This window comes from Solenopsis invicta, chromosome 5 (genome assembly GCF_016802725.1).
Source record: "Solenopsis invicta isolate M01_SB chromosome 5, UNIL_Sinv_3.0, whole genome shotgun sequence".
In the NCBI taxonomy this organism is placed as follows: Eukaryota; Metazoa; Arthropoda; class Insecta; order Hymenoptera; family Formicidae; genus Solenopsis; species Solenopsis invicta.
Genome location: NC_052668.1, coordinates 7856847 through 9010279, shown reverse-complemented (window position 1 = coordinate 9010279; position 1153433 = coordinate 7856847). Strand labels below are relative to the sequence as shown.

Sequence of the window (1153433 nt, the reverse complement as noted above, 5' to 3'; positions counted from 1 at the left end):
TGGGAGGAGCTGCGCGGAGTCCTGCGAAGGGATGTCGGTGACGACCTCTCCCTGTCGGCCATCATTAGCCAGATGATTGGCAGGGAGAGCGCTTGGATAGCGGTCTCCTCCTTCTGCGAGCAAGTAATGCGGCAGAAGGAGGAGGCCGAAACCATTAGAGAAAGGAGGCCGGGGGGACGCATGCCCCCCGGCGACTACAACGACGACAGGGGCGGCGGGGACGGGGACCATGATCCACCTTGACTCCCCCCCGGCCGCCCCGAAGAAGAAGAAAGCCCGGCCCCCGCCCTTCGGGCCGCAGAGGCCCGTCAGCCAAAAGGCGGCGGGGGTGCGGGCGATCAGCTGCCGTCGCCCCCTCCCTTCTCGCAATTAGGGAGGAGGAAGAGAGCGACGGCGCAAACACGGCAAGGGGGCGACCCTCCTCCCCTGCGGCTGCCGGCCCCGCTTTCGGGACGCGCAGTCGGGCGCGGAGGGGGGCCCCTCCATATAATGTAGAACCCGGCGAGGCAGACCCGACCTGACGGTCCGGGGGGACGACTCTGCGATGTAACGCGGAGCCGTACCCCCCCTCTGCCTCGCCGGTGAGGAGGGGGGCGAGGGAAGTTTCTCCCCCCCCACCCCAGAGTAGTCAGGAGGACCGCGCCGCCGTTAGTGCGGCGCGAAGAGGCCCGGGGTTACGGCGGGGGCCGGATACCCCGGGCTTTACCCCCAAACAACCAGGGTAGAGGCGGGGGGGGCTAGTGTCCCCCTCCCCCGACCTAGGGCTGATCAGGCCCAAGAGCTCTGCCGGGTGCGCCCACGTCAGGGCGTACCCGGCGCGACGAATCGGCCTATGGCCGACCGGGTCCGGGGGGCTCCGGAAGTATGCTGCACGCGTTCCCGGAGCCCCCCAGTCATGGACCAGGGCAGGACACCCGGAGAGGTTTTAGTGGGTATGTCCCCGCCGACGCAACGTGTCGGCGGGGAAGAGCCCCACATAACCACCAAGCCTCCCCCGGGGCCTGGGGTATGCGGTAACGCATTTCCTCTCCGTTATAAAAAAAAAAAAAAAAGGCTACTGGAGTAAGGCGGAAAAATACCATAAGCAGGTGCAAAATAAATGTTGGGACAAAATTGCTGAGTCTAAGTACATCAAGTCGGATTTTTTTGGTAACATCAAGGACGCGTATTTGCAGCAGCGAGGACTCTTAAACGACAAACTGCAAGAGTTGCAGAGTCTTGGTCAGAACGTAACTACATTGAGAGTTCCACATGCCACGTCTACTTCGCGAACAACCCTGCTACGTATACAACTGCCACAGTTCTCCAGTAAGTACAAAGACTGGCCCGCTTTCAAGGACCTCTTTAGCTTTATAGTGAAGCGTGAGTCCGCACTCTCCAACGTCAAAAGGTTTTATTACCTCAAAACAGCCTTGAAGGGAGAAGCGGATCAGTTGATTTGAAATTTAGCAACACTGGCAATAACTTTGCGCAAGCCTGGTTGATGTTAATCGACCATTACGAGAATCAGCGGGTGTTAGTGCGGGCATACTACTCCGCCTTCACCGCCTTACAGAAGATGAAGAGCGAGTCAGCCACCAAACTACGACGGATCGTGCACGCAATGTACAGCACCGCTGGTGTCTTGAGTAGCATTGGGCGACCCATCACCGAAGGCAACGATCTCTTTATTCACTTGGTGGTGGAATTTTTTGACGCACGATCTCGGCGCGAATGAGAGACATCGATCAGTGGCACTACCACTCCACCAACCTCGCCACATTCAAGGACTTTTCGGAGCAACGGCTACGCATGCTTGACGCGATTACATTCGTCAAGGCCGATTATGACTCAAAACCAAACGGCTTATAAGCTCGAGCGGCATAGACGCTCCACGTGAAGCAGGGATCTAAAACGAGAAAATGCGTCGCCTGCAAAAGGTCTCACTTCGTTTTGTACTGTACTCCTTGACTTCAAGGAGAAATCCCCTAAGCAGCGCTGGGAACTCCTCGAGGCGAACCATAAGTGCATAAATTGTCTCGGACAGCATACTCTTGAACAGTGCAAATTGATCAAGACATGCATCACATGCCAAGGCAAGCATCACTCATTGGTGCACAATGTCTTCGCTACGGGCAGCAGTGAGAACACTGCGACGGCTCTCACGGCCACGCTCCACGTGATGCCGCGACAGGCTAGGTTGCTGGCAACGGCACGAATTTTCGTCCGCAACCGCCAATCGTGCAGGAAACTTTATTCGGGTGAATACTGACCGCCGGCAGTGGGACCAATAACCGTAACGAGATGACATCCCTGCTATGCATAGTTAACGACAAGCTCAACTCGCTCGTGCGACGTTTCTGAGAGCAGGAACACAAACGCTAAGCTCCCGCAGCCTTCATGCCTGAAGAATTGCAATGCGAGGAGTTTTACGCAAGAACGTACTCTCGCACAACGACGGGTCGCTACATAGTGCGCCTGCCGCTGCGGACTTCCTACGTGGATCTGCGGACAACTTAACTGGCGGCCACACGATTGCTTGCGGTAATGGAGCGGCGTTGCGCTCGAGATACAGAGTTCGGCAGCCTGTACCGAGCTTTTATGGAAGAATATGAGAATCTTCATCACATGGAGCCGGTGTCAATGAAGAAAACAAGCTCCCGGACATATTATCTATCTCATTACGGCGTAGTGAAAAATGCGAGCAAGACTACCAAAATGCGCGTTATCTTCAACGCGCTCAATCAGATGAATTTCAACTCGTTGCTTCTCGTGGGTGCTAATCTTCTGCTGCCCATCGCCGACGTCTTGCTACGGTGGCGACTACATCGGTACGTATTAATTGCCGATGTCGAAAAAATATGTCAACAGATTATGATACATCAAGACGATCGCAACTTCTGTGGCGAACTAGTGCAATGGACGAAGTGCGCGAATATCGACTTACGACAGTGACATACGGACTCGCATGCTCCCCGTTTCTCGCTATCTGTATTCTGAGACAGTTGGCAGCCCATGAAATCAAACGGTTTCCGCTCGGGGCGCAAGTTCTACAGCGCGACGTCTACGTGGACAATGTCGTTACCAGTGCGCATTATTTGCTGGACGCACAAAAAATGCAGACTGAACTAAGCGAGTTGTGCGCGGCGAGCGGGTTTCCATTGTGAAAATGATCGTCCAATGCAGCCGAACTGTTGGCGAACATCCCGCCGGGACATTGGTTCAAGAGCGGGTTGCATACCTGGGAAGCACACTCGACGCACGTGACGCTCGGCTTGCAGTGGAACCTAGTGAGTGATGAATTTAGTTTCTGAATTGAGAATCATGAAATTAATACATTTATAGTGTTTTTTATTAGGAAAACTAGTGCGCACTGAGTGTACACTCGCCGCTGGCAATCGGTTTGTGCGATGACGGTGCCAACGGAAACGCCCAATTACCTACAGCAAGTGCACATTCAGTGCGCACTAGTTTTCTCAATGAAAAACGCTATTACAAAACGCACCGTTTTTTCAGAAACCGCGCGACTGTTTGACCCACTCGGCTGGCTCGCACCGGTCATTATACGCGCCAAAATCCTGATTCAATTGACGTGACTACAACACATCGAATGGGACGAATTGATCAAGGCGACTGACGAAACGTTGTGACAAATACTATTTTCTGAGTTACCCGAACTAAACTGCGTGCAGTTTGACTTGAAACCGGTGCCGACTCAACCAAGATCGAGCTCCACGGTTTCGCCGACGAGTCGGAGCGGGGGTTTGCGGCGGTGATCTACGCCGTGCACGTCTCTTTGGCGAACGCGGAAACGACGAGTCGGCTCGTCATGGGGAGAACGAAAGTAGCCCCAGTGAAGCAGTTATCGCTTCCAAGATTAAAGTTGCGCGGTTGCACTAGTAGCAAAAATTAGCGACATACACCGCGTGTATTTTGGTCATCGACGTGGCTGCTATCCACCTGTGGTCCGATTCGATGGTGACCTCACAGTGGATACAAGAACACGCATTGCGATGGCATACGTATGTCGCTAATCGGGTGAAAGAGATTCAGCGATTGCTCCCGGATGCTCGACGGCGCTACGTGCCAAGCGGCGACAATTCAGCCGACTGTGCCTCGCGAGGTCTCTAGCCCGACAAACTGCCCAATCAACCTTTCTGGCAGGAACCGCCTTGGATACGTGCCAACCGTGACGCATGGCCAAAGAATCATTTTCAGTTGCGAGACAAGAATCTCTGGAGCGCCGAGCCGCCGTGCACGTTGTCTCCGTCTGCGGAACCAGAACTGTTGCTCCAATTCTCGACCTTTTATAAATTACTGCGCGTGTCGGTAGTACCGACGCTGGCGACGACAGACGCCGGGGAGTACCGAGGGCCTGTTCTTACTGCTAACAAATTGGCGGAAGCAAAGCGGGACTGGATTTTTGTTGTGCAGGCATGCCACCATGTCTCCGACTTGACAATTCTTCGGAGAGGCGCGCCGCTACCGTAACGTAGTACCCTCACTAAGCTGCGCTTTTCGTGGATGTCGATCGGCTCTTGCGCGTCGGCTCTTGCGCGCTGACTACAGCATGCCTTACTCGATTATGACGAGCGACATCTAATCATCTTGCTGCCTGACTTACGGTTTACGCAGCTCATAGTGAACGAGAGTTACATGCGGACTCTACATGGAGGCGTACAGCTGACGTTGGCAATGATCCGTACATAATATTGGATTCCTCGGGGACAAGCGATCGTTAAACAGCGCATTGGCCGCTGTGTCACCTGCGCTCCATGGCGGGCGTTGACGTTGCAGCCCCCGATAAGCCCACTACCGGAGGCGCGCGTAACTCCCGGGCGACCATTTGTGAGGACCGGCGTTGACTATGCGGGACCGGTCCAACTTCGCACTACCAAGGGGCAAGGGCACACGTGCGTATAAGGATCAATGCACACAGGACGCGTCAACGCGTTACGCGTGGCGGATAGCCAATCATTCTTTTGCTTTCTTATTTCTTTCCATAAAAGCGAAAAAATTATTGGCTACCTCGCCACGCGTAACGCGTTGACGCGTGTTGTGTGCATTGAGCATAAGGGTTTTATTGCGGTATTTGTGTGTTTGACGATGCGCGCCGTTCATCTCGAGGCTCAGATTATTCCACCGAAGCTTTTTTGGCAGCGTTTTGTTGCTTCGCGGTGCGCCAAGGACTGTGTCACAAAATGTACAGCAATTGCGGAACAAATTTTGTGGGGCGGACGCGAAGCTGCGAGACCTCTTTCGGACGACATCGGAGGATGGGTGACGTATCGTGCAAGGCGTTGGCACTGACGGAATACGCTGGCATTTTAACCCCTCGGCCGCACCGCATTTTGGAAGGCTCTGGGAGGCGACGGTAAAATCCACAAAACATCACATGCGACGAGTCATCGTGGATACACTGTTGACGTTTAAGGAGATGGCAGCACTGCTCGCTCAAATCGAGGTGTGTCTTAATCTGTAACCATTGCAAGCTCTTTCCGATGATCCGGACGATCTCAGGACGTCAAGAAACTTTTTGATCGGTGTTCCACTGCTCGCCTTACTCGAGCCCACATTGACTACCGAGCCCATCAACCAATTAACGCAGTGGCAACTCGTGCAACAAATGCACGACCACTTTTAGAACCGTTGGTCGCGCGAGTACATTCAGGGCCTTACCGTGCTTGTGCAATGGTGGAAGCCCGAAACCACGCCGAGGGTCAGAGCGCTGTACATCAAATCTGAGCTCACACCGGCAACAAAGTGGCTCCTCGCTCAAATTACGAAAGTGTACCCCGAAACAGACGGTGTTGTGAAAGTCGCGACCGTGCGTACATTAAAATCTGAATTCACGCGGCCACTCACGAAACTCGTGATGTTACCAATACCGTTCGACAGCGAGGAATCAATAGATTAGTTACGGGTTTTAAAGAACACCTTGTTAATAAACTTATTGTAATAATATTGATTGTACGATATGCCATCTGTTTTTTCTTTTTACTTTTTTTCAATATTTTGATGCGAGACTCACGTACAGTCACAGTACTTTTGCGGTTACCCGCTGCTGCATATTTTATTGTAAGCCGTACAACTACGCTAGCCCAGAACGATATCCTCACCATTTAAGTCATTGAGGTACTTCGTTCGTCGCTATGCGTTCAAGGCGGCCGGAATGTTAAAAAAATATGAGAAGTATGATTTCTAAATTAAATTTACTGCCAAGTAAGTATACTTTTGGTTCAACTATTTGGGGCGTTGTTCACGATCGTGATTGTATTTGTCGGTTCTTATGGTTGACAAGAATCATCGTTCGGATGCGTTATCATCAATGATAAATACCGAGGCAGGGTCGCGGCGCAAAATTCTTGACAAGTCAGTCGCTCTGTGAGTGCTCTTACGATATACTGCAACGCTGATTAATTGCGATTATTTCCCTTTTCCTTTTTTTGTTGTTTGGTAAGCAATAAATGCTAAGTGTTAGTGAAACATTTTTGTTTAGTTGATTACCCAATCTCGTTCTCTTTCATATCTATTCGAAAAAAAACAGTAGTTTGCTACAATTTTATTAGTTCTTTTATTTATAATTTATTGCATCTCCTCAGGATTACATCTCCAATACAATTATTCCTTACCAACTAACTTACTTAACTTACAGACTAGGGCGCCGCAATCTAAATCAAAATCTATCTTATCCTATCCTATCTACTGCACACACACACACACGCCGCAATCTTACCTAACCTAACCTATCGGGACCTCAGCTTCCGGTGATTCCTATAAGCCTTCTTCAATCATCCCCTCTTCCTTTTCTCATTCATTCTCTTATTCACCTACTTATTTTCCCTTTTCCTTCAACGCCATTCTCTCCCCTTATCATTTTCAATTTCCTTAACCATTCTTTCCCCTCCCTATCCTCTCCCAGCACAATTCCCTTTATCTCCTGCCATTCTCTCCCCTTCCCCCAACTTACTCCTCCCACGTTTCGTTCATACATTCACACATTCTGCACCTCTTACGCTTTTTTTTCCCAGTATCTGTTATCCCTCATTCCGTTACCCAGCCTAAATCTCGCCACTTTTTGCCACCTACTCTCTCCCCACTCTTTTTTTAAATACTCCGGAATCCCCTCCCCCATAATTCATTTATATTTCGTATTACCCTTTGCCTTCATTATTCCCTTCCATCTTTCCACCCTTTGCATCTTTTTTTCTTAATCAAACCCATACAGCACAGAGAGATTGCAGGAACATTGCAGAATGATTTGATTGAAACATTGTAATATTGCATTTCGATTGCGAAACATTGCTGCAACATTGCTGGAATATTACAACAACATTAAGATGTCCGCTTTTTGAAATATTGCATTGAAACATCCCATTTTTCCAAAATGTTCTCATAAATATTATTACATCACATAATTCCAATAAACAAAACAATATTTGTGTAACATTTTAAAAAGCATTGTTTGCAAAAAAAATCTCGGGAATATTTTTTTGGAAATTTCCAAGTGGTCACCCATCCAAGTCGCGACTCCGGTGAACGTTGCTTGACCTCCGTCATCGCTGCGAACTGATTCCTCATGATGACCTGTGAACACTTTATGCTGATATGTGTATATAACTGGTAGATCAGGTCAATATATGTTATCGAAAAAATGAAATATGTATAATTAAAGCACAATATTTATATAAACAAATATAAAATTATAGTTTTTTTTACTAATTTTGCAAATGTAGAATAGCATCTGGAATAACTTTTCTGTTATTTGTTTAAAGGGAGTATTCTCATGTCAAGGTCAAAATTTTAAGCATATTTTAAGAATTTCTTTTAAAGAAAATAAAACGCAATCTTTTTAATCTTTTTATATGTTATTACTTGCATCTTATAGTTTATAAAAAATTTTTTTGGTCATAATTTATTAATATTTTGTGTATGCTTTCCGTAGTCAAAGATGGTGCCTTGAAAAAAAGCATTGTCTGCGGTGCAAGTGATTTCAGCTCACACTGTCATCTGAAACACAAAAGTAAAAAAGATTCTTAATCTATATGCTTGTCGCTATCGCAGGTACCAGAATTGGTCATTTTTATAAAAAAACAAAATAGCGGCCATTTGAAATTTTGAAGCAAAAGAATCATAATTTTTTTGTATTTATTGGTGGTCAAAAAAATAAGAAATTTTCATTAAAAAAAAGCGATTCTGGTACCTGTGAGAGCCAATCGTATGTAGATTATGCTCAAAAAATTTTAGGCCAATCGGTTGGATAGTTTTTTATTGATCACCTGCACCGACCAAAAAAAAGTGATTTCGAGAGAAACGCGTTTAAAGTTTTCTTAGTTGATTTTTCGAAGAAAAAATATACTTACACTAATCGGCTATGCCTGCTACATACAATAGGTCTTCAGCTTCCTCAAAGGTATCGTTTTCTTCTGTCCTAGCCGCCCTCAAAGCTGCTCTGGCCTCTTTTGAAGCCGCAGTGCTACAGCGCTCCGCCTTTGTTATGTGCACTTCGTCGTGCGTCTCCATGAAATTTATAGCTTACGGACCGATTGTCACACCCATAAGTTCCATTATTTTAATTGAAGGTTTAAAACTTTCATTAAAGATGCATGCTGCCGTAAGTATGGCAATTTCTAATTTTTTTTTTCCAGTAAAAACGTGTTTGGGAACCAAATTCCACACGCAAGCGTTGAAAGATTTGTTAGTATTTTGAGTGTTTGCTCCCAAGCATCTTTCTAAAAGATCCTCGAACACACACACAAAGAAAAATAGTCGTTGTATACTAACACAGGTTAAGGAAGAGTCTTAGATAGGATACACATACAATAGGCACAGATATAAAAATCCCAAACGGTCAAAGTGGGAAATTTCAAACACAGCGTCGCTATAGTAACTGCCGCGCGCTAGTAACTGCCACGCGCTCGGCGACGCGCTTACTTTTACGGTCTACAACTCTGGAAATAATTCGAATTTTTTAATGAAACTTTAACATCATATTCTCCTAATGATATACTTTCAAAATTTGTAAAAAAAAAATCGATTTTTTTTACCCGACACATGAGAATATCCCCTTAAATAAGATGCAATTAAAAAATATATATCAATATAATACAATAATTAAATTAAATATGAAAAAATTTTTATTAAAAAAACAATTAAAAAATATTGTTTGTTCATTGGGGTGTAGATCGAGGTTTCTTCATATATGGATCTATTTCATCTATTGATATAAATATTTATGTTTCTTAACAATACTATGATGCACACAGCACCACGGAACCGCAAGCCTTTTTCTAAACGTTTTAGAGTCAACATTTGAAGGATGTTTGCAGACGTCTATGCAAAGTCGATTTGCAGTCAACTTTGAAAGCCTGACTTGAATGAGTCGACTTACAGTTGATATATGAACGCTTGTACTGTTAGGGAATGTAGAGATTCAGCGGAAAATTTAGTAACGTTGCCCGACCTTAGTTTGCTAAATGCGGATAAATAATTATGGATGGGTTAAATTAATATATTATTATACGCGAATATTCTGCTTTGGCTCTTTATTTCCACTACTTTATTAAAAAATTACGATATTGCAATGTTTCCAGAATATTACTGGCATATGCCATGTGATGTTGCAAGCATATTGTTAATTTATGTTTCTGCAATGTCTCCGTAATATTGCATTGCAATCTGCAACATTGCAACGTTGCTGCAATGTTGCTGGAGTTTTCTGTGCTGTATGGGAATCCTTCATATTCTTCTCTTCTATATCCCTCTCGTCTCATCCCACTCCTCTCAACTTAAAAAAAACCTCTTCTTTTCTCCTTCCATTCCGAGATACTATTCTTTCCTCTGCTTCTCGCCTTCAATTCATCCCAACACTTCTTCGCTTTCTTCTTTCTCTTTCCTTCAATCTTTTTTCAAATCCTATTGCTCTTATTCCTGCCCTTTTCTTTAATTTTCCCCTTTGTAGCTCTTTTCTCACGATGTACCCCGGCGTTCCCCAATTTACCTTCAACACCCATTTCATAAATCTTTCATGCAACCTTTCCAATGCTTCCATCTCTTTTCATTTCCAAATTTCTACCCCGTAACCTATTACCGATTATATCAGAACGTCAAACAACCAGCACAGTTTACCCCAATCTCCCTTAAATCTTCTTTTCTCAATCCCCCATACTTTTCCCATTACTGCTGCTCCTCTCCTTAACCTTTCCTTCACCTGTGCCCCGTGCTTCCCATTGCTTTACACTATGTAAGCCAAATAAGAAAACTCTATTATTTCCTCTTATCTTTCCCTTCCATCTTTAATTCACTTTCCTTTTCCTTCGCTCCCCCCCTTCCCCGAACCTCATTATCCTCGTCTTGCCCACATTGGGTTTCGACTCCTTTCCATCTAGATACCTCTTCAACCTAACCAGTATGCTTCTCATTTCATCCTCCTTCTCCGCCAACAGCACTATGTCGTCTGCATACGACAGGGAGTATATTTTTTATCCCCCAGTTCAACTCCCCCCTATCCACTTTTTTTCATCTCTTGTTCAAGGTCCGCCGTTAACAAGTTAAATAAAATCGGACTTAAGGGACACCCCTGCCTTATCCTCCTTCCCGTCCAAAAATACTCTCCTAGATTTTCTCCTACTTTTCCCCTATTCCTTGTTTGGACGGTATCCGATAGCGCACGATGCGATAGCCCACCAACCAATCATCTTAACTTATCTAACCCAAACAACGGAAAAACTCTAGGCATCGGCCGTTGTAAGTGGTGATGGGCTATCGGTCCCGTGCGCTATCGGGATCCGCCCTCCTTGTTTCCCTGAGTACATCCTCGCATCTTATCACCAGTCCTTCCCTAATCCCTCATTGCCCTTGCTATTATCCCTCTATCTACAGAATCAAACACTGTCCTTAGATCCACAAAAAACGCGACCATTATTCCTCTTGGCTTGTTGACCTGCTTATTTATCAGATAGTTTAAAACGTAAATGTTATTTACCCAGATAGCACATTGCCGTCCTTGTTGTCGTTTTGACATCAAAATGACACCAAAATTGTCACTTGGCAACAATTTAACATCAAATTGGTGTCAAGTGACAATTTTGGCGTCATTTTGATGTTAAAACGACAACAAAGACGGCAATGTGCTATCTGGGTATAATCCCTAAACCTTTTCGGAACCCCGTTTGATTCTGTGGAATCAATCCTTTTTCCTCTACATCTTCCTTCAACCTGTTCGCTAACACCGTCGCATACGAGGTGTGATCAAAAAGTAAGGTGACTTTTTGAATTTCGCGCGCTCTGTACACTCTAATTTCAAAATTTTTTTTTTGTGTTGGTACACTCGTCACGATCATATGTTCACAGTTTTGACTATATAGCATGTGTTGTTTTTATGTGAGAGGCATAAAGGTTAGACTTATGTTTGGGTGCTCGGCGATTTTTTACTGTTGAAAATAATGGAGCAGAGAGTTTGTATTAATTTTGTGTAAAAAATGGTATTAAGTGTTCAAAAACTCTTGAAATGTTGACAGTGGCGTACGGTGAGTCAACTTTGAGCCAAAAAAATGTTTATAAATGGTATAAGTTATTCCAAGAGGGCCGAGAAAATGTTAACGATGAACCTCGCTCTGGACGCCCCAGCACGTCAAAAACCGACGAAAATGTTCAGGAAGTGAAAGAAATTGTGTTGAAAAATCGTCGAATCACGATTAGAGAAATAGCTGATGATCTTAACATATCGTTTGGCTCATGCCAATCAATTTTAACGGATGTTTTGGGTATGACACGTGTGTCAGCGAAATTCGTTCCAAAACTGCTTAATTTTGATCAGAAGCAGCGTCGCATGAACGTCGCCCAAGACATGTTGAACGACGTCAATGATGATCCTGATCTGCTCAAAAGGGTTATAACTGGTAACGAAACATGGGTATATGGTTATGATGTCGAAACCAAAGCCCAATCATCCCAGTGGAAGAGCCCAGGAGAGCCAAGACCGAAAAAGGCACCCCAAGTTCGTTCGAATGTGAAGGTTTTGCTCACAGTTTTCTTTGATTACCACGGCGTTGTGCATCAAGAATTCCTACCACAAGGTCGTACGATAAACAAGGAGTATTACCTTGAGGTTATGCGGCGTTTGCGTGAATCAATAAGAAAAAAACGTCCGGAAGTGTGGAAAGAAAATTCATGGATTCTGCACCATGATAATGCATCTGCGCACACGTTGTTACTAGTGAGTACTTTTTCGGCCAAAAACAATACTATCATCATGCCTCAGCCACCGTATTCACCAGACTTGGCCCCCTGCGACTTTTTCCTCTTCCCAAAATTGAAAAGGCCTATGAAAGGACGAAGATTTGCGACGATTGAAGAGATTAAGGCTGCATCGCTGGAGGAGCTCAAGGCAATACCCAAAAGTACATTTCAGAAATGTTTTGACGACTGGAAAAAGCGCTGGCACAAATGCATTGTATCAGAGGGGGATTATTTTGAAGGGGATAACATAATTTTGGATGAATAAATGAATATTTTTTTATAAAAATGAAAAGTCACCTTACTTTTTGATCACACCTCGTACATTTTATAAAGCGAGGACGTCAGCGACACTCCTCCGTACTCCTCCATCTTTATCCTCTCCCTTTTTTTCACAATCGCTACAATAACCCCATTACTCCACACATCCTTAATCTATCCTTCCCCCTTCCAGATCCTGTCACGTATCTTCCAAATCTATCGCTCTACCTTTTCCTCCCCCCAATAATTCCACACTTCTGCTAGAATTTCGTCCATCTCTGCCGCTTTTTTGTCCTTCATTCCTAACAGCACTCTTTATCTCCTCTCGTGTTAGTCCCTCTTCCTGATCTCTTCCCCTTCCCCTTTCCGTCCCTTTCCTTACCACTTACTCCCCGCAATAGGTTCTTAAAATATTCATTCTATTCCTCCATTTTAATCCCCCCATTTACTCTTCTTCTCCCCCTAGTTTTACCTACCATATCCCACACCTGTTTTTCTATTTTTATTTTTTTTAAACTCTTTTTCCCACTTCTCATTCTCCTCCTTCTTTTTTTTTTTTTTGATCAGCTTCCTATACTCTAACCTTTCTTCTCTCTAACCTGCCCCCTCTTCTCCTCTCTATCTCCTTAGTGTCCTTCTCATCTCTCTTTTCTTTATCCTACACTCTTCGTCTCACCAATCTTACTGTCTCCTCTTCTCTTTATTACCCCTCTTCATAATCTCCAATACTTTTCATTTCCTCCCACACTCTCTCCACCTCCCCTTCGCCCACTGGCAACTCTCATAGCGCGTCTCTAAAATTTTCTATTTCCTTCTCCAACCATACCCTTTTTTTTGTAACGGAGGGGAAAGGCGTTACCGCATACCCCAGACCTCGTGGGAGGCCTGGCGGTTATGTGGGGCTCTCCCCTGCCAGCAACGTGCCGGCGAGGGCTTATCCACTAAAACCCCTCCGGGTGTCCTGCCCTGGTCCATAACTGGGAGGTTCCGGGAACGCGTGCAGCATACTTCCAAAGCCCCCCGGACCCGGTCGGCCTGTTGACGGCCGACTCGTCTCGCCAGGGGCGCCTTAGCGGTAGGCACTCCTCTGCCAGGAGCACTGCCCTGCCGGCTTAAGGGCCTAGTGCTAGGTCGGAGGAAAGGGACACCGTCCTTCCCCCGCCTCTTTGCCTATTGGTGTTGGGGGTACAGGCCCGGGGGTCCGGCCACGCCGGATGGTGCCGGGCCTAGCTGCGCCATGTCGGCGCGAGCTCCCGTTGCTCTCGTGGGAGGAGGGGGCACTTGCCCCACTCCCCTCGCCCTGGCGGAGCTGGGAAGGCCAACCCCTTCCTGACGAGAGGGGGGTGGACTCTCCCCCCGATGTCATGGAGGATTATCCCCGCCGGGAGCCTGACTTGGTTGGGCTTCGGGTCCCGTAGGCAGGGCCTTCAGCAGGGGAGACAGGAAGACCCTCACCCCCGACAGCGGGGGTATCTCCGTCGCTCTCCCCCTCCTCTTCAATGGTTTGGAGGGAAGAGGGTGCAGCAGCGCCGGCGGTCCTTCTGCGCTTCCTTCGGGGACCCCCGCCGTGGTGGGGGGGGGGCGGTCGATCACGTGGGGGGCGGGGATCCCCGCCTCTACCATCATTTCCACGGGGGTTGAGTCGACGTCGTCGTCGTCGCCTGCCACCCGCCCCGGGTCTTCCTCCTTACTGTCTCTCTCTCGCCGTCTCGGCCGCCTCTTTCTGCAACATCACTTGTTCACAGAAAGAGGCGACCGCCTTCCAACAACTCTCCCTAAGGACCATCTTAGCAACGACGGCCCCCAGGAAGAGATCTTCTCTGATTTCGTCCTTCAGGACTCTGCGCAGCTTGTCCCACGCTGGGCAATGCTCTAGCGTGTGCTGCGCTGAGTCCTTTTCCGCATCACAGTAGTGGCAATGCGTTGTCGACTCTTTCCCTATTCGACACAGGTACTCACCGAAACAACCGTGTCCGGTGAGCACTTGCGTCATTCGATAAGATAGACCACCCCATGGGCGGTTCACCCACTCCTCCAGGTGGGGGAGGACGGCCTCCAGAACCCGGGTGCCCACTGTCGGCGGGTTTTCGACGAGGTGGTCTCACCATACCTCGATCGCCGGCCAACGGGCTCTCTCTCTCCACGACGCCATGGTCCTCGGGGGGATAACGTTGCCCCGTAGGCGGAAGGCTTTGACCCGAGCGTACATGGCAGCTCGGGCCATTGCCAGGAATTGTACTGGTGGCACTCCCGCCAGAATCATTATGGCGTCGTTTGGAGAGGTGCGCGCGCAACGCGTAGGACCAGCAGCCTTTGCACTGAATGCAAATGCTTCTTAATCTTGCTGCTGGCTCACATCGCCCCGCACCAGATCGGGGCGCCGTATAGCGCTCCGGACATGACTGCGTGCATTTATGCGCATCTCGCACCTATACCCGGGCCTCGGAGGTTGGGCATCAGACCTCTGAGGGCATTGGCCCTCTTGCCCAACCGTGGGGCAATGTCGTCGAAATACTCGACGAAGCCCCATCGGCCGTCCAGGGTCAACCCCAGGTACTTCAGGGTTGTCCCTACCTGGATTTGGGTTTTACCCACGGTCGATCACGTCCAGCATGCAGAGGGGCCTGTAAGCGGAGGAGTTCTCCGCTGGCTTGTCCACTTTCTTTAGCAGGACAAGCCGGGCCCTCTTTCACCTTCTGGGAAAGACGCCTTCTCTAAAACATTGGGTGAGGACCCTTTTGAGGTCCTCACCCACCTCTGGTGCGGCCCGGACCCAGGACTGAGGCCTGTGGAGGAGGACCCCAGAAGCCATCGTAGAAAAAGATGGCTTCCGTTTTGTGTGGGGCCACCCTCAGCCCCAAGTCCTCGATTGCGCCAACAACGCATGCCACCGCCCAGTTCGCCTTTGTAACCGCTTCTTCCCAGGAGGTCCCCCAGCCACCACTAACGTCGGCGTAGCAAACCGTGTGGCAGCCGGGGAGAAGGCCCGTGCGGAGGACAACGTCAAACGCGGCGTTCCATAACAGGGGTCCGAGAACCGACCCCTGCGGAACGCCGCACGTCATGTCCCTCTGCTGCTAGAGTTCTTCCTTGTCGGTGTACTCCAGCGTTCTGTCCCGGAAATAATCCCTCACCGTCTCGACGTGGTAGGGCGGCACGCCGTAGTAATTGGACAAAGCCGCCACTACCTTGCCCCACGGGACGGTGTTAAAAGCGTTGGCGATATCTAGCGACACCGCCAACGCCACTTTTCCCTCCCCCGTTATAGACCCCGCGAGGGCGCGAACGTGCTGTATGGCATCGACCGTAGAGCGCTCCTCGCGGAATCCAAACTGGCCGGGGGATAGGTTGGGACCTATCCGGGACATATGCCGGATGATGCGGTTGGCAATCACGCGCTCGTGGATCTTGCCCGCATCATCCAGCATGCAGAGGGGCCTGTAAGCGGCGGGGTTCTCCGCTGGCTTGCCCACTTTCTTTAGCAGGACAAGCCGGACCCTCTTTCATCTTCTGGGAAAGACGCCTTCTCTAAAACATTGGGTGAGGACCCTTTTGAGGTCCTCACCCACCACCGGTGCGGCCCGGACCCAGACTTTGCCATAGACTCCGTCTGGGTCGGGCGCGCGGGCTTTGCTCTTATTTCTGATCGGGCGAAGGCCTCCTCGAGCTCGTAGTCTCTGACCCCCCGTTCTTCTGACCAACCCGGAGGGGGACCGGACCTGGCCGGTATGTCCCTCCCACGGGTGGGGAACAGCTGATTGACCACCCACGTTAGGAACTGGGGGTCCAACGTCTCCGTGAGGGGAAGGGCCCATGGGCGAAGTTTGTTGACGGCCATTTTGTATGGCCTTCCCCATGGGTCCCTCGTGAGGCCTGAGATAAACTCCTCCCAGGCCTCAGCCTTTGCCCGGCGAATGGCGACCCTCAGCGCTTTTCTGGCGTCTCTGAGGGCCGCCCTCGTCTCCTCTACTTCTGCCTCCATGCCCCGACCTCGGGCGCGTGTAAAGGCCCTCCTGGCGGTCACTGTAACTCGCCTAAGTTGGGCGAGCTCCTCGGACCACCAGTAGGTAGCGCGTTTTGTCCTTGGCCGACTGCGGGGCATGGAGGCATCGCACGCACGCAACATGGCGTCACACAGCCATTCTGCTTCCGCTTCAGCCCCGGTGTCCGGCCCCCGGTCAGCCCACGTTGATACTGCGAGGCTGACCTCGAGGGCTCCCTGGACCCTCGAGCTTTCTCAGGACCCATCTCTTCTCTGCGGTTTGTCGGCGTATTCTCGCCCATACCTCCGCGGGTGTAGAGGCCACCTTCATCTCGATCAATCTATGATCGGTTAGCTCCCCGAGGGGAGCAGCCTCCACTCTCCAGGCACTGACCCTGTCAAAGGCGCCCGGAGAGGCCCACGTGAGATCCACTATGGATTCTTCGCGGCCATCCACGAAGGGGGTTCAATAACGCGAGGTCGAGTCCCGCCATTCTAGGGTGAGGCGGCCTCTGGAGTTCGTGGTTGGGGACACGCAACTGCGTGAGCGTTAAAGTCCCCTCCCACGATGATTGGTCCGGGAGAGCGCTTGAATATGGCCTCTCCCGCCCGCTCCAGGGCCGCCTCGTACTCCCCCCGACTGAGACTCGGGGGGAAGTAGCACCCCAGAACGTCGATGGGTCCCCACTCGACCAGGACGAAGCCTTCGCCGGACTCCACCGGGAGCATCGGCGGGGCGTCGCGTGCGTGCTGGCTGACTATCGCCATCCTGCCCAAGGTATCCCCGGCCCAATTTGGGTTGTCAACGGGGATCCTATATGGGTCAGCGGCGATAGCCAGCCCTCCACCTCTTTCCGCCAGGCACTGCAACAGGATGTCCTGTGCAGCCCTGGCGTGATTGAGATTTGTTTGGAGGAACCTCTTAAACATTACTAGTTGATGGCCGAGGCTCCTCCACCTCCATCACTTCTGTGGGTGTTAGAGACACCGCTGCCTCCCGGAGCCCTCTCTCGCCTGAGGAGGGGTCCCTAGGGGCGACCGAGATCTTGGTCATGGTCACTTCCATGAGCTCGCCCTTTCCACCTGGGGGGGAGGGGTCCTTAGAATGGGGCTGTGATTTGACCGTCCTCTTCTTCCCCTTTTTGGAGGAGGAAGGAGCCGTCACCAAGGGAAGGGGGGAGGGACCGGAGGGGGGCTGAGAACCCGTTCCCCCTTTCGTCCCCCCCGTTGCTCCCGTTTTTTGTTGTGGGCCTTTGTGCGCGGGTTGCGCCTCTTTGGCCCGTGACGCTCCTCCCTTCCTAGAGGTGGAGAAGCAAGCTTTGCTCTCCATTCTATGGTCCGCCGGTTTGCCCCTGTCGAGGCACACCGGGCAGCACGTTTTATTAGCGCAAGCATTAGGGCAGCAGCGTCGCCCTGCAACTGGACCACCTCACCTTGAAGCGTGGGACGGCCAGCACTGCTTTTCCAGCCCTCACGGGGCAGCGCAGCCAACAGGTGCCAAGCCCGTTAGTGCCCCGGCGGATCCCACCCATCTTGACGTCCTGCGGGGAGTAGCCCCAATGCTTCCCACAGCGCCCGCCACGTCCTCCGTCGTTACAGAGTCGTCCAGACAAGCCACTCTGATTTTCACTGACTAGGAGGGGCGGGAGATTTTGACGTCGTCTCGGTGGGCCGTGACCTCGGCCTCATTAGCCAGGGCGTCTGCTTTCGTAGCGTTGCCACTGCCCCTAATCTCCAGGATCAGTGCTCCAGTCACGGCCCTTCGAGGCCTTAGGTCAGCTATCCCGAGGGACTCGAGATTGATCTTCCCCCTGGCGAGACGCATCACCTCGGCGTAACTATCCCGGTCGGAGCTCTCACCGAGACCGCCGCTGTGTTCGGCGGCCTAATTTTGATCGACCCGGCCAACCGGGAGGGTTCCGCCTTTTTCTTTGGTGCAGCAAGAGGGACTGCAACGCTGTTCCTCTTCTTTCCCGCTCCTTTGGTAGCCTCTTTAGGGGCACCGGCGTTAGAGGCAGGGGCTCTGATCGGGGGATTTGCGCTATCTTGCGTGGTCGTTCCCTTCTTCGCCTTCTTCTTCTGCGACCTGGAGATCACGAGAGTCCATGGTGCCTCCAGGGCCGCTCGTGTAGGCTGCGTTTCGGTTTTTTCCCCAACACAGGGCACGGCCCTGGCTGCTCCCCTGGTGTCCATGGGCATCGCTTCGGGGGCAGTACTGCTCAGTGTGACCCCCTGGCTTTCCGAAGGGAGTCCCAGCTCGCAGAGGACCACCGGGAGAACTCGGGCTAAGATCTCCTGTACCTTAGCCTCCAGCGTGGTCTCGGGGGGCTGCCTGCCCTTCACGCCCAGGTTTTCACGGTTCTCTCGAACCGGCTTTGCCTCGCCTTCTTGTCCGGCGCATTCGACAGAGGGTTCAGCTGAGGCTGAACCCCGCCAATGGCCGGACGGTAGATAGGCTCCTTTAATATTTCGTCGGATATGACGACTGGTTTGTCTTCTTTTTCCCACCCTTGGAGCTACCCAGGGGAGGAAAGGCTTCCATTGGAGGTCCCATCTCGACGTCAGGTATTTGGGAGAACTCGGCGGGAGCCGCCGACAACTCCTCATTCTCCGAGCAACTCATTTGCGCTCCCGTGGTAAGGACCAAGCTTTCTCCAGGCGGGGATGACTGCGCCGTCCTGTCGAGCTTGGCCTTGGCTTTAAGGCGGGCGTTCCTCGCCTGCAGTGGTGCGAGATCGTGTCTCATCTCCTCTTTCTCCTTCTCCCACGCTCGTTGTGCTTCTCGCAGGCGCGACTCCGCGTTTTCTTGGAGGGCTCTTTCGTCTTTGATCTTTCTCCTGGACAGGAAAGAGTTCGTGCACGCCATTAGTCTGGCGTATGCATCCCAAAGATCCCTTCTGATTGGGCCTTGGATATGCCTGGATCTTTCCACCAATTTCGCAATCGACGCCAGCCCCTGGCGGCGACTGCGTTGATCGGTTTTCTGTTGTACGATTCGCAGAGATCCTTCGCTACCTTATTGGCCAACTCCAACTATACCCATCTTCTTCCCCCATTACTTCTCCCTCCCTCTTTGAATTGATCCCCTCATTCCTTCCGATCTACCAGTGGGTGATAGTCCGAATCCACGCAGTCATCTACCACCATTCTATTAATTACCTCTTTGGTTTTTAAACTTCCCACTACATAATTAATGACTGTTTCCCCCTTTCCCCCAGTAAAAGTTCACTCTTTCTGCCTGTCCTCTTTTATATTCCCATTAAAAATCGCATCACCCTCCCTTCCTTGTTCATCTTCTCATCCCTTGACTTTTTTCTTCCCTCCCCCTTCTCCCAATTCTGTTCCTCTACTCCCCCACCATCTTCCCCGGTTCTGACATTAAAGTCTCCTCCTATTAAAGTCTTTACTACGTCTTCTTTTTCCATTCACTTTTTCATACACTCCAATTTCCTTTCCATGTCCCCATTAATATATACCCCCACTATTCTCCACTTCTCTTTGTTTATTTCTACTTCCATTTCCCTTCTTCATCACTTCCATTATCCCTTCTTTTTTTCTTGCTTCCACTTTTCTTACTTCTATCCCCCTCCTTATCCCTAGTATCATACCCCCTTTTGTTACTTCCTTTTTTACTCATTTTTTTTGCTACCTGCACTTCCCATTTATATCTCATTGAAAAAAATCCCTTGCTCTCATCCACCCCCTTGCATCTAACCACGTCTCGCTCATTATAATTATATCCCACTTTTTAACTTTCTTCAGAAAGTCTTCCCTCTTGTTGAATATCCCCGTTATGTTCTAAAACGCCACCTTATAACTTCCTTTCCCCCTCCCTTCTGCCGTCCGCCGATCTTCTCTTTTCTCATCCTTTTCTCCTATCAGCTCGATTCCCCTCTTCGTCCCCTTCTCCTCCCTTCTTTCCCCCGTCCATTTGAACCTTCTACTATAGTTTTCCTCTCCCCTCCTCTCTTCAATTCTTTCTTCTCTTCATCCCAAGCCCACCATTCTTCTTTAATCCACGTCCCCTTCTGCCCGATCCTCATCCTGTTCCCTTTTCATCCTTTCTCTGATACCACTCTCTTCGCATTCCAATTAATCCTATTTTCCTATCACGTTAAATCCTTTTCTATCCATACTCCTTCCCTTTCAGCCTCCACTTATTTACCATAACCTCCCTCTTAAATTCCTCGGCCATCCTCACTATCACCATCTCCCTCTCTCTCTTCTACCTCCCTCTACTTTCCTTATCTCCTCCATTTTGCCTTTCACTCGTATTCTTAATTCTTTTATTACCTTCTCCACTCTTTCTTTCATATTCCCTTCCCCTCCTTTCATCACCTTTATTATCAAGTTCCGCCTTCTGTCTTCCCTGTCTTTCATTTCCCATCTTCTCTCTAATTGCATAACTTTCTTTCCATTCCTCTACCTCCCTGACCCCCCTAAGTCCTCCTCCCTTCCTCTCCGTCACTCCCTTGCTTCCTTTTCTCACCCTCTTTTTTTCCTACCTTTAATCCTTCTCTTTCCTTCTCGATCTTCTCTATTTTCCTCCTAAAATCTTCTTTTTCTTTATTCCATCTTTCCTCTCTGACCTTCAATTTCTCCTTCATCTTCTTTACCTCCATCCTCATCGTCTCTTTCTGTCCCACCGCCTCTTTCCTTATCTCCTCTCTGTCCTTCTGGGTACGTATTATGCATTTGTTCGGAATCGATTCTGATCGGAATTATTCCGTTTTTCTCTAAATTTCTATTGTGTTTTTTAGGGAAAACGGAATAATTCCGATCGGAATCCATTCCAAAGAATCCCATAATACGTGCCCTAGACTCTCTCTTATCTCTCTCCTCACTTCCTGTAACATCTCTTTCATCTCCTCTCTCACCCCCTTTCTCTCCAGTGACCCAGTTATTTTGTGGCTACGCTTGAAAATCTCTTCCACCCCCTCGCTCTTCCAACGACTCTTTTTCTAACATTTCCCTTTTCCTCTTCTCGCTTTCCATCATGCTCTCCTCTACGCTATCACTTCTCTCCCTGCCGAGAGTCATTGGGTGTATCCAGATGCGCAACCGCTCACTGAAAGCGCAAGTAGCAATTAAAGATTATTGCCTGGATCCAAAGGTAAGAACCAATCGTCTTTAATTGCTACTTACGCTGGATGCACCCATTGTACATCCATGGAATCTGATTCTGTCCATGGGGAAATTTTCTAAACTGAAAAGTCATCACTTTCTACATACTCATAGTTTATGATTAATGTAACGACTAGAGCTTATTAGTCGTTACGTTAATCATGAACTGTAAGTATGTAGAAAGATAGCGACTTCTCAGTTGGAAAAATTTCCCCATGGACAGAATCAAATTCCATGGGTGTACAGTCGTGAGCTAAAAGGTTGCAACACATTTTCTTCGATGGTTTTTGGAATGTAGACTTGGTCATCAATCGGCGAACGTAATTGGTTGGATCCAAAGGTAAGAAACAATTACGTTCGCCGTTTGATGAGCAAGTTTACATTCCAAAAACCATCGAAGAAAATGTGTTGCAACCTTTTAGTTCACGACTGTACATCCATGGAATTTTATTTTGTCCATGGGGAAATTTTCTAAATTGAGAAGTCACCACTTTCTACATACTCCCAGTTTATGATTAATGTAACGACTAGAGTTTATTGGTTGTTACGTTAATCATGAACTGTAAGTATGTAGAAAGATAGCGACTTCTCAGTTTGAAAAATTTCCCCATGGACAGAATCAAATTCCATGGGTGTACAGTCGTGAGCTAAAAGGTTGCAACACATTTTCTTCGATGGTTTTTGGAATGTAGACTTGGTCATCAATCGGCGAACGTAATTGGTTGGATCCAAAGGTAAGAAACAATTACGTTCGCCGTTTGATGAGCAAGTTTACATTCCAAAAACCATCGAAGAAAATGTGTTGCAACCTTTTAGCTCACGACTGTACATCCATGGAATTTTATTTTGTCCATGGGGAAATTTTCTAAATTGAGAAGTCACCACTTTCTACATACTCCCAGTTTATGATTAATGTAACGACTAGAGTTTATTGGTTGTTACGTTAATCATGAACTGTAAGTATGTAGAAAGATAGCGATTTCTTAGTTTGAAAAATTTTCCCATGGACAGAATCAAATTACATGGGTGTACACCCAAGGACTTTGATTCTGTCCATGGGGAAATTTTCTAAACTGAGAAGTCGCTATCTTTCTACAAACTTACAGTTCAAAGTTAACGTAACGACCAATAAGTTCTAGTCGTTTCATGAATCATGAACTGCAAATATGTAGAAAGTGGTGACTTCTCAGTTTGGAAAATTTCCCCATGGACAGAATCAAAATCCTTGGGTGTACACCCACGGAATTTGATTCTGTCCATGGGGAAATTTTCCAAACTAATGCTCAATGCACACAGCACGCGTCAACGCGTTACGCGTGGCGAGATAGCCAATTATTTTTTCGCTTTTATGGAAAGAAATAAAAAAGCAAAAGAATGATTGGCTATCCGCCACGCGTAATGCGTTGACGCGTCCTGTGTGCATTGAGCCTTAGAAGTCGCTATCTTTCTACATACTTACAGTTCATGATTAACGTAACGACCAATAAGCTCTAGTCGTTTCATTAATCATGAACTGCGAGTATGTAGAAAGTGGTTACTTCTCAGTTTAAAAAATTTCTCTATGGACAGAATCAAATTTCATAGGTGTACACCCATGAATATTATTATAATATAATTTCATACAAAATTAAATAAGTGTAAGATTATAAAAAAATATCAATATTAGCAATATCCAAAAATTTATTTTACAAATAAACTTTGCAGTTAATTTTCAATCTTTGGAAGTTCTTGTGCTCTTTAATTCCTATTTTAAAATCAAAATTATTGTTAGTAAATAATATTTTAATCAATAATACTTGATTACAACTATTTTATAAATAATTAAAATACAAGAAATTAAACGAACCTCTCTGTTGACCTTTGCAAGCCAACGATAATCATAAATTTTACTTACATTACGGAACACAGCGTAGTTAGTTACAGTATTACCAACTTTATGATTAAAAAAACTATTTTCAATAGAACTTTTGGAATACACCCATAGTAGAAAAGCTGCGCAACGACACGTAACGATATCCCTAGCTGTCGTTAAAGGCTATAACACACACCTTCCATAACCATAAGACGTACCGTAAGAATTAGCCAATCACAGTCGAGAATTAAGAAATAGGAATCTGAATTCTCGACTGTAGTTGGCTAATTTTTACGGTACGTCTTATGGCTCTGGCAGACCAGCGCGATTTGCGACACGCGACGCGCGATTATCCAATAGGCGTTTACAATTTTTTGAAAAGACGTACGCCTATTGGATAATCGCGCGTCGCGTGTCGCAAATCGCGCTGGTCTGCCAGAGCCATTATGGTTACGGTTCGGCGGGTCCCGATAGCGCACAAACCACTCACAATGGTAGATGCCTAGAGATTTTCTGTAGGTTGGGTTAGATAAGTCAAGATGATTGGTTGGTGGGCTATCGGGATGTGCGCTATCGGAACCCTCCCGTTACAGTTATGGAAGGTGTGTTATAGCCTTTATAGCCTTAAGACTTACAGAATATGCCTACAGGTTTTCTAACCTGTATCTAGAGGCGCGGTGCGACTATGGCCTAATTTACACCGAGCGCTTGATACACGTACTAACTCGTAACTTTCTGTTAATTTATCTTACTGTCGACAATGCGTGTATACATAATACATATATTTAATTATCTTGATTCATATTATACCAACTTAATATACTATTTTTTAAATTTATTGCCGAAATTAAGATAATTTAATAGAAAATTACTAGTTAGTACGCGTATTAAGTGCTCGGTGTAAACAAGGTCTATGTAGGAGAAGCGAAATCTCAGTTTTTGTGTATAAAAACATCGAACAAGATGTCCATTGTAGGTCGAAGGTAAGTTATAATTAATCAATTAGATAAATTGTCAATCATATGTGTTATAACACTTGGTGCTGCATATCAAATTTTCTAAGTATTAACGGACGGGATCCGATAGCCCACGGTGCGATAGCCCACCAACCAATCATCTTGACTTATCTAACCCAACCAACGGAAAAACTCTAGGCATTGGCCGCTGTGAGTGATGGTGGGCTATCGGAAACTGCCCAGTGTTAACACATATATGATTGACATTGACAAAGTGCACATGAATATGATAACGACAGAGCTGATTTTAGATTAACGAAACAAAGTTATTAATAATTAGACGGAATGCGCGTTATTAAATCTGTTTTTGTCTTTACCTTTCTACAATGCGTATTTTTTTACTTTTCTCAACGAAAATATGCTTTGCTCTGTCAGATCTGTTTCCAAGTCATTAATGCAGTGTATAATTTTTGTTCAATTATTTGATACTTGTTATTTAAAATACACATTGCATTAATAACTTGGACGTAGATCCGACAAAACAAAGCACATTTTTCTTGAAAAAAGTGAAAAATATGCATTATAGGAAAGTAGGAAGGCAAAAATAGATTTAATAACGCGCATTCGGTCTATTAACTTTGTTTGGTTACCATATTCATGTGCACTATGTCAATCATATGTTATAACACTTGAAAAATTTGATGCGCAGCATTCGTAAGAGATACATACAAGAGCGTTGTTTGAAAAGAATGATGAATGTTTCTTGCTCGCCAGTGGATCGAATACATACGTAATACCTCATTTTCAACATTAACAAAATACACATAGATTCATTGATACAACTAATATACGATTATTAAACTGTATGAAATTCCATGAACATTTTAGTATTATTTATTAAATTACTTTGAATTAAAAATTAAATATATTTATTCTTTTACAATTTTCTTTCTTTCTCGTTATTATCCATTATCCAACTCTGTATTTTACTAATAATGTTATTTTATATTATATTGCTTTTTTAACGTTTTAATTTTGTTTTAGATATATTAAAAATTAGGGGGAAAACAAGATTACGTGGCAGCTTTTGACTGGGTGACAAAGAAGCTAGCCTGTGAAATAAATGTGGAGTCTAGAAGAGGAGAACAAAGTGGAGAACAAAAATCTCGCATTGTAATACATCTTTTGCAATGGCGATCAATTTTGATAATGTACGTTATTTCAATCATGTGAAAGAGAAACGTAACATTGCGTTGACCCCTCGTCATGAGTTCATCGATGATACCTAAATTCAGCCACGTGGAAGAAGAACGAGTGTAGTGTCGCCTTAAAAGGGACCAAAAATAAGTTAGATGTGTCCACAAAAGACCGGATCTGATCAGAGTCAAACATCTGAGAGCACAAATCGGCATCAAAATTATCGTAGATAATGGACCATATAATGCAGAAACATCAGTGAAGACGTTCAAAAAATCCGCCAGATACCCACAGTGTGGAGACCTGTACACCACGCCGAAAAGAATTTTCGACCTTCTGTCCGGAATCACCTCCGTGAAAATGTACTCCGGTTTGTGACTATAGATGTTGTTCGAATGTTGTAACAGTCAAACCCGCAAGTGCTCGCGCACGAAGAGAGCTACTCCCCCTGCTTCCCAAACCGATCACGTCTAAGCGGATAGTAGCCCTGCAAAGATATCATTTGATCCAAAATAGCTGGTTTGAGCCAAGTTTCTGTAAGGCAGATTGTATGATACTTAGAATCAGCAAAATAGACTCGAAATTCGTCTATATGCGCAAGCAACGATTGGCAGTTAACATGACATAATTGAATGTACTCCGAGAGAGAGAAAGAGAGAGAGAGAGAGAGAGAGAGAGAGAAAAGAGAGAACGTGTACAAATGTATTGAAAAACTTGTGCAAACAAGAATGCGGCGTAAGGAACAGCAGGAATAAGCTTGAAAATTATATAGAATTATTTTAATAAAAGATATGAATTGATCAAAATTTAAATTGACTTTGAATTTGACTTTGACTTAAAATTAAACATTTGAATTTAACTTTAAGTTTGAGATCTAGAACGTCAGAAAATATACCAGAATACGAGTAGAAGTTAATAAAATGATAAGGAAATGAGGTTAGGAAATATGCCACAGAAAAGGCGTCACACAAGTGTGAGCTTTATTGCGCGCAACTCTGTTAACTTTAAAGAGAGAAAAAAAGCGACGGAGAAAACACTGCACAAGCAAGCTTGCAGTGCGCAACTCGAGGAACCTTTTTTAGGGTGAGGCGAAAAATTTTGGAGGGGGAGGAAAAAACAAAAAAACGTAGATAGGAGAGAAGGTAAGGAGTAGAAAAGATCCCGTAGAGGTCTGGAGTCATTTCGAGGCCTCCCGAGGCTGCGGAACGACTCTAGATACAAGAATTGGCGTTCCTGCGGTTTCCCGAGCTCGCTAGGGATCTGCGGTCTCTCGTAGACCGTAGATTCAGGGATCTCAGCGACCCTGGCGCCCGAGCTGACACACCGTAATCCATCACGTGCTGAAATTACGTGCGGGATGGACCAGGGACCTTGGCTTCATCGCCCGGGTCGCGAGGAGTCAACCTCTATAAAAAATCAAGGAGGCGGCGTCTGAGATGCCACGTTCGCACCTCAGACGCCATGGTGGTGTGATTTGTTCAATGTACGGTGTTCGTCGCGGCGGGGGGTCGGGTCGCCTTCTCCTTGCCGAATTCTGAGGCGATCTTCTGGTCTGTGACTAAATCCCGCGTGTTGACCCGCTGGTTGTCGATGACTCCGGCTAGTCCGGGTACATCGACACCGGGCCTTCGGGCTTAGGAGCAACCCGTATACCGGCACGGCTGGCATTTCTTCCCGGGGATGTTCCTCGTTAGCGCGGGGACATAGTCGTGGGGGATGCTGGTTCTCGCCGAGGTCACTGATCGGGGGATCGCTCTGGGTGCCGGTTGAGATCAGGGGTCCCGGTTGCCCGCTGCAGTCCATTGTCTGGCGCGCGTCGATCGTGGGTTATCCCAGGTGTGCGCTTAACCGCGTGCACCTGGGTTTCGTTTTTGTGTTCTTCCTTGGTCGGCGCGTGTGATGTTGTGCCGTCCATTAGGTCGCCTCGGGTCGATGGTCCCCGAACACCGGCCCGTAGTACCCCTCGAGGCGAGGGTGGGGTTCCCCTCGCGAAACAATACCCCATTTATGATTAGCATGGACAAAGACATGGAAAACTTACCGCGCAGGGGGGTCGGATACCCCAGGGCCGGCGAGGGGGGGACTAGTATCCCGGGTATCTCGTCGTTAACACTCGACGGGCTGTCGTGCGAGGTGCCCACAGGCTCCGCCGACAAACGGGATACTGTGGAGGTAAATGTTCGTGAGTGTCTTGGTGCGTCGCGGGAGTCGCGCAGGGGGACGCTCTTGCAGATGCGGGAGCGCCTCGGGCCCGAAGCCCGCGACACCATTGATCGGTTTCTCGCCCTCGATCAACTCGAAGGAGAGCTGTCCGGGGACGGAGATTCCGACTGGGAGGGAGGGAAGTGTACGGGAGGGGGGGTCCTCTTCCTCCTCAGAAAGTATAGGGAAGGGCTACGCCTCCCTTAGTAAATTAACATCGGGCGAAAGGGCCCGCTAGGCCGGAGTTCTGGCCAAGTCTGCGGGAGAGGATTCGGTCCTGCTGGCCGACGGTCGTCGCAAGACGGGTGGCGGTCGGCAGGACAACAGCACAATCGGGTCGGTATGGACCCGATATTGTGAGACGGTGGTGTTCGCGCCGCCACCACTTATGAAGGAGGGATCAACGCCGATCCGCGTCCGTGGGGGAGGCTCGAGCGGGGAGGAACTCGCTGACCCGCCTTGTCGGAGCCGGCAGGGGCTCTCTCAGTTCCGGGCTGAGCCTATGGACGTCGAGCGGCGTGAGGAGGAAGAGGAATCGATGGCCGAGAACCCCTTGGAGTCGGTCATCGATTTGGACGAGTCGGAGGGCCGTGTCCGGATCCCGGATGTTCCGTGGGACGGATCCAATCTCCCGACTCACATAAGAAGCAGGCGCGCCCGTGGCCGACCCCGCTTGGACGGGAGTGGACCCTTCAGGTTCCCCTCCCCACTGTCTGACGGGGCGGACACGGAAGACCGGCTCCACGGGGTCCCCCTGGAGCAGTTTAAGGCCCGCCGGCTCCGAGCCAACGTCATCCGGAGCTCGGAGTCGGAGGGAGAGGGGACGGGGGTGAGCGATGCAAGGCCTCGGCAGCGCATCAGGATCCCCCCGACCCTGTTCACGTCAGACCAACGCCGGTACGTGGGCCGGCAGTTGGGAGTGATCTCCAGGAGCACAACCACGGACCTGGCCGGTTTGGCCGATGGTTGGCTCCGGGAGGTCGAGGGTGCGAGAAACAAAGCCTCCACAGTTTGCCCACTGTCGGGCAACCTGTCGGGGCGAATAAAGTTAAACACCCATCTCGCCTGGGAGGCGCTCATGACGCTGGCGTACCGCGCTATGGGCCGTCTCGGGCGAGATGATGGGCAAGAGGAAGCGACGACCGCGGCCCGGGAGGAGGAAGTTCGTTCCCTCCGGGCCGAGTTCGCCGAATTGAGGGGGCAGCTGGGGGTCGCGAAGAGGGCCCTCATGCTGCAAAGTGGTCCCTCCTCGTCCACGGCTGCTGCACAGCCGACAAGGAGAAGGTCTCTTTCCCCTCCGCCGCCTCCGTCGGCCGCTTCTGCCCCCGGCTCTTCTCCTTTCAACGAACGGATGCTGGGGACGTTGGAGCGGCTGACGGCAACGATGGAGGGCCTGGAGAGGCGCCTGGCGCGGGTGGAGACGAGGGCTGTTCCGGCCGCCGTTCCCACCGACGCTAGGGCCAAGAAGAAGAAAGGGAAGGGGGAAAAGGGGAGTGCGGGAGCTCCGCAAGAGGAGCCTCCTGCGCCCCCCTCCGTGCCGGAGGCAGCGCCCGGCCCCGATACGCCTACGAGCGATCGGAGCTGGGTCGAGGTCGCCGGCACCCAAAAGAGGAGGAGGGTGGAGAAGAAGGGGGGAACCGTAGGGCGTTCCCTCCCTTCCAAGGTCTCCCTCCGAGTGGATGAGGGGTGTTCCCTCCATCGCATGACGAAAACGGGACTCGGCCTTTGGGGGCAGTGGCGTCTAGCGCCGCCCCCCCCCCGGCGGCCAAGCCCAAAAAGAAACAAAAGGAGAAGAAGAAGCAAGGTGGAGGTTCGCCGCGAAGCAACGTCCTTGCGGAGAGGAAGATCGGGAGGCGCGTCCCCAAGTCATCGGCGATTCTGGTGACGGTGACTGGGGACGACGCCTCCTACGCAGGAGTAATGCGGCGGGCACGCGAATCAATTGTCCTCGGGGACATCCTGCCGCAGGGGGGTAACGAGCTACGGGTCTGCCGAGCCCAGACCGGGGGTCTCCTCCTGGAAATCCCCGGTGAGGATAGCAGGCCAGCCACTGAAAGGCTGGCCTCTGAGATGAGGCGCGTCGCGGGGGGCCCGGACGTGCGGATCTCTTGCCCTCTACGGAGGGTGGAAATCCGCATCTCCGGGTTCGACGATTCAGTAACCTCGGAGGAGGTGGCCACGGCGGTCGCCGACTCCGAGTCATGCTTCGTGGCGGACCTCAAGGTGGGTCGGGTGACGCGCAGTCGGCGGGGACTAGGCTCTGTAATAGTGCAGTGCCCGGTCGCCGCTGCTGCGAAGATCGCCCAGTCGGGGAGCTTGGCCCTGGGTTGGGTGGCGGCTCGCGTGGAGGTGCTTAAGGCGCCTCCGCAGCGATGTTTCTGGTGCCTAGCCCAGGGACATACACAGCACCTGGCGATGTCGACAGGGCCCGGTGCTGCTTCAATTGCGGGGGGGAGGGGCACACCCAGGCGGAATGCGCGAATAGGCCGTTCTGCCCGGAGTGTGCCTCCAAAGGAAAGGCGCACAATCACCGCCCCGGCGGTGAAAAGTGCGCATGGGTTCCCCCGGCTGCGCGACCGGGGAGGAAGGCTCCTCCTCCTCCGTAGCGGGAAAAGGGTGGAGACCCAGAAGAAGATTGGCCGCTGACCCCTCCGCCTCTCACCCCGCCCGGCGTTCAGGCCAAGTATGGTGGTGTGTCGGAGGGGCCAATGGCCGATGTAGACATAGAGGAGATCCCTCCCGTAACGGAGGTCTCTGTTGGTGAGGCCTTCATCACGGGGGTGATAGAGATATCGTCGGAGTCGTCCGGAGAGAAGCTCCGGAAGGGGCTCCGGACGAGTCCGCCGACCAAAAAAAGGTTGACAGTCCGAGTGCCTCGCACCTCCCACAGGCGAAGGTGGTGTTCGAGCCCCTCCCTCTCCCGCAACGGGAGAAGCGAGTGGGACGCGACTCGAGCACCCCTCTCAAGAAGGCGTTGAGACCCCGGGCGGAGAAAGCGTTGACGCCTTCTCCCCCGGGATCGCCTATCCTCGGAGGAGATAGGGCCGCGGAGTGACCCCGCGATCCTGGGCCTCGTTTCCGGCTGCCCTTGCGCTCGGGGATGCCCAGGAGACAAGGACCCTGGCTGTTGGGCCGCCCGATGAGTAGGGGTCTCCACTCATCCGGTGAGCCGGCCACTCGAGGATAGGAGGTAGGCCCGGTCGGTCCCTCGGATCTTGGGACCACTGGATCTTGGGTAGGGGGTTGGCGCGGAACGGGTAAGTTCGGCGCTCGCCTCCTGCCCTAAAGGAGCGCTGGGGAGCGTGCGGTGTTTTTTACGGCGCCACCCCGGGGTGAACAAGGCGGCAGCTGACGTATCTCGGTTGCCGCCTTAACACGTCCTCTCCCAACCCGATGAACTGGCGCGTCGGGGCCTCACGTTCCGACCCTAAGGGAAGGCTACTGATAGAATGGCGTATGCCGGCCGGGGCCTTCCTGGGCGAGATGGCTCGGTGAGGTTTTTAGTTGGTAGGCGGGGAGGACGAGCCTGGTCGCTGAAATTACGTGGCCGGGTTAGCACCGTCCTAACTCGAGTCCAACACTACTAGGTCTAGCCAACTTGGTGTGTCATAAGCATTTCCCTCATCGTATTATAAAAAAAAAAGTTAAAAAGAGGATGATGGTGAGGGATAATTTTGGAAAAGAGAGGGGAAGTAAGTGTCGGGAGGAGGCGCAACGCAAGCAAAAGCGTACAACCCCTAGACCTGAAAATAAAAAAGTGAGAAAGGAGAGAGCTTAGATTAGAGCGAGGCCGTACTCAAGCGTGCGCTTGGTGCGGGTCAATTCCTATGTCCTACGAAGGAGGGAAAATAAAGGAAAGAGACATCCCCGTTGTATTCCCTGGCTACTGCGTTCGTAAAATTGATCCTCCCGTCACACAGTGCGACCCTCTCTAGATCTCAAAAAAATTGGACAAAAATAGAAAAAAATTTTAGATTTAAACGAAAAAAAAATATATGAGGATTTTCGAGGTCGCTGATAACGAATTTGATATAAAAATTTCAAAATTTAAAATGGCGGATCTAATATGGCCAAACACTATTCAAAATTGTTCGGAATTTTATATAAATTGTTGTATAAAGACATTCACGATTGTGCTAATTACGATTATAGGGTTACAATTGCAAAATTAAGAATAGTATGCATGATTGATTTTTATTTCAAAAATTTTCGCAGACTAACACTTATGTAATGTATTATTATAATAAAATACATAATGTATAATATTATTATAATGAAATACGTAATGTATCGTTATAATAAAATATATTTAAGAAAACAATTATCAAGATTAAAAAAAATTAAAACGATGAAAAATATAAAAAAAAAATATAAACAGATTTGTAAGGACTTCCGTTTTTAGTAGGGAAAGTGATAGTGTGTTTGTACGGTGTGATTGGTGAGAGTGTGTTTTGTGAGAAGAAGGGTGGAATTGGAGTAGAAGGGGGTGAGGGGATAGGGAAGTAACAGGTAGAGTTTGGAGAATAAGGAATAGGGCAGGGGTAAGGGAATAGTAAGACAGGAGTGATAGTAAGGTTGGGACGGGATTTGGAGGTTAGACGGGAGAGCAGGTATAGAGAGTAGAGAGGAAGCAGAAAAGAGGTGAGGGCACCGACGCCGGGCGGCAGAAGTAAGAAGCATTAAAGGAAAGAGTAAGCGCGGGAAATTTTGAATAAGGAAAGTTGGCAGGTAAGGAAAAAAGCGAGATAAAGGAAGGAAAAGAGGGAGGGAAGGAGAGGGAAAGAGAAGGAGAAGGAAGGGAATAGAGAGGAAAAGAGAAGGGTGGGAAGGCCGAGCAAGGCAAAAAGCCTGAAGAGGGATAGATCAAACAGTGCGCCGCTGCTAGAATTGCTTAAGAGAGGAAAGAAAAGGAAGGGTGGGCAAAGGGAGGAGATGGAAGTAGAGGAAGGAGAAATCTTCAAGAAAAACAATAAAGTAAAGAAATCGCCAGTAAGATAAGAAGAAAGGAGACTAAAAGAAATTTTGAGGGAGGTGAGGAAAGGCTTTAAAGAAATAAAAAGCAAATTAAGAGAATTGAGGGAAGGTAGGGAAGAGATGAGGGAATGGATGGAGGAAATAAGGAAAAAAGTAAATAATTTGGAGAGAAGAGTAGAGGATATAGAGAAAGGTAAGGGGAAGGATGGAGAAGGAGAAAGAAGGAAGGGAGAAGGATAAAGGAGAAGGGATAGAGCAGATACAGATAAAGGAAAAAGGTGAGAAGGAAATAAAAGAAGAAATGAAAAGACTAGAATTAGAAAAGGAAAAGAAGGAAAAGGAGAAGAGGAAGAGAAATGTAATTATTAGGAGTACAAATTGAAAACCGCCGTTTTTTGTCAAAATTTGAGGATTGATTGTTGAAAAATGGTTACATACTTATTCTTGAAAGTATTGTCCATCGCTGGCCACTACTTTCTCCCACCTTTTGGGCAGCATACGAATCCCGCGTCGAAAAAACTGCTCGTCTTTTGCGGCGATCCACGAATCGACCCAGTTTTTGGCCTCTTCGTAATAATGGAAGTGCTGCTCAGCCAGGCCATGCGCCATTGATCGGAACAAGTGGTAAGTGGCCTCAGCCGCAGATTTTTTCGAATTGAAGGCAAAAAGCAAAACTTCCCGCAAATGACGCTTATTGGGCACAAATTTCGACATTTTCGATCACAAAAAAATATATAACGCCGATAAAAATTCACAACTGCAATGATAAGGAATTGTTGCCAGATGCCCAACCTTACATTTAAAATTTTTGATCTAACGTTTGGCGCCAGCATTTACCGCTGGCGCCATCTACTGGAAAACGGCGGTTTTCAATTTGTACTCCTAATATAAAGAGGGTAAAAGTAAGAGAAAAAAAAGAGTTAAATAGAGAGATAGAAAAGATAGTGGAGGCAACGGGGGCGGTAGCAAGAGTGGAAGGGGTGAGGAGGATATGGAATAAAGATAAGGAAGAAGGGGACATGGTATGAGTGAGATTCGCGAATGTAAGGGAGAAAATTGATGTGATGAAGGGAAAGCCGAAGCTGAGGGATAGGAAGGAGTGGATCGTGGACGACTTGACGGAAAAAGAGAGAAGGGTAAAGTAGTGGATAAAGAGAGAAGCAGAAAGGAATAGAAGGAAAAGAAAGAAAGAATAGGATATATGAAAATGTGAATTAAGGATAAATTGTGGATATGGGATGAGATCAAGGATAAGTTAAGGGAATGATGGGGAAGAAAAGTAAGAGAAGAGAAGAAGGGAGGAAAGAAGGAGAAAGAGAAAAAGGTTTTTTAGTAGGGGGGAGGGAAGGGAGAGGAGAAGAAGGGTGAGAATAAGGGAAATAGAAAATATGATAGAAAAAGGAATAAAAAAAGGAAGGATGATAAAGAATACAAAATAGGTTTTTGGAATGTGGCTGGTATAGAAAATTAAAAGGAGAATTTTAAGGAAAAATTGAAGGAATGGGAAGTGATGTTTTTGAGTAAGACATGGTTACAGAAGAAAGGATGAGAAAGGGTGCAAAGATGGTTGCCAAAGGGATACGTATGGGATGTGCAAAAAGCGGGAAGGAAGAGCAAAAAAGGGAGGGCAATAGAGGAGATGATCATGAGGATAAGGGATAAGATAGAAAGAAAAAAGGAGAATAGGGAAAGAAGAGAGGCGGGTCTATAGGTGAGTAAAATAAATCTAAGAGAAGAATGGTGAAAACTAGTGAGTATATATGTGAATGGAGATTTAGAGGAAAAAACGAGGCAATTAAGAAAGTGGATGGAGAAGCGAGAGGAGGAAGTAAGAGTATTAATAGAGTGAGATTTTAATGCGAGAACGGGTAGAAAAAGAGGAGGAAAAGGAAGGGGTAGGGGAAAGAGAAAGAAACTCAAAGGATGGAAAGATGAATGGAGAAAAAAAGAAATTATGTAGTTTATTGAAGGAATTAGGATGGTCAATACTAAATGGATGCATAAAGAGAGATGGGGAGGGTAAATGGACGTATACTGGAGGAAGGGAGGGACTGTATTGACTACGTAATCGGGAATGAGGAAACAAGAGAGAAAGTGGTAAAGATGAAAGTGGAGGACTGGGTGGATTCTGACTATCAGCCATTATCAGTGTACGTGAAAGAGGGAGAAAAGGATTGGGAAAAAGGAAGAGAAGGAAAGAAGAGGAGTGTGAACGGAAGAGGGAAAAAAGAAATTTGAGGAATATGTGGGGAAGAGGGATAGTGAGTCGAAAGAGATTGAGGAGGGTTGGAAAAAATTGAAGAAGAGAGTGAAAGGGGCATTGAAAAAAGTAGAGAGGGAAGAGAAAAAGGTGCGGAAAAGACGATAGGACATAAAGTGTAAGAGTATAAAAAGAAAAGTAAGGGATGAGCTTAAAAAGTAGAAAAAGAAAGGAGGGAAGGAGGAGAAATATAAGGAGATGAGGAAGAGATACAGAGAGTATTGTAAGAAAAAGAAAAGAAGGGAAAGAGAAAGATGGAAAAGGGAATTGGAAGGTCTAAGAACAGAAGGGGATGTATGGATGCTAGTAAACAAGGGGAGGAGAAAGAGAAAAAGAGTCAGGGAAAGAATCAAAATGAGGGAATGGGAGGGACACTTTAGAAAAGTGTTAGGGAGAGTAGAGTGAAGGGTGAGAGGGGAGGTAAGGGGAAAAGAAAGAGAAGAGAAAGATGATATCAGTAGGAAAGAAATAGGAAGAGCGGTAAAGAAACTGAAGGAGGAAAAAACAGCGGGAGGGGATAGTATCGTAAATGAAGTATGGAAATATGGGGGAAAAGAAATAAGGGAATGGTTGTGAGAAATATGTAACTGAGTGTGGAGAGGTGAGAGGTGGACGGAGGAGTGGAGGGAGGGTGTGGTGGTGCCGGTAGTGAAAAAAGGAGAAGGTTGAGGAATATAGCGGGATCACGTTAATGCAAACGGCATACAAGGTGTACGCTAGGGTACTTGCGGAGAGATTGAGAAAGGAGGTGGTGAGGAAGGGGATACTCCCACCGAGTCAAACGGGATTTAGAAGAGGGGTAGGCAAGATTGATCAAATCTACGTACTAAATTATTTGATAAACAAGAGAGTGACGGTGATAAAGGGAAAGATGGTGGTGCTGTTTGTAGATATGAAAACTGCGTTTGACTCGGTGGATAGGGAAATCTTCATACAGATGATGAGGGAGAGGGGAGTTAAAGAAGGTTTAGTCGTGAGGTGCAAGGAGGTGCTGGAGAAGACCATAAGTAGAGTAAGGGTGGGGGATAAAGTGGGGAAAAGCTTCTAGACGAGGAGAGGGGTAAGATAGGGATGCCCTGTGAGCCTATGCTTATTCACATTGTTGCTGGCGGATATAGATGAAGAATTAGAGAGGGAGGGGAAGGGGAATGAACATAAAGGGAAGGAAAATATATTTGTTGGTGTATGCAGATGATGTGGCAATAGTGGCAGAGGAGATAAGGATGAAAGGGATAATAAAGGCGCTGGAAATTTATATAGAACGGAATGGATTAGAAGTCAATGTGGAGAAGACAAAGGTAATTGGGTGTAGAAAGGGGGCGGGAAACAGAAAAAGATGGTGTAGAAATGAAAAGGAAGAGAGATAAAAGAGATGAGAAAATACAAATATCTAGGGTATGTTATGATGGCAAATGGGGATCAGAAAGAGCATATAGAGAAAAAAGTTAACAAAAGAGCGGTGGTGATGAAAGAAGTGTGGAGGATAGGAAAAAGAAAGTTTGAAAAGAATTGGTCGAAAAGGATATGGTTGTTTGATAGATTGGTTTGGACGGCAATTGGATATAGAGTGCAGATCTTGAGCTAGAAAGGGGGAGGGTAAAGAGGATGCAAGACAGGTTCTTGAAGTGGGTTTTGGTGGTTGGGAGGTACACGCCGGGGTACGTGGTGAGGGAGGAAATGCAGAAATAAAAGTTGAGTGGGAGGGCAGGGTTGAGGGCATAGAGTTATAAAAAGAAACTGGGAGAGAGAGAGGGAGGGGAGTTGGCGAGGTTGTGTTGGGAGGAAATAAGGGATAGAGCAAAGGAAGGAAAGATAATGGGAAGAAGAAAGGAGAGATTTCTATGAGAAGAAGAGTTGGAACTTAAAAAAGATAGAAAAGATGAGAGAGGGGGGAGAGTTGAGGGGGGAAAAAGTAGTGGCAAGAGAGAGTAGGTGGCAGGAAAGATGAGAGAAAATTAGGGGTTCTAGATTTAACATATGGTATGGCAGGGTAAAGGGTAAGGGGGTGCCAAAGTACCTAAAGAGGGAATGGAAGGAGAAAAGATGGCAGAGACTGGCGAAGTATAGGCTGGGAGACGGGATGAGGGGGAGTAGATATTGGGAAGGGGATGAGGAAATGAAGTGTAGGATATGTAGAGGGGGAAAAGAAACTTGGGAACACGTATGGGAGGAGTGCACAAATTGGGGGGTAAAAAAGGGATGGCAGGAGATGGTAGATGAGATCTTGGGGGGGGAGAAATTTGGATAAGGAGATTAGAGGAGATGAGGGAGGGAAGAAGGTGGTTGAGAATGAATGAAAGTGTGGAAGGAAGAGGAAAATGCGGTGGAAACGGAGGTCCAGAAAATGAATGTGGATGTACGGATGAATGAATGATCTTTCTCTCTCTTTCGTGCGTTGTAAAGAATGCGAGGAATGAAATGTTTAAATTTTGTAAGCGTAGGTCCTCAGTGTACTCCGCAAGGAATAAAGTACCTATTTTATATATATATATATATATATATATATATATATATATATATATATAAACAGATTTTTAATATTAAAAATTTAATATTTAATATTTAAATAATTAAATATTTAATATTTACAATAATATTTTCAATATTTTATATTTATTTAATATTTTTTCATTTATTATTTTTGAGAAGCGTTATTTGAATAATTAATTACAAAAATTGATAAAAATTCATTGATACATTAAAATAAGATACCCGGTATATATTAGGTGTTAAACTTAATTCTTGTCGTTCGCTACTAGAGGATACTGGCTCCAACGCTGGCGAGTTTCAACGATGAAGTCATATGTCTTTTGTAGTTTAGACATCGCTGAAAGTGATTCAATAGATTAGATTTCTCGACGCCAAAAACATTTTCCCATCAAGTGAAAATGAATCGCGATAAGCTGTTTTTCCGACATGTGTTTCTTCATTACTTCGACCTAAAAAAAAAACCACAGCTGAAGTGCATCGCTTATTATCCGAAGTGTATGGAAATAAAACTCCATCAGAAAGAACATGTAGAGTTTAGTTTGAACGCTTTCGAAACGGTTATTTTGATGTGAGAGACAAAAAATGTCCAGGACAGTAAAAAAAACTTGAAGATGTCAAGCTGCAAGAATTGCTCGATGAGAATCCAGTCCAAACGCTTTTAGAGTTGTCGGAACAGTTAAATGTTACTCCAATGGCTGTCTCAAAACGTTTGCATGCCATAGGAAAGATTCATAAGGAAGGGAAATGGCTACCACATGAGTTGTCAGAAAATGCCATTTTGAATCGTTTGACTATTGCGACTTCTTTGCTTGCCAGGCAAAGAAAAAAGTTTTTTGTGGCGCATCATGACTGGCGATGAAAAATAGATTTATTTTGATAATCTCAAACGGAAAAAATCATAGGTGGACCCCGGCCAACTATCCGCTTCAACGCCAAAGAGAAATATTCACGGGCATAAGACCTTGCTGTGTATTTGGTGGGACCAGAAAAGTGTGCTGTATTACAAACTCTTGGGTCCAAATGAAACCGTTACAGCTGATTGCTACCAACAGCAATTATACCGATTGAGTGACGTATTGATGCAAAAAAGATAACGCTCGACCGCATGTTGTAAAAAGCGTGAAGCAGGTATTTTGTGAGCTTGAATGGGAAATTCTACTGCACCTAGCGTACTTTCCAGACTTAGCATCGTCGAATTACCATCTCTTCCGATCGATGCAACACGCACTTACAGACACACACTTCTCCAGTTACAACAAAGTCCAAAAATGGGTGGATGAATGGTTCGCCTTGAAAGACACCGCGTTCTACCATTGTGGGATTGTCCTGTTGCTGGAAAGATGGAAAAAAGTAGTAGAAAATGGAAGGAAATTACTTTGATTAAGGTATTCATTCATCTTCCCTTCGAAACAAATCGATTTTATAGACGAAAAAAATGACAGGAATTAAGTTTAACACCTAATATATTCAAATTATCTTAGCGCTATACAGTCGATGTTTAGTATATATTTTACTATTTATCATTTAAAGGCAGATAGTCTCCAACATTTTTGCGTGCCTGTGCGTCGAACTTAACCTAACAGCTGGCTCGACATTGTATTCAAAATGGCATTACAACGACAGGGGCAGAGATAAGCAGAATTTTTTTTTTTTAATTTTATTATAAAACATCTTAGGCTATATGCTCGATGTTTCACTTTCGCAGCACTTCGTGGCGTGATAACTTTTTCGATGATTTACGGTGAAAGTTTTTATAAGAGAAGCAATTGTACAGACAGGACTTTGACACGATTTTTACTCATGCCGAGTATACATAAAAAAACAATATCCGTAAATATTCTACATACCTTTCTTAATACCCTCCATCAAAATTTAAAAAAGATACTTCGATAAAAAGTTATATGCACTTGAAGAACGCCAAAGATTTCGGACGCGCTTAGCGTGACTTACATGTTGTGACAGCGGTCACTTTGAATTAATGTAGCACCGCTGGTCTTAAAAATCCCTTACTTTCCCTTTGGAATAACATGCAGTAGATCCCTCTACAAGATTCTATGATACTAAACTCATAATTATGGCTTTCATTTTTGGCATTTTTGGCCACTTTTTTCGAAATCTAGACTACTGTGCGTCGTTGCTATCCCTCTGGCAACTTTACCGTTGGTTGTCGCCTGATAAGCGCGCACTCCGGCTGTCCAGAGACATCTGTTCGCAAAATGCTCCGCTCACGCTCCTTTTATACTCTCCCTTGTGGGTGAGGGTTGACGCAAGGGTGTTTCTGAGTTTGAAAATCTTATCGCAACGTCCCTTCGCGGCCAGCCCTCGCGCTCGCGCGGGGCAAGGTAAAAGGGACTGTTGAGCGCCGGCGGTGAAGAAAATTCTTTTAAATTTCTAAATTCTATAATGCATTCTGATCACATGGATCTGAGATAATTAATTATTTAAGTAATTGATACGCGATTCAAAAATTAGAAATTTAGTATTAATATTATTAAAGAAAGTTTTATTGATTCATAAATAAATAAATTAAAGCGGTTGTTCAAAAATGTTTTTATTGAAAAATATTGTCGGATGGCGTAAAAAAAAGAAAAAAAAATTTTTAGAACGCCAGACGTAACAATTATTAAAATATCACATAAACATCACATAAATATTGTATATCACAGTAATATTACTGTAAAATTTCATAGTAATATTACTGTGATGCGTTTTCGTGGACATTTTGATATTACTGTAATATCACAGTAATATCACAGTAATATTTCAATGATATTTGTGGTATATTTCGTTGTAATATTGCAATGAAAAAGTGATATTGCTGTGATATCACAACAATATTACATGTTGTGTGGGTTACATAACTTATTCTATTATGTTGTATTTAACACAAAATAGTAATTAAGTGTTGAAAACTTAAAAAATTGATAAACGGTTAAAAGTAAATGGAAAAAAAATAAAGTTTTAGTACAAAAAGTGCAGCAAAGGAAACAGCTAGAGATTACATCAAGCGCAGAGCTATCGTTGATTTAATGCATTTGCGCGATTTCCCATGGTGTAAAAATATAAGATGTATCGTTGCGCATAATGACTACCGTAGATGGAAATAGCCAATCAAAATTAGTCACAAATGCAACCGCAAAATTTAAAATAAAACCTTGCTTCAATTATTTATATTATATATTTCTTATACTATATAATATAAATAATTTAAAAGTATTTTATATACACAAAAAAAAATCATAAAATTTTTACCCAACATGTTATTAAAATATAGATTACACAATTGTGTACCAGTGAAGAAACTTCTAAAATAAATTAATTATTTATTACTTAGCAACGGCTTAGTAGCCATATTGCTTTTTAACATTTGTGATTAATTCTATGGACTACTACGCATCCACGGAAACGATACACCTAGTATTTTTACATCATGCAATTTCCTTATCTACATTTTTGCACCATCCATCGTATCTCACGGTTTACCTCTTTATAAATATTATCGATAGACAAAATAAGTTCATGGATAAAAAAACTTCGATTACATCCCAACAAGTAGACATTTTTTAATTTTTTAAAATATTTTTTTAATATAATTTTTTCATGTTTAATTTAATTGTATTATACAGGGTGTTTCAAAAATATCTAACACTGAATACGCTACGAGATTACATAAAAATAAGACAAGAATCTTAATACGAAAATGTCGAGGCTATAATACTTTTCAAATAAGAAGTATTCACAGTAGGTGAATCAGGTAGTCTAAAGATCGCGCGCTCAGTAACGGTACAATGACAGTGGGTGCTCTTGCACTTTTGTAAATTTGTTACATTCAAGTAATTACGATATTAAAATGCTTTATTGATTGAATCATCTAAATATAAATTAGTATATGCATTATACATGTCATGATCATATAAAAATGATATTACAGGATATTAAAAATAATTATAATAAATTGTCAAAATCCACAAGATGTCAATGATTCACAAGACAGCCAACTTTAGAGAAGAGGTACATGTATGTCATACAATACTTAATAAAAAATGTGTTGATAAGAACGCGAAATTTTTTGACACATAATTACATTTCTATTTATATGAAATAATGTTTCATATCATTACATCATACTGCGATATTTATATTCCCTAATAGGTACATTGTGTAAATATTATTTTGTATAATGGTATTAGTAGTAGTAGGTACTTTATTCCTTGCGGAGTACATTGCGGACTTCCGCTCCGCTTACATAGTTTCAACCTTTTTATTCATTGCTTCTTTTACAACACACGAGAGAGAGAGAGAAAAATCACTCATCCATCCACACCTCCACACTCATTCTTTGGACTTCCGTTTCTGCCGCTTTCTTCCACCCTTTCCTCTCTTCCTTCTACACTCTCATTCATACCCAGCCACCCTTCTCCCTCCCGCATCTCCTCCAATTTTCTCATCCAAACTTCTCCCTCCCCCCTCTCACCTAAAACCTCTCCTACCATCTCCTGCCATCCCTTCTCCGTCCCCCAATCCGTGCATTCCTCCCATATATGCTCCCACGTTTCCTCTCCCCATCCACATATCCTACACTTTCTTTTCTCTTTCTCTTCCCAGTATCTACCTCCTCTCATACCATCTCCTAACCTAAACCTCGCAATCCTTTTCCATCTTTCCTCTTTCCAATCCCTCTTCAAGTACTCCGGCACTCACTTTCCCTTCACTCTGCTGTACCATCTGTTGAACTTCGAGCTCCTAATTTTTTCCCACCTTTCCTCTTCCTGCCGCCTCCTCTCTCTTGCCACCACCTCTTCCCCCCTTAACCCTCCCTCTTCTCTCAACTTTTCTATCTCCTTGATGTTCCAGCTCTTTTCTTCATAGAAACTTCTTCTTTCTTCCTCCCATTTTCCCATCACCTTTCCCTCCTTCGCTCTACCTCTTATCTCCTCCCAACACAACCTTGCCAACTCCCCCCCTCCTCCTTCTCCCAGTTTCTTTTCATAACTCCATGCCCTCATTCCTGCCCTTCCCCTTAATTTTTCCCTCTGCATCTCCTCCCTTACCATGTACCCCGGTGTGTACCTTCCCACCCCTATTACCCATTTCAAGTACCTGTCCTGTATCCTCTCTACCTTTTCCCTTTCTTTCCACCCCCAAATTTCTGCCCCATAGCTAACCACCGTCCATACCAACCTATCAAATAACCACATCCTTCTAGCCCAGTTCTTTCCAAATTTCCTTTTCCCTATTCCCCATACTTCTCTCATCACCACCGCTCCTTTTTTGACTCTCTCCTCTATATGTTCTTTCTGTCCCCCATTTGCCATCATCATGTAGCCCAAATATTTATACCTTTTCACTTCCTCTATTTCATTTCCTTTCCATTTCCATATTATCTTTTTCTGTCTCCCACCCCCTCTTCTACACCTCAACACTTTTGTCTTCTCCACATTTACTTCTAATCTTTTCTGTTCTACATATTCTTCTAATGTTTTTATTAACCCTTTCATCCCTGCTTCATCCTCTGCCACCACCGCCACATCATCCGCATACGCCAGGGAATAAATTTTTCTTCCTTTCACCTTTACTCCCCCCCATCCCCCCTTCTCCAATTCCTCATCCAAATCCGCTAGTAGTAGTGTGAACATGCATGGGCTCAACGGACATCCCTGTCTCACTCCTCTATTTGTCCAAAAGTTTCCCCCTCTCTTTCCCCCACCCTTACTCTACTTATTGTTTCCTCCAAAACTTCCTCACACCTCACCACCAGACTCTCTCTCACTCCTTTTCTCCTCATTGTCTGTACCAGTATCTCCCTATCCACCGAGTCAAACGCTGCTTTCATATCCACGAACATAACTACTATTTTGCCTTTTGCTTCCGCTATTTTCTTATTTATTAAATAATTTAATACGTATATGTGATCTATCGTTCCTACCCCTCTCCTAAACCCCGTTTGACTCGGTGGTAATATCCCTTTATTTTCTACTTCTTCCCTCAATCTCTCCGCCAAAACCGCCGCGTACACTTTATACGCCGTTTGCGTAAGCGTAACCCCCCTATAGTCTTCTACCTTTTCCCCCTCCCCCTTTTTCACTATCGGTACCACTATCCCTTCTCTCCAATCTTCCGGCCATCCCTCTCCCTTCCACACTCTATTACATATCTCCCACAGCCATTCCCTTATTTCTTTTCCCCCATATTTCCATACTTCATTCGTAATCCCATCCCCTCCTGCCGCTTTTCCGTCCCTCAATCTCCTTATCGCCCTACCAATTTCCTCTCTACTAATCTCTTCTTCCTCCTCTACCCCTCTCCCCATTACCTCCCCTCTTATCCTCCACTCTACTCCCCCCAGCACCCCTCTAAAGTGTTTTTCCCACTCCCCCATTTCAATCCCTTCCCTGACTCTCTTTCTCTTCCTCCTTCCTTTATTCACTACCTTCCACACGTCCTTTTCGGATCTTATTCCTTCTATATCCCTCTCCCATCTTTCCCTCTCCTTTTTCTTCTTCTCCTCACAATGTTCCCTGTACCTCTTTCTCATTTCTTTATATTTTTTCCCTTCTCCCCCTCTCTTCCTCCACCATTTTAACTCCTCCATAACCTCTCTTTTTCTATCCCTACATTCCTCATCCCACCATCCTCTCCGTTCCTTCTTCTCTTCCTTCTCTACTCTCTCTAATGCCACTTCTACTTTTCTCTTCATTTTCCTCCAAACCTCCCCCTCACCATCACTATCCCTCTTCCCAAGGTATTCCTCAAATTTCTTTTTTCCCTTCTCTGTCCAAACCCCCCTTCTTCCTCTCCCTTTCCTTTTCCCGGTCCTCTCTTCCCTCCGGCCTCCTCCCTCCACCCATACCGTTATCGGCTGATGATCGGAGTCTACCCAATCCTCCACCTTCATCTTTTCCACCTTCCTTCTTGTCTCCTCATTCCCGATCACATAATCTATTACGGTCCCTCCCTTCCCTCCTGTATACGTCCATTCCCCCTCCTCATCCCCCTTTACGCTTCCATTCAATATTGACCATCCCAATTCTCCTATATAACCACATAGCTTTTTTCCCTCTCTATTCATCTTTTCATCCTTCGAGCTCCTCTTTCCCTGTTCTGCCCCTCCCTCTTCATCCTCACCTATTCTTCCCCCCTCTCTTCCCGTCCTAGCATTGAAATCCCCTCCTATTAACACCCTTACCCCTTCCTCTCTGTCCTCCATCCACTCTCTCAGCTTTCCCATTTTTCCCTCCAAATCTCTATTTACATATACTCCTATTAGTCTCCACCACTCTCCCCCTAAATTTACTTTTACTGCTTGTAATCCCTCCTCTTTTCTTTCCTTATCATCCTTTTCTCTCCCTATCCCTTCCCTTATCCCCACAATCATTCCTCCCATTGCCCTCCCTTTCTTACTCTTCCTTGCCGCCTCTTGCACTTCCCACACGTATCCTTTTGGCAGCCATTTTCGAACTCTTTCCCATCCCTTCTTCTGTAACCAAGTCTCACTCAGGAACATTACATCCCATTCTTTTAGTCTCTCCCTGAAATCCTTCTTTTTATTTTCCATGCCTGCCACATTCCAAAAGCCTATTTTATACTTTTTGCCATCCTCTTTTTTCTTATTCCTCCTCTTTTTCCTATGCTTCTCATTTTCTATATTTCCTTCTATTTCTCCCTCTCCCTCTCCCTCCGTCCACCTCCCTACTAAAAATCCTCTTTCTCTTTTTCCACTCCTCTACCCTTCTCCATCCCCCCTTCCATTCTCTTACTTCTTTTCCGTGCCATTCCCTCAACTCATCCTTAATCTCATCCCATACCCATAATTTCTCCTCAATCCATATTTTCATATAACCTACTCTTACTTTCCTACCTTCCCTCCTTATTCTTTCCGCTTCCTTCCTTATCCACCACTCTATCCTTCTCTCCTTTTCTGTCAGATCATCCACTATCCACTCCCTTCTTTCCCTCAGCTTTGCTTTTCCTTTCATCACTACAATTTTCTCCCCTACACTTGCTAATCTTACCCATACCATTTCCCTTCCTTCCTTATCTTTTTTCCCTATACTCCTTATCCCTTCCACTCTCGCTGTCGCCCCCGTTGCCCCCACTATCTCTTCTATCTCTTTTCTTAACCCCTCTATTCCTTTCTCCTTTGCTTTCACTCCTTTTATTATTATATTCCTCTTCCTTTCTTCCCTTCTCCTTTTTCCCCCTCTAACTCTATTCTCTTCATCCTTTCTTCTAATTCCTTCATCTCTCCCTTTCTCCCTCTCTCCATCTGCTTTACCCCTTCCTCTTCCTTCCTTTCCTCATCCCCTTCCTCTTTCTCCTCCCTCCCCCTACCTTTCTCTATCTCTTCCACTCTTTTCTCTAAACTGTCTAATCTTTTCCTCATTTCTTCCATCCATTCCCTCATCTCTGCTTTCCTCTCCTTTACCTCTCTTAATTCCGCTTTAATTTCCTTAAAACCCTCCCTTACTTCCCTTAATATCTCACTCAACCCCCCTTCTTCTTGCCTTTCCAGCTGTTTTTCCGGCTGCTTTTCTAGCTGTTTTTCCGGCGATCTCACTACCTTTATACTTTTCTTAAAGATATCTGCCTGTAATGCATCTATCTCCTTCCTTTTCTCTCCTCTTTTAAACGCCTCTATCAGCGATAGACTATATGCTCTATCCCTCATCCCCTCTGCTTTGCTCGGTCTTCCCACCCTCCTCTTCTCTTCCCCTGTCCCCTCCTCTACTTCCCTTTCTCTCTCCTTCTTTCCCTCCTTTCCTTCCTCCATCTCGTCTTTCCTCTAACCTGCCTACTTCCTATTCACGAGTTTATTTACTTGCAGTCGGGTTGTAAAAAAAAAAAAAACAAATTTTTTTTTTTAAATTAAGCAATCTATTTTTTGTAGAAAATATTTATAATTATTATACCGCTGTAGCAAATGCAAAAATATAAAATCATATATTAAGATATTAAATCGGTTACTCAAACGTTACTCTAATTCAAAATTTCCCGCTACTGCACTTACTCTCTCCTGCTCTGCTTCTCACTTCTACCGCCCGATGTAGCTACCCTCCCTCTTTTCTGCTTTCTCTCTACATTCTAAACCTGCTCTCCCGTCTAACCTCCAAATCCCGTCCCAACCCTACTATCCCTCCTGTCTCCCTATTCTCTTCCCCCGGCCCTTTACCCTTATTCACCCTCTGCCACCAGCCCCTTCCCTTTCCCTTCACCTCCTCGCACTCCACCACGTCTCACCCTATCCCTTAATACCTGTTTATCACTCGCACTCTCCACACACACACGTCAGTCACTCTCGCTACCGGAAACGGAAGTCCCTGTATAATGGTATTACAAATTGACAAAAATTTTAAATTGCGTTAAAGTGATTCGTTATAACGCAGAAGTTTTGTCCAAATAAAGCTTTTAAATAACGTCAAAAAATCAAATAAAGGAGTATACAAATTTTCAAGAATTTCATCACCATTTGATGATCGTTCCATTTCTACATTTTCTTGTGTATTTTTTTTCGTAAAAAAAAAAATATGCATTATCACTCGATTTGATCCAATTTTGAATTAATTTCTAAATTATTGAAGCATAATTGACGATTTAATGACGATGCAAATAATGATTCATTCACTTTATTTCAATATAGCAATTTTTTATTAAGTGTGGCGTTATTCTAACTATAACTTTTAGTTTCTACAAAGAAAAATACACAAAAAATGTAGAAATAGAACGATCACCGAATGGGACAAAATCCTTGAAAATTTGTATACTCCTTTATTTGATTTTTGATGACTGTTATTTAAAAATTTTATTTTGACAAAACTGCTGCGTTACAACGTATCTTAGCGCAATTATTTAAAATTTTCGTCAATTCGTGATACCATTATACAAAATATCATTATATCATACTACAATATTCATATTCCTCAATAGGCACAATCTGAATATAAATATCGTAGTATAATATAAAACATTATTTCACATAAATGGAAATGTAATTATGTGTCAAAGAATTTCGCATTCTTATCAACACATTTTTCATTAAGTATTGCATGACATACATGCATCTCTTCTCTGAAGTTGGCTGTCTTGTGAATCATTGACATCTCGTGAATTTTGACAATTTATTATAATTATTTTTAATATCCTGTAATATCATTTTTATATTATCATGACATATATAATGCATATACTAAATTATATTTAGATGATTCAATTAATAAAGCAATTTCAATATCATCGTAATTATTTCAATGTAATAATATGTTTACAAAAGTGCAAGAGCACCCACTGTCATTGTACCGTCATTGAGCGTGCAATCTTTAGACTACATGATTCGCCTACTCTAAATACTTTTCGTTTAAAAAGTATTATAGCCTCGACATTTTCGTATTAGAATGCTTGTCTTATTTTTATGTAAAGTATCTCGTAGCGTACAGCACAATATAAAGAGAACTGTGGTGTAATTATATTGTGATATTCAGTGTTAGGTATTTTTGAAACACCTTGTATGTATTAATATTTTTCTAATTCCATTCTTATTTAAACAAATAACAAAAAAGTTATTTCAGATGCTATTCGGCATTTGTGAAAATCACTAAAAAAACTATACTTTCGTGTGTGTGTGTGTGTGTGTGTGTGTGTATGTGTGTGTGTGTTTGTATACACTGCCCAGCAAAAAAATGGTACACTAAAAATTTATGAAAAATTTATCAAACTTCAAACGCTTGTAAAACCGGAAATATTTATGTTACAAGGATAATTTAAAAACGAAATTAAACATTGAAGCCTGTACTTTGAAAAACTTTTAGTGGCAATTAAGTGGCATGATTAATTTGCTAATGGCCAATGACGTAACGAAAACTTGCAAAAGCAAAAAGTAAAACGTGAAGTTTGTAGAGTTGTGTGGAGTGAAGCAGTTGACGTAACTCAATAAGGTAAAAAGTGCGTAAAAGTTCAAAATTTTCCTTTTAAAATGCGCTTTTGCAAAACCCGATATAATAATTTTTCGAGAAGTTATGCTAATCTGTAGAAAAACTGATTTTTACAAAATAATAATGAATTATGAATTGCAATGCTGCCGTTATCAATGAAAATCACTACAATTCTGTCCAAGACATGGTTTGTTTGTTGGTTTGAAAATATATCCGTGTGTGTGTGTGTGTGTGTGTGTGTATGTGTTTGTGTATTTGGATACTACAAGGATAAGGACCCCGTGGTTCAACAACTCCACAGTATATTTCAAGACTTTAAACCTCGTAGTGTGTGTGTGTGTGTGTATGTGTGCGCGCGCGCGCACACACACACACACACATACACACGGATGTTGTCAAACCAACATGTCTTGGACAGAATTGTAGTGATTTGCATTGTTAACGGCTGCATTGTAATTCATTATTCATTATTATCTCGTAAAAATTAATTTTTCTACAGATCTGCATAACTTCCCGAAAAATTATCGTATTGAGTTCCGCAAAAGAGCATTTTAAAGGGAAAAGTTCGAACTTTCCCGCGTTTTTTATCTCATTGAGTTACGTCAACTGTTTCACTCCACACAACTCTACAAACTTCACGTTTTACTTTTCGATTTTGCAAGTTTTCGTTATGTCATCGGCCATTAGCAAATTAATCAGGTCACTTAATCGCCATTAAAAGTACAGGCTTTAATTTTGTTTTTGAATCATCCCTGTATCATAAATATTTCCGGTTTTACAAGTGTTTGAAGGTTGATAAATTTTTCCTAAATTTTTAGTGTACCGCTTTTTTTGTTGGGCAGTATATATATATATATTTATTTATATTTATATAAATAATACGCTTTAATTATACACGTATATATATATATATTTATTTATATTTATATAAATAATACGCTTTAATTATACACGTTTCAATTTTTCGATAACATATATGTATATTCACCTAATCTATTAGTTATATACAGGGTGTCCGGGAACTAGGGAACCTATTGCTTTGAGAATATAGAGGAGATGAAAAGGAACAAAAAAGTCTTATACCATTTTGCGATATTCGCTATATTTATTGATTTATAAAATAAAACGTCTAACAAGGGGACAACGCATTGTTCGGGTCACCGATTTGAACAAGAATTTTTTATAGTATAGTACTCTATCAGAAGATTATCTGAGTAAAAGGACAGGATGCGCTTTTTAGCCGTTTTTGTACAAAATTATTTTGAAAAATATGGCGTTCCTTATATATCAGTTCTGTTACATCACTCGGCAAGAAGATAGCGTAGCTCAGCGTTTAAGCGCGCGGCTACTGCGCTGCCGATCCGAGTTCGATTCCTGGCATTCCTTTTTTTTTAATGCAATCTAAAAATGAAATTTATTTATATAAAGTTAATTTAAGCAACAATTCTGTTTTATATACTTTTAAATTGAGCAAAATCTTTGTTTCATGTGCTTCTATGACAAGTATCATTCAAATAATTGTAAACAATTTGTACAAGACGTTGATAGTGATAACGACGATAAATAAAAATGTTAGCACATTATTACGCATTTGTTTGTACTTTTATATTAAATTATAATTATGTTTAAATGACCTATGTTTAAGTGACCTAAAATTTCATGAGATAAAACAACGAAATTGTAAATGTAAATTTGAAAGTATACAAAACAAAATTGTTGCTTAAATTAACTTTATATAAATAAATTTCATTGTTAGATTGCATTAAAAAAAAAAGAATGCCAGGAATCGAACTCGGATCGGTAGCGCAGTAGCCGCGCGCTTAAACGCTGAGCTACGCTATCTTCTTGCCGAGTGATGTAACAGAACTGATATATAAAGAACGCCATATTTTTCAAAATAATTTTGTACAAAAACGGCTAAAAAGCGCATCCTGTCCTTTTACTCAGATAATCTTCTGATAGAGTACTATACTATAAAAAATTCTTGTTCAAATCGGTGACCCGAACAATGCGTTGTCCCCTTGTAAGCCAATGTGCGGTGACGCTGCGCCATTGCGCCTAGCTCGTAGGCAACGGCGTGCGGCGGTAAAGGTGACGTGTTATTGTCTGAATTGGCACGGCGCGACGGTCTGAATTCGTCTTACCGCGTGTACAGTCGTGAGCTAAAAGGTTGCAACACATTTTCTTCGATGGTTTTTGGAATGTAGACTTGCTCATTGATCGGCGAACGTAATTGGTTGGATCCACAGGTAAGAACCAATTATGTTCACCGTTTGATGAGCAAGTCTACATTTCAAAAACAATCGAAGAAAATGTGTTGCAACCTTTTAGCTCACGACTGTACATACACTGCAAAAATCAAATGTGTTATTTTAGCTGAAGCTTCTCCTTACACATTTGATAAATAACACATTTGATTTTTGCAGTGTATATACACGCGGTGCGGCGGATTCAGACCGTCGCGCCGTGCAAATTCAAACAACGACGCGTCACCTGTCCCGCCCAGCGCCGTTGTCCACGAGCTAAGCGCGATGGCGCGGCGTCACCGCACATTAGTTTAGACGTTTTATTTTATAAATCAATAATTATAGCAAATATCGCAAAATAGTATAAGACTTTTTTGTCCCTTTTCATCTCCTTTATATTCTCGAAACGGTAGGTTCCCTAGTTTCCGGTCACCCACATTATACCCTAGTAGCAATTTTCTGCAAAACTGCTGTAAATCTTGCAGCAGATTCTTGAAAGATTCTGCCAACAGAACGTTATGATCTGCTTCCTCATTCTGTTCAATTCTTTTGAAAGATTCTGCAGTCAGATTCTTGCAAGAAACTTGCACATATCTCTGTTGGCAGATTCTTGCAAGAAACTTGAATGTATCTGCTGTAAATCTAGCAACAGTCTTTCAAGATATTTGCTACATACCCTAGTAGCAATTTTCTGCAAAACTGCTGTAAATCTTGCAGTAAATTTTTAAAGATTCTGCCAGTCAAATTCTTGCAAGAAATTTGTATATATATCTGCTACATGATTTGTAAAATTCTTTCACCAGAATATTTTAGTATAGTCTTAAAATGGATTAAAAACGGATTAAATTTGAATTAAACATCTCATTTATGTACAAGATTAAATAACAGTACAAATTGTTATTTACATGTGTAACGCTGGTAGTGTCTCGGTGTCGGTTACGGGATTTAGGTTCAGGATCGGTTGCTCGGATGTGCTCGCCGGATGTCCGGGTTCGTGTCAAATGATAACGCCGTGGTTTGGTAGTGGAAACGAAATAGTTTACATATATTTTGAGACGTTGGTTTAATACAACATAATCATACAGTCCCGATATCGTTATCGGATAATACTGAGCTCCACGAATAGTATTACGGCACTGGAGTGCTTAATGGTGCGGTCGTCGGTCCGCGTGAAACTAAGAGAACGGTCACAGTGTATTCGCGGCGTGCTTAATATCTAAGTACAAAGAAGGAACGGTTTCAAGTCACTAAGGGAAACGGACGGACACATGCTATGCGCTTGGCGCTCGGAGGTAACAATTGGAGTTGCTCGGTGAAACAATCTTTGGTTTCGCGGATAACATATATATAACTCGCGGCGGAACGTGATATACAAGAACGGACTCGCGGTTATGGAAACGGAAGGATTCGGATGAGTCGTGCGATATACGGACGGATTCGGCTTATGCTCTAAGCGTACGGTATCCGTATTTAGAGTGGCCGCGCGGCGGCGAACTCTAATGCCGTGCTCGGGTCGTGATTGGCCCGTGCGGCTGACCGGTTACGGTCTCGGATTCGACGGCTCGCGGCGCAACGGACAGTTTCGCACTGCGCGAGGGTTGTCGACGGTGTCGGCCGGTTCGGCCTCATCTCGCGGGGTTAGCACCCCGGGAGGTACTGTAAGCGGACACAGGAGCGGTGTCGGCGCGGACGATCCCCGAGAATTCCCGGGGACACTTGGAACGGTCTGGTCGGAGTGGCCGGACGACGAGAATGCCCGTCGTCCGGCTGAACGGAATGGATAAGCCGTGCGGTAAGAATTCCCGCCGCACGGTGTAACGGATGCGGATTGGACCTGGCCGGACGCACGAGAATGCCCGTCGTCCGGCTGAACGGTCTCGATTGGCCGCGCGACGAGAATGCCCGTCGCGCGGCGGAGCGGATCGGAGTGGCCGAGCATACCCGGCCTCGGGGACGACGGGTATACCCGTCGCGGGGCGGCTGGAACGAGTATGCCCGTTTCCGAGGAGGTGCTCGAGAATCCCCGAGCTAGGAGGCGCCGAGTATGCCCGGCGCTGGAGATGATCCGAGGAGATCAGGTGTTCGGAAGGATCTCTTTTCGGCTGCCCACTGCCGGCTTATATACCGTTCCACGCGGCTGGACGCACCAATCAGCTCGCGCGGTCGAGCCGGCCGGAGTGGGAACGCTTGCCGAACGCGACGCGTGGCGCGCCGTTCGCGCGCGGTGGTCTTACGTAAGCCGAGCGTACGCGCGTGGATCTTACGTAAGATGCACGTGCTCGGCTGCGGTGCGTCCGACGGTTGGTCGGTCTGGAGTGGCGGCACAGTGGAGGGGCGTAATGTTACACATGTAAAAATATAAAATTTTATGTGGAACAGCGTTCCACATACACGTCATGTTTAAAAAAAATAAGAGCAAGTATTCGTCTCGAGGTTACAACACAGAGCTCATAAAAATCTCACTGGAGTATAAGCTGAGAAGTCGACCGCGGTGGCGCCTAGATATAACGCCTGTGGCCGCATTCGACTCACGAGATCTTCCGCGGCGTGGCCACCTAGCGGTGGCAGCAGATCTTTCTGCTGCTGATTAAGCAGAATCTGTACAATATCTGCATAAGATCTGCGCGTCATTTCTGTTGTAAGAAACTTGCAGATCATATTCGTGCAATATCTGTACAAGATCTGCGCGCTATTTCTGTTGTAAGAAACTTACAGAAATCTGCAGATCATATTTGTGCAATATTTGCACAAGATCTGCGCGCTACTTCTGTTAAAAGAATCTTATGTCATTCTGCTGAAGAACTTTGCTAGAGTGCTTACAGATTGCAGTTGCGGGAAGAATCTGCTTCAAGATAGTTCAATATCTGTACCAAGTTTCTGCAAGCAGTTCATATACAAGTACAGTGCACGAATATTGAAGCAGTCTGCTAGCAATCTGCCAGCATGGCTCTTTTGGGAATAATCTTCTGCACATCTGACTCAATTCTACTGCAATTAACTGCACGCAGATTCTGTCTTGCAGAAAATGCTACTAGGGTATTAGCCTAAAGTGTTCACAGATCATCACGAAGGATCAATTTACAGCAGTCGCAGAAATCAAACATCGTCCATTGCGGTCACGACTTTCATGGGTGGACGCTTGGGAATTTCCGAGAGAAAAGGGAATTTCTTTTTGCAAGAGATATTGTTTAAAATATTGTTTTGCTCAATAAAATTATGTGGTGAATAATATAATATTTATGCGGATATTTCAAAGAAATTCATAGAACGTCATTTTGGCATCATTTTAATATTCTCATGATGTCAAAAAGCTGCTAATGGTGGGCCATTTTGACGTCTTAGTGATACGTAAAACATGTTCACGTATTGATGTCATCTTCATGTTTCCATGACTAATTTGTTCTAATACTTGGGCAGCATCCAAATCCGAATTCAGGATTAGTCACGTGGAGCTATTTTTGAAGATACTTGATAATAAACAAATTTTCGCAATTAAAGAATCTTACAATTTGATATTCACAACAAAATTTTAAGGAGTATTATACCTATTTTCTGTATGAAAAAATTACAGATTCTCTATTCAATTGTATTGCATTTGAAAGTAATACAAAACATTTGACAGCAATTTCCTATCATTTTCAAAAAATCAAAAATTATTTTAATAAGAAATAGAAATGTGAAAATTTAATTTTATATATATAAAATAATGACAAAATTTTGAACTCTTTTTTATACAAGCGCTTTAAATATTCAAGATGATTTATGTAAAATTTTATTGCGATGCAGACATTAGTTGTTTTTAAAAAAAAAATGTTTATTTAGAAAACAACGAAGCTCAGAATCGCAATTTGCACAAATTTTTTAGAATATATAAAGTACTTTTAAAACAAATTGTGATTTTCGTCATATTTTAAAATAATTTAATTTTCAATAAAAATAAAGTAAATAAACTATGAAAATGTGTTATTAAATAAAAATATTATTCGCACAATTTTCATATGCATATAATTTATTTAAAAAATAAATATTAGCACATTTTCAGTTTTAATATACTTTACAGGTATTGTATGCGTGATATAGTCTTAAATTTACATTTAATTTTAAAAGTGCGTTTCGTTATTCATGTAAAATCACAGATATCTATATTAAACCTAGATCGCTAACCTGTGCCATTAGCACATGACAGTATTGAGGCAGGAAGAACTTCTGGTTTCAACCATGTTACCTACAACAAAATTACCGCTTGTAGGTATGAATGTAGAAGCAGAAACTTTAGAAAATATACCAAGACACCGCTTATGCTTGGTCTGTCCATATAGCCCTCAGCTTTAAAATGCGCACTGCAAATAAGTTGATTTTTGGTTGGTTGAAAACCTTCTTTTCCAATTGCGTCAATCCACATTTACAATATTTCCAGACCAATTTAAAGAAAATCTAAAACGTGTATGTAATGCTTATTTGAAATATAATCTTAGAATGTCATAAAACTCGAATGTTACAAACATATATACATTCATTCTTTTTTCTTTTTCAACCGGCTCAACTGACAATACATACGCACTAATACATGCGTCGGAGCCATTTTGTTGTTGGGTAAGATAGCCGAATCCGGAAAACCTGTCGGACACAACTATTCAGCCGAACCAGCGATCTAGGTTTAGTATAGATATCTGTGCGTAAAATACTGAAAATCTATAGTATATGTAACATGAACTATAGATTTTTAGTGTTTGCAATTAATTGCAGAATACAGTCTAAGACATTCTATAAATTACAAGGTCAACTTCTTCTACTATTTTGAATAAGGTATGTGATCAATAACAACCTGATCACGACAAAAATTTGATGTTGGTTAATTTATATCTTTCGGGTTTTCTCGAGTAGAGAGGGCGGGAACCCGTCATGTCCACAATACAAGTATATAAATAATATGTTATTTATGCTGTGCGATTATACACGAGACGTACAAAGCGGACGCTTCAAGTCTGGTCTCTGCGATAGTCCGGCGCTGCGGTTTACGTACTCGCTGATTGACGACCCGATGTTTTTTTTTGTTACAGAGAGCAAAAGTATATGTGGACAATATTGACTGTAATGTTATTATAAAAAACTTAAACTAAAGAAAGCAAAAAAAAATTTAATTTGATTAAATATAACTATTTTTACTATTTTTTTAACTTTGTATTATGAGTTTTTGTGTTTACTTTATTAACACATAAATAAATTTATAAAAATATTTTCTGGTGGTTCGTATTTTTTCAATAAATCCGAAAATTTTTAGCGTTTAAAGCCCAAAGTTTCTTAAGGAGGAATTCCGATTTTTTTTGCAAAAACATAGGAAAATTTAGGAATTCTTTTTCCGAAACTATTCAATTAATTTAAAATTTGCACTATGTTTTTATCCATCTTTTAAAAACATACAGTTTTTTTGTTAATTTTTAATTATAAATACAGAAGCTATATATAATTAAATATAACGCTGTGCAAAATTCTTCATGTACTAATGTGCACGGTATTGATCTTCCAGGTAGTCTAAAACAAAAAAATAAAACGGCGTTTTACTTTATACACTTGTAGTTTCAGTTTGATGAATCAAAATTAAAAAATAAAAATTATTGCAAAAATTATTAAATTTTCAAATCAAAACTAGTTTTTACTACAAAATTCGTCCATTTTCATTATGCAAAAAAAAACTATGTAATTTATCAATATTCTGATTCATTAAACAATAAATAATGTTTGCTGAACATGCAGGCCAAATTTGAAGGTAATCGGTTCAATGGTTACAAAAATATCTTACACATTATCTGCAAAAATGTTGTTTTGAGAAAATAGCGTTTAAAGTTTTAGGTTTAGTTTATATAAGTATATAAAGTACTTACATAACTTTCTGTTACTCAGCTATTCCAGGGCCATATAGTAGTTCTTCCTCTTCTTTGTAGAATTGGTTTTGAGCCATTTGTTTGATTCAATGCTTTGTCCAAGCTCCTTTTGGAGCTTCGAGGTTTCATCGCGCTGATCTTTCAACCCGGTACTGATCTCGCTCTTCGGAATATATTTTGGCTTTTTCTCCTATAACTCTTCCTATCGTTGTCGTAGTTTTAAGAATAGCACAAAAATCTTCATTAAAAATTCCGGTTGCTAAATAAACCGCGATTTCAATTATTTCTGATTCACAATAAAGGTGTTTAGTTGCAAATCGCAGGTGGAGTAAAAGCTCTCGTTATTATTTTGAGTTTCACCGTCCAAACATTTTTTTAACAATTCTCTTGATAATAAATCTTCAAAAATTGGCTTTATGGCTTGCTGAACATCTTCATGTAGTGGCGGTTTATGATCGAATTCATCAAAACCTGCGTTCGGGTCAGTAAAGACCAACTCATAACTCTAAAAGTTTTATGAATTTTGAAATAAAATTTTCTGGAAATATTCTTAAGATGTTAAACTAAAATATTCCGTAAAAAAAATCGATTTTTTTTACTCGAAAAACCGAAATTTCCCCTTAATCGGACCCTGTATTTATACTATAAGTAAAGTTCAAACAATCCTGGGCGGAAACAATTCTACACTTTAAGAAATGTTACAAAAATTTATACGAGTGCATTTCTGGGATTTCTACAAATTTCTCGGTAAACTTACTAACTCGGTTAAATTATAATGAACTATAACATTCTAAATAGCTTACTCTGGCAAAAAAATCTTTTATAAAAAAAATAAAGTTCTACTAAAAGTATAATTTTATATAATTTATTAGTCTTTTGTCGTAGAAATATTTATTCTTTCTTAAAGATATTTATTTTTTCTTAGAATTATGTATTTATTTACTAAGTAACAAAAGTGTTACAATATTAGCATTGTTTTGTAGACTTTGTAACATTTCTTTTTGTGTAGAAATTTTTTCGCCAGGGATACACTAAATTTTTAATTTTTTTATGATAACTTTTTAACGAATAACAAACAACGGTTAAAACTGTCTAAAGGTTTATGACTGCTCTCAGGATTATGACTTTGACAATATATGTCAAAGTCATCAGGGCTAGGTTTATTATTGTCAACATTTGCTAATTTATTATTAATGCAAGCGCAAATGCAAATTTATATAATTGTTTTCTTAATTGTTTTTGTATATATGTCCTACAGATTGTTCGAGATTTAAAAATTTTAATTTTTTTAGAACATTTTAAAATTACATAAAATTTTAATATGAAACACATTTAAATAACAAAGGCCAGAAAGTAGATCGTTAAACCGTGTATAACTTTGGAAAATGTTTAAACATTTTCCAAGTGAATTTACAAACATTTACAAGATTTTTCAAACTGCGCATTTTAACATTAAATTTTTGATGTGAAAGTAAAATTATAAAATTAAATTGTACTTTGGTTTGAAAAATTTCTTTAATTGTAAACATTGTAACTATTTAGCATTTCTAAAAATAAATCAATATAATTAATCATAATAAACTAAGCTTAAATACAAGATTTTTATATGAAATTACTCATCAGCTTGAATATGAGTATGAAAATATGCACGAGTATAGAAATATTCATACATAAAATCTTAATAATTTCATAATGTGTTTAATATATTGCTGCAATATTACTAAAATTATATTGTATATATATTTTAAAAAGTTTTTTACAAGATCTTGTGCCGTATGGGAAGACATTATACATTACGCGGCCGTATCAAAAAACATGTTGATTAGTGCAGATATTTGATCGGGCGTGTATTTGATATACTTCGCCGGATTCTTCGAAAATGATGTGTCGCGATATTTATTGTGGAACACGGTGTATGGCGGTACAAGTGCCTCGTGCAACTCTTTCTTCAGCTCCTCACGCAGGCATCTGTCTGGCACTGAATAGGAGCGTTGACATTTGGCCACTTCTTCAAATTCTCGCGCAAAATTCAGAAACTTCTCCTTCAATGTCTTGGCGGCGAGATCTATACGTGACATGTTTAAAAATTAAGGAGATATACTTTCACTTTTGAGAGAGAGGGAGGGAGAGAGGGGGGAGGGGAGAAGGGGAGAGAAAGAGAGGGGGGGAAGAGAGAGACCATTAAGGAGAAGATTTTTGCAAAAGTTTTTATTAATGTATAAACTGCAAAATTTTAAATGCAGTTTCTTGAAACAAGATTTTTCAAAATTGTTACTCGTTTGGTTTTAATATAACTGACTTAAAATTTTTAGGACATAATATTTTTGATTTTTTTTGTCCAAATCAAATAAAAATTACAATCAAATAAAAATTCCAATTATTTTATTTTTGCGACAAAAAGAAAATTCTGAAAAGAAAAGTGAAAAAATTGCAATTTTTCCAAAACTTTACAAAAATAAATTTTTTATTTTCATTGCAAGTCAAATAAGAACTACATTTGTGCAGAATAGATTTTTTTTCACTTTTTTATTTTAAATATTTCTCCATTTTAAATCATGATAAGAGTAAGTCAATATTTTTTTATACGCTCATAGAATATTTCAAATAATTACTAAAAACATCTGAGTGAAAAAAGGCTTAGACAAGCACATTAAAAGAAAGTTCAATATATAAAATTAACTAATTCATTAAAGTTCAATATATAAAATTTAATAATTTTAATAACATTAAGTTGGAACGGTTTCGACTCAGCAAGTCTGCCTCAACCAATAACAAATATAAATCATGGTAATCAAAATAGGATAATGCAATTAACAACATTCAAATGGAATTAAAATTGAGTAAGAAAAGATATGAGTATAATATAAATTAAAATTCATGTTGTTAAAAGGTAAAAAAAAAGATGTATGAGAGAAAAGTACATAAATAATGTATAGTTATGAATAGCTAGATTATTAGAAAGGTATATGAGTTGTCCAGTAATAAAGAATTCTTACTGTGCATGTAAACTTATAAAAATCCCCTTCCTTTCCATTTTTATCTTAAGAAAAAAAAAACGTTAAATTATGGTTAGGTCAAGAATTTAACCAATCCCATCTTTTAAGTTCAAATTTTTAATCAAAATGTCAAAAATTATAAACTGTAAATTTTACAAATTTAAATTATAACTACGAAAACTAAACAAATTCATATTGTTACGTTCACGTAACAATCGGTTTTTCCGAACACTCGCGGCACCACGTTCACGCTCGCGCACAAAATAACAAGACAAACTTTATATATATAATTTTATTTCTCTTCAAGCTTACATTGCCAAGAAGGGGACTTGGTTTACAATCGTTCCTGAGCCACTCATTCATCCACACCCTATACTAATCTTATGTTCTATGCCCTCCTTATCTATACTCTACCACGCGCTTATGCGCATTTCTTTCCTTTCCTTGCGCTCACGGTGCTAATTATACCTCCCTATACTTATTCTTTTACCTATCCAGGGTACAGCACGGGGCAACAGTCCGCCCAGGCAAACAAACACCATACCATATACAGCAAGTCTGTCCACCCAGACGACCCCCAGCACCACACCGCCCTCATTCCTATATCTATACCTATGCTTATGCCTAATTATGTTTCCATCTTAACTCCTAATTTACATTCTTCTTTTGCGTATCCTCACATTCTTCCTTTTTCGTACCTCCATTTCTTGGTTCCTCCTTTCCTTCTTCTCGGTTCTTCTTTCACCTTTCTTTTCTCTCCTCTCTCTTTTCTTTCCTGCTTCTTATACCAAATATCTTTAATAATCCTTATAGCCTTCTTTTCACCCAGCCTTCCAGAGATTATTTACAAGGGGAGGATCAGGTGAGTCACCCTGGGATTTTGATCCCAATTTTTTTAGTTATCCTGGAGACGAAAAAAAAGTTTACGTCTCCCGGCGTTTGATCGAATAGGCTTTAGTTTCGGAATAATAAATTTGTGAAAATTGGCTATACCGTGGCGCACCATATGAGTCTTCTCGGTAAGTGTTTTCCCAACCAGTGTAGTCGGCTCCATGCGTTAGGTGCTTGCTTCACAGTCGTAAGATCCGGGTTCGCTCCCGGATGTGTGCAATTTTTTTTATTTTTTATTTTTAATAAGTGTATTTATTTATCTTGATGATATTGATATAGTATGCAAATTTCTAAAATAAAAAATTTAATTTAATATCACTTTCTAAACATTAATTTAAATTTAATTTGAAGGATATTTGAATTCAAGTAATAATATTTGAAATAATAAATAGGTAGTAATAATAATAATATATAAGTTATTTAAAATGGATAACATAAAGGCAACGTATCTAAATTTTCAAATTGTTTAAATTTAACACTGGTATTCTTCTACGATTAATTATTTTAAAAACTAGAATTTTAAAATACTGTTAATATTATTTCCAATTAAATTTTAAATTAAACAATTTGAAAATTTAAATACGTTGCTTTTATATGTTATCCATTTCAAATAACTTATATATTATTATTATTATTACCTATTTATTATTTCAAATATTATTACTTGAATTTAAATTAAATTTAAATTAATGTTTAGAAAGTGATATTAAATTAAATTTTCTATTTTAAAAATTTGCATACAAGATCAATATCATCAAGATAAATACACTTATTAAAGAAAAAAAAAAATATTGCACACATCCGGGAGCGAACCCGGATCTTACGACTGTGAAGCAAGCACCTAACGCACGGAGCCGACTGCACTGGTTGGGAAAACACTTACCGGGAAGGCTCATATGGCGCGCCGCGGTATGACTAATTTTCACAAATTTATTATTTCGAAACTAAGGCCTATTCGATTAAACGCCGGGAGACGTAAACTTTTTTTTCATCTCCAGAGTAACTAAAAAAATTGGGATCAAAATCCCAGGGTGACTCACCTGATCCTCCCCTTGTTAGTATCTCCACGCAGAAATGCAGAAATTACGCATCTTATGGAATTGTTCCAATACAACGTGACAAGAATTACCCACAGTGTGAACTTGTTGCTGCAAAGGAGATCCACAGCGCTCTTCCGTCCCTTCTGCATCCACCTCTGCTGTCTTATTCCATACAATCTTTCTTCAACCTCTGTAAGCACAGTCTCCAAAGGCAAAAGATACGTTTCCGTTTCTCCTTCTCCTTTAATAATCCAACAACCTCCTTTTTTCTAATTCTTACTAAAATTCTGGTTCTTCTTTCCTTTTTGCTTACCCCTCTGTCGCCTCTTTATCCTATACATTTATTCTAATTCCTTTTTCTTTTTCTTCCTGTACCACTTCTTCTATCCTTTATGCTTCATAACCTCAATCTCCTGTACCTCTTTCTCCATCCTTTATGATTCATCTACAACGGCCGGTGATCAGAGTTCCCTCAGTTCTAATTTACTTTTGCTACTTCTTTCCTATAATATCACTCTTTTCACCGTCTCCTTACAATCCTTCTAATCTCCTTTCCTTTCATTCCTTCTTTCTCTCATGTCACTCATTCTCCATAAACCATTCTGCCTAATTCCTTGCATTATCGCATTTTCTTTCCTGTAGCTGTATCTGCCTTTATTTCTAACCTTTTATCCCTCTAATTTATTCTCCTTACACTCTTCCTCTTTGCCCTTTTTATTTTCCTTACCTTCCACGTTTAATTCCTACCTTACCGGCTCTTCCAGATTCTCCCGCCTCATTGTCCACCCTAACCTATTCCTGTTCCTTCCGCCTATGTCTTATAATATCTCCTCAATTCCTTTTCCCCTACATCCGCTTCCAATTACCCGTCTTCTCTACCTTCTTATCTCTCTGGGTCGTACCTCTTTACTTTCTAATACTTCCTAATATACTACAAACACTCATACTCAGCCTCACTCTATCTCCATCCACATCCACACACCATCGCGCCACCTAACCAAGTCCGACAAACTTTATAAAAATGTTCGCTTTTAATCTCAGAAAGTCTTACAATCAAAAGCAAAACAAAACAACAACACCAACACTGTCACTCATTGACAGAAGATATTTACAACTTTATTTACGCCTATACCGGGCGTAACACTGTAAATAAAATTTACAATAAATCAAGTAGACTTACGTTAAATATGTTGATATAAGTACAAAATTAAAAACTCTTATAATAAACCAAACGTTTATTTTCGTTATCAGTGTCAATATTGTTAGCAAACTGATAGAACAACAAGTAACCTCAACAATTATATGAATATCGTTTCGTAGAGATTTTATTGTCCAAATATAGATATCGTGATCAGTGCAAAGATATGATGCGAGTTAATTATTAGCAATCAAGTAACCGAGTGTCATTGATCTTATTTAAACTATTGATTTTGATATGCAACATTTTTGCAATCAATCCGTTGTAATATTGTGGTTCATCCAATATAATATTGTTACGTTCACGTTACAGTCGTGAACCACGTACTCTCGCGGAACCACGTTTTCACTCGCGCACAAAATAACGAGATAAACTTTGTAAAAATGTATGCTTTTAATCCTCGTAAGTCTTACAAATCAAATCAAGACAAAACAACAACAACACGAACTCTGTCACTCATTGACAGAAGATGTTTTCAACTTAATTTACGCCTATACCGGGCGTAACAATATTATGGTCAAAGGACATTACAATATTATTAAATTTTCCCAATTAAATTCATGATTAAGAGCAATTCTATGTTCTGTGACTACTGATATTGAAACATTTTGTTTTTATGTTATTCATATGTTTCTTTAATTTAGTTTTTTTCAAGATAAGAAAAGAAAGGGGATTTTTATAAGTTCATATGCATAGTAAGAATTCTTATTACTGGACAACTCATATACCTTTATAATGATCTTGGCTTTTGTTATGTTTGGAATTACCGCCATATGCATTTCGCACACTACACCCGTGTACCTCTCTCGACCAATAAGAAGCCGCCTTTCTTTTCATGAGCACTGACCCATCTATATTATCCGGTAACCTTCCGGGCCTTCCCAGAGAGTCAGTCTATGTATTCAGTATTTTTCTTTTAGTCTGTCTGTATCCCGTAACAATAAACTCGGCATTGCATTATAAATATCCCTCTCGCTTAATTGTGAATCACCCACACCCACAAAGTAAGAGATACAACAGTGGTGTCAGCAGTGGGATGAGATCAATCAGCAAAACAGCAAGCGTGCGAAATGTCGTTAACATCCGAAGCGTTGATGGCATTGTCGACTGCCTTCACGGAAGCGATTCGAGAAGCAACACGAATGGCCGCGGAATCGACAACGGGGACCACAACCTCCACGCACTCAAAGCCACCATCGTTTAAAATAAGTGAATATCGATCCTCTGATGGGGCCACCGTCGAAGATTATTTTAAACGGTTCGAGTGGGCACTCAAATTAAGTAAAATCGCCGAAGAACATTGGGCTAACTTCGCTCGCGTTCACATGGGAACAGAGCTCAACCAGGCACTCAAATTCTTGGTAAGCCCACGATCACCTGAAGATCTCACATTTGAGCAAATACGGGATACCCTTAAGAACCATATAGATCGCGCTAAAAATAAATTTGCGGAAAGCATCCGATTTCGGAAAATCTGCCAACAAAAAGACGAAACGGTAGCAAGTTTCGCTCTTCGTTTACGGCAAGGTGCAGTTCACTGCGAGTACGGAGAATTTCTCGACAGAATGCTAATAGAACAATTATTGCATGGGCTCGAATCTAGTGACACGTGCGACGAAATTATAGCAAAGAAACCGGCAACTTTTGACGCGGCATTTGATATCGCACACACTCTTGAAGCAACTCGACTTACCGCTAATGAGGTTAAAACTACGATGACACCAGCTCCCGAAGCTACGCATAAACTAGGTTATACACAACCGAAAAAAAAGCACGGCAACAAACAAGGACGCCAGAGATCATCATCACGCAATCGACAGCAGCAATACCAACACAAGCAGAAAGACTTCTCAAAAAAGAAGCAGGACCAGCGATGCCAAGGATGTGGTAGAGACCATCCACGGAGTCAATGTCAATTCCGAGATGCCGAATGTCATAATTGCGGTATTAAGGGACACATCGCTACAGTGTGTCGATCCAAGAAGAAAGAAAAATCCGATCAAGTTTCTGACGCACTCGTACCAGCAGATCACGTCGATTCTATTCAATACTTCAACAAGGTCAATGACATCAACACTTCCAACCTAGCACGGAAACGAATGATCAATGTCTCGATCGATGGCCATAATTTAGAGATGGAGCTGGATACTGGAGCACCCTGCGGTATCGTAAGTAAAAAAATGTTACATACCATTAAGCCTACATGTTTGTTGCAGAAAACTGATAGACAGTTCGCCAGTTATACGTCTCACAAAATCAATTGTATTGGACGACTGCCAGTCAATGTCACAATTGGCCGAACTACTAAGAGGCTTAATTTATACGTGGTGGATGGTAATTTCGATACGCTCATGGGTCGAGAATTGATCTCACACTTCACCCACGAAATAGATTTCGCAAAACTATTCTCATCGCCAGACGGGATTCACGCGGTGTCAACGGTACCGCCCTGTCTTACCGCAGAGCAAAAAGGTCAGCTAGATCAACTCCTGAATCGATTTCAAGATGTATTCGACGACGTAGCAGGGAAGCTATCGGGCCCGCCTGTCAAGATACATTTGAAACCAGAAGCGACACCAGTCTTCGCCAAAGCACGTGAAATACCTTACGCACTCCGCGATGCTTACGCGAGGGAAATCGATGCAAAAATCAAGTCAGGACTCTACAAAAAAGTCGATTATTCAGAATGGGCGTCGACTACGCACGTTGTAACGAAGAAAAATGGCAAAATCCGCATCACGGGTAATTACAAGCCAACACTTAATCCGCGTATCATTATAGATGAACATCCGATCCCGAGGGCTGAGTCAATATTCAATCAAATGAGAGGCGCAACAACCTTTTGTCATCTCGATATTACAGATGCGTATTCACATCTTCCTGTGGATGAGGAATTCAGTCACGCGCTTACGCTTAACACACCAACACATGGCTTGATTCGACCGACACGCGCAGTGTACGGCGCCGCAAATATTCCAGCTATCTGGCAACGACGGATGGAGTCTGTCCTCCAAGATCTTCCTAAAGTACGCAATTTTTTCGATGATATACTACTTTTCGCCGATAACTTTGCCGATCTAATGATAACCTTGGAAAAAACGCTGGAAAGAATGCGCTCTCATGGTTTACGACTCAATCGCACGAAATGCGTCTTCGCATCACCCTCTGTGGAATTTCTAGGACATAAGATCGACGCTCAGGGCATCCACAAATCGGATAAACACATTGAGGCAATCCGAGATGCGCCGAAACCGTCAACGCATGAAGAACTCCAATTATTTCTGGGGAAAGCCACATACTACAATGCATACATCCCGGATCTTTTGACGAGAGACCGTCCGCTGCGAGATATACTTCGTCAGGAGACTTTCAAATGGACGCCTGCTGCAGAAAAGGCATTTAAGGAAATCAAAACAGCATTGATATCACCTCAAGTCCTTATGCCATACGACCCGTCGCTACCTCTACTTTTGGCAACCGATGCCAGCAAAACAGGCTTGGGCGCGGTACTCTCACATCGTCTCAGCAATGGTCGGGAGCGACCAATAGCTTATGCCAGTCGTACGATGACTACTACAGAACAGAAATACCCACAGATCGACAAAGAAGCGCTTGCCATCGTCTGGGCTGTACAGAAGTTCTTCCATTATCTCTACGCTCGTCATTGGACCTTGATCACTGATCACAAGCCACTAACTCAAATCCTTCATCCAGAAAAATCGCTACCGGTGCTATGTATTAGCAGAATGGCTAATTATGCAGACTATTTAGCTCATTTCGACTTTGATGTGATTTTCAAATCCACGAAAGAGAATACTAACGCTGATTATTGTTCCAGAGCATCACTATCATCAACGATTAACGCCATACAGGATTCTTCGCCACGAGGGAAGGAAGAGTTCGATGGAGATGAATTCGATCACTTCATCATTAAGCAAATTAAGCAATTACCAATCGACGCGGAACAAATCGCTCGAGAAACAAGAAAGGACCCTGCACTCGAAAAAATTATCAAATTACTAGAAACAGGACAAAACCTCGAACGTGCAGGTTACAAAGCTCCGGAGTCAGCCTATAAACTGGCCTCTAATTGTTTGGTGTTCGAACATCGTGTCGTGATACCACCCGTGCTACGGAAAGCAATGCTGGATGATCTACATGCGGCACATTTAGGTATCGTTAAAATGAAGGGAATAGCACGATCATTTATTTATTGGCCTGGCACCGATCCGGAAATTGAACGTACTGCGAAATCATGCGTTGAATGTGCTAAACATGCACATGCTCCCCCAAAGTTTCGTCAGCATCACTGGGACTACCCCAAAGGACCGTGGGAACGTATCCACATCGATTACGCCGGTCCCGTCGCTGGAATGATGCTCTTGATTGTCTCCGACGCATTTAGCAAATGGCTTGAAGTCAAGGCGACCAACTCGATGACGACGGCTGCAACAATTGCCATTCTTGATAACTTATTCACAGCTCACGGTGTTCCTACCACTGTAGTTTCAGACAATGGAACGCAGTTTACGTCATCTGAATTCAAATCGTTCTTACAAACCAGTGGCGTTAAATACCACAAGTTAACAGCGCCTTATCATCCCTCCACCAATGGACAAGCCGAACGAAGTGTGCAGACAGTCAAAGCTGCCCTTCGTGCCATGGGGACTACTCGTAGTACACTTCAAGAGGATCTAAACAGATTCCTTCGTCATTATCGCATCGCACCACACTCAACTACGGAACAATCACCATCACAGCTATTCCTCGGTCGAATATTACGAACACGCTTGGATTTGGTTCGACCTGATGACGTCTTCACAAAAGTTACTCAAAAGTGGAACTCACAGTTTGTTCCAACGTTTCGCTCACTGAAGCCAACTCAAGTCGTATATTTCCTTTCGGGAAATCCTAGGATGGATAAATGGATCCAAGGAATTATCACGACTCGTCTGGGAGACCTTCATTACGAGATTGATTACAACGGTCGAAGATTCAAACGCCATATAGATCAAATTCGAGGACATGAAGAAGGTAAGATGACAGAGCAATCCAATGTTACTCCAGCACCCGATGTGAGTAACAATTCGGAAAGCCGTCAACCCCGGCGAGTACGATTCTATCCGGATACTTCGGAAGCACACACACCGGTGGCACCTACGAACGCAAAAATACAGCCGTCTCCAGTGCCACAACCAAGGACTTCGACTCGTACAACAACGATTTCAGAACAGATCCCATCAACAGCATCCGATAGAGGCGTTATAAGAAACGGGCACGCCTCACCTCCAGTTATTCCTCGGAGATCGACAAGGGATCGTCGTCCTCCGAACAGATTCTCTCCAAGTCGCTAATCAGGAGAATTTCCGTTGAGGGGAGGAAATGTTATGTTTGGAATTACCGCCATATGCATTTCGCACACTACACCCGTGTACCTCTCTCGACCAATAAGAAGCCGCCTTTCTTTTCATGAGCACTGACCCATCTATATTATCCGGTAACCTTCCGGGCCTTCCCAGAGAGTCAGTCTATGTATTCAGTATTTTTCTTTTAGTCTGTCTGTATCCCGTAACAATAAACTCGGCATTGCATTATAAATATCCCTCTCGCTTAATTGTGAATCACCCACACCCACAAAGTAAGAGATACAACAGCTTTCATAACTATATTATATATATATATATATATATATATATACCGGGTGTCCCAGACCACCCGTCCCACCCGATTTTTTCGTAAACGCGACATTTTAAAGAAAAATGTTTCAGACAAAAGTTGTAGGGTTTTAAAAGATCTATTTACTGATTTTATCAGTTTGACCTTGGATGGCGTCGCCAAGGTCAGATCAAAATAACATTAACTTTTTTAAATAGGACACCTCATTTTTGGTTCCAGAATCTAATAGCTGGTGTCAAGACCTTTCCAAAACACTATAAGAAAGTTTATTTTTGTTCAGTACTTTCCGAGTTGTGAGGCTTGAAAGTTACGGTGTACTGTTACCTTCAAGCGTCATAACTCGGAAAGTCCTTAACCAAAATAAACTTATTTATAGTGTTTTGGAAAACTCTCGAAATCGACTACAAGAAAATGCAATGAAAAATATACCTGTTTCAGACCACCCGTCCCACCCTTTTAAAACGTAGGGATGTGCTTGTACAAAAAAATGGCTCAGACAAAATTTGCATGATTTCGAGGGATCAACCTGATGATGATCTTGAATTCGACCTTGAGATCGATCTTGGGCATAAAGGTATAAGTCAAAGTAACATTTTTAAAATGTAAAAACGAAATAATCGGTGCCGCCTGTAGGTATTAGCGTTACCTAAGGTGTACCACGTGTAGGTAACAAGATCGTACTTACACCTTATCGTGGTGCTTTTTTAAGGTGGTTCCCCTCGCCGTCACCTTTGTCGGGGTGCTTTCATAAGGTGGTTCCCCTTGCCGTCACCTTTGTCGGGGTGCTTTCATAAGGTGGTTCCCCTTGCCGTCACCTTTGTCGGGGTGCTTTTTTAAGGTGGTTCCCCTCGCCGTCACCTTTGTCGGGGTGCTTTCATAAGGTGGTTCCCCTTGCCGTCACCTTTGTCGGGGTGCTTTCATAAGGTGGTTCCCCTTGCCGTCACCTTTGTCGGGGTGCTTTTTTAAGGTGGTTCCCCTCGCCGTCACCTTTGTCGGGGTGCTTTCATAAGGTGGTTCCCCTTGCCGTCACCTTTGTCGGGGTGCTTTCATAAGGTGGTTCCCCTTGCCGTCACCTTTGTCGGGGTGCTTTTTTAAGGTGGTTCCCCTCGCCGTCACCTTTGTCGGGGTGCTTTCATAAGGTGGTTCCCCTTGCCGTCACCTTTGTCGGGGTGCTTTCATAAGGTGGTTCCCCTTGCCGTTCACCTTTGTCGGAGTGCTTTTTTAAGGTGGTTCCCCTCGCCGTCACCTTTGTCGGGGTGCTTTCATAAGGTGGTTCCCCTTGCCGTCACCTTTGTGCATACGCATGTTGTTCAGTCTCGATGTTCAAAATGTCCACCACGTGCATTTATACAGGCTGTTACCCTACTTTGAAAATCATCCGTCGCCCGACGAATTTCGTCAGTATCTAGAGACTGAATGACTTGTCGAATTCTGTTTTTCATATCTTCTGCAGTCGTAGGTCGTTCGCGGTATACAAGGTCTTTTATTCGTCCCCACAAATAATAATCTAAAATTGTAAGGTCCGGTGATCGTGGTGGCCAATTATGTGGACCATGTTTACCTATCCATCGGCCGCGAAATATGCGGTTCAGTTGATGACGAGCAATGACAGACGTGTGGGCGGGACATCCATCCTGTTGAAACCACATATTTAGACGTAATTGGAGTGGAATATCTTCAAGTAAACGTGGAAGTTCGTTTTCGAGTAAATCGGCGTATAAAAAACGGTTTAAATTCTCTTGAAAGAAAAATGGTCCCACGATATGCGTATCAACAATTCCGCATCAAACATTGACTTTCCAGATACGTTGATGATCCATTTCTCGATACCAATGTGGATTCTCTTGTGCCCAATAACGAAAATTATGTGTGTTTATTTCGCCGTCACTTTTAAAGGTGCACTAATCAGAAAATAAAATACTTCTATGGAAATTAGGTAATTGTTGAGTAATCCAATTACAGAATATCAGTTTTTGTCTATGATCGTTCAATGTCATGGCCTGGTGAAGTGACATTCGATATGGATGGAATGAATTTTCACGAAAAATTCGACTGATCGTGCTTCGACTTATTCCACTATCTCTTGCTCGTCGCTTTAAAGAATCATTCGGGGTTACAAAGGCAGATGCAATTACATCAGGTGCTCTTACTGAACGAACTGATCGATGAATTTGCCTTCCCTTATTATGATCCGGCTGAACAATACCTTTTACAATTATTCGACGTTGTAAGCGACTGAAAACTTTGCGTGAATGTGGTGTATGATCGGGATATTCATTTCGCCACATTATTTCAGCTGCTCGAAAACTTCCAGCTCTACCCAAAACTGACATCATTAACGCAGCTTCTTCGTTCGGGTAAGGCATAACTACAAATTACGCTTACGACCGGGTTGCTTATTAGAAAACGTGAATTGGTGACGAGTTGCGTAATATTATGAATTCTAAGCAATGACTTTTAGGAGTGGTATGTAAGGGTGCTTTTTCGTGAAAATTACTTTATTGCTACAATAATCAACATTAAATGAAGATTAATATTAATAAATCAAGAATAAACGGCATCATAGAGCTGTACCGAATGTTAGAGATCTCGGTAATTAGGTATCTTCAAAACTCTACGCGTAGGACTATAGGTACACGCACCGGCAGAAATGGTGTCTCTCGACGCTAGCGCTCGGCTGCCGCACACACGCGGAGCCGCGCTCGTACGTGTGTCTAGGCTGCGCGGCGACGATCGGGGTGCGGGCGGAAAGTGGTGGGGGGCTTTACGATAGTGCATCCTCCTCGCTCGACGCTGGGTCGAGAGAGAAAGCATTATTCAACGTGATACCATGGGCGAAGTCGGTGTCCTCTGCTTATATTTTTCATTGCATTTTCTTGTAGTCGATTTCGAGAGCTTTCCAAAACACTATAAATAAGTTTATTTTGGTTAAGGACTTTCCGAGTTATGACGCTTGAAGGTTACAGTACACCGTAACTTTCAAGCCTCACAACTCGGAAAGTACTCAACAAAAATAAACTTTCTTATAGTGTTTTGGAAAGGTCTTCACACCAGCTATTAGATTCTGGAACCAAAAATGAGGTGTCCTATTTAAAAAAGTTAATGTTATTTTGATCTGACCTTGGCGACGCCATCCAAGGTCAAACTGATAAAATCAGTAAATAGATCTTTTAAAACCCTACAACTTTTGTCTGAAACATTTTTCTTTAAAATGTCGCGTTTACGAAAAAATCGGGTGGGACGGGTGGTCTGGGACACCCGGTATATATATATATGGGGCATTCTCAAAAAGGCTACCCCTGCTGCCCATTTCAATTTTTGAGGTTGTAACGCTGGTACTTTCTCGGTGTCGGTTACGGGATTTTAGGTTCAGGATCGGATGCTCGGATGTGCTCGCCAGATGTCCGGGTTCGTGTCGAAATGATAATGCCGTATTTTGGTAGTAAAAATGAAAGAGGTCAAATATATTTAGCTATACTTTAGTACAAAATGGAATTATACAGTTCCGATATCGTTATCGAATAATACTGAGCTCCTTGTACAACATTACGGCCCTCAATTGCGCGGTCGTCGGCCCGCGGGAAATCAAGAGAACGATCACGTGGTATTCGAATAGTGTCGCGGCACTTAACTGCGCGGTCGTCGGCCCGCGTGAATTTAAGAGAACAGTCGCAACGTATTTGCGCGGTACTTAATATCTAAACGGAAAGGACTTTAACAATTCGGAAACGGACGGACAGTGACTAGGCGCTTTGCGCGCGGAAGTAGCAAGCGGGGTTGCTCGGTTTAACAACATAGATCTATATACATAGTTCGCGGCGGAACGTGCGATGTCGGAACGGACTCGCGGTTCTCGCAATGTAACGACTCGGATGAGTCGTGTGATCTACGGACGGCTTCGGTTTACGCTCTATGCGTACGGTATCCGTTTGTTAGAGTGGCCGCGCGGCGGTCCACTCTAATGCCGTGCTCGGGGCCCGATTGGCCCGTGCGGTTGACCGGTTACGGTCTCGGTACTCGACGCCCTCGCGCTGTGCGCGGGCTGTCGACGGGGTCGGCCGGTTCGGCCTCATCTCGCGGGGTTAGCCCGGGAGGTACGGTGGCGGACACTGGAACGGTGTCGACGCGGACGGTCCCCGAGAATTCCCGGGGACACTCGGAACGGTCTGGTCGGAGTGGCCGGACGACGAGAATGCCCGTCGTCCGGCTGTACGGAAACGGAATTGCCGTGCGGGGAGAATACCCGCCGTACGGCGCAACGGATTCGGATCGGATTTAGCCGGACGTACGGGAATGCCCGTCGTCCGGCCGGACGGTCCGGATTGGCCGCGTGACAAGAATGCCCGTCACACGGCTGATCGGATTGGATGGCCTGCGCGACGAGAATGCCCGTCGCGCGGCTGAGCGGATCGGATTGGCCGAGCATACCCGGCCTCGGGGACGACGGTTTTACCAGTCGCGGGAAGGTTGGAACGAGAATGCCCGTTCCCGAGGAGATGCTCGAGAATCCCCGAGCTAGGAGGCGCCGAGTATGCCCAGCGCTGGAAAGGATCCGATGAGATCGGATGTTCGGACGGATCTCTGGTACGTTGCCCACTGCCGGCTTATATATCGTTCCGCGCGGCTGGACGCACCAATCAGCGAGCGCGGACGAGCCGGCTAGAGTCGGAGCGCTTTCGGAACGCGGCGCGTAGCGCGTCGGTCGTGCGCGGTAGCACGCGGTGGTCTTACGTAAGCCGATCGTACGTGCGTGGGTCTTACGTAAGATACACGTGCTCGGCTGCGGTGCGTTCGACGGTTGGTCGGTCTGGAGTGGCGGCACAGTGGAGGGGCGTAATGTTACAAGGTAAAATGTTCGAAAAGGGCTTAAAATTTTCGTTGAAATGTCTATTTTTCGATGCCGTTTGGCCTTTTGGAAAATTCAAAATGGCGGACCTAATATCACGGCTAGAATGAAAAAAACCTTTGAAAAAATACATAATAACGTGAATAAATGTGCAAGATATGACATAGCAGAGGTCTAATCCTTATGTGTAAGTGTGTGAGTGTGTGTGTGTGTGTGGGGGGGGGAGGTGGGGGGAGGGGGGATACGCGCGCTCATACGCGTGCGTGTATAAATGAATCACGTAAAAATCCTTGCTCAACATGGTCTGGCTATCAAGACATTTGCATACAAAATTTCGAATCATTTCATCCTTGTCCTGAAAAAGTACGTCACAAAAAACCTACGGTACAGAAAATATTGTTCTTTAAAAAACATTTTCTCCACAGAATAATAGTAAGATTACTTAAAATTACTTTGAAACTTATATTATCCCTCATAACATTTTTTACAATTGCAAATGTTGGCAACAGATTAGTTAGTAGAAAAACCGTAAACAGAAAACATACTTTGTTATAGTCAATTATGGTAGCACACTTTTGTTAATATGCAATAATCTTGGTAAAATATATGACAGAGTGGTTAACAGTAAGCAAATGTCGAACATATTGATGACAGACTGTTAACAAACGCCAAGCAGTTTTTTTATTGCAAATAGTGTTAGCAAACATCACGTAAAAATGCAGCAGCATCTGTTGATCAAAATACATAAGATTGACAGTCAATAGCGAACAAGTCAATCGAATATATTGACGACATATCCACTGCATGAACCCAAAAGATCTATCTTTAAAGTCGTACACCTGCGAGTAGTACGCGGTATCGCCGCTAGATGGATGTGGCAGTGCTTATATCTCGTACATAAAAAACTACACATATAGAATAAAAGGCACAGCAATATTTTTTCATTTTTCAAATTTTCTCGTCTTGTTTTAGATTAGAGAACCTCATCAGAATACATTTATTAGTCACAGAATTTATCGAGTTAATTAATTATAGTTTGCAATTCAATCAATAAGTTTTTTTATGTTAAATAGAATATTCAACTCACGTTTTTGTCTCTTCTTTATCGACTTTTACTTTTTCTACAATTATTCCAATTATCTCTTACCTGTACCACATCCAAAATAAAAAATGTCGGCTAAATCTCGTACAGATAGATGTATGAATCCATTCAAGAAACTTGGTGAAAAAGGACATTGTGGTAAAGATTTACGAGTGATACCAAAATTCATTCGGGACAAATTTCCTGAGATACCGACTAATTCTAAAATTTGTTGTGCATGTAGGAAAAAAAGTAGGATTGAATATGTTGATATGTCTTTAGATGAATCTAATGATTGTGTCACAAATATGGAATGTGATGGAAACTCATTAACAATGGATATTGATAACTTAGAGATTTCTTATAATGAAGATAACATTCGATCACCTAGAGAAATTGAACTGAAAGAAATGCTTGATGGTCTTAAACAAAAATTTTCCACCTTGAAACACAATGATCCTTTAAGGGTGCGAATTCTCACTATAGCTCCGTCGTCTTGGAGTGTGAGAAAAATAGTAAAAGAATTTGGTGCATCACGATATTTAGCAAAAAAATCTAAGGAATTGAAATTCAACCATGGCGTATTAACTGATACTACTAAAAGAGTTGGGAGAGTTTTACCGCAAACTACTGTTGAAAAAGTAATTGAATTTTATAATAGTGATATAAACAGCAGGATAATGCCTGGAATGAAGAATGCCATTTCCTTAATAAATAATAAACGGATAATAGTGCAAAAACGTTTTTTACTATTAAATTTAAAAGAACTGCATGCCTTATTTAAAGAATCCAACCCAAAATATGATGTTAGCTTTAGTACATTTGCTAAACTTAGACCTAGAAATTGCATACTCCCTGGGGCTTCTGGAACACATTCCGTTTGTGTTTGTACAATCCATGAAAATGTCAAGTTAATGATTGATGCAATTGATGTACGGAAACTAACAGAAAATATAGACAAGCCACTTTCCAATTATAAAGATTGTTTGAATGAAATTATATGTAAGGAATCGAATCCTGATTGCTATCTTGATAAATGTGATCAATGCCCAGGTACTACCGAGCTTTCTACAAAGCTTTCTAAACTATTGGACGATTCATGCATTTCCCATGTTCAATGTTCTTTATGGACCGGAACTGATCGATCAACTCTATTAACGCAACAGTTAAAAGTTGATGAGTTCATAAACGAGTTATGCAACAAATTACAAATTATGAAATTTCATTCATTTATCGCCAAACAACAAATGCTTTACATTTCAGAAAAAAAAGAGAATCTTTGTGAAGATGAAGTAATTGTCATGTTTGATTTTTCTGAAAACTATTCATATGTTTGTCAAAATGCCTCACAAGCATTTCACTTCAACAATGATCAGTGTACTGTGTTTCCTGTTATTTACTATTATAAAGAAAATTCTGAATTGAAGCACAAGAGTAATGTATTTTTATTAGAGAGTTTGAAACACGATATCGCTGCCGTTTACACTGTACAAACATTATTAATTCCAGAGATTTTAAAAAATGTCAAAAATCTTAAAAGAGTATTATACATGACGGATGGGGCGAAACAGCATTTTAAAAATAAATTTCAGATTGCTAACTTACTGCATCATAAACATGATTTCAATATTCAAGCAGAATGGCATTACAGTGCGACTGCTGACGGTAAAAGTGCTTATGATGGCATTGGTGCTACTTTCAAAAGAGAGGCATATAAAGCAAGTCTTGTTGCTAAACCACAGGATGCAATACTAACATCTCAAGTTCTTTTTAATTGGGCTAAAAAACATTTCAACATAAAGATTTTTTATTTACAAAAAACTGACCATGAGAAGGTAAAAAGAAAACTTAAGAAGAGATTTGAAACTGCACCGCCTGTACCGCAAATTCTTAAAAATCATGGGTTTATAGTTGTGGACGAAAATAAAGTACTAATCAAAAGGTATTCCAATGATACAAATGGAATATTATGGCAGTTATGAGAACAAAAGTAAGAAATATAGGATAAAAATAAAAAAATATTTCATGAAACATCTATCTACATATACAGATACACATACACATACACGCACACACGTACACACGTGAGAGGCAAGGGAACTCACGTAAATCAAGCACCCCAAATGTGAGAGGTAAGGGGACTCACGTAAATCAAGCACCTCGAATGTGAGAGGCAAGGGGACTTACTTAAATCAAGTACCTCGAATGTGAGAGGCAAGAGGACTCACGTAAATCAAGCACCCCGAATGTGAAAGGCAAAGGGACTCACGTAAATCAAGCACTCCGAATGTGAGAGGCAAGGGGACTCACATAAATCAAGCATCCCGAATGTGAGAGGCTAAGGGATTCGCGTAAATCAAGCATTTCAAACATAAGAGTTAAAGTGACTAATATAGATCAACTATCTCAAAAAGAGGAATATAAGTATAGTATAAGTTTCAAAGTAATTTTAAGTAATCTTACTATTATTCTGTGGAGAAAATGTTTTTTAAAGAACAATATTTTCTGTACCGTAGGTTTTTTGTGACGTACTTTTTCAGGACAAGGATGAAATGATTCGAAATTTTGTATGCAAATGTCTTGATAGCCAGACCATGTTGAGCAAGAATTTTTACGTGATTCATTTATACATGCACGCGTATGAGCGCGCGTATCCCCCCTCCCCCCACCTCCCCACACACACACTCACACACTTACACATAAGGATTAGACCTCTGCTACGTCATATCTTGCACATTTATTCACGTTATTATGTATTTTTTCAAAGGCTTTTTTCATTCTAGCCGTGATATTAGGTCCGCCATTTTGAATTTTCCAAAAGGCCAAACGGCATCGAAAAATAGACATTTCAACGAAAATTTTAAGCCCTTTTCGAACATTTTATCTCAAAAATTGAAATGGGCAACAGGGGTGGCCTTTTTGACGGAGAATGCCCCATATATATATATATATATATAAGAATGCCCCATATATATATATATATATATATATGTACACTTTCCTCTCATATTTATATCTTTTTTCTTACTTTTAACGACATAAATTTTAATTTTTATTATACTAATATCTTTTTTTACTTAATTTTGATTCCATTTGAATGTTGTTGATTGCATTGTTATATTTTGATTACCATGATTTATATTTGTTATTGGTTGAGGAAGACTCGCTAAGTCAAAATTGTTCCAATTTAATGTTATTGAAATTATTTAATTTTATATATTAAACTTTACTTTAATATGTTCTAGGCCTTTTTTCATTTATATTTATTGCTGTGCAATTAAACGAGCTTTTTTTAGTATTCATTAAAAATCTTTTCTAATATTTATAAAATTTATAAAAAACATTCAACATAAAAAAACAAATTTATCAAGTTTATAGTGTTTTTCAAAAAAAATTCCTAAAAAATATAAAAATTATTCACAAAAGCGAGAATATTCCCTTAATGCCAGGGACCCTGACCAAATCGAAACTGAAACCGATAACTGAATCATAACCGTTATTTTAGTCAGACTAACAATGAAATATTGTGCAGACTAATCGACCGTAACCGTAACCACACCAAAAATATTTTTCAGGTTTATTTCGGTCAGATTTTTTAAAATGCTATTAAAGATCATACTGAAGATCAGATAAAAAAGGCGAAAAAGCGCTATGTAGACTTCTCTGTCTACAAAATAAAAATAAGAAAAAGATACACGACATCTATATTTCATCTCGATTTTTAATATTTTTAACGCTCCACAGATATGCAGTTGATTTTAAAGATTAACTTTTCCTTCAATTTGTGAACATAAAATAAATTCAAAAGAATAAGATCTTTGTAATGTTAAAACTAAATTTTTGAAGCTAAAATTATATTTCAATTTTTCCGGCTTTTTTAAAGCACCAAAAAAGTTTGACAATTTTAATTAAACTTTTAAGACCGTAGATATTTACTTCTAGGTTCTCAATAAATAGTGATATTATCTACGTAGAGTTACTTATTTATTTCTTTGCTTTTATTATAAAAATTTAATTATAATTATGTTAATTTATATTTGATTAAAATATGTTAATTTATAAAGATAACTACCATTAATACCAGTGAAAAAATCACTATTAACGCTGCAAGTTGCTGAGAATGTTGAAGTAAAACAAAAAAAAGAGATTTTGAAAGACCCGGAACCTTTAATAATTTTTAAACATTTTTATATTAAACAAGTGTTGTTTACAATAGGAATTTTTTATAATATAATATTTATACTTGTATTATTTTTATATATTATCATTTTTATACGTTATTAAATTTTACAATAGGTAATTGTACATCTCTAACCGTAACCGAAAAAGACCAAAATAGAAACGGTGACCGTAACCATTATCAGTAACAAGACCAAAATTTTACTTCGGGTAGGGTCTCTGCTTAATGTAATTAACAAATGATATATTATTGAATACTTCCACATAATTGTTTCAAACAAATCGACCAAAATACAATATTACAGATGCAACTTAAACACCAGTAGACAAAAGTCACCAATACCAGCACAGCCATCATTAAGCACACCACTTTATATTTCGAAAATTAAACATTGCACTGTATTGGTACTGATAAAAACATGATTCGTTTAAATTAAAAAAATAAAAATCATAGTTTATATATTCATGGTTTCTTTCTGTTTGCTAAAAACAAATTTTTGAAAAATGAGAATAAAATTTGCACTATTTTCTTATATAAATAGCAGAGTTTAAACAATAATGAGCATATTATTGATAATATATTCATATTAATTATTTTATGTTTATAACTCCCAAAAACTGCTTCGTTTATTTTTTCTTTTTTCATATTTTCCTCATTGTGATTTGAAACATGAAATAAATGTGCAGCGCAAACTTGTACATTTTTCTATAAAAACAAACAATAACAATGAAATCTTCAACTACTATGATGACAGATGTTTCATAAATTTTTTCATATTTTCATTAATATCTTAAAGTAGGAAAAATTGCATCAAATACAACACATCCTCTAACAAGGTACCAAAAAGCATTAAGTGGTATGGTTCAATTCTAGCCTTTTAATTTTATAAACTTTTATGTTTAATACATAAAAATATATTTTATTACTTAATTTATCAATTTATTTTCTAGTTGATTCCTATCCAGGGCGCATTCGTAAACGTTACCCAGGGTAAAAATGATTCTGAACTCGTTCAAAAAGTCGACAGGTAAAAGTAATGAAATAACTACCTTTATCCATAAACGTTCAGAAAACATGTGAAAAATTACTCAGGGCAATCCTAACGTACCCTGCTCACAACTGAGGTAAACTTTACCTGTCATGTGCAGAAACACACCTTTCACATAAGATAAGACAGAAGCATACATTTTTACATATCACATAACCCATAATCCACGGCACATAGCATAATGCGTAACAACGCACAAGCTTTTCCATAAAAGTATTTTTGAAATTGTCGATTGCATCGCAATTGACTTAGTAATAACAAAGAAAACAATGCTTGTACAGTTGATGGTATCAGGAGATGATGCAAAACATTATTGAAATGATGCAAAACATTTTGACATTCCACAAACTAGTTTGAATGGTCCAACATAATTATATTGATGACCTAAATTATTTTCAGATTTGCATCTAGCTAAATTTGTAGACACATTAATAAAACCGCAATTTTTTATATATAAAACATTCTATATATCAATTAAATGTAGGAATTGTCCAAATGCGGATACAGTGCGTGTAAATTTTGTAAATTTTTGTTCTCAGAGATAACGAAAAGAAAAATCCTTATGCAAACAAAATTTTCGCTCGTCAAGTTAGCGAAAGCAACATGTTGCAAAAAAAATTAAAAAATTTTTTGCATAAGATAAATATTTTTAAAATGTCTAAAGGTAAATATACTTCGAACGTTGAATAATGTATGTTTTTGAAACATTCACACTAAGTCTATGAACGTTTGGACCAAATTGAAACCAAATGTCATAAATGTTGATGTTATTAATAGAGCTGGTTTAATCTCATTTATGTCGCACGCACGCGCACGCACGCACGCACGCACGCACGCACGCACGCACGCACGCACGCACGCACGCACGCACGCACGCACGCACACGCACGCACGCACGCACGCACGCACGCGCACGCACGCACGCACGCACGCACGCACGCACGCACGCACGCACGCACGCACGCACGCACGCACGCACGCACGCACGCACGCACGCACGCACGCACGCACGCACGCACGCACGCACGCACGCACGCACGCACGCACGCACGCGCACGCACGCACGCACGCACGCACGCACGCACGCACGCACGCACGCACGCACGCACGCACGCACGCACGCACGCACGCACGCACGCACGCACGCACGCACGCACGCACGCACGCACGCACGCACGCACGCACGCACGCACGCACGCACGCACGCACGCACGCACGCACGCACACGCACGCACGCACGCACGCACGCACGCACGCACGCACGCACGCACGCACGCACGCACGCACGCACGCACGCACGCACGCACGCACGCACGCACGCACGCACGCACGCACGCACGCACGCACGCACGCACGCACGCACGCACGCACGCACGCACGCACGCACGCACGCACGCACGCACGCACGCACGCACGCACGCACGCACGCACAGTACAATTAGTTTAAAAAGGTATATACTTAAAAGAGATACAAAAATCAAAATAAACAAATATTTTTGAGTACTAGTGTAATCGCACAATTTATATTTTAAATAAACGGATTAAAATAATGGTAAGTGCCTTTGACAAATTTGGATTACGTAAACACAAATTTTATCCAGAATCGTTCGTAAACTTCAAGTCATTCCCCGATATCAATGTGATCCTACACGGTCACGTGACCATTCCCCATAAGGTTTACCTGTACCCCACAGAGTAACGTTTACGAATGCAGCCCTAGGACAAGAATCTCTATAGTTTTTATTTCTACAAGCTTATTATTAATAAAAGTCCCCACTTTTTACCATAGAAGCGTGCATTTGTAATTTCTAATATAATAATATGTTAGACATACGTATCCATCGGTAAATCATATTTCTATGGTAAAAAGTGGGGACATTCATTAATAATCACCCTGTATATCTTCTGTGGCTAACTTCTATAGAACTATGCCTGAATTTTACTATTACTGCCAGTTTTGGGGCCTAATTTTTCAGAATGCTCTTTATGTTGGGTAAACATTAATTGTTACAAAACAGTATATACAGGGTGTCCTAAAAAGGTCAAGACACTTAAATATCTCGGGAGATATAAGTTTTACAGAAAAGTGTTTCAGACAAAAGTTATATAGTTTAAAAATATCTATTCACTGATCTTATCAGTTTGACCTTGGGTTGCGTAGCCAAGGTCAGGTCAAGGTTACATTGATTTTCTTAAATAAAACCTTATTTTTGATTCCAGAATCTAATAGCTGGCATCAAAAATTTTTCAAAACCCTACAAAAAAGTTTATATTCGTTGAGTACTTTTCGACTTGAAAGCTACAGTGTATTGTAACTTTTAAGCGTCATAATTCAGAAAATACTTAACGAAAATAAACTTATTTATAGTGTTTCAAAAAGTTCTCAAAATCGACTATAAGAAAATGCAATAAAAAATATAGAATGTTGGGGAAGTACCGATACTCTTTAATTAGGAAACTATCGATACTCTAACATTATATCTTTTATTGCATTTTTTTGTAGTCGATTTCGAGAACTTTTCAAAACACTATAAATAAGTTTATTTTCCTTAAGTACTTTCCGAATTATGACGTTTAAAAGTTACAGTACACTGTAGCTTTCAAGCTTCACAACTCGAAAAGTACTCAACAAAAATAAACTTTCTTGTAGTGTTTTGAAAAGCTCTTGACACCAGCTATTAAATTCTGAAATAAAAAATGGGGTATTCCATTTAAGAAAATCAATGTAACTTTGACCTGACCTTAGCTACTCAACCCAAGGTGAAACTGATAGGATCAGTAAATAAATATTTTTAACCCATATAACTTTTGTCTAAAACATTTTTCTGTAAAACTTACATCGAGATATTTAGGTGTTCCTTTCTGGGACACCCTGTATGTTATATGAACTGCAATTTAATAAAAAACACTTCCTAATGTGTTCATATTTTTAGTTTTTATTTAAGGAATAATACCCTAAAACAAAGTAGTATGCCAGTATTAGTGACTTTTTTCTTTGTTATTTTTTTTCTAGGTATTTGCAATCTTCATTTACAGTTTCGTTGAAACTTTTATGTTAAAATAACAAACCTGGTTCGTCTGCAAGGTAAGATCGGGCCTTGGCAAATGTCGTAGTAACGTAATTAGTTTTGTCTTTGAGAAGTAAATCATGATATGTTTGTGCCGCACTTGGTTCGGCCAGCAGGAGCAGCTCCATAAGAGAACTTCGACAGAGAGCATTGACCACGTAATTATGGTTATTCAGTCGAAATAAAGCTCGTAAAGCAAGATCGGAGTAAGATGCATCGCTTTTACTCACTAACGCCAAATTCAATTGAGCAAGAACCTTTTCTGCAAGAGAACAAAACAATTATCGTCAAAATAATAATAATAGTTCTTACTTTAAGTGCTTTAACCTTTAAACACACCGATCCCGTAAACACATTTTCCGATCTAGGAGACTTTTTCAACTTTGAGAAGCTATAACTTTGGATCTAATAAATATTTTTAAACAATTTTTTTTTTCAAATAAAAATTTAGAATTTTAGAAATGTGACTGCACTATCAGCATTGCTGAAAAATGATTTATTGTGAAGTTATAAAAGAAAAACCATTAAGAAAAATAAAAATTGTTCAAAAATTCACTTTTCCTTTAAAAATCACATCTTTACGACAAAAAACTTATAAGGACTTTGAACGGTGTTTTAAAACTGAAAAGTCATACTTTAACAAAAAATTATGGCGTCATTTTTTTAAAAGTACAAGGTGTGATCAAAAAGTAAGGTGACTTTTTGAATTTCGCGCGCTCTGTACACTCTAATTTCAAAATTTTTTTTTTTGTGTTGGTACACTCGTCACGATCATATGTTCACAGTTTTGACTATATAGCATGTGTTGTTTTTATGTGAGAGGCATAAAGGTTAGACTCGTGTTTGCGTGCTCGGCGATTTTTTGCTGTTGAAAATAATGGAGCAGAGAGTTTGTATTAATTTTTGTGTAAAAAATGGTATTAAGTGTTTAAAAACTCTTGAAATGTTGACAGTAGCGTACGGTGAGTCAACTTTGAGCAAAAAAATGTTTATAAATGGTATAAGTTATTCCAAGAGGGTCGAGAAAATGTTAACTATGAACCTCGCTCTGGAAGCCCCAGCACGTTAAAAACCGAGGAAAATATTCAGGAAGTGAAAGAAATTGTGTTGAAAAATCGTCGAATCACGATTAGAGAAATAGCTGATGATCTTAACATATCGTTTGGCTCATGCCAATCAATTTTAATGGATGTTTTGGGTATGACACGTGTGTCAGCGAAATTCGTTCCAAAACTGTTTAATTTTGATCAGAAGCAGCATCGCATGAACATCGCCCAAGACATGTTGAACGACGTCAATGATGATCCTAATCTGCTCAAAAGGGTTATAACTGGTGACGAAACATGGGTATATGGTTATGACGTCGAAGCCAAAGCCCAATCATCCCAGTGGAAGAGCCCAGGAGAGCCAAGACCGAAAAAGGCACGCCAAGTTTGTTCGAATGTGAAGGTGTTGCTCACAGTTTTCTTTGATTACCATGGCGTTGTGCATCAAGAATTCCTACCACGAGGTCGTACGGTAAACAAGGAGTATTACCTTGAGGTTATGCGGCGTTTGCGTGAATCAATAAGAAAAAAACGTCCGGAAGTGTGGAGAGAAAATTCATGGATTCTGCACCATGATAATGCACCTGCGCACACGTCGTTACTAGTGAGTACTTTTTTGGCCAAAAACAATACTATCATCATGCCTCAGCCACCGTATTCAGACTTGGCCCCCTGCGACTTTTTCCTCTTCCCAAAATTGAAAAGGCCTATAAAAGGACGAAGATTTGCGACGATTGAGAAGATTAAGGCTGCATCGCTGGAGGAGCTCAAAGCAATACTCAAAAGTGCATTTCAGAAATGTTTTGACGACTGGAAAAAGCGCTGGCACAAATGCATTGTATCAGAGTTGGATTATTTTGAAGGGGATAACATAATTTTGGATGAATGAATATTTTTTTATAAAAATGAAGTCACCTTACTTTTTGATCACACCTCATATAATTGTGTAACAAAAAAAATATAAAGTATTTTTGGATGTTTAAAATCTACTTTTTTGTTTTAAATTATATCTTTGTAACAAAAAACTTTTAAAGATTTTACAATACCGCGTTTTAAAGCTAAAGAGTCATACTTAAAAATATTTAATTAATATAATTTATGTCAATGTCATTCCTATTAAAAGATATATTTGTGTAACCACGCGAATATAAGATATTTTTGATTAACTCAAAATGTTGAAAATTGATGTGTTTCATGATATATTTTGGATTCTGAGCAGAAGTCTTGTTTTCCACAGCATTATTCATAATAGTATTCTAATTTTAGACGGAGTATATGCAAGTAACATACGCAAATGGACCTGTTCGAATGTGTCCGGTTTTTTTTTAATATAAGATTACCCACAAAAAAGTTTTACTCACACACAATGGTAGTCTTACAGATCCCAACAAAATTTTGCTATCGTGCAGTTCAAATTTTAGTTGATCAATAAAGTTGAGTAACCATATTAACAGAAAGAGAAGATTTCAAACTTGTTTTTAATCCCTGATCCGAATCTCCTATCTCATTCTGTCTTCACAGAGCAAGCGTTTGAAATTTTATATGGGATCTCTCTAACTCATATGTGTTTAAGGGTTAAAAAAATTTTCCAGCTAATATACAAAAAAGTGAAGAGAAATTGTAAAGTTTCATTCATATATAAACACGAAATTAATTATCCAGCGACAAAATGTGTAAGCTTACTTTTTGAGTCAAATTCACCAGTTTTCTTTTTTTTTTTTTTTAGAGAAAACGCGATTGGAAGGGAAACTCTTCCCAGATGCATTTTCATTAAAAGTATATCTATAATATGTTTTTTTTTTATAATTTGTAGCTTAAAATAAACTGATATTTTAAGTGTCCGGACAACTTATTTTGTATATAAAATTATCTTGTTTATTTAATATTATTTCGCCATAATTTTATCATCTTTTACATACATTTTCAGGTTTAATAACACATAAAAATAGATATAAAATTAAATCAGGGCTTTATTGCAATTTTATTTAAATATATCTTTCAATTTTTTGTAAATAACAGACAGTGAATTTTTTCAGTTTAAACATAATTTTTTGATGAAAATGTGTATCACTGATAAGAATTTTCATTTCTAACAGGATTTTTTCTAAAAAATATATTGTAGTATAAAATAAACTCCCAATGCCTTATATATCTGGTCAATTATAACGCTTTTAAGTGCAATGGATTTGAACCCAATTCGAGTTGAATTAATGATACTAAAATCCACATGAAATCATCCAATTCGAACTTAAAATAGAATATGTGACATTATTAACCTGCTTCGAGTTAGGTTCAAACCCATTGCACTTAAAAGCGCTATTAATATAATTTTATAACTGTATACTTCTTAAGAAAGGAGCTTTCGCCATTGCCATCTTCAAAGTAATGTTAAGTAATGAACTAAATTTTACAAAATTGTTATTTAAAAATATTTTCTTTATAATGTTGATAAACATTAATATGAAAAATATTAAAAAAATATTGTTTACATTGTTTATAATAATAATTTAGCATAATAAAAAGTAAAGTTGCTGTATTTCTACTAGCATGACATCATATTTAATAAGAATTACATAATTTATGAATATTTCATATTCTTACATGAAAATGATACAAAAAAATTTTTCTAAAATATTTTTTAAACTCTATTCTTTTTTATAAATATAATTTTTCAAATTCTTATAATTTCTATGTAATTAAATTATTAAAAACTTTTCTTCTCTTAACTCAATTGTAAAAAATTATTTTAAAAAAATTATACAGCAAAAAAATTCAAAAACACCTAATATTCATCATAAATTTATTTCTAAAAGTGCATTAAATTCTTACATTTGTTAGCCTCAAGAATTTAAATATAATAAAAAAGATAATTTTGTCATTTAAAACAATTTCTTTGTAATACTGATAAATATAATATTGATATGAAAAAAGAAGTGTTTATAATAAGGAGTTAAATACAGTAACAAGATAGTCACACATATTTTCACAAGTATGACATTTAAAGAAGACTGAATATACTGTTTATTCAATAGTGATATTATCTTAGAGCAGTGTTCGGAATTAGTTACACATTTCTAGATGATTTTTGAAGCGATGCCTACCGCCCTCCCCTCCCCTTATTGCGCACGGTTTTACAATCGAATTTCTAATTGATGCTATACTAAACACGTGAAAAATATATTGGAACCGTACCTTTCAAATTTGTCATTAAAAAAATGTTCTTTCTTACGTAATTTTTATAAGTATCTAAATCTCATAGAATAAAACGTTTCTTTAAAAGAGTGAAAATGAAACCCGTGCAATTTTTCGAGTGATTTTTTACTCTATGAGATTTAAAGAGTAGTTAAGCTAAATTCTTTATTATGTTCTGTTTTAATATAATTAAAACAATTATATATGATTGATAGAATTTAGCAATTTCAGTTATAAGAAATTAAAATTGAATTTTATTATTTATAGTACATCAAATTAAATATTACTGACTGTCCGGGGAAAAAAAGGAGTTGAAGTCCCCATTTTTACAAGTATTTCAAAGCGTATTTCTTATTATCTTGTTTCATCTAAATTTTCTTTATTTACAAATGGCAAGTAAAAAACTTTTACGCAATATTTCTCGTTTATGACGTTACAATTTCATACGGCCACGGCTATTACTCGGGAGTTTTTAACTTATTCTCAAAATTCGATCAAATTTATAAATTATGTGACAAGATTAGAGAACCTTTTTAAAAGAATATTAAGACTAAACTTCGATTATAACATAGATTTTTTTTTACCGAGAGTCGATCGGTGCGTCGTCGCGTGCGAGATGTAGAAGAGGAATAGCAATAATACCTCGTACCTAGAGACCCTATAATAAGAGTCGCGCCATCAGGCGATCTTGGCAAAATCCAGTGAGCGAGAAGTATATATACTCTTATCTCTTTCTTTCTTTAATCTAGGTTAAAAAAAGAAAGAGGTAAGAGTATATATACTTCTCGCTCACTGGATTTTGCCAAGATTGCCTGATGGCGCGACTCTTATTATAGGGTCTCTACTTGTGTCTACATCATACTAAAGATCAAGATTGAATTAGAATTTGACCAAACTTCACTAAATTTGAGATTAGTTTTTTTTCTTCTGATTTGTTAAATTCCAATTTAATCTCACAATCTCTAGTCTGATGTGGGCATTAGACTAGGCGAGCAGATTAGCGATCTTTGTCAAGTACACTCAGGCCGGTATTCATAGTCGATTATTTAAGATAGAATTTATAGAAATGGAAGGGAAATAGTGTATCTCAGCAATAAGTGGAGAGTGTAAGCAACATCTGAGAGACAGAAGATATTCTTCTGTCTTGTTCAGTGACTTTTCTTCTTTCCTTTGTGCTAAGGGAGACATAGTGTTTTTAATTTTCTCTAACTTTATAAAATATGAAATAACTGCAAACTGTATATTACTACATAAAACACAATATCGGATCATTTCATGTAAAAAATTAATAAAATAATGCTTATATAAAGAAAACACAATTTTCCTGTGAAAATTCATGCAAACAATATGGTCATGTGTTGGCATCTGAAGATTTTGATTGGCGAAGCGTCAGTCACTATACATAGGTCAGAAAGATACTTCTGTCCTTTAGAACTTGCTTACAGTTCGAGATCTGTATTGCCGTCCCTTGATTTAAAATTGTCTTAAATACCATTTTAAGATGTCATCAACCAATCACAGAGCCGTATTAACTTAAGACATTACTTAAGATGGTCCTAAAATAAGAATCGATTATTAATATCAGCCTACAGTATTTATTACTTCTGTCCTTGTTCCTCGATTTCACCGTCACCGAACGCAAGATCTATCACCAAATGTTCGACACAATTTCTGTTCTGCTATAGTTTATCATTGCTAAGCTAAACGTATACGCGTAACACTGAATCAGTGAATATTTTTTTTGTTAGGCATTTAGTCATAATTTCATCAGCAGTAAGTATTGTTCGTTAGTGTTTTTTAAACAACGTGTGAATCTCCTTTCATATGAACAAGCTATAACATAATTTCTATATCAAGAAAGGTGGTAACGTCTCGTGCAAAGTTAAAGTTAATCTCAACTAGGTGAATTTTTAACTGGTTTGTTCGATTTTCTCATAAAATATATCATTACGATTATCCTTTTTCTCCGGTGGAAAAAATTTATTAAATACGTACAAAATTCTACCAAAAAATGAAATTTGTAGAAATATTTATACTATATTGTATCATTTAAAAAGTATTCGCGGTTTTTTGTTTAATTTTTGGAATTTTTCTTTATTAAAAATCAATTTCCCAACCAAGCTCCCTCAATTTTTGGAGCGTTATCAAAAATGTGTGTGGTCTGGCGTTGTCATGATGGAAGACAACACCTTTTCTGTTAATCAATTCTGGTTGTTTTTCCTTAATTTCTGCTTGTAATCTATCCAGTTGTGAACAGTAGAGCTCTGAATTAATCGTTAGGCTATGTGATAACACCTCAGAATGAACGACTCCCTTCCAATCCTACCATACACAGAGCATCACCTTATTTGTCATCAAATCAGGCTTTAAAGTCGTTTGTGATGATTCGCCGCGTTTATCCCATGATCTTTTACGAACAATATTCTTGTATTTTACCCATTTTTCATCGCTCGTAATGATTTGCTTCAGAAATGGATCGTTTTCGTTGCGTTTTAGTAGTTTCGCTGATGGAAATTCGGTCAATCAAATTTCTTTGCGTTAATTCATGTGGCACCCAAACATCGAGTTTCTTTGTGTAGCCAGCCTTTTTCAAACGATTCCAAACTGTCACCTGGTTGATTCTTAGTGCATTGGCTATGTCTTGACAGCTTGCATGCTAGTCTTGCTCGACCAGTTGCAAAATTTTATCGACTTTTTCAGTGACTGGCCGACCAGAGCGAGGTCGATCTTTGACATCAAAATTTTCAGAACAAAATCGAACAAACGACTCCTGCGTCTTGCGCTCACTTACAGCATCAGCGCCGTAAACTTCACAAATTTTTCTGCATGCTTGTGCTGCGTTTTTGCCTTTTTTGTAGTAAAAAAGTATCACATAACGTATTTCTTCAGAAATTTCACTCATTTTCAAACTAATATAACTTTTGACACAATTGATGAATTACTAAACTTTGTTTACAAAAGATGTAACCTAAAATGTCATCTTTCAGATGCGCGTTTGTTTGATACAATCGGATTAGTATTGCCCGATATGACCATCAACACCATCTAGTGACAAAAACCCGCGGATACTTTTTAAATGAACCAATATTTCTAAAAATACTTACGTAAGTACTACAAATTACAATGTCCTAAAATCAAGAAATTGATGAAAATAATACTTCATAAAAATTTGATTAGCAACAAGATTTTAAGTAGTTGAAACTATTTCATAAAATAATCTTACTCATAAAATATTACAGTTGTTTACAAATAACTATGGAAATCTACCAAAATTATAAAACTATGCAATTTTGAATCCAGATCTATTCGTCGTTTTTTATAAAATATTACAATTATCTATGTATAGCAACAAAAACAGATTTGTTTTTACAACTTTAAAGTCTATTATGGCTGATCAAAATCTATGCTTTTTCAAAGATTCGTGTACAAATTTGTAATATTAAACAATTTATCAAATTTTTGTAATTTGTAAAATTTTATTTTTTTACTATTTTCTAAAAAATTGAAGATTTTCATAAAATTCTACATCTAATTTTTCGATTTTAGAACATTGTAATTTGTGATACATTTGCATAAATAAAACAAAAAAAATAAATATTTTTATCAAAAAAAATTTTTCACAAATTTTTATTTTGGATAAAATTTTGTTCTTGTTAATCTTTTACAAATATACATCTAGAAACATTAAATATTTATTACAAAAACTGACTTTTTCGTAAGTTATGCTACATACTATTCCGCATCTAAAGCCAATTCAAAGATTGATATTAATTTAGTAATGTCAGTAATTCGTATCACTTTAGTATACCCCTAAGTTGAAATTATAGAGAATCAACAATATGGATGCAAAACTTACTGATGTATATACCAAGAACCATTTTATGTACATTTTCCGGATCTTTTGAGTATAACGCGGACTGATCTGTGAAAAGATTGCGTCGAAGAACAGCACCGGCCATATCCGCGTATTCAGCCAATTGTTCTAGAAAGACCAAAACATTGCTAGTTCCTTCCGCCACGGTACCGTCCTTTGGCAAACCTGCACCGGACTCATTTCTCACACTTTCTGCAAACTCTTCCAAAGCTTTAGCACCCTGCAAAAATTAAATAGTTTAGTCCTCGTTACGTTGGTTATATATTCTTTTGTATTTTCTAATTATGACAAGTAGTTAATCTCATAAAAATATACTATCATTAAAAAATTTAAACACACTTGAGATTTTTTCTCATTTCATAAAAAGTTATGCATCAAAATATCTTTAATAACCTTGAATAATAAATAAATGTTAAAGTTTAATTTTAAAAAAACTTTATACATACATATACGTGAAATCAATAAATAAATTTTGAGATTTAAAAATTATTATGCAGAGAAAATGATTTTAAGGAATGAAATAATCTTTTATATATAGGATGGTTTTTTTGCTTCTTTTTTTATCTCGAAAACTATTCAAGATATTAAAAAGTTTCATATAAAAATTTTATAATAAAAATATGTTTATTAACATTAAAAAAAATTAATTATTAAAAAAATTATTTCTGCAACTCATTAAAAAAAAAAAGAAAAAAAAATTTAATGTGTAATGTCTGTCATATTAAATTCATATTGTATTCATTTTGATTTTTCAAATTTTGATTTCAAATTTGAAGATTTCTTTTTAAACTTCATTTTTATATTAATAGTATTTTTTAAAATAAATGATACTATTTGTATATCGGAATGTAATCTTTTTAGAAATGGTATCGAAATACTGTATGTGGAACAATGTCATAAATGTATAAAATATAGATGGAAACTTGTATGATTTAATCAATAAGTATTTTTTATAAGCATCTTATTTTTGTATGCAAAAAATCGTTTATATTAACTGGAAGACTAAATCACGGTACTTGTGCTTCCATTCTTTTAAACATTAAGATGAAACATGTTTGCTGATAATACTCCACGCAATCAATATATTACCCACAGAATGCTATTTATGTATTTGTGAGAGATCATAATTTCAATCCTTTATAAAGTTTGTTGAACTAATAATTTAACACATTTCAAATATAAATGTTACTCGTAATTTAAGATTTTGCTATTACAGGAGATTCTCTAAACTTATAAAAGTTGAGGAGAGTCACGGAGACTTTTAATGCAGAAGATTTAGTATTGCCATGTTTAAAATAATACAGTCGAATCTCAATTACTTGAACCTTTATAATTCAAAAACTTTTATAAGACAAAAACATTGTTTATTTCCTTTCGCTCCGCTGCGGAAAGTCTCTATAAGTCGAAATACAATTCATCTAACTTGAATCGAACTTATTAGATATTTAAATATTTAACATTTCTAAGGCCAGATTTGATCGGCCGATCACCTGTATCACAATTAAGTTGCAATTTCCTCCTATCTGAAAAAGTCCATGTTAAGATTCCTGACTCCTCAGCTGAGAACTCCGCATTGACAGTAGCGACATTCCGTCGCGGACAAAATTAGAACTAATACACGCGAAACGTGACAGATTGACGATGAAATGTTATCGTGCATGTCATTTTGTTATTATGTGTTTCATTGTGAAAATATGACTTGTCTCATATTTACCAAATTCGTAAAAATAGACCGCGAGTAAAGTTTCTTTGAATTTTATACATAAAAGTACATTTTTCACTCCTTTCAATAGCTATCGTGTGTTTTCCTGTCTGAATAGACGTCATTTTACATGATGTTTACGACTATTTACTGACTGCTAGGCGAAAAAAGGATAGTCGTGACCGATATTTAGAAGTGTTTTAAAGCCATCTGATTAGTCTGTTTTATCCAAATTAGCATTATTTAGAAATGGCACGTCGGACAAAATTATGTGCCCATGTGTTTTCCTGTTTCAATAGCTTCACTTTACATGCTTTTTACAACTATTTACTGACTGTTAGGCGGAAAAAGGATAGTCGTGACCAATATTTAGAAGTGTTTTAAAGTCATCTGCTTAGTCTGTTTTATCCAAATTGGCTTTATTTACAAATGGCATGTCGGACAAAATTACGTGTCATTTCACGCAATTTCTCGCTTCTGACATCATGACTTCAATATGGCCGCGGCGAGTACTCAGAAGCCTTAAATCGATAGTCGCATCTCTCAAAGTTTATTGTTGACGCTTTTCCGTAATGCTGATTGGTTCTCCCGCTGTGCTTACCTCGTGTGTTATTGTCATTGCGGAGATTTTGACAATTATGTATATCAAGGATTAATTTGTGTATCGGGTAAAATTTATAATTTGTAAATTGCGAAAGCTATGTAGCGCGCGCTTGGCGCGCACCTGTTTTGTTAGTCGACATAAAAAGTCCAATTTGGACACGAGTCCTTTTGAATTTTGGAACAAATTTTACAATAAACCGCAAAAGTGATCACAAAACAATTGATATTTTTAAATTCTGTAATTATCCTAAATCAATTACCTTTCAAAATTTTAGTACCTTTTAAATAATGATTTACAAGAATTTTCCTTTTTTAAAAAATTTTCGTACGATAGCTGAAAATACATATTCGTCTATTCCATAATGAATATTTTAAGAGAGAATTGTCAAATTGCTGTCACATGTTCGGTATCTTATAAGGACTTTACATTATAAATGGCATACAAAATCTACTAAATCGCATTCATTTAAATTAAAAAAATTCTAAAGTAGTAGAGAGAGATATTTTGACCGTTGCTGTATCAATACAAATTGAACAAGAATGCTTTTTACGGTCGCAGCTAGGTCTTCCTATTGTTTGTGTGATTTTATATATTTTCTTCAAGTTCAATGAACTGCGCGCCGAATTAATTTTCAGTCATAACACAATTCTAAATTAAAAAGGTTTTATTTGAAACACGGTTAGATTTAGCCCATTCTTCCCTATGCAATAAATAGTTTAGTGTCAAAAATTTAATTTTTTTCTTTAAAAACTATTATAATTGGGAAATTATTAACTCGAACAAAGCCCCCATAAGTCGAATTTTCATAATTAAACCTTCTTTTATTCGAAAACTTGAATAAGTCGAAATTTCTATAACTAGATTTTCCCTTGAGATTCAAATTAGCGAGGTTCGACTGTAATAATAAACAAAATTTAAGTAACAAAAATAATTTATTTAGACATAATGTTTTTTATAATATTAATGTAAAAAATTAAAATAAGATTTGTTATAAAATAATAGGAATTTAAATGTGATAAGTAATGTTGCTTCATTTTCGCTAGTTAACAACATAATATTTAAAAAAAAATTGTATAATTCTGCTACACAAAAACGATATAATAAAATTTCATTTTTTTAATTCAAAAATATTTTTTAAACTCCATTTTTTCCTATAAATATAGTTTTTCAAAATTCTTATATTTTGTTTGCAAGTCTTTGAATTATTTTGAAGTCTTCTTATAAGTCTCAATGCTATTTTAAAAAATTATTTAAAGAAAAATAATCAAAACATTTAGAAAAGTATATATTTATCACACAAATTTATTCTTAAAATTTGATTAAATTCTTATATGAAAGAATAAGAGAACCTTTTTGAAATAAAAATTCCAGAGATGGGAAGTTTACCATTATTTTACTGTTACTTTTATTTTTTTATAACAATTTGATAATGATATTACAATTTTCATAACAGTAATGGCAACGCTAGAGTTTAGGAACAGTTATTTTTAACAAGCAATTCGTTGTCATCATGCATTACACTTAAAAAAAAATAACTCATTAGTTGATTCGTTATACAATGAGTAGTTATAAGTTAATATTTTCCAATGTGTAACGCATAACGATAACAATTTAATTGTCAAAAGTGACTTCCAACCTTAGCCTTACCATTATTATTATGGAAAATTGTAACATTACTAAAAGTTAGTCAGTATCTAAAAATGTAATCCAAACGCAAGAATAAAAATGAAACGTACGGTCGTGTGTAATGTGTCGAGCACAGATGCAAACTTGGAACGGAGAGCGTAATCGCAACCTTCGACTGTTCTTTCAAGATCGGGCTTTAGTTCACCGAGATGCTTCAGAATCGGAAAAACCACGAGAACGGCAGAAAAGTCGCGTCTCGTAATACAGCGCTTAGCGCGCGTGGCTATGCTGTCGCCATCGTGCGCCACCAGATCCATCGCATCACGCACGGTAGCTTCGAGTACCTGCGCTTGCAGGGAAGTGGGCAGGATCTTGGCGACCAGCGCGCGCTCAGCTTGTATGAGCTTATGCAGACCAGCCGCTAACAAAAGGTAATTGTCCATTTCCTGTTCATCGGGCGCCGCATCTTCCATCGAATACGGGGCGAGTTGTAGCGTTGGTTTCCTGGATACTGAATTTAGTGCCAGGTTCAGCCTCGTCGTTTGTGACGCTTTTAAAAGCATTTTATTAGCTTTGTCCAATGCGTGCTGCAGTCGCCGCGATGCTTTGCGTCCCGCATTCTCTTGACCATCCAGAGAGTGACGGTTAGCAAATTTTGCTCGCTGCGAATAATATTTATGCTTTATTTTCCACAGAATTTTCTCTCAGAATTTATCCCCAAAATTGTAGGATAAAGATAAACCGGTTCAACTAATAATGTCTCAAATATTAAGAAAATGTTCATGTAAAAAAATGTTCCACGTATAAAATATTTAATTGCCCTGAAAAAGGCAAATTAATTATTTATTTCATTTTTCTTTTCTCATAATTCGCAAAGTACTAGGGTCAGTCAAATAAAAACCGAACACCCGCTATGTTCGGTTTTCATTTAACTGACCCTAGTATTATAAATAAAAAATGAATAAAATACAAGAAAATTGTATGATATCTTTCACATAATTTTCAACAAGAATTAATGAGAAATGAATAATAAAGGATCAATATAACTTATTTAAAAATATTGCATTTGCAATATTTTTAAATAAATTACATGTATTGATAAAAAATTATTTATATTTTTAATTGCCACGTTCTGACTTCTAAACCGTTAATTAATGGTTGCGTTCAGCAAAAAGAGCAAATTTGTAACCGTTGTAAGATGTTTTATTACATTGAGTCTTATCCTTAGTTCTTGTCTAAATATAAAAACCAATGGTGTTAAATTAAAGAATTTTACAACAGTTGCAAAGCTACCTTTTCCACTGAACAAAGTCAATCACGCATTCGGCAGTGTTACCACAAATAATAATCAATAAAACTGTTCGCTTGTAAAGCAAAAAAGATATAATGTAATCTAAGGTCTTTGTTGTAAACACGTGTTTCTTTTTTCGAGTAATTTTCACGCGTGATTAATGGTGATTAACAGTAATTAACGATAGTGATTCATATAAAGTGATTTATTAAGTATTTTTCGATCAAAAGAATGATTGCAGTGAATGTGACAAGTGATACAAGTGATTTAAGAAGAAAAGAGAAAAATCTCGACTTTATTTGATATAGATCTCTATTTTCGTGAAGGTAAAGACTGATCGCTATGCAATGATAAGTGAGTATACACTTCAAACTTATTTGGATACGTTCTCTCCCTCCCTCCCCCCTCTCTCTCTCTACGTGTTTATCTTTCAATCACATATTTTAAATGTGCTAGTTTTGATTTAAAAATGTTTTTTAACATATACAGCATACAAATATTTTTTAACATTATTAAAAGCAATGCGTCAAATAATTAAATATCATTTTTAAATTTAGCATAATTTCAGCATCAATAAGTTGGTAAATAAATAAGAAATAAATGAGAATAGGAGGAGAGAGGTTATGAGAAAGTAAGGAGGAAGAGAAAGAGAGAAAGAGCAGTGTTCGAGTTGTCAGCTGATCACTGCAATCGTCTCACGTAATTGCTCGTATCGGACAGTGAATTGCGCCGGCCCTGCCTCTCTGCTATACGCATTCGGTGATTAGATAATTATTTCTTTTTATAATTTAAAAACTAAGCTTTGGACATATTTTTGCCAAAGGAAAAGTTGTTTCAGAATAACCTTAGAAATAATATTTTCAAAGGCTTAAGGGGTAACGCCACTCTAGAGCCTCCAAAAGGCTTATTTTTAATCATTTTTTTACAGGAAAACAAAAACAGTAACGCAAAATTCTTTTTAAGTACCTTATTCTACATATTTTTAAGTATAAAAAAAATTTTGTTATATAGTTTTATTACAAAATGGCGGTGACAAAGCTTGACAACGATGACCACTCATTTCGGAAGGTGCCTCACCAAAATCTTCAATTTTTGCTCTAGAACAAAAAACCAATTTTTTTTTAGTTCTTTATGTCATTAGCTAGCGAACTACGTAATTATGGAAATTAAAAAATAATTTTTTTTTGTAAAAATGACACAAGTTTAAAGAAAGTTCACTTTTTTGATTAAAAATTTTCCAAAAAATTGTTTATAAAAAAAGTTTACAACAAAACGTAAAATCCGCACGTAGTTCGCTGACAATGGATTTTAAAAGCTACAGCTAAAATTTAAAGTAAATCGATCAAGATTTATAGGAATTATAGGTTCGGCAAGCTTAAAAAAAGTGATTTCGAGAAAAACGCGTTTAAAATTTTATGTAACAATCAGAGATAGAAATTTTTTGTTTACCTTTAATCTGCGATGCCTGCACCATACAATTGGCCTTCCTTATTGATGTTTTCCTCCTCTTCATCCCTCTTGGGTGATTTTAGAAATAATCAAGCCTCTTTTGCAGCATTTGTTAGCAAGTGCTCCGAATACTTGATGCGCCCCGCGTCAGTCTCAAAGCAGTAATTGTAGCAGTTTGATCCAACTGTCATGCTTAACTCTTCCATAATTTTCATAACGTTTGAGTAGCTATCATTGTATATGCAAACAGCAATATTATTTGCAGTATCAAGAATAACTTTACCGTTGAAAACTGTTTTTGGAGCTATTGACTAAATTAAAGTTGAAACTTTCATTACTGTTTTGTGTGTAGCCACTAAACAATGTTCAAGAAGATCGTCACTGCTTAATTCTTCATAAATTGGCTTAATAGCATCCAAAATCAAGAAGAGCTGGTTTATGCTTGCATTCAGTTAATGTATTAGTGGCTTCCGCTTGGTGCCACTTACATCACGAATCTTTACCGGGCAGGCATTTATCGTACTGTGGCTTTTTTGTGAATAACTTATGATAAAGGGTTGCCCAGATCTTGTTTCATATTTACAATTGAATCATAATTATGACGGATAGCTAATCCGAAAGAAAAAGACAATTCATCTATAAGTTTCCCAGTCAATTTGCCTTTTTCTCCAAGTTCTTTCGTGGATTTCTTCAAATGGCAAAGGCAGGTACCCATTCATTTTTCGACATGATCAATGCATTTCTTTTTCTTTTATACGTTCACTAGGAAGCTAAGAAAACCTTACTTAAGCTTCACTGTAAATAACTAATTCTTTTATTATTCTCAGAAGGATCTCTTTGCAAACTTCAAATCTTACCAAAAAATACTTTAAAATTCAAAAAATGACACTTAGAGATCTTTCTTCGCTTTTAGACCCTTTGTACCTTATTTCTAAGACCTTAAAGCATCATTTAAGCAAAAAACAAGAAAACCGATTTTTTGAAAATTCTAGAGTGGCGTTACCCCTTAAGGTTTTTATGAATGAATCACCCTGTATATATAGAGTGAGGAAAAAGTAAAACCTTGGAAAAGTGGAAATCCTAAAAAATCTCGAAAAATATAAATTTTACAAAAATGTTTCAGATAAAACTTGTAAGGTTTACAGTTTTATTTACTCGATTCATTAGTTTGACCCCGGACGGCGTTGTAAAAGTCAAAACAAGGATCTAATTAAATCTCTTAAATGTAACCTCATAATTAAGGTGCGGATGTTCGTGCATGATTCCGTGTCGCGCGCAAAGAACTGCTGCATGTGAATGAATCGAGTGCTCGCTGCATTTCTCGAGAAGATCCAAAGCTTGTCAATTTAATAGAATCAGAATCTGCTAATACATTGAATCCGGTTCTGTGAACACATCATAAACATTTTTGTCAATTTCAATTAATATTGCCAATTTTTCGTGTAAAAATTTCGGCATTTTGTAGAAATCTGTTTTTACGTAATCTCGAATACAACAAATTTTTTCGTGTTTTGTTTATGTTTATGTTCACGTGAAGTAGGCCGCATTAAGTAGGCCTCAGCGATTCTTCACGCGCGACACGGAATCATGCACAAACATCCGCGCCCTACTCATAATTTTTATTGCATAATTTTATAGCCCTTGTTGAGACATTTTCACAACACTATAATAAAGCTTCTTTCAATTAAGAATTTCCTGAAATATTTTAAAATAATAATAATGTAATAATAGCTTTTAATACCAAATATCAAATAACTCGTAAAGTAAAGGAGAAGGATCTTGTCTTAGATGGTCAGATCCTTAAAATATTTCAGAAAATTCTTAATCGAAAGAAGCTTTATTATAGTTTTAGAAGCTTTATTATGTTCTGAAAACGTCTCAATAAGGGCTATAAAATTAAGCAATAAAAATTACAAGGTCACATTTAAAAATTTCAATTAGATCTTGTTCTGACCTTGGCAATGCTTGCGTCGTCCGAAATCAAACTGATGAGTAAAGAGTAAATGAAACTTTTTAAACCCTACAAGTTTTATCTAAAATACTTTTTTGTAAAACTTATATTTTTCGAGATTCTTCAGGGTTTCCATACTTTTTTCTCGCCCTGTGTATATACATATATAAAATGTTGCACTTACAAGGAGATGCTACGAATTGTAAAACACAAAATCAGATAAGCCATAATTTTTTCGAAAGTGGTGGCCGAGGGTATAAAATGTGTCAGAGCGTTTAAGTGCATGGACCTTTGTTTCAGAGAAATTTGCATGTAAAGTTTGGCATTCACTGCGCGGTACGTTAAGTACTACGTGCTAGATTAAGTCCCAATCTACAAGAGGTGTAGTAAGCCTTAAGCCGCAAGAGTTGACCAACCATGGTCGATTATTCTCCCTAATATTCAACTATGATGGGTCAATTTCTTACGGCTTAAGGTTTAGTACACCTATTGTAGACCGGAATTAAAACGTGAAGCGCGGTGGTTGAAAAGACTAAGGCGCGGGCCTTCTGTCTTGTCCTCGGCGCACAGATTTATCTAGTAAAACTTTATTAAAAAAATAAAAGTTAAAAGTTCCTAATAACCATTTAATATGCGTTAAAAATATGTTCGATTGTTCAAAAAACGCATATAATAAATAAAAAGAATTGTTAATACTGACCGTATGGACAATCGGAAGTTCAACATTACGATAAAGCCGTTTTTCTTAAATATCCTGTACTGCTACGTTCTTGAATATAATTGTCACTGTCAAACAGATAAATATTTTTTTAAATAAGGTTTTTAAGGCTTTTTTTAAAGCCTTCTAACATTTGGTTTCTTTTTTTTACTTTTTATGATCATTTTTAAGAACACCTTTGAAATCCGAATAATTTTTGTGAAATATTATTTTCAAATAAAATTTTAGTTAATTATATAGCATAATACAGAGCTCAGGTTTAAATCATAATAACAACTAATAATCCAGTTATTCAGTTTTGCAAAAAACAGCTACTCATAAGTGCTCCATTCAACAATTTTTTGAAATAATTAACGTGCCTAATGGCACAAATATACCACAAACATTTAAAAATTTGTATCTTCTACAAAAATAAAGATAGCAACGTCTTCCTATGCTCATTTTATAAATAAAAGATAGGACTTTTCATAAAAACTACCCTTAAAAGTTTCCCCCTCCCTTAGATCTGCATATCTCGTAAAAAATCAGTAAATGAGATAAAAGTAAAAAATACATATATCTTATACAAAAATTAAGACAGCGAGTTTTTTCTGGACTTATTTTGGCAGACATTTTTATAAAAACTATTTATTTTTAAAAAATCGCTATTAAATTTCAGAATAGCAAGCCAAACTATTAAATTATTCACGTGTAAGTTGGTATATAATATATAGGTTTTTAAAATTGTTAATGACAAACATGCAATAAAAATTTCAAAATTAATTAAATTTTCCAAAAATGCTAAACTTTTTCAATTTTATATTTATGGTTCATTTTATTATACTATTTTTCTCCTTCCAATCCAAAAACAAAATAAAGAAATCACTTTATATGAAACAACTATTATTACAAAAATGAAATTATTGAATAAAAAATAAATAAATAAAATTGTTTACTTAAAAATGAACATATTGACTTCATAAACAGCGACAAAAAATCCTAAAAATTAACATATAAATCCGCGTAAATTTCAAAACTTTTTAGTATACCATGTTGGATCCGCCATTTTGAAAATCAACATTGTGACTTCAGGTTTGTAATCAGCAAACTAAAAAGACCATGAAAACAAAATAGATATTACTGTAGAATCAACAAATTTTGGTTTTTGAACCGTTATTTCTAATCCGCCATTTTGAATTTAATAAAATTTATCTGGATTTTTTTCAGTACAACTAAAACCAATATTTTTTATAAACTTTAAAAAAAATTATTTTGATTCAAAATAAGCACTTTTGTCTCATTTAGAAAAGGTTGTTCTTTTAAATCGGCCATATTAAAGTTTCCTTTTTAGATACAATTATTTCAGTAACAGATTTGGAAACAGCGATCCCAAAAACTATTATACATATAGTTTTAGAGAAATGACTTAGCACGTTTGATCGTTAATAATTAAATTTTGTTGGAATTTTAAAATCTTACACTGTGCGGCGGCCGCGCGAAGAGAGGTGTTCAAAACCTCGCAGTGGCAATTTTTTTTTCAATAATAGCTACAATTATTAATTGTATTAGGAGTATAAATAAGTTTCCGCCGTTTTTTTATCAAAAATTGGGCATTTATTGTGAAAGAACGGTACCTAATGTTTTATTCGAAGTATTGTCCATCGCTAGCCACTACTTTTTTCCCATCTTTCTGGCAGCATACGGATTCCGCGTCGGAAGAATGCTTCATCTTTTGAAGCTATCCACAAATCGACTCAATTTTTTGTATCTTCATATCATGTGAAGTGTTGCTCAGACAAGCCATGCGCCATCGATCGAAACAGGTAGTAATCAGAAGGAGCAATGTCTGGTGAATACGACGGGTGGGGTAAAACTTCCCAATTGAGTGTTTCTAGGTAGGTTTTGACCGGCGCCGCAACATGTGGACGAGCATTATCATGCAGAAGAATAACTTTGTCGTGTCTGGAGTAGTAGTGGGCACGTTTTTCCTTAAGTACGCGGCTCAATCTCATCAATTGAGTTCGGTAGAGAGCCCCAGTAATGGTTTCATTTGGTTTGAGCAACTCATAATACACGACACCAAGCTGATCCCACCAAATACACAACATGAGCTTTTTTCCACGAATGTTCGGCTTGGCTGTCGATGTTGAAGCATGGCCAGGTGGTCCCCATAATTTCTTCTTCTTTGGGTTATCGTAGTGGATCCATTTTTCATCACCAGACTATACGATGCAAAAAACCCTTTCGTTTATGCCTGGCAAGCAGCATTTCACATGTAAAAAATCGACGTTCAACGTTTCTCGGCTTCAGTTCATATGGAACCCAGTTTTCTTGTTTTTGAATCATTCCCAATGATTTTAAGCGATGTGAAATTGCTGGTTGAGTCACTCCTAATGTAAGTGCAAGTGCTTCTTGCGTTTGGCACGAATCTTCATCTAATAATGTTTCTAATTCCGCGTCTTCGTACATTTTCGGCCTTACGATACGTTCTTTGTCTTCGACGTCAAATTCACCGTTCTTAAACTTGTGAAACCACTCACGGCAACTTCTCTCACTTAAGGCAGCCTCACCATATGCTTCTACAAGCAATCGATGCGCCTCGGCTGCAGATTTCTTCAAATTAAAGAAGTAAATCAAAAGCTCCCGCAAATGACGTTTATTCGGCTCAAAACTCGACATTTTCGCACGAAAAAAGATATATGATGCTGATACAAAATCGCTAATATTTTAAGGTTATGTTGTTGCCAGATGTCCAACCTTACGATATAACGTTTTACAACCGAGAATTTCAACCATAACATACTAGTGGCGCTTTTTTTTGTGAAACGGCGGAAACTTATTTATACCCCTAATAATTAATTTTTATTATTTTTAGCAAGATATTAATCGTTATATATTATTCGTTACATAAAACAAAATGCAATAATCGTGAAGTTTGTATATTTATTCAAGTTTATTTATTTTTATTCATTATACAATTCTGACATTGCTGTACAATGTTGTGGGTAAAAATTTACGTAAAAGCATTGGAATATTTGTATTTTACACACACACACACACACACACACACACACACACACACACACACACACAAAATTTTACAATGTATAAAATCATTATGTAATAAAAAGAATAAATGGAGACTGCTTTCCTGATCGATACTCGTAAGCATACTCACAAAGAGAACGATGTGTAGTTCTAACAGATTTTTCAAGTTACAATCTTTGCGCATGTGCTGACATGAAAACACATACCTGATTCAGAATCTTTTCTAATGCAGATACAAAAGATTCATTTTATTTGGGTCTCATGCCTCAAAATAATATACAGGGGAGACCGGGGCAAATCGTTAGACCTTTTCTTCTTTTGTGTCGCCTGAGCCCTAAAAAAAAAAAAAAAAAAAAAAGAGCCGGTTTGAAAGATTGAACCTTCCCCTTCACAATGCCGATATAAATAGAACATGCAAATGTACTTGCTTTAAAGTACATATAAAAATGTCGACCAATGTCAAGAATTAAGAATAGCCCCAAGCCCGGGGTAATTCGTAACTAGTCCGGGAATATTCCAAAATTTGTATTTTAAGTTGAAAGTCTGTAAAAAAGCTGTTGTTAAGACTTTCTTTTATTTAAAAAAGAATGTAGATATACAAAAAACAAATGCAAACATACACGCTCGCATGTTCTTTTATGCCATCGGTATGACAGATTTCCTAACCTCACAAGTGTCAATCTTTAACGCTTTATAACTTTTTACCTGCTTAAGAGCGACGATTTTATATTCATATTCATGTTCTATGTACTAAAAGATACAATATTATCAAGTTTGAACTAAATTAGTGCTGTCAGCTACTTGCAAATTTCGGCCGGATTTTTTGACGCACGTTTATTGCTCACCTCCCACCGCTCGCGCCTTAGCAACGGCGCCGCCGGACGGCGTAACTAAGGAGCGCGACACATCGTCTCAGGACCGTGCGTAATACAAAAGTTATATGATCATGAGCCATAAAATAGTCTAATTATTTAATGTCTAATAATTCTACAAAAGTTATTGAAATTTTTTTTTTATATTTTAATAATTACATTTAAGTAATATTTTATTATTACAGAATTAAATAATTATTATTATACTATTATTACGTATATTATAACGTATGTGTACTGTAAAATTAAAAATTTGTGCAATTTACTTATTATTTAAGATTCAAAGTTTTTAAAGTACCTTTTCAATTATATTGGTTTATTTAAAATCATTATATGTATATAAAACTAATTATAATATATAATTATACCAAACTAAATAACAGGTGTCCGAATCACTCTATTATTGAAGCATTTTTTGTAAAGTAGTTTCTCTAGTAAAGCTTATTTCATTAAGAAAGAATAAGAAAATAATTTGCGTAAAAAAAGTGTAAATATTTACAGATATTAAAGCAAAAAAAAGAAAAGAAAGAATATTTGCAGAAATAATAAATTAATTTATTCTATTTTCTAAACTGTTCATATGAATTTATGAGAGATAAAATATTTGATATTAAAAAAGAAAACGTTTGCACCAGTGCTCATGATCTTATAACTTTTGTATTACGCACTGTCCTGAGACGATGTGTCGCGATCCTTAGTTACGCCGTCCGGCGGCGCCGTTGCTAAGGCGTGAGCGGTGGGAGAGGAGCAATAGGCGTGCGTCGAAAAATTCGGCCGAAAGTTGCAAGTAGCTGACAGCACTGAACTAAATCAATGAAGAACTTTACCTCAATGTTTAACTCTGCGTAGCGCAGACGTTCGTAACACAGCCGAAGGGTTAGGGTTACCTAACTTAGGTTAGGCGCTGCAATCAGTATTAACGAATCGCCCCGGTGCTCGGTATTACGAATAGCCCCAACATCAATTGTGCGCATTATTGCGTATGATCGACAAAAATAGACATCACACAGCAAAAAGTAAACACAAAATGTTTCAAATACGTTCAACTGGACACGATACATTCAAAGTTTTCAAAAAAACCTTATTATCTTATTTAAATTTCGAAGAAACGCCGACTATCAAAAATTACTTCGACTGTCACAAAACACATTTTTCACTACTATGACTTCAATATGACGCCGTTACCAACAAATCTTTGTTAACAACATCGTTACATTAGGATGTGTTTACAGTATTTAAAGTAAATTTTTAATATGCACCCATAAAAAGATATTTCCAATTATCGAATTACCCCGTCTAACGATTTGCCCCGGTCTCCCCTATACACAAATATTTCCAATGCTTTTATGTAAATTTTCACCCACAACATTGTACAGTAATGTCAGAATTGTATAATAAATAAAAATAAATAAACTTGAATAAATATGCAAACTTTCTGATTATTACATTTTGTTTCATATAACCAATAATATATAACGGTTAATATCTTGCTAAAAATAATAAAAATTAATTACAATTAATAAATGTAGCTATTATTAAAAAAAAAATTGGCACTGCGAGGTTTCAAACACCTCTCTTCACGCGGCCGCCGAGGCCACAATAGAAAGCGCGCGCCTTAGTCTCCTCAGTCACCGCGCTTTACGCTTTAATTTACCGCGCTAGAGTACTTAACGTATCGCGCAGCAAATGCCAAACTTTACATGCAAATTTTTCTGAAACAAAGGCTCATGCACTCAAACGCTCTAACATTTTATATCCTCGACCCTCCCTTTCGAAAAAAACTATGGCTCATCTGATTTCGTATTTCACAATTCGTAGCACCTCCTTGTTAGATAATTTAAAATGATCTAGATAAAGTAAGGTAAATTATATGTAAATGTATCTTAAATCAGATAAAGATAATGTAATTTTAATTTATATAGATAAAAGATAAATTTATATATAGTTTTATCTAAATACATTTTTAAACTATATCGCTATTGAACAAAATAATTCATGCTACAAAAATTATGAAAATATATTCATATTTTTATTTCTAACTCTTTATTTCTTAAAAACAATAATTCTTTAATTAGTTTAATCTCATAAAAAATATTCATTTTTGGAATCAAATAAAAATCAAAATTAAAAAGTAGAAAGAATATCCGACTCATTACATAATAACTAACAAAATTTCTTGTAAGTTTACAAATTTATAGTTTTAGGCAATTTTCATATTACACTATTACTGCGCAATCTGGGTTGCGTTCCAACATACTGCCAATACTAAAAATCTGTAATTCTCATTACCTATACTATAGATTTTCAGTACTGGAAATGAATTTCGGAACGCAACCCTGTTATTATTACTTTAAAAAATTCTCTTGTTAGGATAAATGATAACTTGAAATTTAAGAACAATACTTCATTTTTGTAACTGTTTACATTATCTTATTGTTAGATAATTTGAAAGACAACATTTCTTTTACCTAAAATAAAGATGAAGATATACGTTATAATAATCTAGATAAAAATAAAATAAATATTTCTTTATCTAGATAATTTTATATAGATAATAACATTGTATGTGTATAAGTATTTACAGGCATTGGACTTCCACCATGAGTGCTACCACCGCTGGCACTCCTCTGATGTTCTTTGAGCAGTAGCAGAGATCTCAAGACAATGGCGGAACGTACAGAGGCGTAGATTTTTGTGTGTCTACGATGGCCTCTCTCTTCCAGCCATCCGGCAATCTTTAGTAAATCGCTCATAACGCTTTCGGGCAATTGGCACAGGGACTGCGGCGCGTCTTCGCTACTGGTATCTTCATCGGAGCCGATCAAATCCAAAAGCACGATAGGCAAGATGGGTCTACTTTGACGATTGAGAATATCATGGAACTCAGCGTAAAGCGATTCTAGGCCGATTGAAAAAAGACCTGTGACGTTTTGCAACTCGACGGAGCTGGGATTGTTCTTCTGAAAGTATCGCTGAGCGTTATACAATCGATTCATAGCCTCGAGAAAGCCATCCAGACCACTAGGCCCACTCGGCTCGGCGCGCACTACGGCTTCAACTTCTTGACATACACCGTAGTATCCAATAGCATGATCTAGCACGCTTAAGGTCTTCTCTATGTCTGTAATATATAAATAATAAATGAAAATTAAGATATGTAAATAATATGTAAATAGACAGTGTTAGGCAACAATTGAAATATATTTAATAAAAATATTTATTTAAAGAATACCATAAATAAAAAATCCATAAATAAAATCCATAAACAAAAAACAAATAAAAAATATTATTTGAAATAAGTATTTTGTGTAGAAAATATAAGAAAAATAAATATTATTTTTTTATAAATACATTCTTCAAAATATTTTTTAAAATACAAATATACTTAAAAATATATAAGAATTTTTTCACCAGAGCACAATTTTTTTGTATTTTTTTTTGTAATTATCTTTTAGTAATTATAACTAGTTATTTAAAAAAAACTATAAATTATAACTGTGTCTCTAATTACTTTCAAGGTTGATAAAAATCATATTTCTTTTTCAAAAGAACAAAACGTGATTTTTTTGTTTAAAAACCAGGGACTCCAAACTGAGAGAAAAATAATTGATACGTTAATAACTTAGCGCCGCGTTGGTAGATGGCATTACTAGAGTCAAAAATGGTGTACTTTTTGGTTGAGTTTGGATCACATATGATCACATTTGGTCGTAGTCGGTTTCAACAGTTTCCAGTCGTTTCGTTACTGATCGTTACGCAGTTTTGCGCAGTTCATTAGCATAATCATTGAATTAATATGCACTAATAATATGTTATTGTTTAATAAACACGGCCCAAAAGAAGAAATGTGTAGTATCAGAATGTACTTTTTGTAATCAAGAAAAAATGTATCACTTCCTACCAAATCTAAGTCGTTGCATTGAGTGGTCATCTGTATGCGGGAATAGTAATTTACTGAATATACCTTTTAACAAATTAAAAGAAAAGGTGGTATGTAGTGCTTATTTCGAAGACAAATATAAATTGTCTAAACAACTATCTCGAACAATCATACCAACATTATATCTGCCAGGTATTTACATATTTATATATGTATTAATAGATTATATGTGTATATAACATATTTTAATATTTTGAATATTTTCAGCTTCTATTGATGCATCCAATTATGGATTAATAAAAGAGGTAGATTCAAGCAGTAATAGACAGATTGTATCAATAATAGAAAAGTCGATAGGTATATTTATATAATTTAGAATAGTATACGTATTAAATCTTATGTGTTTACAAATAGAGATTTTATAAAGATATTAATTTATATGTTCTAGAACTTGCGAGAAACATACAAGATGTTGAGCCTACAGCAATGGCTACGCAAGAAAATAGAGACAACAGTATGTCACAATCTATCGACCAGGCTACGCAAGAAAATAGAGACAATAGTATGTCACAATCTATCGACTAGGCTACGCAAGAAAATGGAGACAATAATATGTCGCAATCTATCGACCAGGCTATGCGAGAAAATGAAGAAAATACATCACAATCTATCGACTCAGATGCATTACAACTTCCGTGCCTTGTACAGTCAAATGTTATACAACAAAACTCTAAACAAAAAAATAATTTAAAATCTAATATGCTAGTATTGAGGAGAAAAAGAAGTAATATTAGAAATTATAAAAGAAAATTTATAAAATACAAACGCTATATTTTTATATTTCCTATTTCTGAATTATCTTCCTATTTCTATTCCTGTTGCAGATCTTATTCTTTTTAATGTTAATCGAAGTTCAGAATTAAATTCAAAAGAAGCGCAATTATACAGCAGATTAATTTCTTTGACAAGAACAGTGCAACAAGCTAAGCAAAAAGAGACTCTACGTGAACGATTAAAAGAAGCTGAGCACTTAATAAATAGTGACTACAGTAAAACTATCAATGAAATGCCGGATACAATGAAACGATTTACGAAATCAAATATTATTAATTTTAAACAAAGTAAGTACAGACGAAGATATTCGTTGAAAAATAAAGCCTTTGCTTTAGCATTATCTAGAAGAAGTCCTAAAGTGTAGTTTTTATGTAATATATTTTGTTTGCCTAGTTTAGAAACATTAAAAAAACTTGTATCAAAAATTTCCGTTAAACACGGCATATGTGACTGTATTTTTGTTAGGAGTGCGCACTTAATCGTCGCGTAATTGAAGGATTTTGGACTGTGAGAATCGGAGCAATGAAATACACAAACCGTTAAAGTTCACAAATTGCTTTAATGCCACTTAGACACTACAGGCACAGTTTTAAAGGAAGTACTCTGAGATACTTGGTACACCGACAGACACGGTCGTGTGAGTTTAAAATGAGATTATAGATTTAATTAACCGGTAGTCATGGCCGTACGACTAGGAGTCTAGCGAATCTCTATATCTCAGAGGTAAAAACGCCTGCTTCCGCTCGAGCGCTCCCGGACGCCCAGAAGGGGCTTGCGCAGGACACCGTCGTAAGGTGGTGCCCTCGCGTGATAAAGGATCGATATCGATCGCTCGCATGTAGCGGGTGACTCGCGTTCGCGTATTACGCTGTTCCCAAACATGCCGCTCGCCTCGTACTGATAGTACGAAACGATGATGTACCCGGGAGACCAAGCATCACGCCTTATAGAACTTAGTGTAGTAATATTAGTTGATAAAGCTAAACAATAATACAAATTAATAACGACGCAATGAACTGTGAATATAAAGATTAGTTACAACGCATGAGATAAACAAATTGAGATGTTATCGCCGCCCGCCATGGGAGCTCTACTGCGGCAACCCCGCATTAATTTCGATAGGAAGCTTGCATAGCCGGTTTACGGCACGCCTTCTTGTGTTCGAAAGCGTCCTTACATCCACTACCCTAACGAGACCTTGAGGGTCAGGATAGATTTTTACTACTCTCCCAAGCTCCCATTTCGTCGGCGGTAGCAACGGGTTTTGAACTAATACTAAATCATCGACTTTCAAACTAGTTGATTTCTGACGCCACTTATAGCGCTGCTGTAACATGTGGAGATAATCTCGCGACCATATCCGCCAAAACTGCTCGTGCATCCGCTGTACACGCTGCCAACGATTGAGTCGCGTTTCCCTCAAATCCAATACGGACTCCTCAGGCGTCGCAATCAGCGAGGTACCTATTAAGAAATGGGCCGGAGTCAAAGGTGAGAGATCGGAGGGATCATCGGACAAGGGAGCTATAGGTCTAGAATTTAGACATGACTCCACTTGAGTTAGTAATGTAGTGAACTCCTCATTTGAAAGCGTGTGAGCACCAATTACACGTCGTAAATGGTGCTTAACGGACTTTACGCCCGCTTCCCACATTCCTCCAAAATGTGGGGCGGAGGGCGGTATAAATTTCCAAGTGATGCCGTCGGAGGCTAAATACGCGACGAGATCAGGATCACGCGACAGAGTTCTGAACGCATTGCGCAATTCCTTTTCGGCACCCTGAAAATTGGTCCCATTATCACTGAATAATGAGACCGGAAGACCCCTACGAGAGGTGAATCTTCTAAATGCGGCCAAAAACCCATCGCTGGTATAATCATTGGCCAGTTCCAAGTGTATGGCCCTAGTGGCCAAACAAACGAACACAACCACATAAACCTTGTGTGTCCGCTGGCCACGTCCTACTATCGGAAGGACATGAAAAGGACCGGCATAGTCTACGCCGGTATGTTGAAACGGACGAGAAGGGTTTATTCGAACGTCCGGCAGATCACCCATTTGCTGCAATATCGGAATAGCTCTGTGGCGGACACAAACAACACACCTGTGAATGTGATGTTTTACAAGGTTTCTAGCATTTAGAATCCAGTACTGTTGGCGTAAAACTCCTAACGTCAACTGTGTCCGTGAAGCGTTCGATCGTGTGCCTGCGCAACAATCAGCTCCGATATGCGATGCTTCGGTAGTATGATGGGATGTCTCTCATCGTAAGAGAGGGACGCCCGGCAGAGACGTCCCCCGACACGAAGGTTATCCTTCGTGTCCAAAAACGGGTTTAGATTTTTCAAGGGACTAGATTTAGACGGGCCCTCACCACGCTTTATTGCCTGGATCTCATTCGAAAAGTTAATCTTTTGTACGTACGCAATCCAAAAACTACGAGCCTGTCTGATAGCGTCACTCAATACATATAACGTACCTAATTGATCACTATCCGCCCTTCTAAGGCGTTGTCGAACCTTATGAACGAACAATAGGCAATAGGCCGTGATCCGCAACAACTTAGGCCAACTGGAAACTTGCTCGGAAAGATCCCACCCTGCCGCGCCCCGCTGAGCTAAATAAACCGGAACGCTACGTCGTTCCATGTTTCCGTCCGATCGAAGGGAGGAGGGCTGTTCCGACCACACAGTCGAGGGTGACTGCAGCCATTGAGGCCCACTCCACCACAACGAGTGCGACTTCAACTCCTGAACGCTGATGCCGCGCGATGCACAGTCTGCGGGATTTTCTTTAGACCCGACAAATAGCCACTGAGCTTGCGGCAAGCTTGTCTGGATTTCTGATACCTTATTGGATATGAAAGTCTTCCAGGTATTGGGGTGCTGCTTAATCCAAGCAAGTGTGATCATGGAATCTGACCAGCAGTATACTGGTACTGAACTTAACCTTAAAGTACTAACAATATTTTTAAGAAAACGAGCTAGTAAGGTAGCTGCACACAGCTCTAACCTGGGAACGCTAATTGTTTTAATAGGAGCGACCTTAGATTTACAGGCTAAGAGTGTTACTCCAAAGCTGCTTCGAGTGTGAATAATGCGAATGTATACAACGGCCGCATAGGCCCGTGTTGAAGCATCCGCAAATCCATGCAACTCGATACCCAGATCGGAGTTGCTTTGATTCGTCCACCTTGGGATTGAAATCTCTTTGAGATCTGTCAGACTGTGAGAATACTCAGTCCATCGTTCCTCTAGATCACTCGAGAGCGGGCTATCCCAATCAACCTTACGCAGCCATAGTTCCTGCATGAAAATTTTAGCGGTGATTACCACAGGGGCAATCCAACCCAGTGGATCAAAGAATCGCGAAATGGCGGATAGCACGCTACGTTTCGAGATCACTGGAAACTCCGGAATTTGTATCCTGAAATGGAATCGATCAAGTATAGGACTCCACGAAATTCCTAAAATCTTGAAGGAGGAGTCCTCGTCAAATTCGACACTATTGTCCTCCAGTCGATCCGACACTGGTATCTCCGACAACAATTCGTCATAGTTTGACGTCCATTTACGAAGGTGAAAACCTCCTTTCAATAACAAGGCATTCAACTGCTGACGTGTGGATTGTATGGCGGACACACTGTCTGCCCCAAACAACACGTCATCTACATAGATGGAATTATTGAGTATAGACACAGCCAGCGGGAATGCAGATCCCTCGTCCTCGCATAATTGTCGCAGGACGCGCATGGATAAATAAGGCGCCGAGGCGGTACCGTACGTGACGGTGATTAAACGGTAATGATGGATCGGCTGGCCTGAACTAGGACGCCACAATATCCTCTGAAAGTCAGTATCTAACGGATGAATCATAATTTGTCTAAACATCTTTGCGATGTCAGCGACGAAAACGAAGCGTTGAGTTCGCCAGCGCATAATGATAGAACAAAGATCTGACTGCAACTTAGGTCCAGTAAGCAACAGATCATTTAATGAATGCCCGTTGTCCATGGGACTCGAGGCGTTGAATACAACCCGTACAGGGGAAGTACTGCTACTCGCCTTCACCACTGGATGGTGAGGCAGATATAACGAATTATTATTAATGACCTCGTTCGGGTTTACACGGGTCATGTGACCCATTTGCTCATACTCAGAAAGAAAGCCACGATAGCTGGCAGACAATGCACTATCGCGAGCTAGACGTCGCTCTAACCTATCAAAGGCACCAGAAGCGACGTGAAAGGAGCGACCGACCTTATTCAAGTAATCGGTCCGAAAAGGTAAGCGAACCTGATAGCGTCCGCTTGGCAAACGAGAATGTGTAGATGCGAAGTGCCTTTCGCACTCGACTTCCTCTTCAGTGAGAGGATTAGAAACCGAGACTTCCTCTATCTCCCAAAACTGCCTCATCAGCGCATCCGTTCCAGGAGAAATAGAGCAGCGTAGTGAGGACACCGACTGAGGGTTTCCTTCAGAAGTGTCGTTGCACGGGCCGAAGACAACCCAGCCAAAGATAGTAGGTTTCGCCATGAGATCAAAGCTCGGTCCTCGGCGGGATCCATCCATTGTTACGGCCTTATAATAGTCAAGTCCTATCAGTAAATCGATAGGGTCATCACTGAATGGATCAGAATCCGCAAATTTTAAATTCTGCAAATGAGGATGCGCAAGTAAATCAACAGGACTTCTTGGAGCATAAGAAGTAAGTACAGGGAGGACAAACGCGATCACTGTAACTGTAGTACTCGACTGTATACCCGCACTTAAATGGAGCTTAACTGCATGAGTAACGACCCCAGCCTGTAGATCACCCATGCCAGTGACAGTGTAATATACTTTAATACGCTTTGCTTTTAAGGCTTGAACAGCCCTTTCAGTGATAAATGTAGCCTCAGCGCCCGTATCAATCATGCCTCGAAGGTTTATACAACGAGCTCCATCAGTACGTACAAAGATTCGTGCAGTTGCGAGTAGTACAGTACCCTTGACCAGGAGGGAACGTGAAGGAGTTGTTACCCTTGCTGAAAGACTTGATTTAGAGGGGGCGTCATTTACTGTGTTTACACTGGATGTGCTCGCTATAGCAGGAGCACCCATTGTCGTTTGTCCCCCGCTGATATCGTCATCATGCAGAAGAGTATGATGCTTGCGTTGGCAACGTGCACAGCGGCCCCGCGATTTACAGTCGCGCGGATAATGGCCTTTGGTCAAACAATTATAGCAGCAACGGTGCTGCCGCGCAACATTCTTTCTCTGCTCCGTGGATAAGGATTTAAACTGAGCGCATTGAAACAAAAGGTGCGAGCCCGTACAGTATAAACATTTAACATTAGAGATGGCAGCCGTCAACGACTTGGTGGCTGCTGAGCGATTTGTTTTACTATTATTTGAACTGCGAGTATCTCCCGCTGCATTCAGAGCCAGCATTCTGCCAACAAGAAATGTGCTCAGTTCGTTAAAGGAAGTTGGCTCTCGTTTATTGCCCAAGCTGATTTCCCACTCAGTGCGGGTATTCACATCAAGTTTCCTGGACAGGATGGCAACCACGAAATCATCGACGCAATTTCTCTCGAGACTACGTAACGCAAGGACCGCATCATTAATACTATCATGCACGCGTTTCAATTCGGAGACGGAATCAGCCTTCATCGGAGTAGCTTCTAGGATAGTATTCAGATAAGAAGAAACAATCGCGCGGGTATTTTCGTACCGTTCTTTCACGGCTCCCCATGCTAGCTCATAATTTGCGTCGGTAACGGAAATATTTTTAATAACAATGCGAGCCTCGCCAGTCAGACTCGACTTTAAATAATGCAGACGCTGCACGTTTGTGAGGCCTTCATTTTTTATCACAATCGACTCAAAAATATCCCGAAAATTGACCCACTCCGTATACTGACCGGAAAACTTAGGAAGCTCTATTCGCGGCAACGGGATTGAGCTTGGCGGACCCGAGCTTAAATCTAAAGTACTACTTGCGGTTACATGAGCGGTAGGTCTCGTCAACCTCTCTAATACTTCGCTCAGATAGTCAGACGCTTCGTAGTAGTCCTCTGTCGCCTTCCGAAATTGCTCCTCACTGAAATACGGCCATTCATCTCGCTCCGTTGGCTTGACTGCCGCCTTGAGGTCCGCATGTAGCTTTTGGCACTGAGTCCACTGCTTCTCCAAAATGGACATCCGGTTCCGCGTGACGGGTGTAGTAAAATTGCCTTGCCCCAACTTCTTGAAGTTGTCGACCGTCCTCGCAATCTGATAGAGAACGTCTTCTTGTTCTGCTAATAGCCGCTCCATAATGCTTGCGCAAATACGAGCAAGACAATATGTCTGACACGGGGACCCGTGTCGATCCACTCGGCCCTGGTACTCCTGGAGTAAACGCCGTAGCACGCCTGCCGAACTCGCTGATCACGTGCGCGCCACGCGGTGTTCCGACGCGCGGCACTGCTCACGCTCCGAAATTTGAAAGTCACGTGATAAGCAGAGCGCTTGATCGAGCTTGCATAAAGCGTTGATTGCCAATATGCACAAAGTCAGGTGCAACGCACCGACCCAAAGTCTGCATGCGGTGCACTGTCTACACGCGTAGACGATAGAAATCGTTAATCACGTGTGTAGCACGCAGCGCGGTTCACGCGCCGTTCTAGGGAGTCACGTGATTCACAGAGCATTAGATCACGCCTGTGTACTGTTTTGTCGTTTGTACGCACGGGATATGATACACTGCACCTCTAGCACGCGTAAATTATCAAAGGTCAATGCACAAGAGTCATATGCACAGAGCACGCGTGAGCGGAACGGCTGCCGATCACGTTGCCGAATCTCGGCGATCACGTGATCACCAACTTTTCTATGCCGCAGTGAAACGGGCCGATAATTCACAAGTGTGATCGGATTGCGGTCCACAGTCTATCCGATTCTCAACAAATCCGGCTCGAAGGACCAAATCTTTTGTTAGGAGTGCGCACTTAATCGTCGCGTAATTGAAGGATTTTGGACTGTGAGAATCGGAGCAATGAAATACACAAACCGTTAAAGTTCACAAATTGCTTTAATGCCACTTAGACACTACAGGCACAGTTTTAAAGGAAGTACTCTGAGATACTTGGTACACCGACAGACACGGTCGTGTGAGTTTAAAATGAGATTATAGATTTAATTAACCGGCAGTCATGGCCGTACGACTAGGAGTCTAGCGAATCTCTATATCTCAGAGGTAAAAACGCCTGCTTCCGCTCGAGCGCTCCCGGACGCCCAGAAGGGGCTTGCGCAGGACACCGTCGTAAGGTGGTGCCCTCGCGTGATAAAGGATCGATATCGATCGCTCGCATGTAGCGGGTGACTCGCGTTCGCGTATTACGCTGTTCCCAAACAATTTTTGAAAACTTGGCATTTACTATAGAAAGATTTACCGATTATAGAGACAAATATTGCGTTCTATTATTCGACAAAATAAAATTAAGTGCAGGATTATATTATAATGCCTCAGCAGATATAGGGATTGATCGATTCAGGATTTAATAGAGATATTGGCATAGCTGATCATGTATAAATATGGATGATAAAAAGCGGCAAGTCCCGATAGCGCACATCCCGATAGCACACAAACCACTCACAATGGCAGATGCCTAGAGATTTTCCGTAAGTTGGGTTAAATAAGTCAAGATGATTGGTTGGTGGGCTATCGGGATGTGCGCTATCGGAACCCTCTCATAAAAAGCGTCCATGACATATCAACATGGAAACAACCTCTTTTATATACATTTTGTCGGGGAATCTCTTTATGGGAAAATATTGCTCATACATATAAAGAAATCGTAAAGCGTTGTCATAATGCTGGGTTAACAATAATCGCTTCAATATGTGATCAAAGTGCCACAAACGTAAAAGCAATTAAAAATATGATTTTTGATTTTAAGAGACTGACTACATCAATGGGTGTTGAATTGAAAGATATTATAATCATAGAAGGAAAAAAAGTAATTCCATTGTTTGATCCACCGCATTTAATAAAATGCATACGCAATAATTTACTTATAAAAGACTGTACCTATTGTTTAGATAATATAAAACGGACTGCTAAATGGTCACATATTATTGATACATATAGAATTTGTTGGCGAAACTTGATCACGCTCTACGATCAGACTTCACACGAGGAGTCGTCCTAACGATCCAACGCGCATGCTACGCTGCGCAGGCACTTTCGCTCTCTGTGCGTCTCGTGTGTCGCTCCCGCTTCTTTTACTATTCACGCGTTGTATCGAGCTTCCGGATTAAACAAGTGATTAATCCCTTCTACAGAGTGATTCTTTCATTCCCTCCGCCACGTTCCCTGTCGTAACTCTAATAGGTTATGGGCCCAGGAGCACCGCGATAATCGTAACAGTAAAATTAACGGATTCCGCGAAGCATAACCTCTTCGACCATGAATATCGGTGGCGTGACACGAATCGAGAGCCTCGGAAAGGATAATTATGATACATGGAAGCTTCACATGGAAGCTCTCCTCATCAAGAACGACGCGTGGTCATACGCGAACGGCGAATCCGCCAAGCCCGAAGCCGTGGCCGGCGATCCCGCATCGGAAGCCGCACGGAAAGCGTGGGAGAGAGGCGACGCGAAGGCGAAGTCCGACATCATCCTCGCAATCGGCAGTTCTGAGCTGAAGCAGATCAAAGGCTGCACCACCGCACGCGATGTTTGGCTAAAATTGGAGACTACATACCAATCGAGAGGACCCGCCAGGAAAGCAACGCTGCTTAAGCAATTAATGCTTCATCGCATGGAGGAAGGTGGCGACGTCCGCGAGCATATAAACAAATTTTTCGACGCAGTAGACAAGCTGCAGGACATGCAGGTAGATATACATCCCGACGTCCTCGCGACAATGCTCTTATACAGTCTACCGTCGAGTTTCGACAATTTTCGATGCGCAATCGAAGCTCGCGATGAATTGCCCGCACCGGATACTCTACGCATTAAAATCGTAGAAGAGAACGAAGCACGAAAGAGCGAGACACACAGTTCTGGCGCCAAGGCGATGTACGTAAACAAAAATAGGAATCGAGCACGCAGAAACAAAGCGTTCAAACCTAAAGACAGTACACAAGGTGACGACCAAAAGACAGACAAGCCTCGCTGCAGTAAATGCGATAAAATAGGTCACAGAGCCGCGGAGTGTCGTTCGAAGACTCTCAAGAGTCAATCAGCCAAAAATGCAGAGGAAGAAGTGTCGTTACGTGTCGACGTTGCGTTACAGACCGACGCGATCAAATCGCGCCAAGCCTGGTGTCTAGACAGCGGCGCGACCGCTCATCTGTGCAACGATTTAAACACTTTCCACGAAGTTAATCTCTCTCGACCCGGGAAATTAAATCTGGCAAACAGCACTTCAACCGAAACGACAGCCGAGGGCAAAGTGAAGTTCACAGCCGACGTACACGGCGACAACAAAATCATTTCTCTGAGGAAGACGTTGCACGTTCCGGATTTACGCACTAACCTGATGTCGGTAAGCAAAATAACAGACAACGGTTTTAAAGTGATTTTTACAAAGGAAAACGCAACAATAATTGACAGAGACGAAAATATTAAGTTGATCGCAGAAAGAGTTGGCGACTTGTATTTCGTGCGTGAATCTGGTCAGAATAATTCGAAACCTAGCTGCGCGTTATCGTCGTCAGAAAAACTTTCAGCCGTCGAACTGTGGCATCGCAGACTTGGCCATCTGAACGTGACAGACCTCATCAAGGCACAGCAACAAGGAACCATCAACGGCGTGAAGTTCAACACCATCACTAAGGACATTACTTGCAAAACCTGCCTCGAAGGAAAGATGACCCGCACACCATTCCCTAAGAAATCCAGTAGAGTCTCGAAGCTCCTCGACATCATTCACTCGGACGTTTGCGGTCCCATGCGGACCGAATCAATAGGGAAAGCAAAATACTTCATCGAGTTCATCGACGACCGTTCAAGATGGAGCGAAGTTCGTTTCTTGCGACACAAAAATGAAGCCCTTCAGGCAACCAAAGAATTCATCGTACTCGCAGAAAGACAAACAGGTAAAAAGGTTAAATCTTTTCAGTCCGATAACGGTTTGGAATTTACAGGCAAAGATTTCGACAAGTTCCTAAAGGACAACGGCATCACCAGACGACTTACCGTTCCGTACAATCCCGAACAGAACGGGATCGCGGAACGACGAAACCGTACTCTTCTGGATATGGCCAGATGCTTGCTCGCACAGTCGGGCTTGCCACCTAAATTTTGGGCCGAAGCGGTCAACACCGCCAACTACATCCGGAATCGATGCCCGTCTAAAAGTCTCGATGGCTTAACGCCATATCAACTGTGGACCGGAGACGTTCCCAACGTCGAGCACTTCAGGGAATTCGGATGTCGAGTCCTCTGTTTAAACACAGAACCAAGCCGAGGGAAGTTGGATCGACGCTGCAAAGAAGGCATCTTCCTAGGTTATTCTACCGAGTCTAAAGGATTCAGAGTATGGCTAACCGACGAAAACAAGGTTATCATATCACGTGATGTCAAATTCATCGAGGATGATAAATCACCCCCCCAGGATCTCGATCGATCGTCAAACGACAATCCCGAAGAGAGACCAGCGAATGCGACAAACACGGAATCTGAATCCATCAACGTTGAATTATATCCCCACATCGAGGAATTACCCGATGAAGACAACTACGACGATGAAATCGTGCCCGAATTACCGCAGTCTTCATCGAGGGGGAGAGGAAGACCAAAAGTCTTGAGAACAGGACAAAGAGGAAGACCTCGCAAAGTTTATCAGTCTGCCAATACCCACGTCGGTTACGCTGAAGAAGAAATAATCGCCTTAGCATCTGAGGTACCAATGAAACAGGCTCTGGCGAGCCCGGAAGCTGAGGAATGGCACGACGCCATGGTATCCGAAATCAAATCTATAATACAAAACGGAACGTGGCAACTCATTGACCGTCCAAAGAACTCCACTACTGTAGGAAGTCGCATTGTTCTAAGGAACAAATTCAATTCGGATGGTTCTCTTTGCAGACGCAAGGCCCGCCTAGTCGCTCAGGGATTTAGCCAGCAGCCTGGATTACATTTCGGCGAAGTATTTGCACCCGTAGCCCGTCAAGGAACGATACGGTTGATCACTGCACTATCAGTTCACCTAGGCATGAAAATGCATCACTTCGACATAACGACCGCCTACCTAAATGGCGACTTAGACGAACAGATTCTCATGGAACCTCCTAAGCAACTAGCCAAAATTCTAAGGACTATTTCGGAGGAGGAAGACGATCGAAATCTAGCGAATAAAGCAAATCAAATGCTCCTAGACCTGCAAAAAGGAGACAAAGTATGCCTCTTGAAGAAGTCACTATATGGTCTCCGTCAGGCCGGAAGAAACTGGCACACCAAGTTGGACAGCACACTCAAGAAGTTCGGCGCCACTCCCTCTGACGCAGACCCTTGCCTCTACACACGTGGAAAAGGGGAAGACTTCATCGCCATCGTGATTTACGTCGACGACATTTTAGTCGCTTCTCGTAACTCCAAGATCATTACGAAATTTCGCGATATGATCACCGAACACTTCGATGCGAAGGATCTCGGCGAAGTGGGCTACTGTCTCAACATAGAATTCAACGTTAGCAAAAAGGAGGCTACCATGCATCAACGAGGTTACATCGATGACATTTTAAAACGATTCGGGATGACCGATTGCAATCCCATCAGCACACCGATTGACTCCAGCGTGAAACTCACCAAGAATTCGAATCCTGACGAAGAAGAAACAAATCTTCCTTACCGAGAGCTTGTTGGCGCTCTTACTTACCTGGCCGTAACGACACGTCCCGACATAAGCTACGCTGTTAGCTACCTAGGGCAATTTAATAATTGCTACGGCCAAGAACACTGGACTGCTGCGAAACGGGTCCTTCGATATCTCAAAGGATCCAGAGAACTTGGATTAGTCTATCGAAGGGACTCCAAGCCCATCGAAGGTTTCGTGGACGCTGATTGGGGCAGCTGCCCTGAAGATCGACGATCATACACCGGCTACTTGTTCAAACTGTCCGGCAGTCCCATATCCTGGGATTCCAGAAAACAACCCACGGTCGCCCTTTCGTCTACCGAGGCGGAGTACATGGGACTGACCGAATGCGCCAAAGAGGCCATTTACTTACGCAAATTCTTGCAACAACTCGGATTCTCCGAACTCGGAAACATTACCGTATTCAACGACAATTTGGGGGCGTTGAAGCTGGCTCAGAATCCCGTCTACCACTCCAGGAGCAAGCACATTGACATGCGTCATCACTTCATCCGTGATACTCTCAACCAAGGTCTGTTGAAGGTGGCTCACGCCTCTACCGTCGACATGCCTGCCGACATGTTAACCAAAGGTCTTCCCAGACCAAAGCACGTGAGATGTTTGGAGATTTCTGGACTCGAGCGAGTTCCCACGAAGACTCACTGATCATCGATCGAGGGGAGGTGTTGGCGAAACTTGATCACGCTCTACGATCAGACTTCACACGAGGAGTCGTCCTAACGATCCAACGCGCATGCTACGCTGCGCAGGCACTTTCGCTCTCTGTGCGTCTCGTGTGTCGCTCCCGCTTCTTTTACTATTCACGCGTTGTATCGAGCTTCCGGATTAAACAAGTGATTAATCCCTTCTACAGAGTGATTCTTTCATTCCCTCCGCCACGTTCCCTGTCGTAACTCTAATAGAATTGATAAAAGTAGAAGGATATATCGATTATTAACAAAAATTACTGATTGTCACGTAATACCTCATAAAATTAAGAAAATGAAAGTGCGTTATTGTACTCAGATATTTTCTAAAAACTTCTCATCCGTAATGTTGTTATTTAGTGATGAACAAATGCAAAGTAAATGTAAAACATGGAAAATACCACAAGATGGTATTGATACTGCATACTTTTAAAATTTATGAATGATCTTTTTGATAGTATGAATGGTGGGTTACCATAAAAAATAAAATTACTTTAGACGCTAAAACAATGATTTCGACTGTCACAGATAATTGTAAAGAAGAAAAAATTTGGAAAACTTTAATTCCAATTTTAAAAAGTATGTGCTTTCTTACAAGAAAACAAAGTGATCAGTCACAACCTCAAGTTCTCAATAATTTAGAGCATACTATACGTGGATTTATATTATTAAGAACAATTTTAAAAGATGCAGGATTTGATCGTTTTGCAGAACGACATTTTAACCAAAATCCATTAGAAAATTTTTTCTCTCAGATAAGACAACACGGAATCAGAAATATAAATCCTAGCTGTAGTAATTTTAATAGTTATTATAAAAGTTTACTTGTTCATTCTTCCACACAAAGTATTTCACGGCAAAGTAATTGTAGACAGGCTGATTTAAAAAATTTGATACATATATTAAAACCGTATCCGTCCAAATTTATAGACAACAATAATAACAATATTTTATTAGATATTATAATGTTAAAAATCTAATAGATAAGACATGTATATTGAACGATACACAAGACATAGAAGATGAAATTATTTACAAAATCTTACCGTAAGTTCAAAACTGTGATATATGCTGTGGTAATATAAGAAATTCATCTAATGACATTTTGCGTTACATTATCAACATCATTGTAATAGTAGATTATTTTCTTAACAAGTTGTGCAATATTTCAAATATAGTACAAAATATAACAGATACTATTATTACATGTAAGATAACATGCTTAATCAATTGCCAACAAAAACATATTAAAATATATGTGACTGAAATATAAATTAAATCATATATTAATAATACTATTACTTTAATAAATAATATTTTAAATGGACGTTATCAAGATCTACCATTACAAACAAACGTATTAGCTTCTTTAGCGTATTCATATTTTCAAAAAAAATACAAATTATAGAAAATAATATGTATTTCTTGACAATATACATCATAATAATAAACATTGATATTTTTTGATTGTGATAAAATGAATCTTGATATATCTATTTAAAATACATAAGAATTATGATTCATGCAATGTCTTTCTCTTTTTTATATCTGTTCACATATGTATTTTGATTTATCAATATTAGTTTAGACTATATAGACTATATCTATAATCTATATAGTACAAATAGTTTGCGCCGCGTTGGTAAAGGGCACTGCGTTCTAATGTTTCAATACATCACATGAAGAGATTGGGGTCCCTGTTAAAAACTAAAAATAAATCAAGACTCTTAAAAACTTCAAATGAGATATAAATGGAATAATAGGAGTCAGTGCGGTAATTATAGCGCAGTTATTAAATTAATTTAAATTGTTTTCCTTAAAAACTCATCAAAATTTTAAAATATGACACATTTCATATTTGACACAGGGAATTAAGAGTTCCTTGGTTTTGCGTATTAATATCTTTTATTTAGTACTTTATTTATATTTTTGCAGTTCAAACGTTTCGGCTGTTCTTTCAGCCATCTTCAACGATACAATATAAAATAATAATTTTCTCAAATTGCACAATGAGATTATCCTCAATTCTTATTGCAAATAGATCTACAAAAATTGAGTACAAATAATTCTGCAATATTTTTTAGTGGATTTTGATACTAATAAAATTGAAGATCTACTCATCTTCTGCGATTTGAAAAGAATAAACCAACTTTATTCATGTAATATATTCTCTATTTTTGTGGAAAGAAATGCATTGCGAGGAGTAGCTTAAGAGGATAGGTGACACCATAAAATTTTACTGAAGAACTCACACGACGTTTACTCTTGTAATTAAAACATTAAAAAAAAAACAAAAAACAAATATTCGATACTTAACTGTTATTCATGTACAAAATTTGAAATAGTTAGACGGTGCAAGGATATGAGTTTGTGTAGAACAAAAGAAGCTTGTTTTTAACGCGTGGATAGATGAAAGAGACGCTTCTTCGCTAAAGCAATGAGCTTTTATACTTTTTGGTATGAATAAAGATGTTGCACATTTGAGCAACAGATGCGCTTGGTAGTAGCAACTACAATAGTATTGTACTATCAAAACTAATCATGACTAATGACTGGAGTTGGCTAACAAATATGCAACAACAGCAACATCTGGAGATAATTGCTCTTGTTGCATGGTTATTTTTTCTACGCCCAGTTTAACAAATCTCTGCGCAACAATGCTGACGGTCCGAGAGCTAAAACGCTCTAGAATTATAATTTTCCGTTGAGCAGAGAATTTATGCAATTCTCTGCCTATGTGTTTCGGATCGCCGGTGCAAAGTCCCACTGTAACAGTTGCTTCAAACATTATTCATGCTTTTCTCGTTCTGATTCAACTTATACCGTCGACCGTCAATTTACAAATGAGATTTACAAACAACTTTTCGAAGGTAAGACAACATATATTAAAATTAAAAATAAGATAATTATTCTCTTTAGGAGAAGCAGCTCCAATAACCTTGAGCATGACATGTCAAGGACATGGCCCTGAGTGACCTTCAACAAGTTTTAGGTGTCGCTCGCCCTTCATTGAAAAGTTATCAACAAAGTAAGTTTCATAAATGAAACAAAATTACCACAAGTTTAGTCTTATACACATATTTTATTTGAATAATATTACTAATTGAATATATACTTTTTATAATTTGGTGAAGTTTCGTCCTACTCTCTCCTTCTGCCTCAGGGGTAAAACAAGGTCTATAATTGTTTCACATGGGTTTGCGAACAGTACATCTGTAAACCTCATTTCGCCCCCGAGGCAGAAGGAAAGGGTGGGGAAAAGACATTACTTTTCGTAAAAAATCGCATTTTGCGATGTATCCGAGAGCGCATACGGTGCCTGTCTTTATGTAAGATCGATAAACAATCATTCAAATGAGATATCAGTTCATTTATTGTGCTCAAAGGCAAGAGTTGCTCCCCTGAAAAGACAGTTTCCTAGATTGGAATTATGTAGCGCAGTATTAGCTAAATTAATTAACAATATGAAACAAGCAATGCATGTACCTATTGAGGAAATATGTACTTTGCTAGATTCAATTCTGTATTGGTTGCGTGGAGATTCGACTCGTAGAGTCCTTTCGTAGATAATCGCGTGTCCGAAATCAGACATTCTGTATGCTATTCATTGGAAGATATTAGAAGCTCTGAGAATCCTGCAAATTTAATATTCAGAGGAGCTACACCTACACAACTTACAGATAATTCACTATGGTGGCACGGTCCCAAGTGGTTGTGCGCTTCACACCATTCAGTTGGGCGGATCCCGATAGCGCACGGGACCGATAGCCCATCACCATTCACAGCAGCCGATGTTTAGAGTTTTTCCGTTAGTTGGGTTAGATAAATCAAGATGATTGGTTGGTGGGCTATCGCACCGTGCGCTATCAAATTCCATCCCATTCAGTTACTGAAAAGAAATCAATGTGTCATCTTACAGACAATAATTTTGCTTTCGCAAAGATGGAGTCCAAGAAAGGTACTCAACATTGCAACTTAAATTTGTACTCCGTTTCAATGCCATTTACAAGCTTGTTGAGGATTGTTCGACATTAACAAGGATTGTACAATTCTTAGCCTATTGAATTAGATTGATTTCAAATTATCGAATAAGGTCAGAAAATAGAACTTTGAGCAAGCTAGCTATGCAAGAATTGACAGAAGCTCGTTGTGCAGTGATCAAATATTCGTAGAACCTTCACTTCAAGGAAGATATGAAACATTTGCGAGAACAATTGACTCAAACTAGTTAGTTATAACAACTTCACGCCGTCTTGGATAAAAATGACATCCTGAGAATGGGCGGTCGTCTCCGAGAAGCACCCTGGAGTTTTGCAAAAAAGCATCCTATTGTCTGCTAAGTGTAAGGTAACACGCTTAATAGTCGAAAAGAAACATCGTGCTCTATTGTACGCAGGACCGCAATTGTTACTCGCATTGATACGTAGACAATATTGGCCTTTAAACGTAAGAAACTTGGTTCGTCAGGTTTGCCGCACATATGGTGTGTCAAAAATAATCCAAGAGAATTAACACAAACAATGGAATCATTGCCAGTTAATGGAATCCAATCTTCCAAAGCATTTTCTAGCATCGGCGTTGATTTCGCAGGTCTAATTGTCACGCTCGTCAACAAGGGACATGATAGGAAAACATGTAAATCTTACACAGATTTGTTTGTTTGTTTTGCGACTAGAACTATTCATTTGGAAGCCGTCAGTGAATTATCCACGGCTGCATTTTTAGCTGCTTTGCAAAGATTTGTGGGACGCAGAAGATTGCCACGCAAGATTTGTAGTGATAACGCCACAAACTTCGTAAGAGCAAAGCAAGAATTAGAAGAATTTTAAGCATTTGTTCGCATATCCATCAAAGGAATTATAGGAGACGCATTGCAAGAAATGTACATCAAATGAAACTTTATCCCATCTTATTCCACAACTTGGAGGCATATGAGAAGCGGAAGTAAAATCCTGTAAATTTCACCTAAAGCGAGTAATGGGTATTACCTATTGGAAGTATAAATTCAGTCCGTTTTTTTGTGGTCAAAAATGCATTTATTTCAAATCAAATTAAATGAACAGATTAATCAAAGTATTGTCCATCACTGGCTACTACTTTGTCCCACCTCTCAGGCAATTTTCGAATTCCATCTCGAAAAAATGTTTCGTCTTTTGAAGCGATCCAAGTTAGGAGCCAATTTTCGATTTCTGCAAAAGAAGTGAACCGGTGTCCTGCCAAATCGTGCTGCATCCGTCGGAATAACCAGTAATCAGATGAAGCGATGTCCGACAAATACGGCGGGTGCAATAAAATATCCCCGCCTAAGCGGTAGAGAAGAGAGGGAACTCGCCAACCGCTATAAACGTATCATAGTGACAGTTGATTCCGGTGGTTTTAGAGAGATTAGACATCTGTTAAGCGTTTCCAAATAAGTTTTGATGACTTTTGCGACATGAGGCCGAACGTTATCATGTAGCAAAATAACTTTGTCATGTCGTTCCTCGTATTCCAGCCGTTTTTCTCCTAATGGTTCAAACAAATCAATTGTAGCCTATACCGATCGCCCGTAATAAATTCGCCAGGTTGTAGCAACTCGTAGTATACAACACCCCTTTGTTTGCACCTCAGAACGAAGCTTGTTTTCAACGCTGAAATCACCATTCTTGAAACCATTCCCTACATGATTTATCAGTTGGAGCATTGTCACTATAAACTTTTACCTGCATTCGATGCCCTTCAGCTGCGCTTTTCTTCCAATTAAAACAGAAAACTAAAACCTCCCGCAAATACTGCTTAGTTACTACAAAAGTTGACATATTCAATACAGTAAAAAAACAGGGGTTTTATATGAAACTCGAAGCGATATGTACTGAATATTATTGACAGATGTCTAACCTCTCTAAAACCACCGGAATCAGCTGTCACTATGATACGTTTATAGCGGTTGGCGAGTTTCCTCTCTTCTCTACTGCTTAGGCGGGGAGTAGAGGGGCCGTAAACGTTCGTCGCTAAACTGCGTGCGCCGCCGACGGCCACTTCTCTTCGTTTCTCTTCGCTTACGCGTGCTTGTGTGTTACCTCGTGTCTTGTATTTCGATTCTCTACAATAAAGTTTTTATTACTGTGTAAAATCTAAACGCTGCATATTCCTTTAAGTACGATTTGATCTGGTGTAGTAAAAAGCAGTAGGACTTCCGGCCAGATTAGCTATACAAAACTTTTCGTTATCCTACACATTCATAATAGCCAGAGCCATCTTTTGAAAAAGGACTAAACTAATTTATACTCCCAATACTTTATTCACGTTCAAAAAATTGACAACGGCGTTAATTCAAATAGAAGCCTGCTTAAACTCCAGGACCTTATCACGTTTGTCGTCAAATCCTTCCAATTTACAACCTTTGACTTCAGGTCATTTTCTGGTAGGTAGACCATTAACGACTCGCTCAAAAATTGGCTTGTCGGATGTTAAACTTAATCGCCTTAATCGATGGAAATCAATACAGCAAGCCGTTCAAGAATTTTGGAAACGGTGGGCGGCGCAATACATAGTCAATCTCCAAAGTCGTACCAAGTAAAAGAAACCAAAAAAAATCTCAAGATCAACGATCTTGTACTGCTGCAAGAAGACAATCTTCCTCCATTAAAATGGGGAAAGATTGTCCTCTTGCAGTAATACAACAGACCGGTCGCGTAGTTGAAACGCACGCTGATCAGGATGAGCTAATGCGAGTTACCACTATTCGCATGGCCAACGGCATCGCCAAACAAGCCATAATTAAATTCTGTAAATTGCTTGTTAACAGCACACTCATTTAAAAAGATTAGCTGTCTAATTTTGGTGGGCGGTGTGTTTACGCTCTTAATCATTAAACTATAAATTTTATCACAATTTATTTTGAGTTTCAAAAATAGCACGCTCAACGACAAGGCTTAGGGTAGCAACTCAGGTCGCTGCTGTAGTGATAGGTAGCATCGTGTGCGCCAGTTAGTCCCCGCTAACAAAGAATGATACAGGGTTCATACCGGCTTGGAAAGTCAAAAAAGGTGGGAAGAGTAAGTTTAATAATAAAAAAAGTAAACAAAGTAATAAGAAAAGTGAAAAAAATTAAGAGAAAAGCAAAAAAAGATATGAGTAATTAAAATTCATACTTAATAAAATCTACGTATTAATCAAAACATTTTTATTTAGTAAAGAAAATTCTGTAATAATTTATGTAAGTTTATAAAAACAGAAACAGAATTTTGTTATATTTTTAACGATGCGCCTTCGCATCACCCCTTGGGGTCACAAACAGCCCCCTGGCCGAACACCCGCCGGACAGACAAACAAGCGCTATGCGCCGACAAACGTTACACAGCCGTTCGAACGGCTTAGCGAACGCACTATTATCGCACGAATTCCACGCGCATGCGCTCTAGACCGACAGAGAGGCATACGTACGAGTGAGAACGTCACACCAAACCGATCTCGAAGTAGCGGGGATGCTATATTCCGAGTGTCGAACTCCACCCGAGCATCTTCGATTTTCCGAGATAGAGGTATATAAAGGGGATCTTGCAGAAGCGAGGACTCTTTCCTGATCAAGCCTCCGAGTCAGAACAGGGAAATCCGTATGGTAGATTAAGCTCTGTTACCGTCGAGAGATCTCGACGATTCCGCTGCTTTTCGTCTTGCATACCAGAGAGACCAGTTACCGCGGTGGAGCTAGCTCCGTCCCGGCCGAGAGATCTCGGCGCTGGTTATCTCTCATTCCGACACCGGAGTCCACGACAACAACTGTCACCCAGAGAGTAGGGAGATCTCAAGGCAGCCGTCGTTTTTGCATCAGTAAGTTCCCTACTAAGAGAATTTCGCGTGGCACCTGTCGCAAGTCGCGAGACGAGATTTTAAGAAACGCACCGGTGTGCCGTCTACGGCGTCCCAACCCACGCGTACCGCGAGGCCTAGCAACCGTAAACACTTCAAACGAATACGTGCCGTATATGAACGCGTGCGATTGCGACAGCAATACCATACCGTTCCCACTCATCAACCACAATCCTCAAAAGAATAAAACTTTGTAAATAGCTACCGCCCTATTGTAAATACCGCGTCAGGTAAGGCCCAGTTGCGCACAGACCCGATCGGACACCACCAATTATGTAATCTAATCTAACCAAACTAACAAAAATACTCTAGGCATCGGCCACTATGATTGGCGGTGTCCAATCGGGTCTGTGCGCAACTGGGACACTACCGGACAAACACAGATTGTTACATATTTATCACGTCTGATTTTTAAAAATTATTTATACAGGGTGTCTCAATATAAGTGGCCACCATCCTTTATTTCGTAAACTAGCAGAGATAGACCCAATAAATATAATATTAAATGAAATGGTTTAAACTAAACTTTATTGTGAGCACAGTGGTTACTTAAAGAAATTATCTATGTTAAAGAACGAAGAGACATGCACAACTTTTGCATGGTAAAGTGAATATTTTTATATGATAAAAGTTGTAGCGTTTTTTTTAATGAATACAGTAATGTATGATTTATCAAAATTATTTTACAAATTATAAAAGTTAAGTCAGTTTATAGTTTTGCGGGCAACTAATACCATTTCAGTTTCGCCCCTGCGGTGTGGCTAACTTCCGACTCTCATTTTGGCGATTGACTTGTAACATGCTGATATTTGATTATAATATTTGGTGTAATAATTTTATAAACCTGTAGATTTTCGTATTCTTATTATTTACATTTTACGTACATCAAATATTATAATCAGATGTCAACACGTAACACGTCAACCGCCAAAGCGGAAGTCGGAAGTTAGCCACACCGCAGGGGCGAAACTGAAATGGTATTAGTCGCCCGCGAAACTTTAAACCGACATAACTTCTATAATTTGTAAAATTATTTTGATAAATCATACATAATTATATTCATTAAAAAAAAACGCTACAATTTTTATCATATAAAAATATTCACTTTACCATGCAAAAGTTGTGCATGTCTTTTCGTTCTTTAACATAGATAATTTCTGTAAGTAACCACTGTGCTCACAATAAAGTTTAGTTCAAACCATTTAATTTGATGTTATATTTATAGGGTCTATCTGTTAGTTTACGAGATAAAGGGGAGTGGCCACTTATACTGGGACACCCTGTATAACAAACAAAATCTGTATGTTTTCATATTAATAATAATACTGATGAATTAGTATTTATAAAAGCAAAAACATAGTTTTATTACAAAACATTTCTCATAATTAATATCTGATCTTTAAAATTTACTTATCATTTAAATAACAAATAAAATCTATTTTAATGCTAGTAATAATACTGAATGTCGTAATCAGTGTAATTAAAAATAAACTTAACAATACAAAATATAAAAATAAACAATTTATAATAATGAAACCATTTATTAATATTTTATATAATAAAATTAATAATAATTACGAATAAATATTTGATAAAAAATAAGACTTTCTTTTTGAATCTTAAATAAATTATGTTTTTTATTTTTATTTTGCTTTAATTTCTTCTTTTGTTAAGTTTTTTGCAACCTCTAACAAACTTTGAACTATTTTTACATCGTTCATATCTCCCTTTACGAGAGCTAATTTTAATCTATTATTCGCTTCAACAAACATTTCATCGGCAATTTTTCGTTAACTCTCTTCTTGTTTTTCAGCTTCTTTAAATTCCTCTTCTAGTACCTTTAACCTTTTTTTTTATTTTTCCATCTCCTCTTCTAATTCTCTCTTCCTTTTTGTAGTAGCTTCTTCAATGAGTTGTCCATTTCATTCAGCTCTTTCTCTTTTTGTTCTTATTCGAGAAAAATCATATATTTTTGTTTTAACGATTCTGCTGCAATTATTAACCTCATAATAAAAAGAACCAGTTAATGTTTGTTTTTGTATCTTTTCATCGCATCCTTAACATTAAGCCTCGTATTGAGCATTCTTGAAGACATCGATGCTTTTTTTCTGTGAGAATACGACCAGATTCCGAAAAACCTCTCTCAATGTCTGCACTGCCAAGCAAAAGAGAAAGAACAGCTTTGACAATCTTGGTTACAATTGGATATTTCTTATCTACAAAACTATTTCTCAGTTCCATTAATGTTCTTCAAAAATGGTCATTTTGATGAATCTTGTTATCATATAGATTTTCTAGAGAAAGAAGATTCCATTCATCGGTTAAATTTGGAATTGATATCTCCAAAGGTAATTTTTATTTCACTTATGTCCAGAATTGATTCTTGGTTGTTCAAATTAGTTGGGCTTAAACATCTAAAAGATTTAATGATTCCAATAGACAAGCAAGACTTCTCATAGATGTATTTTGCTGCAGTTAAGTAATGATTTTGGGTTTGCTTTAAGAAATGTAATTAATCAGCTTTTGAAATTAATTTTAAAGCACTAGCTAGCTCAGCACTGCATATTACTTTGTTTGGAATATTACAGTTTTTTCTTTTTTTTAAATTCCTGATTTGTAAGATCATGTTTTAACACACTCAGCTTATATATTCTGCCAAGAACCGTTGTAAAAAGCGACTATAGCTTATCATATAAACACAAGTGTAATGTTCAAAACAGTCAATTTAACGAGCAAAATTGATTTAATTCAGGATTTACAATTACATTAATATAGTCGCTAATAATTGGAACGTTTCGGCTTTACTTAGCCTTCATCAGCCTATTAATACAGTTAAAAGTTCATCTCTTTACAAAAGAATTTTCTTTCCTCTTAGATTTAAATTTCTACAAATAACAATTTTCCTTAAACTGTCTTTTTTTTAAAAATTATCGTGTGTATGTGTCGCATACCGTCTGTGATTTTTCTTGATGGCGAACGGGCAATCTCGTGCATTGAATGTTGTGTGTGTGTGCGTGCGCGCGTGCGTGCGTGTGTGCGTGCGTGCGTACGCGTGTGCGTGTGTGTAGGTGTTGAGTCCTCCAAGCAGTCACAACTTTTTTTCCTCCCTCCTTACATGACGAAGAACTCACGATCACTCACGGCTTCAGATGTAGGTTTTATTTTTCAAGCGTAGTATTTGCCACATTTGTTCTCTGTGTGTTGACGATGGAGTTATTGTTTTGTATGAATTGTAAGATTTTTTGTCATAGATCAATTAAAAGGCTTACTTGGAAGAGTGTTTGAACAGAAATTATATGGACGTTTGCCATCGTCGACGGTCTTGTTGTCGAGACAGACAGAGCGCAAGTGAGGCAGAACCGTTAGAGCAGAAGTCAGTAACGTATGTTCGTGTTATCTTTAAGCGAGTCAAGTAAACAGAAATAGGAATCATGAAGAAGGTCTGTATCATTCTGTGAGTTTAGTCCGTTTGTTTGTTGTTTTATATGTATCATTTCCGAAATTAATCTCTTTTGGTAATTTTCTTTAGTGTTCAGAATTTTTATGCCCTTCCAATTGAAGGAATGATTAAAAAATATTCTATGGTTTGTTATGACTGAATGTTTTGAAGGATCAAGTTTTATATTGTTAATATGCTCTTTTGCTCTAGTCCTCAACTGTCTCTTCGTCTGTCCTACATATGTAGCATCGCAATTATTACAAAAGATCTTATAAACGACATTGCTACTGCAGTCTCTCTCCGTTTTGTTTTTATGTACTTTGATGAAATTGTTAATTTTATTTATGCATCTATAGCCAAATGTAAATGTATTTTTGTCTAATAAAGATGTTGTTTTTTCAGAGATATTTCGAATGTAAGGGACAACAATGAATTTTTTTGTGTTCTCATCTTTTTTTGTCTGGTCTTGATCATTTGTGATGATGGGTGCCACTTTTGTATTGAATAGATTTTTTTTATTCTTATTTTAATATATTTGAAAATAAATTCTAGAGGATATCCATTTTTTAGGAGTAGTCCAATAATTAATTCCAAATTTTTTTGTTGGAAAGTAGGATGAGATAGCAATAGCGCTCTATCCACCATGTTATAGATTGTTCCAATTTTGTGGCATATTGGGTGGTAAGACAAAAATGATAAATAACGACCAGAGAAAGTTTTTTTATGGAACCAATCAATGATGATTGTATTGTCGGTTATTTTTAATGAAAGGTCCAGGAAACTTAGGCTACGGTGCTGTTCCAATTCAATGGTGAATTGTAATCTATTATGAAAACTGTTAAATGTCTCGAGGATTAAATTGAGTGAGTTCAGAGGTGCTGCCATAACAATGTCGTCGACATAACGATAATAGAACGGTATTTCTAAATTTATTGACTTTAACGCTTTTTCTTCTAAATCGTGCAACACGATATTCGCTATAATGGGTGATAAGGGCGATCCCATTGGTTTACCAAAAGTCTGTTTGTAAAAAACATTATTAAAAGTGAAAAACGTGGAAGACAGTATAAATTTTAGAGCAAATATAAATTCATCAAACGGAATCTTTGTATTGTTCTCTATTGACGGCCATCTCTTGCGAATACCGTCCATTGCCAAATCCAGAGGAATATTTGTAAACAGGGATTTTGCATCTAAAGATAATAAACAATATTCTTCCCCGATTTTCATTCCCGATAGAGACTTCGCGATATCGAAACGATTATAGACTTGTCTAGAGTCAAAGGGTAAGCTATTGTTGATGATCTTGTGTAAAAATTTTGCAATCGGATAAAGAGCAGTGTTTACCGAGGAGACAATAATTCTAAAGGGAAAATTCTCTTTATGTACCTTAGGAAGGCCATAAGCTTTTGGAATTGTAGAGTCACTTGAATGGAGAGAGAAGTAGGATTGTTTTGTAATAAAATCATTATCATACCACCTTTTTATTGTAGTGTTTAGATCTTTTTCTACTTTTTTTATGGGATTATTTTTGATTATCAAATACGTCTCTTTGTCATGGAGGAGTTGTTCCATATTTTTTATGTAATCTGATCTGTCCATTGCTACAGTGATATTCCCTTTGTCTGCGCGTGTAAATATAACATTCGGATTTGATTTGCAAAATTCTGAAGTGGCTCTCTTCATGTATAGCAGTTCCTTTTCTACCCTATCTAAACTAGAGTTGTTATGTAAACAATTATGTAGCAATTTATATTTGCTCTAAAATTTATATTGTCTTCCACGTTTTTCACTTTTAATAATGTTTTTTACAAACAGACTTTTGGTAAACCAATGGGATCGCCCTTATCACCCATTATAGCGAATATCGTGTTGCACGATTTAGAAGAAAAAGCGTTAAAGTCAATAAATTTAGAAATACCGTTCTATTATCGTTATGTCGACGACATTGTTATGGCAGCACCTCTGAACTCACTCAATTTAATCCGCGAGACATTTAACAGTTTTCATAATAGATTACAATTCACCATTGAATTGGAACAGGACCGTAGCCTAAGTTTCCTGGACCTTTCATTAAAAATAACCGACAATACAATCATCATTGATTGGTTCCATAAAAAAACTTTCTCTGGTCGTTATTTATCATTTTTTTCTTACCACCCAATATGCCACAAAATTGGAACAATCTATAACATGGTGGATAGAGCGCTATTGCTATCTCATCCTACTTTCCAACAAAAAAATTTGGAATTAATTATTGGACTACTCCTAAAAAATGGATATCCTCTAGAATTTATTTTCAAATATATTAAAATAAGAATAAAAAAATCTATTCAATACAAAAGTGGCACCCATCATCACAAATGATCAAGACCAGACAAAAAAAGATGAGAACACAAAAAAATTCATTGTTGTCCCTTACATTCGAAATATCTCTGAAAAAACAACATCTTTATTAGACAAAAATACATTTACATTTGGCTATAGATGCATAAATAAAATTAACAATTTCATCAAAGTACATAAAAACAAAACGGAGAGAGACTGCAGTAGCAATGTCGTTTATAAGATCTTTTGTAATAATTGCGATGCTACATATGTAGGGCAGACGAAGAGACAGTTGACGACTAGAGCAAAAGAGCATATTAACAATATAAAACTTGATCCTTCAAAACACTCAGTCATAACAAACCATAGAATATTTTTTAACCATTCCTTCAATTGGAAAGACATAAAAATTCTGAACACTAAAGAAAATTACCAAAAGAGATTAATTTCGGAAATGATACATATAAAACAACAAACAAACGGACTAAACTCACAGAATGATACAGACCTTCTTCATGATTCCTATTTCTGTTTACTTGACTCGCTTAAAGATAACACGAACATACGTTACTGACTTCTGCTCTAACGGTTCTGCCTCACTTGCGCTCTGTCTGTCTCGACAACAAGACCGTCGACGATGGCAAACGTCCATATAATTTCTGTTCAAACACTCTTCCAAGTAAGCCTTTTAATTGATCTATGACAAAAAATCTTACAATTCATACAAAACAATAACTCCATCGTCAACACACAGAGAACAAACGTGGCAAATACTACGCTTGAAAAATAAAACCTACATCTGAAGCCGTGAGTGATCGTGAGTTCTTCGTCATGTAAGGAGGGAGGAAAAAAAGTTGTGACTGCTTGGAGGACTCAACATCTACACACACACACACACACACACACACGCACACGCACACGCGCAGGCACGCACGCACGCACGCACACACGCACGCACGCATGCACGCGCGCACACACGCACGCGCGCACACACGCACGCGCGCACACACCCACACGCGCACGCACGCACACGCGCGCACGCACACACACACAACATTCAATGCACGAGATTACCCGTTCTTACATCAAGAAAAATCACAGACGGTATGCGACACATACACACGATAATTTTTTAAAAAAAGACAGTTTAGGGAAAATTGTTATTTGTAGAAATTTAAATCTAAGAGGAAAGAAAATTCTTTTGTAAAGAGATGAACTTTTAACTGTATTAATAGGCTGATGAAGGCTAAGTAAAGCCGAAACGTTCCAATTATTAGCGACTATATTAATGTAATTGTAAATCCTGAATTAAATCAATTTTGCTCGTTAAATTGACCGTTTTCAACATTGCACTTGTGTTTATTCACATTACGAGCGTTGCTTTATGCTTATTATTTAATTATCATATAAAACATGCATTATATAGTTTAATGCGTTGACACAAAGTTGAGAATTTTTTAGAAATTTCTGCCGAATCAACTACAAAACATAATTCTGACTTTATTGTACAACGTTTTAGAATAGTAATAATTTCCTTCGCTATCACAAGTCGTAATGTTTTCTTTAACAACATGCTTCAAAAAATAATAACACAAAGGATTCCATTGCTCAAAAAGGCGAACTACAGCAGGATGCAGTGTTAACCATCGCGATGATACGTGTCTAATAAAGGAATGAGATTTAACTTTGTGATGCTCTTGAATTTTTTCATATTCTTTACGTTTTGCATAGCCATTAAAAAAGTAATAAACTTTTAAAGCAAGTAAACTTACATTTTGTGTTAAGTTCCTAAAACTTCTAAAGCTTTAAAAAATGGATTATGAATAACATGTAAATTACAAGTTCCAATATTTAACAAAGATTTATTTCTTATTAACTTGACTTTTGTGTTAATTATTCAAAACACATTTTTATTTACATTTGGACCATCACTTCCTGGCATCAATAATTTTCGTTGTGATAAATTAGCATTATCTAAAACTTTTTCAATATATTGTGCAATATCTTTAAACAATCTGCAAGAAGTTTTTTGTTAAAATATGGCCCTAAACCATTTGTAATCATGTATTACTATTTTGTAGGATTTATACTAACAAGAGAAGGACCAGGTGACTCACCCTGGGATACCGACCTCAATTTTTTTACTTATTCTGGAGACAAAAAAAAGTTTATATCTTCCGGCATTTGATTGAATAGACTTTAGTTTCGGAGAAATAAATTTGTGAAAATTGGCCATATCCGAAGCGCACCGTAGGGCGCCATATACGCACCGCAGGGAGCCTTCCCGGTAGTGTTCTTCCAAACAGTGCAGTTGGCATCATGAGCTAGGTGCTTGCTTCATAACCATGAGATCCGGGTTCGCTCCCGGAGGTAAGCAATAATTTTTTTTTTAATAAGTGTTGTTATTTGTTTATTTATTTTGATGATATTGATATAGTATGTAAATTTTTGAAATACAAAATTTAATATCATTAATTTAAATTTAATTTGAAGAAAATTTTAATTCAAGTAATAATATTTGAAATAATAAATAAGTAATAATAATAATGTATGAATTATTTGTAATGGAAAAATAAATGTATATGTGATACTCCTTAATTTTTCATTGTGCAAACTGTAGAAAACTCATATGCTTTAAATGTTTTTATGATGTTTTTCATCCAAGTAATTCTTCCGCATCAAAATAATTTAATTTTATAATAAATCTGCAATACTTGAGTAATTGAATTTTGTAATAAAAATATTCACATTCACAATTCAGATGTTTATTCTTCTACAATTAATTATTTTAAAAACTGAAAATTTAAATACATAGCCTTTATATGTAATCCATTACAAATAACTTATATATTATTATTATTACTTATTTACTATTTCAAATATTATTACTTGAATTGAAATTCCCTTCAAATCGAATTTAAATTAATAATATTAAATAAAAGTTTCTATTTCAAAAATTCACATATTATTAGGTGTTGGAATTAATTCGTAGCGTTTTTTTAGAGAGAAACAACGATTTATTCTAAGTTTAAATATAAAAATACATTACTAAAAATATTTTCCATCGCTTGCCACAACTTTTTCCCATCTTTCGGGTAAGAGACGGATACCCCGTCGAAAAAACGCTTCGTCCTTAGAGGCGATCCATGAATCAATCCAAGTTTTGCATTCTTCATAAGAAGTAAATTTCTCCGCGGATAAACCATGGGCCATCGACCGGAACAAGTGATAATCCGAAGGAGCAATATCTGGAGAATACGGCGGGTTGGTTAGGACTTCCCATTTCAGTGTTTGCAGGTACGTTTGCACTGGCTTTGCGACGTGCGGTCTAGCATTGTCGTGCAGCAAAATAATTTTGTCGTGCCTTTCGATCCATTCCGGCCGTTTCTTCTTCAATGCCCGACTCAAGCGCATCAATTGCAGTCGGTAACGATCCCCAGTGATGGTTTCATTCGGATTCAGCAGTTCGTAGTAAACCACACCCCGTTGATCCCACCAAATGCAAAGAAGAAGCTTAGATCCATGAATATTACGTTTTGGTACTGATGATGATGGTTGTCCAGGCTTAACCCATGATTTTTTGCGCTTGGGGTTATCGTAATATATCCACTTTTCATCACCCGTAACAATCCGATGTAAAAAACTTTTTCTTTTGTACCGTTGAAGCAGTAACTCGCAAGTCAAAAAACGCCTTTCAACGTCCCTCGGCTTTAATTCGTATGGGATCCAATGTCCTTCCTTTTGGATCATCCTTAACGCTTTAAGTCGTTTTCCCACTGTTGAAAAGTCAACCCTCAACGATGTGGACAACTCTTCGAGCGTTTGAGTTGAGTTCTCCTCAAGTAATGTCTCCAATTCTTTGTCTTCAAACTTTTTTGGCTGTCCAGGTCGTTCCTTGTCTTCTAAGTCGAAATCACCGCTCTTGAATCGCGCAAACCACTTCCGACACGTTTGTTTAGCTAAAGCTTGCTCACCGTAAACTTCTTCTAAAATCCTATGGCTTTCCGCAGCAGTTTTATTCATATGAAAATAATGTAATAAAACTCCCCGCAAAAACACTTTATTTGGTATAAATTTAGACATATTTAAATAATTATAACTTGATGTTATTAACAAGTGAAAGTAAGATGTCGTGAAAATAACACCTAACCTAACAACTGATTTAAGATAAATTTGCTTCTGACGGTAAAAACAGAAAACTGTAGTATCCCCGCCATCTCTCGTAAAACGCTACGAATTAATTCCAACACTTAATATATCAATGTCATCAAAATAAATAAACATAAATAAAAACTTATTAAAAAAATTATTGTTCACCTCTGGAAGTGAACCCGGATTTCATGATTATGAAGCAAGCACCTAGCTCACAAAATCATCTGCACTGCTTGGAAGAACAGTTACTGGGAAGACTCATATGGCGCCCTGCACTTCGGATATGGCCAATTTTTACAAATTTATTTCTTTGAAACTAAGGCCTATTCGATCAAACGCCGGGAGACGTAAACTTTTTTTCGTCTCCAGAATAAGTAAAAAAATTGGGATCAAAATCCCAGAGTGAGTCACCTGGTCCTCCCCTTGTAAATTTAGCTGGAGCACCGCCTGGAAACATTTCGTTGAAAATATCCGTAATTCCTTATGATGATGCATACAAATAATTCTTGATGACGGAATGTAAGCACCATAGAATTTCTGCTTTTGTACTCAAATTTCGTATAAAATATAATTAAATTTGATGTTGAGAACCACTAATAAAAATCTGATGACAGGAATCTTCTGACATTGAACTTGTTGTGAGTCTAAGTTGAAGTGCAATTAATTTGGTGGCAACATTCTTTAAATGAATAGCAGTTGTATAGTGTTGCATTGGAGATTGAAACCCTTTCTTCTCACAACTTAATGTCTTACAGCAAATGGTACAAAATTTTTTGGCCCAAGCGGATATAATGTGTCCATTTGAGTCCTTCCGTTGCAACCAGCCATTGTTTATCGTACATTTAATCGTAGACATTTTGTTTTACTTCATCTAAACATTAAACACAAACCTTTTATTATTTAAAAAGTTATTTCATAAAGCAAATATATGATTTGGCAATTTCAAATTTTCGCGAATGCTCCAAGCGCAGTTAGTTATGCACACCAAAAATTAAAAGAATTAAATGAATCTTCAGGGTTGCTTGAAATCATCAGTCGTTTATTATTAAACTCGCATTAAGAATGCATAATTAAAATTGAGTAACGTAGAAACAAGACGTGCATTTAACTTTACTTTTTTAAACACGCAAAGATAATAGAGTTCGACACAAACATAAATTGTATTAACATAATTCCATTTTATAGATAATTTTTCTATGGACAAGTGAAGAAAAACGAAATACACACATGAATATCAATATAAATATCGTTATCATCTTGTAAGATTGTCGTCATGATTGTTTTATGCAGAGAGATGCAGCCAAGATCGGAAAGTTGGCGACACGTTCCTGATTGGCTCCTAACAAAAACGGGGGAAATAAAATGCGCGCGCAGTACTGCAAACCGAATGGTCGCGTCGATCGTAAGTTGTAGTCAGTCGAATTGCTTTCGGCAGTGGCTAGGTTAGGTGTTGCGTTTTGCTTTCTTAAATTCAGTGCTCTTGGCGAATAACTTACTCGATTTTAAAAAAATACGACGAAGAGCAGAAGGAAGAAATGGCAAAAGCGTGTTAAAACGGTGAGTTTTTGGAGATTCTGCGTCAAAGATAATAAGGAAATTGATTATTATCAGTTATTCAGAAATCATTGATGTAATGAAGACTGTTACGTATATATTTCGTTTTTAAGCCACTGTTAAGAGAATTGCAATTAATAACGATGGCTGCGTCCGATCAAAAATATTATTTTCAAGTATTCTTGAAAATATAAACATGACAGTATGGGGGATTTTCATTGAAACAGTAAGTGTGATAAATACATATGTTGCAATCTTATGTAATTATAATTATAATGAATTAAAAATTTTTCAGTCATAAGTGGTCTAGTTTCTACCGAGGCATTAATCCGCATCCAACTTGGTGTAGAACCAAATCGAAGTCGATGGAAACATATCGGAATGAGCTCAGTTCACTCTCACTTCGATCCACAAGTTCTAGTGGAGTGGCAGCGAATTGAACCCGGTGGAAACGATTGCAATTATAGTTAAAACTGACAATGAGTAGTGCCAACCTGTACAACGTATCTCATTCCATATTTGCGGGTGCTGTCAAAAGTCCAAAGAGGTAAAGTATCATGTGAAATTCATCAGTCAATGAGATATAAAAAATTCTATTAAAAAACTTATAGAAATTTGATAAAAATCTATAGGTTCAGATAAATACAAATGTAAAAGTTAAGTTGGTCATACTCAAATATTAATCATCTTCACTGCTACTCCACTTCCAGTGGAAAGGAAACACTAAATTTGACCTGCACCAAAGTAGAACCAAATTGAAAGTCTCGGTGGAAACTAGACTAATGTTATAACTAAATAAATTGTCCTTTTTTCAATTTTATAAGCATTCTAATAATTATATGTGTTTCACAGAAAGTTCCGAGGTACAACGAGACTGAATTGACAACATGAAGAGGGATTCATGAGACTGTTTGTTTACTAAAATGCAACATCAAGACTGAAAATGAACAAGACTGCGATATGCTGTGATAAGCTGCTGTGATAATAAGTTTATGTAACAAGTATGTAGTAAGTTTGACCTAATCTCTCGCGTGTGAATAGTTACATATTCATACATTTCACAATGGCTTTCCAAAAAAAAGTTTCTTGCCGATTTCCGGGATGCACTAATGCGTACTATTGGTGCAGAGGTGAAAAAGTAGAAAATAAGCATTTTTACAGATTTCCGAGAAACTCAGCTGTTTTGATAAAATGGAAAAGTATTTGTGACATTGACGTTGCACAAGACTGTTATAATAAGTTCGTATGCGAAGATCATTTTCAGCAAACAGATTTCGTCAATTTCACTAAACATGCTTTAAATCCTTTCGCAGTTCCATCGCGCTTAGAAACCGAATCAAATTCATCTTTTGTTTGTAATGAATCACATGCAATAGTCACATCAATTGACGCGACAGACAATAACAATAATGAGAATTCCAGTATAGTTAATAATGTTATGGACAATGAGAAAATAGATAATATTTTAATAGCACAAACAACACCAAAGAAAAGAAAATGTGGTTTTTTTTGTCAAAAGCAGGAGTATCCTCAATGGAAATGACGCCGCGTAAGAAAAAAATGTATCAAGTTCATTGACAAGTTCATTGACCAAACAAATGTGTAAACTTAAAAAACAATTGCAAGACAAAAAGGATACTTTGAAAGAATTGAAACAGTGTTATAATCGTGAAACTTTTAAATTTATAGAGAACCAACTTAATGAGGTAACTAAAAATTTCATAGATTCTCAGTTACAAAATGTAAATCGAGCATCTTCTGCAAGAAAATGAACAGAACAAGATAAAGTTTTTGCCTTATCACTTTACAAGCGCAGTCCACGGCTATACAGGTATCTCTCTGCCTACTTTCAATTACCATCTACTCGCACATTGCAAAGTATTCTTTTAAAGATTCCGTTTGATACTGGAATCAATAAACTATTGTTGCAGCAACTGAAAATTAAAAGCGATGAGATGAACCCGTTAGATCGATATTGTTGTTTAGTGTTTGAAATGTTTAGTGGTTGAAATGTCTTTAGACAACGGCTTTTATTATAAAGCTCATAAGCAAAAAATTATTGGCTACGAAGATCTAGGAGAGTTGGGTCGAACAAACAAACAAGCGACACATGTTCTTGTTCTCATGATAAGAGGATTACAAAAATCCTGGAAACAAGTTATAGGTTATTATTTTACTGCACATACAATTTCCTGTCAAAATCTTAAGACTATAATAAAAAACGCAATTTCTGAACTACAAAAAATTAGAATAATAGTGAAAGCTACAGTTTGCGATCAGGGTTCCACTTAAAGAAAAGCTATTACAGAATTGTGTGCTGAAAATCAAATCGACCCAACTACGTACACTTTTACTGTCAATAATGAAACAATAGTGACAATTTACGATGTCCCTCATTTACTGAAATGTACGCAAAATGCTTTGCTAAAATGTAAAATTATTTTCGAAAATAATAAAATTGCAAAATTTGAACATATAAAAATAGCTTTTGAAATAGACCAAACGAGACCATTTAAACAATTACACAAACTGACAGTAAACAATTTTAATTTTAAAGATAGTTTTATAAAAATGAGAATGAAAATTGCTGCACGGCAATTGAGTACGACTGTTGCTGCAGCTATTAATTCAATGACAGCTTGTGGAATTATGCCTTCTGCAGCATTGAATACAGCAATATTCGCTCAATTAATTGACGATCTCTTTGACTCGTTAAATGGTCACACACAACACAACGATGACAATAAAACGTGTAAAACTGTACTAAAAGACGACTCTCCTCATATGACGTTCTGGAGCAAATTAATACCTGAAATAAATGCGTGAAAACTGATTGATTTGAACAACAAAAAAGATGTCACAAATAGTTATCCGTTTGTGAAAAGCTGGGTAATAACACTTTGAGATATCATATATTTATGGAAACAATTGCAGAAGTTGGATTTTCATTATTTGATTTTGAGAAATTTGAATCAAGATCCACTTGAAAATTTATTTTGCAACATTCGACAACATGGTGTTCAGAATTCTAATCCCACATGTCACCAGTTCACAGTCGCATTAAAAACAGTTGTATTAAATAAGTTGGCTGCACCAGTGTCAAAAATTGTGTAACGAACCGCCTTCCGACTCCCCCTCGGACCGCCGAACCGTCCGGCCGAACATCCGCCGGACGGCAAGTAACGGCGCATAGCGCCTAATAAATACTCGAATAACGGAGCAAATACACGATCGCTCCCGCGCTCGCATCTCCGCGCGCGCGCGCTCTCGTTCCCGCGCCGTCCGCAGCCACGCTTTGGGCGCGTGGCCCGAAACGGAAGACCCGAGATCGAGTGGCGGGGATGCTGCCGCCGGACCGCTCCGCCGTGACACGTCGCGCATCCCCGCGCTTCGATCCTCGGATATATAAGGCGACGTTCGCCGGAGGCGAGAACCTTGTCCGCTCCTGGCCGGCCTACCGACCAGAAGCTCCCCAGGTTGCGACCGAGATCGAGCGCCTCGGTCTCTGCTGAGACACTTGGCTCGCAGCCGACTCTGCTCCCAATTCCGCCTCCGCTTTCCGACCCGCTGCCTGGGCTCAAGTTAAACTTGGGCCCTGTCAAGATACTTGACGACAGAGCGATCCTCTCCGCCGCCCAAGCTCGACGCTGCCTCACGTAAGGGGGTATGGTGCTCCGTGCTTCCACCAAGCGCACTTAGCGTGAGGTAGTGTCCTCCGGCGATCTCGACAGCGGTATTAACCGCCTCGCAACGGTCCGCGCGAAACACCGACATCGACCGTACGGATCCGTGCGTGTGTACGCGCCCCGTCTTACCGCACCACGCACCGCATCGCGCACCGGTTTCACGGTCATCATAACAAGGCCGCTCGGCTTCCGGGAAAATAGCGTTCCACGAAACGCGTCTCGGGTAGCAGGTGCGTCATGTAAATAAGTTTGTAGATAGATTTCCGTGCTTCTGTCCGCGAAATATCGTCCGTCCGCGCGTTAGACTAAGTTCCGCGATTTGTCACCGACCGATCGTGTCATTGCACGTTTGTTATAACTGCACCGCCGACCGTATTATAAGAAACCTGTATATTTTCACAAGGCGTATGCTAGCCTCGCCGCATTCACAATAAATGCTGTTTTATCACACCAACCAAAACGCCTTCTAATCTCTTCAGGCGACCTTTCGCGCCCGTTCCCGCACCGTCGACCGTCCGTGCGCGAAGTACGGTCGTTACAATTGTAAAGATGATAATTGTAATAATTTAGAACATTTTGAAAATTTGTTGAAAATAGCTGCTACCAAAGACGTACAACTCAAAGAAATAGAAATATTAGAAAATGTCGAGTCACTTTCTGTTGAATGGGTTAATTTTAAAGAATTGGACATTGGGGAAAGTCTACCCGTCATACGTGTCGAGTTATATCCTTAAAAAAATTAAACTTCCAAATGAAAATTGTGAACGTTGCAAGAGTGACTTATTCGCGTCAGAACATAAAGAACATCATTTTTTTATAATGTACAAGGAACATGGATTAATTGATTCATTAACATATGCGAGTGATCAGGTCATTACATTAGTACAAAACCTTCACACCAGATTATATAATTTTTTAGATGCAAATGGGTATAAATTGCAATTAGAATCTACCTTTAAGACTAATTTTTACGAGAATTATAGTAGCACGTTTTGCGAAGTACACAAATGTGATCAATTAATTGTTGATAAAAGTATGATGTTTCTAATATTTAAATATATCAAAGATCGTAAGAAACCAATAAAGTAAACCAGCGGACATAACAAAAAAATAAAACAGTTCAAATCTGCATAATTCAAGTCAAATTTTGTGTTGGATTTTCAATTCTTACTGTTTCTTCTTTCAAATCCATATATTCTGATTTTTTATATGTAAACTGAACTACAAGAACGAGCTATAATTTTTAGCAGTTCATCGATATTAAGTTTATTGAAGTTTCTTTTTATTATAATTTTGAACCAGAATATTTTTGGCAGGTGCATTTAGAAAAGATATTAAGACTAATATGGACCAATACCTACTGTCAATAAAAAAGTTTTTATTTTTTTATTTTTTTAACTAAATTTTTTTTAATTTTTTGGTATTGGTATTACACTTGTTAGCTTGTTGCACGTAAACTTATATAATTCGTAAGTCTGATTTGATCGCCTAGTCATATTATTTTTAACATATAGTTTACTGTTTTATAATAACTTCGACATTTTAAAACCAAAAACATTAGATAAAATTGTGCACAAAGTTTATAAAGAAGTATATCGATTATTGGTTTAGTTTGTAAGACGTTTTGTTCTTATCTTTTTGTTTGTAAAGTTTTGTAAAACGTTTTGTTCTTAATGTCTAGCTCAGTGTTTTATAATAAGTTCAAAAATTTCAAACCAAAAACGGTGCAAACAGTTTGTAAAGAAGTATATCAATTATCTGTTTAGTTTGTAAGACGTTTTGTTTTTTTCTTTTCATTTGTACAGTTTTGTTCCTAATATCTAGTTTTATAATAATTTCAAATATTTAAAACCAAAAATGTTAGATGTAATTGTGCAAAAAGTTTATACAAAAGTATATGAATTATCGGTTTGGTTTGTATTGCTCTTTTCTTTTTATTTATACAATTTTGTACTGTAATGATTATTGAGTAATTGAGTATTATTTAGTATTAAAAGAAATAGTATTAACAAAAAATTTAAAAATACATTTATTATTCTTCGATAAAAATATCGTTCTTTTTTTATCATCATTCATGTATATTATAAGTATTTATGCTATTTATTTCAATTTTAGTTTTTATTTATACGTTTATTTTTTTCACTGTAGTAAGACAACGAAACTTAAAATTTTTTTTTTCTAGCTTGCGTTTTCCTCAAATTTAAAATAAACTTTTCTTTCATTGAGTCACAAAATATAATGTAGTGAGATTCGTATTCTCTTTCTTACAAATTAATATATCTATATATACTACTATGTAATTCCTTTCCTAACCACTTGGAGCACGACGATCGACTTTGTCTCCCTTCATTTAACACTGACCTCGCGCTTCTCTTTATATATGCGGCGGGTCCCGATAGCGCACATCCTGATAGCACACAAACCATTCACAATGGCAGATGCCTAAAGATTTTCCGTAGGTTGGGTTAGATAAGTCAAGATGATTGGTTGGTGGGCTATCAGGATGTGCGCTATCGAAACCCTCCCTTATACAGGGTGTAACAAAACAAAAGGACCTAGAGTATACCATGAGTTAGAGGATACAAATCCAAGTCGAAAAGTCCTAAGTCATTTTTTGATCTGAGCCTTCTGTTCCATGCTATATGATGTTAAAGATAGCAAATAAGCGCCCGTCTATAGAAAGAAAGCAGTGACGGACAATACGAGGTGTGATCAAAAAGTAAGGTGACTTTTTGAATTTCGCGCGCTCTGTACACTCTAATTTCAAAATTTTTTTTTTTGTGTTGGTATACTCGTCATGATCGTATGTTCACAGTTTTGACTATATAGCATGTGTTGTTTTTATGTGAGAGGCATAAAGATTAGACTCGTGTTTGCGTGCTCGGCGATTTTTTGCTGTTGAAAATAATGGAGCAGAGAGTTTGTATTAATTTTTGTGTAAAAAATGGTATTAAGTGTTCAAAAACTCTTGAAATGTTGACAGTAGCGTACGTTGAGTCAACTTTGAGCCAAAAAAATGTTTATAAATGGTATAAGTTATTCCAAGAGGGCCGAGAAAATGTTACCGATGAACCTCGCTCTGGACGCCCCAGCACGTCAAAAACCGACGAAAATGTTCAGGAAGTGAAAGAAATTGTGTTGAAAAATCGTCGAATCACGATTAGAGAAATAGCTGATGATCTTAACATATCGTTTGGCTCATGCCAATCAATTTTAATGGATGTTTTGGGTATGACACGTGTGTCAGCGAAATTCGTTCCAAAATTGCTTAATTTTGATCAGAAGCAGCGTCGCATGAACATCGCCCAAGACATGTTGAACGACGTCAATGATGATCCTGATCTGCTCAAGAGTTATAACTGGTGACGAAACATGGGTATATGGTTATGACGTCGAAATCAAAGCCCAATCATCCCAGTGGAAGAGCCCAGGAGAGCCAAGACCGAAAAAGGCACGCCAAGTTCGTTCGAATGTGAAGATTTTGCTCACAGTTTTCTTTGATTACCATGGCGTTGTGCATCAAGAATTCCTACCACAAAGTCGTACGGTAAACAAAGAGTATTACCTTGAGGTTATGCGGCGTTTGCGTGAATCAATAAGAAAAAGTTCGGAAGTGTGGAAAGAAAATTCATGGATTCTGCACCATGATAATGCATCTGCGCACACGTTGTTACTAGTGAGTACTTTTTCGGCCAAAAACAATACTATCATCATGCCTCAGCCACCGTATTCACCAGACTTGGCCCCCTGCGACTTTTTCCTCTTCCCAAAATTGAAAAGGCCTATGAAAGGACGAAGATTTGCGACGATTGAAGAGATTAAGGCTGCATCGCTGGAGGAGCTCAAGGCAATACCCAAAAGTGCATTTCAGAAATGTTTTGACGACTGGAAAAAGCGCTGGTACAAATGCATTGTATAAGAGGGGGATTATTTTGAAGGGGATAACATAATTTTGGATGAATAAATGAATATCTTTTTATAAAAATGAAAAGTCACCTTACTTTTTGATCACACCTCGTAGACGGGCAAAGCGGAGCTGACAAGCTACGCGGCAGAAAAACAACGATAAGCAGCGAATCGGCTGTAATCAAAAACACACTCTCTCTCCTCTCTCTACCTTGTTAAAAAAAACCTCAAAGATCCTAAGGTGCATAACTAAAATAAACGTTTTGGTGTTATTGTAATTTATCAATTCAACGTGAATTTATTATTTATTTCCTTATAATTATAATAAATGTTCGAAGTGTGCTCCTCCTACTTTGATACACGTTCTTGCTCTTTTCTGTACATTTTGCGTAGCTCTTCGAACTTGAACATTACTAATTCCTTCAATAGTTCAGAATACTAATTCCGTCATCTCGTCAGCTGTCTCAATGTTACTGTGCATAAATATTTTTTCCTTTATTGCTCCAAAGAAAAAAAATCACACGTATTGTAATCCGGAAATCGAGCAGGCCACGGAGTTATCGAATCTCTTCCGAACCATCGGGGGAAAGTTTCATCGAGATAACAGCAAACTATACCTTTAAATAAGATTTATTGAAGTTGATATTAAAAGTAGTTTAATGGATAATTACACTTAAATATAAAGTTTGTCTCAAACAAACGATATGTTTTTAATACTAATTCTAATTAATCCAATTAACGAGAAATCATTGTATAAAAGCAAGTTATTCTATGTATGTACACTGTGAAAAAAATTTTCGTGGTTTAAGTAAATATGTTATTAAGACCATTCAAGCAAATTATTTACTTTACATAAATAAATATTACTTGTTTGTAAAAAATATTTTTTTAGAGTATTATTTTTCCCGGGGGTTGAGCTACCTACCGGGCGCGTCTTCGGGTGGCGGATAGGAGAACGGCCGGAGGGGCCTGAGTCCCCCAGGGATAAAATCCTGCGTGGGATTAGGGTACCTCCGGTTAGTGGCGATTATAACTGGTCTCCCAGGTAAAACTCTGCGTGGGGTCAGAAAAGCCGCTACCGCGGACCAGCTCCCTAAGCCAAGCTGTAAGCTATCCTGGCGATGGCTGCGTAGCACTCTGGGGCACCAGGCGACACCCCAGAGTAATAAACTTACCCACGCATGCGGGGCTCTGTGTGGGCGGACCTTTTGTTCCCTAGCTACTCGTGGGACTTGTATGGATTTCAACCAACTTTGAGACGTAGTGACGGAGATGGAGGGCTCGCAGTGCGGGACCTCCAGTGTGGAGGCGGCGGAGGAGGTTGTGGACGGGTCTTATCTGGGGTCTGGAGGCGCCACCGTCGTCGGCTCCGGCACACAGGCGGAGGCGGTGGGTGGAGATGGGGCTCGTCCGGACTCCGGAGGCGCCACCGCCACCGTCTAAGAGAAAAGCTCCGCGCCAGCGGCGAGCTCTCTTGGCAAGAGGAACCGCTCTGGTGCGGAGAAAAGGAGGGCCAAACGGGAACAAGAAAGGTCTCAGTGCCGGACCTCCTCGGGCACTGTGACCCCCCCGGTAGCAACGCCGAGGGAGAGAGAGGGGCACGCCGGCGGCAAACGCCGGAAAGGCTCCACGGACACTCCCCCTTCGGCGGAAGGACACGCTAAGAAACATAGGGCTCAACATACAGGGACTTATGCCGAGGCGGCGGACCCTTTAACAAGGGTTATCATCCCCGAGGGTTATTCCGAGGAGGAAATCATTGCTGAGCGGCTGGCTTTTTTGAAGCTGGCAATTAGTGGGGGCAATTAGTGGGATCCGGGAAGGACCCATTCCATGCTTCCGTCGTACCTTCCTTAGGGGAGGGGCCGCGGAAGTCTTAGACAGGGATGAGGCGTCCCTAATCTGGCTCGCTGAGCAGATGGGGAACATCTCTTCCTGGAAAAACGCCAAGCTCAAGGTGGTGGGCCCGGAGGTGATTCAAAGGCAGCACAGGGCCGTGGTCTGGGTCCCGGGGGCTGCCGATAAACCGGCCGCGGTCCTGGAGCGGGTGGAGAGGCAGAATCCTGAGCTCAGCACCGGGAGCTGGAAGATTATGGCTGAGAACGTAGGTGCTACCAGGGATGGTAGAAACCTGGTTCTCAGGATTCCAGAGTCCAACATCCTTAAGCTGAAGGCGTTGGACTTTAAGCCCTACCTCGGGCTCGACCAAGTCACCTTCAAGGTGAGCGGGGCCCAAGGTGGAGATAGGGAAGGTGAGAAGGGGCCCCCTGGACGAATCATAAAGGTTGATCGTTCCGGGGTGACCTTTACTCAGATTAACTTGCACCACAGCGAAGGGGCCTCGGTAATTCTGTCAAAGAAACAAGTTGTGGTGCACACAGCCATTTCACTAATACAAGAGCCTTGGCTCGTCCGGGGCCGTATCAGTGGCGTGGCAGCATTCGGGAGGTTATTTAAGTCTCCAACAGCCAAAAAGCCCAGAGCCTGCGTAGCGGTAAAGGGCATTGACGCTCGACTAATCCCATATTTATGTTCCAGAGATGTGATAGCAGTCGAGCTTGATGTCGCCGATTCCTTGGGAAGTAGGAGAAGGGTGGTGGTGTGCTCCGCGTATTTCCCTTACGACGAGGAGGCCCCGCCGCCGCCGATGGAACCGATGACCAGACTGATAGAGTACTGCCAGAGTGAGCGGCTTCCCCTGATAATGCTAACTCGCACCACATGGTCTGGGGTAGCACGGATACCAACGATAGAGGTAGGAGGCTGTTGGAATTTCTAGCGTCGACGGACCTGAAGATTCTCAACAGAGGTAACGAGCCCACCTTTTGCACGGTGAGGAGAGAGGTTCTCGATCTTATTGTCTGTTCTAGGTGTATATCGAGGGACGTGGTCGGATGGAAGGTCTCGCGCAAACCTTCACTGTTCAGACCATAGGCAAATCACCTTCAAGCTGGCTTGGGCTAGAGGAGAGGTGGCGACGTTCAGGGACCCCAGGAGGACCGATTGAAACTCCTATCGGGTAGACTTAAAATGCTATTTCGAGGGCTTCCCAAGGAGGCACGAAACCGAGGAGGAACTGGAGCTCTGCGTGGATCATCTACAGAGGGCTTTGGTAGAGAGCTATGAAAAGAACTGCCCCAAGAGGGCGGTTAAGAACTCCAGGGGCAACTCCTGGTGGAGTCCCAAGCTGCAGGAGCTCAAAAGTGCAGCTCGGAGGGCCTGGAATAGGGCCAGGAACACGGGCTGCCAGTCGGACTGGAAACTTCACAGAAGGGCCCAGAAAGACTACAGAGACTCTGTGGTAAGGGCTAAGAAAAGAAGCTAAAAAAAGTTCTGCGAGTCGGTAGAGGGCGTGCCCGAGACCGCAAGACTATGCAGGATTATAGCCAGAAACCCAGACGCCGTCTTAAACTCCATTAGTCTCCCTGATGGGACAATGGTGACCGGGGAGCGGTGTCTGGCGCACTTGCTGGAGGCCAGCTTTCCGGGATTTCGCAGGGAGCACGGTGAACTGTTCGCCCATGATGCGGCGGGCTCGCGCAGGGCTCGTAAAGCGGACTGGGAATTAGCGGCCAGCATTGTCAAGCCCGGAAAAGTGAAATGAGCGATAAACACCTTCAAACCCTTTGTCGGCGGAACCAGATCAAGTCTTTCCGGCTCTTCTAAAGGAGAGGCTAGAGCTGGTCGTGGGACCTCTGACAAGGACTTTGAGGATATGTTTGGCTCTGGGCCATACGCCTAGCGCATGGAAACTAGCGAAAGTGGTATTCATCCCAAAAGCGGGAAGAGCGAGCTACTCTTCTGCTAAAAACTTCAAACCGATAAATCTGACTTCGTTCCTTCTGAAGACTCTGGAGAAATTGGTCAACGCGTATGTAAGGGACGTTGTTCTTCCGCGGCGCCCCTTGCACCACGCGCAGCATGCATACCGCTTGGGCTACTCCACGGAGACGGCTCTTCATGCGACCGTGTCATTCATTAAAGAGCAGTTGGGGAGAGGCGACTATGCGGTGGGCACCTTCCTAAATATAGAGGGTGCTTTCAACAACACCCCGCATAAGGTGGTGTGTGAAGAAGCGTTGCATAGGGGTGTGCCGGAGAAACTCGTGGAGTGGATCCGGGGCATGCTAGGGCGACGAGTCGTAGCTTCGCTGGGTACAACGAAAGTCAGTGGATGGGTGGAGAGGGGGTGTCTCCAGGATGGGATGCTCTCTCCACTATTATGGTGCCTAGTGGTGGATGGCTGCTCGAGAGGCTGAGTGAAAGGGGCTTCTTTGTGCAGGGCTACGCTGATGACGTGGCTCTGCTGGCGCAAGGACCATTTCTTGAGCCTCTCTTGGAGCTCATGCAGAATGCACTGGAAACGATAGAGCGGTGGTGCAAAGGGACCGGTTTGTCAGTAAATCCGCTGAAAACAGGGCTCGTTGTTCTCACTCGCAAATATAAAGTACTATAATAGGGCCCATCTTTGAAGGTACAAGACTAGCCCCAGCTGAATCAGTAAAATATCTGGGAGTGATCCTAGATAAGAAGCTGTCCTGGAGGGAACATCTTGAAAGTCGCTGTAAGAGTCTGTGTTCTTACTTCTGGAAGTGCAGGAGAATCGTGGGCCAGACGTGGGGGTTGAAACACAGGACGGTTGGATCTATACTGTAATACTTCGACCCAGGCTTACTTACGCAGCAGTTGTGTGGTGGCCTAGGACGCGGAAGAAAGCGGCGGTGGTAGCGCTCGAGCACGTCAAAGCTCTGATTTTAAGAGGGGCTCTGAGTGCAATGCAAACCACGCCGGTAGCAGCCATGGGCATTATGCTTGGGATTGAACCACTTCACCAGGTGGTGATGGGGGCGGCGGCGATCGCTGCACACCGACTAACCTGTGAGTTGAAGCAGAATGAGGGAACTGCGCACACTAGATTCCCTAGTGGCGTGTTGACCGATTCCATCTTTGGAATGAGGCAAAATAAAATGCCAGCAATTCGGGCCCTGGACAGGCGCTTTAAAGTGCAGGTTACAGAGCCCGTGGACTGGGAAGAACCCAGCACACTGGTTCAGGCCTGGGACGGGGACGTCGGGTTTACAGATGGCTCCAAGACGGGTACAAGCTCCGGCGCGGGCATCGTTTGCCGGCAAAGGGGAATGGCAGAGAGCCTGCCCCTGGACGGGTACGCCACGGTCTTCCAGACGGAGATCGTGGCGATCCTAAAATGTGCTCAACTGGTCCTGGACGGAAAAGAGACAGGTGGCCGCGTAAAAATATGATCGGACAGCCAAACTGCTATCAAAGCACTTGAGGCTCCAATCTGCACTTCGCGGCTGGTCTGGGACTGTAGGAATGCACTGGAGAAACTGGCAAGGGATAAAGAAGTTATCGTGACCTGGGTCCCCGGTCACTCGGGGATCGAGGGCAATGAGGAGGCCGATCGGTTCGCCAGGGCCGCATTAAGAATGGAGGTGTTTGGGCCGGGACCGGGGGTCCCTTTCTGTCTAGGCAGGAGGAAGATCCGGGCTTGGTTACGGAGCGAGCACCTCAAGTTTTAGAAAAAGAAGCTAGAGCCCAAATGTCGACAGGCTGGGGCTCTACTGGGGGAAACACCTAGTGAGGGCCTGGTCAGGGACATAAGGTCCTTGAGCAGAAGAGACGCCAGGCTAGTAGTGCAAATACTCATTGGCCATGGGGCTCTCAATTACCACATGCACAGGCTGGGCCGATCTGATACGGCCGAGTGTAGGGCTTGTGGGGAGGATGAGGAGACAATTCTCCACATTCTTTGTGATTGTCCGGCCTATGCGGGGCTAAGACTAAAACTGCTAGGCTCGGCATTTTCCGAGCCAGGGCAGATCAGCAGGCTACCTATGGGGGACCTGAGTCTTTTCTGGAGAGAATTGGGGCTCCCGTAAGTGGCGAACGACTGGAGAGAGACACAATGGACAATGCGTGCCGTAGGCGGATCTTCGACTTGAGAACTGCCCCACCCCCCCAGTTCCATTATTATTATTATTATTAAAGATTATTTATTTTTTTGAAGTAATATTTATTTGTGTGAAGTAAACGATTTGCTTAAATGGTCCTAATAACATATTTACATGAATCGCAAAAATTTTTGTTCTCATTGTAATAATGACTATTGTTAGTAAGATTTTTATCCATAATATAAAAATTAATCTTTGAGGGTGCACGATAGTGTTGTAATTGAGAAAGCAATCTTTAACAAATTTTGATAAATTTTAAATTTTATAAGTAATAAATATTTTTGTAATAAAAGGATATCTTACGTGCAGAATGGGCAGGTGCCATCGTGCATGAATATTGGAGCTTTTCTATTTAGTGCTACATTGTCGAAATTATTTTCTGGGACTAGCAAATTCGGCAGATCGTTTCTTAAAAAGTCGATATATCTTTGCAAATTTAATTGTTCTAGTAATATAAAAGGCCCAATCTAAGAATTTGTTTAATAAGATTATATCAATATTATTATTAATGTAACATCAATAAATTAATGTAACATCAATAACATTAGTTACAAGAGATAACATTATTATCGTATTGATTGTGAGAAAAAAGATCCAGTAGAATGAATTAAATGTTTCGTTGGAATCATATTTCGTTCATTTCACTAACAATAAGTATCTTCATTACGAAATAGTTGCTTGTACTAAAACATTTATTACAAACAGCGATATTTAATTCAAAACAATCAAATCTTTCTTCTTCTATTTCGATTAAATAGAAATTTTTAAAGTATTAAAGAAGGCAAGCTAATTTTGTAAGGAAAAAAATTTCAAATTTGGAGAAACGTTAAGAGACATAATAAAAAATGTAATATCAGGAAAAAAACATTCAAAAAAAAGAAAAATAGATTAAATTCAATTTGATTAATAAATTGTCTTAAAATACTTACGATTTGATCTCCCAACAATCCACATCGAACATTTACTGAATAAATTTAATAATGAGATGACGGAATTAGTATTCCGCACTATTGGGGGAATTAGTAATGTTCAAGTTCGAAGAGCTACGCAAAATGTACAGAAAAGAGCAAGAACGTGTATCGAAGTAGAAGGAACACATTTCGAACATTTATTATAATTATAAGAAAATAAATAATTAATTCACGTTAAATTGATAAATTACAATAACATCGAAACGTTTATTTTGGTTATGCACCTTAGGATCTTTAAGGTTTTTTTAAACAAAATGAAGAGAGAGGGGGAAGAGAGAGAGAGAGAGAGAGAGAGAGAGAGTGTGTGTGTGTGTGTGTGTGTGTGTGTGTTTCTGATTACAGCCGTTTCGCTGCTCATTCTTGTTCTCCCGCCGCGTAGTTTGTCAGCTCCGCTCCGCCGGTCTATTGTCCGTCAGTGCTTTCTTTCTATAGACGGGCGCTCATTCGCTAACTTTAACATCATATAGCATAGAACAGGCTCAGATCAAAAAATGACTCAGGACTTTTCGACTTGGATTTGTGTACTCTAACTCATGGTATACTCCAGGTCCCTTTGTTTTATTACACCCTGTATATGTTCTGTGGTTCTATGCTTTGTTGTTCTAGACCAGTGGTCGTAACAGAATGTACATTTCAGGCCGATTTTTGAGGCGCCTCCTATCTCTTCCACTACCGCTCAAAACTTGATGGCCGGCGCTAGACGCGAGTTTCGGTCGGTAGAAGGAAGGATAAGAGACGTCGCCTCAGGGTATCGATTGTCTAACCTCGGTGAGATGGTTCACTTCTCACATTTTCATGTCACGTAAAAATATTCATCCAATTGTGTAACTATGAAGTGAAAATACAACATCACTAGTTTACTAATATGGGAAATATAATTTTGTCCGAGACTGTACTAGTTTTTCACGTGGTACTGTAACTCAGTAAGAGTTAGAAATAATAAAATATAGTATTGAGGCTTGAACAGAAATCCATTCTCTAAATAATCTACAATTTATTCATTATTTAACGGGGTACAGTTATGACATAAATTCTTCCATTAATATTATACAACTTTACCTATACAACAAACGAAATTGAGTTTCTAGTAATGCAAACAGATTAAATTGATCCCTCAACCTTCTTCTTGTAACTCTTAATATCTGTTAATATTCTTAATGTTTTTCCTCTTTATTTTTTTCGTCAAATAACACAGCCATTACAATTTCTGCCATTATTTTCAATCAATGCGTATAATATTTTATGTAGCAAGTTTGGCATATTTGTTTCTCTCATGTGTGCATGTAGCAGCTACCTTTCTCTTTTCAATCTCACTATTCGGCAAGACATTGGGAGTTTTCCAACAAGTTACACAGAGGCCACATTGTAACACTGTGTCCAATACGGAGTGTTCCAACAGTGACACAGTGTTACACTGCTGGACACGACAAAAAGCTAAGTTTCAGCGTGTAATGCACATCAATACTACCAACATTAAAAAAATTGATTGATAACCATATCTGATCAGGGTTGGGTAATATGCGCGGCCGGAAGATATTATGTACAATTTTGCGCATAATATGCATAAAATGAAGAAAACTTGCAAAATACGCAGAAAACATGCAGAAAACGCAGAAAATCTATGAAACGCCCATTTTAATCTAAAAAAAAACACTCGCTGAATTAGTGTTTTATCAATCGGGAATAGTGTTTTATCACTGAGGTTGCAATACTTTTTTTTTCGAATGAATTTTAGAATGCGCAACAAAATTCAAGATGCGCATTGCATATCCCTATTGTGCGCTCATGCGCATAATTTAAGTGATTTATGATGCTGTCAAATTTGCATATACAATATGTAACAAATTTAAACAAACGTCATGTGCTGCGTGCAAAATCTATAATAAATAAATAAGAAATGGATGAAATATAAACATAATGAATGAAATATGACGTTTGTTTAAATTTGTTATATATTATATATGCAAATTTGACAGCATCATAGTCATTTATGCACATGAGCGCATTGACAGGGATTTGCATCCTAAATTTTGTCGCGCGTTTTGAACTACCCAAGCAGAACAACGAGTCAAAATGACTTCAAAGTAATTCATAATTATGTCAAAATGACATCAAAGTGAATCGTAATTAATCGAAAAGTGACTTTTAATGATCATTTTGCAGTCACTTTAACATCATTTTGATGTTGTAATGACTCTCTTCTTGGGTACGTACTACGTTGACACATCACTCTTATTAATTGGGTTTTATGTTTTAAAAGTTTTATGTTTTCTGCAGTAAAAAACCTCTCCTAATTTTCTGCGCAAATTACTTAAGTTTTCTGCGTAAATTACTTGAGTTTTCTGCGCATAAAACTCCACGCATAAAACGTGAGGTATTATGCATACCCAACCCTGTGTCTGATAGATCCATGAAACTAACCAAATATAAAAATTTATTGTATTACGGCGATAAAATTAGCGCATTGCGTATTATCGCGGCAAGCCAGTAGAAGGATACTTGTATTAAATTAATGAAATCTAGTGCAAAAACTGTCAACTTTGAAAGATTAGTCTATCCTGGCAAATAAATCTATTATAGATGCGGTAAATACTTATAAAAATAAGAATGAAAGACTATAATGCACTCTTGTGTTACACTATAAAACTAAACTGCGTTCCAACAAGTACTTTACACAATATAACACAGTGTAACACAGTATGTTCTAGCTGGAAAACGGCCATTTCTTGTCAAATAAACTCACGTGAGATGGCTCACGTTTTCACCATGTTAAAAATTACAAAATCACATAAACTATTCACTTTTCACATTTTCAGCATATTTTAGTTAGACAATCGATACCTAGAAATCGGCCCGAAATGTTGCAATCATGGGGGGTCGATTTTGTATCATGTATTAGGTGTTGAAATTAATTCGTAGCGTTTTTTTAGAGAGAAACAACGATTTATTCTAAGTTTAAATACAAAAATACATTACTAAAAATATTTTTCATCGCTTGCCACAACTTTTTCCCATCTTTCGGGTAAGAGACGGATACCCCGTCGAAAAAATGCTTCGTCCTTAGAGGCGATCCATGAATCAATCCAAGTTTTGCATTCTTCATAAGAAGTAAATTTCTCCGCGGACAACCCATGGGCCATCGACCGGAACAAGTGATAATCCGAAGGAGCAATATCTGGAGAATACGGCGGGTGGGTTAGGACTTCCCATTTCAGTGTTTGCAGGTACGTTTGCACTGGCTTTGCGACGTGCGGTCTAGCATTGTCGTGCAGCAAAATAATTTTGTCGTGCCTTTCGCTCCATTCCGGCCGTTTCTCCTTCAATGCCCGACTCAAGCGCATCAATTGCAGTCGGTAACGATCCCCAGTGATGGTTTCATTCGGATTCAGAAGTTCGTAGTAAACCACATCCCGTTGATCCCACCAAATGCAAAGAAGAAGCTTAGATCCATGAATATTACGTTTTGGTACTGATGATGATGGTTGTCCAGGTTTAACCCATGATTTTTTGCGCTTGGGGTTATCGTAATATATCCACTTTTCATCACCCGTAACAATCCGATGTAAAAAACTTTTTCTTTTGTACCGTTGAAGCAGTAACTCGCAAGTCAAAAAACGCCTTTCAACGTCCCTCGGCTTTAATTCGTATGGGATCCAATGTCCTTCCTTTTGGATCATCCTTAACGCTTTAAGTCGTTTTCCCACTGTTGAAAAGTCAACCCCCCAACGATGTGGACAACTCTTCGAGCGTTTGAGTTGAGTTCTCCTCAAGTAATGTCTCCAATTCTTTGTCTTCAAACTTTTTTGGCTGTCCAGGTCGTTCCTTGTCTTCTAAGTCGAAATCACCGCTCTTGAATCGCGCAAACCACTTCCGACACGTTTGTTCAGCTAAAGCTTACTCACCGTAAACTTCTTCTAAAATCCTATGGCTTTCCGCAGCAGTTTTATTCATATGAAAGTAATGTAATAAAACTCCCCGCAAAAACACTTTATTTGGTATAAATTTAGACATATTTAAATAATTATAACTTGATGTTATTAACAACAAGTGAAAGTAAGATGTCGTAAAAATAACACCTAACCTAACAACTGATTTAAGATAAATTTGCTTCTGACGATAAAAACAGAAAACTGTAGTATCCCCGCCATTTCTCGTAAAACGCTACGAATTAATTCCAACACCTAATAACTAGAGTGAAAATTACAAAAGTGAGCAAATTCACTAGGTGTTGACCAATAAAATTATAAATACTCTAGTAAATTTGTTCACTTTCGTAATTTTCACTCTAGTTACATGATACACAATCGACTCCTTGGGCATCGATTGTCTAACTTCGGTGAGATGGTTCACTTCTCACATTTTTATCTCACGTGAAAATATTCACTCAATTGTGTAACTATGAAATGAAAATACGACATCACTAGTTTACTAATATGGGGAATATAATTTTGACCAAGACTGTACTATTTTTTCATGTAGTACTGTGACTCAGTGAGAGTTAGAAATAATAAAATATAGTACTGAGGCTTGAACAGAAATCCATTCTCTAGATAATCTGCAGTTTATTCATTATTTAACGGGGTACAGTTATGACATTACCTCTTCCATTAATGTTATAAGACTTCACCTATATAACAAACAAAATTGAGTTTCTAGTAATGCGGATTAGATTAATCTCTCAACCTTCTTCTTGTAACTCTTAATATCTGTTCTCCCTCTTCATTTTTTCGTCAAATAACACAGCAATTACGATTTCTAGCATTATTTTTAATCGATTCGTATAATATTTTATGTAGCGAGTTTGGCATATTTGTCTCTCTCATGTATGCATATAGTAGCTACTTTTCTCTTTTCAATCTCACTATTCGGCAAGACATTTCTTGTCAAATAAACTCACGTAAGATGGCTCACATTTTCACTATGGTGAAAATTACAAAATCATGTAAACTGTTCACTTTTCACATTTTCATCATATTTTAGTTAGACAATCGATACCCTGTTCTAAACTTTAGAATTTAAAGTTTAAGGCCGCAGCACAGCCTTATTAAGGGCCTTGCATATAAAATGCATAACATAACATAAGCACAACATAAGATCGATGGACCAATGAGCATCCAGCATAAAGTCGCCATATTGATTTACATAACATTTTCATTGGTCTATCTTATGTTGTGCTTATGTTATGTTATGCATTTCATGTGCGAGGCCCTTGAAATTGATTGATCCATTAGCACATGCATAGAAAAATGGACCAATCAATTTCTTTATGCATTGGGTTATGCAGCTATACAAAAATCTGTGCTGCGGCCTTTAGAGAACACTATCAGCGCCACCTTAAGTTCATAAATAGCAATAAAAAAAGAACAAAATATCTTAATCGCAATGCTCCTTTGCATTTACACCATCCGCATAAATTAGCACAAAGCAGAAGTATTAAAAACGATTTTTGAAAAATTAATATTTATATAAGTAAAATTATTATTAAAAGTAACTTTTGTTTAATAAAAACTTATTTCTTAAATGTTAAAAACGTGAAAAAAATGAATTTTGATAGAGAAAGTGAGTAAAAAGTGAATTTTGAAAAAAAAGGAAATAAAAGTGAGAAAAGTAAGTATGAGTCCTGCAATGATATGTACTCTTTCTTCTTTGTCATACGAGCGTCTTGACCAGGTCGAGCGTCTAGAGATTGTTATAAGATTTTGCGAAATTTTAGTTCATTTTGATTATCCAACAAAAATATTACAAGAAATATTTTAAAAAGGTTTTAATATTTAAAAAAAATTTTTAACACAAAACTGATAACATTTTTTAAAATATGTTAGAAATATATTTTTATACCTCCCACAAAATATTAACTAAAATAATTTAGCTGCGAACAAAAGAAGGCTTTCTTACTATCATTGTGTTGTTACATTATTGGTCCAAAACATATTTGTAATTTAAAATAATTTAGATTTCCGAGCAGTATACGACACTGCTGCTAGGACACGGGAGTTTTGTATCTTGTAAGTAAATAAAAAAATCTCAGAAGACAATAAAAAGCGTAGCGTTATGTGATTTTTCATGGCTTCAACAAGAATATTTTTTAAAAACAAGTCCCTAAAATTGGACTACAAATTGAAAAAAAAAGGACAATTTTAACAGTTTTATTAATATCTATTTTTGAAAATATTGTATTTTTGTGACACAATCTAGTAGACTTAGAAATATTTTAAAAATATTTTGTGAAATATTTTTATTATCTTTTTAACATACCCTTTGAAGTAATATTATCAAAAGATTTTACAAATATTATTGAATATATTTCAGCATTCCAAAATATTTTTGGAAATATTTTTTGGACAGAATTCAACGGAAATAGAAATATTTTAAAAATATTTAAATCTTTATTTAAAATATTTAAAAAATATTTTGTGCTGTATGGAGTGCTCACAAATTTTCCTTAATGCCACTAATTGGTTGTCGCAAATAAAGTTTTAAATAGGCTACACGGCGAGAAAAATTTTTATGGTGAACCAATTCTATTGCAAATGCAAAAAAAGTTGCAAAACTTCTAACTTCAGCATTTAAAATACTGTGCAAAATTAGTAATTATCTTGTTAGAGGACTTAAATAAAAGATTTAATGAATACTTTGATTTGTCTTCTCGAGTAAACAATGCTATTTTAGCAGCTATTAGTCATCCGTTCTTTAAGTAATGTTAAAGAATCGCTTGTTAATGAAGCTGAATCTTTACCAATTATAAGCCGTATGTAAAAAATTAGAGATACAATAAATAAATCCAAAACCACTTGTAGCGAAAGTTTTTTGTCTTTAAAGGGCGATCGTCTTCAGATAAAAGAGTTGCAGCGGGAATAATTTAATCTTTCTCACTGCAGTTTCAAATTGTTTATTTGAATATAGTTCATCAGATACAATGCAATCACAACGCGTTCGCACGATATTATTCGCGTGTGTCGAATAATACTGTCTCTTTTTAATGCGTGAAAGGCGATAACGCGTGGGATGAATCACCCTAAGTCGCCCAGATTTCGTTTAGGAACCTTCGCTCTAAGTCCGTACTCGAAAGGAACGTAAGGTACTGTCGCGTATCGTATTGCAGAAAAACTCGCGGATTCAAAAAGTTACGCTCGTGGAGACTGCTATTCTTGACTGAAGTTCACATCGAAGAGAGAGCTCGGAATGTTAACGCTTTTCTTACATGTATATTTCTTGAAAATTCGCAGATTCGTCTCAATTGGTAAATTCAATCCGAACTCCTATTCAGCTTCCTATTGACAAATCTAGCTTTTTGGATCGTGATTGCGACGAATAAATGTCAAGCGGTAGAGACAAACGGTTGTGGCAGGCTCAAAATCAGAGGCACTGTTATCACTCTGGGCATCGTCGCTTCCGGCTCAAGATTTCGCGGTTCAAATGGTTGATCAAACACGGGACTTAATCATTAGTGAGGAACGACAACTCGAAGCATGGAAACAGTATGGAAAAGAGCTCTTCCAAAACGCGCAGCGAAGCAACCATGGCATCCAGAAAGCGGTCCTACAATTACCAAAGATGAGGTAGAGAAAGCAATTCAGATGACGAAGAAAAGGAAGACAACAGGGCCGAATTAGGTCTATATCTTAAGCAGAAGTCTTCAAACTATTAGGCAACAAAGGAAACTCGGGAATCTGCCAACTGTTTAATAAGGTATACAATGGCAATCGCATACCAACAGATTGGTTAAATCAACTTTCATACTCCTTCCCAAAAAGCCAAATGCGAAGGAGTGTGGAAACTATCGTACCATTAGTCTTATGAGCCACGTCCTGAAACTCTTCCTCCAAATTATTCATGCCAGGATATATGGGAAGATCAAGAGAGAGAGCTCAGTGATTCGTAATTCGGACGACACTCAAAACAAGAAAGGTCCTGTTCAGCATTCAGGTCTTAGTATAAAGATGTTGTGACGTCAATTGCGATGTCTATTTTTGCTACATTAATTTCGAGTCTAGCATAAGAAAATGATCAAGGTATTGAGAACCACGGGCATAAATGAAAAAAATTCATCGTTAATTTACACTGGCAGAAGGTTAACATCAAGGTCGGAGGTCGTACAACGGAAGAATTTAAGATACAAAAGGGTGTAAGACAAGGATGTATATTCCTATCTTCTCTAATATTCGATTGCTACTCTGAGCACATCTTCAAAGAAGCTCTGCATGACGCAGAAAAAGTTAACGAAATAGTGTTCAATAACATCCGATACACAGACGTCACTGTCTTGATAATAGCTGGTTGTGAGAAAAGATTAAAGCGGCTTCTGAACCAAGTCATAAACGCTTGCCAAGCATACGCTTAATGTCAAAAAAATTAGCGTAAATACACGGTCATAACAGAATCCATCAGCGGTTAGAGGCATTACGGTGGTACGAGAACAGCTACAGAAAGTAGAGAAAATAACATATCTCGGATTAACAATAGAAGACTAGGATTATACATTGGAATACCAATGTCGCATCAAAAAAAAGAAGGCCGCGTTCAGGCTGTAAAAGGTACTAAGAATCGTGGTCTCAAGTTGGATTTGAGAGTACGAATACTCCGCTGTTACGTCTTCTCAGTATTGTTGTAATGTCCAGAAACGTGGACATTTAAGATCGCATTGAAGAAAATTGAGGCCTTTGAGAGATAATGCTATCGCCGCACACTGAACATTAACTGAATGAATCATGTTCGCAATACTGAGATTATGACAAGAATAAAGAGAAAGAGATTATTAACACAATCAAAGCTAAGTAATTGGAATATTTCGGATATGTGATACAATATCCAGAAAAGTAGTCTTCTCCATCTCATCATGAAGAATAAGATTTGTGGTAGACATGGGGTAAGCAGAAGAATCCCTGGCTGAAGAATTTGAGGCAGTCGGCCTCGCCTCCACCATTCTTTTCAGAGTTGCAGTGAACAAAGTATCGATACACTTCCTGATCACATTACAATATTGTTTATATTCGTATATATGCATTGGCTAAAATTAACGCTCACAAGCAGTTATTGCAATAAATATTGTCTCAGTAATCAAACTAGCTAAGACATCCGCAGGAAAACTGAAAGATCCAGATTTAAATCTTGCTTTCGATCGGTATAATCGTTCTCATTATTGAAATGTTTTCTTTTTTTAAGAAATGCGCAAAATTGAGTTCAGAACGGCCAAAAGTGTGAGGCCGTGTATAAACGCCAAAGTTCTCATGAGCAGATAACAGCGCGCAACGTGTAAATCATAATTGCGTTTTTTTCGAAAAAGCATTTTTCATTGGTTTGGCCATGATAACTCAAGAATGGTTACAGATATCGATTTTATTCTTTAAAAATAAAAACTACTATTCTTTAAAAATAAAACTTACAATTTTTCCATGAACTGAACCTACTTTTGTACACCAAATATTATTTTTTAGGTTCATTTTAACAGTAAATAAATTCTTCAAAATTTTTTTATTTTTAGTCTATAAATTCAGTCTAAACTCTTACAACAAATTGGCATAAAAAAAAATTTTAACTCGTTTACTCGGAATCATGGTAAAACAATAACAATGTTCAAATCGTGCTGTTACTTTCAAATACCTACAGAGGTTGGACAAAATAATATGAACACCTATTCTGACTCCGAAATATAGGCAAAAAATAGTCAATTTTGTCTTTTTCAAGTTTGATGTATATAGAGGAGACCGAGGCAATTCGGAAGACTTTTTTTTACGTCTTCTGAGTCCTATATTCATTAAAAAAAAGGGGGGGGGGGTTGGACGGTTTGAAAGGTTGAGCTTTCCCCTTTACAATGTCGTTATAGATAGAACATGGAAATGTACTTGCTTTGAAGTACATATAAAAATGTCAAACGCCAAATATTTCAAATAGCCCCGAGCCCGGGGTAATTCAAAGCTAGTCTAAGAATATACTAAAATTTGTTTTAAGATTTAAAAAAATGTAAAAAACAACTATTGTTAAAACTTGATTTTATTAAAGAAAAATATATAGTATTATAAAGAAATGTTACAATAAAAGAATACAAACAATAAAAAATTTTATCGCTTTAGCGTTTCGGAACAAGTTAGGGACTATTCGTATTTCGTGTAATTACATCTGTTGAGTATTAAATTGTGTATTTTGGTACATAAAATGCAAATATGAAAGAAAAAAAATCGTCCAAACGACGATTCAATGTTTGATGTTTTGAATCGCCCCAACGTCAACTGTGCGCATTATTGCGTATGATAGACAAAAATAGACATCACACAGCAAAAAGTAAACACGAAATGTTTCAAATACATTCAACTGGATACGATACATTCAAAGTTTTCAAAAAGAATCTTATTTATCTTACTTAAATTTCGAAGAAATGCTGATTATCAGAAATTACTTCAACTGTCAGAAAACACATTTTTCACTACTATGACTTCAATATGACGCCGTTGCCAACAAAACTTTGTTAACAGCATCGTTACATTAGAACGCGTTTATAGTATTTAAAGTAAATTTTTAATATGTACCCATAAAAAGATATTTCCATTTTTTTCCAATTGCCCTGATCTCCCTTATATAATACAAGAACATAGAAGAATTTTTTCGCACAGAGGATAACTTTAAAATTTGAAAAATAATGCCAAATACATACTGTGTTGTTGAGCCTGGAGATTTCCAGTCTCGTTGTAAACAGGAAGTATCGTACGGCGCAGCGTAGCTAAACGGTCCTCCAACGAAGAGAGTATCCCTATTACTCCGCTCGTCAATCGTCGGCTGCGTTCTTCCGCCTCTTTCAGAGCCTCCAAAGCGGTGATCTCCGACTCTAGTTCGCATTGTATCTCAAATCGTCTCTCGGATGTGTCACCGCGAGTCGCATGCATATTTTCCAGAATTTAGTAGTAACTAGTAAAAAAGTTAATAACTTTAAATTAAATTTAACTTAATTTTAAATAAATAAATTTTTAACTTCAATCAACAGTTATTTTTTTAGATATATAAACTTATTAACCCTTAAGCACACCAATCCGGAAAATTACCTTAACATTTTCCGGTGTAGGAAAATAACCTAACCAGAGTAAATTTTCAACTTTGAGTAGCTATAACTTTGGTTCTAATCCAATATTGCAATATTTTTTAACAATTTTTTTTCAAAAAAAGTTCAAAATCTCAGAAATGTAACTGCATAATCCGCATTGCCAAAAAATGATTTATTGTAAAATTATAAAGGAAAAATCATTAAGCAAAAACAAAAAATTGTTAAAAAAATCCTTTTTTTCCTTAAAAAATCATATCTTTGTAACAAAAAAACTTTTAAGGAGTTTACAATACATACTTGTTTTAAAACTAAAGAGTCATACTTTCAAAAAAAATTATGTCATTGTCATTTCTATTAAAAAGTATAATTATGTATCAATGCAAATATTTTTGAACTCAAGGTACCTAAAATTGAAAATTTATGTGTTTTATGATATATAATATTTCCTATTATATACGAGCAACATATATGTGCAAACGGACCTGCTCAAACGTGTTTTATTTGATTTTTTTTATATACTCACAAAAAAGTTACACACAATGGTGGTTCCACAGACCCTAACAAAATTTTGCTGCTACCGTTCGAATTCTAGTTAACCAATAAAGTTTATCAACTGTATCAATCGAAAGAGATTTATTTAAACTTTTTTTATCCCTTAGTCCAAACCTCTTATCTCATTTCATCTTCACACAGCAAGCATTCAAAACATCATAAAAGATCTCTCAAACCCCTTAGTGTGTTTAAGGATTAATTTATTTTCCTAAATTAAAAATTTATTTGTGTAAAAAAAATAATTTCTCTATTAAAAAAACATTTCTTTGTTGCTTCATAAAAACTTAATTTACAAATAAAATATTAAATTTATTTTATAACCTAAATTGTAATTATTTCGTTTTAAATTAATCTAATTTTAAAATATTAGTAATATAGAAATCTGGTTTTTTGAGTTTTTTAAATTTAAAACTTGTTTTATATGTTAATGTAATTTTAATATTTATAATTACAATATATGATATAATATTTAGTACTTTTAATATTTAATATTAAATCTATTTTAATATTTATATAAGAATTTTAAAACAAATATTTTTGCTACACACACAATTAACAATATTCTAAAAAAATATATGTACATTTTCATTTGAACTGTAAGAGATCCCTACATCTGTCTGTTTTTTAATGATTTATTTTATTTTTCATCTTTTCAACATTAAAACAAAATCGAATGAAACAATATTATACATTATTTTAAATTGCTAAATAAAATAGATTCAACCATTAAATAGTAGAAACTAATAAAAATTTATTATTTGTTAATTGTAATTTTAATTACAAATAAGAAGTTTATGTATTAATTTTTATTATATAATATTAAGATGTTTTTTTTACTCTTAGTTCAAATAACTTTCATTTTTTTTTTTTTTTTCAAATAACACAAGAAGAGATTGAAGATTTTTTTGTGAAAGCTGAAAATATAGCAAAACTTCTCTAGAAGTTTTATATATTTAAAAATGCAGTTTAAAGAAAAATCATAATAATGGAAAACCATGGTTTTAATTTTAAAAAACCACATGATTTAAACCGTGATTTAAACCATGCCAATCCTGAATATTACAGTTTAATTTAAGTTATAATTTTCAAAATTGACTTTCAATTTAATTTTAACATAACTTTCAACTAAGTTTTTTGTTTATGGAACTTTTAACATAACTTAAATAATTTTATAAAAATAAATTTAATTTAGTTTTAAAAAAATATTAACTTATTCAGTACTGTCCTTTTTGTTTTTCAGTTATACAATTGAAAACAAAACTAAAATTAACTGAGTGAATTTGGTAGAGAACAGTAAAAGTGATTGTAATATTTTGTCGACAGCCAGTATTATTCTTAAAACTTATACATTAATCTCGTTTAAAAATAAAACAAATATCTTGAATGATAAAATATATATTGTATCAAATAGCATAATAAAATATTGATTGAGGGGAAAGGAGATTTCATAACTTAACCTGTTTATATATTTATATTAAATACATATCTTTTATGTCAATTTATGTATGATGGTTTTAATGTACACTAAATCCAACTTAATGTATCCAACTAAATTCGCTATAATAAAACCCTAAAATTTGAGTTATCCTCAATGTAGTGCATATCCAAAGAAAAAGATGAGATACACCTTTCATTCTCGAATTCATTTCTCTTTCAATTGCATTATTATGCAAAAGATAATTTTATAGCTATCTGTTTGATATTTTCATGTTAGATTTAAATTTCTTACAATTAGTAATCAAATAAGTAAAAATGCTGGACCAAGGTCGTTTTACCTTTAGATTTAAAATATAAAACCTAATTATATAATTAATTGAAATATAAAATAGTAATTATCCAAGACACCCTCATTACTTCCAATTTTGATGAAATTAGGCTCATTCGCACGTTTTTGTACGAAACGAAAAAAGCTAGCTGAAAAAATTGTCGCACTGTCCTGTGAACTAAGATATCAAGCATTAAAGTTGATTATTGAGGTTAGAAAATCTGTCATACCAATGCAATTTAACGAATTGTTCATGAGCTGTGACCATATGCGTATGCAAAAAGTATACGAATTTGAAATGTGTATGAATAAATATTCTCTAATTACACAAATTCTGTGCTTTAAAAACACAAATTATTTTCTCATATAATTTTTATGTTCTTAAAGCAGAGAATTAGTGCAATTAGAGAAAATATAGATAACAAAATATTAACACTTAGTTATGCAAGGTGGGATATATAAATCAAATCTCTGCTTTACTAAATAGACGAGTCTACAATATACTAAAAACAAAGAAAAGATTAATAAGACCCCTACACAAATAAAGAAAAGATTAATAAGACCCCTAGACTTATTTATTTAATAAGACAAAGATTTGTTTCACGAGACACTCCACCTTGTGAAATCTTTCCAGTATCTATATTTTTAGTATATTGTAGACTCATCTATTTAATAAGACAAAGATTTGATTCATGACATTCCATTTTGCGGGTCTTGTTAATCTTTTGGTATCTATATTTTTAGTATATTGTAGACTTATCTATTTAATAAAGTGAAGATTTGATTTATGAGACATTCCACCTTGCCTCTATGCAATGTAACTTTGTGAAATAACATTTCATAAAATTATTATTAAAATCTTTCGCCTTACTAAACTGATAAGTATAAAACATGTTAAATTTTAAAGTACACAGATGTATGCTTTACAACAAAATTAATTTTTACTAAGTTTTCTTTTTTTAGTGTATGATACTCATAAATTAGTAAGATGAAACATTTTAATATTATCATATTTTAAATAAAGTGTATTTTATATAAAATTTATAAGTTTATCATATACTAAAAGAGAAAACTTAGTAAAAATTGATTTTAGAATAAAATTTTGTGACTTTATACAGACATATAATAAATTACAGATGTTATTTAGTTAATATATTTATTTGAGCAAAAATCTTAATATAAAAACACGTTTTGACTACACAGTCTTCATCAGCATCTTATAATTGAAAATTAATTTTGTTGTAAAACAGACATCTATTGCCTGCTTAAAAATTTAACATGTTTTATACTTATCAGTTTAGTAAAAGATTTTAGTAATAATATTATAAAATGTTATTTTATGTTACATTGCATAGGGGCAAGATAGAGTGTCTCATGAACCAAATCTTCACCTTATTAAATAGATGAGTCTACAATATACTAAAAATATAGATACCAAAAAGATTAAAAAGACCCTTATGCAAAGTGGAGTGTCTCATAAATCAAATCTTCACCTTATTAAATAGACAAATTACAGATACTAAAAATATAGATACTGGTAAGATTTCACAACACCTCTACACAAGGTGGAGTGTTTCATAAAACAAACCTTTGTCTTATGAAATAAATAAGTCTATCTTGCACGAGGGTCTTGTTAATCTTTTTTACATTACCAGTATATTGTACTCATCTATTTAGTAAAGCAAATATGTGATTCATATGTGTACCTTGCATAACTAAGAGTCTTATTAATATTTTCATTATCTATATTTTCTCTAATTGCACTAATTTTCTACTTTAAAAACACTAAGTAATTCTTTGCTTTAAGAACACAAAAATTATATAATAATTTGTGTTTTCAAAATAAAGAATTTGTGTTTTCAAAATAAAGAATTTGTGTAGTAAGAAAATATTTATTCATACACATTTCAAATTCGTGGACTTTTTGCATACGCATATGGTCACAGCACATAATCAGGTCGTTACATTAGGGTTGTTTTCTATTCCTGCACTACACTGCACTGGAACGTTCTTTCTTGTTTTCGCTAACTTTCAAACATATACCTATTTCATTTTAAGTTTACATTAATTCAAAGAGTTCAGGAACAGAAAACAAACGGCTTACGTTGATATACCAGATTTCCTAACCATAATAGTTGTCAATTTTAGTGCTTGACATCTCGGTTTGCCGGACAAATCGACACATTTTTCTGTCAGATTCTTTTATTTTGTGCAAAAACGCGTCAAATAAACCCAATTTCATCAAAATTGGAGATGGTGTTCTGGATAAATACCACCGTACTTTATATATAATTAAAATAGAAAATAATTTTAAATTTCTCACACTTTTTCTAGCACGAAACCTGCACAACGCATGTTTATGACAATATATTTAGACGACAGATTTTCTAACCTGTATAAATCGTCAAATTCAACGATTTGTTATCTCGGTTAGCAGCAGTGTTGCCAGGTTTAAAAAAATTTAGCGGTGTATTCTCCAAAATAGCGGTAAATGGGGCAATTTAGCGGTAATTGTTAGAGTCCCTAGAAGTAAAGGTGCAGTTACATGCAAGCGTCGTGCGTTGAGCGTCGACTTGCGCAGTGGTTATTGCGAAGCTTGGCGCAGCTTCTTGACGCAAAAGCCATAGGCGCCTTTACATGGGAGCGTCGAGCATCGAGCGTCAAGGACAATTTCATTGAGGCAATGTTCCGACATTTATTACTAATACTGAAAATCTATAGTTAATGTTGCATATATAGAATATTGAAATATATATTTTATAAATTTTCAGTTATTATATGTTAAAAAATGTTTATACATCAAACATAATCTCCCTTATTTACAACATAACCTTACTTATTTGCCCTTCTAGCATCAAGAAGCTGGAGGGTGTTTACGATAGTAATCGGATCTCGGATTGGATTGAACAATGGTACTCAACGTAAGTATAGAAAATTTCCCTAGGCTAATCGGATTGACGATCGCTGGGTGTTTACGATAACTGGGCACGTATTAGGCCGATATTACACGTGTCGTACGACAAATGTTTTAAACGTGTTGATTGGCTGCAAAATAGAAAATTTCTTGAGTCTCTAGAAATTTTCTATCGTGCAGCCAATCAACACGATTAAAAAATTTATCGTACGACACGTATAATACCGGCCTTATGCATTTGTTCGGAATCAATTCCGATCGGAATTATTCCGTTTTCCCTAGAAAACACAATAGAAATTTAGTGGGTGCTTTCCAACAAGAGACACAGGCGACACTGTGTAACATAGGTTGTGTTCCGATATTAACTGCCAGTACTGAAAATGTATAGTATATGTGACGTGAACTATAAATTTTCAGTACTGCCAGTAAAAACGGAACACAGCCACAGTGTCTACATTGGTGCTTTCCAACTATGACACAGAGAGACACAGAACGACACTGCAAAACACAGCTTAATCTTAAGTTTGGCCGTGTCAGCCATCAATAGTGCCAACACATCGGGCAAATAAATTATTTTTTCAAGTGTGGTACTGGTAAATTTTAGTCATGTTCAGTTATGTTTTGTCGCCTTAACATACAAAATTAAAATTATAGTTTGAACTTTTCGTTTCTTTACATACTACATTTTTAAATTAGAACAATGGACTTATATTTTTACTAAAAATGTTTCGTGTTCGAAAATAACGTACCAGACCAAGAATTCTTAGATGGTAATCAATATTCATTATTTTTATTTAAAGAATTGTAAGCCTAAGAAACAATGCATTCGTTGATTATTCATTATTCATGCGTATTTCATCGGATTAATTTGCATGTTTATTCTTTTGTCGGCATTGTAAAGAAGTTATTCCGTTGGATAATGTAAAATTCCTTCTTTAACGGGTCTGGATTTTCTACGGATAGATTTCTGATTCAATTTGAATCTGTGTTTTTTACTAACAAGGAAACAGAGGGAAGTGTCCTCAGATTAAAACGAGTTTTTAATATGTTGTAGTACAGATAAAAATAAGGGACACGTATTTTTTTATACGTGCCCATACGCACTTTAAGGGGGTGAAACACCCCTTTGAAGAAAATCGGTTTTTTTCTTTCGAAGTGTATGCCGTCGAAACTATAAGAGATAGAAAAAAATGTTTTAAATGAAAGTTGAATGGCTCGAAGAGTAATTTATGACAGCGGAAAAAAAATTTTTTTTTAATTTTTTTTAATACTTTCCCCCACCACTTACCTATTTTTTTTTTAATTTTTATTTTTTTTATAAGCAAAATAAAGCTTATTTTATTACGAATTCAACGGTATATGATAAAGTTACGATACAACATTCCCATTTTCCAAAAATAATTAAAAATCTCTCGATGCGCACGGTACGCGCACCCGTCCGCGCGTTCGTGCGCTACAAAAGTGACTCCCTTCGATTTCGACGTGCCTTTAATATGTTATACAGATTAAAATAAGGGACACGTATTTTTTACACGTGTCCTAATACACTTTTAAGGGTGAAACACCCCTTTGAAGAAAATCGGGTTTTTTCTTTCGAAGCGTGTATCGTCGAAACTATAAGAGATAATAAAAAAAAGACTCCCGACTGCTGCCAAAAGTTGGTTTAATAACAAGAATTAAAAAGTTTAAGATTAAAAATTAATTAATAACAAAAAAAATTAAAAATTTAAAAAACAATTAAAAAAATTATATAGTTAATTAAAATTAAATAAAAATTAAAAAATTAAAAAGTTAATTATTAGGTGTTGAAATTAATTCGTAGCGTTTTACAAGGGATGGCGGGGATACTACAGTTTTCTGTTTTTACCGTCAGAAGCAAATTTATCTTAAATCAGTTGTTAGGTTAGGTGTTATTTTTACGACATCTTACTTTCACTTGTTGTTAATAACATCAAGTTATAATTATTTAAATATGTCTAAATTTATACCAAATAAAGTGTTTTTGCGGGGAGTTTTATTACATTACTTTCATATGAATAAAACTGCTGCGGAAAGCCATAGGATTTTAGAAGAAGTTTACGGTGAGCAAGCTTTAGCTAAACAAACGTGTCGGAAGTGGTTTGCGCGATTCAAGAGCGGTGATTTCGACTTAGAAGACAAGGAACGACCTGGACAGCCAAAAAAATTTGAAGACAAAGAATTGGAGACATTACTTAAGGAGAACTCAACTCAAACGCTCGAAGAGTTGTCCACATCGTTGGGGGTTGACTTTTCAACAGTGGGAAAACGACTTAAAGCGTTAAGGATGATCCAAAAGGAAGGACATTGGATCCCATACGAATTAAAGCCGATGGACGTTGAAAGGCGTTTTTTGACTTGCGAGTTACTGCTTCAACGGTACAAAAGAAAAAGTTTTTTACATCGGATTGTTACGGGTGATGAAAAGTGGATATATTACGATAACCCCAAGCGCAAAAAATCATGGGTTAAGCCTGGACAACCATCATCATCAGTACCAAAACGTAATATTCATGGATCTAAGCTTCTTCTTTGCATTTGGTGGGATCAACGGGGTGTGGTTTACTACGAACTGCTGAATCCGAATGAAACCATCACTGGGGATCGTTACCGACTGCAATTGATGCGCTTGAGTCGGGCATTGAAGGAGAAACGGCCGGAATGGAGCGAAAGGCACGACAAAATTATTTTGCTGCACGACAATGCTAGACCGCACGTCGCAAAGCCAGTGCAAACGTACCTGCAAACACTGAAATGGGAAGTCCTAACCCACCCGCCGTATTCTCCAGATATTGCTCCTTCGGATTATCACTTGTTCCGGTCGATGGCCCATGGTTTGTCCGCGGAGAAATTTACTTCTTATGAAGAATGCAAAACTTGGATTGATTCATGGATCGCCTCTAAGGACGAAGCGTTTTTTCGACGGGGTATCCGTCTCTTACCCGAAAGATGGGAAAAAGTTGTGGTAAGTGATGGAAAATATTTTTAGTAATGTATTTTTATATTTAAACTTAGAATAAATCGTTGTTTCTCTCTAAAAAAACGCTACGAATTAATTCCAACACCTAATACAAAAATTACAAAAATAAGAAAAAACCAACAAATTAATAAAAATTAACTAAATTAACAAATTTAGTAAAAAATTGGAAATAAAAAACAAATTATCATAAAAACAGAAAATCAACAAAACTAAAAAATAATAATAAAAAGATTGCTTTAAAAAGTTTGAAATAAAAATCAATTGAACAATTAAAATAACAACAAAAAATAAAACTACGGATACTAAAAAATAGTTTTAAAATTTGAAATAAAAATTAATTAAAACAAATACTAATACTTGACTTTTTAAATGCTAATTATATATTTAGCACATTATTGTACCAATTAAAAATTAAAATTGAAATTTACACTTTGTTTAATAAAATACTTTTTTTTTCAATAATAAATTGTATTTAACCAGCAGTCCGGAGACGCCACGCTAAATAATAAATATAACATTACATTATATCCTGAATAGTTATAACATTCAGCGTGGCATCTCCCGACTGCTGGTTAAGTACAATTTATTATTGAAAAAAAAAGTATTTTATTAAACAAAGTGTAAATTTCAATTTTAATTTTTAATTGGTACAATAATGTGCTAAATATATAATTAGCATTTAAAAAGTCAAGTATTAGTATTTGCTTTAATTAATTTTTATTTCAAATTTTAAAACTATTTTTTAGTATCCGTAGTTTTATTTTTTGTTGTTATTTTAATTGTTCAATTGATTTTTATTTCAAACTTTTTAAAGCAATCTTTTTATTATTATTTTTTAGTTTTGTTGATTTTCTGTTTTTATGTTAATTTGTTTTTTATTTCCAATTTTTTACTAAATTTGTTAATTTAGTTAATTTTTATTAATTTGTTGGTTTTTTCTTATTTTTGTAATTTTTGTAATTAACTTTTTATTTTTTAATTTTTACTTAATTTTAATTAACTTTATAATTTTTTAAATTGTTTTTTAAATTTAAAATTTTTTTTGTTATTAATTAATTTTTAATCTTAAACTTTTTAATTCTTGTTATTAAACCAACTTTTGGCAGCAGGCGGGAGTCTTTTTTTTATTATCTCTTATAGTTTCGACGATACACGCTTCGAAAGAAAAAACCCGATTTTCTTCAAAGGGGTGTTTCACCCTTAAAAGTGTATTAGGACACGTGTAAAAAATACGTGTCCCTTATTTTAATCTGTACAACATATTAAAGGCACTTCAAAACCGAAGGGAGTCACTTTTGTAGCGCACGAACGCGCGGACCGGTGCGCGTACCGTGCGTATCGAGAGATTTTTAATTATTTTTGGAAAATGGGAATGTTGTATCGTAACTTTATCATATACCGTTGAATTCGTAATAAAATAAGCTTTATTTTGCTTATAAAAACATAAAAATTTTGAAAAAAAATAGGTAAGTGGTGGGGGAAAGTATTAAAAAAAATTTTTAAAAAAATTTTTTTTTCCGCTGTCATAAATTACTCTTCGAGCCATTCAACTTTCATTTAAAACATTTTTTTTCTATCTCTTATAGTTTCAACGGCATACACTTCAAAAGAAAAAAACCAATTTTCTTTGAAGGGGTGTTTCACCCCTTTAAAGTGCGTATGGGCACGTATAAAAAAATACGTGTCCCTTATTTTTATCTGTACTACAACATATTAAAAACTCGTTTTAATCTGAGGCGGACACTTCCCTGTGTTTCCTTGTAAGTCAGTCTTTTACGCACTCTAGTGACCGTGTTTGGTAACTTATCTGTTCCAATTAGACTACACAATTGTGTTACACTGTGTCTCTCTGTGTGACACTGTGTCACACTGTGGCACTCTTGTTGGAAAGCACCCAGTGAGAAACGGAATAATTCCGATCGGAATCAATTCCGAACAAATGCGTAATACGTGCCCTGTAGCGGAATTCTGTAACTCCTTAGCGACAATTCGGTATCGTTACAGCGTCGTTGCGCAGATATTATACATGGTAGAAAAGCTGCGCGACGACACGTAACGATATCCCTAGCTGTCGTTAAGAGTTACAGAATACGGCCCCTGGGGGTCTATCATGTAACATTTCCCCTAGGGCGGAAACGTGAAAAGTGAAAAGTTTCACGTGAACTGCACGATCATGTACGATTCCACGGAATCATGTAACTCCCCACATAGCACGTAATATTTTTGTGATATTACAGAAATATTGCAATATCACAGAAATATTACATATTACTATGAAATATCACAGAAATATTACTGTGATATTACACAGTAATAATGACATTGAAATATTCCACTAATATCACAGAAATATCACAAAAATATTACTGTGATATTACACAGTGATAATAACATTAAAATATTCCAGTGATATCATTGCAATATATTGTTGCAATATTTAATTTCAAAGAACAAGGTAATGTCAAATGACTTTTTTATTTTGTCTTGTTAATGCAACGTCACTATCTCTTTGATTAATTTCGATATTTTCAATATCCATAATATTTTTGTTAATTTTGGTATCCTATAGAAGAAATCAACTTACAAATAAAATAATTATGTCTTTGCCTTTTCGTGGAATAAAAGTTAAGGAAGTGAAAGTTAAGGAAGAAAAATTAATTAACTTTATTATTAGTTTAGATATTTACTTAGTTTATCCCTTAAACTGTATATATAAACTATAATGTATGCTCTTCTATGTAATCTATCAATTTAATTATTGTTTTACAACTCGATCAATAATAATTTTATTAAAAAATTACAGAAAAACCTTTGTATTTGTCTTATTGCCATTTATAATTTTTACAGGAGCACAAAAATCGATTTAAATTTTTAAAAATTTTCATGAGAAATTTTTTTAAAGAAAATGTTTACAAAAAGTTTAGTCAATACACATTTATTATTCACTTGGCGATAAATATTTTAACGTTTTTAGAAAGTTTTTGAAAAAATATACATTTTTACGTCGTTTAATATTTACTGCTTGGTACATTATTTTGTAAAATAGTTTATTCATTAATATTGATTAGACTATTATACACCACAGTAAAGGTTTTTCAAGTTAATTAAAATATTAAATTTCCAACAAATTTTTCTTTAGATTTCGCTTTTTTTTAACTCTATTAAAAAATATGAATATATATTCCATCATTAATTAGGTATTTTACAATGTTCATTAATTATATGTTTTTATATAACATTATGGCTCGGTCACCGATCGTCACAACATACGATGAAACAAGCAAGCGCGTGCACAGCCGCTATGCGGTCCCGCCGTGTGTATAAGACTCCACGCAAACAAGTGAGTGCTGACACCATCGCTAGGTGGTCGCGCCGCTGGAAACCTTCTCGTGAGTCAAGTGCAGCCACAGGTGTTATATCTAGACGCCACCGCGGCCGACTCGCTAGCTCACACTTCAGTGAGATTTTAAGGAAAATTGTTGCTTGTTGTAATTTGGAGACGAATACTTGTTCTGATTCTTCTTTCAATGTGATGTGCATGTGGAACATTGTTCCACATAAAATTTTATATTTTTACATGTAAATAATATTTTGTATTGTTATTTAATCTTAAACATAAATTAAAATTATAATTCAAATTAAATCATTTTTTAACAAAAATAAAAAAGGACACAAGAAATATTTTTTGTAAATTAAACATTTATTACGTTTACATTATTATATTCTGTTTTAATAAATATAATTATTTTTTTTTATGTCTAATATACACTACTCAAAAGAAAATAGGGAACACTTTCCAGACACCAAAAATTAGGCTATTTTCAAATGACTGTAACTCGGTGAAAAATCATCGTAGATAAAAAATAAAAAAAGCATTTTGAAGCTTGAAGATCCAACTTTAACGCTCTATCAGCAGATTTTCAAAATTCTTTTAACTTCCTTGTCTTATGCAGTAAAAAAGCACACCCTGTTTTGTTCCTTAAAATTTCGTATTTTTGACACTTTGCAGCTCGACCAACAAATTTTTTTCGAACAATTCAAGTAAAGCTTCATAAACTACAATATTTTGCCTACAAAATGCTTTTTTTAAAATTTCTCTACGATTTTTTTTGACCGAGTTACGCTACTTTGAAGTTAAACCTGCATTTTTTACAAATGATATCCGTACTCCGTGAAAAATCATCGTAGACAAAAAATCAAAAAACCATTTTAAAGCTCGAAGTTCCAGCTTTAACATGCTGTTAATGGTTTTCAAAAATTTTCTCAATTTCTTAGTACTATGCCCCAAAAAGATACACTGTTTTTTCCTTAAAATAACGTATTTTTAACAGCCTGTAGCTCAATAAAAAATTTTTCTCGACAAATCCAATGCAAGTGCCATAAAGTATGACATTTTCTCTACAAAATGCTTTTTTTAAAGTTTTCTCTACGATTTTTTTTGACCGAGTTACAAGACTTTGAAGATATACATTTTTTACAGTACATTTTTCCGAAAAATGACGTCTACCGCCGACATTAGCATTACCCAATGTGCACCACGTGGAGGTTGTCGGTCGGATTTTTGCACATCGTGTGTGTGTGTGTGAGTGAGTGTGTGTGTGTGTGTGTGTGTGTGTGTGTGTGTGTGTGTGTGTGTGTGTGTGTGTGTGTGTGTGTGATGTATGTATCACAGCAGAGATAAGGACCCCGCAGTTCGTCACTTCTGCAGTATTTAATGACTCCAAACCCTCTCTGCTGTGTGTGTATGCGCTCGCGCGCATGAGAGTTCAATAGTGTGTATTTCCTCCTCTCTGATCAATTACTGCTTGCAAGCGTTCTCGCATATTTATACATCTTGCAATACGATCTTGCGGAATGTTGTGCCAAATTTCCGTTAAAATTTCTCCCAATTCTTCTAAATTTCGCGGCTGTTCCTCGCGACGCCTTAATCGTCGTTCCATTTCATCCCAAATGTGCTCGATTGGATTTAAGTCCGGGCTATTGGCGGGATGATTTAACAGTCTAATTGCGTGTCGTTGAAAAAAACGTCGCGTTATATTCGCCGTATGAGGTCGAGCGTTGTCCTGCATAAAAATAAAGTTCCGACAGGTTCGATTTAATAGCAAAACGTGTGGTCGTAGAATATCGTTGATATAACGAACACCCGTCATTGCCGGAGGTGGCAGGATCACTAGATCACTTCGTCTTGTAAGTGATATACACCCCCACACCATCACGGAACCGCCGTTGTAGGATCGTATTGGCATAACGCAACGTCGATCATAGCGTTCATTTCGTCGATGCCAAGTACGTATACGAGCATCATGCGAGAACGCTTGCAAGCAGTAATTGATCAGAGAGGAGGAAATACACACTATTGAACTCTCATGCGCGCGAGCGCATACACACACAGCAGAGAGGGTTTGGAGTCATTAAATACTGCAGAAGTGACGAACTGCGGGGTCCTTATCTCTGCTGTGATACATACACACACACACGCACGCACGCACGCACGCACGCACGCACGCACGCACACACGCACACACACACACACACACACACACGATGTGCAAAAATCCGACCGACAACCTCCACGTGGTGCACATTGGGTAATGCTAATGTCGGCGGTAGACGTCATTTTTCGGAAAAATGTACTGTAAAAAATGTATATCTTCAAAGTCTTGTAACTCGGTCAAAAAAAATCGTAGAGAAAACTTTAAAAAAAGCATTTTGTAGAGAAAATGTCATACTTTATGGCACTTGCATTGGATTTGTCGAGAAAAATTTTTTTATTGAGCTACAGGCTGTTAAAAATACGTTATTTTAAGGAAAAAACAGTGTATCTTTTTTGGGGCATAGTACTAAGAAATTGAGAAAATTTTTGAAAACCATTAACAGCATGTTAAAGCTGGAACTTCGAGCTTTAAAATTGTTTTTTGATTTTTTGTCTACGATGATTTTTCACGGAGTACGGATATCATTTGTAAAAAATGCAGGTTTAGCTTCAAAGTAGCGTAACTCGGTCAAAAAAAATCGTAGAGAAATTTTAAAAAAAGCATTTTGTAGGCAAAATGTTGTAGTTTATGAAGCTTTACTTGAATTGTTCGAAAAAAATTTGTTGGTCGAGCTGCAAAGTGTCAAAAATACGAAATTTTAAGGAACAAAACAGGGTGTGCTTTTTTACTGCATAAGACAAGGAAGTTAAAAGAATTTTGAAAATCTGCTGATAGAGCGTTAAAGTTGGATCTTCAAGCTTCAAAATGCTTTTTTTATTTTTTATCTACGATGATTTTTCACCGAGTTACAGTCATTTGAAAATAGCCTAATTTTTGGTGTCTGGAAAGTGTTCCCTATTTTCTTTTGAGTAGTGTATATTACATGTAACAATATGAAAATAATATTAAGAATAACAATAAAAATAAAAAAAATTAATATAATTAATTAAAATAATTAAAATAATAATTATTTCCTTGCAATATCATTTAAATATCACATAAACGTAACAGAAATATTGTGAAATATCACAGTAATATTACTGTGAAATATCACAGTAATATTACTGTGATGCGTTTTCGCGGACATTTTGATATTACTGTGATATCACAGTAATATTTCGTGATATTTCATTTGTAATATTGCAATGAAAAAGTGATATTGCTGTGATATTACTGCAATATTACGTGCTATGTGGGTCACTCATGAGCGGAAATATGAACTTTTTCACGTGAACTTTTTCGCCATCAGCCGTGATGGCGAAAAGGTGAAAATTTAGGGAATTAATAAATTGTATGTATTTTGAAATAAGAATGAAAGTGTGGTAACAGTGTGATAACAGTTTGAAGAGGTATTATTAACGAGGTTAACCTTTTTGGTATTGCATTGCGTTGATAGGATAAAGTAATACATACATAAATAAAAATAATGCTTTTGTGATGTAATTAGGTTTGATATATATATTTGACAAATTGATATTTTGATAATTATATAGAATGAGGTTTCATCAAATGCAAATTTAGATAAAAATATACTTTAAACGTGTTTTGATACACAATGATATAAGAAAGGTGCGTCTTGTGAAATAGAATATTAATCAATCATGTAAGTGTTTATAATTTATAAATTTGGAAAATACATGTGTGAGCGGAGAATTCAGTTTTGATCAAGGTCCGCATTCTAAATTATTCAATATTTTTTATTTAAACAAAGTTAAATTTAATGACTAATAAAATTAATTTACTTTAAAATTTGCACACATAAAAAACTAATTAAAATTAATTTTGAAAAACAATGTTTGAATTAAATTACAATGTAATTTTGAGTATTAGATTACTACATAATAAAATAGTTGTTACAATATATGGATTATTAAAAATAAATGTAATATATATTATATTTGTAAATTAAGTTTATGCAATATAACTAAGAAATATTGCTATTTATTTATGAATTTTTTTACAATTTTTTTTATATAATAAAATTTTTACAGTAAAAGTTATACTGTAAAAGCAGGTAGAAACCTTTTTCACGATCGCTTGATAGTTGCAATGACAGAGCCTCTAATGGTGAATTTCGGAACGCAAACTAAACTTCCGCGCATTATTCATACATACCGTTTGTTTTTTGTTCCTGAACTCCCTAAATTAGTGTGCATTTAAAATGAAATAGGTATATGTTTGAAAGTTAGCAAAAGCAAGAAGGAACGTTCCAGTGCAGTGTAGGAACAGTGCAGGAACAGAAAACAAGCCTATAATCGCTGTGCGTGAAAAGATTCACTTGAACTCTCTATGAGTGAAAAATGAAAAATGAAAAGTGAAAAGTGAAACGTGAAAAGTGAAAAGTGAAACGTGAAAAGTTCCACGTGAAATTACATGATTGACCCCCTGATCGGATCTCAGATTGAATTGAACAATGGTACTCAACCTAGGTACAGAAAATTTCCCTAGACTAATCGGATTGAAACAATGGCTTTGTTTACACCGAATACTTGATACGCGTAATATTTAGTAACTTTCTATTCAATTATCTTGATTTCGGTAATAAATTTAATGAATAGTATATTAAGCTGATACAATATGAATCAAGATAATTAATTAAATATAGATATCACGTATACATTTACACGTATTGTCGAAATTAAAGCAATTTAATAGAAAGTTACTTGTTAGTATACGTGTCAAGTGTTCGGTGTAAACTAGGTCAATCGCTGTCTCAAATGTAATCTGATTGATGACAAAAGCGTGGAGATACAGAAGCACGCTTGACAAGTAAATCTCTTTATTTTTTAATATAGTAACACGAAAGATCCAAGATAAAGTTAAAAGGAATGATTTAAATTTAGATTTATTGCAATATTTTTTGTCTAAACACCGGATTTTGTTTAAATTTCTGTTTGTAAAAATTAATTAATCTATTTTAAAGTTTGTGGTTATATCGGAAACGAATCAAAATTAATTAAACAATTATTAATTGTTAGATATAAATTAAAACGCATCATATAATATTTCAAACATATCATATGGAATTCCTGTTTACTCTTACAAAAGACGCACGGAAATTGTAATCTTATATTACAATGACTACAAAAAAATACTACAATAACCACACACAAATATTACAATAACGTGTGGTAATAACAATAAACTTGTGTGGTTTTTTCGTACTACGAATGGATTACAGGAAAATATTACAGTAATCACAAAGATTACCCTCCCATATGACTTTTATTGTAATCAAAGGTGTACTTATCAGTCATTCATAACAAAAATAAAAATTTTATGTAAATTTTAACATAAACTTTGCCTTCAACGGTCGTAGCTAGATCTTCGTGCTTATATTGTTTATGTGATTTTATTACAAAAAAATTTTTATTTTTCTATGGATGACAGATATGTACATACATTTTATTACAATAAAAGTCATGTATGCATATAATTATTTAAATTTTATTTATGTATCTATTATGTTCTTATATTATTACTCTCTAATAAACAACTAACAAAGAATAGCAGATTTTACAAATTTTAAGTTAGCACAAATTGATGTTGTTCAATAATGTCCTTTTCATGTAAATACATTTTCCAGTAATTTTTATTTATTCTTGGAGTTGAAGTTTATCTACGATCTGGAAAAGAATAAAAAGAACATTTTCAGAGACATTATTAATTTTTAACATATAAATTAATATTAATTAATGTGTAATATAATTAAATGATTTCAAAGTTATTTCTACTAAATTTATAATAAACAGGAATTCTATATGATATGCTTGAAATATTATATGCTTTAATTTGTACCTAACAATTAATGATTGTTTTATTAATTTTGATTTGTTTCCAATCTAACCACAAACTTTAGAACAGATTAATTAATTTTTACAAACAGAAATTTAAACGAAAGTTTTAGACAAAAAATATTACAATAAATCTAAATTTAAATTATTCTTTTTAACTTTATCTTTGATTTTTTGTGATTATTTAAAAAGTAAAGAGACTTACTTTTCAAGCATGCTTCTGCGTCTCTACGCTTTTGTCATCAATCGGATCACACTTGAGACAGAGATCGTCAATCCGATTAGCCTAGGGAAATTTTCTATACTTACGTTGAGTACCATTGTTCAATCCAATCCGAGATCCGATTAGTTATCGTAAACACCCAGCAGTTGTCAATCTGATTCGTCTAGGAAAATTTTCTATACCTAGGTTGAGTACCATTGTTCAATTCAATCCAAGATCCGATTAATTATCGTAAATACCCGGAATCTGCAAGTCCAGATTCCAGCCTCAAGAAGCTGCGCAATAACCTTTTGTGCAACTTGATGCTGGACGCTCGACGCACGACGCTTGCATGTAACTGCACCTTAGGGGCCGTATTCATAGTCCAAGCTCAAGGCAGCGCTTAAGATCGTCTTGGCCAAGACCATCTTATTCAATCAAGATCGTTTTAAGAGGATGCTATACTGACGGAAATTACCGACCATTACAGTGTTCATTAATTTTTGAATTGGCTTTACAGATCACAAAATCCTTTTGCAAAATAAAAGTACGCACCAAAACAAAGTCTGCTCTGGTAAATTTTATGAGAAAATCGATCAAAAAGTTAAATATTTATTTATTTTCGTTTCGTGGATCTGTCAACCAAGGTTAATTTTTGTTATTTACTGACGTTCTGTAGCTCGTATGTATAAAATGAGACCAGGGCGAACTTCAGAAAACTCTAACACACAACACTGATTGTGTATCGTTTCAGTCAACAACCTAACAAAAAAGTTTAATAGGTGAACAGCTGTACGTGTCCAAATTTCGCTTAGTGCACGTAAACGATGGCAAGAAGAGCAGTGGCTGTAGTTGATAGGTCTTTTCGCAGATGGCGAAATAATCGAAAAACAAAGACAGATCTATGCGTTGCACAAAGAGCGATAGCCTGGTCTCCCTCGAAAAATAATCTGCAATGCCGACGTCGAGGAAGTTCTTCGGTCACTATAGCATCCTCTTAAGTCATAAGAATTCATAGTCGCCAAATAAGGTGACCTTCGCGAAGAAGATTTTGCTCAAGTAATTCTTATTTGAGTTGACATCGACTTGGCGAAGTTGATCTTAAGATTGTACTTATTTGCCGTTTGGCCGTATTTTCGTAATATTCCCTAGGACTCCTCCAATAGAAACGTTGCATTTATGTAATTTTTGTATACTGTAATACTATCTTATATATTATTAAGCTATGATTTTAATTTCATTTGAACTGAAGAGCTAACGGAATCGGCAGGTAATTGTTAAGCATTATTAATTAATATTAAATATTGCAAATATACCAGGGATGGCCTAGAGTATTTCGCTCGAGCACAAAGAAATCCTTATGATAAGCATATTTACATTCGTCTTTCACCGTGATGTCTCTCAGTTTTTGCGAGTGATCCACATTTTACACTGCCTGATAAAATTGGCAATAAAATAGTCTCCAGCACAATTCGTTTCTAGTTAGCCGATATTATTTCTGCATGAGTAGGCGCTCAAGATAAACCAAGGTGATGATGACAATTCAGCGACTAGCTGACTAACTGAGCCGTATAAATATATATATATATATATATATATACGAGGTGTGTTCAAAAAGTATCGCGAATTTTGAATTTTCGCGGGTTACGTATATTCGAATTTCGATCTTTTTGTGGCGTTATGTTGGTACTCATGTCTCTCACTTATGCCGACAAGCTCGGCCATTTTGAATGTTCACTTAATTGTTGACAGCTGCTTTGCTTGCACGTGTTTTGGATCGTCTTCGATTTTTACCTATTCAAAAAAATGGATCAAAGAACCTGTATCAAATTTTGTGTGAAAAACGAAATTAAGTGCGCGGATGCATTCCGAATGTTGACTGTGGCATACGGAGAAGCTACCTTGGACCGAAGCAACGTTTATCGGTGGTACAAAATGTTCTCAGAAGGCCGAGAAGATGTGAACGACGAAGAGCGTGCCGGACGCCCGAGCACTTCAACAACAGACGAAAAAATTAATGAAGTGGAGAAAATGGTATTGGCCAATCGTCGAATCACCGTTAGAGAAGTTGCTGAGGACCTAAACATATCGATTGGCTCGTGCCATTCGATTTTTATCAATGATTTGGGCATGAGACGGGTCGCCGCGAAATTCGTACCAAAATTGCTCAATTGCGACCAAAAACAGCATCGCATGAACATTGCTAATGAGATGTTGGACTCTGTCCGCGACGACCCAAATTTGCTCCAGAGGGTCATAACTGGTGACGAATCGTGGGTTTATGGTTATGACGTGGAAACCAAAGCTCAATCATCTCAATGGAAGCTGCCGCACGAACCAAGACCGAAAAAAGCGCGCCAAGTTCGGTCGAATGTGAAAGTTTTGCTGACAGTTTTCTTCGATTGCAGGGGCGTGGTGCATCATGAGTTCTTGCCACAGGGTAGAACGGTCAATAAGGAATATTACCTGCAAGTTATGCGCAATTTGCGCGAAGCAATCCGCCAGAAACGCCCGGATTTGTGGAAGAACAAAAATTGGCTTTTGCACCACGATAACGCCCCTGCTCACACATCGTTGCTTGTGCGCGACTTTTTGGCCAAAAACAACACACTAATGATGCCGCAGCCACCGTATTCCCCAGATCTGGCCCCCTGTGACTTTTTCTTGTTCCCTAAACTGAAGAGGCCCATGAAAGGACGACGTTACGCTACGCTTGACGAGATAAAGACGGCATCGAAGGAGGAGCTGAACAAGATAAAAAAAAATGATTTTTTGAAGTGCTTCGAAGATTGGAAAAACCGTTTGCACAAGTGTATAATATCTCATGGGGATTACTTTGAAGGGGACAAAATAGATATTCATGAATAAATAAATAATTTTTGAAAAAACACAAAATTCGCGATACTTTTTGAACACACCTCGTATATATATATATATATATATATATATATATATATATATATCTGCTTATGTTCACACCGTCCTTCTGAAAAATAAATTTATTGTTGTAATGCAATGTACCACATGCAGAACAGTTTTTTCTGATTTGTGTTATTATTGATATTAATAGTTTAAAATTTAATACTACACTTAATGTTTATAATAGCCGTAACCGTAAGAAATTGGTTAATCTTCGATTATTTTCTTATAAATTAACTATGATGGTCAATATCTTACATCAACTATTGGTCATTTTCTTACGGTTACGGCTATTATAAACTTACTTTAAGTAATTATAAACCAGCCTTAAGAATGCAGAACTTTTTTATTATCACTACAGATTTTACTTCAGAACAATTAAAAGTATGACCTTGGCCTAGTTTACACCGAGTACTTGATACACGTACTAACTAGTAATTTTCTATTAAATTATTTTAATTTCGGCAATAAATTTAAAGAATAATATACTAAGCTGGTACAATATAAATCGAGATAATTAAATATATGTATCATGTATACATGCATCGTCGAAAGTAAGATAATTTAATAGAAAGTTACGAGTTAGTACGCGTATCAAGTGCTCGGTGTAAAGTAGGCCCTTGTTTACACCGAGCACTTGATACGCGTACTAACTAGTAATTTTCTATTAAATTGTTTTGATTTCGGCAATAAATTTAAAAAATAGTATATTAAGTTGGTATAATATGAATCTAGATAATTAAATATATGTATTATGTATACACGTATTGTCGACAGTATGATAAATTAATAGAAAGTTACGAGTTAGTACGCGTATCAAGTGCTCGATGTAAACTAGGCCTATGACCGGAGCACGCGAACCACTTAACCTCCAAAAGCCTTGCTTAATACGTCCTCGGACACGTCTTCGCGAAGATCGTCTTATTTATAAATGTGTGCGTGAAATAAGACAGTCTTAAATGACTATGAATTAATGACTAACAAGGTAGCCTTAAGCACATGCTTAGATGTGTTTATGAATCACATTAAGACATTCTCAAATAAAATCATCTTGAACAAGGTAAGCCTTGAGCATTTGCTTAAATCCTGCTTTGTTTTTCGACTATGAATCTAGAGGGCACCTTAAGATTAAACTTAAGGTGATCTTAAGAATAAGTTCCGACTATGAATACGGGCCTAAGAGTCTGGTCAATCTTGTCCTGTTTTTAATTGATTCGTTAAAAAATGGTGAAACCAATGAGTGATTACTGAGTACGCGGAACAATTTAAAAGACGAAGTGTGAAAAATAAATATAAGAATATATTTTGTTACAACCTAGCAAAGATAGGCAAGTTATTTGCTCACAGAAGCTCACAGAAGCAAAAATTAATCATACATAAGTGTCAAACATATCAATAATGGATGAATCAATTTAATATACTTACATATGACGAGTGGTTTGTATTTTCGGTCAAGAAAATAAATCAGAAACAATATCATGAGCTAATAATTAAAATAGGAAAAAAGATTATTAAAAAAGAACGAAAGAATTATAAGAAGGATTAATCATTAAATATGCAAAATATATAATAAGAATATAATATTTATTGATAAAACAAAGAATTAAATACAAATAAAATATAAAGTATGATTTATTGAACTATATTACATTAACAATATACAATAATACAAAACATACAATAATAGTACATTAATCATTAAACTATTCATGAACATTCAACAGACTCGTATAAATAAACATTCAACATAAACATTCATATTGATAAATAATAAACATAAATGTTACGTCTGGCGAGAAAATTTTTATTTTTCCGCGCCATCCGTATTAATAATAGCCTAATTAGAATCGGAAACATCCTCCGATCAATTAGATAAATCCTACATCGGTATCATAATAAATCGATATCGTTCGATTTCAAATCTCATACGGCTTGGCTACATCGCGGTGGCGCCCCCTCGACGCGCAACACCATCGGCGCGAGGCAAACATCGTGCGCGCCGACCCCTCGCCTCGCGATCCCCTCTAATACCACCAAGCTTCGCGCGTTGGAATTCTATTCATTTTTCCAACTTAATATAAAATATTAGGCACGGCAAATTTATAATTATCGAAACGTGATCCACTCATGGACGCTTCCCACTGCTGCGCCATGCAACTCCGATCAAAACAACTCTAAAATCGCGGACAATAAAAATGCCAAACTATTTTGAATCAATTAATCTCTTACGAACGAAAATAAAACCTTAACTTTTTATACGTAAAACTACTGCATGTGCTTGGCGCTATCGCCTCGCACACTCTCAATTATAATATAATTTCTATTAAATTCTATTAATTTTCTGAGCACTGGATTTCGCGTCGGGGCTTGATATGCGGTGTCCCCGCGAGTTGCGATCCCCGGAGAAGTCTACAAGTGCTCGCGCGATATAAGCGCAAGCCGCGCGATCGCGGAGCGGGGCGTGCTTCTAAGGGCCACACGTTGCGAAAAACTATCGCTCCGAATTTTCTGCGAACCTGAGGAATCGTCCCGCGACACCTCTTGCCCATATCCTTGCCTATACAGGGTGTCAGGTAACGATCGCCCGTGGTTTCGTGGATTGATAGATCAAGTAAAACTGAGCAGAAAAGTCCTTTACCATTTTTTAATATTTGCCATAGTTAACGAAATAAAAATTAATCAAGTCTGCGAATAAGCGCGTATCACCGCGCGCAAGGACCGCCCGCCGGTCACCGAGACGTAGGCAGCTTTGGCTGTAGGCGCGGCGCTGTGCGGTGAGGAAAGAAAAGCAGTAGCTGTTTTTCCCTCCTCACCGCATAGCGCCGCGCCTACAGCCGCGGCTGCCTACGTCTCGGCGACCGGCGGGCGGTCCTTGAGCGCGGTGATACGCGCTTATTCACAGACTTTATTAATTTTTATTTCGTTAACTATGGCAAATATTAAAAAATGGTAAAGGACTTTTCTGCTCAGTTTTACTTGATCTATCAATCCACGAAACCACGGGCGATCGTTACCTGACACCCTGTATAAGGAGCGAAATCGGAGCTCGAGATTCAGATCAGTCTTGTTGGTCGAGCGAGATTCGCTGCCTTCGGCGACCGCCAACGTTTAGACCTCCAGGTACGATCGCAGCGACGGGAGGATTTTACTCCTGACGAAGACGTTGGTCTTCGGGGTGGCCCCGGTCGGATCGCCTCTTTTCCTCTCCCTCCTTCCCACCAGAGATCCTGAGGGTTGAACCACACCTAGCATTAGCTGGCCTCACTCGTTTCTCTGCCTCCCTCCCTTTCATCCGAGCGTTGGAGAAGACTCGTGAAAGCGACTCTCCGACGTCCCCCCCCCCCCCCTCTCCTACGGCGTCGAAGAAGACTCGCTAACGCGACTCTTCGACACCGTCCTTCTTCCTTTCCTATTCCTTCGAGGAAGATTCGCTAGCGCGACTCCTCGACCCATTCACCGTCCCCTCTTTTCCCGAATAACATCCACCTCAAAGGAGGCGTCCACTCCGACCCAGCGGATTTGTCTCTCACATCGTATACTCATATTTTTCAATGCTTTTCAATCATTAATTGTAGATTACTAGCGCTAACTTTACCCTCTCTAACCATTTCTTCGGCAAAACGGTAAGACTTACAAGTACTCTTATTCCACACATTCATATTCCAACGTGGCAATCACTCGTAATTAAATTATCATGTTTCTCCTCAAGAAAATATGGGCAAACGCAGGGCCCACCATGCCTATGCGGGAGGCTGTAAGCGGTTCTTCAGATCTGATGCGCAAGTTTCATACTCTTAGGGAATTCGACCCTTCCGTGTTTCCTCCCACGCGTCTGAGTCCCCTGCCTTCCCCGGAGAAAATGCGGAGAGCTTTAGAAACGGAACAGGACCCAGTGTCAGAACCAGTAACTCCCTCGACGGCACCGAGCGTTCACCCACTTCCAAAGCGGGAATCTCGAGCCTCCATCGTTACTTCGCGGAGATCCCAGACGCGATTATCGTGCGAGTCTGCGCATTTGGTCCCGATCCCCACGCGCCCGATCCCCCTGTCCACGATGACTAGGAGGCCGACGGGGACCAAACCACCCCCTCGTTCCAAGCCGCGCGTCATCGAAGATGTCAGAACAAACTTCAAATTAATTAGGAGCTCCACCGGGTATGTGATCGTCGTCGACCGCCCATCTTCTCTCGCTCGATGAAGGGACCTATGGTTATTATCAGAAAGATTCGTAACGCAATAAAGTTATTATTTTCTACGGAACTCACCCAAAGGATATTTAATTTCATGTACTCGCTAATTCGCAAATATATCTACATATTATATTTCTAACCAAATTGCTGCTTGTATTATTTTCTTTCTCCTCCTCACCCCGAATGCATGCTCTGTCATTCATTTAACCCCACGCCAAGCTCAATCACGCATGTCCGACCTCCTTCAACTTTAGTAAAAAATCATTAAACCTTCCCAAATTCACTGCGTATTCATTACACAATTACATATATATATATATATATATATATATATATATACATATATATATATATATATATCCTCCCAAAATATCTTTTAGTACGTGCATAAACGAATTGTCGTGCGTCGGGGCGTGTCACCGCACGATTCCGAGGCTCGACTGGTGACAGCTGCCTAAATACCAAAGAACCAAAAGATCTACGTCCCGGATCGCAACATCGCGAATCCGCGGACGTAACAACTGGTGACTGCGGTGGGATACCAAAATACCCACTCATTAACCAAAACTAACTAACGAGCAAGATCTACGTCCCGGATCGTAACCTCGCGAATCCGCGGACGTAACAATAAATATATTTACTTTATGAAATGTAATATAATGTGACATATCTTTCAATAAAATGAAATGATATAAATAAAATGTCTATTAAATCAATGAGTACATAGCCACAGTTTTGTTGTTAAAAATGGGTTTATTTAATCGTCCTAGCTGACAATTTTTTCTCAGTTGAAATTTAATAAATCGAGTTGTTATTTTATGTAGTAACTGTAGTAACTAACACTCTGTTTTTAATCGAACTAGAAGATTGGCCATTCTCTTACTTCTAGGGACTCTAGTAATTGTGGAGATTGGCACCACTACTTTTCCCTAGCGCAGGGGGTCGATCATGAAACTTTTTCTTTAGGACGGAAACGTGAAAAGTGATCTTTACCATTGAAGTTAATGGAAAAACTTTTCACGTTTCCGCCTTAAGGGAAAAGTTTCATGATCGATTCCCAGCAGTGACGACACTCTAGGGGCTTTGCGATGCTTCTGATGTCTACGTGAAGCACTTGAAAAGATAGATCGTCCCCGGCACTTGTACAACCAAAGACATTGATTCTGTCCATAGAAAAATTTTCCAAACTGAGAAGACGCTATCTTTCTACATACTTACAGTGGTGTCCAATTGGGTCTGTGGCATCTGGGACCCTCCCTATTTTTCTACATACTTACAGTTCATGATTAACGTAACGACCAATAAAATCTAGTCGTTACATTAATTATAAACTGCGAGTATGTAGAAAGTGGTGACTTCTCAATTTAAAAAATTTCCCCATGGACAGAATCAAATTCCGTGGGTGTACACCCAAGGACTTTGATTCTGTCCATGGGGAAATTTTCCAAACTGAGAAGTCACCATTTTCTACATACTCGCAGTTCATGATTAATGAAACAACTAGAGCTTATTGGCTGTTACGGTAATCATAAACTGTAAGTATGTAGAAAGATAGCGACTTTTCAGTTTGAAAAATTTCCCCATGGACAGAATCAAAGTCCTTGGGTGTACATCCAAGGACTTTGATTCTGTCCATGGGAGAATTTTACAAACTGAGAAGTCACCACTTTCTACATACTCGCAGTTTATGAATAATGAAACGACTAGAGCTTATTGGTCGTTACGTTAATCATGAACTGTAAGTATGTAAAAAAATAGGGAGGGTCCCAGATGCGCACAGAGCCAATTGGACACCACCAATTATAGCGGCCGATGCCTAGAGTATTTCCGTTGGTTGGGTTAGATTAGATTACGTGATTGGTAGTGTTCGATTGGGTCCGAGCGCATCTGGGACCCTCCCGAAAAAAAATAGCGACTTCTGAGTTTGGAAAATTTCCCCATGGACAGAATCAAAGTCCTTGGGTGTACACCCAAGGACTTTAATTCTGTCCATGGGAAAATTTTCCAAATTAAGAAGTCACCACTTTCTACATACTCGCAGTTCATGATTAACGTAACGATCAATAAGCTCTAGTCGTTTCATTAATCATGAACTGTAAGAATGTAGAAAGATAGCAACTTCTCAGTTTGGAAAATTTCCCCATGGACAGAATCAAAGTCCTTGGGTGTACAGTCGTGAGCTAAAAGGTTGCAACACATTTTCTTCGATAGTTTTTGGAATGTAGACTTGTTCATCGAACGGCGAACATAATTGGGTCTTGCCTATGGATCCAACCAATTACGTTTGCCGATCGATAAGCAAGTCTACATTCCAAAAACCATCGAAGAAAATGTGGGGTGACACTCTTTTGGACACAGCACGATTGGACACCAACCAATCATCTTGACTTATCTAACCAAACCAACGGAAAAACTCTAGGCATCGGCCGCTGTGAGTGGTGGTGTCCAATCGTGCGGTGTCCAATCGTGTGCACCCCGAAAATGTGTTGCAACCTTTTAGCTCACGACTGTACATACATACATACAGGGTGATTCAGAATAACCCGTTGTCTTTCAAGGAACGTATTCCTGGTCAAATTCTAAGACGATTTTTCCTTTGCCGAAAATTTGTTGGACGCTTAGATTTTGAAATATCAGCCGATTAAGTTAGCGTATCACGGGTCGAATACAGATGGTACGCAGGTGCGCCGCACTCACCGTTAAGGTGCAAGTTCATGCAGCAAGTAAAAGCTGGCGTTTTACCCCCTTTCAATCAATTTGGCGAATCCAGTGAATAAACGCTCAAAGTTCGACACAGTCCAACTTTTAGCAAAGCGACGCTGAAATTTAAATATTACATTCCAAATTAATTACCTTCCAAAAGTGAATATATAAGAAAAAAGTTATGGCTAAAAGGTTAAATCAATCAACATTACCTGAAAATACAAACAAAGTTAGTATATATTATATACATATAGTAAGCATACTTTTAGGCTAGGCTGCTTTTTGTTTTTTATTTATATATGTTAGACAGCTTTATTTGTTATATTGTGTTAATAATTGTGTTTTTTATATTGTAGGAAATTCTGTTATGCCCTCATATACATGTGTGTGCGAAACTGTTGTTTGTACACCCAAGGACTTTGATTCTGTCCATGGGGAAATTTTCCAAACTAAGAAGTCACCACTTTCTACATATTTGCAGTTCATGATTCATGAAACGACTAGAGCTTATTGGTCGTTACGTTAATCATGAACTGTAAGTCTGTAGAAAGATAGCGACTTCTCAGTTTGGAAAATTTCCCCATGGACAGAATCAAAGTCCTTGGGTGTACCATACAAGAAAGTGAAGAAATATATCGTCACTTGAAAAGTCCCTCCATCTTGTATGGAAAGATCTTAGAACATATACTACTGGAAGGGTCATTGTCTATGCCGCCTTTGATCTTGTCTGAAGCCAACATCTGTGCAAGAGAGAAAGGTAGAGAGTCCCATTTGATCGTAATGCATATGCTTCAGTATTTCTCCCTTCACTTCTTTCTCCATGCTCCATGTTCAGTATGGTGTTATATTTACGTTGTTTATGCCACGTTGTTAATTTTGGGAGGGTCCCAGATGCGCACGGACCCAATCGGACACCACGAATCACGTAATCTAATCTAACCCAACTAACGGAAATACTCTAGGCATCGGCCGCTATAATTGGTGGTGTCCAATTGGGTCTGTGCGCATCTGGGACCCTCCCTTAATTTTAAGTTATGATGTATAAGATATTTTTTGACAGGAGAAAAATAAGAATTAGCGTTATTATGTCTTTTACATTAAATATAATATTAAAACAATGAAATATAAACGTTAAGCAGAAACTTAAGAATTTTTTTCATAAATAAATTCAATGTATGTTAGTAGTAGTTTAAATATTTTTTTGAAACTGAAAAGAAAACATTTGAAAATGATTTAGATTTAAGAATAGCTACAGAGTTTTTGGAGCCCAAGTTTGATATAATTACTATATGTTTTCAATTTGATAAAATTACTGAAATGGATAACTTGTGGATAACTTGATATTTCATATTTATACTTACCCATAATAAGAAAACAATTTATCACGATTACCACAGCACACAATATTTGTTGGGCATTTTATTCTATTTATTATAATATTTTTATTATTAATCTCTAAAGATATCTAAGATTATCACCAAGATTATTTCAAACAATTCAAACAGACACGAGAGACATAAGATCTCTGACGTACCAGCTAACCAAACCAATAGCAGACGGCACAAACGGCACATGCGCGTTACGATCAAATGGGACTCTCTACCTTTCTCTCTCGCACAGAAGTTGGCTTCAGGCTCAGCGGCCAATTCCTCTTCCATAGTATATGTTCTAAGGGAGAGATATAATGAATGTTACATAGATGAAATTCATATTATTTTTATCCTAAAAGCGGTAAACACATTAGTAACAATTTCGGGACCAATGCAAAGAAGAAACTGTGCTCATTACGATTTTCAAAAATTGGAGCTACCCAAAACTTTCTTTTTATATCTATTTTTTTTTTTTTTTAACAAATACATCGCAGCAATTGCAGTAGCTATACGTCGTCTTCTAATTTCAGCTATAACCGCCACTGTGTGTTTATAATATTTTACAAACTCGATATATTGATTATAATATTCCAACTCTATTTTTGCGGTTATGTCAGATTATGTACTTAGCAATTGCCGCTTTTAACGCTGCTTTGCGATGCGGTGGAGTTGGGTGGAGTAAGAGTAAAACGCCAGCTTTTATTCGCTACATGAAAAGGATAGAGGCGATAGCGTTTAGCTTTTTAACGCTGCTTTGCGTTGCGATTGAGTAGGGGTAAAACGCCAGCTTTTACTCGCTGCGTGAAATTGCACCTTTAGGCTAAAGTCCCATAGACTAAGGGTGCCGTCTCATGGGACGTAACTTGCGGAAGCGTAACTTGCGTCGACCAATGATATCGTTTTACTGGAACATTAGCTTCCGCCTAGTTACTTTACGCTTTTTACGTTATTATCGTTGCGTCGAATCCAATTTCCTGCATAAAAAACGCTGTATACATGTAGTAATACATGTATTGGTAACACATGTATTACTTAAATAAGCAGAACAAAATTGAAAGATAGATAATGATATCAGGGTAAATTAAAAAACAGTTTTATATCAAATTTATTATTTATAATAGTTATTTTGTAATAACATTCTGTCATATCCAACCTCCTTGCAATATGTTGATACAAAATTTTAAGGTTATAGTTGTACATTAATAGATATGTCCGTGTTGCTTGAATTTCTTGCATGTAAAATGCTTTCTTTTTCTTAAATGCCTAACATATATTTATTTTGTTTTAAATATATAAATTTTGAAAATTACAAGGAACAGGACTATATGCCCGTTAGGTTAGATTCGCACATAGATGATTCGGGAGGGTCCCAGATGCGCACAGACCCAACAGATGGACACCACCAATTATAGCGGCCGAGGCCTAGAGTATTTCCGTTGGTTGGGTTAGATTAGATTACGTGATTGGTGGTGTCCGATTGGGTCCGTGCACATCTGGGACCCTCCCGATGATTCACACATACTAGTGTGCAGAGTATCAGTTCCACATAAGGCGTATTTTCCAAGACGCGTAAATTACAAAAATCAATCGTAAATTTATTTAGCATTTCTGTTAGAGAGTACAAGAGAAATCCTAATCAGCAATTGGTTGCATTAGATACGCATTTCTTGAAAATCCGCGAAATACGCTTCATGTGAAAGAAGGCTTTTAAAATGGCGTAACGTATTTTAGAAGTTACTAGAATACGCAAATTACGCTACGCAAATTACGCCGTATGTGACGGCACCCTGATATTTTCCACGTAACGCGCAATGCGTAATCAATCAGAAGCGTTCTGCGTCTTTTGTTGAGCCTTTTTATAAAGTTGATTGATTACGCGATACGCGTTACGCGAAAAATAGCAATTCATGGGACTTCAGCCTTACGCGCGGATGTGTCGTGAGTAGTGTCCCTAGAAATAAGAGTCTGGCCAATGTTGTCTCATTTTTCATTGATTCTGAAGCAAAATGGCGGAACCATAAATTCTTATGGATACTGTTGTAACCACGTTTGAAGTATATCATTAGGCTTATTCGTGTTATTCGTACTTTTTGGCATAGGAATGAAAGAAATAGAGAAAAAGGAAATTTTTGATATATAATTATTAAAAACTACAAAATTTATTTTAATATTATAAAAAAACATACATTAAATATAATAATAAAAAAACATACATTAATGATAATAGTAGACAATATTAAGGTTGCCAATTTGCCCTTCCAATCTTTTTTATCCATAATGCTGGCCGTTCTAAATTGGTTGAAAAACATCTCATAGATTTACTTTTTTCACTAGTGTTTGTACAGTTAATTATGCAGCAACTAGTCATTTTCTGCAAAATAAATAAATTTGAAACTATCAAATAAAATTACTAAAGAAAGGTTATAATGTCATTTTTTATTTTACAATTGTCTGTACATACCTATTTTTTTCCTAATATAATTGTTATTGTTTTTTAAATTGTTTTTGTTATTGTTTATAATGGGTATAAATAATTATGTGTGTGTGTGTGTGTGTGTGTGTGTGTGTGTGTGTGTGTGTGCGTGCGTGCGTGTGTATGTAATTACACTCAGTCGACGCAGTCACACAGAACATATATAAAATCACACGCAGTCACACGCAGCGTGCGATATTAGTATGTACCGTCGCCATTTTGCTTCAGAACCAAACATTGGCCAGACTCTTACTTCTAGGGACACTAGTCGTAAGGTGCCTGCTGCGCTCAGCTGATACAACACACAAGTCTTTCTCCCCTCTCACTCTTTCTCTCACTCTCTCTCTCTCTCTCTCTCTCTCTTTCTGTCACATCACAATGCTTTAACTTAAAAATGTAATTAATTTTCTTCTTAATTTTAATGATTTTAATAAGTAAAATGCCAGAAAATTCTTTGTATGTACAGTCAAAGAATCGAATAAAGAATTGCACGAAATCTACAAAAGTATTTACATCTCAAGTTTTTAGAAGCAGTAGCACTTTTTTTGTCACAGAAAGAAAGAGAGAGAAGGGGGAGAGAAAGAGAGAGAGAGAGGGGGGGGGAGAAAGAGAGAGAGAGAGAGCATAAACAAGTTTGGACATGCATTTACTTACGTATTATTTTGTACAGCGATCAATTAGTTGTCTCCACGATAAGACAGACCAAAGTTTCTTTGATCCTTTCGTAAATTATCACTTTAGTATCATAATACACAATTCATTCACTTGATTGATAAAACTTGAGTAACTAATTAATGATCACTTCGAGTAATAATCACTGCAAATAAGTATTAGTCATTCGACGTGCAAAAATATGTAGCTCGATAAAACTCGTGTTTACGTGCGACGAACAGACAACACGTGTTTACTCGACAACAGGAAAGAGCCGACTGATTTTATGGGTTACGTTATGATCGAATATGAATGCGTGATTGGTCGAACAGAAGTTAGAACGCGGCAATTTAAAAGTAAAGTAGTGATTAATATTGAAAATTTGCAGTGAAATTACACGATTGACTCCCTGCTGAGAAGTCTTAATGACGTCTATTTGATGCCAGAAGGCGGCACATTGAACGTCCAAAAGACATTACCTAGACGCCTACAAGACACAATTAGTATGTCATCTGGATGTCAAGACATGTCGGACTGCGACGTCCCTTGGACGTCCGAAGGACCATCCTTGTGTTGCGTGGGATCCAATAGCGGACGGTGCGATAGCCACCAGCCAATCATCTTGACTTATCTAACCCAACCAACGAGAAAACTCTAGGCATCAGCCGCTATGAGTGGTGGTGTGCTATCGGTCCCGTGCGCTATCGGGATCCGCCCAAAATAAATATGCAATTAATATTAAATTAATGTTTGTGAAATTATTGTTTCAAATAAAAAATTAATGTAAAATAAATATTAAAATCATGTTAAATAAACATTATATTAATGTTTTTGAGGGGTTGGGGGGAGTAAAGGTGAAGGGAAGAAAAATCTATTCTTTGGCGTATGCGGATGATGTGGCGGTGGTGGCAAAGGATGAAGCAGGGATAAAAGGGTTAATAAAAATATAAGAATATGTAGAACAGAAAAGATTAGAGGTAAATGTGGAAAAAACAAAAGTGATGAGGTGTAGAAGAGGAAGTGGGAGACAGAAAAAGATAATATGGAAATGGAAAGGAAATGAAATAGAGGAAGTAAAAAGGTATAAATATCTGGGGTACATGATGATGGCAAATGGGGGACAGAAAGAGCATATAGAGGAGAGAGTCTAAAAAGGAACAGTGGTGATGAGAGAGGTATGGGGAATAGGAAAAAGGAAATTTGGAAAGGACTGGGCTAGAAGAATGTGGTTATTTGATAGGTTGGTGTGGACGGTGGTTAGCTGTGGTGCAGAAATTTAGGGGTGGAAAGAAAGGGAAGGAGTAGAGAGGATACAGGACAGGTATTTGAAATAGGTAATAGGGGTGGGAAAGTACACACCGGGGTACATAATAAGGGAGGAGATGCAGAGGGAAAAATTAAGGGGAAGGGCAGGAATGAGGGCATGGAATTATGAAAAGAAACTGGGAGAAGAAGGAGGAGAAGGGGAGTTGGCAAGGTTGTGTTGGGAAGAGATAAGAGGTAGAGCAAAGGAGGGAAAGGTGATGGAAAAATGGGAGGAAGAAAGAAGAGTTTTCTATGAAAAAAAAGCTGAAATATCAAGGAAATAGTAAAGTTGAGAGAAGAGAGAGCGTTAAGGGGGGAAGAGGTGGTAGCAAGAGAGAGGAGGCGGCAGGAAGAGGAAAGGTGGGAAAGAATTAGGAGCTCGAGGTTCAACAGATGGTATAACAGAGTGAAGGGGAAGGGAGTGCCGGAGTACTTGAAGAGGGATTGGAAGGAGGAAAGATGGAAAAAGATTGCAAGGTTTAGGTTTAGGTTAGGAGACGGTATGAGAGAAGATAGATACTGAAAAGAAAAAGAGGAAAAGAAATGTAGAATATGTGGATGGGGAGAGGAAACGTGGGGACATATATGAGAGGAATGCACGGATTGGGAGATTGAAAGAGATGACAGGAGATGGTAGAAGAGGTTTTAAGTGAGAAGGGGGAGGAAGAGGTTTGGATGAAGAGAGTGGAAGAGATGAGGGAGGAGGTTGGCTTGGAATGAATAGAAGTTGTAACGACCGTACTTCGCGCACAGACGGTTGGCGATGCGGAAACGGGCGAAAGATCGCCTGAATGAATTAGACGTCGTTTTGGTTGGTGTAAAATAAAAAGCGTTTATTAAGAATAGAAGAGACGCGGCAAGACTAACATACGTCTCGTGAACATACAAGCAGTAGTACGCAATATCAGCGGTGTGGTTACAGAGAATACGGAGACGCGGTCGGGCGGAGATTAATCGCGGAACTTAAACTAATAACGAGAACGCGCGGACGGACGTGACAATAAACTTCGCGGACAAAAATACGGAAAGCTATTTACAAGATTATATACACAAACACCTGCTACACGAGACACGGTTCACGGAACGTCGTCGCGTTATCTTCCTGGAAACCAGGCGGCCTTGTTATTGTAGCCGTGAAACTGTCGCGAGACGCGCCGCGTGGTGCGGTAAAGCGGGGCGCGTACACGTACACGGATCTGTGTGGTCGGTGTCGGTTTTTCGCGCGGCCCGTCGCGAGGCGGTTAAGACTGCTACAGCGATCGCCGGAGGACACTACTCCACGCCAAGTGCACTTGGTGGAGGCACGGAGCACCGTACCCTTTTACGCGAGGTAGCGTCGGACTCGGAAGGCGGAGAGAATCGCTTTTTGTCAAGTGGCTTGACAGGGCCCAAGTTTCACTTGAGCCCGTTGCGGCAAATCGGGAAGCGGAATCGATGTCGGAAGAAGAGTCGGTTGCGAGCCAAGTGTCTCAGCAAAGACCGAGGCGCTCAATCCCGGTAGCAACCTGGGGAGCTTCTATTTGGCGGACTAGCCAGAAGTGGACAAGGCCCTCGCCTCCGGCAAACGTCGCCAGGGTGATTCAAAATAACCTATTGGTCCCGAAGCTGGCATATTTGTAATCGAATTCTGAGACGATTTTTCCTTTTGCAAAAATTTGTCCAGAGCTTAGTTTTCAAGTTACAATAAGAATTAGTTAGCGTATGACGAGTCGGATACAAGTGGTAGACAGGGGCAGCGCGACTCACTGTTACACGCGGGTGTTTCCGTGAGGTGCCTCCTGCGCTCAAATAACTAACAAAAGTACACGGTCAGCACATTCCTATTTAAACTTTCTCTCTCTCTCTCTCTTTCTTTCTCTCTCTCTCTCTCTGTCACTTTAATTATGCTACATTTAACTTGTCAAATTTCGATCTCTGTCATCCGGCCGTCAAATATCGGGATGACCGTGAAATCTTCAAGTAAGTTTACATTATTATAATAAATGTACGTCCGCGAATTAAAAAATTTAATGCAAGTTAGATTACTTAAATGTGCACTTGCAAGTTAAAAATAGCACTTTTAAAACGCACAAAACGGAAAGAAAGGAGAGAGAGAGAAAGAGCGAGAGAGAGTGAGACGGGGAGAGGGGGCTTTGAACAAGTTTAAGCACGTTTACTTACATGCACACGGCGAACAGCTTATTGTTTCCACGATGCGACAGTTCAATTTAAATTTGTCCTTTATCCAGATCTATCCCTCGAAGTTTCATATTTCATCACATTTACACTATTTATATATAAATACGTGCTTACGTATTGCTCCCTCCACATGAGTTTGCAACTTTCCACACGAAGGGAGGTCCACCCCATTCCCACCCCTACCCATCCCACCCCCCGCAACTTTTTTAATCCAACATAACATTCTAGCAAATACAAGCAAGTGTAGTAAATGTCGCAGTGATACAATTATTAATAAACATTTCAAATTTCGTGCACATTTCTATCACAGCGCATGCTCAGTTCGTTACATTACGCCGAGATGACTGATATTCTAACCTATACAATCGCTAACTTTAACGATTGATATCTCGGTTTGTGTGGCCGAGCGACACTTTTTTCTGCCAGATTCGTTAGTTTTATATGAAAACGCGTCGAATGAGCCTAATTTCATTAAAATCGGTGAGGAAGACCGTCTCCTATTACCTAATAATGTAAACTTACTTGAAGATTTCACGGTTATCCCAATATTTGACGGCCTGATGACAGAGATCAAAATTTGACAAGTTAAATGTAGCATAATTAAAGTGACAGAGAGAGAGAGAGAGAGGAGGGGGGGGGAAGAGAAAGAGAGAGAAAGTTTAAATAGGAATGTGCTGTCCATGTACTTTTGTCAGTCATTTGAGCGTAGGAGGTGCCCCACGGAAACACCCGCGTGTAACAGTGAGTCGCGCCGCCCCTGACTACCACTTGTACCTACCCGTCATACGCTATCTAATTCTTATTGTAACTTGAAAACTAAGCTCCGGACAAATTTTTGCAAAAGGAAAAATCGTCTCAGAATTTGACTACGAATATGCCAGCTTCAGGATCAATAGGTTATTTTGAATCACCCTGTATACCCAAGAATTGTGGCGAGGGAATGTGCGACGTGAGTAGGCTAGTATCACTATGGGGAGACGACTGTGACGTCACTGGCGCCGTACCCCCACTTTTCTTATCACGGCGCACAGCATCACAGTCGTCTCCCCATAGTGATACTACTCGTCAATCCCTCCCTACCATCACCACTACCACCGCAGATAGCTGCCCACAGCAGCGCGATCGGTGTTGTTATCTTACTTTGATCTTATTAATGCTAGAGTTTTAATAAATTTACGATTATACAGAGGGAATACTTACTACTACTACTACTACTCCTCTATCGACCAATTTTGATTTTTTAATTTCTTAAGACTTATAACTGTTTTTAAGCTAATTTATGAGAGGTTGTTTTTTTAAAAATACACAATTATTAAACATTTATTAAACATATATATTTATTATATATTCTTAAAAAAAAATACAGTAATTTATGTAGTTTGTTTAATAATCAAAGTAATTTTTATAAATTAATTTTTTTAGCCAGTTGGAAAGCATGCTCGGTATCCAGGTATTATACACATGAACACAGCGGCGTAACCAGGTTTATTTACTCTAAAACCGATGTATTGTTCGCAGCACTGTAAATAACAATAATTATTATTATTAAGTAGCAAATATACCTAAAAAGTTATATAATGTACCAAGTTATATACTTACTTGATAACTTTTTGGGCGGTGTAAGTTTTGTATATCGTTGTTAGCTCGAGAAAAATAATGTGGAATTCTTGCTCGGCAAATATCGGATATTTTATATTTACTTCGTTACAAATCTGTTTTTCAAGAATACTACGTACAGTTTTAATAAAATGCGTTACGGAATGTAAATCCATTTTAAAATCATTTTTTGACACTTCTATATTTATCCGCTTGATTAAAATATCTTTACAATAATTGACGCATTCAGTGATTGCTTCAAGTTTTTTCAAGCGTTCATTAATGCATACACATATTTCTTTAAGATTATCAAAAGTGTTTTTTTGGATTATTATTGCCCAGGGGTTAAATTTTCTTTTCTTTTTTGCAGCGCCTTGACGATTTTGTATATCAAGCTCTTCCCTGCAGTAGTTTCGCAAACCCTCAATAATTATAGATCGTTGACCATATGAAATTGTGAATAGTAGTAAGAAATCTTCTTTTTTAAATTGCTGATCACGCATTTTCTCAGCCACGTCATCAGTCGTATCAAAATATTCGGATATAGTGTTAAAATCTTTCTGGAAATTATACCAGGCATTTGTTTTAAATGACACGCCAATAAAATCTTTTCCGATTAAACGAGCCGCTGGATATAAATCGCCACTTTGTTCATCCTCTTCAAATTCGATAATTACTTTCTTACCAAAAGAAAGATTTAATTTATATATTGTAGGTAGAAGAAGTTGTTTCTCTACAAATTTGCATGAATTACTTGTTTCACATGATTCGGAATTGGTACAGCTGCTATCCGTTTTTCGTTTTGCCATGTCGTTAGTCATTGTACAATATATCGCAAGGTACTTATTAGCTTAATTAACAAACGTCTAATGAACGCTGTGCTGTCGATCTTATACACTGAAGATCAGTGCAATAGTGGGGCAGAAGGATTACCTATAAATCTTAATATACCATAGTGCCGCAAATCCGGACTCCCCAAAGTTAACACATAAAGGCAAACACATGCACGCGTTAGGTAATATGAAACCGCCTGCTACACGTCTCGCGATAAAAAACGAGTATCCCATACATTATTACGTCATCGTTTGGGCTTGTACATCATGTGTGAAGCAAAGCAGCGTTTTTATTTAATAGATAGACAAATAACAAATAAACGATAATAAAAACGTTAATATTAGAATTTATTTAAAACCGTTAATAATATAATATCTTTTCCTTATATCCTGTATTATATTATTAAATAATAAATTCTATCCTTAATCTAATTTATTTTATTATCTATGTAGCTATTTATCTAGTTAGTTATTAAAAAACGCTGCATCAGATATAATTGACAACATTCACTCTATCCTCGCTCAGGATGCTGAGACTGCGACTGAGGCTGAGCTGTAGGGAAGAGGGCACCGATAGATGTGTCGGTGGAGGTGAATGAATAGCCTGAGAAGGAAGAATCTATTTTATTACTATTATTGTTTCCGTGTTACAAAAAATATATTCAGATATAAAACTTTATACAGCCCGTTCCGGAGATGTCTGCGATGTCTTGTCAAAAAACTAGCGAGTAGAAATCCTGAGAATCAGCTGATGCTGCAGAAATCTTATAACTCGTTAGAGAGCATTTTGTAACATTTAGTATATCGAGAACTTTAAGCGAATAAAGTTCTGCGATAAAATGAATCTCCGCGAAATAATAATTAAAGTACAGAGTGTTTTAATACCGCGCTCTTCGTATTTACGCCGTGTTTGTAATAGAGCCTGGTGTACACATTTACGGAGTGATTCACGACAAACTTTATTTAAAAAATTTAAATTTTTAATAAATCACACTACTTTACGTAATATTATAAAATGTTTTAATCGCGGATTGTTCTCTGGTGATCGTGACATCCTACATATTATTTATAACGAAATTGTGCGACGTGGCTTACATAATACGGTTTACATTAAAAATATTGTATCCAGGTATGATGAACGACGTAGTAAGTATAACAAATTTGCAGAAGTTGGCTGCAATTCGCTCATCTTAACGTATCAAGAGAGAGGAGGGAAGAGAGTAATCGAAATAATAGATATTACATTTTATTAGACATACAAGAGATGCTAGCGAATGACGAGGACGATACATTTCTAATTGAGTGTATCGAGCAATTTGAAAACTGTATTCCAACCACGAGCCCTAACAATAACGAATTAATCGGTGAAAATAGCATCACTGATAACACTGCTAACACTGCAGATATTACGGATAATACTGGTACGATTAATGAGGAAAACAAACACGATATAAATAATGATCGTGACAACTCTAATGAATTTTTAATGGAGGGTGGAGGATGGCTGTGGCAGGAATTTCTAAAACTTCCTCAACCAACGGCGTTAGAAACGATACAGAGTGGTTACGTTAATGAAAAACCATTTGACGGTGTACAAGATGTCGGCTTAATTAATAACGCCGTTTGCGCTGATAATAATAATGGTATGAAGTTTCAATTTTTATTGCTGAGTATATAAAATTAGTTATATCTAACAAGCTTCTAATGAATGATATTGGGTGGGTATGGTCAGAGTTTCCGCGGTTTTCTCAGGGATTATCGTTGGAAATGGAACGGGACGTTGATGCTATAAAGAGTATCTCTATGGTTAGACCCGTGACAATAACAGACAAATCGTTGGAAATGGTGCAGAACGATGATGATATACAAGGAACCTCTTTAGTGGAGTCTACGACAATAACAGACGAGGTCACCGATACTAATAACGGTAAAATATTTATGTTTTATTGTTAAATAAATAAATAAATAAATAAATAAATAAATAAATAAATAAATAAATAAATAAGATCATTTATATGATGCAGGGTCTGTACCTGTGAGTCATACGACGGAGATCGTAAACTCGTTTAAACACCTTGAAGATTAAGTTAGTAATAAACACATTAAAAAAAAAAACTTGTAGAAAAATTAAAATAGTGATCATTAATGTATTACTACAGGTATATCATCAATGCAAGCGGGGTGTTGTCGCTCTACTGCTGTAGAAGTGGGGGAAAAAGAAGAGTCGCACAAGATTAGGAGAGAAGGCGTGATAGATGTGGATCCTATTGAAGAAAGAGACGCGTTACAACACGCTCAAAATGAAGTCGGAGACCCAATAACATTTAATATATCGAACGAGAACCAACGATATTTCCAACGGTTTGATGCGTACGGTCGTGAAATAACGCTCGTTATTTGTCAGGCTCCAGAGGCTACCGATCCATTAATGTTGCTGGATAAAGTACTTGTAGAAATACACGCATATCTTACAAATTCGAGTGATCCTGACGATTACATAGGTGTAACATTTACAGCCGATACTTTTTCACTGGGTCCAGTGTGGTTATCTTTCCGTTATGTACGCGATTTTCAATATATAGACTTATGGGAACTAGTGAGCCGAGCCGCACAAAGCAATACAAATTTTTGTATTAACGATAGCTGTACGATAACATGTTGTGTAATACGTGGAGTAAACGGATGTTCGCGAAGAAAATTAACCCACGATAATGTGGCAAAACGGTCGATATTAACGATAACAAACACAGATAATTTATGCCTCCCACGTTCATTAGTAACAGCTTTGGCATATGCAGAACGCGGTGAAATTCGTTTGGGTGAGTTACATCGTTATTGGATGGCTATACGTTTGGCTAGGGGTAAACTACAAAAAGAAAAGGCGCTCGAGCTTGTAAGAAATGCTAAAATAGATATACCGCCTAATGGTTGCTCTATATCGGAGTTAGAGTATTTTCAAAAATATTTAGCAAACTCGGGTGTAGCTATAGTTGTATACGAGGTTGAAACGCTAGGGCATGGTGGAGAGCCTTTATATGATGAGACAGCTTATGTAATAAATTCATTCACCAGCGTCGTACATACGCTGCGTGTTCTATATTATCGAAGATTACACCATTTTGAGCCGATTCTAAATTTACGCACTGCTGTAGGAAGTACGGGTTTTTGCGTGTTTTGCAATGTAGCGTATACTAGAATAAGCGATCATAAATGTTCGCGCAAATGTAATCGTTGTATGGGCCAACCACCGTGTATAATAACCGCAAATCCCCGTATTAAATGTAATTCTTGTAAACGCTCTTTTTATAACAACGATTGTTTTCAACAGCATTTAAAAAACTCGTACGACGACACAAATAAGAGAAAAAAAATAAAAAAAGTGTTTGCGATACATTAAAAATATGTGACACGTGCTCAAGATTTATTACAATAGATAAAAAACGGGAACATGATTGTAACGCGGTATATTGCAAAACATGTAAAGATTTTTGTTATATTAACCATTTATGCTATATACAGCCTATAAAACAAACTACCGATAAACGACCAAAAATATTGTTTTTATTTTATGATTTTGAAACACAACAAAACACGCGCATTAGATGATAAAAAACGTGTACATGTACCAAATTTATGTGTTGTGCAACAAACATGTACTTATTGTTTAGAAGATAATGATGATGATATGACAAAATTATGTCAATATTGCGGTATACGTGAATATGTATTTGATCAAGACCCTGTAAAGCAACTTGTTGATTTAGCTACAAAGCCACTACGCTCGTTTAGTCGTACAATTTGTATCGCCCATAATGCGAAAGCTTTTGATGCTCAATTTATTTTGAGACATTTTGCTACGAGAGGCGGTGTAAATGAGATGCCGTCAATAATACTAAATGGTACAAATATCGTTATAATGACGATAGGGCACTCGACATTTCTCGATAGTTTAAATTATCTTCATATGCCATTAAGTGCTTTACCAAAAGCTTTTGAACTTAACGGTTGTACTACAAAAGGTATATTCCCACATTTATTTAATACACCTGAAAATCAAAATTATATAGGACCGTTACCAGATTTGAAATATTATTCAAGTTGTTATATGCAAAATAATGAGCGCGAACGGTTTTTATCTTGGTTTACTAAAGCAAAACAATTAAATTATATATTTGATTTTAAAAAAGAAATCGTACATTATTGTAAAAATGATGTGACGATATTACATAAAGCCTGCTTAGCTTTTCGTAAAATGTTTATTAAATGTGGTATGGTTTGCCCTTTTGAGGAAAGTACCACAGTAGCATCAGCCTGTTCACGTGTTTATCGTAAAAATTTTCTTCAAAAAAATGAAATTGGTATTATACCAACGGGCGGTTATCGTTGGGGTCAAAATCAATCGCGTAAAGCTGTTTCTTGGTTGATTTGGACAGAGCGCGAATTGGGTCGTGTTATAGCTCACGCTGGACATGGTCGTGAGACACGATTACCCGAAGGTGTTTTAGTTGACGGTTATTATGAAGAAATCAATAACGGCGTGACGATTAAACATGTTTTGCAATTCCACGGTTGTTATTGGCATGGCTGTACCCGGTGCTACACTGTAAATAAAAACCAAGGAATCGGTAATGATACAATGGATGCCCGTTTAGAACGTACTCAGTTTATTACAGCAAAAATTATGACTGCTGGATATGTTTTAACAGAAATGTGGGAGTGCGATTATGAACGTATTTTAAAATCTAGAGAAGATATGCGTATGTTTTTAAAAAATTATCCAGCTATACCTCAGCCTGCGTTAAATCCCCGCGATGCTTTTTACGGTGGTCGTACAGAGAACATGCTGTCTCTATACGATGTAAAGGATAATGAGAAGATACATTATGTCGATGTATGTTCTCTTTACCCTTATATTTGTAAAACAGGTATATTTTCTGTAGGACATCCGAAAATATATGTCGGTGAAGAGTGTCACGAATTAACGGGTCCTACAGGTGTCGAAATTGATAAAATAGAAGGACTCGTTTATTGTTCAATATTACCACCGCGTACGCTTTATCATCCTGTATTACCGGTGCGTATGCATGGTAAATTAATGTTTGCTTTATGTCGTACATGTTGCGAAAATATGTGTCAAACAGCGTGTACACACGAGAACGTTGCCGATCGCGAATTCACCGGTACGTGGGTAGTACAAGAAATACACAAAGCTGTAAGTGTTGGTTATAAGCTTGTAAATATTTATGAAATTTGGCAATACGAGGTAACGCAATATAATCCCCAATCTAAGGAGGGTGGTCACTTCACAGAATATATTAATACTTTTTTAAAAATTAAGCAAGAAGCTAGCGGTTGGCCTTCTGATTGCAGCGATGAAGAGTAAAAAAAACGATACATAGAGGAATATGAGCGAGTGGAGGGTATTAAATTAGATCCTGAAAAAATATGTATCAATCCTGGTCTCCGAGCTGTTTCAAAACTATGTTTGAATTCTTTTTGGGGAAAATTTGGTCAACGTGAGAATCTATAATACCTAAAGTTGAAATTGTAACAACGCGTAAAAGATTAATACAACTGCTTTCTAGTAACGAAGTTGATGTTACAAGTATATTACCTGTTAATGATGATGTTTTATATGTTGGTTATGTATATACAGATGAAAATTTAACACCATCCGCTCTAACAAATGTTGTGATAGCTGCATACACGACAACTCAAGTGCGTTTAAAATTATATGAATATCTCGAGCGCCTCGGAGATAGGGCTTTATATTGCGATACCGATTTATGTATATACGTAAGGCAATAATTCTCAGAACGCTTATGAACCACCAACAGGTAAATTGTTGGGTGACTTGACGAACGAATTAGCGTGCCACGGTGAGGGTAGTTACATTAAATCTTTTGTTTCGGCTGGCCCGAAATTTTACGCATTTCTTGTACGTAAACCCGATGGTAGTACCGTAGAAATTTGCAAAGCTAAAGGTATAACTCTTAATTTTGCAAACAATAAATTAATCAACTATTATTCCGTCAGATCACTCATTACAGATAAAGGAGGTACGTCGATAACACTTCATTTTGACTCTATCATACGTACGGAGCTTCATAACGTAATAACGAGTACAGAGAGTAAAACATGTAAGCAGACATTTGATAAACGAAGACGGTATGGGCCTTATAGGTCGTTGTCATACGGTCATTGTAATATATAATTATTTGTTATATAATTGTATTTCTGAGCTTTTGAATAAAATATCTATGTATTATCAGAAGTTTATCGATTTTTCTAATATTTACCTGTATTACAATATAAAAGTTTTTAAGTAAAAACATCAGCCACCAAGCGTTATTCGTAAAAATGGATACACGGTGAAAACACCCTTTTTTTTTGTTTACGGAGAGGAAATGCGTTACCGCATACCCCAGGCCCCGGGGGAGGCCTGGTGGTTATGTGGGGCTCTTTCCCGCCGACGATGTGTCGGCGGGGACATACCCACTAAAACCTCTCCGGGTGTCCTGCCCTGGTCCATGACTGGGGGGCTCCGGGAACGCGTGCAGCATACTTCCGGAGCCCCCCGGACCCAGTCGGCCATAGGCCGATTCGTCACGCCGGGTGCACCTTAACGTGGGCGCACCCGGCAGGGCTGGGCCTGATCTGTCCTAGGTCGGGGGAGGGGGACACCAGCCCCCCTCCGCCTCTTCCCCTGATCGTTTGGGGGTAAAGCCCGGGGTATCCGGCCCCCGCCGTAGCCCCGGGTCTCTTCGCGCGCCGCGCTGGCGGCGGCGCGATCTTCCTAACTGCACTGGGGGAGGGAGGGAGAAACTTCCCTCGCCCCCTACCCCGGCAAGGCAGAGGGGGTACGGCTCCGCGTTACATCGCAGAGTCGTCTCCCCCCGGACCGTCAGGTCGGGTCTGCCTCGCCGGGTTCTCCATTGTATCGAGGGGCCCCCCTCCTAGCCCGACTGCGCGTCCCGAAAGCGGGGCCGGCAGCCGCAGGGGAGGAGGGTCGCCCCCTCACAGTGTTTGCGCCGTCGCTCTCCTCCTCCTCCCTAATTGTGGGAAGGGAGGGGGCGACGGCAGCTGATCGCCCGTACCCCCGCCGCCTTTTGGCTGACGGGCCACTGCGGCCCGAAGGGCGGGGGCGGGCCTTCTTCTTCGAAGCGACCGGGGGGGGGAGCCAAGGTGGGTCATGGCCCCCGTCCCCGCCATCCCTGTCGTCGTTGTTGTCGCCGGGGGGCATGCGTCCCCCCGGCCTCCTCTTTCTGATGGTCTCGGCCTCCTTCTTCTGCCGCATAACTTGCTCGCAGAAGGAGGAGACCGCGACCCAAGCGCTCTCCCTGCGGACCATCTGACTAATGATGACCCGCAGGGAGAGGTCGTCACCAACTTCTCTTCTAAGGACTCCGCGCAGCTCATCCGACGCTGGACAGTGTTCCAGCGTGTGCTGCGCGGAGTCCCTGTCGGCCTCACAGTGGTGGCACTGCGGCGTCGGCTCCTTCCTTATCCTGCACAGGTACTCACCGAAGCAGCCATGCCCGGTGAGCACCTGTGTCGTCCGGTAGGACAAGCCGCCCCAGGGGCGGCCCACCCATTCGTCCAAGTGGGGTAGGACGGCCTTCAAGATCCGAGATCCCGCCGCCGGCGGGTCATTGGCGAGACTCTCTCACCAAGACCTCATGGCCCGCCGGCGAGCCCTTTCTCGCAGTAGCGCGGCGACCCTGGGGGTAACCACTCCCCCCTGTAGGCGGACGGCCTTCGACCTGGCATATGACCATGCCAGGGCGTCGGCCGTGAATTCCGCGGGGGGGAGTCCCGCCAGTACTAAGGTCGCCGCGCTAGGGGCGGTGCGATAGGCACGCACGATTCTCCGCGCCAGCCGCCGCTGCACGGCGTGCAGCACATCCCTTATGCGGCGGCTGGCCAACGCCTCGCGAAACCAGACCGGGGCCCCGTACAGGGCCCCGGCCATGGCCGCGTAGACGTATGCGCGCCTCGCACCTACTCCCGGACCTCGGAGGTTGGGCATCAACCCTAGGAGGGCGCCCGTCATTCTGCCCAATCGCTGGGCCAATTTGTCGAAGTGCTCGACAAAGGCCCAGCGACCGTCCAGTTGCAACCCCTGGTATTTGAGGGTTGCCCCCACTCGGACCCGGGTGTTGTCCACGCGGACGAAGGCCCGAGGCGGTACCCGGGAAGAGCCACTATGGAATAAGATGGCTTCCGTCTTCTCCGGGGCCACCCTCAAGCCCAGGCTCTTGATGGAGCCGACGACGCAGTTCACTGCCCAATTGCCCATGGCAATCGCCATCACCCAGGAGGCTCCCCGGGCTATCACGAACGTGTCGTCCGCGTAACCAACGACATGGCCGCCAGGGGAGAGGGCCACACGGAGCACTTTGTCGTATGCGGCGTTCCATAGCAGGGGGCCCAGCACGGACCCTTGCGGAACGCCGCACGACATGTCCCTCCGCTGCTGGAGTCCGGTTTTATCCCGGAACTCCAGCACCCTGTCCCGGAAGTAGTCCCGAACGATGGCGACGAGGTAGGGCGGCAGACGAAAGTGTTCGCTAAGCGCCGCCACTACCTCGCTCCACGGTATACTATTGAAGGCGTTGGCGATATCCAAGGATACCGCCAACGCCACCCCCCCCGGCCCCCGTGATGGACTCCGAGAGGGACCGGACCTGTCGTATAGCATCGACGGTCGATCTCGCCTCTCGGAATCCATATTGTCCGGGGGACAATTCGGGACCATACCGGGACATATGCCGGATGATGCGGTTGGCGATGATTCGCTCGAAAATCTTACCCGCGTCATCCAGCATACAAAGGGGCTTGTATGCGGAGGGACTCTCCGCTGGCTTGCCCTCCTTTTTGAGGAGGACAAGCCGGGCCCTCTTCCACCTCCTGGGAAATGTTCCTTCACGGAGGCACTTCGTGTACGTGACACGAAGTGCCTCCCCTAATATCGAAGACGCCCGGGCCCAGACCATGGCGTATATTCCGTCCGGCCCGGGCGCCTTCGCCTTTCTGCCATTTATACGAGCAAAGGCAGCGACCATCTCGTGTCTGGACACCTCCAGTTCCTCGGTCCATCCCGGGGGAGGGCCGGTCTTCTCCGGTATGTCCCTCCCCCTGGTGGTGAATAGGGTGTTCACCACCGTTCCGAGGAACTGGGGGTCCAGCGTCTCCGAGACTGGAGGCGCCCACGGGCGGAGCCTTTTCCTCACAATTTTGTAAGGTCTCCCCCATGGGTCGCGATCTAGCTCAGAGAGGAGTTCCTCCCAGGCCGCAGCCTTCGCCCGCCCGATGGTGGTCCTCAGGGCCTTCCTGGCTTCCCTGAGGACCGCCTCTGCGTTTGTCAGCTATTCCTCCATGCCCCGCCGCTTGGCGCGTGTGTGTGTCCGCCTGGCGGCCACGGTAGCTCGCCTCAGTTCGGCGAGCTCCGCGGACCACCAATAGGCGGCACGGCGCGCCATCGGTCTGCTGCGGGGCATGGAGGCGTCGCATGCGCGCGACATCATTTCGCATAAGCGCTCCGCCTCCTCCTCGGCTCCGAGGTCAGCCCTTCCCTCCGGCCAAGTGGAGGCAAGGAGACTGACCTCGAGGGCTTCGGGGTCGAGTTTCCTCAAGACCCATCGATTCCTGTCTTGGGTGCGGCGGCGTTGCTCACGCACCTCCGTGGGGGGGGGGAGACCAGCTCCATGGAGATAAGCCTATTATCAGACGTCTCTCCGAGGGAGCCGGTCTCCACTGTCCATCTCTGGACCCTGTTTAGGGCCCCGTGGGAGGCCCATGTCACGTCGACAATGGACTCTCCCCTGGCCCCCACGTAGGTGCTGACCCGGCCCCGGTTCAAAAGGACCAGACCGAGACCCGCCGCAAACTCTAGAGCGAGGCGGCCCCTCACGTCTGTGCGGGGGGAGCCCCAAGCCACAGCGTGGGCATTGAGGTCTCCCCCCACGACGACAGGCCTTGGAGAGCGACTGAGAATGTCGCTCTCCATGCCGTCTAAGGCCGCCTCGTACTCCCCCCTGGTTAGGCTAGGGGGGAGATAGCATCCCAGGACATTGATGGGTCCGTACTCGACCATGACAAAGCCCTCGCCAGCCGATAGAGGAATCATCGGCGAAGCGCCCGGCACTTGATGGCTGACCATCGCCACCTTCCCCGAGGGATCTCCAACCCAGTTGGGGTTGCCCTCGGGTATCCTATAAGGATCGGCGACGATGGCCAGCCCGCCACCCCCCTCCGCCAGGCACTGCGCAAGCATATCTTGCGCAGCCCTGGCGTGGTTCAGGTTGGCCTGGAGGAGCTTAAGGGGCATTTTTGGTTGTCCCCTGAGGCTCCTCCACCTCCATCTCTGTGTCGCGGTTTCCCGCGCTCTTGTTTCTGCAGCTCCTCTCCCTTTGCGGGAGAGGAGCTTCCTCCTCAACTACCATGGGGGCCGGGGCTGGGGGCGGGGTTGGGATTGGAATTGTAGATGGCCCCGCCTCCCTCCGGTCCTCGGTGCTCAGGGGCGCCCGTTGCGGCTTGTTCGCCAGGCACCCCTTCGCACCGATTCTGTGCTCGGCGGGCTTGCCCGCGTCTCGACAGACCGGGCAGCCCGCCTTGGCTGTGCATGCCTTGGCCAGATAGCCAAGGCCTCCGCACCTGTAGCAGCAGCCGGATCTGTCAATCCGATTGCTGCATCTGGCTTGGACGTGGCCTTGGGCCAGGCACTTGTGGCACTGCAACCCCCGAGGGGGAAGCAGCACCACTCGGCAGCTCGACCAACCCACAGTGACGCGGGGGGCGGCCAAAGCTGCCTTACCAGCCTTGGCTGGGATACGAACCCAGCAAGTGCCTAGCTCGTTGGGAGCCATTCGGATCTCCCCCACTTTGATATCGTGGGGGGAGCATCCTCCTATGGCTCCCAAGGCCTCGGCCACCTCACTCGAGGTGACCGAGTTGTCCAGGCCGCTCAGGCGTAGCTCGACCGTCTTGCACGGTCGAGCTACCCTGACGTCGTCGCTGTTCTCTAGGGCAGCCCTGATCCCCTCGGCCAGGGCGTCGGCTTTAGTGCCGTTGTCAACGCCCCTGACCTCGAGTATCAGGGCACCCGTTACCGCTCTGAAAGGGCGTAGGTCCTCAATCCCGAGGGAGGAGAGGTCTACCTTCTCCCTCGCGGTCTTGAGGACCCGCGCGTATGCTCCCGGGTCGGCACAAGTGACCGTTACGGCCGCCATGGTCGGCGGCCTGATCTTGGCCGTCTTGGCCGGACCCTGGGAGCCGGCTCCTCCCGGGGTTTGCCCCCCAGGTCCCCCCTGTCCCCCTCCACGTCCTCCCCTTTTCTTCTTCTTCTTCGAAGAGGAAGAAGGTTGTTGGGGGGGGTTTTTTGGGGGCGGGATTGGGAGGACCCTTATCGGCCTCGCCACCGGCGGGGGGACGACCATCTTCTTCGCCCCCTCGGCGGCTTTGGCGGCCTTTCTTTTGGTCTTTTTGAAGACCACCTCCGTCCATAGTTGAAGTATGGACGGGGTGGCCTCCTTCTGCGTCGGAGCAGGCCTCGCGGCCGCTGCAACCGCGTTGACGCTCTTTTCTGGGGGGCAGCCCCGGACTGCTTGGCATTCTTGCCCGCAGTCGGGGGTGCCCTGGGCCTCTCCGCCACCCTGGGGGCGGGGAGAAGCCCCATCTCGGTGAGGACGGCCGGGAGGACTCTGGAAAGGGCCTCCTTAAGGCCGTCCTCAGTCAGGGCTCTCGCCCTCTTCTTTTCCTTCCTCCCGCTCTCCCCGACCCTGGCCCATCCCGATGTCTCCAGAGGACTGGAGAAAGGGGGAAGGGCAAGGAAGGAGGATATAGAGGCGGTAGCCACTCTAATGTCCGCCGCGTTTGACAGGGGGTTCATCTGCTTACGAACCCCCTTAAGCGGCGGACGGAAGTATGGCTCCTTAAGTACTTCCGTGGAGACCACTACTGGCAACTTTCTGTGCCGAGTGGTCTCTGCGTGGGCAGAGGGCTCCTCGACGGGGGGCTCCTCCCTGTCCGTCTCTACTAACGGTCCCTGTTGACAGGTTCCTCCGGTCAGGGCGCTTAGTACCGTGTCGTCGAGGTCCAGGTCTGTCTGGACCTCGACATCGGTACCGCACTCCCTGGAAGCTTGCATCGAGGAGGCTTTCTCGAGTAGAACAATGCGGACCCGCATTTGCCCCAACTAGGCTTCAAGCCTCCTCTTTTCTACAGCCCATTTGGCCTTAGCCTTGGCCAGGGCCGCTCTCTCCTCCCTATGCGCTTGTTCAGCGGGGCTCTCCTCCTGCCTTGTCAGGATGGTGGTCAGGCCCGCCGTGAGGTCCGCATATGCGTTCCAGAGGTCCTTTCTAATAGGACCCTGGATGTTTGTGGACCTCTCGACGGATTTGGCCAGCATCCCGAGGCTTTTCGTCATTACGGCCGCAACAGCCGCAATCGGCTGTTGCTCCAACTCCTCGGCTTGTTCTAGAGCCATTTCCTGCGCTTTGGCCGCTCTGGCTGAGGAGGGTTGGACGTCGGGGTTAATGATAGCCCTGTGGTCCTTAGCTATCCTCCTCGCCTTGTCGGCTTCAGCCTTCCTAGCGAGAGCCTCCGCTGTAAATTGGCCAGCGTGGGAGGGATCCTTGGCTGGCCTTCCTCGCCCCTTCTTCGTCGGTCCCTCATTCGACTCCGAAGAGGACGATATGTAGTAAGCAGGTGACTTCTTGCTGCGCGCCCTCTTTTTTTTCCGTCCCGCCGACTCTACGTCCGAGTCCACATCCATATGGATGGGCCCCTCGGCAGAGATCGGGGAGGGTGGCAGGGAAGGTCTTTCCTTACTTCCCAGGCCGGATGGCCCGGGAGTACTACTCGGCTCGAGGCGGGTTGCGTCCGACCCACAGCTATCGGGTTTAACACCCTTGCTGCAGGCCGGGCCCGGCCTCGAGCCAGTGGGACGAACATTCCCACCTTTGGGGAGGAAGTCCTCCAATGTGATTTAGAGCCTTCCTGGTCTCCTTATTGGGGGGGTTCCCCGGGGAGCTGGACGGGCTGAAAACCTCCAGCCCGCCAGCCCCCATGGAGGGTCCCCTCACGTGTTTGGCGGCATCTCTCCCTTCTGCGGGAGAGATATCCCCTTTCGCTAGATTGGGAGAGGACAAGGACCTTGTCCCTCCCAATCCGTTGCCCGAGCGGGCGCTCTTAGGCGTGCCGCTTTTCCCTGCCTCGTTTTTAATGTTGTGAGTGTTCATTATTTGATAGATCCCACTCCCCGTGACAGCTGGACCGACCGGCGTATCTCCCACCCCGCCGAAACATGACCGGTACGGGTGCCCCCGGTACTCCGGGGGGGTCGGCTTATGGCGCATGCCCTGGGGATGTGACATCCAGGGCACGGGCCTCCAGCCCCCTACACACCCATGCGGAGGAGCCATCAAGGGCTCGCCCCGCATGGGCTTTCAGGGGTCCCCCGCCTCCGACAGCGGGGGCACCGTCACGGGTGGCGCCACCCGGGGGGCCCCACGGACGGGTCGGGCAACGGAAGCGACGCCCCTTCCGCACCCTAGCCGCCGTGGCGACCAGCACGTCCACCCAGGGGGGTGACAACTCCCCTGGGGGGACAGGTCTTCGGCCCGGCATCCGCTTCGGAAGGGACGCCGTCGCGGGATGCCGGGCCAGCCAACACCGCCCCGGGCCCCGCCTCGGAATACTTCCGAGCGGCTCCGGAGCCAGTCTAGCCCGCAACCTCGGGGAGGGTTTCCCACGAGGAACGCGCTGGACCGTCCTCCATCGCTCCGACCCTGCCCCGGAATAGTCCGGGCGGCCCGGAGACGGCCCAGCCCGCTGGGTCCGGTAAAAACCGGGGTCCCAGCGGCCTGTCACGTCTCGAAAGCAACTGCGGGCGCTCCGTTCCAGGACAAGTCCCTTCACGGTAAACGCCCGCCGTCTCAGCACTCGCCCCCGGCCCTGCCTCGGAAATGTCCGAGCAGTCCAGGGGCCATCCCGACCCAATACACCGGGGAGAGTTTCCCGCGGTGCACGCGCCGGAACACCTCCGCCGTTTCGACCCTGCCCTGGGATACGTCCAGGCAGCCCGGAAATGGCCCAGCCCGACGGGATTGGCAGCGCCATAAAACCCGCCGGCCCATCCTTCCCGGAGGGACTGGCTCTCCCCGTGCCAGGACGCGAGCCGTGAAAACGACACCGTCCCCAGACACAGGGATTACCAGCCCCTCTTCTTCTCGTGCCCGCCGCGCCCGGGGGCGCCTTGGGCAAGGCATTTGCCTTCGGTCTGAAGACAAATGCCCTCCACGTGACCTCTTGGCCCCCATCCCCGAAAACATTCGGGAATGGAGTTCACCCTCTCACCACGATGAGGTGGGTCACATCGAGAGGGCGGTGGAAACACCCTTGGACCTCTATGATCTGCGGTCCCACAGGCTGTGGTAAAACCTTTTTTGTGAAAAGATTTTTTCGGAATATGAATTTTATGAGTAATACCAAGTTTGACCGCGTATTATTTTACTATTCAGAATGGCAATCAGGTTACACCGAATATGATGATGTCGAATTTCGTGAAGGTCTACCGCGAAATGATGATTACGCTGATGATCCACGGCCAAAGCTTATTGTTATTGATGATCTCATGCGCGAAGCATCCGATAACAGTGTTATAGATTTATTCACGAAAGGGAGTCATCATAAAAACCTTAGTATCATTTTTATTACACAAAATTTATTTCACCAAGGATGTGGTATGCGCGATATTTCATTAAATGCTAATTATATAGTTGTGTTTAAAAACCCAAGAGATCGGGCCCAAATACAGCATTTAGCGCGCCAAGTTTACCCTGAAAATACACGGTTCTTATGGGAAGTATATAACGATGCAACTACACCAGCACACGGTTATTTATTACTTGATTTAAAGCAATCCACACCGGAGAGTTGTCGTTTTCGCACCCATATATTTCCTGATGATAAGTACCAACATGTTTATATACCACGTAAAAAACTAAAAGACAGGAGTACCGCACAGGAAATACCAATAATACGTATCTAATACTTTTACAAAATTTATCTGATATATAGATGTGTTTTTTAATGTGCTTAAATACGATCATGAATTCAAATTTTGTCAGTAGTCAAAATGTTTTTCATCTTGGTAGACAATGACGATACCATCGATGAGTTAACAGTTGAACAATTACAATTTATACCAAAAATTATTTTACTACGGGAATTCGGTAATCACATAGATTATCTGTGGGATAAGCTTCCTGAGTATATAAAGAAAGATCCAGAAGTGTGTAGTTATTGGCGTTGTTTAAAACATTATAATCAAGTGACTCAACAACTGCATATTGATGGCCCAACGCCGCTAATTAAAGATTGTTGTAAATGTAACAATAAAAGATCGGCTATTTAGTAAAATTTATAATGGCACCGCCCGCTCATATCTTATTTGGTCAAAAACACACCGCAATACTACGGGCCTTATATCAACTTAGTAACAAACAGCGTGTTGCTATCTTGATAAAGGCCGACCCAAAACTTATTAGGTGTATATGTGAGTGTGCTTTAAACATATTACGCGGTAATGTGGCTCTTAAACACTCATATAAACATCGTTTGAAGCGTCATGCGAGCATATTGCGACGATTAGTTGATAAAAACGCTTCTTGGAAGAATAAGAAACGGCTAATCGTACAGCGAGGTGGTTTCTTACCTTTATTATTAGCACCTATATTAGGCACCGTGTTATCTCGCCTTATAGGTGGAAACTAAAAATAATGGAACACGCCAAAAAAATGGTCTTGATACCCGAAGAAAAAATTGCGCAATTAACACGGACATCGAACGATAGAACAATTCAAACTCCTGGTACGACGATAAGCAGACTAGATGAAGAAATGCTTGAAATTCTCAATTCAAGCAAATTTGCGGACGAAAGAGAAAAATGCAAAGCTTACTTGCAAACGTTACAACGTTACCTGTATTTTGTAGAAGAAGCAAAACGCAATATACCTACTAAATCTATTAATACTTTGATTGACACTGTTTACAAAACAAAGCAATCAAGATATTCGGAGGATGAAGAGGTAAAAACACCGGAACAAAAAGATTGTTTAGACGATTTATTTATTCTGGATAGCGTACCATCAAAATATCGACCAAAAGCTAGACTCTTATTAAACCATATACATTTTAACGTTTCTGAAAGACTAACTTGGGATAAATATGGTGTTATTTCTATTGATGGTGTAAAAATAAAGGAATCTAATATCGTCGACCTTATAAACGACGCTATGCGCTCCAGAAAAATAGCAAAACCGATCGGCAGAAATCGTTTTGTCACACTCATGCACAGTGTAAAGGTCCCACGTGAATTTATAGGAAATCAAAATTTATGGTTAAATGAACCGGTCAATAACAAAACGCTTCAAGTACCTAACAATACAACGACACACACCGCAGGGCCGTCGCGTATGCGGTCTGATTCAAGCGAGCTTCCTACAGATGATACCGATACCTACAGCGAGTGTTATGGTACCGCAGATAGGTGGGAAAGTTTATCACCTAGGAAAAAAAAAAGAAACCCGTGATAGAGCATGAAAAAGCTAGAGAAAATTTATTATGAACCAATGCACGCGGCCTCTTTTTCTGGAGCAGCAAAATTATTGCGTGAAACAAAAAAATCAATACCCAAAAACAAAACAATTGCCTGGCTGGAAAGTCAAGATGCATATACATTGCATAGGCCTTTACGTCGCCAATATCCTAGACGTTTTTACAATCTGTATAATATCGATGATGTATGGGAGGCAGATATCGTAGATCTACGTGCAATTAAAAATTATAATGATAATTACGCTTATTTACTTGTTGTTATTGACGTTTTAAGCAAATTTGCTTGGATTGAAAAACTACGTGATAAAACAAGTACTAGTGTTGCTAGGGGTTTAGCACATATACTGGCCCGTAGTAATGGTAGACGACCTATTGTTGTACAAACAGATCGTGGTAAAGAATTTGTGGGGTCTGCCAAACAGCTTTTTTTAAAAAACGCAAAAATTGGTTTTCGAGTGGCCCGTAATCCAGATGTGAAAGCTGCAGTTGTTGAAAGATTTAACAGGACATTAAAGGAGCGTATATGGCGATATTTCACTTATGCAAGAAATAAGCGATATATCGATGTACTAAATAACATTGTTGATGCGTACAATTGTTCGTATCATAGCGGTATTAAAATGGTCCCGCAAGATGTAACATTGAACAATGCAAGATTTGCTCGATCAAATCTCGCACGTAGATATGACAATAAACGCGCCCGTGCTCCTAAATACAAGATCGGTGATCTGGTGCGAATCAGTAGTAGTAAAGCAGCGTTCGCGAAAGATTATGAAGGCGGCTGTAGCAAAGAAATATTTCTTATAATACGCATTTCCACACATCCACAACCACCTGTATATTTTTTAAGAGACCTTCATGGTGAAGATATCGACGGCATTTTTTATGAAGAAGAATTGAGCAGGATCCGGCAAGATTATGCAAAGACCGATCTTATGGTTGAAAGAATAATTCGTAGTAAAGGACGAGGCAGTGCAAGACGTATCCTTGTTAGCTGGAGCGGTTTTCCAGAAAGTTTTAATAAGTGGATAAACCCTAACAATTTAAAAAATTATAATGAGGGATAATTTTTACGTGGTTTTACCTAGCAACAGCAGTTCTTCATATTTTCAGGATAACACAACAATTCATTTTATTATACGTCTACCACAAGCATTACGTTTACAAGGGGTGTTTCTTTAACTGATATTCAAATACCTATGACGTTTCTCCATTTTTCACAAGATGAAAAGACTTTGGTGAAAATAAAAAATTTTATCAATGAACCGCCTGAAGAAGAAGAGGCGTTAAAAATGGGTTTAGAACATCATATAGTACCACAAGGACTGTATCAGACAATTGACGATCTTATCGAAACAGTAAACAAAACAACGCTGAAGAAACATTTAATTTTTACATTAAATAGGTTTGGTTATGTCACAGCACAACGTTCGTGTACAGATTGTATGGCTATAACACATGGTTTTCGCCTATCGCCAACTCTGGCTCAAATATTCGGTTATGAAACTCAATGTCATATATTGGCTGGTGAAATGTCTTGGCCAGCATCTAGACCGGCTAGTTTAATCAGAGCATTACCTACAACACTGTATATACCGATATATGTGAATCGTACATTACAGGTGATGTGCAAACACCTCTACTTCGCACAGTACCTCTAGAATCGTATGTTTATGGTTCGGTTAAGTATAAAAGTTTTGCAACAGCTAAATATATACCGCTAATACACACTGCTTTGCAAACAATCGAGATTGATATAAGAGATGAGTTTGGACAACCTATACCATTCGAATATGGTACATTGACTGTAACACTACATTTTAAGAGATTAGACTAAAAATGACATATTACGATGCGTGTTTCGATATTCAACACGGTAGCGGTAGACAAAGTGGCATCGAACGCGTCTATGTAGGCGCTCCAAATCAACGTGGTCATGGAATCGGTAGTTTTCTTGGTGGTCTCTTTCGATGTGTTTTACCCCTTTTATCAAAAGGAGCCAGGGCCATCGGTAAAGAAGTTGCTCGCTCTGGTATGAATGTAGTTCGCGATGTAATTCAAAGAGATATGCCGTTTAAAGAAGCTTTTAACAGCCGTATGAAAGATTCAGCTGAGAACCTAAAACGGAAAGCCGAAGAAAAAAGTGATATTCTCATGGAGGGTTCGGGCTATAAAACTCCGAGAAAGTCAAATATACAGCATTTAATTAACATTCGCGACAACGATCATATCGTAAGGCGTCAAAAGAAAAAGAAAAAGATTTACAGTAGCAAAACACCGAAAACTAAGACAAACACGTTGAAGAAGAAGAAGAAGATAAAAAAGAAAAAGAGCTCTATTCGCGATAAACGAACTGTAGTTGACATTTTTCAATAACATATTTGACGTAAAGCAGATGACGACATGGCCTTTTTACACTCTCATTCGTACGAGTGTCTCAAATCAGAATTGGAATTATTCACCGTCCCACCAACGCAAGCAACAATTGAAAACTCGCAATGGTTACATTACAAACCAATATCGTCGTTAACCGATGATTCACCTATAGAATTTGTTATACCAGGCCAGGGGGAAGAATACATCGACTTACCACATACCATGTTATGTATCAGTGTTCAAATAAGACCGACCGTTTCCAAAGAAATTCCAAAAAAATAAGAGACTTCAGGTGCTGTTGATAAGCTAGTAGGACCCGTCAATAATTTTATGCATTCGTTATTCAATCAGGTAGATGTGTTTTCAATCAAAAACTTGTAACACCCCCAAATAATGCGTACGCTTACAGAGCTTATATAGAAACATTGCTTAATTATGGCCCTGCTGCAAAAAACTTTCATTTAACAAGTGTGTTGTGGTATAGCGATACGGGTAGTGAAATGGCGTAACCATCCATCTTAAACGCCGGTTTTCTAAAACGGTGTTCGTTAACAGCTAATGCTAAGAAAATTGACCTTATGGGTCATTTACATTGCGATGTTTTCAATCAAGAAAGGTTTCTGATAAACGGCGTAAAAATGCGTTTGAGAATGGTACAATCAAGAGACGCTTTCTGCCTTATGGATCAAACCAAACGAGGTTTCGAAGTTCATATACTCGATGCTACGCTACTTGTCAGACGTTCAAAGATTTCACCAGGTATATTATTAGCCCACGCTAAAGCTCTTTCAAAAACTACAGCAAGTATCCTCTTACGCGTGTTGAAGTAAAATCTATATCTATACATAGCGGTATATATGGTGAAACGCTCGACAATGTGATACTTGGTCAGATACCAAAACGTTTAATAATCGGTTTTGTCGATAATAGAGCATTCAACGGAAATCGCACGCTTAATCCTTTTAATTTTCATCACTACAAAATTAATTATTTATCTTTATACGTTGACGGCACACAAATACCTAGTAAACCGCTACAACCAGATTTTACAAAAGAAGGCCTGTATATGGATGCCTATCACACACTCTTTTCTGGAACGGGTATACATTTTCTAAACGAGGGTAATTCTATTTCTCGTGAAAATTATCCAAATGGGTACTGTCTTTTCGCATTTGACCTCACACCGGACCTTTCGGCAAACAACAATACGCACTAGAATTTAATGAAACACGGGAACGTTAGAATTGATGTGCGTTTTGAAGAAGCGTTAAAAACTACGGTAAATTGTATCATTTACGCCGAATATGATAATATTTTAGAAATCGATGCTTCTAGACAGGTAATTGTAGACTATGGGGGATAAACGCTGCCGAGAGCTGAAATAAGCGCACTATGGAAACGGGTACTACTGGAACAACGACGCCTCGAACAAAGAACGCATATATTTACCAGGCAGTCTGTATCGGTTTTTGATCGCGTATAGTACTACAGCTTATATTCAAGATAACAATTCTTTTACAAACACACTTACAAATATGGATATCGTTGTCGATATACAAGGTTTTAAAGACGCTGAAGAATCTTTCTTTCCAAAAGAAGTTGCTATTGTCTCTATAAACACAACCCACTGTGCTCATTGGATCATCGCGCAACCATGTTCTTTTATTGAACTACCAGATCGTTCAAAATCTCAAAATAATTGGCTTAGTAAAAATTTCCACGGTATTGAGTGGTATGAAGGAGATACACCATATAAAAACTTACGACGACATTTGAGAACGATTGCACAGTTTACCAACCGCATATTCACTCGGGGGTTTGATAAATCAACATTTCTTCATCGTATTACCAGCAGAAACGTTATAAATTTAGAAGAAGAGAAAGAATGTCCGCCATTTCATCAATTACCACGATTAGAACAGACCTGCCTTACTCATAACATAAAAAGTAAGACAAACAATTGCGAATATACATGTGCTTTAAATAACGCATTACGCCTTGGAAAATGGCTTAAAGAATACGGTCTTTTGGATTCTACATCATTATTATCATTGACATCACCGTCATCACCACCCGCACCATCGTTTTCTACGACTTGGTGTAATCGTAATAATCATCATAATATCAAAGAAGAAGAAGAAGATATCTCTCCAGTCAATTCTTGGTGGTTATGAACACCCACCAATTACGGGCAGCTCTACAAAATATACCGTGCGATACCATAGGCGTTTACGCCTCTGACGAGATACCAGCTGTATGGAGTAAACCCGCGGCTATTATTGCTAATACCGATGATCATACAAAACCCGGGACACACTGGGTCGCTATGTACGTCGGAAGGGACGGCATCGGACATCGACAGCTATGGGCTGCCACCCATCATCCCCCAACATCTCAAATGACTTAGAAGAAACTGCAAAATCATACTCTACAACCCTCAACAATTTCAAAGCAACACTTCTGACGTGTGTGGACAATTTTGTGTTATGTTTGCGCATCTTATGTGTACTGGGTTTGGCATGCATAAATTTCGCGATATTTTTTCGAACGATTTATCACGAAATGATAAAATAGTTCGCGACTATTATAATTCGTATGTAAAACGTCATCAGCATTACATTTCTAAAAAAAATCAAGTTACGGGTGGCGGTATTTCAAATTTGTACGGGTCGCTGCGGCCTCAAAGTTGTTATTCACGAAAATAATATACGAGGTGTGTTCAAAAAGTATCGCGAATTTTGAATTTTCGCGGGTTACGTATATTCGAATTTCGATCTTTTTGTGGCGTTATGTTGGTACTCATGTCTCTCACTTATGCCGACAAGCTCGGCCATTTTGAATGTTCACTTAATTGTTGACAGCTGCTTTGCTTGCACGTGTTTTGGATCGTCTTCGATTTTTACCTATTCAAAAAAATGGATCAAAGAACCTGTATCAAATTTTGTGTGAAAAACGAAATTAAGTGCGCGGATGCATTTCGAATGTTGACTGTGGCATACGGAGAAGCTACCTTGGACCGAAGCAACGTTTATCGGTGGTACAAAATGTTCTCAGAAGGCCGAGAAGATGTGAACGACGAAGAGCGTGCCGGACGCCCGAGCACTTCAACAACAGACGAAAAAATTAATGAAGTGGAGAAAATGGTATTGGCCAATCGTCGAATCACCGTTAGAGAAGTTGCTGAGGACCTAAACATATCGATTGGCTCGTGCCATTCGATTTTTATCAATGATTTGGGCATGAGACGGGTCGCCGCGAAATTCGTACCAAAATTGCTCAATTGCGACCAAAAACAGCATCGCATGAACATTGCTAATGAGATGTTGGACTCTGTCCGCGACGACCCAAATTTGCTCCAGAGGGTCATAACTGGTGACGAATCGTGGGTTTATGGTTATGACGTGGAAACCAAAGCTCAATCATCTCAATGGAAGCTGCCGCACGAACCAAGACCGAAAAAAGCGCGCCAAGTTCGGTCGAATGTGAAAGTTTTGCTGACAGTTTTCTTCGATTGCAGGGGCGTGGTGCATCATGAGTTCTTGCCACAGGGTAGAACGGTCAATAAGGAATATTACCTGCAAGTTATGCGCAATTTGCGCGAAGCAATCCGCCAGAAACGCCCGGATTTGTGGAAGAACAAAAATTGGCTTTTGCACCACGATAACGCCCCTGCTCACACATCGTTGCTTGTGCGCGACTTTTTGGCCAAAAACAACACACTAATGATGCCGCAGCCACCGTATTCCCCAGATCTGGCCCCCTGTGACTTTTTCTTGTTCCCTAAACTGAAGAGGCCCATGAAAGGACGACGTTACGTTACGCTTGACGAGATAAAGACGGCATCGAAGGAGGAGCTGAACAAGATAAAAAAAAATGATTTTTTGAAGTGCTTCGAAGATTGGAGAAACCGTTGGCACAAGTGTATAATATCTCATGGGGATTACTTTGAAGGGGACAAAATAGATATTCATGAATAAATAAATAATTTTTGAAAAAACACAAAATTCGCGATACTTTTTGAACACACCTCGTATCTTACATTCCGCACAAATATGTAACCACCTAACAATTACAAGAATTGATGTATATTTTGAACGATATGTAATCAATAAATGTTCATAATTAATAATGTTACTTTTGTTATTACTGTATTTTTAAGAATGTATAACCAATAAATATATATATATTAAATAGTGTGCTTAATTTAAAACCAACCTCCCATAAATTAGGTTAAGATTGAATCTTCTTTTGCAGTAAATAAAAAAAATTTTTTATTAAAATAACTATAAGACAGAAAATGAAAAAAACTAATTAGTGCAGATAAATAGTGCAACCTCCTTTTTGCAGTAAAAAAAAAAAAATTTTTTTTACATTTTTATTAAAACAGCTATAAGGCGTAAGAAATAAAACCGACAACCAGATGAGTAACGCCACTATGTGTAACTATCTGTAGTGCGGAGAGATCCGATCGCGCTGCTGTAGGCAGCTATCTGCGGTGATGGTAGGGAGAGATCGACGAGTAGTACCACTATGGGGAGACGACTGTGATGCTGTGCGCCGTGATAAGAAAAGTGGGGGTACGGCGCCAGTGACGTCACAGTCGTCTCCACATAGTGGTACTAGCCTACTGACGTGTTATGGCTCTGGCAGACCAGCGCGATTTACGACACGCGACGCACGATTATCCAATAGGCGTTTACAATTTTTTGAAAAGACGTACGCCTATTGGATAATCGCGCGTCGCGTGTCGCAAATCGCGCTGGTCTGCCAGAGCCATTACGGCGGAGCGGTCCGGCGGCAGCATCCCTGCCACTCGATCTCGGGTCTTTTGTTTCGGGCCACGCACGTAGAGCGTGACTGCGGACGGCACGGAAACGAGAGTGCGTGTGCGCGGAGATGCAAGCGCGGGAGCGATCGCTTGCTCGCTCCGTTGTTGTTTCTTTTATTAGGCGCTATGCGCCTATAATTGCCGTCCGGCGGATGTTCGGCTGGACGGCTCGGACGATTAGGCGGTTCAGAGGGGGAGTTGGAAGGCGGTTCGTTACAAAGTATGGAAGGAAAGAAGGAAAATGCGACGGAAGGTGGAAACGGAGGTCCAAGGAATAAGTGTAGAATGATGTATGGATCAAGGTCCGTGGATTGGCGTTGGAGGGGAAGGAAGGTCGTTGCATAGCCGCCATTTTCGAGACAGCGAGTCAGTGTTAGTGTATGTACGTAGATAGTAAGGTACTACAGCTATTAGTTGTGTGAGTGAGCGAGTGTGCAGTAAAAGTATGGCCGCCGCCATTTTCGTTCCACATCGTTGAAGTGGATGCAACGACCTTCCTTCCCCTCCAACGCCAATCCACGGACCTTGGTATGGATGGATGAGTGTGTATTTCGTTCTCTCTTCTTTCTCGTGCGGAATGAAAAGATGCGAGAAGCATAGGTATTTTGTAAGCAGAGCGGAGGTCCGTAGTGTACCCCTCAAAGGGAATAAAGCACTACTACTGCTATTAATGTTTTTGAAATTATTGCTTCAAATAAAAAAATTAATGTAAAATATATATTAAATTAAAGTTAAATAAATGTTAAATTGTTTTTAAAATTATTGTTTCAAATAAAAAATTAATGTAAAATAAATATTAAATTAATTTTGAAAAATGATAAATTAATATTTTTTTAAAATTATTATTGCAAATAAATTATTAATGTAACATAAATATTAAATAAATGTTAAATAAATGTTAAATAAACTTTTTCCCAAATTATTATTTTAAGGCGATGCTGGACCGATTTCTATACGCGCATATTTTTGGACAAGCGTTTCTCTTAATTGGCTTTACAGATCGCAAAATCCTTCTCCACAATTAAAGTAGTAACAAAAACATACACGGGAAACTATAATTTAGTACAAAAAACAAAAATAAATTAAAAAATTATAGTTTAATTATCAGCTTCTGCAGCCGACTCGTGACAACATGTGCCCTATATAAAAGTTTTAGACTTTGTATGTATGAAATATATAATTTACTGCGTATGAATTAAATAAAAGAATAATACGACGCTTGCAGAATGGTTTTAGAGGCTCTAGTATGAAAGAAATGGATGTCTGAAAATTATTTATGTAACTTGCACGTGGAATTGGTGCAGAGAGCTATAGTTTAGTTCGAGGGGAAAACCGCTGAGAGCAGTAGGTGTACAGACTTTAGGAATTACCAGGCATTACTAGGGCATTACTGGGGCATTACTGGGGCATTACTGGGCAATACTGGGCAATACTGGGCATTACTGGGGCATTACTGAGCATTACTGGGGCATTACTGGAGCATTACTGAGACATTTTAATGCGCATTATAGTGGGCATAATTAAATCTCTGAGCATTATTACGTTTATTTTTAAACTGATAATTGTTTTGTGTCAAACATTATATTTAAAATATGTAATAACAGTGCTCAATCGGAATTAGTTACAACTTTCCGGGCAGATTTCCGAAGCGACACCTATTGCTCCCTGCAACCGCGGGAAATATTTCCCGTGGTTACACTCAAAAGATTGCCGAGGCAAGAGGAGCCCCCGGTAGCAAAACGGCAGGACGCAAAAACGGACGAAACAACCAAAGAAAACCTACCGAATCAACCCGAGACGAGCAAGGAGCCGGATCAGGGTATGACAGAATACATAGCTGTCGGCGGGATAACGGCCGACACCAGGGAGCCGCCTGAGGATCGCAGCGACGCAGCAAAGGAGCCGTCAGCTTCGTCACAGGATCAGGGCCCACTCGAATATCCAAGCTTTTCCCCGCAGCGGACATCAGAGGAACGGCAAATGGATTAAGCAACCGAGTCAACTAAAGAAATATTATAAAACATTATTTAGCATGTATAATACATATAATATATTAATATTAGTTGTAGCTTAACCACACACTTTAGTTTATTTCAAGAAATCATAATTAACACATAATAACCATTCATATAAATCTAATATACAAGATATGTGTAAACACAACATATAATCAAACAACAATACATTAATTTAGGTTATAACACTCTTTCATCAACAAACTAATAATTATAAGTTTATTTTATTATACGAAAGGTCTAAAGGCTAAGATTAACCAAAAATATTAGAATAACCACAAATTCCAGTTGTGGTACTATTGGCTACAAGGTTCAATAACACACCAACAGATGGCCATACTATATCACCACAAATTGCGAAGTGTGGTAATACCGCCATTTTGGCGGAGTGATACATGGCGGCGTCCGAAATAGGGGCCTCGACGAGAGAAGCCAAGCGTCGCCATATTGACAGTCAGTCGGTTACAGACCGAGCTCAGAGACACACCTATGCCACCGGGCATACGTGGTATGATGCAACATTGCATCATCTCGCGCGCGACGCGAACAGTTAAGTTATTTACTAAGAACAGTAGTAATAGTGACTAGGGACCAATTGTACTTTTATTTTCTTTTATTATCATGTGTGTGCAATAAACATTATATTATGTAAATCGGCATAAGTGATTTGCGCAACCGACATTGATAAGTCCCATCCACATGTCACTACCTGAAACAAGAAGTGCATGAACATTAAACTCAGTGCACGCAATTGAAATAATAAACTTACCTGTGTACCGGCGAACATTACGCAGCGGCGTAATCAATCCCACGACGACCGTTGACAGGAAGGACGAGCCTGGCCAATCACGTACGAGGATTCCTGAAACAGAGGGAAACTACAATTACATACTACACCTTGGTAATTAGAGGGTCAAATTACCTGGCGACCGTGAAATTCACGCAGGACTCATCTTAAAGGTAGGTGAAATAACCTGAAAAGTGAAAATTCGGAAATTAGCATTTGTTCGTCCGGTCACATCCCCCCACTACCGTACGAGGTTCGGCGGCCGGGCCACCGATCGTGCGCATGACGCTGTTTCTCAGAAGCGTCCCATATCAATAATACGAGTATATGTTTATTTCAGCGATCTTGTTAAATTCTATAACATTGATCATAAACATTGATCGTAACATTGATCGTAATATAACATTTATTGTAAAAAATGGTGTATTATCTGCAGCATGATACCATGATCCATTGAAAGAAGCTTTGTGTAAAGAAAGAAAAGGAGGTTATGTCTTAGAAAAGTACATTCTCTGTTATTTAATTTATATATAGAATTAGAATAACATTTGTATCACATTTCAGAAGATAAATCTACTTAACATTACATAATTAAAAAATGTAAAAAGATTTGATATTTTGAAAGTTCATTAGTGACGGTGATTTCCTTAGACGATGTTAAACCCGCTAAAATAGAACGTCTTAGTAAGTACTTTGAAACATAAAGAAATTTTTGTTTTATTGAAGTCATATGATATGTTAATATCGCAATTCAATGGCATATATTTTTTTTATTTACAGTGCTAAAAATTATATAGACAATGTGACATAACCTCAAATATAAATTAAGTAGCAAAAGTAATCAAAATTTTCAAACGTCAAAGTAATTCACAATATAACGTAATATTTTGCATTCCGGGTGCATTCGAAATTCTTCACTACATTTGAAGATACTCTGCAGGAATTTTATCTAAAATTAGCGAAAAGTTTGCTGCAAACATCTCTTTATTTATAATATTTAATCATCTATTAATGTATAAAAAATACTTTGCAGATGGCAAGCATAAATACAGGATTTGAGCAAAAATTAATTAATTCAGAAGTTGATGTGTTTGCTGAAGCTGAAGCATCTTTAAATATAAAAATTCCTATCACTCTAAAGAATTTATTAATAGTTAATGGTTTTGAAAATGAGATCGTTATATCCAATATAAACGATTCTGATATTAGAGACATTATATTGTTTGCAAGGAATGGATTACATAAAATTATAGACAAAGAAGATCTACCAAAGTATTATAGCATGTATTGGAAAAATCCTTCACTATTTGAAGTAGTACCTCGACATATACATATAATATTTCTTCTTTCTGAATATTATAAAAAAAAAATTATTACATAAAAACTCCATAGAAAAGATGTATAAAGGATTAAAAAAGTCAATCAAAAAAGCCAAGAAAAGCAATCAGATATTACAACAATTAAGTTCAAACCTAAATCACGCAAGCACCTCAACTTCTGAATCATCTTCTGTAATAAACGAAGATATAATTGATGATAACTTGACATCTGAAGAATCATTGGAATCTACAATTTTGGAAGAAAATGCACGTATACGGAAAGCAATTGTTTCTTGGACACAAAGTAAAATAACCGCAGCTGCATGGTTAGCTTTAAGGGAATCATTTGATAACATAAGCATAAAAACAATTTTTTTAAATGTAGGTGAATCGAGTTGTGTTATAAAATGCTTTTGTGATGTAAATTATATCTAAATTTGCTAAAAAAAATTCAACATCAAAACGTTGCATTTATTCCAACTTTCAAAAGCATTTACTTAAAAAAAACATTCAAAACACAAATTCATCTGTAACTAAATCATTTGTTAATCAAAACAATCGTATCACTGATTATGTAGCAAAAGTGCCATCAAAATTTTCAAACGTGAAATTAATTTACAATATTGAGTTTGCAGATACTGAAAATATAAATAAAACTAATCAACTCGTAGATAATGCCAACAAAAAAATGAAAGTTATAGATATAGCAAATGTTAGATAAAGCGGAAGTTCCAGATGTAATGGAAGTTATAGACAAAGCGGAAGTTGCAGATATTGCGAAAGTAATAGATCAAGCAGAAATTATTTTTGATACAGTAAATACAAAAAGTACAGTAGAAGATACAGATAATCGAATTATAGTTTCGGAAAAAATTAATAAAGAGCATGATATTGACTGTTCTGTTTCCGATTCTAGTTATGTTATATCTTAATATTATCTTAATTGATCTTAATATTGGTTCCAATTCCAGTATTCCTACTTGTTCTAATTTCAAGATAGTCAGTCAATGTGATAAATGGAAAAGTTTAAAATACCAAAGATCTGAAAGATTAAAGAGAAAATTAAATCAAGAAAAATTAAATCCTAATCAAACTTTCATAACAGATTATTTTACTATAGCAGAAAAAATTTCAAAAATTATTTGCCGTAATTTTAAAGCAACGGAAAATCTTTTACCTAAAATAAAAAATTCAGAAATAGATTTTGCTACTAAAGATAATGGATTAGTTATAAATAATTTTCTAAAAAAACTTTTAGACATATCAATAAAAAATTCGGAAAATGCAAACAGAAATTTCTATGATGATGCTACAAAAAAATTTAGTATCTATCTGTATTATGTAGGAGGAACGTTATTATATGAGACATTACAAGTAAACTTACCAAACGCATTGCCTTCAATAAGTACTTTAAATAGATATTTATGTAATAAAACGTTGATATATTGAGGAAGGTAAAATAGATTTTAATGGTTTAGTGCAGCATTTAGAGGAAAGAAATGCTTCAAAAATAATCTGGATTGCCGAAGATGCTACACGCATTACGGGAAAAATTGAATATGACTCTCGATCAAATAAAGTGCTTGGATTTGTTTTACCTTTAAAGAATGGTTTACCCGACCAAAATAAATATATTGCTACATCTGCGGAAGTTATACAAAATTTTTTAAAAATTGGTAGTAAAGTTGCATATGCGTATGTGATAATGGCTCAGTCTTTATCTTGCAATGTCCCTGCATTTTGCTTATTCAGCACAGATAATAAATTTAATGCAAAAGATGTTCTGGAACGGTGGAGTATTATAAAAAAAAGCAAAAAAGTTTGGTATTACTATTGCAGGTTTTTCATCTGATGGTGACACTCGTTTGTTGAAAGCAATGCGTCTTAATAACTGCTTACCAATTACGAACAATCAGATATTCCCGTGGAGTAAGAAATAGCCTTGGTTTCAAATAGACATAAGTAAAGTAGAAGAATGTTACGTACAGGATACAACGCATATTATAACTAAAATGCAAACAAGATTTTTAAAAGAAGGAATAATTCTTCAAATGGGAAATTATTTGGCTACTTCAGATCATCTTCACTATTTGGTAAAAACTGTTTCAAAAGATAATCATCTTTTAACTTCTTGGGATTTAAAAGGGGAAGATAAAATGAATTATTCTGTAGGGGAAAAGATGTATTCTTTATCTGTAATCAGTAATTTAAAAAAAATTCGTAATACTGACGGTACAATTGCTTATTTAAACATAATGAAATATATAATACTGTCTTTCTTAGATGACTCTACAATTTTAAGTGATCGAATTTATTATATGTGGTGTTCAGTTTTCTTTCTAAGAATATGGCGAGCATGGATAAAAAGAAATAAGCAATATACTATAAAAGATAATTTTTTGTCTAATAACTGTTATTTGTGTATAGAATTAAATGTTCATAATTTAATAAAATTAATTACACTATTTAAAGATAGCAGGCAATCTCTGACGCCTGAAATGTTTCACCCGACGATGTTTAGTAGTCAAATGTGCGATAAGCTTTTTCGAACCGCTCGGTTTACGACTTCCACTTATTCTACCATTATTAACTTTAGTATTATAAGGATTTAATTTATCGTATTTATAGGCTTAAAGAAATACATGCTATAATAAATGATCTTTCAGGAGTATTTAAATTTCCCAGAGAAGAGAAAAAAATGTCAAAAACACAAAATGTCTTAACGTATGAAGTTATAGAAAACTTAAAAATCAAAGAAATAGTCGAGAAAGCTTTGAAAAATGCTATTGAAAGTACCGAAAAATTAGGTATAAAAATTGAAAGTGATACAGATTGGAAATTTGTTGATATCCCTTTGCAAACTGAAGACAATAATTGTAAATTTGATGATATAGAACGTGAAATCGATAACAATTGCTCAATAAATACTAGAAGTACAAATGTCGAGGATGTTGACAGTTCAATTTTATTTGATGATCTTGACAATTTTAAATCAGAAAAACTAGAATTAAAAGACTTTTCAAAAAAGTATCACGGAAATCAATAACGGAAAGTTCTCCATTCATAGAGATTAAAGCAAATAACAAAATTATGATTGTTAAAAAATCTTCTTATTGTTAGTTTATTGATGAGTGTAAAGGTAAAGTCAGTACGGATAGATTACAAAGATTTATTTTCACAGGTAACAAAATAAATAAAAGAATAAAGAACTGTACAAAAATACAACCTAAAAAGAAACAAAAATATCTTCAAGTTTCTAGTCTTTCTGAATAAAATCAAATGTGTAATGAATCAAAATCAGGTTTTTTTGAAAACGATCCTAAGTTCTGTAACGCAAGCTTATCTGAAGTCCTAAGTGAAGTATTATTAGAAAAGTATTATGCTGTTTTTTACGATGATAACTACTATATTGGTCGAATTGTTGATTATTGTGATAACCAAGTAAAAATAAAATTTTTAAAATCTGAACTTAATTCTTTCGTTTGGCCACGCAATGAAGATGTGGCGTTAGTTAAAAAAATATATTTTCTACGGCCCAATTGAATTAGTCGGAACCGGGCCTTTTGTGTTAAAACATTCTGATTTAGCGGCTATACATAAAAAGTATAAATGAATAAGACGTTATAAGCTTTAGATTTTTTATTTATTAAAGGCTCCTGAACTTTCATCTTGAAATACTTGGATTATAATGTTAGAAGCAATGAAATTTTACTGAAAATTTCTGTGGATTATATCAAAGTAAATTGATATAACACAAAATTTTACTCTTGTGCAATTAATTAAGCATACTTCCAAAATATTCTGAAAATTATTAGTTTTTTTTACAGTCAATAAACAATTGTAAAATGATTTGATCAATCAACAGCAAAAATGCTTTTATGACTGTCTATTTATTTCGATATAATCCGTAGAAATTTCCACATTGGGATTTTTCCATTTTTGATGCCTTCAATCAAAAATTTTATAGCGAGGAGCCTTGAGATAAGAAAATAAGTATATGTATTTTGTATATACATATACTTATGTAGTATCTGCAAACTCTAAATATATAATATATTTGCTTCTATTTGTAATATCTATTGAAGAGGATTTTTTTTAGTTACATATCAAAAGTTTATGACATTTGTTTAATAATTATTGATAAATATTAAATTGAGTTGGTATAAATTTTGTGTTTAATTTTGTCATTAATTATATAAAATAGGTTTATATAAATTTTGTGTCTCTGTTAGAAATCCGTGTTCTAGAGAGAGAGAGAGAGAGAGAGAGAGAGAAAGAGAGAGAGAGCGAGAGAGAGAGAGAGAGAAAGCGAGAAACAGAGTTCTCTGTTATGCAATATTTTATGTATGTTATATTGTAAACATAAGTACATAATAAATATTTTATAAAAAAATGCATTTCTATAATTCTTTTTTAATTACTTAACAAAACATATACTATAAAAATGTAACACAATACACACTAAACAATGCGTAAACAATGTTTTTAAATTAAATTTACTACAATTTTACTACATTTCTATTTTATTATCAACAGAAGGTAATTGTTAAGAATACCCCCTCCTCCTCTGATTTTGACGAAATTAGGTTAGGCATTATTAGGCATTACTAGAAATTACTGGGCATTACTAGGGCATTACTGGGTATTACTGGGCATTACTGGGCATTACCTGGGCATTACTGGGCATTACTAGGAATTACGTAAAATTTTAGCAGTAATGCCCACAAATTGGGCATTACTAGGCAGTAGTGTAGACAATTTTGGTCAGCGGTTTCCCCCTCGGTTTAGTTGCTCGATATTCTGAGAGCGACGCTGTAATTAAATTTACAGTTTTTACGTGTCGGTAAATCATGTTGTCACAAGTCGGTTACAGAAGCCGATAATTAAACAATAATTTTTTAATTTACTTTCGTTTTTTGTGTTAAATTATAGTTTCCGGTTTTGTATTAAATTATAGTAATATAAATATTTGATGAAAATCATTGAATATTTATGTAACCATATATGGAAGAATTTTAATCAAGTTGGAAATATTTTTCATCTTACACTGTCCTTGGGTGATATTTTATTGTAAAGTTATTAACCTGAAGATTGACGTGTAAAAGATAGTAATTGCGACACAATACTAAATATATTACCATTTTTTAAATTTTATGTACAGAATAAACAATTTTGTGTATCGTTTTTAGTGTTGTTTTAAAAAAACAAAGTTTAATAAACTATAAACGTAATTTATTTTCAAATCATCTCTCTCTTTCTCTCTCTCTGTATCATTACACGTGCGTTATAGATAGAAAACAGCTTACTGAGGAAAGCTTATATATCTTTCAAATAATTTACGTTTACATAGATGTATAAACAATGTTTTAAAGTAATAATTATTGACGTTTGTGCAATATTTCAAAATATGTATATATGTTATAAAAATTGTTTTTGATTTTATTAGGAAAAGATTGATAAATTTATTAGTATAAAATTGTTGATCAAAAACAAGATATACAGTTTAATGAGAAGTTAATTAATATCATTTATTATATGTTTATACATAAACATATTTATACAGAACGTGTGTGTATGCGTTTACATTATATAATACCAAAAAATTACCAAAATGTTTACATTATATAATACTAAAAAATTACCAAAATTTAAGAAGTGTAGGCATTTTAGGTTTATTCCTAATCAACTTTTATTCCTACTTCAGAATAAAAAAAAATTAAATTTGCAAATACAACATTAAAAAATGCTCTTTTATATAAGAATCATGAGCAACTAAAAATTAAAATTAAATAACTTTTGAAACAATAAGAAAATTATGTTCTAATTTTACAGACACTCAAACGTAATAACAGACTTTAGAGCAATCTAAGAATTTGTATATTTTTGGTAATTTTTTGAGATTGTTGTGTGCGCGCGCGCGCGCGCGCGCGTGTGTGTGCGTGTGTGTGTTAGAATGTATAACTCGTCGTGTCTATCGCCAATGCCCATGAGGTGCTATAACAAAAAACAGAAAAAATTTATGAAAATATATGAACAATATAATACCATATATATGTATAATAGGCAAAGTAAGTTAATATTTCTTTTGACTAAATTAAAATTGACCTAAAATTAATTTAATTACGTTAAAAGTTATATAAACCAAATCTAATTAGTTTAAAGAAACATTAAAGTAAAAAAAGCCAAAGTTAAATTACAAGTTATTTTTAAAAAGCATTTTGTTTATTAAATTAGAAATTAATAAGTCTTTAAAGTAATATTATTTAAAACAATTATAACCAGTTACTTTAATCAAGCCTAATAATAGGAAATACTTACAACAGTTACACTCTGCATTGGGCGTAACAGCGCATCCCGATGCTGTCATAAATTCTGGCGTTGCCGCATATCCCGGCATGTGTCCCGGTGCGTATCCTGTTGCATATCCCGGTGCGTGTCCTGTTGCATATCCCGGTGCTGCCGCGTACCCAGGTGCTGCCGCGTATCCCGGTGCTGCCGCGTATCCCGGTGCTGCCGCGTACTTTGGTGCTGTCGCGTATTCCGATGCTGCCGCGTATCCCGGTACTGCTGCGTACTCTTGCATCACTGGGTAGATGGGTGCATTGCAAGGTTTTACATATGCCGGCATTCCATGGCCATACTTTAGTTTTTTTTTCTCCTTGTTCCGTTATAAACCAAACTTGGATAAGTATTATTCCTTTCTTTAACTATAAATAAATTAAGTTAAAGTTAATGACTGATCAAATTAATTTATATTAAAAGTTACATAAATGAAAGAACAAAGTGTAAATTACATTTAGATAAAATTAATGAAAGTTAAAGTAAAAGTTAATATTGGAAAATGTTATATTAAATTTGAAATTTGTAAGTTTTTAAAGTTAGACTGCATAAAACATTTATAACATAAAAGAAATTATTTATTTTTTTTAGTAAATCAAGTTTATATGAAATAAGAAAGAAAATACTGTTTTTTATATGGTGTTACATCCAGCCTTAAGGAAAGGAAGGCTATCTCTCGAAAGATGCCTGGGACTTGAGGAAGGCAGGAAAGGATGCAACAAAAACTCTTTTTATTCTCGTGACCGCACTAGTGGGATGTGCGGCACGAACCGAATGCACTTTTGATGATTCCGAAATTATGCGTTAACGTGTAATGACACGCTTTAACGCCTTTTCAGAATCGTGCGATCGTTGGTTCTAATTTGAGTCAGAGAATTTAATCCCTATAACTCGGGATCGGACCGAGTGCAATCTTTTTACCTAAGTCGGAGGTTAGTGTGAGTACGAGATGGGTTGATAAAATAAAGATTTACATTTAAACTTTTGTTTTACACAAGACTTAGCATATATTCTGATACTTGAAATTTACATACATAAAGTTTCTATAAGGTTGTTCAAAGAATTAGTAAATAAATACATAATCGGTTATTGTTATTTAATAGAAAAAGGAAAGCAGTATAACAAGGTGATCATTATCAACTAAAACAAGAGTACGTAATCAGTTAGTTTATTTGAAATATAAAACGATTAGGTAATAATTATTCCAAAGATTAAAATTTAAGTACATTGTTTAATATTAAGTTAACATTGTTTTCGAGGTTTGGAAACATTGAGAATTACAAGATAGAACATGATTAATTATCAAAAATACAAATATTTAAGAATTAATGTTAGTGTAAATTATCTATTGTTATAAGTATAGTGTTTAATTGAGAAAGCTAAACGGTGCATATTGAATAATTGATCTAGAAACTATATATATATATTGAATTAACATACGTATTACAAATGATTAATTTTGAAAACTTAAGCTATACGCATTATTATGTACATAGGAGGAGATGGAATTAATTAATTTTGGTTATAGAAATCGTAATTATGCGTTGAGATTCATATTTTAACTATTGAATCAAATCAAAACCTAAGATTTAAGAATGGAAGTAGAACATTTACATTTACATAGAGATTTAAGAAACATTTAGAGGGAAAGTCGGGAATTGTCTAAAATGAGAATTGCTGTATTAAATGCCGAAATAAAAATAATAATATTGGGAACAAGGAGCTGGACATGAACGGCTGTGATTGCTCAGTAGCGATTGATTCCTGGCGAGTTGAATGGAAAATTGAAGTAAAACCGAAAAAGAGAAAAAAGGAAAAAACTTACTTATTAGTTAGATGAGAAGAGAAAGGGAAGAAACTATGGAATTCTGCGGGTTGAAAAGTGCTTGATGCAGCGCAGGCTGTCCGCTCTGGAGGATGCTTCAACGGTGGGCTGCTCGGAGTTTTAATGTATGTGATTCTTAAGCACAGATTCTAAGTTCAAAACGATTTTGAAAATAACGCGCACAGCTTCGATACTTGCAACGCGTGGATGTGAATGCGAACTTGAATGCTCGAGGCGTTCGAAATTGCGCATTTTATAGGGCTTATGAAAAAGGCGTGGGGTTAGTTTAGTGGGTGAGATAAAGATTTGATTGGGTAAAGCTTTTTGAGCTTTTTCCCTTCCCTTGGAGATTCCTTGTTGTCGAAATTTTGAGCTTATTCGTTGGATAGTTCACCAACGCTCACCACCAATCATCTTCTCGGATGATCTTTCGTTGGCTAATTTTCCATCTTCTCCTGATTTTTCTTAACTTTAAGAGGGGCGAGCAGTTGCATCACCCAATCGCTTAAGGGATTCGTTATCTTACGGTTTCTCTTCATGGAACGTTCGGTCCCGATTGTTTATATCGCCGCGTCCGTTTATTTGGGACTCGCTTTCCATATGAATCATCTTTCCGTTCGTTATGAAACATAGGTTCGAACAAACAAAGCCGGGGTTGTAAATTTTGATTTTATAGTTTTATAGTTTCCGTCAGGCATCGCGACTCAATCTTATCTCTGATTGTTGCCAGATTTTAATAGCATTTAGATTTTTTTTTCTTTCGAGTCCAGGCTTTGTTCGTTCATATGAATTATTATATGAGAATAAGCATCGTTGCTTGTAATTTTGCCGTCGCACGATTTCTCCCTTTTTTGCTTCTATTCATTGCTCCGGATGTGGCCATTATATATATATTCCGAGAACAATGTTTGATTTTTTCTTATAATAGCCGGGTGATAGTGTTATTTATAAAAGAGAAATCGTGGAGTTCCGGGTATAAGTATTATAAATTTTACAGACAATCCCTTAGCTTGTTTCGCATAATTCATATGATGGATGCGAAAAGGGAAATCGTGAAATCCTCCGAATGTGGGAAATATTATTTTTTATTTTTTTTATATTTTCTTTTACATTAATAAATTTTTAATTCAAGGAAAAAATTAACAAATGAAAGTAAATGTGTTCCAAAAAGTAGAGTTAAAAATAAAATCATTTAAAAATAACAAAATTAAGTTATACATTAATAAATTAAAAATATTTTTATTTACTAATTAATATTAGAACCAAGTTATTTAACTTTTTAACTTTTTATTATCCTAATATAAACAGTTGTGATTTTTGTTTAAAAATTTAACTTTATTGCTAATAATGCTAAATTTCTTTTTTGTAATTTTTGCGGAAAATGTTATAGAAAAAAAGAGAAAAATGTGAACATTGCAAAAAATGATTTTTTTAAGTGTTTATTTAATGAAAAACCTTTTAACAATTTTAAAATAATCAGTGAAGGAATCGAAAATGTCCCCCTCGATGGTGACCCACCTTGACGTGGTGAGGGGGCTGCCCTCTTTCTCGAGTCGCCTTTGGGCGAGGAGAGATGGAGGGTCCAAGAGGTCACCGGGAAGGCATCTGCCTTCTTCCAGAAGGCAGTTGCGGTGCCCAAGGCGTCTTGGCGCGGCGGGCACGAGAGAAGGAGGGGCTGGTAATCCTTGTGTCTGGGGATGGTGTCGTTTTCACGGCTCGCGTCCTGGCACGAGGAGAGCTGGCTCCTCAAAGGGTAGGACGGACCGGCGGGACCTCGGTGCTACCGAACCCGCCGGGCTGGGTCGTCTCCGGGCCGCCTGGACGTATTCCAGGGCAGGGTCGGAGCGACGGGGGTATCCCGGCGCGTGCATCGTGGGAAACCCTCCCCGATGCATCGGGTCGGGATGGCCCTCGGGCTGCTCGGACCTATCCGAGGCAGGGCCGAGAGCGCGTGCGGACAGCGGCGAAAAACTTCTGTGAAGGGATTCGTCCCGGAACGGAACTCCTCGCCGCCCCCAATCGGACGAGGCGGGCCGCTGAGACCCCGGTTTACCGGACCCAGCGGGCTGGGCCGTCTCCGGGCCGCCCGGGATTATTCTGGGGCAGGGTCGGAGCGGTGGAGGACGGTCCAGCGCGTTCCTCGTGGGAAACCCTCCCCGAGGTCACGGGCTGGACTGGCCCTGGGGCCGCTCGAAAATATTCCGAGGAGGGGCCCGGGGCGGTGTTGGCTGGCCCGGCATTCCGCGACGGTGTCCCTTCCGAAGCGGGTGCCGGGCCGGAGTTCTGTCCCCCCAGGGGATTGTTTTACCCTGGGCGGACGTGCTGGTTGCCACGGCGGTTAGGGTGTGGAAGGGGCGTCGCTTCCGTTACCCGACCCGTCCGTAGGGCTCCCCGGGTGGCGCCACCCGTGACGGTGCCCCCGCTGTCGGAGGCGGGGGACCCCTGAAAGCCCATGCGGGGCGAGCCCTTGATGGCTCCTCCGTATGGGTGTGTAGGGGCTGGAGGCCTGCGCACCAGATGTTCATTCCTGGTGCCCGCGCCATAAGCCGACCCCCCGGGAGTACCCGGGGCATTCCTCCTCAATACATGTATTGGGGCGGAGTGGGAGATACGCCGGTCGGTGCAGCCGTCACAGGGAGTGGGATCTAAACAACAATGAATAGTATAAACAACCAAGAGGCAGGAAAAAGCGGCACGCCTAAGGGCGCCCGCTCGGGCGACGGACTGGGAGGGACGAGGTCTTCGTCCTCTCCCGATCTTATGAAAGGGGACATCTCTCCCGCAGAAGGGAGGGATGCCTCAAAACACGTGAGGGGACTCTCTACTGGGGCTGGCGGGCTGGAGCTCTTCAGCCCGTCCAGCTCTCAGGGGAACCCCTCAAAAAAGGAGACAAGGAAGCTCCAGATTACTCTGGAAGATTTCCTGCCTAAAAGTGGGAAAGTACGTCCCACTGGCTCGAGACCGGGCCCGGCCTGCAGCAAGGGGGTAAAACCCGATAGCTGCGGGTCGGATGCTACCCGCCTCGAGCCGAACAGTACTCCCGGGCCATCCGGCCTGGAAAATAAGAAGGGGACTTCCCTGCCGCCCTCCCTCGCCGTGATGTCCGCGGATATGGATGTGGACACGGACAGGGAGTCCGTGGGACGGGGGACGAAGAGGGCGCATAACAAGAAGAAGCCCACATATTATATCTCGTCCTCCTCTGAGTCGGATGAAGGACCGACCAAGAGGGGACGAGGCAGGCCGGCAAAAGATCCCTCCCACGAGAGGCAATTTACGGCGGAGGCCCTCGGGGGAAGGTCGAAATTGAGAAGGCGAGGAAGGTAGCCAAGGACCACAGGGCCATTATCGACCCTGATGTTCAACCCTCCCTCCTCTGTTCGAGCTGCCAAAGCCCAGGAAAGGGCTTTTTCAACGAGCTGAAGAACTGGAGCAACAGCCAATGGCGGCTGTTGCTGCAGTCATGACGGAAAGTCTCGGGATGCTGGCCAAGTCGGTCGAGAGGTCCCGTAATATCCAGGGTTCTATCAGGAAGGACCTTTGGAATGCATATACGGACCTCACGGCTGGCTTGACCGCCATCCTAACCAGGCAGGAAGAGAGCCCTAAGGCGCACGCGCACAGGGAAGAAAGTGCGGCCTTGGCTAAGGCCAAGGCCAAATGGGCCGCCGAAAAAAGGAGACTTGAGGCCGAGATGGGGCAAATGCCAGTCCGCATTGCCCTACTTGAAAAGGCCTCCAAGATGCAAGCCCCCAAGGAGTGCGGTACGGATGCTGAGGTCCAAACAGACCTGGTCCTCGACGATACCGTACTGGACGCTCTGACGGGAGGGGCTGTGACCGGACGAACAAATGCTAATTTCCGAATTTTCACTTTACAGGTTTTTTCACCTACCTTTAAGATGAATCCTGCGTGAATTTCACGGTCGCCAGGTAATTTAACCCTGTAATTACCAAGGTAGAATACGTAATTGTCCTTTCTTTCTGTTTCAGGAATCCTCGTGATTGGCCAGGCTCGTTCTTCCTGTCAACGGTCGTCGTGGGATAGATTACGCCGCCGCGTAACGTTCGTCGGTACACAGGTAAGTAAAGTTTTATTAATTGTACACTGCGTTTAATGTCTGTACACTTATTGTTTTAGATGCGCGCGTAGGAACGGGACTTCTCGTGTTGGGTCAGCGAAAGATTCATGGCAAGTTCACACGAGTAATATATTTATTGCACACACTGTTTATATATAAAAATAAATTGTCATTTACATTGTCTGATTTCGCGTGTACAATTTCCCGAATCACATCTAATTAATGTTCTTAACTATAACACGATTACGCGTTATGTTCGCGATGACGCAATATTGCGTTATTCGCACCGATGTGCGATGACATCGATGTGTCTCGCAACGTGGTTCGTGATCAACTAACTCTTAAAATGGCGATGCTTGGCGTCTCTTCTCTGGGCCCCTATTTTATTGCCATGTATCAATGCGCCAAGATGGCGTCGGTGCCACAACAGCGCGCGAACTGGCTGTTCGAATTTGTGGCTAGTTTGTACTTTATGCATATTTAATATTAAATAATAAAAAATAAGTAGGATTATTAAATCTTACGGTTGGTTATATTTTATATTGCACACTAAGTCTAACCTAGATTGTTAAAACTTGTTTATATGCACACGGTGTAAATTATACTACGTTATTTTAGTTTTATGTTTATAATAATGATAATAAAATATAGTAAAAGTATAATTAATCCGGGGATAAGGTATAATAACAAAATAGAAAATGCAATACAGTAAGAAAAATTAACAAAATGAAATCAACCTGACATAACCTATCGTTTGTGATATGTTGTGGTATGTCGCCCTGTATTTATCATGTAGTCCGCTCCCTTATCTATTTCCCGGGTTGTAAATCTACGCTGGAATCTTTATGTTTGCGGAGGCCGCCAAATCTTTGATCTCCGCAGTCGGACTTTCCGGCGCCTCGTTGTGGTCATCCACATTTTGGGTTGGAGATATATCCATTTGTTGTCCCTTGCTCGGCTCGCCGTCGTCCGCGGTGTTATCCGATGGAGTTTCCCTCGTTCCGGGGTCCATATTTAGCTCCTGGGGTACTTCTACGGAGGGCTCGTCCTGCCATGGGAGTCTCCGTAGTGCAACCACGGGATAATTTTCCCGCGGTTGCAATTTTCCCGCCAAATTGTCGTTTCGTTTTGGCGAAACGGCAATTTTTGATAATTGGTGGGGTTTTCTTTGGTTATAGAGTACCTTTGCGTGATGTTTTCTTGTTTGATGATTGTCGGCTTGGTTTTAACAAATTTGCCAGCCTCGTTTCTCTGTTTCGATTTAGCTATTTTTGACTTGACTTGAGATTTTATTATTTTGGTTCTCTTCTTGCAGCTATTTTGTTCTGTGTTATCCGCACTGTCCTCGCTTGATATGGCTGTGGTTTTGTCTTTCTTTTTTATTATTAAATGCTGCGTGTTATTAGAGTTGTCTATGAATGTTTCGTCTGACATTGTTGTGGGTTCGGATATGTCAGATTGCGTATCGTCTTCCTCTATGTTCTGATGTATCAATTGAACAATTCTGGTGGCTGTTTGTTTACTTATTTTGTAATTTATTACGCAATCCTTTGGATCGTCGTGCTTTTCTTTTCTAACATCCCTTATGTTTATTACGACGTTAACTTCGTAATATGGCTGTCCGTTTTTATCGTTGAATTGATCGACTAACCTTTGTTTGTCGTCATCTTCTTCGTAGTAGTCCTCTACGGTTTTATTGTATTCTTTCTCCCAATTTTCCTCTTCGGTTATGACGTCTTGGTCTACCTCTTCATCTTCGTGAGTTGGTGAGGTGTTTCCAACGAACGTCTCAAGAGCTTGAATTCTTTTACGTTTTTCGGTTATTATTTTTTTCCACCACTTCCTTCTTTTAACCTCCTCGTGGATTTCCTTCTCACGGTTGCATAGTTGCTTGTACCACATTTTTCCGTATGGTGGTTCCAAGTCCATGTTTTTAATCTTTTGGATTATTCTTTTGCTAATTGTACACTGTTTGCTCACGCGTGTAGTATCGCTTGGTCGTATCAGCTGATTACGATTGCGTTGGCGGGTAATGATGGGTGAGCGTGTTCTCCAACTTGTGGTATTTGGTCCTAGTGATTTTTTATGGCTGTTATCGCATGAAATAGTATAATCGTGCGACTTAACGTGTTGGTTCGCATTTTTAGCGAATATAATTGATTCTTTTGATGAATCGTTGTTGATCTGCGTAAGAGATTCAGTTTTAATTTGACTTGGTGTACTCGGTCTGTTCTTTCGTGGGCCGATTTGTGTTTTAGCTTTATCAATCAAGTTCTGCAATTGGTCTTGCAGGTTTTAAATGTTGTTGCTTATTGATTGTACTTGTTCCTGTATTGTTGTGGAACTTGGTTCGTTTCTCGTAAGAAATTTGTCTTGTGGTGCGTTTGCATGTACTTGGTTTATGTGTAATGCAATTTTCGCGTGGTTTTGTTCACCTTTCGCTATGTTTGTAACATTTAATGCGTCTACCTCACTTTTCTTTAGTGTGTAGGTCTCATTTAACACTGTTTCGTGTGTTTGCTTGTTTTTATCGATTAACCTTACTTTTTCTTTTTGTTTCAAGTTGGACGGGTCTTCCTCGGTGGGAATTGGTTCCATGGTCCTCTTCGCGGTTTCCATGTGATAATCTTCATCTTTTGTGGTGAGTATGTTGGTTTTTAATATGTTTTCGTTTTCTGACTTTATTGTTGGGTCAGTAACGTTAATTACTTTTAAGATTTGGACTTCTTCTTCGTCCTGGTGTAATAATTTGATGGTATTTGTGGGAATTGTTACCATCCTTTGCTTTTTTATATTTTTCATGGTCATCTCATTGTTTGTGGTATGTTTATCCACTTTTGTGTTTGATTTCAATGTTTCGACCTCTTCTCGTGGTCTCTTATTGTTTTTGTTGATATATATACCATTTATCGCAATTTTCCTACGAATTGGCGTTATAGTGCATTCCGGAAGTTTGAATTGTTCCGTGGGTTCTTCCTTGATGCTAATGGTGCACAGGCGATATTCACTTTCCAGTGTGGCATGTGTGGTTCCGCCCCTGGTGGAGTATCTTGTTGCCTTCATTCTGGCTTGAACACGGTCGTCCTGGTAGGTCTCCTCGTGTTGATTTGGCAAGTTTGTCATTAATTGTGTCAATTGTTGACTCTGTGTCGCTATACTGCGGTTCTGTGGTTGAATCGTCGTGATTCTATTTTCTTGACCATCTTGTGGCTCTTCGACAATGTAGTCGTCTTCTTCTTCTTGCCATTGCGGTATTTCATCTAAGAATAGTCCTCCTCTGGGATCGTATTCTGTGAAATGCTCTTCCTGGGAAGAATTTTCAGATTCGTCAGGGTATTGTCGGTTTTCCTGCGAATATTCTTCGATCGGCTCATGTTCGCTGATGATTTCGGAATCATCCAGTGTTTGGCTTGTGGTTGTATCCACAATTTCATTACCCTCTTCGAGGTATTGTTCCGCCTCTATGGGTATGTAATCTTGTTCGTACTCTGTGGTATCGGATGGTTCGTAGTCTGAATCTTGTTCGTCAGCTCTCTGGTCGGAGTAGTCTTCTTCCTCCTCTGGAATATGTTGTTCGTCATCCTCGTCGGGATCATATTCGTTGTCTTGATCCTCTGGTAGATATTCATCTGGATCGTATCCGTCTTCCTCTAATTGGTCGTTTTGTGGTAATTCTTCATCAAGACTCTCGTATCTCTCGCTGTAATTTTGTGACCCGTCTTCGGCATCTAGGTACTCGCTCGTTTGTGGTGAGTCCTGCTCGGGTTCATCTATTTGTTTGTCTAGGGTCTCCTGTCGTGGCTTCATGTGTGGCTCGCGATCAGGTCTTAACAGACGGGTGTTGTAAGCTCCCCTTACGTTTCCGTTGACGTCTCCAATCAGGTATGCATTTCGTCTCAACACATCGAGAACTTGGAAAGGCCCGTCGAATAGTAAATGGATTTTTGCGACTTTTCTTTTTCTCGCGTCTGAACGTGGCCTTGTTTTGATCCAAACTATGTCTCCTGGTTGATAGACGTTAGCAGTCTGAAATTTGTCTGCTTGTTTCTTCCTTTTTTGCGCGTTTCTCTCTAAGTTGACACGCGCCTCGACAATTTTTTGGTCTTGTGAGATTTCCTCATAAATACGTGGTAGAATTTCTCTTGGTAGCTCCAGATGATCGTCAACGCCAAAATGTAATTCGTTTGGTGTGAATCCAGTGCTGGAGTGTACTGTGGCATTGATAACGCGTTCCGCGCGTTGTACAATATTTGCCCATAAGGTGTGTTCGTGCGATGCATAGGTACGCATTATTCGTCCTAGCTCACGCATGACTCTACTGGGTTGGACTGACGGTTGTATGGCGTAGTCTTTTTTATTGCGCAGTTGTATTCTTCCGCAAATTGTTGCCATCTTCTGGACAAAAATTGTCCATCGTTGTCTGTGAGAATTTCTGCTGGCACTCCGATGTTTGGAAAATAGTCATTCTCCAATTTATCGATGATTGTGGCCAGCTTTTTATCCTTTAGTGGATATATCTTTACTAGTTTGGAGAATTTGTCCATAATCACGAGTACGTGCTCGTATTCTCCTCTCGATTGTGGCCATGGTCCGCATAGGTCCAATGATATGGCTTTGCCTGGTTTGTCCGGCAACTCGTAGTATTCCATTCCTACGATTGGTCGGGTGTAAAACTTGGTTGTGTGGCACACCTTGCACGATGCTACCACATCTCTGGCGTATTTTTCGAATTTTTTTCCGATAAAATACTTTTTCATGAATCCAATTAGTTTATCGGTACCAAAATGAGCTAGTAATTTGTGTGCTCGTTTCATCATCTTCCAGTTCTTTTCTTCCGGTAAGACGATTTTGTCAGAGTTTCCGTCCATGTGTCGAACGATGTTGTCTCTTTCTAGGAACATGTGTGGATCCGTTTGTGGTGCGCTTATCAAATCTGGGTGCGCTTGTTGTGCTTCCCGTATGATTTTTACCCAATCGTCGGTCCTGGTTCCATCTCTCGCGTTTTCGATTAAACCAATGTACTTGTCATCTTTCATGAGTATGCGCATTTCGTCTGCGCTTCTGGACAAAGTATCGGCGAATGAGTTATCTTTCCCTGGAATATGGATCACATCTAGGTCGAACTCCTGTAGAAAGCTGAACCATCTGGCAATCCTTGTGTTATTCTGCACGCATGTGCTCAAGAACTGCAGGGCTCGGTGTGTACTCGCACTTGTCTTCCTAGTAGGAGAGTGTGCCATTTCTTCAGGGCCCAAACTAGAGCTAAACATTCTAGTTCGGTGATTGTATAGTTAATTTCGGCTCCATGCAAGGCACGGCTTGCGTATGCAATGGTGAACTTCTCTCTGCCGTCCTCCTTATATTGGTAGAGTCGGGCTCCCAATCCAGTTCTTGCTGCGTCGACATATATGCCGAATTTGTAGCCTGGACGGGTTAAATAAAGATTTGGCGTTTCCTCGAAAGCTAATTTTATCTCCTCGAATGACTTTTGTTGCTCATCGTTCCATGTGAACTTCTTTCCTTTTCTTAGAAGCTCCTCCAATGGCTTCGTCATTCTGGCTAGGTTCTTGATAAATCTGTGGTCCCAGTTTACAAGACCAAGGAACACTTGAACGTCTTTCTTATTCTTGGGTCTTTGACAGTTTCGAATGGCCAGTTTCGTATCGGCGTTTATTTCCGCTTCGATTTCGTTGAAAGTGTGGCCTAGGAATTTGATCTCCCTCTGTATGAACTCGCACTTGTCCTTGATCAAACGAAAACCTACTTCCTTCAGCTTTCCAAGGACGTAATCGATATGTTTGATATGCTCTTCCAATGTTTTGGAGGCAATTAAAATGTCGTCAAGATAGACGATTAGAAAGTCGTTTGCATTTGGGCCTAAGGCTTTGCTCATAGTCCTGGTGAAAGATGCTCCGGCTGTTTTGATTCCGAATGGCATGCGTCGAAAGACGTACGTTTGGCCATTAAACATGAATCCGGTGTACTTCTGTGATTGCTCCTCTAACGGGATTTGCCAAAAGGCATTGCTGATGTCGAGTGAGGTGTAGTATCCGGTTTATCGCTTCTCGGCTCTCTGAGCTAAGATCAAAGTGTCCGGAGCTTGCTCCGACCCCGCCGCGGGTCGACTGGGCATTGCAGTGCCGTCCAGTTCGGCCCCGTGAGTGTGATTAAGCATACAAAACTTGGTCGCGCTCACTGGTAAAACCGCGGAGTCGCCTAACGTGCCCGGGCTGGCAGCGCAAACTCATTTTCTGTGTTCTGAGTCTCCGACACGCGGTCGCGTTCGGTGTTGTTTTTGACAGGTATAGGTTAGCCGCACGATCGCTGCGAGATCTCTGAGTTCGGCAATGCGGGCAGTCTAATACAGTACAGGCACTGCCATCTCTCGCCGCGCATCAGAGAGACCACTCGACTTAGCACGCGGCGAGCTTCTCTCGCCACGGGGCATATACCTCACTTAGAGGTATGGACTGCCATATTGCCGAGCCTTGAGGCGGACTCGATCGCTGCGAGATTTCTAAGTCCGGCAATACTGGCGGCCTAATACAGTACAGGCACTGCCATCTCTCGCCGCGCACTAGAGAGACCACTCGACTTAGCACGTGGCGAACTTCTCTCGCCACGGGGCATATACCTCACTTAGAGGTATGGACCGCCATATTGCCGAGCCTTAAGGCGGACTCGATCTTAAGCTCAGTTCACATATAACCGAGTGTGAGTGTCGCGTAAGCCGAGGAGCGATTTCGTACAAGTTACTAGTGCCGCGTTCCGAAAACCTAAAGGGGAGTTTGCCGGTGTGTTCTAATTTTGTCCAACTTCTTGTCCAATTCGGACCTTGACTATTCTCGTGCGGCAAACTCCCAACAGTCGCGAGTGCGAGTGTCCAGTGCGAGCGGAGGACCAACCGGGGGGCTGGAGGCGCCCATAGAGGACCTACGCCGGATCTGGCACACCGGTAAGTAAAGGGGGGTCCACACGGGGCGACCGATACTCGCTAAGGTAAGGCGGTATCCGGCGCGCTTCCGCAAGGGTGTGTGCGGGGATCCGCGGGCGCATGTATGTCCACGACTTTGCGCGTGTGCAGGCGCTTCTCCGGTGCCCCCGCTCCCCCTAGGGGTGTCCGCATCGCCGCGGGTGCCGTTTCGCCGCGCATTGCGCGTGTGCGGGCGCTCTTCCGGCGCCGTGGGCGCTGCGTTGCCGCGCGTCGCGCGTGCGCGGGCGCTCTCCGGTGCCGCGGGTGCTGTTTCGCCGCGCATTGCGCGTGTGCGGGCGCTCTTCCGGCGCCGTGGGCGCTGCGTTGCCGCGCGTCGCGCGTGCGCGGGCGCTCTTCCGGTGCCGCGGGCGCTGCTGCCGCGCGTGGTGCCTGCGCGGGCTCTCTTCCGGTTCTGCGGCGCCTCCTCGGCGTGTGGCGCGCTGCGGCCGCCTCCTTGGCGTGGTGTCGTCGCCATTAGGGGGTGTCCACTCTGCAAACTCGGGTGCGTGGACACCCTGCGTGGCTCGGTGAATTGTTTTTCGATATCCTTATTTCTTATTTGTATTCTTTTTTATCTATTTTACTCCAAGGGGTGACCGATTTGAAAACGTTGTGCGCGCGGTCACCCCAGGCAATTTTTAGATATTTCTGGAAAAAAGTGGGGGGACCGAACTAAAAACTCTTGCGCACTGGCCCCCCACGCATAGTAGATTCAATTTTAGCTCTCTTAAGCCAAAGCAGGGGGGGTCCGATTTAGGACCATAAGTCGCGGACCCCTCCTACCGAGCCACGGGACCCTCCACAGTAGTACACACACATTTTTCACAAATTTTTCGGTGTGCCGGACCCGATGGAGGTAACGCTAGAATACCCACTGCCCATCGAATGGGAAAACAAAACGCGCTGCCCCCGATGCTGGGAAGCAAGACTCGCGGGGGCAGCGATACCGTGTACAGGGGGCGCCTTCAGCGACGCGGCGCACCTTGCAAAACATCTCAAGGCAAAACACCCGGTGGATTATATCACTTATAAATGCTCACTATGTAACTTTAAGGGGGGGTCTAGATACCCCCTTAAGGATGTAAAAGCGCACTACACCAAAGTTCACAGCGCGAATAATTCTTCATCCTCCCGGGAGGGTGCGTCGCGACCGGGCACTCGCGGCAACAGTGACGTCGGTGAGCAGAGCGACTCGGGTGCGCGTTCTCGCGCTACCGGCGCAACCGCGCGACCGAGGGGGAGTAACCCACCCGCACAAGACCCGCGGCAACCGAGGTTGTCCTTCCGGTCCACCCCACCGCCAGGGCCATCGGGGGCCACGAGAAGAAGCGCAACACCGCCAACCGCTGCGGCAAGGTCCCCCTCATACGCGACGGTTACTGCGGGCGAATTACCATCCCGCCCACCAGCGCCGGTGGAGGCCCGCCGTCACTCCGCCGCACAAGCCATGCCCCACACAACAACAACAGCAGCAGCAGCATCAACATCAGCAGCAGCAGCCGCCGCAGCTGCAACATCAGCAGGGCCGCCGACGACCGCCACAGGCAAGCCTAGAGTGTTGTCGGTGCAGCTGGTGAGGCTGCCAATCAAGATCAAGGCCGCAAGGCCCGCGACGACGCGGGCCAAACCAACACCTCTCATACGGCCCGCGCCGACTGGAGCGACGCGGGCGAGTGTGAGTGCGGCCAATAGCCAGTCGGTCGCTACCAGATCGGCACGCGCTCCCTCCCACCCCCCGCAGCGAACGTCACCTGTCGCGGGGGCATCAACATCATCCTCCACCACCACCAGATGGAGCGGGGAGGGGGCACAGAGGTCGCCGCTCGACAGGCGGACCCCGCCTGCGCGTAATGCGGGCGGGCAATCCGTCGCCACGAGGACGCGACGGGCGACGAGCGTGCCGACCGAGAAGAGCGACAGCGCGGCAAGACTGGAGTGCGTCCCCCCGCACCCCCGCACAAGGGGTGCGGCCACGAGCATCGGCAAAGCAGGGGGGACGAAGGAGAAGCCGCCCGACAGCACTCCGCCGACCAACGTCCAAGGCGGGGTCGCAACGAGGACGAGGAGTCGGGCGAGCAGCACTCCAGTCGAGAAGAGCGCACTAGAGGCGCGACTGGCTGCCCTGGACAGACCACCGCCTGGGGCGAAAGGCAGCGCGGCGTCGCGGAGCGCGAGTGACACGGCACAGCAAGGAACATCGAGAGAGTCACCCGCGCGGTCCCCCAGTCTGCCGCAGACCACCCGCGGCAGCCCAACGGGGGGCCGATCCAACACCCATCCCGCGACGTCGCTCCCGGCAACACTGACGACCTGCACGGTGACAACTACAACGTGCGGGGGCCCAGTGATGTCCACTGGACTCCCCGCGGGAAAGGGCCGCAGTCCATCGCGGGCATCCCTCCTGCCTACCATCCTGGAGGCGTCACCGTGCGTGGCGGTCGTCCCAACAACACCCGGCGAGCAGAGGACCTCCCCGCAGACGGCGCCATCGTCGCCGGGGGTGGGGGTCCGGCGGCGGCGGGGCGCGGCCATCATCCTCTCATCCGACAGCGAGGGGGACGAGGGTGAACCGTGGAGGACACACCGAGGGAGAAGAGCGGGAAGAAGACACACTCCACCTGGTCTCCCCCCAAACTCGCGGTCCCCTCCGGTCGCGCACGCGAGACCGACGCCCGAAACCGCGAAAACAGCGTCGGCGAACTCCCGCGCTAACGCGAGCCCGCGTGGGAGTTCTAGCGATATCAATAACAATAGTTTTGAAGATACGGTCCACTCCAGCCAATCCGTCCGACCACCGCCGTCGACGGAGGCGGCAAGTCGTTGCGGGACATCGCTGGAGGACCGTGTAGGAGGAGACAGCGGGAATGGTGCTGCGCGGGTAAGTGCCGAACACCCGTGTGCTCCCGTATGTGCCCGCGGTGTGATGGGTCGGCGGGCGCAACCGTTACCCATCGTGCCACCCCGTGAGGAAGGCGGAGCACCTCCGAACCTTGTCGGTCGTCACGGGGGCCGGGAGCGGCACCACGGTCGGCGGCGCGTCGACGCACCGGTCGCTCAGCCGTCTCGGGGCTACCCCGTGCCTGTTGCTGTCGTCAGGCAGCGCAGGCGCGAGTTGGTGGCCGACCGAGACGCGCTGGTCGAACGGGCGGCGAACGTCGCTACGATTGCTGACCTGGAGGCGTACGCGGCTTCGGTCGCTGCGTGGTTCGGGGAGGACGCAACGGAAGGGGCCGGCGGTGCCGCGCCCGGCGTCCAGGGCCGGCCAAATCGGCGGCGGAACGCCGGGGCGCGTCGGGGGGCGAGGGGAGGTGTGCCTCCGGGGGGAGAGGGTGACAGTCGTGCGGGGCAAGCTTCACTTGACCCCGCGACGTCACAGGAGGAGCACGGGGGCTGGGTGCGCGAGGCCAAGCGCTTACAGGCGCTGTACAGGACAAACCGTCGCAAGGCAGTGCGAGAGATCCTCCAGGGGCCTGCTGACCTCTGCCAGGTGCCCAGGCAGCAGGTTCAGGAATATTTCGAGCGCTTGTACCGCGGCGGGGAGGATCTGGCCGGCGGCGGCGTGCAGGCTGAACCCACTGACCCCTCGGACGTAGCGGGGGAGTTCGAATACCTTGCGGATCCCTTCACGGAGAGAGTGGTGGATCGCCGGCTCCGGCGTATGAATAATTCAGCGCCCGGACCCGACGGTATCGCCTACAAGGACCTTCGTGCCAGGGACCCGGGGGCGCGGCTCCTCACCGCAGTATTCAATGCGTGTCTGCGTCTCGAGGCGGTCCCCGCGTCGTGGAAGACCTCCAGCACTCTTCTTATCCATAAGAAGGACGACCCAAACGTGTTGGAGAACTGGCGCCCTCTCGCCTTGGGGGACACTGTCCCTAAGCTCTTCGCCGCGCTTTTGGCTGACCGCCTAACCGACTGGTCGGTCGACCACGGCCGTCTCAGTCCCGCTCAAAAGGGCTTCCTGAGGGACGAGGGATGTTACGAACACAATTTCGTCCTCCAGGAGATCCTGACTGACGCGCGGAGGACTCGGAGGCAGGCGGTCGTCGCGTGGCTGGACCTATCCAATGCGTTTGGATCGGTCCCGCACGCGGTGATCCGCCGTGCTCTAGCTGGAGCGGCGGTGCCACGGAGACTCATAGCGATATGGGAATCCATGTACGATGGCTGCACGACGCGTGTGCGCACCGCCGACGGTTACACGGCGCCCATTCCCATTCGCTCGGGGGTCAAACAGGGTTGTCCGCTAAGCCCAATCGTCTTTAACATCGCGATTAACTCGTTGGTGCATGCCGCCACCGAGGTAAATGTCGGATACGCCCTTCATGGGCAATCGTTTTCCGCGCTGGCTTACGCGGACGACATTGCACTCCTGTCATCGACGCCTGAGGGAATGGGAGAACTGCTTCGTGCAGTGGAGAGGGAGGCAGCGTCGGTGGGGCTGCGGTTCAACCCTGCAAAATGCGCCACCCTGCACATCGGTGCGGGCAATGGCGGCAGGGTCCTGCCGACGTCATTCCGTCTCCAGGGCCAACCGATTCGTCCCCTTGCGGACGGCGAGCCTTATACATACCTCGGCATTCCAACGGGATTCTCCGTTGATCAGACGCCCTACGCCGCCGTCACGGACATCGTCTCGGACCTCTGCGCGGTCGATCAATCCCTCCTTGCCCCTTGGCAAAAGTTTGACTTAATGGCTACCTTCATCCTGCCGCGTCTTGATTTCTTATTACGGGGGGCCAGGGTTCAGAAGAGTCCCCTCGCGGCCGCTGACAGGGTGTTACGCCGTTATGCCAAGTCCTGGCTGAACCTCCCTCAGCGCGCGAGTGCGGAGGGGGTCTACATGCCTCCCCGCTGGGGTGGGTGTGGCCTCCTTCCGCTCTCTGATCTCGCCGACGTGCTGTCCGTCGCTCACGTCTTCCGTATGCTTGCGGCCGGCGACGCGGCGGTCAGGACGCTGGCGTGGCGGTCGCTGAGGGGAGTGGTCCAGCGTAGGATAGGCTACGCCCCTGCTGGCGACGATGTCGCCAGCTTCCTCTCCGGCTCGCTGGAGGGACGGCTGAGGGGTGGAGGGGAGGCTTCCCTCTGGTCCAGGGCGAGAAACGCCGCGCAGCGTCAGTCCGAGAGGTTGTCCCTGCGGTGGCGGTGGGTTCCTGAGACGGAGGAGATGATCCTGGAGTGCCGGGGTCCCAGAGGCGCCACGGTGAAGATTCCGCCTGGTGCGCGCGCCCAGGTAGTGGGTCGGTTGCGCTCAGCTGTAGCGGAATATTACGCGAGTACCTTACTCGCGAAGCGTGACCAGGGTAAGGTCTTCGAGGTGTCGTCGCGGTGCCGAGTGAGCAATCACTTTATCCGTGGCGGCAGCTTTACCCGCTTCGCCGATTGGCGTTTCATCGACAAGGCACGGCTGGACGTGCTCCCTCTTAACGGCGCGCGCCGTTGGGGGGATGGTGACAAGCGCTGTCGTCGTTGCGGTGAGGTATCGGAGACATTACCCCACGTGCTCTGCCACTGCGGCGTCCACTCTGCCGCAATACAGCTGAGGCACAATGCCGTCTTGCACCGCCTCTGGAAGGCTTGTCGTATGCCGGGGGAAAAGCGGGTAAACCAGCGGATCGAGGGGATCGACGGGGAACTTGGCGAGCTACGACCTGATCTCGTGATCAGGCACGAGCCCTCCAAGAGTGTCGTCATCTGCGACGTGACGGTGCCCTTTGAGAATCGTTGGGAGGCTTTCGAGGACGCTAGGGCGAGGAAAATAGCCAAGTACTCGCCACTAGCTGAGGAGCTCCAGCGCAGGGGGTACCGTGTGGTCGTGACGGCCTTCGTCGTCGGTGCCCTCGGGTCGTGGGATCCGAGAAACGAAGCGGTGCTGAGACTGCTGCGGATTGGCACCCCTTACGCGTCACTGATGCGCCGTCTGATGGTCTCGGATACCATCCGCTGGTCCAGGGACATATACGTGGAGCACGTGTCTGGCACTCGCCAGTACCAGGCTCCTCCTCGCCACGCCGGCGGTGGATTTGCGACGCCGCCTCGGGCCATTCGCCGACGCTGGCTCGCCGACGAAGCAGAGCGGCACGACGCGATTACGTGTGTGAATGTCGCGTAACTTATTTCGAGCCTTTGTCTTGGCCCCTCCTTTTTATTCCGTTTGTGGGGCCCTATATGTCCGAGTATGTATGTCGCGAATAAATCTTGTACTTTAGCGTGTGTGAGTGACCGCGTTATACACTCTTAATTTTTAACCATTGTAAAAACTGCCGCGCGCGTCCCCCTGGGAATCTTTAACTTCTGACGACGCCTCTGTGATATCCCAGGGGGCGCCACAAGTGTGATAACGTATCCCCCCAGCGCGCGAGCTGGGGAGATGAACGTGATATTCTGCCTTTGTTGCGACGGGCCGGAACGCGTACCCCGGCCCAAACTAGTCGTAGTGCCCACTGGCAGGGGGGGCGATTGTCCACTGCCCACTCTATATTTTGGTTTCTGCGCGCGGCCTAGCCGCTTTGACTGTATTGACCCCAGGGGGTACTGTCCCCTGGGGAAAAGCTTTTTGATTAATAAAGCGTGCTTAATCTGTTCTTATCAGCATAATATCTGATACAGTCCCCATAGGGGACTCAGAATATTAAACTGATTTTTGGAGCCGGGTGGGTGTCCGGAGCTTGCTCCGACCCCGCCGCGGGTCGACTGGGCATTGCAGTGCCGTCCAGTTCCGTCCAGTGAGTGTGATTAAGCATAAAAAACTTGGTCGCGCTCACTGGTAAAACCGCGGAGTCGCCTAACGTGCCCGGGCTGGCAGCGCAAACTCATTTTCTGTGTTCTGAGTCTCCGACACGCAGTCGCGTTCGGTGTTGTTTTTGACAGGTATAGATTAGCCGCACGATCGCTGCGAGATCTCTGAGTTCGGCAATACGGGCGGTCTAATACTGTACAGGCACTGCCATCTCTCGCCGCGCAACAGAGAGACCACTCGACTTAGCACGCGGCGAGCTTCTCTCGCCACGGGGCATATACCTCACTTAGAGGTATGGACCGCCATATTGCCGAGCCTTAAGGCGGACTCGATCTTAAGCTCAGTTCACATATAACCGAGTGTGAGTGTCGCGTAAGCCGAGGAGCGATTTCGTACAAGTTACTCGTGCCGCGTTCCGAAAACCTAAAGGGGAGTTTGCCGGTGTGTTCCAATTTTGTCCAACTTCTTGTCCAATTCGGACCTTGACTATTCTCGTGCGGCAAACTCCCAACAGTCGCGAGTGCGAGTGTCCAGTGCGAGCGGAGGTCCAACCGGGGGGCTGGAGGCGCCCATAGAGGACCTACGCCGGATCTGGCACACCGGTAAGTAAAGGGGGGTCCACACGGGGCGACCGATACTCGCTAAGGTAAGGCGGTATCCGGCGCGCTTCCGCAAGGGTGTGTGCGGGGATCCGCGGGCGCATGTATGTCCACGACTTTGCGCGTGTGCAGGCGCTTCTCCGGTGCCACCGCTCCCACTAGGGGTGTCCTCATCGCCGCGGGTGCCGTTTCGCCGCGCATTGCGCGTGTGCGGGCGCTCTTCCGGCACCGTGGGCGCTGCGTTGCCGCTCGTCGCGCGTGCGCGGGCGCTCTTCCGGTGCCGCGGGTGCTGTTTCGCCGCGCGTTGCGCGCGTGCGGGCGCTCTTCCGGCACCGTGGGCGCTGCGTTGCCGTGCGTCGCGCGTGCGCGGGCGCTCTTCCGGTGCCGCGGGCGCTGCTGCCGCGCGTGGTGCCTGCGCGGGCGCTCTTCCGGTTCTGCGGCGCCTCCTCGGCGTGTGGCGCGCTGCGGCCGCCTCCTTGGCGTGGTGCCGTCGCCATTAGGGGGTGTCCACTTTGCAAACTCGGGTGCGTGGACACCCTGCGTGGCTCGGTGAATTGTTTTTCGATATCCTTATTTCTTATTTGTATTCTTTTTTCATCTATTTTACTCCAAGGGGTGACCGATTTGAAAACGTTGTGCGCGCGGTCACCCCAGGCAATTTTTGGATATTCCTGGAAAAAAGTGGGGGGACCGAACTAAAAACTCTTGCGCAATGGCCCCCCACGCATAGTAGATTCAATTTTAGCTCAAAGCAGGGGGGGTCCGATTTAGGACCATAAGTCGCGGACCCCTCCTACCGAGCCACGGGACCCTCCACAGTAGTACACACACATTTTTCACAAATTTTTCGGTGTGCCGGACCCGATGGAGGTAACGCTAGAATACCCACTGCCCATCGAATGGGAAAACAAAACGCGCTGCCCCCGATGCTGGGAAGCAAGACTCGCGGGGGCAGCGATACCGTGTACAGGGGGCGCCTTCAGCGACGCGGCGCACCTTGCAAAACATCTCAAGGCAAAACACCCGGGGGATTATATCACTTATAAATGCTCACTATGTAACTTTAAGGGGGGGTCTAGATACCCCCTTAAGGATGTAAAAGCGCACTACACCAAAGTTCACAGCGCGAATAATTCTTCATCCTCCCGGGTGGGTATGTCGCGACCGGGCACTCGCGGCAACAGTGACGTCGGTGAGCAGAGCGACTCGGGTGCGCGTTCTCGCGCTACCGGCGCAACCGCGCGACCGAGGGGGAGTAACCCACCCGCACAAGACCCGCGGCAACCGAGGTTGTCCTTCCGGTCCACCCCACCGCCAGGGCCATCGGGGGCCACGAGAAGAGGCGCAACACCGCCAACCGCTGCGGCAAGGTCCCCCTCATACGCGACGGTTACTGCGGGCGAATTACCATCCCGCCCACCAGCGCCGGTGGAGGCCCGCCGTCACTCCGCCGCACAAGCCATGCCCCACACAACAACAACAGCAGCAGCAGCATCAACATCAGCAGCAGCAGCCGCCGCAGCTGCAACATCAGCAGGGCCGCCGACGACCGCCACAGGCAAGCCTAGAGTGTTGTCGGTGCAGCTGGTGAGGCTGCCAATCAAGATCAAGGCCGCAAGGCCCGCGACGACGCGGGCCAAACCAACACCTCTCATACGGCCCGCGCCGACTGGAGCGACGCGGGCGAGTGTGAGTGCGGCCAATAGCCAGTCGGTCGCTACCAGATCGGCACGCGCTCCCTCCCACCCCCCGCAGCGAACGTCACCTGTCGCGGGGGCATCAACATCATCCTCCACCACCACCAGATGGAGCGGGGAGGGGGCACAGAGGTCGCCGCTCGACAGGCGGACCCCGCCTGCGCGTAATGCGGGCGGGCAATCCGTCGCCACGAGGACGCGACGGGCGACGAGCGTGCCGACCGAGAAGAGCGACAGCGCGGCAAGACTGGAGTGCGTCCCCCCGCACCCCCGCACAAGGGGTGCGGCCACGAGCATCGGCAAAGCAGGGGGGACGAAGGAGAAGCCGCCCGACAGCACTCCGCCGACCAACGTCCAAGGCGGGGTCGCAACGAGGACGAGGAGTCGGGCGAGCAGCACTCCAGTCGAGAAGAGCGCACTAGAGGCGCGACTGGCTGCCCTGGACAGACCACCGCCTGGGGCGAAAGGCAGCGCGGCGTCGCGGAGCGTGGGTGACACGGCACAGCAAGTAACATAGAGAGAGTCACCCGCGCGGTCCCCCAGTCTGCCGCAGACCACCCGCGGCAGCCCAACGGGGGGCCGATCCAACACCCATCCCGCGACGTCGCTCCCGGCAACACTGACGACCTGCACGGTGACAACTACAACGTGCGGGGGCCCAGTGATGTCCACTGGACTCCCCGCGGGAAAGGGCCGCAGTCCATCGCGGGCATCCCTCCTGCCTACCATCCTGGAGGCGTCACCGTGCGTGGCGGTCGTCCCAACAACACCCGGCGAGCAGAGGACCTCCCCGCAGACGGCGCCATCGTCACCGTGGGTGGGGGTCCGGCGGCGGCGGGGCGCGGCCATCATCCTCTCATCCGACAGCGAGGGGGACGAGAGTGAACCGTGGAGGACACACCGAGGGAGAAGAGCGTGGAGAAGACACACTCCACCTGGTCTCCCCCCAAACTCGCGGTCCCCTCCGGTCGCGCACGCGAGACCGACGCCTGAAACCGCGAAAACAGCGTCGGCGAACTCCCGCGCTAACGCGAGCCCGCGTGGGAGTTTTAGCGATATCAATAACAATAGTCCTGAAGATACGGTCCACTCCAGCCAATCCGTCCGACCACCACCATCGACGGAGGCGGCAAGTCGTCGCGGGACATCGCTGGAGGACCGTGTAGGAGGAGACAGCGGGAATGGTGCTGCGCGGGTAAGTGCCGAACACCCGTGTGCTCCCGTATGTGCCCGCGGTGTGATGGGTCGGCGGGCGCAACCGTTACCCATCGTGCCACCCCGTGAGGAAGGCGGAGCACCTCCGAACCTTGTCGGTCGTCACGGGGGCCGGGAGCGGCACCACGGTCGGCGGCGCGTCGACGCACCGGTCGCTCAGCCGTCTCGGGGCTACCCCGTGCCTGTTGCTGTCGTCAGGCAGCGCAGGCGCGAGTTGGTGGCCGACCGAGACGCGCTGGTCGAACGGGCGGCGAACGTCGCTACGATTGCTGACCTGGAGGCGTACGCGGCTTCGGTCGCTGCGTGGTTCGGGGAGGACGCAACGGAAGGGGCCGGCGGTGCCGCGCCCGGCGTCCAAGGCCGGCCGAATCGGCGGCGGAACGCCGGTGCGCGTCGGGGGGCGAGGGGAGGTGTGCCTCCGGGGGGAGAGGGTGACAGTCGTGCGGGGCAAGCTTCACTTGACCCCGCGACGTCACAGGAGGAGCACGGGGGCTGGGTGCGCGAGGTCAAGCGCTTACAGGCGTTGTACAGGACAAACCGTCGCAAGGCAGTGCGAGAGATCCTCCAGGGGCCTGCTGACCTCTGCCAGGTGCCCAGGCAGCAGGTTCAGGAATATTTCGAGCGCTTGTACCGCGGCGGGGAGGATCTGGCCGGCGGCGGCGTGCAGGCTGAACCAACTGACCCCTCCGACGTAGCGGGGGAGTTCGAATACCTTGCGGATCCCTTCACGGAGAGAGTGGTGGATCGCCGGCTCCGGCGTATGAATAATTCAGCGCCCGGACCCGACGGTATCGCCTACAAGGACCTTCGTGCCAGGGACCCGGGGGCGCGGCTCCTCACCGCAGTATTCAATGCGTGTCTGCGTCTCGAGGCGGTCCCCGCGTCGTGGAAGACCTCCAGCACTCTTCTTATCCACAAGAAGGACGACCCAAACGTGTTGGAGAACTGGCGCCCTCTCGCCTTGGGGGACACTGTCCCTAAGCTTTTCGCCGCGCTTTTGGCTGACCGCCTAACCGACTGGTCGGTCGACCACGGCCGTCTCAGTCCCGCTCAAAAGGGCTTCCTGAGGGACGAGGGGTGTTACGAACACAATTTCGTCCTCCAGGAGATCCTGACTGACGCGCGGAGGACTCGGAGGCAGGCGGTCGTCGCGTGGCTGGACCTATCCAATGCGTTTGGATCGGTCCCGCACGCGGTGATCCGCCGTGCTCTAGCTGGAGCGGCGGTGCCACGGAGACTCATAGCGATATGGGAATCCATGTACGATGGCTGCACGACGCGTGTGCGCACCGCCGACGGTTACACGGCGCCCATTCCCATTCGCTCGGGGGTCAAACAGGGTTGTCCGCTAAGCCCAATCGTCTTTAACATCGCGATTAACTCGTTGGTGCATGCCGCCACCGAGGTAAATGTCGGATACGCCCTTCATGGGCAATCGTTTTCCGCGCTGGCTTACGCGGACGACATTGCACTCCTGTCATCGACGCCTGAGGGAATGGGAGAACTGCTTCGTGCAGTGGAGAGGGAGGCAGCGTCGGTGGGGCTGCGGTTCAACCCTGCAAAATGCGCCACCCTGCACATCGGTGCGGGCAATGGCGGCAGTGTCCTGCCGACGTCATTCCGTCTCCAGGGCCAACCGATTCGTCCCCTTGCGGACGGCGAGCCTTATACGCACCTCGGCATTCCAACGGGATTCTCCGTTGATCAGACGCCCTACGCCGCCGTCACGGACATCGTCTCGGACCTCTGCGCGGTCGATCAATCCCTCCTTGCCCCTTGGCAAAAGTTTGACTTAATGGCTACCTTCATCCTGCCGCGTCTTGATTTCTTATTACGGGGGGCCAGGGTTCAGAAGAGTCCCCTCGCGGCCGCTGACAAGGTGCTACGCCGTTATGCCAAGTCCTGGCTGAACCACCCTCAGCGCGCGAGTGCGGAGGGGGTCTACATGCCTCCCCGCTGGGGTGGATGTGGCCTCCTTCCGCTCTCTGATCTCGCCGACGTGCTGTCCGTCGCTCACGTCTTCCGTATGCTTACGGCCGGCGACGCGGCGGTCAGGACGCTGGCGTGGCGGTCGCTGAGAGGAGTGGTCCAGCGTAGGATAGGCTACGCCCCTGCTGGCGACGATGTCGCCAGCTTCCTCTCCGGCTCGCTGGAGGGACGGCTGAGGGGTGGAGGGGAGGCTTCCCTCTGGTCCAGGGCGAGAAACGCCGCGCAGCGTCAGTCCGAGAGGTTGTCCCTGCGGTGGCGGTGGGTTCCTGAGACGGAGGAGATGATCCTGGAGTGCCGGGGTCCCAGAGGCGCCACGGTGAAGATTCCGCCTGGTGCGCGCGCCCAGGTAGTGGTTCGGTTGCGCTCAGCTGTAGCGGAATATTACGCGAGTACCTTACTCGCGAAGCGGGACCAGGGTAAGGTCTTCGAGGTGTCGTCGCGGTGCCGAGTGAGCAATCACTTTATCCGTGGCGGCAGCTTTACCCGCTTCGCCGATTGGCGTTTCATCCACAAGGCACGGCTGGACGTGCTCCCTCATAACGGCGCGCGCCGTTGGGGGGATGGTGACAAGCGCTGTCGTCGTTGCGGGGAGGTATCGGAGACATTACCCCACGTGCTCTGCCACTGCGGCGTCCACTCTGCCGCAATACAGCTGAGGCACAATGCCGTCTTGCACCGCCTCTGGAAGGCTTGTCGTATGCCGGGGGAAAAGCGGGTAAACCAGCGGATCGAGGGGATCGACGGGGAACTTGGCGAGCTACGACCTGATCTCGTGATCAGGCACGAGCCCTCCAAGAGTGTCGTCATCTGCGACGTGACGGTGCCCTTTGAGAATCGTTGGGAGGCTTTCGAGGACGCTAGGGCGAGGAAAATAGCCAAGTACTCGCCACTAGCTGAGGAGCTCCAGCGCAGGGGGTACCGTGTGGTCGTGACGGCCTTCGTCGTCGTTGCCCTCGGGTCGTGGGATCCGAGAAACGAAGCGGTGCTGAGACTGCTGCGGATTGGCACCCCGTACGCGTCACTGATGCGCCGTCTGATGGTCTCGGATACCATCCGCTGGTCCAGGGACATATACGTGGAGCACGTGTCTGGCACTCGCCAGTACCGGGCTCCTCCTCGCCCCGCCGGCGGTGGATTTGCGACGCCGCCTCGGGCCATTCGCCGACGCTGGCTCGCCGACGAAGTAGAGCGGCACGACGCGATTACGTGTGTGAATGTCGCGTAACTTATTTCGAGCCTTTGTCTTGGCCCCTCCTTTTTTTTCCGTTTGTGGGGCCCTATATGTCCGAGAATGTATGTCGCGAATAAATCTTGTACTTTAGCGTGTGTGAGTGACCGCGTTATACACTCTTAATTTTTAACCATTGTAAAAACTGCCGCGCGCGTCCCCCTGGGAATCTTTAACTTCTCTCGACGCCTCTGTGATATCCCAGGGGGCGCCACAACTGTGATAACGTATCCCCCCAGCGCGCGAGCTGGGGAGATGAATGTGATATTCTGCCTTTGTTGCGACGGGCCGGGACGCGTACCCCGGCCCAAACTAGTCGTAGTGCCCACTGGCAGGGGGGGCGATTGTCCCCTGCCCACTCTATATTTTGGTTTCTGCGCGCGGCCTAGCCGCTTTGACTGTATTGACCCCAGGGGGTACTGTCCCCTGGGGAAAAGCTTTTTGATTAATAAAGCGTGCTTAATCCGTTTGGTCCAAATCTGCGGAAAACCTCTTCTATTGTAGGTGGCTGCGCGTAATCTTCGCACATTCTTTTGTTTATTTCTCTTGCGTCGAGACAAAGACGAATGTCCCGCTCTTCTTAATAACAACCACAAGTGGGTTTACATATTGAGTGGCTGCTTTTTTAACTATCCCTTGCTCCTCTAAGTCGTCGATATAGCTTGCGACTTTCTCGAAATGTTTATCGGGAATGGGATATAACCTTTTCTTGTAAGGTGCGTTAGATTTAACCACAATTTTATGCTTGTAGTGGTTGACCAATCCTATGCCGTCTTGGAAGATCTCGGCATTTTTGTGGATTATCTCACGTAAGGCTTCGTCGGCCTCTTCCATCGTTATTGACGCGATGGTTTGTGGTTCATTGTCGGCTTCCGTTTCGAAATTCACCGTGATTCTATCATCGCATAGCACGTTGGTGTGATATTTTACAAGGAAGTCTATTCCAAGTACCACTCTGTATGCCATTTGTTCAACGATGTAGAACTCGTACTGAAACTTCTTGCCGTTAAATTGGAATTCAATTCTTGCTTTATTTGACACTGCTGCGCCTCTTCCTGCAAAAGCTCCTTTTAACAAGAACTTCCTCACTGGCAATACATCAATTATGTCATTTGTGGTGACCAAAGCATCGTATAGCTCCTTCGTTATGGCTGAGATCTGTGCTCCGGTGTCCACTAGCGCTTTTACTGTGAACGCTTTGAATTTTATATTAATTAATGGCACGTTAACCTTTGTGACTTGCTGGTTTTGCGCCTCGGTGAAGGTTTCCTCCACGTCTTTGATCATATCCTCTATCCTAAGGATATTTAACGCATCTTCGACTGTGCTTGTGGTTCTTTTGGCCTTTAGCACTTGTCGTTTGGCTGATTTCTCGTGGGAATTAGCGTTATCCGCACAAATCGTTTGAATTTGTGGGTTGGATTGTTCTGGAAGATTTGTCGTGACACTTTCGTCGTCACTGGGTCGTTCCCCTTTCAAATCCTTTGAAAAGATCACTTTGCGTTGATCTAGTACAGCTTGACTCGGTATTTTCTTTATTACTTCCACTTCTCCATCTTCTAGAGTAACTGGAATTGGATTGGTTCCGGTCGTTTTACGATGCTTCTCCTTTTTAGCTCTCAGAATCTTCTTTTCTATAGTCGACTCTTGTTTTCGGACTGCTGCACTGTTAGTACATTGTTTTTGGTTCCATGTGTTTGATTTTCATTAACGTAATCCGCTTTCGGAACTCTTTTCTTTGCGGTATTTGTTAAAGTATTGGTGGCCCCTAAATGTTTATTTTTTTTATTGTATTCCGTTCTCGAGGCTCTTTTCTTAACGGAATTGTGATTCTCTTCCACCTTTTGTGGTTTGTTGTCCCATTTGTCCATGAAATAAGTACTTTTTTCAATGGATCGTTTGCTGTGGGATCTCGCATAGTCCTTTTGTAGCTGACTCATGCGTTTTTTGTACGTTTTTAAATCTTCTTCGGAATGGGATGGTGTTTGGTGTCCCGCCAATTCGTCCTCTCGGTGTACGGTCGGATTTTGTGGCTGAGCGGTCTCTGAACTCGTCAACTCGCTCGCTTTTGACTCGTCATCGAAGTTTTCTTGACGAACGGTCGGTTTTCTCCCTCTCGAATAATTATGGTCCATCAAATGTGGTATCATTTAGGTTCGTCACCGTGATGGTGAATCATATGAATGCCACCAAATTGTTGCTCGGTTGGCATTATTTTAGTTCTTGGCCTTGAGTTTCGCTTTCCCCTTTGTTTGTTTCGTGGGTATGGCGAATTGAACTCTGGTAATATGGTATTCATGGATCTATCCGGAAATTTTTCGGATTTGTCCACAAATATCTCGGTATCTGCGCTGTCATTTATGTTGACTGCACTGCTTGGTTGACTGGATACTGGCACTGTTTCGCTCGTGTCGTCGCGTATTACAGTTGCCATCCTTCTGCGTTGTTGTGGTGGCTGCTGCTGCTGCTGTCCCATGGTGGAAGTAACATGGTGTGTGCAGTTTGCAAGCATCTCTCTCTAATTCTTTGCCCTCTCGCTTGTTTTCTGACCGTTCAGACCCCAGGTGTACCAATCTTATTTAACTCCACAAAGTTGTTACAACTGAATGTAGTTGTCTTCGTTGCACGCATAACATGTTGTATTCTCTCGGTCTTTTTTTATCGCATACGTGAATATCGTACGAGAGCCTCGAACAGAAGGAAGAGTGTGATTTGCATGTAAGTAATATTTTTTAATATTTTACAATAATTGAAGAAGTTTGTTCATATATTAACATAAATTAAACTGGAAAGGCTTCAAATAAAATTACATAAAATTCAATGAAATGACTCTTTAAAGGTCTCTTTCAATATATAAAAAGAAAAAACAAATACAAAAATTTAATTTTAAAGAATTCTCAGTTAATTATCTCCCAAATTAGTTCGATCCGCCATAAGGCCGCGAACTGCACTATATATAGTGCTTTTCCTAGATTTCCTTCCGCTCCGCTTGAAAAGTCGCGATTTTTTTATTCAATCCGCATAAAATGCCACGAGTAATGTATAAAATTCTTAAAATCGTTCCGCTTGAAAAGCCGCGATCGTTTTACTCGATCCTCACAAAATGACGCGAGTAAATGTAAAATTGATATTTTACAAACTTTGATTAATTTTTGTGGAAGTTTGACTAGTATAGGTTGCTCATCTATCACGAAAGTCGATGCAGTCTTGTTGAGATAATCTCACTCTAAAGGAAGCAGGATCAGTTTTTCTTTAAAAATTTTCGCAAATCGTTGACTAAGTCACCAAAAGTTGGTCTATGTTTATTTTTTGTTGCAAAAATTATGTTTTTGTTGCGGAAATAATTTTTTCATTTTTTTATTTTTTCTCTTTTCATCATTTTTTAAGTATTGCTTCTTATTTATTTTACGATGCACCGACGCACCATCTTCACTAAATTTCACATAAAATCTCTCAAATTACGTACTTCTCTCGAAATCACGCGTACTACAAACGATACAAACTGCAATTCTTTCAGAGAAAAGGACACAACGAACATATAGCAGAGTGCGACAAAGATGCAATCATAACAGTTGTAGTAACCTGATATTATCAAACATTTAATTTTTCGAAGTTGGTACACCTGGGGTCTGAGCGGTATCCGAAGCGAAAAAGGGGCGTGGTTTGCGAATTTTGCACACACCATGTAATACTTCCACCATGTGCTGTCCCACATTTTTGTTTTGATTCTGCTTCTGATAGCGGTTGTCGATCTTGGCGACGTTCCTCCGCTGCGTAGCTTCGTCATCGCAGTCTGTAACCTCGGTGATTACGACTCTTCCATTCTGGTATTCTTGCGATCGCGTTTGCAATGAGTTATTGTTGTTAGTGAATCTCGCTCGCGGTTCGCTCGCTCGATTGGACTCATTGTTCCACGATTTGTCTGACGCGGTAATAGCCAATAGTTTTCGCGATGGAAATGCGGCTTGTTGACCATAAGGTCTGCTAAATTGCTGCTTATTTGCGTTAATATTCCGTTTCGGAATGGTTCCGGTTTTATTTACATTTTTGTTTGCGTTATTGCCACTTTTTTGTGGCTCGCTTTCGCTTTTACGCCCTTTACGCGTCGCTTCTATGGAATCTAGTAGTCTAACTAAATCCTGCAATGTCTGAACGTTTGTGGGTCTAATTTCCCTAGCTACATCTATTGGAAAATGGTCTCCTAAGATACCTATTATATCGTCGTCTAATAACGGTGGGATTAACAATCGCGCCTTCAATGCTGTCTGCATTGCGTATTCGGCCACCGATGTTCCCTTGTTGGATACGTATTTACCCGTAAATAGTTGTTTTTTGTACGCGGTTTGCGCTTCGCGACCCCAATAGTACTCACGAAACTTATCTTTCGCGGTTTGGATGTCGTCTGGTTTGGTCATTTCGTACCAATATTTCGCGCACGATTTCATCGCTCGCTTAAAGTAAAATAATTGATCTTGCCGAGGTACTTGTTCTTCCCTAGCTATGTTTTCGAAATCTCGGACAAATAACTCGGGGTTTTGTTTGTCGTCTTTTCCCCTGAATGTTAAATGTTCGAATGGACTTTTCAACGGGGTGCGCACGATTGGACACCGCATGATTGGACACCACCACTCATGGCGGCCTATGCCTAGAGTTTTTCCACTGGTCAAGCGCTGTGAGTGGTGGTGTCCAATCGTGCTGTGTCCAAAAGGGTGTCACCCCTTTTCAACCATCCGCCTCGTGGTAAACGAATACCACTGCCTCCGCCTGAACCGACTCCGCCTCCGCCGGCTCCTCCTCCAGGACCTAATACGGCTCCGGCTGAACCAAAGACGTCGTCGTCGGTCAAGACGTGGTATTGGTTGTTTTCATTGTCCGTATCGCGGTTGGCTAGACACGTTCCAGGAACGTTTATGAAGATCGGGGTTTGCTTTTGTGTACGAGGTCCCGCTTCGCTCGCGTTTCCCGCCAAAACCTCGTTCTCCGCGGTGTTGTTGCGTTCCCTAGTAACGTTTTGCACTCGCGCTTCTAATCTGTCGATTTTATCTGATAATCTCCTAATCAAATCCACAATATTTGAATCTGACGTGGTGCGATTAGTGTTTGACGCCATTTCGGTGCTCGCGGTTGTGGGTAATGTAGTATCTTCCACAATATTTCTACCTAATACACCTACTGGTCGGTCGTCGTAAGATAACGATCTTCGCGTATTCGAAAAGCTCGCTTGGCTTCCGATTTGTTCGTTAATGTCGACGTTTTGTCGATTGTCGCCTGTATCCTGCAGTGTACGCGCTGTATTTCGTGTTTGGATCGGCGATCTAGGTAAATTCGGCATAGTATCGCGTCTTATTCAACGGTATTACGGCTATCGCGACTGCAATTTTGATTTTAACAAGTGTTTGCGTACTGTGTTTACGACTTTCAAGATTAACAATCGCATTTATGTTTATGAACCGATTAATCCGTATGCGCTTTTAATCAATGCTCGCTTTAGCATAATCTACTATTTACGGTAACGCACGTAGTCGTAACTTGGCGCTGAAACATAACACATAGATTAATATGTTCAAAACTCGCTTCTCGAGTTCCCTATGCATCGAATATTACGTTGTTTATGTGTCATCCACGGTTTTGTGGTGAACTATTTAAATGGGTACTGTGTATCCACAAATAAATTTTTCTTAATATTAGTATTTCTGTTTACATATGTTATATAGTTAATTTTAAACTTATATAGTAAACATATGTTATATTGTTTATATCTTATTAATATTAACCACAAATATGTGTTTTGTTTAATAAGGATACATATAGTTATTGAATATACTATAGGATTGAATATTATCCACAAATATGTAAGGTTTGCTTAATAAATACTTTATTTATTAATATAGGTATTGGATAGGATATAAGGATGTATATTATCTTATAATATATCTTATATAGAGTTTACTTAATAAATACTTTATTTATTAATATAATCATTGAATAAGGTATAGGTATAGTTATATTATGTAATAAGATAATTTTGTATTATAATTGGGATTATTATCCATAAATAAATGGATTTTATCGAATAAATGCTTATATTTGTTAGAATATGTAGCAACTGCGGCTTAAAACTACAATAAATTGCTCTTGTATAGTAATTTACGATAATTATTAATAACTGGCTTAAATCCGTTAAGCAAGTATGGGATTTGCACGTATGCGTAACGCAATTTGCATAAAAATGGATTTAATCTACACGGAAATGTCCTTTATTATGTTTAATCCACAATGTAGTAATTGAGATTGAAATTTGCAATTATTGACTTAATTTGGCCATAAATCACCTTTAGAATATGGCTATTTGCAATTATTTGCTTTAAGGTTATGAACGTTTGTATATTTGGGTTGAACTATGCTTATTTAATGCAATAGTCTGATCAAAATTGGGCATAGGTTCGTTTCAACCATAAGCTACTTAAAGTTTCACTGTGCACTTTAATTTTCACTCATATACCCGTAAAATACTCAAACTGTATTTATTTTGTTTAATTCTCACTTAATTTACCACAATTAATGTGTTTGCGCGTGATCACTATATGTTGTCCACAACTGGGTAACCTAACCTCAATGTGTCACATGTGATTCTCGTATTACTTGACCAAAATTGGGCATAGGTTCGTTTTAACCTTAAGCTACTTAAAATTTCACTGTGTATTTTAATTTTCACTTGTATACCCGTAAAATACTCAAGTTGTATTTATTTTGGTTAATTTTTACTTAATTTACCACAATTAATGTGTTTGCTTATGATCACTATGTGTTGTCCACAACTGGGTAACCTAACCTAACCTCAATGTGTCACATGTGATTCTTGTTTTGCTTGAACAAAATTGGACATAGGTTCGTTTTAACTACAAGCAACTTAAAATTTCACTGTGTATTTAATTTTCACTTGTATTTCCGTAAAATACTCAAATTGTATTTATTTTGCTTAATTTTCACTTAGTTTGCCACAACTAATGTATTTGTTGCGTGATCACTATGTGTTGTCCACAACTGGGTAACATAACCTCAATCTGTCACATGTGATTCTCCTATGCTTGGAATAATTGCTAAAATGGTATTAAACCATAACTCGTACTTGTTTATAACGTTACGTATTACTTTTATTAAATTGAAGCAAATTTTATGCGTTTCGGAATAACCGAATTGAATTTACACTTTATTGTGCAATGAAAATGAGTTTTCCCGCGCGTTGATCCACAACTGGCGATTATGTCATCTAACAAGGATAAAATCGTCGAGTCACTTTATCGCAATTTTTATTTAATCTAAAAGATTTTATGAAATTCTGACACTTTTAAACACGACTGTACCTCGAACATAATCTACGCGTTTAACATATGATAAGTTAGTTTAACATAACGTTATTGTGCCTTTGGTATCATTAATTATTGAATAATAATCAATTTTGATTGTTAAAGTAATTCAATTTTAAATTTAATTAAGTTTTATCCACAATGCATCGGATTGTCCACAATGCATGGGTGAGTCTATTATGCGTGGTCGAGTCTATTATGCTCTCCACAACTGCATGGAATAGTCCATTATCTTGGGTGAGTCTATTTTGTGGATACGGCGTCACTTACATGTGCTGTCCACAATAGCTCGTAAAATAACCAATTTAATTTTAATGAACGATTTCCTATCTTAGCGGAAAATCTCTTTTGTCATTTATTACTTGTTAACGATTTCATTATCGTATTCACGAATGTTCTTGCAACTAATTACACACGCCGCGTATCCTGTCACGGTCGCCATTACGAGAGCTTAAGTGAGTTAATGGATTTTTCATCTGAACTGTCGTTATACTTGGAAGGATTTTACTAAGACGCATGTCATATTTATAAAGCGTGCCTTCAACGTCTCGTATAATTTGGGTTTTATAAGGTTCACGGGTGGGCGAAACTGCCTCTTATTCAAGTGCTTAGTTGCAAGAATCACTGCGTGGTACGTAATACACTGTGACCGGACGAACAAATGCTAATTTCCGAATTTTCACTTTACAGGTTTTTTCACCTACCTTTAAGATGAATCCTGCGTGAATTTCACGGTCGCCAGGTAATTTAACCCTGTAATTACCAAGGTAGAATACGTAATTGTCCTTTCTTTCTGTTTCAGGAATCCTCGTTCGTGATTGGCCAGGCTCGTTCTTCCTGTCAACGGTCGTCGTGGGATAGATTACGCCGCCGCGTAACGTTCGTCGGTACACAGGTAAGTAAAGTTTTATTAATTGTACACTGCGTTTAATGTCTGTACACTTATTGTTTTAGATGCGCGCGTAGGAACGGGACTTCTCGTGTTGGGTCAGCGAAAGATTCATGGCAAGTTCACACGAGTAATATATTTATTGCACACACTGTTTATATATAAAAATAAATTGTCATTTACATTGTCTGATTTCGCGTGTACAATTTCCCGAATCACATCTAATTAATGTTCTTAACTATAACACGATTACGCGTTATGTTCGCGATGACGCAATATTGCGTTATTCGCACCGATGTGCGATGACATCGATGTGTCTCGCAACGTGGTTCGTGATCAACTAACTCTTAAAATGGCGATGCTTGGCGTCTCTTCTCTGGGCCCCTATTTTATTGCCATGTATCAATGCGCCAAGATGGCGTCGGTGCCACAACAGCGCGCGAACTGGCTGTTCGAATTTGTGGCTAGTTTGTACTTTATGCATATTTAATATTAAATAATAAAAAATAAGTAGGATTATTAAATCTTACGGTTGGTTATATTTTATATTGCACACTAAGTCTAACCTAGATTGTTAAAACTTGTTTATATGCACACGGTGTAAATTATACTACGTTATTTTAGTTTTATGTTTATAATAATGATAATAAAATATAGTAAAAGTATAATTAATCCGGGGATAAGGTATAATAACAAAATAGAAAATGCAATACAGTAAGAAAAATTAACAAAATAAAATCAACCTGACATAACCTATCGTTTGTGATATGTTGTGGTATGTCGCCCTGTATTTATCATGTAGTCCGCTCCCTTATCTATTTCCCGGGTTGTAAATCTACGCTGTTATCCGGAATCTTTATGTTTGCGGAGGCCGCCAAATCTTTGATCTCCGCAGTCGGACTTTCCGGCGCCTCGTTGTGGTCATCCACATTTTGGGTTGGAGATATATCCATTTGTTGTCCCTTGCTCGGCTCGCCGTCGTCCGCGGTGTTATCCGATGGAGTTTCCCTCGTTCCGGGGTCCATATTTAGCTCCTGGGGTATTTCTACGGAGGGCTGTGACCGGACGAACAAATGCTAATTTCCGAATTTTCACTTTACAGGTTATTTCACCTACCTTTAAGATGAATCCTGCGTGAATTTCACGGTCGCCAGGTAATTTGACCCTCTAATTACCAAGGTGTAGTATGTAATTGTAGTTTCCCTCTGTTTCAGGAATCCTCGTACGTGATTGGCCAGGATCGTCCTTCCTGTCAACGGTCGTCGTGGGATTGATTACGCCGCTGCGTAATGTTCGTCGGTACACAGGTAAGTTTATTATTTCAATTGCGTGCACTGAGTTTAATGTTCATGCACTTCTTGTTTCAGGTAGTGACATGTGGATGGGACTTATCAATGTCGGTTGCGCAAATCACTTATGCCGATTTACATAATATACTGTTTATTGTACACACATGATAATAAAAGAAAATAAAAGTACAATTGGTCCCTAGTCACTATTACTATCGTTCTCGGTAAATAACTTAACTGTTCGCGTCGCGCGCGAGATGATGCAATGTTGCATCATGCCACGTATGCCCGGTGGCATAGGTGTATCTCTGAGCTCGGTCTGTAACCGACTGACTGTCAATATGGCGACGCTTGGCTTCTCTCGTCGAGGCCCCTATTTCGGACGCCGCCATGTATCACTCCGCCAAGATGGCGGTACTACCACAAGTGAGCGCGGGAAGGCGCATTTGAACTTGTGGTATTTTAACAAGCTATGATTAAATTTTAATATAATTAACAATGCGAATATTGAAATAATAATTAAAATTAACTGCTTTACTAATAATATATATGTCTCGTTTGATTGTGTGTTGTTAGACATCTTAACCTAGTTTATGGTATACTTATTGTGGTTATAATTATAATTGTATATTTCGGAATGATAATAAAATAATACTGGCTACAAAATAATAATAATAAAACTAAAGTAAGATTAAGAAGAGATCCTTTTGAAGTTTTCTTGCCCGTGTCATGTAGCGTTAGATTCCCGTCTTGTTGTCATCCGGGATTTCTATGTCCGTGGGCGCAACCTCTGTCTCCTCTACTTCTTTTGTGGATTTCTCCATCTCCTGGTTGCCGCTGTTGCTCTGGCTGTCGTCTTGCGGCTCTACCTGGTCCGGGATTGTCTTATCGGTTGACTTTCCTTGTTCTGGCACCTCGCATGCACTCTCCGGCGCCATATTCAGGCTAGGTGATGTCTCAACGGGGGGCTCCCCTTCCCATGGGATCCTCTGAAGTGCAACCACGGGATAATTTTCCCGCGGTTGCAATTTTCCCGCCAAATCTGCGTTTGAGCTTGCTTGAAGCTTGCGCAGATTTTTTGTTGTTTGGTGGTTGAAAAATTGTTATTTATTATAGTATATTTGCCTGTCCTTATTTCCTGGCTCAGGATTGTGGGTAAAACCTTTTTCTTTTCAAATCTTCCTTGTTCGTTTCGTTTTCGAGCTTTAGCTATTTTTGATTTAGCCTCTGATTTTATTATTTTTTGTTTTTTCTTACCGGTGGGTGTGTTTTCTGTACTGGCGGTGCTTTCGCTTGTTGTGGAATTTTCGTACTTATTCCTCTTCTTATTTTTCGGAGACTGCGTTGGAGATTCCCAGTCTGATTGTTTTTGTGAACGTACGTTGGTCAAAAATGTTATTGTTTGTTTTGTTGTAGATTGTACAGCTACTTCGGCGCTTGTTGTGGGTGAGTCTTCCACTTGTAACTGTTCCTCCTCGTTTGTGGTGTATTGTTCTCCCAAACCGTATATTTTTGAAGCGGTGTGCTTTTTGAGTTTGTATTCGATGATACATTCTCTTGGTCTGGCGGTTTTATTTTTCCTTATGTCTGTAACATTGATTACCACATTTACTTTATAATTTGGTTGGTCCTTGTCGTCGTTTACCGTGAAGTTGTCGATGAACGTGGTTTTCTCCTCGTCCTCGTTATAATAATTTTCTATCATTTGGTTGTACTGTTTTTCCAACCTCTTTACTTGTATTCGTATCGCGTCACTTACTTCGTCATTGAAGTCGACAGGCGATGTTCGGTTTAAAAATTCGGTTCCCGCACTGATTCTTTGACGCTTAGCGGCGAAGATTTTCTTCCAGGCCTTTCGTCTTTCCGCTTCTTGTATTATCTCTTCTTCTCGTTCAGTTAGCGCGTCATACCATTGTTTCTCGTATGGTAGGTGGGGTTCCATGTTGTGGCTTTGTTTTATTAAATTGGCTGTGTTAATCAGCTCACTTGACGTTTTCACGTTACCTCGTGGCTTGGTCAGCTGATTGTGGTTGCGTTCGCGCGTTTTGTCATATGGGCGCGTTCCACAATTGTTCGTATTTTGTCCTAGTGACTTTTTATGGCTGTTGTCGCATGACATAGTATGATCGTGCGATTTAATGTTTTGATTCGCAATTTTAGCGAATATAATTGATTCTTTTAGTGAATCGTTATTAATCTGCGTAAGAGATTCAGTTTTAAGTTGATTTAATGTTCTCGGTTTGTTCTTTCGTGGGCCGATTTGCGTTTTAGCTTTATCGATTAAGCTCTGCAATTGGTTTTGCAGGTTTTGAATGTTGTTGCTTATTGATTTTACTTGTTCCTGTATTATTGTGGAACTTGGTTTATTTCTCGTGAGAAATTCGTTTTGTGGTGCGTTTGCATGTACTTGGTTTATGTGTAATGCAATTTTCGCGTGATTTTGTTCGCTTTTCGCTATGTTTGTTATATTTAATGTGTCTACCTCACTTTTCTCTATTGTGTAGGTTTCATTTAACACTGTTTCGTGTTTTTGTTTGTTTCCATTGACTAACCTTACTTTTTCTTTTTGTTTCAGGTTCGATGGGTCTTCCTCGGTGGGAATTGGTTCCATGGTCCTTATTGTGGTTTCCATGTGATATTCATCATCTTCTGTGGTAAGTATGTTGGTTTTTGTTATGTTCTCGTTTTCTGACTTTATTGTCGGGTCAGTAACGTTAATTACTTTTAAGATCTGGACTTCTTCTTCGTCCTGGTGTAATAATTCGATGGCATTTGTGGGAATTGTTACCATCTTTCGTTTTTTGAGATTTTTCTTGGTTGTCTCATTATTTGTGGTATGTTTATCCACTTTTGTGTTTGATTTCAATGTTTCGACCTCTTCTCGTGGTCTCTTATTGTTGTCATTGATATAAATACCGTTTATCGCAATTTTTCTGCGAATTGGTGTTACAGTGCATTCCGGAAGGTTAAATTGTTCCGTAGGTTCTTCCTTAATGGTAATGGTGCACAGGTGATATTCACTTTCTAGTGTGGCGTGCGTAGTTCCGCCCCTAGTTGAATATCTTGTTGCCTTTATTCTAGCTTGAACACGGTCGTCCTGGTAGGTCTCCTCGTGTTGATTCGGCAAGTTTGCCATTACTTGTGTCAATTGTTGACTCTGTGTCGCTATACTGCGATTTTGTGGTTGAATCGTTGTGATTCTGTCTTCTTGGTCACTATCTTGTGGCTCCTCGACAATGTAGTCGTCTTCTTGTTCTTGCCATTGTGGTATTTCGTCTAAGAATAGTCCTCCTCTGGGATCGTATTCTGTGAAATGTTCTTCCTGAGAAGAATTCTCGAATTCGTCAGGGTATTGTTGATCTTCCTGCGAATATTCTTCGATTGGCTCGTGTTCGCTGATGATTTCGGAATCATCCAGTGTTTGGCTTGTGGTTGTATCCACAATTTCATTACCCTCTTCGAGGTATGGTTCCGCCTCTATGGGTTCGTAGTCTTGTTCATACTCTGCGGTATCAGATGGTTCGTAGTTTGAACCTTGTTCGTCAGCTTCCGGTTCGGAGTAATATTCTTCCTCCTCTGGAATATATTGTTCATCATCCTCGTCGGAATCATATTCATCGTCTTGATCCTCTGGTAGATATTCATCTGGATCGTATTCGTCTTCTTGTAATTGGTCGTCTCGTGGTAATTCTTCATCAAGACTTTCGTATCTCTCATTGTAATCTTGTGAACCGTCTTCGGCATCTAGGTACTCGCTCGTTTGTGGTGAGTCCTGCTCGGGTTCGTCTATTTGTTCGTCTAGGATCTCCTGTCGTGGCTTCATGTGCGGCTCGCGATCAGGTCTTAGTAGACGAGTATTGTAAGCTCCCCTCACGTTTCCGTTGAGGTCTCCAATCAAGTATGCATTTCGTCTCAACACATCGAGAACTTGGAAAGGTCCGTCGTATAGTAAATGAATTTTTGCGACTTTTCTCTTTCTCGCGTCTGAACGTGGCCTTGTTTTGATCCAAACTATGTCTCCTGGATGATAGACGTTAGCGGTTTGAAATTTGTCCGCTTGTTTCTTTCTTTTATGCGCGTTTCTCTCTAAGTTCACACGCGCCTCGACAATTTTGTCGTCTTGTGAGATTTCTTCATATATTCGTGGTAGAATTTCTCTTGGCAGCTCCAGATGATCGTCGACACCAAAATGTAATTCGTTTGGTGTGAATCCAGTGCTGGAGTGTATTGTTGCATTTATAACGCGTTCCGCGCGTTGTACAATGTTTGCCCATAGGGTGTGTTCGTGCGATGCGTAGGTACGCATTATTCGTCCTAGCTCACGCATGACTCTTTCTACTGGGTTGGACTGAGGGTTGTATGGCGTAGTCTTTTTTATTGCGCAGTTATATTCCTCCGCAAACTGTTGCCATCTTCTGGACAAGAATTGTCCATCGTTGTCCGTAAGAATTTCTTCTGGCACTCCGATGTTTGGAAAGTAGTCATTCTCCAATTTATCGATGATTGTGGCCAGTTTTTTATCCTTTAGTGGATATATTTTCACTAGTTTGGAGAATTTGTCCATAATCACGAGTACATGCTCGTATTCTCCTCTCGATTGTGGCCATGGTCCGCATAGGTCCAATGATATGGCTTTGCCTGGTTTGTCCGGCAACTCGTAGTATTCCATTCCTACGGTTGGTCGGGTGTAAAACTTGGTTGCGTGGCACACCTTGCATGATGCTACCACATCTCTAGCGTATTTCTCGAATTTCTTTCCGATGAAATACTTTTTCATGAATCCGATTAACTTATCGGTACCAAAATGAGCTAATAATTTGTGTGCTCGTTTCATCATCTTCCAGTTCTTTTCTTCCGGTAAGACGATTTTGTCAGAGTTTCCGTCCATGTGTCGAACGATGTTGTCTCTTTCAAGGAACATGTGTGGATCCGTTTGTGGTGCGTTCATCAAATCTGGGTGCGCTTCTTGTGCTTCCCGTATGATTTTTACCCAATCGTCGGTCCTGGTTCCATCTCTTGCGTTTTCAATTAAACCGATGTACTTGTCATCTTTCGTGAGTATGCGCCTTTCGTCTGCGCTTCTGGACAAAGTATCGGCGAATGTGTTATCTTTCCCTGGAATATGGATCACATCTAAGTCGAACTCTTGTAGAAAGCTGAACCATCTAGCAATCCTTGTGTTGTTTTGCACACAAGTGCTCAAGAACTGCAGGGCTCGGTGGTCAGTGTGTACTCGCACTTGTCTTCCTAGTAAGAGAGTATGCCATTTCTTCAGGGCCCAAACTAGAGCTAAACATTCTAGTTCGGTGATTGTGTAATTTATTTCAGCTCCATGCAACGCACGGCTTGCGTATGCAATGGTAAACTTCTCTCTGCCGTCCTCCTTGTATTGGTAGAGTCGGGCTCCCAATCCAGTTCTCGCTGCGTCGACATATATGCCGAATTTGTAGCCTGGACGGGTTAAATATAAATTTGGCGCTTCCTCGAAGGCTAATTTGATCTCCTCGAATGACTTCTGTTGCTCATCGTTCCATGCGAACTTCTTTCCTTTTCTTAGAAGTTCCTCCAATGGCTGCGTCATTCTGGCTAGATTCTTGATAAATCTGCGGTCCCAGTTTACAAGACCGAGAAAGACTTGGATGTCTCTCTTATTCTTGGGTCTTTGACAGTTTCTGATGGCCAGTTTGGTATCGGCGTTTATTTCCGCTTCGATTTCGTTGAAAGTGTGGCCTAAGAATTTGATTTCCCTCTGTATGAACTCGCATTTGTCCTTGTTCAATCGAAAACCTACTTCCTTCAGCTTTCCAAGGACGTAATCGATATGTTTGATATGCTCTTCCAATGTTTTGGAGGCAATCAAAATGTCGTCGAGATAGACGATTAGAAAGTCGTTTGCATTTGGGCCTAAGGCTTTGCTCATAGCTCTGGTGAAAGAAGCTCCGGCTGTTTTTATTCCGAATGGCATGCGTCGAAAAACGTACGTTTGGCCATTAAACATGAATCCGGTATACTTCTGTGATTGCTCCTCTAACGGGATTTGCCAAAAGGCATTACTGATGTCGAGTGAGGTGTAGTATCCGTTTGGTCCAAATCTGCGGAAAACCTCCTCTATTGTAGGTGGCTGCGCGTAATCTTCGCACATCCTCTTATTTATTTCTCTTGCGTCGAGACAAAGTCGAATGTCTCCGCTCTTCTTGACAACAACCACAAGTGGGTTTACATATTGAGTGGCTGCTTTTTTAACTATCCCTTGCTCCTCTAAGTCGTCGATATAGCTTGCGACTTTCTCGAAATGTTTATCGGGAATGGGATATAACCTTTTCTTGTAAGGTGCGTTAGATTTAACCACAATTTTATGCTTGTAGTGGTTGACCAATCCTATGCCGTCTTGGAAAATCTCGGCATTTTTATGGATTATCTCACGTAAGGCTTCATCGGCCTCTTCCATCGTTATTGTAGCGATGGTTTGTGGTTCGTTGTCGGCTTCCGCTTCGAAATTCACCGTGACTCTATCATCGCATAGCACGTTGGTGTGATATTTTACAAGGAAGTCTATTCCAAGTACCACTCTGTATGCCATTTGTTCAACGATGTAGAACTCGTACTGAAACTTCTTGCCGTTAAATTCGAATTCGATTCTTGCTTTGTTTGACACTGCTGCGCCTCTTCCTGCGAAAGCTCCTTTTAAGAAGAACTTCCTCACTGGCAATGCATCAATTATGTCATTGGTGGTGACCAAAGCATCATACAGCTCCTTTGTTATGGCTGAGATCTGTGCTCCGGTGTCCACTAGCGCTTTCACTGTGAACGCTTTGAATTTTATGGTAATAAGTGGCACGTTAACCTTTGTTATTTTCTGGTTTTGCGCCTCGGTGAAGATTTCCTCCACGTCTTTGATCATATCCTCTATCCTAAGGATATTCAATGCATCCTCGACTGTGTTTGTGGTTCGCTTGGCCTTTAACACTCGTCGTTCGGCTGGTTTTTCGCGTGAATTAGCGTTATCCGCGCGAATCGTTTGAATTTGTGGGTTGGATTGTACTGGAACTCTTCTCGTGGCAATTTTTTCGTCACTGGGTCGTTCCTTTTCCAAATCCTTCGAAAAGATCACTTTGCGTTGATCTAATACAGCTTGACTCGGTGTTTTCTTCATCACTTCCACTTCTCCGTCTTCTAGAGTAACTGGAATTGGCTTTGTTCCGGTCGTGTTACGCTGCTTATTCTTTTTAGCCCTTAGAATCCTACTTTCTATGGTCGATTCTTGTTTTCGGACTGTTGTACTATTGGTACATTGTTTATTAGTGGTTCCTTTTCTTTGATTTTCATTAATATAATCCGCTTTCGGAACTCTTTTCTTTGCGGTATTAGTTAAAGTATTGGTGGCCCCTAATTGTTTATTTTGTTTATTGTATTCCGTTTTCGAGGCTCTTTTCTTAACGGAATTATGATTTTGTTCCACGTTTTGTGGTTCGTTATCCCATTTGTCCATGAAATAAGTGCTTTTTTCAATGGATTGTTTGCTGTGGGATCTCGCATAGTCCTTTTGTAACTGGCTCATGCGTTTTTTGTACGTTTTAAAATGTTCTTCGGAATGGGATGGCGTTTGGTTTCCCGCCAATTCGTCCTCTCGGTGTACGGTCGGATGTTGTGGCTGAGCGGTCTCCGAACTTGTCAACTCGCTCGCGTTTGACTCGTCATCGAAGTTTTCTTGACGAACGGTCGGTTTCCTCCCTCTCGAATAGATATGGTCCACTAAGTGCGGTTTAGGTTCGTCACCGTGTTGGTGAATCATGTGAATGCCACCTAATTGTTGTTCGGTTGGCATTATTCTAGTTTTTGGCCTTGAGTTTCGCTTTCCCCTTGGTTTGTTTCGTGGGTACGGCGAATTGAACTCTGGCAATATGCTGTTCATGGATTTATCCGGGAATTTTTCGGATTTGTCCACAAATAATTCTATATCTGCGCTGTCATCTATGTTGACTGCTCTGCTTGGTTGGCTGGATACTGGCACTGCTTTGCTCGTGTCGTCGCGTATTACTGTAGCCATTCTTCTGCGTGTTTGCGGTGACTGCTGCTGCTGCTGCTGCTGCTGCTGTTGTCCCACATTCTTGTGTTGATTCTGCTTCTGGTAGCGGTTGTCGATCTTAGCGACGTTCTTCCGCTGCATAGCTTCGTCATCGCCGTCTGTAACCTCGGTGATTACGACTCTTCCATTCTGGTATTCTCGCGATCGCGTTTGCACTGAGTTGTTGTTATTAAATCTCGCTCGCGGTTCGCTCGCTCGATTGGACTCATTGTTCCACGATTTTTCTGACGCGGTAATAGCCAATGGTTTTCGCGATGGAAATGCGGCTTGTTGACCGTAAGGTCTGTTGAATTGCTGTTTATTTGCGTTAATATTCCGTTTTGGAATGGTTCCGGCTTTATTTACATTTTTGTTTGCGTTATAGCCACCTTTTTGTGGTTCGCTTTCGCTTTTACGCCCTTTGCGCGTCGCTTCTATGGAATCTAGTAGTCTAACTAAATCCTGCAACGTCTGAACGTTCGTGGGTCTAATTTCCCTAGCTACATCTATAGGAAAATGGTCTCCTAAGATACCTATTATATCGTCGTCTAATAACGGTAGGTTTAACAATCGTGCCTTCAATGCTGTCTGCATTGCGTATTCGGCCATTGATGTTCCCTTGTTGGGTACGTATTTACCCGTAAATGATTGTTTTTTGTACGCAGTTTGCGCTTCGCGACCCCAATAGTACTCACGAAACTTGTCTTTCGCGGTTTGGATGTCGTCTGGTTTGGTCATTTCGTACCAATATTTCGCGCACGATTTCATCGCTCGCTTAAAGTAGAATAATTGATCTTGCTCAGGTACTTGTTCTTCCCTAGCTATGTTTTCGAAATCTCGAACGAATAACTCGGGGTTTTGGTTATCGTCTTTTCCCCTGAATGTTAAATGTTCGAACGGACTTTTCAACCATCCGCCTCGTGGTAAACGAATATCACTGCCTCCGCCTGAACCGACTCCGCCTCCTCCGGCTCCTCCTCCAGAACCTAATACGGCTCCGGCTGAACCAAAGACGTCGTCATCGGTCAAGACGTGGTATCGGTTGTTGTCATTGTCCGTATCGCGGTTGGCTAGACACGTTCCAGGAACGTTTATGAAGATCGGGGTTCGTTTTTGTGTACGCGGTCCCGCTTCACTTGCGTTTCCCGCCAAAACCTCGCTCTCCGCGGTTTTGTCGCGTTCCCTAGTAACGTTTTGCACTCGCGCTTCTAATCTATCAATCTTATCTGATAATCTCCTAATCAAATCCACAATATCTGAATCTGACGTAGTGCGATTATTGTTTGACGCCATTTCGGTGCTCGCGGTTGTGGGTAAAGTAGTATCTTCCACAATATTTCTACCTAATACACCTACTGGTCGGTCGTCGTATGATAACGATCTTCGTGTATTCGAAACGCTCGCTTGGCTTTCGATTTGTTCGTTGTTTTCGACGTTTTGTCGATTGTCGCCCGTATCCTGCATCGTACGCGCTGTATTTCGCGTCTGGATCGGCGATCTGGGTAAATTCGGCATGATGTCGCGTCTTATTTAACGGTATCACGGCTATCGCGGTTGCAATTTCGATTTTCACAAGCGTTCGCGTACTGCGTTTACAACTTTCGAAGTTTACAATCGTATTTGTTTTAATTAACCGATTAATCCGTATGCGCTTTCAATCAATGCTCGCTTTAACATAATCTACGGTTTACAGTAACGCACGGAGTCGTAACTTGGCGCTGAAACATAACACATAGATTAATATGTTCGAAACTCGCTTCTCGAGTTCCCTATGCATCGAATATTACGATGGTTGTGTGTCATCCACGGTTTTGTGGTGAACTATTAAAATGGGTACTGTGTATCCATAAATAAATTTTTCTTAATATTTGTATTTCCGTTTACATATATTATATAGTTAATTTTAAACTTATATAGTAAACATATGTTATATTGTTTATATCTTATTAATATTAACCACAAATATGTGTTTAGTTTGATAAGAATACATATAGATATTGGATATAATATGGAATTGAATATTATCCACAAATATGTAAGGTACAGTTAATAAATGCTTTATTTATTAATATAGGTATTGGATAGGATATAAGGATGTTTATTATCCATAAATAAATGTATTTTATAGAATAAATGCTTATATTTATTAGAATATATAGCAACTGCGGCTTAAAACCACAATAAATTGTTTTTGTATAGTAATTAACGATAATTATTAATAACTGGCTTAAATTCGTTAAGCAAGTATGGGATTTGCACGTATGCGTAACGCAATGTGCGTAAAAATGGATTTAATCCACACGGAAATGTCCTTTATTATGTTTAATCCACAATGTAGTAATTGAGATTGAAATTTGCAATTATTGACTTAATTTGGCCATAAATCCCCTTTAGAATACGGCTATTTGCAATTATTTGCTTTTAGGTTATGAATGTTTGTATATTTGGATTGTACTATGCTTATTTAATGCAATAGTCTAACCAAAATCGGGCATAGGTTCGTTTCAACCATAAGTTACTTAAAGTTTCACTATGCACTTTAATTTTTCACTTATATACCCGTAAAATACTCAAATTGTATTTATTTTGTTTAATTCTTACTTAATTTACCACAATTAAATGTGTTTACGCGTAGTCACTATGTGTTGTCCACAACTGGGTAACCTAACCTCAAACTGTCACATGTGATTATCGTATTACTTGAATAAAATTGGGCATAGGTTCGTTTTAACCTTAAGCTACTTTAAAATTTCACTTTATGTTTTAATCTTCACTTGTATACCCGTAAAATACTCTAGTTGTATTTATTTTGGTTAATTTTCACTTAATTTGCCACAATTAATGTGTATGCGTATGATCACTATGTGTTGTCCACAACTGGGTAACCTAACCTCAATCTGTCACATGTGATTCTTATATTGCCTGAATAAAATTGGGCATAGGTTCGTTTTAATTACAAGCTACTTAGAATTTCACTGTGTATTTTATCTTTCACTTGTATATTTGTAAAATATTCGAGTTGAATTTATTTCGCTTAATTATTTACCACAATTAATGTGTTTGCGCGTGATCACTATGTGTTGTCCACAACTGGGTAACATAACCTCAATCTGTCACTCGTGATACTTGTACGCTTGGAATAATTGTTTAAATGGTATTAAAGCACAACTCGTATTTGTTTATAACGTTACGTATTATTTTTATTAAATTGACGCAAATTTTGTGCGTTTCGGAATAACCGAATTAAATTTACACTTTATCGTGCAATGAATATAAGTTTTCCCGCGCGTTGATCCACAACTGGCGATTACGTCATTTAACAAGGATTAAATCGTCGAGTCACTTTATCGTAATTTTATTTAATCTAAAAGATTTTACGAAATTCTGACACTTTTAAACACGACTGTACCTCGAACGTAATCTACGCGTTTAATATATTAAAAGTTAGTTTAGCATAACGTTATTGTGCATTTGGAATCTTTGATTACTGAATAATAATCAATTTTCATTGTTAAAGTATCTTAATTTTAAATTTTATTAAGTTTTATCCACAGTGCATTGGATTATCCACAATGCTTGGGTGAGTCTATTATACGTGGTCGAGTCTATTATGCTCTCCACAACTGCATGGAATAGTCCATTATCTTGGGTGAGTCTATTTTGTGGATACGGCGTCACTTTTATGTGCCGTTCACAATATCTCGTAAAATAACAATTTAATTCTAATGAACGATCTCCTATCTTAGCGGAAAATCTCTTTTGTTATTAATTACTTGTTAACGATTTCACTATCGTATTCACGAATGTTCTTGCAACTAATTACACACGCCGCGTATCCTGTCACGGTCGCCATTACGAGAGCTTAAGTGAGTTAATGGATTTTTCATCTGAACTGTCGTTATACTTGGAAGGATTTTACTAAGACGCATGTCATATTTATAAAGCGTGCTTTCAACGTCTCGTATGATTTGGGTTTTATAAGGTTCACGGGCGGGCAAAACTGCCTCTTATTAAAGTGCTACGTTGCAAGATTCACTTCGCGTTGCGTAATACACTGTGACCGGACGAACAAATGCTAATTTCCGAATTTTCACTTTACAGGTTATTTCACCTACCTTTAAGATGAATCCTGCGTGAATTTCACGGTCGCCAGGTAATTTGACCCTCTAATTACCAAGGTGTAGTATGTAATTGTAGTTTCCCTCTGTTTCAGGAATCCTCGTACGTGATTGGCCAGGATCGTCCTTCCTGTCAACGGTCGTCGTGGGATTGATTACGCCGCTGCGTAATGTTCGTCGGTACACAGGTAAGTTTATTATTTCAATTGCGTGCACTGAGTTTAATGTTCATGCACTTCTTGTTTCAGGTAGTGACATGTGGATGGGACTTATCAATGTCGGTTGCGCAAATCACTTATGCCGATTTACATAATATACTGTTTATTGTACACACATGATAATAAAAGAAAATAAAAGTACAATTGGTCCCTAGTCACTATTACTATCGTTCTCGGTAAATAACTTAACTGTTCGCGTCGCGCGCGAGATGATGCAATGTTGCATCATGCCACGTATGCCCGGTGGCATAGGTGTGTCTCTGAGCTCGGTCTGTAACCGACAGACTGTCAATATGGCGACGCTTGGCTTCTCTCGTCGAGGCCCCTATTTCGGACGCCGCCATGTATCACTCCGCCAAGATGGCGGTACTACCACAAGTGAGCGCGGGAAGGCGCATTTGAACTTGTGGTATTTTAACAAGCTATGATTAAATTTTAATATAATTAACAATGCGAATATTGAAATAATAATTAAAATTAACTGCTTTACTAATAATATATGTGTCTCGTTTGATTGTGTGTTGTTAGACATCTTAACCTAGTTTATGGTATACTTATTGTGGTTATAATTATAATTGTATATTTCGGAATGATAATAAAATAATACTGGCTACAAAATAATAATAATAAAACTAAAGTAAGATTAAGAAGAGATCCTTTTGAAGTTTTCTTGCCCGTGTCATGTAGCGTTAGATTCCCGTCTTGTTGTCATCCGGGATTTCTATGTCCGTGGGCGCAACCTCTGTCTCCTCTACTTCTTTTGTGGATTTCTCCATCTCCTGGTTGCCGCTGTTGCTCTGGCTGTCGTCTTGCGGCTCTACCTGGTCCGGGATTGTCTTATCGGTTGACTTTCCTTGTTCTGGCACCTCGCATGCACTCTCCGGCGCCATATTCAGGCTAGGTGATGTCTCAACGGGGGGCTCCCCTTCCCATGGGATCCTCTGAAGTGCAACCACGGGATAATTTTCCCGCGGTTGCAGGGCTCGTCCTGCCATGGGAGTCTCCGTAGTGCAACCACGGGATAATTTTCCCGCGGTTGCAGGGCCCCAACTGGGGCCTCTGGAATCGGACATGATAGTGAAAGGGCCTCCTGTCGAGGAGCCCCTTGCCTACGCCGAGACCGCCCGGCGCAGAGGGAGGCCGGTAGTGGTTTCTATGGAGACTCTGAAGGAGCCATATTTCCGTCCGCCGCTCAAGGGTGTTCGAAAGCAGATGAACCCCCTGTCAAACGCGGCGGACGTGAGAGTGGCCCCCGCTCCTCGCTCCTCCTTCCCCCCCTCTTCCCCCTCCCTCACGTCCATTGGTGAGGACGGGCCGGACGGAGGGGCAGAAGGGGAGGGAAACAGAGAAGAAAAAGAGACCGATCACGGAGGACGGCCTTCGGGAGGTACTCAATAGGGTCCTCCCAGCCGTCCTCCGTGAGATGGGGCTCCTCCCGGCCAGGGCGGCGACGGCTCAGAGGCCCGGGACGGTCTCTGCTGGAGGCAGGGTGACTACCCCCTCCAAACCGAGACCGCCCCCAAAAAGAAGACCGCGGGCGGCGCAACCACCACGACTGCCCGGCCCGCCCGGGTAGGGAGACCACCTCCCCCTCCATACTAGAGTAATGGACGGAGGTGGTCTCCAGGAAGGCCAAGAAGAGGGCCGCCAAAGCCTCCAACGAGGCGACCAAGGCGATCCCCGCTATGGGTAGGCCGATAAGGGTTTTCCCAGTCCCCCCCCCCCAAAGAATCCCCCTCCCCAGACTTCCTCGACGTCTTCGAGGAAGAAGAAGAGAAAGGGAGGGCGTGGTGGAGGTCAGGGGGGACTCGCGGGACAGCCACGGGGCGGAGCTAGCTCCCAAGGGGCCAGAGTGGCCAAAATCAAGCCGCCGACCACGGCGGCGGTGACGGTCACCTGTGCCGACCCGGGAGCGTACGCGCAGGTCCTCAAGACCGCGAGGGAGAAGGTTGACCTCTCCTCCTTCAGGATTAAGGACCTCCGCCCCCGCAGAGCTGTTACGGGTGCCCTGATACTCGAGGTCAGGGGCGTTTATAACGGCACTAAGGCCGACGCCCTGGCCGAGGGTATCAGGGCGGCCCTGTCATCAAGGAATGGTGTCAAGGTAGTTCGGCTGTGCAAGACGGTGCTTGACTGGCTTGGACGACTCGGTCACCCCTAGTGAGGTGGCCGAGGTCCTGGGAGCCATCGGAGCTTACTCTCCCCACGACATCAAAGTGGGAGAGATCCGCATGGCTCCCAACGGGCTGGGCACCTGCTGGGTGCGCTGCCCCGCGAAGGCGGGCAAGGCAGTCTTGGCCGCCCCCCGCGTAAGGGTGGGCTGGTCGAGCTGGCGAGTGGCACTGCTCCCCTCCCGGGGACTACAGTGCCACAGGTGCCTGGCCACGGGCCACGTCCAGGCCAAATGCAGCAGCCGGATCGACAGATCCGGTTGCTGCTACAGATGTGGAGGCATTGGTCACTTGGCCAATGCCTGTAAGGAAAAGGCGGGCTGCCCGGTCTTCAAAGACGCGGGCAAGCCCGCCGACCATCGGATCAGCGCAAAGGGGTGCCTAGCCAATAAGGCCCAAAAGGCACCCCCAAGCGCCGGGGGCCGCCGAGAGGCGGTGTCGACAGCAACGCCGACCTCGTCCCAGGCTGCGCCCCCCCCCGAGGCAGAGGTTCCTCTCCCGCAAAGAGAGAGGAGAACAAACAATCAAGAAGAGGACGCACCTAGGTGCGTAAAGATGAGGGAGGTGGAGGAGCCTCGGGAGCAAGACAACAATGCCCCGTAGGTTCCTCCAGGCCAACATGAACCACGCCAGGGCTGCACAAGACATGCTTGTGCAGTGCCTGGCGGAGGCAGGTGGCGGGCTGGCCATCGTCGCCGATCCGTATAGGATACCCGAGGGCAACCCCAACTGGGTTGGGGATCCCTCGGGGAGGGTGGCGATGGTCAGCCATTATGTGCTGGGCGCTCCGCCGATGATTCCGATATCGGCTGGCGAGGGCTTCGTTATGGTCGAGTATGGACCCATCGATGTCCTGGGTTGTTACCTCCCCCCTAGCCTAACCAGGGGGGAGTACAAGGCAGCCTTAGATGGCATGGAGAGCGACATACTCGGTCGCTCTCCAAGGCCTGTCGTTGTGGGGGGAGACCTCAATGCCCACGCTGTGGCTTGGGGCTCCCCCCGCACAGACGTCAGGGGCCGCCACCCTCTGGACTTTGCGGCGGGGCTCGGCCTGGTCCTTTTGAACCGGGGCCGGGTCAGCACTTACGTGGGGGCCGGGAAAGAGTCCATTGTCGATGTGACATGGGCCTCCCCCGGGGCCCTTAACAAGGTCCAAGGATGGACAGTTGAGACCGGCTCCCTCGGAGAGACGTCCGATCACAGACTAATCTCCATGGAGCTGGTCTTCCCCCCCACGGAGGTGCGAGAGCAACGCCGCCGCACCCGGGACAGGAATCGATGGGTCCTGAAGAAACTCGACCCCGAAGCCCTCGAGGTCAGCCTCCTTACCTCAACTTGGCCGGAGGGAGGGGCTGACCTCGGAGCCGAGGAGGAGACGGAGCGCCTATGCGTGATTATGTCGCGCGCTTGCGACGCCTCCATGCCCTGCAGCAGACCTATGGCGCGCCGTGCCGCCTACTAGTGGTCCGCGGAGCTTGCCGAACTGAGGCGAGCTACCGTGGCCGCCAGGCACGGGCACATACGCGCGCCAAGCGGCGGGGCGTGGGGGATGCGTTGGATAACGCCACGGCGGTCCTCAGGAAAGCCAGGAAGGCCCTGAGAACCGCCATAGCGCGGGCGAAGGCCGCGGCCTGAGAGGAGTTACTCTCCGCGCTGGACCGCGACCCATGGGGTAGGCCGTACAAAATAGTAACGAAGCGGCTCCGCCCATGGGCGCCTCCAGTCTCGGAGACGCTGGACCCCCAGTTCCTCGGAACGGTGCTGAACACGCTGTTCCCCACCAGGGGGAGGGACATACCGGAGAAAACCGGCCCTTCCCCGAGATGGACGGAAGAGCTGGAGATGTTCAGACACGAGATGGTCGCAGCCTTCGCCCGCATTAACGGAAGGAGGACGAAGGCGCCCGGGTCGGACGGAATATACGCCAAGGTCTGGGCCCGGGCGTCTTCGATTATCGGAGAGGCACTTCGTGTTACGTACACGAAGTGCCTCCGTGAAGGAACTTTCCCCAGGATGTGGAAGAGGGCCCGGCTTGTCCTCCTCAAAAAGGAGAGCAAGCCAGCGGAGAGTGCCTCCGCATACAGGCCCCTTTGTATGCTGGATGATGCGGGCAAGATTTTCGAGCGTATCATCGCTAACCGCATCATCCAGCATATGTCCCGGAATGGTCCCGAATTGTCCCCCGGACAATATGGATTCCGAGAGGCGAGATCGACTGTCGATGCCATAAGACAGGTTAGATCCCTCTCGGAGTCCATCACGGGGGACGGGAGGGTGGCGTTGGCGATATTCCTAGATATCGCCAACGCCTTCAACAGTATTCCCTGGAGCGAGGTAGTGGCGGCACTAAGCGAACACTTTCGCTTGCCGTCCTACCTCGTCGCCATCGTTCGGGACTACTTCCGGGATAGGGTGCTGGAGTTTCGGGATAAAACCGGACTCCAGCAGCGGAGGAACATGTAGTGCGGCGTTCCGCAGGGGTCCGTGTTGGGTCCCCTGCTGTGGAACGCCGCATATGACAAAGTGCTCCGTGTGGCCCTCCCCCCTGGCTGCCACGTCGTCGGTTATGCGGATGACACGTTCGTGGTGGCCGGGGGAGTCTCCTGGGGAAAAGCAGTGGCGATGTACAACTGGGCAGTGGCCTGCGTCGTCGGCTCCATAAAGAGCCTGGGCCTGCGGGTAGCCCCGGAGAAGACGGAAGCCATCTTCTTTCACGATGGCTTCTCCGGGGTACCGCCCGAGGCCTTCGTCCTGGTGGACGACACCTAAATCCGAGTGGGGGCAACCCTCAAATACCTAGGGTTGCAATTGGACGGTCGCTGGGCCTTTGTCGAGCACTTCGACAAATTGGCCCAGCGATTGGGCAAAATGACGGACGCCTTCCTGGGGTTGACGCTCAACCTCCGAGGTCCGGGAGTAGGTGCGAGGCGCGCATACGCCTACGCGGCCATGGCCGGGGCCCTGTACGGTGCTCCGGCCTGGTTTCGCGAGGCGTTGGCCAGCCGCCGCATAAGGGATGTGCTGCACGCAGCGCAGCGGCGGCTGGCGCGGAGGATCGTGCGCGCCTATCGCACCGCCCCTAGCGCGGTGACCTTAGTACTGGCGGTGTTCCCCCCGGCGGAATTCACGGCCGACGCCCTGGCATGGTCATATGCCAGGGCGAAGGCCGTCCGCCTGCAGGGGGGAGTGGTTACCCCCAGGGTCGCCGCGCTACTGCGAGAGAGGGCTCGCCGGCGGGCCATGAGGTCTTGGCGAGAAAGTCTCGCCAATGACCCGCCGGCGGCGGGATCTCGGATCTTGGAGGCCGTTCTACCCCACTTGGACGAATGGGTGGGCCGCCCTTGGGGCGGCTTGTCCTACCGAACGACACAGGTGCTCACCGGGCATGGCTGCTTTGGTGAGTACCTGTGCAGAATACGTAAGGAGCCGACGACGCGGTGCCACCATTGCGACGCCAAAAGGGACTCCGCGCAGCACACGCTGGAATACTGCCCAGCGTGGGATGAGCTGCGCGGAGTCCTGAGAAGAGTGATCGGAGACGATCTCTCCCTGCGGGCCATCATCAGCCAGATGGTCCGCAGGGAGAGCGCCTGGGTCGCGGTCTCCTTCTGGGAGCAAGTAATGCGGCAGAAGGAAGAGGCCGAGACTATTAGGGGAAGGAGGCCGGGGGGACGCATGCCCCCCGGCGATAACAACGACGACAGGGGCGGCGGGGACGGGGGCCATGACCCACCTTGGCTCCCCCCCGACCGCCACGAAGAAGAAGGCCCGCCCTCCGCCCTTCGGGCCGTAGTGTCTCGTCTGCCAACAGGCGGCGGGGGTGCGGGCGATCAGTTGCCGTCGCCCCCTCCCTCCCCACAATTGGGTAAGAGGAGGGAGGAGAGCGACGGCGCTAACATAGAGAGAGGGCGACCCTCCTCCCCAGCGGCTGCCGGCCCCGCCTTTGGGACGCGCAGCCGCGGGAGGAGGGCCCCTCACATCGGTGGTAAGCCCGGCGAGGCAGATCTGACCTGACGGTCTGGGGGGGGGGGGCGACCCTGCGGTATAACGCGGAGTCGCTCCCCCCACTACCTCGCCGGGCGGGGGGAGAGGGAAGGATCTTCTCTCTCCTCCCCCAAGGTAGTAGGGAGGACCGCGCCACCGTCAGTGCGGCGCGAAGAGGCCCGGGGTTACGGCGGGGTCGGATACCCCGGGCTTTACCCCCGAAACAGCAGAGGAAGAGGCCGGGGGGGATGGTGTCCCCCTCCCCCGACCTAGGGCGGATCAGGCCCACAAGCCCTGCCGGGTGCGACCATGTTGGGCGCACCTGGCGTGCTGAGTCGGCTCAGGCCGACCGGGTCCGGGGGGCTCCGAAAGTATGCTGCACGCGTTCCCGGAGCCCCCCAGTCACGGACCAGGGCAGGACACTCGGAGAGGTTTCAGTGGGTATGTCTCCGTCGACACGTTGTCAGCGGGGAAGAGCCCCACATAACTACCAGGCCTCCCCCCCGGGGCCTGGGGTATGCGATAACGCATTTCCTCTCCGTTATAAAAAAAAAAAGGAATCGAAAATGTTAAAAAATTATTTATATTTACTTTCAGTTCTTCTACAGCGTAAACAAAAATTTGAAGATTGTTGTTTCCGAGAAAAAATATTTTAAGATATTTATGTGTGAAAAGCCTGTCGATTCTCAACACGGCGGGCGATTACTACCCGGCGGCGCGGGAAGATTTGCAATTTTCCTTTTGCTAAATAGCTATTATACTAGCATTAGCAACTTATAAATTTTGCGTTTTCTAACTTGTTTTTAAATTTGCGGTTTTTAATTAACGAAATAGTAGGAACATAAAATTACCAAATATCAAACATTATAAGTATAATTATGTATAACAATGCATAACATACAAAAAAAATCATTAAAGATTATTGCATAATCTTGCGTGTAACAGACTGATTCCGGTATAAAATAATTTTGCATTCTATCGTACTTATTGAAACAGATAAAACATAAAATTATCGAGTGTTTTTAATCGTCACTGCCTTTTAAAGATGACATTCTAAGTTTTTTCTTCCTTATCGTAAAATGTTTTGAAATGTTGGGAGTAAGAAATTCGGAGCTTGCGCAAGCCTTCAGTAATCATTTGGAAAACATATTCTGACTGTAGTCGCACCGGCAGAAATGGTGTCCCTCGGCGCTGGCGCTGGACTGCCGCACATACGCGAACCCGTTCACGTACGTGTCTCTAGCACATATGTAATACTCCTATAATGCTAGTGGCGTATCCTCACAATAGGCGGTAGCGACGCCAAGAAAGTGAGATAGACATACAATATATATAGGTAATCATGTACTACGAACGTTATACGCATATGCTGGCGTAACCGGTTTAGTGGAGTTGACTTGACGCTACAAATCTTTCTTCTCTTTCTGTTTTTACTGAAAGAAAGAAGAAGAAAAATGCTTCAAAGCATTTGTAGTAGGAAATCCACTGCAGACTTAAAAAGCTGTATTTAATAATAAGATTTAAAAATTATCTGTTAAGAGAAGAAACAATATGATCAGTTAATATTTATTTTTATTGTCTTTCTTATGCTATAAAACAAAAATGTAAATTATATAAAATAATTTGCTATAAAACAGAAATAAAAAATATAAGTGACATAAAAACAAAACAAAAAGAAGATTTTTATATAATATACATCTGTATATAATATTAAAACTATAATAATACTAAAACTAGTAATAACATAATACTAAAACTATATACTTTTACATAATACTAAAATTATAAACATTTGTAAACATAATACATAAAAACTATTGATGACTAAATAAAATAAGTTTTGTATATTTTTGACGAATAAAATTATTTTTGATAGACATATTTTTGGCTTTATGAAACAGTCTTACGTTTATGTATAATGATATTAAATGTTTACACAATTGTGTTCTATGATTGTCAAGTACATCTTGAGATAATATATAATTTTGCATAGCATCACTAGAAAATGGAGATAATAATCTACGATATATAGTAATTGTTAAAAATTGTTTAATTTTATTTTTTTGCAATTCATTTGTATATTGCCGGATAGTTGTTTCTGACAATTTTACAAATCCTGTATACATCATCAGATGGTTTTAAATATGGCCTTCTATTTTTTAGTTCTGATAACAAAGGCATTTTATTACCCAATAATTGATTTTTACAAAAATCACAAGTTATAATTTTATATAATTTATTACAAATATATCCTGCTATATATTGTACTATATTATCTATATATGGTGTGAGCTGCCAAAATGTGTTTATATAATCATGCTCGAAAATGAGTGTTTCCTCATCAGAATTTTCTATTTTTTCATTTGCTAGGACACATAAACATTTTTGAATTTGATGATACAAAAATTTCTAAACTATCAGAAATACAATTGCCGTTATCAAACTCTTTCAATTCATGCCTGATTAAGGCGATGCTGGACTGACGGTGAAACTCACTCGACGTCGGTACTTCAGATTTTTCTTCTAGAAACTGTGGGTCGCGCGTGAGGCAAAGAGTAAGGGGAATAGGCTAGCGCTCTTTGTCAAACGCACTCATCTTTCCTTGTTCTTTTGACTTTAGCGCCTCTAATGCAACATCGAGGAACTAGTGCTCTGTCTCACTCAGTCTCACTCTTCACCGATTCTCACATCGATTCTGCACGCACACATAAACACGATATTTTTGATTGGAAATATCTTTTATACTAAAGCTTCTAGGATCGTTTTGAAAGCACACTAACAATCTTACGTGTAATTCACAGTACGCTGGATGGTTATTTTGTAGGTACAAAGTCTAGAACTTTTATACGCAATATATATTGTCACGATACTACTACAGAAGCACATAGTTTTGCAACTTCTTTCCGTTTTTCGTGTCAAATTGTAGCCAGCGTATTATGTTTTTATCAATACTTTAATTGTAGAGAAGGATTTATCATTCTGTGAATTCAATAAAAAGTTTACTGAAATTAAAAATAATAGTGTTCAGTCGGTATCTCCAGCATCGCCTTAATAGACGTTTGTATGCACTTTTCAGTTACAAAGCATTCGGGTTATTATTAAAACCACCAGAACTTTGTATAGCACTAAAAAACGTCTCAAGAAAATCTTGAGACAATTTATATGTTAATAAATATGTCATTCCTCAAGATTTTAAACAATCAAAAAAAGGAAAAATATTTCTTAAACATATAATTAGTCCAAGAAACCTAGTTTTTCTGTTAGTTTTTAATATGGGAGTACCTGTTTCATCCTGTAATGTATTAATATAGTTTTCAAAATTCTTAGCATGTGTTTGCAATTGTGTATAATTTTCGAAAGTTAATGGTTTGTTAAAATTATGCCGGGAAAATTTGTTTTTGCAATTTAATATATCACCCATGTTATCAAACAGAATTCTGCAGTTGCTTTGCAATAAGCAAATTGACGTTTTATTGTAGAATCTGGTAACATTAACAAAAACATGAATGATGTATATACATTTTTACTTAAAGTTTCTATTGCTAATTTAACATTCATTTTATTATTTTGAAAATTTATATGTTTGCTACTAAGTTTGTTAGCAGCTTTTAAACCTTCTTTTTCTTGCAATTTGTGAAGGTTAACTATATGACTCCATTCAATTTTTTTACTATTTGATGTTTGTAAAATCTTTTTATCTCCTATAGCATTTCTCGCTAATTTGATCGTATGACAAAAGTCGAAAAACACATAACATTTTTCTGGTGTTACAGGATTTGTAAAATATGGTTTAAAATCACTTCCATATGTAAAATTTGTACCCAAAGCAGTACACATGCTGATGTTACTTGAAGCACCATCAAAAGTAATAACAAAAATCTTACAATTTATTTTATGTAATTGTGTGAATGCAACAGATAACAGATTCGAGCGTTCTGGGCCATTTAAGAATCTTATTAAAAAATATCCAATTGGGAATTTCCAACTATCATTTAGAGATACTGCCATTAACACTAAAGCATTTTTAGCTGTAAAAGCAGATTTCTTTGGATTATCTTCTTCATTTTCTAACGTACCAAAATCAATACCACTATGAAATTTTTCTTTATCAAAAATCATCTCTTCTCTTGTTGCCATTTCATCTATAACTAATTGTAAGTTAATAATAAAAGGTTTAGAATTATTATTATTATTATTATGCAAAGCAATAGCATTTAATGCTTCATTCGTGAAACCAGGAGATCCATTGACTACACCAGTGCTCGGAATTAGTGGCACATTTCGAGCCGATTTCCGAGGCGACGCCTACTGTCTCCCCTCGAGCCCCTCACTCCGCTCGCGGGCCAACAGCCGAGCTGCTGGCCGCGCGTCAAATGTTGTGGCTCAGGAGCGTAGAGCGTCCCTTGTAAAAGAAATAGCCTAGGGCCTAGAACCTAGAAATAATTATTATTTTTATAAATAATTATATAAAAATTTAATATTAATGTATGTAATATATACATACAATATAAATAATTATAAAAAAATTTAATATTATTGTATGTAATATATACATACAATATAATATACATATATTATAATAATATATTTCCAAAATATATAATTAAAAACTTAAAATTTGAAATTAAAATCTAAACAATAGCTTTCCACATTACCCATGAGGTACTATTGCGAATGCGTTTTTTTTTTAAGTGGTTTCCCCAGTAGGCCTAATCCACTAAAAAAATAACTAATTGTAAGATAATGTAAAATGTGGTTTAGCAAAAAAAAAACGCATTCGCAATAGTACCTCATGGGTAATGTGGAAAGCTATTGGTTAGATTTTAATTTCAAATTTTAATTTTTTAATTATATATTTTGGAAATATATTATTATAATATATGTATATTATATTGTATGTATATATTACATACAATAATATTAAATTTTTATATAATTATTTATATTGTATGTATATATTACATACATTAATATTAAATTTTTATATAATTATTTATAAAAATAATAATTATTTCTAGGTTCTAGGCCCTAGGCTATTTCTTTTACAAGGGACGCTCTACGCTCCTGAGCCACAACATTTGACGCGCGGCCGGCAGCTCGGCTGTCGGCCCGCGAGCGGAGTGAGGGGCTCGAGGGGAGACAGTAGGCGTCGCCTCGGAAATCGGCTCGAAATGTGCCACTAATTCCGAGCACTGGACTACACGATACCAATTCCGTATCGTCGAAGGATTTAGTAATAAGTTATTCCACGTTTTTCGTACATAATTACATGCTTTGGGTGAATAGAAGTGCAACGTTAAGGCAAAACTACGTATTTCAGGAGAATAACTACCACCTTTCTTCAATTTTCTTGTTACTATTGCCTTCACAGTTTATAGTAATATATTCTAAAAGGAATAAAAAATAAAAATAAGCATATATTTGACTCAGCATTGTATATATCTTATTTCATTTTTTTAAATTAAATTTAATCAATACATAATACAATTTGTTTAATTTTGTATTATGTATAATTGTATATAAATTATATAATTAATACATTGATTTACTTAATTCGTGATAATTATATAATAAAAAGTATATAAATATAATTGTGTATATAATATGATTTGTGTAAAATGTTGATTGTATATAAATTATATATAATTAATTGTACATCTAAATTCATATATCTAAATTGTATATCTAAATTTCCATTAATATATAAAATATACTGTAATAATTTCAATATTTTGAAGATCATGTTGGGCATGTATAAATATATAGGGAAGAGAAGAGCACATTTGAACATTGAGTACATTTAAACATCCTTTAAATTTTGATATTGTAGCATGCCATGAAAAATGTGTTGATTCAGGAATTAGTTACCTAATAAGACATTATTGATATTAATAAACACTAATGGCATTGATTTTGGTATATTTTAGTAAACTTATTAATTATGGTATATAGAATATATAATGTCAAAATGTAAGGATTGTTCAAATGTACCTCCATCTTTTCTCTACAAAAAATATGTATTATTATTATTTTAACATATACTCTACCATTAAATGATCTCCAGCATCATCAGAAATTAAACTTGATTCTTTTAAATGAGACATTAAATCCTGTAATGTAGCAATTCGCATTACAAGCCTTCTATTTTGGTCTTGTAAAGATTTTATTTGTTTGCGTTTCTTTTCGTCCTCTGTTTTCATAAATTTAATTACTCTCCTTGCTTTTCTCGGTATACTAACATCAAAGCTATTGATTTCTGATATATATCTAAGTTCTGCAAAAAAGCGTTTCTTTGGAGGAGAATAGCAGTCCTCTTCAGAATCTATAAAATATTTATTATTACAAAAGCATTATTACAAAAACATTCGTATTATTTTGCAATTAGAATATTTATTTTTATTTCTTTTTATATAATTTACATTTAACTTACTTGAATAAGAAACCTTTGATGTTGATGGAACATCACAATCACAATTTATATCATCAGATATATTTAAAGATGTTTCAATTGATTTTGGTATATTAGTACTATCTTTTAGCACATTTGATAATAATATTGGTGGATGATTTTAAAGATATTTCTGGTAAAGTTGTTACATTTGTTGTTGAGACATCAGTAATATCCAAGTTGGGTATAATACCAAGAGATAGTTTCCATTTTTCTTGTACAATTAAATTCCGAGGTACTTTAAAATGAAATGAGCAAAGAAACAAATGGGATACATCATCTCTCTCCTGCAATCCGCAATTTTCAACTCATTTTTTACATATTTCTGGATTTTTCAGAAATCTGAAAATTTAATTTTTATTAATTTGTAAGCTATCCCAGATAGCACACAATATTTATGATAAATATTAATAAATATTTATCATAAATATTTTTTATAAATGTTATAGAAATATTTTATACATATTTTATATATATATTTTATACATATTTTATATATATATATATATATAGTATATATATATATGACGGAAAAAAGTTATAAAAATCTTTATCAAAAGTATTATTAAAATATGTTTTAAAATATTGGTCGCGACTTGGATGGGTGACCGCTTCGGAATTTCCGAAAAAAATTCCTAAGAATAGAATTTTTTTGCAAAAATTGTTTTTTAAAATATAGAAATATTGTTTTACTCATTGGGATTATATGGCGTAATATAATATTTATGCGGATATTTCAAACATTTTCAACATAATTATCATAAATCATAAATATTTTTGAAACATTTATGATAAATATTTATGATCGGTCTAATCTACGGCCATAAAAACATTTATTAAATGTTTTGATAAATGTTTATAAAATATTAAAATAAATATTATAAATATTTAGTAAATATTTGATAAATATTTTGTGCTATCTGGGATCGTATACTTGATTATTTTTTATTATTATTTGTCAATTTATTTATTTGTGTAAAGAAATCTTTTTGGTCTTTGATGCAAATCTTCCACATACATAACAAGATTGCATTTTTATTTATTTTCTTTCACTCGTGGGTGCAATTGTTTCGTGTGAGACTGAGAGGTTAGAAAATTATAAGTTCAACTCTCATTCATAACACGCGCGCATGCGCGTTTGGCTCGTAGTACACGAACTGTGGAAGTGAGAGGTTGATATATGTCTGACCCGTGATGTTTGCGTCAGCGTTTCAGCTTGACTTGCAATATAGGAGTATTACATATATGGTCTCCAAGCAGCGCAGCAAAGATCGGGGAGCGGGCAGAAAGTAGTGGGGGGGCGTTATGATCGTGCATTCTCGGTTGCTTGATGTTGGATCGAGAAAGAAAGCATATACGACGGGAAGGTATGGGCAAATTCGGTGTTTCTGCTCTGCGCTAAGCGAGCGGTATACTAACGGGATACCATTTGGTTGCGCGCTGTTTCAATTTTTAATTACATAGAGAAATTTTTTCGGTTACAAAGATTTGTCTGAAAAATAATGTAAATAGAATTACGGTTTTTAATAATTTATTAAAATTATGTCATCACGGCAATATAGCGTCAATTCATGGGACTGTTACTTTAGGTTGAGACATAATTTTAATTATATAATTAATGAAACTCGTAAATTTTTTTACACAATTACTTTTTAAAATAATCTGTATTAAAAAATAATTTTAATTTGAGAAATTTATAGAAATGTTAATATTATCTATGATAAGCTTCTTTACTCTGTGATTAGCGTAAAACAATTCTCTGAAAAGTGACAGACTTCTTCATATTTTGACGTTACAAATGATTGTAAGAAATTTAAGAAAAATCAGAATCTGACGTTCATCGGAGTCCATTCTCAAAATATTGTTTTACGCCAGTTACAAAGTAAACTGGCTTGCCAGATAACGTTAATATTTCTATAAATTTCTTAAATTAAAATTATTTTTTAATACAGATTATTTTAAAAAGTAATTGTATAAAAAAATTTACGAGTTTCATTAATTATGTAATTAAAATTATGTCTCAACATAAAGTAATAGTCCCATAAATTGACTCTATATTGCCGTGATGACATAATTTTATTAAATTATTAAGAATTGTAATTCTATTTACATTATTTTTCAAACGATCCTCGTATCCGAATAAATTTCTTTGTGCAATTAAAAATTAAAACAGTGCGCGACTAAATAAAGTGGTATCTCGTATACTGCTCGCATAACGTGCTAGCGCGGAGAACATCAAAATTAGCATCACGTTGTCTCTCTCGATCTACGGTCAAACGAGGAGGATGCAAGAAGTAGTGAGAGGCGCCCGAGTCGAGGGACACCATCAATAAAAGTGCTATTAGTTTAAAATAATAGTTTTTAATTTTTGTTCCACAGAGTATAAGAATAGAAAAAAGAAATTAAAATATCGTTTTTAAAAGACCGTGACCATTGAAGATACTTTAAAATTTTATACTTTTTCTCTTATTTGTTTTAAAAAATACGATAAAATGCAAAATTATTTCATGCTGGGATCAGATTGTTACACGCAAAATTATGCGATAATATTTGCTTTATAAATAATATTTTTAATGTTAAACGTGTTTTGTTGCATATTTATAATGTTTGATACTTGGTACTGATATACCTATTTTGTTAATTGATTGAAGTAATTTACAAATAAAATAACGCAAAATTTACAAGTTACTTATTGTTAGCTATGAGCAATTTAAAAACTTTACTAAATCTTTTACCACTGTTGCCTGTTTTGCATTAATAATAACGAAGCGTTGCGCGATGCGCGTCGTGCTGATAGTCGAACGATTTTCTATGCATCGAGTACTCAAATAATTTTTTACAGAAAAAGAGGACAAAACACTTCAGAAACTTTTCTAAGTTGTAAGAAAACTTGTATTTTTGTCATGAACAAGAACTTTTCCTGCAAAAATTTAAAAAAAGATTGAGCTTACATTATCAGCAACAGAGTTACCAAATTTTGTACAAAATACTAATCAAATTTTTAATTGTTTATACGTCAAGTAATTTTGCAATAAAAATAAAATTTTTTGGCATAAAATTGTATTTCCTGTTAATGTGTAAAATTTTTAAAATTCTGACAGATGACTGATTTGCTTCACGCGTAATAACAATATATATTTGTTGAATATTATTGATTTAACATAATAATACTCTGAAATATTAGATTGCGGACCTTTGCTTATTTACATGATGATATAAAAATAAACAATATTGTTTTTACAGTACTTAGTACCACAGGTTTATAGTTCATAGTAGACTAATTAGAATAAAATGTCAGGGGCGTTTATCGTAGACTGATAATTTTTTATGTCCTACCAGAGGCGTTTACCGTGAGCTGGCTACTTTTAATTAATTGTCAAGGGCGTTTAGCGTGGACTGACTATTTTTTATGTACTACCAGAGGCGTTTACCATGAGCTGACTATTTTAAATTAATTGTCAGAGGCGTTTAGCGTGGACTGGTTAAAACAAAATACAATCGTAGTATCATTTATAATTCTTATTAACTTTATATGTAGTTTATTTTTAATAATACAATAAGCAAAGGGTATTTAAAACTTAAATTAACAGCAAATATTTCAGAGTAATAACATTAGTGCAATAAATATGTCTTACTTGTAATTTTTAACAAAACCATTTTTTACATAACGTTTTATTAATATCAAAATTTTTTGCAAGAGGCAGATGCTTAACGCATTGTCTCGTGAAGAAAGCATAGAGATATCTAAAGATACTGGCGACAAATCTCTCAGTGGTCAGGACTCTATAAACTTATTGCCTGACTTAATAGATTTGGAGGTCAGGATTGAAGATACACTGTGCTCGAAGTTGCCACTTCCAATAAGTGATAGTAAGTATCAAAATGTACAAAAATACGAAGATGACAATACTCTTGTCATCGAAAACACAGGCCTTGTAGATACTGATCGTATCGAACAGCATGAGCCTGAAGGTGATCGTATTTTTAATATTTCTTTTTTTCATAAAGAACTGCATCGAGTTGTTGATGATCATGCGCGAAGAATTGAGTGCATTTAAAGATTGGAGACTCGTAAATACTCGTCGCTATGGGTTTAAAATGCAGTTTTTTTATATGTGTGATATGTGTCATTATGAGGCAAGCATTTGGTTACACCCTACAGATGATAAAAGTTTGGATATCAATACGGCTATCGCAGCTAGAACTATCACCACTGGCATTGGTTATGCTCAAATGGAAGAGATGTTTGCAACTGCAAATGTGCCGTGTATGTCCGAAAAAAACATATATTCAACATCAAGAAATAGTACTTGATGAATTTGTAAAAACAGCTGCTGAAAAGATGAAAGAGGTAGCCGATTTCAAAAAGCAAATCGCTCTAGAGAAAAACGAAGTAATCAATGACAATCCGTACATAACCGTTGTAGCGGACGGCAGCTGGGCGAAGAGATCATATGGCACTGCCTATGATTCACTGTCTGGAGTTGGTGCTATTATCGGTTATCGCACAAGTAAAGTTCTTTTCGTTGGCATTCGTAATAAATTTTGTACAGTATGTCATATAGCAGAAAAAAATGGTGTCAAAAGTCCATAAATGCTATAAAAATTTTGACCGCAATGCAAGCTCTACACGTATGGAATGTGAAACACTTGTAGAAGGATTTAAACTTACAAGGAAACACAGGGAAGTGTCCGCCTCAGATTAAAACGAGTTTTTAATATGTTGTAATACAGATAAAAATAAGAGACACGTATTTTTTTATACGTGCCCATACGCACTCTAAGGGGGTGAAACACCCCTTTGAAGAAAATCGGTTTTTTTCTTTCGAAGCGTATGCCGTCGAAACTATAAGAGATAGAAAAAAATGTTTTAAACAAAAGTTGAATGGTTCGAAGAGTAATTTATAACAGCGGAAAAAAAATTTTTTTTAAAATTTTTTTTAATACTTTCTTCCACCACTTACCTATTGTTTTCAAAATTTTTATTTTTTTTATAAGCAAAATAAAGCTTATTTTATTACGAATTCAACGGTATATGATAAAGTTACGATACAACATTCCCATTTTCCAAAAATAATTAAAAATCTCTCTATACGCACGGTACGCGCACCCGTCCGCGCGTTCGTGCGCTACGGAAGTGACTCCCTTCGATTTCGACGTGCCTTTAATATGTTGTACAGATTAAAATAAGGGACACGTATTTTTTACACGTGTCCTAATACACTTTTAAGGGTAAAACACCTCTTTAAAGAAAATCGGGTTTTTTCTTTCGAAGCGTGTATCGTCAAAACTATAAGAGATAAAGAAAAATGTTTTCAATGAAAGTTGAATGCATGTTTTTATCGCATAAGATGACAAAAACATTTCGAGGACAGTTTGTGTCTAACGTGAAAACGCAGACATTGAGAAAAACATTTGCTACAAAATAAAACGACAATACACTAAAGAATTACAGTGTTGTAAGACATTAATTTCTTGTTTAGAAAATAATATGTAATTAATATAAGTTAAACATTTATTTACTGGTCTACATGATTCAACTAGAATATTTGTTCTCTTCAACATTTTATAAATAAGGAGACTTGGATTACAAAAAATTATTACTCACACATTCCATACCTTCACTATCTAACGCCAGCTCATCAACTAACAACAAGAGAACTAAATGTTCAACAAGAGAACAAAATTTCTTATCTTGAAATAGAATGTTTACGTCTCGGCAGTATTGACATGTATAGATTCAAGAGTTACGTATGTAAGGAAATGACCCAAAGTGCACGCGCCAGTAGCGTGGTTATGCATATTTCTACACTAATCGAATTTAATAAACGCATTAATTGAATTGTATAAATGCAGTATAAAAGATGAAATTTTTAACTAATTTTTTAATTAGTTTTATGTTAGTTCTCTTGTTGTTAGTTGATGAGCTGACGTTAGATAGTGAAGGTATGGAATGTGTGAGTAATAATTTTTTGTAATCCAAGTGTTCTTATTTATAAAATGTTAAAGAGAACAAATATTCTAGTTGAATCATGTAGACCAGTAAATAAATGTTTAACTTATATTAATTACATATTATTTTCTAAACAAGAAATTAATGTCTTACATCACCGTAATTCTTTAGTGTAGTGTAGTTTTATTTTGTAGTAAATGTTTTTCTCAATGTCTGCGTTTTCATGTTAGACACAGACTGTCCTCTAAATGTTTTTGTCATCTTATGCGAAAAAAACATGCATTCAACTTTCATTGAGAACATTTTTCTTTATCTCTTATAGTTTCGACGATACACGCTTCAAAAGAAAAAACCCGATTTTCTTCAAAGGGGTGTTTCACCCTTAAAAGTGTATTAGGACACGTGTAAAAAATACGTGTTCCTTATTTTAATTTGTACAACATATTAAAGGCACGTCGAAATCAGAGGGAGTCACTTCCGTAGCGCAGAGTGCGGACGGGTGTGCGTACCGTGCGTACAGAGAGGTTTTTAATTATTTTTGGAAAATGGGAATGTTGTATCGTAACTTTATCATATACCGTTGAATTCGTAATAAAATAAGCTTTATTTTGCTTATAAAAAAAATAAAAATTAAAAAAAAAATAGGTAAATGATGGGAGAAAGTATTAAAAAGAATTTAAAAAAAATTTTTTTTTCCCGCTGTTATAAATTACTCTTTGAGCCATTCGACTTTCATTTAAAACATTTTTTTTCTATCTCTTATAGTTTCGACGGCATGCGCTTCGAAAGAAAAAAATCGATTTTCTTCAAAGGGGTGTTTCACCCCCTTAAAGTGCGTATGGGGACGTATAAAAAAATACGTGTCTCTTATTTTTATCTGTACTACAACATATTAAAAACTCGTTTTAATCTGAGGCGAACACTTCCCTGTGTTTCCTTGTTGGTATTCCACTGTATGGATTAATATTTAAAACACTCATTGCCGATGGTGATAGCAGTGTTTATCAAGCCATCCTAGATAATAATCCATATAAAGAACAAGGGATAATAGTAGGAAAAACCGAACGTAGTAATCATATGTTTCAAAATCTAGACCAAAAACTGAAAAAAATCTCAGAGACGACGGAACCAAAGTATCGTCGAAATCGAGAATTTATGAAAATACGAAATATTGTAAACAAAAATTTTTCAAAAATTAAAAAAGAAATAAAACGAATAATTGAATATAGAAGACAACAGAAACAACCTCAGCATTATTTGTCTAAGGAATTATGGGAAGATATATTGAACGTTCCTAGCTATATCTTTGGCGAACATAAGCGATGTGATCATACATGCGAAGGAACGTGATCATACATGCGAAGATGTCGCTGATACAAATACGGAAACAAATTATGTTCCGTATTTGAAAGTGTACGATCTTTATCCGAAAATAATGAATGCAATTACATATTTAAGTGTTCATTCCGATAGTCTATTGCTCAATCTGACAAACAATCATGCAGAACTATTTCACTCAATAGCCTGTGCAGAAATTGGCGGAAAACGCGTTTTTTATGGTGCGCGAGGTTCTTACATTGCGAGAATTGCGGCAGCTGTTATTCAATATAACATGCAACAAGTTTTCACAGAATTACATAAAAATGTAAATTACTGTGTTCCTTCTATTATCGAGAATATGGAAAAGCGACGTCAAATAAAAACAGATCGAACCAGAGAATCTCGCAAAATAGATGGAAAACAAAAAAAACGTAAAAGAAACGTAAAAGGTACAGATGCTTACTACGGACCTCGATCGCAACAACCAGACCTTTTCCCTGACATATTTGAACAATTGAAAGGAAAACATCTAAAACAATTGTTCGAAAATGGACAAAACTGAGAGGAAATTGAACGCAACACTGGAAAGCAAAGTGATTGCGAATTATGGTTGTCACTGAAAAAAATAATGTTGACAGCATCAAATTTTGGACTGGTATGTCGCTTGAGACCAACAACGTCTTGTGCAATAAACGTGAAAAACATCTTGTTATCTTTTCTCATGCCATAGATACCTCAGCCACGAAATATGGTCGCAATATGGAAGAAATAGCAAAACAAGAGATATGTGAAAAATTGAACAAAGATATAAAGCGGATTGTTTGTTGATATTGACAATCCATACTTGGGTGCTTCTCCTGATGGACTTCTCGATAAAGATGGTCTAGTGGAGATCAAATGCCCTCAATTAGCTGAAAATTTAACAGCGGAGGAAGCTGTTAGCACATTGCTTGAGTTAAAAGGTATTTTTGATAAAAGAGATCTAAATGTAATAAATCGAAATCATCGGTTCTTTTATCAAACAAGGCCAGTTAAATATAGCATGGCGTGAATATTGCATTTTTGCCGTATGAACGCCGAAGAGCGTAAAAACAGTGCATGTTAATAGAGATGAGGATTTTTGACAAAATAAAATGTTACCTTTCTTAAAACGTTTTTATTTTGACTGCATGCTTCCTGAAATTATAGACAGTCGGCATAATAGACATATGCCTATCAGAGAGCCTAACTATATAATAAAGGCAAAAGATAAGTTGTCCAAAAGGGATAACACTAAGCGACAACATGTAACGATTGCATCAGTCAATAAACAAGAAAATCAAATAATTGACGAAAAACGATTGAAATATAATATTTTAATAGAAACAAGTGGTACTGTTTCTACTGCTGTGACGGAGCCAGATGACTATATTATAGTTAGTTATGAAACTAACCATATTCTTACAACAGATGAAATAGCTAGTCGCAGAAGAGTTCTTGATGGTCGTGAGATATCTCTTTCTTTGGTGAAAGAGAATGTCTTGTCTAAAGACAATCAATTAAATGACGATTTATTAGATCTCTTTTTACGCATAGTGGCAGAAACATCTCGTTTCAAAACACAAAGTCAGTTGCAGCCAAAGTGTCCAAATACTAGGAAGCAATTGTGTCACTGGCGGTGCATCTATTTTGACGGAACCAAACTTTACATGTATGACAGCATACCGGGTTGTACGTACGAAAGAATGGAGTCAAAAGAAAAAGAATACATAAGCGCTCGTTTTCCACAAGTAGTACCTACCAATATAAGCTTTGAAAAAGTTCAAGAGCAACCGGATGGTACGTCTCGTAATAAATATGCTACAGCCTTTACGACGGATATAGTCTTAGATAGAAATCCTTGCAAAGAAACGTATTCTAATAACGTTGAAAAAATGAGACGTCATTTTGTTACTATCGTAGAAATCAAGGAACTTTTACCTTTTTCAAGATGATAAATATTTTTCAAATGTGAGATTATTTCAAAAATACTACAATGCTTTTATAAAAAAATGTTATCGCACATTCCAGAAAACAAAGATAAAACTGTCGAAAAAAGTATAAATTGTGTTACTTATACACGCATTGTATATGTATTATGTTATATTGTTTAATATAAAAAAAAACAGTTGTTTGTCCACCTCGTAGGCAGATGTAATGAGGGAAGAAGTGGGGCTGGTAATCCCTGTGTCTGGGGACGGTGTCGTTTTCACGGCTCGCGTCCTGGCACGGGGAGAACCAGTCCCTCTGGGAAGGACGGGCCGGCGGGTTTTGGCGTGGCCATTCCCGTTGGGCTGGGCCGTTTCCGGGCCGCCTGGACTTATTCCAGGGCAGGGTCGGAACGGCAGGGTTGTCCCGGCGCGTGCATCGTGGGAAACTCTCCCCGATGCATCGGGCCGGGGCGGCCCTCGGGCCGCTCGGACTTTTCCGAGGCAGGGCCGAGGGCGCGTGCGGACAGCGGCGAGGGGTCTCTGTGAAGGGACTTGTCCCGGAACGGAACTCCCCGCCGCCCCCAATCGGACGAGACGGGCCGCTGGGACCCCGGTTCACCGGACCCAGCGGGCTGGGCCGTCTCCGGGTCGCCCGGACTTATTCCGGGTCAGGGTCGGAGCGGTGGAGGACGGTCCAGCGCGTTCCTCGTGGGAAACCCTCCCCGAGGTTGCGGGCTGGACTGGCTCCGGGGCCGCTCGGAAGTATTCCGAGGCGGGGCCCGCGGCGGTGTTGGCTGGCCCGGCATTCCGCGACGGCGTCCCTTCCGAAGCGGGTGCCGGGCCGGAGTCTTGTCCCCCCAGGGGAGTTGTCACCCCCCTGGGTGGACATGCTGGTCGCCACGGCGGCTAGGGTGCGGAAGGGGCGTCGCTTCCGTTGCCCGACCCGTCCGTGGGGCCCCCCGGGTGGCGCCACCCGTGACGGTGCCCCCGCTGTCGGAGGCGAGGGACCCCTGAAAGCCCATACGGGGCGAGCCCTTGATGGCTCCTCCGTATGGGTGTGTAGGGGGCTGGAGGCCCGTGCCCTGGATGTCACATCCCCAGGGCCTGCGCCATAAGCCGACCCCCCGGAGTACCGGGGGCACCCGTACCGGTCATGTTTCGGCGGGGTGGGAGATACGCCGGTCGGTCCAGCCGTCACGGGGAGTGGGATACATTTCAAAATGAGTATTAGTAACCAACAAGAGGCAGGAAGAAGCGGCACGCCCAAGAGTGTCCGCTCAAGCGGCGGTCTGGGAGGGACGAGATCTTCGTCCTCTCCCGATTTAAAAACAGGGGACATCTCTCCCGCAGAAGGGAGAGATGCCTCGAAATATGTGAGGGGACCCTCCACCGGAGCTGGCGGGCTAGAACTTTTCAGCCCGTCCAGCTCTCAGGAGAACCCCCCAAACAAGTTGGAGACCAGAAGGCTCCAGATCACTCTGGAGGACTTCCTGCCGAAAGGTGGGAAGGCACGTCCCACCGGCTCGAGGCCGGGCCCGTCCTGCAGCAAGGGGCCGAAACCCGACAGCTGCGGACCGGATACCACCCGCCTCGAGAAGGTTAGTACTCCCGGGCCATCCGGCCTGAAAACGAAGAAGACGGCGTCTCTGCCGTCGTCCCCGTCCCTAGTCACGGACCCCATATACATGGACGTTGACACGGATAGGGATTCGACGGGGCGAGGGACAAAGCGGGCCTATGTAAAAAAGAAGCCCGCATATTACATCTCGTCCTCCTCCGAGTCGGACGAAGGTCCGACCAAGAGGGGGCGAGGCAGGCCGGCGAAAGACCCCTCTCATGAGGGGCAATTCACGGCGGAGGCCCTCGCAAAGAAGGCCGATGCAGCAAGGGCGAGGAAGGTGAAAAAGGACCACATGGCCATTAACGACCCGGAGGTCCACCCCTCCTCTGCTCGAGCCGCCAAGGCCCAAGAGAAGGCCCTAGAACGCGCCGAAGAACTGGAGCAACAGCCAATCGCGGCTGTTGCTGCAGTTATGTCGCAGAGCCTTGGGATGCTGGCCAAGTCGGTAGAAAGGTCCACAAACATCCAGGGTCCCATCAAGAGGGACTTATGGAGTGTGTACACGGACCTTACGGCCGGCTTGTCCACCATTGTAACAAGGCAAGCGGAGAGCCCTGAGGCTCGTGCGCAGCGAGACGAAAGCGCGGCACTGGCCAAGGCCAAGGCCAAGTGGGCCTTGGAGAAGAAGCGCCTGGAGGCCGAGATGGGGCAATTGCGAATTCGCATTGCCCTTCTCGAAAAGGGCCTCTCGGCACGAGCCGCCGGCGAGGGCGGAACGGACGTCGAGGTCCAGACGGATCTGGACCTCGACGACGAAGTCCGAGGCGCCCTGACCGGGGGGACCCATATAAACACGGAAACGGCCGTGGAGGGACCCCCTGTAGAGGAAACCTCCGCCAAAGCAGAGACCACCCGGCACAGAAAGTTGCCGGTAGTGGTCTCTACGGAGATATTAAAGGAGCCGTACTTCCGTCCGCCGCTAAAGGGGGTCAGCAAGCAGCTGAACCCCCTGTCTAAAGCGGCGGACCGGATAGCGGCTCCCGTTTCCCGCTCCTCCTTCCCTGCCCTCCCTCCTCCCTCCAGTACTCTGGAGACATCGGGATGGGCCAGGGTTGGGGAGAGCGGGAAGAAAGAAAGGAAGAGGGCAAAAGCCCTGACCGAGGACGGCCTAAAGGAGGCTCTCTCGAGAGTCCTCCCGGCCGTCCTCGCTGAGATGGGACTTCTCCCCGCCCCCAGGGGGGCGGAAAGGCCCAAGGCACCCCCCGACTGCGGGCAAGATCGCCAGGCAGTCCGGGGTTGCCCCCCAGAAAGGAGCGGACAACGCTGTCGCAGTGGCCGCTAGGCCCGCTCCGACGACGCAGAGGGAGGCCACCCCGTCCATACTAGAGCTATGGACGGAGGTGGTCTCCAAAAAGACCAAGAAAAAGGCCGTCAAAGCCGCCGAAAGGGCGACAAAGACGGCCCCACCCCCGGCGGCGAGGCCGACTAGGGTCCTCCCGATCCCGCCCCCGAAACCCACCCACCAACAACCTTCTACTTCTTCAAAGAAGAAGAAGAGGGGTGGACGTGGAGGGGGCCAGGGGGGACCAGGGGGGCAAACCCCAGGAGGAGCCGGCTCCCAGGGTCCGGCCAAGGTGACCAAGATCAGGCCGCCGACCACGGCGGCCGTAACGGTCATTTGCGCCGACCCGGGAGCATACGCGCAGGTCCTCAAGACCGCGAGGGAGAAGGTAGATCTCTCCTCCCTCGGGATTGAGGACCTGCGCCCGAGACGAGCCGTTACGGGGGCCCTGATCCTAGAGGTCAGGGGCGTAGAAAACGGCATCAAGGCCGACGCCCTGGCCGAAGGGATCAGGGAGGCCCTCGGTGTCAGAGATGACGTTAAAGTAGCTCGACCGTGCAAGACGGTTGAGCTACGGTTGAGTGGCCTGGACGATTCGGTCACCTCGAGTGAGGTGGCCGATGCCTTGGGAGCCATAGGAGGATGCTCCCCCCCACGACATCAAAGTGGGGGAGATCCGAACGGCTCCCAACGGGCTAGGCACCTGCTGGGTACGTATCCCAGCCAAGGCTGGCAAGGCAGCTCTGGCCGCCCCCCGCGTCAGGGTGGGCTGGTCGAGTTGCCGAGTGGTGCTGCTCCCCCTCGGGGGCTGCAGTGCCACAAGTGCCTGGCCCAAGGCCACGTTCAGGCCAAATGCAGCAGCCGGATCGATAGATCCGGCTGCTGCTACAGGTGCGGAGGCCTTGGCCATCTGGCCAAGGCATGCACTGCCAAGGCGGGCTGCCCGGTCTGTCGCGACGCGGGCAAGCCTGCCGAGCACAGAATCGGTGCAAAGGGGTGCCTGGCTAACAAGCCGCAACGGGCGCCCCCGAGCACCGAGGACCGGAGGGAGGCGGGGCCATCTACAATCTCAGACTCAACCCCCGCCCCCTGCTCCGGTCCCCATGGTGGTAGTTGAGGAGGAAGCCCCTCTCCCGCCAAGGGAGAGGACCATAAGAACCGAGAACGCGGAAACCCGCGAAACCGAGATGGAGGTGGAGGAGCCTCAGGGGACATCCGAAAATGCCTCCTAGGCTCCTCCAGGCCAACCTCAATCACGCCAGGGCTGCGCAAGACATGCTTGCGCAGTGCCTGGCGGAGGGGGGTGGCGGGCTGGCCATCGTCGCCGATCCTTATAGGATCCCCGAGGGCAACCCCAACTGGGTTGGAGATCCCTCGGGGAAGGTGGCGATGGTCAGCCATCATGTGCCGGGCGCTCCGCCGATGATTCCTCTATCGGCTGGCGAGGGCTTTGTCATGGTCGAGTACGGACCCATCGATGTCCTGGGATGTTATCTCCCCCCTAGCCTAACCAGGGGGGAGTACGAGGCGGCCTTAGACGGCATGGAGAGCGACATACTCAGTCGCTCTCCAAGGCCTGTCATCGTGGGGGGAGACCTCAATGCCCACGCTGTGGCCTGGGGCTGCCCCCGCACTGACGCGAGGGGCCGCCTCGCTTTAGATTTTGCGGCAGGGCTCGGCCTGGTCCTTTTGAACCGGGGCCGGGTCAGCACCTACGTGGGGACCGGGGGAGAGTCCATTGTCGACGTGACATGGGCCTCCCCCGAGGCCCTAAACAGGGTCCAGGGATGGACGGTGGAGACCGGCTCCCTCGGAGAGACGTCTGATCATAGACTTATCTCCATGGAGCTGGTCTCCCCCCCCACGGAGGTGCGAGAGCAACGCCGCCGCACCCGGGATAGGAATCGATGGGTTCTGAGGAAACTCGACTTAGAAGCCCTCGAGGTCAGTCTCCTCGCCTCCACTTGGCCGGAGGGAGGAGCTGACCTCGGAGCCGAGGAGGAGGCGGAGCGCCTCTGTGAGATTATGTCGCGTGCCTGCGACGCCTCCATGCCCCGCAGCAGACCTATGGCGCGCCGCGCCGCCTACTGGTGGTCCGCGGAGCTCGCCGAACTAAGGCGAGCTACCGTGGCCGCCAGGCGGGCGCACACGCGCGCCAAGCGACGGGGCATGGAGGAAGCGTTGACAAACGCCACGGCGGTCCTCAGGGATGCCAGAAAGGCCCTGAGGACCGCCATAGCTCGGGCGAAGGCCGCGGCCTGGGAGGATATGATCTCCGAGCTGGATCGCGACCCATGGGGCAGGCCATACTGTATAGTGATGAAAAGGCTTCGCCCATGGGCGCCTCCAGTCTCGGAGACGCTGGACCCCCAGTTCCTCCAAAGGGTGGTAAACACACTGTTCCCCACCCGGGGGAGGGATATCCCGGAAAAGTCCGGCCCTCCCCCAGGATGGTCGGAGGAACTGGAGGTGTCTAGGCACGAAATGGTCGCGGCCTTTGCCCGAATAACTGGCAAAAAAGCGAAGGCGCCCGGACCGGATGGCATCTATGCCAAAATCTGGGCCCGGGCATCGCCTATCGTAGGGGAGGCACTTCGTGCCACGTACACGAAGTGCCTCCGGGAAGGTACTTTCCCCAGGAGGTGGAAGAGGGCCCGGCTTGTCCTCCTTAAAAAGGAGGGCAAGCCCGCGGAGAGTCCCTCCGCGTACAGGCCCCTCTGTATGCTGGATGATGCGGGTAAGATCTTCGAGCGAATAATCGCTAACCGCATCATCCGGCATATGGCCCGGAATGGTCCTGAACTGTCCCCCAAACAATACGGGTTCCGAGAGGCGCGATCGACAATTGACGCGATACGTCAGGTTCGGTCCCTCTCGGAATCCCTAACGGGGGACGGGATGGTGGCGTTGGCGATATCCCTGGATATCGCCAACGCCTTTAATAGTCTCCCCTGGGGCGAGGTGGTGGCGGCGCTGAGCGAGTACTTTCGCCTGCCGCCCTACCTCGTCGCCATCGTTCAGGACTATTTCCGGGATAGGGAGCTGGAGTTCCGCGACAAAGACGGACTCCAGCAGCGGAGGGACGTGTCATGTGGCGTTCCACAGGGGTCCGTGTTGGGCCCCCTGCTATGGAACGCCGCAAGCGACAAAGTGCTCCGCACGGCCCTCCCCCCCCCGCTGCTACGTCGTCGACTACGCTGACGACACGTTCATAGTGGCGGGGGGGACCTCCTGGGGAGGAGCAGTCGCCAATGGCGACTGGGCAGTGGCCTGTGTCGTCGGTGCCATAAAAGGCCTGGGCCTGAGGGTGGCCCCGGAGAAGACGGAAGCCATATTCTTTCACGATGGCTCCTCCGGGGTACCGCCCCAGGCCTTCGTCCTGGTGGACAACACCCGTGTTCAGGTGGGTGCAACCCTGAAGTACTTGGGTTGCACCTGGACGGTCGCTGGGCCTTCGCTGATCACTTTGACCAGCTGGCCCAGCGGTTGGGCAGGAGATTGAACGCCCTCAATGGGTTGATGCCCAACCTCCGGGGTCCGAGGGTGGGTGCTAGACGCGCGTACGCCCTCGCGATCATGTCCGGGGCTCTGTACGGAGCCCCGGTGTGGTCCCGCGAGGCGCAGGCCAGCCGCCGCATCAAGAAGGTGTTGCACGATGTGCAGCGGCGGCTGGCGCGAAGGATAACGCGCGCGTTTCGCACCGCTCCCAACGCGGCAATCATGGCCCTGGCGGGACTCCCCCCGGCGGAGTACACGGCCGATGCCCTGGCGTGGACCTACGCCAGGGCAAAAGCCATCCGCCTTGAGGGGGGGATAGTCACCCCCAGGGCCGCCGCGTTGCTACGGGAGAGGGCCCGTCGGCGGGTGATGAGGTCATGGAAGAGGAACCTCATCGACAACCCGCCGGCGGCCGGATCTCGGATCTTGGAGGCCGTCCTACCACACCTGGACGAATGGGTGGGCCGCCCGTTTGGCGGCTTGTCCTACAGGACGACACAGGTGCTCACCGGGCATGGCTGCTTCGGTGAGTACCTGTGCAGGATAAGGAAGGAGCCGACGACACAGTGCCACCACTGTGGCGCCGCCTGGGACTCCGCGCGGCACACGCTGGAAGAGTGTCCAGCGTGGGAAGAGCTGCGCGGAGTCTTGAGGGCCGAAGTGGGAGATGACCTCTCCCTGCCGGCCATCATTAGTCAGATGGTTGGCAGGGAGAGCGCCTGGAAGGCGGTCTCCTCCTACTGCGAGCGAGTCATGCTGCAGAAGGAGGAGGCCGAAAAGGTGCGGGAGCGTCAGCCGGGGGGTCGTATGCCCCCAGGCGACGCGAGGAACAGAAGGGGCGGCGGAGACGGGGGTCACGTTTCGTCTCGGCCCCCGCCCCGTCCGCCCCGACCGAGAAGAAGCGGCCCCCGCCCCCGGAGTTCCACCGGGCGGCGGCGGGGCAGAAGAGCCGTGGCGGTCGCCCCCTCGCTCCCCACTATTGCGGAGGAGAGGGACGACGGCGACCGCCACCGAAATGATGAAATGGAGCGACCCTTCTCCCCTGCGGCTGCCGGCCCAGCTTACGGGACGCGCGGCCGTGGGAGGAGGGCCCCTCCCCATGTAAGTGAGCCCGGCGAGGCAGACCTGACTTAACGGTCCGGGGGAGCGATCGCGCGTCACAATGCACCATCGCTCCCCCTCTAGCGCCTCGCCGGGGTGCTGGTGGGGGGAGGGGAAGGAACTCCTTCCTACCTCCTCACCCCCCAACACGGAGAAGAGTATGCCGCCGCGCCGGACTAGTCCGGCGCGTAGGGGCCCGGGACATCCGGCCGGGGGGCCGGACTCCCGGGCTTTACCCCCGTAAACATCAAAAGGGGAAGAGGTGGGGGAGGGCTGGTGTCCCTCTCCCCCGACCTGAGGCCGGCTTGGCCTCACGGCCCTGCCGGGGGACCCGCACCAGGTGTCCCCGGCGTGCTGAGTCGGCCTCGGCCGACCGGTCCGGGGGGCTCCGGAAGCATGCTGCACGCGTTCCCGGAGTCCCCCAGCCAAGGACCAGAGCCGGACACCCGGAGGGGTTTTAGTGGGTATGCCCCCGTCGTCACGTCGACGGCGGGGGAGAGCCCCACATAACCGCCAGGCCTCCCCCGAGGCCTGGGGTATGCGGTAACGCATTTCCCCTTCGTCAAAAAAAAAAAAAAAAAAAAAAAAAAAAGGCAGATGTAATGAAATGAGAATGGAGAAACAATAAAAAATTTTTGGTTGCGTTTCATAGGAATGAGCGTTGGAGGTGCCCATTCCATATTGCCTAGAAAATATAATTATTCTGGCTATTTTTAATTTATTGCCAGAAGCAATAGTAAGCCGACTAATTTTAACAAAATGTTAGTTTGTTGCAAGTTGGCTAGTTATAACAAAATGCAGCAGGCATTTGTCATATGTATATACTTTTTAAAAAACACTGATTCTCAGTGTATATTGCTATGAATTATATGCGTGGACGCATGTGTGTGTTTGTGCGCACGCACGCCCGCCCGCCCGCCCGCACGCACGCACGCACGCACGTACGTACGCACGCACACAATATAACGGTAATTTAAAGATTGGGTACAAATGTAGCCATATTTATGTTCGGCGTACGTATATGAATTGAGTATTATGTATTATATATATAATTTTCTTATAAAATAACAATAAATATGCTAAAGAAATTTTAGTCTGAGTTACGTCAATCTCTTTTTTTTACATGCAATGAAAAGAGATAGCGTGTTTATGTGCAATGTATCCATATATTGCCAACACATGTTACGTCATAATGTAAAATGATATTTGACGTAAGAAAAAATGGCTACAATATTGCTACAATATTGCACTTTTATAATATACAAGATGTCTCACAATTGCTCCGTGCAAATATCTTGAAAAATATGGAAAAAATAAAAAAGCGTTTCAAACAAAAGTTATATGGTTTCAAACAAAACAAATAATTGTAAAATACATTTTTGACGAAGTCTATTTTTTAAGATCACATAAAGATCTCGTCCTTTTTTGCGAAATTATATGTATTTATTTTAATTCTTCTAGTTATTCTGCATAAAAAAGTATTGCATGAAGGTAAAGGTATCAAAAAATCAATAATTTAATCTAATACATTAACATAAAATATTTCCTAAATTACTTATTTTTATAGCCGTATATTGTTATGCACCAAATAATAAGATGAATCAATTGTTGAAAAGAAAACACATAATAGCTTTGAAAAAATATGAATTTTATATATTGTAAAATGTGTAATTTTTTCAAAAGCACTGTATTGACATCAATTGATTTACCTTATTATTCGGTACATAAAAGTATATTTATTGAAAAATTAATAGTTTATGAGATATTTTATATTCTATAAAAATGCCAGAATAAGCTATAAAATCTAAAATATTGATTTTTCAGTATTCTTACCTTTACAAATTTTTATTTAGAATAATCAGATTTATATTATATAAAAGAATTCATATAATTCCTATAACCTGCATGTGGTTTTGAAAAATGGATTTCTTCAAAAATTTAATGTACTATTATTTGTCTCCTTTTAACTCATACAACTTTTATCTGAAATGTTTTTCCGTATTTTCAATATCTTTCGAGATTATTACTTGGGGCATTTCAAAGGAGACACCTTGTATTTCTATGTACGTATATCTTATTCATCGAGAGAAACGCAACAGGTCGGACGAAAACTTATTTCGCGCAAACTCCATCTACAAGACGGCCCGAGCGTGCCTATCTAAGTATACCGTACTAATTTGGACGGTTTCTCTTGTTGAAGAAAATATACGTAATAAATGGTATCCTTCGGCGCTGGCGCGTGGCGCTTGCTTGCCGCACACTTGCAAAGCCGCGCGCGTACATGTCTCTAGGTATCGCCGTGTGCGGAGATCGGGGAGCGGGAAGGAGTGAGACGCGCGATCAAATACTGTAGTATCTCGCATAACGTTAAGGACACCGCAGTAGCATGTAAGACCACGTCGTATCATGCTTTCTCTCTCGGCGCAAGTGAGAAGGATGCATGATCGTCCCGCGCCCTACCACTTTCCTTTCCACTCAATGATCATCGCGGTGAGACATGTATGTGCGCGACTTTGCGTGTGTGCAACAATAGAGCACAAGCACCGAGGGACACAATGATAATGCAAAGCTCAAATGGTAATTAAAAATATCGATGTTATCGACATTTTTAGTTCCACTTAGTAGATGGCGCAGGACTGTTGGAGTTCGGCCGTCACTCCAGCATTGCCTTAAGGGGGAAACCTCATTTACACGGTCGAAAAATACATGATTTTCACGAATTTTTTTCTTGGGTGTAATAAACTGAAACGTTTTGAAATTTTTATGACAATTTAGTACACAATCAAAGAGTACACAGGAATTTTTTCATAAAAAAAAAAAGATGTTTACTACATAAACGGACGCCATAATAATATTGCTTCGCTTATAGTGTGTCTCCGCTGTGTACACTGTAGCGTCCTTAATTTTGATCTGAAACAAAAAAACCAAAATTTTTTGTAATGTTTATGATACTAGCTTCTATGTGACATTTCGATTTTTTAAAGAAAAAGTCAAAATTGCATGTTTTTACACAGTTGAAAATTGAAAATGCGTTTTTCGTTAAAAAAATCGACTTTAAAATACAAAAAAAATATGAAAAAATTTTTTTTTCAAAAAACAATTAATGTCACATCGAAGAGAATTTAATTATCTTTAAAATGAGAGGTCGTGAAACCAAATCGGTTCAGTAGATTTCTCTTAATCGTGTACACAAAATCGAAAAAACGTGTTTCGAGAAAAACGCGTTTAAAGTTTTAGATGCATAAAAATACTACATATTCACAACTTACGGCAGTCTCAGGCTAATCAGCGATTCCAGGTGCATAAAGTAGCCCCTCCGCTTCCTCGTAGAACTCGTTTTGTGCCATCATCTCCATCCTATGAGCCGTTCTTGCCTCTTTTGAGCTGTTATAGCTTCGGCGGTTCTGTGTGGTTATTCGTTTCTCGTCCTTCGCTATGGCAAAATTTTGTGCCTGTATCCCAATTTCTATGTCCAATTTGTTCATAATCATCAATACTGCATTGTAGCCTTCGTTAAATATTGATGCAGCAATATACGCAGCAATGCAGACGATTTTTGCTCCACTGTGAATGTGTTTAGGCGATAAACGCCAAACGGTCGAATTAAAACATTCATTTGTATTGTGTGTGTAACCGCCTAAACACCTTTCCAAAAGATTGTCATTCGAAAGATCGTCGAAGATTGGTTGCAAATGTTTCTCAACATTTGGGTGAAGAGGAGGGGGATGTTTAAATGACGCTGCACAACCTGCTGCCTCAGCCTTGCGCCATTTACACCAGCTATCATCTCCAGCCGGACAATTTCCGTGTTTCGGTGTCTCGTCGGTGGATGTTAGATGATCGAGTGTTGCTTGAATGGCTTTTTTCATGCCCTGGACCGAATCAGTATTTCGACGTATGGCTAATCCGTAGTATCGAGTTATTTTGTTTATCAGTACATCGGTCAACATTCCACGTCCTCCGAGCTTCTTATCTTTTTTTACATTTCGAAGTCTTGTGCCCATTCGTTTCTCGACATGCCCAACGCATTCACTTTTTTTTACAGGACAGTCATTGCCGTACGGATTCAAATCTAAGATGGCTTTGAAGGTTTTTGAGAACGCAGGTATAAACGCGACCGCCCGAGGGTCGCCTAGGCCTGTCTGAACTCGTCACCCGACCCGTCCGCTTTAACTTCGTAACTTCGTAAATACTGCAGATATCGACTTGAAATTTTCAGGGAATATTCTTGAATAGTTTAACAATCGATTAAGACTATTTCCAAAAAATCGATTTTTTTGACCCGATAAATGAGGTTTCCCCCTTAAGTGAGTAATGAAATATAAATGTTCAGTAAACGTTAAATAAATATTAAATTAATATTTTCTCTAAATTATTATTTTAAATATTTAATTAATGTTAAATAAATATTTAATAAATATTATAATGAATTTAATAAATATTATTATAAATGTTATAATGAATTGTACAATGAATAATTAATATTAAATAAATATTAAAAAAGCATTTAAAATATATTGTGTGCTAATTGGGATATTCCCAGTAAACCAACACATAACTATTACATAACTAAGGGAGCACATGAAAAAAACAATGTTATGTATCACTGTTATGTGGATAAGATGTAAATATTATATAAATTTGAGAGCACTCTAAAAGAACAAAATTATATTTCTTTGTTACGTATATAACTCATAACATAATGTAAAAATGTAATTTCGTAAAATATATGCAAACGATGAAAAAATTTTTTGCTTAATTTTTTGCTAAAAAATATGCTTAAGTTAACAAGAGAATTAAACATCTTTTGTGACTCTCTATACGAGTTTAATTATATTATAATTATGCAGCTATGTGTTAAATGTTTTTCGATAAATAATGTTGGTACTGAAAATCTATAGTTCATATATAGATTTTTAGTACACAGAGAAAAATGTATGTAGTATTGGTGACTATAATTACATATTTGGAAAATTATGGTTAAGAGAACTATTTTTACAGTTATTGTTAGTACAAACAACCTTATATGTATAGTTGTGTCAATTGTGAAAATATTTTACTATAAATTATGATAATCACAACTATTAATATAGTAAAATATTAAGATATGTATGAAAATTAAAATAAATATTTTCATATCGTTAACGCAACTACAATTATATTGAATATAATTATTTTCTTAATCATGCAATTATAGTCACAAATATCACATATTTTTTTCTCTGCGTATGGTAGTATACAAAACCGTCACTAGATGGCTACTATGGCGTTTTATTTCTCGTACAACAGGAATTACATAAATGATATAAAAGGCTTTATGAGATTTTTCATCAATGAGAATATCGGTGTTGTTACAGTAAAATAATTCTTTTGATGAGTCCTCTAAAAAATGAAATCAAGTGGAAGATGTTTTGATTTACTAACGATTAAAACTAACGTTTTTAAACTTCCAATATTGCAACCATATAAATATAAAATTGAATTATGTAATTGCAGTTATTCTCTTTTCTCAGTGTATCGGCAGTGTATATCGGAATATAATTTGCATCCTGCAAACACCAAATAAAAGAGCAGCAAAGAGAACCAAACTTATCATTATTTTGATGTAACATATATGTTTTAAAGACAAATATGTTACATCGCAGTATTGGCACGGTTATGTATTATAGATATAACATTTAAAGTGTTCTGTTACATATTTGAAATAGATTAGAGACGTAATTTTATTGCTGACATTTAATAGTACATGTAACGTACATGTATGTTACTTGCTACATAATTCCCCCTATAACCATTTCTACAACTGCAAAGGTTGGTAACAGATTTTGGTCCGCATACATTGGTATTTCCGGTACTGTTAGCAGATTTGTACCAAATATACTAAAACTTTGTTGGAAGAGTATATGACAAATTAGCATTGAAAAATAGCAAACCTGTTGAAAGTTTTGACGACAAATTTATAACAAATATTAAACAAATTTGCTATTGCAAAAATGTTAGCAATTTTTACGCAAGAATGTAATATTATCCCTTTGTCAAAATACACGACAGATTGGAAGTTGATAGCAGACAGAGCTGTTGTTTGTATGATTGACAAATTGATGGCAGAAAGTAAGCAAGCTTGCTATTACGAAAATGTCAGCATTTATCACACAAGAATGCAACATTAGTTGAGTTCCGTAAAGCGCATAATGACAATCCTTGTTGATAATCAAAAGTTAAACAAGGATAAAATTACATTACGCACATCATGCTCTCTTTACGAAATTCGGCCATTATCTTTTTGTCAAAACAATTATGCAACTAATTTGTTTATATTAATTATAACAAGAATAACAATTAAGAAAGCGTCATATATGTTTCTTTAATAATTTTTCCCGGTGAATCGATTAGTGCAATCAGTTTTCCTCTACAGTCATTTTTAACAATTTGTTTATAACAATTAATTACAAAATTGACTTTTGCAGCGTGCTCTTTACGTCAATAATGTTTTATTATGCTTTGATACTACTTCTAATTGTTATTTTTTGACTGATCTGGCCATGGGCATAAAAAGGTTTTAATTATTTACATAGTTTATATTAAAAATATCTAAGGCTAAATAATCATAGAATTAGTGATAGTATTTGCGCTATATTTAAAACGCAAGTTTCTTTTGGTTTAATGCAGCTTTATTTCAAATATAACTTTTTATTAACGATATCACATGTGTACGATTAGCTCAGTATTAGCGTGTTAGGTTGTTATTCCGAAATCTTAGGTTTGAATTCCGCCGGCGCCGACATGCGTTTTCAAAAATTTATGAAATAATGTATATTTGTAATAAGTGAATTAAAATGTTATACATGAAACAGTGGATACAGATTAAGCTATAAGAATAATAAAAATTTATAAATATTTATTTTAATACTGTAAAAAAAAGTGTTCTTAACATTAAATATGTAACGCTGGTACTTTTCCGGTGCGGCGGGAGTATCGGGATATCTTTCGGTGCGTTGGGATATTGTGATCGGTTGCTCGGATGTGCTTGCCGGATATCAAGGTTTTTGGTAGTAATGAGAATTCCGTGTTGAGTACAATGATACAAATGTAACAATATATTTATCAGATGTAGTTGAAATACACAAGTAATAATAAGGCACCGGAGTGCTCAGTTAAACAATAATCGAACCCGCGCAAAGTAAAAGAACGACGATTGGTCGGGCCGGACAAAATATAATTTGCTGCGTAAATTAATATTTAAACAAAAGAACGGATTTGGATAACTAAAGAAACCGACGGACTGGTATTATGCGCTATGCGCTCGGAGTTAATAATCGGAATGCTCGGTTAAACAATAATCGGACCCGCGCAAAGTAAAAGAACGACGATTGGTCGGGCCGGATAAAATATAATGCGCTGCGTAAATTAATATTGAAACAAAAGAACGGATTCGAATAACTAAAGAAACTAGCGGACGGACTTGTATTATGCGCTATGCGCTCGGAGGTAACAATCGGAGTCGCCGTGAAGAGGCTGACTTAAAGTGCGGTTAAACGGGCCGGGATTGGCCCGCGCGACGGCTGGTCGCGATTGCGGAATCGACGGCGCGCGGTGCAGCGGACGGTTCCGCGATGCGCGAGGGTGGTCGACGTTAGAGACCTAAGTGGTCCCACCCCGTGGGGAGTAGGTTTACGGATTGATTCAACGACCGGAGAACGGCGTCGAGAATCCTCCGACGACGGTGTTGGTCTCGAGAATCCCTGAGAACGGACGTGTGGAACGGACGGTTTCTATTGGCCGAGAATGCCCAACCGCGGAAACGACGAGTATTCCTGTCGCGGACACAGGATGGAATCGGCCGAGTATTCCCAGCCGTTAGGACCGACGAGAATGCCCGTTCCCGAGGAGGTGTTTGAGAATACCTAAGCTAGGGAGCGCCGAGGATACCCGGCGCAGGAGCGGAGTAGGTGTGAGATCGGTGGCTCGGAGCGATTTGATTTTGGCTGCCCGCTGCCGGCTTATATAGCGGTCCGCGCGGTCGGACGTACCAAATTGGTACCAATCAGCGCGCGCGGTTGGGCCGGCCGGAGTGGGAACGCTTGCCGAACGCGGCGCGCGGCACGCATGGTAGCGCGTGATCGCGGCAAGCTTAGCCGAGCGCGTGCGCGTACTCGGTCTTACGCGTTGTGTTCGGCGTTTGGACCGGAGTGGCGGTGCGGCGGAGGGGCGTAACGTTACAAATAAAATAGAAATGTTTTTTAAAGTAAAAAGAATCGAGAATCTTTCTCAAGAATTTTTTCTGGAAATTTTTAAGCGGTCACTCATTCAAGTCATAATCGTAAAAGAGTATAATTTTATATATGTGTTACGAGCCGAGCCGTCCCTGCGAGGCGAGTTCGAGCTGCGGTGTGAATAAGGCCGTGAAGCGTTCTCCTTGACAAGGGCCTTGCTTATTTAAAAAAATGAGCTGTCTGTGATTTTGGAGTTTGGTGTATGATGATATGGTCGTGTTTGGTGGTTAACTATTAAAGTGATTTTGTGTTTGATAAAGAAGTCTAGTTCTTTTCCGGAGTGAGAGCGCGAGTAAACAAGTACCCCTTTTTGCTCGTAACATTTTGGGGGCTCGTCCGGGATCGAACGGACGGACAGAAAGAAACAACATACAATGCCTCTTACAAATACCCCACGCCGAGGGATCTGCACACGTTCCTCGGGAGACGCCGGGCATGCAATGTTAACAACGGGAATTGAGCGGACTCCTGAAAGTGTTGAAGTTGAAACGTCGAGCGCGGAGACGCTTCTTCGGACGGCGATGGAGGAGCTTAAACAGATGCGCGAAGAGCGCGCGCTACAGATACGGCAGCAGGAGGATCTTGTGACGCTTCTGCGACAACGAGAAATGGAACTCCGGCATCTTCAAGAAAACCAGCTAAGTCTTTCTTGTAATAGTGCCGCTAATAAAACCAGAGATGCACGCGATCAGAATATTTTGCCTCTTGAGAGAGAAACTGTTGTCACGGGAGAGGAGGAAACCTTTCGAATTTTGTTAAACAATGAGTCGGGTCTTAAATTAAAACCAGATACTTTTGACGGAAGTACTCCGTTACGTGAATTCTTTTCGCAGTTTAACTTAATTGCTCGGGCGAGTCGTTGGAATGAGGAGACGAAAACTGCCGTGCTCGTTTCGTGCTTAAGAGGAAAAGCTCGCGCGGTATTAGAAAATGTTCAAGATTTGGATAATTTTAAATTCGCGGAATTAAAATCAAAATTAGAATTGCGATTCGGGGAAATTCATTCTCTACAAAGTTATTACTGTCAATTTACGAATAGGAAACAAAAGTTTGGGGAAAATTTTTCTGCTTTTGGGGCAGAAATTGAGAGATTGTCTCAATTTGCGGATCCCGAAAGTCCACATTCCGTTTGGGACAAAATTGCTTGTGCACAATTTGTTTCTGCGATATCGGACGGTTTCATAAGGAGAACTCTTCAGTTAGAGGGAATATCATCCTTAAAAGTAGCGATCGAAAGAGCCAAGACAGTAAAATCTATCCAGGAAAGTTACTTTGAACAGAAAAAGAGAAGTAATTTTAATTTTTATAAAAGAAAAGAGAATTATTTCAGTTTAAGGAAAGGAGAGAGTGATGTTGAAAAAGAAGAGAAACAGGGTAAAGATGGAAATAAAAGTAAATTCGTAAAACAAAGTGGAAATGGAAAAAGATACGAAAATAAAAACCGAATGGAATGTTGGCTTTGCTGGAAAGAGGGACATTTACGTTTTGAATGTCCCGGGAAATTGGGAAACGGGGTATAGTCGAACTTGACGGGGTGAGTTTGACTAAGGGAAGAAGAGCCCCGAGGGTTATGGGAAAGAGAATTAAACATTCCTATAGATTAAACAGAATTAAATGTAATTTAAATGAGTTTTGCTATTCTGGAGAAGTAAATAATAAATATTGTGTCTTTAAAATAGATACGGGCTCTGATGTATCAATTTTAAATAGTAGTTTTGTCGATTTTAATAAACAGAAAGTCGAGATTTTTGATTGTGGTTTGAAATATCCTACGGGGGAGAAAATTTTAATTAAATACAAGACAGTTGTGAAAGTTCAACTTGGAGATTATTCTGTAGAGATTCCAATGTTAATTGCTGACATTAGTGATGATTGTATTTTAGGAGTAGATTTTCTTAAAATCGTGAATTTAAAAAATGTATTTGATTCCGCTTTTGGAACTCAACTTTTATCTAGTGAAAAAAATATTTTAAGATGTTCTCGTATGAAAAGTTTTTTTAGGGAAGTTCCTGATATTTTGAAAGAGCTTTTTATTAAGGATTCAGAAAATTTGGAGGAAAGTCAGAAAAAAATTTTTGCGAAATTTTTGATTGAATTTCAGGATGTATTTTCTGATGAAATTGTTGCAGGGAATTGTGATATTGTTGAACATGTCATTAATGTAAAAGATTCTTCCCCAATAAAACAGACACCTCGACGGATTCCAATTCATTTGCGAGAAGAGGTAAAAAAAATTATTCAGGATATGAAGGAACATGGAGTTATTAGAGAATCTCGAAGTCCCTGGGTTTCTCCGACGGTCTTGGTAAAAAAGAAAGATGGAACTATCAGATTTTGTGTGGATTATAGGAAATTAAATGATGTTACTAAAAAAAGATTCTTTTCCGTTACCGAGGATTGATGACATCTTCGATCAATTAACAGGTAACGATTGGTTTTCCTCTTTAGACTTAAAAAGCGGCTATTGGCAAATAAAAATTTCTTCAAAAGATAAAGAAAAGACTGCCTTTTCTATCGGTAATGGTCTTTGGGAATTTAATGTGATGCCTTTTGGATTGTGTAACGCCCCTGCGACTTTTGAAAGATTAATGGAGAAGATTTTGCAAAATTTATTATCAAAGATTTGTTTACCTCGATGATGTTATTGTATTCGGCAAAAATTTTGAAGAAATGTTGGAAAACATGAGAAAGGTGTTTCTTTGAATTCGCTCCGCGAACTTAATCCTAAAAAATGTGTTCTTTTTGGAAGAAAAATTAAATACTTAGGTCACATTGTATCAGTTGAGGGCGTTACAACGGATCCAGAAAAAATTGCAACTGTAAGAGATTGGCCAATTCCGCATAATAAAAAGCATATTCGTAGTTTTTTAGGGTTTTGCTCATATTATCGTAGATTTGTTAAAGAATTTTCGTCTATAGCTAAACTGTTATATGCTTTAACTGAAAATCAAGTAAAATTCTTTTGGGATGAGGAATGTCAGAGAGCTTTTGATAAGCTGAAACTTGCATTAACATCGTCTGCCATTCTTTCTTTTCCAAAGGGAGACGGGGAATTTGTTTTAGATACTGACGCTTCAAATGTAGGAATTGGCGCAGTCTTGTCACAAAAGCAAGGTGAAGAAGAAAAAGTCATTGCTTATTTTAGTCGAGTATTTTCCAAAGCTAAAAGGAATTATTGTACAACGCGTCGAGAATTGTTAGCTATTGTTGATTCTATAAAAACTTTTCGTCATTATCTTTACGGACGGAAATTTACGGTCCGAACGGACCATATTTCTCTAAAATGGTTAATGTCCTTTAAAGATTTAGAAGGACAGCTAGCCCGTTGGATGAAAAGGCTTCAGCAATATGAATTTGAAGTGATCCATCGGAAAGGTCAATATCATAAAAACGCTGACGGTTTTTCTCGACGACTGTGTGAAGATTACGGGTGTCAATATTGTGCTAAGGTGGAAATGAGAAATAGCTTATTAGAGGAAGGGATTGTAAGACGTCTTATTTTGGAAGGAGAAAACTTAGAAGAGTGGCAAAAAGATCAAAAAGAAGATCCTAGCATTTCTTTCATCTATCAAAACAAAGTCTCAGGAGAACGACCCTCGTGGACAGAGGTTGCTTCTAAAGATGCTTCTTGTAAAATCTATTGGTCATATTGGGATGCACTTGTTTTGAGAAATGGTATTCTTTATAAGAAATGGGAGTCTCCAAATTTAAAATCAAAAGTTTTGCAACTAGTTGTTCCGCGTACGCATATTGGACGAATTTTAGAAGAAGCGCACGATTCTTCTACTGGAGGTCACTTTGGGGTTAATAAAACTCTGGAGAAAATTCGTAAAAGATTTTTCTGGGCTACGTGTAAACAAGATGTTGAAGAATGGTGTAGAACTTGTAAAATTTGTGTTTCTAAAAAGGGTCCTTCCGGAAAAGAAAAATCTCCCTTACAAATTTATAATGTAGGAGCTCCATTCGAGAGAATACAAATGGATATACTTGGGCCTCTTCCTCCAACTTCTTCTGGAAATAAGTATTTACTCGTTATCGTTGATTGTTTTTCCAAGTGGGTAGAAGCCTTTCCACTTAAGAATATTAGGACTAATACGATAGCAGAGATTTTAGTCAAAGAAGTTATTTCTAGACATGGAGTTCGTTTAGAAATTCATACCGATCAAGGAAGGAATTTTGAATCTAAAGTGTTTTTGGAATTAATGCGTATACTTGGAATTAGGAAAACAAGGACGACTCCTTTACATCCTCAGTCTGATGGACAGGTAGAGCGCCAACATCAGACTATAATTAGTTATTTATCAAAATTTATTTCCGAGAATCAACAGGATTGGGATCATTGGGTTCCAATGTTTCTTCTAGCGTACAGATCTTCAAAACATGAAACCACTGGTGTAACTCCTGCTGAGTTATATTTTGCCCGAGATTTAAGACTTCCTTTAGATTTGTTGCGAGGAAGTCCTCCAGAATTTGAAAAGAATTCTGATGAAGATTATGTTAGAGGGTTAAGAAAAAAGTTGGAATCGATACATAATGACGTTAGGGAACGAATGGATTTAAGGTCTACTCGAGTGAAAAACAGGTATGATCGAGGGGTTAAGCAAATTCTTTTTCAGGAAGGGCAAAAGATTTGGTGGTTTAATCCTCGAAGAGTTAAAGGGAAAGCTCCTAAGTTACAAAGAAATTGGGAGGGTCCTTATAAGATAATGAGGAAACTTAGCGAAGTGGTACTCTGTATCCAGAAATCATTGAGACATAGGAAAAAAGTGGTTCATGCGGATAGGTTAGCACCGTATTTGGAAAGGCAATTGGAGTAAGAATAGAGAATCAGAGCCCGCAAAATTTATTTGTTGTTGATTTGGAAGTGACACAGACAACGCTTAAAGTCCCCGTGACAGGAGATTATCATAAGATTCAGCATTTTAGAAGACAACACTCGGTAACCCATAACTGAGATCCGGGGTTGAACAAATGGGTTTGTCTTTCAAATGGGTCTCAGAAGTGGACGACGCTCGGTAACCTGTGGCAGGAGCCCAGGGTAGAGCAGGAAATCGTCATTTTGGTTTGAATCGTGGGTGTTGAGTTACCCAAAGTAAAAAACTGGGGTAGGAAAAAACATCTAAACATTTTCTTTTTCTCCTAAAAAAGTGTGAGTTTTGGAATAATGCGAGCGACGCTCGGTAACCCGTGTCAGTGACCCGGGGTAGAGCAGCAAGTCGTCGTGTTTTTCTAGAAATCTTTACCTTGGGAGATGAGTTCATAGGATGTCTGACTAAAGTTTTTTCTTTTCAGAGTTATGTTATTTACAAAAGAATACTTGTCGGATTTTGTTTTTCATTTCAGTTCTAAGGCTCCTTTGAGATGATGTACATCGTATAGAGAGTCACTGAAATATTTCTTGTTCTTAAGAAGACCGTCTCGCTCCGGTGTTTTTGATCCAAGGTTTTCCCGCGGGCCTTAGGGCAAATGCTGAGACGGGGACTTGGGGAGCCTTTATGGCGATGAGTCCTTGGAAAATTTAGTCTTCTCCTCCCCTTTGTCCGAAAAACGAAGAAACAAGTGCACAAGCTAGAAATTGAAGAGCTTTTGGAAATCCTTGACGTTAGTTGTCGGGACGACAACCTTGAAGAAGGGGGATAGTGTTACGAGCCGAGCCGTCCCTGCGAGGCGAGTTCGAGCTGCGGTGTGAATAAGGCCGTGAAGCGTTCTCCTTGTATATATTTATATAACTAATATGCTTTAATTATATGTTTCATCTTTTCAATAACATATATTGACTTGATATACATGTGTTAACACAAAATGTTCACAGATCAATCATTAGGCATCAATTCGCAGCAGTCTTACAGGTCAAGCAACGTTTGGCGAGGTTACGACTTTGAATGGGGGTAACCGCTTGAAAATTCCAAAAAAATTCTTGAGAAAAGATCCCGAATTTTTTTTACTTTAAATAGCATTTCTATTTTATTTAACATTAAGAAAACTGTTTTTGACAATTAATTAGAAATTCTAAAAAAATAGAAATTTTAAAATTTCTTTATCCGTAAAAAACGTTTCTGTAATGGTTTCTTAAATGTTATTTTATCGGAAAAAAAACGTTTCAGTTAACGTTTAACTGGGTGGACATTTTAACGGATGAGAAACGTTTCTAAAAATCAGTTAGAAAATATTTCGGAAAAACGTTTATAAAACGTTTTTGAAACGTATATGTGCTATTTGGGTACATGGTCGATGATTTTGAATCTACTATTGATGAATATAGTATTAAGTGTGAGTCTACACTAGATGATCGATCTGTGTATCAAGATGAACATTGTAATGAAAATGGTGATGAATGGTTTGATATAAAACTAACTAGAACTGAATGGGAAGAGATAAAACCCGATAATACTATACTTCTGCGCGTAAAAAAATGACATTGAAATCTCGCGTTTGGGGAAACGTCATTGCTAAAGTCTTTTGATGAAGATACAATTTTCCTTGTGCATTTATATTCAAATGATCAAACGTATCTTATCAATCTGATGACAAGGAAAATATACTTTATTTTTTTTAAATTAAAGGATTATGCAAAAGTAAAAAATGCAAGAATACATTTTTGGGTATTGCTGACAAAGATCCGGGAATGGGTAATCTTTATTTAAGAATAAAGACTCGTAATACTCGACAGGAATACTACGATAATGTAAAAAGACCACTAAATGACAAAGAACGAATAATTGTTAGGCATCAAGTAAGTACTCAGAATGCTGCAGTATTTCGCCAAAAACTTGCAGAGAATAATATGGAATTTGGAGATGATGAACCATACTTTCTACAATCAAATAAAGCCTACAGGCAAGCTAAGATAGAATATATTAATAAACAACTTGGAATTAAACACCAAGACAGAAGAGATATCATTAAGGCAATTGAAAATATGTCTATTGAAATACGTTACGTAAATGTCATTCGTGAAGTAAGTTCTAATCCACTTCACGTGTTCTGTTGTACTCCAGCTCAGTTTCATGTGTATCAAGAATACTGTCGTATTATGAAGAACAAATCTCAAATTTGTATAGATGCAACAGGTAGATTGATCAACAAATTTCAAACTTGTCTGGACCAAAAATCAACTCATATTTTTTTGTATTCAATAACTATAAATTTTGAAAAAACGACATTGGCAATAAATCAAATGTTGTCAGAGAAACATAATACTGAATTTATTGAATATTGACTCAAAAACTGGTTACGTATGGGAGCTCATCCACTAAAGAAAACACATTGTGACTAGTCTCGTGCTTTGCTAGCATCTCTATGTGAAACATTTAATCAACAGATAATCAAGAATTATATTGACTCGTTGTTTTTATCAGCAACAAAAAAGGATAAATGCGACCAATGGTGACCATTTACATTCTTAAGAGTAGATATAGCTCATGTAATGCATTTTTACGGCAAATGGGAATGCATTGAAAATTAGAAACATCCATACTTGAAAAGTGCAAACCAATTGACTAGATGAGAATAATGGTATGGGAGAGAGGAGGAGGGTATGAATAAGAGGTGTGAGTGTGAAGGAGGGAGTGAGTAAAGGGGCGAAAGAGCAAAGGTTTGTAAACGGAAGCGGAAGTCCCTAGGGCTGCGACAATAAGAGAAAGAGAGAGAGAGAGAGAGAGAGAGAGAGAGAGAGAGAGAGAGAGAGAGGCATTAGGTCATAAGGGAACAAAGCGAGAGTAACGGCGGGACAGTCAGAGCATGCGTGCGAGACGGTATAAGTGTAAGATTAGAGTAAGAGTAGGTTAAGTTAGATGTAAGTTGGCCTGTAATTATATGTAACCCCAAGGGGATCATAAATATACTACTACTACTACTACTACTACTACTACTTGAAAAAGTTTTTATTTTTGTACAATTGCACTGATGATTGATTGTCACTCTGTTGAAGAATTTAAACGAGTTATGCTATTAACATGTGCAGTTGCGCTCCAGCCTTATAAAAGTACTATTATTACCCTGATAGCCACCTGTCTGTGTTATTGCTGTAATGTTGCCGAAAACAAAGGGCATTAGTTTTCCGCAAATTTAGAACAAGGTGTGTGTCTTATTTGCCTTTGGTTTGACATCATATGAATTCAGCACGTTTTGCTGCCAATACGCTGCGTATTTGCTGTCAACGGTTTATCGCTATACATAAAGAGCAACATGAGAGCAAGTTGCCAACAATATGTGCTAAGTCATAAATTTCAGCAAAAATTCAACAACCTGTCGAAAACAGTTAAATATATGTTTCGTACTTTTTTTTCAAATATATAAAAAATAAATAAATAAATTCTTTCTGCTGAATTGTCACCACCCTGCCAAAAATGTGCGATAAAACCGATTAAAAAAAAGTAATCCAAATCGATCGAGATTTCTACACTAAAAATACATTATTAACACCGATTGAAAATAAGATCGGAATCTAGATAGATTTATTAAAACAGAATACATTAATGTAAACGTAATAAATGTTTAGTTTACAAAAAAGTATTTCTTGTATCCTTTTCGTTAAAAAGAAATAAATTAAAATTAAATATTTAATTTATGTACAAGATTAAATAACAATACAAATATAAAAATATAAAATTTTATGTGGACTAATGTTCCACACACACGTCACGTTTGAAAAAAATGAGAGCGAGTATTCGTCTAGAGCTTACAACAAGCAAGTCCTATAAGCTTACGGAAGTATGAGCTGGAATGTACGCCCCGGTGGCACCTAGATATAACTCCTGTGGCCGCACTCGATTCACGAGAAAATCTCCCGCGGCGTGGCCGCCTAGCGGTGACGCCAACACTCACTTTTTAAATCCATTTCAATCCGATCTGATAGCCAAGTAAATAATTAATTTACTCCTGTTTATTCATTACATTACACACGCTCGCGCAAACACACAATCACATAGGCACACGCGTGCACACACACACAAATCATTTTCGACATTTTATTTGGCTACAAAACAATAATTAATATATTTAATGTTTTTAACAAATACATGACAAAAGCACAGCATCGTTATCTTTTTTTATTATTGTCACGTTGCTCTTATGTTGTTGAAAATGATTGATAAAGCAAAATGTTTTCCACGAATAGAAGTCATTTTGTTGGCAACAGAATACGCAACAGTTGCTTTTCGTTTGCTTTGAATCTGCTGACTTAAAATGTCTCAAATCTGCTCTCATGTTGTTGAATATGTAGGACTATGCGTTACGTTTTCAGCAAATGCACAGCAACTAGTCGAAAATTCATGCTCAGCATTAAGTTGCCTAATTTTGCAAAACATGCATGGCTATCAGGGTACTTTACCAGAATTTCAACTGTTTCTTAAAGAAGTAAGGAAAACACTTGAAAAATTTATATCCGTTTGAGGGCTTATAATCGAAAAATTAAAGACTTCAGCAACTTCTTGCAAAAGGAGCATAAGAATACTGATATAGTGGAATTCAGTATTAATAAAAATTTAACTATTACTCATCGATGGATAAAAAATTCAATAAACACGGTTAAGCCTAAAGATCTTAATGAGAAAACTGGAAGTGAAATAAATGGCTTTTATTTACTTAATTTTGTTGATCAATTTGAAAGAATAGTTAAAGAATTTCCACTCTGGACCAAAAATTATCTGCCGCTATCGTACCAAAGAGAAACATGCATCAACAGCATATATAAAAGGATGTTTTGCCGATTTAAAAAGCAAAATTTTCAAAAATTTCCCTAAACCAATGACTGTGAATCGTTTTTTAAGAGTGCACATGAATGATTTAAGTGGTGCTGCAAATTTATTCGCTTCAACTTTAAAACATTTTAATATGCAAAGGCAAACTGCACCAATCATAGAATCCAGTTAAAAAATTGAAGAACATCACAATGAATTAAATTTAACAATTCCTAACGTGAAGTCAATTACAAGTTTTCGGATTCAAAAGATTTATAATATAATTAATGATTCAGATTTGAGATCGCGTGAATTACGGAGAGGATTAGTCAAAAATGATGTTTTCAAGAATGATCAAGATACTTCAGTCGATCAGAGAAATATAGAAACACTGAATGATCAAGATAAAACAATTTTTAACTCAGAACACAATAAAAATATGTATCAGATTTATATGAGGTGTGATCAAAAAGTAAGGTCACTTTTTGAATTTGGCGCGCTCTGTACACTCTAATTTCAAAATTTTTTTTTTTTTGTGTTGGTACACCATCGACATACAGAATGGACTGCTGATGACCGTGGTGGGGGTAGAAAGACACATAGAGTGAGAGGCAGACAATACGAAGAACGTTCGTTCTCTGTCTACTAAGTCTGATTGGTTGCTGGGGCCACAACAACCAATCAAACTTAGTAGACAGAGAACGAACGTTCTTCGTATTGTCTGCCTCTCACTCTATGTGTCTTTCTACCCCCACCACGGTCATCAGCAGTCCATTCTGTATGTCGATGTGGTACACTCGTCACGATCATATGTTCACAGTTTTGACTATATAGCATGTGTTGTTTTTATGTGAGAGGCATAAAGGTTAGACTCGTATTTGCGTGCTCGGCGATTTTTTGCTGTTGAAAATAATGGAGCAGAGAGTTTGTATTAATTTTTGTGTAAAAAATGGTATTAAGTGTTCAAAAACTCTTGAAATGTTGACAGTGGCGTACGGTGAGTCAACTTTGAGCAAAAAAAATGTTTATAAATGGTATAAGTTATTCCAAGAGGGCCGAGAAAATGTTAACGATGAACCTCGCTCTGGACGCCCCAGCACGTCAAAAACCGACGAAAATGTTCAGGAAGTGAAAGAAATTGTGTTGAAAAATCGTCGAATCATGATTAGAGAAATAGCTGATGATCTTAACATATCGTTTGGCTCATGCCAATTAATTTTAACGGATGTTTTGGGTATGACACGTGTGTCAGCGAAATTCGTTCCAAAATTGTTTAATTTTGATCAGAAGCAGCGTCGCATGAACATCGCCCAAGACATGTTGAACGACGTCAATGATGATCCTGATCTGCTCAAAAGGGTTATAACTAGTGACGAAACATTTTCCTCTTCCCAAAATTGAAAAGGCCTATGAAAGGACGAAGATTTGCGACGATTGAGGATATTAAGGCTACATCGCTGGAGGAGCTCAAGGCAATACCCAAAAGTGTATTTCAGAAATGTTTTGACGACTGGAAAAAGCGCTGGCACAAATGCATTGTATCAGAGGGGGATTATTTTGAAGGAGATAACATAATTTTGGATGAATAAATGAATATTTTTTTATAAAAATGAAAAGTCACCTTACTTTTTGATCACACCTCGTAAGTCAAATTCAAAATTGAGTAAATCATACACAGAATATGCTGATGTCAATTGCGCCCATGATAATTTGATCATTGAGCCAAATATTTCGGCACTGCAATGGCACGCGGAGTAGTGAGATAAGGCGAACTGAATACTGTTTGACTTGAATTTAGTTCTTTATCGAGGCCTTCACAAAACGTCGACGACGCACCGAACGCGAGTACAGTCTCGAACCAAGTGCTCTTAATGGCACTGAACCCGCCTATTTATAATGTGCGCAAGGAATGCTTCTAGAGGAATCCGTCGTCGTCAAAGCTGTTTTTCGACTTCTCTTACTTATGCTTAGTCAGCAACGGCGATCCCGAATTCCTTCTAGAAGCTCGCGCAAACACCGGAGATCACGCTCTCTCCCGCTGCCGTTCACGCGTTGTCACGCCGCTGCTGGCTTGGTCGCGGCGCGAGAGCGAACAATTCGGCTTTCAAACATAGTTGGGTGCGATCCCGCACATCCCGCCCGCCTCGCCGATTAAAAATTCGGCGATTTTACTTCGCCCGAAACAGCGCAACAACGTTGGCCTAGTTCTTCACGGCCTAATGAACACAACTTATTATAACTAACGCTACTATAGGACTAAGTACTATTATTATTATATGCAACGAGCTGCACAACTCTCTCAACTGGCGCGGTGCGAACAGAGGAGAGACCTTAAACAGAAGCGCACAATACAGCAAGCCTCCTCCGAATGCGACCTCTGAGTGAGCTCAGCTAAGCATGGCGCTGCGTACTCTCCTCGTCCGTCGGAAGAGGGACGAGCTTGATGACTGGCCGCCGAAGCTCCCCTGTAGCTCCCCGAACGGTCACGACCCGCACCTCGCCATCATCACCCGGGTGGAGACGCGTGACACGCACCAAGGGCCACCGCGTCGGTGGCGTTGTTTCCTGCTTCAGCAGGCAAAGCTGGCCCTCCTTCAAGCCACCCTCCGCACGCCACCACCTTGGGGGTCAGCATCTGGAGGTATTCCTGCGACCATCGCTGCCAAAGATGGTCCCTCATTTGCTGGAGTAGCTTCCAGCGTGTCAGCTTACTGGGGAAAATCCCCGTCTGTGCCGATTCGGGGATAGCCTTCAACGGAGCGCCAACGAGAAAATGACCCGGTGTCAACACATCCAACTCGTCGACGTCGTCCGAAAGCGCCTGTAACGGTCGAGAGTTGAGACACGCCTCCACTTCGGCCAAAAATGTAGCCATCTCCTCGTAAGTCAGTGTTGACTCGCCGATGACTCGGCGCAGATGGTGTTTGAAGGCCTTGACCGCAGCTTCCCAGAGGCCCCCAAAGTGAGGGGCAGCGGGAGGGTTGAAATGTCACTTCACACCCTCCTCCGCTAGCTTTCCTACGATACTCCGGCTACTTTCGCTCGCCATTCCCAAAAGACCGCGCAGCTGTCGATCCGCGCCCACGAAGTTAGTCCCGCAGTCACTGTACAGGTGCAAGCACAATCCTCTGCGGGACACGAAGCGCCGGAACGCTGCAAGAAAGGCATCAGCTGTGTAGTTGCTAACGACTTCGAGGTGGACGGCTCGCGAACTGAAACAAACAAAGACTGCCACAAAGGCCTTGTAGGTCCTGTGACCTCGACCCTTCGTGGTGCGCAGGAGGATCGGTCCAGCGTAGTCCAAGCCCGTATGAGTGAACGGTCGACTCGGAACGACTCTGGCTCGTGGGAGGCTGCCCATCCGTGGTTGGGGATTCGCCGCCCGCCATCGCAAGCATGGAAGACAACGATGAATGTAGTGCTTCACCAATTGCCGACCTCGCAGTACCCAGTACCTCCTACGCAACGATGCGAGAGTTAATTGGGTGCCTCCATGAAGAACACGGCTGTGCTCGTCCGCGACCACCAGATAGGTGAGATGAGAACCCTGCGGAAGTATTATGGGATGACGCTGGTCCACACTCAACAGCGCGTGCTTCAGTCGACCACCCACGCGCAGCAGTCCCCTATCGTCGAGAAACGGACTCAGCAACCGGAGTGGACCCCGAGAGCGCCTGATACGCCCCATCGACAGAGCCTTAATCTCGTCCCTGAAGGCAATCCTCTGCGCGCATCGGATCCACATGGCCCGAGCGTCAGCCAGCTCAGTAGCCGAGAGCACTGCCCCCCGCGTCAAGTCGGCACGCGAAGTTGCCAACGTCAACTAGCGGCGCATGGCGGTCACCCGAAGCAAACGGCGCAACGAGGAGAAGCGAGTCAGCTCCTCCGGTTCTTGCCCCTCGCAAGCGATGTGGACCCGAGCAGCTCGCTGCTCAGGCAGCCCACGACTCAAGGCCACCGCTGTCTCGGCCGGCCAAGCCGTAGAGCTCGCCCACAGGTACTGAGGTCCTCGCCACCAGAGCTCGTGCGCTCGCAGCTCCAGGGGTGACATTCCCCGTGACGCACAATCGGCCGGATTGATCCGCCCCGGCACGTGATGCCAATGCGCGTCCGACAGTGCTCCTTGAACCTCGGCGACCCTGTTTGCCACGAAGGTTATCCATCGCGTGGGATGTCCCTGAAGTCATCCCAGAACGACTGTGGAGTCCGTCCAAAGGTGAATCGCCGCTCCATCTAGTGCTAGGACGGAAGCGGTGTGAGCCGCGATCCGAGCCAACAGAGCAGCCGCGCAAAGCTCCAGTCGCGGAAGGGAGACCTGTCTAAGCGGCGCGACTCGCGTCTTGGCGATCAGCAGCGTCAGCCACGCTCTGCCGTCCGCGATTGTGCGGAGGTATAAAACCGCTTCGTAGGCGCGTTCCGACGCATCGGCAAAACCGTGCATCTCAATAAGCGGAGAATCCGCACGTGACCAGCGCGGGATGCGGATCTCTTCCAGGACGGGCAGCTCCGTCCGCAACCGTCGCCAGCACTCCACGTCTTCCGCAGCAAGGGGAGCATCCCAGTCAAGTCGCCGTAGCCAGGCCGCCTGAATGAGAAGTTTAGCATTTATTACGACCGGGGCGAGCCAGCCCAGCGGGTCGAAGAGACGCGCGGTTTGCCTCAACACCGTGCGCTTGGTGACCAGCTCCACTGTCTTGACAGTTGGAGCAAAGCTGTCCTCAGCGGGAAGCCAACGTATCCCCAGGACGTCGTGCTCTTCCGACGTCAACGCGACCGTCGACGGCAGCGACGACCGGTGCTCAGCGGGGATGTCGCGCAGCAGGTCTTCATGGTTGGCGACCCACTTGCGCAAGCGGAAGCCGCCCGCCAAGCACAACTGAGTCAGCTGCTCGAGCAGCTCGCAGGTCTCGAGCTGAGATGAAGCCCCAGACAGTACATCGTCCACATAGGTGTCCCGCCGCAGGACCTCAGCGGCTCGAGGAAAGCGTTCACCCTCGTCCTCGGCAAGCTGACGCAACGTTCGAACAGCCAAGTAGGGTGCACTGGCCAGGCCGTAAGTAACCGTGTTAAGGTGGAACTCCTGGACTCGGCTGCCTATCCTCCAGTAAATCCGTTGAAGGTCACGGTCCTCCGGATGCACCCAAATCTGCCGGTACATCTTTTCGATGTCCGCAGCGAGAACAAACTGGTGTTTACGCCAGCGCATTATCACGTCGCAGAGCGTCAGCAACAAATTCGGCCCTGCAAGAAGTTCGCCATTTAAGGAGGCACCAGAGGATGTCCGTGAAGAACCGTTGAACACGACACGGATCCTAGCCTCCTCGCCGCCGCCCTTCCATACTCCGTGATGGGGCAGGTAACAGGCGCGTGAACAGTCCGCCGGTAAGAAAGACTCCGGCGTCATGTGGCCAAGCTCGAGGTACTCGGTCATGAATTGTGAGTACGCGTCGCGAAGAGCGACTTCCATCCGGAAGCGGTGCTCGTTCGCCTGCAACACTCGCAGCGCGGTGAGTCGCGTGTCACGTAAGTCCGGCAGAGCCGAACGAGTCGCGAGTCGGACGACGTAACGTCCCGAGGCGTCCCGTGAATGCGACCGTAAGTAATGCTCCTCGCAAGCCGCGTCGCCCGGAGACAGGGGGAGTGTCGCCCGCGGCGGCTCCTCCAGTTCCCAAAATCGACGCACCAATGCGTTCAAATCGTCAACAGCGGAGCACTGCAACGAAGTCAAGGCTGTGGTCACCTGACAAGTGCTTACCGGACCCATGATGATCCATCCCAGAGCGGTCTGCTGCGCAATTGGTTCCTCATCACCTCCCAGCCGCATGCCTGGTCGTGCCACCTTGGCGTAGACGTCGACACCGAGTAGCAGCTCGACTGGGTCCGTAGAACTGAAGTCAGGGTCAGCGAGATCAAGGCCGCGGATGTGCGACCATCCGCTGGAGTTAGCTTCCACGGAACCACCGTAAATCGAGAGTCTTGGCATCACCAAGGCGGAGATGGCAAATACCGCGTTTCCATTGCGCGAGGTCAGATTCATCGCGATTCGTCCCCGCGACACACCCGACCTCAACCCGCCCACTCCGTAAATTGCCACGGACGCCGGTGTCCGCGGCAGTTGCAGGCGTTGGGCCAGCGATTCCGTGATCAACGAAGTCTCTGATCCCGGATCCATGAGGGCTCGAACCGCGTGTAAAGTTCCGAATCGATCCGTCACCAGAACGCGCGCGGTGGCGAGAAGCATCTGCGGGGGCTCGAAGTGAGGGTGCTGCGCGGCATGCACCGACGGCGAAGATGCAACAACGGCTCCCGGAGCCGCCTCGTACGCGTCATGCAGGAGTGTGTTGTGGCGCGCGGCGCACCTAGCACACGCCTTCGGCGAAGAGCACGCGCTCATCTGATGTCGTCCCATGCAGTTGATGCACAGGCGATTGGCTATCACCACCTCCAACCGCTCCTTTGCAGGTTTCCGACGAAACTTCTCGCAGTTCATAATGAAGTGATTCTGCTTGCACACCACACAGCTGCGCTCGGAGCCTTCGCTCTGCCTCCCGGTGTGGATCTTCCCGAGGAGGAGTCCCCCTTGACAGACAGCAGCGACTCGTGCGTCACAAGCTGTTCCTCGAGGAAGTCCTTGAACTCGTCAAACGACGGCGGGTCGCTTTTTTTCGCGATGGAATTTTCCCACTCGCGTCTTGTACCCGCGTCGAGCAACTCCACCATGAGATGCACGAGCAAGTGAGTGGTATTGGAAACGGGTTCACCGATACCTTCTAAAGCTTGGGTGGATGCTACCATGCCGTGGTAGATCCGTCGCAGGTCGGCTACGCAGTCCGCTTTCATTTTTGGCAACGATGTAATCGCGGACAAGTAAGCCTTGACTAACAACCTTTTTTTCTCATAGTGACCTTTCAAGGTTGACCACGCGCGTTCATAATTCGCGTCCGTTGAGGGCAAGCCCCTCAGAAGCTGTTCCGCTCCTCCCTTGACCCTCGTCTTTAGATAGTGGAGCCTTTGGACGTCGGACAAATGCGGATCCTGACCGACGATGGAGTCGAACAGATCACGGAATACCGGCCAGTTCTCGAACCTGCCGGAGAACGTTGGAAGCTCGAGCCGAGGAAGCGGGGCTTGCTGCGTGCTTTCGGCCCTGACCGTCGTCGAGACATTTCCTTCGGTCTTTGCCTTCAACGACCGCCCCAAGTCCATTAATGCAGCTCGTTGGCTGGTGTAGAGCATCTCCACCTCTTCGGCATGGTCGCTCGTATAGTACTCGGTTTTCCTTAACTCCTTCCCGTGAGCAAGCCCGAGCTTATCGTGGTTCTCCTCGAACTTTGCCCATCGCTTTTCCAAAATGGCCAAGGTTGGACGTGGTCGACGGTCAGGTTCGCGACACCGGTCTTCTTGAGGTTTGTGACGACGCGAGAGATGCGTCCGCGGAGCTCAGATTGCTGCTCCAATAACGCCTCATTCGGATAATTTGGAGGTCGGGCTCCACCACTCACTACAGCACTGGCACGTTTACTCCGCGAGAGGAAAATGTAGGCAGATATGCACCGGCCGCGACGCACGATCCGGCTCTAAGGACCAGAAAATGAGCCAAATATTTCGGCACTGCAACGGCACGCTGAGTAGTGAGATAAGGCGAACTGAATACTGCTTGACTTGAATTTAGTTCTTTATTGAGGCCTTCATAAAACGTCGACGACGCACCGAACGCGAGTACAGTCTCGAACCAAGTGCCCTTAATGGCACTGAACCGCCTATTTATAATGTGCGCAAGGAATGCTTGTAGAGGAATCCGTCGTCGTCAAAGCTGTTTTTCGACTTCTCTTGCTTATGCTTAGTCAGCAACGGCGATCCCGAATTCCTTCTAGAAGCTCGCGCAAACACCGGAGATCACGCTCTCTCCCGCTGCCGTTCACGCGTTGTCACGCCGCTGCTGGCTTGGTCGCGGCGCGAGAGCAAACAATTCGGCTTTCAAACATAGTTGGGTGCGATCCCGCACAATCATCTACCAACAATCATCAAATAAAGAAGATGATATTGAATTTGAAGCTAGAACTGAAGATTTACAAAATCAGATATTTATTTCTAAAATGTTAAATTTAGAAAGCAAAAATATGCTACAGTTCATTGATGTTGATCTACTTCTGGATAAGCGTAATACTCAAGATCAGTTGTTCTTTGTTGATGACATCTCTTTACCACTTTGTATGATGTCTATTTTTTCAAGTACACCATTACCCGACTATTCGTATGCAAAAATGAATCTAAATGAGTAACAACTGAGGGAAACAACAGATCAGATGATGACAAAAAAAAAGACAAAAACATAACTATAAATAATGATGACAAGCCTCAAGCACCATCAATAAGTCATTATTTTAAACCATATTCAGAAATAAAAATTATTAACCAAATGAAGAGGCTGCAGAGAAAAGAATTTTTGCTGCCAAATGATTTAAAATCAAAATCAGTAAAATTTGAAAATAAAACAATATTTGTTCAAAATATATGTGGATTCGGTACATTAATTCAAATATTTCACTTCAGTGCACTAGATGATTTAATTTATTGTTCAGCCATTCAACCAACAAAATATTGCAATTGGTTAATAGTTTTATGAAAAAAGGACCAACAAACAATATTTTTTTCAGACGATTCTTGATTCTGAAAAAATTTTACCTAATTGTACAACAAACAGAAACAAAAATTTTCACTCGAGTTATATTTTTTAAATGCAAAAAATAGTATTGGGATAATTTAAACTGAATTATTTTATTCCGAACCGAGTATATTTAAATCATACAAATGTAATAATCCCACTTGAAATTATGAACCAAAGAAAATTCCATTAGGGTAAGTGCACCTATTATCGTGGCTTGCCCTACTACTGTGGTTTTTGGAAAATAGATAATAGCTCGTTAAAAAAAGAGTACCTATAGAAAAAAATTATTTCACATTTAATCTAATCAATAGTAGAATAAATTAAAATTAAATAAAGATGGAAATATAAATACGTTTAATAAATAAATCAAATTTACCCATGAAATTAGATGCAATGAGCATCTTGTTGGTATTACCGCGGTATTGACGTTTTAGTGAAAGTGCGAATGACTTGAAACATAAGTATTTAGTTCACTATCATTTCATCATTTTTTCACGCTACGCGCCTGATACACAGCTTTTGATATTATAAATTACAAATTTACTCGATACACACATAATTCTTGATAACTGTCAAAACGCGATCTCTACAATGATAGTAGCTCATGAAGTAAGCAGCGTGAGAACCAATCAGCATTTTTTTTATCAACGGTATTTAGGACACGGTAATTGGTAAATCCGTGGAAATGAGTACACGATAATTCATACATGACCACGGTAACAAGCGTATTTTGTTTTTATTAATTTTAATATTAATAAAATTGCATTTTGTTAATAATAGATGGATTTATATATTCTTTTAGTTCTTTTATAAACGTTAAGAAAAAAAGTTTAAATTTTTTATTTTTTATTTTTATTTACGATGCATTAAAGTTGGGTTTTTCAGAAAACGCCACAATAATAGGTGCATTTACCCTACTTTAGGTGAATCATAAAACAATCGAGAGAAATGGATTCGGGGCGTTGGAGAAAGCTATACACTTTAATTCACCTATTGAAAATATTAAATATCATCAAAAAGACTGTTATGGAATCGCTACTGAGATTAATCAAACTAATTTTCACATTTTCATTAAACCTGATATAAGGCTACAAATTCAAATGAGTGCTGGAATACAATGTACTTTAAGCGATTTCCCTGTTGTTCTGCATTTCGAGAGAAAATATAGGTATGCAATTTATACTCTTAAATAGTTGGAATAAAGTGTATTTATTATTACTTTTTTTTCAGATTAGCAGGTGTTAGTAGTTATAACTCTGATTATTTCGTAGCTTCTTGCTGGCGAATTACAGGTCATTGGATATTTATTATGTAATGATCTCAAAATTATGATGGAGTCGTGTAACGATAAGACTGTGATTACTCCTCATGGGGTTATTTATGTACCGCAATAGTTATAATACAAAGATATTTGTATTAAATAGTGCAATAATTGCAAAGAATATAATTTTATTTTTATACATTGTAAAATGTAAGAAATGAAATAATTGGATTAAAAAAAAAATAAAAAAAAGAGATTTTGAAAAACTCGGAACCTCCAATAATTTTTAAACACTTTTATATTAAACAAGTGTTGTTTAAAATAAACAGAAATTTTTTATAATATGATATTTATATTTGTATTATTTTTATACATTATTATTTTTATACATTATTAAATTTTACAATAGATAATTGTACATCTGTAACCGTAAAAGATCGAAATCCAAACGGTGGTCATAACCGTTATCAGTAACAAGACCGAAATCAAAATCGAAAATTGAATATAATCTCTGACCATAACCGTAATCGGACCAAAATTTTATTTTGGACAGGGTCCCTGATAATAAGACCTTTGGACGACATATTTCAGTCTATACCGTATGTACTGTTATACAAAATTGTACACACTGTGACGTCCGAGCGTGGGTCGGATATGGGTTTTTATACTTTATTTATTATTTTTATTAGTTATTATATTTAAATATGTGTGGGCTGTTGTTACCAGTCCGGAACTCTTTCCAAGACAAAAATTATTATTTTATTAGTTTAGAATATTTAATTATATTTTATTATCGATGATTATTAAGTATTTTTAAGAGATATATTATTGTTATTATTATTCGTTTAAATTAGGAAGCATGAATGGGAGCGGTGGCGTCGAATTGGGTTTAAATGATTGAAAGGACATGATTATATATAAAAATAATTCTTTAAATTTATTTAGAAGAAAATAAATGAAATCAAAAATATAAATGATTATAATTGTATTATTATATTGGAAAAGAATGGATATAAAACAAAATGAAATTAATGGAACCTATAACAATAATATTTGTGTGTGTGTGTGTGTGTGTGTGTGCGTGCGCGCGCGCGCGCGTGTGTGTGTGTGTGTGTGTGTGTGTGTGTGTGTACACATATTGCGATCGCACTCACGAGCATGGTGCAACTATGTGATTACCCGTAACCCGACGGTAATTAAACGAGACAAAATGGCTCGCAGATCTCGTTCACATTTAATGCGCAAAATTAAACAATAAATTGGACACCAGGCACGAACGAGCGTGCCACTCTTACGCAATAAGATTACCGGTTAACCTAACCTAACCTAACGTTGTCTCAGTCGGTCCACTAATGACAAGGTAGGTTATCAAGCTCAGATAATGAGTTGTATATATCCACATATATATAACTTATAATTTGAGCCTGTTGGCCCACCCCGTCATTAGTAGACCGACTGGGACGGAGTTAGATTAGGTTAGGTTAGAAAAAATACGGTGAGGAGCTCCGCCTCTCTCCCGCCTAGGCATTACTTTTCACGCAAAACTGTTATAAATTAAAAAAAAATAATTTTAAAACAGTTTTTCTACTATAACAACTGAAGTATTAAAGTTAGGTAAAATATGTACATCATCTTTCTTATAAAGTTTATTACGAGCTTTATGTTTAAAATGAATATTTTCTGAAATAATAAAAAAAATTGTTTTTTTTTTTAACAAGTATATCTTGAAAACTGTACGAGAGCGCCAATTAGTTTATAAGGAAAAGTTGTTCAATATTCTTTCCTTGATAACACATCAAAAGTCAAGGTCGTTAGAGGCTGCTCCCCTTTTGTAAAGGTTTACCAAACTTTCAATAAACTAGAACGGCGAAGACAATTACGAAGATGCTCTCGAAAACGTAAACACCGGCGTCGCGTATATGAGCGCGAGAGAGATAGCCGCAAGGTCGGAGCGCACGCACAGCCCAGACGACAACAAGCAACGTCGCACAAAAATATTGACGCAAAAACTCAAAATTCCAGGACCATACAAATTCACGAAATCAGTACACGAAAATTATCATGCATACTGCTGAAAGAAAAATGATTAGCAACAACAAAAATTACAACAATAAAAATTACCAGAGAGACATAAATCAAACATATAGACAATAATTCAAAAGTTTAATAAATCAATAGACAAACCTGCAGAAGTTCTCTCGCTCTCAAAACACGTAACTTTGATAATTATAGAATTCTTACATTCTAACGTTTCTGGGCGCCCCACGTTGGGCGCCAAATTTGCGACCGCACTTACAAGCATGATGCAACTATATGATTACCCGTGACGGTAATTAGACGAGACAAAATAGTTTGCAGATCTCGTTCATATTTTATGTGCAAAATTAAACAATAAATTGGGCACCAGGCACGAGCAAGCGTACCGCACTTACGCAACAAGATTACCGGTCTTTAGATTTTTTTTGCCATCGAACGCGGAAAGATTTTATTGCGTCATGGGCAATGACAGGCTTTCTTAACCGGCGACTCAGTCACGGAATTGACAGAGGAGGTGGTTCGTTGCGGGTGGGAAGATAGAAGAGAGCGAAGAAGCTTAGAAAGAACATATCAATTAACTAGAAAATTAACAAATATATTTCTTCCGATCTCAAACATTAAATCACAGTTTTCGGAACGTTTTTTCGTTACACGGGCGCGGCCGGAAAATACCACGCGGTTGTCGGTACAAGCTCACAGAACGGACAATATACGCCGTGCACACTCAATACTTTCTACACGCGCGCTTTCATTCCACACAAGGATACCGTAGTGATTCAACCGAAAGGATGGCAATCGGAACTACACAATCGCCAAACAGAGACAACACTCAACACTACTAAGAATAAAGCTCACGAGTATTATAGATAATTAACGCGACTTGGCTGTGGCGTCGGCGACGCTCTCGTTAAACGGAACAAAAAAATTAATCCGCGACTTAATCAGATGGAGCGTACGACGGCAGAGCACACGGACAGCACGTGATCACATGCATGTTGCAATTTCGGTGGAAGATCTCACAGCAAACGCGGACTGAAATTACGCCTACCGCGCGCGCGACTCATCCAATCGGCGAAATCGGTGGCTTTACAGGGTAGTTTATCTCACCGAGGCACGCTGAGTTATTTCTTGCTCGCAATTTGGCTCTTCTAGCTTTGTTATAGCAGCTCTCGTCCTCGCGGCTCGTCCGGCACTCGATTCACAGCAAAGTGATCGATAGCGCGAGGAAATTCGGCAGGCGGCACGTAAGATCTCTAGCCCCACGCACGGGGATTCGTCTCGCTTCACATTGACTCCGCCTTACCCTCATGCGGTCCTAGCGATCCTGTAATCAGATTGGCGCTCTTCGGCGCATAATCCGAGGCAGGTCGGCGTCTTTGGGCAGCTCGCGATTTTTCCCGTGGTTTTCCCAACGTCGGACAGCCAGCCTGGCGAACTCTTCGTGGTCTGCTGCCTCCGTACTCGGGACCAAGTCACAATCATCTCCTCGCAGCTTCTTTGTCGGGGTCTCCCACGCAATGGTCAGTGTAGAGTGTCGACGTTCCTTTCGTCCGATCGTCCCTCTTTTGGGTCCTGCAATATTCAGCGGCTTTACTGTTGCGTACGGATGCGACGGTCGAAAATAAATTCGTTCATCGAATTGAGATCACCTGTCGTGCGCGCTACTGCAATCCTGCGCACGATCCTTTACTTCCGAAATGGCGTTACGTCTTTCTTCTTGTAGTCCTCTGGCGGAGTGAGACATCGTTGATATAGAATTGGTATTTGCCATTTGTCAACCCGCAAAACGTCGCTAAAATTTTATGGATGATTACACATACACAAAATAAAGACGCGAAATTATTAGCGCACGCGCCGATACGTCCTTCTTCGAGCTGAGAGGACGTAGAACCGCAGCGTGCGCTCTCCGACCGGACCTTACAATCCTTGTGACGAGCGATCGAACAGGACGTCACATCACGTCACTATATGTGTGTGTGTGCGTGCGCGCGCGCGCGCGCGCGCGCGCGTGTGTGTGTGTGTGTGTGTGTGTGTGTATGTATTAATTAATATCAAATCAAAAATTAACAATCTTGAACCCAATAGGGGTTTTTTGAATTATAAAGTTTGGAGTAATATTTCATATTACTTATGGTGTTTTTCACGTGTAATCGGTTTTTTCGTGTAAATTAAAGGATTTATAAGCCGGGTGGGTTTTCTCGTAGGAATATACTCCAGTGTGGGTCTAGCAGCTTTCCTCCTAAACTATAAAATTTCTTTCTTTATATTGCGTGGAGAAAGAGGAAGATTCTTGATTGTTGAGGAAGTAATCTCTTCTGGTGGAAGCATGATAGGAGGTAGTTCTGGCTAGTACTCAGATGGATCAAATTCACGAATTGAATTTAGTTTTCTACGGAGAGCACGCACAAATCATCTGCGGCCTCCATCCTTGCCACGATTGGTTTTCTTGGCCATGTTACTTTTTGGAAGGTTGCCATTTTGATTATTAATAAAAAAATTTCAATCTTAATGATAAAGAAATTAAAAATAAATTCTTACCAGTTTTTGTATAAAATGATTAAAGAGAGAGAATGCGTGTGCAAGTGTTCGTATTTAGCAAAGCTTATATAAGCGATAAATTACAGTACTAGGAACAGCGGGAGTTTTTAATAAAGAATTATTTAAATAAAAGATTAATCAAGAATTGAATATTTAATTAGTGAATTTAATTTGATTTTGAATTTGACTTAAAATTAAACATTTTTAATTTAATTTTAAGTTTGATAACTGGAGCGTCAGAGAATATTCCAGGATGTCTGTAGAAATTAAGGATGATAAAAAGGAAATGAGGTTAGGAAATATGTCACGAAGAGGTGAAGCACAGTGGTGAGCTTTGCCGCGCGCAACTCTTTTAACTCTTCAGAAAGGAAAAAGGCGACGGAGAAGGCAGCACACAAGTGTGAGCTTGGTGCGTGCAACCCGAGAAAATTTTTTTTATGGTGAGGGAAAAAATTTTTGGAGGGGGGGGGCAAAAGATGAAAAATGTGGATAAGAAGGGAGTGAGAGGTAAAAATGAGGATGAGGATAAGTGAGCGGAAATTTTGAAAGAGGGGGAGGGAAAAGTAGGTGTCGGGAGAAGGCGCAACGCAAGCAAAAGCTTTGCCGCGACCAACCCCTATACCTGGGGAAAGGAAAACGAAGAAGGAAAGAGCGTAGGTTTGGCCGAGGCCGCGCTCAAGCGTATGCTCGGTGTGGTTTAACTTGCATGACCTACGAAGGAGGAGAAGTGAAGGAAGGAGACATCCTGATGGTATTCCTCAGCTACTCCGTTTGTGAAATTAAACCTTCGTTGCTATCCCTCTGGCAGTCTTACGTTGCTTGGTAAGCGCGTACTTCGACTGTCCAGAGCGATCTGTTCGCAAAATGCTCCGCTCACGCTCCTTTTATACTCTCTGTTGTAGGCGAGGGTGTTTCTGGGTTTGAAAATTTTGTCGCAATGTGCCCTCGCAGCCAACGTCAGCCCCTACTCTTGTAAACGTTCGCGTGAGGCGAGGTACAAAAGACTGCCGCGCGCCAGCGGGCAGGCGCGTCGCTTGCCCCCCGGTGAAGAAAATTCTTTTAAATTTCTAAATTCTACAATATATTCTGACCAGATGGGTCTGAGACAATGAATTGTTTAAATAATTGATTCGCAATTCAAAATTTAGCAATTTAATATTAATATTATTAATGAAAAAGTTTTATTGATTCGAAAATAAATTAAAAATTAATGCGGTTGTTCAGAAATGTTTTTATTAAAAAATATTATTGGATGGCGTGAGAAAAAAAATTTTTTTTTTAACGCCAGACATAACAACACATTTACATAATACATAACATAATTAATATTTTATAGAACAGTAAGCACATTGCCGCAAACAACTGAAACTGTACAAGAAGAACAAAAGCAACAAAGTAATAACTTCTCAGATATGTCAGATGTTGAAGAGATGAAGCATCAACTTCAGTTCGAAGCTCCGAAGTTTCATAATTAGCCTCAACATCTACTGCACTAACTAAAAAAGTATATATGTTTAGTTATATGCATATTAGATTTGAGTATTATTTTTTTATTTTTTCTAATGTTAATTCAATTTGCTTATTGAACGAAAGAGAGAAAAAACCTTTCAACATCACTATCTACAACAGGCATCTTTGAAATATCCATTATAGCATTTTGAAACTCTTGTTTCAAAATCCTATAATGGATATTTCAAAGATGCCTGTTGTAGATAGTGATGCTATTGATGATTATTTGAAAACTTTAGTAGAAGATTTACGCCGTTTGCCGTATCAAAAAAGAATTATGTTGAAAATTAAATTTCTTCAAATAACTACAGCAGTAAAATTTGAAGACAAAAAAGCAAGTTGAGTTATAAACAGAAAATATTAAATTACAAAGGACATTACAGCAGAACTTTATTGTCTAAGTTATTAAAGAAGGGCAGGACAGGTTTTAGCGGGTATACCTCCGTCGACACGTCGTCGATTGGGGCAAGTCCCGCATAACCCCGGGCTTTTCCCCGAAGCCTGGGGTATGCTTAAACGCATTTCCCCTCCGTATAAAAAAAAAAAGAATATATAAGGATTTAAACATAAGATAAAAACAAAAAGTTTAATATAAAAGCCGTTGTTTGTGTTCAAAGATATTATTATATTCTTTTTCATATTTAAATACAATGTTCTTTTTTCATATTTTAATATGTTATTAATTTCAATTAAGAGAAATATTATTAAGTTTAAAATTAAGATAAAAAGAGAATATATAAACTTCTAAAGATAAAAAGTGATATTTATATCTACTAAAGTAGTGAACATATAACAAAACTATGATCTCAATATATGTAATTCTCGTATATATTAAAGAAAGTTTAAGATGTATGTGTAAAAGTACTAAATTCAACAGTTTAATAATACATTAGTAATATATTAAAAGATATGTTTTGTTTTGTTTTATATTGCAAATTAACTTTAATTTTATAAATGATATTTTATCTGTTTTATTTATTGTTTTCTTTTGAAGAGCAATAATACTTATTAGCAATGCCGAATTTATTTTAGCTTCAATGTAATCAGGTATCAAATGGTATCAAACATGTCAAGTATAAACATATTTGTACGTGATATTCAAACCTCATCGTTAACATAAACACAATATTTGCGTAACAAATTAACTGTAACATTTAGCATTTCTGAAAGGTTTTAACAGAATAAAAAAATATTATTGGTTAAATGCGATACGCTGCTGCCGTTTCATGTACCATGTGCATTAAGACATTAAATTTTGCGCAACAGAAAACGCGGAACACCTCTGATTGGTTTCGATACAAAACGCGATACACGTTACGCAGAAAATATCAATTCATGTAGTCGCACTCGCCCCAAGAAGTCGGACACAGAAATGTTAAGTAATTATAATTTTTTCGTGCGACGCGATTAATTAATCAAATTTATATTTTGGAATGCCACAAGTTATTTGTGTGTAATTGTCGACCAGACTTTGCATACTTGTGATCAACGTGACGAAATAAGCATACCTTGGTCCTATTCAGTGTGTGAATTTTATAAATCAAACTCTTATGCGATCGTTTCTATAAATATTTTTATAAACTGCCATATATCGTTACAGCGTTTTAAAGTGCAAACTCTCATCAGTGATTGTATTTCTTTGAGAACCTTCTCACATTTAATTTAATAAATATTTGTTGTGAGGGTATTTGAAGAAGTTGATCCTGGCTCAAGTTGGTCGAGAAAGGTTGACACTCACAACTTCGGGTTATTGTTGTTAATAAAGCTTTATTTGTTCTGGTTTACAATATTTCTCGCTTACTTCTCTCCTATTAAAGTTAGCGCGTTTTACAACAATAGCGATTTTACTATATTCGAGCGCAACGCAATACTCCAGCGTGTCTGGTAACTGAGTCCGCTTCATCCTTCAGCGGCTTTCTTTTTATCAGAGCTCTGGCCGACTTGGTTTTGCTGAATTTGCAGCTTCTCCTAAAGGGGTTGCTGCTCGGTGTTCCCAATATCGGTCACCGTGTCGCTGTGTTAACGTTACCGATATTGATTGTGTAATATAGGCCACTTTTTTATTATGATAATTAATTGTTACATTAAGTCAACAGTGGTCTTCGCCACTCGCAACACATTCAAAAAATTAATACTCAAAATAAAATTTTTTATTCATTGACATTACAATGACTATTTGAAACTGTTTTTTAAACCAAAAATTAATGTCTTAAGTAGTCAAAGTATTAACAAAAATTATTTCTATCATTGTTGGTAAAATAATTATCAGTATAATTGTAGCGTCCACAAGTACGCTCCTGACGGTGCACTCGCCCAGCCGCCACTACTTACTCTTGCGTGCTCCGACTAGTTCCGCGGCGCCACCGCTACGTGGCGTCCGTACTCGGGAGTCGAGTGAGAACAGAAAGAGAATATAAGGGGCTCCGCGAGCCGAGAAAAATCAGCCTTTGCTCACCACGATCAAAGCAGTAAGCACTCAAAGCTAACTTTCCGACTTTACCTGAAGAGGTTTTCCCGTGCAAGCTCTGCCGGCCAGCACGGCCGATATCCAGGCACCATAAAGAAATCGTAATCCCCCGATTCGAGTCTCGTTCTTTGAGAACACCTCCTTCCGCAAAAGTCGAGTCTTGCTTCTTCAGCGTAGAGGCCCCCTTTTAGCACGGCATCGAGCCTAGTTCTGCCAATAAACCCAAAAGCAAGAGCTCCCTCAACGTCGAGTCTTACTCCGTCCTGAGATCGAGTTCAAAAGAGTCTACCATCACTTGGAGGTTTTAGCAGATTTAACTGCCGCTACTATGACAAACTCGATCACCGTCGGTGTTCCTGGTTGATGGCGACTCTCGCAAGAAACGCCCGGTGTCACCTTGGCATACCGACGTGCCGGCCATACCTCACCAAGAAAGCCTACTCATACAACGCAGGCAACTCAGACGTACCCTGCTCGAGTCACACGGGGGACGCAATATCCACAGTCACCAGCACCAAGATCCAGCAACAAGAACCAGGGTCCCGCACATGACTTACCATTTACTAGGTCGAGTGACTGCGGGAAAGGAAAATTGACGACAGCCCAGGATACGAAATCGGTAGCAACCGAGGAGACAGCCGCCTAGTAAAACCGGCCTCTTATAACAGGCCAAGAACCAGAACCTCAAGAGCCAATCAGCCCCCCCTTCCCCAATAAAAAAATCTAATTGTTACTATACAGCCTAAAATAATAATAGTAATTTTATTAATAAAGCACGCAAAGTAATAACACTAAATAATTGGTTGACATATTATATACTTTTTTCTATATTTTACTTTTTACAGAATTTTTTAATAAAATATATAATATTATAAGATATACAAAAAATATTTCTATGCAAACCTATATAAAATAAGTCAAAAATAAATTTTAATATGTAAAATAACATACATATGTATGTAAATTTTTGAGCCCAATAATCACTACAATAGTCACTTTGTAATGATGTAGTGAATATTGAGCTCAAATAATCCTTCCTTCAATAGTTAAATCCAATAGTTATCTGGAATAGTTTTGCTATTAAACTAATAATTCTTGCCAATAATTCGCGAAAAAGCTACGACAAGGAATAGTTTTATTAATAGTTATCTAATAGTTTATTTCTATAAAGGTGTGGGAAACGGATTCAATGTGTTTAGTTTTTATGAAATTCAATACCTTTTTCGGCGTTTCAAAAACTTGATTCATACGGATTTATTCAATCTAATTATTTCTCATTTGCTGGGGTCATTGAATAAAAGTTAATATATACATACTGTTTTCTGCATAATCATTATATTTATGATTAGGGATCATTGTGATTAGGAATGGGCAATGTTAAAAAAAATAATTGGTTTTAAAAAATTGATATAAAATAAATCATTAAAAGCTCGAAAGCATAGTCAGTTCTTATTGCTAACAATTATACATATTATTCGCAATTGTAAACTAATGATAAAATGCAATCTTTAAATGACAAACGCATAGACTTATTTAATTTGGCCTGTCTCAGTATCGATTAATATAAACTATAAACAAGTAACTGTAAGTATTAGAACCTTGACTTAGTTTTCGTCCAAAAAAGGCTGAGAAAAAGCATTTGTTGGAAAAAAGCATATACCACTCAAGCCGTGCTGCATCGATCTGAACAAATGATAATCAGAAGACTATGTCTGATGAGTACGTTGAGTGAGGAAGAGTTTCCCATTTGAACTGCGTCAGTGTTTTGTTGATGATTTTTCCAGTGTGTGGCCGAGCATTATCGCGAAAGAGAATAACTTTGCGCCTGTTACTCGCTGTTGCTGGCTTTTTTCGCAACAACTCATCATTCAATTTGTTCAATTGATGTTTATAGACATTGGCAGTAACAGTTTCGTTCGGATTCAGCAGCTTATAGTACAGCACTCCTTGTTGATCCCACTAAATGCAAAGCATTACCTTATAACTGTGAATGTTCCGTTTTGGCTGCGATGTTGATGGTTGTTCTGGGGGGGAGGGGATCCCAATAGCACACCACCACTCACAGCGGCAGATGCCTAAAATTTTTTCATTGGTTGGGTCAAATAAGTCAAGATGATTGGTTGGTGGGCTATCGCACCGTGCGCTATCGGATCCCGTCCTGTCCTGGATCTACCTATGATTTCTTCCACTTGGGATTGTCGTAGTAGATCTACTTTTTATCGCCAATCACAATACGCCACAAAAAACTCTTCTTTTTTGCCTGGAAAGCAAGGAAACCGTGATACTGAAACGGTTGTGAATGGCACTTTCAGACAATTCATGTGGTACCCATTTTCCTTCCTTTTGGATCTTTTCCATGGCGTATAAACGTTTGGAAACAGCTGCTTTAGTAACTCCTAGCTCGTTTTCAAGTTCTTCTAACGTTCGAGCTGAGTTTTCATGCAATAATGTTAGCAATTCAAATTTTTTTGGCTGAGCGTGGTTTGTCATTGACATCAAAATCATTACTTTTGAATTATCTATACCACTCTTTACATGTTGTATGCGATGAAGATAATCACCATAATCTTCTTGAAGTAATCGATGAATTTCTGCTACACTTTTTTTAAAATCAAAGTAGTACAAAAGCACATGTCAAAAAAACACTTTATCGCATTCCATTTTTTAAAGCAAAAAAATTGTTGTTTACGCAAATAATTGTGTATGCTGACTGAATGTTATCAAAAAATGTCAAAACTAAGAAAAAAGTACTACATGCATTAGTAATGACTGCTAGAACTGATTACATCGTCATCTAACATTTGCGGGCAGAAACTAAGTTAAGGTCCTAATAATTACATAGCATATTATTTTTTTCGCAAACAAACTCTTTACCGAATCTGTGACATCTTCGTATACTTAGAATTTACTTTTCTTTCATTATTCAACGAGTATCAGACCATCACACGTATGAAAAAATCTTTGCTGTACACACTTGTTTTGTTTTAAATTCGTTATTTGCTGCACTAACAACAAAAGCGGCAGAGGTGTCTCTCTCCGATTTTGATGAGCTTTTAATATGTTGTAGTATGGATAAAAATAAAGAACACGTATTTTTTTATACGTGCTCGTTTTCACTTTTAGGGGATGAAACAAACTGTTACCAAAAAAATTAACCAATCACAGTCGAATATTTTTCTATAAATCGACTATGATTGACCAATTTATTACGGTTACAGTTATTGTAATCCAACCCTTATAGTTTCGAAGATATACGCTTAAAAAAAAAAACCGATTTTCTTTAAAAGGGTGTTTATCCCCTAAAAGTGAAAACGGGCATGTATAAAAAAATACGTGTCCTTTATTTTTATCTGTACTACAACATATTAAAAGCTCGTCAAAATTGGATGAGGATACCTCTGTCGCTTTCCTTGTAAGTTGGATTCACCGGTTGAATACATACGATAGTTCAGTTCACGTTCATGTTGAAGTTAGAAGATTCATATCTCAAAAACAAAATTGTCACATAAAAAGGGTACGAATTGGACAGTAGATAGACAAAGATATAATAGTAAAACACGAACGTATGTCTAATCATAAATCGTTGAACATTTACATACCATTACACTCTAAAATCAACAAGAACTTATTTGGATTAAAAATCTAATCTAATCTGGATTAAAAAACTAATCTAATCTATTTTAAGATGGATTGGTATAAATAGAGTGTATCAAATGCTTAATCTACACAAACTTGATGCGCGTACCAATCGATTTAACGGTGTAAATTAGGCCAGTGTCTGCTTGTGCAGAATCTTCCAGTATTTTGATTAATAAAGTCTCAGTGTCTTCGCGGATTATAGGAAGCACGCACGGACATAAATCTTTTAACTTTAACGTAAACCTGAATTGAACTTCGTAGACGTTTAACCAACGAATCCAGCTTAGTGTAGCAAATAACAAATTTAATATGAATTAAATGTTCGGTGTAAACTAAGAAGGAGGTGCTATGAATTAAAAAATACGAAATCAGATGAGCCATAATTTTTTCGAAGGGGGAAGGGGGGTCGAGGGTATAAAAAGTGTCAGAGCGTTTGAGTGCATGGGCCTTTGTTTCAGAGAAATTTGCATGTAAAGTTTGGCATTTGCTGCGCGGTACGTTAAGTACAATTGCGCGGTAGGTTAAGGGTGAAATCTTCTTTACACGGTCGAAAAATACATGATATTCACGAATTTTTTTCTCGGATATAATAACTTGAAACGTTTTGAAATTTTTATGACATTCTAATACACAATCGAAGAGTACACAGGAATTTTTTTAAAAGAAAAAAAAAGATATTTACTATAAGTAAAACAAACGCCATATTAATATCGCTTCGATTATGGAGTGTTTCCGCTGTATACATTGTAGCGTCCTTCACTTTGATCTGAAACAAAAAACCAAAATTTTTTGTAATGTTTATGATACTAGCTTCTATGTGACATTTCGATTTTTTAAAGAAAAAGTTGCAATTGCATGTTTTTACACAGTTTAAAATTGAAAGTGCGTTTTTCGTTAAAAAAATCGATTTTAAAATACGAAAAAAATATGAAAAAATTTTTTTTTCAAAAAACAACTAATGTCACACCGAAGAGAATTTAATTATCTTTAAAATGAGAGGTCATAAAGCTAAATTGGTTCAGTAGATTTTTTTTAATCGTGTACACAAAATCGAAAAAACGTGTTTCGAGAAAAACGCGTTTAAAGTTTTAGATGCATAAAAATACTATATATTTACAACTTACAGCAGTCTCACGCTAATCAGCGATTCCAGTTGCATAAAGTAGCCCCTCCGCTTCCTCGTAGAACTCATTTTGAGCCATCATCTCCATCCTACGAGCCGTTCTTGCCTCTTTTGAGCTGCTATAGCTTTGGCGGTTCTGTCTGTTTATTCGCTTCTCGTCCTTTGTTATGGCAAAATTGTGTGCCTGGATCCCAATTTCGATATCCAACTTGTTCATTAACACTGCATTGTAGCCTTCGTTAAATATCGATGCAGCAATGCAGACGATTTTTTTTCCACTGTGAATGTGTTTAGGTAATAAACGCCAAATGGTAGAATTAAAACTTTCATTTGCATTCTGTGTGTGACCGCCTAAACACCTTTCCAAAAGACTTTTCGAACGTAGTATAAACACGCTCTGAGAACGTAGGTATAAATGCGACCCCCCGAGGGTCGCTAGGCCCGTCTGAACTCGTCACCCGACCCGTCCGCTTTAACTTCGTAACTTTGTAAATACTGCAGATATCAACTTGAAATTTTCAGGGAATATTCTTGAATAGTGTAACAATTGATTAAGACTATTTCCAAAATATCGATTTTTTTGACCCGATAAAGGAGGTTAAAGTATGAAGTGCAGTGGCTGAAGAGACTAAAGCACGCGCTTTTTATTTTGTCCTTGGCGACCGCATGAAGAGAGGTGTTTAAAAACTCGCAGTGCCAATTCTTTTTTTTTTCTATAATAGCTACATTTATAATTGTAATTAATTTTTTAGCAATCTCTAATAGCAAAATATTAATTGTTATATGTTATTTGTTACATGAAACGTAATAACATGATGTTATTTGTTACATGAAATGTAATAATCAGAAAGTTTGCATATTTATTCAAGTTTATTTATTTATTTTTATTCATAATAAAATTCTGACATTGCTGTATAATGTTGTGGGTAAAAATTTACGTAAAAGAATTGAAAACACAAATTGACTGTACACCATGAATATTGTGTAAAAGACTAACGTATTTTACAAAAACATTTAATATTATGTATTTTTACAGGAAAACATAATTGATTTACCTTACTAAAAATTTCGATATTTATTTAATTTATTTTTTTACGTTTTTTACGCGTAATCCTAATGGATTTTTCAAGTTGTGATCTTTGCGCATGTGCTGACATGAGAACAAATATCTGATTCAGAATTTTTTCTAACGCAGATACAAGATTCATTTTATTTGGGTCTCGTGCCTCAAAACGATATACATACACAAATATTTTCAATGCTTTTATGTAAATTTTCATCTACAACATTGTACAGCAATGTCAGAATTGTATAATGAATGAAAATAAATAAATAAACTTGAATAAATATGCAAACTTTCTGATTATTACAACTTGTTTCATGTAAAAAATAATATATAACGATTCATATTTTGCTAAAAATAATAAAAATGAATTACAATTGATAAATGTAGCTATTATTGAAAAAAATTGACACTGCGAGGTTTTAAACACATCTCTTCACGCAGCCGCCTAGGCAAAATAAAAGGGGCGCGCCTTAGTCTCCTCAGCCATTGCGCTTCATGCTTCAACCTACCGCGTAATAGTACTTAACGTACCGCGCAATGAATGCCAAACTTTACATGCAAATTTCTCTGAAACGAAAGCCCATGCATTCAAACCCTTTGACACTTTTTATACCCTCAATCCCCCTTTTCGAAAAAACTATGGTTTATCTGATTTCGTGTTTTATAATTCGTAGCATCTTCTTGTAAGTCATGGTCAGTCAGCAAGTATTCTGAGAAGTCTAATGTGCAAAAAATTATTTGATTTAGTAGATCAATGTTTTTCTCGTACTTAATTATCCATTAATTGTTAAAACTTTTGTTAAGTTGTTGTAATATTTGTTATATTAACAATTCTTTATTAGATGTCACAAAGATCATATTGGGTGTTGTCAATTTGGAGTCTGATCTGAGATTGTTATAGCCGATTATAAAATCTATTAATTTTTTGTAATCAATAAAATTTTAAAAACATTGATAACAATTGACTTAATGAAACATTTTTTAATTTACGAAGGTGAGTCAAATATAAAGCGGATTTTTTACCTGCGGACTCAGAAAGAACCGAGCTGGAGCGCTTCTAGCAATTAGGAAGAAGTGTGTGGAAGGGAACGACCGTCCACAACATTTCTCAGTTGCTTTTTTCTTGTCAGTTGCATTATGATTGAACAAGAGGTACCTACGACTGTTGCGCAATGCATTATTATCCGATTTCTTGCCAACAAAGGCGTCAAACCAACTGAAATTTTGACCAGACTCCAAGCAGAGTTTGGAGATGATGCCCTTTCAAGAATCCAAGTGTTTGATTGGATAAAAAAATTTCGTAGTGGTCATGATGCTGTGAAAAACAAAAGTCACGAACGTCGTCCACGATCGAATGTCACCGAGAACATTCAGGCCGTTCGCAAACTTGTAGAGGATGAACGGCGCCTAACTGTTGTTGAAATCTCATCGAAGGTGGGCATAAGTACTAGGAGACTCACACAATTTTTTCACGCCGACAACGCATTCGTAACCTTCTTTTTCCCCATGACAACGCGCGGCCGCATACAGCAGTCTTAACCCATGATAAATTCGAAGAAATGTACTGGACACTTCTTGAACACCCTCTTCACAGTCCCGATTTATCCCCATGTGACTTTCATATGTTTGGACCCCTGAAAAGGGTTTAGGAGAGGGGGAAGATTTAACGACGATGCAGCGGTTGAGCAGTACGTGCGCAATTGGCTGTTGGGACGCCTTTCTTCCTTTTTTGATGAAGGGATGAAGAAGCTACCTATCTGGTGGAGAAAATGCATTTCCGTTGAAGGAAACTATGTAGAAAAATAATGTAATGTTTTTGTAATTTTATCTGTTACCAATAAAGTTGTAAAAAACAACCCAGTTTATATTTGACTCACTTTCATATTTACAATGCTTATATCAAAGAGAAGTCTGAAAGCGGCCATCCCGGCCTTTTTCGTGGGACCATTACATTAGCGTCATCGACGTTCATTTTTGCGTATGGAACTATAAATCACATCAATTTTGTGACATTGCTGATAAAAATTATTTAAACCCATGATAGAATCACATAGTGAGGATACTTCCTATATGATTTTAATAGGGACTTAAACCTTTTTTATCGGCAGTGTTGCAAAATTGATGTGATTTATAGTTTTGTACGCAAAAATAGATGTTGGTGACGCTAGTGTAACGGCCTACAAAAACGGCCGGATGACCGCTCTCTCTCCCTCCCTCCCTCCCCCCCTCTCTCTTTTTCTTTCTCTCTCTACATAATAAATAACAATTTTGTGTTTTATATATATATATATATATATATATATATATATCTTATGCACATTGTACTCTACCGGCAGAGGAGAGCGGAGACGCTTTGATTTTTTGTGAGACATTCCAAGGTCCATTTTCACATCGGTAAGGTCCATTTCTTCGTGGTATCAACAGCGCTATGCATTAGTTAGATAAAGATGGACAATAGCCGTTTTTATCTAATTAACGCATAGCACCGCTGAGGACCACAAAGAAATGGACACTACCGACGTGAAAATGGATCTTGGAACGTCTCATCTAAAATCGAAACGTGTTCGCTTTCAGATTCCTCTCTGCTACCGGTCATTAATGCCTTTCCCGTGCAATCCATTCCTCCTATCTTTTTATATAATGTATGTAACATATTTTATATAAGCGCATGTGCGATCGATATAGAAGGAAGGCAATAATAACCGCTAGTGTACACCCAAGGACTTTGATTCTGTCCATGACATGGGGAAATTTTCCAAACTGAGAAGTCGCTATATTTCTACATACTTATAGTTCATAATTAATGAAACGACTAGAGCTTATTGGTCGTCCTTGGGTGTACACCCAGCGTGTTTGATTCTGTCCATGGGAAAATTTTTTAAACTGAGAAATTGCTATCTTTCTACATACTTACAGTTCATAATTAACGTAACGATCAATAAGCTAGTCGTTTCATTAATCATAAACTGCGAGTATGTAGAAAGTGGTGACTTCTCAATTTGGAAAATTTTCCCATGGACAGAATCAAAGTCCTTGCACAGTATATACAGCAGCGACAGTAGCTGTCGGCTTCTTTGATGTCAATGGTCCTTGATCATGTGACTATCAGCCATTTTGAGGATTGTATAGGAGGGCTGAATTTAAACGACAACAAGAGACGTTACAATATTTTGTAAACTACTTTTACAATTCAGATAAATCCTATATATGATTTTCAATATACAACTATATATACTAAAATAGATTTATTTTTTAATGTCAATGTATTTCTGGAATAAATTAATAACATTATAACACAGTATGTGAAGTGTGATAATTGTAAGTTAACAATTTAATGGCAATCTCAGGCAATACAAGTTTAAAATCGAAATATAAGGCATCTTTAAAACATCATAACTTAAGTAGTCTGTAAGATGTTTTATATCCCAATTTTAGATGTGTATACAAATTTATGCTATCTGGTATTAGAATAAGAATAGGGAAAATAATAAAATAACGATAAAAATTTATTTAATTGTCATTAATACCCTAAAGTCTAAATAATTCCCACTTACAAAGTAATAAAATCCATTATTATCTATATTTTTCACATTTTTTTGTATGAAATTATACAAATTGACTCTTGCAGTATGTAACAGCATTTTCATCGCAATAGATGATACGTATCTTGAAAGATTCTACGTATCTTGAAAGATTCCAAGATATTTGGTGTTATTCTAAAAAAATATTAAATAAATTAATCATAATTAATATTGTTGATAATAAACATTTAGTTCCCATTGCACGGAATTGTAGGATGTTGCAAACGGGGTTAGCAGTTGACATATATCAGTTAAAACCCAGAAATAAATAAATTAATTAATAGAAATTTGAAAGCAGAATAAATGAAAAAATAAGAAGTAAAGTACAATAGAAATTATAGTAAGATTATGAATTATTTTTTGTCCATCCAGAAATATTTTTGCATGTAGCAAAAACACAAGAATAGCCTCCTCTTGCATTCATTTTAAATAATAATAATAAAATTATAATTATAATATAAAATTTTCCTCAGCTTTACTAATTTTTACACTTATTTTATTTGCCTGTATATCGTCGCAGTTTAGTGCAGATTGACTACATATGTGATATCATATGTGATATTGTTATGACAGTTCGCCATATTCTTGATTGTATAGCCAACGCATGCGCAGAAGAAATTTGACCCATACTTTTCTCGCACTGTCGCTACTGTATATACTGTGACGTAGATTTGCTCATTGAGCGGCGAACGTAATTAGTTGGATTCACAGGAAAAACCAATTACGTTCGCCGTTCAATGAGCAAGTCTATATTCCGAAAACCATCGAAGAAAAAGTGTCGCCATTTTATTGACCAGTACTGACCAGTACATCCAATGAATTTATTCCTGTCCCTGGGGAAATTTTTCAAACTGAAAAGTCGCCATCTTTCTACATACTTACAGTTTATGATTAACCTAACGATCAATAAGCTCTAGTCGTTACATTAATCATAAACTGCGAGTATGTAGAAAGTCTTCACCAAAGGTCATTGATTCTGTCCCTAAGGAAATTTTACAAACTGAGAAATCATCATCTTTTTATATACTTGCAGTTCATGATTAATGTAACGACTAAAACTTTTGAGCCCAAGCACAGACTTTTGCATAGCTGTATACCTTTTACATAAAGCAATTGATTGGTTTATTTCCTTATGCATGTGCTAATGAATCGCTCAAGTTCCTTATGTACAGCTAATGGATCAATCAATTTCCTTATGCATATGATTATGCAGTTATGCAAGCGTGTGTGCTTCACGCTTTAAAAAGTTTAGTAACTATTTTAGTAACATCGGACAAAGAATTATCATTTAGGAAATAATCAAGTTGCAAAAACATAACAGATGCGATAATCGATTCTTTAAAATAAAAATAATTGAGGTCAAAATAATTGAGATGATATCACCAATCCCTAACTGTAATATAAAAAAAAGAATATATTTTTCGACAAATTTTGTTTTTATTTTCGTTTAACAAAATTCTAATAAAAAAATTTTAAGAAAATTTTTATGTCATTTTGATAACATTTCTTTAATTTTTTGTTCGTTGTGAAACATTAGTGATTTTATCAAAAATTTATTTTAATAAAATTTTTATCATTAAATAGTATTACTAATTTTTCAATTAAATTTCATTATATTTACATTAAATTTTCACTAAAATTTTATCTGTTTTTTATTAAACATAGAAAATAATTGGTTCAAAAAATATAGTTAAAATTGTCTTATTTGCCAAAATTTTAGCAGAATTTTATTAAAATGTTTCTATCAAAGGAATAATAAAATAATAAAATTCTTGAAAGTGAAAGAATTTATAAAGCCGAAACTGCAATAAGCTGTTGTGCCGCAACATCATAATATTGTATATTGTAGTGCAATGTTACAGAAATATTGCAAATTATATTTTTGCTACTGTTTAAAATAATATTACAAAAAAATTTTTTTCCAAATTATTTTAGCATTGCAGTAATATTTCAATAATATTTTAAAAAATAATGTGTTTTACTTCAATTGCGAGCAGTATGCGCCATCGCCGTTCGGTAGACGCAGTAAAGTTATACTTTTTGTTATTAACAAAAACTACATAAAATAGAATAAAAGATATAGCCTTATAAGATTTTTTATCTATGGTTTCTTAAAAGAACAAAATTCGAACGCTAAAATTGATGAGATTTATTTTATCATTAAAATCGTTTGTTTATCTGTGTAAATATTAATTCAGGAACATATGATAATTCTCAAAGTCATATGTGCCAAAATGTGTTATTATATTATATTGACATCTAATATTATCACAGAAATACGAAAACATATTATATTGTAATATTGCTGTAACATAGCAATATATCTAAAAGCAAATATTTTACCATTATTGCAATGTTGCAGCAATATTGCAGTAATATTTCACAACGTTTTTATAACCTTATGATGAAATATTTATGCAATGCTGTTGCAATCTTTCTATGCTGTATGAACATTGATGAATTGCTATTATAAAAGAAATTCGGACACCGAGTAAGATCTACTCTTTGTAAAGTAGGGGTACACTCTCCGAATATCTGCAGTTATTAGCGTACTCATGTTCGCAGCAGTTACTGTATTCCAGACCATCTTGTAATTCTGCTTGCTTGACACAGTGGTTATGAGACAGCGGCAGATTTCTCCATGTCGCATGGTACTTTTCTTGCATCATTGATTCGCATTTTCGCTTAACGATGGCCATTGATGAAAAATCACTGTTCATTATTCTTTCTGCAAATTTGACAATTTTAAAATACAGAATATGATGAAGAAACAAGCGGAGATGACATATTTTAATACAACTAAACACAGTTATATGAAAATAAATTTGAAAATATCTTGTTGCAATAAATATTTTGTGAGATACATATTACGGCAAACACTATTTTTCAAACAGAAGTATAAAAGCTTATAAAATATGACTTATAAGAAACGTTTGCAAACCCGAAAGTTCAAAAAATTTTGAAATTTTGTGTAAATATCATAGAGGAGTTCATCTGTAACACAAAAATATTTTTTGTTCGTGTCCAAATTCAGTTTTAGAGAATAAAACATCCTTTTGAAAAAAATCGGTTTTTTATCTTTCCAAGCAAATATCGTCAAAACTTATAAGAGATAGAAAAAAATATTTTGAATAAAAGTTGAATAACTTGAAAAGTAATTTAAAACAATAATTTTAAAAAATTTTTTAAATTAATTTTTTTACTTTCCCCACCACTTCACATTTGTTTTTAAAAATAATAAAATATTTTAATTACAGAATTGAAGTTTATTTTTATACAAATCTAACCATATATAATAAAGTGTTTTTTCAATGTATTTCTTAATTGTAACTTCAATGTAATTCTTAAAACATAATAACGAACTCCTTATATAGAGTGCAAAGAAAAGTTCGCCCGTGATCTCGTGGGTTGATAGAGTAAGTCAAACTAAGCAGAAAAGTCTTGTACCATCTTTCAAAATTCATAATGCCAAAATAAAAATTAGTAATGTCGGCGAATGAGTGCATATTTTCTCTACCCATCGCGCGCGGAAACCGCTTAGCAATCGCTTAGCCAAGAGCAGGCAGCGCCGCAAGTAAACGAGAGAACGAGCAGGTAAAAGCGGGAATCTTATGCTGCTGGCCGGTAAACATTGTTGGTACTCTCTCCTCCCCCCTCCGCGCTGCAACTTTTTTTACATAAGGGAAATGCATTACGCATACCACCTCATGAGTATAAGGTGCAATGGGTGAGGCCCACTGCGTGGTCCGCGGACTAAGCCGGGGACCACGATCGCTAGGCGGATTGGTTTCCCACGTGCGCGGTTTCGCGGGTGATTATTGTGTACGATATAGAACTCGTAACAACTGCCAAATATCTTAGCCCGAGATCCCGAACACGATGATCCCGGTGTAGTTGTTGCCACAGGATGCAGGGATTATTTTCCTTTAGGTGTCGGAAATCTGGGGTGCTGGCCAAGAGGGTGAGTCCCAGTTGCGCCCGATCGGACACTAATCACGTAATCTAATCTAACCCTGCAACCGCCGGAAATCGACCGTGCGTCACCTCGATTTATAATTTTACAGAAAAACCAAGGAGAAACTCGAGTGAGCATCGCAGAACCAATCACGGATACCGCGGGAAATACGAGCACGGTGTCACCCAGTCAAGTACCAATGGCCATCAATAGTGATGACGAGATCCCGATAATACCAACTAAAGCGTCGACGCCCAAGATAAGCACCAAGCCCCGGGAAAAGTCACCGGCGCAGCGACAACAGACGATAAGGGACATTGAATGATTGCCAAAAGACACGTAGGCGATTAATAAATTAAGCGTTACGTTTATTTTCATTTTCATTAGTTTTGATTCATGTTGCTATTTTAACGTCGATTAAGCCGGCGGATCGGCAACCTGTCACTTAAAGTTACCACACTCTATTAAATCATTACACGCGATACGCGGACTAAAAATATGTTTTATTTTTGTTTAATCGTTTAAACTTAGTTTATTTTTCATGTATTTATAATTTTATTAATTTTAAGTCCGAGTATGAATGGACGTGAGTGTGCGGGAATGCTTGCGACTCATAAAGAACATGGGCAGGAAGATGCAACAATGGCAGCCCGGCAAACTGCCAATACAAAGATCATCATAAAGTGCACGCGCAAGAGCTACCATACGCCGTGGATATTGAGTAGGCGTGAACGCATCTCCCTGGCCTTGTTTCAGACACGCGACGCCCGATTCGACGGGGCGGCGCGTCAACGCAATAAGCATGCCAATGGCAGAGCGCCTGGATGTGCAATTGGTTCGCGCGTTCCCACCACCAATGCCGCGTAGGCATCGCGCCCCGAGCCGTTCGGGGAGAGACTAGCGATAGTCAGTCGGTTTCCAGAAGCGGAGGCGATGAGTACTCTACCGAAAGGAAAGTTGCGCGTGAGAACAGGGGGTTCTCGAAGTTTCTAGAAATCTCCCGACAGTTGATGAATTGTGAAATACGATGTAACGGGACAATTCCGTTTATCCGTACGCGAGTGCAACGTCACATTTTAATGTGATTAGTGTTATTATTTCAATTTTAAACATTTATTTAAATTTTCGATTTTCTTAAATTTTATCCACGACGTCCGCGGATAATCCAGTCGTGTGGTGTTTCAGTTGTCGTGATTAACCGCGTGTGAGAGACTCGCGAGCGGACAAGCGTAATTTGCGCGCCGCGAGTAACGCGTGACAACGCGTTTAAGATATTATCGTACGTTTACGAGCGTATATGCGTGAATGAGAACGCGTGGGCGCGATCTAAACGATTGTACGGAACATTCTCGAAACGCGTACTACACGTTGTAAAATTCTCTTTTAATAAACTGTTAAATGTTGATTATAAACGCGCGAGTGATTATTCATGAGAGCTACCCATCCTTTTGCGAGATGAGCGTAATTCGCTTTTAAGTCGGGCGTTGAGAGGATTATCGAACGTGACCACGAGAGGACGAGCAACCAGGCGTTGGCATTCCACCAACCATGGGTAAAAAATGCAGGGCGAGACAACGTGCTCTTTGGTAAGTAAAAATGCGCGCTTTATTTAGAATCTTTCTCGTTTTCTCGATCAAAAACGAGTAGCGACCGAATTGCAACCGGAATACCGGCAATATTTCCAGCCGTGATCCGTAATACTCGTGACGATCCGTTTGGTTACAACTCAACCAAAGGAAATACTCTAGGAATCGGCCGCTATGGTTGGTGTCCAATCGAGTCTGTGCGCAACTGGGACACTCCCGGCCAAGACGCTTGGCTGTTCACAAATTCTCTGATCCGAAGAAAATAAGAGTCTGAGTAGGATAGCTGTCGACGGCGAAGTACCCTCTGGCCACTGTCAAGCACGCTTCACCGTTTTGGTTTCAACCGAGATCGGGAAATTGCAGCTCAACGGATTCAAAAGGACTTGCTGGCTAACGACGGAGTCGGAAACTTCTCGTAAATTGATCCTATTTATACTCAGCAACTCTGTTCGCCTTCGTTACATTTTCGGCGCTTGATGGCAGGGTCGTTGGGGTAAGAGAGACCATGTGTTCTTCCGGGTGCGCGTGCAATGCTCGGCGCGTTTTCTCTGGCGACACTTATCGCCAGGTAATACTTTTGCGACTTGTATGTTCAAAATGGGCACCCGTGGTGCCTCCGGTTAGAGCCCGGTGACTTTTTTCGCCTGATGTTCGTCATGACGATGCGTTTTAAAGGCATTGTCACATCATCCCCCCCCCTTCTCAAGGAGTGCCTGAATTTGAATTATTATTTTTTCTTGGGTAAGATTTTCCGTATGCGGCGCACGCTTCCGTCATGATTAAGAGGAAGTCCCAGTTGCGCACAGACTGAATCGGACACAGCGAGTTGAATATACCGCAAATTTTTGACTTATACAATTAGATTCAGATTGAGTTGGGTTAGGAATTTGTGGGAGGACGGGGGAAGGGGCAAAGCCTCTCCTCCTTCCAGTCATTTACTTTTTCAAGTCGCTACATTACATGAATTACATTGGTGTGACAGATATCCTAACCTTAATAGTCGTCAACTTTATCGTGCTTGATATTTCGATTTGCGAGGCAGTCTGACACTTCCTTTTGTCAGATTCATTTGTTTTGTGCAAAAACGCATTGAATAAGTCTAATTTCATCAAAATCAGAAGTGTTTAACTTGCTGTGTCCAATTTATTCTGTGCGCAACTGAGACTCACTCTTGGCATACGTACGTAGTGATCTCTCTGAACGAGTCCGGCCAGTAGTATACCCCGGTGATCCGTGGGATCGTTTAGGCCACGCCGAGGTGGTCCGCGGTTACATCATCGTGATTCTGGCGGAGGATCTCTGGTTGTTTGATACGGAGGATGCAACGTTTCCACTACCCTTCGGCAGGTGGCTCATTAAAGTCCGGGCTATGCAAAACGTGCCCTGGTGTTGGCGTCCGGGGTCTTAACAAAAGGCCTGCAAAACCCCTTTAACAGGTGTCTGGGGGGCGAACGGTTTCCCACCACATAGAAGGAGGCGCGTATGGTGTTTCTATCAAAAAAGGGCAAACTCCCTGGGTCTTTTTTGTATCGCCCCATATGCCTGCTCGACAAAAATGGCAAATGCCTGGAAAGAATTCTGGCTGGCCGCCTTCAAAAGCACCTATTTCAGATGAGCCCCGACTTGGCCGACAGTTTAAGTTCCGCAAGGGTCGATCCACCGTCGACGCAATACGATGCATGCGGACCCTCACTGCCAAGGCTGTCTCCTATAGAGGGATGGTGTTGATGGTGTCTCTAGACATTGCCTTTAACACCCTGGGAGTGTATACGCCAGGCATTTTGGCTTCACCGAATGCTGGCGTATATGCAGGCGGTCATCGGGGACTATCTCCGGGACAGGGGTATAACGTACCCGAGATGGTACGGAGAGACTCACAGAGAAGAGATCCACCGTGGCGTTCCGCAGGGGTCGGTCTTGGAATCGTTTCTGTAGAACTCGGCTACGACTGAGTCCTCTTACTCTTCTCCGCGGGCTGAGAATGGTGTGTTATTCAGATGACACGCTGTTCCTGGCCCAAGAGAGGGAATGGGTGAGCACCATCTGCCTTGCGGAGATGGGTGTGGCACACCTCGTGAGCCGAATCAGGACACTGGAGGTGGCCTCCCAAAAGACCGAAGCCATCTGGTTTTCCAGGCCTCGAGTGAGGGGATCGCCTCGTGGGGCTCAACTGGCCGTTGAGGGGATCAGAGTCGAGATCGGGACCCAGATGAGGTATCTGGGCCTCGTGCTCGACAGCCGATAGAGTTTTGAGCCCACTTCCAGCAGCTAGTTCCCCATTTGCGGGCGGTAGCCTCCAGTTTGAGGAGGCTGATGCCCAATCTCGGGGGACCAGAAAAAGAGACTCGCCGCCTCTATCTGGGAGTAGTTCAATCCATAGCAATGTATAAAGCCCCCGTGTGGTACCCGAAGCTAGTGACCAGGCGTTGCAATCAGACACTCCTGAAGGGAGTGCTGCGAGGTCTGGCCATCTGGGCCGCGAGGGAGTACAGGACCATCTCCTGGAAGGCGGCGACCGTCGTAGCTGAGTCATTGCTGTGGGATCTTAGGGCGGGCAAGCGTATGAGGAGAGGGTTGCCCGCCGCAGAAATCCCGCTGCAGCGAAGGTCTGGACGCACAAGGACGAGGAAGTACGACGGTTTCTGGCAGTACCAGATCAAAGTTTGGAAAGAGTGCCTGTCCTCAATGAGTACGATGTCATGCGCGCGCATCATTGGGGCCATTCGTTCGGTCGTGGACGGAAGTTCACGGAGTTTATTCGTGCGGGAGTGGAAGGAGAGGTGGCTTTTTGGCCCCCTCACTTTCAGACTGGTGCAGGTGCTCACTGGGCATGGGTGCTTTGGTGAGTACCTACACCAAATAGGAAAGGAATCCACTGAGGTGTGCCACCACTGTGGTACCCGTTGGATTTGGCAGAGAACACCTTCTTGGAGTGCCCGGTTTGGGAGGGTGCCTGTCGGGTCCTGATGAATGCTCTAGATTTGAACAAGGACGAGGAGGAGCTATTTCTGGAGAATATGGTTCAGGCCATGCTCTCAGGGACGGAGAAGCGGCGACTTCTTTCTGCGAGGAAGTGATTTCGCGGAAGAAGAATGCCGAAAGAGAGAGAGGGAGCAGGCGCCGGATGCTGCTCCCATAAGGAAAAGAAGGAGAAGGAGAAGAGCTCGAACGTATACCCGGACTCTGTAACCCTCGGGTCTTGGCAGGGAGGCGCCATGAGAGCACTTCCCGCTGAGACCGATGAGACACAGGGGGTGGACGCGGGTGACGTCCGCGCCTATTGCACGTAGCTCACGAGTGGGAAAGACAGTTGCATGGTGGTCCCGCAACGGCCTCCAAATTAGGCAGGGGTCCCTACTGTTCCTCTCCTGTGGGAAGCACTAGGGACCAACGAGGGTTCGGAGGGAGCCCGTTGGTTGAAATTCTTGCGATTCCGGGGCGCCTCTTCGTCTGGACAAGAAGGATCACCATAAGGTTTTAGTCGACAGGAATCCGACATAATCTTCCCTTTTTCCTGATAGAGGAGGGTATCAATGATGGATTTCTTCATTTAAAAAAAAGAAAAAAGCTATGCAGGACGTGTTGATATAGCTTCCCCTCGCGGATAGTGAAGTCGGACTGCGCGGCGGGATTCTCGTTTGCTGTACGGAGTGTGTCGGTATCAACAATCCAGCGGAACGTTACTCGCGGCGGCGCTCACCGGTTGTCGTAATGAAACGCATCCGCAACGCGATTTAGGCCCCTTTCTGGTATTTTATATCGACGACAAACTGTTGGAGTTTAAGCACGGATGGATCTCGATAGCACACGGGTCCGATAGCACACTACCACTCACAGCGGCTGATGCTTAGAGTTGGTTGGATTAGATAAGTCCGTTGGTTGGGTTAGATAAGTCAAGATGATTTGTTGGTGGGCTATCGCACAGTGCGCTATCAAATCCCGTCCTTCAAGCACACATCGATCCAGTTGGCCGGTGGGCGCAGCCATCGTAATAACTGGCGATTTGTGATAACGGTAAATGGATATCCTTTGAGATACTCGCGCATTCGTATTCTCCAGATTACGACCAGGCACTCGAGCTCAGTAATTCCGTTCGGTTTGATTCAGGGTTCGGCTCGCATAGGCGATCACGCGTTTCCCCTTGGCGAAGAACTGCGTTAATATGACTCCGAGACTCGTGTTGCTCGCGTCGTACAGGAATCTGACGCATGACTTTAGGAAACTAAATTAATATTGTAACAACCTGTGTTTGTCCGAGCGCGACGAGCTCAGGGAAGCCAGGGCTCGAAGGGAGGTTGCCGGGTTAATTAAATCTGAGATCGGAAGTGCGTTTAAAGAGAGTATGACTTTATTGTAACAGAATGCAGACAATACACATGAGTATACGATTCGGAGAAAATGCGGTATGTACAAGACGGTACGGTGACGTGATCTAATAATAGCGAAACGCGGTATATACAGAACGGTGATATCTATTTACACAAATTCGGTCGTTTGTGCTCGGCTCGCGGCTGGTGCGAGAGAACGGCATGGTAGCGTTGTCCCTGTCACGCCCGTTTGATTTTGACGCGTATCTTTTGCTGTGTTTACGTCGTCGCGGTCTCGTCGATACGCGACGCGCGCGCGGGTCGGGACGCTTTACTCAGAAGTCGCGCTTGGTGTTCTCAGAATTCGCGACAGGTGCTCGGTGGGATTCCCTTAGTAGGAAATCCCTGTTCGTGCGCCGGTGCCGGCTACCTCGAGATCTCTCGATGGAGACAAAGATCACTCTACACCTTGGGTGGCAGTCGTCACCGCGGACTCTCGGGGAGGCGGATGTTGGCGGAATTGTCGAGATCTCTCAACGGTGGCAGAACTCGCTCTACTGCTCGGATTCCCTAAGTGCCAGGAAAGCGGGATTGGAAATCGCCGAGATCTCTCAGCGGTGACAGAGCTCGCTCTACCACGCGGATTTCCTAGGTTCTGCTCGGAGGCTGGACCGGGAAAGAGTCGATCTCTCTACGAGATCGTCCGTCTTTTATACCCCGATCTCGGAGAGTCGGGGATCTTCGAGTGGAGTTCGGTTCTTCTCGGAATACAGCATCCCCGCTGCTCCGAGATCGGTCTGGTATTGCGCTCTCTCTTGTGCGTACGCCTCTTTATTGCTCCAACACCAGGAGCGTACGGCTTAATACGCGTGCGCGCGGAGTTCGCACGATTAACGGCGCGTTCGCTGGACCGTTCGCGCGCGCGTGTATGAGGCGTTTATCGGCGCATAGCGCCTGTTTGCCTGTCCGGCGGGTGTTCGGCCGGACAGGGGGGCAGTTCGTGGCCCCAGGGGAAAACGGTGCGGAGGTGCATCGTTACAATATGAGCTATCAAAATTAACTCGATTCACTTGAAATTTGCTGTTTAAGGTCGCTGATTACGAATTCGATGTCAAAAATTTAAAATTCAAAATGGCGGATTCAATATGGCAGACAAAATTATCAAAATCAATTGGATTTGCTTGAAATTTTCTATTTAGAGGTTTTCAAGAGATTGATTTTTATTTGACCGCAAGATTTTTGTATCTAATTCCGGAGGTTATTACTGCACACAACTAAACCCAGAGTTACGAATTGAGAACATTGACTTCATTAAAAAAAAAATTTTTATTAATATTTATATTTCTTATTAGTTTTTATGTTTTCTTATTATTCTTTACTTTTTTATTGTATATTATATTATTCTTCATTTTTTTATTGTATATTATGTTTTTGTATATTATATTTTTTATTGATCTAATTTTTTCATTACTTTAAATGTTTAATGTATAAACAAAAAATTAAACATTAAAATCAAAAAGAAAATACCAAATATGCTAAAGGAATATGTAAAACAATTTATTCATTGATAAAATAAGCTTGGATGGTAGGTGTAGCTCCCCGAGCTACAGCGCTGCACGTTGCACCGTGGAACAATGGATTAAATATGCTACAGAAATCGTTTAGGCAAATATATGTAAACAAAACTAATTGGATATCAAAATTCAAAGTATATACAATGTCTGACAGTTTGAGTTTTGTGATAACAATTGGTAACTTGTTAGTTACACCCTTTTAAATATTAAAATTGACTCTAAGTCTTAATTATTCAAGGTTTAAAGATTATTAAAAAATGTTCAAATTTATAAATACATATTTATGTGCAAGTAAAGTAATCTTGACATAAAATATAACATTAAAAAAAATCTATCTGCCTTTTACAACTATAGTTGGATTAAAAAATACTATTTCAAAACTATAGTCTGTCACAAATTTTAGTCTGATTTTAACACATTTCTCATATGCTATTATATGTTTAGGTATTTTTTTTAATCCTTAAACACACCGATCCTGTAAAATACCGAAACACATTTTTGGGTCTGGGAGACTTTTTCAACTTTGAGAAGCTATAACTTTGATTACAATCAATATTTTTCTACATTTTTTTTATATCAAAGTTCAGAATCTTAGGAGTGTGACTGCACAATCGGCATTGTCGAAAAATAATTTATTGTGAAGTTATTAAAGAAAAACCATTAAGCAAAAATGAGAAATGGTCAAAAATCTATTTTTCCTTCAAAAAATCATATCTTCGCAACAAAAAACTTTTAAGGACTTTCAAATACAGCCTTTTAAAGCTAAAGAGTCACAGTTTCAAAATAAAATTTGGCAAAATCTTTCTTTTTAAAAAGTATAATTATGTAACATGTAGAATATGAGGTATTTTTGAGCATCTAAAAATCCATTTTTTTAAAAAACATATCTTTGCAACAAAAAACTTTTAAGGACTTTACAATACAGCGTTTTAAAGCTAAAGATTTATACTTTCAAAAAAATATATCATTGTCATTTCTATTAAAAAATGTAGTTATGTAACAAGGTGAATATGAGGTATTTTTTATTAAATTGTGTCTAAAATTGAAAATTGATGTGTTTCATGATACATATTGGAAAAACTCCGTTTTCTACAGCATTTTATAGTATTCCAACTTTAGACAGAGTATATGCAACTAACATTCGCGATCCGACCTGTTCAAAGGTATTTTGTCCAGCTTTTTTATGTAAAATACTCACAAAAAAAGTTTCGCTTACAAGGAGTAGACAAGAACTGTAAAATGCCAAATGAGATGAATCATAGCTTATTTGAAAGGGGGGGGAACAAGTATATTAAAAGTGTAAAAGGGTTAGCGTAAATGGGCCTTACTTTTTAAGAAAATTGCAATTAAACTTTAACATTTGGACGTTTGTACGTTAAGTACTAGAATCTTAAATCACTATCCAAGAGAGCGTCGTAGCTGAGAAGGCTAAGCGTTAGCGTTACATTTTTCCCTTCGTGGCGGACCGGGTTCGAATCTCCACAGTATCAAATTTTCTTTTACTTTTTTTTAAAACTTTTGCTATTATATTTTACAATTGTATTATCTTTAGTATTTTTTAAATTATTTAATAATAATGTACTTACACATACTAATAAAAGTAAGTAAATTTTTATTAATAAAAAAATTAATAAAAACGTTTAACAAATTATTTATTATAATAAAATTATTTATAAAGGTAAATAATTAGCCCTTAACGAGCAGATTTATTTAAAAAAATAATACACTTTAATTTATAACGTTTTATAAATTTATAACATCTTATAATTTATAAATTCTTATAATTTATAATATTATAGAAACTCTCAAAGTGTATTATTTTTCGGAATAAATGTTGACATAAAAAATTGAATTTAGTTCCCCTAAAGTCACGCTCTAGACCACTGTGTGTAAGGCTGGAGGTAGTAACGTTTGAAAAAATCGGGACACGATAGCACGAGGGCGGGCGTAAGGGTGTTTTTCAGTGCCGGAAACGCTTTTTCTTCCTCGATACCCTACTTCCAGCGCGCGTGCTTTTTCGTTAACGCGGTTAGCGATGTGGCCACGGTAGCAAAATTTTGTATAAATCGGCGGTACCACTAATTGTAAGCGACGCTGAGAAACTGGCGTATCTGTTTTACGGTAGTTGGTGAGGGTCTCATTCGGCAATAGCTTTCACTTTCTCGGGGTCGGTACGTATGCCGTCTCGGTCGACGAGATGCCCAAAATATTCTAGCTGCTCCACGCAGAATCGACATTTCTCCGGATTAATCTCCGTAATGATTTCGCTTCGCGGAGCCGCCGAAAGACTTCTCGTGATATTTGCACGTGTTCCTCGAATGTGTTGTTAATTATAATTATCGTTGAGATATACAAATACCCGAGGTTTCAGGTCGGATCCTAGCACAGTATTAAGTAGACGCGGGAAAGTGACGGGGGCGGAATGCAGGCCAAACGGCATTACTTTGAATTGAAAAAATCCTTTCCCTGGCACCGAAAACGCGGTGATTGGCCAGTTTTCAGGCGACAATGGTATTTGCCAGTACCCGCTCTTTCTAAGGTGGATAAATACTGGGCTCCACGTAACTTGTCGAGGATGGCAGTGATCTGGGGAAGGGGGTACGCATCGGGTTCGGTGGCGTCGTTGACTCAGCGAAAGTCGATGCAAAACCGGAACTTCTCATCCTTTGTTTAAACGATTACGACAGGAGAGCTCCATGGGCTTCGTTATTGCTCAATGACGCTCTCCTTGAGCATGGATACGATTGTGGAATCGATCACGGCCTGTCGAGTTACGTAGTCGGTAACGCTGTTTGATAGACTCGCGGCCGGTTTTGAGTCGTATACGGTGTTGAGGCCGGAGATGTCGTTGAATAGCGGAAGTTCGATGCTGAGAAAATCGTGGAACACGCGCGATTCGGCCGGAGATAGTATCGTCGATTTGCCGGTTTTGTCAATTATGGCATTATTTTCCTTGCGGTACCGTGTTCGGGTGGATGAAGCAGGTATAGGCGCTCCGACTTTTGCCCATACGTCGACGCCGATTATTATTGCGCTTTCCGGGGCATGAAATTTGTGCTGGATGTTCTGGTTGCCTATTCTAACGCTGAGGCAGATGTGGGGGCAAGTTCATGGATCGTCGGCCAGCTGTACGGTGTTGCCTTCGTGGTGCATCGCAAAACCGAGTTTTTCGGCGAGGCGGGCAATATATCGGCGAGATTAACAAATAATATTTCGAACCTGTGTCGAGGAGCATGGAAACCGGACTGCCGCGGATGTGTACGGTTAGGTGCGGTCAAGGTGAGAATTTTATGCGAAGGACCGGGGGCGGCCGGAGCGTCGCCGGTCCCAGTCGTTTTCCACGGGCGGGTAACAGTCGCAGAATAAGACTCTGTCTTTATCGCACTGCGAATAGAACTTATGCGATAGGCGGCGACAATCAAACCGCGCATGACTTCGCTGCTTGCATCGCCAGCAGCATTCAGCACGGTTATACGCGGCGCTGGCAACGGGACCCTCGCGATCTTTTGCTTTGTCGGGGTTAAGGGCTTAGCAATGTTCCTGTACTTGCTCAATCTCCACGGCGCGTTGGAAAAGCTCGGAGGGTGTCTGTACGTCGGCCTGTCGCACATGGAGTTGAAATTTGGGGCGCATATTGTCGTACAGCTGGTCGATTTTCTCGTCGCTTGAGAATTTTCCCATTCTATGGATGAGTGATAAGATTGTGGTAGCGTATTTCAAGTACGGCTCGCTGGGCTTCTGCACGCGGTCGCGGATTTCGTAGAGCAAATGGTAGCGAGGTGGCAAGTACGTCATCTAAACCACGAACTCACGCTAGCCGTTCCTGCGTCTCGCGAGTTTCTGAATCATAGTAAGGCGTCCCCCATCAACGGTTCGGATAACCTGAGGAGAATCTGGTTATCTGTGTAATTGTACCCCAGGCGTAGTTCTTCTTCCTGCTCCAGGAAGCTACATGGATTCTTTACATTAAAATGCACCCCCCCCCCCATTTGCTTATTTGTTTCATAATCTTCGTGGGGGTGGGTTCGTCTTTGCGGTCGTCCGAGTTTACGGGAGTGGCTTGCTGTAGCGTTAGTTGCGGTGGCCGGATGATCGGCGCGAAGAGCACGGTGATCGTAGTCGAATTTATCGATTTAGTCAGCTGTGGTGCGGAGGCGGAGGTGCAGATAATTACGCAGAACAAATCCGGGTGCTCGTCAACATATTGGTTTATTTGCTGGCGGACGGTATCAAGCGTTCCCTCCGTATCTAACCCTAGCGTTTCCATTTCGTTGATCATCACGTCTTTGTGGACATAGTATATTCACCCTTTCAAGCTAGCGGTTTTTCCCTTCTTCCGGTCTGGTCCCTGTTCAGGCGCTATGAAATGTACTGACATTCCGCATGCGGATCAGCTCGTTGGGGTCGCAAAAATCATTCCAGCGGAAAAAAGGAAAGTTGAGCGTAATTGACTTGGACACGGAGAATTCATTTTTAACGTACACGAATAAAAACTTAATTTTCTCAAAATATATAAATTTCCCAGCAGATGGGTAACGATACAAAGTTTCACACATTACAAAAATTAAGGCGGGCGACGTAAATGGCAGAACAGAAATTAAACGGACGGGATCCGATAGCGCACAGTGCGATAGCCCACGTCCCGATAACACACATCAAATTTAAAATAATTCCCGATAACCCATGAAACTTTAGCACATGTCTCGATAACACACGAAGTAGAATGCGCAGATTTTAAAATAATTCCTGATAACCCACGTCTCTTTAGCACACATCTTGATAACCCACATCTTTTTAGCACACGTCTCAATAACCCACATCTTTTTAGAACACGTCTCGACAACCTACGAAATAAAACGCGCATCTTCCCGATATCACACGTCTCGATAACGCACGTCCCAAAACAGGTTTAAAAACGCGCATTCGGCCTAATTAGCTTTATTTCATGACAATATTCATTTACACTTCAAACGATTGGAATATTTGATGAGTTGCATTCATATGTGGGTAATGTATGATATCTCATTTTCAGCATTTACAATACACGTGGATCATTAAAGTAATCAATTACTAAACATAAAGCAAACGTTCTGATAACTCTTACATTAATTTTATATAGTTTTAACATTTATTTCATTAATTAAATCAAGGGACATAACCTTACACCTGTCAAGCTGCATGAGAATGATCGAGCGTGAAATATTAGATGAAAGCAATATAAATAAGCTGTCTGTTAATCACAGCATATTTATATTGCATTCATCTAATGTTAATGTATATTTTACGCTGGCTTATTTTCATGCAGTTTGACAGATGTGAGGTTATGAGGTTATGTCCTTTGTTAATTAAAGTTAAATTAATGAAAATAATATTAAAACTATATAAAATGAGTATGAAAGTTACTGGAATTTTGCTTCATGTTTTATAATTAGTTACTTTAATGATAAGTGTTTTGCAAATGCTGAAAGTGAGATATCATACATTATACACATATGAATGCAACTCATCAAATATTCCAACTATTTGAAGTGTACATGAATATAGTCATGAAATAAAGCTAATTAGGTTGAATGCGCGTAATTAAACCTGTTTTGGAATGTGCGTTATCAAGACGTGTGTTATCGGGCAAGTAGGCATTTTACTTTGTTGGTTATCGAGACTTATACTAAAAAAAACGTGGATTATCGAAAAGTGTGCTAAAGAGATGTGGGTTATTGAGACATGTGCTAAAAAAACGTGGGTTATAGAGACGTGTGCTAAAAAGACGTGGGTTATCGGAAATTATTTTAAATTTGACGTGTGCTATCGGGAAGTGTGTTATCAAGCACGTGCGCATTTTACTTCGTGCGTTATCAGGTAGGTGTGCATTTGACTTAGTGGGCTATCGAGACGTGTGCTAAAGAGATGTGGGTTATCGGGAATTATTTTAAATTTAACGTGCGTTATCGAGCACGTGCGCATTTTACAACGTGCGTTATCGGGCAACAGCGCATTCTACTTCATGCGTTATCGAGACGTGTGTTAAAAAGATGTAAGTTAACGGGAATTATTTTAAAATTGACGTGTATTAGCGGGACGTAAGCACCGTGTGTTAACGGGATCCTCTTTGATCATTTTGGTTTTGACCAGAATCGGGAAATCGCAACTCAGCAAATTCAAAGAGTCTTGCTGACTAACGACGAAGTTGGAAACTTCTCGTAAATCTTCCTTATTTATACTTGGCGACTCCGTTCGCCTCCTTACATTTTTGGCGTTTGACGGCAGAGTCATTGGGGTAGGAGAGACTGTGTGCTCTCTCGAGTGGATGTACGCGCCGACCGGGCGCGTGCAATGGCTCAACGCGCATCTTCTGGCGGAGCTTGCCGCCAAGCAATATTTTCGCAACATGTGTGTTCCCGGTTAGAGCCCGGCGGCTTCTCCCGGCTGGTGTTCGCCGGGACGATGTGTTTTTAGAGGTGCATCGTCACATTATTAAGAAATTATTTCTATAGAAAACATATTCACACATTAGATATGTATAATTAATGTTTTCAATAAAATATTAATTCATTAACTAGATGTTACGATAGCCGTTGGGTCATCTATCAAATTAAGTTCATTACCATGCTCATATGGTGAGAACCTTTATATCGATAATATATCGATAATATATCGATCACTGTAATGAATTTTATATTATAAATTGTTGGCATACGGACATTGATATTTGAATTCAAACCAAACAACTTTAAGTACATTTCTGTTGTCAAAAAATGCATTCATGGGAATGCCTGAATATGTACGATGTGCAAAAATCCGACCGGTAACCTGCACATTGGTGAACATTGTGTAATGATAACGTCGGCGGTAAACGTCAGTTTCCGGAAAAATGTACTGTAAAAAATGTGTTTCTTCGAAGTCTTGTAACTCAGTCAAAAAAATCGTAAAAAATTTTTAAAAAAGCATTTTGTAGAAAAAATTTCATATTTTATAGCACTTGCATTGCATTTGTCGAGAAAAAAATTTTTTATTGAGCTACAGGCCGTCAAAAATACGAAATTTTAAGGAACAAAACAAGGTGCTTTTTTACTGCATAAAACACACCTTAAAATTTTTTTTAAAAAGAACTTTAAAAATCTGTCAATTCACCGCTAAAGTTAAAACTTCAAGCTTTAAAATGCTTTTTTCATTTTTTATCTGTGATGATTTTTCGCCGAGCTACAGCCATTTGAAAATAGTCTAATTTTTGGTGTCTAAAAAGTGTTCCCTATTTTTTGTTGAGTAGTGTGCGTGTATATATACAAGTGTATTATTTTGTAACGATCTATACACGTGGTGTTGTTTCAGAAGGTCCATCCAATTGCGGTTGCCCTGTGGAAGATTGTTATGCAAAGGAATATAACGCGAATAAGCGATTTTGTTTTGTGCCTATGTAAATTATTAGAGGGTGTTACTGGATAAGTGATTTTTTATATTATACGATTCTTAAGTATTATAGTATTGTTACTGTTTTTTCACAATAAATCATAACAATGTGAAATGGTATAACTGTTCGTTTAATATTTTGCGTTGTGTATAATACTTATTACATGGGAGGAATGTGGTAGATGGGGAGCAAGGGGGGCATGGGAAGAACGTGTGGAGGTGTTGGGTAAGGAGGGAGAAGGGGAGGAATGGATATTGAAACTGGAGAGATTTAGGGAGGAGGTTTGTGGTGAAGAAGAGGTGGAGAAAGAGATTAAGAGATGAGCGAGAGTGTTTGGGTGAGTAAGTAGGAAACGGAGGGAGAGTGAGTGAGTGTGTGGGGGAGAAAGAGAGAGAGAGAGAAAGAGAGAGAGAGAGAGAATGAATGAATGAATGAATGTGCGTTTTATTAGCCCTAGGGCAAGCTCTAAGGACACAGGTGAGCAGCAAAAAGAAAAGAACAAAGCTCTTACAAACTAAAGACAAAATAGCCTAGTGACAAGATAGAAGCTAAATTAAACAGAGACAGCGAAGTATAAACGTAAGATAAGAAATAGGCAAATCGCAAGCGTGAGTAGAAAATAAAATAAAATAAAATAGAATAGAATAAATATAACAATAACGCAGGTAAGCAATTAGAGCCGCAATATCAGAGTAAAATCAAAAATAAAACAAAAATAGAAATAACGCAAAAAAAACAAAAAAGAGAAAAAAAAGGAAAAGCTCAGATAATGCAAATACAAATAATGGAGAGTGAGTATAACGCATAACATGAGTAAATATAATTAACGCAAGGAATAAAAAGAACTAAGAATAAGAATGATTAAATATGTAGCGCAAAAGAAAGAGAAAAATACGGATAACGCTAAATGTAGTACAAATAATGCTAAAAAATAATAAGCGTGAGAAAAAGTGCGCATCCCGCTAGGCCAGGGACGGAGAGGCACTCCGCCGCTGCAGGAAAAGGAGGAGATCGCGTCTGAAGGTGTGGATGGTCTTGGCGTTGCGAATAGAGACCGGGAGTAAGTTCCAGAATGTGGGCGCAGCCACAGCGAAGGATCGTTGGTAAGTGGAGGTGCGACATGAAGGAATGGCCAGGTCCGATGAGGAAGCTCTAGAGGTGGCTTTGAGTCTAGAACAGGAGGAGAGCTTGGAGGCCAGGTAAGACGGGGTGTCACTACGGATGATGGAGTAGATGAAGCATACGAATAGGTAAGATCGTCTATCGTCCGCTTGCAGCCAGCCAAGCTGGGTATAATAGGGGGAGACATGATCGTCCCAGCGAAGGTCAAAGATAAATCGTACGCAAGCGTTCAGCAATCGCCTGAGTTTGAGACGAAGCTGCCCAGTGAGGTCAGTTAGGACGGCAGCGCAGTAGTCGAAGAAGGGGAAGATCAGAGAGAACACAAGACGAACGCGCAGGGGGTGCGAGAGACAGTGCTTAAAATATTTAAGACGCCAGAGAACGCCGTTCACGCGCTGGGATACAGATTTAACATGTTCATTCCAGCTGAGCGCGCTGGTGAAGGTCAGGCCAAGATTGATCACCCGGTCAGTGACTTTAATAGGAGTATTATTGAGTTCAAGGACTATCTCGTTATTCGCGCGGATGTTGTTAACATAGCGGGCGCTGCCCAAGAGAGTAGCCACGGTTTTCTTGGCATTTAGTGTAAGACAGTTGACGCGCGCCCACCGCTCAACCGCAGAGATGTCCTCCCTGATCCTATCAACTGCGTGCTCAAGGTCTGCAGGAGGAAAGTCGACATAGATTTCCAGATTGTCAGCGTAAAGAATATGTCGACTGTGGCGGATAACGGATCGTAAGTCAAGAGAGAGAGAGAGAGAGAGAGAGAGTGCTGCCACGGAGAAGGTGACTGTAGAGATGTACGGTAAAGGAAGCCAGAGTAAAATTGATAGGTTGGATCGGAGTTGCTTGCGACGAAAGCGGAGGTCCCCGTGTATGCGTGTGTAAATGGAGCAAGCGATTAGGCTAAGATAGGTTAAGTTAGTCGTTAAGTTTAGTATGTAAGGTAGAGTTAAGCTTTTTGTACAAATAAAGAAAGATTTGCAACCATGTGAGAATCGAATAAAAAAATTACTACTAATACTTACTACATAGGCTGAAAAGTCCCGAGATTTTTCAGTAGGTGGTGCCACTAAAAAATGAACTATGGCGACTGGCTGGTTCTCCCTCTACCCGCCTAGTAAATTAAACTCTAGGAAAGCCAGGCACGTTTGTTGCCTGCTTGCGTCGTCGCTCACTTGTCTGAGTTAGTCGTGGTTACACACACTCTCGTCGAGCTTACGCGTTTCTTCGCCTTCGCGAAAAGTAGTGTTAAGTTGCGTCATTCTGTATTTCGACTCTTAGTAATAAACTTGTGTTGTTACTTAACAATCAACACACTCAGTAATCGAACGACCTAATAAACATAAAAATTATTGTGGCTAGTCCCCACAATTGGTGACCCTGACGTGATTGCGTAGTTTGCGTAGTGCGCGTTTTCTTTTTTTATCTGCTTGTTCAAAAACTTTCTTGCATGCCTCCCGTACAGAGGCGGGGGACACGCGACGATTTTTTGTCTGTTACAAATTAAATGTACAGTTTGTTCAGGGTGGTGACGCATAATTAGTGGGCCTGTTAAGACTAACGTGCCAATTTTCAAGACGCGCCGGCCGGCAAAGCCATTTTGACAGCGGCATGCTATTGGGCGAAGCCATTAGAGACAACTCTCTATTTGACGAGGTTATTTACGGTCATAGTGTTTTTACGAGCGTCCCGTTCAACGGATTTTCTTCCCTGACGAGGTCGTGCCTGACCCATCGACTGGCCTCATTCCGTCCAGCAGTTCATTATCACAGTCCATCTTAGCTCATCGCAGCCGTCGTAGCTCGTCGCAGACGTCGAGATCTTTGAGATTGTTCATAGCAACAGGCGCCCTGCGACATTCGTCGAGATCGTAGCAGACGACGCGCCATTGGCTGAGGCCATTTCTGCCGCTTCGTCGCAGAGACAGCCCGTCCACCGGAAAATAGTCCAGGCGAAATTGCTTCCTGTCCGTTGGCGAGCCTCATCCGGTCCAGCGACTTATCGCGGACCTTCGCAGACATCCAGACTTTTGCACTGTAACGTACTGTCTCATTTCTTCCTATCAGTGCGTGCGACCGCGCGTCTCCTGTAGTCGGTATTTCAAATCGACCCCCGCGCGAAGTGATCGCATAGCAACGTCGCTACATAGTGGCATTCATAGTGCGCGTATTAAATGTAAGATTTTGCGTGTACTTTTCGCGATGCTTCCGGTCATATTGCTTTTGCCGTCCCTCGCTACTCTCATAACGCTATTGTGATCTTACACTCTTTCGTTTTGTGCGCTCGTGACGAACTAACCGCCGCCCAAAAATAGGGCCTAGCAACGTCTCTATCATTCACGTATGTACCTAACCAGCGTTTCCAACGCAATTTCGTGCGTGCTTTATATCAATGCTCTTTGTTATATCCGACGCTTCCGCGTAACATATCATCGCGCTCATTGAGTTGCGCCATCGTAGTGCTCTTTGCCAATTCGCATTTGGCGTCATATTCGTTCTCGGCATCCTAACCGCCATATCTGTCGCCATGTCAGAACTGCCGCGCGTGGAAACGTACCGCGTTCCCAAAATTCCGCCATTGTGGAAGAGCGAGCCGGAAGCATGGCTTCTGCAAGTTGAAATATTCTTGCGCGTGGCAGGAATTACCATAGACTGGACGAAGGCGGATTATTTATTAACCGGTATTAACACCAAAGTTGTTGCACATACCGCCAATTTGCTAAAAGCGGACCCGCCGCCCGACAATTTATTTGAACACTTTAAAGAGCATATCTTTTCGGTGTATGCAACGTCGTCCGAATTTCGTTTATGCAGCCTTCTTAAAGGCCAAATACTTGGTGATCAGAAGCCGTCGCATCTTCTGAATCACATGAAAAATCTTAATAATGGACAGTGCAGTTCAGCGGTTCTTAAATCTTTGTTCATCGAACAATTGCAGGTTTGCATAAAGCGATTTTAGTCGCGATTAACGAGACTTGCAAAAGCTTGCAGAAATCGCAGATAAAATTTTAGAGACTAGAAGTCTTAGTACGTCAATAGTACCATTGGTCGCTTAATGATAAAACCGAGAACGCCACACCTTTGTCCGGTGTTGAAAAACAATTAAAGCTGATTACGAAACAGCTCACGGCCCTTAATAAAGAAGTTTTCAAGTCGTGGCGTAACTGATCTTCGTCTCGAGGTCGTTCTTCCGCGCGTGCGTCAGACGCAAAAAAGTCAAGCCTTTGTTTTATTCATAAAAATATGGTGCGAAAGCGATGTCCTGCCGCAAGCCATGTACGTGGCAAGATAAACCGAAAAAGCCGGAAAATTAAAGCTCTCTTTTCACACGGAGACGGTCGAAGGAGACAGGGCAAACAAATCTCAATATTTACAATCGCGTTACAGGTCGTTAATTTCTCATTGACACAGGCGCGGAAATATCGCTTCTTCCTGCGTCACTTTCTGATAGGAAAACTCCGTTGGACCTTAAATTGTTTGCGGCTAACAATTCCTTTATAAACACTTACGGCGAGCGTCGCCTTACATTAAATCTTGGTCTTTGACGACCTATCACTTGAAATTTTTGCATCGCCGCGATACCTCACGCTTTCATCGGTGCTGATTGTCTTAAACATTACCAACTTCTGATAGATTTACACAAGCGCCGACTTATTGATACAAGCACTAAGCTCTTTTCTACAGGCAAAATCTGTTCTGTTCCGATTACGAGAATCTCTGCAGTTAACCGTGACTCTGCTTTCGCAAGCATTCTCCTAGAATTCCCAGAAATTACGAAAGTTAGTCAATTAGTTCCTTCTGGAATTCGCGATGTGGAACACCACATTCTGACTACTAGTTCTTCAGTTGCAGAACGTCCTTGACGTTTGGCGCCAGATAAACTAGCAGCGGCAAAAGCGGAATTTAAGCGCCTCGTAGAATTACCTCGTAGAAATGCCTCGTAGGCATTTGTAAGCTTTCTAATAGCCCTTGGGCTTCACCAATTCATTTAGTCCGTAAAAAAGAGGGGAATGGCATATTTGTGGCGATTATCGCCGACTAAATTTTATAACCGTGCCGAATAAATATCCAATCCCCCACCTCCATAACTTTTCTGCAAATCTAGCAGGTAAAACAGTCTTTTCGGTCCTTGACCTTTTTAAAGCATACCACCAAATACCGGTGGCTAAAAAAGACGTGCCTAAAACGTGCCGTCATCACCCCATTCGGGTTATTCGAATTTGTCTTTATGGCATTTGGCTTGCGTAATGCAGCTCAGTCTTTTCAGCGTTACATTAACCGCGCTCTTAAAGACTTAGATTTCGTTTACGTGTATATCGATGAAATTCTTATTGCTTCTTCATCTGAGGCAGAGCATAAGAGTCATTTTGCACTTTTTAAAGATTAAAAGAATACGGGTTAGTTTTTAAATCCTTCTAAATGTATTCTAGGCGCGCATACGATTAGCCGCGATGGCATTAAGCCGATACCTGAAAAAGTAGCCGCCATTCAAAACCTACCAAAACCACGTACCATCGTCGAACTTCAACGATTTTTAGGTGCGTTAAATTATAGACGTAGCCTATCTCAAGCAGCGCGCGTCCAGGCTCCACTTCACGTATATCTTAAGGATTCGCGTAAGAATGATAAACGCGAGATAATATGGATTCCTGATGCTGAAAATGTGTTTGTTTCAGCTAAATTACAACTGGCTAACGCAGCTTTCCTAGCGCATCCGTCCGCTAATTCAGAAACTCGTTTAATAACCGACGCCTCAGACTTTGCGATGGGGGCGGTCCTCGAGCAGAAATTTAATAATACGTGGAAACTTTTGTCTTTTTTCTCTAAGAAATTCACTAAGTCTCAACTTAGTTACAACACGTATGATCGCGAACTTACTGCGATTTATAAATCGATTAAATTCTTTCGACACTTCCTTGAAGGTCGAGATTTTAAGAACTTAACAGATCACAAACCTTTAATCTATGCTTTTAAGCAAAGCTCGAATAAACCTTCCCGAGGTAAATATGGCAGTTATCGTTTATTGCTTAATTTTTCACTACCATCGATTAACTTCCCGGTCCTGATAACGTGGTAGCGGACAGTCGCGTATCGAAGCCCTTCGATTATCCACCGAGTTTGAATTAGTTGATCTTGCCGCACGGCAAAAGGAGGATGAGTTTAAAAATTTATTAGCCTCTGATACGTCTTCCCTCAAATTAAAAAAATTTATCTGGGGTTACCTTAACACAGAGCTACGAACTGTCCGGAGAGTCCATTCGTCAGTATATTCCAGAATCTTTTAGGAAACAAGTTTTTGAATTATTCCATAATCTTGCCCATTTGAATGCTAAAGTCACAGACCGCATTATACGTCAACGATACATCTGGCCTAACTTACATTGTGACGTCACTAAGTGGCCACATGATGCGTAGACTGTCAAAAGTCTAAAATTTCGCGTCATGTCAAACAAATTCCTGCTCCTTTCGTCGCTCCCGATGGACGCTTTGAGCATGTTCATTTAGATATCGTTAGTCCTTTACTTCTGGTTAATGGCTATAGATATTGTCTTACTCTTATAGATAGATTTCCTCGCTGGCCGGAAGCCATTCCAATTGGCAATATCACGGCCGATACAGTTGCAAAAATTTTTTACGATCATTGGATCGTTCGGTTCGGTTCCTCAAAAATTCTAACTACCGATCAAGGAGCTTAATTTGAGTTTCAACTTTTTACAGCATTATTATCTTTAATTGGTTGCAAACGCATTCGTACGACCACATACCACCCGCAATCGAATGGTATGATCAAGCGGTGGCACCGCTCTTTGAAAGTAGCGTTAATGTAATCGTAATTCGGAAAATTGGGTTAACACTTTTCCAACCGTTCTTCTTGGTCTGCGAACTCACATTCGATTAGATACTCAGGCTTCTCCAGCCAAATTTGTATACGGTACCACACTCAGAGTGCCCGGAGAATTTTTTCTCCAAGAAGATTTTACTCCAAATCCTCAGATTTTTGTCAATAATTTTAGGGAATATATGCGCCAGGTCAAACCAGTGCCCGTAACTCACCATTATAAAAGACGCCCTTTCTTCTTTAAAAAACTGAGCTCTTGCTTTCATGTTTTACTCTGCCACGATGCACTTAAGAAACCTTTGGACGTATTCTGATCCGTATTCTGGTCCTTTCAAGGTTATCCAACGAAATATCGACAAGGTTTATACGATTGAAATTAACAATCGACCCGTAAGCGTCTCGGTGGAACGCTTAAAACCCGCACACTTCTTATTAGATAACGTTAACGAAACTCTTTCCGCAAATACCCCTTCAATTTCAACTTCAACTCAATCTAACGATCGTTCTTCTGCGGTAGAACATCAACTGAGTTCAATTAAAACTTATCTCGCGCAAAAAAAATTTGCGCGCGATTTGCGTGCGATTTAATTTAACTAAATAGTTATTTAACTCCTTTTATTTTATGTCCTTGATATACTGCGTTTCTCCGAAACCTTATTGTAATTAGCTTTTAAGTCTAACATTAGTTTCAACTTTATTAGTGTGTAAGCCCTACGTTACAACTGTATTGTAATTCTTTAATTAGCGTTTAAATTCATACTTTTATGTATTACTCTTCCTTAACACTGGGGGGGGTATGTGGCAACTGACTGGTTTCCTCTCTACCTGCCTAGTAAATTAAAGTCTACGGAAGCCAGGCACGTTCGTTGACTGCTTGCACCGTCGCTCACTTGTCTGAGTTAGTCGTGATTACACACTCTCGTCAGCTCTCGTCGAGCTTACGCGTTTCTTTGCCTTCGCGAAAAGTAGTATTAAGTTGCGTCATTCTGTATTTCGGCTCTAATAAGCTTGTGTTGTTACTTAACAATCAGCGTACTTAGTAATCGAACGACCTAATGAACATAAAAATTATTGTGGCTAGTCCCCACAGAACATGATTTATTTTGAGAGGTTCATCTATCACTAGTTTATGTGTGAATTTTTATGACATTTTGTTCATTCGTTTACAAACTATAGTCGTTTAAGTGTCGCTACTTTCGCCTTTGTAAAAAAAAAAAAATGGAAAAACAGGAATATCGCGTATTGATCAAATATTGTTTTTTAATGGGAAGAACTTTTGAACAATCAATGAAATAGTTAAAGAAATGTCATCCCACATCTGCTTCTTCAAGAATAACAGTTTATCGATAGTTTAGTGACTTTAAAATGGCTCGTACAAGCACCAAAAACGCACCTCGCTTTGAAAGACCAAAAAAGACTACAAATCCAGAAATCGTAAACAAGTGCATCAAATCGTTTTGAGTAATCGTAAAATAAAGTTGCGCAAGTTAGCTGAGGCCGTTGACATCTTAAAAGAACGGGTGGGATACATTTTACACGATGTTTTGAACATAAAAAAAAACTATCTGCGCGATGGGTGCCGCATTTGCTGACCGTCGACCAAAAACAGCAGCGCGTTGATGATTTAACGGCCGCATTGGCGTTGTTGCAACGTAATCGAGCGGACTTTTTTCAACGTTTTGTGACGCTGAATGAAACGTGGATCCACTACCATACGCCTGAGTCCAATAAGCAATCTGCAGAGTGGCTAAAAAACCATGAAAGCCGACCAAAGAGGCCAAAAGATCAATGCTCGGCCGGGAAGGTTTTAACCTCCGTTTTTTGGGATGCGCATGGTATAATCTTTATTACCTGTAGAAGGAAAAAACAGTTACGGGAGAGTATTATGCAGCGTTATTGGACAAACTAAACAACGGAATAAAGAAAAAAATGGCCTCATACGGCGAAGAAAAAAGTTCTGTACCAACATGGGAAGCTTCCGATAGCGCACAGTACTATTGCACACAAGCCACTCACAACCACTCATAGCGCTTGAACAGAAGAATATGACTAGGCACCAGCCGCTGTGATTGGCTGTGGGCAATAGTACTGTGCGCTATCGGAACCTTCCCTTCCGCAATGACTTCCTCATTCGATATGAATCTCTTTCCCTGGAGCTAACGCTTAAGGTTTAAGAACAGATAATAGTCGCTGGGGGCCAAGTCTAGAGAATACAGCGGGTGAGCAACCAATTCAAATTGTATTTGGTCCAATTTAGCCATTGTTTTCAAGGAGGTATATGATGATGCGTTATAATGTTGGTAGGGAAGGTTCCGATAGCGCACAGTACTATTGCACACAGCCAATTACAGAGGCTGGTGCCTAGTGATATTCTTCTGTTCAAGCGCTATGAGTGGTTGTGAGTGGCTTGTGTGCAATAGTACTGTGCGCTATCGGAACCTTCCCATTGCGGAAACCAAGGCGTATTTTGAAAGGTTGGACATTTTGTACTACAGAAAGGGCATCAAAATGTTGGAAAATCGCTATGGCACACTATAAATGTATTGCACTCGAAGGCAACTATGATGAGAAAGAAATACAACTTTGCCCCAAAAACGCTTGTTTTCATTAAAAATCTCGGGACTTTTTAGCCCATATAGTATCTCGTTACATTTTATACAACAATCCGAAATAGAGCGCAGCTAATTCGCATTCAATAATATCGTTGCAATCGAAAAATATGTGCTCACGTATCGCATTCGGTATATTAGCTTTGTCGTTTAGAGTAGACGCAATATTTAAAAATCGCGATAGTTTTGCGTCTACGTTTCCGGTTATCGCGGCTAGCGACTAAATCAGACGATTAACGCAATGTTCTAAATTAAATATATTACGCTATTCTTGGACAGGGATAAACAAGCCGTGGTCGAAGCGCATGATCGATATCTTGTTTATTTTTTCAAATCATATCGTGAATTCTTTGATGTGTATGCGTGACGGAGATTGCGTTTTCTTATTGTTGTTTGATTGCAGATGCGACAGAATAAGACGTTTTTGCTCTACCAACCATTTTCCACGTCTCGGGTGACAGTGAGATTTGCTTGCCGTGACAGTCGCCCAGAATGATGCTTACGTAGGAAGGGTTTCTGACGGTGATACCAATGTCCAGGAATTTATAGCTTGTTTTTGCCAATAGATAACGTTTTTCCAAAATTTGCACGACGCAACGATGCAAGTTGTTGCGTCTAAAGGAAAAAAAGGAATGTGTTTTTTTTTTATTTTATACGTGGAACGTCGGCAATATTACGCGAATGCTCACTTTTGCGTATCTCCTCGCCGTTGTCCTCATTCTCCTTGTCGCTATCAAATCCTCTTTTATTCTTCTGATTCTCGCTGCTTTCCTGTTTGGCTAAAATATTGTTGATACTCTTAGCGTTAAACGTTTTTTTTTTTGTCGGACCATTGTTTTTGTACTCGACTTAAAGATGTTCTCCGTTGGAGAGCAAATACATCTTTCTACGATGTTGTTGGACCGGTCGTTGTAGACATATTAACGAGTTCACGAGTTACTGTACGCTTTTATATTAGTAGTTTTCCCTCTCTCCTATAAAAATGGCATACGTTTTTTTTCGTATCGGTTATATGTTAGTATCTTTCCCCCTCCTATAAAAAATAGCACACATCCATGCACCTATTACTCGTTTCGTTCTTCATCGTTTCTCGTCACACACTGTTTTCGCGCAAGGTACTCGACTGAACGATTCTGTTAAGAAGATATTGTAATTGTTGCAACATACCGTTTCTCGGACATTTGATATCGAGTATTGTTAGGTCGAGTATTGTTTGTTTAAGACAAACTTTATATTTAAGCGTAATTATTCATTAAATTACTTTTAATATCAACTTCAATAAATCTTATTTAAAGGTAAAGTTTGCCGTTATCTCAATAAAATTTTTCCCCAATGGTTCGAAAGAGATTCAATAACTCCGTGGCCTGCTCAATCTCCGAATTACAATCCGTATGATTTTTTTCTTTGGGAAGGAACAAAAGAAAAAAGATTTATGCACACTAACATCGAAACAGTTGACGAGATGACGGAATTAGTCTTCTGCACTATTGAGGGAATTGATAATGTTCAGGTTTGAAGAGCTACGCAAAATGTACAGAAAAAAGCAAGAACGTGTATTGTAATAGCAGGAGTACACTTCGAACACTTATTAAAATTATAAGAAAATAATTAATTAATTTACATTCAAATGATGAATTATTACAAAAACACCGAAACGTTTATTTTAATTGTGCACCTTAGGATCTTTAAGATATTTTTAAAGTGGAGAGAGAGAGAAAAAGAGAGAGAGAGAGAGAGAGAGAGAGTGCGCGCGTGTGCGTATGTGTGTGTGTGTGTTTGATTAGAGCCGTTCGCTGCTCATCATTGTTCTTCCGTTGCGTAGTTTGTCAGCTCCGCTCTGCCCGTCTATTGTTTATTGTCCGTCTATTATAACGATTATGTGAACATTGACATGTATGAAAATTTTCATAAATTGTGTAACACGTGTTGGCAGAGTAAATACGGTTTTGCTGGTAATAGACAAAGACAGCGTAATGCGCAACGGTAGATACAGACATGGATTCAACGATTTTGACGTATCGTAGAACGAGCAGTGCTCGTCGAACGGCGACGATAACAGTGATAATGAACGACGCAAAGGATATCGCGAAACAGGAGAGAATGGTGAGGGAGCTTGCAAAAACGTGCACGGCGATTCGCAAAAGTACAGAAAATTAAAAACTGGTGCGGTAAAGGATGATATTGCGCTAGAGAATTTAAACCAATTATGGAGCCATTGAAACGAATCGCTCGGTATACCGAACAAGGTAACATGTCAGGAAATGATTCCGTGATTAAAGCGGAACCCGATGATACCGATTGTGAAACGATAATACATTTACGTTAAAACGACCGACGAAACCCACAAAACGCCTGAACGCTACGACGACGCTAATGATCAGTTCTACGTCGACAGCTACGCAGAAATTCGCGTCTTTGATACGCCAGGTGATGATGAGCAGGAGGACGAGGTGTTCGAAACGCCGGATTTATCCACACCATCGTTGGGAACTTCTGTTAGACATACTTTAGGTACCCAACAAGTTTTCGATACGCTGCACAGTCAATTGAGACAATTAGGTCGAAGATACATCGGCACATTATTGAGCGACGACAGAAAAAGCGAAATCGATCACGTGTACGGAGTGTATTTCGGTGACAGCGGTACAATGCTCGGCGACAAACGATTGAACGTTAAATCCGATGATTCGATAATCATTGACGGAATTAGATATAAAGGTACATCCGGTTTGTACGAATTAATCTTCAAATGTTTTCCCGACAATGCAATTTACACCAAGAACAACCAACAAACATACAAAAGTATTCTATTGGCGACAAACACGCACGGACGCGGCTACGATGCTCTAATGCCAATCATGGGTAACAAGGGATACAAGTACAAACACATTATCGCACCGCTCGTGACTATTGAGAGCAAAAAGGGTGCGGGTGTACCACTAGCGATGAAACTAACCAACGACAAAATAAAGTACGTTTATTGGAACGATCCAAATGAACTGGTAGATCGTCTTCGATTACTTGACTCTTCCGGTTGGGCCGGTAATCACGCTCACGACAATAAAATGTCGATAATTGAGCAACTTCGCAAGACGGGATTAATTACAAATTAACGTACAACGACAATTCAAACGACAGTGATGCAATGTCCGTGAACAAGTTCGGTATGCCCTCAACAGAGAGAATCGGCGAGGAGATGCAGAGACTCAAGAGATTGCGAGCGGCGATCGGAGGATTGCAAAATTAAACACGCGACAGTATGCTCACGTTAGATGGAGAACATTACGACGCGAAGGACTGGAAGATACGACGCGTAGATGTATTGGAACTTGACACCGATGTTGTGAAAAAGTATTAAATTGAGAGCACTCTTAAGAATCTGAGAAAGAAATTTCGACAATTAGACGAAAACATAAAGAGAACGTCATCGAAGTTACAAAACGACATTGCGGAACTGTTGAGAAACGTCGCGTCGTCGCGGGTCAAAACGAGGGAAGCGATAAAGCGAATCGATACCTTCGACGCGCAGGCTACGTCGCGTATGAACGATTTCGAAAACAAATGTAACGTGAATACGAGTAACATCGATAGCGTCTCGTCCAGGTTAACCTCATCGCACGATGATCTAGCGAATAAATACGAAGCCAATAATGTTCTAGCAACAAAGAATTGCGATGCTATCACAAAACTATCGAATACAAAGGCATCGAAAAACCTGTTAGAAAAAACCAGTCGTCTTGCGTTGGAAAATCAAAACGACGTAAAAACCTTGACGAATCAGAAAGCAACAAAAGATTTATTCAAGCAACTGATAGACAAAGTGTCGATCGATATCAAAAAACTCGTAACCGCGTTCAAGGAATTAAAGGAAAAAAATACGAAACAAAACGCAATCTGAGACCTTAAAAGTAAAATGACCACCAAAGAAATGATAGCCGACGTGAGAAAAACTATTGCGACAAAAGCTCATCAGACTCGTTAGGATAAAGTTGGAGTGGATCACGGACAATCAGTTAAAGCGAGTCGAATCGTCGAACAATAGCGACGATAAACGCTGAGAAAGAAACGCTCGTCGAGGAGTTTCACGCACCGGCTCAACAAAATTTTCCTCGTCGCCGCGTCGTGGTACGCGGTCTTGACGATCTATGCAAGCAGACGTAGTGGAGATGCGTCCCTACGCGCAACAAAACAAAGGTCACAATTACATTCTGACGGTTATCGATGTGCTGAGCAAGTACGCTGAGTCATTTCGTTGAAGAAAAAAAGAGGCAACAAAATAGACGCAGCGTTTTCCGCGATATTTCGCGAGGACAAACGTTATCCGAAAAATTTGCAAACGGACAAAGGTAAAGAATTTTACAACTCCGACGTGCAAAACCTTACGAATAAACGTAATATCAATCATTATTCGACTTACTTACTTGATAATGAAAGGCTCCATGGTGAAACGATTCAATTGTACACTAAAGCAATGGAAACATTTTACGCTTAATGGATTCCACAGATGGATCGATGCGCTTCCGAATCTACTGTCGAGGTACAATCATCGTAAGCATCGAATGATTGGAATACGATCTGTGGACGTGACACTTGCCAAAGCCGAGAGACTTATGTCAACGGTATATAACAGCGCGAAAATTGCTATTTCAACTAGATTCAAGAAGAACGATCCGGTGCGCATCAGTAAATTCAAAACAATATTCGAAAAAGGCTACACACTCAATTGGTCCACTGAAATCTTTCGCCTAGGTACAACGGACAAATTCCGTGACGTATCTGTTGAAAGATTCTCGTGAGGAATCGATCACTGGATGCTTCTACAAACAGGAATTACTACAAGTCTCCAATCCGGATGTTTATCTCGTTGAGAGGTATTACGCAAGAGAGGAAAAGAAGTAAAATAACTGGGAATGAACAATTCGCATAATTCTTGGATACAAAAAAAACGTATTGTAAAATATGTATTTTATTACTATGTCAATAAAATAAATCTATTCCATAGACAAAGAACATGTTATGTCGATCCCTTACAATGTAGTATTCTCAATATCCTCGAAACTAGCACACGCAGATTGAATTTCAATGTGTATTGCATTGAGAATATTGAGAACACCCCATCGTTCATTAATTACAGGATAAAAATAATTTCATATTAGAAGAAAAAAATATTACAGTGGTACTCTCTATAATGGCCTCACGGTTGAGTTCAATATAAGATAAAGAATACGTGTTACATCAATTCCTCCCATTAATTTAAAAGATGTATTTTATTAGAAGAAATCACTTCCATACCCGACATAAACATATTACATCGATCCCTTATGTAATAGTATTCTCCTCGATGCAATACACATGGATTGAAATGTCGTTTAAATTTAAAAAAAAATATTTTGATAAACGTGTACTTCGTCGAGGTAAACAAGATGGTAATTCGGTCTCTCTCAACTCGTCAACAAAACTAACATACTCATATGGAAATAAACCTTACGCTTCATTAAATCGACTTTTTCTTCAGAATATTTAGATAAATCACAAAATTTGCGTCTCATTATCCATAGCTTATTCTTGCTACGAAACAATGCCAATTTGTCAAGACTGGTATTTACAACTTTAAAGAATCGATGAATTGCAAATTTTTGTAACGAACCGTTTTTCTTGAATAGAAAATCGCACACGGACGTAGCTTGTCAGGAATTACCAGGGTATGATCCGGATCAAGAGAGAATTAGATGGTAGTTTTGAATTTAGAAAATATATACAAATTTATTTAAGACAAATTCAAATAGAGATATACAGGACATATGAGATGCAAGAAAGTATATAAGAATCTACGTAAACAAAGTAACTCGCAAGAAAATCAATCAAAATATATTTACAAGATAAATGTAAGAGTGATACCGGTGAATCTACGTCGTCGGCCGTATAATCCACCGGTGGCGTTTGACGTGCGGCAAGTGCACGGCGGAATCGTAGGCTGGAAGGGCGAATTACAATTAATGTACCTGACTCGATGCGCGGATCTCCGAAAGCGCAGTTGCCGACATTCACGCGGCCGGTGCGTGTGCTTTTCAACGATGCGACGCAAGTTTTCGGTGCGAGCTATTGTTCGGCTCAACGGGCGGTCCGCTTTTTCTACACGCGTTTTTGCGAACTAGGTCGCTCAGGATTTCACGATTGCAGGTGCGGTAGCAAGGCTTTAAATTTTACGATTTCACAGCGCGTTATTACTTTCAGATGGGATACAGTGGCTATGCCGAGTACGCTCAGCAGAAAGTCCCAGTTGCGCATAGACCTGATCGGACACCACCAATCACGTAATCAAACCTAACCCAACCAACAAAAATACTCTAGGCATCGGTCGCTGTGATTGGTGGTGTCCAATCGGGTCTGTGCGCAACTGGGACGCTCCCTCGGCGGAAGCAAAGACGCTTAACCTCGTTTGTCTTTAGCCACTGCGACAGAATCGGATCGGTGTTCAGATGCCGGTTGGGCAAGAACTCTTGCCAGAGCCCAAGCACGCTTGAGCCCAGCTTCGGCGAAGAGAGACGGGTGCGAGAGCGGTAGCCGCCAAGAACGCTCAGCAGAGGCCAAGACGCCTGACCCCAAGACTACTAGGGAGACTTCTACGGAGATTAGTCGGCGGAGTTGTTATCCGAAAAGTTGGCGGAGAAGAAACGCAACATCTTGTTGCTCCGGCTCTTTTATACTCAAATCTCAAGACGTCGGAGATGTTCGGTAGCGGTTCGGTACATTTCGGCATCAGCATCCCTGCTGCTCGAGATCGGTTGTTCGGAGAACAAGCGTAAGCAAGCGAGCATGCTGTGAGCACGTGCCGGTTCGCATCGGTGCGCATGCGCGGCGAGATACTCGGCGCGCGGATGCCTTGGCGCTTGGATATGCGCGTTTGAAATGGATTACGGGTGCGAAGCGCCTAGAGTGGGTGGGCAAAGGGCCTCTCATTCCATACCACGCAGGTGCTCTCCGGGCATGGCTGCTTCGGAGAGTACCTGCACGAGAAGGTTGGGGGGGAGGCCTCTACGAGGTGCTACCACTGCCCAGGGGTGAGGGACACGGCGCAGCATACGTTAGAGGTGTGCCCAGCCTGGGCGGACGAGCGCTGCCCTCACCGACAGAATAGGGGCCGGCCTCGACCTGCCCTCGGTGGTGGAGCGGATGCTCGCCAGTGCTGACGAATGGGAAGCAGTGGCCTCCTTCTGCGACGCCGTCATGTCGCGGAAAGAGGCAGCCGAACGGGCGCGGGAGGAGGCTCCCGACGCGCCGCCAGAAAGGAGACGTAGGGGGGAGGCGCAGAAGGTTCCTGCAACATGATCAGCAGGGACCACCTCCTCCCCCTTAACAATAACAGCGCGGACAGTGGGCAGGGAGAGGGTGAGTTCGTTGCCCTCTCCCTGCCCGACATAAAAGATCGCCGATGTCCTGGCGGCAACGGATCTGTCGCCGCCAGAGACAACTCACTGGCGTGGCTGCGTTTTCCTCCACCACCCTTCCTCACGAAAGGGGGAAGGGGTGATAGCTGGGAAGAAACAGTGGGGAGGGGGGACCCTCGCAGCGCCAACTAGATTGGACAGAGGGCCCTACCCTCTCCACTGTTAAAGAGGTACGTCTTGGGCGGAATCAGCGGCGGGGTAGTTGCCCGGCTGACCCGTTCTAGGGCTTGCGATGCAGGAGTGCAAACCTAGGGCCCTTTTGCACGGGGGTCCGTCGCACTTCTGGCATCCCTGTTCGGGCGGCTGGGGCTCGACCTCGGTCGAGTCTCGGCTGCTAACTCCGGAGGGGAGTTCCTGCTTTCGGGCGGGGACCCGTTTGGACTAGGACGGATCGCGGTGCATTCTAGTTCGATCCCGTGATCCGTCCCAAGCCCAGACGCCGGAAAAAGTTGGGTTTTAATGAGTATGCCGGCCACTTCTAGTTTGGAGAGTCTCACATACCCCGCGTCCTGTCCCCACAGGACCGGGGACCCATAAAGGCGTTTCCCAACTTAAAAAAAAAGGGTGCAAAGCGCCTACTCCTCGCCCGGTGGATATTTGGCCGGACGTTTGTAGACGATGGCCGGTCCGTGGAAGGTGGTAGAAAGGTGGTTTGTTACAAATTTTTGTGATCCATTTGAATATTCTGAAGAAAAATTAGATTTAATAAGGCGCAAAGGCGTATTTCTGTATGAGTATGTTAGTTTTGTTGATGAGTTGGAAAAGACCGAGTTACCAACTTTATTGATTACAGGATAAAGTAATTTCTTATTAGAAGAACAAACATATTCTGACCCCACGGTATAATGACCCCACAGTAGAGTAGTCGTAGACGTAGGTACGCTGATACGTCAGCATATGGATTAAGAGCTAATTTATATTCCGTATACACCTCGTGCAAAGCGCACCGTATGTATGCCTAATTGCGTGTCACTTCCTCCGCATTGTTCAAGCATCGTTAGTATTCCTCGAAAGATACAGATTTCTTGACTACATTTCTCTTAACTCTCTTAATTTTCTTAGTATCGTTTTTACCGACCACTCTTAAAACGTACATTTTTACTTTTAATCCTACAAATTTAGTTATTATTGCTCCAGCGTTTTAGTCCTTTATCAAACCAGGCATGTTTTTATTACAAATAAGTGACATTCCGTATACCTTATCAAGAGGATAATCGCTTGTATTGAATCTCGCGATCTCTCGCTTCATATCCTCTATTACGTTATCGCATTCAAACAATAGAGCAAGCTATCTGTATCGATGTACATAAGTTTACATTTATCACCGTATACAACATTTTAATTATAGTGAAAGTCATATAAATGTATCTTAGGTATGTCTAAAATGTATATACCTACGTAAATAAGTTTATAATATTTCACCTCGAGTCTACGCAATTCAACGGCCATTAAATTTTCCGAAAAAATGCTTTTATTATGAAAATTTGGCTTGGATATTAATGCCTCCGCCCCATGTCTTCCGTCCCAACGCGTCATGAGACAAACGTCGACATGATTACGCACGTTCTCCATTGTGTTACCGTAGACTGCGTTATTCATCATTTTATATAAATTTTTCTTGAATTTATTGCATGCTTGAGTTCTTAATACCGTATTGAGCTCGGTATATCCGTTGAGCCACGTTGATTGCCGAAACTCTAAAACTCGACGAATTCTTAGTAATAGCAAACCGTGCTCTAGATATTGTTGTAAATTTCGATTTTGATGCTAGCGCCAGTGTGTCAAAAATGTGAAAGAAAAAATTCTTGAGACGATGAGAACGATGTATCTTAACATGAAAAATCGAGACTTATAGACTTTGCATTTGCAATATCTCCTCTCGTAAGGTACAGAGAGAAAAAAATAAAAACACTTTTATTAGGCAATTTTTTCCAAGCTATCGTTTGAGACTAATTAGAACTTGATCGGTTCAGCCGTTACTGAGATGTAATAATCTCGTTATGCTTGAACTCGCTGACTCGCGTAAAAGAGACGCTCGGTCTTTCATTCAGAGAAAACATTTTTTTTTTTTCATAGGCGCTAGACGCGACCGCGCCTTTTGATAACGCATGACATAACGTTCTTTGTCGCGCAAAGTAGCGAGAAGTTTGGGAATCTTCCTACCGGGCGGTCGCAGGCGCGTCGAGCAAAAGGAAAGATCCGCGTGTGCGTCGTGCAGTCTCATCGGATAGGCCAGATCGATCTCAAGAATGTATGCGTAATCGGAATTTTACGGCACCGCATTTAAATCAAATCGTTTGGGATCAATCCATTGAAAATCGGCATACAATAACGGTTGGCTCATCGCCCATCTGTACAGATTGTTTATATCGTAGTACATTAGATACGATAAAGGTTGCGATGGATCATACATTGGCGCGTATACAGGGTGGGGGGAAAAGTATCGGAACAGCAAAGTATCTCGAAAACTAAGCATTTTAGAAAAAAGTGTTTCAGATAAGTTGTAGGGTTTCAGAATATCTATTTACTAATATTATTAGTTTCATCTTGAATAGCGTCGCCAAGGTTAGATCAAAATCACATTAACTTTTCTAAATGGAACATTCTATTTTTGATTCCAGAATCTAATAGTTGATGTTAAGACCTTTCCAAAACCCCACAAAAAAAGTTATTTTCGTTGAGCGCTTTCCGAATTGTGAGGCTTGAAACCTACAGTATACTGTAACTTTCAAGCGTCATAACTCGGAAAGTACTTAATGAAAAATAACTTCTGATTGAAATTTATAAGGCTAGATTGTGTGATACCATTGTATCTCTATACATTTCAATCAGAAGTTATTTTTTATTAACTACTTTCTGAATTATGAAGCTTGAAAGTTAAGTACACTGTAGCTTTCAAGTCTCACAATTCGAAAAATACTCAACAAAAATAAACTTTCTTGTATCGTTTTGAAAAGGACTTGATTCCAGATATTAGATTCTGAAATAAAAAATAAGGTGTTCCATTTAAAAAAGTTAATGTGATTTTGATCTGATCTTGGCGACGCCATCCAAAGTCAAACTGATAATATAACTAAATAGATCTTTTAATACCCTACAATTTTTATCTGAAACACTTTTTTCTAAAATGCTTAGTTTTTGAGATATTTTTACTGTTCCGGTACTTTTCTCCCACCCTGTATATGGTTAGCACGCGCATACTTGATTGAGCACTAAAACCTTCGCGTAAATCACGAATAACAACATATCGATATTGATAAACAATTCGAATCATATATCGGTATATTTTAATATAGCGTCCCACGTGTATCCCGGTAACGTATAATAGTGAGATGGATCTAATCCGTAACTTCTCATGCAGGTTTTGCGAAAATTTTCAAATACATCCGCTAGAAGCAACACATCGGTCTTAAGATATAAATCGCTATACTCGCCGACAGTATTAATGCCAAAACGCTCCCAAATGTTTAGAGCGTGACGATAATCGCTCTCGAGTACGATCTCACCGGTCAAAGAGCTGTAGAACGATTCGTACGACGCTAAACGGGTTTTATTTGATTCTACGCGTTACGCTAACGCCATCTAAGCTCGCGGCCATCATGCGATCTACCGGCAGGACGCCGATCTACATTTTATGTACTTGTGGGGGAATCTCAGCGACAGCGCGCGCTTCCGTAACTCACTTCTTCTCAGGTCATCGACGCAATCGCAACTCACGTGCGTGAAATAAAGGATATCATCAGAATTGTGACCAGAACTTCTATCATCCCTTCCTAAAGTCGATTGAGTACAATCGCACAGGTTTCATCGAGCCAATAAAAACTGTCAACGTAGTTGTAAGGAAATACGACCTTGCGTGTAAGTAAATCAAAGTTATCCGAGTCTACGGAAGAAAATTGCGAACGCGTGATTCTCAATTTATCTTTATCGAGATACGATGTTAACTTCTCCAAACTAGCGTTAAGAAATTTATACAAATCCACGAATCGCAGTATAACATTATTTTGCCCTCATCTGTTGGAACCGAGATCCTTAACGGTTTTCGTGAACAATATACATTTTTTTTTAGTAATTGGTAACAGGTCAACCTAACCCTCGAACATATTTGCCACGTCGTTGATAATACGCGTCGTATTCCGACAAATTGTGGAAAAATATAGGAAGCACGTAGGAATTTTTATAAAGTAATTGCATTTGGAATGGACCGGCCCTCTGTAACGTCCGGTCAAATGACAATGATCACGTACGCGTTGCTCCTCGTAATAAAAACGCCTTTTACACATGTGACAATGCGCTCAAGAACTCTATTAAATCTTGAGGCGTAAACGATTGCATAGCTACATTTTCAAGAAATATCCGTTTCGCGCAAGGCGCCAAATCGGACAAGTCCACGACGAACCACGACACGCACTTCTCACCGCAAAACGATTTGTAAGTCGTTAGGGCGCACTGCATATGCTGAACAGTTTGTGTCGTTGATACGCGCCTTTCGACGACGCGTCATCATCGTTTCTTTTCTCTAATATACACTCTAAATCGGCGTATACGACAAACATAAGTCTCTCCTGATGATTGAAGTTACGAAAATACAGCCACTTGTCGGAATCGTCCTTCGGAACAATAACGGTGCAGTCATTCATTTTACCGCACTTGATATTGTGGAACTGCAACCTCTTGTCCGTCGGAAAATAATGTAAACATCTACAATTGTAAATATAATAAAAATTATTAATTAGAACTCTCCTAGCTATACTGTGAACTCGTAACACATACCTGTCGCATATGTATTTTTTGCGACATCTCGACAATTGCGCTCCGACCAATAGTGACAAATCCTTTATTCACACGAAATAACCGATGTCCAGAGTACTTTGAGTACTTTGTACATACAACAGATTTCTTGGCCTCGTGTCCTCAGTGAGACGCAATGGTAGAAATGCGAGCGTTCCATCCGTTTCAAATTCATACTCTCCCATTGCAACACGGCCATATTAGGGTGGATAGTTTGACACTCTTAGGATGCTTATTATCAGGAAACAAAGCGGCAACTACCGACCACGCAAAACAAGCGTTATCAAAGGACTGTATGTTAATTACTGCTCGCTTATACTTTATAAATGCCGATAAATCTATCCAACAAACCGCGCGCATAGGATTGCATTTATTTATATTATCCATTAAACTTGATATTTTTGACAACACCCATCCACTTTTGCTTCCCTCGAAGTCATTGAGTTCCGCATGCTCGAACACTTTTGAGTCGTACCATTTGCGCAAATCAGACAAAAGTAAAAGTTGACAGTTTTTAGTAATAATAGTTTTAGATTCGTGCTTTGTATCTTTATTAGTGAATTTTCCGTCGAACATAGTATTGACTTTCACGCAGTTGTGCCGATCTAAATTTTTGCGAACATAAGCGAGCACTAGATTGCACGCAGCCGTGAGAAATCGTTGCGAATTGAGACATCGTCTATTTGCCACTACACCCGTCAACACGCAATTTTTAAAGGCTGTCTCGATCTCGAATCAGAACAATTCTTCTTTCGATCCACTACCCTCGTCGACTCTCACGACACGTTGTCGCACGGTATTCCTAAGATGTTTCACGCGTACTGGTCAAACGATCGCGGAATATATCGTCTCGCGTGTCCTCTTTTTCAATACAGGATAAAGTTTAAGTAAAGTCTAAAGCCCTCATACTGTATTATAACAAGTACAAATACTTGCATCAGAAGTAGAAGAACTATTCGTATCGTCAGAAGTGATATCACTATTATCAATATTTGTTTTCTTACTCAGTTCACTGTCTTTACAATCACAAATTGGAAGGCAATATGCAGTAAAACGTAAAGATTCAGGAAAAATAAATTTAATACGATCCAAGGTCTTCTCGATCTTCATCGGAATTCCACTCGACTTTTTTGTGCCAAATTTTCTTCAGAGCTCTCTAAGCTCTACCCTCATAGATATCCGCTCTAAAACTACAAGTTATCGAAGTCTTCATTCACAACTTCTTGCGTCGCGATACGATCCCATACTCTCTGCAAACGTGATACGTCGCCACGTTCCATCGCGTATCCTTCTTTTTGAATCTATCTAAATTGCACGGTGCTGACCTCGCAAAATATTCTAAATAGTCCCAATCGACAGTATCGCTGAAACTATTTTTGTTACTTGCATTGTCAGAAATGACGTCACTACTAGCCTCGCTTATTTTACTTCTTTTTTACAACCAGAGTGTCGAACCCTCGCTATCCACAGGGATACTAAACGTATAATCATCAGATAGAGTAAATCTAAGACAATCCATGCTCTTGAGTTTGTCAGAATTTCGCTCTACTTTTTTGCGCTATATGTTCTTCAGAGTCCTCAGCGTTTTACGTTGATAAATAAACGTTCTTAGACTACAGGTTAACTTCATCCGTATCCATAACTTCTCACGTGGCCATACATTCTCATACTCTTTTTGAACGTGATGCATCGCAAGATTTCATCCTGCTTTTTTACTGTGGCTAAATCATAAGGCAATAATGTCAACAAAAACTCATCACAGTACAAATCCCCAGTTTCTATGGATCTTACCGTTTCGTTACTTGCATCATTATCATACGTGGTATCGATATTATCGTAATTTAAGTCCTTACTCATTTTACTTTTTACATATTATTCTCTTGATCGACGCTCTGCTATTTGAGTCGAATCTTTACAGCCCGTTTTATAAAAATCCGTTCTAATATTCTAAGTTAAATCACGGTGATTACCTTATAATATATCTGATCCATGATCGTTCGCACTTTTGGATGCTCTTCTTCTAACAATGATAGCACTTCTTCATTAAACGTATTAATGAACATCTTTAATTTTTTTATACACATTGTCGTACAACAATTATAACAACACTGCGGTCATTACTATCGGTACCGCTTCATGTTAAAATGACCATGTTAAAGCGATCATGTTAAAGCGTTGAAGTTAGGTAAAATATGTATATAACCTTTTTTGTAGAACTTATTACGAGCTTTATTTTTTGTTTGACACATATTTTTGTAAAATGAATATTTTTTGAAATAATTAAAAAAAACTGTTTTTTCTTTCTCTATAAGCATATCTAAGTATATCTTGAAAACTGACGAGAGCGCCAATTAGTTTATAAAGAAAAGTTGTTTAGTATCCTTGCCTGTATAACATATGTCAACATGATTGGAGCTGGGTCTTCTATTGTGCACAATTACCAATAAGAGATAGAGAATTAAAACCTGCCAAAAAGGGAATAACATACGATGTGCTAAACATAACAGGTTACAATCGGCAACAAAAACCTATTGCCAAAATCACATAGATGGTTTCCTCGCGAAGGGTGACAATAAAAATTAAATTCACATAAGTATCGACTTGTGCTACGAGGTTAGGAGTCATATAAAATACCTACATAGAGAGAAAAGAGAGGAAAAAGACACCCCCACATGGCCCAAATATAGCTCAAGTTTTTTGGACAATTACGATTATTCAGAGAATGAAGAGGAAGAGCTAGCGGAATATATGGCGGACGTCCAGACAGAAATTTACACTTGGGTGAAAGACGTCCGCCTGCAGAGGGGCGCAGTTAACCCCAAGGCTATGGCACTGACGAGGGAGAGAGCTCATCGGGGAGTAATTGAGGTATGGTGAAACAATCTTGCCTCAAACTCGCCGGCGGCTGATACCCGCGTTCTGGAGACCGTCTTTCCTCACTTGGAAGAATGGCTGGGCCGCCCATGGGGCAGCCTATTGTTTAGAATAACGCAGGTGCTCACCGGACATGGCTGCTTCGGTGAACCTGTGCCGAATTCAAAAGGAGCCGATGGCGCAATGCCACCATTGCAATCCCTTGGACTTCGCGCAGCACACGCTGGAACACTGTCTGGCGTAGGAGGGGCGGAGTCCTAAAGCAGGAAGTAAGGGAGGATCTCTCCCTGCGGGCCATCGTTTAAAAGATGGTCCGCAGGGAAAGCTCATAGAAGGCGGTCTCCTCCGTTTGTGAACAAGTCATGTTGCAGAAGAAGAAGGTGGAGAGGGAGAAGGAAAGGCGGCCAGGGAGCGGAGGGGTAGAGAAAGAAGAAGGAATAAAGGCCCCCCTGGGGAAGAGGAGGACGGCAACGATAATGGCTCCCCCCAAAAAGGATAAACCGCATACGACAAAAAGCAAAAGGAACGGGATCCAATAGTGCACGGTGCGATAGCCCATCAACCAATCATCTTGACTTATCTAACCCACCCAACGGAAAAACTCTAGGCATTGGCCACTGTGAGTGGTGATATGCTATCGGTCCCGTGTGCTATCGGGATCCACCCAAGCAAGAGCAAATGCACGTAAATAAATCGCGTACTAAAGCGAACAAATGATACAAGAAACGCGTATCGTCTGTAATGCTTAGTATGCGGCACGTCTATGAGATTACGGCACGTGATAGCGCAAGACTAAACCTAGCTAGACGAAACGTCATACCTCCCACCGGGAGACACGCACTGCCGAGTGACTTTTCCCCACCGAGCTTTCCCCCTCAACGTGGCTCACGCACCCACGCTCAGGGAAACAGAACAAACGTTTATTCAAAGCCTCCTTTACCGTTTTCCAACACCGCTTCCGACCCACTTACGGCGAGCACCACGAACGTACCTCACATGCAACTCTCATTCGCACAGGGATCCCGGGAACAAACGCAGTATTCCTATCCTACTGATATGGCGATAGAATAAGGTCCCATCGAGAAGTGGCAGATTTATTCAATGTCACATATTCTGACCGTAATCCAATTTCAAAGACAACTGTTGAAAGAAACTGTTGGTCGTTTTCAAAAAACCGGTTTAATTAAAGATGCTTCTAAATCTGGAAGACCTAAAAATACTAGTAATGACAAAAAAACTTTAGATGTTCTGCTAATAGTGAACGATAATCCCCATATATTGGTCTTGAGAGCAGCTCAAGAAAATTATATTAGCGCAAGATCAGTTCGCCGAATTTTGATAAAGCATCACTATCATTCTTACAAAATATAATACATCTAGTCCAGGTGTTTGAGTGTGGATCGATTGCGGATTTGCAGGAAAATCTGAAACCAAGGAACGGATTAATAATTAGTGTAACAATCAATTTCGAATTGAATTCTCTTTATTAAACGTGGCAGATAAGAGGCGAGCCTGTTCCGACGTGGTACGCGCTTGAACTGCTATGTCGCGTTGGTTTTACTTAATCGTTCCTATGCGTCCTCAGCGTGAATTGTCGCTTCGGTTGTCCTCAGCGGGAAATGCACCCATCTGGGACAGTTGAATCGGTCGAAATGGGATGATCGAAGTCGCGAGATTACTAAAGCTCCCTTCAATGGTTAGACGAATAACAGTGCAAATTTTACAAATTTTCAATTTACAATGGTACATCATACTGAACGGTTCTGAAGCTATTTGCAAACTCTGACGAATGCCGGAGAGACAAGAGCTCGAGCCAGCATTTTTCGGGAAAGCAAATGGAATATAATAAGCTGTCAACAAATGCGGGGCAATGACCAGCCTTGATTTTTCTACATAAAATATCACGTCGCGGTCGTGAGCCAAGCTGGCGAAAACGACAGGATTTAAATACGCGATTCTTAAACTAGGAGCTATCCAAAGACAATTATGACAGAAGAGTTGAATTTTGCGACACAATGATGACACGACTTGCTGAGTCACGACAGTTATTAGTTTCTTCACTGAATCTCTTCTTTGACGAAGCAACACTTGAATTAAACGGTTTTGTAAATCGACAGAATATGAGGTATTGGGCAGATGAAAATCCGCATTAGATGAGAGACAGTTACATGCAGTATCCTCAGAAGATTAATGTTTGAGCCGGAATAATACTTAACCGTATTATAGGATCATTTTTTATTAAAGGAAACATAAATTCTTAAAATTACTGAAATTTGCTAAGAAACCGGCTATTGAGGATATTGCTGGAAAAGCTTTGTACAATGTTTCAGCAGGATGGGGCTTCGGCTCATTTTTTTCTGGAAGCTCAAAATATTCTCAACAATGTTTCTGATCAATGTACTGATCAATGGATTGGTAGAAGAGGCACAATAAAATAGCCATTGAGATCACCAGATTTGACCTTATTAGACTTCTTTTACTGGGAGTATTTAAAAACAAAGGTCTGTGAGACTAGGTCTAAAAAGTTAGAAGAACTGCGAATAAAAAATGGTGAACGTTTCAAATTCAATTACGCCCGATTTTTTAATTCATGTTATCGATACGTTTTACGTTTGCTTAAGTTAGTCCTTTGACACTGCCAAGTTGTCAAAAGACATCAATTTAAACATTTGATAGAATAATTAGTGTTTTTATCCCTTCACATACACCAATGTTATTTATTAAATGTGTAAGAAGAAGCTTTAGCTAAAATAACACATTTGATATTTTCATTATATTTACACGAAGCTAATTCAGACAATGATTTGTCACCTTTCCCGCCGCGCGCCGTTGCCTACGAGCTAGGCGCGATGGCACCGCACATTGGCTTAGACGTTTTATTTTATAACTCGATAATTATAGCGAATATCGCAAAATGGTATAAGACTTTTTTGTCCCTTCTTCTCTATGCTCTTAAAGCAGTAGGTTCCCTAGTTCATGGACATCCTGCACACACACACACACACTCGCACTCGCACTCGCACTCGCACTCGCACTCGCACTCGCACTCGCACTCGCACTCGCACTCACACACACACACACACACACTATATATATATGTTACGGGCAAAGTCCGCATGGTGTGCAGTGTCGACATTGCCCGGGCAAAGTCAGCTTTGCACAACGGAACTGGGCAAAGTTGTTTAAAATGCTTTATTAGCGGACATTGCCCGATTTGATGTGGGCAAAGTCAACACTGCCCATCCAGCGGTGGCAATGTCAGCAACTGTTATTTCATTGCTGACTTTGCCCGGTTTCAAGTGGGCAATGTCGACATTGTCAAATCTCTGTGGGCTAAGCTGCGCTAGATGAACGGAATTAATACCTGCAAGTTTCTTAATTTTTGAGGGTTAATATTTATGTAATAAAATAACAATTTTAACAATATTTATTAGACAATATATCAGTAGAGTACATTAACAGTATTAGATTATATATAACAGAGTATATATTAAAATACATATATTTATTAAAATATAAATCCAAAACTCAGTTATAGTTTTCTTTTAAAATAAAGTAAACACTTATTGATTTATTTAGAATATTGCAAACACAAAAAAATTAACCCTTATTGATTTAATTAGAATATTGCAAACATAAGAACATTAACTCATTGTTGAAACTATATATGATTTTTGAATCATATACCGATTTAGATAATTATTTATTTTGACATGGCAATGAGTTGTGACATTTTGAATTACATAAAATGTTTGCTTTTCTACACTTACAACGGTTTGTTGTGCATTTAATTTTGCAGCTACATTTAATATAGCCCTGAGATCCAAACGCTGATTGATCAGCATTGATACTACGTAGTGACATTTCACACTGTGGTACATCTGTTGAAGATAGAAACATTTCGTTACAAATACCGAACTGATTTCGAGAATAAAGAGAAGATAAAATGCCACTCTTGGTGCCGATTTTGTACAATCCATCTTCTGTCACTTCTAATATGACTCCTATAATATTTTTCGGATCACCTTTATTACGATCAACACTTGGTAGTGGAATGGTTACAGATGTACCAACTTCAGCAGATGGAAATTTTTTCTCGCTCATGCGCAACATTCTTTTAGCTTGTTCCTGAATACCGTCTATCGCTTTGTTTTTGTTAGAAATGAGATCGCGTTTGACTGTGCAATTATGACATAAAACGTTAGAGTTCTCTGTTGGTAACTCACAGCAAAAATTATGAACAGGCACCTTGCATTCTGTGCAGTGATATATGTCGCCATCTCCTTTCTCACAAATAGAACATATTAGAACAACCGACGCAGAATTTACATTTTCAAAAAAATCAATGTTTTCGCGAACTTCTTCAGTAATAGGTGTATTATTGGTAGTCTCAGATGATCCGTTGTCATGTATTTCAGTTGAATCAATTATGCGTTCTAATTCTTCTTCTGTTACTATATCATTTATTACGGACAATGGTAAATGAGATGATCGAAGACCAACGTGAGCCTTTCTACCAAACATTGCCTCATATGGTGTTTGTTTGATTGCAGAATGCCAACTGGTATTCTTTTTCCATTGACAGAAACGTAATCCTTGAGACCATTTAGTCAAATTGTTTTCCTCCATCCAGGCAATAAGTATGTCTTGTACATCTCGGTTTGCACGTTCAACACTACCCTGACTCTCAGAATGTCTCGGTTTACCGTGCACTATTTTAAGATCAGGCCACATACTTTTTAATTCTTCGATAACGCTATTACAAAACTCTCTTCCATTGTCTGATTGTAAGACGGATGGACAACCAATAATGCAAAATATGTCTACAAGATTATAAGCGACCTCTACAGCAGTCTTGGTCTTTAGCGGGCGAAGACACACAAATTTAGTTAAGTGTTCTTGATAATTTAAAATAAATTTATATTCTCCGTCCTTGCTCGTTTGCATGTCGATTAGGTCTACTTGTGCTCGGTGATTAATTTCTTTAAATATCAAAGGCTTTACTACAACACCTTTTTTGAGATGGGTTTTCTTTTTTTTACAGATGAGACAAAGCTCAAGATAGATATGAATCACTTCTCTTGTTATATTTACGTACTTTGTTTTAATATTGTTTTCCAACTTATGTTTTCCACCATGTCCAGTTTCCAGATGTGCCATATGAATAATGTCAAAAACTTGTTCGTTATGTACGTAATACTTAATCTTCTTCTCATGTTCCAACACAGGCTGAATAAGTTTCTTAGACTCACCTAGAGATGTAAAATTAATCAGATTCTCTATGACAATTATTCAATATGATAATTATGGTACGATAAGATGGTAATTTATTGGTAATTTTGATAAAATTTATTGTGTCTGATAGCTTTATGCGCTAATAGTTTAGGTAGTAATCATTGTCCACACTAATCCATAAGTTTAACAAAATTCTTTTATGTTCTTATTAATTGTGCTCTAATTACTGTATATTACATGTAGCATGCTACATGTATGAATATACAGTATTAAAATATTTTCTGAGCAATATGAATTAGATAAAATGTTTTATTCGTTACAGTCTAAATATTCCTTTTAAGCTTCATATCAACCTATTTTATTTCTGAAATTTCTCGAAGTAATTATTTAGAAATAATTTTTCCATAGTTTATCAAGTAAGTTACCGTCAAATTGAGTCATCTTCATTTCTGTATGAAAACATTTCTAGATTCTTAGACATCTCTAGACTCACCTACTGATAATACATCGTATCTTTTTAGGCGTCTATAATCAGTGTATGTTTTTTTATTTCTGATTTTTGCTTCTTCTACTGCACAAATTAAATTTTCGTATGCGTCTGAATTTTCTATTAAAAACGAATTTATACTTAATTTTAAAGATTTCAATTTTTCGTTAAATTTTTCACGCATTTTATCTGCAGCCGTGTTTGTAGTCGAGTTTGTATCCGTGTTTGTATCCGAGTTTGTATCACACATTATCTGCAAATAGCAAATACAATTTCATTCAAACCTTTGAAGAGTCACAGGAACATAACACCGGAGGCGTTGAGATACGGTACGCAACATACGCTCTAGCATAAGGCACAAGATTTGAAAGAACGCAAAATTTTAATATGCGCCAATAATTTTTTAAGTATAAAAACATAAAATGCTTGGTCGGCTCAATGAGCTCGTTTGTAGAACAGCGTTAAACATTTTTTTGTTTCGTGCTTGGAGCGCGTGAGCCACTTTCCAGCGTAGGGGCGCTTAAGACGATCGTAACGCCACCGCACCACACAGTCTGCACGTTACAGATCACGGAGTTGATGCAGGAGGCTATGGTAGGCACTGAGCGCAAAATAATTTATTAATTTGTAAATTATTATGTTATTCGTTTACACTAATACACAGCTCATGACAGCGAAAGATTATCGAATATTTTGCATGAAATTGTACCTTGTCTTTAAAGTTTTGAATGAAATTGTATTTGCTATTTGCAGATAATGTGTGATACAAACTCGGATACAAACACGGATACAAACTCGACTACAAACACGGCTGCAGATAAAATGCGTGAAAAATTTAACGAAAAATTGAAATCTTTAAAATTAAGTATAAATTCGTTTTTAATAGAAAATTCAGACGCATACGAAAATTTAATTTGTGCAGTAGAAGAAGCAAAAATCAGAAATAAAAAAACATACACTGATTATAGACGCCTAAAAAGATACGATGTATTATCAGTAGGTGAGTCTAGAGATGTCTAAGAATCTAGAAATGTTTTCATACAGAAATGAAGATGACTCAATTTGACGGTAACTTACTTGATAAACTATGGAAAAATTATTTCTAAATAATTACTTCGAGAAATTTCAGAAATAAAATAGGTTGATATGAAGCTTAAAAGGAATATTTAGACTGTAACGAATAAAACATTTTATCTAATTCATATTGCTCAGAAAATATTTTAATACTGTATATTCATACATGTAGCATGCTACATGTAATATACAGTAATTAGAGCACAATTAATAAGAACATAAAAGAATTTTGTTAAACTTATGGATTAGTGTGGACAATGATTACTACCTAAACTATTAGCGCATAAAGCTATCAGACACAATAAATTTTATCAAAATTACCAATAAATTACCATCTTATCGTACCATAATTATCATATTGAATAATTGTCATAGAGAATCTGATTAATTTTACATCTCTAGGTGAGTCTAAGAAACTTATTCAGCCTGTGTTGGAACATGAGAAGAAGATTAAGTATTACGTACATAACGAACAAGTTTTTGACATTATTCATATGGCACATCTGGAAACTGGACATGGTGGAAAACATAAGTTGGAAAACAATATTAAAACAAAGTACGTAAATATAACAAGAGAAGTGATTCATATCTATCTTGAGCTTTGTCTCATCTGTAAAAAAAAGAAAACCCATCTCAAAAAAGGTGTTGTAGTAAAGCCTTTGATATTTAAAGAAATTAATCACCGAGCACAAGTAGACCTAATCGACATGCAAACGAGCAAGGACGGAGAATATAAATTTATTTTAAATTATCAAGAACACTTAACTAAATTTGTGTGTCTTCGCCCGCTAAAGACCAAGACTGCTGTAGAGGTCGCTTATAATCTTGTAGACATATTTTGCATTATTGGTTGTCCATCCGTCTTACAATCAGACAATGGAAGAGAGTTTTGTAATAGCGTTATCGAAGAATTAAAAAGTATGTGGCCTGATCTTAAAATAGTGCACGGTAAACCGAGACATTCTGAGAGTCAGGGTAGTGTTGAACGTGCAAACCGAGATGTACAAGACATACTTATTGCCTGGATGGAGGAAAACAATTTGACTAAATGGTCTCAAGGATTACGTTTCTGTCAATGGAAAAAGAATACCAGTTGGCATTCTGCAATCAAACAAACACCATATGAGGCAATGTTTGGTAGAAAGGCTCACGTTGGTCTTCGATCATCTCATTTACCATTGTCCGTAATAAATGATATAGTAACAGAAGAAGAATTAGAACGCATAATTGATTCAACTGAAATACATGACAACGGATCATCTGAGACTACCAATAATACACCTATTACTGAAGAAGTTCGCGAAAACATTGATTTTTTTGAAAATGTAAATTCTGCGTCGGTTGTTCTAATATGTTCTATTTGTGAGAAAGGAGATGGCGACATATATCACTGCACAGAATGCAAGGTGCCTGTTCATAATTTTTGCTGTGAGTTACCAACAGAGAACTCTAACGTTTTATGTCATAATTGCACAGTCAAACGCGATCTCATTTCTAACAAAAACAAAGCGATAGACGGTATTCAGGAACAAGCTAAAAGAATGTTGCGCATGAGCGAGAAAAAATTTCCATCTGCTGAAGTTGGTACATCTGTAACCATTCCACTACCAAGTGTTGATCGTAATAAAGGTGATCCGAAAAATATTATAGGAGTCATATTAGAAGTGACAGAAGATGGATTGTACAAAATCGGCACCAAGAGTGGCATTTTATCTTCTCTTTATTCTCGAAATCAGTTCGGTATTTGTAACGAAATGTTTCTATCTTCAACAGATGTACCACAGTGTGAAATGTCACTACGTAGTATCAATGCTGATCAATCAGCGTTTGGATCTCAGGGCTATATTAAATGTAGCTGCAAAATTAAATGCACAACAAACCGTTGTAAGTGTAGAAAAGCAAACATTTTATGTAATTCAAAATGTCACAACTCATTGCCATGTCAAAATAAATAATTATCTAAATCGGTATATGATTCAAAAATCATATATAGTTTCAACAATGAGTTAATGTTCTTATGTTTGCAATATTCTAATTAAATCAATAAGGGTTAATTTTTTTGTGTTTGCAATATTCTAAATAAATCAATAAGTGTTTACTTTATTTTAAAAGAAAACTATAACTGAGTTTTGGATTTATATTTTAATAAATATATGTATTTTAATATATACTCTGTTATATATAATCTAATACTGTTAATGTACTCTACTGATATATTGTCTAATAAATATTGTTAAAATTGTTATTTTATTACATAAATATTAACCCTCAAAAATTAAGAAACTTGCAGGTATTAATTCCGTTCATCTAGCGCAGCTTAGCCCACAGAGATTTGACAATGTCGACATTGCCCACTTGAAACCGGGCAAAGTCAGCAATGAAATAACAGTTGCTGACATTGCCACCGCTGGATGGGCAGTGTTGACTTTGCCCACATCAAATCGGGCAATGTCCGCTAATAAAGCATTTTAAACAACTTTGCCCAGTTCCGTTGTGCAAAGCTGACTTTGCCCGGGCAATGTCGACACTGCACACCATGCAGACTTTGCCCGTAACATATATATATATACATATATATATATATGCATGCACATACTATATAATAAATCATTCATTTAGTATTTAGATTATAAATTGATTAAAAAATGGCTTACTCTATTATATTTACTATTATTTATCTTATAATATTCAGAGCATATCTTGAGAATTTTTTACGGAAAAGAAACATTTCTTTATTTCACCTTGTATGATTCATTACCGCATCATTTTGATAATTGTCTTAACCACTTTATTATATGCATCCAGAGATGATGGTTCGCAAATTGCCAAAATTTTTATGCGTTCCAAAAATTATCAAAAAAAAGTGTTACAGCATTCCGTATTCCAAAAATCATCGAAAAAAGAAAATGTTGCAACTTATTGCAATCATTTTATTGACCGACTGTACGTGTTATATTATATTTCTGTGTCTACTAAATTCTCTCCATGCAGTATCAATTACACCATAGAATTCATATAATATTATATAATATTATTATTAAAATTAATTATATACAAATACCTTGTTTTACCGACCATTCTGGCAATCCGTTTTACTGGGGAGATTCTCTGAGTCATGTAAACTTTCATCGTCCTTTTCTTTAACGCACCTTATTAGGAACATTGTTAACGCTCCCACTATCGGGGGAATACCGGCCAGGAAGAAGGGCAGATTATAGGTACCTGATAACAACATTATATATGGTATATAGGTGATATATACGCAATTATTTATTTAAAATTGTAACATAACACAAATAATATGTAATATGTCAGCATTATTATATTAATATCACAATATTGTAGAAATATTACAAATTATAATAAAATATAACAAAAAAGTCAACAAGCTGCTTCCAACAATATAAGCAAATTTTGCATATTATTTTATTTTAGATGTTCCATCCTTATAAGAAATAGAACGTTTTTCATAACTAACAAAAATTGGATCAGTAGGATATTTCGACCATTGCAAGCTTGTCGTTAAAAAACTAATTGATTACATTACTCGATACATTGCAAAGAGAAAATTCAAATATTCATGTATGAAGACGCAAACGTGTCAGTGAATAATCATCAGCATGCGTTAAGTTTGTTGGACTACACTATGTAACGAATTTCGTTTTTTTTCTGTTATAAACATTTCTGTTTAATATAAAGCCGAAATGTAATTTGAATAACATAATTTGAATATAATGTAACGTCAACATTTTACATTATAATACTAAAGTTTTAAAAAAATTGTTCATTATTAAGATTTAGAGAAAAAGGAGGAAAGAGATTGATTTTTGCTCTCATAAGAACTCATTGATTATTTAATTGACGGAATACTGGATACTCGCATGCGTAGTCAAGCATGGATGATGCGTTTTACATTGACTTGCTGGACGCCTTTCGAAAACTGTCTGTGGATTGCGAGTCGAAGAGTTATCCAGAACGATCCTTGAAGGAGCAACGACCTGCGACGTCATCAAAATCGCCGCGCGGAGAGGAGTTTCGCGACGCATGGTAACTTTGTTCGCTGTTGCAATTGCGGAGCGCTTGGGGCATCTTTCTAAAGATTGCCAACAGGAGTCGAAGTGCGAAAAGGATTCCTGTTTCAAATGTGGCAGCCTGGAGCATCGGATACGAGACTGTCCTAAATTGTAACTGAGGGTGGAAAATACGACGAATGTGATCCAGACCACTCCAACAATGGTTCCTTATCTGGTACCTCTTTCGTATCAAATTGTGGACAATTCGGATGATAATTGTAAATATTCACTTGTTGCAATAATTGATTCAAAGTCACCGATAAGTTTGATCAGAAATAATTTCGTTCCTATTCATGTTCGTCCGATTGTTGCGAGTCAATCTTTTTACGGTATTAACGGATCAAAACTGGAAATTTTAGGAAATTTTGATAGCGTTGTCAAAATTAATGACATTGAGTTAAAAATTAAATTTTTTTTGTAGTACCGTATACAACAATAACATGTGCCGTTTTACTTGATAGAGATTTTACTTCGTCACTGTTAATTTAAATTTTGTTAGGCGAGAAATTTAGTATTTTGAGAGCAGATTCGGTCTCTGATGACACAGATTTTTTGAAACAGATATTTCACATATGTTAGTCACCCGTCATTGACTATCGAAACATTGAATATTGACCAAAGTATTGATTTCGAAGTAAAGAAGCGTGTTGAGCAATTGTACGAAAGCGAATATATGGCCGAAATTGAGGATGTAAGTCCGCAAAAAGAAATTGAGATGGCTATTAATTTGACACGATCGACACTTATTAGTTTCAAACAGCGAAGATTTTTGTTTGTTGACAAAGAAAATTTGAGGCAAATAATAAACAAATTATTGCAAGAGCATATTATTAGACTGACTGATTCGTCATATGCTTTCCCAATAGAGCTTGTACATAAAAAAAATAGTGACCCGCGGTTGTGTGTTGATTATCGCGAACTCAATAAGATAACTGTTAGAGATAATTTTCCAACTCCTTTAATTGACGATCATGTAGATCAATTGCGCTAAAAATTTTATTTTTCGAAGCTCAATTTACGGAGTGGATTTTATCACGTAAAGATTGCTAAGGAATCAGTGAAATACATTTCTTTTGTTACACCCTTGGGTCAATTCGAATTTTTGAAAATGCCCTTTGTCTTGACAAATGCTCCGCGAGTGTTTCAGCAGTGACATTTTTTGAGATTTGGTCCGAACAAATAAATTGTTGATATATCTTGATGACATTAATTGCTACCCCAGTATTGACGAACATTTGGAGATTCTTAGGGAAGTTTTCAATTTGGCCCGACGGTACAAGTTGCAGTTTCAGTTAGATAAGTGTTCATTTTTGTGTCGTGAATTGTTTATCTTGGTTATTTGATCGATAAGAATGGTTTGACCTAGTGTGGAATATGTCGAATCTATTGTCGGTTACCCGCTACCGCGTAATACAGAGGAAGTTCACAGATTTGTATGCCTTGCTAGTATTACGTCCGAGCTCCACGATTCTTTTCCTTTACTCGTACTGTCGATAGAAAGTCTTGAGATGGCTCGACGCGATCGATGCAAAGGGCTTTTGCAGTAAAATTCACACCAAAAGCTTACGACGGATACCGTTCAGCGCAACGAAAAGTGCGATATGAAAAGCTGTCATATCAGATGCCATGCTAAAGTAAATACTTCTCATTCGCACACGATCGCGAATTTGGAGATCGATGCGTTGCCGGCAAATGTCAGCACGGGGTCCCGAAATTCGCAACGGCCCGATGCAAAGATTTCGCACTGGCTAGCGAGAGCAGTGAGGTTTCAATGTGGCAGGTAGTCACGCAAACTGTCATATTGGCCCAAACACTTCTCACTCGCAAAGTTAAAAATTTGGCGATTGACATGCTCCATCGGGAATTGGTCTTGTCGCCAATCAGTTGCGATCTAAATATCTTACTCCCATCCCTTGACAACACCGACACCTTTCGACCAATCATAATGCAATTAGTCAGATTAAAAAGATTCTGATTGGACTTGGCCGAGCTGATAGGAGATCAAAAAGTGTTCGATTCACCCACTCTTTTAAATATAAAAGGGGCTGACACAGAGAGCGGAGCACTCTAAAATTAAATTTCTTTTTGGCCTAAGTCTACGTACAATTCTGTTTGAACTTACAAACTCCAAGTGATCAAGAGATTTCTGGCCGCATAAAGACTTTGTTGCGAGGATCTGGAACCATCAGCTCCATCGACAAAGTCTAACCAGCCATCTATTGTCTCGCCGCCCCAGCCCCAATAGCCGCCTGCTGTGCGGAACTCTCACAGTATTTTCAAAATCACTTCGACGTTTGTACACCTACGCTTCTAAATACCAACAACTAAATTACCAGAGCATTTCTTCCTTTGAGATATAAACCCCCTTTCTTTTTCTCGTCAAGTAAAATAAGTCCCATGTTAATTATTTGTTATTTAAAAATTACCTATACCAAGAAAGAGAGAGAGAGAGAGAGAGAGAGAGAGAGAGAAAGAGAGACGGCGGACTTATCTTTGAAAACCCGATAATTAAAACAGCGTTAATTATAATGAAAAATTAACGAGATCCGACTTAATAAGGAAATAAACTTCGCGCCGTCGCAAATTGTCAACGGTCCCGCAATCGCTGGAACCGTCACCGATTAATTGAACACCCATCATGAGCAAGTCCGAGCCGCCTTCGGAGTCGGCGCACCGGTCCAACATCTCATCAAACCTTGTAACACTAAGAGAGCGTACTTCTTCTCCCACTCTCGCCCCTTCTGAACGCACTCTTGAACAATCTACTTCTCCTCCCCCTCTCACTCCTTCTGAACACACTCCTGAACAATCGACTTCTCCTCGTCCTCTTTCCCCTTCCGAACGCACTCCTGAACAATCTACTTCTTTTCCCCTCTCTCTCTCCTTCTTACTCTTCCATATCGCATCTACGTTCCAGTCCTGAACCATCCCCAAGATCATTTTCCTCATACAAAATCCCCTATTTTGACACCTCTGAAAAGCGCTTTGCACGTTTTCAGGAACCAATCCCTTCTCCTATCATTTTTCCCTCTAACCCTTTCGCCTCTAGACTTCTTCTACCGAAATCCCGATTTCCCGATCCGAAGGTTACCCGAGGATCTTTATTCTCCCGCGTTCGAGTTTCCTCCGTCTTCTCACGAGGAAGCGGAAAACCTTGTAAATCGACTCCCACCCGAGAGGATCGAAAAAATTCTACAAGTTTTTGATTCTTTTCCTCCAAATTTTCCTGAAGGGGAAGGAGAGTCAATTCAATTCATCTAATGTAATACGTTTAGAATTTAAGTTTCTCATATTCTCGTTAAGATTTTACTACCTAACTTTTTCCTACCTAAATCAAACATGCCTTAACCGTCTTAGTCTTATAAAATTATTCTTAAGCTTGTTTTTCTTTCGGCACTAAACTCACAGAATCCCTCACTTTCTTCACACATGCATGTACACGTTTATAAACTCACTTATACAATAATTATATACATATGTATTACTTTAAGTTAGTTAAGTTATAAATTCCTTTATTATAAGGATAATAAAGGACTAATTACCAATACTAAATAAATTTATATGTTAATTTAACGTCATGTCAAAGTACAATTTTTATTATGAAATAAATATATAAATTTTAATCAAAACTTTCCACCTTTATTTGATTTTCGAACCTCCGATTCTTCGCTCTTAAAAAAGATAGCCCTAGGTCCGATACCGTGTAAAAACGGTTCGATTCGCTTACACAAAATAAGGACCAGACAAACGTGCAAGTTCGAGTAAGCGTCATAGAGTCGTTGTGACACTGACCTTCAAATTGAGCTCACTTGTTGCGTTTGACTCGTCGCACACGCCCTGTAACATGTGTGCGTAAGACCAACGGTTCGTTCCGTCCTACTCTAAGCCTCTCTTTAGTCTCTCATAAACTAACGTAGAGACTTACCCGAGGACTCTGAAGTAACACTAGTTATTTCCGCCGATTTATTAAAAACTTTTCGATCATAGCTAAACCGCTTTTCAATTATCCTAATTTGATTTCTTGATTTACATGCCACCACGATGTCATCCACATAGATGAGTATATAGCACCAATCCTCTTCTATTTTCTTGCAATATAAGCATGCATCAGCTTTACCTTGCGTGAAACCTGCCTCTATTAGTCTTTTATGAATTGTCTCATTCCATACTCTTGCTGCCTGCTTGAGACCATAAATACTTTTCTGCAGTAGACATACCTGGTTCGAATTATCCTTATAAAAACCCGGAGATCGCTTCATAAAAATAGTCTCATCAAGGCTTTCATTTAAAAATGCTGTTTTTGCATCCAAGTGCTCAACTATTAATTTCTTTTCTGCCGCTACTGATAATAGAGTCCTGAATGTAGCTTGTCGAACCACTGGTGCAAAAATCTCATTGTAATCAGTTCTAAATACCTGAGAAAAACCTTGGGCTACAACTCTTGTCTTAAATCGCTGGATGTTGCCATCAGTATTTGTTTTTATCTTATACATCCACTTACTACCTATTATTTTTCTGTCGTTCGGTGGGTCTGTCAATTGCCACGTACCGTTTCCTTCGAGCAACTGCATCTCTTCATTCATGGCTTTAATCCATTCGTCCTTTTCTTTGTGATCGCTTCTTGATAAGTCCTCGACTCTCTAATCACCTGCTTTGCTGCATGCATTTCATCAATTAGATATTTCGGTGGCTTTTTTTTCGTTGTCCTTTGTGAAATGCGTGGAGTTTCTGTAATTTCTATTGGTTGTGCTTCAACTTGATGACCTTGCTCCTCCTGAACGCTAGTATCTGCTTCATCGCTGTTTTTCTTTATTGATGTTTCCAAATTCATTTCCACATCTTGCTGAGTCACTTCATTTATACTTGTTTGACCAAACTTGACGTCTCGACTAATTACCAACCCTTTCGTGACGGGATCATAACAGCGAAATGCTTTTGACTCATCGTCATATCCCATGAAAATCATCTCTGTTGCAGTCTGATCAAGCTTCTTTCGTTTCTCTACTGCAACGTGAGCAAAACATTTACTACTGAATATCTTGAAATGCTTCAGTGAAGCTTTTGTACCATCCCATCGCTCAAACGGAGTTGAATTTGTGGCTCGTGTTATGATGCGATTCTGAATGTATACTGCCGTTGAATCTGCCTCTCCCCAAAATATGTTTGGTAAGCCTGCATTTATTAATAGACATCGCGCCATCTCAACGATTGACCTGTTCTTCCTCTTGGCGACTCCATTCTGTTGTGGTGAGCTGCTGTTAGTTGTGTTTAAATACCCTCGGCCTTCAAATATTTCCTTAACTGTTTGCTTGTGTATTCACCTCCACGATCCGATCGAACAACCTTTGGTTTCATGCCAAATTTAGTTTTTACCAGCTCTACAAATTGCTTCATACAGCCTTCAACTTCCGATTTGTGTGCCAGCAATTTGATGACCGTAAAACATGAAAAATCGTCAATAAATGTAACAATGTACCTTTTTCCACCTGATGTTATCGTCTGCATCATCCCACAGACATCTGTGTGAATCAAGTCAAGTGGGGCCATCGATTTACTTAGCGATTTCTTCGGAAACAATCGCCTTATCATGTTTCCTTTTGCACACGTTTCACATAATTCCTTTACACCACATTCGACGACCTTCATTCCATCGACCATGCCTTTAGCTGCCATTGTTCTAATTGCCTCTGGATCTTGATGTCCCAAAATCTGATGCCAACTGTGTATGCAGTTCTCGTTGTGACCATTTAGCACAGCATTAACTTTATCTGGTACACGCAGTTTATACAAATTATTTATACGATCTGCAACTGCGATTTGTTTGCCGCTTTTGCTAATTTCACAACGATTTCACAAGGATAATTTCATTATCCTTGAAAGTCACCTCAAAATCATTATCAGTCAATTTGCCAATTGACAGTATGTTGCCTACCACATCTGGAGCAAACAAAATTTCCTTTGCCAATGCTTCATAAACTGTGCCATTTTGATCGAAAAATTTAACTCGGCCACTTCGAATACCAACTACGCTGACCTTTTCGCCGTTGCCGACTTCAATGCTGCCCTTATATAATTCGTCCAGTAATAAGAAAAATTGTCTGCTGTTTACAACGTGTCACGTTGCACCTGAATCAAGTAACCAGCCACTTCTGCTTTTGCCCATCAAAAACACGTAGTCATCTTGTTCAGCCGAATTTACTTTGTCTGCCTTGACTTTCGATGCCGTTGCTTCTACGGTTTTTTTTTCTTCGCTTTCCATTTTTTATATTCAACTCAGTCCTTCATATAATTAGTTCTTTTGCTGAAATAACTGTCCTTACTTTTGATTTTATGTGCCGCCTTTAATACATTTTTTGTTGAATCTGGAACATTACTTGTATGGATGCGTCGTTCATATTCTGCTATCAACTTTTGTTGTACGAACCCGAATGTCAATTCGTCTTCCTTTCTCGCTTCAAGCGCCGTAATCAATGTGTCATAACCTCTCGGCAAGCTGCTCAATACCATAGCAACACTCCATGGTTCCGTTAGTTCATCGTCGCTGATGTCCTTTAGTTTTACAAACAGATTTTGCATTTGATTGATGTGTTCAGGAACGCTCCCGTTCTCATCCATCTTCAGTGAACAGATCGTACGCATTAAATGCACCTTATTACTGAGCGTCGCCTTTTCATGGTACTGCTTCAATTTATTCCACGCTCCAAGTGCCGAAGTTTCATTGTGAATGTGTGCAATCTGATCATCTTCGATTAGGAAACCAATGATAGAAAATGCTTCTTCGTCCACTCTACACCATTCAGTCCTTGCCTTTTGATTTTCCGCTTTCTCTGCTGCCGTTGCTGTATCTGGCAGTTCCCTTGGTACCTTTGTCGTTATCGCCTTCCATAAATTTTCCTTCTTCAACAGTAGTTCAATCTTAAACTTCCAGTTCGTAAAATTCGTATTGTTCAATTTCTCAAACTTTCCTTTGAAATCTGCCATTGTGCAATACCGCTTAACGTCTTTTTTCTTAATCAGATCAATTTATTTCTCCTCGTGATCTGGGCCTATAACCTGTAGAAATTTATGCCAGATCGGTATAGCAAACGTACTTTTTGTTGTTGGAAGTTGCTTCAGGTTCGCAATGAAAATAAATCGGTGAACTAACTGTTAATTATATATGTCGGTTTATTTAGCTTACTGTGATTACAAGGCTTCTTGAGAAGAGAGAGAGAGAGAGAGAGAGAGAGAGAGAGAGAGAGAGAGAGAAGCACCAACAACTGAACCAACCTGAGAAAATATAAATTGACAAGTGCGCCATAAACCAAAAAAATGGAACTAAAATTTTACCAGATATTACTGCTCAAATGACAACACTGAATTTACTTTATTACTATATTGTTCTAAACGCAATGATACCAACAAAAATGAGATTTGAATTTGCGGAAAGGATTGCTCGCTTATTCCTCAAAATATTTATTGAAAAACATTATTTATTTGTAATTTTTTAGATATCGGGTTAAATGGCCTAACCTAACCTAACGTAACCTAACCTGCCAAAGAATTCAAAGCCTGCAGCAGATCAAAACAAAGGAAAACGTTGCACCTTTGTTAATCGTATCCCGAAGAGCAATTGGTTTTTCCTGCTGGCATCAAAATAAAAGAAAGCGGTAATACAAACGGGACAAAACTAATTAAAGAGCTAACTAAAACGTCAACTGCTGCCACCGAAATTATTAAGGCTTGCCAAGAAAAGGAGTCAAGGAAGACAATTGTAATGTATACACCAGAAGAAGCGCTGGGTTTCATCGACACTAAACAATCAGTTGCACATTCTAAAGTCATGCGACAAGGTGCAAAAGAACGAAACGCTGATATTTACCCATTTTGGAGTCGCAAATAAATATTCTTTCAAAATTTTTGAGTAAAGAAATTCAAAATTTAATCTTGACTTTAAAATGGGGATTTGATGGCAGTAATGGCCAAGCAAAATATAAACAAAGAATAGAAGACACAGAAGTCAATGACGCTAACATGTTCTTGGCCTCTCTTGTACTTTTGCAAATTTCAAGTGTTCACAAAGTGATCTGGACAAATCCGAGTTCCAACTCTACTAGGTATTGCCGTCCTATTCGCTTTCAATACTGCAAAGAAACCGAAGAATTAATAAAAGGCAAAAAAGAACATATCGATAATCAAATTAAAACTCTTCAAAATACTGTTGTTTTATTGCCAAAAATTGAGATACCCTTGTCTGTAAAATACGACCTAAAATTAACTATAGTAGACGGCAAGGTATGCAATTTCCTAACGGATACGAAAAGCACACAACGATGTTTTATCTGCGGTGCTTTACCAAAAGAAACGAACGATATTTCTAAGGTTATGAAAAGACCAGTCAACGAAAGCGTACTCAAGTTTGGATTGTCGCCACTACACGCGTACATTCGCGTTTTCAAATATTTTGTACATATCGCGTATCGTCTCGATATACAAATGTGTTCTGTCGTAGACCCCATCAATAAAAAAATTGTTGCTAATAAGGAAAAGATAAGCCAGGAGACATTTTGAAAAAAGATAGGACTTTTGGTAGACTTCGTGAAACAAGGTGGTGGTAACACCAACGATGGCAACCGCGCGACGATTTTTCAACGATCATGCTCTTTCTGCCAGCATTACAGAATTAAAAATTAAAATCATCCAGCAGTTTAATTCTACAAATTATTTCCACGCGACATGACATTAACATCAGTATTTTTAAAGATTTATACATGGAAACTGCTTGTCTTGTTACTGATACTTATGGCTAGTATTACATGCCAGCATCCGTTCACAAATTACTTATTCACGGGGCTTAAATAATTTCCAATTTTGAGCTGCCCATAGGATTGCTGTCGGAAGAAACTCAAGAAGCCTGAAATAAAGATTATAGGTACTACAGAGAACATCATACAAGAAAGTCTTCCACGATTGACACAAATGAAGATCTCTTGCACATCCTTTTGGTTTCATCTGATTTGTAATTGAACAATTATACATTCGAGGCGTAAAAACCTTATGTTATTGCAAGGAAATTCCAGCGGAAATATTCCCGTTCCTTTTGATGAAAGAAAAAGAAGTAGAAACTTAAAATTATACTACGTTTTAATTATTTCTTGCAATCTTAATTAATAACATACAATTATATAAGAAATAATAATGATATTTATTTTTATGTAAAAATACAATTACAGGAAACAACAACAGCAATAATAATAATAATAATAGTAATCTTTATTTTTATATCATACATACTCTAGGTATAAAAAAATTAAGAACCAATACATGAATTTAGATTTTAAAGGATTAGATAATTAAGTAATTACTTGTTATTGCAAATAAATAATGTTCTTTAATAAATATTTTTAGGAATAAGCAAGCAATCTTTTCCGCAAATTTAAATCTCATTTTACTAGGCTAATATATTTAAAAATTGAAACAAACAAGAACAACGACCTCACAAATTCCTCTAAATCAAATTTGAAAAATATTTAGAAATTTTTAATGAATTATTCGCCATATTGGATCCACCATTATATTTTTTGAGGACTTCCGTTTCCAGTAGCGAGAGTGATAGTCGTGTGGTTGTAAGGTGTGTTTGGTGAAATTGTGTTTTTTGAGAAGAAAGAGGGCAGAACTGCAGCGCGAGGGGGTGAGGGGACAGAGAAGTAGCAGGTGAAGTTGGGAGAGTAAAGGATAGGGCAGGGGTAAGGGAATAGTGAGACAGGAGTGATAGTAGGGTTGGGACGGGATTTGGAGGTTAGATGGGAGAACAGGTATAGAGAGTAGAGAGAAAGCAGAAGATAGGGAGGGTAGCGACATCGGGCGGTAGAAGTGAGAAGGATAGCAGGAGAGAGTAAGTACAGTTGCGAGAAATTTTGAATTGGAGTAACTTTTGAGTAACGGATATATTATATAATTTTGTATTTTTACATTTTCTACATTTATATAATGATTTTACAAATAAGCTAAAAATATTATTAAATTTAATTAAATTGTTTTCTTAGGTTAAAAAGTGTGATCATCTTAAATATAAAAAAAGTCATATTTTCTAGTAAATATTTTCTAGAAGTGCAAAAATTAGATTACTAATTAAAAATTTTTTTCATTTACATTTTATTTAGATAAATATTAAAAAAAAAATTTTAACCCGACTGCAAGTAAATAAACTTTTGAATAGGGAAAGTTGGCAGGTTAGAAGAAAGACAAGATGGAGGAAGAAAAGGAGGGAGGGAAAGAAAGGAAAAAAGAAGTAGAAAGGAATGGAAAGGAAAAGAGAAGAGTGGGAAGGCCGAGCAAGACAGAAAATCTAATGAGAGATAGATCAAACAGTGCGCCGCTGCTAGAATTGTTGAAAAGAGGAGAGAAAAGAAAAGGTGAACAAGGGGAGAAGACTAGAGTAGAGAAAGGAGAAATCTTTAAGAAGATTAATAAGGTAAAAAGATCGTCGGTAAGACAAGAAAAAGGAGGGTTAAGAGAGATATTAAGGGAGGTGAGGGAAGGTTTTAAGGAAATGAATAGCGAATTGAGAGAATTGAGGGACGGTAGGGAAGAGATGAGAGAATGGATGGAGGAAATGAGGAAAAGAGTAGACAATTTGGAGAGAAGAGTGGAGGATATAGAGAAAGGTAGGGGAAGGGTGGAGAAGGAGAAGGGAGGAAGGGAGAAGGATAAAGGGGAAAAGATAGAGCAGATACAGATAAAGGGAAAGAGTAAGATAAAGGAACTGGAAGAAAGGATGTGGAAATTAGAATTAGAAAGAGAAAAGAGGGAAAGGGAGGAAAGGAAGAGGAATATAATTATAAAAGGGCTAAGAGTAAAAGAGGAAGGAAAAGAAAACTTAAAAAGAGAGATAGAAAAGATAGTAGAAGCAACGGGGGCGGTAGCAAGAGTAGAAGGGGTGAGGAGAATAGGGAATAAAGATAAGGGGGGAGAGGGCATGGTATGGGTGAAATTCGCGAGTGTGAGAGAAAAAATTGATGTGATAAAGAGAAAAACGAAACTGAGGGATAAGAAGGAGTGGATCGTGGACGACTTGACGGAAAAAGAGAGAAGGGTAGAGTGATGGATAAACAGGGAAGCAGAAAGGAATAGAAGGAAAGGAAAGAAGGTAAGAGTAGGATATATGAAAATGTGGATTGAGGATAAATTGTGGATATAGAATGAGATCAAAGATGAATTAAGGGAATGGAGGAGAAGAGATGTAAGAGAGGAGGAGAGGGAAGAAAGGAGGAGAAAGGGAAAGAGGTTTAACAGGGGAGTGGGGTAGGAGAGGGAAAGAAGGATGGGAATAAGGGAAATGGAAAATATGATAGAAAGAAGAATAGAAAAAGGAGGGACAGTAAAGAATACAAAATAGGTTTTTCGAATGTAGCAGGCATGGAAAATAAAGAGGAGGATTTTAGGGAGAAATTGAAGGAATGAGATGTGATGTTTTTGAGTGAGACATGGTTACAGAAGAAAGGATGGGAGAGGGTGCAAAGATGGTTACCAAAGGGATACGTTTGGGAGGTGCAAGAAGCGGGGGAAGAGCAAAGAAGGGAGAGCAATGGGGGGGCATGATCATGGGGATAAGGGGTGGGATAAAAAAAAGTGAGTAGGGAAAGGAGAGAAGTGGAATTACAGGTGAGTAAAATCAACTTGGGGGGAGAATGGTGGAAACTAGTGGGTGTATATGTGAATGGGGATCTAGAGAAAAAAACAAGGCAATTAAGAGAGTGGATAGAGGAGAGAAAGGAGGGGGTAAGTACACTACTCAAAAAAATTATGGCATCACTAAATTTCGGCCAAAAATTGACGAACTTTGAATGAGTATAACTCCGCGAAAATTCATCGTAGGACCTTGAATTTTATCTTAAATTAAAGCTTAGAATCTCTAGTTTAAAAACGTATGTATGGATTTTTAATATGTGACGTCCCTGCCCCTGTGGCTTCACAAAACTGGGGACGTGTTTTTCGTAGTGAAAATTGCAAACTTTGGCGGACTGCACGGACTTTCTAGAATTTTTCTCGCGGTTTCCATTAGCAGGGAAATAAAGTTTGAACTTTTCCCTACAATTTAAAAAAAAATAAAGTTTCTGCGATTTTTTTCCACGAAGTTACGGCGTTTCAAAGATACCTGTGCATTTTTGAGCTACCGCCAGCATTAGCATTATCCGATGTACACCACGGGGAGGTTGCTGATAGGATTTTGTACATCATGTGTGTGTGTGTGTATGTGTGTGTGTGTGTGTGTGTGCGTGTGTGCGTGTGTGTGTGTGTTATCGGCACATTTGCCCATTGTCTCTCTGTCCACTCAATGTGACCTCGTGTGTTCGAAAACATTTTTTGCTTAGTGTTGATTTGGCGACATTTTTTTCTCAGTTTTACTGCTTTTGCTTAGTGTTGATTTGGAAACATTTTCCACTGTTCTTGCATCGTATTGTACTAAACGAATAACATACTGCTCAGTTTTTCTTCTGATAGGAAATAGTGTAGATTTAAAAATGCGGCCACTGAGTATAATTCAACGTGCCCAGATTATTGCACTTTTAGAGGAAGGATTTTCCCAAAGATACATCGCAAGACAAATCGGCGTGAATCAATCTGCTGTTTCTCGAATTGGGGCTCGCTACCGACAAACGGGAGAATTGGAGCCAGCAGATGGACAAGGACGGAGACGTATGACGACTGTACGTGAAGATCGTGCTATTAGGCGTTTTGTAGAGGTAAACCCGGTGACCACAGCTCGCCGAATTGGCGATGCAGTTTTACCGGGACGACAAATTAGTGACCAAACACTGAGGAATCGATTGCACGAAGTGGGTCTGAGATCACGGAGTCGTGCCCGTGTGCCTTCTTTAACAATTACACATCGACGTGCTCGATTAGAGTACGCACGAGGTCACATTGAGTGGACAGAGAGACAATGGGCAAATGTGCTCTTTACCGACGAGTCGCGATTTTGTCTCTTTGGTAATGATGCACGTGTTCGTGTCGTGGACGACGTTTTGATCGGGCATGCGTTGCTCCTGTTAGAGCATTTAACGGTGGCTCGGTAATGGTCTGGGGAGGAATAACGTCAAGGCAACGCACAGATCTTGTCATTATGCCACCGCCAGGAATGACAGCAGTGCGTTATATTGATGAAGTTTTGAGACCTCATGTGGTTCCAATGAGCCAACAAATGGGGAGGAATTTTATCCTTATGCAGGACAACGCGAGACCTCACACCGCGGCAGTTACTCGCGAGTTTTTACGAGAAAATGAAATCCAACTGCTACCACATCCTGCGGTCAGTCCAGATTTAAATCCCATAGAGCATATCTGGGACATTATGGGTCGCAGGTTAAGAGATTTGGCACGATCACCAGCTAATCTTCAGGATTTGTCAGAAGCTCTAATCAGAATTTGGAATGAAATTCCTCAAGAGGAAATTAGAGCATGCGTAAATATGCGCACGCGGTTGCGAGAAGTGATCGCACAAAGAGGAGGTAATACGAGTTACTGAACTTTTTTTTAGTGCTACCGATAACACACACACACACACACACACACACACACACACACACACACACACACACACACACACACACACACACACACACACACACACACACACACACACACACACACACACACACACACACACACATGATGTACAAAATCCGATCAGCAACCTCCCCGTGGTGTACATCGGATAATGCTAATGCTGGCGGTAGCTCAAAAATGCACAGGTATCTTTGAAACGCCGTAACTTCGTGGAAAAAAATCGCAGAAACTTTATTTTTTTTTTTAAATTGTAGGGAAAAGTTCAAACTTTATTTCCCTGCTAATGGAAACCGCGAGAAAAATTCTAGAAAGTCCGTGCAGTCCGCCAAAGTTTGCAAGTTTCACTACGAAAAACACGTCCCCAGTTTTGTGAAGCCACAGGGGCAGGGACGTCACAAATTAAAAATCCATACATACGTTTTTAAACTAGAGATTCTAAGCTTTAATTTAAGATAAAATTCAAGGTCCTACAATGAATTTTCGCGGAGTTATACTCATTCAAAGTTCGTCAATTTTTGGCCGAAATTTAGTGATGCCATAATTTTTTTGAGTAGTGTATATTAATAGGGGAGGATTTAAATGCAAAAACGGGTAGAAAGGGGGGAGGCATAGGAGAGGAGGAAGAGAAAAGGGTATGGGAAAAAGAGAGAAACTCAAAAGATGGAAAGATGAATGAAGAGGGAAAGAAATTGTGTGGTTTTTTTAAAGGAATTAGGATGGTCAATTATGAACGGTTGCATAAAAGGAGATGAGGAAGAATGGAGTTATACTGGAGGGAAGGGGGGGGGGGACTGTAATTGACTACGTAATCGGGAATGAGGATTCGAGAGGGAAAGTGGTAAAGATGAAGGTGGAGGACTGAGTGGATTCTGACCATCAGCCATTAACTGTGTACGTGAAGGGAGGAAGAAGAGGAAGAAAAAGATTGGGAAAAAGAAAGGCAAAGAAAAAAGAGGGGTGTGGACGGAAGAGGAAAGGAAGAAATTTGAGGAATACGTAGGCAAGAGGAATAGTGTTTTGGAGGGGGTTAAGGAGGGTTAGAAGAAATTAAAAAAGAGAGTGGAAGGAGCATTGAAAAGAGTAGAGAGAGAGAAAAAAAAGGTGCGGAAAGGATGGTGGGATATGGAATGTAGTATGAAAAGAAAAGTAAGGGAGGAGTTTAAAAAGTGGAAGAAGAAAAGAGAAAAGGGGGAGAAATATAAGGAGATGAAGAAAAGAGTATTGTAAGGAAAGGAAAAAAAGGGAAAAAGAAAGATGGGAGAGGGAATTGGAAGATGTAAGAATGGAAGGGGATGTATGGAGGGTAGTGAACAAGGGAAGGAGAAAGAGAAAAAAAGTCAGGGAAGGGATCGAAATAAGGGAATGGGAGGGACACTTTAGAAAAGTGTCGGGGGGAGTGGAGTGGAGAAAGATGGTATCAGTAGGGAAAAAATAGCAAGGGCGATAAGGAAATTAAAAGAGGGAAAAGCAGCGGGAGGGGATGGTAAATGAAGTATGGAAATATGGAGGAAAAGAAATAAAGGAATGGCTGTGGGAAATATGTAACAGAGTATGAAGAGGAGAGGGGTGGCCGGAGGAGTAGAGGGAGGGGGTGATAGTGCCGCCAGCGAAAAAAAAGGAGAGGGAGAAGGTTGAAGAATATAGAGGAATTACGTTAACGCAAACGGTATACAAGGTGTACGCAACGGTACTTGCGGAGAGATTGAGGGAGAAGGTGGAGAGGAAGGGGATACTCCCACCAAGTCAAATGGGGTTTAGGAGAAGAGTAGGCACGATTGATCAAATCTACGTACTGAATTATCTGATAAACAAGAGGGTGGCAGTGAGAAAAGGCAAAATGGTGGTGCTATTTGTAGATTTGGAAGCTGCGTTTGACTCGGTGGATAGGGAAATCCTTGTACAGATGATGAGGGAAAGGGAAGTTAGAGAAAGTTTTGTCGTGAAGTGCGAGGAGGTATTGGAGGAGACCATAAGTAGAGTGAGGGTGGGGGATAAGGTAGGGGAAAACTTCTTGACGGGGAGAGGGGTAAGACAGGGGTGCCCTTTGAGCCCATGCTTATTTACGCTGTTGCTGGCGGATTTAGATGAGGAGTTAGAGAGGGAGGGGTGAGGGGAGTGAGGGTAAAGAGAAGAAAAATATACTCATTAGCGTATGCAGATGATGTGGCAGTGGTGGCAGAGGAGAAGATAGGGATAAAAAGGATGATTAAGGCACTGGAAAGTTATATAGAACGGAAGGGATTAAAGGTCAATGTGGAGAAGACGAAGGTAATGAGGTGTAGAAGTGGGGGCGGAAGACAAAAGAAGATGGTGTGGAAATGGAAAGGAAGAAAGAAGAGGTGAGAAAATACAAATATCTAGGGTAAATAATGATGGCAAATGAGGGTTAGAAAGAACATATAGAGGAGAGAGTTAACAAGGGAGCGATGGTGATGAGAGAAGTGTGAGGGATAGGAAAGAGGAAGTTTGAAAAGGATTGGTCAAGAAGGATATGGTTGTTTGATAGATTGGTTTGGACGGTAATGGGATATGGAGTGGAGATATGGGGCTGGAAAAAAAGAGAGAAGATAGAGAGGATATAGGACAGGTTCTTGAAGTGGATTTTGGGGGTTGGGAAGTGCACGCCGGAGTACATGGTGAGGGAGGAAGTGCAGAAGGAAAAGTTAAGGGGAAGGGCAGGATTGAGGGCATGGAGTTAAGAAAAGAAACTGGGAGAGGGAGGGGGAAGAGAGCTGGCTAGGTTGTGTTTGAAGGAAATGAGAGACAGGGCAAAGGTAGGAAGTGATGGGTAAATAGAAAGAGGAAAGGAGAGATTTTTATGAGGAGGAAAGTTGGAACTTAATAGAGATAGAAAAGATGAGAGAGGTGGGGGGGAATTGAGAGGGAAAAAGGTAGTGGCAAGAGAGAGTAGAGCAAGAGAGAGTGGCAGGAGGAGGAAAGATGGGAGAAAATTAGGGGCTCTAGATTCACCTTATGGTATGGTAAGGTAAAAGTTAAGGTGTTGCCAGAGTACCTAAAGAAGGGATGGAAAGAGCAAAGATGGCAGAGAGAGGCGAAGTATAAGCTGGAAGACGGGATGATGGGGAGTAGATATTGGGAAGGGGATGTGGAAAGGAAAAGTAGGATATGTGGAGGTGGAATGGAAACTTGGGAGCACATATGGGAGGAATGCACGAATTGGAGGTTGAAAAGGGAAGGCAGGAGATGGTGGATGAGGTCTTGGGAGAGGACGGGGAGGGAGAAATATGGATGAGGAAATTAGAGGAAATAAGAGAAGGAGGAGAGTGGTTGGGTATGAATGAGAGTGTAAAAAGAAGAGAAGAAAATGCGGCGGAAACAGAGGTCCAGAGAATGAGTGTGGAGGTATGGATAGATGAGTAATCTTTCTCTCTTTTTCTCGTGCGTTGTAAAGGATGCAAGGAATAAAATGTTGAAACTTTGTAAGCGGAGCGGAGGTCCGCAGTGTACTCCGCAAGGAATAAAGTACCTTAATAATAATTATATCTTTTGAAATTTTATTTTTAAATTTGAAGTCAGCAACTCCAAAAACCCTTATATATCAATTTTCACACGTATTGGTAAAGTCTATGATGTTTTGCCTAGTTTTTCGGAATTTTCGAACACTGTGCATCGGTTTAGATACACCGTTATACAGTAATATTACAACTTAAAATAAGATAAAAAAATCTTAAAATATTGTATAACGATATATTGCAATGAAATATTATAGTATCGCAATGCAATATTATAGTTTTATTATTAAGATATAGAAGATTACGGTGCAATGTACTTCTGCTCATATTATTTCTCTTATATTCGCATTACAATACAGAGTCATATATAATTTTAAAATTATTGCAATATTTGTGGTATAAAAAAATTAAAATTATTTAAGGCCTCATAATATTATACAAATATATGTATAGTAAAGCAATTGTAATGTTACTATTATACTATTGTGCTCCATCTTTGAAATTTGAATACCATTGTGATATCTTTATAATATTTTGGTAATACTCGTGTTATATCTCGTAATATTGGAAAAATAATATAATGAAACTACTGTTATATTATATGTTATTTAAAGATTTACAAAACATGTAATATTATATATTAGTTACATGACAATTATGTTACAATATCGCAGTTACATTAATACAAATAACAATGTTACTTATAGTGTTAATTATAAATAAAGTTACAAAAAGGTTTGTTTTTACTCAGGAAAAATAAAACAAACATTATTTCTTATAATTTTTGAAGTAAGGAATTCGATGATTAAAATTAAATAAAAATTATGTTACATGACAGAAACACACAAAAAATTAAATTTTAATCAAGAAAATGCACAGTATCACAGTTAAATATGTGTAGCATGTCGATTCGTCTGCAGAGAGGTTTTCCCAATCTAACGAACTGCTATGGTACATCGTATAAGCGCACGAAAATTTTTCCTTTGCGCCTGATATTTTTGTTATTATAGCATTTTTATAAAATATTCTGTATTTTTAAAAACATGATTTATCACACTTTGTACCATCAATATAAGTAACGTAGTATATTATTTTGCAAATGATTGCAACACCACGCATTTTTCCGATTTAAATGCAATTTTCTATGTGTTCCCATTATGTGACGTAATTTTAACTTTACTATGAGATACAACATAAGTTTAAAGATTCAGAAAAAAATTTTTTTTCCTAATTTTTTCCGCGCATTTTTCTGGTTTTTTTTCCTAAGGGCAGAATAATTCATTGGAAAAATTTATGTGTGTTCGTAAAACATTTGATTTTTTCCGTAAAGAAACTGATTGTGTACAAACTCAGAAAAAAAATCGTATTAGTAATGAGAAATTTGAAGACAAATAATGTATTACACCCAAAAAGATATTTTATTTATAAAGTAAAATTTCCTGTAATCTCATATTCTAAGCGGCAACCTTTATAAAAAGAGTATTCCTCTTCAAAAATTGTGAACTGTTCATGAAAAATGTATTAGATAATATTCTGATATCATCTAATACATATTATAAGTTTTTCTCTTGTATTAAGAGGATATTTATTTCAAATGGATGCCATTTTGCATGCAATACAAAAAACAATGTGTGTCGCTGCGTAGCACTACCGTGAGTGTCGCGCGAGAAGATTTATTAACCTGTAAGCTCTTTGTGAAAAGATCATAGAAAGGTGAAGAAAGAATAATCAAAGGGTTAGTGAAAATGTTCGCGCGGTACTCAAGACGCAAGTTTTATCCTATTCAAATCAGCTTTACTTCAAATATAACTTTTTATTAACGATACCACAAGTGTACGATTAGCTTAGTGTTAGCATATTAGGTTATTGTTCCAAAGATCTTAGGTTCAAATCCCGCCGGCGCCGATGCGTTTTCAAAAATTTGTAAAATAATGCGTAATTGTAATTAGTGAAATAGAATTTTATATGTGAAACAGTGAATACAGATATAAAGCTATAAAAATAATAAAATCTGTTTAAAAAAATTTGTTTTGTTTTTGCAAACGTCATGTGCTTGAATCTTCACGTTAACCTGCCTATTAGAATAGAATATATCCAATAGCAATAACAATATTATATAATCAGTATGCAAAAGAAAATTGATAGTAAAAACAAAATAAAGTTACTCTAACTGTAAAAATATTGTGCTTAGACAATTTTCTTGTTTACTTCTAAAGGATTCCTCTTAAGGACGTATAAAAGAATAAAATCCTCTAAGATTTAGCGGATTCAATTAATACAAAGATAATTTTTTTGGAGTGTATAAATAAACATGTATTATAAATAACTATGTATTACAAAGTTGTAAGAAAAATAATAAATATGTTATATGAAGTAAGAAAGTATGATATAACCATTCGTTAAACAACTACAAAAAAGTAATAATGCATATTTTAAGGTCTCTTTATAAGGCTAAGTGGAACCTGCAAGTGGTACCACAGCCCCTCTAATAACGCTGAGCGAAGAGAAGAGACACGCCGAAAAGCGTCGGAAAGGCTCCAAGGATAACCAAGGAAAACCTATCCCTCAGTGAAAAGACTCACTAGAAAATAAAAGACCCATAAAAGGACCATTAAATACTGATACAGAATTCCCTGATGAGAATAATTATTGCGGAGGGCTATCCCAAGGAGGTATTTATCGATGAGCAATTGGCACAGGTTTTAGCACATCTTTCTTAAGAGAGGGCTTGTAGTGGTTAGCACGGATGAGACATCGCTGATCTGGCTCAAGGAGCGGGTCGGAAGCATCTCGCCGTGGGAAAACACTAAACTCAAAGCTTGGAGATGCTTCAAAGGCCATATATAGCGATAGTTAGGATTTCTGGGTTTTTCGAAGACAAGACCGCTCTCTTGGAATGGTTAGAGAAGCGGAACCTGAGCCACAGCTCCGCAGGTTGAAAAGTGTTTACTGAAAATGTAGGAGCTACCAGTGATGATAAAAATTTTGTTGACGGGATATCGGAGTCCAACATTCTGAAATTAAAAGCGTTAGAATATAAACCATTCTGAAGCTCGACCAAGTTACCTTTTTAAGTTGAGTGGGGCTCAGGGTAGGGTTAAGGGCAATAAGGAGGACTCTCCTTAAGATCGTACCATAAAAATGAGTCAGGGTGGTCTTCACCTAAATTCTGCACAACAGCAAACGAGTCTCGGAAGTTCTGATAAGGTGCACGTAGCTATTTCGCTGATAAAAAAATCTTGGCTGATCCAAAATTGTACTATGGCGTCATGTGGAAGAATTTTTAAATCTCCGACAGACGAGAAATCCTTTGTGGTGGTTAAAGGTATTGACGCTCTATTAATATCTCATTTATGTTTTAAAGACGTAGTGGTGGTTGAGTTAGATATCGCCAACGATTCCGGAAAAAGAAAGAAAGTGGTGGCATTTTTAACATACTTTCCTAATGATGAGGAGGGACTCCTGCCGCCGGAGCCAGTGATTAAATTGATAAAATTCTGCCAGAAAAAGCAACTTCCCCTCCCTGATAAAAAAAAAAACTGATAGAGAATGATGAAAAGGACAAGAAACCGATTCAAAACAAAAGAATTCCATTGTTTTGTATCAGTTTTCTTGTCCTTTCTATGGTTTCCTATTGGTTTTTTTTTATCAAGGCTAATAATGGATTGCGATGTTAATGCGGATCATATAATTTAAAGAAGTACGGACACTAATGTTAAAGCTAAGAAATTATTGTTTATAGCGGCAACGGATCTGAAAATTCTCAACAGAGGTAACGAACCATCTTTTGTACGGTAGTGAGAAGGGAAGTTCTCAATACTGTTTGTTCCAGGTAAATATTAAAGAACATAGTTGGGTAGAGGATTTCAGATGAGCACTTACTATCCGATCACGGCTAAACCATCTTTAAGCTGGCTTGAGCAAGAGCAGAAGTGAAGTTTAGAGATCCTAAGGAGACTGATTAGAACTTAAAGCAAAGGGACCTGGCTTGCAGTCTCACAAGAAAGGTTTGCGAATCCGAAAATTCAAAAAATTCTGAAATTTTGTGTACACAAAGAGGAGTTTATCCATAACACAAAAATATATTTTGTTTGTGCCCATTTTCAGTTTAAAGGGGTGAAACACCCTTTTGAAAAAAATTAATTTTTTTTCAAAGCGTATATTGTCAAAACTATAAGAGATAGAAAAAAAATGTTCTACATGAAAGTTAAATGGCTCGAAGACTACTTTATAACTGAAAAAAATTAAAAAAATTTTTTTTTAAATATTTTCTCCCACCGCTTACGTATTTTTTTCAAAATTTTTATTTCTTTTTATAAACAAAATAAAGCTTATTTTATTACAAATTCAACGGTATATGATAAAGTTATAATGCGACATTCCCATTTTCCAAAAATAATTAAAACTCACCCCATAACGCATGGTACGCACATCAATCCGTGTACTATGGAAGTATTCCCTTTCGATTTTGACGAGCGTTTAATACGTTGTAGTATAGATCAAAATAAGGGACACGTATTTTTTATTTCCCAAACATTAGTTCTAATAACGTTCTTCTTATCGATTCATGGACTATATATTGTCCCAATATTGTTTCAAATTTAATACCTCGGGAAAATATATTACTACTAAGATTATACCTAAAGGCACTACAGGGAAAATACAATCATTAGATGTTTACGGATTTAGAATTTGAAAGAACTTTGTTAAAAGATTTTTGGATGCTGTTTTTCTATTAGAAAGTAATATAAATTTGCATGAACGAAATAGTATAATAAAATTGCAATTTTTGATACACAATCAATTGTCATTCCCACAATATCACAACTTATTTAAATATTCGTGGTTTAAAAGTGGTTATATAAACAAAAGACCAAAAAAATTTGAAAATCCTGCAGAATTTAGTTTTAACAAATCTTCTACAACATGTAATATTGAAGGTTGCAATAATACAGCTAGTAAGATGTTCATGGTGCAAGATGTCATGTTTAAAACATTTCTTCGTTGAGCACCATTACTGTGATGAGTATAATGAGTGAATGATTACAAAATATAAAATTATATAAACACTTAAAAATTATTTCACTATTGAGTACATTAAAAAATTAGGTAAACCAAAGGGGAGCAGCCTCTGATGACCTTGACCTTGACACATGTTATCAATGGGAAGGTACTGACAATGTAAATGACATACACAAGGTATTAAGTAATGCTCACTTTTCATTTAAAAAAATATCATTACAGAAAGAAAAAAACCCCCCTGAACCCCCTCCCCGTATTTTTTCTAACCCAACCCACTTCATCTCAGGTCCACTAATGACGGGGTAGGTGCGGGAGAGGTTGAGCCATAATTTCAAATCTAATGTCGCAACGTCAATTAGATATCCTTGGTCAAATTACAATTAAAATAGGATTAAGTTGGGTTAGAAAAAATGCGGGGAGGGAATGCGGGGGGGGGGAAGCCTCTTCCCCGCCCAAGCATCTACTTTTTACACAAAACTACTAAAAATAAAAAAAAACTATTTAAAAACAGTTTTTCTACTATAACGACTAAAGTATTAAAGTTAGATAAAAAATGTATACAATTTTTTTTATAGAGCTTATTACTAGCTTCATTTTTTGTTTGACATATTATTTCGTAAAATAAATATTTAGTAAAATAATTAAGAAGAACTATTTTTTCTTTGTCTGACAATATTTTTTAAATAAGAAGTGGGCATTACTCAAAACCTTTTGTATGTCACTCAATACCTTCCCATTGATAACATATGTCAAGGTCAAGGTCGTCAGAGGCTGTTCTTCTTTTGTAAAGTTGTACCAAAAGTTATTATGTAAATCAAAAATAAATAACATATAAAAACGTAAAAAAATATTTTTAAAAAGATAATCTTAAGATATTATCAGGAAATAATATACAGAAATGAATAAACAATAAAAGTTTTACTAAAGAGAACTAATAAAAACTGTAATTTTTTATATTATTTATTAAATTATTTATTAATCTGTATTACTGGATATATCAATCGCAACAATTTTGCATATGAACATAGAAAGAGTATACGGAGGCATTTGTAATTAATTATCAAAAAGTTATTTTGTAAGATACTTTCATTATATATGGTTGAATTTGGAAAAAATAACTTTTAATTTGGCTGAAAAGAAAATTTAAAAAATATAAAAAAAACTTTGGGTGATGGGAGTATTTTGGTAAACAAAGTAAAAAAATTTTTTTACAACTTTATAGTACTCTTTAAACCACATAACTTTTGTTAAGAATATTTTCTTTTATCTCTTATACTTTCGATGATATTTGCCCCGAAAGAGAAATTCCGTCTTTCTTCGAAAAAGTGTTTCACCCCCTAAATTTAAGGTTTCGCACATAAAAAAGTATGGATTTTTTAAATTTTCGTGTTTAACAACATATTTCAAGAAGAATCAAATCGACGCCGAACACTTGTGACATGTCGCTTGTAAATGCATCAAAATGGCGCTTACAGAAAGGGAACGTATTATTCTTTTGATGATGCAAGGGTACGGTAACCGCAAACGGTTATTTTGAGAAGTTCAAGACTTACTTAATGCTGAGTTTTGGCAAGGCAGGCAAGGGATTTCTGCAGCCACTGTACAAAAAACATGTAATTGTTTTCAAAATACAGGATGCGTCAAGGTTTTGGATTAGCAAAGGTCGGATAAGCCAAAGATCGCTACAAATGAAAACATTTCGATAAAAATGTTACAATTATTTGTAGAAGATCCTCATATCTCTACACAAAAAGTTGCCCAGGCTCATGACTGTAGCTATACATCTGTTATTCTCAAAGATTCCAGATTTTACCCATAAAATTATTCTTGTTCAGGAATTATTTGCACATAATTTTGATTGCCGACTCGAGTTTTGTAATGTAATGATACAAAAAATTAATGATCAACCAGAATTTCAAAATAGAATTGTTTTCTCAGACAAAGCTACATTTATGTTAGATGGTGCAGTAAATAGACACAACAGTCGATGTTGGAGTGATTCTAATTTGCATTGGATGAGAGAATCCAGAAGCCAATATCCACAAAAACTAAATGTTTGGGCGGGAATAGTTGGACAGCACATAATAAAATCATTTTTTATTGATAACAATCTGACAGCACAAAAGTATGAGGCCATGCTCCGGAACGATATTATACCAACCCTTTGCAACATTTTCAGATTTTGAATTACTTTGGTTTCAGCAGGACGGTGCGCTTCCGCACTTTGGATTACAAATGTGGAATATTTTGAACAACACATTTCTTGAAAGATGGATAGAAAGAAGGGGTGTAATTGAGTCACTATCCAGACCACTTGACTTGTCTTCTTTGAACTTTTTTCTTTTGGGTTATTTGAAAAACTGAGTACACAAAGTTAAACCTCAAAATCTCAACGACTTGCGACTACAAATTATCAACGAAGTGGCATTAATTACTCCAGAAACATTATAAAACGTAACAACTAGTTTCTACAATTGTCTGGCCTATTGTCAAACTGTAGAAAGTCGAGAGTTCGAACACTTATTGTAAACACATACATCTACCTATCCACGTACCCCCCTCCCCCACCAACACGCATGCACGCACGCACACACAAGCGCGTGAGGTCTGGTAACCGTCACGACCTCGCCGTAAACCCTGGATAACGCAAAGAACGGTAATGCAATAAACGGTAATGCAATAAACAAGGAAATGCAAATTTTTGTTTTATGATCATCACTTTTGATTAGAGAATCGTAGCGAATTTTTTCAAAAACGGTTTTTTTTTGTTTTTAAAATAAACTCTAAGTTGACCTATCATGCCATTTAAAATTTTTATGTCACTCCGCCCTCATGCCCCTAAGAGGCAGATAGTAGGTGGATACCATCCTGCACAAAAAATACAGTATACTGTAACATTTAAACCTCACAACTTGGAGAGTACTCAACGAAAATAAACTTTCTTGTAGGGTTTTGGAAAGGTCTTGACCAATTATTAGATTCTGGAATCAAAAATGGGGTATTCCATTTAAAAATATCGACCTTGACGTGACCTTGCAATGGCAATGCCACTCAAGGTCAAATTGATAAAATAAATAAATAGATCTTTTTGAGTCATATAACTTTTGTTTAAAACACTTTTCTGTAAAACTTATATTTTCTGAGTTATTTAGGTAAAACCAGACTTTTGTCCTACTCTGTATATAGAGGGTGATTCAAGACGCTCGCAACAGCCAGCACATACGTATTCCTTATAAAAAATTGAGTCAAAAATGTTAATAGCAAAATGTTAAGGTGTCAATAGTTTTTAAATGGTGAGCGTTTGAAAATATCCAACCATGAGGCGTGATATTTGCATCGTCAAGGGCGGTGCAATCAAACAACCGGCCAGGCGCTTTGACGAGTACCGTTAAAAAGCACAGTGCCAAATTTCAAGTATTGTAAAGGTTCCGTAAAATTTCTATTAATATCTTGAATTTAGTTTAATTGACAAGACGTAATGTCAATTGCATATTTTTTACTCATATAAATAAAATCTACAATTTTTAACACATTTAAAATGTTTTTAAAAATTTCTAATGCAGTTTGTATTAATAATACATATAGCTTATTATTTACTTATCTCAATTTTTTCATTGTATTTCTCACTTTCTTTCTCATATTGTAATTTGAATTTTCATTTATTTTATTTTTTAAATATGGAGTATTTATTTATATTCAATGCAAATTTCAAATGTAAATTTTTTCTAATATTGTTTTTGACAAAAAGTTTTAGAAATGTTTGTCCACTGAAGTTTTTAATATTAATTGATCAGATAACTTAACTAATATGGATATTTTAGCGATTAATTTATTTTTTACACATAAAATGTATTTTAAATATATTTTTTACTTATATAAATCATGTTTTAACAAATTTGCAATTGACATTACTTCTTGTCAATTAAACTGTTCAATGTTAATAGATGTTAATAGAGATTTCACGGAACCTTTACAATACTTAAAGTTTTGGCATCATGCCGTTTAACGGTACTCATTAAAGCTCCCGGCCAACCGCTTGATTGCGCCGCCCTTAACGGCGCGAACATCGCGCTCTATGGTTGGATATTTTCAAACGCTCACCACTTAAAAACTATTGACCCCTCAACATTTTCGACTCAATTTTTTGTGAGAAATACGTACGTGCCGGCTGTCGCTAGCGACAACCGGAATCACCCTCTATATATATATATATATATATATATATGCCGGCTGTCGCTAGCGACAACCGGAATCACCCTCTATATATATATATATATATATATATATGGAGGGTATATACACAAGCTTTGGATAAAATAATAGGAACACCTGACATATACATAATATTTATTTATTAATAAGGGCAACCATTTGCTTGTAGAACAGCTGCAATTCTTCGCGGAATAGATTCGTAGAGTGTCTGAATAGTTTCCAACAAAATATCCCATTCTTGTACTAAAACATCCGCCAATTGCTTCAATGATGTTGGAAATAGAAATCTGCTCTATACTTTCTGCTCTAAAACTCCCCACCATGATTCAATTATGTTGAAGTCTGGCGATTGTGCTGGCCAGGGAAGATGTTTGATGATATTCTGATGCTCTTCAAACTAAGACTGAACCTTTTTGGCTGTGTATATAGGCGTATTATTATCTTGGAATATAGTGTTTGGCAGCAGTATGCTAGTTATAGTAAGAACTTTATCATTGAGAATGTCGAGATATTCATTTGTAGTAATCCGGCCAGTGATGTGAATGAGAGGTCCAACTGAATACCATGATATAGCTGCCCAAATCATAACGGAACCTCCCCCATGCTTGATTGTAGGAAGCAGGCAGTACGGATCGTAGGCTTCTTTTGGGGTTCTCCATACATAAACCTGGCCGTTAGTAGGAAACTATGTGATCGGTTATTTATCGGACTATACAACATTCTTCCAATCATCAAGTGTCCACCATTTTATGATCGTGGCACCACTTTTTTCACAGCTTAGCGTTGGCTTCCGTTATAAGGGGTTTTGCAATTGCAACCCTTCCATGAATGTTAGCTTTGTGGAACTCTCTCCGTACTGTTTTTGTCGAAACAGTATTACTCAGCTGAGCGTTGAGTTCTGCTGTCACTTTTGCCGTGGTAGTTTTATGTTGTTTGGCCACAACCCTTTTTAATGTTTGTCGGTCTCTATCAGTTAACTTTGGGTTTTGTCCACTATTCCTCTTCGCCGATGATGTTTTACCATGTTTTGTGTATGCTGTCATTACCGTGGATACTGTCGATCATGAAACGTTAAACAGTTCAGTTTTCGTCACAGACGTTCTCGCCAACCAAGCACCAACAATTTGCCATTTTTCGAAGTCTGAGAGATCACGCATTTCACCGATCGCTTGTTATAACCGTCGCAGGACAAAGCGAATAATACACTGAAATATAACCTACAAGATTTGCCACGTAAACTGCGCATTACATGTGTGTCGCATTATTTACACGGAAACAGTGTTGCCAACATGCAACAAACTGCACTATATTGCATGGTATTCATATTATTTTGTCCGACTTCTCTCTCTCTCTCTGTGTGTGTGTGCGTGTGTGTGTGGGGTGGGGGTGTAGGTGTGTGTGTATAAAATGTAATTTTAGAGTATTGGTAGTTCCCTAATTAAAGGGTATCGGTACTTTCCCAACATTCTATATTTTTTATTGTATTTTCTTGCAGTCAATTTTGAGAACTTTTTAAAACACTATAGATAAATTTATTTTCGTTAAGTACTTTCCGAGTTATGACGCTTAAAAGTTACAGTACACTGTAGCTTTCAAGCCTCACAACTCAAAAAGTACTCAACAAAAATAAACTTTCTTGTAGTGTTTTGAAAAGCTCTTGACACTAGCTATTAGATTCTGGAATCAAAGATAAGGTGTTCCACTTAAGAAAATCAACGTAATCTTGACTTGACCTTGATTGCGCAACCCAAGATCAACCTGATAGGATCAGTAAATAGATATTTTTAAACCATATAACTTTTGTCTGAAACACTTTTCTGTAAAACTTACATTTCCTGAGATATTTAGGCGTCCCGACCTTTATGGGACACCCTGTATATATGTGTATTACATATAAAATATATACAAGTTTGATCACATAAAATTAAAGAAAATTGAAACATAATTTCGTATGCATTATATATATATATACATATATATATATATATATATATATATATATATATATATATATATTTTGTATAATAGTTTATTGCTATCAATATTTTTCTCTGCATTTCTTTCAAATATCATTTCTGTCTTTTATATAAAAGTAACATTGGAATTGATTTTTTAGGTTTCTACTCGGGGCAAATTTTGACCATTTTTATATGCTCTCTTTTGATGAGGAAAGTAGCATTACTAATTAAATCAAAATTTTACATATATATAGTACTAATAAAACTAATAAATATTTGTACTAAAATTTATTGAGATCCACTTGTTTAAAAATTATTTATTTAAAACTGTCGTAAATTATAATAATTTCCGTTGCAAAAACCATTATAAATTTTCATTGTTTTCTTCTTTGTTGATAATTTTATAACTCAAATATGAGACCAAAAGTTCACCGCACGGTTTGTATGAAAAAGACATTTTTAGTTTATTTGTTGGAATTTTTTATATGTTTTTAAAACTTGTATTTCTAATGAAAAATCTGAATTTAAGAAATATTTTTACTTTCAGTTTCTAAATTAAAAGTATTTAAAGATCTTTTTCATGACATTCGCTCATATGTTTACCTACACGAATTTGAATGCTTGCTCACATATGTATGTCGACACATATAAATGCCCTTAGATCACTGCGTGCGTGATCGCGCGCGCGCGCATGTGCGTGTCAGCAGAGATATGAACCTAATATTTTGAGATTTGACGCATCCCCATTTAAATCCGCGTAACTTCGTAAACAATCTGTAAATCGTTTAATGACGTTATCAATTTCAAAACTAGAGATTTCAAGCTTTAAAATGCTTTTTCTAAAATTTTTTTACGATTATTTTTAACAAAGTTGCACTCTTTTGAATTACGCCTATTTTTTGGAATCAGAATAGGTGTTTATATTATTTTGTCCAACCCCTATATATTTATAACATTGATTTCTTAGAAAAAAGTGTCAAATAAAAAATAAAACTCTTGAAATTGTCTACAATAAAGCTTCTATGCATAATTTTCGTAATCGTAACGGTATAAGTTTAATCATACTTTCAAATAGCGCATACGCGTAATTGTGCAAAATAAAGCATATATTTGTTCTATTATATTAATTGTATATACTTTATGTATTAATTATAAGTATTCAGTATATGGGGCATTATTTATGAAGTGATTTACTCCAAAAAAAGGAGTTTTCCAATTGTGTTGTTTACACAAATTGTAGCTTTATTAAAAGTAAAATCGTTGCCCAAAGATTTTGGCTAATAACCAATGGATTCTCTACTAACAGAGGCTTGAATTTTTATTTTTTGGGCCGATAACTTCCAATAGACTATTCCGAATTTAAAAAGCCAGTAGAGGTTTTGTAAACTCTTTTTACGCCTTTTAATCTTATGAATTTAGATTTTTTGAAAAGTCAAAACTTATGTAAGATCTCCTAATTTTATTTTCTCTCTATCCTCTCTTCGATTAACAAGTGACTTCTCAGAGATCCTGTATATGATGTCTAACAGTATATATATATAAATAAATATATATGTATATAATATTTGAAAAAGTCATACTACGTTTAGCCACAAGCAATAAAGCTGATTAAATCATTTGTTTGTACTGGCAACAGCGCTCGAGCTGTACCGTGGATGACGCACTTGATAAAGAGCTATATCTTGAAAATTAAAAAGCTGCCCATCTTGATCATGGTTTCATTTTAAAAGGGAAGATTTCTACTTTTTTTAAGATAATTGAGAAGAAAATCGAAGATGTTGAGAAAAAACTAAATTTGAAAAAAACTATTTTTATTACTTTTTTTTCAAAAATCTTGCATAAATTTTGACTTTACAAAAAATCTAATTTTATAAGATTAAAGAGCGCAAAAAAAGCTTTCAAAACCTCTACTAATTTTTCAAAATCGAAATAGTCTATTGTAAGTTACCGGCGTTTGAAGTTAGACGCAACCCAAATGATAAAAATTCAAGCCTCTGTTAGTAGAAAGTCCATTAGTTGTTAGCCAAAAGCTTTGGGCTACAATTTTACTTTTAATAAGGTTACAATTTGTGCAAATTTCAACACGATCGGAAAACTGCTTTTTTTACAGGGGAGAGGGGGGTGGATTACTTCATAAATAATGTCCCATATTAATTATATATTTTTTGTAAAAAAATATAATAAAAGCCTAAAAAAAAGTACTGCGAAATTAATGAGTCATAGGGTCCATGCACGTATAATAACTACACATATACACACGCACGCACGCACATAGAGGGGTGCAAGGGGGTAGGCCCGCCCCCTCTCGCTCTCACTCCGTCGGTAGAGGAACTCGCTTTACAACTTACCTACCTATGACGGAAGAGTATCTTTCATATTATCTCGTTTTTTTTCAAAAACTCTTAATTTTGTTTAAAAAATGTGTCATACATTAATGATGCATTATATTATTTCAAGAGCTATAACTTTTATTTAAAACATTTTTTGTTAAATTAATATTTATTAAAATAATCTTAAAAGCCGACATTTATCAAGCTTTTAATTTTCATTTTTTATCTTAAAGATCACCTTGTCGGTAATTTTTATTATCATATTCGTAATCAAAGCACCAAAATACAGTAGTATACTAATTTGCAACAAAATCGGAGGGTTCACTTTTTGAAATTGCATTTGAAGGATCTCCCAAACAAAGATGTATGCTACCGTGCTAAGGGCTGCGTGGCGCAGGAGATGCTGCACTTTGAACGACGTTTCGCAAATACCAGGCATCCTCCGGGAATATTATCGCCATAACTTACAAGGAAACACAGGAAAGTGTCCGCCTCAGATTAAAACGAGGTTTTAATATGTTGTAGTACAGATAAAAATAAGGGACACGTATTTTTTTGTACGTGCCCATATGCACTTTAAGGGGCTGAAACACCCCTTTGAAGAAAATCGGTTTTTTTCTTTCGAAGCGTATGCCGTCGAAACTATAAGAGATAGAAAAAAATGTTTTAAATGAAAGTTGAATGGCTCGAAGAGTAATTTATAACAGTGGAAAAAAAAATTTTAAAAAATTTTTTTTAATACTTTCCCCCACCACTTACCTATTTATTTTCAAAATTTTTATTTTTTTTATAAGCAAAATAAAGCTTATTTTATTACAAATTCAACGGTATATGATAAAGTTACGATACAACATTTCTATTTTCCAAAAATAATTAAAAACCTCACTATACGCACGGTACGCGCACCCGTCCGCGCGTTTGTGCGCTACGGAAGTGACTCCCTCCGATTTCGACGTGCCTTTAATATGTTGTACAGATTAAAATAAGAGACACGTATTTTTTACACGTGTCCTAATACACTTTTAAGGGTGAAACACCCCTTTGATGAAAATCGGGTTTTTTCTTTCGAAGCGTGTATCGTCGAAACTATAAGAGATAAAGAAAATGTTCTCAATGAAAGTTGAATGCATGTTTTTCTTGCATAAGATGACAAAAACATTTTGAGGACAGTCTGTGTCTAACATGAAAACGCAGACATTGAGAAAAACATTTACTACAAAATAAACGATACTACACTAAAGAATAACAACACCGTAATGTTGTAAGACATTAATTTCTTGTTTAGAAAATAATATGTAATTAATATAAGTTAAACATTTATTTACTGGTCTACATGATTCGACTAGAATATTTGTTCTCTTCAACATTTTATAAATAAGGAAACTTGGATTACAAAAAATTATTACTCACACATTCCATACCTTCACTATCTAACGCCAGCTCATCAACTAACAACAAGAGAACTAACATAAAACTAATTAAAAAATTAGTTAGAAATTTCATCTTTTATACTGCATTTATGCAATTCAATTAATGTGTTTATTAAATTCGATTAGTGTAGAAATATGCATAACCACGCTACTGGCGCGTGCACTTTGGGTCATTTCCTTACATACGTAACTCTTGAATCTATACATGTCAATACTGCAGAGACGTAAACATTCTATTTCAAGATAGGAAATGACTCTAAGTGCACGCCAGTAGCGTGGTTATGCATATTTCTACACTAATCGAATTTAATAAACATATTAAAGGCACGTCGAAATCGGAGGGAGTCACTTCCGTAGCGCACAAACGCGCGGACGGGTGCGCGTACCGTGCGTATAGAGAGGTTTTTAATTATTTTTGGAAAATGGGAATGTTGTATCGTAACTTTATCATATACCGTTGAATTTGTAATAAAATAAGCTTTATTTTGCTTATAAAAATAATAAAAATTTTGAAAAAAATAGGTAAGTGGTGGGAAAAAGTATTAAAAAGAATTAAAAAAAAAATTTTTTTTTCGCTGTTATAAATTACTCTTTGAGCCATTCAACTTTCATTTAAAACATTTTTTTCTATCTCTTATAGTTTCGACGGCATACGCTTCGAAAGAAAAAAACCGATTTTCTTCAAAGGGGTGTTTCAGCCTCTTAAAGTGCATAAAAAAATACGTGTCCCTTATTTTTATCTGTATTACAACATATTAAAAACTCGTTTTAATCTGAGGCGGACACTTCCCTGTGTGTCCTTGTTAGTCATTCACGGCTCTGGCTGGGTGATACTGCGATTCCGTGGTATTCGTGAAATTTAGCATGGACACGGTATAACATACAAATTCTAATCCCTAATCTGTCATTAACAGCGTGGCTTCCTTAAGAAACGAACGTCCAGATGATACATCTAATGCGGGGACGGTCTTTTTTCAAGACAAAATCCACCTAAGATAAAGTAAGGCGGTCAGATACCGCTCTAAGGAAGCAATTTCCCAGAAAAGTTGAGGTTGCCAAAACTTAATCTGCCTTCTTGGGATCAGGTACAGACCGTAGCGTTAATGCCTGGGTCACCGATTTTAGGAACCACGTTTCTTTCTTGGTTATTTTGACGTTCATGACCGAATGCCGCGCACAAAACATATACGCAGTTAGACTGGTAAATGTGGTTGAAATGAAATAAAAATCTATTAAAAGAATAATATAATATTGAAATAGAGTACAAGAAGATGGGACGAGTAATAATCGAGAGACGGAATCAATAATATATAGACTTGCGGACGACGGACGTGACAATTCTAACGGTTGACAATGCTCGTAAACAGAAAACACGGCATGGAAACAGGCTGTAACAACCCGTTTTTCTTGTATAGAAATCGCGCGCGGACGTAGCTCGTTGGTAATTCCACGGCACGATTCGGGTTAAGAGAGAACTAGACGGCGGTTTGAACGTATAACGTATGTACAAGTTTATTTAGCGAATAAATTACAAGACAAATGAGTCGCGATATTTCCAAGAACGTATTTACAAAGTAGGCGTGTGCGTGTCACCGGTGATTTCACGTCGTCGGCCGTATAATCCGCCGGTGACGATCGTGCGGCCAATTCACGATTATTCGTGCGCTGGTCGGCGAGTTACGGTGATGCACCTGATTCGGTCGCCTCGGAAACGCGGTTGCCGATACTCGTACGGCCGGTGCAAGCCTTCGACGCGAGCGATTGTTTGGTTCGACGTGCGGTCCGTTTTATCTATTCGTGTTTTCCCGAGACTAGGTCGCGTCGGGTTTCACGGTCGCCGGCGCGGTAGTGGGACGCGGGAAAGCACCCAGCTGAGCGTCCCTTTAAATTTTACGGATCCATGGCGCGTCAGGAGGAAAGACGGGTGTGAGAATGGTAGCCGTCGAGAACGCTCGACAGAGGCTAAGACGCTTGACCCCAGGACTACCTCAGGAGACTTCTTTGGAAATTTAGTCGGCGGAGTAGCTTTCCGAAAAATCGGCGGAAAAGAAGCGCAGCATCTCGCTGTTCCGGCTCTTTTATACCCGAATCTCGAGACGTCGGGGATGCTTGGTGGCGGTTCGGTTTGTTTCGGCGTCAGTATCTCGAGATTGGTCGCTCGGAGAGCGAACGGAGGCGAGTGAGCACACCGATAGCGCATGCCGGTTCGCATCGGTGCGCGTGCGCGGCGAGATATTCGGAGCGCAAATGCCTCGTTGCCCGTATAGGCGCGTGTGGAGTTTGTTATGGGCGCGCAGCGCCTTTTCTTACACCCGGCGGATGTTCGGCCGGGTGTTTTGGTGGATGATAACCGGTCCGATGGGGGTTGCGCGTAGGCGGTTTGTTACAAGGCTATTTACAAAGCGGCGAGCCACGAGACGGAATTCAGCGAAATAGTGCGCCTTCATTCGGAATCGTGACGCCGCCGGATTCTCGATGCAGGTGGCCGTGTTGTTGGCCTGACAATAGGTTTGTGACGCGGCGCGCAGTGGGATCGCGGCGCGGTATACGAATCCATGTATTAACTGCGTCGCGGTCCGTCGCGAGGCGGTTAATAGCGCTGTTAATAATCAAGTGACACTACCCCGCGCTAAGTGCGCTTGGTGGAGGCATGGAACGCCCTCTACGCGTGATAGTGTCCGACTCGGGATGCGGTACAGAATTGTCTTTTCCGCCAAGTGTTTTGGCTGGGCCCAAGTTTTCTTGAACCCGGTTGAAAAGCGAATAGTCGGACGGAGTCGGATCGGAACAGTTGAATGCCAAGTGGCTTGGCAAAAACCAAGTTTGCTTGACCTCGTTTCTCAACCTAGAATGTCTTCTTCACGGCGAGCCGATCGGAAGCGGAGAGATCTCTGTTTTAGAGAATTCTCGATCTTTTATACCCGAGAGTCGAGAGGAAAGAATGTGCGGAACGGCTGGGTACGGTACGGAGTTAGCATTTCCGCCATTCGATCTTGGGTATTTCGAAAAAAACCGCGCGCGTGCGCGGCAGCGGACGGTAACGGAGCGAGAGCGCGTGCGCACGGAAATATTCGATGCGCGGATACGTTTGAAACTCTCCCGTCTCAGTTTTGGTAATTTAAATGGCGCTATGTGCTGATTTTTGTTGTCTGGCGGATTGTCGGCCGGACGGCTTGGAGAAATGGACGGTTGGGAAAGGGGGGTTGTCGGAAGGCGGTTCGTTACAGGCTTTTATTCTATTCCGTGATTTTTTTATTTGCGAAATACAAAATTCTCGTGTCCATCTAGCGGCAGTGTTGCGTACGGCTCAAAAATTTTCTGTTTATGTGTCTCTGTGCCGTGCAGTTTCAAAGTTACATCAGATTATAAAGTTTTTACGCTGATATTGTGATCAAGTAGGTGAAAAAACAACGTACAAGCTTGGAATAGGTACGAGAATTTGACACAAAATCCGACACACGTAACATCACTGTGCGCTTTCAAGATGATAGCACATAAATTATGCTATAATCTTGGTATTATGATATTGTTACATTCGGAGAATTTCATGATTTTCCTTTTTGCATATATGAAATAAGCGAGGAAATTGTACTCAAGATTTACAACATTCAATCGTCATATCCGGAGCAATCCACGATTTCTCTTTTAAAAAAACATCATCTCTTGGTTATTATAAGAAAAAATTGAATATTGTCCCTGAAAGATATAATGCTTAAATATCCAGAGTAATAAAATAGAAGCAAAAAAAGGACCCATACAGCACAGAACTTGCAACAATATTGTTGCAACGTTGCAGCAATGTTACAATGTTGCAGCAATGTTGCAACAATATTTCTGCAGTTTTCTGTGCTGTATGGGGAGAAATCGTGCAATAACGGAATTATGAACAATATTTGCTCATTCTAACAATGATCCATAAAAACGAACAAAACCAGGACTCGAAAAGAAGAAAAACCTAAATGATATTTAAGTTCGACGACAACAAAAGATAAGATTAAGTTACGACGCCGGACAGAAATTATAGAACTATAAATCAAAATTTATAACCCTGGCTTTGTTTGTCTGAACGCATGTTTCATCACAAACTGAAAAATGATTCATGTGAAAACTGAGTCATAAATAAACGGACGCGGCGATATAAAAAATCAGAGACAAACTTTTTAGAAAGAAAAATCATAGATAACAAATCCCTTAAACGATTGTGTGACGCAACTGCTCGCCCCTTTTAAAGTTAAGAAAAATCAGGAGAATATGGAAAACTAGCCAACAAGAGATCATCCGAAAAGATGATTGAGAGAGCGTTGGTGAAATATTCAACAAACAAGCTTAAAAGCTTCAACGACAAATAAGCTACAAGAAAAAAGATCAATCTCAAAAAGCTTCACCCAACCTAATCTCCACCTTACTTACTCGATCACTCCAACACCCTTTCCTAAATCCTATAAAATGTGCAACTTCTTGACGCTCCGGCATCATTATCATTATCATTTTTCAAAATTCAAGATCCAAGATTCTTATTCTTAGTTTCAGTTTACAGTCAAAGCTGTGCGTTATTTTAAAATCGTTTTGAACTTAGAATCTGTACGCAAGACGCAGACCGTTTAGTTTCAAGATCATTTTTCATCAACAACCTCCAAAAATCAGAAAACGTCATTCCTCTGCTACCATAAGTAAGTTTTTCACTCTTTTTAAGTTATTATTCAATTTTCCATTCAACTCGCCAGGAATCAATCGCTAATGAGCAATCACAGCCGTTTATGTTCCAACTCCTTGCTTCCATTATTATTATTATTATTATTATTATTATTATTATTGGTATCAAAATTTTCTCTTCGGATTAATACAGCAATTCCCATTTAAAACAATTTCCGACTTTCTCTCTAAATATTCCTTAAATCTCTACGTAAATATAAATGTTCTTTTTCTATTCTTAAATCTTAAGTTCTAATTTGATTTAATAGTTAAAATATGAATCTCAACGCATAATTATGAATTTATTAAAGAATAAATTAATTCCATCTTTTCCTCATATACGGACTTACCATAATGTTCAAATTCAGATTTACTAATTAACTACTTTGTAATAATCTTGAAAATAATAATGTTATAGTTTAATTTCTCTTTTATTCAGCTACAGCGTAATTCCTATTGATAATAAATAACGTATGCTACTTTTAATACTTTTAACCTTTTAAATAATCATTAATTAAATTCTTTTCTTTTATCTTTTTAATTATGTACTGTAGCTTTAATTTTTATAATAATTACGTAATCGTCTAACCTTGCAAATTAAGCTCATATAATAGTAATGTATGTAAGTTTCAAACATCAAAATATATGTTAAGTTTTAGTTATAAAAGACTTTAATTTAATTAAACCCCCTTGTTACTTTTCCTTTTAACTGAAAAATCACCTTAGGTCTGATCCCGAGTTAAAAAGATTCAACTCTCTGAATCAAATCAGGGCCAACGATCGCACAACTTTCGAAAAGGCGTTAAAGCGTATCTTCACACGATAACCCTTATTTCAAAGTCCCTAAGTGCGTTTGGCCTCGTGCCTTACGCCCAATCAGTACGGCCATGAGTTAAAACATTTGTTACGTTCTTCTCTGCTTTACCCGTACCACAGGTAGCCTACCCTTTCTACCTCTCTTTTAAGACTGGACGTAACAATATAATTTGAAGCAGTTACATAAATCTGATAACATTGACCTTCACAATACTAGTACAATATCGAAATTATTGAAAGTCACAGCATGCTTTAGTTGTGTTTTTGCACGTTTGATTATTTATGTTGATGTCCACCAGATATCTACATTCGTGTAGCAGACGGTCTATGTATGCCAATCGGATATTAGACATGAAATGTACATCCTTTGGACGACCAGTGTTATGTAAGACATCAATATTTATGTTCTACATGGTTTGTCCGGAAAGTAATGAGAATGATTCTGAAGCAATACTTTTATTGAAATTAGGTTTAAATATACTTAGTAATTTTCAAAGTAGTCCCCTTGAGAGTCTATACACTGCGTCCAATGTTGCTGCCACTGTCCATAACAGCGCTGGAATTCTTCAACGGAGACACTAGTCAAGGTCTCGTTACAGCCGCTTGGATGTTTCCATTGGTCCCAAAATGGTTTCTTTTTAAGACAGATTTGATGCGAGGGAAAGAGACAACAAAAGAAGTCGCACGGGGCCATGTCTGGGCTGTAGGGTCGTTGTGGAAGCGTTAGACTGTTATTCGTAGCCAAAAACTCCTTCACTGTTAATGCAGTGTGGCTCGATGTCGTGATGAAGGATCCAGGTGTGCTAGATTTCCGAGCGAACGCGCGTAACGCCTTTCTTCAAACAATCGAGTACTTGGGCATAAAATGCTGCGTTTAATGTTTGTCCGATCGATCAAACTTCTTGTGAACAATTCCTCTTAAGTAAAAAAAAATAAAAGAAAGAGCATGGTTTTGTATTTTCAATTTGCTCATTTCCGTCTTTTTTTGTTGTTGTGCCGGAGTGTACCACTCAAAACTCTGACTTTTTGGGTCGTACTTAAATACCCAAGTTTTATCGCCGGTTATCACTTGTTGAAGAAAATTGGGTTCACTTATCAAACGATCAGTCAATTCGTGTAGAAACGAGACATAATTTTTTTTTATTAGCAGTCAAAACTTTGGGAACAAATTTCGCACAAATTTTTTTCATATGCAGATTCTCAGAAATAATTTTATGTACATTTGTTTTAGGCAGTTCAACAATATCGGCGATCATTCTAACATTGAGACGTTGATTTGAGTCCAACACTTCTTTTACACGTGGTACATTTTGGTCCGATATTGTCATTAAGGGGTGTCCAGAACGTTGTTTGTCTTCGACGTTTTCTCGTCCATCCTTGAAGGTCATCGGAAAACTTGAGCAGAGGACTTGACAGAGCTTCTTTTGTGTAGGCTTGCCGCAACATTTCAAGTGTTTTCGTGCCCGTTTTTCCAAGTTTTACAAAACTTTATCGTTGTTCAAGTGTACGTTGCATTTTGGTGCGTGACGCATCAACGAAACAGCACCTTATTTAAATAGCAATCTACACTCTGCGCAAACTCAGAAACGGCTTATTCTGATCTAACTGTTTACCCGACATCCCCAACCATCCGCCCAAACTAACATTTGTCTCCCAAACGCTTCTGGCGGTCGAGAAAAAATCATTCTCATTATTTTCCGGGTAAATCATGTATTTCATTGTAATATAATGTGATATATTGTTATTGCGTGCTATATGGAAAATAAACAAAAAAATTTTTTGTTTATTTTCCATACATTACAAATCACTCTTATTCTGTTATTAATAAATGAGGCAGTTATTAGAATCATTACCAGTGTGATCGTATAGGAGGCCTGCGACGGGTGGACCAATCGTTAGAGGTATAGAACACATTCCTAGAAGAAAGCCGATGGCTTGAGTTGCACCGCTGCGGCCGCAAATATCAAACGCAATTGGACCAAGTAACGATATAAAGCATCCATCAAAAAGTCCCATACCCAGCGAGATAGCAAGAAGTACAATGAAAGACTTGGTGATCGGAAGAAGCATCGTGAGAATGCCAATACTTATAAATGATATCTGAAAAAAATAAGTTTATATTTTGCTTTGTATGCAGTTATTAAGATTCTAGCAAGGGAAAAAAGAAATAGAACATTTTGTTCTTATTTAAAAGGATTTTAGACATCTCTAATAAAAATTTATCTGAAACTTTTTTTACATAATTTTTCAAAACTTTATGTAATTTTATAAATTTTGAGAAAATTTTTCAAATTTTTTCAGGCTTGAATAAATTAATATTTTTAGAAAACTAAATTAATTTAATGTTAATAGTTTGTAAAGTTAAGAAGATATTCCAGTTTGAAGGATTATTTTAAAAACTACTTTTTGTTCTAAACTCAAAACATCTAGGATATTGGGTATTAGCATTTTAGATACATGTTTATTATTTTTTTAACTTCATAAAAATTTAAATTTTGGTCATTATTAATATAAAATAGAACAAAATTCGGTTATTTCTTTTACTTCATCAACTCGCACGCAATTCAAATATCAGTCAGTAATGAGATAAACGGAAACTATCAACGGAAAATCGGCCGAAATGTGCAATTTGTGGCGAGCTCTAAAACAGAGATATTTTACATATAAATGTGATTTAAAAAATTTTGTTTATACTATACACACGGATTGTGTTCTTTGCGGTAAACTCATACCAATGATCCAAGATTTGTTTTAATTTACAAATGTGATTATTATTGGAACTAAAATAAATCCTTAAACAAAATGGCAATCAATTAAAATAAAGAACAAAATTTTGTAAAATATTTAAAATTTTTGTAAACTATAACTTTTCAAGATATTAAAAAAATAACTAATTCCAACCGTCGTGACAAGTATTACCAATATTCAGCTTTAAGGCAAAAGTTGATCATTTCAATAATTTTCAAGGAAAGACTGGGAGGATAAGATTGAAAAAATGGAAAACGCATTTGAAGTTTTAAATATACAGGGTGATTTAGAATCCTTGTAAAAACGTATTCCTCATTTAATTCTAACACAATTCTTTCTTTATTAAAATTTTATCCGAGATTTACTTTTTGATTTATAAAGAGGAACATTTTGCGAATCACGGACCAAGTACGCGAAGTAGACAGAGGCTAACTCACCGAAACAGGTGATTACGTACGGGCGCATGCTATGATCAACTGTATACTACACACGATAATTTTTCTGTACACATGTGCTTTCTCTCTTTGCTTTTTACCCTCGCCTCCTCTCATTCACTCACTTGTTACGTTGTAACGATGCACTCCCGAAAATGCATCGTCCCCGGCCAATACCAGTCGGGGGAAAAGTCGTCGGGCTATAACCGGAGACGCCGCGAGCGCCCATTTTTAATCTACACTATAAGTTCTGCTTGGCAGCAGGCGCCGCCAGAAGAATCGTGCCGAGCCGTCGCACGCGCCGAGTCGGCGCGCACGCGCACTCAGGGAAAACGCGCGGTCTTTTCTGCCCCGGCGACTTCGCTGTCAAACGCCGAAAAATAGCGGAAGTAAATGGGTATAAATAGAGCCGCGTGCCAGGAACAGATTGCCTTTTATCCGTCAACCAGCATCTCTGCCTGTTTCGCTGCGCTAATATCCTGCTCGGAAACCAGTGATCAAAGATTCTTGGCTATGACGGAGGTACTCCGCCTTCCGACGCTGTGAACCAGTTTACCCCTGCGTCATTATTGATACACCGTAATTCTTTCCTTCCTCCCGATCAAACCTTTTCCGCTGCACCGACGAGCAAATCTGTGCACGGAAAAGCGGTACATTATAACGTCTTACCTTGTAAAGATTTGAGATGTCTTTATAATACAGATGTACTTTGGAACAGACAGAATACATTTCATGATCACCAATGAAATTAGCTCACATGTTTCTATACGATAAAATTGAAATTTCACGGTAACTCCATACCAAAATAATCAAATAAAAGCAGTTTTTATTTTACAAATTGTATTATGTATCAACACTTTTACGTACTTAATTGATTTACAAACAATTGAATAATATTAATCACTATTGTTACTATTAACTACTGTTGATTAATTATTCGGCGACTTGAAGAAATCACTTGAGAAGAAATTAGTATGTTACGTACACAGCACACATTATCTGATTCGGAAACTGTATTCAATGACAACAATCAGGCAGCTTATATGATTTTACAGTGAAGTGCTGATATCATGCGCTATTCTAGCACACTAATTATATAATCGGCAATGGATTCGTAGGATAAAGTAAACCATACCGAATGCCTATTGAATGTAAATGTGTGATCGGTTAAAGCTAGTTTACTTTCAATTGTTAATAATTTGCAAACTTGAAATTGTTTCTTTAAATAAAATATTTTGTTTGAAATAAAACATTTGATCGTGAAAAGGTCAGATTAATTATTTTTTCATTTGTTCTTGCGTGAACAAAAGTTAGACTGCCAACGCGAAGAATAATTGGTGGGACAAATTTAATATTGAAATGTAAAAAAATCAAATGACTTTATTTTGTCTCGATACAAAATTACGATCTCGCATGTTTGTCGCCCAATAAAGATGCTGCATAACGATACCGATTAACGACTCTGAGTTGTAGATCTGCATGTAGAGAGTTCGAAACTAAAGATTGACGGTCGCTATTTGGTGATCATTTTTATTTTCCGGACCTTCTAGAAATTTCAAGAGCTAGTTTGGAGGGAAAAGTTCCATCATTCCAAACTCACAAACAGTTTACAAATTTCTAGAAAGCCGCGGCGGCGACTCCATTTGTTTTTCCCTAACTAACTCGCCCATTCAAATTTTAAGCCGGCAGCCAGCAATAACATACCTCGCGATTAGTTCTTTGGTGACCATCAAATCACTCTGTTGCGAGAACAGTTGAATGGCGCGCGTGGTCGCACTGCCACTGAGCTGTGCACTAAGTTTCGCTGTTTGATTAATTTGTAAACACCGTGAAAAAGACAAATTAATTATTAATTAGCCCTAAAAAGGGTAGATTACTTTTGAATAAACGATTTTCTCAAATTAGTTTATTCTATGCAAACACTCGCGCACGTGACACTGTGTTCGCCATACACAGCAGACATTTGGGCATGAATTGCACTTCCTGACACCCCTTCCGCAGTCAAAAATCGCACTACACCTCGCTGTTCTTCTTTCTGTTTGAAAGGGTTTTTCGAGAGCTGTCTCGTATTTGCAATGCGTATTGGGAGTAATTGTCGCGGTTCGTGTAATTCAAGGAGCAGCATCCATCCTCTAATGATCCGTACTCGCTTAAACGGGCAACCAATAAATCAAAGCATGAATTATTCCCAAAACCTTAGCATTGCCGTTTATCGATAACGCACGTGCTCTCAGTTCTTCGTTTTCAGGTTCTTGCTTGAAGTTTGGATCACAAATACGGTTGAAATTTATTTTAATGCCCCCACATTGTGAAATTGATTTCAACCCCACATTGCATTTAAGATTTTTTCACCCTTCCCGCTTCCCCCACCTCTCCCCAGGGATGGCAAAATGAGTGTTTTTGGTGTTATGTGTAAATTGTGTGATACCATTGTAACCTTATATATTTCAATCAGAAGTTACTTTTTATTAAGTACTTTCCGAATTATGACACTTGAAAGTTACAGTACATTGTAGCTTTCAAGCCTCACAATTCGAAAAGTATTCAACGAAAATAAGCTTTCTTGTAGAGTTTTGGAAAGGTCTTGACACCAGCTATTAGATTCTGGAATAAAAAATAGGGTGTTCCAATTAAAAAAGTTAATGTGATTTTAATCTGACCTTGGTGACGCCATTCAAGGTCAAACTGATTAGTAAATAGATCTTTTTGAAACCCTACAACTTTTATCTGAAACACTTTTTTCTAAAATGCTTAGTTTTCGAGATATTTTGCTGTTCCAAGGTATTTACTCTTCCTTCATCCTGTATACATACATATAAGGTACCCGAGATGAATAAGGTCCACTTAACTCATTTTATTTTTTTATAAATTCTATTTACAAAGATATTGAAATAAACTAAATGAGAATAAAATTTTTATTTCAACCACTCGTCAAAATAAAATTATCTTCTATATAAAACTTTTTGAGTAAATAAAAAAGAAATGTTTTTAAACTCTGGCAATAAGCCTTATTAAATTCTTATGCTTTTAATAAAAGCCGAATTAAAAATAAATTGAAAATAACAAAGAAATGAAATATTATTTTCCAACTCACTATTAAAATGATTATTAATCACAAATACAAAATCCTTTAAGATCTATTATACTAGTAAAACATCACAATTATTTTTAATTTTGTCCATAATTAATATTTTAACTTTAAGAAATTCTGGCTATTTTAGTCCAATTTTAGCTTATGGAAAGTTAGTATCATTAAAAATCGTTTTTCTTTGTTGCCACATACATAATAAATAAATGACAATAGCTAAAACAATTATTGCACAAATGGGCCTTATTTATTAATACATTATAAATACATTATATTTATTACATTAATACATTATATTTATAAAAGAGTATATTTATTCCAAAAAAATTAATATACATATTTGTTTTTTCCTATAGTTAGAAAGTTGAATAATATTATAATATGTTGTACTAAACCATAAAATAATGTATACTTATTAAATTTACACATTTTTATAAAAACGACTGATCTATCCACTTTGTTACAAGCTTTCGTTGCACTGAATAAACATGTTATCAGCGGTATTAATTTTCTATTCAGTCTTTATCTACTTCCTATGACACATCTTTTAAGCATATATTTCAAACATAAAGCGGGTTTTTAAATGGTAAATTTAAAAGTGGGCCTTATTTAGTCTGGGCCTTATTCGGCTTAAGTACTTTATATATATATATATATATATATATATATATATATATATATATATATATACATGGTGGAAAAACGTAAGGTGAGGCATTGCGCATAATGGCGGCAAAGAAAGGGGAGGACATGAAATGGACCTATCAAATTTGGTCCATTTTTTACACGTAAATTCAAATGCGTACTATTGATTATAAATGAAAACATAATATTTTTATAAAAAAAACAATGATATAGTAAATAATATATTGTAACGATGCACCTCCGCATCGTCCCCCCTGGGGCAACGAACCGCTCCCCTGTCCGGCCGAACACCCGCCGGACAGACGAACAGGCGCTACGCGCCGATAACCGCCTCACACACGCGCGCGCGAACGGTCCGACAAGCGCGCCGTTAAACGCCCGAAGTCCGGGCGCACGCGTACGGATTCGCATGCTCCTGGCGTTGGAGCGACAGAGAGGCGTACGCCCAAGCGGGAGCGCGATACCGGACCGATCTCGGAGCAGCGGGGATGCTGTATTCCGAGAAGAACCGAACTCCACTCGAACATCCCCGACTCTCCGAGATCGGGGTATAAAAGGCGGACGATCTCACAGAGAGATCGACTCTTCTCCGGTCCAGCCTCCGAGCCAGACCCAGGAAATCCGCGTGGTAGAGCGAGCTCTGCCACCGTTGAGAGATCTCAACGATTCCCTCAAACCCATCTCCGTCCGAGAGTCCGCGGTAACGACTGCCACCAAGGGGGTAGAGAGATCTCTGCCTCCATCGAGAGATCTCGAGGCAGCCGGCACCGACTCACATCGGGGATTCCCTACTAAGGGAATCCCGCCGCGCACCTGTCGCGAATTCGCGGAACACCGGCGCGGCTTCCAACGTAGGACCCGCGCGCGTCGCGGATCAACAAAGCCGGCGACGACGTAAACACCGTGGAACCCTCGCGACGACACCGAACCAAGCGAGCGAGACCGCGCTATCGTGCGCTCTCTCATACCGGCCGCAGGCCGAGTGCGAGCGACCGAGAGCATGTAAATAGATCCCCGTTCTGTAAATACCGCGTCTTATTATTGTAAAATCGCGTCACCGTACCGTCGCGGATACACCTCGTGTATCCCCGAACTACGGGCACATATTGTCAGTATTATATCTCAAATAAAGTAATTTCTCATTAAACGCACGTCCGATCTCGGAATTGATTAACCCGGCAACCTTCCTTCGAGCCCTGGCTTCCCTGAGCTCGTCCGCGCTCGGACAAAACACAGGTTGTTACAATATTAATAACTAAAATAAATAACATCAATGTTAACGATACATGATCAATGTCAATATTTGTTAATATTATTGATCGTATCATTTAATTTTTTATATTTCCAATTGCAAAGGAAATTGACTGTATAGAGTCCTTATAATGAATTTTGATGAAATAGGCAGAATTGGTTGTCTACTCTCTACTACTTTTAGGCTACTGCACATCCAAAGAAATGCTTCACCTTATATTTTTTCACTACGGATATATTTACGTGCGCATACGTCATTCCTAGCACTGTTAGCACCCAGTGATATTAGAAACGTAGCATGCCTCGGTAGCATGATGTGGAAGGATGGGAGCGTCCCAGTTGCGCATAGATCCGATTAGTCACCACCAATTATAGCGGCCAATGCCTAGAGTATTTTTGTTGGTCAGGTTAAGTTAGATTACGTGATTGGTAGTGTCCGATCAGGTCTGTGCGCAAGTGGGACTCACTTGGAGAAAATGCGCATAAGAAGTATATGCGTATAATTAGACCTAGAAGGGCGTGCTGTTTTTTTTGTCTAAATCTTTTTCTTATGTCCTTTTATTAATTTTTATTTTCTCGTTTTTGTTACTTGTGTCTTACGTGTTAATAAAATATTTCTTTGCAATTCGTGCGCAAAAAGTATATTTATTGTTGCAGAAAAAGTAACAATTTCAACAAGTTATTTATATTTATAGGAATTGGAAGGGATATTTATAGGAATAGCATACTTTGCAATTATTAGAGTCAATCAAATAAAAACAAGACAGACTGTATAACGAGCATGGCATGAACCTAACCTTTTTCTGTGTGTTTATGGACGTGATCTCTATTGGAAATTAGGAGAGAACGGCGCGAATGTTCACCGCTGTGTCATTTATTTGTTAGACGTGCTCAAAGTGAAGTCAGCGCGTCGTGTGTGCGTCCGACATCACTTTGGAGACCAGAAAAAAAGAACAGCGAGGTGTAGTGCAATTTTTGACTGCGGAATGGGTGTCAGGAAGTGCAATGCATGCTTAAATGTCGAAAAAATCGTTTATTCCACGCAAACACACGCACACGTAACATACTGTGTTTGCCACACACAGCAGACATTTGGGCATGAATTGCACTTCCTGACATCCCTTCTACAGTCAAAAACCGAACTACATTTTGCTGTTCTTTTCCGGCCTCCATAGTGATGTCGGACGCACACATGACGCGCTAACCTCACTTTAAGTACGTCTAACAAATAAATGACACAGTGATGAACATTCGCGCCGTTCTTTCTCTTCTAATTCCTAATAGAGGTCACGTCCATAAACACACAGAAAAGGATTACCAACGTCCGCGCCATGCTCGTTATAATACTAAGGAAGCATCCATTTAAACACAGTACAATTGAAGACAGCTAATCACAGCGGTTGGTGCCTAGAAATTTTCTTCTGTTCAAGTGCTGTGAGTGGTTTGTGTCTAATTGTACTGTGTCCAAATAAATGCTTCCCGTTATACAGTCTGTCTCGTTTTCATTTGACTAACCCTAATAATACCTGTGCAATTTGTATTAAACTTAAGGACAGTGATAACTGTAACGGAAGGTTACGTTGATATAATAAACATAACCGATGTTATAGTGTTATTATACTTGATATACAAAAAGTATTAAGCTATGTAAAAGATTGGAAGTTTAAGAAACAAATGTCCCAATAACACTATAATTGGGGACTTCTGGTTGGATGCGTCTGGGGATTAGTTGTGGAAAGTGTGACAAAAAGAAATTAGTGAAAAACGGGTGGTAGGAGTAGGAGAGAAAAGAGAGAAAGGAGTGACGGAGAGAAAAGGGAGGTGAGGGTTGGTGAAGGTGGAGTGAAGTGTGAGGAGAGTGGAGAAGTAAAAAAAAAAGAGAAAAGAAAAGGTGATAAAGAGAGGTTAGGAAAGTGATAGGCAGAGAGAAGGTGTAAAAAGGAGAAAGGGAGATTAAGTGTGTTCGGAGAAGACACGGTAACCGCGGGCGGCAGACTGCAGTTTCGGAGCCGACGCCGATAGGCCGGTTCTCGGCAGACCAATCGCAGGCAGTGGTTTCCAAGCAGTCTGTTTAGTAGAGCGCGAAAGTAAAGTGCGCAAACCGAAATCCATCGAAAGAGAGATAGAGAGAAGTGTCCCCGTAACCGAGAGCACAAACGGAGAAGGAAGAAGGTGAATACAGAAAGGAACAGAGGAAGACACGGAGAAATGAAGAGTGAAAGACAAGAAGAAAGAGAAGAGGAGAGGGAGAAAGGAAAAATCGGGGAGGGTGGAAAGAAAGGAACGGCGAAAAATGTGCTATGCAGAGAGGATAATAAAGGGGGAAAGACAGAGAAGAGACAGTTTTAGTACAACAGAGGATATATTAAGGAGAAAAAAAAGAGAGAGAAGGCGAGGAAGGAAAAGAGGTGGAAGTGACCAGGAAAGTAACAAAAGTTATAAAAATAGATAACGGAGAAGAAATGAAAGGAATTTTGATAAAAATTAGAAAGGAGATCAGAGAAGTGAGAAAGCAAAGACAAAAAACATAAAATACTACAAGTCAAAAAATAAGAAAGCTAAGAAAAGAAATAGAAGAAAGAAAGAGAAGATGGGCAGCAACGGAAAAAAAGCTGAGGGGAAGAATAGAGAAACTGGAAGAAGGAGTAATAAAAGCAGGAAGAAAAGGAAAGGTTGAAGAAAATTGATGATCGAAGATAAACCAAATGAGCAAGAACGAAAAATAGAGAGGGGGCAGTATGGAGGAAAGAATAGAGGTAATAAAAAGAAGAATAGAAATGAAAAAAGGAAAAGAAAGGGGAACGAATTTGGGGATTACGTTGAAGGATTACGTAATGGCAAGAGTAGCATAAAAGAGGAAGTATAAATTATATTAAAGGAAATAATGAATATGAAGGTGGAGACAAAAGTGAGAGATTGGAAAGAAAACAGGAAAAGGGAAAAGAATGGCAATAGTTAAATTAGAAAGCGTGGAAGAAAAGAGACAGATAATGCAAAAAAAAGGAATGTTAAAAAAAAGAGGAAAAAGGATCGAAGATGACTAGACGTGGAAGGAACGAAAGATGCAACATAAGCTAAAATGTATTGCAAAAGAAGAAATGAGAAGAGGAAAGAGAGTGAGAGTCAGATATGAGCAGATTCCCGTAGGGGTCTGGAGTCGTTTCGGGGCCTCCCGAGGCTGCGGAACGACTCCAGATACAGGAATTGGCGTTTCTGCGGTTCCCGAGCTCGCTAGAGGGTCTGCGGTCTCTCGTAGGCCGCAGGTTCAGGGATTTCAGCGACCCTGGCGCCCGAGCTGACACACCGTAATCCATCACGTGCTGAAACTACGTGCGGGATGGACCGGGGACCTTGGCTTCACCGCCCGGGTCGCGAGGAGTCAACCTCTATAAAAAATCAAGGAGCGGCGTCTGAGTATCGTGTTTCGCGCCTCAGACGCCTTGGTGGTGAGTGATCTGTTTATTGTACGGTGTTTGTCGCGGCGGGGGGTCGGGTCGCCTTCTCCTTGCGGAATCCTGGGGTGATCTTCTGGTCTGTGGCTAATCCCGCGTGTTGACCCGCTGGTTGTCGATGGCCCCGGCTAGTCCGAGTACATCGACACCGGGCCCTCGGACCTAGGAGCAACCCGTATACCGGTACGGTTGGCGTTTCCTCTCGGGGATGTTCCTCGTTAGCGCGGGGGCATCGTCGTGAGGGGCGCTGGTTCTCACCGAGGCCGCCGATCGGGGGTCCCGGTTGCCCGCCGCAGTCTATTGTCTGACGCGCGTCGATCGTGGGTTATCGCGGGTGTGCGCTTAACCGCGTGCACTCGGTTTTCGTTCTGTGTTCTTCCCTGGTCGGCGCGTGTGATGTTTGTGTTGTCCATTAGGTCCGCCTCGGGTCGGTGGTCCCCGAACGCCGACCCGTAGTACCCTTCGGGACGATGGTGGGGTTCCCCTCGCGAAAAAATACCCCACTATGAATTTACATGGACAAGAATAACGGTAACTTACCGCGCAGGGGGGGTCGGATACCCCAGGGCCGGCAAGGGGGGACTAGTGTCCCGGGTGCCCACTTATCGATATCAACCGACGGGCTGTCGTGCGGGGTGCCCACAGGCTCCGCCGACGAACGGGCTACTGTGGAGGTTGATGTTTGTAATCGTCTTGGTGCGTCGCGGGAGTCGCGCGGGAGGACGCTCTTGCATATGCGGGACCGCCTCGAGCCCGAGGCCCGCGACGCAATTGATCGGCTCCTCGCCCTCGAGCAGCTCGAAGGAGAGCTGTTCGAGGGGGAGGATTTCGACTGGGAGGGGGGGGGAGTTCACGGGGGGGTCCTCTTCCTCCTCAGATAGTGAAGGGGAGGGCTACTCCTCCCCTAGTGAGTTGACGCCGGGCGAGAGGGCCCGTTGGGCTGGAATTTTTAGCATGTCCACCGGAGAGGATTCAGTCCTGCTGGCCGACGGTCGTCGCAAGACGGGCGGCGGTCGGCAGGATAGTAGCGCAACCGGGTCCATAGGGACCCGATTTTTTGAATTGGTGGTCTTCGCGCAACCACAAATAGTAAAGGAGGGATCGACGCCGATTCGCGTCCGTGGGGGAGGCTCGAGCGGGGAGGACCTCGCTGACCCGCCTCATAGAAGGCGGCAGGGGCTCTCTCATCCGCGGCCGACGCCCTGGCATGATCATATGCCAGGGCTAAGGCCGTCCGCCTGCAGGGGGGAGTGGTTACCCCCAGGGTCGCCGCGCTACTGCGAGAAAGGGTTCGCCGGCGGGCCATGAGGTCTTGGCGGGAGAGTCTCGCCAATGACCCGCCGGCGGCGGGATCTCGGATCTTGGAGGCCGTCCTACCCCACTTGGACGAATGGGTGGGCCGCCCTTGGGGCGGCTTGTCCTACCGGACGACACAGGTGCTCACCGGGCATGGCTGCTTCGGTGAGTACCTGTGCAGAATAAGGAAGGAGCCGACGACGCAGTGCCACCATTGCGACGCCGAAAGGGTCTCCGCGCAGCACACGCTCTGGAACACTGTCCAGCGTGGGAGGAGCTGCGCGGAGTCCTAAGAAGAGAAATCGGCGACGATCTCTCCCTGCGGGCCATCATTAGCCAGATGGTCCGCAGGGAGAGCGCTTGGGTCGCGGTCTCCTCCTTCTGCGAGCAAGTAATGCGGCAGAAGGAGGAGGCCAAAACCATCAGGGAGAGGAGGCCGGGGGGACGCATGCCCCCCTTTGAAAACAACGGAGACAGGGGCGGCGGGGACGGGGGCCATGACCCACCTTGGATCCCCCCCGGCCGCCCCGAAGAAGAAGACCCGCCCCGCGCCCCTCAGGCCGCAGTGGCCCGTCAGCCAAAAGGCGGCGGGGGTGCGGGCGATCAGCTGCCGTCGCCCCCTCCCTTCACGCAATTAGGGAGGAGGAGGAGAGCGACGGCGCTAACACAGAGAGGGGGCGACCCTCCTCCCCAGTGGCTGCCGGCCCCGCCTTCGGGACGCGCAGTCGCGGGAGGAGGGGGGCCTTTCGCTATAACGGTGAACCCGGCGAGGCAGACCCGACCTGACGGTCCGGGGGGGACGACTCTGCGATGTAACGCGCAGACGTACCCCCCCTCTGCCTCGCCGGGGAGGGGGAAAGGGAAGTTTCTCCCTCTCCGCCCCCAGGGTAGTTAGGAGGACCGCGCCGCCGTCAGCGCGGCGCGAAGGGGCCCGGGGCTGCGGCGGGGGCCGGATACCCCGGGCTTAACCCCCAAACCATCAAGGGAAGAGGCAGGGGGGGGCTGGTGTCCCCCTCCCCCGACCTAGGGCAGATCAGGCCCACAAGCCCTGCCGGGTGTGCCCACGTTAGGGTACACCCGGTGTGTCGAATCGGCCTAGGCCGACTGGGTCCGGGGGGCTCCGGAAGCATGCTGCACGCGTTCCCGGAGCCCCCCAGTCACGGACCAGGGCAGGACACCCGGAGAGGTTTTAGTGGGTATGTCCCCGCCGACACGTCGTCGGCGGGGAAGAGCCCCACATAACCACCAGGCCTCCCCCGGGGCCTGGGGTATGCGGTAACGCATTTCCTCTCCGTTATCAAAAAAAAAAAAAAGGGGGGGCTCTCTCAGCTCAGTGCTGAGCCCATGGACGTGGATCGGCGAAAGGAGGACGAGGAAAAGATGGCCGGAAACCCCCTGGAGCCGGTCATCGATTTGGACGAGTCGGAGGGCCGTGTCCGTATCCCGGATGTTCCGGGAGACGGAACCGACCTTCCGACTCATGTCAGAAGTAGACGCGCTTGTGGCCGACCCCATTTGGACGGGAGTGGACTCTTCAGGTCCCCCTCCCCACTGTCTGACAGGGCGGATATGGGGGACCGGCTCCACGGGGTTCCGCTGGAACAGTTTAGGGCCCGCCGACTCCAAGCCAATGTTATCCGGAGCTCGGAGTCGGAGGGAGAGGGAACGGGGGCAAATGATGCGCGGCCTCGGCAGCGCATTAGGATCCCCCCGACCCTGTTCACGCCGGACCAGCGGCGTTATGTGGATCGCCAACTGGGAGTGATCTCCCGGAGTACGACTACCGATCTAGCCGGATTGGCTGATGGGTAGCTCCGGGAGGTCGAAGGCGCGCAAAACAAGGCCTCCACAGGTTGCCCACTGTCGGGCAACCTGTCGGGGCGAATCAAGCTAAATACCCATCTCGCCCGGGAGGCGCTCATGATGCTGGCGTACCGCGGCCCGGGAGGAGGAAATACGCTCCCTCCGGGCCGAGGTCGCCGAACTGAGGGGCCAGCTGGGGGTAGCAAAACGCGCCCTCATGCTACAGAGCGGCCCCTCCTCGTCTGCGGCCGCTCCGCAGACGTCAAGGAGAAGGTCACCTTCCCTTCCGCCGCCCCCGTCGGTCGCTTCTGCCCCCGGCTCTTCTCCTCTTGAAGAGCGAGTGCTGGGGACGTTGGAGCGGCTGACGGCGACGGTGGAGGGCCTGGAGAGGCACCTGGCGCGGGTGGAGACGGGGGCTGTTTTGGCCGCCGTCCCCACCGACGCTAGGGTCAAGAACAAGAAAAAGAAAAGTAAGAGGGGGCAGGGGGGTACGGGAACTCCGCGGGAGGAGCCTCCCGCACCCCCGCCGTGCCGGCGGCGCGCGGCGGCGCCCGGCCCCGATACGCCTGCGAGCTATTGGAGCTGGGTCGGGGTCGTCGGCACACGAAAAGAAGGAGAGTCGACAAAGGAGGCCGTAGAGCCCCCCCACTCGCCCCACAGGGGTCAGTGATTGGGGGGTGTTTCCCCCGGGGTTCGGCACAGCCTCGGGTCGACCTTCGGGGGTAGCGGCATCCGCCGCCCCCCCGGCGGCCGAGCCGAGGAAGGAAAAGAAGGAAAGAAAGAAACAGGGAGGAGGTCCGCCGCGAAGCAAGGTGCTCGCGGCGAAGAGGATCGTGAGGCGCGTCCCCAAGTCATCGGCGGTGATGATTACGGTGACCGGAGACGACGCCTCCTATGCAGGAGTGATGCGGCGGGCCCGTGAGGCCATTGTCCTCGGGGACATCCTGCCGCAAGGGGGCAGTGGGCTGCGGGTTCGCCGAGCCCAGACCGGGAGTCTCCTCCTGGAGATCCCCGGCGAAAATAGTAGGCCAGCCGCGGAGAGGCTGGCCTCCGAGATGAGGCGCGTCGCGGGAGGCCCGGACGTGCGGATCTCTTGCCCTTTTCGGAGGGTGGGGATCCGCATTTCCGAGTTCGACGAATCCGTGACTCCGGAAGAGGTGGCCACGGTGATCGCCGACTCCGGGTCATGCTTCGTGGCGGACCTCCGGGTGGGTCAGGTGACGCGCAGTCGGCGGGGGCTGGGCTCTGTCACAGTGCAGTGACCGGTCGCCGCCGCTGCGAGGCTCGCTCGAGCGGGGAGTTTGACCTTGGGCTGGGTGGCGGCTCGCGTGGAGGTGCTCAAGACACCTCCACAGCGATGCTTCCGCTGCCTAGCTCAGGGACACACGCAGCACCGGTGTCCTGGCGGTGTCGACAGGGCCCGGTGCTGCTTTAACTGCGGGGGTGAGGGGCACACCCTGGCGGAATGTGCGAGTAGGCCGTTCTGCCCGGAGTGTGCCTCCAAAGGCAAACCGCACAATCACCGCCCAGGCGGTGAGAAATGCGTGCGGGTTCCCCCGGCTGTTCGATCGGGGAAGAGGGCTCCCCCTCCTCCGCAGCGGGAGGAGGGCGGAGTCTCTGAAGAAGATCGGCCGCTGACCCCTCCGCCTCCCACCCCGCCCGGCGCTCAGGCCGTGGATGGTGTTGTGTCGGAGGGGCCAGTAGCCGATATCGACATGGAGGAGACCCCTCCCGTGGCGGAGGCCTCTGTCGGTGAGGCCTCCATCACGGGGGTAATAGTGATATCGTCGGAGTCGTCCGGAGCATCTGGGCTCCGGACGAGTCCGCCGACTAAAAAGAGGTGCGAGGAGCTCGACAGTCTGAGCGCCGCGCACCTCCCCCAGGAGAAGATGGTGCTCGAGCCCCTCCCTCTCCCGCAACGGGAGAAGCGAGTGGGACGAGACTCGAGCACCCCCCTCATGAAGGCGTTGAGACCCCAGGCGGAGAAGGCGTTGACGCCTTCTCCCCCGGGATCGCCTATCCTCGGAGATAGGCCCGCGAAGTGACTCCCCTGGGGGGGGGGGTCATTACGCGATCCTGGGCCTCGTTTCCGGCTGCCCCTGCGCTCGGGGATGCCCAGGAGACGAGGACCCTGGTTGTTGGGCCGCCCGATGAGTAGGGGTCTCCGCTCATCCGGTGCGCCGGCCACGCGAGGATAGGAGGTAGGCCCGGTTGGTTCCTCGGAACCACTGGACCTTGGGTAGGGGGTTGGCGCGGAATGGGTAAGTTCGGCGCTCGCCTCCTGCCCTAAAGGAGCGCGGGGGGGCGTGTGGTGTTTTTTTCACGGCGCTACCCCGGGGTGGACAAGGCGGCAGCTGACGTATCTCGGCTGCCGCCCTGGCACGTCCTCTCCCAACCTGACGAACTGGCGCGTCGGGGAGCTCACGCTCCGACCCCCGGGGGAAGGCTACTGATGAAATAGCGTATTGCTGGCCGGGGCCTTCCCTCGATCTGGGACGAGGTGGCGTGGTGAGGTTTTTAGGTTGAGGTTGGTAGGCGGGTTAGGGCGAGCCTGGTCGCTGAAATTATGTGGCTGGGTTAGCACTTTTGACTCGAGTCCAACACTGTCAGGTCTAGCCAACCTGTCGTACCATGAGCATTTCCCTCATCGTACCAAAAAAAAAAAAAGATATGAGCAGATAGAAATAGAAGGAAAAGGATGGAAATGGGACGAGACGAAGGAAGTATTGAGAAACTGGAAAGGAGAAAAAAGAGAAGTAAGGGATGAGGAGAGGAGGGAGGAAGAAAAGTGAGGGCAGAGGGAAGGAAAGAGGGAAAGGAGAGAAAGGGGAAAGAGGAAAGAAGGAAGAAAAATAACGTTCTGGAATGTGGCAAGACTAGCAGGAAAAGATGAAAAATTCTGGAAAAAGATGGAAAAATGGGATATAGTAGGATTAACAGAAACATGGATAGAAGAAAAGAGATGAAAAGCAACAAAAGAAAGGATGACAAAAGGATACAGATGGATATACCAGCCAGTGAAAAGAAAGAACAGGAAAAGTAGAGCAATGGGAGGAATGGACTCTAACAGGAGTGAGAGAAGACATTAAAAAGATAGGGGAGAGGGAAGAAAAAAACGTGAGGACTGAGGGGCGAATTCAAAGGGTAGTTAAATTGGAAGGGAAAGTATGGAAGATAATAACAATATACATTAACAAAAATTTAGAAGAGAAGCTAAAGAAGTTGGGGAGAGAGGAAAACAGAGAGATCTTGCTGATAGGAAGAGACTTTAACGCTAGGGCAAGAGAAGAGGGAGAAATAATAGTGTACATGGAAGAGGAAGAAGAAGCTAGGAAGTCGAAGGATAAGAAGATTAATAAAGAGGGAAGAAAACTACTTGAAAAGATAGAAAAGGAAGGATAGGAAATAATGAACGGCTTGAAGAAAGGAAATAGGGAAGGGGAATTGACATATATAGGGAGAATGGGAGAATCGGTCGTGGACTATGTAATAGAAAACAAAGAAACATGGGAAGAAGTAGGAAAGCTAGAGATAGGGATAAGGATCGAGTCGGATCACCAACCGCTACTGATCACGGCAAAAAGTAAAAAAGAAATGCAAAAGAAAGAGAAGAAGAAGGGAATGGAGAAAAGAAGAATTATGGACCGGTCAGAGGAAGGAAAGATTAAATATGCAGATGGAGGAGAGGGAAATAGAGGCAGAGGAAGCAGAGGAGATAGGGAAGCAGAGAAAAAAAGCAGTGATGAAGGCGGTGCAGTAGAGAGAAATCAAGGGGAGAAATAGTAATTAGAGCAGATCGTGGTAGTGGGACGAGAAAGCCAGGGAGGCAAAAACGGAGTTGAGGAAGTTATTGAAAAAGTGGTGAAGGGAAAAGGGAGATGGTGGAGAGTACAGAGAAGGGAAGAAAAGATCAAAATACTATGTAAGAAGAAGAAGAAAGAGGAAAGAAAGAGACTAATTAAAGAAGCAAGTAGGGCAAAATCGGAGACGGAGGTTTGGAGAATAATAAACAAGGAGAGAAGGAGGACAAAAGAAATAAGCCATAAGATAAGCATAGAAGAATGAAAAGAGCACTTCAAGAAGTTGCTGGAAGGGGCAGAGGAGTGGAGGAAAGAGGAGAGGAAGGAATATGAGGAGGGAAAATTAGAGAGAAGGGTTTAAGCAAAGAGGAAGTGAGGGGGTGCTGAGAGAGGATGGGATCCGATAGCACACGGTGCGATAGCCCATCAACCAATCATCTTAACTTACCTAACCCAAACAATGGAAAAACTCTAGGCATCGGCCGTTAACCGGCCGTGAGTGGTGGTGGGCTATCGGTCCCGTGCGCTATTGGGATCCGCCCGCTAAGAGAATTGAAAAACGGGAAGGCGGCAGGAAACAACAGGCTGGTGAACAAAATGTAAAAGTATGGCGGAGCAAAACTAGAAGAAACAACGTGGAAACTATGCGAGCGGATATGAGAAGGGGAGAGAGTCAGAAAAATAGAAGAAAGGAATAATAGTACCAATAGCAAAGAAGGAGGGAGGACAAGCGGCGAAGGATTATAGGGGGGTAACGTTAATGACAGCTTCATATAAGATTTATACGATCATTTTTGCTAAGAAATTAAGAAAGGAAATGGAAGAGGGAGGAATGCTACCAGACAACCAGGCAGAATTTAAGAAAGCAATAGGGACAGTGGAAAATATTTACGTATTGAACTGGGTAATAGGTAGAAAAGTGAGGAAAAAAGGAGGAAAGATCGTCGCTTTCTTTGTGGATCTTAAGGCGGCATTTGATAATGTAAACAGACAAGGGGTATGGAAAACAATGGAAAACAGAGGGAAATTATAGAAACAAATCATAGAATTATATGAGGAGACAAGTTATAAAGTGAGGATAGGAGAGAAGTACAGCGAAAAATTTTGGACTCTAAAAGGAGTGAGACAGAGATGCCCGCTTAGTCCCCTGTTATTTAATTTATTTATAGCAGATATTGAGAAAACTATGGAAAGAGGGCAAGATGGAGGAGTATTGATAGGTAATAAAAAGATATGGACATTAGCATATGCTGACGATATGGTGTTGTTGGCAAGAGAGAAGGAGGAGATGAGAAGGATAATGAGAAAATTGGAAAGATACATAAATAGAAAGAAACTTACAGTTAATGTTGATAAGAGCAAAATAATGAGGTTTAGGAAACGAGGAGGAAGAAATAAGGAGGAAGATTGGAAATGGAAAGAAGAACAATTAAAAAAAGTAAAGAAGTTTAAATATCTAGACTATACCTTTTAAAAGAGTGGCCAGCAAGAAAAACACATCAAGGAAGTAACAAAAAACGATGATTGCGATAAAAAAAGTGTGGGGAATAGGAAAAAGAAGATTCGGGGGAGGGAGGGGATTGAATAAAAAGAAGAAGAAAGATGTTTGAGGCAATGGTGGGAAGTATAATGTTATATGGGGCAGAGATATGGGAATGGAAAGAGAGGGAAAAGATGAAAAAGATTCAGGAAAAGTATATTAGATGGACATTAGGACTGGACTGCAGATTGCCGGGATACATGATAAGGGAGGAAGTCAAATGGGAGAAGATGAGAACGAGAGCAGGAAGAAGAGCAGTAGGATATGAGGAAAAACTGTTACAAAGAGGTGGGAGCAAACTTGCAAGAAGATGCCTAGTGAAGATAAAAAAAGGAAGTGAGAGAGAAAATTCGAGATGGAAAGAAGAAAGAAGAAGATTCTTTCAGGAAAAAGGTTTTGCGGTAGAAAAGGTAGAAAGAAGAAGAGAAAGAGGGATAGAGGTAACGGAAGAACTAGAAAAAAGAAATATAGCAATGCAAATGCAGGAGAGAAAGGTAAAAATTAGAGAGTTAAGGTATAACAGGATATACAAAGAAATAAAGCTAGACAAAGCTCCAAGGTACCCGAAGAAAAAAGAAAAAGAAGTAAGAATGATTAGAATAGCAAGATTTATGTTGGGAAATGAATTAAGAGAGAGAAGATACTGGAAAAGAGAGGAAGAAAGGAAATGCAGGGGGTGTGGAGAAGAAGTGGAGTCATGGAAGCACGTGTTGGAGAAATGCAAGAAATGAGATAACCCTGAGAGTAGAAGAAAAGCAAAGGAGATATTGAGAGAGGATGGAGGAGGAGAAGAGTGAATGAGACAGACGCTAGCAAGATGGAAGGTATGGGCTAAGGAGACGGAGAGGGAGAAAAGGGAGAGAGAGGAAGAGAGGCGGGAGGAGATAAAAGAGGACATATATCAAAGTAGGAGCGAGTGAAGAAACCAGGAAGAAGTTTATGAATAAAATACTATATGTAAATATATTAGAAGTTGGAAGTGTGATATGAAAATCAGAAGCTCTTGTAATACCAAAAGAGAATACAATAAAGATTTATATATATATAACACTGCCAATTGACAATGACACACAGCTTAATGAATTTGAGCAATATATTTCGACTACTAAAAGTTATAAGACCATGCCCTGCTTGCACCGGACAAAACAGAGACGTGCTGTTTTGGTCACAAAGTCGCAAAAAATATGATACGTCGTTTGCACGTTGTTGCGACGTAACTAAATAATTTGAATATTTCAATTAATTAGCTGTTTGTTGAATTTTCTTTTGTATTATGACTTATATTTTAAAGATAAATAATATTTCACTTTTTAAAAATAATGTTTTTCATTTAATGTAATTAAATTTAACACGTAATTGTGAAGATGTTACGTAGAGTAATGTACAGTTGGGAAATATTATCGCGGTATCCGGCTATCCGGTAAAAACCACTATCCGATCTCTCATAATTATTACTTTAACCATGCAATTATAGTCACAAATATTTTTTTCTCTGCGTATAGTAGTACACAAAACCGTTATTAGATTGCTGTTATGGCGTTCTATTTCTCGTAAGAAAAAAAAAACACGTAAATGGTATAAAAGGCGGAGCATTATAAGATTTTTCACCGATGTTCTATTATAGTAGAATAATTTTTCTGATGAATTCCCTTGAAAATGAAATCAAGTGGAAGATGTTTTAATTTACTATATGATTAAAACTAACCTTTTTAAACTTCCAATATTTGGAACCATATAAACATAATAGATGTAACTATACATAAAAGGTAGAATATTATAATTCAGAATTACTATAATTTATAGTTTGCATCAAAAACCACTATAAATTGAATTATGGTAATTGCAATCATTCTCTTCTCTCAGTATAAAACTATTAAACATTTTATCTAGCAAGTGTTTTACGTACATACATAATGCAGTAAAAACCAATCTTAATTTTTAAAAATTGGTCGATAAGTTTCAGGTCACAATTAGTGCATAAGTTACAAAATACACGTCATTACAACGTCGCTGTTACCAAAAATGGGGATGTTAGTTACGTCTCAGCCACGTCTCAATTACGTTTCGAACACCAGTTGAGACGTCGCTGAGACGTAACATGCGACGAGTTAGTACGTTACAGCGACGTGCTTGTTACGTTTGGTGCAGGCAGGGTGGTGTTTCTCTTTTTTAATCTAATTTGAATTCAGTGGATACTTCATTAATTTAATATTGTGTACATTGTTAGATATTAAAATTTAGTCAAATTGGAGGTATGGTACTGCAGGGATCTAGAAAAATAATGAGAAAATACTGTAGCATCCGTTTGACTGTAGCATATGAAATACCAGCCTTATAACGTCTAAGTTTGCGATGAATTTTAATTGGGAAGGAAGAGCTCCAAAGAGATCTTTCAAAAAACTTAAATGAAAACATTTGCTTCTTGGTATGTCTTAAATTTATAATATAGATAAATAACTTTGTTTTATAATTTTATCTTATTTTTTTAATACTTTTTCATTTAGCTGGGTTTTCTTTATAGATTCTGTGCGTAAAGCAATTCCTTCGGCGTCAACGGAAAAAATTGAATCAGCCATTAAAGATTGGCTGAAATAAGCCAAGATAAGAGTTAGGACGCATAATTCCTAATCGTTTTTTCCAAAGACGTATCTATTATACATATATATTTTTATTTTATATACTAGTTTTTACTTTAAAAATATTATATGTTTCATTTTGTGATTATCATTTATGCGAATACATAACTTTCTGTAATAAATTATGTATAACTTCTGTTTCTGTAAAATTTAATATTTACTTTTTAATTATATTTGATTTTTTATTGTAACATATAATTAAGTTAACAATTATTTTAAATAAAGTAAAATTTCAATAAAAAATTAATATTTTTTCAAATCTAATATAAAGAATATTTAAGTGTACATTTAATCTATGTTAAAGAGGTTTCTAAGCCGATATTCATAGTCAGATCTTATATTTAAGATCATCTTAAGATCCCATTCAGCCAATAAAATAGCAGTATATAGTGTCATTTCATTGAATAAAATCTTAAGACAATCTTAAATATAAGATCTGACAAACGCTACGGTCAAGCGGATAAATATTATAGGTATATAGATATTATAAAATCGGAACCCAGATAGATTTATTAAACCAGAATACATTAATATGAAACGTTATAAATGTTTACTAATTATAAATCTACAAAAAAATATTTCTTGTATCCTTTTCGTTAAAAAAGACTAAAAAAAAGATTAAATTTGAATTAAATATTTAATTTTTGTACAAGATTAAATAACAATACGAATTGTTATTTACATGTAAAAATTATAAAAATTTATGTGGAACAGCGTTCCACACACACGTTACATTTGAAAAGACTGAGAGCGAGTATTCGTCTCGAGGTTACAACAAACAGCTCCTAAAAGTCTTATTGAAGTTATGAGCTGGGGAGTCAACCGCGGTGGCGCCTACATATAACGCCCGTGGCCGCATTCGACTCACGAGAAGATCTCTCGCGGCGTGGCCGCCTAGCGGTAGTGCCAGCACTCACTTGTTAAATTCATTTCAATCCGAAATTACAGGATTTCATACATTATAATTAAATCGAATTTTAATGTATACATGTATTTATTTCGACAGTTTTGTCAATCTTCGACCACTTCAAGAATTAGTGCGATATTTTGGTAGCAATGTTACGATAGAGTACAACTGAACGTCCTATCAGACGTATGATCAAAATTTTTGCGGACAAATGTGCCTGAGATTTTTACAAACTGTTGACTTTTAAAAAAATCGATAAGGTGTCGAAAAGTCTCAGTATTCGTCAAGCACTTTTTCCATCATGTCGTTTACGCTAACGCTGAACGGAAAGAGCAGCGTTCTCGCTGCAAATTACTCTCCGGCGATAGATTTGACCGATGCCGAATACGAACTCGGTTTAACGCTCTTTGAAACTTATAATACGATACCAAATGTAAATGCCTCAAATAATAAATTCTATTTCGGCAAAGATAATATGGAGATTACAATAGCCGAGGAATCATACGAGCTGCCGGCCATAAACAAATGAAGTGTGAAATTAGATGCGCTTACAAAATGAACATAACAAAGCCAACAGCATTGGATCGCTGCTGGGATTCTTGAAGCGTATACTGCAGCCACGTAGATGGCATGAATCGGACATGTCAATTAATATTATAAATGTAAATATCATCCGCGTCGAATGTAGTATCAGCGCAGGTGCATACAATAACGGTGCGCGTGTGCATACGATCCACGAATTTTCACCGAGCATGCCTTCAAGATATAAGCTCAGTGAAAGGCCTGCAACAGTCATTTACTTGCCAATGATCATACGAAGCGTTACGGATCTTACCATACGCATTGTCGATCAAAACGACTGATTGCTGGATTTTTGAGGAGAGGAAATTACCATCAGGTTGCACGTTCAAAAACGATAACGCGATTGTGACACATGAGATGCTTGAATGGAGCTGAGCGAGCAAAAAGAGATAATACATTCTTTACAAGAACGGTGACATCATCATTGATTGATAATCCGACTCGATCAACTGAGAAAAGGAAGAAACTCAGTACATCAAACGTTACATTTTTACAATCACTGGAATTTGCGGTGCGACAATCTTGAGAAAAAAAATGACTGATATTCTAAATATCGGAGACAAACCAATCTTTGATGATCGAATCTTCAAGATTGAGACCCATGCTTATTCGCCGTATGCAAACACAACGTACGGGTACATCGACGAGATAAGAATATCCATATAGCAACAAGATTTGTATACGACTGTTGTGTCTATTTACTGCACCATTTAACATTATGTAGCTTCGTTTGAGAAAACAATCTTGTTTTGAAATTCCGGTTGATCATCAATTTTTTGCATCATTACGTCACAAAATTCGAGTCGGCAATAAAAATCATGTGCGAAGAATTCCTGAACAAGATTAATTTTGTATGGGTGAAATTTGAAATCTTTGAGAACACGCACAACAGATTGATAGCTACAGTCATGAGCCTGGGCAACTTTTCGTGTAGAGGTATGAGGATCTTCTACAAATAATTGTAATATTTCTATCGAAATGTCTTCATTTGTAGCGATCTTTGGCTTACCCGATTTTTGCCGATCCTTGATGCATCCTGTATTTTGAAAACGATTACATGTTTTCTGTACAGTGGCTGCAGAAATCCCTTGCCCGCCTTGCCGAAACTCAGCATTAAATAAGTCTTAAACCTCTCGAAGTGACCGTTTGCGATCACCGTACTCTCGCATTATCAAAAGAGTATACGTTCCCTTTCTGTAAGCGCCATTTTGATGCATACAGTTAGCCTATCCAAGACGCTCATTTGATTGTCAAATTATCAGCGATAGTGTGTAGTACCTACTTAGTGAGTGTCACAGTGGGAAAATACTTTACCGTCACAAGATTCAAACAATTTAAAAACGTACAATTTATTTCACAACTCTTGTTTGTCTAGATTTGTTTCAGTCAAACTTATGAAAATTTAATTGTGAATAGTCAGAAAATAACATAGCAACTTATTTTACATGATATGGCCACATTATTTTCTTAAGGCTTCTGAATACTCACCGTGGCCATATTGAAGTCGTGAGGTCATATAGAATTGTTTGAATTTTGTGACGATAAAGTATTTCCCCGCTGTGACACTCAGTAAGTACTATCGCTGATAATTTGACAATCAAACGAGCGTCTTGGATAGACTAACTGAGTGCATCGAAATGGCTCTTACAGAAAGGGAACGTATTACTCTTTTGATGATGCAAGAGTACGGTGATCGCAAACGGTCACTTCGAGAGTTTTAAGACTTATTTAATGCTGAATTTCGGCAAGGCGAGCAAGGGATTTCTGCAGCCACTGTGCAGAAAACATGTAATCGTTTTCAAAATACAGGATGCGTCAAGGATCGGCGAAGATCGGGTAGGCCAAAGATCGCTACAAATGAAGACATTTCGATAGAAATGTTACAATTATTTGTAGAAGATCCTCATACCTCTACACGAAAAGTTGCCCAGGCTCATGACTGTAGCTATCAATCTGTTGTGCGTGTTCTCAAAGATTTCAAATTTCACCCATACAAAATTAATCTTGTTTAGGAATTATTCGCACATGATTTTTATTGCCGACTCAAATTTTGTGACGTAATGATGCAAAAAATTGATGATCAACCGGAATTTCAAAACAAGATTGTTTTCTCAGACGAAGCTACATAATGTTAAATGGTGCAGTAAATAGACAACAGTCAATATTGAAGTGATTTTAATCCGCATTGGATGAGAGAATCCAAAAGCCAATATCCACAAAAACTAAATGTTTGGGCGGGAATAGTTGGAGAACACATAATAGGACCATTTTTTATTGATGAAAATCTGACAGCATAAAAGTATGAGGCCATGCTCCGAGACGATTATACCAACTCTTTGCAACATTTTCGATCGAAATTTTTATTCACTTTGGTTTCAGCAGGACGGTGCGCCTCTGCACTTCGGATTACAAGCAGAATATTTTAAACAACACATTTCCTGAAAGATGGATAGGAAGAAGGGGCGCAATCGAGTGGCCACCCAGATCACCTGACTTGTTTCCATTAAACTTTTTCTTTTGGGGATATTTGAAAAACCGAGTGTACAAAGTTAAACCTCAAAATCTCAATGACTTGCGACTACGAATTGTTGATAAAGTGGCATTAATTACTCCAGAAACACTACAAAACGTAACAACCAGTTTCTACAATCGTCTAACCCACTGTCAAACTGTAGAAGGTCGACAGTTAGAACACTTACTGTAAACATAAATACATCCACCTATCCACGTACCCACACACGCACACACGCACGCGCGCGTGTGAAACGGAGAGGGTTTGGAGTCATAAAATACTGAGGGAGTGACAAACTTCAGAATCCTGATCTCCGTTACACACGCGCGCGCACATACTCACTCACACACACACACGCACGCGCGCGCGCGCGCACACACACACACCCTGGATAACGCAAAGAACGGTAATGCAATAAACAAGGAAATGCAAATTTTTGTTTTATGATCATCACTTTCGATTGAAGAGTCGTAACGAACTTTTTCAAAAAACGTTTTTCTCGTTTTTAAAATAAGCTCTCAATTGACCTATCATGTCATTTAAGATTTTTAAGTCACTCCGCCCTCATGCCCCAAGGAGGCAGGTGGGAGATGGATGCCATCCTGCACAAAAAATACAGTATACTATAACCTTCAAGCCTTACAACTCGAAAAATACTTAACCAAAAAACATTTGTTTATAGTGTTTTGGAAAGGTCTCGAAGTAAGCTACAAGAATATGTAATAAAAAGTGGGCAGTTTTGTTTAAAAATATCGACCTGATCTTGACCTAACCTTGGCAATGTCACTCAAGGTCAAAATGATAAGATCATTAAATAGATGATAGATCATAAATGATAGATCATAAATCTTCTTAAACCATACAACTATTGTCTGAAACACTTTCCTATAAAACTTATATTTTTTTAGTTATTTAGGTGTATCCAGACTTTGTGACACCTTGTATGTTATATGATACATCGGGAAGATTCCGATAGCGCACATCCCGATAGCCCACCAACCAATTATCTTGACTTATCTAACCCAACCTACGGAAAATCTCTAGGCATCTGCCATTGTAAGTGATTTGTGTGCTATCGGGACCCGCCGTGATACATCGACATGAACCACAGTCTTCGTTTCGACTGCGATATGTCCGTGCCGACGTTCGTGGATCTGCAAGGTTTCCCCCTTGAACGATTAAGTGGTTTCGTCGTAAAAGAATTCGCTGCTTTTAGAGGGGGAAACGTTCTCGCGCATTATATCTTTGACAGTCCCCAGCCATGGGATTGGCTGATGAAATCCGAAAGATCTTGCGCTTCTTGGCTTGCTGCTTGTCATCATGGACTAAGATGGAGCACCGACGGGGTGATTCCGTACCGGAAAGCGAAACAAGTTATTGCAACTGCAGTATTGAGTACTGAAAATCCTGACAACAAGGAGATTGTATACGTCAAAGGGCACGAAAAACGAGAATGGCTGGGAAAATTGATTTTGGACAGTCGGCGAGAATACGCATACATCGAGAGCTTGGATATGGATTACAAATCGTGGATAATCTGAATAATCTAGATGATGCTAATACTTTTCAATGTGGACAACACCGTACGTATAAACATTGTGCTTTAGAAAATGTATTTAAACTTTTCAATTGGTGGACACGATTACATGAATAAACATACGTAATATACAAGATACGTTTTTTTTTCCATTTCTTTCCCCTCCATTACATCTACGTTTCTCTAACATTATTTCATGTTTTTCACGTTTAGTTTAACGTTTTTTCATGTTTAGTTTAATGTTTTTCATGTTTAGTTTAACGTTTTTCACGTTTAGTTTAACGTTTTTCATGTTTTGTTTAACGTTATTTATACGTTTTTTATGTTTAGTTTAACGTTTTTCATGTTTAGTTTAACGTTTTTCCTGTTTTGTTTAATGTCATTTATACGTTTTTCATGTTTAGTTTAACGTTTTTCATGTTTCACGTTTCATGTACGTCATGTTTCATGTACGTTATTTTAACGTTCCTGTACAACGTTGCTAGACCGCGAAAATGTGTCGTGACACGTTCGAGTGATAATGATAATGATGAAAGTGTTAGGAAGAGGGGAAAGTTTCCCCTCTCCTATAAATTTCATAGGCATTAATCCTCCTACAAACGTCGCAATTTATGATCAGTTTTGAATCAATCGCTCGTTCGAATGGTTCTGAGATAACGCATCTCTCTCTCTCTCTCTCTCTCTCGATATAAACACTGGCAAACTATTACGTTCCGATCCAGACTGAAGCGTGCGAAAGATCGTAAGTATCTATACATTTAAATTACGTTTTTGTACATTTATTGTACGTTTTACTCATCTCTCTGTTCCTTTATCAGCACGTCTTCGCGGTATACGCCGCGCATTTTGGGCAGAAGATTCCCACTAACCTTAACATCTTACAAATGGGTTGATATTGCTATCATGGTGGGACCTGTTTCCTGCTTTGTAGAAATGTCGATTGGTGATACGCGCGACAATCGGATCGTTCTATCTTATAAAACATGGAAAGCTCTGATCGAGAGACGTGTGGATATTGAGCGACTCGCCCAGTCAACAGAGGCATCATCATCGTTAACGATTCACGAACTTTACGTGCAACTCGTAAAACTGTGCAATAAAAATATTGTTAAATTAACGTTGCGTGATGCTTGTATTTACCTAAAGCCTGCAACTGTGCTATTTATATTCAACCTTGAACATTGTGTCGAGCACATGTATTGTATGCTACATCAAAACACGATTACTGCCATTGAAAAATATAAATATTTAGTAAATTTATTGCGCATGAACTGTATCATGAATAAACGCGAAGCGATACGTATGTTGCACAAATCTTACGATACGAATTCACAAATCGAGTGCGAATTAATAGCTTACGCTATTAATACTATTGTGAACGAAGCATTATATGAACAAGTATGCTCTTTAAAATGTATTTGAAAATTTATCCTTATCCATCGTTTCCTATTTTCTTAGTAAATAATGCGCGAGATAATAGACATTAAGGAAGCGCGCGAAAGAAACAAACGGGCGAGTGGGGAGATTGAACGCGCAAGCACGCACTTGACCGCGTACGAAAAAAGCGAATGAGCGAGCGAGGACGGGGAGCGCATGTGTGAGCGCCAGTAGGTGGATGGTGGGTGGCAGCGGACCCTGCGCCAGACCGCGCGCATTCCTCCCTACACAGCGAAATTCGGCCAGGGTATTTTTTCAAAAGAGAGAAGCGTACGGGAAGAGCGAGAGAAATTGCGGGAAAAGAGATGGACGATTACGTCACGGATGGCAGCGGTGGAGGCAGACTCTACCACCTCCCCGCGCCACGAAAATTTGTGTTATTTTTTCGAGACAAAGTTCTTTTCGACGCTTCCCTCTTGCATCATCTAAATATTGTTTCAACGTGCAGCAGCAGGACTATCGGCGCTTATCTTTACTAACAAAGATACCTTGCAAGATTAGACATGCCACTGGGCGACAATCGCGTACGAAAGAAAGCTCACGTAAACAAATTTAAATATTATTTCAACGCGTTATTAACACAGGCGAAAGAGCTGTTTGGCGCTTCTCTCTCTCTCTCTCTCTCTCTCTCTCGCATCTACTTTGACCAAAAATTATTAGAGGATAGCGAGCGGTGACAGCGGCGGCGGCGGCGGCGGGCCCCACGGAAATAACCGCGCACACCCCACAAAATATTCGCCATCGTATCGCGAGTCTTAAAATCATTAGTTTATACTTATAACAATATGTTGTAAGTAGTTTTATAACAAAATTCAAATTGTATTATAGTGTTTGAGCTGATTAAATGAATCATCTCTATGCGTCTACCAAACAGCTGCAAGCAATTTGGAACGGTCCCGTCTTCTCTATGCTTTGTAGGTATTTGGGCCTTATTTATGTACCAAAAATAGACTTTTGACTAACAATATACATGTCATTAGTTGTACTATATCAGTAAATAGTTTTGGAAGCGTCGGTTTCTGTGTTTATGCGACGCTAGTAGTTTTTCTGTGTTTATGCAACAACCTTGGCTGTTTGCTATTATAATAATGGCTAGAACAGTCTAATGAAAATTTTACAAGTCTGAAATCTCATACTGGGCACTACTTGTCATTATTATTGTCAAAAATTGGATGCACAGCGCGTTGTACTTGCCGAGCGCAGTCTCACTCAAAAAGCAAAAGAGACCAGAATATCATTATTAGCAACAAGAAAGGAATATAATGAGGCTGCTGAACTCGTGGAAGGACAGCTTTAAGGCATCGCAGATTAGAGATAAATAAATTTTTAACTTTACACACAAAAAATCAATTACCAAAACTTTAAACGCGTTTTTCTCAAAACACAGTTTTTCAATTTTGCGTGCAACGTCACTCTTACAATTTTTATCCAATTGACTTGAAATTTTAACAAAATCTTCTTGTAACTATTCTACAGGAACGTAGGTTTTTTGCGAAATGTTGAAAACTCTTTTTGTAATCAGCATTTTTTAAACAAATTTTTGGGTAAAAAATCCACTTTTTTCTATAAATAGCTGCCATTTTGATAAAAATTAATATTTTTAAAAATCCCTACGTACTTCCTTAGTTTTGAATATGTAGATAATGTAGATTTGTTTTGTTTGGTTCCAATATAAACCATGTCGCAGAAAACTTGCACACAAAAATTCATCTTTAAGAAAAGACGATTTCGAAAATGGGCCAGTACGCCGCCTTTTGTGCATGAAAAAAAATTAAAAAATTTTTTTTACTCGTCAATATATGTACAATAAAGCCCTCTAAGCTCTTTTTATATAAAGTTATTCATTTGCCGACAATAAATTCTCAAACTTAGGTATCATTTTAGAGCCTCAAAGGTAGTGTTACCCCTTAATCTTAATTAAAAGAACTTCGCAAAGCTCCACGGCGCGGAATGAAATAAAAATTCCACAAAAATGCGGTTTACAACATTCAAAAACGCAAATCTTTACCTTTAATTGGCGTTCTTGTTGAGCGTTGTACGACTTTTATTCACTGACTTATTTAACATTGAAGCAAAAGAGGCTATTTTTGCTTCAGTGTTGTCTAATTCAGTAAAAAAAATCGTAAAACGCTCAACAAAAACGCAAGGTAAAAATCCACGCTTTCGAATACTGTAAACCGCATGTGCGTGCAATTTTTATTTCGCGTCGTGAAGCTATGCAAACTTTGTAAAAAATTTTGAGATTTGACACATACCCATTTAAATCCGCGTAACTTTGTAAATAATTTGTATATTATTCCACGATTCATCAATCTTAAAACTAGAGATATCAAGCTATAAAATGCTTTTTTTAAAATTCTTTTACGATCATTTTTGACAAAATTGTACTCTCTTGAATTACGCCTATTTTTCAGAGTTAAAATAGGTGATCCCTTAATTTTGGCGTCGTGTGTGTGTGTGTGCGTGCGCGCGCGCGTGTGTGTATTGTTACGTCTGGTATTAGCGGTCCGTATCGATATTGGATTGACGATCGGTTGCCGTCTTCTGTCTTTGTCTTTGAGTTCTCGTTCTGTAAAACGAACTGATATTCTAATTAAAAGATCGTAATTTATTAACTCTATTTATTTATTAAGTGCACGTGAATTCCGTCGTGTGCGAGAGCGAGAGTGCTAATTGTCCTGTCCGGACTTAACAATATATATAGAGGGTGATTCAAAATAACCTATTGGTCCCGAAGCTGGCATATTCGTAATCGAATTCTGAGACAACTTTTCCTTTTGAAAAAATTTGTCCGGAGCTTAGTTTTCAAGTTACAATAAGATTTAGTTAGCGTATAACGAGTCGGATACAAGTGGTAGACAGGGGCGGCGCGACTTACTGTTACACGCGGGTGTTTCATTGGGGCACCTCCTGCGCTCAAATGACTGACAAAAGTACATGGACAGCACATTTCTATTTAAACTCTCTCTCTCTCTCTCTCTCTCTCTGTCTCTTTAATTATGCTACATTTAACTTGTCAAATTTTGATCTGTCATCCGGCCGTCAAATATTGGGATGATCGTGAAATTTTCAAGTTTACATTATTATAATAAATGTACATACGCCCGCGAATAATAAAATTTAATGCAAATTAGATTACTTAAATGTCCACTTGCAAGTTAAAAGTAGCACGTTTAAAGAAGAGAAGAAAGGGGAGGAAGAGAGAGAGAGAGAGAGAGCAGGGGGGTTTGAACAAGTTTAAGCACGTTTATTCACGCACCATCCCATACGGCGATCAGCTTATTGTCCTATTTAAACTTCCTCTCTTTCTCTCTCTCTCTTTTTCTCTCTCTTTCTCTCTCACTTTAATTATGCTACATTTAATTTGTCAAATATCGATCTCCATCATCCGGCCGTCAAATATCGGGATAATCGTAAAATCTTCAGGTTTACATTATTATAATGAATGTACATACGCCCGCGAATAATAAAATTTGATGCAAATTAGATTACTTAAATGTCTACTTGCAAGTTAAAAGTAGCACTTTTAAAACGCATAAGAAGGAAAGAAAGAGGCGAGAGAGAGAGAGAGAGAGAGAGAGAGAGAGTGAGAGAGACGGGGGGAGGAGGGGGCTTCAAACAAGTTTAAGCACGTTTACTCACGCACACGGCGATCAGCTTATTGTTTCTACGATGCGACAGTTCAATTTAAATTTGTCCTTTATCCAGATCTATCCCTCGAAGTTGTTTTACCACATTTCACCACATTTATACTATTTACTCGGCACTTGATCGATGAACGCGGAACTACGCGACGAACCGATCGATCGACTTTATTAATTTCTATTAATCACTACTCTAATCACTACAATCATTCGATGCGTTAAAATTACTCGAAGAAACACGTGTCTACGTTACGATCACACAACACGTGTTCGCTCGACGATATCAAGCAGTCGACTGGATGTTATTGGTTATGTCGTTATAAGAGTGTCGAACGATTGGTTAAAGCCATAAGTCAAAACGCGGCAATTTAAAATGAAAATATTGGTTAATACGATTTACATCAATACAATTTATCAGAAAAATGTTGCAAATGCATGTTTATCATTATTTGTTAAAAAATGTATAATCCATAAGTGACTCTTTATCTAGATAATTGTTATTTATTTAAAATATTCAAGAAATTATTGTATCAAAATCACTTTCTTCTAAATATTTTTTTGTTTTTTATTTTTTATTATTTGCAAAAACTGAAAATATTCCTCGAAATAAAATATTTGGTTGCCCTGAAAAGGGCAGATTATCCATTGCTGCAAGGAGATTTCAAGAATTATATTCTTGAAGTTTTCTTCATAATAAATGTTCGAAGTGGCCACCGTCCATTGTAATGCAGGCTCTCAAGCTGCATCATGCCATTTGGAGTATCGACAATGACATTCTGGAGAAGCTTGTCATTTAAATCCTCGATGTCTTCGGGAAGCTTTCTGTAAATAATTTCTTTACAGTATCCCCACAGGAAAAAATCCAACGGATGGAGGTCCGGGGATCTTGCGGGCCAACGTATTGGACCGTAACGGCCCATCCAACGGCCAGGAAATTGTGCATTTAAATAATTTGTTACTATTCTGGCATTATGTGGTCCAGCGCCATCTTGTTGGAATATAATTTTATTCCTGTTTGCTAATGGAAATTCTTCTAAAAAGTCTGGAATATTTTCAAATAAAAATTCCATGTACGACGCGCCATTTAAAATGTCGGGCAGAATTACTGGACCCAATATGTTTGTGACCATGATTCCTGCTCATACGTTTAATTTCCATCGTGTTTGGAAATTTCTGGCTCGAGTTACTCGAGAATTCTCGTCACTCCACATATGCATATTGTGAGAGTTAAAAATTCCTTCTCGTGTAAACAGCGATTCGTCGCTGAATATCACACGAGAAGGGAATTCAGGAGCCTCATCTACTCTTCTTAAAAAATTTTCACAAAATGTTGTTCTTTGTATCAGAACGTTGCGTGATACGTCAGCCGCGACACGCGACAAGATTCGACGGGGGAGGTGCGGTGGGAGGAATCAACCTCCCGCGAAGACCGTTAAATAGGATGCAGCGATCGGTGCTCTCATTAATTCTTTGATCGTTAGATCCATCGTCAGGACGATACACGATATGACAGCATACACGAACGAAGAGTACTACGATATGCTGCTGGCACTTGGTGAATGCCAAGGCCAACCCTACGTTGCTGCAAGGATATCAAGAATTATATCCGAATAGAGCAAGGCATCCGCCGGCGGTCATTATAATTGGAGCATCTCAACGGTTGTTCGAGACCGGAAGTGTCTTACCGAAAAAAAATGATTGCAGTAGACATCGCAACGAAAGGAATTTGCGAAGTGTAGAGAGAGTCCTTCGTGCTGTCGAACAAGAGCCTGAAACAAGTGTTCGGATCATTGCTCGGGAACACGATCTACCTTACTCTACAGTTCAAAGAATTCTGAAAAAAGAAAAATTGCACATTTTGTGAAAATTTTTTAAGAAGAGTAGATGAGGCTCCTGAATTCCCTTCTCGTGTGATATTCAGCGACGAATCGCTGTTTACACGAGAAGGAATTTTTAACTCTCACAATATGCATATGTGGAGTGACGAGAATTCTCGTCGAGTAACTCGAGCCAGAAATTTCCAAACACGATGGAAATTAAACGTATGAGTAGGAATCATGGGCACAAACATATTGGGTCCAGTAATTCTGCCCGACATTTTAAATGGCGCGTCGTACATGGAATTTTTATCTGAAAATATTCCAGACTTTTTAGAAGAATTTCCATTAGCAAACAGGAATAAAATTATATTCCAACAAGATGGCGCTGGACCACATAATGCCAGAATAGTAACAAATTACTTAAATGCACAATTTCCTGGCCGTTGGATGGGCCGTTACGGTCCAATACGTTGGCCCACAAGATCCCCGGACCTCCATCCGTTGGATTTTTTCCTGTGGGGATACTGTAAAGAAATTATTTACAGAAAGCTTCCCGAAGACATCGAGGATTTAAATGACAAGCTTCTCCAGAATGTCATTGTCGATACTCCAAATGGCATGATGCAGCTTGAGAGCCTGCATTACAATGAACGGTGGCAACTTCGAACATTTATTATGAAGAAAACTTCAAGAATATAATTCTTGAAATCTCCTTGCAGCAATGGATAATCTGCCCTTTTCAGGGCAACCAAATATTTTATTTCGAGGAATATTTTCAGTTTTTGCAAATAATAAAAAATAAAAAACAAAAAAATATTTAGAAGAAAGTGATTTTGATACAATAATTTCTTGAATATTTTGAATAAATAACAATTATCTAGATAAAGAGTCACTTATGGATTATACATTTTTTAACAAATAATGATAAACATGTATTTGCAACATTTTTCTGATAAATTGTATTGATGTAAATCGTATTAACCAATATTTTCATTTTAAATTGCCGCGTTTTGACTTATGGTTTTAACCAATCGTTCGACACTCTTATAACGACATAACCAATAACATCCAGTCGACTGCTTGATATCGTCGAGCGAACACGTGTTGTGTGATCGTAACATAGACACGTGTTTCTTCGAGTAATTTTAACGCATCGAATGATTGTAGTGATTAGAGTAGTGATTAATAGAAATTAATAAAGTCGATCGATCGGTTCGTCGCGTAGTTCCGCGTTCATCGATCAAGTGCCGAGTAAATAGTATAAATGTGGTGAAATGTGGTAAAACAACTTCGAGGGATAGATCTGGATAAAGGACAAATTTAAATTGAACTGTCGCATCGTAGAAACAATAAGCTGATCGCCGTGTGCGTGAGTAAACGTGCTTAAACTTGTTTGAAGCCCCCTCCTCCCCCCGTCTCTCTCACTCTCTCTCTCTCTCTCTCTCGCCCCTTTCTTTCCTTCTTATGCGTTTTAAAAGTGCTACTTTTAACTTGCAAGTGGACATTTAAGTAATCTAATTTGCATCAAATTTTATTATTCGCGGGCGTATGTACATTCATTATAATAATGTAAACCTGAAGATTTTACGATTATCCCGATATTTGACGGCCGGATGATGGAGATCGATATTTGACAAATTAAATGTAGCATAATTAAAGTGAAAGAGAAAGAGAGAGAAAAAGAGAGAGAGAGAAAGAGAGGAAGTTTAAATAGGACAATAAGCTGATCGCCGTATGGGATGGTGCGTGAATAAACGTGCTTAAACTTGTTCAAACCCCCCTGCTCTCTCTCTCTCTCTCTCTCTCTCTCTCTTCCTCCCCTTTCTTCTCTTCTTTAAACGTGCTACTTTTAACTTGCAAGTGGACATTTAAGTAATCTAATTTGCATTAAATTTTATTATTCGCGGGCGTATGTACATTTATTATAATAATGTAAACTTGAAGATTTCACGATCATCCCGATATTTGACGGCTGGATGACAGATCAAAATTTGACAAGTTAAATGTAGCATAATTAAAGGGACAGAAAGAGAGAGAGAGAGAGAGAGAGAGAGAGAGAGAGAGTATAAATAGAAATGTGCTGTCCATGTACTTTTGTCAGTCATTTGAGCGCAGGAGGTACCCCTGAAACATCTGCGTGTAACAGTAAGTTGCGCCGCCCCTGTCTACCACTTGTATCCGACCCGTTATACGCTAACTAATTCTTATTGTAACTTGAAAACTAAGCTCCGGACAAATTTTTTCAAAAGAAAAAATCGTCTCAGAATTCGATTACAAATATGCCAGCTTCGGGACCAATAGGTTATTTTGAATCACCCTGTATATATATATATATATATATATATATATATATATATATATTAGGGTGGGCCAAAAAAATCGACTATTTTTTTTTTCACTTTATACTCCGATAACTTGGTTGGTAGAGACCTCAAATTCTCTCCAAGTATGAGCTCTTAATTTTAATAAGAAGGTCCTCCGCCTCTCAGTTTTCTATTTTTTTCTTATTGTGAGGAAGAAAAATATATATCTCGGTATCTACTATTTGAAAAAAAATATTTCGTCTCATGTTTTCGTAGGAAATTGAATTCTCTACAAAAAAGATTTCTTACAATGTTTTCGTATACCTCACCGTTCAGAAGTTATTAAAGGTTAAAGTTTGATCATTTTAAGCTAGATTTCTTTTTTTTTATGAATTTTATAACTCCTTAACAAAAAATCATTATGATACGCGCAACGGTTTTGTCGGAAATTCACTATTCTACAATAGTGGTCTCTTATGATTAGTCGATTAAATTAACTGTTCAAAAGATATTCACCGTCAAACTTCAATGCACACTATTTTTAACAGTTTTTGATTAATAATTCAAACAATTTCAATTCAATTCATGAGTTTCGGGGAAATTTTTACAAATTTGAGTTTCTGTGGTCGAAGTAACTACTATAGAAGTTCTCTGTTCCAAAAATTTTTCGTAATTTATCATTCTTTTAGTATTTTTACAATTTTTTTTTTAATATTTTGAAATCCCGATCGTGCTGTTAATTATTTTTATGGCGGTTGTTCAAAGCATATTTTAGAACTTTTTTCACAAATTATACATAAAATTTTTTGTTCGAGTGGATTTTTGTTTTAAATCTTATCGCTTCGTCTGTTTGTCTTGTGCAACTAACGCCACCTATATTTTCAATTCTCAATTTATCTCTAGTATCTACCCGTTTCATACTGCATTTTCAGTGTTCCTAAATCTTATCAACTTGCATACTTGATAAAATAATTTTTCATGAATAAGTCTTATAATCATAACATAAATTCATTCATCGTTAATTGAGCTACAATGAATAAAGAAATTCCATTGATCGGTGTACCTGTGCAAAAAATTTTGGAACGTAAGTTGCCAACAGTGAAAGAGATTATGAAAGTGTTTTTCTATCAATTGAAAGTTTTAAAGTGTTCAATCAATCAAAGTGCTAAAAATTCAGTTGACCAAGTTATTGAACTGTGGAAAAAAAATCAGATTCCAACTAGCGAAACTCCTAATGCAGTTAAGAAAATTCTTCGCTATCATAACCAGTGGTTAAAATTACAAAAAGTTAAAAAAAAAGAAATCAGCACAAAACCAAAATGAAAAGAAATTTCAGACTGAACTTGAAAAGTTATTTGACATTGTAAATGAAAAATCTTTAAAAGTACTGGATGAGAATATTAAAAAGTTGTATTTGAATCAAAAATTCGGTACTCGAAAAGAAGTTCTTTCTAATAATGAACCGACGTCAAACTTAACTGTAAATATAATGGAAATAGACGACAGCAGTAAGTATCTATGGCATCTAATTATTATAAATTCAGGTTGTAGTGTAAAACTTTTCTAATTTACTGTATAATACTGTATGATAATCGAGTATTTTATTTTTCTAATCGATAATTGTTAATAAAAAACTCATATTCCAGATTTAGATCAACCGTCCACGAGTCATGCGATTGTTTCAAATGAAAAATCAGTCATTTTCAACGTATACGAGTACATACATTAAGTGGAGTTACAAATTTTGGATCTGATTCAGACTATGAACCTCAAATATCGACAAAACGAGCAAAAATAGCCCACATAGAAATTGACCTCCAGTGGATGTCCATCGCCCTTCCATAGCTCCATGGGACGTCTATCTCCATGGTGGAAGTCAGATGGACGTCCATTAGAAGTCCATGAAACCTCTATAGCTCCATGAGATTTTATTTTCATCATAGCAGTTAGATGGACATCCATTAGAAGTCCATGAAATCTCCATAGCTCCATGGGATTTTGCTTCCATCATGGAAGTTAGATAGACGTCCATTACAAGTCCATGAAACCTCCATAGCTCCATGGGATTTTACTTCCATCATGGAAGTCAGATAGATCTCCATTAGACATCCATTCAACCTCCATAGCTCCATGGGATTTTACTTCCATCATGGAAGTCAGATAGATCTCCATTAGACATCCATCCAACCTCCATAGTTCCATGGGATTTTACTTCTATCATGGAAGTCAGATAGATCTCCATTAGATATCCATCCAACCTCCATAGCTCCATGGGATTTTATTTCCATCATAGAAGTTAGATGGACGCCCATTAAAAGTCCATTAAATCTCTATAGCTTCATAGGATTTTACTTCTATCATGGAAGTCAGATGGACGTCCATTAGAAGTACATAAAATTTCTATAGCTTCATGAGATTTTACTTTTATCATAAAAGTCAGATAGATTCCGTAATGCGCATGACGTTATCCTTGTTGATCACCAGAAGTTAAACAAGGATAAAATGTTATATTACGTACATCATGCGGTCTCTTTACGGAATATGATCATTATCTCTTTATCAAAACAATTATGCAACTAATTTGTTTATAACAATTATAACAACTATGACAATTAAAAAAGCGTCATATAAGTTTTTTTAGTAATTTTTCTCGGTGAATCGATTGGCGCAATCAGTTCTTCTCTACAGTCAGTTTTGACAATTTGTTTATAACAATTAATTACAAAATTAACTTTGGCAACGGGCTTTTTACGTCATTAATATTTTTTCATGCTTCGATACTATTTCTAATTGTTGTTTTTTGACTGATTTGGCCATGGGCAGAAACAGGTTTTAATTATTTATATAATTTATATTAAAAATATCTAAGGCTAAATAAACAAAAGGTTAATAAAAGTGTTTGCGCGATACCCAAAACGCCAGTTTCTTCTTGTTCAAATCAGCTTTACTTCAAATATAACTTTTTATTAACAATCTCACAAGTGTATGTTTAGCTCAGTGTTAAGATACTAGACTAGGTTATCGTTCCGAAGATCTTAGGTTCGAATCCCGCCGGCGCCGATGCGTTTCAAAAATTTATAAAATAATACGTAATTGTAATTAGTGAATGAAAATGTTATATGTGAAACAGTGAATACAGATTGGGCTATAAAAATAATAAAAAATTTGTTTAAAAAAAATTTTTTTTACCGTCCATTAGACGTCCACTGAAGGTCCGAACCTCCACGGTACACGTCCATTAATAATCTAAGTAACGTCTGCTGAGACTCCATAAAGCCTCTAATAATCCACGTGACGTCGATTTGTCATCCACTAAGGCTCTATGAAACCTTTATTAATGATCCACGTAACGTCTAATGGACATCCGTTGTTAACGTCTAATGGACGTCCAATGGACGTGCGCAATGCGGAACTGTGGATGCCTAGTGGCCGTCCATTGGATGTCCATGGGACGTCCACTGGAAGGCCCGAACTTCCACGGCAGACGTCCATTAGACGTCCATTGGAGGTTTTAGTTCTATGTGGGAGATGTTTTAACTCCTGAAGTCATTTCTGCACTCGATAGAGCTAATGTCAGCAGTAGAAATGCGATATTCATTATTGCTCCTATTTTATTAGCTGTTGGTATTAAAATTGAAGATACAACGCTCTGTTATAAAACAATTCAACGAGCTCGTATGCTTTTAAGAGAAGACATTACTAAAGGACTAAAGTATAACTTTAAAACGATAAATACGATAAATACGTTGTGCATTGGGACGGCAAAATGCTAAATGATCTTGTTGGATCAAAATCTGTAGAAAAGCTACCAGTTCTTTTAACTGCATTTGGTACCGAACAGTTGCTTGCTCCAAAAATGAATTTTGGGACGGCAGACAATCAAACATCAGCCATTTTATCGACATTAACTGAATGGGGTATCATTCATTATGTTAAGGCGCTGTGTTTTGACACGACGGCTGTTAATACGGGTAACTAATCAATGACAATCTAATTTAAAAAATATTCTATTGTAATCATTATAGTTTGATTTGTTTTTGCTCACTGAATCACATTTTTGAAATCAATTAATTATTTAGATTTTATTATTCGTTTAGAACTTAAATATTATTTAATACAATTTTTTTTTAATGTTAAATTCATCGATAGTCATGTATTTTTAATATACAGAAATTCACAACGGTACATGTAAGGCAATTGAAAAGAGTTTGGGAAAATATTTAATTTGGTTACCACGTCGTCACCACATATTTGAGATCATATTGAAGAATGCGTTCGAAGTATACTGGCCAGTGTCATCCGGGTCAAATGTACCAATGTTCGGAAGATTTAAAAAATCATTGGACCAAATAGATAAAAATAATTATAAATCTGGTATTGAAGATACTGTTGTTGCTGATATTGTTTCGGATCGAAAAAATGAAATATCTATTGGGTTGTTCAAAAAGTCATTGCGTTTTTTTCAATAGATGGCGTTGTCTAGGATTTTTAATATATGAGCGTGATATGAATGTTAAATGTTTACGCGCGTTTTGTTCTTGACACTTAACCTAAAAACCAAAAAAAAAGTTGACGCGATTCGGTCGAGTTTTGTGCTTGCAATTGTGGTTTAAACATGGAGAATTTTAAAGAGCATATTCGCCATATTTTGTTTTATTACTTTAAAAAAGGAAAGAAAGCAACTGAAGCAAGGGAAAAGTTGCATCGAGTTTACGGCAAAAATATCGTCGCAAAACGCCAGTGCCAGAACTGGTTCGCCTGATTCCGTGATGGTGATTTTTCAGTTAAAGACGCTCATCGCTCCGGTAGGTCTTCCAAGATTGATGACGATGAAATAAAAGCATTGGTGCAAGCAAATAAGCATTCAACGGTTCGAGAACTTGCTATCGCTCTAAAAGTGTCCACTGGAAGTGTTCATGGCCATTTGAAATCGCTAGGCTTTGTAAAGAAGCTCGATGTTTGGGTACCGCATGAGTTGAAAAAAATTCATCTGACAAAGCGCATAAGCGTCTGCGATCAACTCATCAAACGCGAAGAAAACGATCCGTTCTTGAAGCGTATGATCACGACGAAAAATGGATAGTCTACAACAATGTCAACCGAAAAAAAAGTTGGAGTAGGCGAGGTGAAGCACCGGAAAGGCAAGCAAAGGCGGAGATCCATCAAAAAAAGGTGATGCTGTCAATCTGGTGGGATTGGAAGGGACCAGTCTTCTATGAGCTACTTCCAAAGAACAAAACGATTAATTCCGATGTCTACTGTGAGCAGCTACAGAAATTAAGCGATGCCATCGCACAGAAACGTCCCGAACTGATCAATCGTAAGAGTGTGGTGTTTCACCACGACAATGCGAGACCACACACAAGTTTGGTCACTCGGCAAAAATTGTTGCACCTTGATTGGGACGTGTTGCCACATCCACCGTATAGTCCAGACCTTGCACCATCAGACTTCCATCTCTTTCGCTCCTTACAAAACTTCTTGAATGGTAAAACGTTTGCTTCTGAAGACCTTATCAAACAGCACCTAGACAAATTTTTTGCAGAGAAAGATAGGAAGTTTTATGAACGTGGTATTATGAAGTTGCCCAAGAGATGGCAGAAGGTCATCGAACAAAACGGCCATTATATCATTGATTAATGTTTATTACGTATATTAAATAAACACACCTGAAAATAAAATAAAAAAAACGCAATAACTTTTTGAACGACCCAATAGTTTCATTACACAATCCTTACAAGTATGATTTAACTGCAATTTTAAGAATACAAATTTTCTTGTTTCTGACCAATATTTAATTGCTTTTGATAGTTACTGCAACCCCGAGATGACTATAAAGAATTATTGGAATTGTCGTTAATTTTCCTTGAAGAAATGCCTCAAGACAAGGTTTCTTTCAAACGTCCTGGTGCAGTTCATCATGCTAGGTGGATGGCCAAGGCAATTTACAGTTTAAAAATGTTTATATTTAGAGATGAATTTAGACTTTCTAATAAAGAATTGCATGGTCTTCGGCAATTTTGTATTTTTATAGTTGTATTGTATTTAAAAGCTTGGTTTTCATCAACTTCTGCGACTACTGCTGCTGAACATGACTTACAGTTTTTGAAAAATTTAATTGAGTATAAACATATTAATCCTTTGATTTCTTCAGCTACTTGTGAAAAAATGATTTTGCACTTATGGTACTTAAGTAATGAACTTGCTATTTTATCATTATTTGACAATACTGTTCCATTGGAGATGAAAAAAAATATTGTTGAAGCGGCTAAGACTCGTAAAGGTACAGATTGTGAAGCTAGAAGATTTATAATTAATAAAAACGATTTGAATTCATTTATGGAAAAAAATCTGAGTAACTTTGTTTCTGAAAAATCCTTGAATCTCTTTAAGATCTTTGATCTATCGTATGATTTTCTTGATATAGACATTGAATTGTGGCCTACTAATGACAGTTATAATGAAAACAAAGAATACTTTGATCAATTAAAAGTTGTTATTGATTCGGCAGAGCGTGCTGTCGCATTGGTCAGTGAGTATAACCAATGCTTGACGAGAAATGAAGAACAATTTCAATATTTATTGCAAGTTATAAAAGAACATCGCAAAAAATACCCGAACTGCAATAAAGAAAATTTTTTACAGTAGAAATGTACGATTATGTTAAAAATGTTGATAATTATATCTCAGCTGACAATTAAATAAAAAAAAACTTTTTTAAAACAAATTGAGAATTTTTTTTTCTTCTATCAATACTTTTTATATTAAATGTGACACAAAAAAGATATTTACTCGAAATTTAATGAATCATTGACTCTAAGTTAGAAAAAATGCAATAATTTTTTGTTTCAATGTACTCAAACATGCTTGGGACTAAAAAAAAACTAGAAAAAAAGTTTAAAACATTTTCATGTTCATAGAAACTGAAATTTATAAAAATTTCCCCGAAACTCATGAATTAAATTGAAATTGTTTGAATTATTAATCAAAAACTGTTAAAAATAGTGTGCACTGAAGTTTGACGGTGAATATCTTTTGAACAGTTAATTTATCAACTAATCATAAGAGACCATTATTGTAGAGCAGTGAATTTCCGACAAAACCATGAGTTGCGCGTATCATAATGATTTTTTGTTAAGGAGTTATAAAATTCATAAAAAAAAGAAATCTACCTTAAAATGATCAAACTTTAACCTTTAATAACTTCTGAACGCTGAGGTATACGAAAACATTGTAAGAAATCTTTTTTGTAGAGAATTCAATTTCCTACGAAAACATGAGACGAAATAGTTTTTTTCAAATAGTAGATACCGAGATATATATTTTTCTTCCTCACAATAAGAAAAAAATAGAAAACTGAGAGGTGGAGGACCTTCCTATTAAAATTAAGAGCTCATACTTGGAGAGAATGTTTTTGAGGTCTCTACCAACCAAGTTTTCGGAGTATAAAGTGAAAAAAAAATAGTCGAATTTTTTAGCCCACCCTAATATATATATATACAGGGTGTTTCAGACCACCCGTACACCCCTTTTCTCTTCGCAGGATTAGGACCAATCAAAAATATGTTCAGACGAAAGTTGTAGGGTTTCAAAAGATCTATTCAATGATCTTATCAGTTTGACCTTGGATGGCGTCGCCAAGGTCAGATCGAAATCACATTAAGTTTTTTAAATGGAACACCCTATTTTTGATTCCAGAATCTAATAGCTGGTGTCAAGACCTTTCCAAAACACTATAAGAATGTTTATTTTCGTTGACTACTTTCCGAGTTGTGCGGCTTGAAAGTTACACTACCGCCAGCATCAGCATTACTCAAGATGTACCATGTGGTGGTTACTTAGTCGGATTTAATCTTGTGTGTGGGTGTGTGCATACGTGCATGCGTATGTGTATGGGGGAGGAAAAGGGGAGTCAAAGTTTTATGTACTCTGCTTTTGTTTATTAACTGGATTGATTATGTTTGATGATCAATCATGTCCAGATTGACTGTATGCATTTTCCCGTGCTTAGCATTATCCAGAATGAACGACGTGGACGTGACGAGAATTTCATCCCATTGGGGTGCTTGATTCACGTGAGTCCCCTTGCCTCTCACGTTTGGGGTGCTTGATTCACGTGAGTCCCCTTGCCTCTCACGTTTGGGGTGCTTGATTCACGTGAGTCCCCTTGCCTCTCACGTTTGGGGTGCTTGATTCACGTGAGTCCCTTGCCTCTCACGTTTGGGGTGCTTGATTCACGTGAGTCCCCTTGCCTCTCACGTTCGGGAATGAATGAGTGTATGTTTTGTTAAGCGACTAAATGTTCAAAGTGAGCACCATTCTCTGCGATGCAAGCATCAACTCTATTTTGAAAATCATTGGTTGCTCGAAGAATTTCCTCGGCACGTAAGGATCGAATTGCTTCACTTATTCTACGAATCATATTATCCCTCGTAGTCGGACGTTCATGATAGACCAAGTTTTTTATCCTTCCTCAGAAATAATAATCAAGGACGGTGAGATCTGGTGATCGGGGTGGATAATTGATTGGACCGTATTTGCCTATCCACTTGTCGGGGAACATAGTATTTAATGCCGCACGAGCAACTCTCGATGTATGAGACGGACATGCATCTTGTTGGAACCACATGTTCAGGCGCAATTGCAGAGGAATATTTTCTAGTAAGACAGGAAGATCTGTCATTATCAAGGCGGAATATCTATCACCGTTTAGATTTTCGTCAAAGAAAACAGGACCTATGATTTGACTTCCAATAATTCCACACCAAACATTGACTTTCCAAATGGTTTGATGATCTACTTCTCTCAACCAGTGAGGATTATTTTGTGCCCAATAACGAGAGTTCCAAGTATTAACAGATCCATCACTTTTAAGTGTACATTCGTCAGAAAATAAAATTTTCAAGTGGAAATCAAGTGGTTGCTGTCTTATAAAGTTGCAAAATACAAGTCTCTGTCTAATATCGTTATAATTCAACGCTTGATGAACAGACATTCTGTAAGGGTGAAATTTGTTATTTTTTAGAATGCGCCAAACACTGATTTTACTAACACCAGAATCTTGTTCTCGTCGTCTTAAAGAATCATAAGGGTTCAATTCTGTCGATGCAAGAATTTCCACTGTTCTTTCATCCATAATCGGACGACGAATTTGTGTACCTTTGTTATGTTGAGGCTGAACGACACCTTTAATTTTGATTCGTTTAGCCAAACGTGAAAAAACATTTCGCGAGTGAGGAGTCCGATCAGGATAACGTTCCCGCCAGAATCTTTCCGCTGCAATGAATGTACCTCGACACTCACCTAAAATTAGCAGCATATCATATGCTTCTTCATTGGAATAGGACATGGCTAAATAAATAACCTAGACTAATAAAGAGGGTCGGATTTTTGTTGCGCGATTGATACTGATATGACGGTTATTGAAGACGTAGGTGACAAGTTTGAGAGAGTTATTGTCACTCGTGTTGAGTTGAGTCACAATAGCGTTGTGGTGAATACATCTCTACTACATCCTATGCAAATAACAATATGTATAAAATTACGAGTTAGACATCGTTACGCAGAAAGCCGCGCTCGTTATTGCTCGTGTGCTACCGTTAAAGTAATAATGTAATTACATAATATTATGACATACATATGTATGTGACTATCTACGGTCGCGACAGCTAACTTTCACGATTTTTCATAATCTGTTTTTGTTGGCCCGGCTCGCGTGTTTACTTTCTTTGTGTCGGCTTCACGGCTTTCTGCGTAACGCGTGATTTTATATTGTTATTTACATGGTGTTGGCGGTAGTGTAACTTTCAAGCCGCACAACTCGGAAAGTAGTCAACGAAAATAAACTTTCTTGTAGTGTTTTGGAAAGGTCTTGACACCAGCTATTAGATTCTGGAATCAAAAATAGGGTGTTTCATTTAAAAAACTTAATGTGATTTCGATCTGACCTTGGCGACGCCATCCAAGGTCAAACTGATAAGATCATTGAATAGATCTTTTGAAACCCTATAACTTTCGTCTGAACATATTTTTGATTGGTCCTAATCCTGCGAAGAGAAAAGGGGTGTACGAGTGGTCTGAAACACCCTGTATATATATATATATATATATGTATGTATATATATATATATATATATATATATATATGTATATAGGGAGAAAGAGAGAGAGAGAGAGAGAAAGACGCGGTAGCGGCTCGCGCTAAGTATATTTTTTACGTCGTTCCATGTAAAAGACGCTACCGCGTATTATTTACAGAAAGGAGCACAGTTTTTTACAAACAAATGGTTGTTTTTCTTTAACAAATTAATGTTATGAAAAAGTGAATATAGTTCGAGTAAGTATCGATTTTTCCGAGTACAATGACACAAGAACGATGTCCGTAAGTGCATTTGATGCTGAGATATGAATTAAGCCTACATTTTTCAGCCCGATTTATGTCATAAAAAAATTCAAATACGTCGATGTCGTCGTCGTCTGTCTTCATCATTGCAAAATTTTGGTTTGTCCTCCTTGGTCCAAGTATACACAACCCGAATGGGAAATTGTACGAGGACGAATCCAACGGGGGTGAATAGTGTTCCTCGCACTCTGATATTGATCTTCGGTACCAACCCTTTATCACCAACCCCTATAAGGTTAATTGATGATATTTTCGTAAAATTTCAGATTTGTCCCCTTTGGTCGTAATTATAAAAAGATATAGGAATATATATAAAAAAATATTTCAAAGATTTTGTTTCTCCCTCAGTTTCTCTCCCTCTCTCTCTCCCTCCTTCGCTTTCCCTCATTTTCCGTCTCTCTCCCACGCTCTCTCTCTCTCTCTCTCCCGTTTTCCCTTGCTCTCTAAGGTCTTTCTTGCTCTCTACCGCTCTCTCATTTTCTCTCGCTCTCTCTCACCCTCTACCGCTTTTTTTCGCCCTCTCTCACTCTCTATCACTCTCCTTTGCTTTTTTTCTCTCTTTACCGCTCTCCCTTGCTCTTTTTTGTTCTCTACCGTTCTTTTTCGCCCTTCCTCGTTTTCTATCGCTCTGCCTCCCTCTCTACCACCCTCCCTTGCTCACTACCGCTCTCCCACATTCTCTACCGCTCTCTATCGTTCTCTACCGCTCTCTCTCTCTCTCTCTCTCTCTCTCTCTCTCTCTCTCTCTCTCTCTCGGCGAAGACGTGTCGATAATCGCTCCGTAAATGTAATAACCTTTGAGTAGTTTAAAGTGAGAAAAGACGTAAAATAAGTTGTTTTACTTACGCCACTGTAGACTGGGGATAGCTGTGAAAGTTATCTAGCCGGGATATGGCAATTTGTGAATGTGAGTAGTGAATTTATTGTTCGGGACATCAAAGTCTCACAAGACGGTAGACATTATACGTAGACACAATAGTGCTGACGTGTGTAAGTGGATCACAGGTGACGGAAGTACGTGCCGTGCAAAGACACATTTGAAAAATTTTTGAATGATATTCAGAAAGTACCGACACCGACAGGAAGAGCTAGGATATCATCGACAGGATCTGTACAGTCTACAGAAGCGGTCACAACAATGAGCAGTGAAAGTAAAAGGTCAGGCATTGATTTAAAAATAAATTAGATTATAAGAGTTGTAAAAGAAATAAAAGATGAGGTGGTGCGTAAAAATAAAATTAAAATAATGATTAAAGAAGTAGTTCCAGAAGAATTAGGAAATGTCAAGCAAGAATTGGAAAAATTGAAGAAAATGATACAGGAAACAGCATATGGATCAATGGAAGAATCACAGAGAAGTTAGAGTGAAGCGGTTAAAGAAAAGAAAAAAAAACGTTAAAATTGTTAAACCAAAATTGTAACAGGAGAGTGAAGACACAAAAAAGTAATAAAAGAGAAGGTAGATATAAAAAATATGACAATGGGAGTAACAAAATTAAAGAAAGGAAGCAAAGGAGTAATAATGGGTTGTGAAACTGGAGAAAAGGTGAAAAAATTGAAAGAGACAGTACAAGCTAAGCTGGGAAAGAATTATAAAGTGCTGGAGTCAGCACTTTATAATTCTTTCCCACTTTAGTTTCGTCTCAATCGAAACTAAAAGTAAAAATTGTTAACATAAATTTAGAAGAGATAAACTTAGATGATAATGAATTTATAAATACGATTAAAAAGCAGAATAAAATAGATAAATGTGCAAATTGTGAAGAAAATGGTTAAAAAAATGAGTAACAATCAAAGAAGAGGAAATGAAGAAGGATCAATAATAATGGAAGTAGAGGAAAAAACGCACAAGCTGATATTGAAGAAATCAAAACTAAATGTAGGATAAAAAAATGTCCTGTATTTAATCACGTCAGTGTCAAAAGATGTTTTAAATGCTGAGGGTATTTCCATATTGCTAAACATTTTACAAGATCAGAAACATGCTGTAAATGCGCAGGGTATCACAGTTCTCGTGTTTGCACAGCGAAAGAGAGCACATGTGTGAATTGTATGTTTAAAAATAGAACATACAATCTAAAGATAAATAACGACCATGAAGCTATCAGTCGAGAATGTTTGACTTTTAAGAGGGCGTTACAGGAAGAGAAGAGGAGAGCAGGTTGGGAGGATACAAAATAGCAACTACAGAAAAAAGAAGAAATAATTATATATACAAATGCGCAGAGCTTACCAGCACATATAGACGAACTCCATCATCAGGTTATGAAGAGGATAAATCCTGTGATGATAGCGATGCCGGAGACCAGGCTGATTAGTGAGATAGAAGACAGTGAAGTAAATGTGCTGGGTTACAATGTACGAGGAGTGATCAAAAAGTAAGGTGACTTTTTGAATTTCGCGCGCTCTGTACACTCTAATTTCAAAATTTTTTTTTGTGTTGGTACACTCGTCACGATCATATGTTCACAGTTTTGACTATGTAGCATGTGTTGTTTTTATGTGACAGGCATAAAGGTTAGACTCGTGTTTGCGTGCTCGGCGATTTTTTGCTGTTGAAAATAATGGAGCAGAGAGTTTGTATTAATTTTTGTGTAAAAAATGGTATTAAGTGTTCAAAAATTCTTGAAATATTGACAGTGGCGTACGGTGAGTCAACTTTGAGCAAAAAAAAATGTTTATAAATGGTATAAGTTATTCCAAGAGGGCCGAGAAAATGTTAACGATGAACCTCGCTCTGGACGCCCCAGTACGTCAAAAACCGACGAAAATGTTCAGGAAGTGAAAGAAATTGTGTTGAAAAATCGTCGAATCACGATTAGAGAAATAGCTGATGATCTTAACATATCATTTGGCTCATGCCAATCAATTTTAACGGATGTTTTAGGTATGACACGTGTGTCAGCGAAATTTGTTCCAAAACTGCTTAATTTTGATCAGAAGCAGCGTCGCATGAACATCGCCCAAGACATGTTGAACGACGTCAATGATTCTGATCTGCTCAAAAGGGTTATAACTGGTGACGAAACATGGGTATATGGTTATGACGTCGAAACCAAAGTCCAATCATCCCAGTGGAAGAGCCCAGGAGAGCGAAAAAGGCACGCCAAGTTCGTTCGAATGTGAAGGTTTTGCTCACAGTTTTCTTTGATTACCATGGCGTTGTGCATCAAGAATTCCTACCACAAGGTCGTACAGTAAACAAGGAGTATTACCTTGAGATTATGAGGCATTTGCGTGAATCAATAAGAAAAAAACGTCCGGAAGTGTGGAAAGAAAATTCATGGATTCTGCACCATGATAATGCACCTGCGCACACGTCGTTACTAGTGAGTACTTTTTTGGCCAAAAACAATACTATCATCATGCCTCAGCCACCGTATTCACCAGACTTGGCCCCCTGCGACTTTTTCCTTTCCCCAAAATTGAAAAGGCCTATGAAAGGACGAAGATTTGCGACGATTGAGGAGATTAAGGCTGCATCGCTGGAGGAGCTCAAGGCAATACCCAAAAGTGCATTTCAGAAATATTTTGACGACTGGAAAAAGCGCTGGCACGAATGCATTGTATCAGAGGGGGATTATTTTGAAGGGGATAACATAATTTTGGATGAATAAATGAATATTTTTTTATAAAAATGAAAAGTCACCTTACTTTTTGATCACACCTCGTAGTTAGATGTGATGCCAAAAATAGGAACACAGGGGGAGTTATTATGTATATAAGAGACGATATTAGAAGTAGAATTAATAAAAAAGTTAGAATCAAATTACTGGTGTGCTGTGATAGAACTAAAAGAAAAACTACATAAAGGAGTGATAATGGTAATATATCACTCACCAAGCGCATCACACGGGGATTTCATGAGATTTTTTGAGGATATAGTAAAAGAGTTCATAATAAAGGGAGAATGCATGGTAATAGGAGATTTTAGTATAGATCTTATGACGGACTCGTTTTATGCGAAAAAATTGCAAGAGATAATGTTCAGCTTGGGTATGAAACAGTATGTGAACAAACTGACAAGAGTTACAAAAGACAGTCAGACAATTATAGATTCAATCTTCTCTAATAATAATAAAATATTATAAGTAATTCATAAACCTAAGATACAAACCATGCGTAGCTGAAAGGAGAGTTGATTGTGAGTCAAATTGAAAGTAAATACAGGGAATTTAGCGCTAAAAATTACAAAGAGTTCGATAAAGATGAATTTGTTATATTAGTAAATAACAAATTACAGGAAAGTCAGGGATGACAATGTGAACGTATGGGTGTGAGTAAGAGAGCAAAAAAATTTGTTAACAATATAGTAGATGCGTTAGATGTAATGGCACCAAAGAAAAAATTTAGGATTCCAAAAGTATGGAAGGGAAAAGAATGGTTCTCAGATGAGATAAGAGAAGCTGTGGACGGTTAAGGCATATAGGAAAGCATTGTATGACAATACCGAACAAAATTTGTCACAGTATAAAATTAAAAAAAATAGAGTAGTAAAATTAATCAAGAAAAAGAAGAAAAAGTATTATGAAAGTGAGACGGATCTTAATAAAGAAAATCGTACGTCTATGTGGAAAACCTTGAAAAAAGTAATTAGGGGCAATCCAGTAGGTATAAAGGAAGGGCGGATCCCGATAGCACACCAGACCGATAGCACACAACCATTCACAGCGGCCGATACCTTTTTCCATTGGTTGGGTTAGATAAGTAAAGATCATTGGTTGGTGGGCTATCGCACCGTGCGCTATCGGATCCCGTCCATAAAGGAAGTGGGAAATATAGATTTTGAAATCTTAGGCAATACCGAAGATTGCAATATAGCCGATAAATTTTATTTATATTATTTACAAAGTATTAATAGTATAGTAAACTCTATGAAGATAGATAGACCCGGCAGTGATATAATTAAATATTGGATGATTATAAAAAAAAAACTATTCATACTATCGAAAACAAAGGAATTATGGAAAGTTTTGAGGTTATTACACTAGAGCAATTAGAAGAAATCGTTATGGGATTACCAAAAAAGAAAGGTACGGAAGAGGGAATAACTAGTGATATATTGAAGATAGTTTTTCCTGTAATAAAAGAATTTGCGATTTTAATAAATAATTCTTTACAAGAAGGTCACTGTCCGGAAGGTTGGAAAACCTCTACTATTATACCGATCCCAAAAATAGATAAAACCAAAAAAGTGAGCAAATAGAGGCCTGTTAAGGCGATGCTGGACTGCCGGTGAAAGATACTCACTCGATATCAGTACTACAGATTGCTATAGATTTTTCTTCGACGAACTGTGGGTCGCGCGTGAGACGAAGAGTAAGAGAAATAGGGTAGCGCACTTTGTCAAACGCACTCATCTGTCCTTGTTTTTTTTACTTCAGCGCCTCAAATGCAAGATCTCTGCACTATAATGAACCCAATTTCTCTTTGTACCAACGTGAAAATTACATAAACAATTTTCATACATTTATATCTTTTATACTAAAACTTCTAAGATTATTCTGCAAGCAACGTATTGTTCTTTAATTTAATTCATACCTCGCTAGCTACTTATTTTAAACACACAATGTCTAAAACTTTATATGGGTATATATTGTCACGAGTCGGCTGCAGAAGCCGATAATTAAACTATAATTTTTTAATCAACTTTTATTTTTCGTATTAAATTATAGCTAGCGAGGTGTGTTTTTGTCACTACTTTAATTGTGTAAAAGGATTTTGCGATCTGTAAAGCCAATTAAAAGTTATCTATGCACAAAAATAAGCACGTATAGAGACCGGTCTAGCATCGCCCCAATATATGAGTAAGTGCTAGAATTAAAAAAACAACTTGAAACATACGGTATTATAACAGAGCATCAGGCGGGATTTAAAAAATATTATTCGTGTGAAACAGCGATTCAATCTGTCATAGATGAATGGAAATTAATAGTGAGCGAAGGAAAAACGGTAGAAGTAATCTTCATGGATCTTAAGAGAGCGTTTGAAACAATAGATAAAGATTGTTAGAAAAAATGTATCAATATGGAATTAGAAGAACGACCTTAGAGTGATTCAAATCATACTTATATAATAGGAAACAACAGGTACGATTCAATCAGATATGGTCTAAATTATTGTTTACAGAATGTGGAATGCCAAAAGGTTCAGTACTAAGACCTTTGCTATTTATAATATATATAAATGATATAATTGAAGTCTATCCAGAAGGGTGCAATATAAAAATGTTTGCAGATGACACGCTTATATATGTAAGTGGAGAAAGTAGTGTGGATGTAAAGGTAAAAACGAATATGGCTTTTAATGTAGTCGAACATTGGATGAATATAAATAAGTTAAAAGTAAACGCAGATAAAACAAAATATATGGTAATTAGAAGTGTTAGAAAAGAATTAAGAGGTAAGACTGACGTGAAACGTCTGAATAGAATTAAAATAGAACGGGTATCAACTGTAAAATATTACATACATACATACATACATATATATATATATATATATATATATATATATATACACTGCCCACCAAAAAAAAACACTAAAAATTTAGAAAAAATTTACCAAACTTAAACGCTTGTAGAACAAGAAATATTTATGATATAGGGGTGTTTCAAACAAGAAATTAAAGCCTGAAACCAGTACTTTGAAAAACTTTTAATGCCGATTAAGTGGCATGATTAATTTGCTAATAGCCGATGATAGAACGCAAAATCGATAAACAGAACGTGCAGTTTCTAGAGTTGTGTAGAGTGAAGCAGTTGACCTAACTCAATGAGGTAAAAAGCGCGTGAAAGTTCGAATTTTTCCCTTCAAAATACGATTTTGCGGAACTCGATACGATAATTTTTTGCTAAGTTATGCCAATTTGAAGAAAAGTTGTTTTTTACGAGATAATAATGAATTATGAATTGCAATGTCTCCGTCATCAATGCAAATCACTACAATTCAGTCTGAGACATGTTGTTGGTTTAAAAACATGTGTATATGTGCGTGCGTGCGCGTGTGCGCGCGCGCGCGCGCGTGCGCGCGTGTGTGTGTGTGTGTGTGTGTTTGCATATCACAAGGATAAAAACCCCGTGGTTCGTCAATTCCAGAGTATTTAAAGAGTCCAAACCCTCCTTGTGGAGTGTGTGTGTGTGTGTGTGTGTGTGTGATGTGTATTTGCATACCACAAGAATAAGGACTCCGTGGTTCGTCAATTCCAGAGTATTTAAAGACTCCAAACCCTTCTTGTAGAGTGTGTGTGTATGTGTGTGTGTGTGTGTGTGTGTTTGTGAGTGTGTGTGTGTGTGTGGTGTGTATGTGTGTGTGTGTGTATTTGCATACCACAAGAATAAGGACTCCGTGGTTCGTCAATTCCACAGTATTTAAAAACTCCAAACCCTCCTTGTGGATTGTGTGTGTGTGTTTGCATACCACAAAAATAAGGACCTGTGGTTTGTTAACTCCTCTGTCGGTGGTGTCCCGAAATCGTATTACACTGTTCAAATAGTGTCTCAAGCGGTTGTTCGGGATACCGCCGACAGAGGGCGGAGCAAAGAAGCTCTCTCGTAAGAAAAATTCGCATACAATGCTATAAATGTAATTAATGCATTTGCAGAAAGTCTAGCAGATTTTTGACTGTGCCAAAATCTTTAAAGGAAATCTTCATAAACTTTTGCTGTCACGGAAAATTTTTTTCCTTGACTTTTTCCTTTTGAGACGTTTTGTGCAACTTTAATTCAAATTATAATTAATTTTTTTGCCTTCGAATTAATGAGAAATACTTCGAATTACTAAGAAAAATCGGAATCAGACGTTCATTGGGATCCTCTCACAGAGTATTGTTTTACACCAATTACAAAGTAAATTGGCTTGCTACATAATGTTAACATTTTTATAAATTTATCGAATTAAAATTATTTTCTAATACAGTTTATTCTAATAAGTAATTGTTTAAAGAGATTTACAAGTTTCATTAATTAATTATAATTATGTCTCGACATAAAGTAACAGGCCCAAGAATTGAAGCTGTATTGCCGTGATGACATAATTTTAATTTATTATTAAAAATCATAATTCTATTTACATTATTTTTCAAACGAATCTTCGTATCTGAGTAAATTTCTTTATGTAATTAAAAATTAAAACGCGACCAGCCGTGGTATCCCGTATACAGCCCGTATAGGCGCAAGGGACACCATTTCTGCCGAGTTTCTCGAGCGCTTCGATTCGTGTCTTCTCTCTCGACCCAGCGTCGAGCGAGAAAGATGCGCTATCAAAACGCCCCCCCACTACTTTCTGCCAGCACCACGATCTCCGCAGCGCTGCCACAAAACACGTACGTGCGCGGCTTCGCGTGTATGCGGCAACCGAGCGTCAGCGCGGAGGGACACCATTTCTGCCGGTACGTGTACTACCTTTGCTCATGCATTTTGACCCTACGTTCAGCGCATGTTTCAAGAAACGTTCACAAAAGTACGCATGCACACCTTACGGAAATGTTGTCCATTTAATATTGCCGATTTACGCCCATGTTCCTGGGAAGATGCAAAAAACGTGCTTCTATTGCATAAAATATATTTCAAAAAATTATTGAATAGGGCACTTTTGTTGGGCACTTTTGTTGGGCAGCTTTTTCAAAACTGAGTAACTAGGTCATTAGTTGTTATTGTGCTTCAAACATTAGTCTTATATTATGCTGTATAATTAACTAAAAGCCAAATTGAAAATAATGTATTTAAAGAATTCATTCGGATGTCAAAGACATTTTTAAAAATTACATTAAAAATAAAAAAAATCCAATGTAAAAAAAAGCCTAAAAATCCTTAAAAATCCTGTTTCTAAAAAAAAAATTACTTAATAATGATTGGAATAAATTATATTACAAGAACATAGTCTGATATTTTAAAAAGTGGCTTTATCTTCATTGAACTTTTGATTGTTTATACGGTTAATATTAACAATTTTTTCATTTATTATATTGCATGTTATGAACAAATAGATAGATTACTAACACATATTAAATGGTAATTAGGAATTTTTAACTTTGATCTTTTGAATAAAATTCCACCAAAGCAAAGTCTTACATTGTGCAATGTCGCATTATAATTCCAAGTTCTTATTAGCCATTTATTTACCTGTTGCAGGAATATTCGATTTACTTTCGGCAAATCGGCGATGTAACCAAAAATTAAGCGGCCAATACCGGAAGTGATGCCTATACACATAACCGGCAGCTTGCTGTCAGCATCTTTAAACGTCATAGCCACAAACTTTCCTATATGAACGTATGGGACGAAGTATCTGAAATAACGATTGTTTCTTTGTCTTCGTGTACATGCAGAATAAAATAGAATTCATACAGAAAACATTAACCTCTTTACATTTAAATGAGAGATGAAAATTGTTTAGTAAAAGAGAAAGAATAATACACTGAGAAAGTGATCTGATTACAAGTGGCATAACTTCAAATTTTAAACCTGAAGGTACGACATTTTGAAGACTCTGTCATTGAAAAGAATAGTTATAATACATTTTCGTTACTAATTAGATTAGACTTAAGCAGCTTTTACTTTTAAATAAAAAGTAAAAATCTAATTACGTACTCCTATACATTATATTTTTTTAAATAAAAAAAAATACAGAAAATAAGTTACAAAAAGTTATATAAAGATTAGGGTAAAGTCGATATATACGCCGCAGCTATCACAAACTTAATTTATTAACTTAATTTATTATTTAATATATTCTAGGAAAATAAATTGTACCAATGACATCATACTGTTTACTATTAAAAAAAAAATTTAATATGAAATATTTCTTTTCTTATACTTGAAAAAGAAACTTAAAAAAAACTCTTGTGTTTTTGTCGTATAAGAAAAGTATTGGAGTTATGACTACTCATGTGTAAGATATACAGCGCATCGATAATTTACAAATAACATTTACAAATGTGATATAAAATAACATAATGACTTACAAAATGTATTTACAAAGTTTATTGGGGAATAATAAATATACAGGGTGATTTAGAATAACCCGTTGTCTTTCAAGGGACGTATTGCTGGTCAAATTCTAAGACAATTTTTTCTTTGCCAAAAATTTGTCAGACGCTTAGATTTTGAAATATCAGCCGATTAAGTTAGCGTATCACGGGCCGAATACAGATGGTAGGCAGGGGCGGCGCACTCACCGTTACGCGCGGGTGTGTCGTGAGGTGCCTGCTGCGCTCAGCTGATACAACACACAAGTTTTTCTCCCCTCTCTCTCTCTCTCTCATTCTCTCTCTCTATCTGTCACATCACAATGCTAGCTTTAACTTAAAAATGTATTTAATTTTCTTCTTAATTTTAATGACTTTAATAAAAGAAGTGCCAGGAAATTCTTTGTACAGTCAAAGAATCGAACAAAGAATTGCACGAAATCTACAAAAGTATTTACATCTTGAGTTTTTAGAAACAGTAATACTTTTTTTGTCACAGAGAGAGAGAGAGAGAGAGAGAGAGAGAGAGAGAGAGAGCAAGCGCGCGTGCTTGCATGAACAAGTTTGGACATGCATTTATTTACGTATTATTCTGTACAGCGATCAATTAGTTGTCTCCACGATAAGACAGACCAAAGTTTCCTTGATCCTCTCGTAAATTATCACTTTAGTATCAATATACAATTCATTCACTTGATCAATAAAACTTGAGTAACTAATTAACGATCACTTCGAGTAACGATCACTGCAAATAATTATTAGTCATTTGGCGTGCGAAAATATGTAGCTCGATAAAACTTGTGTTTACGCGCGACGAACAGACAACACGTGTTTACTCGACAACAGGAAAGAGCCGACTGATTTTATGGGTTACGTTATGATCAAATATGAATGCGTGATTGGTCGAACAGAAGTTAGAACGCGGCAATTTAAAAGTAAAGTAGTGATTAATATTGTTTTTAATAATAAAATTTATTGAACAATATTTTTCTATTTATTTTATTAAAATTACTTTTTTATATCAAGAGATTCTACACTGAGAAAAAAAGTTATTGAATTTTAATAAATACTATATTTGTTTGAATACTTGCAATGACATAATTTATTAAATGTAATTACCAAGTGTATGCATAAGTTTTTTCCGGTTTTTTGGTAAAAAAAAGCACGTAGTTTTCAAGGGAAATTAATTTTTTTTTATCCAAAATATTGGCCATCGGCTTCTACACATTTCGCCCATTTTTCAGGTAATTTATGAATACCATGCCAGAAAAACTGCTTGTCTTTTGCGGCAAACCATATGTCGAGCCATTTTCCAACTTCCTCGAAATTGCTGAAGTGCTGCTCTGCGAGCGCGTGCCCCATTGATGCAAAGAGGTGATAGTCAGATGGCGCCAGGTCTGGGGAGTGCGGCGGGTGCGGAAGGATATCCCATCCAAGAGATTTTAAGATGTCTTTCACTTGTTTTGCTGTGTGAGACGGCGTATTGTCGTGTAACAAAATCACTTTGCCATGTCTTCTGGCCCATTCCAGTCGTCTTACGTTTAATGCATGGTTTAAATTAATCATTTGTTGGCGATAGCGTTGTGTATTAACGGTTTTACCGGGCTTCAAAAGTTCATAATACACAATACCGCTCTGGTCCCATCAGACACAGAGCATGGTCTTCTTGCCGAAGCGATTTGGCCTTGGTGTTGATGGACCGGCTCCGCCAGGTGAAAACCACGACTTTTTCTCCTTCGGGTTTCAAAATAAATCCATTTTTCGTCACCCGTCACAATTCGATACAAAAATGATTTCCTTTCGTGGCGTTGAAGCAGCATTTCACAAGTGACTTTGTGATTTTCCATTTGACGTTCATTCAAATTGTGTGGGACCTATTTACCGAGTTTACTGATCTTTCCCTTTGCTCGTAAAAGTCTGCTAATTGTTTCTTGTGATACATGTAATGCTTCTGCTAATTGCCGTAAAGTTTGAGTTGGGTCATTATCCAATAATTCCTGCAATTACTCGTCTTCGCATTTTTGTGGTCTACCAGAGCGCTCACTGTCTTTCATATTGAAATCATCACTTTTAAATTGTCGAAACCATGTCTCACATGTTCTAATCGATGGAGCGTGTTCACCATATGTTTCTATCAGCAAACGATGACTTTCAACAGCTTTTTCTTTTGATTAAATAAAAAAAGCAATGCGTGCCGCAAATGTCGTTTTTCAGGCACAAAACTCGACATAATCACTGAACAATAAAACAAAGACGCTAGTTTTTGGCGGACTCAACTTGTGTGTGTTTGTAGTTCTATGTCAGACGAACAAAATTACGTATGTGTCAAATTAATACGCTGCGTACTTTTCGCTGGCACCATCTCTTAGTGAAACCGGAAAAAACTTATGCATACACCTGGTAAATATTTCTTTAATACAAGAATCACTAATGTAATTTAACTATTATTTTTTTACTGAATAAATATTTATTTACATTTAATAAATTGTGTCATTGCAAGTATTCAAATAAATTTTTTTCTCAGTGTAATAATTTGTTAAAACCAAAAGATTGTTCCTCGAAATAAATTATTTGATTGCCCAGAAAAGGGCAGATTAATTCTCTTCGAAGAGTTTTCTTTATAACAAGTGCTCAAAGTGACCACCCTCCATCGTGATGCAGGCTCTCATGCGTCTTAACAGATTTTCTTGCGTCCTTTCCAAAACATCTTTTTCAATAGTCCAAATTGCATGATGGAGTTTGTTGTTTGACTCTTCTACGTTTTCAAGAAGCTTCCTGTAAATGATTTCTTTGCAATGTCCCCATAAAAAGAAATCTAATGGATTAAGATTCGGAGATTTAGCGGGCCAACGTATTGGTCCCATCCATCTGTCAGAAAATTGTTCGTTTAAAAAATTTGTGATCACTCGGGCATTATGTGGTCCGGTACTATATTGCTGGAATATTATTTTGTTTCTATCTGCTAATGGCACATCTTCCAAAAAATCGGGAAAATTTTCCGATAAAAATTCAACGTATGATGCGCCATTTAAGATGTCCGTAAGAATTACCGGACCCAATATCGTGATGCCGAAGATTCCGGCCCAAACATTACATTTCCATCTAACTTGAAAATGCCTGATACGAGTAACGTGAGGATTTTTGTCATTCCACGCGTGTATGTTGTGACAATTGAAAATTCCATCTCGAGTGAATAGCGACTCATCACTGAATATCATTCGAGAAGGAAATTCCGGATAATCCTCTACTCTCCTCAGGAAATTTTCGCAAAATGCTCTTCTTCGAGGATAGTTCTCCTCTCGCAAATATTGCACGCTAGTATAGTGATAAGCGTGAAGTTTTTGTCTTTTAATATTCCCTGAATTGTGGAGTAAGACAATCCGTGTTCGCGAGCAATAACCCGAATACTAGTTTCAGGTTGCTGTTCGACATCACGAAGAACTGTCTCCACATTTCGCAAATATTTTGAATTGCGATTTCTGCCACAATTTTTCTTCTATGGTAACACGCTACCGGTTTCGTAAAACAACTCTCGCGACGTTTCGATTTGCCACGGAGGCACTGGGGGGGGGTGGGGGGTAGGCGCAGACGCTGGCCCCCCCGCAAAGATTGTATAAATAAGAAATATCACGATCGATGCATCACTCAATAATCCTTCGATTATTAGAAGCATTAAAAAGATCGCTAAGAAGACGATACGGCAGGATTTACCGTCGCAGCACACTACGACATGATGATGGTCCTCGGAGAACGTCAGGGGCTACCTTACGTGGCTTCAAAAAGATATGAAGAATTATATTCGGATAGGCCAAGACATCCCTCGGGCAGCGTTATACTTACAACAGCTCAACCGTTGCACGAAACCGGTAGCGTGTTACCACAAAAGAAAGATTGTGGCAGAAATCAGAATGCAAAAAATTTGCGAAATGTGGAGACAGTTCTTCGTGATGTCGAACAGCAACCTGAAACTAGTATTCGGGTTATTGCTCACGAACACGGATTGTCTTACTCCACAATTCAGCGAATATTAAAAGACAAAAACTTCACGCTTATCACTACACTAGCGTGCAAAATTTGCGAGAGGAGAACTATCTTCGAAGAAGAGCATTTTGCGAAAATTTCCTGAGGAGAGTAGAGGATGATCCGGAATTTCCTTCTCGAGTGATATTCAGCGATGAGTCGCTGTTCACTCCAGATGGAATTTTCAATTGTCACAACATACACGCGTGGAATGACGAAAATCCTCACGTTACTCGACTCAGGAATTTTCAAGTTAGATGGAAATGTAATATTTGGGTCGGAATCTTCGGCATCACGATATTGGGTCCGGACATCTTAAATGGCGCATCGTACGTTAAATTTTTATCGGAAAATCTTCCCGATTTTTTGGAAGATGTGCCATTAGCAGATGGAAACAAAATAATATTCCAGCAAGATAGTGCCGGACCACATAATGCCCGAGTGGTCACAAATTTTTTAAACGAACAATTTTCTGACAGATGGATGGACCAATGGACGTTGGCCCGCTAGATTTCCGGATCTTAATCCATTAGATTTCTTTTTATGGAGACATTGCAAAGAAATCATTTACAGGAATCTTCCTGAAAACGTAGTAGAGTAAACAACAAACTCCATCATGCAATTTGGACTATTGAAGAAGATGTTTTGGAAAGGACGCAAGAAAATCTGTTAAGACGCATGAGAGCCTGCATCACGATGGACGGTGGTCACTTTGAGCACTTTTTATAAAGAAAACTCTTCGAAGAGAATTAATCTGCCCTTTTCAGGGCAACCAAATAATTTATTTCGAGGAACAATCTATTGATTTTAACAAATTATTACTCTGAGAAAAAAATTTATTATATATAGAATACTTGCAATGACACAATTTATTAAATGTAAATAAATATTTATTCAGTAAAAAAATAATAGTTAAATTACATTAGTGATTCTTGTATTAAAGAAATATTTAATTACATTTAATAAATTATGTCAAACAAATATTTATTAAAATTCAGTAACTTTTTTTCTCAGTGTAGAATCTCTTGATATAAAAAAATAATTTTAATAAAATAAATAGAAAAATATTTTTCAATAAATTTTATTATTAAAAACAATCTTAATCACTACTTTACTTTTAAATTATCGCGTTCTAACTTCTGTTCGATCAATCACGCATTTATGAGTATATTTGATCATAACGTAACCCATAAAATCAGTCGGCTTTTTCCTGTTGTCGAGTGAACACGTGTTGTCTGTTCGTCGCGCATAAACACGAGTTTTATCGAGCTACATATTTTTGCACGCCAAATGACTAATAATTATTTGCAGTGATCGTTATTCGAAGTGATCATTAATTAATTACTCAAGTTTTATCGATCAAGTGAATGAATTGTGTATTATAATACTAAAGTGATAATTTACGAGAGGATCAAGGAAACTTTGGCCTGTCTCATCGTGGAGACAACTAATTGTTCGCTGTACAGAATAATGCGTGAGTAAATGCATGTCCAAACTTGTTCATGCAAGCACGCGCGCTCGCTCTCTCTCCACCCCCCTTCTCTTTCTCTCTCTTTGTGACAAAAAAAGTATTTCTGTTTCTACAAAATCAAGATGTAAATACTTTTGTAGATTTCGTGCAATTCTTTGTTCGATTCTTCGACTGTACAAAGAATTTCCTGGCACTTCTCTTATTAAAATCATTAAAATTAAGAAGAAAATTAATTACATTTTTATGTTAAAGCTAGCATTGTGATGTGACAGATAGATAGATAGATAGATAGATAGAGAGAGAGAGAGAGAGAGAGAGAGAGAGAGAGAGAGAGGGGAGAAAGACTTGTGTGTTGTATCAGCTAAGCGCAGCAGGCACCTCACGACACACTGGCGCGTAACGGTGAGTGCGCCGCCCCTGCGTACTATCTGTATTCGACCCGTGATACGCTAACTTAATCGGCTGATATTTCAAAATCTAAGCGTCTGACAAATTTTTGGCAAAGGAAAAATCATCTTAGAATTTGACCAGCAATTCGTCCCTTAAATGACATCGGGTTATTCTGAATTACCCTGTATATACAAAGTAATAATAATGCAATATTGAAAAAATTAATATGTACAGTCATCAACAGAGTGTAGATGTGTGCACATTGTATTTTAGGGGCAAGTGCTGCATTCCAATCACGCAGTATCTGTATTATAGCATAAAAACCGCTCGCTGAAAATGCTGTATATCCTAAACAAGTGAGATATACAAGGTATCATAGTAAATAAAGAATACAAGAGTTATGCATTTGTATCTTGCTTGTATTCCGTCCTATAGTATTGCATTACATATCATGAAATAATTATTATGCCTTTTACATTTCCTATAGTGATCATTTGATGTAGATCGTAATAGACGATCGCGCTACGTTTGCATGAAAAGATCAATTCAACTCACGATATTTTGATTAATATTAACAATAAAGATCTGAAATTACAACACAATGCTAATATACCATGAAGGCACAAAATGGTTGTGAGCAAACTATCTTTATTTCTTCTCTTTTTTTCTAACTTCTGCGGCGTACATCCCAGCGCGGCGTAAATACCGACTTTACCCTAATAAATTATAGTTTTAAGTTTAGAGAAAAAAAAATAACATAATCGTGTTTTACAGTTTCCTTCTCGATTTTGCGTTAGTGAACAATTGAGTTATTTCGTCTGTACTAAAATTCTTTGCCCTACGTTTTTTGATAGATATAATACTTAGATTTGACAAGTGATGTTGAGACATGGTGCTTCTTAGATAATTTTTAATAATTTTTAATTTGGAAAATGTTCATTCTGCGTAAAAAATTGTCACAGAAAGAGTGAAAAACAATATACAAATTATACAGTGATTGGAAAAATTCACAGTTAGTAGATGATTTTTTACTATTAAAAAATTAGATCATATACTGATTTAAGTTTCTTTTCAAATAAAATTTTTAACTGAATAAGTTTTACTAACCAATCATCTGAATACTTTAAACCTAGTTTTGAAGTAGACTGTTCAAGCTGTTCTTCAATTAATGTCATAAATTTTTGAGAAAACTTTATAATTAAAATTAAAATAAGTAAGGCTCTGAAGATGTAAATCGAGATACGAATCAGTGCCGTGAAAGCCAACACAAGACACTCATGTGTAAGAATCAATATAATTAATAATTACTATTACATATCATTACAAACGTTTCGATTAGGGCTGGTGATTTGCTTCGAAAGCTTCAATATTTGAATTTTGAAGCTTTAAAGATTCGAAAATGCGATATTAAAATCTTCGAAGTTCGAAATTAACTTCGAAGCTACGAAGTTTTGAAAAACACGTTTGTTCCCCACGAACTGAGATATTAGTGTTGATGACGTTGTATTCAATGGTGAAAATCGAAAAAATATTTCCACAACTGGCTCAGTTGGCAAAAGAGTATTTATGTATTCCTGCGACATCCGTCGCATCGGCGAAAATTTTCTCAACTGCAGGTAATATTGTTTCGCTACAACGAAACTGTCTTGTTTCTGAAAATATTTGGACAAACGTTTTTATTTTTCAATAAAATAAGTTTCTGTTAAAGTAAAGCCATGTATTTTTATTAGATATAGTTTCAATAAAGAAATACTTTTACGTTTATTTTATTTCTTGAAAAATATATTTTCGTCATTCGCAAATCTTCTTTCAATGTTACGGTGCAATTGAAAACAAGCTGAAATATACTTTTTTAAAGAATTGTTATGCTCCGAAAGCGAAACAAGCTCACCGGTCACAACGAAAAAGAACGAACGCGCGACACAGAAATGACTTGACACTCTTTTGCAAAGGCAACTCCGAACTTTATTAATAGCTCTCTCTTTACAATTAGAAAGATCGCCAAGACAAAACAAACGTCCATATACAGTTCCGCGTCACTCTAAACTAACACGCCCGTTGGCAGGGAACGATTTTCATCTGTCGCGTTCATCAATCGCCTTGCATGAATCGATAAAAATCGCTTTCACAGGGCGGACACGCAATAAATGTACCTATATGTTATATAATGTAAGTCTTTAAAACATAATATAATTGCACTAATCTTTTAATTTGTACAAACGTATTTTTCGAAACTTCAAAGTTTCAAAATTTAAAGTTTCTTTGAAGTTTCAAAGCTTCGAAGACGCCTTAAACTTCGAAAGATCGAACTTAACTTTGAAGCTTCGAATCTTCAAAGTTAAAAGTAACAGCCCTAGTTTCGATTCCATGGTTTGGGTCATCTTCAGTGTATAGTTATTGGTTGATCATCAGTCTTATGTAGCACAGTTAACAAAAGTTGGCAGTCGAAATGCTGCAGTATGGAATCGAAACGTTTGTAATGATATATGATAGTAATTGTTAAGTATATAAACTTTTACACACGAGCATTTTGTGTTGGCTCTCACGGTATTAATTTGTACTATACCTTTATTCATAATTAAACTTTTTAAAACAGGTGTTTTTAATACTTTTGCGTTAGTTATATTTTTTCGATTTAGAGATTTACGGGAAACGACTTAGAGAATGTCAAAACAAATAAACAATGTAATTAAAATAAAATTAAGTTTTAAAAGTCCCAACAATTTTTGGACCCGGGGCCCGCAGCACCCTTGGTAGTTACACTACTACTGATTATATTAACAAAACTTATATGATTGTTTTTGGCAAAATCAAACAGAATTTCTGATTATTCTAATAGGACTTGAAATTTTATAATCAGAACGTTTGATTTTACTATAATTTCGTAATTTCTACAAGATCTCCGATTCGATCGTTTTTGAACAGACGTATTGGTTGAATCTACCAGATTTCTAAATAATGCAACAAATCTTTTTCCAATGTATACGCTCAAAAGTTTTAATATACATAAGATTTTCTCAGCTTTCATAAAAATTAAATTCTTTATGAAAAAAACGAAGAAAGTAGGTTAAAAAAACTCTTTTAAAGAAGAAATATGAGACTTTAAATTGTCTTTTAGTTTTGTATCTACAATATTTTGTTTTTAAATTATATGAATTAAAAAATTTGTATTTTTGCAACATTTTTTCTTACTTTGAAGTGCTGCAGCTCATACATCATTAATAGAAATTAATAAAAAAATTATTTTAAAATAGATTTTTAAAAAATTGTATTTAAAAAAAATTAGTACGATGATTTCTTGCAATAATATCGAACTTCTTGTAAGAAACTCATTTCTTATAAAATGTTTTTTAACTTTAAAATAGCTAACTAAAAAAAGAAAAAAATATCAAAATTATTGTACTTAATTCGTATAAGTTCTTTCAAAATTTTTAATGATTCTTTTTTGTACTCAACTTTTTGTAAAATGTGAGAAAATCTTGTGCGTATTGAATATTTGAGATATTTTGAAAGACAGCTGAGCATTCACGATTAATATACTCTTGAAACGTTTCAAAAAAGATTTTAGAAAATAATCAGATTAGAATTATATTTCGATTATAGTAATTTTTGGGATTATCTATTTTAATCGTGATGTAGCTGTTTATGTGATTATGAGTGATTTATTGGAAATTGTATATCTTGTTTCAGACGTTACTGTATTTATACATCACAAACCGAGATAAATCTTATTTACAATCGTAAATTGACTACAATAATTAAGCCTAATGATTACGCAAAAATAATCGACTTACCCAAATAGAGCAAGAGGAATAGAACTAGCCCACACAACATATCGCTTTTTTTTCCAAATTGATATGTTCACAAATTCCTTCAGATGCTTTCGGATCGACTTTTCATGTTGGGACTCGTTTCCTTGCGGTGAACTCACTGAAAAGAAGATGAGAATTAATCCTTTCTAATTATCACTTGTTATTACTAATTATTATATAACCGATTATTATTAATCTTAGGGTTGGGAAGTAACACGTTACTTGTAACACCCGTATCGTTTTCATTACTTTTGGTTACTTTTTTATAGTCTGTAATGGTAACGGTAACGTCGTTACATTTTTACAGTAACAAATTCAACTGTTACTTTTATCGTCATTTTAGTTCTTTATTATCTATTCAATAGTCGTGCGTTGATCGCATATTAGAATCTTGATTGAATACAAATATTCCGAATAAATATTTTCAAATTAAATAACAATGAATTTTAAAAATCAGAATAATGTACAATATACATACATGGAACATTTTCTTAAATATGTGATTAATACTTAAATGATTAAATGATTAATAATTAAATTAATTTAAAGTTGATTTTTTTAATCAATCAATGATATTTGATTAAGAAGTTGAACAAACTTACTTAAGTAAAACTTGACTGTAATTATGCTGTCTCGTCTGGATAATACATGTAGTGCGTTCCCCTGCGCAAGCATTAATAAGCGATTTTAAAAGCTAGACAAAGCGCGCATGTGTCGCGCTACCATATTTTTAAAGCTACAAATCTGAAAGAAGGGTTGGGAAGGGAAGCAGTTATCCATCTGGAAGAGACAACATAATTACAGTCGAACTTCACTTAGGTAAGTTTGTTCAACTTCTTAATTATGCAACGTTTCGTCGGGATGGATAATAAGTGTAGATATTTAAAACCTCAGATTTATTTAGCCAAGGTTTGATGTTGTGTGTTACAAAAAGAATATGTTATATCTTGAACATTTTTCAGTTAACAATACTTTTAATAGAAATTCTTATATAGGATTAGGAATAGATGCCTGAAAGGCCGGTTCGCTAACTATCGGACGCTTATAGAAGCGCGGAAAGACTTTGGAGGAACTAGTCCAGCCAGTAGTCCTACAAATTTTCTGCAAGCTAATGCCCTTGCTGGCCGCTTGAGAGGTCGACGCATGGCAGGTTGAGTGGGCCGAGAAAATGGAGGTATCTATGCCCGCAGCTGCTAGTTTGGTCTTAACTCACCGACCCAAGAATTGGGAAGTGACCAGTTTATGCGGTGGTCGAGTAAAGACAAAAAGAGAATCTACTTCTCCCCATCTGAGACTCTGTGTGTGGTCCAGATATGATTTGACAATGGAAAAAAGGCATAGCTCCGGTTTTTCTACAAAAGGTTTAAACACAAGCAAGGATTGATATTTTCCGATTCCGGATGTTTTGATCCTTGCTGGGATTTTAATAACCAAAGAGCGGCGGGTCCCGATAGCACACAAACCACTCACAATGGCAGATGCCTAGAGATTTTCCGTAGGTTGGGTTAGATAAGTCAAGATGATTGGTTAGTGGGTTATCGGGATGTGCGCTAGCGGAACCCTCCCACCAAAGAGTCCGTAAAGGAGATATTCAAAATTTTCAATCATTAAAAAGGTCCAATAAGAGCAAAATAGATAAGATGTCAATAAAATTCTATAATTCGATATTTACATAAATGAAAAACGCTGGACATTTCGGGCTAACTTGCTCCTTATCAACATAAAATTATTTACATAATTAAAACGTTCGCGGTGCGAATGGGAACGCAATAGTTGGAACGTTGATGTGATGTCGTCCGTATAATGTCATCTCTAATAGTTGGATGAAAACGAGAGCTTCGTAAAGACGGTTACATGTATCGTTATCCTAATTAACATAGATTTAGTAAAAAAAAAACTTAAAGAAAAAACGTGATCCGATCAGAGAAGAAAAAAGTAAGAACTTACATGATATATGTGTGTATATAATAAGATGTCTTATCCATGGTCAAAGTTTTTCAAATTCACGGAGCACATGACAAACAAACCGTCTCCGAGGGAAGATATAGCAGAAATGAGTTTAAGTATCGGTTTCAAAATCTTGTAAATGTATTGAAGTGTGTATGTGACTTTCGAATAGATTGTTGTGGTATTGAGAGGTTATTATTCTTATTGTGCAAACTTTACGAGAACGTTAGAATAAGATTTATCAAGAAATTCAGTATCTTTCATTAAGTTAATGCTATTCTTTTGTTCTTTTATATGTATCATCTCGAAGACAAGTCGTTTGTGATGATTAGTTTCTCTGTCTAAAATTCACTCCGATGACATTTTCCTTGTCGCTCCAGAAACAAATATAGAAAAAATTCTTGAAACTTTTAACAAACTACATGATCGCATAAAATTCACATGCAAAAAAGAAACTAACCATTCTCTCAGTTTTTTAGACTTACTATTACAAGTTCAAAACAATCGCATCATAATCGACTGGTTCCAAAAGAATACTTTCTCGGGACGTACACTCTCTTTCTTTTCAAATCACCCGCTTTGCCAAAAAATAGGAGTAATTTATAACTTAATCGACCGCGCATTACTTCTATCACATCCTATACATCATAAGAAAAATCTTGAGAAATGTATTCAAATCCTAACTGACAACGGATACCCTTTTGATACCATCTTTATCGAAATTAACCGTAGAATCAAAAAATTGATCAACAATGGGATACATAGCGCAAGTAATGAAATGGACGACAATCCCAATGATGATAAAAAAAACAACTATCTCTTGTCTAATTTTTCTTTACATACCGTACACTACAGATGCAATAAATAATGAACTAGGTCATAATCATTCGACAGGTTACCGCTGTCTCAACAAATTAAACAACAATGTAAAAGTTCATAAAGATAATATCCCGCTTACTAAAAACAACAATATAGTTTATAAAATATGTTGTAAAAATTGCGACGCCACATATGTCGGTCAGTCTAAAAGACAATTAAAGACACGTATAAAAAAACAACGGAAGAATATCAATTTAGACCCCGACAAACATTCTGTAGTTTCCGCACACATAATTGCATGTAATCACACTTTCGACTGGGAACACGTAAGGATTTTAGACAGAGAAACTAATCATCACAAACGATTTGTCTCCGAGATGATACATATAAAAGAACAAAAGAATAGCATTAACTCAATAAAAAATACTGAATTTCTTGATAAAGCTAATTCTAATGTTCTCATAAAGTTTGCACAATAAGAATAATAAGCTCTCAACACCACAACAATCTATTCGAAAGTCACATACACACTTCAATACATTTACAAGATTTCGAAACCGATACTTAAATTCATTTCTGCTATATCTCCCCTCGGAGAAGGTTCGTTTGTCATGTGCTCCGTGAAATTGAAAAACTTTGACCATGGATAAAACATCTTATTATACTGGATGATTCAGAATAACCCATTGTCTTTCAAGGGACGTATTGCTGGTCAAATTCTAAGACGATTTTTTCTTTGCCAAAAATTTGTCAGACGCTTAGATTTTGAAATATCAGCCGATTAAGTTAGCGTATCACGGGCCGAATACAGATGGTACGCAGGGGCGGCGCACTCAACGTTACGCGCGGATGTGTCGTGAGGTGCCTGCTGTGCTCAGCTGATACAACACACAAGTCTTTCTCCCCTCTCACTCTCTCACTCTCTCTCTCTCTCTCACTCTCTCTCTCCCTCTCTCCCTCTCTCTCTCTTTCTTTCTATCTTACTACACATCACAATGCTAGCTTTAACTTAAAAATGTAATTAATTTTATTCTTAATTTTAATGATTTTAATTAGAGAAGTGCCAGGAAATTCTTTGTACAGTCGAAGAATCGAACACAGAATTGCACGAAATCTACAAAAGTATTTACATCTTGAGTTTTTAGAAACAGAAATACTTTTTTTGTCACAGAGAGAGAGAGAGAGAGAGAGAGAGAGAGAGAGAGAGAGCAAGCGCGCGTGCTTGCATGAACAAGTTTGGACATACATTTACATACGTATTACTCTGTACAGCGATCAATTAGTTGTCTCCACGATGAGATAGACCAAAGTTTCTTTGATCCTCTCGTAAATTATCACTTTAGTATCATAATATACAATTCATTCACTTGATCGATAAAACTTGAATAACTAATTAACGATCACTTCGAGTAACGATCACTGCAAATAATTATTACTCATTTGGCGTGCAAAAATATGTAGCTCGATAAAACTCGTGTTTACGCGCGACGAACAGACAACAGTTTACTCGACAACAGGAAAGAGCCGACTGATTTTATGGGTTACGTTATGATCAAATATAAATGCGTGATTGATCGAACAGAAGTTAGAATGCGGCAATTTAAAAGTAAAGTAGTGATTAATATTGTTTTTAATAATAAAATTTATTGAAAAATATTTTTCTATTTATTTTATTGAAATTATTTTTTTATCAAGAGTTTCTACACTGAGAAAAAAAGTTACTGAATTTTAACAAATATTTGTTTGAATACTTGCAATGACATAATTTATTAAATGTAGTTAAATATTTCTTTAATACAACATTCACTAATGTAATTTAACTATTATTTTTTTACTGAATAAATATTTATTTACATTTAATAAATTGTGTCATTGCAAGTATTCAAATAAATTTTTTTCTCAGTGTAATAAGTTGTTAAAACCAAAAGATTGTTCCACGAAATAAATTATTTGGTTGCCCTGAAAAGGGCAGATTAATTCTCTTCGAAGAGTTTTCTTTATAACAAGTGCTCAAAGTGACCACCGTCCATCGTGATGCAGGCTCTCATGCGTCTTAACAAATTTTCTTGCGTCCTTTCCAGAACATCTTCTTCAACAGTCCAAATTGCATCATGGAGTTTGTTGTTTAACTATTCTACGTTTTCAGGAAGCTTCCAGTAAATGATTTCTTTGCAATGTTCCCATAAAAAGAAATCTAATGGATTAAGATCCGGAGATCTAGCGGGCCAACGTATTGGTCCATAACGACCCATCCATGTGTCAGAAAATTGTTTATTTAAAAAATTTGTAACCACTCGGGCATTATGTGGTCCAGCACTATCTTACTGGAATATTATTTTGTTTCTATCTGCTAATGGCACATCTTCCAAAAAATCGGGAAGATTTTCCGATAAAAATTCAACGTACGATGCTCCATTTAAGATTTCCGGAAGAATTACCGGACCCAATATAGTGGTGCCGAAGATTCCGGCCCAAACATTACATTTCTATCTAACTTGAAAATTCCTGAGTCGAATAACGTGAAGATTTTCGTCATTCCACTGTATGTTGTGACAATTGAAAATTCTATCTCGAGTGAACAGCGACTTATCGCTGAATATCACTCGAGAAGGAAATTCCGGATCATCCTCTACTCTCCTCAGGAAATTTTCGCAAAATGCTCTTCTTCGAGGATAGTTCTCCTCTCGCAAATCTTGCACGCTAGTATAGTGATAAGCGTGAAGTTTTTGTCTTTTAATATTCGCTGAATTGTGGAGTAAGACAATCCGTGTTCGCGAGCAATAACCCGAATACTAGTTTCAGGTTGCTGTTCGACATCACGAAGAACTGTCTCCACATTTCGCAAATTTTTTGCATTGCAATTTCTGCCACAATCTTTCTTTTGTGGTAACACGCTACCGGTTTCATGGAACCGTTGAGCTGTTGCAAGTATAACGCTGCCCGAGGGATGTCTCGGCCTATCCAAATATAATTCTTTATATCTCCTTGAAGCCACGTAAGGTAGCCTCTGACATTCTCCAAGGACCATCATCATGTCGTAGTATTCTGCGACGGTAAATCCTGCCGTATCGTCTTCTTAGCGATCTTCTTAACGCTCCTAACAATCGAAGCATTATTGAGTGATGCATCGATCGTGATTTTTCCTATTTATACAATCTTCGCGGCGGGTCAGCGTCTGCGCCTACCCCCCAGTGCCTCCGCGGCAAATTGAAACATCGCGCGAGGTGTTTCACTAAACTGGTAGCGTGCTATCACAGAAGAAAGACTGTGGCAGAAATCGCAATGCAAAAAATTTGCGAAATGTGGAGACAGTTCTTCGTGATGTCAAACAGCAACCTGAAACTAGTATTCGGGTTACTGCTCGCCAAGACGGATTGTCTTACTCCACAATTCAGCGAATATTAAAAAACAAAAAACTTCACGCTTATCACTATACCAGCGTGCAAAATTTGCGAGTGGAGAACTATCCTCGAAGAAGAGCATTTTGCGAAAATTTCCTGAGGAGAGTAGAGGATGATCCAGAGTTTCCTTCTCGAGTGATATTCAGCGATGATTCGCTGTTCATTCGAGATGGAATTTTCAATTGTCACAACATACACGCGTGGAATGACAAAAATCCTTACGTTACTCGACTCAGGAATTTTCAAGTTAGATGGAACTGTAATGTTTGGGCCGGAATCTTCGGCACCACGATATTGGATCCGGTAATTCTTCCGGACATCTTAAATGGCGCATCATACGTTGAATTTTTATCGGATAATCTTCCCGATTTTTTGAAAGATGTGCCATTAGCAGATAGAAACAAAATAATATTACCGGAAGACGGTGCCGGACTACATAATGCCTCAGTGGTCACAAATTTTTTAAACGAACAATTTTCTGACAGATGGATGGGTCGTTATGGACCAATACGTTGGCCCGTTAGATCTCCGGATCTTAATCCATTAGATTTCTTTTTATGGGGACATTGCAAAGAAGTCATTTACAGGAAGCTTCCTGAAAACGTAGAAGAGTTAAACAACAAACTCCATTATGCAATTTGGACTATTGAAGAAGATGTTTTGGAAAGGATGCAAGAAAATTTGTTAAGACGCATGAGAGCCTGCATCACGATGAACGGTGGTCACTTCGAACACTTGTTATAAAAAAAAACTCTTTGAAGAGAATTAATCTGCCCTTTTCAGGGCAACCAAATGATTTATTTCGAGGAACATTCTTTTGGTTATAACAAATTATTACACTGAGAAAAAAATTAATTTGAATACTTGCAATGACACCATTTATTAATATGTAATGTAAGTAAATATTTGTTCAGTAAAAAAATGATAGTTAAATTACATTAGTGATTCTTGTATTAAAGAAATATTTAATTACATTTAATAAATTATGTAATTGCAAGTATTCAAACAAATATTTATTAAAATTCAGTAACTTTTTTTCTCAGTGTAGAATCTTTGATATAAAAAAATAATTTTAATAAAATAAATAGAAAAATATTTTTCAATAAATTTTATTATTAAAAACAATATTAATCACTACTTTACTTTTAAATTGCCGCGTTCTAACTTCTGTTCGACCAATCACGCATTCATATTTGATCATAACGTAACCCATAAAATCAGTCGGCTCTTTCCTGTTGTCGAGTAAACACGTGTTGTCTGTTCGTTGCGCGTAAACACGAGTTTTATCGAGCTACATATTTTCGTACGCCGAATGACTAATAATTATTTACAGTGATCGTTACTCGAAGTGATCGTTAATTAAAGTTACTCAAGTTTTATCAATCAAGTGAATGAATTGTGTATTATGATATTAAAGTGATAATTTACGAGAGGATCAATGAAACTTTGGTTTGTCTCATCGTGGAGACAACTAATTGATCGCTGTACAGAATAATACGTAAGTAAATGCGTGTCCAAACTTGTTCATGCAAGCACGCACGCTCGCTCTCTCTCCCCCCCCCTTCTTTTTCTTTCTCTCTCTGTGACAAAAAAAGTATTACTGTTTCTACAAAATCAAGATGTAAATACTTTTGTAGATTTCGTGCAATTCTTTGTTCGATTCTTCGACTGTACAAAGAATTTCCTGGCACTTCTCTTATTAAAATCATTAAAATTAAGAAGAAAATTAATTACATTTTTAAATTAAAGCATTGTGATGTGACAGATAGAGAGAGAGAGAGAGAATGAGAGAGTGAGAGGGGAGGAAGACTTGTGTGTTGTATCAGCTAGGCGCAGCAGGCACTTCACGACACACCCGTGCGTAACGGTGAGTGCGCCGCCCCTGCGTACCATCTGTATTCGACCCGTGATACGCTAACTTAATCGGCTGATATTTCAAAATCTAAGCGTCTGACAAATTTTTGGCAAGCAAAAATCGTCTTAGAATTCGAGCAATTCGTCCCTTAAAAGACAACTGGTTATTCTGAATCACTCTGTATACACACATATCTCATATAAGTTCTTACTTTTTTCTTCTCTGATCAGATCGCGTTTTTTCTTTAAGTTTTTTTTTTTTTTTTACTAAATCTATGTTAATTAGGATAACGATACATGTAACGATACGTCTTTACGAAGCTCTCGTTTTCATCTAACTATTAGATATGACATTATACGGACGACATCACATCAACGTTCCAACTATTGCGTTCCCATTCGCACCGCGAACGTTTTAATTATGTAAATAATTTTATGTTGATAAAGGGCAAGTTAGCCCGAAACGTCTAGCGTTTTTCATTTATGTAAATATCAAATTATAGAATTTTATTGACATCTTATCTATTTTCGCTCTTATTGGACCTTTTTAATGATTGATGATTGTTTTTACACAAAAGAGCACGAACTAATTTATGAATATTCGAAATTTGTATTGCTGCCAATGTCTGCAACCTTTGAGCAGATGTGAGTGTGAGCAAGATTACAAGCTTCTTTGAGAGTATTTCTAGCGAGAGATTTTCGTGGGGGTATAGAGAAACCAAGCGGGCAATTACCGGGGCCGTATCCCAGATAAAGTCAAAGCGTGGACGTTGCGGCTTTAATGCCGCAATTCCCCTGAAGAATTTCTTTACAAGTGGGTGAGAGCCTATCTTGATCACCGAAAGTAAGGAAATGGCCGAGTGAGCCGTATTTACGCTTGAGTAGAATCAACTGCCGGCAGCTGATACTGATAAAAATTCTAAAACTGCCGAAAGCGATGGGCAGAAGCAGTCGATTTGGTTTTGTTTACAATAAAGCTACCAAAGTTTAATCGGCTTGGAGTGTTGGGTTTTCTTGGCTTGCGTGATGGACGCAAGTGTTACCTCCATCGCCGATGCTTGTGTACCCTTGGCTATGAAAGCCTAGCGGATAATCTTACAGCTGCCAGGGTTATCCTGTCCCATGCCGGATAAATCTCCTTGAAAGGGGATTATAACATATTAATGTTCGGCTCGAGGTAGACCGGTTAATCGATAGTAAGACGGATAAATAGTGGGAACCAAGACTGTGCGGGTCACTAAGGAATCACTATAACTCTTTCCGCTCTGTCCGTAATAATTTGTCAAAGAACTCGCAGAATTAGCGCGAAAGGAAGAAATGCAAAAAAGCGGAATTCACTTCAATTTATTTAGAATGCATCCACTATAAAAGTTAGTAGATCTGGAACCTAGGAAACAAATCGTGGGCATTTTGCATTTATTGATGAAGCAAATAAATCGATATTGAAAGGACCTAGAAAGGACTCGATCTTGTCGAAAGAATCTCGGCTCAAGGACTATTCCGTCTCTTTTGAGACAACGCGTGATTCTGCATCTGCCTCCAAATTCTGGGCTGATGGAATATATGAGGCATAAATAAATAAATTACGTTCTGCGCGTCATTTACGAATTTTGCGGGCAATCTCCGATAGATGGGGAAACCTAATTGACCTCATTTGATTAATGTATGAAAGAGCGGTGGAGTTATCCAGTTTTATAAGAAGATTACAATTTCTTAGATGAAATGCAAAATATCTTAAAGCGTGAAAGACGGAAAGGAGTTCTAAGAAATTGATGTGGTTTTGACTGTCCTTTGCTAACCAAAACCTATGGGTGCGAGATTCATCCAAAATAGATCCCCAGACCGTTAGAGAGGCGTCTATAAAAATCTCCAAGCTGAAACAACCTGAGCGAGATTCCCGGTTACACCGGGAAAAGTTAGGTGGTCTTCTTCAAAGACCGCTTGCCACCACCATAGATCCTCTCTGATTGATTCCGGCAGGACCATACGGGCCTCGAAATTTTCCTCTACAACCACGAGAGTTAGAAATTTTGCTCTTTCCACTCTCTTGGTGTGTAGAATTTCATATTGTACCGCTGGGCAAATTGAAATCAGAGATCCGATGTAGCTAACAAAACGTCGAATCCTGCAAGAGTTAATTTAAAAAATAAAGAGTTGATTGTAAAAGGTTGTTTCTTTTGTCCAACGGTATAAAAATGAAGAGCTGTTTCTAAATTAAATATGAGACCTAAAAACCGACAGGATTTCGGTGGAAAAAGAACACTTTTTTGTTCGTTAATTAAAAATCCCAAAGAAACCAGAAGTTCTATGGTTGCAGAAATATTTTGCACACATGCCGCGTGAGACGGTGTAAGAAAAAAAAGTCGTCCAGATAGATGACTAACAGGAAACCCTTCTCTCTCAAAAATGATACTACAGGCTTTAAAAGTTTTGTGAAAATATAGCCGAAGCAAGGTCAAATGGAAGAACTCTGACTTAGAAAAGCTAATTTTAAAATCTAAATCAGAGAAATTTTCTGTGTTCCGGGCAGACTGGTACAAGATGGTAGGCATCCTGCGAATCGACCGAGGCGAGGAAATCGTCTGGAGAAAGGAAACGGATTACCGTCTTCCAATTTTCCATTTTGAAATGAGGGGCGATAATAAATTTATTGAGGCCCCTTAAATTAAGAATAAATCTCCAACCCCCGGAAGGTTTCTTGACTACAAAAAAGGACGACAGAAATTAGCCCTCACAGTCTGACACCGGCTTTATCGCACCCTTGCGGCAGAGCCTGGCGACTTCCTGATGGCATACTGAAATTTCTGCCTCTGAAAGGTAGACTGACGGCTCGGATGTCTGGAAAAGGGGGTGGCGTTTAAAGGGCAGTTTGTATCCGCAGATTGCTTGCAAAATTATTGGATCAGTAGTAATTTCCATCCATTTCGATATAAAAGAGTTTAGCCTGCCAGCAATATTTACCTGGCTGCCAACTAACGCCTCCTGGACCTCGATCTGTGATAGTCCGATGATCAGCGATTGCTGCTCGACGTCCCTGTTCTCCTTGTCGCCGACGGTTTCGTTTTCGAAGAAGGGGCTCGGGAATTTCCCGACCTGGATGGAACCGTCTGTACCGATAATTTAATCTGTTGTTGCACTCTCTTGAAGATCGTCAAGGGTGTATTAACAATGTCCCTGGCCGATTTCTCTATTGTTGTTGCCTTTTTTATTTCCTTGCCAAAAGAAGAGCCAAACAAAAAGTTGTCCGCTGGAATGGCGTCCGCAATGGATTTGGCCAAGGTGTTAAAAGCTGGTTTAATCATGGCTCTCCTTGACAAAGAGAGGCGAAAGAAAAAATCCGCTAAGAGCTGAGTGCCGTCGGCGATCTTACTAATTGCCATTCGAACGTCCGAATTGAAAGATTGTTCCATTTCCGGTCTGAGAAGATCAGAGATTGCTTCTCTTAAGACGAACAAGGCGGTACCTGCTTGATTCTGGTTTAAGCAGCTGTACTCGTCCCTTTTAATTATGGCATTGTTTTTCAATGCTGATTTACATTTAAGGTTGAGTTTGGTAGTCTTGAGGAAAACAAAATCTTCGGGGGGAGAGATCTTCTTAAGTAAGACTTCCCGCTGATCTGTAGGAAGATTCTTACGGGTAAGGTCTGTCCATTTCTGGTTGACAATATCGTTCCAGGGTCGGAAGTCCGTTGCCTCTGAATTGGGCCCAAACAAATCTCTAAAAAGATCCATCGACACCTCGTCAGACCCCGTGGAAACCGGGGCCGCAGCATTTGCTGGGGGAGGCAAAGAAGGTGATTCTTCCGTCGAAGGGTTAATCACCGTTGCTGCGAAAGACGAGGGAGTATTCCGATTTGTCGGAAAATGTTGTGTCAACCCCTCTGTCCGGTATACGGAACTGGGATGTCATACACACTTGAGACGTGTGGATCTTTTAGCCTCTTTCGAACTATCGAGATGGCTTCCGAACGATTGTCGTCCTCATCCTTCGTGCTGATTCTTGAAGTCTCTTCGTCGCTTACTTCTCGGAACCTCCTGGAACGTCTGTTCCGACTGCGAAAATGACAAAGAGAAAGGGCCGCGGAAAACCCTAACCTCACTTCTGAATAAAATCTCGATACGATGCGATAACTTATCTTCTAATCCTGCAAAACGGTCCCTAGACTCGGACTTCTTTCTCTCCCTTTATTTGTGATTGGATTTACCCATCTGGCTAGTGTAAATTATTATTAGAAAGGATCGAAAACTAAACCCACTGTTAACGTTGTGCATAACAGGAAAACAATGAAGCGCACGCGCGACGGAGGCCCGCGCGCGCGGCGGAGGCGCGACACACGTGCGCTTTGTCTAGCTTTTAAAATTGCCTGTTAATGCTTGCGCAGGAGAACGCACTACACGTACTATCCATCCGGACAAAACGTTGCATAATTAATCATTATTCACAATCAATAAGAACCACTTATATGTGATTACAAATCATAACTGTGATACAATTTTGTAATAGAATCATATTCTTAAGTATACTTAGAGTGTTTTTTTTAACACGCAATGAATAGGTTTGTTCTTATTTTTCCATATCAAAAAACCCTGAGAGGTTTGAATAAAAAAATGTTATCAGTCATTCTTTTTTAATTTTTAATATACTAGCAAAACAGACGCGCGATACACAGTTTTTGATATTATAAATTACAAATTTATTTGATACCCACATAATTCTTGATAACTGTCAAAACGCGATTTCTACGATGACAGTAGCTCACAAAGTAAGTACACCGTGAAAACCAATTAGCATTACGGAAAAGCGTCAATAATAAACTTTGACTATTGATTTAACATAGACTTTTTCAGATAGGACTTGTTATACTCGACGAAACGAGCACACAGTTCACTCGCGCAAGGACATTCGTTCGCGCGACACAAAATGAACAGACACTCTTTTACAAAAGAAACTCTAACTTTAATGGTAGAACTTTGTATAATTAAATTGTGGCCGAATAATTTAGAATATCTATTGAGCGCTCCACGTCCCGAAACAAAACAAAAACCAGCTGTGCTTCTTCTGTCAGATCAATTAATCTTCCTTTGTTTAGCTTTTCAAGCCCGGCCGAACGAACACAACACTGCCCCCCTTTTTAAAAGTTGTCGACCCGACAACAAACTTCCAGGCTTTTTTAAACAAATTTTAATTTGCACTTTTTAATCTTGTGCCTTGTGATTTTGTTGTTCTTTTATTCTTCAGACAAGGGAGGAAATAACCCAACGCCTAAAAGACATCCCAAGTCTTCGCCTTGGCATTCGTCCTTAGGCCCACAAGAAAACCTCGAATCAAAAACCGGGGTGAGGCGGTCTTCTTAAAAAGAAGTACTATGGCGATTCTCCACACAAAGAACATTGTCTCAAACAAGCCTTAGAACTGAAACGAAAAACAAAATCCGACGAGTACTCAATTCTAAATAACATTACCCTGCAAGAAAAAATTTTAAAATCAATAACACTTCTCCCTTATATCTTGAACAAATTTTAAGATAAAATTTTCCTGCATCTGACGACTTTCTGCTCTACCCTGAGATCTTGCCTCAAGTTTTCGGGCGCCGTCCTCTGCAATCCAGAAGAAAAAGAATAGAAGTTTACTCTCAGTTTCTGACGAAAGAACAATCTTTAGAATTCATCTCACAAGGTGACGATTTCTAGAGAAGCTCGACAACTTCCTGCTCTACCCTGGCCTCCTACCACAGGTTACCGAGCATTGTTCGCGTCTGCAATTACAATCTACTCGACGACTTTCTGTTCTACCCTAGGTTCCTGCCACAGGTTACCAAGCACCGTCTTGAGCAATATCAAACAAAAATGACGACTTTCTGCCTTTTTCCAGGCTTCTGCTTCGAGAAACTGAAATACTTTTTGCTGCGATCCCAACTCACTATGCTAAACAAAGAGATTCCAAGAAATACTAAACTCATTTTTAGTTCTTAAAGAAAAGACAATTCTCCGAACCCGTCCTCCAAGGCATGGATTTCCAGGGAAGCACAACGACTTTCTGCTCTACGGACTTCTGCCACCGAGCGTTACCGTGCGTTGCCCGTATCATTCCCAATCCAATGTCCTCCAGAAAGAAAAATGAACCAAAGAACGTCTTTCCTCCTTCTCAAGACAAAATTTCAATTTCCAAAAAAAAATTCCAAATCCAAAACCGTAACTCTCTCTCATTTCCTCTATTTTTAATTACAAAACCTAAATTGAAACTTTCTCTACTTCTTTATTGTCCCTTTTCTGAGAAAAACCGTTTTTTTAAATAGTTTTAATTGCTTTCGCTCTCTTAATTACAGAATGGAAGGAACTGATTCCCTCAAGTTGGAGAGTGCGTCTCAAAAACCTATCAGATACTGCAATAATAAATTTAGCACAATCTTGTCGCGCACTTCCCGAAGACACTCCAGATAAACTAAACGTGCAAGTCGTTCTAATTCCGCTCCAAACAAAGCCAAACCTTTTCCAAATTTTTGGAAAATCTACGATTCGAAAACTGCGTGTAAAAAGTTTTGTAACAAAGCGTCTTCCGCCACCCCCTCAGACCGTCCACCGCTCCACTCTGTCCGGCCGAACACCCGCCGGACAGCCGAACAATCGGCGCACGGCGCCGAATAATTTATCTCCAACCGGCGTAGCGTACGTAAACGCATCCGCGCGTAGAGAACATCTCCGTGCGCACGCGCTCAAGAAGCGGCCAAAGTGGCGGTCGCTGTCGATTTCGAGTGGCAGGGATTCCCTCTCCGTCTACCAAACCGTCCGTACCCCCGTACCACCCCTCCTCTCGAAATTTGGCTATATAAGCGCCGCACTTCGACACTCGGAGCTTCTTCTTATCCGAACTGTTCCGTCCGTAAGAAATAGTACTCCTTCTGCTCCAAACCAAACTCAAGTGCCTTGGGTTCTGTCAAGAAGTCTTGGCGACAAGCCTCCTATCCGCATCCGACTCTACGGGCTCAAGTGCTTTGGGCTCAACCGAGAGATCTCGGTGGGTCGGAAAATCACGATCCGATCTCCTCTCTGTCGGCACCGACTCACGATCTGAGGTGTGGATTTTCGCGCCTCCACCAAGGGATCTTGGCGTGAGTCGTTGCCACCGCCGCAACAACACCGCGGTATAGTATTAACTGCAGCGCGTCGCGATTGCAACGTCGCGTAGTACAGCTGTACCGCGCGCGCGAACCGTATTGTCACCGGGTCCGCACGCCCGTGGCCGTGGCCGCGGCTTTCCGCAAGGCCACACCGGCTTGTAAATAGGGATTCCGTGTTTGGAAAAATTTGGCTCCGAATCATCTACTTGTACATAGCTCGCAATTTTTTGTCCGTCCGCGCGTAGTCACCGCGTCCGTCCGTCCGAGCGATATCATTTCTGTTCCGTCCGTCCGCGCGTTAATTTTTTGTTTTGTCCGTCCACGCATAAAGCTAAATTTAACGTCACGTCCGTCCAAGCGTCACCATCATTTCTCCGTCCGCGCGCCGCGTCCGTGAATGCTACACTTGTTTCCGTGTTAAATAAACTGAGTTATTTTGTCCACCTTCAACCTAAGTCTACTTCTCTCGGCGATCTACCCGTGTCCTCGTCCATCGGAATAACACCGCCCGTACGCGGAAGTCAGGTCGTTACAGTTTGAGACAAATGATCTTCTCCAAAACGTAATTCCAGTTTTGATTTAATTTTGCCATAAATTAAATCTCTTAATTCTGTTATTCCGTCTAGAACTGAACGCGCTTTTCCTCGCAAACTCAAAACTAACGCGGCCGTCTCCGTAGAATCTTCCCAGTTACGCGCCTGCGCAATCAATTCAAATTGTATAAAATATTCGCGCAGTGGAACACTCCCGTCAAAAATATCTGCTTTAATTTAAAATTGACGCTCGCGTTTCTGGAATTCCAAGAAATCTCCGCGGTTGGAAGACAAAAAGAAAAAGACTAGCCTGAAAATTGTTATAGCCACTCCTTTAGACGCTGTAGTTTCTCGTTACGGTCCTAAAGCAACGCTTGCATTTCCTCATCACATTGTCGCTACTTTTGCCTCTCAGCACGAAACTGACATAATTCTACGGCGACCGCCCGAAGAGAATTTGCTTCGGTGGAGAGTCGAGATATAGCAGGCGTATGAATACGCATTCTCTTTCAAAGAGGACGTCCCTCCTCTCTTGCAGAAGTCACTGCCGTTAAATCTTCAGAAATATTCATGATCTTTTGTGGTCCCAAATTGGACAAGCTCCCAAAGTGTTATACTCGACGAGACGAGCACACAGTTCACTCGCGCAAGGAGCAATTTGTTCGTGCAACACGAAATGAACAGACACTTTTTTACAAAAGGAACTCTAACTTTAATGGTGGAACTTTGTACAATTAAATCGTGGCGGAATAATTCAGAATATCTATTGACATCTCCGCGTCCCAAAACAGAACAAAAACCGATTGCACTTCTTCTGTGAGATCGATTGATGTTCCTTCGGCCAGCTTCTCAAGCTCGGCCAAACAAGCACAACAGACTGATGATAATTCAATTAACCAATTAATTTTTTCATATGAATCGTGCAAGATTTTTTCAAAGCTTTGTACTTATTATTACATAAGAACTTAAAATCTCTTTTATTCAATATTGTTGAAAAAAATTTGTATTTAATTTTGAGTAAAATGCAATTTTACTAATAGTCCTCTTCAATATACAATTGTATTTGCAAGTATATATATATTTGCATTTTAAAATATTTCACAATGTATCACATTATATACGAAGGTAGATTGAAAAGTTTCCGACCTGATCAAGAAAGAGCAAAATTTCAGTAAACTTAAAATACTTATCCAATAGATGATACTGAAAGAAACACAAACAGCTAAGTTTGATGTCATTTAATTTGTTTCATTCTTTTTAAAGTGACAAACATGAGAAAACTTAATGCGCGTTGAGTGCTGCATTTGTTCACTTTTGATCAAAAACGAGATTGGTTGGATTTTTCATAATCCTGTTTTGAGCAAATGTGATGAAAAGATTTTTTACGGCATTTAATTATGTCCTGAATGTTCGTTGACTGTAGGGTAAAGTGAATATACTCTCGTTGTATCTAAACGACAATCTTTAATGTGCCGAACTTCTCTTGACTACAACGTATTAATTGACTTATGACTTATGATTTATGGCGACGGACGCTCAAACGATTCTGATTCTCTGCAATCTCTCACGTAGCGTCTCCCTTACCACACTACTATACTAAAAGTTCCCTAGCCAGCAGGCATGCAATCTACTAGGGAAGCTCAACCCGACGCATATAAATAAAGATAAATACACTAGCACTGGTTACAACGCAAACAAATTAATTTATTTTAAAAACTAGGAATGTGGCTCTCTGCGGAAAATGCCGTTAATGAAATTTTCTAGTTTAGACAAAAGTTATCATAATGAGGTAATGAAAGACTTCCAAAGATCTGTAGCGGATAATTAGATAGGTATAGACGCTCGGACGCAACAGTTACGTGGCTGAGATAAGGGACAAGTGGGATGGAAGAGTGAATGGGGCAGAGCGCCGAAAAAAACAAGGAAAGCCGCAAGCGGCAGAAGAAGAAAAAAAGCCGTAAGAGAAAAGTGAGGAAGAGAAGATGGCCGCAAGACGACTAGTGTAAACGATCAGCCGAAGGGAACGGTAAAAAGCGAACTACGCAATTGAGAAGCTTTTTATTCAGTGTGGCCACGCGGCGGCACGAGAAGCTCGGTGGAGACAACCGCAAGGAGTCTTTGACTTGTCGCCGACACGGGAAACGTCCGGTATCACAAGGAGAAAGACCCGGTATTATCGGAGCATGCGGTCGTGTCGGAGCAGCGAGCCTTGCCGGAGCACGCGGTATCGCCGTAATGAGACATCCCGGCAAAGCGCGCAACCTCGTCGGATAACTACCTCGGTGTTCAAAGCCTCATCGAAGTACGGATCGGCCCAAGAGAAATTGAAGGCTTACATTGAAGACTATGACCACGGTGGCCCTCGCTCTGTCTCTGTCTTGCTTCCTCATTCGGGATTGGAGCTCCCGCAACTATAAAGATCATATCTTATCTTCCCGCAACTTGCGCACGACGATTATTCGCTACAATCGTTTGGCATCACCTGTGATGTCGCGCGTGCAATAAAATTATAGAATTAATTGTAGAATATTAATTTGAAATATACTCGGCTAACAAGAACGTCTCGTTTCTCTCATAGCCATTATCCTTGGCGCATAACCGTTACAGATTCAAGGGTTTTGTAGAAAAATTGAAGATATTATTATTTAGATTAACATAAGAAGATGTTTCAATGAGAATATAAAACTAGTACCATTTAGGTTTTGTAGAAAAAATAAAAATTCGAGGCGTGTGCGTGCACGCATCCACGCACACACGTACACGCATACGCACAAACACTTTGGCCTTTTTTTTCCATTTTTTTAAATAGTTTATATTGATATTACGCGTTTTGTAGTTGTGGCAGCTCGAAGTATCGGCCGCCACGATATACGCAACTGACAATGAGCCGCGAGTATGTGGCGTGCTATCATCACGTTCTAGATGTCCGCGTCGCGGAACACTCCCATAATAAAGATTTATCTGCAAAGTCTATAAGTAATAGTTATGTTCGCGGACGGTGAGACATCTTCTTTATGGATTATGGAGTGAGCTGTAGGGCTTCCGCTAAACGGTAATAACTTACAGGTGAGCTGTAACACCCTCGATAACATTTTCGGAAATCAGTGAAATTTAACTCTCGAAATTTTCAAAGAAAGTAATCACAGAGCTGATGAGAGTATTGGTGCGATACTCAGTGCGTAAGTTATTGCTGTTCAAAGTACAGACTTTTTCACAAACCATTTCATTACAAATGGACGTTTCGACACAATTTTGAGCCATCTTCAACAAGTAATACACAGAAATTGTAGATCTCAATTAAATCTCCATAGCGAAGGAGTCGTTTAATGTATCTTTATAATATCAACTCGTTGTAGTGACAACGAGGTTAAACATTCCAGTGTCGACTAATAAATCTATAATGTAAATAGAATATATATAATTCTAAGAAAATTGATAAAATGTATCAGTAACTCACTAAGACAATTCATTAAGTTTGCCACAGAATATTTAATTTTAGATAAACTATGGAACTGTGAGAAAATTTTATAATGATAACAAGTTTTTCAAATTTGTTTGTATCAACTGAATATCCGCAACACAAGTTAAAATAACGTTCAATACTGTAATTTATTAATAAGTAATTGTAAGTCAAATGATAAAAGGTAAAATACGCAATTGCAGCAATCGAAAAACGGTCATTGAAACATTGATTAAGTAACAATCAATAGACAGTAAAGAAAACATTAGCCAAATTAAAACATTATTATCGAATCATTCAAAATAAATAATAATCAATAGACGGTACAGAGGACATTAAAAAAATCTAACAGCATATTATGATCGAGTCACATTATGTGTTCATTGTAAGTTTATTTTAGATCAATGTATATGTATACATGGTGCAAAAATTCAGTATCAGATTACAAAATATTATTTTTTTATATCTGGATCTGTAACATTTGAAAGATTCTTTGTTTAGAAAAGAACGATTCACTATCTAAAATATCCACGTTATCTCAATCGAAATCATAATTGTGATGCATCCTGTGTTCCGTTAAGACAAAATCAGTGTCATTATTTTTGCGGATATTATTGTGACTTTAGTTTTGTTACTTTAGTTTTTAATGTTCTACCCGTTTGTAACATAGGATGCATCACAATTTTTACAACTAATTTTATACAGGGTGATTCAGAATAACCTTATGTCTTTGAAGAGATATATTTTTGAGATTATTTTGAAACAACTTTTCCTTTGGCAAAAACTTGTCCGAAGGTTAATTTTTGAATTTTAAGAAAAATTAGTTATCCAATAACTTTGCGCGTATAGCGGTGAGACTGGGCCGGCGCATCTCACCATTCGATACAGGCGATTACGTGAGGCGATCGCATTCATCAGCTGACAGATCGAACACTGTTTTCCTCTCTCCTCCCTCTCTCTCTCCCGCTCACTCAAAACCACTATCTTATTCTCATTCTTATTCTTTTCTTATTTATTTATCAACTCATGCATTGACACTGAAATAATGCTAGATTTAAAAACGTTATTTGACATCTTGTCTTTAATCATTCTTTACGTGTAAAAAAATATACCTTTTAAGTAAAAACTAGCATATTTCAAATGCGTGATTTAAAAATAAATGTGCAAAGAGAAAGAGAGAGAGAGAGAGAGAGAGAGAAACGTGTTCAATCAAGTTTGAACGTATACTCACTTATCATCCTGCACAGCGATCAGCCTTTATCTTCACGAAGATAAAATATCCTTACGAAATTCGCGGTTTTCCTCTTTTTTTCTTAAATCATATCACTTACCACATTCATTACAATTATTCTTTTGATCGAAAAATACTAACGCATATAAATCACTATCGTCACTTTATACAAAGCACTATCGTCAATTACTATTAGTCACTACTAGCAAATCAGGTTGACCAGTACGAGGTGTGATCAAAAAGTAAGGTGACTTTTTGAATTTCGCGCGATCTGTACACTCTAATTTCAAAATTTTTTTTTTGTGTTGGTACACTCGTCACGATCATATGTTCACAGTTTTGACTATATAGCATGTGTTGTTTTTATGTGAGAGGCATAAAGGTTAGACTCGTGTTTGCGTGCTCGGCGATTTTTTGCTGTTGAAAATAATGGAGCAGAGAGTTTGTATTAATTTTTGTGTAAAAAATGGTATTAAGTGTTCAAAAACTCTTGAAATGTTGACAGTGGCGTACGGTGAGTCAACTTTGAGCAAAAAAAATGTTTATAAATGGTATAAGTTATTCCAAGAGGGCCGAGAAAATGTTAACGATGAACCTCGCTCTGGACGCCCCAGCACGTCAAAAACCGACGAAAATGTTCAGGAAGTGAAAGAAATTGTGTTGAAAAATCGTCGAATCACGATTAAAGAAATAGCTGATCTTAACATATCGTTTGGCTCATGCCAATCAATTTTAACGAATGTTTTGGGTATGACACGTGTGTCAGCGAAATTCGTCAGCCAAAACTGCTTAATTTTGATCAGAAGCGTCGCATGAACATCGCCCAAGACATGTTGAACGACGTCAATGATGATCCTGATCTGCTCAAAAGGGTTATAACTGGTGACGAAACATGGGAATATGGTTATGACGTCGAAGCCAAAGCCCAATCATCCCAGTGGAAGAGCCCAGGAGAGCCAAGACCGAAAAAGGCACGCCAAGTTCGTTCGAATGTGAAGGTTTTGCTCACAGTTTTCTTTGATCTCCATGGCGTTGTGCATCAAGAATTCCTACCACAAGATCGTACGGTAAACAAGGAGTATTACCTTGAGGTTATGCGGCGTTTGCGTGAATCAATAAGAAAAAAACGTCCGGAAGTGTGGAAAGAAAATTCATGAATTCTGCTCCATGATAATGCACCTGCGCACACGTCGTTACTAGTGAGTACTTTTTTGGCCAAAAACAATAATATCATTATGCCTCAGCCACCGTATTCACCAGACTTGTCCCCCTGCGACTTTTTCCTCTTCCCAAAATTGAAAAGGCCTATGAAAGGACGAAGATTTGCGACGATTGAGGAGATTAAAGCTGCATCGCTGGAGGAGCTCAAGGCAATACCCAAAAGTGCATTTCAGAAACGTTTTGACGACTGGAAAAAGCGCTGGCACAAATGCATTGTATCAGAGGGGGATTATTTTGAAGGAGATAACATAATTTTGGATGAATAACTGAATATTTTTGTATAAAAATGAAAAGTCACCTTACTTTTTTATCACACCTCGTACATGACACATGCATCGATTCTCGGAGAGGGACGTGGAGAAGTATCGACACCCTGCAAAGATCGTATAAATGCGGTGCGCGATCGATGCGTGAATCAGTAATTGCTCGATTATTAGAAGCAAATCAGAACGATATCAGTGGAAGAATTATCAGGAAGAAATGTCAAGATACACAAACAAAGAATATTACGACGTGATAATGGCACATGGAGAGTGCCAGGAACAGCCTAACGTTGCTGCAAGAAGATACGCGTAATTATATCCACATCGAGCAAGACGTTCGTCAGTAAACGTTATACTTGCCGCAGCACAGAAATTGTACCGGAAGCATGCCGAAAAAAAAATGATTGTGGTAGACAACGCAATCAGAGAAACGTTACTGCGGAAACTTTTTCGTGCTGTTGAACAAGAGCCCGAAACTAGTATTCAAGTTATTGCTCAAGAGCATAATTTCTCTTACTCCATAATACAAAAAATTTTAAAAAAAGAAAAATCACACGCTTATCATTACACTCGCGTGCAAGATTTACGAGAGAAAGATTATCAATGAGGAAGAAGATTCTGTGAAAATTTTTTAAGAAGAGTAAACGAGGATCCGCATTTTTCTTCTCGTGTGATATTTAGCGATGAATCGTTGTTCACACGAGAAGGAATTGTTTATTCGCACAACATGCATATGTGAAGCGATGAAAATTCTCGAGTTACTCAACTTAAAAATTTTTAAATCCGATCGAAAATTAACGTCTGGGCAGGAATTACAAATATACTGGGCCCCATTATTCTGCCAGAAATCCTGAATGGAGCATCGTATAAGAACATCTCGGCAGAAAATATTCCAGATTTCCTAAAAAAAATACCATTTGCTGAAAGGAACAGAATTATATTTCAACAAGACGCTGGACCTCACAATGCCAGAGTTATTACGGACTATTTAAACGAACAATTTTCTGGCCGTTGGATGGACCGGTATGGCCCAATACCTTGGCATGCAAGATCGCCGTGTCTGAATCCATTGAACTTTTTTCTATAGAGGTACTGTAAAGAAGTTATTTATAAAAAGCTTCCTGAAGATTTAGAAGATTTAAATGACAAGCTCCATTATGCTATTTGGGACATCAACAACCATATTCTACAAAAGACTCAAAGAAGTTTATTGAGACGCATGATAGCTTGTGTCGCAATGAACGGTGGCCACTTCGAACATCTATTGTGAGAAAAAGAAAATGAAATAAGCAATTAATCTGCCCTTTTCAGGGCAACCAAATATTTCATACGTGGAACATTTTCTTACACACAATTCGCAAGGTATTGTAAAAAATAAATAAAATATTCAAGGAAATTTATGATATGTTTCATACAATTTTCAACGAAAACTAATGAGAAATGAGTAATGAAAAATCAACATAATTTATTTAAAAATATTACATTTGCAATATTTTTAAATAAATTATGTTAATTCTTTATTACTCTTTAATACACATAACTTTTTTAAAAAATGTTACATTTGCAATATTTTTTAATAAATTACATGTATTAATAAAAAATTATTTATATTATTTCGCCCGCGTGTCGCGCATGTGACCGTAAACTCGAAGATTTCAAGGTCATCCCGATTTTTGACGGTCGGAAGACTGAGTTTGGTATGAGACAAGAGACAGTCGTCTCGAGAAACGTGAGCCGTGAACACGCCGCGAGTGCAACGTTTCGGGCTCATCTGAGATGACCGTGAAATCTTCGAGTTCACGGTCACAAGCGCGACACACGGGCCCAACAATATTTGTAATTTTTAATTATCAGGTTCTGATTTAAACGTCAATCACGCAGTGTTACGCGAACAATAAAACTAGTCGCTTGCTCGCTCGTAAAGAAGAAATAACCTAACCTAACCTCTTTGTTGTAAACACGTGTTTTGTGTCGTCGTGTAAACACGTGGTTCTTTTTTTGAGTAATTCTCACGCGTGATTAGTAGTGACTAATAGTAATTGACGATAGTACTTTGTGACAAGTGACGATAGTGATTTGTATACGTTAGTATTTTTTGACCAAAAAAATGATTGTAGTGAATGTGACAAGTGATGTGATTTAAGATAAGAAGAGGAAAATCGGGAATTTTATAAGGATATTTTATCTTCGTAACGATAAAGACTGTTCGCTATGCAGGATGATAAGTAAGTATACACGTTCAAACTTGATCGGATACGTGTCTCTCTCTCTCTCTCTCTCTCTCTCTCTTTCTCTCTCTGCACGTTTATTTTTCAATCACGCATTTAAAATATGTTAGTTTTGACTTAAAAGAGATATTTTTTACACGTAAAGTGTTATTAAAAACAAGACGTCAAATAGTTAAATAACGTTTTTAAATCTAGCATTATTTCAGTGTCTACGCATAAGTTGATGAATAAATAAAAAAAAATGAGAATGAGAATGGAATAGTGGTTTTGAGTGAGTGGGAGTGAGGGGGGAGGGAAAGGAAACAGTGTTCGATCTGTCAGCTAATCACTGCGATTGCCTCACGTAATCGCCCATATCGAACGGTGAGATGCGCCGGCCCTGCCTCTCCGTTATACGCGCCCGATTATTGGATAACTATAATATTTCTTCTTAAAATTCAAAAATTAAGCTTCAGACAAGTTTTTGCCAAAGGAAAACTTGTTTCAGAATAACCTCAGGAATATGTCTCTTTAAAGACATAAAGTTATTCTGCATCACCTTGTATACATTGTAACGGAGGTCGGTTCAGGAAGGGGGAACGGTCCGGATTGACTCCATCAGACGCCAGGTTTTAAATTATCGAGCTGAAGGATTTATGCCGATGTTATTTGACAGATTCGCGAGCGATGGACTTACAAATTTTCGCGAATAGTGAAAGCAAAATAATGCGTAATCACAAATGTTCGGACGTATGCTAGCATATTTCGTTATTCAAAAGCTACTCGATAAAAGATGCGTAATGCCTCGACGGCAATTTTTTATGGAAACGTGGAGTTCCAGATTATTCTCGAAGTCGCGTAAGCCTTCTCCACATGTAGATGATTACGATAAAGAATAATCTGGAATCCCAACGTTTATTCTATTTGTTTATTGTCCTTTGGAATATTTAAAATTTTGAGTGTAATTTTTTATTCATAGACTGCCTCGAACGCGGGCTCCTGTGATTTGCGATTTACGCTGCCTAGGCGTGATTGGCGTGCAAGACCACGAGTGGCGTGACGTTTATGCAAAAAGTACCGCAATTTGTTGGTGCAAGCAATCACGATGATGAGGGAATTTCAAATTTCCAGCCTTTCATTTAGTTAAGAAATCAAATGTACACCAAAGCAAACAAATTAGCTGTGAAAATTTGAACAGCAATCGATTCTTTTAATTTTCCAAAAACTCTAAAAATCCTAAACTAGAATATTTTCTTAAAAACGATTAAATTTACAACTTAACCTCGATGATCGAATTGACTAAAATACCTCACGGCAGGAAAAAAAGAAGTTCAGGTTCAAATCATAGCTCAGGTAAGATTTTTCACAACAAATTATTTGTAATATTTTGAAAAAAAAAAAATTCTATAGGTGTTTATTAGAATTATTGTTAAACTGATTATTAATTCAATATTATAATATTACTATTCTACTTCAATTTAAAAGTTATTTTCAAACAGAATGTAATAGTATATATTTCGAAGAACTAAAATATGCGTATAAAACTACATAAAAAATATTACTCGGTTTAAGATTTTGCTATGACTGCTGTTGACCTTCTCTTGTTCTTAATTGTTATATACAACACTATCTTATTCTTATTATTGTTTTACAATTTAGTATTGTTCATAAATTTGATTGGTTACAAAGAACGTAAATGGATAAATATACTAATGTACTTTTATTCAAGAAATTTTTTAAATTGTGGTTATAACTTTTTCTTTCTCTTTCTTATTTATTTAAAGAAATTTTAACAGATAACTTAATTTTATTCTTTTAATTTTTTTCATAAAGATTAAGAAAAGTGTGGCTCATTTGTTATCAGTTCTCATTTTTTATCTTTGATTTTTAATCTTGCGAGTCTTTAACCGTTTAAAGAAGTTTTAAATAAATAATTTATTATATTCTGTATGCCTCTCTTAATACAAATAAACTTGTCACCAGTCGACAATGTACCAACAAACATGCACGCAGATAAAATTACACAAATAGTAAATATCGCAAGAAACTCACATGGTATTGGCTTGAAAAGGATTGCACAAGCCATGATGATAGCTGTAAGTATGGCCAAGCTTCTCAATGTTCCTTCCAAACCAAAACGCCGTAGCAAGAGTTCCATTATAGACGGCAAAAGTGTTGTAAATATTGAACTTCCGGCCGTGACGATGCCGTTTACCAGACCTAGATATTTCTTGAAATAGTGGCCCAATATTGCCAGGCTCGGAGTATAAGCAAGACTCGCACCAAGCCCATACATAACGCTGTACGTTAGAAAGAGTAGTTCCACCTAGTAGACATACGCAGAATAACGAATTTGAATGACAAACCCATACAACACAGAAATATAGCAAAAAAAGTTTTATTACAACATTGCAACGTTGCAAAAACGATACGAAAAGTTGCTACAATGTTTCTACAACATTGTGAAAATTCTTAAATGTCCGCTTTTAAAAATATATTGCAATATAATATTGCAACAATATTATAATATACAATATGTATCTATATATACTCCAGTAAATACAAATTGTATGTAACTGTTATATAACACTCGTTATATAATAATTACATAAAACTTGTTGAATAGGAAATTATAACTAACATTTATATTACATTTCTGGCGTAAATGAAAGCGTTTACAAAGCGTTTCTTTGGGGTTTACATGAGCGTTTCGTAAGGGTTTGTTAAGATTTTAGAAACGGTCAATAAAGAGTTTGTAGAACGGAAATTGCAACGTTAAATGTTTGAAAGGCGCTTGTGTAAAGAGTTTGTAAGAGTTTGTAGAGCGTTTATACGGCCCCACTAAACATAAAACGTATAAGGGATGTTACATTTCGGCAATAATACTGCAAATTTGAAACGTTACATAAAAATGTTTATGAAATATTTCCTCAACGTTTAAAAATAACGTTTTAATTGTAACATTCACACGTTGTTCCAGAAATATTACATTTTAGCCGTTATTTCGATAATTTGGGATGTTAGAAAAGAAATGTATAGCAACATCCAACAAATGTTTCATTTGGGATGCTTAAGTTGTAACGCTGAGAGATATTACAGCAATGTAACAATAATGACGTTCATAAAACATGTATTGTAAAACATTCCATAAACGTTTTATTTAAAATATTTTATTTGTAATGTTTAAAGACATTATAGCAATGTCACATTTGCGACATTCATAAAACATATGTTTTAAGACATTCCATAAATGTTTTATTTGGGATGTTTGCTTCTCTGCGTTTGCTTTTCTTATCGCGTTAATTTTGCAAGACTATAATATTCCGAATTTTGCAAATACTTAAATACTGGTAATAAGCGCGTATCGGTTCAATAACTCATTCAGATTCACGGTTTGTGACGATATATGCGCATTTTTTCTGCTTTCATTTGTCTATTTGCGACGATCCATGTCTGATGTACGCTTTATACGCCTCCATCAGTTCTTGATCGTTCTTGATCGCGCAAAATTCTGTGTTTATGGGTACTTATTAGGTTTTATTGGAGTTCTTTTATAATGGAAGCAATGAATACAGTTGGTGACGTTCGAGATTCGTGCCACATAAGTATATACGATATATATGTATTAATTATTTTACTAACATAAGATAACTTTGCAATTAAAATCTACAGCTGTGTTCCAAATTTACTGCCAGCGCTGAAAATTTACAGTTTACATTACGTGCACTATTGTTTTTCAGTAATAACAGTCAATTTTTTAAAACACAGCTCACATATTAATCACGAAATGTCATAATTTAACCTCGAAAACCACGTACGTGTTGCGTCTTGTGTAAATAATTGTTATTTTTGTCGAAGTGTGGTAAAGAAATTGTTAGTGTTTTCGCGTAGTCAAATCAGTGTTTTTTTATCAAGTCAATATATTATATAGCAATATTGACATCAAATTAAAACAATAATGGCTAAAATAAAAAAGTGTTTTGTTACAAAACGCCATATGAAACAAATAATAAAAAAAGAATTAATACACATCTTGCAAATGAATCGACAATTAATACAGACAAATAATTTGCCTAATAGCATACAAACAATTATTAATACAAATGATGTAGATACTGCAAATACAGACAATGAGAAACAAGAACAATTTAAAAATCATGATGTGATTCCTGAAATAATTCCTGAAGAAATTGAGATTGAACCATTGAAATATATCGATATAATTAAGGAAATTAACTGCTCAGATAATTCTTTATCATTTGAAGGTCCTATTGTAAACCATTTTATAGTTAACGCTGTAAAACAATGGTTTTTAAAATATAGAAATTTGCTTGTTAGTCAATCTGCCATGAATGAATTGTTACGTATTCTACGAGTGATATTTCCACAATTTCCAAAAGATTCGCGATCTTTTTTACAAACACCAAATTCATGTCCATATGAACTTAAAAGTGTTTCTCCAGGTTTCTATTGTCACATTGGTATAGAGAATGGACTACGTACGATAATCAATAAGAGTTCCAGTATGCAAAAATATTTGAGCCAAAATGTAGAAATAGTATTACCTCTTATTATAAACATTGATGGTTTACCGATATCGAAATCTTTAAAAAGTCAACTCTGGTCAATTCTTATCTCTATAAATCTAGATAGAGTTGATAAAAATATAAAAAAACCTTTTATTGCTGGAATACACCACGGACACACAAAACTAACCCATGTAGATCAATTTTTAAGTGATTTTATAACAGAGTTCAAACATTTAGAACAAAATGGTTTTAATGTAAATAAAAAAAATTATAAAAGTAAAGGTTGATAAACTTCTTTGTGATGCTCCTCCAAAGTTTATGTATTAAAGGTCATAGGCTATAGTGCCTGCACAAAATGCATACAAGAAGGGACTTATATTAATGGAAGAGTGGCTTTTTTGCAAACAAATGCACAATTGCGAACTGATTTCAGTATTAAGAATAAATTAGATGAATATTTTCATAAGGGTACAAATCCTTTCGAAAAGTTGAATATTGATTTCGTATCTCAAGTTCCTCTCGATGGCATGCATCTTGTATTTCTAGGCGTAGTTAAAAGATTAATTATATATTGTGGATGAGAGGAAAAAAAAATCATCGTTTACCTGAAATTGATAAAAATGATATTAATAATCAATTATTGTTTATGAAAAACTACATGCCGAAAGATTTTGTACGCTTGCCAAGAAGTTTAGAGTTGAATACTATAAAGCCACTGAATTAAGACAGTTTTTATTATACAGTGGACCAGTTGTTTTAAAAAAGATTACAAGCAATAATATATACACACATTTCATGACCTTATCCTGCGCTATTCGGATTTTATGCAGTCCTGCATTATACAAAATTTATATTAATTACGCATTGAAACTGCTTGAATACTTTGTTCAAAAATTTGCAATACTTTATGGAAAAGAATATATTTCTCATAACATTCATGGCCTAATACATTTGCCCACAGATTGCTTGCAACATGGTCCACTTGACACTTTTAGTTGCTTTAAATATGAGAATTATTTATTTGAAATCCAAGAAAACAATTCAAGCTTCTAGAAATCCTTTACAACAAATTTGTAATAGGTTAAAAGAACAAGAATATGTGCAAAGTAATGATAATGATAAAATGTATCCAATTTTACATCACCTATGTACTAATCAAGGAGATTTAATATTCTACAAATCCGTCACCATTGAAAAGTTTGAACTAAGCACAAATGATAAAGATAGTTGCGTTATGTTAGAAGACAATAGTGCTGTATCGAAAATATTTATAAAGAAATCAGAACTTCAAAAATCTTTCTAACGGGAAGAAAGTTCATTGAATCAAAACCATTCTTCAATTCACCTTGTTCCTCAGAATTATTTAATATTCAGCAAGCACAACATTTATCACATGATTTGTGTACAGTTAATATTCACGACATTAAAGAGAAATGTGTGAAATTTCCTTACAATGATGGTTTTATCATTATGCCATTGATTCATATGCAAGAATGATATAAAATATCATAATGTAATTGTAAATAATAATTTAGGTATTTTTTCGTTAATACAAGTATATCATATTATAACATTATAGTAATATTTTTATTAAAAATTAAATCGTTTATATGTTTTGCAGATCTGGTCAATAATTGAATTTATCGATACAGATAACGATTCAAATGCTGTAGAAGTTGTACCAATCTCATGGCTGATATTTACAAGTGGTAAAACAATGTGCAAATGGCCAGAAAAAAATGCTAGGAAATATACATACGAGAAGAACCCCCAAAAGACAATTGGCAAAAATACACAGTACAACTAATATTGCAAAGTGGTAAGTATTGTCATAAATGTTAATAATATAATAAGAAAATAACATCTTAGGTAAATACGTTTTAAATGAGAATGACTTTCGTATTTAATATATCAAATCATTACTTCCCATTATTTATGACTATGGCTACGGAAAAGACATACAAACTATCTAAAATACAAATGTTTCTATAGAAAACTAAAATAAAAAAGAATAAATAAAATAAAATAATAAAATAATTTGTAATTACAGATTCATACAAAGAAGCTGTACATGTTGTACAAAAAAAAAACTCGAACCGATACATCAGAATCGCAACCATCTTCGCAATTAGGCCGAGAGAAAAGGAAAAAAAAAAAAAAATCCCACCCAGTTACAGTAAATAATTTAGATGATAACGATTCAGATTCGCGAATGAAACCATCTCCGTCAATAATGATCACTGATGTTATAGATTTGCCTTTAGAAACTATGCAGCCGTTAAATGGTATGATAATAAATGAATATAATTTTTATAAATCTTTAACCTCATTTTTTTACTTACAAATAAAGTAATGTTTTAGTAATGTAATTTTTTATACATTTAGATTTAATTAGTGATGAAAACCAACATTTGGACAAAGATTTCGAAAATATGGCTAAAACAGCAATAAATGTGGGTCAAAACAAACCGGATAGTGCCTCGGAAGAGCATATAATTATTGAAGGTATGATTTACTAATCCTTGGTACAATTAAATCACTAAACAATATAAGTCGATTTTAAGTAATCTCACTTAATAGTGTCTTAAAAAGAATAATAAAATTTTATTTATTATATAGATCCGAAAGCTATTGATCCAATAAATAATATAATGGCAACCAATGTTATTTTTGAAGATTTGCCATCTAGTAATCATTCATATTTATTGTTCTTTCGTTTATAGTAACATATAATTTGTAAATTTATATATCAGATAGTCAGAATATTGTATCAATCCTGCAAAATACGATTGTGATTAAACAATTATTGCAACAACAGAACCAATTTTTAGCGCAATTAAACAATACAAATAATCCAGTTCCATTGCTCTCAACATCTGGTTGTATTTAATTTATTATACCTAAAAAACCATTTAAGAAATTTCAAAAATTACTCGATTATGACATGACATTAAAGAATAATGAGGAAAGACAAAAACAAATGGTAAAAATAATCTACGTTTTTTATTTCTTGCTTTTTGAATACCTGCGATATAAAATTCGTAAGGTTTGAACTGATAAAATAATGTAAATGGATAGAAAAAAAAGCTTTCAAAAGCAATTTTATTACTCAAACTGGATTGAACTAAGACTATTTTATAACATTTATTAATTTCATTATACTATGTATAATGAATATGCCAATGCTACTAAAATATATACATTACAAAAATATATTGGATATGTGTGTATATATATATATATATATATACATATATATACCCTATGATCAGAAAGTACCGGGAATTTTTAAATAAAACAAAATAGAGTTAAATTTCAGGCAAATTTATTTTATCTCCTTCAAAATATGATCCATCTGAAGCAACACACATGTGCCAACGCTTGACCCAGTCCTCCATGCATCCCTGGTAGGCCGACGAAGGAATGGCCTTTAGTTCCCTCGTCGCATTCTCTTTGATCTCCTCGATCGACTGAAATCTCTTTCCACGAAGTGGCAACTTCAACTTGGGGAACAAAAAAAAGTCGCACGGGGCCATATCAGGTGAATACGGTGCTTGCTTGATGGTATTTACTTGATGTTTGGTCAAATAATTCAGTACAATTCGGGCTCGGTGCGATGGTGCGTTATCATCATGCAAAATCCAAGAATCCATACCCAAAACATCAACCACAATATGCTGTGCCGTTCCATATGCAATGCCAAGTTCACTAGACATCTCTCTTAAGCTGGTATGACGATTTTCAAGCACCATTTCTTTCACTTTCTTCACGTTTTCATCGGTGTTCGACGTCGATGGACGTCCGGAACGAGGGAAATCTTCCACCACTGTACGACCACTTTTAAAGTCTTTATACCACTCGTATGCTCTTGTTTTTGATAGAGCAGATTCGCAAAATGCTTTTTGCAACATTTTCAGTGCATCGGCACACGAAATTTCGTTCGCAACACAAAATTTCAAACAAACTCTTTGTTCAACAAAATTATTCATGGTAAAATGCGGCAAAATGAAAAAAGTTGACTGATGTAAACAAACGCCAGGCAGACACTAATGATCGGATGGCACTAAAACCTGACAGATGTGCGTCTTAAGGTCGTACCAACATAAGAAAAAAAAATAAACCGGTTCCCGCATGCGCGGTACTTTTAAATAAAAAATTCCCGGTACTTTCTGATCATAGGGTATATATATATATATATATGTGTATGTATGTATGTGTATATATATATATATATATATATATATATATAGATCTTTTTCTTTCTAACTAACTTTAATTGAAATTAAAATACTAAAATAGACATTGAATTGGATACTCAATTTTTTATCAAGGAGGGCCCGAACAATTGTATATTTACCTGTATCTATATTTTTCTTCGTAGGAAACATTTTTCTATTTATTAGGAGGCACTACTCCCCAAGACCAAATAAAATCTGGATTACATAAAATATTTACTAATAAATTGGGTACAAAATGTTCTTAGATGGGTCGCAAAGGCAACAAAGAAATAAAAACATTAATAATCATGGACATTTTAAAACGTAAATAGAAATTTAAAAATAGACCAGCTTAATTATAGCACCGGTATTAGATATTAGTTTTTTCTTATTTGTAAGATCGACTAGAAAACACTTTCCATTTTTAACTGAAAAACAATTTCAGGACTATATGTCAGTTTGGTTAAGGCATTCAAAAACTCGCTACGACAGAGAACTAGTAATTAATTTTTATGTTTTATTTGTGTTTTATTGTTTTTGATGTAACAAAAATTTTTTTTAACATTTTTATTATTTTGTAGGCAAAGCAGCAACAACGGCAATAAGACTTGTTTATGAACCTCTTCGTCAAGCTAGCAGAACCAAATAAGCAAAATCAAACGGGACCTATTGAAAGATTTAGTGCTTATTTAGTGCTAATTTGTGCCGCAAGAAACAATTTTGTACCTCGTGCCGTTTACGAGAAACTCGTGGCGCTGCTAACTTAACATCAAGCTAGCAGGACCATAAGAAAAAAAAATTAAAAAATAAAAATAAAAACAGGTATAATTAGGGCTGATTTTGTGCTAATTTGTGCTACAAAAAGTAATATTGTATTATTTGTTATTAAAAAAATTTATTAGTTATAAAAAATTTATTATTACATATAAGAAACCATTTTTATATACAATTATTATCGACTTTGTAGTAACTTGTCTAATATAAAATAAATTAATAATTTAAATAAATTACTAATAATTTAAATATTTTACACATAAACTATGAAATATCAACAGGAAGCTAATTTTATTTAATTTTAATTAATTAAGGAGAAGGCTAATTTACTACTACAATGGACCCATACTGAAAAAGATAAATAGAATTGTCATATAGAAATAAAATAGCAAAATTTGTTAATTTATACTTAATAGTAACGTTGAGGATGATATTAATACCATATAACTAATTTTTAATGAAACAACGCATTGTGCTTCAAGGCTCTTTATTCGATCATGAAAGAATTTGTTACTCGCATGAATATGGTATTAATATCATCCTCAGACATCGTACCATCGAAATATAACAAAATCCGATTTTTGTTGCTAATCGTAAATTGCTGGAAATAATTTGTTTATTCGGGGAATGCGCGACGTCTATTAAGCTGACACACCCACTTTAACACAATTCAATAAAACTTACATAGAAATTTAGTGCTCTTTTGTTGCTCAATTCTAAATTTTGACCTCTATGAAGCTAGCAAAACCAAATCGGCAGAATCAAATAAAACTTAGTGGAATATTTAGTACTCATTTTATACTAATTTGTACCATAAAAAATAATTTTGTACCCCATGCCGTTTCGAAGAAACTCGTGGACCTGGTAGGTTCATATGAAGCCAGCAGGACCAAAAAAAAAATTTTTTTAAATAAAAATAAAGTAGATATAATTAGTACTGATTTTGTACTAATTTGTACCACTCCAAATAAATTAATAATATAAGTTTAATTAATATAATCAGCTTCAAAACAATTTATACCTTTATATTCTAGACCAGCTCCAAGAATAAAGTACTTTTTTCCCTCAGAATCAAACGACACTACTTTTACTCGATGCTTGATAATTTTTACTACCAAAATGTGCAATTTAAGAATTTGTACCCTTTCCATTTTTCTCAAAAACATCCCTGAATCTTGATGACCTCCAGAGTAAAGTACTCTTTTCCCTTAGCAGAATCGAACGACACTATTTTTAATCGATGCTTGATAATTTGTACTACCAAAATGTGCAATTTAAGAATTTGTACCCTTTCCATTTTTCTCAAAACCACCCCTGAATCTTAATGACCTCTAGAGTAAAGTACTCTTTTCCCTTAGCAGAATCCAACGACACTATTTTTAATCGATGTTTGATAATTTGTGCTACCAAAATGTGCAATTTAGGAATTTGTACTCTTGCTATTTTTCTCAAAATTACCCTTAAGACTTGATGATATCAAGAGTAAAGTACTCTTTTCTATTAGCAGAATCAAACGACACTATTTTTTCTCGATGCTTGATAATTTGTACTACCAAAATGTGCAATTTAAGAATTTGTACCCCTGCCTGCCATTTTCTCAAAACTACCCCAAACTCTTGAGAACCTCAAAAATAAATATATAGTTTATACCATTAAAGATAATTTTGTACTCTGTGCCATTGGAAAAAATAGTACCGAAAGAGAAAGAGAGCTTTCTGGTAAGAGAAAAGCAAAATAAAACGAAAAAAAGATTTGAAAATGGAAGAGTTGAATTAACGATAAACATAATTTCGAATTTCGTGCGAAAGAAAGAGAAAAAAAGAAAATATGGCATTACAAAACTTAGCATTGCACTAGCATGATCGTATATAAAAAAGAGATTAGCTAAAAAAAATTTCTTATTATGCCAATAAAATAATTACAACATTAAGAGCGTTCAATAATTCTAAAATATTATAATTAAATCAAAAAATTCTGTTTTAATTTTCCGTGATGTTCAATAAAAATCTGTTTATTATATATATCTTTCATAAAATCTGTTTATTATATATATATATATATATATATATATAAAATAAACAGATTGTGTGTGTGTGTGTGTGTGTGTGTGTGTGTGTGTGTGTGTGTGTGTACGTGTGTGCGTGTGTACATATATATGTATATCTACATATACACACACACACGCACACGCACACACACAAAATAAAAAACTAAATTGCCATTCTTTAATCTACAAGTTACGCAGGAGGAAAGGGAAAAATATAGCGCTGCTAATTTAGTATTATGCTTAGATATCAACTCAAACCAGATTGGAAAAAAATACACGAATATTGAACGAATTTGTACATTACAAAAAAATTATATTTAATACTTGATACATAAAATAATAAAATAAAATAATGGTTACATAAAATTTTGGAATAAAATATTTGATACATAAAATAACAAAATAAAATAACATAATGACTACTCTTGTTCATTAACTTCTTTGGTATAAATTAATAAGAGTACTTTACTCTAGAGGTCATCAAGATTCAGGGGTGGTTTTGATAAAAATGGAAAGGGTACAAATTCTTAAATTGCACATTTTGGTAGCACAAATTATCAAGCATCGATTAAAAATAGTGTCGTTCGATTCTGCTAAGAAAAAAGAGTACTTTACTCTAGAGGTCATCAAGATTCAGGGGTGGTTATGAGAAAAATGGCAAGGGTACAAATTCTTAAATTGCACATTTTGGTAGTATAAATTATTACTCATCGAATAAAAGTAGTGTCGTTCGATTCTGCTGAGGGAAAAGAGTACTTTATTCTTGGAGCTGGTCTAGAATATAGAGGTAGAAATTGTTTTGAAGCTGATTATATTAATTAATCTTATATTATCAATTTATTTGGAGTGGTACAAATTAGTACAAAATCAGTACTAATTATATCTACTTTATTTTTATATTTTTAAATTTTTTTTTTGGTCCTGCTGGCTTCATATGAACCTACCAGGTCCACGAGTTTCTTCGAAACGGCATGGGGTACAAAATTATTTTTTATGGTACAAATTAGTACAAAATGAGTACTAAATATTCCACTAAGTTTTATTTGATTCTGCCGATTTGGTTTTGCTAGCTTCATAGAGGTCAAAAACCTCAAAATTTGGAATTGAGCAACAAAAGAGCACTAAATTTCTATGTAAGTTTTATTGAATTATGTTAAAGTGGCTGTGTCAGCTTAATAGAGTCGCGCATTCCCCGAATAAACAAATTATTTTCAGCAATTTACGATTAGCAACAAAATCGGATTTTGTTATATTTCGATGGTACGATGTATGAGGATGATATTAATACCATATTCATGCGAGTAACAAATTCTTTCATGATCGAATAAAGAGCCTTGAAGCACAATGCGTTGTTTCATTAAAAATTAGTTATATGGTATTAATATCATCCTCAACGTTACTATTAAGTATAAATTAACAAATTTTGCTATTTCATTTCTATATGACAATTCTATTTATCTTTTTCAGTATGGGTCCATTGTAGTAGTAAATTAGCCTTCTCCTTAATTAATTAAAATTAAATAAAATTAGCTTCCTGTTGATATTTCATAGTTTATGTGTAAAATATTTAAATTATTAGTAATTTATTTAAATTATTAATTTATTTTATATTAGACAAGTTACTACAAAGTCAATAATAATTGTATATAAGAATGGTTTCTTATATGTAATAATAATTTTTTTATAACTATTAAATTTTTTTAATAACAAATAATACAATATTACTTTTTGTAGCACAAATTAGCACAAAATCAGCCCTAATTATACCTGTTTTTATTTTTACTTTTTAATTTTTTTTTCTTATGGTCCTGCTAGCTTGATGTTAAGTTAGCAGCGCCATGAGTTTTTTTTTAAACGGCACGAGATACAAAGTTGCTTCTTGCAGCACAAATTAGCACAAAATCAGCCCTAATTATATGTATTCTTTTATTTTTTTATTTTTTTTCTAGTGGTCCTGCTAGCTTGTTATAAAGTTAGCAATGCCACGAGTTTCTCGTAAACGGCACGAGGTACAAAATTGTTTCTTGCGGCACAAATTAGCATTAAATAAGCACTAAATCTTTCAATAGGTCCCGTTTGATTTTGCTCATTTGGTCCTGCTAACTTGACAGAGGTCGTGCCAAACGCAAGAAGCACTTGCACTTACATTAGGAGTGACTCAACCAGCAATTTCACATCGCTTAAAATCATTGGGAATGATTCAAAAACAAGGAAACTGATTTCCATATGAACTGAAGCAGAAAAACGTTGAACGCCGATTTTTCACATGTGAAATGCTGCTTGACAGGCATAAACAAAAGGGTTTTTTGCATCGTACAATTACTGGTGATGAAAAATGGATCCACTACGATAACCCAAAGAAGAAGGAATCATGGGGACCACCTGGCCATGCTTCAACATCGACAGCCAAGCCAAACATTCATGGAAAAAAGCTCATGTTGTGTATTTGGTGGGATCAGCTTGGTGTCGTGTATTATGAGTTGCTCAAACCGAATTAAACCATTACTGGGGCTCTCTGCCGAACACAATTGATGAGATTGAGCCGAGTACTCAAGGAAAAACGTGCCCACTACTACTCCAGACACGACAAAGTTATTCTTCTGCATGATAATGCTCGTCCACATGTTGCGGCGCCGGTCAAAACCTACTTGGAAACACTCAATTGGGAAGTTTTACCCCACCCGCCGTATTCACCAGACATTGCTCCTTCTGATTACTACCTGTTTCGATCGATGGCGCATGGCCTGTCTGAGCAACACTTCACATCATATGAAGATACAAAAAATTGGGTCGATTTGTGGATAGCTTCAAAAGATGAAGCATTCTTCCGACGCGGTATCCGTATGCTACCAGAAAGATGGGAAAAAGTAGTGGTTAGCGATGGACAATACTTCGAATAAAACATTAGGTACCGTTCTTTCACAATAAATGCCCAATTTTTGATAAAAAATGGCGGAAACTTATTTATACTCCTAATACAAACATTAGCAGATGCATTGATTTCAATGAGATACTCATTTGAAAGTAACAAAGTTAAGGAACTCAACGTCCACATTTTTGAAACTTTATTATGGCGATCTAGAAGCAAGTTGCAAAATGGTTACTGAAAAGGTCCTGATGAGTCATATGAAGGCAGTCCAGTCAGTAAATGTGTCTGTATTTAAAGTAAATATTTTTCTATTATCTATTACAATAATGAATTCACTAAACTAAAATATCTGTGACTTTATTTGGAGCTAGTAAATTTGTTCACTTGTGAAAGTGAACAGGGTTATTACATTTTGACGAATAAAATCGCAGATATCTGCAGTGAATTTCCTCAGTAGGAATTTTAATAAGTGGTACGTGAGAAATAATGTTTAAAATAACTTTTTTGATATTAAAATGTATATATTGTCCTGGTTTTAAAGTTTTATATCAACAGGAATATGAGGTGTGTGAATATGGGTTTTGCAACTTTGTGGTACATTTGATAAACATTCATGCGTTCTTAAAACTTTAAGTATTTTATCATTCTGTTTAAGAGAATTATTATTAGTAGCAAAACATAGCACAATTTTTTCTTAAATATTTCTCTCTCATAATGATCATGTACATTCGATTAATTATTATCATAGTTATAACTATTTTGATCTATAGGGTGATTCAGAATAACCCGTTGTCTTTTAAGGGACGTATTCCTGATCGAATTCTAAAACGATTTTTCCTTTGCCAAAAATTTGTCAGACGCTTAGATTTTAAAATATCAGCTGATTAAGTTAGCGTATCAAGGATCGAATACAGGTGGTACGCAGGGGCGGCGCACTCACCGTTACGTGCGGGTGTGTCGTGAGGTGCCTGCTACGCTCAGCTGATACAACACACAAGTATTTCTCCCTTCTCTCTCTCTCTCTCTCACCCCTCTTTCTCTTTCTTTCTCTCTCTCTCTCTCTGTCACATCACAATGCTAGCTTTAACTTACAAATGTAATTAATTTTCATCTTAATTTTAATGATTTTAATAAGAGAAGTGCCAGGAAATTCTTTGTACAGTCGAAGAATCGAACAAAGAATCGCACGAAATCTACAAAAGTATTTACATCTCGAGTTTTTAGAAACAGTACTACTTTTTTTGTTACAGAGAGAGAGAGAGGGGGGGGGAGAGGGAGAGAGTTAATGCGCGCGCGCACGTGCTTGCATAAACAAGTTTGGACATGCATTTACTTACGTATTATTCTGTACAGCGATCAATTAGTTGTCTCCACGATGAGACAAACCAAAGTTTCATTGATCCTCTCGTAAATTATCACTTTAATATCATAATACACAATTCATTCACTTGATCGATAAAACTTGAGTAACTTTAATTAACGATCACTTCGAGTAACGATCACTGTAAATAATTATTAGTCATTCGGCGTACGAAAATATGTAGCTCGATAAAACTCGTGTTTACGCGCAACGAACAGACAACACGTGTTTACTCGACAACAGGAAAGAGCCGACTGATTTTATGGGTTACGTTATGATCAAATATGAATGCGTGATTGGTCGAACAGAAGTTAGAACGCGGCAATTTAAAAGTAAAGTAGTGATTAATATTGTTTTCAATAATAAAATCTATTAAAAAATGTTTTTCTATTTATTTTATTAAAATTATTTCTTTATATCAAGAGATTCTACACTGAGAAAAAAAGTTATTAAATTTTAATAAATATTTGTTTGAATACTTGCAATGACATAATTTATTAAATGTAATTAAATATCTAGATTTCGTGCAATTCTTTGTTCGATTCTTCGACTGTATAAAGAATTTCCTGACACTTCTTTCATTAAAATCATTAAAATTAAGAAGAAAATTAATTACATTTTTAAGTTAAAGCTAGCATTGTGATGTGACAGAGAGAGAAAGAGAGAGAGAGAGAGAGAGAGAGAGAGAGAGAGTGTGAGAGGGAAGAAAGACTTGTGTGTGTATCAGCTGACCGCAGCAGGCACCTCACGACACACCCGCGCATAACGGTGAGTGCGCCGCCCCTGCGTACCATCTGTATTCGACCCGTGATACGCTAACTTAATTGACTGATATTTCAAAATCTAAGCGTCTGACAAATTTTTGGCAAAGGAAAAATCGTCTTAGAATTCGACCAGAAATATGTCCCTTGAAAGACAAAGGGTTATTCTGAATCACCCTGTATATATATATATATATATATATATATATATATATATATATATATATATATATACAGGGTGCGAGAAAAGTTCCGGGACGGCGAAATATCTCGAAAACTAAGCATTTTAGGAAAAAGTGTTTCAGACAAAAGTTGTAGGGTTTAAGAAGATCTATTTACTGATCTTATCAGTTTGACCTTGGATGGCGTCGCCAAGGTCAGATCGAAATTACATTAACTTTTTTAAATGGAATACCTAACTTTTTATTGCATATTCTTGTAGCTTATCTCGAGACCTTTCCAAAACATTACAAGAAAGTTTATTTTCGTTGAGTACTTTCCGAGTTGTGAGGCTTGAAAGCTACAGTGTACTGTAGTGTGGGTCCAGCCAGTTAAGGCAAGTGTGGCGTGTGTCCGGCCAGTTAAGGCAAGTGTGGCGTGTGTCCGGCCAGTTAAGGCAAGTGTGGCGTGTGTCCGGCCAGTTAAGGCAAGTGTGGCGTGTGTCCGGCCAGTTAAGGCAAGAGTAGCTGGACCCACACTACAGTACACTGTAGCTTTCAAGCCTCACAACTCGGAAAGTACTCAACGAAAATAAACTTTCTTGTAATGTTTTGGAAAGGTCTCGAGATAAGCTACAAAAATATGCAATAAAAAGTTAGGTGTTCCATTTAAAAAAGTTAATGTAATTTCGATCTGACCTTGGCGACGCCATCCAAGATCAAACTGATAAGATCAGTAAATAGATCTTTTTAAACCCTACAACTTTTGTCTGAAACACTTTTTCCTAAAATGCTTAGTTTTCGAGATATTTCGCCGTCCCGGAACTTTTCTCGCACCCTGTATATATATATATATATATATATATATATATATATATATATATATATGTATATAATAAATTTTCGCTGAATTTAAGCGGTTAGAAACTAATAATCGTTATAAAGATTCACATTACTGAATTGTTTTATTCATTATTGATTGCCTTAAAGGCAATTTCTGCTTTCATCGCAAAACGACTCTAAGTTCACGTCGAATTGGTATCTTATTCCTGCGAAAAAGCATTAAGTCTGTTTTTTTAGCTGAGCTTCTTGCACCATTTAGCTTTCCTCTCTTTCAATCCAACAGGTGGAGAAAAAAAAGGAAGATGCACGGAGCAAGAAGTTCAGAAAAGAACAAACCTAACTATTATTTCAAAAAGGTGTGCGTTCGATGTGGTTCGGTGTCCAACTCCTCTCAGCACTTTACGCCAACATTTTTCTTTCAGTTTTAAGATTAATTGTTGACTAGACGACTTTCCCCTTTCGAAATTTTGTATTAACAAAACGTAGCTAGACTTTGTAGGTATCGTAAGTATGGATACATTGAAGTGTAAAATACAATTGAGTCGTTGTTACGGTCGAAAACATTATCAAAAATTGTCTACAAAACAAAAACAAAGAATAATTTCTAGAATGCAGAATAATAATATATCAAGTGAGAAAACTTCAGCAGTTAGTAAAAACACTTATAACCATGACGTGTCTGATCAACTGATAAATAATTCTTTTAATAATGACATGTTATTTGAAAATATTTTAACAGATGAAAATAGTGACAAAGTTATCTCGATAGACGAAAATACTGAAAAGGATACATCAATAGATCAAAATTGTGATAATTATGATAATAATTTGAATATACACAATCATTGTAATGATAGAGAAATATTTAAGAAAAAGTTAGCGCAATGTTTTGTTACAAATAAAATTTTTCTTAAACAGGGTGATGAAATACTTAAAGTTTTAAGAACGCATGAATGTTTAGCAAATCTACCACGAAGTTGCAAAACTCTTATTTACACACCTCGTAGTCCTGTTGATAAAAAGACTTTAAAACCAGGACAATATATTCATTTTAATATCAAAAAAGTTATTTTAGAAATTATTTCTCACATACCACCTAGTAAAGATCCTAATGTTTTATTATTAGATTTTAGTAGTAAGATGGAGTAAGTTTATACAAAACATCAAATGTGATACTTTGGCCAATACATATCCGAATTATTAACATCCTTTTTAGTAAACCTGCACTTGTTGGTCTTTACAAAGGTTACAAGAAGCCTAATAATGCTACAGCTTCTTTTCTACCATTTATTTCTGATATAAAAATATTATTAACACATAGATTGAAATTTAATGAAATGGTTATATCCGTTCAATTGCGGTGTTTCATAGCAGATGCACCTGCTCAAGCATTTATTTTAAATCATGTTGGCCATAATGCATTTTTACCTTGTTCAAAATGTACAAGAACAAAATATCGGACATCGCATTGTTTTCCTTAATAGTAAATGTATTTTTAGATCGGATGAAAAATATCGTATGCTTGCTTATAAAAAGCACAATTTAGGCGAAACTCCATTATCGCAACTTCTAAATGATTTAATAAATTAAGTACTATTTGAAAGTATGCACTTAGTATACCTTGAAGTTTCAAAAAAAATATTAGTGGCACTTATTACAGGTGAATACAATAAAAAAATTAAACTGAAGTCATCAAAAACAAAGTTATTGTCCAGTCATTTAGAATTAATACAAAAATATTGTCCTACTGAATTTTCACGTTGACAAAGAAATCTTACCGAATATGTTTGCTATAAAGCTACTGAATATAGACAATTTTTGTTATATACCGGCCCAGTGATCTTTTATAACATATTAGACAGATCAATCTAATTACATTTTTTGATGTTAACTACTGCTATTCGAATTCTGAATTTACCCACACTTAGTGAACAGTTATTAACATTTGCCGACGTTGCATTAAAAAAGTTTGTAAAAAGGTGTCTTTACATTTATGGAGTAAAATTTATGTCATACAATGTTCATGGCTTATTACACATAACTGGAAGATGTACGACGTTATGGACCATTAGATAGTTTTTCTGGTTTTGCATATGAAAATGAAATGTCAAAGTACAGAAAATTATGCAGAAAATCTGATTTACTTTTGGAACAAATTTCAAATCGAATGGATGAATAAAAGGAAAACAATGCGAATTATCATTTAAATGACTCTGAAATTCTAATTGTGCATATAAAACATTCTAACGGTCCAATATATTTATCCAAATTTGAACAATATAAAACTATTGAAGTAAAAAATACAGTTTTTAGTACTTCATTGAGAAATAATTGTTGCATGTTACACGATTTATCAATATGTCTAATTATTAATATTTTAAAGAAAAATGATACCATAATGTTTGCTATAAAAATATTTAAAAATACAACTAGTTTTTTAATATTAAGATATCTTCATCAGAAATTGGTTTTTTCCAATGTAGTAATTTAACTAATGAAATATTTTTTGTGTCACTCCAAGAGGTAAAATCTAAGTGTTTTCGAATGCCTTTGCAACTAACAAATATTGAAACAAATAGTAATATTGCCATTTATCCTAATAACATAAATCGTAACGATGACATTCTCCTTTAATCAGGACAATATGTTGTATGTACAATGCAACATTTTTTTTGATAGATAAAATTTATTAAATTCAAAATTTTTTAATATATTTTATCTTTATATTGTTAGACATGGTCGCGACTAACTTTTTTTATTTTTTTAAAAACAAGTAACTGTTTCATTTTAGAAAAAAAATCATTTTTCTATCTTTTTTTGTACTTGAAGTGACCAAGAAAATACGAAAATATACACGGAAAGTACGAGGTGTGATCAAAAAGTAAGGTGACTTTTTGAATTTCGCGCGCTCTGTACACTCTAATTTCAAAATTTTTTTTTTGTGTTGGTACACTCGTCACAATCATTTGTTCACAGTTTTAATTATATAGCATGTGTTGTTTTTATATGAGAGGCATAAAGGTTAGACTCGTGTTTGCGTGCTCGGCGATTTTTTGCTGTTGAAAATAATGGAGCAGAGAGTTTGTATTAATTTTTGTGTAAAAATGGTATTAAGTGTTCAAAAACTCTTGAAATGTTGACAGTGGCGTACGGTGAGTCAACTTTGAGCAAAAAAAATGTTTATAAATGGTATAAGTTATTCCAAGAGGGCCGAGAAAATGTTAACGATGAACCTCGCTCTGGACGCCTCAGCGTGTCAAAAACCGACGAAAATGTTCAGGAAGTGAAAGAAATTGTGTTGAAAAATCGTCGAATCACGATTAGAGAAATAGCTGATGATCTTAACATATCGTTTGGCTCATGCCAATCAATTTTAACGGATGTTTTGGGTATGACACGTGTGTCAGCGAAATTCGTCAGCCAAAACTGCTTAATTTTGATCAGAAGCAGCGTCGCATGAACATCGCCCAAGACATGTTGAACGACGTCAATGATGATCCTGATCTGCTCAAAAGGGTTATAACTGGTGACGAAACATGGGTATATGGTTATGACGTCGAAACCAAAGCCCAATCATCCCAGTGGAAGAGCCCAGGAGAGCCAAGACCGAAAAAGGCACGCCAAGTTCGTTCGAATGTGAAGGTTTTGCTCACAGTTTTCTTTGATCTCCATGGCGTTGTGCATCAAGAATTCCTACCACAAGGTCGTACGGTAAACAAGGAGTATTACCTTGAGGTTATGCGGCGTTTGCGTGAATCAATAAGAAAAAAACGTCCGGAAGTGTGGAAAGAAAATTCATGAATTCTGCTCCATGATAATGCACCTGCGCACACGTCGTTACTAGTGAGTACTTTTTTGGCCAAAAACAATACTATCATCATGCCTCAGCCACCGTATTCACCAGACTTGGCCCCCTGCGACTTTTTCCTCTTCCCAAAATTGAAAAGGTCTATGAAAGGACGAAGATTTGCGACGATTGAGGAGATTAAAGCTGCATCGCTGGAGGAGCTCAAGGCAATACCCAAAAGTGCATTTCAGAAATGTTTTGACGACTGGAAAAAGCGCTGGCACAAATGCATTGTATCAGAGGAGGATTATTTTGAAGGGGATAATATAATTTTGGATGAATAAATAAATATTTTTTTATAAAAATGAAGTCACCTTACTTTTTGTTCACACCTCGTACATGAAGTCAAATATTCTTTTCGAGTTTATTTTACTATGCTTAAAAAACACGGAATTAATTATTGTTCTGCATGATAGGAGAGTTTTTTAATTAATGTACTTGAATCTGTTCTACTTAAAATTGAGTTTAAAAAAATATATTTTATAAATAAAGTTATAGAATTAAATAATTTTAGGTTCTATATATTATGCAGAACACTTGGAGGGGTTTTAGTGGGTATGCTTTCGCCGAATTTCATTGGCGCAAGTGAGCCCCCCATAACCTGGGCTCTCCCACGAGGTCCGGTTATACGTAATGTATTTCCACTACGTAAAAAAAAAGGTTCTATAAATTATGTTTCTTATTTGTTTTCCGAAATATAAATTTTTTATTGACTTTTACTTTGTGATTAATATTTTCAATCTCATAAATTCATTATAAGACAGTACATAATATTCAGTACATAATAGCCCTGATAGCCATGCATATTTTGCAAAATCAGGCAACTTAATGCTAAGCATGAATTTTCGACTAGTTGCTGTGTATTTACTGAAAACTTAACGCATAGTCCTACATATTCAACAACATGAAAGCAGATTTGAGACATTTTATGTCAGCAGATTCAAAGCAAACGGAGAGCAACTGTTGCTTATTCTGTTGCCAACAAAATGACTTCTATTCGTGGAAAACATTTTGTTTTATCAATCATTTTCAACAACATAAGAGCAACGTGACAATAATAAAAAAAGATAATGATACTGTGCTTTTGTCGTGTATTTGTTATAAACATTAAATATATTAATTATTGTCTTGTAGTAAAATAAAATGTCGAAAATGATTTGTGTGTGTGTGCGCGCGTGTGCGTATGTGATTGTGTGTTTGCGCGAGCGTGTGTAATGTAATAAACAGGAGTAAATTAATTATTTACTTGGCTATCAGATCGGATTGAAATGGATTTAACAAATAAGTGCTGGCGTCACCGCTAGGCGGCCACGCCGCGGGAGATTTTCTCGTTAGTCAAGTGCGGCCACAGGCGTTATATCTAGGTGCCACCGCGGCAGACACCCCAGCATACTTCCGTAAGCTTATAGGACTTGCTTGTTGTAAGCTCGAGACGAATACTCGCTCTCATTCTTTTTAAACATGGCGTGTGTGTGAAACGCTGTTCCACATAAAATTTTATATTTTTACATGTGAATAACAATTTGTATTGTTATTTAATCTTGTACATAAATTAAATGTTTAATTTAAATTTAATTCTTTTTAATGAAAAGGATATAAAAAATACTTTTTTGTAAACTAAACATTTATTACGTTTACATTAATGTATTCTGTTTTAATAAATCTATCTGGATTCCGATCTTATTTTTCAATCGGTCTTAATACCGTATTTTTGGTGTAGAAATCTCGATCGATTCGAATTACTTTTTTTTAATCGGTTTTATCGCACATTTTTGGCAGGGTGGTGACAATTCAGCAGAAAAAAGAATTAACTTATTTATTTTTTTATATATTTGAAAAAAAGCACAAAACATATATTTAATCGTTTTCGACATGTTGTTGAATTTTTGCTGAAATTTATGACTCAACACATGTTGTTGGCAACGTGCTCTCATGTTACTCTTTATGTATAGCGATAAACCGTTGACAGCAAATATGCAGCATATTGGCAGCAAAACGTGCTGAATTCATATGATGTCAAACCAAAGACAAATGAGACACACACCTTGTTCTAAATTTGCTGAAAACTAATGCCCTTTGTTTTCGACAACATTACAGCAACAACACAGATAAGTGGCTATCAGGAAGGTTATTTCATTTTTAACATACAATTTTCCAAGAAAACTTACTTTTTTTTTTAGATAGACTCACTATTCTTATTTATTTTTCAACCATAAAACTCACTTTTCTTACAATTTTTGAGCAATTGACCCGCGCCCATGCCTGTATTTTTATTAATTTGTATGTTTATTTCCAATTTATTTGTAATATTTTTAATTCTGATCTATTGGCCTTTTATTATTCTAAATCTAATTAGGAATAGCATTACATTAGCAATGAAACCACCAAAAAGAAGAATAACAAAACCTGCAAGATATCAAACTGCAGAATCCTCAGATGATGCTGAAAATGTAACTATAGGGAAATACAATTTAACCACAGACGAAATTCACAATGAAGTGAAAATTGATATATTAGCAAGTCAAGTTTTCGTCAAGACACAGCATGTACTGAATAAAAAAGATGATGAAAATAACTAACTTCTTTTCAATCGTAATCAATTATTAAACAATAAACCATCTATTCGATCTCACATTATATTGGACCTTCACCTCGAAAATTTAAAAGCTTCATCATCTAGTTATGACAATGAACCAACAATCTCAAAGTAACATGATATGTCTCATTTCAATGTATTCTACAATGATCCTGTGGCCTCAATGTCTTCAACGGTAATTTCTAATGCTCAATATGAACCAACAAACTCAAGCTTGGTATCTTCTCAATCAGAAATATACAGAGAAGATGAACTTCGTACTAAAAAACATGTAAAAAATATTGATAATCAACACTATGATTACTTGAGCAATAAACGGTAAATATTTTTTATTTATGAATTGTATTTAATATAATTTATTTATATATTGTATTTAATTTAATGTAATGATTTATTTTTATTCAGGCCACAAACCACACTAAAAACTTATAAACGAAATAATACACCAAAGTTACATTTGTACAATAAATTACAAACAGACAATGAAAATGTTACTAATACTGAAAAAATATATTACAATTTGGATGCCAAAAAACTTGTGGACAAACGGTAAATATATTTTAAAATTTTAAAATTTGCCATTATATAAAGGTTGTGTTCAAAATTTCTACTATAAGTTAGAGTAACTTAGAATGACCAATCAGAATGAAGAAATCTTGAGATTTCTTAATATTTCTTCATCCTGATTGGTCACTCAAAGTTAATCTATCTGACGGGTGGAATTTTCGAACTTAACCATATAAGTCATTACATATACATATTTTTTTTAGAACAAAAACAGAAGTTAAGGTTCATTGTCCAGTATATACTCCAGCAAAAAAAAGAAAGATATTGAATTTACCTTACCTATAGCTGAAGATTTTTGGTAAAAAATCAAATGTTTCTTTATTAAAACTTTATTCAGTAGATTATTACAAAGCATACATTTTTCTTTATAGTCGGTTATATGAATAGATGGATACAAAATTTGCAAATATCGAAGAAATTATACGGAATTCTTTAAAATCACAAAAGAAAAAAAAATGTTGGTCCAAACCTTCCTTTCTTCCCTTTACAAGTAAAGAATGCAATTTGATAATGTAAAGGAGTCAATTTATAACGAAGTTGTAAGTATTAAATGAAAATAGAGAAAAACATTCTATAAATTGTTAATTTCAAAATTTATGTTTTATACGTATTAAGTTTGTTATTTACAATCGGAGGATTTTCATTAAAAGGAGCATTAAAATTATGTTTAAAAGAAACGGTCGAAAACGAAGTTATGTCTTTTTTTACTTTCTACAGCAATAAAAAAGAAGGAATTCATTCATTTTTTAAAACAAAACTTTGCTCAACCATTTAAAGTTAACTTTATTTCTACTACTTATAAATGACAAATGTATCTAAAATGTCATGTGATAAATAATTTTTTAATTTTTCAGAAGCACTCTCCGCTAATAAACATTTTCAGATACAAAGTGGTACGGAGTACCGTCACAATATGATTGAAGCCATTCGTAACGCTAAACAACGTGAAAGAAATACAATTAATAAAAAAGAAAATAGAGGGAAACGTTATATCAGAGAAAAAGAAATGCAAAGAATTTTTATGCAGCGTCAACAAAAGCATTTGCGAAAAGAGTAATAATATAGAAAATGTAAAAAAAAAATGATACAGAAAAAAGGAGAAAGAGAATTACATTATCAAAGAAAGTTTAAATTTTGTTACACAAAGTATTATTTTAAAGATATATTTTATTTGTTTCTTAATTTTTATATTCATATTAATTTTTATATCTTAAGAATTTTATTTCTTTTCAATTTAAGTATAACTTAAGTGTGTTTCAATAATAACTTCAATAATTTTAACAATATCAAAAGATTTTTCATATAGCATTTATAATAGAAACATTTTTTCTTGCCTCGCCTATTATTTTTTTATTATACACTAAGTATATTACAAATTTGGGTTAAAGGGGGAAAAAGCCATAGCAAGAGAGAGGAGGCGGCAAGAGAAGGAAAGGTGGGAAAAAATTAAGAGCTCAAGGTTCAACAAATGGTATAACAAAGTGAAGGAGAAGGGAGTGCCGGAGTGCTTGAAGAGGGATTGAAAAGAGGAAAGATGGAAAAGGATTGCGAGGTTTACGATAGGAGACAGTATGAGAGAAAGTAGGTATTGAGAAGAGAAAAAGGAAAGGAAATGTAGGATATGTGGATAGGGAGAGGAAACGTGGGAACATATATGGGAGGAATGTACGGATTGGGGGATAAAAAAGGGATGGCAGGAGATGGTAGAACAGGTTTTAGGAGAGAAGGGGGAGGGAGAGGTTTGGATGAAGAGACTGAAGGAGATGAGGGAGGGAGGAGGTTGGCTTGGAATGAATGGAAGTATGGAAGGAAGGAAAGAAAATGCGGCGGAAACGGAGGTTTAATGAGGTTGAATGAGGCATGGATGGATAAGCGTGTATTTCGTTTTCTTTTCTCTCTCGTGCGGAATGAAAAGATGCGAGAAGTATAGGTATTTTGTAAGCGGAGCGGAGGTCCGCAGTGTACCCCGCAAAGGGAATAAAGCACTACTACTACTATTACAAATTTGTCTATTATATATTTTATCAAATGTTTGTTAGATTTTCATGCTAGAAAATATTAAATTTTATTGTAAAACTCAATAAATTATCTTAATAAAAAAACGTATATAAATTTTATTGTCACTATTTATAATCACACTATTTCTGAATAAATAAGCAGCATATTGCCGCAATTTTTGCAACATTAGATGCACTCTTCCATATACTGCAAACACATAAGATTACGCACACTCTATTTCTAATTAAATAAACAGCATATTATTGCAATTATTGCAGCATGAAAAGTCTTTTATATGCTGATAACATTATTTATCTCATTTGGCGACGCATCTTGACGTCTTTATGCAAGCATTTTCAATCGGCAAATTTCGGCAATATGCAGATTATATGCCGAAATTTGTCTATCTGGGTACATGTATGGAACAATGTTCCACATAAAATTTTATATTTTTACATATAAATAATAATTTGTATTGTTATTTAATCTTGTACAATAAATTAAAAGTTTGATTCAAATTTAATCTTTTTTTAAATCTTTTTTAACGAAAGATGCCGTCAACATGCTGTCAATATGCTGTTAAATGCGGACAGCAAACCGACGGCAACAGTTGCGATCATGTTGCTATCATACATATATTCTTTAAGTATATTGAAGTAATGCCATCAAAATGCTATCAATTTGCCATCATCAAATTTAGAATTTATGTAAGGGCAAGATTTCACACATAGTGAGAAAGCACCTTGTCCCTAGTTTGTCGATATCAGTTGCTGAAACAGATAACAGTAACATAACGGCATTTTGATCTCACTTGGCTATCTGGGCTTACATAAATTTTAAATTTGATGATGGCAAATTGATAGCATTTTGATGGCATTACTCCATTATACTTAAAAAATATACGTATGATAGCAACATGATGGCAATTGTTGCCATCGGTTTGCTGTCCGCGTTTAACAGCATATTAACAGCATGTTGACAGCATCTTTCGTTAAAAAAAATTAAAAAAAGATTGAATTTGAATCAAACTTTTAATTTATTGTACAAGATTAAATAACAATACAAATTATTATTTACATGTAAAAATATAAAATTTTATGTGGAACATCCTTCCACACATGTAATGTCTGAAAAAAATGAGAGCGAGTACTCGTTTCGAGGTTACAACAAGAAGCGATTCTTCTAAAAATCTCACTGAAGTATGAGCTGGTGAGTCGGCCGCGGTAGCGCCTAGATATAACTCATATATCGCCTGTAGCCGCACTCGATTCACAAGAAGATCCCCCGCAGCGTGGCCGCCTAGCGGTGGCGCAAGCACTTATTTGTTCGCGTGGGGCCTTACACATACGGCGGGACCGTCTAGGCCATCTAGCGGCGATGCGCGCACTCGCTTATATGTCATGAGTTTGCTATTATGTTGTCAGCACAATACTGTATATGAAATGCGAAATCATCACATGTCATCTTGCTATCAATATGACACGTTATTAATTCTTACTATTTGCTCTTGAAATTTCATAAACTATTGATGGCTATTTGTTCTCACGTTGCTAACTCAGTTTGCACAGAACTTCGATATCAGCAAATTGATGGTAACTTCACAACAACTTGTGAAGTGTATTAGTTTACTTAACACGCAAAATCACTCTTGGCTATCAGGATGTGTAAAATTATATGGTGCACTTGATAATTTTAGTACCTTTTCTTTCGAAAATTTTATGCAATATTTAAAAAAAAAGGTTCGCAAATCTGCTCAGCCGTTACAATAAGTTATTCGTCGCGTGATTGAAGCAGGCAATAATATTGAATGTAGTAATATTATAAGCAATAATTCTGTAAAATTACGAATAGAACATTTCAATGGATCTTTAATAAATAATTGTACATCTCCACAATATAGGCAAGCACAAACAAATGATTATTGCTAAGATATTTCAAAAATAGGCGACAGATTCGTAGAATTAAAAAGTAATTTAATTATTGAAATTAAGAATATCACTTCTTGTGAAAACTTAATATGTTTAATAGGATGGATACAGATATAACAAGGAAGATAGCTTTTATTTAAAACCATGTTCGTCTTCCTTATTTGATATTCAATATATAAAAAAAGATAATAATTCACTTGAAACATGTAATATTGATTTCATCAAAAGAAAATTGGTTGTGCTACCTTACAAAAATAAATTTGTTTCATTTCCATATGCTACATATGTAAATTTTTAATTACAGTAAAATCTCCTTAACCCGTAATGGTCACTCGGGGTCCAAAGGACCCCACGCTAACTTTAAGGGTACACAGACCATTCAAAATCGATCAACCTTTTATGAAACTAATTTTTATCTGAAAGTATACAATTTTGAGAATACACCCCTAAATTTTTGTTGAATTACCTCAAAAATTAAAAATTTATGAATATTTTTATAAAAAAGGTCAAAATTTGTAGTTTTTTTTTATTGAATTTTTTCATTTTGTTAAATTTCTCTGTAAGTATACTATCTTGAGAACACACTCCTAAATTTTTGTTGAACTATCTCAAAAATTATAAATTTTGTGAATATTTTTGTAATTTTGCAGTTTTTTTTATTTGAATTTTTTCATTATGTAATAGTAGTAGTAGTGCTTTATTCCCTTTGCGGGGTACTGCGGACTTCCGCTCTGCTTACAAAATACCTATGCTTCTCGCATTTTTTTATTCCGCACGAAAGAGAGAGAGAGAGAGAGAGAAAGAGAGCGAAATACACACTCATCCATCCATACATTATTGTACACTTGTTCCTTGAACCTCCGTTTCCGCCGCATTTTCCTTTCTTCCTTTCATACTTCCATTCTTTCTAAGCCAACCTCCTCACTCTCTCATCTCCAGTCTCTTAATCCAAACCTCTCCCTCCCCCTTCTTTTCTGAAACCTGTTCCACCATCTTCTGCCATTCCTTTTCTATCCCCCAATCCATACATTCCTTCCATATATGTTCCCACTTTTTCTCTTCCCATCCACATATCCTACACTTCCTTTCCTCTTTCCCTTCCCAATATCTACCTCCTTTTATACCGTCTCCTAACCTAAACCTAAACCTCGCAATCCTTTTCCCTCTTTCCTCCTTCTAATCCCTCTTCAAGTACTCCAGCACTCCCTTCCCCTTCACTCTGTTATACCATTTGTTGAACCTCGAGCTCCTAATTCTTTCCCACCTTTTCTTCTCCTGCCGCCCTCTCTCTTGCTACCACCTCTTCTCCCCTTAATTATCCCTCTTCTCTCAACTTTTTTATCTCCTTGATATTTCAACTTTTTTTTTCATAGAAACCTCTCCTTTCCTCCTCCCACTTTCCCATCACCTTTCCCTCCTTCGCTCTACTTCTTATTTCTTCCCAACACAACATTGCCAACTCTCCTCCTTCTCCTTCTCCCAATTTCTTTTCATAACTCCATGCCCTCATTCCTGCTCTTCCCCTTAATTTTTTTCTCTGTATCTTCTCCCTTACCATATACCCCGGTGTGTATCTTCATACTTCTATTACCTATTTTAAATACTTGTGCTGTATTCTCTCCATCCCTTTCCTTTCTTTCTTCCACTCTCGCTGTCGCCCCCAATATCTCTTTTATCTCTTTTCTTAACCCCTTTATCTTTTTCTCCTTTGCTTCCACCTCTTTTATGATTATATTTCTCTTCCTCTCTTTTTTTTCTTTTTTTTCCCCTCTATTGGCCAACCCAAGATACTGCAAAGCATACCATAATAAACTTTATTAAAAAAAGCGATCTTCTGAAGCAAATTGGATACTCTATGAAGCTAGCATTTTAGGCTTTTATGGTAAAGTATTTCTCTACATATATGAAAATATCTTATTATAATATAATCTTTCAACGCATCAAGTTATTAATAACGTATCTATGATACAAGAATATACAGTGTTAAGCTTATCTCACATTTTACAAATATATTTGTACTTGTGCCACAGTATAAATAAAGCTCTTGCATTTCTCAGCTAAGTTTTTAAATAAAAAAGAATTTACATATATATTTTTATTTTCTTTCTATATAACATAGTTTTAATTGTATTAAAAATTTCTTATTTATGTGACATATTTTTATAGACAATTATAAAATAACACAGAAAACACTAATAATCTGTCTTCCAACAACGAAATTTTTAAATAAAAGCGTACAAGTAACAAAAAAAAAGCCATAAAGGAAAGTAAGACGAATCGACATCTGAGACAGAAATATCTTCGGAAAATGATACAATATATCCTCATATTGAAGAGATTCAATTAAGGAATAGTAAGTAAACAATATGGTAATCATATGGTTTTACATTTTATTATTTTATTTATTTAACGTTTATCTTGTTATTTCTTTATCTCGTTTTTCTCTCCTCTTTTGTATATTGGGCTAATTACTCCTCTGTTCCAGTCTTTTGGTAGTCCTCCTTTCCATATTTTGTTTATTATAGTTTCCAAAATTCCTCTATCCTATCTTCTCCAGAGACTTTTGCGTTTTTTAGTCTTCTCAGTATTTTTATTAATTTTTATCTTTTTATTTCGTCTGGTTCTTCCTCCCTCATCGTGTCTGTATCCTTTTCTCGTTCGCCTATGTCTAATTCCTTTTCCTGTGTTCCCCATTCTTCCACTTTTATTTTGTTGCACATCCATTCCTTTCTTTCTTTCCGTATTTATTAATGTATTTCCACGCTTCTTTCTTGTTCTTCATCTTTTGAATTTTCTTTTCTTCTGCCTGTTCGTGTTTCTTTTTCTGTTCTTTTTCTGTTCTCACTACTCTTTGTATTTCTTTTTCTTTGCGATAAAATCTTCTCTGTAAATTCTTTTCTTCTTCAGTTTTTTCAAAGTTTTTCTTAATTCTCTTTTTTTTTCTTTCCATTCTTTGTTGTGCCACCTTTTTTTTCCTATTTTCCATGATGTTATCATTTTCTTCTGTTGCATTATGGAATTCTTTACCTTGTCACTTATTTCTTTTTATATGCCTTCCGCCTTGTTCTGTGTGTTCGCCTAACTTTTGCAGTTTTCCATGTAACTTTCTGTTGTTTCTTCTGTTTAAACGCTTCTCTCTATATCCTTTTCCTTGTTTTTGTTATTTTTCTTTGTCTGTGCTCCTAATAATTCTGTTTCTAATGGCATGTGGTCCGACTCCGTTTTTTATTCTTCTTCCGCCGATTTTACCTCCTCTAACGCTTGTCGTTTCATAATACGTAGTTTATAGTCGACATCCCTGATCCTCCTGTATACAGAGTGATTCAGAATAACCTTATGTCTTAGAAGAGACATATTCTTGAGGTTATTCTGAAACAACTTTTCCTTTGGCAAAAACTGGTCTGAAACTTAATTTTTGAATTTTAAGAAGAAATAGTTATCCAGTAACCGGGCGCGTATAGTGGAGACGAAGGGCCGGTGCATCTCATCGTTCGATACGGGTGCTTACGTGAGGCGATCGCAGTAATCAGTTGACAGATCGAACACTGTCCCCCCCCCCCCCCCCCGGCTCCTGCTCACTCAAAACCACTATCCTATTCTCATTCTCATTCTTTTGTTATTTATTCAACAACTTATGCATTAACACTGAAATAATGCTAGATTTAAAAAAGTTATTTAACTATTTGACGTCTTGTTTTTAATAATTCTTTACGTGTAAAAAAAATATACTTTTTAAATCAAAACTAGCATATTTGAAATGTGTGATTAAAAAATAAACGTGTAAAGAGAGAGAGAGAGAGAGAGAGAGAGAGACGTGTCCAATCAAGTTTGAACGTGTATACTCACTTATCATCCTGCACAGCAATCAGCCTTTATCTTCACGAAGACAAAATATCCTTATAAAATTCGCGGTTTTCCTCTTTTCTTCTTAAATCACATCACTTGTCACATTCATTACAATCATTCTTTTGGTCAAAAAATACTAACGCATACAAACCATTATCGTCACTTTATACAAAGCACTATCGTCAATTACTAATAATCACTACTAATCATGCGTGAGAATTACTTAAAAAAAGAAACACGTGTTTACACGACGACATAAAACACATGTTTACAACAAAGAGGTTAGGTTATATCCTTTTTGCTTTACGAGCGAGCAGTCGACTAGTTTTATTGTTTGCGCAACACTGCGTGATTGACGTTTTAAAAATTAGAACGTGCTAATTAAAAATTACAAATATTATTGCGCCCGTGTGTCGGGCCTGTGAGCGTGAACTCGACGATTTCACGGTTATCCCGGACAAGTCTCCAAACGCTTGCACTTGCGGCGCGTTCACGGCTCACATTTCTCGAGCGACTGTCTCTTGTCTCATACAAAACTCAGTCTTCCGGCCGTCAAAAATCGTGATGACCTTGATATCTTCGAGTTTACGGTCACATGCGCGACACGCGGGCGAAACAATATAAATAATTTTTTATCAATACATGTAATTTATTAAAAGATATTGCAAATGCAACATTTTTAAAAAAAGTTATGTGTATTAAGGAATAATAACGAATTAACATAATTTATTTAAAAATATTGCAAATGTAATATTTTTAAATAAATTATGTTGATTCACCATTACTCATTTCTCATTAATTTTTGTTGAAAATTGTATGAAACATGTCATACAATTTCCTTAGGTATTTTATTCATTTTTTATAATACCTTGCGAATTGTGTGTAAGGAAATGTTCCACGTACAAAATATTTGGTTGCCCTGAAAAGGGGAGATTAATTGCTTATTTCATTTTTTGCTTACAATAAATGTTCGAAGTGTCCACCGTTCATTGCGACACAAACTCTCATGTGTCTCAATAAATTTCTGAGTCTTCTGTAGAATATCGTTCTCGATATCCCAAATAGCATAATGGAGTTTGTCATTTAAATCTTCTAAATCTTTAGTAAGCTTCTTATAAATAACTTTTTTGCAGTATCCCCATAGGAAAAAGTCCAATGGATTCAAATCCAGCGATCTTGTAGGCCAAAGTATTGGGCCATACCGGCCCAGCCAACGACCAGGAAATTGTCCGTTTAAATAGTCCGTAACAACTCTGGCATTGCGAGGTCCAGCACCGTCTTGTTGAAATATAATTTTATTCCTTTCAGCAAATGGTATTTCTTCTAGAATATCTGGAATATTTTCTGCCAAGATGTTCTTATACGATGCTCCATTCAGGATTTCTGGCAGAATAATTTGGCCCAGTATATTCGTACCCGTAATTCTTGCCCAAATGTTAATTTTCCATCGGACTTGAAAATTTCTAAATCGAGTAACTCAAGAATTTTCATCGCTTCACATATGCATGTTGTTCAAATTAACAATTCCCTCTCGTGTGAACAACGATTCATCGCTAAATATCACACATCGATACCCCTCTACGTTCCTCTCCGCGAATCGATGCATGTGTTATGTACCGGTTAACCTGATTCGCAGAGAGGGATGTGGAGGGGTATCGACCCCCCGCAAAGATCGTATAAATGCGGTGCGCGATCGATGCGTGAATCAATAACCGCTCGATTATTAGAAGCAAATAAGAACGATATCAGTAGAAGAATTATCAGGAAGAAATGGCCAGATACAAAAACGAAGAATATTACGACATGGTAATGTCTATGTAAAACATAGAGAGTGCCAGAGACAGCCTAACGTTGCTCAAGAAGATACGCGGAATTATATCCCGATCGAGCAAGACGTCCGTCAGCAAACGTTATACTTGCGGCAGCACAACGATTGTACGATACCAGAAGCATCGTGTCGGAAAAAAAAGATTGTGGTAGACAACGCAATCAGAGAAACGTTATTGCGGAAACAGTTCTGCGTGCTGTTGAACAAGAACCGGAAACTAGTATTCGGGTTATTGCTCAAGAGCATAATTTCTCGTACTCCACGGTACGAAGAATTTTAAAAGGAGAAAAAATACACGCTTACCATTACACTCGTATGCAAGATTTACGAGAGGAAGATTATCAACGAAGAAGAAGATACTGTGAAAATTGTTTAAGAAGAGTAAACAAAAATCCGCAATTTCCTTCTCGTGTGATATTTAGCAATGAATCGTTGTTTACACGAGGAATTGTTAATTCGCACAACATGTATATGTAAAGCGATGAAAATTCTCAAGTTACTCGACATAGAAATTTTCAAGTCCGATGGAAAATTAACGTCTGGGCAGGAATGGGTACAAATCTACTGGGCCCAATTATTTTGCCAGAAATCCTGAATAGAGCATCGTATAACAACATCATGGCAGAAAATATTCCAGATTTTTTAGAAAAAATACCATTTGCTGAAAGGAATAGAATTATATTTCAACAAAATGGCTAAACCTCACAATTCCAGAGTTGTTACGAACTATTTAATCAAATAATTTCCTGGCCGTTGGATGGGCCGGTATGGCCCAATACTTTGTCCTACAAGATCGCTGGATCTGAATCCATTGGATTTTTTCCTATGGGAATACTGCAAAGAAGTTACTTATAAGAAACTTCCTGAAGATTTAGAAGATTCAAATGACAAACTCCATTATGCTATTCCCGATGCTTCATCCCGATTTTTGACGGCCGGAAGACTGAGTTTGGACTGAGACAAGAAACATGTCGCTCAAGAAACGTGAGCCGTGAACGCGCCGCGTGTGCAACGTTTGGGATGCTCGTCCGGGATGACCATGAAATCTACGAGTTCACGGTGACAGGCGCGACACACGGGCGCAACAATATTTGTAATTTTTAATTACCACGTTCTGATTTTTAAAATGTCAATCACGCAGTGTTACGCAAACAATAAATCTAGTCGACTGCTCACTCGTAAAGCAAAGAGGATATAACCTAACCTCTTTGTTGTAAACATGTGTTTTGTGTCGTCGTGTAAACACGTGGTTCTTTTTTTGAGTAATTCTCACGCGTGATTAGTAGTGACTAATAGTAATTGACGATAGTGCTTTGTATAAAGTGACGATAGTGATTTGTATGCGTTAGTATTTTTCGACCAAAAAAATGATTGTAATGAATGTGACAAATGATGTGATTTAAGAAGAAAAGAAAAAAATCGCGAATTTCATAAGGATATTTTATCTTCGTGAAAATAAAGGCTGATTGCTGTGCAGGATGATAAGTGGGTATACACGTTCAAACTTGATCGGACACGTCTCTCTCTCTCTCTCTCTCTCTCTCTCTCTCTCTCTCTCTCTTTTTCTCTACACGTTTATTTTTTATCACGTATTTGAAATATGCTGGTTTTGACTTAAAAGGGATATTTTTTTACACGTAAAGAACTATTAAAAACAAGACGTCCAATAGAGAAATAATGTTTTTAAATCTAGCATTATTCCAGTGTCAATGCATGAGTTGATGAATGAATAAGAAAAGAATGAGAATGAGATATTGGTTTTGAGTGCGCTGGAGAGAAAGGGGGGAAGAAGGAAAACAATGTTCGATCTGTCAGCTGATCACTGCGATTGCCTCACGTAAGCGTATAGAACGGTGAGATGCCCCGGCCCTGCCTCTACGCGCCCGGTTATTGGATAACTATTTCTTCTTAAAATTCAAAAAAATAAGCTTCGGACAAGTCTTTGCCAAAGGAAAAGTTGTTTCAGAATAATCTCAGGAATATGTCTCTTCAAAGAAATAAGGTTATTCTGAATCACCCTGTATGTCCGTCTTCCTTCTTTGTCAAAACTTCTATTTAAAATTGAGCAACCTTTTTTTCCTATTTTATTTAGCAATATCCATCTCTTTTTATTATTCACTTTATCTATGAACCATCTAATTTTGTTTCTCTTTCCTCTTCCTTTAATCGGGGCTCCTTCATTATTTGTTCTAGCATTGAAATCAGTAAGTATTCTTCCTCTTTTTCTAGTATTTATTCCGTTAGTGTTCCCATAGTTTCTTCTATTTTTTGGTTGTAAAGTGTTATGATCCTTCATCTGTTTCCATTGTATTTCAGCTTAGCCTCTGTCATTTCTCCGTTTATTTCTTTGATCTCCACCTCCTCTAAACTTTCTTTCTGCCTTCAGAATCCTGCCTTTTACTCTTCTTTTTTTATGTTCCTTTCTTGTCAGTATGCATTTCCAGATGAATTCTTTTAGAACTTTATCTGCCATCCTCTTCCAACCTTCTTCGTCCACTCACATTTTCGTTAGTCCTAATATGTCGAAGCTCTTTAAATATTCCCACGCCTCTTCACGTTTGTTGTCTAATCTCGCTACATTCCAAAAACTAATTCTTACCTCCCCCCCCTTCTCCGTTCCATCTCCGCCTGTGTCTCATTCTTCTCCTCTTCTTTTCTTCTTCAACTGTCTTCTATCATGATCTTTCCGTATCCTACCTTGTTTCCTTTTTTTCTTTCTTCTTTCGCTTTTTCTCTTAGTTGAGTCTGCATTTTTTTTCCATCCTTATCAGATCATCGTCAATGATGATTCCAGCTCTTAACTCTTTCTTTCTAATCATTATCTCTCTCTTTTGCTCCCAGCTTCCTACTTCTGCCACTACCGTATACTTACCACTTCTGACGTGTACCTTAAATGCTTGGTTTATTCACGTCTATCTTTAGGTTATTCTTTATGAAATCCTTTGTTTTTTGTTCTATTTTATTTTCTTCCAATTTGCTTGCTCTTCTAATTACTATGTTGTTTCTTCGTTTCTCTTTATTTTTTTTCTCTCTCTCCTATTACAGATTTTCAATTCTCCTCTCCAGATTCCTTTTTTCTTCTCTCCATTCTTCTTTGTGTTTCTTTCTTTCCTCTTCTCTTGTACGTTTTTTCTTGTTTGCAAAAACTCTATTTTTTTATGAAAACTTTAAAATTTTTTTTTGTATATCCTTTAGTACAACAATGAATTTTAATTACATGAAAAGAGTTATATCTAATTTATATTTTTCAAGAGAAAGGCTTAGATAAAAAAATTGATGATGAATTAACAATTGCTTCTACTCCACGTGCTACTTCTACAATAACAGCAGCACTGCAACATAAATCCCCTTTGATATATGAACACAGCATTAGTAAGTGATATTTTGTATATTATAACATATTACCAATCTACACATACACATACAATATAAAATTATGACTAATATTTACATTTTAGAATTTAAACAACAAGTTTTAAAAGAATTAAGTCTCCTGAACTTAAAGGTGGATGATAGTGGGGCTCCCGATAGGGCTGGTATATCCACTAAACCCCAACTGTTTTCGGCGTCTGGGCTCGGAACGGATCGGGCTGAGCATGCACCGCGGTCCGTCCTAACCCTGATGAGTCTCCACTCGAGAGCGGCGACTCCCCTCCGAAAGTTAGTAGCCGACCAACGACGAGTCGGTCAGTCGCTCTAACTGAGATGTGGGTTTGTGACGCCTCGGGCTCCTCAACCTTCCGCGTCTCGTATCTCCAGCCCCAAGTAGATCGACCGGGCAAATACCCTGACGCTAACGCCATGAGGGCATACCTCCCATCCCGTTTCCGGGAAAAGAAGGCAGAGAGGGATAAGGGGAACTCCCGGTCCCTTGTGTAGAAGATCCTGAGCGGGTGCCCCCCCCCCGCCCAGCCATCTCATCCTTTCCAAACAATAGAGAAAGTGTTTCACGCGAGACGCATCCGCGGTCTTACTTGCGGTCTTACTTGGCCACCGGATCGTCCCGGTCTTGCTCGCTCGGGCAAACGGGGCAAAGGAAAAAAGACAAAAAGACATTCAGGGTGCAGTCGGCGGATGACTTTCCCGATCTCCCCCAGTCTCGCCTCGAAGTCCCCGAGCAAGATGTTGGGGGAAATGTAAACTCCCACGACAGCCCGATCTCCCCATTGGCAGGAGACGTAGCCTTTCCCTCTCTCCATTGGGGCAAGCGGAATTCCGGTACTGCCTCTCTCGCTCACAATCACAACTGACCTCATCCCGCTACTTAGGATTGGCAGGGAGACGGCATAGGGCTCAACTACGACTGCCAGATCCACGTTTCACTCCGCCATGGTTTGAGCCAAAAGGTCCTGCAATCTGGTGGAGTGGTTTGCATTAATCTGGAAGAGACAATGGCAGACCATTATAGGTCCGTGTCCATTGCCTCCTCCGGGCTACTTCTTACAATGTTTCCTATGTGAGAGCTCGAGTTTAACCGGGTTCCTGCATCTATTGACCAACCTTCAGAGCCGGGGTTTGCATCCTTGTCCGTGCTCTCTAACTGCATATGCTCTTCCCTTCTGTTGAAAGTCGTCTACGCGAGGCCTCCTTGAGACACCTCTATTTCCACCTCTCGCCCTTGGTTCAGACGGGGGAAGGGGAAAGGCGGGGGCAGCACGAGAGGCCTCCAAATCTGTGATCCGTTAGTCTGCCAAGGTCCGCGCACAGTGGGTACTTAGCCTTCTTCTCGCATCGACTAGCCACGTGTCCCTCTTCACCACATCTGTAACAGCTATTGCTTCTATCTATGGGCGAGTCACAATTACCGATCGTGTGACCGACCATTAGGCATTTGAAACACTACATGGGCCTAACTCTCAGGACCTCCACCCTGGCCATGATCTAGTCTATTTGTATCTTCCTTGCCTCCGACAATTTGCATGCGACAGCCGCTGGACACCTGGCCCAAACGGATCTGAGCCTACGCCACGGCCTCCTGATAGTGCCGACTTGCATCTTTCAGGTCGCATATCCTCCGACAGCAGCCATGGCCTCCGCTTCTGTTCGGTTGTCGGTCATATCGTCCAAACCGGATAGGCAAAACTCCACCATTTTGGTTGGTCTTGCGACCTTTATTTCTTTCGGATTAAGTTTTTCTCGGAGTTTTGCTGCCAGATCGTCGGCCTTACTTTGGCTTATTTCCCCGGGAACCTCGTATATTATGGTCCCCGTAACTGCCTTTCTGGGACGCAGCGATGCGATCTCCAGGCTCCTCAAATCAATCATATTTTGCACCTTAGTAAGAGTATCCGCAACCGTAGTCTTGCAGCTGTGAGGACCACGGCTGTTTGCTTAGAAACTTTGATCTTTCTTGTCCCTGCCTTTTTACCAAGGTTCTTCTGTTCGTTACTTTTTTTTCTTTTGTAAGGGGTTTGTTGCCCCGCTCTTTGGTGGTCGACCTGTCTTTTTATCTTTGTTTGTACCTACCCTCGAGTTGTTTTGATCCTTCCTCGTTGTTTTTTTCGCTTTCCTACTGAGAACTTTGGTCCACCTTTTCCGTTGATCAGGATTCACGAGAAGTACAGGCACAGGAGACACTGCACCGTGGTTCTCGTCACTTTTCCCTTTTTCTTTTGTGCTTGCCACGTGGCTCTTAGTCGTGGCAGCCGTTGTGGCACCTGTTGTAGAAACAGGCCCCATCCCCCGTCTTTTAGTCGTGGCGGGTTATTCTCCCTCCTTACTGCGGGCCTGTGACTGGTTTGTCCCGCATGGAAGCCTCCATGATCTCTCCAGGAGAAGCTTATCTTGGATAGCTTTGAATGTGGCCACGATCATGGCTCCTACTTTAATACGTTTAGTAGCCTCTCGTTTCTCATATCCAGAGTGTTTTCCTGTGATAAGCACGCGCTTGAAGAGTAGCGCGGCTTAACTGCCATCCCACTCTTGTCCGGTTCTCCAGTCCTTCTTGTTTTCAACACCGCTGTCGGTTTGGTCGTTACTGGTGTTGGACGTTGTTTAGAAGCGGCAGATTTTTCATCCTCGTCTTCCGACGAGGTGAATATCTTTCTGCTCCTTTGGTTACTCTCCCTCATCTCAAGGGGTTCTGCCGTGCCTGAGGGTTCTTTTCGTTCCCTCCCTTCATCATCGTCGTTTCTGTCTGAGTGCGTGAGTGCCTTTTAATGCTCTTGAGTTCACCTCTTAGGAAGTCAACTTCTCTCCGCAGCCTGTCTTTTGCCACCTGTATCTTGCGGACTTTTTTGGTACGGAATCTCTCCCCCAACACCTTGACTGCCCCTTCAGCCAATGTGGCAATCTCCCTAAGAACCTTCTGGGCAGTACCCTTCAAGTCCTTCTTGTATTCCGCAATTTCTCTGATGCGAGCCTTTGATTTACTTTTTCTTGCAGCTTCTTGGCTGTAAGTACCGACAGTTCCATGCCTTTTTTTCCCCTCACTGGGTTTCTTTCATCATTAAAAATCATTAAAAATTTACTCGTATAACCGTCACCTGCAATTAATTTTACCTTAATATAAAAGGTGTGTAGCTTGTACGAAATGAAAGTAGAGCACCCTTCAGAAAACATGCACGAACACACTGACCGTATGAAGTTACGACTAAACGCCTAACAAAAAAACTATACTATTGTACTTTTACCGCATGCATATTTCGCTTAGCGAAGTTGAACTGTCATAGGCAAAACAGTAATAGTGTTTAACAATAGTTGATGGATCTTTTCGCAGATGGCGATATAATCGAAAAACAAAAACAGATCTGTACGTTGGAAAAAAAACAATAGCTTGGCCTCGAACAATAATCTGCAGCACCGATCTCGAGAAAATTCTCGCATCACTTTAATATCCTCTTAAGGTGCATTTACATTCAAGTGTCGAGCGTCGGGTTGCGCAAAATATATTGCGCAGCTTTTTGCAGCTTTTTAATGCTAAAGTAACAAGCGCCTTTACATGAGCGCGTCGAGCGTCAAGCGCCAAAGCCAATTTTATGTTTTATAAGACAATGTTCCGATATACATTGCCAATACTGAAAATCTACAGTTAATGTTGCATATATAGAATATTGGAATGTATCTTTCATAAATTTTCAATTATATGTGAAAAAATTTTTATACATCAAACATAACTTCCTTTGTTTACAACATAACATCCCTTGTTTAACCTTATAGAATTAAGAAGCTCAAATCTACAAGTCCAGATTCCAACGTCAAAAAGCTGCGCAATAATCTTCTGTCCAACTTGATGCTCGACGTTCAACGCTTGTATGTAACTGTACCCTTACATCATGATATAGACTACGTGCAAGTTAAAAATTGGAGAAAAACAACGAACATCTTTTTAAGATTATTTGTAATTATAAGATAAATTATTACATAAAATAATGGTCACAATTGACTTTTTATGTTTATTTACGGCATGAGCTGTAAAAACAATAAAAATCTGAATTTAAACTTTCTCTAGACATGTGAATGTATGTGTCATTCGTATATCTTTTTACAGCCTATTCCTCCGGCTAGGAAACCAGCTGACAAGGAACCGTTTTGATTTGTACAACTAGTTAGTAAAAATCCTTGAAATCAGTAATAGTTGACTGCTTAAAATATGAATTAAAAAGCGAGACCGTATAGATCATAGGTTCCAAGAAATTGAGTATTATAGCGCGTGATAAAAGACTGAAATGGCTAATAATTTCAAAAAATATTGACTTAGCTAAAAAAATGTGTAAAACGAAATTAGTAAAGTATAAAAAGTGCTATTAGATGTTGATATTTATTTGATCTTGGAATGACCTTGAGAAGGAAGGGAGATAGTCGCCGCTTGAGTTGTAACGTTTTTGCGACGTGCGCACCGCAGAGCAACCAGCCCAGAAAACACTCTGACGTTTAAAAGGTGTCTTTTAGACGTCTTGAAATTTTTCTGACATCCCAAAGACGTCTTACAGGAGACAGAAAGACGTCTTTTGGACGTTTTATGTCCCGTTTTCTGACATCACTGAGACGTCTAATAGACGTCTTATTTTTCCATTTGTGATGTCTATTGTGATTTCTGAAAAACGTCCTGACGTCTGAAAGACGCCCCTCTAATGTTTGAAAGACACTCTTCTTACATCTAAAAGACGCTTGTCTGATGTCTGAAAGACGCCCTTTGGACGTCTGAAACGTCTTTTTGACGTTATAAATGAAAAATAAAACTATTTTTTGACCATGTAAAAAATTTTTCAGAAAGTCTAAAAGCTAGGTTGGAATGTCTGAAAGGCGTCTGTTGGACGTCTAAAAGACGTTTCTTGGACGTCTAACAGACGTCTTTTTGTAAATTGTACATGTAAAAACATAAAATTTTATGTGAAACAGCATTCCGCACACACGTCACGTTTGGAAAAAAATGAGACCAAGTATTCGTCTCGAGGTTGCAACAAACAATGATTTTCCTAAAAGTCTGCAATTTAGGAACTTCAGCAATATTCATCAAGTATTCTGCTTCTTGTTTCAAACTTTTGATATCATATGTGCCATCATTTTGTTCTCATGTTGTTGTCATTATGATGATATATACGAATGACATATGCGACTCATGACAAGTCGTTACTTTGCTGTCTACTGTCAGTATGACATGTTATTATTTTTAAACTTTTCTTCTTAAAATTTCATTAACTGGTGATGTTTTTGTTCTCTTGTTGCTAACTCAGTACCACGTTAAATTCCATGGTCAGCGATATAACTACAAGTTTACAACAATACATGCAGTGCATTAATTCGTTTGATGTGCTAAAACTTGCTTGGTTATCTGGGCGTCTTGAAATATTCAGTACGTCTAAAAGTTGGATTGGAACGTCTGGAAGACGCTTTTAGACGTCTAAAGAACGTCTTTTTACATGTCCAAAAGACGTCGGTAGATGTCTGTTATTCGTTAAAAATAAAAAAAGACGTTTTTTGGACATCTTGTTGACTTCAAAAAGTGAAACGTATAATGCTCTAACATACAATTTTTAGGATATCTATAAGACATTTAAAATATTGAAATACTTTTGACGTCTTATTTACAAGGATTTTAGACATCACTGTAATTTTTGAAATAACAAATGATAAAAATTTAGTTTATATTATTATAGTTTATTGATATAAATATGATAAAATGTAAATATTATTTGTCAAGTTAGGATTCTGTATGACAAATAAATTGAAAAATGCGAATAAATTAAAGGTACATAATTTAATTGCTTTATAACTATAATATAAATTTTATAATTTTTTAATATTCACTATTATTGCATCAGGGCATATACCTAAATATGTAAAAATAAAAATATTCAAAATAATAATATATATAACGAGCTGCATCCAAAAATAAATAATAAAATAGTTTAAACAAAAATATACTTTGTATACCTTGCATAAAATTGCTTATATACAAGGTAATACATATGAAATAAATCATCACATGTCTTCGATATGTCTAAAAGACATCTGAACAAAGACGTTAGTCAAATGTCTGAAAGAGACATCCTTTAGACGTGTTCAAAAGATCTCATAGAAACGTCTTTTTGTTCAAAATGTGTCTGAAAAAGAGACATTTGTCTGACGTCTGAAAAGAAACGTCCATTAGACGTATCAAAAAGACGTAATAAAAGTTTTTTAGACATGTCTAAAAGATGTCAGAAAATAGACGCTCGTTAGACGTCTTAAAAAAAGACGTCTTTATGACGTCTTTTGGACAGGTCTAAAGAATATCAGAAAAAGAGACGTTTGTTAGACGTTTAAAAAGAGACGTCCTTTAGACATGTCTAAAAAACGACTTTATGACGTCTTTTGGACAGGTCTAAAAGACGTCAGAAAAAGAGACGTCCTTTAAATATGTCTAAAAGACGTTTTATTTAAGACGTCTAAAAGACGTTTTTCAGGCATACATGTTCTCTGGAAGGTATTTTCATCACTGTTGATATCGACTTATTGTACTATCTCTCTTCTTGTCTCATTACACATTATTGTTGTTGTTTCCACAATTCTATTCATTTCTTTGTCTTTTTGTTATTGCTTACAATACATTTGCTTACAAAATTCAATACTCTTTCATTGTGTTCTCGTTTGTCTATTCATTTATTATTACTTGTAGTCCAATTTCTCTTGCATTTTATTCACATTTCTACACTTACAGGATTGTTTTGGTTTTGTTTATTGCAATGGAGACGCATATTAATAATTATAATAAATCATCTAAAGATATCATCAACATACTTGCTATCTTGTGTCAAATTCAAATGTTGACATGAAATTAAGTTTTATAATGAAGAACAAGCAAGACTTTAACCCACAAAACATTACAATATACGTAATATATACAATGTATATACTTTCATGTATATTGCATATACACTGCATATTCATTTTTTATGCAATGTACATACAAGGGATGTGTAATGCATGTGCAAATGTCACCACGAGGATGTACTATTGCACATCCTATGTATATACACATGTATATACACAAGATATGCGATTTCACTGTCTATGCATATACCCTTAAAATGACCATTACATGTGTCATGTACAGGGTGATGCAGATACATATAGGACGCACAAATGATTACATACGGCAGGAGCCAGGGGCAGTCAGGGTCAGTAGGTAACGACGCCATACACATATATCGGTATAATCGTTATGGATCGAGTAGATTGCGCGCATTTTTATCAATTTATCAATTTTATGACGGCAATCATTGCAATTATTATATAACAGAAGACAAAACAACAAATAAAGATGAAAAATTAAATTTTAAAGTGTTATCACGTTAAAAAAAATAAACAATAAAACTTTTCTTTTCTCTTCTTTACTTTTCGCGCTTATTAGCGTTATCAATTTTTAAATTGCAAAAGATTGCTAGCAAAATTAATTTGATATTCACATCCTGATCTTGAATGTTCGGAATGTTTTATGAATATCTAATAGCTAATGATAATTTATAATTGATACTGAAGATGATATTGTTTATTTCTAAGATGCGAGATAAAAATATTAAGGGCACGAGGAAGTATTTCAATCAAAAACTTTTTTTAAATTTTAATGAAAAAAATTTATTAAAGTATTAATTTTCACAATAAATGTTCAAAATAGCCTCCTGCGTCTTCCAAACATAATGCTACTCTGCGCATGAAACTTTGTCGCACATTATTAAATAGCACCAGCATCGCTTGTGTTATTTTGCGACTAGCTGCTTGTATTTTATTTATTAGATCTTTATGAGTGCGTGGTAATGTCTGATACACCTGATCTCGTATGTATCCCCATGCAAAAAAATCCATGGGTGTCAGATCAGGTGATCGTGGTGGCCATTCGTGAAAATCACTGTAGATTCTTATCCATCTTTGAGGGTATCTATGATTTAAAATTTCCCGTGTCAGAAGTGCCGTGTGGGCTGGATGGCCGTCTTGTTGAAAAATAATTTCATCTTAGGGGATATTTAATTGCTCATTAGCCAATAAATTTGGCAAAGTATTTTCCAAAAAGTCCACATAAACCTCCGATGTAATATTAATATTTTCCGGGAAAAAATGTGGCCCGATGACTACGTTGTCCACGATTCCCATCCAAACGTTTACATTAAAATGTCCCTGAATGTTTATTTCCTTGCGACAATGCGGATTTTGTTCTGCGTAGTGATGCTCATTGTGACGATTGATACGACCATCACTTCGGAACGTGCACTCATCCGTCCACAAGATTCTTCTCAAAAAAATGTCATGTGCAACATTGTCTATGTCAACCTGTACAGTAAAAATATATAATAATACAGTTGAATTTTTTACAGTTTTAAATTATTACTATTTTTTCAAATTATACAAATTATAATTTTTCTGTTTATTATCTACATAAATGCTTACTTGATCTGAGATGCAATCGCAAAATCTTTCGCGACGAGGTAAATCTTGTGGAAACAATTTTTGTGTTGTATGGCGTTAATAAAAATGCTATTCCAGATTTTTTTTAATTATTCTGTGCACCCTGGTTTGCGTAATATTTAAATCACGTGCAACAGCTCGAGTGCTAGTATGTGGATTTGCTGATACAGCCTCCCTTACTTGGTCAATCATTTGTTCGTCGCGTTGACGTACGTTTCTTGGACGTGTTGACTCATGTAAAGTGCCAGATTGGCAAAGTTGACGATAGACTGCCGAATAGAGAAGGTGACGGATGCCGTTTATCGGGATATCGAATCGCGTATAAAACTGCCGCTCTTCTTTCACTTTGATGGCATTCTCCATAAATAAGCAGCATGTTCGCTAACTCTTTGTTACTGTATCGAGGAGGCATTGTTGATTGTACTATATGTCACGCTACACAATTTTTCTTTAACCAACTCTAACAACTTCTCTCTGGCCACAGCTCGATTGTCTTTTGTCAGATTCGCATTTATTTTAAAGCGGGAGGAGGCTCTACGTTCTTCTCTTCCCGCGTTAAAATAAATGCAAATATGAGACAAATCAGCATTATTTCATTCTGACTTTCTTTCAAAAAATACATAACGTAAAAAATAACATTAGTAATGCAGTCAATAATACCGCGTCCTCGTTACAGTCAAAGAGTTAGCAAATATGTTACTCATTTATGAAGGATGTTATAAAAATGAAAAGAGAACGACAGTTCTATACGCTAATCATAAGTGACAATTCTGATAAGTGAATCGATACATGAATTTTTCACTATTTTATATAGTCGATTTTGTCAACATAGAGCTCTTCACGAGTCAACGCGTCTACGAAATGCTCGAAGAAATGATCGATCAAGTAAAACAGACTCTTTCAACAAATCCGCATATTAATATCAGATATATTAAGCACAATATAGAATGTATGTACATCCTATCAAGCTGCATAATTATTTAAAAAATTTGAAAAAATATTTTTTTAATTGACACACGATGCAAAAATTGTTTCTCCAAGATTACCTCGTGGAGAAAAATTTGGTGATTAAATTTTAAACGATATAAGATTAATATAATATTTTAATTTATTATTTTTATAGCGTGCAAATTGCATTTTATAATGCCTGCAAGATAAAAAAATGTTTACCTAAATAATAAATAGAAAAATAATAATTTCTTACAATTTAACAAAACAGTAAATAATATAAAAAAATACAATTGTATTATTCAATATTTTTACCATAAATTGACATAGACAATTTGAATAATAACTTTTGAGAAGAATCTTCTTGTGGACGGACGAAGTGACGATCGTATTAATCGTCAAACACTTTTATGAGGAAGAGAATCCCCTTTGCCTGAAAGAAACGCATGTTCAGAGGCAATAAAATACCAATGTTTAAATGATTGAAAACAATTTAATTGTCAGACCAAACTTTTTTCTGAAAATATTAATTTTACAGTAAAAGTTTATGCGGAATTTCTGAAAAACACTTTGCAAAATTTATTAAACAACGTTCAATAGTCAAAACAGTTTTTGACTATGGAATTCTATAATTCTCGAAAAGTTCTAAAGTTCTCAATAGGTCTGAACTGTTATATTAACAGTTCAGACCTATATATACACTTAAACAATTTTTAAATACGCGCGCTGGCACCGCACTACAAGAGTAAAATATCTTGTTGAGAGTTCTGGACAAGTTCTTGGCATTTTTCGATAGTTCACTAATAGTTCTAAAGCTTTCTATAGTTTCGTCAAGAGTTCTCGCCTCTTACCATTTTTTTACCAATTTTTAAATCGCGAGCTGGCATCGCACTGCAAGAGTAAAGTACCATCTTATTGAAAGTTTTCGACCAGTTCTTGGCATTTTTCAATTGTTCACTAATAGTTCTAAAGCTTTCTATAGTTTCGTCAAGAGTTCTTATCTCTAACCACTTTTTTATTAATTTTTAAACCGCTAGCTGGCACCGCACTGAAAGAGTAAAGTACCATCTTGTTGAGAGTTCTGGACAAGTTCTTGACATTTTTCGATAGTTCACCAATAGTTCTAAAGCTTTCTATAGTTTCGTCAAGAGTTCTTCTCGTCTCTAACCATTTTTTTACCAATTTTTAAATCGCGAGCTGGCACCGTACTCCAAGAGTAAAGTACCATTTCGTTGAAAGTTTTGGACGAGTTCTTGACATTTGTCACTTTTGTAGTATGTAATGACTCCAAACCCTCTCTACTCTGTGTGTGTGTGTGTGTGTGTGTGTGTGTGTGTGTGTGTGTGTGTGTGTGTGTGTGTGTGTGTGTGTGTGTGTGTGTGTGGAGGTGTAGGTGTGTGTGTGTGTGTGTGTGTGTGTGTGTGTGTGTGTGTGTGTGTGTGTGCGCGCGCGTGTATGTGTGTGTCACAGCAGAGATTAGGATCTCACTGTTTGTCACTTCCGTAGTATTTAATGACTCCAAACCCTCTCTGCTCTGTGTATGTTTCGTATGTACTTCATTTCGCACGCCTGTGTTGTTTGTATAAATTAAAATATTTTTATATCTTTATGCCTAAACTGATATAGAAATGTAACGTAAATAAATCTGTAATACGTTATATTTTTATAATCTTAAATAAAAACAAAAATTAAACTGAGTTTTAATTAAATTGCAAACAAAATATTGTTTAGCTTCAAATACAATAGCATTTAAAATTTATATACATGAGAAGTAGAATTGTCCAAATAATAAAATGAAAACATTGAACAACTTATAGTTTATTCAGATTTAACATATAATATGACTTGTGGATTCACATCTTGGTTGAGATTTATCGTATTGCGTTTTTTTTTTTAAATCATCATACCCATACCAATGTGTCCCCGCATATGTCAAAACTGTGTAGTGTCCGTTATTATTGGTAATTTGCTTGTAGTGCACTACTCCTGTTAAAATATAATTTATCTTGTTCAACGCAATCATTTTTGCAACTGAATATTTGTTTTATATCAGAATTTATGTATGATGTGTCTGTAAATACAGAAGTATCTATTATTACTTGTTTACCATACGTTACACTTGTTATCGCTGAGTTACCACAAATGTGACATTTCGATTCTATACTTTTTGTGTCATCGATAGCACATTGTATGTGTATTAAACCTTCTTTCAGAAGTATGTCAACGTTGACGTTACACATTACTGTTTGACGCGAATGCGTTTCTCCGCAAGAACAAGACTTAGTGAACACGCAACTAGGTTCATTGTTAAATAAATATTCCGCTAAGTAAACGGCAATTAGCATTCAATGTTTTTATGCCACATGTATAATTTTTAATTGTGTTACAAAATAGTGGTAAATCTTGTAAAATCCATGCTCGCTTATTGTAATGTGCTGAAAGTATTTTTCTGTTTTCTAAAATAGATTACGCCAATTGATAAATATCTTCAGATAATTGAACTGCATTTCTATAAGCTTCAATTCCGTTAACAACAAGCCGCAAAATGGAGTCGAAAACGCACGTTTCTTGTACAGTCATTACTGACTATCCTTGTTTTACCGGCTTGCATTTACTACCATTAATAAGAAGAGGTAGATTGAATAATTTTGTATTTTTTAAGTAGTCCCATTCTGGGACTTTGTCAAGATAAAATGGTTTTGAACGTTTAATAGGAGGTTCTTGCAAATCTGTAACACTATTTGACTTTACCAAACCGTGGGAATTTTCATGAATATTCCAACAATCTGTATTGTCTAATTTATTTGTCAAGTTTGCTTTAGGGCTATCTATATCTAAAGCGGTATTATTACTTTTTACCGAAATATTTGATAAAATATATGATGTTACATTAGCTTTTATTATCGTCTTATTATTTTCAATTTCTATGTCATTTTTATTTGTGCTAGTTAAAGAGAATTCGGGATTACTTTCAATACTCGAATTCAATAATCGAATTTTGATCGAGTGTCATATTTTCATTTGATTGCAATGATGCATCTTTTATCGCAATATCATTTTTGTTAGAGGCCAAAGTAATTTTTGCATCGAGAAAATCTAAATGTTGTATAATAAATTTATCAGCTCTCATCGGAAGTTGACCTTTGAAACCTGGATGTTTCAAATCACAAAATTTTGCTTCTATTGAAGAAGAAGATGCAATTTTGTGGGATCTTCTAAAATATGGATGCATTATACCAGTCCATATTGGTAAATATGGTAATAAACACGTTTTTATTTGTTTTACAAATTCAGGATTGTAACATGCATTTATAATATTACCGTGTTTATTTGTTAGCGATTTTTTCTGCAGCACTTAATACAGTATTGCTACATTCTTTCCAATCAGCGTTATTAGAATTTATTTTTATGTCATTTATATCATTGGTAAAGGGTTCATTCTCTTAATTTTCGTCATTTTGATTTTCATCGTTTATAATTGTATCTATTTCATTATTAACACTACCTTTTATAACATTATTTAAATATTGCATACAATCAATATTGCATACAGTTTGATGACAACGACCTACCATCTACCGTATGACCAACAGTTTTACTTAATTCTACACTTAACATCGACTACATCATATACTCTACTTCTTTAAATGAATGCATTACAAATGCCTGGCCGATGCAACGCAGATTAAATATGCGTACTAACATTTTGTCTTTTCCTTTTAGACATTTCCATTTAGCCACCATTTTAATCAGATGACTGACATCCAGTCTGATGTAACAAGCTGGAAGTACATTGGCATTACCTAAAATTACTGTGTCGTAACATTTTTGCAAATAGCCTCGAAAATCAACGCATTTTGCAAATACATCCGATACAGCAATCAAAAGAGCCCATCCAAAATCGGTTATAACTGTGCGAGGGATAGGGATATTTCTAACAACAATATTGCGTAAAAAAAAAAGATATATTTAAAGCTCTGTCATCGACTGAAACCACCTGAAACACCGGAACACTTCCATTTTTACTAACTAAAACGCATTGGTATAAAAATACTGGCGAATCTTGTGACAATTCGCGTTTGATTATACCACTTGTAGCATCAATAGTTATAAATACTTCTGGATCATTTTTACACTACGCGACGTATAAAAATTATTGTTCAGGAGTCTAGTACATACAATAAAACGGCAATAAACCAATATTAATAATTGATCCTGCGTGTTTGCCGTATTTTGCAAGATTTAATAAATTTAATGTTGAATTGCTAAATATTAAACCGTACTGACTTAACAGTCTTTGCTCTTTGGCTTTACGCAATACTGCACAAGAAGAAAGTATCGGAGGACTTTTGTCTCCAAATTCCTTTATACGTTTGGCTTCTTCTCGGCGATAAACTATAACCTCTTTGCGTTGTTTAATTATTACGTCCGTTACTCTCGCACGCCGATTTCCTTTAAGTTGTTTTTTTTTTGTATGTCTTGTGGAACTTATATTTTTTGCTACGCATTTAAATAAAACGTCTGTGTTTTCACTTTGAATTTTGAGCAACTCGAATTCAATGGTTGGTGCACATTCGATACAATTTCCTTGAAAGAATATATAATAGCGTGCTTCATTTCTAAGATGGACATTATGCTTTTTAAATTTAAAAGCGCAATCAAGTTTATGCTATTACCACAATTTCTCTGCAATAACACGGTCTAGCCAGGTTGCATAAACGCGCTTATTATATACTTTTTTATGAATATTCATCGAAAAATGCCAAGAACTTGTCCAGAACTCCCAACAAGATGGTACTTTACTCTTGCAGTGCGCAGTGCCAGCTCGCGGTTTAAAAATTAGTAAAAAAGTGATTAGAGGCGAGAACTCTTGACGAAACTATTGAAAGTTTTAGAACTATTGGTGAACTATCGAAAAATGCCAAGAACTCGTCGAGAATTCTCAACAAGATGATATTTTACTCTTGTAATTCGGTGCCAACGCGCGAGTTTAAAAATTGTTTAAATATACATATAGGTCGGAACTGTTAATATAACCTATTGAGAACTTTGGAACTTTTCGAGAACTATAGAATTCCACAGTCAAAAACAATTTTTTTGAAATTGAAGTGAGGATAAAAAAATTAAAAAATTTTTCAAAAATATTTAATGACCAGAACTATAGTTTAAACTTATTAGGAACTCTAGAACTCTTCGGGAACTAAAAAATTCCATTGTCAAAATCAATTTTTTTGAAACTTGAGATGCCACGCAAAGTTGGCACCTCATATTTTCAAATTATCATTTTTAATGTTATTTTGGCAACTCCAATTATTACCTCCGAGCGCATAGCGTCTAATCCCATCCCGTCCGTTTCTTTAGTTATCCGAATCCGTTCTTTTGTTTAAATATTAAGTTACGCCGCGAATTATATTTTGTCGAATCGTCGTTCTTTTATTTTGCGCGGGTCCGACTATTGTTTAACCGAGCACTCCGGTGCCTTATTATTACTTGTGTATTTCAACTACATCTGATAAATATATTGTTACGTTTGTATCATTGTACTCAACACGGAGTTCTCATTACTACCGAAAAATCCTGGCATCCAGCGAGCACATTCGAGCAACCGATCCCGAACACAATCCAGTAACCGCACCGAAAAGTACCAGCGTTACATGGCGCCCGAACAGGGACCGTATTAAACCGAAAAGAAAAAAAACCCGTGACTGTATCCGAGAATAAATGTCGCTGACCAGTTGAGTAACCAGCTTACGGAGAGAACAGCTTGAGGTTTTGGCTCAAACCTACCAAATCGAGACCACCGATACGTTAGACGAAATCCGCCACCGAGTAATACAACATTTCCTCGCGATGCCCGGACAGATCGAACCGCCTAACGAATTAGACGCCGCGGCCGCGAACCCCTTTCTATCGAGAGTCCCGACCGACAACGTGCACGCCAAAACCATGAACCAAATTCGCAAATGGGGTTGTCACTTCGACGGACGCGACCCTTTGTCGTTTCTCGAGCGTGTAACCGAGCTCCAGCAAGAATACTTCTTTAGTGATACGCAAATGAAGGCCAGACTACCCGAACTCCTGCGGGGGGACGCGCTCGCCTGGTATAGAAACAAGAGAGAAGACTGGGAGACGTGGCAGGACTTGTACCGTACGTCGCCATTACTTGCCGGGCCGATACCAGGCTAAGCTGACCAGAGAGATACAAGAGCGACGCCAACAAGCGAAGGAACCCCGCCAAATACGCGACAGCAATGCTAACGATGATGCGTCGCACCGGAGGCTTCACTCAAGCCGAAAAAATGGATTGCCTCTACGAAAATCTACGCGCAAAGTATAAACTCTATGTGCGACTGGACGAGACCACCGACCTAGCCAGTCTAGCCGAGCAAACGGCGGAATACGAAAAGATTACAAAGGCACAGGAGGCCGAAAATAGAACCGACAAGCGAAAAGTTAGCGCCGCCGCTACTGACGTACCGTACGATCGCGCCCATACTTGCTGGCGGTGCAAGCAACGAAGCCACGACCGCTTCAACTGCCGACGACCGCCTAAAAAATTCTGCTCCCAGTGTGGGAAGGATGGTGTGCTAACCAAGGATTGCCATCCGCGGCCGGGAAACGCCGCAGTGGCCGGGGCCAGCAATTCCGACCCCCGGCCCGCATCCAGCTAAGATACCAGCCCCGACCACACCTGCAGGTCCGAGTAAGGTCCTACAGCATCACCGCGCTACTAGACACCGGGTCCGAGATTTCTATGATCAACGCGGCCACCGCAGAACTCATCAAACCCATGAGGATCTAGCTAGTGGCACGAGAGGAAACAATCAGCCTGGCAGATGGTACCGCCGCCATCACTCTCGGACAGGTCACTATTCCGATACGAGTCCCGGGGCAGCGGCTACGCCATCGTTTCCACATCTTGCCGACCCTAGAGAGTCTGATGCTAATCGGCACCGACCTATGGGCCCGACTGGGGATAACTATCCCCCCCCTTCCGCTAACGCCCGTCCGGACTCCCACACGACCCGCATACACGATTGCTACCGGCATTGTCCACCGCACCCCGCAGGAGGAACGGGAACTTCGAGCCTTCCTCGATTCAGAGCTTCCGAAGTTTGACACCGTGCGGGGACCAACTGACCGAGCCACCCACGTGATCCGCATAAAGATCGATGTACCGATAAAGCAACGATACCGACTGCGTAACCCAGCGATGCAGCAAATTATTGACGACGAAGTGCGAGCCATGGAAACAGCCGGAGTTATCAAACCGTCCACCAGCGCGTGGAGTTCTCCTGTCGTTATAGTACGGAAAAGGGACGGCAAGCCGCGTTTTTATATAGATTTCCGCAAAGTGAACGAGGTCACGGAGCGCAACGCGTATCCCCTGCCTCACATCACCGCCACACTAAACAAATTACAAGGTGCCCAGTTCCTATCAACCCTCGACCTCCAACAGGGGTATTGGCAAGTGCCACTATCGCCCGAGAGCCGGCCCGTGACCGCGTTCACCGTCCCTGGCCGGGGACTCATGCAGTTCACGGTCATGCCGTTTGGGCTGCATTCAGCCCCGGCTACATTCCAGCGCAGGGTGGCCAGCGGTCCTTAAATACTTGAAAACCGGAAATTTAAAATTGCCTTGAAAAACCGGGAAAAGATGAATTTACTTGAATTTACTTTGAAAACCGTGATTTTTTCAAACGTATCATTTTTTAATAGCTATTGATTAAAAAACATTGAAATAACTTTTAATTAATTTTCTGTTGAAGCTTTATGAGTGCATTTTAAATAAACGCGCGTTCATCTTCCCTCCCCTCTCTTTCCCCACGGTGCTATTTGGCGTATCGTTCTAATAATGTTCGCGGTCCACGAGTCCGGCGGGCTCGTTGCAGTGATGACAGATTTTCTCTCTCGTACATGCGCGCGCTGTGCATGCGCGAATGAGAAAACCCATCCCGTCTCACATCACTGGCTCGTTGCGAAGAGAGTCCGCGGAGAAGGGATCTTATCTTTACCGAGAAATTTATTTGGCGCGCCGTTCTCCGCGCTGTTTTTGTCTAAACAAATGATGAACAAGTCGAAAATGTAGAACGTAACGGTCGGTAGTTTCTCATATGTGATTTTCAGTACAATACCTATAGATTAATAAAAGTGATTATAGAATAATAGGAGTGATTTATTCGTTGTCTTCTAACAGCAGGTAATATATTATTATCTATTAGGAGTACAAATTGAAAACCGCCGTTTTTTGTCAAAATTTGAGGATTGATTGTTGAAAAATGGTTACATACTTATTCTTGAAAGTATTGTCCATCGCTGGCCACTACTTTCTCCCACCTTTCGGGCAGCATACGAATCCCGCGTCGAAAAAACTGCTCGTCTTTTGCGGCGATCCACGAATCGACCCAGTTTTTGGCCTCTTCGTAATAATGGAAGTGCTGCTCAGCCAGGCCATGCGCCATTGATCGGAACAAGTGGTAATCTGAAGGGGCGATGTCAGGAGAATACGGCGGATGAGGTAAGACGTTCCATTTCAATGTTTCCAGATAGGTTTTAACGACCTGAGCAACATATGGCCGAGCGTTGTCGTGCAGCAACATCACTTTTTCGTGTCTTTGCTCGTATTGTGGCCGTTTTTCCTGCAATGCTCGGCTCAAACGCATTAGTTGTGTTTGGTAGCGAGCTCCTGTGATGGTTTCACCCGGTTGCAACAGCTCATAATAAATGAGCTGTTGCAACCACGCCGAGCTGGTCCCACCAAATACACAGCATGAGCTTCGAGCCATGGATGTTTGGCTTGGCCGTCGATGTTGATGCATGGCCGCGGTAGCCCCACGATTATTTTCGCTTTGGATTATCATAATGGATCCACTTTTCATCGCCGGTTACAATACGATGCAGAAAACCCTTCCGTTTTTGCCATTGGAGCAGCTGTTCGCACGCGAAAAAACGCCGTTCGACGTCTCTCGGCTTTAATTCGTATGGCACCCAGTGTCTTCATCCAGTAATGTTTCCAATTGTGCGTCTTCAAACTTTTTCACCTGTCCGGGACGCTCCTTGTCTTCTACGCCGAAATCATCACTTTTGAAGCGTTGGAACCATTCTCGACACGTTCTTTCACTAATGGAAGCCTCACCACAAGTTTTTACAATCATTCGACGCGCCTCAGCCGCAGATTTTTTCGAATTGAAGGCAAAAAGCAAAACTTCCCGCAAATGACGCTTATTGGGCACAAATTTCGACATTTTCGATCACAAAAAAATATATAACGCCGATAAAAATTCACAACTGCAATGATAAGGAATTGTTGCCAGATGCCCAACCTTACATTTAAAATTTTGGATCTAACGTTTGGCGCCAGCATTTATCGCTGGCGCCATCTACTGGAAAACGGCGGTTTTCAATTTGTACTCCTAATAAATAAAATTTATATTTATATATATATATATATAAGATCATTTTCACGAAGGAATATCGGAAAAATAATGATATTGTAAAATTGTTAAATAGCGAAATTACAATTTAAAGAAAGAATTTTAATATTTAAATTTTTTTTAAATCGTGCATATTTTTGAATAAGCCAATTTATATTATTTATTAATATATTATTATTTTTATTATTAAAAATATTACAGAATGGTTGAATCAACATTTCTTTATTTTTGACACAAAGCTTTTTAATAATTATTTTCAGTTGATTTTTCAAAGAATAATGTCTAAGTTTAAACAGAAAACTACCAAATATCTAGCATCCTATGAGCTTATTTATCCACGGGTAGCACGAGATCTAAAAACTGTCACCAATGCATTATGCACGTGATGTAAAACAGTTATTAATATTTCTTCCATGGGAAAAAGTGCTCTTCATAGTCACGTCAAATCAATAAAGCATAAAAACATTGTTGCAACTAAAAAAAATAGTATTCCGATAGAAATGTTTGTAGAATGTAAAGAAAAAGATAGTGCACAATCTGCGATTACTGATGCCGAATCATTACAAGGTACCCTTATTATTATTATTTGCTCTCTCATTACATTTAACAATACGTGCTTATAACAAAACATTCTGCGCATTCGCGAAAAGGCACTCCGCTTTTGTCCTATATGCGTATCCATCTTCAAAACAGATGATTTGGTTATAGCGATAGATGTGGATCCCGTAATATCCGAGGATTTTGTATTCACAATGTTTATTAAAAAATTTATTTGATTTTTGTAAATTACGTGTCCACTATTTTTATTATTTTGATTATATAGATATAAGAAACAATAATGTATATGCCAATTTTATAAAAATCAAAATATTTTTGAAATTGAATTGAATGAATTATTTACAATTTATTAATTATTTGTAATTTGTAATAAATAATAAATTTACTTTTCCATTATAATAAATAATTAATACTTTTTTGTCGTTTTCCAAAATCTTATGTCGAATTCATATATATTTAATTATAGTAAATAAATCTACATATCATTGTATAATTTAGATAGTAGTAAATAAAATTTGTTTAAATGTGTAGCGTTAGTATAAAAAATATTAAAACTTTCAAGTTATCTTTATCGATTCTAGTATTTTTAGGATCTCACAACACGGTTAGTCCTATTAAAGTAACTGGAACTACTGTCAATGATCGTGGAATTGTAACAGCTTCAACTTCAGAGAATAGCTCATTAAGTTTATGGCAAAAGTCTGTGCACCAATTTCTCGTGACAGATGATGTCACAAAAGCTGAAATTCTTTGGTGTCTTCGAACTGTTATGTACCACATATCCATACGAACGTCTGCTGCTTGTGTCTCAACTCTCTCTCTGATGTTTCCTGATAGTAAGTTTGCTGAGAAAATGCAACTAAGGAAAACGAAAATTTCATACAGTATTGTGTACGCCGGTATTGCTCCATATTTTTATCATGAACTGCTTAACTTAGTCGACGGTTGTGATAATGTGGTCCTTGAATTTGACGAAAGTTTGAATTCGATTTCTTAAAAGGCCCAAATGCATCTTTACATAAGATTTTGGCACCCAAACGAGTCCTTGGTATCGACGCGATATTTTGACTCTGTTTTTCTTTATCAATAGCGCACGCGTGCTATTGATTTACATGAAGCTTTGACGGGGTCTTTTGGTGCGCCAAAACTCGGAAAAATTTTACAACTGTCTATGGATGGGCCAAATGTAAATTTAAAAGTTTTTAAAGATTTAAATCAGGAGCTTAAAGAGTCCTTTGACGGTAAGGCGCTCTTGAATATAGGTAACTGCGGCCTGCATGTTGTTCATGATGCATTTAAAACTGGAATGAATCAATCTAAATGGGAAATTATGCCTTTCTTAAGAGCTATGTATCTATTCAAAGATTCGCCAACACGAAGAGCTCAGTATACTGAATATACAAATCTTCTACTTTTCCCAAAAAATGTTGTGCCATTAGATGGGTAGAGATTGTTGCCGTAGCAGAGAGAGCTATTCAAATTCTCCCGCATTTAAGAACGTACGTCGCCGTATCAACAAAGGAAAAATCTGCTCCAAATTCGCACAGCTTCAAAACAGTTTCTGAAACTGTCAATAATAAACTTCTTGGTCCTAAACTAACTTTTTTAGTACAACAGCATCTTTGCTTGAGCCATTTTTGCATGAATTTCAAACAGATGCTCCTATGGCACCATTTTTATATAATGAATTTTATACTCTTATACATTCTATGATGCAGCGAGTTGTGAAAACCGACGTTCTAAATGGCACTTCTGATCTTTATACAATAGATTTATCGGAAAAAAATAATCTAATATCCGCAAAGAACTTCGAAATAGACTTCGCAACGAAAGACGCACTGAAAAAAGTAAAAAGAGTTTCGGAATTACAAATTCTTCAATTTAAGCAAGACATGTGTAGATGTATTGTCAGAATTATAGAGAAACTACATGAACGTTCACCTCTGACATACCTCTGAAATACAAACTTACATAAGGAATCTCGTGCTTGGATCCGAAAATCGCTGTTGATCCGAAGATTGCCCATAAGAGACTAATATCCTGCCTAGAAATATTAATTTCCAGCGCAACAATATCTGGGATCAAAGCTGACCGCATAAAACAAGAATATGTTAATACTTGCAGCTAGCCTCAAATTCAGGATATGTTGAAATCCTTCAAAAGAACTGAAACTCGTCTAGATAAATTTTGGATAGATGTAACTAAATTGTCAATGTAACCGTGTGATAATTTCGTGGATTTTATTAAAATTATTTTGATTTTATCTCATGGTAATGCCACTGTTGAACGCGGCTTTTCCGTCAATTCGGAATGTCTCATTGAAAATCAACACGAGAAAAGTTTGATTGCGCAAGATCTATGATACTATTAAAATTGTAAGAGACGTGGATAATATGAAAATTGAAAAAAAGTTGATACATTCTATGAGCAATGCACATTCTCGATATAAAGAATTTACGACGAAAGAGCGTGAGGAGCAGGAGATACAGTCACAAGCAGAGTTATTGAAGAAACGTTAGACTCGAGAAATACAAGAATTAGAGGCCCAAAGAGCCAAATATTTGGCTGAAGTATCAAAGATAAATGCAGTCATAGTCAGTTCCATTGCCGATATGAAAAAGTAAAATTTAAAATATATTGTTTCTAATTGCATTTCATCACGTTACTTAATTAATTTACTAATAAAAAACAACTTAAAGAGCATTTGTCTTACTGTATTACTTGTGTTACTACTGTATTGTTTTATTATTTCCTTTCTCTTTTTGAATAATTCATTTTCACTACAATAAAATTAAATCCTACGCGTAGCGGTGAAAATATGTTTCTTATTACTAACCTTGAAAAACGATATTTTTGATCAGGAAAACCGGGAAAAGACCTTGAATTTGAAAATTGTGAATCGCTGGCCACCCTGCAGCGGCTACTCAATATTGGGTCCAGAACTAGAACCAAACGTGTTTGTGTACCTCGACGACATAATCATCGTAAGCGCGACCTTTACCGAACACCTACAACACCTAGCGGAAGTATTCCGACGCCTACGGAAAGCCCAGCTAAAGCTAAACCCCGAGAAGTTTCTGCGTAAGCAGCCTAAAATACTTAGGATATATCGTCGATCGACAAGGAATTCGGACAGACCCCGATAAAATACGCGCCGTGACACAGTGGCCATCGCCCACAAACGTCAGACAGGTACGCCAATTCGTCGACCTGGCATCGTGGTGCCGACAATTTACATCTGATTTCGCGACTGTCGTCGCGTCCCTCACTCGCCTGACCCGCAAGAACGCCACCTGGCAATGGGGGGAGGACGAGGAAACCGCCTTCCGTACCCTCAAGCACTCCCTCACCTCATCCCCCACGCTCGCCTGCCCGGAAGTCCCTGTTCGGGCGCCATATAACACTAGTACTTTTCCGGTGCGGCGGGAGTATCGGGATATCTTTCGATGCGTTGGGATATCGTGATCGGTTGCTCGGATGTGCTCGCCGGATGCCAGGGTTTTTCGATAGTAATGAGAACTCCGTGTTGAGTACAATAAGGCAAACGTAACAATATATTTATCAGCTGTTATTGAAATACACAAATAATAATAAGGCACCGGAGTGCTCAATTAAACAATAATCGGACCCGCGCAAAGCAAAAGAACGCCGATTGGTCGGGCCGGACAAAACATAACTCATGGCGTAACTTACATTCTAAACAAAGAACGGACCTGGTTAACTATCTGGATTAACGGACGGACGCGCATGTTTTAATATCTATATACATGACGGATTCGGATTACCGCGCGGCTGCGGTCGGATTCGTATGTTTTCATACGGCGTATACGGTTGGAGTCGCTACGGAGTGGCGAACTCCCGGAAACAGTTTCGATGGGCCGTGATTGGCCCGTGTGCCGGCCGGTCGTGATCGCGCGGAATCGACGGTGTGCGGCGCGGCGGACGGTTCCGACTACGCGGGGTAGTTGGCGGTAGACCTGCGTGGTCTCTTCTCGCGGGGCAAACCACCCGCGAGCTATGGTATGCTGGACACGGGAACAGTATCGGCGGAGTTGCCCCCGAGATCATTTGGGGACGTACGGAACGGACGGGTCGGATTGGCCGGACGACGAGAATGCCCGTTATCCGGCTGAATGGAACGGATAGGCCGTGCGGCGAGAATGCCCACCGCACGGCTACGCGGATTGGATTGGCCGGACGCACGAGAATGCTCGTCGTCCGGCGGATCGGTCGGAACTTAGCCGGAACTTATGTCCGTTTCTTTAGTTATCCCATTGACGTATGAATATCTGGACGGAGCGTAAGGTCGGATTTCAGGCGAGGGGATCGACATTAGCGGGACGGGGGATCGGCCATATTGTCTGGCGACATTTTGGCGCTCTGTTTGAAATTCAACATGAATTGATTGAAAGAATTGTATTATTGAATTAAAGAAAAGAAAGTGAGACTGGTTTTAATCGTTCAAAATAATATGTTTTTGTAAAATAAAATAATTTTTATTACAATATTTATTGAAATTGATACAATAATTACAGAAAAAATTGATACAATATTTATTTAAATTGATACAATCATTCGAGAATAACATTGATACAATAATTCAACATTGATTCAATTTTTTATATTGAATATGTGCTGACCGTAACTTATTTCCTAAATGTAAGCTTTCTTGTTTTTGTAGATTATGTAAATCTAAAATGTACTGCCATTGGATAAGTTGGTTTAATCCATCAATAATTACTTTCATATCTCCAAACAAGTTGCGAATAAGCTTTATCATATGACATGGATCAGGAAAAATAAATATTTTGTCATTTGTAATTGGATGGGGAAACCAAGTCTGTAAAGCAGTTGACATTAAATTACATTTTAATTTTTTTGCCGTGGATAAATTTGTGGTAGCACCATCAAAAGTTAATCCAACCACTTTCACACCAGTATCATGCAGTAAGCAAATGCATTGATTAATCAAACCACTTTTTTGATCAGCCGTAATTCCATTAATAAAAAAATAGCCCACAGGTACTTTCCATGCAGCATTCATACACACAAAAAGAAAAACCAAGACATCTTTGGCAATGCTAGTATTGTCGTTTATAATTCCATCCCCAAAATCAACGTAACCACTATAATTTTTACCATCGTATTCAATATGTTGTCTAATCGACATTTCATCAAAAATTAAGGTGCCTAAGAGTGGATAATCTGTAGCTTTTACCCGTTCAGAAATACTATTTAATGCTTCTTGCATAAAACCGGGATTTCCATTAATCGATTTGTACCATTTACTTATTGATTTTGGGTGTGGAAGACATGAATTGAAATGTTTGCGTACATAGTTGTATGGTTTAGGTGAGTAATAATGCAAGCTTAAAGCAAATTTTCTAAGCTCAGGAGAATATTCTTTAGAAAGAGATTTTTTTTGCTACTTGATATTTTACTCTTTGCTGTTAAACGCTTCAACAAGTGTATATTACTCTTACCTATTGTTTTTAATATATCGGCATGTTCGTCTGCCAATAAACTTTTTTGTTTGAGTTCTTTTAGAACTGTATTCAATTGCGCGATCCGTTTCTCATACCGCTTATTTTTTTGTTTTAATGTTTGCACTTGCCTTTCATAATATTTCTTTTGGTGCATTAAAGTTTTGCGCAATAATTTTTTCCGTGGTGTATCCTCCGGTTGCTCGGTATACACACCAAATGAAGTAGACTCTTCTTCTCTTTTTCTTTTTAATGTAATTCTGCTTATTTCCGGCTCGCACTGTATTGTACATAACATTTAAAATTTTATTCATTGCACTTAGTTGAATATAATGAATCTTATGCTCGAGAAAAGTACTCACAATCGAATCATCCTCGTGCACCGACTCTGTTGATGTAGCTGACAATGTATTACTTTGCAAAGAGACTTCTTCTGCACCCGCAACTTTTGAAATATTTGACTGTAAATATAAAATTTCTTTTAATATATACATTTATCCATAGATTTTATATTATAAATGCTATATAATAATAATCTAATGATTTTTTGATAATTTGAATATATCAATTATGTTATCTCGAATAAACTTTTCAAACAGAATTATATTCACATAAATAAAATAATATAATTCAAATAAAACGATATTTACAATTGGAATGGCATTTTCTCTCAATCTTATTCGTATCAGGGAACTGCGATCGAAGTCGTCGTCCGAAAAATGCAACGAGCATAAATGTGAAGACTTGGGTAAACATTCCATCTGAAGGCCCATAACTTTAGCCCAAGTTAATTTTTTTGATTCATCTTGTGGAAATCTAATGAAACACACATATCAACTAAATTGTATATAAAATAAATAGTAGCATGCAAGGTACGTTTCAATCCACCGAAGTCCGTGCGTAAAAACAACGTTCACGCGGTTCACGCGAGGAGCTTCCGTCAATAAGCCTATAACAACTTGAAAGACGGATAATGTATAATGGATACAAAGGATCTACATTATTAATATGAATCAACGAGAATGTTCGACGCTCAGACACAAGCAGCAAAAACATTTTCATTAAATCTTATTTTATTTAAATATATAAAATAGAAGCAAATTTTATTTTGTAGGTTATAAATATACAGTACTTACCGGTGAAATGTAATTGCAATATTTTTTTCAATATTAATTTGCTCTTTGCTTTTTCGGTAGCTTTTATTGCAACAACCGATTGCAATACAAAGCGGCATTTTTTACAAATTATTTTTTAAGGTAACTTTTTTGTACACAACACACGTCACACGTCACACAGAAACTGGAGCACTGGACGAAAACAGACGAAAACACAGTTGTTTCCTTAGTCTACTCACAGATGGCAGTACTAATGTCGCCAGACAATATGGCGGCCCCCTCCTCCTCTAAAATGTTCACTCCCCGCGCCTTTAGGCTCCGTCCAGATATTCATACGTCAATGAGTTGTCCGAATCCATTCTTTTGTTTAAATATTACGCCGCAAATTATATTTTGTCGAATCGTCGTTCTTTTATTTTGCGCGGGTCCGACTATTGTTTAACCGAGCACTCCGGTGCCTTATTATTACTTGTGTATTTCAACTACATCTGATAAATATATTGTTACGTTTGTATCATTGTACTCAACACGGAGTTCTCATTACTACCGAAAAACCTTGGCATCCGGCGAGCACATCCGAGCAACCGATCCCGAACGCAATCCCATAACCGCACCGAAAAGTACCAGCGTTACACATTTACACTCATTTTTTTGTGTGGTACGAAATTTTATGTATTACGTATTTACTTACTATTTTGTACGTTTAATTTTATTTTAAAAAAGTACATATTTACATTAATATTTAGAAAATACTATTTAACATAATTTTAATTTAAATGATTTTACATTATAGTATCTTAATTAGAATATTATTTAACGTTAAATAATATTGCGCACCTACATATAGAACAGTGCTCGGAATTAGTGGCACATTTCGAGCCGAATTCCGAGGCGACGCCTACTGTCTCCCCTCGAGCCCCTCACTCCGCTCGCGGGCCTACAGCCGAGCTGCCGGCCGCGCGTCAAATGTTGTGGCTCAGGAGCGTAGAGCGTCCCTTGTAAAAGAAATAGCCTAGGGCCTAGACTATTTCTTTTACAAGGGACGCTCTACGCTCCTGAGCCACAACATTTGACGCGCGGCCGGCAGCTCGGTTGTAGGCCCGCGAGCGGAGTGAGGGGCTCGAGGGGAGACAGTAGGCGTCGCCTCGGAAATCGGCTCGAAATTTGCCACTAATTCCGAGCACTGATATAGAATATTATTTAACATTAAATAATATTGCGCAGCCATCGTTGTTAGAAAACAACAACTCTCCGCGCGCTTGGCAACCACAATCGCGCGCATGGTGGAAGGGATAACAGTGTGTGTGCAGTTTGCAAGCATCTCTCTCCAATTTTTGCCCTCTCACTTATTTTCTGAACGTGAAACTCCCAGGTGTTACCAACCTCGTAAAGTTGTTACAACTGAATGTGATTGTCTTCCTTGCACGCACGTCATTTAGTATTCTATCGATCTCTTTTTATCGTATACGTGCGTGAATGTTCGTACGATTGCACTTATCGTATAATTATAATATACATTGGATTCGACATAAAAAAAACGTAGGGAAGAAGTCAATAATTTTGAAAAAAAAATGTTAAGACCCATCTCCACTATGCTAAAACTCGGTGTGACTTTTCGGGCTGAGAACTTGTGTGATCAATTAGCTTGTCGCTTTTCCGTAAAAGCTAAACGTTGATTGGTTACAAACTTTTCGATCTGAGAACTCGGACCGATTTCTAGCATCGCGGGATTTTATAAATAAACTTTTGTATAGTAATCAAAGAATATTGTAATATTATTCTAATTTCTAAGAGCTGGTTTCAAAATCTCTTGTGATCAGTTCAGTACCAACCGTAATTGATTATTTCTAGTCAATTTTATTTAACGACAACTATGATATGTAAGATAATGATAAAGTATATAAATGTAGGATAATATTAAAGAAAAAAGACTAATATAATAAAGGATAATAATAAATGACTTTTATTTATATGAAAGAAACTCTAATATATTTAAACCAATAGTTTCGCGCTCGTATTATAAATCACAGATTACTTATAAGCCGTAAACGAGCAAGACGGTTGTTAATTTAATTAATTTATTAAAATCTTAGAAGATTGCAAATACAAAACGTTTTGGTCTTATTTGACCTTCTTCAGCCGTAACGTTAACATTAATCTATCATAATATAATCATAAGAATTTGCATTATATTATAATAGATTAATGTTAACGTTACAGCTGAAGGTCAGGTAACACCGAAATGTACCGTACTCGCAATCTTGTTAGATTTTAATAAATAAATAAAATTAATAACCGTCTTGCTTGTTTACGACCTATAATATATTTTTATGTAACAGTCAAAATAAATAATAAATATCTTACATAAATCAATGCGTGTCCATAATGTAATACAAAAAGTGATTTTATTACATCTATTGTTACACCTATTAAAGGAAATACCGAATATATGATTTATTTACAATTTATGTTGCTTTTTTTGCAGAACTGGACCTAATTTTTTTCATTTTCTTACTTTCATCTTTTTGAACATATTTTTTATTTATTTCTCTATTCGTATATAAATATGAGTTTGTACCAAACATTAATATTTCATCGAGAATGCATTGGTAGTATTCGGTATTTTTTTTAACAAGTGTAATTACCTATTGTACATAATTTTCTTGAGAAAAGTAGTCACCATGAAAATTTATAAAGCATTTTTCAACAATTTTACTAATATAGATTAATTCATCAGAGGGATACATTAGGTATCCTACAGAGACATAATGATATGTATCAGGTACCAGAGAAAAGGACACAACGAACATATAGCAGGGTGTGACAAAGATGCAATCACAATAGTTGTAACAACCTGATATTATCAAACATTTAGTTTTTCATAGTTGGCTAACCTGCAGGTTTTGCGTAGCTTAACGCGAAAAAGGAGCGTGGTTTCTGAGTTTTGCACACACTATGTAATCCTTCCACCATGATCGCGCGGTTGGATTTGGCGGCGGGTGGGACTAAATCCGCTATCTTTATTAATTTATAACTCGTTAACTATTGTGAAAATCGCATAGTAGTATAAGACTTTTCGACTCGATTTAGTCCATTCTACTTATATGTGAGAGTTGTCATATTAATTATCAGACACCCTGTATATATATATATATATATATATATATATATATATATATATATATATAGTATATATATATATATTATGTATATAGAAATATATATGTGCCTATATAAATAAGATCTCGCGAAAGTACGGAAGAGTACGGTTAGAAAATAAAGTTTCACGCACTTATATCTATTGGGTGACAAGTTAATCCGTCAGGACAGTCAGAAGCGAATTGACATTTCTCGTAATTACTGGCGAAGGTTACTCAATGCAAACTTTGCTAAGATAGACTTAGATTATGAAGCATCAAGGCTTTGCGGGCAAAATATGCTTAAATTGTGCCGATTAAAAGCTAATGGTAACTCTTCGGAAACTTACCGCACACTGATATACATCTCTTAGAACTATTTATCTTGTCGTTTACCAAAGGATTATACAATCGAAGCAATACAAACAAAATGATGCCAGTTTCATGTGTAATTTTGCATAGATTACCTCATTATATACATGTAATATTAAACAAAATAAAAACAGTATATGTAATATAATAAATTTTCTTAATCAAAAATCTTAGGTAAATTAATAAACACAAAGACATCCCTTACGGAAATGTACTATTGTAACTATTAGTAAAGTAACTATTGTAACTATTAGCAAAACTATTAATAAAACTATTGGATTATTCGTCATAGTTTTTTCGCGGATTATCGGGACGAACTATTATACAGAACTACTGAAAAATTATTTGAGCCCAATAGTCACTACAATTTATATAGTCATATAAAATATGTATTGATAAATCAATAAATTAAACGTAATAAATTATAGTTTCCAAAAAAAATATTTCTTCTTTTTTGTTCAAAAAGATTAAATAAAGATTAAATCTGAATTAAACATTTATGTACAAGATTTAATAGCAATACAAATTGTTATTTTTACATGTAAAAATATAAAATTTTATGTGTAACAGCATTAAATAAAGATTAAATCTGAATTAAACATTTATGTACAAGATTTAATAGCAATACAAATTGTTATTTTTACATGTAAAAATATAAAATTTTATGTGTAACAGCAAACCACATACACATCACATTTGAAAAAAAACGAGAGCGAAATTCGTCTCGAGGTTACAATAACTAGTTCCTAAAAGTTCCACTGAAGTGCGATTTAGAATGATGGTCACGGTGGCGCCTAGATATAATGCCTGTGGCCGCACTCGACTCACGAAAAAATCCCTCGCGGCATGGCCACCTAGTGGAAACCGCGCAAGCCGCGAAGACTAGCGTCGCAAAAAAGCTTTGAGACCATAAACATAGTACAAAGTCTATGTTTGAGACTCAAAACCAAAGCAAATCGCTCGATTTTTGAAAGCACCGTAATATGTTTTTACGTGTAAAATAACTATTAATAATTGAATGTCTTCGATTTTAATCGTATTCGGTATTTCTGAAATGATTTATAAATGTTTTTCATTTCATAAATAATATATGTTTTCAATAAACCTTTAATTAGCTATACTAAATGTGTATAAAATACGTCTATTATTTATTTAAATATTGCTGCAATAAAAACGTATAAATATAATTTACGCTTAAACTTTTATTAACATATTTAAAAAGTATATCATACCTGGACATTAAATTCTATTTTTGATACGTTATTTAAAGAGACAACTTTTACAAATCATAAACATATTTAAGAAACGTTTAATTAGTATATGATAGTATTTTATAGTATTTTTATACGTGTTATAAACATAAATACATTTCTGGCGTTTTATAAACCATTTTTCAACGTATAAAATACGTTCCGTATTATATATACGTAATAAGAACGATTATTATAAACGTATATTGCACTAACGTATAAAAACCGTTTTACCTATATACATATCTGCCACATACCTATACCTGTTTTATACCATACTTGCGTTTAATAAACGTATAAAACAGTTCTTATTGGGTTTCTTATGAATAGTCGACTAATAATCATTTATATATTAACTATTAAAAGTAGTGTACTGATGATTATATAATAACCTGATTATGAAATCAATAATCATTCCATAAAAGAACTATTGGGGAATGATTATTGCAAATAATCTCATTATGAAATCAATAATCACTCATTCAAAAACTATTAGGAAATGATTATTGCAAATAATCCAATCATTAGATGCTACATAATCACTATTAGAGAATGAATAATCAGTATTGTAAGTCAATAGTGATTATTGCCTTTCCAATAGTTCATTTCTGTAAGGGATAATAATGTAAAAAACTAAAAGATAAATATTTTCAGCCATAAAAGGTAATTTATCTCCTAGATTATCTTTATCTAAAAATATTTATTTCTAATAATATCTAAAGATATTTATTCTTTTATTACAACAAGCAGATTAACTATGTAATATTAAAAAAACTCATATCACGAGATTACTCGAACTTACATATAAAGAAAGTTTTTTCCACATTTAAAATGATTTTAAAATAGACGTAGAGATTATTTTTTGGATTACTTCTGTGTTATAATTTCTCAGGTAAAATTGCACGGTTTTGTGAACATTATTATCTTCAGGAAGATATCTCAAATGTAACACTCTGTTCCCTTTTGCAATTTCGTTGACCTTTCCCGAAACGATGCCGAGTTCCGTTTTAACGACGATGATCACAAGTAACTAATCTTAAGGCACGTAGGTATAGAGTCTTTTTTTTAAGCTACACAACAATGCCCTCCTTTTTCAAAATTGTCGTCCCGACAACTAAATCAGAAGGTTTCCAAAAGATTCCTCACGACTTCTTGTTCGTTCAAATACTTCATCTTGAGTCTTACTTATTATTCCGTCTGTCTTATTATTCCGTGAGCGCGCGTGTTATTGAAGAGCATTAGTGCGCGAATACGAGGCGATCTTCCCGGTCGTAACAATATATTCTTTACAGTAATCTTATTAATAAAAAATAATTCCTTTATACATAAAGAATTTGTACACTAAGCACACTATATGAATGATATATTAGAAAACCGCGATGTGTGTGGATTATAATATTATTCATGGTACAAATGTGGATATTTACAAGAGAAACGAGTTTGAATAATCCAGTAGATTATTGCTTTAAATATTGTTCTATTTATGCAATATGGAATAATATATCAGTCATAAAGCGTGCCTAGTGTATAAATTCTTTAATTATAAAAGAATTTTTTTAATATTATTACGATTAAGAATACATCATAAAATTGTATAATAAAAATAAAAAAATAAACATAAGGCGCAAGAAGTAAGGTTGTAAAAAAGGATGAATAAGAAAGATATTCCTAAAAACATATTAAAAAATTATAAAACAAAAAATAACAAAATATATCGATATCAGAAAAAAAAAAATAAAAGCAAAAAAACAAAATGGAAATAGATACACGCCACCTTTTCGTCGATTATTTCTGAGTCCGAACAGGAGCAAGATAAGATTGCTTAAAATGATTAGGTCGCTATATTGGATCGGTCAATTTAAATTCTGCAATTAAATTTGCTTTTCAAAAAAACCTGAAATTCTCTTATCTTCTTTAAAATTTCTTTAGGGATAGCTCTAATCGGGAGCTGAAGTGCAAAGATTTAAATATTCGTGTTTTTTCCACCCTGCACTATTGAGATATAAAAACCTATGTGTCTATTATTTTTTGATATTCTACAAGTATGACAAGTTTTATTAAAATCGACAATTGCCCGAAAGGTAGGTTTAGTTGTAGATATTGACGTTAAAATAACAACAGTTTGCTATATAGAAAACGTTACAAAAAACGATATATTTGTTTAAAATCTGCTATATGTGTGTATGTGCTTAAGAAATATATTTTATTTCTTATATAAAATATATATATTTCTTTTCAATTTTTGAGACCTAATAATTTGAGAGATAATAATTTTAATATTGTTTCAACATTGCAGTATTTTGCAGTAATCATCAACGAAAAAAAATTAATATATAGGTTCCATGTTAAAAAAATATTCACACTTTAGTATACAACATTGTTACGTAAAGAGAACTTAGATAAGCTGAGAGAACTGATCTTGTCTCAGAATAATACTTTTTCAATGCTCTGTGCTGTATGGAAAGAGACCGGAGCGTCTCTTTTATCTTTTGTTACCTTGTCTGTCAGCAGCGAAGAGAGCAACAGGCCAGCAGATGCGATCACACCTCCCACGAAGGTAGTTGTTTGAATGCCGAATTTATCTGTTAATATACCAGCGACCGGCGATAGGAAGAATGTAGTTCCGATAGTCAGCGAGCCTACCAAAGCTGAAACAATTTCAAGTTATTTGATAAGATCACATTAAAATTCTTAGGTACCTAAAAGCAATTGTTCAATCAAAAAAGAGACACCTATCATTTATCTCAATTTTACAACACTGTTTATTAATTTGTTATTTATTATTTCTTAATTCATATTCTTGATACTTAAATCTTTTATATCTCAATTTTATGTAATTGTATAGGTGGAAATTGTGTTTAATTTATTAAATCTTAGAAGACTTGTATGAATTTTTTTGTTTTAAATTTTTATAATTTGAGTCCTAATTAAAATATTTAAACCGCAATTGGTATTTACAGAGAGATTGGTATTTAAAAAGAGTCATTCTTTCTGGAAATACAGTTAGCGATTAAATAAAATTTTTGAAAAAATTGGTTACGATTAAAAAGTAAAGATTATAAAGTAAAAATAAAAAATATAAATAATACCTGTCTTTTTACTAATAAATATTTAAGTAATAAATAATTTCGTCTATTTTTTTAGTGTAATAAGTCGATACAATTATTATTTGAGTTATATTATAAATTCAAAGAATAAATAATTATTAGGCCTTATACACAGGCATTTCTACCGTTTCATTATAAGAAATAAAAAAAATGGTTGAAGGCCTAGAGCAATAAGTATGTGTATTAATAATGACAAAAAAATTACGCTAATTAGAGATTGTGACGATCGAATACATATTATACATATATTAACAGCGCATATCTAGGCCAACAATTTTTTTGTTACAAGTAGAACTAATGATTAAATTGATGAAGCAGCATCAACAATTGGCATAAATTAGTCTCTATTACTATAAGTGACTGCTCTAATTGTCGTACAATGTAATTCCTTAGTATTTAAGGGCTCTGTTCATATAAAGAATCAATCTCATAGCTTATTGCACATTGTATTCTTCCTTTCAACGCGGTTTTAAAGGATCCTGAAACAAATAGCAACGGAAAAGTGCTCTCATCTATAACCAAACATCAGTATCATCTAAATCGTCTAAAAAATAATTAAAAGACGTCTAAATTTTTTTATAAACACGTCTTTTAGTAAAATGATATAAACATGAAATAACCTACATCAGTTTCAACGGATCTTAGTAATGAAAAATAATTTTTACAATCTCTAATCTATGTAAACTGCGCGCCCCATATTCATAAACACAGTCATTGCATGAAACTGGAATACGTAATATTACAATATAATGTCACAATATTATACTAACGAGCAATTTAATAAGTTTTTTTGTTAATAAGCATCTATAATCTATAAGATACCTCATCTCCAAATAAAATGTAAAAAGTATATAAAAGTTATGATTCAGCACTATGACCCATGAAGATATAGGCCGTAGCATCTTTATGTTTGACATTTTCATCAGTCCAAATTTCAAGATTATTAATATATTTAAACTTTTATTCGAGTCATCCGGTATAACAAAAAAAGCATCATTGTGGATTTGACAAAATGATGTCACTGTCTCACCTCAGTTTCCTTAGAAGAATCTAAGGAAAATAATAGAGATACTTTTAAACAATGAATTGTTAGCTACTTGACTTTATTTTTAGAACCATTAATGAATTGATATAATAAGAATGACAAAAGTTCAAGAATAAAAATTACGAAGTAAATTACGAAGTTAAAAATTTAAACAAATTAAAATAAAAAAAGTAATAGTAACTAAAATTAAAAAAAAATAATACTTAAAAAATCAATACTTAAAAAAACAGAACTTAAGCATATTATATTATAAACAAAACGTAAACAAATTTTAAAAAACAAAAATAAAAATTGTAAATGATTGCTTTAAAAAGTTTGAAATAAAAATTGAACTAATTATTGAATTAAATAAATAAAACTTTAAACTAAATCAAATACAAATGCTTGACATTAAATATTTTTTTATTTTTTACTATTTAATAATAAATTAGAATTAACCAGCAGTCGGGAGACGTCATGCTATGTTAGAAGTCTTTTTGTATTTTATTATTGGTTTTTAACCAAATTCGTTAAATGTTAAGCAAATATAAACTTAAACACAAAATGCTTCATAAACTTTATATAATAATAAAATATAAAGAAAAAAGTTAACTGATGATTGTTATAAATTGTTAAATTATATAAAACTAATATTTTGTAAACTTAAACATAAAATGCTATATATAATTATTGATAATGAAACATTTCAAATTTTGCGTACATTTCTATCACAGCGCATGGTCAGTTCGTTACATTACGCCGAGATGACTGGTTTTCTAACCTATACAATCGCTAACTTTAACGATTAATATCTCGGTTCGCGGGACAGTCTGACACTTTTTTCTGCCAGATTCGTTCATTTCGTGCGAAAACGTGTCAAATGAACCTAATTTCGTCAAAATTGGTCTATTGTTTGTCATTTCAAAATATCTTACATCTGTAAATCACTAAAATTGCCCACGCAGACTCTTACAACACACATTATTGGCTAATCAATTTGCTACCTAACTTTATTTGATAACCAATGAGAGGACATGTAGACGAATAATACCATTTATGTATTTCTTTTTAATAGAACAATTAATAATAATTATACGCTTTAAACCAAGTTTGGTTAATAAGAAGTACGAGAGTTGATATCATATCATGCTATAATTACGCAACGTCTCGTCCGGATGGATATAGTGTAGTGTGCTCTTTAGCGCAAGCATCAACAGGCGATTTTAAAGCTCGAAAAGCGCGCGCGTGCAGCGCTACTGCCGTGCGTGGGGCCTCCGCCGCGCGCGCGCTTCATTGTTTTCCTGTTGTGCGTAGCATCGACAGTGCGTTAATTCTCGGTCCTTTCTTGTAGTAAATTATAGTAATCAGATGGGTAAATACAATCAAAAATCAAGAAAGAGGAAAAGATCTGAGTCCAGGAATTATCTTGCGGGCCTGGAAGATAAGTTATTACAGTTTATAGAGGTATTTCTCAAAAATAAGGTTAGGATCCCACGTTCCTTCCCCCTTTTTCATCTGTGCAGGTAGGGCGAACATCCCAGGAGATGCGAGAGATAGATGACGAAAGAGTTTCAACGGTCAACGCTAGAAATAAGGGTGACAATCGAGCGAGAGCCATCTCGATGGATTGAGAAAGGCCATGAGATCCACAGGTGTGTATAAACATCCCAGTCCCGCATACCGGGCAGAGGAGTCAACACAACCTTTCCGATTAATCGGAATATTCGATCGTCTTTAGCGGCGGTGGCGATTATCTCCTTGACGGAAAAATCACCTTTGTCGCTCTCCGCTGCAGACGCTGCGGCCCCTGCTTCCAACGGGTTTGACGAGCTTTTAGTGGATATTCTTTCTAAGGATCTATTCGGGCTTCAATTCAGAGGCAACGGACATTCGACCTTGGAACGCTCTTGTCAGTCAAAAATGGAATAACCTCACCTGTAAGGGTCTGTTATCGAAACAGCAGGAAGTCTTTCTTAAGACGTTTTCTTCCGCCGAGGAGTTTGTGTTCCTCAGGGCTCCCAGGCTCAACCTACAAGGTAAATTAGCACTTCGGCGATCCGTACATTACTTACAGACCTGAGTGCATGACCAACGCTAACAGCGATTGCAGCAAGGCTTGCCTAAACAAAAGATGCATCAATCCTTGCCCCAGCACGTGCAACCAGGTCACCACTTGCCGCGTAGTAAATCACGCTCCAAGGGCTCCTGCTTACCGTGCTACACTGATAATCCGGTAAACGGCTGCACCATCATCAATGTTATAACACCATCACTAGTGCCGGTTAATCCCTGCGATCTGTCACCGTACGGACCCATCAACAACTATTAGACGCATGACGAACACGCAGTATGCCTGTCAACCGGGCTTCTCTGGAGTCCCGCCGACTTGCCGACTGGATTGTATTGCCAATTTGCAATGTCCACGAATCCACGTAGACTCGCAAATGTTAAACTTGCAGTCAGCATGTTGCTGCTTGTAGAATTACATTGGCCGTCCATCGAACTGCAGACCAGAGTTCCCTGTCCTGGCGCTTGCGGCAAGATTGTCAGATGTACAGTGCAGCATCACATTCCGATTTGCACTTGTCCAGAAGGATACGAGGTCGTTCCTTGTGTACGCTGCGTCCTAGCCACTCCAACAGCGACAGACAGGACCGTGTCGAGTCTGAATCCTTGCGGTCCCAATGCACGATGTCGCAAAAAAAACGGAGCTGGTGTCTGCGGATTGTCCACCTGACGATGTCAAAAAATGTCACAGACAATGCGCAATAAACAACTGCGCGCCGCAGCTAATATGTGTTGGCTTCAAATGCGCAGATCCGTGTCCAAACACGTGTGAAACGTTATCTGTCTGTAACGTACAAGCGCATGTTTCTGTGTCTGTGTCCAATGCCGTGGTTTTAAGTACAACTGTTTAAATCACAATCAAGCAGGTGCCATCTTGTTCGCCTTAGAACAGGCAATCTCCAATCTTCAGACTAGAAATGCAGCAGTCACTCAATTCGAAATTTCGAATGGCGATTAGCAAAAGCGCCAGTAGAGCTCAGCTCTTAGCGGACCATTTCCTTTACCTCTCCTTATCGAGAAGAGCTCTGGCTAAACTAGCCTTTAAGGCAATGCTGGACTGAAAATGGAACTCACTCGTCGTCGGTACTGCAGATTGCTGCAGATTTTTCTTCGATGGACTTAGGGTCGCGCATGAGCGCCATAAACACAGTTTCTTCGCTCCAACATACGTGAAAATTGCATAAATATTTTTCGAACATTTATATCTCTTATACTAAATTTCTAGGATTATTCTGCGAGCGCCGTATTGTTTTCCCATTTTATTTACATCCCGCTAGCTACTTATTTTATTTACACAATGTCTAAAACTTTTATATGGTGTACACGTTGTCATAAGTCGACTGCAGTGGCCGATAGTTAAACTATAATTTTTTAATCAACTTTTGTTTTTCGTATTAGATTATTGCTAACGGGGTGTTTTTTATTACTTTAATTGTGTAAAAAGATTTTGAGATTTTTAAAGTCAATTAGGAGATATGAATGTTCAAAAGCACGTATAGAAATTGATTCAGTGTCGCTTTAATACCTTGGCCAAGTCCACTGTGGACGCCAATACAACGGACAGCTTCCTATTGCTTCTTTCCTTGAAAAGGAAATGAAGAAGACAACAAGCAGTTAAACTACCAGCGCAGATGACTTCATCCAAGCCTAAATATTTGATGTTCGTGCAAGTTCCTTTTCAATGTACATTGCATGTGATGCGCATTACACATTTTATTTTAAAGATTAAAACCAGTATAATTTACTGATCAGCCACACGAAAATGATCTCTGTAATTATTCGCAACGATGGAATCGTGCAACAATCGGCAAATATTTTTAACATCGTATTTATAATATTGAAAATCGAACGCATCAAAATTATACAAATTTCAATCGGGAATTTCCTGAACCCCTGTTTCAAAAACTAAACCGTCGGCGTCAAAGGCGTAGAACCGATCGTTAGACAACGAATAAATTCTTATTATACGTTCATAGCTCAGCTCTTATTATCCGAATGGTTCATATGGTTCAAATTATAAGAAACACAACTCAACGTACACTTTGGTTTCTGAACTCTCATTACCTCGGTTTTCGACACTGCCTTATTCCCCGATGCTTGGATAAACGAATAACAATTTATAGTTATAATTGAACCTTTCGGAAGTTCTATAAGATTTAAGTCGGTGTAAATAGTTTCTATATTAACACTAGTGTAATTGAAAATGTAATTTTTTAATTATACTAAACAAAACAGGCGCGCTACATGCGCGCCACAAAACATTTAATGTGACATAATTATACACAAAGTAAATATACACAATCTCCGCAATGACAGCCGCTCACGAAGGTAGCGCAACGAGAGAATTAATCGGCATCGCGGAAGAGCAACAACAATAATTTTGATAATTTCAATTTCGACTCAATTTATTTATTTTTATTTTTATTTTATTTATTTATTTATTTATTTATTTATTTTTTATATGCCTTTTTTCAGAAAGGATTACATATCTATTACACGCAATGCACTTATAATTTCAACAAAATATTTTACCTTTGTTATCGCTCAGGGGAAAGTTTGGAAAGAAAAAATTATCATTTAACTGAGTCGTTTCTCGCGTTCATTTCTGCTCAGTAAAATTGAACCACTATCGTATGTGAATACTTCTATGAACCATTTCGATTCGAGAGTATCATAATATTGTATGTTAATAATACATAATCATCATGCGCTGAATCAAATATCGTCAGAAACGGCTTGCTTTTCAACTATAAGCAAATTATGCTTACCCAGTGAAATAATTCGCTGATTAATATTGATCAGAGAGTTGACTTCCAGCAATGGTTCAAAATCGGCAAGGAAATGTCACTGAAATAAGAGTGGGTTAAAAATTCAAATACTATACGTGTTGTCAACCATAGATCGAAGACGAAAAGGCGTTAGTTGACAGCCAGGAAAATTCATCCAGCAGGGGATAGGACTATCCTGGCAGCAGCGACATTATCTGCCAGACCTTCATAGCCAACGGTCATATCTGGACCGCACGCGGAGTCTCAGGCGAGAAAAATAGATTCACTTTTTGTCTCTACCCGACCACCATATAAATCAGTTATTTCCCAATCCTTGTATCGGTGGATTTAAACAGAACTGCAACTGCAGGTATAAATATTTCTATATTCTCTGCCCACTCAACCCTCATGCCTTAGCTTCTCGAGTGACCAGCAGGTGCATTGACTTGAAAGAAATTCATAGGACTGCTGACGGGAGCAGGTCCTTCGAGATTCTCGCACCCTTTTATAAACCACCAATCTTTAATAAAATCACCTTTTAGGCACCTATTTTTGATTCTGTATAAGTGCTGCTACCGAAAATTTTACTAGTCCGAGGGTGTTCGATTATAACGCACCTCTACTTACAACATTAAGCCTTCGCTGAACAAATCTGAGGCTTTAAATATCTACACTGTATCCATCCGGACAAGACGTTGCATAATTAAGAAGTTGAACGAACTTACTAAGTGAAGTTCGACTGTAATTATGCTGTCTCGTCCGGATGGATAACTCCCTCTCTTCCCAGCCCTTTTTTCAGATTTGTAGCTTTAAAGACATGAAGCGCGCGAGCGGCCCCACGCATGGCAGTAGCGCTGCACGCGCGCGCTTTTCGAGCTTTAAAATCGCCTGTTGATGCTTGCGCTAAGAAGCACACTACACTGTATCCATCCGGACAAGACAGAATAATTACAGTCGAACTTCACTTGGTAAGTTCGTTCAACTTCTTAATTATTGAAAACTAACAAGGAAACACAGGGAAGTGTCCGCCTCAGATTAAAACGAGCTTTTAGTATGTTGTAGTACAGATAAAAATAAGGGACGCGTATTTTTTTATACGTGCCTATACGCACTTTAAGAGGGTGAAACACCCTTTTAAAGAAAATCGGTTTTTTTCTTTCGAAGCATATACCGTCGAAACTATAAGAGATAGAAAAAAATATTTAAAATAAAAGTTGAATGGCTCAAAGAGCAATTTATAACAGCAAAAAAAATTTTTTTTTTTTAATTCTTGTTAATACTTTTCTCCACTACTTACTTATTTTTTTTAATTTTTATTATCTTTATAAGCAAAATAAAGCTTATTTTATTACAAATTCAACGGTATATGATAAAATTACTATACGACATTCCCATTTTCCAAAAATAATTAAAAACTCCTTTATACGCACGGTACGCGCACCCGTCCGCGCGTTTGTGCGCTACGGAAGTGACTTCCTTCGATTTCGACGTGCCTTTAATATATTGTACAGATTAAAGTAAGGGACACGTATTTTTTTATACGTGCCTATACGCACTTTTAGTGGGTGAAACACCCTTTTGCAGAAAATCGGTTTTTTTCTTTCAAAGCGTATATCGTCAAAACTATAACAGATAGAGAAAAATGTTCTAAATAAGAGTTGAATGGCTCGAAGTGTAAAGTATCCGAGCCGAATAAGGCCCACCTAACTTATTTTATTTTTTATAAATTCTATTTACAAAGATATTGGAATAAACTAAATGAGAATAAAATGTTTATTTCAACCACTCACCAAAATAAAATTATCATCTATATAAAACATTTTTAAATAAATAAAAGAAAATTTATAAACTCTGCAATTGGACTTTATTAAATTCTTGTGTTTTTAATAAGGCCCATTAAAAGTAAATTAAAAATAACAAGAAGAATTAAACATTATTTTCCAACTTACTGTTAAATTGATTATTATTCACTGTTACGTCCGCGGATTCGCGAAGGTTGCGATCCCGGGACGCAGATCTTTTTCGTTGGTTAGTTTTGGTGTTAAGGCAGCTGTCACCAGTCGCGGCTCCGAATCGTTTGATAACACGACCGGATACGCGACAAATTCCTTGTATGGGAAATAGGAGGTATTGTAGGAAGATATATTATTAGGTGATTTATGAGTAGGTTTAGAAAATGTAGTAGCGTTTTATTAACGCTACAGGAGTTGTAGCGTGCGTGCTTGAGCTTGGCGTGGGATTAAATGAATGACAGAGCGTGTAATGGTTGAATATAAATGTGTATGTATTTTTCATATGTATAATGAGGAAGTGGTACAATATCTTAGTCGCGTGTTATGTGATAATGAGGTAACCCGAAGGGGTCCTCTGGACTTTGAACGGTGCCTTTCTTCTGCCCATAGCTCCTTAAGGAGATACATGATTGAATCAGTGAGAAGGATTGCCACGTGAATGCGTAAATGAGCAGGTAACTTACCGATCTTCCGAATGGACGACTTTAACGCGAGAGAGAGAGAGAGAGCTCTGTATGAATGATCTACGAGTAAGATAAATTATTAATCAAGTGTACGTTATGAGTGACGAATCCGCTGGGTCGGAGTAGTCACCCGTTAGAACGCCTCCCTTAAAGGTGGAAATTATACGGAAAAAGAGGGGACGGTGAAAGCGTCGAGGAGTCGCGCTAGCGAGTCTTCCTCGACGGGTTGGGAAAGGAAGAAGGACGGTGTCGAAGAGTCGCGTTAGCGAGTCTTCTTCGACGCCGTAGGAGAGGGAGAGAGAGAGGAGACGTTGGAGAGTCGCTTTCGCGAGTCTTCTCCAACGCTCGGAAGAAAGAGAGGGAGACAGAGAAACGAGTGAGGCCACACTCTAGCTAGTGCTAAGTGAGGTTCAACCCTCAGGATCTCTGGTGGAAAGGAGGGAGAGGAAAAGAGGCGATCCGACCGGGGCCACCCCGAAGACCAACGTCTTCGTCAGGAGTAAAACCCTCCCGTCGCTGAGATCGTACCTGGAGGTCTGAACGTTGGTGGTCGCCGATGGCAGCGAATCTCACTCGACCAACAAGACTGATCTGAATTTCGAGCTCCGATTTCGCTCCTTATATAGGCAAGGATATGGGCAAGAGGTGTCGCGGGACGATTCTTCAGGTTCGCGGAAAATTCGGAGCGATAGTTTTTCGTAACGTGTGGCCCTTAGAAGCCCGCCCCGTTCCGCGACCGCGCGGCTTGCGCCTATATCGCGCGAGCGCTTGTAGACTTCTCCGGGGATCGCGACTCGCGGGGGCACCGCATACCAAGCCCCGACGCAAAATCCGGTGCTCAGAAAATTAATAGAATTTAATAGAGTTTATATTAGAATTGAGAGTGTGCGAGGCGATAGCGCCAAGCACATGCAATAGTTTTACGTATAAAAAGTTAAGGTTTAATTATCGTTCGTAGGAGATTAATTGATTCAAAATTATTTGGCATTTTTATTGGCCGTGATTTTAGAGTTGTTTCGATCGGAGTTGTATGGCGCAGCAGTGGGAAGCGTCCATGAGTGGATCACGTTTCGATAATTATAAATTTGCCGTTCTTAATATTTCGTATTAAATTGGAAAGATGAATAGAATTCCAACGCGCGGAGCTTGGTGGTATCAGAGGGGGTCGCGAGCCGAGGGGTCGGCGCGCACGATGTTTGTCTCGCGCCGATGGACGCTCGCGGGTGTTGCGTGTCGAGGGGGCGGCACGATGTAGCCAAGCCGTATGAAATTTGAAATGGAGTGATATCGATTTATGATACTGATGCGGGATTTATCCAACTGATCGGAGGATGTTTCCGGATTCTAATTAGGCTATTATTAGTACGGATGGCCCGGGAAAATAAAAATTTTCTCGCCTGACATAACATTCACAAATACAAAATTCTTTAAGATCTATTATACTGTAAGACATCACAATTATTTTTAATTTTGTCTATAATTAATATTTTAACTTTAAAAAATTCTGGCTATTTTAATGCAATTTTAGCATATGGAAAGTTAGCGTCATTGAAAATCGTTATTATGTGTTGCAAGCCACATACATAATAAACAAATGGCAGTGACTATAACAATAAATGTATAAGTAGGCCTTATTTAATAATACATTATTTATAAAAAAGTATACTTATTCCAAAAAATCGATATATCTGTTTTTTTCTATAATTAGAAAGTTACATAATATTATAATATATTATATTATAATATTATAATATGTTGTAATAAATCATAAAATAATGTATACTTATTAAATTTACAACAAATTTTTGACAGTTTTTTTATGCCTAATTCCCTATTTCTACTATTACTGGCACTAAGGAACACATTAAATGAGACATCTCTATAACACGATTTTATGGTATATCTTACGCCCGATAGCTCTGCGCCCTAACTGACTAACTGATCTTTAGCTGGGAAAGAGCTGATCAGCCTAGTACCAGTGGTCCACCGAGGGAAAAAGCTGATCGTTTATCTAAAAGATCAGCTCTTTCCCTCAGTGGACCATTGGCACTACCTACTGCATTTTACCAAAAATGATAAACATATATACATTTATATGTTTAAAGTGAAACTAATAATTACATTTAAAAATAGTTATGTACTCTATTATCTTGCTTATAATATTTATTCTATTATTTATATTAAAAATCAATAGTTAATTTACACTTATAAAGTAATAAAATATCGTATATATTGTATATACTTTAAAATTGTTTTTCTTTGTTAGAAAAAAAATTCTATTAGATTAAAGAGTTCTCTCTACAAGATATTTCTCTGCAAAGCTATAATAAAAATATATCAAATAAGGATAAGGTGAATATTTCAATTAATGACAAAGTAAAGTTTGTGAAAGTAATAGATAATATTAAAACAAATAAAATAATTATTTAATTTCTAAAAATTAAAAATATTAAAAATATGATTATACTTACAAATTCGTAGCGATTAATACACAACAAAATTATCAAGTATACTAAACTGACACCCTCAAAGCAACAGCACCACTGTTCTAACGATATATGTTTACATTATGTACTAACCTTACTTCAAACATTCTTCATATCTTCTTATCTTTACCTTGACATTTAATTTTTTTGCGTTTATATTTCTCTTGGTTACTACAAAATAAAACGACACTATACTGAAGAATAACAACAATTACGATGTTGTAAGACATTAATTTCTCGTTTAGAAAATAATATGTAATCAATATAAGTTAAACATTTATTTACTGGTCTACATGATTCGACTAGAATATTTGTTCTCTTCAACATTTTACAGATAAGGAGACTTGGATTACAAAAAATTATTACTCACACATTCCATACCTTCACTATCTAACGCCAGCTCAACTAATAACAAGAGAACTAACACAAAACTAATTCAAAAATTAGTTAGAAATTTCATCTTTATACTGCATTTATAGAATTCAATTAATGTGTTTGTAACAAACCGCCTTCCGACGTCCTCCCTGGACCGTCTAACCGTCCGAACCGTCCGGCCGAATAACCGCCGGACCGCAATAATCGGCGCATAGCGCCTAATAAGCAAACCGAAGAGCGAGCGAGCAAGCGAGCGCTCCCGCATGCTTAGTATCTCCGTGCGCACGCGCTCTCGTTCCATCACCGTCCGCAGCCACGCTCTACGCGCGTGGCCCGAAACGAGAGACCCGAGATCGAGTGGCGGGGATGTTGCCGCCGGACCGTTCCGCCGCAACATCGCACATTCCCTCGCCTCAATTCTCGGGTATATAAGGCGGCGTCCACCGGACGCAAACACCTTGTCCGCTTCTGGCCGGTCCGCCGAGCAGAAGCTCTCCAAGTTGCAACTAAGATCGAGCGCTCGGTGTTTGCCAAGGCACTTGGCTCGCAACCGATTCCGATTCCGACTCCAACTCCGCTTCCCGACTCGCCGCAACGAGCTCAAGTAAAACTTGGGCCCTGTCAAAACATTTGGCGCAGGGCGATCCTCTCAGCCTCCCGAATTCGAAGCTACCTCGCGTAAGAGGATACGGTGCTCCGTGCCTCCACCAAGCGCACTTGGCGTGGGGTAGTGTCTTCCGGCGATTGCTGCAGCGGTATTAACCGCCTTGCAACGAGCCGCGCGAAACCGAAGACGATTACACGGATCCGTGTACGCGTCGCGCTCCGTCTTACCGCACCACGCACCGCGTCACGCGTTATATTTTCACGGTCACAATAACAAGGCCGCCTAGATTTCAGGAAAATAACCCGACGCCGTTCTGCGAACGGCGTCTCGCATAACAGGTGTTCTGTATATAGAGTTTGTAAATAGATTTCCGTATTTTCGTCCACGAAGTTCATTGTCGCGTCCGTCCGCGCGTTTTCCGTTTTCTAGTTCAAGTTTCGCGATTAATTACCATCCAACTGCGTCTCCGTAGTTTCTGTAAGCACACAGCCAACATTATTGTGCCTCACCGACTGTATGTACACGAGACGTATGTTGGTCTCATAGTGTCTTCTCTGCTAAGAATAAACGCTCTTTATTTCACACACCACCAAACGACGTCTAATTCCTTCAGGCGACCTTTCGCGCCCGTTCCCGTACCGCCAACCGTCCGTGCGCAAAGTACGGTCGTTACATAGCGCCCGAACAGGGACCGATCCCGACCGGAAGGAATTAGACCGTGCCAAGAATGCCGAGAAGCTGGATCTACCGTTTAGGCCGTGAACCGTTAATTCGCCAGTTAACACGACTCGAGTTCGATACCACCGGTACCGTCGAGCAACTTCGCCGCCGCCTGAGCGAATACTGCGTCCTGCATCCTGAGTATAGCCACGACCTAGACATGCCGAACCTGCCCGAAATATACGTCAACATGACCAACGCCGCCGCGACCGAAGAGAACCGCGCGAAAACGATTAACCAGATTAGGAAGTGGGGGTGCCACTTCGACGGGAAAGATCCGGTGGCTTTTCTCGAGCACGTTGAAGAGCTCCAAAGCGCATATGGCTTTACGGGGTCTCAACTACTCCGCGACCTGCCCGAGATGCTGCGCGGCGACGCGCTGCTCTGGTACCGCAATAACCGGTCCGCATGGAGGAGATTGGGACGCGTTCGCGGAGAACTTCCGCGCCTATTATTTACCGCGACAATACGCTGCGAAGTTACGGCGAGACATTCAGTCACGCATGCAAGGTACCAAAGAACCGTACCAAAAATACGCCACGGACATGCTGACGATGATGCGCCGCGCCAGGGGATATACGGAGGAGGAACAACTGGACCTCCTCTACAAGAATCTCCATCCGCGCTACAAGCTATACGTCCGGCGCGAACAAATACGCCGTACCGCCGAGCTCCTACGTGACGCCGAGGAGTTCGAAGCAATCCAAACGCAAACTCGCGAACGCCAACCTGTCTCCAAGCCGTCCGCGAGTAACGCCGCCGCCGCGTATGACAAAGGCGAGTGCTGCTGGCGCTGCAAGCAGCGCGGGCTCACTCGCTTTGACTGCCGCCGACCGACGAAGAAGTTCTGCTCGCAGTATGGCAAGGACGGTGTCTTCACGCGAGATTGCCACCCGCCGCCGGGAAACGCGTTCGGGACCGAGGACAAAACCGCCACCCCGGTCCTTCGCATAACCTACAAGCCGCGGCCGCACATATGCCTCGCCGTCGCGGGTACCAAGCTGACCGTCCTGCTGGACTCCAGCTCCAAGGCGTCCTTTATCAACCCGGCTACCGCCGACCGCCTCGAACGGGGATGCGAATGCCGACCGGCGACAGGACGCGTATACCTGGCTAACGGGGCAAGCGAACCAATCAGCGGGTACTTCGTGCTACCGGTGCGTCTGCCCGCGCGCGAATTCGACCACAGGTTCCAAGTCATGCCAGGGCTTGACGTCGACATAATTTTTGGTGTCGACGTCATGGCACGCGCCCGCTTGACGATCCCGCCGCCACCGCTTATACAAAAAAAACCGCCGACAATCGCTTCCGCGGTCCCGCACGCCGACACAACCACCGCCACTATCGGCCAGACCGCGAGCAGCGGGTCGAAGCAGCGCGCCTATAGGCGTTCCTCGCCGAGGAACTGCCACTCTTTGAGCGCGTACGGGCACCGATGGACCGTGTGCAGCACGAAATACGCGTAAAAGACAAGCATCCACCGATTAAACAGAAATACCGCCCCCGAAATTCGGCCATGCAGGCGATAATCAACCGCGAGGTCGACGAGATGCTACGCGACGGTGATATCGAACGATCAAAGAGCGCTTGGAGCTCGCCCGTCGTCATCGTCAAGAAGACGGAAAACCGCGGTTCTGCATCGACTTCCGGCGCGTAAACGACATTACTGAACGCGACGCGTACCCTCTACCGCAAATACCGGCCACGCTGGATATACTGAGGGGCGCGCAGTACCTGTCAACACTCGACCTAAGAAGCGGGTATTGGCAGGTACCTCTGACACCGACGAGCCGCCCCATTATCGCATTCACCGTACCAGGCCAGGGGTTGATGCAGTTCACCGTGATGCCGTTCGATCTACATTCCGCCCCCGCTACGTTCCAGCGCTTGCTGGATACCGTGTTCGGTCCCGAACTCGAGCCACGCGTCCTCGTGTATCTGGACGATATTATCGTCATCAGTCGCTCCTTCAAAGAGCACCTGTCCACGCTCCGCAAAGTCTTCCGCCGACTGCGAGACGCACGGTTACGGATAAATCCGGAGAAGTGCCAATTCTGCACCGACTGAATTAAATATCTTGGCTACGTCATCAATCGGGAAGGCATCCGTACCGACCCCGAGAAGACGTCCGCGATTGTTAACTGGCCCGCACCGCAAACCGTACAAGTCCACCAGTTCCACGGGTTAGCGTCGTACCGCCGCTTCATCCAAGATTTCGCGACCGTCGCCGCGCCGCTCACCGCGCTAACACGCAAGAACGCACGCTGGCAATGGGATGAGACCGAATAAAGAACGTTCGACCAGCTAAAGCGTACACTCACCTCCGCGCCGGTACTCGCCTGCCCGGATTTCGACCGGCCTTTCGTGCTGCAAACGGACGCGAGCGCGACCGGCTTGGAGGCAGTGCTGACGCAGTATTTCCCCGAGGGCGAACGCGTCATCGCCTACGCGAGCAGTACGCTCAATCCCGCTGAGCGTAACTACAGCGCGACTGAACTAAAATGTCTCGCCGTACTATGGGGCATCCGACGCATGAGGGAGTACCTGGAGGGGTACCACTTCAGGATGGTGACAGATCACCAATCCCTGAAGTGGCTGCAAACGCTAGACTCGCCGACCGGTCGCATAGGTCGCTGGGCGTTCGAACTCCGGCAGTATGATTTTGAAATCCAATACCGCAAGGGGGCGCTCAATAAAGTCGCGGACGCGCTATCGCGCTATAACACCGCCTCACGAACAGCCTGCACATGGTATCAGCGCTGGCTGGAGATCGCGCGCGACAAACCCACCGACGCCCCCGATTTCCGTATCGAGAACGACCGCCTGTACCGACACATACTGCACAATCTCGACTTCACCAAAACATTCAGCGAGGACCAGTGGAAGGAGTGCGTCTCGCGAGAAAATCGCGCCGAAATTCTCGCACGGTACCACAGCGCGTCGACCGCGAGGCATCTCGGCATTGCGAAAACAATCTCGCGGATCGCGCGTCATTATTATTGGCCCGGCATGTTCCGAGAGATCGCACGTTACGTTCGGTAGTGCCGGACATGCCTCGCACACAAGCCCGACCAACGCCGACCAGCCGGCCTACTCCACCCGACCGCGGTAACACAGCCGTGGCAGCACGTCACAATAGACTTAGTCAGTCTGCTGCCCCGCTCGAGCAAGGGTAATACGTGGCTGCTCACGATGCAGGACCGATTCACCAAATGGCTGGAAATGCGCGCGCTACGTCGAGCGACTGCGGCGGACGTAACATCCGCGTTAACCGAAGCCGTCATCCTACGCTACGGCTACCCCGAAGAAGTCTGGTCGGACAGCGGCACACAGCTCCGCATTCCTATCGCAACTATTACGAGCGCTTCGGATAAAACACCGATTAACGCCGATGTATGCCCCACACTGCAACCCGGTCGAGCGCACGAACCGAATCATTAAAACCATGATCAGTCAGTACGTCAACCGTGAGCACCGAAAATGGGATAGCTGCCTCGCCGAGGTGCAGTTCGCCTATAATACCGTAACCCACGATGCGACGAGGCATACGTCGGCGTTCTTGAATCACGGCCGTGAGCTGCCGCGACCCGAGGAACGAGAACGACACGGCAAACCACGTGCACCGCACGTGCTCCAGCGCCGATTACAAGACGCGTTCGAAATCGTGCGAAATAAACTTGCGCGCGCGTTTCAGCGCCAAGAACGATATTACAACCAACGGCGCCGCGAATGGCGACCGCAAATAGGGGAATGGGTCTGGAAGCGCGACCACCCCTTATCCCGCCGCGCGGACGCATTCAATGCATCGGACCGTTCAAGTTCATCGGACCGTTACAAGTCCGGCAAATAGTATCGCCGGTGATAGTCAGGGCCGGATTTTGGCATAAGCAATATAAGCAGTTGCTTAGGGCCCCGCGCCAGCAAGGGCCCCAAAGTTCCATACAACTAATTTCATACGAGTATTAAATTAACGGAAAAAATGAAAAAAAAATACGTTTTCAGTATTACATAAAAGAAATATTTTCTGAATTTTGTGTTGCTAGAGATGAATTTGCAGGGGCCTCTATAAAGTCTTAATAAAATCAATGTAGAAAATATTTTACATACAAAACAATAATAAATCTCTGTTATACTTTTCTCCGTTAATTTTTATTTCGTGAAAAATATTTTTAGAGCACTATCAAGAAGCATTTGTGAATACTCTCTCTTCGATTTTTTAAATGGTCTATTGCGATGTTGATAGTCTGAAGGTCCCTTCTTAATCCAGTAATCAACTATAAAAAATATGTTTTAGACAAATGTGTGATTCTAAATAAGACCAACATCAAATCACTGAATATTTTGCAGCGATTGCGAAAGGATATGCATTATTAGTATTGGTCAATGGTCATATCATTATTCATTTGATTTTTCTCAACTGCATTTGTAGATATTTCAGCTTTCTCTGAATTTAAATCAGTGCCTTCATGCGTAAGTAGGATCCTGCATGTATATTCAAAATATAAATGCTACGTTATTTTTTATTCCATTAAGTTAAATCACTCCAAATCTAAAGTGTAATGCTTTGTCACGTGTGTAAAATATGAATATATAAAAGGCATAAAATCTTTCTAAAATGCGCCGACCATTTTTTTCACGATTATTAACTTATTGTTAGTTAAATATTAAAACACAACACCTTTGCATTTAAGTTTTCAATTTTCTGCAATTTTTCCTTCGCACGTATAAAATTTGTAATTTTTGTTAATTTTTTTAGAGCTTCTTCCAATCCTTGTGCTTTTTTTTCTTTTTTGGGACTCATTTTCGTATATTCTTTTCATTGTTAGTAAATGATTTTAGAATAATAAAGAAGTATCCGCGATTTCAAGTTAAAACACTTGACCGTCTATTCGTAGACTGTCTTCTTTTTTTTCCTACCAAGTCACTGTTTTGTCTTTGTCTTTTTCGAGATCTTTTGTTTTAACGCATGCTGCAGACGGTCGATGTGCGAGTAAACGATCAGTGCTCTAACTTGAAATCGCATAATCGCAGATACTTCTTTATTATTCTAAAATCGTTTATTAACAATGAAAAGAGTGTACGAAAGTGGCTCCCAAAAAAGAAAAAGAAAGCAAGAATTGGAAGAAGCTCAAAAGAAATTAACAAAAATTACAAATTTTATAAGTGCGAAGGAAAAATCACAGGAAATTGAAAACTCAAATTCACAGGTATTGTGTTTTACTATTTAACTAACAATAAGTTAATAATCTAGAAAGAAATTGTAGGCACAGCGTTTGAAAAAGAATGTATTTCTTTCATATTCATATTTTACACATTTGATAAAGCATTTACACTTTAGATTTGGAGTGATTTAATTTAATGGAATAAAAAATAACGTAGCATTTATATTTTGAATATACAGGATCCTACATTTGAAGACGCTGATTCAAATTCAGAGAAAGCTGTATCTACAAATGAGAAAAATCAAATAAATAATGACATGCCCAATACCAATATTTCTTCAAAATCGCTGCAAAATATTCAGTGTTCTGATGTTGGTCTTTGGAGTCATTTATCTAAAACGAATGTTGATTACTGGATTAAGAAGGGACCTTTAGACTGTCAACATCGCAATGGACCATTTGATAAATCAAAGAGAGAATTCACAAATGCTTCTCGATATTGCTCTAAAAATATTTTTCATGGAACAAAAATTAACGGAGAAAAGTATGATAGAGATTGGTTAGTTTACTCTCCTGCAACGGGATGTGTTTATTGTTTCGTATGTAAAATATTTTCTGCATCGTCAACATCTCTTGCAAACGAAGGATTTAGTGACTGGCGTAATCTAATTTCTATTCAACAACACGAAAATTCTGAAGACCACAGAAATGCTTTATTTTCATTTTTAACGAGGAGACGTGAATCGAATTTGGATTTGCAACTTGACATGCAAGTTACTCAAGAAAAAGAATATTGGAAACAAGTTTTACGCCGAGTAATAGACGTCATTAGTACTCTAGCAGAACGCGGCTTAGCTTTCCGAGGAAGTGAAGAAAAATTCGGCTCATCAAATAATGGCAATTATTTAGGAATCCTGGAACTGATTTCAAGATATGATCCATTTCTTGCGACTCATATTGGACAATACGGTAATAGCGGTTCTGGAAAATCATCCTATTTATCAAAAACAATATGTGATGAACTCATCCATTTGATGGCCTTAAAAATCAGAGAATCAATTTTACAAGATATAAAAACTGCAGGATATTTTAGTATATCTGTTGATTCGACGCCAGATTTATCACATATTGATCAATTGGCTGTAATTATTCGATATGTCTCACCGGATAATGGATTACCTATTGAAAGATTTCTAACATATCTTGACATAAAAAGTCATACTGGCGAAAATTTAGCAAAGGTTGTCTTAACATATTTAAAAGATGAATGCCAAATTAATTTTAGTAATTGTAGAGGTCAATCTTATGACAACGCTGCTAACATGTCCGGAGTATATAAGGGAATGCAAGCTAAAATTCGAGAGGAAAATGAATACGCTATATACATTCCATGTGCTGGCCACTCATTAAATCTCGTTGGACGCTCTGCAGTTGTCTTGAAGCTGTTCGATTTTTTTCTACCATTCAAGGGTTGTACGTATTTTTCTCAGCATCGCCGAAGCGTTGGTCCATCTTGAATGAATATTCGCAGCAAAATAAATCCTTTTTACAACTTAAACGACTTTCTGATACAAGGTGGAATGCTCATGCACAAGCTACTTCAGCTGTAGCTAGAGGTTACAATGAAATAATTGCTGCTCTTTACCAAATTGCTGAAGATGGAAATGAAAGCGGGGAATATCGAAATGAGGCTTCTGCTCTGATTAACATAATGGAGGAGCTCGAATTCGTCTTTATGTTAGAATTTTGGGAAAAAATATTAAATGAGTTCGACAAAACATCTAAAGCTCTCCAAAATGCAGAAATAACAATAAGCACAACTGCAAAACTTTACTTTGCACTGTCTCAGTATGTGCAAAACGTTCAGCAAGATTTTGATGACATCGAGTCTCAGGCAAAAGGAAAACTTCCTGATATTGATTATAAATCTGCGAGAAAACGAAAGATAAAAAGAAGGAAGCAAGTTAATGATGGTAATGCCCCTGATGCTGCGGAAAATTTATCTCCTAGGGATAAATTTAAAATGCAATCTTTTATTCCAATGATTGATGCACTGAAAAGAAATTTGGAAGAGAGAGCGTTAATTTATAAAAATGTATCTAACATGTTTTCTTTTTTGACAAATTTGGATGCATCGGAAAAAGAAATCCAAAAAGACTTACTCTTTCTAAAACAGGAATTTCCAAAAGATGTCCAACATGACTTTTCCAGCGAAATAAAACATTTTCATATGTACGCAAAACAAGTTTATCAAGAAAAAAAATATTTAAGTCATGAACAGTTATATCAATTAATTTTTCAAGATAAAATTCAAACCGCGTATCCTAATGTAGAAGCAATTTTACGTTTATTTTTATCTTTAATGGCGACTAATTGTTCTGGAGAAAGATCGTTCTCAAAATTAAAACGAATAAAAAGTTATTTGCGTACAACAATGACTCAAGAAAGGTTAGTAGATTTAACATTAATGTCCATAGAGAACGACAAATTACGAGCTATATCTTTTAATGAAATTATTGAGCAATTTGCAGCAATTAAAAGCAGAAAACAAAATTTTAAATAGGCTTTATATACAGAAAAATATGTTAAAATAAATTTTAATATATATGATCTATTTATTGTGTTTTCTATATTTGCCTTTACCATAAGTCAGTTTGTTAGGTTTGGTTAAGTTAAAAGGGCCCCCTTCAAAGCCAGTGCTTAGGGGCCCCCTACGACCTAAATCCGGCCCTGGTGATAGTCGATCTCCAAAGTGCAGGAGGGAAGTAGTACAGACACGTACACATATAGGAGTTAAAATCGTTTCCTCCCCCAGACGCCGAAGAAGAAGACAGCAAATCCGACTCCGACGCTGAATAACCGCTACAAGCCAAAAGAAAGATAAAACCCGACCGCAGCCGCCGAATTTCTGAGAGACGTAAACAACGAGACAGAGAGGTGGCACGACAGCTACCGAGCACCAACCTGCTCATTTCACTACGAGCCATGGAGCGCGAAAGCGATATCCTCGCCGAAATCGACGCGTGGTTAGGTGAAACCACCGTCAAAGTGTACGATCCCGAACTGCCCGCCATGGACAGGACGAGCCAGCCCGTACTACCGCCGACCACTTGCCACCGCATCAGCGTGGCCGACAGCCGCCCGAAGGTCACCCCGGCCACCAGAAGACCACTGTCGGTGTCGACGGGAACGACTCAACCAGCCGTCCGACAGACAAACGCGGGAAAAACTAACGTGGCTGACCCAGGAAACGTCACGACCAGCGCCGCAAATCACGCCACCACCTCTGCCATTGTTTCGGAGTACGCCGGAGCCACTCAAGGTCGTGGGACCGCTGCCACCACCCGACATCCCGGTAGAAGTGGAACCAGAGGTCGTGGTGCACGTACCGCACTTCGCGGTGCACTCGGCCCGGAAGTATAAGCAACGGGTTGGCAACAGGAGATGGCACCTACGTTTTGACAGCACCAGAAAACTACAGTCCTGCAAAGAAAAATCGTACGCGCAGCCCGGAGGGCCCGCAAGAAAAACCGGCGTATAGGCCTCTAAATTCAGGCCATATTAAATGGGAGGGGGGGTGTAACAAACCGCTTTCCGACGCTTTCCTTGGACCGCCCGAGCCGTCCGGCCGAATAACCGCCGAACCGCAATAATCGGCGCATAGCGCCTAATAAGCAAACCGAAGATCGAGCGAGCAAGCGAGCGCTCCCGCACGCTTCGTATCTCCGCGCGCACGCGCTCTCGTTCCATCATCGTCCGCAGCCACGTTCTACGCGCGGGAGCCCGAAACGAGAAACCCGAGATCGAGTGGCGGAGATACTGCCGCCGGACCGTTCCGCCGCAACACGGCGCACATTTCCTCGCCTCAATTCTCGGGTATATAAGGCGGCGTCCGCCGGACGCAAGCACCTTGTCCGCTTCTGGCCGGTCGACTGAGCAGAAGCTTTCCAGGTTATAACTGAGATCGAGCGCCTCAGTCTCTGCCAAGGCACTTGGCTCGCAACCGACTCCGATTCCGACTCCAACTCCGCTTCCCGACTCGTCGCAACGGGTTCAAGTGAAACTTGGGCCCTGTCAAGACACTTGGCGCAGGGCGATCCTCTCAGCCTCCCGAGTTGGACGCTACCTCGCGTAAGAGGGTACGGTGCTCCGTGCCTCCACCAAGCGCACTTGGCGTGGGATAGTGTCTTCCGGCGATTGTTGCAGCGGTATTAACCGCCTCGCAACGGTCTGCGCGAAACCGAAGACGATTACACGGATCCGTGTACACGTCGCGTTCCGTCTTACCATACCACGCACCGCGTCACGCGTTATATTTTCACGGCCACAATAACAAGGCCGCTTGGATTCCAGGAAAATAACCCGACGCCGCGTCTCGCATAACAGGTGTTCTGTATATAGAGTTTGTAAATAGATTTCCGTATTTTCGTCCACGAAGTTCATTGTCGCGTCCGTCCGCGCGTTTTTCGTTTTCTAGTTCAAGTTACGCGATTAATTACCATCCAACTGCGTCTCCGTAGTTTCTGTAAGCACACCACCAACATTATTGTGCCACCGACTGTATGTACACGAGACGTATGTTGGTCTCATAGCGTCTTCTCTGCTAAGAATAAACGCTCTTTATTTCACACACCACCAAACGACGTCTAATTCCTTCAGGCGACTTTTCGCTCCCGTTCCCGTACCGCCAACCGTCCAACAGTGTTCAAAAATCCCGATAACCTGGCCAAAACTCAATTTGTAAAGTTTTTATTTGAAATATAAAAACATACGTTATTGTACATATATATGTAAGCCAATTGTTTATTACATTAAATTTTATAATATATGTATTTTGTACGATTATTAACACGTCAAAGTTAAGGCAAAAATATTAATGTAAATTTCGTATATATTTATTATTGCTAATAAATTGTTTAAAGAGTTTGGAAGTTAACGGGAGGTATTTATTATATTTTTTTATCTATTTAAAGCGTTAAACTTTTTATTTTTGCATGAATAATCAACAAAAACGATTGTTTTTTGTTGGATTGAACTCAACAAGCAATATAAAAACTTGATCATTTTTCCATACAAATAGTGAAAAAAGTTAATGTTATCCCATCTCTACCTCTTTGATTTTAATTTCAGGAATTAAAAAAACATGAACGCTTATTTATCCAATTAAAAAGTTCTGCGATAACTTGCGATCTTTATAAAAATTTTACGTGTTTATAAGAATTAATAATAATGCGAATACAAGAATCTTGGGATATTATCTCAAAATTTCTGAATTTTTAAACAAAAGTTATACCATTGCTCATAAAATATAAAAGTGTATATACAGGGTGAATCATAATTGGTTGTCCCAACGTATAATATATTTATTTATATTTTGTATTTGAATTAATTAATATTATTTTCATTATTTTTTTAAGTTTATCTTTTTCGCGTTTTTCACTAGATAAAAATGCTTTATCTAGTAATATTTTTTTTTATTACCTACCGCGCACATCACGCGTCTTTTTAAAGAGGGCGTGGGCGTTAGCGTTATCGGTTTTTTTTTTGTTTATGTGTAGTTTTTCTTTATTATTCTGTGTAATACTAAATAACCTATAATAAAAAGGTAAGTGATGAAAATACTTAAATTAATTTTCAAGCATTTAATTTATTATTTAAATAATTATAAAAATAGATATTGCTACATTATTATTTTCATGGAGGATGTACTTATACATCTATAAATACTATAATCAAAGTTTTTATAGGTCTAAAAAATGAGAGATCAAATAAAAAGAAGCGAGATCTACGAACTTGTTCCACATGTAAAGCAATCGAACGAGAAGAAAAGATTAATTATTATTGACAGTCTTAAAGAGAGATTTCATTGTCGGGATAATAAACAACAAGCACAGCTTGTTAAGTGGTTAAATTCTCATTTTTTCAATAAATATTTTGCAAAACGAAAAGCAATTCATCGAAATAAACGACTTTTTCTACAAAGAAATAAAACGTGGCTGGATACGTCAAATTTACTTTCATAGATGAACAAGCAACTTCAGCTGCAAGTATGTAATTAATGAATATAATTTTTGTTTCCATATTCTATTCTTCATTTTAATCCAAAGGGTATAGATAAATAAAAAGATATAATAGATATTTTTAGATTTTTTGATGAGCTTTGTTAGCTTTGAAAAATTCACACACACACAGACACACACGCACACAGAGCTGTAAGAGCGGGCCGGAAGGTTTTCAAAATCCCGCCTCACAAAGGAGAGGAGAACGTGCGAGCCGGAAAATATTAGGAAGGGAAATATCTCGTCACGATCCCTCGTGTGTCAGGAGCCGGAACACACGTACGCACGCACACGCACACTCAAATGAGTGTTAACTCTTAGATAAACCTCCAACTTGAGAGTTAATACTTAATGGAATGTCATTTCGAAAACTAATTAGGTGTATTTTTCATGAGAGATGAGTAACTGTCACATACGAAAATAATATTTTCGACTACAATTAGCCGATTGTTTACGAAACATTAATATTACTCGGCAAAATTCACCGTGTGTGAAACAAATAAATAATAATTTATTCTTCTTCTTTCTTGTTAAAGAATAACAATTAAAGATGTCAAGTCCATTCAGTTTTACTCATTGTATATGCTTATGTCTGATTGGTATGAAAGATGAATGAGGAGCGCACTCTGTCTTGTGATGATGCAATGATATGTGCAAAGGAGTTTTAGGTAGCGTTGCGTCTATCTCTCTGTCATGTCGAGTCAAAACGGTTCCTTGTATTAACCTTTTATTTTAGTTTTCAATTTTTTCTTAGTTGTCTTAATAAAATCATTCACTTGTAGTCATTGTTCAGTTTTCCTCTCTATGCAGATCCAAAAATCTTACATGATAGCAGAGCGTGATTCGGTGTAGAGGAGGTGAGATCGATATTGATTTCTTATGTTCGCGTGATCATCGTTGGCCATTTTTTTTTGTTTCGTTGCTTTTTGCTCTCGTGAGACGCATGTTTTCGGCGTGAGTGGAACTTTGTCATTCTCGTTGACTGAGTTTTGCTGGTGATCGCTGTAGACATGAAGTTTTTTTACGGAGTTGAGAAGTTAACGGGAAAAGACAATTGGACCACGTGGAAGTTTTCGTCGCGGAATCTGTTAAGAAGCGTTGAAGAAGCTTACGAGGTGTGCATTGATGAACTGGTAAAACCGGCGGTTCTTGCTGCAGATGCAAATCCGGCCGAACAACAAGCCTATTCGGCGGCCTTGCAAAAGTGGGATAAAGCAGATCGTGCTGCTGCTCAAATTTTGGTGAAAACACTTGATTCAAAAATGCTGGCGTTACTTGTGGCCTGTGAAGATGCAAGAGAGATGTGGATAAAATTGCACGCTATTTTTCAATACAGTAAACAAAGCTGGCTGCGCACGCAGTCAGAGTTTTTCGGTTTTAGCATGGCGCCGGGTGACGATTTGGTCAGCCATATTGCCAAATTCAAGGCGCTTGTGTTGAGACTGCAACAGTTAAACAAGAAGCCGGATGATTCATCGCTAATGATGCGGTTGCTGGACACTTTGCCGGAAAGCTACGAAAGTTTCTGTCAGTCATGGTGGGCACGCCCAGAAGACAAACAAACGCTCGAGGAACTTATTGCAGTTCTCACCGCCGACGATACGCGGCGCAATGTATACAAGGTGAAGCAAGAGGAAATGGAGGCGTTCTGCTGCGGCTAATTTAAAAAACAAAAGCGGTGCTACTTCGATGCGTGGTTCTGAGCGGAAATCTGCTGACATAAAACAAAAAGAGTGCCAACGTGTTTCGATTGCGGCGAAAAAGGTCATGTCAGGAAGGACTGCAAAAAAGACAAAGACAAGAAGACGTCGAGCAATAATAACTCTAATAATGCTAGTGGCGGTAATTTTGCTTTTGTTATGAAAGTTGAGAATGCTGAGTGTGAACAGGATATTTGGCTTATGGACTCAAGAGCTACGAATCATTACTGTCTTCATCGAGAATGGTTTGTTACCTATGAAGTTTTTGCAAACCCTCTCATTGTTGGTAATAACTCGACAATGCTTGCTGTTAGAAAAGGAAGAATCAATACTGAGGCTCTGGTAAATGAAGAGTAGTTGACCTGTCATATTGATAACGTTTTACATGTTGTAAGACGGCCGTCGCAACCTGATGTCACTTAGTCTTATTCTTGACAAAGGATTGAATATGCGAGTGAATCGAAAGAGGTGCGAGTTTGTCAAAGATGAAGTTGTACGTTTATGTGGAGAGAGGTATGGAATGCTGTATAAACTGCATATCTGTGCAACAAGCAATACCACTTGTGATGTTAACCTGGCGTCTGCTGAGTCTCTTCAAGTGTGGCACGAGCGCTTGCGTCACCAGGACAAACGTCATGTCGCAAAGTTCCTGCAAGATCGTGGTGTGACAGTCATCACCGATGACTCTTATTGTGCGGTGTGTGTCGAGGAAAAGCAGCAGAGAGTTATCTTCAAGTCGAGAACGCAACGTGCAACGTGAGCTGGCGAAATCATGCATGCTGATGTCTGTGCGCCAATAGAGGAGCAGTCTGTAAGAGGCGCTAAGTATTTTGTCTATTTCACCTGTGATTACTCGAAGTTTCGCATTGTACAGTTTTTGAAAGAAAAATCTGAGGTTGTTGCCAAGGAGCTTTTGAAGTTTGTTGAAAATCAATGTGGACGAGTGAGGCCCGATTGCGCACATAAACAATCGGGACAGTCCCATGTGGGACGTCCATTGCGCGTATTTCAGAGTGATGGAGAACTTGAGTTCAACAATGAGAAGATGAAGAAACTCATGAAAGCCAACGGAGTCCAATTTGTGATTACCAACCCTTACTCTCCAGAGCAGAATAAATGCGCGGAACGTATCAATCGCACAATCGTGAAGTTAGCACGCACAATGCTTTTAGCAAAAAAATTGCCTAAAATATTGTGAGCTGAAGCAGTCAACACCGCTGTCCACTTACTCAATCGATCCGGTCCTACTGGAGAGAGTGGAAAAGCACCTTATAAGATTTTTACTGGAAAGTCCGTGAACTTGCATCAGTTGCACTTGTTTGGAACTAGTTGTTTTGTACAAATTCTAAAAGAGCGACTACACAAATGGGATGCAAAGGGAAAGCCAGGAGTCTTGGTGGGTTATTTTTAAGATATCGACGGTTATCGAGTCTGGATTCGAGATGAGAAAACTGTAGTCCGGAGCAAGAACGTGATTTTTAAGCTTGAAGTTGGTAGAAAGACTGTTTCTGTTGTACCTGTTGATTGTGAGCCGAAAACTAAGGCAGTTGAGCTAGTAAAGCCTCATCCTGGAAGAGTTAGAGCTGATAAAATGCCAGATGAGTCTGTGGAGAACGCTAGACCGAGTGTTATCATGGAGCAGATGGAGCCTGAAATTGACGCAGAACGTGAGACTCAGTCTGCCGGTGGAAAGCAGACAAATAACAATGTGCCTGTGGTTGAGTATCAGAGACGTTTGCGAGACAGGAGCACTTTACGTCCACCAGAACAATACGTTGAGATGTGTGTGGCTGAGCTTAAACCGAGAAAAACTACAAAGAAGCAATGGAATCTGTCGAGAGAGAGAGAGTCTTGGAAAGAAGCGATGCGAGGGGAACTTCAATCACTGGCTGAGAACTCTACTTGAAAATTGACGGAGTTGCCTTCCAATCGTCGAGCCATCACGAATCACTGGATGTTTAAAATCAAAAGGAATTTTAATGGTAGCATTAATCGACACAAGGCTAGACTGGTTATGCGCGGTTTCAACCAGAGACCAGGTGTGGATTTCAAGAGACTTTTAGCCCTGTGGTACGATTCGATATTCTTCGATTGGTACTAAGTGTTGCAGCCACTGAGCATTTGAAACTCGCTCAATTTGACGTGAAGACGGCGTTTCTTAACGGGAACCTATCTGAGGACATTTACATGACACAACCCGAGGGATTCGCAGATAACAGCAATCGAGTGTGCCAGCTGAAACGGAGCTTGTACGGACTCCAAGCACCCCGCTGCTGGAACTATAAATTCAAAGAGGTAGTGATGGGACTTGGTATGGCAGAGAGTAGTGCAGACTCTTGTTTATTCATCAGGAGTGTCAATGGTAATAAGTTGTTGATGGTTCTGTATGTTGATGACGGATTGATGGCAGCGACAAAACAGAGTAACATTGATGAATTCTTGAGGGAGTTGCAGTCAAGGTTCAAAATTACAATTAAGAATTTGTTTCTTGAATCTGCAAATTGCTCAGGATGCTGAGGGTTCAATAACAATCTATCAACAAGGTTATGCTGAGTCAGTGCTGCGTCGTTTCAAGATGAATGGAGCAAACCCTGTGTCCACTCCTATTGATCAGTATATTCAGAATGCTGATGTTGTTCTGTCATCGGCGCCGTATCGTGAGGCGGTTGACTGTCTCATGTACCTGGCAGTAGCCACTCGGCCAGATATTGCTTTCGTTGTCAACTACGCATCGCAGTTCTTGGAGAAGCCGAAGACGAAGCACTGGGAATTGGTGAAAAGAATCTTACGGTGCGTGCAAGGATCATCATCTATGGGGATTCGCTATTCAGCGAGCTTGGCATATGGAGAGCTGCATGTATACAGTGACGTTAATTATGTAAGTGATCCGCAAACGCGTAAATCTGTCAGTGGCATGACCAGTGTGTATTGTGGCGATGCCATTTCGTAGGCGAGTAATTGGCAAAAGTGTGTCAGTCTCTTGACAACCGATGCTGAATACATGGCTGCGTGCGAAGCGGCAAAAGAAGCAGTGTGGTTAAAATATCTATTTGAGAACATTTCGCCTTTAAAGTCTGTGCCAACGTTGATCGTAGATAGTACCAGTGCGATTAAATTGTCTAAAAACCGTGAATTTACAAGAAAAGTAAGCACATTGATGTGCGTTACCACTATTTGCGAGATCAAGTTGTAAATAATCGTTTGTGTATGACGTATGTGTGTAGTAAGCAGCAAGTTGCTGATATTTGTACGAAACGAATTCCACGAATTTAGTTTTGCTACTTGAGATCTCTCATTGGAATGTATTAAACAGATTTTTTTTTGCGTTTGTATTGTATTGTTTAGTAGTCATTCAGGTATTAAAAGAGAGATCAATCATCTTAAATTGTAGGGGAAGTGTTGAAGAGTAACAATTAAAGATGTCAAGTCCGTTCAGATTTACTCATTGTATATGCTCATGTCTGATTGGTATGAGAGATGAACGAGAAGTGCACTCTGTCGTGTGATGATGCAATGATATGTGCAAAGAAGTTTTTGGTTGCGTCTGTCTCTCTGTCGTGACAGTTCTTTGTATTAATCTTATATTTTAGTTTTCAGTTTTTTTTTTAGTTGTCTTAATAAAATCATTCACTTGTAGTCATTGTTCAGTTTTCCTCTCTATGCAGATCTGAAAACCTTACACTTCTTTTCAAGGAAAGATTTATTTGCATGGTAACCGCTGAACCAAATACGGATAAATACCCAGTAAACATTTTAACATGCAATGTATATACATTGCATATACTTCATATTGCACTAAATATTGCATATCCTATGCACATACTTGTACAATCCTATGCACATACTGTACATCCATGCAATATACATGCCCAGTCAACAAAATGTTAGCACTGTGTCGGCAGGCTGGCGGCAGATTTGATCAAGAAGTGTTGGCAGACTGAACTCAACTAATCTCAAATTCCGCTTACATTCTGTTGACAGGGCCTGTTGATATCCTATGTCAGTGAAATGACGGCACCAGACGAGCACGCCGTGCTGCCAGCACATGACGCCAGATAGGCGGCAGAATTTGAACATGACATGCGCAATACAATCTGATGGCAGACTGCTAGCACAAATCGATCACCCCGTGCTGAGAAGATTTGGCGTCATGCTAGCAGCAAAATCAAATATTTTTATTCAAAAATTTTTATTATAAAAAAATTTTTTTTTCAGTTTTCTTGTAGATTTTATTTTTATTTTTATTATAAGTTAATCTAATTCGCATATATTCTATTTTACTAATTACAATTATGCATTACTTTAGAATTTTCGAAAACACATTGGCGCCGGCGAGATTCGAACCTAAGATTTCGGGACAATAACCTAATACGCTAACATTGAGCTAATCGTACACTTGTGACATTGCTAATAAAAAGTTATATTTGAAGTAAACCTGATTTGAACAGGAAGAAACTTACGTATTGAGTATTGCGCAAACATTCTCACTAGCCCTTTGATTATTCAACCTTAAATATTTTTAAAATAAACTATATAAACTATATAAATAATTAAAACCTGTTCCTGCCCAAACTAATATAAAATCAAATGACTAATATAATATCAAAAAAACAATTGAAAATAGTACCGGAGCATGAAAAAACATTGATGTTTTTGAAAAAGCATGCTTGCAAAAATCAATTTCGCAACTAATTGTTATAAAGAAATTACTAAAAATTGACTGTAGAAGAAAACTGATTACTCCAATCGATTTTATGGGAAAAATGATTCAAGAAACATATATAATGCTTTCTTATATTTTCTATATTTGTTATAAACAAATTAGTTGCAAAATTTATTTTTGCAACGATTCTTTAGTAATTTTTCCCGTAGAATCGATTAGCGCAATTAGTTCTCTTTTAGAGTAAATTTTTTAATAATTTGTTTATATCACTTGGTTGCAAAATTGAGTTTTAAAAAGTTCTTTTTACATCAATAATGTTTTTTCATGTTTTGGTCCTATTTCCAATTCCAATATTTTTGACTATTGTTATTAGTCAGACCACGACCAGGAATGGGTTTTAATTACACAGGACCACAAAAAAATTTTATTGAGAGTTATCTCAAACCTAGGTGTTTCTTATAGACTTTGGGTCGCTGAATACAAATTCGTAAGACGTCTTACTCTATCACGTCGTTTTTTAGATAATCATGAAAAATCATGAAAAATCTGTGAAAATTGAAATATTTGAGGAAAAAATAAAAATAAATATGACATTAAAATGTGGTCCTAGAATGAATTTAAATATGTTTTAATAAGTTAAATAAAATGTAGGAAGTAAAAAAAGTTTTGTTTACTAGTGTTATTATAGCTTATACGTCATAAAACAAATCGATATAAAGTCGACTATTGTGTAACAGACAGGCGACTTCGTAAGTAAGTCTTACAATTAGATCTTTTCCGAAATGGATTTTAATTGTTACTATTGGAAGATAAGTTAGATAAATAGAAAGATAAGTTAGAAAGAAAATTATTAATCAACTAGTTAATTAGTTAATTATTTTTTTGCATATTTTTTATATTTTTATACTATTAGACATTTTTAAGTAAATTTGATGAAAATATGTGATAAAAATATAAAATATAAAATAATGTATAAAAATGAAAATATAAAATTATGCAAAAAGAATTAACTAATTAATTAACAAATTAACTAAATAATTAATAACTTTATTTTTAATTTATCTAACTTATCTTACAACAGTAAAAATTAAAATCCATTTCTGAAAAAATCTAAGACTTATGAAGATCGCCTGTTGCACAATAGTCGATTCGTTTTATGATATATAGGCTGTAATAACACTAGTAAACAAAATTTTTTTTATTTTCTACACTTTATTTAACTTATTAAAATATATTTAAATCCATTCTAAGACCACATTTTAATGTCATATTTACTTTTGCTCTTTCTTCAAATATTTCAATTTTCACAAATTTTCCATGATTTTTCATCATTACTTAAAAAATTGGACGTGATGGAGGAAAACGGCTTATAAATTTGTATTCAGCAACACAAAATCTAAAAGAAACACCTACTCTGGTTTGAGATAACTCTCAAAATTTTTTTTTGTGACCTTGTGTTATTTATATGTTAAGGTTTTCGATCACAAAAGATTTTATCATAAGCGACTTATTTCTGAAATTTTACACATCAAACAACAATGTTAGTTTAGTTAAGTTAAATTTAGTTAAGTAAAAATTAGTTTAAAAGAAACACAGTAGCTTGTTACAAAATTATTTATTTTTAATATTCCATTGTTTATACTTTTCCTGATTTAGAATTTTCTTGCGTTTAGAAGCTTTAAAAATACCATTAGAAATTTCATTTAAAAAATAATTGTATCTCTGTTTGTAACGATGCACCTCCGCACCGTTTCCCCTGGGGCCAAGAATCGCCCCCCTGTCCGGCCGAACACCCGCCGAACAGACGAACAAGCGCTATGCGCCGATAAACGCCTTATACACGCGCGCGCGAACGGTCCAGCGAACGCGCTGTTAATCATACGAACTCGGCGCGCACGCGCATTAAGCCGCACGCTTTTGGCGTTGGAGCAACAGAGAGGCATACGCACGAGTAAGAGCGCAATACCGGACTGATCTCGGAGCAGCGGGAATGCTGTATTCCGAGGAGAACCGAACTCCACTCGAACATCCCCGACTCTCCGAGATCGGAGTATAAAAGGCGGACGATCTCGTAGAGAGATCGACTCTTTCCCGGTCCAGCCTCCGAGCCAGACCCAGGAAATCCGCGTGGTAGAGCGAGCTCTGTCACCGCTGAGAAATCTCGGCGATTTTCAATCCCGCTTTTCCGGCATTCAGGAAATCCGAGCGGTAGAGCGAGCTCTGTCACCGTCGAGAGATCTCGACGATTCCGCCAGCATCCACCTCCATCCGAGAGTCCGCGGTGACGACTGCCACCCAGGGAGTAGAGCGATCTTTGCCTCCATCTCGAGGCAGCCGGCACCGGCGCACGAGCGGGGATTCCCTACTAAGGGAATCCCACCGAGCATCTGTCGCGAGTTCTGAGTAGAGCGTCCCAACCCGCGCGCGCGTCGCAGATCAACGAGACCGCGACGACGTAACATTGCAAGAGACGCGCGTCGGGATCAAATGGGCGTGACAGGGACAACGCTACCGTTCTCTCGCATCGGCCGCGAGCCGAGTACAACACGACCGAACCAATGTAAATAGATCACCGTACTGTATATACCGCGTTTCACTATTATTAGCTCACGACACCGTACCGCCTTGTATATACCGCGTTTTCTCCGAATCATATATTCATGTATCGTCTGCATTCTGTTACAATAAATTCATACTCTCTTTAAACGCACTCCTGATCTCAGAGTTAATTAATCCGGCAACCTCCCTTCGAGCCCTGGCTTCCCTGAGCTCGTCCGCGCTCGGACAAACACAGGTTCTTACATGTTTAACATTAAACAATAAACATAAAATATCTTTAATGTTTCTTGACACCGCTCTGTAGAATGTCGATCAATTTATAAATTCACTTTCAAATTTGCGTTTCAGATATTTCGAATCTATTTGAATCCATAAATAATTTAATATATGGATATGAATATCTCCGAATTTAACATGATAAATAGCTTATTTCAATCCATTTAAGTCTATTTCAGTCTAAAATATTCTGTAATTCTAAAGCGCGAATTCGTATAAATTTAAATAAATTGTAATTTTTGGTTCATTTAAATTTATTTTCGTTTACTGGGATTACGATCAACAATATTTAAAAAGATTTTCGTCATTTCAAAAATTTTTTGTAATATTTTAGAAAACTTCCAAATTGTTTTAATAACTTTTTAATAATTTTTCTGCAAACAAATAGAGATAAATTAGATTGAAAATTTCAAATTCATTTTAATTTAATTTAATCAAAATTCTTTATTTATGCATATAAATAAAAAGGGATTAAATGTGACAAAATTGAATCATTTTCTATCCATATATAGGAATAGAATGCGATTCTTTTTCATGGCTTCTGATTTATTAATTTTTTTTGTGATTACGTTTACTTTCTTTAATAAATAAATTAACTTCTAGATAAATAAATAAAATACATGTTAATATACATATAACATATCAAATGTGGTATGTTAAATACAAAATTGATTAATATTTTGTATAATTTGTATAATTGCACTACATTTTTATTTAAAAAAATATCAACAAATGTTTAAATTGTAATTTTTAACATCACGTTTCTTTATAGTATTCGTGTAAATAAATAATAACAAAATGTACATTAGTATTCATTTATGCATTAAATTAATTTGTAACTCGTGAAATTCTTTTCCATTGAAAAGAATATAATTCATTTTCTTTCAAGTCTGCATTGTTATCAAAAACGGATTTGAGGCTTTTGAACCCTTTTTTTTTTAGATTGAAAGAATTACAATTACGTCATTTTAATCCTATGACATAGATTAAAATTAATTACGTGAACCCCCTCCCCACAAAAGTTCTTTCAAATTAAAATAACGGATTGCGCATAACTTTTAAATTAAACCAATAGAATTTCCGCAATTTCAATCCCATTTTATGTATTACAACAGATACTGGCCACGTAATCTTTTTTGACGGTATAGGAATCTTATTCCAATCCAATTTCATGGATTAAAATAGACTCACCAAACAAAAAAAAAATAATTTAAACGATTTAAAAATCATAATTAATTTAAATTTATCCGAATTCGCGCTTTAGAGTCCCAAAAATTTTAGATTTAAATTGACTCACATGAATTAAAATAGAAAATGCATTATTCATTATTTTAAATTCAAATAGATTAATTGTTCCTATTATATTATTTTTGGATTCAAATGAACTGAAATATGAAATGAGTTATTCATTGTGTTTCATTGAATTTAGATGTATTCATATCTATATTATAGAGGAGAAAAGGGTATTATGGCTACTGTTGACAATATGGTTATCCCTATTATTTTTGTTATTAGGCGACGTATTCTAACAATTGCTCATGGAGTTATTCATTTAATAGCCCGCCGTTTTTTAGTGATGCTAATATGCCAGTACATAATAACTGACAATTGTTATAAAGCATTTTTATTTTTGAGCACTTCTAAATTTTTTCAAGGTACACTTTTAACCTTTAATTACACATACTTCCTCATTATTCTTAAACTTAAATGTATTATTACACAAGTGTACGTATATTCCAGTGATTTTTTGTTATTTAACTTTTTATTTGCCTGTACAGATTTTGAGTTATACAAAGTTAAAACAATAACATGGAATTTTGTTAATATAGCAAAATTTTTATAATGAAATATTTCTTCAATAAATCGAGTATTATTCTAGAAGGCGGTATTTAAAAACATTACACATTATTTCATGCTTGTTTAATGATAAACAAGGATAAAGTAATATTTCTAATGAAATTTCTAATGGTATTTCTAAAGCTTCTGAACGCAAGAAAATTTTAAATCAGGAAAATTATAAACAATGGAAAATTAAAAATATATAATTTTGTAACATGGTACTGTGTTTCTTTTAAACTAAACTAATTTTCAAAAACTTTTATGAATAACCATACTACAACCACTTTTTTTCTTCCACCAATTATGCAGTGCATTAGATTTTTATAAATTACGTCCAAAATTAATAAATATTTCATTACTTTGAGTCTAGAATCTGTCAAACTACATTTTGACAAATGTAATCGTTCAAGTTTCAATAGAAAGTATTAATTATAAACAAAGTTATTCAATAAATTAAAAATGGGTGCCATATTACCCTCTTTTCCTCTATTAATGTAGATTTAAATAGATTCGAAAAATCTGAAGCGTAAATTTGAAAATGTTGAAATGAATTTATTTCTATTCATTCCAATTTATTTCCATTTACTAGGTAAGAAAAACTTAAATTTTAATTGGAGTAAAATGGATTTAAAAAATCAAGAAGTTGAATTCGGCAATGACAACACAAATCTATTTCTATCCATTTCAATTCATTTTTGTTTGCTGGGAATCGCAAAACATTTCTGTTGTTTTAGATACATCTCAGAAATGTTGTAGAAATACATATTTCGCAATAAATTAAAATAACGGATATGGCAATACAGGTCGATAGCAATTCTTAATGCTCAATAATTTTTTAGGTGAATTTATAAATATTTATAAAATTCCCCAAAATCACCGTATGTTTGTCGGACAGTGTTGCTAGATGGATCGCTTTTTTCGCACATGCGCATAAAACGCAGCCTCGCCCAGACAAAAATAGTTCCTTGAAACGATGTCGTTTCGATGTCAAAAATGCAAGTCAAAAATTTTCGAAATTTTTATTAATTTCGATGGATTTTTGACTCCAATTTCGAGTAATTTTCGATTTCATTCGACATCGAAACGATATCGTTTCGAGGAGCTATTTTGATATTTTCCGAGAACATTAAACACGAAAAAATAATTAACCCAATAAGAACAAAATAGTATAATATACGTTTGTTTTTGGTATTATCGTATGGTGTAAACTTAGTATATTAAACTTATTTGAACCGAGTCTAAATTTCCGTTTCCATGACCGTCTCAGAAACGTTTTCATATTCTAATTTTTATTAATTTATTAAACGTTAGCATATACGAATTATATTCGGATTAAAGAACCAAATAAACAATTATTTATATAGTCGTATAAAATACATATTAATAAATCGATAATTCATACGTATTAATGTTTAGTTTACAAAAAAAATATTCCTTGTATCCTTTTTGTTAAAAAAGATTAAATTTGAATTGAACATTTAATTTATGTACCAGAATAAATAACAATACAAATTGTTAATTATATGAAAAAATATAAATTTTATGTGGAACAGCGTTTCACATACATGTCATATTTTAAAAGAATAAGAGTATTCGTCTCGAGGTTATAACGAACAGCTCCCAAAAGTGTCACTAAAGTACGAACTAGAAAATCGGCTGCGATGGCGCCTAGATATAACGCCTGTAACCGCACTCAACTCACGAGAAGATCCTTCGCGGCGTGGCCACCTAGCGGAAGCCGCGCAAGCCGCAAAAGCTGACGTCGCGGAAAAGCTTTGAGATTCAAAACTAAAACAAATCGCACAATTTTCGAAAAAAACGTAATACGTTTTTACATTTAAAATAACTATTAATAATTGAATGTCTTGGATTTTAATTGTATTCGGTATTTCCAAAATGTTTTATAAATGTTTTTTATTTCATAAATAATATACATCTTCAATAAACTTTTAATTAGCTATATTGAATGTGGTATAAAATACGTTTATTATTTGTTTAAATATTGCTGCGATAAAAACGTATAAATATATTTTACGCTCAAACTTTTATTAACACATTTAAAAAGTATATCATACCTGGATATTCTTGATACGTTATTTAAAGGGACAACTTTTTCAAATCATAAACGTATTAAAGAAACGTTTATTTAATTAGTATATAATAATATTTGATAGTATTTTTATGCGTGTTATAAACGTAGATAAAATTCTGGCATTTTATGATACGTTATTTAAATGGACAACTTTTGCAAGTCACAAAAGTATTTAAGAAACGTTTATTTAATTAGTATATGATGGTATTTGATATTATTTCTATACGTGTTATAAACATAGATACAATTCTGGTATTTTATAAACCATTTTTCAACATATAAAATACGTTTCGTATCATATATATATGTAATAAAAACGATTATTACAAACGTATATTGCACTAACGTATAAAAACCGTTTTGCCTATATACGTATCTGCCATGTATCTTTACCTGTTTTACACCATACTTACGTTTAATAAACGTATATTAAACGATCCTGTTCTTATTGGGAATTTTTTTTTTAAGAATTATTTCTGACTAGGTAAAATAATTAAAAAATCGAGATCGTTTCGATATTGGTTTGAGTTAGGATGTTATTGTTAAAGGTATTTTTTTTATTTTTGTGTATTTAATATAATAACACTTTTGATTAAATTGATTTTTTCAAAAATTGCTTTATTTTTATCGCTTTATTAAAAATCGATTATTTGATTAAGATTATCTAATCGGAATACATATACTTTGGTTAATTTGATCAAACACAGAAGGTATTTCATGCTGCAACAATTCTATTTCAAAATAAACATCGAAAGAAAAATATATAGTTTGTAAACATATGTAATAACTTCGGTATACAAAAAAGATAAAACTAGAAAAATCAGTTTGAGAAGAAAGACATCATTAGCTTTATTGCTGATAAAAATATTTCTGAGATATATATATATATATACACACACACACACACACACACACACACACACACACACACACACACACACACACACGCACGCACGCACGCACGCATGCACGCACGCACGCACGCACGCACGCACGCACGCACGCACGCACGCACACATATATATATTTATACAAATTACAGAACATTTTTCAAAAATATTAAGTACTTAAATTTTTTTTCAGTTTAAATTTTTAAGTTTAAATTTTTTATGTATGCAAAAATTTTGAAATATTCTAATATTCTATATAAAAACAGAAAATTTCTAAAAACTATAAAATATTACAGAAATTTTGAAAAATTCTAGAAATGACTAAAAAATATCTAAAAATTTTGAAAATTATATTTAAAAATCTGAAACAAATTTATATACTCCAATAAAAACTTTTCTTGGAATTTTTCTGATTTTCTGTATAACATATTTTTTAGAATAGTTCTCAAATTTTTTAATGTAAACTTTAGAATATTTAAAAATACATATACATATGAACAATTCGGAGAAAAAATATGGATTTCTCAATATTTCTAAAGTGTATCCAATTTATATAAAAATTCTAATAAAAATTTCAGATAACTAATAAAATTATTGTTCAAGTCGATGTAGAATGACGTCGATTCTACAAATCATTACATGCAAAAATCATTCTACTTTTCTTTCATGTAATAAATAATAAAAATGAACGATGAAAAAGTAGAAATGCAATTAATTTTGTTTTGCATCATCGCATCGTCGAATCGATGTCGAATCGATATCGAATCGATATCGATTTGATCTGTAAACAAAATTTTCCAGAATATAAGATTATTTATTACATATACATTCCAAAAATATTAAAAAATGTATGAAATTTCCATTATACTCTTTACATACGCAACTTTGGTTACTCGAAAATGTTATAATTTCGACGTAAGTTTCGAATCGATCTTAACGATGTCGAAACGACATCGTTTCGAGGAACTATTTCTGACTGGGTTAGTAAAGTACCATAACCGTAAAGAAAAGTGTATTACTAGAGCCTTTATTTCAACAATGATAAAAAAAATTGCTTGAAAAGAAAAAATATTATTTAATTACAAGATTTACATGCACGTGCGCAAATATAATTATAAAAAGATTAAATAATTGATGTACAAAATGACTCACGTTATTAAGATTAGATTCAAAACGTTCCTTCAGAGAAAAATTTTACTCGAAATATACAATACATGTAACGTATATACTATATTATTTCGAGTAAAATTTTCCTCGAAGAGAATGTTTTGAAATGTAGCTTACATCTAACCTTTGCAGCTGCAGCCCGCCAAGATTTCTCGCCTATACCCATACAGCACAGAGAGATTACAAGAACATTGCAGAGTGATTTCATTGAAACATTGTAATATTGCATTTTGATTGCAAAACATTGCTGCAGCATTGCTGGAAGATTGCAGCAACATTAAGATGTCCGCTTTTTGAAATATTGCATTGAAACATCCCAGCAACAATGTTATAAATTTTTCCAAAATATTCACATAAATATTATTATACCACATAATTCCAATGAACAAAACAATATTTTTGTAACATTTTAAAAAACATTTTTTGCAAAAAAAAATCTCAGGAATTCTTTTTTCGGAAATTTCCAAGCGGTCACCCATCCAAGTCGCGACCCCAGTGAACGTTTCTTAATTTCCGTGATCGCTGCGAACTGATCCCTCATAATAACCTATGAAGACTTTAGGCTGATATGTGTATATAACTGGTAGATCAGGTCAATATACGTTATCAAAAAAATGAAATATGTATAATTAAAGCATAGTATTTATATAAACCAATATAAAATTATAGTTTTTTTTACTAATTTTGCAAATGCAGAATAGCATCTGAAATAACTTTTCTGTTATTTGTTTAAATAAAAATGCAATTACAAAATATATATCAATATAATACATACAATAATTAAATTATATGAAAAAATTTTTATTAAAAAAGCAATTAAAAAATATTGTTTGTTCATTGAGATGTAGATCGAGGCTTTTTCATATATGGACCTATTTCGTCTATTGATATGAATTCATATTAGAATTGATATTCATGTTTCTCAACAATACTATGATGTACACAGCACCACAGGACCGCATGCCTTTTTCTAGACGTCTTAGAGTCAACATTTGAAGAATGTCTGCAGACGTTTATGCAAAGTCGATTTGCAGTCAACTCAGAAAGCCTGACTGGGATGAATCGACTCTTATAGTCGACATACGGACGGTTGTGCTATTAGGGAATGTAGAGATTCAGCGGAAAATTTAGTAACGTTGCCCGATCTTAGTTTGCTAAATGCGGATGAATAATTATAGATGAGTTAAATTAATATATTCTTATACGCTAATATTCTGCTTTGGCTCTTTATTCCCATACAGCACAGAAAATTGCAGCAACATTGCAAAATGTTGCAATGTTACAGATTGTAATATAATATTACGGAGACATTGCAGAAACATAAATTAACAATATGCCTGCAACGTCTCATGGCATATGCCAGTAATATTCCGGAAACATTGCAATAATTTTTTAATATTTATATCAATAGACAAAATAGGTCCATATATGAAGAAACCTCGATTTACAGCCCAATAAACAAACAATATTTCTTAATTGTATTTTTAATAAAAAGTTTTTCATATTTAATTTAATTATTGTATTATATTGATATATATTTTCTAATTACATTCTTATTTAAACAAATAACAGAAAAGTTATTCCAAATGCTATTCTGTATTTGCGAAACTAGTAAAAAAAACTATAATTTTATATTTGTTTATATAAATACTGAGCTTTAATTATACATATTTCATTTTTTGATAACGTATATTGACCTGATCTACCAGTTATATACATATATAAGCATAAAGTTTTTACAGGTCATCATGAGGGATCAATTCGCAGCGATCACAGAAGTCAAGCAACGTTTACCAGAGTCGCGACTTGGATGAGTGACCGCTTAGAAATTTCCGAAAAAGATTCGCGAAATTTTTTTGGCGAAAAATGTTTTTTTTTAAATGTTACACAAATATTGTTTTGTTCATTGGAATTATGTGGTGTAATAATATTTATGTGAATATTTTGGAAAAATGGGATGTTTCAATGCAATATTTCAAAAAGCGGACATCTTAATGTTGCTGCAATCTTCCAACAATGTTGCAGCAATGTTTCGCAATCAAAATGCAATATTACAATGTTTCAATGAAATCATTTTGCAATGTTCCTGGAATCTCTCTGTGCTGTATGGGATTGCCATTACTTTATTAAAAAATTATGATATTGCAATGTTTCCGGAATATTATTGGCATATGCAATGAGATGTTGCAGGTATATTGTTAATTTATGTTTCTGCATTGTCTCCGTAATATTGCATTGCAATCTGCAAAATTGCAACATTGTTACAATTTTCTGTGCTGTATGGGTATGGATCACTGCATGGCACTGTATTAAATGCCTCTACTGTTGCACATGCGCGAAAAAAGCGACCCATCTAGCAACACTGGTTGGACATAGCTTTTTTTAGGAGAACCTCGAATGTAATATCACGAAATTAAATTGCTATTCAATTTAACCCTGGTCAAGGTAATATTTTTCACAAAAAATTGTTTACAGTTTTTTGGAATTAGAAGGGCTCATTAAAGTGCGTGTAAGTATAAAAAAAATAATTAAATTGATTAGTAATTTAATTTTGTGATATTTTATTCAAAGTTTTTCTTAAAAAGCTGATATATTTTAAGTACAGTAAAAATGCGGCGCGCAATTTGGGAAAATCTTGTATGTGTTTATAAATTTTAGAGGATTATTAAACACTACAAACTGCTTTCGGTATTGCCATATCTTTTATTTTCATTTGTTGTTACATTTCCCGATCATATTAGAATTGTTTATATTTCGCGATCTTTATGAAATGTTTCATTTTATCTAAAATATTTTTAAGACATCTCTAAAAATCTTTGGTACTGTAGGACTTATAAAATATCTATCTATTTAGTATTCTATAATCTAATTTTCATACAAGGTGATTTGAAAGTAGTAGCCAATTATCTTTGAAATTATGGGTATTTGAAATTTATCGACTCATATACAACTCGAAAAATGTATAACCAAAAAGAATTGCAATTTTGTAATGTTTTGAAAAGGTCTCGATAGCAGTTATAAGAATATTGTATGAGAAATCGTTATATATATAGTCTCTATTTTATTTCTATTTAAAATTTTAAACTTTAAAAGTTCCTCTATACTATGCTCAAAATCAAATAAATGTCGCCGTTTTTAATAAAGGATATAGCGGCTTAAGAAGAGTGGGCCCCGCGCGTAATCTATTGTTATACAGGGTAACCCATTTTAACTTAGGCAACCAAATAACTCGAAAAATAAGCACACTACGAAAAAATGTTTAGAATCAAAATTTCGTCATTTCGAGGGGGACGTACAATGACGTTAAAATCAGGCCCCCCACCCCTCCCCCTGGGCGGTGAGAGGGGCAAGTTTGAAATCTTAAATGGGAACCCCTATTTTTTATTGCATATTCGGAATCTTTGGCTAAAAATACATACAATTTGTCTGAAACATTTTTCTCGATTCATGATAGATGGCGCTGTAATCGACGAAATTCAATTTCTTCGATTTCTCTTACTGAGAACCCATGCTTACGATTCTGCAATAAATTAACAATAAAAATACCACGTTTTCATTGTTAATACTCGAAATTAGTCTTAAAACAAACTTCTCATTATTTTTTATTACTCATTAATTACTTCTCAAGAATCTGCTTTTAGCGTAACCCAGGAACAACGACGTGGACGTACCAGTTTTCTGTTCCCTTCGGGGTACTTGATTAACGTGAGTTCCCTCGCCTCTCACAATTCGAGGTGCTTGATTAACGTGAGTCCCCTCGCCTCTCACAATTCGGGGTGCTTGAACGTGTGGTAACCCAGCCAGTGAAGGCAAGGTCGTGTGGTGGCACCCCGAATTGTGAGAGGCAAGGGGACTCACGTTAATCAAGCACCCCGAAGGGAACAGAAAACTGCTACGTCCACGTCGTTGTTCCTGGGTTACGCTAAAAGCAGTTTCTTGAGAAGTAATTAATGAGTAATAAAAAATAATGAGAAGTTTGTTTTAAGACTAATTTCGAGTATTAACAATGAAAACGTGGTATTTTTATTGTTAATTTATTGCAGAATCATAAGCATGGGTTCTCAGTAAGAGAAATCGAAAAAATTGAATTTCGTCGATTACAGCGCCATCTATCATGAATCGAGAAAAATGTTTCAGACAAATTGTATGTGTTTTTAGCCAGAGATTCCGAATATGCAATAAAAAATAGGGGTTCCCATTTAAGATTTCAAACTTGCCCCCCCCCCTCACCGCCCAGGGGGAGGGGTGGGAGGGCTGATTTTAACGTCATTGTACGTCTCCCTCGAAATGACGAAATTTTGATTCTAAATATTTTTTTGTAGTGTGCTTATTTTTCGAGTGATTTAGCTGCCTAAGTTAAAATGGGTCACTCTGTATATGGTAAAATATCCACCCAGATAAATGAAAATTTTGTGCCAAAGTTTTATTTCAAAAGACTCCCACAATTTTGAGATATTGCAAGAAATGTGATTTTTCACTAATAACTCTTTCTCCGCTAAATCTAAATTAACCTTTACAAAAAAATTCATGATTATAAAGGGTATTCATATACATAAGCTCTAATTTTTTGTCGTTTTTTACTAAAAATTCTATTTTTAAAGAAATCTAAAATTTTTTAAATCGCATTTTCTCTTAATCTAAAATATTGACCATTTCTTTTTTAAACTCAGGGTATAAGTCATATAACATATTATATTTAGTATTTCTTTCAGATTTTTTAATTTAGTGGAACATGTAAAAAAACCGACTTTTAAAATTATTTTTTTATCTTAAGTGCATCCGATTAATGTATATTAAGTTGTTTTTAAATACAATTACCTCCGATTATACATCTGCAAATAGTAATATAAAATATTAGAGTTCACGTAATTTACACTATGAGATTTCAACTTTTTTCAGTCAGAAAATTTAATTTTCTTTATTTAATAAATGTATTAAAAAATACTAAAAATAAATAAAACTAATTTAAAACTAAATACAAAAACCAAATTAAAAATTGTAAGCTTAAAATTATAAAAAAATTCGAAGAGTAAATGTTATACCAAATATACTATACTATAATTAAATTGCTTATTGTTAATGCAGAATTTTGAAGAACAAATCTTGTTTAATTACAAAACTATGTTGGGTGATTGAGGCTGTGCACGGGATAATAAGACAAAAATTTAAGCTTCTTCATCATTAGTTAGATAATAAATTACTGTTATTGCTGCTTCTTATTGCAAAATAGACTGCTTTCTCATTAATATTTTTGGTAAACGTTTAAATTCAGATGTGGGCATTTATGAAGAAATTATGGAACAAATGATTTTAAAAAGCAACGTTGACAATTCGTTAGTAATAAAAGCAGAAACAAAAAGATGGAGTCGATGAAAATTACCTTTTCAGGAGCTGTCTTCAAAATTTAATAAACTTTTAACTGAGATAATGGATTTTCCGGAAATGACAAAGAATGACCTTAAAGTTTTATTTACGGACTCTTATCAGTTATCACAAGCAGTTTCTTACTTAGCAAAGATTATGGAGAATAACAGAATCATAAATGCTAATTAAAAAAATAAAATAAAAACATAGTTAAATTCGAAGTCAGATCGCGACACTGGAAAACCTATAAGTGTTATACAGAATAGGCACCAAATAAAATTGCGAAAGCTGGTATTTTACGTTACACGAGCGAATGTGCTAATGAACTAAGAACAATTGGCTATTGTTCACATATTGCAGTAATTACATATTACTTGACGCATGCAAGATATTTGTCTCGTATTGTGAGACCAGCAGAAACGTTAATCAAACTTTTTAATGTTGAAAAAGTTAACTCTGTGATAAATGACGACAGTAATGAAGACTGATGATACATTTCTATTTATATAATAACGATGAAATAAATACACTATGTGCTATGGATTTTCGCTTTTATTGCTTTATTTGCATAAGTATACTTTTAGGAAGTGAATTAATAGAAACTTATCAATATGAAGTAAATTTAAGATTTTTCGTCTGCAAAGATCAAACAACTTTGTAGATAAAAAACTTTAACTCTCTTGCCGTTATGTTAGTACAAGATAAGTTTATCATATATATTATGTTCGTGATAAAGTTAAAAATATGTATATATGTTTGAAGAAAATGAAAGAACTGCTAAAATCAGTTAAATTAATTTTTTTGACTAAAAAAAATAAAAATCTCATAGTTTAAATTACGTGAACTCTATTATTTTATACTACTGTTTGCAAATGTATAATCAGAGGTAATTGTATTTAAAAACAACTTAATATACATTAATCGGATGCACTTAAGATCGAAAAATAATTTCAAAAGTCGGTTTTTTTACATGTTCCACTAAATTAAAAAATCTGAAAGAAATACTGAATATAATATGTTATATGACTTATCCCCTAAATTAAAAAAAAAATGGCCAATAATTTAGATCAAGAAAAAATGTGATTTTAAAAATTTTAGATTTTTTTAAAAACATAATTTTTAACAAAGAACGATAAAAAAAATTAGAGCTTTCGTATATAAATACCCTTTATAATCATAAATTTTTTTGCAAAAGTTAATTTAGATTTAGCGGAGAAAAGAATTAATAATGAAAAATTACATTTCTTGCGATATCTCTAAATTGTGGAAGTCTTTTGAAATAAAACTTGGCATAAAATTTTCTTTTATCTGAGTGGATATTTTGCCCTATATAACAACTGATTACGCGCGAGGTCCAAAATCATTCTTCTTATTCCGCTATACCCTTTATTGACACTTAAAAATTTTTGTCTAAAATATTTTTTTTAGAATTAATAATTTTGAAGATATTTAGCCGATTCGAAACTTTTAAACTACCCTTTATGTTATCACGCTATATATTGTATCTTGCGGAACAGCGTAGTATTCAAATAAATTGACAATAAACATTTTACAACATATATTTGTACAGTTTTCGAAAGAAAAGATTTATCAAAATTGTTATACAAATTGTCATAACCTGTATTTTGTACAAGTGACTCATATATAACATGAAAAGAGGAAAATATTACTATTAAGTCGGTTTTAAGGATCATTATGTCAGGCGTAAATTTTTGCTTATTTTATAGAAAAATTTAATTATTGCAAAATTCAAAACAATATTATAAGAACTGTTCTATTATCAATTAACAAGAAACTCTTTCTAGTTTATATCTATGTTTCAAAAATCTTATTTTTAATTTTTATTAAAAAAATACAGTTTAAAAACAAATAATGTCATTGACGACCTTACTATTTATTTATATAATAAACTTTCGATTTTGTAATTATTGAATAATACTTTGTATTAACACTTTTTTAATACATTTTCATTAGAGCATATTTTTACTTTTTATTACAACAGTTTTTTGATCCAGGTAGAAAATTGCTGGAAAGTTTTTTTATGTTCCAAATGCTTACTTCCAAATGCGGTATAGAACAAATCTGTAGCATTTTTATAATATTTTCATTATTTTGAAAATAATGTAATAGTATTAATATATCCTTAACACATTTCGCTGCTTGTAGAAAACTAAATCGCGTATTTAAATAAAGCACTTTTTAAGCACACTTGTGCAAAGAGAATGGTTTTTTCAAGATGTTTTAAAATGTAATTAAATACAGTTATGAAAATAATTTTATTGAATCATCAAAATTATGTAAAATATTCGAATTGGTAGCTAAAATGTACAAACTTTTTATAGTCTTACTCATAGTGTTTATGCGTTCTACAGAATTATTCGGATAGTCCAACCAAATTACATTCAAATCTATAGCTAAAATTTTTGAAATTTTACCAAATTATTCTTCCCGTGTAATTATGGAGTTTCTCACCTGCTTTGGAGGAGACCTCGGTTTCGCCAGCTTCAGTTAATCGCTTTTGCAACTCCGGATAGATGAGGGAGTACGTGTTGATGATGCTGAAGAGCACGCCGTTAATCGTGAAGCTGGCAATCATGATCATCCAGGCTCTGAGGCCACCATCAGGCGGCTCGACAACTATACTCGCCAGCTCATTCACACGATCTTCATCATCGAAATCCCTTTGTTGGCTCGTCTTATCTTTGTCTGTTTGCACCGCATTCTCCACTTCACCGTGCATTCTCTTTAGCTTCCCGATCGGCGCATCGATCACAACTGCCGTACTGTTTGCCAGAAGGGGATTGCCCTCACCCAAATCATCGAAGTCGGCCTGACGACGCCGATTGTTGACGTCGTCGTGGTTCCGCGTGCCTATTGGATCACTCGCGACTGCCACGGTATGATCGATCGTTTGAATCGACTCAGCAACAGAATCACCGAAGCCGCTGATGTCCCCGTCGCCGGCCTCCTCGCCGATCGCCATCGTTATCGATAGTTATTCTGGTCAATTATTAGCTCTGCCCGTTGGAGAGATATCTGTGAACTTCCGATAAAAAAAATCTTTTAATAAGAGCTTTTACAAGTTGAATTAAAGTGCACGATTAGATAGCTCCTATTAAGAAAATACGAAATCTTCTATCAACACAACGATACGTGATGACAATTTATTTGAATAATCAAAACTAGCTCCTTTTAATAAAAAAGATCGCAGTATTTTTGATATTATCTCTTTAATATCGTGCGTTTTTGTTAAAGTCATTTGATTTTGAATTGGTTGAATGTACAAGTATATGTTAAAATCACTTCGATACTCTCTTTATAATGAAATTATATATAGGATTATATAAGACTCCTACGCCTAAAAATACTTGTGAAAATAAAAATTTATTTTCTCGAACGCATTTTTCTTAAATAAAAGAAATATTTATTAAATTTAAAAACACATTTACACGTTCAAAGTAATATTTTTTAATTTGCGTTTTTTAATTAAAAAAAGATCTCTTTCATTGATGTGTTGTAATATAAAAAAAATATTATAGAAGATAGGTCAAATAAGACGAGCTATTAAAAATTGCAAAGAACGTATTTAATTTTTAAAAATATTTAAACAAATATCTAAGTACGCATTTCAACTTTACTTAGTTACCTTCACCCTAATTATATTAATTTACATACTTAATGATGATATGTTACTGATGATATGTTAACGCACAATGAAATATGAAAAAGATAAAGAACGCAATGATTAAACGAATATCAATCTATTAATATATGTTAAGATACATTGACTTCAAAGTAATGTTTGTTACCCGTTAAATCGATTCAACATTGAAAATGTTCATAGTTAAAATTCATTATCCACAATTTTTCATTTGAAAACGAGAAAAAGTAAAATTACATAAAAAATGTCGTTTGATTTTCCATTTTATTCAGCACTGACACGGAGAATCCGACAGTCGGGCATCACCAATTTTAATAAAATTTTATGGATGTGTAGTATTCACTCAAACATTTACTATAATAAAATCGCAATATTCAGGCATTTTCGAGAAAAAAATACACATATTATAGAAATTTAAAAAAAATTACAAATGTCAGTAGCATAGCATCCGGTGTTAAGACGTTGATTATTACGCTCACATTCTATCTCCAAAGATAACTTTTTTTCATTTAAATTTTATATTTATAAATTGTTATATACAATTTTTTTAATAAAATTCAAATTAATTAGTCAATGTGAGTTTACGCTGTTCTTGATGTGAATAATAAAGTTACTATATAAGATTTTTCATCATTAATAACAAATATGATTTTCCATACTACAAAATCAATGTTGACATGCACAGTTGTTACAATGCTATAGCGTTCAGACGTTTTGATTCATGGTGTGGATCTTCCTCAGTGAAATATTGAACAATAATTGGAACAAATTTAACGGCTGTGAGTTGTCCTCCCACGTAACATGTTTACGTCCAAAATTTATGGTGTATTAAGGGCAGGTTCCCGTCAAAATCGATGAAAAAATCGAAAATTTTTTTTTTTTTTGCTTAATTTTTATCCTTATGTTATCGAGAATACGTGGGAGAAACGATATTTCGATATATGATGTAGTTCTCGAGATATACGGGATTGGGCGGAGCAGTCTGAAAGCGCTCCGAACTCGCCGAACGCGTTCTCGGCGCGGTTGAGAGGGGAGACCTTTTTCTATACCTGATGGGTGAGTCTACGGTAGGTAGTAAGTTTAGGGTCTTTTGAACAAATGTATACACATTCCAATCTATTGTAAACTCACTTATACGCGTGTGTAGTGCGTATTTTCAGTTGGGCAACCGTTCGTTTTGAAACAACATGCTCTTAGTCGTGCGACGATCATGTAAATAGTCAACGCGCCGGAAAAATGCCGAACACGCGAAAAAGTTTACCAGGAAGAGTACGCCCTGCTCGGCCGCGGAAAAAAAGAGTCAGTTATGATCCAGAGCAAATGGAAAATGAAAAAGAATTTGTCAGCACATCCGCCAAGAAATTGAAGAACGCGAGTTACGGTGATATCGAAATCGACGTTGGCCGTACAAACGTTATTATCGATTTTTTAAAATACTTCGTACGAAATAAATCGCAGACTGATGTTCGTTATGCGTCTTTTGGGACTTGGGATGCATTCGATAAATACGTTTTGTTCGTTGATGGAATTATCTGGCGGTTTTGGCAAAAGTACATATTACGCTTTCATCACAAATTTAGTCGAGGCATCAAAGAGCACATTTGAAATGATTCAACGAAAAGCAGTTGATGAAGAAAAGAATTTGAACGCCAATGCACGAAATGTAGAAACACATCTGAGTGTTTCTGGAGACAGCTCTTGGAAAAAACGTGGATTTTCTTCACTATTCGGGGTTACAACTTTAATCGGCAAATACACTCATAAAGTTATAGATTTTGTCGTGAAATCTTCATTTTGCCAAAGTTGCAGCAACTGGACCTCAAAAAAAGGAACTGTTGAATACGATACATGGCTCGAAAATCATGAAGAACATTGCAGCATCAATCACAGTGGAAGTTCTGGCAAGATGGAAGTAGATTCGATGAAAGAAATGTTTTGTCGTTCAAATAAACTCGGCGTGAAATACGAGACATACATCGGTGACGGAGACACCAAAACATTCAAAGCTCTCCTAGAATGCAATCCTTACAATGACCTTGCAGTGAAAAAAAAGAATGTGTAGGACACGTTCAGAAGCGTATGGATATTCGACTGCGCGAAATTATAAGAAAAACTAAAGGAATCGGAGACAAAGGCAAAGGAAAGTTAACAGACAAAATAATCAAAGATTTAACTTTGTATTACGGTCTTGCCATACGAAGACACCCCGATTCGGCCGAAGAAATGAAAAAAGCTGTGTGGGCAACTTTTCTTCATAAATGCTCCAAAGACGACGAACCGATGCACGAGTACTGCCCGCGAGGAGAGAACAGCTGGTGTAAGTGGCGCGTCGCCGAAGCTAAGGGACAACTCAACGATTTCCACCACGAACCTGCCCTTCACCAAGAAGCCATTCGACCGGTGCATGAGGCACTTTCGAGTGACGATTTATTACAAAGATGCACCGGCGGAAACACACAAAACGACAATGAAAGTTTTAACGCCTGCATTTGGAAACTTGCTCCTAAACACCTTCACTGCGGTGTACAAACAATTGAAATAGCAGCATATGTAGCTGCTGGTGTCTTCAATGAAGGTTTTTCATCTATTTTGAGAACGATGAATACACTAGGAATCGTCATTGGGAACTACAGCAGAAGCTTCGCCGAGAAAACGGACAACAAACGCATCACCGCACGGGAGCAAGAATTGTCGGAGCTCGCAAAGCAAGCGAGAATTGAAAGAATCAGCTTGCAAATTTAAAAGAACATGATCTTCGAAGAAGAAGAAGGGACTCTGTATGGTGCTGGAATAGCCGATTAGACGTAAGTTGTCAAAAACTGACTTTGAATACGATTTTTTACTACATAAAACATTAAACGCGTTTTTCTCGAAACAACGTTTTTCGACGCGCGGTACGCTCTAGAGCTTTGAGGAATGCATCGATTTCAACGTTTCACCGCTCAAATTAAATTTGGGGGGCCCTGACGGAGCGTTTTTTTTTCGAAAAATTATTATAAATATTTTTTTGTTAATGTTAAAGTATAAAAAAAGCATGAAAAAAATGAGTATTTGTTTAAATGGCCGCCATTTTGTTTTAAAGGGCTTTTTTAAAAATCGGAAACCGATAGGGCCCCACAAATTTAATCTATTTTAAGAATTTTTTTTTATTTCAGATCACATGCGGAAGCTGCAGAAGGTACCGCGCAGGTCACTTCACGCCAGGAGCGGCTTCTTTGGCGGGAGCTGGAGCCGCCATTTTGAAATATTTTTTTATGAAAAAATTCAGTAAATTACTTCTTTTATATACAAATAAAACCTACAAAAAAGTTATTGCAGAATACTTTATTTTGTATCGAAAAAAAAATTCCTGAAATTTAGGCATTTTTTGAGCTTTAGAACGGGAATCTGCCCTATCCAAAGTTATAAGAAAACTTTTTTGTCCATAATTGAATCTATTAACAATAATGTAAAGATTTTTCCGCTAATATAATAAAAATCAAGAATAAAAATAGATAATACAAGTAATTACCTTGAGTTCCGAAAAGAGAGATCAAGCTTAATGTGTATGTAATACATGTGTTTACAGAGATACTGATGATGTGTCGGGAAAAGTGTGTATATAATGTATATATGTAAGGTAGAGGGGGGCAAATAGTGATGCATTTTTTGCTCTTTCTCTTACAAGCTGATTTCAAGTTTTTAAGATATGATTTTTCACTAAAAAAGTACTTTCCTTAAAATATAAAAAAAACTTAATTAGAGATTAAATAAGTTATAGTATAAGGGCTAAATTTTCATAAAAATTCAAGTCTACATTTGTCACTATTTGCCCCTAGTGTGGGGCAAATAGTGACACTTTAGGGGGCAAGTGATAACAATTAATGTTTCAAATAAAACGGCTTTTATATTGTATATTAGTAATGACTGTAAAAAGAAAAATAAATCATATAATAAAAACAAAATATTGTAATTGCAAGACAGATTTGATCGTAATTTATAAAGAAACAATATAACAGTTTAATCAAAATTTTAATTGCTAACTAATTACAATTTTGTAAGATGAATTTAATTGTCCACATTCTTTTTTTCTCTTTCTACAAAAAAGACAACTCTAACTTCTCTATGAATAATTCAAGTCTACATTTGTCACTATTTGCCCCGAAAGCTATTTTCTTCTTTAAAACTTTACCGAGAGAAACCAATTTGATATTCAGATGTACGGATTATATCAAAATAGAGGAAAAAATGTACTGTACAATACAGAATAGATTAAATGTCGTTCAAAGATTCAGCAATCAACAAAATGTACCTTAAAGTATCAAAACAAAATTTTGGTTTAACTTTGTTTTTACGAAAACAAAATTTTAAGCTTCTTCTTTAACTTTTATATTTTGCTTTATAGTTTCATCGCTTTTTTAGAAAATAGATACTTAAGAAATATTTTTGTATCGATGGTAGATGGTAAAATAGATACGGGAAAGAGAAGAAATTTAAATTGTCACTATTTGTCCTTGTCACTATTTTTGCCCCCTTCACTCTTATATCTATATCTCCCCTCTCTGTTATTCCCCACTACACAGTATTAGCGTTTACAAAGGAAGTGGAATCACCGAATCAGATGAAGATATATTGGATTGAGAAGTTCTATATCATTTTGTAAATTTAACTATTTTTTTTATTTTTATATATACATTGCAGATATGAGCCGTTTATTAAACAGTAGCTCATCTTCTAAAATCTTAACTCCATTTCAATCAAATTTGTAAGAGAATTCTATGCGATGTTCCGTAATAACTGAAGTTGTGTCGTGGTTTTCTTTGTAATTTTTATGTTTTTCTATTCTATTTTTTAATAATCTACGTGTTTGCCCCACATATGATTGATGCTTCAGAATTCAAACAATTCTGTAGACAACATTGAAACGGGAAAATTTAAGTAGAGGATCTTTGTTTGCCTTGATAAACTTTTTTAATTTATTAATGCCGAAGAAAGCTAATTTTGAAAGTCTGGTTGTTCTTAAAATATTGTGTATATTTTTCCGTTATGTTGGAAATAAATGGTATAATAAAATAGTTTACTTTATGGTTAATGGTAGGCGTGCAAAATTTATTTTGAGCATTCCATTCATAAAACCCTAAAATATCAATTCTAACAGACATCCACTATTTAATAAAATGCTAATAATAAATTTAACATTTTTCTCTTGAAATTTTGGATGCAACAAAAGTTTTACAAATTTCCTTGAGTTAACCTTACCCAATTGTGAAGGCCAATTAATATTCAATTGGTACCAGAAACCTATTTTTTCAGGTCTCTGAAATTTCATTTAGAACATCATCACGCGTTGCTCACTGGCTGCGTTACTGACAACATCTCATAACGGACGCGACACTCTCAGTATCTATTTTTGCATCTTTGAATTATAAGTGTCGAGCAAAAGCTTATAAATAAATCCATAGCTGTTTGTCATCGATTTTTGATGAGTGATTAAGCCTTCCCCTATATCAATTTTCGGAAAGTTGTACTTTGAATCCGGTAAACCGGTAGTAACAACCATATATTGTGATCGACGATGACTGGACGTGTAGTTCTCTAAGAAGGATGCGATTCTTTGTATGTTCACCATTGCTGATGATGACTCCAAAGAGAATCGAAACGTTCAATTAATAAAATGATTTTGGTCTAGAGCGGACTACTTCCCAGTCAGAAATAGTTCCTCGAAACGATGTCGGTTCGATGTCAAAAATGCAAGTCGAAAATTATCAAAATTTTTATTAATTTCGATGGATTTTTGATTCCAATTTCGAATAATTTTCCATTTTATTCGACATTGAAACGATATTGTTTCGAGATTCTATTTTGATATTTTCCGAGAACATCCCGTCAAACACGAAAAAATAATTAATTTTTTTTTTTTAAAGAATTATTTCTGACTAAGTAAAATAATTGAAAAATCGAGTTCGTTTCGATATTGGTTCGAGTTAGGATTATTGTTAAAGTAAAAAAAAATTTTTTTTATTTTTGCATATTTAAGATAATAATACTTTTGATTAAATTGATTTTTTCAAAAATTGCTTTATTTTTATCGCTTTATTAAAAATCGATTATTTGATTAAGATTATCTAATCAAAGTACAAAAATTTTTCTGAGATATACTTTTTATACGAATTAATTTGATCAAACACAGAAGGTGCATATTTCATGCTGCAACAATTCTATTTCAAAATAAACATCGGAAGAAAAATGTATAGTTTATAAACGTATGTAATAACTTTGGTATACAAGAAAGATAAAACTAGAAAAATCAGTTTGAGAAGAAAGACTTCATTAGCTCTATTACTGATAAAAATTTTTCTGAGATATACTTTTTATACGAATTACAGAACATTTTTCAAAAATATTAAATAATTAAGTTTTTTCTTTAAATTTTTCATGTATGCATAAATTCTGAAATATTCTAATATTCTATAAAAAAAAAACTAAGAAATTTTTTAAAAACTATAAAATACTACAGAAATTTTGAAAAATTCTGGAAATAACTAAAAAATATCTAAAAATTTTGAAAATTATATTTAAAAATCTGAGACAAATTTATATACTCTGATGAAAACTTTTCTTGGAATTTTTCTGATATTCTGTATAACATATTTTTTTAGAATAGTTCTCAGATTTTTTAATGTAAACTTTAGAATAATTAAAAATACACACATATATATAAAAAATTTGGAGAAAAAATATAGATTTCTCAATATTTCTAAAGTATTCCAATTTATATAAAAATTTTGAAAAAAATTTCAGATAACTAATAAAATTATTGTTCAAATTGATGTCGAATGACATCAATTCTATAAATCATTACATGCAAAAATCATTCTACTTTTCTTTCATGTAATAAATAATAAAAATAAACGATGAAAAAGTAGAAATGCAATTAGTTAATTTTCTTTCTGCATCATCACATTGTTGAATCGATATTGATTCGATCTTTAAACAAATTTTTCCAGAATATAAGATTATTTATTACATATACATTCCAAAAATATTCAAAAATGTATGAAACTTCCATTATACTCTTTACATACACAAATTTTGGTTACTCGAAAATGTTATAATTTTGACGTAGGTTTCGAATTGGTCTTAACGGTGTCGAAACAACATCGTTTCGAGAAACTATTTCTGACTGGGTTAATTTTCATCCAGAAGTAACCACGCAGTACTCTCATCAACTTTTTGTATTTTATTGTATTTAATCTCAAGAATCTTTATTATTTTGTTTTAAAAAAAGAATACAAATTGTTTCAAATACATTCAACTAGATATGATACATTCAAAGTTTTCAAAAAAAATCTTATTTTTTAAATTTGAATTTCGAAGAGAAACACTGACTGTCAGAAATTACTTTAACTGTCGCAAAACAACTTTTTCACTATCACGACTTCAATATGACGCCGTCGCCAACGAAACTTTGTTAGCAGCGTCGTTACATTAGGACGCGTTCACAGTATTTAAAATTTCTAACATATACCCATACAAAAATATTTCCATTGTTTCAAATAACCTCGTATTCCGAATAGGCCTGGGTCTCTGCTCGATTTTTCCGTAAACGAGGAGTTTTGTATACCTGCTAAGATCTCTAACAAAATAACAAAACCGTTATATTGGAGACCGTTGTAGGTATAACGATTTATAGAAACATTTATTTTGACATTCTTAAAACAATCATTGTAAATCTTTATTGTAAATATATTTTTGTGTTCATGAGAAATTTTAATTTAATTAATAAAAGTGCATTTTAAATTTTCTGCACTTTTTTTAAATATCATTTTATATTAAATAATTAAAAACAGTTTGAAAATTGTATATAATAATTTAAAAATATATGATTTAAATAAAAAGAAAAGTCTTATCCTCTTGTCGAACCTGATATCCTGAATATAGCAGTCAACGTCTTAATCGTCGGACGCTACGCCACTGACTTTTAAAAAATTTTTTAAATTTTATATACCGAATGTCTCCAAAAGCTTGCCTTCTCTTTTGAGAGCGGATTTTTTAGAAAATTCTAAAAAAAAATCTTAATACAAAAATGTCGAGGGTATAATGGTTTTCAAATTATTTGCAATTAAAGTTTACGAATCACAGAGTTGACATTTCACGCGCTCTGGTGCAAAATGTCACCAAGCATGGTGACATGACAAGGTATCATAAGGGTACCTCTTGACATATGATAAGAACTTTTCTTTTTATAAGAACTTTTACTTTTTGATATATTGCCATAACAGTTCTTATTGTATGACTATGGTAATGAACTGATTTTGACAGCTGACCCAACGGCTATCGTAACATTTTGTTATTGAATTGATATTTTATTGAAAACGTTAATTATGCATATGTAATGTACAAATATGTTTGCTACAGTCATAATTTCTTAATATAAATGTTACTGCGTATTTATATAACAATCTCAATGTCAAGAGATACCCTTGTAATACCTTGTCATGTCACCATGCCTGATGACATTTCGCCCCAAAGCGCGCAAAATATGAGCTCTGTGATTCGTAAACTTTAATCGCGAATAATTTAAAAACCATTATACCTTCGACATTTTTGTATTAGGACTTTTTTCTTAGAATTTTTAAAAAAATTCGTTCTCAAAAGAGGAAGCGAGCTTCCTGGGACACCCTGTATATATTTTTTCTCAAAAATACCTGAATATTGCAACTTACGATTTTACTGTAGTGAATGTTTGAGTAAATACTACACACCCACAAAATCTTATTAAAATTGGAGATGCCCAACTGTCGAATACTTCTTATAACAACTACTGTAACTGACATAGCCCTGCTAATTCATTTGATATTTTTGCCAGTCTAGATTTAATTTATTATTGTTTATTATACGTCGCCTAAAAGGCTTTACATATATTACGAGAAGTATCACATGCTTCGGTAGTCGAATGGTAGGACGCCCACACAGAATCTAGAAAGAAGAATCTAAGTACGCGAATCCTGGTTAAAATGTTATTTTTTCGTAATAAAATTATTTACAATTTTTCTGGGGAAGAATTTTATAAATGCTTCTGAAGCATTAATAACGTTTATGTATTCCAACTTAATGAGTGTTTTAAATTCGACGAATATGCTGCAGTTTGAATAAACTAGAAATTGTAAAAATTAAAAATGATTGTTTAGCACTAACCAGGAAACTGGTTAGTGCTAACAGAAGTGTCCGCCTCAGATTAAAACGAGCTTTTAATATGTTGAAGCACAGATAAAAATAAGGGACACGTATTTTTTTTTTTAATGTGCTCATACGCACTTTTAGGGGGTGAAACACCCCTTTGAAGAAAATCGGTTCTTTTTCTTTTGAAGTATATTGTCGAAAGTATAAAAGATAGAGAAAAATGTTCTAAATAAAAATTGAATAGCTCAAAGAGTACTTTAAAACAGTAAAAAAATTGTTTTTTTAATTCTTTTTTATATTTTCTCTTACCACTTACTTATTTTTTTTCAAAATTTTGCTTTTTTTCATAAGCAAAATAAAGCTTATTTTATTACAAATTCAACGGTATATGATAAAGTTACGATACAACATTCCCATTTTCCAAAAATATTTAAAAACCTCTCTATACGCACGGTACGCGCACCCGTCCGCGCGTTCGTGCGCTACGGAAGTGACTCCCTTCGATTTCGACGTGCCTTTAATATGTTGTACAGATAAAAGTAAGGGACACGTATTTTTTTATATAGTACATGCCTTAATGCTCTTTTAAGGATGAAACACCCTTTAAAAAAAAAACGAAGAAAAGAAGGTTTTTTTCTCAAAATGTGTATTGTCGAAACTATAAGAGATAAAGAAAAATGTTTTAATTGAAAGTTACATGGCTCAAAGAGTACTTTGTAACAGTGACAAAAAATAACAAAAATTTTTTTAATACTATACTTTTCCCCACCACCTACCTTTTTTCAAAAATTTTTATTTTCTTTTATAAGCAAAATAAAGCTTATTTTAAACTAAAAATATTGCAAAAACTAATGAAAGTCAGCGCTGTTATCAATACAGACAAAAAAGTTGTACATTAAATTGTATTTGAAAGCTTATTTTATTACAAATTCAATGGTATATGACAAAGTTATGATGCGACCTTTCCATGTTTCAAAAATAATTAAAAACCACCCCATAACGTATGGTACGCACTACTATCTATGTACTGTGAAAGCGTCCCCCTTTGATTTTGACAAGCGTTTAATACGTTGTAGTACAGACCAAAATAAAGGACACATATTTTTTTATACGTGCCCTAATGCACTTTTAGGAGATGAAACATCTCTTTGAAGAAAATTGGTTTTTTCTTTTAAAGCGTGTATTGTTGGAACTATAAGAGATAGAAAAAAAATGTTCTATTTGAAAGTTGAATGGTTCGAAGAGTATTTTATAATAATGATAACATTTTTTTTATTTTTTTTACACTTTTCCTCACCACTTACCCATTTTTTCAAAATTTTTATTTCTTTTTATAAGCAAAATAAAGCTTATTTTATTACAAATTCAATGGTATATGACAAAGTTTATAACGCGACCTTTCCATTTTCCAAAAATAATTAAAAACCACGCATGGTAGCGCTTACTCATTCGTGCGTTCGATATTGCTTCACAATAAAATGGACTTGTCTTATGTGGCGTTGACTACGCAAAAGAGCATAAAGACGAATCAATACAATATAATAAATGCTGAAATAAGAGTTTCATAATAATAATAATTGTAATAAAATAATAGTGACTTTTTTTAAACCGCTAAGATTAGTCAAATTTTTTTGATAATACGCCACAGTATGTACGGAAAACAAATTGTGGATAAAGAAATTATTATTTATTCATAACATGTTTTTTATTGCAAATATTTCCTTTTGTTACTTCAAAATAAAATGACACCAAACTGAAGAATAACAACAATTACGGTATTGTAAGACATTAATTCTTTGTGTTCAAAATAATAAATATGATTAATATAAGTTAAACATTTATTTATTGATCTACATAATTTGACTAGAACATTTGTTCTCATGTTCTCTTAAGCATTTTACAGACAAGGAAACTTGGTTTACAAAAAATTATTACTCACACATTTCATACCTTTACTATCTGATGCCAGCTAATCAACTAACAACAAAAGAACTATCATAAAACTAGTCTAAAAATTAATTACAAATTTTACCTTTTATGCATTCACTGCATTTATACTGCATTTATAATTCAAATTATTTGTTTATTATATACAAAATTTGATTAGTGTAGAAATATGCATAACGACGCCACTTGGAGCATGCACTTTGGATCATCTCTTATCTTCAAATTTAATTTTTACGTCTCGGCAGTATTGACGTTAATATGTATACATTTAAGTGTTATGTAAATGTCGTAACATAACTTTGTCATATACATTGAATTCGTAATAAAATAAGCTTTATTTTGCCTATAAAAAGAAATAAAAATTTTGAAAAAAATAGGTAGGTGGTGGGAAAAAGTATTAAAACAAATTTTTTTTATTTTATTATCACTGTTATAAAGTACTTTTTAAGCCATTTAACTTTCAATTAAAACATTTTTCTCTATCTCTTATAGTTTCGACGATACACGCTTTGAAAGAAAAAATCCCATTTTTTTCAAAGGGGTGTTTCACCTTTAAAAATGCATTAGGGCACATATAAAAAAATACATGTCCCTTATTTTTATCTGTACAACATATTAAAGACACGTCGAAATTGGAGGGAATCACTTCAGTAGCACACGAACGCGCGGACAGGTTATAGGGAGGTTTTTAATCATTTTTGGAAAATAGGAATGTCGCATCGTAACTTTATCATATATTGTTGAATTCGTAATAAAAAAAGTTTTATTTTGCTTATCAAAGATAAAAATTTAAAAAATGGGTAAGTATGGGAGAAAATATAAAAAATTAAAAAAAATTTTTTTTGGTGTTATAAAGTACTCTTCAAGCCATTCAACTTTTATTTAGAACATTTTTCTTTATCTTTTATAGTTTCCACGATATACGCTTCAAAAGAAAAAAACTGATTTTTTTCAAAGTGGTGTTTTAACCCCTAAAAGTGCGTACAGGCACGTATAAAAAAATATGTGTCCCTTATTTTTATCTGTACTACAACACATTAAAAGCTCGTTTTAATCTAAGGCAAGTACTTCCGTTAATTTCCTTGTAAGAATTACTATGACTGACGATTTTCAACAAATATTTTGCGACATGTGTAAAACGTTAAATATCATACGTGCCATCAGTTTGCTATTCCATTGCTAATATGATACTGCATATAAAATGCAAGTTTGTCGCGTGCCGTCATTTTACTATCAACATGACGCGTTATTAAGTCTTACAATTGCTCTTAAAATTTCATAAATTGATCCTAATGTCTACTTGCTCTTGTGTTGCTAATTCAATTTACACATAAGATTCCAGTTGAGCAAATTGACGGCAATTTCACAACTTATTGCAGTTCATTAGTTTACCTATATATATTAAATCACGCTTAACTGTTTGAGTTGAGATAGAAACATAATTACGTATTGACATAAATGTGTATTACATATGTATTCATTATTTACGCATTTTTTCCACATGTATCGTGCGCGCGTAAGTAATATTTAATTGAATAAAATCAATCTCTTTGATTAAATCTCTTGTTTGGATATAAGTAAACAAATGCATTGCCCAGTAAACAAAAATGGATTGAAAATTTGTAATCCATTTTAATTAATTTGAATACATTTTGGATTAAAAGACAGCAATTAAATCATTTAAATCCTATGTCATAGATTAAAATGGATTATATGACCTGCAAAAACTCCTTTTAGATTGAAAAAATAAAAATCACTTTATTTCAATCTCGTTTCATGGATCAAAATAGATTGTATGGCCCTCAATTTTTTTTTATTGAATCCCGTAATTTCAATCTCACTTCGTGGATTAAAACAAATTTAAAGAAATCTTAAACTATAATTAAATAAAAATGGATTCGTGTGATCATGCAGAATTCAAATTCTTGATTTTTTAAATCCATTTTCTATCAAATTGAACAAGAATGCCTTCTACGGTCGCAGCTAGATCTTCGTGCTTTGTTTGCTCGTATATTGTTTGTGTGATTTTATATACTTTTCTCAAGTAGAAGACATTCTTGTTCAATTTCTATTGATACAGCAACGGTCAAAATATCTCTCTCTACCATTTCTATCAATTTTAAATATTTTGAATCTATTTCCGTTTGCTGGATGGTTGATACAATAATATAATTTAATTGAAAAATTTGGTTGAATTGAATAATACTAACGTACAAATTTTATGTAGTGAGCGAATAATACTAACGTACAAATTTTATGTAGTGAGCGAAATTTGTATAACGTTAAACAAAAAGAACTCCGCACATTTTAGATGAAAAAATGGTTTCTGTTAAATTAGCTAAATTTTTTATGTATAATTGTTTTTAGGATGCTCATTAAAAATTTCAATGAGCATGACTTCAGTAAGCTACTTTTATTGTTATTAAATAATTATATGCACATAATAATGAGCACTATTAAATAATCTATTTCATTTAAACTAAACTCTTTTAAATTTTACTTTGTTAAAAAGGTCTAGCCGAAAGAAGGCTAGAAGGTTGCAGGAAGGTTTTAGAAAGATTGTCGCATTTTATAGCGCGATTACAGGTAGGCTGAGATGCTACAAGCTCATTTCCGGCGATTTTTAATAATTAGCATTTCAGTAACTATTGTGAAAATTGAAAAGTAATACTGGACTTTTTGATTCAATTTAGTTCGCTCTACCCATTAACGGTATTACACTTAAACCTGCCGCAGACAATGCGTTTTTCCTTGTTAATTTATAGCTGAATTTGCTTGCTTAGTACCGTACGGGCAGCAATACTGGCAGTGCTGCTGGTCGTAACTTCATACGGTGCGAGTTTTCGTGCAGGCTAAACAACTGGAATTTATTCAATAGAATAAATATAAATAAAATGGATGAAATTATTGCAACAGTGGTACATTATCGTAAAATTGCTGTTAGATTTTTAATTATTTTTAATTATTGAAAAATTGCAAAGTAAATCCACTTTTGAACTTTGATGTAAAGACGACACTTTGATCGTATAACCATAACCTGATCGTATAACCCAGTATAATGTATACAGACTACGTCTTGAATGGCTCTCACAATAAACCAGTGCAAAATCACACAAGAAAAGTAGCACTTGATTTATTACAAAAATCCAGAAGACAAGCCAGCAGTGTGGCTAGTAGGCTACACACTTCCAGTACATCAACCAGTAAAACTGCCAGCATAGGAGCACGCAAACAACCTAACAAGGAAAAACGCATTGTCTGCGGCAGGTTTTAACTTGAAGACCGCCGGAAAATCTAAATATAGATTCTCTGGAATAATTCATCTAAACACTTAAAAACGTGTACAGAAGATTCAATACGTATCCCTTCCCTCCCGCTCCCCACACACACACACACAAATAAAAAAAACAAAAATTAAAAATGAAGCCACACTGTCTCTCTATGTCCCCGTCGTTGGCTCTGGATAATGCTAAAGGAGTCATATCACATTATAAACTTCATGCAATTTTGGCACATAGGCATAAGAATCAAATATTTTCAAAAACTAACTTTGCCATCGTATTCAGCGACTCCAAAAATCTATGAAAATGACCTTTTTAGCCAAATTTAAAATTTTGAATTTTTTCCTTACCGTTAGCCGCCGGAAAGTCTATATATAGACGCTATGTCACATCTCCCATTATAGGATATATAGGATATATTTTATTAAATAACTTTGTTTAAAATTAATATTTTCTATTAAAACTTGTACGATTACATTTGTCAGAGTGTTGTTTGAAAGATTCTAGACTCAAAATAATGAAATATTTATTATTTAGGATTTATTTTTAGGACGTATTTTTACACGTAATTTATAAAAATCTAATGCACTGCATAATCGGTGGAAGAAAAAAAGTGGTTGTAATATTACTATCCATAAAAATAATTTTAAAAAATTAGTTTAGTTTAAAAGAAGCACAGTACCTTGTTACAAACTTATATATTTTTAATTTTCCACTGTTTAGAATTGTCCTAATTTAGAATTTTATTGCGTTCAGAAGCTTTAAAAATAACATTAGAAATTTCATTAAAAATATTTTATCTCGGTTTAATATTAAACAACAAGCAAAATAATGTATCTAATGTTTCTAAGTACCGCTCTTTAAAACGACAATCGATTTATCGAAGAAATATTTCGATGTAAAAATTTCGTTTAAGAAACCATATTAACAAAATTCCATACTATTGTTTTAACTTTGTATAATTCGAAACAGCTGAATAAAAAGTTAAATAACAAAAAAAAAACACTCGAGTGTATGTACCTTTGTGTGATAATACACTCAAGTTTAAGAATAATGAGGAAGTGTATATAATTAAAGGTTAAAAGTGTACTTTAAAAAAATTTAGAAGTGCTCAAAAGTAAAAATGCCTTATAACAATTATCAGTCATTATGTATTGCCATATTAGCATCACTGAAAAATGGTGGGCTACTAAATGAATAACTCCATAAGCAATTGTTAGAATACGTTACCTAATAACGAAAATAATAGAGGTAGCCATATCGTTGACAGTAGCCATAATACCCTTTTTTCCTCTAATAATTTCAATTAACATTTGTATTGAGGAATGCAGCATGAACAGCGTTTGCAGCGTTATAATCATCGACATAGATCATTTCAAAATAAATTTAAGAAATGGATCAGAGATGAGCTAAATAATTCTGGATGTAAATTAAAAACTTTATTACGATAGTACGTGTAAACGCAATTAATCCGGAACGTTTCGGCTTAGCCTTTATTAGCCAAAATAAATAATTTAAACAAACATGTTACAAATTTTCCCAACAAAAGATAAGTGAAAAAAGGAAGAAAATACGAAAGATACAGACACTCATTACGCAAGTCTATACTTGTTACGTCGCTGCTCACATAGTGCTGTTATAGCTGAAGGATCGGTGACAGTTCAGGACGATGCTTTCTATTGTGTACAAAATTCACAATTCCGTTCATTTACTGACGATGTAAGAAGAATGTCCAGAATCGAGTTCGTCAAATGATTACATGATGAACAGCCGCAACAGACATGAATTCATATGTAGTACTCAATGACAGTAATTAACGAAAGTTATCTGCGCTATAGAAGAAACATAAAATTATAAATGAAATAATACGACTCACTAACGCACATGGATAAATCGAAACTCACTGTGTTGTACATTTTGAAAACAAAAAATATGTGAGCGAATATAAACGGCTAACGATCTTACTGCCGTGATAGACCAAGCACAAGTGAGGTAGAGCAGAAAACGAAACTGATATTCTGTATCTCTATTTGTTTTTGACCGAGTCAAGCAAATGAAAATATGTATCATGTAAAACTTCTGTATCCTTCTGAGAGTTAATTCTATTATTTTGCTGTTTAATATGTATCATTTCTGAAACTAATCTTTTTCTAAAATTTGCTTCTGAGTCAAGAATTTTTATTTTTTCCTAGTCAAAATTGTGATGAAAGTTAATTAGATGTTCGGTAATTACAGAATGTCTCGATGGATCGAGCTTAATGTTGTTCCTATGTTCTCTCACTCTGGTGCTCAATCGTCTCATAGTCTGATCCACGTATGTAGCATCGCAATCATTACAATCAATTTTATAGACAACATTGTTACTACATATATGATTTGTTTTGTCTTTGTGTACTTTGATAACGTTATTCATTTTTTCTATGCACCTAAAACTTACTGTGAGTGCATTTTTGTTTATTAGGGATGCAGTTATCTCAGAGACGTTCCGGATGTAGGAAAAGATAAAAAATTTTTAGGGACTTCTTCGTCATCCTGGTTCTGAGCAGAAGCATCCTCAACAGAATTAGGTGAAAGTTTAGTGATAATTAATTTATTCATCTTAGTCACAATGTGTCTAAATATAAAGTTCAACGGATATCTATTTTCCAACAGCAAATTTATAATTAGTTCTAAGTTTTTTTTATGGAAAGTAGGATGTGACAACAAGATCGCTCTGTCTACCAAATTAAAAATTAAACCATCGTTTTACAATCGTTATGTTGACAACATTGTTATAGCAGCAATTACCGTTTTACTATCGATATGTTGACGACATCGTTATGGCAGCTCCTACAAATTCAATTGACTTTATTCTCAGGACTTTTAACAATTTTCATGAAATACTACAATTCACCCTAGAATTAGAACATGACCGCAGTTTAAGTTTTTTAGACATCTTATCGAAATTAGTTAACAACAAAATCATCACCAATTAATTCCATAAAAAACTTTCTCGGGGCGGTACTTATCATTTTTCTGCCAACATCCGCTATGACAAAAAATTGGTATAATTTTCAGTTTGGTAGACAGAGCGATCTTGTTGTCACATCCTACTTTCCATCAAAAAAACTTAGAACTAATTATTTTGTTGTTGGAAAATAGATATCCGTTGAACTTTATATTCAGGCACATTGTGACTAGGATCAATAAATTAATTATCACCAAACTTTCATCTAATTCTGTTGAGGATGCTTCTGCTCAGAATCAGGACGAAGAAGTCCCTAAAAATTTTTTATTTTTTCCTACATCCGGAACGTCTCTGAGATAACTGCATCCCTAATAAACAAGAATGCACTCACAGTAAGTTTTAGATGCATAAAAAAATGAATAATGTTATCAAAGTACAAAGACAAAACGAATCATATATGTAGTAACAATGTTGTCTATAAAATCGATTGTAATGATTGCGATGCTACATATGTGGGTCAGACTATGAGGCGATTGAGGACCAGAATGAGAGAACATAGGAACAACATTAAGCTCGATCCATCGAGACATTCTGTAATTACCAAACATCAAATTAACTTTGATCACAACTTTGACTGGGAAAAAATAAAAATTCTCGACTCAGAATCAAATTTTAGAAAAAAATTAGTTTCAGAAATGATACATATTAAACAGCAAAATAATGGAATTAACTGTCAGAAGGATACAGAACTTTTACATGATACATATTTTCACTTGCTTGACTCGGTCAAAAACAAATAGAGATACAGAATATCAGTGTCGTTTACCGCTCTACCTCACTTGTGCTTGGTCTGTCACGGCAGTCAGATCGTTAGCCATTTATATTCGCTCACAGATTTTTTGTTTTCAAAATGTACAACACGGTGAGTTTCGATTTATCTATGTACGTTAGTGAGTAGTATTATTTCATTTATAATTTCATGTTCGTTTTATTGCGCAGATAACTTTCGTTACTGTCATTGGGTAGTGCATATGAATTCATATTGCGGCTGTTCATCATGTAATCATTTGACGAACTCAGATCTCGACGTCTTTTTTACATCATCAGTAAATGAAGTGACGGAATTGTGAATTTTGTACACAATGGAAAGCATTGTCCGGAGCTGTCCGATCCTCCAGCTATAACAGCACTATGTGAGCAGCGACGTAACAAGCATAGATCTGAGTAATGAGCGTCTGTATCTTTCGTATTTCCTTCGTTTTTTCACTTATCTTTTGTTTGGAAAATTAACATGTTTAATGTAACATATTTGTTTAAATTATTTATTTTGGCTGATGAAGGCTAAGTATAGCAAAAACATTCCGGATTAATTGCGTTTTCACGTACTACAGTAATAAAAGTTTTTAATTGACATCCAGAATTATTTAGTTCATCTTTCTGACCCAATTTTTAAATTTATGTTTTTAACATCAAGCGTGTTTATTATTTATCATTTATTTCAAAATCTTTTACGTGGAAGACCATATGGAGTCGGATAAAGACAATAGAGTACAGAGCACAAGCAGGCTGGCTAAACAGGATGCATTAGACATTCCGTCATTCCGACATTAGTGATTCCGAGTGCATAACAACCGAAGGAATCCAGACATATTCAAACCTGCTAAAAATAGGAAAGCCAGATTCGGATAATATCCCAATTCAGTTGTTGAAGTACGGGGAAAATGTCTCTCGGAACAACTCATGAAATTATTCAACAGGATTATATAAAACAACACCGAAAGAATAGAGCAAAAGCATCACTGTACCACTGTTCGAAAAAGGAAATACATCGGACCTCGAAAACTACCTCGCTCCTATATAGTCTAATGAAGTTATTCACTCAAATCTTGGGCTACGTCCTCACTGAGGTTAGTGAAATAAGCGAAGAACAGCAGGGGTTCCAGAAAAACCTTTCCACCATAGATGCGATTTTCATAGTTAAACAAATCGCAGAGAAAGTACTAGAATTCGATAAGCTGGCATATTTGTGCTTTATCGACCTGACAAAGGCATTTGTTAAGGTCAACTTCTGGATGTAAAAGAGCTACAATCCAACAAGGTTCGTCTGAACATCATAGATACCACTGTAAAGCTCAGAAACTCGGAAAATACAACAATAATAAAAACCAAAACCCTGATGACACAGCACATATATAAAGCAAAGAGTGGGAATACGCCAAAGAAACAGCCCATTACTGTTCAACTTTTGAACAAAATAATTATGAGGGTGCGCAAATCAAACTGTAGCTACAAACTGAATAATGAGCAAATAACATCATTTACTATGCAGACGACACAATTCTGCTCGCCCAAAATAAAAACCTTCAACGACTAGTCCAAATCTTCAGGAAAGAAGCAAAAGCGATCGGAATAGAGACTTCAATAAGCAAAACTAAGCCGATGATAGTAGCAAGAGAACCACGGAGGTGCAAAATAATCATAAACAAAAAAGTAATTGAACAAGTTACAGAATTCAATTATTTAGAATCCATCATCTTGGCATACGGCGATCTAAAAGGCATTGAAGACCCAGGTTAACTAAACAGCCAGAATAGCCGGAGCTCTAAGAACCCTTATATGGAAAAACAGTTGTATATAAAAAAAAAAGCTAAGTAAAAATCTACAAAGCATGCGTAAGACTAGTGACTTACCCCGCAGAAGCAAGAACCGTTTCAATCTTGACGAAGAGATTATATCGAACCAGCGAAATGAGAGTTTTAAGAGCAATAACGGGTAACACATTGGGTGCATCCAGATGCGTGCCCGCTCACTGAGCGCTCGGTAGCCGCTAACTACACTCTCTAGATTTGTACATTGGATGCAAACACTCATTAAACCACTCACAGTGAGCGGTCGCCATGTTCGAGAGCGTAGTTTTACGTCGCTCATCATTGCTCACTATTAGCCGTGAGGACGTGAGTTGCCGCGAATTCAAATTCTATCCGTGATCGAGGATAACCTCGAATTTGTTTGGGGCAATTTAAGGCTGCCTACGAGATCGGACGCTATCGCCCGTTACATTAATTTTTGTGCTTATCGATTGCATCACAATCAGCCGCCGGAACAACTATTTTATAATAATTGTCATTACGTACATGTTCTATGAGCTTTCAACAACTCATCCAATTCTGAATTTGTTAAATAACTTTTTATAATTTGTATAACGTTATCTTCCTCGCTTATATTTTAAAGAATAATAAAAAAAATTTAATTTCATCAATTCATTATATTCTAGATTATTATTTAACTAATACAAAAAATAAACTCGTTTTCTAACCTTGATTAAATATCATAATAGATGACGTAACTTATGAGCGTATATCTAGTACATGTATTTACAAATACAAAAAATGGAAGAACTCTCGAAAATTAATAGAATTAAAAAAGGGCTAATAAGAGTTAAGACGCTGATGTTGGTGCGTATATTTCTGAATTTATTTATTTATTATTAATATAAATTCAAGGACCTTTTGACTCTGTTTCAGGTCATCTTCAGCAAAGAAAATCGAAATCAAAAAGCCTCTACTTTACATGGCATGGTCCTAGTTATTAACGAGTCACAATCAGGTGATCATCCGAGTGAAATTGAAATTCGAGAAGGTGACCTGAAGGGAGGCTTTTTGATTTCGACTTTCTTTGCTGAAGATGACCTAAAACAGGGTCAAAACGTCTTTGAATTTATATTGAATAAACTCAGAAATATACGCACCAACATCAGCGTCTTGACTCTCATTAGCCCTTTTTTAATTCGTTTACAAATAGTTGCTACTTAACCGCTCAATGAGCGGTTGCGCATCTGGATGCATCCATTGCTAGACCACAAAAGAAGCAAGGAGTGCCAAACAGAGGATACGGTTAGATGGACTAGAGCGCGCAGAAGAGGATGGCATGAACATGTGTCAAGGATGAATGACAGGCTAGTAAAAATCTTGAGAAACGGGAAACCGGACTCGGCCACCGAGATGCCCACCAAAGAGATAGAAGGACAACTAGTCATCTGCGTCCCGGAAGAGAACCGAAATGAGTGAACAAGCCTAAAGGCTTTCAACAAGAAGGAATGCAATTATTTAAAATTTTTGTTGATTTGAAAGATTTATTTAATTTTTGACAAATGTTATTTAAAGATTTTATTTCGACAAAATTGCTGTGTTATAACGTATCATCTTAGCGGAATTATTCAACATTTTCATCAATTCGTAATATTCGTATACAATAATATTCTCACAATACGCCTATCGGGAAATATAAATCGTATAGTATGGTGTAATAATATTATGTTATATCAGTGGAATTGGAATTATTTGTCAAAGAATTTTGCAATTTCTTATCAACATATTTTTGATTAACAAAGGAAGGACTCTGTAACTCATCCTGGGATTTTGAGCCCAATTTTTTTAATTATTCTAGAAATGAAAAAAAGAACGTGTCCTGGCGTTTGATAGAATAGGCCTTAGTTTCGGAGAAATAAATTTGTAAAACTTAGCTATATCCAAAGCGTACCGTGACGCATCATATGAGTCTTCCCGGCAACTGTTCTTCCAACCAGTGCAGCTGGCTGGCTTTGTGAGTTAGGTGCTTGCTTTATAATCATGAGATCCGGGTTCGCTCTTGGAAGTAAGCAATAATTTTTTTTTAATTAGTGTTTTTATATTTATTTTGATGATATTGATATAGTATGCAAATTTTTGAAATAGAAAATTCAATTTAATACACATTTTAAACATTAATTTAAATTTAATTTTAAAGAAATTTTAATTCAAGTAATTGTGACGTCCAAGTGTGGGACATGAGTTTTTATATTTTTATTATTTTATCTTATTTTATTATTATTATTAAGTATTATATTTTAATATCTGTGGGCCGCTGTCACCAGTCCGGAGGTCTGTCCAGACTTCCAGACAAAAATTATTATTTTATTAATTTAAAATATTTAGTTATATTTTATTGTGATCAGAGATTATTTAATATTTTAAAAAAATATATTATTATTATTATTATTTATCGTTTAAATTAAGAAGCATGACTGGGAGCGGTGGCGTAGAATTGGATTTAAATGATTGATTGCGCATGATTATGTATAAAAATAATTCTACGAATTTATTTAAATGAAAATGGATTGAATTAATTTGATTACAATAATTTAACATGAATGTATGAGAAAGAATGTGGTGACTGATTATTAATATATAAATACAAGTGAACATATACATTGTCACATATTTTTATGAGTCGCCGGAGAGTTGTGGCAAAATACGTGATCAAACCAGGACGAAAGATGTTTAACGCAAACACGCGCGAGAGCGACGGAAAGCTTCGATATCCAAATTTTCGCTATGTCACAAAGTTGGGCGCTAGACGCGATTACCGGTCGTGTCACCGGGTTCGATATACACGCTGAACACTAATAAATGCCAAAGCGCGACAATTCACAAACGGACTTCAAGCAAAAACGCGAAATTATCGTTTACACGCGGCCAGCTAGCTCCTCTAACCGGTAGAGGAGCGGGAAAGCGGAGACAGAGACAAAGCGGCTCTCTTACGGGAGGAAGCGGGTAGGCAAAAAATTAAACAAAGTCGGGCCGATGTAACAAGCAAAATATAATATATTATGATGAAAGATAGAAACAGCAGAAAATAAGCAAATGCAAAAAAAAACAACAACTGAATTAGACAAGGAGTTGACGGGAAAATAAATGGAACGTGAGAGTCAACTTAACTTAACTTCTGCAACGGCTACACTAAGGGCGAAGACTACGGTGACTAATCACGTGCGGAACACGACACCCAATCGCGCGCATTTTGAACGGCGCGAGAATACGATAGCCAAGACTTTGCTAATAAGGTCCCATTAATTCCAGAAAAGCACAATAAAATATATGCGCTGACGACAACGCAGTCGTCGCAACCAAAATCTAAATTATCAAAACGTGCTGTACTCCGAAGCACTGATATGGACGGGATCCGATAGCGCAAGGTGCAATAGCCTACCAATCAATCATCTTGACTTATCTAACTCAAACAACAGAAAAACTTTAAGCATCGGCCGCTGTGAGTAGTGGTGTGCTATCGGTCCCGTGTACTATTGGGATCCGCCCTACCGATATACTAGGCGGCCGTGCGATTACAACCGCGACACAGCTCGCGCACGTACGCGAGGGTTTTGCAGCTTCTCGGGAAGCCGGTCGTCCGCGAATTTCTACGACGGGAGAACTAACGTAAAATGCGGCAGCCGACAGCTGGGTGGCTCGACATCGTCTCGTGCTTGAGGTTGATTGCCCGTTAAACACGAAAAAAGTGCGTTCAATCGCCACGCGACGGATGCTCTCGTACACTAACACCAATGGCTTCACCTCAGAACACGAGCGAGTTGTCACAGGCAGCTCGTGGCTTTACACACCGCTTAGAAGGGTCACCTTGACGACGGCACAGCCTTTCCTTCGTGGATCTGCGGGGGCTCGTCCGGGCCTGACACACCTTCCGAAAACCGGCACACCGATAACTTAGGCCGATATCAATCGCTCATTCAACGCCTGATACGCACGCAGATCGCCGGGTAACACGCAAAAGCCGGGAGAATCGCGCTCGATGCGGAATCGATGGGCGCGACCCCTCCCACAGAGTGCACAATATCCTTGTGCGTAATGGCACGGCCTATCAGCGGCCGGCCTTATCTAGTCGTGACGTCACGACCGCGCAATGACGGGTTTTTGCAGGTGTTGTGCGGTCCCCTACGGCATCTGAAATCATTGCCGTTCTTTTTGTCTCCGCGGACGGCAGCCGTATACTTCCTCGGCAACGATTCTCTACCGTGATCCTTCCGAATGGTCAACCGGCATCTGCCGGCCCTTATCCTGGCCGTTTGTCCGCTCTAGCTTGACGCTCTAGCTAGGTTCTCCTCGCACATCTCTCGCGCGACGCCTATCTCTCGCCATGCTCGGCTTTTTCCACATTTTGTCGGCGGTCCCAAGCATGCAGGCCCTGGAGGATCATTCTTGCTTCCTCTTGCTGCCGTCGACATCCCTCGCCGCTGCAGCTTCCTGACGCTCGACAAGGCGCTCAATTTAACATGAAAGTAAGCCACGAATAAACAAAATCAAATCATACACGCGATTTAGTCCTGACGGAGATCTCGCTCTCTCGCTTAGTGGCCGGCCCAGTCGTATGCGTTTACGCTTCGCGTAGGCGGAAAGACGAGGTGGCGAAGCAGAAAAAACTGGCATGTCACAACATATACAGGGTGTATTTTAGCTAAAGCTACTTCTTACATATTTGATAAATAACACAATTGATTTTTGCAGTATATGTACACGCGGTGCGGCAAATTTAGACGCGACGTTCAAATTCAAACAACGACGCGTCACCTGTTCCGCCGCGCGCCGTTGCCTACAAGCTAGGCACGATGGCGCGGCGTCACCGCACATTGGCTTAGACGTTTTATTTTATAACTCAATAATTATACCGAATATCGCAAAATAGTATAAAACTTTTTTGTCCTTTTTCATCTCCTATATATTCTCAAAGCGGTAGGTTACCTAGTACCCGGACACCCAGTATATGTATATACACACACGCACACACACGCGCACGCACGCACGCACGCACGCACGCACGCACGCACGCACGCACGCACGCACGCACGCACGCACGCACGCACGCACGCACGCACGCACGCACGCACGCACGCACGCACGCACGCACGCACGCACGCACGCATGCACGCACGCACGCAGGCACGCACGCACACACACACACACACACACACACACACATAAACTTACGTTTATATATATATATATATATATACTTATAGGTACTTTACTCTTGTAATGCGCGGGGTAATTACTCTTGTAATAATATATATATATATATATATATATATATGGGGCATTCTCTGTCAAAAAGGCCACCCCTGCTGCCCATTTCAATTTTTGAGATAAAATGTTCGAAAAGAGCTTAAAATTTTCGTTGAAATGTCTATTTTTCGATGCCGTTTGGCCTTTTGGAAAATTCAAAATGGCGTACCTAATATCACGGCTAGAATGAAAAAAGCCTTTGAAAAAATACATAATAACGTGAATAAATGTGCAAGATATGACGTAGCAGAGGTCTAATCCTTATGTGTAAGTGTGTGAGTGTGTGTGAGTGTGTGTGGGAGGGGAAGGTGGGGGGAGGGGGGATACGCGCGCTCATACGCGTGCGTGTATAAATGAATCACGTAAAAATCCTTGCTCAACATGGTCTGGCTATCAAGACATTTGCATACAAAATTTCGAATCATTTCATTATCCTTGTCCTGAAAAAGTACGTCACAAAAAACCTACGGTACAGAAAATATTGTTCTTTGAAAAACATTTTCTCCATAGAATAATAGTAAGATTACTTAAAATTACTTTGAAACTTATATTATCCCTCATAACATTTTTTACAATTGCAAATGTTGGCAACAGATTAGTTAGTAGAAAAACCGCAAACAGAAAACATACTTTGTTATAGTCAATTATGGTAGCACACTTTTGTTAATATGCAATAATCTTGGTAAAATATATGACAGAGTGGTTAACAGTAAGCAAATGTCGAACATACTGATGACAGACTGTTAACAAACGCGAAGCAGTTTTTTTATTGCAAATAGTGTTAGCAAACATCACGTAAAAATGCAGCAGCATCTGTTGATCAAAATACATAAGATTGACAGTTAATAGCGAACAAGTCAATCGAATATATTGACGACATATTCACTGCATGAACCCAAAAGATCTATCTTTAAAGTCGTACACCTGCGAGTAGCACGCGGTATCGCCGCTAGATGGATGTGGCAGTGCTTATATCTCGTACATAAAAAACTACACATATGAAATAAAAGGCACAGCAATATTTTTTCATTTTTCAAATTTTCTCGTCTTGTTTTGGATTAGAGAACCTTATCACAATACATTTATTAGTCACAGAATTTATCGAGTTAATTAATTATAGTTTGCAATTCAGTCAATCAATAAGTTTTTTTATGTTAAATAGAATATTCAACTCACGTTTTTGTCTCTTCTTTATCGACTTTTACTTTTTCTACAATTATTCCAATTATCTCTTACCTGTACCACATCCAAAATAAAAAATGTCGGCTAAATCTCGTACAGATAGATGTATGAATCCATTCAAGAAACTTGGTGAAAAAGGACATTGTGGTAAAGATTTACGAGTGATACCAAAATTCATTCGGGACAAATTTCCTGAGATACCGACTAATTCTAAAATTTGTTGTGCATGTAGGAAAAAAAGTAGGACTGAATATGTTGATATGTCTTTAGATGAATCTAATGATTGTGTCACAAATATGGAATGTGATGGAAGCTCATTAAGAATGGATATTGATAACTCAGAGATTTCTTATAATGAAAATAACATTCGATCACCTAGAGAAATTGAACTGGAAGAAATGCTTGATGGTCTTAAACAAAAATTTTCCACCTTGAAACACAATGATCCTTTAAGGGTGCAAATTCTCACTATAGCTCCGTCGTCTTGGAGTGTGAGAAAAATAGTAAAAGAATTTGGTGCATCACGATATTTAGCAAAAAAATCTAAGGAATTGAAATTCAACCATGGCGTATTAGCTGATACTACTAAAAGAGTTGGGAAAGTTTTACCGCAAACTACTGTTGAAAAAGTAATTGAGTATTATAATAGTGATATAAACAGCAGGATAATGCCTGGAATGAAGAATGCCATTTCCTTAATAAATAATAATAAACGGATAATGGTGCAAAAACGTTTTTTACTATTAAATTTAAAAGAACTGCATGCCTTATTTAAAGAATCCAACCCAAAATATGATGTTAGCTTTAGTACATTTGCTAAACTTAGACCTAGAAATTGCATACTCCCTGGGGCTTCTGGAACACATTCCGTTTGTGTTTGCACAATCCATGAAAATGTCAAGTTAATGATTGATGCAATTGATGTACGGAAACTAACAGAAAATATAGACAAGCCACTTTCCAATTATAAAGATTGTTTGAATGAAATTATATGTAAGGAATCGAATCCTGATTGCTATCTTGATAAATGTGATCAATGCCCAGATACTACCGAGCTTTCTACAAAGCTTTCTAAACTATTGGACGATTCATGCATTTCCCATGTTCAATGTTCTTTATGGACCGGAACTGATCGATCAACTCTATTAACGCAACAGTTAAAAGTTGATGAGTTCATAAACGAGTTATGCAACAAATTACAAATTCTGAAATCTCATTCATTTATCGCCAAACAACAAATGCTTTTCATTTCAGAAAAAAAAGAGAATCTTTGTGAAGATGAAGTAATTGTCATGTTTGATTTTTCTGAAAACTATTTATATGTTTGTCAAAATGCCTCACAAGCATTTCACTTCAACAATGATCAGTGTACTGTGTTTCCTGTTATTTACTATTATAAAGAAAATTCTGAATTGAAGCACAAGAGTAATGTATTTTTATTAGAGAGTTTGAAACACGATATCGCTGCCGTTTACACTGTACAAACATTATTAATTCCAGAGATTTTAAAAAATGTCAAAAATCTTAAAAGAGTATTATACATGACAGATGGGGCGAAACAGCATTTTAAAAATAAATTTCAGATTGCTAACTTACTGCATCATAAACATGATTTCAATATTCAAGCAGAATGGCATTACAGTGCGACTGCTCACGGTAAAAGTGCTTATGATGGCATTGGTGCTACTTTCAAAAGAGAAGCATATAAAGCAACTCTTGTTGCTAAACCACAGGATGCAATACTAACATCTCAAGTTCTTTTTAATTGGGCTAAAAAACATTTCAAGAACATAAAGATTTTTTATTTAAAAAAAACTGACCATGAGAAGGTAAAAAGAAAACTTAAGAAGAGATTTGAAACTGCACCGCCTGTACCGCAAATTCTTAAAAATCATGGGTTTATAGTTGTGGACGAGAATAAAGTACTAATCAAAAAGTATTCCAATGATACAAATGGAATTCTATGACAGTTATGAGAACAAAAGTAAGAAATATAGGATAAAAATAAAAAAATATTTCATGAAACATCTATCTACATATACAGACACACATACACATACACGCACACACGTACACACGTGAGAGGCAAGGGAATTCACGTAAATCAAGCACCCCGAATGTGAGAGCCAAGGGGACTCACGTAAATCAAGCACTCCGAATGTGAGAGGCAAGGGGACTCACGTAAATCAAGCATCCCGAATGTGAGAGGCTAAGGGATTCGCGTAAATCAAGCATTTCAAACATAAGAGTTAAAGTGACTAATATAGATCAACTATCTCAAAGAGAGGAATATAAGTATAGTATAAATTTCAAAGTAATTTTAAGTAATCTTACTATTATTCTGTGGAGAAAATGTTTTTTAAAGAACAATATTTTCTGTACCGTAGATTTTTTGTGACGTACTTTTTCAGGACAAGGATAATGAAATGATTCGAAATTTTGTATGCAAATGTCTTGATAGCCAGACCATGTTGAGCAAGGATTTTTACGTGATTCATTTATACACGCACGCGTATGAGCGCGCGTATCCCCCCTCCCCCCACCTCCCCCCCACACACACACTCACACAATTACACATAAGGATTAGACCTCTGCTACGTCATATCTTGCACATTTATTCACGTTATGTATTTTTTCAAAGGCTTTTTTCATTCTAGCCGTGATATTAGGTCCGCCATTTTGAATTTTCCAAAAGGCCAAACGGCATCGAAAAATAGACATTTCAACGAAAATTTTAAGCCCTTTTCGAACATTTTATCTCAAAAATTGAAATGGGCAGCAGGGGTGGCCATTTTGACGGAGAATGTCCCATATATATATATATATATATATATATATATATATATATATATATATATAAACAGTTTTTAAACCCGCGCGCTGACACCGCATTACAAGAGTAAAGTACCATCTTGTTGAAAGTTCTGGACGAGTTCTTGGCACTTTTCAATAGTTCCGCCATAGTTCTAAAGCTTTCTATAGGTTTCGTCAAGAATTTTCGTCTCTAACCATTTTTTAATCATTTTTAAACCCGTATGCTTGCACCGCACTACAAGAGTAAAGTACCATCTTGTTGAAAGTTCTGAACGATTTCTTGGCATTTTTCGATTCATCAATAGTTCTAAAGCTTTCTATAGTTTTGTCAAGAGTTCTCGCCTCTAACCATTTTTTACTAATTTTTAAACCCGTGCGCTGGCACCACACTATAAGAGTGAAGTACCATCTTGTTGCAAGTTCTGGACTTAGAACTATTGCAGAATTAACGAAAAATGCCAAGAACTCGTCCAGAATTCTCAATAAGATGGTACTTTACTCTTGCAGTGCGGTGCCAGCTCGCGGTTTAAAAATTAGTAAAGAATAGTTAGAGGCGAGAACTTTTGACGAAACTATAGAAAGCTTTACAATTATTGCGGAGCTATCGAAAAATGCCAAGTACTTGTCCAGAACTCTCAATAAGATGGTACTTTACTCTTGCAGTGCGGTGCCAGCTCGCGGTTTAAAAATTAGTAAAGAATGGTTAGAGGCGAGAACTTTTGACGAAACTATAGAAAGCTTTACAACTATTGCGGAGCTATCGAAAAATGCCAAGTACTTGTCCAGAACTCTCAACAAGATGATACTTTACTCTTGCAGTGCGGTGCCAGCGCGCGGGTTTAAAAGTTGTTTAAATATATATATACTACTGTGTCCAAAAAGTAAGGTGACATTGCATTTATTTCGAAAATTCTTTATTTATTCTTGCAAATCAATTTCGTCCCCTTCAAAGTAATCCCCCCCTGATATAATACACTTATTCCAACGGATTTTCCAATCTTCGAAACAGTTGTAATAATCGATTTCAGGAATGGCCTTTAGCTCCTTCTTCGCAGCGGCTTGAATCTCTTCTATCGACTCCGGTGTCCCCGGAGCGGCCGCTTGAGTTTGCTGAATAGCCAAAAGTCGCATGGAGCCAAATCAGGTGAATACGGTGGTTGTGGAACGATATTAGTCGAGTTTTTGGTTAAAAAATCACGAATAATCAGCGCAGTGTGTGACGGCAAAAAACGAGAAATTCACTTTTAGCAGCTCACAAAACAATGCGTATCTCAAACACTAATGGATATTTTGACGTGTTACTTCTCTTGGATGTCGAAGACAGTCCTACCAACCTAAAAAAAATTTTATTCCTCCAAATCCGTGCGCGCGGGAGATTTAAAATGCAATGTCACCTTACTTTTTGGACACAGTAGTATATATATATATATAGGTCGGAACTGTTAATATAACCTATTGAGAACTCTAGAACTCTTCGAGAACTATAAAATTCCAGAGTCAAAAACAATTTTTTTGAAATTTGAGGTGTAGACAAAAAAATTAAAAAATTGTTTTTAAATATTTAATGACCAGAACTATAGTTTAAACTTATTGGAAACTTTAGAACTCGTCGAGAACTATAAAATTTCATTGTCAAAATCAATTTTTTCGAAACTTGAGGTGACACGCGAAGTTGGCACGTCATATTTTCAAATTATCATTTTTAATGTTATTTCAGCGAAACTATTGTTATAAACTTTCAAGAACTTTAAAACTATTGAGGGTGCAAATAGAACTTACATAAAAATTTGCGGTGCAGAAAAATGAGGTGCTAACTTTATAGAGACATTAAAGCTAGCACAATGGTTAAGCGATAGAAGGGAGGCAATTCAACATCTACTACGTTCATTATCTACTCAAGTACAGTCGTGAGTTAAAAGGTTGCAACACATTTTCTTCGATGATTATATGGTTTGATGCTTAATTGGTTGGATCCACAGGTAAGAATTAATAACGTTCGCTGTTCGAGCAAGTCTACATTCCAAAAACAATCGAAGAAAATGTGTAGCAACCTTTTAGCTCACGACTGTACAAAACCATCCTTATCTTTACTGCAAGATTGGGTAAGTTAATAAATTTTTTAACTAAACTGAGTTATTTAAGTAATTATTAAATTTTAATGAAAGCATTATTTCAAAAAAATCAGTTAACTTTTTTCATGAGTCATCAACCTACATTCGTACCAATAGTAAACCACTTGCACTAAACATTCGTTCTACGTGTGCTGATGGTGATATACCAATGTATCATACTGTCATTTATACAGATAAAAAAATTAACGTAGATGAAAGTTAAAGTTTAAGTTAATAAGTTAATGTTTAAAAATAAATAGTTAAAATAAAAAATTAACGCATTAAACATTAACTAAAATTAAGTTAAAAGTTATTGAGTTTTTAACTTTTGTTTAACTTTTAACTTTTTAACTAGTTACTATCCTGCCAAGCCTGCTTTACTGACACACATACACGCACGTGTATGTACGCGCGCGCGCACACAAATAATCACATACACAAAGAAGAGTGTAAATTCGGCTGGGCAGCTTCCATGTGGTAGTGCTAATACCAGGGGCCCTGCCCAAAATAAAATTTCGGTCCGGTTACGGTTACGGTCAGAGATTATGTCCAATTTTCGGTTTCGATTTCGGTCTTGTTACTGATAACGGTTATGGTCGCCGTTTAGATTTTGATTTTTTTTTTTTTTTGTTATGGTTACAGATGTACAATTACTTATTGTAAAATTTAATAACGTATAAAAATGATAATGTATAAAAATAATACAAGTATAAATATCATATTATAAAAAATTTTTGTTTATTGTAAACATTTGTTTAATGTAAAAATGTTTAAAAATTATTAGAGATTCTGGGTCTTTCAAAATCTCTCTTTTTGTTTGTTTTTGTTTTACTTCAACATTTTCAGCAACTTGCAACGTTAATTGTTGTTTCTTTACTGGTATTAATGGTAGTTTTTCTCTATAAAATAATATATTAATCTTAATCAAATTATCATAATAAAATAAAGAAATAAATAAGTAACCCTCCATAGACACCCTGTAATATTGCTATTTATTGAAAATCTAAAAGTAAATATCTACGGTCTTAAAAGTTCAATTAAAATTGTCAAATTTTGTCGGTGCTCTAAAAGAGCCTGAAAAATTGAAATATAATGTTAGCTTTAAAAATTTAATTTTAACATTACAAAAATTTTATTCTTTTGTATACATTTTATCTTCACAAATTGACGGAAAAATTAATCTTTAAAATCAACAGCATATCTATGAAGCGTTAAAAATTTTAAAAAAAGAGATGAAATATAGATGCCGTGTATCTTTTTCTCTTATTTTTATCTCGTAGAGAGAGAAGTCTACACAGTACGCGCTTTTTTTCCTTTTTTATCTGATTTTCAGTATAATCTTTAATAACGTTTTCAAAAATCTGACCAAAAAAACCAAAAAAATATTTTCGGTCAGGTCACGGTTACGGTCAATTAGCCTGCATAATATTTTGGTTTTGGTCTGACTAAAATAACGGTTATGATTCGGTTATCGGTTTCGGTTCGGTCAAGGTCCCTGGCTAATACTGGCAATACTGTAATTCTTAATCTTTATATCTCAAAAAGTACTCAATTATAAAAAGATTTATTGTAGTTTTTTTTTGAAAAGTTTTTGAGATGTTCACCTGTAAGAATGTGTAATAAAAAGTAGGAGTTTATATTTAAAAATTTCAATGATTTTTATCTGATTTTAATAATGCCATCCAAAGTCATGTCAATATTTCTATGCAATGCGCCACTTAAAACTATAAATTTTGCATGAAACATTTTCCTCAAAAATGATTACTAGCATTAGTTTTCAAAACATTTTACTGGTTTTGGACTTGTTTATCGCCCTGTATGAAGATTCTCGTATGCTGTCGCATCGAGACAATGAGCTTATTGTATAATATTCGCGTATGGTGTTAAAAATATTTTATCTATCTAAAGGAAAAGCGTATCGTTCGCAGGCTCAAAAGAGACCTCGCAAAGAAGCATATCTACTCTGTAATATTTCGCGGCAATTTTCCTTGCGTTTTGCGTAATTAGACTCTTCGCGAAACTTCGTGTCATCGTGTTACGTTTGCGACTCGACTTTTAAAAAAATCGTACTAGACATTCAAAATAGTGATAACATGCGCGCACATTTTTTTCACTCTTCTCGATATTTGTTAAATTCACAAGGAGTGCAACAAATGTTTCTATGACGATAAATAGTGCTACGGAAAATAATTGAAGTAGTAATAGAAATATTTAAAAAATGTAGATGTAAAAAGTACTATTATATTTGAAGTGTTTTGTATAAAAAAGCAAATAATATTTAACATTTATTTATTATACATTTGTTTGAAATAAGATGTTTATTTGTATTTCGATATGAATAAATAAGTCTTTTACTTTCCATTATTTATTTATTCTTTTCTATTTCTTAAAAAAATACCAAATAGAAAATAAACCAAAATAAAGAAAAATTACATCTTCATGAATATATAACCTATTCTCTTACCAAGAGTTAGATTAACGAAGTGAATTTATTTTAAAACATGTTTACAGATATTGAACTACATCGTTACATCTATATATTTATCTGAGATATGTGTTGTTTCTTTATTTTAATATTTTCTATTTTGCATTCTTAAGAAATAGAAAATAGTAAACAATAAAGAAAACTTACTTATTCATAACATATCGAAATGAAAATAAATGTCTTATTTTAGGTAAATGTATAATTGTTAAATGGTATCCACTTTTTGTGTACAAAATATTTCAAATAGTATTTTTATAAATATATCCTATAAGTAAATATTTCTATTGAATCAATTTTACTGCAGCTTTTGTAAAGGTACCAATCGGAATTTTGGACAATATTGTCAAATTATAAATAGTTATAATATTATTTATATTACAATGTATAATAAATGTAATACAAAATTAATGCTTTCTACGATTTGTTAAAAATACTATAGATCTTTATACATTTCTTGTTAAAAATTTTTGCAAAGTTTTTATTTTTTTTTTTAATTTTACGTAATGATGATAACAAAACTTACAACGTTTTCTACAGCAATGGGTCGATTTAATAACGCCATATTCTGGAATCCAATTAGAACATAAAATAGAGCGCATGACGTATGACGTTATTAACCCGCTTGGGGTTGGTTCAAAGCCATTGTATTTGAAAACGCTTCTAAGGTTGTATACAAAATCATCACCCAAGTAATTCCATATATATAATTTGTTGTTCAATGAATGTTAAATAAAGATAAAATGATGATGACACTCGAGTAGCACTCAACTTCCGAATGCAGCCTAAATTTGAAGGAAACCAACTACTTAGCAATCTGACCTAGCAACAAAAGTCGTAGCTCGTTCTAAATGGTGCCTCCACAAACACAGAATTCGAAGTTGTAAAGATTCGGCAATCCCAGTTTCCCTTAAAGTGTCAATACTAATTATGGGCTATTTACGGTTAAAATAATTTTACGGTAAACAAATTTACCAATCAAACATTTTAAAAAGTTACTAATGTCAATCTAAGCAGTAAATATTATAATCCTATATAGCACTAAAATTGTAAAGTTTCCAGAAAGAGTTTAACCTTTTACATTTTATGTAATATTTTTGAAAGAATTTTGCAAAATGTCATGATTTTGCAAATAAAATGTCTTAAAATGTGATACAAAATGTTCCAATAAAAATGTTTCTAAAATCTGCCATATGCAGTAAATTTTCAAATGTTCAAAAAGCAAAAGATCCCACACAGTCCTTATAGAAATGAAATTTCGGTGGAATTAGGTAAACATGTTATACATCTTATCATCCTGATAAAAAATCTCCATGATCACAAAATAATTGACTGTTTGACCTCTACAAGGCGCTACTTCTCAAAAGTGTTTAATGTTATATCTTATTTTCGATGAATAAGATACATGCCTACGTCATTATTTACATGTTTTTAATTATTTCTGTATATAATTTTAGTAACTCTGCCCAGGAAAGTCTTTTCTAATAGGCCGCTCAAAATCGGCATTATAAAACTGTGTCATATATTATATTTACAGATATATGCAGAAGAGTTCGCCTACACATTGACAAACGTATGGCACGCAAGATTAAAAACATAAAGAAATATTGAATAAACAGAATTGTAATAAACAAAAAATAAATAGTAAATAGCAACTGAAAATACTTATTTGTTCCAATAATAGAAAAGATTCAACTTAAAATAAAATAAAGTTAAAGAAACCCCTAAAGTATTAACAATTACAAATGATTAAAGAGTTTGTAATGGAACAAAAATATTCTAAATTGTTACGCTTTAATTATAATAAAAATATTGTTTTGAATTAGAAGCAAATAATCGATTGATAAGTTCAACTATCAATGTACGTTGACAAAATACATTGAAACATAAGATAAATATTTAATATAAAAAGTAGCGCATTAGCAATATTACTGGATAAAAAATGATAAGGAAAATAGATATTCGTAGAAGAATAGAATACGGCACTCGTTCATAGTGGACCGCGTGATTAAGAAATTCACTGTGACACAGCAGTCGATGTACGGTAGAATAAATGGTTTTAGAAAATGTAATAGAAAAGGTCCGAAACATTAAAAATATATAATATTGAAAGTTGCGCAGTTTATTCAATTCTATAGCTTAGAGCATTTCCTTAATAGAGAGCAAGAGAGTAAAAGGGAGAGGAAGAGAAGAAGAAAAACTATTTCTTTTCTTCAGACATGATATTTAAATTTATCCTATTCAGAAAATTATGATCAGCAATATTTCAAAACGATTTCAGCCATTTCAATAAATTTTTGATAACATTTTAAAGAAATTTTAGATTTTTTGAATAATATTTTTAGCAATTTTTCTGTAAGGTTTCAAATGCAAGAACCGCGGACTTTTGCTATCTCAGATATATTTCAGAAATGTTGCAGATTTCGCAATTTTTATGAAATATTTCATTTTTTTAGTTAAAATATTTCTGAGATATTTCTTTGAAAAAGTTCAGTGCTGTATAGGATTTTAAAGAAAAATTGTATATTCAATAAATTGAATAAATATTGAAAAAATATATAAAAATTTTATAATTAAATGTACGTTAATGTAAGTTTTTAATATGTGTTGTCGCATGTTTAGTGTACTAAATGTAATCTATACTAAAAATATTATTAAAATTAAAATAAATAAGGCTCTGAAGAAGTAAATCAAGTTATGCGCTATACAAGATTGGTGATCAACCAATAATTTATACACTGAGGATGATCCAAACTATGGGATCAAAACGTTTGTAATGATATGTAACAGTAATCATTTATTATATTGATTCTTACACGTGAATATCTGGTGTTGGTTCTAATGGCATTTATTTGTACCTTAATTTAAAAATATTATATTTTTAAGTCTTTAATATACACTAGGCAACAAAATTATCGCAACAGTCATTTATACCAAAATTTCGCACAACTTCAAATTACAATAACTTTGTTAAAAATTATCGTATTTGAAAGTTTTTTTATTTTAAAGCTTAAAGTCTTTACTTTAAGGTGCATTTGGCCAATTTTGAATTTCTGCTTTCCTCCCTCCACCGTTTCTTTAAAAGTAAAGACGTTTTTTGTTTCCAAACATTTGCATAGTTTGACGCGCTCTACGGAGTAGGATGAATTTTTTTCGCAAATGTCACGATAGCCATTGTAAAATTTGGAGTTTTCCCTGCAAATTAAAAAGAAAATCAAGTTTATACGATTTTTTTTTTTTTGAGGAGTTAGGATGTATCAAAGTTATGTATGCATTTTTGTAAGTTATCGCCAGCATTACCCGGATTTTAATTTGTCTTATTGATGAGGCGATCTTCTCTAGCTAACGTTATACGAAATTTGACAAAATCCGCCTGTTTTTTAATAACAAGCCCAAACTCGAGAGATAGAAGATCAATGAACACCTATTCTCCTTGCAACATAACTTTGATTCAATCTTTCTTCCAAAACAGTAATGATTTGCGCACATTGAATTTCGTTCAAACGAGACATTGTTACAACTTCGTTTGTTTTTGTTATCGTTTGCTTATTGGATGATACCGTAAAGAATAAGTTTACGCTTAAATAAAGTTTTGGAGTTTACAGTTTTTGCATAATTCAGAGAAACGCTGTGAAATGTTATGATTTACATTGACTCCCATAAAAACTGTAAACACCAAAACTCTATATAAGCGTAAACTTATTCTTTACTGTATCATTCAAAAAGCAAACAATAAAGTCGTAACAATGCCTCGTTTGACCGAAATTCAATGGGCGCAAATCATTGCTCTTTTGGAAGAATTGAATCAAAGTTATGTTACAAGAAGAATAAGTGTTCATCGATTCTCTATCTCTCGAGTTTGAGCTCGTTATTAAGAAATAGGAGGATTTCGTCAAATTTCGTATAACGTCAGCTAAAAAAAATCGCCTCATCAATGAGACAAATTGAAATCCGAGTAATGCTGGCGATAACTGACAAAAATGCATACATAACTTCGATACATCCTAACTCCTCAAAAAAAATCGTACAAACTTGATCTTTTTTTTAATTTGCAGGAAAATTAAATCCAAATTTCACAATAACTCCAAATTTTACGATGGTTACTGTGACATTTGTGAAAAAAATTCATCCTACCCCGTGGAGTGCGTCAAACTATGCAAATGTTTGTAAACAAAACACGTCTTTACTTTAAAAAAAACGGTGGAAAGAAGAAAACAGAAATTCAAAATTGGCCAAATGCACTTTAAAGTAGAGACTTTAAACTTTAAAATTAAAAAAAAATTTCAAGTATGATAATTTTTAATGAAGTTATGATAATTTAAAGTTATGCAAAATTTTGGTATAAATGAGTGTTGCGATAATTTGTCTAGTGTATGTTGTTGTATGTTTAATGTACTAAATGTAATCTATTATAAATATTATATTTTTATAGAAATTTTAAAGAGGTATATAGGTAGGATTACTTCACCAGTCGCTGAACAATCATCAATAAATGACTATGTTTAGAATAATATTAAAATAATAAGACTTTAAAATAATAAATTGCAAATTAATTGTATTTTTTATAATCTAATTTTTATAAATATTTTATTAAAATCACTTTTTATTTAAAAATGTAATTATTAGGGTCAGTCAAATGAAAACGAAACAGACTGTATAACGAGGCGCGGACGTTGGTAACTCTTTTCTGTGTGTTTATGGACGTGATCTCTGTTGTGAATTAAAGGAGAACAGCGCGAATGTTCACCGCTGTGTCATTTGTTTGTCAGACGTGCTCGAAGTGAGGTCAGCGCGTCGTGTGTGCATTCAACATTACTATAGAGGTCGGGAAAGAAGAACATCGAGGTGTAGTGCAGTTTTTGACTGCGAAAGGGGTGTCAGAAAGTACAATTCATACCCAAATGTCTGTTGTGTATGGCGAACACAGTATGTCACCTGCGCGTGTGTTTGCGTGGAATAAACAAATTCGAGAAAATCATTTATTTTACGCAAACACACGTCCAATTTTTTAGATAATTATGAAAAATCATGAAAAATTGATAAAAATTGAAATATTTGAGAAAAGAGCAAAAGTAAATATGACATTAAAATGTGGTTCTAAAATGGATTTAAATTTTAATAAATTAAATAAAGTGTAGGAAGAAAAAAAGTTTTGTTTACTAGTGTTATTATGTATGTACGTCGTAAAACAAATCGACGTCAACAGACAGGCGATCTTTGTAAGTCTTAGATCTTTTCAAAAAAGAATGTTAATTGTTATTATTGGAAGATAAATTTGATAAATTAGAAAGTAAGTTATTAATCAGTTAATTAGATAATTTCTTTTGCATATTTTTATCTTTATCTTTTTATATATCATTTTATATTTTATACTCTTAGAAAAATAATTAACCGCTTTTACACTTCATATGGACAGCTTTCAGCCCGTTTTCAGTCCGTTTTATCATTTTTATGCTCGTTTTTTGCACTCGTAGTTTATTGCGAAAGATGACGAGTATAGACGAATATGCTTACGAGTATTTTTGAGTAGATTATCCGTTTTCAATATTCATTTTTCAGCTGATGAGTGACAATACGTTAATACGTTCTTTTTTTACTCACAAAAGGGAAGACCAAGTGGATTGTCCATTTTCATTACTCATTTTCCAGTTGATGAATGACAACACGTTATTTATACGTTCTTTTACTTACAAAAAGAGAATAAAATATTCGCTGATTTTTCTTAACTTTATTCATATTTATATTAATTATATTAATACTTACCCTCCACTAATTCATGAATATAAGTGGCACGAAACAGTATTCAATTATTATTAATAATATATGATACTATTTATTCTTTTGATATGTTATAAATCCCACTTGAACATGTGTAGGGTACTGTTATTAAATAGGATTTTTTAAATTTGTTACACGTAGCGAAAAATAAGAATATTTTACAAATTTTTGCGGAAATAAAAAGATTTGATTCGCATTTTGGGGACAAATAATTTAATATTTGACGTAACAAGTATATACAATTGTACACATACACACACAAACACGCACATACACACATAAAAAAGATTGTACATGTATACGTTTTACAAATAATAACCATGTGTATACATATATAGCATTCATATTGTATATTTTAAAATAGCATGATTCAGTAAAAATTCTAATAATTATATATTAATTATATATTAATTATAGTTTTTAATGAATCGTGCTATTTTAAAATGTACAATGTTCCGTGTGCAAATTCAGAAATTAATTCATATTTAATACTGTCCCCATATGGGTATTACTGAGGCATCCAAAATAAAGGTTTGCTAAATTCAAACTTTTTTAGGATATAGTTAGGATAGTATAACTTAGGCTGCCCACTTACAACCCGTATAGGACCCAGTTTGAATTTTACTTTTATTCCAAGATAATACTTTAAAAGTATGTTTAAATAAAAATTTTTTTCTTTCAAAAATAAGCAAATTTTAACTAAATAATTCCGTAAATTTAAAAAAATTATTTTTTACAGAGAAAGAACTTCTACTTCTCGTTTTAACTCATTAAAGTCCACGACCAGACCAGCAAAAATAGCTAAAAAAGTAACACTTAGAAATAGGATTAAAACGTAGAAAAACATTAACATAAAAAGCATGTTTGAAAAATTAATTTTGCAACCTATTTGTTTATAACAACTATAACAATTAAGAAAGCATCATATGTTTCTTTAATCATTTTTCCCATTGAATCAATCAGGGTAGTTTTTCTTTACAGTCAATTTTTAATAATTTGTCTATAATAACTAATTTGCAAAATTGACTTTAACGTGCTCTTTACGTCAATAATGTTTTTTCGTATTCAGGTCCTATATCTAATTGTTCTTTGGCTACTTTTGCCAGTCTGAGCAGGAACAGATTTTAATTATTTATATAGTTTATTCTTTGCACAAAATATAAATAGTTTAAGAAAGATATATTTCTGTAGTAATTTTTTCCGTAGAATTGATTGGCGCATAAAGTTTTTCTCTACAGTCAATTTTTAATAAATTGTTTATAACAATTAGTTGCAAAATTAATTTCTGTAACGTGTTTTTTACGTCAATAATGTTCTTTATGCTTCGGTACTATTTCCAATTGTTATTTTTTTTTACTATCTTTACTGGTCTGGCCATGGACAAAAACAAGTTTTAATTATTTATATAGTTTATTATAAAAATATCTAAGGCTAAATAATCAAAGAGCTAGTGAGTATCCGCGCGGTACTCAACATGCAAATTGCATATTTAAATCAGCTTCACTTCAAATCCTTCAAATATAACTTTTTTATTAACAATATTCCAAGTGTACAATTAGTTCAGTGATAGCGTGTATTAGGTTACTGTTCCGAAAATCTTAGGTTCGAATCTTGCCGATGCGATTTCAAAGTTGTAAAATAATGCGTAATTGTATTTAGTGTTAAAAATCTTATATGCAAAACAATGAATACAGATTAAGCTATAAGAATAACATCTATTAAAAAAAAAATATATATATATATTTTTTTTTTACAAAAATTAAAAAATAGACGGGCGCAAGGTAAAATTTTTGGCCCAAGTTTGAAAACTACTGCAGGCGTGAGTGCTTATGAGTGCTACATGATTATTTTGTACTCATAGCCGAATATACATATTTACACCTCAAATTTACACACAAGACGTTTTTACTACTCAAAAATACTCAAACTATACGTTATTACTACTCCGATATACTCATATGCAATCCGCTTTAAGCACTCATTTTTTCGGTAAAGTTCCTGTTTGAGGAAAAATAAGTGCTAAAAACGGGTCATACTCATCGAGCAAATTGCACGTTTTCACTACTCAAATTAACTGTTTTCGAGGGTTAAAAACAAGCTAAAAACAATGAAATATTTTTGCAAGGGTATTGTCATATACATCACATTTACTTAAAAATGTTTGAAAATATAAAAATATGAAAATATGCAAAAAATTAATTAACTAATTAACTAATTGATTAATAACTTACTTTCTAATTTATCTTTTTACTTTCTAACTTATCTTCCAACAGTAACAATTAAAATCCATTTTTGAAAAATCCAAGATTTACTTACGAAAATCGCCTGTCTGTTACACAATAGTCTCTATGTCAATTTGTTTTATGACGTATAAACTATAACACTAGTAAACAACACTTTTTTTTACTTCATACACTTTATTTAACTTATTAAAATATATTTAAATCCATTCTAGGACCACATTTTAATGTCATATTTACTTTTGCTTTTTCCTCAAATATTTCAATTTTCACAAATTTTCCATGATTTTTTCATGATTATCTAAAAAACTGGACTGATGAAGCAAAACGGCTTACAAATTCGTATTCAACAACCAAAAATTTATAAGAAACGCCTATTCTGGTTTGAGATAACCATCAAACATTTTTTTTGTTGTCCTGTGTTATGTTTTATAACAGATTTTTTAATAAACTGTAATAGAATAGATTTATTGTTTCACATTAAAAAATTTTTTAATGTGAAACAATAAATCTATTCTATTACAGTTTATAAAATATTTTGTGACAAATACAGTAATATGCAATAATTTCCGATAAAAGATTTTCATGTATAATTATTTGCGTTTTTTTTTCTTAAATTGGCACGAGACGCGACCGCGCTTCTTGATAAATCATTAAACAAATTGTCTCAGATCTCATGTAACACCCATTAATGGCAAACTTCTAAGATCATTTCAAAACAAAAATTCTAATATCAAAATGTTGAGACTATAATAGTTTTTAAATAAGAAGGTTTAAAGTTGGCAAATTAAACTGTCCAAAATCCACGCGTTCCAATTTGACACAACATGCCGTGAAGATATACGTAAAATCAATATGAAAAATAAGTAATCATATTTAGACACACCTTTACTACTGTACAATGTGCCATATTTAAACGCGCAATTTTTGGACAGTTTGATTTGCCAACTTTAAACTCTTTTTATTTAAAAACTACTGTAGTCTTGACATTGCAAGAATTTTCGTCTCAAAATTATTTTAGGAGACTACCATTAACGGGTGTCACGTGAGATTTGGGACACTCTACATAACAAGCACATGTAAATATATATCTAAATGTGTGATTACATACATTTATATATGGTAAGAGATATTATATAATCGTGTATAAACACATAAATTGTTACACACACACACGCGCACACGCGCGCGCGCACACACACATATACACACACACACACACACATAATGAGAAATTAATGTGTCATTATCTATAAAAATTAGACAATGTATATAAAATTATAAAAAATATATATAAATGTATATAAATATGTAATAGAATTATATACATTTTTACATAATTTTACATAATTAAATATGATTATGTATAAAAAAAATTCTTTATTGGAAAAGTATTATTTTTAATAATCATTTATGAAATATTGTCATTTAAATCGTACTTAAATATGAACAAGGAACAAAATAAAATAAAAGAATGTTAAATTAAAAATTAAAATTGCATAAGCTTATGGCAATCTTCTGCATATATGTATGTATTCCGATTTATCTCAAAGCCTAATTTATTCTACACTGAGTGAAAAAGTTATTAAATTTTAATGAACATTTGTTTGAATACTTGCAATGAAATATTTATTAAATGTAAGATCAATATTTCTTTAGTACAAGAATTAAGAGCAAAACTTTAGTACAAGAATAAAAGTTATTAATGTAATTTGACTGTTATTTATTTATTGAATAAATATTATGTATTGTAAGTAAATATTTTATTGCAAGTATTCAAATAAATTTTTCTTTCAAAGTATTTAAAAAAAGTTTATTAATCATTTAAAATACTCTTCTGCTGAATATGCTAATAAACATCCGGAGTTATTTTGTTCCTATTAAATGTTGAAGAGAAAAGGAGGAATGTATCACAGTTAAAAGTATCACAGTTCAAAAAAAACAAAACAAGTACATAATTTGGTGGAAAGCAAATACAAGGATCAAATATCGAACCTCTTTCGGCATCCGATTATTACGTCTATTTTATTTACGTCTATTTTATTTTCGCTAATGTAACGCGATATTCAGATGCGATGAGTAAGATCAACGATTGAGGAAACAACACGCTTATTATAAATTTATTCGCGTTGTTTGAAATTTCTTTTCTCTGGAAACAAGATAAATATATATTCAGACAGGAAAAAGACAAAGCAAAAATTCTAAGTGCAAGAAGTGCAAGCAATGCGAACAGATTATATCATACCGATTTAAACAATCCTTGAACACGTGGCTGGCGTCATGCGTGGCTAGTAATTTGGCTAAGTTTTCTGAAATTGTATCGACGAAGAAAGAAAGAGACAGACACGGCGGTGAAAAAGAAAGAAAAAAATGAAAAAGATAAGAAAAGTGCGGAACACCGGCTAATCAATCTTAGAGATCGGCCGACTGATCGCGACGTCGGGCGTAAACTAAGGAGGCGACACCGTATATACTCGGCGACTCTGGAAACGAGACAGGCAGACAGACCAAAAAGTTCCAAGCGCCAAGGAACGAGGCACTAGGCACTGATGACTCATACAAAAATGTGTAAGTTAAACTCCGGCATGGAGGTCAAGAGAATCGGCCAATCGTAATCGAGAATTTCGAAATAATAGATTTATTTTCTTTGGAACTCTTGATCATGATTGGCTAATTCATACAAGTTCTATTGCTTACGTTTTTATATATCTCATCTAATGCCGAAAGAGAGAGAGAGAGAGAGAGAGAGAGAGAGAGAAAGAGAGACATTAACGAAGGAGAAAAAGAAGTGACGAAAAGAACAGATGAAAGAGAAGAGGAAAGGGATACATGGAAAGATAGAAGCGGTGATAACGACAGACCGGCGTGTGAATAGTCACGACGTATCGCACACGCACGCATAAATTTGGATCACGTGGCGACTCGCAGTTTATTTCTACGGCCGTAAGAGACAGTATCGTGTTGATGCCGAAAACGCAAGCAAAACGAGATCATGGTACATGAAAAGGGAAGAGAGAGAAAACTCACAAAAGAAAAAGATTCGTGAAATCGCGGGGTTATCTTCAAAAAATTCAAAGAGTCAAATTGGATCTTACTGAAATCGAAATTCTTATAGAAGAAAGCTGTATATGAAGTACCTATAATACCGATTGTTGTAGAAAGCTTTTAGAAAGATTTAAATCTTTTACATTTCATATACAACATTGTTGATAGCACATAAAATTAATTTAGTTACGTTAAAAGTTATATGAATAAAAAATTAACTCAGTTAAAGTTACATTAAAATTAAATTAAGTAAGTTAAAATAAAAGTTAATTTTCAAAATCATTTACATAAAATTAGAATATTATAATTTTTAAAATTGCGTTATTCTAAATAACAAACAATTATAATATAAATTATCAAATAAAGTTTTTCTTTTATTTACAATTTAAGTTTATATGAAGTAAAAAAGAAATATTGTTTTTTATATATAGATATATATTCTTTCACAATTTTTTTACATTTTGTAATTAAATTATTAAAAATACGATTTCACGTATAATGCAAAATATAACCTTACATATAATATATCGATAAAATATAATCCTATTAAAATTTATCATTATTAAAGTGGTTATTAAATTTAAATAAGAGCGTTATTTAAAAATAATGATCGGTTTACTTTCGTAGTAAGTTATCAAATTGCAAACCATCTGCACTAAAAACATTTATTTTACAAGTGCTGATAATGGTACTGATGTATTATACTGTCATTTATAAAACAGATAAAAAAAATGGACGTAGAAAAAAATTAATAAGTTAATGTTTAAAAATAACTAGTTAAAGTTAAAAATTAAAACATTTAATACTAATTAAAGTTAAAAGTTATTAACTTTTTAACTAGTTACTACCCAAACCCGATATATGTGTGTGTGTGTGTGTGTGTGTGTGTATATATATATATATATACACTACTCAAAAGAAAATAGGGAACACTTTCCAGACACCAAAAATTAGGCTATTTTCAAATGACTGTAACTCGGTGAAAAATCATCGTAGATAAAAAATAAAAAAAGCATTTTGAAGCTTGAAGATCCAAATTTAACGCTCTATCAGCAGATTTTCAAAATTCTTTTAACTTCCTTGTCTTATGCAGTAAAAAAGCACACCCTGTTTTGTTCCTTAAAATTTCGTATTTTTGACACTTTGCAGCTCGACCAACAAATTTTTTTCGAACAATTCAAGTAAAGCTTCATAAACTACAACATTTTGCCTACAAAATGCTTTTTTTAAAATTTCTCTACGATTTTTTTTGACCGAGTTACGCTACTTTGAAGCTAAACCTGCATTTTTTACAAATGATATCCGTACTCCGTGAAAAATCATCGTAGACAAAAAATCAAAAAACCATTTTAAAGCTCGAAGTTCCAGCTTTAACATGCTGTTAATGGTTTTCAAAATTTTCTCAATTTCTAGTACTATGCCCCAAAAAAGATACACTGTTTTTTCCTTAAAATAACGTATTTTTAACAGCCTGTAGCTCAATAAAAAAATTTTTCTCGACAAATCCAATGCAAGTGCCATAAAGTATGACATTTTCTCTACAAAATGCTTTTTTTAAAGTTTTTCTACGATTTTTTTTGACCGAGTTACAAGACTTTGAAGATATACATTTTTTACAGTACATTTTTCCGAAAAATGACGTCTACCGCCGACATTAGCATTACCCAATGTGCACCACGTGGAGGTTGTCGGTCGGATTTTTGCACATCGTGTGTGTGTATGTGATGTGTGTGTGTGTGTGTGTGTGTGTGTATGTAGTCACAGCAGAGATAGGACCCGCAGTTCGTCACTTCTGCAGTATTTAATGACTCCAAACCCTCTCTGCTGTGTGTGTATGCGCTCGCGCGCATGAGAGTTCAATAGTGTGTATTTCCTCCTCTCTGATCAATTACTGCTTGCAAGCGTTCTCGCATATTTATACATCTTGCAATACGATCTTGCGGAATGTTGTGCCAAATTTCCGTTAAAATTTCTCCCAATTCTTCTAAATTTCGCGGCTGTTCCTCGCGACGCCTTAATCGTCGTTCCATTTCATCCCAAATGTGCTCGATTGGATTTAAGTCCGGGCTATTGGCGGGATGATTTAACAGTCTAATTGCGTGTCGTTGAAAAAAACGTCGCGTTATATTCGCCGTATGAGGTCGAGCGTTGTCCTGCATAAAAATAAAGTTCCGACAGGTTCGATTTAATAGCAAAACGTGTGGTCGTAGAATATCGTTGATATAACGAACACCCGTCGTGCATCGCCAAGTACGTTATCAATTTGCGCGCGATCACATAAATTGGACCGCTAGGGATTGGAGAAATGTATATTTCTCCGACGAATCACGTTTTTGCCTTTATGGCAATGATGCTCGTATACGTACTTGGCGTCGACGAAATGAACGCTATGATCGACGTTGCGTTATGCCAATACGATCCTACAATGGCGGTTCCGTGATGGTGTGGGGGTGTATATCACTTACAAGACGAAGTGATCTAGTGATCCTGCCACCTCCGGCAATGACGGGTGTTCGTTATATCAACGATATTCTACGACCACACGTTTTGCTATTAAATCGAACCTGTCGGAACTTTATTTTTATGCAGGACAACGCTCGACCTCATACGGCGAATATAACGCGACGTTTTTTTCAACGACACGCAATTAGACTGTTAAATCATCCCGCCAATAGCCCGGACTTAAATCCAATCGAGCACATTTGGGATGAAATGGAACGACGATTAAGGCGTCGCGAGGAACAGCCGCGAAATTTAGAAGAATTGGGAGAAATTTTAACGGAAATTTGGCACAACATTCCGCAAGATCGTATTGCAAGATGTATAAATATGCGAGAACGCTTGCAAGCAGTAATTGATCAGAGAGGAGGAAATACACACTATTGAACTCTCATGCGCGCGAGCGCATACACACACAGCAGAGAGGGTTTGGAGTCATTAAATACTGCAGAAGTGACGAACTGCGGGGTCCTTATCTCTGCTGTGATACATACATACACACACACACACACACACACACACACTCACATACACACACACGATGTGCAAAAATCCGACCGACAACCTCCACGTGGTGCACATTGGGTAATGCTAATGTCGGCGGTAGACGTCATTTTTCGGAAAAATGTACTGTAAAAAATGTATATCTTCAAAGTCTTGTAACTCGGTCAAAAAAAATCGTAGAGAAAACTTTAAAAAAAGCATTTTGTAGAGAAAATGTCATACTTTATGGCACTTGCATTGGATTTGTCGAGAAAAATTTTTTTATTGAGCTACAGGCTGTTAAAAATACGTTATTTTAAGGAAAAAACAGTGTATCTTTTTTGGGGCATAGTACTAAGAAATTGAGAAAATTTTTGAAAACCATTAACAGCATGTTAAAGCTGGAACTTCGAGCTTTAAAATGGTTTTTTGATTTTTTGTCTACGATGATTTTTCACGGAGTACGGATATCATTTGTAAAAAATGCAGGTTTAGCTTCAAAGTAGCGTAACTCGGTCAAAAAAAATCGTAGAGAAATTTTAAAAAAAGCATTTTGTAGGCAAAATGTTGTAGTTTATGAAGCTTTACTTGAATTGTTCGAAAAAAATTTGTTGGTCGAGCTGCAAAGTGTCAAAAATACGAAATTTTAAGGAACAAAACAGGGTGTGCTTTTTTACTGCATAAGACAAGGAAGTTAAAAGAATTTTGAAAATCTGCTGATAGAGCGTTAAAGTTGGATCTTCAAGCTTCAAAATGCTTTTTTTATTTTTTATCTACGATGATTTTTCACCGAGTTACAGTCATTTGAAAATAGCCTAATTTTTGGTGTCTGGAAAGTGTTCCCTATTTTCTTTTGAGTAGTGTATATAGAAATGTTTCTAAAATCTAACACATGCAACAAATTTTAAAATGTTAAAATGTGCAAACTTTCTGCTTATTATGTTAACATGCCCAAACACAAAATACGCTTTGTTGCTTTCATCGACTGCACGAGCGCAAATTTTTTAAATCCACTCCTAACGTGTTGCTTTTGTCAATTAAATGTATTAAAAAAATTTTCTAAATCTTTGCGGCATATGTTAAGCCATAAGGATTTGAAAAATTTTTGCTCATTATTTATATAACAAAAGTAAGAATGTACGCAAACAAATTTTTATTCAAATTAAGAGAATGACTACTCTGGTGGAAATTTTTGCAGAAACCAAAAAATTAACAGAGACATCACTAAACATTTTTTGAAATTTCTCTACATTTTAGAACATTTTTCTGCAAAATTTTAGTACTATTTTAGCATAACTTTAACATAATTTTCATATTAAAGTAATCATAAAAATTTAAATTTATTTCAAATTTAAATAAATTTTAATAAAATTATTAAAATTGTTTTATTTTTTTAATTTTTTTTTACTTTAGAGTCTAATTTTGGGGTCTTGCTTTAAAAAAATTTTTTCATAAAATGAAATAGTTTATTCAAGAAATTAACTAGCAGGCCAAGATGGTCATAGCAAGATCTTTGTGCTGAAATAATATCAAAATAAATTAAAGCATATAAAAATATTATTTTAGCAGCAAAATCTTGCTAAATCTGACCGTTTCAGTCTCTTGGTTAATTTCTTAAATACAACATACGATCGTATATTTACATATATAGTTTACCCGTTGGCCTTTAAAGAAGTTCTTTAATCTCGTTGTTGTGAAAAATATTAATACGTGCCTCGATGATCGAACTGGTTAAAACACCCTTCCGGATAATTGGAAGGTTAAGTTCAAACTGGTCAAGGTAATATTTTTCTCAACAAATTTTTCACTTTTTTTGGGGTGGAGAGATTTTAGAGATGCAAGTTACATCATTATTATTAGATTGATTTCCAATTCAATTATGTTTTAAATTAAAAGAACTGTATTTGAAACCAAAAGTAACAGCGCGCAGTTCAAAATAAATTGAAGAACAAAAATATTATTTCAGCACGAAGATCTTGCTATGACTGTCTCGGCCCCTTAATTAATTTTTTTAATACAACATACGGGTGTATATCTACATATATAAAACAGTTTTATTAAAGAAAAATACTCTTATAATTTTTACTCAAGATGAAAAATGAAAAATCATGTGATATTGCGCTTTTTATTCTTTATTTTTTTACTTACGAGTAATAGAGAATTCACGTAACCACCTAATGATTATAGTGTCGCGTATTAATTATGGTAACTTCCACAACTTTTAATTTTCACATATTTTAATATTTGTAACAAAATATTAGAAAAATTTCTTTAAAGAAATATCACTAATTTTGCAAATAATTTTTCGTAAAATTTTAGTTTAATTTTGTACCTCTGAAAAGTAAGCACCCCATTTTCAAGATTTCAATATAGGTAATAGAGTTCCGGCTTTTCCCCATAGAGTTTTAGAGTTTGTAACACACTTCGAAAAGAGTTCTGACAATTTAGACGCAAAAAATAGGAAATCGAAGATTTGGGGTGTCAGCTTCACGTTTTTACAATTCGAAAATTAAATGTAACTTTTTTTATTTCAGAAACAAAATAAATTATAATACTTTCTAACAAAAAAAATCTAAAGAAAATATAATAAATATTTTTCTTCTCCACAAAAAAAATTTTTCGTTATCGACGTTGTAGTTTTAAAATGCAAAAAAAAATATTTCAGAATTCTAGGAATTCTGTTGAGGGTTTTGAATAGGTTCTGATGAGTTCTATCAAAAATTTTAATGACAAAAATCTGTAGAATTAAAGACGAAAATATTACGGCTGGCAGGTGTCGACTTTATATTTTTGAAATGTAAAAAAAATTATTAAGAGTTCTGGGAGTTCTGTTGAGAGTTCTGGGTAGCGAGAATTCTGTCAAAAATTCTTATGACAAAAATATGTAAGGTTGAAATTTTTACTGACAATCGCAAGTGCCAACTTTATATTTTTGAAGTGTAAAAAAATTTTCAAGGGTTTTAAAGTTATGGGTAGCGCTCAAAGAGTTCTAACGAGTATCTTTAATATTCGATGCACTAAAATTAAAATTAAGAGAGTTCTAGCAATTTTTTTTTCTTTCAATCAAAATTTTTATTTCACTCGGAAACAAAAATATTTTATATATATATATATATTTTTTTTTTTAGTTCTGGACAGCGCTACAAGAGTTTTATCAAAAAGTATTATAACTTATTTCGCTTCTGCTTGAAATAATAAAGTTACATTTTTGACAACAATGAAAAAATCAAGGGCTAATGAGTATCATAATGTGGTCGATAACGCGTACAAAATTTTTTAATTCAAATTATTTAAATATTATGCTGATCCGAAGTGGGACCAAAACATTCAAGAATATTTCAATAATTTGAATAAAAAGATTTTGTACGCTCTATCAACCGCGCTGTGACTCTAATTAGCCCTTGATTTTTTTCATTTTTGACAATTTCAAAAATTTAACATTATTATTTTTACATTTTTAAATTGTAAAAACGTGAAGATGGCACCCCAAATCGTCATTTTCTATTTTCTTACGTCTAATGTCAAAACTCACTTCAAAATATGTCAGATACTTTAGCACTCTATTACCTATATTGAAATTTTAAACATGGGATGCTAACTTTACAGAGGTTAATTTCACAGAATTTTTGATGACTATTCAACAACTTAAAACTTTTCAACAAAACTAAAAGACAATTTTTAACATTTTCTAAAAAATATTATTTTTCAAAGAAATTTCAGTCTAATTCTATAAAAGTTTCATAAAATTTTCAGCAAATTTAACAATTTGAGTAAAAACTATTTTTAGCAAAGGTGTCAAATTTCAATAAATTTTCAGAGAAGTTTTAGCTAATCTCAGAAAAATTTTTGAATAAATTTGAGGAGAAATGTTACCCAAGTAGCAAAATGACGTAAAAATAAAAGCAAATTTTGTTTATAGAATGACCAATGTGACGTTATTTAATACATCGTGAGAGACCTAAAAATGACGTCGTGATGTTACAGCCACCGGACATCATTTTCTGACGTTATATTGACAACAAAATAAGACCAGCATGTTAACGTCAGTTTTAGACACAGGTAACAATCTCAACAAACAAAATGACATAAATTAATCTAATAGCCAAATCGGACGGCAGCACGAATTGCTAATTTATGATTCACATTATGTTGGCAAAAGTCAGGCAGAAGCCAAGCATGATTTGCTGTTTCAGCTAATATTAACAGAAAAACAGCAAAATCCGAGCAAGCACTGCGTCATGACATGTTAAAAGAATTGTAGCAAAAAGTGCAGCAAAACTTATCGACATAAAAAAAACAGAAATCGAACACACGGTGTCGTCATAACATGACGGCAGAAACGCGGCAGATGTAGAACACGGTCTGCTTCATCAGTTCTTGACGGCAAAATCGCAGCAGAAATCGAGTACAGCGTGTCGTCATGACATAAGCGAAAACGCGACGGGCATAAAACGTGATTTTATTAATCAGTTATTTGATGGCAAAATCGCAACCAATATTGAACATAATCTGTCATCAGATGTAATTAACAAAATTAAAGCAAAAATTCAACAATTAAGAAGTGACATATATATAATTAATAATTTTTAATAAAAATTTTTTAATTAAAATTTAACTTTAATGAGAAATTGAGAAAATAAGTATAAACGTTACGTAATATGTTGAAGGCGTTTTTGTTTAATCTGTGTTGTCACATAATCGGTTGAATATTTTTCTATTCTAAAATAAGTTTTGTTATTAAAACATTTCCTAAATTATATTGTATCATTGTATCAATAAAATTCAAATTAATGAACGTTATTTATTGATTCTACGAACATTTTTTTCAGTGTAAGATTCATTCCATTATTTTAAGACACAAAATATTTGTCATAATCTAAAATTAAAATACGAAGAAAAATTAAAACATAGTTTTAAGTTTAAAATATTTTGAAAAATATAACATAACAACCGAATCTATATATACTCATAAAAAATAAGAAATATGTAGAGATAAATAAAATTTTTATGGACAAATAATCAAAGGGCTAATGAAAATGTTTGCGCGGTACTCAACACGCAAGTTTTTTACTGTTCAAATCAGCTTCACTTCAAATATAACTTTTTAACAATATCACAAGTGTGCAATTAACTTAGGTGTTAGCATACTAGGTTACCGTTTCGAAATCGTAGGTTCAAATCCCGCCGATGCGTTTTTAGATATAAAATAATGCGTAATTGTAATTAGTGAAATAAAATATATGCAAAACAACAGATGCAAATTAAACTATAAAAATAAAAATAATATCTGTTAAAAAACTAAAAAAAGATTTTTTATATATTGGTGTCACGTCACATTGTGCTCGATTTTTGCCGTGTTTCTGCTAATATATCATAATGGCAAGGTATGCTTCAGTCCTGCTATGATTCAGTTGTTATCTTATGCTAACCTATTAAAACGGCAAAAACTAAGCTTAAAGACGACACAGTGGATAGGAATCTGCTCTGTACTCATGATTGAATTTGCTGGCATACTGTCGACATACTGCTAACATTTTGCTATCTGGGTATGTTTCAATAACGCCTTATAGACATCAAAGATGTTATTAAAATGTAATTTGAGGGAGCGTCTCGTTTATTAACCATTATGATGATTTTATAATATTTTTATTTCTTTTTTACAAAATTTATAAAAAGTTTTATGATATCGAATAATTCCGATCGGAATTCATTCCGAACAGTTTCATTAGAGAAAGTCTTATAATACCTATTCAAGATGGTCATTCAATTAAATTTTAGTGAAATTGCTCAAATTGTCTTTTTTTTCAATCCGGAGTCCAATTTTGAGCTTTTGGGCAACTCATCTTCAAAAAAAATTCTTGTTAAGACAAGAATGAAAGATTATGTAATGCTAGAAGGGGGGTCATACCCAGTGCTCGTAGTGGTGAACGCGACGAGCGGCGGCCCCGAGGAGGTAGACGCGACGGTGCCGCGGGGCGGAGTCGGTAACCTCGCCGCGGGGAGAAATGTGGGAAATGTTTGTGACCTTCCCCCTTACTCCCCCTATTAACATGACAAACGGTTGCGCCAACACCGTTGCAACGGCATAGGCCTAGTTTACACCGAGCACTTGATACGCGTACTAACTCGTAATTTTCTATTAAATTATCTTACTTTCGATGATGCGTGTATACCAGATACATATATTTAATTATCTTGATTCATGTTGTACCAGCTTGGTATACTATTCTTTAAATTCATTGCCAAAATTAAGATCATTTAACAGAAAATTACTAGTTAGTACGTGTATCAAGTGCTTGGTGTAAACTAGGCCATGCTGTGGTTCCGGGAGTGAAGCGGGGTTTCCCATCCCCGAACCTAATACACAGTCAGCGGGTCAGCGGGGTGGGCGGTGTCCCCCACTCCTGCTACGTCCAAAGATGGAGACGTCTTGCGCTAAGCATAGGATACTTCCGGAAGTAATACCAATGGCAATTCCCGGGAGCCCGGTCAAAGGCTAAATCTACGACATCCATGGGAGTTTTAGTGGGTAGGGTGTGGACCTCTCCCTGATTAGCTGGGAAAAATCAGGGCTAATACCCACATAACTACCGGTTTGACTTTGGGGATCAGTGATATGCGTAATGCATTTCCCCCATGCCAAAAAAAGATCATGTAATGCTACACTTTTTATTCTATTTCCAGATTTTTTTACGAGACATATGTCTGCCACGACAGCGCTGTAGTCCAGTGCGCTGCACTGCAATTTTAATTTCCATTAAGTTGGAATCGCAAACAGGACTCTCGCTTTTTTAGTGAATACGAGGTGTGTTCAAAAAGTATCGCGAATTTTGTGTTTTTTCAAAAATTATTTATTTATTCATGAATATCTATTTTGTCCCCTTCAAAGTAATCCCCATGAGATATTATACACTTGTGCCAACGGTTTTTCCAATCTTCGAAGCACTTCAAAAAATCATTTTTTTTTATCTTGTTCAGCTCCTCCTTCGATGCCGTCTTTATCTCGTCAAGCGTAGCGTAACGTCGTCCTTTCATGCCTCTTCAGTTTCGGGCCTCTTCAGTTTAGGGAACAAGAAAAAGTCACAGGGGGCCAGATCTGGGGAATACGGTGGCTGCGGCATCATTAGTGTGTTGTTTTTGGCCAAAAAGTAAAGCAATTTACTTAAAAGTAAAGGCAATTTTGGTACGAATTTCGCGGCGACCCGTCTCATGCCCAAATCATTGATAAAAATCGAATGGCACGAGCCAATCGATATGTTTAGGTCCTCAGCAACTTCTCTAACGGTGATTCGACGATTGGCCAATACCATTTTCTCCACTTCATTAATTTTTTCGTCTGTTGTTGAAGTGCTCGGGCGTCCGGCACGCTCTTCGTCGTTCACATCTTCTCGACCTTCTGAGAACATTTTGTACCACCGATAAACGTTGCTTCGGTCCAAGGTAGCTTCTCCGTATGCCACAGTCAACATTCGGAATGCATCCGCGCACTTAATTTCGTTTTTCACACAAAATTTGATACAGGTTCTTTGATCCATTTTTTTGAATAGGTAAAAATCGAAGACGATCCAAAACACGTGCAAGCAAAGCAGCTGTCAACAATTAAGTGAACATTCAAAATGGCCGAGCTTGTTGGCATAAGTGAGAGACATGAGTACCAACATAACGCCACAAAAAGATCGAAATTCGAATATACGTAACCCGCGAAAATTCAAAATTCGCGATACTTTTTGAACACACCTCGTATATACACACTTTTATTTTTAACGTTCGCATGTAAGCACGATTATTCCTGTCGGTTCTAGACTTTGTAGTACAGGCATAATAAAGTTTATATTGTCATATATTCTTAAATACGATAACGTATTTATTGTCGGAAACACAACATCCTACAACCAAATCTCCCACAATTGATGACCTCGTACGTACGTGCAATCGGTGTTGAACTCGTGATTTCGAAACGCCGATTTTGAAGTTAAGGTGACGAGTAACGACAAAGTAACCGCGTGCTAGTTGTTAAAAATTCACGAAGGACGCCAACCGAGCATTCACCGACAAGAAAAAACGGCGATTCATCTGGAATGAGCACAGACCTTCTCGGCGGTCTCTTAACACCATCAGGCATGGCCAACCAGAATCCAACACAGGATCTTACGCAACATCCTGTTATTGTCGGCAACTCTGCCCAAGCTTCCATCTTTTTGGAAGGAGAATCCCATTTTGTGGTTTGCGCAAGTAAAAGCTGCATTTACTCTAGCAAGAATTTCTAGTGAAGATACAAAATTCAGATACGTAATTTTAAATCTCGATAATTACTGCTCTACCGTTTGTCTCGGACATTGTTGCAAATCCTCCACCCGTAAATAAATATCAGACCCTAAAAGAGAGAATAATACTAAAAGGAACTCGCTAATTTTCAAGAAGAAGATAAAGAACTCAAGAAATTATTAGAATTCTTCATCACTTTCCTTTAGAAAACTTTAATGCGATAATAACAAAACGACGCTTTATTGTGACGTTTCAGGAAACAACATTTGTCCCTATGTTCCACAATATCTAAGACGTCGGATCTTCAACGTAGTACACGGTGCGGCACATCCAGGCATCAGATCAACGCAGAAACTGTTAGCACGACATTTTGTGTGGCCTTCGATGCACAAGGATATTGCTACGTGGGTTCGCACATGCTTGGCCTGTCAACGCTGTAAAATTTATCAACATGTGAGAAATACACCTGATCAAATCGCAATCCAAGATGAGCTTTTTCGACACATTCATATGGATAGGACCACTCCAGTCTTCAAGGAATTATAAATTTTGTCTCAGCATCATTGACCGTTTTACCCGGTGGCCTGAAACCATCCCTATCTACGATACATCAGCAGATACTATTATTAAGGCATTCTACTATACATAGATTTCAAGATTCGGAGCACCTTCCACTATTACTACAGATCGTGATTCACAATTTTAATCTTGTTTGTGTGACGCACTCACGCAAATAATTGGATCAAAGAAAGTGCACACCACTGCCTACCATCCTTCATTAAATGGAATGATTGAAAGATGGCATCGGACATTGAAGACTGCAATTACGTGCCATAACAATCCGGAGTAAGTTGACATCTTACCTACAGTTTTGCTAGGACTCAGATCAAGCATTAAAGAGGACATCAAAGTATCTTCTGCGAACTGTTTTATAGAACTACATTACGTATTCCCGGTAAGTTTTTCATTAATGTTTAACCAACTAATGAACCTCGTCTATTTTTAAAAGGTCTCAGACAAACCATGCGTTCAATCAGACCTACTCCTGCGTCTTATCATCACAAAAATAAACTTTTTTATTTCAATAATCTAAACGAATGTAGCCTCGTTTTCGTAAGGGTTGACTCAGTAAAAAAACCCTTGGAGCCTCCCTATGAAGGACCGTATCAGATTCTTCAACGCATCATAGATAAAATATTCGAATTGGATGTGAATGGAAAACCATCTCAACTGAAAGATTAAAACTAGCATATTTTGAAGCACCTTTCTTCAGCCAATCTTCGAGCACGGAACCAACCAGCATCCAACCTACTCTTTGCACATATCCTGGAGCAAAGAAAAAAGTTTATTTCGCGGCTTGATTTCTCAAACCACTTGGAGAGGAGTACTGTAGCGCTTCTATCTGCCACGACGGCGCTGTAGTCCAGTGCGCTGCACTGCAATTTTAATTTCTATTAATAGCGTTTTTTACTGGAAAAACTAATGCGCACTGAGTGTGCACTCGCCGCTGGCAATTGGACGTTTCGGTTCGCGCAATGACGGTACCAACAAAAATGCTCAATTACCTACAGCGAGTGCACATTCAGTGCTCACTAGTTTTCCCAGTGAAAAACGCTATAAATTGTTATCGCAAACAAGACTCCTGCTCTTTCAGTGAATATATACAAACTTTTGTTTTTAACGTTTGCATGTCAGCACAATTATTCCTGTCGGTTCTAGACTTTATAGTACACGCATAATAAAGTTTATATTGTTATATATTCTTAAATACGATAACGTATTCATTGTCGGAGACACAATATCCTACAACTAGATCTCCCACAGACACAAAACTCTTATGTCCATCTAGCGGCATTGTCGCGTACTGCTCGAAAATCTAAATGAACAAAATATTTATAAAAAAACGTTTATAAAATATTATTACAAATATTTATTTTTTATTTATCATAAATATTTACAAAATTATTTTTTAAAATATTTTTGTAAATATTTATTTATTTAAAATAAATATTTTAAAAAATATTTAATAAACACGAGGGCTATTTGAAAAGTTTCCGGCCTTTTTAAGAAAAACATATTTTGAAGCAAAACAAAATTTATTTCTCGACGTAGTCTCCATGCAACTCGATACATTTGGTCCAACGTTTCTCCCATACTTTTAAACCGTCAAAAAAAATTGATTGTCTAAACTTAAAAAATATTGGTTTACAGCGTTTTCCACCTCAGCATTTGACTTATATTTTTTCCCCCGAAAAATTTTTTTAAATTTGGAAACAGAAAAAAGTCGCTGGGAGCTAGATCTGGCGAATAGGGTGGGTGCAAAAGCAATTCAAACTTCAATTTGTTTAATTTTGACATTGCGACTATGGACGTATGAACCCGAGCGTTATCCTGGTGAAACAGGATTTTTTTCTTTGCCAAATGCGGACGTTTTTTCTTAATTATGACCTTCACTTTATCCAGCAATGCAGCGTAGTATTCTCCGTCGATTGTTTCACTCTTTGCAAAGTAATCGATAAGAATTATTTCACGGCTATCCCAAAAAACTGTTGCGATCACTTTTCCTGTAGAGAGAACGACCTTTGCCTTCTTCGAAGTTCCCCTACCGCAATCCACTGCTTTGACTGTTGGTCTCAGACGTATGGTAGTGTACCCAGGTTTTATCGACGGTTATCATTTGCTGGATTTTTTTGATACAGGCTAAGACACTCGCGCGACATGTCCATCCGTATGCGCTTTTGGTCGATCGTTAACAAACGCGGCACCCAGCGCGCGGATAATTTTCTCATATTCAATTCTTGATGTAAAATCTTATGCACCCATTTAGATGATATTCTACAAGCCTCAGCAATATCCTTAACAGTCAATCGACGATCTTCCATTACAGTTTGATGCACTAAATCGATTATTTCGTCAGTTGTAGCGATTTTCGGGCTCCCGAAACGTTCCTCGTCTAAAATGCTCGTACGACCACGTTTGTACTCGGCCACCCAATGTTTGACCGTTGTAAATAAAGAGGAGGCTTCTCCGTATACAGAGTCTAACTTATTTTTTATTTTCTGAGTCTTTTTCCCTTTCAAATGAAGGAATTTTATCACTGCGCGATACTCAATTTTCTCCATTGTTGATAGACAATGTCATCTAACAACTTTAGAAGATTGCCATAGAGAAAGTAATGATCAGAATGACTTCAAATTTTTACGATTTACATATGTCAAGACCATCTATCGGACGGCGAAAAAAATTATTCTCTATAGTTACTTTATGTCGATGAGGCCGGAAACTTTTCAAATGGCTCACGTATTTTAATAATATTTTAGCCGGCATCAATTTAACACGGGAGTAAGATTAAAATCAGGTTATAAATAAATTTTAATATAAATCTAAATAATCAAAGAAGGTCATATGATAAAAAAATTAAAACTTTCTATAATTTATATGTGAACTACATTATATGTTGTGTATCCACTGCTATAAAATTACTGTAATTATTTAAATATCACGTACATTACATTAAATAGCAGTTAACTTTAACTAATTAATTGTTATTTTATTGTTAATCTTATATTTTTAGATTAAAAAGTAAAATACTGTGAGTTATAAAAAAAGTCATTAAAATGATTTTAAAACGTCTTCAAAATGACATCTTTAATTGATCTAAGAAATGACGTTTTATCTATTATTAGTAGTCCATTATTAATCGTTGACGTTATAGATCAAAAGTGGACGTCTCTGTGTCGCCTTTCGACATCAGTCTGCGGGTAATTCAATAGCCTTCCATTTCAATAATCTTTTATCATTTTCGCTGAAAAAATTTACTTTATTGAAATTGTAGCAAAATCTCACCAAATTTTCAACATTTTTGTTGAAATACAATTTTCAAAAAATTTCAGTAAAATTGTTTTATCAGAGTACAACGGTTGAAATCAAGTTAATCATAAAACTTTTTCTAGGGCAGAAACATCAGTGAAAAACAAGGATTCGGATCGAATCGAAATAGAAATCGAAACCGATTATCGGTTCGTAACCACTATTTTAACCAGACCAAAACCAAAACCGAAATCGAAATATTGTGCAGGCTAATGAACCGGAACTGTAACTGGATCGAAAACATTTTTGCGGTTTTTTCGAATCAATTTTTTTTTAAACGTTGTAAAATTTCAATTATAAAAAAAAGTATGACTCAATCAGAATTGTACAAATTAATGAAGTATTGGTCACGCAAGTAAGTGTTGAAAGGCTATTCTCCGGATTAAAATTCGTGCTGTCACCACTAATTATCAGAATAAATATCGATGAAACAATCCTGAAGGAGCAACTATTAGTCAGAGCTGTCGAATTTTTATTAACAAAGATGACACGTTTGTAATCGTACATTTATATTTTTAATGCTACGTATATAGTACATATATGAAGTTGGTTTTAAAAAGTAGTTTTTCTTTCAATTTTTGAACATAAAATAAATACAAAAGAATGAGATCTTTATAATGGTAAAATTACATTTTTAAAGATTTAAAAACTATATTTGAATTTTTCCGATTCTTTTGTAACACCGAAAAAGTTTAAAAATCTCAATTAAACTTTAAGACCGTAAAGGTATTTAATTCTAAGTTTTAGATAAATAGCGATATTACAGAGTGTCCACGGAGATTACTTTTTTATTTTTTTGCATTTATTATAATTTGCGTAAAATTAATGCTATATTTTATAAAAAATTATTAAAAACCACCATTGGCGACACCGCAATTTACTAAGATGAAAAAGCATCAAAAAACAGGAAAGAAATGACCTTGAAAGACCCCGAACTCCTCATTTCAATGATTTATAAAATTTTTTACAATAAATATGAAAAATAATAAAGTTAATAAATATGAATTTTTTTATAACATGTAACTCATACTTGCATTATCATTTTTATATATTTGTAACGCTGGTACTTTCGGTGCGTGATATCGGGATTAGTTACTCGGATGTACTCGCCGGATGCCAGGATCTTAGAAAATATAACTTCGTGGTTTGGTGTAGAGAAATATAAAAGTGTAAATATATTTTCTAAATGTAACACAACTACAAAGAATAATTCAATAAACACCGGTGTGCCCAATGATGTTAAACGAAAACGTGCTAACTCGCGGAAATCGTACGTAAAGTTAACTAAATGAAGACTCGCCTAAAATTGTAAATACTGTACGAACTCGTCTAAATCCTGAAACTAAAGAACAAAATAAACGGATTCGTATAATAATACAACTGACTGCACGCACTCGCATAAACGATTACACTACGGATATGACAAAACGAACAGACTTGTATACTAACTATACGTTTAAACTTAAGTGGAGTTGCCGTGAAACGGTGAACTCAAAACGGTTAAACGAGCTGTGATTGGCCCGCGCGACGGCCGGTCGCAACCGCGAAATCGCCAACGTTTGACGCGGGGGAAGATTCCGCGATACGCGAGAGTGGTTAACGTGAAGATCCAAATGATCTTATCTCGCGGCGTGTGGACATCCCGTGACGTACGAATTTTGTGTAAACTTGTTCATTCTTGTACACCTAGCGTGTTTGATTCTATCCAGTTTGGAAAATTTTCCAAACTAAGAAGTCACCACTTTCTACATACTTGCAGTTTATGATTAAAATAACGATTAGAGCTTATTGGTCATTACGTTAATCATGAACTGTAAGTATGTAGAAAGATAGCGAGTTCTCAGTTTAGAAAATTTCCCAATGGACAGAATCAAATACGCTGGGTGTACCTTTTCCCCGCGCACCTTAGTGCTACATTAGCGCTCGTCGAGATGCGCACGTTTGTCTCTAGTAAATAAAACACTATCACCGTGCGTTTGAGAGATTTTGGTTGCGTGACTTTTTTATAGTTATATTTTTTTATTGTTTTAGCTAAATATGACTTGTAATAATGCTAATGTTGAGCGGTGGTTGTAACAAGATCTGTCAGACAAGGAAGATATACCGAACGATGAATGCAGCGATGTGGATTCTGATGTCAGAATATGTACTAGAAAAAAATTGCGGGTCAGATACAGAATGCGATGAGTCAACTGTAATGGATAACAAAAATATTTTCCCAAATTAATTCATTTTTGATTTTATCTGAAGAGCAAGAGTTTTCATCTGAGGATAAAGAATCTTTATCACAAATGCGATCGAAACCTAGGAAGAAAAATTATTTTGGTAAAAATCATTTTCGCTAGTCATCTACTCTACAATCTTTACAATCAAAAACTTTGCAGCATAACATAGTGCAGGAACAAGAACGTATAAAACCAGTATAGCTCGGAGTGAGCTAAAAGCTTTATCTTCTCCACTGGATTTTTGGCAACAACTTTTTACTGATAAAATGCTCAAAAAAATCGTACTCCACACTACTGTGAAGTTGAAAGAAATCAGACCAAACTACCAAAAGCTAACCTGTGTTCAAGATATGGATCTCGTGGAATTGAAGGCATTTATAGGACTCCTGTTTTATACAGCTATCTTCAAAGAAAATCATGAACACTATACATCATGGTACAGTACTGACGGTACTAGTAGGGAAATATACCGCTGTATCATGAGCAAGAACCGCTTTGAAGTGTTGCTAAAAACCTTTCGTTTTGATGATGCAGTGACCAGACCAGCACATAAAAAAAAAACGATGCATCCGCACTTATTGCTGAGCTCTTTAATTCTTTCATAAGCGGTGTCAAGCTGCTTATGCTATTAGCAGTTGTGCATTGATGAAGTGTTGCTGGCGTTTCGAAGAAGATGCAGGTTTAAAATGTACATTCCAAAGAAACTGGCAAAATATGGCATAAATATTCAATGTCTTAGAGATGCAATATCGGGATATCTATTCAATGCCTATATATATCTAGGTAAAGAATTTGATAGGTTAAACTTACCATCTGTCATCTGAAGAAACCGACGCAAGCTGTAATGCCTCATATTTCCAATAGAGTTATCTAATCGAAACGTAACTGATAATTGGTACTCTTCTATTAAGCTGCTAGAGTTACTGAAAAAGAAACAGCTAATGGTTATGGAAACTTTAAAAAAAAATCGAAGAGAAATACCTCCAGAATTCTTGCCAACTCGTCGACGAGACGTTAAGTCAACTATTTTTGATTTTACAAAAGATATTACTATATCTTCATATGTGCCAAAACCAAATAAAGCAGTGATTATTGTATCAAGTGTGCACCACATGCCAAATGTTGAACTACCAAAAAACCAGAAATACTTTTTTATAACCAAACCAAAATTGGAGTGGACTTACTTGACCAAAGATGTTCCAATTACTCCACAGGTTGTTGCACTTGGCCTTTGATAGTATTTTACAAATTGCTTGACATTTCGGCTTCAAACTGCTACGTCGTGAGCTTATCTGCGCAAGCTCAAGGTCTAAACATTGAAAGCAGATTTAAGTTCATCAAAAGACTAATTAAACAGCTCACCAGACCACTCATGGAATGCCGTGAAAAAAATGTAAAAGTGAAACAAAGTATCAGAATCTCTCTTTGATGCATTCTCCACTTTAACGAAGAAACCATTTCATTAGCAATTCCAAGTGGCAACAGTGCTGAAGAAAGGTTAGCGGTTCAAAAAACTGTTCAAATTGCGACTATAAAAAAAGACGGAGAACACAATACATGTGTTTCAAATGCAAGACACCAATTTGCCTTAAATACTCAAACAAGTTGTGCATTGAGTATTGTGATAAAAATTGGTGATAGGTGGTTAAGGATTAATAAACGCATAGGGTAAAGTCGCCTATTAGAGATACTTTTTTTAAAGGTTTATATTTATTTAATTTATTCCATTAACTCTTATTTTTATATTCAAATTATAGTAAATATATTTAAGGTTATCGCCAAAAGTTAGCAACCGATAATATTTATACTTTGTTGTATAAATTTTTTATCAAAATTGCCAATTTTGCTAATTCAAATGATTCCTAATATGAAACACAAAGATTTGTTTATATCAGATGTGTCTTATCAACTTGGAGTTTACTGGGTTTAAATTAGGCTCCAGACTCAAAATCTAGTCAATCAAATGGCTTTTATGATACTCAAAAACATTTGTACATAACATTTTTCTCCAAAATCTATTCTATTCGAGATATTTTAAAGTCTCAGTGCTAAATCTATATAACTTTTAAGACTCAAAATGCTATAATAAAGTTTTATATCGAAAGTCTTTGATATAAAACTTTATTATAACATTTTGAAAAATTCTCAAAGTCACAATATGCAATAATAAGTGGGGATTTTTGAGTGCCTCATATTATGAGTTCCACGCTTTACGATTTTACGATCACCAAATCTAGTATTTATAATTAAGCAAATCACCACATCCCCTATTTTTCTATTAATACGACTTTACTCTGTTATTCCATGCAAAATTTATCATCAAATATATATTCTTTTATTGTTTAATAAACAAGGCTTATCTCAATAAATCTTGACAACATCCAATTTCAAAAAACTTTTTTTCAACGACTGCACACATATAACTTCCCAAGGAGCACAATCTAGTAGTATAATAGTTATAGAAACGTTTATATAACTTTTTTTAAAACTTTGTAACTTTTGCTTACAACCGTACTGCAACTAAAAAATACAGATAGTAACGTTGTTGAAATGTTTATGTCAACTAACAAGAAAACACAGGGAAGTGTCCGCCTCAGATTAAAACGAGTTTTTAATACCCTATGATCAGAAAGTACCGGGAATTTTTAAATAAAACAAAATAGAGTTAAATTTCAGGCAAATTAATTTTATCTCCTTCAAAATATGATCCATCTGAAGCAACACACATGTGCCAACGCTTGACCCAGTCCTCCATGCATCCCTGGTAGGCCGACAAAGGGATGGCCTTTAGTTCCCTCGTCGCATTCTCTTTGATCTCCTCGATCGACTGAAATCTCTTTCCACGAAGTGGCAACTTCAACTTGGGGAACAAAAAAAAGTCGCACGGGGCCATATCAGGTGAATACGGTGCTTGCTTGATGGTATTTACTTGATGTTTGGTCAAATAATTCAGTACAATTCGGGCTCGGTGCGATGGTGCGTTATCATCATGCAAAATCCAAGAATTGTCGGCCCACATTTCCGGCCGTTTGCGACGTACAGCATCTCTTAAACGCTTCAAAACGGATAAATAATATTCTTTGTTGACTGTCTGGCCCGGTGGAAGGTACTCATAGTGCACAACGCCTTGGCAATCGAAGTAAACAGTCAACATCACCTTCACTTTTGAGCGGCTTTGACGCGGTTTTTTCGGTTTCGGCTCGTCTTCGAAGCACCACTCGGACGATTGTTGCTTTGTTTCCATGTCAAATTCATAGACCCATGTCTCGTCGCCCGTAATTATTCGTTTCATGAAGGTTGGATCACTTTGGGCTTCAGAAATCATCTCTTCAGCAACTGTCTTTCCGTGGTGTTTTTGCAAGGAATTCAGATCCTTCGGAACGAGCCTGGCTGCCACGCGTCTCATACCCAAAACATCAACCACAATATGCTGTGCCGTTCCATATGCAATGCCAAGTTCACTAGACATCTCTCTTAAGCTGGTATGACGATTTTCAAGCACCATTTCTTTCACTTTCTTCACGTTTTCATCAGTGTTCGACGTCGATGAACGTCCGGAACGAGGGAAATCTTCCACCACTGTACGACCACTTTTAAAGTCTTTATACCCGTATGCTTTTGTTTTTGATAGAGCAGATTCGCAAAATGCTTTTTGCAACATTTTCAGTGCATCAGCACACGAAATTTCGTTCGCAACACAAAATTTCAAACAAACTCTTTGTTCAACAAAATTATTCATGGTAAAATGCGGCAAAATGAAAAAAGTTGACTGATGTAAACAAACGCCAGGCAGACACTAATGATCGGATGGCATTAAAACCTGACAGATGTGCGTCTTAAAGTCGTACCAACATAAGAAAAAAAAAACCGGTTCCCGCATGCGCGGTACTTTTAAATAAAAAATTCCCGGTACTTTCTGATCATAGGGTATGTTGTAGTACAGATAAAAATAAGAGACACGTATTTTTTTATACGTGCCCATACGCACTTTAAGGGGGTGAAACACCCCTTTGAAGAAAATCAATTTTTTTCTTTCGAAGCGTATGAAGTCGAAACTATAAGAGATAGAAAAAAAATGTTTTAAATGAAAGTTGAATGGCTCAAAGAGTAATTTATAACAGCGGAAAAAAATTTATTTTTTTTTTTAATTCTTTTTAATACTTTCTCCCATCATTTACCTATTTTTTTTTTAATTTTTATTTTATTATAAGCAAAATAAAGCTCATTTTATTACGAATTCAACGGTATATGATAAAGTTACGATACAACATTCCCATTTTCCAAAAATAATTAAAAACCTCTCTATACGCACGGTACGCGCACCCATCCGCACTCTGCGCTACGGAAGTGACTCCCTCCGATTTCGACGTGCCTTTAATATGTTGTACAGATTAAAATAAGGGACACGTATTTTTTACACGTGTCTTAATACACTTTTAAGGGTGAAACACCCCTTTGAAGAAAATCGGGTTTTTTCTTTTGAAGCATGTATCGTCGAAACTATAAGAGATAAAGAAAAATGTTCTCAATGAAAGTTGAATGCATATTTTTTTCGCATAAGATGACAAAAACATTTAGATGACAGTCTGTGTCTAACATGAAAACGCAGACATTGAAAAAAACATTTACTACAAAATAAAACGACACTACACTAAAGAATTACGGTGTTGTAAGACATTAATTTCTTGTTTAGAAAATAATATGTAATTAATATAAGTTAAACATTTATTTACTGGTCTACATGATTCAACTAGAATATTTGTTCTCTTCAACATTTTATAAATAAGGAGACTTGGATTACAAAAAATTATTACTCACACATTCCATACCTTCACTATCTAACGCCAGCTCATCAACTAACAACAAGAGAACTAACATAAAACTAATTAAAAAATTTGTTAGAAATTTCATTTTTCATACTGCATTTATACAATTCAATTAATGTGTTTATTAAATTCTATTAGTGTAGAAATATGCATAACCACGCTACTGGCGCGTGCACTTTGGGTCATTTCCTTACATACGTAACTCTTGAATCTATACATGTCAATACTGCCGAGACGTAAACATTCTATTACAAGATAGGAAATTTTGTTCTCTTGTTGAACATTTAGTTCTCTTGATGTTAGTTGATGAGCTGGCGTTAGATAGTGAAGGTATGGAATGTGTGAGTAATAATTTTTTGTAATCCAAGTCTCCTTATTTATAAAATGTTGAAGAGAACAAATATTCTAGTTGAATCATGTAGACCAGTAAATAAATGTTTAACTTATATTAATTACATATTATTTTCTAAACAAGAAATTAATGTCTTACAACACCGTAATTCTTTAGTGTAGTGTCGTTTTATTTTGTAGTAAATGTTTTTTTCAATGTCTGCGTTTTCATGTTAGACACAGACTGTCATCTAAATGTTTTTGTCATCTTATGCGAAAAAAATATGCATTCAACTTTCATTGAGAACATTTTTCTTTATCTCTTATAGTTTCGACGATACATGCTTCAAAAGAAAAAACCCGATTTTCTTCAAAGGGGTGTTTCACCCTTAAAAGTGTATTAAGACACGTGTAAAAAATACGTGTCCCTTATTTTAATCTGTACAACATATTAAAGGCACGTCGAAATCGGAGGGAGTCACTTCCGTAGCGCAGAGTGCGGACGGGTGCGCGTACCGTGCGTATAGAGAGGTTTTTAATTATTTTTGGAAAATGGGAATGTTGTATCGTAACTTTATCATATACCGTTGAATTCGTAATAAAATAAGCTTTATTTTGCTTATAAAAAAAATAAAAATTAAAAAAAAAATAGGTTAATGATGGGAGAAAGTATTAAAAAGAATTTAAAAAAAAATAAATTTTTTTCCGCTGTTATAAATTACTCTTTGAGCCATTCAACTTTCATTTAAAACATTTTTTTTCTATCTCTTATAGTTTCGACGGCATACGCTTCGAAAGAAAAAAACCGATTTTCTTCAAAGGGGTGTTTCACCCCCTTAAAGTGCGTATGGGCACGTATAAAAAAATACGTGTCTCTTATTTTTATCTGTACTACAACATATTAAAAACTCGTTTTAATCTGAGGCGGACACTTCCCTGTGTTTCCTTGTAAGTGGGGAATCTATACGACTGATTTCTAACGTCGCATTAACGACATTAAAACTTGTAATACAACTGTTTTACAACCGACCGTTAATAGTCATGGCATAACGTTTCAATAATCGTTTTAAACACCACGTATAGACGTTAATACAACTTTCGCAAACTTTGGCCAATACAAAAATTTTAGTTTCGACCCGTTTTTTCTTTTACTTTAAAAAATAAAAAACTCTTTTTTAGTTTTTTTAACAAATCTTACTATTCATATAGCTTAATCTATATTTACTATTTTGTATATAAGATTCCATTTCATTAATTACAATTGCGCATTATTTTAAAATTTTTGAAAACGGCGGGATTCGAACCTAAGACCTTCGGAACAATAACCTAATATGCTAACACTGAGCTAATTGTACACTTGTATTTTATCGTTAATAAAAAATTATATTTGAAGTAAAGCTGATTTGAATAAGAAGAAACTTGTGTGTTGAGTATCGCGCGAACACTCTCACTAGCCCTTTGACTGTTTGGCTTTAGATATTTTAAAAATAAACTATATATAATCTATATAAATAATCTATATAAATAATTACAACCTGTTCTTGCCCATGACCAAACCAGTAAAGATAGTCAAAAAATATCAATTGGAAATAGTACTGGAGCAAGAAAAAACATTAAAAGCACGTTACAGCAATCTATTTTGCAATTGTTATAAACAAATTATTAAAAATTGACTGTAGAGGAAAACTGATTGCGCCAATCTACGGAAAAAATTACTAAAGAAACAGACATGATGCTTTCTTGTTATAGTTGTTATAATTGTTATAAACAAATTAGTTGCAAAATTAATTTTTGCAACGTGCTTTTTATGTCAATAATGTTTTTTCCGTTTCAGTCCTATTTCCAATTGATATTTTTTTATTATCTTTATGCTGGTCTGGTCGTAAACTTGAATGGTTGAAAACGGAAAGTAATTCTTTCTCTGTAAAAATAAAATAACTTTGTTAAATTTACGAAATGATTTAGTTAAATTCTGCTTACTTAAAAAAGAAATTTTTATTAAAACATACTTTTTAAGTATACTGATTAGTAATAAACGTCAAAATAACTACACTTTTAAAGTTATATAAAGCTTTTACAAACATATCATACACATTTATTTCTACTCAACAATATTTGTAGTTGTATACACGTTTAAAAACCTGAAATTATGACTTAAAAGTCAAGTTAAAATATACGGAGTCGTATAAACGTTTTAAAAACAATGCCATAAATATTGCAAAATAACTAATTTATAAAGAATCGTAAAGACGTTTCTAAAACTTGATGAATGCTATATCAAGACAGCTAACATACGTATAGACGTTACAAACTTTTAAAATAAATATCACATAACAATTAATTTGTACGGAATCGTACAGACGTTATAAAGATTTCAAATAAATACATATACCCATACAGCACAGAAAGATTGCAGAATGATATCATTGAAACATTGTAATATTGCATTTTGATTACGAAACATTGCTGCAACATTAAGATGTCCGCTTTTTGAAATATTGCATTGAAACATTCCATTTTTCCAAAATATTCACATAAATATTATTACATCACATAATTCCAATGAACAAAACAATATTTGTGCAACATTTTAAAAAACATTTTTCGCAAAAAAAATCTCAGGAATATTTTTTCAGAAATTTCCACGCGGCTACCCATCCAAGTCGCGACTCCGGTGAACGTTGCTTGACTTCCGTGATCGCTGCCGAACTGATCCCTCATGATGACCTGTGAACACTTTATGCTGATATGTGTATACCTGGTAGATCAGATCAATATACGTTATCAAGAAATGAAATATGTATAATTAAAGCACAATATTTATATAAACAAATATAAAATTATAATTTTTTTTATTAATTTTGTAAATGCAGAATAGCATCTGGAATAAGTTTTCTGTTATTTGTTTAAATAAGATGCAATTAGAAAATATATATCAATATAATACAATGATTAAATTGGATATAAAAAAATTTTTATTAAAAAAACAATTTAAAAATATTGTTTATTCATTGGACTGTAGATCGAGGTTTCTTCATATATGGACCTATTTCATCTATTGATATAAATATTTATGTTTCTTAACAATACTATGATGCACACAGCACCACGAAAATGCATGCCTTTTTCTAGATGTTTTAGAGTCAACAATTAAAGGATGTCTGTAGACGTCTATGCAAAGTCGATTTGCAGTCAACTTTGAAAGCCTAACTTGGATGAGTCGACTTACAGTCAATATATGGACGGTTGTTCTATTAGGAAATGTAGAGATTCAGCGGAAAATTTAGTAACGTCCGACCTTAGTTTGCTAAATGCGGATGAATAATTATAGATAAGTTAAATTAATATATTATTATACGCAAATATTTTGCTTTGGTTCTTTATTGCTACTACTTCATTAAAAAATTATGATATTGCAATGTTTCCGGAATATTACTGGCATATGCCATGCGATATTGCAAGCATATTGTTAATTTATGTTTCTGCAATGTCTCCGTAATATTGCATTGCAATCTGCAACATTGCAACGTTGCTGCAATATTGCTGGAATTTTCTGTGCTGTATGGGTACATAGACTAAGTTTTTCGTAGTCATATAAATGTTTCAAAAACTACAAATAGTTGTATAATCAATATTAACTTTTTAGTCGTACAATTTTCCTGTATATCATGTACAAACGTTTTATGGAGTTATAAAAATTTTTTTATAACCTTGTGCTTCTTGGGCTAATAATGAATTTTCTACTACAATGAATAGATTTCACCGCAAGAGTAATAAGTTTATGATGGTACCAACCACATACATTTATTAATGTAGCAAAAACCTTGCTACCTTATATTAGAAACCTATTCCGTAATAGGCGACGACATTACGCAATTAATAGTGTGTATAAATCTTTGCCAAAGATTGAACGGCGGATAGCATCTGATATCTTCGTCCTCATGTACACTCTGGCAATACTAAATTTGCTTTCGGTCAAGAACAGCAAGCAGAGTGACTTGCGAAGATGAGAGGGCACAACACCAACTACCGTGAAATGCAATCTGCCGCGCCGGACAATGAACATCGACGACACGTGCCTCGCCAAAAAGTGAGTTGTGACAGATTATTAAATATATTATTATTTATTGGGAAATAAATGGACACCCGTTCTTTTCATCGACATCTTCCTTGGATCCTAATCCTTCAAGCGACACGAATCCCATGTTTAAAGCAAACATTTCGTTGTGAAACAAAACACAATAATCATGAAATAAAATTATTAAATTAATTAACAATTTAATTTCATGATGAACGTATTCTACATTTTGTTTATGATTTAAAATTTAATAAATATAATAATTGTAAACATGATTACTGAAATTTTTATAATTATTATATTAATTTCAAATCACAAATAAAAACGTAGAATAAAAACACTAATTGTATATACTACCTTCATCAAAAAGTTCTCGGAATTCATTCAAAAAATCTAAAATACAAGTTTATTTATCAAAAATGATATTATCCCCTTCAAAGTTCCCCATCGACTGCAACGCACTTCTGCCAGCACTTGATCCAGCTCTCGAAACATTTATGGAACTCTATTGTTGGTATAACCATCAGAACCATTTTGGGCTAAAAGTATAGAGAAAGTACTTATCCGCAAAGCGTAGTGTTTGACGCGAAACGCTAAATGAATGAGGATTATATGTCAGGCAGTAGAGACAAGATATAGAAAATCTTTAAAGGCACACTTATACTTTGATTAATAGCACATAAATGAAAATTAAACGATACAAGAACGTGGCAGTTTGTGAAGTACAAAAAATCAGAATCCAGTAAAAATGGAAGACTCTGCCTTAGTTATAATCTCTATACGCTCTGTCGATACATTAGACTGAACGGTCATTATCCCTAGACTCCTACAGATATTCGTTTTGTTCTTGGTAAAACTTCATTAATAATGATAGCACTGTGCGACGATGCAGTGAAACCTAATTACGCACATAAACTATCGGATACGGACTCGATCGAACACAGTTCCGATTGCACACGGACTCGATTGCCCACCGACCCGATTGCGCACCGACCCGATTGCGCACGGACCTTATTGCACACGGACCAAATTGTACACGACTGGAAACCGCACTAGAATGCACACGCGCGCACGCACACATTTACCCACCCACCGGGCAATTGCCGGCACGCACCAAAGCCGCAAGTTAATAATTACGGACAAGGTAACATTCAACTCCATTCTTAATTGATACTGGCGCAGATTTGTCCATAGTGCCGAGAAGACTATTCGCTAAACGAGCGTTTCCGAGCGAAATAAAACTATATGCTGCAAACAGTACAACTATCGATACGTACGGCGAAAAAACCCTCAAGTTGAACTTAAATTTAACTTACTTATCTTACACATGGTTATTTATTATCGCAGATACCAGGCACACAATAATCAGTGTCGACTTTCTTAGTCATCATAACCTATTGGTGGACTTTGCAAACTAAACTCTGATTAACAAGGAAACTTTGCTCCAGGTATACGGCCAAATAATCACAAATAATACACGGACTCTCTCTACCATCCAGTTGGCTTGCAAATTCAACAAATTACTCAACAAATTTGCAGACGTCACACGAGTTGCGCCAAAGAAGCCCACAGAGAAGGAAATATAGCATCAAATTGTCACACAAGGTCAACAGAAACGGTTGCAAAACGACCCAGACGGCTGACTCCCAAACAATACCGCATTGCCAAAACCGAATTCAAATCAATGGTAAGAGATAGAATCTGCAGACCTTTGTCGAGTCTATGAGCAAGCCTTTTGCACATGATGAAGAAAAAGAATGGAGACTGGCAACCATGCAGCGATTATCGCCGATTGAATGCGACCACCTTACCTGACAGCTACCTTGTACCTCACATCCAGGATTTTTCATCGAAGCTAGTAGGCTGCAAAGTATTCTCTAAGCTGGAACTAAGGCCTACCACGAAATTCCGGTAGCACCAGAAGATGTGCCCAAGACGGCGGTAATGACCCTGTTTGACCTCTTCATGTTCCTGGTGATGCCATTCGGATTGAGGAACTCCACCCAAACGTTCCAGCGTTACTTAGATACGGCTCTCCGTAGATTAACATGTTGTCATGGCTATATCGACGACATTATTGTGGTATCCGAAGACAAAACACAACATAGATTTCACCTGAGACACGTTTTCGAACGCCTTTGTAAGAACGGCTTGGCCATTAACCTATCTAAGTTTGTTCTAGGTATCACCGAGATCAAATACCTTGGATACCTAGTAGACCAGCACGGCTAAAACCGCTATCGCAACGCATAGAAGCCTTGAAGAATTATCAAAGACAGATAAAATTCAATTGCACAGATTCCTCGAAATTGTTAACTTCTACAGAAGATTTATTTCATACGCAGCCAAAGCACAAGCACTACTGCATCCACTATTGAAAGGCGCGAAGAAGAAAAACCGCAGGCCTATCAATTGGGATCAAGAAACTATCAAGGCCTTCGAAGAAGTCAAAGACCAGTTAATTCAAACAATGCTATTTGCGCATCCAATAAAGGATACACCACTCACACTAACATGCAACTCATCACACACAGCGATGGGCGCAACACTAGAACAGAAAGTGAACGACAATTGACAACTAATCGGATTTTTTTCCAAGAAATTATCGCCTACACAACAGAAGTATAGCACGTACGACCGTGAGCTACTTTCGATTTATTCTGGCCTTAAATTTTTTGGCACATGATCGAAGATAAGAACCTAGTAATCAAGACCGATCATAAACCTCTTATCTACGTATTCAGCCAACAATCGAGCAAAGTTACGCCAAAATAATTCAGACAGCTGAGCTACATTGCACAATTTTCTACGCAGATGATTCATGTTGCAGGCTAAAAAAACATTGTTGCAAACACCCTATCACGATTGGACAATTACGCGTCCCATTATCGTATCTACTGACGACCTGGCCATCGCATAAGAAAATGACCCAGAGCTGGAGCAAATGTTGGAAACGAATACTACATCTTTCCAACTCAAAAAGCTACGTCTGGAAAACTCCGACAAAACACTATATTACGACATCAGCCAAGAGGAGGTTTATATGTGCCCAAGGAACTACACAATAAAATATTGCAATTGGTGCATAGCTTATCACACCCAAGTATCAGAACAACAAGGAAAATGATCACCAAGCGCTTTGTTTGGCTCACAGTAAATAAAGACACCAACAATTAGGTAAAGACTTGCATGGCCAGCCAGAGAAACAAAATACAACAACACACAAGACTCGAACCGGATAAAATACCAATACTAGACGCAAGATTTTGCCACGTACATTTAGGTAGTAGGACCACTTCCAATATCCAACGTAAATTCTGTCTTACCATGATAGATAGATATACGAGATGGCCCGAAGCAGTTCTAGTAAAGGATACAACAACTGAAACAATAGCAAATACCTTTTATTCAGTGTGGATTGCAAGATTCGGTGCACCGGTTACCATAACCACGGATAGAGATGTGCAATTCAAATCGCAGATATTTGAAATACTGAACAATCTATTTGTAATATACGCACAACCGCATATCACCCACAGAGCAACGGGATGATCGAAAGATGGCATAGATCCTTGAAAACAACCATTAAATGCCACAAATTCCAGGAATGGTCATACGTCCTACCAACCGTTCTATTGAGTCTACGCACTACTGTAAAAGAGGATATAAACGCTTCAGCAGCCGACATGGTGTATGGTATAACATTCGGATATATATTCCTAGAGGAGGAGACACCAATCAAACAGACAACATTCCTCAAAGGTTTGAGGAACCTTTTCAGTCGAATCCTGCGACAGGCGATGCAATCTATAAAACCCAGAAACACAACGCACCACACAAGTTATTTATCCATCCGGATTTACTCACTACACTCATGTTTTTGTAAAGGTCGATGACCAACAAAGTCAATTATCACTCGTCTACGAAGGATCATTCCAAGTGATAGAGAGGCTGTCCAACAAAGTCTATTGGATCAAAATCAACGCCAAACGATTTCCACCCAAAGGCTCAAGCCAGCGTACTTGAAGGAGCAACCAAAGCCTCAAGGAATATTGCAAGTACAACTAACTTCAGAAGCCAACCGGGAACCAGAGCAGAAAAAGCCACTAAGAGTTTACCCAGGAAAGAAGACAGTACGAATTGCTCCTCAACCTACGGTTAGTCGCTAGGAGGGGAGTGTGTGGCAGCAAGTGCTGGACAAACACGCACGCCGCGCCTAATCAGAGCACGAATACTAACACACACTCGCATATGCGCCCATCCAAAGAAAAAAAAGACGGTCATTGCAGACATTCATTCGTCTTTTTGCTTACCACGTGTACATATCGCGTTCCCGTGTGAGTTTTTTGTTCTGTAAAAAAAAAATGTTAAGTAACGACCAAAGAATTCGTTTCATGAATATTAGAATACCAAAGAAACATCGGTATATATATTCAATGAATGTAAAGGACTGAAACATAATTGGACAAGGTAGAGTTATAAAATACGCAAGGTATCATTTCAACCAGTCCTATCCTCCCACGCTTCCGCCATTACGAGCACACCACGTGCCGCAAAATATCCCAAAAGCAACACAGTTGGTTAAAAAATACATTTAATAAACGTTGAAAATCAATTTTATACGTATAAATTGAAAAATAAACGTTTCAAATTTGAGACAATTTTTATAATTATGGAATCGTTGTAAAAAGTTATTTGAAATTCTTCAAATTTTTTAACACTTTCTTAAATTTTTTTGCAACAAATATGAAAAATACCATAATTTCTCAGAACGATTCCATAATTACGAGAATTTTTCATATTTTTCCCGAAAACATCACTGATAAAAGTTTTTTTTGTAATCTTTATACAAATTGGAACATTTTTTGGAAATAATTAGAATTACTTGGAAAGTGTACATCTTCTCTTTGAATTTTTCATACGTGTGAATTTTGAAACGTTCTGAGATTTCTCATCCTACAATTTTTATAAAATACTTACAACTACTTTACATTTTATAACATTTTATCTGAAATTATAGAACAAAAAATAATAGAAATCTTAAGACACTTCATAGATAACACATTTCAAAATTTTGAGAAAAGAGATGTAGACATTCAAAGTATTTATGAAACGTAATCCAGTTCTTATAAAAATATCTGAAAAAAACTATAAAATTAGACAGATATTTTGAAAAATAATATAAAAGTAATATGAAAAAAATTTTTTAGCAGGGGCTTATACGTATCACTCGACACTGCTCGGGACAAGCGCGCTCGTGCCGGCCAAAGCAGCTGTCATTTAACAAACGCCTAGTATATTACAAGTTCTGTCGGTATGAATGCTCTCAGGGTAAAACGTTGTAACAGTCATTAATAATCACCCTGTGTGTACACACACGCACACGCACACGCACACACACACGCGCACACACGCGCGCAAACACGCGCGCACACACGCGCGCACACACGCGCGCAAACACGCGCGCGCACACACGCGCGCAAACACGCGCGCGCACACACACGCACACGCACGCACGCACGCACACACGCACGCACGCACGCACGCACAACTTAGGTTAGGCGCTGCAATCAGTATTAACGAATCGTCCCGGTGCTCGGTATTACGAATAGCCCAACATCAACTGTGCGCATTATTGCGTATGATCGACAAAAATAGATATCACACAGCAAAAAGTAAACACGAAATGTTTCAAATACATTCAACTGGACACGATACATTCAAAGTTTTCAAAAAAACCTTATTATCTTATTTAAATTTCAAAGAAATGCCGACTATCAGAAATTACTTTGACGGTCGCAAAACACATTTTTCACTACTACGACTTGAATATGACGCCGTTACCAACAAATCTTTGTTAGCAACATCGTTACATTAGGACGTGTTTACAGTGTTTAAAGTAAATTTTTAATATGTACCCATAAAAAGATATTTCTAATTATCGAATTGTATACCCGCCTAACGATTTGCTCCGATCTCCCCTATACATGCTGGCTTTTTAAGGAGCAGATTTTGTTTGCTTTGATAATAATAACCTTAATCGACAATTATATTTGGAGATGCAATTATGAAAGAGATAAAGCAATATTCAATGGTAAAACAAAAATATAATCCCCAAATAATAATCCTTGACTTAAGCATATAAAAATATAATCCTTGACTTAAGCATATAAAAAAAGAATTTCTTATACTAGTTCAATTAATAACAGTAATCGCTCTAGCTTAACAAAGATCAAAGTTCGAAATTGTGCTTTTATCCATTCAACTTAGAAATAACTTTGATTATATATGATAAAAGTAAAATAAATTAACGCATTCATTGTATAATGAGATTGAAACTATGTTGAAGACACGAGCCTTATTTTGAAAGTACGTTTAAACACTTGATTCGTTAATTATGTAAAGTTATTTCTAAGTTGAATGAATATAGGCATAATCTTGAACTTTGATCCTTGCCAAGCCAGAATGATTAGTGTTGTACTCTTTAATTAAACTAGTATAAGAAATTCTTTTTTATGTTTAAGTCAAGAATTATATTATTTGATTGTTTTGCCACCATTGAGAATATTGTCTTACCTCTTTTATAATTGTCTCTCTATATATAATTGTCGATTAACGTTATTATCAAAGTAAACAAAATCCATTCCTTAAAAAGCCAGCATACTGCATTCGTAAAATGGATAAAGGCTCTAGTCAAATAAGGAGAGTTAAAATCCCCCCTTAATGGATTTGTATAAAATTTAACCCATCCTTTTGTCATTAAAAGAAACTAAGTTTCCCAAATTTTCAAGTTCCAGGCTCCTGCTTATTGTCCATAATCTTAAAAAAAAATGATGTTTAATAAATCATTTTTTTCTCTGTTTTAATGAATCAATTTGAAATTTTAACTGGTACTAGATATGATTCAGATACATAAAAAAATTTTAGTTTTTTATTTTGACAGAAATTTCTAATTGTACAAGTTGAAAAAAGATTTCAAATTGTAATATCTCGACTCTCACAAGACTTGCTACCTTTATATTTTAATCATAGTTGCATTTTTATGAAAACTATCTTTTTGATTTTTTCAGAATTTTCGTTCCGTGACAACACCTATAAATACCACAAAAACCTTTTTTGGCTATTTTTCGGGGTTACTTTTGCTTGTAAAGACCATTTCGTAACTGCATCTGATAAATTTTTTATTCTCTATTAGAACAGAGATCATCATCAAACATCATTAACAAATATTTTAAAGAATATCACGTTTCTGATTTAAAACATATCACGTTTCTGATTTAAAACATATCACGTTTTTGCTTGTTTTCGTTATTTTTGTGTATTTAAAGTGCGATTTTTTAATCTATGTCCGGATAGATTCGTTATTTCTTATACAATTGAATAATTTTTGTTATTCTCATTTGTGTTTACTTATAAACAACAAAACCAAAACATGATATATAACGCTAAGATGCAAATGTTTCAAATCTGATTTGCCTTTCCTCTTATGAAAAAGTATTACTGCCGAAAAAATTACAGACAAAAATTATACACACAATCTGCTATTTTCTGTGATTTCTTTAGATTGGCATTAATACAGCAGTAATCCCAGAAAACACGCATGTCTAAAAAACATCCTAAAGTCGTCTTAAAGATGACGTCTTTTAGACTTGTCCATAAGACGTCTTTTTGACATTTTTTTAAAAACGTCTTTACAACTTTATCAAAAAATGTCTTAAAGACGTCTTTAAGACTTTCCCGAAAGACGTCTTTTAGACTTATCTTTAAGACGTCTTTTTGACATTTTTTTTAAAGATGTCTATACGATTTTATTGAAAGACGTCTTGAAGAAGTCTTTAAGACTTTCTTGAAAGACGTCTTTTAGACTTGTACCTTAAGACGTCTTTTTGAAATTTTTTTAAAACGTCTTTACGTCTTAGACTTTATTTTATATAAAATTCAATATAAAATAATATCGATATTATCTCAGGTTTGATTAGAGATTTGTTACAATAAATCATTACGTTTTAATTGTTTTTACGATAATTAGTATCACCATAAGAGCTGTAAATTAATTGTAAAACAGTCTTGTTATACAATTTTTATTGCAAATATATTTTTTGTTCTTATTTTTTAGGCTTTTTATTCTCATGTTATATATTTTTTGTGTTCACGAGAAATTTTCATTTATTTAATATAATAAAACATTTTTAAATTCCTTGATTCTTTTTTAAATAACATTTTATATTAAACAATTAAAAATGATTTAAAAATTATATATAACAATTTAAATATATAAGATTTAACCCTTAAACACGTAAGTGGGCCTGAGAGACCCCATATGAAGTTTTGAACGCTTGCTATGTGAAGACGGAATGAGATAGGAGGTTCGGGCCAAGCCTTAAAAAACGTTTGAAATCTCCTCTTTCGATTGATATAGTTGATCAACTTTTTTGGTCAACTAGAATTCGAACGGCACGGCAGCAAAGTTTTGTTAGGGCCAATGCAACCCATATAGTGTGAAAGTGAAACTTTTTTTCTAAGTATTTTACATAAAAAAGCTGGACAAAATACGTTCGAACAGGTCGGTTTGCGGATGTCACTTGCATATATTCTGTCTAAAGTTGGAATACTATAAAATGCTGTAGAAAAGGGAGTTTCTCCGAAATAAATCATGAAACACATCAATTTTCAATTTTAGACAAGATTTAATCAAAAATACCTCATATTTGCCTTGTTACATAAGTACATTTTTTTAAAGAAATGACAATAATATAATTTTTTTTTTAAAGTATGAATCTTTAGCTTTAAAACGCCGTATTGTAAAGTTCTTTAAATTTTTTTGTTGCAAAGATATGATTTTTTTTTTTTTAAGTGGATTTTTAGATGCCCAAAAATACCTCATATTCTTCATGTTACATAATTATACTTTTTAAAAGAAATGACTTTGCCAAATTTTATTTTGAAAGTGTGATTCTTTAGCTTTAAAACGCCATATTTGAAAGTTCTTAAACGTTTTTAGTTGCGAAGATATGATTTTTTGAAGGAAAAGTGGATTTTTGACCAATTTCTTATTTTTGCTTAATGATTTTTCTTTTATAACTTTACAATAAATTATTTTTCGGCAATGCCGATTATGCAGTCGCACTCCTGAGATTTTGAACTTTTGTTTAAAAAAAAATCGTAGGAAAATATTGATTGTAATCAAAGTTATAGCTTCTCAAAGTTGAAAAAGTCTTCCAGATCCAAAAATGTGTTTCCGTATTTTACAGGATCGATGTGTTTAAGGGTTAAATAAAAAAAAATATTATCCGCGGGGATCGAACCTGAGATCCCACGCGTACTAATCGATATTCCAATGTCTCACGCTAGGTATCCAATTGACAATCGTTCTTCTGTAGCGGTACTATAGATGCCGGAAATATTTAATCGTCATTTTCTTGAGAATGCCTAATTTTCGTAACGAACAGTTTTACTTAATATTACTCATTCATTCAAAATAACGATTTAATCAGAAGACAATATTTGTTAAACGTGTTTAGATAATTTAGAGATAAATTTCAAGATAAGCGGAAAAGGAACAATTTCATTGAAATTATAATGCTGAATAGCAAATAGCAGTACACTGATTTTATTATGAACAAGAGGCAGAATACAAAAGAGTGCGATGAGAAGTAATAAAGTAAAAGAAACCGCAATAGATTTAACTTGATAGAGATCCACAAATCGATATTGCCTTAGCACCGAGTGGCGAAAGACTGCGGTGCTCGGGATCGCAACAAATTTTCGTGATTTTGGGGGTCAGCAGCAGTGCGGTAAATCCACTGATTAATTTCGCTCTTAAAGAACCACGCGGGTAAGAATGTGCTCGCGCGTGATGCTCTCGTGGAGCAACACGGCAGGCAGAAACGCTCAGAGCAAAAATACAAAAAATAGTTGATTAGGCTGAACGAAATTCTTGCTTTGCTCTGAACAAAATGTTTTTATTGTTTATTTTTTATTAGTAGTATATTGCACTTTATTGAAAAAATAATATTTATTTTATTTTAATTAAATATAATAATAAATAATATTTCGCATTAATTATTTATTTTTGATAATGATTTTTAAAACATATATATTTAATGTTTATTTAACCCTTAAACACACCAATCCTGTAAAATACAAAAACACGTTTTTGGGTTTGGGAGACTTTTCCAACTTTGAGTAACTATAATTTTGATTACAATCAATATACTTCTACAATTTTTTTTTTAAATGAAAGTTCAGAATCTCAGGAGTGTGACTGCACAATCGGCATTGCCGAAAAAAAAATTTATTGTAAAGTTATAAAGGAAAAACCATTAAGCAAAAATGAGAAATTGGTCAAAAATCCACTTTTCCTCCAAAAAATCATATCTTTGCAACAAAAAACTTTTGAGGATTTTCAAATACGGCATTTTAAAGCTAAAGAGTCACATTTTCAAAATAAAATTTGCCAAAGTCATTCCTTTTAAAAAGTATAATTATGTAACATGGAGAATATGAGATATTTTTGGGCATTTAAAAATCCACTTTTTAAAAAAAATCATATCTTTGCAACAAAAAACATTTAAAGACTTTACAATACGGCGTTTTAAAGCTAAAGATTTATACTTTAAAAAAAAATTATATTATTGTCATTTTTATTAAAAAATGTACTTATGTAACAAGGCGAATATCAGGAATTTTTATTAAATCGTGTCTAAAATTGAAAATTTATGTGTTTCATGATATATTTTGAAAAACTCCCTTTTCTACAGCATTTTATTAGTATTCCAACTTTAAACAGAGTATATGCAAATAACATCCGCAAACCGATCTGTTCGAACGTATTTTGTCCAGCTTTTTTATATAAAATATTAACAAAAAATGTTTCACTTACACACTATATAAGTCGCATTGACCCTAACAAAACTTTGCTGCCGTGCCGTTCGAATTCTAGTTGACCAAAAAAGTTGATTAACCATATGAATCAAAAGAGGAGATTTTAAACTTTTTTTATGTTTTGGTCCAAGCCTCTTATCCAGAGCTGGATTTACTATAGGGGCTTAATAAGCTATAGCCCAGGGCGGCAAAATATAGGGGCGGCAAAATATAGGGGCGGCAAAATGTGTCGCGGCGCGTCGTGTCGTAAGACCGCGTTTCAGCGGCGGCATACGGCTGAGGTTCAGTCGATTATTACATATATGAGGTTGAGCCTGGCAACCGGTACCGATACTTACGATACGTGAGAGTTCGTTTGGGGTCGTTTTAGTCTTAAGTATTCGGACGGTTTGTTTCGATATATCTTTGTGTCTGTTGATTGCATTTTGCATCACAATCGGTCACCGGAACGATAATTATCGTTCTGAGCTTTGAAAACTATAATTTGGTTATTATGGCCAAATCGTTTCCGCTCTTCTAATTATTGGGAACGAGAGCCAATAAAAAGGAAGCAAGCAAGCACTTTACGATACGTGAGAGTTAGCGTGCGACAATATTATATTCATTTATGTTTTATGTTTAATATTATATTCATTTATATTTTGTTTTATCTTTCATATTTTTAAATAAAATAAATTTCTTAATTAGTATATATATATATAAATTTTAGTTATTAATCGCAATTTTTTACGTTTTTTCCCTTTTCCTTTTTTTTATAATTTGCATCAGACTGCTGTCTTTAATTTTTTTTTAATATAAAAAACATGAGTGACGGACGGATACGATTAAGTGGAAGTCAGTATAAGAAACGAAGGTTAGATAAGGCTGAGAGAGGACGTAGTGTTATAGAAAAAACACTTAAGATTGATAGTTTTTTTAATCCAGCCATTCCCATTGCTGGTTCTTCAAAACAACTGCTTCCCATTACTGGTTCCGAATGTTCGGATAATAAAGAAATTGTACCAACAATGTGTGACATAGACCATTTTAATTTCACCTCAAAGTCCCCAGAGTCAACTATCTCGTCTTCTATAATTAATATTGATGAGAGTAATATAGTTAATTCTAATGTGTTTGTAAATGATCCAGTTTTATGGGTAGTAAACGATGCTACACGTGTATACGTTTTGCAGCATGGAATTAACCAAGATGTTTATAATAAAAATTTTGATTTTTCCCGTTCAAAGAGACTTTGTGATAAGCAATATCGATATTTAAATGAATCATTATTTAAAACTCAACTTGTCAATGGCCAAATAGTAAAGCTATCGTGTTTAATGTACTCAGAAAGTTCGGGTTCAATGTTTTGTTTGGTGGAACTACAAAAATGGTGTTACTTGTCAATTGTTTGGTGGAACTACAAAAATAGCAAAAGAAGGATTTGACGACTGAAAGCATGGCAATGATGCATTAAAAAATCATGAGAATTCTTTTGAACACAAGTCGTGTATTTTAGATATAAAAATGAGATCAAACACTCTTGGAAAAATTGATACACATTTTTCGTATCAAATAGACACAGAGAAAAAGTACTGACGCAACGTTTTAAAACGGGTTGTAGCCACTGTGCGTGCCTTGGTAACTGCAGGTTCACCTTTAAGAGGTCATATCAAGAAGTTTGGTTCGTCAAGCAGTGGTAACTTTATAATGTGTCTTGAACTTATTTCTAAATTTGATCCTTTTTTGGCAGAGCATATAGCTAAGTACGGTAATTAAGGCCACACTTCGTATTTATCTTCTACTACATATGAACAGTTCGTTAAGTTAATGGCTGAAGAAGTAACGAAACAAATAATTAAAGAATTAAAGAGTGCCAAGTATTTTTCTATTGTAGTAGATTCAAGTCCAGACATATCTCATACCGATCAACTTGCAGTGATTGCGAGATATGTTTTGAAAAATGGACATCCTGTAGAAAGGTTTTTGTGTTTTGTTCCGAATGCTGGTCATAAATCGATCGAACTTTTTGATGCTGTTGTCATTGTGCTTGTGGCTTTTGATATTGATATTGCAAATTGTAGAGGTCAATCATATGATAATGCCAGGAATATGTCTGGTAAATATGCCGGATTACAAGCTAGAATTAATAAAAGTTCTCCAAACGCTGTATACTCTCCCTGTTCAGCTCATTCCCTGAATTTAGTTGGAGAACATGCAGCAAGTTGTTGTAAAGAAAGTAATGACTTTTTCCTTCTTCGTCAAAATTTGTATGTATTTTTTTCAAGTTCTACTTATCGCTGGGAAATATTACAGAGACATTTAACACAACGTGAAAACAGAACTCTAAAAGGCTTGTCACAAACACGATGGTCAGCCCGTTATGACGCATGTCAAAGTCTTAATAAAGATTGGAATGAAGTGATTGAGGCTCTTGCATCAATTGCGGAAGATGAAACAGAAAAATCTTGTACTCGATGTGAAGCTTCAGGTATCCTCCGTCAACTACAATGTCTTGAAACAGCCATTCTTTCTTCAGTATGAGATGATTTATTACAGAGATTTTATTTTTCTAGTAAGAAGCTTCAAGCAGCTGACATTGATCTTTATACTGTAGCAGAATTATACGGTTCATTAATGACGGTTCCTAATACTATGTTGAAAGTATTAGGAAAGCATTTGATATCTATGAAAATGCTGCTCTTAAAAAATCATTTATTATAGATTATAAAGATAATTTAAAAAGAAAAAGGATAAGAAAACTCCAAGACGACGAATCACGAAATTTTGAAACCGAATTTAATAAACGAGAAAACTTTAAAATCAATACTTTTTATGTCATAGTTGATAGAATAGTTGCATAGTTAGAACGTCGAAAAACAGTCTACGAAGAGTTGAGCACAAGTTTTGGTTTTTTAATTAAAGGAATTACATTGGATGATAAAACTATTGCTAAAAATGCTGTCAGATTAAGTAATGAATATAAGGAAGACTTGCCAGATTCAGATTTGTTTCAAAATGAATGTCTCCATTTCTTTGGATTTTAAAAAAATTTAGATAAACCTCCAAGCACTATTCGAAAGATCTGTAAAATGATTTATGATAAAGGCTTCCAAGAAGTGTATCCTTACATTAATATCGTACTTAGAATTTTCTTATGCATATCTGTAACGAACTGTTCAGCAGAAAGATCTTTCTCAGCATTACGGCGCGTCAAAAATGATCTCCGATCTACGATGGGTGATGAACGTCTCAACTATTCAGCAATTCTTACAATTGAGTCAGAAATCGCAAAACGTTTAAATTATGATAATATAATTGATTCATTTGCTGATGCTCAGTTGCGTAAAAAAGAAATAAAATCAAATCAAAATTATAAAACTTAAAAAATAAGAAAATAAATAAACTTTAAAAAATTAAAAAAAATTAAAAAACAAAAAAAACAAAAAAACCGGAGTGTGAAGTCCTATCGTGCAGCCTTCTCTGGCACACTCTGAGTGGTATTTAATAATTCATTTAATACACTACTCAAAAGAAAATAGGGAACACTTTCCAGACACCAAAAATTAGGCTATTTTCAAATGACTGTAACTCGGTGAAAAATCATCGTAGATAAAAAATAAAAAAAGCATTTTGAAGCTTGAAGATCCAACTTTAACGCTCTATCAGCAGATTTTCAAAATTCTTTTAACTTCCTTGTCTTATGCAGTAAAAAAGCACACCCTGTTTTGTTCCTTAAAATTTCGTATTTTTGACACTTTGCAGCTCGACCAACAAATTTTTTTCGAACAATTCAAGTAAAGCTTCATAAACTACAACATTTTGCCTACAAAATGCTTTTTTTAAAATTTCTCTACGATTTTTTTTGACCGAGTTACGCTACTTTGAAGCTAAACCTGCATTTTTTACAAATGATATCCGTACTCCGTGAAAAATCATCGTAGACAAAAAATCAAAAAACCATTTTAAAGCTCGAAGTTCCAGCTTTAACATGCTGTTAATGGTTTTCAAAAATTTTCTCAATTTCTTAGTACTATGCCCCAAAAAAGATACACTGTTTTTTCCTTAAAATAACGTATTTTTAACAGCCTGTAGCTCAATAAAAAAATTTTTCTCGACAAATCCAATGCAAGTGCCATAAAGTATGACATTTTCTCTACAAAATGCTTTTTTTAAAGTTTTCTCTACGATTTTTTTTGACCGAGTTACAAGACTTTGAAGATATACATTTTTTACAGTACATTTTTCCGAAAAATGACGTCTACCGCCGACATTAGCATTACCCAATGTGCACCACGTGGAGGTTGTCGGTCGGATTTTTGCACATCGTGTGTGTGTGTGTGTGAGTGTGTGTGTGTGTGTGTGTGTGTGTGTGTGTGTGTGTGTGTGTGTGTGTGTGTGTGTGTGTGTGTGTGTGTGTGTGTGTGTGTGTGTGTGTGTGTGTGTGTGTGTGTGTGTATGTATGTATCACAGCAGAGATAAGGACCCCGCAGTTCGTCACTTCTGCAGTATTTAATGACTCCAAACCCTCTCTGCTGTGTGTGTGCGCGCGATCACATAAATTGGACCGCTAGGGAATGGAGAAATGTATATTTCTCCGACGAATCACGTTTTTGCCTTTATGGCAATGATGCTCGTATACGTACTTGGCATCGACGAAATGAACGCTATGATCGACGTTGCGTTATGCCAATACGATCCTACAACGGCGGTTCCGTGATGGTGTGGGGGTGTATATCACTTACAAGACGAAGTGATCTAGTGATCCTGCCACCTCCGGCAATGACGGGTGTTCGTTATATCAACGATATTCTACGACCACACGTTTTGCTATTAAATCGAACCTGTCGGAACTTTATTTTTATGCAGGACAACGCTCGAACTCATACGGCGAATATAACGCGACGTTTTTTTCAACGACACGCAATTAGACTGTTAAATCATCCCGCCAATAGCCCGGACTTAAATCCAATCGAGCACATTTGGGATGAAATGGAACGACGATTAAGGCGTCGCGAGGAACAGCCGCGAAATTTAGAAGAATTGGGAGAAATTTTAACGGAAATTTGGCACAACATTCCGCAAGATCGTATTGCAAGATGTATAAATATGCGAGAACGCTTGCAAGCAGTAATTGATCAGAGAGGAGGAAATACACACTATTGAACTCTCATGCGCGCGAGCGCATACACACACAGCAGAGAGGGTTTGGAGTCATTAAATACTGCAGAAGTGACGAACTGCGGGGTCCTTATCTCTGCTGTGATACATACACACACACACACACACACACACACACACACACACACACACACACTCACACACACACACGATGTGCAAAAATCCGACCGACAACCTCCACGTGGTGCACATTGGGTAATGCTAATGTCGGCGGTAGACGTCATTTTTCGGAAAAATGTACTGTAAAAAATGTATATCTTCAAAGTCTTGTAACTCGGTCAAAAAAAATCGTAGAGAAAACTTTAAAAAAAGCATTTTGTAGAGAAAATGTCATACTTTATGGCACTTGCATTGGATTTGTCGAGAAAAATTTTTTTATTGAGCTACAGGCTGTTAAAAATACGTTATTTTAAGGAAAAAACAGTGTATCTTTGTTGGGGTATAGTACTAAGAAATTGAGAAAATTTTTGAAAACCATTAACAGTATGTTAAAGCTGGAACTTCGAGCTTTAAAATGGTTTTTTGATTTTTTGTCTACGATGATTTTTCACGGAGTACGGATATCATTTGTAAAAAATGCAGGTTTAGCTTCAAAGTAGCGTAACTCGGTCAAAAAAAATCGTAGAGAAATTTTAAAAAAAGCATTTTGTAGGCAAAATGTTGTAGTTTATGAAGCTTTACTTGAATTGTTCGAAAAAAATTTGTTGGTCGAGCTGCAAAGTGTCAAAAATACGAAATTTTAAGGAACAAAACAGGGTGTGCTTTTTTACTGCATAAGACAAGGAAGTTAAAAGAATTTTGAAAATCTGCTGATAGAGCGTTAAAGTTGGATCTTCAAGCTTCAAAATGCTTTTTTTATTTTTTATCTACGATGATTTTTCACCGAGTTACAGTCATTTGAAAATAGCCTAATTTTTGGTGTCTGGAAAGTGTTCCCTATTTTCTTTTGAGTAGTGTATAATAAATAATCAATTATGATACCAGCTAATGCACGTAAGTTTTTTTGCAATATTATATAAGTTGACAAGTTACATTAGGTTAAAAACTGTTACATTTAGGATTTATTTTACACAAGTATTAGGATTGTTAAGTTAAAAGTTGTTACACTTAGGAATTATCATGTTCAGATCGCGTTATGCATTTCTTATAAAAATTCTAATTTTCACTACCTGTACAAGGGGCGGCAGCTACTTTTCAGCCCCAAGCGGCAAAATATGTAAATCCGCGCCTGCTCCTATCTCATTCTATTTTCACACAGAAAACGTTCAAAACTTTATATGGGGTCTCTTAAACCCACTTACGTGTTTAAGGGTTAATACTAACTTTACATTAATTATTTGTTTAAGGGATAATTGAAATATTTACTTTTAATATTAATTTAAGATTTACTTTATATTAATTATTTATTTAAAATAACAACTGCAGAAACATTAAACATTTGTTCAACATTAACTTAATATTTACTTAACATTAATTATTTATTTGAGATAATGATTTTTAAAAATGTACTTGACTGTTTTTAATATTAACTTATTCTTTACTTAATATTAATTTAGGTTTAATTTTTTGCGATTAATATACAATACTAATAAGTAGATCTTTTTTAAATGTTTTTTTTTAAGTACTTATTTTCCATTAATTATACATCGCATAACTTTATTGTGAAAATAATATCTTTTATATTAAATACATATTTATTTTACGTTAATTCACCATTAACTTATTATTTATTTTATATTAATTTTTTTTTTTTTTCAAATAACAAATTGAAGAAATGTTTATTGAACATATATTTTTTAGTAAACTAGAACAACACAAACGCGCACTACGCGCGCGCTATTTAATTTCATGTTTACATATTACTAAATATAAATAATAAAAATTTCAAAAATTATACATTTATGATTAAGAATAATAGAGTTCACGATGACAAATGACAGATCATGTTCTTGATGATTATGAATAAATAAAAATAGAATATGATTTGATTTATTATTACTCTATTAGTAGACAATGTTTTTTAAATGTTTTTTTTAATATTTATTTTTTATTACGTTTTTTTAAATATTTAAAAAACATTTAAAAGATATTGTTTCCTGATAGAGTAAATGTCTATAAAATTATTATTAATAGTACACGTTAATATCACATTTTTGTAATAGATACCCGTATGTACAACTCTTTTATGTTGTTTATATAACCAAAATCTACACAAAACTTAAAATTTAAGCATGTTATAATTATTTAACATACAATCACGTTTATACTTAGCACGTGATATGATTGCATTTTTGTATTAAAAACAAATATTATACACGAGTCATCAACTTCCAAGCACACAAGATTATCTCAATAACTTCTGAATCGATCAAGTTCTAAATACTCTCAAACAATGGGTAAAGTTCTATAATAAAAATGTTTTTATTTTTTCTGTCCGTATTCTACAGACGGAGATATTATAATGAAAAGTTTACCTCTGAAATTTTATTTTCTGAGATATATGTGGTCATTAAAAAAATCTTCAAACTCGTGTTCAATTGCATTCTTAATTTCTTTTGTCCTTTATTTAAAAATCCTTACATTCTCAGCCTTCTTTAAATCCTTTCTATTTTCTACTTTTTTCTTATTTTACACTCTCACAATTTTTCTCTCTTCTTCCTTACATTATTTCACACATTTTTTTTTAATTTTTATTAAAACAAATAATGTTCCGTTAATGAAATAGTAATTCTTAAAACAAAATGTCAATATACCATAATATGCATCCATTATTAAAGAAACCTTCAAATTCGTGTACAATTACATTCCTAATTTCTTTTGTACTTTATTTAAAACTTTACCTTCTCCACCTTCTTTAATTCCTTTCTGCTTTATATTTTTTATTTATTTTACACTCTCACAATTCTTTCTCCTTCCTTCTTACATTATTTCATGTCTCTCTACCCTCATTGCACATATTTTAAAATCTTTACTAAAAGAGATAATGTTCGATTAAAGAAATTTTCATTTCTATAACACAAAACCTCAGAACATGTAATATGATATTCATTCATTATTTAAAAAATCCTCAAGCTTGAGTTCAGTTGTATTTTTAATTGTTTTTGTTTTTTATTTACAAATCTTTACCTTTATATAATACCCACATAGAAATTGACCTCCAGTGGATATCCATCGCCCTTCAATACCTCCATGGGACGTCTATCTCTATGGTGGAAATTAGATGGACGTCCATTAGAAGTCCATGAAACATCCATAGCTCCATGGGAGGTCTATCTCCACGATGGAAGTCAGATGGACGAACATTAGAAGTCCATGAAACCTCCATGGAATTTTACTTTCATCATGGAAATCAGACAGACCTCCATTAGGAGTTTGTGAAACCTCCATAGCTTCATGGGATTTTACTTCCATCGTAGAAGTCAGATAGACGTCCATTAAAAATTCATGAAACCTCGATAGCTCCATAAGATTTTACTTCCGTCATGGAAGTCAGGTAAATCTCTATTAGAATTTTATCCTAACTCTATGACAAATATATTCTATCAATACATTATAAACGTCCATTGAACATTTGTTATAAGTTAATGTACGTAGAATAATGGAAAATTTATATGTTGAGATATTTACATGTAGTTTAGTCTTACATTTATGTCTCCTTCACACTGGACGCGGAAACGCTTGCCGCGCGGCAGAAGCCATTAGATCGTCTTATAAGTACATATACGATCTTTTATTCCTTTATGGCAGTATTAATTTCTTAAGATTGTGCTTAAGACGATTTTAAATTGAGAACGAACCCACATAAAAATTAATCTCCATCACCTTTCCATAATTCCATGGGAGGTCTATCTTCATGGTAGAAGTCAGATAGACATCCATTAAAAGTCCATGAAACATCCATAGCTCCATGCGATTTTATTTCCATTATGGAAATCAGATGGACGTCCATTAGAAGTCCATAAAATCTCTATAGTTTCATGAGATTTTACTTCCATCATAGAAGTCAGATAGATTCCTTAAAACGTATAATGCGCATGACGTAATCCTTGTTGATCACCGAAAGTTAAACAAGGATAAAATGTTACATTACGTACATTACGCGCTCTTTTTACGGAATTTGGTCATTATCTCTTTATCAAAACAATTATGCAACTAATTTGTTTATAACAATTATAACAAATATAATAATTAAAAAAACGTCATATATGTTTCTTTAGTAATTCTTCTCGGTGAATCGATTGGCGCAATCAATTTTCCTCTACAGTCATTTTTGACAATTTGTTTATAATAATTAATTGCAAAATTAACTTTGGCAACGGGCTCTTTACGTCATTAATGTTTTTTCATGCTCCGATACTATTTCTAATTGTTGTTTTTTGACTGATTTGGCCATGGGCAGAAACAGATTTTAATTATTTATATAAATTATATTAAAAATATCTAAGGCTAAATAAACAAAGAGTTAATAAGAGTGGTGTGGAACTGTGGATACCAAATGGCTGTCCATTGGATGTCCATGGGACGTCCACTGGAAGGTCTGAACCTCCACGGCAGATGTCCATTGGAGGTTTTTGTTCTATGTGGGTATAAGTACTCAAAGATTATTTTATTTTACATATATTGAGTGTTGTACAAAAATGACAAATTTATAAAATTTTGATTAATTTAAGCAAGTTAAAATAGCATATTAATTTTTTCTAAGATACAGATGAAAATATTTGTCGTCTTCAAAGAGGTAGAACTTCTCTTCAATTAGATTTTATAAATTCGCCATTTATATCCTTGTGTTTTCGGAACTCATTGAGCTAGAATTTTATTAATACATTTGTGTGCTTGCATTTTGTTATTTACAAACTTCTTTTAATAATTTTAGTATTTTAAAATATTAAATATTAATTGTATCAATAAATATTTAAGAAGATAATTACTACAGAAATTTTAAAGAGATCTTTGTGTTGTTCATATAAACAGGCATAAATAATCCTATATATATATATATATCCTTTTTGAAAAAAAGCATGTAAAGAATATATCAAATGTATCAAAATTATTGTTGGTGTTTTTCCGCGATGCCGATTGATTCTCTCGCTGCGCTAACTTCGTGAGCCGGCTGTCATCGCGGAGATCCTGTATTTTGACTTTGTGTATTGAGGGGTTAATAATGTAATATTAAATTTGTGTAAAATTATGTAATATCAAAAGTTTTGTAGCGCTTGTCTTGTCTAGTATATATATATATATATATATATATATATATATATATATATATATATATATATATATATACACTACTCAAAAAAAAATAGGGAACACTTTCCAGACACCAAAAATTAGGCTATTTTCAAATGACTGTAACTCGGTGAAAAATCATCGTAGATAAAAAAATAAAAAAAGCATTTTGAAGCTTGAAGATCGAGCTTTAACGTTCTACTAGTAGATTTTCAAAATTCTTTTAACTTCCTTGTCTTATGCAGTAAAAAAGCACACCTTGTTTTGTTCGTTAAAATTTCGTATTTTTGACACTTTGCAGATCGACCAACAAATTTTTTTCGAATAATTCCAGTAAAATTTCATAAACTACAACATTTTACCTACAAAATGCTTTTTTAAAAATTTCTCTACGATTTTTTTAACCGAGTTACGCAACTTTGAAGCTAAACCTGCATTTTTTACAAATGATATCCGTACTCCGTGAAAAATCATCGTAGACAAAAAATCAAAAAACCATTTTAAAGCTCGAAGTTTCAGCTTTAACAGGCTATTAACGGTTTTCAAAAATTTTCTCAATTTCTTAGTACTATACCCCAAAAAAGATACACTGTTTTTTCCTTAAAATAACGTATATTTAACAGCCTGTAGCTCAATAAAAAAATTTTTCTCGACAAATTCAATGCAAGTGCCTCAAAGTATGACATTTTCTCTACAAAATGCTTTTTTTAAATTTTTTCTACAATTTTTTTTGACCGAGTTACAAGACTTCGAAGATATACATTTTTTACAGTACATTTTTCCGAAAAATGACGTCTACCGCCGACATTAGCATTACCCAATGTGCACCACGTGGAGGTTGCCGATCGGATTTTTGCACATCGTGTGTGTATGTGTGTGTGTGTGTGTGTGTGTGCGCGCGCGCGTGCGTGTGTGCGCGTGTGCGTGCGCGCGTGCGTGTGTGCGCGTGTGCGTGCGCGCGTGCGTGCGTGTGTATGTGTGTGTGTGTATGTGTCACAGCAGAGATAAGGAGCACACAGTTCGGCACTTCTGCACTATTTAACGACTCCAAACCCTCTTTACTGTGTATATGTGTGTGTGTGTGTGTGTGTGTCACAGCAGAGATAAGGAGCCCACAGTTCGTCACTTCTGCAGTATTTGACGACTCCAAACCCTCTTTACTGTGTATGTGTGTGTGTGTGTGTGTGTGTGTGTGTGTGTGTGTGTGTGTGTGTCACAGCAGTGATAAGAACCCCGCAGTTTGTCACTTCTGCAGTATTTAATGACTCCAAACCCTCTCTGCTGTGTGTGTATGCGCTCGCGCGCATGAGAGTTCAATAGTGTGTATTTCCTCCTCTCTGATCAATTACTGCTTGCAAGCGTTCTCGCATATTTATACATCTTGCAATACAATCTTGCGGAATGTTGTGCCAAATTTCCGTTAAAATTTCTCCCAATTTTTCTAAATTTCGCAGCTGTTCCTTGCGACGCCTTAATCGTCGTTCCATTTCATCCCAAATGTGCTCGATTGGATTTAAGTCCGGGCTATTGATGGGATGATTTAACAGTCTAATTGCGTGTCGTTGAAAAAAACGTCGCGTTATATTCGCCGTATGAGGTCGAGCGTTGTCCTGCATGAAAATAAAGTTCCGACAGGTTCGATTTAATAGCAAAACGTGTGGTCGTAGAATATCGTTGATATAACGAACACACACGAAATACACGCCATTGAACACTCATGCGCGCGCGCGCATACACACACAGCAGAGAGGAGTCATTAAATACTGCAAAAGTGACAAACTGCGGGGTCCTTATCTCTGCTGTGATATACACACACACACACACACACACACACACACACACACACACACACATACACAGTAAAGAGGGTTTGGAGTCGTTAAATAGTGCAGAAGTGACGAACTGTGGGCTCCTTATCTCTGCTGTGACACATACACACACACACACACACACACACACACACACACATACACACACACACACACACACACGATGTGCAAAAATCCGACTGGCAACCTCCACGTGGTGCACATTGGGTAATGCTAATGTCGGCGGTAGACGTCATTTTTCGGAAAAATGTACTGTAAAAAATGTATATCTTCGAAGTCTTGTAACTCGGTCAAAAAAAATCGTAGAAAAAATTTTAAAAAAAGCATTTTGTAGAGAAAATGTCATACTTTATGGCACTTGTATTGGATTTGTCGAGAAAAATTTTTTTATTGAGCTACAGGCTGTTAAAAATACGTTATTTTAAGGAAAAAACAGTGTATCTTTTTTGGGGCATAGTACTAAGAAATTGAGAAAATTTTTGAAAACCATTAATAGCATGTTAAAGCTGAAACTTCGAGCTTTAAAATGGTTTTTTGATTTTTTGTCTATGATAATTTTTCACGGAGTACGGATATCATTTGTAAAAAATGCAGGTTTAGCTTCAAAGTTGCGTAACTCGGTCAAAAAAAATCGTAGAGAAATTTTTAAAAAAGCATTTTGTAGGTAAAATGTTGTAGTTTATGAAATTTTACTTGAATTATTTGAAAAAAATTTGTTGGTCGATCTGCAAAGTGTCAAAAATACGAAATTTTAACGAACAAAACAAGGTGTACTTTTTTACTGCATAAGACAAGAAAGTTAAAAGAATTTTGAAAATCTGCTGGTAGAACGTTAAAGCTCGATCTTCAAGCTTCAAAATGCTTTTTTTATTTTTTATCTACGATGATTTTTCACCGAGTTACAGTCATTTGAAAATAGCCTAATTTTTGGTGTCTGGAAAGTGTTCCCTAATTTTTTTTGAGTAGTGTATATATATATATATATATATATGTATATATATATATATATAAGGCATATAAAGAATATATCGAATGTATCGAAGTTATTGTTGTCGCTTTTTCGAGATGCTGATTAGTTTTCCAATTGTGCTTACTTTGTGAGCTGCTGTCATCGCAGAGATCGCGTTGATAGCATGGTGGAAGTAATAAGGTGTGCTCGTATTGCGGACACATTTTCGTCTGTTCTGCGCATCGTGACAAAAATCGTCTATTTTGAACTCATACAAACAGATTCTTGTGTCGGTGTGTTTCCGTGAGTTAGTACACAGTCAAAAGTGCAAAACATGGCGGACTTCTGTCACGTTCTGTGATTGGATATTGCAAGAAACGTGCGCATAAGCACACCTTATTACTTCCACCATGGTTGATAGTTAAACTTAATCGCGTTGACAGTTACACGCATAATAATTGTCAAGAGGTCAATAGTAATAGCAAATTTATTATTTCCTGCGTCTAAAGATTTTTCTTTTTTTTCCCTTGGGCGACTTTATGATTATTTCAGATAAGTTTTATTAAACGTTCTTATATTTATAGTTGTAAAAATTATGATTATAAAAAATTGATACTTTATGTTGTACTTTATTTTCAGATATCAATTTTGTTTAATATTTATTATAATATTCTTATTACAATGCTCTTTTGTGTACAAACATTGTGAGGTTGGATTAGAAAAAGGATGAATTAATGATAGAAGGAAAAAGTAAAAGTTTTGAAATGGGACTAATACAGAAAGGAGAAAGGAATTTAAAAAGGAGAAGATAAAAATTTAAAAATTTTTAAATAAAGGAATAATGGGTGAATATCATGTAATATTTTGATATTTTGTATTATAAAAATAAAAATTTCTTTGATAAAATATTATCTATTTTATTAAAAATTTTAAAAAATGCGTAGAAAAAGAAGGTAAAGAAAAGAAAAGGAAAAGAATATAAAAAGTAAGAAAGGAAGAAAAAAGAATCGAAGGAGTGTAGAAAGGAAATAAAATTGAAAGGAGAAAAGAATTGAAGGTGTTGAAAAAGGTAAAGGTTTTTTAATAAAATAAAAGTAAGAAAAGAAGGAAGGATCAGTTTGAAGGTTTTTTTTTAGTAATGGGCGAATATTACATGACATTTTGATATTTTGTGTCATAAAAATAAAAATTTCTCTAATAGAATTTTATCTTTTTTAGTAAATATTTTTTTAAATATGAAATAAAAATAAAGAAAAGAAGAGGAATTTAATAATATAAAAAAGAAGGAAGGAAGGAGGGAGGAAGGATCAAAGAATTTTTGAGTGGAAATAAAATTGAAAAAAGAATTGAAGGTGTTGAAGAAGGTTAAGAAGGTTAAAAGGTTAAAAGGCTTAAAGGTTTTAAAGGTTTTTTTAAAGTTTTTTTTTATTATTTTTTTTTATTTTTGTAATACAATGTATCACATTTTAATAATGTAACGTATTTAATCCAAATAAATTGATAGCAAAAGAGAAAATATTAGATTGATAATACATGTAAATTAAAATAATCCTTAAATAAACTAATGTATCAGATAGACTAATCTATTAGAATTACACTCAGAATTTGTCTGTGACATTTTGTAAAAAGTGACTTGCAACTTCGTGATAAGATTTATGATGAATACCTAAGATACTCAGAAAATGTCTATACAATTAAATCAGGCATAATAGACACCCAAGTAAATGAATGAAAACTGCAATAAAGATTACATTGATTACAAATGTAATCAAAATAAAATGATAATGATAATAAGGTAAAATGCCCAATACTTGGACAAAATGAAAATTTAGACCTATACTTGGACACTCAAAAACCTACTTTTATGGTAAAATAAAAAATATTCAATTGAAAAATAAAATAGATTAGTATTGCGAACACTTTTTTGAATAACATATAATTTTTATTAATACTTATTTCAAAAAATTGAATAAAAATGATCAATTTGAAATGTCACCTTAAGCCCCATAAGAGCGACATAATTTTTCTTGTATTTTTACATTTTTGTTAATTGTGTTTATACTGTTACAATAAGTCCGATGCATTTATATATATAAGTTGTGATATTATCTGATAGTTTTTATATTACTAAACAATGTTTCCAATATAATATTATTACAAAAATAATTATTTCTTTGGAAATTAGCTGTCCAAGTATACGTTCGATAATCGTAGTAGTTGGACACACGCAACGCTCGTGTCCAACTTCAGATCATAGGCACTGATATATCAATGCAGTACTTGGACACGTTTCTCCGGGATTTTGTTAGTACAATTTTTAGTGAAAAATGTTTACAAAAAGTGTTCTCTAATAACTATCAGTGTTGTGGAATATTTAATATTTACTTACGGACTGAAAAAAAACATCAAGAAAAAAAATTTCGCACCTTCGTACCAACTTAACCTGAAAATCCAGAACTTGACTTGGCAAGCATTTGGTAGTCAGGATGGCTAGGAAGAAAATTAATGAGAAAACTGTAAAAGAGACTGCTAAGAAGAAGAAGAAGAGTGCAAGTGGTCAGTATCGTAGAGCTGTAGCTAAAAAGAAGAGAAGTGAAAAAAATTACAGTGTTGAAACTCTTCAAGCTGCTCTCAATGCAATGGGCGAAGGGCTGACTCTCCGTCAAGCTGCTCACAGTTTTGGAGTACCAAAGAGTACTCTTTTTTTAAAATCAAAGTATAACTCACCACTTGAGTGTAGGAAGGGACCAAAAACTGTGTTGAGTGCGGAAGAAGAAAATGAAATTGCAAGTTGGATAGTGTTCAGTGCAGATAGTGGTTTTCCTGTGAATAAAACAAGACTCCTTGACTGCGTACAAAAATATTTCAATAATAACAAAGCTAAGAGTCCTTTCAAGAACAATCGTCCTGGGCAACACTGGTATCGAGCTTTTATGAAGAGACATCCAAATCTGAGTACCAGAATAGCACAAAATCTGACTTCTACCAGAGCAGCCGTCACTGAAGTAGACCTTCGAAACTGGTTTGCAAAAGTCAAACAATACCTTGACACAAAAAACTTGCTGCATATAAAACCACACCGAGTATTCAACTTGGACGAGTCTGCGTTTATGCTTGTTCCTAAGGACAACAAAGTGATAACAGAGAAAGGTGTTAAGGCTCCATATCAAATAATGTCCGGTAACGAGAAAGCCAGTTTAACAATATTATTTACTGTTGCTGCTTCTGGAGTAATGCCACCTCCCATGATTTTATTTGATCTGAAAACGTCGCCAAAGAAGAATGTTTTGGACCAAATACCAAGAGGCTGGGGAGTAGGAAACACGGAACGTAGCTGGATGACAGGTGAAAGCTTTTACAGTTATATAAGTAATGTATTTTACAAATGGCTACAAGAGAACAATTACGTGTTTCCTATCATCTTATATGTAGACGGACATAGCTCACATATGACGCTACCACTACTTAAGTTCTGCAAAGAGCATCTTATAGAACTAGTAGTACTTTATCCAAATGCCACACACATCATACAACCATTAGATGTTGCTGTCTTCCATCCACTGAAGGATTCTTATAGAAAAGTGTTACGTCAATGGAGAATCGACAATAATGTTGTTGATGTTAAGAAACATATGTTTGCTCCAGTTTTAAAAATGGCCTTGGAATCGTATGATCTCACTGACGTTGTTAAAAATGGTTTTAGAGCCTGTGGCTTATATCCATTCAACGCTGATGCAGTTAACTATAATGTTTTAAGCAAGAAGAGTAAGAAGAAAGACGCAAGCATTAATCTACATTCAACCAACAATTCAGATCAAGACAGTATCATAAAGAATACAGAACTTTTAGCTATGTTTGAAAAATATGTTATTTCTCCGGATATCATAGAGTCTTTCAAACAAGCTGAATCAGAAAACAAATGGAATGGTGATGTGAAATATGTGGCATTATATGAATCTTGGCTTAAGCTGAAAAAACTATGTAATGGTGAGTAAGCTCTTTTAATTATCTATATGTATATATACAGCATCTAATTTGATTTTCTATTTGTATAGAAATGCATGATGTACCTTCAAATGAAGCTCTAACAGTTGACAATTCATTACCAGCTGATCAACCAATACCAAATGCTGATTTGATTGGTATGGCAATTAATAACGCATCCGGAGCAACTGATGAAACCATGCTTGATGCTTCAAGTCATTCCGACAACCAGCTGGACTTGTCTGTTATCAACGCAGCGGATGAAAACTCATTGGACATGAGTTATGCTATAACTCCAAGCATCGAACAAAATACTCTAGCAAAATTGCCAGTAGCAGAGTTAATTGAGGTGTACGATGAACTGGGCAATCGTGTAACAGCCACAGTTATAGCAATAAATGTTGATGATGTGACTATGAGCAGCGACAGCTCCCCAAGTAGCGTAGATATCAGAGGTCTGTTCAATTTTGTTTATAATAAATTATATAATAGTAATAATAATAATTATATAATACTATTTATAATAAATTATAAGTATACTAAGTAAATATCTCTTTCTAGTTGACAGTCAACTTGTACCGGAAGAAAAAAATAAAGATGATTTGGATAAGACTGACAGTGAAGAGTTTAATAGTGACTCGAATAGAGAATCAAGTAGTTCTCATTGTTTGAATATATCAAACAAAGGTTTGTAAAAATTTCTTTTTGTAAAAAGATATATTGTATACATAATTATTTTCTAATAAAAACTTTCTTATTTATAGATGAGGTTCTGGATTTCACGATAACTTCCGAAGGTACCAATGAGTCTGAGAATACTGTAAATACAGAGCAAGAAGACTCTTATGATTCTGTTAAAGCTTCTGTACAGATTGATATCTTAGAAAAAACTAGTCCTGTGTTTGGAACTTCTGTATTAAGCAAACACAATTCTATAAATGTCATAAATGACAATAACAGTCACCTAAGCATCAACGAAGAATCTAACTCAAGTACTTGTGAGTTTTTTCAAAGCATTTTCAATTTTTTAATCGAAAATGCATTTAATTACATTTTTTTTCTCATTTCAGGTGGAAGTAAAAATGATATACAAATATCACCTAAGCTACAAGAATTTTTCCCTGTACCTACGTTTACGAAGAAGAGAAAAAAAAGTACATCTAAAAATACCCCAACTGTGGCTGTTGTTGACGACCTGTTGATAGCGATGCAACAGAAAGAAGCAGAAAAAAAAGAAAAAGGGCAACAAATTTTATTGAACAAACAAGAAAGGGAAAAGGCGAAAATAATAAGAGACAAAGAAACAACTATTGTGAAGCAATATAATGAAAATAAGAAGAAAAAAATACAAAAGAAGAAAGAACTTAAATTACAAATACAGAATTTAAAGAAGGCAATCAAATCGGAAAACAGCAAAGAAAATGTTGGTCCCTTAACAGAGCGGCTCCAGAAAGTGAATGCCGAATTAGCTGAATTGGAAAATTCATTCATTCTAGAGGAAATGGAGTTTTTACAAACAAAAATTAAAGTAAAAAAAGAAAAATGTGATTCCACTGTATGAAATGTTATTTTTGTTAATGTAACTTCTTTATTGTTCTTAAGTGCATTATTTTTGTACTAAAATAATAAAATTTAAAATTAAAATTAATACTACAATGTATGTGCATTTATCACTTCTATTTCTATTATTTTATCATTATTATCAACTTCATTTACCTAATTGATATCCCGTATTAAAGTATTGTACAACTATTAGGTTCGAATGTGTCCAAATATTGGAACATTGTCCAACTTATGGGTTTTAAAGTGTCCAAGTACTACGTCAACTAAAAATGGTTGTCCAACTATTCCAGTATATAACCACGTTTTAAAATCAAGTTTAATTAATGTTTAAAAGCTCTATTTAAACCATTTTTTTTTAAATTGTCTCTTAAATATGCAAATTATATCTGGGAATCGAAAAAATATTAAATTAACGATATTTTGGCTTTGAAATAACGAGGTTAAATTTTTTTTCAAAAAATCTGTCCAAGTATTGGGCATTTTACCTTATATCTGTGAAATCTGAAGATTATTCTGTTGCATATAATTAAACAAATGTAAACAAAGTTCATTTTTTTGTGCATTGACATTATGTTACGTAGCTCGTATTTGCAGTTATTATTCTCATATAATATTCTCAAATTTATCATTTAATTTAAATTATTTATTATTCATTATTTATTTATTATTATTTATTTTTTAATTATTTATTATTTATTATTTATTTTTTTAAATTATTTACGTTAGATATTACAGCCAAAACATTCTTAAATCTCGTATAAAGCCAAAATAATATTACAGTCGGTAATTTCTTTCGTAGAGTAAAAATCTGGTTGAACTATTACAATTCACTCTGTTGCTGCAAAATTACAATTCTTTTTATTCAGTTATGTTCTCTATGGGTAATAAAACTTGGACAGTAACACTAAAATTGCAGTTTTTAATAAAATTTGAATATTATCGAATTCTAAATATATCTACATATCAGTCTTTAATACTATTTTGTTGGTAATAATATATTTTTGTCATTTTTTCTAATAGAAATACAATGTTATTTTGTTGGGTAATAATATATTTTTGTTATTTTTTATAATAGAAATACAATGTATCACATTTTAATAATATAACGTATTTGAACCAAATAAATTGCAAGCGAAAGAGAAATTATTAGATTGATATACATATAAATTAAAATGATCCTTAAATAAACTAATGTATCAGATAGACTAATCTATTAGAATTATACTCAGAATTTGTCTGTGACATTTTGTAAATAGTGACGTACAACATCGTAATAAGATTTGCGATGAATACCTAAAATACTCAGAAAACTGTCTACATAATTAAATCAGGCATAATAGACATCCAAGTAAATGAATGATGTAAGAATAAAAACTGCAATAAAGATTATATTGATTAGAATTAAATTAAGATAATAATATATCTGTGAAATGTGAAAATTGTTTCGTTGCACATAATTAAAGAAATGTAAACTAAGTTCATTTCTTTTTGCGTTGATATTATGTAAACATGATATCACATTAGTAATTTATTTATAATATTGCAGTTGGTAATTTCTTTCGTAGAGTAAAAATCTGGTTCAACTGTTACGATTCACTCTGTTGCTGCAAAATCCTTTTTATTCAGTTATCTTCTTCATGGGTAATAAAACTTAAACAGTAACATGTTAAAAAAAAAACTGTTTTTAATTCATATACATTTCTATTTAGAGATCTTCTTCTGTGGTATCTGAAATAAAATTTGTTAAACTTAATGATGTAGTACTGCATAAAGTTTTAATAATCTTATATAAAGTTTTCATTTTAACATTACAATATTACAAAAATAAAATGTTATAATAACGGTAAAATATCAGTTATGCCCTTATGTCTCGTCCGGATGGAAATTAATAACTATGTAGTCGTGCCCCAGCACGCGCCTGGACAACAGCGTTTAAAAATTCTTAAAACCTCCAAAACAAAATGGGTGGCGCGCCTAGTGCGTCCTAGACGCTGCGCGCGCCTCGCCATCTTATTGTGTTCTATTCGCTTGCCGAAAACAACAGCTTGTGTTTTCTTCTTAAAATTGATAGTGTGTAAGCTTAAAAAAAAAAAACTCGAGACATCACAGAGATAAGAGGAAATCTTGAGACTCTTATCCGAGTTCGAAACAATCCCAGGATCGCTCGCGGAATTGCAAGAGATCGCGCTCGCAAAACCAACGACAAAAGAAAAGATCGCGGTTTTCAGGATTATCGGTGGATAGGCAGTCGTCGTGGGAATCTCCTGCTTGCAGATCTCGCTCTGAGAGATAGTGATAGAGCTGCTAGACCAGATGCGCAAATTCTTTTCTCGCCGAGGAAGTAAACTGAGCCCGCACTCGCGCGATCGACCTTTTGAGGTCGTTAGATCAAGAGGCCTCGCCAGCGTTGGGTCACCTGCGTCTCGCATACGTTTTTTTCCGTGAAGAGAGTGCTACGCCAACAATGCAGCGCGTTTACGTAACCCGCGGTAACGCAATGCCACGCCGGCACTGGTAAACGCGCACGTGCGAATACGGCGTGGAAAAAAGAGTTTCGTGTGCGGGAAGTAGCATAACCTTGCGGGCGCAGCAAGTATAAAGACGACAGAAACTGCAGCAGACAACGAGGAATCGACGACTCGCAAGTGCTCGCTGCCTGCCTGCTCGCTGCTGAGTGCTCGCGTATGATTCGGGGGTGCGCACCAACGACTGCCCGCGATGCTGTTCAGGCTGCTTCGGGCGCAAAAGGTGTACGATAGCGTGCACGCGCGCACGCCGGTAAACCCAAACCGCTCGGTATCTCCAAAAGCACCAAGTCAGCGCGACCAGGAGAGCGTGTACGAGGCCATGCATGCGTGTTTTCAGCTGCACGATGGCCGCACAATCGAACGACATCGATGTCGCGCATAGCGTGCACGTTTCGGCGTGTGTGGCCGCTACATCTGCTTTGTTCCGCGGCCAACCGCGTAGCGTACGTGTGCATCTTGCGAGAGCTTTCCGTCTGCGACGTGTACCGGCTCGCGAGAACAGCTCCCCCTCTTCCGCCCCGTGCTTTGTCACGCTCCCTTCATCGAGGAGGGTAGTCGCGTGCAAAAGACGGAACGAGTTTCCCTCGCTTAAGGGCCTCGCACATGAAATGCATAACATAACATATGCACAACATAAGACCGATGGGCCAATGAGCATCTAACATAAAGTCGCCATATTGATTTACATAGCATTTTCATTGATCTGTCGCTCTTATGTTGTGCTTATGTTACGTTATGCATTTCATGTGCGAGGCCCTTTAGGATCGGTCATACAAAGTGCGGAGACGCGCGCTAGGTTATAGTTCGCCCCGAACTGTGAGAAAGAGAGAGAGAAAGAGAGAGGCAGAGAGAGAGAGAAAAAGTGAGAAAGAAATTGTCATCGTCGGCAGCCGTGATCGTCGGGAGTTCTTCTTCTTCTCCTGCACTCTCTCCGCCGCGAATCATAGTCGTCGTTCGAGAGCTTCCGTGTGAGCGGCGTCGTCAACGGCAGCGACGGTGGATTCGCGGACTGCATCACGACCTCGTGCCACAATCCGCAAATCTCGTGTTTTTGTCCTCTGTGACGAGGTGCGCCGCAAGATGACGGCCAAGCTAGCCAACCAAGGTAGCACTTGCAGCGATGAGCGGCAGGAGGCGGGGCCCTGCCAGTCCTACACCAGTACTGAATCCGAAAAGTACTTCGCAAAGTCACGCGAGCTCGTTCAAGAGCAACAATAAGGATATAGAACATAGACTAAACATAGACGATCAACTGACAGGGTTGCATCAGCAGTAACAACACCAACAACAATCACAGCAGCAGCACCACCACCAGCAGCAGCAATAGCAGTATCAAACGACAAGTGCAAAGGAGAGAATAGTGCCAAGCGTGAAAGGAGACGGTCACCACTTAGGGTGCCCGGCGCAAGAAAAAACTGCACGAGCAGCATCGCGAGAATCATCGAGAGCGTCACCGGCTGCGCGACAACAACAATCGCCTACATCAGCCGCCGCCGCCATCACGTGGTGCCAATGGCGTCGGAGGCTGCAGCGCCGGTAAACGCGGCAGCAACAACAAGTTGCACAGAGATGGCGTCCCCGACCACAGCTTGGAAAAGGCTCATCATCACAATGAACAGAGCGTCGAATCGAAAGCGCAGTCGGCGCTTTGGCAACGGCCGCCGCCCGTCAAGTACTTCGAGGCGTCCTTGCCCGCGGTGAATCTCTGGATGAGAAACCGAGTATTGGTGCCAGAGCCCGTGAAGACCCTGCCTTTGCAGCCACTGCAGCAGCAGTCACAGCCATCTCAACGGAAGTAGCCTCTCAATCTTTTGAGGATTCGACAGCGGACAAGAGCTACGCCTTTTGCCCCAGAACACGGCGACGAAGAACCGCACAAGCGACCGGGGCGTCATACCAGGTATGTCCTCTTGTTGACCCAGAATTTGAGGCTATCTCTGGCAAAGAGAGGACATAACCAACGGTTTCTTCCGCCTTTTCTTGTTTCTTCAGCCTCACCAGTGGCCATAAAGGTACGGAAAGATGTAATCCCACCTACCAATAGCATACTCAAAGAATCACCTCTTAACGGCCTTTCAGAAGCATAAGACGCTAATCTAGCTTCTGAATCACATTCCTTTGCCAGCGAGTTATTTGGAGGGGCCCAGGCTCCTGCGGCATCGTCCTCTTGGAACCCAAATGTTTTGAATTCAATTCAAACGGAGGCTCGAAAGGGTTTGAGCGAGAACTTACGCAATGCCCTCTTAACCAAGTTTGAAGCAAGAGACGATTTAGCAGCATTGGCCCCATCTAAACTCAACAAGGAGCTAGCAGCGGCATTGACTCCTTTGGTCATTAAACGTGACGAGTACCAGGCGCTATTCCAAGCGCAGGTGGGTGCCTGTCTTAATGCTTTTAGCTCTGGCATGTCACTTTTATTAAAGCCAGAGGTCATACGTGACCTCAGCAACGAAACAGGATCGGCATTGGCATTCTTTGCAAAGGGAGTCCATCGACTGTCTGGTCACCATTATCGCCTCTCTCTAGCCAGGTGGGCTTTTACTAAGCCGTCTCTGAATATTGTTGGAAAAAGCGCGGCAAACGCGGCTTTGATCGACGAATTTTTATTTGGCCAGAACTTTGCGGAAACACTTAAGGCGCCATAGACCTGTGAAAGGGCAGGTCAAAAAGTGGCAAAATTCATATCGCAGGTAGGGAAAGAGACTTTGCAACCAATTTACCAGGTACCTCAGCAGCGAAATCAGTCCTGTTTGTCCGGGTCTCCTCCGGGAAACAGTCGGGCTCCTGTTCGCCCGTTGTCGGCTCATCGACCAGGAGCTCCTTACTACAAGAGCTGCCAAAGCCGCCACTACCGCTCCCAGTCTAGACCTCGGCCTCGACACCACCACTGAACGATGGATCACCATCTAACAGAAGAAACACTGTTCCTGGGGGTCGGGAAGTTATCCGGAAGGCATTCAAGAATCGATTAGCGCCCCCAGCAGCACTTTCAGCTCTACTTGCTTCCTTATCAAATGCGACAATTAAGCAATACTCTGGCTCTCTACGCTCCTAGTAGAACTTCTGCCAGCATCACCAGCTACCTCTATACTCTCCATCAGCTCCATACATGTTGGATTTTTTAGCACAAAAATTGCCTAGAATTTTGAGCCTAAATACCACGAGATTCACAGTTTCATTGATCTCTAACAACGATATCGGCAATCATTCCATGGTTGGACGGTTCTGCAGAGGGATTGCAGCAATCAAACCACCGCGACCGCGGTATGACTATGTATAAGACCCGGCACCAGTGATAGCTAGTCCAGCTACCAGTCCGGCAGCCATCTTTCCATACGATTCAGCTTCTCTAAAGATTATCTCCAGGAAGTTGGTTCTTCTTCTAGTCCTCACGATGAGTCACAGAACTCAGACGCTTGTTTTCCTGAAGGTGTCACAGATTTCGTTGAAGGAAGGGTTGTTTATACGGATCCCAGACCAGATTAAGATATTTGTTCCAGGTCGCTGTTAACTTCTTTTCTGTTTTTCTCGGTCCAATGATCCTGAAGATCTCTGCATGGTTTGGCTCACGGAATGCTTTATAGAGAGAGCAAAAAATTTGCGACCATCTATATGCAATTCTCTATTTATCACCTTGGCGAAACTCTTTAAGGCAGTTGCGTCACAAGCAGTAGGACGCTGGAATGAACGGCGCCTAGAAAAATGTGATATTGACGCCATTTCAGCTCACAGCACCAGACATGCTTCAACGTCCCAAACTGTAAAAAAAAGAAATATCATTAGATCTAATTAAGCGTGCCGCAGGCTGGACCGAAGAATCCCGAGTATTTGCCAACTTTTATAAGAAACGCATAGTAGACTCCGAAGTATTTAACAACGCAGTCCTTTCTTTATAGAGTGAGTTTTTTATCTACATTGTGGCGCATTTTCCCTATATAGGTTTTTTTGTGCTTATCTTACGTTTTATGTATCACTAATATTTTTGATATTCGATTTCACATTCCAACCTTTAACATCTTTTTATGTTATGTATAAGTTCAGACCTAGTTTAAAAGTGCAGCTAGTTCCTTCACCAGGTCTAATTCCGGGGTCAGAGACGGGTTTTTTCTAAGGCAATTCACCGCTTTAAACAACTACATAGTTATTAATTTCCATCCGGACGAGACATAAGGGCATAATTGTTAGATTGAACAAACTTACCTGTGAAGTTCGATCCTAATTATGCTCGTTGTCTCGTCCGGATGGACTCCCCACCCTTGGATCTCCCTTCCTTAGGTCCTTAGGTCTGATTTGCCTCATTATTTGAACTCATGAGATGGCGAGGTGCGCGCAGCGCCTAAGGCGCACTAGGCGCGCCACCCATTTTGTTTTGGAGATTATTTTTAAACACTGTTGTCCAGGCGCGTGCAGGGGCACGGCTACATAGTTATTAATTTCCATCCGGACGAGACAACGGGCATAATTAGGATCGAACTTCACTAGTAAATTCGTCCAATCTAACAATTTTGTATTTTATTTATTATTTAATTCGGGAGACGAGACAATTCGAAAAATGGAAATATCTTTTTATGGGTACATATTAAAACTTTACTTTAAATATTGTAAATGCGTCCTAATATAACAATGCTGCTAACAAAGTTTTATTGGTAACGGCGTCATAATAAAGTCGTAGTAATGAAAAATGTGTTTTGCAACAGTCAAAGTAATTTCTGATAGTCAGTATTTCTTCGAAATTTAAGTAAGATAAATAAAATTCGTTTTGAAAATTTTGAATGTATCGTGTTCAGTTGAATATATTTGAAATATTTTGTGTTTACTTTGTGCTGTGTGATGTCTATTTTTGTAAATCATACGTAATAATGCGCACAATTTATAAATTGTTCACTAATAATAAAATTTTTATTTTTACTTCTTATGATGTACTTTCATCATGTTTTCTTTTAGGTTTGAACTCCTTTTAATAATAAGGGAAATGACATCCATCTGCTTAATTTTTGTATATTATTTATATTATTAACTATTAAATAAACTGGATCTGCTGTTAAATTATGAATAATTAATACATGATTCTTTAAGTAATTTATAAATATTAATACATGTTACCTGTTTTCTGCACGGTGCCTATTACTTTTGTTTTGTCGCATTTGTTTATGTTTAATGTTAAAAAATTTTCTTGATGAAAATTTACTATGTGGGTCTCTATTTTATACATACATCTGTTAAAGATCCACACCCAATTACCTTGTTTAATTTATTATCATGTACTTGTACAAAATTAGTTTTTACATAGGCTTCCAATACTATAAAATATGTAAATATATCAACATTAAAATTATTTATTATTAATTATTTACTGTATATAATTATATTAATATTAAATTCAATATTATAAAACTTTGTTAATTTTAGAAAAAGAAATAATATAATATGTAAAACAAAACAGTATTGACTTTGTTCAGATATTGATGTAATGTATAATTAGTATTTACCATTATTTATTTAAAATTATCTATACAATTATCTAGACAAAGAAATAACTTTATTTTATCTTTATTTAGATTATTATGACAAGAAAATCTTTCAAAGTGATAAAAACAGGGTTTCGAAATTCATTACCAGTATTAATAATCTGTAATATATGTATAACGTGAACTATAGATTTTTAGTACAGGCAATGTATATTGGAATGCAACCAGATTGTACAGACCAGTAAAATTAAATATTAAAATTTGTTTCAAAAATTGTACGTTCAAAAATTTTTCCAAGAAATTTTGTCAATCGTTATATAATGTAAGTTATATCCCAGATAGCCAAATAATTGCAAGTTATTGTCAACTTGCCACAAATATTCTCATAATTGTGAGCAAAGCAACACAAGGGGGTATTCTTTTATCAGTACGTTCGTGCCAGCAACAGTTTCTAAAATATAATATTGGCAAGTTCCTAACAACTTATCGGCATTATAATTATCACAAGTTATAAATGGGAATTGTTGTTCACATATTGTTGCCATCTTGCTCACAGATTATTATAAACAGTTTTCAAAATATAATAATGACAAGTTCTAATCAATTTATTGGCAACATACTTATCACAGATTGACTTCAATAATTGTTTTACACTTACTCGACAATAAAACTCAGCATATTGATACTGAATTGACTGAAATATTTTTGTCGCATTAAATAAAAGGCAACGTAGTAACAACTAAGCAATTTAATCTATACAATGATTTGTTTTAGATTGAGTTATCACGTTTTGTTATCAAAGATATTTCTTCTAACTTTATTTTTAATTTTTATTTGTGTATTGATTTTCAAGAGGCATATTTTTTGTCAGATTAAATTATTTAAAAAACTTTTTTTAAGAAATAAAGATTTAAACATGAAAATATGATATTAATTAAAAATGATCTAAAACATAATTATCCTTTATATTGCTGAACGCAGCTAATAAATGCTGTGGTCCATTTGACGCTATAAATGCTTCGAAGCGTTTAATTAACCAATCAAAACAAAAAATTTTACAAATTGACCAATCAAAGAATGCTTCGAAACATTTGTAGCGTCAAGTAGACCATAGTCAAAGAAGAATGTATGAGTATGTGTATCATGCATCAAACAGAACGTACTTCATGTCTCCTTGCATTTGGAATATAATAGTTAAAGTTAACTTAATAAAAATAATCAAATGAGCTTACTTCATTAATAACTGTCAAAAAACTGTCACGTTTTATAATTTCGTGAGCTGCTTAACGACGCGTTAAAAACTTTTGTGCAAATTTACGAAGGTAAGTTTTAATTCTACTTTTTAAGATTATACAAAATAATAAAGTTCAAATAGTATACTATGTGTCGCTCGTGTATTCATAAACTTAACTGTGGCCAATGAAGAGCAGTAATTTTAGTTGTTAAAAATTAAATTACATATATTTTCTCAGTTAACATTCGGAATAAATAACGCGGGACTAGTTTCTGCCATACTAAGGCCTTCTTCAGCCGCTATATACAAAATATTCTGATGTTGACAAGTTAATTACATATTAATTCAAATACATAAGTTCAAATACAATTACATAAGTTAACTAAATGTTCTAACTTTCGGAGTCAAAGTTTATACATAAAACCGCATTTCACGTCTTGTGTTGTTATCTTGTGTTATTACTGCGTATTTGGTTCCATTCTTCGTGGAGATCTTTATTTATTGTATCTAGCTGTCATCGTGTAAGTGTGTCAATTTGAGATTTTGGCGAAATTGACGTACATTTTCCTGGCGAGAGGAAAGACGACAGGCGTGCTTGTCGACAGATCGTGATCGACTAATAAAGTTCAATTTTATTAGTACCTTTTCAAAGAAATTGAAATTTTTAAACAAAATAATATTAATACAAAAATCATAAATTTCTAAAATTTATTCCTAACAACAATAATGGCATTTTATGTTTCAGTTTCATTTATTACGTACGTACGTTCTGCATACGTAAAGTTATTTTACCTATGGTAAAATGGACTTTTTGTCGCATTAGTTATTAAAACAACGCGTCGAAAACTTCGTAGAATTTTAAATAAAGTAAATAAAAATAAAGTTTTAACTTTATCTTTTAGTGTATGTGTGCGTGCGTGCATGCGTGCGTGCGTGCGTGCGTGCGTGCGTACGTGCGTTGGTGTGTGTGAGAAAAAAAGAGGAAAAAAAATTATACAAAAGAGAAAAATTATTTATTTTAAGAAAACAGATATTATAAAAAAAAGTTTTTTTTTAAATGAGGTTTTTTAAGAAGTCAAAGTTATCGCTATTTCTTAAAATAGAATTATAATTTTTCTTTACAATTGTTTATTTTTACTCAATACTGGTGGATATATGGTAGATAATCGTTATGTAATTCCGTATTGTCCTATTTTATCGATGATTTTCAATTGCCATATAAATGTTGAAATATTGGGAGTATAAATTAGTTCGGTCCGTTTTCAAAAGACGGCTCTGGCTGTTATGAATATGTCATAGTAACAGCTGATTCCAGTGGTTTCAGAAAGATTAGATATCTGTCAATAATATTCAGTACATATCGCTTTAAGTTTCATACAAAACCCCTGTTTTTTACTGTGTTAAATATGTCAACTTTTGTAGTAACTAAGCAGCATTTGAAGGAGGTTTTAGTTTTCTGTTTTAATTGGAAGAAAAGCGCAGCTGAAGTGCATCGAATGCTGGTAGAAGTTTATGGTGACAATGCTCCAACTGATAAATTATGTAGGGAATGGTTTCGACGTTTCAAGAATGGTGATTTCAGCGTTGAAGACAAGCCTTGCTCTCGACAGCCAAAAAAATTCCAAGACATATTACGAGTTGCTACAACCTGGCAAATCCATTATGGGCGATCGATATACAATTGATTCGTTTGAACCGTGCATTACGAGAAAAACGGCTGGAATACGAGGAACGACATGACAAAGTTATTCTGCTACATGATAACGCTCGGCCTCATGTCGCAAAAATCGTCAAAACTTATTTGGAAACGCTCAAATAGGATATTTTACCGCACCCGCCGTATTCGCCGGACATCGCTCCATCTGATTACTGGTTATTCCGACGGATGCAGCACGATTTGGCAGGACACCGGTTCACTTCTTTCGCAGAAATCGAAAATTGGCTCCTAACTTGGATCGCTTCAAAAGACGAAACATTTTTTCGAGTTGGAATTCGAAAATTGCCTGAGAGGTGGGACAAAGTAGTAGCCAGTGATGGACAATACTTTGATTAATCTGTTCATTCAATTTGTTCTGAAATAAATGCATTTTTTATCATAAAAAAACGGACCGAATTAATTTATACTCCCAATAGTTTTAAGTATCAAATCGGTTATGTATATTTATAAGTATATTTACAAAGGTCACGATGCCGCTGCTATCACAATTGAGCCTGAAACAGATAATGTAATTATTGATCATGATGAAATAAATAATTTTATTGAAACTCGTTATGTTGGACTGGTAGAAGCCTGTTGGCGTATTCTTAAAAAAAAAAACTACAAGATAAAAGTCATATTTAAATGCTATATTTTGTTTGCCAGTTCATCTTCCTAATGAACAAAATGTTATAATTGAAAATGAAGCCGTTAAAGATGCAATGACTTCTGCTTTAAATCAAGTTACTATGTTAATTAATTATTTCTCCTTAAATTCTCGCGATGAAGAAGCAAGACAATACTTGTATGTAGAAATTCCACGCTATTATACCTTTAAAAAAGAGAAAATTAATGGAAGAAATGTATCATATTGGATCAAACGCAAAAGTCATTATAATTGTATAAGACGAATTCCGTTAGTCCAACACAAACAGAATTATTTCATTTACGACTATTACTACTCACTGTAAAGGGAGCTACAAGTTTTGATAATTTAAGAACTGTAAATGGAAAAATATGTCAATCGTTTACAGCGGCATGTTTAGCTTTAGGTTTAATTGAAGATGATGATGAGTGGAAACGAGCTATGAACGAAGCTGTTGGATGGATAATGCCCCGACAACTGCGTAAATTATTTGTACGTATATTATTACATTGTCAACCAATACATCCTGAAGAACTTTGAGAAAATTTTAAAGTAGCTCTGTCAGAAGATTATATTCAACACTTTGGATTATTACAAGGACAAAGGAAAGCAACGTAACCAAATTAATATTATGCTCTGTGTTGAAGGTAAAAGTCTTGCCGATTTTCCACAAATGGAACAATTAACAGAAAACAATATAGAAAATGATTATATAACACTTGAAGAAGCTATAGAAGTTGGTAACAGACAATATGAACAGTTAAATGATAAGCAACAAGAAATAGTAGATCTTGTATTAAACAAATTAGATATTCATAATCATGATAATAATTATATTTATATCGATGGTCCAGGTGGTTCAGATAAAACATTTATATATACAACTATTTATTATTTAGCTAAAATTTGAAATAAACATTTATGTACAATGGCTTTTACAGACATTGCAGCGACGTTATTACTAGCAGGGAAAACAATTCATAAAACGTTTGGATTACCGGTTCCATTATTTGCCGATTCATCATTTAACATTAAAATCCAATCTAAGGAAGCTCATTATTTGAAAGAAACAGATATTTTTATTTGGGATGAAGCACCAATGGCACCACGATATGCTCTAAAGATTATGGATCGAACGTTACGTGATATCATGAATAATGATCTACTTTTTGGTGAAAAAATTTTTGTGTTAGGTGGTGATTTCAGACAACTTCTCCCTATTAAAGTAAATGGTACTCGAAGTTAAATCGTGAAACTTTCAATCAAATTTATTTCTATTTGGAAACATTTTATAAATTTTTCTTTAACGGAAAAGACGCGAGTTCTTCCCGAGAAAACTGAATTTGCAAAGTTTCTATTGGATATGGGAGATGGCATATTAAATGATTCTAACAATAATATACAACTTCCTGATTGTTGTATTGCATCCGTTAATGCCGATATTGTACAAGATGAATATGGTGATTTGATACAAAATAAAGAATTTAATAAAATAGCGAAGTGTGCAATACTTTCTGCGAGAAATGCCGATGTTGATGAAATTAATAAACGAGTTGTTGAATTATTAGATACAGTTGAAGAACGAATTTACACAAGTATAGATAGTACTGAAAATTGCGATAATAATGGTGGCATTAGCGAAACTTTGTTACCAGAATATTTAAATACTTTATCTCCATCATCTCTTCCACCTTATAAATTACGTTTAAAACTATGTCGTTATGTTGATTAGGAATCTCAGTATCAATGAAGATCTTTGTAACGGAACTAGATTAATGATTATTGAACTAGCTGATCATTTACTAAAATGCAACATAATCTTAGCAGGTGATAAAGTAAGAGATATTGTTTTTCTGAATTGTATAACATTGTATTGCGAAAATGTATACCTTTTTACTTTTAAAAGAAGACAATTTCCAATAAAATTAGCTTTTGCTATGACAATTAATAAATCACAAGGGCAAACATTTGACAGCGTTGGAATAGATCCTCCGTAAAGATGTATTTAATCAACTTTATGTTGCTTTTTCAAGAACACGTTCTTGGCAAGCATTAAAAGTTTATCTTGGTAACCAGTGCGATAATAAACAAGTTAAAAATTATGTTTATAAAGAAATATATATTTGATTGCTTTCTTTTTAAATTTATAACAATATTTTTTAACAGATTAGGTAACATATTATTTATAGAGTGTAGATATTCTACATTTACATATTCTGTTCTAAGTTACTTTCTCTCTAAAGTTTTGAAAACAGATTTTAACATAATATATATACATAATTAAAAAATATTTAACTTATTCATATTGTTTTGGAAAACTCTCAAAACTACAAGAAAATACAATAAAAGATATAATGTTATAGTATCGGTAGTTTCCTAATTAAAGGGTATTGGTACTTCTATAATATTCTATATTTTTTGTTGCATTTTCTATATTTTGTGTAGTCGACTTTGAGAGCTTTCCACTATAAGAAAGTTTATTTTTGTTGAGTACTTTTCAAGTTATGAGGCTTGAAAGTTACAGTACACTATAGTTTTCAAGCCTCACAACTTGGAAAGTACTTAACAAAAATAAACTTTCTTATAATATTTTGGAAAACTCTTGACACAAGTTATTAGATTCTGGAATCAAAAATAGGGTGTTCCATTTAAAAAATTAATTTGATTTCGATATGATCTTGGCGACGCCATCCGAGGTCAAACTAATAAAATCAGTAAATAGATCTTTTGAAACCCTACAACTTTTATCTGAAACACTTTTCTAAAATGCTTAGTTTTTTAAAATAATTAAGGAGTCCGGTACTTTTTATACACCCTATATAATGTAATATTGTATAACGTTAGAAAATATTTATCAAATTTTAAACCGTATTCTTTTTCTTTTTTTTAAGAAATTTGTTTTATCAATTTTTAGAAAATTTTTTTATCTTACATTATTTTCCATTTTTAAGTTATAATTTGAATAAAATTATATAGTATTAAAAGCTCTGTAGCACGCGCGTAGCGCGCGCTTGTTTTGTTCTAGTTTAAAATAAGTTAAGACTATATGGGAATAATAACTGGAAATACGATCCACGTAACACATGTTGGATTAGAGTCTACCATATATTGCAAGATCCGGGATACACGTAATAAATTAAACAATCTGTCGAAATAAAAAAAACATAACATAGATAAAATTATATTAGAAAAATTTTGATTTTTATGACACAAAATATCATGTAATATTAGTACATTATTAGAAAAGAACCTTTAAACTGGTGTTCAATTGATGTCTTCATTTTTATTCATACTTTATTTAAAAATCTTAACCTTCTCAAACACGTTCAATTACTTTCTCCTTTCAATTTCATTTCCATTCTACACTCCTTCAATACTTCCTCCATCCTTCCATCGTTTTTCTATTATTCTATTCAAAAATCTTTACCTTCTCAAACACCTTCAATTACTTTCTCTTTTGAATTTTATTTCTATTCTGCACTCCTTCGATCCTTCCTCCTTCCCTCCTATTTTTTTCCTTTATATTATTTTATTCAAAAATTTTTATCTTCTCCAACAACTTTCTCCTTTCAATTTTATTTCAATTCTAAACTCCTTTGATCTTTCCACCTTCTTTCCTTCCTTTTGACATTATTCTATTCAAAAATCTTTACCTTTTACAATACCTTCAATACCTATCTCTATTCAATTATATTTTTGTTCTACAATCCTTCGATCCTTTCTTTTTATATTATTCTATTCCTTTTCTTTTCTATATCTTTATTTCACATTTTTAAAAAACTTTACTAAAATATATAATATTTTATTAGAAGCATTTTTATTTTTATGACACATAATATCAAAATATTATGTAATATTAGCACATTATTAAAAAAAAACTTTAAACTGGTTTCTAATTGAGATCTTGACTTATTCATTCTTTATTTAAAAACCTGTACCTTCTCCAACACCTTCAGTTCTTTTCTCCATTGAATTTAATTTCCATTCTATACTCCTTCGATCCTACCTACTTCCTACGTTCTATTTTATATTATTCTATTCCTCTTCTTTTCTTTATCGTCATTTCACATTTTGAAAAGATTTACTAAAAAAGTTAAAATTTTATTTCAGAAATTTTTATTCTCATGACACAAAACATCAAAATATCACGTAATATTCGTCTATTATTAAAAAGAACTATTAAACTGGTATTTAATTGCTGTCTTAATTTTATTCATCCTTTATTTAAAAATCCTTACCTTCTCCAACACCTTCAATTCCTTTCTCCTTTCAATTTTATTTCCATTCTCCTTCCACACTCCTTCGATCCTTCCTCCTCCCTCCCATCTATTTTATATTATTCTATTCCTTTATTTTCTTTATCATTTTATATTTTTAAGAAACTTTATTAAAATACATATTTCATTAGAAAAATTTTTATTTTTATGACATAAAATATAACATTATGTAATATTCGCCCATGTTTAAAAAAAACCCTTCAATCTGGTGTTTAATTGATGTCTTAACTCCATTTATCCTTTATTTTAAAATCTTTACTTTTTCCAACATCTTCAGTTCTTTTCTCCATTTAATTTTATTTCCATTCTACACTTTTTTAATTCTTCCTTTTTATATTATTCTATTCCTCTTCTATTCTATATCTTCACTTCATATTTTTAAAAAACTTTATTAACAGATAATATTCTATTGGAGAAGTTTTTATTTTTATGATACAAAATGTCAAAATATCACCTGAGATATTCAGAATTTAAAAGTATTTACGTTCTTCACCTTCTTAAATTCCTTTCGCCTTTCTATTTTATTCCCATTTTATATTCCTTCGATTCTTCCCGCTCCCTCCCTTCCCTTCTTCTTAAATTAATAAACTTCTCTTCTTTTTTTACTTTATTGCACATTTTGGAAAATCCTTACCAAAAGAGATAATGTTCAAAGGAAAGATGTTTTCATTCTTAGAACACAAAATGTCAAAACATCATGTGATATTTACCCATTATTTTAAAAAATCTTCAAACCATGTTTATTTACACACTTAATTTCTTTCATCTTTTCTATTCTAAATTCCTAAACTCTTTACTAAAAACAATAAATGTTTCATTAAAAAAATTTTTATTCCTAAAACACAAAATGTCAAAATATCTTGTGACATTTATTCATTATTTAAAAAAATCTTCAAACCCGTGTTCATTTATACGCTTAATTTTTTTTTATCCTTTCTATTCTAAATTCCTAACTTCCTTTGCGTTCTTTAATTCCACTTTCTATTTATTTCCTATTTTAAACTCCTTCAATTCTTTCTCCTTCTTTTCTTCCTTCTTACATTACTTCATTCCTTTTCTTTTCTTTACCTTTGTCGCACATTCTTTAAACTCTTTACTAAAAGAGATAATGTTCTATTAAGAATGTACTGGCGGTAACGTCTAACATTGACAACGCCTTGAAAATTATAAATTGTTTCTATTTATTATCTGAACACATGTTTAAAATTTGAATTCGATCCTCTAACTGGTTTACGAGTTATTTAACTTTAAATTTTGCATGTATTCTTATGTTATAGCAGTACATTTCCACTTATATCAACGAAATTATAAAGAAGCAACATTGCCAATATTCTGAAACTTTGTTTATGAATAAATAAAATATTGAACAATATTTCTAAAAAAAGTTTATATCAATTTACTAATTCCCCTGATAGCCATGCATGTTTTGCAAAATCAGGTAACTTAATGCTAAGCATGAATTTTTGACTAGTTGCTGTGTATTTGCTGAAAACATAGCGCATAGTCCTACATATTCAACAACATGAGAGCAGATTTGAGACATTTTATGTCAGCAGATTCAAAGTAAACGGAGAGCAACTGTTGCTTATTCTGTTGCCAACAAAATGACTTCTATTCGTGGAAAACATTTTGCTCTTATCAATCATTTTTAACAACATAAGAGCAACGTGACGATAATAAAAAAAAATATGATGCTGTGCTTTTGTCGCGTATTTGTTGTAAACATTAAATATATTAATTATTATCTTGTAGCCAAACAAAATATCGAAAATGATTTGTGTGTGTGCGCGCGTGTGCATATGTGATTGTGTGTTTGCGCGAGCGTGTGTAATGTAATAAATAAACAGGAGTAAATTAATTATTTACTTGGCTATCAGATCGGATTGAAATGAATTTAACAAGTGAGTGCTGGCGTCACCGCTAGGCGGCTACGCCGCGGGGGATTTTCTCGTGAGTCGAGTGCGGCCACAGGCGTTATATCTAGGTGTCACCGCGGCGGACAACCCGGCTCATACTTCCATAAGCTTTTAGGATTTGCTTGTTGTAAGCTCGAGATGAATACTCGCTCTCATTCTTTTCAAACGTGACGTGTGTGTGGAACATTGGTCCACATAAAATTTTATATTTTTATATGTAAATAACAATTTGTATTGTTATTTAACCTTGTACATAAATTAAACATTTAATTTAAATTTAATTCTTTTTAACAAAAAGGATACAAGAAATATTTTTTTGTAAACTAGATATTTATTACGTTTACATTAATGTATTCTGTTTTAATAAATCTATCTGGATTCCGATCTTATTTTCAATCGGTCGTAATACCGTATTTTTGGTGCAGAAATCTCGATCGATTCAGATTACTTTTTTTTAATCGGTTTTATCGCACATTTTTGGCAGGGTGGTGACATTTCAGCAGAAAGAAGAATTAACTTATTTATTTTTTATATATTTGAAAAAAAGAGTACAAAACGTATATTTAACCGTTTTCGACATGTTGTTGAATTTTTGCTGAAATTTATGACTCAGCACATAGTTGGCAACTTGCTCTGATGTTGCTCTTCATATATAGCGATAAACTGTTGACAGCAAATACGCAGCATATTGGCAGCAAAACAGGCTGAATTCATATGATGTCAAACCAAAGGCAAATGAGGCACACACCTTGTTCTAAATTTTCTGAAAACTAATGCCTTTTGTTTTCGGTAACATTACAGCAACAACACAGACAGGTGGCTATCAGGGAATACCTGCAACAGATATACATTTAAAAGTATTTCAAGCTTCTTTCGACGGCAATCATTATATTATGCCTCTTTTACATTTGTAGCTGTAAATATTCTATAACTTACTCGAAAGACACATAACGTATTCAATTTGACTCAACCCGACTTCGAGTCAATGATCTATTCTTTTTAGCTGCTTTTTTACACAATTTATCTCTTCTTTTGTAACTAAAAAAAACAGACCAGCGAATACGTTAATATTTTACATCTAACTAATTTTTATTTCTTGTTTAGATCTTTAGATGTATTACATTATATTTTCCTCTGATTAGTAATCAATAGTGCTAAATTGATAATTCAGCTATAGGACAAGTATAAATAAATAATGATCACACAGTAATTATATGCCATAAATAATATCAAATAAATACAAATTATGTTTACAAATTGTGATTTATATTACACAGGTTTACGAAATTTAGGGGGAAGAGGAGGTCTTGTGCTTCGAACTTCGAAAGATCTTTTAAAGTTTGAAACACAAGACCTCCCCCCCTAAATTTCGTAGAGCTGTATTATTATCATAGTTACAATTTCTTTTGGAAAAGTAATCATATTTTTTTACATCAATTGATTTAACTCACTGTTTTGTGTATAAAGGATACTTTTACGGAAAAAATTATAAAAATACAAAAAAATTATTAATGTACTATTGAAGAATTATCAAGATTTGTTCGTATTTTTGTAATTTTTTCATTAAAGTATATCATACATTTTTTTATGTTTATTAAAATATTTGTTACTTTTTATAGAACGTTACGAGTTAATGATGAATAAAAAAGAATCAATAAATTTATTCTCAGATGATGATAATAACGAAACTTTAACGCAAAGATACATTAAAAAACAACGGTTATACAATGAGATAGAAAAGCATAATGATATAATTAACATCATTTCATACATTTTTTTGGTCACATAACAGACATGTTTTTTTTTACTTTTAAATATAATATAAAACAATCTATAATTATTTCATAATTTGTGCTTTATTTTAAAAACTTAATAACTCTTGTCTGTCTTGGCGGAGATACGAATATCATAAGGGAATTATAGATTAGAAATTATAGAACAATCCCACGATGGAATGTTCTAAATAAATACCACACAAAAGTAATTAATAAACTGTAAAATAATCTAAAGTATACTTTTTATAGCAAATAGAAAAAGAGAAACAAACCCACGCTTGTTCATGTCAAATTCTATACCATCAAAATCCACAAATGAAAAATATAACGAAGATGGTACAGAAATGTCGGATACAGATAATGCATCTGAATTCCAATCTGAAACGCCGCTTAATGCAAATTTCTTTACAGAAGATGCAACAACACAAAGTACCAAAATATTCCCAGCAAACATTTTGTACGCAAAAGGATATCAAATTGGCACCAAATTCCAGTGAAATTTCGTACCAAACCGTATCCTACTGTGTCCGCATTAGGATGCCCAATGTAAACCAAATCTGACGTACATATCTGAAGTCAAATTGAAACCAATACCAGAACAAATTTGATAATAATAATGTGATGACAAAATGGCATCAAACACAAGCCAAATCTGTTATCAAGTGCGTTGACAAAATAATGCCAAATACAAACCAAATCTGTTTTCAAACGTGCTGTCAGAATGATACCAAATACTGATAAAATCTGATGTTTCCGAGACCAACAAAAAAATTTACTTTTTTTTAACAAATTTTATTATTCTTATAACTTAATCTGTATTCACTGTTTCACATATAACATTTTAATTCACTTAATACAATTACGCATTATTTTATAAATTTTTGAAAACTTATATCGGCGTCAGCGGAAATTGAACCTAAGATTTCGGAATAACAACCTATCACGCTAACACTGAGCTAATCGTACACATGTGCCATGATATCATTAATAAAAAGTTATATTTGAAGTAAAGCTAAATTGAACCAAAAGAAACTTGCATTTTGAATATCGCGTGAACACTAGTAACTTTATGATTATTTAGCCTTAGATATTTTTAACATAAACTATATAAATAATTAAAATCTTTTCCTGCCCATGGCCAGATTAGTCAAAAAATAACAATTAGTAGTAGTATCTAAACATAATAAAAATTATTGACGTAAAAAGCACGTTGCAAAAGTCAATTTTACAATTAATTGTTATAAACAAATTGTTAAAAATGACTGTAAAGGAAAATTGATTGCACCAATCGATTCACCGGGAAAAATTACTAAAGAAACATATATTTTTAATTGTTATAGTTGTTATAATTATTATAAATAAATTAGTTGCATCATTATTTTGACAAAAAGATTTTGTAAAGAGAGCACGATCTACGTAATGTAACATTTTATCCTTGTTTAACTTTTGGTGATCAACAAGGATTATGTCATGCGCATTATGCGCTTTACGGAACTCAACTAATGTTGCATTCTTGTGTGATAAATGCCAACATTTTTGTAATAGCAAGCTTACTTACTATCTGTCATTAATTTGTCAATCATATAAACAACAGATCTGTCTGCTATCAACTTCCAATTTGTCGTGTATTTTGACAAAAGAATAATATTTAGTGCTTTCCAGCTATGACACAAGTTGACACTGTGTAACACAGTGTCCATCAGTGTAAGACAACTAAAATTTTCTCTCTTACATTAATGGATACTGTGTTACACAGTGTTGACTTGTGTCGTAGCTGGAAAGCACCCATTGCAATCTTGCGTGAAAATTACAAACATTTTTGTAATAGCAAACTTGTTTAATATTTGTTATAAATTTGTCATTAAAACTTTCAATAGATTTGCTTGCTTTTCAACGCCAATTTGTCATATACTCTGCCAACAAGGTTGTAGTATATTTGGTATAAATCTGCTAACAGTATCGGAAATACCAATGTATGCGGACCATATGCGGACCAAAATTTGTTACCAACTTTTGCAATTGTAAAAATGGTTATTGGGGTTTATAGTAAACTATTAACTTTATTTAAGGCCACTTTATGATAGTTGTTGAAATTAGCAAATAAATTGTTAAAATATTGAGTCTAAACCTTTTAATTTTATAAATAACATTTTAATAAATATTTATTTAAACTCACGTTTCAAAATCACGTAAATAATACACTTAACTTGCTTATAAGAGATAATAAAGAGATATGGCCATTATTTTGTAAATTTCGTTTATCGCGTGCTAACGCAGCTCTATATATTTATATATATATATATATATATACGCACGCACGCACGCACGCACGCACGCACGCACGCACGCACGCACGCACGCACGCACGCACGCACGCACGCACGCACGCACGCACGCACGCACGCACGCACGCACGCACGCACGCACGCACGCACGCACGCACGCACGCACGCACGCACGCACGCACGCACGCGCACGCACGCAGCGCACGCACGCACGCACGCACGCACGCACGCACGCACGCACGCACGCACGCACGCACGCACGCACGCACGCACGCACGCACGCACGCACGCAGCACGCACGCACGCACGCACGCACGCACGCACGCACGCACGCACGCACGCACGCACGCACGCACGCACGCACGCACGCACGCGCACGCACGCACGCACGCACGCACGCACGCACGCACGCACGCACGCACGCACGCACGCACGCACGCACGCACGCACGCACGCACGCACGCACGCACGCACGCACGCACGCACGCACGCACGCACGCACGCACGCACGCACGCACGCACGCACGCACGCACGCACGCACGCACGCACGCACGCACGCACGCACGCACGCACGCACGCACGACGCACGCACGCACGCACGCACGCACGCACGCACGCACGCACGCACGCACGCACGCACGCACGCACAGCACACATATATATATATATATAAGAGCGCGCGGAGAGGCAAACAGTTGGTCGCCTGAGCCATAAGACCGCCCGGCTCGACACGGTGCGGTGCCAAGCTATCCTTTCCCTCGCCGCGTGCCACTTACCGTCGCCTACAATCGGGTCGCAGTGGGCGGTCCTACCGCTCAGATGAGCGACCGCTTGTCTCTCCGCGCGCTCTTATTTGGCTGACCTTAATATTTATTACTCAAAAATTATTGCAAATATCGCAAAATGATATTAGACTTTTTCATTTATCTCGATCCCTTCTACCTCATCGTGATAATCTTTATACATTGGTCTGGGACATCCTGTATATATATATACAGGGCGGTCTTATGGCGGGCGGTCTTATAGCTCAGGCGACCAACTGTTTGCCTCTCCGCGCGCTCTTATTTGGCTGACTTTAATATTTTATTACACGAAAATTATTACAAATATCGCAAACTGTTATTAGACTTTTTGATTTATCTTGATCCCTTCTACCTTATCGTAGTAATCTTTATACATTTGTCTGGGACACCCTGTGTATATATATATATATATATATATATATATATATATATATATATATATATATATATATATATATATGTAACGCAAAGGTCGTGTTTTTCGTATAGAATTAATTTAAAAACATGTGTCAACAACTTTCAAAAAAGTCATACAAAACACAACCAAACGCTTTAGCTGCATTAGCATGCAACAAACTATTTTTACAAAATAAGCAGTAAAGCTTTGAATGCATTCGGATTCCGAATGCCCTTCAGCCATTGTTATGATTATTATTTATGCTGTAACTGATGTATAATACATGTACTCTCGGTTTCCATGTGCTTAGAAATATATTTTAGTATGTTGTGAAATTAATTCACTCTCTTGTAACGTAACAAATTTCAAAATGTTTTTACAATAAAATAATATGTCCTGTGCAAAAACACATAAATTGCAAGATGTTTATAAAACCAAATACTTGTAAATAAATTTGTTTTACCTTCTTGCCTTTCTAAGTTTAAGATATCACTTTTTAGGTAAAAGCAAATTTTACTTTTGCAAATGTGAGTCTTTACCACTCTTGTCGTATGGTATAACTAGTTTTCTGATTGTCTGTGTAAAAGATTTTATAGATAACCAAGTTTATAATCATAAGACAATGAGTCAAGTACCTTTTTTTTGATAAATATGCTTGTTATTAAGATTTTGACTCACATAGGCTAAAGCGTAAAGCGTTACAAAAATGTAAAGTTTAAATAAAACTGTTAATGCTATAATTAAGAAAGCTAAACAAATTTAGGAATTTTTAATGTGCATAAAAATTTGTTTAATACTAGAATTACTAAAAAAACTTATTTATATTTTGTATATATTGTTTGAAATATATACTTATGAGAATACTATAATCTTTATAACTTGATCTCATTAAAAATTCTTAATAAAAACCATCATAAAACTAGTCTCTATCTAAAAACAACTCACTTTTACAGTCATATTTATTATTATGTGCTTCCATGGAGAATTAATGAAGCAATAAATTATAAAAGATTTATATTTTTTTTTCTTTCCTTATTAAAACATAATTTCCTACAAATATGTAATGCATATTCTTATCCCAGAAAAAATCTTTGGATTAATTCCCTGTAAAAGTAAATAAATTGTTTGGTTTGCTCTCGCTTAGAATTAATTCTCATACTTTTCTGGGATTAAGATGTGCAAGAAGCAAATTAGGTTAAGTGAGATTAATAAAATAGCATCATTGCATCAATATAACAACACTAAAGCTTTACATAATAGCTACATTACATCAACGTAACAAAGTCACAAACTAGGTTATTGGTATATAATTGCAGTTTTGCTGTTACATAACAGAAATGTTTTCTCTCAGTTACATGTTACGTTGATATAATGTAACTATGATGTTCTATGAGTGGGAAATTATAACTAACATGGACGTTACATGTAACGAACACGCTATATTGCGTGTTACCTTTAAGTTTATTGCATCAACATTGCTGTTATATAGCTGTGTTTGCTGGGTATAAATAGTTCATATAGTTTTACCTTCAATTGCCAATTGTAACAATAATACATGATATGATTATGAGTAGTATTATATAGGAAAAACAAATTTGTCAATACCTTTTTTGAATTATAAAAGAAAATATATCTCAAAATCTTTGACTTCAAAACCTACATCTAAAAATACGGCCTCCAGTGTTTCGGAAAACAAGATAGAACAAAATTTAGTGTCACAATCTTTTATTAATTTGAGAAACAGCGTCTCCGATATTATTAACAACGGATTTAATGGTACTTATACTTGTATAACATATTTATACAATATATACAATAATGTTAATAAATTATTACAAATAAAAATACTACAGATGTACATAATATATCAGACAATATACAAAACAACGAATACCAAACATATAATAAGTATTATACAATTAAACTTTTTTCTCATGCTTTAACTTTATTTTTCATTTTTATTTTTACCGGACTTAAAACACTGCTTTTTACGAAAATTCAAGAAAGATAATATCAAGAAAATTAAATTGGTAATCAATTTAATAACTTTGATGCTTACAAACATTTCTATTATCCATCCTTACCTCAAAAAACTATAAAGAATTTATTATGAAAAATATTATTAACCTCGGCCAGGATTTGAACGTGGATCCCTCAATATTCCGTGCGGGCGTCTTAGTCAGTTTGATCACTGAAGCATTTTTAATTTTTAAACTACATAAAAAGTTTAAAAAATAAAAAAAATTCAAAAATTTGTTCTATAATTATATAAGTGAAATATAAATAAAAGAATATATATATTATACTGAAACAGTAAATTATATAGGAAAAACAAATTTACCAATACCTCCTTCGAGAGAATTATAAAAAAAGTATACCTCAAAATTTTCGACTTCAAAACCTACATCTAAAAATACGTCCTCCAGTGTTTCGGAAAACAGAATAAAACAAAATTTGGTATCACAATCTTTTATTAATTCGAGAAACAGCATCTCAAATATTAAGAACGGATTTAATGGTACCTATGCATGTACAATATATTTATACAATATATACAATAATGTTAATAAATTAATACAGATGAAAATAATACAGTACATGTACATAACATATCAAACGATATACAAAACAAGAAGTACCAATCATGTAGTAAGTACTAAACTTTTTTCTCATGCTTTAATTTTATTTTTCAATTTTATTTTTGCCGGAAATAAAACACAACTTAAAAAAAATCAAGAAACGTAATATCACGAAAATTGAGACGCAAAAAGAATTCTTTTTGCATCTCAAAATAAACTCATAATTGATGACATAAATCTGAATTCTTTTTTTAATTCTGTATGTTATCAGAATATCCATTATTTTGAATTTAGATGGATTCATGTCCCAATTATATTATTTTTGGATTCAAATAAATTTTAAAAAACTGAAGCGTAAATTTAAAAATGTTGAAATAAATTTATTTTTATTCGTTTCAATTCATTTTCGTTTAATAGGATATAAATATATTAAATAAATATATAATACATTAATATATTTTGTGTTTTACGTTATAGATGAATGTCGTAAAAATCAGAAAATATTGTTCTCTCTGAACAGAAAACTAGATTTAGTTTTAAATCTATTGACAAATTCTAATACAGTTTTACAAACTAATAAACAAGAGACTGAATTATTGCCTGATTTCTCATTGGCGACTATAGTGGAGTTTTCTAAATTTGAAGCTGATCTCCAAAGTGATCGCAAAATTAGGAAACAATTTGTAAGTATCTTTCTATGTACCTTTTAATATATACCAACAAACAACAAATAACATGTAATACAAATGTTAGTTGTAATTTCACATTCACAATGTAACAGTTATATAATGAGTGTTGTATAATAATTACATTGCTGAATGGAAAGTTACAACTAACATTTGCAATACATATAAAATGATGTTTGCCAAGATACATAAAATTTTCTGTTACAGAAAAACAAAGTGGTTAGTAGGAGAAAAATCTTTTGCTCAAAAAATTAGAAACACACTAAAATATATTTTAACTGATTTGTAAAAAATTATTATGGACAGGCCAAAAGGGCTCAATGATTATAAAAAATATGGCATTTGCGGATATTATTTTAGGTAATTATGATTTTTAAAAAATATTAGTAACCCATGTAGTACTGATTATTGCAAACAATTTAAGAAAGACAGTGAATAGCCTGATTTCAATGGTATACTTGTAATATATATCAATCAGTAATACATACATTGCCTTTCAGTGATAATACACTGTTTCCGATTAGTGAGAATACCCCCCTAAGCAGAATCACTGAAAGACAGTGAATAATCACTGATTGATCACAGTTATAAATCTAGCACTGTAAATCAGTAAGATTTCACTGATTCAATTTTAAAAAGCTTCTAAATAGAATAAAATGTTATTCTTACTCATTCAAACTCACTCTCTCGTTTAATCATTTTTCCAATCAATGAGTAAAAAGAAATTTTACTCATTGCTCCCGATATAGCTCGTTCTTTCACTCTCTCGTTTGGTCACTCTCCCAATAATCTCGTAGAATATATCTTGACGGACAGTCACTCATCTTGAGTATTGTAGATACGTCCAAGGAGATTCTGATGAGTATCTTAAAATGCGTAACGAGCAGGGAATCTATTGTTCCACAAATCCATTAATACCTCAGCCGTCTCTGTAAAAAAAATTATTCCAAAAATTTTAATAATTACTACTTGCACGAAAGTGAGGTTATGAGTATCTCGTATATATGCTTGATAAATACTATGTTATAATTTTCCTTTGATATCTACCTTAAACGAGTGATTTTTTAATTTTCAAGATAATAAGTAGAGCACAAGTCATCGTGATAAGACTTATCATTTTTCGATTAGACTAATGATTGCATCAGCAATCCCATTAAAATTTTTTTGTAATGTACAAACACATCCGAACAAGTATATTCCAAAACAGATCGCATTGTTATAATTGAATTAAAAGCACAGATCTCCAAATACTAGAGCATACTAGAGAGACGACCGATGGCAACTGCCGGAATTTTCGGAACACTAGCGACTTTTAGGCTGCGTTCCAAAATTCTTATGACTATTCTTAGCTTTATAAACCAACCCTTATTGTATTAAAATGCAAAATATAATAATAATATAAATCATTTTCTAATTGTTTCAGATTGTATTTCTCATATTGAGAAATGCACATTAAACGAAATGCAGAGAGTTGTTAAAGAATGGCTGCGGCATGCCGGAGATTGCATAGATTATATTTAAAAAAAGTGAAAAATGTTAAAAAAAAGATTTAAATTGTTTGTTATTATAGTTTTTGTATAAAAATTGTTTAAAATTGTTAACAAACTTTGGAATTAAAACATTTTAATATTAAAAATAAAAATTGTTAAATATTTAATTTAGTTTTTTGTAGACATATTAATTATAAATAGACAAGACTATGCAAAAAGTATTTCAAATACAAAAAAATACTAAATATTGGCAATTTTAAAGTATTTGAATTATGAAATCCCAGCAAACAAAGAAAATAATAGTTATATAACTTGTGTGTGTCACGTTATATAACAAATTTTTACATTCTAGCAATATTACAGTTATGTAAAATTGAATTCTTGATATTACAACATCATAACTTCCCTGATAGCCACTTGTCTGTGTTGTTGTTGTAATGTTGTCAAAAACAAAGGGCATTAATTTTTAGTAAATTTAGAACAAGGTGTGTGTCTCATTTGCCTTTGGTTTGACATTATATGAATTCAGCACGTTTTGCTGCGTATTTGCTATCAACGGTTTATCGCTATACATAAAAAGCAAAATGAGAGCAAGTTGCCAACAACATGTCGAAAATGGTTAAATATATGTTTTTGTACTTTTTTCAAATATATAAAAAATAAATAAGTTAATTTTTCTTTCTGCTGAATTGTTACCACCCTGCCAAAAATGTGCAATAAAACCGATTTAAAAAAAGTAATCCAAATCGATCAAGATTTCTACACCAAAAATATGGTATTAAGACCGATTGAAAATAAGATCGGAATCCAGATAAATTTATTAAAACAGAATACATTAATATAATAAATGTTTAGTTTACAAAAAAGTATTTCTTGTATCCTTTTTGTTAAAAAGAATTAAATTTAAATTAAATATTTAATTTATGTACAAGATTAAATAACAATACAAATTGTTATTTACATATAAAAATATAAAATTTTATGTGGACCAATGTTTCACACACACATCACGTTTGAAAAGAATGAGAGCGAGTATTCGTCTCAAGCTTACAACAAGCAAGTCCTAAAAGCTTACGGAAGTATGAGCCGGGGTGTCCGCCGCGATGGCACCTAGATAAGTATAACGCCTGTGGCCGCATTTGACTCACGAGAAAACCTCCCGCGGCGGGGCCGCCTAGCGGTGACGCCAACACTCACTTGTTAAATCCATTTCAATTTGATATGATAGCCAAGTAAATAATTAATTTACTCCTGTTTATTTATTACATTACACACGCTCGCGCAAACATACAATCAGATATGCACACGCGCGCACACACACACAAATGATTTTCAATATTTTATTTGGCTACAAGACAATAAAATATATATTTAATGTTTTTAACAAATACACGACAAAAGCACAGCATCATTATCTTTTTTTTATTCTCCTCACGTTGCTCTTATGTTGCTGAAAATGATTGATAAAGCAAAATGTTTTCCACGAATAGAAGTCATTTTGTTGGCAACAGAATAAGCAACAGTTGCTCTTCGTTTGCTTTGAATCTGCTGACATAAAATGTCTCAAATCTGCTCTCGTGTTGTTGCATATGTAGGACTATGCGTTACGTTTTCAGCAAATACACAGCAACTGGTCGAAAATTCATGCGCAGCATTAAGTTGCCTGATTTTGCAAAACATGCATGGCTATTAGGGTAATAACACTATTATGTTTATTGAGTATTAATAATTATTTAAATTATATTTACAGGGCCGTCCATTACAAACTCAAATTATTTTACACGTGCACATTGGCACACACCAGTGTGATTCCGTTTTAATTCCGCTTTTCCGCTCAAACACGCGGAAAGAAACAACGGAACGCGGAAACGCGGCATCTAGTTATTTCCGCGTTTCCGCGTTTCTACGCTTCATGTAAAATCACTCTGGGGGTCGATCATGAAACTTTTTCCCTAAGGCGGAAACGTGAAAAATGAAAAATTTCTCCATTAACTTCAATGGTAAAGATTTTCACTTTTCACGTTTCCGCCCTAGGGAAAAAGTTTCATAATCGATCCTCTGGGGGTCTATCATGTACAATCGTGTTCATTATAGTTGCGACACTTTTTCTTTGATGGTTTTTGGAATGTAGCCTTGCTCATCGAGCGGCGAACGTAATTGGTTGGATCCACAAGTAAGAACCAATCATGTTTTCAGTTCTCGTTATAGTTGCGCGTTCAGAAACGCATCGAAGAAAAAGTGTCGCAACTATAATGAACACGACTGTACAGTCGTTTTCATTATAGTTGCGACACTTTTTTTGGGATGCATTTCTGAACGCGCAACTATAACGAGAGATGAGAACGACTGTAGTTGCGGAGGTTAGCGCGAAATGTCAAACGTTGGTATACAAGGTGTCGCAAATAAAATTTGGGTACCTTGGAGGAAATATAAGATAAGTATACTCGCAAATATTTTTCAAATAGATTTTTTAAAAAAATATTCGCACATTTTCCGTATTTGATCGGTTTTGGTCTAATTGAGCTTTATATATTCGTCATTACAGCAACGATGAGCTGAGATGCTTAGATGTAGTTAAATAAATTATAACTACAATAAATATAAAAAATTAAAATTTTAAATATTTGTTACAGTTATAATTATAATTTATTTAACTACATCTAAGCATCTCAGATCATCGTTGTTGTAACAACGAATTTATAAAGCGAATTTATAAAATATATATATATATTTTTTTTTCTAACTTAATACATGCGTTGTTTCTAGGTGAATTAATTTGGCGTCAACAATGTGCGAAATTTAATACCAAATGGACGTAATACAGTTATTGTTATGGAAAAGACCAAACTTGAATATATTAGGCTCATGTGTCAAATGAAAATGACTGGAGCAATTTGTAAGCAGTAAGTAAATTTTCCAAAATTAAGTAGAAAGATATTGTTTGTTTTAACTATTTGTTTAATTACGTTTTCACGTTCTACGTTATTTTTATATTTTAAATCTTTCTAACTACAGGTCTATTCTTGGAAGGATTTTATGATATTATGCTTAAACGACCAATTTTCACATTTAATGAACAAGAACTTGAACTATTGATCGGTGGCTTGCTTACTGTAAATATCTTAAAGGAGGATCTTAAAGCAAATATTGAGTATCATAAATACACTGCTACGTCTTTATAGGTACATTTTGATATTTTGTATTAGCTCAAGTTTGAAAGACTTGAATTATACCATCTTTTTTCCACTCACAGATTCAATGGTTCTGGTGTGTAGGTACATTTTGATATTTTGTATTAGCTCAAGTTTGAAAGACTTGAATTATACCATCTTTTTTCCACTCACAGATTCAATGGTTCTGGTGCATTGCAAGGTTTTAATCAAGCGGATTGTTCGAAGTTCTTACAATTTATCACTGGTACATCTAAAGTGCCGTTACAAAGTTTTGCTGCGTTAGAAGGCATGAACGGCATACAAAAGTTCCAAATTCACAGAGAAGACAAGTTGACAGATAGGCTTTCATTTGCACATATTTGGTTAATATATGAAAAAAGAAATTGTTTTAATACCTTGTCATATGTGTGTATAAGTTAAAATTAAATTAATATAAAATTACAAGACTAAAATTGTATTTTTTAATTGCAGTTTCAATCAACTGGATTTGCCAGTGTACGAGACGTATGATAAACTCTAAACAAATCTACTCAAGGCGACTTACGAATGCACCAAAGAATTTGGATTTGCATAAGCTTACCAGAATTTGCTCCAGTACAATTTCGACAGGTATATTACATTTCTTTTCATCCTTTTTATTTCTTACAATAAATTAATTAACTATTACAGTTATGTGTATGAATCTTATCTTTAAAAGAAATCGGAGCTACCTTGTGCATCAAAGTGACTTTGGAAGAAGAGAAGCAAGATCCTGCAAACACAAATATTAAATTACATGGTTCCTATTTATGAATCATGTATGATGAATTAATAGGTAGAAAATGATAATCTTTTTTTAAAGATTTATTCTTTATTTATAAAAATGTAACTGTCAAAAAATTCAATGGCATGTATAATTCAATGTATATTTTATAATTTTTTTTTTAATTTATCAAAATAGAGCTTATAATTAAATAGACGTTAATTACTTCAATAACATATCAATGGATTAATGTTAGTATTATTACTGAATAGATTATTAATATCTATTTAATCTATAAATCTTGATACATGAGAGTTAATGTGTATGATAAAATGAAAATATATATTTCGTATTTATAAAGTCGTATAAGTGTAATAATACATATTATAGCAATTAGAGCACTGTGATTCGCTACGTTCACAAGATAGTTTTATATATAACATTGCGTATAACAATTTTTGTAAGTACGTTAAAAATTTTGCAAGCAATAGGCTATTGCACGTCCGAAATGTTATCACTGGCTGTAAAGATCCAACCATAAGTTTGGTCTCTAGAATATCATCGATTGAACGCGAAATTGTATCGATTAAAATCGAAATTGTACTGGAGCAAATTCTGGTAAACTTATGCAAATCCAAATTCTTTGGTGCATTCGTAAGTCGCCTTGAGTAGATTTGTTTAGAGTTTATCATACGTCTCGTACACTGGCAAATCCAGTTGATTGAAACTGCAATTAAAAAATACAATTTTAGTCTTGTAATTTTATATTAATTTAATTTTAACTTATACACACATATGACAAGGTATTAAAACAATTTCTTTTTTCATATATTAACCAAATATGTGCAAATGAAAGCCTATCTGTCAACTTGTCTTCTCTGTGAATTTGGAACTTTTGTATGCCGTTCATGCCTTCTAACGCAGCAAAACTTTGTAACGGCACTTTAGATGTACCAGTGATAAATTGTAAGAACTTCGAACAATCCGCTTGATTAAAACCTTGCAATGCACCAGAACCATTGAATCTGTGAGTGGAAAAAAGATGGTATAATTCAAGTCTTTCAAACTTGAGCTAATACAAAATATCAAAATGTACCTACACACCAGAACCATTGAATCTGTGAGTGGAAAAAAGATGGTATAATTCAAGTCTTTCAAACTTGAGCTAATACAAAATATCAAAATGTACCTATAAAGACGTAGCAGTGTATTTATGATACTCAATATTTGCTTTAAGATCCTCCTTTAAGATATTTACAGTAAGCAAGCCACCGATCAATAGTTCAAGTTCTTGTTCATTAAATATGAAAATTGGTCGTTTAAGCATAATATCATAAAATCCTTCCAAGAATAGACCTGTAGTTAGAAAGATTTAAAATATAAAAATAACGTAGAACGTGAAAACGTAATTAAACAAATAGTTAAAACAAACAATATCTTTCTACTTAATTTTGGAAAATTTACTTACTGCTTACAAATTGCTCCAGTCATTTTCATTTGACACATGAGCCTAATATATTCAAGTTTGGTCTTTTCCATAACAATAACTGTATTACGTCCATTTGGTATTAAATTTCGCACATTGTTGACGCCAAATTAATTCACCTAGAAACAACGCATGTATTAAGTTAGAAAAAAAATATATATATATATTTTATAAATTCGCTTTATAAATTCGTTGTTACAACAACGATGATCTGAGATGCTTAGATGTAGTTAAATAAATTATAATTATAACTGTAACAAATATTTAAAATTTTAATTTTTTATATTTATTGTAGTTATAATTTATTTAACTACATCTAAGCATCTCAGCTCATCGTTGCTGTAATGACGAATATATAAAGCTCAATTAGACCAAAGCCGATCCTATACGAAAAATGTGCGAATATTTTTTTATAAACTCTATTTGAAAAATATTTGCGAGTATACTTATCTTATATTTCCTCCAAGGTGCCCAAATTTTCTTTGTGACACCTTGTATATCAACGTTTGACATTTCGCGCTAACCTCCACAACTGCAGTCGTTCTCATCTCTCGTTATAGTTGCGCGTTCAGAAATGCATCCAAAAAAAAGTGTCGCAACTATAATAAAAACGACTGTACCACAGTATAACCAGTAGCGGCACTTCATGTCGGTCCTTTTGATGTTGGTGTCCAATATCACGTGACATGAAGCCATGTTCTTGGTAGTAGCAACGCGCAAATCTTTAAATTGTGGAAAAGAAACGCAATAATAAAACAAAATATTTTATTACGCAAATAATCGTAATTCGTATTGTAATAAATAAATTTTTAAATGCAACATTAAAATAGTTTAAATAATTGTACAAAAATAAATAAAAAACATTTAAGTAGCAATATTAAGTACGTTATTATATTTATAGTAATTTAATAAAATAAACAATACATATTTATCATTTTTATTTTATTTAATAATAAACAATTGAAATTAATGTACAATTAGATTTATTACAAATTATGCATAAGACGTCGATTTACAGCATAAATTCTTGATCAATGATTCATATTCTCTTATAAAATAAAAATACACAATTTTTTTATATTTTACACTCTATATGGATATAAATTAATCATTCTAAAAATATATAATTTATAAAAATGTACAATTTCTAAAAAACATACAATTTTAACTTTATGCTAAATACAATTTATAATGTAATAATGTAAAAGGCTAGAAAAACGAACGTAATTAGAGTTATTTGTGAATTATTTTGAGACTTAATTTAATTTTACTTGAACTTAATTGTTTAATATTGTTATGTATTTGAATATTTATTATTGACGGCTGAGGAAGACTAAATACGCCAAAACGTTACATCTTTATATTTAATACGGAATAAATTAATTATATTAAGATCTAATTATATTAATTATATTAATTATATTAAGATCTAATTATGCTCTCGTTTTTTAGCCTTTTACAATTACTATTTAAGAATATATGAGCTGATAAGTTAATAGTTTTTATAATTTACAATTTATTATAAAATATAATAATTTATTTCTATGTTATTATTGTTATTTTATGTAAAATATTTAGTTCACATGGAAAATTAATATATTTCTGTTTTGTTAATATCAACAATTCAAAGAGTAGCACTCGATTGCTCACGTTGCTAATAGGCTTATTTAATATAAAATTTGTTGATTGGCTGTTTCAAAAGGAAACTTCTATGCACCCATAGTTGTAAGTTAATTACAACGTCATTGTCAATTGGAACGCTCCCAAATAAGAATAATTTTGTTGATAATTATGCGCTGAATATTTTGGCAGGATTTAGTCACCTAAAAAAACAAAACAATATTAATTGCAAGACAAAAGGTTTCTAATAAAAAATGACATCAATTATAAGACAAAATATTTTTATTAATATTTTAAACAAATTACTTACATTCTATGTAATGAAACAATACATAAACTATGCTTTTCTTCATTTTAAACGTATAAAATAATATTGATCAATAAATGTAACTCAATATAATCTTTTGATATAATTTTTTAATATTAAAATAATATTGATCAATAAATGTAACCCAATACTTATAATTTTTACAATATAATCTTTTATAATAAATAATAAAACGAAAAAATCAAACTAAAAAGTCAAACTAAAAATAAAAACTTAGAAGAATAACATTCAAAACAAAAAATTAAGTGTGATTTAAAATTATAATCTTTTTGTTTTTCTGTTATGTTTTAAAATGTCTGTTTGCAAATTTTAAAGTAAAATAGAGACGAAATCTGGCATACAATTTTAAAAAATATTTTTTTGGAAAATTTTTACATGGGTGAGGACAAATTACTGTTTCTAATAAAGTAATCATAGTAACAAGAACGAATTCATTTAAAATAAGCGTATTTAAATGATTAAAAAAATATTATCTAAATTTTTTATGTAAGTTACAAATATTTGGTTTGGAACACATAATCCGCCATACATATTTTCTTCAGTAGATTTTGTTGCTCTAAATAATGTATAATATCTGTTATTATTAAAATTATCAATGTCTTTAGCAAAATTTTCACATGTATCACAGGAATGTTGCTTTAAACTTTTTAACATAAGATAACCGCAAATATAATAAAATGCATTTTCCTCAACTATGTCCTTTTGTCGATAATCATGGTCATCAATTTCAACAGGTACTACTTTTTGCAATGATGTATTTTGCATAAACATTTCATCTCTAAACTCGTTTATTCTAGTCATCATATCTGTTTCCGAATCTTCAACAACTAAAGTACAATTTTCTGTTTGAATTGAACAATGATTAGAAGCAAATGATTTTTTAAAAGAATAATAAAATTGCACTGGAGTTGGATTAAATGCATTGCCTGATAAATTTCTAATATTTCCAAATGTATGTTCGACCATATCTTGATTAATACGCCTCATTAATAAAAATTGAAAGCCTGAATTAATTTTTTTTAAATATTCCCACATTTGATTTAAGCTATTTATGTTTTGATTCCAGCATTTAAATACATTAACTTTGTTTGTAATATCTTTGCCATCTTTTGTAAAAACTGTAAGACTGCTGAAATATGTTTGTAATGATTTTAAAAATTCCAATTGTTCTTCTGAAGCTGTAAATGCGTTTCTGCTTAGTTTCTTTCCTTTAACGGATGATGAATTAAAAATATCAAATGCAGCATCTAATTTTTCAACAAATTCTGATGTATCTTTAGCAGATGTCGGCAAACGTCCAAGTGAGATCATAGTATTAATAGCAGAAGCTACAGAAAAACTTAAAATTTGAGCTGCATATTTTACTTTCATTCGTTGAAAATTATTGGGATGGATGTGTGTGTCCTGATTTAATTTAGGTAATAATTTATTAAAATTCTTTTTATCAACTTCATATAAATTTTCAATGTGTTGCCACGAAAGAATTTTATCTCCTGATTTAATTATATATTCAATAAATTATTTCTAGCTGCTTTTATAAGATGTGGTGGATCAAAAAAGTAAAATATTTTTTGCCCATTAACAGTATAATAAGGTTTCTCATGAGTTACACCTAATTTTTTAGCTATCTTTTTATAATCCGTTCCCATATCTATTACTTCTGCAACAACTCTTAAATTTATATTCTGAAGCCGTTCAACACATTCAATAGTAATCATTTGCAACTCATCAGCATCCATAGCAGAATTAAGAAAAAAATAACCAAGTGGTTGCTTAAATTTATTTGTTAAACCTCTGACCATGATTATCGCTGCATTACATGCAGTTGAAAATGTTTTACTATAACCTGTATCGTGAAATCCAATTACTATATCTCTATTAATCATATAAAATAAACTTGCTTTTAATGACATTGTATCAATGCAAATACAACAATACTTATCTAACAAATGCAAATTTTCAGTTTTAATCTTAAGTCTTTCAAATATAATATTATTTAAACCTGGAGGAATTATAAGTCCTTTTATAATGCGTTCAAGAGGGGGTGCGCACGATTGGACACCGCACGATTGGACACCACCACTCACAGCGGCCGATGCCTAGAGTTTTTCCGTTGGTTTGGTTAGATAAGTCAAGATGATTGGTTGGTGTCCAATCATGCTGTGTCCAAAAGAGTGTCGCCCGTTCAAGAGTTCTTTTTGATGGTAAAATAAAAGTATTACTTAATGCTCTATAAGCTTTGGGACCTTTAAAATATAAATTTAAACAGAACATTTTAAATTCTTTAGTATATCTATTACCATTTTTTTTGTTATTGAAATTATCTCCCTGAACTTTCATAAAATCAGCTATCGGCTTTGGATAAAATTTGTAAAGGGTTTCTGAAAATCTCTATAAGTAATATCATCTAAATTTTTTTCCTTATTATATTTAAGTTTGGCACGTTTTAATCTTTTTTCTGCAGTATCACATTTTCTTCTGAGAGCTTCTTTCCTTGGTGTTCGATTGGATAATTTTGGTTCGGTTTCAGTAGCTTTATCTTCTTTACATTGTAGAACACTATTTGATGAATTAAAATCTATTGTATTTGAAATAGCATCTAAAATTACAAATATAATAAAAATTAAAAATCTTCCAAATAAAGTAAACAAAATCTAATGTAACTAAAAGTTTCTCTAATAAATAATATTCTACCTGTCAAATTGGCTCTTGAATAACTGATTTTAACTTCGGGCACATTTACTTGTACATCTTCTGTACAATTTTCTATTGAAGTTTCAACTAAAAGAAGATTTAGTATAAACAATTTAATATTTATATAACATATTTAATAATAATAATATATTAAAAATAATTAGTAAAAAATATGTAATGCAATAATTTATTTTATAATTAAGAAGAATTACCGTTGATTTCACTTTCAGTAGCAGTAACAGCTTCGTTGGAAATATTAGGAACCGCACTTATTGGAACTGCATGTGGCTGAAGTCGATTCTTTAAATTATTTAAAAACATGTGAGGGGCAAAATGTTTTGAGCAAACTCTATAATTATTGTAGAGTTTTTTTTCTGGAATATTCTTTTTTATGCCACACGCTTGTAGCCACACTTTTGCTCTAAAATATATATTATTGTAATTTTAAAAATAATTTAATATATGTACATACATCGTATAGAAATTGTCAAAAAGTTTATACCTTTCTGAATTAGATGGAAAACGAAAGAAACTTAAATGACGATCCGCTCCCGAGTTGTTATTGCAATCACTCACTGCGCACATAAAACCGCCAACAATTACACGCTCCGTAACACGAATCTTGTTTAATAATATAATAATGTAATAATATAACATAACATAACCATACTTCACTCACAGAACATGTGCTTATTATACAGTTGACGCCATATTGTGGGTAGTAATGTAGCGCATGCGCGTAGCAGTTCTCCGACGCTATTTTTATGAAGTGACGCTACTGGTTCTACTTATACTGTGACTGTACACCCAAGGACTTTGATTCTGTCCATGGGGAAATTTTCCAAAATGAGAAGTCACCACTTTCTACATTCTTGCAGTTCATGATTAATGAAACGACTAGAGCTTATTGGTCGTTACGTTAATCATGAACTGTAAGTATGTAGAAAGATAGCGACTCCTCAGTTTGAAAAATTTCCCCATAGACAGAATCAAAGTCCTTGGGTGTAATATTTCCCCTAAGGCGGAAACGTGAAAAGTGAAAAGTTTTACGTGAACTGCACGATTATGTATAGAGTCCTATATAAAGAGAGAAGCGACATTGATGTCTAAAGCTCTGATTGGTAATCTGATTGATACTTGATTGGCTAAGCGAGCAGCCATATTGTGACCACAGCTGTTTGCAGAATGATACGAATGGTGTTTGATGACGTTGGAGCGGTCCCAAATTGGCGGTGAAAGACTCAATTGGATACTGAAGGTTGTGGTGGGAGTTCGATGTCGCTTCTCTCTTTATATAGGACTCTAATTATGTACACCCAAGGATTTTGATTCTGTCCATAGGGAAATTTTCCAAACTGAGAAGTCATCACTTTCTATATACTCGCAGTTTATGATTAATGAAACTACTAGAGCTTATTGGTCGTTACGTTAATCATGAACTGTAAGTATGTAGAAAGATAGCGACTTCTCAGTTTGGAAAATTTCCCCATGGACTGAATCAAAGTCCTTGGCTGCGTTCCGAAATTCACTGCCAGTACTGAAAATCTATAGTATACGTAACGTGAACTATAGATTTTCAGTAATTGCAGTGTATATCGGAACGCAGCCCTTGGGTGTACGATTCCACGGAATCATGTAACTCACTCATGAGCGGAAATATGAACTTTTTCACGTGAACTTTTTTGCCATCAGCCGTGATGGCGAAAAGGTGAATATTTAGGGAATTAATAAATTGCATGTATTTTGAAATAAGAATGAAAGTGTGGTAACAGTGTGGTAACAGTTTGGGCTGCGTTCAGATTCTCCACACGGTGAGTGATCTCTGGGGGTGTTTACAATAACTTATCGGATCTCGGATTGGATTGAACAATGATACTCAACATAGGTATAGAAAATTTCCCTAGGCTAATCGGATTGACGATTGCTGTCTTAAATGTAATCCGATTGATGACGAAAGCGTGGAGACCGAGAAGCATGCTTGAAAAGTCTCTTTATTTTTTTAAATAATAACACAAAAAATCAAAGATAAAGTTAAAAAGAATGATTTGAATTTAGATTTATTGTAATTTTTTTGTCTAAACACTGGATTTTGTTTAAATTTCTGTTTGTAAAAATTAATTAATCTATTCTAAAGTTTGTGATTATATCGGAAACAAATCAAAATTAATAAAACAATTATTAATTATTAGGTACATATTAAAGCATATAATATTTCAAGCATATCATATAGAATTCCTGTTTATTATAAACTCAGTAAAAATAACTTTGAAATTATTCAATTACATTATACATTAATCAATATTAATTTATATGTTAAAAATCAATAATGTATCTGAAAATGTTTTTTTTATTCTTTTCCAGATCGTAAATAAACTTCAACTCCAAGAATAAATAAAAATTACTGGAAAATGGATTGACATGAAAAGGGCATTATTGAACATTATCAATTTGTGCTAACTTAAAATTTGTAAAATCTGCTATTCTTTGTTAGTTGTTCATTAGAGAGTAATAATATAAGAACGGAATATACATAAATAAAATTAAAATAATTGTACGCATATATGATGCGTATATTACATTTTTATATTATTACTCTCTAATAAACAACTAATAAAGAAAAGTAGATTTTACAAATTTTAAGTTAGCACAAATTGATATTGTTCAATAATGCCCTGTTCATATAAATCCATTTTCCAGTAATTTTTATTTATTCATGGAATTGAAGTTTATTTACGATCTGGAAAAGAATAAAAAGAACATTTTTAGAAACATTATTTATTTTTAACATATAAATTAATATTGATTAATGTATAATGTAGTTGAATAATTTCAAAGTTATGTTTACTAAGTTTATAATAAACAGGAATTCTATATGATATGCTTGAAATATTATATGCTTTAATATGTACCTAATAATTAATAATTGTTTTATTAATTTTGATTTGTTTCGGATATAACCACAAACTTTAGAATAGATTAATTAATTTTTACAAACAGAAATTTAAACGAAATCCAGTGTTTAGACAAAAAAAATTACAATAAATCTAAATTTAAATCATTCCTTTTAACTTAATCTTTGATTTTTTGTGTTATTATTTAAAAAAATAAAGAGACTTACTTTTCAAGCATGCTTCTCGGTCTCCACGCTTTCGTTATCAATCGGATTACATTTGAGACAGCAATCGTCAATCCGATTAGCCTAGGGAAATTATCTATACTTACGTTGAGTACCATTGTTCAATCCAATCCGAGATCCGATTAGTTATCGTAAACACCCTAGGTGACTGGGTAAATAAGCGGAACTAATGAAAAGCTCCCTAGTGGTTTATGGAATCTGAACGCACTCTGAAACGTTGGGTGTGTTTAGCAAATAACGCTGAGAAATAGTAACATAAATATCTCAGATTCAGAATAAATTACATAATAAATCAAGATAAACGATAAAGATAATACATAAATATTTTACTATGAATATTTTTATCAATATAACTAAAGTAGATAAAAATTAAATGCTAGTAGAATAGGACGAATTAATTTAAACAATGAAAATAAATTTTTATTTTAACAAATTAGATGAAGATATATGTTGCGCATATCATCTATTATAGGCTTGTTTTCTATTCCTGCACTAGACTGCACCGGTACGTTCCTTCTTGTTTTCACTAACTTTCAAATATATATCTATTTCACTTTAAGTGTACACTAATTCAGGGAGTTCAGGAACAGAAAACAAACAGTATATTTTATTAGTATCAGAAAATATTTAATAATACTAAAAATCTCTAACATACTAATCTCAAATATAAATATTTATATAACGGTTTTGTAAGACCAAGAAACCTTACATTAATAGAATAAAAGATTAATATTTATTAATCTGTAATTACATAAATAGAATAATAAACAAAACGTTTAAACTTTACTTTGTATTAATGTTTTTCTTGATTATATTTATACATTTTAATTTTTATTTACTATAATATTTTAAATTAAATTTATTTTTTTATTTCAAATTTGTTTTAAATATGCAAGCTTTATCACAATTATATATAAATTTTTATAGCGATACATTTTGGAACGCACCTTTACGTCATCCACCCGTTTCACCCGGCTCAAGGACCCATGTGGTTTTTCCACTCTCTCGGGATAGACAGAGTGATAAAGTGAACGACCCACCTAATGTTCGGTAGGGGCTCTCTAAAGGAACGCTCTTTAGGTGCCTAGGTGCACTCGGGTGGGGAATCTGAACGCAGCCTTGAAGAGGTATTATTGAAGAGGTTAACCTTTTTGGTATTGCATTACGTTGATAGGATAAAGTAATACATACATAAATAAAAATAATGCTTTTGTGATGTAATTAGGTTTGATATTTATATTTGGGTGACACTCTTTTGGACACAGCACGATTGGACACCAACCAATCATCTTGACTTATCTAACCAAACCAACGGAAAAACTCTAGGTATCGGCCGCTGTGAGTGGTGGTGTCCAATCGTGCGGTGTCCAATCGTGCTCACCCCTTTATATTTGACAAATTGATATTTTGATAATTATATAGAATGAGGCTTCATCAAATGCAAATTTAGATAAAAATATACTTTAACGCGTTTTGATACACAATTACCTAGTTTACACCGAACTCTTGACACGCATACTAACAAGTAACTTTCTATTAAATTGTTTTAATTTTGACAATACGTGTAAATGTATACGTGATATCTATATTTAATTAATTATCCTGATTCATATTGTACCAGCTTAATATACTATTCATTAAATTTATTACCGAAATTAAGATAATTAAATGGAAAGTTACTAAATATTACGCGTATCAAGTATTCGGTGTAAACAAAGTCAATGATATAAGAAAGGTGCGTTTTGTGAACTAGAATATCAATCAATCATGTAAGGCCGGTATTCATAGTCGAGTCTTATTTCAAGATTGTTTTAAGCAACGTCTTAAGATGCTAATACGGCTCTCTGATTGGTTGATGGCATCTTAAGGTGATACTTAAGACGATCTTAAATATAAGAATCGACTATGAATACCGGCCTAAGTGTTTCTAACTTATAAATTTGGAAAAAAAAAAGTGTGAGCTGAGAATTCAGTTTTGATCAAAGTCTATATTCTAAATTATTTAATATTTTTTAATTAAACAAAGTTAAATTTAATGACTAATAAAATTAATTTACTTTAAAATTTGCATAAATATGAAACTAAATTAAAATTATTTTTGAAAAGCATTGTATTAAATTACAATGTAATTTTTAGAATTAGATTACTACATAATAAAATGTTTGTTACAATATATGGATCATCAAAAATAAATGTAATATCCCACATAGCACGTAATATTTCTGTGATATCACAGAATCATTGCAATATCACAGAAATATTACTGTGATATTACACAGTGATAATAACATTAAAATATTCCAATGATATCATTGCAATATATTGTTGCAATATTTAATTTCAAAGAACAAGGTAATGGCAAATGACGCTTTTATTATGTCTTATTAATGCAACGTCAGTATCTCTTTGATTAATTTCGATATTTTTAGTATCCTTAATATTCTTGGTAATTTCGGTATTCTATAGAAGAAATCAACTTACAAATAAAATAATTATGTCTTTGCCCTTTCGTGGAATAAAAGTAAATGTTAAGAAAAAAAATTAATTAACTTTATTATTAGTTTAGATATTTACTTAGTTTATTGAGGGAGGGAAGAGAGTGGTTGGGTGTGAATGAGAGTGTGGAAGGAAGAGAGGAAAATGCGGCGGAAACGGAGGTCCGGAGAATGAGTGTGGATGTATGGATGGATGAGTGATCTTTCTCTCTCTCTCAGGTGTTGGATAGGATGTGAGGAATAAAATTGCGAGGTTTAAATTTTGTAAGCGGAGCGGAGGTCCGCAGTGTAATCCGCAAGGAATAAAGTACCATATATATATACTTAGTTTATTCCTTAAACTGTATATATGTATAAACTATAATGTACGCTCTTCTATGTAATCTATCAATTTAATTATTGCTTTACAACTCGATCAATACTGATTTTATTAAAAAATTACAAAAAAACCTTTGTATTTGTCTTATTGCCATTTATAATTTTTACAGGAGCACAAAACTGATTTTAATTTTTAAAAATTTTTATCATGAGGAATTTAAAAAAAAATGTTTACAAAAAGTTTTGTTAATACACATTTATTATTCACTTGGCAATAAATATTTCAAAGTATATTTAGAAGTTTTTAAAAAAATATACATTTTTACGTCATTTAATATTTACTGCTCGGTACATTATTTTATGAAATAGTTTATTCATTAATATTGATTAGACTATTATACACCACAGTAAAAGGTTTTTCAAGTTAATTAAAATATTAAATTTCCAACAAATTTTTCTTTAGATTTCACTTTTTTTTCAACTTTATTAAAAAATATGATTATATATATTCTATCATTAATTAGGTATTTTACAATGTTCATTAATTATATGTATGTATATAATGTTGCGGCTTGGTCACCGACCGTCACAACATACGACGAAACAAGCGAGCGCGTGCACAGCCGCTATGCGGTCCCGCCATGTGTATAAGATTCCACTCAAACAAGTGAGTGCTGGCACCACCGCTAGGTGGCCGCGCCGCTGGAGACCTTCTCGTGAGTCAAGTGCAGCCACAGGTGTTATATCTAGACGCCACGGCGGCCGACCGGGCCGGCTCACCACGACTCACTAGCTCACACTTCAGTGAGATTTTAAAGAAAATTGTTGCTTGTTGTAATTTGGAAACGAATACTTGTTCTAATTTTTTTCCCAATGTAACGTCCCCTGAAAAAAAAAGTTGATAAACTTGTTTCAATAAACTGATTACTGATCAGTAACTGATTATATTTTGTCAGTTACTGATCAGTAATCAGTTTATTGAAACAAGTTTATCAATTTTTTTTTAAGGGGTACGTGTGGAACGCTGTTCCATATAAAATTTTATATTTTTATATGTAAATAATATTTTGTATTGTTATTTAATCTTGAACATAAATTAAAATTATAATTCAAATTGAATCTTTTTTAACAAAAATGAAAAAGGATACAAGAGATTTTTTTTGTAAATTAAACATTTATTACGTTTACATTATTGTATTCTGTTTTAATAAATATAATTATTTTTTTTATGTTTAATATATATTACATGTAACAATATGAAAATAATATTAAGAATAAAAATAAAATAAATTGAAATAATTTATTTAATTTCTTGCAATATTATTTAAATATCACATAAACATCACAGAAATATTGTGAAATATCACAGTAATATTACTATGAAATATCACAGTAATATTACTGTGATGCGTTTTCGCGGACATTTTGATATTACTGTGATATCACAGTAATATTTCGTGATATTTCTGCAATATTTCATTTGTAATATTGCAATGTAAAAGTGATATTGCTATGATATCACTGCAATATTACGTGCTATGTGGGATATATTATATTTGTAAAATAAGTTTATGCAATATAACTAAGAAATATTGCTATTTATTTATAAATATATTTTTTTACAATTTCTTTTTTTATACAATTAAATTTTTACAGTAAAAGTTATACTATAAAAGCAGGTAGAATTTTTTTTTTTCACGACCGCTTGATAATTGCGATGACAGATTTGAGCCTCTAAAGGTGAATTTCGGAACGCAACCTAAACTTCCGCGCATTATCCATACATAATCTCTGTGCGTGAAAAGATTCACGTGAACTCTCTATGAGTGAAAAATGAAAAAATGAAAAGTGAAACGTGAAAAGTTCCACGTGAAATTACATGCCGTTTGTTTTCTGTTCCTGAACTCTCTAAATAAGTGTACACTTAAAATGAAATAAATAGATGTTTCAAAGTTAGCGAAAGCAAGAAGGAACGTTCCAGTGCAGTCTAGTGCAGGAACAGAAAACAAGCCTATGGTTGAACCCCTATGGACGCGGCAAATGGCGCGCGCGGCAACGCGGCAGTTCAGAAAGAACTAGATCTAGGGGCTTCTAATTCTGATGCCGCTAGCCGTATGAATGCGACGTTGTTGCATTTGCCGCGTTGAAATGAAATAACATAACCTCAATTTTTTAGTTATAGTGAGGGTGCCGTCACATGGGGCGTAACTTGCGTAAGCGTAACTTGCGCCGACCAATGATATCGTTTTACTGGAACATTAGCTTCCGCCTAGTTACTTTACGCTTTTTACGTTATTATCGTTACGTCGAATCCAATTTCCTGCGTAAGAAACGCTGTATACATGTAGTAATACATGTATTGGTAACACATGTATTACTTAAATAAGCAGAACAAAATTGAAAGATAATGATATCAGGGTAAATTAAGAAACAGTTTTATATCAAATTTATTATTTATAATAGCTATTCTGTAATAACATTCTGTCATATCCAACCTTCTTGCGATATGTTGATACAAAACTTTAAGGTTATAGTTTTACATTAATAGATATGTCCGTGTTGCTTGAATTTCTTGCATGTTAAATGCTTTCTTTTTCTTAAATGTCTAACATATATTTATTTCGTTTTAAATATATAAATTTTCAAAAGTTACAAGTAACAGGAATGTATGCCCGCACAGGTTAGATTCGCACATAGATGATTCACACATACTAGTGTGCAAAGTATCAGTTCCACATGAGGCGTACACCCAAGGACTTTGATTCTGTCCATGGGGAAATTTTCTAAACTAAGAAGTCACCACTTTCTACATACTCGCAGTTCATGATTAATGAAACGACTAGAGCTTATTGGTCGTTACGTTAACCATGAACTGTAAGTATGTAGAAATATAGCGACTTCTCAGTTTGAAAAATTTCCCCATGGACAGAATCAAAATCCTTGGGTGTACTTTCCGAGACGCGTAAATTACAAAAACCAATCGTAAATTTGTTTAGCATTTCTGTTAGAGAGTACACCCAAAGACTTTGATTCTGTCCATGGGGAAATTTTCCAAACTGAAAAGTCACCACTTTCTACATACTCGCAGTTCATGATTAATGAAACGACTAATGGCTCTGGCAGACCAGCGCGATTTGCGATACGCGACGCGCGTTTATCCAATGGGCGTACGTTTTTCTCAAAAAATTGTACGCCTATTGGATAATCGCGCGTCGCGTGTCACGTCATCGCGCTGGTGTGCAGGAGCCATAAAGCTTATTGGTTGTTACGTTAATCATGAACTGTAAGTATGTAGAAAGATAGCGACTTCTCAGTTTGGGAAATTTCCCCATGGACAGAATCAAAGTCCTTGGGTGTACAAGAGAAATCCTAATCAGCAATTGGTTGTATTAGATACGCATTTCTTGAAAATCCGCGAAATACGCTTTATGTGAAAGAAGGCTTTTAAAATGGCGTAACGTATTTTAGAAGTTACTAGAATACGCAAATTACGCTACGCAAGTTACGCCCCATGTGACGACACCCTTAGCCTGAGAAATTTCAAGATTTTTTTATCCTAATTGGTCACTTAAAGTTACTCTACCCGACGAGTAGAATTTTTGAACGCAGCCCTAGAGGTTCTCTACTAAGTGTGATATAACGACAATTCGAGTTGACAACACTGTACACCCATGGAATTTGATTCTGTCCATGGGGAAATTTTCTAAACTGAGAAGTCGCCACTTTCTACATACTCGCAGTTTATGATTAATGTAACGACTAGAGCTTATTGCTCGTTACGTTAATCATAAACTGTAAGTATCTAGAAAAATAGCGACTTCTTAGTTTGGAAAATTTCCCCATGGACAGAATCAAAGTCCTTGGGTGTACAGCCACAGTATAAAAAAGAACAGTAGGTCGACTCGCTGTCGGCACCTTTGATATGATGACTACAAAATCGCCATGTTACTGGTTGTGCGTGGATCCAATAGCGTTTGCGAGCGCAGTGTAGAGTCCTATATAAAGAGAGAAGCGACATTGATGTCCGAAGCTCTGATTGGTAATCTTATTGATACTTGATTGGCTAAGCGAGCAGCCATATTGTGACCACAGCTGTTTGCAGAATGATACGAATGGTGTTTGATGACGTTAGAGCGGTTCCAAAATGGCGGTGGAGGACTCAATTGGATATTGAAGGTTGTGGTGGGGTTTCGATGTCGCTTCTCTCTTTGGCTGCGTTCCGATATACACTGCAAGTACTGAAAATCTATAGTTCACGTTACGTATACTATAGATTTTCAGTACTGGCAGTGAATTTCGGAACGCAGCCTTTATATAGGACTCTAGCGCAGTGGTTTAAGGTCTAGTTTACACCGAGCACTTGATATGCGTACGAACTAGTAATTTTCTATTAAAATATTTTAATTTCGGCAATAAATTAAAAAAATAGTATATTAAGTTGGTACAATATGAATCAAGATAATTAAATATATGTATCATGTATATACGCATCGTCGAAAGTAAGATAAATTAATAGAAAGTTACGAGTTAGTACGTGTATCAAGTGTTCGGTGTAAACTAGGCCTAACATAAGGTTGGTTTATGCAGACCGTAACCATTAAAGCCTGTTCTACAATAGCATAAACACAAGACCGTAAGGTTGTAAGGCATGGTTTTAAGAGCTCGTAAGCAAATGAAAAATTTTCATTTCTTACGTTACGACCTTACGGTCTTGTATTTACTGCTATTGTAGAACAGGCTTTACTTATGCCGGAATCTGTAAGAAATTGGCCAATCATAGTTGATTATTCTTCTTTAAGTCGATTATGATTGGTCAATTTCTTACAGATTCCGGCATAAATTAGCGGTTACGGTCTGCATAAACCAATCTTTAACCTGAGTCGGGTTAATGACGCCTAGAGTCCTAAAGGCCTAGTTTACACCGAGCACTTGATACGCGTACTAACTCGTAACTTTCTATTAATTTATCTTACTGTCGACAATGCGTGTATACATAATACATATATTTAATTATCTTGATTCATATTGTACCAATTTAATATACTATTTTTTAAATTTATTGCCGAAATTAAGATAATTTAATAGAAAATTACTAGTTAGTACGCGTATCAAGTGCTCGGTGTAAACAAGGTCATATAAAGAGAGAAGCGACATCAAACCCCCACCACAACCTTCAATATCCAATTGAGTCCTCCACCGCCATTTTGGAACCGCTCTAACGTCATCAAACACCATTCGTATCATTCTGCAAACAGCTGTGGTCACAATATGGCTGCTCGCTTAGCCAATCAAGTATCAATAAGATTACCAATCAGAGCTTCAGACATCAATGTCTCTTCTCTCTTTATATAGGACTCTAATAACGCCATAGGCTTTGTTTACACCTAAAGCCTGCCGTAGACGATACGTTTTTTCTTACTGGATTTTCTTACTTGCTACCGTACGGGCAATGGTACTGGCAGTGCTACTGGCCGTGGCTTCACACGGTGTGAGTTTTCGTACGGGCTGAGCAACTGAAATTTGTTTCATAGAAGCGGCACGCTTAAATATGGATGAGATAGATGAGATGGATGAAATTATTGTAACAGTTGTACATTGTCGTAAAATTGCATTATTTTTAATTATTAAAAAATTGCGACAACGAAATAAATATCGCCGACGTTTATGGAGTTGACAGTCAATACATTCTTTAATGCCTCTTACTGTGTTTATTATGGTAATTTGGTGTGTTTATCGCATATAAACATGATTCTTGTTAGTAGGCCTCTATTAAACATAAAATACTTTCTTTGGACTATTTTGAAGTCTTTTCATTTCTGCACGATGTTATGTTTGCGAAGTGAATTCACGTTTGAACTTTGACAACACTTCGACAGTATAACCTGGTATAACCCAGTATAACCTATAAGACTGCGTCCTGATTGGCTTTCACAATAAACCAGTACAGAATCACGTAAGAAAAATAGGACATGATCTATTACGAAAATCCAGTACGCGAGCCAGTAGCGTAGCCCGTAAGCTACCCATTTCCAATATGGGAGCACGTAAAACTGCCAGTATAGGAGCACGTAAGCAATCTCGTAAGAAAAAACGTATCGTCTGCGGCAGGCTTAATACTTGATACGCGTAATATTTAGTAACTTTCTATTCAATTATCTTAATTTCGGTAATAAATTTAATGAATAGTATATTAAGCTGGTACAATATGAATCAAGATAATTAATTAAATATAGATATCACGTATACATTTACACGTATTGTTAAAATTAAGACAATTTAATAGAAAGTTACTAGTTAGTATGCGTATCAAGTGCTCGGTGTAAACTAGGTCATATGCTGGAATTGTCCAATCAGAACTTAACCGCCATATTGCTGGTTGTGCGATTTGGTCATGCGCGAAGGACAACTTTCGCCGTGTTTTATGATGGAGTCAACCTACTGTTCTTTCTTATACTGTGGTACAGCCTTCATGTGTTTTACATATGCGAGCACAGCTAGATTGTTGTAGGTTATGCTCGCTATTTCATTAAAATCAAAAGAATGTGGATGCGATGACTCTTTACTTGTACTATTGCACGTATAATTTGTTCCTTCTTGTAATTACTTTTACCGGCGAGCGTTCCTGACAGTGAAACGCAGATACGACCGAACGAATGAAGTCTAAAGTGTGCTCGTTCGCGTGTCACTTCATAAAGCATAACTATTCTACATTGCTGCTCTTTCCTTTTGGCCGTGGCCTTTGGGATCCACCTATTCCTCAATTCAAACAATTCGTGCTGATTCGTCATAAACAGCTTATGCCGCGTTCCGTTGAGCATATGCTTGGCATGCAGAGGCTCAGGCAGAAGATAAAAGAAAAGTCAACCAAGTATATTGGCAATACGAAGATCTCCTTACAGGTCGGTGTTAAGCTTGATGATTTTCTTCAACATTCAAACTTCGAAACTTTAAAGATTCGAAATTTCAAAGATTCAAAATTATACATTTATTCATATCATAATAATATCGTTATACTATTATTGTACACATTTATAAAAGGTGGTTTCCAGCAATGGAACAGTCATGCACTGTGATAGTGTTAAACAATGTTGACTTGTAATTGAACCACTGTTTCTGTTGAAGATATGTTCGACCAATTTGACTTTTCGTGGATAAATATTGATCATTTGACATTGTTTTCATAATCATGCAGAAACTGAGGTTAAGAATGTTTATTAGAAAAAACGATATCTGCCCCAATGGTACCAAATATAAAAAAGCTGGTATCTATGGAGTGACATAAAACAGCTACACAGCATTTTAGCTGTATATGATTGTATTGACTGCTGGTATAGTTGGAAAGCACTGGGGGTTGATCAAGTAACTTTTGCTCTAGGGTGGAAAGGTGAAAAGTTTTCTGATTGACCCCCTGTATTTTATGTTACACAGTGTTGCTTGTATACATAGCTGAAAAACATCCAAAAGTATAGAATAAAATCAAAAACTTTTAATATAATCATATCATTACATTAAAAAATATGTAATTTTAATCACATTTATCAATTTAACAATTCTATTTCAACTATCCATTTTTACAATTATTCTTATATGCTGAGAAAGGCTTAGTAAAGTTGAAACCTTTATTTTAATTTATTATTCTTTATTTATTTGGAAATAAATTATTTTTTTTACTTTGTTAAATTTTTAATTAGTTTGTATCACAATTATCTTTTCTTATTTGTATGTGCATCTATGAAACCTGATTAACCAATTATTTTTAAAATTAACTTTATTGTTTATTTAATGATAATCTCTTTATTTATCTGACCAATAATGTGAAAATACAGTATAAACAAAGTGCCCTTTAACAGTCATAGCTAAAACTTACAATTAGTGTTGATATTTATTCATTATTCATATACGTAATTTTATATACCTTTTTAAATTCAAAAGATATGTAAACTGCGCTGAATAAATTTTTGATCATAATACAGCTTTAAGTTGAAGAAATTTTTGATGTCCCATGTTCAAACACTTGAAGTGTTATTTTTCAGAACAAATTTTTTACAGTTTTTTTAGAGGAGGAAAGGGTTCTCACATTCAAATGTGAATTAGATTATTATTTATTATTTATTATTATTTATTATTAAATTGATTTTCAATTTAATAAACGTGATATTACTAATAAAGGTAAATAATTGGGCCATAACGAGTAAATTTATTTCAAAAGAATAATACACTTTGAAAACTTCTAAATTGCCATAAATTATAAAATCCAGGGTAGATTTTTTGAGAAAATTATACACTTTGAAAATCTCTAAATTGCCATAAATTATAAAAACCAAACGCGTTTTATGTTACATTGAGCGTTTATCAGTGGACTTATTAAAAAACCAGTAAATTTAATCAATTATTAAATAACAATATTAATATTTTTTGGGGTGGCATTCTGGATATCATTGTGAACAGAAATCCCAAATAAACCTTTAATCCAAATCTGAGATAAGCACACAGATAAATATAAAAATAAATAAATAAATAAAAATTAATAAAGATATCTGTGTCAGTAAGTTAAAACAATTGAATTAATAAATTAGATTAAAAATACTGACTGAGGTCTTGTAGCTAAAATGAAGAAAATTATTCAAGGGATCCTTTTTTCTAACCATTTTTTTTGTGCGAGAATGTGTGGAAGTCAAATGTATTTCTGTAAAAATTCCTCGTCAACAATTTTTTAGAAATTAATGGTCAATAAAATAATTTCTAGTCACAGAGAAATTGTAAGAAACTACAATGTAAATCAAATTAAGACTTTAAAAATTATGAAAATTTGGCTAAACTAGTAAGTATTTGTCACAATAAAAACTAGTGGTAAAAACTTACATTGTTAAGTAATAAAATATGCGTTAATTGTGTAAATTATCCCATAGTCGTATAATTATGAGCGAGGGATTATTTTTAATTGCTTTGTTCGACGTTCTGTATGAAACTGAGAGATCTGGATTAGATTGCAACCAATGTCAAACGTTATAGGCAAAACTGTATATGAAAATAAAAATTAGTGATACTCGGGATGCCACCCCAAAAAATGTTAGATTTATTAATCTCTAACACAATTTTTTTTTTTTTTTTATAGAAAAATGTACGCCAGGTCTAAAAAAAAATTGTATAGTTTTTCAAAATTCTTAACTCTTTTTTAAAAAAAAGAATATCGTATATTAGTCTAACTATCTTATATTAAAAACATGTATCGTGTTTTGAGGGTACTAGTCGTTGGCTAATAGGTGGGTGGGTGTGCGTGTGCGTGTGCGTGTGTAAAAATTAGGCAGGCAAATAATGAAAAGTACAATTGTGATAATGTATCAATGGTTCTATCTGCGTGATAAAAGTGGTTTGATCAATAACATTAAAATGATATTTTAATAAATGTGTAATAATTTGGATAGTAACGAGGCTTTAATGCGTTGTCTTTTCTCCTTGTTTGAAATGCCAAATGCTTAATGTATTTTAACATGAATTAACTAATCATTTACTATGTAATGCCACTAACTTTGTAAGACGTCCAACGTCGAACGATCAGCTCACATTTTTCTATACGTGATTGCCATACATTTTGACAATACGTCTTTGACAACATATCAATTACTAACAAAATTACAAAAAACTGAGATAATTGAACACTAGTTGAAATTATAACTACGTATGAGCAAATTTTGTAAGCCACTCCAACTTGTTGATTATTCTAGAGCATGTTATTGACTTGTTCAAAAGCTTTTAATGATATTATAAAAAAAAGTATGTTGAAATTTGTTTCAACGCTGTTTCTGCGGGAGAGTATGTTTCACGGGAATGGATATCAACTTATATAAAGGTTGACGTTGCACATTTAATCCAAATAGTTTGTCGATGACTTAATTTAAAGTCATCCTTTGCATTCTGTACGCGATTTTTATATTCGATGCATCGGACTAATGATAGAATACCAAAGTTTTCAGAATTTTATCAAAATATTTTTACTGACATGTATTGTTATTGTTTTATTTTCAGTATATTATAGCTCCAGTGATGGCAAAAACAAGTCCAATTAAACTTTACAATAATCATAGAATTTAAAAATAAAACATTGTTATTCTAATTTATTTGATGATTTAGATTTATTGTCAAGAGAAAATTGACGTGGAAAGGCCGAACCTATAATTTTTATTTAATGTAAATGATGAAAAAATGAGAAGTATTTGGAATGTAGAATCAAATAATAGAAACATTGAGGAATTAATTGATAAAAATATTTGTACAAGCTATGAAACGGAAGATTTGGCGATTTCAACGTTATTGAATTCTGAAATAAATATATTTGAAAACCAAACATTATGTGAAACAACTATTCAGAATCCGAAATCTCTCAATCATGAATTAACGTCACTTATCAGCAGCAAAATTAAAAATAAATTTATCAAAGTAAAACAGAATGCTACTAATTTAGAAATAATATTTTGAACATAAACCATCTCAATCAAAGTTTTTTACTGTTTATCCTGAGTGACATTAAACAATAAGTTAGTCAATAAGAACATAAAACATTATTTATTAAAAAATGCGTCTTTTTGTGGAACTTATACAATTGACGGCAAAGTATTTTTTAAGAAATAATTGTCCTTTCAACTCTCTCTTGCACAAATTATTTTTACTTGTATCTTGGATGATCTTATATATTTATATCCTTTGCTGAAACTTCTGATAACTCATTTTTCAAGTTGATTATTTTAACATTGTCTATAGTGCATTGTTTAGGAGAAAAATATCTCATGGTAAGACAAACCTGCAATAAAAGATGTGTTGTACATGAAATCAATTAAGCATTCAAAAAATTACTTGCAGAAATAATTAAAGAAGCATCAACTATTGTCAAGAATCTTGGATTTAATATTATTTTATATGTAAATTATTTTATACATTTTCAGCTTTTTGAAAAAATTAATTTTATTGTACTTTGCATTTAAGTGGATTTGAATGAAAGATAATTCTAATCGCTGGAGCTATGAATCTTGGTTTTAGATGTAGTACGGAGACTAGTTCCTCGGGAAGGAATGCCCTGGGCTTGTGCTTCCTCCTCTGAATTTTGTTGGTTAAATAACCAACTACCAAATTGCTTTTGCAACACCGGTTGCACCTTAGAGGGGCTGTCATGGTTCTTAAAACGAGGTGAAAATTATCAAAGTGAGCAAATTTTCTAGAATATTTATAACTTTATTAGTCAACAACTAATGAATTTGTTCATTTTTGTAATTTTTACCTTGTTTCAGGAATTATAATAGCCCCCCATTACTATTGTTTGCTATCGAAAAAAACAAGGAGTATCGAAATACTAAAGAGACTACCAAACGCGCTTTCTGGATTTCAGGACCAGTAGCGCCTGGAATCTATATTTTGATCAATTACATGACTTTAAAATACGTTATTAAAATTATCTGGAGGACCTACAAACCTTTTCAATTGCACTTCAAAACTCTACAAACGAATCGATACAAGTTCTTTGTATAATTTACCTCAAGTTAATTATTTTGGTTAAATACACGGTCAAAAAATAATTACAATTAACAGCGATCTTCAAACCTTTTTAATTGCACTTCAAAACTCTACAAACGAAATACAAACGATTTAAATTGGTGATTCTTTCAAGCGGTGTTTATTTTCGGTCAAGAACATACGTATCCGTCTCTGCGACTTAAAACTGCGACCGCGTCTACGACCTTAACGACTTCTATTGTAGACGATCCTTAATAGCACTTTAAGAAAGTTATAGAACGCCTGTTTTACCAATCTTCCGTGCGCATTTGTCAATCACATATAAGCTAATTGTGAATGTTTTCAACGCATGCACACAAGTAACCGGTGAAAGAAAATCGTCTCACAACCTCATGACACTGAAGAACCCAATCAACGCGGCGTTGAGCACATGCGCGCTATCTCGCTTGTTTTAATGACGTCACATTCTCTATTTTAAGTTTTGATTGGATGGTTTTGATATACGGCGTCGTTAACTCGACTCGGGTTGAAACTTATAGCATTTTCGATTTGCTCACTCTACTTTATTATGACCGGAATTAATTCGGCGCACATCCTGGTTGAATTCGGAGAAGTACATAAAATCACACGAATAAATATAAGCACTAAGATCTAGCTGCGACCGAAGAAAGCATTCTTACTATCATTTAGTAATACATGTTGGAGATCGATTTAATAAAAATGTTGCTGTATAAACTGCCTCTCCCCACATTTCCTTCTTCAAATTTGAATAAAAAATGAATGCTCTTGTCTTTTCTATTAAAGTACGATTTAAACGCTCAGCTTTTCCATTTAATTGTGGAGAATAAGGAACAGTAAAATGTAATTTGATCCCTTTTTTCTTGCATCAATTCTGTACATAATTATTAGCATATTTCCTACCATTATCGCATCTAATCTTTGCTATTTTCATGTTTTAAAACGCTTCAACCTTTGCTACATATTTTATAACGTTAAAGACTTCAAATTTATTTTTAATAAGATAGACTAACTTATAATGTGTAAAATCATCTAAAAAGGTTCACAATACCTTTTTCCATCCCAAGTTGTTGGATGTACTGGTCCACATAAGTCCGAATGAATAATTTGTAGCGGTCTTTCTGCTCTTCTTCTTGTTTCTTTAAAAGAAAATCTTGTTTGTTTAGCCTTTAAACAAGTTTAACAAATGTTTTTAAATAATTCTAAATTTTCATCCTTGAAGTTTCTGCCATCCGACATCTTCTGTAAATTCTTCATTGCTTCTATACTTATATGTCCTAATTTCTTGTGCCATATCATAATTTCTTCACTTTCTTCTGATAAAAGTGATTCTTTATTTTTTTTTTAATTTATTTCATATAAACCTTTTTCTGTCTTGTTTTCTTTTAAAATTAGCTCTTTATTATGTTTTACATAAACTTCTTTTCTTGTAAATGTCACTTCTCCACCGTTATTAGTGATTGCATTCACTGATAATAAATTGGCAGACAATCTGAATGTTCAGTTTGCACTGTTCAAATTCTATATTACCTTTAGCTTTTGTTTTCATGGTTTCATTTGATTTAGCAAGTCCTATTTCTGATTCGATCTTCTTAATAATCTTCATTCCTTCTATACTTCTTGACATATGTGATGTTGATCCTGAATCCATAATCCATTGAGTCGACTTCTTTTGCATTTCAATTACAAAAGATACTCCTGCATTATATTTTTCAAATTTCTTTACGCCTTTGTCTTTATGTCTAAAATAGCAATCCTTTTCAAGATTATCCTTTTTACAAATTGAACATGTGGAATGCTTTTCTTTTCCTTTCTTAAAACAAGTTGAAGCAAAATGACCTTCCTTATTGCAAATTAAACGTTTCTTATCTTTGCTATTATTTTTACATGTTTTTGATATATGTCCAGTGTTACCACATTTGAAACATTTTTTCTCCACAGATTTTAATGCAATTGCAGTTTTCTTTTCTTCTCGTTCTCCACTTTTTATTTTTTTCAATATTAACCCTTAAACACACCGATCCTGTAAAATACGGAAACACATTTTTGGGTCTGGGAGACTTTTTAAACTTTGAGAAGCTATAACTTTGATTACAATCAATATTTTTTTACAATTTTTTTTTTAAACAAAAGTTTAAAATCTTAGGAGTGTGACTGCACAATCGGCATTGCCGAAAAATAATTTATTGTGAAGTTATAAAAGCAAAACTATTAAGCAAAAATGAGAAATTGGTTAAAAATCCACTTTTCCTTAAAAAAATCATATTTTTGCAACAAAAAACGTTTAAGGACTTCTAAATACGGCGTTTTAAAGCTAAAGAGTCACACTTTCAAAATAAAATTTGGCAAAGTCGTTTCTTTTAAAAAGTATAATTATGTAACATGGAGAAGGAATATAAGGTATTTTTGGTCATCTAAAAATCCACTTTAATAAAAAAAGTCATATCTTTGCAACAAAAAACTTTGAAGAACTTTACAATACGGCGTTTTAAAGCTAAAGATTCATACTTTCAACAAAAATTATGTCGTTTCTATTAAAAAATGTACTTATGTAACAAGGCGAATATGAGGTATTTTTTATTAAATTGTGTCTAAAATTGAAAATTGATGTGTCTTATGATATATTTCGGAAAAACTCTCTTTTCTACAGCATTTTATAGTATTCCAACTTTAGACAGAGTATATGCGAGTAACATCTGCAAACCCATCTGTTCGAACGTATTTTGTTCAGCTTTTTTATGTAAAATACTCACAAAAAGTTTCACTTACATACTATATGGGTCGCATTGACCCTAACAAAACTTTGCTGCCGTGCCGAATTCTAGTTGACCAAAAAAGTTGATTAACCATATCAATCGAAAGAGATTTCAAACCTTTTTTACTTTCTTGGTCCGGAATAAATCAGGAAAGATAAATACAAGTGAACGTAACGAGATACTGCAGAAGGATAACAATCGTTGCTAAGAAGAGAAGAGAGAACGTACATATAACAAACTTCTCTTTTAACTTATATTGCTAAATTCAAACATGCAAAATTAATCCTCAACAAAAAAGAACAGACTTTGACTTAGACGGGTACAGTCAGTAAATCGAAAATGCTATTACTGCACTCAAAAGTAATGCACTGCACTCTCCCCCTTTTCCTCCCTCTCTCTCTCTCTCTTTCTTCTTCCCTCTTTCTCCCTTTCTCTTTTTCTCTTTCCTCCTCTTTCTCTTTCTCTCTTTTGCGTGCTTTTTTGATTAGATAGCTGCATAATGCATAACCTCACATAAGAACTCATCTTGATGGACAATCGCCCGTCTTGACCGTTGTAAATGCGCTTTGGCGGATACTCGCGAAACTGAACAAGACGACGAAAAACACTGAAAACTGAAATCGTTGAAGTGACACTTTTCATAGACTCGCTGTCGAAATCTCGGGATTGACTGAACCGATTTCATTTGTGCCGGTCGTAAGCTCGTAAAAGGTTATTATAAAAGTATTATTAGAATTTCTTTTATTGTAACCTTTGTTTTCGAGTAAATCCGAGTTAATTGAAGGGAAAAAATGGGCAAGGCGGAAACTTAAGATAAAGCTACTGCGGTAAAAGCTTTGACAATGCCAGTGCCATAGTCATAAATGTTGACAAACTTTTTTTTGTTTTAGCACTGACGTCGCGACGCTACCGCATCACTTGATATTGTTATCTAATAATTGATTGAATTTATTTGTTTTTTAATAAGTCTACTGATAAAGGCAGTGTAGTTTAAAACGCGTTTGGTTTTTATAATTTATGCCAATTTAGAGGTTTTCAAGGGGAGAGTGGTCTAAATCGGATCGTGTTCCAAATAAGATCTTTTTAATTTAAATGAATACAGTTAAGCGGATTTGGGTACCATTTATAATGTAAAGTCCTTATAAAACACCGAACACGTGACAGCAGTTTGACAATTCTCTGCCATAATATTCATAGAATAGATGCAAATATGTATTTTTAGCTATTTTGCGAAAATTTTTTAAAAAAAGAAAATTGTTATAAATTATTATTTAAAAAATGCTACAATTATGAAAGATAACACAGGTACACAAAAAGAAAAAGTGTTATGTTCGAGAGACTACACCTAAGTATCTTTATGTATTAGGACTTTAACTTAGTTTCCGCCCGAAAAAGGCTGAGGAAAAGTATTTATTAGAAAAAATTTGTAGAAATTATTTGTACAAATTATTAATTATTTGTACAAATTATTTAATCAAAGTATTTTCTAACACTTTCTACAACTTTTTTCTATCTTTCTGGGTGTATCTCGATAAAACAATGTCGGTTTCGAAGCAATCTGTTTGTCCACCCATTCTCGCACTTCTTCAACATTTCGGAAGCGTGTACTACTCAAGCTGCATCGATCTGAACAAGTGGTAATCAAAAGACGATGTGTCTGCTGAGTACGCTGGATGAGGAAGAGTTTCCCATTCGAGCTGCGTTTTTGTTTCCTTGACGATTTTTCCAGTGTGTGACTGAGCGTTATCATGAAGGGGAATAACTTTGCGCCTGTTACTTACTATTGTTGGTCTTTTTTGCAACAGATCATCATTCGACTTGTTCAATTGACGTTTGTAGATATCGGCAGTAACAGTTTTGTTCAGTTTCAGCAGCATGTAGTACAGCACTCCTTGCTGATTCCACCAAATGCAAAACATTACCTTATGACTGTGGATGTTCCGTTTTGGTTGATGGTTGTTCTGGGTCTACTCATTTTTTGCATTTGAGATTATCGTAGTAGATCCACTTTTCATCAACAGTTAATACACCACAGAAAACTCTTCTTATTTTGTCTGGCAAGCAAGGAAACCGTGATATTGAAATGGTTGTGAATGGCACTTTCTTAGACAATTTATGTGGTACCCATTTTCCTTTCTTTTGTATCTTGGCATGGACTCATGGCGTGTAAACGTTTGGAAACAACTGCTTCAGTAACTTTTACCTTGTTTCCAAGTTCTTTTAACGTTTGAGCTGAGTTTTTATGCAATAATGCTAGCAATTCATCGAATTTTTTCGGTTGAGCGTGGTTTGTCATTGACATCAAAATCATTACTTTTGAATTGTCTATACCACTCTTTACATGTTGTATGCGATGGAGCGTGGTCACCATAATCTTCTTGAAGTAATCGATAAACTTCTGCTTTACTTTTTTTTAAATCAAAGTAGTACAAAAGTACATGTCGAAAAAACACTTGATCGCATTCCATTTTTCACAAAACAAAAAAAAATTGTTTACAATAATTGTGTATGTTGACTATGAATGTTATCGAGAAATGTCAAAACTAAGAAAAAGTATCAGATGCGTTAGTAATGACTACTAGAACTCTTTACATCGCCATCTAACATTTGCGGGCGGAATCTATTAGGTGCGCAACTAAGTTCCCGTTGTTTGTCAATAGATTGCTCCAGCAGTAAGTGCTGATCGATTTAGACATATCCAAAATGTCATGAACCAAGCTTAGACATATGGTAAACAAACCGTTGACACGACAGTGATTTTGTTTTGGCTTCGTATACTTTTGATTATGTGAAAATGTCTGATTTTGTGCCAAATAATCGTCATTTGCGGGAAGTGTTGATTTTTTTATTTTATTTGAAGAAAACGGCGGCTGAAGCGCATCGAGAACTCCAAAAAGTTTAAGATGCTGCTTTAAGTGAAACAACGTGCCGTGATTGGTTCCGTTGCTTTAAAAACGGTGATTTCGATGTTGACGACCGTCCGCGTGAAGGAAGGCCAAAAACATTCGAAGACGCTGAATTGGAGGTATTGCTCGATGAGGATCCGTGCCAAACGCAAGAACAATTTGTTTCATCATTAGGAGTTACCCGCTAAGCCATTTTCACGCGATTGCATTCGTTGGGAATGATTCAAAAGCAAGGAACTTGGGTTCCTTATGATTTGAAGCCAAGGGGTGTTGAACGTCGTTTTTTCACCTGTGAACAACTGCTCCGGCAAAAAAGGAAGGGTTTTCTTTATCGCATCGTGACGGGTGATGAAAAATGGATTCATTACAGCAACCCAAAGAAAAGAAAGTCATAGGGACTGCCCGGTCATGCTTCTACGTCGTTGGCTCGGTCGAATATTCACGCTGCGAAGGTTATGCTGTGTATTTGATGGGATCAGGTCGGTGTTATTTATTATGAGCTGTTGAAACCGAACGGGACCATCACTAGGAAACGGTATCGACTTCAATTGATGCGACTGAGCTGAGCACTGCGCAAGAAACGGCCACAATACGAGCAAAGGCACGACAAAGTGATTCTACTGCATGACAACGCTTGGCCTCACGTTAAAACCTACGTGGAAACGCTCAAATGGGAAATCTTACCCAACCCGCCATATTCCCCAGATATTGCGCCGTTCGATTATTACTTGTTCCGTTTGATAGCACATGATCTGGCTGATCAGCAGTTCCGTTTATATGAAGACATCAAAAATGTTGTTTGATTCGTGGATAGCCTCAAAAGACGAACACTTTTATCGTAACGGTATTCGAGCTCTGCCAGAAAGATAGGCAAAAGTTGTAGCTAGCGATGAACAATACTTTGAATGATTTTTTTTTAACCATTTTTTCACAATAAAGTTGCATTTTTATATTAAAAAAAAAAAACAGCGAGAACTTAGTTGCGCACCTAATAAGTTAAAGTCCTAATATTTTGGCGTCTTGAAACCGAATATGACTTCAGAATTGCTCCATCAGGTCAAGATTTTTTTTTACCGGGCTGAATAGTGTGTCATTTTAAAGAACGTTTAGCAATTTTTTGAGTTTAAAAAAAATCTTGATCTGATGGCAATTCTGAGGTCATATTCGGTTTCAGAGCGTCAAAATACATAGGAATATATATGTGTAGTCTCTCGGACATGACACTTTTTTGTGTACTTGTATAATTGATTTAAAATAATTAAAGAGTGTAGATTTCAAAAATTTTAATTATTTTGTGATTACTTTTGTGATTTATTGTAAAACTTATTCCAAAGTTTAAAAAAACTTATGTTTAAATTGGACTTTTAAATTGCAATTGCAATCTGATCATAGCACTAGTGATTGGTTGACCAAATCTGGTCCTAGAAATATTAAATTAGTAAAATATTATGAGTTATCAGTGAGTTATATATGAGTTCTTTTATATGTTATAAAATAATACAATATGTGAAGTTTACGTGTAGCACTGTCATGTTTTAGTATGTAATATTTTATATGTAATAATACTTCCAAACTATAATTTAACGGACGAACCTGGTTTAAGATTTAAAAAAATGCATGAATTAGAATGTTTTTTTTTTTGCTAAAATAAAACTAATTGCTTTCAAATTTTAAGGACGTTTTACTACAGGTATGAACTGTATAAAATAATTTTTTTAATAAATAGTTTTTGTTCACAAAATTAAGCATATTAGTATGCGCATAGCTGTTTTATTATGTACTTAGTAACGGTCGTACTTTTTGTCTGAAATAAAAAAACCAATTTTATGCTTTAATTTTATGTTATTATTTTTTACTTGAACTAAAAAGAATTAAAGAAAAAGCAAAATCTTACCATTAATCTGCTGTAACAGACCCATATAATATTTCTACTTCCTCGAAAAATTTGTTTTAAATGATTAATTCCACTCTACGAGCTGTTTGAACTTTCTTGAGCTGCTTAAGCTGCGACATCGCGGCCTCAGAAGTTGATCGTATATTTCGGCAAAATTCATGATGTGTATCAAATCTTAATTTTTAATAGATTTATCATCTTCAGCATATTGCTATATTCTATATTCTTTACTGAAGAGTATAGAATATAGCAATATACAGCGTCTTCACTCACCGAACTAGAGTTCGACTGACCGTTCACAACAATACGAAACATTGTTTCAAAAATCCCGTTTGCCCTTACTTCAACATTCAAATACACATTCAAACTCACAAATATAAACGCAGACTCATACATCATTCAATATTAAAAACATTTGCCGAGTTAAAAATTCCTAAAAAGGAGGAGCGCTTTACTTGCTCTTTTTGCTTGCTTGAATACCTACGTCATCTTGACCTTCTCGAGGCTGTAACTCGAGAAATACTTTGAATCGGTCTAATATTTTAAGAAAACAGTCTCAGGTAGCACTATACTATCAATTAAGATCACTTTTAAAATTTCAATTTTTTTGTTACCCTATAAACCAGGTTTTCCCCTTAAAAGTAATTTTACATTTTTTTTTTATTATCCTAGATAGCAATGCATTCGTGGCACAAAAAGAAAAATATTTATTACTACCAATGTTTTTTTGGTTGCAATTACGTTGCCATAATGGAGATGCTAATCCGTTTGTACAGGGCAACCTAAATACAACAGGAAGGAAACTGTTTATTAGGCAACTGAAGAACAATAGCGTACAGAACTTATTAATATCAAGTTTACAGTAACTTTTTATAAAGTCGCATTTGCGGCATGCCGGCAATATCTTAAGTAAAATCAGAAGTTGCTTGCCGCTTTTCTAAAAAAAAAGAAGACAACTTACAAGAAAAGTTCTCGAAATGTGCCTCGCCGATTTTAATAAAATTTATGGGTGTGTAGTATTCACTCACACCTTTACAGTAGTAAAGCCATTTGTTGCGAAACTTAGGCATTCTCGAGAAAATGACGATTAAATATTTCCAGCATCTATTAGTACCGTTTCAGAAGAACGATTGTCGCATAAGCGGCGTGGCGTGGGGTATTGGGATGTCGACTGGTATGCTTGGGGTCCCAGGTTCGATTCTCGCGGATGAGAATTTTTTTTTATTTAAATCTTATTTAATTTTTATACATAACTGTTAAACCGCGTTTAATTTTTTAATATATTTTATAAACAAACGAACGTCGTAAGATCTAGACCAAAAAAAATTATCTGTATTATGTTAGTCAAAGGTTTATTTTTGATACATAAATAAATCCATATACCTACGGAGCATGGAGAAGCTTTGAATCGCCTACAACTGCTCGGTAGACGCATAGAGACGATTCATGTAATCAGCTCAAACACTATAATACAGTTCGAATTTTGTTCCAGAACTATTTACATCATATTTTTATAAGTATAAATTAATGATTTAAGCAAAAAAAAATTGATTTTTTGCCTCAGGGGTGGTGTTACCCCTTAATCATCTTAATTTTTGTTCTCTTTAATATATAATTAAATAAAGAATAATATACTGTTTTGATCAATAAACAGCGAATTTATAAGACTGATATGCCCTGAATTTTCCAAATAAAAGGATTGATGAATTTACACTTACAGATTCTGGGCAGCGGCGCCTTCGGCACATCAAGATGCGTCTATCTGACAGCGGGCCATACCAGATATATCTTTAATTGCGGCGAGGGAACACAGCGGCTAGCATATGAGCACAAGTACAAGTTGATTAAGCTAGAGCATTTGTTTATTACATCAGCGACCTGGAACAACTTGGGCGGCATGCCGGGAATGCTGCTGACAATTCAGGATGCCGGAGTACCGAAGATTAACGTGCACGGACCTAAGGGAATGATGGAGATCTTTAACTCGATTAAAAGGATCGTTTTACTGCAGGCATTAAAGATCCACGAGGCCAATTGCGACGAATCGAAAGTATATGAAGACCCGGTGATGTCTGTTTCGTATGTCTCCATTGCAAAAGCAAACGAGCAAGAAGCACAGCCTATTAATATAAGAGAAGAAGTAGTCGATAATATCAATTATTACGATTATAAGATTAATTCAAATGGTAAGCGAGTATCTGATAAGTTAATGGAGATGGAGTCAAAGATACAGAAGCTCGAACAGAAGCCCAATATGAGGATATCGACGGTGATGTCTTATATTTGTAAATTGCATCCTCGCGCAGGCACGTTGAGCTTGGAAAAGTGTTTAGAGAAGGGAGTAAAACCTGGCCCCATACTTGGTCAACTTAAAGCGGGTATGGATGTTACTCTTCCTGACGGAACGATTGTTTTGAGCAAGGACGTTTGCTCGCCAGCGACGCCAGGTCCTACTTTTATAGGTATGTCAACAAAATATTTTATTCAAATTTTTATTTTAAAGAAATATTCTTGTACGATTTTCATATCTTTTTTTAGGATTTTTTTTTAATATGAAAATTATAAACTTGGAACTTACATATTTATTCTTTTATTTTTATTTTATTTATTAATATTCTTTAATTATTGATTACAAATTTACATCAGAAAAATTTTTCTTTAATGTAAAAATTATATTACAAAAAACTTAGCCCATTTTAAGCTATCCGCGTTCAGTCATCAATCATATAAAATTTTATAAATAATGTTAACATTAAAGAAAAATAGGTTTAGATCTTCAAATCCCCGCCAAAAGTAGATTTGACCTTCTAATGAAGTCATTTTATTCGTTCTCATCATCAGAGCTGTACAATACGATAAATATTGCTATACTCAGAAAGTATTCGTATGTTATTGGAAAGACAATTAGCATATCTCAGACATGATCATGAACACACAGTTATCAACTTATGTCCAAGGAGAGATGTAACAGATGTAAATCCGAAAATATTGACCATGAAATTGATATCAAATAATTTAACGCTTTTTATATAACTTTACATATTATTATCAATACTACTTCACGAAATTGCCATTTACAACTGAATTTATTGGTTTCTGCTCAATTACGGCATTATATCTCCATTTACTATCACGAAGGAAGATGTAATATCGAAGATATTCAAAAAAACTTCGGTATTATTGCGTTTCCGTTCATGTCTTGATGTACAAATTTCCATTAGATTTAAACATTGACAGTTCTGGCCAGTTTTCGCTTATGACTTTGAACATATAACTTTTATATTTTTTTGAACATGTAATTTTTATTATTGTTATGTTGAAAAGGGGCAAGTAAGCTTGAAGTTCATATGTTTATTGTACAGTGCAGTGCAATGATTTGTGCAGGTAAACAAATAAGTCTAGCGTATACTGTATATGCTAGACTTATTTGTTTACCCGCATGAATCATTGCACCGCACCGTACACACTAACAACCGTGCACAATAAGTGACAATTATATATCTTATTATTGACATCTACATTTGTGTTGCTTTTGATTGACTTGTTTTAACAAGTTAATAACGAAATTAGTTTTTTACTATTTTTTTTTTACATATGAAGAAAAATTGATTCGATTTGCTTCAGTCTATATTGATAAAATAAAATATAAGAAATATAAAAATAAAAACAATTAAACTTGAGTAAACGACTCTCGAGATTTAACAAACAATAGATACAGGCAAATAAGAGTCTAGCGCGATTAGTAAAATATGTAAACATATTTTTGGGTCTGGGAGACTTTTTCAACTTTGAGAAGCTATAACTTTGGTTCCAATCAATATTTTTTAACAATCTTTTTTTACATGAAAGTTCAGAATCTCAGAAATGTGATGATCTGACTGCATGATCGGCATTGTTGACAAATGATTTATTGTGAAGTTATAAAAGAAAAACCATTAAGCAAAAATGAGAAATTGTTCAAAATTTTTCCTTTAAAAAATCATATCTCCGCAACCAAAAAAACTTTTAAGGACTTTAAAATACGGCATTTTAAAACTAAAGAATTATACTTTCAAAAAAAATTATGGTATTGTCATTCCTTTTAAAAAGTATGATTATATAACAGAGAATATGAGGTATTTTTGGGTGTCTAAAAATCTATTTTTTTTTTAAATCATATCTTTGTAACAAAAAACTTGTAAGAACTTTATAATACGGCGTTTTAAAGCTGAAGAATCATACTTTTAAAAACATTATGTCATTGCCATTTCTATTAAAAAATATATTTACGTAACAAGGCGAATATGAGGTATTTTTGATTAACTCAAGATGTTTAAAATTGAAAATTGATGTGTTTGATAATATATATTTTGGACTCTACATAGAAATTTTCTTTTTCGTGGCACTATACTATTTTAACTTTAGACAGAGTAACAGATGCGTACCGATTTGTTTAAATGTGTTTTATTCAGTTTTTTTTTTACATAAGGTTACTTACAAAAATAATTTTATTTATACACTATATGCGCCCCTTGACCCTAACAAAACTTTGCTGCCGTGCCGTCCGAATTCTAGTTGAGTAAAAAAATTGATCAACCATATCAATCGAAAGAGATTTCAAACTTTTTTTACGTCCTGGTTCGAACCTCTTATCTTATTCCGTTTTTACACAGCAAGCGTTCGAAAATCTTCATGGAGTCTCTCAGACCCACGTTGTGTTTAAAGGTTAACTATCTAACTCTACATGTATTCATTTCTCACGATGGAGTTACTTATGTTTACTTCTCTTACGACCAGTGCCGCGTTTATAAAATTTACGCCCAGGGGCTTGTGATCTTCGAGCGCCCCAATCAAGCCTCCCTCTCCCAATGAATAAACAATAAGTAATTAACATTTTGAATATTTATTAAAAATGAAACACATTTAAGAACAAGAAAATAATTATATTAATTAAAAATGAAAAATTTTTTTATAATGTCACTTTACGGTTTTTTTTTCCGAAAATATTTTTATTACATCATCGAAGTTGAGTTTGGCTGAAAATTCCGATTTAATATTTAAAATAGAGAGATTGTTTAATTTTTCTTGGCCTAATGTTGACCTAAAAGCATTCTTTACTCTCTTCAATGCTGAAAATGATCGTTCGCCACTACTGTTCGTTAAAGCTAAACAAAGATATATCCTTATTGCTACTTCGACATTTGGGAAAGTAGCTTGAATTTTATTTTCACGTATTAACTTTAAATATGATACTGAAAGTGGAATATTGGAAGAAAATTCTTCATTTTGGATAAAGTATCTAAATTGAATGATTTCTTCAGTAAATTTGTCCTCCAAATCGCAATTATATATTTCCACTAGATTTTTTGCGCAAACTCTTAGTTGGTCATTTCCAAATTCAGAATAGAGTTGTAGTTTATTTAGAAATCCAAATGTTTCCGAATGATACTTATAGCTCGCCGCTCTTTTTTCGAGGGCGTTAATAAGATTGTCTAAAATTGCAAAATAAACTTTGATTTTCATTGAATTTCTGGCATCGAAGACAGTTTCAGCTTCTGCACCTTTGTCAAAGTGGCGCTTCCTTTTTCGATTGCTTCTCAAATTGTACTCTTCACAACCAGATTTTTCTATACCGCTTTTTTCGAAATTCAGAAAGTTTTCCGTTGCTCTAAGATTCAAGAGATAATTCTTTAAAGAATTATACAATTTTACCACAGTTTCCAAATCAATATTTACATTTTGCAAGCTTTTATTTGTAGCATTAAATTTTTGTAAAATGTCGTTCCAAATTTCACAAATAATCGCAATTTCCAGCTTATTCAATGAGTTGGCTAAAGATTGTGCTTCCACTCTAATTGTTTGTTTCTGACTATTATCAGTTATAAGCTCTTCTAAAGTGTTTCGAAAACAACTATATCCTAAAGATAAAGCTTTTGTAGCATCCGCTCTGACTGACCAACGTGTATCACTTAATCTTTTTGGAATCAAATTAGAGTCTGATGTCGATAAGTGTTTTTTCATAATCTCCCATCTAGCTGATGATCCAGAAAAAAATACACATATATTTTGCAAAAACAAAAAAATCTAGTGGCTTCTGGACAACAATCAGCTCCGCAGTTTACAACTAGATTTAAGGAATGCGCCGCACAAGGAAAATAGAAAGCCAATTTGTTTTTCTCTTTGAGCCGTGCCTGCAATCCACTATAATGTTCAGACATATTTGTGGCGTTGTCGTAAAATTGACCTCTGCAGTTTTGAAAATCAATATTTAAGTCTTCTAAAGTTTTCAAAACTGTAATACTCATTTGTTCTCCTTTGTGTCCAACATTTGGTTAAAAAAATAGAAAACGTTCTACATTACAACTATTGGCAGAAACATATCGGATAACAAAAGTTAATTGATCTACATTTTCGATATCTGGCGTAGAGTCAACAATTAGAGAAAAATCTTTTGCGTTTTTTATTTCTTGAACAATAGATTTCCTAACGTGTTCGCCTAAGATTTCAATAAATTCGTCACAGATCGTATTTGATAGATATGAAACATGTCCTCTATTTTTGTTTCCATATTGTGTAATATGAACCTTTAAAAAATCATCGTATTCCGCTAATAACTCCAAAGTTCCAAGAAAATTTCCATTGTGAGAATTAAAAAATTGCTCATTACTACCACGGAAAGCCAATCCACGCGAAGACAAAAATCTTACCACAGATAAAACTCTTTTTAATACCATACACCAATAATTTTTTTCTTCGTGAAATTGTGTTTCGAGAGCTGTATCTACACGCCCTTCGATTCTAGATCTTGTTAAAAACAATCCTACCGATTTTTGATGAGAAGAAGATATTTCGTGTTGAGCAATTCTCTCTTCATGTTTCCAATCTTTGAAATCTTTGTAGAAGCGATTTTTTTATTGCCAAAAAGTTTGCAATACATACAAAATATTTTCCCGCTTGAGAATATATCATCCAATCTCGTCTTTGAACTTCCCTATTTTTTAGTTTTCGAAAAAACATACTTTTTCTCGCATATCTTTTTTGAGTTCCAACAATAAGCGAAGCCGAAAAATCTAATGTATCTAAGTCTTGTTTTGGCTGATTTCTTAATATATAAGTAATAGATGCATGGTCTTCTTTCCATGTTTCCGGATCTTCAATGTTAATATGATTATCACTGATTTTAGTTTTTTCCAGTACCTTTAATGTATTAGATGTCGCGATATTGATAGTCAAAATGTTTGATTCGTTTTCGATCTCATTTTGTTCGGTCAGTTCCTCTACAATCATACTGTTAAGAAAGAAAGGGAAATAATAAATTTGTCGTTTGTCGTATAATAAATAAACCATGGAATCGTGAGATCAATTTAGTACTTTAACTGTTTAATCTTTAATTATTAATGTAGTATGTAGTTACCTAATAATTTACGAGTACGAGTATGTATGATAAAAATTAAACAGTAACTTACTTTTTTACATTACCTGAATTTTCGGTTTCAGACACACATGTATGCATAAAAAAATTCTCTAGTTTTAAAACTTTATCAAGCACTTCTTGTTTCTTCTTAGACTTTTCAGCATTTAATTTTCTTCTTGCACCGCCACTTAATTTTTTGTTAAACATCTTGTATTAATATTATTAATTGAGTATAAATGTTAATTAAATGCGTCTAAAATGAATAAGATGCAATACATTTGCCTACTATTAACACGCGTAGCAGTCTGCGATCTGCGACACATAAACAACTGACGGTTTTTCCTATCTATTGTTTTCTCGCCGATTCTGTTCTGTTTAAACAAAAACCGCGAGCCGCGAGTATAGGGGCGTGCCTAGCGAGCGTGCAACACGTGCATAGCATGTAGTCAGTCAAAGCTAGAGGCATCCGAAATCGAGATTCATTTAATTATATTTGGACGTAAAAAATTTACAAATGCAATGAAATCACAACTTCCAAAATCGCTCAAATCGCTGTATGATTAAAAAAGTTGCAGCGCCTTTGATGTTTCGGCGCCTCTGATGCTTCGGCGCCCAAGGGCTTAAGCCCCCAAAGCGCATACGTAAACGCGCTACTGCTTACGACTTACTTATTGTTTTGAGTAAGTTTGCTTGTTTGCGTATTTGTAATTGGACAGATCTGACGCTAAACGCTCAGTGAGTTAAATATTGGCGCTGTGGAAACATCACAGGACAACGAGGTGAATTGTTAATTTATCTGTTTAATTTAAAGTACCAAAGACTGATGTTATCTATTGCATTACTGGTTTTTGTCGACTACTTGGGTGAGTCATTAGACAATTGTTTATTAGGTGTACAACTTAATTCGGTCCGTTTTTTTTTGCTTGAAAAACGCATTTATTTGAACGATGAATTAATACCTTATTCAAAGTATTGACCATTGTTAGCCACTACTTTTTTCCATCTTTCTGGCAATTTATGGATTCCGTCGCGGAAGAAGCGTTTATTTTTTGAAACCAAGAATGAATCAAGCCAATTTTTAATACTCTGTTTTGAAATGAAGCGTATTCCAGTCAAAACGTTCTGCATCGATCGAAACAAATGGTAGTCGGAAGGGGCAAGGTCTGGGCTATAAGGCGAGTAAGCCAGAATTTTCTATCCGCTATTTTTCAAATTTAACCGAAACAGCAACATAAGGTCGAGCGTTGTCATGGTGAAAGATTATAGACTCGTGTCTAGTCGCATATTCTGGACGTTTTTCGGCTATAGCTCGCTTTAAACGGTTCAATTGTTGCCTGTAGAAGTTTCCCGTAATGGTTTGACCAGGTTTTAGCAGCTTATAGTGGATCACACTCTTCTGATTCCACCAAATACAGAGCATTACTTTGGCACCATGGATATTCGGCTTCGGCGTTGATGTTCCAGCTTAGCCGGGCTTTACATACGATTTTTTGCGTTTTGGGTTGTTGTAGTGAATCCATTTTTTGTCCCCGGTCATGATTTGATGCAGAAAAGACTTCTTTTTGTACCGTTCAAGCAACATTTTGGACATGCAAAATCGTCGTCCGATATCTCTCGGTTTCAATTTGTATAGGACCCAATTTCCTTGCTTTTGGATGTATCCCGCGGCTTTGAATCGTTTTGAAATAGCTTGTTGAGTAATTTCCAATGTTTTTACGAGCTTTTCTTGCGTTTGACACGAATCTTGATTGTGTAATGTTTCTAATTCTTTATCTTCAAACTTTTTTGGTTGACCCGAACGCTCTTTGTCTTTAACACTAAAATCATCACTTTAAATTTTCGAAACCATTCTCCGCAAGATTTATACGATGGTGCACATTTACCATACACTCCCACAAACATTTGATGCGCTTTAGCTGCATTTCTTTTCCAATTAAAACAGAAAATCAAAACATCCCGCAAATGATGCTTATTTGGAACGAAACTCGACATTTTCAACGCAGTAAAAATTAAACTTGTGCAAAACTCAAAGGCTTGTAAACAATATTTGGTTGACAGATGTTGACACTTCACGATACAGCAAAAACCAGCTGTCGCCATTTGTGGGGACTAGCCATAATAATTTTAATGTTCGTTAGGGCATTCGTTTAATGAGTACGCGGATTGTTAAATAACAACACAAATTTATTGATGAGAACCGAAATACATAGTGACGCAACTTAACACTACTTAACGCGAAGACGCGAAGACTAAACAAAAGCTGACGAGAGAGTGTGTGTAACCACGACTAACTCAGACAAGTGAGCAACGGCGCAAGCAGGCAACGAACGTGCATTGCTTCCCTAGACTCTAACTCACTAGGCGAGTAGAAGGGGAACCAACCAGTCGCCACACATTTATAGTACCTAGAGGCATCTTTTAAAAACGGACCGAACTAAGTTGTACCTAATAACATACTAGTGTATTTTGTGTAGATCATCGCATTATGGGGAAATCAAACCATCTCCTTTGACAGTACACAGTAGAAAAAGTTTTACTTTGGGACTGTAAACCGCTAGTGACTTATCTACATATTGAAGCGACCAAACAATTATTAATCTAATTTTGACATGTTGAAGATGACTCTAAAGCTGAATTGAAACGTACGGAAAATGTAGAAAACATTTAAGAATGCTGTAAATAAACATATCTGATTTTGCGCAACATTAAGCGCGCTGGACTCTCATTTGCTTGTATCTATTGTTTGTGATATAAAATAAGTCATATGTAAGTAAATGTAAAAATATTTACTTACTGCTTCAACATTTTTCTTGGTTTTTTTTTAAACCTTTGTTGCTCACCATATTCCCTTACCAACAAAGTTCTTTTTAGACGAGGTACAGACGCGTACAGCATGGCAACACGCGAAATTTACTTGGACACGAGTATCTCATGAGCGAGAGTAAGGGTTAATTTATACAAATGTGGTACTTGTCTGATTTATAACAAAGTTAAAATTTTGTTTAAACAACAAAATTTTGCAAAATACTGTAAAAAAATTCAAGTTTTTTTGCTTTTTTGAGATTTTTTTTAATTGAAATTTTTATTTGATTGTAGGTTACGTAAGAGAAGAAAATGATGTAAAAATTTTGAGTTAATTTGATAAAATTAAAAACTAGACGAGTTATGGTCACAATTTTGAAAAAAATGTGTTAATTTTGCAAACAGTTTAACTTTTACAATTTTCCTCTCTCTTCTTCCCCATTATTTCTTTTTTTGGTTCTTTTTGCTGTTTTTTTATATCTCTCACTCTTTTCCACCCCTCCTCCCTCACCCCTCTTTTTCTTTCTCTCCCGGTCCCTCCCCTCTTGCTCCCTCCCTCCCCCCACCCTTTCTCCGATCCCGCTCCTTTCTCTTTTTTTCTCTTTCTTCTGCTTTCCCCCCCGCTCTCTCCCCCGCGCTTTCCCCTCCCCCCTCTCTTCCCTCTTCTTTCCTCTGCTCTATTCCCCCGCTCCGCTTCCTGCCGCTCCACTTCCTGCCGCTCCACTCTCCCCCCACTTTGCTCTCTCCGCTCTCTTTCTCCGCTGTTTTTCTGCTCTCTCTCCCTCTTCCTCTCTCTTTCCCTTTTTCCTCCTCACCCTTTCCCTTTCACTGCTCTCCGCTTACCTCGCTCTCCGTTTTCCTCACTCTTTCTTCCCTCCTTCCCTGCCTCCTTCCCCTCTTTCCCCTTATCTCCTCTCTCCTCTTTCTCTCTTCCCTTCTCACACACCTACGCGCACGCGCGCCGCGCACACGCACGCGCACACACACGCACGCACACACGCACGCGCACACACACGCACGCACACACGCGCACGCACACACGCGCACGCACACACGCGCACGCACACACGCGCACGCACACACGCGCACGCACACACACACACACACACACACACACACACGCACGCACGCACGCACACACACACACACTTTTAGTCTCTCACTTTCAATTTATTTATTTATTACAAATTTAAATAATTAAAGAATGTTTAAAAAAGTAATCGAATTTTTGAAACCCAAAAGTGACAATGTCCTCAGAAATAAAGATAAATTTCTTAAACCCAGTTGCACGCAGATTGGCTTTAAGCGAGACGTAAACATGTGCCTGTCTTTATCTTCTTCTAAACAAAAACAGGAACTTTTAAGTCTTGCTTAAAGCCAAAATAACATTGGTTTAATCGGGTCTTACATGTTTTATTTCACATTTTACTTGTATACAGTTGTAGATTGTCCATCGGAGGATTATATAGAATCTTTCGTAAAGCATCCTGCTTTTGTGCATCATCAAATGGGAGTAGCAAATGAAGGCGATATACCATACTGCATTATTCATTTTACGCCACAAAACGTGATGGATGACTCTCGCTACATGAACTGGATGAGCAAATTCGGTGTCAGTACGCGTCATATAGTCGTGAATGAAGAGAACGAGTGCATGGGCACTGAAGCAGTACATAGACATCAACACAAACTCCATATGCTACATCCTGAGATATTCCCCTTTTTAAACGAGGAAAGCTTTAAAAAAAAAACGAGGGTGAGACAGTTATACATCAAACTTGTTCTTTAAGATGGTTCTTCAGTTTAAAGAAATAAAGACTTAAGATGTTAATTTTTTAGAAAAATCTGCAATTTTCAAAGAACTTATCGTTCTTTAAAATTATTTTTATAGAAGTTTATTAACACTTAAAGAAATTTTTAAAATTTTACTTTTAAGTTTACATTCTATTTTTTCTGCCAAAATTGCCTATTTTTACCTTGATAACACAAGAAATGTTAACAATTTAATAATAATAAATACGACATCAGTTTTGTAGGACTTACGAGTTTTTATTAAAATAATTAGTAGCAATATAAGACATTGAGCGAGTTGAAGCCGTCAAAACGGCTAGGTCAGCTTGCTGAGCGAGTAAACTTGATTGGTCCTTGCTTATGGATTCAATCAATCATTCAATCGCTCGATGAACAGGTCTAGTTGCTTTATTGGTTTGAATTTGCCCAATGTTTCATTCTAAATTGATGTGTGTTTAATCATCTTTTGAATTCTGTACTTTCAGTGAGCTAGATCCATATATAGTATTGCGTACAAATCATTATAAGCTATTTATTTTATATTTCTATTTAATATCTCAAATTTAATATTCAAAACTCAAGTGACTTTTTTTGTGATTTGTATAATTAAGAAACATTAAAAAACATGTATAAATTACTTAAATATCAAAGTTGCATTAAAATTTTTTGCAATTATGCATAAAATTTTAAATAAAATTCTTTGAAAATTCGGGATTTCTTAAAGTATTCTTTATAAAATATGAATAAACACTCTGCAAGAGGAGCCATGTGACTTTATTATATTTATATTTATTTTTTAACAAAAGAGCTTTTAATATTGCTATTATGAAAATAATAAACAATAGACGAAAGATGAGCAATAGAACGCTAATTTGTTCTTACTTAATTTTTTTTTTTTTATTGGCGTAGAAATAATTAAAAAAGAATTGTTTGTAATAATAATTAAAACATAATACAAACGCTATTGCTATTGTATTTTAATGTTTTACCAGTGTAACGTTTGTTCAAACCTGTATCATGCTACCATTTGACAATCCAACTTTTTGATCTTTTAAAGTTATTAGCTATATACAGTGGCGTAATAAGGGGGAGGGGAGGCAGTTCACCCCGGGCGTTTTCTTGGCAAGGCGCTAAAAATCAGCAGTATTCTTGGTACAAATAAAAATTTAGGATCAAAGATTTGTTTGTAAAAAGGCAAAAGGCCATAAATCAGAAATGCCCAACGTCCGGCCCGCGCAATTTGTTTTCAGTTTTTTTCTTTTTTCCGCGCTTAAGATAATCAAATTGCATAGAGACAAGGAAATTACCTTTTTTATGATTGATATTGCTTTGTGGCAAACAATTGCCCTCAGGTAAAAAATTTAATTTAATAGGGCGTATGACTTCCAGATGTTAATCATAAAAATTCTAACATTTGGTAGTCATAAAATTTCTTACATTTCCATTGTTGGACCATGTTCTAACTCGTTCGATTTGCAACGATTCAGAAGTGAAATCGTTGATCTGTACCAGGCAGATCTCACTTGACTGTTGATTTTTCAAGAATAAAGTAAACACAACAATTTTGTCTGCTGTATAATGCACATTTGCGGGTCAGATTTCTGCACTAGCATATTAGTTAACGTTCTACCGTTTCTAAAAAAGTTAAATCAGTAAGTATTAAAAACGCTTGTTATTTCTAAAGTAATATATTGTACAATAAAATCAAGAATATTTCTTAAACAGTATAGAGTATAGGTAAATTAAATAAATATCTTTATACATTAAGTTGCATCAATGCCAAGAAATTTGACAATAGCTTTACAAATTTTTCTGACCATGAGCGTGAGTATTGCCACTTGCGAACGAAGCTTTTCGAAGTTAAAACTTATTAAAACCTATCTGTGTTCAGCTGTGAATCAGATGCGATTAAATGAGCTTGCAATGCTGTCTATTGAACGAGATGCAACGAAAGAGATAGACTTCACAGATATTATTACAGAATTTGCAAATATCAAAGCCCGCAAGATTAAACTTGAACATTTTAATATTTTAACATGTTTTTATTGTTTTTCATTTATTAAAATGATTCAAATTATTAAAAACAATTGTAGTTTCTTTTAAATTAATTTACTAAAAATTTTTAATTTGTTTATTTAGAAAAATATTTATATTTATTGTTTAAATATTTAATTGCTAGAACATTGAAAGAGAAGAAATAAAATGTAAAATAAAGGTATTGCTTAAGAAATTGTAAAATATAATTAGTTTCTATTAATGTAATAAAGAAGACATAGGGCGGCAGGAAGAGAGGACCACCCCAGGCGTTGTAATCCCTTACTACGCCACTGGCTATATGCAAAAGTTTTAGCCCTTTTTTCAGTCCTCTAATGTAATTTAAATTTAAATATTTTTTTGTTGTTTTGTGCTTTTGTAAGATTGATATTGAACATTTTAAAACGTCATTCATTATGATTTGTTTATGATTCATTATGATAGTACACAAAACGTTAAAAATAACAGTTGATACAATGAGCGGCAAAACTTTATATTCGACACTGCATTTGATTTGAATTCCAGCGAGGAAAAAATGTTGCTAAAATGCATGTGAAACCATTTGCTCTCCTTTTGGGGAAAATATTGTGTCTTTTAATACAAGCAAATATGGGTTTCATTACTTTAAAGGACTGCTAAGGAGTGCTACAATGGATGGAATAGATTGTTTATCCAAAGTTACGAAGTCAGAAGAATGCACCGTATGCGGAAAAACTTCTTAGCTTAAGTTAGAGATAGTTTCAAACATAAGTTAAGCAGGCCTATGTCAGTCATAGCTATTCTTTGTGCTGAGTAATAACTTTTATACTTACTTTTATAATCTCTGGGTTATTCAAACCGCATATTCGTCAGGCGAATTATAAAATCAGTGAATTATAAAAATTAAAAATTATTATTCAGCACAAAGAATTGCTGTGACTGATATAGGCCTGCTAAACTTAAGTTTAAAACTATCATTAACTTAAGCTGGAAAGTTTTTTCCCATATGGCGCACTCCTTTAGCAGAACAGCCCTTTCAAAATATAGCAGAAATACGAAAATGACTCAATGAATTCATTGCTTCCAAACCGATATTCTTCTTTCGCAAAAAAAGTTTACCAAAAGTTAATTTGAGAAAGATAGCAGAAGATTATAGAAATTGAGAAAAAATATTTTTTAAATTGATTTATACTTATTGCATTATATGATAAACAAACAGAAATTTGAAAAAAGGATTAATACTTTTGCATCCACCTAATATTTTTTTCGGACCTTTTAAAAAGTAAAAAATTTTTAATAAAAATTAGAAAACTTTTAAGCATTGATTCAATTTTTTTTATATTATTTATTAGAGGGCCGATCGAAAACTAACATTTGAATAAAGAATAAAATAAAAATAATTTGTTTTTTTCTAATAATGACGGCAATCACCATGAAAACGATATTTTACGGTATGACCTGTGTGTCCCTTTGTGTTTTATATAATTTTTAATAAAAAGTTTTACAAAAATTTATGGTGTTACTTCAAGATGAATAAATGCAAATAAAAAAATATCTTTGTTTAATTATTTTAAACATAAAATTAGTTCTAAAAAATTTCTTTAAAAACGGATCTTCACATTATAATACTTTAAATTAAAAAACTGTAAGAAGCATCCGAAAATCACTTTGTCCTCTACAGATTAAACTTTATTCTATTTTATAAATACAGTTTTTCAAAATTTTCATATTTTTGTGATTAAATCACTTAAAGTTCTTCTCAGGATTCAAAGAGGCTATATTTTAAAAAATTAATGTAAGTTAAAATTATTTTAAGATAAAGAAAACTAAGGGGTTACCGTAACAGTCAATAAATAAGGAATAAATAAGAAAAAAATGAAATTGAACCAATAAGCAAGTAAAATAAAACCAATTAACAAATAAAAACGACTTAATATAATTACATTGTTTTAAAGTAAAAAATATTTTAATGAAATCTGTATGAGAATTGGATAACAAGTATCAATTTGCAATTTATTATTTTAAAGTTTTCTTAAATAGGTTATTAGTGATTGTTCAGCAATTGGTATAGTAACCATACCAGTAAAATTGTCAAATATAATGACATATGACTATGTGTAGTGAATGTAGTGATATATAATTATTAAATATTACGTGATATACGAAATTTGTCTCTGCATAATTATAATTGTAACTATAATTGTCTACACAATAATGTTTTTTCATATAATATCATGCTTTGTATTAGATACACATGCATGCTTTGAAGTTCGTATGCTACTAAGATAAGCGTTTTCAAAAATACTATATATAACCAAATAATGACATTCATACATGATTATACATGAAAAGTTTTACCCGAGTACACAATCAAAATATTTAAAAAATTAGGAAAAATCTATATTAATTATTAACTTATACCCAAAATTAAATTAAGTCCTTATGGAAAAATTGGAGAACCTTTTTACTCTTAGAAGTATCTAGGAATTTTTAAACAAATGTATGTAAATACAAGTTCTTTTTTTTTAGATGGAAGATCTGCCAATTATACATCGTCCAAGGACGCATCACACTGTCCATTTGCAGCCACAATTGCGATTCGACACAGAAAACGAGATATCACTACATCCAAAGGAGTATGTGAACGAGGTTATCGAAATCGATGGCATTTTGGACGCGTTAGCGGAATTGCAGACGAATATCAATGCCCGAACGAAGTTGCTGTCTGTTGACGAGTACCCGAAGATCGTCATGTTGGGCACCGGTTCTAGTATTCCGAGTAAAGTTAGAAACACAAGTGGCATACTTTTGCGAGTGGATCGAGACCATAGTATACTATTGGATTGTGGGGAGGGCACGTTTGGACAGATAGTTAAGAATTATGGGAAGTCTGAGACACCAAACATCATAAAAACAATCAAGGTATGCGAATAGAGCATTAACGTTTTTGTTTTTTCTTTTTTATTAATTCTCTAAAGGCAGTTTTTGCAATATTCGAATTTAAAATATAAGGAATTACACATTGTAATGAAAACTTGAAATAAATTGATGAACTATTAAAGGACAAAAAATAAACAAATAAAAAGGATGTTATAAATAAATAGAATATTATATACTTATTGTAAATAGAATATTATGATTACTATAAATGAAAAAATATAAATAGAATATTATAGTACTAAATAAAAAAATAAATAAAAAGTTGTACGTTTCGACTATAATACAAAGTTTTCAACTTCAGCAATAAATAAATAAATAAATAAATAAATAGTACTAGATAAATATAATTGAAATGATGGATATTTATATTGTTGTCAAGCGAAACCGAGTAAAACAGCCAACTCGTATTGAGTTTGATCTATTAGATTAGTAGTTAACATAAGATCAAACCGTTACAATAAAAATGTATATTATAAAAATTGTAAAATTGCAGGTCTATAAAAACTGAGTAGAAAAAAATATCCATAATTAATTCTTCATTTCATAACGAGAATAGAATTGAAAGTTATACAATGATGTCGAAAAAGCATGGTGAAAAAAACGTGATAAAATAGACATCTATAAATCTAAAGTGAAGAATAATATAAATGTAAAAAGTGAAATTTGAACTGATCCAATATATTATACAGAGAACTTACTTAATTTTTCTAATTGACCGAACTAGATTATACGAAGCTGTTGTGCTCAGTCATTTGCTTTTGGAATTCTAATTATCACGGAAATTAGCGAGTGACTGACGAGATACAATTCATTAATATAAATAAATGATACAATGTAATCAAGGCCGAAAAATATAAATTGTTGCTGATGTATTTAAGATTCGAATTTCACAAGTTTTTCTAGTAAACTAAAATAGAATCTTTCGAGTTTTTTGTGCCAATTAAAAATTTAAACCTTTTTTTTATTTGTTTATACAAGGTGAGTCATTCTAATTGGCGCACGCAAATAACTTTTTTAGAATACATTGTATATAAAAATGTTTTTTACAAAAGTTGTAGGATTTCAAAAGATCTATTTACTGATCTTATTAGTTTGACCTTGGATGGCGTCGCCAAGGTCAGATAGAAATCACATTATCTTTTTTAAATGGAACACCCTATTTTTGATTCCAGAATCTAATAGCTGGTATCAAGAGCTTCCTAAAACACTATACATACGTTTATTTTTGTTAAGTATTTTCCGAGTTATGAGATTTGAAAGTTACAGTACATTGTAACTTTCAAGCCTCACAACTCGAAAAATACTTAATGAAAAATAACTTACAAATATGTTATTGGACCGATAGTGTAACAACACAATGATAGTAAGAAAGCCTTCATCGGTCGTAGCTAGGTCTTAGTGCTTTTATTTTTATTTATGTGATTTTATATACTTCTCCGAATTCAACCAGAATGTGCGCTGAATTAATTTTCGGTCATAACACAGCATGTCGAATAAGAATTAGTAATATCATTATTTATATTAAATTAATTAATTTAATATAATATTTGATGCTGATTTGCATCTATATACCCATTCCCCCCTGAAAAAAACTGTAAGAAATTTATTGCGAAATATCACTGTGCCCCAGTGGTCGAGGTGGTAAGACACCGGGACCGGAGATTCCGGAGGTGCCAGGTTCGAACCCTGGGTGTTATTTTTCGCAATAAATTTCTTACAGTTTTTTCAGGGGGAAATGGGTATATAGATGCAAATCAGCATCAAGTATTATATTAAATTAATTAATTTAATATAAATAGTGATATTACTAATTCTTATTCGACATGCAGTGTTATGACCGAAAATTAATTCGGCGCACATTCTGGTTGAATTCAAAGAAGTATATAAAATAACATAAATAAAAATAAAAGCACTAAGACCTAGCTACGACCGATGAAGGCTTTCTTACTATCATTGAAAAATAACTTCTTCGTAGTGTTTTGAAAAGTTCTCGAAATCGAATACAAGAAAATGCAAAAAAAGATATAGAATGTTAGGGAAGTACCGGTACCGCTTAATTAGAGAACTACCGATACTTTAACATTCTATATCTATATAAGATTTGAAATCCTACAACTTTTGTAGAAAACTTTTATGTACAACGCATTCTAAAACAGTTATTTGCTTGCGCTGATTACAATGACTCACCCTGTATGTACCATTTCAGAAATAATTCTTTTGTAAAATTTTGGCTTCAAATCTAATTTCAATTTTAAATTGAATAAATAATGGAAAACAATATATACAAAAGTCACAAAGTTACAAAACAATGAGTATATTGTATGTAAAAAGAAGTAAAACTCTAAACAGAATTAAAGAATAAAGTGTAGAATCATGTAAATTGAAACTTACAAGTAAAGTCAAGGAAGTGTTCGCCTCAAATTTAAACAAGCTTTTAATATGTTGTAGTACAGATAAAAATAAGGGACATGTATTTTTTTATACGTGCCCAATCTCAATTTTAGGGGGTAAAGCACTCTTTTGAAATAAATCGGTTTTTTTTTTGAAGTGTATATTGTTTAACTATAAGGGATAGAGAAAAATGTTCTAAATGAAAGTTGAATGACTCGAAAAGTACTTTATAACAGCGAAAAAAATTTTTTTTTATTTTTTTTACAAAGTGGAAATAACTTTCCTTGTTAGTAATTCATATAAATCAAAAACAGGTATTATAAATTTATTCTGATCAGTTCTACTTTTGCATAGTTTTCTTATGGATTGCAATTTTTATTGAAGAAAAGTAAATAAAGTAATCGATTTAAGGAGTTACATATATCTAGGTGGGTAAAAAAACTGATTTTTTAGTTTTTCCATTTTTATAGTATGATATCTTAAGAATATTTTCTTTTTTTATAGTATGATATCTTGACCCTTAAACACATCGATCCTGTAAAATAGGGAAACACATTTTTGGGTCTGGAAGACTTTTTCAAATTTAAGAAACTATAACTTTGATTACAATCAATATTTTTCTACGATTTTTTTTTAAACAAAAGTTCAAAATCTCAGGAGTGTGACTACACAATCGGCATTACCGAAAAATAATTTATTGTGAAGTTATAAAAAAAAACCATTAAGCAGAAATGAGAAATTGGTCAAAAACCCACTTTTTTTTCAAAAAATCATATCTTTGCAACAAAAAACGTTTAAGGATTTTCAAATACGGCGTTTTAAAGCTAAAGATTCACACTTTTAAAATAAAATTTGGCAAAATCATTCCTTTTAAAAAGTATAATTATGTAACATGGAGAATATAAGGTATTTTTGGGCATCTAAAAATCCACTTAAAAAAAAATCATATTTTTGCAACAAAAAATTTTGAAGAACTTTACAATACGGCGTTTTAAAGCTAAAGATTCATACTTTCAAAAAAAAATTATATTATTGTCATTTTTATTACAAAATTGTACTTATGTAACAAGGCGAATATGAGGTATTTTTTATTAAATCGTGTCAAAAATTGAAAATTGATGTGTTTCATAATATATTTCGGAAAAACTCCTTTTTCTACAGCATTTCATAGTATTCCAACTTTAAACAGAGTATATGCGAGTAACATCTGCAAACCAATCTGTTCGAACGTATTTTGTCCAGCTTTTTTAGGTAAAATACAAAAAAAGTTTCACTTACACACTATATAGGTCGCATTGACCCTAACAAAACTTTGCTGCCGTGCCGTTCGAATTCTAGTTGACCAAAAAAGTTGATCAATCATATGAATCGAAAGAGAAGATTTCAAACTTTTTTTACGTCTTGGTCCGAACCTCCTATCTCATTCCATCTTCACATAGCAAGTGTTCAAAACTTTGTATGGGGTCTCTCAGACCCACTTACGTGTTTAAGGGTTAAGAAAGTTTCAACTTGAAATATGTAAAAATAAAAAAGTTACAGCGTTTTACAGAGATAGCCATATACCGGGTTAAACATAAACTTTAAACGCGTTTTTCTCGAAATCGTGTTTTTCAAATCGGTACTAGAAATATTACGAAAATGAGTGGATATATCGAGTTCAGATTTTTTTTCTATTTATTCAGCATGAAAATATGTAGTTGTTGTCGTAGAGGAGTGTTTTTTACAGCCAAAAAACCAATTTAATTTTAGGCAATAATGTGAACTCTTAAATTCAGAAAAGCGCTATAATTTTGCAATAAACGCGAATTTGAAAAATTGACTACGACGAAGACTAAATTTAACTACATATTTTAAAAGTATAAATCATTTTTGTGTTATGGATGAATCGTATAGATTCTACAGCTGGTACCGCAAACAGCTATAGCAGCTAACATATCTAACGCCAAAGGCAATATCTCTAATTTTCTAATATTTTTTAAATAAAAAAATTATATTTTATTAACAAAACTATATGTAAAACATTAGTACAAACCCCGACTTACTATCTTTAATATGTTCAGAGAAAAAAAATTCATGAATATAAGGCTATTTGATGCCTCTAGGCATATGTAACCCATTAAGTACACTCTGCAAAAAAACTTGAATGAATCAGTTATTTGATTTGTATTTCAGGCAGTATATGTATCGCACATGCACGCGGACCATCACATTGGATTGATCGGACTGTTAAATGAGAGAGCAAAGGTCACGAAAGATAGTTTGTATTTGTTTGCGCCTCCACAGATCTACATGTTCCTACAAATGTATCATATGTGTTTCGAGAGCATCCTACATCGAATCACACTGATTTCAAATAGCGAGTTCTTTATGGACAAGCATAATCCCGAGTTGCATGTATATAGGAATATGTACAATGCACTGAATATACAAGCTGTGAAGACAGTGTTTGTGAAGCATTGTCCTTATTCTTACGGCGTTTCCGTGACGCTCTGCAATGGAAAGAAAATAGTATATAGGTGAGTATAGTAATCTCATAAATTTTTCTTTAATTTTTAATTATTGTTTAAATTTTTAACCGATTTTTTAATGTTTAACTTTCAATTTTAATTTATTATATAATTTTACTGTCATTTACGTGTTATAGAAATTATATTTTAGATAATGATTAAAAAAGACTAAATCGGAATATTTTATTTTTATAATAAATTGTTTATCTTGTTTAAATTTTAACTTTTCATGTTCATTTATTGACTTCGCTTTTTCATTGAACTCGTAAGTAAACTTTCTTACAAGTCTTGATTATCTACTTCACTATCTGTGCCCGTGCGTGTACGTATGCGTCTGTATTTTTAAATTATTTTATAACTTAGTTACAAGTAGATTTTCTGACGCAACACATATTATGGACAATATATTTTTAGCAGGTTTGGGTAATTAGTTAATTTGAAAGTTAAATAAAATTAATTTTTTAAGGAGGATCTCTTATAGATGCTTCTTACCATCAATAAATCATTTTAATTTGTGATATTACAGCTTTATATAATAACTGTGTTATAAAACCGAATATGCAGTGCACAGTTTACATAAACTGAAGATTGTAAAAATTTACACAAAATTTATTATTAGGCACTAAAATCCAATATACGTTTTTCCATGTTTGACATTTTATGTTTGACATCGGTCTTAATTTCACTTATTGTAAAATAATAACGTTAAAAAATATTCAATTATTTATTTTAAACATTAATTTTTTTCTAAAAAAATTGTCCTTAAAAATGTTAATATTTTTTTGCTTCTAAAATTTTGAACATTAGGCAATGTCGGATTTTGTTACTTTAGAGAGCAATAAAGCTTTTTACAAGCCTCTGTGATAATTAAAAAAAAAATAGTGATTAAATTTTCTTGAAATAATGCTTCTATTAATATTTAATTATTATTTGCAATATGTATTTTACGTTTATGCATAAGTACAATTACTTTTAAAGTATTTAAATCAAATAATTTCTTTCTAGAAAACTATTTTTTCATTATTTTATATAATGTTTATTTAAAATAAAATGTAAAATTTATAATATATTTATATTGCAATTATTTTTTATTTTAGCCATTCCAAGTAAAATTAGTTAAAAACTATAATAATTATAATTAAATAAAATAATTATAATTATAATTATTTTATTTTATTTAAAAAAACTCATTTTTTTAATTGATAAACTTAAACTTGAATTTTAAATTTTTAATTAATTGTAGTTTATGTAACTCTAAGTGCATCCTAGTGATGAATCGCGAGATGCTCAATTTGAACTTAAGAACAAAAAAATTTTTAATTAACATAATCATGTTATACAATAAAAATAATCCTTTTTTAGTAGCTCAAAATATGCAAAAACAAAATATTAAGGTGACTAAAACAAGCTCAAGTCAAACAATGTAAAGATAGAAAATTGTAATTAATCTAAATAACCTAAACATAAAATCACATATATATACGTGTTTCAGACTTGTACAAAATAAATTGTATTAATTGTGACTCTTGCGTAGAACAATAAAAAATTAAAAACTAGACTAAAAAAACACATTAATAGTATAAAATTAGTGCCGTCCAAACACACTTTAATAATAGATCATAGAATGTCACACAATCACATATTTTATTGGGATAAAGTAATGATATTGGACAGAGAATCCATTTATCACAAAAATTTAGTTATGAAATGATCCATATCAAGGAACAAAGAAATGAAATTAATCTCAATAAAGACACATACTGAACTTTTAAATGATATTTTTACTTTAATATTCTAGATTTATTAAAATAAATAACGGATTTGTTTGTTTGTAGAAACAAATAATTGATTTTAAATTTTGTGTATGCATGCGTGCGTGCGTGCGTGCGTGCGTGCGTACAGTGTCTGTGTATCTTTACATAAACAATAAACTACGTTGTATCGACGAGTGTTCAATCAAAATATAAACATTACTGCACTTACAATTAGCCACGCACAGAAATATTGCGTCCCTTGACTCACATCATTTTTCTTTTGATACTCATTAACTTGTAAGTCTTGTTACTTTGTTCTCTATATTAATTGATAATTATTGTATCTGCATATCTATATAAAAAAATTTTTGTTCAATTCTTTATATAGAACAATTTAATTCTTTACATAGAACAATTTAATTCTTGCAACATAATAAAAGATTGATAATATAACTTTTGAAGATCGATACATCTATTAGGTGCTTTCTTCTGAGAACAGAATTGAGAACAAGAGAGCAGTGAAAACAAGATTTTATCTCAGATTAGTGGTATTCTATTTAAGCGACATATTATGCGCATTCGAATTTTATTTTATATCTGCACATTGGATGGGTCATTAATCTTTGTAACATACTGAAAATTTATACTATAATATAAGTATTATAATTTTAATATTTATTTGTTTTTAAGTTTAAGTTGAATATCTTGCGATTTATTCTTGTATTCACACATGAAAAAAAGTTTTCTGTAAAGCCAATTTGAAGAATATATCATTTATACATACTTAACCGAATAAGAATGGTTGAAAAAATTACAATTTTGAATCGTTTGTATTTTGTACGAAGAATTTTGTGCACTTGAAAATCGGTTTAGTTCAAATTATTAACTAAGTTAATTTTATAACTTTAATTTATTATTAAAAGTTAAGAAAAAATAACTAACTCAACTTTGATGTTAAGTGGTGACACTATGCCCTGTGAGGATCTTGTAAAACTTGGTAAATCTTGTGATTTACTCATTCACGAAGCAACAATGGAAGACGATCTGATAGAAGAGGCGAGACTAAAATATCACTCGACAGTTTCACAAGCCATAAAGGCGGGCGAGCAGATGGAGTCAAAGTTCACACTGTTGACGCACTTCAGCCAGCGTTATTCGGTCATACCTCACCTACCGGACAATAAAAACGGCCCTAAGTTGGACAACGTCGGCATTGCATACGATAATATGCATATTAGCTTGTCACAACTGCCGCTGTTACCTTTGATGTATCCGACATTGAAAATCATGTTCAACAAGCATTACCTAGAGATAGAGGATCGAGCTGCTAAAAGACAACGGATGACAGCCGAATAAATGTTTTATACAATGTAAATTGTTATAACAACTTCAGCCTTACTGACATTCGACACAGAAACATCTCTGTTGTTATTTATAAGTGAGCATTTTTGAAAAATATTCAATGAGTATATAGCGCTGGATTTAACTGATTGTTAAAAGTTTACTCAAAACCCATTAAATCTATCTGACTAAATCAGCAAGATTTAGAAAAAAAACAATTGAAAGTAGGATTGAACCACAAAAACATTTTTTTATATAAAAAGCGCATTACAAGAATTAGTTTATTTATAACTAATTTATAAATAATTTATAACTGTCATAAATAAATTATTAAATATTGTTTGGAAAGGAAAATAAACTAAGCTAATTGATTTTATGGGAAAAGTTTTAAAAGAAACACGCATAACTTTTTTTAGGTTGTTAATGCAAAAAAAATTAATTTTTAAGCTTTAATGGGTTAATTTTTAACGCGATTTTTATAAAATCGTTTAAACTTATCTATAAACAAAGATGACGCGCATCTCTTACAAGTACTTGTATAAAACAGCTAAAAGTTTAATAATTGAAGGGCGTTTTCGAGCAAGAGACATACCATTTTATTCTTGTTTAACATCAACAAACAACAAAAGAAATAATTTATGTTTCACTGTGTCCTTCTCTTACTAGAAAATACCCCAAAAAACAATTTCTTACTAAAATTGAGCACAACAGACATAAATCATTCTTTATATATCGTTCTGTACATACACAATCTTGTATATATGTATAATCGGTTTGTGAAAGGAACATTTGTGGCTGAGGAAATAATTTAGTGAGACACAATCTTGACCAATAAAAAATTTTTCTTATTACATCCTTTAATTTATTACATCCATTGTTCTTAATACGGTTATATCATGAAAAAGTAGTAAAAAAAGATTGTTGCTTACACAAGTATATTTAAGGTAATTGAAGTAATACATATATTGTCGTCCCTAAATCGAGACAACTCGAGATATCTGAGCAACTTGTGTAAAAAAAATAAAATATTCAACATATATTTTTTACGCACGTTTCACATCGTAGACACGTGTGTTTTGTTTTCGTTTAGAATTAAGTGGCATGAGGCGTACGTATAATACCATGCTACGATTATCATAATTAGTATAATGATCTTGAAAAGACGAACATATTTACATGAGACTGACGAACCTTAATGTCTCTCTCCCTCTCTTTCTTGAAATGGTCTATAAAGAATCAACTCTTATACTTCGTAAATATGCCTGTGCAGCACAGGGTATGTATAATATTTCAATAATATCGTAGAAGCGTTGTAAAGTAGCTGCAACATTATATGTTCTGTACTGTTTGGATTATTTTATTAATGCATGAAACATTCCAGCAATACTGCTGGAATGCTGCATGCTATTTTGGTACCTAAATCATGAAATAATCCTTGACAATTTAGAAAGAGATACTGCAATATTGCTAGGATATATTTTTGGAATTGTTACGTTGCATAATGTCTCTGAGAGATCTTTACACGGAGACATGCAGCAACGTCAAAATATTTAATCGCAAAAGTCTGAAATATTACGGAAATGTCGAAAGTTTCGATGAGATTGTTGCAATGTTTTCTTTAGTTTCATTTGCAATATATTTGTCTCTCATGGGAAAAAAGTATGTACAAATATTTATAATTATATGCTAATTATAAACATTTAAAAATACGAATTCAAGGTACATAAATCGACGATTTGCTTTTTCTAATAAAAAAAAGTTATAATCAGTCATTACAATAAGAAAATACACACGTTTCTTTTATGTTCGAAAGATAACCTATGCAATATTTTACCATAATTTTTTGTTAGCTTATATCTATGTTATTAGAAAAAACACTGCAAATAGGATTTCAAACATAAAGTTTCAATCAAGAATGATTGCAAAATTACTGCAATTGTAACATTTTAAACAAAAATGGTCTCAGAGACATTACAAATATGATAATATAGAATTGAGACATTGAAATATTTCTACAACATAACTAAAATCTTCTGTATTATCAAGGATTCTAGCGATTTTGCTCGTCATTACGAAAGGGAGTGAAGAGAGCGAGATGATATCCACCTTACTGCTAAAGAAGGTGTAACATCCGTTAAAGTCATCGACATTCTCGATGATCGTTAAAAATAAGAAAAAAAAGAACGAGAAGCGAATCCGTATGCTGCAAATCTTTCCACCACCAAGCCTTAATTAGACATATTTTATTTTTATTTAACATAGCGCGATAGGCTAGTATATGTGAAACAGGATAATACAGTGAAAGTGTGTGGAGTGCGTCTCGTGTTAAACGAGGTTTTTTCTAACTTATAATCTTAAAGGATGTGTCTCAGTAATGAAATTTAAGAAGTTGATGCGGATCTAATCAGAATGCAACGATTGAATATTGGTCAAATTAGATTTGTCTCTTTCAATAAATGCTTTCTCTGTTATCTATCTATCTCTCTCTCTGTGTGTGTGTGTGTGTGTGTGTGTGTGTGTGTGTGTGCGTGCGTGTGTGTGTGTGTGCGTGTGCGTGTATGTACGTTATATATATATGTATGTACACATACATACATACATACATATATATTCTTTTAAATAATCTTTCTAATACATATATAAAAAAAAATTATTCCCATAACAATAGTAAAAATGCATTACCACACTGTGAGCGGAAAAAATTTGTTCTTCTTTTGGACACGCGATATTTTACTGATTACATATACATATAAAATTCCTTTTAGTCTCAAAAATAGGATTACATAAAGGCGTATATAATAGCGATCATTATACCAATTCTGTGATTGACGTCACAAAATTACGCATAGACGTAACTCACAGCACAGAACATTCCAGTGATATTTCAGCAACTTTGCTGAAATGTTTTATTGTATTCCAGTAAATACCTTTGAGCTAACAGTGATATAATAATATAATTTTCCACTTAACAACATAAATGTAATATAACGTGTATATAACAGTGTTACAGTGTTGAGTAGAAAATTAAAATATTACCCAGTCAATAAAATATTAGCACTGTGTCGGCAGGCTGGCAGCAGATTCGATCAAGACGTGTTGGCAAACTAAACTCAACTGATGTCAAATTCTGCTTATGATCTGTTGACAGAACCTGTTGATATCCTATGTCAGTGAAATGACCACCAAGGCGAGCACGCCGTGCTGTCAGCACATGATGCCAGATAGGCGGCAGAATTTGAACATGACATGCGCAATACAATTTGACGACAGACTGCTAGCACAAATCGACCATCCCGTGCTGAGAAGATCTGACGTCATGCTGGCAGCAGAAATTAAATATCTTTATTCAAAAATTTTTATTATAAAAAAATCTTTTTTTAGTTTTTTTGCAGATTTTATTTTTATTTTTATTATAGGTTAATCTAATTTGCATATATTCTATTTTACTAATTACGATTACGCATTACTCTACAATTTTTGAAAACGCATTGGCGCCGGCGGGATTCGAACCTAAGATTTCGGGATAATAACCTAATATGCTAATACTGAGCTAATCGTACACTTGTGATATTGTTAATAAAAAGTTATATTTAAAGTAAAGCTAATTTGAACAGAAAGAAACTTACGTATTGAGTATCGCGTGAACATTCTCACTAGCCCTTTAATTATTTAGCCTTAAGGCTCCTGAGTACTCGCCGCGGCCATATTGAAGTCGTGACGTCAGAAGCGAGAAATTGCGTGAAATGACACGTAATTTTGTCCGACATGCCATTTGTAAATAAAGCCAATTTGGATAAAACAAACTAAGCAGATGACTTTAAAACACTTCTAAATATTGGTCACGACTATCCTTTTTCCGCCTAACAATCAGTAAATAATTGTAAAAAGCATGTAAAGTGAAGCAATTGAAACAGGAAAACACATGGACACATAATTTTGTCCGACGTGCCATTTCTAAATAATGCCAATTTGGATAAAACAGACTAATCAGATGGCTTTAAAACACTTTTAAATATCGGTCTCGACTATCCTTTTTTCGCCTAGCAGTCAGTAAATAGTCGTAAAAAGCACGTAAAGTGACGTCTATTCAGACAGGAAAACACACGGATAGCTATTAAAAGGAGTGAAAAATGTACTTTTATGTATAAAATTCAAAGAAACTTTACTCGCGGTCCAGTTTTACGAATTTGGTAAATACGAGACAAGTCATGTTTTTACAATGAAACACATAATAACAAAATGACACGCACGATAACATTTCATCGTCAATCTGTCACGTTTCACGTGTATTAGTTCTAATTTTGTCCGCGACGAAATGTCGCTATCGTCAACGCGGAGTTCTCGGCTGAGGAGTCAGGAGCCTTAAAATAAATTATATAAATAATTGAAACCTGTTCCTGCTCAGACTAATATAGTCAAAAAAACAATTGGAAATACTATCAGAATATGAAAAAACATTATTGATGTAAAAAGCACGCTTGCAAAAATCAATTTTGCAACTAATTGTTATAAACAAATTACTAAAAATTGATTGTAGAGGAAAACTGATTACTCCAATCGATTCTACGGGAAAAATGACTCAAGAAACATACAACACTTTCCTAATTGTTATAAACAAATTAGTTGCAAAATTTATTTTTGCAACGTTTCTTTAGTAATTTTTACCGTAGAATCAATTGGCGCAATTAGTTTTCTTTTACAGTAAATTTTTAATAATTTATATCAATTGGTTGCAAAATTGAGTTTTGAAAAATTTTCTTTTACATCAATAATGTTTTTTCATGCTTTATTCTTATTTCCAATTCCAATTTTTTTGACTATTTTTGTTAGTTAGACCACAGCCAGGAACGGATTTTAATTATTTATATATTCAGGTAGATGCAGATAGAAATCTCGACGAATACAATGCGGATAGATACTGATAGGATTCCTGTACGTAATCGCGGACAAGTGCAGACAGAAATTGCGGCGTATAGAATGCAAACAGAAACAGACAGAACATATGCATAAAGAAAATGATTGGTTCACTAATTACCCCTATAACCATTTCTGCAACTGCAAAGGTTGGTAACAGATTTTGGTCCGCATATACATTGGTATTTCCGGTACTGTTAGCAGATTTATAGCAAATATACTACCATCTTGTTAGCAGAGTATATGACAAAGTGGCGTTGAAAAGCAAGTAAATCTGTTGAAAGTTTTGACGACAAGTTTATAACAAATATTAAACAAGTTTGCTATTGCACAAATGTTAGCAATTTTCACGCAAGAATGCAATATTATTCCAAAATACACGACAGATTGGAAGTTGATAGCAGACAGATCTGTTTGTATGATTGACAAATTGATGGCAGATAGTAAGCAAGCTTGCTATTACGAAAATGTCAGCATTTATCACACAAGAATGCAACATTAGTTGAGTTCCGTAAAGCGCATAATGCGCATGACATAATCCTTGTTGATCACCAAAAGTTAAACAAGGATAAAATGTTACATTACGTAAATCATGCTCTCTTTACGAAATTCGACCATTATCTTTTTGTCAAAATAATTATGCAACTAATTTGTTTATAATAATTATAACAACTATAACAATTAAAAATATATGTTTCTTTAGTAATTTTTCCCGGTGAATCGATTGGTGCAATCAGTTTTCCTTTACAGTCATTTTTAACAATTTGTTTATAACAATTAATTGTAAAATTGACTTTTGCAACGTGCTCTTTACGTCAATAATGTTTTATTATGCTTCGATACTACTTCTAATTGTTATTTTTTGACTGATCTGGCCATGAGCAGGAAAAGATTTTAATTATTTATACTATATAGTTTATGTTAAAAATATCTAAGGCTAAATAATCATAGGGTTAGTGATAGTGTTCGCGCGATATTCAAAACGCAAGTTTCAATTCAGTTTTACTTCAAATATAACTTTTTGTTAACGATATCACATGTGTACGATTAGCTCAGTGTTAGCGTGTTAGATTGTTATTCCGAAATCTTAGGTTCGAATCCCGCCGTCGCCAACATGCGATTTCAAAAATTTATAAAATAATGCGTAATTGTAATAAGTGAATTAAAATGTTATATGTGAAACAGTGGATACAGATTAAGCTATAAGAATAATAAAATCTGTTTAAAAAAAAAATGAATTTTTTTTGTTGGTCTTGGAAACACTAGATTTGATCTGTATTTGGTTTCATCCTGTCAGCATGTTTAAAAACAGATTTGGTTTGTATTTGGCATTATTTTGTCAACACATTTGATAACAGATTTGATTTGTGTTTGATGTCATTTTGTCATCACATTATTATTATCAAATTAGTTCTGGTATTAGTTTCAATTTGACTTCAGATATGTTCGTTAGATTTGGTTTACATTAAGCATCCTAACCCTGCGGACACAGTAGGATACCGATAAAATTCCGCTGGAATTTGGTACCAATTTGATATCCTTTTGCGTACAATGTTTGCTGGGTAAGCAAATGCATAAGAAAATGGATCAATCACTTTCTTTATGCATATGTTATTTATGCATGCAATTATGCAAGTTTACCTAAACAAGCTCTTAATAAGTTCATGAAGAGTTACGTCACAATTTAAAAATATGCAAAACAGCACGGTTTGCTTGATTTCTGCTGCCAGCGTGACGTCAAATCATATTAGCACGGAGTGCTCGATTTGTGCTAACAATCTGCAAACAATCTGCCGTCAGATTGTGTTGTACAGATCTTGCTCTAATTCTGTCGCCTATCTGACATTAGATGCTGGCAGCACACCGTGTTTACGTGGTGCTGCCAGTCTGCTATCAGATTGTCGCGTAGATCCTGCTTGTTTTTTGCCACCAATCTGAGGCCAAGTCTTGTCAGCATGCGGTGCTCAATTTCTGCCAGTCTGCCGTCAGATTGTGTTGCGCAGGTTATGCTTGATTTCTACCGCCAATCTGACAACGGTCCTGTCAACACTATTTGCTCAATTTCTGTTGAAATTAAATGCCAACAGTTTCTGTCCTATTTCTGACAGCAGTTTGCTAACACCGCAGATATTGCAGAGTCTGTGTGAAATCTATTGCCTTTCTAGCAACAGAAATTGATAGCAGACTCTCCGTATAATCTCTGTTTACGTTTGGCTGACGGGGTTATATTAATGTTAATTGATGCCTATATACTGACATTTTGTGTTGTATTAGAATACATATAAAAAACTTTGATATAAAATCGAGCTCGCAGCATGGCAAATTGTATATACTTATAAATATATATAAAGATATAAAAGTGTGCATGCGCACGCGCGTGTGTATAAGTGTTGCGTGCGTGCATTACGTATAAAATTGACCGTAGTTATAACAACCGGTCCTCTGGACGTCTCTCGGACTTTTATATTATTCTGAACAAACTGTCAGTCTTGAATCTGCGAATTCACAAAACTTTATCAAGATAAAAAAAGGTATATATTGGAACGTCGAATACTGTAAACTATATTGTTTCGACACGGCGCGGTATGCTCAATTAATTAAGTACACAGCAGGAAACAGCGCGATCTGTCTCTTTGCCATTATTTTATTTCGAAGGACATGATACTGCGAGTTATGACCATATGAAGCTAAGAAAGCAGTGGAGCATACACATCTCGCCCTTTTGTTACATTTTTATCATCCTTTGTATTAGAACTCCCATTTTGTGGCAGACTCATAGTCCGACTCGCCTAGGCGTAGCGCGCCGTTCTTGCCCGCGATGAGATACCGACCGTCCACGCACTTGATGCAGATCCGTGATGGCTCGCGCAACTCCAAATAGAAACCATCGGACGGTATGTCTGAGTCCACAGTCACGCCCTCGCTGTCGGCGTGCCAGTACTTCCCATTTTGACCTGTAATCAACGGATGGATGAAATCAATCCGAACAAAAATGCATTTTTTTAGATAATACGTTTAGTACACGGAGAGAATTTATTCTTAAAATGATGAGAATCGTGGAAAATATATTAGGTATATAAATTAATTCTCGGCTTTAACATTAATTTAAATTTACCCAGTAAACGTAAATGGACTGCAAATTTTTAATCCATTTTAATTCATTAGAATACATTTTGTATTAAAAGACAGCAATTAAGTTATCTTAATCATTAATTAAAATGGATTGGATGCTCCGCGAAAACTCTTTTTAGATTGAAAAAATAAAAAATCATTTTATTTCAGTCTCTTTTTATGGATTATATGACCCATATAATTTTTCTGGATTGAAAAAAATAGTAGTCCATAATTTCAATCTCTTTATGGATTAAAATGGATTCAAGGAATTCTTAAACTTTAATTGGAAAAAAATGAATTTGTGTAGTCATTAAATCAAATTCTTGACATTTTTCATTTCTATCCGTTTTAAATATTTTTAATCTATTTCCTGATAAGTACTTATTTAAACGGAAACTTTCCCACCAATATTCGAGACTGTATGTACCAACATAGGGCGCGCTCCACTTACCAACGCTCGCAACGATTATTTGAAGCAGCTGTTAGTCGAAAATTCGTGACAAACTTAATCAAAACTTCCGAATAAGAGTTATCCAGCCAATCTTTTCTATTCGTTGCAAAAATTTAGTAAAATTCATAAAGAGCATTGTTGGATTCCGCATGTGCTTACTGTTTACAGTTTAAAACGAGACGTTACGATACGGCTCTTTGTTATCCAGGTTCAAAAGTGTTGACATTTGACATTTCATAATTTAAATTCTCCCGGGCTTGACTCTGCGCCACCATACGTGGTGATCTCTTCTAGCGCGTTCTGTGATCTTCAGTTTTTTTCTTCACTCTAGTGAAAATGCATCAGTGTAGTTATAACCTTTTTCCTGAATAAAATTGTAAAGTCGCACTTGAAATTGCATTTTGCGTTATTACTTTCTCTAACAGCACATAATATCCTGCGTATCATCCCATTTTGATACGTCTCATTCGGAGCGTACGGAGGCCATTGCTAGAACATTGCGTTACGACCGGGAAGGTCGTCTCGTTATCACACACTCACGCTGTAACAATAACACACTCCCGAAATAAGAAGACAGACTTTTAAAAAGATAATTTCAATATAAGAACGTGACAGTTCGTAAGAAAGAGCAAGACATTGACCACAACAACCGTTGACAGGGAACGATCTTCTCATGTTGCACACATCGATTGCTTCGCGAATCGATATTAGTCGCTTTCTCAGGGTGAGCAGACAACAATCGCTTACGGTATCATCCCGTTGTTTTTCATACGCGTTTATCCTTAGGCCATGCTGAGCGTACTAAAATGATACTATACGCCTTTCTTTTGCGCTCTGTTCTCAGGTCGCGTACTAGATGTAGTGAAATGATGCGTACATCTTTTTTTTGCACGCGTACATTCTCAGGTTGCGCGCATCGGGCGCGAAAACGCTACACCAATGCCATGTTCACATGTAATTACCTAGTTCCGGTTTCTTCTTCGATTGTTCGGGTTCCGGCATTGCCAGCATCAACGCGTGGCCGACATGGCCGAATTTCTACAGGGCTGCGTTCGGAAATATTAGGTATATCATTTTACCTTATTTGTTTACATAGGACATTCGATCATTCGCAGAACATATTACGTCTATCGCAGTACGTTTGAGAATGTTCTGAGATTATCTCAATTGTACTTTGTGAGAGCCTCAGGATGTCCTCAGGACGTCAGTGTGCTGTTAGAGTCACTACCCGCTCTGCACAAAACAATAAGTTATGGGCTCAGGACGCGCGAAATAATTGGAAGTATCGGTAGAATTCGAGTGGTCGGAATAATATCGGTCTTTCGGAAATCTTCGTCAACATGTTGCAACGCACAGAATCCTCGACAAGGAAAAAATGGCCGACGAGAAGAAGTACAGGATTCCCCTTTTTGATGGGAATAATTTCAGCAATTGGAAATTCCGGATGGAGGTGTTGTTGAAGGAAAAGGATTTGCTTGAATTCACTCAAAAACCAGACAACGAAATAGTGGAGGCGGCAGCGACGCAGTTAACACCTGCGGAACAGCAACAGCTGGAAAATTTGATAAAGATGGAAATGCAAGTCTTAAATAATATAGAGAATCGCGGATAGTCACTTAGAGTATGCCAAGGATAAGGCAAACACGTTTGATCTCTGGAATTCGCTGAGTGCGATGTTTGAACGAAAAGACATTGTAAACTAGTTACTTATTCGTAAAGCCCTGTTATAGATAAAATTCAATTCGGCAATTGAAATACTTGTAAATTACTTTCTAAAGTTCGACAAATCGCGACGATTCGCGAATTACAACAAACTGTCGTCACACTCAAGGAGACTGACGTTGTTTGTCATCTTATGCTCACCATGCCGAGCAAATTCAGTGTAGTAATAATGGCACTAGAAACGTTATTAATTAACGACTTATCAATCGGATTTGTCAAAAATAGGTTGCTGGCCGAGAAATCGAAGCGAAAGGAACTCGGTGGTCAAGGAAAAAGGAGTGAGTAGCATCCGTCAACGGCGTTTTCATCGACAGCCAGAAGGGGAAGAAAATTTCTTGGAAAATTTTCAAGCAATAAAATGACATTTCCATACGATTGCTACGGGTATGGAAAAACCGGCCACAAAAAATCCGATTGCCCAAGAAAAAAAATCTGAGAGACAAGAAATCAACAGCGAATCTTGCAAATAACGAAGAAATAACGGAATTTGTTTTTCATCAACGACGTCAACTATCAGATAAGAAAATGGTCTAAATTTCTACCCGGATTCTAGAGTAACCGATCATTTGATTCGTACTGACGAAGGGCTGACAAACCTACGGAATTTGAAGCATCCAATGGTTATCAAAGTAACTAAATCCAATATGACACTTAGAGCAGATATGGCCGGAAATTTATTAGGTTGTTTGGAAAGTAATTTCGTTTTTTTTTTTATAAAAATGAAAGACGATTTTCTTATAGTGAATAAATATTTTATTGAATTATATATTGTCTATTTTCCAATACTTTTTGCCATCTTTCTGGCAGTAGTATGATTTCACGCTCATAAAATTTTTGTTCTTTGCTAGCAAAAAACTAATCCAGATGATTTTTGACTTCCTCATTTGAAGTAATTTTACCGTCTAAAAAATTTTGTAGAGACCGGAACAAATAATAATCAAAAGGTGCCAGATCTGGAGAATATGGTGGGTATCTATTTTCTCCATATACATCGGATAATTTTTTTCTTGCTTGAACAGCATTTTTACCTTTTCGATAGTAAAAAAATACAATATGCCAAAAATGTTGCTTTTTACTTTCCATATTTGATAGGGCACCAAACAAAAACTACTGCGTAGAATCAATCGATCTTTTTCACAAGCAAGCCTTGTTATATGCCAAATATATAATGATTATGCGGCTCAAGTGTGAAGTTGCCCTCTATTGGAAAAAAAAAAACGGAAATTACTTTCCAAACAACCCAATAAAAGCCAATGCAATGATCGAAGGAAAAGAAACTCCCATCAAGATTTAATGCGTTCTCGTGGTACCAGGTCTCAGTCATAATTTACTTTTAGTATGAAAGTTGGAAATGAACGGATTTGAAATCAAGTTCAGCAACGGAAGAGGGACAATCACGAAGAATGGAACAACTGTGGCAATAGCGGAAAGAGGAAAAAATTGTACGAGCTTGAGTTCAAAAGAAGATCGAGTCAAGCGAATGTTTGTCGAAAAAAAATGACGCACGAATTTCACACGAGAAGATGGGACATCTAAACTACAAAAATCTGAGGAAACTCAGCGATGAGGCTGTAGAAATTAATCAGGACACAACATTGACACCAGAAATCTGCGACACATGCGTCGAAAAAAGCAAGTAAAGTTGCCTAATGATTAACAACTTAGGCGCGCCACACGACCCCTGCAGCTGGTACACAGTGACTTGTTTGGTCCGATTACACCGTCTTCATTTGATGGTAAAAAATATCTGTTTACATTTATCGATGATTACTCTCATTTTACGTAGCATATCCACTCGAAGCGAAGTCACAGGTACTCAAGTATTTCAGGGCCTTTGAAGCTATGTCTACGGCTCATTTCAATACAAAAATTAGTTGTTTTCGTTGCGACAATGAAAGAGAGTATATCTTGAATGAAATAAGGTCACATTTTGAAGAAAAAGGCTTTTAGTTTGAGTTTACAATACGCTACACACTACAAGAGAACGGTGTAGCTGAGAGAATGAACAGAACAATCATCGAACGAGCCATATGCATAATTTTAAATTCAAAGTTGGGAAAAAGTTTGGGCTGAAACTGCAATAACTGCCGTGTATCTGATCAACAGAAGCCCAATATCAGCATTGGGAGGAGGATTGCTAGCAACATTTTGGTTTGGACATCCGCCAAATTTAAAAAAATTGAGGATCTTTAGGTGCATCGCATTTCTGAAGATTTCAGCCGAAAATGTAAAAGGAAAATTTGACTCACGCTCAAAACGATGCTACATGGTAGACTATTGTACAAATGGATATGGATTGTGGTGTCCAAACAAAATAGAAAAATTATATTCGAAAGAGATGTAAGTTTTGATGAAAAACATTTCTGTTTCGAAGGATCACGTACGGAAGACTGGCTGAACAACGATCAAGATAAGATAAATCTCGAGGAACAATCTTTGGAAAACCCTGTGGAAGAAACAATTGTCGAGAAGACTGAAAAAAGCAGCGGTTCCGAAGGAAAAGGAAAAATCTCGGATTTAAGAGAAGAATCGACAGATTAACTGAAAAGACAAGACTATGAAGAATTTTCTTGAAGAAGTCTAAGAAACAAACTGGCACCTCGACACCTGGATGACTATGTACCCATGGCACTCAAAGCAGAATTATTTTGTTGAAGATGTACCAGAATCGTATGAGAAAATTCAGGGTTGACCTAATCAAAAAAACTGGGAAGAAGCATTTCAGGAGAAGATCAAATCATTAACTGAAAATGAAACCTGGGAAATTGTTAAATTGCCTCCAGGAAAACGGTCAATTGCAAGCAAATGGGTCTTCCGAATCAAGCACGATGCTAATGGAGACATTGAATGCTACAAGGCTCGATTTGTGAAGGGATGCACTCAACGAAGAGGAACTAATGTATCGAGAGCTGGATGTCAACAATGCATTTTTTCATGGCAAAGTGGAAGAAAAAATTTACGTGGACATTCCACCCGATTTCCCCGAGCATCAAAGAAAAACTTGCAGACTAAAGAAAGCTCTTTATGGGCTCAAACAAGCTCCAAGAGCGTGGAATAAGACGCACACCTAAATTTTGTCTCATTTTCAGAAAAAACCAAGAACAAATTGTGGCATGCTACGTAGACGCAGATTTTGGCAGCGGAGATGACCGGAAATTGTTGTAGTAGTAATAGAAGGCTCATAGAAGTGCGGCTTGAGGTATGGTAGAGGAAGGGGCAGGAAGAAGGAAGATGGCGAGCGAGCAGAGCTGTGTAGAGACGAAGGTGAATAAAGACTGATAGTGAGTAACAGACAACACCTGGTTCATTAATAAAAACCCACACGTTACATGGCGCTGCGGCCAAGAAATATAATAGACAATTAAAGAAAGGAAAAATAGGCAACATACTGGATCTGCTCGATTGCGGAGGAAAAAGACATCATGCCGGACACTGAGGGTATTCCACGGATCTCGGGATTAAAACCCCCGGAAAACTTGTCAAATTTGACGACAGAAGGGTTTAAACGTTGGAAGCAGAAATTTGAAATATATCGTATAGCCTCGGGAACAGATAAGATGTCAGGAGAAGTACAAGTGGCCATTTTGTTACACAGAATAGGAGAGGCATGCCTGGATGTATATAACACATTCAATTTGACGAGTGAACAGCAAAAGAATTACAGCGTGGTGATAAATAAGTTTGAGGAGTATTTTGTGCCAGTAAAAAAATGAAAGTGTGTGCTCACACATTTTTTTTACGAGGAATCAACAAGTTGGAGAAACATATGATGCATATATAACAGAACTGAAAAAGTTAAGTGTAGATTGTAACTTTGGTGATCTCAGAGATCGGTTGATAAGAGATAGAATAGTTGCTGGCATAAGTGACAGAAGACTGAAAGATAGGCTTCTTAGAGAATCGGACTTAACTCTGACAAAAACGATCCAGTTATGCAAGACGGCAGAACTAGCAGAACAGCAGGTAAAGCAGATGGAACCTACAGCAGAGGTCTCTGTGGTAAAGAAGAAATCGGTGAAGCAGAGACAACCGTTTGCAGCGACATCGGTGGTTAAGGAGAAGGCGAAACGACAAGCAGGAGAGGAAAGGTCAACGCGTGAAGGAGTGCAAGAAGATCAAGAAACATGTCAGCGGTGTGGATACAGTCACAAATATAGAAACTGTCCAGCGTACGGCAGAATATGTAAGAAATGCGGCAAGATAGGACATTTTTATAAAATGTGTAAACAAGAGAAAGAGGTAAAATTTGTTGACACTAATAAGAGCGAAATGGAGAGCGATGAGGAGGATATGATTGAGGTAATAAGTGTAGACATGGTAGATGCAAGAAAAGAATGGGTACAACAAGTGAAGTTTGTAGACTATAATGATAAAAAAGTAGTATTTAAAATTGACACAGGCGCGAAATGTAATGTAATTTCAAAAAATGTGTGTCGAAAATTGGGTATAAAGCAGATAAAAAAATCTAATTTAAAGTTAGTAAATTATACAGGAACTAAAATTGAGACACTTGGTAAAATAAAATTAAGGTGCAAAACTCATAATAAGATCAAAAGTATAGAGTTTCAAGTTACGAATGATACATTAGCTCCAATATTAGGACTAGAGACTGCTTGTGAATTTGATTTAATAAAAAGGGTTGAAGGTTCAGAGGAGGAAAGTGTAGCTGTGATTGACAAAAGGAACACCGATAATTTCACACATAAATATAAAGATGTTTTTCACGGGGTAGGAAGAATTAAAGATTTTCAGTATAAAATTGAATTGAAAGAAGGCAGTGTAGGGAAAATTGAGCCATGTAGACATGTTCCATTTAAATTGATGAATAAATTAAAGAAAGAACTAGTAGAGATGGAAAAAAAGGGATAATTTCAAAAATAGAGAAGCCAACAGATTTTGTTAACTCACTGGTAATGGTTGGAAAATCAGATGGCACCGTTAGAGTCTGTTTAGATCCTCAGTACTTAAATTCATGTATAAAAAGAGAACACTTACAATTGCCAACGGTAGAAGAAATTGCAGCTAAGCTAAAGGGCGCAAAATGTTTTACGACACTAGATGCTAATAAAGCGTTTTGGCAAGTTGAGCTAACTAAAGATTCCAGTGAATTAACAACATTTAATACTCCATTTGGGCGATATCATTTTAATAGATTACCATATGGCCTGAGCTCAAGTCCAGAAGTGTTTCACCGAGTATTTAGTCAAATCTTTGATGGAATAGAGAATGTAGCAATTTATATAGATGATCTATTGATATTTGCAAATAATAAAAAAGAATTAGAATTAACAACGGAAAAAGTAAAGAAACGCGCACAAGAGTATGGGGTAAAATTTAATAAAAAAAAATGTCAATTTGGTGTTACGCGAGTTAAATATTTAGGACATGATTTAACAGGTGAAGGAGTAGAAGTGGATCAAACCAAAGTGAAAGCAATTAAAGAAATGAGAGTACCTGAAAATAAAAAAGAATTGCTGACTTTTCTGAGAACAGTGAATTATGTAGCTAAATTTATACCAAATTTTGCGCAAATAACGTCAAGTCTAAGACAATTAACAAAAAATGATGTTCAATTCACTTGGAGTGAATCTCAGCAACAAGCGTTTGATAATTTAAAACAAAAACTTTGTAAGCCACCAGTGTTGGCATATTTTGATGTGACAAAATCAATTACATTAAGTGTCGATGCCTCTAGTGAGGGTTTAGGATGTGTAATTTTTCAAAACAACAGACCTATAGCGTATGGGTCAAGGGCGTTGACGGAAACCGAAAAAATGTATAGTCAGATTGAAAAAGAATGTTTAGCAATTGCATTCGGGTGTAAAAAATTTAGTCAGTATTTGTTTGGGCAAAAATTTGTAGTGGAAACAGATCATAAACCGTTGATCTCTATATTTAAAAAACCATTGAACAAGAGTCTGATAAGATTACAAAGAATAAGAATAAAATTACAAAGTTTTGATTTTGTTCTAAAGCATATTGCAGGAAAAGAAATAATAATAGCGGATCACTTGAGTAGAATGTATTTGAAAGAAACAACGTTAGAAGATGAAAAAATAGTTGAGGCTTTTGTAGCAATGATAGAAACGAGTGTTAATATTACAGATATAAGATTAGAAGATATAAGAAAAAAGACTAAAGTAGATGCACAGTTGCAGGAAGCAATTAGATATATTCGAGAAGGCTGGCCTGAAAGTAAGTCAGATGTCAGTGAGGGTGCTAAGCCGTTCTTTTCGTTTAAGGATGAGTTAAGTGAAAATAAAGGGTTAGTATTAAAAAATACATGTGTAATAATACCGCAATGTTCTAGATCTGAGATGGTTAAAAAAGTGCATTATACTCATCAAGGAATGGAGAAATGTAAAGCGCTAGCGAGAAAAAGTATATTTTGACCGGGAATGTCAAAGCAAATAGAAGATGTAATTAATAATTGCGATATTTGTAAAAGTTACCAGCGTGCGAACACAAAGGAACCATTGATTCAAAGGGAATTACCAAATGAACCGTGGGAAATATTAGCTACAGATATATTTTTTTTACATGGAAAACAATATTTAATTGTGGTAGATATGTTTAGCAAATATGTAGAAGTTGAAGAACTTAGTGATTTGATGGCTGAATCTACAATAGGAGCAATGAAAAGAATTTTGTCAAGACATGGAGTACCAAAAATTCTTTATTCAGATGCTGGAACACAATTTACAAATTATAAATTTGAAAAATTTGCAAACTATTGGAGTTTTCAGCACATCAAAGTAACGCCGAAGCACCACCAATCCAATGGATTGGCGGAAAGATACATTCAAACAATTAAAAAAGTGTTCATGAAAATTTTTAAAGAAGGAAAGGATAAAGAGTTAGCTTTGTTACATTATAGAAATACGCCAATTGATAGTGATGGTGTTACGCCGGCCGAACTATTGTATGGGCGACAAGTACGAGGCATATTGCCCACGTTTGAAGATAAAAGAAAAATTGAAAGAGATAGCTTTAAGGAAGTATTAAAGAAACGACAAGAACGACAAAAACAATATTATGACAGAACTGCTAGGAATTTAAAGGAATTGAAAGTGGGGGATGTAGTTAAGGTTCATAATGAAAACAGACAGCTATCACATAAAAGCGGAATTGTAGTTGCGTTACATGAGAATCCAAGATCATACAAAATCAAAACGAAACAGGGGCAAATAATAAGCAGAAATAGAAAAGCATTATCGGTAGGAAACAAATTTGAAGCACAGGCTAATGTTTATTTAGGAGAGTCGGAGACAGAAAGTCAGGTAGCTGGTGAGGAAGGGTCTAAGGTTGAGGAAGAAGGAGAGCGTGAGATTGTGAATGAAAGTAGGGATAATGATAAAGCGAAACAAATTACAACAAGATCAGGACGTATAGTTAATAAACCGTCGCATCTGCAAGATTATGTTTGTAATATTGAAGATTCTTAGTTATTATATTAGTTATTAAGCTGAAAATATTGTTTGTGTAAAAGAAGGAAGATGTTGTAGTAGTAATAGAAGGCTCATAGAAGTGCGGCTTGAGGTATGGTAGAGGAAGGGGCAGGAAGAAGGAAGATGGCGAGCGAGCAGAGCTGTGTAGAGACGAAGGTGAATAAAGACTGATAGTGAGTAACAGACAACACCTGGTTCATTAATAAAAACCCACACGTTACAGAAATCAACATCAGGGTATCTGGTCCAGATCTTTGACAATTCTGTGCTGTGGGGAACAAGAAGGCAGGATTGTGTGGCTTTCTCTTCTAGAGGCCGAATATATATCCCTTGTCACTGCAGCTGCGGAACTTCTCTGGGTACAGTAATTGCTGAATGACCACGAAGTTTCCTGGAGCTATCTCCTCATCTACGAGGACAATCAGGCATGCTAAAAACTGCTACACAAGTTGGAGCGCAAGCGTCTTAAACATCGATATAAAGTATAATTTTTGTCAGGGACTGGGTCGAGAAAAAAATCAAAGTCAATTATATAAATACAAAAGATTAGATTGCTGATATTTTACTAAAGCATTGCCTAGAGATTTGCGTCAAAAGTTATGGAAACAACTGGGTTTTTCACTAGTAGAATGATTTTTTTTATTTTCTTCTTATCAGCAACTCGAATCAACATAATTTGCTCATTTTTTTTTGTAATCCAAGAGGAATTGTAATTTGTATCCTGCGTATTAATGTTGAGATTGACTTTTTTTAGAAGTTTAAAAATTTTTTTTCTATTATTTGACATTGTGAAACAAATTTTGAAATGAGGAGGAGCGATGACAATTGACATTTCATAATTTAAATTCTCCCGGGCTTGACTCTGCGCTACTATATGCGGTGATCTCTCCTAACGCGTCTTCAGTTTTTTCTTCACTCTAGTGCACAGATATTTATATTAAACCTAGATTACTAGGTTCGACTGAATAGCTATGTCCGGCAGAATTTTCGGATCTGGCCATCTTACCCAACAAGAAAATGGCTCCGACACATATGTTAGTGCGTATTTGTTGTCAGTTGAGCCGATTGAAAAAAAAGAATGAATGTATATGTTTGTAACATACGAGTTTTATGACATTCTAAAGTTATATTTCAAATAAGCATTACATACACGTTTTAGATTTTCTTAAATCGGCCTGAAATATTGCAAATGTGGATTAACGCAATTGGAAGAGAAGGTTTTCAACCAACCAAAAATTACTTTATTTGCTGTGCGCATTTTAAAGCTGAGGACTATATGGACAGACCAAACACAAGCGGTGTGCTTGGTATATTTTCTAAGGTTCCTGCTCCTACATTCATAACTATAAGCGGGCATTTTGTTGTAGGTAACATGGTTGAAACTGGAAATCCTTCCTACCTCAATACTGTCATGTGCTAATGGCACAGGTTAGCGATCTAGGTTTAGTATAGCTATCTGTGCTGTAGTGAGAATCTGAGTCAGTGTAGTCGTAACCTTTTTCCTGAATAAAGTTGTAAAGTCGCACTTGAAATTGCATTTCGCATTATTACTTCACTATTCGCTCTGCACAAAACAAAAAAAAAAGGAAAGACTTTTTGCATAAAATAATTACTGGTGATAAAAAGTGAGTGTATTATGATAAAAAAAAACGAAAATTGTGAGTTAATTTTGATGAAGCAGCAATTTTGATCGCGAAATCGAATATTCACGAAGAAACTTCTTTTATGGATTTAGTGAGATTTCAAAGATGTAATATATTATGAGTTGTTTAAATCGGATCACTGCTGTACGTTATAAATATCAACTTAAGTGGTAGAGTGATGAAATTGAATGTAAACGACCTTTGTGGACAATGAGTCTAAGCCGCTTATATTGCTGTACGATGCCAGGCCATACACAGCAAAAGCGATGACGAACATTTTTAATTCGTTGGACTGGAAAGTTTTGCACATCTGACGTATTCACCGCAAGGGATAAACTGCTGAGATCATTGTGGTATACAGACTTGAGGCATTACTTGAGGAATTATGTATGAAACATTATTATGTATTACTGGGAATTAGTAAGCATTACTAAGACATTAATGGCATTACTAGGATATTTAGTGAACTTTATATAAAAAATTCAACAATAATGCCCATAATATCTTGGACATTACTAGAGCATTATTAGGAACATACTGGGCATTAGTAGGCATTGGTATACACGAGTCAGTGGTTTACCCCTCAATTCACTAGACTGTGCCCTATCAGATTTTTATTTGTTTTAGTTCCTCTAACACCATTTAATAGATTTCCACATCAAAATATACGAAGAAGTAAAAAAATGATTTTATAGTCTCAAAACCGCCGTCCTTTTATCTCTAGGGAATTTGTCATCCGTCTAATAGATGGCAAAAATGTGTAGACGTTGCTGAATATTATTTTCCTAATTAAGTTGTAAGTTAATTTTATATAAATAAACAATCACCTTTGAATCTGACCACGCCACGCTCGCATCGCTCGACGCGTATCGTCTCGTAGATAGCCTTATTGCACTCGAGCTTGGGACTAGCCGCACTCTTAGGTCCAACGAAACCTTGTTCACATCGCAGCACCAACACAGGCCGATTCATCAAGTAGAAATAGTACTTGGCAGCATCAGAGTCGTTGCTGTTCAACAAATCGGCATTCGCGTAAAGATGCCCAGAGCGCTTGGTGGCCAAGAACTTGCCATTGTTGGCGCGCAGCGCGACCGTCCCGTCATCTGACTGCCAGACCAAGTCGAAAAGCGCATTCGACGAGCGCTTGTGCTCTGACGCCTGTATACCGCCGCCAGCTTCCAGGCTCCAGTAACGGTCCTGCATCGTTCGCACGTACCATCGTTTCGTCACTCGGTCGAACTCTAACTGGAATGTCTCGTGACAGGAGATTTCATCCTGGTTGGCTGTCACGTCAACGCCTAATTAATTGAAACATCGATCAGAATTAATTTTTAATGAAGTTTCAGCTTTCCCTCATGAAAAATACATCCAATTAATGTTCGAAATGACACTCCATTGAGTGTTAACTCTTAAGTTGAAGTTTTATTTGAGAGTTAACACTCACTTTTTCTTTCAAAGCGTATATCGTCGAAACTATAAAAGAAAAAGAAAAATGTTCTAAATGAAAGTCGAATAGTTTGAAGAATACTTTATAACAGCGAAAAAAATTTTTTTATTTTTTATTTTTTTATACTTTCCCCCACCACTTCCCTATTTCTTCAAAATTTTTATTTTTTTTATAAGTAAAATAAAGCTTATTTTATTACGAATTCAACAGTATATGATAAAGTTATGATGTGACATTTTCATTTTTCAAAACTAATTAAAAACTACCCCATAACGCATGGTATATAACGCGCACCTGTCCATGTACTATGGAAGTGTTCTCCTTCAATTTTGGCAAGCGTTTAATACGTTGTAGTACAGATCAAAACAAGGGACAAGTATTTTTTTATACGTACCCAATCTCACTTTTAGGGGGTAAAACATCTTTTTGAAAAGAATCGGTTTTTTTCTTTCGAAACTATAAGAGATAGAGAAAAATGTTCTGAATAAAAGTTGAATAGCTCAAAGAATACTTTACAATAATAATTTAAAAAAATTTTTTTTAATTATTTTTTACATTTCCCTTACCATTTCACATTTGTTTTTAAAAATTTTCAAATATTTTAATAACAAAATTAAAGTTTATTTATATATGAATCCAACCATATATAACAAAGTGTCTTTTTGATGTACCATTCTTGAAAAATAACAAATTCCTTATATGTATATGCACGTTATACGTACCTGTTTGTGCGTTCGATTTTTCCGCGCTGGATTTGTCTCATACGTATCGCTAATCGCGTATTCACGCAAAAGAGCGTTAAAAACAAATCAGTATAGTACAATGAATATTAAAATAAGAATTCAAATGAGACAAGAAGAGCTTCAGGGCCGTGCAGGGTGTTGTGCACCGATACAAAATAAATACAAATGTAAATAGAGTAAACGTTTCGACCATTTAATAACAAGTCATCTTCAGTACAATGAATCTATAAAATCGAAACAATTAAATAGCAAATTATATCATAGACTTAGCGCAACATAAATCAATAAATTAAGATCTTACCGGATATATCTGCGATATATGAGCTTACGCAAATGTACCACATTGAAACGGCTTAACAAAAAGTGTCACAAAGCGTCTTATTTCGAAATGTATCCCCGAGGAACGAGCGCAGGGACATTGTTTTCCGAACATGAGTCTAAATAAGCCCATACAACAAAGGGAGAAAAAAGACAACAATATTCAATGTCAAAATGTAAAAAAATTAAATAAATAAATAAATACAGATAAAAATAAATAATAAATATAACAGATAAAGAGCTATACAAGTCAAAATAATAAAATTGTAAGAAAGAAAAAACTAACGTAAAGTCAAAATATAAAAAGTTATAAATAGAGAGCTGTACAAGTCAAATAATAAAATTGTAAAATGGAATAAATAACATGAAAAGAATAGTATAGAATATACCTATGAGTCCCGAAAACTATATCTTAAAGGTATGAATGTATACGACAGAGTGTTGTGAAACGAATAAAGTGAAAGCATTGTCGAATAGAACGATATGAGTAGGAAAAGGAGGGGGAGGGGGGGGAGGAAGGATCGGACGTTAAGGAGAGGAAATACGATTGAAAATAGGAAGATACGCATCAGAAAGCAGTTCGATATCACTTTGTTTGTTGAGTCCTTTTTGTTGTCTCTTTGTGTGTAACATTTCAGATATTGATCTTTTTTAAAGAATGGTTCTTTATCTAAGATTTCTACATTATCCCAATCAAAATCATGATTGTTCTCGATGCAATGTTTCGTAATAACGGGAGGAGAACTGGATTTTCTGATATCCGATTTATGTTTCGTGACTCTTGTTTTAAGTTGACGTTTTGTCTGTTTCACATAAGACGACTCACAATCTCTACAATTAATTTTGTAGACTACATCATTGCACCATAATCGGTCAATGTGGTCTTTTCCCGCGGTTATAAATTTATTAAAAAATTAATTAAGTTTGAAGGGGATTGTAAACGCTACGTTGCAGTCCATACTTATTAGGAAAAGACTAAAATTTATCTAATACCGACTTGATATAAGGGATCATGAAATACCTTTTTGCAACTCCGTCCGCCACGTCGGTGTCATTTTTATAAAAAAGGTATTTTAATCTAAAATGAATCATGGCAAAGATAAAATTTAATGGATAGTTATTGTCAAGTAAAATATTAATCATAAAAGTGAAATTTTTTTGATGAAATTGTGGATGTGATAATAAAATTATTCTGTCCACTATACCAAAAACAATACCTTTTTTATGACACAACGAGTGATGCAAAATGAAATTAAAGTATCTTCCCGAAAAGGTGGGTTTACGATACTGATTGAAAATAATCACATTGTTGCATTTTATCAATATTTATTTATTAATTATTTATTTATAATCTTTTATATTTTGACTCTACGCTAGTTTTTTTCTTCTTACAATTTTATCTTGGCTTGTATAGCTCTTTATCTATTATATTTATTATTTATTTTTATCTGTATTTATTTATTTATTTATTTAATTTTTTTACATTTTGACATTGAATATTATTGCCTTTTTTCTCCCTTTCTTATACGGGCTTACTTAGACTCGTGTTCCAAAAACGATGTCCCTTCGCTCGTTCTTCGAGGATACATCTCGAAATAAGACGCTTTGTGACACTTTTTGTTAAGCCGTTTCAATGTGGTACGTTTGCGTAAGTTGGTATCGCAGATATATCCGGTAAGATTTTAATTTATTGATTTATGTTGCGTTAAGTTTATGATATGATTTGCTATTTAATTGTTTCGATTTTATAGATTCATTGTACTGAAGATGACTTGTTATTAAACCGTCGAAACGTTTACTTTATTTACATTTGTATTTATTTTGTATTAGCGCACAACACCTTGTACGATCCTAAAGCTCTTCTTGTCTCATTTAAATTATTATTTTTTAGGAGCCTTAACCTTGTATTTATTTGCTAATTTATTAAAATAAGAGTTTTTTTAATAATAATAATAATAATAATAATTGAAGTAATAAAATAATAATGAGTTTTTTGAACTTGACTGCTAAAATCAATTAAATATTGTTGACGATGTCAAAGTATGTAGAGGAGAAGAGGGTATGATGGCTGCAGTTATAAACATTATGGCTACCCCTATTTTTTCCGTTATGAGACGACAAATTTTACAATTGCGTAAACGTAGTTGTAAATGGTTGTAAAGTGGTCAAATTTTATATTCTATGCTTATAACAGCGTTGGTTGTAAACGTGCATGTTTAGGTAGCTGCATATCGAAAATCTTACGCTATTGAATAATTTTGCATAACTCGAAATATGTATAGCTAAATAAAAAGCAAAAATAAAAAAAAAACACTCGAATATATATATTCATGTCATAATATGCTCTCAAGATTAAAAAGAATAAGGAAGTATGTGCAATTAAATGTTAAAGTATACTTTAACGAAAGTAATTAAAGTATACTTTATCGAAGATTTCGAAATACTCAAAAGTAACAATGCCTTATAATAATTGTTGACTGTGTATTAATTGTTGTTGTGTATTAGTATATTAATGCCATTAAAAAACAGCGGGCTACTAAATGAATAATTTCATAAACAATCGTTAAAATTCGTCGTCTAGTAATGAAGAAAGTAGGGATAGCCATAATCTCTACAATTGCAACCATTATACTCTTTTCTTCTCTACATATTTTGACATCGTCAACAATATTTGACTGCTTTTAGCAGTTGAGTTAAAAAAACTCATTATTATTTTATTACTTTAATTATTATTACTATTATTATTATTATTAAAAAACTTTTATTTTAATATTCATTGTAGTATACTAATTTGTTTTTAACGCTCTTTCGCGTAATACGCGATTAGCGATACGTATGAGACAAATCCAGCGCGACAAAATTGAGCGCACAAACAGATACATATAACGTGCATATACATATTAGGTGGTAAACTTAGTTTCCACGATTCTTTTACTTATAAAGCTCATTTATTTCAATACCAAAAACAAAAAATACGTCAATCAAAATATTTTCCCTCGCTGGCTATACATTTTTGCCATCTTTCAGGCAATAAGGAGATTCCGCGACGATAGAACGATTGGTCTTTTGAAACAATCCATTCATCAATCTATTTTTGCACATCCTCGTAATTTTTAAAGTGTGTATTCACCAAACCGTGCTGTATCGATCGGAATAAGTAATAATTCGAAGGAGCTAAGTCTGGTGAATACGCTGGGTGCGGGAGAACTTCCCACTCAAGCTGCATCAATATTTCTTTGACGGCTTTTGCAACGTGTGGTCGAGCGTTGTCGTGCAAAAGCATAACTTTGCGTTGATTACTGGCTACTGCAGGCCTTTTTTCCAACAGTGCTTCATTCACACGGTTCAATTGTAATTGATATCGATCCCCAGTGGTGCTTTCGTTTGGTCTGAGTAGCTCGTAATAAACGACACCTTGCATATCCCACCAAATGCAGAGCATTGCTTTCTGGCCATGGATATTTCGCTTTGGTGTGGATGTTGATGGTTGGCCGGGATCCACCTATGACTTTTTGCGTTTTGGATTGTCAAAGTAGATCCATTTTTCATCGCCAGTTACAATGCGCCACAAAAAACTTTTTTTTCTGCTTGGTGAGCAGAGAAACAGAGATATTTAAGCGATTCGCAATGGCATTTTCGGATAATTCGTGTGGTATCCATTTTTCTTCTTTCGGGATTTTTCCCATTGCATGTAAACGTTTGGAAATAGCCATCGGAATAACATTTAATGCTTCAGACAATTCTTTGAGCGTTTGACTTGAGTTTTCGTCCAGTAATTCTTGTAATTCGGTGTCTTCAAATTTTTTGGGTTGACCTGAGCGTCGTTTATCGTTTACATCATAATCACCACTCCTAAATCGCTGAAACCATTCTTGGCATGTTCTTTCTGATGGAGCATAATTGCCATAAGCTTTGACAAGCAATTTGTGAGCTGCAGCTGCATTTTTTTTCAAATTGAAGTAATGAAACAGCACATGTCGGACACAACTTATCACGTTCCATCTTTAATCAAAACAAGAAAGTGGCAGTTTGCTTAAATGAATCTTTTTACACTGAATTTTACTAACAAATGTCTAACCTCTAAAATGCAGCCAGTTTCAGATGTCAAAATAAATTATACTTATAACTAGCGTCATCTGAATGGGAGCCACAGAAACTAAGTTTACCACCTAATATAAAGAATTTGTTATTTTTCAAGAATGGTACATCGGAAAGACACTTTGTTATATATGGTTGGATTCGTATATAAATAAACTTTAATTCTGTTATTAAAATATTTGAAAATTTTTAAAAACAAATGTGAAGTGGTAGGAGAAGTATAAAAAATAATTAAAAAAATTTTTTTAAATTATTGTTGTAAAGTATTCTTTGAGCTATTCAACTTTTATTCAGAACATTTTTCCCTATCTCTTATAGTTTCGACGATACACGTTTTGAAAGAAAAAAGCCGATTTTTTTCAAACAGATGTTTTATCCCCTAAAAGTGAGATTAGACACGTATAAAAAAATACTTGTCCTTTATTTTGATCTGTACTACAATATATTAAACGGTCGTCAAAATTGAAGGGGGATACTTCCATAGCACACGGATAGATGCGCATTATGGGGTGGTTTTTAATTATTTTTGGAAAATGGAAATGTCGCATCATAACTTTATCATATACCGTTGAATTCGTAATAAAATAAGCTTTACCAACTCTTCTAATATGCAATTTAACAATTAATTGAAAAGGCCAGTAAGACGAGCAAAAAGATGTAGATGTTTGTATAACTTGTAATCAATATTTATTAATATTTGAGACACAAACGTTTCGACTCTTCTTCAGTGTGTGTGTTTCTTACATTATTGACGCAAGGCGCAAACAAAATCTTCAAAACAGCCTGAGGCTTTTAAATACAATAGTCCGGGATTTAAAGCCCATGGTCCGAAATTTCTATAATTACTTCGTCGATTTCCAATCCGCGAAACAAATCGTGTCAAAAATTTAGTCGACGAACATCTCGCTTCTTGTTATACGACTCGTGCAAGTTAATCGATTTTCGACCACTGATACTTTAAAAAATATAAAACAAAAATAAAATAATAAAAATAAAATTCACTAATAGCTGTTACGCGCGTTTTTACAAAATCCGTGTCAATCAAATCACATATTTTATGTAGATAGTTAAACGCTTATAACATTAACGAATAACGATCGATCTGTATTGATCAGCGTGACAAGGGAGACTGAACACTTCTGGTGTTGCGGAGCGTGCGCAACCCGCGTTTGAGTCAGATATTTCAATGTTTACAATTATATTTCCTATTCTTTCTTTGTTACATATCGACCAGTTTATTCAAAATAGTGCCGTAACAATCGTCTAACAGCTCCGTATCTATTTTTTGATTAAGACCATTTTTTTGTTAATTAATTTAATGTGTATCATTTCAGAAATTAAACGCTTATAATAATTTGGTTCAAAATCAAGGATTTTAACATTTTCCCAATCGAACGAATGACTCTGTTGTATTCTGTGTTTGCTAATAACGGATATTTTCGCTGTTTCAAATTTAATGTTGTTTACATGTTCTTTGATTCTTGTTTTTAGTTTTCTTTTTGTTTGTCCTACGTACCAGGCGTTACAGTCGTTACAATTTAGTTTATATACGACGTTCTTACATTCTGTTTTTATGTTCTAATCCTTGTGTGCTTTAACAAACTTATCTAGCTTATTTAGATATCTAAAACCTAGTCTAATTATATCTTTATTCAAGGACGTAGATATTTTTTCAGACACGTCTTTTATGTACGGGAAGACCAAATACTTTTTTCTTTCCGCGACCGTGTCCGGCATATCGATCAAGTTCTGAACTCTGTTATTTAATTTCGTATTAATCAATTTCTTGATTCTTATGTTGATTTTGTTAAAAATCAATTCTATTGGGTATTAATTAGAGTGTTAACGTAAAATTCTAGATTCTTTTTGTGGTATTGGGGGTATGATAGTAACAACGCCCGATACCATGCTATAAATGATTCCTATTTTTTGGCTAAATGGATAGTGTAAATAGTATGATAAGTATCTACCTGGGAAGATGTCTTTATAGAACCAGTCAGTATGTAAGATGTTGTTCTCGTCTCTAATTAAGGTATCCAAAAAATTGAAGTTACGTTTCTTTTCCCGTTCGATAGTAAACTGTAGGCGGTTATGATACCCGTTAAATTCATTTAAAATATTATCAATCGCTTCAGTAGGTGCCGCCAAAGCGATTTCGTCCACATAGCGTACATAAAACAGTAAAACCACTTTTATTTTATTCAGAACTTTGAACTCCGGATTTTGCATCACTACAATGTTTGCAATTACCGGTGATAACGGTGAGCCCATAGAGACACCAAACGTTTGTTTGTATATTTTATTATTAAAAGTAAAAAACGTGGACGTTAAAACAAACTGTACTGCTGTAATAAATTTGTCTTTTGGGATATTAGTCTTTCTTTCTATGGATTCTCACTTAGAACTAATTCTCTCGATTGCAAGGTCTAATGGCACATTGGTAAATAAGGATGTTACGTCACCTTTTTGCTCGTCTTACTGGTCTTTTCAATTAATTGTTAAAATAAGCTTTATTTTGCTTATACAAAGAAATAAAAATTTTGAGAAAAATGGGTAAGTGGAGAGAAAAAGTATAAAATAAATTTAAAAAAAATTTCCGCTGTTATAAAGTACTTTTCGAACCATTCAACTTTTATTTAGAACATTTTTCTCTAACTCTTATAGTTTCGATGATATACGCTTTGAAAGAAAAAAACCGATTTTCTTCAAAAGGGTGTTTCACTCCCTTAAACTGAAATTGAGCACAAGCAAAATATTATTGTGTTATGGATGAACTCCTCTATGTGTACACAAAATTTTAGAATTTTTTGAATTTCCGGGTTCACAAACCTTCCTTGTAAGTAAATATCTAAACTAATAATAAACTTAATTAATTCTTTTTCTTATCTTTCACTTTCATTCCCCGAAAGAGCAAGGACATTATTATTTTATTTTTAAATTGATTTCTTCTATAGAATACCGAAATTACCAAGAATATTAAGGATACTGAAAATATTGAAATTAATCAATAGTAACATTGCATTAATAAAACATAATAGAAACGTCATTTGACATTACCTTGGTCTTTAAGATTAAATATTGCAACAATGTATTACAATGATATCACTGGAATATTTCATTGTTATTATCAATGTGTAATATATCAGCAATATTTCTGTGATATTGTAATATTACTACGATATCACTGCAATATTACGTGCTATATGGGACATGATATATAGAGGAGAAGAGGGTATTATGGCTACTGTCGACAATACCCCTACTATTTCCGGTATTAGGTGACGTATTCTAACAATTGCTTATGGAGTTATTCGTTTAGTAGCCCGCCGTTTTTTAGCGATGCTAATATGCCAATACATAATGACTGACAATTATTATAACACATTTTTACTTTTGAGCACTTCTAAAGTTTTTCCAGATACACTTTTAATCTTTAATTACATATAATTCCTCATTATTCTTAAACTTGAGTGTATTATCACACCACGGTAGGTACACCTCGAGTGTTTTATTGTTATTTAACTTATTATTCGGCCGTATACATTTCAAATTACACAAAGTTAAAACAATAACATGGAATTTTGTTAATATGGTTTTTTAAGCGAAATTTTTATATCGAAATATTTCTTCAATAAATCGATTGTCGTTCTAAAGAGCAATGTTTAGAAATATTAGAGACATTATTTTATATTTGTTGTTTAATGTTGAACAGGGATAAAAGTATATTTTTAATGAAATTTCTAATGGTATTTCTAAAGCTTCTGAACGCAGAAAAATTCTAAAGAATAAAAAATTAAAAAATATAATTTTGTAACAAGGTATTGTGTTTCTTTTAAACTAAACTAATTTTTTTTAATTATTTTTATGGATAGCCACATTACAACCACTTTTTTTCTTCCATTGATTATGCAGTGCATTAGATTTTTATAAATCATGTCCTAAATAATAAATATTTCATTACTTTGAGTCTAGAATCTGTCAAACAACACTCTGACGAATGTAATTGTTAAAGTTTCAATAGAAAATATTAATTATAAATAAAGTTATTCAATAAAATGAAAATGGATGCCATATTATCCTCTTCTCCTCTATAAGTTACATTGTTGAATAAAAATTATAACAGTAATATTATATTATTATTACTTGGTGCTGATTAATCAACAATAAATCTAGAGATTACCTTGCTTTACGGAAACATATCGCTGGTTCAACGCTGCAACGAAGGATGCCTGCGGCAAAGATTCCTCCAAGGAGAAGAGCTCATCGCGCGTAACAGTCGTTGATCTCGATTTCAAAACAGCCTTACTTCCAATCGGCGCCAAATATGCACCATGTATATCCCTATGAAAGTTTCAATTTATTGAAACCATTTCAATTAGTTTAATTTAATCTATCATAATGTTTAATTAATGTTGAAATTATATTTAAATCTCAAAACGGTCGTATTTCGTGTGTATAAAATCTTTCCCGTATAGAAAGGTACTACTGAGAACTATTCGTATGTCTAATAGTTACTATTCAATTTCTATAGTAATTTGAATATATTATTTTATTCTTGTTTAACATTCGATGAACAATAAGGGTAAAATGATACACGGGACACTCGAGATGTTTCTATTGTGACGGTACAACTTGCGTTCGTTGTCCGTCACAAGGACCGAATAGCCTGACCGCAAGGTGCGACACGGATGCTGCGTTCTTCCGGCTCGGGAGCAGGCGCGGTTCCGTTGGAGCGATCGTTTAAGTGTGTGTGTTTGTCTCTGTGCCGTCTCTACGTCCACTATTAAATTCGAGTAAGCGGTAGGTCCGTCGAGGAGAGAGCCGGTGACTACGAGAAAACATCCTGTACTGGTTAAACGTCTCGTCCACCCGGAGGCACTCAGAAGGAAGCGAGAATCCAGACACACTGCCGAGGGACTTACAGAGCACCCCGAGACGCGGGGGCTCGCAGGTTGTACCGCTCATACTGTCTTTTTTCGTTTGCCGCCGAACAAAAACCTTGTCTGTCAGGAATTAATTTTTCAGAAACGGCAGAATTACCATTCCGCAGGCGGAAGTTGCACGAAGCCACGCAAACCAATGCGCGAAGGCAAAAAGGCGATATCGAGAACCGTGCAGAGGAGGTATCACGAGCCTGAGGCGGCGGCCATTCGCCACCAGAGACAGGGGCGACCATCCGCCATCGGAAACAGGGACGGCCGATATCAGTTCCCGAGGACGCCGAACGTTGTGAACGAATTACCTACCGAACTTGGGCTTCGCGCGCTATCGACGTCAGAAGCGCAAAACGATAGAATAATGCGCACACCGCTAGAATCTAGCCGGCTGATAACAGCTAATACAGAAGCGGCCGCGATAAATGGGGCGCGACATCGCGGGCCTCCCGCAAGATCGAGGATCAATGCTCACTTGTGCTGTGTCCCGAGCCGGAGTGAAGAGCCGAGCAACTCCAGGACTTATCATCCAAAGGGGACGCAGAGGAGAGAAGTTCCGTGCCGCGCCGTACCGAAAGATGAGACGAGTGTAAATCGAGAACTGTAAAGTCACCGATTTCACGGTCGAAGACGAGTGGTGTTGCGACTAGTAGAATTGAGTAGAGTCCACTCCGTAATTGTCGCGTATTCGCGTGTAATATTGTAACGTCCGTTAATGTAACAGTTGTCGCAGCCGCGACGTCGTTTGCCCAATCCCGCCGTATTAACGTAATTCCTTTAGTTCCGGTATTCGCGCCTGTATCGCCACAGCCAAACTGCCGTTGTGTTGTAAGTTCGTGTGATTGCATATGTGAGTTTCATGTATTTTCCAGGTAGAATTTCACGTAATCGCGGTAATACTTGTGAGAGAATTGCGAGATCTTTGTCAAGCGTGCATGCATTACTTTGCGATATTCCATCTTTGTTATGTGCACCTTCCCTCGCAACGACCGCCTCGCCGAGGTTATTGAATCGTTCCGCGTGTGACTGCCGCACGATACTGTTCGATCGTTAATCGCTTCGCGTAACACTCCGCGATTCTTTAACGTATTCCGCACGTCGGCGAACCGCGTGCGAGACTATCTTACTAACCCGAGGATACGAAATACACCTTGTTATATTTTCTCTGTTAATTCTCGTCTCGTTATTTTGTGATCCTCCCTCGCTTTCTTAATTATTACCTGCCCGCACCGACCCACCCAGCGCTTCTGCCAACTGAGCGGAGAGCGGCCGGCTTGCCGTTCCGTCGTCGCTCACGGAGTTTCGCGTTCACGTAATCTCGGTAAATTAGCGGTTCGCGAAGAGTGGCACTCTCTCTCGTGCCTGGCGCCCAGTTCTGTATTCAATTAATTATTTGAGGAGGATAACTATCGCGTTCTCGAGCTATGCCGTGAGCGAGCAACGAAGACTTATGCTAAGTGCGTGAAAACACCGTTACACTATTTATGATATTTTCAAACGCAGTCTTACGGAGAGTTTATAGAGCGTATATGAGAGATATGTATGTACAAGATGTTCCAAATCTTAAAGAGTCGAAAAAATATAAAAGAGTGTTGAAGTGCTCCGTGAATAGTAAACGAAGAATCATTTACGTTTGTATGATTAGGAAGCTTTCTATTCTCGTCGAGACTATTACTACAATATTATTATCCAGGTAAAATTTTTCTGCTGTTTCCTTAGAACATTTACTACTGGAAGGAGCATAGGCTTAATAAAAAATTGACGCAGAGAAGATTGATAAGGATGGATATATAATATAGTTGAAAATGCGCATGCTCAAGACAAATCAAACCGATGTTACTACTGTTTTCATCACCCCGCAGTCCTCATGCGTATCTACGCTTTCATTTGTCGGAGCATGAACATTGCCAACTAGGCACATTTTATATCTATCTTTGTCAAACTTCTACGCATTGTATCTCCATCCCTGTCAATCTTTTCTGCATCAACTTGAATGTACAGGAATTATAGACCTATACTCCTTCCAGTAGTATATGTTCTATTCCTATGTTATTTCTTTGCAAAAACAGTTCGTGAAAAAATATCAGAGAAATTTATCTAGAAGAGACATTTCTATGCATTTTTTCTGTAAAATTTGTTTGCAGAAAAATTGAAGAGAAACTGAAAACGTTTTATTGCAAAAACATAAAATAATTTACAAATTTTTAGATATTTTTACAAATTTTCGATTTTTCAACCTTACAAAAGGTCGGCTCGTGCCAGCGCTCTTGATTCAAATCCATCTGGTTTCCGCAAAAAAAAAATAAGGTCGGATACTTTTCTAACAGACCTCGTATATACTGTGTGGGTGTGTGTGTGTGTGTGTGTGTGTGTGTGCGTGCGTGTGCGTGCGTGCGTGCGTGTGTGTGTGTGTGTGTGTGTGTAGAAAATAAATTACAAATATCACTATTCCTGCCCTAGCTGTACGATACCTTTACATTCCTACATGGGACCATTACGGGAATGATTCCATATGGGATACCATATGAGAATTTACGGTAGAAAACAGAACAATAATATTTTTCGTCGATTAATAGGGTTATGAGAACCATATATTAGGACCTTAACTTTTAGTTTCCGCCGCAAATGTTATATGGCAATATAAACAGTTCTAGTAGTCATTACTAACTATCTAGTACTTTTTTCTTAGTTTTGACATTTTTCGATAACATTCAGTCAGCATACACAATTATTTGAGTAAACAACAATTTTTTTGCTTTGTGAAAAATGGAACGCGATAAAATGTTTTTTCGACATGTGCTTTTGCACTATTTTGATTTGAAAAAAAGTGAAGCAGAAGTTCATCGATTACATGAAGAAGGTTATGGTGATCAAGCTCCATACAACATTTAAAAAGTGGTATAGACTTTAAAAGTAATGATTTTGATGTCAATGACAAACCACGCTCAGGACAGCCAAAAAAATTCGAAGACGAATTGCTAGCATTATTGCATGAAAACTCAACTCAAATGTTAGAAGAACTTGGAAACGAGCTAGAAGTTACTGAAGCAGCTGTTTCCAAACGTTTACACGCCATGGGAAAGATCCAAAAGGAAGGAAAATGGGTACCACATGAATTATCTGCAAGTACCATTCACAACCGTTTCAATGTCACGGTTTCCTTGCTTGCCAGGCAAAAAAAAGAGTTTTCTGTGGCGTATTGTGACTGGTGATGAAAAGTGGAAGAGACGACAATCCTACTACGACAATCCCAAACGCAAGAAATCATGAGTCGACCTAAAACAACCATCAACATCGCAGCCAAATTGGAACATCCACATTCATAAGGTAATGCTTTGCATTTGGTGAGATCAGCAAGGAGTGCAACAAACTGTTCGATTTTAGCAGTTTGTACTGCCGATGTCTACAAACGTCAATTGAACAAATTGAATGATAAACTGTTGCGAAAAAAAACCAGCAATAGCGAGGAAGGTGCAAAGTTATTCTCCTTCACGATAACGCTCGGCCACATACTGGAAAAACCGTCAAGGAAACACTAACGCAGCTCGAATGAAAAACTCTTCCTCACCCAGCGTATTCACCAGATATAGCGCCTTTTAATTACTACTTGTTCAGATTGATACAGCACGGCTTGAGTGGTACACCCTTCCGGAATGTTAAAGAAGTGCGAGAATGGGTGGACAAATGGATTGCTTCGAAACCGACATTGTTTTATCGAGATAGTACTTCCAGTTGCCAGAAAGATGGAAAAAAGTTATACAAAGTGATGGAAAATACTTTCAATGAAATAATTTGTACAAATTTATTTCAATAAATGCTTTTTTTCAGCCTTTTTCGGGCGGAAACTAAGTTAAAGTCCTAATAGTTATGAATTATATGGTATTGTTTTTCCTGGTTTAAGAAAATAATAGAAACGGACGAGTTGGCTCTTTTGAAGCTAAGCTATTGCAACATATACACTGCGATATATTCTACTTTATGTTGCTCTTAACGAAAATTTCGTTCCCAACTCGTTATTCACTTTTCAGTTAACCACAAATATAATAACTTTATAACATCTCTGATAAAAATTTTTTTCAACATTTTTTATACAATATTTTTTAGAATATTTGTATAATTTTATAAATTTCTCAACTTTTATATACAAATTGGAACATTTTTTCAGAAATACTCAAAAAGTCTACACTTTTTTTTGGACTTTTACATATTGATGAATGTAATCGTTCCAGTTTCAATAGAAAATATTAATTATAAATAAAGTTATTCAATAAAATAAAAATAATTGCCATACTACCCTCTTCTCCTCCATGAAATTCTGAGAAAAGATGTAGATTTTCTGAGAATTTCTAAGTATTTTTGAAAAATATTCCAAAAATTATGAGAAAAATTTTGTACAAAAATTATGAGAAAAAGTTTCAACAAGGACAGCATCAGTTAACTAATAAGATTGTTTGTATTGAGTACGTGGCGTGAACATATTGCACGTGAGTTATCCTTACGGAGGCGGCCATATTAGATATGATCTCACGATTTAATATCCCAATTATAAAATATTTTATAAAAATGCTATATTTACTAGAGAATATATTAAATGCAATGGAAAGTTTTCATACACTTGCACGATCTGCTAGGTGGGAAAAGTCGTTTCAAATGTTCGTGCAAACGTGTTATATTAATGTTATATGTACATTTTATGTAATATTTGTAGTATTTTTTTTCAATATCCATGGAATATTATAAAAATGTTCTATGAATATTATTTTTGTTTAAAAATTAATATGGATTATTATGCATAAAATATTCTTAAACTTTATAATTATTACATTTAAAAGTTATAATATTCTCGATAATTTCAAATATTGAAGTAAATAATATTATTTACTTCTCATAAAACATTCATAAAATATTCAAATAATATTCATATAATATTACCAAAACGTATAAACACTTTTTAATTAATTATTATTTTTATTAATTTCATTTATTAATTAATATTTCAGGAATAATTATTTAATATCAAATAATATTGCGATGCTTATAAAGTATAGTATAGCAATCTATCTCCCGAATTACTGCAACGCGAAGCCTCAATTTTGTGTGTTCTAGTCATGTGGCGTAATTTTAACTTGCTCGTCTCATTGTAAGTAACAGTGATCAATCACCAGAAACAATGTCTGTTTTATTATCCCTAAATCCAGCAAAAACTGGTCTTTTTGTAACACTTTTTGTACACTATATAACATTACAATAGTTTTGTGGCAACGTTGAGAGTGCTGTTCCATAACAGTCGGAACGTCAAAAAACGGAATCTCAGAAAAATAACAGCGTAGAAATCAGTCAATCAAATTCATGTAAACTTAATGCGTTTTGATTTTTCGATAGCTTTCCATGGAGTGACTTACGGAAAACGAAATATTATTCCAAATTCAATCTATTTTTTAATTTAGACAATTTCTTCACTTTCACCTAATATAATGAAAACACATTCAAATTTCACTTTTTATAGATTTTTTTAAATTAGTTTTTTTATCATAAAATAGTAAAAATAAATTTTTTGATTTCTAAAAGTTATGATTTAAGATTAGAATAATATTCCATTTTCCATAAAAGACATTTCATGGCGTTTGTATAATATTATAATAATTGTAAAGTTTTCAGCTAATTTATTAGAAATTTCCATTCCAATTTCGTATTTTAAAAAATACTTAATAAAAATTATTGTTAACTACTTAACAAAAAAAGTAATATACTAGAGCTTCTATTTATTTAAATATGCGACAAATAAAAATTTAAAACTCTAAAAACTTTTTAAATTTAAGAATTAATCAATTGTATTTTTTAGAATTTAGGCTAGCTTATTCAAGATTTTGATTATGTATGAAAAAGGTTTTATTTACAATATATAAAGAGATGTAAAAAAGCTATTCAGCTGACAATACCGAAGAGCGAGAAGACCAGCGTGGAATTCAGCGGCGTACAGGCAGTCTCGCGTGCAAGTATCCAGAAGTTTGCCATCACGTGCGAGGTATTTGTTGTTGCAAGTATGTAATGCGTAATGACCGCCCTCAGACTTGGAATGATTTCCGCGAGTGTCATCGTCACCCGTCGTTGGGCGAAATTCCAAAGTAAATAAGGTGTCCTCACCCCAGGGCACCGGCGCGTCTACGTGGATTTCGTCCTGGGTAGCACTGAGGTGTGCAAAACGTTTCCTCCCAGCTGATCGAAGATTCACCTAATATTCAAATCAACACCCGATCAACTTTGTTGAAAGCTTATTAACTAGATATGCCTAATTAATTGTATATTTTGTATTTTATAAAAAAAGATGTATTTGTATTTTGTAAAGAAGGTCAATTTCTTAAATTGTGAATATTTGCATTGGTGAAAACATGAGAATTTTTCCTAGAATTCATACAATTTTTTAGAATTCTTAAAAATTTCTGTATAATTCTATGAGCTCTGTAATAAATCGAGACTGTTAAAAAAAATCAATAGCTCGAAAAAATATAATTATTAGCGAAGTTGTTCAGCGATGATTAAATTGCAGTTTGCCGTAAAGGCTTTGCTTCACAAAATTTCGCGAAAATGGATAGCTGGTAAATAGATAGATACAAGCATAGTAAATAACAATGTCAGCAATATTATAAGGCTTAAATAAAGATGTTTTGGGAAATAATGCTACGCAGTACAGTGGTGAGCACAATATTTGGTAATACTATGGAGAAAAACGCAGGATTTGAAACCTATACGTTTATTGACCTCTATTCGCGAAAGATTCACGTTTTTATATTTAAAAGTAAAGAGGAAGTTCTATGTTATTTAAAAATATTTCAAAATCTCGTTGAAAATCAATGTCAAAGAAAGATAAAAGTATTCAAAATCGATGACGGGACCGAGTATACAAACGGAGCTTTCGAAGCTTTTCTAAATGAAATAGATATAATTTATCAAAAATCAGCACCTTATATGCCAGAGCAAAACGAGCTGGCAAAAAGAATGAATCGTACTTTAGTTGAAAAGGCACGTTGTATATTATTTGACGCAAAATTGGAATATGAATTATGGGCAGAAGCTATTAATATGACTGCACATGTTATTAATCGCTCGCTACCTCGAGTTTTAAAAAATTAGACGCCAGAAAAAATTTAGATTGGATGCAAACCGAATTTGGAATATTTGCAAATTTTTGGTTTAAAGGCAATAGTACATATTTCGAAGCAAAATCGACAAAAATTAGATCCTAAATCGATAGAATGTGTCATGGTCGGTTATTGTGATGTCACAAAAGAATATAGACTATTTAATAAAACAACAAAAGATATAATTGTCAACTGAGATATCATCTTTTTGGAAAACCAAAACACAAATACACATAATATGGAAGAATCGAAAAATTTCAATTCATCCTTAATCGATCTTGATTCAGTGGGAGTTCCAGACAACAAAAATTAAAACAACAAGGAAGAGGATATTTTAAATGGAGATGATAGTGCGCACCCGCACAGCACAACAATATTGCAACAATATTAAGATATTGTAATAATATTACAGCGATATTGTAATATTGTAGTGACATTGCAGAAAAATTAAAACGCGATATACCACACTGTAATATTGCTATAACATTGCAGCAATATTGCAATATATTTCGCATTGCAATATTGCAGAAATATTAGAATGGGATATATCACATTATAATATTGCTATGACATTGCAGCAATATTGCAATATAATATATTATATTACAATATTGCAGTAATATTGCAAAAATATTAGAATGCAATATACTGCATTGTAGCATCTCTGTGACATTACAGCAATATTGCAATATAATGTATCATTACAATATTGCAGTGATAGTGCAGAAATATTGGAATGCGATATATCGCATTATAATATTGTTATGACATTGTAACAATATTGCAATATAATATTACAATATTGCAGTGGTATTTCAAAAATATTAAAATGCGATATATCGCATTAAAATATTGCTATGACGTTGCAGCAATATTGCAATACAATATTTCACATTACAATATTGCAGAAATATTAGAATATAATATATCACATTATAATATTACTATGATATTGCAGCAATATTGCAATATGATATACTCAGATAGTACATAATATTTATGACAAATATTAATAAATATTTATTATAAATATTTTTCATAAATGTTATAAAAATATTTCATACATATTTTATGTACATGACAAAAATAATTATAAAAATCTTTATCCAAAATGTTATTAAAATATTTACTAAAATATTTATAATAAATAAAAAATAAACATTTATAGTAATAATTTATAAATTTTTTTCTTATTTAATTTAATTATTGCATTATATTAATATATATTTTCTAATTGTATTTTTACTTAAACAAATAACGTATATTGATCTATCAGTTATATACACATATCAGCATTAAGTGTTCACAGGTCATCACGAGAGATCAGTTTGCAGCGATCTTAGAGGTTAAGCAGTTAATCGGAGTCGCGAGTTGAATGGGTGACCGCTTAAGAATATCAATATTACTGCAATATTTTAGTAATATCGCTGTAACATTGCTGCAATGTATTATGTCCGCGAAAATTAGTCACAGGAATATTATTGCAATATCTCAAAAATATTACTAAAATATTGCAATAATATTATTGCAAAAAATTTTTGCGGACATAATATGTTGCAGTAATGTTACAGCAATATTATTGAGATGTTGCAGTAATATTTCTATGACAATTTTTTGCGGACATAATATATTGCAGCAATATTACAGCAATATCTTTGTAATATTCTTTAATATTATATAATATTGCAGCAATATTACCGCAATATCTTAGTAATGTTACTGAAATATTGCAGTAATATTACTGCGATAAATTTTTGCGGACATTAAACATTGCAGCAATATTTCTGCAATATTACTGCAATATATCTTTGCAATATTACCGCAATACTGCAATATTGCAGCAATATTACGTGCTTTGCGGGCAAGAATTCCTTCACTTCAAAGAAAGCAGCGATAATGATAATCCACATCCGGAAAATCAGGCTAATGTACCTGCACCTGCACTTCTTCGTTTACAGACAAAATTGTCTACTTTGCGAACCTCGAAACTTTAGATGATCCCAAAACAGTGAAGGAGGTTTTCAGCAGAGCAGATGCGAAATTTTGAAAAGAAGCAATGCAACGTGAGTACGATACTTTACTTGAAAATCGAACATGGAATTTGACGGATTTACCCTCAGACAGGAAATTATTAAACTGTAAATGGGTCTTGAAGAAAAAGAGAGATGGTACAAATGAAATCTACAAAACACATCTAGTAGTTAAAGATGCACTCAGAAGAAAAGCATTCGTTTGGACAAAACATACACTTCAGTCATCCATTATAATTCGATCAGATAAGTATTTCTTGCAATTGCAGTTAATTTAAATTTACGTATAGATCAGATGGATGCTGTTACAGCATTTTTACAAGGAATATTGAAACATGAAATTTTCATGTTGCAACCAGAAAGATTCCAGCAAAATCAAAGGATTTGCCGTCCAAGACAATCCTTACACGGATTAAAGCAAGCCAGTCGCATTTGGAATAAAAAATTAAATCAAAGTCTCAAGGATATTAGAATGAAAAGGCCAAAAGTAGATCCATGTATTTACTATGATATCAGCTTCTAGTATTATTATAGTAGCCATCTACATTGAACGACATCTTTATTTTCTGGAATATATAATGCTCAAAAAAAGATTAAATTAAAAAAGAACTCAAGACTAAATACAAAATGAATTAGGAGATTTAGAAGAGACGCGACAAGTGGTTGGTATGCGAATCGAGCGAAGACAAGAAGAAGGACAGATTCTAATGGATCAAGAAAAGTATATAAAAAAATCTTGAAGAAGTTTAATATGTCGGACTGCAATTTACCTACGGATCCAACGTCAAACTGTCCAAAATTGAGTCTAGAGAACAGAAGAAAGATCTGAAATCAAAAGATATGAATCAAATTCCTTACCAAGAAGCTATTGGACGTCTCTTACAGTACAGTCACGTCCAAGTATAAAGGCAGTTAATACATGCAATCTAATCAACAATCGGTCCCTGCGGTGGCAGGAAAAATACGCGCTCATTCGACAAACTTTAATCATTTTTATTTTGATAACTATTGTGAATAATAAAAAATGGTAAAGGACTTTTCTTCTCAGTATAACTCGTTCTATCAACCCACGAGAGCACAAGTTTTAGTTTTCACCCTGTACAAAACGTATGAGCCAATGTGCGGTGATGCCGCGCCATCGTGCCTAGCTCGTAGGCAACGCCACGTGGCAAGACAGGTGACGCGTCGTTGTTTGAATTTGCACAACGCAACGATCTGAATTCACCGCAGCGCGTGTACATACATATGCTACAAAAATCAAATGTATTATTTATCAAATGTGTAAGAAGACTTTGCAAAAAAACGAGCATTCATAGAATTATGATTCCTAGAATATTAGATGAATATTATTAAAATTTAAAATAATATTAGTATAAATACTTAAAAAATATTATTTAATACTTTTTAGTATCACAGAAATATTAGCTGTTAATATTACACGTTCATTTACATATTCTTGATGTGTTACTTTACATTATAGTATATTAATTAGAATGTTATTTAACATTAAAATAATATTGTGCGGCTACATATACGCACAAAAGTTTTTTTATGCTGTTAAAAGATTTGGTTTTGATAAGAATGATGGAGGACATTCACTATTCAAAACGGAAGCCCAAGATTTAGTTAAAATAACACAGTTGATTTTTGCGGTGTATGTGTACACAGTGCAGCGAATTCAGACCGTCGCGCCGTGCAAATTCAAACAACGACGCGTTACCTGTCCTGCCGCGCAACCTACGGCAATGGCGCGGCGTCACCGCACATTGACTCATACATTTTATTTTAATTTAATAATTATAACGAATATCGTAAAATGGTATAAAACTTTTTTGTCCCTTTTCATCTCTATGTTCTCAAAGCGTTAGGTTTCCTAGTTTCCGGACACCCTGTATATGTATATACGGGTGTCTGATAATTAATACAACTCTCGCATATAGGTAGAATGAATCAAACCAAGTCGAAAAGTCTTATATCACTTTGCGATTTTTGGAATAGTTAACGACTTATAAATTAATAAAAATAGCGGATTTAGTTCCGCCCACCGCCAAATCCAACTGTGCGATTGTGGTTGCCAAGCGCACGGAGAGTTGTTTTTTTTTTTTAACAGCGATGGCTGCGTAAGAACGACGTGTAACGCTGGGCTCCCGTTCTGAGTAGTGAACGTCCTCCGTCATTCTTATCAAAACGAAATCTTTTAACAGCATAAAAAAACTTTTATGCGTATATGTAGGCGCACACTATTATTTTAATGTTAAATAACATTCTAATTAATATACTATAATGTAAAGTAACACATCAAGAATATGTAAATGAACGTCTAATATTAACAGCTAATATTTTTGTTATACTAAAAAGTATTAAATAATATTTTTTAAATATTTATACTAATATTATTTTAATTTTTAATAATATTCTTATAATATTCTAGGAATAATAATTCTATAAGTGCTCGTTCTTTTGCAAAGCAAAATATAAAGAAAATGACATCCAAATTTAGAAGCAAATTAATTGATTTTGTACATTACACAAACGTTAAGAATTTATTCTTCTGCGAAGTATTACACAGACGTTTTGACTATACAAGTCTTCATCAGTTTTACATAAGTAATTCACAATTATTCTGGCATTGCAGACATTATTTCAACCCGCATAATTGAATAACAACTTTGAACTGCGTACATTGTGCGTGCTAGAACATATATGACAACACTTAGATTTAGCCCGAGTTTTCAGTCGTCAACACGATTCAAAAGATAAAAATTTCCCGTAACATAAATCGTCGATCGGAGGCGAGAATTCCGTTAAGTCAAAATAGTGTACATTAAAAAGTAAAACTAATAAATTTCAATAAAAATGGTAACTGTCTTCCAGGTATTTTAAAGTAATTTATATAAAGTAAAAAAATTAAACTAATAAAATAGAAATGTCAGAAATGTCTTTGTACATTGTAACTGTGTTCCGAGGATGACACAACATTATTTTATCAATTAATATTTATGTAAATTATAAGATCAATTAATTTGCTCGTAAATTTGCTACCTTTCTTTATATTTTGCGTTGCAGAAAAACGAGCGTTCATAGAATTATTATTCCTAGAATATTATATGAATATTATTAAAAATTAAAATAATATTACTAGAAATATTCCACAAATATATTATTTAATACTTTTTAGTATCACAGAAATATTCTGTTAATATTACATGTTCATTTACATATTCTTGATGTATTACTTTAATATTCATGTAATATTATAAAAATATTCGTATAATTTTGAGATTTAAAGTAATAAATGTTTCTTTATTCAATTATAATAATAATAAATGGTACATTTAAACTCATTTCTTTGTATGATACAAAATTTTACGTACTCTATTTTGTACGTAAATTTAATTTAATTTTAAGAAAGCACATATTTACATTAATATTTCGAAAATACTGTTTAACATAATCTTCATTTAAATGATTTTACATTGTAGTATATTACTTGGAATGTTATTTAACATTAAAATAATATTGTGCGGCTACATATACGCACAAAAGTTTTTTTAAAAGATTTTTTTTTATAAGAATGACGGAGGACATTCACGACTCAGAATGGGGGCCTAGCGTTACGCGCCGTTCTTGCACAGCCATCTCTGTTAGAAAAAAACAACTCTCCGCGCGCTTGGCAACTACGATCGTGCGGTTGGATTTGGCGGCGGGCGAGATTAAATCCGCTTTTATTAATTTATAACTCGTTAATTATTGCGAAAATGTGGTATAGGACTTTTCGACTCGGTTGGATCCATTCTATTTATATGCGAGAGTTGTCATATTTATTATCAGACATCCTGTATATATATTTATATAAACAATATGCTTTAATTATATATTTTATCTTCTCGATAACATATGTGCCTATATTGACCTGATCTATCAGTAATATACTATACTAACGTATTATATATATATATATATATATATATATTAACACAAGATGTTCACAGATCATATATATATATATATATTAACACAAGATGTTCACAGATCATCACTTAGGTATCAGTTTGCAGAAGTTGCAAAGGTCGGTCAACGGTAGCGGTTGGTAGTGGTTCAGACTTGGGTAAAAAAAAATTCCAGAGAAAAAACCTCTAAGGTTAGTACCCCCCCCCTCCACAATTAAAAAAATTGGGAATATGGTATAATTATTAACATAATGCCTACTTTCGCAGAAAATAAAGAATTCTTTTGTTTTTGAAAACATTTTTACTTTTACTTTATTTAACGTTAAAGAAATATTTTTCATAACATCAAAATAAATATTTTTTTAATGTAAAAAAACTTTTATTTTTAAAATTAGAGAATAATGAGCTCAAGAGCTATGCAGGATGTCAGACGCAAACATATAAATCAACGCATAACTCCAATGTCAGACAAACGTTTCGACTTTTAATGACAGTCTTCTTCAGTACAGATATTACAAGTCGAATAAGTAGAGATTGTGCAAAACCGCGGTGTACATTTTATTTCAACGTCTTAGCATAATAACATTATAAACGACCTCACAAAGCGTGTGCAGAGACAAGAGTTTCGTAAAACCACATAGATTGGTTGCTCTAAGCACCAAAACTCGTGTCACAGCCTTGAGATGGGATGTTACATCTCAGTGAGAATGGAGAGACAAGTGAAAAATCATTGTAGACAGAAGATAAAAAAAAGCATTTTATAGCTCGAAGTTTCAGCTTTAATATGCATATACATATATTTATATGTTACAGTAAATTTGATTAACTCGGATATTATACATAACGACCGGTCAATAGTATCGGCTTCGGTAAATTTTGGTAAAGTTAAATAATAAAAGCAAAAATGTTCAAATTAATCAAAATAACTGGTCATTATGCATAATGTCCACGGACAAATGGACAATATCATTAATGGATTATAAGAGTGAAAATATTAAAAAAGAATAGGATAGTCTGTTTTCCACAATCTCAACTTGTTACAAGGAGAACCCGCAAGATGCGAGTTACTAATTTTAATAAAATTTTATGTTTGTGTAATATTCACTCGCACCTTTCTCGTAGTAAAGCAGTTCGTTGCGGATATTGGGCATTATCGAGAAAATGACAATTAAATATTTCGTAACATATACAAGCTTTACCAACAAAATACAAATCTACCTGCTGATACAGATGGCATTAGATTTGTTACCAAACTTTGAGTGATTTTAATGCCAACTTTGCATTAGTTTGCAAATTGTTTACTAGGTTACGTCTTTCAATATTACAAATATATTGTATTATATTGATAACGTAATTAGTATTTTAACATTATTTATAAATATGTAATGTATTAGTAATATTTCTGCAATAAGTTATATTTACTGTAGATTGCAATATTACTACAATATTTATGTTACGTATAATATTATATCATATATTATATGTACTTAGAGTATACCTGCGGTCTAGCGGCAAGGTGCACGAGCCAGTACTCCGCCTCACCTGGAGCTTTAGCGGTACACTTCAATTCATCTTGGCTCGAGCCCAAGAAATAGCCTCTTTGGAGGTTTTTCAAAGCCCATCGCCCGCTACCTGCAATTTGTTACAATTGCTCCGTATTTTGAGAAAGTCGCTGATATATTATATTTTTACCGTTTATTATAAAGCTCCAATTAATATCAGATGTTTCAAATAATCTAACTTGGCAATGTCAAATCTGTAGAAAATAAAAATTGCCGTTTGAAAAATAACCCTTTCATACTTTGTCCAATTTAATTAAAAGATGATTTACAAATCAATATTTCTGAATGTAGATGTAAAAATTATATCAAACTATCAGAATTATAAAGATTTATATTTATGTACTTTCTTTAATATATTTAATATTTTTTTTACAAAGATGTCCGTCTTGACTTTGAATGTATGAGAAAATTATATGTAACAAAAATTAAATTTTCTTTAACACCAATATTTTATGTAAATTAAACAAAGTGAAGCTCAAATACCATCAGAAGCAAGTTGTATTTGAAAAGCGCATCCTGGATCCGATGAGTCTTCACTTTCGCACGTCACATTACCAAACTGATCGACCGCTAGGTATCTATCCAAGTGCGAGCGAAGGAAAACCTGATGTTCACTGCCCTCCAGAGTCCACAATTGCTTCTTCTTCAGACTCGAACCGTTAGCGTTGATTTTAAAACCAAACGTCTCCGCTGTTAGATACTTGAACTTTCCGTTGATTAATCCAACCTGGAAAAATGTCATGTCAATTATTTACATATAAGTTATTTACTTTACATAAATGTAACAAAACGCACAAAGATGAAACTTTGTTTCAAAGGTTTTTAAAACTTTCTGCAAAGATTGTGACATCTTATGTGAGGCAAGCAAAAAGGCAGCTTAAAATTAGAATTAAAGAACACATTAACAACATTAAATTGGACGCTTCAAGACATTCAATGACCACCAATCGTATTCTAGATGGACACGAAGGTTTTCTCGTAAATAAAAAAAAAATCACCGAATAAAATAAAAGACGCAACATTATGTAATTTTACATTCTCGTCTTAACAAAAGTATTTTTTTGAAATCAAATCCTCGAAACTGGAATACAAATTGAAAGAAAATAAGACAATTTTGACAATTTTATTGAAATTTAATTGAATGTGAAATTTGAAATTTTTTGATTATTTTCATAGAAAAATTATGTTAAAATTTTGCTGAACTTTTTTTGACCAAGTTACAAGACTTCGAAGAAACACAGTTTTTATAGTACATTTTTCCGAAAAAACAGTGTATCTTTTTTGGAGGCATAGCAGTGAAAAATTGAGAAAATTTTTGAAAATCATTGATAACATGTTAAAGCTGAAACTTTGAGCTTGAAAATGGTGTTTTAATTTTTTATCTACGATGAATTTTCACGGAGTATAGACTTATTTGTAAAAAATGCAGATTTAGCTTCATAGTTGCATAACTCGGTCAAAAAAAATCGTAGAAAAATTTTAAAAAAAGCATTTTATATGTTGTAGTTTATGAAGTTTTACTTGAATTGTTTGAAAACAATTTGTTTGTTCGAGCTGCAAAGTGTCAAAGATACGAAATTTTAAAGGACAAAACAAGGTGTGCTTCTTGACTGCATAAAACATGGAAGTTAAAAGAACTTTAAAAATCTGTTAATACAGCGTTAAAGTTGAAACTTCAAGCTTCAAAATGCTTTTTTTATTTTTTATCTGCGATAATTTTTCGCCGAGTTACAGCCATTTGAAGATAGCCTCATTTTTGGTGTCTAGAAAGTTTTCTCTTTTTTTTAGGCGTGTGTGTGTGTGTGCGCGCGTGCGTGCGTGCGTGCGTGTGTGTGTGTGTGTGTGTGTGTGCGCGCGCGTGTGTAATTGTTTATAAAACATGTCTGTATATATTAAGAAATATATGTGATAATATATAATTATATACATGATTATATATATATATATATATACAGGGTGATATATATATATATATATATATATATATATACAGGGTGATTCAGAACGACCCATGTGTCTCTGTAAAGACGTGTTCTTGAATAAATTCTGAGACGATTTTTCCTGTACGAAAATTTTGTTCGACGCTTACTTTTTGAATAATAAAAGGATAAAGTTAGCGAATCACGGGCCGTGTACACATGGTAGACAAAGGCGCCGCAACTCACCGTCCGACACGAGTAAGCGCCCGCGTTGGACGGTGAGTTGCGGCGCCTTTGTCTACCATGTGTACACGGCCCGTGATTCGCTAACTTTATCCTTTTATTATTCAAAAAGTAAGTGTCGGACAAAATTTTCGTACAGGAAAAATCGTCTCAGAATTTATTCAAGAACACGTCTTTACAGGGACACATGGGTCGTTCTGAATCACCCTGTATATATATATATATATATATATATATATATATATATATATATATATAATCACATGTTATGTACATAATTATGTATAATTACATGTATATAATGACTACACGAAATTATGTGCAATCATTATATACAGGGTGAGCTATTTTAAAATATTCCAAAGAATATCTTGAAAACTAAACATTTTACGAAAAAGTGTTTCAAATAAAAGTTGTAGGGTTTCAAAAGATCTATTATAATTTGATCTTACCAGTTTGATCTTGAATGGCGTTGCCAAGGTCAAATCAAAATCACATCAACTTTTTTAAGTCGGACACTCTATTTTTGATTTCAGAATCTAATAGCTATAAGTGTCAAAAGCTTTTCAAAACACTATAATAAAGTTATTTTTGTTTAAGTACTTTTTGAGTTATGAGTTACGACTTGAAAGTTAATTTCTCAAGAAATACACTTTAGATCAAAAAATTAAAAAACAGGTGTTTCATATTTTTTGAAAAACTATTTAATAATGGCCATATTTTTTGACTTGACTCCTGACTTCTACTTGTGGGGCTTCCTCAAAGATTCTATCTGTCAAGAAAGACTATAATAAAAACCCTATAACAAGAATCGCGCCATCAAGCGATCTTGGCAAATCCAGTGAGCGAAAAGTATATATTCTCTAACCTAGGTTAAAGAAAGAAAGAAGTTTTGACACCAAAATAACACCAAAGACGGCAATGTGTTATCTGGGTTATTATAGGGTCTCTAAGAAAGACCAACCATCAGAGCTGACATGATTCAAAGAATTCGAATAGCGTGCAATAATATTACAGGTGATTCTCTTTTGCGTACTGTTACGCACTTTCAACGCCAAATTCAGCTTTGTAAACAGTTTAACGATGCCACTTTTGAGCGCCTCATTGCTTAAACATCAACTATAACATCAGTCCTTTTAGGGCTACATGATATACAAAATCCGTCCGTGCTACCTCCTCGCGATGTACATCGGGCAACGTTAAAGCCAGCAATATCATGAAAAAATATGGCCATCATTAGATGGCTTTTCGAAAAATATCAAACACCTGTTTTTTAATTTTTTGATCTAAAGTGTATTTTTTAAGAAATTACCTTTTAAGCCTTATAACTCAAGCCTGATTATAGTGTTTTGAAAAGCTCTTGACATCAGCTATTAGATTCTGGAATCAAATATAGGGTGTCTAACTTAAAAAAGTTAATGTGACTTCGATCTGACCTTGGCGATGCCATCCAAGGTTAAACTAATAAGATCAGTAAATAGATCTTTTGAAATCCTACAACTTTTATCTGAAACACTTTCTTCTTAAAATTAACGATAGATAAAGGCTCTAATAACGTAAATCAAAGGAGAAATAAAATACCAATAAGAGCCAACACTGGATGTTAGTGTGTAAATTACAATGTATATTGACAATCAGTTGTTAACAAATACAAATAAAAATTTCGATCCGCAATTTGGATCAACTTCAGTACACCAAGTTAGCACGCAGAGATTGAAGATTATTTGTTGGCTCTTGTTGCTATTTTATCTCTTCTTTGACTTTTTCCTTAGTTTTCGAGATATTCTTGAGGATACTTTAAAATGGGTCACCATGTATAATTTACATGTAAGGTACCTGAGCCAAGTAAGGTCCACCTAACTTATTTTATTTTTTATAAACTCTATTTATAAGGAAATTGAATAAACTAAATAAGAATAAAATAGAAATGTAGACCGATACTGTTTTGACAACACAAATAGAGAATACGCCTTTTTACGGTCGTAGCTAGATCTTAGTGCTTATATTTGTGATTTTATATACTTATTCATATTAAACGAATTGCGCGCCAATAACTAAATAATAATAAATTTTTTATTTCAATCACTCACCAGAATAAAATGATCATCTATATAGAACATTTTTAAATATATAAAAAAGAAATTTTTTTAAACCCTGATATTGGGCATTACTAAACGTTTGTGTTTGTGATGCAAGTGATAACAATTAATGTTTTAAATAAAACGGCTTTTATATCGTATATATATATGTTAGTAATGGCTGTAAAAAGAAAAATCAATCACGAATAATAAAAACAAAATATCTTAATTGCAAGATAGATTTGTAACTTATAAGAAAACAATATAACAATTTAATTAAAATTTTAATTGCTTTCTAATTACAATTTTGAGTGATATGAGTTTAATTGTCCACTCTTTTTTTCTCTGTTTCTCTTTCTATGAATAAAACAACTCTAACCTCTTTATGAACAATTCAAGCCTACATTTGTCACTATTTGTCCCTGAAGCTATTTTCCCCTTTAAAACTTTACTGAAAGAAACCAATTTGATATCCAGGTATTATATCAAAATACAGGAAAAAATGTACTGTATCTTCTGTACGATACAGAATTAAATGTCGTTCAAAGATTCAGCATTCAACAAAATGGACTTTGAAGTATCAAAACAAAATCCTGGTTTAACCTTAAGATTCCACGATGACAAAATTTTAAGTTTCTCCTTTAACAATATTTGGTTTTATAGACATGACTTTCACTGCTATTTTAGAAAATAGTTAGATACTTAAAAGCTATATGTATATCTTTGTATTGATGGCAGGATAGGTAGTAGGATAAGTACGAAAAAGAGAAGAAATTTAAATTGTCACTATTTGCGCCCTGTCACAATTTGACCCCCTCTCTCTTACTAATCACAAAAACGATTTCCTTTAGTGTCTATTCTATTGTTAAGCATCACAACTATCTATAATTTTATCTATAATTAATTCTTTAACGTCTTGGAAATTCTTGGCTATGAGTACAATTTTAGCTTCTGAAAAGTCAGCGTTATTGATGTTGAATACAAAAAATCAGATTTACTGAATGTATCTCATTTATGGCACATGTTGAAACACACTAAGAAGTAAATTAAGCCATAACAATAATTATTTAATAAGGCTATACATTATTTTACTAAAAACAAAAGAATTATGCACTAATTGCATTTTTATCTCTCTTTATAATGTGATGATAGAGTGCTTTATTAATCTTATAATTATACAGAGAGAATAACGGCAACGTACAGATATCACAGTCATAAAAACGTAATAAAACATAAAGTGCTTGAAGTGTAACGCGTGCAGTAACCCAATCAGCACACAATATTTTTTAAATGTTTTTTAAATATTTATTTAATATTAATTTTTCATTGTACAATTCATTATAACAAAAATATTTATTAAATATTTATTAAATATTTATTTAACATTAATTAAATTTTTAAAATAATGAATTAGGAAAAATATTTATTTAAAATTTATTTAACGTTTATTTAACATTTATTTAACATTAACTAAATATTTAAAATAATAATTTGGGAAAATGTTTATTTAACGTTTATTTAACGTTTATTTAACGTTTATTTAATATGTATTTCACATTATTTTTTTATTTAAAAAAACATTTTCTAAAAACATTAATTTAACATTTATTAAACATTAATTTAATATTTATTTCACATTAATTTATCATTTGAAAAAACATTTTTTAAAAACATTAATTTAACATTTATTCAACATTAATTTAATATTTATTTTACATTAATTTTTTATTTAAAAAAACCGTTTATAAAAACATTAATTTAACATTTACTTAACATTTATTTAATATTTATTTTATATTAATTTTTTATCTGAAACAACAATTTCAAAAACATTAATTTTACATTTATTGAATATTAATTTAATAACTATTATTTATTCTTTTTTAATAAACATTTTTTAAATATTTATTTAATATTGTTAAAGTATTTATTTTTCATGAATTATTTAATTGAAAAAATGATTTTAGTAAGCATTTTTTAAATGTTTATTTAATATTTATTTAATGTTTATTTAATATTAATTTTTTTATTTATTTTTTATCTTTATAAAATTATGTTTATTTATTATTTATTTAACATTTAAACTCTTTATTTTTCAATTATTATTAAATTTAAAATTTGTTTAAAAAGTGTTTCAATAACGTCTATGAAAATCAGTAAAAAATTAACTTATATATATTTAAACAAATAACATACTTTAATTATATATATTTTGTCTTTTCGATAACATATTGACTTGATCTATCAGTGATGTACATGCATAAACACAAAGTGTTTACAGACCATCACGAGGAATCAGTTCGCAGCGATCATAAAAGTCAAGCAACGTTCACTGGAGTCGCAACTTGGATGGGTGACCGCGTGGAAATTTCCGAGAAAAAAATTCTTAAGAAAAAAACCTCAATATTAAAAAAATTGTTTAATGTAAAAAGGGGTGTAAATCCACTAATTTTAACGTTTTTGAAAATTTTTTTTATAGCAAAAGCTTTTTTTTTAAATATTGTTTTGCTCATTTATGCTTCGTTAAAGAAAATGTTTCTTTAACGTTTAATAAACGTTTTCTTTAAATGTTTTAAAAACGTTTTTATAATATTTAAAAAATATTTTTTTTAATGTTAAAATAAACATTCTTTTTAATGAAAAAAAGGGCACTTAACCCATTATTTTTAATGTTTTTATAAATGTTTTTAAAAATGTTTTTTAAATGTTTTTAAAAACATTTTTTAAATATTGTGTGCTGATTGGGAATGAGGGCAACTACTAAGAGATAAAAAACCCTAGAGAAAATAAATCGAATTTATAACTAAAAATCTCTAACTCTAACATAATATCATAATTTTATAATATTAATTTATTTTTTTATTACAAAAAAAGTATTTTTGATTAATATGCCTATTGCGTCAAAATTACTATTATATATCATTAAAATGAACCGGATTGTATGTAGCGCCTAAAAATCACGAGAAACAATTACCTTCGGTTTTGTGCATTATTTCGTTAAACATATTTTATCGTAAAAATCACTAATATTCATAATTCAATTCCCGCTAAACAAAATCATGTTGCAACGACGTTTCTGTAACGTTGCGTTATAGCAGGCTACGTTTTGCGTTTTGTCGCATAACGTTTGGTAACGTTTTGGTAACGTTCAAGCAACCAGAAATGTCCCAATTCAATTACCTTACATATGCGACATCACATTTCTAACGTTTCTGCGACATTTTTAAAACTTGCAATACAATGTTAGGGAAACGTTACCTAAGCAAGTAAAAATATTTAAAATATGCTTTTTAAATCAAAAGAGAATTGTTTTCTCTGTGAGAAATTAGAATTCTATTCCCAATTTTTTAAATTGTGGAGGTGCCAGCTTTGCAGAAGTTTCTTTTTAAGAATTTTTTTTTGGAAATTTCAAGCGGTCACCCATCCAAGTCGCGGCTCTGATAAACGTTGCTTTGACCTCCATGATCGCTGCAAATTGATCTCTAGCGATGATCCGTGAACACTTTGCGTTAATACATGTATATCGCTGATAGATCAGGTAAATATATTATATGTTATTAAAAAGGTGAAACACATATAATTAAAACATATTAGTTATATAAACATATAGAAGAATACAGTTTTTTTACTGATTTTCACAAATAAGCATCTGAACTTTTCTGTTATATTAGTTTAAATAAGAATACAATTAGAAAAAAAAAACAAAATAGTACAATAATTAAATATAAAAAAATTCTTATTGTTTTATTTTAAATCGTTATTCCAAATAATTCTGTAAAATAAATTAAAATTTAAACTTTCTTAAAAAAATTTTAAAATAAATAATAATTGAAATATAAATAGTTTAAATGTTGAATACACATTAAATACACAATAAATAAATATTAAATAAACATTTGAAAAATGTTTATTAAAATAATTTTCTTAAACAAGTATTTTATAAAAAAAATACTTAAAAAATATTTAATACAAATATTTAATACATTATTAAAAATTAAAATAAAATTTTTCAAAAATTTATTTCTCAAATGTATAATACAATATAATTATTGACTCAAAGGTCAGTATTTATAGTCGACTCTTATTTCAAGACTGTCTTAATACAATACATTATTGCTGCTACAGAGTAGTTAATAAATTTAAACCTTTCAGTGATGTAACAACGTTAATGCAGGTTAGGAAAGTATGTCAAAGTTAAAAATGTCGCATATGCTACGTTGCTGTGATGTTTTTGAATGTGTAAAAATTAATGTTTCAAAGAAAACATTGAAGAAACGTAGCAAAATAAATGTTTCACAAACATCGTACATGTAACGTTGAAGTAATGTTTTTAAGGTTGCAAAAAAAAACGGTTTATATGAAACGTTACTGTTACGTCACAAAACGTGTATTTTGTAACGTTCCAAAAGATCATATTTAAGGTAAAAATGCAATGTTTCTGACACGTTCCACAAACTAACACAAGTAAAACGTTACTTTTAAACGTTATAGGATCTGTTAATTATCTGTACATATGAAACGTTACAAATTCACTAAATTAGGGTCATAACGTAACGTTCCCTGAAGGTTTCATGTTTAGCGGGTTGCTATGAAATCTGAGAAGTAGGTATTTTTTTGCAAAAGAAATGAGGAATTGTAAATTAATTGAATGTCGTTAATCTAAATTTTTGAGTGATGCTGTTACGACAACGTGCTCATAGCCTGAGTGAACTGCAATTTATATTGAGCAATCTATATATTTAATCAATCGGTACATACCGTCCATCCTGATTTGTCGACTCCATTCTCAGATCCTACATTTTCCGAACCGTTGCTCTGCATCGTACTGCCGAAACTAGACGAACGTTTACTTTCGAAATGTATCCCCAATACTCCAAGCAGCCAAAATGGACACCACCTCAATGTCTAAAACAGATGCATGTCAATTAAACAATAAAATCAATTTTTTTTAGACGGTTTTATTAAAACCTCTTATTTCACGTGAGCACAGATACATGAATAATTACATGTGATTAGCATTTATGTGCATCAACACTTGTGCTATGTACAGTGTGTTGCGTTCACATATGGTACATGTCGGTCTAACTGGTTGCCTATTCGTACAGGCGCGCATGGTGGTACACAACTGCATACGCTTCGGCATGTTGGTAAGATATTGTCGACGTGCCGAAGCGTACGCAGTTGTGTACCACCATGCGCGCCTGTACGAATAGGCAATCAGTTAGACCGACATGTATGTGAACGCAACACCCTGTACTCTGACTCATGTATATTACATGGGTGCATGAGTAATATACGTGTATAGAACAAAAATAAATAAATTATTAAATAAATAAATCAATGTTTGAATTAATAAATAAACATATATATATATAAATGTACAAGGTGTTCTAAAAAATTAAGAGGTAACACCACTATTGAGGTTTGAAAAAATCAATTTTTTTTCCTTAAATCATTAGCTTATACTTATAAAAACATGATGCAAGTATTTTTAGAACGAAATTCAAACTGTATTATAGTGTTTGAACTGATTAAATGAATCATCTTTGCGCCGAGCAGCTGCAGGCGATTTGGAGCGGCATCGCCTGCTGTGTAGATATATGGGCCTATTTATATATAGAAAATAAACCTTTGACTAACATAATATAGATATTATTACTTGTACTAAATCAGTAAATAGTTTTGGAAGCGTCGGTTGTTTATGCGACGCCATTAGTTTTTGTGTGTTTATGCAACAAACTGTTTGCTATAATAATGATAGTTGCAATAAGGCCTAATAAAAATTATGCAAGTTTTAAATCTCATGATGGGCCCTAGTTGTTATTATTTTTGCCAAAAATTGGATGCGCGGCGTGTCACACTTGCCAAGCACAGTCTCACCAACAAAGCAAAAAAGATCAAAATAGCATTATCAACTAGAAAAGAATATGATGAAACTGTTGAATTCGTGGAAAGCTTTATGGGGCAGATATAGTAGATTAAAGATAAATTAAAAATTTTTAAGTTTATACACAAAAAATCAGTTACCAAAAACTTTAAACGCATTTTTCTCAAAACACAGTTTTTCAAATCTGTGGACGTCATTCTTATAATTTTTATCCGATTGATTTGAAATTTTACTACAATCTTCTTGTATATATTTTATAGTAAAATACATAGGCTTTTTGCGAAATGTTGAAAATCCTTTTTACAATCAGCATTTCTAAAACAAATTTTTGGGTAAAAAATGCACTTTTTTCTATAAATAGCTGCCATTTTGATAAAAATTAATATTTTTAAAAATTTCTACGTATTTTATTAGTTTTGAATATGTAGCTGATATAGATTTTTGTCGTTTTGTTCTCGTATAAACCATGTTGCAAAAAGCCCGCAAAAATTCATCTTTAAGAAAAAATGATTCCGTAAATGGGCCAGTATGCCGCTATTTTATGCATAAAGGAAAATTAAAAAAATATTTTTTACTCGTCAATATATGTACAATAAAGCCTTCTAAATTTCTTTTATATACAGTTATTCATTTACCCACAATAAATTCCTAAACTTAAGTATCATTTTAGAGCTTCAAGGGTGGTGTTACCCCTTAAGGCAAATCAAGTAAGAGGTGAAAGAGGATCTTGGATAGAATACACAATGTAAATAAAGTTTTCAATATTAAATTTTTGAAAAAATAAGTAAAAAAAATTAAATAATCAAGAAAGAGGGCTAATGCGAGTCAACTGCTGTTGTTAGTATGTATAAAAAATTCGTGTTTATTGGATATCTTCTATTTAAAAACTTTTGTGCGTTTCGACCTGAGTTTGATTCATCCTCAACAATAATTTACAATAATCACGGCTTCCCCCGCGTCACATAGCATGTTTAGATGTGCTATTTTCATCCGTCACTAACGGATGGTAATCCAAGTAGTTTTCTAATATGTAACGAATAAACGTTAATATGCCTTCAAATTCAGCAGTGTTTTTTTCCATTCACCATGTGAAGCGAGTATACATAAAAGCACGCAAGATTACTCGATAATATGGATTAGAAAAAAACTTGTCACTAATTTGTATACAATTATTTCAGATTCTCCTCAAATTATAGAACGTTGTAACAGTATTACATTACTTGTCAATATCACGGTCAAAGCTGCACGGTCTCAGGCGTTCGCTAATAAGCGGTACAGACGGCGGAATTGAGCGGGGATGGAAACGTTTACAAATAATAGGTTAAAAATGTTAGGAATACGATATTTTAAGGACTAATATTATTAACATACGTTTTCTAAAAGAAATACTTATTTGGAACTCCATAATAATAAACTGAAACAAATAAATTCTATACTATCTATATCTATCGCGTAATTTTGTAGTATTCTGCGCGTGTTTAGGAAAAGAGCATCAGCACAGGAAAAATAATTTGTATCTGACACAAAAATTCCAAGCTACAAGCATGAATAATAAAAGCAAGCGTTGCTTTGTCAACACGGTCGAATCAATTCGCTCTTAAATTTTCACGTCACGAATCCGAACGGAAATACTTTCAATCGCAACGGACAAGAATAATGTTAAAGCAGGAAGAAACGATGTTTGATATCGACATGATCGTAGGAATTGAAAAATTTTGATCTCGCAATTTAATTGAATTGGAATCACTCGTTCAAAATTATTTAAAAGTTGACTAATTTTATCTTATTAATAATTAATCTATTTTATTATATAAATTAAATTCTTTTATAAATTAAACGGACTTTTCACCGATTATACAAGTTGCTGTCGTGAATAAATAATAGATATTATTAAATAAATGACGATTAGTGAGTAATAAATCCGAAAGCGATCAGATTTAGAACAATAAGCCGACGTAAGCATGCCATACGCCATACTCAATTTTGACGGGCAACAGTACTTTTACGAGGCCAAGCAAGTTATCACAATACGAGCAGATATCGGTCCAAGAAAAGTCGTAAACGATTTTTTTTACCAAATGACCGCCAAGGATAACAATAAACTCATCTCGCTCGATCTGTAGCTTTACTCAGCCCTTTCATTTCTAATATATCTCTTTTCCTTTTAAAACACATCACATTTGACATCAATGTTCTATTTTGTTGATACTTTGAGGAGAGCATCGTGATTATCAATAATTGCTTAGGGCGTCAAAAGGTCAGATATGGTCACAAAAGATAACATACTTTAATTACACAAGTTGCGATGAAAAATTTTTTAAATAACTTTAGCTATTTTTTATGTATTTTGCTTATTGAATACAAATCTATTAATTTGGCCACATAAGAAAAATAATCAAAATCATCATTCTTTAACTTTTTGACATTTCTTCTCAAAGTGATATAATAGCCAAATTCGAGCAAAAAATTCGTGTTCAATAAAATACATAAAAAAAAAACAAATTACGCTGGTTGATAAAAGTTCAATCTTCTTAAACCTTAGAATAAATAAAGTTGTTTCTAATAGATTTTGTTGCGTTAATTACTAATGTAGCCCCGAAAATATATCAAATTTTTCAGATATTTTGAATTAAAGGTGCAAAAAATGAAGTATTTCACTACCATCAACGATCACAAAATGCCTAACAATTTTTTTTAGCATCCAGGCAAATGTCACATTAAATATGTTTATAGTTTTACTCTTTCCAACGCATATTTAATTGTTCTGATCCAATTTTTTTTTCTCTAAGCTAAAGCAAATTAACTTTTTTTGTTTTTCAATGCGAGAGAGTATACCTGCGTAGAGAAAGTACAAGAACTCGTAAATATGTCGAAAAGGTTGGATTTAAGCACAAAAAAATGTTAGATATAAAAGTTGATGGCTATAAATTAACATTTGATGATTTTTATGACTATTTTAGATATAAATTTATTATTTTAGGTATAAATTTTCACATTGAATAACAAAAAAATTCAATTTGCTTTAACTTCAGAAAAAAAGTCGGATCAGAGCAATTAAATACGCGTTGGGGAAACAGTAAAATTACCACCTAAATAATCAAGCGTAATTAATCATACAAAGCAAACTAAAATACTGTATAAATTATCAAATAGTTATTATTCGGATATTGTCATCAGATGTTCTATTGTACTGAACAACATGGGAGATTATATAATAAGTATTAATTAGTTGATGAAATTTTAAAAGCAAGCTGTAAGTAATATTAGTACCATTTGTCGTCAACGTAACGGTAACATGACAATAATTAAAGATTTGTCATTGCGTCAATAGCATTTTGACAACAACTTGACGATAACATCAGACAGATGTAATGTTTTCTTTGTGTGTCACATATTTTCCTAGTAATCATTAAAGTTTTATAATTAATTTCCGTTGTCAACAAAGTCGGAACAATGTGTAAATATACAATCTTAGCAACAATTTTCCAATAACAAGGTAACATATAGTACGAAATTAATATCACCATATATGTATATTATTCTCATTATAATTATATATTTGAGAATTACACAAACGTATAAAAAGATTATATAATTATGTATTTATCTTACTTTATCATTATTAAATCTAGATACTTATTAATCGTGTGAATAATTATTTACTGTTGTAGAATATAATGTAGATTAGGGAAACATGTCCTGACATGTCGATGCAGGATTGAGTCATCAAGATGCGACAAAGTCTTGTATCATGCATGCAGTCCGTCCTTCTTTCAGGACACAAGCCAATAAGGCGTGAAGGCGGCAAAAAACAAGAGATAAATACGGGCTCCCGACAGAGCCCAAGTCATTCGTTTTCCGTTTTCTTTAGTTGCAATTAGTTAATATTATTATGTGAAGACAGCTTATGTATCTGTTTTACAATAAACGATTTCTTGAGTTTCACATCCAACGGAGTTTTACTACAAATCTTCAGAAGTGGGATTAAAAACCTTACGTGCCGAAAGAATCGACATTATGGATCTTGAAAATTTCACAGTGATGCAACTCAAAGAAGCACTTAGAACGTTGGGCCTCTCGGTTAAGGGCAGTAAAGCAGAACTGCTGAAAAGATTGTACGAGAATGATCCTGACGGAAATTGGAGACAGTGCGCGATCGTGCCTATGACGAAGACAGAAGAAGGAGAAGCATCAACGCATCGGTCGACAGAAGACGAGTCTGGACTAGGTGAGGAAGGACGTGGCGTGAGATGGCCATGCAAAACGACCCAAGGGGGAAACCAACTCTGGAAGAACTTACGCTTAGAAGGAGAGAATTAGAAATCCTAAGAAAGGAACAAAAGATTATGCAGAAGAAACTCAAATTCCTACGTCGAGAAAGAAATATCGAGAGAAACACTGGAAGTGCAGCGTCGCCGCGATGAGCGCCAGCGAGACATCATCGACACGACCGCGACCTAAAGCATTGAGCGAACTACTCGGTGTATTTAACGCAACCGAAGACACATTTTGGTCTTGGTGGAAACAATTCGAGGTAATCCGAGCGACATACCAGCTCGACGAAGGAACAGCTCGCATTCTTATTGGCATGCGGCTCAACAAGGCGCACAAATGGTTTCATTCAAAGCCTGAACACTTAGTAATATCAGTGAGCTAATAGAACGAATGCAAAATATCTTTAATCACAGGCCAGCAAAGGCGGATTTATGAAAACAATTCGACAAAAGAGTGTGGCGCAGTGATGAAACGGTCGGCAGTTATTTTTATGACAAAATAATTTTCGCGAATAGGGTGCCCATTCCCAAGGATGAACCAACAGACTTCCTGATAGAAGGCATTTCCGACAAGATAACGCAAAATCAAGCGCGTATGCACGGTTTTAAGAAAAAAAGGACTTATGCACACGAGAAGGTGACGTTCCGAACAGCGAATAAAAGTTTTGTGCGCGGAAGCAGCGGTATCAGTGCGGGAACGGAATTCAAGAAGACGGAACCACAATCCAAGGAGGCAGCAGGACAATATGGCGATACCAAGTGCTATAATTGTAATCAAGTGGGGCATTAATCCTGGAACTGCGACAAACCAAAAAGAGAACGAGGGTCGTGCTACGAATGTGGGGCAACTGACTATCAACTGCGGAACTGCACCCAAAAAAGGAAGAAGCCGGCTACGTCGACGAAACCGACGACAACGAAACCGACGACAACGACGGGGGCAACAGCACAGATATCCAACGTCGCAAGACAGCAGCGGGAATCCAATGAGTTCATAAAAGATATTTAAGTCCAGATAAGTAGAGATGATTTTGAGTATAACGAAAAGTGTGAAGCGCAGCTTGATACCGCTAGTCCCATTAGTTTAACCCTTAAACACGTAAGTGAGAGACCCTATATGAAGTTTTAAACGCTTGCTATGTGAAGATGGAATGAGATAGGAAGTTCGGACCAAGACGTAAAAAAAGTTTGAAATCTCCTCTTTCGATTGATATGGATGATCAACTTTTTTGGTTAACTAGAATTTGAACGGCACGGCAGCAAAGTTTTGTTAGGGTCAATGCGACCCATATAGTAAATAAAATTTTTTTAGTGAGTATTTTACATAAAAAAGCTGGACAAAATACGTTCGAACAAGTCGGTTTGTGGATGTTACTCGCATATACTCTGTCTAAAGTTGAAATACTATAAAATGCTGTAGAAAAGGGAGTTTTTCCGAAATATATTATGAAACACATCAATTTTCAATTTTAGACACGATTTAATCAAAAATACCTCATATTCGCCTTGTTACATAAGTACATTTTTTAATAGAAATGACAATAACATAATTTTTTTTGAAAGTATGAATTTTTAGCTTTAAAACGCCGTATTGTAAAGTTCTTCCAAGTTTTTTGTTGCAAAGATATGATTTTTTTATTAAAGTGAATTTTTAGATGCTCAAAAATACCTCATATTCCTTCTCCATGTTACATAATTATACTTTTTAAAAAGAATGACTTCGCCAATTTTTATTTTGAAAGTGCGACTCTTTAGCTTTAAAACGCCTTATTTGAAAGTCCTTAAACGTTTTTTGTTGCAAAGATATGACTTTTTGAACGAAAAGTGGATTTTTGACCAATTTCTCATTTTTGCTTAATGGTTTTTCTTTTATTACTTCACAATACATTATTTTTCGGCAATGTTGATTATACAGTCACACTCCCAAGATTTTGAACTTTCGTTTAAAAAAAAATCGTAGAAAAATATTGATTGTAATCAAAGTTATAGCTTCTCAAAGTTGAAAAAGTCTCCCAGTCCCAAAAATGTGTTTCCGTATTTTACAGGATCGGTGTGTTTAAGAGTTAAAATCGAAGTTTATTCCGATAAATTTAGTTTCTAAGGTTGCTGACGGTTACGAAGGCCTTAACGGTTCCCCGTTAGAAATATACTAGGACAAATTAAAGTTACTATTTCCGGGAAAGATTTTGACGCCGTTGACGTGATATTAAGAGTAGTATCCAATCGCGCAATGAAATATGACGCAATACTAGGTCGAGATACTATTAGGCTATCGGATTTCACTCTTACGAAGAAAAAGAGAGAAGCGTGCAAAGATGCAGTCCCAGAAATATTGAACATCGAGATAAGCGTCTCGAACGGGGACGCGCTAGAAGAAATCAATCTAAATCCCGAGATACCGAGTAAAAGGCGAGATAAATTTAAATCGGAATTTCTTGCAAATTGTGTACAAGCGGAAAAACCAAAAGAATCAGAAATTAAAGCCGAAATTAAGTTATGTGTTAAAGAAAAACAACCCTTTCACTACGCGCCGGGAAAATTGTACGACGAAAAAAGAAAATTACAAGAAATCCTACACGATTTATTAGCGCGAAAAGTTATACGTCCTAGCAATTCTGAATACGCGTTGCGAATAGTATTAGTTAAAAAGAAGAACGGGAAACACGCTTATGCAACGATTATCGGACGTTAAATAAGATTACTTCAAGAGACAATTTTCCACTTCCAATAATCGAAGAACAAGTAAACGCGCTTCACGGAAAATATTATTTTTCGGCACTTGATCTCATGGACAAATTTCATCATGTAGGAGTGGCGGAAGATAGCATTAAATATACTGCCTTTGTGACCCCTTTTGAACAATACGAATACCTAAAAATGTCCTTTGGCCTGAAAAATGCACCTACACGTTTTCAACGCTTTGTAAATGAAGTAACGAAATCAAAAGCGGGAACGTGATAGTATATATGGATGATATTTTAATAGCCATGGCTACATTAGAGGAACATTTTGAGGTACTCGAACAAGTATTCCGTCGCTTAAGACTAAATCTGCTCAAACTACGTTTAGGTAAATGTCGATTTTTATATACAGAGATAGAATTTCTAGGATACGTGTCGGAGAAAGGCATACGACCGTGCGACAACGGAATCAAAGCGGTAAAAGATTTTCTTATTCCAAAAAACGTACGAGAAGTACAAAGTTTTATCAGCTTAAGTTCTTATTTTAGAAAGTTTATTGAGAATTTTGCGTCAATTGCAAGTCCACTATACGCGCTATTAAAGAAGGAGGTACCATTTGATTTTAGTCATAAAGAAACAGAAGCATTTGAAACATTGAAAAAAAAATTATTAGTAGCCCCCATATTATCGATTTACAATCCAGATGATCCTACCGAGTTGCATTGTGATGCAAGCTTGCAGGGCTTCGGCACAGTACTAGTGCAAAGAAAGACAGGCAATTATTACTATCTAATTTTTTGTTTCTTGAAACGGACATCCGAGGTAGAAGCACGCTATCATAGTTATGAGTTAGAGACTTTGGGAATTATATACGCTCTCAGGCGGTTTCGTATTTATCTGCAGGGCATTTTATTTAAAATAGTTACGAATTGCAATGCGTTAGTGATGACGCTAGGTAAACAGAACATAAACGCACAAATTTCAAGATGGGCGCTTGAGCTACAAAATATCGATTACTGTACCGAGCATCGACTCGGCAAAAGAATGTCGCATGAACGTCGATGCACTTAGCCGTACTAATAGCTTGTTAGTAATAGAAGATAACACTTTTGAATTCAACTTAGCGGTGTGCTAGTCGCAAGACCCAAAAATAAAAGAGACAAAGAAACAATTAGAAGAGGAACAAAATAATCTATACAAAATGAAAAACGGCCTTGTGTATAGAAAGCGGAAAGATAAACTACCATTTTATGTGCCTCGATCTATGGAACAGGAACTACTTTACAAATACAAATACCATAACGAATTTGGACACTTTGGTATTGATAAAACTTATGCAGTGTTATTAGAAAGCTATTGGCTCCCAGAAATGAAACCGAAGATCCGAGCACATGTGCAAAAGTGTCTTAAATGCATCTCGTTTTCAAAACCCGCCGGAAGAGTCGAAGGTTATTTGCATAGTATCCTAAAAGGAAAATCGCCGTTTGACGTAGTGCATATGGATCATTTTGATCCGGTAGATCGAACAAACTCGACGAAAAAACATGTGTTTGTAATTGTAGACGCCTTTACGAAACATATGAAATTATACGCGGTTAAAACGACGGCAACAAGCGATACCATTAGATGTCTCAGAGACTATTTTCAAGCGTACAGCCGACCTAAAACCCTAATTTCGGACAGAAGCACTAGCTTCACGTCAAAAAAATTCACTGAATTTATATCAGAAATGAATTTTCAACACATTAAAACCGCAACCAGATCCCCGCAAGCGAACGGGCAGGTGAAGCGTTACAATAAAATCTTAGCACCTGCTTTAGGCAAATTATATACTGGAAAAGATTGGTATAAGTCATTAAGTGAAATTGAATTTGCGATTAATAACACGATCAATTGCGCAACCGGGAAAAACCCGAGCAAACTTTTATACGGTGTAAAACAACGCGGACATGTAATCAACGTGTTAAAAGAATTTATATTAGAACAAGACGAGACAACCCCCTGTAATCTCGAAGAAATCAGAAACGAAGCGGCGAATAAAATCAAGAAAACGCATAAAAAAAAACGAAGAATATACAAATCGCAAAAGAAAAGCAGCGCGCGAATATTCAGAAGGAGATCTAGTGGTTGTAAAAAACTTCGAGACAAAAGGCAGAAAGCTTGCTTTGTCCTACAGAGGACTATACCAGATAATAAAACGATTGCGGAACGACAGATATATTGTGGCGAATGTCGGGGATTGCCAAATATCACAAAAATCATATAGAGGCACTTGGGAAGCCTTTAACATAAAACCATGGCGTAGCCCTGAGGTGGGGACACAATTATACCATTCAGACACAGAATGCGAAGATGAATAGAGAGACGAGACGCAAAAATACTTAACTCGATTTCAAAACCTAAGTTAAAATAAGCGTAGATTTTAAATTGCGTTTATTATATGCTCATTTATTCTGTATGTAACCCATAAGGTTTCAATTTTAAGACTTTGTTCCGCGGCAACCGACGATCGAGTATGGCCTAAAGCGGGAAGCACACACTCTTGCATAGCTGCATAACCATATGCATAAAGAAATTGATTGGTCCATTAGCGTATGCATATGGAAATGGACCAATCAACTTCTTTATGCATATAGTTATGCAGCTATGCAAAAGTGTGTGCCAGAGCCTTAAATGTTAGGCTGGCCGAAACTGTAGAATAATGTAGATTAGGAAAACATGTTCTGACATGTCGATGCAGGATTGAGTCAACGAAATGCGACGAAATCTTGCATCATGCGTGCAGTCAATCCTTCTTTTAGGGCACGAGCTAATAAGGCGTGAAGGCGGCAAAAAACAGGAGTTAAATACTCCCAACAGAGCCCAGGTCATTCCGTTTTCTTTAGTTGCAATTATTTTGTATTATTATGTAAAGACAGCTTATGTATCAGTTTTACAATAAACGACTTCTTGAGTTTCACATCCAACGGAGTTTTACTACACTGTATTATTTTTAAAATATAAAAAACACTGAAGTGTGGTACTCTCAAAATTGTCAAATTGATTGAGTTTAAATAGGCTAATAAGAGTAACTACGTGATATTACAAAAGTTTTATTATCTTAACATAAAAACGCAAAAAAAATTGTAGCTGAAGATGACTCGAAACTGAGATGAAACGTCCTACGTTTTCATTAGCCTATTTAAACTCAATCAATTTAATTATTTTTAATATATTATCATGTTTGCCAAATTAAATTAAAAAATAAGATATACAATAAAACTATTATTTCAATTACAATTTATGAACTAAATAATTCGGATTTTATACTTTGAGTATTAATATGTGAAATCAATAATTCAACATAAATTAATATAAAATATATTATAAATACAAAAATATTACCCAGAGAGCCCCAAACGTGATTTAGCACATTAATTAAATAAACTAATGAACCGCACGAATTGTTATAAAGTTGCGATTAATTAGCTAAAGCGGAATATTATGTTTAAACTGAATTAGCAGCATGAAGGCAAATAAATATCATCAATTTATAAAATTTCAAGAACAAACGTTGAAGATTAATAAAACGTCATGTTGATAGCAAAGTAATGGCATGCGACAATTGTGCATTTCATATACAGTATCATGCCGGCAACATAATGACAAACTGATAATACGTATAATATCTTACACATGTTTAAAAATATTTGCTGAAAATCTTTAAAGTTTTTTAATTGTATCTTGTTACTAATAAAGTGTTGACAATAAAAAATTGTGCACCATCAATAGAGGGAAGCGGCAAAACTAAACTTTTTGTAAATAAAAATTATACATTAGAAAACAAAAGATGTAATGTTAGTTTTCATTCTTATTTTAACAAGAATATGTTTTGAAACAAAGGTTTATCTCACGAAAGAATTCCTCGAAGTCGAATTTTCAAAATTGAAGTTTACATATAATTGAGCTTCATTACAAGGTGAAAATTAATGAAATGTGTTTTGGTGATGCAACTATATGAGTTTTTTATGCGAATAAATAAGACCTTTTCAATAGAGCTATAACATTAACATGATTTCTCTAATTATTTGGCATTTAAAGTATTAAGATTGAATTATCAATAATTTCAAAAATTATGTTTTCATCAAATTCATGATATTCATATTTTTTGCAAATATTGCCATCATGTTACTATGAACTTGTTATTTGTCGCAGACGACTCTTGATGACAACAAAATACTTTCATGTTGCCGTCATGTTGCAAACAAAATGCTATTAGATGATGGCAACTCGTTACTGTCAAATGTTGCTGCTACAAACAAATTCATCAGAAAAGCAAATCAATACTAATAAGTTGCATTTAATTTACTGAAGTCATCTGTTGAATTCACGTAAAGTCAACTTAAGACGCACAATGATGAAGCACTTTATCTTGAGTTTTTAGAAATTGATTTCTTCAACCATTGTTAGCAATATGACGGCAACTTCACAGGTATTTGGCTATCTGGGACTTCAACGATACATCCGCCTGGACGTTGAAAAAAATTGTCAGACATTTCATAAATCGTTAAAAATGGTCAAGTATCTCATTTTTTGCACCTTTAAATTAGAATATCTTAAAAATTTTAAGTGATATGATATTTTCGAGGATACATTCATAAACAGACCATTGAAATCTACCAAAAACAACTTTGTTTATCTTATGGCTAAAATGTTGACCAGTGTTATTAAAAAGTTTTTATGGCGCTTATTTCGTAAGCTTATGTTATTTACATTTTTTACTGTAATTATATTAGTATAGATATCGCTTTTTGTGGGCAAGTAGACTAAATTAAATAAAAAAATTATTTACAGTGCAAGTTTCTCAATAACACAGGTCTACAAAATTGGAGGGGGGGGGTCTTTTGCTTTGAACTTTGAATGACGTTTCTATAGGATTTTGATGCGCTGAAAACGACTACGTTGTCCGTTTTTTTCCATCACCCTCCATTTTTTAAATAATTGCAAAAACAGTTTTTTTTAACTTGACTTTTTTATGAATTTTTTTTACTTAAAGAAAAAATGATAGCAAGATCAGTTTTACGGCATTTTACGCAGAAATATTCCTACAATACAGAAAATATTTTTTCGCATTTTATAAAAATGTTTTATGCAAGCCGTAAACAAAAAACTTTGAAAAAATTGTAAAAAATCGTAAAAAAATGATAAATTTTGAAATATAAAATCAAAAAATTAGAAAACAAAAAATTTTACAAAATATTTGACTTTTTAGGCAAATTAGCTCTACGTTTCTAGTTTAATTCTAGTTTTTTAAAAAATTAATTTCCGATTATTTGTTAAAAAATTATTGAATTTAAATCATAAATGCATCCCGCGAGCATTACCTACGGTGCGCGACATCCTCTTGCGTCTGACAGACTGCCATTAAATAAAGTTTAAGAAGTTATACAATTATATGAGATCATGTTGTGTATAGTTTTTTGGTCATTAATTTCAAAAATAAGCAAACCAAAATGACGGATTTAATATGGAAGACAAAAATTTAAAAAATACGTATAAATAACATAAACATCGATATCTGATGGTTTTGTAAGTCTCTGATTATTGCTGTATAATTACGATTGTTCAATTGAAAATGACGGATCTAATATGACGACAAATAAGTTTCAAAAATTCATCGCAATAATTTGAAATTGTATCATTTATACTGTATGACAAAACAAAGAAAAGTATATTATGCTTCTTTTAATGACTTTAATGTAGTATATTTGCAGTTTTAAAATCTTTACTTACTTTTTGTGACAATAGAAAATGTACATACAGAAAGGTAATTTTGCGTTACCCATCCTGTACCACGGTGGAGATATCACCGTGTTATAGGACATGACTCCCTACATATTTATACTATTTTTTTTTTTTTTTTGGTTATGACTTTGATTTCTCAAAGTCCGACGTGCTCAACCTCCCACAGGGAATTATGGTTATATGACGTCGTACATATTTATACTATGTGCAATCCTTTTTCTTCACTATTTACAACATTATATACTATTTACATTATTATAATATTTACATTATACTACATAACGATAATCTTAATGCTAAATTTACATTTATTATTTAATAAAAAATCAATTCTAGAAAGCAAAGTACAAAAAGATGTCAATGACTCAGGACTTTGAAAATAAAAGAGCTTGCTTTTATTAAATTGGAAAATTATTAGTCGACAGAAAATCCACGAGAGTACAAAATGAGAAAATTTTATTGAAAAAAAAATTTTATATGCATAAAAACATGGCGCTGCTAGATAGGAAAAGCATAAAAAAGACATAAGAAAAAATGCAATAAATGTAACACTTATAAAATATGCGTTATAAAAGCAATTTGCAAAATAAGTTTTAGTTTCTTTAACATTTAAGTAACATTGTAAGTTAAACTTAAGATACCACCATTTGAAATTTATTTAAAAAATAAAAATTATTAAAAATTATTTATTTCAATAAAAATTTCTCATTTCTGTTAAAATATAAATTATTTAGGTTGAATTATATTAGAAAATTTTAATATATTATTTATTTTCAATTAAGTACTACTTGAATTGGAAGATTTTCAATGACAGTAGAGAAATAGTAGCAATTAGGTTTTGTATAGAAGTTATTCAATTTTTCTCATTGTTTTTCCTATCTAGCAGCGCCATGTTTTTGTGCATTAAAAATTTTTTATTTCAATAAAATTTTCTCATTTTGTACTGTTTCCTCTTTAATTCTTTTAAATTAAATTATATATTCCATTATAACTTATTGAAATTAAATACAACCACTTGGGTTAAAACTGATGAAAGATTTTTCAATAGAAATATATTTTTATCAAATTACACAGTTTCAAAACATTTATTTTAAGTAAATACCACTTAGGTCGAAATAAGAGATTTTGTAGAATACAACCACTTGGGTTTTGTAAAAAAAGTATATTCTCTTTATATTTTAAAGATTTCATACATTTTTTTGAACAAACGCATATCATTTTTATTAGATTACACAATTTCAAGACATTTATTTTAAGTAAATATCACTTACGTTTGAATAAGAGATTTTATAGAAAATATTAATACACATCATTTTGATAAAAAAAAATAAAGACTTTTAGGCGCGCGCGCGCACAACACAGGCACCTTTTTTTTACCTTTTTTTAAAAAGATAATTGTGTACTGATTTCAGATATTTTTGTACATTGATAAGGATGATGAATGAATGTTGTGTACCGTGAATGAAGGTGGTCTTCGATTGCTAACAACATTACAAGTAATTACTCTGAGGGTGCAGTCCCATTCCAGCAAACACAAAAAATAATAGTTATATAACTTGTGTGTGTCACGTTATATAACAAATTTTTACATTCTAGCAATATTACAGTTACGTAAAATTGAATTCTTGATATTACAACATCATAACTTATAACAGTCATATAACTGCCATTTATTAGGTTTATATAACAAACATTTTATTTTAATAATATAACTGTTATAAAACTGAATTATTAATATGACTCCTGTATAACAAATATGATACAACTGTTATTTTTCTTATGAGTGGGAAATTACAACTAACATGGACATTACATGTAACGCGCATGTTATATTGCGTGTTACTTCCGATTTTATTCTATTAACATTGCTGTTATGCAACTGTGTTTACTGGGATGGAGTGGAAAAGCGTAACGCGGAACGAGAGCGGAACCAATCACGAGCGTTTCTTTGTTTTTGAAACAGTTTCCAAAAACTGAACGATCATGATTGGTTCCGCTCTCGTTCCGTGTTACGCTATTCCGCTCCATGGGACTGCACCCTGAGAGAGGACCCAAATGAATGTCTGATTCTGATTTTTAAATTTCTTATAGTTATTTAACGTAACGTCAAAAAATGAAGAAGTCTGTCACTTTTCAGAGTATTATTTTACGCCAATTACAAAATAAACTGGCTTATCATAGATAATACCCAGCAAACACAGTAATATAACATATACATCTTATATACATAGCAGTAGGTATCACTAGGTAACGAGTTAGGTAGCAAGTAACATACATGTACGTTACATGTACTATTAAATGTCAGCAACAAAATTACGTCTCTGATCTATTTCAGATATGTAGCAGAACACTTTAAATGTTATATCTATAATATATAACCGTGCCAATACTGCAATGTAACATATTTGTCTTTAAAACATATATGTTACGTCAAAGTAATGGTAAGTTTTGATTCTCTTTGTTGCTCTTTTATTCAGTATTTGCAGGAAATTATATTCTGATATACTGAGAGAAAGAAATGTTTGCAATTACCATAATTCAATTTTATGTTTATATGGTTGCAATATTGAAAGTTTAAAAACATTAGTTTTAATCATTAGTAAATCAAAACATCTTCCACTTGATTTCATTCTCAAGGAGACTCATCAAAAAAATTATTTTACTATAACAACACCGATATTCTTGTAAAAAATCTCATAAAGCTTTACCTTTTATATCATTTATGTGATTCTTTTCTTACGAGAAATAGGACGCCATAGCTGCCATCTAGTGACGGTTTTGTGTACTACTATACGCAGAGGATAAAGTATGTGATATTTGTGACTATAATTGCATGGTTAAGAAAATAATTATATTCACTATAATTGTAGTTGCCTTAACGATATGAAAATAGTTACTTTAATTTTCATACATATCTTGATATTTTACTAATATTAATAGTTGTGATTATCATAATTTATAGTAAAATATTTTCACAATTAACACAACTATACATATAAGGTTGTTCGTACTAACAATAACTATAAAAATAATTCTCTTAACCATGATTTTTCAACTATGCAATTATAGTCACAAATACCACATACATTTTTCTCTGTGTACTAAAAATCTATATATGAACTACAAATTTTCAGTACCAATTATTTATCGAAAAACACTCAACACATAGCTGCATAATTATAATATTAACTCATATGGAGAGTCACAAAAGATGTTTAATTCTCTTGTTAACTTGAGCATATCTTTTAGCAAAAAATTAAGCAAAAAATTTTTTTATCGTTTGAAAGAAAAAAAATCATAAATTATATAAATCAAAAAATTAGAAAATAAATACAAGGTTCAAGATTCCTAAAGAATAACAATTTAAATGAGACAAGAAGAGCTTCAGGGCCGTGCAGAGTGTTGTGCGCCAATACAAAATAAATAACAATATAAATAAAGTAAACGTTTCCACTGTTTAATAACTAGTCATCTTCAGTACAATGTTTGAATCTATAAAATCGAAACAATTAAATAGCAAATTATATCACAAACTTAACGCAACATAAATCAATAAATTAAGATCTTACCAGATATATCTGCGATATCAGCTTACACAAACGTACCACATTGAAACATGCTTAACAAAAAGTGTCGAACAGTATTGGTACCATTCGGCCGTGATATCAAAAAATCTCGCGCATAGTAAAGCAAATTATAATTCTTAAATCATAATTATTAAATTAGAATTTGCTTTACCATGTGCGTGATTTTTTTGGTATCACGGCCGAATAGCACTTCTTTGCTACAGCACATGAGGAAGGTTTCTGTGATGATATTGGTGGAAATTTTAAACGATTAGTAAGAAAAGCTACTTTGCAAAGAAGTGCATTAAAATATCATGAAATTATTCCTGCGAAAGAAGATGAATTAATTAAAAAAAAGAATTTAGTTTTGATGAGGAAACGAGACTTTTTTCCAAAAAAATAAAAAAATAAATAAGTCTAAATAATATATAATGCAAACGTCACACCTATTTCTTATTTTATAGTTATTTGTTAGAAATATGTGTTATTTACGTAGTACTAAATAATCGGTCAATAAAAATTGATATTATCTAGCTCTTGGCTGAAATTATAATTTTCTATTGGAAAAAATATTTGTTTTTGAGAGGATCCCATTGCGATCTCAAAATTTGCTTTATGGTGCAATATTCTACATGTATTAAAATATTTTTGAGAATTTTTTCAGATTTTTAAAAATGGATAAAATTGTTTATTTTTTTATTTAAAACTAAAAAATTACTTTTTTCAATACTATTAAATTTTTGTCACCAGAATTAATATTTTTATTTGAAAGAAATAAAAAAACAAAAAAAATCCTAAAAAAATCATGTATCTAAAAATTTTTTAATTTTAGCTAAAAATGTTAAAAAAAGAAAAAAAATTTTTTTAATTTAAACGATAGCTTCAATATCTTTGATGCAAGGCATATAATGCTTACTTCTTTTATCATTAACCTTATACAATACATCCACTAATATGTTTTCATTATCATTTAAAAAATCCCAAACAGTTTATATTTAGGCGGATTCTTTTCACGTGGAATGCCCCATATATACAGTACTGGACAAAAAAAATCATACACCTTTAAAAAAATTGATTTGGTTAGTGTAACTATTTTTTTAACAAGCAAATAGATTATTAAATATAGGAAAATCAAAACATTTCAAAGGATTTAAATAAAAGAAATATGAAATAATCAAAATTGTTTTTAACTTTTTTGTAAAAAATTGATTATTTAATATTGTTACATTTTACCCTGGACGAAATAAATCATACACTTAAATAGTTTAACGTAGGGAACTGCCAATGTTTACATTTCGTCGTTCTGCTATTGTTCGTCATTCTACTGTTTGTTTACAATGTATCTACGCTTAGAATTTACGTGTTCAGTAAATCAGAGTAACTGTAACGAGCAAGAACAATGTCACGAAAGCAAATTTCTCTTGATATCCAAAATTTGGTCATTCGGGACCGACAGAGTGGTGATTCTTTTAGGAGAATTGCTAATAAACACTCGATCTCTGTTGGAACAGTGCAGCACATTTGGAAAAAATACAAAACACATGGGATTGTGAAAAACTATTCTGGAAAAGGTGGAAAGTGGGCTACAACTTTTTGTGATGACACCAAAATCGTTCGAATGGTAAAACAAAATCCAAAATTATCATTGCAAAACATTGTGAAATCGATGAACTTGAATTTTAGTAGTCGCACTGTACGTCGTAGACTTAGGGAATCTGAACTGAAAAACGTGTTTGCATCAAAGCGTCCTTTCATCAATAAAATAAATAAGAAAAAGCGATTCACGTTTGCCAAAAAATACGCAAATATGCCTCTAAGTTTTTGGAAAAAAGTATCGTGGTCTGATGAGAGCAAGTTTGAGTTATTTGGACAAAAACGGCGGTCTAGGATGTGGCAAAAAACTGGTAAAGCTCTAAAAAGAAATAAATATTCAGAAGACTGTAAAACATGTAGGTGGTAATATCATGGTATGAGGGTGCTTTGCCTAGTCTGGTATCGGTAATTTGGCTCAAATTGAAGGCATTGTAACGGCAGAAGGATATATCAATATCTTGTGCGAGAATTTGGAAGAATCTCTTTTAAAATTGGACTTGAAAAACAACTTTATCTTTTAGCAAGATAACAACCCAAAGCATAAGGCAAAGAAAACCACTGCTTTTTTGAAATCCAATAAAATAAAACTCCTCGAATGGCCACCTCAATCACCAGATTTAAACCCGATTGAAAATCTATGAGCTTATTTAGACGGGAATGTAGATAAAACAAATGTAACTCACAAAACATCATATTATGCAGCACTTCAGAAGGCCTGGAAGGAAATTAATCCTGAATACTTGAAGAAATTAGTTGAGAGTATGCCTCGCCGACTGGAAGCAGTATTAAAAGGTAAAGGCGGCCACCAAGTACTAAGCATCATTAGAATTAATTTTATTTGTTAACTATTACTTTTAAAAGTATGATTTATTTTGCCAGGGCAAAATGTAACAATATTAAATAATCAATCTTTTACAAAAAAAATTGAAAATAATTTTGATTATTTCTTATTTCCTTTATTTAAATGTTTTAAAATGCTTTAATTTTCCTGTATTCAATAATGTATTTGTTTGTTAAAAAAATAGTTACAGTAATAAATTCAATTTTTTATAAGGTGTATGATTTATTTTGTCTAGTACTGTGTGTGTAGGTATATATATATATATATGTATATATATATAGTATATATATCTTACAGTGTACCAAACTTCTGAATTTTCTCATATTTTTTTTTATTGCTAGAGAACCTCCTTAATTAACGTTAATTTTTTTTTAATTTAACAGTATTTACACAGAAACGTATTTGAGAACGCATCTTGTACTAATAAAAGTTTATCAAAGGTTTACTTTTCCTTATCTTTCTTTTTTAACTCTCAAAAATTCTTCTTTTATTGTAAATTTTTGTAATTTATTAATCATTTGTAATTATTTATTCATGCATTTAATTAACAATTATTAAATTTTTAATTCATAATTGCACAAAATTATGTCAAATAATTTAAAAATAAATTATACTAAAAATAATAATAATAATAAAATAATAATAATAATAATAATAATAATAATAATAATAATGGAATGGTAAGATGAATATAGATGCAGTAATACTGAGACGTCTCCACAATAAGATAATTGCAAAAATTTACGTCCGCTTACATCGAAAAAGAATGGACGTCATTTTAAACATTTATTATTATAAAATAACTATACCATTTAAACATATTAGTTGTGATTAGTATGTATAAAGTAATATAACATTGTTTTAAAATTATTGTTCGTGAATGGTAAAAAAAAAATAACATTTTTAATTTAATTAAAAATTAAAAAAGAAAAAAATAAATGTATGAGATTAAAAGGATTTTAGAATTATTGTAATAAAATAATGGCACGTATTTATGATTTTTAATTGCAATTATTCAAATCTTATTGCAGTTTCTCATTAATATTGTCGTATGCAATTTAATAATATGTAGTAAAAATACCAATAAATTATAAATTTATTTACTTTATTTGTTACATATATATTCATAGCATAAATGAATTTAGAACAAATATAATGCGCAACACGCGGTATTACACGATATTACGCACACTATCGTTTTTCTAATGCATAGACATTTATATATTTACTAGACTGTTGACTTGCCTGAAATACATGGCAACAAAAAGTATGTGTAAAACTCATGGCGCATGAGTACGAAGCAAGCGGTATGTATACATATAAAATATCCATCCATATGATTGATATAAAGAATTTATAAGTATTAGAAAAACAAAACAGAAATACACACACATACACACACACACACACACACACACAAACATTTTTATTTTGAATTTTTATTGCTTACGTCAGGCTATGTAATACATAGATTTTATTGCCATCTTTTAGGCTCGGTAAATAAGGGAATCAACAGTCTAGTAAATATGTAAATGGTCTATGGTCTAACGTCAGTGAACGCGAGAAGTGCGCGGTCATTAACATTATCGACGCACGACTCACGGACAATTTCCGTTTAATCGTAATCTACAACTGACCAGTTTAAAACTTTTATATCTCAATATGCTCGGAAAGCAAAATGGAAAATATTTTTATCCATTTGATTAACTTATTTTTTCAAAAACTTTCTTGCTGTGATATTTTGACTCGAAAATTTCGGGACACACTGTATATATGTATGCACATTTGCGGAAGTGTTCTAAAAATGACGGAACCAATCACAGTAAAGAACGCTATCCATTCTATTCTTCTTTGTTCTCTCTGCATTAACCAAAACGAGAACGACTTCATTGTTAAAATAAATATCTAATAAAAAGGCCTATACATCTAGACGTTTAATTAGTTCGTTTATGCCTCCAATTTATCACAGGAATGGCGAAGCTCGCATTCTCGTTCCGAGATATGGCACTAATTGGAGAAACTCTGCTTTACGCTTGAATATGAGCCTGCGTGCGATTTAACCGTGCTTCCGACAAGATCGCGGTGATAGTCACGCGAGCCTCCTTGTCGCGTCCGGGAGCCGGCAGCGGAATCCGTTACACGTTCGGAAATGTACGTGGAAAGAAAACTTTGCCGACGTGAGATTATAAGTAAATAAAAACGAGAGGAAAGAGAGCGCCGAAGGCACGGTCCGTGAAACACCGCGCACCGCATGTTAGACGCGGTGTGATGCGAGGAGTAATGAACGGTACATAGCATTGTGATAAATTGACGTTTCGTTTGTGTAATAGTACAAGATGTATAATACCTCTATCTTTGGCCCCATGTACCATAGAAAATCGACCAGAAAGAAATTTTGGTGATTGTTCCGTTACAATCTCACGAGATTGCGAACATCAGAGAGGTGTTCGCGGTCCCGCGAGATTGTACGAAGGCAACTTTAGATTATCTTAATTAACATTGTTAAATGTTAACAAGTTAAATTTAAACCAATTTCTTGAGTTAAATAGTATTTATTAGTTATAGTAGTTATTCTTAACTACGGATGTCAAAATTTATTATTTTAACATAAAACATGTTTAATAAAAAAACCACATCTATGGTTATTTCTTTCAATCCATTTTTATGATTGAATTATTTTATTTCAAAGCAGCGCCACGTATGTACATACATAATAAAAAATAAACGTAATTTTAGTCAAATTCAACACACATTTTTAGTTAAATTATTTAACTCTATCGTTTTAGTTAAATTAACGACATATGTAGTAGGAGCAACAACTTCGAGTGGCGACTTCGAGAAACGGTTAAAAATAACTCAATTTGAGTAAAATTTTACACTACAGATTTAACAGTGTACAGTAAATCAGAATTCTGTTTATTAAACCTAAAGTGTTTATTAATTAAAAACATAATCTTCACATGACAAAAAAATGCTTTATTGTATAACAATGATTAAAAATAACAAAAAATATTTAAGGTACTTTAAAAATTAATTCTTTCTTTATTTTTTCACAATTAAGACTCCTGAATAGTCGGCTGAGAACACCGCATTGACGAGGCAACGTAAATATTATGGCGGAAAAAAATTAGAACTGATGCAGGGTGTCCACTCAAAATTTATAAATCAATTCCATAAAAATCCAGGATTTTCCAGGAATTTTTATCAAAATTCCTGGTAAGATTAGAGAACTTTTGAATATAGCTTTGAAATAAATTGATTTTATTTTACACTTTTTAACATACTTTTTAACATACTTTAAATATGTATTATATAATCACAAAAAATATGTAACATAAATCTGTTTCAGACAAAAATAGTTCAAAAACTATATAAACATAAACTTATTTAAAATTGTAATAACAAACGTAATATATTTAATAAAAAAACAATATTTATATATAATTGAATAATTGAATATTTAGTAAACACAAAGTAGTTACATATATACATATATCTATGTTTTTAAAGTTTCAATTTGTTCTTTAAGTGCATTTGCTTCTTTCTGAGCATTTTCTAGAATTTTTAAACGTTTGTTCTCCAATTCTGTTACTTCTAAAGTTTTTTCCTTTTCATAGATGCTTCTTGTTCTACAACAGATGCTTGCTGTCGACGTTGATTAAGATCTTTTACGTAACGGGAATGAGCATTTCGAACACTAAGCAAAAAGCTTTAGGTATTTGTAAAACATCAATACCACCTTCATGTAATACGGCATCATATATTTGACGACGCACAACTATAGATTCTTCCCGCATATTTCCAAAGACATTCAGCATTTACTGAAAAACCTCGTTCTACATTTGCATTGTCATGTAAAAGGCAACAAATCATTTTTATTACATTCATGAATTCCTTAAAATCTTGGCCTACAATATCTCGCCAAAGATCTAAGCGTTTTTCATTACGATTATAAGATTTCATGGTATCCATGATGTATGGTCGCGACGTAAGGTCTCGAAGAATACTACATAAATTGTGTAAACGTTTCTTGGCTAAATTTAAAATTGAAGTTATGAGACTTGGATCTAAACAAGTAACAGCTTTTGTCAAAATATATGTTAACGGAGATCGTGTCATTAATTTGGAAACAAATTTCTGGAGACACTTCTTACAATCTTGTCAAAACTGAAGAAAATCTACATTCTTAATGTCGACTTTTTTTATTCTTTTTAGAGTATCAAATCCTAACATAATATTTTTTGCCGAAAGTAGATTTTCTTGTGTCTGAACATTTTTTAATGAGATTGATGACATATTGTCTATTATTTCGGGTTTCATAAAACGTTCTAATACGTTTTTCAACATTAGACAAAGAGCACTATGTAAAAAAGGAACCAAAGGTGCGTCTAACTGGAATTCCCTTAAAAAAGGTTCTGTATCGAAAGCAAGAGATTTGAAGAAAGCAAGCTTTGCACATAATAAAGGATCTTGATTGCATTTTAGAATTTTCTTATACCTCTCACACATTGATTCAATTTTGTTTCGTAAACCTACAAATTTTTTAATGCATGGTGTGACATCAATTGCTCTTTGAGCTACTGCACAATTTTCCAACCATCTTATGGAGCAAAATTTAAGGAAAAATATTAGAACCAGAATAATGAATGTATAAAGCTCTACGAACTGGCACATCTTTTGTGAGATTATACAACGCTCTCATGTATGAGATAATGTTTCAATCTGTAGCACATATACCGGATTTAAATGCACAATGCAAAGAATGGAGACCGCAACTTCCAATATCAAGTAATTTGTTGTTTGAGAATTCCAATTTATATTATTTTAAGAAAGCCCAATTTACGTTTGATCCATCCATAGATACTTGCAGCAATTTTTCTGTTAGATTTCCAATACCTTCTTTAAATGCTTCAAGAAGATCCGTTGCTCTTGCACGTCGAAGAAAACGTAAAGTTAAGTATCGTGTTCCTACTTCTTCTTTTCCTTCATTCCAAAATCTTACACTTATATCCATTTGTTGACGTTTTATAACTTTGTTGAGAGATTCGTCAAAGCCAACAGCAATAAAAGTTGCACGGTTTACATTTTCTGTTAATTTTTTATTAAAGAAAGGAGCGATGTCATACATAATAATATATTCAATTTTGGTTCTCATCAGTTACATTTTTTGAGCAATGTAATTATCCGTAAACATTTTCTTAAGGACACGTATGTCTTTTTCTAAATCACGCAATGATTTGTGAGTCATTACAGTTTCTATGCACCATAGCACTTCGCTTTTATAATATCATTTTTCAAAAAAAATGTTTCAATACCCTGTTGCACCAATTGATTAAGTAAAAATTGATTAGTACAAGAACACGTAGACGAAGATTCAGCAATAGGATCAAGTCGTTCAGGATTTACTTGAGCTGATTTAGAGGAAGAAATAGAAGAAACAGTTGAAGCAGAATTGTCAGCTGTAGCTAAAAAATCTCTTAATGATATGGAATTACATCGGTCAATGTGTTTCTTGCTCTTCATGTGACTTACAAGAGCTGACTTTCCCATATTACTCAAAAAGATATTGCAATAACATAAAATGCAGCGAGCATAATTTGGCAAGCTTTTCTGTTATAGGCTGTAGCCAATTTTGAAATTTAGAGTTTTTAAGCCAGATTTCTTGAAATTTTATTAATTTTGACATCATAAAAGCAATCTGTCATAATAATCTGTACATACACGTCAATCTGTACATAATAATCAAATAATAACTTTATTATTGAATAAAAATTAACAATGTAGAAGTTTTGATTCTATAATTTGAATCATCTTCAGTACAAAAATTAAAGTGATAGTATTAATAATTACGGTGACTATTACAATTCCTACGACGGGCGCATTCAAGGAAATTATAATAGTTACCGTAATTGTTAATACTGTTACTTTAATTTTTGTATTTTTGTTACTGAAAATAATCCAAACCATAGGAACGAAATTTCTACATTAAGTAATTATACCTTAAGGAGGGCCTTACCTCCAATTTCGATAAAATTAAACTTTTTGCTCGAAATGAAAGAAGATGACAGAAATAATTGCTGCTCTGCTCCCCCCCCCCGCAAAAAAAAATATCAATTGTTAAAGTCAACAAATTTAGGTTAGGAAACCTGTCAGACAAGCGATATGAAGATGTACCGTGACAACATACGCATGCTCCATGGTATATGAAAAGTGCGCGAATTTGAAAGACGTATATAATGTAATATTTGTGATTTCAGTGATTTCAGTGAGATTTAAAAAATGTAAGAAATTATTTTGTCAGAAAGATATAAAATTTTAGAAGTAAAACTTCAAAAAATTCCAGGAAACTAATGATCAAATTAATCAAATTTCCAGGAAAATCCAGGATTCCAGGAGGCATAATGTGAAATCCATGACTTTCCTTGACTTTACAGGTTTTTCCAGGTAGTGGACACCCTGTGATAGATGAAATTTTGTGTTACATGTCATTTCGTTATTATGTGTTTTACTACGAAAATGTGACATGTCTTGTATTTACCAAATTCTCGTATTTACCAAATAAAAATAAGCCGCAAGTAAAAATATCTTAGAATTTTGTAAAATTAAAAGAAAGTCGTCAATATATGGTAGCATTTTGTTTTTGAATAATATTTCTTAAATAAAAGTTAAAAATAAAAACATGCCTCTACTTTAAATCACGCGCCTCAAATACGTTGTCACTCGTATACAAATATGGCGAGAAATGTCACTGTGCCCCAGTGGTCGAGGTGGTAAGACACTGGAACCGGAGGTGCCAGGTTCGAACTTTAGGTAAGGTGTTATTTTTTGCAATAAATTTCTTTACAGTTTTTTCAGGAGGGAATAGGTGTATAGATACAAATTAGCATCAATTATTATATTAAATTAATTAATTTAATAAAAATCGTGATATTACTATTTCTTATTCGACATGCTGTGTTACGACCGGAAAAACAATTCGGCGCACATTCTGGTTGAATTTGAAGTATATAAAATCACACAGGTAAATATAGGCACTAAGGTCTAGCGACGACCAAAGAAAACTTTCTTATTATCATTGTGTTGTTACATTATTGGTCCAAAACTTTTCTCTACGTAAAAATAAAACTTTAACAGTAAAAATGCATATCAGAAAATGTCTTCTATTAGGTGGTATAGTAGTTTTCATAATACTCTTTTGTATTTTGTAATAATTAATGTTTTTGAAACATAATCCAAAAAGAGCCTCTGAAAAATTGTGTCCCTGAAAAATTAACACCCTAGACAGTAATACTAAAATTCAGATACGGTCCCGTAGGGATTAAGTACAATTAAAATTAAGTACAAAATGAATTGATAAACTATTACAAGTAATAATATGTATTTTTATCTATTAAATAATAAAGTTTATAAAATTAAAATTAAAAGGCTAGAATTAAATCTTCTAAACTTATATACGCTTTTTTCGCACCTTATTACTGAATCTGTTGCGTCCGATGCTATTTTCTTACTTCAAAGTATTTAAAAAATATGAAAAAATTGATTGAAATATTTGTCAACATTGTAGTTGAAGATTATGTAATTATTTGTCTATTTTTACGGAGAAGTGGACCGCTTTATGCTGTATAGCGAGTTTCAAATCGCATAAATTGAAAATTTGCAAGAGAAAAATATAAACAAGGAAGCTACAAACATAAAAAATGATTTAATGAGTGTTACCAATAACACACTTATTATTGTTTCAACTATTGTTTATAAGCGGCATTAGAGCAACATCTAGAGCACACCTCGAAACAGTCTACATTTTCTCATGCACTTAACAACGATGACCGCTGGGCAGTTGTGTACACGGGCGCGCGTGCGTGCGTGCGTGCGTGCGTGCGTGCGTGCGTGCGTGCGGGCGTGTGTGTGTGTGCGCGCGCGCGCGCGTGCGTGTGCGACTAATTTAAAAACGAGAAAAGTGATTGTTTTGAAAAATGTTTCAAACAAAAATTGGAAATCAAGTCGTGCATTACATGAGCAAATGCAAATGACCTTGAGTAGCGTCATGAAAATCCCAGACAGCACAGGACATTCATTGGACATCCAGTTTTGGTTTCAGTTTAGTCCAAACGTCCATGGATTTAATACAAACGTTTTAAAAACGTACGTTATACAACGTACAAAATATGTTTACTTTTGAACATTTTAAGAATAACCATTTTATTCAAAAATTTTTCTAAGTTTGCTTGCAATGTTTGGCTTTCGCTTTTGCAACAATTTTTTAAAAATCACACGAGGGGTTTTACCTTTATTACAAAGCATTTTGTGTAAAATGTGCTCTCAATCGGGTTTTAAAGCTTAGTTCAGACTGCATGCAACAAACAACAAGCGTTGAGCCCAGATTGCACTTGGACGTCCAATGAATGTCCATCGGACGTATACGAGGTGTGATCAAAAAGTAAGGTGACTTTTTGAATTTCGCGCGCTCTGTACACTCTAATTTCAAAATTTTTTTTTTTTTGTGTTGGTACACTCGTCACGATCATATGTTCACAGTTTTGACTATATAGCATGTGTTGTTTTTATGTGAGAGGCATAAAGGTTAGACTCGTGTTTGGGTGCTCGGCGATTTTTTGCTGTTGAAAATAATGGAGCAGAGAGTTTGTATTAATTTTTGTGTAAAAAATGGTATTAAGTGTTCAAAAACTCTTGAAATGTTGACAGTGGCGTACGGTGAGTCAACTTTGAGCAAAAAAAATGTTTATAAATGGTATAAGTTATTTCAAGAGGGCCGAGAAAATGTTAACGATGAACCTCGCTCTGGACGCCCCAGCACGTCAAAAACCGACAAAAATGTTCAGGAAGTGAAAGAAATTGTGTTGAAAAATCGTCGAATCACGATTAGAGAAATAGCTGATGATCTTAACATATCGTTTGGCTCATGCCAATCAATTTTAACGGATGTTTTGGGTATGACACGTGTGTCAGCGAAATTCGTTCCAAAACTGCTTAATTTTGATCAGAAGCAGCGTCGCATGAACATCGTCCAAGACATGTTGAACGACGTCAATGATGATCCTGATCTGCTCAAAAGGGTTCTAACTGGTGACGAAACATGGGTATATGGTTATGACGTCGAAACCAAAGCCCAATCATCCCAGTGAAAGAGCCCAGGAGAGCCAAGACCGAAAAAGGCACGCCAAGTTCGTTCGAATGTGAAGGTTTTGCTCACAGTTTTCTTTAATTACCATGGCGTTGTGCATCAAAAATTCCAACCACAAGGTCGTACGGTAAACAAGGAGTATTACCTTGAGGTTATGCGGCGTTTGCGTAAATCAATAAGAAAAAAACGTCCGGAAGTGTGGAAAAAAAATTCATGGATTCTGCACCATGATAATGCACCTGCGCACACGTCGTTGTGAGTACTTTTTTGGCCAAAAACAATACTATCATCATGCCTCAGCCACCGTATTCACCAGACTTGGCCCCCTGCGACTTTTTCCTCTTCCCAAAATTGAAAAGGCCTATGAAAGGACGAAGATTTGCGACGATTGAGGAGATTAAGGCTGCATCGCTGGAGGAGCTCAAGGCAATACCCAAAAGTGCATTTCAGAAATGTTTTGACGACTGGAAAAAGCGCTGGTACAAATGCATTGTATCAGAGGGGGATTATTTTGAAAGGGATAACATAATTTTGGATGAATAAATGAATATTTTTTTATAAAAATGAAAAGTCACCTTACTTTTTGATCACACCTCGTATTTTTAGACATTAAACATCCTTTTTTTGGTACAAGAGATCCGTCGAACGTCTATAACACAAGTTCGGAGAGGGACAGTTTCCCAAACCCTTACGAAAAAGATATTTATTTTAGAATGCTAAAAAACCGTTTTCATAACGTTAAATAAAATAATAATGTTTTTTAAAGTTTAAAAAATCGAGAATCTTTCCCAAAAATTTTTTCTGGAAATTATCCAGTGGTCACCCATCCAAGTTATTTATATAAATAACATGCTTCAATTATATATTTCATCTTTTTAATAACATATATTGACTTGATATTCATATGTTAACACAAAATGTTCACAGATTATCACCAGGCATTAGTTCGCAGCGCGATTCTTACAGATCAAGCAATGTTTGGCAAGGTTACAACTTGGATGGGTGACCGCTTCAAAAATTCTGAAAAAAATACTTAAGATATATTCCCAAATTTTTTTTATTTTAAGTTACCTTTTTATTTTAATTAAGATTAAGAAAATGATTTTTTACAATATAAAAATAAATATTCATAAATACATTTTTTTTGTAAAAAAAAATATTCTGGGGAATGTGACGAAATAGAGTAATTTTATTTACGGAATTATTTTCAGCGACAAAAAATATATTGTATGAGAATCACTTTGTCTAGATTATAGTATAAAATTTGTTTAATCTATTAATTTAGTCTAGTTTTAATCCATTTCGTCCTAAAGTGGACGTTTTTAGAAAGTCCATAATGGTAACACTGAATGTTTTTAAAACGTTTTTAAGATATTCATGAGTCTAAACTGTATGTTTTTAATATGTCCAAAACGTCCAATACGTACGTTTTAAATATATTTTTAAAATGTCGCTGTGCTGTCTGGGATCATGTCAAGGTCTACTTTAATTTTCTTAATGGGAATCCTTATTGCCTTATTACATATTATTGTAGCTGACGTTAAGGCGTTTTCGAAACACTGGTTACAATTCCATTTGAATTAAGATCTTTCAGAGTTATGAGACATTTAAATACAACTCATATTATTCAAAATGTACCACACAAGAAAGTCGCATGGTTTACGCGTCTTCGGTATGTTTGATTCACATGAGTAATTCACAATTCAAATAAATTCAAATTTCAATTTTCTAGCGTCGAAAATATCGACTATCATTGTTAAGAAAATATTTTTTGGATGAGCAAAGGAACCATTAGATATGTTGAATGACATCATTAACTACACGTCGGAGATTTTGAGGTAAATATCTGAGAGTTTGAATCATACGGAAACTATGGTAGATGAAAGACAACAGATCAGAGATTTAGCAATGAAGAGAATTATCAAGGCCAGAAAATCGCAATTTGAAGCTATTCAAATTTTCAAACCTCCACTTTGTAATTTAAAACTATTAATTATAATGGTAGAAAGACAAGGGTATGCTCTTTCGGAGTCCGAGCATTCCCATACAACACAAAGAGATTGCAGGAACATTGCAGAATGATTTCATTAAAATATTGTAATATTGCATATTGATTGCGAAATATTACTGCAACATTGCTGGAAGATTGTAGCAACATTAAGATGTGCGCTTTTTGAAATATTGCATTGAAACATCCCAGCAACATTGCAATGTTATGAATTTTTCCAAAATATTCACATAAATATTATTACAACACATAATTCCAATAAACAAAACAATATTTTTTTAATATTTTAAAAAACATTTTTCGCAAAAAAAATTTCGAGAATTTTTTTTCAGAAATTTCCAAGCGATCATACATCCAAGTCGCGACTCCGGTGAACGTTGCTTGACTTCCGTGATCGCTGCAAACTGACCTCATGATGATCTGTGAACACTTTATGCTGATATGTGTATATAACACATGGGTAGATCAATCTACGTTATCGAAAAAATAAAATATATATAATTAAAGCACAGTATTTATATAAATAAATATAAAATTATAGTTTTTTTTTACTAATTTCGCAAATGCAGAATAACATCTAAAATAAGTTTTCTGTTATTTGTTTAAATAAGAATGTAATTAAAAAATATGTATCAATATAATACAATAATTAAATATATGAAAAAATTTTTATTAAAAAACAATTAAAAAATATTGTTTGTTCGTTGGAATGTAGATCGAGGTTTCTTCATGTGTGGACCTATTTCGTCTATTGATATGAATATTCATGTTTCTCAACAATACTATGATGCACAGCACCACGGGACCGCATGCCTTTTTCTATACGTTTTAGAATCAACATTTAAAGGATGTCTGCAGACGTCTATGCAAAGTCAATTTACAGTCAACTCTGAAAGCCTGACTTGGATGAGTCAACTTACAGTCGACATATGCATAGTTGTGCTGTTAGGAAATGTAGAGATTCAGCGGAAAATTTAGTAACGTCGCCCGACCTTAGTTTGCTAAATGCGGATAAATAATTATGGATGAGTTAAATTAATATACTATTATACGGGAATATTTTGCTTTGGCTCTTTATTGCCATTACTTTATTAAAAAATTATGATATTACAATGTTTCCGGAATATTATTGGCATATGCCATGAGATGTTGCAGGCATATTGTTAATTTATGTTTCTGCAATGTCTCCGTAATATTGCATTGCAATCTGCAACATTGCAACATTGCTACAATGTTGCTGCAATTTTCTGTGCTGTATGGGTTAAGACCTCTCTGCGCATCACGTGATGTATCAAGCTGACGTCACATTTGCGCGCAAATTGAACGAATGCTTCGACTCTATGAGTCGATAACATATGGCTATCCGCTATCGTAAGCGTGATGCGTGATACATATGACATTGTTATTGTCGGAAAATCAAGGAGCGGGTACGAATAACCTGTTGTAGAGTTATTGTTGGAAAACATCGATACTTAATTTAAATATATTTTTGAAAAAATGTTTTGTGCAGTAAAAAATTGCACCAACTCGCACAGGAAAGCTAAAACACGCATCTTTTATTTCGTTTGACTCTTTTTAGCACTGACATAAAGATCATTATATTTATTAATTAATTATTTATTTTTATTATTTAAATTAAAATTAGGAAATAATTAGCTTAAGAGCCACGCAGGATGTTAAACGCAATAAATAAGTCCAACATAAATCCACGATAATGCAAATGTTTCAACCTTTAATGACGGTCTTTCTCAGTACAAATTTCAATAGTCTATAAAACACATATAAAAATCGCATAAATTACAATATGAATTTATCAAATTAAACAAATGAAAATCAAAAATAAATCGAGTTACTAAACAAATAGAAACTGTGAGATGCCGCAATGTATGTACAATCTTTCTTCAAGGTCTTATTACAATAAACATCTTCACGTGTCTCACGACAAGAGTTTCGGAAAAATGGCATGACTTGATTGCTAACCAATAAACAAGAGGTAATATTAAAATGAAAAATTATAAGATTGTAACCGACAACAATAAGAAAAAATATAATTTAACAAAATAAAAGAAAATAAATAAGAATAATATAAGAATAAGTAAAAAAGGCTGTACAAATAATAAATTAAAATTGTAAAAAAGAAAAATATGAAATCAAAGAATTATAGATATAATAAGAACTAAAAATTGGAAATACTTTCATTGTATTTAGATTATATTTAGATATCTAGCAGCACCAAGTTTTTGTAGTTTAAAAATTTTTTATTTTAATAAAATTTTATTTTTTTTTTCTTTAATTCTAAATCACCACCACTTAGGTTTTATTAAAAAAATAAAGATACTATCACTTGAATTTTATTTGTTAAAAGTAGTACAGCAGTTATTTCAAACAGTACATCAATATATTCTCTTTATAATTGGCGCAATTTAAAGATTTCATACATTTTTTTGGAAAATTAAATTTAGGTTAGATTAAATTAAAAATATTTATTTTAAGTAAATACGACTTAGGTTGATGAAATAAGAAAATTTTTCAATGATACTACAGATAGTACTTAAGTTTTGTATAGAAATTTAAAAGAGTACCACATGGGTAAGAATAGGAAAATTTTTCAATAAGGATACAAAGATAGTACCATTTAGATTTTATATAAAAAAATAAAGATTCAAGGGGTACATACACACACTTGGCGCCTTTTTTTTACTTTTTTCTAAAAATATCATTAGACGCGCGGCCGGCAGCTCAGCTGTAGGTCCGCGAGCGGAGTGAGAGGCTCGAAATGTGCCACTAATTTTTAATCAATTAGACACTGAAAATTTCGTGTTATACACAAGCAGTTGAAAGGTACGTAAAATTAGTTACAAAGGCGTCAAGCATGATATATGAATCGGACAGTAGAGATGATTTATTTCACCAAATCAGCGTTGAAATCATAATTTCTTATGTCAAATTTTGATTCCAAATTTAATATGCAAGATTTGTTTTAAAATGATAACATTTTATGATTAGTTGGTTAAGAAAGGTGAGCAAAACTCGCAGTACAGCTACCTTTATGTGATGAATTTTGAATCGTTTTGTTTAAATAAACGAGCGAAAAGATGTATGTTTTATGCTTTACTTGTTTATAAAACGTTAAATAAACCTTTTATTGTATAAAAATTACTTCAGCATTAAAAAGATCGCTAATGAAAGAAAGTAGCAAAAAATAATATAATGAATTTACAAAACTTTAAGTGCGGCGCGCAAGCGGAAGACATTAACCGATCAAACAAATTTTTTTGCTCTAAATTCGTATTTATAAATAACAATTTTTCTGTACTATTACAATGCGCATCAAAAAATTTTTTGCTCCATTCTAATAAAAATTTTTTCGACCTATTAAAAAAGTATCTAAAATTTTTGTTATAGAATTCTTTTTATTTTGAGAAAGAGCAATATGTTAATTTTTTATAGCGCGCTAAGAATTAAATGATTAATGATCGAAGGAGCAACAGAACTTTGAGCAAAATTATACTACGCGTTATCTCATTCAAAAGTACCTGCGACTACCTCAAAACATCTGCAACAAGAAACCAACGCAGCAGACCACGAAATTTGTGCTCGTTTCTTTTGTTTCGTTTTCTGGTACGTTCGCAAGCTTGCTACAAAACCTTTTTATCGTTTTGGACGTGTGTACGTTAAGTACAAGAATCTTGAATCGTGACTCATTATCCAAGAGAGCGTCGTAGCTGAGAAGGCTAAGTACTAACGTTGTATTTTTCCCTTCATGGCAGACCGGGTTTGAATTATCCGCAATATCAAATTTCTTTTTACTTTTTTTAAAGCTTTTGCTATTATATTTTACAATTGCATTATCTTTATTATGTTTTAAATTAATTAATAATAATGTACTTACATATAAAATTAAGCTGCTTTTTATTAATAAAAAATTGGACGGGATCCGATAGCGCACGGTGCGATAGCCCTCCAACTAATCATCTTAATTTATCTAACCTAACCAACGGAAAAACTTTAGGCATCGGCCGCTGTGAGTGGTGGTGTGGTATCGGTTCTGTGTGCTATCGGGGTCCGTCCTAAAAAATTAATAAAAATATTTAATAAATTATTTATTATAATAAAATTATTTATAAAGGTAAATAATTCGCAATAAATTTTTTATAGTTTTTTCAGGGGGGGAATGGGTATATAGATGCAAATCAGCATCAATTATTACATTAAATTAATCAATTTAATATAAATAGTGATATTACTCATTCTTATTCGACATGCTGTACTACGACCGGAATTAATTTTGCACACATTCTGGTTAAATTCGGAGAAGTATATAAAATCACACGAATAAATATAGGCACACTAACAAGAAGACTTCCTTACTATCATTGTGTTGTTTCACTATCGGTCTAATAACGTATTTGTAATGTAAATAATTAGGCCTTAATGAGCAGATTTATTCCAAAAAATAATACACTTTAATTTATAACGTTTTATAATTTATAACATCTTATAATTTATAGTTTTTTATAATTTACAAAGTCTTATAATTTATAATATTGTTACGTCCCGTAGGATTAATCTGCTCTAGCACACTCGCGCTCTCAGTTTACCCTCGTACACACGAGAAATAAATAGGCAAGTTTTAGAAAAACGTAGGTCTTTTTAATTAACGTAACACTTTTTAAAAGTTCAGGAAAACAACAACATGAATATCATCACCCATCAACAGATGACAATCATCCAAACTCCGCAATACGGGCTTAACACTGCCCCTTTTTTAAGGTTGTCGTCCCGACAACCATACTAAAAAAATTCCTGTCGCTTAAAGAATAAATCGAGCGTTATTGCTTTTTCTTGAGCTACTGCTCCAAGATACTAAGCCGCTCTTTTCTGAACAACAAAGTCAAAATTCTTTCCAAAATGAAGAAATCCCCTTTTGCGAAAAAAATTCTCTTCAGAGAAACTTTCCTGAAGAATTGTTCCTGCGGAATCTTCTTTCTTCCAAATTTCAAGCAAGGTAGGGGTATCTACCATGGACCCAACGTCTCAAAAGATTCACCAAGCTCCTGCCTTGGCATTTACCGTCTGTTCCACATGGAAAACCATAGATCAAAAACCTGGGGTGAGGCAGTCTTCAATTCAAAATCTTCTTCCGTAAAATGCATGACGGAAGAAACTCTCGTTTACGAAGATATCTTTCCAAGCCAATTCATGCACTAAAACGTAACACAACATAAGAGAGCAAGTAATTATTTTTTAAGGATTAAAATATTTAAAACAATAAAAATTATTTCGGGCTCTATGTTTCATTATACAAATTTTCCCTAAAACAGTTTCCTTTCTTGAAATAAAGCGAGCCTATCCAAATGAACGATTTATTTTTATGTCTGCTAAATTTACGAATACAGTAAACCACTTCAATGATTTCTTTAATAACCTCATAAGGCCTCTCCTAATTACTCTGCAATTTTGGGGCCTTGCCAAGCACTCTCCGAGAATTGTACAACCAAATTTTCTGACCAAGTTCAAAGGATATTCGCCTATCTCTCGGGTCATACCATAACTTTAACCTTTGAGATTTTGTCCCTAACCGTTGTCGAACAATGCCATGAATAGAAACCATTTTTTCTTTAAGTTTAGAGAAATATCCCCTTTCTGATTCCAAATTTTCTTCCGGGGGGCGCTCACAAAGAAGATCTAAAGTAACCTTAATTCTCTACCTTGACACAATTCAGAAGAAGTAAAACCCGTAATTTCATGCTTCGAAGATCTATAAGCTAACAAACCCAGAAAAATCCAACAATCCCAATCTTTCTGGTTTTCCGAAACAAATTTTGCTAAGAAATTCAAAAGCGTTTGATGTTGACGCTCCACTTGCCCATTAGATTGAGGATGAAGCGGAGTAGTTCGAGTTTCTTTAATTCCTAACAAATAAGATCATTCTTGGAATAACCGAGATTCAAAATTTCTACCTTGATCAGTATAAATTTCTAAAGAAACACCAAATCTAGAAACCACCTGATTCACAAAAATTTCTGCTACTGTATTAGCCTTAATATTCCTAGTCGGAAAAGCTTCCACCCATTTAGAGAAACAATCAGTAACAACCAATAAATATTTCTTACCAGAAGAAGAGGTTGGAAAGAAACCTAGAATATCCATTTAAACCTTTTCAAAAGGAATGCCAACATTAAAGGTTTGCAAAGGAGATTTTCCTTTTTCAGAAAAACCTTTCTTAGCAAAACAAACCTTACAAGTTCTACACCAATGCTCAACATCTTGCTTAAAAGTAGCCTAATAAAATCGTTTGCAGATTTTCGCTAAGGTATTATTTATTCCAAAATGCCCACCAACAAAAGAATCATGAGTTTTTTCTAACACTTGTCGAATAAACTTTTTCAGAACAACAGTTTAAAGAATTTCCATTTGCAAATCCGGAGAAACCCATTTTCTAAATAACACTCCATTCTTGACGATTAAAGAATCCCATTGAGTCAAATAAACCTTCGAAGAGGAATTATCAAAAACTATCTTCTGACAAAAAGGACAAACACCTATCGTTCAAAAGTCGCGGGAGCATTGCATAATCCAAAAGGCATAACAGTAAATTGCCACAACCCTTTTCCAACTGAAAAAGCTGTCTTTTCTTTGTCTTGGAATCGTAATTTCACTTGCCAATAATTACTTTTCAAGTCTAGAGTCAATAACCAAGAGTTCCCGGGTAAACGATCAAAGAAATCATCAATTCTAGGCATAGAGAAAGAATCTTTTTTAGTAATGGCATTTAACTTCCTGTAATCAACACAAAAACTAAGAGTTCCGTCTTTTTTTTTAACTAAAACAGCAGGAGAAACCCAAGGACTATGAAATTCTTCGACAACTCCCTCACATTTCATCTCCTCTAAAATTTTTTCCACCTTGTCACGCAAGTGGAATGGAATTCATCTAAGAGTTTGTTTAATACGATCATTCTTTTCTAAGTTAATGGAATGTTCAACGACTGCACAATTTCCTGCAATGATCTGTTCTAAAAATACATCTTGAACTTCTCCCAAAAATTCTGCAAAGTGTCTTTTTTGAGAAAAATCTAGTTCAGAAGAATTCCTCTCAAGACAATCTAAAAGAAAAATGGGACTTCAGGATCAGTAATTCAGGCACAAGAATAATTTTCAAATTCTTGATTAACTTGATTTTCAATTTCTGAATGACTCTTCCCAAAAACAGAATCAAAAATTTCTTCGTAACCTATTTTAATTAAAAAATCTGCCCCTAAAATGCAATTATTCCCAATTTCTGCTACAAACATTGGAAACTCCAAAAATGTTTTCCCAAAATAACATTCACACTAAGCGTACAATCAACAGGAACTTCCTCTCCAGTAGGATAATTCAAATTATAATTCTTAAGGAAGATCCACTACTTGTTTTCTGTAACAAAACTCCTATTAACAATAGACACATCGGAATCTGTATCAATCTTAAAAATACAGGGTTGATCATCAACAAAGCCACTGAAACAAAAATTATTGCTCTGCGCATGATTTAACTTAAAAGTAAACTTTTTCTTTTTTTTTAATATTTTATTCTTTTGCCGAGTTTTACAAAATTACCCTGCAGAGCTCGGCTATTCCGAGTTTCCCTCTTTCCCAGTTGTCTCTTAGAACCGCACTGCCAACACTCAATTTCTTTCCGGGAGAATTTTTTCTTTTCCCTAAAATTCCTATTTCTGGTGTTCTGAACAACAAAATCCTTCCCCATGGTCCCTTTCTGAACAAATTTTGGTTTCCCTGAAAACTTAGAGAAATTATTTTCTTTAATAACTTTTATAGCCATTGCCCTTTCTACTGCCGAACGTAAAGAAGTTAACCCCTCTAATTGTAAAGTTCGCTTTACAAATTCATCCGAAAGCGCAGCAACAAATTAAGAACACGCGATTTTGTCTCGAACTTCTGTGGAGCACTCTGAATAAACTAGACGAGCCAATCGTTTAAGGTCCGCCCCTAGAGTGGAAATATCTTCCCCAAAAAACCTTATTTTCTATTTGTAAATTGAGTAACGATTGAGCTAAATGGCTTTCACCAAAACGGAATTTTAATTGCGATTCTAATTCAAAAAATTTTACATTTTTTAATTCAAAAATCCCATCCAAAATCGAACGCGCTTTTCCTCTAAGACACGAAGCTAAAACCGTTACTTTAACTAAATCGGTTCAATTATTTACACGAACCAGCAAATCGAACTGTGTAAGAAATTCGCGCAACGGAAAGGACCCATCATAAATATCTGGCTTTAATTTAAATCCATATTATTAGCAAAAGCGGAGTCGGAATTTAAATCAGTAAACTACTGGCCTTGTGTTGGTCGAAGTCGCTGAATAAGCTCATCTTCTCGCTGTTGAAATTGAACACGTTCCGCCTTTATAGCACGGAGCTCTTCTAACACTGCACGCAGCAACTCCGCGGTGCCTGTCGTTTAAGAGGAGGCTATAGTGACGTGAATTACCGACACATTACAGTGTTCATTAATTTTCGAATTGGCTCTACAAATTACAAAATCTTTTTACAGAATAAAAATACGCACCAAAACAAAGTGCGGACTGGTAAATTTTACAAGAAAATCGAACAAAAAGTTAAAAATTTATTTATTCTTGGCTCGTGGATCTGTCAACCGAGGTTAACTTTTGTCATTTACTAACGTTCTGTAGCTCATATGTATGAAATGAGACCAGGCCGCACTTTAGAAAACTCTAACGAACAACACTGACTGTGTGTCATTCCAGTCAAAAGCCTAACAAAAAAGTTTAACATGTAAACAGCTGTACGTGTACAAATTTCGCTTAGCGCACGTAAACAATGGCAAGCAGAGTAGTGACTGTAGTTGATAGTCTTTTTGCAGATGGCGAAATAATCGAAAAACAAAGACAGATCTATGTGTTGGACAAAAAGCGATAGCCTGGTCTCCCTCAAAAAATAATCTGCAATGCCGACGTCGAAGAAGTTCTTCGGTCACTATCCTCTTAAGTATTTTCCGTCGTCCGTTCGACGACATCTCCTAAAGACCGTCCGCTCGACGACATCTTCCGTATGCTCGACGACATCACCCGAAGACCGCGTGCATGGACGCTCATCGTCTAAGAGAAATCGTTCAGTCATCGCTGAGAAGCGCGTGCACATACCCTTCCGTGAGCTCCGTGGAATATATGTAAAAGCCATAGCTCAAAACTCGTTCGCACGCTGACTAAAAGATAGCTCGTTTCGCTCGTTCTATCCCGGACGAGCGCCCAAAATGTTACGTCCCGTAAAGTCAATCTCTCTAGCACACTTGCGCTTTTAGTTTACACTCGTACACACGAGAAATAAATAGGCAAGCTTTAAAAAAACGTAGGCCTTTTTAATTAACGTTACGCTTTTTAAAAATCCAGGAAAACAACAACATAAATATCGTCACCCATCAACAGATGACAACCATCCAAACACCGCAATATCGGGCGTAACAATATTACAGAAACTCTCAAAGTGTATTATTTTTTAGAATAAATCTGCTCGTTAATTATTAATCTTTATAAATAATTTTATTATAATAAATAATTTATTAAATATTCTCATTAATTTTTTATTAATCAAAAATCGCTTAATTTTATTAGTATATGTAAATACATTATTATTAATTAATTTAAAAAATACTAAAGATAATGCAATTGTAAAATATAATAGCAAGTTTTAAAAAAAAATTTGATGCTGTGAAGATTCGGTCCGCCACAGAGGAAAAATAACACTAGCACTTAGCCATCTCAGCCACAACGCTCTCTTGGATAGTAGTTCAAGATTCCAGTATTTAATGTACGAACGTCCCAATGTTAAACTTTAATTGCAATTTTCTTAAAAAGTAAGGCCCATTCACACTAACCCTTTTACACTTTTAATATACTTGCTTCCTCCTTTCGAATGAGCTATGATTCATCTCATTTGGCATTTTACAGTTCTTGCCCATTCCTTGTTATATAAAAGATAAAAAATATATAGTTTTATCTAGATAATTTTCAAATAATATCGTTATTGAGCAAAAAACAATTTAGTATGTAAAATATCTTCGTATTTTTATTTCTAAATCAATATTTTTAAAAACAAAAGTTTTTCAAATTAGACTAACAAAAAAAATATATATATTGAAACGTGGCAGTTTTTTTCTGCCTCGCCACTTCGTCCCTCCGCCTACGCGAAAGCGCCAGGGTGCGCATATGACCGGGCCAGGCACTCCACGAGAGAGCGAGATCTCCGGCGGGACTGGATAGAGTTATTATTTTTGTTTTACTCATACGCGGCTTAATTTCATGTTACATTCGGCGCCTCAACAAACGCTGTCGAAAAAGCAGCAGCGGCGAGAGATGTCGACAGCAGCAAGACAAGGCGAGAACGATCGTCCAGGGCCAGTGCACGGAGAACTACCGACGGAGAGGAGGACGAGGCGAGACGTAGCGACGAATGAGCGCCGCGCGGGAGAGGCTCGTGCGAGGCACTAAGGATAGACAGGCTAGAGCGGACGAACGACCAGGACAAGGGCTGTCGGATGCCGGCTGTCCACCCAAACTGATAGCGACGGAAGATCGTCGCCTCGATAGAGAGAAAGCAGCTGCCGTCCGCGAGGACGGCGAGAATATCGGATGCCGACGGGGACTGCACGACACCAGCAAAGACCCGGCACTGCGCTGCCGTGACGTCACGGCTAGATAAGGGCGGCCGTTAATAGGCCGCGCCGCTAGGCGCAAGGATACCGTGCACCCTGTGGGAGGAGTAGCGCCCATCGATCGCGCATCGAGCGCGATTCTTCCGGCTTTTTGCGTGCAACCCGTTCGACTGCGTGCGTGTGCAGGGAAGCAAGCGGCAGATATCGGTCTGTTATCGGCGTATCCGATATCAGTGAGAGTGCCCGGCCTTGGCGAGCGTTGTCCGGCCGCGTGGAGGATCCACGAGGATCCTAGGGATCAGGAAGAGGACCGTATCGTAGTCGAGGTGACCCTTCTAAAAGCTGTGTAAAGCCACAAGCTGCCGGTGCCGACTTGCTCGTGTTCTGAGGTGGGGCCATTAGAGTTAGTGTGCGGGTGTGTCCGCTTTACGGCGATTGAACGCACCTTTTTCGTGTTTGGCTGGTCCTCCACTTCAAGCTCGAGACATTGTCGATGCACCCAGCTGTCGGCTGCCGCGTGTTACGTTGGCCGTCCCGCCGTAGAAGCTCGCGGACGACCGGCTTCTCGGGAAGCTGCAAAGCCCTCGCGCACGTGCGCGAATCGTGCCGCGGTCGTGATTGCACGGCGGCCCGGTATTTCGGTGCGTCGCTGTATAGCGTTGCGTTTATTGACGTGTATAATAATTTTGGATTTTGGTCGCGACGACTGTGTTGTCATTGCCTTTTCGGGCATTTATTGTAAGTTAGACGAACTTCTTTCGCGGAGGTGGTTATCGTGTCCATGCCGCGCCGTTCAAAGCGCGCGCGATTGGTTGTCGTGTCCCGCGCGTGATTCGCCACCGTAGTCTTCGCTGGTGCAACTGTTGTAGAAGTTAAGTTAACTCTCGCGTTCCGATTATTTTTTCGCACCTTTCTTATCTCATTCAGTTGCTGTTTTTTTTCTGCATTTGCTTATTTGTTTTTTTTTTTTGCTGTACGCTGTTGCAGTTATGCTCTACAATATATGTTATTTGTACTTGTTATATCGGCCCGACTCCGTTTAATCTTTCGCCTATCCGTTTTCTCTCGTAGGAGAGCCGCTCTAACCTTGTCTCCGTTACCCCGCCCCTCTACTGGTTAGAGGAGCTAGCTGGCCGCGTGCGAACGACGATTTCGCGTTTTTGTCTGACTGTCAATCGCGTGGAGTGAATTAATGCTTAGAGTTAAAGATTAAATCCGGCGATGCGACCGGCATAATCGCGTCTGGCGCCCAGTTTCGTGACATAGCAAAACTTTGAATATTGTAGCTCTCCGTCGCTTCCGCGCGTATTCGCCTTAAACATCTTCCGTCTTTATTTGATCGCGTATTTTGCCGTAGCTCTCCGGCGACTTAAAAAAAATACGTGACAATATATATATATACAGGGTGATTCAAAATAACCTATTGGTCCCGAAGCTGGCATATTCGTAATCGAATTCTGAGACGATTTTTCCTTTTGCAAAAATTTGTCCGAAGCTTAGTTTTCAAGTTACAATAAGAATTAGTTAGCGTATTACGGGTCAGGTACAAGTGGAAGACAGGGGCGGCGAGACTCACTGTTACACGCGGGTGTTTCCGTGGGGCACCTCCTGCGCTCAAATGACTGACAAAAGTACATGGACAGCACATTCCTATTTAAACTTTCTCTCTCTCTCTCTCTCTCTCTCTCTCTCTCTCTCTCTCTCTCTCTCTCTCTGTCACTTTAATTATGCTACATTTAACTTGCCAAATTTCGATCTGTCATCCGGCCGTCAAATATCGGGATGACCGTGAAATCTTCAAGTAAGTTTACATTATTATAATAAATGTACGCCCGCGAATAATAAAATTTAATGCAAATTAGATTACTTAAATGTGCACTTGCAAGTTAAAAGTAGAACTTTTAAAACGCACAAAAGGGATAGAAAGGAGAGAGAGAGAGAGACGGGGGGGGGGCTTTGAACAAGTTTAAGCACGTTTACTTACGCACATGGCGATCAGCTTATTGTTTCCACGATGCGACAATTTATTTTAAATTTGTGCTTTATCCAGATCTATCCCTCGAAGTTGTTTCATATTTCACCACATTTACACTATTTACTCTTCATTTGATTGATAAACGCGGAACTACGCGACGAACCAATCGATCGACTTTATTAATTACTATTAATCACTACTGTAATCACTACAATCATTCAATGCGTTAAAATTACTCGAAGAAACACGTATTTACGTTACGATCACACAACACGTGTTCACTCGACGATATAAAGCAGTCGACTGAATGTTATTGGTTATGTCGTTATAAGAGTGTCGAACGATTGGTTAAAGCCATAAGTCAAAACGCGGTAATTCAAAATGAAAATATTGATTAATACGATTTACATCGATACAATTTATTAGAAAAATGTGGCAAATGCATGTTTATTATTACTTGTTAAAAATTGTAAGTAACTTTATCAAGATAATTATTTAGAATATTTATTATAAAAGAACTTTAAGGATATAATTCTTGAAATCTCCTTGCAGCAACGGATAATTTGCCCTTTTCAGGGCAATCAAATATTTTATTTTGAGGAATATTTTCACAGTTTTCACAAATATTCAAAAATAAGAAATAAAAAAAGTATTTAGAAAAAATTGATTTTGATAAAATTATTTTTTGAATATTTAGAATGAATAATATTTAATTATCTTGATAAAGTCACTATCATACAATTTTTAACAAATAATGATAAATATGCATTTGCAACATTTTTCTAATAAATTGTATTGATGTAAATTGTATTAACCAATATTTGCATTTTAAATTGCCGCGTTTTGACTTATGGCTTTAACCAATCGTTTGACACTCTTATAACAGCATAACCAATAATATCCAGTCGACTGCTTGATATCGTCGAGTGAACACGTGTTGTGTGATCGTAACGTAAACACGTGTTTCTTCGAGTAATTTTAATCGAATAATTGTAGTGATTAGAATAGTAATTAATAAAGTTGATCGATCGGTTCGTCGCGTAGTTCCGCGTTTATCGATCAAGTGCAGAGTAAATAGTAATGTGGTAAAATATGAAACAACTTCGAGGGATAGATCTGGATAAAGGACAAATTTAAATTGAACTGTCGCATCGTGGAAATAATAAGCTGATTGCCGTGTGCATGAATGAACGTGCTTAAACTTGTTTAAAGCCTCCTTCTTCCCCGTCTCTATCTTTCTCACTCTCTCTCTCTCTCTCTCTCTCTCTCTCTCTCTCTCTCTCTCTCTCTCTCTCTCCTTTCTTTCCTTTTTGTGCGTTTTAAAAGTGCTACTTTTAACTTGCAAGTGCACATTTAAGTAATCTAATTTGCATTAAATTTTATTATTTGCGGGCGTACATTTATTATAATAATGTAAACTTACTTAAAGATTTCACGGTCATCCCGATATTTGACGCCCGGATGACAGATCGAAATTTGGCAAGTTAAATGTAGCATAATTAAAGTGACGGAGAGAGAGAAAGAGAGAGAGAGAGAGAGAGAAAGTTTAAATAGGAATGTGATGTCCTTTTGTCAGTCATTTGAGCGCAGGAGGTGCTCCACGGAAACACCCGCGTGTAACAGTGAGTCGCGCCGCCCCTGTCTACCACTTGTACCTGACCCGTCATACGCTAACTAATTTTTATTGTAACTTGAAAACTAAGCTCTGGACAAATTTTTGCAAAAGGAAAAATCGTCTCAGAATTCGATTACGAATATGCCAGCTTCGGGACCAATAGGTTATTTTGAATCACCCTGTATATATATATATATATGTATATATATATATATATATATGTATATATATATATATATATATATATATATATATATATACACATACATATACACAAGGTGTTCCAAAAAAAGTAGGGACACCTAAATATCTCGGGAAATATAAGTTTTACAAAAAAATGTTTCAGACAAAAGTTGCATGGTTTCGAGGGAAACATAAGATGGTGTCATTAATTTGACTTTGAATAGTTGCTTGAAGATCAGGTAAAGAACACCTTCAATTTTTTAAATGGGACTGCCAACATTTTATTACATATTCTTGTAGCTTATCTCAAGACCTTTCCAAAACACTATAAGAAAGTTTATTTTCGTTGAGTACTTTCTGAGTTGTGAGGCTTGAAAGCTACGCTGTACTGTAACTTTCAAGCGTCACAACTCGGAAAGTACTTAACAAAAATAAACTTTCTTGTAATGTTTTAGAAAAGTCTCAAAATAAACTATAAGAATATGCAATAAAAAACATAGATTTTTAGAGAAGTACCGATACTCTTTAATTAGGGAACTACCAATACTCTAATATTGTATAGCAATAAGTATAGCAATAATAATATAGCATAAGTTTTAGTTTTCTGACACCCTGTATATGTATGTATACAAAGTGTCCCAGACCAATGTATAAAGATTATCACGGTGAGGTAGAAGGGATCAAGATAAATCAAAAAGTCTCATACCATTTTGCGATATTTACAATAATTTTCGAGTCATAAAATATTAAAGTCAGACGAATAAGAGCGCGCAGAGAAACAAGCGGTCGCTCGCTTGAACCGTAGGACAGCCTACCGCGGCCCGATTGTAGGCTTCGGTAAGTGGTGCGCGGCGAAGGGAAGGATAGCTTGGCACCGCATCGCTCCCTCATGCTCCTGCATCGCGTCAAGGCTCGCGGTCCTACGGCTCAAGTAACGGGATTCTGTAACTTTTAACGACAGCTAAGGATATCGTTACGTGTCGTTACGCAGCTTTTCTATCATGTATAATATCTGCGCAACGACGCTTTAACAATACCGAATTGTCGCTAAGGAGTTACAGAATATAACTGTGTTATATGACCGAAAGTAACGGCGCACAGTTTGGTTGAGTCTGAGAAAGTATATAAAATCACACAAATACAAAAAAGCACTAAGATCCAGCTACGACCAAAGAAGACCTTCTTGTTTAGATTTGTATGTTACATGTATCGATCGAATATTTTTCTAGTTTAAAAAATTATTGCTTTATACTTCAAATAATATTTTCCTCTTTTTTTTATCATGATGGTTATAAAAAAGTAAATATGAAAAAATATAAAATAGGTAATAAATGTAAAATTCTCGCAAAAGTATATGAAATAAGTTCAGAGCTTTTTTAAAACAAATCTTCAAAATATTAAATACTAAAACTTTTTCTGATACTCATTATATGGCCAAAGAAAAATTGCTATATTTGTATAATAAATAAGATGAAAAGTAGTTTAAAGATAAAAAGTTTTTTATTTCTGAAAATTTAACATTCTGTACTTTTAATTTTTATAAAAAATCCATTAATTTAAAAATTATTTTAAGAATTTTTTTTAATATTTAAATATAAAATGTCAGTAGTGAGCCAGACACTGAGACACTAGATGTTCATGTGTATAAAATATATTCATTGAAATATTACATAAATGTTTCGATTATTCAGTTTTGACCATATTCAATATGATACGTAAATTTGCGAATAATCTAATATTACATAAAATCAAGAAATTGCCAAGTACTATTACGTCGTTAAGTATCGAACTGATTGTGAATTTGCATCTAATTTGTCGAAATCCAATATTGTCATTATTGTCCAATGTAAAACAGAACAATTTTACGTGAATTTTTTGAAACATCTAACGATAGCTAAAAGATACAGACATTGGACAGTAATTAATTAAACGATAATATAATGACATGTTGATTACTTATGGGACTCAAGTGTCAGAATAAAAAATGGAAGCGCAAAGTGTCCTTTAGGCAAAACAAATGAGCGCGTCAAACGATACAAATAAAATTGTAACGCTTATAACAACATAATGTACGCAAAGTCAAATTAATATCAAAAATATATAAGAAATGAAAGCATCAAGAAAATGTAAACAACGTTTTGTGCATTGGATCTAGAAATTCAGTGTACATCTGTAAATTTAATGCTTGTTTTTGTTTATAAAAATCATCACAAATATTGATTTTTTTTTCAACATTTTCTCATCTAAAATTTTCACATTACCCCAATCAAATTCATGGAATAAATTAACCCTATAATCAATGATGACTGAATGTTGTACTGTATTCTATTAATATGGTTTTTGTGTTCCATATTCTTGTTTTTAACAACCTACTTGTCTGTATGACTTTAACTAGCTTCACTTTCACTACAACTAGTTTTATGAACTACATTAGCATGCGAGTCAACCGGTAAATTATCTTTCTATGTCCTGATGTATTCACTTAACTTATTAAATGAATTTAATTCCGTATAGGCCATGCTTATTTTTGAACTGTTGTTAAAAAGATATTTAACCTTTAAACACACCAATCTCGTAAAATACGTAAACACATTTTCGGGTCTGGAAGACTTTTTCAATTTTGAGATATTATAACTTTGGTTCTAATCAACATTTTTCAACAATTTTCTTTTTACATGAAAATTCAGAATCTCAGAAATGTAACTGCATAATCGGCATTGCCGAAAAATGATTTATTGTTAAGTCATAAAAGTCATAAAACCATTAAGCAAAAATTAAAAATTGTTTAAAAATCCACTTTTCCTTTAAAAAATCATATCTCCGCAACAAAAAACTTTTAAGGACTTAAAAATACGGCGTTTTAAAGCTAAAAAGTAATACTTTCAAAAAAAATTTATGGTATTGTCATTCCTTTTAAAAAATATAATTACTCATACAGCACAGAAAATTGCAGCAACATTGCAGCAACGTTGCAATGTTGCATATTGCAATGCAATATTACGGAGACATTGGAGAAACATAAATTAACAATATGCCTGCAACCTCGCATGGCATATGCCAGTAATATTCCGGAAACATTGCAATATCATAATTTTTTAATAAAGTAGTGGCAATAAAGAGCCAAAGCAGAATATTCGCGTATAATAATATATTAATCTAATTCATCCATAATTATTCATCTGCATTTAGCAAACTAAGGTTGGGCGACGTTACTAAATTTTCCACTGAATCTCTACATTCCCTAACAGTACAACCGTCCATATATCGACTGTAAGTTGACTCATCCAAGTCAGGTTTTCAAAGTTGACTGCAAATCGACTTTGCATAGACGTCTACAGACATCCTTGAAATGTTGACTCTAAGACGTCTAGAAAAGACATGCGGTCTCGTGGTGCTGTGTGCATCATAATATTATTGTTAAAAAACATAAATATTTATATCAATAGATGAAATAGGTCCATATATGAAAAAACCTCGATCTACAGCCCAATGAACACACAATATTTTTTTAATGTTTTTTTAATAAAAATTTTTTTGTATTTAATTTAATTATTGTATTATGTTGGTATATATTTTCTAATTGCATCTTATTTAAACAAATAACAGAAAAATTATTCCAGATGCTATCCTGCATTTGCAAAATTAATAAAAAAAACTATAATTTTATATTTGTTTATATAAATATTGTGCTTTAATTATACATATTTCATTTTTTCGATAACGTATATTGACCTAATCTACCAGTTACATACACATTTCAGCATAAAGTGTCACAGGTCATCATGAGGGATCAGTTCGCAGCGATCGCAGAGGTCAAGCAACGTTCACCGAAGTCGCAATTTAGATGGGTGACGGCTTGGAAATTTTCAAAAAAATAATTTTTGTGATTTTTTTTGGCAAAAAATGTTTTTTAAAATGTTACACAAATATTGTTTTGTTCATTGAAATTATGTGATGTAATAATATTTATGTGAATATTTTAGAAAAAATGGGATGTTTCAATGCAATATTTCAAAAAGCGGACATCTTAATGTTGCTGCAATCTTCCAGCAATGTTGCAGCAATGTTTCGCAATCAAAATGCAATATTACAATGTTTCAATATCATCATTCTGCAATGTTCCTGCAATCTCTCTGTGCTGTATGGGTGTACAACAAGGAAAATATGAGATATTTTTGGGTGTCTAAAAATTCACTTTTTTTTAATAATATCTTTGCAACAAAAAACTTTTAAAGACTTTACAATATGGCGTTTTAAAGCTAAAATATCATACTTTCAAAAAAAATTATGTCACTACCATTTCTATTAAAAAATATACTTACGTAACAAGGTGAATGTGAGGTATTTTTGATAAACTCATGGTGTCTAAAATTGAAAATTGATGTGTTTCATAATATATTTCGGACTTTACGCAGAAGTCCTCTTTTTTACGGCTCTATAGTATTTTAACTTTAGACAGAGTAACATACGCGAACGGACCTATTTGAACGTGTTTTATCCAGTTTTTTTTACATGAGGTTACTAAAAAAAAAGTTTCACTTACACATTATATTGGTCGCATTGACCCTAATAAAACTTTGCCGCCGTGCCGTTCGAATTCTAGTTGTCCAAAAAAGTTGATCAACCATATCAATCAAAAGAAGAAATTTCAACTTTTTTTACGTCCTGATCCAAGCTTTCTATCTCATGCCGTCTTCACACAGCAAGCGTTCAAAACTTCATACGGGGTCTCTCAGACCCATTTATGTGTTTAAAGGTTAAACTTATCGGAAATACTGTTCATATATGGGATAATAAAATAATAATTTAATTAATTTATTCTGCAATAGCTATTGTATATTACACAAATGGTTAGGCGCCAGCATTACTACTGCTGCAAGGCTTACCAGTAAATAATCAATCATAATATAAAACGATAATTAGAAAACAGAAGAAAATGAAAAAAAAATGCATACAGTATCAACTAATACAAAAGAATTTTTAAAAAAAGTAAATAAATGAAGCATAAATGTGTAAACATTAGCAATAAATTACGCTAATACACTAAGAAGATCAATACAAAATATAAAGTAATTACAATGTAAAGTTTTTTTGTTATCAGACCTCTGTACATTAATATGATCTTTATTATGATTGTTGAGATGATTTATGATTTATGAATCTCTATTTAATGTTATTAAAAATAGTTTCTAACAAATTCATTCCTGAATAAAATTTCAATAATTTTATCAAAATTAATTTGATGGAACGCGAAAGATATGAGAACATAAGGGCTTTCCAATTAAATTTATAATTATGCCTATTTTATAACTATGTTGATAGCAAGAATAACAACGTAATAGTATTTGACAATAGCTTAATTATGTAATATGACATATTAAATTATTCACAAATTTATGTATCCCTACTGAAGATGGTTAAAACCGAATGACTGAAACATTTACGTAACATTTCTATAAAAAACAGAGTTTTCTGTAACCGTTCGTTCTATCCACATCGCTGTTACTTTGTACATCCGCCTTGTTATAACCATTCAAAAAACCAGTCAAAAAACAACGACCGTAATGTATCACATTGGCTACAATTGTACTGCACCATTTTCGACTGCCACTTTTTATATCTGCGCTACACAAACCTTCTTATTTATCAACCGTCGCATGTAGAATGAAGTAATAATTTTACACTGAGGATGATCCAAACCAGAAGATCAAAACGTCTGTAATAATAATTCCTTGTTAATTACATTAATTCTCACGCAAACATCTTGTGTTGGCTCTTACGATATTAATTCATATTTTGATTTACTTCTTTAAAGTCTTTTCTATTTTAATTTTTATAAAAAATATATTTTTGTACACGTGAAAGTCTGGTATCTGGCTCATTATTGACATCTTACATTGAATTCGTTTCATTTGAGTCCTATAATTTAGGATTTATAAATTTATTTAATTGTAATGACAGACACCGAGCAGTTATAAAAATAATTTTACATTTATTAATATCTAGGGTTTGTTTTATCTTGATAACAACGGCTTAAATAATAAATAACTGCGATTGTTACTCTCTCGTATGCACAATTGCGTAGCATTAATCTTTAAACTGTAACGCTCAAAAAATGTTTTCAAATTATTTCTAAAATGTGTATCCCAATTAATGTGTCTAATAAAAAAGTATGTCAAATATACATATAAATAAATAAAGTTAAATATATGAATTCAAAAATATGAATACAAGACTTTTGAATTAATAAGAAACGAATAAATATTTTTTTTTATTTAATTTAAATAATAATTATATTTATGAATATCAATACGAATATTTTCGATTTCGCATTTCCTTCTACTTTGCACTGTGCTTATCATATTTTTAGCAAGGTTGAGAGAGACTATCTATTAACTTCTGATACAAGTATACCTATAGAACGTGTATTTTCTTATGATCCTGATTACTTCTTAAGCAAACGTAATCACTTAATTGTTGATACAGTTCATAAAATGTTTTGCCTTTGAGCTTAGTTGAAGTTTATGAAAAATGATAAAGAAACAAAAGAAACTACACTAAACCAAAAATTTACGTGAATGCAATAAATGTTCACTGAATTAGTGACATATTAATTAAAATTGGTCCAACGATGTATCTTATTATCAATAAATTATTAATTAATTAATGATTTAGATTAAAAGGCTTTAAGTTATTAAACTATCACTCAAATTCATGCACTAAATAAAAACTATACATAAATATAATAAAAATATCTACTGTACTAATGAAAAATTCATTAAAATTAGTCCAACGATGAATTGTATTATCATAATAATTTAGGTTTGATTATCTTCTATTAATAATACTTAAGTTGAGATATTGCAAGTAATAAAACTAAATTTTCACCTCCAACTCAAATATTTAAAATAAAATCCTCCATATTATAATATATTATTTAAAAAAACATAAAAAAATGATTAAAAAGTAAGAAAATTGGTAGAAAGCGGAGATTGATACGTTAACCCGTTTGAAAATAATTTAGAGTCAAAGTTCCAAAAAACCAATTCTCAAAAAATCGTTACTCCCATTCAAAAAACTTAAAAAATCCTAAAAGATTCTAAGAAAATTGAATCATAAAAATGTTCCTAATATTAAATTACAACATCACCAGTAAATAAGAGTTAAAATGTATAAATAAGACGTAGATGAAATATATACAAGCCCAATATTGCGAAAAAATAACAAACAGTAAACCCTGGTCTAGAACCGCTACAATTTTTTAACCATTACATATTACATGTTTCCAGCGAATGATAATGGGACCACTGCAGTATTGTGTATGGACAAATGGCAGACGAATGTTCTATGAGTTTAAAGCGCCTCTTATAAATATCAAGGAAGTTATTGACAAATAAAGTTTCAATAGCGGTCTGTAAGATCGACACTTGGATCGGCATTACAGTTTTAGAGATAATCTTGTGACAAGGCAAACATTTATTCTGTCTTTAGATATTTCTTTCACTTCACGCAATAGCTATCAATAAACTTTGTTTTGATTGACAATTGCAGAAACGTTAAATGTTATTAAATTTAAATTTTCAAATTGAATTAATATCAGCGATCTAAAAAATATTAATATAAAAATTTTCTGAATATACTTCTTATCTGTACATTTCTTATCTATACACAAATATTTTAATTTTTTATGAAATATATCCATTCAGAAATTCTTTCAAGAACATATACACGGATAACACAAATATGTAATTATTTTGCATTAATACAAATTATAAGCAAAATATTAGTCAAAAATGCTAATTTTGATAAATCATTGAAAAAACTTTTGAACCAGCATATTTCATAAAATACTACATATTTTCACTTTAAACGAGACACATGTAACGGAATATGTAAGTAAAAGAAACCTCTTAATGTAATTCTTAGAATAGACAGATTCATTCGTAAGGTCCACGTTTCAATTTCGTAGAAAGAAACGCTTTCAACAATAAGAGGTATAGCTTTTACTCGCTATGTAATTAGATGTCTTCACGAGTGACAGAATCTGTCGAGGATGTCTGGAACAAATGTTATTAATAAATTCACTTAATTCAATAGTACACTTAAAAATGCTTATTGAGCCTCTTGACCCTTCTGTCGCGAAAGGACCTGGTTGGAATTAACTACTGGATTCATGGTAACACGCATTAAACATGCGAGTTTGAAAAAAAACACGTGTTTGATTAAAGTAACTATAGAAACGCGTGTTTCACGCGTGCTTGACGCGTGATAACACATGCATGGAAACTAGGGATTAGCCGAACAAAAAAATTATCGAACACAATCAAGTCTGCGTAACTAAAAATATGCTTGTTTCAAACGTTACCTCTTTACACGCATTTCGACTCGATTCTATTATCGAAGGATTATGGAAGAAAAGCCAGAGCTAACGGATTGCGAACGCCAGTCGAATAAAACAAATCGATTCTCACCGGGATCAGAAAGCATGGACAGAACAAGATACGCAAAGGAATGAATCGATTTTCCACTCCTTCCTGATTATTTTCCCTCAGAGCGTCGATGTGCCACGTCGCGGCGCCCTTACATTCTAAAGCCTGATCTACAATATGCTTTTTGCTTCCTATTTCTTGCTTTTTGCCTCTTGCTTTCTTGTCTCTTCGCGCACTGTTTTACCGACAATCGTGTTTTTTGTCACGTGTTTCTTGTCTTTTCTGAAGTTCGTCAAATTTTATCTCGGACAACAAAGACAAAGAAATATGTTGGTTAGGTTAAATACGACCACGGTATCGTGGTGAATCGAACATAGTCTGATAAAAAATATGTCTGATAAAGATAATAAAGCTGAGATACAAGTAAACGAAACTTTTAGCGAATTGTTTGCTAATTTTGTGCAGAAAAATCCTTGCCTTTTGTGCATGACGATGTCTCTCGACTTCGTGTGACAAAAATACACAAAGCAAGGAAACAAAAAGCAGAAAGCACAAAACAAAAAGCAAAAAGGACAAGACAAAACGCAAAGAGCACATTGTAGATCAGGCTTGAGTCTCACTCCCCCCCCCCCACTCCCCCAGTCCAATAGATGGGCAAATAAAGCACAGACAAGTAAAACGAAAAGAAGTCAGAGGGTACACATTGAGTACCCGATACTTCCGTACGAGACAAAACTTCTCCACAACCCTGCTATCCCATGCGAAAGACGGTAAAAATAGTAGCGAAGAACGCCGCGCCTACAGCAATTTTCACGCCACGAGTGCGACAAAGTGCTGATCCGCCCATCCCGCTTGCTCTCTCCGCCACGGTCTCCATGGGAACTGACCCTCGGCCCTTACGAGCCTTTCAAGGCTGCACCAATTCTCCCGCGGGATTTACGCAGTTTTCGATTATATCCTGTTGACAGTCGCGACAGTTATTCAACATCAAAGACAATTAGTGGATTTTTCTCTAAATTTGGATTTTGTTACTATCATAAAAGATTTTTTGGAAATAAAGTTTATATATAGAATTTGTAGTGACGGAAAATGTAAAGATCTGTAGTATTTTTTTTCCCAAAAAATTACGTGATAATAACACGTAATTAATGAAAGCCATTTCACAAAAAAAAATCCCTCAAATCCCTATCAATTTTGTTTGGCGATAGTCGAATTGGAATAAACCAAATTGAAATTGTCTGATACCCTTCTGTCGCCGGGCAATGCTATTTATGTTAGATTGATGATCAGTCGATTTTTTCTAAATTATAGATAATGATAGAAATATCTAATAGTTTATAATATTTAATCGATTAAAAACTATCGAAGTAATAAGCAAGGTCTAGCAAGTAAAGCAAGTAAAGCAAGCGGCTGGAATGCTTAAACGTGTTCAAACTTTACCGATTAAGAGCTACCGGAACACCCAAGATTTTAACTGTTTTCTCGTTAATTTCAAGACAATGATTTTGCTTCAACAAATTGCTTTAATTTAATCGCTTGATTTAAACCTTAATTTGCCGAAGCGACATTGTGGCATCTTTTGCTCTATCTTCTTGCCTATTAGGCATCGACTTTTCTTTTGTGAAAACCTTCACGCGCGACTAATCAATATTCCTTAAATTTTGTAGAGTAAAACGTTATTCTTAAAAAAATACAAATTAAACTTATGCAATTATTCGAGTAATTTGTCTCCATAAAAGTCAAAAAATCATGTAGGAATCCTATTGAATTTTATAGAAGTAAATTTTTAACTTTACAGAGTGGCAAATGATCACTCAAATAATTGAATAAACTGAATTTTCAATCTATGAGATTTAGAGAATAGACTTATGGATAATAAGCAATCAAAGTTGAATTATGCTATAGAGATGAATAAATATAATTCGGACATTATTTAACTTCGAGAAGATTCTAATAGATGTACAAAAGAAACATGGAAAACGTTACGGCGTTCAATTTGACTCGCCAAGCAACGATGATGCTCTAGTTTACATCGCGAGGTCGCCGCGTCGTTCACATCGAGCATAGAGAAAGAGATTCGTACGCCCTTTGTCGCCAAGGGTGTTGAACCTTCACCTACCATGCAATACCCAGCCTGTATGAAGAGAGAGACGTGCGGAGTTACTGGGAAAAAAGTGTTCAAAGGCATTTAAAAAAGCGAGGGCATTTAAAAATGTTACGTTTCATCTGGATTTCCGATTGTCCAGAATCATTGTTGTTTTTAGACGTTCATCTCTCAATACACTCGGAAGAACGAAGCGGAATGTGCGTTATTCGGGACCGGATTTACAACATTGGGTTCACCGCGTTCCACCGATAAGCACAAACAGGAAGCTGAAACCGTCAGCTCCTCCTTACCTCTTCCTCTGTTTCTCTCCGTCTTTCTCTCGTCCACTTCCGCTCCTTCACCGCGCTCGAACGTTCTGCTTCCCTCGATCGTTGGCTCCTACTGCTCGTCCTCCGCCAAGCGTATCGATGACACACACGCGTCTCGGTCCTAACACGTCGATTTGACTCGGCCGCGTTTCGATCTCGACATACGAGAAAAGAGAAACGAGAAAAAATGACAACCAGGACAACGACGATAATCAGATGGAAGAGAAAGAACGATGAACGTCACGAAGCGATTAAGGAGTCAGCACTCGTGAGAGTTGCGCACAATAGCGAACCGATGAACACACAGATCGACGCTCGTCACGCTACTGAACCAAGCTGAGGTCTGCCGCGCCGCTCCTAGGCGGCAGGCCCCATCGTAACAACGCGAAGGATGGGGGGGGGCTGCTCGGCGGCGACCGCGGCTCTGTAGCGATAGCGACGACACCCTCGCGTAAAAGATCTCGAACGCTCGGAGAACATTTGTTTTTTAATACGAAAGAGCTGCTACCGTATGAACTTTTGAGAGAGAACATTAATGGATCTCGAGCGTCGTCTCGCACATTTTGCGTTTTTTTAAATATTCTAACACCGTCAAATAAAATTGCAGAGACGACTCCATGAAGCATTGTAAATCTAAAATCCCCTCGAGAAGCAGGAATTAATAACTCATATTAATGGCGCAATGGAACGAATACCTGCCATATTTGTTCTATCAGAAAACCTGAGCCAAGAGATCCAGGATACTTCCTCGCTCCTTTTTTTCTTTTGTAGGCAAGTGCGCGCGGTACTTGTTCGATGGATGCGAGTGAGATCTGGCTCGAGCCCATCACCTGCAGCTGACTCAGAGTTGAACGAGAAAGAGAGAGAAGAGGGGAGAGTAGCGCGCAAGGGATGAACGCGCATCGAACTGTCGGCGGTTAAGGTTAGGTTAAATTTCCGTAGGGGCGGTGAACCTCGTTCGAAGTCCTCGCGTAACTAGATACCCAGCCAGAAATGACTTATCGAATCGATGTCGAATCGATGTCGAATTGACGTCGAAACCATCGAAATTACATCAAATCGAAATAATGATCGAAATTTGAGGCTGTTTCGATATCTGTGTTTTATATGATATTAAAAAAAAACAAATTATTTGTAACATCTACTTATCAATAGACTAAATTATAATTTTCCCATTTAAGTATATATATTTTCTGTGAGGACATCGATATTTCATTGATTCGATATCGATTCGATACTATAATATTTTGATTAAAATTTTATATAATCACTTTTATTTATATAAAATACAATATGAATAAAGGATTATATTGTATTAGCAGACATAAATAATGTAAAAATTTTAAGATTTTAGCATTTAATAATTATGTTACAATATTAATTTTTTAGTTAACAACTGTAACTTTGTAAAAAAATGAATAAAATTTAAACTAAAAAAGTTTTAAAACTTAAAATCTCTACTTTTGAAAAATCACTTTTTTGTAAAGAACAAATAAATATTTTTTAAATTTTTGTATAAAATTTATTATATTTATTAATATTATATATAAAAATTGATTTAATTATTTAATTATGAATTATTTAATTAATAAATTATTATTATTAATTATTTAATTATTATAAAGAAATAAATATTGACAACAAAAAAGTTTCATATTAGGGTGATTTATATTTTATTACTTATATTATGTATAAGTACGCCACGTTTATTGCGTGTACGCAAACAACACGGCAACTGAGTAGATTTAAATTGGTTCGCAGCCACGTTTTATCTATGTGACACAAGAGGAAAAAAGAAAAAAAACAATCAAAGCTAGTCTTGCCGAGTATTACTACCAAATTAATAGTTGTTAGTAGCAATTAGAGACGATTGGTTCGTACTTTTAGATTCAGCCAATCACCTTTGATTGTTACTTAACGCCGTGAGCGCGTTCTTATTGTATAATACACCCACGGTCATCGATTCTGTCCCTCGGAAAATTTTCCAAACTGAGAAGTCACTATCTGTCTACATACTTGCAGTTCATGATTAATGTAGAAATTATTAATTAAATGCCGCTGGAACAATGACAATGCAATAATTTAATAATAGTTTGATAGTTTTTAAAAATTTATTTTAATTTATCTTTTTCATTACGAGAAATTATTAATCTTCAAAACTCAAGTTTGCGGATTAATTTCGCGAGAAAATTTATCGCATTTGACAAAAAGGTTACATTGCCTTTATGTAAAATCCCACCAAACACAACGTTACATGTAAGGTAAATGTTAGTTGTAATTTCCCACTCAACAATGTAACTGTTATATAATGAGTGTGTTACATTGTTGAGTGGGAAATTACAACTAACATTTACCTTACATGTAACGTTGTGTTTACTGGGATGCGGTCGCAAGTGGCCGTCGCGACTGTAAACTCTGACGTTACGTTAAACATGAACTGTGAATGTGTAGAAAGATAGTGACTTCTCAATTTGGAAAATTTTCCGAGGGACAGAATCGATGACTGTAAGTGTACAAGACAATAATTCGTTTTTTGTTTCTGAGGACCAATTTTCAAGTTTATACGAATAATTTTCGCATACGAAAATAGCAATTTTGTACACAATCAGCTAATCACAGTCAAAAAACTATTATTTTTATATGCAACAGTTATTCATATGTACTTAGATTAGATTAAGGCTTTATTAACCCAATTAAATGTAACTGCAGTAAAAAAAAACAGTATTCGAAATCTATTCGAAATTGAGCTAAAATCGAGCCGAAATCGAGTCGAAATCGATCATTTTTTAGTCAATAATTCATCGAAAAGTGTGACATAATCGAATCGAAATCGATGAGTATTTCGATTAGTTTTCGATCACTATATATTTTCGATGTCGAATCGATATCGATTCAATGAGTCATAACTCGTCGCATGTTAAATCTCAGCAACATCGCAACTGGTGTCAAAATGTAATTGCCACGTCGCTGCCACGTAACTAACATCCAAATTTCTGGTGACAGCGACGTTGTAATGACATGTACTTTCTGACTTATGCACAAATTGCGACCTGAAAATTATCGACCAGTTTTGAAAAATTAAGAATAGTTTTTTACTACATTATGTACGTAAAATACTTGCTAGATAAAATGTATAATAGTTGTACAGTCGTGAGCTAAAAAGTTGCAACATTTTCTTCGACGGTTTTTGGAATGTAGACTTGCTCATTGATTAGCAAACGTAATTGGTTGGATCCACAGGTAAGAACCAATTATGTTCGCTGTTCAATGAGCAACTGTGTTGCTCACAACTGTACACTGACAATAAGAGAAGAAAATGGTTGCAATTACCATAATTCAACTGTAATTGGAAGTGGTTTTTTCGGTGCGAACTATAAATTATAGTGATTTCCTATACAGCACAGAAAAATTGCAGGAACATTGTAGAATAATTTCATTGAAACATTTTAATATTACATATTGATTGTAAAACATTACTGCAATATTGCTGGAAGATTGCTGCAACATTAAGATGTCCGCTTTTTGAAATATTGCATTGAAACTTCCCAGCAACATTGCAATGTTATTATAAATTTTTCCAAAATATTCACATAAATATTATTACACTACATAATTCCAATGAACAAAACAATATTTTTGTAATATTTTAAAAAACATTTATCGCAAAAAAATCTCGGGAATTTTTTTTGGAAGTTTTCAAACGGCCACCAAGTCGCGATTCCGGTGAACGTTCCTTGACCTCCGTGATCGCTGCGAACTGATCCCTCATGATGACCTGTGAACACTTTATGCTGATATGTGTATATAACTTGTAGATCAGGTCAATATACGTTACCCATACAGCACAGAAAATTGCAGCAACATTACAGCAATGTTGCAATGCTGCAAATTGCAAAGCAATATTACGGAGACATTGCAGAAACCTAAATTAACAATATGTCTGCAATATCGCATGGCTTATGCCAGTAATATTCCGGAAACATTACAATATCATAATTTTTTAATAAAGTAATGGTAATAAAAAGCCAAAGCAGAATATTCGCGTATAATAATATATTAATTTAACTCATCCATAATTATTCATCGGCATTTAGCAAACTAAGATCGGGCGACGTTACTAAATTTTCCGCTGAATCTCTACATTCTCTAACAGTACAACCGTCCATACATCGACTGTAAGTCAACTCATCCAAGTCAAGCTTTCAAAGTTGACTGTAAATCGATTTTGCATAGACGTCTGCAGACATCCTTCAAATGTTGACTCTAAGACTCTAGAAAAAGGCATGCGGTCCCGTGGTGCTGTGTGCATCATAGTATTGTTGAGAAACATAAATATTCATATCAATAGAAATAGGTCCATATATGAAGAAACCTCGATCTACATCCCAATAAACAAACAATATTTTTTAATTGCTTTTTAATAAAAATTTTTTCATATTTAATTTAATTATTGTGTTATATTAATGTATATTTTCTAATTGCATTCTTATTTAAAGAAATAACAGAAAAGTTATTCTAAATGCTATTCTGCATTTGCGAAATTACTAAAAAAAAAAAAAACTATAATTTTATATTTGTTTATATAAATACTGTGCTTTAATTATACATATTTTATTTTTTCTTCATTTTCATAACCTGATTGACCTGATCTATCTGACAATGAGTTATATGCACATATCAGCATAAAGTGTTGACAGGTCATCATGAGGGATCAGTTCACAGCGATCACGGAGGTCAAGCAACATTCACCAGAGTTGTGACTTGGATGAGTAACCAATTGAAAATTTCCGAAAAAAATTCTCAAAATTTTTTTGCAAAAAATGTTTTTTAAAATATTACAAAGATATTGTTTTGTTTATTAAAATTATGTGGTGTAATAATATTTATGTAAATATTTTGAAAAAATTCATAACATTGTTGTTGGGATGTTTCAATGCAATATTTCAAAAAGCGGACATCTTAATGTTGCAGCAATGTTTCGCAATTAATATGCAATATTACAATGTTTCAATAAAATCATTCTGCAATGTTCCTGCAATCTCTTTGTGCTGTATGAGTTGCCATTACTTTATTAAAAAATTATGATATTGCAATGTTTCTGGAATATTACAGGCATATGCCATGAGATGTTGCAGGCATATTGTTAATTTATGTTTCTGCAATGTCTCTATAATATTGCATTGCAATCTGCAACATTGCAATATTGCTGCAATGTTACTGCAATTTTCTGTGCTGTCTGAAATATTCTACCTTTTATATATAATAATTACATCTATTATATTTATATAGTTCCAAATATTGGAAGTTTAAAAAAGTTTTAATCATATAGTAAATCAAAACATCTTTCACTTGATTTCATTTTCAAGAGAATTCATCAGAAAAATTATTCTACTATAATAGAACACCGGTAAAAATTCTCATAATGCTCCGTTTCTTATACCATTTATGTGTTTCCTTTCTTACGAGTAATAGAACGCCATAGCAGCCATCTAGTGACGGTTTTGCACTAGATTTCAGTAATTTAATACAAATACCCTTCTACACGGCTTCCCATACAGCACAAAAAATTCCAGCAACATTGCAGATTGCAATGCAATATTACGGAGACATCGCAATAACATAAATTAACAATATGCCTGCAACATCGCATGGCATATGCCAGTAATATTCCGGAAACATTGCAATATCATAATTTTTTAATAAAGTAGTGGCACTAAAGAGCCAAAGCAGAATATTCGCGTATAATAATATATTAATTTAACTCATCCATAATTATTCATCCGCATTTAGCAAACTAAGGTCGGGCGACGTTACTAAATTTTCCGCTGAATCTCTACATTCCCTAACAATACAACCGTCTATATATCGACTGTAAGTCGACTTATCCAAGTCAGGCTTTCAAAGTTGTCTACAAATCGACTTTGCATAGATGTCTACAGACATCCTTTAAATGTTGACTCTAAAATGTCTAGAAAAAGGCATGCGGTCCCGTGGTGCTGTGTGCATCATAGTATTGTTAAGAAACATAAATATTTATATTAATAGATGAAATAGGTCCATATATGAAGAAACCTCGATCTAGCCCAATGAACAAACAATATTTTTTAATAAAAATTTTTTCATATTTAATTTAATTATTGTATTATATTAATCTATATTTTTTAATTACAATCTTATTTAACCAAATAACAGAAAAGTTATTCCAAATGCTATTCCGTATTTGTAAAATTAGTAAAAAAAAAACTATAATTTTATATTTGTTTATATAAATACTGAGCTTTAATTATACATATTTTATTTTTTCGATAATGTATATTGACCTGATCTATCAGTTATATACACATATCAGCATAAAGTGTTACAGGTCATCATGAAGGATCAATTCGCAGCGATCACAAAAGTCAAGCAACGTTCACCAGAGTCGCGACTTGGATGGGTGACCGCTTGGAAATTTCCGAAAAAGATTCACAAGATTTTTTTGCGAAAAATGTTTTTTTTAAATGTTACACAAATATTGTTTTGTTCATTGGAATTATGTGGTGTAATAATATTTATGTGAATATTTTGGAAAAATGGGATGTTTCATGCAATATTTCGAAAAGCGGATATCTTAATGTTGCTGCAATCTTCCAGCAATGTTGCAGCAATGTTTCGCAAAATGCAATATTACAATGTTTCAATGAAATCATTCTGCAATGTTCCTGCAATCTCTCTGTGCTGTATGTACAACAATATACATTAGAATTATAGACGGGTTTAGCTGAATGGACTCTGCCTGATTTGGAATCTGGCCTCTACTAAGCGCGTGTTCTCTCTGCTTTCAAATTAAAGCATATAAAATAATATCACATATTATTCATCGACGAAAATATTCACAGTTCTCTCTCTCTCTCTCCTCAACTGTTCATAATATTAATTTATGACATTTATTGTGCTTAGTAATGAATTCAGTTGGATACATTATCAATAGCTACATATATATAAGTTACAAATTTAAGTTTATATTTGTAATATAATATTATCTCTACTAGTTCTTTGAATTTAAAGTATAAGATGGAAGAATTTGATTCGCTTTAGAAATGTTAATAGATACTGAACGCAGCTAAAATAATTACCTAAATAAACCTATAACAGAAAGATGAAAGTTACGAAACGATTTTCGAGGTGAAAGAACAAACGAATGCTTTTGATTTGCAAAACTGAAAACAATAATTAAAAATATACTCAATGCTATGCTTTCATTTGCCGCATTCCAAGCTCATTAACCTCGACGCCGCTATTAATTAAATGTTTATCGACTTTAATAGGATCCACGTTATTGAAAATTACTAAATTACCGACGGTTTCTAGAGACCTTGCTTTGCATTTTTAAAAATATTTACAAACGTAAAATTCCCCCTTTTAAGTTTTCATATTAATAGCTATCGATCGAATTAAATCCCGTCAAATTTTACCAGATCCGATGCATCAACCTACGGCAACAACAAGCGAGTATCTCGTTACGACCCGTTCGAGGCGAGTGACCAATTAAAAAAGCCTATCCCTAATTAATTGGATAGTCGCAATTTAATACGATTTGGGTCGGAAAGTCGGGGGTTTTTTCGAGCGTGTCTAATAAGAGCCTTGCATTCGCTCGGGATCGCTTTCCGGAAACGTGCCATCATTGTCAGCAAAAGCGTGCTCCCTCCTTCTGCTCTTCTTTCTTCTCTACTACCATCTCGTTCGTTTTATAACATCACGAATCATGTTTGACATTTCGTCGCTAGCAATGTTTCTTTTCTCTTTCTTGATTTCTTGACTATCAGCGACTATTATGATCTTCAACGTTTCAAATTATTTAGAATTATGAAAATTACAAAATATCTTTATGGGACATATACACCTAGGAAGCCAAAAAAATAGCAATTTTCTAAAATTTTTTTTGAAAATTGTTGGGAGTTACCAAATTGGGGGCTTTTTTTTAGTTAAAAATATACATTTTGAAGAAACTTCATGATTTTTTTTATTAAGAAATTGCGCAAAATAACAGAGACATGATGTCGTGAAGAGGCAGCCCTGAAAAAATCGCCCAAAATACGGTACCAGGTGTACCTTCGCCAAAAATCAACTAAAACAAAAAATGTTTATAGAATCTTAAAATATGTAATAATATCTTTGGCGTATCGGAACCGATTTCAAAAATATCAATTTTTGACAAAATGGCGGGCGTTTAAACTTAAAGTTGCGATTTTTAAGACAAAATCCGTTCGTTTTCTCGCTCCCCCCAGCTCTTAAAAAACTATGAAGTTTAAAAACAAAACGCCCTCCGATACGCAATAGATAATCATGTGTAGAATAGCCAGTATAAATTTCAAGCAAATCGGTTCAGTGATTGTCGAGATATTTCTGGTACCAGTTTGAAAAATGTTGTTTTGAGAAAAACGCGTTTAAATATTCAACGTATGTTTTTGTTAATAAAACATAAAATTTTTGTAACTTACACAGAGTCGTCAATTCCAGGGCCATAATACAAGTCCTCTGCAGTAGATGCGATGCACATATCATTTAAATTTTGTTGTCAACGATGTATTCGTGCTTCTTTTGTTTGTTCCTGCGCGCGTACTTCAACTTGCGCTATCCCGATGAGAACAGGTACGTAGAATCCACGTTCTTTTTACGTGGATTATCCAAGTGGAATCTACATAACCAATCGAGTGGATAATCCACTCAAAAACGGTACTAGAATCCACGTCGAAATCTAATCAATGTTTCGAATTCTATGAATTTCTTCGAAATATCCGTATAAATATTATATTATTACACCACATAATTCCAATGAGCAAAACAATTTTTTTAACATTAAAAAAAATATTTTTTACAAAAAAAATTCGGAAATTTTCTCTCGGAAAATCCCAAGCGGCCACCCATCCAAGTTGTGACCACGTTCGACGCTGCTTGGCTTCCAAGATCGCTGCAAACTAGATCCCTCGTGATGATCTGTGAACACTTTATGTTAATATGTGTATATAATTGATAAATTAGGTGAATATATATTATTAAAAAAGATGAACTATGTATAATTAAACCATGTATAATTAAATATAATTAATTATATTATTTATATAAACATATATAAAATTAATTTTTTTTACTGATTTTCATAAATGCGGAATAATATCTGGAATAACTTTTCTGTTATTTGTTTAAATAAGAATGCAACTAGAAAATATATGTCAATATAATATAATACAATACAATATAATACAATATAATATAATACAATCAAAAATAAAAAAATTTTTATTAAGAAAACAATTAAAAAACTTTTAAAAAATTTTGTTTGCTCATTGGGACGCAAATCGAGGTTTCTTCATTCATAAATCTATTTTGTCTATCGATAATATTTGTTTTTTAACAGTACTGTGTTCAAGAAAGAACTCTTGGACTTCAGGATAAGTCGATGTGAATTTATTCTTATGAAATCCACAATGCTATCACCTATCTTAATCTCCGTTAAATTTCATCAGTAATTCTACGTGGATAAAATGTATTAAAATCTACATAGAAGTATTCACGTAGAATTCATGTGGATATCAAGTCGATGAAGTCCTATCCACGAATTTTACATAATACACATGGATAGAACGTGGAATCCACGTACCTGTTCTCATCGAGATGCAGCGATCATCTTCGCGCGCAGCATATTGATGTGCATTCGGTTCGAGAAAAATGCCCATAATGCTCATTATTCGTAACATTAAAGTTATACCATCGTTGAATATGCAAGCAGCTATGTCTGCAGCAATTTCTACTGTAACAGCACCGCTGTGCATTGTTTTTGAGGCTATTTTTCAAATTATATTGTTAAAACTTTTATTGCTATTCTGAGTATAGTCACCAACACAGCACTCCAATAATGCGTTTTTATTGAGGTATTAGACACGAAACTGAAGGGACAGGCCATGGTTCAACCATGATATCTCAGCGGCGCGCGGCGCGGTGCGGCGCGCCAATGTGCTAACAGAGCTATAACTTCGTTATTTTTCAAAATTTTGACTTGAAATTTTCACCAGACATTTTCAAAATATTAAATATTATAGATATGTAATAATCAAAAAATCGATTTTTTTAACCTTCCTAGATGTATAGGCCTCCTTAAACTATAAATTAAAAACTATAAACTGTAAACTGTAAAATATAAATTAATAAACCATAAATTATAAATTATAAAGTGTAAACTAAGAACACTAACAAAATACAACAAGAACCACTATAAACTATCCATAGGATATCATTTGTGGACAGTCTAGGGATATCCTTAAATAGACACGTTTGCATGTCCATATTATATGCTATCCTTGTTAGCTCTCTGTCTGTCATTTGCATACGTAATTTCCGATCTCATCTCTCATCTTGCTATCCCTATATTATAATATAAAATTAGAAGATAATATGGGATTTTCAATAAATGTAGTTTCAATTCTATGAATTTAATGAATTTTAATACGAATTTGGTATTTAAAGATAAAAATTATATCTTTATGTTTTTTAAAACTCCATAATTATACATATAATGCAATATTTCTATAATAACAAAAATCAAATAATTTTATTAATAAAAAGTTAAAAGCTACAAATACTGTGCATATATATTGATAAAATAAAATATTATAAAAAATAAAAAAATTATTTACTTCCAATTTTATCACCTTTATCAACCAAGTTGGAGTAAATCTTGCGCTGCGAATTTTTTACACTAACATAACTTAAAATAACAACAGTTAAAAAGCGTTACTGCGGCGCCATATTCCTTTATCAACAAAGTTTTTTTAGGTTGGTATAGGCGCGTGTAGCACATACTGTATAATAGGCGTACACAATGTAAAAAATTTTGCTCAAACGCGAGACTCCACTGGCTAGTAAGGGTTAATATATTATTGTTTCATTTGTAAGACTGTTTCGGAGACGTAAGTTAAGTAATGATAATCGCTCGGATGTGTAGATAGTTTATTAATGACTACTAAAGATAACTATAATATGGATTTAAAAGCGAATAAGTATATCGATAGTAAATTTGAAATATTTAGTGAAATAGATGTAGAAGAATTAAACCGAATAGTTTGTAAATTAGAAAGCAAAAGTGATTTACTATGAAAGGAATAACTGTGGAAATAATAAAATAATAGTAGCAAGTGCAAAAATATGTTGTATAATTAATAAAATGTTAGAAGAAGAAATTTTTCATAATAAATGGAAAGAAGCAATAGTGGTTCTTATACTAAACTTACAAAAAAGAAAAAAAAATTGAAGAATTTAGACCAATAAATAATAAGTTACTAATTTATAAGGTATTAGAAATAATACACTACTCAAAAAAAAATAGGGAACACTTTCCAGACACCAAAAATTAGGCTATTTTCAAATGACTGTAACTCGGTGAAAAATCATCGTAGATAAAAAATAAAAAAAGCATTTTGAAGCTTGAAGATCGAGCTTTAACGTTCTACTAGTAGATTTTCAAAATTCTTTTAACTTCCTTGTCTTATGCAGTAAAAAAGCACACCTTGTTTTGTTCGTTAAAATTTCGTATTTTTGACACTTTGCAGATCGACCAACAAATTTTTTTCGAATAATTCCAGTAAAATTTCATAAACTACAACATTTTACCTACAAAATGCTTTTTTAAAAATTTCTCTACGATTTTTTTTAACCGAGTTACGCAACTTTGAAGCTAAACCTGCATTTTTTACAAATGATATCCGTACTCCGTGAAAAATCATCGTAGACAAAAAATCAAAAAACCATTTTAAAGCTCGAAGTTTCAGCTTTAACAGGCTATTAACGGTTTTCAAAAATTTTCTCAATTTCTTAGTACTATACCCCAAAAAAGATACACTGTTTTTTCCTTAAAATAACGTATATTTAACAGCCTGTAGCTCAATAAAAAAATTTTTCTCGACAAATTCAATGCAAGTGCCTCAAAGTATGACATTTTCTCTACAAAATGCTTTTTTTAAATTTTTTCTACAATTTTTTTTGACCGAGTTACAAGACTTCGAAGATATACATTTTTTACAGTACATTTTTCCGAAAAATGACGTCTACCACGTGGAGGTTGCCAGTCGGATTTTTGCACATCGTGTGTGTGTGTGTGTGTGTGTGTGTGTGTGTGTGTGTGTGTGTGTGTGTGTGTGTGTGTGTGTGTGTGTGTGTGTGTGTGTGTGTCACAGCAGTGATAAGAACCCCGCAGTTTGTCACTTCTGCAGTATTTAATGACTCCAAACCCTCTCTGCTGTGTGTGTATGCGCTCGCGCGCATGAGAGTTCAATAGTGTGTATTTCCTCCTCTCTGATCAATTACTGCTTGCAAGCGTTCTCGCATATTTATACATCTTGCAATACAATCTTGCGGAATGTTGTGCCAAATTTCCGTTAAAATTTCTCCCAATTTTTCTAAATTTCGCAGCTGTTCCTTGCGACGCCTTAATCGTCGTTCCATTTCATCCCAAATGTGCTCGATTGGATTTAAGTCCGGACTATTGATGGGATGATTTAACAGTCTAATTGCGTGTCGTTGAAAAAAACGTCGCGTTATATTCGCCGTATGAGGTCGAGCGTTGTCCTGCATGAAAATAAAGTTCCGACAGGTTCGATTTAATAGCAAAACGTGTGGTCGTAGAATATCGTTGATATAACGAACACACACGAAATACACGCCATTGAACACTCATGCGCGCGCGCGCATACACACACAGCAGAGAGGGTTTGGAGTCATTAAATACTGCAAAAGTGACAAACTGCGGGGTCCTTATCTCTGCTGTGATATACACACACACACACACACACACACACACACATACACAGTAAAGAGGGTTTGGAGTCGTTAAATAGTGCAGAAGTGACGAACTGTGGGCTCCTTATCTCTGCTGTGACACATACACACACACACACACACACACACACACACATACACACACACACACACACACACACACACGATGTGCAAAAATCCGACTGGCAACCTCCACGTGGTGCACATTGGGTAATGCTAATGTCGGCGGTAGACGTCATTTTTCGGAAAAATGTACTGTAAAAAAATGTATATCTTCGAAGTCTTGTAACTCGGTCAAAAAAAATCGTAGAAAAAATTTTAAAAAAAGCATTTTGTAGAGAAAATGTCATACTTTATGGCACTTGTATTGGATTTGTCGAGAAAAATTTTTTTATTGAGCTACAGGCTGTTAAAAATACGTTATTTTAAGGAAAAAACAGTGTATCTTTTTTGGAGCATAGTACTAAGAAATTGAGAAAATTTTTGAAAACCATTAATAGCATGTTAAAGCTGAAACTTCGAGCTTTAAAATGGTTTTTTGATTTTTTGTCTATGATAATTTTTCACGGAGTACGGATATCATTTGTAAAAAATGCAGGTTTAGCTTCAAAGTTGCGTAACTCGGTCAAAAAAAATCGTAGAGAAATTTTTAAAAAAGCATTTTGTAGGTAAAATGTTGTAGTTTATGAAATTTTACTTGAATTATTTGAAAAAAATTTGTTGGTCGATCTGCAAAGTGTCAAAAATACGAAATTTTAACGAACAAAACAAGGTGTACTTTTTTACTGCATAAGACAAGAAAGTTAAAAGAATTTTGAAAATCTGCTGGTAGAACGTTAAAGCTCGATCTTCAAGCTTCAAAATGCTTTTTTTATTTTTTATCTACGATGATTTTTCACCGAGTTACAGTCATTTGAAAATAGCCTAATTTTTGGTGTCTGGAAAGTGTTCCCTAATTTTTTTTGAGTAGTGTAGTTTACAATCAATTAGTAGAGTATTTGGAAAATAATAATCTATTGGAGGAGTGTGAATCAGGGTTTAGAGTTAAGCAGGCTAATTAATTTTTTACACAAATTAAAGATAAAAATTCACGCTTTCGATTATGCTGTAAATTGCATTTGTGTGTGATTTCTAATTCACGTTGCACATAAAGTTGCAACATTCGTAACAAATTTTGCCGCATCTCTATTTGTATCCGTATAGATCCGTATATATTCCGTAAAAGATCAGTATATATTTTCAAAGTCAATATAAAAAGTATGTAAAAAAATAAAGCTGTGAAATGCGTTTGGAAAAACTTTATCACGATTAATCATTTTTGCATCTCTGTCACATTCTTTTTGGAAAGTAACTGTAGCTAATCTTTTAATTTTACTATTAAACGCTCACTTAATTTTTGTTGAAGTCGATATTTGAACTTCGTAAAAAAAATTGTAAAACAATCTTCCTGAGCTCATTTTAAAGGGCAAAGTCTTTCAATTATCTAAGGTGACTTTTCAATCTAAGTTAAATTATTAATCTCGAAACTAAAGATTTCAAGCTTTAAAATGTTTTAAACATTTTTTACGATTATTTTTGACAAAGTTACACTCGTTTGAATTTTGCTTATTTTTGGAAGTCAAAATTGATGATGCTTTAATTGTGGTACCGAGTGTATATGAAAAATATTTTACCGGGCAGTTCACATGTAACATGATTTTATTTGCAGAATTCATACACACATTACGACACACATTCAATGATATCATTTAAAATTTACATTTAAGGCTTTCAAATTAGAGTTAAAAAATTAATGTATAACACATTTCTCAAAATTATGTGTAGAATATACACCTGTAAAAATTTCTGCTACCTGTAAAACTAAAATTCAACTTTTATCAAAACAGCACGAATACTAATGACCAGAAACCATCCTACTAAGGTGAATACACCGATTGTGGCCACCATAACCATTTTTACAACTTTTAAAATAATTTTTTTAAAAATATTATATTACAAGAAGAAAGTATTTACTTAAATACATTATTTAATATCTTAATTTTTAATTTTACAAATAAATTTCAGAAAAAAAGTTTATATATAATGAAAAAGTTAAATAATTGCAAAAATTTCCTTTTACACTATTTTTGGCCACCTGTATACCTGTTATGGCCATGTAGTTTGCTTATTTTGGCCACCTGTGTATCTGTTGTGACTATGTAGGGTGCCAATTTTGGCCATCTAAAAAATGTAGGATAACAGCAAGCTTTTGTTCAAAATAAAAGGCATAGTAAATAACAAAAATGTAAAATATCTTATATTTTAATGTTTATCAAACAAAAAAATTGCACTTTAATTATTTCACATATTATTTCATATATATTTATATGTTTCTTTAATCTTTGCAAATCACATTTGGGAGTACTAATCACAAAATAACAAAATATTTAATAAGTCTTATTATTAGATAAACTAAACACATTAATTTTGTTTTATTAATAAGTACATTAATAATTAAACTTTTATTTTAATAATTTGAACTTTTTAGTATTAAATATTAAATTATGTTTAGCTTACTTTGGCTCAGCTCTTATCAAACATTTTTATAATTAAACGTTGAAAATATATTAGTAATTAAAGAAAATAATTAGTAATATTAATATTAGTAATATTAATAAATCAGTTTTAACATGTCAACACTAATATAAATCATTTTAGAATTACCTTTTTTTTCTAATTTTATTCTTTTTGCTGCTAATTTAATTTGTTTTGCTTCTTCTCCTTTTGCAATCTAATCTTCTTTTCTTCTTCTTTCTTTTCTAATCGCCTTTGTTTCTCTTCTTCTTTAGCTTTCATGACTTCTAACCATTTTTCAGAGATAAGCACAGAAGGTAAACGTTCTGTTTGTACTTGTTTCTTCTTAGTATTTTTGAGTTGAGGCCATACGAGAATGTCTTTTAAAGCATTTTCCGGAGATTCATTAAATACTATTCCACAGTTAGGATCTGTATAGTTTACATCACTGCTACCATTGCGTGGCTGACTACTAATTACTTGATGGTTACCCGAATTGTCTGCTACACTTGTGTTACATGTAGTTATTGAAGAATTATTTTCTTCACTAATTTCCCTACCGTAAAAGTCGTATGTGATGAAATCATATACGATCGTATATGATATTGTCACATGTGTTTTTGGGATGCGATCGTATGTGCATAATATACGATTCATAGATCTATCGCATACGAAAAAAAGCGCCGTTTCTTTGAAATATCTACATAAACATGTATTATATTACATCACATAATTCCAATGAGCAACACAATATTTTTATAATATTTTAAAAAACATTTTTTGCAAAAAAATCTATTTTTAAGAATTTTTTCGGAAATTCCCGAGCGGTCACCCATCCAAGTTGCGACCCCGGTGAACGTCTTGACTTCCAAGATCGCTGCGAACTGATCCCTCATGATGACCTGTGAACACTTTATGCTGATATGTGTATATAACTGATAAATCAGGTCAATATACGTAATTCAATTTCTTGAAACGTTGCAAAATGTTTACATTAATGTTCTTTTCTAGTTTTTCTAATAGTTCTGTGTTTATTGAAGTTAAAACAGAATGTTGATTTGCACTTTTAATTACATCAGATGCAATTTGCGTTTGCGTTACACATTTATCCTATTTGACAGCGTTTGGATCAAAAGGATAAAGTCCGCAGCACTTGAAAGCAGCTTGAATAGTTTTTGAAGTCTTTTTTTTTTAATAATTTCTGATAATGCACCGGGAATATCAAATTTTTGTATATCCACCCCATCATAACTTGAACGCCAAGTTTTCACAAACTTTTGCCAGTGCTTTTTTAATGGAGCAAACACTGCTACATCTAGAGGTTGTAAAATATATGTGGCATTTAGAGGGAGACAGCATAATATAATTTGTTGCTGTTTACAAAAGGCACTTAAGCAGTATGACATATGTGATGTGTCCATCTAAGAAAACAATAACTGGTTTTACAATATACAATGCTAAAAACATGCATCCGATTCGTTTGAATCGTAAATTAGCTATTTGCATTTGAAATCTTGTTACTTATATTTCTATGAAGTGTATAACATTCATGATTTGTTATTTTGACTTTATTTATTTCACATATTTATTGTGTTATCGAACATTACATCAATTACTTTCAATCCATTTTAATGCACGCAGTTAATTAAGAAAATATATACTTTAATCTTTTTTAATTCAAAGTATGCAATACTTTATTCATTTTCATATGAATAGAAATGAATTCATACCTTTAAATATCAATTCATTTCAATCTTCACTCTAAAGCGCTCGAATAAATTAAATTGCAATTTTGTATTTATTTAAATTTATATTTTTTTTCTTCCCCCTTGGATGCACACCTATGGGTGTAATAAAACACGTACGCAATTCTCAAAACTTGCTGACGATGTACATCTTAAAAGTCTCTCTTGACGACTTATTCAAAACGCGACTCAGAAATCTTATCTTGCAATTTGATCAACAGGTTTAAAGAATTGCATTCGATTTAAAGACAAACAATACCGTTGTCAGCGAAACTCGTGATGCTCGAATTTGCTGAGTAATCAAATCCAAACAACCGAGTACAGCTCAGATAACACACTCATTTTATCGCATTCTATAAATATTTGTCAAGAATATTAGAATATTCTAAAACATTAAAGAATATTCCATTAATAAAATATTAAGAAATTAAATTTTGAGAATCAAACGCAATTATTTTTGCGCAAATGATTATAACATGTACTTACATCCTTCTCAAGGACCTGCGATTACATTGCCAACCTTCGGTTCTAATTTGAACTATAAACATATACAAATTAGTTTTTTTACTAATTTTCACAAATGCGGAATAGCATCAGAAATAGCAACTTTTCTGTTATCTGTTTAAATAAGAATACAACTAGAAAAAAGTCTACAATAATCAAATTATACAGTATAAATATGAAAAAAGTTTTAATATTTAATTTTAAATTATTATTTCAAATAATTAATGTAAAATAAATATTAAATAAACGTTTTTTTAAATTGTTATTTCAAAAAAGTAATTAATATAAAAAAGTACTAAATTAACACTGAATTAATGATAAAAATAAATAATCCTTTAAAACATTATTTCACATAAGTAATTAATATAAACTAAATGTTAAATAAACGTTAAATACATATTTTTTTTATATTAACTTAATTAAAGAATTAATGTAAAATAAATATGTAATTAACAACAAATATTAGTTTTACAATAAAGTATAATGTGTAATTAAAAAAAAATAAAAATTAAAAAGACATTTTAAAAATGTTGTGTGCTTATTGAGAACATGTTAAAAAATGTTAAATAAAGTTATTTTCAAATTTCAATTATATAATTTGTACAAAGAAAGAGTGGGGCAAATCGGACCTATTAGCAATTTTTGCTCTCGCTAGGACGCAAATAAAGTCCGATCGTAAAACCGAACATGCCGTTGGAAAGATAATTTCATTCTCTTCATTTTTGCTCCAAACCATTTTAATGTATCTTTCACTTCCTTGAAATATAGTTCCATTATAATGGAAAATGTAAAAACGCTTCTTCCAGTCTGATTTGGAACCACTGATTTCAAATCGGATGACCCCCAAATCAAACGTTTCTATTTTTATCAACTTTTAGATAGAATTTTAAAAAATTTTAATGTATTTTTTTAGTATTAAGTACAAACAAGCAATTTGACAGTAAAAAATAAAAATTTTATTAAAAAAAAATTAGTGATAATTTATATAGACGTTTCCCGGTTGTATAATAAAATTGTTATTATATAATTAGAGTTGAAATCAATAAAATTTAATTATTCCGAATCTGCAGATGATTCATAATATTTTAGTAATTTAACATTTCTAGTAATTTAACATTTGGTCGGCCGATCACCAATGCTACGATCAGGTTGCAATTCCGATTTGATTACGAGTTCTTTCAAATTATGGAACAAATTTTATAATAAATTGTAAAAATAATCTCAAAACATTAATTTTTGAATTTTATATTTTTTAATTATCTTAATCAATTACTTTAAATCAATTACCTTTCAAAATTTTATCACGTATTAAATAATGATTTACAAAGATATTCTTTTTTTTTTTTTAATTTTTGCACGATGGCTGTAAATACATATTCGTGTTTATTCTATGAATATTATGACAGAGAACTGTCAAACTGCTATCACATATTCTATGTCTTATAAGTACTTTACATTTATAAATGGTACGCAAATCTGCTTAACCGTATTTATTTAAATTAAAAAAATCCTATTTAAAACACCAATTTAGCTCACTCTCTTCTATTATATAAAAATCTTACAGGTATTCCAGCAAATAAACTTCCTGAAAGTTTATTTTATTGAATTTTGAAAGCTTCCCAAGAGTTTAGCAATATGAACTCTCTCTGGGAGTTTATTTTATCAAATTTTTACTTACGAAAATATTTTACCGTTTTTAGTCCATTTTTAACCCTCGAAAACGATTAATTTGAGTGGTGAAAACGTGCAATTCGCTCGATGAATATGACCCGTTTTTAGCACTCATTTTTTCTCAAACAGGAACTATTCCGGAAAAATGAGTGCTTAAAGCGGATTGTATACTATTACGAGTATGTCCAAGTAGTAATAACGTATAATTTGAATATTTTTGAGTAGTAAAAACATCCTGTGTGTAAATTTGAGGTGTAAAAATGTATATTCGGTTATGAATACAAAATACTCATTTAGCACTCACAAGCACTCACGCCTGCAGTAGTTTTCAAACTTGGGCCAAAAATTTTACCCTGCAATCGTTTATTTTTTAATTTTTGTAATATATATATATATATATATATATATATATATATATATATATATATATATGTATGTATTTAACAGATCTTATTATTTGTATAGTTTAATCTGTATTCACTGTTTCGCATATAAAATTTTTAATTCACTAAATACAATTACGCATTATTTTACAACTTTGAAAACGCATCGGCGGGATTCGAACCTAAGATCTTTGGAACAGTAACCTAATACGCTAACACTGAGCTAATCGTACACTTGGAATATCGTTTATAAAAAGTTATGTTTGAAGGATTTGAAGTGAAGCTGATTTGAATATGCAACTTGCGTCTTGAGTACCGCGCGAACTCTCACTAGCTCTTTGATTATTTAGCCTTATTTTTATAATAAACTATATAAATAATTAAAATCCGTTCCTGCTCTTGGACTGGCACAAGTAGCCAAAGAACAATTAGATATAGGACCTGAGTATGAAAAAACATTATAGACGTAAAGAACACGTTAAAGTCAATTTTGCAAATTAATTATTATAGACAAATTATTAAAAATTAACTGTAAAGAAAAACTGCCCCGATCGATTCAATGGGAAAAATTACTAAAGAAACATATATGATGCTTTCTTAATTGTTATAGTTGTTATAAACAAATTAGTTGCAAAATTAATTTTTAAAACATGCTTTTTATGTCAATATTTTTTTACGTTTTGGTCCTATATCTAATTATTATTTTTTTAGCTATCTTTGCTGGTCTGGTCGTGAGCTTTAATAAGTTAAAACAAAAAGTAGAAGTTATTTCTCTGTACTTCAATTTACGTAGAGTATAAAAGTACGCAGTCAATAAAAACACGCTGTAATGTTTACTGCAAAAAGACAAGATCTAAAATATTTATTAGCAGCTCTTTATATAACTCGTAACTTGAACAAGATCTTTCTAAAAAAATATATTTTACTCAAGTTGACAAATCAAAAACCAAAGAAAACCAAAGAATCCACCTAAAAAATGTTTGGAAATGCCTAAATGTTAATTAAAGCTTTTGTGTATTCTTACACGCCTAGTTGTAAAAGTATGAAAACGTTGCTTGTGATCTTTTTGTTCGTATTCTGAAAAATGATTTATTTTGTTACACTATTGGTAAAATTTATTAATAAATCGCTAAACTTTGAAAATAAACAAATTTTAATTAACAAAATCATTAACTTTTTTTTATGTCAAGAGAAAGTTTAAATGCGTACTCTTATACCACCTTACCCTATTCAGATTTATTTGCTTGCAATAATATTAAATAAAGATTCTTGTTGGCAACTCGTTTTTAGTAATATTGCAGAAATGTTGCAAAATTGCTACAACCCTTGTAGAAAAATACTACTGAGCACTACTAACACTATGGAACATTACTGCATCACAGTAGTGTAGTAATGTTGCAGCGTCGTAGTGCAGTAGTATAGTGGTACAGTAGTGCAATAGTGCTCAGTAGTATATATATTTGTTTACAAAGAAACATTGCTAGAATATTCTGTGTTGTATACTGTAAAAAAATTTTCTCAAAATTATTCACTATACTAGATTAAAAGTTACTAAATACTTGTAGTTCTAAATTGTCACGCATTTGTAAATTTGCAAAATATATGAGGATAAGATTAATTTCGTAATTTGTAATTAAGCTTGATTTGTAATTGCTTAATTTGTAATTAAACAGATTACAGAAGTAAACATGTATGAAAGTTACATGTATAGAAATGATAAGATAACAATACGTTTTGCAATTATATTATTATACATTTAAATAGTCTCTCTATCACACCTGTTGTAAATATTAGAATAATTACTATGCCCGCACATAGTGATGTTAAGCGAGATAAAGTTTTCACACATGCACGGTGAATGCGCTGATCGCATTATATTTTACAGCGATATTTGGAATATTGTTGTGTATTATGTAATCTTTGAAAGATTTTGATAATTACAAACGATATTAAAAATATTCTGTTATGTACGTAATTTTCCGTATAAAATAAGATATATTTACTTAATAAAAGCAAATACTTTTGTGGAATTACATAATTTTTATAAAATTACGTAATTGTTTATATATTTACGAGACTCGTGTAATTTTTACATCTATTGTATGTAAATTTACTAAATTTTCAAAAATTTGTTTACAGTATGATCTACATATCTGAAGTTATATATAAATTCGCAATGGATATTCATCGCCGATCGCTGCCGTTAATATCTATTGCTATTACCATGATAGAAAGACAAGTCTTTGTATCATGGCTATTACGATAAGTCGGCCACGGCCATGGCCGTGATCATGATCTACTTTTCGTTCCTCTCTCTCGTACACCTGCACATTCTCTTTGCCGGTCAACGAACTTGGCCAGGGCATTCATCAGCGACACTAGCATGACGTTTACAAAGGGAGTCGCAAAACGCAATAAACGCCAAGCGCACAACTATCCATTTAACATTTTGTTAAAATTTTACTAATGTTTTGTTAAAAAAACAAGTTGTCAACAATCCAATAAACAAAGCAATATTTTTATATATTTTGAAAAACATTTTTTGTAATAAAAAAAATATTTTTAAAAACGTTGAAATTAATGGGATAGTTTTCTTTTCTTACATAAAAAAATATTTTAATATTGTTAAAAATGTTTTTAATATTATATAAAATAAAATAATAAACATGCTCTTTTAATATTGAAGATACTTATTTTAATATTGTAAAAAATGCTTTATTAATATTAAATAAAATAAAAATAAGAGTTCTTTTAAAGCAAAAAAAGAATTCTCCTTCCTCTATGAAGCTAGGCATTATGCTGGAATTATACCATGTACTCAATTTTTTTAAATTTAGGTTTGATAGCTTCGCAGAGGTTTATTTCTCAAGGATTTTTCTTTTCAGAAATTTTCTGATTAAACGATCATCCATTAAAGCCAAAACCATTACCAACATTATTTGATTTCTATATATAAAAACATGGTATACATGTTCTTGCATATAGAAATCAAACAATGTTGGTAATGGATACTTGAGTGATGATCCGTAAACACTTTATGTGACCGTGCATACCGTTAATAGATCAATTTATATATGTTATCGAAAAGATCAAATACATAATACATAATTAAAACATATTTTTTATATAGTCTTTTTACTGATTTTCACAAATGCGGAATAGCATCTGGAATAACTTTTTTGTTATCCGTTTAAATAAGAACACAACTAGAAAGAAAGTCAATATGATACAATTAAATTAAATATTAAAAAATTTATTGTTTAAATTTAAATTATTATTTTAAATAATTAATGTAAAATAAACGTTTTTTTAAATGATTATTGTTAAATATAATTAATATAAAATAAATATTCCTATAAATTATATTAAACATGATTAATATGAAATAAAATATAATTTCAAATTAGTAATTAATATAAATTAAATATTAAATAAACGTTAAATGCATATTTTTTCTAAATTTTTATCTTAAATAAAGAATTCTTGTAAAATAAATATGTAATTAATATGAAACAAATATTATTTTTATAATGAACCTGTACAACGTATATTTAATGAAAAATAAATATTTAAAAAACTTTTTTTAATTGTCTTCTTATTAGTATTGTGTGCTAGCTAATCGTTGAAGAATTAAGCCTGAATTAATATTAAATAAAGAAACTAAATTAATACTAAATACATAACAAAATATATTTCTTCAAATCATGTCACCTGAGTAATATTATGTAAATATTAAATTAATGTTCAATAAACGTTAAATGAATGTTTCTCCAATTCATATTAAATAAATAAAGAATTGAGACTCGTGAAAATGTCAATATAACAAAAAGAAACACAGCGAATACGAGTCAAGCGCGGTAAACAGTGCGCAATGAATAGTAATCTCAAATTAATTGTATAATCACATATTGGACGTTTCGTTCTGTTGCTTCAAGCCATCTTTAGTGTAACATTATCCTCGCAAGGAAAGGAACGGATGTGTTTTCTTCCGATTTTGACAAACCTTTAATATGTTGTGGTACAGATTGAAACAAGAGACACGTATTGTTTTAGGTGTCCATACTCACTTTTAGAGGGTGAAAATCTCCCTTTAAAGAAAATCGGTTCTTTCTTCCCCCCCCCCCTCCCCTGCCCTTTCGAAATGTATATCGTCGAAACTATAAGAAATAGAAAAAAATGTTCTAATTAAAAGTTGAAAAGTATTTTATAACGGTGAAAAAAAATTTTTTTTTAATCTTTACACTTATAGTACAACTAATTTGTTTATAAAACTTATGACAATTGTACATAACCATTAAGAGTCATATGTATTTCGATAGTAATTTTTCCCGTAGAATCGATTGGCGCAATCAGTTTTCCTCTACAATCAACTATTAATAATTTGTTTATAACAATGAATTACAAAATTGATTTCTGTAATATCGTTTTTACGTCAATAATATTTTTTTCATGTTCCTGTCCTATTTCCAATTGTTATTTTGTAACTATCTTTACTGGGCATGAACAGGACCAGTTTTAATTATTTATATAATTTCTTATTCTTTTTGCATAAAAGATGAATAATCCATGCACATAAAGTAATATATGTTTCTTCAATAATTTTTCCCGTAGAATCGATTACCGCAATATATTTTCCTCTATAGTCAATTTTTAATAATTTGTTTATGACAATTAGTTACAAAATAGATTTTTGTAAAGTGCTTCTTATGTCAATTATGTTTTTTTTATGTTTCGGTCCTATTTCCAATTCTTAGTTTTTAACTACCTTTGCTGGACTGGTCGAATCATGGATATTAATGGGTTAATCTATGCGGAAATTTGCTGACGTTATTTTGTTTACGTACATTGTGGACACAAATAACTTCTATCCTTCGTGATTAAAAACAAGTTATGAATAAACAATAATTTCTTTATTCATAACTTATTTTTTATTGGTTATAGTATTTCGTACATACTGTGACATATCATTAAAAAATTAGACTAATTTTAGCAATTTAAGAAAGTCACTTATTTTACTGCTACTGCTACTGCTACTGCTACTACTACTGCTACTACTACTATTATTATTATTATTATTGTCATTATTGTTGTTATTATTATTATAAAACTTTTATTTCAACATTCATTGTACTGTACCGCGATCTCTCTTCAATGCTTTCTAGCGTAATCAACGCCGTATGAGACAAATTCATTGTTCTGTAAAGAAGCGAGCGCACGAATGGGTAAGTACGCGTATAGAGACGTTTTTAATTATTTTTGTAAAATGGAAATATTGGAACATTACTTTATCATACATCATTGAATTCGTAATAAAATAAGCTTTATTTTGCTTATAAAAAAATTAAAATGTTTAAAAAAAAGGTAAGTAGAGAAGTGTAAAAAATTAAAAAAAAAATGTTTTTTGTTACCATTATATTCTTCAAGCCATTCAACTTTTAATTAGAACATTTTTTCTATCTTATAATTTCGACGATAATATAGGCTTTAAAAGAAAACCGATTTTTTTCAAAGGAGTTACACTCTCAAAAAACAAGTATGGGCACGTATAAAAAAATACGTGTCCCTTATTTTAATCTGTACTACAACATATTAAAAGCTTGTCAAAATTAGAAGGGGACACTTCAGTCCCTTTCCTTGTTAGATTTAAAAAATTTTTTAATACCAAAATAAAATTAAATGTAAATAACTTGACAAAGATGAATAACAAAACTAGAGTTCACGAAGGCGAAAGATATACAGTTATTCCATATATAAAAATTGTCTTTGCAACAGTAACAAGCGGTAAACAAAAATAAAATTATTGTAAGCTACGGTTTCAAATAAATTTGGCTTTATCAAAGTACATAACAGGGGTGCTAGCGATGTCCAAGAGGAAAAAAAGGGAAAAGTGGCATTTGTCACAAAAAAATGACAAAAGAAACGATAAATAAAATACATGGTAGTATCGTTTAATTATTATTTTGATTAAATTCAATACGTACAAGAAATTAAAAACAATTTAAACACATATTTATTTCTATGAGAAGAAAAATCTTCATACATAATTTATTTTTTATTATCATATTTAGTACAAAGTCTTTGCTTAAAATACCTTAAGAATAAATACAATCTAATATGTATTTTATGTACTAGACACAAAAATCAAGTACATATTCTAGAATACAATTCCTTGGTATATTTCATCTCAGAAAACAAAATAAAATTTGATGAACCATGATGTAACACAATAAAATAACTCTTATTATATATTATGAAAATAAACATTTAAGTTTTCACTAGCCAGAATTATCAAGTACATGCATATCATTATTAGTTACAGTATCACTCCCAAATTGACTTCTTTAAAAAAAAACTAATATAATATAAACAATTATAAGAGTAGTTTTACACTTCTTTTATGTAGTGGCTCAACCTGAGAATTATCTAAATTTGATTTTATCGCCCGAGCCCCTTCAAGCAATCCGTGAACAATTTGAAATTTTTGAAAGTCTTGTTCCTTTAAAGTACTTTTAAGCCTATTAATTCCCTCTTCCACTATAAGTTTTTCTCTAGCCTTTATATCTTCATTTTCTTGTTTCACTTCTTTATATTAAGCCTCAAGTACAGAAATGTCATTTCTCTTTTTTATCTGGTCTTTCATAAGCTGTTCCAGCATTTTCTTTTCTTCCTTTTTCTTCTTTTCTTTTTATTTTTCAATTTTCATTTTTTTGTTCTTCTAAATAAATTTGTACCTACTGTGTGCTAGACGTCTCATTGTAATAAATTGTTTCGTGATAAGAACTCGTTCGGGCTTATTATATTTTTTCAAACCATCCTTAGAATTATCATTCTGGCGTTGCGTGTCTTTATTGACAATAAGGCTCTTTATTCTGTCAATTGGTTACCAGAATCACTAAAACGCCTCTTTACATCAGCACTGCCATAGACGAGACTCAAACTAGCTTTCACAATTTTCGTTACTAATGAAAATTTCGGTTCTGCCATCAAGCATTTTATACCAAAAATTTTTTCCCAGTAATGATCTATTCACTTGTGTTCAGCAAGAGCTGACACATCTTCAAGCTGAAGAATAAGCCATTCAACTAAGATGAGCCTCATGAATCTAGTGGAACGACTCGATTGATTTTTGCGATACTAGAATTAGTTTCAGGTTTCTTCAACTTATGAGGTTGAAGAAATCAAAAATGTTTAGCTGTCTCAAATTTTAAAATAGATTTTGACAGTAGAAGTTCAGCAACTACTTTATAATGCTGTTGAATATTATAGAGATTTCAGCTTATAAATGGTAAAAAAGGGAAAAAGTGATCAAATTTGAAAGAAAAGACAAAAGTGACCATTTACAAAAAAAAAGGAACAAAAAGTGAAAAAAGGGACTCGCTAGCATCCTTGACACAAAGATCAAACGAACTTTTAACGTTATATGTATATAAAATCTGTTACTTAGATTACAAAGCTTCGTTTATGGAAAACCAAAAAAAATTAAAAACAATATTAAAAGAACACATGAATACTCCCCAAACTTTCGGTGATCTTTAGATATATCATAAAATTAACCATTTTTTTCATTGGGATGTCACAATTTTGGATGTTGAACTCGAGTGAGTCCCAGTTGCGCATAGACCCGATCGGACACCACCAATCACGTAATCTAATCTAACCCAACCAACAAAAATACTCTAGGCATCGGTCGCTATGATTGGTGATGTCCAATCGGGTCTGTGCTCAACTGGGACACTCCTTTAAACTCAAGTATCAAGAGATTGATCTCTGAAATGATTTACATCAGGGAATTATTTAACGGGCTTAATTCAAACAAAGATACCGATTGTTGAACGGAGTGTATATTTTGCTATTTTTAATAAACTTGCCAAGGACACATAAGCGGATAGCAGGGAATAGAGATATTTACTAATAACTATAACATATAGATGAGATTTATTTTAACGATTACTCAAGCATATAACAGTTGCGATATTTGTTAACGTACCAATTGAGCACACCTCAATTATTTTTGAGATCACAGTAAGTATAAAAAAAATTTTTTTGCAATGCATTCTAATTTTTGACTTATGAAACTCGTTTTACATAACAAGTGATATTTTTCTTCCTCAGACAAACATTTATATATCATTACTTGACGATTTATTAACTTTTTTATGTAGGACTCAAACTATTCTCGTGGAGTAACAAGAATCAGTCATGTATTCCGTTTTAAACATTAACAATTCAGCATTCATCACTTAAAGTTTGCAGACTACTTTTATAATTTTTTTCTGTTAACATGTAAGTTTTGATGTAACCCTTTTATGACTTTGAGACAATCGCTATATCTATTTATTTATATATTTAAATTTATTTAAATGTACGCGTCCAAATTTAATTATTCTCAATGTTGTAAGTTATTAATACTGCTGAGAAAGACTATGTAAGTCAAAACATTCAGCTTATTTAATAATTAAACGGAAATAAATTTTAATTAAAAACGTATACTTTTCCTTGCTCGATATTGGTCTTTCAATTGTTCTATAAAACTTTCTTTCTTCGTTATCTTGCATTAGAGTAAATAATATAGCATAATTTAATGTATAATCTATATTTCCAAAACTAGATTTTATTATGACTTTATAACTTGTGATGATTATTGTATATTCATTATGATCCTAAACAAGATTCTTATTTATACAAATAAATACTCTTGTAAAAAAACTCATAATTTCTCGCTTCTGACATCAATTTAAGACAGCTGCAATAACGAATTCTTAAGTTATAAAGAATAATGTTCACATCATGAACATTTTCATCTGGATAATTAGGGATTATTCCTGTTTCATTTTATATACCTAAATATAAAATTTGATAGATTTAAGAAACTAACAGCTAAATCAAAATGTCCCGTATTAATGTCTTTTACAAAAAAAATAATTGCATAGCATTCACATCGAAAAATACAACATATGTTAATTTTAAAACATTATGTGATCATAAAGTGAAATTAATTTTTCGATCAATTTAGTCAATGGATACATTTATATATTGCCGCTCTAAAAATTTTAACATACATTTTCTTGTATCTCACAAAAAGTATCTCAGTAAAAATAATTGTAGAGTAAATAATATAAGAGCATAATTTACTTAAAATGCAAAAATTTATTTTAAAGAGGAAAGATAAAGCTTTCTTTCAGTTTCATCTGTATATTTTGCTTCTAAATTATATAAAATAAAAAATTTTTTCAATATTTTTTACTCTTAAGTGTTGTAATTTAAAAAGTTATCAAACAAAATTAATAAAAAAAATCATTTTAAAGTAGTTTTTCTAAGCTTTAAAATGGTTTTTTTTTTTAATGATAAATTTCTCGCAACAAAAGAGAAGAGGATATTATGGCTACTGTCAACAATATGGCTACCCCTATTATTATTAGGTGACGTTTTTCTAACAATTGCTTATGCTTTGCTTATATCGATTGTCATTCTAAAAAGCAGTGTTTAGAAACATTAGAGACATCGTTTTATGTTTGTTGTTTAATGTTAAACAGGAATAAAATGATATTTTTAATGAAATTTCTAATGGTATTTCTAAAGCTTCTGAAAGTAGAAAAATTTTTAATTAGGAAAATTCTAAACAATGGAAAATTAAAAATATGTAATTTTGTAACAAGGTACTGTCTTTCTTTCAAACTAAACCAATTTTTTAAAATTATTTTATGGATAATCATATTAACCACTTTTTTTCTTCGACGGATTATGCAGTGCATTAAATTTTTATAAATTACATCCTAAATAATAAATATTTCATTACTTTTAATCTAGAATCTGTCAAACAACACTCTAATGAATGTAATCGTTCAAATTTCAATAGAAAATATTAATTATAAGCAAAGTAAAATGAAAATGGGTGCCATATTACCCTCTTCTCCCCTATCAAATATTTTTTGTGTAAAAATTCATTCCTTATAAAATGTTGTAATGAATACTTATACCTTTAAAAAAGTTTTTGGAAAAAAGAGGAAATATGTGAAGTCTTTTTCAATACTTAAACTTTTTGTGAAATGCAAGAAAATTTTAGGACTGTTGAAACTTTTCAGCAATAGTATATATGTTATGTTTTGCTGAATTCAATGAAATATATTTTGCAATGTACAAAATTTATTAATATTGCATATACATTCTACATATCCTACTTAATTCAAGGAAAAAAGATTTCCTACTCATTAACCACATTTTTCTATGCATACTGTACAATTTTCTGAATTTTAATGTGTGGGAAATCAATTACTAAAAAAAATCCTTTAGAGATTTACTTGCTTTTACTTTATTTTAGAGAAAATCGAAAATTAAAGAAGTTTTTTATTTTATTTATGTTAAGAAAAAATTAAAATAAATTTAATTAAAATATTTAGAGGATATTTCTATAAAAAAAACTATTTAAAAAATTTTTGTGTAGTAAATATTTAAAAAAAACAAATATAGAACAAGTATAATGGGATCTTAACGTCATGTTTTATCGCCCTGGCAAAAATAAAACGTGAAACAAGTGTAAAGCATAACATTGGTACATTAGAACTTAAAAAAGTATATGGAAAGCATGCTGAAAGCGTAATTGAATTGTTTATAAAGCGTCGATTGGAACACTGAAGCATAAGACGCTTGTATGACGCTTCAAAAAATTTTATATTTTCGCCAGAATGGTTAAATACAATAATTTTCGTATGTATTACATTTATAAATTTGGAAATTTCTTTCTTAAAGTATTAATACATGTCTATAGCATAAATTTTATCCCAAAAACAAGAATTTTTAATTCAGATCTTTATTTCTTAAATCAATATAACATCTGGAGCTATGGAATTGTGATAACATTTGCTTAATATAAAATTAATTACATGATAATTCATCTCCCTCAAAAATGTGGTTGGATAAAGCTGTATTTACAAGAAAAATTAACCTAAGGAATTGTCAAATATAGATTCAGTGTAAGTAAATAAATAAATAAAAAGTAAAGAACAAAAACATTTTTTAATCTTTTTTACAATTTTCTTCAAAACAAAGCAAAAACGAGCACGATCTCCGTTTCTTAGTTTATCAATTCCTCATACGCTCCCAAAGTTTTAATATTTAAATTTGGGACACCTTGTACAATAAAGTAATAACTTTCTTAAAATAGCATCTAAAGGGAAAAAAATGTTTGTTGTTATGACGCCAGAAGTGGATCTCTTAACTATGAATGTTAAGTAACTTTTGTAAGCTCTCAGCTTCTCTGGAAACAGAGACTAAAAGACTGCCTTTGTCCACCAGCGATTCTGAACGCAAGTGTAGTCGTTATTACCAGCACTGCGTAAACAGAAAGTAAACTGGCCACATATGCCTGATAACGATTAAGCAAGGTCATACATGAGACGATTAAGTGCGATCCCACCACCCAGATGATCTGTCCCCAATTCTTCCTGTCTAGGGCTGAGAAGAAAATGACACCCCAAAATGTGTGTAGAAGAATGAAACACAGAGTGGTGGCAGCTGATATTATGAAAAAGAATTCGGTGCCCTGTCGAAGTCCCATGGTACCGGGTCCAACCGCGTCGGCTAAGACGTTGACCAAGGCGAAGGCACCACTCATGAAGCCAAAACCCAAACCGCAAACATATGCGAACACATGTCTGCTGTCAGCCACGTGCGTCGTTGTGACTTTTTCCAATCCTCTCTCGGCTTTTCGCAGCACCCAATATAATAGGTACCTTGGAGATAAAAAAAAAAATCAATACTTATACAACACAAAGTCCAAAATCAGGTCTTGAGATTATCATTAAGATATTTTATAATCTGATTTTAGTATTATTTAGGTAAATTTTATATCCACAAAGATGAATCAATATTTATCCATATTTTTTATTATCATATCAATTTCAAGTGGAATAACATTCAAATTTTAGAACAAAATAAGAACTGTAATAAAAGATTGACATCCAAGATGGTAAACAAGAAAACAACATACCTAAAAAATTAGTGATACTCTATGACAACACTCTATTTCTTTCAGAAGCACATCTCCCTATTCTTAACTTATTATTTTTCACTTAATTCCTGGAATTTGTTATTCCTTTTCCTAGTAAGAATATCCTCTTCCCCTCTTTTTACTTTCAAATCTTTTTAATCCTAATTTCTTGTGTTTTTGTTATTTCAACAATTATTTGTATCCATTTAATATCTCTACTGATTCTGTCACATCGGCAATTTCAGGTATATTTCTGATATCATTTTTTAACTTACTTTATCTCTTTTTTTTCTCTTATTTGTCCAATAATTTTTTATATCAACCACTTTTCAAAATTTTATTAATAATTATATATAGATATATTTTTATGTAAAAATCTCAAAATTTTGTCTCAGAATTTGTCTCGTTTAAAATAATATTTTTAAGACACAATATGATATAGATTCAAGACTACAATTTGTATACAACAAATTAAATATAAGATGGGCCAAGACGGTCATAGCAAGATTTTAGCGCTTAAATAATATTTCATATGTTTCAATTCATATCATACTGCACACTGTGACTTTCAATTTCAAATAAAATTCTTGAAAATAAAAGGTACATTCTATTTCATGCATAATGCACATAATGCATCATATATTCTTGTTTAATATTAGTTGAACAAGAATAAAAGATGCATGTATTACGTGTAAAATGGAACACACCCATAATTAAATTGAAAATTAAGTTTTTCATTCTTTAGCAGCAACTTGGATGACATGATCTATTTTGAAGCTTAAAAATAAAAATGTCAAATGTCAGAGTAAAAAAGTTTCTTTATCTTTAATCTTTTTTTAAGCTTTCTTTAAGCTTTTTTTAAGATTTAAACACTTAAAAATAAATCAAATTTTTAAAACCCAAGATCAAAATGCTTTCTTAAAAGATTGTTGATTTCCTTCAAATCAACGTATAAAATACTGTGCACTGATAATGCAACTAAAAACAGTAAACACTTTGTTCTGAAAGCATAAACAATTTTGTGTAACATTGAGCTAGGTATGTTAAAAAGCAACGACACTATGTGAAAAAAATTATGTATATGCAAGTTCTCCATTGCAGTTATAATAAATTTTGGAAATAGTATGTGGATAAATTGACTCATACAAGTATATGTAGGGGAAATGTATTCAAACTAATTCAAGAATTATAGCGTAGGAATTACCTAAAACTTTCCTGGAACAGTACAGAAAAGATCAAGCCAAATGCAAGATACTCTTGCAGCGGAACGACAGCATACCAAAGCACCGACGACAGCAACAGGGAGATGAGCCAGAAGAAAGCGCTGGCGATTAATATGATTATCCTGATAGGCTCAGCAGCGATAGTAAATGTGAACATGGCTAACGGTGGGCCGAAAGCCAAACAGGCGCAACCGAAGAAATCCATAAGGGTCATTTTTTATTCTCGAATAGCGAGTTCCAGATTTAATCGTGCCTGTCCACTATATTCGCGAGGAATATTTTACCATAATGTCTCGTATAATTGCGATGTGAAATCGCGCGTGTCTTTATCAGTTTCCCTTCCTCTTTCTTTGTTGATGTTAATAAACGCCAAATCCTTTTACAATTTTAAGAAATCTCTGCAATGTTCTGCAATTCGGACACTCCTTTCTATTAAAGTTGGTCTATGCAGGCCGTAAAGGCTATAAAGGGCCTCGCACATGAAATGCATAACATAACATAAGCACAACATAAGACCGACGGACCAATGAAAATGTTATGTAACTCAATATGGCGACTTTATACTGGATGCTCATTGGTCTATCGGTCTTATGTTGTGCTTATGTTATGTTATGCATTTTATGTGCGAGGCCCTTAACACACACCTTTCATAAGCGTAACCATAAGACGTACCGTAAGAATTAGCCAATCACAGTCGAGAATTAAGAAATAAGAAACTGAATTCTCGACTGTGATTGGCTAATTCTTACGGTACGTCTTATGGTTAAGCGTCGTCTACAATACAGTCGTTACGATGTTACGACTCTGCGACGGACCAATCATAGAAGAAAAAATGATATATTTTCTTCTTTGATTGGTCCGTCGCAACGTCGTAACATCGTAACGACTGTATTGTAGACGACGCTTTACGGTTATGGAAGGTGTGTGTTATAGGCCTAGTTTACACCGAGCACTTGATACGCGTACTAACTCGTAACTTTCTATTAATTTATTTTACTGTCGACAATGCGTGTATACATAATACATATATTTAATGATCTTGATTCATATTGTACCAACTTAATATACTATTTTTTAAATTTATTGCCGAAATTAAGACAATTTAATAGAAAATTACTAGTTAGTACGCGTATCAAGTGCTCGGTGTAAACAAGGACATAGCCTTAAAAGGTCTCGCACATAAAGCTGCGTTCAGATTCTCCACCCGGTGAGTGATCTCTGGGTGACTGGGTAAATGGACGGAGCTAATGAAAAGCTCCCTAGTGGTTTATGGAATCTGAACGCACTCTCAAACATTGGGTGTGTTTAGCAAATAACACTGAGAAATAGTAACATAAATATCTCAGATTCAGAATAAATTACATAATAAATTAAGATAAACGATAAAGATAATACATAAATATTTTACTATGAATATTTTTATCAATATAACTAAAGTAGATGAAAATTAAATGTTAGTAGAATAGGACGAATCAATTTGAACAATAAAAATAAATTTTTATTTTAACAAATTAGATGAAGATATATATTGCGCATATCATCTATTATATGTATAGGCTTGTTTTCTATTCCTGCACTAGACTGCACTGGAACGTTCCTTCTTGTTTTTACTAACTTTCAAATATATATCTATTTCACTTTAAGTGCACACTAATTCAGGGAGTTCAGGAACAGAAAACAAACAGTATATTTTATTAGCATCAGAAAATATTTAATAATACTAAAAATCTTTAACATACTAATCTCAAATATAAATATTTATATAACGGTTTTGTGAGACTGTAGATCAAGAAACCTTACATTAATAGAATAAAAGATTAATATTTATTAATCTGTAATTACATAAACAGAATAATAAACAAAACGTTTAAACTTTTCTTGGTTATTAACGTTTTTCTTTATTATATTGATACATTTTAATTTTTATTTATTATAATATTTTAAATTAAATTTTTTTTTATTTTAAATTTATTTTAAATATACGAGCTTTATCACAAATATATAGAAATTTTTATAACGATACATTTTGGAACGCACCTTTACGTCACCCACCCGTTTCACCCGGCTCAAGGACCCATGTGGTTTTTCCACTCTCTCGGGATAGACAGAGTGATAAAGTGAACGACCCACCTAATGTCCGGTAGGGGCACTCTAAAGGAATCTGAACGCTCTTTAGCAGAGTTGCCGCTGATGCGCCGATTTGCAGCACACCGCTGCCAGAAAGAACAGCACTCGCTAGCACCCATTAGCACTTTCTCCCCACTTATTGGCCTGCGTCGAGCAGCCGAGGCGCCGAGTGGGGACTCCTTCTGTCTCTCTCTCTCTCTCTTGAGCGGTCTCTCTCCTTCTCGACTTAGCATGAGCCAAGAGCTGTGCCTGTAATACGAGAGAAAGAGAACGTTTGAGTCAGAAGAGGATAGGTCGAGAAGAAGAGAGACCGCTCGAGAGAGAAAGAGACAGAAGAAGTCCCACTCCGCGCCTCGGCTGCTCGACGCAGGCCGATAAGTGGGGAGAAAGTGCCAACGGGTGCTAGCGAGTGCTGTTCTTTCTGGCAGCGGTGTGCTGCAAATCGGCGCATCAGCGGCAACTCTGCTCTTTAGGTGCCTGGGTGCATTCGGGTGGGGAATCTGAACGCAGCCAAGAGGGTGCTTTCCAACAAGAGTGCCACAGTGTGACACAGTGTCACACAGAAAGACACAAGGCTTGTTTTTTATTCCTGCACTAGACTGCACTGGAACGTTCTTTCTTGCTTTCGCTAACTATCAAATATATATCTATATCATTTTAAGTGCACACTAATTTAGGGAGTTCAGGAACAGAAAACAAACGGACAGTGTAACACAGTTGTGTAGTCTAAATGGAACAGATAAGTTACCAAACACGGTCACTAGAGTGCGTAAATGACTGATTTAGTAAAAAAACACAGATTCGAATTGAATCAGAAATCTATCCGTAGGAAATCCAGACCCGTTAAAGAAGAAATTTTACATTATCCAATGTAGGAATAACTTCTTTACAATGCCGACAAAAGAATAAACTTGCAAATTAATCTGATAAAATACGTATGAATAATGAATAATCAACGAATGCATTGTTTCTTAGGCTTATACAATTCTTTAAATAAAAATAATGAATATTGATTACTATCTAAGAATTCTGGGTCCGGTACGTTATTTTCGAACACGAAAACATTTTTAGTAAAAATATAAGTCCATTGTGCTAATTTAAAGATGTAGCATGTAAAGAAACGAAAGGTTTAAACTATAATTTTAATTTTGTATGTTAAGGCGACAAAACATGACTGAACATGACTAAAATGTACCAGTACCACACTTGAAAAAATAATTTATTTGCCCGATGTGTTGGCACTATTGATGGCTGACACGGCCAAACTTAATAGCGTTTTTCATTGGGAAATCTAGTGCGCACTGAGTGTGCACTCACCGCTGGCAATTGGACGTTTCGGTTCGCGCGATGACGGTGCCAACGGAAACGCCCAATTACCTGCAGCAAGCGCACATTCAGTGCGCACTAGTTTTCCCAATGAAAAACGCTATAAGATTGAGCTGTGTTTTGCAATGTCGCTCTGTGTCTCTCTGTGTCATAGTTGGAAAGCACCAATGTAGACACTGTGTTACACAGTGTCGCCTGTGTCTCTTGTTGAAAAGCACCCAAAATACATAACACAACATAAGACCGATGAACCAATGAAAATGTTATGTAAATCAATATGGCGACTTTATGCTGGATGCTCATTGGCCCATTGGTCTTATGTTGTGCTTACGTTATGTTATGCATTTCATGTGCGAAGTTCTTTACGACCTGCATAAACCAACCTTTATCTTCTCGGTGTAATGTGGTTTAATGAACTTTGAAACAAATCGTATAAAGCCCGTATCAGACTACGCATTGAAGATTGAGATTGAAGATTAAAGATTGCAATTTGACCAATCAAAACAAGGAAATTTTAACTCCTTTTATTTTGATTGGCCAAAGCTTAATCTTTAATCTTCAATCTTCAATTTTCAATGCGTAGTCTGATACGGGCTTAAGACCTCGCACATGAAATGCATAACATAACATAAGCACAACATAAGACCAATGTACCAATGAGCATCCAGCATAAAGTCGCTATATTGATTTACATGACATTTTCATTGGTCCGTCGGTCTTATGTTGTGCTTATGTTACGTTATGCATTTTATGTGCAAGGCCCTTTATAGAAAAAAGGCCGCCGTGGCACCTCTCAGGCTAAAGTCCCATGAATTGCTATTCTTCGCGTAACGCGTATTGCGTAACCAATCAACTTTATAAAAAGGCTCAACAAAAGACGTAGAACGCTTTTGATTGGTTACGCATTACGCGTTACGCGGAAAATATCAGGGGGGTCAATCATGAAACCTTTTTCCTAGGGTCGAAACGTGAAAAGTAAAACAGTGCTTTCCAGCTACGACACAAATCGACACTGTGTAACACAGTGTCCATTAGTGTAAGAGAGAAAATTTTAGTTGTTTCACTCACACTAATGGACACTGTGTTACACAGTGTCGACTTGTGTCGTAGCTGGAAAGCACCCAAAATCTTTACCATTGAAGTTAATGGAAAAATTTTTCACTTTTCACGTTTCCGCCTTAGGGAAAAAGTTTTATGATCGACCCCCAAGGGGTCAATCATGTAATTTCACGTGGAACTTTTCACGTTTCACTTTTCACTTTTCACGTTTCACTTTTCACTTTTCATTTTTCATTTTTCACTCATAGAGAGTTCACGTGAATCTTTTCACACATAGCGATTATGTATGAATAATGCGCGGAAGTTTAGTTTAGGATCCGAAATTCACCATTAGAGTCTCTATCATTGCAACTATCAAGCGATCGTGAAAAAAGTTTCTACCTGCTTTTACAGTATAACTTCTACTGTAAAAATTTTATTATATAAAAAAAATTGTAAAAAAAATATTCATAAATAAATAGCAATATTTCTTAGTTATATTGCATAAACTTAATTTACAAATATAATATATATTACATTTATTTTTAATGATCCATATATTGTAACAACTATTTTATTATGTAGTAATCTAATACTCAAAATTACATTGTAATTTAATTCAAACATTGTTTTTCAAAATTAATTTTAATTAGTTTTTTATGTGTGCAAATTTTAAAGTAAATTAATTTCATTAGTCATTAAATTTAACTTTGTTTAATTAAAAAATATTGAATAATTTAGAATACGACCTTGATCAAAACTGAATTCTCCGCTCACACATGTATTTTCCAAATTAATAAGTTATAAACACTTACATGATTGATTAATATTCTATTTCACAAGACGCACCTTTCTTATATCATTGTGTATCAAAACGCGTTTAAAGTATATTTTTATCTAAATTTGCATTTGATGAAACCTCATTCTATATAATTATCAAAATATCAATTTGTCAAATATAAATATCAAATCTAATTACATCACAAAAGCATTATTTTTATTTATGTATGTATTACTTTATCCTATCAACGCAATGCAATACCAAAAAGGTTAACCTCTTCAATAATACCTCTTCAAACTGTTACCACACTTTCATTCTTATTTCAAAATACATACAATTTATTAATTCCTTAAATTTTCACCTTTTCGCCATCACGGCTGATGGCGAAAAAGTTCACGTGAAAAAGTTCATATTTCCGCTCATGAGTGAGTTACATGATTCCGTGGAATCGTACATGATCGTGCAGTTCACGTGAAACTTTTCACTTTTCACGTTTCCGCCCTAGGGGAAATGTTACATGATAGACCCCCAGGTTCCTCTCTGTTTACATGAAACTTTTCACTTTTCACGTTTCCGCTCTAGGGGAAATGTTACATAAGGCTTGTTTTCTATTCCTGGGGGTCAATCATGTAATTTCACGTGGAACTATTCACGTTTCACTTTTCACTTTTCACGTTTCACTTTTCACTTTTCATTTTTCATTTTTCACTCATAGAGAATTCACGTGAATCTTTTCACGCACAGCGATTATGTATGAATAATTCGCGGAAGTTTAGTTTGCGTTCCGAAATTCACCATTAGAGGCTCTGTTATTGCAACTATCAAGCGATCGTGAAAAAGGTTTCTACCTGCTTTTACAGTATAACTTTTACTGTAAAAATTTTATTATATAAAAAAAATGGTAAAAAAATATTCATAAATAAATAGTAATATTCCTTAGTTATATTGCATAAACTTAATTTACAAATATAATATATATTACATTTATTTTTAATGATCCATATATTGTAACAACTATTTTCTTATGTAGTAATCTAATACTCAAAATTACATTGTAATTTAATTCAAACATTGTTTTTTTAAATTAATTTTAATTAGTTTTTTATGTGTACAAATTTTAAAGTAAATTAATTTTATTAGTTATTAAATTTAACTTTGTTTAATTAAAAAATATTGAATAATTTAGAATATGGACCTTGATCAAAACTGAATTCTCCGCTCACACATATATTTTCCAAATTTATAAGTTATAAACACTTACATGATTGATTAATATTCTATTTCACAAGACACACCTTTCTTATATCATTGTGTATCAAAACGCGTTTAAAGTATATTTTTATCTAAATTTGCATTTGATGAAACCTCATTCTATATAATTAGCAAAATATCAATTTGTCAAATATAAATATCAAACCTAATTACATCACAAAAGCATTATTTTTATTTATGTATATATTACTTTATCCTATCAACGCAATGAAATACCAAAAAGGTTAACCTTTTCAATAATACCTCTTCAAACTGTTACCACACTTTCATTTTTATTTCAAAATACATACAATTTATTAATTCCCTAAATTTTCACCTTTTCGCCATCACGGCTGATGGCGAAAAAGTTCACGTGAAAAAGTTCATATTTCCGCTCATGAGTGAGTTACATGATTCCGTGGAATCGTACATGATCGTGCAGTTCACGTGAAACTTTTCACTTTTCACGTTTCCGCCCTAGGGAAAATGTTACATGATAGACCCCCTGCACTAGACTGCATTGGAACGTTCCTTCTTGCTTTCACTAACTATCAAATATATATCTATTTCATTTTAAGTGCACTCTAATTCAGGGAGTACAAGAATAGAAAACAAACGGATAATCAACCCCTAGTTATGCATTTTATGTGCGAGGCCCTTAATAAACAATCACATAAAGTGCTTCGGTTATGAAATGCATAACAGAGCATAAACTTTTGGACCAATGGGAATTTCTAAAAAAATTGATTGGTCTATTTCCTTATGCATATGCTAACGGACCAATCAACTTCTTTATGCATACGGTAATGCAGCTATGCAAAAGCCTATGTCGCGGCCTTAATGCCTGTTTTACAATGACCTAGTTTACATCGTTACTGGCCTAGTTTACACCGAGTACTTGATACACGTACTAACTATTAATTTTCTATTAAATTATCTTAATTTCGGCAATAAATTTAAAGAATAATATACTAAGCTGGTACACCCAAGGACTTTGATTCTGTCCATGGGGAAATTTTATAGAAACCTTTTGTGCTATGTGGGAAACGCCTTTGATATTTAATTAATAATAGTCAGCATACGATAAACGCTTCTGATAATTAATTAAAAGATCCTTGCAAAGTTATGTAGAAGAATATTTGTTATTATTAAAATACGCAATAAAGAAATGGAAGAGTAAAAGATTTATTTTTATTCTTCATGAATATTTAAGATCCTGACATACGTTTCACACTGCACATTTTATTCAAGAGACCTTCTAAAAACACTTAGAAACGTTTCTAAGACGTTTTTCGGATAAAGAATGCTGTATATGTAAAGACAATCACATATAAATATACAGTGTGTCCCATAACAAATAGCCATGTAATCATATTCAAGTAGGGTGAGCTAAACTGACTGGAAAAGTCATACGTATCTTTTTCTCGATTTTCATAGTTAAAGTGATCCTGAAGTTTGTCCTGTTTTGTCGATTAAATGTAATAATTTTATAATAACTTTTTGTTCGTGTTACTTTTATTAAATTAAAATTCCTATTCCAGAATTAAAGTATATGCATTAATGCATTAGTGTTTGCAGTATAAACTTTATGCAGAAAATGTAAAAGAAATTATTAATTGATTTTTTTTTGTTATTTGTTAGACAAATATAGCATCGAAAGCTGTCAAATTGTAACATCCCACACAGCATGTAATATTGCAACAATATTGAAACAATATTACAATATCGCAGTAATATTACAACAATATTGTTATATTGTAATATTGCAGCAATATTGCATCATGATATATCACATTGCAATATTGCAATAATAAACAAAACAAAATAAAATAAAAGCTAAGGCTCTTATAAGTGAATTAATTTAGAGAAAAGTGAGCTCAAGAGCCACGCAAGATGTCGGGTGCAAATAAATCCCTTCCAAACTGAACAAATTTATAACTACTGGCAAAGACCATATAGAGCGTATTTCTTGTAATGACGTAGTTTATAAAATTAACTGTAAAGACTGCGATTCTTCTTACGTGGGACAGACAAAACGTCAATTAAAAATAAGAGTTAGCGAACATAAAGTAGACATTAGAAAGGCCAGTTCTCCTTCAGTTATTTCGCTACACCGCATTGGAGAAAATCACGAATTCGATTGGGAGAACGTGGAAATTTTAGACAAGGAACCATCTTAGTCAAAAGATCCATATCTGAGATGCTACACATCAAAAATCAAATGCACAGACTGAATAAACAAAGCGACACGGAACTTCTCTCGGATGTGGATCATTCTATCCTCGAGCTTCTTCCCCCTTCTTAGGTTCATCTCCCCTCCTTCTTCTATTCCTTCCGTTTAGGCCACCAAGGCTATCTCGCTTCGGTCCTTATTATTCGTGTCTATTCTCACCGAGATGTAACATCCCATCTCAAGGCTGTGACACGAGTTTTGGTGCTTAGAGGTATTTTGTATATAATTTTCGCTTCGGCTTATTTCCCTTTTTTCCCCTTTTTGTTGAATTTACATTAATTTATATAAGTGTTTTTTTTTACAATTTTATATCTAATGACTTGTACAGCTTCCATTTTTATTCTTTTTTATTTATTTATTTAATTTTTTATTGATTTTCCCTTTATTTATCTTTTTCAATTAATTAATTTTTATGGTTGTTTGCCACAAGTTTTAAAGTCATCATTTTAATATCTTTCTCTTATTTATTTATTTATTTATTTATTTGTTAGCAACCAACTATGTGGTTTCACAAAACTCTTGTCTCGGCACAATCTCTGTGAGATCTTTCATAACCTTTGTTTACACCGAATATTTGATACGCGTAATATTTAGTAACTTTCTATTCAATTATCTTAATTTTGGCAATAAATTTAATGAACATTATATTAAGCTGGTACAATATGAATCAAGATGATTAATTAAATATAGATATCACATACACATTTACACGTATTGTCGAAATTAAGACAATTTAATAGAAAGTTACGAGTTAGTACGCGTATCAAGTGCTCGGTGTAAACTAGGCCATAATATTTTTATTCTAAGACGCTATAGTAAGATGTACATACACCGCGGTTTTGCACAATCTCTATCTATTCGGTAACTTGTTTTCATTTCTTATTTCTGTTCTTTAATTTTTTATTGTGATAAATTTATATCTTAATTAGTACGATTGTTGTTTTATAGAATTGTATTATCACTGAGGAAGACCGTCATTAAAGGTCGAAACGTTTGCCTGACATTGAAGAATTTTATTATTTATTTGCACCCGACATCCTGCGTGGCTCTTGAGCTCACTTTTCTCTAAATTAATTGCAATAATATTTCCAAAATATTACAATACGATATATCCGATTTTAATATTGCAGCAATATTGCAATATGATATATCACATTACAATATTGCAGTGATGTTGCAATAATATTAGTATATAATGTGTATTGATATAATTCTAGCATAGTGCTTAGTTTTATAGAAAAAAAAATTTTTTTTATTTAAAAAACATTTTTAATTCTTTTTGCCTGGGATTACAATATTGCTAGAATATTACAAACATATCCCAGAAATTTTACTGTAGTAATGCGCAAATGCAGAAATATTGCAGTAATATTGATGTAATATTACAGCAATATTACTACAAAACATTTTTGTAATATTATCGCAATATTGGAATACTATAGCAATATTGCAGCAACATTGAGTGCAGGAAATTTCAAGAAAAATATATAAGCAATATTTCTGTAATGTTAATGTAATATTATAAAAACATTATCAAAATATTATACCCACATAGAAATTGATCTCCAGTGGATGTCCGTCGCCCTTCCATAGCTCCATGGGACGTCTATCTCCATGATGGAAGTCAGATGGACCATTAGAAGTCCATGAAACCTCCATAGCTCCATGGAATTTTACTTCCATCATGGAAGTTAGATGGACGTCCATTAGAAATCCATGAAACCTCCATAGTTCCATGGAATTTTACTTCCATCATGGAAGTCAAATAGATCTCCATTAGACATCCATCCAACCTCCATAGCTCCATGGGATTTTATTTTCATCATAGCAGTCAGATGGACATCCATTAGACATCCATTCAACTTCCATAGCTCCATGGGATTTTACTTCCATCATGGAAGTCAGATAGATCTCCATTAGACATCCATCCAACCTCCATAGCTCCATGGGATTTTATTTCCATCATAGAAGTCAGATGGACGTCCATTAGAAGTCCATTAAACCTTTATAGCTTCATAGGATTTTACTTCCATCATGGAAGTCAGATGGACGTCCATTAGAAGTCCATAAAATTTCTATAGCTTCATCAGATTTTACTTTTATCATAGAAGTCAGATAGATTCCGTAAAGCGTATAATGCACATGACGTTATCCTTGTTGATCACCAGAAGTTAAACAAGGATAAAATGTTATATTACGTATAGTCGTGAGCTAAAAGGTAGCAACACATTTTTTATTATGATAGATGGTTTGATGCTTAATTGGTTGGATCCACAGGTAAGAACCAATGACGTTCGCCGTTTGATGAGCAAGTCTACATTTCAAAAACAATCGAAGAAAATATGTTGCAACTTTTAGCTCACGACAATACATCATGCGCTCTTTTTACGGAATTTGATTATTATCTCTTTATCAAAACAATTATGCAACTAATTTGTTTATAACAATTATAACAACTATGACAATTAAAAAAGCGCCATATATATTTTTTTAGTAATTTTTCTCGGTGAATCGATTGGGCAATCAGTTCTCCTCTACAGTCAGTTTTAACAATTTGTTTATAATAATTAATTGCAAAATTAACTTTGGCAACGGGCTTTTTACGTCATTAATGTTTTTTCATGCTTCGATACTATTTCTAATTGTTGTTTTTTGACTGATTTGGCCATGAGCAGAAACAGGTTTTAATTATTTATATAATTTATATTAAAAATATCTAAAGCTAAATAAACAAAAGGTTAATAAGAGTGTTCGCGCGATACCCAAGACGCCAGTTTCTTCTTGTTCAAATCAGCTTTACTTCAAATATAACTTTTTATTAACAATCTCACAAGTGTACGTTTAGCTCAGTGTTAAGATACTAGGTTATCGTTCCGAAGATCTTAGGTTCGAATCCCGCCGGCACCGATGCGTTTCAAAAATTTGTAAAATAATACGTAATTGTAATTAGTGAATTAAAATGTTATATGTGAAACAGCAAATACAGATTAAGCTATAAAAATAATAAAATTTGTTTAAAAAAAATTTTTTTTACCGTCCATGAGACGTCCACTGAAGGTCTGAACCTCCACGGTACACGTCCATTAATAATCTAAATAACGTCTGCTGAGACTCTATAAAGCCTTTACTAGGTTTGTCATCCACTAAGGCTCTATGAACCCTTTATTAATAATCCACGTAACGTCTAATGGACATCCGTTGTTAACGTCTAATGGACGTCCAATGGACGTGCCCAATGCGGAACTGTGGATGCCTAGTGGCCGTCCATTGGATATCCATGGGACGTCCACTGGAAGGTCCGAACTTCCACGGCAGACGTCCATTAGACGTCCATTGGAGGTTTTAGTTCTATGTGAGTAGTAATATAACTGAAACAATGCACAGTTATTTCTGCGATAGATTTTTGTGGATATTTAATGTTAAAACGATATTACTAAAAATATAGTTAATATAGGTAAAATTGATTAGTTACAATTTTCAGAAAACTTTATTTGTTTTTAAGTGTTAAAATAACAACTTGCTGAGCGTTGTGCCATTTTTTTTGACAAGTTATTCAACACTGAAACAAACATGTTCTTTTTTGCTTTATTATTGAATAACTCGGTGAATAAAAATTGTACAACGCTCAACAAGTACGCAAATTAAAGATTTACGCTTTCAAATGTAGTAAATTGGATTTCTATAAGATTTTTATATGTTACACGCTATGTAACATTGCAAATTTTGTAAAAAAATTTATTTTTATAATTTGCTCTCTCTGGTCTTTTTTCTTTTTATCATATCTTACATTCTAATTTAATTTTCTTCCTACCGTCTTTTTTTCCTTTCTTCCTTTCTTATCTTTGATTTTCGTTTTTATTTTAAACCTTTTTCTTTTTTTACTGCTATTGTAGAACAGGCATAAGGGCCTCGCACATGAAATGCATAACAAAGCATAAGCGTATCATAAAGCTCTAGACCAATGGAAATCTTATATAAATTAATATGGAGACTTTATGCTGGATGCTCATTGGTCCATCGGTCTCATGTTGTGCTTATGTTATATTAGGTGCTTTCCAGCTACGACACAAGTCGACACTGTGTAACACAGTGTCCATTAGTGTGAGTGAAACAACTAAAATTTTCTCTCTTACACTAATGGACACTGTGTTACACAGTGTCGATTTGTGTCGTAGCTGGAAAGCACCCATTATGCATTTTATGTGGGAGACCCTTTAAGGGCCTCGCACATGAAATACATAACAGAGCATAAGCGTAGCATAAGGCCTCTGAACCAATGGGAATCTTATGTACATCAATATGGCGACTTTATGCTGGATGCCTATTGGTTCATCGGTCTTATGCTGTTCTAATGTTATGTTATGCATTTCATGTGCGAAACCCTTTACACTTCCTCCTGTTATTTCTTATCTCCATAGAGTAGGTTATTCCTCTTTGTTCCTCTTCCATTACTATAAGTTCTATGGAATACGAGCGAATGCCGGTGGCACTGTTCATTACTGTCGACGAGACACCTGTCTATTCGAGTTAAGAAAGAGTTAATGGTAAGTGTTTGGCTGTATTGAATTGACGATGGGCGCGGTGCTCGAAGCGAGGCGCGAATCTCGTTTCCTGTCTTCTATCGGTGAAGCAAAGTTTCGTCACTAAAGTTCGTTTTTCGGAAAGAACACTCCTCTCTCTGGTTTTGACGAACTTAGAATCTATTAGAATCATTGCCTCAGTCTTTAATGTTTCTCAGGTCCAGTGATAGCAAATAGCACGGAAGAAAGATCGTGTGGAGATAGGAGTCGGTTTCGGACAGAGTTTTAGATTTCGGTGTTACAACTGCACAAAAATGCGCCACGATTAGTGGCACTTCTTGGTGTCAAAGATCGCATTGATATTGGGAGAATTTTCGTTTCTGCAAACATAAATCTGGCGAAAAGTTTAGAGAAAATGAGGGAGAGAGAAAAAAAAGAAGCACAAAAAAGCAAACATAACTCCAGTTAATTTTGTTTTCCCATGGATGTTTCCCCGATTCATTTCTTGTCTTGCATCTGACTGCACCTTCAAATATTTAACTGAATTTATATGTCGTTAATTAATTGGATTTAATAATTCTGGTTTTTATAATTATATCTAAATATATGTAAACACTATTTAAATCCAATTTAATACTATAAAACTGAATTTAATTATCATTTATACAACATTTTACATCACTTATAACTATGGATGTTATTAAACTTGTTTAATGGTAATATTTAAAGTCTTTGTAACAAAGTGAGTACAATGTTCTTTATTCTTTGCAACTGAACTTTTATTATTTTTTAACCTTTTTCTTTCTCTGACATTGACTATGTAATTGTACATGTGCTTTATTTCAAGTCTGGAAGATACAATGTTATGTGTCTATCACAAATACAGAGAACAGATCTTGAGTTTTACAGCAAAACAATGAGATAGTGTTGTCAGAAAGTACAAAAACTGCAAGATTTATTCAATTTGTAGATTACATCTTTTTTGTTTCTTTGCGTTTTCCGTTTCCTTTCAAGAATATATGTATTTCGTTTTAGACGTGAGAAATACATGTCATTAGAGCATAATTGAAATGAGAAAGCCATTTTTTTTTTTTTTTGAAGTTTTTCTCTGGATGGAAAAGCTAATGCCTTCCATCTACCGTTGCGACGATATAGCACAGGTTCTCTACTCCTGTTTGTGGTCCTTTTATATTATTTTGCCAATCTTCTTAATGTATATACAATTCAGTATGGTCCAATTTTTGTATTTAATTGCTAGATTTAAGTCCATTTCCTCAGTAATACCTTTCCTCCTAAGTGCGTCATCTAGCCTAGCTCTCTCATTATCGTATTTACTACACTGCCACAGTATGTGTTCCAAACTTTCACACTCGTTGCCATATTCACACTTAGCGCTCTCTATAATTTACATTGTAATGATTTGCTTTTATTTTATTGTATGTGACAAAATATCGGTCGCGATTTAAACCATCAAACCGTGGCTTCTTTTTTTCCTTAGTATAAAAATATTTAAAATATTCTTTGTCTTTGTATTGTGCGTCTTTTATTATATTCTCTCAGGTCATATTCTATGTCTTGATTTTGAAAACCCTTTTACAATCACCCAACGGGATTTCTATACTATTATCAGGAGACTCCTTCAACGCTTGTTTTGCTAAATCATCTGCATTACCCAGAATCTCTATGTGCGCTGGTATCCATATAAATATTACATTTTTATCAAGTTCCCGTTTAAGTCTGAAACATATTTTTTTAATTTCTATAATATACCTATTCTGATATACATTTAATATATTATTATTTAACGCTTTTAACACAGATTGAGAGTCCGACAATATCACAATGTTATTACATCTATTATTCTTTCCTTCTACAGGGTGATTCAAAATAACACATTGGTCCCGAAACTGGCATATTTGTAATCGAATTTAGAGACAATTTTTCCTTTTGCAAAAATTTGTCCGGAGCTTAGTTTTCAAGTTACAAGAAGAATTAATTAGTGTATGACGGGTCGGATACAAATGGTAGACAGGGGCGGCATGACTCACGGTTACACGCGGGTGTTTCCGTGAGGCGCCTCCTGCACTCAAATGACTGACAAAATACACGGACAGCACATTCATATTTAAACTTTTTCTCTCTCTCTCTCTCTCTCTCTCTCTCTCTCTCTCTCTCTGTTACTTTAATTATGCTACATTTAACTTGTCAAATTTCGATCTCTGTCATCCGGCCGTCAAATATCGGGATGATCGTGAAATCTTTAAGTAAGTTTACATTATTATAATGAATGTACGCCCGCGAATAATAAAATTTAATGCAAATTAGATTACTTAAATATTATTTGCAAGTTAAAAGTAGCACTTTTAAAACGCACAAAAAAGGAAGAAAGGAAAGAGAGAGAGACGGGGGGGGGGGCGCTTTGAACAAGTTTAGGCACGTTTACTCACGCACACGGCGATCAGCTTATTGTTTCCACAATGCGACAGTTCAATTTAAATTTATCTTTTATCCAGATCTATCCCTTGAAGTTGTTTCACATTTTACCACATTTACACTATTTACTATGGGGGTCGATCATGAAACTTTTTCCCTAAGGCGGAAACGTGAAAAGTGAAAAATTTCTCCATTAATTTCAATGGTAAAAATTTTCACTTTTCACGTTTCCGCCCTAGAGAAAAAGTTTCATGATCGACCCCCTGCACTTGATTGATAAACGCGGAACTACGCGACGAACCGATCGATTGACTTTATTTATTACTGGGTGTTTACGATAACTAATCGAATCTCGGATTGGATTGAACAATGGTACTCAACGTAGGTATAAAAAATTTCCCTAGGCTAATCGGATTGACGATCGCTGTCTCAAATGTAATCCGATTGATGACGAAAGCGTGGAGATGTAGAAGCATGCTTGAAAAGTAAGTCTCTTTATTTTTTTAAATAATAACAAAAAATCAAATATAAAATTAAAAAGAATGATTTGAATTTAGATTTATTGTAATATTTTTTGTCTAAACACTGAATTTTGTTTAAATTTCTGTTTGTAAAAATTAATTAATCTATTCTAAAGTTTGTGGTTATATCGGAAACAAATCAAAATTAATAAAACACTCATTAATTGTTCGGTACAAATTAAAGCATATAATATTTCAAGCATATAGAATTCATATAGAATTCCTGTTTATTATAAACTTAGTAAAAATAACTTTGAAATTATTTAACTACATTACAGATTAATCAATATTAACCTTTAAACACATTGAAAATTTCCCTAGATTTTCGATCGCTTACTATGTGAACACGGATTGAGAAAAAAGATTTGGGCTAAGTGGAAAAAAAGTTTGAAGTCTCCTCTATGAATTGCTACAATTGACTAACTTCATTGCTTAACTAAAATAAAATGGCACAAAAGTAAAGTTTTTTCGGGAAGGTCTCCCAGACCCACTTATGTGTTTAAGGGTTAATTTATAAGTTAAAAATCAATAATGTTTTTGAAAATGTTCTTTTTATTCTTTTCCAGATTGTAGATAAACTTCAACTCCAAGAATAAATAAAAATTACTGGAAAATGAATTTACATGAAGAGGACACTATTGAACAACATCAATTTGTGCTAACTTAAAATTTGTAAAATCTGCTATTCTTTAGTTGTTCATTAGATAATAATAATATAAAAACAGAATATACATAAATAAAATTCAAATAATTGTATGCAAACATGACTTTTATTGTATTAAAATGTACATATCTGTCATCCATAATAAAAATAAAAATTTTTTCATGATAAAATCACAAACAATAGCATGAAGATCTAGCTACGACCATTGAAGGCATTCTTGTTCAATTTGCATTGATACGGTAATGGTCAAAATATCTCTCTTTTTGTAAATTTTAACATAATCTTTGATTTACAACATAATCTTAGATTTTAACATGACATGAATCGTAATATGCAACAAATTATACTACTTTATAATAATAAAGTTTTGATCAGCAAAAACTAGAAAAAAAATAATTACTTATATGACAAGTCAGGCAGCACAGAGAATTTAAAAAGAATTTAAAAAAAATTAAAGTCTATGTCAATTCTAAGTTTATTTTGAGATTCAAAAAAAGTTTATTTTTTGAAAAGTCAGAGAAAGAATTCTTTGTATTTCCCAAAATAAATTCAGAATTGGTGACATAATTTTGAATTTTTTTAAATTTTGTGTGCTATAGTAAAATCAATTTATTAACAGCAAAAATATTTATTTATATGACTCAGATCTAATGCAGAGAAATACAAAAAAGTTTCCAAAAATTCATGTTTATGTCATCAATTCTGAGTTTATTATAAGTTTAACATATTACGATTCATGTCATGTTAAAATCCAAAGATTATGTTAAAATTTACATAAAGTTTTTATTTTTGTTATGGATGACTGATATGTATCTTTGATTACAATAAAAGTCATATATGCTTACATTTATTTGAATTTTATTTATGTATATTCTGTTTCTATATTGTTACTTTTAATAAGCAACTAACACTGACAAACAGATTTTACAAATTTTAAGTTAGCATAAATTGATATTGTTCAATAATGCCCTCTTCGTATAAATCCATTTTCCAGTAATTTTTATTTATTCATAGAATTAAAGTTTATTTACGATCTGCAAAAGAATAAAAAGGACATTTTCAAAAACATTGATTTTTAACATATAAATTAATATTGATTAATGTGTAGTTGAATTAATATTGATTAATGTAGTTGAATGATTTCAAAGTTATTTTTACTAAGTTTACCCTTACGAAAAAGAAGCACGGGCTAGAAATTGTAATCTCTGTAATTATTGTAATATTTTCCTGTGATCCTTTCGTAGTACGAAAAAACCACACAAGTTTATTGTAATATTTGTGTGTGGTTATTGTAGTATTTTTCTGTAGTTGTTGTAATATAAGATTACAATTTCCAGCCCGTGTATCTTTTGTAAGAGTAACAGGAATTTCATGTAATATGCTTGAAATATTATATGATACGCTTTAATTTATATCTAACAATTAATAATTGTTTAATTAATTTTGATTTGTTTCCGATATAACCACGAACTTTAAAATAGATTAATTAATTTTTACGAACAAAAATTTAAACAAAATCTGGTGTTTAGACAAAAAATAATGCAATAAATTTAAATTTAAATCATTCTTTTTAACTTTATCTTGGATCTTTTGTGTTATTATTTTAAAAAATAAAGAGATTTACTTTTCAAGCATGCTTCTGCGTCTCCACGCTTTCGCCATCAATCGGATTACATTTAAGACAGCGATTGTCAATCCGATTAGTCTAGGGAAATTTTCTATACCTAGGTTGAGTACCATTCAATCCGAGATCCGATTAGTTATCGTAAACATCCACTATTAATCACTACTCTGATCACTATAATCATTTGATGCGTTAAAATTACACAAAGAAACACGTGTTTACGTTACGATCACACAACACGTGTTCACTTGACGATATCAAGCAGTCGACTGGATGTTATTAGTTATGTCGTTATAAGAGTGTCGAACGGTTGGTTAAAGTTATAAGTCAAAACGCGGCAATTTAAAATGAAAATATTGATTAATACAATTTACATCAATACAATTTATTAGAAAAATGTTGCAAATGCATGTTTATCATTATTTGTTGAGAATTGTATAATCCATAAATGACTTTATCAAGAAAGGAGACTTTACCAAACGAATATACTATATTCTGATACTGATCTGATTATACTTTTATATAACATCAGAGCCGTATTCACTTCTATACCTTTTGATTTTTTATTTAAGTATGTCATGATTGAGTTAGTTTTACTGATTTTTCCTTTTATCTCATTTACTTGTTTAGGATGATTTAATGAATTATCCAGTCAGATTCCTAAAAATTTAGTCTCTTTTGAATTTGTCACTTTAGATTCTTTTATATTAATATGCATGTTATTATCTATCTGTCCACTTTTAAAGAACTTCACCAAGACTTTTTTTCAGTTCTAAATTTAGTCTTAAATCTACCAGTCTATTTCCTATTTTATTTACTGTCTGTTCTAATAAAGTTTTATTGTTTCGTCAATCAATGTCCGTAATATACACCGCGATATCATCCGCAAATTGTATTGTGCTCATTTTTGCTCCTAAATTTTTCGTTATGTTATTTGTATATAAAACATAGAATCGGGCTTAACACCGCTCCCTGAGGAAGACCTATTTGTAGGTGTCTTAACATAATTTCTCTATCATTAATAATGAACTCAGTTTCTCTATAAGCTAACTACGCGCCTATAAAGTACCTAATTCTCTTTGGGCATTCTAACTGTTGTAATTTATTAATATATTATTTTTGACATTATCGTACGCTGAAGATACATCTAAGAACGCTGATAATGTACTCGTATACTCATTGTTGTACATACTTATTCTGATACTTACGGTCAATTTATTAAGATTTTCCATATACGACCTGCCCCTTTTAAACCCGTTTTGATTTTTGGCTAGTTTCTGCATATTTTCTGCTTACCATACTAATCTATTATTGATCATTCTTTCCATTACCTTACCAACACAGGATGATAAAGCGATTGGCCTCACCTTTTCCTTGCCTTGTTTATCTGAATATCATGAATAGCACTTGATATTTCTTCCAGTCCTTTGGTATTTTGCCAGTTCTCCATACTTCATTGAATATTTCTAGTAACAAATCCAACCTCTCCGAAGGAAGGTTCTTCAAAGCATAGTACTCTATCCTGTCTCTTCCGGGAGCCGAATTTTTTATAATCATGTTCAGAGCTCTAATTAATTTTTTTTTATAAAGGGTTTTTATAAAGGGTTTGTCCAATTCTCCGTTTTCCTGCACGTCCATTTCCTCTGGTATTTTCCACTCAAAAAAGACTCGGGGGGGGGGGGGCAAGTTTGTCTATTTTTTTTATTTTTTCTTTATTTTTATATATCCATTTATTCCAGTTAATTTTCCTTTGCACGTTCTTGAATATCCTCAAGGTATTCCATACATACTTGATATTTGTGAATTTATTGAGGCGCAAAAGTTGTTGAAGTTCTCTCTTTTTTTCGATTGTTTGCGCTTGTTTCTCTTTCAATTTGAAGTAATTGTGTCTTGTTTTATCCTTTAAAAAGTTCTTCATAGCTAGTTTTTTTTGTTTGACTGCATCTTCACAATCTTGATCCTACCACCTCTTTGGTTGTCCTCTTCTGTCTTTTTTATTCATAATTACTGCCTCTTCTACGTTCTTTTTATTTTTTTTCTGAAATTTTCTTTATGCTTTCCTTTATAATTTTTATGAATAGATTGTACTTGTCTTCTGTTTTTTGGTTCCTGATAAGAATGATTTCTTCATTGCTTGTCTCGTTTATGAATTTATTTACGACCATCACACTAAACTTATGCCAGACCGTCTTTTTGTTCGAGATTCTATTTGAGATCTTTTTATATCTTTGAATAGAAGAATTGATCTCTCTTATTGGAAAGTGGTCTGACCCCCAGAATGGGGGTCTGAATCTTCAATCTCATCAGCTAATTGACTTGTACTGAAAATAAGATCAATATTTGACGGATTTTGTCTTACATCAACAAACTTTGATTGTGTCTCTTGGTTGCAGTAGATGAACTCATTATTGTTCATTACTTCAAATAAATTTTCTTCATGAACATCTGTATTGTGGCAATTCCAAACCGTATTATGAGCGTTGAAATCTCCAGCTACTATTGATTCCAATCCTTTATGGTCATATTCGAGTAGTTCTTCCCAATTTCTTTTTGTAATTCTCTCAGTAGAACGGCGATAGGCTGCTACCAAATTTATATTTATATTCAGGTTCTTTGTTCTGATACTTGTAATATCCAAATAATCTCCGGTATTCTATGCGGTTATGACATCAAATTCAATGTAGTTTTTGACAATAATGGCAGCACCTTCACTATTGCCCCTGCTTTCTTTAAAGTAAGTTTTATTATCTGAAAAATACATCTCATTAATGTTGTGGTAGTTTGTTTCAATTAAAACCAAAATGTCGTACTTTTTACTTTTTTTAATTAGTTCGGTGTTTTTATTTTTAAATCCTCTGCAGTTCCAAACTAAAATTTTTATATTTATTGTTAATATTGTTAATATTGTAGTGAAAAGTTTCAAAGAGACGTACCTTAATTTTAATTTTTTTTTCCTCCTTTTTACTTGCTCTTCTTTTTTTCCTTATTAAATGAAGAGCGAGTTTTATTCGCTCTCTTTCTTTTCTTGCCAATAGTTTCTTTTGATTTCTTTGATTCTTGATTTTTCCTTGTAGTTGCTTCATTATCTCGTTCTCTCCTCCTTCTGAATATTTGCCCTTTTAATTCATCTTTATCATTGCTGTTCATATATCTTACGTTTAATTTGCCTTTATACTTACTATTCATCATGGCGAGAGGAACATTTCTGAGATCTTGATTATTTTCTATGAGAAATAGTAACCTGGCAGTAAGATCTGTCATTAATTCCTTCGTCGCCGAGGTTCCCCTTGGGTCTGGCATCGGTCTTAATCCGATATGCGCTGGTAAAATATTTAAAGCCCCTTCTGGCTCTGCTGCACTATCTCGAGTGATAGATTTTCTTGCTGATGAAAAAGATCTATGGTTACTTCCTTGAAATGCAATGCCATACTTTTCTTTTTGGATTTCTTCTTCTTTCGTGTTGAATTGCTTCTAATAATTGTCTTTTTGTCTGATTTCCTTATTTTCCTTTCTTTCTGACGAGTGAGTTCTTCCCACGATTCTTGTAGTTGTACTCCACTTTCTTACTATCCCTTCACCATTATTTGAATTGCTCCCTATTTCTTTTTTCCTCTGCGTTGAATTATTTTCTACATTAATATGCGGGCTTTTTTTACCTATAGACGGTAATCTAGGCTAATTTTCAGGCTTTTCATATCTAGTACAATATAATGTTGACTAGAAACGTCTTTTTTTCCTTTTAGAATTCTCGCTGCTACTCCATATGAAACATTATGAGATGCTATTGTTATGTGCACGTATTTGTTATGCTCATTCTGCACTTTTTGAATGTGGATCTGTGATTTCCACCGCAATTTCTACATTTAGGAATTTTATTGCATATTCCATGTGCCTTTTCCGTGCAAATAATGCATAACTTTTCACTCTTACAGGCAGCCTTAATGTGACCATACCTGCAACATTTAACCCTTAAACACACCGATCCTGTAAAATACAGAAACACATTTTTGGGTCTGGGAGACTTTTTCAACTTTGAGCTATAATTTTGATTACAATCAATATTTTTCTACGATTTTTTTTTTTTTAACAAAAGTTCAAAATCTCAGGAGTGTGACTGCATAATCGGCATTGCCGACAAATAATTTATTGTGAAGTTATAAAAGCAAAACCATTAAGCAAAAATGAGAAATTGGTCAAAAATCCACTTTCCTTCAAAAAATCATATCTTCGCAAAAACAAACGTTTAAGGACTTTCAAATACGGCGTTTTAAAGCTAAAGAGTCACACTTTCAAAATAAAATTTGGCAAAGTCATTTCTTTTAAAAAGTATAATTATGTAACATGGAGAATATGAGGTATTTTTGGGCATCTAAAAATCCACTTTAAAAAAAATCATATTTTTGCAACAAAAAACTTTAAAGAACTTTACAATACGGTGTTTTTCGGAAAAATTCTTTTTTCTACAACATTTTATAGTATTCCAACTTTAGACAGAGTATATGCGAGTGACATCTGCAAATCGACCTGTTCGAACGTATTTTGTCCAGTTTTTTTTATGTAAAATGCTCACAAAATAGTTTCACTTACACACTATATGGGTTGCATTGACCCTAACAAAACTTTGCTGCCGTGCCGTTTGAATTCTAGTTGACCAAAAAAGTTGATCAACTATATCAATTGAAAAAGAAGATTTCAAACTTTTTTTACGTCTTGGTCCGAACCTCCTATCTCATTCCGTTTTCACATAGCAAGCGTTCAAAACTTTATATGGGGTCTCTTAGACCCACTTACATGTTTAAGGGTTAAAGCATTGCTTGACTGAGGTGATAAAGGGTCTGACCCTGAATCCAAACCGGCCGCTCCATAACTTAATTTCATGTTTCAATTTGCTTCCTTTAAGAATAATTAAGATGTTTTCAGTAGCCTCATCCATCAATTTTTTTTCTTTCTTGATCCATCTTTTTCTATACATTCTTTCAATACGAATGTTACTTGTATCGTCAAAGGCTTCTCATAATTTAGTAATGGAGTCATCCCAGTCGGTGATCACCCTACGGCATGACATACTTCTGCGGTCTGTAGCAGCGGTTAATCCTACACCGTTCTGCTCGTGACTTTTTCTATAGAATCTAAACATAAATTAACCTCTTTGTAATTATCGAATTTAACCAATGCAGAAGTGGTTAACCATATGGACGTTTTTAGGACTCACTCCTAATTTCATAACAAGTTTGAGGATTAAGAAATTCTTACCTTTTTTGTATTCTACTTATCTTTACTGAGACGAACAATGATTTTTACAGAACCACTATGCTCTTTATCGAATCTGTTGCTTTCTTCTCTATCATTACCTGAAGCCTTGTTTTGGTCTACTTGTCGTAGCATGCCTTTAATATTTTCATATTTTTCCTTTTCCCTCAAGACATTCTTGCTACTATTAGCTTTTTTCTTTCTTTAAACATCCTCTTGTAACCTCTCCGTTTCATTATTTACTGCTAGCATTTGAGTCACGACTTCCATCACTTCTTCTTCTTCCTCTGTTTTTGATTGTAAATTCTCTCCTTTACTGTTGCATGATTCTTTAATCAACTTCTTCTCTTTGACTGCGTGTTTTGTTTCTAGGTTTCTTTTATTACAAACGACTTGCCACTTATTTGTTATTCCTTCCATCGCCATAGCTGTTATTTTATCCAAATTTTTTTCCGTAGCTTTTATAACATCAGAACTTGACTTTACCTCTATTTGAGAGTTTGGATTCCTATTTTCTTTATCTATTTTTCTTTTAGTTTTCTTTATAGTTGTTGATGTTTTCTTGTGCTTTAGAATTTCATTCATATTGCAACCGCTCCCCCGTAACGGGAGAGTTAATCTTTTTGTCGGTTTTCCCGATCCTTTCACACGATATATTTACCCTCACTTGCCCGAACTCTACTCTGTCCGATCACTACTCAGTCCTATCTCGACTCTGCTCGAGCTCTTTTCGCTTACTAATAAAGTAATTACGTCAGACACTAGGTTAAGACACGTCCGATCACTACCAGGGCCTCTAGTGGCTCTCAATGAGAAAGCCAATGATATTTAAGGTTATGAGCGAATTTCCAGAATTTTTCATCTAACTGGACTTTTTACATCTTGTAAAATTTGTTCTTTTGAACTTTTTGCACTATTAATTTCAAGTTTATATTAAGTTAATTTTAACAATTTTTTTCTCAGTAAAGAATAAAAAGAAAGATGAAACATACGAAAAGTCTAGCTTTAAAAAATAAATCTAAACCTCATATCTACACACTGAAGATTGAGAATTGTAAATTGATTATTAGAATGTGACTAATCAGATAATTTTTTAATTTTAATTTGTTATGTTCTGATTGGTGTAATTTTAATCTCCAATACACAATCCTCAATCTTTAATGCATAAATAAAGGCATGATGCTGAAGCTAGCGGCCACTTCCAGCGGCCAGATCCGAAAAGCCAGGGGCGAATAGCGGTGCGGCGAGGTCCCAGACAATAAATTGCTTTTTAAGATGTGTTTTTATAGAAAATTCAAAGAGAATAATACATGCAATGTAAGTTGGGACATAAGGAAACCGAAACATATTGAATTTTCCAGTATCGCTTACTCATTGTTTATTAAAAAATTATTACTAACAATTAACGGATACATCGTATACAAGTCACACGCATGGTAATAGAGCTTCAGAAAAAATTTTCAAATGTAGGATGGGACATAAGAACAGAAACAGTTGAATTTTTCAGTATCGCGCACTTATTGTTGATTAATGTAGTAAATTATTATTAACAATTAGCGGCCACATCGTGTAGAAGTTACACGCATGGTGGTAGAGATTCTGAAAAAATTCTAAAATGTAGGGTGGGACATGAGAAAATCGAAACAATTTGAATTTTTTAGTATCGCGCACTCATTGTTGATTAATAAATTATTATTAACCCTTAAACACGTCTGAGTGGGTCTGAGAAACCCCATATGAAGTTTTGAACGCTTGCTATGTGATGACTGAATGAGATAGGAGGTTCGAACCAAGATGTAAAAAAAGTTTGAAATCTCTTTCGATTGATATGGTTGATCAACTTTTTGGGTCAACTAGAATTTGAAGGGCACGGCAGCAAAGTTTTGTTACGGTCAATGCGACCCATATAGTGTGTAAGCGAAACTTTTTTTGTATTTTACACAAAAAGCTGGACAAAATACGTTCGAACAGGACGGTTTGTGGATGTTACTCGCATATACTCTGTCTAAAGTTGAAATACTATAAAATGCTGTAGAAAAGGGAGTTTTTTTGAAATATATCATGAAACACGTCAATTTTCAATTTTAGACATGATTTAATCAAAAATACCTCATATTTGCCTCGTTACATAAGTACATTTGTTAATAGAAATGACAATGATATAATTTTTTTTTGAAAGTATGATGAATCATTAGTTTTAAAACGCCGTATTGTAAAGTTCTTCAAAGTTTTTTGTTGCAAAGATATGATTTTTTTTTTAAGTGGATTTTTAGATGCCCAAAAATACCTCATATTCTCTATGTTACATAATTATACTTTTTAAAAGGAATGACTGCCAAATTTTATTTTGAAAGTGACTCTTTAGCTTTAAAACGCCGTATTTGAAAGTCCTTAAATGTTTTTTGTTGCGAAGATATGATTTTTTGAAGGAAAAGTGGATTTTTGACCAATTTCTCAATTTTGCTTAATGGTTTTGCTTTTATAACTTCACAATAAATTATTTTTTTGCCAATGCCGATTGTGCAGTCACTGAGATTTTGAACTTTCGTTTAAAACAAAAATTGTAAAAAAATATTGATTGTAATCAGGGTTATAGCTTCTCAAAGTTGAAAAAGTCCCCCAGACCCAAAAATGTGTTTCCGTATTTTACAGGATCGGTGTGTTTAAGGGTTAACAATTAGCGGCCACAACATGTAGAAGTCACACGCGTGGTGGTAGAGATTCTGAAAAAATTCTAAAATGTAGGGTGGGACATGAAAAAACCGAAAGAATTTGAATTTTTTTAGTGTCGCACATTCATTGTTCATTAAAAAATTATTATTAACAATTAGCGGCCAGATCGTGTAGAAGTCATACGCATGGTGGTAGAGGTTCAGAAAACATTTTAAAATGTAGGGTGGGACATGAGAAAACCGATACCGTTTGAATTTTTCAGTATTGCGCATTCATTGTTTAGTAAAAAATTATTATTAACAATTAGCGGTCAGATGGTGTAGAAGTCACACGCATGGTGGTAAAGGTTCAGAAAAAAATTCTAAACTGTAGGGTGGGATGTGAGGAAATAGAAAACATTGTATTTTGTAGTATCGCGCACTCATTGTTTATTTAAAAATTATTAACAATTAGCGGTCACATCGTGTAGAAGTCACAAGCATGGTGGTAGAGATTTTGAAAAAATTCTAAAATGTAGGGTGGGCCATGAGAAAACCGAAACAATTTGAATTTTTCAGTATTGCGCACTCATTGTTGATTACTAAATTATTATTAATAATTAGCGGCCACATCGTGTAGAAGTCACACGCATAGTGGTAGAGATTTTGAAAAAATTCTAAAATGTAGGCTGGGACATGAGAAAACCGAAACAATTTGAATTTTTTAGTATTGTGCATTTATTGTTTATTAAAAAATTATTATTAACAATTAGCGGCCAGATGATGTAGAAGTCACACGCATGGTGGTAAAGGTTCAGAAAAAAGTTTCTGTCCTAACTTACATTGCATGTATTATTTTCATTGAATTTTCTGTAGAAACACGTCTTAAAAAGCAATTTTTTGTCTGGGGCTCCGCCGCCCTGTTTTCCCCCCTGGCTTTTCGTATCTGGGAGTCGATCATATAACATTTTCCCTAGGTGGAAACATGAAAAGTGAAAAGTTTCACGTGAACTGCACGATCATGTACGATTCCACGGGATCATGTATGTAACTCACTCATGAGCGGAAATATGAACTTTTTCGCCATCAACCGTGATGACGAAAAGGTGAAAATTTAGGGAATTAAAAGAAAGGTGTATCTTGTGAAATAGAATATTAATCAATCATGTAAGTGTTTATAACTTATAAATTTGAAAAATACATGTGTGTGCGGAGAATTCAGTTTTGAGGAAGGTCCCTATTCTAAATTATTCATTTTTTAATTAAATATAGTAAAATTTAATGACTAATAAATTTAATTTACTTTAAAATTTGCATAAATAAAAAACTAAATTAAAGCTAATTTTGAAAAACAATGTTTGTATTAAATCACAATGTAATTTTTAGAATTAGATTACTACATAATAAAATAGTTGTTATAATATATGGATCGTCAAAAATAAATGAAAAAAATATTTTATATTTGTAAATTAAGTTTATGCAATATAAAAAATATTGTTATTTATGAATATATTTTTTTACAATTTCTTTTTTTATATAATTAAATTTTTACATTAAAAGTTATACTATAAAAGCAGGTAGAAACCTTTTTCACGAGCGTTTGATAGTTGCGATGACAGAGTCTTTAAAAGTGAATTTTGGAACGCAAACTAATAAACTTCCGCGCATTATCCATACATAACCGCTGTACGTGAAAAGAGTCACGTGAACTCTCTATGAGTGAAAAATGAAAAAATGAAAAGTAAAACGTGAAAAGTTCTACGTGAAATTACATGATTGACCCCCTCCGCTGGAAGTGGCCGTTAGTTTCAGCGTCATAATAAAGGCTTTAGGTTTGTTTTTTGTAATTCTTATTCTATCTGTTTCTTTCTTCTCCAGTGAGAAAATGTTATTAACTTGACTAAATTTAATGAAAGAGAAAAAAAACTAAATTTTTAACTTGTATTTGAGTTAAATATCTAAATATTTAAACATAATTAGAAGAAATTCAATAAAATTGAAAAATTTAATTGACAATTTTTTTTTTCAATGTTAACATCTATAAACGTATCTAATTAAACTTATTTTGTTTTGGCGTACAACATCCAGCAAGGTTCTTAAGCTCGTTTTCCTATTTTAAATTGTTATTTACAAGAGCCCTAACCTTTTGTATTTGTTTTAATTTTTAAACTTATTTTATTTTAATCTTCAAAAATGACAGTGCAAGGAACAAATTTTTTTTTTCCTTTTTTCTCTCTTCTTTCTAATTATATTTTCTAGTTATTTTATTGCAATTACATGAAAGGTATAAAACAATATAGCTACAAGAAATAGAAATATTATCGTGCTCTGCGAGCGTGCATTTGTCGGTGCAATTGGTGAAAGAAAAAAAGTGGTAATATGGCTATTTATAAAAATAATTTTAAAAAATTAGTTTAGTTTAAAAGAAACAGTACCTCGTTACAAAATAATATATTTTTACAACACAATGATAATAAGGAAGCCTCCTTCGGTCGCAGCTCGATCTTAGTACCTATTTATTTGTGTGATTTTATATACTTTTTCGGTGATAAGACGTCGGGACCTGAGATTCCGGAGGTGCCAGGTTCGAACCTTGGGTGGGGTATTATTTTTCGCAATGAGTTTTTCAGGGGGAAATGGGTATAGAGATGCAAATCAGCATCAATTATTATATTTAATTAATTAATTTAATAAAAATTATGATATTACTAATTCTTATTTGATATGCTGTGTTACGACCGGAAAAAATTTGGCGCACATTCTGGTTGAATTTGGAGAAGCATATAAAATCATATGAGTAAATATAGGCACTAAGATCTAGCTGCGACCGAAGAAGGTTTTCTTATTATCATTGTGTTGTTACATTATTGATCCAAAAAACATATCTGTAATATATTTTTAATTTTCCATTATTTAGAATTTTCCTGATTTAGAATTTTTCTGTGTTCACAAGCTTTAGAATACCATTAAAAATTTCATTAAAAATATTTTATCCCTGTTTAACATTAAACAGCAAGCATAAAATGATGTTTCTAATGTTTCTAAACACCGATCTTTAGAATGACAATCGATTTATTGAAGAAATATTTTGATATAAAAATTTTGCTTAAAAAACAATATTAACAAAATTCTACGTTACTGTTTTAACTTTATATAACTCGAAATATATACGGCCGAATAAAAAGTTAAATAAAAAAAATACTTGAGTGTATGTACCTTCTTGTGATAATACACTCAAGTTTAAGAATATTGAGAAAGTGTATGTAAGTAAAGGTTAAGGCTCCTGACTCCTCAGCCGAGAACTCCGCGTTGACGGTAGCGACATTCCGTCGCGGACAAAATTAGAACTAATAGAGTGAAACGTGACAGATTGACGATGAGATGTTGTCGTGCATGTCATTTTGTTATTATGTGTTTCATTGTGAAAATATGATTTGTTTCAAAATATGACTGAAATCTGATTTATCAAATTCGTAAAAATGGACCGCGAGTAAAGTTTCTTTGAATTTTATACATAAAAGTACATTTTTCACTCCTTTCAATAGCTATCCATGTATTTTTCTGTCTAAATAGGCGTCACTTTACGTGCTTTTTATGACTATTTACTTACTGTTAGGCGAAAAAAGGATAGTTGTAACCAATATTTAGAAGTGTTTTAAAGCCATCCGATTAGTCTGTTTTATCCAAATTGGCTTTATTTAGAAATGGCACATTGGACAAAATTACGTGACCGTGTATTTTTCAATAGCTTCACTTTACATGCTTTTTACGACTATTTACGACTATTTACTGATTGTTAGGAGGAAAAAGGATAGTCGTGACCGATATTTAGAAGTGTTTTAAAGCCATCTGATTAGTCTATTTTGTCCAAATTGACTTTATTTACAAATGGCACGTCGGACAAAATTACGTGTCATTTAACGCAATTTCTCGTTTCTGACATCACGACTTCAATATGGCCGCGGCGAGTACTCAGGAGTCTTAAAAGAGTACCTTTTAACCTTTAAGGTACTCTAAACTAAAAAAGTTTAGAAGTACTTAAAAGTACAAATGCTTTATAACAATTGTCAGTCATTATGTATTGGCATATTAGCATCACTAAAAAACGGCGGGCTATTAAGCGAATAACTCCATAAGCAATTGTTAGAATACGTCACCTAATAACGGAAATAATAGGGGTAGCCATATTGTCGACAGTAGTCATAATATCCTCTTCTCTATTATTGTATATTGTTTAAAATTTATATTTAAGCCTTTAGATTAGATTAGTAAAGTTAAAAAATTAATATGTAACGTACTTCTCAAAATTATGTAGAGAGTACATATCTGTACAAATTTCTACTTGTAAAATTGAAATATAGCTTTTATAAAAACACAGCGAACATTAATGACCAGTAATTATCCTACAATGTCTAATTGATTATAACAGTTCCTTACAGTCTAGTATTTCACATAATTTTATATTCCATTGATATTGCTTACATTAAATGTAATTTTAAGTTTTAAAATATTTTATGTAATTTTATGTTCTGGTATATTTCGTAATATACAGGGTGATTCAGAATAACCTTATGTCCTTGAAGAGACATATTCCTGAGGTTATTCTGAAACAACTTTTTATTTGGCAAAAATTTGTCCAAAACTTAGTTTTTAAATTATAAAAAGAAATAGTTATCCACTAACCGGGCGCATATAGCGGTGAGACAGGGCCGGTACAATTCACTGTTTGTTATGGGCGATTACGAGAGGCGATCGCAATGATCAGCTGACAGCTCGAACACTGCTTTCCCTCCCTTTCGCCCTCCTCTCTCTCTCTTTCTCTCTCTCTCTCTCTCTCTCTCGCTCTCTCTCTCTCCCACTCTCTCAAAACCTCTAACCCATTTTCATTATCATTTTTTTCTTATTTATTTATCAATTCATGCACTGACACTAAAATAACCCAAGGAGAACAGAAAAGGCAAAAAGGTATCAAAATGACGTCAAAATATGATCAAAATTAGTTCGTCACTATGACATCAAATTGCATAAATTTTTGATACCTTTTTTACGTCAAAATTATGTCATCGTGACAATTTTCACGTTCTTTTGATTGTATACGAAAATATTGGCATAACGGAGACGTCAAAAAATTTATTTTATGTGTCATGTTTCGTTGTTTATGATATATCAGTTTATTATCTGTAGTAACAAATAACATTTTTATAAGAATGCAATTACAGATAGGTTACAGAGATATAATGTAGGTTAGCTTTTCTATTCAGTAATTTCTATGCAGTAATTTAATATGACTTCAACTTGGAAAATAAGCAGAGGAAAATGATATTAATAGAAAAATGAATTAAGAACACAAAATGTATAATTTTAAATCGAATTAATCGAAACAAAAGAATTTATAATAAAGTATAATTATATAAAACGTGGAAATGTGGGAACTTTAAAAGAAAAAGCTAAATAAAAAATGTAAGGATAACCTAAATTATCTCATTTACGTTGACCAGAAGTATTCAACCAACGCTTCACAGCTTCTTCAGGAGTCCTCAATAATAAACTGATATATCATAAACAACGAAACATGACATAAAAAATAAATTATTTGACATCTCCGTTATGCCAATATTTTCGTATACAATCAAAAGAACGTGAAAATTATGTCACGATGACATAATTTTGACGTCAAAAAGGTATCAAAAATTTATGCAATTTGATGTCATAGTGACGAACTAAAATTTGATCATATTTTGACGTTATTTTGATATCTTTTTGCCTTTTCTCCTTGGGAATGCTAGAATTAAAAACAATATTTAATTATTTGACGTCTTTTAATAATTTTGTACGAGTAAAAAAATATTCTTTTTAAGTCAAAAATAGCATATTTAAAATGCGTGATTAAAAAATTAAAATGCAGAGTGAAAGAGAAAGAGAGAGAGAGAGAGAGGGACGAGTTCAATTAAATTTGAACGTGTATACTCACTTATCATCTTGTACAGCAATCAGCTTTATTTTCACAAAGACAGAATATCCATATTAAACTTAAGATTTTCTTGTTTTCTTCTTAAATCACATCACTTGTCACATTCACTGTAATCATTTTTTTTTTTTATTGAAAATTATTAACGCATCACTTTATACAAATCACTATCGTCAATCACTATTAGTCACTACTAATCACGCGTGAGAATTACTCAAAAAAAGGAACACGTGTTTACACAACGAACACACGACACGTGTTTACAACAGAGGTTAGGTTATATCTTCTTTTCTTTACGAGCGAGCAGTCGATTCGTTTTATTGTTTGTGGTATCACTGTGTAATTAACGTTCTAAAAGTCAGACGGCAATAATTAAAAATTAAAAATACTGTTGCGCTTGTGACCATGAACTCACGGTCATCCCGGACGAGCCAAACGTTGCACTCGCGGCACGTTTACGGCTCACGTTTCTTGAGCGACTGTCTCTTATCTCATATCAAACTCAGTCTTTCATGCGTCAAAAACCGGAATGACCTTGAAATCTTTGAGATCACGGTCACATGCACGTGTTTCATTTTTTGAGTAATTCTCACGCGTGATTAATAGTGACTAATAGTAATTGACGATAGTGATTTGTATAAAGTAATGCATTAGTATTTTTTGATCAAAAAAATGATTGCAGTGTATGCGACAAATGATGTGATTTAAGAAGAAAAGAGAAAAATCTCGAGTTTAATATGGATATTTTGTCTTCGTGAAGATAAAGGCTGATTGCTGTGTAGAATGATAGGTGAGTATACACGTTCAAATTTGATCGAACTTGTCTCTCTCTCTCTCTCTCTTTCTCTTTCACTCTGCATTTTTATTTTTTAATCACGCATTTTAAATATGCTATTTTTGACTAAAAAAAAAATATTTTTTACACAGAATTATTAAAAGCACAACGTCAAATAATTAAATATTGTTTTTAATTCTAGCATTATTTCAGTGTTAGTGTATGAATTGATAAATAAATAAGAAAAGAATGAGAATGGGATAGAGGCTTTGAAAGAGCGGGAGAGAGAAAGAGAGAGGGGCGGGGGAGGGAGGGAAAGTAGTGTTTTAGCTGTCAGCTTATCACTGCAATTGCCCGTATCGAACGGTGAGTTGCGCCGGCCTTGCCTCACTGCTATACGCGCCCGGTTATTGGATAACTATTTCTTTTTATTATTTAAAAACTACGCTTTGGACAAATTTTTGCCAAAAGAAAAGTTGTTTCAGAATAACCTCAGGAATATGTCTTCAAGGACATAAGGTTATTCTGAATCACCCTGTATATGATTTTATTAACAAAAAAATAAACATTTTATTTATCTATTCAACAAATGTTAATATTTTAAAATATATCTAAGTATGTATAATAATGTAAAACGGATATGTACTAACATTAATATTACATGGAATTTAATGATTTGATCTAATGCACTAATAAAAAACTCATTTTTTAATGTTGTGTCTCGATTTTCTGAAGTCAATATCCCGAAATTGACTTATTAAGAGTTGGTTACCCTAGTCTCGTCCTAAGTGTGGAAGATGTAGGCGAAAGACCTCCCGCTGGTTTCTGTCGTTACATACGGTTGCCCGATCTCTCAACTTTCTAAAAATATTTCGCCGATACATGGTATGCGCGCGCTTTTCCGCCTCGTTATTTGTTGTGTGATCATTGAGACGGAACCATTGTCGAATTTCCAAATTCCAAGTTTTCACTAACAGTTTATTATATCGCGCGATAATAAACAATTAACTCATCCTTTTTTTTCTTTATTAATCTTTTTTTCTTTATTAATCTTTTTTTCTTTCTCAACACAAATTTTTTTTTTTGTTCTGCTTTGAACGTAGCCATGTCTGACCCTACGAGTGATCATGTAGATGTATTGGACGAGGAGCCGGACGTGGAGTCCAGCTATAAACCTCCACCGGAAAAGTCCATTGAGCAAATCCTGGAGGCAGACAAGGAAGACGAAAGTCTGCGCAAATATAAGGAGACGCTTCTAGGAGAAGCGAAGTCTGGCGGTATCATAGTAGGTGGGCAAATGCAGGATATTAAAAGCATTCACTATTTATATATTTGGTGACCATATTTTTTGAGAAAATAAACAAGATATCTGAAAATTTTAAGGCTTTTTTTCTAGATGTTTTCAAATCCATAAATTCCATTTTATGGTTGTTAGAAATTGATATATTTCGAAATTTTTTTGTTTAGTATATCAAAACAAGATACTGCGCAATTTTCTGATAATTTTAAACTGGTTCGAATGTGTTGGAACAAATCCTTGATTTAAATTGGGATCAGGTTTGAGATAATAAAAAATGAAAACAAATTTATTTTGAACAATTTTAATTAAATATATAATTATATAGGTAAATAATCTATATGTATTTATAATTTATACATTTTTAACAAATGTATATATATATATTTTTTTTTTTTTTTAACAAAAATGAGTCTTTTAAATGTATTTCTGAGAAAAATGTATTTGCTTTAAAAGATTATGATTATTGTTTAATCCTTAAACACATAAATCCCCTAAAATACGTAAATACATTTTGATTTGGGAGACTTTCAACTTTGAGAAGCTATAACTTTGGTTCTAATCAATATTTTTCAACTTATTTTTTCCAAATAAAAGTTTAGAATCTCAGAAATGTGACTACAATCGACATTGCCGATAAATGATTTATTTTGAAATTATAAAAGAGAAACCATTAAAAATTAAATCGTCAAATCGAAAAATTCGTCAAAAATCCACTTTTTCTTTAAAAAAAAAGTATATCTTTGCAACAAAAAACTTTTAAGGATTTTACAATACGGAGTTTTAAAGCTAAAGAGTTATACTTAAAAAAAATTGTCATTGTCTTTTCTATTAAAAAGTATAATTATATAACAAGGCGTATGAGGTATTTTTTATTAACTCAAGATATTTAAAATTGAAAATTGATGTGTTTCATGATATATTTCGAACTCTGCGCAAAAGCTACCTTTTTTACAGCACTATATAGTATTTTAACTTTAGACGGAGTATATGCTCGTAACTAATGCGAACGGACCTGTTGGAAAGTGTTCTATCCAGGTTTTTTATATAAGATTAATCACAAAAAATTTCACTCATACATAATGGTAGTTCTACAAACCCCAACAAAACTTTACTGCCGTACCGTTCGAATTCTAGTTAACCAAAAAAGTTGATCAACCATATCAATCGAAAGAGATTTCAAACTTTTTTAAACCTCTGGTTTGAACCTCCTGTCTCATTCGGTCTTCACACAGCAAGTGTTCAAAACTTCATATGGGGTTTCTGACTCATTTGTGTATTTAAGGGTTAAAAAGTTATAAAATTTGAAACAGTTTATTTTATAATTGTATTTTGTATAATTATAGGTTTTAAGAGTGTCAACTTTATGTTGAGTTTTTTTCATTACTCCAAATATTATTTATTATTGAGAACATTCTTTTAGTAGGAGCATTTGAGTTTGAAAGACAATCAAAGTTCTACAATTAAAATTGTTTTTATAAAAATTTATCAGTAGATCTTAAACATTAGACGCTAATTTAAAAAAATTTCCATTAAAATAAAAGACAAAATTGAGTCTGGGAAAATAAACAAATCTAAAGGACAGCTATCTGAAATAGAGGACACTGCCCTTTAAATAAAAAATGTATGGTTACTATATTTATTTAGTAAATAGTTTACATCGAGTTAACAGACCTTAGTAAATGTAGGTCAAAGTTGTTTCTGAGAATAAACAATTTTGTATTATTATATCATTGTTTGATTCATTGTTTTCCTGTATGATAATTGAATTTGATGTTTAAGAATAGTGGATGATTGTTATGTGCAATTTGTACATTTTATTTATAAATATATACAAAGTTATTTTTTATAATAATAAAGAAAATTTTTTCTTTCTTTTTTTATCATTGACAAATAATCTTAATGCAATTCTATTTAAAATGTAGGAAAAGAAAACAATCTCTGTGATATACAGCAGGAACTGAAGTAACACAAACATTTTTTCTAAATAAGTTTATAATTTTTGTAGAGCCTAATGATCCTAGAAAGGTAATAGTAAAGAAATTGGCACTATGCGTTACCGATCGACCAGACATGGAACTGGACCTGACCGGCGATTTGTCGCAATTGAAGAAACAGACGTTTGTCATAAAAGAGGGTGTGAGCTACAGAATCAGAATCGATTTTATTGTACAACGTGAGATCGTGCATGGATTAAAATACATTCAAAAGACTTATCGCCTTGGTGTACCTGGTAAAGTTTTTATTTGCCATTTCATATTTACAATATCATTTTCAATTGATTATAATAAACTCGATTTCTTGTGTGTTAATGCTTCTAATGTAAATTAGGAGTGACGGGTAAATGAAATATACAAATAATTTGGTCTTGTAGCGTATAATAGAATTCTCTACCTATTCTTTTGTTACAGTTGACAAAATGATGCATATGGTAGGCTCGTATCCTCCTAAAACGGAGATTCAATCTTATATCACTCCAGCTGAGGACGCGCCAGCCGGTGTTGTTGCGCGGGGCTCCTACAGCGTCAGCTCTCTCTTCACAGACGATGACAAGCACGAACATCTCAAGTGGGAATGGGCATTCGAGATCAAGAAAGATTGGAAAGACTAAGTCATCTTTTATTTCGCGGAAGAAACCGGAGAAATAATTTACAACTTCTAGCCTTACTACATTTTACGAATAATAATTAAGGACGTAAAATGCCAAAACATAGACTTGGATGGATGATTTTTAATGCTTTAGTGGTGGTCGACGTTGCCATAAGAATTACTTATTTACTTATTTTAAGTAATGAAAGAAGAGAATATTATTGGTATTTATTAAGTTTTTTTCATAATTGATTAGAGAAATTGTATTCGGAAATTACGAAGTGTATACACACACATACACAACATATATACACTATTATTAGAAGATTTATGACCCAGGATCTATGTTACCATTTTAAAAAATAATATTGCTTAAAACAGTTGGGTTTTATTTATTAGATTTTGATACCATTAAATATTGTTATCCACACTTCAACAAAAACACAAAACTTTATTGTTTTTGGCAATATATTCAGAAGATATTTACATTTAGTCTAAACGAGAGCATTTAGTTTTAACTTTGCAAATTGTGGAAAAACAAAGAAGTAGAAAAATCATATTTATTTCATTGTAAGATCATACTTTTTTTTATTTGACATTTAAATTTTATTTAAAAAAATAATATAAAGTGGCGTCGCTCTTCAAGTTTTAAATTATTTTTTAAGGCTCTTGATGACTACTTATCGCAGCCATATTAAAGTCGTGACGTCATAAGTGAGAAATCACATGTAAAAGTTTCCGCAATAACTTTTGTAAATAAATAAAATTTGGATAAAACAATAACGAGATCGCTTTAAAATACTTCTAAAAGTGAGCCTTGACTATCCTTTTTCCGCCTAATAAACGGTAAATAGTCGTAAAAAATACATAAAATGGAACCTATTGAGACAAGAAAACACGAACAGCTGTTCAAAGGAGTGAAAAATTGGCTTTTATGTATAAAATTTACAGAAACTTCGCTTGCGGCCCATTTTTATAAATTGGTAAATACAAGACAAGTTACATTTTCACAATAAAACGCAACGAAATGGTATGTAAGACAAAATTTCATAGTCAATCTGTCACGTTTCACGTTTATTAGGTTTAAATTTTGTCCGCGACAGTACGTTGCTACTATCAACACAAAGTTTTTGGCTTAGGAATCAGGACCCTTAAAAAGTGGCGTTTACGGTGATTATTGTTGCTCCCGTTAAATTCATCAGAAAGCAAAATAGCATAAATATAAGGTTGGGACATATGTAGTGCTTGGCATAAACAGTTCTTGTTTGGAAAAATTACATTTAAATTTTCAGTGCTAGCGGTGTATATCGGAACGCAGCCAAAGTTGAATGCTTTGAAGAGTACTTTATAACAGTAAATTTTATCAATGTTCAAAATAGTCTTCAAGCCATTCAACTTCTATTCAAAACGTTTTTTTTTTTTTTTTCTCTTATAGCTTCGACAATATTTGAAGAAAAATATCGATTTTCTTCAAAGGGATTTCTTACCCCCTAAAAGTGAGAATATGCACGTATAAAAAAATGTGTCTCTTGTTTTAATCCATACTACAATATATTAAAGACTCGTCAAAATCGGAGAGCGACACTTCCGTATTTTTTCTTGTTAGTTAATTTTTAGTGATGAAAATTTTATCTTTAAATAGTTATTTATGAAATACATTAACTTAGATTTATTAACTTTTTTTCTAAGTTAAAAATTTATGTAAAAGAAAAAATGATAAAAAAACATTCTCATATAATAAGCAATATTACTTTGTTACTTCATATAAATATAAACTTAATTTATCAACAAAATATTTTGTTTAATTACTTAATTACAACTGCTTTGTAACTTAACTTTAAAAATTACGAATTTGTAATTTAATATGAATAGTGCTTTTCAAAATTAATTTTTAATTTAATACAATCTTAATGTAATTTTTAATTGAGATAGTTTTTTGTTTATGTAACTTTTAATGTAAATGAATTAATTTTATAAGCCATCAACTTAATTAAAAAGTTATATTAACATTCCCAATTCTGGTTTTTTCACAAAAAATTCGCAAAGTTAAAAGAGTTTTGTTGTAACTTATTTAGATGTATATGCTTCTTTAACTCATTTTAAAAATTTGATGTGTGCGCGTGTGTGTGTGTGTGTGCGCGCGCGCACACACACACGCACACACATTAGATCATTTGTTCTATTCTTTCTGATGATAGTGTACAATTGTATCACATTTATCATCAGTACAAGGAGACACCAATAGTGATGATTCAAGCAGTACATGCAAACCGGTATTTCTGGGGAAATGAATATTAAATGCGTAGCGAGTAAGATTTATAGAGAATGTTACAGCCAATGGTTACTTATTATATACAAGGTGTTCAAAAATTTGCAGATCAAAATACTATAGCAAGAAAGTTCCCGAAATATAAAAAAATAGTATTTGTTGATTTTTATTTCAAAAAGTAATTTTGAGATATAATAAAGTTGATTAATTTGAGATTAAACGGTTACATTTAAATAGCCTATCATGTAATCACTAATGCTGTGTTTTCCAATTATTTAACACATCTTAACAAATACATATACAACATGCATAAAGTGTAACATCGATTCAATTGGAACAAAGTGTTTATATTAATATGTACACAGTTTTAAATAGAATTAAAATTATTTTATATTAGGACTTTTCAATGCCATGCTCATGCTTTAGAACTTTTTATTTTTAGTAGCAATAGAAACTGCATTTTAACATTTTTTATAGCTGCCATGATTAATACTAATTGACACTAGAAGACACAAGCTTACACAACCAACTAGTAGCTCTCGGACTAAGTACAGATGTGTAGTGTTCATCGATATAGAGAGTAGATGGAACGTTACACGGACGGATCTGGCATCACTTGTAGAATGAGAGATATTGCATAATAGGCACAGTACGTGATGTGCGTGCGCGCGCGCGCGCGCGCGTGTGTGTGTGTGTGTGTGTGTGTGTGTTTATATATATATATATATATATATATATATATATATATATATATATATATGTATAACGAGTTCTTATACAACCTGCCGGGTTGGTCCTAATTACCACACTATCCTGTCCTGTGCATCTTGCTCCAATAGTCTTCAGCCTTTCATAACATTGCCTATCCCTTCGTTCCATGATTGTTAAGACCTTCCATGCTTTCTCGTCCCGGAAGGTGTCCATTTATATAGTCTTTGGGGCCATCGATCTTCCGGCATATGTGGAAGGTGTCTGAATCAGCATAGTTGTTGTTTTTTAATCCTTTCTATTATTATTTCTTCTGCCTCCATTTTGTTGCGAACCTTTTTGTTTGTTACCCTGCTAAGCCTCGACAAACCTGTATTACGTCTGAGATCGTTCATCTTTACCGCATTAATGCACCTCCTGGTGCCTGAATTTAAAGACCAAAACTTCACATTCGTAACATAAGACAGACTCTATCATTGACTTTCCAATATGTTTTTTAATCTGGCCAAAAATATTCTTATCTACCAGACAGAATTTGGTTGATTTTAAAAATTCCATCCACCATATTGTATCCACCATATTTAATTTTGTATTTTTAACATTAGATTCCTAGTCAGGAACCTCCAAGCTCTCGAGTAACACATTTCAAGCAAAAATTGATTTTGAAAATTCTGTCATATTGGATCCACTATTTTGATTTTTATACTTTTTACATTGGATTTGTAATCAGCAACCCCAAAAACCCTTATAAAAGGTGTCACAAAATTATATTCACTAGAAAAAAAGTGCCACAAAGAGCCAGGGAGAGGAGATTAAACCTTTATTATATTTCAAAAACTATTTGAAATAAGAACTATTTTAAATGATTTGATATGTGAATTTTTGAATACCTTGTATATATGTATATTCAAAATATTAAGATATTTGTATAACATGGTTTTTGGAAAGAAATCAGATTCTTGCTTAATATTTTATGTTTATTACATTTGACACTATAGTGTATAACAGTGCTAAATATCTAAACGCCATGGCTTTTCTCTACAACTTTTTTATTAGGTTTTTCTAACAGTAAAAAAAATTGGCAAAAGAAGTTGCAGAGCAAAACTATGATATTTTTATTCTTCATTTCTATATTGAAATATCTAACAGAAACAAACCGCCTCTGAAAAGTAGAATTTACATAAATTGTATAAATATGTTTAAATTACAATGGTTAACCATCTTGCAAACAAAATAGATTCTAATTAGATTTCTCGTTGAATATGACGCGACTCTTCCAGTTCTCATAAAAATTATTATCAGATAACAATATAAATTCAATACATATGAGGTCTGTCCGGAAAATATCCGACCTTGTACTGTAGTAAGAGAAAGAGTTAACCTTGATCAATATCGATGTCTTTTTCAAAGTACTACTCATTAGAAACCACAACTTTTTCCTAGCGATTAGAAACCACAACTTTTTCCTAGCGATTCTAGACCACTTGTGGAAGCACTTATATAAAGTCAGCCTTCGGAATAACTAGAGCGCGGATGTTTGTGCAAATAATTCCGTGTCGCGCGCGAAGAACCGCTGCGGCTTATTTCATGTGAATATAAACATAAACTAAACAAGAAAAAATTTTCTGCATTAATTCGAGATTACATAAAAACACATTTCTTCAAAATGCCGAAATTTTTCTACGAAAAATTGGCAATGTCAATTAAAAATGACAAAAATGTTTGATGTGTTTACCGGATTCAATTTATTAACAGATTCTGATTCTATTAAATTGGCAAGCATTGGGTCTTCTCGAGAGAAATGCAGTGAGCACACGATTCACTCGCACGCAGCGGTTTTTCGCGCGCGACACGGGATCATGCATGAACATTTGCGATCTAGGAATGACCAACAGCTGCTTCGTTGCATTTTGTTTTACATCTTCTTCGTCCTCAAATATTTTTCATCGTAATTATCTTCTTAAACATTTCAAGATTGTTTCTGATTAATTACAAGTTGTCGTAAACGACTTGCATTTAATGATTTTTCTAATTTTCTGTCAGCAGTCAATAGAATGACCCAGTCAACAAAATGTTAGTACTGTGTCGCCAGGCTGGCGGCAGATTCGATCCAGACGTGGGTGGCAGACTGAACTCAACTGATCTCAAATTCTGCTTACGTTCTGTTGACAGCACCTGTTGATATTCTATGTCAGCAGAATGACAGCACCAGGCGAGCACGCCGTGCTGCCAGCACATGACGCCAGATAGGTGGCAGAATTCGAACATGACATGCGCAACACAATCTGATGGCAGATTGCTAGCATAAATCGAGCACCCCGTGCTGACAAGATCTGCTGTCACGCTGGCAGCAGAAATCAAGCATTTTTATTCAAAAATTTTTATTATAAAATTTTTTTTCAGTTTTTTTGCATTTTATTCTTATTTTTATTATGAGTTAATTTGCATATATTTTATTTTACTAATTACAAATACGTATTATTTTACAATTTTTGAAAACGCATTGGGAGCCGGCGGCCTTCGAACCTAAGGTTTTAGGACAATAATCTGATACGCTAACACTAAGTTAATCATACACTTATGATATCGTTAATAAAAAGTTATATTTGAAGTAAAGCTGATTTAACAGGAAGAAATTTATTATGTTGAGTATCGCGCGAATATTCTCAGTAGCCCTTTAATTATTTAGCTTTAAATATTTTTAAAATAAACTATATAAACTGTATAAATTATATAAATAATTAAAACCTGTTCCTGCTCAAAGTAATATAGTTAAAAAAACAATTGGAAATAGTACTAGAGCATAAAAAAATATGGGCGTAAAAAGTACGCTTGCAAAAATCAATTGTGCAACTAATTGTTATAAACAAATTACTAAAAATTGATTGTAGAGGAAAACTGATTACTCCAACCAATTTTACGGGAAAAATGAATCAAGAAACATGCATAACGTTTTTTTAATTGTTATAAACAAATTAGTTGCAAAATTTATTTTTGCAACGTTTCTTTAGTAATTTTTCCTGTAGAATCGATTGGCGCAATCAGTTCTTTTTTAGAGTAAATTTTTAATAATTTATTTATACCAATTGATTGCAAAATTGAGTTTTGAAAAGTTGTTTTTACGTCAATAATATTTTTTTGTGTTTTGGTCCTATTTCCAATTTCAATTTTTTTGACTATTTTTGTTAGCCAGACCATGGCCAGGAATGGGCTTTAATTATTTATATATGCAGGCAGATGCAGAAATCTGGACACAATACATGCGGATAGATACGGATGTATTGTGTCCAGATTCCTGTACGTAATCGCGGACAGGTGCAAATAGAAATTGCAGCGTATAAAATGCAAACAGAAACAGACAGAACATATACATAAAGAAATTGATTGGTCCAATAATTAAGCAAATGCAAAAGAAAATGGATCAATCACTTTCTTTATGGATATTATTTATGCATGCAATTATGCAAGTTTGTTTGAATAGGCCCTTAAATTCATGAAAAGTAACTGTCGCGTCGATCTTGCTCGTTTGTTACCGCCAATCTGGCGCCAGGTCTTGTCAGCACGCGCTGCTCGATTTCTGCTGCCAGTCTGCCGTCAGATTGTGTTGCACACGTTGTGCTTGATTTCTACCGCCAATCTGACAGTACTGTCAACACTATTTGCTCGATTTCTGCTGGAATTAAATGCCAACAGTTTCTGTCCTATTTCTGACAGCATTTTGCTGACACCGCAGATATTGCAGAGTCTGTGTGAAATCTGTTGCCTTTCTAGCAACAGAAATTGATAGCAGACTCTCCGAATAATCTGTTAGTTCATGTTTGGCTGACGGGGGAATTTCTTTCGATTATTATAAAATGCGGCGTTCACGAGTTTGAATGTTTACACAACTACTTATTATCAGTTATTAAATAATAACTGATTATTATAAACTGAAGGTTAGCTGAATCATGATGTAAAGCATGTAAAGAATATAAGGTAAAACAATGAGTTGGACATTGCAGCTTGTTAAGCCCGTATCAGACTACGCATTGAAGATTGAGATTGAAGATTAAAGATTGAAATTTGACCAATCAAAACAAGAAAATTTTAACTCCTTTTATTTTGATTGGCCAAAGCTCAATCTTTAATCTTCAATTTTCAATGCTTAATCTGATATGGGCTTTAGGGGCACTCATGAATGTTTCCCTTCCATTGTGAATACTTGTTTTTTACAATAACACACTTAGTTATAAAGATGTATTCATAGGTTCACTTTCCAGACAGCCCTCGTATGTGTTCCACATATTGAAAGTTCCGACAACCATGTTCTTTGTGGAGAGTATATTATAGCGAACGTGTTAATCATAAAGTAATTAGAATCGTTGAAAAGCACTAATCATCTAATAGAAACGCGCACATCCGCACATATTGACAACCGATTTGTGTAGGAAAAAAAAAACAAAATATGTATGTACACCCAAAGATTTTGATTCTGTCCATGAGGAAATTTTCCAAATTGAGAAGTCACTATTTTCTACATACTTGCAGTTCATGATTAATGAAACGACTAGAGCTTATTGGTCGTTACGTTAATTATGAACTGTAAGTATATAGAAAGATAGCGACTTCTCAGTTTTGTTCATGGGAAAATTTTCCCATGGACAGAATCAAAGTCCTTGGGTGTACAATGTACGATTATACAGTGTTAGAATCCGTGATGTCTTTTCGATAGTCGTATTGGCTAGAATTGCCGTGTATTTGTATAATAATGAGCGATGATGTGAAAAGAGGAATATATTAGAATATGTTTTATACGAGCTTCATGAGAGAAACAAGTAGATTGAGAACAGGTATAGTTACCTCTTTGGAGAAAGTGACGCGAATTATATTAATATATATGCCTAGGTATAAAATCAAATTGTCTGGTGTTTTCATTTAAAAAATTGTTTATGTTTTTCCACATTTAACGCATGATGTATTTGTGTTTAGGTGCCTTCATGATAATCTCTTATTATATCATCAAATAAGAGTCTAGGTTTTCTTTACTGTTTTTTTTTATAGGTTTGTAAGAGAAAGAAAATACATGTCTTAAAGTCGTCTGAGATTAATTGAAAAATTTGTGTACTTCATGTGCTTTATATACCATGTATATTGATTTGTTACTATATGGCGCAATATATACTATACTGTACGCAGCGAATGCGATTACCGTATAACAAATATATAACTTGTGTCAATATTCCTCTTATTTCTCTTTGCCAGACGACATTGATAATTTTACATACAGTCATCTAATAGCGATTTTGGCTGACAAGGGCACCACACATAACCCGGGTCACCGATTTTGATGAAACTTTACAGTTATGTAGTATTAGTATAGAAATACTAAATGCTAAACGGAGACGATGCACTACTCAACCGTTGACGTGAAATCGTTGTTTGAATTTCACCATATAGCTTTAATACCGTAACATTGAAGGAGTTTGGCAAGTAGCAGCGTGGTGTGGCGAACAGCGCGAGCGCCTATAGTTTTGCAGGTCGCGGCCGTCGCGGGTTCGAGTCCACAATTTTTTTTTTTTTTTTTACCCAGTACTCTTATTGTTACAATATACATATATATATATATATATATATATATAATAAAATATATAATAAATAATACACAGATATAGATATAATAATACGCAAAAAATCTTCTCTGCATTCGAACTTTTGTTAGTTTACTTTATATACATTTATATATATATATATATATATATATATATATATATATATATATATATATACACATAGATTTATATGGATGGCGAGATATTTATATGATATATTTGATTGTGAGAGTTAATATGCATATTTATTTATGTGTAAGTACAAAAACAATTACAAATGAATTTATTCGTCGTCTTGCTCTGTAATTTTGCACACTTTCGGGTGATAATAATCATAAAAACAAGTAAAACATAAAACTGATTTACACCACGAACATTTTATAAATCCAATTTTTTCGCAAGCACATTTTTTTTTCAATAATGCATAAAAGACATAAAAGACATAAATGACATTCTTAAAACTAGCTGTGAATTTTATTACTTGTTTTTGTAATTATTATGACCCGAAAGTGTGCAAAATTACAGAGCAAGATGACGAATAAATTCATTTGTAATTGTTTTTGTACTTACACATAAATAAATATGCATATTAACTCTCACAATCAAATATATCATATAAATATCTCGCCATCCATATAAATCTATGTGTGTGTATATATATATATATATATATATATATATATATATATATATATATATTTAAATGTATATAAAGTAAACTAACAAAAGTTCGAATGCAGAGAAGATTTTTTGCGTATTATTATATCTATATCTGTGTATTATTTATTATATATTTTATTATATATATATATGTATATTGTAACAATAAGAGTACTGGGTAAAAAAAAAAAAAAAAAAATTGTGGACTCGAACCCGCGACGGCCGCGACCTGCAAAACTATAGGCGCTCGCGCTGTCCGCCACACCACGCTGCTACTTGCCAAACTCCTTCAATGTTACGGTATTAAAGCTATATGGTGAAATTCAAACAACGATTTCACGTCAACGGTTGAGTAGTGCATCGTCTCCGTTTAGCATTTAGTATTTCTATACTAATACTACATAACTGTAAAGTTTCATCAAAATCGGTGACCCGGGTTATGTGTGGTGCCCTTGTGAGGCGCACCTTACCGGTGGCACACAAACTGGCTCCGACTATTTTCTCAAGTCCACTTTGTGTACATCTAATATGCACTTGTGAGATGTATTGAGCCCAGACGAACATGCGACATCATTGAGGGACTGCATTATTTGACTAGCCAAACACAAAAGTTGCATCAACACCTGAAATGTGCAACCGAACCGGGGCGGATCCCGCCGCTAGCACATGAGACCGATAGCATACCACTACCCACAGTGGCCGATGCCTAGAGTTTTTTCGTTGATTGGGTTAGATAAGTCAAAATTAGTTGATGGGCTATCGCATCGTGCGCTATCGGATCCCATCCCATTTTTAATTGACATTGCCAATTTTTCGTGTAAAAATTTTGGCATTTTGAAAAAATGTGTTTTTACGTAATTGCGAATTAATGCAGAAAATTTTTTCGTTTTTTGTTTATGTTTATGTTTACATGAAGTAGGCCGTAGCGGTTTTTCATGCGCGACATGGAATCATGCACGAATATCCGCGCCCTGCCAATGAGCAGACAATATTTTTTAAATGTTTTTTTAATAAAAAATTTTTCATACTTAATTTAATTATGTATTATATTGACATATTTTCTAGTTGCATTCTTATTTAAACAAATAATAACAGAAAAGTTATTACAGATGCTAATACGCATTTGTAAAAATCAGTAAAAAACTATAATTTTATATATATTTATATAAATAATATGGTTTAATTATACATAGTTCATTTTTTCGATAATATATGTTTACTTAATCTCTTAGTTATGTACACATATTAGCATAAAGTGTTCACAAATCATTACGAGGGATCCAGTTCGCAGCGATCATGGAGGTCAAGCAACGTTCACCGGAGTCGCGACTTGGATGGGTGACCGTTTAGGAATTTCCAAGAAAAAATTCCCGATTTTTTTTGCAAAAAAAATTCGTTTTTTAAAATGTTATTAAAATATTGTTTTGCTCATTGGAATTATGTGGTGTAATAATATAATATATTTATGCGGATATTCCTTAAATATCCTTAAACGGTCCTAAAATGCGTATGTATATCTTAAGGATTGCGAATGGAACTCCGGATTAGGACTCCGGATGGAATGTCCACAGGATGACCATGGGCAAGAATGAGGCGCTCATTTGATAGTCCACGGGACGTCCTGTGGACGTCATCTCGGGCGGATCCCGATAGCACACGGGACCGAAAGCACACAAAAACTCTAGGCATAGCACTCGCAGCGGCTAGATGCCTAGAGTTTTTCCGTTGCTTGGGTTAGATAAGTCAAGATGATTGGTTGGTGGGCTATCGCACCGTGCGCTATCGGATCCCGTCCACGTTCCTGTGCTATTAGGGTATTTATCCTCGTTTAATATTCAGTGAACAATAATAAAGCTAGATGCTTCATACACATCATGCGTGATAAGGAACGCATTTGATAATTACATTCACATTGTCTATCAATAAAATTTACATAATACGTACCACGAAACCTTCCCATACAGCACAGAGAGATTGCAGGAACATTGCAGAATGATTTCATTGAAACATTGTAATATTGCATTTTGATTGCGAAACATTGCTGCAACATTGCTGGAAGATTGCAGCAACATTAAGATGTCCGCTTTTGGAAATATTGCATTGAAACATCCCATTTTTCCAAAATATTCACATAAATATTATTACATCACATAATTCCAATGAACAAAACAATATTTGTGTAACATTTTAAAAAACATTTTTCGCAAAAAAAATCTCGGGAATATTTTTTCGGAAATTTCCAAGCGGTCACCCATTCAAGTCGTGACTCCGGTGAACGTTGCTTGACCTCCGTGATCGCTGCGAACTGATCCCTCATGATGACCTGTGAACACTTTATGATGATATGTGTATATAACTGGTAGATCAGGTCAATATACGTTATCAAAAAAATGAAATATGTATAATTAAAGCACAATATTTATATAAACAAATACAAAATTATAATTTATTTTTTTTTACTAATTCCGCAAATGCAAAATAGCATTTGGAATAACTTTTCTGTTATTTGTTTAAATAAGAATGTAATTAGAAAATATATATCAATATAATACAATAATTAAATTAAATATGAAAAAATTTTTATTAAAAAAACAATTAAAAAATATTGTTTGTTCATTGGGCTGTAGATCGAGGTTTCTTCATATATGTACTTATTTCGTCTATTGATATAAATATTTATGTTTCTTAACAATACTATGATGCACACAGCACCACGAGACCGCATGCATTTTCTAGACGTTTTAGAGTCAACATTTGAAGGATGTCTGCAGACGTCTATGCAAAGTCGATTTGCAGTCAACTTTGAAAGCCTGACTTGGATGAGTCGACTTACAGTCGATATATGGACTGTTGTATTGTTAGGGAATGTAGAGATTCAGCGGAAAATTTAGTAACGTCGCCCGACCTTAGTTTGCTAAATGCGAATGAATAATTATGGATGAGTTAAATTAATATCTAGAGGCGCGGTCGTGACTCGCGCCTATGTAGGAGAATCAAGTCGCAGACCGACCCTCTTTTACGCGAGTCAGCGAGTTCCAAGCACGCAAGATTATCAGATTTCAGTAATGGCTGAACCGATCAAGTTCTGAGTAGTCTCAAACGATAGCTTGGCCCCGACTTGTATAATAAAGGTGTTTCTATTTTTTCTCTCCGTGCCCTACGAGCTGAGATATCGCGACGCAAAGTCTAAATATTCTACATTTCATTTAAGAAACGTCGTCGTCGCCCTCAGGAATTCTCCCTTTCATATTTTCGACACGAGTAGCGCTGGCATACATCAGTCAGCCGTATGCGACTTGTGGTGTATGTGGTGTAGTATTTCTTGTCATCTTGTCATCATCATCATATCCGTCGTGACAGGTTCTTTAACCTGATCTTTATTCGTTAGTCATTATTAACAATAATCTTGGTAAAAATCTCTGAGTAGCTTTGTTTTATTCTTTTTTATTGTGAATTTATATATTTTATTATAATTTATTGCAGACATAAGGATTGTATTGAACATTGAGCTACAAAATAAATTATGATCAGAAATATTTAAATAGTCCGTCAGTGGAGGAGACAGACATTGCGCTGCAAATAGATAATAAAATATCATTACAAGAACACGATGCCGATATTGAAAAAAATATAATATAACAATTGTCAACTTTGAACAATCCGTTTTTCATGAAAGCTATGGAAGAGTACATGTCATGTGAATTATATAAAAACGATACGGTAGGATGCTCGTATGCATAATACTCATAATTCTAAAGCAAGGTCAGATACATAATTTAATCGTATATATATATATATATATATATATATATATATATATATATACTTAAGTGGTATTTACTTTTTGAAAGAAAAGGTAAAACAAGGCGCCTATGTGTGTGCGCGCACCTAAAAATATTTATTTTTTCAACCCAAATAATATGTATTAATTAATATTTTGTACAAAATCTCTTATTCCAACCTAAGTGGTATTTACTTAAAATAAATATCTTGAAATTGTGCAATCTAATAAACATGATATACGTTTATTCAAAAAAATGCATGAAATCTTTTAAAGTGCGCCTATTATGAAGAGAATATACTTTTTCTACAAAATCCATGGTAGTATTTGTATTTTTTTGAAAAATGTTCCTATTCTAACCCAACTGGTAGTATCTTTAATTTTTATACAAAACCCACGTGGTACTATCTCTTCTTTGCATTGAAAAATCTTCCTATTGCAAAAATTCAAGTGATAACATCTTTAATTCTCATTGAAAAATTTTATTTCAACTCAAATGGTATTTCAACATTTAATTTCAAAGAATTAAAGAGGAAACAATACAAAATGAAAAAATTTTATTGAAATAAAAAATTTTTAATGTACAAAAACATGGCTCTGCTAGATAGAAAAAGCAGAAAAGGCATAAGAAAGAATGCAATAAATGTAACACTTGTAAAATATGCATTATAAAAGCAATTTATGAAATAAATTTTAGTTTCATTAACATTTAAGTAACATCGTAAGTCAAATTAAGATACCACCACTTGGATCTTAAAAAAATAAAGATGAAAAAACTCTTTATTTCAATAAAATGTTCTCATTTCTGTTAACATATAAATTATTTAGGTTAAAATAGATTACAAAATTTTAATATGTTATTTATTTTCAATTAAATACTTGGATTGGAAGATTTGTCAATAACAATACAGAGTAGTAGAAGAAGATAGTAGCAATTAGGTTTTGCTACTATCTTCTTCTACTACCCTGTAGTAGATAGAAAAAGCAATGAGAAGAATTGAATAGAAATTATTCAATTCTTCTCATTGCTTTTTCTATCTAGCAGCGCCATGTTTTTGTACATTAAAAATTTTTTATTTCAATAAAATTTTCTCATTTTGTATTGTTTCCTCTTTAATTTTTTGAAATTAAATGTTTAAATACCATTTGAGTTGAAATAAAATTTTTTAATGAGAATTAAAGATGCTATCACTTGAATTTTTGCAATAGGAAGATTTTTCACGACAATACAGAGAAGAGATAGTACTACGTGGGTTTTGTATAAAAATTAAAGATACTACCAGTTGGGTTAGAATAGGAATATTTTTCAAAAAAATACAAATACTACCATGGATTTTGTAGAAAAAGTATATTCTCTTCATAATAGGCGCACTTTAAAAGATTTTTAATACGGCGAAGATGACTCCAAAGCGAGTCAAAACGTTTGTTCATTTTCGTAATTCAAAGATGAATAAATAATTTGTATAATATTAATACGATTGCGTACTTTTACCCGCGCTGACTCTTATTAGCCTAATTCCCGATTACTATTTGTTTTATTTTATTTACTAATTTTTATTTTAATAAAATTTTTTTATTTTGTACCGTTTCCTCTTTAATCTTTTAAATTAAATGTTATATATTCCATTGAAACTTATTAAAATTAAATACAACCACTTGGGTTAAAATTGAAAGATTTTTCAATGGAAATACAAAAATAGTATACTTTGATTGTTTAAAAAATTTTTTGGAAAAATGCGTTTAGGTTGAATTAAATTACATAATATTTAAGGAAATACTACTTGGGTTAGAATAAAATTTTTCAATGAGAATTAAAAACGCTATCACTTGAATTTTTAAAATACAAAGATTTTTCAATGACAATACAGAGATAGTGCCACGTGGGATTTATATAAAAGTTGAAGATACTACCAGTTGGGTTAGAATAGAAGTTTTTCAAAGAAAATACAAATACTACTTTAATTTTGTAGAAAAAGTATATTCTCTTTATAATAAGCGCACTTTAAAAGATTTCACACATTTTTTTTTAATAAACGTATATCATTTTTATTAGATTACACAATTTCAATATAAGTTGCGCAAAACACACATAGTCGCTTTTTTTTACCTTTTTTTTGAAAAGGTAATATATATATATATATATATATATATACATACACACGTTTAAATTATGTATCTGACCTTGCTTTGGAATTATGAGTATTATACATATATTATTATACGCGAATATTCTGCTTTGGCTCTTTATTAAAAAATTATGATATTGCAATGTTTCCGGAATATTACTGACATATGCCATGCGATGTTGCAGGCATATTGTTAATTTATGTTGCTGCAATGTCTCCGTAATATTGCATTGCAATCTGCAACATTGCAACGTTGCTGCAATGTTGCTGGAATTTTTTGTGCTGTATGGGGACATGCTCAACACAATCTGACGGCAGACTACTAGCACAAATCGAGCATCCCGTGCTGACAAGGTCTGCCGTCACGCTGGCAGCAGAAATCAAGCATTTTCTAATTTAACCTAAATAATTTATATTTTAAGAATCTTTATTTTTTTAAATAAAATTCAAGTGGTATCTTAAGTTTAACTTACGATTAGAATTACTTAAAAGTTAAAAAAACTAAAACTTATTTCGCAAATTTCTTTTATAACGCATATCTTACAAGTGTTACATTTATTGCATTTTTTCTTATGTCTTTTCTGCTTGTTCTATCTAGCAGCGCCATGTTTTTATACATCAAAAATTTTTTATTTCAATACAATTTTCTTATTTTGTACCGTTTCCTCTTTAATCTTTTAAATTAAATGTTATATATTCCATTGAAACTTATTAAAATTAAATACAACTACTTGGGTTAAAATTGAAAGATTTTTCAATGGAAATACAAAAATAGTACACTTTGATTGTTTAAAAAATTTTTTGGAAAAATGCGTTTAGGTTGAATTAAATTACATAATATTTAAGGAAATACTACTTGGGTTAGAATAACATTTTTCAATGAGAATTAAAAATGCTATCACTTGAATTTTTAAAAAACAAAGATTTTTCAATGACAATACAGAGATAGTACCACGTGGGATTTATATAAAAGTTGAAGATACTACCAGTTGGGTTAGAATAGAAGTTTTTCAAAGAAAATACAAATACTACTTTAATTTTGTAGAAAAAGTATATTCTCTTTATAATAAGTGCACTTTAAAAGCTTTTACACATTTTTTTTTAATAAACGTATATCATTTTTATTAGATTACACAATTTCAATATAAGTTGCGCGCAACACACATAGGCGCTTCTTTTTTTTGAAAAGGTAATATATATATATATATATATATATATATATACACGTTTAAATTATGTATCTGACCTTGCTTTGGAATTATGAGTATTATGCATACGAGCATCCGCCGTATCGTTTTTATATAATTCACATGACATGTACTTTTCCATAGCTTTCATGAAAAACGGATTATTCTCACGTGCATTGAGTTTTTTTCAGTTTTGTAACGTTCTTAACCATTTCTTGCTTTTTCCATTTCCATTTCAGTATACGTTAAATCAGAATATGCATCACCTGCAGCCGTAATAGAAGTAATTTTATACCTGTCTAAATCTAATTATTTTTTTAATGAATTATTTTTTATTGAAAATTAACGAATATAATGAAATATATATTTAAAGTAGTAGAGAGAGATATTTTGATCGTTGCTGTATCAATACAAATTGAACAAAAATGCCTTCTACGGTTGCAGCTAGGTCTTCGTGCTTGTATTGTTTATGCTTGTATTATTTATATATACTTTCCTCAAGTTTAATGAACTGCGCGCCAAAATAATGTTCAGTCATAACCTTGAATTACGAATGATGCAGAACGCCTTGGCCATAGCAATACAATCACCCGACATTTTTGCCTATCATTTTATGAGAGGGCCTGGCTTTCTTAACCGGAGAGGTAATTCACATAATAAAATGTGTACCGGTCGAAGTAAAATTGGCACAGACTCAAAATTGCTATGAGCAACTACCTGTATTAAGAGGAAATCAATCTAATCAAACATGATAATAAAATCGACAAAAATTTAATGTTAAAATCAAATCAATTAACGTTAATTTAAAGTTGAAATCATTGAATTGATATCAAATCAACGTCAATTACATTATCATTTCTGGCTGGGTAGCGATACATGAAAAATGGTCAATGTCTTGTCAATCAGATATATTAATCGTCTTTTTATTTGTATCATTTATTGAGGGATATCTTGGAAACAAGAGGGCTCCCCAGGAAAAAATTTTTTATATATAATCATACATATAATTATGTATAATTATATATAAAATATGCCCATATGTATATAATTAAATATAATTATACATAATTATATATAATCATATATAATTGTATATAACTATATTATATGTAATTATATATAATTATATATTCATTTATATATAAATATACATAATTATATATTTATTTATATATAAATATATATATGATCATATATATTTATGTATGGACATATTTTATATATAAAATATTTTTTTCCGGGTCCTTAATTGAAACTTAAATTGTACATTTTTATCACATTTGTACTGTTATATTGATTTTTTTTGTAATATTACTGATTTCAGGTACATAACTGGTGAATTGTGGTATTTGATATAATTTACAAAGGATTCTTAGATTGGATCAAACTAATGTGAGTTTCAATGAATGTTAGTAACGTTTTATTTATAAATCTAACATGAATATATATGCATTACATTTTGTTGTCTTTATTTTCTTTAAAATATTCAACATTTAATATATGGTGACTTTTATTATATATACTTCTGACATTTGGTTTCATATAAAACGAATTCTTTTTAAAAAATATAAAATATCATATATAAATACAGAATGGAATCTTTATTTTGAGTACCTCAAGAAACATGAAATTTCTATCAAAATATAAAGTATCTTATGGTCGTAAGCCTGTTAATCAGTTGCTGTACCGGCAACGTAGAAGAATATTACTACAGTTAGGTATACGCAAAATACAATCTGAAATGCAGAATAGTAATCAATCTTCTTCCTCTCTTCACGATTACATAGATAGTAATCTGATTATTGCACACAATTCTGTCGCGGAAGATTCTCAACTATCTAATTCGTTTAATATACCTAATAATGTGTCAAAGAATTTAAAGAATACAATTTTTGAATCGGCTGACACTAATTTAGTTCTTCAATCACTCGCATCTTCTGTATGCAACAGCAATGAGTCACAGCTCTCTGCATCAAGTGACAGCTTTGTCGCTCATAAAGAAATAACTGATGGTTTTTCTACTGACAATACTGATGAGGACAGTAGGCACTCATTTTTGCAACTACTTCGTCAATGCTTTCTTGACAATAACGTATCACATACGACAAGAAGTAAGATTCTGAAAATATTGAAAATGCATTCTTATTTTTTTTATTTTCCGAAAGATTCGCGAACGCTTTTAAAAACCCCCAGAATTCGAATAGAATTGTCCACTGTCGAACCCGGCGAATACGTTCATTTTGGGTTTGAAAAAGGAGTAATTAAAAGTCTTAAAAAAATTCAGTCTGTTTTGATTCCAAATATATTAGAAATAGATTTTAATACTGATGGTGGTGCTTTGGATAAATCGGGAAATTCTCAAATATGGCCAATTCAGATCAGAATTGTAAATATTTGTAATACTGAACCTGAAGTAATTGGAATTTACCGTGGACCAGGAAAACCCACAAATGCCTGTGATTTTTTTAAAACTTTTGTAAATGAGGTGACTAAAATTATACGTGACGGTAGTATTGATTATGAAGGCATTAAGTTACCGATTCGTTTACGTGCATTCATAGCCGATGCGCCTGCTCGCGCTTTTATTCTAAATCATAAAGGACACGTGGCTTTTAATCCATGTTCAAAATGCTACATAACAGGAGTGACAATAGAAAAACGAACAGTTTTTCCATTCGATCCAATGCGTTGTAGAACTGATGACGAATATTCTAGGCTCGTAGATCAAGATCATCATAAAGAAGGACTAAGTGCACTATCCAAACTTCCCGTGGGAGCAGTTAGCCAGGTCTCTTTCGAATACATGCATTTGATTTGTTTGGGTGTCGTTAAAAAGTGCATATCGGCATGGGTAGATGGTGTATTTACAAAGTCCAGTAAATTATGTGCCCGTCAAATATTACAAATTTCTGCATCTTTAAACAATTTGTCACAGTTTTGCCCTCGTGAATTTGCTCGTCGTCTCGTCGCAAGGTCTATTGCATTTTACAAAAGATTTAAAGCAACGGAATTCCGTCAATTCCTTCTATATACTGGGCTTGTTGTTCTTAAAGATGTTCTTCCTGAAGATCTTTATTTTCATTTTTTGATGTTACACTCAGCAATTCGATGTCTAGTACTGCCGACTAGAAGTGATCTGCATTTAAGATATGCGGAGCTCGCTTTACAAAAATTTGTCAAGATGTGCGAACAATTGTATGGGTCGTTTTTTTTTATCGTATAACATACATGGACTTCATATATGTACTTCATATATGTAATGATGCGAAAAATTTGGGCCCACTTAATTGTTTTTCAGCATTTCCTTATGAGAACAATATGCGCCTCATAAGTAAACTTTGCAGGAAACCAAATCAGCCACTGCAGCAAATTGCACTTAGAATAATGGAACAAGAAAATTCTTATATACGCATTTGCACTTCCAAAGAATCGTCTTATAGATGCCTTCAACCGCACACAAAAGGTCCTGTTCCTGAAGAATTTTTTTCAAACTGTACACAATATCGCTCGATTGAAAATGATGCATTATATCTTAGTATTGCGAAACGTAATAATTGCTGTATGTTGCGTGATTCATCGATTTGTGTAGTTATTAACATTGTAATGGAAAATTTGAATCACTTCCTGGTTATTCGAAAACTCTCAAAGATCGAATCATTTTATGATGTAGGTTTGTCTTCAGAACTTTTTGAATTTTTTAAATGTTCATTGATTTCTGCAGAATGATCGCTTATTCATGTATCTGAGATATATAAAAAATGCTATTTGATGCCTTTATTGCAAAACAAACATAATGAAGACAATCAGTTAGAAGACAATACCTTTAATTTATGTCATGATTGCGTATTTATTGTAGCTACTATTTTGTAAGTTTTGTTTCAATTTATTTTAAATATATTGTATATTTTTTAAAATTTAGAATCATTCCCCCCTATATGTACAATATTTTATTTATTATTTATATTTTTGTCTGTTTTTTTATTTTTATTTTTTGATAAAAGACATCAATGGCAACTGACGTCAACCGACCAAAGAGAAACATTCAGAAGCCAAAGCGATATAAAAGGACATCCGACGACGATGATAGTCTAAATAAAACTAAGAAATCGACTATAATTAATACAGAAATCGAAGATATCAGAACTGAACTCTGAAGTTATGAATCGAAGACTCCGACATCCAGTTTGCAGGACACAATGAACAATCATAACAAACTTGAATGCGAACAAAAGTTACCTGCTAAATGTGACAGAAAGTTACCTGATATTTACGTGCAACAATCACACAACATGCAAACACAGAACCTATCACAGAATATTATGCATTCACAAGGCGAGTTTACTCCCTTGCACTCAACTTCCTATACTCGTAACTCTTACACACAATATATGACATCGGAAATTAACCAATTTGTGAACAAAGTACCTGCTACACAGTACTCATCTCAACAGAATGACAACAGTTTTATAAAATTGCTCCAAGCATCGGAGTATGCAGTTCCAAATTTTTCAGTTTTGCGTGAACAAAACGATAATCAACGATATTTAACTGGAATTCACAATACATATTCATCCGTTAATTATGAACCTCAAACACATTACACACCTTAGACTTCAGTAGTTCAACCTCAAATAAATTACACACCTCAGCTTACAGTTCAACCTCTTAATTCACCAACAGTCACTGCATCTAATAATGAATCATATTTAAATATTGCATCGACATCTGAAATTGGAAAAACTATCTCAACAACTCTGCATTCTGCCACCACTCCATGTAGCACAGAAACTAATACGACTACGCAAGTTGATAATACAAAACCAAAAATTGTATCAGACATAATATTAAAAAAGAAGCCTCTAATGGAAAAGCAACCAACAGCACTGCAGTCATCAAAAATGGACAATTTATTGGAGTACGTTGACACTTAACTTTTATTTATTTATTTTACTGTTGAAAGTTTTATTTCGTTTTAATTGCATTATATACAAATTGTACACGTCTTTACAAAAGATCAAATACGACTGAGTAATGTCCAAGAAATACAAAATGGCGCCATGATCGTTCACCTAATTATGCCGCACCCTGTATAGCATTTTTTGCTTTCACATATATTAATCTTTTTTTTCAAACGTTGATATTCATTATTTAAAGTTTAAATCATTTCTGTTTATGTAGACATATAAAGGAGTACTACGATCCAAAATTACAGTACGTACATTACGCAATGATATAATATTTACTATATTATAATGTTTGCTACATTAATGAATTATATTTTGTTCATTTATAGGCGCATTTACGAACGTCTCGTTACAATTGAAAAACTTCTAAAGAAGAAAGTGATAAACAAAGGAAATATTCCTAACAAATCAAATATGTTACCATTACATACGATAGAAGAATTTGAACGCTTCGAAGAACTTCCGCCGAAAGAGTTAGATGATATCGTAATAACTTGTATAATTTTTCATTATAATTGTACTATCATTGTAATATCAAGTTTCAATATTTGTATACGTATAATTTTTAGGTTGATTACTTTATACATATTGGAGGATTTAACTTGCGAGAAACGATTACTTTTATTATAAATGAAGCGATGACTCCGGAAGTTACTACACATTTTACTTGGTGGGGCAATAAAAATAAACGTCAACTTTTTGATACAAAATTGATGCACACGATATTTCGTGAGTATATTTATTTCACATTAATTTTCCTAGTGCCTTTTATTCTTTTATGTATTTTGCTTTACTTACATTGCTTTCTCGTTTACTTTGTTGTAACCTAGGCTAATAGATTCACATTTTTATTCTCCATACTGCACAGAAGGCTGCAGAAATATTGTTGCAAATTTTGTGCTATATGGGTCTGTATGACGCCGTCGCTTTTTTGTTTTCTTTATTGTCATTTATTTTTCATTTGTTTTTCCATTGACTTTCTTTTCTTTTTCTTCTTCAATGTTTTAATATTTTATTCTGTAATATATAAATAATATAATAATTCAAGTAGAAAGAAAGCATCATGTTCAAATCATTGAATAATTATTTAAAATTCTTGTTTATTATCAAACAACGTTTTAACCTGACGTACAGACTTTTAATGTATATTAAATTTACTTCAAAGATATTATTTAAATTAATTATATTCACAATTAGTAGTATTTAAGAAAAACTTCAGTTACGTTTTAAAGTATTTCAACAATAATATTTAAATGTATTATATTTAAAGGATTACTTATATGTAGAAAATATGCGTATCAAAAAGTTGAAATAAAAATTATAAATGAAATGCATTTAAAATTATATATAAAATATAACTACTGTTTTTATTATACGTTTTAATTTTTATTTACAATTTGAATAATATAATAAATGAAAATATTTCTGGAATATATAATAAAAAAAATGTATTATATATATTTGTGATAGATTTCAGAAACATTTCTCTTGCAACATTTTATTTGACATTTTGCAAAATCTCTTTAGAAGTGTTGCACATGAGGTGTGAAAGATTTAAATCTTTCTAAAAGTTCTTTGCAACAATCGGGCTGTACAATTTTGCTGTGTGGGAATATTTTTATAAAAACTTAGAGACTAGATCTTACTGAAATAAGATAGAAACCATCAGTTCGTAATAAATATTTTTCTCTTTCAACAATTTTTATTCAGCATTTTACCATCTTTTTTTACAGCAGTATGTATTCTTTCCAACATCATTTTTTGCTTTTATTTCCAACAATTTTTGTTTTCATCATACGTTTTTTACCTTTTTTGGAACTTTTCTTGACCCTGACAACATATATCAAGATTCAATATCATCCGAGCTACTTTCCCTAAAGTCAATAATTACTTATAATTTTTATATCTTTTTATATAGTGTGCAATTTGATCTTAAATAATTATTAATATTTTATTAGTAAACAAGAGACCATAAACTCATAATGATTCACCTAATTAATAAACATCTTTAAAACTGTTTGTAGAACTTTTTTGAACAGATTTTCTAATTCTTGCCTACTTCTTGTTAGTAACATTTTTATATTATATTCTTCAAATATTTTTTATATATAAATGATTTTATATTTGTTATCATGTCCCAAACTTTGCGTAACCATACCCATTAATAACACACTCCTGAAATAATTTTAAGACAAAAATTTTAAAATCAGAAGGTCGAGGATGCCATAGTTTTTATATAAAAAAAGTTTATGCCTATTTCTACCAACACAGATTAACTTTGATCTCAGTTTAACTTACTCTTTATCTTTTTTTAGTTTTAAAAATTGAAAAGAAATAAAAAGTAAGTTAAACTAAGATCTAAATTAATTTACATTGGTGGAAATGAGCATTAAAGTTAGTAAATTAAACTGTTCGAAATAAGTGTGCTTAAATATGACATAATATTACAGCAGTGAAGGTGTTCTTAAGTATAAATCTTATTTTTCATATATACACGGTGTCAGGTAACTACCGCCCGTGGTTTCGTGGATTGATAGATCAAGTAAAACTGAGCAGAAAAGTCCTTTACCATTTTTTAATATTTGCCATAGTTAACGAAATAAAAATTAATAAAGTCTGCAAATAAGCGCGTATCACTACGCGCAAGGACCGCCCGCCGGTCGCCGAGACGTAGGCAGCCGCGGCTGTTGGCGCGGTGCGGTGCGGTGAGGATGGAAAAGCAGCAGTAGCTGCGGCCTGCGAGCGGCGCGGCAAGGAGGGAGAAGGCTGCCTCAGCTGCTTACGTTTCAGCGACTGGTGGGCCGTCCTTGCGCGCGGTGATACGCGCTTATTCACAGACTTTATTAATTTTTTTTTCGTTAACTATGGCAAATATTAAAAAATGGTAAAGGATTTTTCTGCTCAGTTTTACTTGATCTATCAATCAACGAAACCACGGGCGGTAGTTACCTGACACCCTGTATAGATTTTGCATACAGCTTCACGGAACGATGTAGCACACCTGAGCGAGCAAATTTCAGATATTTTGATTTGTCAACTTTAAATCTTTTTCATTTAAAAACTATTGTAGCGCCGACATTTTAATATTAGGATTTTTGTCTTGAAATGATCTTAGGAATCCATTATTGACGGATGTTTCGCGAAGTCTAGAATGTTCTGTATAAATGTTCTTATAATGAAACTAATTTTAGGAGCTGTTCGTGCAAATAAAAATTTTGAGAGCCCAGACAGAAAAATGTTTCAAAAATGCGTTATGAACGCCTTGCAAGCGACAAAGCAAAAACATCGGCGTGCAACGAATGTAAATGACAACGAAGTAACAATGACACGACATCGAATGGAACAGATTGCCAATATAGTTTACACAAAACCCTGCAATAATAATCTTCAGAAGGCTAGAACTTCAAGTGGATTGAAGTCAAAAGACAGTATCGTTAAGCAAAAACATCGATGTAAAACTGATGTCAAGGATGACGAAGCAAAGAAACAATGTCGAAGGAAACAGATCGCCAATGTATCTTGATTTACGATTTACATTTTTAAGATACGTCATTATTATTATCGTCGCCAAGCGAATCTTGTCCAGTACATTTTTTCGACACGAGTAACGAGTGGCGCTCGTTACTACACTATATTAGAGTCCCTAGAAGTGGAGAGTCTGGACATTTCGGGGTTCCACGTGATTGGACTGCACCTAAAATGGCAGCACCAATACGGATCCTTATTTAATCCTCTTTAGCCAATGCGATAACATACAACACGTTTATGTGCACACAATGGTAAACATACACACACATAAGGTATACATATGTATGCATATATGTACATACACTGACATATTCATCACCGACATTTTAGGGGCAGATGTCCAGACTCTCTACTTCTAGGGACTCTACACTATATCAGCCCGCATGCAACCATCCGTTTGTTTTCTGTTCCTGAACTCTCTAAATAAGTGTACACTTAAAATGAAATAGATAGATGTTTCAAAGTTAGCGAAAGCAAGAAGGAACGTTCCAGTGCAGTCTAGTGCAGGAACAGAAAACAAGCCTCATGTGATGCATCACGATGGCCGCGAGTGTCGCGACAATGATTGCCGTGATATCATGGCTTTCCTAACCTGTAACCTGAACTGAATCGGCAATATATCTCGGTTTGCGGGGCAGACGACATTTTCTTTTTGCCGATCGTCGCTAAGAGAAACTTGTATACGTTTTCGACACGGAGTGATGCTCATTATAGCCGTTTTATGTGATTATGGGTGCGTTCCTTTTCATGCATAACATAACATGCGATTCACACATAACATAACATGCGATGCATCATTTATCCTTGTTGTTTTTCAACTAACTAACGTTAAACGAGGATATATAATGCATTATGCACGTCATGCGCATCTCATGTGATCTGATGCATGTATATCGTACCTTTTCAAAAAAAGTAAAAAAAGGCGGTATTTATGTGTGTGCGCGCACCTTATCTTTAATTTTTCCTAAAAACACAAGTGGTACTATTTTTGTATTTTAACAAAGAAATTTTTCTATGCTAACCCATGTGGTACTCTCTTTAATTTCTATACAAAACCTAAGTATTTCAAACCTTGTATTTCTGCATTTTCATTGAAAAATCTTCCTATTTCTAATCCAAGTAGTATTTACTTAAAAATAAATATTTTTTATTTATTTAATCCAACTTAAATGTATTCTTCCCAAAAAATGTATGAAATCTTTAAATTGCGCTATTTATAAAGAGAATATGTTGCTCTTTGAAATAACTGCTGTATTTACTTAAAAATAAATATCTTAAATTTAATCCAAATTAAATGTATTCTTCCCAAAAAATGTATGAAATCTTTAAATTGCGCCATTTATAAAGAGAATATGTTGCTCTTTGAAATAACTGCTGTATTTACTTAAAAATAAATATCTTAAATTTAATACAACTTAAATGTATTCTTTCCAAAAAATGTATGAAATCTTTAAATAGCGCCATTTATAAAGAGAATATGTTGCTCTTTGAAATAATTGCTGTACTACTTTTAACAAATAAAATGCAAGTGATAGTATCTTTATTTTTTAAATAAAATCCAACTGATATCTTTAATTCCTTTCTAAATAAAATTCGAGTGATACTGTGTATTTCTATTGAAAAATTTTTCTGTTTTAACCTAAGTAGATGTACTTAATTTTAAAAAGTTTCAAAGGAATATATAACATTTAATCTTAAAGAATTAAGGAAAAAACAGAAATGAGAAAGTTTTATTAAAATATAAAATTTTTTAACTACAAAAAATTACCGCTGCTAGATGTTTAAATATCTAAATAAAATGTTGTAAAATATTTATTATAATAGTTATGGTAACTTAGATAATTATAATAATTTACAATGTTACTTGTAAAAATTATAATGATTTACAATGTTACTTGTAAAAGATAATAATTTACAATGTTACTTGTAAAAATTATAATGATTTACAATGTTACTTGTAAAAGAAACAAGTGTTGATAAAGTAATTACGCGAAGTAAGTTAATGAGTAAATTTCTTCAACACTTGTTTCTTTTACAAGTAACATTGTAAATCATTATAATTTTTACAAGTAACATTGTAAATTATTATCTTTTACAAGTAACATTGTAAATCATTATAATTTTTACAAGTAACATTTTAAATTATTATAATTATCTAAGTTACCATAACTATTATAATAAATATTTTACAACATTTTATTTAGATATTTAAACATCTAGCAGCGGCAATTTTTTGTAGTTAAAAAATTTTATATTTTAATAAAACTTTCTCATTTCTGTTTTTTCCTTAATTCTTTAAAATTAAATGTTATATATTTATTTGAAACTTTTTAAAATTAAGTACATCTACTTTGGTTAAAACAGAAAAATTTTTCAATAGAAATACACAGATAGTATCACTCGAATTTTATTTAGAAAGGAATTAAAGATACCACTTGGATTTTATTTAAAAAATAAAGATACTATCACTTGCATTTTATTTGTTAAAAGTAGTACAGCAATTATTTCAAAGAGCAACATATTCTCTTTATAAATGGCGCAATTTAAAGATTTCATACATTTTTTGGGAAGAATACATTTAGGTTGGATTAAATAAATAAAAAATATTTATTTTTAAGTAAATACTACTTGGGTTAGAAATAGGAAGATTTTTCAATAAAAATGCAGAAATACAATCACTTAGGTTTTGTATAGAAATTAAAGAGAGTACCACATGGGTTAGCATAGAAAAATTTCTTTTGTTAAAATACAGAAATAGTACCACTTGTGTTTTTAGGAAAAATTAAAGATAAGGTGCGCGCACACACATAAATACCGTCTTTTTTTTACCTTTTTTTTGAAAATTATATTTACAGAACAAAACTTGCAGTTTGAAATTTTTCTATTTTGAGGAATTGAATTTTTTTCAAATTTCTTTGTTGATTTCTTTAAGATTTAAAATTACGAATCTTAATTCATAATAACTCTTATGAATCTTTACGAAAAAATTCAACTTTTAGTCCTTAACTCGCTGAAACTTACCATAAAAGGAAAACAAAATCATTCGTCTTAAAACTGAGAGCGTCCCAGTTGCGCACAGACTCAATTGGACCATAGTGGCCGATGCCTACAGCTTTTTATTAGTTAGAGTTAGATAATTCACATGATTGGTTGGTGTCCAATCGGGTCTATGCGCAACTAGAACTCACTCTTAAAACTTACTTTTATGTGAATTTATTTTTGAGAGATTGTTTCTTCAATAAGTTGTTTAATTATAAAGTACATTTATGATCTTTCAAAAACGCCATTATTTATAAAGTACACACGCACTTGCGCGCACGCACACACATACACACATGTAGTGTGTGTGCACGTGTGTGTGTGTATATATAAATTTTGTACGGCGTAACAGATTCGTGCACGCAGCGTGCCGTTTCAAAAAGACAGAATTTGTGATTTTTTTACGCACATGTAACTTCATCGTGCTGTCAATGTGCTGTTACAAAGTAACTCTCTGTCAGCTATGAAACGTCGTGCTAGCAACGTGCTGTTAATATGCTGTTTATATAATTCGTTTCATGTGACTTCACGAATTTAGACACATCCCACGCAACACAAGGACGTCCTTTGAACGTCCAATGGACGTCGCGGTTGGACATGTCTTGACGTCCAGATTAGAGTCCTATATAAAGAGAGAAGCGACATTGATGTCCGAGCTCTGATTGGTAATCTTATTGATACTTGATTGGCTAAACGAGCAACCATATTGTGACCACAGCTGTTTGCAGAATGATACGAATGGTGTTTGATGACGTTAGAGCGGTCCCAAAATGGCGGTGGAGGACTCAATTGGATATTGAAGGTTGTGATGGGGGTTCGATGTCGCTTCTCTCTTTATATAGGACTCTAGTCCAGATGACATACCAATTGTGTCTTGTAGACGTCTAGGAAACATCCTTCGGACGTACAATGTACCGCCTTCTGACGTCATTAGGACGTCTCAGCAGGACATAAAAAGGATTTTTATGGACGTTGTTTAGACATTTTATATTGCGCGATTAGAACTTTATTTAGTAAAAAATATTTATTAAAAAGTAATATTAACCCTGCCGAAAATGTGCGATTAAAACCGATTAAAAAAAAGAGTAATCCGAATCGATCGAGATTTCTGCACCAAAAATATGGTGTTAAGACAGATTGAAAATATTATAAAATCGGAACCCAGATAGATTTATTAAAACAGAACACATTATTATAAAAACGTTATAAATGTTTAATTTACAAAAAAATATTTTTTGTATTCTTTTTGTTAAAAAGGACTAAAAAAAGATTAAATTTGAATTAAATATTTAATTTTTGTACAAGATTAAATAACAATACAAATTGTTATTTACATGTAAAAATTATAAAAATGTATGTGGAACAGCGTTCCACACACACGTCACATTTGAAAAGACTGAGAGCGAGTATTCGTCTCGAGGTTACAAAAAACAGTTCCTAAAAGTCTTACTGAAGTTATGAGCTGGGGAGTGGTGGGAGCCGCGGTGGCGCTTAGATATAACTCCCGTGGCCGCATTTGACTCACGAGAAGATCTCTCGCGGCGTGGCCGCCTAGCGGTGGTGCCAGCACTGACTTGTTAAATTCATTTCAATCCGAAATTACAGGATTTCATAAATTATAATTAAATCGAATTTTAATATATACATGTATTTGATTCACAGAATCATGTAAACAGATATGATTCTGTAAATCAAATATATATACCTTGCTGCTAGATGTATAATTACTTTCTTTATATTTTAAGTTTCCAAAACTTTTCCAAGAAAAATTTTACTTGATATAATATACGTTATTATTTACTTATATTTTGAGTAGGATTTTCCTCACAAATAAAATAGCCATTAAATAGCATATTAAATTAATCGTTATAGTATTATACATATGTATTAAATATTACATAATTTAAATATTATATATAATGAAATATTAAATATTAACGAATAATATATTTTATTAAAAAGCTATATACTGTATATTGGGAAGGTACCGATAGCGCACAGTACTATTGCACACAGCCAATCACAGCGGCTGGTGCCTAGTGATATTCTTCTGTTCAAGCGCTATGAGTGGTTGTGAGTGGCTTGTGTGCAATAGTACTGTGCGCTATCGGTACCTTCCCATATACATATATGTCAACGAAGTTGAGTATTTTTATTATTATCATCATTATCATTATTATTATAACACAAGAATTTTATAAATTATAAAATTATAAAGATAATTTTGTGTTAAAAAATATTTAACAAGATATATTTAACCATATATAAACATAAACCACAAATTTTGATAATATGAGAAGCTTTAATATACAGGGGAAGGTACCGATAGCGCACAGTACTATTGCACACAAGCCACTCACAACCACTCATAGCGCTTGAACAGAAGAATATCACTAGGCACCAGCCGCTGTGATTGGCTGTGTGCAATAGTACTGTGCGCTATCGGTACCTTCCCATTCGTAATATTTAACATATTATGTATATTAAACATGTTTCCAACATACATAATAAATATGCATTCGAAAATTGCGTTGTTCTTTATATTTATAAGACATTTTGAAGATGTTCTAAGGACGTCCTTTAAATGTCTAGCAGATATTGGTGATACGTTCCGAAAAAGTCCGCTATATACATAGGGAAGGTACCGATAGCGCACAGTACTATTGCACACAGCCAATCACAGCGGCTGGTGCCTAGTGATATTCTTCTGTTCAAGCGCTGTGAGTGGCTTGTGTGCAATAGTACTGCGCTATCGGTACCTTCCCATTACGAATCATCCCAAATATGTCCTGCGGATGTCCTACAAACGTCATACTGCATCTATGATAAACCAGGATGTCCTTCGGACGTCTTTGGAACGTCCTATAGACGTACGAGATACTAGGACATTACAAGGAATCCACTTTTGTGGACATGTATTGGACGTCCGGGGACGTCCATGTGTTGTGTGGGATGCTGTCTCATATGAGTGCAACGTGCGCGCACGACGTAACGTTTCACAGCTTCACCGTGCCGGCAAATTGCGGTTACTGTGCCGTTGAAATGCTATCTGTGTTTGTATAATTAATATCAGCACAATTTTTTTTTTACAAAAATTTACGCAGTTAATCCGTATACAAAATCTAAGATTTTAGTTTAGATTTTACGTGTTAATTATATCTATGTAAAAAAAAGTGAGAAATTACAAAGATTTTTCTGTCAAAATAATAGCACTTTTATGTTTATTGAGTATTAATAATTATTTAAATTATACTTACAGCGCCTCCATTACAAACTCGAATTATTTTACACGTGCACATCGGCACACACCAGTGTGATTCCGTTGGATTCCGCTTTTCCGCTCAAACACGCGGAAAGAAACGACGGAAGGCGGAATCCAGTTATTTCCGCGTTTCCACGCTTCATGTAAAATCACCCTTAGAGAGAGACGCTTGCAAACTGCACACACCGGGTGCATTTGTTTATGCAGTGATTAGCGCAGCTTTTGACTATATAAATATGCCGTTTGTTTTCTGTTCCTGAACTCTCTAAATAAGTGTACACTTAAAATGAAATAGATAGATGTTTCAAAGTTAGCGAAAACAAGAAGGAACGTTCCAGTGCAGTCTAGTGCAGGAACAGAAAACAAGCCTATGGACTGCTAGTACCCCCCACTTTTCCTATGTTTTCGTGTAAGAAAAATCTGCAACGCTTCCATTTCCTAAGTAGCAGAAATGTGAAACAAAAAAGCGAGACAGCAATAGTAAAAGATCAGAAAAGAAAGAGACGGAATACAATATATTGCTTTAAATTTATACGTTTACTCCAAAATATGCGATTATATTTTTGTAAAATAAGAATTAATTTTACTAAATTAAAAGGAAATAAATATAAAAAATACACATTTTATTATTAAAGATATATTAAAAAAAATTACATAATATATATATATATATATCCCACATAGAAATTGACCTCCAGTGGATGTCCGTCGCCCTTCCATAGCTCCATGGGACGTCTATCTTCATGGTGGAAGTCAGATGGACGTCCATTAGAAGTCCATGAAACCTCCATAGCTCCATGGGATTTTACTTCCATCATGGAAGTTAGATGGACGTCCATTAGAAATCCATGAAACCTCCATAGCTTCATGGAATTTTACTTCCATCATGGAAATCAAATAGATCTCCATTAGACATCCATCCAACCTCCATAGCTCCATGGGATTTTATTTTCATCATAGCAGTCAGATGGACATCTATTAGAAGTCCATGAAGCTTCCATAGCTCCATGGGATTTTACTTCCACCATGGAAGTTAGATAGACGTCCATTAGAAGTCCATTAAACCTCTATAGCTTCATAGGATTTTATTTCCATCATGGAAGTCAGATGGACGTCCATTAGAAGTCCATAAAATTTTTATAGCATTATCAGATTTTACTTTTATCATAGAAGTCAGATAGATTCCGTAAAGCGTATAATGCGCATGACGTTATCCTTGTTGATCACCAGAAGTTAAACAAGGATAAAATGTTATATTACGTACATCATGCGCTCTCTTTACGGAATTTGGTCATTATCTCTTTATCAAAACAATTATGCAACTAATTTGTTTATAACAATTATAACAACTATGACAATTAAAAAAGCGTCATATGTTTTTTTAGTAATTTTTCTCGGTGAATCGATTGCGCAATCAGTTCTCCTCTACAGTCAGTTTTGACAATTTGTTTATAACAATTAATTGCAAAATTTACTTTGGCAACGGGCTTTTTACGTCATTAATGTTTTTTCATGCTTCGATACTATTTCTAATTGTTGTTTTTTGACTGATTTGGCCATGGGCAGAAACAGGTTTTAATTATTTATATAATTTATATTAAAAATATCTAAAGCTAAATAAACAAAAGATTAATAAGAGTGTTCGCGCGATACAAGACGCCAGTTTCTTCTTGTTCAAATCAGCTTTACTTCAAATATAACTTTTTATTAACAATCTCACAAGTGTACGTTTAGCTCAGTGTTAAGATACTAGGTTATCGTTCCGAAGATCTTAGGTTCGAATCCCGCCGGCGACGATGCGTTTCAAAAATTTATAAAATAATACGTAATTGTAATTAGTGAATTAAAATGTTATATGTGAAACAGCAAATACAGATTAAGCTATAAAAATAATAAAATTTGTTAAAAAAAAATTTTTTTTACCGTCCATAAGACGTCTACTGAAGGTCCGAACCTCCACGGTACACGTCCATTAATAATCTAAATTACGTCTGCTGAGACTCCATAAAGCTTCTACTAATAATCCACGTGACGTCGGTTTGTCATCCACTAAGGCTCTATGAACCCTTTATTAATAAGCCACGTAACGTCTAACGGACATCCGTTGTTAACGTCTAATGGACGTCCAATGGACGTGCGCAATGCGGAACTGTGGATGCCTAGTGGCCGTCCATTGGATATCCATGGGACGTCCACTGGAAGATCCGAACTTCCACGGCAGACGTCCATTAGACGTCCATTGGAGGTTTTAGTTCTATGTGGGATATATATATATATATATATATATATATATATATATATATGGGGCATTCTCCGTCAAAAAGGCCACCCCTGCTGCCCATTTCAATTTTTGAAATAAAATGTTCGAAAAGGGCTTAAAATTTTCGTTGAAATGTCTATTTTTCGATGCCGTTTGGCCTTTTGGAAAATTCAAAATGGCGGACCTAATATCACGGCTAGAATGAAAAAAGCCTTTGAAAAAATACATAATAACGTGAATAAATGTGCAAGATATGACGTAGCAGAGGTCTAATCCTTATGTGTAAGTGTGTGAGTGTGTGTGAGTGTGTGTGTGGAGGGGAGGTGGGGGGAGGGGGGATACGCGCGCTCATACGCGTGCGTGTATAAATGAATCACGTAAAAATCCTTGCTCAACATGGTCTGGCTATCAAGACATTTGCATACAAAATTTCGAATCATTTCATTATCCTTGTCCTGAAAAAGTACGTCACAAAAAACCTACGGTACAGAAAATATTGTTCTTTAAAAAACATTTTCTCCACAGAATAATAGTAAGATTACTTAAAATTACTCTGAAACTTATACTATACTTATATTCCTCTTTTTGAGATAGTTGATCTATATTAGTCACTTTAACTCTTATGTTTGAAATGCTTGATTTACGCGAATCCCTTAGCCTTTCACATTCGGGACGCTTGATTTACGTGAGTCCCCTTGCCTCTCACATTCGGGGTGCTTGATTTACGTGAGTCCCCTTGCCTCTCACATTCGAGGTGCTTGATTTAAGTGAGTCCCCTTGCCTCTCACATTTGGGGTGCTTGATTTACATGAGTCCCCTTGCCTCTCACATTCGAGGTGCTTGATTTACGTGAGTCCCCTTGCCTCTCACATTTGGGGTGCTTGATTTACGTGAGTTCCCTTGCCTCTCACGTGTGTACGTGTGTGCGTGTATGTGTATGTGTGTCTGTATATGTAGATAGATGTTTCATGAAATATTTTTTTATTTTTATCCTATATTTCTTACTTTTGTTCTCATAACTGCCATAGTATTCCATTTGTATCATTGGAATACCTTTTGATTAGTACTTTATTCTCGTCCACAACTATAAACCCATGATTTTTAAGAATTTGCGGTACAGGCGGTGCAGTTTCAAATCTCTTCTTAAGTTTTCTTTTTACCTTCTCATGGTCAGTTTTTTTAAATAAAAAATCTTTATGTTCTTGAAATGTTTTTTAGCCCAATTAAAAAGAACTTGAGATGTTAGTATTGCATCCTGTGGTTTAGCAACAAGACTTGCTTTATATGCCTCTCTTTTGAAAGTAGCACCAATGCCATCATAAGCACTTTTACCGTGAGCAGTCGCACTGTAATGCCATTCTGCTTGAATATTGAAATCATGTTTATGATGCACTAAGTTAGCAATCTGAAATTTATTTTTAAAATGCTGTTTCGCCCCATCCGTCATGTATAATACTCTTTTAAGATTTTTGACATTTTTTAAAATCTCTGGAATTAATAATGTTTGTACAGTGTAAACGGCAGCAGTATCGTGTTTCAAACTCTCTAATAAAAATACATTACTCTTGTGCTTCAATTCAGAATTTTTTTTATAATAGTAAATAACAGGAAACACAGTACACTGATCATTGTTGAAGTGAAATGCTTGTGAGGCATTTTGACAAACATATGAATAGTTTTCAGAAAAATCAAACATGACAATTACTTCATCTTCACAAAGATTCTCTTTTTTTTCTGAAATGAAAAGCATTTGTTGTTTGGCGATAAATGAATGAGATTTCAGAATTTGTAATTTGTTGCATAACTCGTTTATGAACTCATCAACTTTTAACTGTTGCGTTAATATAGTTGATCGATCAGTTCCGGTCCATAAAGAACATTGAACATGGGAAATGCATGAATCGTCCAATAGTTTAGAAAGCTTTGTAGAAAGCTCGGTAGTACCTGGGCATTGATCACATTTATCAAGATAGCAATCAGGATTCGATTCCTTACATATAATTTCATTCAAACAATCTTTATAATTGGAAAGTGGCTTGTCTATATTTTCTGTTAGTTTCCGTACATCAATTGCATCAATCACTTGACATTTTCATGGATTGTGCAAACACAAACGGAATGTGTTCCAGAAGCCCCAGGGAGTATGCAATTTCTAGGTCTAACAATAAGTTTAGCAAATGTACTAAAGCTAACATCATATTTTGGGTTGCATTCTTTAAATAAAGCATGCAGTTCTTTTAAATTTAATAGTAAAAAACGTTTTCGCACTATTATCCGTTTATTATTATTTATTAAGGAAATGGCATTCTTCATTCCAGGCATTATCCTGCTGTTTATATCACTATTATAAAACTCAATTACTTTTTCAACAGTAGTTTGCGGTAAAACTTTCCCAACTCTTTTAGTAGTATCAGCTAATACGCCATAGTTGAATTTGAGGTGCGCACGATTGGACACCGCACGATTGGACACCACCACTCACAGCGGCCGATGCCTGGAGTTTTTCCGTTGGTTTGGTTAGATAAGTCAAGATGATTGGTTGGTGTCCAATCGTGCTGTGTCCAAAAGAGTGTCACCCGTTGAATTTCAATTCCTTAGATTTTTTTGCTAAATATCGTGATGCACCAAATTCTTTTACTATTTTTCTCACACTCCAAGACGACGGAGCTATAGTGAGAATTCGCACCCTTAAAGGATCATTGTGTTTCAAGGTGGAAAATTTTTGTTTAAGATCATCAAGCATTTCTTCCAGTTCAATTTCTCTAGGTGATCGAATGTTATCTTCATTATAAGAAATCTCTGAGTTATCAATATCCATTGTTAATGAGCTTCCATCACATTCCATATTTGTGACACAATCATTAGATTCATCTAAAGACATATCAACATATTCAGTCCTACTTTTTTCCTACATGCACAACAAATTTTAGAATTAGTCGGTATCTCTGGAAATTTGTCCCGAATGAATTTTGGTATCACTCGTAAATCTTTACCACAATGTCCTTTTTCACCAAGTTTCTTGAATGGATTCATACATCTATCTGTACAAGATTTAGCCGACATTTTTTATTTTGGATGTGGTACAGGTAAGAGATAATTGGAATAATTGTAGAAAAAGTAAAAGTTGATAAAGAAGAGACAAAAACGTGAGTTGAATATTCTATTTAACATAAAAAAACTTATTGATTGACTGAATTGCAAACTATAATTAATTAACTCGATAAATTCTGTGATTAATAAATGTATTGTGATGAGGTTCTCTAACCCAAAACAAGACGAGAAAATTTGAAAAATGAAAAAATATTGCTGTGCCTTTTATTCCATATGTGTTTTTTATGTACGAGATATAAGCACTGCCACATCCATCTAGCGGCGATACCGCGTACTACTCGCAGGTGTACGACTTTAAAGATAGATCTTTTGGGTTCATGCAGTGAATATGTCGTCAATATATTCGATTGACTTGTTCGCTATCGACTGTCAATCTTATGTATTTTGATCAACAGATGCTGCTGCATTTTTACGTGATGTTTGCTAACACTATTTGCAATGAAAAAAACTGCTTGGCGTTTGTTAACAGTCTGTCATCAATATGTTCGACATTTGCTTACTGTTAACCACTCTGTCATATATTTTACCAAGATTATTGCATATTAACAAAAGTGTGCTACCATAATTGACCATAACAAAGTATGTTTTCTGTTTGCGGTTTTTTTACTAACTAATCTGTTGCCAACATTTGCAATTGTAAAAAATGTTATGAGGGATAATATAAGTTTCAAAGTAGTTTTAAGTAATCTTACTATTATTCTGTGGAGAAAATATTTTTTAAAGAACAATATTTTCTGTACCGTAGGTTTTTTGTGACGTACTTTTTCAGGACAAGGATAATGAAATGATTCGAAATTTTGTATGCAAATGTCTTGATAGCCAGACCATGTTGAGCAAGGATTTTTACGTGATTCATTTATACACGCACGCGTATGAGCGCGCGTATCCCCCCTCCCCCCACCTCCCCTCCACACACACACTCACACACACTCACACACTTACACATAAGGATTAGACCTCTGCTATGTCATATCTTGCACATTTATTCACGTTATTATGTATTTTTTCAAAGGCTTTTTTCATTCTAGCCGTGATATTAGGTCATTTGATGCCGTTTTGAATTTTCCAAAAGGCCAAACGGCATCGAAAAATAGACATTTCAACGAAAATTTTAAGCCCTTTTCGAACATTTTATCTCAAAAATTGAAATGGGCAGCAGGGGTGGCCTTTTTGACGGAGAATGCCCCATATATATATATATATATAATAATAAAATATATAAAGCAAAAAATGGAAAGTAAGTAATTAAAAATAAAAACAAACAAGTGATGTAATTTAAGTAAAGGAAGCCTCAATAGAGAACCGTCATTTTCGAGTAATAAAGTGTACAGTATAAACTATTGGCCGCTGAAAATAACAGTTTTAATTAAATTACGTCTTATGAAGTTTTTGTGTTTATTCAACGTAATTATTTTACCTTTACCTAGATAGCCAAACGTGAATACTCAATCTAAATCAAATAATTGCAGAAATTAAGTTGCTCGTCAATTGCTATTATGTTGCCTATAATTTTATGAAACAAAAATGTTTTTGTTAATTCAGTATTAATATGCTGAGTTTTATTGTCATACAACGGTAGAACAATTGTTGCAACCAATGTTTATAGCAATCTGATAGCAATATGTGAACAACGATTATCATTCATGAGTTGTGAGCAACGTGTCGGCAACCGAATGGTAATATAAAGTTAACAGAAACATGCGAGTATTACTTTTATTCATAAGTTGTGAGCAACACGTCGGCAACCGAATAGCAACTCGACTATAATAATAATTGCTGAAAAGTTTTCAGCATTTAGTTAACAATGATGTACAGTCGTGAGCTAAAAAGTTGCAACACATTTTCTTCGATGTCATCAATTGGCAAACGTAATTGGTTGGATTCACAGGTAAGAACCAATTACGTTCGCCGTTTAAAGACCAAATCTACATTCCAAAAACCATCGAAGAAAATGTGTTGCAACCTTTTAGCTCACGACTGTACATTCCCAGATAGCCAAATAATTGCAAGTTGTCGACAACTTGTCACAAATATTCATATTAGTTGTCAGCAAAGCAACAGAAGGGGGTATCCTCTTACCATTATGTTCTTGCCAGGAATAGTTTTTAAAATATAATACCAGCAAGTTTCCAACAACTTATCAGCATTATACTTATTACAAGTTATAAATGGGAATTGTTGCTCACATGTTGCTGTCATGTTGCTCGCAGATTGCTATAAACAATTTTTAAAATATAGTAATGGCAAGTTCTAAACACAACTTACCACAATATAATAACACAGATTGACTTCAATAATTTTTCTACATTTGCTCGACAATAAAACTCAGCATATTGATACTAAATTGACTAAAACATTTTTGTCGCATTAAATAAAAGGCAACGTAATAGCAATTAACAAGCAATTTAATCTGCGCGATGATTTGCTTTAGATTGAGTTATCACGTTTTGCTATCTGGGTTATTATTGAGTGAGAGAAGTGCACGTAAACGCCAGTACCTAAGCGACCAACTAAAGCGAAGCATACTTGCGCATGCATCGCCTAACCTACTTTTTTACTCCTATTATGAATGTACATCATTTGTCGTTGTGTGTTTCATAAAACTAGTGAAAATTCAAAATGGCCCAGTGTCAGCAATGCATTTTCGACTTTTAGCAGCCACACTAGTAGCATGGAAGGGGAAGACTAGTACGTATGTATGTGGGCGCTTCGCGTATATGTGTAGAAGCCGCGTGTCGCGCGCGGAGGGATACCGATTCCGTCGGTATGCGTATATAGTCATGAGCTAAAAGGTTGCAACACTTTTTTTTGATGAGTTTTGGAACATAGTTTTGTTCTTAACTCACTAAGCGCTCATCGATCTGCTCTATCTGTTGAACATAAGTCTTGATGACACAGATTTTGTAACAAGATCTATATGGTATTTATAGAAGGGATATGAAAAGGATTAAAAATCTTTTTACCTGTTGTTTATAACATGTTGGCAATTTAAAAACACAATATGTTGCACGTCAGTTGTTCACAAATTGCTGAAAATCGTTGTCATCAGATTGCCGACAAGTTTCTTGCATTGTCTGCAATCTGAGGGCAACCTAACAGCAACACTTGTTTCCTACCCATTGTTTAGATTTTAAGGATTCCTGACGTGTTGCGCGCCAGTTGCCAGCAAGTTGCTGAAAACTGAGTTTAAAGTCTATTGCCAATAGATTGTTGGAAACTTGCCATTATTATATTTTGAAAATTGTTACTGACAAAAACATACTAAAAAGAGGATACCCCCTTCTGTTGCTTTGCTAACAACTTATGAGCGATATTTGTGGCAAGTTGCCGACAATTTGCAATCATTTGGGTATAAGCTAATTTAACGTTCAAATAATATGTAATAATTAATTTTATTATTACATATTTGATTCTCTAATATTTCTAGATCTTTAATATGTGTGTCAAAGTTAATAAATAATTTATCTAATCTTACATTTTTTAATGTTTCTTGAATTATTGTAGGGATAATATTTCTCATTTTTAATTTATTTTCTAATTTTAAAAAATTAAAATTTTTTTCACAAACAGTTACTATTTTATAGGTTTCAATTCTTGGATATTGCACAAATGTTTATTACTTTCGCGTATAAAAGCCACACACCACCCTACCCTAGTAGCACAGTACACCCAAGGACTTTGATTCTGTCCATGGGGAAATTTTCCAAACTGAGAAGTCAACACTTTCTACATACTCGCAGTTCATGATTAATGAAACAACTAGAGCTTATTGGTTGTTACGTTAATCATGAACTGTAAGTATGTAGAAAGATAGCTACTTTTCAGTTTGAAAAATTTCCCCATGGACAGAATCAAAGTCCTTGGGTGTACATTGGCTTTACATTGATTAACATTGGCGAAACATTGGTTATGTTGGGAGTACATTGGCCAATATTTCCCAATAAAGAGCCAATATTGGTCATAGAATCAATTGCACATGTACTTGTAATATTGCTCGCCAATTAATAAACAATATTGCATTTACATTGGAGATGCATTGGCCAAGATTTGCCAATGTAAAGCGAATATTGTTTATTAAAGAAATGACAATGTTTTGCCAATATTACGAGTCAACAATTTTACAATATTGCTCTTACATTGGAGATGCATTGGCCAAGATTTGCCAATGTAAAGCGAATATTGTTTATTGAAGAAACGGTAATGTACTGCCAATATTACGAGTCAACAATTGTACCCTATTCCACTTACATTAGAAGTGCATTGGCCAATATTTGCCAATCAAAAGCGAATATTGTTTTTTAAAGAAACGGTAATGTGCTGCCAATGTTACAAGTTAACAATGGTACAATATTGCACTTATATTGGAAGCGCATTATTGGTCAAGATTTCCAAATCTAAAGCGAATATTGGTTATAAAAGAAATATTAATGTGCTGCCAATGTTACGAGTCAATAATTGTATTGTAAATATTATCAATAAACGAAATATAGGTCCATAAATGAAGAAACCTCAATCTACATTCCAATAAGCAAACAATATTTTTCAATTGTTTAAAAAAAATTTTTTTAATAAAAATTTTTTATAAAAATTTTTTATATTTAATTTGTATTATATTGACATATATTTTCTAATTGCATTCTTACTCAAACAAATAACAGAAAAGTTATTCCAGATACTATTCCGCATTTGTGAAATTAGTAAAAAAACTATAATTTTATATTTGTTTATGTAAATAATGTGCTTTAATTATACATATTCCATTTTTTTGATAACGTATATTGACTTGATCTACCAGTTATATGCAAGTATCAGCACAAAGCTTTCACAGGTCATCACGAAGGATTAGTTTGCAGCGATCACACAGGTCAAACAACGTTCACCGGAGTCGCGACTTGGATGGGTGACCGCTTGGGTTAAAAAAAAAATTGGACTAATATTGGTTAAAGTGTCAACCTTCTAATATTGGACCAATGTTGAAAACCCAATGCACAACCAATATATAATATCGTATTTATTTTTTTTTAAATATTGGTTAAATAACGGTCGATATCATACTTTGCAATATTGGACCAATATTGAAAATCAATTCACATCCAATAGATAATATTGGGTTGACATGATTTTTCAATATTGGACCAATATTGCAACTTCAAGATTGGTTAAATAAGAGTCGATATCATACTCTGCAATATTGGACCAATGCTGAAAATCAATTCACACTCAATATAGAATATTGGGTTTACATTATTTCCCAATATTGAACCAATATTTTGTGCTACTAGGGTATATGTTATTTTATACTGGAAATCGTCGCTTAGGAGATGAGGGCGCTGTAGATGTTTCTTACAACCTAAAAGAGCCAACTAGCAGTCCATATTTATATAGTCAAAGAGCGCAGGTCTTTCATCTGCCGATCACATGACCTAAATCTACTGAAGGGATTCCTGCGTAAATTGGCTCGCCCAGCCGTGTGTTCAAGGGTGTATTCCAAAAGTTCTATCGAAAATATCTCTTTTAATAATAAAGTTGGTAACACTGTAATTAACTACGCTGTGTTCCGTAATAAAAGTTGAGTTTGTGATTTTGTTAGCTTGCAGAGACCATCGAAGAAATTAATTTAATTTCTTGTAATTTAATTATTTATAAAATAATTTTAATGACGTATTATTTATTAAAAGAATTATAATCATGTATTATAAAAATAATATTTACTAACAATAATTTTTATTTTAAAATAATAATTAAGCAAAAGATAGATTTCCAAAAATTTTGTGAAGCTAAAAATTGCAAGTTTTGATTAATTTTAAATTGTTAATCGCAAGTAAATTAGATTATATCCGTTTATGTGCTCTAATAGTGCATAATAAAATTGATTCTTTTAAATAGTTGAAGAGACTACAGTAGCTTTGCTGACATGCTTATAAATGATAGACTTTTATTAAATATTATTATAATATAATTTCATACTTATTTCAAACCAAATCAAATAAGTGTAAAGGTGCAATTTCACGCAGCGAGTAAAAGCTGGCGTTTTACCCCCACTCAATCACAACGCAAAGCAGTGTTAAAAAGCTAAACGCTATCGCATCTATCCTTTTTATGTAGCGAATAAAAGCTGGCGTTTTACCCTTACTCCACCCAACTCTACCGCAATGCAAAGCAGCGTTAAAAGCGGCAATTGCTAAGTACATAATCTGACATAACCGCAAAAATGGAATTGAAATATTATAATCAATATATCGAGTATGTAAAATATTATAACACACAGTGGCAGTTATAGCTGAAATTAGAAGACGACGTATAGCTGCTGCAATTGCTGCAATGTATTTGTTAAAAAAAGAAAAAGAAATAGATATTAAAAAGAAAGTTTTGGGTAGCTCCGATTTTTGTAAATCGTAATGAGCACAGTTTCTTTTTTACATCGGGCCGAAATTGTTACTAACTGTATTTACCGCTTTTAGGATAAAAATAATATGAATTTTTATCTATGTAACATTCATTATATCCCTCCATACAAAAGTGCCGATATATTTCTTCACTTTCTTGTATGGTACAAACAATTGTTTTGCACACACCACAAGTATATGAGGGTATAACAGAAATATAACAGAAATTTCCTACAATATAAAAAACACAGTTATTAACACAATATAACAAATAAAGCTATCTAACATAAATAAATAAAAAACAAAAAGCAACCTAGCCTAAAAGTATGCTTACTATATGTATATAATATATATTAACTTCGTTTGTATTTTCAGATGATGTCAATTGATTTAATCTTTCAGTCATAATTTTTTTCTTATATATTCACTTTTGGAAGGTAATTAATTTGGAATGTAATATTTAAATTTTAGCGTCGTTTTGCTAAAAGTTGGACTGTGTCAAACTTCGAGCGTTTATCCTCTGAATTCGCCAAATTGATGAAAATTGATGGAGAAAGGGTAAACGCTAGCGTTTAGTCGCTAAAAGTTGGACTGTATCGAACTTTGAGCGTTTATTTGCTGGATTCGCTAAATTGATGGAGAGGGGGTAAAACGCCAGCTTTTACTCGCTGCGTGAACTTGCGCCTTAAGTGATTATAATATAATATCAATATTGGCAATATCAAAAAATTTATCCTAAAAACAAACTTTGCAGTTAATTTTCAATCTTTGGAAGTTCTTGTGTTCTTCAATTCTTATTTTAAAATCAAAATTTATTATTAGTAAATAATATTTTGCAAACCAACAATAATCACAAATTCAATTTACATTACGGAACACAGCGTAGTTAGTTACAGTGCTACCAACTTTATGATTAAAAAAACTATTTTCAATAGAACTTTCGGAATACACCCCGGATATATAAGCTGGCAGTGGGATAGACCTGTGCGCCATTTTATTTTATACAGGCGGCGGCGTTTGAAGTAAAATAGTTTGGCGGCGGCGAATTTGTCAACAATTTTCTTTTTCAGCGGCGGCGGAATCGGCGGATGTTAATTTATCGGCGGCGGCGACAAATGGTGGCGTCAATATATACACACACACACACACACATATACAGGGTGTCAGGTAACGATCGCCCGTGGTTTCGTGGATTGATAGATCAAGTAAAACTGAGCAGAAAAGTCCTTTACCATTTTTTAATATTTGCCATAGTTAACGAAATAAAAATTAATAAAGTCTGCGAATAAGCGCGTATCACCGCGCGCAAGGACCGCCTGCCGGTCGCCGAGCGTAGGCAGCCACAGCTGTAGACGCGGCGCTGTGCGGTGAGGAAGGAAAAGCAGTAGCTGTTTTTCCCTTGCGCGCGGTGATACGCGCTTATTCGCAGACTTTATTAATTTTTGTTTCGTTAACTATGGCAAATATTAAAAAATGGTAAAGGACTTTTCTGCTCAGTTTTACTTGATCTATCAATCCACGAAACCGCGGGCGATCGTTACCTGACACCCTGTATATATTGTTACGAGCAAAAAGGGGTACTTGTTTACTCGCGCTCTCACTCCGGAAAAGAACTAGACTTCTTTATCATACACAAAATCACTTTAATTATTAACCACCAAACACGACCATATCATCACACACCAAACTCCAAAATCACAGACAGCTCATTTTTTTAATAAACAAGGCCGTTGTCAAGGAGAACGCTTCACGGCCTTATTCACACCGCAGCTCGAACTTGCCTCGCAAGGACGGCTCGGCTCGTAACACTATCCCCCTTCTTCAAGGTTGTCATCCCGACAACTAACGCCAAGGATTTCCAAAAGCTCTTTAATTTCTAGCTTGTGCGCTTGTCTCTTCGTTTTTCGGACAAGAGGGAGGAGAAGACTAAATTTTCCAAGGACTCATCGCCATAAAGGCTCCCCAAGTCCCCGTCTCGGCATTTTCCCTAAGGCCCGCGGGAAAACCTTGGATCAAAAACACCGGGGCGAGACGGTCTTCTTAAAAACAAGAAATATTTCAGTGACTCTCTATACGATGTACATCATCTCAAAGGAGCCTTAGAACTGAAATGAAAAACAAAATCCAACAAGTATTCTTTTGTAAATAACATAACTCTGAAAAGAAAAAGCTTTAGTCAAACATCCTATGAACTCATCTCCCAAGGTGAAGATTTCTAGAAAAACACGACGACTTGCTGCTCTACTCCGGGTCACTGACACGGGTTACCGAGCGTCGCTCGTATTATTCCAAAACTCACACTTTCTTTAGGAGAAAAAGAAAATGTTTAGATGTTTTTTCCTACCCCAGGTTTTACTTTGGGTAACTCAACACCCACGATTCAAACCAAAATGACGATTTCCTGCTCTACCCTGGGCTCCTGCCACAGGTTACCGAGCGTCGTCCACTTCTGAGACCCATTTGTAAGACAAACCCATTTGTTCAATCCCGGATCTCAGTTATGAGTTACCGAGTGTTGTCTTCTAAAATGCTGAATCTTATGATAATCTCCTGTCACGGGGACTTTAAGCGTTGTCTGTGTCACTTCCAAATCAACAACAAATAAATTTTGCGGGCTCTGATTCTCTATTCTTACTCCAATTGCCTTTCCAAATACGGTGCTAACTTATCCGCATGAACCACTTTTTTCCTATGTCTCAATGATTTCTGGATACAGAATACCACTTCGCTAAATTTCCTCATTATCTTATAAGGACCCTCCCAATTTCTTTGTAACTTAGGAGCTTTCCCTTTAACTCTTCGAGGATTAAACAACCAAACCTTTTGCCCTTCCTGAAAAAGAATTTGCGTATATATATATATATATATATATATATATATATATATATATACACACACACACACACACATATATATATATATATATTTTTTTTTTTTAATAAATGAGTTAAATTCTAAAATAATTAAATAAACAGACTTATATTTGAAAGATATATTTAAAAATTATCAAGAAACATAAATATTCCTTGTATTTTATATTATTCTCTTTATTTAACTTTTTCATTTTAAAAGTTTGCAGTTATTTTAATTGTTTATCATGTTCAATAATGTTATAAATTATATAATGAATTTCACATAGTTATTTTAAATCCCTCTAATTGGGAATAAACATTAATTTCAATTTTTAATAAGTATAGATAACTTAAATAAATAAAAACAATAGCAAACAATACATATAGTTATACGTATGTATAATTGTACGTATAATTATATGTATGTACATAATACATGTAATAATAAAATACATATAATAAGTTTATAAAGATAAAACACAATATTTATTTTTAGAATATACTTGCTAACTTATTTCCTTGTAAAAAAATAAAATAACAATTTTTAAATAATTATAATCATCATATATGTAACAAAAATAAAATATTATTTGCTTTAACCATCAGACTTCTTACATATGAAAGACTTTTTCGCATTAAATAATAAAACTTATATTACTTATTTTATTGACTTTATAATATATATTTTTTATTAATTTAAAATTATCATAAATAAATAAGATTTTATTAGATTTTAATGGTTTTAACGCAGAACGTTTTGCTGTGATAAGTAAACTTGCAGAAGAGAATGCACGTTCAGATGCTAAACTTGTAATCGGTATAGCATAAATGCTGCACATCAATTTGTATAAGTTTGGCAAAGAATTAAGAAATAAGAATCTGTATTCTCGACTGTGATTGGCTAATTCTTACGGTACGTCTTATGGTTTCGGTTGGGGTGCACACGATTGGACACCACCACTCACAGCGGCCGATGCCTAGAGTTTTTCCGTTGGTTTGGTTAGATAAGTCAAGATGATTGGTTGGTGTCCAATCGTGCTGTGTCCAAAAGAGTATCACCCGTTTCGGTTATAGAAGGTGTGTGTTATAAGGGCCTCGCACATGAAATGCATAAAGCTGCAAATTCATGCAGCGATAAATCGCTGGCGACTTGGAAGAAGTGGGGGAAAAGTAACGCCAGCGTCAAGTATCTGTCGCTTTTCTCCTAGTACATATTCATGTGGCGACAAATCGCTAGCGACTAAAAGTACAATAAATATAAAAAAAAGTATTAAAAAAGTATAAAATAAAATAAGTATTATTTTTATTAAAAATAATACTTATTAATCTGTAATTATTAACTAATAATTTACTGAGTTGATTGCAAAAGGCGCAATAGGCGTTTAGTGTCAATAAGCGCAATCAACTCAGTAAATTATTAGTTAATAATTACAGAGTAATAAGTATTATTTTTAATAGAAATTGAAGAGTGAAGAAAAATAAAAGTGACAATACGTTCAAATAAGGTGTATTCTGCTGAATGCGCAAATATTTTGGGAACAGCAGTAGCAAGAGCAATTAAAAAGAGACGAATAGTGATTACAACTGCTATAATGTTGGAATTGCAAAAAACACAAGAGAAACGGCATTACAAAAAGAAATAGTATTGGGTAGCTCCATACTTAAAAGGCCGTCAGGATCATAGCTTTTTTCACGTATCCGTTCCTAAACTGGTATTTGAAGATTCCATACTGCTCACGATTGTGTCGACTTGTCGCTGAAGTTCAACCAAGTTGAACTTCTGACGATTTGTCGACGGATTCCAACGGATTCGGCACAAGTATGTGTAGAAGGGGAAAATCGAGATAAAAGGGGAAAGTCGCCAGCGATTTATCGCTGCATGAATTCGCACCTTAACAGAGCATAAGCATAGCGTAAGACCTCTGGACCAGACCAAGGTCCGTGGATTGGCGTTGGAGGGGAAGGAAGGTCGTTGCATCCACTTCAACGATGTGGAACGAAAATGGCGGCGGCCATACTTTTACTGCACACTCGCTCACTCACACAACTAATAGCTGTAGTACCTTACTATCTACGTACATACACTAACACTGACTCGCTGTCTCGAAAATGGCGGCTATGCAACGACCTTCCTTCCCCTCCAACGCCAATCCACGGACCTTGGACCAGACCTGTGCGCCGTTTTATTTTATACAGGCGGCGGCGGAATCGGCGGATGATAATTTATCGACGGCGGCGGCGTAGCGCGGCGGCGCAAAGGTCTACATTGGGAACGCATAGAGCGGGAGGGTCCCAGATGCGCATAGACCCGATCGGACATCGCCAATCACGTAATCTAATCTAACCCAACCAACGGAAATACTCTAGGCATCGGTTGCTATAATTGGTGGTGTCCAATTGGGTCTGTGCGCATCTGGGACCCTCCCCACAGAGCAGATCCGTCCGACTACCCGACCTGTCCAGTGACTGAGCATTCTTGATCGCTCCCTGAAGACGAGCATTCTCGTCGACTCTCCTGTGCCTTGACGGGCATTCCCGTCGCTATCCTCGGCCGAGTATTCTCCAAAGAAGTAAGAATATCAGGAAGGAGGCTTTCTAGTAACCCGTGAAACGGAATAGCCCTCCTAAGATGGCTGCCAAATCGTTAAGCGCCATTATTTGAACCTCTGTTCTCGTGACCTCTACACGAGATTTATATGTAGTAATATTTAACAAATAAAGTTTAATATTGCATTTTCTTAGACAATTAATTTATATACACATATATATATATATATATATATATATATATATATATATATATATATATGTTAGTATAACTTAAAAATTTTGTTATATGTACATTACACAAATAATCAATTAATTTTAGAGGACAATGTATATTCTAAAAATAGCATGTATTGTACAATGATGATACATACATCATAACTGAAAGTTATATGAACCATAAGAATATTGTAAAATAACTAAAATAGAAATGTGTGTTATTAAATTACTTCAATTATCTACACTAAGAAAGTAATATTTGACACATTTGTAATTTCAAACGCAGAACTGTTAATTTGATAAATATATACTTACTATGTGTCAATGAGTGATTAACGGATGGTTGTAAATTATTTTTATTACTTCCAACATGTTCAGCGTTTGTCTAAAAAATACAAGTTTTATAAATAAATTTATAATCAAATTATCAATTTGTAATACATATTAATAGATATACATATTTGAATCGATTAATGTGAACTGATCATCGACATACAGAATGGACTGCTGATGACCGTGGTGGGGGTAGAAAGACACATAGAGTGAGAGGCAGACAGTACGAAGAACGTTCGTTCTCTGTCTACTAAGTCTGATTGGTTGCTGGGGCCATAACAACCAATCAAACTTAGTAGACAGAGAACGAACGTTCTTCGTATTGTCTGCCTCTCACTCTATGTGTCTTTCTACCCCCACCACGGTCATCAGCAGTCCATTCTGTATGTCGATGGAACTGATGGAATGGCAGTTGTTTTTAATCTGACTATACATGATGTTCTATCAAATTGATTTTTTTCAAAATGTTGCGAACAAATTATTGAGTTTGATGTTGGTGCCCACTCAAGTTTGTCAACAAAATTAATCCATAAATTTCTTCTTTCTGGATCTTTTGGAAATCTGCAAATTATTTAAAACTTTTTCATGACTTTTGATAGGTTTAAATCGTATATGTATATAAAGTAAAATTCAAAAAATGAACTTAATGTTAATATTTATTTATTTGAACAATGCAGCTATTTCTTGATATAAAAATGTGTAAAAATAATTTCAAAAAAGCTTATTTATAATACAATAGTAAAAAACTATCTCTATAAACATTTTAATATATATAATAGGATATGCAAAAAGAATAAGTAATACTTACTTATGAAACGTAACATTTTCAGTTTTTTTCTTGTACAGCCACACACACAACAACTCACCATTTTTTAATAATAATTTTGATAATTTTTAAAATTACGAATAAACTTTGGAGTATAGGCTATATCATGGTAGAAATGAGGTTGTGAACGACTATTGCAAAGGCAATCGGCAATCTAGAAACGAAAAATCCCCATATTTACTGAAGTTACTAGAAGGCTTCTTCCGTTTCAAGCGTAACCATGGGATTCTCGCCAAATGCTCCTTCCTGATCTTCTTACTTCTTTGGTATTCTCGACAAGTCGACTCCGACATATCCTCGGGTGTTTACGATAACTAATCGGATCTCGGATTGGATTGAACAATGGTACTCAACGTAGGTATAGAAAATTTCCCTAGGCTAATCGGATTGACGATTGCTGTCTCAAATGTATTCCGATTGATGACGAAAGCGTGGAGACCGAGGCTGTGTTCCGTTTTTACTGGCAGTGCAGTAAATGTGACGTTATGACAGTACACTGTCACAACTGTTCCAATATTACTGCATTACTGCCAGCACTGCTATAGCATCGTATTTCGGAACAGCATAGTAGCCATATTGCACTGTAGCTACCTCACCTTGGAAGCTGCAGTAGTCACAGTGGCAATATGGCTACCTTTCATGACGTCATTGATGTTACTAGATGCTGTCGCAGTGCGCTGCGTACCAATAACGGAACGGATTTTTCACCACTGCCAGTACTGGCAGTTATATCGGAACACAGCCCGAGAAGCATGCTTGAAAAGTAAAGCCTGCCGCAGACGATACGTTTTTTCTTACGAGATTGCTTACGTGCTCCTATACTGGCAGTCTTAGGGTGCAGTCCCATGGAGCGTATCAGGCGTATCGCGGATTGCGCGTATCGAAAATCTGACCAATCGCGAACGTTCCGTTGCTTTCGGTACGTGAACGTTTTGTTCCTACGGTCCCATGAAGCGGAATTTGCGTAAGCGTATTAAGCGGATGCTCAATCACGAAACGAATTTTGTTATTTCTCTCATCCAAACAGTCTTGTGATTGGTGAACCGCTGATCCGCTTACGCGAATTCCGCTTCATGGGACCGTAGGAACAAAAGCAGACGGAAGAATAGGAGAATATTCACAGTATATATAAAGTGAATTTTATTTAATTTATTAATTTATTTAGTATAAGTAAATAAAACATTTGACTTTTAACAGGTGCAGAATGAAATCGAAAACAATATTGTTTTCAATTGCTTTATTAATAAAACGTTTAAAACGAATAAATTACGATGTTTTTACCAGGCATGAAATACATCGTAAAATTATTAATCTTTATGCGCTTTATTATTTAGCATTAAAAAACGAGAGAAAAATTGCAAATAAAGGAAAACGGAAATATTGGGTCAGACCAATATTTGTAATTTGCAATTTGTAATTTGCAATTCATAATACAATATTTATATCCGTATTTATATTAAACTGAAATAATCAGTGTAGACTAATCAAAAATATGCTTCGTCAAATTCTAAACTAACCTTAAAATATTATAATTAATAAGTATTACAAAAATAATATTTTAAAATGCTATATGCTACTCACAGGACTTATATTTCCTTTGTTCATAATTGTTTTAATTGTATCAATTACAAGAAACTGCTATTTTTCTTTATGTTAACCTCAATCCGCTCTGATCCGCTCGATTGAATACGCTAAAGAATAACTTCGGCGGAACGGCAGCGAACCAAGAACAGCGGAAGCAGCGGAACGTTCGCGATTGGTCAGATTTTGGATACGCGCAATCCGCGATACGCCTGATACGCTCCATGGGACTGCACCCTTACGTGCTCCCGTACTGGAAATGGGTAGCTTACGGGCTACGCTACTGACTCGCGTACTGGATTTTCGTAATAGATCATGTCCTATTTTTCTTACGTGATTCTGTACTGGTTTATTGTGAAAGCCAATCAGGACGCAGTCTTATAGGTTATACTGGGTTATACCAGGTTATACTGTCGAAGTGTTGTCAAAGTTCAAACGTGAATTCACTTCGCAAACATAACATCGTGCAGAAATGAAAAGACTTCAAAATAGTCCAAAGAAAGTATTTTATGTTTAATAGAGGCCTACTAACAAGAACCATGTTTATATGCGATAAACACACTAAATTACCATAATAAACACAGTAAAAGTGAGGCATTAAAGAATGTATTGACTGTCGACTCCATAAACGTCGGCGATATTTATTTCGTTGTCGCAATTTTTCAATAATTAAAAATAATGCAATTTTACGACATGTACAACTGTTGCAATAATTTCATCCATCTCATCTATCTCATCCATATTTAAGCGTGCCGCTTCTATGAAACAAATTTCAGTTGCTTAGCCCGTACGAAAACTCGCACCGTGTGAAGCCACGGCCAGTAGCACTGCCAGTACCATTGCCCGTACGGTAGCAAGTAAGAAAATCCAATTAAAAATCCAGTAAGAAAAAACGTATCATCTGCTGCAGGCTTAAGACAATAGGCTTGTTTTCTATTCCTGCACTAGACTGCACTGGAACGTTCCATCTTGCTTTCACTAGCTTTCAAATATATATCTATTTCATTTTAAGTGCACACTAATTCAGAGAGTTCAGGAACAGAAAACAAACGGAATTTAATAGAAAGTTACTTGTTAGTATGCGTGTCAAGTGTTCGGTGTAAACTGGGTCTTGACTTAGGGTCAATGCACACAGGACGCGTCAACGCGTTACGCGTGGCGGATAGCCAATCATTCTTTTGCTTTCTTATTTCTTTCCATAAAAGCGAAAAAATGATTGGCTACCTCGCCACGCGTAACGCGTTGACGCGTATTGTGTGCATTGAGCATTATGGTCAGATAGTTCAGATGAAGAACTGCTATTGATAAATAAAACGGTATCGTTTATTTAACATTTTAAATAATTATAAAAATAATAATTAATGTATTATATGTAAAAAAGTTATGTGTATATATGTTTCATATTCATTTTCTGTTTGCAGGATCATATAGAAGTATCAAAAGTTGGTAAATTATTGTGATAAAATTTACCACATTTACCACATTTTCAGTCACATATCCAACGAGTGTTCGTTTACGCGGTACTGCAAGCAGAGCATCCAGAGCAGAACCTCGTAGATAGCTGCGCAGATAGGATGCATCCCTGCATAAACGAACGACATCTGCGGCAGTGACTGCATAAACGAACGCACCCACTATGTACTACTCCCACCACGGTTTCCAGTCATTCCAGTGTTATGTATTAAGGAGTTTGCCACGCTACGCGTTGTCGACTTGTTGGTTAAACGAAGCAATCGCGCGAACTGCGCAGTGAGAGAATATTTTTTCCCGTGATCTGTGGGCCAAATTCAGCGCCATGTGCTCCACCGATAATAGCAGCAACATAAACAATGGTGTGCAGCGTAATGATGTCGGCGATGCATTCGGATCGTTTGGCAAGTATGTATACAAAAGAGATTGCGTCTGTTTTCATCAGAAGGCATTCGCGCGCCACATGCGCATTACTACGCATAATGTATTAATGCAAGCCATCGTTGTATGTTTCCGTATGTAAACTGTTGTATTTATCTGTATTTTAAATTATTTTAATAGTTAGATGGACAGAATATCAGCATCTAACATTAAATTCGATATTAGTGCTGTAACAAAGGAAAATACCGTTGGAGCAAATTTATTACTATTGTGCCTGAGATATGAGGCAATTTGATAGATTAATGCAACAATTGTTCAGTGATTGCTCAATGCGAACATTACTCAATTGTTTTAAATACATTAACATCTATCGATTCATGAATCATGTGCAATTTCCACCTTGTATCAGATTAAAAGCTAATATAAACATTAATTAAACTAGATCAGCCTAAATAAATTACACAAATGTAGAGAAACGCCTACAATGGTCAAAATTAGATCTGATGATATTTACACGTGTAAAGGAGAAGGATCAATAAGGCCATTTTTGGATCCTTCTGATATTCATTAAATAATTTTTTTTACTTTCTGATAGCCTTTCTGCACACAATAGAGGAATGACATTATTTAACCCTTACATCATAATTTTTTGTTCCTCTACATCATGAGGTCATTCATATTTTACACTTCTATAAGATACTGTCTGTTGTTCTGCAAGATACTGCTATTACTGCTTTATATGTCTTTGCTCCCGATATAGATTTTTTACAAGATAGTTGAAAAATAAAGGAGCTTGGTGGGTTTGAACTCAGGATTCATTGTTCTGACTGCTAGTATTCTCACTGCTAGACCAAGGCTTCACTGGCATCTTGGTGTTTATTTCTTGTATATCAACCAAAGAGATTGTATAATCAACAGTCTGACTGAGGTCTTTATGATTGGGGGGTTTATGTTTGGGTATCTTATTCTTATATTAAGACTCCTATCTACGTACTGTATTAAAATTGTGACATCATAAGCAAGAAATTACATGTAAAAGTTTTCACTGTGACATTTGTAAATGAAGACAATATCAATAAAACAGAATAATGAGATTGCTTTAAAATATTTGTAAAAATGGGTCCTATTTTTTTTCCACCTAACAGTCAGTAAATAGTCATAAAAAAGCACATAAAGTGAAGCTTATTTAGGCAGGCAAATACACAGCTGTTGAAAGGAGTGAAAAATATGCTTTTATGTATAGTATACAATTTAAAGAAACTTTGCTTGCAATCCATTTTTACAAATTTAATAAATACGAGATTAGTCACATTTTCACAATAAAATGTATAATAACGAAATGACATGCAAGACAAAATTTTATTATCAACCTATCACGTTTCATGCTTATTAATTCTAATTTTGTTCGCCACGGTACGTCAATGCAGAGTTTTTGACTGAGAAATCTTAAAGGGAATACTGTAATGAAATGGTTTTCAACCTTCTGCTATATGATTAAAAAGTGAAATGGCAATAACAATTGGTGAAATTTATATACTTTTGGTATGTATTAGACCGATATACTCGACGCAGGATATTTTGCTCGGATAGGGGAGGACGGGGTAGGTTGCAACACTTTTTACATTTCCATTTCTTATAATTTTATTTTTTACAGTAAAACAAAAACAAAAGTACGTAACGTAGTCTACAATTGTGACTACAAAAATTTTAAAAATGAACTTAAAATATGCGCTAAATTTTTTATTGCATATAGTTTTTGTAAAGGTTGCAATTGTTGCAATCTACCTCGTTCTCAGGGTAGTTTGCAACACTTGTTGGGGACTATTGGGATGTTTCTTCTTTTTTGCAATGTACCGAGACAAAGTTGAATAATGAATATTAAATTGTTTTGTTATTTACCTCACGGAATGTTGTTTTGAATCAGGATTGTCAATTACAAATTAAGCAGCATAATGGCCTTTAAAAACAAGAAACGTAATAAAAACGCTTTTTGATATGCCACAAATACTAACTATTATAAATTAAATAGTTTTTATATCTGGTGGGCTAGGTTGTAACAGCTGTTTGCAATCTAACTCAAACTACTTTTCCTATTTACAACTTCAATTTCATCAGACTCGCTAATATCAAATTATATTTGTACTTAATTGTTTTACGACTAACCTACAGCCAACTAAGTAGCCATAGTATTTTACCTCTACAAAAAAATCCTGGAGCGTAAAAAGAAATTTATGTAAAACCAAAGAAAATTATTTGAACTTCATAAAAAGTGAGTTAGATAAGTCAAGATGATTGGTTGGTGGGCTATTGCGCCGTGCGCTATCGGATCCCGTCCGCAATTGAATGTAAATTTAGTATTAATCGTTATGTAGAATAATGTAAATATTATAATAATGTAAACAGTCATGTTATAAATAGTGAAGAAAAAGGACTGCACATAGTGTAAATATGTTTCTGATGTAGGGGGCCATGTCCAGTAATAAGGTAATACCTCCATGTGGTACAGGATGGGTAACGCAAAATTATTTTTCTGTATGTACATTTTCTATTGTCACAAAAAGTAAGTAAAGATTTTGAAACTGCAAAAAAACTACATTAAAGTCATTAAAAGAAGCATAATATATTTTTCTTTGTTTTGTTATACAGTATAAATAATACAATTTTAAATTATTGCGATAATTTTTGAAACTTATGTGTCGCCATATTAGATCCGCTATTTTCAATGGAACAATTGTAATTATACAGCAGTAATCAGAGACTCACAAAACCATCAGATATCTATGTTTATGTTATTTATACGCATTTTTTAAATTCTTGTCTTCCATATTGAATCCGCTATTTTGATTTGTTTATTTTCGAAATCAGTGATCAAAAAAATTTATACACACATGATCTCATTTAATTTTATAACTTCTTGAACTTTATTTGATGGCAGTTTGTCGGACGTGAGAGGATGTCATGCACCGTAGGTAATGCTCGCGTTTATTATGGTTTAAATTCAATAACTTTAAGAAATAGTCGGAAATTAATTTTTCAAAAAAAGAATCAAACTAGAAACATAGAGCTAATTTGCTTAAAAAGTCAAATATTTTGTAAGATTTTTTGTTTTTTAATTATTTGGTTTTATATTTCGAAATTTATCATTTTTTTACGATTTTTTACGATTTTTTCAAAGTTTTTTGTTTACAGTTTGCATAAAACATTTTTATAAAATGCGAAAAAATATTTTCTGTATTGTGGGAATATTTCTGCGTAAAATGTAAAGCTGACTTTGCTATCATTTTTTTTAACTAGAAAAAATTTATAAAGAAGTCAAGTTGGAAAAAAAGCTGTTTTTATGATTATTTAAAAAATGAAAAGTGATGGAAAAAAAACGGACAACATAGTCGTTTTCAGCGCATCAAAATACTATAGAAACGTCATTCAAAGTTCGAAGCACATGGACCCCCCCCCCCAATTTTGTAGACTTGTGTAATTGAGGTAGGGATGAGTGGGGTAAATCGGACCGTGTTCCAAATCGGATTTTTTTAATTTAAATGAATACAGTTAAGCAGATTTGCGTGCCATTTATAATGTAAAGTTCTTATGAGACATTGAACATGTGACAGCAGTTTGACAGTTCTTTACTATATCATTCATAGAATAGACGCGAATATGTATTTTTAGCCATCATGCGAAAATTTGTTTAAAAAAGAAAATTCTTGTAAATCATTTAAAAGGTGTTAAAAATTTTAAAAGTAATTGATTTAAGATAATTAAAGAGTGTAGAATAAAAAATATTATTTTGTGATATTTTTTGCAGTTTATTGTAAAAATTGTTTTAAAATTCGGAAGGACTTGTGTCCAAATCGGACTTTTATGTCGGAATTGCAACCTGATCGTAGCACTAGTAATTGGCCGACTATCTGGTCCTAGAAATGTTAAATTAGTAAAATATTATGAGTTATTAGACTCGGAATAATTGAATTTTATTGATTTTAACTGTAATTATATAATAATAATATCATAACATGATTAGGAAACGTCTAACTACATAAACTGTTACTAATTTGTTTTTTTTTATAAAATTTTTATTTTTTACTGTCAAATTGCTTGTTTTTATTCAATTCTAAAAAAAATACATTATAATCTTTTGAAATTTTATTTAAGAGTTGGTAAAAATAGGAGTGTCCGTTTTGGGCTAGGGGGTGGTCCGATTTGAAATCAAGAGTTCCAAATCGGACCAGAAAAAGTGTTTTTATATTTTTCGTTATAGTTCAACACAGATGAGAGATACGTTAAAATGGTCTGAAGCAAAAATGAAAAGAATTAAATCTTTCTATTGGCATCTTCAGTTTTATGGTCGGACGTTATTTGCGCTTTATAGAGAGCAAAAACTGTAGCTAGGTTCGATTTACCCTACTTTTCCCTATTATTTTTTGTAACAAATTCTTTAGTTTTTTTTTAGAGAGGAAAGGGCTCTTGTTGATATCATTAGCACATTTAGATGCTTATTAGTATCATTTATTATTAAATTGACTTTCAATTTAATACTGCGATAACTGCGTGATATTATCAAATCTTGAAGCAGTTCAATTTAGAACTGCTTCAAGACCGAAAATTTATTTCGACACAGTTTTGTGAACTTGCAAAGATAAATAAAATTATATAAATATTAGCACTAAAATAGCTATGTCTGATTGTTAAGTATTTCAATTGTTTATATTGTGTTTTCATATACCAGTCAAAGTTTAATATGATTATCAATATTATTTAATCCGCAAATGTTATTTTACATAATTGTAATTCATTTATGTTATTAAATATTTTTAAAATGTCAAGATGAGTTATAAGATATATATTTAACGTAAGTACTAATAGTATATACATATAGGAAACAAACCATGAATATAATGTTTATTTACTAGCATGTTTTAAAAAATAATGAACAAAATTTAATCTAAATTAAAAATGTATAAATTAATATTTTTTATCAAAAATTTATATTCTTATTAAATTAAATATACATTGCCTTATATTTTGCATTAAATGTGGCAATATTGCATTTAAAAGTTGGTAGTATTACAGAAATTAACTGAAGATCTTTTTTGTGAAATGTGCGATATATCCTTAGAACATATGGTATATGTTTTAAGGATATATCTTTATTACTCATATCAGACTGCGTCACTGTAGCATTCACAGCGCTTGTAAGCATCAGTTGTTCTTGTACAATATTTTATAAGGATGAAATAATGCTTATAAGCGCTTATAGCGTGTGAACGTTGAAAGTAAATGCACTTTTAGAAATATTAAAAAAGAAAACAGAAGAAAAAATTTGATCAGTATATTTAAGGCTGTTTGTCTATATATATATCTTGATGTTAAAACAACACTGCAAAATATGTAAATAGAAATAATGTAACATCACAATTAAAAGTTGCAAGTTTAATGTTAATATTGTTAGGTCCGTATTGAGTGCGAGTGTATTTTACGGACGTAACAATATTTTCTAAGTATTAGGATCTTAACTTATTGTTAGTTTCCGCCCGCAAATGTTAGATGGCGATGTAAACAGTTCTAGTAGTTATTATTAACCCATCTAGTACTTTTTTCTTAGTTTTGACATTTCTCGATAACATTTAGTCAGCATACATAATTATTTGCGTAAACAATTTTTTTTGCTTTGTGAATAATGGAATGCGATAAAGTGTTTTTTCGACATATGTTTTTGCACTACTTTGATTTGAAAAAAAATGTAGCAGAAGTTCATCGATTACTTGAAGATGGTTATGGCGATTAAGCTCCATCGCATATAACATGTAAAGAGTGGTATAGACGATTCAAAAGTAATGATTTTGATGTCAATGACAAACCACGCTCAGGATAGCCGAAAAAAAATTGAAGACGATAAATTGCTAGCATTATTGCATGAAAACTTAGCTCGAACATTAGAAGAACTTGGAAACGAACTGGGAGTTACTGAAGCAGCTGTTTCCAAACGTTTACATGCCATGGGAAAGATCCAAAAGGCAGGAAAATGGGTATCACATAAATTGTCTGAAAGAATTCACAACTGTTTCAATGTCACGGTTTTCTTGCTTGCCAGGCAAATAAGAAAAGTTTTCTGTATTGTGACTAGCGATGAAAACTGGATCTATTACGACAATCTCAAACGCAAGAAATCATGGGTAGACCCAGGACAACCATCAACATTGCAGCCAAAACATCCACAGTCATAAGATAATGCTTTGCATTTGGTGGGATCAGCAAGGAGTGCTGTACTACGAGCTGCTGAAACCGAACGAATCTATTACTGCTGATGTCTACAAACGTCAATTGAACTAATTGAATGATGAGCTGTTGCGAAAAAGACCAGCAATAGCGAGTAACAGGCGCAAAGTTATTTTCCTTTAATGCTTGGTCACACACACTGGAAAAATTGTCAAGGAAACACTGACGCAGCTTGAATGGGAAACTCCTTCTCACCCAGCGTACTCACATAGCGCCTTTTGATTACCACTTATTCAGATCGATGCAGCACGGCTTGATTGATACACGCTTCCGAAATGTTGAAGAAGTGCGAGAATGAGTGGATGAATGGATTGCTTCGAAACCGACATTGTTTTATTGAAATGATATCGCCCAGTTGCCAGAAAGATGGAAAAAAGTTGTAAAAAGTGTTGGAAAATATTTTCATTGAAATAATTTGTACAATTTTTTTCCAATAAATGGTTTTTCTCAGTTTTTTTGGGGCGGAAATTAAGTAAAGGTCTTAATATATATTTATCTTTATATGTTTTAAGTTAACCCTTCACAATCTGACCTGAGTCATCACTGATCCAGACAACAATTTTATCTATTTTGTTGATTCTGTTTTAAAAATAATAACTTTGTTATGACTGCACTGTAGAAAAAGGGAGATTATAAAGATGCAAGTTAGCATCAGTATTATTAAAATTGATTTTTAATTTAATTACATGTGATAATACTGTTTTAATGCATTTTCAAGAGCTGTGTTTGAAACTGAAAGCAACAGTGCGCAGTTTGAATGATTTGAAAACTATATGTAAAAATCATAAAATATTAGTTTAGCATCAAGATCTTGCTATGATTGTCTTAGCCCATTTTCTATTTAATTTATGGATACATATTTATAATAGATTTAATAACTGTCAAAAAGATGAAACATTTATAATTAAAGTACATTTGTTTTATAAATTAAATGTGAACTGATTTTTACTTATTTTTACATATGCTGAATAACATATTGCATAACTTACGAGAAAGCTAGTTTTTGCAATAAATGTCTAATGTTTATGAACGCATATTTATAAACAAATCAATTTAATAAATACAATTTTTTCCGTCAAGGTATTACATATATAATAACTCACTGATTATAAAATAATATTTATAGGTCTTATGTGCGAGAAATAATCTGTTGATATTGTAAAATCATATTATTTGATATTATGCAAAGTTAAAAGATACAAGATATCGTATGGTATTAATTATAGGATATCTTATGATATCCTACAATATCTTTTTAGGGTATGTTCTATTGGGATATCTGTGGGATTGTCTTTGTCTCTTCAATCTGGGACAATTTATGATATCCTCACGATAAAGTACGCTGTGTGGGTATTAACCTGTTACACATAGTTTAGATCTTGTTTGATGGTTGATGTTCAGATGGCGTTGTGTGTAAACACATTTTTTTATATTATTTTGATTGGTAATATTGGAACTTATAATATTACTGAAATGCGCACGGCCGTACAATACTTTGTTGTTGTTGTTTTTCTTTTTTTTCTTTTCCTATGGATATCTGTTTTCCTTGAAAACAATAGTACCATGCTCAATAGTAGTATGCTCTAGCCAACCAGGACTTTGGTCATTGACCTGGTTATGTATTTCTTATATCGGGTATGTTCCCATTACTGTTTCCTCTATTCACATTGTATTCTTTCTTAACTTGATCCTTAGCATGCCCACGCTCCTGCCCATAGGAATCTGGGAATATACGCAAGCTTCCAAGAAGCACTTAGCAATAATATTATTCATCCTTATATTATAGTTAGATGGTTTTACTTATTTTGTTTTATCACTGCCTACTTGAGTCAATCTAACTACTTATATTTGAAATATTTTTTGTAACTTCAGATACCAATTTTTTCAGTATTCTTATGACTTTGGAGTTGAGGTTATTAAAAATATTGTATATTCCACCGATAATGGATCCTGAAGTTTTCTTAAATCGTTTATTAATTTCTTTCTATTATTCACCAATAAAAGACAAGCCCAGAAGATGTGATTGATATCTTGACACAAGTAATCACAGCTACATTTAGCAGAGTTTATTAGACCTAGGTATTGATTATGTAACTTTTTTCCTAGAGCAGAAAAGTGAAAAGTGAGATTTTTTGCCATTGAAGTTAATGGTGAAATTTTTGATTTTTCACTTTTTTGCTCTAGGGAAAAAGTTACATGATCGATATCTTGTTTTTTTTATTTATTTTTTATTAGTGAGGGTGCATCCCGAGGAAGAAATAGCGGAATTGAACAGTTACAGAAAGTAGATATGATAGATTAGCCAATCAGAGTAATTTTGTTTCTGTTCCGTTCCGCTTTTTGACGAGTGGGTTCCCCACTAGTGAATGTTTCACGTAACGGAACTAAAACGGAAAAATTAACCTTATTTTTTTGTAAAGTTCTTGAAGATAATGCGTGTTCCAAGTAAGACACAAATTAAAAAAAAAAAAAGAGTTCTCTACGATCTGTCGATCGTATCAGCAGCTTTTTATGTTTAAGGAGCTTGTCGTCAATGTGGTAAGTAATATTATATAAGTATGTTTTATATATTTATATTATTGTATTACACATTAATATATATATATTAAATACACAACTTTCAAAAATAAATCAATCAAAAAGTAAGAATTTTATTATTCAAGTTGCATATTTATGTTTGCGAATGCATGATTGATTTTTATACTTGTTTGTTTTGCAGAGAGAAAAAGAGTTAATGTAGACGGCTACGAAGAAGCTCTTCTTAATTCTTTGACAAAAACTTTTGAGCCAAATCCTATTGACGGATTTGTATCGCAGTTGGCAAGATTACGTAGGCTGTCTTATCAATCACGTCCAAAATTGGAAATTGAGTTTTTATCATAATTATATGAAGCTGAGGAAGATGAAGAAAACAGACGTGATATACTTCTGTAACAGAATAGAAAATTACAAATGTAAATAAGAAAAAGTTAGATAATTGACAAATGGGTGCGCGCGTGCGTGCGTGCGTGCGTGCGTGCGTGCGTCTATATAGAGATAAAATATTCGTAAATAAACATATAATTAAATACATATAAATGGTACCTTTTAAACAGTCGCTGACTTCTTGCTACAAATGATTTTTTTGTTTTCTTCCTTGTTCTTTTATTGGTATTCAATAATCATACAGAGCTGGTCTCTCTTTTACCGTAGCTATTAAATCTTCATCTACCTTTTCTATTGAATCGTGGGCAATGCTTTCAACATTTTTGGCAATATTTTCTTTATTAGCAATATTTTTTTCAATGGCAGTGTTTCTGTCTTATGCAAATGTGTCTGTAAAGAATTTCAATAATTCAGATTAAGTTTCAAATACAATAAATATAGAATGTATGGGATTTAAACAGCGCATCAAACGCATAAAGAATTATTTGTCCTTGTTTAATGTTTGATGAACAACGAGCATAAATTATATTCTATTGACATACATTTGATGCGCAATTTGGAAAAGATTCATAGTATTCTAAGCATTAATTGAATCAAATGTCAAGCATACATACCATCCATAAAGAGGTTTCTACTGTTATCTATTATTAGGCGATTATAGTTTGCAAAGCAACTGTGAGATATTGTTTCATTTTTGTCACGCCAAATAATCTAGCCATAGTAATCACATCGAAATTTCTCCTAGTTAATAAAATATAATTTTATTAAATTTACGTGAAAATGTACACATGTGAGACAGCATTTTTAACATATGTTATATATTTATATATTATTACTTGATAACGACGACGTGCTTCTTGAACGTAAAACACTGGATGATACGATTGACAGGTCGTAAAGAACTTTTTTTTTTTCAATTTGTCTCACTTGGCACACGTGTTGTTTATGAGAATTTTACAGAAAAATAAGGTTATTTTTTTCGTTTTAGTTTCAATACGTGAAACATTCACTTGTGGGGAATCCACTCATCAAAAAGCAGAGCAGAACAGAAATGGAATTGCTCTGATTGGCTGATCTCTCACCATATCTCTTTTCCGTAACTGTTCCGTTCCGCTATTTCTTCCTTCGTCGGGATGCATCCTAAAGGCGTTACCTGAGATAATTCTTAGATACACTCCTAGTATACGTTTGTTACATTTGTATTTATTAAAATTTTTAATACTGAAATTGCTAAAGTTACTAATGAAATATTTACCTGTGTTAGGGCTTATATCGTTAAAATGTGTTAGAATCTATTTTTAAATAATTATATCTAAGGCATTTGATACATTTTTTATATAAAATTTTATTAATCAGCCGCATACCCTTAAAGCACCCTCTTTGGCTAGTCTATCTGCTTTTTTGTCACCTTGTGACCCTAATGAGCGGAACACGAGATGAATCTAATTTTAATTCTTTCTTTTAAAATATAACCGATTAATAAATTACAAAGATTTTTAACAGAATGGCTAAGAGAATCATACCCTCTCTTACAGGATTCCAGAGTTTTCATAGAGTTTTTGGAGTCTGTACATATATTAACAGATTTCCATCCTAAGCTAATGATTTTTCTATAGCTGTAATTTCTGCCGTGAACGAGAATGTGTATTCAGTTTATATGTATATCCTTGGTTAATAGAGGAAATATAAATTGCGCAGCCAACCTTTCATGCTGAATCCGCTTTATTGTCTCCAAGGTTTTGACCCCTGGAAGCGTCATTTGCTCGTGATACATCCGTGTAGATAGCTATCTTATTCGCATTTAATTTTTTAAGTGAGATTTTTTACTATTGAATGTCTTATTCATATAGTTACTTGATGCTTTAGCATACGCCTCCAGCTCTGTAACCAAAATCTATCTTAACTCCACCCTCGTTCACTGGATAAACAAAAACGGGGTGGACATCTACTTATACAGATGGGGGAAGAAGCATTCCCAGTCAGAAATGACAATAGAATCGACGTCGATTCGATGATTTCGACATTGAATCGACGTTGATTGAATGACGATTTGATGATTTTGATGTTGAATTAACGTCGATTTCATTATTATTTCTGGCTGGACATAACTTTCTTCCATCGCTCAATTAAAAATGATATATTCTGGGCAGCGGTCTTCTTTTTATAACTTGATTCATGCATACTTCTGATTTTATTAATTAATTTTATGTTTTTTAGTTGGAAGGTTTTTAACATAAGTTTATACAGGATAATGATACTAATCTTGCGGATGGTCTACAACAGCCAACTCACTTTATTAGATATAAATTTCAGAAGTCCCAAAATTATTTTGTAAGCAGATGCTAAAATCTTATCAATCAGTCCCAGATACGACTTTGCAGAACTGTTGAATTAATTGGCTCCCCAGCATATTTGTGCCCTGACGGTGCCATTTACGAAATCTATTCCAACTTGTATACTAACCCCCCCCCCTCCCCAACTTCTTAATCTATTTAAGAATATTTATAAAATAATAAGTTTTGTTTTTTAATGATGTTAGATATTCTCTCCATCTCAATTCAGAGTCAAAGATAACACTCAGATATTTTATCTTATTTGATACTATAATATTGCCTTTTTCCACCTGCAAACCGTTGGAAACGTTAATCTTTTTTTTCTGTGGAAAAAAACAAATTTGTTTTCAGTATTGATATTTCAAGGTTTAAGACTATCAACCATTTATTTATTTTTTTTTGATAAAGCTTTTTGTAAGATGTTATATTCCACTGCTATATCTCTGTTCATACCTAGAACAGCAATGTCATACACAAATTGGATAATTTTGCAATTGTGCGAAAGTATGTTTGCTACATAAATATTGAACAACAATGGGCTTAGAACCGACCCTTATAGGACACCTTTTTGGATTATTCTAGTGCCCTGATAATTGTCATTTTCAAAGATTGTAGCTTTTCTTGGTTCCAAAAAATTCTTCATAAACTTATAACCAATTGAAATTCTTAACCCGTTAATCATATCAAATAGCATTTTAACCTCAATGTTGTCATAAATAACCTTAATGTCTAGAAATAGGCCTCCTGTGATTTTACCCTCTGAAAAAGCTTTATATATTTCAAGATTCATTAACAAGGTAGTTATTGCACGATTTGCTTTTACGGAAACCGAATTGGCACTTGAGTATTATAGCATCTAATTTCACGAATCTTTCCAGTCTGATTTTTTCTAGTTTCTTGAAAATTTTTAGAGTGCATGATTCCAATGAGACGGATCTAAAGTCTATCCTTTCATTCTTCGGTATCAATACTATCAAGTATTTTTTCCATTGTTCAGGGAATGAACCGTCTATGATCTTTTCATTATAACTTTCATTAAGCAATTCCAAAGCAGACACGGGAAGGTAACGAAGAAGTCCATAGCTCAACAAATCGTTACCCGGGCTACCATTAATTTTACTTTGGTTGATAAACTCTGATATTTCTTTAATGGTAAAATTTTGCTCAAAAATTCTTGATAGTCTCTTGCCATTAGACGTGTCATTGGCAGAACCCAATAGTTCGCTAATTTAGCGATATAATAATCATCTAACAATTTTTCTTGTATCTGAAGGAGTTCTTGGTTTATAGGTTGAACAATTTAAAAATTTTTTTATGGTATTCCAGAATTTTCTGGAGCCAGGCACTCTAGCAATTTTGTCAATGAGGTTATGAAAATTTTCCCTTTTTCTACTGGTAATAATTTTTCTTGTTTCCGTGGAAATTCCTCTATAGATAGTTAATTTTTCTCTTGTTGGATCTTTTAGGAAATTCTTAAAACTTTTCTTTCTATTTTGCACTGCTTTTTCATACAATTCATCCCACCATGGCTTGTTAATGCTTCTTCCCTCATCATTCTACCTATCCTTGTTTGAGTACTTTTTTTTGTCAATTATTTTAATACTATTAGTCTTATCATCTCTTATTTTTATTTTACCCGTTCTATCACGTATTCCGTCACCGGCAAGAACCACACAATTCATTATATTTCTATATCATCATTTATATAACTCTGTTCCATTCAAGTCAGAAAGATTCGTATCTAGTTCCTCTAACTTTTCATTCCATATACTACAGAAGGCAGACAGGATGAAGTTCTTTAGGTTTATGCTTCCCCTTCTATTTTTTGCTTTTGTAAATTGATAGTCTTTAATTTTTCCATTATTTATTAATTTGATTTTAATAGGAAAGTGATCACTGTTCATTCACTTGATGCTAGTATTCCATAATGTGAGGATATCATTTATATTTGTCAAAGTGATGTCAGGAACACTAATGTGATGCTTATTGATATCGGATGCTAGTTTATGATCTAATATGAATATTTTAATGGACACTCTTGTAGCCAAGCCGTCGTTTAGTACACGCAGGTCTCACATTTGCTTGTTTGCCAGTATATTCAGTGGTTTATATAACGATATTAAAGTTATCCTATCTTTCTTTACTTTACAATTTTTGGTGGAAATACAGTTTCTATATCCATATGGTTTGTTATGTCTGAAATATTATATACATTAAGGTTAAGATAACCCTTGCATATAATTTCCTTTCCTCTGGGAATTTACTAGTCTATCTTTCCTAAATGTAACATATTGACTAAACTTTAAATGGTCCGTATCATGTACAGTGTTGCCAGATATTTATTATGAAAAGTCGCCGAACGATGGCGCTCAAGTAGCCTAAAGAAGCCGATTTTGAAATGTAAACGCTTGAAAAGTAACCAACACAAGTTTCTAATAAATTTGAAGACAAAAAATTTTCTAGTCTTATCTGGAAATAAAATTCCTGGAAAATTGGAAATTTTTGTACGAAATTTGAATAAACATCTTGCTTAAGAATTATATTAAAAAAAAAACTTATTATTTTAGATTTATATTACTTTAACAGTTTTTTTTAAATACTCTTAACTGTTGGTGCTAGCAATAGCTAGTGCTGTTGAGCGAATAATAATTAGTAGTCGAGCGTTACTAATAATTAGATTTGAGATTTAAAACAGAAAATACTTGTCTCCGTATGAGAGAAAATTACCATAAGAGAGAAAAATGAGAGAATTATAAAAAATTTAACATTTAAAATATGTGTTCAGTTGTATGTACCATCACTAGAACATTTTTCCTAATAATTTTATATAAAATGTATTATTACAAATATAATATAAAATACACGGAAATACTTACACCCGAAAAACAGAAAGATCAAATTGATATTATGTTAAGTTCTCCATTCCTTGGGTGAAAAAATTTTACTCATCACTGCTTTTTATGAATCAATTGTTGATTCTGCTGATTTGATAAGATTTAATGACTCTAAAAGATCCCAATCATCAGAATTGTTGGAAGATTCTGTTTGTTTATATGTCTACTATGTACATGTTGCTGTTAAATAATTGTAACATATATGGTGTTGGGCAGTAACTTTTACAGCACAGATTAAGAAATTCATGTATAAGCGAATGCACATAAAACTAACCAGCATAGGCATCGACAAACGATTTCTTCATTTTGTTTTAATCACTGCTATTATGCTGAAAACACATTCTACGATTGCATTGCTGATCAGCAAAGAAAGCACGAAAAGCAAGTTCTGCCAAGTCCTCAAAACATTTTACGTCATTTGAGTTAGTCATTTTTCTAACAGCTACCTAAAAATCTACCATTTTAATATTTCCTATTTCAACATTATTAAAATTTGGAGAAATTTTGTGGATTCTTAGTCTGCAATCGACGAAATTGAGACTTGATGGCATCTCGATCAAGATCTTTTCCTAAAAAATAATATTTAACAATATATATAGACTTGATTTATAGATGCATAATCATTATAATAATCATAATTGTATCAACACCATAAACAAAATATACCTGCTAACTCCCATGGTAAATTTTTGTATGTATTTATTTGGCTTAGACACATTCCGGGTGCCAGATAACTTTCTACTGTTGGAAGATTGCGTGGTAATCTTATTATAAGTTTGTTGCAAAGGCGAATCGTGTAAGCTACACATCTTTCTCGAACAAGTTTTAAAGACGTTTGTGAAATAGTCTTCTTTGTAGCATACGATTCAAATCGATATCCGAAGTCTACCAATTTGAGGGAAAGAAGAGAATTTTTAAAATTTTGATGCACCTTTTTTAGTGCGCTCTGTATATTTTCTATGTCTGCTTGATACAGCATAGAATAAAAAGCCATTTCACTATGTTTTAAATAAGATTTTATGATTCTCTTTACCAATAACATTAATAGCATGTATAAATCGGTATACAATTTTGTGATATCAGCATTTGTTTGTTGAAATGCAAGATTTACATTAGTAGTCTTTTAAAATTCTATCTAAAAAAAGCAAGTATAGTAAATTACTATCATCTTCGTACATTTGTACAAGCGTTCTGTGTTGCTGTATAACATTTATCATCTTGGGATTTTGTAGTTAATTGAAAGTGTTGTTTCAGCTTTTGCCATTGTTTAATATTTGTAGAAATATTCTATGCAAGCCAACCCGTCGAGGATAACTGAATCAATTTAGGTGGCTGTTTTCCAGCATTAATCAATTGATATATCTTGCTGTACCTCATTTGACGAAGAGGACTGTGAGAGAACTATTTTCTCGTCTTTTGTAATAAATACTCAACTGTACATGGTAATTCGTCACTTACGTTGGAAGCACATAGATTTAGCGAGTGGTAAATGCATTGTATCAATTGTAAATGTGGAATCTTATTTTTTAATAACGTATAAGCTATGATTCTTCCCGCAAAGAATGCTCACACCATCCGTTCCCACGCCAACCAAATTTTTTGTGGTTTAGTCCTACTTCAGACATAAATTCTATGAAATGTTTGTAAAGTTTCTCGGCAGTGGCTTCAAATATTTTGCTGAAACCAAGAAAATCTACTGCGAATGTATTCTGTCTTTTATTAAAATAATTAAACACAATATGCCATATATTTAAAATCGGATACATCAGTAGACTCATCTAATATTATTGAAAAAGGCTCATTTCCAATACCTTCAATAATTTCTTTTAATATTGCCAGAGATATGACTTTCAGTATTAATTTGGAAGTTTTTGTTCTATGCAGCTTCAGTTTTTCCAAATCACTATCCTTTCCACATTCTTTCAATAAATCACTCAAATGATCTATGCTTCTTATAAAGCTATGTGTGCATGTACAATTTGATTTCAATTATTTTAGTATTATTAGTTTGAAGTGATTGAACACCTATAAAATTTATTTTAAAATATTACTATAAAATATTTACTACTGAATAAGAAATTATTTATTTATAAGGATTTATTACTGAATATAGAATATTTCTTACAGAATAAATTTTATAGAACACAATAAAGAATATTAATATAAAAATGAGAGAATTAAAAAAAAATATTTTTTTAAGCAATAATCTCACACAGCACAGATCTCCTAAAAACGTCCATTGGACGTTCATACGTTCAGTGGACGTCTTTAGGAAATCTGCGCTGTGTGGGATGTGACGCTTATTTAGTTTAGTTCAACATTAAAACCAATAAAATAAAACAATGTGATTATAAATAGAGAACTTTGACCAAAATGTAAAAACACAATAAACTGGTCATAGCTAGATCCGAAGTTCAATCCCTGGTTGAGGTGTTATTTTTTTATAATAAATTCTTTACATTTTTTTAGAGGAGAAAAGATTGTTACATTTAGAAACTTGTTAGCATTATTTATTAACCCTTGAACACACCGATCTCCTAAAATATGTAAACACATTTTCGGGTTTGGGAGACTTTTTTAATTTTGAGACGTTATAACTTTGGTTTTAATCAACATTTTTCAACAATTTTTTTTGAAAGTTCAGAATTTAGAAATGTGACTGCAATTGGCATTGCCGAAAAATGATTTATTGTTAAGTTATAAAAGAAAAACTATTAAGTAAAAATTAGAAATTGTCCAAAAATCCATTTTTCCTTTAAAAAATTATATTTCCGCAACAAAAAGCTTTTAAGGACTTTCAAATACGGCCTTTTAAAGTTAAAGAGTCATACTTTTTTAAAAAAATTATGGTATTGTCATTTCTTTTAAAAAATATAATTATATAATAAGGAGAATATGAGATATTTTTGAGTGTAACTCGGGGCTAAAACTCTACTTTTCTTTTAAAAATCATATGTTTGCAACGAAAAACTTTTAAGAACTTTACAATACGGCGTTTTAAAGCTAAAGAGTCATACTTTCAAAAAAAAATTATGTTACTGCCATTTATTACGTAACAAGGCGAATATGAGATATTTTTGATAAACCCATGGTGTCTAAAATTGAAAATTGATGTGTTTGACAATATATTTCGGACCCTACGCAGAAGTCCTTTCTTTCACGGCATTATAGTATTTGAACTGTAGACAGAGTAAAATACGCGAACGGACCTGTTTGAACATGTTTTGTCCAGTTTTTTTACATAAGATTACTCACAAAAAAGTTTTACATTATATGGGTCGCATTGACCCTAACAAAATTTTGTTGCCGTACCGTTCGAATTTTAGTTGATCAAAAAGGTTGATCAACCATATCAATCAAAAGAGATTTCAAATTTTTTTATGTTTTGATTGAAGTCTCCTATCTCATTCTGTCTTTACACAGCAAGTGTTCGAAACTTCATATAGGATTTCTCAGACTCACTTATGTGTTTAAGAGTTAAATTGATTTTCAATTTAATAATGTAATATTACTAAATACTTGTTTAACTTATAATTGTGTTTTAAGACCGAAAAATTTATTTGGCGCAGTTTTGTAAACTTGAAAAATCACGCAGTAAATATCAGCACTATGATTTAGCTATAACTATTAAGGCATTTTGTTTATAGTATGATTATTATTTAAATGTTAAATGTATACCACAGATTGCTAGCGACTTTTGCATTTTAACGTCCAATGCCGCTGCTCTGCTTTAATGAGATTTAGTTGACAAATGTTTTTGTAAATCAGATTTATGGGCACGTATAGTTGACTGGCAAATTTTACAATAAACTTTGCCTTTTTCATTCAATATTAAAACCTCTGGCGCACGACACAACCATTCTTCAAAAAAATTAAATTGCTGTTATTAACTGCATTGCATTAAAAATATTTTTAACCTAAACTTTTTTAACCTAACTTCCAAACTAACAATAAATAATAAAAAACCATCATTGGCTAGCCATAAAACATAATTTACCTTCAAATTCCTTTTCTTTTTTTTTATTCTTTACGGTAATGTTTTGTGTATTTTGCATATTTGTCCATTTTTCATTTAATAAACACAATATTATTCGAGTTAGTACATATGAATTAATAGGTACCCGTCTCTCAACATAACGCGAGGACGATATGATCATATTCCGAAATAAAAATATAGAAAATATAAAAGTGAAATTAAAAGAGTAGCTGCGTTACACGTAAAATCTAATGATTGCGTCAGTAATCTTACAAAAAATTTTTGTAACGGACAACACATCTGAACACACACGGACTCACAATATTCGAAGAAATAAAAGAAGCAAATTCCAAAAATGTAATAACATAAATAGATGTCTTACATTAATTTCATACTTAGCAGTTAGCACCACCAGGTCAATATTGCGTTCACTGAATGGCTGCGTTCCGAAATTCATTGCCATTACTGAAATGCTATAGTATACGTAATGTAAACTATAGATTTTCAGTACTTATAATAAATTTCAGAACACAGCTATTATAACGGATAAGCGCTTGCATTAATATATTCTCTAGAATTCAGGTTTATACATAGGTACAATGCGATGCATCTTAATAAGATTCTTGAGTATAGGAACCCCATCAATCTTAGCCAATTTTGTGTTGCTATCGGCATAATAATTTTATTTAATTGGCTAAGTTTGAGTGATGACCATAGAACATTTATTAGCCGCTCAGTAGCCCAGTTGGTGACACTATGATTCGCTGAATAGCCCAATCGGCTACTGGTAGCCAACAACTAAAATTCACTAGCCGCTCGGTGTGCTAAGTAGTCCAATTGACGATAAGTAGCCTAATCTCTGGCAATACTGATTATGTAGCCAAGTCTCCTGTACATTACATTATATTTTATCATTAAATTAGATAATTTTGTCTTTATTTTTTATGCTTCTACAGTTTCATTGTAAACACCTTATTGGCGCCATTTATAAAAAAAAAATTGAGTAAAAGAGACTTAATATTCGATATATATTAATAATTTACTCTTAAATTTATCTAGATCTAACTTTACACAAATTTAATCTAAAGATTATCAGTTATTACTCTTTTTGATTTAATTTGAAAGAGATTCTGATTGATCCTCTATTGATCGTTTATTTTATTATTAATTACTTTAAGATATTCCATTATACACTGACTCTTTGTGTGTATGGGCTTATTTTTTTATAACATTTTTATTAATTCAAGCCAGAAGCAACCGCGGCAAGCGGAGCGGTGAGGAGGGAGAAGCAGCAATGGTTGTTTTACCGGCCTCACCGCGCCGCCTGCCGCAGCTGCCTCTGGCTTGGCGACCAACGGGCGGTCCCCGTATGCAGTGACCTCTCATAAGTTGGCAGGAAATCAGCAGAATCGAATGCGACTTATCAGAAAATTTAGTACTTATTTGTACTACTTTGTACAAAAAAAAAATTTTTTTTATCCCGTGCCATTTATAAAAAAATCGTGCGCTGCTAACTTCATATTAAGCTAGCAGAGAAGAAAACCCAAAAGAAAAAAATATATATAAATAAAAAATACGACGTATATAGTTAGCGCTGAAATGGTACTAAATTGTACCACCCAAAAAAAATCAAAATATTTTTATTAACCCCTTAAAACAACGCCTATTTTGTAATAGGACATTTCTCTTTTGATTTTTTTCAAAATTTAATTAATCAAATTGAACTAAATTTATCTTTTTGTTTACTACCAATTATGTGTACTATTTTGTACCACCAGAGGGGATTTTGTACCCCGTGTTATTTAAAAAAAATTATCCTGCCAACATAAAATAAACATAACTAAATAAATCAGAATTATTAAAAAATGATAAATAACGATAGATTCTATTAGTACAAAATTTGTACTAATTTGTATCACCCAAAAAACTTGAAAATATTTCTATTAACTCCTTAAAACAACCTCTACTTTGTAATAGGATATTTTTCTTTTGATTTTTTAAATAATTTAATTAATTAAATTGAAATAAATTTATCTTTTTATTTACTACCGATTATGTACTATTTTGTACCACCAAAGGGGATTTTGTACTCTGTTATTTAAAAAAAATGTGGTTCTGCCAACATAAAATAAACATAACTAAATCAAAATTATTAAAAAATGCTAAATGACGATATATTCTATTAGTACAGAATTTGTACTAATTTTTATCACCCAAAAAACTTGAACATATTACTATTAACCCTTTAAAACAACCTCCGTAGTACAAAATCCCCTCTGGTGCTACGATATTAAACACTCTGCGTAATTGAAAAATTCTTTTAACAAAATTAAAAACATGAGAAATAACGAAAAGCCACAAAAGGATATCATGTAGAAGCAAAAAAAAAAAAAAAGAAATAAGTTACATTAATATTTGAATTTTACGAAAACCCAATTTGGCTACCTTGATTCAATTAGTGTGAAATGTAATAATGATAAAGTTAATGAATACTTTATGCATAATAATTCTCTACTTTTTAACACAATAATATTAGTAAAACATTTTCATAATATTCTACGGATATTGAAGCAATATATCACAAATATTCTCTTATTCTATCTGAAAAAGTTCATGTTAAATTGATGCTGAACACATTTCTGTTAAAATATAAATTATTTAAGTTGAATTATATTACAAAATTTTAATATATTATTTATTTTTAATTAAATACCAGTTGGGTTGGAAGATTTTTAATGACAATAAAGAGATAATAGTAATTAGGTTTTGTATAGAAATTATTCAATTTTTCTCATTGCTTTTCTTATCTAGTAGCGCCATGTTTTTGTGCATTAACAATTTTTTATTTCAATAAAATTTTCTTATTTTGTACTGTTTTCTCTTTAATTCTTTTAAATTAAATATCATAGTAGTAGTAGTAGTGCTTTATTCCCTTTGCGGGGTACACTGCGGACCTCTGCTCCGCTTAAAAACTACCTATGCTTTTTGCATCTTTTCATTCCGCACAAGAGAGAAGAGAGAACGAAATACACACTCATCCATCCATACTTCGTTCTACACCCATTCCTTGAATCTTCGTTTCCACCGCATTTTCCTTCTTTCCTTCCATACTTCTATTTATTCCAAGCCAGTCTCCTCCCTTTCTCATCTCCACCAGTCTCTTTATCCAAACCTCTCCTTCTCCTCTCTCTCTTAAAATCTCTTCTACTATCTCCTGCTATCTCTTTTCTATCCCCCAATCCGTACATTCCTCCCATAAATGTTCTCACGTTTCCTCTCCCCATCCACATATCCTACACTTCTTTTCCTCTTTCTCTTCCCAATATCTACCTCCTTTCATACGTCTCCTATCCTAAACCTCGCAATTCTTTTCCATTTTTCCTCCTTCCAATCTCTCTTTAAGTACTCCAGCACTCTCTTCCCATTCACTCTGTTATACCATTTGTTGAACTTTGAGCTCTTAAAGTTCCTTTTCTTTCTTGCTACCACTTCTTCCTTCTTTAACCCTCCCTCTTCTCTCAACTTTTCTATCTCCTTGATATTCTAACTCTTTTCTTCATAGAAACTTTTCCTTTTCTCCTCCCATTTTCCCATCACTTTTCCCTCCCAACACAACCTTGCCAACTCTCCTCCTCCTCCTTCTCCTAATTTCTTTTCATAACTCCATGCCCTCATTCCTGCCCTTCCTCTTAATTTTTCCCTCTGTATCTCCTCCCTTACCATGTACCCCGGTGTGTACCTTCTCACTCCTATTACCTATTTCAAGTATCCTGTATCTTTTCCCTTCCCTTTCTTTCCATCTCCAAATTTCTGCACCATAGCTAACTACCGTCTACACCAACCCATCAAATAACCACATTTTTCTAGCTCAGTTCTTTCCGAATTTCCTTTTTCCTATTTCCCATACCTCTCATCACCACTGCTCTTTTTTTGACTCTCCTCTATATGCTTTTTCTGTCCCTTATTTGCCATTATTATGTACCCCAGATATTTATACCTTTTCACCTTCTCCATTTCATTCCCTTTCCATTTCCATACTATCCTTTTTGTCTCCCACCCCCTCTTCTATACCTCATCACTTTTGTTTTCTCCACATTTACTTCTAATCTTTTCTGTTCTATATATCCTTTTAATGTTTTTATTATTCCTTTCATCCCTGCTTCATCCTCTGCCACCACCGCCATATCATCCGCATATGCCAGGGAATATATTTTTTTCCCTTCACTTTTACTCCTCCCCCCCCATCTCCCCTACTCTAACTCCTCATCCAAGTCTGCCAGTAATAGTGTGAACATACATGGGCTCAACGGACATCCCTGTCTTACTCCTCTACCTGTCCAAAAGTTTTCCCCCTCCCTTTTCCCCACCCTTATTGTCTCCTCCAAAACTTCCTCACACCTCACTACCAAACTCTCTCTTCTTTCCTCTTCATTGTCTATACCATATCTCTCTCTATCCACCAAGTCAAACGCTGCTTTCAGATCCACGAACATAACTACTAGTTTGCCCTTTGTTTCCACTATTTTCTTATTTACTAGATAGTTTAACACATATATGTGGTCTATCGTTCCTACCCCTCTCCTGAACCCCGTTTGACTCGGTGGTAATATCCCTTTATTCTCCACTTCTTCCTTTAATCTCTCTGCCAAAACCGCCGCGTACACTTTATACGCCGTTTGCGTAAGCGTAACCCCCCTATAGTCTTCTATCTTTTCCTCCTTCCCCCTCTTTACTATTGGTACCACTATCTTCTCTCTCCATTCTTCCGGTCATTCCTCTCCTTTCTACACTCTATTGCATATCTCTCAAAGCTATTCTCTTATTTCTTTTCCCCCATATTTCCATACTTTATTTATAATTCCATCCCCTCCTGCCGTTTTTCTCTCCTTCAATTTCATTATCGCCCTACCAGGTTTCTCTCTACTAATCTCTTTTTCCTCCTCTACCTCACTCCTTATTACCTTCCCTCTTATCCTCCACTCTACTCCTAGTACCCCTCTAAAGTGTTTCTCACTCCCCGATTTCAATCCCTTCCCTGACTATCTTTCTCTTCTTCCCTCCTTTATTTACTACCTTCCATACATCCTTTTCCGATTTTATTCCTTTTATTTCCTTTTCCTATCTTTCTCTCTCCCTTTTCTTCTTCTTCTCACAATGTTCCTTGTACCTCCTCCTCATCTTATATTTTTTCCCTTTTCTCCCTCTCTACCTCTTTAATTCCTTCATAACTTCTCTTTTCCTATCCCTCCATTCATCATCCCACCATCCTCTCCGTTTCTTCTTCTCTTCTTTCTCTACTCTCTCTCTCTAATGCCACTTCTACTCTTCTCTTCATCTTCCTCCAAACCTCCTCTATCCCCTCACCATCACTATCCCTCTTCCCAAAGTATTCCTCAAATTTCTTTTTTCTCTCTGTCCAAACCCCTTTTCTTCCTCTCCTTCTCCCCTTCCCGGTCCTCTTTTCTCTCCGCTCTTCTTTCTCCACCCGTACCATTATCGGCTGATGGTTGATGTCTATCTAATCCTCCACCTTCATCTTTTCCACCTTCTTGTCTCCTCATTCCCGATCACGTAATCTATTACAGTCCCTCCTTTTCCTCCTGTATACGTCCATACCCCCTCTTCATCCCCTTTTACACTTCTATTTAATATTGAACATCGCTCTCTTATATAAGTACATAGTTTCTTTCTCTGTTTATTCACCTTTTTATCCTTCGAGCTTCTCTTTTCCTGTTCTATCCCTTCCTCTTTGTCCTCACCTATTCTTCCCCCTTCTTTTCCCGTCCTAGCATTGAAAACCCCCTTTTTTAACACCCTCACCCCTTCCTTTCTATCCTCCATCCACTTTTTCAGCTGCCCCATTTTTTCTTCCAAATCTCCATTCACATTCACTTCCACTAGCCTCCACCACTCTCCCTCTAAATTTACTTTTACTGCTTGTAATCCCTCCTTCTTTCTTTCTTTATCATCTTTTTCTCTCCCTATCCCTTCCTTTATCCCCATAATCGTTCCTCCCATTGCCTTCCCTTTCTTACTCTTCCTTGCCGCCTCTTGCACTTCCCACACGTATCCCTTTGGCAGCCATTTTCGAACTCGTTTCCATCCCTTCTTCTGTAATCAAGTCTCACTCGGGAACATCACATCCTATTCTTTTAGTCTCTCCCTGAAATTCTTCTCTTTGTTTTCCATGCTTACCACATTCCAAAAGCCTATCTTATACTTTTTATCACTTACACACTTTTATCTTTTTTCTTATCCCTTCTTTTTTTCCTATGCTTCTCATTTTTTATATTTCCATTTTTTTTCTCCCTCTCCCTCCGACCGCCATCCTACTAAAAATCCCCTTTTTCTTTTTCCACCTCTCTACCCTCCTCTATCCCCCTCCTTCCATTCTCTTACTTCTTTTCTCTGCCATTCCCTCAATTCATCCAACACCCATAATTTCTCCTTAATCCATATTTTCATATATCCTACTCTTACTTTCCTACCTTCCCTTCTTTTCCTTTCCGCTTTCTTCTTTATTTACTACTCTATTCTTCTCTCTTTTTCTGTCACATCATTTACTATCCTCAAGACACAATGGACAAGAATCTGCGTGCCGTAGGCGGATCTTCGACCCGAGGACCGCCCCCTCAGTTATATTATCTATTATTCTCTCTCTTCTTTCCCTCAGCTTCGCTTTTTCTTTCATCACTTCAACTTTCTTCCCTACACTCGCTAATCTTATCCATATTATTTCTTTACCCTCCTTATCTTTCTTCCCTATATTCCTTATCCTTTTTATTCTCGCTGTCGCCCCCACTATCTCTTCTCTTTTCTTAACCCCTCTATCCCTTTCTCCCTTGCACTTTTTTTATGATTATATTTCTCTTCCTCTCTTTCATTTTTCTTTTTTCCCCCTCTAACATTATTCTCTTTATCCTTTCTTCTAATTCCATCATCTCTCTCTTTCTTCTTAACTTTATCTGCTTTACCTTTTCCTCCTCCTTTCTTTCCTCAACTCTTTCTCCTCCATCCCCCTACCTTTCTCGATCTCTTCCACTCTTTTCTCTAAATTGTCTAATCTTTTCCTCATATCTTTGATCCACTCCTTCATCTCTGCTTTCTCCTCTTTCACCTGTCTTAATTCTGCTTTAATTTCCTTAAAACCCTCTCTCACCTCCCTTAATATCTCACTTAACCCCCCTTTTTCCTGCTTTTCTTGCTGCTTTTCCGGCTGTTTTTCCTGCTGTTTTTCCGGCGATCTCAATACCTTTAAACTTTCTTTAAAAATATCTGCCTGTAATGCATCTATCTCCTTCCTTTTCTCTCCTCTCTTAAACGCATCTATCAGAGACAAACTGTGTACTCTATCCCTCATCAAACTTTCTGCCTTGCTTGGCTTTTCCACCTTCCTTTTCTCCTCTTCTTTTCCCTCTTTTTGCCTCTATCTCTCTTCCTTCCTCTCCCCCCTCCCTTTTATGTTCCTCTATTCCGTTCTTCTCCTATCTCACTACCTTTTCCTTTTTCAAATTTTCCGCGTCCCCGCCTGATCTCTTCCCTTGCGCTTCGCACTTCTGTCACGACAGCGCCGCTATCTCCGCCTGCTTAGTGCTTTCTCCACTACTACGTTCGTGGCCTGCTCTACTTCCTGCTCGCTTAACCTCCAACTCTTATCCACCTACCTCCCTTCTATCTCTCTACTCCCTTGCTCCTGCCCTTTACCCTTATTCACCTTCCACCACCAGCCTCTTTCCTTTTCCTTCACCTCCTCGTATTCCACCACGGCTCACCTTATTCCCTGACACCTGCTTATCAATCACACTTTTCACAGACACGCCAATCACTCTCGCTACCGGAAACGGAAGTCCAAATTAAATATTATATATTCTATTGAAACTTATTGAAATTAAATACAATCACGTGGGTTAAAACTGATGAAAGATTTTTTAATGGAAATTCATTTTTATTAGATTACACAATTTCAAGACATTTATTTTAAGTTAATACCACTTAGGTTGAAATAAGAGATTTTGTAGAATACAAATATTACTACTTGATTTTTGTAGAAAAAGTATAGTTTCTTTATAATAGGCGCACTTTAAAGGTTTTATACATTTTTTTTGAAGAAACGCATATCATTTTTATTAGATTACACAATTTCAAGATATTTATTTTAAGTAATACCACTTAGGTTTGAATAAGAAAGTTTGTAGAAAATATTAAAACATATAATTTTGATTAAAAAAAAAAAATAAAGATTTTTAGGGTCCGCGCCTACACAAAGGCGCCTTTTTTTACCTTTTTTTGAAAAGGTAATTTTGTACTGATATCACGCGTTTTGTTAGCAAATAGTAGTTAGCAAACAATACATATTTTTTATGATAAGTTATGATTTCAACTTACAAGTAAGATTATAAAAAATTTATGCGTGCGTGCGTGCGTGCGTGCGTGCGTGTATATTACAAAATAAACTAACTTATCATAGATAATATTAACATTTCTATATATTAATCGAAATTATTTTTTAATTGAAATTATTTTTTAATACAGATTATTTTAAAAAATAATTGTTTAAAAAGATTTACAAGTTTTATTAATTAATTAAAATTTTGTTTAGACATAAAGTAACAGTTCCATGAATTGAAGCTATATTCCCGTGATGACATAATTTTAATTTATTATTAAGAATTGTAATTTTATTTACATAATTACACTACTAACCACAAGTACACGAGGTCGCATACGGTCTGCTGGTGCGTATACACCACCACAAGTACACAAGGTCGCATACGGCTGATATACCACAAGGTTGCATACGACTGACTAATGCATGCCAGCGCCACTCTGTGTCGAAAATGTGAAAGGGAGAACTCCTGAAAGGAACAATAATGGATGATGATGAGAGTAACGTTTCTTACATGTAAAACGTTGAGATTTGGACTTTGAACTGCGATAGGGCACGGAGAGAAAAAATAAAAACACTTATACAATTTGACCCCAAGCTATCGATTGAGACTACTCAGAACTTGATCGGTTCAACCGTTACTGAGATCTGATAATCTCGTTATGCTTGGACTTGCTGACTCGCGTAAAAGAGGCTTGGTCTTCTCTCGCTTCGTTCATTCAAAGAAAAGAAAAAAATATAGGCACGAAACGCGACCGCGCCTTTTTGATAGTCGCATTTCTCAAAGTTTATTGTTGACGCTTTTTCGTGATGCTGATTGGTTCTCACGTTGTACTTACTTCGTGAGCTATTGTCATTGCGGAGATTTTGACAATTATGTGTATCAAGGGTAATTTGTGTATTGAGTAAATTTGTAATTTGTAAATTACAAAAGCTGTGTAACGCGCGCGTAGCATGCGCCTGTTTTGCTAGTATATTAAACGAACATGTAGGGAAGACTGAGATATATTGGACCGTGTTTCGAGTAAGACCTTTTGAATTAAAATGAATACACAGATTTGCGTGCTATTTATGAAAAGTTCTTATAAGACATCAAATATGTGATAGCAGTTTGACAGTTCTGCCATAACATTCATAGAATAGACGTGTATATGTATTTTCAGGCATTGTGTAAAAATTTTTTAAAAATAGAAAATTTATGTAAATTGTTATGTAAGAAAAAAATTAGAAAAAAAGTGTAGGAAATACGAGTTAAAACGCGGTAGTTAGTGCATCAATAATAACATGTACAATATACAAGCTGTCAGAAAACAATTGTTTTTGCTTTTGTGGGTTGATAGAGTAAGTCAAACCGAGAAGAAAAGTTCTTTACCACTTTGCAATTTTTGTAATAGTTAACGAGTTATAAATTAATAAAAATAACGGATTTAGTCCCGCCCGCCGCCAAATCCAACCGCGCGATTGTGGTTACCAAGTGCGTGGAGAGTTGTTTTCTAACAGCGATAGCTGCGTAATATTATTTAATGTTTAATAATATTTTATATGTTGGCGCACAATATTATTTAATGTTAAATAATATTTTAATTAATATACTGTAAAATTATTTAAATTAAAATTATGTTAAATAGTATTTTTGAAATATTAATGTAAATATGTACTTTCTTAAAATTAAATTAAATTCACGTACAAAATAGTACGTAAATACGTAATACGTAAAATTTTGTATCACACATAAAAATGAGTTTAAATGTATTAGGAGTATAAATAAGTTTCCGCCGTTTTTTATAAAAAATTGGGCATTTATTGTGAAAGAACGGTACCTAATGTTTTATTCGAAGTATTGTCCATCGCTAGCCACTACTTTTTCCCATCTTTCTGGCAGCATACGGATACTGCGTCGGAAGAATGCTTCATCTTTTGAAGCTATCCACAAATCGACCCAATTTTTTGTATCTTCATATGATGTGAAGTGTTGCTCAGACAGGCTATGCGCCATCGATCGAAACAGGTAATAATCAGAAGGAGCAATGTCTGGTAAAACTTCCCAATTGTGTGTTTCCAGGTAGGTTTTGACCAGCGCCGCAACATGTGGACGAGTTATCATGCAGAAGAATAACTTTATCCTGTCTGGAGTAGTAGTGGGCACGTTTTTCCTTGAGTACTCGGCTCAATCTCATCAATTGTGTTTGGTAGAGAGCCCCAGTAATGGTTTCATTCGGTTTGAGCAACTCATAATACACGACACCAAGCTGATCCCACCAAATACACAACATGAGCTTTTTTCCATGAATGTTTGGCTTGGCTGTCGATGTTGAAACATGGCCAAGTGGTCCCCATGATTTCTTCTTCTTTGGGTTATCGTAATGGATCCATTTTTCATCACCAGTGACTATACGATGCAAAAAACCCTTTTATGCCTAGCAAGCAGCATTTCACATGTGAAAAATCGGCGTTCAACGTTTCTCGGCTTCAGTTCATATGGAACCCAGTTTCCTTGTTTTTGAATCATTCCCAATGATTTTAAGCGATGTGAAATTGCTGGTTGAGTCACTCCTAATGTAAGTGCAAGTGCTTCTTGCGTTTGGCACGAATCTTCATCTAATAATGTTTCCAATTTCGCGTCTTCGTACACTTTTGGCCTTCCGTTACGTTCTTTGTCTTCGACGTCAAATTCACCGTTCTTAAACTTGTGAAACCACTCACGGCAACTTCTCTCACTTAAGGCAGCCTCACCATATGCTTCTACAAGCAATCGATGCGCCTGGGCTGCAGATTTTTTCAAATTAAAGAAGTAAATCAAAAGCTCCCGCAAATGACGCTTATTCGGCTCAAAACTTGACATTTTCGCACGAAAAAAGATATATGATGCTGATACAAAATCGCTAATATTTTAAGGTTATGTTGTTGCTAGATGTCCAACCTTACGATATAACGTTTTACAACAGACAATTTCAACCATAACATACTAGTGGCGCCATTTTTTGTGAAACGGCGGAAACTTATTTATACTCCTAATACAATTTATTATTATTATAATAATTATATAAAAAAACGTTTATTACTTTAAATCTAAAAACTATAAGAATATTTTTTAATATTACACATGTACATATTTATATTAATAATTCGAAAATACTATTTAACATAATCTTAATTTAAATAATTTTACCTTATTGTATATTAATTAGAATATTATTTAACATTAAACAATATTACGCAACTATCGCTGTTAAAAAACAACTCTCCACGCGCTTGGCAACCACGATCGCGCGGTTGGATTTGTCTCCGACTCGAGAGCGCGAATTTGACATGCCGTGTAGTCGCTTATACGTGTTCAAAAATTGTAAGCAAATTTTCACATACTGGTCTATCACTGTTGGCCATCAAGATAGACATACGAGCGATCATGTAATCAGCACTGTCAAATTAAGCCATTTTGTAAGGTATTGATGTCACATCGTAAAATAACGCATTAACTACCGCGTTTTGACTCGCATTTTCTGCGCTTTATTTTCTAATTTTAATATTGCCGAGTCTACTTTAAAACGTTGTGTAAAAGATGTGAAAATTTTGAAAGGCAATTGATTGAAGTTAATTAAGGAGTGTAGAATTCAAAAATATCAAGCGTTTTGTATTCATTTTTGTGATTTGCGATTTGCATAATTATTTTTGTGGTTATTTTTGCGGTGGACAAAAATTGCAAGTAGGTCCAATTTACCTTACTTTTTCATACGATATATGTAAATAATACAATATTGAAATAGTACAATATATTTACCTTTTTTCTTTCTTTATCTTTTAAACAGTACAAAATTTGAAGATGGGACCTTTGTAAATAATCACTATATATCGAAACAATTCTAAGCGCGTAATATTATTTTTATGTTAAATAATATTCTTGAAATATTAATAAAAAATGATTATATGTCTACTCCTGAAAATATTACATAAATATTTTATGGAGAAGTTAATATTATTTAATATTTCAGTACTTTAATATTTTAAATTATTGGTAATATTATAACTTTTAAATTAATAATTGTAAAGTTATGAGTATTTTATGCATAATAATTCACACTATTTTTTGATTACAATATATTTTTGTAGAACATTTTCATATATTTTCATAATATTCTACAGATATTGAAGTAGTACCATGAATATTATGTGAAAATATTACATTAATATAATAATGTATAACATTAATATAACATTCATATAATATTCAAATAAAAATATCGAATAAGATTTTTGGAATATTTTAATTTTGAATAATATTCTAAGAATATTGTGTGCTTATAGGAAATATTATCTGTAAAGTTTTAGCCCAATCAGAGGGGTATCCCATTCTGTACAAAACCTGCCTATAGGTTTTGTTTTAATTTTAACTATTTTAATAATTTAATAATTTTAATAATTTAGAGCTGAGATTATATAGCCGAAATTTATCCTTAATTTAGAACATTTTTTTTCACAGAAGCAGCGCAGTCCTTCCTTCTCCTAGTGTAGTACAATTAGCACCTACCCAGCGTTATGCTCCGTACTACAATATGAATCATTCTAAACGTGGTTTAGCTCTCATCTTTAATCATGAATTTTTCACTGTTTCACATCTTAAACCTCGCTGTGGTACAAACGTTGATTGTGAAAACTTAATCATCACACTGAAAAATCTTGGTTTTGAAGTAAATGATTATCACAATTTAACTCATAAAGATGTTGTAAAGCAATTAGAAAGAGGTAAGCTGTGCATTTTGAATCACATGTATTCATCATTTCTTAAAAATGTTTTTGTTTAAAAGATATTTATTGAAAAAATGTAGCAAAATATGTATCAGTAGAAATATATCAAGCAAATTATTATTTTTACAGTTGCGGAAATGGATCATTCCGAACACGATTGTTTGGTGGTAGCCGTTTTAAGTCACGGCGAACTAGGACTGCTCTATGCTCACGATGCTGCGTATAAGGCAGATTCTTTGTGGCATTATTTCACTGCCGATAGGTGCCAGAGCCTTGCTGGCAAACCCAAGTTGTTCTTTATACAAGCTTGCCAGGGTGACAAACTAGATCCAGGCATTAATCTAAAAGAGCGTACCGAAACAGATGGAAATCTCGTTCCGACATTTCGTATTCCTACTCAAGCGGACTTTCTCATTGCCTACTCGACCATCCCAGGTATTATTATCTGTGTTATCTGAATATTAAGAAAGCATATACATCTAGATGAATCGAAACGAGGTCTAATTTTGTAAACTTTGTGGATAAATGAAAGGAGATAGAAAAATCGTGTTTGTTCCATCATTTCCATTAGTAAAGATCACACTTTTCTCTATCTGACTGTTGTACTGACTGGTGCAACAAGATAAAATATTCGGGATTCGGTCCGTCTGAAGGGTTGGAACCCACGAGGAGGACAATTGGAGGAGAACATGTAGATTGGCGAATAACACTCTCACTTTTTTATTAACACTTTTATCCCTCAACTTTATTATAAATGATTTCCCTTTTTAATATAATTGAATCGCGGTGAACGGATCACGTGTTATTGCGCACTTGGCCGCTGGATGTTTTGCGGGCTGTCGGGTGACCGACTTATCGCAGAGCGCGTACGTGCCGCTCGTACTTTACATTAAGAATCTTCCACTGCTTATAATTAGGCAACCTAATTTCGGTATTTCCGATATGATGGGGCATTAGGCCCTCGCAATGACCATATATGGTCATATTCGCGTCAATCGTGCGATGTTTACGCTGCTCGCACGATTGCAAATTCCGCAATTTTGTATTTCTGATACAACGAGAGCTCGTGGCGTGATCGTTGCTAAGCGGATATGCAAGACGATTAAAGTACTAATGGAGCTACAACATGACATTTAAATTTTATTTAAAAATAATATAAAATGATGTCGCTATTCAAGTTTTTCTAAATCATGTTTTCAAAAACGCATGACCGTTGTATCTTGAAAACGATCAATCGATACCCATGTGAAGTTAGCCCTCCCAATATAAAAAAAAATTTTTTTAAGCTTATTTGCTTATTTGCACATGTATGCACACTTTGAATTTTTGTTTGTGCACTTCTAGTAAAAGAGTTATTTAAAAAAATTTTTTGGGAAACGAACTTTACAATCGCTCTCAACTACGAGCAAATTAAATTCAAACAATCTTAATCGATAGATTTTTGTTTGCACATTTTGAATATGATCGATTTTTCCTTTGCACACCTTTAGTTTAAAACTTATAAATAATTAAAGTTTTAAGAATAGTCATCTTTGGTAGATAAATTTAAAACATAGTTATAGAGTAGTACTAGTCAAAGTAGTACAAAGTAGTCGATGGATTTTTGTTTGCATATTTTGAATCAAGTCTATTTTTCGCACGTTTGCACACGTTTAATTAAAAAAATTATAAACATTTAATTATTAGCGATCAGTTTAAAATTAATTTGTTTATAACTTTTTAATTAAAGATGTGTAAACAAAAAATTGGACTGTTTCCGAATATGCAAACAAATCATGTCTACCGTTCATTACAGTTTACAGCATGATCTATCTCATGTCCATCTGACTTATTAACCTTGTTAGACATTGCCTTGAGAAGTCTTTGAAAATTTTTAAATTTATGGAAATAATGACACAACTTGTCTCTCTTGCTCTTGTGTTGGATACAATCTGTGTTGAATCTGAAAAGTTTTTATGTTTTTCTTTATTCAATGACTACTAAGTTAATTTTTGTAATTACTAACCATCGTTGAGAAAAAGACTTCAAAGAAAGTTGAAACTTATGTGTAAGAATAATTATCGACGTTTATTTGCGCTATTATGATATTAAGTATTTACTAAATGTATTTACACTGTATTATTGACGCACCAACTATCGCGTTTGACTCTTATATCCTCTCCTTCCATTGCTTATATTTTTTTAATAACTTTTTTTACTAGAAGTGCAAACGAATATTCAAAGTGTGCATACATGTGCAAACAACGAGCAATCAAATGAGGTAAAAAAATGTATTTTTTTAAATGTTGCAGGGTTAACTTCACATAGGTTTAATTGATTTGCAATTTTTAGAAATTTTTTTTTAGATATTCAAAACTGCTTAACGGATTTTTTAACGATGCATAGTTTTTTGTTTCAGAAAAACGAGCAAAAGTTTGAAACAAACAATGAAAAACCGTTATATTAACTTTGGCCAACAAGTGCCATTTTGTTTAAACACAATATTAAAAAAAAAAACTATGTCAAGTATTACATTTATATTTAAATTTTATGAAATTTGTGCTATTTTGCTTTCTGATGAATTCTGTAGAACTTACAAGTAATTAGTCGTAGAATAGTTTTTAAAAATATATTTTAAAAAAGAAAAGTAAAGCTTTGAATTTGACTTTAATTTTATTTCTACAATATTTTATCTATGATATTTTATAAATTACATAAACTGAAAATTAATACACAAGACTAGAAGGCCTGTCAGTTGCAGCAGTTCTTGGTGCCGAATAATAATTTTTAATTTTTACAATTTTTAAAAATGCGCGCCGCATAGTCGTTGGACTTGAAACATAGTCATGAAGCCGGTATGGTAATATTAATGCTTTTAGAAGCATGTGTAATATTCTTCTTCCTCGGAAAAACTGTAAAATATTTTCAAATAATTACAAATTAAAGCCTTTCTATGAGCTACTACGGTTGTTTGTACGTACAAAAGAAAATCTGTTATTAACAACAATATTCAATTCAAACGTTTTAGTCGTCTATTGGATTCTCTTTAGTGAAACATGCGTAAATTACCTCCGTAAATAAAGTTTATTGCTTCCTCCCGCTCCAAACAAGCTCAAAATAGTGTTAAGTGTTCGAAATTGATTATGTTCGTCATTATCAAAAAACGGAAGGCAGGTAATCTGAGTGGTGAGACAACGAACTCATGTCGGTGTAAGGACAAAACAGAAATAATGAAAATACTTTAATTGTATTTTATTGTCAAAAAATAACACTTCAGCCAGGGGTCAAATCTGGATCTTCCGAATTCCGTCGCGGACCTACCACTTTGACCTCGGTGATGAAAGTGGTTGGACGGACGCTCGCGCAGAATTTAGGAGATCCAGGTTCGAACCTTGATTGAGCCATTATTTTTTCGCAATAAAATACTTTACAGTTTTTCCGAGAAGGGGGAATACTAAATATGTGCGTGCGTGCGCGCGCGCGTGCGTGCGTATGTTTCTAAAAGCATTATTACTATTCCGGTTTTATGATTGTTTTAAGCCCGACGAGTATGCGGTGTGCAGTTTGAGAAATTATAAATATTAAAAATTACATAGATCTTTTATTCTTGTGTTTTAATTTTGTCAGTCCGATATAATTTATTACTGAAAATTAATGTTTTCTTTTTGTATTTTTTTATCTAAAAGCTTTGTAACTTGTTGAAACATAATCGAACAAAAATTAAGAAAATTATTTTAAAATGTTAATTAAAAATTTAATTAAGTTTCTAAGCTGTAATGTGTTTTTTTTTAAATTTATTATTATTGATTCGATGAGTTCTTATAATGATATCGAACTTTTTGTGAAAGAACTCATTTTTTTTATATATTTTTTTAATTTTAAAACTAAAGAGTTTACGAAAAAAGAAGAAATGTTATAACAGGCGAGTTTTTTAAATTCATTAATTGATTAATCGATGAATTTAAAAACTTGTTTTATGTGTTTAATTTGCAGAAATTTTTTCAAAATTTTTGAAAGAATTTTCTTATGTTAACTTTTTGTGAAATGTGAAAAAATCTTGAGCGTGCTATAACTACTTTACGACTTAAAAGTTATTTGTTGTTTGATTGATAGGTTATTATTCTTGGAGGAACACCAGCCGTGGATCATGGTTCATGCAAGCATTGTGTATGGAATTGCGCGACAATGGCACTCGCTACGACCTACTGACTTTGCTGACATTCGTATGTCAACGCGTCTCCCTGGATTTTGAGTCAAACACACCAGATAATATGGCAATGCATCAGCAGAAGCAAATTCCATGTATTACTACTATGCTGACACGTTTGGTAAAATTTACATCCCCAAAGAATGGGGTTGTGTAGCCTGTATAGTAAAGAAAATTCTTACATCTCGTAATTATTATATTTGCGTATCCATTTATGGTACGCAAGGCTATATCATTTAGCAAGACTGCAAATGAGTATCAATTTTATTTACGTGCCGCAGTTTGCTAATATGATTGCCGTGTATTATGCACTAGACTTGCTTATTTTACATATACAGTATATTGTAACATTATTTTAAAATAATTTTATAAATGTTTTTTTATAATGTTCATGTCTCACATAGTGCAAATATTATATCTACAATAATATAAAATAATTTTCTATTTTATTAACAGCAACAAATTTTTATAAAGGAAGGTAATTTTTTCTTTTGCTCACATTATTGTTTCTCCTATATCTATATTTCTGTATTAAAGAAAAAAAGATAATTACTGCCAAGATTTTTTTTTGTATGTTTTCATTCATACATCTCTATATGACAAAGTGTTGTGATGAAAATAGTATTTCAATTTTTTTAAATATTTAGTATAATAAGTATAAAGTACTGGAATAAATTTATTTGAAAAGAATTTCAGAGGCAACTACTTTGCTTGTGATATTCTGATTTCGTATAATTAAGATACATATACGTATAATAAATGCAAGTACAAGTTATCAACTGCAAAAATGTATGTTATATACAATAAGTCTGTTCTTTATCACTGAATTGGATTACACTAATAAAAATTTACACTAATAAAAATTGAATTTTTTTTTCATTTTCGTGAAATTTTAAATAGAACAAATGACTTAATTATTGAGTGTTCCAAATGTTGAAATTCAAAAATTTATTTTCGAATATTTTCTTTTTAATATTTAAATTATTTTGTCAACTTGAAAATATTAATATAAAATTACATAAGAAATATCAGCACTAAGATCTATCTATCATTAGTATTGTGGATATTTAAATTGGTATATAATTATATTTAATTTTATTTGTCCTTTTAAGAAATATTTATTAGTATATTTCATTAAAAATAAAATTTTGATCTCTTTTAAAAAAAGGGTATTTGGATCAGATTTCTAGTTTGAAACACTATCAATAATTGGGCCAGTTTCCCTATATAATATAATGTTTTAGAAATGAAGGTTAATCGCTTGAAAGGTGGCTCAAAAATAAGAAAAGAGTTTGTATGAATATAAGTCTGGTAATGCGTTATTTTTTAGTTATCGCTATGTTGAATGTTTATGTTAATTGCTTTGATTTTAAATTGTAAAATTTTTTATCAAAATTGATGGAAGAGATAATTTTTATGAGTTTCATAACATAATTAAAGGAAAAATAAAAGATTGCAGACATTTTAAAACAAATCAATTTCAACATAAAAATGACAACAACTCGAAAACGGCGTATTTCTGAAGTTATGTTCATAACTTTTTTTGTTTTGTTTTTGTGTCTTTACTTTTCGAGCGATAAACTTTTGAAATTTGTATATGATGCATTTGCAAAAAAGTGACACAAGTTGAATTCATAGAGAAAAATCGGGAAAAATGATAGGGAACATTTTGAAATATATCTTCGTAATAAAATATTTACATTTTTTTCAGAGAAATTGAAACAATTTGTGATTGGCTCTAAGCTAACTTGTGTTTAACATTGTGCTGTAAATAATTTTAAAATACGCAATTTTCTTTTTTCTCTCCTAAATAATTTTATACTTTTGTATCGCTTCTTGTGCGATATTTATTTCATTTTAAATATAATAAGTACACTAGTTCGGTTGTAAAGAACAGATCTAATACTCTTAATCATATTTTTTGCATCAGTAATTTATATAAATATAAAATATATATGAAAATAAGCTTACGTATACATGTAATAACTATTTCATATGTCTTATTAATATTACATATAAATAGGATATTTTTTAATCACATACATACATACATATACATATATACATATATATATACGAGGTGTGTTCAAAAAGTATCGCGAATTTTGAATTTTCGCGGGTTACGTATATTCAAATTTCGATCTTTTTGTGGCGTTATGTTGGTACTCATGTCTCTCACTTATGCCGACAAGCTCGGCCATTTTGAATGTTCACTTAATTGTTGACAGCTGCTTTGCTTGCACGTGTTTTGGATCGTCTTCGATTTTTACCTATTCAAAAAAATGGATCAAAGAACCTGTATCAAATTTTGTGTGAAAAACGAAATTAAGTGCGCGGATGCATTCCGAATGTTGACTGTGGCATACGGAGAAGCTACCTTGGACCGAAGCAACGTTTATCGGTGGTACAAAATGTTCTCAGAAGGCCGAGAAGATGTGAACGACGAAGAGCGTGCCGGACGCCCGAGCACTTCAACAACAGACGAAAAAATTAATGAAGTGGAGAAAATGGTATTGGCCAATCGTCGAATCACCGTTAGAGAAGTTGCTGAGGACCTAAACATATCGATTGGCTCGTGCCATTCGATTTTTATCAATGATTTGGGCATGAGACGGGTCGCCGCGAAATTCGTACCAAAATTGCTCAATTGCGACCAAAAACAGCATCGCATGAACATTGCTAATGAGATGTTGGACTCTGTCCGCGACGACCCAAATTTGCTCCAGAGGGTCATAACTGGTGACGAATCGTGGGTTTATGGTTATGACGTGGAAACCAAAGCTCAATCATCTCAATGGAAGCTGCCGCACGAACCAAGACCGAAAAAAGCGCGCCAAGTTCGGTCGAATGTGAAAGTTTTGCTGACAGTTTTCTTCGATTGCAGGGGCGTGGTGCATCATGAGTTCTTGCCACAGGGTAGAACGGTCAATAAGGAATATTACCTGCAAGTTATGCGCAATTTGCGCGAAGCAATCCGCCAGAAACGCCCGGATTTGTGGAAGAACAAAAATTGGCTTTTGCACCACGATAACGCCCCTGCTTACACATCGTTGCTTGTGCGCGACTTTTTGGCCAAAAACAACACACTAATGATGCCGCAGCCACCGTATTCCCCAGATCTGGCCCCCTGTGACTTTTTCTTGTTCCCTAAACTGAAGAGGCCCATGAAAGGACGACGTTACGCTACGCTTGACGAGATAAAGACGGCATCGAAGGAGGAGCTGAACAAGATAAAAAAAATGATTTTTTGAAGTGCTTCGAAGATTGGAAAAACCGTTGGCACAAGTGTATAATATCTCATGGGGATTACTTTGAAGGGGACAAAATAGATATTCATGAATAAATAAATAATTTTTGAAAAAACACAAAATTCGCGATACTTTTTGAACACACCTCGTATATATATATATATATATATATATATATATATATATATATATATATATATACATATATATACATATATATAACGTGATTTATAATCTTTATAATTATATACATACGAATATACATACACATACATTACAATGCGTACGACAACAGGAAGTTGAGAAAAAATTTAAGGGAAGTAATTTTAGATTATATATAAAATGAGAAAGAACTAAAAATAATGAAATTGCAATTAAAGCTTTGATTTTAATTATAATATCTAAATATTCATATGATTTAGGCATTTTTTACGTAAATACTTAAATATAATTAAAAAATACAGTTTTAATTGCAATTTGTGATTCTTGATTTTTATTTTATTTTATCATCTAAAATCACTTCTTAAATTTTCTCCCATGGTTATCAAATTACCTGTAGGTATGTATACAATATGTAACTAAAAAAACGTATATGGAGTATACCATGAGATACAGAACAAAAATCCAAGCCAAAAAGTCCCGAGTCATTTTTTTAATCTGACTATTCCGTTCGTCGTTATAGGGTATTAAAGTTTATAAATCAGCACCTGTTTATAGACAGAAAGCAGGAGCAAAGAGTAGCCGCTACTCTTTAATACCGCAAACTTTAATTCTGTATAACTATGAACAGAATGCTGAGATCAAAAAATGACTCGGAACTTTTCGACTTGGATTCTTGTTCTGTATCTCGTGATATACTCCATATACGTGTTTCTAGTTATACCCAACACACGCACGCACACGCGCGCGCGCCACACACACACACACACACACACACACACACACACACACACACACACAGTGAAGATATGACTTACTGCAATTTTAAGATTTAGTGTGCGTGCGTGCGTGCGTGCGTGCGTGCGTGCGTGCGTGCGTGTGTATATATATATATATATATATATATATATATATATACACGCACGTATGTATATATATATATATATATATATATATATATATATATATATATATATATGCCAAATTAATAGAAGCAATGTGTGTATATTCTTTGCAATAAATAATTACCTTACATATAATAAATGTTTAACATTCGGTTTTACAAATGCATAATCAGAGTGTTTATTTTTTGGGAGAATTTGGAAAACTTGAAATTTTCAGGGAATTTATTTTTTACTCTTAAAAATTGATTTTTATAGGATTTTATTCGTATTCAGAGAAATGTGCAACATTTTACTTTTAAATTTTTATTTTATCTTTTCTTTTCTGACAAAATTTGTTTCTTTGAATATTATTTCTCGATAATGCAAAGTCAGCAATGCATGACATAATTACACATTCACGCATATTGTCTTATGATTTGCAAGCTTTTGCAAAAAAAAATTAGTGACAATAGAAAACAATATATTATTTTAAAGTGGCGTAATGTGTTTAATTATTTTTTGAACTCTATATTTTTGGTATTATATTTGTGTATTGCAAGCAGATCGTTATATACCATATTTAATTCATGTTATTTCTGTTTAGTACTTTTTCAAATTTAATAGTCAAAATGTAAGTGTATTTGTAATTGTATATGCTTATGGCATATTAAAATAGAATCTTAATCTGATAGAATTACTAATATTACAAGGTGTCAAATTCTCCGAATTGTTTTTACGGAATTTAAAACCTTTTTACATGTTTAAGTTTATGCAAGAATAAATGGTGGAATATTCAATTTTAATTTAAAAACGAAAGTAGTTAAAAAATCATTTGTCGTCAATTCTTAATAGTGTTTTTCATTAAACATAGGTTTTAAGTATTTTATCATTTATTCTTGTATTTTAAACATTTTGAAAAAAACGTTAATTCTATAAAACCAATTTGATGGATTTTTTACTCTTCAGTATCGGTAATTCCATCAGTTTAGAATTTCGTTATATGATATAATAAAATTAATTTATTTCAAAGTTGCATTAAAGAAATTCTTTAATCTTATTAAAAATGTTGAATAAAATCCCTGGAAAATCCGGAATTCTTTTACAAAATTTGAGTAAACGTTCTGATTATTACATTTTACCTGAGATAAGGTAGTTGTAAGTTACTACGAAATGCAACTCTAAGGAATATTCCAATATTCAAAAATAAAAATAATTTACGAAAACATAGTTAAGAACAAAAATGTATGAGATAAGTCGCATTGTAATTAAGATGCATTACTTTACTTGCAGATTTCGAGATCATCGAACACTAGTATATAAATACTGATTAATAGTAACATAACATCAATATTATAGTTTTCCATTCATCAATATAAATGTAGTGTAACACACATGTTATATTGTTGAGTAGAAAATTATAATATTAATGTTATGTTAATTGATATTTATATACTGTGTGTTGTGTCACTAATTTAAGCGCATATAAAATATTAAGATAAGAATTTAAGAGGAACAGATTAATTAATATTACAGCGGAGATTGCTGTATTCGCAAGAGAAACGGTAACGAAATTTTTACGAAGCGTGATACAAAGTCTTTCATAGTGCGAGTAATGGAATTTATATGCCTTATACATAATTGTTTGATAACTATGTAAACTATATAAGACTATTAGCGTATACATAAGGTACATGATGTACACCGGATGTTCAACAACAGATGGAAAAAAAATTCAAAGAGCGATTCTAGGTAATAAAAATAAGTCGAAAAATCAAGAATATTAAAATTACTATTAAAATTTTATTTTTTAATTTATTAATGTTTAAATATTCGAGTATTTTAGCCATTTTTTTACGCGAATCTTAAAATATTTAAAATTACAAAATCAAGAATAAAAAATTTGGATGTATTTTTGTTTCTTAATTAATATTTAAATATTCATATTTTTTAAATGTTAATAATATTTAAATATTCACATGTATTCTTTATGCGAATATTTAACCATTTATTATTAAAAAGCGAAGTTTTAATCATAAATTTGTTACTTTTAATTTTTGTCTTATTTTATTCTCTAGATTTTATCCCTAATTTTATCTATCTTTAAATTTTCTCCTACCTGTTGCCGAAATATATATTTATTATGACTTTTTTTTTATATACGATGGTAGTCTTTTGCGAATGGTATTCTCATTTATTGTTCCTCGTATAGTAAGCTAATGTACAATTTATCATATATATTTTGCAATGTAAACATCTTATCTAAATGAACGTTACAAAACAATTGCTCAAAGATATGAAATGTCATTGCAAGATATTGAATTGCACAATGTCTCACATTGTGTTGTGATAAGTGTGTGCTAAAAATAGTGTATGCCACATGAATCCATTCGGAAATTGGCAATTTTTTCGAATCAATGTTACCGGAGTATTGAAGCAATTTTGCAGCATCTTTATGCACATGGCTTTAGTGATATTTTATGTACTTTGTATCATATATATTTGTAATATCTTTCTATACATGATCTTGTATACAAATTTATACAATAAATCGATAAAATACAATATAAAAATGTTGCAACATGTTTTATTATAATTGAGGTATATTATGATTGAAGAGTTTCATATAAAAACTAAACAAGTCCAAAAAGTTAATTTTCAGAAAACTTTTCATTCAAAACTTTTCATTTTTAAATTGTTCATTATACAAATATTTTCTTTTGATATATAATAAATACAAAAATAAAGGCTTCGACTAATATTTTGAACATTCAGTTAAAAGAAAAAACATTTTTTTATCTCTGAACTTAGTTGGTTCTTACGAAAAAATGTTTTTTATCCTCGAATAATTTACATTAACTTTCTTCATAAAATAACAATAAAAGTGAAGAAGAAAGTCAACAAGTGGTTGAAGAGAACAAAATAATATATTTAAGCCGCGCTGGGTACATGAGATTATATTTGTATAGTAATTGTGATATAACATAAACGCAAACATTTCGACTACTATATTGAGTCATCTTCAATGCATACATTGTACGCTGTCATAGGTCGCTGTTATGCCTTTATATCCCTAACGAAAACTGTATGAAATGATAATAAAGCAAGAGTAATGCCAGGAGAAGTCAAACAATAAAATAGACTAAAAATAGGAAATAATGAACTCAAGAGCCTCGCAGGATGTCAGACGTAAATAAATAAATCACAGCATAAATCCAATGTCAAGCAAACGTTTCGACCTTTAATGACGATCTTCCTAAGTACAGATTTAAAAGTCTATAGAACAACAAAATAATTGCACTAATTAAGATATGAACTTATCAAAATAAACAAATAAAGGTCAAAAATAAAAACAAGTTATCAAACAAATAGAAATTGTGCGATGTACATCTTATTTCAACGTCTTAAACTAATAAACAACCTCACAGAGCGTGTGCAGAGACAAGAGCTTCGTAAAATCAGCATGACTTGATTGCTAACTAATAAATAAATAAAAAGGCGATATTAACCCTTAAACATATAAGTGGGTCTGAGAGACCCCATATGAAGTTTCAAACGCTTGCTGTGTGAAGACGGAATGAGATAGGAGGTTCGGACCAAGACGTAAAAAAAAGTTTGAAATCTCTTTCGATTGATATGGTTGATCAACTTTTCTGGTCAACTAGACTTCGAACGGCACGACAGCAAAGTTTTGTTAAGGTCAATGCGACCCATATAATGGGTAAGTGAAACCTTTTTTGTGAGTATTTTACACAAAAAAGCTGGACAAAATACGTTCAAACAAGTTGATTTGCGGATGTTACTCGCATATACTCTGTCTAAAATTGGAATACTATAAAATGCTCTAGAAAAGGGAGTTTTTCCGAAGTATATCATGAAACACATCAATTAAGACACGACTTAATTAAAAATTCTTTATACTCGCCTTGTTACATAAGTACATTTTTTAATAAAAATGACAATGATATAATTTTTTTTTTAAAGTATTGTTCGCGCGTAGACTTGAAACGTGAGAGACTGTGAGACGGCGAAACGAAGTATTGAGACGGAGACGGTTTAGGCGACTGCCCAGCAAAGAAAACGTGAGTTAACGCGAAGAAGGCGTTTTCTTCTTAAGGACCCGGAGATTACCGCGCTCAAAGTATAACTCGCCCACCGCACTTTGAACGGACACAATGGTCACGCACGCATCGACGCCTGTCGATAGCGGTACTAATCCGCTCAAAGTCCGACAAGGGAAGCAAGCCGTTTCAAAGTTCACTCACTCTAACTTTCGCGTACTACCTATCTCGAGATTCAATTGCGACTGCGACTCGCGTCTCGCTCTTGCGCCTTATAAAGACTGTGATCCTTCCGGAAAGATTCCGGCGGGAAAACGAGAGATCGTCAACAACATTCCGTTCTCCGGATCTTTCCAGAAGGATCGTCGAATACCGAAGGCGTCAATATTTGTAGCTACGTTCGTTGGCAATCTAACACGGCCCGAGCGCACGCTTCCGCTCGCCGTTTTCCACGCTCGAGCGCATGTTCGCGCTCGCGGCCGTGTCATTGCCTAACGACGGCCGGCTCTCGCTTCCCGCTCGCGAACGTCGGCCTCCCGCGAAATCGAGAAGAAAGACAACGCCTCGCACCTCGTTCCCGTCTCTCGCGCCATCCCGAACAAGTATGAATCTTTAGCTTTAAAACGCCGTATTATAAAGTCCTTAAAAGTTTTTTGTTGCAAAGATATGATTTTTTTTTAAAGTGGATTTTTAGATGCCCAAAAATGCCTCATATTCTCCATATTACATAAACATACTTTTTAAAAGGAATGACTTAGCCAAATTTTATTTTGAAAGTGTGACTTTAGCTTCAAAACACCGTATTTGAAAGTCCTTAAAAGTTTTTTGTTACGAAGATATGATTTTTTGAAGGAAAAGTGGATTTTTGATTAATTTCTCATTTCTGCTTAATAGTTTTTGTTTTATAACTTCACAATAAATTATTTTTCGGCAATGCCGATTATGTAGTCACACTCCTGAGATTCTGAACTTACATTAAAAAAAAAAATTGTTGAAAAATATTGATTGTAATCAAAGTTATAGCTTCTCAAAGTTGGAAAAGTCTCTCAGACCCGAAAATGTGTTTTCGTATTTTACAGGATCGGTGTGTTTAAGGGTTAAAATGATGACTTTTAACATTGTAACAGACAACAATACAAATTAAATAGTTAAAAGAAATAAAAGGAAAATAAATAAAAATAAATATGAAATAAAAGAGAGCTGTACAAGTCATGAGATGTAAAAATGTAAAAAAAGAATGATCAAAAGAATGAGCAAAATCAAAAAAAGAAAATAATCGAGACAAAGAATTATATACAAAATACCCCAAAAAAACAAAATACCTCATTATTTCTTATTTTTAATTTATTTATAAGACTTTAACCTTTGTTTATTTTGTTTAATAAAATAGACTATGTCAAGATGTAAATGGCCCGAAACCAACACGAAAAAGGTCAGAATTAAAAAATATAAATATAATAAATGAAAGAAATATAAATATAAAAGTAAACTAAAAGATAAATAAATAATGAATAAATGGATTAATGAAGATAAAAATAATCTGTCAAACGATAAATTAAAAATTCCTTATTCTTGCCAGTCCGAGTGCCATCCCATCTAGAAACAGTCTTAGACTTACAATTAATATGATAAGCGGGCGCTCGCTCGTGATGATCTATGTGATAGCTGTGTTTAGATTATTAGAAAACGAGAGAAATTTGGAAGGACGAGGTGCAAAGTAAGTTTTGCCTTTTTTATATGAATCATCTCGGATATTAATTTTTTTTATGAGGTTTCTTATCTAAAATCTCGATTTTATTCCAGTCAAAATCGTGATTAGTAGTAATTCTGTGTTTAAAAATGACTGTAGGTGATCCGCATTTTTTTATAATATCTAAGTTATATTCTTTAATTCTAGTTTTTAATGGTCTTTTTGTTTGGCCTACGTAAATGGCCTCGCAGTCACGGCAATTAATTTTGTATCGTTTCATCTACATTGTTTCTAGATATCGGTTCCAAGATGTCTTCCTGTCGTTATGTTATTTCTTCGAAGTATTGAGAGTTGAAAACTAAGCAAGAATTTAGGTCGGAGGAATTAAGGTCTTTGTGATCGGAGTGAGACTTTTAGAAACTGTTTTTATATAAAGGACCGTGAAGTAAGATTTGCTTTCTTTTTGTCGTGTCGTAGTATCATCATTTACATTAAGAATGTTGTCAATTTTATCTGGGCTAAAATGTTGTAAAAGTGGTATTTAATTCTTTTGTTGATAATCGAAAAAATAAATTGAAAAAATAAATTTCAGACGATAGTCATTAATTAATAAAATTTTAATTGCTGCATAAAAATTTTTTTCTTGAAATTGTGGGTGTGATAATCTTAAGATTTTGCCCACAAGTCCTATAATGATAATTTTCTTATGACACAAAGAATGGCTAGAATTAAAATTAAGGTATCTGCCCGAGCAAGTAGATTTTTTGTACAGGTCGATATAATCGCTGTCAATCATTAAAGTCACATCTAAGAAATTGATACGATTATGGTCCTTGATTTCTAACGCAAACTGTAGGCAATTATGAAAAGTTGAAAGTTTCCTTAATGAAATCCAAGACGTCTGTGTAGGTCCCGCCATCAAAATGTCGTCTACATATCCGAGATAAAAAAGATTGTGGAAGGACATTTTTTTCTATCGTAGCAATTTCCAAATCTTGTAGGACTAAATCCGCCATTATTGAGGACATAGGAGAGCTCATTAGAGTGCCAAAGATTTGTTTGTAAAATTTCTTAGTAAATGCAAAAAAAGTTGAGATTAGGACTAAATTAATAGCCCCCACAAATTCATTTTTGAAATTACTGTATTGCCGCTTATAAGTTTCCATCATTTTTCTATGTTGTAATATTGCTATTCGAATAGTACATTTGTAAATAGCGAAACCACGTCCAAAAATATTAATTTGTGTCGAGTTTAAGCGTGTATTTAGCTTATCTACTAAGTGACCCGTTCTTAACATGGTTAAATCCTATTGTAATGCTTTCTTTAATCACATTGTGCAGAAAAACGGCTAATGAATAGAGAGGACCGTTAATCAACGACATAATAATTCTGAGGGGATTGTTTGCTTTATGAATCTTTGGCAAACTGTGAGCCCCTGGGATAGTGTCGTCAGTGACTAATAATATCCTATGTGTATGATTGTCAATAAATTCTGGTTTCTTCCATCTCAATAGCAAAGCTCTAGTTTCGAAAGTCAATTTTTTTGTAGGATCGGACTCTAAAAATTTATATATATTTGAATCTCACAACATAATTTCGAGTCTTGAAAAATAGTCGTTTTTGTTCATGGCAACCGTGACATTGGCTTTGTCAGCTCTCGTGAACAAAAGGTAAGGATAGTAGTTCATAAATTTTTGTTGTTGTGGTCAACCAATTAATTAGCATATTTTTGATGATAATTATGAGAAGAAAGTATTATTTAAAGTATTATTTAAAGTATAAAGCAATAAGTTTCATTTTTTATTTCCAAAATTTTTACAAATTGTTCTTAAAGGGATGCTGGAGAGACGACCGAACTTGTAGTGGCTGGCGAGTTCCCTCTTCTTTACCGCTTAGGCGGGGAATAGAGGGGCTGTGAACGTTCGTTGCCAAGCTGCGCACGCCGCCGACTACATTTCGCTTACGCGTGCTCATTGAGTTCTCTAGTACCTCTGTACTCGATTCTCTATAATAAAGTTTTTACTACTGTGTGAATTCTAAACTATGCTGCATATTCATTTAACGACGATCTAATCTGGTACAATAGGAATTAGTAGGCCTTCCTACCGGGTTAGCTATACAGACATTAAATTTTAGCCCATAAACTCTGACGGTTCTGCGACATCTACTAAGTGGAACTAAAAATATCGATAATATTGATCGATAATATTTAATACAACATTTTTAATTCCATTTCTTTCATTATCATATGAACGTTTTAGAATTGTCACTAGGATTATCACTAAAACTATGGTTTATATATGAGCGTATACAGGTGACTTATTAAATTGTCTCATGTAAATATTTCTAAAAAATGTAAAAAATACGAAAAAATTATTTTAGACAAAAGTGATATAGTCTGAATCAGAGTTATGCCGTATATTTCAAGATTACACCTGTACAGATTATTATATGTATTGTTTATACGTATAGTTTACATTATAAATATAAAATGTGTATTGATTATTTATATTTTAAACGCAACCATAGTTTGAAAGAGGATGTACATGTTTTTCATCAGAATCGTCTGAATAGACATTTCTGATATTTATAATCAGGCAGTATTGTTATACACATTTCTATTTTTTTCATCAGTATCGTCTGAGTAAACGTTTCTGATATTTATTTAATCAGTATCGTCTGAATAGACGTTTCTGGTATTTATTTCAGCAGTACCGTCAGTATATACGCTTCTGCTCAAATTGCTCAAGTGTATTTTTTCATACATAACCTCTGTAATTGGGAGTCGACCTTTCTCCTTTTCAACTTGAGGTCTTGAAACAAACTCATGTTTTTTATCTCACACAAGCTGCTCATAATTTCAACATGCGATGCGCAGCAGCGAAATTTTCAATATTGACTCTGTGGTTGCTCTGTCGTTGTCTGGTGCCTCCCAGATCGTCCTCCTCTTTTATTTTTGCTTGTTACTTTTTTTATGGCACTCACGAAAACACTACTTAGCAATAATTACCTCGACGATCACACGACATCCTGGATGACACTTCAATGTGTGACGCGCAGTTCATTACATTGCAACAACGGAAAGTCAACGCAAAACGTTATCCGCATCCACCGTCACCCGCGACGCCGTCGAGGAAGTCAACGCGGCAGACGACGAATTTTGAGCACTAGGGGATCGCGCGATCACCTTCACGCCGCGCCGCGCGGCGCAACATAATCTTTGAAACGCTTGACCATAGTCGTTACTGACACAACACATGCGTGTCTCCGGACGATTATTATACCCGCATTTTGCCTGTACACTTACAAATATATGAATTGAGATCGAAAACAAACAGTTGATACTTGCGGATTGAAAAATGCGATCAAATCGACTGACGGGCGATGGATCACTGATGTCGTCGCTCGCACGACGAGCTTCGATCGAACGAAATTCGCGATCTAATAAGTTGCCAGTACACACGACACTAATCACTTTGATATAAAGATCACGCGGTGCCTTGCACTTGCAAGACACTTCCGATGTACGCGATGCGTAATTTAATTATGTCGTGACAACGGAAAATTAACGCGAAACGGTAAGCGAGCTGCGATCCACGTTACGGCACCCAACTTGCTTATAACATCACGTTGTATCTCTCGACTTAGCCTCAAACGAAAAGGATGCAGAAAGTAATAGAAGACACTACGAGTACATCTTCCTCGTTTGACACTCTGTCGAGAGAGAAAGCATGATACGACGTGATGTTATGAAGAAATGCGGTATCTTTCCTCCTCTGCTTTGCACTGTGCAAGCGGATGGTATATCACGGTATCTTTTTTTTAAACTTTTTATTTAAAAAAAGTCACTGTAAAGTTTCATGGCATATATATTTTTCGTATTCATGAGAAATTTTAATTTAATTTATAATAGAAGAGCATTTCCATATTTCTTCATTTTTTTTAAATAACATTTTGTATTAAATAGTCAAAGACGATTGAAAAATTGTATATAACAATTTAGAAAATTCCTACTAACTTTTATGCATAATTCTATACATATTAATAAATAATTGTACACACATATGTATCACGAATTATGTTTTCTACAATTATTTATAGTTTAGTTGTGAAGAAAGTGAAAATAATGTGCCGCTCGTGGCATCGGCAATACGGCTTGGCGAGTCGAAAGAAGCAACATGGCAACACTGACGAATCACAGTTTCAAACAGAAGAAGATAGTTTAAGAGGAAAAGAGACCGCTTGAAAGAGAAAAAAAGAGAAGAGAGCGTTCTCCGTAAGTTCCCGCGGTTGGCGAGCCGGACCGTTCGACGAGGCTTGCGACTGCGAGCACTTTCCCCCTACCTCACTGTCGCGCGCGGCCTAAAACTGTATATAATATACACACGCGCGCGCGCGCACACACACACGCACGCACCCACGCACACACACACACACACACACGCGCGCGCGCTCGGGACCTTCGTTTTTGTCGCTACTGTTTCTTAGATCTCATTCCTTACCCGATATCATTATCGTCCATTTTCGGCGTAGGCATCTCTTTCTCTCTTTCACATTCATACATTTCCCTTTCTCTCTCACCCTCTTATTTTCACTCTCCCTTTCGCTTTCGTTACCATTCTCTGTCTCTCTCGTTCCCCCCTAACTCTCCCACCCACTTACTCTCTCGCTTTCATCCCTCCATTCTCTTCTCCAACTTCGTTCCTCACTTTCCTCCCTCCATGCTACTACCCTCTCTGAACCCCTCTAATTTCCTCAGCCAATCTTCTCCATCCCCGCTCTCTCCTAGTACCTTCTCCACCATCTCTTCCCAACTTCCCTTCGCACCCCAACTTCGATACTCTTTCCATACGTGCTGTCACGTCTCCTCCTCCACTTCACACATTTTGCACTTCTTATCCTCCTCTCTTTCCCAACAATTTCTTTCCCTTACTCCCTCTTCTAGCCTGAACCTTGCTTCTTCCATCTGTTCTGCCCCCACCTCTTCTTTAGATATCCCGGTATTCCCTCCTCTTTTACTCTCTGATACCTGTTACTCCTCGACCCTCTAATCCTTTTCCATCTCTTTTCCCTTTGCCAACTTTGTCCTTCTCCTCACCTTTGAAGAAATCGAATACTCCTTCCTCCCTTTCTGTCTCCATTCTCCCCACCTCACCCCACTGTCCTCAAAAAAGCTTTTTCTCTCCAAGTCCCAGTCCGACATCCCTCCTCCTTCTTTGCACCTTCTCCCTCATCTCCTCCCAACATCTCGCCAATTCACTTCCTCTCTCCTCCGCCAGTCTTTTCTCAAAACTCCATGCCCTCCTTTCCGCTCGCATCCTCAGCTTTTCCTCATCAGTTCCTCCCTTACTAAATACTTTGGCACTTTCCAGCCTACCCCCAGCACCTACCTTAAGTACTTTTCCTGAATTCTCTCCAACCTCTCTCTTTCATCCCATCCCCAGATCTCCATCCCATACGCCATCCATACTAACGCGTCAAACAGCTATAATCTTTTCCCCAATCCCCTCTAAACCTTCTCTTCCCTATTTCCCAAATTTGCCCCATCACCGCTATTCCCCTCCGTGCCCTATCCCTTGCCTGCTTGTTTTGTTTGCCATTTTTTTGAAAGACAAACCCTAGATAGTTAAATTTATTCACTTCCTCGATAACCCTCCCCTCCTATCTCTAATTAATCTTCTTTCTTCTCCCCCTCTCTTCCCAAACCTTATCATTTTTTATTTCTCTGGGTTTACTATCAATCCCTTATCGCTTATATACCTTTCCAGCCTCGCTATTATTGCTTTCATGCCTTTCTCCTCCTCCGCTAATATCACTATATCATCCACGTATGCCAACGAATACATTTTTTTCTCCTTTAACCTCACCCCTCTCCATCTTCCCTTCCTTATGTGCTTTTCCAAATCCGCTATTAAGACGTTCAATAACCCTGGACTCAGTGGACAACCTTGCCTGACTCCCTTGCTTGTCCAGAATATCTCACTTAATTCCACTGCTACCCTTAACCTGTTCCTCCCTCATCAAATCCATGCATCTAACTACTACTGCCTCTATAACGCCCCTCTCTCTTATCACCCCTTCCAACACTTCCCTGTCCACTGAGTCAAAAGCCGCCTTTAGGTCTACAAAGAACGCTACCATTTTTCATTTTTCCCTACTCAATTGCCTGTGAACTAGGTAATTCAGCACGAAGATGTTATCCACCGTACCCATACTCGTTCTGAATTCCATTTGATTTTGAGGTATTATCTACTTCTGCTCTGTCTCCCTCTCTAGTCTTCGTCCTATCGTGGCATAAACCTTATACATTGAATGCGTTATTGTTATCCCCCTGTAATCCCCCACCTTGCTCCCCTTTCCCTTCGTTTTTATCGGTACTATCGTTCCCTCACTCCACTCAATCTATTCCTCCCCTCTCCAAATCTTATTACACATTTTCTCTATATATCCTTCCAACCTCTTCCCTCCATATTTCCAAACCTCCCCCGGTATCCTATCCTCTCCTACAGCCTTCTGGATCTTTAACTCTTCCAACGCCTTTACTATTTCCTGTCGACTAATTTTTGTTTCTCTGTTCTCCCCTCTATTTCCTCTCATACCCTTACCACTTTTCTCTTTAGCCCTCCTAACAGCCTTTTAAAATACTCTACCCAATCCTCTATCTTAATGGCTCTGTCAATGTTCCTTCTTATTTTCCTTTCTTTATTCACCACCATCCACACTTCCTCCTCCGTCTTTGCCTTTTTTGCTATCCTTATCCATTTCTCCCTCTTTTCTTCTTTCTTTCACATAAACTGTTATACTCTCTTTGCCTCCCTATATCTGTCTCCCCCTTCTCTTCCCTTCCTTCAGTTTCTCAGCTCTCTTTTTACTCTCTTTTTGCCATCTTTACATTCCGCATCCTACCACCTCCTTGCTTTTTCTTTCTCCTCTCTTCCCTGCCCTTTCTACAGTATTCTTTATATTTCCCCCTTTTGGTATCTCCCACCCTTCCCTCCCCTCCATCTCTATCTTTTCCCACACTTTCTCCGTTTTTTCCCTAAACAATCCCCTCCCCTCTCTCCATTTCCATTTCTTCCTCGTAATTCTACGCGTCCAACCCACTCCCTCTTCTCCATCCTTAATTGATACCACAATCGGGAAGTGGTCAGAATCCACTTCATTCCCTACCTCCACTCTTACCACTCTATCCCACACCTCCCCATTTCTTATCGCGTAATCCAATACCGACTTCCCTCGTGCTCTCGCGTACGTCAATCTTCCTTTTGTGTCCTCTTTTCTGCATCCATTGAAGATGAACTACCCAATTCCTCTAATCTCTCTATTAAAAATCTTCCTTCTTTATTTACCTTTTTATCCTCTGATTTCCTCCCTTCCTCATCTTCTCTCTCATTTTTCCCTTCCCACCAGCCGCCCAACTCTCCCGTCCTTGCATTAAAATTACCCCCCGGTATTGTCCTGACTCCCCCCTCTCCTTATCCTCTACCCAGCTCTTCATTTTCTCCCACTTCTCCAAATCTCGGTTTATATAAACCCCTATCACTCTCCATGTCTCTCCCCATATCTTAACCATCTTTGCTGTTATCTCCTCTTCCACCACCTTAATCCCCTTCTTCATACCCACTAGAATTCCCCCCATTGCTCTTCCCTTCTTGTTTATTCTCCTAGCCAGTTGCGCCTCCCATCTAAATTTCCTTGGCAACTTGCTCCTTATTCTATCTCACCTTTTCTTCTCTAACCATGTCTCCACTAATATTACCACATCCCACTTCTTAATTTCACTCTAAAAGCCCCTGTTTTTTCCCTCAACCCCTGCTACATTCCAGAACGCCACTCTCTTTACTTCTCCCTCTCCCTTTTTACTTCGCTCGCTACATTGCCCCTTTCTTCCCGCAACATTCCTCCTTTCTCCCTCTCTCAACCCTTCCCGTCCTCGCCTCTCTGTTTCCCATTTCTTCTTCCACCCTTTCTTCCCCCTATCTCTTTTCGTCTACCTCTTTCTTCCTCTTTTCCCCGACTCCTTTCTCTCTCTCTTCTCTCTACTCTTACATATTCTATCCCTCAACTTCTTCTCCTGATCCCAAAGCCACCACTCCCCATTAATCATTACTTTGTTATTCCCTACAAATACCTTTGCCTTTTTCTTCTCCTCTGCTCTGGCTACTTCCTTTAACTTCCATTTAGCCTGCCTCTTTTTCCTCGTTAGATCCTCCTCAATCCCCCCCCAGTCCTTTCTTCTTCCTCATAACTTCTTTTTTGTCCTCTGATTTCAAGCTCACTACCGCCATCTCCCTCCCCGTCTTAATCACTCTAATCTCCTCCACCTGTACTTTCGCCTCTATCTTTTTCAATATCTCCTTTATTTGACTGTTCACTCCTTTCCGTCCTCTTTGTACCACTACATTCCTTTTTTCCTGTTTCTCCCTCCTGTTCCACATCATCTCCACCTTCTTTATTCTCTCCTCCATTCCTCTACTCCTTCCTTCTGTCTTTTTTCCCTTTCTTTTTCCTTCTATTAATTCTTTCCTCTAAGACCCTTAACTCCTCTCCCCCTTTCTCCATCTTTAACCCTCTCTCCCATTTTTTCTAATTATCTGTAACTTTTACTATGCTTAAAATATAGGAGTGATTTGCAATAATATGAATATAATAATATAATCAATAATATTTTTTGATAGGAAGAAATATATTAATAATGTTAAATATCTTAAAAATCTTCCCGGACACGCAATTTCGGCAGCGGACAACCACATGTTATTGGTTTATCGAGACGATAAATATCTATCAGTATTAAATAGTATTTGAATTAAACATTAATGGATATTAAGTAAATATTAAATAAATGTAAAATAAATATGTAATTAATGTTAAATTAATTTTTATAATTATTGTTTAAAATAAAAATTAATGTAAAATAAATATTAAATTAATGTTAAATAAACATTAAATTAATGTTTTTGAAATTATTGCTTTAAATAAAAAAATTAATGTAAAGTATACATTAAATTAAAATTAAATAAATGTTAATGTTTTTGAAATTATTGTTTCAAATAAAAAATTTATGTAAAATAAATATTAAAATAATTTTGTAAAAATGTTAAATTAATGTTTCTTTAAATCATTATTGCAAATAAATTATTAATGTAATATAAATATTAAATAAATGTTAAATAAACATTAAATAAGCATTTTCCTAAATCATTATTTTAAATGAGTAATTAATGAAATATAAATGTTAAATAAATATTAAATTAATATTTTCTTTAAATCATTATTTTAAATATTTAATTAATGGTAAATAAGTATTTAATAAATTTTTAATAAATATTATTGTTATAATGAATTGTACAATGAATAATTAATATTCAATAAATATTAAAAAAGCGTTTAAAAAATATTGTGTGCTGATTGGGATATATTATTTAATATATAATCACAAAACTCAACTTTAATAAATAATCTTATATTTTATAACATTCTCCTTATTTTTAATCATATTTTTTAAGGATTTTATCTTTCATTACTTTTAATTTATATGATCCTGCATTGTAAAATTTTTTGAGATATTTAACTGTATCTTATTTTTCATTAAATAAAATTTTTCGATTATCAATTATTTTAATTGTTCACAATTAATGTAAGCTAATAAAGTTTAAATAATTAATCGTATTACACTAATTGATTTGAAATTCTCGAGTCTACTCTTGAGGTTATAAGATTTATTTAGGTATAATACTTGAGTTCGCTGATTTTATAGTTTAACAGATCCAATGGAATATTTGGTCTGATCCGTTTAGCTCAATGTATGCAATATTCTCATTAGAGGAATTATAGGAAATATCATGGAAACAACCGATTCATAATTAAGCGTTAACTTGAGCATTGCTTCGCAAAGACGATTTTATATCAAATAAGCACAACTTGAGCAAGAACTTCTTCACCAAGCTCGCCTCAAGTCATGACTATGAAATGTACTACTATTGAGACGATCTTATTCGAATAAGACGATCTTCGCCAAGACGGTCTTAAGTGCTGACTTGAGACTCGACTATGAATACCTGCCTATGGTCTCAAAGCTTTTTCGCGACGCCAGTCTTTGCGCCTTTGCGGCTTCTGGTGACCACTAGGTGGCCACGCCGCGGGGAATCTTCTCGTGAGTCGAGTGCGGCCACAGGCGTTATATCTAGGAGTCACCGCGACTGTTTTTCTAAATCGCACTTAAGTGAAACTTTTGGAAAATGATTGTTGTAACCTTGAGACAAATATTCGCTCTCATTTTTTTCAAATGTGACGGTTCGCTGTTCCACATAAAATTTTATATTTTTACATGTAAATAATAATTTGTATTGTTATTAAATCTTGTACATAAATGTTTAATTCAGATTTAATCTTTTTTTTAATTTGTTGAAGAAAAAGGAGAAAATATTTTTTTGGAAACTATAATTTATTACGTTTAAATTATTGATTTATTAATACGTATTTTATACGATTATATAATCGTAGTGACTATTGGTTCAAATAATTTTTCAATAGTTCTGTGTAATAGTTCGTCCCAATAATCTGCGAATAAACTATGACGAATAATCCAATAGTTTTATTAATAGCTTTAGTAATAGTTACAATAGTCCATTTCCGTAAGGGAGGGCTCTACATAGCGGACATTCAGACATCCACAGGATATCTTTAGTACCTCTTAAGTTTAGCTAAGCACATCCTCAGGATATTAAAAATCCCTTGACATACATCCGCAGGATATCCCTGGGATCAATTTTTGTTATGTGGGTCATTTCTATTAAAAAATGTACTTATGTAACAAGGCAAATATGAGGTATTTTTGATTAAATCGTGTCTAAAATTGAAAATTGATGTGTTTCATGATATATTTCGGAAAAACTCCCTTTTCTACAACATTTTACAGTATTCCAACTTTAGACAGAGTATATGCGAGTAACATCCGCAAACCGACCTGTTTGAACGTATTTTGTCCAGCTTTTTTATGTAAAATACTCACAAAAAAGTTTCACTTACACACTATATGGGTCGCATTGACCCTAACAAAACCTTGCTGCCGTGCCGTTCGAATTCTAGTTGACCAAAAAAATTGATCAACCATATCAATCGAAAGAGGAGATTTTAAACTTTTTTTACGTCTTGGTCCGAACCTCTTATCTCATTCCGTCTTCACATAGCAAGCGTTCAAAACTTCATATGGGGTCTCTCAGACCCACTTACATGTTTAAGGGTTAAGAGAAGTTTTATGACTTAAGTCTTTGTCTTTAGTAACACACAATAACTATCTTGTGTCTCAAGGATGTTGAATAGTGTTGAAGTGTTAACCGTTGCGAAGAATATTACGTATGTAAACATGAAATTATTAATTTTATTGCATGATAAATGAATAATTTATAAATCATATTTAATTTTTTTAAATATGTAAAACGTGAAATGTTTCATATATTAAAATATATTTTAATAAATGAATATAACCTGTAACGATGCATCCCCTCCCCCCGACAAATAATATGCATCGTCCCCGGTCATCAACAGCCGGAGAAGAGCCGCCGGACTATAACCGGGGGTGTCTCGGGCACCCAATTGTAAAAACACCACAGGCTACGCGCGGCAAAACTGTGTCGAGCCATCGCACGCGCCAAGTCGGCGCGCACGCGCACGCACGTTCATCCCACCCCGGCGACTCCGCCGTCAAGCGCCGAAAATGACGGAGGCAAACAGAGTCGCCGGGTATAAATAAGGCCGCGTGCTCCGATAAAATCGCCTTTTCCCGTCAGCCAGCATTACCATCTGATCCGCTACGCCTGACATCACGGAAAATAAAGTGGTCGAAGGTTCTTGGCCACGGCGAAGGTACTTCGCATTTCCGCCCAGCTCTTTCTTCTCCCGCATCCTCGCGAGCACGAGCGTCCGACTCTCGTCAGGGTTCTTGGCGAGATGACTCCCGACCAGCTCCGAGCAGCGGACATCTCCGCTCCTCCGTGGAATGCTCATCAACGGAATCGCCGTTACGGGGTTTCGGCCGAGGTACTCGACGCGTTCCGCGGCTTCCAGACCGCCATCGCTCCCGGCACACACGCGGCCGCCCGGCTATCCTGTCGATTCGCGTACCGCAACATCGCGCTGTGAAGCTCCGCCCACCACGCGACAATAGCCGCGCAAAACCGCGCCCGCATCGAGACGTCATCCGCATCCCGTCGCCTGGCGACGCCTCGCGGTCGTCTGTACCATGGTGGAAGGATAACATGGTGTGTGCAGTTCGCGCGTGTCTCTCTCTAAAAATTTGCCCTTTTTGTCTATCGGTGGGTTATAGTTGACCAGACAGCCAACTATGAAAAGCAAAATTATTTAGCGTCAGCCTGTTGGTATGCCGAGTCATCTGTCTTTGTTTCATGCACTTATTCAAGTATCTGCTTCTCTTTCTATCAGGAACAGTGATGCACATGAAGTGTTACACTAATTTTTGACCGAAGATTCGGTTCATTCGGTTAGTTTCCTCCATTTCCTCTTCATCGCGAGAACACGTGTGAAAGAAATATGAAACAGCGTAAGAGTGTGCAAGAAATTGACAAGCCTTTAATATGTTGTAAGATAAAAATATGGGACACGTATTTTTATATGTTTAACAGCCCATATGATTGTCAAGAGGATGAAACACGCTCTTGAAATAAATTGATTTTTTAATTTCTGAAGTAATACCGGCAAAATGGTAAAAAATATAAAAAAAAGTTTCAAATAAAAGTTTTATATATTTCTACGTATTTTATAACACTTTGTTTAGATTTTTTTTTAATGTCATTTTTTTCGAAATTCTCCTTCTCTTCTAAATTTCTGAAAAATTAAAAATTTACTTTATATCAAAACTTATAGCATATTTAACAACAAATTCAAACATGTATGATAAAGTTATAGTTCAAAGACACATTTTTCAGAAATAAACTAAAAATATCTATATCGCTATACACGCGCCTCATTCATATCTACTTTATGGCGTCTATTGTTAATATATATTTAATTTTTTAATGACTACAAGACTTTTTGTATTATTATATTTTTATGTTTTTTAGGTTTAATTTTATTGTCTTTTTATTTGTTTATTTATTTACTTATTTATTTTTTATTGCTAAAAATCTATACAATAATGAGGACGCTCAGAATTTAATTGAGCAAAAATAACTGTATTTGCTTGTCTTATTGTTAAGCCTTTCCAATTTAATATTTAATTTTGATATAACAACAAACTTGTTTAATTGTAAAATATTAAAAAATATCACTTACATGCAAATCACACCTTCCTTCTGACGTTTGTAAATCAAGCCATGGAAATATACATACAAGGATAGAAAGAGAAACTAACATGTGTGAAACAAAGAAGGTAGATCCAGCATACCAACAGGCTGACACTAAATAATTTTACTTTTCACAGTTGGCTGTCTGGTCAACTGTAGCCCTTGCAGAGCAAAAGTGGGCGTGGTTTAGCCGAACTGCACACACCATGCTATCCCTTCCACCATGGTCTGTACATAGCCGTGTAAATAGTCGCGTTTTGAAATCCGTCCGTCCACGCGCTACTCCAAATTCATCTGCTTTGTCCGTCCGCGCGCACATTATATCTGTAAACTTTCCGTTCCAGAGATAGATAGAATTAAATGTACGCTCAGTATATGTCATACATCGCCGCGTAATTATTTCCGAGCCCGACTTCTTTCCTCTCTTCCCGTTCGAACCTTTCTCTCGCACCGCTCCGGCGAGCTGATCCGCCCGCAGAGAAAACGGGACATTACAAACTTAACTTCTATGCTTAAGAAGATTTATTTAATGTACTTAAAAATTAAGATTTATCAAATCAAATTCGCGAAAAATTTTTATTAAAACAATGTGTTTAAGGACACTCAAAATTTAAACAAATATTCAATAAACGGGCAAGTGAGAGCCTGCGCGGGTTTTGGACCGTAATAAATCATTAATGTTCAAATAGTTATTTATTCATTAAAGCATCAATTAAAACAACGAACGTTTCGGCTCTCTTTGGAGCCCTCTTCAGCGCAAATTACGATTAAAAAATTGATTCTAGTCCTCATCAGTCAGTCTACGGGGTATAATCAAGTCACGAACAGTTTGACAAATCCGCCGTGGAAGCGTTACCCGTGGTAGTGTCGAAGAAATTGACACATTTCTAAACAATCATCGCGTTTTTTTAATAATATAAGAATTGACTATTATTGTAGTCGCGTGAATTTGCTTGCGTGACTCACCCATAAAAACTGATGAAGATCAGCGGAGCATTGGATAAATTTGTCCATCGGAAACAAAATTCGCCTGTCGATCACAATATACATTTAAACGTTCTATAATGCCGCGTGTTCACTATCTAACGCAGTAATGTATACTGACTAAGTCTTTGTTCGTACATCCTACTTAACCGCCAACGAAGAAAGTCAAACGGTCAAGAGTGTACAATAATAAATATAAATACACATGAATACGAACAGCGAGTAAGAAGTCATTACGTTCAAAACAAAAATAAAACGAGCTATCAATAACTTAGCGCCCACATAGAAATTAACCTCCAGTGGATATCCTTCGCCCTTCCATGGCTCTATGGGACGTCTATCTCCATGGTGGAAGTTAGATGGACAAACATTAGAAGTCCATGAAACCTCCATAGCTCTATGAGATTTTACTTCCATCATGGAAGTTAGATAGATTCCGTAAAGCATATAATGCGCACGACGTAATCCTTGTTGATCACCGAAAGTTAAACAAGGATAAAATGTTACATTATGTACAGTCGTGAAATAAAAGGTTGTAAGACATTTTCTTCGATTGTTTTTGGAATGTAGACTTGCTTATCGAACGGCAAATTGGTCATTGGTTCTTACCTGTGGATCCAAACAATTAAGCATCTAACCATTGAAGAAAATGTGTTGCAACCTTTTAGCTCACGACTGTACATCATGCGCTCTCTTTACGGAATGGTCATTATCTTTTTATCAAAACAATTATGCAACTAATTTGTTTATAGCAATTATAAATCTTTGTGTACACGATACTAGAAATCAGTCTGAGAGAGAATTGACCAATCGCATTAATCAATTGGCCTAATTGTTCAAATGTGATTTGTCAATTCTCTCTCCGTTCAAGATCTCGGACCAATTTCTAGCATTGTGTACACAAGGCTTAACAACTATGATAATTAAAAAAGCGTCATATATGTTTCTTTAGTAATTTTTCCCGGTCAATCGATTAGCGCAATCAATTTTCCTCTACAGTCATTTTTGACATTCATAACAATTAATTGCAAAATTAACGTTGGCAACGGGCTCTTTACGTCATTGTTTTTCATGCTCCGATACTATTTCTAATTATTGTTTTTTGACTGATTTGGCCATGGACAGAAACAGGTTTTAATTATTTATACAAATTATATTAAAAATATCTAAGGCTAAATAAACAAAGATTTAGTTAGAGTGTTCGCGCGATACTCAAGACGCCAGTTTCTTCTTGTTCAAATCAACTTTACTTCAAATATAACTTTTTATTAACAGTCTCACAAGTGTACGTTTAGCTCAGTGTTAAGATACTAGGTTATCGTTCCGAAGATCTTAGGTTCAAATCCCCCCGGCGCCGATGCGTTTCAAAAATTTATAAAATAATGCGTAGCTGTAATTAGTGAATTAAAATGTTATATGTAAAACAGTGAATACAGATTAAGCTATAAAAATAATAAAATCTGTTTAAAAAAATTTTTTTTATCGTCCATTGGACGTCCACTAGGAGGTCCAAACCTCCACGGCAGACGTCCATTAATAATCCATGTAACGTCTGCTGAGACTCTATAAAGCCTTTACTAATAATCCACGTGACGTCAGTTTGTCATTCACCAAGGCTCTATGAACCATTTATTAATGATCCACGTAACGTCTAATGGACATCCATTATTAACGTCTAATTGACGTTCAATGGACGTGCGCAATGCGGACTGCCTAGTGGCCGTCCATTGGATGTCCACGGGACGTCCACTGGAAGGTCTGAACTTCCACGGCAGACGTCCATTGAAGGTTTTTATTCTATGTGGGCGGACAACAATTACAATTTTAAAAGTTTTCAAATTAAAATTATATATAAAGGTGTGAAAATGTATTGACAGTAAGACGATTATTATAATTGTGGCAGCCGTTCCATTAGGCGCCACCATTACGTACGCTCGCGGGCGCGCGCTCGCCAAACGCTAGTGCGCGCTACCGCCGCGGGGCGGCGACGCGGCCGCTTTCTCGTGATTAAAAAGCATCCACCAAGGGGATATAAGCGCGGGCGGAATCAAGCCCAGCAGCCTTTCGCACTCATAGAGTGAGCTTCTAGGGGCCTCTGTACGGCACACGACATCTGTAGTAACCTGTTATCGAGCACTTTGTACTCTCAATTGACTGACTCCCAACCCAGGAGTCGGCGGCCCAGACAGAGCTTGCTAACTCTGCCGAGGCAACGCCTAAATCGAGCAAGGGACCTCCCCATCCGGTCGCAACCACCGGCCCAGCGGTCAAGTGAGGACAAATCGGAGCTTCGCTCTGCCCTGCTACCTTGGAGGCTCATCCCTATCACCTTGCCGACGAAACCTTGGAAGACGGCGGACCCTCACACACCTAGAGGAAAGGACGTGGCAATCCAGACCCTGTCGTCGCTCAGTCAGGCCATTAACAACCCCGTGGTCAGTGACGAGTCGGATATCGACCCTCCGACACCGACATCCTGTCCGCCGACCCTAGGACGACCGAGGCTAGAAAAGAGTCGGGCAATCCGCAGTTGACGTTTGTTCAAAGGATGACCGACAGACACTACTGCACACGATAAAATTTTCACACCAGACGTTGCCTGAGTTAACACACACTCACAGTCACACATACACACAATCATATTTACACACACACACACACACACACACATATATACACCCGCACTCACATATGCATATACTCACACACATGTCTCCTTTGTATGTATCATAGAAAAATTAAAAGTTTGTTCTTTATATTAACTTTTTGTAGTTTCTTTCCATCGGCCAAATCGGCCTATCCACCCATTGTGCCTACCCTACAAAGTGGTGACCCCGATAAAAGAACCACCAAGTACGTCAGGAGACAATGGCCAAACACCAGTAACTCTGCAAGGCACCGAAATCAGTCGAGTGGGTATGCGGATGCCTGAATTCACCCCAACAGACCCGGAGTTATGGTTCAGCATTATGGATCGCAGCTTCCAAGTTGCTGGGATAAGCACGGAATCAACAAAGTTTGGATATGCTTTAACCGCCATCGGAGCACGTTATACCATAGAGGTCTGAGACATCATCCTATCACCGCCAGCAGACCAGCCGTATAGCATGCTAAAAACCGAACTCATCAAAAGGATCGGCATATCCTAGGAACACAAAATAAGGCACTCCTAGAGCATGAAGAGAGTGGAGATCGCAAACCATCTCAGTTCCTGAGATACTTGCAAAGTCTTGCAGAAAAGGCAGTGGAATGCTTCGCGCCATTTGGTTGAATAGACTTCCCTCGTACGTGCAGCCACATTTGGTGACACGGACGAACGAAACACTCAGCCAATTGGCGATTACAGCCGACACCATCATGGAAGCCACTAAGGCTCCAACCTCCCAGATCGCAGAAGTAGCAGCAAGCCAGAGCGAAATTCAGAAGCAGATAGAGACAGAGCGTCGGGAAATTCTTGAACAAATTGCCACCTTACAGAAGTCCATGGAGACGATGAGAGTTTCAAATCGCATCAGAGATCCAGATAGACACAGAACAAGATCTCGTTCACGTTTCACAAGCAGAGGGAGACTCAAGTAGTGTGTGTTGGTACCACTACAAGTTTGGACAAGCCGCGCAGAAATGTCAACCACCTTGCAGTGCCCGGAAATCGGGAAACGCAGCAACTCCCCAATAATGGCGGCAAACTGGGAGCAAAATCCAACACGCCGCCTCCACGTAACAGACCAAGACACAAGAATTGATTTCTTGGTGGACACAGAAGCAGATCTCTGCGTGTACCCACGGAAATACCTTCGCGGGCCGTGCACGAGATCAACGTACGAGCTAGCGGCGGCGAACGGAACAACTATACATACCTATGGGCCAAAAGCTTTAACCTTAAACCTGGGCCTTAGACGTCCTTTCACGTGGCGTTTCATCGTGGCCGATGTAGCGAAACCAATCATTGGCGCAGACTTCCTATCACACTTTGATTTGCTGGTGGATCTCAGGAATCGTCGACTGATGGACCGTGTTACTAGGCTAACGACAACAGGGCGCTGCACTAGCCACTTCGAACCATCTATTAGAGCAATAGCAGGAACTACGCCTTACCATAAACTTCTTGGTGAATTCCCGGACATCACACGACCGGATAGACAACCCCGGGAAGTAAAACATCGTACAAAACATTATATAAAAACAACACCGGGCCCACCAATCAACTGCAAACCACGTAGACTTGCACCAGAAAAGTTGGCCATTGCCAAGCAGGAATTCCAGAGGATGTTAGAACTTGGCATTGCTAGACCATCAAAAAGCTGTTGGACCTCGCCCCTACATTTAGTGCCAGAGAAAAGCGAAGAATGGAGAGCATGCGGCAACTATCGAGCCTTAAACGCCCGCCCCAGACCGATATCCGGTTCGGCACATCCATAATTTTGCTCAAGCATTGGAAGCCATTAAGATCTACAGCACTTTAGATTTGGTACGGGCATATCATCAAATTCCAGTAGCGGAAGAAGACATCGATAAAACAGCGATCACAACACCTTTCGGCATGTTCGAGTTTCCCTACATGTCGTTCGGTTTACGCAACGTAGCGCAAACTTTCCAGCGATTCATCGAGGAAGTATTACGTGGTTTAAATTTTTGCTACGCATACATTGACGATATATTGGTTGCGTCAACTTCTGAGGCGGAACATCTCCAGCACCTCAAGATTCTATTTGAACGCGTGGAAGAATATGGCAACGTTCTCAACCCTGCAAAATGTGTCTTTGGTCAACCTAAAATAGAATTCTTGGGATACCTCGTAACCCCGGACGGTACACAACCACTACCTACGCGGGTGCAAGCTCTACAGGACTTCCAGTCGCCCAAGATAGCAAAAGAGCTCAGACGGTATTTGGGGATGCTGAATTTCTACCGAAGATTCATACCCGAAGCCGCAAAGACACAAGCACCACTCCATGATTTTTATTGGGGCCCAAAAAAGGTTCAGCCACCATTGAATGGACGAGCGAGGCGTAACAAGCTTTTAACAACACCAAGAACATAAGCTAATTTCGTTGGATGTCGTATCGTTATTCACAAACATCCCTATTGATCTAGCTTTAGTAAGCATCTCCAATAGGTGGTCGTTCCTTAGGGACACTTGCAATATCCCTGAGCAAGAATTTCTAAAAGCAGTACAATTTGTTCTAAATTCAACGTATTTTACTTTCGGAAATGAATTTTATAAGCAGAAATTTGGAACCCCATGGGTTCTCCTTTGTCACCTGTTATAGCAGATCTCGTCATGCAGGACCTTGAAACCTGGGCTTTAAACCAAATTGGAATACATCTACCCTTTTACTTTAGATATGTAGATGACATAGTGATGGCTGTACCAGATAATTTAAGTGTGTGTGTGCGTGCGTGCGTGCGTGCGTGCGTGCGTGCGTGCGTGCGTGCGTGCGTGCGTGTATATAAACGTATTTATCAGTCTTGTCTTTCTTTTAAATAATAAGGATAAGATAAAAATATAAAGATTGCACTAACTACCGAATCTTAATAAATGCGGTCGCTGTCGGTTCGATCATCTACGTCGGTTATTAGAGAGCAGCTCAGCTAGACCGCGGGTGCTCAATCCCTGGAGAAACGGGAACTCTGAAGTCGTCAGATCCCCGAGTCTCGAACTCCGTTGACGTACTTCGCGGGTTCGGTCTATTGCGGGACCGTCACTGCGTAACGCGATTAACTGTGTGAGAACTGCCCTGCTTAATCGAAGCGCTCAAATATCGAGCCGCCGGTGTAGTGTAAGAACGCGAAATTTCCAAAAGATGTTATCCGTCCGCGTTGGAAGGAGATTATAAGTAATAAAACAGAATAATCAATTACAAGAACTTGCTTTTATTCAATTTTCTAAAAAATCATGATAGACCTCGCTGTAGCGACAAAAAGAAGGACGGGCTCGACTCGTTGTTCCTTAGAACGCATCACGGGTTCGCCAAATGCGCGGTGGAAATATTTACAACAGTTGAGGTGGAGTCCCCGATTCTCGATTTAGATGTTAGCCAGAAATTATTCAAATTTCTTGCAAATTGAAACAAAAATTATTTTAAGTTCTTTCCTATTGGAAATAAAACAGTGACAATATTTTAAGTTCTCAGAGTGAAAATTTAATTGATGGATTTACGTTAA

General features: G+C 36.3%; 18 protein-coding genes, 5 long non-coding RNA genes and 2 pseudogenes across 56 annotated transcripts; 10 read left to right on the top strand and 15 right to left on the bottom strand.

Moving 5' to 3' along the window:
* Positions 1–15554: 15554 nt before the first annotated feature.
* On the bottom strand, positions 15555–15905 carry LOC105198165. The gene has a single exon (XM_011164816.1). The coding sequence runs from the start codon at positions 15903–15905 to the stop codon at positions 15555–15557; it is 351 nt and encodes a 116-aa protein (XP_011163118.1).
* Positions 15906–54879: 38974 nt separating this feature from the next.
* On the bottom strand, positions 54880–170943 carry LOC105200300 (exocyst complex component 7). Of its 4 annotated transcripts, none has more exons than XM_039450107.1 (8): positions 170798–170943; positions 165705–165955; positions 106526–107064; positions 94746–95297; positions 90686–90923; positions 82593–82853; positions 56568–58632; positions 54880–56217 (listed from the first exon to the last, which is right to left on the bottom strand). In XM_039450107.1, the coding sequence occupies exons 2-7, from the start codon at positions 165931–165933 to the stop codon at positions 58361–58363; spliced, it is 2091 nt and encodes a 696-aa protein (XP_039306041.1). In that variant the 5' UTR covers positions 165934–165955; positions 170798–170943; the 3' UTR covers positions 54880–56217; positions 56568–58360. The 4 variants fall into 4 exon arrangements, with proteins under 4 accessions (XP_039306041.1, XP_039306040.1, XP_039306042.1 ...); XM_039450106.1 differs by having other exon boundaries at positions 170729–170871; XM_039450108.1 differs by lacking the exon at positions 170798–170943 and adding an exon at positions 168416–169120.
* Positions 170944–220606: 49663 nt separating this feature from the next.
* LOC120357765 lies at positions 220607–222462 on the top strand. The gene is made up of 3 exons (XM_039449240.1): positions 220607–221606; positions 221850–222152; positions 222248–222462. The coding sequence occupies exons 1-3, from the start codon at positions 220607–220609 to the stop codon at positions 222460–222462; spliced, it is 1518 nt and encodes a 505-aa protein (XP_039305174.1).
* Positions 222463–257716: 35254 nt separating this feature from the next.
* Positions 257717–257899, top strand: LOC113003966 (annotated as a pseudogene).
* Positions 257900–292728: 34829 nt separating this feature from the next.
* On the bottom strand, positions 292729–299571 carry LOC113003888. Of its 2 annotated transcripts, none has more exons than XR_005574773.1 (3): positions 299167–299571; positions 298784–299058; positions 292729–294169 (listed from the first exon to the last, which is right to left on the bottom strand). It is a non-coding gene; the product is annotated as an uncharacterized LOC113003888 (long non-coding RNA). The 2 variants fall into 2 exon arrangements; XR_005574774.1 differs by lacking the exon at positions 292729–294169 and adding an exon at positions 297866–298123.
* A 19065-nt stretch (positions 299572–318636) lies between these two features.
* Positions 318637–320300, bottom strand: LOC120357911. Its single transcript, XM_039449832.1, has 2 exons — positions 319178–320300; positions 318637–318818 (listed from the first exon to the last, which is right to left on the bottom strand). The coding sequence occupies exon 1, from the start codon at positions 319910–319912 to the stop codon at positions 319190–319192; it is 723 nt and encodes a 240-aa protein (XP_039305766.1). The 5' UTR covers positions 319913–320300; the 3' UTR covers positions 318637–318818; positions 319178–319189.
* A 17744-nt stretch (positions 320301–338044) lies between these two features.
* LOC120357764 lies at positions 338045–340351 on the bottom strand. The gene has a single exon (XM_039449238.1). It carries the CDS (start codon positions 340349–340351, stop codon positions 338045–338047), a length of 2307 nt encoding a protein of 768 aa, XP_039305172.1.
* On the bottom strand, positions 340348–341097 carry LOC120357763. The gene has a single exon (XM_039449237.1). The coding sequence runs from the start codon at positions 341095–341097 to the stop codon at positions 340348–340350; it is 750 nt and encodes a 249-aa protein (XP_039305171.1).
* Positions 341098–351624: 10527 nt separating this feature from the next.
* LOC120357924 lies at positions 351625–358448 on the bottom strand. Its single transcript, XR_005574926.1, has 2 exons — positions 357105–358448; positions 351625–356746 (listed from the first exon to the last, which is right to left on the bottom strand). It is a non-coding gene; the product is annotated as an uncharacterized LOC120357924 (long non-coding RNA).
* A 5074-nt stretch (positions 358449–363522) lies between these two features.
* LOC105198947 (monocarboxylate transporter 10) lies at positions 363523–793204 on the bottom strand. 9 transcript variants are annotated; one of them, XM_039449912.1, is made up of 15 exons: positions 792962–793204; positions 792598–792843; positions 790777–790840; positions 784325–784426; positions 784137–784222; positions 727979–728103; positions 727605–727717; positions 663383–663953; positions 616006–616157; positions 547214–547487; positions 521091–521226; positions 510571–510736; positions 455466–455712; positions 415134–415280; positions 363523–364478 (listed from the first exon to the last, which is right to left on the bottom strand). In XM_039449912.1, the coding sequence occupies exons 8-15, from the start codon at positions 663891–663893 to the stop codon at positions 364249–364251; spliced, it is 1863 nt and encodes a 620-aa protein (XP_039305846.1). In that variant the 5' UTR covers positions 663894–663953; positions 727605–727717; positions 727979–728103; positions 784137–784222; positions 784325–784426; positions 790777–790840; positions 792598–792843; positions 792962–793204; the 3' UTR covers positions 363523–364248. The 9 variants fall into 9 exon arrangements, with proteins under 9 accessions (XP_039305846.1, XP_039305845.1, XP_039305844.1 ...); XM_039449911.1 differs by lacking the exon at positions 790777–790840 and having other exon boundaries at positions 792584–792843; XM_039449910.1 differs by lacking the exon at positions 790777–790840.
* Positions 495632–496157, top strand: LOC105206449 (annotated as a pseudogene).
* On the top strand, positions 551341–551867 carry LOC120357923. Its single transcript, XR_005574925.1, has 2 exons — positions 551341–551509; positions 551741–551867. It is a non-coding gene; the product is annotated as an uncharacterized LOC120357923 (long non-coding RNA).
* LOC120357922 (THAP domain-containing protein 6-like) lies at positions 604583–609414 on the bottom strand. Of its 3 annotated transcripts, XM_039449920.1 has the most exons (5): positions 608772–609404; positions 608286–608451; positions 607998–608096; positions 607636–607915; positions 604583–606992 (listed from the first exon to the last, which is right to left on the bottom strand). In XM_039449920.1, exons 1-5 carry the CDS (start codon positions 608867–608869, stop codon positions 606964–606966), a joined length of 672 nt encoding a protein of 223 aa, XP_039305854.1. In that variant the 5' UTR covers positions 608870–609404; the 3' UTR covers positions 604583–606963. The 3 variants fall into 3 exon arrangements, with proteins under 3 accessions (XP_039305854.1, XP_039305855.1, XP_039305853.1); XM_039449921.1 differs by having other exon boundaries at positions 604583–607915; positions 608286–608593; positions 608772–609414; XM_039449919.1 differs by having other exon boundaries at positions 604583–607915; positions 608772–609410.
* LOC113003184 lies at positions 764096–765708 on the top strand. Its single transcript, XM_026131506.2, has 4 exons — positions 764096–764515; positions 764622–764747; positions 764825–765058; positions 765131–765708. The coding sequence occupies exons 1-4, from the start codon at positions 764134–764136 to the stop codon at positions 765619–765621; spliced, it is 1233 nt and encodes a 410-aa protein (XP_025987291.2). The 5' UTR covers positions 764096–764133; the 3' UTR covers positions 765622–765708.
* Positions 793205–796165: 2961 nt separating the features above from the next.
* LOC120357874 (E3 ubiquitin-protein ligase HUWE1-like) lies at positions 796166–798640 on the top strand. 7 transcript variants are annotated; one of them, XM_039449677.1, is made up of 5 exons: positions 796167–796307; positions 796658–796675; positions 796751–796939; positions 797049–797186; positions 797275–798640. In XM_039449677.1, the coding sequence occupies exons 1-4, from the start codon at positions 796237–796239 to the stop codon at positions 797095–797097; spliced, it is 327 nt and encodes a 108-aa protein (XP_039305611.1). In that variant the 5' UTR covers positions 796167–796236; the 3' UTR covers positions 797098–797186; positions 797275–798640. The 7 variants fall into 7 exon arrangements, 3 of the variants coding, with proteins under 3 accessions (XP_039305612.1, XP_039305611.1, XP_039305610.1); XM_039449676.1 differs by having other exon boundaries at positions 797247–798640; XR_005574876.1 differs by lacking the exons at positions 797049–797186; positions 797275–798640 and adding an exon at positions 796420–796586 and having other exon boundaries at positions 796166–796307; positions 796658–796679; positions 796751–796887.
* On the bottom strand, positions 797635–798930 carry LOC105206167 (E3 ubiquitin-protein ligase HUWE1). Of its 5 annotated transcripts, none has more exons than XM_039449679.1 (4): positions 798788–798916; positions 798420–798437; positions 798156–798344; positions 797635–798046 (listed from the first exon to the last, which is right to left on the bottom strand). In XM_039449679.1, exons 1-4 carry the CDS (start codon positions 798856–798858, stop codon positions 797998–798000), a joined length of 327 nt encoding a protein of 108 aa, XP_039305613.1. In that variant the 5' UTR covers positions 798859–798916; the 3' UTR covers positions 797635–797997. The 5 variants fall into 5 exon arrangements, 2 of the variants coding, with proteins under 2 accessions (XP_039305613.1, XP_039305614.1); XR_005574879.1 differs by lacking the exon at positions 797635–798046 and adding an exon at positions 798509–798675 and having other exon boundaries at positions 798221–798344; positions 798788–798930; XM_039449680.1 differs by lacking the exon at positions 798420–798437 and having other exon boundaries at positions 798788–798929.
* An 800-nt stretch (positions 798931–799730) lies between these two features.
* On the bottom strand, positions 799731–804209 carry LOC113004626. 3 transcript variants are annotated; one of them, XM_039449626.1, is made up of 6 exons: positions 804127–804209; positions 803950–804022; positions 803660–803868; positions 803448–803534; positions 803054–803352; positions 799731–800628 (listed from the first exon to the last, which is right to left on the bottom strand). In XM_039449626.1, the coding sequence occupies exons 1-5, from the start codon at positions 804131–804133 to the stop codon at positions 803102–803104; spliced, it is 627 nt and encodes a 208-aa protein (XP_039305560.1). In that variant the 5' UTR covers positions 804134–804209; the 3' UTR covers positions 799731–800628; positions 803054–803101. The 3 variants fall into 3 exon arrangements, with proteins under 3 accessions (XP_039305560.1, XP_039305558.1, XP_039305559.1); XM_039449624.1 differs by having other exon boundaries at positions 803950–804197; XM_039449625.1 differs by lacking the exon at positions 799731–800628 and having other exon boundaries at positions 802520–803352; positions 803950–804197.
* An 11630-nt stretch (positions 804210–815839) lies between these two features.
* On the top strand, positions 815840–854258 carry LOC105202936 (ribonuclease Z, mitochondrial). Of its 3 annotated transcripts, none has more exons than XM_039449010.1 (6): positions 815840–816295; positions 830196–830937; positions 840110–840426; positions 845004–845396; positions 849978–850321; positions 850583–851381. In XM_039449010.1, the coding sequence occupies exons 1-6, from the start codon at positions 816050–816052 to the stop codon at positions 850602–850604; spliced, it is 2064 nt and encodes a 687-aa protein (XP_039304944.1). In that variant the 5' UTR covers positions 815840–816049; the 3' UTR covers positions 850605–851381. The 3 variants fall into 3 exon arrangements, with proteins under 3 accessions (XP_039304944.1, XP_011169932.2, XP_039304945.1); XM_011171630.3 differs by lacking the exon at positions 850583–851381 and adding an exon at positions 853026–854258 and having other exon boundaries at positions 815841–816295; XM_039449011.1 differs by lacking the exons at positions 815840–816295; positions 850583–851381 and adding exons at positions 823714–824386; positions 853026–854258.
* A 5310-nt stretch (positions 854259–859568) lies between these two features.
* LOC113005937 (protein singed) lies at positions 859569–964578 on the bottom strand. Of its 2 annotated transcripts, none has more exons than XM_039450136.1 (8): positions 964209–964576; positions 907919–908065; positions 899404–899647; positions 898857–898990; positions 890179–890471; positions 883486–883646; positions 873527–873997; positions 859569–861275 (listed from the first exon to the last, which is right to left on the bottom strand). In XM_039450136.1, the coding sequence occupies exons 2-8, from the start codon at positions 907979–907981 to the stop codon at positions 861070–861072; spliced, it is 1572 nt and encodes a 523-aa protein (XP_039306070.1). In that variant the 5' UTR covers positions 907982–908065; positions 964209–964576; the 3' UTR covers positions 859569–861069. The 2 variants fall into 2 exon arrangements, with proteins under 2 accessions (XP_039306070.1, XP_039306071.1); XM_039450137.1 differs by lacking the exon at positions 859569–861275 and adding an exon at positions 862767–871465 and having other exon boundaries at positions 964209–964578.
* A 29963-nt stretch (positions 964579–994541) lies between these two features.
* On the bottom strand, positions 994542–997591 carry LOC105202935 (gamma-secretase subunit Aph-1). The gene is made up of 2 exons (XM_011171628.3): positions 997083–997591; positions 994542–995621 (listed from the first exon to the last, which is right to left on the bottom strand). The coding sequence occupies exons 1-2, from the start codon at positions 997313–997315 to the stop codon at positions 995138–995140; spliced, it is 717 nt and encodes a 238-aa protein (XP_011169930.1). The 5' UTR covers positions 997316–997591; the 3' UTR covers positions 994542–995137.
* A 12657-nt stretch (positions 997592–1010248) lies between these two features.
* LOC105202934 (rho GDP-dissociation inhibitor 1) lies at positions 1010249–1034932 on the top strand. Of its 2 annotated transcripts, XM_026139771.2 has the most exons (5): positions 1010249–1010401; positions 1031367–1031552; positions 1033569–1033793; positions 1033892–1033900; positions 1033972–1034932. In XM_026139771.2, the coding sequence occupies exons 2-5, from the start codon at positions 1031369–1031371 to the stop codon at positions 1034169–1034171; spliced, it is 618 nt and encodes a 205-aa protein (XP_025995556.1). In that variant the 5' UTR covers positions 1010249–1010401; positions 1031367–1031368; the 3' UTR covers positions 1034172–1034932. The 2 variants fall into 2 exon arrangements, with proteins under 2 accessions (XP_025995556.1, XP_025995557.1); XM_026139772.2 differs by lacking the exon at positions 1033892–1033900 and having other exon boundaries at positions 1010250–1010401.
* LOC113004991 lies at positions 1011300–1012431 on the bottom strand. The gene is made up of 2 exons (XR_003269323.2): positions 1012230–1012431; positions 1011300–1012114 (listed from the first exon to the last, which is right to left on the bottom strand). It is a non-coding gene; the product is annotated as an uncharacterized LOC113004991 (long non-coding RNA).
* A 20284-nt stretch (positions 1034933–1055216) lies between the features above and the next one.
* LOC105202943 lies at positions 1055217–1059947 on the top strand. The gene is made up of 5 exons (XM_026137952.2): positions 1055217–1055383; positions 1055647–1055679; positions 1055762–1055918; positions 1056002–1056161; positions 1058624–1059947. Exons 1-5 carry the CDS (start codon positions 1055331–1055333, stop codon positions 1058953–1058955), a joined length of 735 nt encoding a protein of 244 aa, XP_025993737.1. The 5' UTR covers positions 1055217–1055330; the 3' UTR covers positions 1058956–1059947.
* Positions 1059948–1086818: 26871 nt separating this feature from the next.
* Positions 1086819–1124908, top strand: LOC105201885 (caspase-1). The gene is made up of 4 exons (XM_011170163.3): positions 1086819–1087254; positions 1118492–1118754; positions 1118887–1119192; positions 1122850–1124908. Exons 1-4 carry the CDS (start codon positions 1087172–1087174, stop codon positions 1123098–1123100), a joined length of 903 nt encoding a protein of 300 aa, XP_011168465.1. The 5' UTR covers positions 1086819–1087171; the 3' UTR covers positions 1123101–1124908.
* LOC105201880 lies at positions 1094922–1115600 on the bottom strand. 4 transcript variants are annotated; one of them, XR_005574731.1, is made up of 4 exons: positions 1114332–1115600; positions 1097040–1098306; positions 1096585–1096815; positions 1094922–1096428 (listed from the first exon to the last, which is right to left on the bottom strand). It is a non-coding gene; the product is annotated as an uncharacterized LOC105201880 (long non-coding RNA). The 4 variants fall into 4 exon arrangements; XR_005574732.1 differs by lacking the exon at positions 1114332–1115600 and having other exon boundaries at positions 1097040–1097565; positions 1098129–1104289; XR_003269490.2 differs by lacking the exon at positions 1114332–1115600 and having other exon boundaries at positions 1097040–1097166; positions 1097262–1104276.
* Positions 1124909–1153433: the final 28525 nt, after the last annotated feature.

Coding starts and splice junctions, on each gene's coding strand:
- LOC105202935 (XM_011171628.3), bottom strand. CDS start 997,315: ATGACCCTTATGGATTTCTTCGGTTGCGCCTGTTTGGCTTTCGGCCCA. Junction 995,622..997,082: donor CTGTTCCAGGAAAGTTTTAG/GTAATTCCTACG, acceptor TTTATCTCCAAG/GTACCTATTATATTGGGTGC.
- LOC120357764 (XM_039449238.1), bottom strand. CDS start 340,351: ATGAACTGCGAGAAGTTTCGTCGGAAACCTGCAAAGGAGCGGTTGGAG.
- LOC113005937 (XM_039450136.1), bottom strand. CDS start 907,981: ATGCAGAGCAACGGTTCGGAAAATGTAGGATCTGAGAATGGAGTCGAC. Junction 898,991..899,403: donor AATACAACTTGCTTCTGATG/GTATTTGAGCTT, acceptor AACAAATTGCAG/GTAGCGGGCGATGGGCTTTG. Junction 861,276..873,526: donor TGGCGTGGTCAGATTCAAAG/GTGATTGTTTAT, acceptor CGTTGATTACAG/GTCAAAATGGGAAGTACTGG.
- LOC120357874 (XM_039449677.1), top strand. CDS start 796,237: ATGGAAAAGACCAAACTTGAATATATTAGGCTCATGTGTCAAATGAAA. Junction 796,940..797,048: donor CTTTCATTTGCACATATTTG/GTTAATATATGA, acceptor TTTTAATTGCAG/TTTCAATCAACTGGATTTGC.
- LOC105202943 (XM_026137952.2), top strand. CDS start 1,055,331: ATGGAAAAGCAACCAACAGCACTGCAGTCATCAAAAATGGACAATTTA. Junction 1,055,384..1,055,646: donor AAAATGGACAATTTATTGGA/GTACGTTGACAC, acceptor CTGTTTATGTAG/ACATATAAAGGAGTACTACG. Junction 1,055,680..1,055,761: donor TACTACGATCCAAAATTACA/GTACGTACATTA, acceptor GTTCATTTATAG/GCGCATTTACGAACGTCTCG.
- LOC113003184 (XM_026131506.2), top strand. CDS start 764,134: ATGCATGATGTACCTTCAAATGAAGCTCTAACAGTTGACAATTCATTA. Junction 764,516..764,621: donor AAGTAGCGTAGATATCAGAG/GTCTGTTCAATT, acceptor ATCTCTTTCTAG/TTGACAGTCAACTTGTACCG. Junction 764,748..764,824: donor TTTGAATATATCAAACAAAG/GTTTGTAAAAAT, acceptor TCTTATTTATAG/ATGAGGTTCTGGATTTCACG.
- LOC120357911 (XM_039449832.1), bottom strand. CDS start 319,912: ATGGGCACAAGACTTCGAAATGTAAAAAAAGATAAGAAGCTCGGAGGA.
- LOC105200300 (XM_039450107.1), bottom strand. CDS start 165,933: ATGCATGCGACTCGCGGTGACACATCCGAGAGACGATTTGAGATACAA. Junction 95,298..106,525: donor ATGGTGGAAGTCCAATGCCT/GTAAATACTTAT, acceptor TATTATTCGCAG/CGAGCAAAATTTGCTAACCG. Junction 82,854..90,685: donor GGTTCTTGGTATATACATCA/GTAAGTTTTGCA, acceptor GTTCTCTTGCAG/AAAAGGTTCTTGCTCAATTG.
- LOC105202934 (XM_026139771.2), top strand. CDS start 1,031,369: ATGTCTGACCCTACGAGTGATCATGTAGATGTATTGGACGAGGAGCCG. Junction 1,031,553..1,033,568: donor GTCTGGCGGTATCATAGTAG/GTGGGCAAATGC, acceptor TAATTTTTGTAG/AGCCTAATGATCCTAGAAAG.
- LOC105198947 (XM_039449911.1), bottom strand. CDS start 663,893: ATGGCGATCGGCGAGGAGGCCGGCGACGGGGACATCAGCGGCTTCGGT. Junction 455,713..510,570: donor ATCGAATATTCCTGCAACAG/GTAAATAAATGG, acceptor TATTTTTTTCAG/ATATCATTTATAAGTATTGG. Junction 364,479..415,133: donor TAAAACGGATTGCCAGAATG/GTCGGTAAAACA, acceptor TCAAATTTGCAG/AAAGAATAATGAACAGTGAT.
- LOC120357763 (XM_039449237.1), bottom strand. CDS start 341,097: ATGCTCTACACCAGCCAACGAGCTGCATTAATGGACTTGGGGCGGTCG.
- LOC113004626 (XM_039449624.1), bottom strand. CDS start 804,104: ATGTTATATTATTACATTATTATATTATTAAACAAGATTCGTGTTACG. Junction 803,869..803,949: donor TTTCCATCTAATTCAGAAAG/GTATAAACTTTT, acceptor TATATATTTTAG/AGCAAAAGTGTGGCTACAAG. Junction 803,535..803,659: donor TACTGAAAGTGAAATCAACG/GTAATTCTTCTT, acceptor ATCTTCTTTTAG/TTGAAACTTCAATAGAAAAT.
- LOC120357765 (XM_039449240.1), top strand. CDS start 220,607: ATGAAAAAGCTAGAGAAAATTTATTATGAACCAATGCACGCGGCCTCT. Junction 221,607..221,849: donor AGGACGAGGCAGTGCAAGAC/GTATCCTTGTTA, acceptor ATTTTTCACAAG/ATGAAAAGACTTTGGTGAAA. Junction 222,153..222,247: donor TCAATGTCATATATTGGCTG/GTGAAATGTCTT, acceptor CGTACATTACAG/GTGATGTGCAAACACCTCTA.
- LOC105198165 (XM_011164816.1), bottom strand. CDS start 15,905: ATGCTGGATGATGCGGGCAAGATCCACGAGCGCGTGATTGCCAACCGC.
- LOC105206167 (XM_039449679.1), bottom strand. CDS start 798,858: ATGGAAAAGACCAAACTTGAATATATTAGGCTCATGTGTCAAATGAAA. Junction 798,047..798,155: donor CTTTCATTTGCACATATTTG/GTTAATATATGA, acceptor TTTTAATTGCAG/TTTCAATCAACTGGATTTGC.
- LOC105202936 (XM_011171630.3), top strand. CDS start 816,050: ATGAAGTCTAAAGTGTGCTCGTTCGCGTGTCACTTCATAAAGCATAAC. Junction 830,938..840,109: donor GCCAGGTCCTACTTTTATAG/GTATGTCAACAA, acceptor ACTTGTATACAG/TTGTAGATTGTCCATCGGAG. Junction 845,397..849,977: donor ACATCATAAAAACAATCAAG/GTATGCGAATAG, acceptor TTTGTATTTCAG/GCAGTATATGTATCGCACAT.
- LOC105201885 (XM_011170163.3), top strand. CDS start 1,087,172: ATGTGCTCCACCGATAATAGCAGCAACATAAACAATGGTGTGCAGCGT. Junction 1,087,255..1,118,491: donor GCATTCGGATCGTTTGGCAA/GTATGTATACAA, acceptor TTTTTTTCACAG/AAGCAGCGCAGTCCTTCCTT. Junction 1,118,755..1,118,886: donor TGTAAAGCAATTAGAAAGAG/GTAAGCTGTGCA, acceptor TTATTTTTACAG/TTGCGGAAATGGATCATTCC.
- LOC120357922 (XM_039449919.1), bottom strand. CDS start 608,869: ATGCCGCTTTGTATTGCAATCGGTTGTTGCAATAAAAGCTACCGAAAA. Junction 608,097..608,285: donor GAGAAAATGCCATTCCAATT/GTAAATATCGTT, acceptor TTATATTTACAG/TCAAATATTTCAAAAGTTGC. Junction 607,916..607,997: donor TGCACGAGGATGATTCGATT/GTGAGTACTTTT, acceptor TGTACAATACAG/TGCGAGCCGGAAATAAGCAG.